The 1,153,433-nt window shown below is 40.0% G+C and overlaps 25 protein-coding genes, 2 long non-coding RNA genes and 1 other non-coding gene across 73 annotated transcripts; 15 read left to right on the top strand and 13 right to left on the bottom strand.

The window, feature by feature from the left end:
- Positions 1-84,335: 84,335 nt before the first annotated feature.
- GP2 (glycoprotein 2) lies at positions 84,336-101,509 on the bottom strand. The gene is made up of 11 exons (XM_032460935.1): positions 101,380-101,509; positions 100,093-100,203; positions 97,444-97,884; positions 96,190-96,606; positions 94,847-95,064; positions 94,207-94,355; positions 92,780-93,025; positions 91,696-91,858; positions 90,652-90,736; positions 89,204-89,236; positions 84,336-85,932 (listed from the first exon to the last, which is right to left on the bottom strand). Exons 2-11 carry the CDS (start codon positions 100,166-100,168, stop codon positions 85,874-85,876), a joined length of 1,887 nt encoding a protein of 628 aa, XP_032316826.1. The 5' UTR covers positions 100,169-100,203; positions 101,380-101,509; the 3' UTR covers positions 84,336-85,873.
- A 4,242-nt stretch (positions 101,510-105,751) lies between these two features.
- Positions 105,752-120,221, bottom strand: UMOD (uromodulin). The gene is given in 12 exon segments (XM_032460934.1): positions 105,752-106,081; positions 107,239-107,280; positions 108,150-108,231; positions 108,945-109,107; positions 111,445-111,690; positions 113,607-113,755; positions 114,768-114,976; positions 116,227-116,334; positions 116,435-116,828; positions 116,830-117,212; positions 118,340-118,473; positions 120,019-120,221. Coding segments are annotated over 11 exon segments (1,932 nt in total). The 5' UTR covers positions 118,434-118,473; positions 120,019-120,221; the 3' UTR covers positions 105,752-106,019.
- Positions 120,222-125,735: 5,514 nt separating this feature from the next.
- PDILT (protein disulfide isomerase like, testis expressed) lies at positions 125,736-149,842 on the bottom strand. The gene is made up of 11 exons (XM_006177287.2): positions 149,641-149,842; positions 144,630-144,836; positions 138,389-138,522; positions 137,345-137,482; positions 135,216-135,326; positions 135,009-135,134; positions 132,293-132,490; positions 130,721-130,841; positions 128,440-128,618; positions 126,935-127,024; positions 125,736-126,083 (listed from the first exon to the last, which is right to left on the bottom strand). The coding sequence occupies exons 1-11, from the start codon at positions 149,840-149,842 to the stop codon at positions 125,853-125,855; spliced, it is 1,737 nt and encodes a 578-aa protein (XP_006177349.2). The 3' UTR covers positions 125,736-125,852.
- Positions 149,843-154,870: 5,028 nt separating this feature from the next.
- ACSM5 (acyl-CoA synthetase medium chain family member 5) lies at positions 154,871-179,753 on the top strand. Its single transcript, XM_006177288.3, is given in 15 exon segments — positions 154,871-155,024; positions 156,736-156,950; positions 160,665-160,875; positions 163,498-163,628; positions 163,630-163,706; positions 165,636-165,779; positions 167,850-168,003; positions 170,024-170,103; positions 171,268-171,391; positions 172,247-172,327; positions 172,475-172,576; positions 176,170-176,297; positions 176,383-176,482; positions 178,293-178,412; positions 178,809-179,753. Coding segments are annotated over 15 exon segments (1,830 nt in total). The 5' UTR covers positions 154,871-154,945; the 3' UTR covers positions 178,893-179,753.
- Positions 179,754-185,815: 6,062 nt separating this feature from the next.
- On the top strand, positions 185,816-219,756 carry LOC102504633 (acyl-coenzyme A synthetase ACSM2B, mitochondrial). Of its 2 annotated transcripts, XM_014552898.2 has the most exons (15): positions 185,817-185,918; positions 186,312-186,382; positions 187,322-187,506; positions 189,587-189,797; positions 192,596-192,803; positions 193,587-193,730; positions 199,207-199,363; positions 201,939-202,018; positions 202,221-202,344; positions 203,491-203,571; positions 204,573-204,674; positions 206,609-206,736; positions 206,858-206,957; positions 208,024-208,143; positions 218,741-219,756. In XM_014552898.2, the coding sequence occupies exons 3-15, from the start codon at positions 187,330-187,332 to the stop codon at positions 218,843-218,845; spliced, it is 1,737 nt and encodes a 578-aa protein (XP_014408384.1). In that variant the 5' UTR covers positions 185,817-185,918; positions 186,312-186,382; positions 187,322-187,329; the 3' UTR covers positions 218,846-219,756. The 2 variants fall into 2 exon arrangements, with proteins under 2 accessions (XP_006177351.1, XP_014408384.1); XM_006177289.3 differs by lacking the exon at positions 186,312-186,382 and having other exon boundaries at positions 185,816-185,918.
- An 8,835-nt stretch (positions 219,757-228,591) lies between these two features.
- On the top strand, positions 228,592-259,199 carry ACSM1 (acyl-CoA synthetase medium chain family member 1). Of its 3 annotated transcripts, none has more exons than XM_014552899.2 (14): positions 228,592-228,746; positions 231,762-232,056; positions 239,042-239,252; positions 243,026-243,233; positions 244,744-244,884; positions 245,903-246,062; positions 248,502-248,581; positions 250,875-250,998; positions 253,213-253,293; positions 253,501-253,602; positions 255,064-255,191; positions 256,269-256,368; positions 257,266-257,385; positions 258,860-259,199. In XM_014552899.2, exons 2-14 carry the CDS (start codon positions 231,865-231,867, stop codon positions 258,944-258,946), a joined length of 1,734 nt encoding a protein of 577 aa, XP_014408385.1. In that variant the 5' UTR covers positions 228,592-228,746; positions 231,762-231,864; the 3' UTR covers positions 258,947-259,199. The 3 variants fall into 3 exon arrangements, with proteins under 3 accessions (XP_014408385.1, XP_006177352.1, XP_032316823.1); XM_006177290.3 differs by having other exon boundaries at positions 228,596-228,746; positions 231,810-232,056; XM_032460932.1 differs by having other exon boundaries at positions 228,632-228,746; positions 231,814-232,056.
- Positions 259,200-275,149: 15,950 nt separating this feature from the next.
- Positions 275,150-280,885, top strand: LOC116657423 (transport and Golgi organization protein 1 homolog). The gene is made up of 8 exons (XM_032459472.1): positions 275,150-275,220; positions 275,886-275,946; positions 276,059-276,094; positions 276,198-276,265; positions 276,391-276,485; positions 277,549-277,619; positions 279,204-279,343; positions 280,740-280,885. The coding sequence occupies exons 1-7, from the start codon at positions 275,174-275,176 to the stop codon at positions 279,318-279,320; spliced, it is 495 nt and encodes a 164-aa protein (XP_032315363.1). The 5' UTR covers positions 275,150-275,173; the 3' UTR covers positions 279,321-279,343; positions 280,740-280,885.
- A 13,261-nt stretch (positions 280,886-294,146) lies between these two features.
- On the top strand, positions 294,147-315,060 carry ACSM4 (acyl-CoA synthetase medium chain family member 4). The gene is made up of 14 exons (XM_006177291.2): positions 294,147-294,259; positions 297,608-297,857; positions 300,307-300,517; positions 301,004-301,211; positions 306,036-306,179; positions 306,770-306,926; positions 308,817-308,896; positions 310,477-310,600; positions 311,267-311,347; positions 311,485-311,586; positions 312,079-312,206; positions 312,302-312,401; positions 313,701-313,820; positions 314,980-315,060. Exons 2-14 carry the CDS (start codon positions 297,657-297,659, stop codon positions 315,058-315,060), a joined length of 1,737 nt encoding a protein of 578 aa, XP_006177353.2. The 5' UTR covers positions 294,147-294,259; positions 297,608-297,656.
- Positions 309,398-323,211, bottom strand: THUMPD1 (THUMP domain containing 1). Of its 3 annotated transcripts, none has more exons than XR_004312787.1 (6): positions 322,890-323,211; positions 321,312-321,486; positions 320,054-320,302; positions 319,199-319,643; positions 314,555-314,698; positions 309,398-313,656 (listed from the first exon to the last, which is right to left on the bottom strand). XR_004312787.1 is itself a non-coding variant. In XM_032460921.1 (5 exons), exons 1-4 carry the CDS (start codon positions 323,118-323,120, stop codon positions 319,225-319,227), a joined length of 1,074 nt encoding a protein of 357 aa, XP_032316812.1. In that variant the 5' UTR covers positions 323,121-323,211; the 3' UTR covers positions 309,398-313,656; positions 319,199-319,224. The 3 variants fall into 3 exon arrangements, 1 of the variants encoding a protein (XP_032316812.1); XR_004312788.1 differs by lacking the exon at positions 314,555-314,698 and having other exon boundaries at positions 309,398-312,466; positions 313,622-313,656; XM_032460921.1 differs by lacking the exon at positions 314,555-314,698.
- ACSM3 (acyl-CoA synthetase medium chain family member 3) lies at positions 323,003-365,334 on the top strand. Of its 7 annotated transcripts, XM_032460916.1 has the most exons (16): positions 323,003-323,137; positions 334,070-334,200; positions 338,979-339,201; positions 341,679-341,948; positions 342,531-342,741; positions 348,768-348,975; positions 351,114-351,257; positions 351,374-351,530; positions 351,803-351,882; positions 353,326-353,449; positions 354,530-354,610; positions 358,657-358,758; positions 359,954-360,081; positions 360,191-360,290; positions 364,366-364,485; positions 364,585-365,334. In XM_032460916.1, the coding sequence occupies exons 4-16, from the start codon at positions 341,748-341,750 to the stop codon at positions 364,669-364,671; spliced, it is 1,743 nt and encodes a 580-aa protein (XP_032316807.1). In that variant the 5' UTR covers positions 323,003-323,137; positions 334,070-334,200; positions 338,979-339,201; positions 341,679-341,747; the 3' UTR covers positions 364,672-365,334. The 7 variants fall into 7 exon arrangements, with proteins under 7 accessions (XP_032316807.1, XP_014408389.1, XP_032316811.1 ...); XM_014552903.2 differs by lacking the exon at positions 338,979-339,201; XM_032460917.1 differs by lacking the exons at positions 323,003-323,137; positions 338,979-339,201 and adding an exon at positions 323,594-323,612.
- Positions 364,342-373,391, bottom strand: ERI2 (ERI1 exoribonuclease family member 2). 5 transcript variants are annotated; one of them, XM_032460913.1, is made up of 10 exons: positions 373,313-373,390; positions 370,797-370,864; positions 370,627-370,710; positions 369,969-370,096; positions 369,319-369,475; positions 368,232-368,332; positions 367,907-367,988; positions 367,248-367,336; positions 366,865-367,047; positions 365,952-366,203 (listed from the first exon to the last, which is right to left on the bottom strand). In XM_032460913.1, the coding sequence occupies exons 1-10, from the start codon at positions 373,333-373,335 to the stop codon at positions 366,096-366,098; spliced, it is 1,023 nt and encodes a 340-aa protein (XP_032316804.1). In that variant the 5' UTR covers positions 373,336-373,390; the 3' UTR covers positions 365,952-366,095. The 5 variants fall into 5 exon arrangements, with proteins under 5 accessions (XP_006177355.2, XP_032316803.1, XP_014408387.2 ...); XM_006177293.3 differs by having other exon boundaries at positions 364,342-367,047; XM_032460912.1 differs by having other exon boundaries at positions 364,342-367,047; positions 370,627-370,705; positions 373,313-373,353.
- A 14-nt stretch (positions 373,392-373,405) lies between these two features.
- REXO5 (RNA exonuclease 5) lies at positions 373,406-407,418 on the top strand. 8 transcript variants are annotated; one of them, XR_004312782.1, is made up of 22 exons: positions 373,406-373,459; positions 373,861-374,002; positions 377,933-378,045; positions 379,027-379,153; positions 380,375-380,471; positions 383,473-383,616; positions 385,968-386,056; positions 386,976-387,091; positions 388,179-388,317; positions 388,456-388,550; positions 389,238-389,340; positions 391,674-391,777; positions 392,518-392,638; positions 395,386-395,490; positions 395,988-396,125; positions 398,583-398,675; positions 399,290-399,506; positions 399,722-399,909; positions 400,846-400,964; positions 402,793-402,870; positions 406,383-406,548; positions 407,296-407,418. XR_004312782.1 is itself a non-coding variant. In XM_032460909.1 (19 exons), exons 1-19 carry the CDS (start codon positions 373,865-373,867, stop codon positions 402,872-402,874), a joined length of 2,328 nt encoding a protein of 775 aa, XP_032316800.1. In that variant the 5' UTR covers positions 373,413-373,864; the 3' UTR covers positions 402,875-403,084. The 8 variants fall into 8 exon arrangements, 2 of the variants coding, with proteins under 2 accessions (XP_032316800.1, XP_032316802.1); XR_004312781.1 differs by having other exon boundaries at positions 373,413-373,759; XR_004312784.1 differs by having other exon boundaries at positions 373,413-374,002; positions 399,290-399,368.
- An 883-nt stretch (positions 407,419-408,301) lies between these two features.
- DCUN1D3 (defective in cullin neddylation 1 domain containing 3) lies at positions 408,302-444,152 on the bottom strand. Of its 6 annotated transcripts, none has more exons than XM_014552910.2 (4): positions 443,955-444,136; positions 439,785-439,876; positions 415,118-415,653; positions 408,302-413,511 (listed from the first exon to the last, which is right to left on the bottom strand). In XM_014552910.2, exons 3-4 carry the CDS (start codon positions 415,546-415,548, stop codon positions 413,028-413,030), a joined length of 915 nt encoding a protein of 304 aa, XP_014408396.1. In that variant the 5' UTR covers positions 415,549-415,653; positions 439,785-439,876; positions 443,955-444,136; the 3' UTR covers positions 408,302-413,027. The 6 variants fall into 6 exon arrangements, with proteins under 6 accessions (XP_014408396.1, XP_014408398.1, XP_014408400.1 ...); XM_014552912.2 differs by lacking the exon at positions 439,785-439,876 and adding an exon at positions 439,663-439,728; XM_014552914.2 differs by lacking the exon at positions 439,785-439,876 and having other exon boundaries at positions 444,028-444,152.
- On the top strand, positions 443,626-464,623 carry LYRM1 (LYR motif containing 1). 10 transcript variants are annotated; one of them, XM_032460927.1, is made up of 6 exons: positions 444,356-444,655; positions 455,948-455,997; positions 458,142-458,300; positions 458,468-458,554; positions 462,246-462,338; positions 463,466-464,623. In XM_032460927.1, the coding sequence occupies exons 3-6, from the start codon at positions 458,142-458,144 to the stop codon at positions 463,580-463,582; spliced, it is 456 nt and encodes a 151-aa protein (XP_032316818.1). In that variant the 5' UTR covers positions 444,356-444,655; positions 455,948-455,997; the 3' UTR covers positions 463,583-464,623. The 10 variants fall into 10 exon arrangements, with proteins under 10 accessions (XP_014408406.1, XP_032316819.1, XP_014408405.1 ...); XM_032460925.1 differs by having other exon boundaries at positions 458,139-458,300; XM_014552920.2 differs by lacking the exons at positions 444,356-444,655; positions 455,948-455,997 and adding an exon at positions 443,626-443,762 and having other exon boundaries at positions 458,139-458,300.
- A 4,460-nt stretch (positions 464,624-469,083) lies between these two features.
- On the bottom strand, positions 469,084-619,519 carry DNAH3 (dynein axonemal heavy chain 3). Its single transcript, XM_032460908.1, is given in 67 exon segments — positions 469,084-469,475; positions 470,922-471,059; positions 471,779-471,983; positions 474,305-474,447; positions 476,339-476,506; positions 477,361-477,515; positions 480,829-480,945; positions 482,665-482,909; positions 485,955-486,180; positions 490,687-491,359; positions 491,361-492,829; positions 497,708-497,906; positions 503,315-503,497; positions 505,224-505,440; positions 507,028-507,193; positions 508,469-509,135; positions 510,086-510,229; positions 510,474-510,630; positions 510,710-510,833; positions 519,151-519,330; positions 521,122-521,416; positions 523,574-523,677; positions 529,691-529,936; positions 532,784-532,913; positions 534,964-535,069; positions 536,658-536,758; positions 539,287-539,528; positions 541,119-541,230; positions 544,112-544,246; positions 544,836-545,055; positions 546,892-546,983; positions 549,007-549,183; positions 549,917-550,030; positions 550,258-550,366; positions 551,642-551,840; positions 553,714-553,828; positions 557,243-557,353; positions 558,694-558,786; positions 560,001-560,202; positions 563,159-563,295; positions 564,689-564,868; positions 565,665-565,781; positions 569,097-569,211; positions 572,996-573,087; positions 577,175-577,386; positions 581,088-581,232; positions 582,013-582,166; positions 587,019-587,116; positions 587,118-587,143; positions 588,319-588,439; positions 588,441-588,504; positions 592,159-592,337; positions 592,520-592,625; positions 593,672-593,808; positions 597,377-597,556; positions 599,368-599,563; positions 600,362-600,420; positions 600,422-600,488; positions 603,797-603,992; positions 605,325-605,514; positions 607,356-607,527; positions 607,793-607,865; positions 610,583-610,805; positions 611,352-611,456; positions 615,082-615,486; positions 615,984-616,128; positions 619,270-619,519. Coding segments are annotated over 65 exon segments (12,216 nt in total). The 5' UTR covers positions 615,121-615,486; positions 615,984-616,128; positions 619,270-619,519; the 3' UTR covers positions 469,084-469,121.
- Positions 619,520-619,670: 151 nt separating this feature from the next.
- On the top strand, positions 619,671-634,408 carry TMEM159 (transmembrane protein 159). 4 transcript variants are annotated; one of them, XM_032460905.1, is made up of 6 exons: positions 619,671-619,814; positions 620,368-620,591; positions 622,267-622,463; positions 627,726-627,894; positions 630,271-630,409; positions 633,420-634,408. In XM_032460905.1, exons 3-6 carry the CDS (start codon positions 622,368-622,370, stop codon positions 633,499-633,501), a joined length of 486 nt encoding a protein of 161 aa, XP_032316796.1. In that variant the 5' UTR covers positions 619,671-619,814; positions 620,368-620,591; positions 622,267-622,367; the 3' UTR covers positions 633,502-634,408. The 4 variants fall into 4 exon arrangements, with proteins under 4 accessions (XP_032316796.1, XP_032316798.1, XP_032316797.1 ...); XM_032460907.1 differs by lacking the exon at positions 633,420-634,408 and adding an exon at positions 632,679-633,411; XM_032460906.1 differs by lacking the exon at positions 619,671-619,814 and adding an exon at positions 619,836-620,051.
- A 10,119-nt stretch (positions 634,409-644,527) lies between these two features.
- On the bottom strand, positions 644,528-657,214 carry ZP2 (zona pellucida glycoprotein 2). Its single transcript, XM_032461071.1, has 18 exons — positions 657,062-657,214; positions 656,123-656,206; positions 655,606-655,700; positions 653,982-654,134; positions 652,578-652,619; positions 652,250-652,414; positions 651,393-651,489; positions 651,123-651,304; positions 650,225-650,351; positions 649,178-649,365; positions 648,995-649,086; positions 648,772-648,869; positions 647,636-647,825; positions 646,208-646,343; positions 646,034-646,130; positions 645,511-645,591; positions 644,933-645,015; positions 644,528-644,716 (listed from the first exon to the last, which is right to left on the bottom strand). The coding sequence occupies exons 1-18, from the start codon at positions 657,198-657,200 to the stop codon at positions 644,528-644,530; spliced, it is 2,238 nt and encodes a 745-aa protein (XP_032316962.1). The 5' UTR covers positions 657,201-657,214.
- Positions 644,597-682,064, top strand: ANKS4B (ankyrin repeat and sterile alpha motif domain containing 4B). 2 transcript variants are annotated; one of them, XM_032460903.1, is made up of 5 exons: positions 644,597-644,722; positions 657,232-657,528; positions 657,748-657,841; positions 669,696-670,160; positions 678,241-682,064. In XM_032460903.1, the coding sequence occupies exons 4-5, from the start codon at positions 669,997-669,999 to the stop codon at positions 679,319-679,321; spliced, it is 1,245 nt and encodes a 414-aa protein (XP_032316794.1). In that variant the 5' UTR covers positions 644,597-644,722; positions 657,232-657,528; positions 657,748-657,841; positions 669,696-669,996; the 3' UTR covers positions 679,322-682,064. The 2 variants fall into 2 exon arrangements, with proteins under 2 accessions (XP_032316794.1, XP_006177363.1); XM_006177301.3 differs by lacking the exon at positions 657,232-657,528 and having other exon boundaries at positions 644,610-644,722.
- Positions 682,065-683,863: 1,799 nt separating this feature from the next.
- CRYM (crystallin mu) lies at positions 683,864-700,859 on the bottom strand. Its single transcript, XM_006177302.3, has 8 exons — positions 700,607-700,859; positions 699,958-700,111; positions 697,973-698,035; positions 693,241-693,342; positions 690,317-690,500; positions 686,846-686,967; positions 686,057-686,141; positions 683,864-684,212 (listed from the first exon to the last, which is right to left on the bottom strand). The coding sequence occupies exons 1-8, from the start codon at positions 700,774-700,776 to the stop codon at positions 684,148-684,150; spliced, it is 945 nt and encodes a 314-aa protein (XP_006177364.1). The 5' UTR covers positions 700,777-700,859; the 3' UTR covers positions 683,864-684,147.
- A 4,258-nt stretch (positions 700,860-705,117) lies between these two features.
- LOC102509876 (ATP-binding cassette sub-family A member 3-like) lies at positions 705,118-800,030 on the top strand. Its single transcript, XM_032460896.1, is given in 33 exon segments — positions 705,118-705,297; positions 712,171-712,257; positions 712,602-712,857; positions 721,769-721,896; positions 724,672-724,804; positions 726,040-726,299; positions 730,475-730,591; positions 730,823-730,940; positions 733,410-733,583; positions 737,371-737,552; positions 742,195-742,332; positions 747,524-747,653; positions 751,309-751,442; positions 751,444-751,464; positions 751,720-751,875; positions 752,171-752,381; positions 754,405-754,555; positions 758,072-758,170; positions 762,193-762,346; positions 764,162-764,462; positions 770,214-770,466; positions 770,692-770,896; positions 774,129-774,351; positions 779,333-779,491; positions 781,868-782,046; positions 785,293-785,418; positions 785,641-785,835; positions 791,805-791,939; positions 791,941-791,993; positions 792,702-792,872; positions 793,407-793,597; positions 797,110-797,183; positions 797,587-800,030. Coding segments are annotated over 32 exon segments (5,013 nt in total). The 5' UTR covers positions 705,118-705,297; positions 712,171-712,197; the 3' UTR covers positions 797,713-800,030.
- A 4,745-nt stretch (positions 800,031-804,775) lies between these two features.
- LOC102510113 (ATP-binding cassette sub-family A member 3) lies at positions 804,776-883,953 on the top strand. The gene is given in 33 exon segments (XM_032460902.1): positions 804,776-808,256; positions 808,617-808,664; positions 808,666-808,879; positions 815,097-815,224; positions 817,015-817,162; positions 818,159-818,418; positions 821,722-821,838; positions 822,800-822,917; positions 825,231-825,404; positions 826,112-826,290; positions 827,084-827,218; positions 831,410-831,539; positions 836,567-836,721; positions 836,957-837,112; positions 837,436-837,646; positions 838,749-838,899; positions 840,995-841,093; positions 841,607-841,775; positions 842,716-842,844; positions 842,876-843,020; positions 845,323-845,572; positions 845,733-845,941; positions 848,871-849,083; positions 854,261-854,405; positions 854,407-854,436; positions 860,465-860,639; positions 869,722-869,847; positions 870,072-870,266; positions 875,471-875,658; positions 876,285-876,455; positions 876,837-877,027; positions 883,175-883,248; positions 883,651-883,953. Coding segments are annotated over 33 exon segments (5,019 nt in total). The 5' UTR covers positions 804,776-808,196; the 3' UTR covers positions 883,777-883,953.
- A 2,559-nt stretch (positions 883,954-886,512) lies between these two features.
- On the top strand, positions 886,513-991,426 carry LOC106730764 (ATP-binding cassette sub-family A member 3-like). The gene is made up of 32 exons (XM_032460895.1): positions 886,513-886,869; positions 892,916-892,999; positions 893,343-893,595; positions 896,997-897,124; positions 908,902-909,043; positions 912,006-912,265; positions 914,368-914,484; positions 915,260-915,377; positions 915,919-916,068; positions 917,172-917,345; positions 920,737-920,918; positions 924,218-924,355; positions 926,768-926,885; positions 935,594-935,748; positions 942,874-943,029; positions 943,371-943,581; positions 945,871-946,021; positions 949,231-949,329; positions 953,010-953,181; positions 953,960-954,254; positions 958,662-958,908; positions 959,055-959,259; positions 961,105-961,324; positions 963,134-963,298; positions 970,926-971,113; positions 976,437-976,562; positions 976,816-977,010; positions 981,969-982,156; positions 982,658-982,828; positions 983,220-983,410; positions 990,597-990,670; positions 991,073-991,426. Exons 2-32 carry the CDS (start codon positions 892,940-892,942, stop codon positions 991,211-991,213), a joined length of 5,190 nt encoding a protein of 1,729 aa, XP_032316786.1. The 5' UTR covers positions 886,513-886,869; positions 892,916-892,939; the 3' UTR covers positions 991,214-991,426.
- LOC116657606 lies at positions 960,806-993,138 on the bottom strand. The gene is made up of 3 exons (XR_004312780.1): positions 993,074-993,138; positions 962,179-962,293; positions 960,806-962,073 (listed from the first exon to the last, which is right to left on the bottom strand). It is a non-coding gene; the product is annotated as an uncharacterized LOC116657606 (long non-coding RNA).
- LOC102508612 (ATP-binding cassette sub-family A member 3) lies at positions 992,350-1,115,101 on the top strand. Of its 2 annotated transcripts, XM_032460897.1 has the most exons (29): positions 992,350-992,839; positions 1,000,612-1,000,735; positions 1,001,073-1,001,325; positions 1,006,168-1,006,295; positions 1,013,714-1,013,855; positions 1,017,508-1,017,767; positions 1,020,363-1,020,480; positions 1,032,897-1,033,078; positions 1,036,013-1,036,150; positions 1,045,978-1,046,095; positions 1,050,722-1,050,876; positions 1,055,458-1,055,613; positions 1,055,958-1,056,168; positions 1,058,459-1,058,609; positions 1,061,830-1,061,928; positions 1,071,218-1,071,383; positions 1,072,823-1,073,117; positions 1,077,524-1,077,770; positions 1,077,916-1,078,120; positions 1,081,397-1,081,616; positions 1,084,164-1,084,328; positions 1,090,511-1,090,698; positions 1,094,318-1,094,443; positions 1,094,697-1,094,891; positions 1,102,220-1,102,407; positions 1,102,911-1,103,081; positions 1,103,473-1,103,663; positions 1,114,385-1,114,458; positions 1,114,846-1,115,101. In XM_032460897.1, the coding sequence occupies exons 2-29, from the start codon at positions 1,000,676-1,000,678 to the stop codon at positions 1,114,984-1,114,986; spliced, it is 4,743 nt and encodes a 1,580-aa protein (XP_032316788.1). In that variant the 5' UTR covers positions 992,350-992,839; positions 1,000,612-1,000,675; the 3' UTR covers positions 1,114,987-1,115,101. The 2 variants fall into 2 exon arrangements, with proteins under 2 accessions (XP_032316788.1, XP_032316789.1); XM_032460898.1 differs by lacking the exons at positions 992,350-992,839; positions 1,000,612-1,000,735; positions 1,001,073-1,001,325; ... (2 more) ...; positions 1,017,508-1,017,767; positions 1,020,363-1,020,480 and adding exons at positions 1,019,621-1,020,213; positions 1,029,388-1,029,561 and having other exon boundaries at positions 1,114,846-1,115,100.
- LOC106730761 lies at positions 1,096,412-1,118,170 on the bottom strand. Of its 4 annotated transcripts, none has more exons than XR_004312778.1 (3): positions 1,117,914-1,118,170; positions 1,112,868-1,113,088; positions 1,096,412-1,100,052 (listed from the first exon to the last, which is right to left on the bottom strand). It is a non-coding gene; the product is annotated as an uncharacterized LOC106730761 (long non-coding RNA). The 4 variants fall into 4 exon arrangements; XR_004312779.1 differs by having other exon boundaries at positions 1,096,412-1,096,806; XR_001367228.2 differs by having other exon boundaries at positions 1,096,412-1,096,792; positions 1,117,914-1,118,169.
- Positions 1,118,171-1,118,459: 289 nt separating this feature from the next.
- On the top strand, positions 1,118,460-1,138,698 carry LOC102515646 (cytochrome b-c1 complex subunit 2, mitochondrial). 2 transcript variants are annotated; one of them, XM_032460899.1, is made up of 15 exons: positions 1,118,530-1,118,615; positions 1,119,705-1,119,778; positions 1,120,169-1,120,252; positions 1,120,351-1,120,500; positions 1,121,454-1,121,518; positions 1,122,785-1,122,841; positions 1,123,059-1,123,183; positions 1,125,171-1,125,268; positions 1,128,005-1,128,062; positions 1,129,995-1,130,090; positions 1,130,397-1,130,596; positions 1,132,627-1,132,707; positions 1,134,709-1,134,785; positions 1,137,021-1,137,174; positions 1,138,438-1,138,698. In XM_032460899.1, exons 2-15 carry the CDS (start codon positions 1,119,761-1,119,763, stop codon positions 1,138,519-1,138,521), a joined length of 1,347 nt encoding a protein of 448 aa, XP_032316790.1. In that variant the 5' UTR covers positions 1,118,530-1,118,615; positions 1,119,705-1,119,760; the 3' UTR covers positions 1,138,522-1,138,698. The 2 variants fall into 2 exon arrangements, with proteins under 2 accessions (XP_006193189.2, XP_032316790.1); XM_006193127.3 differs by lacking the exon at positions 1,119,705-1,119,778 and having other exon boundaries at positions 1,118,460-1,118,615.
- On the bottom strand, positions 1,126,639-1,126,710 carry TRNAT-AGU. Its single transcript has one exon. It is a non-coding gene; the product is annotated as a tRNA-Thr (tRNA).
- Positions 1,138,699-1,139,089: 391 nt separating the features above from the next.
- PDZD9 (PDZ domain containing 9) lies at positions 1,139,090-1,150,477 on the bottom strand. Its single transcript, XM_006193139.3, has 4 exons — positions 1,150,432-1,150,477; positions 1,148,400-1,148,579; positions 1,143,663-1,143,852; positions 1,139,090-1,139,998 (listed from the first exon to the last, which is right to left on the bottom strand). The coding sequence occupies exons 1-4, from the start codon at positions 1,150,460-1,150,462 to the stop codon at positions 1,139,614-1,139,616; spliced, it is 786 nt and encodes a 261-aa protein (XP_006193201.2). The 5' UTR covers positions 1,150,463-1,150,477; the 3' UTR covers positions 1,139,090-1,139,613.
- Positions 1,150,478-1,153,433: the final 2,956 nt, after the last annotated feature.

The raw sequence follows: 1,153,433 nt of genomic DNA, 5'->3' as shown, positions 1-1,153,433 counted from the left end.
AAACAATCCATAAAACAACTCATTGCATAAAAACATCAAACTCTCTAGAGCAAGCAGGGGAGAAATCAAATATGCATTATTATTAGGGCTGCAATGGTTATTCTTAGAACGTTAAAAATGTAAGACATTCTAAATAAGTGCTACTCATCTGGTTTTTGTGCAGCAAAATCTGGGAAACTGAAAAACGAAAATGTGATCATAATAATTACCTAATTTCAGACTAGTGGCCATGAGAAAATCACTCCTTTTGGTGAGGGGAAAGAAAATGAAGGGATATTTTACTTCTCTAACATTTTTTATATGCCAGATGTTGTAGTAAATGTATCTCCCATTTGATCATCCCTGCAGTGCTGAGGTAGGTATTGCTGTTCCCATTTCACAGATGAGGGAACTGAGGCTCAGATAGTTTACATCACTTGCTCAGCATCATATAGCTTGGAAGAAAACACTCTCCAGGTTAAACTGAGAAGAGTGTCTATCAAAGGAGCTTTTAAGGCAGCCTAGTTGGAGGAAGAAGTCAAATCATGACTGAAGAGGGGCAGTCAAGGCATAGCTGGGGAGGTGGTGCTGAGCGTGGATGGTCAGGTGAGCTGAAAACAGGAGACCTAGAAGCCTGGAGGGCTGAGTGCAGGTGGAGCTCAGTGGAAGAAATGAGTGAGAACAAGCTTGTGTGTGTGTGTGTGTGTGTGTGTGCTGTGTGTGTGTGTGTCTGTGTGTCTGTGTGTGTGTGTCTGTGGTGTGTCTGTGTGTCTGTCTGTCTGTGCACATGCATCCCCGCACCTGCCTTTCTGGTGTCCCCTTTGCCTAGATCAGATGCAAGAATGGGAATGGAGACTAGAAGGGATCATACAGTGTTGATGGACTGGATGATCAACTGTGTTCCCAATGTGCTTGGTTTAAGGACGCACTCTGTGCTTGTGCTTCTAAATTGAGACCCCTGTGGTAAGGAAGATTATGCTCGGGCTCCTCTCACAAGCCCCCTGAAAGCTGTTCCTTCTTTAGCTGCTCTGCTGCTGTGAAGCTGGGATAGTGATTTCAGTCCAGCCCTGTTGGATTTCCTGTTTACTCTCACCTGTTCAGCTCAGTTACAGCCAATTAGCTGACATGGAAGCTGCTTGCCCAGTTCTGGGCACAGGATGGTCTCTGTTCCATCCTTCAGACAGTCTGTGCCAGATCTTCTGCCCTTCCAAGATTTCGGTTGATGTTGCTCCCCTCGCTTTCCTTTTGTACAGGACCACCACTTCAGAATCAATGGTTTCATTTTCTGTGCTCCAGCCACGCTGGACACATTTCGGTCCTCCGAATGTGCCGGTTGTCTTGGGCTCCAGGTCCTTGCACGTGTGGGTCCCTCTCCCCGGAACACTCTTCCCTCTCCCCCACCTCTGTCCTGGCTAACTCGCCCTCCAGGTCTCAGCTAAGACAGCACTTCCCTCAGGAAGACCTTCTGATGCTGGCAGACTAAGCAGAGAGCCACACTCTTGTTTCCTTATCACTCTGTGTCCACACCAGACCCCCAGTCACGGCATTTACTTATTATCATCCCTAAATGGTAACCATGATTGCCTGGTTTCCTGTTAGCCTGCTCTGTTAGGTGGTTAGCATTAGGCACAAACTCTATTTCTTGTATTTGACGTGTGTCTGATTTCAGTTTTTGAGATGCGACTTTGCAACTAACCAGTTATTGACAGTGTTGGCGTTTTTCATTTAAATGCAGAGCAAAGTTCCAAAAACCCCATAAGAAAGATTTGCCTACACTTATGTGAAATGCATGGTGCTCACTTGGTTTAGTTTGATGAAACTTAGAAACTTCTCTTTTAACTGTCTTATTTTTTCATCTTTTGAGTTATAGGAACTTGTCTTCTGTTGAGATGTAAACATTCCTGGGAGGATTTGTCAAGTCGTTTGTTTGAATTAGTTTTTCTCGTTGGTCCCAAAGCAGGCTGACTATAAGGGTTATCAAAGGAGTTTTGTTTTGTTTTGTTTTGTTTTAAACATAGATTCCTCTGTCCTATCCACAAAAAAGTCTGATTCAGTTGGACTCCAGAATGAATGGGTCATTGGCACACTTTTACTCAGCCAGCCTTTTAACACCCGTAGAACAGTGTATTCTGATGGTAATTTACAGGGTTAGACTCAGTCACAGAATCTATTTTATCACTGATTTACAATTAAATTAATCTCCTGCGAAGAAGACTATGAGTTGATTCAATCCACTCTCATTCCAGCTTCCCTCCAAGATGCTTTTCTTACTGGAAAGATAGAAACTACATCTCCCAGGGAGGGTTTCTGAAAATCAGAGACTCTTGCTTGAAGCTCAGATTCAGAACTGAGTTAGGTGGGGACAAAGTACGAGGCACTCTTGCTGGTTCAGTGCACAGCAGAAGCACCTTGAATCTACAGCTGCGGATTAGTATGGTGGAAGTGGAAGTTCCTTAGGGGCTCAATTCTTGGTGTGGCTTTGGGAGTCACTCCAAGAAGCTCAGTCTAGTGTCTGTTTCTTTACTTCTCCTGATGACTTTAAAATCCATCACTGCACAAAGCAATTAAAAAGCTCCAAACCCAAGAGATTTATGCTTTAATAGCTGGATTATGTTCTCTGCAACCAAACTCTAGAAAATGACCTAAACATTCTAATTCAGATCTCAGACTTTATTCCACGTCTGTATCATTGACAACTTGGGGGCCTTAGGAAAATGACATCTATGCTACAGGGTCTTCTCTCCATGAAGTTTTGACCACTAAACAGATTGCAGCATGACTGCCGAAAGCCCAGAATTTTTTGCTTCCTTTATGGTTCCCCATCTTAGACGAAGTTCCATCAATGACCTGTCTCTTTCCTTTTTTGAGCTTTTAACATTTTATCAGGAGTCAACCTAGAGTCTGGTACAGCATAGGTTCTTACAAACAATTGTTGAGTGAGCTAATTAAATAATGAATTAATGAGGGAGTGGATGAATGAGTGAAGGAGGGAGCAATGCATGTGAAATGGTAACACAATGCCTGGTACAGAGTGCTGCTCAGTGAATGAGTACAGAATAAATAAAAATATGAATGAACGGATGATGTGTTAGTACAGTGCTAAGTACATAGAGCTTAGTACAAAGTAGATGCTCACTAAGTTTTTCTTGAATGAATTAATGAATCACATCTATAAGTCTAGCATAGAGCCTGGCCTATAACATTTTAAAATAAATGAATGAATGATAATGTCCTATACCTGTATGGATTCTTTCCTCCACCCCCTCTGCCTCCACTCCCTCTTATTCACCCTGGCCAGGTTCTCATCTCTTGCCCTGAAACCTTCCTTGGCCCTAAGCAATCTGTCCCCATCCGTTAATCTGTTCTGTCAGCCAACTTCTGGCTCAACCTCAACCAACATTTTCAAATATCCATATTCACATACTTTACAAAAATGAGGAGATGAATAATAATGGATGTTGCCTGCTACTTACCTGTTATCTCTTAGGCACCTACTCGGCACTTTCTGTGAATCATCATAAGGCTTCACTATAGCATAACTATCTCCAGCTTTCAGATGAGGAAACTGAGGCTCAGAGAATTTAAGTATCATGTCCAAGGCCACATAGCTAGTAAGTGGCAAAGCTAAAATTCAGACACTGGTCTCTTTAATGCCTAAGCTACTGGTTTCTCCCCAACCTGCAGATTGTGTAGCTATAAAACAGATGTGAAACAGACCCACATTTGCATCTGAATGCACATGCATCACATTAGGGTCTTTCAAAAGCAGCTCAGTGGCATTCTGGACTGAATAATTCTTTGTTGCGGGGGGCTGTCTTGTGCACTGTAGGATGTTTAATAGCATCTCTGGCATCTGCCCACTGGATGCTAGTAGCACCCTTCACCCCAATTTTGACAACTGAAAGTGTCTCCAGATATTGTCAAATGTCCTCTGGGGTCTAAATCTGCCCTGCTTGAGACAAACTGATCTATAAAATTGAAGAGGAAGTAGTTCAGCGTGTTTGGGATGTTGCCAGCAGGGAAAGCACTTAGAAATGACAGGGCCCCAAGATGGCCAAGACCTGGGGTTGGCTGATGACCAGATTGCCTGGGAAGTCCTTTCCAGGAATTTGGGGTCAACCTGTCCCCTGTTGAGACATGGGAACACCATGTGAATTCCACACCACGTGTGAAGTCAGGGACTAGGGTAAGCAGTGGGGTGTATTGGGGAAACTGGTAGACTGGGAGGTGCACACAGCTCCGGATTCAGGCTCATCCTAGCTCCTTATGTGCCCTTGGGCTGGTCTCAATTATCTTATAACAATACTAATATTTATTGATGGCTATTATGTGCCAGCCCTGGTCTTAATGCTTCATAGGTATTTTCTCATTTAATCTCTGTGACAACCCAATAAAATAGCTACTCCATTCTTGTGAGTAAAGGCAACATATGATGGAGTCAGAAGTGTAAAGAGAGATGTTGGAATAGCTGATTTCTTAAGCGTCTCCCAGTCTGAAAATTCTAGGATTCGAGGCAGTCGTTGATTTAACCTACATGTATTGAGCATAAATATATGCTAGACAGTATGGGGTATGAATCTTCTCCAGAAACTTATGGTTCTAGGACAGGGAGAGAAAAGACAAGCACATTTTAATTTAAAAAATTAATTGCAGGGGGCGGAGATCAAGATGGCAGAGTAGACAAATGTGAAGATCACCTCCTCCCACAAACACATCAAAAATACATCTATGTGTGGAACAATTCTCATAGAAAACCAACTGAAAAGCTGGCAGGAGATCTCATACAACCAAAGCTGCAAGAAAGATCCTCATGTAATCAGAGAGGATGAAAAGTGAAAAAGAAAAAAAAAAAAAAAGGCACCGGGATGGATCTGCGTCCCTGGGAGGGAGCTGTGAAAGAGGAAAGGTTCCCTCACCCTAAGAACCCCTTTTGCTGGCTGGAATGTCCACTGGGACAGATAAGGAAGTGGAGTGGCCTGGACTTGGCTTGAGAGGAATGTGTGGGTACTAACTAAATCAGGGCAGCGAGAAACCAGCACGGATGGTTGCCACGTCACCATACTTCCCAGCCCAAACCACACAGCCGCTGGTGTTGAAAGTTGGGCTTCAGCAGACAGACCTGGGGAGGGGACTCAGTCTAGCCGTGTGGCAACAGTCTGAAGGGACTGGAGCACGATCTGCCCTGCTGTTGCTGGTGTGTGTAAGACAGGACTGGATCCACTAGAGGAGCCCCACCGGCAGCCTGTGAATTGTGGGGCATGCCTCCGGTGGTGCAGCCTCTGTGAACGTGCACACGCTGGGGGAGAGGGGCTGATACCCAAGTGGGTTATCAGTGCTCCCTCAGCGGGGGCAGGTCTGGAGGCAGCTCCAGCTGGCTTGCACACCAGGTGATAGATGGCAGCACAGAGTCGCAAGTCCCCAGTGGACAGCACCTGGGGAGGAATTTGCAGTGACTCCTTTCCTAGCACGAGCTCCAGTCTCACCTACCTCCAGTCTCACTGCCGCTTAGAATGAATCTGGGGACTTCGATTCCAACAACCGGGGTGCATACCCTGCCCCCAACAGGGCTGTGACAGCCACAGAGCAAAGAGAGAGAGACCTCAGAAGAAATCAGCCCCACTAATACGTTGATCTCGGTCTTCTAGATCCCAGTACTGTGAGAAAATGAATGTCTGTCGTGTAAGCCCCCCGGTCTGTGCCACTTTGATACGGCAGCCCTAGCAAGTTCATACAGTGCGGCTCTAGGTGACTTCTTAACCATTTGGGCATCTGGCTTGTGGTCTGCTGGTGGATCCCTTCTCTGCTCAGTAATCCCCAAATGACGGCCCCTCCCATCATCCAACAGTCCACCGTGGGAATGTCCTGGTGCCTACTGGCACAGGAGGGGGCTGAAGCAGCCCTCCTTGTTCCCTCCTTATTCTGGAAGCAAACTTGTCTGCTTTCCCCAAACTGGACTCTGATGGAAGTTTGCTCAAGGATTCAGATTCAGCTGCTAAGTACCAACTTACATAGTGTCTGGGGCAGCTGGACCTTTGTCTAACCATCCTGGCCACAGGCACTGCTCAGAGCATCCTGGGGTCTAGACTTTGAAGTACACCCCCTGTGGATGCTCCCCCCATCCCAATGCTCTCCTTTCTCTCCCACCCCTCCCTGGCCCTCGCCCTGTGTCCCCTTCCATATAGAGCACCCCAGCCCTCCTGTCTTCCCTCCCGTTCTTGGATCCAACCCCCACTCCACCCAAATCTTCAAGTCTCCATACAGATGTCTGGCAAATTTCCAGCCTCAGGTTCTGCCAGTCAAGGGCTCTTCTCTTCTGCCTTGGTTACTGATGTCTGTAGAAAGCAGTTCCAATCAGGGCCAGCTGGCTGGGCTGTGGGGACGGCTTTTTTCCTATAGATAGATTACAGCATCTTCTTCTACTCTGTGTTTCTGCAGCTGGTTGTTCCCTGGAGTATTTAAAATAAAACTGATCTCATCACCCTAAGAATTAATTTATTTCCAAAACACACTCCTGCCACAGACACATTCTTCTGATCTGCATGTGGATTTAATATTTCCCTTATTAACATAACTTTTATTTACATTTATTTCTCATAAGCTTGTAACCTGTCTTCAGTACGTTCTTATGTGCCACGTTCTTGCCCAGGGTTAAATCATAAATCCACTTAACTTGCTGGTGAATGCTTATCCCAAGTTCCATTTGTGTTGAAGCCTAGCTGGTCATATACTGGTGACCATATGGTAAAGTGACCATAGTCCACCTGCCCTGGGTGCAAAGAGCTTCAGAACTGAGAGGGGAGAGGATAATGAAACAGACATCCAAGAGAAGCAGAGAAGAGTGATGGAGATGAAAATATATTCTTAGTTCCAGGTCATATTCTGGTTTCCGTTTCCAGAACCTTCCTGCCTTTGGATGGCTGTGGCACAAATGGATGTCATCCTGGGTGTAGAGTCTCACTTCTGTAATAATAGCAGAGCCCCCAGTTTTGGTATGGTACATGACGGCCCGGATTAAAGGCTACATTTTCAGCTTCCCTTGCAGCTATGTGCGGCCATGTGACTACTCTGACAGATAAGGTGTGAGTGGAATCAATGTGTATAACTTCTGAATTGTTCTCTTAAAGCCAAGTATTGCTTCTTTCACTCACCTTTTCCTTCTCTCTGCTGGCTGGGTGGTAGATGTGATGTTGAGTTAGACCACACGGGTGAGAACATACCCAGGCATGGCAGAGCAAAAAGATGGAAGGAGCCTGGGTCCTGGACGAGACAGAGGCACCTCACAGGCTTGGCCTGCTTATATCTGGGCTATTATATGGGAGAAAAACAGCTAACTTGTTTAGGCCACTGTCATATTGAGATTTTATTACATTGGTGAGATCTAGAGCCACCCTAATTATTGCAGGTGGCCTTTTTTGTGGCAGGGGAGGAGGGGGTGGGGGGTCCTGGCCACTAACTGTCTCTTCTTGCAAATTCTTCAACTCAATCTGAAATAAGAGAGCCCACATTTCCTTTCTCAGTCACTCAAAGGAGCAGTAAAGCTGGGGGTGTCACAGCCATGCTTCCTCTGGGTGAAGGCTCATGTGAATGGGAAGAGTAAAGCCAACCTTCAGAAAGAAGCAGAGAGAGATTCAGAGAGACCTGAAGCATTTGCACTCCCATGCTTTCTGCTGTTTGCTTATGTGGCCCCCTAAATCGCTCTTTTAGGACTAGACTCATTGAAGTTCAATGTCTTTCTTTTCCTGAGCTACCAAGAGTTCTTGCTGACTCCCATAAGCCAGCAGACATTTCCTCTGCCCGCACCTTCCCCCCCTCCAATGTTTGCTGGCTTTCGTTTTTTATTGCCAGCTACTGATGAGTAATAGAAAGGGAGCCAGTGGTGGAGTTTTCAACCAGATGGCAGATGGATCAGAGCTGCCTTTTAGGATACTCACCAGGGGGGTGGTGGAGGTGTTTAATGCAGGGTTGAATTTCCAGCAGCCAGATATGGGCAGAGAGAATTCTGCAGGACCCTGTGTTTTTTCGCCTAAGTGCCGAATCTTCATCATTTTCAGACTAGGACAGTTCGTCTCATTCTCCTGGGATCCTCGAAGGCCCAGACCACAGCTGCTGCCCCTTCCCAGAGAAAGGTCTATGAGTCACCCTCACCCTGAGGCTGGGTAGGAGGCGTGGGAATAAGGATGCATCTCAATTCAGTGATAAGTCACCTGACGCAAAAATGTTAAGTGAACAACGTCACCAGCACACAGCTCTTAAGTGGGACTCCGGGTCTTGAGAGTAGATGGAAACCTTAGCTCCCTCGTCTGCCAAACAATCTCCGTCTCACAAGATTATTGCAGAGCTTAATCGAGATAGTGTATGTTAAGCAGATTGCCTTGGTACGTTCTCGATAAATGGAAGCTGCAATTATTTTTAAAATTATGATTCCTACTAGACAACTCCCCGGGCCCACTGGGCCCAGCCACAGGAGGTTGGATCCAAGAGTTGGGAAGCAGGGCTGCGAGGCTGCCCAGCTCCATGCCTTTCACATGAAGGCAGTCCTCGATGGAAGCCCCACCGACTGCAGGCTTCAGCCCTGAAGAGCGATCAGAGAGAAGGGGCCCTAAGGGCGACCACTATATGGGCTTCTCCCAAGGAAACAAGCATTTCCCTCTTCTGTGGGAGGCAAATCATCTTAGTCTCAGAGATGCCCTCTCCCCAAGGCAACCGCAGCTTTGCTTCTAGCAGGAAGCCACCTGGGGGCCAGGTAAGCCTGACGCGCTTAGAGCTGCCTGCAGGTTCTTTGAAGCTGCAGCTGCTCCCTGTCTGTGCTACACCCCAGCTGGGCCCTGGACAGAGCTTTAATTAATGCTAGAAGCAGGACACCAACAGCCGCATTTGGATTCTTCCTGGTGGCTGAGGCAAAGTCTCAGGTGCTGTTGGGGGAATCTGCCTACGGTTACTCCCTACGGAAAACCTCCTACGTTCCACGTGGCCCTCTGGGCAAAGGCCAAACTCCTTACTGTGAGGAACAAGTCCCCACGTGTGACAGCCAGTGGGCTGTGGTGCACTGGTGAATTCAAATTTTCCATAGGAGGCCCAACGAAATCAATCATTGCTTTTATGGGAGCATAAACCAAGGGGCATGTTTGAAGAACAGTAGACGATCACTATGAGGAGAATTTGTAAGCTGAAGATGAAGGCTGAATGGCTCAGGACGGAGGAATTTTGAGGCCATGTAGGGGGAGAGAAGAGAGATGAAGTGGTTGGCAGGGGTGAGGGACTCGGGCTGTTTCTGGGGGAAACTGATCATGTTTCCATCCTATGGTATGCAGTTTAATCTGCCTTCCCTATGCTTCCATCAAATCTAGAGGAAGCCACCCATTTCTTATCATCAGATTGTGGAGTGGATTTATTTTGGGGATGTGCTGAAGTGCTTAACTTGGTGCCTCCCTGTGGATGAGATCTGACCTCTGGAGGTTTCCCATGGGAGGCCTTTTACACCTGGTTATGTGTGCAGTTTATTTCTGCCACGACTTAGAATAACACCACAAAGGGAGGTACTTCCAGGATCAACAGTGCTCTGTGGGTATCTTGGAACACGAGAAGGGAATGACCTTAAATGTCAGCTCCATAAAGGTAGAGCACATCCATCTTATTCACCGCTGTATCCTCAGTGCATAGAACGGTGCCTGGCACAAGTAGGTACTGAATAATAATTGTTCTGTAATCTGCTCCATTTACCTCTCCTGCCTCTTCTTCTGCTTTGCTCTACATGCTCTGTGCTTTAGCTCCACTTCTAGCTTCGGCTCAGAATGTACCCCCCTTTATAACTCATTTACTCATACATTCATTCAGCAAGTATCTACTGAGTTCTGGTTCTGTGCCAGGCATTGTGCTAGAAGCTGGAGATACTTGGTGAACAAAACGTGACATTAACATACCAGCAGCTAGAGAAAGCATCAAACCAATCATTAATAAGTAAATATGAAATTGTGACAAATGCAATGAAGGGCAAGTATGCAGGGCTGTAAGATTATATGAAAGCAGGATTTATTCCAGAGCGAGTGGCTGATGCTTGATTTCAGCTCTGAAGGCCCCCTAAGCCACTGAAAGAATGAAAGAGTCTCAGTGTAGCTGGAGTGATTGAGAATTTATGTGAGGGGGGAGCTGTTTGGATATAAAGTTAGACAGGTCAGCCAAGGCCAGATCCTGCAGAACCTTGTCAGCCATGTTAAATGTTTTGGTCTTTATCCTAGAAGCAATCGGGAGCCACTGAAGAGTTTTAAGTGAGGTGGAGATGTTTTACGTGATCATATTTGCTTCATGAAAAGAGCATTCTGGCTGTAAAGCTCCTTTGAGCTCCCTGCCACCCATCCCCACTCCACAAACCAGGCAGGGGCAATGCAATTACTTTGTTGGTGGTGAGGACAGCCACAGTAGGTGACTGAAATCTCAGCCATGTATTTATTGACTCTTGGCTGCTGTTCGTAATGAACTCTCGGCTTCCCTAGAGGGGGCCTGAGTAGATTTGCTGAGAAGAGGAGGAAGGGGGGTACTGCGAGGGATGGATATAGGGCTCCGTGTTCTGTTCTCACATCTGTCTCCCTCTATTGATGCCCGCTGCCAGGATGATGTATTAGAATTCAATAAGCCTCACTGGTCTTTTCCTAGGAAGGGAAGGGCTAGCAGGGGGAGGAGCTGGCCCCTCGCCATCAGTGAAGGGGGAAGTAGTTCAAATGAATCATTTTATTAACTAGCAGGAGGAACCCACAGTTGGTGTGAGGCCATTGTTGTGTTATTAATTCCAGTTCTCATCCCGAATGTTTAACCTTGGCAATTCTGGTGGTGCAGTGAGACCTGCAAATCTGAAGTCTAATGAGATAACCATGCATCACAGTCTCCCTCCTCCAGGAACCAAGGTGGAAAGCCTTTTGCTCTGTCTCCCTGGGATGTTGATTGCAGGAGTGGGAGGAACAACCCAGAAAAATTCGGAGGATCAGGAAATGCTATATCCATCTTATCTCCTGCCCAGAAACGGCTATTATAATGTCCTTTGCTGATGGAGGGTTTACTTGATACTTGACTTACATGGAGAGACAGAGGACATTTGGTTTAATCAGAATTGCTCTCTGGAAGAAAATGCTACCTTTGTTGGGAAAACATTTTGGTTGGTGTTCGGGGTTGAATTTCATTCTTGGAAGCACCTGGGTGGATTTCAGGGTTGTTCTGGGGAGAAGGGAGCGACAAGAGGGGAAGACAGCAAGTTCCAGGCAAGGTGAAGATAGTGATATGGTGGAAAGCCAGTTGCTTTATGATGTGATCCTTTCCCATGACCTGCCCAGCAAATTCCCGGGAGTCCTCAAAAATCACAAAAGGGTTGGTGGAACTGGAGAAGTGGCAGAGCTTTGCGTGGCGGGTAGGGCCGGGTGAAACCAAGCGGCTGCGGTGGGTGGGGTGCTCTCCTCTGGACCAATCACAATGGCCTGGAGAATGTGGAGCTCTGATTGGCTTGGGCCTGTGTCACGTGCTTTATGGGTGGAAAAGGGGTGGAGTCTCACCCGAGCACGTGGGCCGAGAGCTGCGTGTAAGAGCTCTTCACCCATAGTAACATTCTTGTGATTTGCCTTCTCTGTGTCTCTTCTGTTTTTGAGTTCTTTCTCTCTCTCTCTCCCTCTCTCCCTCTCTCTCCCCCCGCCTCTCTCCCTGCAGCCCCTCTCTCTCTTGCCTGTTTCATCTGCTGTAACCACAGGTACCCATAACTAGGGGCTAATCTACATCAAGCCCAGTGCTACATAATTGACATAAGTTTTTCAATGAGATGAAGAAGGGAATCATTCTTACAATCTTCATTTACATATCATGAAACTGAGGCACAGAGAGGGTATGCCAGGTAGGTGCCAAGTGATAGGGACTTACCAGCCAGATTTTACACCCAGGTTTGTCTGGCCGTTGTCCCTCCCGCTTCCCTCTGCTTGGGGAGAGGAACAGACGAAACTCCCCCAGGAGAGGGAATCTGGCTAGATTGGCTAGTTCCACCCAATGTGGAGAATTCTGAGCCAGGACAGCACATTGGCCCCTTGGCAGCAGCTTATATGACCCAAAGCCCAGGGACTTGAATGTAAGGAACTGCCTGTGGCCATTTTCTCAGAATGATGAGGGGAAGGGAGTGTCTAGGGAGGCAGATGGCCCTGGGACTCTGTCCTACCAGGCTCTAGGATACAAGGCTTGACAACTTAATATTCTCAAACCACAGACTAATAAAGCCGGTCTGGCACCCTCATTTTGCAGATGGAAAACTGAGACCTTAGGGGGAATACGATTAGTTTTGGGGCAAGAGATCTCTGGACACAGGTTCTAGGACTCTTTCTGCTACAAACGATTGGCTTCCAGCCTGAGCTCAGGAGACAGAATTAGAAATGCCACCCTCACATGCCTGAAGACAAGAGGAAATTGTTAACTTTCTTCTTTCCCACCTGGCCTCACTCTTTCTACCCTTTCAAAGTCTTTAAGCAAAGGCTGTAAAAAAAAAAAAAAAAAAGAAGAAGAAGAAGAAGAGAAGAAAGAAATCCAGTCTCATTCTGATGTTTTATTAACAGACTGCCGGTGCTCCAACAATTTTAATTAGGGCTGAATTTTACTGTATTCAAACCTCAGGGAGTATCAAGAAAAGGGAGCCACTGAGCAAACCAGAAGATCAAATAAATAGATTAATTAAATATCACCACGTGGGCAGCTTGAGGCGCGCAGACCTGCAGCCCTTCCCTTCCTGCTGTGGACGGGAAGCGGGGAGGAGCCGGGAACTGTGGGCATACACCTAGCGCAGTGGATCAAGCTGTAAGAGGAAGTTTCAGTTTGGCTCCAGGCACTTTTTCAGCCAAGGATTAGTTTTCCTTTGTTAAAGGCCAAATTCGCAGAGAGATGGCCATCTGGATGGTGTTTCTCCAAGTCGGCCCCTCCTCCCCCAAGTACACGACGTTGCGACTTTTTTCTCTGCTGAGTTTATTTTGTTTAGCATTCACATTCTGCTTACTGTGTGCCAGGTGCTGCTCTCAGTGCTTTACAAAAATCAAGTCATGGACTCCTCACAGCAACTCTGTCAGGTAGGAATTATTATATCTCCATTTTAGATGAGGAAACTGAAGCAGAGAGACCAAGGCAGGTTTCACAGCCACGAAGTGACAGAGCTGGAGTCCACGTCCAGACTTCTAGCCCTAACCATGGCCCTTCTCTACCTCTAGATATTGGTAGCTGTTTTATTCCTTTGTGAGTCCAGGGCCCTGACGTCTGGACTTCATCTGTATCCTTAAGCCTCAGCCTCCAGTGGGTCCTTCATCGCACCAAGCCAGCAGTTAGCTCTCAGCAGAATCTTAACTCCAGATTCACTCCTTAACTCCTATAGTTGAGTCAGTCTCTGGCTTCTGACCACTTGTCTTAGACTCCAGATCCTGCCACTTGCTAGCTGTGTGACCTTGGGCAAGTCACTTAACTTCTCTGTGCCAGAGTTTCTGTACCTATAAAATGGGGGTGATAATAATCATAGTGCAGAATAAATTAATTAATATGCAAAGATCCTTGAATTAGCATCTGGCATGTGGAAAGCACTTAAACACTTAAAGCACTGTCATTGTTATTTTTATATTATTGTGTTCTGCTTCCCAAAAGGCTTCAGAGTCTCTCAGTTCCTGACCCTGAGGTTGTTTTTCGTTTTTAGCCTTGCTTTGCCCCTCAGACAGACCTCAAGCTTGAGCTGTTTCTCTGGCTCTGAACTTTGCTTTCTGAACCCATCTTGATGTTAACTCATCCCTTTATATCATTGTTTCTAGGGAAGCCCTTTGCCTGATCTAACCCAGCCCCTGGTGCTGAACCCCTGTCCCCTCACCCTCAGAATCAGCACTGTCTGTGGTCCAGCTGCTCACAGATGGACAGGAAACTTCTGGGCTCCCGAAGGGCTCTGTTTAATAATAATCACAAGAGTGATGGTAGTAAAAACAAACTCCATTTCTAAGACTGGCAATCAGTCAACCAATCAAGAAATATTCACTGAGAACTTTTAAGTCCCAATCATTATGGGGAAGTGAAGGATATAAGACAACCCTGCACTTAAAGATTAAAGAAAAATTTTAAGGGGTAAAATTCCCATAACATAAAATTGACCATTTTAACTATTTAAAAATGGGTAACTCAGTGATGTTCGGTATGGTCACAATATTGTGCAAGTATCTTCACTATCTAGTTCCAGACCATTTGTATCATCCCAGATGGAAACTCCATACCCAGTAGTGGTCACCCCTCACTTCCCTTCTTCCTAGCTCCTGGCAACCACTAGTCTGCTTCCTCTCCCCATGGAATTTAAGGATATTCTGATCTACTTACAGAAACCAATGGAAAAAGCTACTGACAGAAGGAAGTACCATGAGCCAAAGGACCCAGTGTCGCTCAGTGGTTAGCTGTGTGGATTCTGGAGCCAAATGGCCTGTTTTAAAATCCTAGCTCTGCTGCTTACTGCTGTGCAGCTTTGGGCAGATTAATCTACCTCTCTGGACCGTAGTCTACAAATATATAAAATATAATAGGAGGCTTGTAGAAGTTCCTCCCTTGAAGACTGAGGGAGTTGTGAGGATTATGTGAGTCCATGCAGGTAAGGATCTGAAAAGAGTATCAGACCACTTGGGAATCCTAAAGTCACTGTCAAAAACAGTCCACAGCTTCTTGGCAAGTTTATTAAGAACCACCTCAGTGCTGGATATTGTGTGCAGAACAAAAAAACCCAGGCCTGACCCAAACATGAACATGACGATAATGACCGATGGCTAACATTAGTCAAAATACGCATTATTTGTCCTGCACTTAACATGTGCCTGGCACTGCTAAAAGTCTTACATGCGTCAGTTTAATTTTGTTATGACTCAACCTGTGAGACAAACCCACTAGCACAATATAATAATAGCAATGAAAAGCCCACTTTTTTTTTTTAAATAGCAAAATGTCAACAAGTGCAAATGAATCCTGTAATAATTGAGTCCGTACGGGGAGTGGGGTGGCTGAAAACAGGTGAGCCCAATGTGGAATTCTGATGAAACATCTGTATCCCTGATCGCTCCAGCCTGTTAGTCATCTGAATATTTGCTGCCTGAGCTGCTGGTTGCTTTTGGTTTGCATTTTTCTTTTCTCATCCTATAAAAGTCACCTTTGACTCTCTTGTAGGACAGATCTTATCAGTCTTGCTACCCTTCCAGGCACGCGTGGAGGGATGACAGACAGAATGCTCGCAGAAGCCTCAGCAAACCAGTTCCTGGAGAGGACAGTAGGTGCATGTCTTGTCTGTCGCCAGGGCAGTGCTCAAAGCCGGCTAATTAGATCCAGGAAGGGGTTACACAGGCAGGCATCAGGGCGCAATGGCCTGAATCAAACCCCAGATTAATTAAAAAGTGTCCAAGTGGATTGAATATTTCATGACCTCAGGGCTGAAGTCAAGGTCTCTTTGGAATAGAAATCAGACATGCGCAGGGGGTGGTGGGGGGAGATGGGAAAGAGAAAGGCAGTAAAGGAGGGGGAGGGGAAGGAGTGAGGAGAGGGAAGGAGGAATGAGAATGAATCTAGGGGTTAACCAAAATCAAACTAACTTCTCCCCTTCATTGTTGGATGATCTTAGAGGGCGATGCACTTTTTGGAAGCCTTCATAGTGTCATTTGAGCTGATCCTGTCAACGTTCTCCATGAAGGTAGGTAGAGTGAGTTCCTGGTCACAACTTGCCACTTGAAGGCGCCTGGAGCCCAGAAGAGTCAGTCCCCACCCGGGCTCTCTGGGGCTGAGATGCAGGCCCAGGTCTCCAGCACCACCATGGAATTGACCCGAAGCCTGGAGATGGAAGGACTTTTCTCATCTCCCAAGTAACAGGTTTCCAGAATCTTTTCTTCCAGAAAGGCATTTTTCCTTCTTCCATTTCTCTATCAAGGAATTAGTTCAGTAGAAAGATAAACTGAGAGGAATGTGGATTCTTTGGGGAGATTGGGAAAGTCTTTGGCCTCACCCAGTCTCTCTGTCTTTCCTTGGGCTTTGACATTCTTTCTGCCTCTGCATCCTTGTTGCAGTGTGTGAGGGCCTAAACATCTCCGTGTCTGTCTTTCTTTCTGTGTTTGTCCTGTGTACTTCTTTGCCTGTGTCACCGCCTCGCCTCTGTCTCCGCCTGCCTCTCCTCCCTGTCTGCCCGTCTCTCTGCCCCACCTGCTCAGAGCACATCCCACTCACGTTCTCCGCTTCTGCCCCTTGGTCTCTGCCCTCCTCCTCTCTCTGCCCTCGTTTCTCTGCTCCTCTTCTTTTCAACCTGCTCAGTTCACTTTCAAGCATTCTCTGTCCTCTTCCTTCCTGTCTACCTTCTACTCTCTTCCCCTCACTCCTGCCCATTTCTTCTCTGTTCCTCTCTTTCCTTGTCCATCAAGACTATTTTGTCAGTGGCTTTAGTCAATTCCAATCGGTAAGTATCTCTAGACCCCCTGCCACAGCCAGGCACTGAGCTGGCGGCTCCCTGGGGTTACAGACCCAACTGCCTGCAAGGGGTTCTTAGTTGATCAGGTTTTAGCAACTTAATACAACCTTCCTTTTGTACTTAGCCTCAGCCTGCAGGTGGCCTTGAGTATGGTCACCTCCAAGAGGGATGGGTGGTCAGGATGGCTGAGCCACAAAGTGAGAAGGATGCAGGCGGTTGGGACCTCCGTGGGCAGGGTGGGTAGGGGGCGTGTGGCTGCACGGGGGCAGCCCTGCGCTTCCCCACCCGAGAAGGCAGCCCTTAGCTGTCCAGTGGGTCAGGCCCGGCTCTGCTTTCACACTCAGGGACCCGCACCGTCACCTCTCCATTGTCTCCGGGCTTTGTTCAAGGACGGATACGTTACATAATCAGGCTGGTCTGGACCCCGTGATGCTGCATTTGGTGACTTCTGAAATGAACCACAAGACTGAGGGAGTCTCACAGCCCTAATTATTTTGCCATCTTTGTTCTGCATATCGATTTCCCTCCCCGCACTATTCATAGTCTGTACATCCTGCTGGCAGGGAGGGTGCCTGGGGAAATTACATGGTTTTGCACCCGAGATTTGTTAGAAGTTGGAGGAAAGACTATCTTATTTCACTTGATAATCTCTTATTTATGGGTTTGTCCTTTTCTTAATATTAATGAGACTTACAATCTCCATCTTGCTGTGACAACTTTATCAACACCTCTGTGGCTGCATTTTCATGCAGGTAATAGAACTGTAATCAGACTGAATCGGCATAAATAACAGGAAAATCTGCCGGTTGCGGATGTTGGCAAGCCCCAAGGGCTGGGTCTTGCAGAAGCCTCCTCTTCTGTAGGTGGTGTATTTGCTGGACTAAAATTCAGAGCCCACTGTGTCCAACACTGACATAGTGGGATTTTATAAGTCTTTCAGCGTTTCCAGGTTCTGATTCTCTCTGCAGTAGATCCGTCCTTTTGAGGCAGTTAGGTGCTTTAGAGAGAGGCACGGATTTTGGGATCAGACTCACCTGATTTATGTCCTGCCTCTGTGAATTAAATACTATGAATTTCCTCATCAGGAAAAGAATAAGTTTTTAAATAGCTATAGCCTTTACCAAGCACTTGTAAATGGTTTACCTGTAGCGTTGTGTTAATCCTTACAAACACTGTAACATTGATTTATTTTCTTGGTGAAGAAACTGAGTCATACGTGCATACTCAAGTGTTCACTTTCATTCAATAATACACACTTTAAAAATATTTTATGACTGTGTATTATATTTCACAGGTAAAGGTTAAAAACTCAAACTTGGAAAGGCTATGATATATAGCCTGAATCAGGTCCCTGAGGGTAAGGGGCCAGGCAGGGCTGCAATGAAAGGTTGCACCAGTTGGGTACTGCACAACTCCAGGAAAGAGCATTCACTTAGACCAGGGGTCAGCAAACTGTGGCTCTCAGGACAAATCCAGCCCAGCAACCTGTTTCTGTAAATAAAGTTTTATTGGCACGTAGATGACACGTTCATTTATTACCTATTGTCTGTGTTGGCTTTCACTCTACATTGGCAGAGTTGAGTAGTTACAAAACAGACAGGCCCTCAAAGCCTAAAATACTGACCACGTGGCTCTTTACAGAAATGTTTGCTGATCCCTGACCCAGATAACAGTTTGAACTCCCTTCAGTTGTTCAACATGGTGGCCCTAGACCCAGGATTTGAATATGTGCCTCACTGAATTTTGAATAATTAAGTTTTTCCTACCATGGAGGGTAACTATGAAAACTTATGAAATCGGAATCACTCTGTCAATAATATTTATATATGGATCCAAAGAGGTAGAGACAAGGATGGTCACTGCAGCACTGTTTTCCACCTGGAGGATTTGGAAATAATCTGAAAATCCATCTACGAAGGATATGGGTAATTAAAAGCAGGTTCATTCATACAATGACAAATCACACAGACATTAAAATGAATGAGGCAGATCCTTGTGTAATGAACGCTGCCCATAGCAATTCACACAATCACACACCTATATAATTGTGTAGGCACTATATCTACTGTATTTTGTTACTCTAAAATGCCACTTATTTCAAGATTCACCTTTATTTTATGTGCCACTAAGAAGGAAAGAAATTGGCCACTGTACAATGTTTTTGATCATGAGATACATCCTTATTTCAGAGATTTTAAATTTGAAAAAAAGGGCATCCTAGAATCCACGAAATGTGGTTTGTTTATATATTCATGTAAGAATATGTGTATTTATGAAAATACACAGAAAAAAGCCTGGATGGGTATACGCCAAAAGGATATGGTGATTATTTCCAGGAATGTAAGGGGAATTGAGGGATGTAGGGGTGATGGGAAACTTTCACTGTTTAATTTTCATGCCCTCTGAATTGCTGAAAAATTTTTCCAAGTGTGTATTGCTTATGTAATTTTGAAAAGCAATTTTTAAATTAAAAAATCATTTAATTAGAGAATACATATAAAGTGACTCATTGCATACCTGGCACAAAGCTGGAGAACAGTCAGCGTCATTCACTTCTCTGCTCTCTGATTGACCACCGATAAATCTTTCAATGATGGAGATGAAATATTGGGAACATTTTCTGAGCATTTATAAATTTAAAATGTCCTTGCTACTTATAAAAGGTTTTTGTTTGAAGGTAAATATTTGGTCAATTTTTTAATCTGTGACTTTCTGTTCTTCCCCAAAGATAACTCCTCTGTTAATTACAGACTGTAACAAACCCTACAGACACCACACTATGTGAACAGGCTTGTGTTCTAAGCTTCCTTGAAGAGCACATCAATAACATGACAATTAGGAAACAAGTGCCTTGTTAGCCACAACCACAGGAAATACTTTATTAATAACATTTCAAAATGAAAGACATGTTTACACACATTTTTTTTTCATATCCATTTTCTGTACTGCTGAAGGAGAATGGGGACAGGCCTGTTCAGAATAACAAATAAGCCCCAAATCATCTGCAAAATGGAAATTTAGCTCAGTAATTTCCCACATGGCAAAGGGAATAAGAACATTTATACAAGTTGTATTTTTGTGTTGCTTTTCCCCACTTTGAAAAATAAACTGGCAATTTGCTATGACATAAGGGAGGCAAACAAGACTTTTATACATGCAGAAGGGACATTTATATGAAAGGAACTGAGGTCACAGATTTCAAAGTGGTAAAAGACTGTGGGGGCTACTTAGGCCAGCCCACTTCCCTGTGCAGGAATCCTGTACTGTAGTCCTTGTGGCCATGGCTCAGCTTTTGCTCACAGAATTTAGATAACTTGCAGGAATCTCCATTTAATTGAACAGTAAAAGTGGACTGCAGTAATAACCATGACAGCAGGAAGCCTTGGAAGTCAGGGGAAAGGGACAGCTAATACAGTCTGTAGGATCCAGGGATACTTCCTAGAAATGTTGGTTGCTTCATCAGTTAGAATGAATTTAGTTGTATGTAACCTAATACTTGAATAGTAATGGCTAAATAAGAAAGACAGTTATCTAATATAACAACAACAACAACAACAAAACATCCAGAGAAAAGCAATCCCAGGGCTACTTCAGAGACTCAAGGATATAATTAAGGAGCTAGGTTCTTCCCATCATTCTGCTCCACCTCTATTAGTTTGCTAGCCTTTCATACTCAGGTTTATTGCCCCCTGGTTGTGAGATGGGTTCCAGAGCTCTGGGAATCATGTCCTCACATGATCAAGTCTACAGAAATGAATCAGAGAGGTGACCAAGGAGGGAGCAAGACAGAAAGAGAAAGCTCTTTTCATGTCATTATACTTTTATCAAGGAGGACCTAGAAGAAGCCCCCATAAGACTTCCCTTTATGTCCAAATGTCTAGAGATAGATAGCATGGCTCCCTAGCTGCAAGGGAAGCTGGAAAGTTGATACCTTGCTTGTTTAGACTCTGCAGTGGGAGATGGGCAAAGGTGAAGGAGTGTTGAAGATGGCTCCTGGGTTAGCTAATATGTGTCTGAAAGAGCCACCAACTGTGCCCGCAGCTATTAATTTCTCACTTCTTTCTTGATTTATTCAGGCACATGACTTAGGGGAAGATGGGTCCTCTCCAGTCCCAAGGGATGAATCATGATTGGGCTAAGAAACTCGATTCCTCGTGCTGTTAGGAATGGGAATGGGATGCAGTTCTGGCAATGAGATGTGAGAAGATATCTCCCAGAAGTCTGGGGAGCTTCTAGGAGACTTACCCCTTATCTTAGAAAAGAAGGGGTAAGACCTCTTCCGCTGTTTCAGAATTTGAACATTTTAATTTGAGATTCTGGTACTTGGAGTTACTGCAGCCCTATTAATCCGTGAAAGGATAAGTGTGAAGACAAATCCCAATATATTGAAAAAGGGAGACTAGAAATATAAAAAGGGCACACATCCATCTGAACCCTGGAACTTCCTACATCCATATGCTTTGCTATGTGTGAGTGTTATCTTTGGTTTTCTCAAAAATGCAGATCCTAGGACAAAGGGCTAACACAATATTAGAGAACATGTATGAGGGACAGAGAGAATGAAGCAGGGAAGGAGGAAGAGTAATATGAGAAAGCATTGCCAAGTTGGCTGCCACTCACTGACTATCCTCTTAGAAGCCATGTAAACTACATCTCGGGACAGTGTATCTGGGGAGAGAGGATGGATAGTTTATCCACAAACTCTCATCTCCCATTGATCAAGGATTTGCCTATGGTGTGTTAATTGCTTCAGACTTTTGGATTTTGCATGCATGGGTGCCAGCTCAGGTTCCACAGTGTCCAACAGCTTAGCCTCAACAGGGAAACCCTGGGAAGGAGATGAGAACTGTGTGGTCCAGGGGCAGGGATGAGCTGAGCTACAGTCCGATTGCATCTAATTCTGGTGGAATCTCAGTGGTGGATAGAAGGAGTCAGGTGACATGGTGTCTTATTTGTCCATGCCTTGATCAATCAGATCCCTTCTTGACCTCCTCTTCTGAAAACAAGATGCCCTTACTTCTTCCCTGAGAGAAAAGGTCCAAGTCTGATTAATCAGAGTCCCCTTCAAGATGGTAGCCGCTAAACTTTGTGCAGTCTCAGAGCAAGAGGGTCTGTGAGACTAACTATGATCCCTGCTGTTACTACCAAAGGCTGTGAGATACTAATTCATTCCCACCATCTTCACCCCTCCCCATGCTAGATTACTCTGAGCCCTTGTTGTCTTGCCTTTGTTGGGCAATTGTTCCTGAAACTGCCAATTTTCCATGCTCTCAGGGCATGGAAGCACCAAAAGATGCCCCAGGGAATTCTCCCTGCACCCACTATGTTCTTTATGAACTCACAGTCAATTAACCTCACTGGCATGTCACTCCTTTCTTTGGCTGCTGGCCCATTGGCATGAAGAACCCAATGCATTGATAAGATCAGACTAGCACATACGGGGTATCTAATTTAATAGTAAATATCCTGTTGTTTAAGTCATTTTGAGTTAAATTTTGTTTTTCTTTTCCCCTGACAGTCTAAAACATCCTCACTAATATATCACAAGAAGTGACAGCTAAGGCTGAGATCCGAAAGAATAGCAGAAATTAAAATGGGCAAAAATTATGGGTGAGGATGTTTCAGGCAGATGGAAAAACATGTATAAAAATCTGTAGGAGGATAAAAATATGAAGTGTTTGTGGAGTTTAAAATGGTTCATTACGGCCAGAATCAAAATTATTTTTTAAAAAAATGTTGCTCATTAAAGTTTCTGGCATAATGTTGGCAATTTGCAAAAGAAAGGTTAGTGCCTTTGAGAGACTAACCATAAGAGAAATCTTGTGTCAGTAAAAGATGGCTGAGGTGGTCTTGTTTCTTAAGAATTAAATAACATTGGCTCATATCCCTAGCTGCATCTCATGCTGTTAGATTAGTCTTCCCCAAGATTTTCCTAAATCTGATGGCTTATGTTCAGGTCTCCAACTCTAATTTCCATCACTGTTGGGTGCATTTGTCTTTGGCTTTCTGTGGCTGTGCTCTTTTCCCTTCTCTGCAACAGCCCGAATATTGCAACAAAGCTCCTTTCTCTTGCCTCTCCAAAATACCAGTCAACCAGGGAAACTGCATAAAGTCAAGATACACTTAATATATATTTTGGGGGGAGGTGGGTGGAAGAGAAGCAATAAAAGGGGTTAAATTATAGCACTGCCAGTGGCTTAAGAAGACATCCTTATTGTAAGGTCCTTCTTGCAGACCTGCCAGAACATGAGGGGACTTCTCACTGGCCCACACAGTTATTCAAGTTTCCTGTCCTGCAGTCATGATATTATCCATCACCTTGAAGAATCTCCTAGCATCCTCACTACTCACCTTGCTCAGCAGCTTCCGGCTTCCTCCTGCATTCCTCATACATTCAGTTTTTTATGGGTGTCCTAATCCTTTCAGACTCTAAGGACCATCTTTCTACCACCAAACCTTTTCATCAAAGTGATTTTGCTAAACAAACGCAGCCCTCTTCTTGAATCTCAACTCTTAGTCTGAGAATTGTTCCTCCACACGTCACGTGAGACAGAAGGAAAACCTGGGAGTGAGAAGTGGTTTGACCAGGAGGAGATTCTCAGAGGGGATACTAACCCTGGGCTGAGCCTTGAAGGTGCAATTGCAGTTAATCCAGGAAAGGAGTATGAAGAAAACATTCTCCTTGAGCGAAGACATTGAGGACGAATGTGGTGAACACCATCCCTCTGTTTCCCTCTTCCTTCCCCTGCCGCATCATTTGACCTTCATCAAATCATTTGAGCCGGTGGATAAAAGAGGGAACCCTATGGACCTGACCTGAAAGGCCACCAGTCCAGAGGCCACCAGCCACTGTCTCTAATGAGAACACAGGGGAGAGTCCCTTCAAGCTGTGAAAGTGCTCACTAGGGTGGCAATGCAGTTAGATGCATCAGATACCCCTGTTAGCTTCCAGCCAGCCTTCCTACCATATAGAGGTTAAGAGTACAGACTGTGGATCCAGGCTGCTTAGATTCAAATATTGGCTCAAACGCTTGGTAGCCATGGGATCTTGGGCCATCCACCTAACCGCTCTGTGTCTAGGTTGGTTTCCTGTATGTAAAATTGGGATAACGATAGCACAGGGTTATCTGAAGATTAAATAAGTCATGTCTACATCACCAACTGCTTAGAACAGTGCATGGCACAAATTAAGCTTTTATTAAATATTAGCTCTTAATGCGCATTCTTAACTCAGCTCATTGACAATGCTGCTAGCTTGCGGCATCTCTTGTGTAAGCCGTGAAAATAGCTCTGGTCCCAGCAACTTCTACCCCATAAGTTTTTATAGCAGGGAATGGATCTGATGCCACCAATTAAGTTAATACACATGGCTTGCCTAACTCAGACCTCTATGACATACAATGGGGACAAAACTGGGAACCAGAAGCGTGGTTATAAGATGAAAAATCATCTCATACGTTGCAAAGGAACACCCAGCTACTCTATGCAGCAGTTGTCAGCTTGCTGGAGAGATGCTCTTTAAGTTCCCTTTGATTGCTACTAACAGCAATGCTCATGGGAGCTTCAAAATACACTGATACTCCATGAATTCTGATGTAAACAGTCTGGGTTGTAGCCTGGACTTTGAGAGCTTTAGAAACTCTCCAGGTGGTTCTAATGGTGGCCAAAATTGAGAACTACTATTAAAAAAAAATATAATCACTAGCAGACCACACCCAAGACAGATTAAATCAGTGCCACTGCAGGTGAAGCCCGGGCATCAGAATTTTTTAAAAGCTCTCCTGGTGTTTTAATGTGCAGCCACCAGTCCCAGCTCACCAGTGGCTGACAACAACCACTCTGGAAGCTTACTGATTTGGGTCTTATCTCAAGTGCTGCTAAAGATATGCTCAGTGGTGTCATGTCAGCTTTATAGCTTGCGATGACGAAATAACACATTGATCTTAAAAAGAAGAAATCTTTGTTGTTGAAATTTCTGCCAAAAGCCCCCCTCCCCCCAACTTTGGCTTTGCAAGCCTGACTTTGTACTTATAATGTGATTTTTGATAATGTGAGCTTTCTTAAGATCATAAACCTCATGCTGAAAATAGTGCAATGCTATGCTTTTGATTCCCAGAATTTACCATTCTTCTGGTAAAATTATGCCCAGAATTTTCTTTGTAAAACCACTTTTCTTTAACTCTTAGCCTATGTTTTTTGCTTAGTTGGTGGAGAAGAAGGAGGTCCCGACTGGTATAAACCAACTAGCATATCCCATCCCTAAGGGTATAGTGATGGGGTCTAAGATGAGCACGTGATCGCTTTCTGGCCAGTGTGAGTTGAACTCAGGTTCAGCTACTGGGAAAGACAAGCTTCAGCTCAGTTGGATGTGAAGCTGAGGTGTGAGATCTGGAGCTGCTGAGAGGGGCCAGGCTGTCTGAGAATGAAGCCCCCACACAGAAGAGAACAGAGCAGAGAGTCACGGTGAACTTGTTCTGCTTTCATGATAATGCTCCTGGAACCAGCAGGGCCAGTTAGTCTCCAATTTTCCTCTTACTGGAGTCAATGAATTCTCCTTCTGCGAAAGCTAGTTTGGACTGGAGTTTTCACGTAATTGCCATGAAGCTTCTAACTGACACAGCAGAAGAGTGGGGAGAATTTAAATAGCCAAAGTTTAGCTTTTCAAAGTAATTTCTTGTCTCCTTTTTTTTTTTTTCACGTGGTCCTTGCCACAGTGCTGTGGAGTAGTCAGTGTGGCCAAGTAGGAGTCGGCCAGCTCCATGGAAACAGGAAGCCAGGGTGCTTTGATCCCTCCACCCATCACCTGGTGCAGTGCCTCACACGTGGCAGGCTCTCAGTAAATAATTGTTGGAAGCTTGAGAGCAATCAGAGTTTCCACAATGTTGTTTCAGCCTCATTCGGGACTCCTCTTTTTCTAAAATGATGCATCCACCCTTCCTTGAATGGACCCGATATTTTTAGGCTTTTGCCCAAGTCGTTCCTTCCACCTTGAATACTTTCTCTGTTTCCTCTGCCTTTCAGATCCTTATTCACCCTTCAAGACCCAGAATAAATACACCTCTTTATGAGGCTTTTTTTTTTTTTGGCTCTCACCAGTTCAATAGAATGGCTTTCTCACTGTCTGAATTCCTGTGGGGAAGATGATAAAGATTCAGAAAAACCCAGACTGGAATCTCCATTGTGTCACTTCCTAGCTGTGTGACCTTGGGCAAGTCATTTAACTGCTGTAAGCCTGGGTTTCCTTAGTACAAATTGGGGATAAAAAAAACCCGCTGACTTCATATGCCTGATATGGAAAGCAGATGAAACACACGGTGTGTAAGTTTCCTGTGGGTACTAGCACAGAGAAGACAGAGATTCTAAGAGGCACTTTTATTATCCCTGTCTTACAGGTGAGGCATTGTGCTATTAAATAACCCATACCTAAGGTCATCATTATTCACTCACTTGTCATAAGCCATTATTTATCAAGCCCCTACTATGTGTCAAGCACTGTGCATGCTAAAGATCTAGTGATAAGCAAGACAGATGAAATCCGTCCCATATTCATGAAGGAAAGTGGATCTGATATAAACTGATCACATGCATAATGACTGTTACAAAGGGGGAGTCTGGGATATTATGGGGAGGGGATAGGAAGAGACTGAAACTTAACTGTAAGACTCTCTGACTTATGACATTTAAACTGAGGATGGAAAAGCATGCACGGCCTCTTTGCTCTGTTACATAAGAGCCAGGATCAGCCTCTTACTGTCCCTGTTGGTCCCGGGGGCTCTGCCTTGGACAGCCTGGCACCCTTTCTCTGCAGATCCCTGCCTTGGCCAGCCCTGGGGATGTGTGGGGACCATGAGAGAAGGACTTTATAACTCTGATTTGTCTGTTTCTGGCTCTTCTTATCAGTGTTGCCAGTAATTATATCCACCCCCTTCACCGACTCTCCTCTCTGACCAGACTTCTGATGATATTTCATTGTTCTCTGAAATTGCCTCCATGAGATTTTTAAATAAAAATGAGAAATGGTCTCTTACTGCCTCCACATTGGCTCAATGCAATTTTTTCTTCCCTTCTCCCATGCCACAATCAACAAAATACAAACAGTGCCTGCTCAAAGACTAGTCTTTCCCAGAGGCTTCTGATGGAAGATGCTTGAGGCTGAGGGATTATAAATGGGAAGCACACAGACTGTTGGCACATACAGTAGTTTAAAAATCTGGGCATTTCACATGAAAATCCATGTATCTGGTGTCTTCTGAAAAGTCAGAAGCATTGGCAGCACCATTCCCACATCTCCAAATGGCAATACTCAGCTGAAGCTGAGTGGTGGCTGTCTCCTTCAGGGCAAGCAAGCTACAGTTCACCACAGACCCCACTGCTCCCTATTGTCCCCCAACCCAGCCTGCTTCAGTATTCAGAAGGTATTTGCCACACTTCCTTGGTCTCTGAAGGCATTTAAGTTTGCATTGAATTTTAATTTGGATTTAAAGTGGATCTGGCACATTGTAAGAGGTGAATTAAAAGTAGCTATTATTAATAGTAATTGTGGTAATAATATTCAAAGAGTACAGCCATAGGGCTGGATAAAAAAGATACAGGAGCTTTCTTGCATAGCAGCTGGGTGGGAATAGTGATAACTCAACCAAATATTCAAAATGATACCATCCCTTCTTCCTAATCAGCACTCCTACCTTAGAACATTTCTTGGTAAATTGCATAAAATCCTTACCCATAATAGAAGCAGACCATGTTGCAACAAGGTGATTATTATTATTTACCATCATTACATAATTAGACATAATTTCAATAATTGCCTAAACAGAAACCACATGAATAGGTATTCCTTAGGAAAACGAAAATTAATGAAAAGAAAATCCAAGTCGATGGTGAGACCTGCGAGGTCCAGAGGGGATTTTCCCTTTTGGGTCAGGTGAGGGCGATATGCACAGAGGAGAATCATCAGGGATATGGACTAGCCAGGCATTTGAGTCTTCTTAAGAATGGATTCAGAGCAGTGAGTTTGCCCTGGCTCAGTCTTTAGCAAGGTGGCTCTGTGCATCAGTGAAGCAGAAAAATAGTTAGCTGAACTTGAATCTGCTTTATACTAAACTTGTGAGTATCCTTCTGCTCCAGCTGATTCTCCGTCCCTTCCTCCCTCCTCTTCCTCTTCCTTTCTCTCCCCCCCCCCCAACCTCCTTTACTTCTTCCTCTCTCCCTCCATTTCTCTCTCCCTCCCTCTCTTAACAGTCCAGTTCTTGAGCAGCGGCTTTATGCCATGGGTGCTGTCCTAGGTGCTGGGGATACAGTAGGGCACCAGACAGGCATGGAGAGTGACTTGTTGAAGTTTGCAACGTGGCACCTCCTCCCCTTGGCTCTTGGGAAATGAGATTCAGTCAGTCTTTCCACACATACTTGTTGATCACCTACTATGTGCCAGTCAGGGAACTAGGTAGTCTGCTGTAAATCAAGCCAGATATGGCCTCCCGCTCTTGGCATCCACATTCTTGAAGGAAGAGGAGACCGATAAACAATCAAAGCAAGAAAATAGCAGGTGCTGACAAGTGCTATGATAAAAATAAAAACAGCGTTAGAGATGTCTGGGGAGACACAGAGCCTGGCTTCTGGATACTTAATAAAGGTTCTGTTTCAGATTTCTTCCCTATCCAGACAACTTGTATGAGCTCTCTCATTTCAGTGACTTTCATTCATCTCTGCCTTTTTGTACTGGAGTTTGGAGTCAGAGAAACTTGGGTTTGAATCCCAGCTCTGCCACTGTTAGTGTCTCTGAGCACGTTGCTTAATGTCTCTGAGCCTTAGTTTCCTTATCTGTAAAGTGGACATAAGGCTAGCACCTGCCCCTCAGTACCTGAAGTGAGGAGAGTACTCACACAATGCCTGCATGTATTAGGCACTCAGGAAATGTTTAAGTGCGTGAGTGATCTGAATCCTACTTGTGCCTTCAAGGTCAACTCAAGCCTCACCTCCTCTGTGGAGCATTCTGATTGCTTCTCCACAACTTCAACACCATCACTGCACACAATGACTTTGCTGTTCCAGGACCAAGTAGCATATTGTTGATTCATTTTACCTGCTAATTGTCTGTCTCGCCAAACCTAAGATCCTTAGGTTCCTTTGCAGCCCTGACTTCCATCCACCTAACACCCTACAAAGCCCTTGATAGGCACTTGATATATGTTTATTGATTGACAACATGCACATGAGTTGATTTGCTTTGTTCTGATGCCTAATTATTTTCTGTTGAGCAGGTGAAGGGGAGACCTGTGTGTCATGGAATCATATTTAGACCCCCCCACTTCTGACATTGATGCTGACACTCACGTGTGTAAGGCTGTTAGGACAATAGTCCCCAGATTTACAAAGACTGAATGCAGTGGAGAACCCTCACCTTTCTTGCATGAAGGAGAAATAAAGGATAATCGCACAGCTTTCTTTAGATCCATTTGTGTGTGAGAGGCGCGCTATGCTGGCAGTAATTACAGAAAGGAAAGGAAATGGAGTAAGAAGCAAAGGAAGAATTAGTTGTACTCGACCTAATTAAAATCCTGTAGAAAGAACTCTTCTCTTATTTGGAAAGGTGATCTAACATGACATTCAGGCCACTGTATTAACCATTGTACTTTTCATTTTAAGGGGGAATCAATGGCAGAAAGATTATTTGAGAAAGGCAACCCTTCACTTGCCTTTCAGAAATTAAATGACCTTGATTTCTGAATCACTTCCTTCCAATGAAATTAAGTTGCATTGAACCCTGTCAGTTAGCAAGGGGGGCTAATCACGCGAGAGGAGGAGCTCACTTGACTGATCCTCTGACAGGAGGTGGGGCTTTTGGGGAGGAGAAAAGTAGCTGGGAGGTGAGGGCCTTGGGCTTTTGGTCAAAGTAGACTGAATTTTTTCATTTTGTTTTCATTTCAAAAAACACACACACTGAAGAAATGTAGCCTCTCTTCCCAGGTGGCGTTTATATCGTGTGTCTTAATGGGAGAGAGGTATTTTTCTGCAATCTACCACAGTTTAGAAAATTTCCAGGCAGATTACCCACCCAGAGAGAGAGGCTGTTGCAGCCAAAATAAAACAGCCACCAGGATGGCTATCATCTGTGGATTTCTGATTGTATCAAGCCTTCTGTACACATTGTCTTATTTAATTCTCACAACTATTCATACTAGCTACTACTATTTTCCCTGTTTTGCAGGTAAGAAAGCCAAGGCTCAGAGATGTAATTTGCCCAAGGTCACACAGCTTAACTGAATGGCAGGGGAGGGACCAGAACCCAGGGCTTGTCAGATTCTGAAATCACCAAGGGTCTTTTGTTCCAACGGAGCCATGCCCCCCTACAGGAGTGTTTCTCTCAGCTAAAATGTCAGAGACCCTTTAATCCCACGTGGGAGATGTCTTTGGCCCACATTGCTCTGGTTTGGTAATGGTGCTATAGTCTGTAACCTGTACTCGATCGCTGTTTAGGGCAGGATAAATTGGCGAGTCTCTGCATCCAAATACAGAGAATGGAGCTCACAGCTGAGGCAGCCAAGGAGACACAGCAGCAGAGTGCCGTCGTTACAAGGATGGGCCCTGGGGTCTAGTTGTCTGAGCTTAATCCTGGATCCACCATCTTGTAGTTGTGCAAATTTGGGGGCAAATTATTCAAGGTCTCTGCGACTCTGCTTCTTCATCTTCAGAATGGAGAAAATAATGATACCTGCCCTACAAGGGTATCATGGAGATTAGATGAGATAGTTATATATCCAGCATGCTGTAAGTGCCTAGTATTTATTAGCCATTAAGATAAATTTGGTCCCTGGTCACTGGAAAACCTGAGCTTCTGGAAGAAGACAGAGGTGATCAGGTCACTGGAAGCTGATCACCAAAGGAGACTAGTTTAGGGATGAATTGGACTCGAGCTGGTGTGAGGCAAAGGGAGCTAAGAAGTAGAAGGATCCACAGGACTTGCTGCATTTTGATGTCCCAGGTAGATGTCCATCGAGAGAGGAATCCCTTGCTATGAAAGGCCAGGCTGGAAGGAAGGGAAGAATGTAACTTAGGAGAACCCCTATGTCTTTCCATACTTATATCTTTATCCTTCTACCCTATGCCCTTCCCCACATCCATCCATCCATCCTTTCATTCAAGAGTCTGTTATCCTTTGTAGATTTCCATCCATCCTTCCATCTTTCTCTCCTTTTGTTATTCTATCAGTTCATCCATCCCTTCTCTCCACCTATTCTTTCATCCTCAGGATAGCATAGTGGTGAAGAGTGCAGAATGTCGAGATGGAGAACCTGGATTCCAGTCCTATGTTATTGACTGCTTGTGTGACCTTGAACAAATTTCTTAACTTCTCCAAGCTCCAAGTTCCCCATTTGTAAACTGAGGCTGTCTCCTTAAGGTAAAGGGGAGTGACTGGAAGATTTTGAGCGAGGGAGTGTCACAATCATACTTGTCTTTTTGCAAGTTTGCTCTGTCTGCTTTGGGGAGAATGGAGTGGAAGATGGCAAGACCAACAAGCGGGAAGTCAGTTGGAAGGTACTGCAAATAACCAAGGCAAAAGATGATGTGAACTTGAACCAAGCAAAGACAGCTGTCACTTCTTATGCGCTTAGGAGGTGTCAGAAACAGTGCTGCATGCTTTCCCTGAATTATTTCATTGAACCCTCCTAATAACCCTAAGGGTTAGATACTATTTGATTATTTCCCATCTTACAGATGTGGAGAATGAGGCTTAGAGTGTTTTGGGAACTAACTAGGATCATACAACTGCCAAGTTGCAGAGCTGGGATTTGCACACAGATCATTTGACTCTGATATATGCTCTGTAGCTCCAGGCTATCCCTTGTGAAAGGACAGTGGAATCAAAAATGCAGAAGAGGGGCTACTTCCAAGAGACGCTGCTAATGCCAAAGCAGCAAGATGACTTGACCAACAGATTGCAGGAGCCATGGGTACATTGATAAGCTCGCTCTCTGCGGGAAGAAAACCCTTGTTTGAGGCATTCGCCCATTTATATGATATAAACACTCCCACCATGGCCAATTTAAAGTTACTAATGTGGGGGGAGGGTATAGCTCAGTGGTAGGGTGCGTGCTTAGCATGCATGAGGTCCTGGGTTCAATCCCCAGTACCTCCATTAAAAAATAATGAATGAATGAATGAATGAATGAATAAATCTAATTACCTCCCTCCCCTCAAAAAAAAGAAATTAAAAAAATAAAAAATAAAATTACTAATGTAATGTCACTGATTGTGGAGTTGGGAAGAGACGTGGGGGTTACAGAGAACAGCCAGGAATGCCTTGGGAGTTTTCTGCTTCTGGTTGAGTACCGGTAGGTGTGGTTAACTGTTTCAGGGGGTTTCTGATTTTCCTTGGGTCAGACACAGTTTTCAGAACCCCCTGAAGGCTGGGAAACTATTGTTCAGAACATTGCTTACTGCCACAAAAGTCTCAAAGCATTTTAAGGTTTTCATTGTTATTCCAAAGCCCTTATACTCCATAAAAAAAAAAAATGCCCAAATCCCAGTGGAGTTTAATAAATAAATCAGCAATAAGCATATATTTAGCTTTCATATTTGTGGTTTGGCTGGGGTCAGGCTGATCTAGCCTGGGCTTGACTTAGTGTCTCTGCTCCGTGTGTCTCTCCTTCTCCACCTGGGACCAGCAGACCAGTCCAAGCATGGTCACATGGCAATGACAGAAATATAAGATGGTAAATGGAAACATATGAGGTCTCTTCAGCCCTAGGCTTGTAGCTGGCAGTCTGTCACTTCCACTTCATTCTATTAGTCAAAGCAAATCACATGTTCGAACTCAAAGTCAGGGGATGGGGAAATATATTCTGTTCTTTTAATGGAAAGGAGTGCCAGTCACATGGCAAAGAGTATGGATACAAGGAGGTGCTGGGGCATCAAGGCTGATAATTCATCTACCACTGAGGCATCTCTCCAGGTAAGCAGAGCAGCCTCTACACCTGACTTCACCATTTCCTCCCCTAGGTTATGCCTCTAGCCTCTACCCACCTCCGTTTTTCCTCTCCCCTGGTGAGGAGAAGATGGGGGCCCTAGAGGCTTGGGCCTCCTTAGTTTCCTCTCTGCTGTTGGACAAGCTGTTTTCATCCCAGTGTAGAGACCTGAGCATTACATCATCCCTCCTTTGCCACTTTGACAAGCCAAGCGACTTTCTTCCCACTCAGGTTTTCGAGCGAGCCCTTCAGAAAGGTGCTGCGGATGCAACTTTTCCTATTGCATCTTAAAATTAGTGCCTTTTAAAAACAAATAGGCTTTATTTATACCATGCACACAACAACAACAACAACAAAAGGAGGATAATTAGGCATACACACTGCAATCAAGCATATTGGGTTCGTTGGAATCATTAAACTTAATTACTTTCACTTGTTATTCCTGGGGGCTGTAATATCAGTATTAAATGCCAATGGAATCTGCAGTATGTTTGATTTAGCTGAAACAAGGATTCGGTAATATACTGCTTCTCTGAGAGATTTTTATCAAAACGAGGCATATGCTGAGTGCCTCCTCTTGCTGTTCATGGGGCCTGCTGGGAGACACCTTTGCTGAAAGACTGGGAGGTTGTCTTGCTTCCTGTCTCAAAGCCCTGAGAGATTCTCTTCCTTTGAGATTCCTGCCCATATCCAGGTAGAATTAACCACAAGCGTTAACCACATGTATTAAGCCCTTACTATGGGCATATTTTATTTAATCCTCATAATTCCCCCATTTTGCAGAAGAGGAAGCTGGGGCTCCAAAAGATGAAATAATCTGGCTGAGGTCACACAGCTTATAAGAGGCAGGTCCAGCCCAAATGTCCATCAACAGATGACTGGGAAGATGTGGTGTATATATATATATACACAATGGAATACTACTTGACCATAAAAAAGAATAAAATAATGCCATTTGTAGAAACATGGATGGACCTGGAGATCATCATTCTAATTGAAGTAAGCCAGAAGGAGAAAGAAAAATGCTATGTGATATCACTTACATGTGGAATCTTAAAAAAAAATAAAAAGGACACAAATGAACTTATCTACAAAACAGAAACAAACTCACAGACACAGAGAACAAACTTATGGTTACCAGTGGGTAAAGGAGGTTGGAAGGGATAAATTGGGAATTTGAAAACTGCACTTCTTGGGGAGTGATGGAAATGTTACCTGTCTTGATTGTGGTGGTGGTTTCATGAGTGTAAACATCTACCAAAATTCATCAAACTGTACATTTGAAATATGTGTGGTTTTCAGTACAGGGACCATACCACAAAAAATGTGTTAAAAAAATTTTTTTTAAAGAGGCAGGTCCAGGACACTTGCTAATGGGGAAGGTTCCTGAATCCAGGATCTGTATAATCACTTCTTTTCTGGTTCCCAAATCTTGATATTGGTTTCTCTTCCAACTTCTTGGTAAGTCTTACCAAAGACTTATTGATAAGTCTTATAAACCCTCTCAACCTTAAGTTCTAATAAAAACCAAGGTTCATAAATATTTTCCATGTGCCTGTCATTGTACTAAGAGTTTTAACTACTTGATCTGATGCAATTCTCCCAATAATCCTATCTATAGTATAGGCTCATTGTATTTTGTTGTTATTATTTCTACTAGTACTATTATACATTGATACATCTATGTGTTAGGCTAATGTCAACATCTGTATCAGTCAGGAGTTTGTTCAAATGCAGGTAAATAGCTGCCCACAGTGGTTTCACCAAATAGGGCTTTATTTTTTACCTCATAGCAACAAATCCTGAGAGGCCGTCCTGGCTGTTATGGCTGTTCACAAAGCCGTTAGAGACCCAGACTCCTTCCATTTCTCAGCTCTGTCATCCTTAGAGGCTGGATTTTTCTTCATGGTTGCAAAACGGTTGCTCCACCTCCAGGCATTGCATTCTATCTTCAAGAGAGCAAAAAGGAGAAAGTAAGGGGCCAGAAGCAAAAAACCCCTTCCTCTGGAGCTCCCCCCTTATTATTTGTGCAGGCTCGCCCTCTCTGAGGTCTGCTACCAATATCTCACTGAACAGCACTATGTCATGGGACCACTCCTTGCTCACAGGGATCCTGGGAAAGACATTTTATTTTGGTTGCACATGTGGATGCCATGACCAAAAGCAGGGTTCCTGCAGGAAAGAGGAGAACAGACGTGGGCAGGAGAGGGAGAACTAGCACAACGTCCTCGGAGAAAAAGACCGACAGTCTTTGCTTACTGAATGCAGGTTGAGGTTCTTCCCCCTTGAAAAGCTCCTTTTGACTCTCAAATTATTTCCTATAATCCTCACACAACCTCTTGAGGAAGTAAGTCCACATTTATTCCTAGATGCTCTCAAAAACATTGCCCTAGTCAATTTTTTCAGCCTCAGAAATGAGGAGCAGGAGGAAGCGGAGAGGCTGTCTCTGGTGTGGACAGACCCAAGCAGGGCTCGTATCTTCCCCTCGCCGCCAGCAACAAATAAGCAGGATGGCAGGCTGGGAGAGCCTTTTGAACTGGGAACTGGGTTGGAGGATGGGTGGAGATTTAATTATGCGATTAGCTAGGCTTGGAATCAAACCTCTTAATATGCTCCTAATTAACTGATCAGATGCACCACCTGCCGACCTTCTCGCCTCTGAAGTCTCCCAGAATGCACTGTGGGTGCAGAAGGGAGCGTAGAGTCTGCTCACACTTGGGGAACTGGGGAGTTCTCCATGAAGTGGGTGTGCGGTCAATTAACATATGAGCCCAGGGACCCCCTGAGCATGCCTTGTGATGATCAATTAGGGAGAATAAATGAGGACTGCTAGGAAGAGGGAGCTGTCTTAGTTCACTGGCTGTGTGTGTGGCGGGGAGGGGGACATGGTACACACTGGTAATTTCCAACAGCCATTTCCAGCACAGATAAATCCTGAATTCCAAGGAGGTAGAAGGTAGGGAAACAATAGTGGCAACAGAGTTCAATGATGATAACTGACATGTGCTTATGAGGGTTTTTGTTTGTTTGTTTTGGTTAAGAATTTTTAATTATAAAAATGATGTATACTAACAATACTGTAGAGTAACATTTCCTGAGTGATTACTGCAAATGAGACCAGAGCTTCCTATCTTGACTTTAATCCAAATCGAAAGCCTACCCTGAACACACCTAAATACCGAGTCCCTGGTGGACTCTAGCCAGGCCTTGAGGTTTACACAGAGAAAGGTCAGGCACTAGGGAAATTGGGGCGGGGGCGGGGGGTTGGATGTGAGCAATAGTGTAAGCGGTATTTTATGAGCATCCGTATAGAGACGAGTGCTCTTTGTAAATTTAGCGTGGCAAGATTTTAATAAATGAGGCCAGTGGGATGTGTGGGGCTTTACACAGCATGCCCCTGTATTTATATTTCTGTCAACTCTCCTCGCTTAGGCAATGTATTTATTATGGTCCATTTCACCATTTCTCACAAGATGGGTGCTGTATCATGTCAGACAGAAATAAGTGAGGTGGGCGTGGGTCTGAAATAATGAAAAGGCCAGAAGAAAAATTTGGAGCAGAGGGCATGGAAGCAGTTTATGCTTCAAAAAAAAAAATTCTCATTTTTGCTCAAGCCACAGCGGCCGGGCCTGAGTGTCTTGCCTTGTTGTGCTAGGAAAGTCCCATCCCCCTACCTGCCACCCCCTAGTCTGGGCCTCCGTAAATGTGAGGTTGGGGAAATCCTCTGATAAGCCAAGAAAAGTTAAGACCTATTTCGTTCCCCTAAAATGCATATATTTTACACCTAACTTTGGAACATTCTTGAAGCCTGATTGGTCTGGTGTGAATCAGGTGATCTTCCTCCAAACCAATCAACTGTGAGGTCAAATTATGGAATCTAAAAAAAGGAAAAAGAAGACACCAGTGAACTCATCCACAAAACAGAAACAGGTTCATTGATGTAGTAAAAAATCTTATGGTTACCAGGGGAAAGGAGGTGGGAAGGGATAAATTTGGGAGTTTGAGATTTGCAAATATTAACTACTATATATAAGATAGATAAAAAACAAATTTATTCTGTATAGCATAGGGAACTATATTCAATATCTTATAATAACCTTTAGTGAAAAAGAATATGAAAATGAATATATATATTCATATATATATACACACACACACACATGACTGGGACATTATGCTGTACACCGGAAACTGACACATTGTAACTGACTATACTTCAATTTAAAAAATCGTAACATCATGCTGCTAACTGTGGCCATGTTAAAATGGCAGGGATGGGAGGGAGGATTAAAAGGTTTCTAGGTTGAGAGGAAGGGGCTTTGCTGGGAGGGAAATCCTCTAGGCATCATATGTGGTTTTGATTATTGTCTTCCTCTACCTCTCACTCTCCCTCTTAGCCCTTGAAAATGCTTCCAGACTGTGGTTTCCAAGGTGTGTAGTGATCTGACCCTCACCCGCCAATATAGACATGCCTGTCTCCACTTCTCATTTTGCTCTAAGTTCCAGACTTGCTGAATTAACTACCCACCTGCAGGTCCCTGGACCTGATGTTATGCTTCATGCTTCTAGGCCTTTGTGTATGCTGTCCCCCAGCCAAAAATACCTTTCTTCCTATTTTCACATAGTGATCCTCACAGTAGCTAATAGATACTAGCTAGATCAGAAAGCCTTCCCTGACCCTTCTTCCCCACCTCAATTGCCTCCACCAAGCTGAGAAGCTGTTAGCTTTTTCCAAAGTATCTTTTTTGTATTCATATTCCACCCACCCACCACCCCTCCCAATGCCTTACCTGCACACACACCATATATCCTTCGCATTGCAATTACTCATCTACTTCTCTGCCCACCTATTGGATTGTGAGCTTCCTCCGGTCAGGGACTCTCTCTCATCTCTGTATCTTCAAGACCTAACCCAGTATGCATAGGAGCTCAATAACTGTTTATTAAATGAAAAAAAATCCCTCTAGGACTTAGCCCTTCATAGATCATAGGGGAAGGTTTGTAATTAGAATTCAGAGCTAGGCACCTAATGATGTAGGAATTATGACCCTGTAATATTTAGTGGAAAATTTTCGACAAGAGCTTCTTTGGTTTCTAATTAGGGGAATTATGTTAATGAGCCACCTTGCAAAAATCCCTGATAATCATGTTCCAAACTTACCCCACTGGGTCTCATTTAGACGTGAAGGACCACAGAAGCGCTCTGGTTAATGAACACGATTTCTGGCCTCAATTAGCATGTGCTACCCTTACTGTGCCCTGAGAACCTCCTGTCAGCTGGGCACAAAGAACACACTCAGCAACCACAGCCTTGGGGGTTTTTCTAAGTGCGCTGTTACCTTTTCTGCTGCACAGTTGCTAAGTTTCTCCACTCTTGAGTCTCACTATGTATTTAGTCCACTGATCGTCTTTATGGGAGTGTCTGACATTAATGTCGAGTATTATTCTTTGACTCTGTTTCAACAAATGCTCACTAAATGATCCCAGCTTCTGGGAAGACGGGAATTCGGGTCACATGGAGGCTTTAGCCTTCAAAGTGTTGACACATGAATCTTAGCCAGGAATACAAGATGACAGGTAAGGATGTGCAAATTCACTCATTCATTCGCTTTATTTTTGTGTCATGTAGGAGGCATCTATATTTACCCATTTGGTTTTAGTAGGACATTCTTAAAGCACCCTGTCTCCCTGACCACAATTGCTTAATTCTAAGTGGGCATTAGACTTCCCCAGGAATTGATATAGAGAGCAATCTCTCTCCAACTGTGGGCAATGTGAGATGTATAATTCAGGAGCTGTCACACTGAGAAAGAGGTGACAGACAAAGAGCTGAGATGAAGATGAAGGGAGAGTCTGCCCTAGTTCTCCTTGTTCTGAGGTCCCGCCCCTGCCCCAATCCGCTCTTTACTGACATCTGAAGTCATATTTTTAAATGTACATCTGATTTCACCAAAAAGCCCTCCATGGCTTCCCATTGCTCTTAGGATAAAACCCAAACCGACACTGACTTAAATGGTTCTATAGGATCTGACTTTTACTGACCCCCAACATCAACTTGGGTAACTTTCTTCCCTCCCTCACTTGCTGTATCTTTATGCCTTGAACCTTGTTCTCTCAACTTCCTTGAATGAAGCTTGAAGGAGCGCCTTCCCTTCTTGATCCCTTTACAAAGCTGTTTCTTCTCCCAGGCTCTTATCTTTACTTGACAAACTGTCATTGAATGTAATAATTTATGTCCGGAGTTAATCAGTTCTTCTGTATTTGTTCTCAGAGTACCCAATCCTTTAATCGCATTAATCACAATTGGAATTACAAACCTTTCCATGTAATTAATTAGTTGACATTGTATCCCCTTACTAAATTGTAACCATCATGAAGGCAGGGACAAGATTTATTTCCTCCTTGACTGTATTCCCCAGAACCTGGCATGTAGCAGGCGCTCAATAAATAATGGAATTATTTAGGACTCTTGGGGTCGCAAGCAACAGAAACTCACCATATTATTTAGAATATAATTTCAGCTGCTGTACTGAGAGCCAGAGTACCAGAGCCTTAAAAAAAATGAAACTTTCTTTCTCTGACACATAATAGACTTGGTGTAAGCATTCCTGGGCTGATGTGGCAGCTCCATGGTGTTAGGTACCCAGGCTTTTTGGTCCTGTTGCTCCACCATCCCTTGAGTGCTGCCCTCATCTTTATGATGCGAAGGAGCTCATGGCCACATCAACATTCCTGTAGGCAGGAAGGGAGAAATGTAAGATGGTCAGGGGCTGATTCAACCCTTTTGTTCAAGAGTACAACCCAGAAGATGTCTAGAGAGAATGTGGGAAAAACAGGAGACTATGACAGTAGCTATGTCAAGAGATGATGGTGACTTAGATTAGGGTGGAGGAAGCTGAGATGGGGCAGCTTAGTCTTCAAGACTGAGAATTTCTCAAAGATGCCAAATACAAGGCTGTGCCTTTAACTCTTCTGTTATGGGTACCACTGCTGCCACTCACCCCCCAATCCCACTCTCAACCCCCACTGGCATCCATTTGCCCCTTCCTAGCAGACCTGTGCTTTTGATTATCTTCCCCTCTCTGACCCGGGCATGAGTCTCAGGGGAAGCTGAACCCAGCCTCAGCATAAGGAGTGAATCTGATGGGTCTGGGCGTAATCCCACTCATGACCACGTGACCCCCAAAGTAGCCAATAGGAAGTGAAAGAAAACTTGTTATGGAATTCTGAGCAAAGCTCCCAGATCCTAAAACAGAGTAACAGGAAGAAGTGACCTCTCCTCTTGTTCCAGATGTTTGTCATCTGCAAATAAAGTAACACCAACCTGAGGACAGCAGCCCTGAGGGTGACCGAAGGGGGAATTGAAAGGAACCAGAGTCCTTGACAGCATTGCCGAGTGGCGGAATCAACCACCCCTGAAGCCCACATTCTTCTGGGCAGCCTACATGGGGGACGACACATTTCCCAATCCTTGAAGCCAGTTGGAGTCCTGAAAATTCTGTTACTTGCAACTGAAATCTTCATAACTGATATCCTCCCAAACACACACCAGGAAAAACTCCTGGGCACCCTACGGTCGGTCCTTGCCAAAGACCTGGATTTTTTTTTCACCAAATGCATTCATCTTGCCAGCTCAGCTTGTCTGATGTGGAAATGAACGAGGCAAAAGGGAGAAAGAAGATATTTATTGTCAAGCAGAAGAGTTTAGATTTTGTAGCAAAGGCAATGAATGGGCCCTAAAGATGTTCGTAGCAGAGTAGCAGCAGGGAAGTGGTATTTCATAGAGAAGCTGCGGGGAGGGAGGAGACCTGAGCTCCTAATCTCTGTTGGCGCTTCCCAGGGCCACTGAACGACTGGAGATGAGCTGTGGGTAGAGACTTCTGGCTACTTAGTCTCAAAATTCTGTCTCAGGAGGACCCCCTCTGCAGATGTCTCATTTGTTTATTAACTTAATAGCTTTTTACTGAGCATTCTCATAGGAAGTGTACACACATAGTCTTCACGTTAACACTCTTTGGTTCCTTACCTCTGACAGACATCACTAATCAATGGTACTCTTCTTTCCCAAGGAGACCAGACTCAGCACTTTCAGGCATTACCAGTTAATCTGAGTTGGTTGAGTGTGGTGGGACTCAATGGCCTTGCAACCACCTGCCAGACGGTATGCAAAGCCCTTGTGCTCATTTCCTGTGGCTGCTGTAGCAAATTGCCAGATTGAGTGACTTGAAACAAAGGAAGTTTATTCTCTCACAGGGCTGGACCTTCTACCTTCCTGTGCTTCAGGACCCTCATTTGTAAAGTGGGGATTACACAGTACCTTCCTCACTGGGTGAGCGCAATGTTAAGCGTACGTGCTCAGGGAATGCTGGCTATTACTGTTGGGGGTGGCTGGACTCCTGGGAAGTTGTCTAGGGGAGCCAGTCTGATGAAGCACCCCCAGTTGTCTCTCACCCCACAGTTCCAGAGGAGGGGGTGATGGCTGTGGCGGCCAGATTCCAGTCTTTTTGTCCTCTACAGAACCTCCATTATTAAAGCATTCTGTGGAAGCCATCAGCTCATGGGATTCTGAGAATTCCACCTCCAGGTTCTACAAGGCCCTTTGTTCAAGTTGGAGGTGGGGCCACTTGGACACTGAGGAGGCCAGAGGGGTGGTAGAAGCCCTCAGTTACCTGAGGAAGCTTTGGGCTTTGGCTCTGATTCATTCCCTCGCTCTTCCCCCTCCCCCTCCCCCCGTTTCTCCTCCTTCTCCCCTTTCCTCCCCCTTCTCCCTCTCCTGAGCCCCCTCCTCCTCCCTCCTCCTGGCCCACAGGGGAGGCAGCTGGCCGTGCTGGAGACTGAAGCATTCTCTTTGCATCTGCCAAGCTGAAGCAGCATATTGATGACCGCCTGCAAATGTGAAATAGATGGGAATTGTTTTGCACTTCAATGGCGTAACAGGTGTTACTTCTCTCTGGATGGTGGACGATGGTGCTGACCCTTCTGCTGGGATGCAGGGGAGGTGAAGGGAGTCTCTCACTTCCCCTGAGCCATGGATGACTTCTGGGCGCTTGTTGTGCACCTGCTGTTCGCTTGGCTCTGTACTTGTGTTATCCCCTGTAATGCCCTCCACACACAGCAGCTCCCTGCCCCCAGGAAAGAAATGGTTATCCTTAAGTTTGTAGGTGAGCTCAAGGTACCGCAGAGACAGTACTTCAGGGCATGCATTTCAGTGCAGTTGTCTTTGAGGCTGAGGCCTGAAGGTTCTCCACCACTCCACCTGGGCTTTGGGAAGACATGCTGATCGAGGTGGCATTTGGCTCCCTCAGAGCATGTCACATGGCACTTTCTTCAGGTGCTAGACCAAGGGTCACCATAATTTTTCTGTAAAGGGCCAGATGATAAGTATTTTAAGTTGTTGCAGGCCATGTGATCTCTGTTCCAACTACTCAACTCTGCTGTTACAACTGGAGAGTAGCCGTAGACAGGAAGTGAATGCGTGGGCATAGCTGTGTTCCAATAAACTTTATTTACAAAAACAGGTAGCCAGTCGTGACGCAATAATTCATCAACCCCCAAAGTAAATCTCTGAATTTGACTGTCTTTTCCAGTTACCAGCTGTGTGACGTTATTTAACCCATCGGTGCCTCAGTTTTCTCATCTGTAAAGTGAGTCTAGTACCTCATCATAATCGTCATAATTGTAATACCTTATGAGGTTGTTGTGAGGATTAAATGAGTTAAAGAATGAGGAGCTTTTATAATGGTGTCTGCCGTAGTCAGGGGTCAGTGCCAATTGTCATTGTTATTAGCATCCTTCTTCTCAACTTCAGCATCACTGAAAGGACCTGGAGCTATAAAACGGGACCATACCTCCTCCATGGGTTGTGAGAATGAAGAGAGGAAATGTATGTAAAATGCCTTAAGCTGTGCTTAGCACATAGCGGGTGCTCAGTGACCCTGCAGATGAATCCCCGAAACCTCATCAGATATCCTCTAGCTAGTTCTATAGGCCTGTTCTTTGTATAAAGAAAGAGGGGAAAGACACAGTCATATACTCCTAGGCTGCTCAAGTGTTAGTGGTGGAAGACGGAAGTGTGGGAAAGATTCGGGAAGCTTCAGTCACTAAGCAGAAATTCAAGGCTGCAGAGAAGAGAAGCCCCAGGACTCAAGCCCAGGGGAGGGGTCTCCCATCAGGCTGAGGGCTCCCCACAGGAGTAGGGCTTGTGGCAGGGTAGGTTGGAACGGGACCACAGTGACCATCTCCTATGGAGACAACCACCACTAAGTTCCTCCAAGCTCGCAGCTCAGAGGAAGCCCCACCAGCCTGCCCCGTCCAGGTGAAGGAGGACCCATCGCTGCTGGTTCCTGCAAAGCCTCTCCTGCCTTTCCAGCAGACGACATGACTGCGGATTTCAGGGACTTAGTGTCAACATAGGTTAGAAATACTCTGTGTGCGGCCAGGCTTATGGCTTCCCACTTAGCTGGCCTCCTTTCAGTATGATGGGAGTAGGCAGGTGGAGAGTGAATTCAGTGTCCTCTTCAACCCCGAGCTGCTGGGTGCTGGGCTGTGATGGAGGAAGAAGAAGCCAGGCAGAGGCTGAGCTGGGGCTCTGGAGCCAGGAGTTTGGAGTTAAGGTCCTGGCTTATTGCTCGCTCTCTGGGTGACCTTGGGCAGCTTGCCCTGTTAGCACATTGGTTTCCCCACCTGTAAAATACGGATTCTAGCAGGACTCAGAGAGAGTCCACGTGGAGGCCCTGGCAGAGCACCTGACACATACTAAGCGGTTATCGTGATGAGGAAGATGGCCAGAGTGAAACAGGTGGGGGCTGATGGACCTGGACTTGAATTTCATTCACCCTTGGGCACGTTGCTTAACCCATCAGAACCTCATGTTCTTTGTCTGTAAAATGAGGAATTAAGGATCAAGTATATTAAGGTGTCTAAAACACTTAGTTCAAAGCCTGGCACACTGTAAGTGAAAATAAACAATAGCAGTTCTTTTTATTATTGTTATGGGCTTGGCTGGGGCGGGCCTCAGATGTAACCAGAGCAGATGGCAGGATGTGGGGGACCTAAGAGGAAGGAAAAGTCCCTGCCCTTGGCCTGGCTCCCTTGGGTGGACCAGTGATCCAGGAGCAGGGGGTTGGAGCTGTGCTCTGTGCCCCTGACCTCCAGCCTGGCTCTGAGTGTGACCGTGTGATTTCCATCTGCCCCTTGGCTTTCAGAGCCTCCTCCTCAGGCTTCTCCTGGGCTCTGGGGCTCTAAGACTTGAGCTCAGTCAAGAGCATCTGGACTTTCATGTCGCATGGGCTTCCCTGAGACTTGGTTTCTTCCTCTGTTTAAAAATAATAGTTGATACTTACTTGGTAAACGTGGTCCTAGCTCTTACCATGTGCCAAGCACTGTTACAAATGCTGCAGACAGACTGAACCATTTGATTCTTACAACAGTCCTGAGAGGGAGCCAATCTAATTCCCATGGTTTAGTTTTCTAGGGCTGCTCTAGCAAATCACCACGTACTTGGTGGCTTAAAACAGCAGAAATTAATTTTCTCCCAGTTCTGGAGGCCAGTGTCTGAAATTAAGGATTTGGCGGGGCTGTGCGCCCTCCAGAGTCTCCAGGTGAGAACTGTTTTCTTTCCTCTTCCAGCTTCGGAGGCTTCTAGCTGCTGGCATCCCTTGGCTTATAGCCACATCACTCCAATCTCTGCTCCTGTGGTCACGTTGCCTTCTCGTCTTCTGTCTTTGTCTGTGTCAAATAGCATCTCCCTTATAAGGACACTTATGATCAGCCTGAGGGCCCACCAGGACAATCCAGGATAATTCATCATCTCAAGGTCCTTAATTTAATCACATCTGCAGACACTTTACCACGTGAGGCAATATTCAGTGGTTCCAGGGTTAAAGACCTGACAACTTTGGGAGCCACTATTCAGCCCCCTGCACCCCACTTTACAGATCACATGGGAAGTAGGTGGTAGGGAACCTTGCTCAGAGTCTGCACCCTTAACCATTATACTATGCTGCTTCTTCTAGGCTGCCACTCGTAGGTGGTTTTAAAGATTGAATGCACCCAAACCCCTTAGCAGTGAGGGTAAAATGTTGGGGGAGTCAGGGAGATGTAAGGGTCTGGGATGAGACTCAGAGATGCCGACTGTGCACCATTAACTGGTAATGAAGAAACCAGTGCTTCTGAGGCTTTGCCAGAAAAGCCCCGTGGTGACATCGAAACCACATCTAAATGGTGGCTACCCAATGTGTACTCACATGATGGCTGCCCTGTCCCTAAGCACTGCAGACACCCCTTTCTCTTTGGCACTGTCATAACACGTGGATTTTTGCTCATCAGAAACCTCCAAACCAGAGAAGTCACAAGATATAACTCATCCCTTTTCCTGATGTCTTGCTCTGGTCCTTGCTCTGGTCTCCAAGCTCCTCAGCCTTTGAATGAGAGGAAATGACTTCAGCCAAGGGTGCTAATCCATGTAAATGAGGCTGATGTCTTGGCACAGGAAATCTTCCTTGCCCTCTTAATCTGTTTCACTGTATGCTCTGCAGGCTCTGTGACCCAGTGTTCTTAGCAGAGAACGATGTCCTTTTGGATGTGACTTTGGGGCAATGTCTACGATGAGTAAGCCTCACGCTACCCCAGGCTGCCTTGGGCTCCCTCAGGTCACACACCAACCAAAGGCTTTGGGTCCTTGGTTTCCGGGCCAGATGTCACTCTCACCTTAATGTGTAACATTTCAGAAAAGGGATTTTCTGTTCCTTCTCACTCCCAAGTCCTGCTTCTGCAGCCTCCCAGGAGGACCAGGAGACTCAGATGTATCAGGGCAGCCACCTCAGTGCCTGGGATGCGGAGCTCTGTGGGGCTGGCATTTGGGGATATCTGGACCCATATGAGCTCTCCTGACGTGGGTGCCTCCCAGAGACAATGGGTGTGAGTGGGCAGACGGAGGCAGCACTGGGCCAGCTGGTGAGAGTTGCTCCTCTAGTGAAAGGTCCCAACTGAATTCCAGTGAACACCTTTTGTCTAAATACCAAAAAGGAACACTCAGTTGTAGATTGTATGCCGACATGTTTCTGCACAAGCCCCACTGGCCAACAATCTAATGTTTGTCCTCTCAGTTATTTTGTAGGGGAAGTGTGGGTGTGGGAGCATTTCATCTGCAGGACCCATTGGACAGCATTAGATGTCTCCTTAAAAGCAGCGTCAGCTCTTATGGACTGGGGTGGGGCTGCTCTGAGGCCAAGGCACATACTCAGTGCACTACAGGACACACTACGGGACATCAGCAGCCCCCTTGAACAAGCAGGAGAGCACCTGACAGTAATAGTTTAAATAAAAAACACGTGCAACACGAAATGTCCGTAGAACTACTGATCATGCCACCTGCCCTGCTATGAATGTTCATTAATGACTCATCGTTGGACCACTTAGATCACCAACAAATAGCCAGGTAGAACGTATCAAAGCCAGGTTGTGAACGGGCACAAGAACATCAAAAAGCAAACAATAGAGAAAGTGGTGAAAAGCCAGGCAAGCTTAGGTTCTAGTCCTGACTCTGCCACTTCTTCGATGTATGCCCTTGAGTTAGACTCTTTATTTTCTGAATCCTGGGTTTCTAATCTCTAAAATGGAGACAATGACTGTTTCTTCCTCACAGGACTGGTGTGAGGTTTAGATATATTTGTGATTATGAATTCTTAGGCTCGCCAGAAAGTAAGCCATGCGTGAGTGGTGAATGCATGTAAAGGAGAAGAACCTGCATGGTTCCTCCTTTTGTGCACGTCTCCCCAGAGCTGAAGGAGACTGTGGGGCCTTGGAGCTGATCATCCATCACAGAGCAGCCATTTTAATCCAGGCTACGTCTCTTGCTTTTGCTCTCCTTGCTTGTCCATGATGCGTTGGCTCTGCAAAGCATGTCCTGGTCTCACAGTAGCCCCGCTCAATCAATGAGACTCCAACTTGCCAAGGAGATGGACATGGTAAGCTTCAGCTAGTGTAAGGAGGCCTGTCTTCCCTCCTTCTCTTCTGCATCTCAGATCTAGTCTTGGACCTGGACAATGGTATCAAGGATTCGGAATGGTGTCTGGGGCCCTGCAGGACCCTCGTGCATCACAGCGAGATGAAGTAGAATGTGATTTAGCGATGGGGCGTGAGTCTTGGTTAAGACTCAAGTGGGCTTGAGCCCTAGTTCAGCCACTAACTGCCTGGGTGAACGTCAGCAAGTCATTCCATTTCCAAGAACCTCTATCTTGCAGACAGAAATGGAGCACCAGAGGAGTAAGATACTCGAATGAGGTCACACCACTAGCAAGGCAAGAAGTTTAATTCAACCCTAGTACTGTGTGACTCCAAAGCCTAGCATCATGCTCCTGTATCAGACTATTCTTGATATTCTACTAAACTATTGTTTTATTTTTTCTTACTTTTTTTTTATTGAGTAATAGTCATTTTACAATGTTGTGTCAAATGCCAGTGTAGAGCACAATTTTTCAGTTATACCTGAACATATATATATTTATTGTCACATTTCTTTTTCACTATGAGTTACCATGAGATCTTATATATATTTCCCTGTGCTATACAGTATAATCTTGTTTATCTATTCTGCATTTTAAAATCCCAGTCTGTCCCTTCCCACCCCTCACCCCCTTGGCAACCACAAGTTTGTATTCTATGTCTATGAGCCTGTTCCTGTTTTGTATTTATGGTTTTTTTTTTTTTTTCAGATTCCACATATGAATGATCTCATATGGTATTTTTCTTTCTCTCTCTGGTTTACTTCACTTAGAGTGACATTCTCCAGGAACATCCATGTTGCTGCAAATGGTGTTATGTTGTCAGTTTTTATGGCTGAATAGTATTCCATCATATAAATATACCACTTCTTCTTTATTCAGTCATCTGTTGATGGACATTTAGACTGCTAAACTATTGTTTTAAAATATAAAATTTTTAATTATTCAAGTATGGGGAGGTCAACAGGTCAGGAGAGTGCTGCCATTGAAAGAGTTTGTTACTCACAGTTGCTAAGAGGAGGGGATTCTCCACCCCATGCAGGGCCACAGGAGGAAGCACCAGGAGGCAGAGGAGCAGGTTGGAAGCATGAGTATGAGCCTTCATTGTGGTTTCCATGGGAAGGAACAGGTGAAGTGGGGTGAGCAGGCTTAGAATTGGCTAGTTTGAATAATTTCATGGGGCTCCAGAGTGTAGGGGCTGTCCTGAGTTGTCTAGTACCTGACCATGCGGTGATGAGGACACATGCATGTGCGTGGGAGTGTAAGAACTCAGTAAAGGAGGGGTTGGTGTGTGGGTTGTCTCATATGAGAAGCGTGCTTCCAGGAGAGTGGTTTGGAATCTCTAGAAATTAACTAGCTCTGGGAGGGGCAGTCTTTCCCAGGTCAACAAGCCCTCAAAATGTCAGAGCATTATGCAATACAGAAAATAAAAAACATGATTAATACAGCTATCCTTGGTGGACTTTCCAAGTTACATAACCATTCTCATACCGGCAGGATTTCCAGATGATTTTGCATGATTTATGTCTATTTGCAATACAATGACAACTATGAAATACGATGAGATGTCTTAAGCCACTAAATAACTATCTTCAAAAACAATTGCAGGTACAAAATATACACAAAAAGTCCCAGCAGCTTTCCTATAGATGGGTAAAATTTAATAATAAAAGAAAATTATAATAAAATTCTGAGCAAAAATATAAAATATCACATTATAAGCTTATTAAGAAATGTGTTATGCTATGTTGTGTGAAATTACAAGTCTTTATTGAATGCTATAAGAGATAAATAAATGGAACACATGTTTTCAGTATTATACATGACAGTTTATCCCAAATTAAATAGATATTATGTGATAATAATTAGAAGAGTAGCAGAACTTTTATTATTACTTGACAAAATAATACATTCATCTGAAAGAATAAATAACTGATAATATTCAAGGATTTTCTGAAAAAAGAAGAGCAGTGAAAAGATTTTTTTCTAAGGAAGTGTGTCTACATGACACAAATATAGAAATAGTTTTTATATTATAAACATGTTTCAAATAACAGGAGAGGGTTAATTGTAAAATGAACTAACTTTACGGGAAAAAATAAAGTTAGATCCCTACCTCATACCTTATACTTAAAACAAGTTTTACATTGTTTCAATTCTTATATAAAAAATAAACAAATGAACACAAAATTTCTATGTAAATATATAGGCAAAAGCTCTATTCTCTTGGGAGAGAGGAAAGCCTTTTGAAGTTTAAAATCAAAGCCAGAAACCATCAAGGAAAAAACACTAATGGACTTTATTACACACAATTACACACAATTTAAAGTCTGCACAGCAAAAGAGAACAAAGTTAAAGGACAAAAGGCACATTAAGAAGAGTACTTACACAGTGCACACATCTTTAAAAAATTTTTAATTGAAGTGTAGCTGATTTACAATGTGTTAGTTTCTGCTGTGCAATTCAGTTATACATGTATGTATATTCTTTTCTATTATTGGTTATTGCAAGATATTGAATATAGTTTCCTGTGCTGCACAGGAGGACTTTGTTGTTTTGTGTCTTTTATATGTAGTAGTTTGTATCTGCTGATCCCAGACTCCTAAATGATCCCTCCCACCCCCTTCCCCTTTGGTAATCATAAGTTTGTACATCTTTAACATTTAAAATAGCAGTATTCCAGAATATGAAAATGAATATATGTATATTCACGTATGACTGAAGAATTGTGCGGTACACCAGAAATTGACACAACATTGTAAACTGACTATAACTCAATAAATAAATTCAGCAAAAGAGTACTATTTAAAAATAAAATATATAAGCAAAAAAAAAAAAGAAGAAAAACAATGGCAGTATACTAAGTTACTCCATTGGGAAACAATGAGCAAGATTTCTAAATATGCAAACTCACAAAAGAAAAAATGTGTTTAATAAATATTTAAACTTAATATTAATGAAACATATTAAAAATGAGACCACAATGTGGTAACCATTTTTTCCCCCATCAGATTGTCTAAAATTTAAATATGGCTAATACACAGAAAGTGGGCATAGTCACACACTGCTTGTGAAAGCAAACTGGTCCTTTCTATTTTTTTTTTTTTTTCATAATGTGAGTCAAAGTCTTTAAAAGTCCCATACCCTCTGAAACAACGGATCCACATCAAGAAATTTATATGAAAGAAACAGTAAGAGAAGTGTGCTCATCTATCTCGAGTAGTGGGATAATCACCACATCTTTAAATCATTTTTTTAAAACAACAATGAGCAAGTGGAAATGACCTAAGTGTCTAGCGATAGGGAAATGATTCATAATCTCTGGTGCTTTCATACAATGGAATATCATGCAACCACTAAAATTATGTATGTTAGAAAAACACATAGACACACTCCCACACGAGAAAGATTTCCATGCTAGGATTATAATTAGAAAAAAGAAGGTTACAAAACAGTTTGCATAATACGATCCCATTTTAGTAAGAAATAATACAGTCCTTTTTTGGAAGAAGATCTAAAAGATTAGACATCAAATTGTTAATAATCATTATATCTGGGTGGTGGATTAAAGGTGATGTTTCCTTTTTTTTCTATATGCTTTTATTTATATTCTGAAATTTATTGCAAGGGATATGCATTTTTATAATCAGAAAAATTCTATTAATCTATTAAAAGGTAATTTTTCAGCTACTTTCCCACTTAACAGGGGCCTTCAGATTGTTGGTAGCGGAGAGCATGGAGGATGAAACTGGGGAAAAATATTCTCAGTTTTCTGTCCTCCATTCTGGTTGCCATAGACTGAAAACCAGGAGAGAAATTCCTCTGTAGACCATTTATTGCTCTAACCTTTACTGTTAAATGAAATTAGAAGGCCTGTTGAAAAGAGAATGTTTTCCCTCCAAGTTTGCTATAAATATTTAAAGCGGAAAATATGGATTATGTCAGATGTGGTTGAGGAAGCAGACACGGAAAGCCCAGGCTCTGTGCAGACCCAAGTGTGGGGACGAGGGTGACTGAGGCGGGATGGCGGCCACCTGAAGGCTCAGCTGACTTGGGGTTACTCCCGTGGATCAATGGTCTGATGTTGCCGCAGTAATGACAGACCTTGCAGCCTGGGTCTTATCATGCTTCACCGTCAGGATCCAAGCTTTGGGCTCACGAGGGTAGTTCATAATTTATTATGTTTGAAATACAAGCAGAGAAGGAGGACCTCCCCACCAGCATAACTATGGTCTGGGGACTTTAGGGGGGTGATTCCTGCTCCGTAAGTGGCATTTGCTCCCCTAAACAAGCCAGTCTCAGTGGCCCTCTATTACGTGGACATATTAGCACATCCATGGGATCTCTGCTTCTTCTCATCCAGGTACGCACAGAGATGTTAAACAGCTCCTCATCCCCACCAACCTGCCCAGGTATGTTTATAAATTAGATCCCCACCCAAATTTCCAGCTCACCCAGATTTCTGGGATTCTGAGTGCCATTTTCTCCCATGGAGAGCTAAGATGCTGGAATGTTGGAAGCAGAATCAGAAAGAACAGTGAGATTGAATCACCATTCATCCATCCATTCATTAAATATTTATTGAGCATAAGCTACGAGCCAGGAATGAGAGCCTCAGAGATGACTGAGGTGTGATGTCTGCCCTCAAAGGGTTCACAGTCTAGTGAGGAAGATGGATGTGTGAATTGGTCATTGTAGTACCGTATGCACATTAGGTAAAAGAAGGATGTTGCAAATGTCATAAACACCCAGAAAAAGAGGAGGCTACATGTGCTTTGGGAAAAAGTGGTGTCAGACAAGCTCCCTAGAGGAAAGGACTCAGATCTGGCTCTTGAAACGTGAATAAAGAAGTACATGTAACGGGCGGATACACTGGAATCCACAGCATGTTCTGAACATACCAGAAACCTAATAGGTATTTGCTGAATGAATGACTGTGCTCACAAAGAAATAATAAATCTGCACAGGGGAAAGAGGTTAATGTCGAAGCATAGTGTCTGAGGCGAATTCAGAGAGTGGAGGCTAGAAAGGATGCTTAGGGTCAAGTTGTAGAAGGATTTGAATATTTTCCTAATGACTTAGACTTTTCCTTGTTTGATGACGTTGAGCTCATTTGAGGATGCAGGTAGGTGAAGCCTCCACCATCCTGAGATGGGAAAGCCATGATGAATCTTGACGGTGTCCACCTGGACACAGCTCACTTCTGCTCACATTTTATTGGCTTCTGCATGTCACATGGCCTTAATCCTATTTTGTGCACAGGAGGAGAACCAAAATACTGATAAACAGCACCAATGACCACCCCAGAAGCAGAAGAGTGTTTCCCACTTATTATTCAATAATAATAAGGGTTATTTTAGGTAAGTCACTAAATCTTTCTGAGCTGCTTTTTTTTTTTTTCCTTTTCAGTAAAAAGAGGTATAGAACTTAAGAGCTCTAGAATTCTGTTGTATTTCTCTTTCTCTCTTCTCTCAAGCTAAGAATGGGGTGCAACATGACTGGGTACAGCAGGGTCAGGTTCTTCCATAGAGCACAAGCAAACAGCCCAATGAGCCTGAGAGCAAAGGACAAAACTTAACCCCAGAGTTCATAAAAAATTTACAGAATCGCCAAGTGCCAAGGAAAAATATAAAAGAGTTCTCTGCACTCCGGGAAATTATTGAAGCCATAAAGATTCCTGCTCTTGCAGATGAAGCAGTTGGTGAGTGGAGCAGAGCAAATCAATAATGTCATACTTCTCGCCCGGATCAAAATAATTAAGGAAATAACTGCAAAGTAAGAGGGGGACAAAGTCTGTCTCTGTCAGTCACTGCATGGGGTAATGTCATAGCAGAACACACAGCCTAATAGTCTGGCTTGGAATTTCAAAAGCCAGGAAAACATTTAATCAAAATTTGGAACCATTGTAGCTCCTCAAGGATGATTACTCAGCACTTTGGCAGAGGACCGTCTTGGAGAAAGGATTTGATGGGGGCTGTGCATATTTAAATAAATGCTGGTTTCACAACTGTAAGGATTCTCAGGTAAGAAAGGGGCAAGACTGTTCCCTTTTGGAGGACAGAGAAGCCAGGCATCACAAGGTGATGACTGTCATGATGGACATTGTTCGCAGTTGTATCCTCTGCCTTAGCACGGGGCAGGCACAACCTTTCATTCATTCCTCTGGCATAATTTGTTAAACATCTACTATGTGAAAGACATAGTTTTAGGAGCTGGAGTATAGTAATGAACTAGACAAAGTAGGTGTCTGCTCTGCTGGAGCTTACATTGTATTGAGGAAGACAGATAATAAATAAGAAAATTAATTTGATCATAAAATAGTGGTAAATGCGATGAAGACAAGAAAATCAAGTCATGAACAGGGGATCTAGGATGGTCTAGGATGCTCAGGACTTTTCTGTGACCAGAAGAATAGAAAGAGTTAGTCATGACATACAGGAGGAAGAACATTCTAGACAGAGGAAACAGCCAAAGCAAAGGCCCTGAAATGGGAACAAACTTGGCACATTTGAGGAACTTCAAGAAGGCCCGTGTGGGGAGGCCAGTGTTAGGGGCAGAGGGCAGAGGGGTGGGTAGGGACCAGATGGAGTAGAACCTTAAAGGCTATGGGAAGACCCATGGTAGGTGCTCAATAAGTGTTTGTTGAATGGCTGATTAACCGGCTGACCAAATTGACTGAATGCTGTGATTTACCCCGGGTGGTATAGATATTTGATGGTTATGCTGAGACTAGAATTTGAGATGCAGCCTCAGCGTTTTTACATAAGATCACAGTAATCCCTGGTAAATGAGAGCAGTGAGGTGTAGCAGATTGTGGAGTGATAAGTACTCCGTCTCACATCTGTTGAGCCCTTGTTTTCATGTACATTTGAATCTCCCACATCTCTGTAGATAGTTGTTACTGTTCTTTTTTGATAGATGAGGAAATGGAAGCTCAGAGTTTGACCTCAGTGACCACCATCAGAGACTGATCAACGGATTGGTGATTTCCTGATAGACAATATTTGTCTTGTTTCCTGCTATCTTCCCCAGCTCTTAGCACAGCACCTGATAAACAGCAACCACTCTATACATTTTGTTGGATGAACCAATAAATCTGTACTTTAACAGAAATGAAACCATACTATACAATTTGCTTCTGAACCTACTCTTTTTTCTCATTGTGAACGTTTTCCATCATCAGTAAAAGTCTGCATGGTCATTTTTACTGACTACATTATTTATTACTGTACAGATGTGTCTCCATTCATTTTACCAATCCCCTATTATTGGATATTTGGTTGTTTCCATATTTTTACTATTGCAAATATTCCCGCCACTAAAAAACATCCTCCATCTGACATCTTTGCACATCTGTCTGATTTTGTTCTTGAGATTAAACGCCCTGAACAGAAATGCTGGCTGAGAGAGATACACATTTCAGAAGCTTTGAAGACACAAACCCAAACTGCCCTTTGGAAAGACTGGGTTCATTTCAGCATGTTCTGTTTGGGATGCTATCCTTAAGGTGGATGATATAAACTGCTGTGTGTTCAGAGGACAGGACCCCAAAACACACTTGCTATGTGAATAAAGAGAGAGAGAGAAAATCCAATTAGGCTAGGGGAGAGGTAGTTCAGGGGAGCAACAATAGCAGCTTTCAAAGATATGGGAACTTGAGTATCTGTTTGCAGAAGCCAAAAGGCATAACGGAAACCAAAATTCAGGAAAAGTAGTCAGTGTCAAGTTTAAACAGCGGAGGCTCTTAGAGAGAAGGCTGGGAGTACTCAGCCACAGAGACACTCATGCAGACGGAAGTCCTCCCGGAACAGCCATATGCTGGAAATCTTTGTCATTTGAATCATTTCAGTGAGTTGACTTCATGGTTTTTTTTTTCCCCATTTCCATTTGTTTCTCTGGGAGGCATGTTGGATGTGTAGAATGAGGGTGGTCTTCGGAGATGGCCAGCCCTGGGTTTGGATCCAGGCTTCATTTACTCACTGTATGTCCTTGGGTTGTTTTCAAATATTTCTGAACCTAAATTTTCACATCTGTTAATTAGAGATGAAAACATCTGTCTCACAGGATGGTTAGAGAATTAGATGAGATCATTTCCATGTATATAATCCAGATAATGAGAATGTGAGAGTCTGCCAGGTTAAGCCTCTTATGCTTCCAATGTATCTTCTCAAGTATTTGTGAGCTTGGGGGCATCCTTCTGAACCGGCGGTGTTTCTATCCCCATCTCCCCTCGTGCCACATGCCAAAACCCTGTGAAGGTCAACACTCTGGTGTACTCTGTCCTCAGCGATGGGACACCGTTCTCATTCATTCATTCATTCAACGCATATTGAGAACTTAATATGTGCCAGGTACTGTCCTAGGTGCTGAAAATTGGAGGGTGACAAAAACTGGACATGGTTCCTGCCTTTGTGATACTTCTAGTCTGGTAGGGGAGAAAGATACTGGTCAAACAATCCCATGAATGAATAAATTACAAACCATGAATATGATAATTAGGGGATTATGAGAGAGTACAAGAAGAATCTCCTGGGTCTGGGGGGTGAGGGTTAGGGCAGTCTGGGAGGGTTTTCTTGAGGAAGTAACATCCTAGATGATAGTTCAGAGTGGACAGGCAATGAGAGTGGAGGCAGGCTTTCCAGGCAGAGAGAAAGTGTGTGCAAAGGCCCTGAGGCAGTAAGGGATGTGATGTATTTGAGGGTTTGAAGGAATGCCGGAGTGACATATCTACTTCCGCCTTTGCCTTAGAACAGAGACCAAGATTAGCTACTAACAAGCTTTTACCAACAGTTTGGGGCTAATTGAGATGAAAGCAAAATAGTGAATAACTTATGATTGAAGAAGTCCAGATGTGTCCTCAGCTTCCCCTGACTGCCTGGCTCTGCCTCTCTCCACCTGCTTCACCATGACTGGGCCTGAGTCCCCTCCTTCCCTCACCAGAAATACCCCAGGCATCTCTATACTGTGGAGTCTGGGCCCAGCTATCCCCCAGCTCACCGAGAGGACCACCTTCCATCCCTCTCATTTATGGTCTGTGTTCAGAATCATCATTTTCTGCTTCCGGACTGACCACCCTCCAGGAAGGTCTGACTGCAGGAATGTCCCTTCTCTTCAGGACAAATACCACCCCCGCCCACAGGGCTGTGGTCTGTCCCTGCCACACAGATAGAACAGCCCCATGTCCTATAATCTGGTTCTTTTGTATTAAGTAAAGTTGGAAAGGAGGCATGGACGTCCCAGTCTAGGTAAGGCTGTTCTTCTCTTAGAGCATTTTATTTTCAGCTTGTTCATATCATAGACTCCAAAATCTTGGGGCCCTGTCTCCTTCAGGAGCACTTGATGTGGCACAGATTGCTGGAAGTACCCAGGACCACCATCCATTATCTTCTTCTCCTGTAGTGTTGGAACCTCTGATTTCTAATTGAGTCTATGCCACCTGGATTAAAGATGACAGCTCCCAGCCTCCCTTGCAGCTGGGAGTAGTCATTGACTAGGTTCTGGCTAACGGGAAATGTGCAGCTATGCCATCTGTAAGCTCATGACCTTAAAGGGAAAGGGTATTCTTTTTCTCCATTCCTCTTCCTAGCTGGCTGGAACATAGCAATGTGCCATATTGGACAAAGTGCATGAGGGTAACACCTGAAGAGGGCAGAGCGACAAGACAGAAGGAACATGGGCTTTCTGACATCCTGCAGCCCCTATACCCACCCTGGGGCAGCTTACTCCTCAACTGTTAACTGAGAAAGAGAAAATTCAATATTATTTAATCACTGCAATTTGGGGGGGGTCCTCTCTTTTAGCAACCAAACTTATAACCTAACTAATACAATTTGTCATTGTGTAAGATGCCTGGCACATAGTAAGTAGGCACTAAATTATAGCTATCATTTGTTTTTGAAGTTCTTCATCTGGCAACGGGAACACAATCGCATACACTTACGGAGTGTTCTTACAAGGATAACCTTTAAAGGAGGTGCCCTAATGGAGATGGAGTAATATTGGATTAAGATAGATCTTTACAGAAAAAAAAGATAAATGCAGAAGACAGTAATACATTTGGTAAATCTGTGTGGATGCATGAGACATATTTTATGAGGCAATGGGGATTTAAATGTGAATTTCGGCTCAAGTGAAATGAAAGCATTGATCCTCTTGGAGGGGGGCTGGGGCTGGGAGGAGGGGAAATGCTGAGTCTTTGGAGGCTGTTCAACTTGAAGGTGACCAGCCCCCTTCGTGCTGCATCTGAAGTCCTAGCCCAAGCCTGCCCTGCTTTCTCCCAACAGTTGTAAGTTATGAAGCTGCATTTCTGTTTGACCTCTGTTTATCAGTCTGGGAAACAGGCATGATGAGAGGTAAGGTTTTTCTTACAGACTCAATGCCCCTCAGAGAAAGAGAGAGGGAGAAAATTAGGGAGGGGCGTTGAGATTTTCACTGACTTAAATAGTCAAGTACACCAAGATGGCACTGAACCTCTCAAATGGCTGAGCCATTACCCCGTACAAATGTCCTCAAGGCCCTTATGTGGGGGCAGACCCGGACTTCCGGTAGAACACTTACACCCCAGCCAAGGCTCTTTAACTACACCCAAAATTCACTCTCAGTAGGTAAGACCTGAGTTGAATTTGTACTCTGCAACTTTGTTACAAAGGGTGAGAACCTGGGTGAGTAAATTCAGCTTTTTTGAAGCTGAGTTCTTTCATTTGTGACATCAGATTAATATCTTCTCCACCTCACTGTTGTAAGTGCTTATTATTAACCCGCAGCTTGGTTTGGAAGAACAGTCTCAGGATGAATTGATCAGCTCACTGAAAATAAATATGCAAGCCTGAGAGAGGATGCGACATTCAGCGACACAGCAGCATCCGTCATTGATCTGCCTGGGAGAAATCGGGTGGGAGCGGACACTGGACTGAGCAGGGGGCATGGTTTCCAGGCCTGACTCTATCACTAATCTAGTGTTTGACATCATCCCCTGGACCTCCGTTTCCTCATCTCTGAAACCCCTTCCATGATCTCAGTTGGTCCAGCAAAATCTGGACGTCAATGGTATGACTTGGCCACGGTCCCAGAGGAGATCAGTCAAGGCCAAGGGGTAATCAGAATCCTAGTCTGGAACTTTTTCCCATGCTTTTTAACGACATCTTGAAAATACCAACTTAGCACTCACTCCACACTGGATGTGGTGGTAGGTGTCAGGGGAACAAAGATGGAGAAACAAGATCTCTCCCCTCAAAGGGCTAATGGTTTAGCTTGGTGAGACAGAGATACAAACAAGGTCATTGACGGATGCTCCTGAAATTCTTCTGCTTGTCACTCCACTTGTGAAGAGGAGCCCGGGGAGCCTAGGACGGCCTATGTTTCCCAGAGCAGCTGCATCCTAGGCCTTACCTTCTGCAGCCCTGCTCTCTCTGCACCTCTGGGCCTTTGCACCTGACACCCTCTTCCTACGAATCGGCTAGCTTGCCTCACTGAAGTTTACTGGGCACTGTACCTTGTTCGCTGCTTTATTGGATTGATCTCTAAAGCCCAACAAACACCTTATGAAATATGGACTGCTGTTTTTATTCCCATCTTTCAGCTGAGGAATTGGAGGCACAGAGAAATTTAACTCCCTCGAAACACACAGACGGGAAGTGGCAGATCTGGGATTTGAACCCAGGGAGTGTGGACGGCTGCACTCTCCGTTGTTAAACCACTATGCAGCTGTTTCCTCTGACTTTGCTTCTGCCAGTCTCTCCTTTGGGGAACGTGGAGAAGCTCAGGTCCCCGAAGCTGAGGGTCTATCGAGGTCATTACCGACTGTGGTGGTGTCTATTTCACTGGCTGACACCTCGTCTGTGTACTAATGGCCTTCGGGCTCTCCCTGTTCCAGGCAGATTCACTCAGGTTTTACTGCGAATCCCAAGGAAGTTTCACTCCAGCTCTGAAATGATTTGTTTAGGGCATATTGGCCCTGAGACCTTCTCGGTGGGCACTTTTCACTGGCTCCTGCTGGGACCACCTTGACGGCACTGATGTGTGTTAGGGTGGTGCCGCCCAGTGCTCCTCAAAGCTGGACATTCATAACAACAGCAACATTGGGAAAACAGCCAGCATTTAGCAAGATCTCTATGTGCCCAGATATGCACTCTCCATGTAGGAACTCACTTATTCCTCACAGCAGACTTAGGAAGTAGGCGTAATTAATATACCCACTTTACAGATGAGAAAAGCAAGGCTCAGATAGGAGAAGCAACTTGCCCACAAAGTCAATGAGAAAGAAGCAGAGTCAGGATTTGGACGTGGGTTGCCTGGCCTGAAGGCTGCAGTCTGCCCCACTGGGACGTGCTGCATTTCCACTGTCTTTCCTGAGCTGAAGCCACACTGCGCGCTGTGCTGAAATGAGTCAAATGCTGCCCTCTCCCTGCACCTGTCCCCATTTTGTCCCCTGGCCTCCAAAGCTGTCATGTCAGGGCCGATTGAGGCTCAGAGATGCTCCTTCGACATCCCTCTCCTCAGGGCTCAGACGCCAGCCTTGAGGCCAGTGAGATCCCCACTTCTTTCTTCCGCATCCATCAACTCCTGCTCATGGATTTCCTGGGGGCTGCCAACCTCCCTGCCCATGTGACTTGCACGGTAGCCTGAATTCCTTTTCTCTAGATAGGACCCTTGTTGCACCAAACAAAGAACAAAAAGTCCTATGAAATCTACTCTTTTGACTTAGCATTTTCTCAGTGTCCTCTCTTTTTGCAGGGAGGCTGGAACCCATTAGAGAGAATATTTATTTACCCAAAGCTCTGAGAATCTTTGCGTTCAGTCTGCTTTTCTTTTCTTTTTTTTTTTTTTCTTCTTTTGAATGGGCATTGTTCAATCGGGAACATCAGAAATTGACTTTTGAAGTCAAAATTATATCCTAGGACCAGCTCTGATTGTATGCTACAAAAGATCTCGAAGGAGAGCTGCACTGAGCTTTCATTTCCTCGGGCAGTGGGATGGGGCCAGGGGCCGACAGGTCCAGCCCCTGAGGCTTCCACCTGAAGGTCAACCCCCTTACTAAGTGAAGTCTTTTGAAACCACAACACAGCAGAGCCAAGCGGGGCATCGGTGGCAGGCTGGAGAGGAAAGTCTAGACGCTTTCTGTAAATGCTGCCTGCAGCCGAAGCAAGCTTTGACTTCCGATGACCCTCGTCTTCAATATAACAAAGTGGGACACCTGAAGCGAGGATCTGTCAGGACATGCACCTGGCAGGACGCGAGGCCTTGGGTGCTGGGGCCCAGGTTTCAGGCCTCTGGAGCTGCGAGCGGTGACAGGGGTCCAGGACACTTGGAGGGGGCCCAGATCTCCCAGGGCCCAGAGATGCTCCTGCACAACTGTGTTCACTTGTGTTCACAGTTCACCTCTCCCTCGCGTCTCTCAGTGGTAACGAACGTGTGACTACGTGCCCCATCATTCTGCCACAATCAATTTCAGCAACTGTTCCTCTCTCAAACCTCTGCCAAGAAGAGACTCCTTAAGAATCACTGGGTGAAAAATAAGGCTCAGTTGTTAGTCTGAAGGCTGGCAAATTTCACCATCTCCCCACAGACAATACATCAAACACAGCTACAAATGGGCCTCAAATACAGGCATAATGAATTGGCCAGGCACTTAGGACTCGGAGCTGAGCTTGCAGCTCAAACATGCGTTTTTCTCTACTGTGTTTGGACTATTTTCTTACAAGCCTTGGTGGAGACTCCGAAAGTAACTTGTGTCTTAGGGCATCAGAATCTTCTGATATGAAAACGAGTATATGTATGTTCACATATGACCGAAGCATCATGCGGTACACCAGAAATTGACACAACGTTGTAAACTGACTGTACTTCAATAAAATATTTACATATGAAAGGATGTATTCCAAAAAAATTAAAAAAGAGTCTTCTGGACTCGTGTGTTTACTGTATGGCCCAGCCATTTCACCCCGAGGTATGACACCAGACATTTGGAAACCTACGTCCACACCAAAACCTGTGTGTGAAAAATCATAACATTCTCCGTAACAGCCTAAAACTGAACACCCTACCAACATCTATCAACTGGCAAGTGGGTCCACAGCATGTGGCCGATCCATGCCATAGAATGCCTCTCCAGAATAAAAAGGAACAAACTGCTGATGCCTGCCTGACATGGTGAACCTAAAAATAGTTACGAAACACTGTGGGAAAAGCCAGACAGAAAAGACTACATAATGTATGATTCCATTTATATGAAATTTCTAGAAAAGGCAAAATTAGAGTGTGAGGGAGCTTGGGGCTGGAGCCATGGACCTGTGGTTGCTTGGGACTGGAGCTGTGAGTAGGGATTGGCAGCAAATGGGCCAGGAGAGTGAAAAAAAAAAAAAAAAGTTCTAAAACTGGATTTGGGGGATGGTTTCCAAATTGTGGAAATTTACTAAAACATACTGAACTGTGCACTTGTAATGGGTAAACTTTATGGTATGTAAATTATACCTTCCTAAAGAGACATGGCAACTGAAAAGAATCCTCTGGACTTCCCTCTCTGCTTTCTTCATTCCTTGCTTTCTTCTCTCTCTCCCCCTCTCTGTTCTTCTCTAAACATTTGCTTGAAAAGTGTCCCTGGTGCAGCTCTAGGCACTGCAGTCGTTCATCGCCCATTCATTCTGTGGATATTTATTGAGCGTCTACTACATGCCAGGCACTGGCTTGGAGACTGGGGAAAGATTAGTGAAAAAAACAAATCCTCTGTCCTTACGAACAGGCATTTAGTGGGGCAGACAGACTGACAAATATAAACATCATGTTAGGAATTCTTGATGCTTTGAACCAAGAAAGACCAGAGAGGGAGGGTGATGGTCGTTTTGGCTGGGATCCGGGAAGGGCTGGGGGCAGTACTCAGGCAGCAGCCTGAATGACAGGAGGAAGGGCAGACTGCGAGACCAACCGGCCAGTGCAAATCTCCAAGGTGGAGACTGGCTCCATGTGCCAGAGGAGCAAGGGGGCCAGGGTGGCCGGCTGGAGAAGAGGGCGCGAGGAAGAGGAAGGCAGGGCCGGGTAGTAGGCACTTGGGGTTTTACATTAATAGTGTTGGAAACCACGACACGATCTAGAGCAGGGTAAGACCCCATCTGACTTTTGTCTCGAAGGATCCCTCTGGGTGCTGTAAGGCACAGACTGGAGGGATGGGGAACAGTACACGGAGGTGGTGAGGAAGTTCATGTCCAGGTGGGAGAGGATGATCGCTTGGCGGGCGCCATGGAGGAATTGCTGTGTGCTCAGAAATGAGATGTGTTTTGAAGGTAAGCCTGACAGGATTGCAAATAAAGAACTCTGAAGCTAAAAGGAGCTAATAATCCAGTGGGGGAAAGAGCTGTAAAGGCAGTAGCCATATTGAACGTTTATTGCACATGTACTCTGCTAAACACATCTTTTAATCCTCACTGTAACTACTGGGTAGTTATGATCATTACCATTTTACAGATGGAAAAATTGAGGCCCGCAAGAGATTAAACATCTTGCCCAAGGTTGTGCCTCTAGTAAGTGGTAGAGTTAAGATTTGGACCCAGAACAACCTAATTCAGCCCCCCCCCCCTTTTAATGCTCTTTTTTGTTTTTTTTTGGCTGGGGGAGGTAATTAGGTTTATTTATTTAATTATTTTTTTAAAGGCAGTACTGGAGATTGAACCCAGGACCTCGTGCATGCTAAGCATGCGCTCTACCACTTAGGTGATACCCTTCCCCTCTAGGCCCTGTTTTCTTAGCCACTCTGCCACACTGGCTCTGTGTGCTAAGTCACTTGGACTGTGACTTGACGGAGGAAGAGGAGCTCTCCAGGGGACAGTGTCAGGGGTGGAGCACGTACAGTCACTGGGGCATGATCAAGCTTGGTACAAACCTAGAACAGCATATGAGTCCAGAGAGCTGGAGCATAGGGTATCTGGGAAATGGGTTTGAAGAAAGAAGCAGAGGGCAGATCCTGGCCAAGTAGTTTAGAACGTCCGGAGGCCAGTGTTCCCCTAAATAGTGGAGACACAGCTCAAGGGCTAAGCAAAATGATTATAAGTGATACACAGGCAAGCACTTTTATTTAAATGGTTGTGGATTTCTTATCTATTCATATTAATGTGAATTAGAAGAATATACGATTATTCCATCAAACCTGTGATATCATAAATGTCGCTTAGTATGGGAGAAAAGTTTTTAGAAACAGTTGATGGAGAGAAAGATGTTATGTCGTTAATAGCATAGTTGGAAGATTATTCATGCTGTGCTGTTTGCAATACGAAAAGACTGGGAACCACCTAAATGTCCATCAACTAGTTGAGAATGGGGCAGAAGAATACAAAGCAGCCTTTAAACATGAAGAAGCTTTTTATAATCTGATTGAGAACAAGTTATAAGGTGCACTGTTAAGTCATCAAAGACACTGACAGAACATTATGTCTGATATGCTTCCGTTTGTATTTAAAAAGGGTGTGTGTGCGTGTGTGTGTGTACGTGTATTTGCTTATATATGAGTAGACTTTCTCTGGAAGGACTACAAGCAACTGATAGTGGCTGTCTTAATCTGCTCAGGCTGCTGTAACGAAATACCATAGACCTGGTAGCTTACAAACAGAAATTTATTTCTTTGTTTGGAGGTTGTGAAGTCCAACATCAAAGTACCGGCATGGCCGCATTCTGGAAAAATCCTTCTTTGTGGCGCACGGCTGATGCCTTTTCCCTGTGTCCTCACGGGGTGGAAGGGGGGCAGGGAACTCTCTGGGGCCTCTTTTATAAGGGCACTAATCCTATTCCTGAGAGCTCCACCCATGACCTAGTCACCTCCTGAAGGTTACACCTCCAAACACCATCACATGGGGGTTAGGATTCCAACGGGTCAGTTTTTCCAGGGACACAAGCGTACAAACCATGACGATGGTGGTTGTCTGGGAAATGGACCTGGTCGACAGGGTGGATGGGAGAGGTCTTGTTATATACCTTTTCCTAACTTTTGCATTTTGAATCACACAAATGCATTCAGAGTTCAATTATTTAGTATCAGTGAGTGCAGTTCATCTATATGGTGCAGATTCTCAGGGTGGTAGATGAGAGGTGTGTGTCTGAGATCCACGCATAGGCAACACGGAGGCAGAGAAGCTGAGGAGAGTTTCCCATGGGTCTATTAGGTTGACCAGCTGTCTGCAGTCCTTGGCATCTCTTTCTTTTCACCCTTTTACAGCTCTGTGTTCTCATTTTATTTTCATAAGAATCCTATGGGATGGGGCCCCTCTGCAAAAGTGAGACTGTTAATCAGAACATGTGTCTGTGTCTCAGGCCTGAACAACCCCGTTGTGTCTGCATGGTCTCAAGCTGGCCGACTGCCCTGGTTATGAGCACTTCAGTGCCAAGCCGGGGTCCAGCCTGGGCTCTGCCTCTCCCTGGATGAGCCTAATCAAGTCATTTCCTTCCATCCCTTGAACCTCGATTTCTTCTTCTGTAAAACTGAGATGACAGCACGACCTCTGTCCCAGGATTATTGTGAGAATAAAATGAGCCCAGAGATGTACAGCATTTTGCACAGCTCACAGAAGAGATTAAGGACCCAACAAACCTCAGCTCTTGGGGGTCACAGCAAGTCAAAAACATTTCCTCTGCATCAAGAAACATTCAGACACTACCGCCGGGGCTATGGATATGTGAGACAGCCTTTATGCTTGAGGGCTTTATAGTTTTATTAGAGATCCCTGACATCCTCCTGAACACAAAACATGAAACATCCAGATTAAAAAATAGGCAACGCTGTGTCTCATTGGTGGAATCTGAAGTTATTGCGGGAGCTACGTGGACAACTAGTCGACCACAGAGGGCTCACATTTCCCTCACAAATTTTCACTGATTTCTGATCTGCCAAGGAGGACGTCTTCAGCTGGTGCTGATACGTCTTTACAGCCTTCTAGAACTCGCCAGTCTCCCTCTATAACAGAGGGAGAGGCAACGTAGTTACTTTTTATTTACCTTTTATTTACAGCAACTCTAGCTCGGTGTCACCTGTGGATGGAGAAGGTTGTGAATGACAGAAAATAAGAGTGATAAGCGAATCCAGTAGACGCAGGAAGAATGGGACACAGAAATTCAGCGCGTGGCCAGAGTGGTCGGAGTTGGTCACGAGATGTTTCCTGGAGGGCGCTGAGCTTGATCTAGGGGTTAAATAGATGCAGGAGAAAGACAGTTCCAGGCAGGGAGGCCAGAGGCCTGGCGTGGTTTCCAGACCTCCCTGGAACAGGCTTCCCAGACTTGACTCCAGGGCTGGGGTCCCAGTACCACTTCCTGGGAGAAGCCTTTCTTGACCTCAGTGTAGTTCTGCTCCCTTGTCACACACTCCCTTTTGTCCCCTTTTTTTGACTCAGAACATTTATCACAGTTTGTAATTACATATCTATTTGTGAGATCATTGGATTAATGTTGGAGTCAGCCCACTCCCCATCCCCGTTACACCGTAAGTTTTTCCAGGATAGAAACTGTGCCTGTATTTGTTGCTGGTGCATCCCTGGTGTCCAGTAGAGTGTCTGGCATGAGGTAGGGCCTCAGTTATTGACCAATTGTTTCATCCATTAATTCATTCATCACTTGTTGTGTTTTCCACCACCGCTGTCCAAAGGCAAGGAAAAGAGAACGGGGCTCCTGGAGTCTGAGATGGGTCTGAAACTCCCGAATGCAAGAGTGAAATGTTTTGAGGGCTTTCCTTTATCTTGGAAGTATATTCTGCACCATAATATATCTGCTTGCTTTAATCTATACTCATGTTTTCAGTTACTCATTGATGAAATAATTTAGCTTTTTTTTTTTCCCTAAAACATCTTCTGGTAAATTGACTTTCCAGGAAGACAACCGTCTTCATTCTGTGGCTTCCACCACCCCCACTGCATGCCCCGTTTTGAGAAGCACGTCCTTGGAGGCTTTTAAATTTTTTAGCAGATTTCACAGCTGCAATGCCAACACACCCAGGGACAAGGCTGAAGTCGCCTCTTGACTCTCTGGGTTTCTTCTCCCATCCCTCTTTGTTTTCCCAATTTTACCCACACTTTCTCCAGCTCTTACCTGAGTCTTTCATCTTGCTCCTTTGACACACACAGCCTAAAACATGTGCAATCTTAGGGCTGAATTCTGTAACCCAGAGTCCTTCAAACTCGAACGCACATCAGAACCACCTTGAGGGCTTGGTGGAAGCAGACCACTGGGACCCACCTCCGAAGTTTCTGATGCAGGAGGTCCCTGTGGGGCTGAGATTTTGCATTTCTACCACGTTCCCAGGGGATGGCCCTGGTTCAGGGACTACCTTTGAGAACCACTGTTGTCATCTCAACCCTGGTTACACAGCCAACTGGATGTGTAGGTCTCCAGACCAGCTGAATCAGACTCTCTAGAGGAGAGGCTGATCACTCTTGTGTTTAAAGTTCCTCTGGGAATTTGAATGCTCTGAAGCCCAGAGACGTCGGGATGTGCCCCAGGTCACACAGCAAGGTGAGGCAGAGGCAAGACTAGAGTCCAGGACTCCTGGCTCTCAGAACAGTATCTTCCCAAAGCATCACTGCGTACCTGAAACCACTAGGCTCTCTTGCATACATTAGCCTAGGTAACGCTCCCTTTACAGAGGAGGAAACTGAGACTCAGAGAGGGGAAGGTGGCAAAGGTGAAACCAGCACCCAGGGCTGCTGCCTTCAAGTGTTGCCCATGCTGGGGACAGTGTCAGAATGGCCTGGGCTTTGAAAGCAAAAACACCTGGACCTGCCTTCTGGTTCTATTACTTGGTGGAACTAGGGGACCAGGTGAACTTGGATAAGTATCAACCCCTCTGTAAGCCTCAGCCTCTCATCTGTAAAATGGGTCTAATGGTATCTCACCTGGTGGAAACGAAACGTTCTCCTCCTGAGGGGCCCTGTGTGCGTCCCCGTCACCTCCCACCCTTGCTTCCTCACAACCACAGTGGTGTGTCCTCCTCAGGCCCTCAGAGCCCATTCCAGCCCCCTCCCCACCCCTCAGACCCTGAGACTCTAGGAGAAATTCCACTGAGCCCCTTTGCACATCAGAAGTTACCGGACAGGAGTTGTTTTAAGGTACCAATTACGCAGCATCTCATTTATTCCCTACAGCCACCCTCCAGGCTAGGCACTCCCACCCCCATTTTCAGAGAAACACACTGATTTAGGTAACAAGGGGCTGAATCAGAAGCAGAACCCAGGATCGCCTGCCAGCAGAGACCATATTCTTAGAGGCAAATTGACTATCGCGTGCAGACAAATCTGCTCACTTTCGAAGTAAAAGCAAAACTTACTCCTTTAAAAAAGAGCAGTATTCATTTTCTGAACCAAACCAGACTGCAGAAGGCATCCACAGCGCTGTTAGCTAGCCGAGCTTGCTGCCCTCTCTCCAAATCCCCTCCCCACTCCCAGCAGGGCCAGTTCCCACACACAGACACCCAGACACGGGCTCTGGTTGGATGGGTTGGATTTGGTGGCTGCGAGTTTCTTGAAATCTCCTGGCTGCGCAGGTCACCTGTGTTCACGCTGTCCTCTCTCTCCTGGAAAGCAGCACCTCTGTGTCAACCTCTTTGGTTGGCTCTGAAATGCCTTCCCAGCCCCCGCCCCCTACCCCTGCGCTTCCTGGAAGCCAGGCTTTGATGCCCACAACCTAAAACATGTGCCATCTTAGGGCTGAATTCTGTAACCCAGAGTCCTTCAAAGGGTGGGGCTTCTCTGGACTGTCCAGGTAGGACCTTTGGTGATATTCCCTGTCACCCTTGGACCAGAGAAAGGAGAAGATCATTACTTTGGAGCCAGTAATTCTTTGCCCATCATTCCTTCCCTCCCTCCCTTCCTTTCTTTCCACTCCTTCCCTCTTTGGTTTCTTTCTTCCTTTCTGAGCTGAAATCAGTGACAAACTGCTCACCTTGGCTACAACCCCCTGAACTTGGACTCACTCAGAAATTCTCCTTCTGGGACCCCACAGGGGAGGTGGGGAGAGTCCATCTTCAGTCTCTCACCAACTTGCCCCTCACTGCCCTTCTTGCCAAAACCTTCTATGTCTTTATGTCAACACAGCTCCCAAGCCTGGCCCTTCTGTGCTTCTACTGAGGGTTTTGGAGTCAATGAGTCCTGAGTTCACATCCCAGAATGGTTCTTGACTTGTGGTATGACCTTGGCAATACACTTAACCTCTCTGAGACTCAGTTTCTTTAACTGCTGAGTTCAAACGGGATAATAAAGTGCCTGGCACTTACTCAAGCTCTGCTTCCATGCAGCCACGCTCATGAAAACCTCTTCCTATCAGGCTGACGGTTGGAGTCACTCGAGTATGACTGATGATAATTTAAAATACTTACATAATGATTTCTACTTTAAAATATATCTTTTACTTCTATCATCTCACCGAATGTTCACTGTATTATTGTTCCCCCCAAATGTGCTTTTCGGAAGAGGAAATAGTCTCATAGAAGCTGCATAATTTGCCAGAATCAAAGAGCTGGGGAGTGGAGGGCTCAGCTTTTGTCCATCTGAGGTCTGAGAGCTTCAGAGCCCCTGGCCCAAGCCTGGTGAGATGCTAACACACTGTCCTGCTGTGGAGAATTTGCATTTTCACGAGAGCTCAGAGAAGCAGACCCTCTAATGGCACTGCAGACCTCCTCGGCTGGCCAGTGGAGAGGCCTGTGTGGAGGCGGGAAGGATTCTGTGGTGGTTCTGCCGTCATGTGGAAGGTGGTCCCCGCAGAAAGCTAACAGGTAAAAAAGTCATTGCTTTCAGAGCTGGAAGGAACCCCAGAGAAGATCTATTCTCTGCTGCCATTTTCCGCATGATGAAGAGGCAGCCTGGAGGGGAATTTGAACCCGTGCCTCAGGACTCCCTCCACAGCTCTTTCTGCATGACCGAGGGGAGAAGATGACACTTGGCTACTGTACCCTTGAGCCCTGGTGACAGGAGCCAGGAGGTTCTCCCAGCTCTCAGGGGAGCCCCATCCTCCCTCCTCACCCCATCATCAAAGGAGCTGGGAGGGAGGCAGAAGGATTCCCTCCTACCCCCGACTTGGCCCACTGTCTGGGGCAGGATGTGCTGTGGGGGACTCGGGTCCCCGTCATCACTCTAGGAGGCTCTGGGGAGTGAGGAATGATCCCCCACCCTCCCCCCACACTCACTCCGTGCTCCCCACTTCAGGGGAGAAGAGGGGGAGGGAGTTGGCAGTGACTGAGAGCTCCATCCAGCGCCAAGCATCGATCTGGCTCTCAGCGTCGTCATGGCAACAGCTCTTCTACTCTGGAGAGATCAGCTCACCACCATGAGGAGACCTTCTTCAGCCCCTCCCCTTCCTTCCCAGGCCAGCCCTCCCTCTCCTCAGCCCCCTAGCTCCCCGCCCCCACAATGTCCTAGTCACCTTTCCATCTGCTCCTGACTGTCGCCCTGTGCTGCCACTGTCCCTCTCCCCTCCATCACGCTCCCCCACCCTTCCCCTTCTCTTCTCCTCCCCATCTGTCCTTTCCCTGCACTTGGCCCAGCCCCCACTGGCTGCTGCTGGCACTCTGCCCACCAGCCATCACCCTGCAGCCCTTGGGGACACCTCTCTCCTGGGCGCACACAGAGGTGCAGGGAATGGGAGAGGAAGGAATCTCCGAGCCGAGCCACGCAGCTCGAGGCAGCCTCTTCCTTCCAGCAAGCTGCTCTCCACCCCTCCCCTCTGGGCTCCCAGCTTGCAACCTCCTCCAGGGGAGCGGTCAAGGTCACTAGACCACTGTGTCAGCCTGAGAGAGCCTAGAAAGGAGCTCAGACTTACGGTCAGGCAGATCTAGGTTCTGGTCTCTGCTCTGCCACTTACTAGCTTGGCAACTTCTGGCAAGTGGCAGCTTCTCCGAGACTCAGCTCCCTCAGCTCAAGAAGAAAAGTAAAATAGGGCAATAGGACCCACCTCAGCCAGCTGTTGTGAGGATAAATCGAGGTGCCAGTAGCCGCTCACACTTACCAGGCACCGTGCTAGGCACCTGACGTGCGCAGCTCTATCCTATGAAGTGGCCACATTCGCTGTCCCCGCTCAGAGGTGAGGGGCCAGTGCTTAGAGGGGTGATGTGACTCACCCGAGGTCACTGTCACGGCGGAGTCCTACAGGCAGTCTTTGACCCCAGTGAGACCACAACCAGGGTTCTTGGGTTCAAACTCTTGACAAATTTCTTGTCCCCAATATTGGAAAAGTGGCAAGCAGATTGCCTGGCTCACAGTAGGTGGTAGATAGATATCTCACCCTACCCTGACAGTTAATTAATTAAATCATTTATTATGTGCCTAACATATCCCAGGTGTTAGAAACACAGTGATAAATTGCACACGATCCTTGTCCTTGAAAAGTTTAAGAGGCTGTAGCAGGAGACAGACACGCAGATAAGGGCAGTGTGGAGCTGCTCAGTCTGAATGCAGATACCCCCTGCCCCAGCTGGGGGCTCTCAGGCTCGTCCCTGCATCTTTCTGGAGTCATATCTCCTCATCCATGCAATGGGGCTTTCAATGGAATCTACCTAGAGTCGTTGTGAGAAGGGAAAACGTACACACGACGCAGCACAGTACCCAGGATACATTAAATACTCCGTGAAAAGGTTAAGTCAGTGTCAGCTCAGTTACACTGGAGCCTGGGGAGAACGTGGCCCGTCCTCTTCAGGGCAATCAGAGAAGGCTTCATGGAAGTGGACAGACTCTTGCAGAGTCTTGGAGGAAGGGCTCGTTGCCAGGCAGTCTGGGAGGTGCAGGTCATCTAAGGCAAAGTATTCTGCTGGAGCCAAGACCTGAGACAGTCTGGTGTGTGTGAGGACGGGCGCACAGTGTGAATAGCAATAGTGGCGTTTATGGAGTATTTGCTGTGTGCCTGGCACCACTTCAGGTCTGTGGCTCTCCCTCCTGGCTGCCCACTGGGAAACCCTGCAGAGGCTTGTGTTTGATCTGTTTTAATATGATTGCTGAGCCCTTTCCCTGAAGAGTCTCATTTAATTGGTTTGGGGTGGCCCAGCCATCAGCTTGTTTTAAAAGCTCCTCAGGTAATCCAGGATGGTGAAGCCCTGGTCTAGGTGTTTTGATGTATTAAGTCATTTAATCTCCACAACAAACTCCATGAAGTCGGTACCGAGCCTCAGAGAGATTAAATAACTCATCAGAGACCACACAGCTCAAAGTTGAATCAAGGCAGGCCTGATTCTAGAACTCTCTTTCAAGCACTAGGGTGTGGAGGGCGAGCGAGGAAGGTGTTAGGGTAAGTGCAGAGTGAGATGGAGAGGGTGGAGGGTGGATGGGTGAGGAGTCGGTACCACGTGGCAGCTACTCTGATTGTCAGCTTTGTGTCCCCGTCTCCTTGGGCACCAGGTAAGGGTGTCATCTTCCCACACACGTGCTTCGAGGGCTCAGGGCCAAGGCCACCCCGTCCCTAGCCCCAGCCTTCACTGAGTGAGTTGGGCAGTCCAACTTTAAGCTCTTATCAGAATGCAGATTTTGATTCAGTAGGTCTGGAATGGGGTCTGAGGTTCTGCAGTTCCAACAAACTCCCGGGGGAAGCTAGCAATGCTGATCTACAGACCGCACTCTGAGCAGCAAGTGAATAAAAAGGCCAGGATGGCTGCCTGTTCTGCCTGGGAGAGCCCATGTCTTCTTGAACTTGGAGAGAGCTCCCTTCTTTCTGTGCTAGGAGTGACTTTTGCAGCTCTGCATCCCATAGAAGCCTCCCCGGGCTGCAGAAACGACCTGCTGTGTTTGTGCTTCTCATAATGATATTCCAGGATTACTGCTCACTGGTGGTTCTCAAACCTTGGCATGTGGTTCATCTGAAAGGCTTGTGAAAATGCAGACCACTGGGCCTCATCCCAGAGTCTCTGATTCAGTAGGTCTGGGGTGGGGCCTGAGACTCTGCATTACAGTTAAGGTCCCAGGTGATGCTAAGGCTGCTGGCCCAAGGACCACCATCTGAGAACAGTGGTATTGCAGTCATATCTCTAAGGCAGCGTTTTCTTAACCACGCCCATTGTGCTTAGATGCACTGAGTTACTTATAATCCCAATGGAAGCAGCATTTGGTATGGAACAGGATCCCTGGCTTCAAATCCTGGTTGTGCCGCTAGCCCTGTCACTGACGACATCCAGTGGGGACTGAGTTGGCTGCACATAATCGAAAATCCAAGTAACAATGGCTTATAAAGAACAGGGGTCTGTTTTTGTCTCATGTGACACAGGATGCAGAGGTGGGTAATCCAGGGCTACTGTGGGTTCTGGATGTCAGCAACATTCCAGACTGGTAACTTTCTGCCTTACTGTCTTTAATTTGTGGCTTCTACCATCAGGATTGCCTCTTCGGCACAAAACAGCCACCTCAGCTTTGGTCTTTATGCTTGTGTTCCAGAACTAAAAAGGGGGGAAGGCAAAGGGTATGCCTGCTAAGTCAGACCCTCATTTAAGACGATTTTCTAGAAGCCAAACTTAACAATGTCCACTTACATCTCATTGGCCAGAACATAGTCACATGACCATCTCTCTGCAATGGATACTGGTCAATGTAGTATTGATTGACTCATTGATTGACATGTTTGTAAGCTGGGCTCATCACCAAAAATAACATCTGGGTTCCACTTACAAGGATGAAGACGAGAAAAGCTACTGCTTAGGTAACTAGCAGTCCCATTGACAGTGACCATGGGCAAGTGACTTTCACTCTTAGGTTCCATCTCGGCAAATATAAAATGAAGTTGATATTTCATTTACCAACTTAATGATTCTTAATGATCAAAGTGTCCCATGCAACTCCAAGGTTATCAGATTTTTATGATTCTGAACCTACACTTACTTACCAGTGATGTTCAGAGAAAAGTAAAGAGGGCTGGTATTACCCTCATGCAGCGCTCCAAGTGCCCTCAGCCCGATGAAATGTCAGAACACATCCTGTGCCTGACCATCCATTCACCCACGACAACACATCTATTAAAAATATTTTTGAGTACCTGCCATCTGCTAAGTACCAAGGATACAGCAGTGAATAAGACAGGGGTGGTTCCTGCTCTCCCTGCCCTCTGAGAGCTTACAGTTCAGCTAAGAAGACAGACACAAGCAAATAGGGCTGAAAATGTTCGACCAAGTACTCTAATGAAAGTGGATGCACCACACGAGTGCCATGAAGAAGATGTGGGGGGCGTGACTTAGATGGGGAGACAGAGGAAATTTCCCCAATAATTTTATTTTGAAGCTGAGACCTGAAAGAGAAGGAACCAGCCCTGCAAAAATTCAGAGGAAGTGCCTCCCAGACACAGAGAACAGCAAGTTCAGACACAGGCCCTGAGGCAGGAAAGAGCTGGGCTCATTCTAGGAAGTGAAAGATGGCCAGGGTGTCCCGGCGTCATCCGTGGGGAGGAGGCTGACGTGGAATGAGGATGGAGTGGTCAGCAGATATCGCAGCATGTAGGTCCACATAGCTCCTGGGAGGGAATCTGGATTTTATTCTAAGGGCGGTGGAAAGTCATTGGTGTATTTTAGGCAGACGTGAGTCAAGGCTGATATGATCAGATCGGCATCTTTACAGCATTCCTTTGGCTGCCGTATGAATAACAGATTTTGGGTGGGGGTGGTGCAGAGAGGAGGTGAAACTCTTACTTCTGTCTGAATAGGAGCTGAACAGGGCTTGGATGGGGATGGTGATGAAAAGTGGTCTCACTGAGAGTTACCTGCTATATTCATCCATCCATCCATTTATCCATCCCACCACCCATCCATCCATCCATTCCCCTATGTACTCAACAAATATTTTAAAAGTGTCTTCAAGTGGCAGATTCTACATGAGGTGTGTTGGGTGACTAAGTTGGTTCATTCCCTCTAGGTGTTCACAAGTTAGGGGAGTAGAGAGAGACACATAAAAAATCATCACAGTTGGGCACAGGCCATAATAGCAGTGATTTCCGAGAGGTGTAGGAAGAGACTCTTATGAGTGGTGATCTGTTTGCCTAGTGCCAATGGGAGGTGCGAAATCACAGTACGATTCATTGCTCTGGCTGCTGAGGGTGAGGACTTTCCTGGGCCACAGTGAAATAATCACATGTGAGGGCAACAGCAAGACAAGGGGAAGTTTTTTGGAGGGTAGGAAAAGATCCCAGAAGAGGCTAGAAAGTAGAATGGATGGAGCTGTCCCATGGATCTATCCTGTGGGGTCTTTCTGCCTGAGTTTGCAGCCTCTTTGTTGACAGCCCAATGGCAATTTATTGGCTGGACTCCCCGTGGCTGTCAGTGAGAGCAGGACTGTCTGTCTCTGCTCCAGGCACAAAATAAACACTTCAAATGAGGATGCCAAGGCTCTGGGATCAGAGAAGCCGTGGGGCCGAAAGCAGACAGGCTCAGGCAGGCAGGGCAACATCACGGTCAAAGGATGCAGGCTCTCCAACCAAACTGCCTGGATTCAAATCCTGCTTCTGCCGTCTGCTAACTGTGTGACTTGGCAAGTTATTTAATTATGTCTGTGACTTGGTTTCCCATCTTACAGGAGAATACAATTGTACCTTCCTCGCTAGGATAAAAGATTTAATATTGCTGTGGTGCCGAAAGCAGGGCCTGCAACTTGATAAACACTGTGTGTTAATAGGATCTTCCCCGTCTTAGTTCTTTTGTTCAGTTCAGGGTTAGACCATGTGCTCTCTGGCTCCCAGGGGGCTGAGAGCTGGGAATCGTGTGCCAGGAGGCACCCATGGAAAGTGCTGATATCTGGCAGTGTGTTGTGCCTGTGGGAAATCTGTATCTTTCTTCCATTAAACCGAGGCTCTTTGAAATTAGACAAAGGATGTTGTCCCAATGACCTTACTTCCTGTTCCTAATAGCTTGTCACTCACGCTCCTGCCTGCCCCACGTGCCAGTAGGCAGGAAGTACACTGTGGCGGAACAAGCCTGGGTTTTGGAGTCACACTTGTTTCAGACTTCTCGGCTCTGTGCAAGTAACTTACCCTGTCTGAGCCTCAGTTCGTCAATAGTGTTGAGCTTGAGAAATCCTGGAATAAAGTAGCTGAAGCCCCAAGTTCGGTGACTGGCCCATAGTTAGTAGAGCAGAGAAACTGAGGGGATAGGAACAATGAGGGTCAGAAAGGCAAATAACATAATGGTTGACAGTGTAGATTCTGGAATCTGACCTCTTTGGGTTCGAATCTGCCAATTTTCTCTTCTTCTCTGCTCCGTTTGAGTCTGGAAAACCATATGCCCGAAGTCATGGCTCCCCAGCAGGGGCCCTGCTGACATGACATCCTTTGAGTGTTGCTCCTGGACCTTCAGAGCATCAACCTTCTCCCCTACGGATGAAAGGTTGTCATGCTCCCTCAGATGCAGTAACTGGGTCCAGAAGGAGTTGGGAACTTGGGCCAAGAGGGTGCATTCTGCTGCAAAGATTACCAGAGAAAGACACCCCTTCCTGGGAGAATGCGAGGTGAATGACTGCTTGTATACTGGGGCCCCTTTGTCTAATTTTTCTTGAATACAGGGTACATGTTGCAAAGATAACAATGTCACAAATGGGGGTCACTGCGAACCAAGAAGAGGGATGACTGTTGGCCCATTCAAGGTTTATAACTAGTAATTTTAACCAATTTCCTTGCTGTTCTGTGTCCAAGTAACCCTGGGTTCCAATCTCTGCTCTGCCTCTTTCTAGCTGTGTGATCTTGGACAAGTTTCTTAACCTTGTCTATATTTCCCTTGTGTATAATTGAGCTTAATTAATAATAATAATAATAGTAATAGTAATAATAGTAATAATAATAATAATAATAATCCTCACAGGGTTGTGGTGAGGAACTAATGTGTCTGCCTTTGTCAAAATGCCTAGCCCGATGCCTCGAACTCAGTAGAAACTCAATAAATGCTGTGTCCTTTCAAACTGCCACAGGTCCACTCTCCAGACTTATCTATTGACAATCACAGACGATGAACATCTTTGTTTAATTTGGTCCCAGGTTCTCTTTGCCCCAGACACATAAGCACAGCATATTAATATGACCCTTGTCAGTTTTTAAGTCTTTATTTGGCTTGGCTAGGGATGGGGCTGGGATTTTAGGGGAACCAATTCACCAGTGGTTATGAGAGTCTTATTCAGACAGACCTGCATGGTAAAAACATTTCCAAATTCAATTACCAGCTGAACAGTGGAGGTGTTCTGGGCAGCTGTGCTTAGATAAGTCTTAGTTTGAACACATCCCCTGCCTTCCACTGTCTGTTCTCTTCTCAACTGCCTCCCCCATCACTGACTCTTCTTCCCAGGAATCAGTTATATAAAATGGGCTTTGGTAGTCAGGCAAACATCACCAAGAATAATAAAAAAAAAAGTTTCCTTTAAACTATGTCGTGACATCAATTAAAACACATAACAATGTCAGGTATCATAAGATGTGCTTTTTAGAGTAATTTTCCCCTTTCTAAGAAACAAGGTAAGGAAACCAGTATTTAGTAAGCACCTGCCATATGCCAGCCTGCAATCTCGTTGCCCCCTCTTAGCAGCCCTGTGAGATGGGTATTATCATCAGCATCCCCACTTTACAGAATAAGAAACTAAGGCTCAGAAAAGTTTTCTGACTTTCCCAAAGTCCTATATATAACTCATGACTGACCTTGGAAGGCTCAGATAAGCTGCCTTATCTGGTTTGCCTTGTAGTGAGTTCTCCATCACTGAGGGTAATCAAATATAGGGCAGATGATCACAGTGATGATGTTGGAGAGAAGATCTGATCAACAGATGACTGGCAGAGTCATCCACATACTTGTAAAATACAAGCATGAATCCTTCTCTATTTTACAAAGGGAGAACTGTCCTCAGACAGTTTGTGACTAATGCAAGGTCATAATGCTAGTAAATGGATGAGCTGGGACTTGAACTCAGGCCTGTCCAGCTCCAGAATCTCTCTTTCACTGAGCTCAGAGTCTACTGGGAGGAGGAGAGGAGTTAATGCAGACAATAAATAAGTAAGCAAAATTGTTACAAACATAACTATAAGAGCTGTGAAGAAATAAAGTGGGTTAGATAGAGAGGAAGTGGGTGGAGAGTGGTCTCTTTCATGAGTGACGATTAGGAAAGAACTGCCAGAAGGGAGGGAAAAACCGGACCCTCAAAGCATTCCCGGTTTGAGGATTAAATCTGGTAACGTGTGCGATGCACACGGCGTAGTATTTGGTACCCAGGAAGCTCCAACAATGGGTAACGATTATAAAGAAAAGTAAAATGCTTCCTCAGAGATCACTGTGGAATCCAAGGGGCTTTGTGTGCTTTGTCATCCCTCCAAAATCCAGATCCTTTCTCTCATGGAACAGGAAGGAGGGAAGAGAAGACCTGGGGCAGTGAGGGGCTTGGCAAACAGGGGCCTTGGCGGCTCAAGGCTGCAGCACCTGCGGGCGGCTGGCTCATTCAGGGCTGGCAACAGCCCCGCAGAGTGGAGAACGCCAAGAGTCATCTCCACCCGCCGTGCAGTCGCTGTGTGACCTTGGGCGAGTCACGTCTCCTGTCTGGGCATCTGCTTGCTCATCTGTACAATGAAGGTTTGGGGCTTCAAATGAAGCTCCCTTCCGGCTCTAAATGTCTTTGGAATTCTGAACACCGCCTCCCTCCTCCTTCGGACGTGTTCCCACAGTGCCCTCTACTGGCCATTTCGTGGAGAACAGGGACCGCACAGCCTCAGGAAGGCAGGGGCTCTAACGACCCCTCTCCTGTCGGGGACTTCCAATCCTTGGGGGCACATAGCGATCAGCACAGCAGAATAGGAGTCTGGAAAGATGATTTCTCAAAATCACAAAATTTGGAAAAGAGAAACTTGGTTTTTTCCTTTTCTTTTTGGGGGGTAGGGGGAGGTAGGAAGAGACACTTTATTGCAACAACAGCAATATTAGCTAACATTTCTTTAGTGCTGGCCATTTACCAGGCTTGGGCTAGATACTATGCATGAAGTGGTGAGTGCATCGGGCCCAGGCCGGCTTTGAGGTCTACAGGATGAGCCCTTGCTCATCCTTCTGCTGGAAAGATTATAACGGGCCAAGAGACTAGAATGTGCAAAAGCCCTGAGGGAGGCAAAGGCCTTGGTGTGCTCAAGGAATGAAAGGAAATGGAGTCATTAGTCATTAGATACTGGAGGGTAAAGAAGCTCAGACTGTTAAAAACTGCGTGTCTGGTGTAAGTTCAATTACCTTGGAAAATGGCTTGGCAACAGCTACAATAGCTGAATACACACCAGAAACGGGTACCTGTGCTCACCAAGAGGCACGAACAGGATAGCAGCACAATGCACAGCAGCTGAAATCCAGAAACAAACCATCAATAGAAGTGATGAATAATTTAGGTTGTAGTCTTCCAATAGAATAATGTCGGTAAGTAAGATGGTCCACCTATAACTAAACAAAACAGCATGGATCAAGTTCACGAAGATAACACAGACTGTAAGAAGCCAGGCTTGAAAGACAGGCCTCATATGACTCCTCTTATATACAGTTTGAAAACAGGCAGAGCTACTCAGTGATGCTGGAAGCTGGGATAGGGACTGCCTTTGGGAAATGCAGTAACTGCAGGGGCAAGAAAGGGGCTTCTATTTCTTGAACAGGGTGCTGCTCACACTGGTGCTCATTGTGTTAAAATGCATCAAGCAGGATGTGTGAGATATGTGTGTTATATGTGCCTTATACGCCAGTGAAATATAGTTAAAACGTTCTATGGTTACAAGTGACAGAACCTTTTCATCACAGTTGTGTTACTGTCACACACACATTGCAGCACAGCCACGATTATTTTGAGGACAAGGCCCCATGCGCTACTTTTCCCCTGGGGGTAGGGGGACGCTGGACAAGGTAAACCGGTTCCCTTGAGTCCCTGAAGAATGAAGAAAGACCAGCACAAGAGCTGGCTCATTGGGTTCTCAGAAAGAGCCTGAAGGAATCAAAGGAGGCAACGTTTTCTTCTAGGTGAATTCCAAGTTCTGAACTACCTCCCCGCCTGGCATTTGAGGGCCAGAGAGGTGCTCTCCCAGGTTCTGAACTAACCGGCGGTTTCTGAAGCCATGCTGACCACTTGGAATCTGTCTTGAGACAGCCTCAGGCTGGATTAAAGAGGGCTGTGCTGGGCCAGAAGATGTGACAGCCACAGCCTGTCAATGACAGAGTCATAGATCATTAAGTACAGCAGAGGAGGTATCATTATCTTAATAGACAGGCGGCCCGAGGGAAGTGAAGTGGCATCCTTGAACTCACATCAGCAGAAGTCAGTCTGAAATATGAATTACTTGATTCCTGGTCCAGCGCACTCTGGGTGTCAGTTTCCTTGTGGACGCAACAGGGGGCAGGATTAGAGCATCTGTAAATCTCCTCTCCTCTCCCAGTTCCAATGAGTCTTCCGAATTCCTGCTGAGCATGAAGGGATTGCAAGGATGTCTCAGGAAAAGTGGTTTTTGTATCATTTAACTTTGCCACAGTTAACTAGCGGCTGCCAAGACACACATGCAAACACTCATGCACTTGCATGCACACACACAAATACACAGGCACACACATGTGCAGGCATGCCTGCACACAGACACACAAATATGTATACGCACATCTTGCCACGATTCTGAGGCAGGGTTTTTAGTTGTCATTGCAGAGCATCCAGGGCCGTGCAGGGAGGCAGTGTGGCATGAAGAAAGAGCACATACTTTAAGTTCCAACCTTGAAATCTAGCTCTTCCTCACTGTGCAACCTTGAGCAAGTTACCAATGTTTCTGAGTCTCAGCTTCCTCCTCTGCAAAATGTGAAATTTGAAGTGCTGACCCACCTGTAGCACTAAATAAACGACAGGCATGTGCTATCTGTGTGATGAGGAGTCCCTTAAACCTTCCTATGTCTCAATTTCTTCCTCTGTTAAGTGGGAATAAAAACACTCATCTCAAAGGATTATTGTGAGAGTTAAGTTAGATCATAAATGTAAAATGTGCAGCACACTGGTTTGTATATATTTGTGTCCATAAAGTATTATTCCATGTCTGAGGGAGAGGGTGTTTGTCCCTTTCTACATGCTCTAAGGAGTCTTATTTCTAGCAAAAACAAAGATTCTGAAAAAGGATCTCCTTTTGGTCCTGTCTAAGAGGTAAGAGGGCAAACAGAGAGTGAGAAGCAGCTTAATACATTACAATTGGGAAATCAGTGGTAGTGATGATGATGGTGATGCTAATGCCCCTATCATCTGTGTGGTTGCAAAGCGACTTCACGTCCTTTATCTTCTTTATTTCTCTAGCAATCCTACTACTCCCATTTTTACATTTAGGGAGTGGGAGCACTGGTGTAGGTCGTCTAGGACCCAGAGCCCAAGTGTTCTCAATGAATTTTGAACCAGGTTTAGGCACTGAAATAAGATATATGCAGCCAGACCCCTCTCACTCCCCAGTTCACCATACAAAGTATTCTATGAAACAGAGCTCACACCTCTCTAAGACCGGGACTCCCAGAATCTGGTACTTTGGCTGGACTCCACAATAAATGCTTTCTCTGCTAGTGTCTGTTTGAAAGTTCACCTCTGTGGCTTTCTAAGATTTGGCTGCTGATGGGCTGTGAAGGGGGCAGAACTTGCCACCCTGAAATATGCCTCTTGGGCATAAGGATTATTTTGAGCTGGCTATTTTTAAGAAATAGCAGACACAGAAGACCCTCTGAGAACTGAGCGGACATTAACTTTTGTAAGAATTGTTTACATTTATAAGGGGTAGTCAAGAGAAGGATGACACCAAATCTCTAGAAATGTATCAATGGAGAAGGCAAAGACTTAAATCTGCATAATAGCAACTTAGATCTGCATCACAACCTTACACTTGTTTACTGTACTTTTCCAGGTTACCTCCCATAACTCCAAATCTCCTTTTGCCTTCAGCTGAAGATGGTATTTAAGGTGGCATCTTGGGCCATTTGGAGGAGTTACTCAGTTTTCCAGGGCCTTTCCCATATATATTGGAGGCAGACATGTTACTAAAGTTCTGTTTTTTTTCTTCTGTTAATCTATCTTTTATTATGGGGTAGGGACTGGGTGGGAGATGGGAGTCTCTGCTTCTACCTAGGAGGGTAGACAGAAAATTATTTTAAATTATCCGTAGAGCTGCTACATAAATTCAGTTCTGGACTTAGTTTCCCAAGATCTTACAGGCTTGGTTTTTGTGTTTCTGTGTGTGTGTGTGTGTGTGTGTTTTCCCCCTGCTGTTAAGTTGTAATCACTCTTGAGCTCTCTCAATTTGCTCTCCTCCAAATAACCACTCTATCAGTTTCATTACAGTGCTCTTAGATGAGAAAAGAAGGAAAAAAACACTCAAATTTCCAATCAACCTCCCCCGAAGTCAGAGACATTGGGAACTCAAGGGAAAGAAAATAGATAAAGTTTTCTGTAAGAGCAGCATAGGATCAGCCAAGAGTGGGATGGGAGTGGCATGTGGGTTAGAGCCCAGAATTCCTGTTTCACATTCTGAGTTGATTCTTTCACCACAATTATCTAAGTAAGAAAGTCTTTTTGGCATGGGGGGGGTAATTAAGGTTTTATTTTTATTTATTTATTTTTTAGAGGAGGTACTGGGGATTGAAACCATGACCTCATGCATGCTAAGCACATGTTCTACCACTGAGCTATACCCTCCTCCCAGAAAGTCTTTATTTTTTATAGTAAGCTGCTTCTCCCCACCTCACCACCCCTCAGAAGATGACAGCACCATTAGGAGGTAAAGGAATAAAGAAGAAAGAAAAAAAAAAGTTTCTGCTGTATAGCACAGGGAACTATGTTCAATATCTTGTAAAAGCCTTTAATGGAAAAAAAAAAAAGTGAAAACAAATATATGTATGGATATGGGTGACTGGGACTTTATGCTGTACACCAGAAATTGACACATTGTAACCGACAGTACTTCAATATAAATAAATAAATAAATAAATAAATAAATAAATAAATAAATAAATGGATGCAGCCCATGTCTTCATTCATTCAGCCAGTAATGTGTGAATATGGCAAAGCCCCTGTCCTCAGGGAACCCACAGTCTGGGGTGGGGGATGTGGGGCAAGGGTAAATCAGATCATTTCAGATGCAGATGAGGCATGTGCAAATGAGGTTCTGTAGAGAAGGGGTCTCAAAGCGGAGTGTGATCAGCTCTAGACTAGGGAGGAGGGCCAGGAAGGTTTCCCAGGAGAAATGACCCGAAAGCTGGTTAGGGGCACATCCCCGGAGAAGGAAGGGGCCCTCCAGGCAGCCAGACCAGCACGCGCAGAGGCAGCACAGGTGGAATGGGACAGGTCAGGGAGCCGTGGGACATTCAGAGCAGCCAGAACACGGGGTATGAAGAGATACCCCGTCTGCTCTCCAGCGTGTAAGATCTAAGGCTGAAGAGACAGGCAGGGCTCAGACAGTGAAGGACTCTGTCATCCTGTAGAAGGTAAGGAGCTGCGGACAGGGTTTAAAGAGAGAAGTGAGTTTGCCTTAAATGCTGGCTGGCTACAGAGTAGAGAACGGACTGGGAGGGGTGAGACTGAAGAAAGAGCAGTTAGGAAGCTATCCTAGTGGCCCAGGGAAGTAGCGCAGAGAAGATTGGGGTCAATGACGTTGAAGAAAAGCGGATGGATTCAGTAGTTTTAGAAGGGAGACCCTACTGTGATGAGAAAGGAAAGGAGAGGGTGGTTTCTAGCCCTTTACAGAAGAAAGAAGTTGGAGAAGAAGCAGGGGGTGGGGAGAGATTATGAAATGAGTTGGGTTGGGTAGAATTTATCCTTTGAGGTCCTCATTCCAAATTCCCTTCAGGTGACCAGTTTTCACGGGACCGCCTTTCTCACGCCCCCTCGTGCCCAGCTGGTTACAGCACCCCTCTAGGCCCCCTTGTAGGATGAAGAAGGGACATGCTACTTCTCTTTTTGGGACCTCAACTTCCATCTGGAGAATGAAGGGACTAAACTCCCTGGGATGGAATCCTCCCCTCTTCTCCCAGGCTGAGTTGAGCTCTCCTTTCTCCCCATCTTGCAGTCCTGTCTGTGTCAGCCTCACACTGCTTGGCTTTGCATGCCCTGCTCTCCCAAGTCAACTCTAAGGTTCTAGAGGGCAGGGCTGCCCTGTTCATCTCTGCATCCTCCACCCACTGCTACTAGGGGCCCCCCACACCTCAGCCCCCGAAACAAAGAGACCAGTTTTCCTTGAACGTAGATCAGGTTCCTTCTCACTGTCTCTGTCATCCTTCTATTCCAGAACTTCCAGGTGCTGAGTCTAGAATCCACTTTCACTGTGACTCCTGGGTTGGACTTCTTGTCTCAGAGCCCAGCTGAGCAGGACTGGGGATGGAGGAGAGGAAAACTGACAGGAGAGTAGACATGGTCGGAGTCCTGGCTCTTGGGGAGTTGTATCCAGGTCCTGTGTCTCGTAGGTATGTATGCATGTGTTCACGTATCTATGAGTGTGTGTGTGTGTATGTGTGTAGCACAGGACATGAGTGTTCCTGGGTTTTTTTTTTTTTTCTGTATTAAGGGGTATGTGTCTGCATCTACATGACCACACGTAAATCAGTGTGCATGTTAGCATCTGTGTGTCCATGAATATCAATGCCTGTGCACGTGTGAGGGCCTCTGTGTAGGCAAATGTGTATGTCTGTCCACATATGAGCGTCAGTGTGTATGTATATGTTCCCATGTCTGTATGCAGGGGGATGCATGTATATAAGGTGGTACACGTGTGCATATATGAGTGCCTCTGTGTGTGTGTGTGCTTTGTGTATAACGAGGCAATATACAGTGTCTAGTTATGACACATGCTCCAAATTCAAGCCCTGAAAACAGCATTTAAAAGCGATAAACCCTTGGATGAGTAATTCTTTAAGCTTTGATTTACCCATCTCTAAACTGGGGATAAAAAAAAGTACATACACCTTGAGTATCTAATATGAACACAGAATGATAGTGTCCACCATGCACCTAGCATGATGCCTGATGCAGAGGACATGTTAAAATGTTGGCTGTTACCAAGTTATTCATGGCAATAAATACATAAGAGACTGGGCTGGAGGACCCAGGGAAGGATCTGTGTGTGTGACATGTATCTTTGGGCAGGTGAAGTTGAAATGTGTATCTGTTGGCATGTGTACGTTGGCATGGGTGTGGGCCCTGCGTCTGAGGGTCAGCGGGTGTGTGTGTGTGAGAGTGTATGTTTGTGCTCCACCAGATTGTGCAGGGACTGTGTTTCATTCATTATTTTACCCAGGATCTTGGACCTGGAACATGACAGTTGCTCAGCAGATCAGTGTTGATCGAATGAACAAAGTAGACTAAGTATTCAGAGATTGTTATTTGCGTAACATGCCCATTTATAGAAAACAAAAAGCTGTGACTAGCTAGATGATAGACATATAGGTAGGCAGGCAGATGGAGAGGGAGAGAGAAAATAGGAGATAAATGAATAGATGGATAGAAGGATAGATAGATAGCGGGCAGACAGACAGACAGACAGATGGGGTTGGGTCTAGTTAAGTAGAATCCCACAAACTTTACACTGGAAGAGATATTAGAGGTCAGATGTCCCAGAGCATCCCAAACCTTTGCCCTTGGCAACCCTGTGGGTTGTTATGGAGTTTCTTTGAGGGCCTGAGGAGGGAAGCACAGAATGAAAGAGGTAAGCCCCTCACTTGACATTGACAAGAGTCTGTTTGCTTTTAATCTCTCTGTATATTGGATGTTCACATAGACTTGTATTTAGAGAAAGGGGTCCACTCTGCATGTTGTGAATCTTGCTCTAGCCCAGCCCCTCTATTCTACAGAAGGGAGAAGATGAGCCTCAGAGAGCAGAAAAGGTGAGGACCTGCCTCCTGACCTCCTTTCAGATCCATGCCTCACATATCACCTCCCTTGGAAGACAGTGGTTATGAGTCCTCTAACTTACTGGGAAACAGGACACGATTCCTCCCAGGAAACTCTCTTTAAAGTAGCCGTTATCATAGTGGCCTTTTGGGATGTCCGTCCAAGGAACATCCTCATTTATCTGAGACCTGTCCCCTCAGGTTGGCCCCGTTGGCTATGTCGGTGCCAGGGGAGCCCATTCACCGGGCCTCAATGATTGGACCAGGGGAAGCACTCAGATCCAAGCAGGGAATTGCACAAGTCCTGTGCAGTTTGGATGTGGGATACCAAGATATCAAGACAGTCTCTGTGGTCCCTGAATTAAGAAGTGATGTGATGCTGCAATGTCCACAGTTAATTAAGGATGATGAATGAACGGGAAAAGCTAGGTTCACAGAGAGAGGGGGCAATGAAGGGACACACAAAGATAGGCAGATGTCAGTGCGGTGTGGCTTCAGGAAGAGTGACAGATGGAAGGACAGACAAACTTGATTTCTCGTGGTTTTCCTTGTGCAGCCGGTTCCTTGGTCTTTGTGCTCCTGTAACCTTATAACTAATTCCCCTTTGGCCTGAGTCCGCTGGAGTGGGTTTCTGTTTCTTGCAACCACACCATCTCTGAACAACACCGCACTTTGGAAAGTCTCCTCCTGGCAGATAAACAGGCTCTGCCTTGGGTGGCCTGGCCCAGATCCCGTCATCTTCCCTGAGGCCGGCGTGGAGGGGTCTTATGCATAGCTGTGGGGAGGGGACACACTCCATATCTGTGGCATCTTTGTGGAGTGCTTTTTGAGGATTCATAAAGGTTTCCAGAAGGGTACTTGACCCATCTCCCAGGCTCTGCTGCTATATCCTTGTGGCAGAGTCGATGCATCGTTTTATGCTGGGCCTCCCTGCTTAAGCCTTCAGAGCCAGCGCATCACTGTTTACAGCTAGAGATGTGCTCTGGGGTGACAGTATCTCTGAACCCAAATTGAGCAGTTCTTCCAGCATCCAGGTCCCAGTGGTGGGGGTTTACGTAGCTCTGGGCATGTCAGAGCGTGTCTGTGGTGTTGCAGGGGTCAGGGGAGCCATGGGTCTCCAAAAGTGGCCCCTTTACCCCGTGTCCCCATGGCAATTGTTGAGACCATGATGGAAATACATCAGAGGAAGCGAGATGAAAGCAAGCGTCAGCCTGTTCAATTCAGCAGCAGTCAGAACAGGGGGTGCTTGGGAAGGCCTTGGGAGGTACCTTTTTTACAAGCTCCTCCCCCTGCCCCTTCCCCTTCCCCTTCCCCCTGCTGACTTGGCCCCTCTTCCCTGATGTTATGAACAGGTGCTATGCTTCTGGTAAAGGCTAGAGCCACAGAAGCACCAAACAAATTTGCTTTCGAGATCCTGCTAATGAATGAGCCAGGCCAGGCCAGGCGCCAGGGGGCCCCCACCATGAGAAAAGGAGGAATACAAAGGCACTGAGAATGCTAACAAGGGGAAGCTCTTCTTTTTCCCCCAAACCTAGCCTGGCCTGGAGTCTCTTAACACCAAGACCATCTACGTTGATTGGAGAGAGATCCAGCAGAGTTGAAAAGTGACTGGAAGCCATCGTCAGAGGGAAGAACACGAGCTTCAGGGCTGGGTGCCCAGCTGAGCTCTCAGAAGAGCCCAGCCAGGAGCAGAGGGAGGAGAAGCATGGGCCAGGCCACCAGGAACCCTGGAACGGGAGAGAGATGGCTGTCAGGTGCTGGGCTTCGGAACTCAGCAGCCAAAGTGAGGCAGCCTCCTTATCTTCTGCCTTACGAGGATGACAAAGGCCGAGTAGTCTTACTATCTATTCTGGGTTACAGCCCCTGGGAGGCGGCAAAGGGGTCACATCATAGAGACAAGGATGTCTAACCACCAAACACATCATTTTCCTCTGGACACACTCACAGGTACTTTCCCCCGCCTCCTTTGCAGGTAGGTGGGACCATATGACTGAATCTGGCCAGGGTAATGTGGGTAGATACTACGTATGACACTTCTAGGTCTGGTCCTTAAACCCTCCTACGTAATTCCCCTTGCCCCCTCATCCATCATCTAGGCACCAGATGCCAAGCATCCAGAAGAGAACTTGCAGGGGATAGTGGAGTTGCCAGAAGTTACCAGAAGGTAGGAACCTGAGTCCTAATGACCACATCCTCCAGTGATTTCGTGTGAAATAAACTGTTGCGTAAAAAGCACAGAAACTTGGGGACTGTTTGTTACAGCAGCTAGCATTACTCACTCTGACTAATACTAACGGGGCAGAAAGACACAGAGGTTAAAAAGTACTACCTCAGAGGCCTGACTACTTATCTTAGAATCCCAGCTCTGCAACTAGCTGTGCAGGCCCAGGCAAGTTACTGAACCTCTCTGTGCCTGAGTTTCCCTGCATGCAAAATAGAAACATTACTAGCAGCTATTACCTCATGGGATTTTTGTAAGGCTTAAGCGAGTGAATTCATAGCAAGCATTTAGAACAGTGTCTGGCACACGGTAAACACCATATAAGTATTGGTTTTGAAAATTGGACTCTAAGATCTGGGAGGCTGGAATCATATTTCTTCTGAATATCACTGCATTCTCAGGATTAATGAAGGACAGGTGTCCTGGATGATAGCTGCCTTGAACTGGGAGAGGCTTGTGCACCCGATGCCCCCCACACAATGGGATTGTAACATCTCCCCATCCCCTAAATTTCAAAATAAACTGCTGATATCTCTAGGAGGGAGGGGAAGAAGAATACCATAATTTTCAGAAGCATATGAGTGTGTGACAGCCAGTTTATAATTATGGAACATAGGCTGATATTCAGTTAATTCTAAAACATCAGAAATGGTTGTGTGAGTCAGCAAAGAACGAAAACCACAGGCACACTCTTGTGGTAGTCTGCTACCACATCAGATGAATTTCCTCCTTTTCCAGAAGGCTCCAGAATCCACCAACCACCAAGAAATTAGTCAATTTGGCAAACATTACTGGGTAGCCAGGCTGCTCCAGGCCCTGTGCTAACCTGAAGGACCGGAATAAATGAACGAGACTTGAGGCCCCAGCTCTGAAGCTTCCTCTAGCCTGAGCTCTAAACCCCGTCTCCGATGAGCACTGCTTTTCTGATCATTGTCTGAATATCAGCATTGAGCTTGGCTAGGACATCTTAAGCTTATTTGGAAACTTTTAGACGGTCATCTAGTTGGAGATTTGAGGATGGGTAGAACTTTTTCATGTCTGGGTTCACCAAAATACGTCATTTTGGCGGGTAGTAAAATCTTAATAACATTAATTTCCCTTTGTTCCAAAATACCTTTCTTAGATTTGTGTCTTTGTTGAACTCCAATTCATCCATCAAAACCCCATTCAGATGTTACCACCTGCTGAGAGTCTCCCCTGACTTATCTGATACAGTCAGTTACTCTTCTGTGTCCCCCATCTGCACTGTCTACTTGCTTGTGACTGATTTGCTTACACACTTATCTCATTTTTGCAATCATTGTTCATTCTGCCTACAGGCTTATTTCTCGAATATACGCACACCTGGCTCCCTTTTCTCCTTTAGTCTAAATATCACCTCTTTCGAAAATTTTTATGATCACTTATCCATTCCAATATTCATTCTTCCTTCCTATCTTGTTCGTAGAACCATTTAGCATTGGTTGGACACATGATGACCTAGGATACAGATTACATTTCCCAACTTCCTTTGTAGCCAGGTATAGCCATGTGACTAAGCACTGGCCAATGAGGTATAAATGAAGCTATAAGGTGTCAGCTTCCGGGAATGTTCCCTAACAGTCATCGACTTCTTCCATGTTCCCTCCATCCTGAAGCCTAGATATGAAGGTTGGTGCTCTGGCTGCCATGTTGGGCCCTGAAGATGATGGCCACACCTTAAAGATGATAGAGGGGTGGGCTGGAAGAAGCTTGGATTCTCTTTTTTTTTTTTTTGGAGAACCCAATCCCAACTAAAATGTGTGGCATCAGTGATTCCTGTCACAAGGTGGCAAAGTAATTGCTAAAAATGTCACCAATGAGTGACATAAGAGAAAGTTCCGGGTGAGGGGGGAATTGGCCAGTGCAATGATTCAGGCCTTGTAAATACAGGAGAAATGGAATTGGTTAATTATTACTGCTTTTAGTAAGGCCCTACTGCAGAAGGATTTGAAACCGAGGCGTTTTCATTGTTAGGGCCATGTGAGAGCGCCAGGGGTCTGTCTGGGAGCTGGCTTACGAGAGGCCCTTATTTCCTGCAGTAGGAGGGTGGATACAGCGGAGGAGCAAATTTGGGCTCTGATATAGTTGCTGAGCTTAAAAGATGGTTGAACGCTCTGTCAAGGCAGCTCTGCTACGATGTCAGAGGCCAGTTGGAAAAACCTGGGGAAACATGGGATGGGAGCAACTGGATCATGATTCTTCAGCTAGCCCGCAACCTCCCTCTCTTTATAGGAGCTAGCCTTGCCCTATCCATGACAACAGCCTGGATTCCTAGAACGACCTCAGAGCGCTGCCCTACTGGCTTCGGGTTGCTTGCTTTTGGACTCCATTTATGTGCGTGAGAAATAAACCCTTGTATTATTTAAGGCGTTATTACCCGTGCTGGTAACTTTCTATCACTTAACTCTCTTCTATTTCTAAGTTATCCTGTTAACTTTTTATTGTCTACTTCCCACCTGGAACATAATCTCCATGAGAGCAGGCACCTGGCCTGTCTTGTTCACCATTGTAACTTCAGTGCCTAGAACAATGCCTGGCCCATGGCAGGTTCTCAACAAGCCCTTATCCAATGACTGGCTCTCCTGCTGCACTGTGAGTCTCTCTAGAGCCATTCTTGGGTCTGATTCATTTCAGTGTCTACAGTTCTGGGTGCAGGGCCTGGCACATTAGAATAGGCTAAATAAATATGCCCTGACTTGAAAAGAAGGAGAGTTGGGGGAGGAGGGCTGTGGGAAAGGCAGGGGGAAATGATGTACCTGCAGTGCTGGGGGCTCCGTCCACGATGGCACCTGGAGACAAGAGCAGAAGGTGAGGGTTTCCTCAGTCACGCTCCGGTGATGGTGGCACTGTGGCCATGGCTGCTCCCAGTCCTCCGGACCTGGCCATCACAGCCACTGACAGTCCACATAGTGGAAGCATCTATTATCTAGCAGGTACCTTTCTAAACATGTTTCATGCATTTGAAACTTGGTCCTCTTAAAGATTTGTGAGGAATTTTTAAAGTCTATTTTTCTATATAGTGGTTAACATTTAATAACCTTTAATGAAAAAGAATTTGAAAACGAATATGTGTATGTATTTGTATGACTGGGACATTGTGCTGTACACTAGAAATTGACACATTGTAATTGACTATACTTCAATAAAAATAATAAAACTTTAATTGAAAATTAAAATTAAAAAAAAAGTAAAAGAAAGATTTGTGACGAAATGTTCCTATCTCCATTTGACAGGTGAGAAGACTGAGGCTCAGCTATGTCTGCCAGTAAGTAGCAGAGCTTGGATTTGGAGCCCAGTCTGTCTGATTGCAAAGTGAAACTTCCTACCTGGCCCAGCTACCCTGTGACAACACATGAGGCTTCAAGTGGAGGTCCCAGCAAAGGCTCCCAGGACAGCCTTCTTCACGTGACAGCCTCAGTTTACTCATCTGGAGAATGGAAGTGGACATAGTGCTTATGTCCTTAAGCTGTTGTGAGCATTGCATGTAATGATGCATCTAAATGTGTTTTATAATATAGTTATATTATAAATATAATTATCACTATTACTATTATTAATGTTACTGCATCTTAATTTCTCTAGAACAAGAAAAAATGCTTTCAAATTTTTTTGGATTTCTTGACTCCTCCATTCCAGGGGGAATAAAAACCATAAAGGTACGCTAACCTGTGGGTTGGATGGAAGAAAATTTGAGAAGCAATTGGAAAGCTTCCCCTATATCATATCACAGAACACTGTAAGAGGTTTTTGAGAAACACAGTCATTCTCCAGAAGACAAAGTTGAGTTAGGACTTAGACTTCACCCCAGAGGGACTGAGTTATGGGGAGTTGGCAGGAGGAATAAGGAAAAGGACACAGGCTTTGGAATCTGACCGAGCTGGGTTCAGTGCTAACTCCAGCTGCTCATGAGTCAGACGACCTTGGATGAGTCACTTAATCTCCCTGAGCTTCAGATTCTCACCTGTAAAATGGCTTAAGTGAGTCAGCACATGCTGCGAGCTTAGCCTGGTCTCTAGCTCACAGAAGGCCCAGCACTTGTGGCAAATGTAACCATCATTCCCCAAAGCTCCTCCTGGGAAAGGTGCATTCACCAATGGGGGTGCACTGAGGAGGCAGAAACTAGTTAGGCTGGTGATCCCTGGCATCCGCAGTTAACTGTCAGCACTCGGCCAGCTGGCGTTGTCACCAGGATTTGACCACTTACCTCTCCGAGTGATGGGTCCCAGATCTAGAACCTGGGCTGAGTCGATAGCCACTAATTCACTGCGGCGTTGACTTCTTGAGCAAGACTGTGGGGATGGAGAATTCTCATTATATCAGAATGGAAAGGCACGGCTCCTGGTTCCTCTCCAGACCGCTCCTGCGACAGGCAGCTCTGGCCCAAGAATGCCCCTCCCCTCCCCTCCACCATGTGATACTAACTCTGATGCTCGGTTTCTCACCGTCATGTCAAGCGAACCTGGGTTTGGATCGCCTCTCCTCTCCTTTAGCTGTCTAACTTGGAACAAATAACTACACCTCTCTACTATTATTAAATAATATCTTCCTGGTTGGGACGGTTAAAAGGAAGTATGTGTATATCACACTGGCACACAGTAAGCACTCAGTGAGTGCCAACTCTTAGCAGGCAGTACCAATCTGGGTTAAGAGCATGGACACTGTGGCCCCATCTCAGCCAGGGCATACCCTAGTTCTGACACTTTCCAGCTGTGTGGTCCTTGGACAAGGGACCTCTCTGAGCCTCAGTTTCCTCATCTGTACAATGGGTTGATAAAAGAATCTCCTTAAAGGGTTGTTGTGAGGATTAAATTAGATAAGGCATATAGCAGTTTTAGTACAGTGTTTGACACAGAGTAAGCACACAAAAAAGTCAACTATTATTAAAATTATTTAAACTATGTCTTATGCCAAAGAAACCTAGTGGTTTTCATCTGATCTCCTTCCTGAGGATGCAACAATTCTTTATGCATGGGCCTTCGGAGGCTTAAAGTCCATTCATTCACCCTTCTTTCTTCCCTCTCTTCCATCCATCCACCCATCTATCCATCTTTGCATTCCTTCATCCACCTAACTTTCTCTCCCTTTCTCCCTTCCTTCCTCCTTTTCTCTTTCTTTCCTCCTTTTCTCTTTCCTTCCCTCCCTCCCTTCTTTCAATCCATCCATGATTCCAATAAATACATATGGAGAGCCTACTAGGTACCAGGTCCTATGTCCGGCACTGAATGGTGCAGTCCAAAGAGATACTCACCGGTTCACACTGTTCTTTAAGGGAATCACAGAGAGAAACTTCACAGTGCAGGAAAACCAGGTCATAATTTCCAGCAAACATGAACATCTGAACTGAGAACCGGCTTTCTGAAGACACCCCATTCTCCTCCACGTTGATCGTGGCATCATATTGATTTGGGCAGCTGGGGGTGGGGCGACAAGGGCAGGAGTCTAACTTCTAGAATAACTCAGGGGGCCTGAGGCCCTTGGCTACGTCTTTAATCTGCATCCAGTATAAAAACAGCGTTGGAGGTTTTTATCATGTTCACAGGATGCTGGGGGGGTTAGCTCCCCTGCCCAGGTTTTCTCCATCCCAACAATATTGATTTTATTCCTCCAATGTTCCTCCATGATGTTACCCATAAGCCCACACGCTTTAGGTTTCCAGAAGCACAGTCCTTGGCGTGAGACGGACAGATTTCAAATAGCAACCCGACCCATTTTCTAACTAAGGGATCATGAGCATCACTTAATCTTACTGAACTACATTCGTATTATCTGTAAAGTAGAGACAGGGATAAGCACTTCCTAGACATGATGGGAGCACTTAATGAGATAATCCGTGTATTCTGCTTGGCACATAGCTAAACTCAGTGGTAAATATTAACTAGCATTATCACCACGGTTTGAATCATGCTCTATAAATATGCATTTCCCTTTGTTTTTGCCAGTTCACTGTATGCAATATTTTGTCCTATGACACTTATGCTAGCTTTTGTGTTGATTAGTCAGTGTTAACGTGTGTGTAATAGTTTATCATTACTTAATAAATCCCCTGTTTTTGAACTATGAACCTATTGCCAAAGTTGTAAAAGATACTGAAATGACAAATAATTGGCATTTCTTTACCTTGCCCATGTATTTTTGTATTAATCCTTTAGGCTAAAATTTCAGGAATGATATTCCTGGGTCAGAAAGGTAAGGTCATGATATGTGATACCAAATTATTCTCCAAAAGAGGCAAGCCAGTTTACACAACAGCCAGGCAGGGATGAGGGGATCTTTCCCCTCCACTCCAGATCTCATTTAGGCCAAAAGATAACCCCAGATTGTCCGATACCCACCCATTTTTGATGATGAAATATCTCACGGGGTCGTTCTTGTCTCCAGTGGGCGTGGCATAGCAGTTCCTCAACACCAGGTTAAACCGGGAGGTGTCCCCTCTCACCAGGATGGCACCCACATAGAGCATGGATTCAACAGACAGCACGACTGCTGACCCTTCATAAGGAGACGTGTAGCTCTGGTCTTGGAAGAGGGCCATCCGGACAATGAACTCTCCCTCCCCGTCCACACTGATGTTCAAGGAACTGAGAACAGAAGAACCACGAGTGGAAACGTCAGGTCTTGACCGGTGAGAACAAAGTCAATTGGGTCCCCCACTTGTGTAAGGTTATGAAGTCAAAGGCACAACAGTGGTTCCCAAATGAACCATTCAATCGCTCGTTTAAGTCAACATTTACTATCTTCTAGGCACTAAACTTGACAAACAGGTGAGTCTGGCTCCAGGATTTCTACCAATCCTGCCCTGCATTGGAGATTCACTCAAAGAACACCTCTGTCTTCTCACCCATGGAACAGGGATTGGGACCAGCCCTGTGGGTTCACAATTTTTAGCAGCAGATCTCTTCCCTCCACCCCATAATCTTCAGTGAAACAGCAATTGTACAATGAGATAAATATATTGGTTTCATTTTTTATGAACCTTGGGCCCCGACACAATGCAGTCTGAAAACTAGAAATTGAACTAGAAAATGTCTAATCCTTATCCTGCCATTCTGTGAGCCCAGGAGGCAGTAAGGGATGGGAGGGGCATCCTGGGTTTCTGATACTCCCAGAAAGTCCCCTGGCAAGAACGCTGAGGAATTTATTCAACAGGGCTGCATTCTAGGCACAGTGATACTGCAGTGAACTAAACAGATTAAAGCCCCGTGCCCAAGTGGAATTCCACCCAAATTGCTACTTGGTTCGTTTTTCTGGTGAATTAGGGGTGCTGTTTATCCAATCAAAACTGATGGGGCTTAAGTCCCAGATCTGCAGGGACGTGGGCTTTCCTGCCCTCACCTTTCCTCCCCAAACAAGATTAGCTGAGCGACCTCGCTCCCTGTTCCCACAGCACCCCGTGCTTCTCCTACACTGCATTCATCTCACTTGCAAATAATTATTGACATAATTAGTTGTTTAGTGCCTTTCTTCCTCAAGATAAATGAAATTGTCGTGCATTTCTGTTCCCTAGCACATTTAATTAACACTGTTTCATGTTGCTGCATTGCTTCCTAGTAATAATGTTTAACATCCACAAAATATTCTATGCCTGCCTTGTTCACGTTGTACATCCTAATACCTTATCAACAAATGTTTGTGGAATGAGCAAGCGAATGAACGGAAACTCCTGAAGGAGGTGGGTAGCATCCTGCGAAGGTGATAAGATGTGGGTGAAGTGTGACTGAGGTCAGGGTTATGGGCCAAAGGGTGGGGGTCAGTGCCGTACCTTACAATGGGCTTCAGGGCAGTTTGGAGGCTGACTTTCATGTCCAGCGGGTAGGCACACTGGAAGCTGATGCTCAGGATGGTGTCTCTGATGATGAAATCGTTGACCAGGGAGAGGGTGTTTTTGTAGATGGCATGGGTTTGGTTTCTCTTTGGCATAAAAAGAGGACCACATGTAGGTTTACGTGGATGCGGGAACAGGTGTATCTGGAACTCAGGTCTGAGTGCCTCCAGAGTGGAAGCTCTTAATCACTTGGAACCTTGCCCCCTGATCCCAATGAGAAAATAAGCCTCCTCCCCCAGTGGCACTGACACTTCATGGGAAGGAGAGCGAGGACCCCAGATCAAAAACTAGGACGGTAAATTGTTAACCCTTGGGAAGAGTCAGGAACCTCCACGCTTGCTCCTCTATGAACCCCTCCCACATCATCCCTCAGCAAAATAATCATAATCATGGCTTACATTTACCGAGCTCAAGCATCAGACGGCGTCTATGCCCTTTACACGGATAAACACATGTGATCTCACATACCCCTAGAGGCCCATGGAGGCTAAGTGACTCGCCCGACGTCTCACAGCTACTGGCGTAGCACAACAACCCAACTCCCAGAATCTGGCAGCAGGGGGTAAGCACCGCTCACCTCCAGAACGTTTCCGCAGGCCCCAGCCTGGGTGGGGCTGGTCACGGATATCCAGTTCCTCTCCTCTCTCTGCATGGTGCTGCTGCAGTTCGAGGTCTGATCCTGCAGGTAGGCACTGACCTCATCCTCAAACCCCAGGCCTCCCAGCACACACTTGTCCAGTGACACCTTCATCTCGCTGGCCCCACAGTCCAGCTGAGGCTGCAAACTGTAGACATCTGGAAAGTTGAGGGGAAGGCAACTGGAGTGGACAGGGGTCTGGAAGCCCTTTGGAAGAGCCACCAAGCCCACTGGGAGGCTAGGAGATTAGCAGGGGCCTGGGGCCCATGTGGGATTCACACCCAGGCTTGCAAAGGGCAAGGTGAGCAAGGACGGTCTGGTCCACGATTTCCAAGCATGCTGTGTGTAGGCTGGGTGAAGGCTTTGTGTCTGGTTCTTGTTGGGGCCCAGAGCAGACCACCCCAAAACATGCCTAATGGCATATTGATTATTTTGAGTTAAAGTTACTTAAGAAATGGCTAATGCAGCACCTCGACCCTCCTCTCTGTCTGCTTGAAAGCGGGAAATCCATCTCCCATATGAAAGGCACACTCCGTGCATCTGGAGGTGGAAGCACACCCTTGTCGCCAGAGACAGGGGACTCGGGCTCCTTCTTGTCCCTCTGAGCAGGAAAGCACACTTGAGCCGAAAGCAAGAGTCAGAGGCCCTTGTTCGAGTCCAAGAGGGAAGGAGGTGATCTCCATGGGATGCTCGTCTGTGGCACTCCTACCCACGGGACATCTGCCTGTGCTTGCTTACCTCCTGCGATGAGAACATCATCTTCAGAGCTTGCCCATGTGGGCTGCTCTGAATGAATTCTCATAAAAGCCCCGTATGGTAGGTATTTTTAATTTTTAATCTCATCCCCATTTTACAGATGAGGACATTCAGGCTCAGAGAGGGGAGATAGCTTGTCCCGGGCCCCAGAGCTACTACCTAGCAGATCCAGGACAGGCACAGGACCCTTCCCCTGTCCGTCACATGCAGAGCCCACAGATGTTTGATCGCAACTTCCACACTTGCCGAGTTCTCATCCTCGGTATCTTTGTCCCTTGTGGGTCAAGACCACTCATTCCAAGGCCGCTTCCTGAGGCCATGGTCCAGCAGCTGACCTGAGAAATTTGTTCCATCCCTGCCCTCAATCCTTGCAAACCCACTGGCTTCTAGCACTCACATTCCCTGACCTCAGTTCCGTCCCCACTGACTCTCATCCACACCTTGTCCCGACCCTATGAAGCTCCCTCCATCATGCCCTGACCACTTAGGTCAGCCCCCACCATCCCTGCCCCTGCCCAGCCGCTCACCAGAAATGTTGAGGTCCTTTCTGCAGAAGCAGTCCCAGGTGTCCTCGACAAGAAGGCACTCCTCCTCGGGGCGGCAGGTCCTATCACACGGGGGCGTGGGCGAGGGCGTGGGCGGGGGCGGGGGCGTGGTCGTGGGCGGGGGCGTGGTCGTGGTTGTGGGAGAGGGCGTGGTCGTGGGCGGGGGCGGGGGCGTGGTCGTGGGTGCGGGCGTGGTCGTGGGTGAGGCCGTGGTCGTGGGTACAGGCGTGGTCGTGGGCGGGGGCGTGGTCGTGGTTGTGGGAGAGGGCGTGGGCGTGGTCGTGGGAGAGGGCGTGGGCGCGGGCGTGGTCGTGGGAGTGGGCGAGGGCGTGGGAGTGGGCGAGGGCGTGGTCGTGGGCGAGGGCGTGGTCGTTGTCGTGGTGGAGCCAGAGGCAGGATCTGGGGTGAGGCGTGGAGGAAGAGGATAAGGATGCAGAGCACGGCAGGCCGGAGGCCTTCAAAGCCAACCTTGTCATTCTACGGGACACAGAAGTCTTGCCTGAGGTAGTGCCGTACTTGGTGGAAGAGTCAAGCCCCAAACTCGAATTTCATGAATCCCAGTCTAGCGAGGTGAGAACCCCAGAGCAACCATCTTAGTGCTTATTACAAGGCAGATGCTGTTTCCAGTACTTTACACGCATCACCTCATTCAGTTCCCATGGCAACCGCATGAGGTAGAGTCTCTTAGTGGTTAAGCATCTGGTTCGTGATACTGGGGTGCTAGATTCACATCTGGATCCACCACTTTCCAAATCTGGGATATTGGGGAACTGCTTAATCTCTCTGTCCCCCAGGCCTCTCCTCTAGACTAATTATATAGTGTGTATCTTCTGAAGTTGGTGAACAAATTAAATGAGTTAAAGGTTTAAAGTGCTTAGAGCTGGGACATGAATGCATTATCCATTGTCCATGTTTTCAGGTCAGAAAACCAAAGCTAAGAGAGTTAAATTAAACTGCTCATTTGAAATCGAAATCTAAGTGAGTCCGAGTTCTTAATCTTGTGCTACGCACAGGGATAGATCTATCAGGAGATTTCACCTTTGAGTCCGAATTTCTGGCTTGACTTGAAATACTGGCAGCCCCGTGGGCAATATTCCCACTGGGCAGTAATTGGCTGGAGCTGAGCTGAAGCGGCTCTGCTTAGTCTCCCCCGACCCCCGCCACTCACTCCACTGACCCCTGGAACCTTCGCTGGGTGGCCCCGCCGCTGCCTCCAGGTAGGTCTCTGCCACTCACCTGTGCAGTATCCCAGATTACAATAGGGGGTGCCCTCCAACCGGTACACGTGGTACTCGCCCGGGCAGGCCTTCACCAGCACGTTAGTCTTCCAGAGGCAGCAGTTGCCGCTCCAGTGGGCACAGGCTGTGCGGTTGACGATGCCCTCCCCCAGGGTGGGGTGGGTGCCTTTCAGCCACATGGGAGCAGCCGTATGGCACCGGAACACAGGGACGCAGTCCTCCGGCATCCTCACTCCTCCTTCGCCCACAAAGCGGTACCAGCCGTGCTTGTCCATGTCACAGCCCTGCTCTTCCTCCGTGTTCTCCTTGCTTCGGAAAGGTTCGTCCAGGAGGGTGTAATTCTGGCAAGGGTCAAAACAGAGCTGGGTCTCTGAGGGGCCCAGGGCTCCACATTCCAAGTCCTGCTCATAGGAACGGGCGTTGGTGGGGTTTCCGGAACCTGGAGAGGAACGGTATGCTTGGGTTTACGGAGGAACCCCAGAACCTGCAGGATTTTTATCCTCCTACACGTCTGTCTGGGAAGTACTCGGTCCTAATGAGGACCAGAGGCACGCTATCCACTCTGTGTTAATTAAACATCAGCCTTCATCACCTTAGGGTCAGAATAATAATGAGGCCTTTGTGTGGAAATTTACAGGCACTGAGAACATCAGGGTCCCCACCCTGCACGATCTCAGGGGGCGTCATTCACGCTGAGCTTGGCAGGGGAGGCGGTGGGGGGGGGGGAGGGTGCTGCCCTGGAGTTGTGCAGTGCTCCCCTGTGCAAACATACACTGCGGTCGTGCCTGACCAATATTTGTTTTTCTCATTATAAATGTAACATAGCCTCAGAGGTCGTTCAAATGAATAAAGTAGAAACAAAAGTTGTCATTTCTGCATACCATAAATTTGTTGTACAGTCTTCAGACCCTTTCTATGCATTTGTTTAAATACTTTAAAAAAAATAAAAGTGGGTTTAATGCTATACAGTTTTTTTTCACTTGCATTTTTTTTTTTTACTTAACATATCTTAAACATTTTTCCATTATCAGTAGATGAAGATCCAACACAAGATTTCTCAGCCTTGGCACTACTGAAGTTTGGGCTGGATAATTCTGTGTTAGGGGGCTGCCTTATACACTATAGGATGCCCAACAGTTTCCTTAGGCTCTTACTAGATGCCAGTACTACCCTCCTCCCAAAGGGGTCGCCAGACATTGCCAATTGTCCCCTGAAAGCAAAATCACCCTTAAATAGAGCACCAGTCTAATAGGACCATTTCTGATTTCTGATCTCATGGCTTTTGACAGAATCAGGGACTGTGATGTGTGAGGAGGCAGAGAAGTAAAGCGGGGGTGGGGGAGTGGGAGCAGAGGAAACCACAGGCTGGTCAGTCTGGGTTAAACCCAGCTCTGCACCTGCTGACTGGGTGACCTTGGTGGATGGTTCAACTCCCCTGAGACTCAATTGCAAAACAACACCTGCAAGCTAGTGACTCCCAAACGTTTTCCATTCTCATGGTGCAGGTCATGATGTTTGCACACCTGTGTCCACCTGTCCTGTTATTTATTTCATGGTTCTTTCAATGGTTTTCTTTATAAATTCATTGCACCCTAAGGAATGCTATCTCTGATACCATAGGTATGATGTGCTAGTTATATTTTTAATACCCACTGAAAAAAAGTATATAGCTATCAAAATCTTCTTTAAGTTTGCAACTCACTCCCATAGTCATCTTGGGATACACATACCCCTAAAGTTTTAAAGAATTGTGAGAAGATTAAATGAGATACTAGGTAAAAAATGCCAATCACAGTCCCTGGGTCCTAGGAGTTCAAGCTAGTTCCCTTCTCTAGTTCTGGTGTGCTGAATAGTGTGAGTGCCTGAATGATGAATTAAGTGCAAGTACCAGGATCACATCATATTTCCTTTTCTTCTTTTTTTTGGATGCATAAGCCATTTAATAGGTGCGCATGTCCCCAGCAGGGATGCACCGATTGCTAGGCTTCTGTCCGCCCTCATAAAGCTGGGATCACGTTAGAGGGACTTTTTAGAAACAGAGATTTTTCAGGCCTTACTTATGTACATGCTTGTTTTAAGGCAAGAAATCACCGCCCTTGTTACTCTTGGATTAGTTCCAAGGGAGGCCATGAGCTGAGTCCCTCCAGCCCCCCTCCACAGGGGACATGGACAGAAATTTTCACCCTAGTGTTGAGCCTGAGAATCTTTCCTACAAGCATCTAAGATGCCCAGCCCATGGATCTCTGAAAGGACCACAGAGAGAGGTCACGAAATCTAGTCCTTTCGTTTTACAGATGAGCAACTTATTTGGAGGAAGGAGAGGCGCTTGCCAAAACAAGGCACAGAGTGACTGGGCAATTCGCGTCCTCGTGAATCCGGGCTCTGATCTCCCCCTGTATCTGGTCATGAGAGGTTGTGTTAACTGGCTCCCACTGTCCTCCGAGGGAGCATTTCTCATCTGGCTCTTTGAGACACTGTGACTGGATTCCAGTTTCTCTCCTCTTGCTTCCTTTGACTTCTGGCTTCTAAATCTTCACTGTAGTCATGCCCCTGTCTCCCCACTGACCCTGAATCACCTTCTCTGCACTTCCCTGCTCACTCTCCAGCTATTGCGGGGCATCTGAGATCAGGTGAGCAGAGCACTTACCTCGCTGCTCTGTAGAAGCCAGAGTCAGAATGCAGGAGGCCAAAGCCAGCCACAGGACGTGAGCCATCCTTTCCATGAGCTTCGTGGGTCACTCAGCAGCCTGCAGACCCTCTATGCAGTGGGGCGAAGGGAAAGACCCAGATATGATCAGCACCATAACTCGTACTAAGCCCTTGCATATGTTAGCTCATTGAAGGCTCCGAAATACCCTCCAGGGAAGGTATTATTATTGTCCCCATTTTACTGATGAAGAAGCTGAGACTCAGAGGCGACTAAACCCAGAGGTATCTCCTCAGCCCCTCCTGTGTGCAAGCCCTGGGCTGCGAGTGAAAGAGCTTGTTCAGGCCCATGTTCTCAGAAACGCACCGATGGCTTCCTTCCTTCCTTCCTTCGTGTTGCTTTAAAGCAGGCACGACTTGTGGAAAGCAGTGGCAAACAGGAGGAGGAGACTTGCCAAAGGGATGAGATTGACAGCAAGAAAACAAAAAAACAAGCAAGCTTAGAGCCAGCCAGGACTGCAGAGTGTCCTAGAAGGTCTCGGGTCAGTTCCTACTCAGGTCAAGGTAGAGACTGTTGGAGATTGGGTGGAGGGGAGGGTTATGGTCTATGAATACCTGCAGACAAAAGGAACAGCTTCCCTTTCTGAGTTCAGTGCATCTGACACTGGGCAGCTCTTAGCCCAGAAGTGTCCTCTGTGTGTGTAGATTTCCGGGAGGGTGAGGCCACGTCAGACTGAGCCCATCGCTTGCTCCCAGCACAGTGTCTGACACACAAGAGGTGCTCAATAACAGGCTGAGGGATGAGTGAATAATAAATGGGGAGGGGGGCAGGTGGAAACAAAGAGCTGTGAAGAGCCTGCCAACACTCCAACAAATAACACTTCCTTTTCTGGGAAGCTCTTTTCTCAAATGGGAAAACCTTTGGATAACTTCTCACAGCCTCTGGAAGACTTCAGTTGGAGGGAGAGGTCTGTTACATGTTAGGACAGAGCACCCAGGACCGGTAATTCTGAGAGATGAGATCCCCAGTAGAGACCTGTCGTCCTGGTGGGGTGTCCAGAGTCAAGGGTGAGGGGGCATCTTTAGACCTGGAGCAGCCAGCAGGGGGCTGGAGTCATGACTGACCTGAACACGGAGTGATATCTGGAGCCCTTGACAAGAACCAGGGTACTTGCTGGGTTCTGAGAGCTTCCAGACTCAAACATCCCTAGCAAATCCTGTGGGCCAAGAGTCGGGGGAGGCCCCCAGGGTCAGGAGAGAGCCTACTGGGGGTTGAAGCAGGACTTACCTTGGGGCGAGAACGCAGAGCATTCCTCCTGCTCTGGCTGTGGGAATGCCATTCTTTTATGGCAGTTTCCCACCCATGTGGCTCTCCACGATTGGTGCAGAGGGATGACCGGAGCGAACCTCCCAGGCAGGCGCCAGACTGGTTGGGCGCAGGTCAGATAAATGATTTAGCACAAATAATGGTGAAAGAAGGCCCCTCGGCCACCACCACCCACAATGTAAACCCTTCGAGCAGTCTCTCCTTCATGAAACAGTTCTCTGTAAACAATAGCGTTATGTCCTGAATGCCGCACACGCTGGACACTGCTGAGTGCTTTGCACCCATTACTTCTCACATTTCATCCTCACAATCAACCAGATTGTGGTGCCATATGGTTGGTGCCATATTTACTACCAGAAATCAAACACTGATCCAAAGGAAGCTTAATATACAAAGGGAAGTGGAGAGAAATCAAACAGACACTTGTTTGCACAATGGATTTCCGATTATACCCTGTGTTCCTAGCTAATCACCTTAGCCCACTTCTGCTTCCATCTGGATGCCACTCAGCTAGAAGCCAGTTAGAGCAAGGGAATAAGTAAGGAAGGGGAAATGGGTGCTTCTCATTTTTGGCCCATAGAATCCACCCAACTTCATGTAGTCAATGTGGAGGAGTCTGGGAAGGGCCATCACACTTGACCTCAGTCAACTTTGTATCTCCTTTCCCTAGAAACTTATTAAACATATCCACCTCCGTCTTCTACTTCCTCCCCAACTTCTGATAAGGTGATCTTCCCCCTTTCCTAAGTCAGTTCCTCCATCCCTCTCTGACTTCTCCATTCTAGTCTGAGACATGTGGCTAAAACTGTCCTGCTAACGTCGCCTCTTAGGCAAGTCTACAGGGCATTTTTTCCTGGTGTCTTGTCAATGGATTTTTTTTTTTTTCTGCTTCCTCCAGGCACTCTGCATGTCCGTGACTCCTCTGTACCAGTTTTCTTGGTTCCCTTCTGCCTATTTGGATATGCCTGCTCCATCATTGTCATCATCATCATCCTCTTCCTCCAGCTGGTAGCTCCTGTTTTTCTTGTCACTCCACGTCCTCTCCCTGGGAGGTGTCAAGTTATCTCATGGTTTCAAGCACTATCTATAGGCTGGTGAGTTCCAAATCTGTGTCTGCATCCCTGCCTCTTCCCTTGAACTTTACATCCATCCATCCATCCAAGTGCCTGATGGACCTCTCTGCTTGGGCTTATGTGCTTGAGGCACCTTGAGCTTAGCAGGTCCAAATTTGAACTAGCCAATTCCCCTAAGTCTCTCCCTCCACATTGCATAATCTGCCTTAATCAGTGGCACCACTGCTTACCTGGTCACCCAAGCTGGACACCTGGCCCCTTCCTTTCTCCCTCAGTCTCACATTTCCAGTAATCACCAATCTTTCAAGTAGTTCTTGAACCTGTCCTTTCTTCTTCATGCCTGCTTCATCAACCTTAATTCAGGCCACCATCATCTCTTAAGAGGGTGATTTTTTTTAAAACATCTTTATTGTGGTTTGGTTCCTATACAATAAACTGCACATATTTCAGATGTACAATTTGATGAATTTTGATACATGTAGTCACTCAAGAAACCACCACCACAATCAAGATAATTAACATTTCTGTCACTCCCCAAGAGATGAAATTTTCAAATTCCTAATTTATCCCTTCCCCCCCCTTTAAGCCCTGGTAACCATAAGTTTGTTCTCTATGTCTGTGAGTCCGTTTCTGTTTTGTATATAAGTTCATTGGTGTCCTTTTTTTTTTCCCAGATTCCACATATAAGGGATACCATATGGCATTTTTCTTTCCCTTTCTGGCTTACTTCACTTAGTATGACCATCTCTAGGTCCATCCATGTTGCTGCAAATGGCATTATTTTATTCTTTTTTATGGCTGAGTAGTATTCCATTGTGTATATATACCACATCTTTATCCAGTCATCTATTGATAGACATTTGGGTGGTTTCCATGTCTTGGCTATTGTAAATAGTGCTGCTGTGAACATTGGGGTGCAGGTGTCTTTTTGAACTATATTTTTCTCCAGATACATGCCCAAGAGTGGGATTGCTGGATCATATAGTAAGTCAATTTTTAGTTTTTCAGGGAACCTTAGGAGAGTGATTTTAACAGCTGCCTTTTTTTCATTCTTGTCTCCTTTGATTCGTTATCTCCCTGCAGCCAGATGCCACAGTATCACTGGCTCAGCGTGATGCTCCCCCTGCCTCCACAACTCCAGGCTTCCTGGGATCTGACCCTTGTTCACTGCTCCTACATCATCTATGGCTTCTCCCCACATACTATGCTGCAGCCTAATCTGTGGGTCTCTGAGCTTTTCCCTCCTCCATACCTTTCCAGACACTATTCCCTCTGCCTGGATCACTCTGTCTCCAAGCTTCTACTTCTTATTTACAGTCCCCTACTTCCAGGAAGTCTTTCCTAAACTCCACAGGCTTGCTGCTACTGCTCTTCTGTGCTCCTATGCCTCTCTGAGCTGATTACAATCACATTCAGTTACCCACTGGTGTATCTGTCATCTTCCAAATGCTCTAAGATCTTTGTGGTCAGGGATCCTGTCTTTGCAGTTCTAATCAGCACCTAGTAGGACTTGTTGAGTAAACAAATGGACAGAGTCACAATAATGTATGCTCCAGACCCTCTCCTGTGAGTAATGCCTCAAACTTACGGTGTCCAAGTCAGTGAAAGCTTGGCGGAAAGATGCAAGGCTCTACCTCAGGGCCTTTGCACTTGCTGTTCCCACTGCCTGCAATGTTCTTCCTCAGATATCTCCCTGATTCATTTTCTGACTTCTCCCAGCTTCTGCTTATCAGAGAGACCTTCCCCAAGCATCCTAAAATAACACCCTCATCACCCTATCACCCTTGTTCTTCTCCCAAAGTGCTTACTACCACCTGATGTATCACACACCTATTGTTTAAATGTATCCCCCTTTTAAACATAAGCTCCTTACCAGCAAGGGCTCTATTTTGATCACTGGCAGTTGCCATGCTGCCAATAAAAGTGCCTGGCCTTGAATTTATGCTCAAAATATGCATTGAATATGAATTGAATAATTAACTGATAGAAAACAAGAAAAAAAAAAGAAAAAAGAAAGGAAAGAAAAAGAAAAGGAACAGAGAGACAAAAGGATACATTCTGATGTGCTTCTGCCCCCTGGCTTTTGCCTTTGGCCCTTGTTTTTATTTCTTTTCATGTCCTATTGTACCTGAGTCAGAGTATAGATGATTCTGTGCATGTCCAGCCAGGCCCAGCTGACCATGTATGTCCTCCCACATAAAGCTCATATGCAAAGGCGGCAGGCATGGGGATTCAGTGTGTGTCTGCATGTGATATGAGGCCTCTTAACTCAAGATAAGCAGTCCCCACAGCTCCCTGTTTGCTGATACACACATGTGGTTTTTCCCTGGGATCAGAGGCTCTAATAATGTGACAGGGCCTTGGTCTTTCCTGGAAAGCCACAGCTGGGCTCCAGGGGAGCAGCTGGCATCAGGACTGGACGTTTCCCATTGGCATCAGCTTCCATTGGTCTCCTTGTTGAAGAAGCCTGGAGAGCCTTGGGATATCTGGGTCTCCCGGGCACACCAGCCTCTGCTTGTGCCTCCAAGGAGCCTCCTGGAGGCTCCCCTTGCAATTATCTCCTCTCAATGGGGTTAATGGTCTGCTTTCTACTTCTGCTAACAAGGCTCTGTAAACAGATCCACATCCTCTGCACTTGGGAGGGAGAAGTGCAAAGGATGGAGGGGTCCCTGGGACATGCCAGGTACATCACCTCCAAGGACTGTGATTCCTGAAGGCAGGGCCCATGTCTGTCTTATTCACATTGGTCTTTTCCTGGCACCCAGCTTGGTGCCTGGCTCCTACTGGGTTCTCAAATAAATGTTCTAGAAAACTGGATGAACCTTGTGAGGGTATCACTGTTATCCCCATGGTACAGAAGCATCAGGCCCCCGGTACATCCACCACTTCTGCAATGCCCGACACACTGATAATTACATGTTCAAGTTCTTTTTCCCCTGACAGACCTTAAGATTCGGGAGGGCAGGGATCGTTCACTGCTGCATCCCCAGCAGTGCTTGGCACATAGTAGGTGCTCAGCAAATACTTCTTAACTGACGGACTGATTGTGGAGATGGATGAAGCTCAGAGACACTATGTATTTTATTTAAAGTCACAGAACCAGAGTTGAACCCAGTTTCTGTGACCAGACGGCGAACTCCATGAGGGCAGGGATCAGAGTCTGGTTTCCCTCACCATTGGATCCTTAGCACCATGGACAGTGCCTCTATAAGCACAGGCTCCCGATAAATATTTGTCCAGTGAATGAAGGACTCGCAGACTGAGCTTTTGAAAATTATTATTCTGCCACACTCTTTAAGGAGATAGGGGCCTCATGTGCAGAAGCATCACAAGTCCCATTTTGAGAGAAGACAGCATTTAAAGACACAGGCTGTTTTCTGATAGCAAGGATTAAAGGGGAGAAGATAGGAGCAGAGTGACTGAAGCGTGAGTTCCCTTTTCTGTGGCTGGAGTGCTAGCCTGCATCACCTCGCCAGTCAGCAGGAAGAGAGTTGGTAGCCACAGGGCACAGGGCTTCCTGGCCGCTGATCACTGAGACATCAGGGTCAAGGTGGCCGACAGAAGCAGAGGCAGCCAGACCTTCAGGAGCCCTGAAAAGACAGTAATTACAGGGCTGCTGCCAGCACTGATGTGCCTTGTGCAAAAGTAACATACGATGCCTCCTCTAGACTGACCAGTTAGGAAAGGACACCTTCTCCTGGATGATCAGTTAGGAAAAGGAAGCTTTCTCTTTATCTGCCTTGAAAACCAATTAGAAAAAGGTGCCCATCTTGGGTAGAAAAATAGAAAAAGTGCCCTCTTAGGTGGGACAGTCTGGATAAGGCAGACTTTCCTCAGGCACTAAGGTTAGTATTCCTTCAACAGGGCACGCCTGTGCTGGTGACCAACCTACTCAATGCTGGTGACCTTCAGGAATATTTACAAAGGGCAAGCCTCTTGGGGACACCTTGACTCTCCAGCTCTGAGATCACTGATACAGGGCTGAACTAGCTCAGGTCAAACACTAGGCTGGTGTAACAACCCCCTCAGATCTGGGTGCCAGGAGCCAAGCAAGGCAGCAGTTACATGGTTTTACTTCTCATCCAGATTTTCACATAATTCAGTGGCCATAAAAATCAAGGGCCATGAAAATGCCACTGGTCCCTGGCCTTTGTGGTCAGAGGAGCAGAGAAGCAGAAAAACAGGGTTTCTCATTTGTCTGCTGTATTCACCCCAGCACTAAGCATTGTGCTTGGCACATAGCAGCTCTCGACATATATTTGTCACCCATTGAATGAATCCTGTAAACGGTGATAGAGACGAGCCATGAAGTTTCAGGAAGTGCCCACGGTGCAGATGTAGAGTGCGTGCTTGTCCACTGTGCACAGGTGTGTAACAAGCATGTGTATGTCTGTGTATGAAGAAAGGCAGGCATGCCACTGCAGATGTCACACATCTCTGTGTGTAAATATGAATATGTGCATGTGACCGCATGTGTGTGAGTGTGCAAACGTGTGTGGGTGATGTAGGTTCTTGAGCACCTCTCTGTGCGTGCCTCCACCCATGCGCATGTGCGCACTATCGTGGGACAGCACAGGTCTACGTGCGTATGTGCAGCCCCAGATCCAAGAGTTTCCAGAGATGCAGTCGCCTCTTCAGAGCTCAGACCAAGCAGGCCGAGCACTCCCAGCACACCCTGGACCCACAGATAAAAGCCCCAAAGGAAGGTTCAGGTGCAGGTCCTCGTGCAAAGAGGACCTGAACTTACCTGAGCTGCTGGGAGCAGCCCTGGAGACTGTGGCCTGGCTCCCTGCAGGAGGAAACAGAAGAATCAGCCCCCAGGGAAGCCCAGGAGAGGCCCCTTCCATCTGCTCCCCTCCCTGCAGTGAGTGCTCTTTTACAAACCCCAGTCTGATCATGTCACGCCCCTGCTTGGACCCTTCAGGGGCTGCCAGCTACTTTCAGGAGAAAGGCCCAGAACTCTAGCAAGAACTATGTGTCAATCATATTTCAATTAAAAAAAAAAAGAAGAAGAACCACAAGGCTTCCCACGGTCTGGCCTGCTACCTGTAACAACTCACCTACATCCACCTCCTCCTCCTTGCAGCCTGCCTGGCCTTCTCGCGGTTCCTCTAGCAGGCTGGGCTCCCTCCTACCAGGCCCTTTGCCTTCGCTCTACCCTCCACCTGAGACTCCTCCCTTTCCCTGCTTCCCCTGATCCCTCACAGTTAATCACTTCTCAGTTCCCAAGTCTCAGGGCCATTCTTCCCCAGTGCTTCACACTGGGTCTGGTTCTCCCGCTGGAAGAGCTCAGAGTTCCTGATACATTTTCTTGACAGAGAAATTGCAGAGAATGGATTATTATCTGAATGATGTCTCTCCTACAGGTCCATAAGTTCCACAGGAAATGGGTTTGTGTCTCTAATTACGCATCATGACAGCCCCTAACCACGAGCACAGGGCCTGGCACACGGCAGGCACGAGAATACATCTGTGCAATGAATGAATGAATGAGAGCTGCCGAAGGAAGGCAGCTTACAGTCAACCTCGCCTCACAGAATTCACTTGCTCCAGTTTCTCAGGTCCCAGTGAGATCCCAAGTGCCAGGTTCTGTCTTCCCTCCTCATCTCCAGAAAGCATGCCTCACCAGGAATGGGCAGGACAGAGGGGCCCGCTTACCTTTCCGTGTGATGGGACCCAAGTTCAGGACATGGTTTTGGTCTATGGTGCCCCCACTGCGGAATCTGGTCCCGGAGCAGGTCTGCAGGGAGTGGGTGACAAAGAAACCCTTGCCTGAGGGAGACTGAATGTGGTCCTGCCACAGGGAGTGGGCTGCGCCCTTCACAGGAGCATCCTCCTGCCTCAGGCTGGGACTTGAGGATGGTAGAGGCAGGAGTTACTGGGAGACCTGTATACCTGGCTTCATGTCCCAGCTCTACCATTTGTGAGATGTATGATCTCAGGAAAACCAGGTAAGTTTCCCGCCCATCTAGAAAAAAGGGGTAGTAAAATACATCTCTTACAGAGTTGCTGGGAAGTATTAAGAAGTTAACACACATAAGTTACATGCAGTACTTAAAAATAGCAGTTTCTGCGAATGTGTGTATGTATATGCATGACTGGGACACTGTGCTGTATGCCAGAAATTGACACATCGCAACTGACTGTACTTCAGTTGAAAAAAAAATAAAAATAAACAGAAAACAGAAAGAATATCAGTTTCTGTTGTCACAACACAGGCTTGCAGATAAGCCTGAACCTTTACCTACTGCACTGCCCTGATTCCACCTAAATTCCCAACAGGTTAGGACCACACCCACCTCATCTTACAGCTCAGTCTACCCCGGACTGAGAGAAAGAAACACAGCAGAAATGTTTGTTATCTTTTAACCTCGTGGTCAAATGTCTTTGGTGACGGGGAGCTGGGTGGGGGGATGGTGTGGCGAGCCAGCTGAGGGAGGGGAGGGGACTCACAGGTTTGCACTTTTCCTTCATGGTGTCACAGAGATACACCTCACAGTGCAGGTAGACCAGGTCGTAGTTTCCTGCAAATCGGAACATCTGGACGGAAAACCGGCCTTGAGGGGACTCCCCGTTCTCCACCACTTGGACGGTTGAGTCCTCAGTGCGGGGACATCTGGAAGGGTTACATCATATAACATGGTTGGTTAAGCAAACGCTCTGGGGACACGACTTCCTGGGTTCAAATCTCATTCTACCACCTATTAGCTCGTGGTGTGACCGTGGGCAATTTACTTAATCTCCCTGCGCCTCAGTTTCCCTATCGATGTGTGAGGAATCCTAATTGTAGTCCACATCATAAAATAATTGTGAGGATGAAAGGAGTTAAAATTTTCAAAGTGCTTATCACAATAGATGGGGTACAGTAGGTCCTGCATATATGTGATACTACAATAAAAATGTCAGCTGTACGGAGCTGAAACTCTCCTAAAGTTAACACTTTTATACTCAGACCAAAAGAAAGCATCAAACTCCCTGCACAGAAGGTAATACTGATGCTTATTTCACATATGAGAACATGAAAATCCGGAGAGATGAGCTGACTTGTGTCTCGAGCCAAGAAACAGCAAGGTCAAGATAGGAACCCGAAACTCCACGATGCCCCAGTCGTGGTCATGCCAACCTCCCTCAAATTTCAGTTCTTTTTTGCCTTATCTAGAAACCACTTTCGAGCATGTCTTCCTCTGTTTCCCAACGTGTGTATTATTATTTTCTTACCATTTTTCTTGAAATCTACACACATCTTTGGCTGAAATAACCTATTTTTTTTAGAAGACCATGAACACAAATAGCAAACCAGGGTTACTTGTCATATACAAAACATGACCATATAAATAAATACAAATTACAGGAGTGCTATTAAATTTTACTTAGACACTGATGACTGTAAAAGGCCCAGAACGGACTTCTGCTCTCCTTTCTTCTTGTTGCAAATGGAAATTAGCAAATAACAGAATTGTGAGCATCAGACGAGCACCCAGTTGAGACTTCCCTTGATGTAACCAGGCAGATGCTAAGAGAACAGAAGTAGGTCAGTGTCTCCCGGTGGGGGAGAGGGAGGGCTTTCTCTGACTGCACTATTCAAACTGCAAATGCCCCTCCCCTTTCCCTGCTTTTTTTTTTCCTCTATCATCCCTTTACTCCTAACCTGCCACAGATTTCACTCTTGTTTAATTGTTGGAATTGTTGGTCTCCCCACTTAGAATGTCAGCTCTAAGAGGGCAGAGATTTTTGTCCCTTCTAGTCACTGTTATCCACACAGCCTGGCACACAGTAAGCTTCCAAAAATATCTGTTCAATTTATGAATGAAAACATGAACTTCTTTCTCACTGTGTGGTTCATGACTCTCTGATGTGATTGAGTAAAAAGCAGCCCATCTGTGTCCTCCCTGCTTCAGTTGGCCCGTGGCTAACTGTGTTCCTCCCAGTCAAGTCCCAGCCTGCCTTTCAATCAGTTTTCTCATCCTTTTACAAGTCCTGGACCCCTTCAGCCATCTGGTGAAACCCAGGCATTTCTCCTCAAAAATACTACCTTATACACACACAATAAATTATATAAGACTATAAAGAAAACCAATTAAACTGAAACATAGTTCTCAAAATAGTAAAACATTTGATATCTGCCTTATGTATTTACATATTCATTATATCAATATATTTATTTACAACTATATGTCTATTTGATAATACCTTAAATAATATGATCTAGCAGAATTCTAATGCTATAGTAACTAAAAAGTATTGATGTGTGAAAACTTTTTCACGTGTCCTGCTAATATTTCTGTGGTTTGTTGCCTATATTCCTAATGAATGGCAAAGCTAAATTTCAGCTAGTGAATGAATATAAAGATATACTTTGTTATAATAGCCAAGACATGGAAACAGCCTAAATGTCCATCAACAGATGACTGGATAAAGAAGTTGTGGTATATTTATACAATGGAATACTATTCAGCCATGAAAACTGACAACATAATGCCATTTGCAGCAACATGGATGTTCCTGGAGAATGTTATTCTAAGTGAAGTAAGCCAGAAAAAGAAAGAAAAATACCATTTGAGATCACTCATATGTGGAATCTAAAAAAACCAAAAAAACAAAAAAACATAAATACAGAACTGATAAAGACTCATAGACATAGAATACAAACTTGTGGTTGCCAAGAGGGTGGGGGGTAGGAAGGGACAGACTGGGATTTCAAAATGTAGAACAGATAAACAAGATTATACTGTATAGCACAGGGAAATATATCTTGTGGTAGCTCACAGAGAAAAAAATATGACAATGAATATATGTATGTTTATGTATAACTGAAAAATTGTGCTCTACACTGGAATTTGACACAACATTGTAAAATGACTATAACTCGATAAAAAAAAAGTTAAAAAAAATATATTTGCATTCATCCAAGTCCAAAGACTCCCCCACCCCAAATTCCGTCCCTGGGCCTTGCCTGTCCTGGATGATGAAGTACTTCAAGGGGTCTGTGGCATTGCTGCTGGGCGTGGCGTAGCAGTTGGTCATCAGCAGTGCAAACCGGGACAAGTCGCCCCCATCCAGCATGGTGCCCACGTAGAGAAAGGCCTCGGTGGACAGGGTCACGGAGGAGCCTTGGTAGGGCTGCGTGTAGGCAGGGGTCTGGAAGAGCGCCATCCGCACGGTGAACATGCCGGTCCCACCCACGCTGAGGTTCAGGGCGCTGCAGGAGGAGAGGGGTTGGTGGCAGAACCACAGCTGAGGAGGCCACAGCAGGCCACCCTTTCTGGTCTGCCTTCCTGGCCAGTCCCTGGCAGCTAACTGCCTTTTTGACCCAGCAGTAGAACCAGAGCCCACCAACCACTGCTTTGCAAACTGCAAGGCTCACACACAGGTCCCCTCGGGTTCTGTGGCTTTGGGGTGGGTCTCAAGGTTCTGCATTTCGAACACGCTCCCAGGTGATGCTAATGTTGCTAACCCACAGGCCGTATTTTTGGGTAATAGGCCTACCGCCTCAGTTGGTGGCCTCTGCATTCAAGTGTATGTTTTTTGGATCTCAATCTAGAACAGTTTAAAAAGATGGGTTATGAGTCCTACAGGCCTAATTCAGAGTTCTGGCTCTACCTACAGCAGAAGATTGGAGTTTTGAAGATGGGATATTTAAAGTCCATTAAAAATAGCTACACTGATGTAAATTCCTCGGGGTAAGGGCTGATGCCCCAGGAAGTGGGGTGCATGAGAAATACTCAGTAATGTGGAAGTCCATTTTAGAGGCAAGAACTGGGTTATCGGTTTGGACTCAAAGAGTTAGACTGGGATGAGATTTCCCGCTCAAACCAGAGAGAGAGCTGCACACAAATGTGTTACTCCCTGGAAGCCACCAGGCCTGGTACATGGCCACATTGCTCCAGGGCGCTGCTTGGCCAGGAGATGCTCCAGAGAAAGGTAGACATGAGCAATCTCCTTCCTCCAGTCAGCCAGGCACCCTCATCAGTGTCCAGTGTCCTTCCCCAAGTCTGTTGGCCCAGAGAATATGTGACCACGGGCAAGCTTCAAAGTAATGGTCATGGTAGAATGGGGGCTCTATGCCTGATGGCCTGGGTTCGAATCCAGCTCTGTCACTTACTAGCCTCTACAACTTTGGACAAGTTACTAAACCTTCTCTGAGCTTCAATTTCTGTATCTGTATAAGGAGAATAATAGTAATGTTCACACTCCCCTAGGGTGTGCTAAGATTTCAGTGCAATGTTCCATGTAGAGCACTTAGCACAAAGCCTGACATGTAGGCAGCTTTCCATAAATGCTTCTTATTATTACAACTATTATTTTTTCCAGCATCAGCATCATTGGCCTGTGATTCATCCTATTCAGAGATTTTTTTGAGTTTATTTAGCAACAGGATCCTTTTATTTTTTCAAATAATAAAACCTCATGTGGCACCCAATGTGGGTAGAACTTCTCTGATTCACACCCCAAACCACCTCCTTAAAGACCTCAAACTCCAAGAAGCATCATTTGCAAACCCCTCTTGGTTCACATTCCTATTTATAGAGAAAGAAAGAAACTGAAGTCCAAGTATGGGATACGATTTGCCCAGTGCCCTAGCAGGTCTGAACTGAGGCTCCTCCCTTCTTCCCTTCGGTCTAACCACCCAACCCCTCTAATAAGCCAAGGACCCTAATCTTGGATTCACATCTGCAGAGCACTTTTGTGCTTCTAAGAAAGGCAGCACTAGAGGGGAGGGTATAGCTCAAATGGTAGAGTGCATGTTTAGCATGCATGAGGTTCTGGGTTCAATTCCCAGTGCCTCCTCTAAGAATAAATAGGTAAATAAATAAACCTACTTACCTCCCCACCCCTACCCCAAAAAAACTAAGAAAAGCAGCACAGTATTGCTAAGACCATTTCACATATCAGAAGACTGAGACCAGTGTGGGGCTATCAACTTCCCAAAGTCATCTGTGTGGTGGAGCCAGGATTTGAATATGGGCTCCAGATTTCCTAGCTGGGCTCTTTATGGCGTCCAACACTGCCTCCCAGTTGCCCTCTTCTGCCCCGCTGGGTGGCCGTTACCAGGGAAGCTAAGGGGTTGTGGGGGTGGAGCCAGCCAGGGACACGGGGGACCCTCTCTGGCCGCACCTGACCACTGGCTGCAGGGAGGTCTTCAGGCTGACTTTCATGTCCAGAGGATAGGAGCACGCAAAGTTGATTTTGATGTTGACGTCACGGATGATGATCTCATCTGCCAGGTAGAGGGTGTTGCTGTATGTGGCATGGGTTTCATTCCTCTGTGTTGGGGTGGGGAAGTGGGAGAAAGGGGCACAGTATCTGAGTAGGATTCAAAGCCAAAGGCGTTTTCTCTAGCCGCCTGTGAGCTGCCCTCCCAGTTTCCGGGATCAAAAGTTACAATGCAACCATTTATGAGCACGAGTCAGGTGCTAGGCCCCACCCCCACCCTGATCCCAAGCTAAATGCTCCTCCTGCAACCCTACATTAGCCCTTGAATGACCCTGAGGCAGAGCTACCACTTCCCCGTCTCATAATGAAGAGACAGAGGTTCACAGGAGCTGAGTAACTGAGTAACTTGCCCACATACTGGGGGGGGGGGGGGGTGTCTAACAAGCCTGGATGCTTCCCATCACCCCGTGCTTCCCCTCACCAACACTTAAAAGACTGAAAATCATGTACTGAGTCATCATTAATGGTGGAATTTCAAAAGCCAGGTTTGGCAAATGACGGTTTCTTCCTTCGCTTCTTTTGTCTTCTTTCTTTTACTTTTGGGGAATGAGGGGGATGGGAGGAAGCCGTGCCCACTCACACAAACGTTTACCTCTGCGTCCCTCTGGGGTTGGCTTCTGTAGATGAGGTCCCAGTTCTCCAAACATCAGTGATGCAGACCCTGCTTCCCAGGGCCACCAGCGACAAAGCCCTGCTTCTGAACCCAGCACTGATACCCACTGGCTTAGAATAGTCACTGCCTGTCTGGGCCCTACTTTCCCATCTGTAATCTATCCTAAAAATAGATAGGGTAATCTATCACCATGGATTGCCCTCTTTATTTAAAGCTAACATTTATTGAGCACTTATGTGCCAGTCACTGTCCTAATCACATCACGCACATTAACTCCTTTAACCCTCTCAACCCTATAAAGTAGGCACTATTATTATTCCATTTTACAGTTGAGGAAACTGAGGCCAGTCAGGTTGAAGAACTCACTCAAGTTCGTACAACTAGTAAGTGGTAGAGTGAGCTTTGACCAGGCAGTGCTTCAACCCTGTCTCACGCTGGCAAGAACGTACCGTCATCACTGTCCCACAGGGGCCATCCCTGGTCGGGGTCACCACAGACACCCAGTCCCGGTCACCGCTCTCAGAGAAGCCTGAGCACTGGCTGTCTCGCAGGTACATGATGATCTTCTCAAAGCCCAGGGTCTTCAGCTGGCACTTGCTCAGGGATACCTTGATGTCATTGACCCCACATTCCAGCCTGTGCTCCAGGAGGGAGAGATCTGAAATGGTCAGGGAAGGCAGGATTGGAGCTAGTGACCACAATTCAGGGCCCAGCACATCCTAAGACCCAGGCCTAGCTAGTCAAGTTGGCCGCCAGCTAGGGTTATTCACAGTCGCCCCAGTCTGGTCACACTGTGGTCTCCCCTCTCAGAGTGAGGGAGACACAAGACTAGCTTCACTGGATGGATCCATGCAAACAACTATCCACCCATGCTACTCTAAGCGTAGGCTGTATTCAGAGGACAGTGTTATCTTGGGGCTCTTCACTGCCCCAGCACTAAATAACATTCAATCCCAGTAAAACAAAACAAAACAGTAAGCAACCAAACGAACAAAAAAGCTAATAAATTAATCGCAATTTCTTTCCATCCTTTCTGCATCGAGGAAACAGTCCTCAAATGCTGCTAATGTGTTCAATGTCTTGTACTTGCTGGTTTTTCTTTTAAAACAGCAGAGCGCGGACCTCTGGCTAAGTATCTGGGGACATGTAACAGCATCCAGATGGATTTTAAAAAATTTAAGTGTTGCACAGCTGCTGAAATGTAGTAGCTTTCTTTCATTGTATTCATTTTTACTGTTACCTTCTTTCTAAGGTAAGTGTTACTTACCACAGATAAACCTAGTAGTGGGCATCAATGTCCCAAGTTTACTTAAAAGAAGGATGCAATCAATTTGGAAAAAAATTAATAAAAATGTCAGTATAGGTGGTACTTGGATAAAACAAAATGGTAAAACTGGTACTTGGATGTGATAAAATCATGACTGGAATTTGGGAAATCTGAGTCACTTATACATATGGGGAAACAGGCTTAGAGATGGCCAGAGCCCTGCTCAGGGTCCTCAGCTGGTCAGTGGAGGGCCCAGCCCAGACACCGCAGACTGGAGGCCACTCTTGTGTTCTTGTTGCTGCAGGAATATGGCTCAGTTAGTCTTTGGCCAACAGGTGGCCGCCACCCGCATGTCCACTGTGGTGTAGGGGGGCCTCTGAAAGACGGCTGGGGTGTAGGCGAGGTGGTTCCCCAAGCTGTGGGAGATTTCCTGTTAACTAAGGGGAGACTCCGAGAGCCCAGAGAGCTTCCTGCTGGTTTTAATGACTATTACTGGACTGGCTTTTCACTCAGACTGGATAATATGCATTCCCTGGGTCATCCGCCCAGGCACCCAATTCGCACCCAGGAATGTATGCCGCCCCTGGTTGCTGACATTTCTCAGCACCTCCCATTCCCACCCACCCCACCCCCCGACTCACCAGTGATGTTGAAGTCCTGTTTGCATTGGCAGTGCCATCTACCATCATCTGATCTGCACTCCTCATCAATACTGCACTCCTCACACGTTCCCTCCACGGAGCTGGGGTCTGCAGAGTCATAGACACAGACAGACAGTCAACAAGGATGCGCTCCAGTCTCTGGAGGCCCATCGGGCCTGGGGTGGGATGGAGGGAGATGCCCGCTTACCTGTGCAATACGCCAGATGGCACTCGGGGGGCGCCGTGAGGTTGTAGACAAAGTAGCCGCCGTCACAGGCCTTCACCTGGACGGGCGCGTCCCACAGGCAGCAGTCGCCGTTCCAGTGCGCACAGGCCGTGCGGCTCACGATGCCCTCGTCGCTGGACGGGTGCGTGCCGTTGAGCCACATGGGCGCGGCCGTGTTGCAGCGCAGGATGGGCACGCAGGTCTCGGGCAGGCGCACGCCGCCCTGCCCCACGAAGCGGTACCAGCCGCCCAGGTTCGAGTCACAGGTGAAGCCCGTCCCGTACTCCGTGCTGCGCCAGTACTGGTCTAGGATGTGGTGCGCCTGGCACGGATCGGCGCACACGAGCGCATCGCCCTCGGGCACGCAGTCCAGCCCCTGGCCCGCAGGAGCCCGGAGAGCACTCACAGTGCCGCCCGTCCCCCCAGTAGCCTGCGGGGCACACGCACGAGTAGTTGCCCTCGCCGTTGACGCAGGTGGCCAGGGCATGGCAGTGGCTGAGCCCCGGCTCCGCGCACTCGTCCACGTCGGTGCAGCCGAGCTCTGGGCTCAGGCGGAAGCCGTCAGGGCAGACGCACGCGTAGGAGCCTGGCGTGTTCACACAGCTGCTGTCGGCGGAGCAGTTGTGGGCCCCAGGAAGGTCGCATTCGTCCAGGTCCATGCACACCAGGCCGTCGCCAGTGAAGCCCTCTTGGCAGGAGCACGTCGTGGCAACCCCGTCCAACTTGCAGGTGGCGTTGCTGTGACATTCAGAGCAATTTCCTGTGGACAAAAGAGCCCAGTCTCAGAGTGGGGACAGCCGGGCCAGTGATCACCCAGAGGTCACCCAGAGACTTTTCCTACATCCCTTAGGATACCTGTGTACTTTAAGACTTAGTCCCTGGCCGACCTCTTCCAAAAGAAACACACCAAACTCCCCTGATGATGTCTGAACGTCCACTTTCATTTTTCTGTATTAAGCATTGTCTTCTAGCTGTGTCTTCTCAAACATCTACCTTTCCACCCCCAGAGGAATGAATGCAGAGTTCTGGACACTTTGGTAGGATTTAGGTGACGCTGTCACCCCTTGGCCCTCTTGGTAATTTCTACGCCTTTTGCTCAGATCTCCTTCCCTGCCTCCTCTCTCTACCTGGTTGTGGCAGTCACACTTTGTGTGTTCCTCTGTGGCAATAATTACAGTAGAGATGGTGAGCTGTCGTTTATATGCCAGGCACGGGGATAAGCCCTCTTCATTCATTATCTCATTGAATCCTCTCTAATGGCCCTGTGGGATGACCTTTATATTTCCCCTTATTTTAAAGATGAGGAAACTTGAGGTTCAGAAGGTTTAAGCCACTTGCTCCATTGGTAAGCAGCTGAGCTCGGACACAACCTTAGGTGGCAGGACCACAGACTGTGTGCTCCTAACCACAACAACACAATGGTATCTCCTCTCTGTCCAGCTGGGGTTGAAGAGAGGGGCCCAGTTCCCTTTTCCAAGGAAAAGCAACATGCAACCCAATGGAATGGTCACTTAAGTGTGAAAGGGGAGGTATTTGGGAGCCACTCAGGTGTGTTCAAATCTCCTGTGTGGTTGAGTATGTTCCTGACCTTCCAGTAAAATGCCAGAGGGCCTTAGTGATGTTCTAGGCTTTTGCCTCTCAATGTGTGAGCCAAGGACAACATCAGCATTTTTTGGGAGCTTGTTCCAATACAGGGTTTCAGACCCCACGCCAGACCTACTAAATCAGAGTCCACATTTTAGTAAAGTTCCGAGGTGAGTCCAGAGTGCATTAAAGGATAAGAAATGGATTTAGAATAAATTCTATGCAAATCCCAAGCATGATAGGAGAGGGGCTGAGACCTCCTCTGCTAATGGTGGTGTTGCTCCCCCCACACACAACACTTACGTGCTTCCAAGGAGTCAGCGGCTGCAGCTACGATGGCCCAGCAGGTCACCACCACTACCATCCGCATTGAGGTTGGAGAGAAAAGCCACCCCATCCTTTCTGCTGTTCACAGCTGCTTCTGGTCCTGGGAAGACCTGCCCAAAGGCAAGGACAGGTTGGCCCTTGGGGGTTTCCTCCTGGTCCCTGACACCTGAAATCCTGTGAACAGAGACGGGTGGGATAAATGCATGATCTAACTCCCTTCCCCACAGTTGGGAGGAGTGCTTTGGTTGTGCGTGGCACAACTCCAGGAGATGCCATTCATGTGAACTACAGAAAGTGTGTCATGGTCCTTGCTTTGATGATGTTTTCCCCTCTGTGGCCCCACTCTTAATTCTCACCCGCATCCCAGTCTGGAAGGATGGCGGAGTCTGTCACCTGGAGCAGGAAGCAAAAAGACAGTGTAGTGCTCTGGACTCACCATCTTATTGGAGACAGCTTTGGGTTTTAACAGCCAACTCTCGATCCCCTGTTGGGAAACTTTCAACTTGCCCAGATGCATTCATTCATTCAATAAGCATTTATTGAGTAGTTACTATCTGCCAAACAGGGAACTACACACCAAGGGAAACATGAACACTACAGACAAAGTCCTTGACTTCATGCAACTCTCATGTTGTAAAGAAGTGGCTTGGGACCAGCAACTTGAGAGAGAATGAACCATCATAATGCATTTTAACATTTCCAGAGTGCTCCCCTGGGAGGAAATAATCCTAAGGGGAATCCTACCCCAATTTTTACAGCAGCAAAATAGAGTAGCATGGTGGTTAAGTGTATGGGATTGGGGTCTACAACCACGATTCAAATCCCTGTTTTATCAATCACTGTGATTGGCAAACTCATAGTGTGACATTGGGCAATGCATTTCAATTCACTAAGACTCAGTGAATCTCTATGAAATAGAGATCGTTAGTGCCTACAGTGTACGAGGCTCAGTTTGAAGAAGTCCCCTGTGGTCAGAGAGACTATCCTATAAAGTGTTTTCCAAGCCTTTGTGACCACGATATGCTATAAGGAAAATAGGCCGTGACCCAGTACAGTTGCTTGTGAGGGTGTGTGCATTTGGGAGCGCATACACACACGTCCCCGTACACATAGACACACATGAAATGAATGTTTCAGAAGACAGTTCTTACCATGACTGTGTGCATTGCTTGTTGACATATTCTACTGTAATTAATTAAAAGACAATTCTGAATATAATCCACAAATGATTTCATGATCCACTAATGGGTTGTGACCAGGAGTTTGAAAAACACTCTGGTGGCTAATAACTGACTGCTTATTTATTGTCCCTCCTGGGGGGTAACTAACATGATATGTGAAAAGCAGGGGCCCCGCACAGAGCAGAGGCTCTTGGTCACTGCTCTGTCCCCAGGGCCCAGGACAGAGTAGGCACTTAACTAATATTCGTTGAATGAGTGAAAAAAATTGTAGCTGTTGTCATAAGGGAAGTAGGGCTCAAAGAAAGGGAGACTGACTTACCAAAGATCACGAAGCCAATAGCCAGCTGAGTAACGACTCAAGCTAGTGTCCAATCTCTTCATTTTTCTCTGCCCCCCTCCCTCAAACAGAATGAGAATCAGCAGCAGACCAGGTTGGGAGAAGCAGCTAGAAGAGAGAGACCCAGATAGCCTTACCTGAAGCCACAAAGGTAGAGTTCATCCGTTTACAGGTGTGTGCCTCTTATATATACACATCGGCCCCTGGCTGGCACTCTCCTCCAGAACCAGAGCCTATGGTTCTGTTTCCTGAGATTGCTTCCACGGGGGTGGAATGTTTTTCCCTTCTTGCCACCGTGTTTTCATTTTCTAGGCTGTGAGGTTGTTGTTGTTTTTTCCCCTAATAGGTAGAGACCCCAAATGATTGACATTGGGGGTCACACTTGTGCCCGCAATTATAAGGCCTCTGTTTTGCACCTTTGGCATCAAGAGATTCCTTAGTTAGAAATTAACTGGGAAAAGGGTGCCAGGCTACTGAGCTTTTTCTTTGTCATTAAAAAGGACAAGGTGGACCCAGGGAGCCAGGTAGAGGCCAGAATATGAAGCCAGGTTGTCCTAGGAGAAAAGGGGTGTTCATTGTCCCCACTGGGAGATGAACCTGTGGCCAGTTGAGTGCCTTGTCCTGGAGAGGACACCTTTTCCAAGCACACTTCATCCTCACAGCTCAGCCAGCTCCCCTGGGGCGCAGATGTGAGCAGGGAAGGGCTGAGAACGGTTGAAGGTCAGAGCCAGAAGATAACTCAGACATCATCGGACCAGACTCACTCTATGAACAAAAAAAATCTGAGTTCCCATGAGGGGAGGTCCTTTGGGAGGTGGATAACTTTGTGATTGAACAGACTGACTTTGGAGTCAGTCTGTCTGAATCCTGATCAACCATTTATCGTGTGCCAATCGGCTCACTTCTTAACCTTCCTGAGGTCATTTTCATCATCTATAGGATGAGAATACCCATCTCCTGGAGTTGTCATGGTGGCCAAAGGAAATGATGCAAGTAAGGACATGTAGCCATGGTTCTATCCAAGGAACTCACTGCCAATGCTGCTTTGCTGCGTTGACACAGGGTAGAAAATGACAGGACCTGGCTGAGATCAGCCCTTTGTCTCTCCTGATCCAATTCCATGTCAATGGCAACCCCACGCTGAGAAAAATCAGATGCCTGTGAACTTAGGCTAAGCAGGAAATATGACAGTATCCATGGAATTTCCCTTTTCAGGACCTTTCTCCTTCCGTTTAGCTTAGTGTTGGGGTGACCATTGGCATTAGTGCATTCACCTCCCGGGGAGAATTTTGGGAGTGAAATCACTTGATCAAAGAGGTGGCACAGTTTTAAGAATTTCGATACCTTCTTCCCAACAGCACCCAAGAGAGATCTTTAAAAACTCAGTTTAAGAACTAAAAAGCCCACCATAGTACTCACCAACCCTGAGCATTAACTTTCATATTTGTTGGAAGTGAGAAATATCTCATGGTTATTTACTTTTGCAATTCTTCGATGAAAAGGGAAGTTATGATTGTTCATTTCTTTATTATTTATTCTTTTCTGAACTGGCTGTTTGTAGCCTTTGTCTTTTTTTTTCCCCTATAGGAATGTGTCTTTTTCCCCTCTCTCTTTTCTATAGCTTAAGAAGAAAATAGAAGTTCTTAATATTCCTTTTCTCAACCCTGGATGGTAACTAGCATTTCTGGTTGGTGCACATGAGGCCCTGTCTTTAAAGAATGAAAGGTGGCTCCTGGAGTTCTCTGGACAGACAACTCCCTGGGCAGGAAAATGGGAAGTTTAGGTTGAAGGCTGTTCATAAGTCTATTAACCACATTATTCTAGTTTCTGTATTTGATGCTTTTACATCATGGGACTTTGCTGTCTCTGGAGGGACTGCCCCATCAAGGGCTAATTAATTCTTAGAGATTTAAAGGAGTATATCATATTCCTGACAGCATGCCTTTCAAATACCAACCAGCTGATCCAGAGCCCATCCCGCAACGCTTTCTCTATCTGGCTCAAGCTCAGGGTGGCTATTTCCCTGCCCTTATCACCCCAGGGCCAGGGGCCAGACAACTAGGGACCATTCCCAAGTCCCAGAGTCTGCTGAAATTTTATTCGCACTAGTCAATCCTCAACCTGCTTACCCTGCCTCTCCTGTTTCCATGGGCACCGCCATAAAGGTTACATTTTCTAGTTATTTCCACGTTTCCCCCTTGCTTCTTCTGCCTCCTGACCACCCCCCCCCCAGTACTTCCCTGTGTGCCCCACCCATGGTGTGGTGCCCTCCCTCCTCCTGGGATCTGTGAGTAGCATAAACTATCTCTTCAATGAGAGTCATCTCCTGATCTGTTGGCCTGAGTGATAGTTCAACCTACATTTTAAAACCATAATCATCATCAGGGTGGGTAGGATATAGCTCAAGTGGTAGAGCGCATGCTTAGCATATACAAGGTCCTAGGTTCAATCCCCAGTACTTCCTCTAAAACAAAATAAGTAAGTAAGCCTAATTACCCACCCCTCAAAAACAAACAGAAAAGAATTGAATACAAAGTCTTCTGAACATCCCAAAACCATAAGCGTCATCTTCACTCCACACAACTGGATCGTCCTGTGGCATTTCTCTAACTGGCCATTTCCACACTCTTTCACAGGAGCCACTAAGCCATGCCTCCCACATCTTCTCCATCTGCTTCTCTGGACTCATCTTCCACATCCCTTCTCCTGACATGATGGAGACAACATCCTTCTGTATGTAAAAGAACTCTCTCTCTCTATATATATATGCTCTGATGACCTCCCCACAGAGGATCATCACCTGCCCCACCTTCCTATACTGTTTACCCCAATCTGAGCCCCCACTTCCTGAAGCCCCAGTTGCACACGGGCAGCACACCCATTCTCCTGGCTTGCAGCTAGGCAGGACTCTTTGTTCCATGTGATTTAGTCTTAGCTGCCCTCATGGACCTCTCCTTCAACCGGCAGCCACATGGCGTTTGAAGCAGGTGAGCCTTGAGTCGTGTCCTGAATACTAACACCTGCCCCTGTTGGGGTGTCTGGTTTGGGTGAGTTCCAGGGCCCCAGGCTGTTCCCTGCTTCGTCTGGATGTGGACAAACCAGGTTGGTGGTGGAGGAGGGGGGAGCGGGGAGAGCTGGCTCTGGAGGTCTGAAAAAGCACAAATCAGCCTTTGAATTACAAGATGGGTGAACTGTGGAGAGGCCCAGGTGGTTTGTGCAGACCTTTGTCACTAAAATATTATGCCCCTCCTTTTCCCAAGAGAAGATCTGTTATTTCCTGGCTGAAATGAATGCGACAAGCCAGCAGCATTAAGTCTGAATGACCTCCCGATATGTCTATATTCTAATCCTCAGAACCTGTGAATGTTACCTTACATGGCAACAGGGATTTAACGGGTATGATTAAGTTTAGTACCTGGAGATGAAGAGATTATCTGGGCAGGCTCAATGCAGTCACAATGCTGCTTAAGAGAGAGATATAGGAGAGGTGGGGAGGGAAGCAAAAGGTCAGAGTTCCTTGAGGAAAGAACCATGAGCCAACAGATAGAGGCAGCCATCAACAGCTGGAAAGAGCATGTCAAGCATGTCAAATGAAAAGGATTTCTGATGTCTGGCCTCCAGAGCTGTAAAGGACTGTTAGTGTTGTTCTGAGGCACTGAATTTGTGGTAATTTGTCAGAGCAATAATAAGAAACCAATAATCTAACTTGGGGCTGGAGGCAATACTGCCAGCATCTCTCCCTTTTGGAATGACTGTGAAATCATGTATCTCAGAGATACGGTGCTGCCTGGTATGGAATTCCATTTGCTCCTTGGATACTTATTGAGCATCTGCTAAGTCCACGTAGAGCTCTAGGCATTGGGAATAAATAAATGTGTCCTCTCATGGGGTTTACACACTGTGGGGAATGCAGGCAATATCCCAGTACACAGCAAAATCATATGATGCTTTCAAATACTGGTATCCAGGAAGGCCTCTCTGAAGTGGTGACATTTGAGCTGAGTTTTTTTTTTCTTTTACTTTTTAAAAATTGAAATATACTCAGTTTACAATATTGTATCAATTTCTGGTGTACATACAGTATAATAGTTCAGTCATACATATACATACATAAATTTATTTTCATATTTTCATTATAAGTTACTATAAGATATTGAATATGGTTCCCTGTGCTATACAGTATAAACTTTTTGTTTATCTATTTTATATATAGAGGTTAGTATCTGCAAATCTCGAACTCCCAATTTATCCCTTCCCACCACCTTCCCCCTACTGGTAACCATAAGTTTGTTTTCTATGTCTGTGAATCTGTTTATGTTTTATAAATAAGTTCATTTGTCTTTTTTTTAGATTCCACACATAAAGGATGTCATATGGTACTTTCCTCTCTCTTTCTGGCTTAGTTCACTTAGAATGACGATCTCCAGGTCCATCCATGTTGCTGCAAATGGCATTTTCTTCTTTTCTATGGTTGAGCAGTATTCCGTTGTATAAACAAACCACAACTTCTTGATCCAGTCCTCTGTCAATGGACATTTAGGTTGTTTCCATGTCTTGGCTATTGTATATAGTGCTGCTATGAACATTGGGGTGCATGTATCTTTTCAAATTAGAGTTCCCTCTGGATAGATGCCCAAGAGAGGGATTGTTGGATCCTATGGTAAATCTATTTTTAGTTATTTGAGGAATCTCCATGTTTTCCATATGGCTGCACCAAGCTACATTCCCACCAGCAGTGTAGGAGGGGTCCCTTTTCTCCACACCTTCTCCATGAGCTGAGATGTGAAGGGTCAACATCACACAGCTCTGTGAGCATCTGGAGGGTGTGGTATTTTATGTGCATTTAGGCACAAGAAACAGCAGGAGGAGACAGCAAGAGCATGAATTGTTCAAGAAGTAGAAAGTGTGACTAGAGCCTAGAAAATGAGAGGGAGAGACGGAGGAGAAGAGATCTTCCTGGCCAGACCTTTACAGGCCCCGGAGGCACAGTAAGCAGACTGGATTTTATCCTAAAAGCAATAAGGATGTCATTAGAGGGTTAAAACAAAGTAGTACTGTAAGCCCGCATAGCAATGGCCTTTTATAGATCACTTCAGCAGCTTTAGGGAATTTGGATTTTGTATATGTGTGTGGGCTGGGGAGGCACAACGTGGCAGTAGAGAGACCAATTGGGAGACTTCTGTGGCTGAGACTGGTGGTTGGAGATGAAGAGAAGTGGGTGGAGTCATGTGGAAGGAAGAGGGTGGAGTCAAATGGAGGGGAAGTAGGGTGGAGTCAAGTGGATTGGTGGGATTACTTTTAAGATAGTAAAAGGAAAGACATGGTTATCCTAGAACATACATGGCTGCTTAAGAGAGTGGACACATTTATTGAGATGTGAAAGACGGGACAGATTTTGGGTTGAATCTCTTTCTTATGGTGCCAAAATTAAGCATTAAAAAATCAATCCACCTTATTTGAAAGTGTTAGCCAAACTCTGGAGACCCCAAGTTGCTGCTGGTGGTGGTGGTGGTAGTGGTGTGTGCATAGCAGTTAAATGCAGAGTCTCTGGAATGAGATTGCTTGGGATCATATCTCAAGGGCTGTCTAGCTGTGTGATCTGCCTGGTTGCTTAACCTCTCTTTGCCTCAGTTTCCTCATCTGTGAAATGGGGGTGATGAAACCTAGCTCCCAGTGAGGTTGTGAGAACTAAGCGAATGCCACGTGTGTTATTCTAAACACACCTTAAATGTTGCTATTATGGCTTCATTTGCAGCCCTTTCTGAATTCCAGGCCAAACAGCTCTTCTAAAGCAGCACCAACCAGGAAAAAGAGGTAATGAATAAAACAGGGCCAAAGGCATTCAGGGGTTTTTATTATCCAGCCTCCGCCCACCTGTCGCAATGATATATAATTTGATTGGAGTAGATCCACTCAGAAAATGATGCCAGGACCTGGAAAATGGGCACTTTCCCTCCTGGCTCTGGAGAAGCTACAGTTCTTCCTTCAGTCTTGGTTTCTTCTGTCTCGGAGGCCCCTTGGGCTCAGCCGCCTTCTCCTCCTCCTTGGCCATTTCTTTCTGCCCAGCTGGCTCGTCCAGCTCAGTCACATTCTCCAACTCAGGCAACTCGTGTTCAGGTAACTCTTTCTTTATAAAAGGTACCTCCTTTTCTTCAGCTAATATATCCTCTTCTGCCACTTCACTTTGCTCAACAGGCAGTAGCTATTCAAGAAAAAAAGAAGGGGAGGGAAGAAGGAGGATAAAGAAACAAAGAGGCAAAAATTACATGATAGTTGTGATTATAATTGCCAAGCAGACTTTCCCCACTGTCAGTCCATAGGTGTGGCTGCCCCACACTTAGCTCAAGGGTTCGGCGGCATGTGACCCAGACCTAGCTAAAGAGATTCGTTCCAGGACTTGGACTAGGAGTACCAAGGAGTAGATGCTTTCTTTCTAAGCTGGGAGGGTATTACTTAAGAGCTGGGGAGCGGTCATTGCTTCTCCCTGGGGAAGTGACTGCTTGGGAATGAAGCCAATATAGAGAAAAACAGAGATGGGGAGAAAGAAAATGACTCTGACTTTCAGAATCCACCCACACCTGATAGTTTACCAGTTATCTGGGATAAATTCCCATTGCTGCTTAAGCCAAAGATAGTTTCTGACATTTGCAACTGGAAGGATCCTAACTAATACAAATGACATCTTCATGCAGATGGCCTCACTGAGGCATGAACAGAATTAAGAGACAATGGGGACTGGCCCATCTATTAGGAGAATAATGCCAGAGGGCAGGATCCCATCAAGACATCTGGTTACCCACTCAGGAACAGCGGACCCAGAGCAGCAGCCTGCAGAGCTATGTGTCAGAGTCTTTGCCCTTCCCAGTATTTCCAAAGTCTGCCATTTCTGGTAGTAAGTGCCCTTGGAATGAAGTCATTCAAACTGGATCCATCCCAGGTCTCTCCAAAGTGCACAAGATTGGGGAACTCTTGGCAACCTCTTTCCTAGTCCATTGAGTTCCTGATGGTTCTGTGTGGGACAGAATCATCCAGGGTACTGCTGTTTCACCTTACCTCATCTTCATCCTCAATCCTGACCTTGATTTGACTTTCCAGGAAGTCAGAAAAGCCCTCCATGGTATGTTCTCCCATATACAGTACAGCCTAAGAAGATAATGGAACAGAGTCAGAATGGTGGCCTTTTCCTGCAAAATACTCAGGGATTGCTCCATAGGTAAACCCTGGGTCAAATTCCTAACAACCTGAACAAGTTCCTTAACTGCTCTGAGCCTCCATTACAATGGCCCTAAGATCAGGATAATAAAACATCTTCCATCATAGGGCTGTCATGCAGTGGTCCAGAGCAGGAATGATGGAGCCACACTGTTGGGACACAAACTCTGGCTTCATCACTCAGCAGTGTGGTCTGGCTGACTCAGTGTCCTTGACTGCAATATGAAGGTAATAACAGTCTCTACCTCATGGTGTTATTTTAAGAATTCAATGAGTTACTATATGGAAAGCATTTGAAACAGAGCCTGACTCATCGTGAGCACTATATGTGTTTGCTATTATTATTATTACTGTTACAGAAGAATAAGAATCATTATCTTACAAAGCGCCCTGCACACATTCTTGCTCAGCCATCATTAGTTTCCTTTCCTCTTTCAGTCTTTAAGATTTCTTAACTGCTTACTGTCCTCTGGCTGTCTAAATTCCTTTCCAGGTAACTGAGGATCTGTGACAGGCTCACCCTTTCAATTCAGCCTCATTTTCCCTGACCCCCTGCAAGCATCTTTTTGCACCAGGGGGATGGCATCTCTTTCACAGTTCTGTGGCTTTCCTTCTGCCTCCCTCCTTGTTCATATTATACTTCCTGCCTATAATTCACATGCCTTCCTCTAATCTGATTTAAATCCTCACCATTCCTCAAAGTCTCATGTCTGCATGGAGACTTCCAGCCTTATCTGCCCTCCAGAATCTGTCCCATCCAAGTCCAATTGCATTTGGAGATGAGCCCATATCATGACTTCTCCCCAACACTGAGTCATGTTCTTCTTGGGAGCAGGGTCCTTGGCTTATAATTCTTTGATTGACACCCTTCCCCACATGCCAAAGTGCCATGAAGAGTGTGCTCCATGAACATTGTTGATGTCTGATGACTATAAAACCAAAGTGTAAAATATTCGATTGTCTCTATCATGTATTCTTCCTTCTTTTGATAGCCCCCTACCTCCAATATCCACATGGTGACCTTCCCCACCTTATTCCATATAGTCTGGGTAGGGCTCAGCTCCAATAGCAGAGGGAATCACGTAACCCGGGCCAAATCCTCTTGGCCACAATGATGGGGTCAGGGAGAATCAACTGACCTAAGTTGGACCCAATTAGACTGAGTCTTGGGACTTTCATGGAAGCTAATGGATAACTCTCTCTAACTTGAATATGAGAGGATAATAGGGGACTGGGGCTGAGAATGACTGCTGATTTGGTAGAAGGCAGAGCTGGAGGCGGGGAGAAATCGAGTCCATGGTAATAATGTCACATTGCCAGTTATGTGAGTCCCAAGAGCCCCTCACTTGTTCAGAGTCCGTGGGAAAGAGCCTGAAGAAGGGATACCGGTCCAGGTGAATCGGCTGAATGTCATTTGCTGTGATGTCGATCTTGGCGATGGTGACTGTGGAGTGGTTTTGATACTTTCTCCCCAACTCTTCCAGCACTGGGAACAGCGCCCTGCACTTTTTGGACCAGGGTGCATCTGGAAGAGAAGGGGAGTCACCGAGCTCACACTAATAAAGACTCTGAAAGCCAAGCTTCCCCGTGAACACCGGCTCCGCGTTTGCACAGTGCACTCCCTCTCTCTTCTAACAGTATGTTAGGTTATTTTACATTTCAGCCATAGTTCCTGATCATCATTAAATCAATTAGAAAAAAAATAATAACCTAGTCCCTTTCTGCTCAGACATGAACGCTTTTAGCATGTTGGGACATTTCCTTCTATTTTTTTTTTTTTTCCTTTCACATAGCCTTCTACTCCAGCTGAAGAAGAAAACCAAGAAAAGAATTTCTGCTAGATGATTCCTCATGTTTTTCCAAAAAGTGTGTGTGTGTGTGTGAGAGAGAGAGAGAGAGAGAGAAAGAGAGAGACAGAGAGAGAGAGAAAGATAGAGAGAGATGGAGCCCTAGAGTTTTCCAGCAGAGGTTAAGCTCCTAGCTCAAGGTCCCCCAGGAAAATAAGCAGAGGAAGTGGGATTTGGAAATAGGCTGCTTTGACTTGTGACCATGGTGTCGCCCTGCCTCTCAATCCAGTGGAGGGGAATACACCCAAGAAGTGAATGAGAGGTTATGACAAGCACAACGACCCCTGGCAAGGGGACACTGGACTTCCCTACAGATGGTTCCTTGAGCTTTAAGTATGGCCCAGGCGTCTGGACCTATGGAGAGAAATCAGGGACCAGCTCCAACAGAGAAGGGAAATAACCTTGCCATTAAAGTTTCTGGCTCTGGGGGAAGAGTGGCCTCAAAGGCTCCGGACATCACATTTGGATGATCATCCCTCCATTTACAAACCAAGTGCCTCCTCCATGACCCACTGCACCCCGGCAGCTCTCCTGGAGCTTGATGGGCCCTGGGTCGGAGCAAGATGGGGCGTAATGGCTGCAGTCCCAGGGGGTCAATCCGACAGCCCTGCTTCCAGGAAAATGAGGCTGCTTTTGCCTTTTACCAGAACCCAGTGGGCATTTTTATGACTCCGGGTGTCAGGTAAGTGCAGAAAGTCACCCCCAGCCTCTCACTTAAAGGCAGCAGATCATGGCTGTTTAACTAAGCAGACTTTAAACACCGTGCTCTGTGGATGAGAGCCCATTTCAATGAGATTTTTAAAGGCCTGCATGATGTAATTCAACCCCTGTTTGACCCTCCAGGAAGTGATGACATCGGAGCTGGATTTGAACTTTTTGTCTTGCAACTTACTTACTGTGTGACCTGGGGTAAGGTAATTAACCTCCCTGAGGCCGGATTTCCTGGTCTGCATTATCGGGGAATCCAGTGGACTTTCCTAAGAGCTTTGTTTTAAGAAGGAAATGAGACCAGGTGTATAAACAGCAAACTATGTGCAATAAATGGTAACTGCCCGTTAAATGAAAGAGATCTCTAAAGTCGCTTCATTGCCACCCTTCTCTGTGTCTCTGGGTGGAAGAGAAGGTCCCTGGCTTTGGTTTTCACATGCAAATCAGAAACAGCTGGGGACAGGCACGTAGTCCCTGGGTGTGAGCACTGGAAATAGTTATAACAATAGAGAAAGTAATAGTAATAATATCTGTCAACTATCAAGTGCCTGTAAGATGCCAGACAACTGTTCCACGTCCTTTACATGCATGATTTGGCCACACCAACTCAGGCAGATTACCTACGGGCCATTTGATGAGTTACTTAAAGCCACTGCTGCTGTTCTGCACAGCAGTTACTGGTATAGACATCAGAGTCAGGCTGCCTAGGTTCAACCCCTTACTTACTTAAGGTCACTTACTAGCTGCATGACTTTAGAAGACTTCCTTTACCTCCCTGGGACTGTGTTTAGTCATCTGTAAGGTGGGAACAATAAAAGTAGCTACTTTTAAAAGTAAGTTGTGAGGATTAAATGAGACAATGTAGAGACAGGCGTGGAAGGTATTCCACACATTTCAAGAATTTGATTTTTGAGGAAAGTCTCTTGATCCAAACCCTTTGGATGTCCAAAGACCATCCCTAGTGTGGTGCTTTGATACATTTCGGAGATTTTGGTGCCCAAGAATTCAGGGGCTACACTTGGAAAGTAATGCTGGAGCCACTGCTTCCAGTGGCCTCTGCAGAGATACTTACAGAACATCACAAATACATCCCTTTCCTTGTCAAAGACAACATCATTGAAGTTCTTCCCAACGAGCTGCTTAACTGGCCTCTGGTCCCAATATTTTGGAACTTCTTCACTGGATTGATGTTTCTAGGAAGCAAATTTGAGAGACCTCCAGAAAGGGGTTGGTAGATGGGGGTACCTCCACCCCCCAACCTTGTCCCTTAACTGGAAATGATGGAAAATTTTCTCTTGTTCTTACAAACAGCCTTGGGGAAAAGTTTGAAATGCTGAGACAGATCATGAGCTAGATGTGAAGCCTGGGTTGTCCAGGGCGACCTGGAATCAGAGGGCTGAGGAGGAGACAGGGCTCCAAACTGGGGTGGGTTCTAGCATAAATATATGATTCTTAGGATTCTTAGATGAGGGTGGGGTTCAAGTCACATCACTAACATCTTAACTAGTTTGTCCCCCTCCACTCCACAGGGCAGCCAAGAATCAAACTAAGATCGTTTATATGACTGTTTAAAAGTATTTATCACACCTTGGTTCCAGCCAGCTTCTCCAAGCCCATCACCATTCTTCCCTGGTTTTCTTCAGCCACAGTGGTCTTCTGTTCACTCAAAGGGCAAGTCTCCTCTCCCACTGTCATCAATGTTGCACTTCCTTCTCTAGTTAACTCGGATCCATCTTTCAGAATAATCTCAAAGGAGGATTTCCCTGACACTCCCACAGGCTAGGTCAGGCCCTGCTTTCATAAATGTTTACAATACTTGGCACTTTTCCTGCATTGCTTATGTAAGTTTACCATTTATATTTTTTTTTTTTTTCTGGTTATTTGGTTACTGTGTCCCTGTCTCAATGGATGGAATGTCCCAAGGGACTTTTCTTCTCTTACCTTTGAGTACCGTTGAGTACCGTTGAGTGCTGGTACATTATGAGGCCTCGGTAAATGTTTTATGAATGAACTAATGAATGAAAGAATGAACCCAGCTCTTGCTTCTCTTTGAAGAAAGTGGTGGAAGTCTCCCAACATATACTTTTCTCTGCGACCCCGGCTTTCTGAGTATCTCTTAAATTCACACCCTTCTCTCCATCAGCACTGCTATTACCCTTGTCCAAGTAGACGTCCTCTCTCATCTAGATCACTGTCATAGCCTCTTAGTGTCCTCTCTGCTTCTCCCCCTAATCCTCTCCACAGCTTTATTCTCCTACAAGCAGGTTCTAATTTCACCATGTAAATCTGGCTTCCCAATCCTCTTAGGATACCAAATCCCTACTATGCTTGTAAGTCCTTGCTGTCTGGCCTTTGCCCAGCTCACCAGCCTTGTCTGCCACAAGAGCATCCCTCATCCCCACCCCGAACGCTGGAAAGGACTTGATGATTCTTTAGGAGGGATCATAAAAAGTGTGGGGCTTGGGTGTGAGGGATGGGAAATGGTGAAAATGATGGAGGTCTGAGGTAGGAAGATGAGGATATTTCCTCACAAGAACCATGACATTGACCCTTTATACTGCCTCCCCGTTAGCAGATGACCAAAGCCAGCAGGATTACAAAAAAAGGTGATCATGTTGAGGTCCTTACCCAAGAACAAGCTTACCTTGGCTTTTCTATTCAGGAAGCTTTGACCAAATTTCTTGAGGTTTTTATAGGTTATCTCCTCGAAAGGCATTTTGTACCTTGCATCAGAGCTTAAGTTGAGGATCTGGACGGATGGAATATCGAACTCTGTGATTCGAAAATATTCAAAGACACGTCTGTTTTTGGGTTCATCTGCGTCCACGAGGATGGAAAGGATCTGCCAAATCAAACGAAACCTGTGTCTCTCTGGATTGGAGGCATGAAAAGGGTAAGGAATCCCTTCCCAAAGGAGAGAAACTTTAGGGAAGATGTGGGAGGGCACCAACGGAGTGCAAATAGCAGCGTCTACGGGGCACCTCTGAAAACCGGAACAGAGGCTCCTTTTTATCAGGTGGATGCAGCCGTGCGCCCCAGTGCACAGACAGGCAGTGGTCATCAGCCTGGTTTCACCACCCCTGTGCAGGGCGCCATTCACACAACTGTAGGAAGGCAGGAGGTGCTGAGCTCTCATCCCAGTTCCTTGGGCAAAACGGGAACTTCCCCGCTCTGTGCCTCAATTTCCTTTTAATAGTACCCACATTATAGGGTTCCTGAGAGACTTAAACAAGACACTGTATGTAAAGGCTTCGTGCCGTGACTGGGAGGTAGAAAATGCTCACTACGTGTCAACTCATTCTTACCAGAATTACTATTCTTCCATCAGGGAAACTCACGACTTCATTCACTCATGCATTCAATACATATTTATGGAGTGGCTCCTAGGCATTTTGCTAAGCACTGGAGATACAAACACTGCCCAAGGCGGACAAAATCTATGCCCTCATCAAGCTCACGTTCCAGTGGAAAAGGCAGGCGAGAAATGAGTAAGCTAATTAATAAATTCAGAAAGCGGTGGGCGCCAATCAGGGCACCGTGAGAAAGTGCCTGCACAGAAGGGGTGAGGTGGGGGCCCTGGTAACAGGCAGGAAGGTCAGGAGGAGTATCTGAGGAGGTCACGTGTGAGCTGCGCTCCAGGGAACACTGATTCAGGCAGTGGAAACTGTGGCTGCAAAAGCTGGAGAAGGGGCGGTGGGGTGGAAGAATAGAGTGTTCTAGAATAGAGAGGAAAGGCCAATGTGGCTGCAGCACCATGAGGAGGAGGGGCATGGGAGACAGAACTCCAGTAATGAGTTGGGGTTTAACCTGAATGAGATGGGAGGTCACTGACGGACAGTAAGTCAGAGTATGACATGGTGATAATTTTTAGAAGATCACGCTGGTTGTAAAGAAGTCAGAGTAGGAGAAAGAGACTGGTTAGAGATTCCTGCAGACCCTGGATTCAGATACTCTCAGGTCATTCATCTGCCAAAACATTAAGAGCCCTACTACGTGCCAGGCACTCTTCTAGGTGCTGGGGAGAATGGGAAAAAAACAATTCAGACATATTAAAACCAACCGTGCATACTTTCAACAAACATTTGCTAGAAATGAACAAGATAAGCTATGTGGGTGTGACCTGTTAGAAGAACACTCATCCAACTGTTTATCTTTGGCTCAAAATAGAACCCAATCAATAAATGGCATTTGAAAAGCTTCCTAACTGGGGTAAAGGCAATCTGGAACCTCCTCTCATAATATAAGCTGAAATAAATTCCAGTTAGACTAAAGAGCTAAGTAAATAAAAAAAAAAAACCTAGAAGAATTATGGCTAAGTATTGACTATTATAACATAACAGAAATCGAGGGAAAGCAATCAGATTATAAGCAATTTAATTACATCAAAAACCTTAAAGTTTAAAATTGAATAAGCCAGGAAATGTATTTATAAGAGAAACTTCTGTAATTAGAATAAGCTTCTTGGAGAATACTGAGATGGATTGTAGCATGAACATTAAGGATGTTCATGCCCCAGTAGCTTTATTCTGTGTTTATTTGGGATTTCAAAGTGTTTCATTGTTTTGTTTGAATTTCAGAATAATTTTCTTCAAGAGAAAAAAAAAAATCTGCCATTACCTTACTTCTTATAAAAAATAAAGAGAAAAATGAAGTCAATAGTCCAGGTGGTGGGAACTACAAAAATACAGGTACAGTGCTTAGAAAAAACTGATTTGTTTCTAATGATGATAATGTTAGCGATAATAATAATCAATGTTTATGGTACATTTGCTCATTGCTTTACATACAGCATTTCTAGCTCTTACCATGACTCTCCACTTCACACAGGAAGTCACTGAGACTGAGAGGTTAAACTCACCTAAGACAAAAATCGCTTGGAAGAGGAAGAGAATTTGAATGCAGTTCTGTTGATGCTGAAGCCTAGAACCTCAGCCACAGGGCTTCAGACTTTTCCTACTCCCTGACCTCAGGCAGGAGTGGTCTCTCCTCTCCCCCTCACCTCCAGGCCAAGGCTGCCAGCACTGTGGTCAGCCACCCCTAGTGGAGCACAGCCCATCAGAAAAAGCAGCCAGACCAACCCTGCTCCCACGGCAGACTCAAAAAGATAAGGGAAGAAGGGGCAAAGGTTTGGTGAGAAAGAGAGACACACTGGGCAGGAAGAAGAGAGGAAGCTAGTTTAAAATTACATAGTGACTAACATACAGCATTGATATGCAAATCAGGAGATTAGTATGCAAATGAACACACAAATCCTTCCTGGATTAATATATAACCAGAAAGGCAGGAAGATGGCGTCAGGGTCTGCAGGTCTTGGAGTCATATCCAAAGAGACCCAAAGAGCAATGGCAACTTCCACAAACCTTGTTTTGGAATTTCTTCGATGCCAACTTATAATGCTGCATTATCATACCAAACGACTTGGAGCTTTTGGAGACGAAGAGCAACATGTGATTCAGGATGTACAATTCATAAATCAGGTCCTTACTCTGAAATTAAAAGGAAAACGGGTCATCCCGTGCACACAGCTGCCCCCGCTGCCCTTCTCCCAGGACCCTTCGCTCACTGACCTCAGAGCTGTATTCAATAACAAACCCTGTGAGCTGTTGTTTCATGACTTGACTGAGGATATTTCTGTTGGTATTATCATTAATAAGCTCCTGGCGGTTCACGATTTTTCCCTTGGACAAAAGAATAAAAACGTTAGAAGGCAGTAGCATCCATGATGTAGGTACTTAATAAATATAAATCGTACAATTTTTTCCTTGGATAAAAGGAAAACACCATGAAAATAGGTGTCATAAATAATCTAGATACTTAATACAAATGGACGGCTGGGCAGATTAGCCTGAGTGTGGAATATGGGGACGTGGCAGCTGTGAAAATCTCCAGTCTACAAAGACAGGGGGTGTAACTGACTGACAGCCCCAGCTGCCTCGCTCCGAAATCCGTCAGTGTATTTGTGCTGATGCTGAGCGCTTTCTCACGCATTGCTCCTGAGCAATTAATTCGCAAGGGATACTAAAGCAAGCCCATTTCTGGGAGATGCAGGACTTCTCTTATAGGTGACATTAATGAACTTTCTTAGAACTCCACAGCAGTCAAGGACTCTTCCATCCAACCTTCCTTCCTTCCAAAGGGTCAGACCTACATCACGGTCTGATGAATTTCCCCCAGCTCCCTCTCTGTCTTCCTTCAAAAGCATTTCCCCTAATCTTTTGCATGACTAATCCTGCTTGATGACTGCTTCACAGAGGGACCTGGATTAACACAGGGAATGATATAATTCTCTGGAGCCCAGGATCAAAGTCTGCGCGGGAAGGAGAAAGAAGCAACTATCTCCTTATTTCTCTCTACTCCATCTCCTCCTCTTCATCACCAGTCTCACCTTCTGATTCAAACCTATTCCTCGGATTCTTGGAAAAGTCTCCTAGTGGTCTTCTAATTATCTCCTCCTGCTTCCCTTCAATCCATCCCCCACACTTCAGCCAGAGAGATGTCGTTAAAAATGCACCTCTTGCTTAAATACTTCATAGTCCCTGTTGTCTCTGGATAAAGCCTAAACTCTTTCTGGTCATAACAGTAGCTTAATAGTACTATTACTTACAGGGAGCTCATACTGTACTAGCCACAGTTCTAAATATGCTATGTGTATTAGCTCATTTAATCCTCAAAACATCTCATTGAGCGATATACTGTTACTTCGCCCATTTTACAGTGGAGGAAATTGAGGCACAGAGAAGTGAAGTGACTTGCCCAGGGTTGGTAAGCTAGTCAGAAATGGAGCCAAGATTCCAACCCAGGCAACTGGCTCTAGTGCCCATGTTTTTAACCATTAATTAACATAGATCAAACCTCTCCTAAATGCATTTCCAAGTTGGTTATTTGGTTTTTGATTTTGTGATGGGGTTTAGTCTGCAGAACTTTAAAATTTTTATGTGGTCCAAATTTATCAGTATTTCTTTTCATACTTTCTGGGGTTTCTGTTATGCATTATCAAAGGGTTTTCCCCTCCCTCCCAGGTTGGAAAGCAAACTCTTCCACGGCATCTTCCAGAGAGGTTAGGTTACTTGCCCAACACCATACACAGAAGTAGGTGGAGTGATATCCAGATGCTGCTTGCCTTACAGACAGAAGTCTTCTCACAGAGAAGACTGCGAGCCACTCTGTTTTTGCTTAGGCCCATGGAAGTCATTGAAAAATTCTAAATAAAATAAATAAAGAATAAAATAACCTAATTTGTGTTTTTGAATGGACAGAAAAAGATCCAAATACATGTGGAAATTTAGTATATGATAAAGATGATCTTTGAGATCAGTAGGAATGACTAGCACTGAGGGAACTGGGCAGCCATTTGAAAAAAGAAAACTAAAGCTGAATCCATTATATCACTCCTGCCACCCAATTAAATTCCAGATTGATGGAGGGTCGGGGGAGGAGCCTGGACCAGAAGAAAACACAGGGCAGAAGACTGAGCCTTAATTTATAACATTTACTGGTCAAGGAAAGGAGGAGCTTACAGTGGAAAAGGGCTAGAAAGGCCAGAGAAACAGCAGGAGACTACGATTTCCCAGAAACGGACTAGTCCAATGCCACTTAGTTCGCAAGTGGCAGGACCAGAATTTGTACCCAAAGCCCATACATACATGCATAGTTCATTATTTCGAACCATGCACTAGCACTAAGACCAAAGCCCTACCTTTTTGAAGACGAGAACACTGTCCAGGGTGACGTGGAAACGCCCGATGGCGTTTCTGATCGATATCACTCCGAACATGAGCTCTGGGAAGTCTTTGATCATGTCGTAGAACAGCTCTGCTACTTCTTCCTGTAAATCCTGTTCGGGGAGGGTTGCTTGATAAGGCTTTGGTAGAAAGCAAAATGCCTGGATTTCTCAAGGGCAGGGTGAAAATGGTGACTAATTTGTCTCCTCACCTTTCCAAGTTCTGGGGTTTTGCTGGGTCACCTAAATCCACTTTCATGGGTGTTTCACACCCAGAATACTTCTGTGGCTATGACTAAGGCCAAAATAGGCAAACTCACAGAGATGAGTGGAGAGAATTGATAAATTTGACCTTTTCCAAGTATGAGAGTGAAGGCTGTTCTAACACAAGCATTGAGATTTTTAAGCATCTATTCCTTAATTGTGTTCAAAAGAGGCAACTGATTTGACCACGTGTAGTACCATTTGTGAACTTGATATCAAGATATGGTTGCAGTTTCGACCTTCATTCTTTAGCTTGAAAGAACACTGGGGCCGAACACAATGACAAAGTATAGGATGGGAGAGAAAAAGTCATAAACTCTCCCCATATATAAATATAACCCTAAAGTTCTGACTTGTACTCAAAGGAAAGGAGTCATCAAAATTATAGGAAATGAGCTAAGACATATCAGAAACTATTCTCCAAAGGCAAAATGAGTGTGCAAATTATTGATTATTCAGTGATGTTCCAAATGGACCCCAAAAAGATCAGTTACACTGTCAAAATCAACTCAATATATGTCAATCTCCCCTCTCTCCTCATTACTCTCTACTTTTGCAGTTTGTTTCTATTACCATTTATCTTCCATCTTTTCTTTATTTTAATCCTGCGGTTCTCCCAGAAAACCAGCTCATCAGAAAAGGAAGAATGGGCATGGAATTATCCTAAATGGAGGACATTTCCTCATCCCACCCCTCTTCCTGACACAAGACTCCTCCTCAGTTGAGAAGCCCCCTCCCACCTCTTGAACCCAGTACCTGGAAGAAGCCAATGATGACCAAGGGCCTGGAATTCACAAACTTTGCTATCTCATTGGTGTCAGTGAACAAAAATGCTTTCTGGCTAATTTGTCTTCTCAACCAAACGACCAAGGCGGTGGACTCAACCACTCCTGGAGAGAGATACAGTTAAATGGATCCCACAGAAGTTTCCTCTTGAACTGGAGGAAGGCCTGTCTTCCCCAAGGCACTGCACTGAGCATTTTGGGTGTATTACATCCCCACAACAACCCTACGGGATTCATATTCTCCCCATTTTGCAGATGAGGAAATTGAAGTTCAGTGTGCCCTTGGCCCTGCTACTAGCAAACCTGGGGATCAAACCTGGGAGGAATCATGCCCAGCCTTCTTTTTCTCATCCACCCTTCAAAGTGACAGGAAGATGGATTTACTTTTTAAAAACATAAATTTTAAAAAATGTAAATAAAAAGAGCAGCTTGCTCCATGCCCTTGGGGAAATTCCATTATTTCCCTGCGTCTCCAGTTCCTTAGCTGAGACACAAATGCCTGCTAAGGCCATAGATCCTGACTTCCATTTCTCAGCTATCTATGGGAAGTGCCAAGCACACAAAACTCTTAGCTTCTAAAACTGGGACACATCTACCATATCTGGGGAGACGTGACGGTGTGCCAGAATGTACACCAGGCTGCACATGGCCTTGTGTTTGCTAGATCATCAATTTCACTTTATTTTCTGTTGAAGCCTGCTATAGAATAAAACGGATCATTTAAAATGAGTTTATGAGCTAAGATTAATGCAAAGGTTGCGGTAAGTATCTTTGGGCTACATACACAGGCCTTTATTCTTTCTCCATTCATTCCTTCACTCATTCATTCATTTGATAATTAAGCGTTGAGTGCCTATTATGTTCGTGAGTGCTGTGCTTGGTCCTGGGGATAAAATGGTGAGCAGAAACAAGACATTGCCACTGCTTTGCAGTTCTCATTCTGTTGAGGAGGTCAACTGTCAAATAATCACACAAACAAGTGCATAATCACACTCAAAGTAAATATTCAAAAGCGAATTCTATGAACTTGTAGCAAAGATATGCGACCTAGCCTGTGAAGTCAAGGAGGGCTTCCTGGAGAAAATCACTTAGCTGAAAACTAAAGAATGTGTAGGAGTTAACAGAAAGCCACTAGAGAAGGAAAGGCTTCCAGGCAGAGGGAACAGCCTGTGCAAAGGCCCTGTGGTAAGACATATTTCTGCCTAGGGCTTGAGGGATGCACACTGAGTTGCTGAATCAACTGGAAAGGACTCTTATTTTCAGTGTCTTTGCTTACCTTCCCTCACAACATTAGGCCTTTTTTAAATTGATAATGAAGTATTTTTACATTCAGAAAGGTATACGAATGACAATGTATAGTTTGATGAATTTTCCCAAAATGAACACACATGTGTAAATACCACCCAGATAAAGAAACAGAACATTAACTGCCTCTCAGAAGCCCCCACTGTGCCCCCTCACAGCCCTGACCCCAGCCCCACCTGGAGGTAACCACTGTCCTAACTCCTAACAGCAAGCATTAGTCTGCCTGCTCTTGAACTTCATGTAAATAGAACCATAGTGTGTGTTTCTCCCTCCATATTGTACTTGTAGCATTCCATTGTGTAAATATTCCGTGTTTATTTATCCTCTCCCTGTTAATGATCGTTTGGTTTGTTTACAGTTTGGGGCTATTAAGAATGAATTCTTACGCGTGTCTCTGTGGCACATTGTACACACTTCCGTTGGGTACATGCCCAGGAGGAGAATTCCTGGTCCTGGGGGTGCTGAGTCCAACATTAGGAGATGCAGATTAGGCCATTCGAAAAACCACAGTGGGTAAAGCCTCTGAAAGTTTGTAGGAGGACAGTGTGGTGGTCTCCAGGGACAGAGAGGGGTGAGGGAGGCTTCATGCCACCCTCAGACCATGGCTTTCCACCCACAGCAGTCCCCCCTCTCCTGGATTTCAGCCTCAAGTTTCAGTTTCTATTTTCCCAGTGGTCTGGGTCATCTTTTAGGAAGAAACAGGCACATATCATGAAAAACCCTCTTATAGGCTTTGCCTGAAAAAAACTATGTTTCAAGTGACCTGAAAGGAATTGCTTTGGAAATCCTGAAAATACCAAAAAAGGTGACTAAAAACCCTCCAAATGGGTTTGAATTTCAGGTCATCAGAACCAGTGCTCTGATCACCCTTTGTGTCACCTGCCCCTCAGCTCTGTCCACACTCTACCCATGACCTTATCCTCCCGCACACGGGACTTGGCACCTGCTAGGCCCTCCGCCTGGGCAGCCGTTTCCTCTCAGCTCTCAAGGGCATCTCCTCCTGCTTACTGAATCCTCAGTTTGGTCTTTTCTTACTCTCCCCTCAATCATTCTCTATCTCATGACCTGTTTTATTTTCTTCACTGAGTCTGTTTCTGAAGTTATGATTTTTTTTTTTTTGCCAAATTCTTTAGTAGCTCCTGAAGGGGCAGCAGAATATGCCACTTGCAATTATATGACTTTGGCAGATTGATTATTTTGAACTAAAGTTACTCTAGAAACAGCCTGTGTAAGATAGGTTACCCCAGCCCTCTTCTGTCCGTCTGAAAGCGGGAGCGAAATGTCTCATAGGGAGGTGGCCGCCCTGCACCAGGAGGGCAGAGGGCAGAGGGCATTCTTATCACCAGAGACAGGGGTTCAAGGCTGCGAAGGCTCCATCCATCAACCTCGGTACTTCCTCATTAATTTACTTCCCCAAGCCCAAACCCCTTTGTCTCGTCAGTTCTTCACAGGTTTCTTGTTCCTTTACCTGAAAAGTGTGAAAGCTGCCTGCTCTGGTCACTTTTTTGTGCCTTGTGTCTTTGGGACTCCTGGACGTAGGAAATGAAATTTGCTTTTCTTCTGTTAACCTCTCTTATGTCAATTTAATTATAGTGAAGAAAGGAAATGTTTTCCTCTTCTACACACCTGGAATGCCTGGCTCATAATAGGTGCTCAGGAAATAATGATGGGCTGAATGAAGGAGGTGACTGAATCGTTAGATAAGCCGCTTTGATGCCACTTGACCTCGGGCCCTCTTCTCTGGGATGGATGAGCTCTGTTTGCCCCTCTGGACTCCAAGGGACTGAGGTAGCTCGGAACTTGGCAAACATTTTGCTTCTGACTGCCTGCCAATTGGGCACTGTCCCCATGGGGCAGGAACCGCTCCTGGTGCTTGGCTCTGAACCAGAGGACACGGTGACAATGGAAGTGTGAACGCCAGGTCAATGATTGACTGGGGCTGTCACTCTACTGCGTATTTGCAGGCACCAAGCTGTGAATGCATCATTAATTGAGGCCCTGGAGGCAGCCTGAGTGCCCCTCCTTCCTGGGAGATGGTCAAGGCCAAGTCTCCCACCATCAATCCTTGGAGACTAGAGGAGAACTAGGACGGGGGCTTTGACCCAGCAAGGACTAAACCTCACCTGCTGAGGAGGAACATTTTCATAAAAGTCACAGGGCCAGTAAAGTGTTGTCCCCTTAGCTCAGTGAAGCCCATTAAATGGCAGAGCTGGCACGATTCATCCTTTTTAGGCAGTGGGAAATTGAGGCTGCCTTAAGTCCTCACAGCTAGTGCTGGTCCTGAAATCCAGGCACTGGCTCCAACGCAGCATCTCACTGCCTCTTTCCACGGTGGAGGGACATACTGAGGCAGAAGGGGGCTGGGCAAGCCCAGTAGAAATATGGACTGGCTCCTTACCCACCCCAAGCCTGCCACAGCAGGAGCCCTCGCAATTCCCTCCCATTCAAACTCTAACCTATGCGTGGAAAACCTAAGTGTTCCAGGCACTGGACTAGGGCCAGGAGACTGACAGCCTGAGAAGAGTAAAAACCACATCTGTCATTTACACGGAGGACAGCGCAATATACAACAGGGGTCGGTCAGCTATAGCCTGTGGGCCAAATCTAACCTGCCAACTGATTTTATAAATAAAGTTTTATTGGGACACAGCTGTGCCTCTTTGTGTACATGACTCCTTTCCCACAGCATCAGTAGAGTCCAGTAGTTTCAACAGAGACTGTTCGGCCTGTAAGGTCTGGTCCTTTAAAGAAAATGTTTGCGGATCCCAGTGCTAATTAGCTGGGGAGCCTTGAGGGTTATTCCACTCTCAGGTTCCCCACTTGTAAGAGCACATCCCACTTTGTCCTGTTGTGACATCTACAAGGGGACCAGAATGGTGCCTGGAACAGAGTGAAAGCTTCAGACGCGTGTCAGGGCTTGTGCGCTGCAGACTTACTCCTTCCCAGGAACCCTAGGAGGTAGGTGCTTTCACCATCCTCGTTTCACAGACGAGGAAGTCAGAATTCGACAGGAAGAAGTATTGTTCCTCAGGTCCGTAGTGATGATTTGAAGCCAGGGGGTGTCCGCCAGCTCTGGCAGCCTCCTCAGAGGCCCCAGGAAAGGAGGTTCGATCGGCCTCTGCCCTTGTGCTCTCAGCTGAGTAGACGAAGGGGAGCAGATACAATTCTGTGAGGTGAGATCTTTGAGGGGGAAGAACAGATCCTGTGAGATTGCAGAAGCAGGGCAGGCACTCCGACCCAGGCAGTCAGGGGAGACTTCCTGGAGGAGGTGATGGTGAAGCTTCCCGAATGGCAGAGGAGGTTCCAGGCACTGGTTCACAGCACAAAAGGGGGCACAGCCAGTCTGGAAGTCACCACACTGTCACCTTGTTGCCTCTAAGTGGAGTTAGACCTCACAAGTCCTTCAGGAGGCCAGGGGCATCTCAGAGCCTCAGCCACTCATGAGCAGATATGAACTTCGACAAAGTAACTTGGAGCTTCTCGTTTCTTCACAGCCCTCTCCCAAACCAACCCATCACAAAGGGCTCCTCCCTTGGCGTCAGTGGGTGGCACTGAGGGTTGTCACTTGGTACTTACAAAGCAGCAGTCTTTGTCCCTTTTCTCACTGCTCCTGCCCTCTCTTCCTGTCTCTTTTCCTTCTGCACACACTATCCTGTTACAAACCAGCTGGGAGCCACCACATTGCCGAGTCTTTTACGTAACCTGCTCTGAGGCTGGCTGTATCCTCGGCACCGTCCTCCGTTAAATCTGGCCTGTGAGCCTCATGCCCTCTTGTGTCCATTCTGAGAACTTCAAGACATCCTGCAGCCCCTGCACCTGGTGGCCCTTTCCCCTTTAGTTCTCGCAGCAACACTCAAGCAGGCTTATCGCAAACCTGCTAAATGCCAGGTGCTGCAAAAGGCAATCTTAGTTTTCTGAGACTCAATCATTTAACACACACAATGGGAACATTCTACTCACATAGTAGGGATTGTGCTGGGCACGTCTGTTTTTTAGTTTTATTCCATCCATCCATTGTATATGAGATTATGCATCAATATATTTAACACTTTTAAAAATCAGGACCTACCATGTGCCACACGGAGGCACAAAATTCTTTAAGCTTCCTTCAACGTAAGATAGGGCTTGATACGCGGTAGAGGCTTAATAAAAGGGTGTGGAATAAGTGGACAAATGAGTTAATGAGCTAAATGGACGATGACAGAAGCTGAAGGGTTTGGCAGTTGCCCTGTCCCAAGCCCATCTTGTTCTAGCATCTCCCTGTCTCCCTTTTGGTCAATCAGTGCTTCCTTGGCCTTGGACCCTGTCAAAATCATCCTAAAGTGGAAGATTGCATGAGAGTGGGGAGTTAGGTGAGTTGGGAACTCACTCTCTGGTCTCTGATAGTTTATAAACCATGCGCCTCACTATCCCACCTCCTGGTGCGTCCCGGGCCCCCCAGCTGAGATGCAAGCTGTAGTGGAGGCAGATACATGTCCACCAAAATCTTTTTTTTTCCCCATATGGACATAAAGCAGGGCCATATTTCTCACCCTTTCAGTTGGGTGGAGGCATGTAACAGAATTCTGGTCAATAGGATGAACACAGAAGTGATATTTGTCACCTCCAGGCTTGGGCCACGGACACCACCAGCAGCATTCCTCTGCCTCCCAGGATCTGCTGCTGGCCAGATGCAGAGGAGACAGCAGATGGCTTGCAGTCCTAGGGGAGGACTGAGCTGCAGGCTGGAAGGAACCTGGGTCTTTGAAAGACTGTGTGGAGCAGAGCCCCCATCTCCACTCCCTGGCTGCTAACTGGGCTTCTTGCAAGCCAGAAATAGACTTGTAATTCTGTTGAGCCACTGAAATGTCAGTGTTTATGTGTCTCCGTAGCTAGCAGCACTTTGGCTGACACACAAGTACCGTTACCTTTGCAGCTGATGGGCTCCGATCTGTTGCCTTCGAAAAACAGCTTCAGCTCCGGGGCCTTCTTGATGCCAAACTCCTCCTGAAGTTCCTTCTCAACCGTGATGTCCACTTTGCCAAAGCCAAGCCCGTTCTTGCCTTTCCCCATGACCTCCACGGCTTTGCCCAGCTCCTCCGCCATGCTCCTGGACTGCTGGGAGGACGGGCTGTCTGAAAGAGCCAGCGTGAAAACAGAACTCGCCAGGGTCTCTCCTCTCCGGCCCCATATCTCCCGAGGAGGAGGCTTTGCGTGGCCTGCTCAGCTCCTGGGCCTTCCTCGCGCTCCACTGCTAGTAGGTAGACTCAGAAATGCGACAGGCTGGGAGACACACGGTCCCTCCAACTGGCCATCATGGGAGACACGCATTAGGGTTCTTTGGGTTGGGCAACACTGGAAACAATATAACTTTGGGCAACTTAATCACTCTAAGCCCCACTTCCCCCCACAAAATAGTGGCCACCTTGGGACGCTGTCAGAGTCAAAAGATTTATTTAACAATCCATCATACAGTGCTTATCACTTTCTAAGAGCTTTACATGGATTAAGCCACTTGATCCTCCCGGTGCCCCTATGGGGCAGGTGCTGCCAATGTTGTCTCACTTTTATAAATGAGGAAACCAGCGCACAATTAAAATGACTTGCTCGCCCAAGTCCACGTGGCAGTGGGAGGTCGAGCAGGATCAGACCCACGCCATCTGGCTGCAGAGTGCCTGCTCTCTACCCTCCACGGGCACGTCCGACCCTTAGCACAACGCCTGGCACGTGGTACATACACAATGCATTATTATTACTACTGTTATTATTGCAAACTTTTTTCGGTCAGAAATTATAGTGGAGGTGGGGGGAGAGAGAGAGAGAAAAGAGAGTGTGAGCGGCATCTAGTGGAAAGTCTTGGCGCTAACAGGCCAAGTTGGGCGCCTTCAGTTGTCCAGGGTCTACTCATGGGCAGGGGACGGTCATGGAAAGAAGGCCAGGTGTGGGAAGGGTAAGGATGGAAGGTCATGATGCTCCCCTGCTCACTCAGCCCATCCTCCTGGGAAGGAGTGCTAAAGAGACCTGACACCATTGATTAAGATTCCTGGGCCCCTCTCGTTGCTGGGTAGTGGGGACCCCTTTTCGGGAGAGTCTCAGGGGGTTGGTACATGACCCCGGTAGCAGAAGAGGCCTTCCTGGCCTAAATGGGAGGGCTAAAAGGCAGCAGTGTTTGCCTTCCCTCCTCCTGTGTGTGACTTGCCGCCCTCCCGCCTCGGCCCCTCACTGCCCAGTGTCTGCAGCAGGAGGGCTGAGCCAGGGCAGGGGGAGGGGGTCACTGATTCCCTTTCGAGCCAGAACACCTTATCTTTTTCAAACTTCCTTGTCCATCTGGAGCACTTGGAAAAAGTGCGAATCACTTCCACTGCCACGGGCAGTTCCAAGTCCAACAGAGAGGTCTTTTGTAAAGCAAAACCCAGAAAGCCAGGCCTGTAACGGCTGCCCCACACCCCGGTCATTGCCAGTCAGCACACCTGCTCCGGTGATGGAACCCGAAGGTGAGTGATCGTTTTCATTAAACTCCCAGTCAATGGATGGGAAGTGGGACTTTTCGCCTTCCTTTTAGGCCGATGTCTCTCCACTACCTGCTTGGTCACCATCATTGCCTTCGATATCCTTCATCCATCACCACCAGCAGGCACTGGCCTGTTGCCAGCGCCTCTGGCCCATGGGCCTCTCCCCTGGCTCCCTTGCGGATTCGGCCATGCCTGGCTGGTTGGGGGTTGCTGATTGACATAGTGTCCAAATCTGAGTTTCTAAGGGTAGGAGCTTGGGGCGAGAAAAACACTTGGAATGATTGTCCAAGCAGTGGAGTTTTTGAGGTTCCACGTGAACACTGCCCAGTGCTCTTCAATGTCCAAAATGTGAGTGAGAGAAAGCAGTTCTGAGAGCTGGATGGATGGGACCTACCAGTAATAGTAATGGGATTCATTCATCTGACAACTTTGTTTTTAGCATCTTCCATGTGCCAGGCACTGTTTTGGGTACTGGGGATTTAACAATGAACAGATTGATAAAAATCACTGCTGTCACTAGAGAAGGCAGAAAATAAATACAGAAGCAGACTACAGTCTACGTTAGATGTTAGGTGCTATGGAGAAAAAAGAAGCAGGGGTGGAAGTGGGGAGAGTCCAGGGAATTGACTTTAAGCAGGGAGTCAAAAGGAAGCCTCACTGAGAAGGAACATTTTAATAAAGACTCAGGAGATGAGGGAGCAAGCTATGTGGATACCAGGAGGGAGAGAGTTCCAAGCAGAGGAGCCATAAGTGCAAAGGTCCTGAGGTGGGAGCACACACAGCATGTTTGAGGAATGACTGGAAGTCTATTGGGTCTGAAGCAGAGTGAGCCGGGGTGGGTGCAGGTGACAGAGGCTTTGAAGGTGACTGAGTAGACTTTGACCTCTCCTCTGAGGGTTGTGGAAACATAGTGGATTGTTCTGAATGTTTCCTGGAGATTAGACCAAAGAGAAAAAAAAAAAAGGAGACCAGCTGGAGGCCACTGTAATTATCCAGGTGAGAGGTAGTAACAGCTTGAACCAGGGGAGGGGCAATGGAGGGGTTGAGAAGTGGTCAGAGCCTCGAGGGATTTTGAAGGAGGAGTTGACTGGATTTATTGATGGACTGGAGGTGAAGTGTAAATGAAAGGAATCAAGGACGACTCTGAGATTTCGACCTGAGCAACCAGAAGGATGATGATGGTGATGATGATGGTGGCGATGCTTTAGGGATAATTACTCATGAGCCTAGAAATAGCTCCTGATAAGTCTCATTTTGGCCTCTCCCCACTGAGCATAGCCTTCATTTTCCTCTGTCTCATTCATGGAGAACACTGTGGGCCAAAGGAGAGCTCATTCACTCATTCAACACCTCTGCACGCCCACCATGCACAATCCCAGATGTTAGCCATCCAGAGGTGAACAAGATTTGGCCCCTGTCCCCCGTGGAGCTCACAAGTTTAAAGGCAGTTTCAATAGAGTGTGGCAAATGCTGTGAAAAGGAGGGCGCAGAGGGCGCAGAGGGTCTTTATGGCTTTTCAATCAGGGAGTGACCCAATGAGATTTGCATTCCTAGTCAGTCCAGGTGGAAGTGAGGTGGACGCAGCCTCTTGACAAGGCAACTCCATGAACATATGCTTCGCAATCCAGGTGAAGACATTGCCCAGTGAGACCCAAAGAGATTTGCATTTTAGAAAAAAAGAAATTCCCTAAGTATGTTGTCAAGACAGCACTAGAGGGGGAGGGGAGACCATCTAGAAGATGCTGCGGTGGGTCAGGGGCGGAATGGTGAAGCCACAACTAAGGCAGTAGCAGAGGATGGGAGGACTGGAGACTGCAGAGGGCTTTAGGAGGTGGTATCGACAGGACTTGGTGATGGATTAAGGTGAGAACAGAAGGTGGTCGCCGGAGTCTTGGTGTGGATAAGGGATGCTCAGCCAAGTGCATGCCCTGCTCACAAGCTCGTAGAAAGGAAATGGCTCAGACTAGATCTCTCCTAAGTCTTGCACCATGGGCTTGAAGTAAAATCAAGCATGCATCCTGACACTTTGAAGGAAGCCAGGAACAGCCTGAGCTGGACAGAGGTCAGGGGCTTGGAGCTATTTTGATGGAATTTTGCACAATAGACCTGCTCCATATTGGATGTAGGAAAAATGGCCCAACCAGATTTTCCCTTCTGGGAACAATCAAAGTTAAGGGCACAAAAAGAATGACTTTGTTCTATGTCACTGTGAGTGAAGTGGCTGCACAAGCCAGCTGAGGGAGCAGCAGGACCCAGAGCAACTAAGCTGCTGGCACTGTCACTCACCCAGCTCCCCCAGTGAAGTGGCCTCGCTCAGAGAGAACGTGTCAAATGAGAAATGACAAGAATTGAGGAAGGAGCTGCGGGGCCTGAATTTCAGGCAGGGGACACAAAGCCAAATGCTGTGGGGGTGAGGAAAAGGTGTGCCCGCGCGGGGTTGGCTGGACAGGGATGTGGGGTAAACTGACGAGAGTGTTTTCTGTCTAAAAATGGAGATCGTACCTCAGCTCCAGACAACTGTCGCGTTGCTGGGATGTGAGCTTTTGGTTTTTCAAGAGCGGATATAAACACAATTTTGATTGTGAAATGTCCCTGAATAGGAAGACGAATAGAGCCACCACGCTGCGTTGTGGTTAGGTTTCTATCACTTACCATTTAGTGGGGCTGCAAGGACAGTGCCCAGCATACGGTAAGTGCTCGCTGTGTGAAAGGTGCTATGGAAATCCCTTCCACCCTGTCCCAAGGCACAGGTGTCTGCCAGTGGAAAAAGAAGCCTGTCCTCTCCATCACAGTGCCTGCTGATGCAAAGTCTGAAGAGTGAAAGTGGACATGCCAAGTTGAGATGATCTAAAAATCTTTTCTCGAGAGTGTGCCCTTAACTGTGTTCCAGCAACTTTTATTTTCGTTTGTTTTAATTGGTGGGGGGGGAGGGTGGTAATTAGCTTTATTTATTTTAACAGAGGCACTGAGGATTGAACCCAGGGCCTTGTGCATGTTAAGCACACACTCTACCACTGAGCTATACCCTCCCCCCAGTTCCAGCAACTTAACATACTATCTTATTTATTCTTCACATAATCTAGTGTAGTCCTTATGTTTCTGCCCATTTTACAGAGTAGAAAACTGAGGTTCAGAACAACAAAGACACCTGAGGGTATATCCTGGCTTCTTGCCTTCAGCGGGACAGAGGAACCAGATACAAATTAAGATCAAAGTGGCAACACAGCATTTTGCAAATTGGTTAATTTCCCTGGACCTCAGTATTTTCGTCCAGAAATTGAGGATGATGTTATATACATTTTTTTAGTTGTTAATAAAATGTGTTTTCATGTGTTTATCAATATTTAAAACTCCCCTGGCTGCCAGGAGAAAGGAGGCAGGTCTCATCCCACCCGCCACCCACTGCCCAGGAGTGGAGGACACTCACGGAAGAGCACCATCAGGAAGCGGGTCTCGTTCAGCATCTGGGTCAGGGCGGCAGGCGTTAGCACCATCAGGTTGTTCTCCACCAGGATGTGCAAGGGCTGGGTCACGTCGATGCTGGCCTCCTCATCGTCCACCTCTAGTGAGCCCTGGACAGTGGTGGCACAAGAGGCCACCAGCAGCAAACACATCCAGAGCAGCCCCATGGCTGCTGTCCTGCAGGGGCAGGAGGAGGAACAAGAACTCTTATCACACAGGTGTGGTAGGGCCCCCACGTCATCACCTCCTCCCCATCTCCTTCCCTACCTGGCCAGTCCCAGTATGAAGAACGTGGCCTGAGCACGTCCCACTGCCTCCAAGCAGTGCGCACAGCTCTTGGCAAAGCCAGCCAGCAGAGGAAAGGCAAAGCATTAGGTTAACCTTAGGGCCCATGGAAACCTCACGGGGGTGCCTCAGAGCAGCAGGGTCCCACTCAGAGCAGCAGGAAGCCAAATCTCATGCCAGCCACTCAGCACACTGGCTCTCAAGACACTAGGTGAGAATTTTTCAGAGCTGAAACCCAGTTCAGAATCCTCGAGTGAGTCTCTGGGTCTCAGAGATGACTAGTCCAATCTCCTATCACAGCCTCTGCTTCATGCTCCTTCAGCTTCTGCTTGAATACCTCTTTTGACAGGAAGCTCACTACTTGACAGTGTACCCCCCCATTTGATTTTTGAGCAAATTTTCTAATGTGTAAGTATTTCTTTTAAAAGTAATCACCATAATGCACACTTGTAAAAATTCCAAAAAATACTATAAAATGTGTTAAGCAGAAAATTTAAAATCTCTCCCATAATCCCACCCCTGAGAAAATTGCTCATAACAGTGTAGAATGAATCCTTAATGGATGTTGAACATGCCTACATGAGTGTACATTTGAATGGACATCTTTAAACATAAGTAGAATCAAATACGCATATTGTTCATTGTTCTGATTTTCTTGCTCAACGATATGAAATATATTCCAGACACTGTCTGATAAGGGTGCCTTTTAGGTCTGTAACATGAGTTCCTTTCCTCTTTTTTCCCCCCTCCTTCTTTTATTTTTTTATTTTTATTCATTTCTCTCTTTTTCTTTTTAATTCTTAACTGTTAGGCGGTCTGGGTCAGCAGTTGTCTCTCTGTAAATTCCACTCTCCCTAATAACGTATGTTTTCCCTAACAATTTAGAGCATAGGATCACTGTCTCAGATCTTCCTCCTCAAGCCTAGAGCCATTCCCTGTGCAACATACAGGCTATCCAAGTGTTTTAAAGAAGACCTATAGCAGGTGCCGGTTAAACTTACAAGAACCTTAACGTCTTTGTTGACTGCTGTATTCTTAGCACCTGGCATTTATAGTAGGACAAAGAACACAGCTGAATGAATGAATGGATGCTTGATCTTTACTTGGGAAGTATGGTTAGCAAACTAGCTGAGGATTTTTAAAAAATAGATTTGCTAATGTAATATTTTTTGGTCTGCTGTATAAAGAATTGTGACCAATTCTCAGTACTAAATTTTATAAATACTTGCAGCTAAAGATACTTGTCTTGTACCAGGCACTGTTCTAGTGCCTTTCATGTCATCATCTCCCTTATGACAAATCTATGAGGTAGGTATAGTAATATGACAATCCCCATTTAATGAGTATGGAATGAGGTACATACTTCAATAAATAAAAAAAACAGAGGTACAGAGAGGTTAAGGGATTTGCCCAAGGCCACATAGCAAATAGATGACAGTCATTTTAATCCAGGCAGTCTAGCTACAGAATTCATGCCCTTAACCACAGTGGTGGATGCACTGCCTCTCCAGTGGTCCACTGCAAAACTGGTGCAGTGAACAGTGTTTTGAGACAGTAACTGATCCTCCAAATGCCCCAACCCTGGTGTTCACCATTCAATCATGTCCTGTCTCAGGAGGGGATGACTGAGACTGGCAACTGAGAATAGAATCAGGTTTTTGGTTTGGGGCTGCAAAACAGGCCTTTGAAACTCAGCAGGGACAACACACTTGTCAGAACTCTGACTGCAAGAACCAGGCTTTTTAGAAAGAAAAAGGTCTTTGACGACTCAAAGGTTTATGCTATAAACTCTAGGTTTGGAAGAACACGTTGACAGAAGGAACAATTACCTACCCCAAAGGAGATAAAAGACAGAGGAGAATGGGGAGGAGTGGAGAGAGCTTTGATGATTCTGGGGTCCTGAGAGAGGGGTCCTACCCTCTGTCCCTTCTCTGCGCTGAAACCCCAGCCCCGTCTCCTTTTGCTCACCACTGCAGACCCGGCCCCCAGTCCCAAGCCTGCCCACAGTAATAGAGAAATCACGATGCATTAAGCTAGTATTTGAGCTCTACACTCATCATCTCCTTAATCCTCACAGCACGTCTGTGAGGCGGGTACAATTATGATGCCCACCTTACAAAGGCGGAGACCCATCCAAGAAGAAGGAGCTAGACTTGAGCTCAGCTATATCTAAGTCCCAATGCCCATGGTGTAAACTAGGGGTTGCAAACTACTGCGCACTGCTGGTTCTTGTAAACACAGTTATCGGATCACAGCCACACCCACTCCTTCACTATTGTCTGTGGTGGCATTTACCACCACTGCTGAGTTACGTAGTTGCAGCAGAGACAGTAGGTAGCCAGCAAAGCCAAAAAAAAATTCATTATCTGGCCCTCTACAGGAAAAATGTGCTACCCTCGGGTCTAAATTACCATACCACATTGCTCTCAGGCCCACACCTCAGATCTTGGACTTTGGAAGTGGTCACAGAGCCTCAGATTTGCAAAAGTCCACTGTCCGAGCACAGCACCTCCATCTGCAGAACAGGGGAGTGGTCCCTGCCTCCCAGGGTATTGTGAGGATTCATAGAGATCTTGTGTTTGATTAGCACTTTAAGAAAAAAATTGTTTTGTCCAACTAATTCATTTAATTCTCACACAGACCCTACTGTCTGTTCCAGGGGTTCTCAACCATGGCCGCACAGTACAATTTCCTGGAGGGCTTAAAAAGAATACTGATGCTTGAACCCAAACCCATTGGGCTGGGGTGGGGTGAATCTAACGCATCTTTTTTCTTTTCTTTTCTTTTCTTTTTTAAGCCCCCTGGGTGATCCTAATGTGTAGCCATTTATGCTGAAATTCAGACTGAAATTTGTAACCACCTCTGCAGAGGGAAAGGTGCCAGGACAGGGCCCTTCATTCAGAATTGGCATTTTCACTCCAGCTCATACCTGCAGGAAGCCTGGTTTCTCTCAGGCCCACTGGGGCCGAGCCAGGGCCGGCGCAGCAAACTCTGTGGCCCTTGAGGAGGGAAGTCGTGGCCTGATGAGCAGGCTTCTTCCTGGCTTCCCTTTGTGACCAGAGTAGGATCCGAAGGCAGCTGGGGGTTCTAAAGAAATCCAGAGGCAGAAATGGAGTCCCTTCCTGGACACGCTGAGGCCAACAGCAGCCTCAACCGCAGTGTTCTGAGTTCTGGGGTTCTGGAGGACCAGGGGTGGCCCTGGAGAAGAATAGGCCATTATTGAGTAAGAGGAGGACCCTGCCCTGCTCTGCTGAGTTGGGGGCAGGAGAGCTGGAGGTCACAAGGATGGCCAGAAGCAAAACACACCTTGGGGGTATGGATGTGGCATTGAAGATGCCTATAGATTGGGATTTGAACCCCAGCTCTGTGGGTATGAGCAGCTGTGTGGATGGGCGCATGTCACTTACACTCTGAGGCTCCATTTCTTCATCAGTAAAATGGCACATGATGCCTAGGAAGGCTGTGGGTGTTTGAGGAGATGAAGCCTGCGAAGGGGGTACCAGGCATAGTGCCTGGAAGGCAGGAAGCCCTGCCCCGGCCTCACCCCACAATGGTACATCGTTTACCCCACGTAAACCTGTATCACATCATCACAGGGTGCGCCCCAAGTACATACAATTTCATTTGTCAGTCATACCTCAGTAAAGCTAGAAAAAAATAAAAGTATATTTTAAAAAATATGGAATGTTAGCAAGTGATAAATCCTTAGGAGGAAGATCAAGTAGAGACGAGGGTAGCAAGTGCCAGATGGGAGAGGGTTCCACTTTCGGTGAGGGAGTCCGTTGAAGGCTTCTTAAGCTGGAGCCAGCCTGCAGGGCACCCCCCTCCCCTGAGAGAGCCTGTTAATTAATATTCAGGAATTTGCAAGCCGGTTACTGAAACTTTGGTAGGTCGAAACTGGCCATGGTGGGAATCGAAACTGGCCATGGTGGGAATTTTTAACCACAGATACTGGAAAACACTACAAGTCACCTTGGTGGTTTTTGTTCTCAGAGAACCAGCTTCTCAGCAGCCTCTCCCATCTGGCACTTGCTACCCTCCGGTCTCTACTTGATCTTCCTCCTAAGGATTTATCACTTGCTAACATTCCATATTTTTTTTAATATATTTTTATTTTTTTCTAGCTTTACTGAGGTATGACTGACAAATGAAGTTGTATGTACTTGAGGCGCACCCTGTGATGATGTGATACAGATGTACGTGGGGTAAACGATGTACCATTAGGGGGTGAGGCCAGGGCAGGGCTTCCTGCCTTCCAGGCACTATGCCTGGTACTCCCTTCACTGCAGCAGGGACGTCAAAGAGCAAAAGGCAGGGAGACCAGTGTGGCTGCAGGCCGGTGAGAGCTGTCCTCAAGAGTTGCCTTTGGCTTTGAGCAAGACAAGGAGCCAGAGGAAGCTTTGTGCTTTTTAATAGCTTTATTTAGGAGTGATTTGCATACCAAAAAATTCACTCATTTCAAGAGTACACTTATTTGTGTTATTATTCATTTCTTTTAGTAAGTTTACAGAGCTGTGCAGCCATGACCACACTCCAAATTCAGAACATTTCCAACAAAGAGATCCTTTGTCCCCATTTGCCCCAGTCAACAGCTAATCCACTTCCTGTCCCTGGGTGCTGGACGGTTTAGAGCAGAAAGGGGACATGATTTGACTTACATTAGTGTCACTATTGTCTCTTTTCTGCCAACATACAATAAAGTTCCCATTTTCTTCTTAGATTAGATGGTGACCTGAATTTTCAGGGAAAATATCCCTAGGTCCGGGACACCCCCCGGGCACGCACCGGAGCTGGAGTTCCACCGCCCAGCTGTGAGAAAAGGGTGTGGGGCCACCCTCGCTGGCTCAAAGTGTGCTGACCAGTTGAAGCCACGTGTCCTCTGATGGCTTCAGGCTCTGTGCCCTCTCTTGGCTGTGCTTGGGGCCAAAGTGCCTGTGGGAGGCTGGGTCAGCAGTTTGCCGTTCCCAGCGTTCCCAGGAGCCGAGATGTTTACGGGCATTAAGGCCTGCCTTCAGCTGAAGCAGCTCCTAGACATCCTTTGCAGTCCCCGGGTTCAAAAACAAGGTACTGGGAAGAGAAACCCTTCAGCAGGAGGTGTCAGCGGCCTCCAAGGCCTTTGCTGATTAAGCCAAGCAGGGAGCAGGGCCCGTGAAATGGCTCTGGGCACTTGGGAAGGGGGCCTGGGATTCTAATTGTCTGCTGCCAAGGGGCCCCAGGAATCCGGGGGTGAAAGGCAGAGGGAAAAGGCGTGGGGCGGAGTTCATGAGCAGTGGGGAGAAGGGGAGGGAGGTCAGGGAAAGGGAGTCCTGAGGCTGCAGGCCACGTGGGGCTGGGGGCCACGGCAGAGGCTCGGGTCTAGGCCCTTCTGGGAGGTGGGATTAAGAAGTCACTTTTCCCCTCCAAACCTCACTTTCTTTATCTATAAAATAGAGAAAATAACACATCATAGACTTGTTATGAGGATTTAAGGAAATAATGTTTATAAAGCGCTTCCCAAATGCTCAATACCCAGTAAGCCGTCAGTAGATGCCAGGTATTATTTTTCCTGTTCTTGTGACCCATTATTATCGTTGGTTATTGTCTCAGCCCGTTTGGGCCACGTGTACTGGGCGGTTTAAACCGCACGTATTTCTCACAGTCCTAGAGGCCGGGGAGTGTAAGATCGAGGCACCACGGGCTCATTGGCGTCTGGCGAGAGCATGCTTCCTGGGTCAAATCTGTGTCCTCAGCAGGTGGAAGGAACGAAGGAGCTCTCTGGGGTCTCTTTTATAAGAACTCCACCCTCGTGACCTAATCAGCCACCAGTGGCCCCACCTCCTCACACCATTACCTTGGGGGTTAGGATCTAACACATGAATTTGGGGGGAACACGAGCATTTAGTCTATGGCAGTTCCCATGATCATATTCTGTGATTGTTATTATCAAGAGGAACTTGGTGGAAGAGAACTAAAACTGGGGATACAGCCCCTAGGCCACCGCTTCATTTCTCAAAAATTTCTCAGTTCACCTGAGGTTCCTGTTAAAATGCAGGTTCTAATTCCGCAGGTCTGGGGTAGGGTCTGAGGTTCTGCCTTTGTAACCTGCTCTCAGGTGATGCTCATGTGGCTGGTCCACAGCCCACACGCTGAATAGCCAGATGCTAAAACTACACTGTCCAGTATGGTAGCCACATGTAGCTGGTGAGCACTTGAAATGTGCCCAGTCCAGACGGAGGTGTGCCAGTAAGTGAAAAATCTACAGCAGATTTCAAAGGCCTGAGAAAAACAACAAAATAATGTAACATATCTGTCTAATAATTTCTTCTGATATTGATTGAAATTGATTGAAATTATAGGACATGGCTAGTTAAAAAAATTACTATCATAGTCTATTTCAGCTGTTTCTTTCTACTTTTTTGGATGAAACTACTAGAAAATTGTATATTACATGAGTACATGTGGTTCACATCTTGTTTCTGTTGGAGACCACTGCCCTCGAGCTTTCTTTGGCTTTGCTGGGCAATTCTCTTTGAAGAACTGAGCATTGGGAAGTGGGCCCTGAGTTCCTGACCTCAGACCCACAGAGATCCATGGGCAGTGAGAGGCGGAAGGGATGGACCTCAGGTCCAGGGAGGAGAAATGATCAAAATCACCCAATGGAACTTAGACTAAAGTCCAAGACTTTGTTCTGCAAGTCAGTTTGTGCTATGGCCATCCTAGGGCTGACCACAGATTCCTCTTCAACCTCAGTGTCTCCCCGGAGCCCAGAATTCATGACAGTGCTCTTTGGTGACAGGCAGGAGCAGCATGAGGCTGTGGCTGAGAGGACTGGTCCTCCAGGTGCTGAGATCTGCCCGGGGTACCTGCGGGTCTCCGGGGCAGCCGCCAACTCTACCTGCCCCTCAGAAGGTCGTGGCCACCTGGGAAGCCATCAGCCTGGGGAGGCGGCCAGTGCCTGAGTACTTCAACTTTGCTCATGACGTGCTGGACATGTGGAGTCAACTGGAAAAGGTGAAACTCACTGTGTCCTAGGGTCCCTCTTGACTTAGGAATTTGACAAGTCTTAAAATGGAAACTATTATTGTTGCAGCTTTAGGAAAAAAATTGTGACCAAGTTTTTGAGCTATAGACATCCTTGCCCAATCCCTGGTGTGTCTCATTTCTGAGTCCAGACCACACAGTGAGAGAGTTACACCCCTTTTGATTCCTTTCCTGTCATTCTGATCAAGTGAAGGAGAAAGTTTTGTCTACTAGTAGTCTGTTTTTAACATCTCCCTCACGTCACACACGTCCCTTCTAAATAAGGCAAGAGCTTGGCTCAGGCTCAAGCTTTTCACAGATCACAGCAGATGCATAGAACTGAATTCAGATTATCTTGATTTCTCTGTGTGTCTCTGTGCACATGACTCCTTTATTTTCCCTTATGTTGTTGTGTCTCTCTCTGTATTTTATGTTAAAGGTACTAACTTTTTATTTATAGTAGGAGAAAATATAAACTTTATTTCAAAGAATTTATTTATGTTAATTTTAAGAGGAGCTTTCTTAAAGACAAAATATGAAATAAGTAATAGTATGAGTAGGTACAGGAACAGTCCAGTCCACTGTCAGTGGATATGGTAACATTTATGAAGGTGCTGTGAGAATGGCTGAGATTTTACACCTGCAAGCTTGGCGGTCAGACAGACGTGGCTCATCCACTTGAGTTGTGACCTTGGACACACACCTTGAGCTCTTTGGATCTCGTCTATTAAAAGCGAGTCATGCCATATGCTGCTTGGAATTGTGAGAATGAATGGAAACTGTCTGTGAGAGATGGAGCTGGGTGCTCCTTTCCTGTCTACGAAGTATAAGGGTTTTTTAGTTTTTTTAACCACACTAGGCTCATCCTTAGAAGACTTCTCTTAATGATGAAAACAAACAGGGTTAAGTCAGAAAAATGGTAGAATAAGGGCTTTCTAAAATTTTCTCTTCCCTAAAAGCAACCACAAAAACAATAAAAAAAAAAAAAAACCTTAGAAAAATTGTCAGCATCAAATTTTCAGAACTCTGGAAACTAACCAAAAGCTGAAGTAATCCAGGGGATATTTATTAAAGAAACACTTACTCAAGATTTGGATGAATCTCAGTAAGGACAACCCTTGGATATTACCTCCTTATGCAAAAATACAGCCTTTATGACTATGCTGATACAAGTTTCAAACACATCTGATGAAGTTTAGCTTTCACAAACCAAGAGCTGCCAGAAAATAACAGCCTCTCCATTCTGCATGCATTTTGAAGCTTACCTGAAACCTGCCTTTTCTAAATGAATAATGTTAAGTTGAACTGTACATTTTAAAAACTTAATTGCCATTAAAGCAGAAATTATAAGGATGAAAAAAATGGCAATACATCTCGAATTGGTCTACATGCTAAATGTAATCTTTATAAAAATTCCAGGGGGTTTCTTTACAGAAATAAACAATCTTGTCCAAAGAGTCACATGGAAACACAAGGGACCCATAACAACCAAAAGAATCGTGAAAAAGAAACACAAAACTAGTGGACACACACTTCCTTATTTCAAAACCTACTACAAAGTTACAGTAATCAGGACTGTGTGAGGAAAAAAAAACCCAAAAATGACAGTGTGGTTCTGATATAAGGATAGACATGGATGAACAGGATAGAATTGAGTCCAGAAATAAATTCATAAATCTATGGTCAATTAATTTTCAGCAAAAGTGCCAAGAAAATTCAATGAGGAAAGAATGGTCTTTTCAACTAATGGTGCTGGCACAACTGGATATTCACATACAAGAAAAATGAATGTGGTCCCCTATCTCACACTACATACGAAAATTAATTCAAAAATGAATCAAAGACCAAAGTAAAGGAGTAAAAACTATAAAGTTCTTAGAAGAATATATAGGTGTATCTCCTGGATTAGGCAATGGTTTTGTAGCATAAGCAATGAAAGAAAATAGATAAATTGAACTTCATGAAAATTAATAGCATTTGTAGATCAAAATGAAAGACAGCCCTCAGAATAGGAGAAAATATTTGAAATCACGTATTTGCAACAAATATATATACATTTGTCTCCAATATAAAAATAACTCAGATTCAACAATAAGAAGATAAATAACCCAATGAAAATATAGGCTGTGGATTCAAACAGACATTTCTCTGAAGAATATGAACAAACAGCCAATAGACACATGAGAAGATGCTCGACATCTTTATCCATTAGGGGAATGCAGTCCCAACCACAGGGAGATACCTCTTCACGCAGAGTGACATGGCTAAAACCAAAACCAAAACCAAAACAAGTGAACAAACAAAAAGTGTTAAACAAAACAAATCAAGAAACAAACAAACAAAAAGAACATAAATACAAAACAGAAACAGACGCATAGACATAGAATACAAACTTGTGGTTGCCCAGGGGGTGGGGGGTGGGACGGGACAGACTGGGATTTCAAAATTTTTGATACTGACAGGCATATGCAGAATAGATAAACAAGATTATACTGTATAGCACAAGGAAATATATACAAGATCTTGTGGTAGCTCATGGAGAAGAAAAAAAGTGACAATGAATATATGTATGTTCATATATAACTGAAAAATTGTGCTCTACACTGGAATTTGACACAACATTGTAAAATGACTATAACTCAATAAAAAAATGTTTAAAGAACAAACAAACAAACAAACAAAAAGTGTTTGCTAAGAAGTATTAGCAAAAGTAGAGAAATTAGAACCTTTATTCATTGCCAGTGGGAATGTAAAATGGCATGGATGCTGCGGAGAACAGTTTGGCAGTGCTTTAAAAAGTTAAACATAGAGTCATCATATGACCCAGCAATTATTTTCCTAGATATATATCCAATGGAATAGGAGACGTAATTTCACACAAAAATATGTACATAAATGTTCATAGCAACTTTATTCATAATAGCTCCAAAATGGAAGCCACCCTAATGTCCATCAGCTGATGAATGGGTAAACAATATGTTCTCTATCCATACAGTGGAATGTTACTTGGCCATTAAAAGGACTGTAACGCTGACACATGCTACAACATAGATAAACCTTGAAAACATTATGCGAAGTGAAAGAAACCAGACACAAAAGGCCACATACTGTATAATTCCATTCATATCAAGCATCTGGAATAGGCAGCCATAGAGACAGACAGTAGATTAGGGGTTGCCAGGGGCTTGGTAAGGAGAGAAAAACTTGTGGCCACTAATCTGCAGAATATTTCTTTTTAGGATAATGAAAATGTTCCAGAGGTAGATGGTAGTGATGGTTACACAACTTTATGAATATTCTGAAACCTGTTGAATTGTTCATTTAAATATGGTGAATTTTATGGTGGGAGAATTATATCTCAATTTAAAAAGAGGAGGGCACAGAACAGTGTGAATCTAATGCTATCTTTGGCATTAAAAAGATGATGTGGAAAAAGGAATACATGTATGTTTGTCTAAAGAAACACTAAAAGGATGTGCAAGAAACTAATAGCATTGGTTACTCACTGAGGCAGGTGAAGTAAGGGAGCAGGTGGATTGGCACAAGGATGGGAGAAGCCTTCTCAATGCACATCTTTTCATACTGTTTTGATTTTTGAACCCTGTGAATGTAATACTTACTGTAAAATTAAATTTTCAAAAACCAAGGAAACAAAAATCCCCAACAGATGGTTTCAACCTCTCTTCTGCCTGCAACGCTGTCTAGGCTGGGCACCGGCCCCCAATCCCCGCATTCTGGTGGGTCGACGGCATGGGAGCAGAGGTCAAGTGGAGCTTTGAGGAGCTAGGGGAGCAGTCCAGGAAGGCGGCTAACGTGCTGGGAGGCGTGTGTGGCCTGCAGCCTGGAGACAGAGTGATGCTGGTGCTTCCACGGCTCCCGGAGTGGTGGCTGGTCAGCGTGGCTTGTATGCGGACAGGTCAGTGAGCAGGGCTGAGACTCCCAGTTGGGGCTGACATGACCTGCCAGAGCTTTGACAGCATCCACAGGGTTCGGGAGATGGAGCATACTGAACCCAATGTGGAGTTTTGTTTATTTTCCCATTGCCCGACAATCACGAACTTGATCGGGTACAGGGCCAGATAGCACTGAAATTGATTAAAGCAGTCCAGTGTGAGACAAGCAGGGAGTGCCGAGGACTGTGGTGAACTGGAGCTCACATGCCTCGTCAGTCAGGGACAGCTGCTTCTCAACTCCAACCGAATGTTTCCTTGGGTGAATGAGGGCCAGTGTTTCCAGAACTTCTGATTTTGTAATAAACTGGATTTTTGTGGGGAAAAAAAAACCGTCTTCCAATATTTTCATGTTGACAACTAAATTGATATTTTTTAAATTCTGAATGGAATAAACTATATATATATATACGCACACGCACACACATATATATATATATATATATTTTTTTTTTTTTTTTGCATGGTGGTTTGGGAGCTGCCAGTGTCTGGAGAGTGATGCAGTTACAGATGAGAGACCTTTGTAACCAATCTAGATTAGTTTCACTCTTAGACTTCATGGCTCTCACCGTCACAGCTTTGCCTAGCTCCCAAGAAATGGGCAAGAAGTACAAAATAATCAAAGCAATAAGATCAGCCCTGAAAGATTCCTCTTCCCACTGTCATGAATGCCCAGGACAGCAGATCATTGATCTTCTTGGGCTGTGTCTTCGAGCAGAGGAGGATGGGAAGCAAGAGGACACGGCCACAGAGCCCGGATAGCCCCTGCTGGCCCTGTCCGATGCACTTATTAAAAGGGCTGGAATTTTTAGGCTGATTTTACAAAAACAAGACAACTGCTTTCAGTGGAGTGCTGGTTTCTCCGCCCCCTCCCGGAGCTTTCCACCACTTACAGTGTTGTCCACCCCCTTCCAATCATGTTTGTAAATCTACCTGAAATTTGTTTTTACAAATAATACTTGCAAAACAGAGGGGTACAAAACCCACAACAGGAAATTAGCCTTTCTATATTAACAAGCTTAATTCAGCCATTTTGTGAATCAATTGTCCAACAACAAAAAAAAGGAGGCAGAAATTTTAATTTAATTCTTACATATTTTTTGCACACTATATAAAAGTGAGCACCATTTTAATGTATCCAGCTCTGAGGAAAAGAAACAGGCACACTGGTTTGAGAACGTCTCCACACGGCATGACATTTAAGGTCCATTTAAATGCCAGGGCTGAGTTAAGGGAGCCCCTGTCCTTTTCTTGAGGACCTGCTATGCTCCAGGCACTGTGTTAGGCACTTCGTGTGATCAAAACTTCCTTTGGAGTATTACGATAATTATTTTTTTCTATTTACCTAAATGTCTCCAGTTTCCCCAGTTATATAGATTCCCACATTTCTTTTTGTCCCAACTGAATAACTCAACACTGCATTCCCCACTGCAGCTTCCAGTCTAGCACCCTCTCCATTTTAGAGGCTACTCCAGCTGGACGTCCTCACATTCTCCCATTCCCACGTTCTCCACGTATGCATGCATCACTTTTCCTCTAGGCTACAGTGTTCAGCTCGTTTCTCTTACTGACAGCTCCTGGTCTCCACCATCTGCCTGGGCCCCCATAGCACCGCACACAATGCCGTGTGGAACAGACTTGTGCTGGAAGTAGCTAACACAGAGAGATGGCAGTGAAGAATCGTACTGCTCAGCTCCCAGAGTGTCCGTGCTGGGCTTTTCCTGTAAAAGTGTAGAAAATAGAAGGTTGATGAGAACATTGCTTTGGCACCCACCCGCTTCGGGATCGGCCCCTTCCTCAGTCTTCTGTTCTCACTCTCTGGCTGGGGCTGGATGACTGTAATTCTAAGATCTCTTTCCTCCTGTCTGTGAAATGAGAATGCTGGACTCGATGGAGTGTGAAGTGTTTAAAGCCTGCATTATGACACTTGAGTGATTTTTCAAGTGTCTGATTAAACTTTGGCCCTGCTTTCTGCTTCCTCATCCCTTCTCTTGGAAGAAGATGAACTCAGCTACCCTCAGAGTGGCTTTGGTTGAAGTAACATGGAGCCTCCACTGCTCCACCTACACCCCCGCCCCCCCTTGCCCCAAGCGATCCACATGCAACACTGAGTTTCACTGTAGCCTTTTGTTTGAAAAGCATGAAAAACCATTGAACTACGTAAACTCTAGGGCAATATAATGCAACGTTCAAGATCATGGGCTCAAGTTCACCACTGTCTGGGTTCACAATTCCAGCTCTGCAGCATATTAGTTATGTGATCTTGGGCAAGTTATAAAGTTATCTAAGGGCATAAAGGTTTAAGTCTTAGTTTTTCTGATCTGCAGAATGGGTATAATAGTATCTACTTTCCAGGGTTGTAAGAATTAAATGAAATAATACATGTAAAGTTCTTAGCATATATAAGCACTCTGTAAGTACTTTCTGGATTTCAATATTATCATGAATAATGCTTTTTCTAGTTCAGGCATTCCAACTCTCTCCAGCCCCTTCCTGCTCCTATCTGTGATGGGAATATGTGGTCTGGACCTGTTCGCAGGGGTCTTCCCTTGTTGCCCAGTCAACATCCCTTCTCTGTGTGGTATCAGGGGCTGTCATGATTCCTGGCATCTCTCAGCTGACAGAGAAGGACCTCAGATTCCGGCTGCAGGCATCCAAGGCCAAGTGCATCATCACCAATGACTCCACGGCTCCACAGGTGGACGCCATCAGTGCGGACTTGCCCCTCTCTCCAGACCAAGCTGCTCGTGTCAGACAGCAGTCGGCCAAGCTGGGTGAACTTCCGGGAACTCCTCCGGTAAGTTGGGGGCTCTCCAGAGGACAGCATAAAAACGAGGCCAAGGCATTTCTCCTTTAAGCAGCAAGAATGCACTGCTGATTGCACACAAAGAGGGTGAATCAATCAGGAAGGAATGCACACTTTGGAAGCCAGACAGACCTAGGACCTAATCCTGGCGACTACTGTAAGATCCTTCAGCATCACTCAGTCAGTACTAGACTTGTCACTAGCTTTTTTGTGCATTTACCTCTATAATGGTGATAATAATTACAGAGTTACCAGCCAGAATAAATGGGATGATCCATATGAGGCATTTAGTGCATAGTAGGTGGTCAGTTAATAATCTAATCGTCACTGCCATGTAGTGAGTGCTCAGTGTATGCCAGGTGTGCTAGGTAGGCATTCACCTACATTCATTCATGCAGCAAAGATTTAGTGAACATCTATTTTATGACAAGAATGGTGTTTGATGCTCAGAACACAATAATCAGACATTGTTTTATTTAATCCTTGGAAAAAACCCTACGAAGTACACTTTACCCTAATTTTACAAATGAGGAAACTGAGACTTGGAAAAGCAAAGTGACTTGTTCAAGATGCTAATAAGTAGTGAAGTCAGTGTTGGGGCATTTGCCTTTGAGCAAGGTCTGCTGGAAACCTATCTGGGCATTTGAGACTTTGTCTTGATTGGAAGCCAGAACCAAAAAGCAGCCCTCATAGGCGTCCACGCTGTTAAATCACAAATGCCTGTCCCCATAGATCAGCTGCATCAGATTCATCTGGGTGCTATTTAAAATTTATTTTATTTTTTGACTAATATCAACACTTGTCTCTTGTCCCTAGCTTAATTTAAAAGAGAACTTTGTGTCACGTACACTTACATGTTATAATTTTCAGGATTATAAGACCCACAAGCATGGATTATAAATAATGTGTCCTATATTTCCTAAAATATTATATTTCCAATATACGGTACTTTCCTATACTATATTTTCATTATATTCCAATACAATGGTGAGCAGCTGAAACTTGAACAGAAAATAGTCAACACATGTAAGAAATAAAATTAAGCATGAAAGATATATTTTAAAGTTTGAGGACATGGTAAATACCTTTTAGATTGTTCTTTCCTACACTAGAATATAAGCTTTCTACTGTAAAATTATGGGAAATTACTTATTTATTTACCTAGCTATTTATTTATTTATTTATGTGGGGGTGCGGTTTTAAATACAGACTCCAAGGCCCCACTTAACCAGACATATCTGAGCAAGGGCCCTGGGAATCTGCATTTTCAAACATCTGCCCAGGTGATTTTGAAGAGTTGCCAGGTTGGTCCAGATCAGTGCTGTCCATTTTGGCCGTCATTAGCATTACTTGAGGAGCTTTCTAAAAAAAATAAATAATAACAATCGTCAAAGATTCTGATTTCACTTTCCCTCCAGGGTGGGGCCCAGGTAAGAATATTTCTTTTAAACATTTACCAGGTGGTCCTAAGATGCAGCCAGGGTTGAGAAACAGTGAGTTCGAAACTCTCCAGGTCACAGAACCTTAGGAATGACCCAGATCTCAAAACTCCAAATTTAGGGAACACTTTAGAACACAGCTCTAAATTACTAGGAGCTGAGGTGGGGGTGGGAACCGTGCCTCATGTGGGTGTGTTCCACCAGAAAGTCCTCACGCCCTGATAACAGCACAGGCTTTTTGACTGAGTCACTTGATCATTCTGAGCCTCAATTTTCTCATCTGCAAAAGGTTATAATGATAGTACCCACCCCACTAGGTGGTTCCTGTAGGGATCAGAGAAAATGCGGGCTGGAGCTTCCAGCACGTGCCTAACATGGAGTATTTAATAAAATGGTAGCCGGCTTGTTGTTGCACATATTTTTGTAACTATGACTATTTTCCCTACTAGCAGTATGCCCCTCGAATTTTTATACTTTACAGGGAGGCATCCACAGAACATAGCTGCGCGAGGACCAAGAGTCAAGACCCACTGGCCATCTACTTCACAAGCGGCACTACCGGGAACCCCAAGATGGTTGAGCACACACAAGCCAGCTATGGACTGGGCTTTGTGGCCAGTGGAAGGTATGAGGACCGCTTGTCTGGTGGGTCCGAGGAGCAGAAAGTAGGCAGATGAGCTGGAGGAATGTGAGTGAGGCAGAAAGTGGTAGGAGTTGAGATCAGACAGCTTGAGGGGGGCTGCAAATCAGGAAGGCTTTAGCTTTATCCTGAGTGAGGTGACAAGCCATTGGAGATTTTATTTTAAATTGTGGTAAAGCATATGTACCATTAAACTTACCATTTTAACCATTTTTAAGTGTATAGTTCAGTGTCGTTAAATGCATCAATGTTGTGCGATCATCCCCACCATCCATCTGCAAATCTTTTTCATCTTGCAAATCTGAAACTCTGCACCTATTATACAAAAACTTCCTATTCCCTACTACCCCCAGGCCTTGACAACAACTGTTCTGCTTTCGTCTTGATGAATTTGACTACTCTGGGAATCTCATAAAAGTGGAAATCATACAGTATTTTTCCTTTTGTGTCTGGTGTATTTTACTTAGCATGATGCCTTCAAGGTTCATCCATGTTGTAGCATGTGTCAGAATTTCCTACCTTTTTAGGGCTGAATAATATTCCATTGTGTGTATACACCAGTTTTGTTTATCCATTCATTCACTGATGGACACCTGGGTTGTTCCCACTGTTGCAGAAAAATGTGTTACAGCTCAGTTTTATAGCTCGGTGTTACAGCTCAGTTGTGACAGCAACCTAGATCCGGGTGAGACACCAAGCAGCGCTCGGAAAGTTGTAGAACTCAGGTTTATTTTGCCAGCAGGCTCAGAGGAGTTAACACTCCAAGCTCAGGACCCCGGCTGTAGGTTTACACAGGCTTTTATCAGCTGCCAGTTTACACTTTGCAACATCATATGCAAATTAGGTATAAGGAAAGCTGACTAATTAAGAACAAGCTTTGTAGAAATGGACCAATCAGGAGGGAGAGAAATAACCAATCAGGAGTGAGGGAAGTGGACCAATCAGGAGTGAGAGAAATAACCAATCAGGAGTGAGTTCCATGCAAATGAAGTACTACAAATGGACCAATCAGAAGCTAGGGAAATGAACCAATCAGGAGTGAAGGAAATAACCAATCAGGAGTGAGCTCAGGGAACCAATAGAATTTTAGGTGTAAGTAAGCTGTTTCAGAGGCAAAGAGTGAGATAGAGTCTCTGGGCCAGGGAACTGGATGGTGCTGGTAGGAGAGTAGTGGCCCTGCTTGGGGATCCTGCCGGTCTTATTATGGGGCTTTCTGCCTCACCACCTTTTGGCTCTTGTGAATAACACTGCTGTGAACATGGGTGCACAATAACTGCTCAAGACCCTGCTTTTAATTCTTCTGAGTATGCACCAGAAGTGTAATTGCTGGGTAAGATGGTGATTCTATGTAATTTTTTGAGGAACATTAGAGTATTATGAGCAGAGGAGTGACATGATCTGATTTGTTTTTTGAAAGGATAACTCAGAATATTGGATTGAGAATAAACTGCAGGGGGCAAGGATGAAGCAGAGGACCACTTAAGAGGCCAGTACATTAAGAGACGAGGGTGGAGGCTTGCTTGCCTGGGGAAATAGCAGTGGAAGGAGTGAGAGGAGGTGAGATTCTGAAAGTATTTTGAATGCAGACCTAGTAAGATTTGATACGAGGTGAGAGAGAAAGAGTCAAGGACCATGCCAAGTTTATGTTTATACTTGCTAAACTATAACCCTCTCCAAGAAAGACTAATCATTTGTTTCTGTATCCCTAATGATAAGTGCTGAATAAATGTTGACTGAGTAAAGAAAGTGACCTTACCCCATTATGTGGAGATTATTTCTTCCCTTATATATCACTCCCAGTAGACTATGAACTGCTTGGAAGCATGGGATCTGTCTTTTTAATTCTGTACCGTTAGCCTAGGGCACAGGGACGTAGAAAATGCTCAATAAATGCTTGTTGAGACAAAGGTTGACTTTATGGTTCTTATACAGATTTGACAAGCATAAGTGAGTACACACGGTAAGCAAGGCTCCAGATAGGGGAAATGGATAATGTAATCCTTTTGAAAGATAGAAATATTGCTCGGAGTTCTGACTTACTTTCATTTTTGGCAGAAGGTGGGTGGCCTTGACTGAATCGGATATCTTCTGGAACACGACGGACACTGGCTGGGTGAAGGCAGCCTGGACCCTCTTCTCTGCCTGGCCTAATGGATCTTGCACTTTTGTGCATAAGCTGCCCCAAGTTGATGCCAAGACTATCCTGAACGTAAGAGACAAAAATACCTCTCGTGTGTTGAGTATAAATAAGATGAGTGGGATATAGGTTTTGAATTTGCAGGAGAAGAGACATGAGTCGGTGACAATAATGGTTCTTTGGTGCTCCTAGGACCTTCCATAATCTGGTTCATGCCCACTAGGCTACCTTGAATCGTTGCCTATCCTCTAGCTATGTCCCTAGACAGAAGACCACTTTGTATCTTCAAATCTCTGCACATTCTATTTTTTCTTCTTGGGGTGCCTCTCCTGCCACTACTTGCTTTCCTATGCTCATATCAAAACCACAGTTACTTTTCAACACCTTGAGGGAAAATCATAACCTATTCCTCAACTTTATGTGCTACTGTCCATGGTGCTGAGCATAGGTATTTCCCCCAACTCTAGAGTCTCCTGCCCACCCTTCCAGGGTTTTCTCATACTTGACGTCCCCAGTAGAGACACAGGCATCCCTCCTCTGCCCGTCACTTCTTAACCACAATTTCTTAAAATATCAGGGGAACCACCTGCCCGTGTTCTTTGCACTGAAGCAAGCTGGATCACATGGCTAATAGGACAGACTGGGCCATCAGTCAGGCCTCTGATCCTTCTGATCCTACATCTTCCATTTACTAGCTGTGTGTCCTTGGGAAAGTCACCTAAGTTTCCCTGAACCTCGTGTTTATCATCCTTAGGAAAGAAAGGGATAATATAGTTGCATAGAGTTGCGGTGAGACTTAAATAATACTAGGCATATGGTCTGGCACGTAGTAGTTTCTTAACACATAGTGATTGTATTATCACCATTATCAATCCTCACCATCATTATTAATCAGGTAGGGCTTGATCAACTAGTGTGTGCCTTCTCCCTCCACTGCCCCTAGTCCTGACATAATGTATATATTAGTTATCTATTGTTGTGTAGTAAATTACCCCAAAACATAGCAGTTTAAAACACAAATATTTATTATCTCAGTTTCTGATGATCAGGAATCTTGGAATCAGTTTAACAGGTAGTTCTGGATCAGGGTCTCTCATAGGGTTGCAGTCAGGATGTCAGATGGGTACACCCATGTTCATAGTAGCATTGTTCATAATAGCCAAAAGGTGGAAGCAACTCAAGTTCCATGGATCCAGATAAACAAAATGTAGCACATGCATACAATGGATTACGATTTAGCCTTTAAAAAGAAGGAAATGCTGACACGTGCTACATCATCTTGAAAATATTATGCGAAGCGAAATACGCCAGCCACAACAGAACAGATAATGTACCGTGTCTTACCATCATCAAATTTGTAGAGACAGAAAGTGGAATGGTCAGGGGCTAGGAGAAAGGGAAATGAGATGATATTTTGTAACGGGTAGAGAGTTTCAGTTTGGGAAAATTAAAAAAAAAAATTCTGGAGGTGGATGGTGGTGATGTTTGCACAACAGTATGAGTTTACTTAATACCACTGGTAAGTACACTTAAAAATGGTCAAATTGATTAATTTTATGTTATGCTTACTTTGCCACAATAATAAGAAAAAAATATGTCAGCTAAGACTGCAGTTATTTTGAGGCTTGACTGGGGCTGGAAACTATGTTTTAAAACTCACTCATGTGGTTTTTAGAAAATTTCAGTTCCTCACTGGCTGTTGGCCACAAGCTTCCGTTCCTCACTACGTGCACTTGTCCACTGGAGGAGTTGAGCATACTCACAACACAGGGAGTGATTCAAGAGAGGGAGAATGACAGCATCCAAGACGGAAGCCATAGTTTTTGCATAACCTAATCTCAAAAGTGACATCTGCATCATGCTACTGGTCACACGGACCAAATTTTGTGTACGTTGTGGGAGGGGACCCAGTTGGAACACTAGTAGGTGGGAGTCATTCCAGGCCATCTCAGAGGCTGGATACTACACACAGTGCTCAATTTTTCTCCTCTGGTAATTGGAATGTGAAGACCCAATTCACTTGCTCCAACTCCATGAAGTCCCTCCTCCCTAGTGACTCTAAGAAGATCTTCCGCCCTTTGTTTTTGTTTAGACTCTGTCCAGGTTCCCGATCACCACCCTCTGCTGTGTCCCCACCATCTTCCGGCTGCTTGTGCAGGAGGATCTAACCAGGTAGGGCCCATCTTTTTGGTGCTTTGGGGGCCTAAGTATGTAAATATATAGCACAGGTACCCCCCTCCACCACCCACACACGCACACATACACCCTCTCATTCCAACTTTCTGTCTCTTGGTCTCTCTCACACACACATAGTCACAAGCACACATACCCATATCCTTTGCAGATACCTCTCAATGAACTTCTGGTGGGGGGGAGAGTGTAGCTCAATGTAGAGTACATGCTTAGCATGCACGAAGTCCTGGGGTTCAATCCCCAGTATCTCAAATCAATCAATCAATCAATCAATCCATCCATCCATCCATCCTTCCATCCATCCATCCATCCTAATTACCACCCACTCCTGAAAAAAAAAAAGAATAAACTTCTGGCCCTAGGAATTTGCATCCAGATGGAACTGATTAGATCTGACAGTCTGAAATTTCAGAGCTCGAGGTAGGCGGTCTCCCTAATCCCATGTATCTGGCCATGAAGCACCTAAGAGAGCTAGTTCTTCCATGATTGTCAAGATTAATTTTATGATGTATGGATTCATCCCATTCATTGATCTGTTGTAAATTATCTCCACAGCATGAGTTGACCAAAATCAGACTCTGAATGATTTGTTCAAACAAAATGTGGTTGAAAGATACTCAGTAATATTAAGTAATAGTCAAACCAATTTGATCCAAAGAGGAAAATGATAACAAATGTATTTGCAATCACTGATTTTTCACATTTTGGATAGTTTATTGAATGGAGGAGTTTTGCAATATATTTAATATTTGTCAGAATTTTTGTGTTCCTAGAGGGCCACTTTCTATATTTTTAGTTTTTAATTTATCTTTTTCAACACGTAGTTGTCCCAACCAATTTAATATCAATTAGTTTATTTACAACTAAATCATTTTGGCAAATTCACCTGAAATTCACCATGTTATACCAAAGTCTACTAAGTGAGTTTCTGATTTTATTCCAAACTCAAGTTGGATTTTTTTTTTTTTTTAATTACCGGTACATGAGGAACATGCCTGCAAGGCCGGGGCACTTGGAGCAGATTATAAAGTATGGGAGTTTATGCTTTAGTGCCTTCAGGTGTCTGGACCGAGGCAGCAGTGCTGGAGTGTGGGGTTGGGATAAGGGTCCTGACACAGGTGGCCTTGTCTTCCAACTGAAAAGGTACCAGTTTCAGAGCCTGAAGCACTGTTTGGCCGGAGGAGAGGCCCTGAACCCTGACGTGAGGGAAAAGTGGAAGAGCCAGACAGGCCTGGAGCTGCACGAAGGCTACGGCCAGTCTGAGACAGTGAGTGCAGCCGGGCCCTGCCCCTTCCCCAGCACCTCCGCCTGAGCCCCCTGCCAGCTGCTGGGGAAGGCTGGTCTGCAGAGCCTCCTGCCTTGCTGGCTGTCATCTCTGTGAAACACTCAGGGACTGCCCTGCCCACAGGGAGGAGAAGCTGTTTGGGAAGGGATAAATTTGGGAGTTTGAGATTTGCAAATGATGATCACTATATATAAAAGAAACCATATTTCTTCTGGATAGCACAGGGAATTATATTCAATATCTTATAATAACCCTTAATGAAAAAGAATATGAAAATGAATATATATATACATATTTGTATATATATGCATGACTGGGACATTATGCTGTACACCAGAAATTGGCACATTTAACTGACTGTACTTCAATTAAAAACAAAACCCAAAACTCCATTAGCCTTTCTTCCCTTTTAGTTGAAAGGTAATTTAAAATAATTTCACAATGACACCTTAGCCAGCAAACTAACTCTTGAGGCCGAAGGTGTTTGCCTTCACCAAGACAGCCTACGTCTGTCTCTGGTCAGAGCCCAAGATCTTAAACAGTATTCTCTATAGCCATCCAGGCACAAATCTGGCGATCAGCTGAGTCTTTGGCTTCATGACACGTTAAGTTCTTCACGTGCCTATTTGAGTGTTCAGTAAGTGATTCTCGTCTATGAAAAGAAGGGAAAGAAGGAGGGAAAGAAGGAAGGAAGATGAAAAGTAGAGAAAGGAAGAGAATGTAGAAGACGAAAGGAGGCGAGAAAAAGAATTAGAAGGCACAGTGAGAGAAAAGGTATGGACCAGGAAGGAAATAAAGAAACAAGCTCCCTCCTTATTGGTTCTGGTGTCTCTCCAGGTTGTGATCTGTGCCAATCCCAAAGGCTCGAAAATCAAGTCAGGATCCATGGGGACAGCATCCCCACCTTACGATGTGCAGGTAGGCAGCCTCTCCCAACTGTTGGTGAAGGTTGGTTCCTTCCAAGAGGAGAGCAAAACACACATCTGGATTAGCAACATGGGACTCGGCTAGCAGATGGCCTGGTTGTGCAGACTTCTAGACACCGTCCTGTGATCTCTCCACCAGATTGTAGATGATGAGGGTAATGTCCTGCCTCCAGGAGGAGAGGGGGATATTGCCATCCGTGTCAGACCCACCCGGCCCTTCTGTTTCTTCAGCTGCTATTTGGTAAGTGGCCATTTTCACAGTAAGTGCTGTGTGCCAAGCATTGTGCTCCGTGCTTTATACACATCTATTTGTTTAACCTTTGTAGTAACTGCAGGAGGTGGATTGGCACTGTTATTGACAAGATGCCATTATTGACAAGGAAGCTGAAAGATGAAGTGACTTATCCAATGTCAATTACCTAGTGTGTGTAAGGACAAGGGATGTGAATGTGGATATGCCTCGAGTGCAAACTTATAAGGGCAACACCAGCATTTAACGATGAGAAACTCAAGGTTCAGCGAAGGGAAGGGACTCACCAAAGGTCAAACTGCAATTTCGTGCCAGAGCCTAGTTTTCAGGACTCTCTTTGTCTTGAGTCGTGTCTGGATAAATGTTCCCTGGCAGTGCTGTGTCCTAGGATTCTAGTCCACGTTTCTGTGATAATCTAACGATCACCTCTCCCTTATACCCACCCTGGCTGGTGTTCACAGTGGGTGATTCAAATGTGCAGCCAAGCTTTATAGGAATTCTATCTGCTGTGCATCAGTTACCATATTGAAAAGAGCAGATAAAAATCAGCTCATTTGTTCCTGGAACGTTGTATGTGTATTTTAGCAGCTTTTCTGTGACCACTAGAGAAATACTCTTTCACGGTATTTTATTTAAAGTCCCAGAAACCTACCTACAGAACAGCAACAACAGCCACATAGTAATTTCATCCGGCAGAGATAATATCAAAATGTAAGTGTATTTCTTTCTCACAGTTTTTGTAAGTGAAAGTAAATCCCTGACCTTCCTGAAGAATTTATTCATTCATTATTCATTGAGTGTCTCCTTTACACCTTTAGGTATACAGCACCGGACAGACCCATGTCTTCTTAGAACTTACATACAGAACCTCTCTGGGTCTGTGATCATTCCATTGAGCAAGTGAAGTAATTTGTCAAGTTATTTGCTCTTTTCTTTCTGGATCATTTTTAACTGAAGGGAAAAAAAGATAAATCTCTTCATGAGAATCATTGTATACAAAAATTAATAGAGGTCGCAGCCCAGGGTTCCTGTGTGAATGATGAGAGGTCAGTAGACCGAACAGTTAAGCCTGTCCCCCCTCATCAGCAGGCACATTTCAAACTCATGTTGACCACTTCCAAATAGCTGAAATTGCAAAATGTCCACTAAATGACTATGCCTATGTCAATTTTACATCCAGTATAAGGAATCTGCTTATTTTCCTAAGGAAACAAACTGTCAAAGACACAATGTCCATTACAGTGTTGTTTATCACAGACAAAAAATGGGGAGGAACTATCTGAATTATTTTTTTAAGTTTTAGTTTTATTTTTGGGGGGGGGGTTGGGGGAGGTGGTAATTAGGTTTATTTATTTAATGGAGGTGCTGGGGATTGAACCCAGGACCTCGTGCATGCTAATCCTGTGCTCTACCACTGAGCTATACCCTCCCCATCCTGAATTTCTAACAGTGGGAAATTCGTTATATAAATGATATTATAGCATTGCACACACGCACACACAAAAACAGAAACAAAAAATAAGAGAAAAAAGGAAAGAAAAAGAGAGAAAAGAAAAGGGAAAGAACAAAAAAGGAAAAAGAACCCAAATTCCTAACATGAAATTGTTTGAATAAATAATATTACAGCCACCCAAGGGAATATTTTTAATTAATAAATATTTAATATTATAGTACATTAGGCTTTTATTCTTATAAGGAGATGCTTACAGTATATTGTCAACTGAGGTAAAATTGGACTGTAGAAATATATGTATAGTATGTTCCATATTCACACAAATGTGCGTATGCATAAAATCACAGATAAGCCATGAAAAAGTCCTATACATGAGATCAAATTTTTACCCTTGGTTATCTGAAGAGTGAGACTGATCTTTTGTCATCCTTCATTTTTATGCTCTATTTATACTATAAGAGACATGTAATTGTCTAATACAGAGATGATAAAAAATTTTCAATGAAGTCTATGCAAGCGAAGGTCCTCAAGTATAGTTTAATACATAATTGGCACCATATCACAAATGCAACTTTATAATATGTACTTATTTTTTAATTCTTTTTTTTAAGTTGAATTATAGTCAGTTATAATGTATCAATTTCTGGTGTACAGCATAATGTCCCAATCACACATATATACATATATTCGTTTTCATATTCTTTTTCATTAAAGGTTATTACAAGATATTGAATATAGGTCCCTGTGCCCTACAGATGAAATTAACATTGAATTATGTCATGAATCTTTTTTACGGCACAAAGTGTTTTGGGAAAAAAATCCATCTTCTATGGCTACTTGGATTGCCTCCAGTTTGGGAGTGAATGTGGTTGCTATGCTTTGTCTAGAACATTCCCTTCCCAGGGCCCTTGCTCTGCGGGCGGTGCTTTGACTCCATCCTCCCGTGCCCAGCCTCACGACAGGTGTCATTACCTGAGAAAATTAGAGCTTTATCCATAAAAACATTATCATAAGTCTCAACATCTAGTAGAGCGAGTCTCTCCTTCTTACTCAACTTCTTTAGAAATATTGCACTTGCTCTTGGCCGTCCGCTTTTCACATGCACGTTAGAATCAAGCTGTCAAGTTCTACGGAAACTGTTAGCATTTTAGTTGGAGTTGCATTGTTTTTAGATCAATTTGGGGAGAATCAACATCATTCGGCTATTAAGTCTATCTTTCCATTTATTCATATCTTCTTTAATGCTTTGTGCAATTTTATATTGTCTGTGTATGCTTCTCATAGATTTTGTGTTAGATTTATTTTTAGGTATTGACAACTTAGCTTTTTTCTTTGTCTTTCAGAATACATTTTGAAAGTTGAAGTATAATTTACATACAATAAAATGCTCCCATGTTAAACGCGTGTAAAATGTAAACGCAATGACCTTTGACAAATGGTCACTGTGTTAACCACCACTGCAGTCAAGATATAGAACATTTTTATTACCCTAAAAAGTACCCTTGCGTCCCTTTACAGCCAATCCTTAGCCCCCAGGCAATTGCTAAATTATTTGTTGTCACTGAAAAATATTTTTTTAATAAGAACTTCATGTAAATGGTGTCAAAGTACTAATTTGTGTGTGTCTGGTTCCTTTGACGCAGCATAATGTTTTCGAGATTCATCTCCATTGTTGCACGTGCCAGTAATTTGTTTCTTTTTCTTGCTGAGTAGTAGCTTTGAGGATCAGAGTTTGATGTTTTATCTCTTTCTTCCACCCTTGCCTTTCAGCCAGCCTCTTGCTTTCTATCTTCAGTGATTCCTGAGCACAAAGAGTATCTGTGTATTCTTCTATCCTAAAACAAACAGAGCCAGTAACTGCCTTGTGCCCACCCTCCGGTGTGCGAATGTGCTGCCTAGACCCTTCTATGGGTGGTAGTGGGTGGCTGTCCCTAATGCCTTCCTGGCAGCTTCCTTCCAGTTAAAAGAGGGAAAACCCATAGGTTCATGGCTCCCTGTCCAGTGGGGACTTCTGGCCACTGGACTTCCTGTTGAGAAGTCCCCAGCCTTCTGCACGGGGCTGCTTGGGACGGACGTGTGTCCTAAGTGGCTGTGCTCAGATGGCTCTTCCTGGGCTCACTTTGTCTTTCAGGACAATCCTGAGAAGACAGCAGCGTCAGAACGAGGGGACTTTTACATCACAGGCGACAGAGCCCACGTGGACAAAGACGGCTACTTTTGGTTCATGGGAAGAAATGACGATGTGATCATTTCCTCAAGGTCAAGTTGTCTGCTCTCTGCCTCCCCCTTTGAAGCTTCATCGGGGAGGGGTGGTCTCCTGGAAGAGTTTCTTTTTCTTTTCCAGCTACCGAATTGGACCCATTGAAGTGGAAAGCGCCCTTGCTGAGCACCCTGCTGTCTTGGAGTCTGCTGTGGTCAGCAGTCCAGACCCCACCAGAGGAGAGGTAACTAGGCCAGCCAAGAACATTGCCTCCCGGTTCTGTGCCTGTGAGCACCCAGCAGAGTGAGCTGCAAGGCCCAGAACCCCCCACATCCCCAGGTACCACAAGGTCTGAAATGCCACCATCAGACAGACACACATCCATTTTGGTTAAGCATTGTCCTCATGTCCTTAGAGATACACATACTCTCTAGAAGGATATAAACAATTTAGTGTCGAGTGGACAACAGAACTGGGTCCCAAAGGGACTATTAGGTGGGAGATCTTGGTGGCAGGTACAGACTTTCTCATCCATTCTGTTCGATAAAAAAATCCTTTTACATTTGCAGATGAGGACATAGTGAGCACACCAAACATGGTTGCTGGTGGCTCTAACCTGGGAGGGATAGCCAACTTGAGGGAGGACCGAATAAATATCCCAAATGACCTGGATATATCAGAAAGATGGGCCAAATTTAATAAGCTAGCCTCTCTCGGGAGAAATGCACATTCCTTCTATGGGTCCCAGAGGAACAGACAGTGTGAGAGAAATAAAGTCATAGGCAGATCTATGTACTTTTCACCGGCTGTAAATCCAGCACAATCCTAAAGTGCAGTGTAGTTACCTTATGAAAGTTTGTACAACATCAGGCTGTATTCTCAGAAGCATCACGGCAGAGGAGTGATCCGTGAAGTCTGGGCCCTGGACTGGTCACAGCTATATCTCCTGGGGTTCTTCTTTTACAGATTTCTAGACCTCAAGTCAGACTCGCTGAATCAAAGTGACTGGAGATGCAGCCCTAAGGAATCTTCATTTCGTCCAGAAGCCCCTAGCCAAGTGATTCTGATGCCCACTAAAATTTGAGGTCACTAACACAGAGTGAGGGACATGAGAGTCCCATCTATGTGATGGAGAAATTATACCTGGAAATGTATGCCTAGCTCTGCATGTCATGAATGAATTGGACCTGTGGCAAACGGCTGTGTGCTCAAAGCCTAGTGCTCAGAACCGAGCCCAGCACATAGAAAGTGTCTGAGAAATGCTTGGTAGTCATAGCAGTAAGAGAAAGCCCTTCCTAAAAACCAGATCTGTCTGAACATGAAATGGTAGTGAGATGCCCACCTTTGCAAAGTATGCAAAGACAGTGAACCAGCACTTAGGGTGTTGTTGACAGAGTTGTATGGTGGCCTTTGAACTCTTCCGTTCCTATTGGAAAACATGTTTTATTGTACCCGAGTTTGAGACTCATTCTCCTCCTTGGCAGGAGGCAGCCTGCAAGAAAGATGTGGGCAGAGAGAGCCAAGGTGCAGAGTGTCTCTCAGGATGCCTGAAACAGCTGTGTAGCAAAATGCTCGCTGATTGCACACACTCACACATGCAGCCTCACAGAGACTCACCTCCCCTTGCAAGTGGTCTGCAGTTTCCCCTCATCCTGCTTGTCCAAACCTATACCCAGCTGCCTTCCTAGTCATGAAAACCTGTAAGTAATTGGCCGTGAGGAGTTTGTGAATCTCCTCTCTCCAAACTATTTGCATCCTAAGAAAAATCACCTTGGCTCCTAACTGTGTCATTTCGTGTATGGGGAATAGTTTGGAGAATTGGACTCTGAAATCATTCCACAGAAGCCACAACTCCCAATAGCTGATACTGGGAAGACAAGTCATACGGAAAAACAAAATTGGTGGTGTCCAATTTGCTGGCTGAGTCCAAGGCACTGATAGAACTTTTATGTCAGACTGGTAAACGTGAGCACATATTCACAAGGCTAGGATAAGGAGGAAAGAGTTGTTGTATGAGGTCCAACTTTCTCAGTTTTGTTTTTGCTTTCCAACAGGTGGTAAAGGCGTTTATAGTCCTTTCTCCAGCCTACTCCTCACGTGATCCAGAGACGCTAACCTGGGAACTCCAGGAGCATGTGAAGAGGGTGACTGCTCCATACAAGTACCCCAGGAAGGTAGACATCGGACGATCTAGGACATGCTAAGCTGGGGAACGGAACGGGCACATGCTCCCTGGAATTGCACTCAGGGAGGGGCTCTGGGGAGACGACCCTACACATAGCCCTGGCTGCTCCTTCAGCCCTTTCCTCCTGTTTCTTCCGAGTAGCACACTGGGTTCCCACTCTAAGAACTGGCCATAAGCCAGGTTCAGGGGGTGGTGCTGAAATGCTCTTGGAAATACCATGCCAGGCTCGCTGTTTTGATTGTTGCCACTTGGGAGAACCAGGAATCAGGGAGTCTTTCCAATGAAGTGGCAGAGGGGAATGGCTCTTTCCAGACAAAAAAAAAAAAAAAAAAAAGTCTTTCTGGGAATCGATGATTTCAAAGCGTTTTTGTTTTATGGCAACTAGGTGGAATTTGTTTCAGAACTGCCGAAGACGGTTTCTGGAAAGATCCAAAGGAGTAAACTGAGACGCCAAGAGTGGGAGAAATGAGAGGCAACCTCGGAAAGGACCCCCTGTAGGCCTCTGGAGCGTCTGAAAGGAACTGGGGGATCAACGGTTAGCTCCCCACTTGGCTCATCATCCCATCATCCCTTTGACCCTTCTGACGTCAAAGGCTTCCAGCTTCCAAATAAGCATCTCCAGAATCACTGCGTGACCCTGGAAGAGAGCAGAACGTCGTTAACCCAGAGTTCACAGCCACTGCCCAGACAAGCAGATGTTCGGTGGCTTGACTTCCCCCTCTGTCTGGAGGCATCCTTAACAACTGCCCACTGGTCTTTCCTCCTCAGAGCTTTCAGCTATCCCGCCGAAGGACAGGTCACCAGAGCGCTGGGGCACTTGCGATCTCATTCACTGCCAGTGAGAGTGTAGCCACTTGACCCTTTTTAAAAAAGTAATTAATTAATTAATTTTTTAAATTGAAGTACAGTCAGTTACAATGTGTCAAGCCGGAAAGAGAGAGAGAAATACCACTTGCCCCTTTTGATAAAGCTATTCGGTAATCATATCCAGGGCCGTAAAATAGTGGTCATACCCTTTAGTTCAGAAACGCCATCTTTCGTAGTCACTGCAAAAGATAGGATTCAAAAGATATTCACTGTTTAAGACCATGAAAAAGAATGGAAAGAGAATGAATGCCTAGAAATTTGTTTTTTTTAATCTATTTTTATATATAGTGGCTAACATTTGCAAATCTCAAACTCCTTAATGTATTCCTTCCCCCTTCCATAAGATTGTTTACTATGTCTGCGAGTCTGTTTCTGTTTTGTAGATGAGGTCATTAGCATCTTCTTTTTTTCTTTTTTAGATTCCACATGTGAGTGACATCATATAAAAAATAAATTTCTTCTGTATAGCACAGGGAGCTATATTTAATATTTTGTAATAACCTTTAACAAAAAATATGAAAATGAATATATATATATGTGTATATGCATGATTGAGACATTGTGTTGTATGCCAGAAACTGACACATTATAACTGACTGTGCTTCAATTAAAAAAAAAAATGAATACCTAAACAATAGGACGGTGATTAACTAAATTGTAGTGGATTCACTCAATAACAGCTTATGTGGTCTTTAAAAAGATGCCTTGGGGGAAATTTGAGTTAAATTAATTTTAAATCAGAATAAAAATAATGTATGTACAGTGGGGAACCACAACTTTGAAAGGTAAAGGAAAAGCTACAGATGGAGAAAAGACTAAAGAGAGATACGCTGAAATGTTAATAGTAATTTTCTTGGATATTGAAAATAATGGATGATAGATCTTTTTTTCCTTTCCCCTACAATTCACTATTTTCCAAGTTTTCTCAGTGAGTATATTTAACTCTTTTAATGAATAAATTATTTTAAAGAAATCATCCCCCAACACCATACTCCACCTCATGTCTTGTTCTTCTTCCACTTACCAACAATCGTCTCCAAACGGTCGTATGTTATGTTTTACCCAGGAAAGATAGAAGAATCTGAAACCATGTCTCAGAAGCACAGAGATGGAAAGGACTGGCTCTGGCAGCTGAGAACAGCCATGCAGAGAGGCAGCAGATGGAAACTCGGAGTGATTCCGGTGCTCCTTACCCAACTCCTCACACTTCCATTCACTCATTAACCCATATTTACTGAGAGCCTGCTCAGCCCCGGGCTCGGGGAACACAAGCATAAGAAAGCGAACCCAGTCCCTACCTGTGTTAGTTTGCTCGAGCCGCCCTGACACAGTACCTCAGGCAGGGCAGCTTTAATAAAAGAGATCTATTCCCTTAGCTCTTGAGCCTGTAAATCCAAGATCAAGGTGGGGGCAGGGTTGGTTTCATTCTGAGGCCTCTCTCCTCTTCTCCTGTGTCTTCACATAGACTTTTCTCTGTGTCTGTCTGTCTGTGTCCTAATCTCCTTTTATAAGAACACCAGTCATACTGGATTAAGGTTCACACTTTTGACCTCATTTTAACTTAATCACCTCTTTAGGCCTCCGTGTCTCAATATAGCACATTCAGAGGTACTGAGGGTTAGGACTTCAGCACATAAATTTGAAGGGACACAATTCTGTCCACAACACTACCATTGTGGAGTTACAGTCTAATGGGGACGATGAGATTATTCATCAAAGAAGAATGCAAATAAGTCACAACTGTCATAAATGTCATGAAGGAGAGAATACAGTTAAAACACAGATGGGGAGACTGATTGAGACTCGGGGGACTCAGGGTATCGGGGAGGCTTCCGTTAAGGAAGTCCCCAGTGAGCTGGGATTGAAGGCAAAGTAGAATTAAACTAAGAAATTGGGGCTGAGCTTTCTGAACAAAGGATACAACATGTGCAAAGGCCCTGAGGTGGGAAAGACAGGTCTGTGTTTCTAAAAACAGCTCACACTCAGCACAATTCTAAATGTTTTAACTCTCTACCATCCTATTGGATGGGTACTGATAATACCCTTGTTTTACTTACATGTCAACTGAAGTAAAAATGCATGGGAGAGCTGTTAGTTTTGGTTTTATTTGGGGACTTACTGAAAACTGTAGCTCAGGAGACAGTCTCTCAGGTAGCTCTGAGGAACTGCTCAGAAGAGATAATGGGGGAGGTCAGTGTATATGTGATTCTGGCAAAGGGGTGTGTGCACCCAAGCACACATCTAGGTAGAAGCTAGCTGCTAGTCATGAGGAATGAATGTCAGTGATTTTAGTGCTTTGTAAGTATAAGAAGACACAAGAATCCATGTTCATAAAAATTCTCCTGAAATATTTCTAGCTATCTAAGAGTCTGCTGCTTGTTTTCTCAGAGCAGAGACTGCCTCGTCCTGATTTCTGTCCTTTCAGGTTGCATTGTAAGTCGGCAACTGCAGTGGCTAATGACTTGATTCTTGTAGAACTGCATGATGGGCAACAGTCTTTATTTTACAGATAGAACAGAGAGATTAAGCAATTCTCTGAAGCTCACACAGCCAGTAGCTCACAGAGATAAAATTCAAACCCAGGTGGTCCAGTGTCCACACATGCTTCACCCTTCACGACTGATTGAGGACAGCCTGGTTTAGGAATTTTGTTTTTCTCCTATGACTGTTAGGGGGCCACTGAAGGTTTATGGCAAAGAAATATACCTCCTAAAGTTTCACTAGTCGTAAAAAGAAAAAAAACTTGTTAAGTGATTTATCTGTTCTTTATCTCTTTTCTCTTTATGGCATTCCTGGACTGGGCAAATTTGCTTTATTTTATAACAACATTTCCATCTTTATACAGAGTCACAGGACTTTGGCGATTTGTCCAACATCTAACAGGAGGAGGCGCTAGAGGCAAGGAACACGTGCAGGTCCCGTTTAACATCACCAGTGAGCCTGAGCTGAGGCTTGTAGTCTTGCATTGGGTGCTGCTGGAATTCCTAATGAGCCCTCAAAATGTCAGCTCCCTAAAAGCCAGGCTCTTGGATGGAAATGACACCTGGGGGAAGCGGCACCTACCGTCTCTGTCATTGTGGTTACACTGTTTTCTTCTCTGAGCCTCAGCTGCCTGCCTGGCTGATGTTCTCTGGACTCTCCTCCCCTACCGTCCCAGGGCTGCACTAGTCTGTTCTCCAGCTGTAATCAGAGCTCTTCACCCGGGAGCCTTTGACCAAACTACATTCTCATCTCCTACACTGCTGGTGGGAATGCAGTTTGTGCAGCCACTGTGGAAAACAGTACAGAGATTCCTCAAAAGACTAAAAATAGACTTACATGATCCAGCAATCCCACTCCTGGGTATATATCCAAAGGTAATGCTAATTCGAAAAGATGCATGCACCCCAATGTACATAGCAGCACTATATACAGTAGCCAAGATGTGAAAGCAACCTAAATGTCCATTGACAGATGACTGGATAAAGAAGATGTGGTATATTTATACAACAGACTATTATTCAATGATAAAAAAGAATAAAATAAGGCCATTTGCAGCAACATAGATGGACCCGGAGATCGACATTCTAAGTGAAGTAAGCCAGAAAGAGAAAGAAAAATACCATATGATATCACTCATATGTGAAATCTAATAAAAAAGCAAAAGAAAAAGAAAAAGGAAAAAAGGAAAAAAAGAGGACACTAAAGAACTTATCTACAAAACAGAAACAGACTCGCAGAAGTTGTAAACAATCATGGTTATTGGGAAAGGAGGTGGGAAGGGAAAAATTGGGGAGTTTGATATTTGCAAATGTTAGCCATTACATATAAAAATAGATTTTAAAAAAACAAATTTCTTCTGTATAGCACAGGGAACTATATTCAATTATCTTACAATAACCTTTAATGAAAAATGATATGAAAATGAATATATGAATATGCATGCATGACTAGGACTTTATGCTGTATACCGGAGACTGACACATTGTAACTGACTATACATCAATTAAAAAAAAAAAAAGAACAAGGCAAGGGTAATAAAGGGTGGGGTAGACCCAGTCCCCTTTCCCTTAGACTCTCCAGAAAACTCTCCCACAGTCATCTCAGCCCAGCCCAGCTCCAAAAAAGGAAAAAGCAAAGCTCTCAGCTGCCTTACCACAGGGAGCCAGGCACCACCACCCCACCAGCACACCCAGACCCAGAAGTCATTGGTAGTGACAGCAATGACAAGTGATGTCGCTTTATTGGCCATGTACTCCATACCAGGCATGGTGCTAAAGGCTCTGCTGAACTCCTCAACTCAATCTTTTCTCATTCGCATTCTTCCATCGTGATTATGGTTCTAGCCACATACTGTCTGCACTGTAAATCAACTCACCTTTTAGAGAACACAGCTAAACCCTCAGCAATACAATATGCATTCAAAGAGGAGTCTGTAGTTCTGATCATTTTTTTCTAACACACATCAAAATAATCCTGAACATGAAAACTTCTCATTTAAAATCACCTAGCAAAACCCACTTTGGGGAAAATTGGTCCCGTCCAGTTCACACTATGACCTGAAGAAGAAAGTATGATAATCTCCATTTATCAGATGAAGAGTTTGAAGCGCAGGGGAGAGTTGCATAGCAACCCTTCCCTGGATCTTCACCCCTTTTCCTGTCAGGCGTCTGGAGACCCTGCAAACACCCCTCCCACCTTTCCAATGGGAAAACAAGATCTTACGAATCTTGTTAGGAAACAAGATTCGGGGGCTAAATTTGAAGATCTAATTGGCTTTATTTAATGATTCAAAATAGATCCTTAAGTTTTGCCACCAAATTCCTTCAGAAAGCATCAGCTCCCTTTCCCAAGCATAGTCAGCTATTTCTTAAAGCCCTTTAACAGAGCCTTAGTAGGGACAGCAACTCGAGTGTCTTCTTCTGCAGGATCTAGGTCTCCACCCCAGGTGTTTTATGCTTGGTGGCAAATAGGTCAAAATAAAGGGAGTGACGGGAAAGAAGGGAAGGACTTGTCCAGCTGGCCTCATGGTCTTGGTGCTCTGAAGCCTGTCTGTCAGCAGGGAGTCAGAGGGCACAGAGCAGCCACCACAGGAGGGGTTTAGGACAGACACTGTGGAGAGCTTCCTGGAAGAGGCTCATGATTGTGTGATTCTGAGACATTCAGAAATGCCTGTTGCATGGGCATTTAATAAAGGATCAATATATTCAGGCCTGGAGGGACTAGGTGGTGGAATTCAGTGAATTTTCCCATAAAGAGTAAGGAATTCTTCCCAGGACATGGCTGCTGCTCTACATAAACAAGTTTTTCAAGTCATATTATTTCTAGGGTTGCACAGAGAAAAGCACATTGCTTTGGGTATCCTCTCCAAGTATATGTCTTCTCTTCTCTCCCCAGACATTGGACCCTGGCTTCTGGGATCTTTAAGCACTCCTGACTACCCTAGATGTCCCCTGATGTGGGTCTTGGTCATTTGTGTCCTCGGCAATTAGTCATTGCCAGGTGACTGGCACCATCATCTTGCCCCTGACCTGTGGACCTTCAGCAGAGACATTTGTGTTTAGGGAGCCCCCATCCCTGCTTGTCATGGGGCCCTGTTAGCAGACGGGTGTCTGGTGGCCAGCACATCTAAGGAATAACTCTCTAAGACTGGGCACTTGGGGTGCAGAGGAGCAGGTGGGGAAGTTCTGTGGCATCAGGGTCACTGTCTCCATCTGGGAGGACACAGGATCCAAGCTGGCCTGTGGCACTTTTCCCTTTGGTGAGCGTTCTGGGGAACATTCTGTCTCAGCAGCTCAGAGCTCTCTGATTTCCAGCTCTAGTTTTGGGCCCCGAGGGTGCTTTGTAAGTCAGCCATATGGTCATGAGCCACTCTTCTGGAGGCTAGGTTTCCAGGCCTGGGCCTGAGACCAATTTCCTGTGTGACCTCAAAAAAGTTACTGTTCTGCTCTGAATTCTGACATTGTCCACTCAGTGATCTGGAAAGGTCTTTGTGTTTCTGACCCTTTGACTCAAACAGAGCTGCATAAGGACTAACAAATCACTGACACAGACAAGGTGGCAGGAGGAGTGGGATGATTTGCAGGGAGAATAGCAGGTGCTCAGCTCTGGGCAGAGCATATCTGACATGCCTATTAGATGTCCAAGGGGAGAAGTCAAGTCAACTAGGATGCAGGAGAGAGATCAAGACTGGAGACACACGTAGGGGAATCATTGGCAAGGCAGCTGGGGTTCAAGCTACGATACTGGATGAGATCACGTATGGAGGGTGAATAACGGAGATGAGAAGGCATCATCAAAAGAGACTGAGAGTAAGAGGGAAAACGGAGAGTAAGAGGAAAATCAGGCCCATGTGAGCTCAGCTTCTCCCTTCCTGGTTGGAGCACGAACTTGCTGTCAATCTTGTGCATGACTCTCCTTTGGGCCACCAGGTTGGAAGAACAGTTCCTTCTGGCCCCAAGGCTGTGGGGCTGTGCAATCCATGAACACAGCCAGGAGGGCTGACCTTCCCTCAAGTTAGGTGCCAAGTCTGCCCACAGTTAATGATTAGCTGTGCCCTCTTCCCACATTGCAGGGACTTCTGAGCTGTCTGCTCAGGAGGAAGTACACGGAGGGCTCTCCGAAGAGACCTTCTGAAAGGACTTGGCGGGTGAGCATGTTGTGAGGGATGGACGGATGGGTCATGCCTCAGGACGGCACTAACCAGTCTTTAGAAGTCAGGGCCAAGAAGGAGAGTGAAACCTCTGGAGGGGAGAAGCCATCTGCAATCTCCAGGGGCTGAGAACATGAGGAGGCAGTGGTGGGCAAAGGAAAAGGTGGCTTTAGCACAGCAAAAGGGAGGGAACGGGGAAGCTGGGAGAAGGGCAGTCAGAGTGGGATTGGGAGTTGAGTGGTGGTCAGGGAAGCAGGCCTCTCAGAGGAGGAGAGGCCAGAAGAATAAGAAAAGCGTGGTATGGAAAGAGAGAGGGACCAGCAGGTGCAAAGGTGATAAATATTCCTGCCAAGGAGCTGGTAAGGAAATCTTCACTCCTTGTTCTTTTAGGAAATAGGAGAGGAGGCACCAGCATCTGGGACTTGCGTGTTCTGACTGCTGTTACCTAGAAAACAGGGAAGGTAATCTAGCCATTTGGTGGGACTCCATGCCTGGAGTCTTTGAATCAAAGGTCATTAGACAAATTCTGCAACCTCCCATTAAAGAACACATGTTGAAATTCAGAGACCGGCAGCCTTCCAACTACTTTCCCTAGAACCAATGTGAAGGTAGAAATGATAATCATAACAATTATTATTGCTAAAATGAGTCTGTGTGTTGGGTCCTCCGTGCTAAGTGTACAGTATTCAAGATAGCTCAGTCAAGGATCTGTTGAAGGAAATACATGTTACTTGTAGTAAGTAACATTTACTGTGATAATTACAAACCTCCTGAACATCTCAGGAGCTCATAAACGTACATATTTCCCCCATGGGGTCTGGGGGTGACTTATCTGTGGCTGTGCTGGGCTCAGCTCAGCTCCACAGTCTGAGATCCAGGCTGGGGGTAGGACCATCTGAGATATGCTACTCTCATGGCAGAGAGCAGTCCCTGACCATACAACCACACAATCACATCCACTCACATTTCACTGACCAAAGCATATCCTATGGGCAATCTAATGTCAATGGAGATACTTTTCTCCAGAATGCACTGGGTAAGTCATGTGGAAATGAATGGGGACATACATGTAATTCTACAGGGAGGGGGCAATTTGTTGGGAACAATAACTAAATCTACCACACCACTGTGTTTTAAGCACAGAAGGATTTACCACATAAGAATTGGGTGTTCACAAAACTGTCAGAAGTACTGGAGAAGGAGGACATGAAGTCGATGTGGTGCTTCTGGAGACTGGCATATTGGAAGGAGACTGAGATAGAATGGATGCTGACTGCCAATTCACTGATAACCAAAACAGATTAATTTCTGGAAGAACCCTGTAAGGGTGGGATGAATCTCCTTAAGCAACTGATGACTCTACGGGAAAAACTCACCTGTGTGTTTTCTTTCCTTTGCAGGTTCAAACATGCTTTGGCTGCAGAAATTCCAGAGGCTTTGCATCCTATGGGGGACTCGGATACCCAAACGTACTGTCCACGTTCATACAAGGCAACTGGCATCCCTGCAGTGGGGCTACCAGGAAGTTCCTCCCAAATTTAACTTTGCTAGTGACGTGCTGGATCACTGGGCTGACATGGAGAAGGTAATTGGGAGAAGCGGCACCCAGTTGGACAACTTGGCTGAGTCCACTAATTCATCGATTCATTCAGTAAATATTTATTGAGGACTTATTGTGTGTCAGGTACAGTGATGAGCTAGGAACAAGATGTCCATCTTCCATGAAGGCAGCATGGGGTGGGAGCAAGAGAACATGGGCTTGGCAGAAAGAAGGGCTCGGGAGGCTGGTGCAGGAAGGAGCAGTCTGGGAACCCCCCCCAGGCAGCTGCTAACACAGCTCGCCCGCACGTACTGCACATGCTCTGCTGTGATGTCCCAGAGTGAAACCAGGACTAGTGGGTTGCAGTCATAGAGGAGGTAGATTTGGGCTCAATAAGGGGAAATCAGCATTCTCTTGTTAAACTAGCACCAGCCAAAGACTGAGCCAGTCTTCTCAGAAAGTTATGTGTCTTTGTCATTAAGTAGGATGACTGCTGGGCAGGGATTGTCAAGAGGACTCTGATATGAGACATCAGAGAAAGAGAGTGATGCAGGAGTTTCTGTTCCTTTTCCTGCCCTGGACTTGCAGAATTCCACCCCATTCATTGCTGGTCCTACCCTTGCCTTTACCTGAAGTTCTGTGCACCTTTATGGCGGGTGAAAGGACTCATCCCGGCTAGGGTAGCAGAAGAGGTGGGTCTACTAGCTGGGCTTAAAAGAATGGTGCTCCAAGGGCATCCTAATTCAGTCCCAACACCATGACATAACTTTAGCACAGAGACTACAAACACCAGGCCTCTAGGCTGAAGACACCCCATGGTGCAGGGCTCTCTTTGAAAAAAAAAAAAAAATCAGTATTTTAAAATTGAAAAATTTCAAAGAAAAATTTAGATGTCTGGCTTTTCTTTAAAAGTTATACCTCCTTGGAATAATGAAGAAGGTCTTTACTACCATGATTCAAAGTCCTGAACCCATAAAATAAGTGATTTAATACATCTGCTACATAAATATCGAAAAACCTCTCCAGTGACAACACCGTAAGTAAAATTTGAAAACTAAGAACAATCAGGGGAAGTGTATCATGTCACAGCAAAGAGTTAATATCCTCAGCACAAAAAGAGCTCCTGGAAATCAAGCCAAAATGTAGGAGCAATCCAACATCTACCTGTGGATTAATGGAGAAACCAATGGGCATATCTGTACAATGGAATATTATTTGGCCTTTAAAAAGAATGAAATTCTGATGTATGACACATCATGGATGAGCCTTGTAGACATTATGTTAAGTAAAATAAGCCAGACAAAAAAGGAAAAATATTATGTGATTCCATTCACATGAGGTACCTAGAGTAGTCAAATTCATAGAGACGGAAAATAGAATGATAATTACCTGTCACTGGGAGGAGGAGGGACTGGGGAGTCATTGTACGATGGATGCAGAGATTCGCTTTTGGTGGATGAAATAATTCTGAAGATGGATGACGGTTGTGATCGCACAGCAACACGAATGTATCTAGTGTCACCAAACAGTGAACTTAAAAAATGGTCAAAATGGCAAACTTTATGTTATGTGTATTTTATCCCAGTAAAAGAGAAAATGAAAATAAATAAATACATAGACAGAGAGATAAATAAATCCAAGATATTTGCCTTTTCCACTCTCATTCTCTCACAAGCGTACTGTGCATTTTCCAGAGACTACAGCAAAGTAAGTGCAGAAAGATGGGAGAACCCAAATATCTTCTACTAAGGAAGGTGTTAAAAAGATTTGCAAAAATGTAAAATGCAAATCTCTCTCTTCATTATAATGTTTTTGTTTTGGAAAGTATACTTACCTCTTTATTAAAACACATTTTATGTCTGATAGTAGGTAATGGGTTTATTACTATGATATTTAAAGCATGCATTTATGAAATATCTCAATTTAATTTCTAAGATAGTAACTATTGATGGAGAGAATCCACATAAATAAAAAGTCTTTAGGATTATAATACTTCTTAAGAGCGTATAGGGTTCCTGAGATCAAAAAGCTTATTAAGCATTGATGTGGCAGTCCCAAAGGTGGAAGTTAGTCTACAAGCTCGTGTACCAGCACACCCTAATCATTAGGCCTTCTCTTTCTTCAGGCTGGAAAGCGACACCCTGGCCCAGCCCTGTGGTGGGTGAGTGGCGATGGGGATGAAGTGAAGTGGAACTTTAGTCAACTAAGTGAACTTAGCCAGCAAACAGCCAACGTCTTCTCAGGGCCATGTGGCCTGCAGCGTGGGGACCGGGTGGCCGTGGTGCTTCCCCGGGTGCCTGAGTGGTGGCTGGTGATCCTCGGCTGCATGCGAGCAGGTTGGTAATTGACCGCCTGAGCTGGCCACTGTCTCCCACTCGTGGCAGAGAAATAGAACCAGTCCTCCCAAGAGATGCCCCCTCCACGTAGCACGTGGTCCCTCCTCATACAGAGACACCACCCTTCTCCCGTGTATTTAAATGAGCTAGGCACCAAGCTCTGTTCTAGACGTTACTAACACAGAGTCAACAGAACAGTCTATGCACTCATGGGACTCACGGATCTTTGGAGAAAGACAGCTATTAAACTATTCATTGTACATATAATTATTTAATTATAGTTTTGATAAGTGGCGTGACAATTCTATAAGACTCTATAAAAAAAATTGGTAAACTCTGACCTATAGGCCAAATCCAGCCCAAAGCTTTTTTTTTTTTTTGTAAACAGAACTTTATTGGAATCCAGCCATGCCCTGTTTATATATTGGCTGTGACTGTTTTTGTACTATAATAGGAGGCTTGAGGGCTTGAGTAGTTGGGACAGAGAGCCTCTGGCCCACAAAAGCCACAGAATATTTACTGTTTGTTTGGCTATTTGTTGAAAAAGTTTGCCAATTGGCTACAAAAGGAGACCTAAACTGACTGATCAGAGGAGGTCATGGGAGTCTCAGAGGAAGTGGTATTTGGGCTGAGAACTGGAGGATGAGGAGGGTTTGGCCAGGAGCAGAGGCAGAGAGGGTTGCTTCAGGTAGAGGGAACAGCACAGAGGGGAGGGAAGACTGAAAGTTATGAGAGAACCTGAAATGATGTCCAAGTGCCTCAAGTTCAGGTGGCAAGGAGAAAGTAGTGGCAAAGGAGCCTGGAAAGATGGGTAGGTGCTACACTGGCAGAACCTTGTGGGTCATGCGTGGCAAGGGTCCCGGATCGTTATGCAGTGAGGAATGGGAAACCACGGCTGGACTGAGTGGCATGATTGTTTTCTGTTTGTAAAAGGTCACTTTGGATGGTATGCAGAGAATGGGATGAAGGCAGGCAAGAATGGGGGTGGGAAATTCAAATAGGAGACAAAGGGTGATGGTGATTTCAATTTGGATGGGAGGAGTGAAGATGGAGTTAAGTGGATGGGTTTAAAGGACAATTTGAAGGAAGCTGATAACAAGATGTTCTGATGAATGACATATGGTAGAGGAAGGAGGTCAGGGAGATGGAGAAGTCACAGGCACTCGGGCAACGGGCTGGATGCAGGAGTCTTTTGATGAAGTGAGGAGCACAGGGAGACACAGCTATGGGGTGTCAGGGAAAGATGACAAGTTCAATTTGGTAACTGTTGACTTAGGGGTACTCAGGTGATGCTCAACAAAAGATGTGAAGTTCTAATTATAAGGTAAATGGGGGGACAGTGGTGGAGTGCCTACCTAGCATGCACGAGGTCTGGATTCAACCAGTGCCTCCATTTAAACAAACAAACCTACCCCCCCAAAAAAAGAAAAACAACAAGAAAAAAAAAGCTAAATATGTCCTGGGGATATAATGTACCACATGGTGACTATAGTTAACAATACAGTGTTGTATATTTGAAAGTTGCTAAAAGAGTAGATCTTAAAAGTTCTCATCACAAGAAAAAAAATTGTAATTATGTGTGCTGATGGATGTTAACTTATCGTGGTATTCATTTCATAGCTTACAGGTACAGCAAACCATTATGCTGTACAACTAAAACCAGGACACTGTTATATGTCCATTATGTCTCAATTTTAAAATGTATGAAAAGAAAGAAGGGATGAGAAGTGAATAGCTGGATTTAAGGGCATAACATCTGAGATGGAGACAGAAATTTGAAAATCATCAACCTCAGATATAAGAGATGACAAGTGAAGAGATGTAAGAAAGAGCCTCAGGAAACCCCAGGGTCCCTCATTTACAACTTACCCTTCCCAGCCTTCTTCACACACAACAGGCATTCTCACCAATAAGGAAGGAAGATGTGAATGAGGTCAAGAAGTAGGAGTAATCAGAGGAAGTTGAACATAATTGTAGGAACTTGGAGCCCCACAGGAAGAGTGAACAGGCCATGAGAGAAAGGTGACATAGAGAGATGATGGTCTCAAGGGAAAAAAAACCAAACAAACTCAGAGTGGGAGATGTATCTGCACTTCTGTGTGCTTGACTCAACGTGATCATGGCTCTGGAGAGACGGTTGCAGTGGTAACAGGTCGGCTGTGGGGATACTGAGACGTTGAGGGCGGGAAGAGAGTAAGCCGGGGTGGAAACTAACAAGAAGAACATGTGTGATCAGCTTCACAAAAGGTGACACAAAGTCCAGCTACTCTCCAGAAGAATAAAACAAAACCATAAAATCTCATCAAGACAGAAAACAAAACAAAGAAAAGCTAAGAGCACTCTTCTCTAAGAAAATTCAGCTTCCCAGGTTTGGAAGAAATAGTCAGGACCTAGAGCACTGTGGTGTTGCATAGACAGTTGCAAGTTCCTTTGCTAATTATTTTAATTACTATATAAGAGTGTTTAGATACAGCAGACTCCCGTAGGGCATCGTGTGTGTGTGTGTGTGTGTGTGTGTGTGTGAGTCTGTGTGTGTTTGTATTGGCTGTAGACTATCAATGGTGTGACATTAGGCAATTCAATTTCTCTCCTTAGTCTGGGTAGACCCCTTACAGCTCTGACAACCTCAGGAAAATCTGTACTCAAATTACTCTCTGGTCCTCAGTTCCCTGGTTACTGATACTCCAAATCAGTCTTCACCACCCCAGCCTCTCCTACCCCATTCGCTCGCCACTGGCTGTTTGCAGCAGACTTCTTTAGGGACAAAAACAACCCTCCCTTCCATTTGGCTTCTCCAGGCCTCGTCTTCATCCCTGGAACTATCCAGCTGAAACCCAAAGACATTCTCTATAGGCTGCAGGTGTCTAACACCAGGGCCATCGTGGCTGGGGACGAAGTGGCCCAGGCAGTGGACACCGTGGCACCTGACTGCCCTGCTCTGAAAACAAAAATACTGGTGTCTGCGAAAAGCCGGGAAGGGTGGCTGGACTTCAAGACGCTACTACGGTGAGTGTGAGGGTCCTGTTAGAGTGGGTGTGGTGTGGTGCAGTGTACTCCTGCCACGTGTCTTAGCCTGGGTTCCCACCAAAAGCAGAAACTGAACCAAGCACTTATGTGCGGGGTCTTTATCCGGGAAGCCTGAGGAGCAGGGTGTGGGACTGGGGAGAGTGAAGCAGGAAAGAAGTAAGAGTTAATATAAGAGTTTATTATTTTTTTTAATTTTATTTATTTAATTTACTTTTTGAGGGGGGGAGGTAATTAGGTTCATTTATGTATTTATTTTAAGAGGAGGCACTGGGGATTGAACCCAGGACCTTGTGCATGCTAAGCATGTGCCCTAGCTCTTAAGCAATACCCTCCCCTCAAGAGTGTATTATCTTTATTGCTGAGTCACTGCCTGGGAGAAGTAGGGCTTGATCTGCAGGGACTTTCTGAGGATCACATAGAATGTCTCCCAGGATTGTCCACGAAAGAATTGGCAAGCATTGACCCATCAGCCCCTAACCTCCTTTGGTAGAGGGTTGCCCAGGGGCATTATCTACCCTACACTCTGGGCTGCACGCACACACATGCAGGATGGGCTCAGAGCCCCATGCCATGGTGGCAACACACAGTGAATCACCCTGTGGTTCACGCTAGAAGCAACACCAAGGAACTCACCCAGAACCATTCGCTGGCTGGAATCAGAGGTGAGGCCAAAAGCATAAGAGTAAAACATAGAAGGTGAGTCACCAGGACATCTGGTGCCCAGTGCAGACCTGAGAAGGTAATGGTCTGTGTCTCTGTCAGGGAAGCGTCTACCACTCATCGCTGCGTGGAGACTGGAAGCCAAGAGGCAGCTGCCATCTACTTCACCAGTGGGACTAGTGGCCTCCCTAAGATGGCAGAACACTCCCACTCAAGCCTGGGGATCAAGGCCAAGATGGATGCTGAGTAAGAAGGGTCCTTTCTCTCTACAGAGAACTGCATGATCAGTCCTTGAGATTTTCCTGACCTCAAATCCAATTCTCTTGGGATGGGCTGCTATCTGATGCTTCTGAGAAAGACAGTTGGGAAGTGGGGCAAGAGGGAGCATGGCTTAGCAAGCTAGCTATCCAACGACCTGTGGTGGAACATTTCTGTTGAAGGTAACACAGGATCTCAAAACCCCTTCAAGTGCTTTGAGCTGTGTCTACTAGGCTGAATGCTTGGAACAAGGTTTCTACGCAATATCCCCTAGCCTGATCTATATATCTTGTTCTTCCAAGTGCTGGTAATTTTCTTTGATGCTACCCATATTTCAAGAGGGCATTTTTTTGTCAGCAGCAAATTACTTCCCAAATTCATTGAAGAGGGCCCTGTAATTGGATTAATTAGATGAACTGAGGTCTCAGAATTTCTGGATCTCAGATCTCATCATCTAGACTTTTCCTCCATGCTACCGCAATCCCATCAGGGGAATCAGAAAATACTGTGCCAAGGCTGTCATGCAATAACAAGAGCTCTTCCGGGTCTTTTTCAGTTGATCCCACTTGCCATGTTAGTTTTATTATTAGAACTAGGAAAATGCTTTAATGCAAAAAAAAAAAAAAAAAAAAACCTCAAAAATTTAAATGTCCCACCTATGACCCTGTGGCATCAGAAAATTAAATTATTTCATAGAAATTATTTAATAGAAGAGCCATAGTAAAGTGTAGCTTCAAAAGATGGGAAGATAAATCACTTAAATATAACTAATATATTAAATTCTCACCCACCCCCCCCAAAATTTGGTTCTATTAGGCTAGGACCTAATTTCCCTACAGAGCTGAAAGGAGTAATCATCTTCAGGAAGGGACACAGGCTATGGTAATTCCCGGCCACAAGGAAGTTCTTCATGTTTAGCCTAAATCATTTTTGCTTTAAAATAAGCCTAATACTTTTAATTCTGGCCTGAAGAAAGAAAGGGAACAAGTTTTACTTTGTACAGGACCCTCAGTTGTGCTTAGGCAATTCATGGTGCTCCAAGAAAAGAGAACCGAAGATCTACTCAGCCAAACTTGAACTTAGCAAGGACACTTGTTAGAATATTCCCTTAGGTGTCTTTTGTTAGTAAACATTTCCTGGGTGGTTCCAACAGGCCAAAAACTGTACTCAATTCTGGAGGTAAAAGGAGAGTGAGACCCAATTATCTGTTAAGTCATAGGAGCTGAGGGGTCACACCTTCTGGAAAGGCTCCTTTCTTTTTTTTTTTTTTTTTTTAATTTCACATGCTGTACTTTTACTGAAATTATACCAAATAAGTAATGAAGGAAAATTTCTCTTGGCAACATCATTTTCAAGGATCATTTCAATGCATTTGCAGCCAGAAAAGCATCTAGGTTTGACAACCACGGGGTGCAAATCTCCATGCTCTACTTTGAACATGAAAGAAGATGGTGTTGTTTTGGTTCCCTGTGCTGAGTCCACACAAATCTCACCTTCCTGTCCCTGCCTCGTACATTTTAGTCCCTCTTTAGTACCTGCTGTTGATATTTTGCAAGTCTTCCATATCACAGGATGGGGTATCATTTCTTCCCCATGAAAAATGACCTGAAATTATTATGGGACCCAGCATTCAACCAATGGTCATTTGCCCCACTCATTGGCAAGGCTTGACTAAGTGCCAGGCAACCAGCTGGTTTTGGTCATATCAGAAAGTAAAGATGCATTTATGATCTGATGTAGGCTGAGCCAGACATTTTTCACCAATTCTGGCTAACAGGAGGATGACTGTCTTCACAAATTCATAGGCGTTTACCAAAATTATGTAATTTCACTGGAGTTATATGGCAGATTAAACTGTGAAATTGACTCAGGCACAGATAGGGTTATATCTTTGTGGAATGCAATGCAATAATTTCTCTCTGTTTCTAAGAATGAGCAACTTCTGAAGGGAGCTAACCTTTCATATAGAGAGAAGGACTTCTAGCTGCCTTCTATTGGCATTTCATTTTTTTTTAAATTGAAGTATAGTCAGTTTACAATGTTGTATCATTTTCTGGTGTACAGCATAATGTTTCAGTCATATAGATACATATGTATATATTTATTTTCATATTCTTTTTCATTATATATTTACTACAAGATATTGAATATAGTTCCCTTTGCTATATAGTGTAAATTTGTTTATCTATTTTATACATAGTAGTTAGTATCTGCAAGTCTCGAACTCCCAATTTATCCCTTCCTATCCCCTTCCCTGCGGGTAACCATAGGTTTGTTTTCTATGTCTGTGAGTCTGTTTCTGTTTTGTAAATAAGTTCAGTCTTTTTTTTTTTTTTCTTTCTCTTTCTGGCTTAACTTCACTTAGAATGACAATCTCCAGGTATATCCATGTTGCTGCAAATGGTATTATTTTATTCTTTTTATGGCTGAGTAGTATTCCATCATATAAATACACTAAAATTTCTTTGTCTAGTCATCAGTCAATGGACATTTAGGTTTCTTCCATTGTAAATAGCTATTGTAAATAGTGCTTCTGTGAACATTGGGGTGCACGTGTCTTTTTGAATTAAGGTTCCCTCTAGATATATACCCAAGAGTGGGTTTGCTGGATCCTATGGTAAGTCTATTTTTAGTTTTTAAAGAATCTCCATTCTGCTTTCCATAGTGGCTGCACCAAACTACATTCCCACCAACAGTGTAGGAGGGTTCCCTTTTCACCACAGCCTCTCCAGCATTTATCATTTGAGGACTTTTTAATGATGGCCATTCTGACCACTGTGAGGTGATACCTCATTGTAGTTTTGATTTGCATTTCTCTGATAAATAGTGATATTGAGCATTTTTTCATTTGCCTATTGGTCATTTGTATGGCTTCATTGGAGAATTGCTTGTTTAGGTGTTCTCCTCATTTTGGGATTGGATTTTTGTTGTTGTTGTTGTTATTAAGTTGTATGACTTGTTTGTATATTCTGGAAATCAAAGCCTTGTCAAACGCATCATTTGTGAATATTTTCTTCCCATTCCATAGGTTGTCTTTTCATTTTGTTTATGGTTTCCTTTGCTGTGCAGAAGCTTATGTTTAATAAGGTCCTATTTGTTTATTTTTGCTTTTATTTATATTGCCTGGGTAGACTTCCCTAGTAAAATATTGCTAGGATTTGTGTCAGAGAATATTTTGCCTATGTCTTCTTCTAGGAGGTTCATCGTGTCTTGTCTTATGTGTAAGTCTATAAGCCATTTTGAGTTTTATTTTTGTGTATGGTGTGAGGGAGTGTTCTAACTTCATTGGTTTCCATGCTGCTGTCCAGCTTTCCCAACACCACTGGCTGAACAGACTGTCTTTTCTTCATTGTATATTCTTGCCTCTTTTGTCCAAAATTAATTGACTGTAGGTGTGTGCATTTATATCTGGGCTCTCTATTCCTGCTCCATTGATCCATATGTCTGTTTTTGTGCTAATTTTCTTTTTTGGCAGTGTCTTTGTCTGGTTTTGGCATCAATGATGGTGGCTTCATTGAATGACTTTGAGAGTGTTTCCTTCTCTTCAATCTTTTGGAAGAGTTTGAGAAGAATTAGTATAAGTTCTTCTTTGTATGTTTGGTAGCATTCCCCAGTTAAGCCATCGGGTCCTGGACTTCTGTTTGGGAGGTTTTTTTACTGCTGATTTTATTTCACTTCTACTGATCGGTCTGTTCAGACTGTCTGTTTCTTCTTGATTCAGTTTTGGTGGACTGTATGTTACTAGAATCTTGCCCATTTGTTCTATGTTGTTTAGTTTGTTGCCATATATTGTCCATAATAGTCTCTTATGATTTGTATTTCTATGGTGTTGGTTGTAATTTCTCCATTTCATTTCTTGTTTTATTTGTTTTCTCTCTCTTTTCTTGGTGAGCCTGACCAGAAGTTTGTCACTTTTGTTTAATCTTTAAAAAAAACAAAAAAAAAACAACAGCTCTTGGTTTGATTTTTTCCTATTTTTTTTTAATCTCTATTTTATTTATTTGCTCCCTGATGTTTATGGTTTCTTTTCCTTCTGCTGACTTTTAGTTGTGTTCGTTCTCCTTTTTCCGTTTCTTTCCCTGCTGTTGGAAGAGAGGCTTTGAAACCTATTTCTGAGCTGTGGTGTGTTGTAGGCGGGCTGGGGTGCTTCTGTTGGAAGACGAGCTGCTGAATATTCCGCCACAGGAGGTGTCCGTCTGAAAGCGCCTTCATTGTCTGGGCTAACAAAGTATACTTTGTTTTTGCTGCCCTTGTCCTCAACTCAGCCACGGGAATGTTGGCACCTCGCCCTGGCTCCGTGTTCACAGAGCACCAGTGCAGATCCAGCGGTGGCATCAGACAATAGGACCCGCTGTAATATGGATGCAGTTATGTACCTGGATCTTCTGTGAACTACAGGGTCAGCCCAGACCCCAGACCCGTGTCCACTGTTAATGCCAGACTCGCCCCTGCCGCATGCTTGTCTTGGTTGTCTCAGCAGCGCAGGTCCACAAAGGCAAATCTGCCGCCGCCACCTGGGGCTCCTCTCGAATTTCAGTCCCGCCCGTGACGTCACGAGACTCCTGGGAATGGGTTCAGGTTTCAGCAGTGCCCCCGCCTGAGGGCCATACACCAGCGATTGTGCCTCTCCAGAGCAAGCCAAGAAGACTGCTGTGTCTGGACCCTGCTCTGTCGCCCATGAGAGCAGGGCAGTGTGGCAGGGCTGCGTGTACCCCTCCCCTCAACACGCACCAGCAGTGGTGCCCTCTATGGGGGACCTGACTGTTCTGCACACACTCAGCCCCAGTCCTCTCCCCTGGCTCATCCGCAGAAGCCTGGGCTCCAGTCCCCAGTCCTGGCCCTCCCTCGCTGGCTCACCTCTAGGGCTGGGGATTGCAGGAGCCCTCTGTGCCGGTTTCTCTCTGTTCCATCCACCAAGCGGCTGCGGCTTTCTCCTCTGAGCTTCTGAAGCCCCTTTTCAGTCCCAACTGACCTCCCCACGGCAGAGGGGGCTTCCTAAGGTGAGGGTCCCCTCCCTGGGGCACAGGTCCCATACCAATTTCCTTTTTCTTTTTTTTTTTCCTACCTGGTTTTGTGAGGGTTTTCCTTGTAGTTCTGATAGTAAGAGATGCTCTACCAAAGTTCAGCACATATTTTTTGCGAATTATTCCATATGTAGATGTAGTTTTTGTTGTATTCATAGGTAAGGATGAGCACCGTGTCCTTCCACTCCACCATCTTGACAATCTTCCCCTTCCCCCTGCCAGGACCCTTCCTTGATAGAGGATGTGTGGATAAAACAACTCTCCTTTCTCCTGCTTGCTTATACTTAAACACACTCTTACAAACCGACACAATCACATTTAGGTACCCACATTCCCGTGCACACATACACACACCTACCTCTCCCCACAGACACATATACACTCATGCTCCACCCACCCCAGCATGCATTCACTTACATGTGTTTCCCCTACGTTCTCAGAACTTGGACAGGCCTGCAAGCCTCTGAAATAATGTGGGCCATATTAGACACAGCTTGGATACTGAACTTCTTGGCCTCGTTGCTGGAACCTTGGACATTGGGAGCATGCACTTTTATCCATCTAATGCCGAAGTTTGACCCACAGGTCATTCTAAAGGTAAGAGAAGATCCAGTTTGCAGGTCAGAATGAGCCCAAGGTCTGCATACTCCAGTTTATTGCGGTTTCTTTCAATGCATCTAATTTTTGTTAGAAAAATGGAACGTGTTCATTAAGCAAGGTGGAAACTGTCCCTGCCCTCATGGAGCTCATGGCCCAGGAAAGGAGACAGACCCATGTACAGTTAAAAGGAATATTCAGGGGACAAGCTTCATAGGGCATTCATTCACTCAATGCATATTTAATTGTCCCTTGCTCTGGTGTCAAGTATCAGATAGATGGTAGTAAACTGAGTGTGAAAAGGAGGGATGGAATATTGGAGCTGATGCTGCTTGTGTGCATGGGTACGTGTGTGCATAGAGTGTAGTCATCTTAAGTGTGTAGCTTGAAAATAATTTATCTGTGTTAAACATTTTATGAGTCACTCATTCTGCTATAGCAAAATCCCACAGACGGGGTGGCTTAAGCAATAAATATTTATTTCTCATAGTTCTGGAGCTTGGGAGTCTGAGATCAGGGTGCCAGCATAGTTGGGTTCCTGGTAAGAACTGTCTTCCTGGCTTATACACATCTGCCTTCTTGCTGTAGCCTTGAAAGGTAGACACAGCGAGCCCTGGTGTCTCTTCCTCTTCTTATAAGGGCAATAATCCCATCACGGGAGCCCCACCCTCATGACCTCATCTAAACCTAATTATCTCCCAAAAGACTTACCTCCAAATACCATCACAGTAGAGGTTAGGGGCTTCAATATATGAACTGGGGGCATATAGCATTCAGTCCATAACAGACACCCATGTAACCACCACCAGATCGAGATATAAAACATTTCCTTCACTGCAGAAAGTGGGCGTACCCCCTCAATGTTATTGCCCATGCTCCATAACTTAATCATTATTAACCTGTATCACCAGAGAGTAATTTTGCTGCTTCTTGAGCTTCATATAAGCAGACTCATACAGTATATAATCTTTTGTGCCTGGCTTCTTTCATTCAACGTATTCTCTGTGAATACTGCCCATGTTGCTGCACATATTAGAAGTTCATTTTTTTCAATTGTTGTGCAGTGTTCCATTCTGTGGATCTATCTTTTCTTTTTCCATCCTATTGTTGATGGACATTAGGGTTATTTCCAGTTTGGGACTATTATCTGTGAGAAATTTTAAAGAATAAATACAGAGTTGTTTTTTTTTTTTTTCTTGTGGAACTTGAAGGGCCAACCATTAAATAAAATCTACAAACTACATGACCCTGAAGCAAGGAAGCAATGCAAATGGGCTCATTTTTGCTTGCAAAGGCACACCCTATGCTGGACTTCATTTGTGATAGAGAGTTGGGCAGTTGCCATCCTGGGGCCTCCAGGTCTCTGTAGCAGTTAATGGCTTGCCCAGATTTCTGTTTGGCTGGCAGTAGAGATCCCAGGAGCAAACTAAGACACAGGTGACATCCTCAAAAGTCACAAGATCAGGCAAGCTCTGGATTCTCTCAGGGCATTCTCTTTGAATGATTCTATCATTATCTGTTTTAAACAAATTCTGACTCTGTCTCCTTTCAAAAAGAATTTGAAGTGGCTTTTGTTAAATATCACAAATAGGAAAGGAAAAAAATCGTGAAACAGATGTAAAGCTATAAAACTTATTAAGAAAATATAGGCTGGAGATGTGGAGTGGGTGGGTGAAAAGACTAAGGAGAGTACAGCAAATAAGTAGATAATTGCATGTTGAGCCTCCTGTCAGGCAAGGCAGTAAGGGAAATGGGATCATTTTCATATCTTATACCAGTATACCAGGAGCACCCAGAGGAAATAATTGCATGATGTACTATTATTAATAATTTCCCCTAGATATTTTGCCTAGATCACTCTTTGTAATAAATTCTGCACAAAGAAAAGCATGGGATCGATGTGGTGTTAGTAATGGTTAAAAGTATAGGCTGCAAACGTTGGTTCCGCTGCTTGCTGACTGACTCTGGGCAAGTTACTTAACCCTCTGTAAAGAAGGATGCTAATGCAAACTCCATGAGGTTATTATGAGAATTGAATGAGAGAGCACACAGCCTGGCAAGTATTCCGTACTAGCTACTGTTCAGTAGTACTTCTGAAATGTCTACAGGTGCTTTTAACTTTTGAAAGCACTTTTCTACCTGAATTATGTCCCAAAAATATTTTAGGGAAAATGCAGCCGGAATTAATCTATTGTAAAGCTGTCCAAGGAGGTTAAGGGAATTAACCAAGACCACACAGCCAATTTGCAACAGCAGCTGGTCCTCCCTCGGTGACTAGGAGTTTATGTAATTCCTGAGGGGTCCTTATGAGAGCAAGTCATTCAATTGGCAGGAATAGGCAATCTGACTTGACGAAAATGTTCCGAATTAGTCCTTGACCTTTTCTCTATAATGATTAAAAAAGATGTGGTCATTTCTCTGTCATTTTTGGCCTGAGACTTCATGAGAATTGGGCTCACGTGGCCTGAAATAGACATAGCCTAGAAGCTAGGGTCGAAGTCCAGGCGTCTACAGCTCCATAGCCCACACCCATAACCACTGTGCTACCAATTAATTTTTGGCATCTGACCTGCAGGTGCTGTCCACCTATCCAATCAACAGCATGCTAGGAGCACCCCTTATTTACCGGATGTTGCTGCTACAGGACCTTTCCAGGTGATGGGGTTTGGGGGCTTTTGAGTCTCTGATTTACTGGCTCATCCTCCTGCCTCCCTAGTCTGTATGACCCTCTGAGCATGCACAGCCTCCCTGAAGCCGAACTCACTGTCAAAACACCCAGAATCCAGCTCTCGGCCTGGGCAGAGTTGGATGCAAGGGAGGCTCAGGGAGAAGCACTTACCTCTCTTCTCTTCTTCAGCTACAAGTTCCCACATCTGCAGCACTGCTTCAGTGGAGGGGAGAGCCTCCTTCCAGAAACCCTGGAGAACTGGAAAGCCCAGACAGGACTGGACATCCGAGAATTCTATGGCCAGACAGAAACGGTACCTGCTCTAGAAAACCAAGAGCTGGTGGACCTGGTGGGCTTCAAAGGCTCTCTGATGATAAAAATATTAGCCACCATTTACCATGCTCTTATTCAGTTAGTATTTCTTGAGCGCCTACTATGGGATAGGTATTGGCAATTCAGCAGAAATAAAACAGGCAAAGCTCCTGTTCTTATGGAGATTATATTCTATTGGGAATGGGGGAGAAAGATATAAACTAATAAACAAACGACAAGCCAAGCAGGTGAGGTGAGGTGGGATAATGGCCTGGTATTTCAGATATGTTCGTCAGGAAAGTCCTCTGTAATGGGGTAACATTTTAGTAGAGACCTGAGTTTATCAAATGTGTCAGGCATTGTACTAAGCTGCTCAGATGGGAGTGAGGGCTAGGGAGAAGACCCCACTGAGACCCCTCACCTTACCTGCTGAGACACCTTGGAACCCTTGGGGCCCCATGAGCCAATGTGGATTCATGTTGCCCTGTTCTGTGCCACTTACCAAAGCAACCTGGGGAATATGTCTCCTCACCTCCTTTCTTCAGTGCCTCTTACTTGTGACTCTCAGTATGAATCGGCTCCTCCTCTCCACTCTATTACTCACATCCTTTTATGGTTAATGGGTCCCCTGGCCCATCAGAACTCCTAAGAGGGTTCATGGCAGCACTGTGATGTGGAAGAACTTTGCAAGTATGGGTTAAGACAATGGAGTTGCAGCAAGGGCTTCCGGCCATTCACAAGAGTCCACGTCTGGGGATGCTCCTTTGGACACTAAGGTCTCTGTAGGAGAATTCATTTCAGGATTCAAGCAGAGCTGTCCCTCTTATGGGAGGTAATTGAATCCTATACAATTTTAAAGGATTTTAGTGTCTGTGTTCCCTTATAAAAGCATGGCTCCCTCTAAAGAGACTGTGATGTAGTTGTTAGTTCCTTTTCCCTGGGGAGTGCACAATCAGACTGCTTTCCAAACACATTAGTGAAACTTCTAAGATGGGAGTTCCAGAAAAAAAAAAGAGAGAGCCAGAGAAAAGGGAGAGAAGGTACCACCAAACGTGAGCCAACTACACCTGATTTGCTGAATTTTTTATTTTCTGTGACTTTATGACTCCTCCTGAGGTTTACTGGTTCTGTCTACTGCTTTCCACAGGGACTCACTTGCAGAGTTTCCAGGACAACGAAAGTCAAACCTGGCTGCATGGGAACTGCAATTCCCCATTATGATATGCAGGTTTGTTAGGGGTCCCAAGGAGGGAGGGAGTGAGCATGCTAATTTTTCAGTAATTTATTACATTGTCCATTGAGGAAAAACAATAGAAAGTAAAGGTATTAAAATAATATTTTAAAAGAAGGGAGGGAGGAAGGGAGGGAGAGAGGGAGGAATGAAGGAAGGAAGGAAGGGGAAAAAAGAAATTATTCATATTCTTATCATCCACAGAAAATCACTTTGAATAGCTAGCAAATTAATTAGCTAGTTAGTTACATAAATATACATATTTTTAGAACAGAAATGGGGCTGAATCTTGACATATCATTTTGTAACTTAATTTTATCATTGCGCAACCTTGGATGATCATCTTCCAGGTCAGTTAATACCTAGCTACAGCACTATTTGTAATGAGGACATAGTAGCAGATAGGATGACCTCACCATTCTTTATGCCTTTTGTTAGTTCACAGATGATTTCTAAAACTTTCACTAGTAAAGTCAACACTGCAATGAATGTATCATAGCTAAAATTTTGCTCTTTTCCCTTATTATTTCTTTGGGCTAAATTCCAAGAAATAGAATTTGTGTGTCTATGGTTACATGTATCTAAAGTGTAACAATCCACATGCTACTCAGCGTTATGTGTAATTGCTTGCCCCCGTCTCTGATGACAACTATTTTCGAAGTCCCCTTTTTAGTACATTACTTCATTCTCACATAATCCTGTGAAATAAGCCATAATTATCTCTGTTTTACAGATGAAGACACTGAGACGTAGAGCTTAAGTAACTCAAACTCAACTAAGAAGGTAGCAGAGTCATAATTTGAGTTTTAATCCGTCTGAAGTCCAGTCTGTCACAGGCAGATGGATTAGAGATTTGGGCTTGAAACTCTTGGCTTTTCTTGGTTTCTGATTCTTGTTTTCGGTCACCATTGGAGTAAGAGGGTCTTCCATCTTTCACGTTGCCAGTCAAGCCGTCTTCTGTTTTGCCAAGCATTCTTCCAATCTGCTTCTTCCTCCAGGTCATAGATGACAAGGGTAACGTCTTGCCTCCTGGTACAGAAGGTGACTTGGGCATCAGGGTCAAACCCAGCAGGCCTATAGGCATCTTCTCTGGCTATGTGGTGAGGAACCCATGCTCATTCACCTCTGTCTCCTGGTCAGAATCATGGGCTCTGAGATGGATGTGGGGCAGGTGGGGGGGGGGGTGTCCCAAAGTTATGTACCTCCCAAGAGGCACTGGTGAGAAATAGGGACAATGGGTGTCTAGTGTCTAAGAATTGGCACTTCGACAAGTGAAAAGACTGGCTATTCACCTCCGCTTTCCTTAGCTTATCATTAAGATCCCACTTGAAGAATTATCTTTCTCCAGTAACCCTTTTCCAACTCAAGAGCTCTTCTGTGACAGAAAGCTTATTGCCCCTGAACTCTGTACAACTGTATTCTCCCAAGGGAAGCCCTGCTCCCTCCCACAAGTACCATCCCCCTGCTCTATGCCACTGATCTCCTTTAGAGCCAAAGCTAGACAATTCACATTGAGACTTCGCCATAAGTTGAAAGCATCCCTATCTTCAGATCTTGGAATATTAAGAATAGATGATCCTCAAATCTAACTGCCTCACTATATGGGTGAGGATGGTGAAGTTTCAGAGATGATAAGACTCATCCAAGTCCACTACAGTGAACAATGGTCAGGAAAGAGCTCAAAAACATTCTTTTGACACCAAGATGATTAAATAATAAATTAAATAATCAATCCAATAGTAATAGTAGCTGCCATTTATTGCATGCTTACTGCATGGCTCTAGCACTCATCTAAAGCAGTCACATACATTAAAGTCATTTAATCCTTCTCACCACTCTGTGAAGTCCTCAGAGCCAAACTGCCTGAGTTTAAAACCCTACTCCACAATTTGCTGTGTGACCTTGGACAAGTTATTGATCTCTCATGCCTCAGTTTCCTCACTTATAAAATGTGTATTATAATATCTCAGAGAATTGTTATAGATATCTACAGGCAGAAATATTTGTGAAACACTTAGAACAGTTATACATAAGTAGGTAAAATAAAAGAATTGTTGTAGAGCCAAAATATCATTCCCATTATACAGGTGAGGAAAACTGAGCCTCAGAGATGAAGGCACAGCCACACTGTGCACTTCAACCATTTCCTGTGCACTGTTCCACTCTGTTCTCACAGCCAGTGAGGTAGTTAAGGCATAGGTTTCCCCATATTCAACAGAAGAGGAGACAGAATCGAGAAGTTGGCAGATTTAGCTCCAAGGCCACAGAGTTAATGCCAGCAGGGGCTGCACAGTGGTCAGGAGAAAAAGCCAGGCTGGTGGTTAAGAGATCTGGCTTCTGATCTCAGCTCTGCCATCTGTAATGGCTGTGTGGTTGTGGACTTGCCTCTTGACCTTTCTGATCTTCAGTTCCCCTATCATCCAAATGAAGGAGCTCTGCTATGAATTCCTTACGCCGCTTTTAAACCCAGATACCAAACGTCCAATCTGGAGCTCACATCCCCACACTTGAACAATATATAAAGATGCTCCTGACAAGGGACAAACCTCAAGCCTTCTCGCTGCTCAGGAACAAGTGCCCCAGCTGCATAGAGAGGTCCAGCCATTATAGAAATACGCACATTGACTGCAGCCCTGGGGGCTGGCTGGTATATCTCTAGAACTTTCAAACCTAACAACCTGGACCCAAGAAAAAAATATCTAATAAATCTTGGTGCCCTTGAGTGGTGTCATGGAGTGGTGTCATGGAGGAATTAGGGAAGGTGGAATCAGTTGGGGATAATGCCCTAAAGTGTGGGTAAATGAATGTATCAATATTATCCACCAGGTTGGACCCAGGGGAGTTGATGAGAGACCCTGGGTGGAATAAATAAAATAAATGAGGAAGTTTCAGTTCCACCTAGGGGATGGGGTTGGCGGGTTGAGGGCAGTCCCACCACGTGTGAAATGAGCAATCTGCACAACTGGTCCTGGCAGCCCTGGGGCAGAGGATTTAGGCTTTGTAGGTACAATGTCTGTCTTTCTGTGATTACCAGGACAATCTTGAGAAGACAGCAGCCAACATTAGAGGGGACTTTTGGCTGCTGGGGGACCAGGGAATCAAGGATCAAGATGGATATTTCTACTTCATGGGGCGGGCAGATGATATCATTAACTCCAGCGGGTAAGCTTGGTTTCTGGGCTGGAAAGGGTAATCTGGATCTTTATTCTATCTGGTTCTAGACCTTTGGGATGAGCTAGAGGTTGAGTGTGCAATCTTCTCTGAAGGAGAGGTTCTTCTGCAGGTACCGGATTGGGCCCTCAGAAGTGGAGAATGCCTTGATGGAGCACCCTGCTGTGGTTGAGGCAGCTGCAGTGAGCAGCCCGGACCCCTTCCGAGGAGAGGTGATGGGGGAACTATAGCCTGAGGGTGTGCAGATGGTAGTTAAGAGTATGGACTCTGGGGCTGGATAGTCTGGGTCCAAATCTTGGCCCTGCTGGTTTACTAGCTGTGTGTCTTTGGGCAAGCTACTTAGCTTCTCTGTGCCTCAGTTTACCATATGTAAGATGAAGGGTTCTTGTGAGGATTAAATTCGTTAATATTTGTAAAGTGTTTGAAACAAGGCCTGGCATATAGCAAGTGCTAAATAAAATCTATTATTGTGGGACTGCCGGGATTTTATCCTGTTGTTTGGCATTTGAATCAGAATCTGTTCCCTGAACAGAATAGAGGAGGGATCTGAGCCAAGAATTACAGCCCTTGTGCCATGGGGCTAAAGTGAGAGTAGGGGAAGAAGAAAGACCCCTTTAATGCCAGGGCTAAAGAAATAGACCCAGATGAAATTTAAAGGAGCTTGTTGTATGTGTAGGGAAAGGTTAAAGAGAGAGGTGTGGGTCAATGTCCAAGTATATTTCGGCAGGGTGAAAATTAATAATATCGTACCTTTGGCAGATGTGGGACATAACACCATGGAAATCATAGGCTCCACCAGGCATATGGGGCCCAAAACCCTGGGTGCCAAGCACTGAGCTAAGCCATGCTGTATATGATTTCTTTTTACTTCCCATGAATTTAAGTATGAAAACTGGATTTCTATTTCATAGATGGGCAAACTAGCTTGAAGAGGGTAAACAAATCATTTAGTTTTATTGTCCTTAATCTTTACTTTTTTTTCTTCTCTTATAACTAGTTTCTCCCCATTGCTCTCTATTGCCCCTGGGGTATGAGGTGATCCTGGTCTCAATCTTGTAGATTGCCCTACCTGCACATTCAGTAAACAGCTTGAGAGTTGGAACCTTGGCCATGCTTGACCCCAGTGTCTCCCTTTCCCTTACCCAAGATACCTGGAGGTGATAATGAGGGGATATGAAGGTGGTGGCTATGGTGGAAGTCTTAACACTGGTTTCACATTATCTCAGGAGATGGCAATGCGCTCTGATCCTTCTCCCTTGGCTCTCATCCTTGCTGCAGGTAGTGAAGGCATTTGTGGTCCTGGCCCCACAGTTCCTGTCCCGTGACCCGGACCAGCTCACCAAGGAGCTGCAGCAGCATGTGAAGTTGGTGACAGCCCCGTACAAGTACCCAAGGAAGGTAAGGTCTCTGGAATCCCATGCTTCTCCAACTTAAGGAAAGGGAGATGGTTCTCTTCTTATATTTCTCTTTTTCAGGCTGAGGACAAAGCCTCAGATCTAAAGTTCTGCCTGATTATGACCAAGAAAGTCCAGAAAAGATAATCCAGTAACTGTCTAAATGCCTAAAATTGGCTTCAGTCTTTAATTCATTCTCAATTGAAAATCAGATGCTTCCATGGGAACAAATTCTAGCCAGTACCTGGCATATATTCCCACTCTTGGCACTGAGGTTTTGTTATGTTATTCAGGATTCTTTCAGTTGCAAGTGACAGAAATTCAACTTGAAATTTATTGCTTACACAATTGAAAAGTCCATGATGGGAGAAGCTTTGTTGTATCTGGTACCAGGCATTCAAATGTTGTGGGCAGGGGTGTCTTTTTCATCTCTTGACTCTTGCTTTTTCTTTATTGGCTTCATTTCTTGAAGTGCTCTCCCTTTGAGAGGGCCCCCAGCATCTCCAAACATATATATATATTAGCAACTTAGATAATCCCAGTGGGAAAAAAAACCACATCTTTTCCCCCAAAGGCACCAGCAGAAGTCTCCAAGTTGATTCTGATTGGACCAACTTGGGTCATATGCCCATGGTTAAATCAATCCCTGTAACCAGGGGAATGGGGCACTCTGAGTTCTGAGTCATGTAATCAGCCTTGGCAAGAGCGCAGGAAGGATGGGAGGGAGGGCTGCCCTACACCCATGTAATGAACTGAATAAGGGAGGAGTGGTTCCCCACAGTAAACTGGAACTGCTCTTACCAGAAAAGGCAAATGGCATAGAATGCATGATACCTGTTTTCAGCTGTTTTCATTCTGGGGCAGGGAACTAAGGCACGGAGGTTGGTGTGGAAGGAGAACCCAGTTTTTGGAGATAGGTACAAGACAGAAGCTTGGTCCAGGGAAAGAAAAACATATTTTTGTGTCCAGGGTAGAAAGATTCTTCTATAACCCACATTCTCACTGATGCATTGTCAGCAATGGCAAATTGTCATAGGTGAGTTTTCTGAGAAGCAAATTCTGGGAAGGAGATTAGCATGCAAAGGTTTGTTAGGGAGTGTTTTGGGATCAGCACCTGGAGAAGGAAATGGAGTTGAAGGGAGAGAAAGGGCAGGTGTTACCCAAAACAGACTGTTGGATATTTCTCCAGCAAAAAATGCTTTTTTCCCAAGATCAGCAAAGAATTACAACTATGGCAAGCCATATGCTAGTCCACCTGCAGCAAGGAGAGGAGGAAGGAATTCCTGAAGAGGAAAAAAGGAATTTGACAGGGCTATAATAAATAGAGTCCAGTGGAGGAACTCTATTGGCTGAGTTGTAACAGTTGTGCATTGACTAAGCTCTTGCCAGGCAAGAAGAGGAAGTTTTTCTTCTTCCTGTTGGGCTCCGTTATCACCATGAGGCATGAGAGCTCCCCCTGCTGGTCTCCCAACTCTATTTTAATTGAGGTTACTATTTATTAAATCTCTTACGTTATCAAGATTGTATACACTGAGGATCATCTAAAACATTGTATCATCATCACAGGTTTGGTGATAGTCTTCCACCAGGCCTGGTCCAGGTATCTTGGGAAAGCTTTCTTGTCAGATGTTATTTGCTTTAATTCCAGGAAATCTTTACTTTCAGGTCACCAGATAGGCAGATCCAGGCAGGGTTTGGTGCTTTCTATAGCGGTGTCACATGAGTCTGAGAGTCTAGTCCCTGGAATTTGGCAGCACAAGAGTTGGTTAACAATACCTGATAGGAGTGTTTCCAGTGGGTTTGAAACAAATATTTTTCTGGAGGCATCTTTTTCAATAGACAAAATCTCCAGGTTGCAAGATGTGACGCTCAAGGTCCTCATTCCTTGAGTATACTCTGTGAAATGATTGCTCTACCAAAACATGGCCATTTTTAATAGAAGCAACTTGGCCTTTGTAATACTGGAGTATCTCTCCTTTTATTAGTTGTGGGTCAAAAGAGGCAGGAACCAAAAGAGGAGTTTGGTGTGCTGTGGCTATCTCAAAGAGTGAGAGCTTGTGAGTTCCAAAAGGTGTGGATCTAAGATTTAGAAGGACCAGCGACAATGCTTTTGGCCACAACATTTGGAAGGCCTCTACAAACTTTGCCAACTGAGTCTTAATAGTGTTGTGAGTGTGTTTGAGTAAACCGGAAGATTAAGGATGGTAAACACAGTAAAAGTATTACTAAAACCGACCAAACAGGGCAGACCCGTTGAAGTGCCTGACCAGTAAAACAGGCTTCTCAATCACTGTGAAGTTCCCGAGGCGTCCCGCAAGTAGGGGTAATCGTTTCCTATTATATTAACCACAGAAGAAGCAGTCGCTTGTCTGCAAGGAAAGGCTTCAGTCCAGTGTGAAATATACAGGCCACGACTAAAACATATTTTTATCTATTAAATGGATGCAGTTCTAGTAACTCCATTTGCCAGACCTCAGATGACCCTGAGGTCTTGAAATTAGGCAATTTCAAGTCCAGGAGCAGCAGAAACAGGCTTTCCAGGGTTGTACTTCAGACACGTGAGGTAGGCAAGGTAAACCTTGGTTTTTTTTTTTTGTTTGTTTGTTTTTTAGCCTTGTTAATGTTTCCTCATCAATATTGATCCATAAAGGCTATCATTTTGTCAGTAGACCAATGGCTTAAAACATGTACAGTGGTGAGGACTGGGAAATTTAGAGTGGCTGGAAGGACTGGGTTGTCCATTGGTCCAAACCAGAACTTTCTCTTTTTATCGAAACCAACAATTTTTGAATTTCCCATCTTGTTTTCCTTTTCTGAGGCCAATTGTTTGGCTTCTCTAGTCAGTTTTTCTAAATTACCATTTTGGGAAATATTCCTGGACCATGACAGAGTTTGTCTGCTTCGGTCCCTTTAAGACCAGCATTCTTTGAAGAAATATCAGCAAGGTGATTTCCTCTTGCTTCCAGAGACTCAAGTTTAGAATGCCCTCAGAATCTTAATAATAGCTAAAGCGGCAGACAAAAGTATTGCATTCAGTAATTCCTGAACTTAGGGGCCATTTTTTAATTTTATTTCCTCCGGAAGTAAGGAAGCCACATTGCTTTCAGAATATTCCAAAATCATGAGCTACTCCAAAAGCATGTCTGCTATCAGTATAAATGTGGGCAGTTTTGTCCTTGGCTAAAGTTCAAGCTCATGTAAGAGTGTAGAATTCAGCCTGTTGGGCAGAAGTAGCCATAGGTAAAGAGGCTGCTTCAACAACATTAAAAGGAGTTGCAATGTAGTGTACCCAGCACAATATTTGCCCATTGCCACCTTTCAAATAAGAACCATCAGTGAACTCTGAGAAGTCAATGTTAGCCGATGGAATTTCCTGTTGACCGTAACGAGTAAGGAGATGGTTCACCAGCTCTAAGCAGTCATGAAGGACTTCACTGGTGACAGAGGGGAGAAGAGTAGCTGAGTTGAGGTCACTACGATGGAAAAGAGTTATGAGAGGAGCAGTTCATGAAAGGACTTCATAGGAGGTGAGGCAGCTGACTGAGAAATGTTGGGTGTGATGAAAATTCAAGAGCTTCTACTGCATAAGGTACAAAAATAGTTAAAGGGAGTCTTACAATGATTTTCTCAGTGGCCTTAATCAAAAGGGCAGTGGATGTCATAGCACTAAGGCCAGGGCAGTGTCCCCATGCCACAGGGTCCAGTTGTTCACTATAATACCCTATAGGTTGGTGCTGGTCTGCTTTCGAGTGAGTATCCCAGGGGCATTCCCTTCCTTTTCACATACAAAAGGGGGAAAGGGACTCTGATCATTGGGATGCCCAAGGGCAGGTGGATTGATCAAATTCTCCTTTAAGGCCTTGAAGGCTACATTATCTGTTTCTTCACATAAAATTGGGCCAAGGTTGTTATTCTTGAGTAAAGCATACAGAGATTTGGCCCATAAGAGGGAAATTTGGCATCCGATTCCAGCAATAACTAACTAGCCTGAGAAAACCTCACAGTTGGCACTTAGTTTTGAGTTATGGGAAACTTAGGACATTATGAAATCTACCTGGATCCAAGCATAGTCTTTGCTCTGGTATCAGATGTCCTAAATATCAAATCATAATCCAGGCAAACTACAGTTTTTTCCCTGGTGACCTTAAGTCACCAAGGAAATGTGAACACTATCTTCCTGTGAAGAGACTGAAGAAGGAGAGTAAGAAACAGAGCATCTACATATTGCAACAAAGTGCAACCCATAGGGAACTTTGTATCATCCAGATCAGCCTTCAGGGTGTGTGAGAATAAAATTTGGAGGCATTACTGTCTAGGAAAATTGTTTTTCTTCCCAAGTAAGGCAAAAGGCCAGCTTCATCAACTGGGGTACTAAAGAATGTGCTGCCTAAGTTAATTATAGTAAATAAATTGCTTCCAGTGGGAATGGATGTCAGTAGTGATGAGGGTTAGGAACAGCAGGGTGTGGAGGGATACCAATGTAGTTTATCGCTTGGAGGTTCTGGACAAATCTCCAGCCTTGGCCTTTAGGTGTTCCCATTGGTCCTCAGCGACTAGTACAAGGTAATGAGGCCCTGAGCCTTATCATCTTCTGTGATGGACTTTATGTCTTGAAGAGCTTCTTTACTTTGGGATATTGATTAATTCTGGGAAGACATTTTGAGGGATCTCCTTGAATCTGGATGGGAGGCATGCTGTGAATTTTGCGAATAACTTGTGGAGATTTTGCTCATAAGGAGGGTGGTAGCTGGTACAATATAGGGACCAATGATCAGTGTTTCCAGAACCAGCTCTAGTCCTTTCAGAGACAAAGCAAATAAAAGATGTCAAATGATCATTTAATTCATGTTTAATGGCTGCTCTGATGACCACTGTCAAATTCCAGACTTATTTTTCCCTTTGAGAAAGCAATTCTGACATGAGACTTTGCTAAGAAGTTCCAGCCTAATAAATGGATAGGGGTAGAGTAACTAAGGCGAAAAGAGTATGTCTCAAAGAGAACAGGTTCAGAGATGGGAACCCCTAAAGGTTCACTAGAGAGTGCGCTATTTGAGTTGTTCTGGTGCTCTGAGACAAGGGTTGCTTTATAGTGTGGTTGAGCACTGAGAGTGTGGCTCCTGTGTCAGTCGGGACTGGAAGTAATTCAGCCCAAATCTGCAGAAATGTTTCTCCAGCTGATTAAGAGGGAGGACTGGGAAGAGCCCATGGGGTTCCTCAGAGCCCCATCACTAAGATTTGGGAGAACCTCGGAAAGGTTTGTTGGAGGGCTGAAGGTGCCTGAAGCACTTAAATTTGTAACGATCGCTTTTCCAATGTCCTGGCTCATCACAATACTAGCACATTAAGGGGGTTTTATTTTTGTCTGAGAGGCCTTCATTTGCTGGAGTTAAAGATTAAGAATTTTGGTCATCTTCCTTCCAGGCCACAGAGTGTGAGAAAGCCAGTTTACTAGGTTAACTAAATCTGGAGTGGACCTAGTTCCCCATTCCATCCTGGTCCTTTTTACTAGAAGTGCAATGTCCCAGTTCAACCCATTAATAAACGTAAGAGTTAAAAGCTACCCCAGGTGGAATCAACAGCTAAAGGAAGACCAACATTTTCTTTAAAAATCATCTGAAGTTGATCGCAATGGTCATGAACGGATTCATCAGATATTTGTGTGCAAGCTTAAAGTTTGTTCCAATCAACAAGCTTCAGGAAAGCCCTAGAAATTTCTCAGTCAAATCTAGTCTCATAAGTAGGTTAGCAGATCATATGATGAATTAGCAGACTGTTCTTCTGGTTGTAATTCTAGGGATCGCTCAGGATTTTCCCAGTTTGCAGTTTTTATCCAATGCTGGACCTGGCCTTCATTGACAAGCATATGAATTAGCTGATACAAGTTGGAGAAACCAGATTGAAAAGTTTGAATGACTATATTAAATTCATCAGCAAATCTGTGAGAATCTTTGGGAAAATCTTTGAATATGGCTCACAGTTCAGCAAATATAAGAAATTAAGGGTTTGGCTTCTGGATCCTCAGAAAGCTTAATTTTAAAGAGATAGGTTCTGAGGAATTCAGAGGAAAAGGGAGTGAGGAGGATTTCAGAGAAAAAGGGAAGTTTGGTGAGAGAATTAGCAGGGGGGGAACTGAGGGTATAGTGGAGGTGCAGGCAGAAGGGAAGGAAGGAGGAAGATGGTATAAAATGGGGCCTGAGCACTAGGGACTGAAGAAGAGAGATGAGATGGCATCAGGCCCAGAACTTGAGACAAGCCAGAGAAGAAGAGCCAAGGCTTCCGGAGTCATTTTATCTTTCTTTAAATGTTTGTTTGCCTCAGTTTATTTTAAAATCTTATTTTGCAGAGAGGCAATTTAAGGCTCCTGATAACATTTGGAAGTCTTAAAATACCAATTAAAATTCCAATTTCCATTCAGTTTTGGAAATTTAAAGCCACAGTTACCCAATTTGGTCTTAAGAGAATTAAGTTCGGGGATTTCAAAAGCTCTCCATATTGGACATTGATGTTTTAAGTTGTTTTGGGTTAGGTCTGTCCGTGCGGTTAGAAACGCACATGGATGAGGGCTGTGGTTTTCAAACATAAAATGGACCAGGGCCCCTGGAGGGGGGCCCCCTTAAAATATTTAGACAACTAGGAATTCTATTTCCTACAGAGTTTTCTCCAGAATAAACGAGTAATTTTCAAACAACAGCGCAAACAACCTGAATAGCCTGCAGGCGTAATACCAGCCAGTTCTAAGGGAATAGTCAGTCTGGTCCCACAAGAGGCAGGCCAAAAGCTGCTAAGGGCAGTTGCAATAGAACAACCCCTTATTCCAAACAGAATTGGGCCAAAGGCTTAATCAGCACAGTTCCAATTAAATAGCTCCAGTTCCCAGAGGCAATAGGCTGAAGTCTAAGTCAATTCCAGGAAAAACAGCCCCTGTTCCAAAGAGAATCAGGCCAAAGTTTCAAATGAGTATTTGCATACAGGACACAGCTTTAACAGAAAGGACAAAACCTTTAAATAAATCTTGAGTAAAACTTGGAGAGCTTCAAAATGCAAAGAGGGTGGAAGCTCAGACCCAGGAGAAAGACATACCCTCAAACTCCAGGGTTGGCAAGACATCCGTGAGCAGCAGTGGGCCCAAAGTGGGAACCCCACCTGCTTGCTCACCAGCCCTGGAGTTGTCAAGGGTCTTCTCTGAACCCCCTTACAGGCCATCAAAATATTGCCCTTAAACAGAGTGCCAGTTATTTCTCCAGCAAAAGTGGGTTTGTTCAGTGTTGGGCCAACTAACATCCTTCAAAGTCCAAGGACCTCCATTCCTGGGCTCTCAGATGTTTGCCTGCGATTCCTCAACAGATAAAGTACTTTCTTTACTGGGCATGTTTGCCCTAACAAACTAATAGCCCTAGGCAATGCCTAATTTCACTATAGCCCAGGCTGGCTTGTTTCAGCACACCTTATCAGAGTCATATCCCACCACCTTTCATGGACCCTAAACCTTTTACCTCACCCACAACCAGTCAGAGACTTGTGCATAAGCCAATCAGGCACCTTGTGACCCAGCCTTATAAAAGACCCCAACAACCGGCCCTTGGTGCTCACACGGGCACCTCTAGTCTGTGTGGCCCACTATTGTCTGTGACATCGTACTCTTAATAAACTCCTTTTCTACTCTTATACTTTATCTCTGGTAAATTCTTTTACCAATCTGTGTGTCACCGGCTCACTGACCAGCTGCTCTGTTGCATCCCACAACATTCAGGATCAGCAAAGAATTGCATTTTGGGGTCTGCAACCATGGTGAGCCCTGCTCAAGCCCTCTCCCACAACAAGGAAAGGAGGGCTCTTTTAAAGAGGAGAAAAGGAAGTTGGGAAAACTATCAGAAATAAAGAATTCATTGGAGGGGTTGAGAATTTGAAGTATAGAGTGTTTTCATCGGCTGAGTTATGACCATTGCTTATTGGCTGAGCTCTTGCCAGTCAAGAAGAAAAAAGTCTTTCTTCTTCCCGTTGGGCTCTGCGATTAATATAGGACATGACAGATCCCCCTTCTGGTGTCCTGACTCTATTTTAATTGAGGTTTACATTTATTAACTTTTACCAAGGGAAGGGAAGCGAGGATTGGGTAGAACATGCAATTGCACTGCCTCAGCCAACCCCACGAAGAGTTCTGAAGCTAGGACAACTTTTTAGGGTTTCCTGAGAGAAGGCGAGGAGGGGGTTCTTACAGCTTATGTAGGTCAGGCACGGATGCAAGCTGCCCTGGGAAGGGGGTGTGCCCCTGGGGGAGATAGCTCTCCTTGGCTGCTGTACTCCTCAGAGGGGTTTGACAATGGGGGTGTAAGTCTTTTATTTTTGCTGGGGGATCTGAGTAGCACTTCAAAGAGTCCATCACACAGACTTTCAGCCTCAAACCTATAGGCATTACAGCACAGTCTCTGAAATCAAACGGTTGCATTCAAAATTCATCTCCATCACTTACTTTCTCAACAGTTGTTCTGTGCCTCAGTTTCCTTGTCTGTAAAATGGGGATACTGGTGTTACTCCTTCACAGGCTGTTAAGATGATGAGTAAATATTTGCTAGGCATAAGGCACTTAGCAGAGTGACCAACACATAATAAACATTTCATAAGTATTTTAAAAGGAGACTAGAAATCCAGTCATATTATGAATTTTGAATTGTAATTGAGTATTTTGGAGGATCCAGTGGAGGGGTCCTATCACACAATATAACAGTATATTACTCAATAGATGTGTCTCCTTTGACAAGTCTCTCCTCTCGAATGCTCCAGGCAGCAGGTGATTTCCACTTTCTCCCTCCTTCCAGTGACTACACCCTCTGTTTTCTTCTTCATGATATGCAGACTAGCTTTCTTCTTACCCTTAAACCTGGATCTCCCTGTGGCTTCCTCCTAACCTTTGTCTACACCACAAGGGCCAAATAGGTAAATATTTTAGGCCACACTGTGTTTGTTGCAACTACTCAACTGCCCTTGTAGTGTGAAAGCAGCCAAAGACAACTGTCAGTAAATGGTGCAGCTGTGTTTAAATAAAACCTCATTTACAAAAAAAGAAGTAAGGCTGGGTTTTGCCCACAGACTATAGTTTTCCAACCCCTGTTCTACCCCTATTGTGATTTTAACAAACTCCTTCCTCGACAAGGCAGTCTTACCTTCTGGGAAAGTCCTACATCAGCTGCTAAGAAGCTATTTTTTCTATATCAGTATCCCTATGGTTACTATTTTTATTAACCCCAAGACCATTTGACTCCAAGACCAATGCCTTGTTAAGCTGAACCACACAATGGGAAGCTTCAATGAACTGTCTTCATCATCCATATTTTAGGATTCAGGAATATTAGAGATGGATGGGTCCTTGATATCAAACATTTCTTTTCACAGGTAAGAAAAGTATAAAAGGAGGGATTTTATAGTTTTACAAAGGACACACCAACAGGAAATGACTGAGATGGAATTCAAAACCAGGCTTCCTAACTCTTAGCTGTCTATTCTCTCTAGTCCAGATTAGTAACCACACCTAATATTTTTAAGTATTTACCTTGCTGGAGAGGAAGAAATTTTCCTCTGCCCTTCTAGGTTCTTCTGACTGATCTAAGTATTTAATCAATATGAGACAAAAGAAAATCAAACAAAAGTTTAATCACGTATACGTGGGAGAGACTCAGGGAACTGAATGATTTGCGAAAATGGCCAAAGCCCTCACCTTAAGTACCAACTTCAGCTAAATTTTGGCAAAAGAGGATGTTGGAGGTAGTGGTTTGGGACCTCAAAAGGGAGGAGAGCAATTCACATAGAGATGGGAAAGCACATGTTTGGTAAATAAATGTTTCCTGGGCCAGGCGGAGACAATGGGACACAGAACACACACTGATTTCTAGGCCCTGCCAAGTCTCCCCCGCCTGACTAGCCTATGTTCTCTACAGATGTCTCTGATAATAGCTCTATTCTGGGAACATACCCTTTATCTAAGTTCTTTTAAGCAATTAAAGGGGAAGTAACAAGAAAAACTTCCCAAGTCTTCTGTTTCTTAAAAATAATTAGCCTAAATTAATCTTCATGCCAAAAAGACACATTTTGGGGTGGCAAATTTTGTTCCCTGACAACTCCATGCCAAGAATTTAGTCTGGGTAATTGCACTTTTCGTCACAATAACTCAACAAAGCTGTTATCCTCCAGTGTACTTAGTGGGAAAATTGAGAAACCAATTTTCAGAAAAAAACAGGTGACCTGGCTGAAGCCAGAGTGGTAAAGGAAAGACTGGAGCTCGGAGTTGTCTGCTACGTCATGTTGCATTCACCATGCTGCTTCTTCCCTGTCCTAGGGAATGTCAGAGACCAGCTGACTAACCTTAATGTCAAGTTCTAGCCATTCTTTTCTTGTCCTTGTCCCAGAGCACTTTCTGAAGCTTCTTACTGCACAGGGGGGCTTCCTTGGGAGTTTTTCAGGCTCAGTCCCCACTCACTGTGGAGTCTTCAGCCTCAAGAGTTTCCTCTCACCCTATAGCAGTTTCTCTGATAAAAAAAAAAAAAAAAAGAAAAAACCAACCCCACTGGGGCATGAACAGCCCACTTTGGACTAATTTTTCCCAACAGATGGAGTTCGTCTTGCACCTGCCTAAAACCATCACAGGGAAGATAAACCGGGCGAAGCTTCGCGACATGGAGTGGAAGAAGTCTGGGCAAGCAGGGGCCCAGTGAGACCTGCAGGAAGTTTTACTTTGGGTCCTTTCCTTCTTCCCATTTCATTTTCCTTTGGATCATCTGCCTTCCTCTAAGGATATCAGATTCTTTATGACAAGACGTGATCTAATTTTTGTCTTTCTTAGTTATTATTGCAAAATCTTGCCATGTTAGGTATTGAGAAAAGAAAAGGAGGGAAGGAATGAGTGAGAAGAAAGGAGAGAAGAGAGAAAAAAGAAACAAAAATGAGAGATTCAAATACCAAAAGAAAAACTGAGAAAAAAAAAAAAGAGGGAGGGAGGGATGTGGGAAGGAGGCTGGGAGGAAAGATGGAAAGCATTAGAGGAAGGAAAAGAAATAGAAAAAGGATTTAAAAAAAAGAAGGAAAGGAGGAAAGGAAAAGAAAGAATACGATAAAATAGTCAGAGGAACTGATAATGAAAAATGATGGAAGACAGAAAGAATGAGAGAAATAGAAGGAAGGAAATATAATTACTCCCACAAGTAGACAGGTAAATAGTGACAGAATCATGCAGAAAATTAGGTCTTAGAAAGGAAATGAAAGACCATAACACCCCATCGTACCCCTAGGATAAAAACTCCAGATGGAGAGACTTGTATGTGTAGTTGGTACATTAGAATCATCTTCAAGTGACTCCAAATTTGGGGGCAGTTATGACCAGAGATGGGGAAACCACCATTTATTGGGCATTTGCCACATGCAAAGCATTGTCCTAGGCATTTTATGAAGATTATTGTGTTTTGTTTCTGCATGGCATCTACAAACTTCAGATCATAGCTGTGAGAACAGTGTAGGCACCTAGGCACCTAGGCACCTCAAAAAGGTGCCCCTTCCCTTGTGGCTTAAGGGTTTTTTTGGCATCTACTCTTCCTAGAAAAAAATAATAAAATAATTTGTTAAATCAAGACCCTAAGGATTCTTTTTGGGGGAAACAAAGATGGGCAGAGTGATGTTGTTGAAGGATAAACCATGGAGTTAGTTCTTAGGGCCTCTGGGAGCCCAGAGCCAGGGATCCAGGAGAGAGAGGGATCTCTAGAAAGGACTATGAGAGCTTCATCTCTGATCCAGAGATGGAAGGTGAACATTCCTAGCAGGTTCAAATGAGCTGGAGAAGAAAGCAAAGGCTCTCTGAGGGTCTATGAACCTTCTTCTTAAGAATATTTAATAATAATAGCAACAATAATAAATATGTCAATCACTTATCAAGTACTTGTTAAGTGTCAGGTCCTATGGCAAAATACACATTCATTACCCCTCCTTAAAGTTCACAATCACTCTTCAATTCAGGTACTATTATTTCCTCCCATTTTACAGAGGAGGAAATTAAGACTTGGGGAGATTAAGTAATATGATCCAAAGTTACACAGCTGGGAAGTGACAGCATTAGGTTCAAGCTCAAGCCTATCTGCCTACAATGCCTATACACCCCTTCAATTTGCTTGCCTTCTTCTCTGGCCCTTGATAAAATGCTTCTCTTAAAATCATCTTTTAAAATATCCATGAGAGAGAGGTACAAGGTGGCAGCATAGGAAGACTCCTGAGCTCACCTCCTCCCAGGGACACACCAAATCTATACCTACATACAGAATAATTCTTCTTGAAGAAGCTTCAGGATGGATTGAATAACTACTGCACGCAGAAGGACCACATAGGAATGGGTAGGAGATATGGAGACAGTATCCATGGGAATCCCTCCCACATCACAGTGATCTGTGGTAGGAAGGGATATCGCTGAGGGGTCCAAATGCAGACTTGCTCACCCTGGGACACAGTGAAAAAATAGTTTAAAGAGTACTTCAGCTATACAGAAAATGTACCCATTTGCTAACCCTAGAGCTTCTGCCAAAAGGGCAGAGAACTGCTGGAGCCCTATCCAGGAGGTGCACCATTGTTTGAATACTCCTAGAATTCCCTCTGGCCCATGCCTGCTCCACCTCCAGCAAGCAAGGAAGTCTTGACCCAAGAACTGCCCTTAGCCAGGATCTTCTCCAGCCCCAACCACCCCACCAAGGTGGTCTTGGGTGCAGTGCTCCCCAGAGACTTTCCCTAGCCTAGGCCCATTATAACTCCAGCTGGCCTGCCAAAGGTGTCAGGTACAAGCAGTCTATACAGGAGATGCTTCCTCAAAAGTTCACTCTGTCAAGACCACTGGGAGTTACCTCTTTTGCCTAATTCATAGAAACAAAAAACAAAAGTCAGACAAAATGGGAAGACAAAAAAAAAATGTTCCAAATGAAAGAACAAAATAAAATCCCAGAAAAAAAAAAACCTTAATGAAACAGAGATAAGTAATTTACCTGATAAAGTGTTCAGAGAAATGGTTATAAGGATGCTTATTGAACTTAGGAGAAATTGCAGAAACTTAGTGAGAACTTCAGCAAATACTCAGGCATGTGAGAAAGAACCAATCAGAACCCAAGAATACAATAAGAGAAATTTTAAAAAAAATACACCATAGGAAATCAACAGCAGATTAGATGATACAACAGAATAGATAAGTGATCTAGAAGACAAAATAGCAGAAATCACCTGAACAGAACACTAAAAAGAAGAATTTTTTTTTTTAATGAGGAGAGTTTAAGGGATCTCTGAGACAAACATGCCCACCCTCACCTCTTTTATTCAACATAATGTTGCAAGTCTTAATTCAAAAAGATATACATATCCCTGTGTTCTTTGTAGCATTATTTACAATAGCCAAGACATAAGAGCAATCTAAGTGCCTATTACAGATGAGTGGATACACACACACACAAACACACACACACACACACACACACACGAATATTACTCAGCCATAAAAAAGTACAAAATCTTACCACTGTGGCAACATGAATGAATCTGGAAGGTATTATGCTAAGTGAAATAAGTCAGACAGAGATTAAAAAAAAATCCCATGACTTCACTTATATATGGAACCTAGAAAACAAAACAAGTAAACAAACAAAACAAAACAGAAATAGGCTTACAATACAGAGAACAAACTAGCAGTTGCCAGAGGGCATGAGGGTGGTGGGACAAACAAAACAGGTGAAGAGAATTAAGAGGTACAAAATTCCAGCTGTAAAATTGCTAAACCACAGGCATATAATGTGCAGATAGGAAATATAGTCAAAATATTGTAACAACTTTGTATTGTGACAAATTAACTGGTCTTATTATGTTGACCACTTTATAATGTATAAAAATATCAATTCACTATGTCAGACATCTGAAGCTGATATAATATTGTATGTTAATTATAACTCAATAAAAATAAGTTAAATAGTCCAACAGAATGTAAATATACTGTGATATATTCCTCTCCTGGAGTCCACTAAAATTCACCCGAGTTTTATGTTTGGCCTAGTAGAGAAATGCAATTTGCTAATCAAATAGCAACACTTTCTTTTTCACAATCTGGATTCATCACTGTTGAAGGGAATATCATTTAACTGATGCTTGCCAAGAATTTAAAATCTAGCAGATTGATCATTCTGACACTTTCACTGTTAACTTTATCCTAGAGTGAGAATGCTTTTGATCATAACCCCTTACTAGTGCCCAGTCCATGATCTCCTTACCTTCTCCAGAGTCAGGAATGAGTGAAGGTGGGAATCCATACTCTTAGGGGAAAATCTATGACTTACCCAAAGTACAAAATTTGCCTCTCCTTCCTTTACTCCATCCCTTCATCCATACAGTTTGTGTAAAGAAATCAAAATATTTGGCCAGTACCTTTCAGACTGGTTCACTGTAACTACGGGCATACCTCATTTTATTGACCTTCCCTTTATTGCGCTTCACAGATATTAGGCTTTTCACAAATTGAAGGGTTTTGGCATCCTTGCATTGTCAGATTATGGTTAAGGTATGCACATTTTAAAGACATAATGCTATCGCACACTTAATAGACTATAGCATAGTGTAAACATAACTTTTATATGCACTGTGAAACCAAAAAATTTGTATGACTTGCTTTATCGGGATATTCACTTGATTGCAGTGGTCTGGGAACTGAACCTGCAATAGCTCCAAGGTAATCCTGTAAAATGAAACCACCGACTCTTTTCTTTTTCATGATGAGATAAAATAGACTACCTCGTCCTTCCTGTCTTTGTCTAGTAAAAGTCTTTAACATACCCCAGTAGCTCCCTAAACCAAGAAGTAATGATTGCCTAGTTCCTGTCACCCAGTATAGAACGTGCACAACTTCCCTGGACAATCATTAACTCTAGAAGATCCACAGACTAATTAACTTTTGTTCGTGTTGATGGCATAAGTTGACCCAGGATTGCTGCAATTATCTGAAGATAGAAGGAGGAATGTACCCTTAAAAATAACAGTCACCTCACTTACATTCAGTATCATTTCAACATCAGGTACAAGTTATGAAATGGTAGAAGGGATGATCATCCTATCACATGATAAAAAGTTTGAACTTTATCTGGAGAGTGAGGAACGCAGTCAACAATGTTTTCCTAAATGATTACCTTGGTAGCTGACTGTTAAATATATCAAAGGGCAATTTGAGAAATGCTTAGAAGAAGAATTCCTTTCTTTGTGGAACTTGGTAACTTAGTGACTAAGGTGGATGGGGTAAAAAGGGAAAGGAGGCACACAGAAGGATGATTTTTTATTAGGTTTTTTAGATTTTTGACTAGGTTTTTGATAAGGTAAACTGAAGTAGGTGGTTATAAGACTTTCTGAGAACAGGTTTGGAGGTGGGAACACTGAATTCAATTGTGGTCATGTTAATTTATCTATGTTACCTATGAAGTACTGAGATTAGTATATATTTAGTAATCAGCTGGATATTTAAGTTTGAACTCAGGGGAGAAGTAAAGATTTTTAATGTGAATAGAAAATTAGAGAGTGAAAATGAGTGAGGTGAAAGCAGAGTACAGAAGGAATGAGAAGAACTGGTGGCTGAGTGGATGACTCCTTGAAGAACAGTAACATTTAAAGAGAAGAAAGAGGAAGAGAATCTTATAATCAATATTGAAAAAGAAGACTCAGAAAAGGCAGAGTATGATAACAGAAAGTTGGAAGAGAGCAATGTGAGAGTTGATCAACATTGCTAAGAATGGCCAAGAGTCAGAACTAAAAAGGATCCACTGCATTTGGCAGAAAGAATGCTCAAGGATTTTTGTTGTTGTTTAAGTTTTGATGGAGTAACTAAGGGTAGAAAACTGATGGTTATGGGTTATTAGTGAGGGATGCAAAGACCTAGAAACAGCTAATTTAGTCTATTCTTTTTAAATAAACATTAATTAAAAGGAGGAGGAATGAAAGAAAGGATGCAAAATCAAGAAACATAGGGGAATAAAATTCATGACCCCAAAATGTGTAACTCTGGTATAAGGATTAATTTAGACTGATTATTTTTAAGAAACAGAAGCCTCAGAAGTTTTTCTTGTTATCTCCCCCTTCACTGCCTAAAATGATTTAGATAAAGGTCCTGTTCTCAGAAAAAGCTATCAGCAGAGACATCTGCAAAAAATATGGGCTAGTTGTGGTGTGGGAAGCCCAGCAGGGCCTAGACATCAGTATCCACTCTCTCTTATTGTCTCTGCCTGGCCCAGCAAATGGTTATTTACCAAACATTTGCTTTTCCATTTCCATGTGAATTGCCTTCCTTCTCTTCTGAAGACCCAAACCCCCGCCCTCAACATTTTCTTTTGTTGTTGGCTGAAGAAGGCATTTAAGGTGAGGGCTTTGGCCATTTTGGAGGTAAAATCAGTTTTCCTGGTTCTCTCCCATTTATATGTTTTATTAAACTTTTATTTGATTTTCTCCTGTTAATCTATCTCATGTCAATTTAATTCTTAGATAAGCCAGAAGAACCTAGAAGTATAGAAGGTAATTTTTCCTCCCTCACAGATGCAACTTTTGAAGAAGGAAGGGACTTGAGCAGTGTGACAAACATTATGTCTCTCTTGTTATAGATGGAAATGTACCCTCCCCCCCAAACTTCCTATGTTGAATTCCTAACCCCTACTACCTCAGCCTGTGACTGTACTTGGAGATAGGGCTTTTAAAGGAGCAATTAAATTAAAATGAGGCCATTAAGGTGGGACCTAATCCAATCTGACTGGTGTCCTTATAAGAAGAGGAGATTAGGATACACAGAAAACATCAGGGGTACAAGCACAGAGGAACAACCATATGAAGAGCAAGAGGATGGACATGGACAAGCCAAGAGGAAACCACCTCTGCTAGCACTTTGATCTTGGCCTTCTAGCCTCCAGCACTGTGGGAAAATAAATTTGTTTTTTTAAGACACCTGGTGTGTGTCATTTTGTTATAGCAGCCCTAGCAGACAATGGCCATTCTCCATCACCTCTATACCACCTTGTTCATTGATTCCCACCCCACCACCCCACCACTGATTTTGTTAAGAACCAGAGTGAGCTAACCACTGGACATGAATTATGACTGGGTTAAGCCAGTCTTTTTCAAGTTCTTTTCAATTAAGGCAATTAGAAAGTTTCAGTTTGCTACTTCTACGTCTACCAGTTTTTTGTGGTAGAATATATTTGTTATTCAGCAAATATTCACTCTGTACTCACCCCAGCTCACCCCCAACCCCAGGGAGGAATATAGCTCTCTGCTCCACGAGGTTGAACTTTGACCAGTGGAATGCTAGCGTGCATGATGGAAGCAGAGATTTTAAATGTGTTTGCACAATTTGACTTGATTTTTGGTGCTTCAGCCATCCACTATGAGAAGATGCCCTAGAGAGTCACTGGTCTCAGACTTGTGAGAGAGAAATAAATGTGTATTGGTGTAAGCCACTGAGATTGGAAAGCTGTTTTTATGTGATAGAATCATAGCAATAAATAGCTGATGAAACCTATATTTTTGTTTTTAACAAAAAGTCAATGAGACTAGTTGCAAAAATTGACAGGCAACTATGTCCAAATGGAATTTAATAACAATGACAATTTCTGCTTTCATTGTATTCATTTTTAATTTCCTCCATTGTGGCAAGTAAAATAATTTTTTACTTATAGTAGTGGTACAGAGTTTCATTTGGGTTAGTTTTGTTTTGTTTTGTTTTTTATTTAATTTTAAGGAAATAAATATAAAAAGAAATATTGAGTAAGTAAGAATAGAGGTAATTGTGCATGGTTATAGCAAAAAGAAAAAAGATATAAAGAAAGAGAAAGAGTGAAAGAAAGGAAGGATGGAAGGAAGGAAAGAAGGAAGGAAGGATGGAAGGAAGGAAGGAAAGATGCAACATGGATGACTGAAGTTTGAGAAACATTAGCATAAGAATGGGGCAAGCTTACAGAGGAGAAGGGAAGGGATGAGGCCAAAATGAAAATCCAAAAGAAAAGGCAAGTAGTGTCATCTTTCCTGAAAAGAAGTAGCCAAGGATCTGTGTGGAAAGCAGCTAACTTAGAGTTGAAGTTATGAGCTTGAGTTCTGTTACTACAGAGGATGCCCTGCTCACTTTAGTCCTCAGTTTCTCATCTGGGAAATGGGAGTGACCCAACATCTCCACGGGGATGCAGTAGACATTCATGGATATCATGCCAGTGGAAGGACCTCACAGGGTTCAGGGGAACACCTAAGAAGAGGTTCAAGTTTTAGAGATGTGAGAGTGAGGAACTGAAGTGGGGGCCAAGAAAGTGAATGTGCTCCCAGCCAGACTGGGCACAGCAAACCAGCTGTGTGAACTCTGATCAGAAGTAACATTTTCTTTAATTTAACTACCCTTAACTAAACTTTCAGTCAACCGAGAGAGCCAGTCTGCCCACAGATGGAGAAATAGAGGGGAGGAGTAAGCAGGGCAGGATCATTTGCTCAGAAGAGCAGGAGTACTTACAGAATCTAAGATCCAGCTTTTTGGTAGAGTCATGACTTTTTTTGTTGTTTTTTTTTTTTTTTCTCTACCCACTCATGGGTACCATTCCATTGCCCACATATCTCCAAGGCCTGGGTACCCTGAAAAGAAGAGGGTCCTGGGATAAGAGAACCAGAGACCCCTGGGGCTTTGAGCTGGATAGGAAGCCTCTCCCACAATTGGTTTTGAAGGTCCAGATGTCCCAGGAAGCCCCACAGAAGGTATGACAGAACGGATATCTGAAACCCACAATACAGAAAGGGCCCTACAGAGAGCCAGGCTCTCCGCCATAACTTGATATTACTAGCTCCCCACGTGGTGTCCAGGACTATTGAGTCAGGGGAAGAGATTATAGAGAATTCATATCAGCTCTTAAATGCCTTAAGCCAGAAGTGACATGTGTCACTTCCACCTGGAGTTCATTGTCCAAAACTGGAATTCAATAGCTTCCCCTAACTCCAGAAGAAGCTTGGAAATGAGAGAGACGTGCACGTGGAATCTTCAGAGAATTCTACTGTGTGCCATACACCCATTGTTAGGGTGAGAAAACTGAGGCACAAAGGGATAAGAGAACTGCTCAGTGTCACGGACCTGGTAACTGGTAAAGGCCAGGCTGAAACCCAGGCTGCTGGCCCCAGCACCTGTCTTCCGGACCGGAACACTGGTGTTAGTTCCACACGAGAGATTTCTTGAGATACAGAGACTGTCTCATGCACTGTTCCTCCTGTTCCCATTATCTTCTCAAAGGTGACTGCCTCTTTTCTTTGATTAACAGGGTTTCTTGTACTTTATAATCTTTAGCTTACTGTGGCCAGTCAACCTGCCCTGCCTTCTTACTTGCTCCTCTCCGTCACAGGGGTCTACCCTTAGCTGAAGTTTCATCGTGAACGCATTGGCCAGGAGGAGCAAGACCCACATCTCGGAAGCCAGGCTTGCCCCTCAGCCCTGGCAGGGGTGTTCTAGGAGTCTCCAGCGATCTTTCATGGTGACTTTGAGCAGAGGTATTTTTCTCCCTGGTTCAATGGAGGTTGAGAGGGAAAAGGTGATGGGAAAGTTGGGCCAGGATACTGGAGAGACCCCAAAATGTCTCTAGAAGAAAACTAACAAGCCACTACCTGTGACATTCCAGGCTTACCTAATGTAGCATCAATCCAGAGTCTAAATGCCTGAGCCAGGCGCTTTGCAGACTGTACATCCTGCAGAGCTTTCAAAGATCACATGGAACCAATCTTATTAACAACCACCCACTCCTCCATTTTTCAGATGAGAAATTCAAAGTTAGAAGAGGTAAATGGCTTGCCATGGGCCATCTTGTAAGTGGCTGTGCCAGGATTCAAGCTCCAGACTTTGGGATTCCAAAGACCATGCATTGTTCGAGTATACCAAACTGTTTCTCTTAAAATCCTGAGTTAATAAAACAGCCCACGTGGATTATGTTTGCATTGTGCTATGTACTTTTCATGTATTATTTCATCTAATAGTAACAAAAACAGCAACAAAGAACCACCACAGGAGACAGGTGTCACTATTATTACTCCTATCTCACAGATAAGGAAACTGAAGAATAGAAACAGGAGGTCCATGAAGGTCAAAAAGATGTAATGGCAGACCTGAGGCTTAAACCCAAAACTCCCTGCCCCCACAGCACAGGCTTTAATGACTAGCCAACATTGGCACTTGGCTGTCATTCAAATGAAAACATTGGAGGTACTGGACTGGGGAGAAGGAGCAGGTTAGCCTCAGAGAACTTGCAAAAGTGCTCCGTTTGGCTTTATTTATTCATTCACACTGCAAGGCATGCCCACAAGAATCGGAGAGTACTATATAGTTTGTTTTTCGAACTGATTTTTCTCTCAATGGGAGCTTGTGATTGCTTTCTGCCCTTTGCTACGTGAGTATCTCCTCCCCCTTTCAATGATTCAATTCCTGCCAAGTTCTCCACCCCAGCGGTGGCCAGGAAGTAAGTTCTGTTATATGAACACTCCTGGAAACTTCTGATCAGAGAGAACTGAACGTGCAAAGTCCCAGTCCAAGACCTAGCCCAAGTGTTTCATAGACAGTATCAGGTAAGACAAAGGTGAATGACACCTTATTTGGGTGGGAATATGTGTGTGTGTGTGTGTGTGTGTGTGTGTGTGTGTGTGTGTGTGTATCTGTCACAGGGCAGCAAAGTGTATACAGAGCCTTGAACTTAAAATCTGAAGGCCCAATTTCAAATTCTGGCAATGCCACTTACAGACCTTGGGCACGTCTGTTAACTTCTCTGACAGTTCATTTCCTTTACTGCAAAATGAGAATGATGGTACTGAGTGAGAGGGATCGATGCGAACACGCATGTCATACACCTAGCACCATGGCTGGCTCATAGGTGATCGACTGAATGTTAGACAGCTCACCAAGTGTGGTGAGATGCATTCCAGTTAAACTCACAGTCCCGTTAGTTGAAGAATTCAGATCAACGTCAACTTGCCACCCCGTGATTAGAACTTAACACTTGATCACAATTACCTGACTGTGTACCAGATACTTTTACCTGCTATCTGGTTTCTTAAATGTGGTGAGCTGTGTGAGGAGGGTGCTAAGGGGAATAAAAAAGACCCAGAAGATCAACACTGGAAAGAAAACTCCACTCTGCAGAAGTTTGTTCACATTATACAAAAAAAAAAAAAAAGCTTTTTAATTATCTAATTTGGGGGTTGGCTTCAGAATTTGCTGGGAGCTAGAGAGCACCTCAACATTTATTGAGCCCTTATTGTAAAAGTGTTATATAGATTATCTCACTAATCTTTGTGGAAGCCAGATAGCAGGCATTATGACTGTGCCCCCCAAGTTCAGAGGCGTAAATGGTGGCCAATACCTCTTAGCTGGTAGACAGTGGAGCCGAACCTTGCTCTGTAACATTAGGACCCCCTATAACACACTAAGTATGTCGTCTCATAAAATAAATAGCTTTTCCAGTCCGAATGCTTGTGAAATCAAAGCTCTATTGCAGGACCTCTTGGCACTGTGTACCAGTCATATGGGATTGGGTCCATCTAATGCCTTCATTTTAACTTAATTACCTCATTAAAGATTCTGTCTCCAAATAGAGTCGCATTTTGAGGTGCTGAGAGTTGGGACTTCAACATATGAATTTTGAGGGGACACAATTCAGCCCACAGCAAAGGATTCATTTCCTCATTATTACTCTTCCTTTTGTTTTGGTTTTTAGCCACTTATTAAAGTGTTGTGTACACTCTCCTTGAGTATTTTAAGGAAGATCCTGAGGTTACTTATATACCTTTGTATAAAAAGAGAAACTGATGTTCTTACTCTAACTCAGCTCATGCCTGTGGAGGGAGGTATGTGTTGGGAAAAAATAGCAGAGCAGTCAGGCTTTTAGAACCAATTCTGCTACTAAGTTTGTCTTGCAACCTAGGGGAAATTCCTGTCCCTCTTGGGATGTTGGCCAAATCAAGATTTTTAAAGTCAAAGATCCCCAAGGATTGGACAGGTACAGTAAATGGAGAAGCAGGTGGGTGTGACAAAATGAGAAGTGGCAGAAACTATGTCAAATTAGAGAACCTTCCATGTAAATTGAGCAGACAGTTCTCAGCTCCAGTCAGTTGGTGCCAAGTTGAAACGAAAGCCCAATGTTGCTGGACCTTCTAAGCTTTCAGGAGAACTCTTCAAGGCTTTTAAATAAAATCTCCTAAATTTTAAATATTGGCAATTCAAAATATTTCCTCCAAAGACTGAGGGCTAAAGGTAATATGTCTGAAGACCAGGTTATGGGCCAGCTAATATCTTAGGATCTTTCTTCCTTCAAGTGCTCTGACAAAACAAAAGACAGTACTGTTGAATGACTGGCACTGAAATGGAAGGGGGCATACTTTAGTTCACGTGGCCCAAGGATCCACACTGTCAAGCAGGGACGAAACTAAGGGGTGAAACTTTCACATATCTCTCGTTTTTTCTGCAGACAGACAATAGCAGTGTTCTGAGGGCAGCAACAAAATTAACTGGCATTAGGTTACTATGGGTCTAAACAAGTTGAAAATAAATTGAGTCAAGTTTTACCAATCTGTTCTACAGGTCTGTTGTCAGATAGTATCATCTTACTGCTGAAACTGAGGAGGAGGGAGCTTAATTGTTTACCATGATAAAGTGCTTGAACCTCAAAACTATTTCTGACGTGGCTTTCTTCCAATTTTCACAATCAAACTTTAAGAAGGACCCTAATACATGAGGGTTTTGCTCCCAGGTAGAAGCATTTGTTGGGATCTGGAGTGACAAGTTTTACTTCATGGGTCAAGTGATAGATTGGTAATCGTTGCCTGGAATGCTGTCCTGGGAAAGACCCTGGTGTCAGACCCCAATCCAGTAGGGAAGTCGCTGTGATATTAGCCTCGTCTGTCCTGAGTATGGTTGGGCATATTTGTCAATATTCTTACAGCCCCAAGTGACAGGACCCCAGTCTCGGGCAGGAAAAATTGCTGGCTCATCGAATTCAGTTCAGGATATTAACAAGAGAAGGGCTGAGGTGAAGAGGGGCCTTAGGAACAATATGAACCAGCAAACTGAATGCCTCTGAGATACTCTCTGCTCCTTATTTCTATGAAAATTTTACACAAACATTTTGGAGAGGGTTTATGATTCGCCCAGTTTGGATTAAAAAAAATCGTGGGAAATGACTGCTTGACTCTGGACCAATCAACTTTGGACAGGTGGTGGAATCATTTAAAAACTTGACAGTTTCCATGAGAACCACATATTTGGGTTCAGTGGGAAGAGAGACCTCCAGAGCAAGGATAGTATGAGATACAGGACTTTCAAAATGGTCAGTTTCTACCAAAATGAGGGCTACATGGCTGCCGTCCCAGGGGGTGAGGGAGAACAAGAAGACCCTCAGGGATGTGTGCCAACCCTATCTAGTAGCTACAGCCCTGCCCTATCATTTTTTTTTTTTTTTTTGCCTTGTGATTCCTCAGTTGAGAAGAGAAATCCCACCTAAATCAATAAGTTGTGCCTTCCAAATTCCAATGAGCTCAAATAAAGCCATCACTCTAGCAATTAACCAGGAATACGCCTTCATTTTGCAGAGGAAATTCCTGCTCCAGCGATCAACCTATTCGCCATCTCTTCCCAAGGCAGGTGGTGAGCTGAGAATTCTGTGCCTGCTTCCTGAGGACTGCTCCACCCACCATGCAATGGCTAATGAACTTCCGAGTCCTCCGGGGCATCCTCAAATCCTTCCATGGCTTCCACCCTGCCCCTCAGCGCCTGTGCAGCCGGTTTTTATCAGGACCTGGAGCCCCCAGCTGGAATGACTACGTTAGACCCAAGGAATTTAATTTTGCAAGTTATGTATTAGATTACTGGGCTCAAATGGAGATGGTAAGGAGGCACCCTTGATGGGGGTGGTGAGAACAGGATTTGCTTCACTGGTCTTATCTTGCCCCTTAGAAGGCTTAGGGGCACTGAACCAAGAATGGCTTCTGACTAAGCTTGTAAGTGTCCTGAGAAAAGCTTATGTTTGGGGGTTCATTTCCCAGCCTGGACAGTTCTCTGAGCCCCAGTGATTTTATCTGTGAAATGGAGATAATTTCATTTAAGAAACAAGATAGCAGGTGAAAGTATCTGGTACACAGTCAGGTAATTGTGATCAAGTGTTAAGTTCTAATCATGGATTAGCAAGTTGACGTTGCTCTGAATTCTTCAACTAACGAGACTGTGAGTTTAACTGGAATGCATCTCACCACACTTGGGCTTGACTTCAGGATACATCCACAGGGAGGGGACTCCTGATTGTGCACATGAACATCTGACACATATAACTAAGTCATATCATCTGTCTTCCTATGAGGATGGCAAGTGCAGCTGTGGTCCTCCCCATCAGATACAACCATGAGCGTGGCTTCAGGGTGTGTCCAGGGAATCCAGTCTCTGTGGTCTCTGCTGAAAGACACACATGCTTGGTTTGTCTTTTCCCAAGAGACAGACCAAGAGAGAAGTGGTGACACTAGGATTTGGGATGGACAATGGGTGGTGTTCCAGCTACTAAATTCCAGCTGGTGATGTTCACATCGTGAAAACTCACTCAATGCTGTCTTTGTACAGAAGACTGAATTCACCTGAGGTGGAGGCAGAGAGTTGATGTATTTTTAATTTCCCATAAACAAACGTTCATAGGTTAGCATTCGAAGCTTATGTGCCTTTCACAGGGACTTCTTCCCTACCTCCTTCTTTTTCCTTTTTCTGAATTTTCATGGTAACTCCAGGGAAAATAGAGCCCTCAGTTAGGAAGAGCATTTTTTAATGTGCCATGTTGAGCGCTTTGCGTTTAATATTCTGATTAAATGGGCACTTTTATTATCCTCACTTTCTAAATGGGGAACCTGAGGTTCCAAATGTTCAAATAACCTACAGAATAAGCCAAATAAGTGAAGGAGCAGGATTTAGGTCCAGGCTGTTGCGTTCTATGATCCTCTGCCTAATCTGGTCTCATAATCTGATCATGTCAAAACATCTCTGCCTTCAGACTATAAACTGACTTTCATCACTGCCCATCCCAAAAATCTGGTTAAGACCTTTTGAATCACAAGGTGGGCCAGAGAGGGAGGACACAGAGAAGGCGAAGTGATGCCATCACTTTTCTCTGCATTTATCTTCATAAAAAGTCCTACACATAAACCCATGGAGATAATAACCAAGTGAACATTTGCCCAGAGAATCCCCCATCTTTGTTAGGTTTTATATCACCTTTTTTAGTCATTGTCAGTTCTCCATACCTTCACATTTTTCGTATCCCCAGCATCCCCATCTCATTAATGTTCATTCTCACAACACTTCTGACCTGTCTGCTTCTACTTTTCCAATTGTCTTAATGAAGATCAGTGTCTCTCGAGTGACGTGTGGTGCCTGACACTTAGCAGTCCCTTAGTACACTTTTGTGTCATTAATTAATTTTGAAACATACCTTGTAAGCACAAAAGACCTTCCAGAGGGCATGAGTGCTCCCCGGATACCAGAGTCCACGCCGGCTTCCTGTGTGATCCCTTACAACTTAACAAACATCATTGATCCATAGCCTAATGAGCAACACAACCCAGATCATAACAAATTACATAATTTATTTTGACTCCATTTTCAACACATTACACTTGTAAAACCTTTAAGTTAGAAATCTAACAGTTTACTGTGATTTTTTTTTTAAGTGTAAGACAGCCAACACAGGTCCAAGGGTGGAATACAGTCACTTATTCAGGCCACCAATTTATAACCCCTGACTGTCCTTGGAAATTAAACCTTATATTAATTTCTAAGGCCCCTAGGCTCCTAGGATTTTGCACGCCAGTTGATTCCTGAAGTAGCCTCCCACATCTATTCATGAGAGGTCACATTCATGTCCAAAATCATTCATTCTGTCTCTTTGATACTTCATTCATTCATTCAGTTAAGATTCAGTGAATACCTAACATGCACCAAAGCATTGTTCTAGAAAATAGGGGTAAAAAAGTAAACAACATACAATTCTTCATTTTTTCTCTTTGGATAGTGTGATTCTCCACTTCATGTCCCAGGATAGGTAAGCAAAGCATTAAGTGACATTAACTTCTGTTTGTTTCAGCAAAAGTCATGACAGGAGCAAATTTGTCCTACCAATGTTGATGCAATTTAGTATTAAATATTGCTCAATCAGTATAGTCAAATATCTACAAACCACAAAGCTTAAGAAAAGCAACAGCTGAATGTCATTGCCACATAATGTCTGGCTCTTTTTTCTATAATATTTCCCATAAGAAATTGATTTATATGCTGACAAACTTTCTAAATTTCTTAATATGCAATAGTCATGTCTGTCTAGATTTTTTGTGGGCCAATGGGTCTGTGTTTTGTGGTTCTTGAATTTAAATCAATCAATCTATCTATCTATCTATCTATATTTTAGTTTTTTTTCCTGGGTGGGGGGAAAGGAGATAATTATATTTATTTATTTATTTTTAGAGGAGATACTGGGGATTGAACCCAGGACCTCATGCATGCTAGCATGTGCTATACCACTTGAGCTGTACCCTCCCCTTAAATCTATGATTTTATATAAGTAATTAGTAACAATCCTATTCATTTAGTTAATCCATATGAATTGATACTCAGTAACTGTGTTTCCTAGTTTGGCATATCATTTGATGAGCCTGTAAGAAGTATACATATTTCTTATCAATGGCAATTTACAAAAGAGTAACATGCCATTTATCATAGTAAGTTATATGTAAACCACTTTCTTTGTAAGTTAAATTACAATCAATTAGATATGTAGACATATTTAAAATAATTTGTTTGGCTATAATCTACATCCAGCAAAGGTAATTACTGTCTAATTTAGAAAAAAATTGTAAGTTTTATCTAAAGAAGTGAGGTTTCAGGTCTTATATTTAAGTCTTTAATGTATTTTGAGTTTCTTTTCTGATCTCATCTTTAGTTTTTTAATTGAAGTATGGTTGACTCACATAAAAAATAATAAGTGTACAACATAGGTGATTCAATATTTTTATACATTTCAAAATGATCACATGATAAGTCTAGTTATCTGTCACCATACAAAGCTATTAAAATATTATTGACTACATTCTCTATTCTATACATTATATCCCTGTGACTTACTTATTTTCTAGCTGTAAGTCTGTGACCTCTTAGTCCCCTTCACTTATCTCATTCATCCCCCAACCGTCTCCCCTCTGGCAACTACCAGTTTGTTTTCTGTATCTAGGAGTCTGTTTGTTTTGTTATTTTTGTTCATTTACTTGTTTTTTAGATTCCACGTGTAAGTGAAATTATATGATATTTGCTTTCTCTGTCTGACTATAAGATCCACTAGTTCTATCCACGTTGTCACAAATGCCAAGACTTCATTATTTTTAATGGCTCAGTAATATTCTATTTTGATATTAACCCCTAATCAGATACATCTTTAGCAAATATCTTCTCCTATTCAATAGGCTGCCTTTCTGTTTTGTTGATAGCTTCTTTCACTGTGCAAAAGGTTTTTATTTTGATGTAGTTCCATTTATTTTTGCTTTTGTTGCCCTTGCCTGAGGAAACAGATCCAAATAAATAGTACAAAGATCAATGTCAAAGAGCATATGCTGCCTATGTTTTCTTCTAGGAGTTTTATGATTTCAGGCCTTATATTTAAGTCTTTAATCTGTTTTAAGTTTATTATTGTATATAGTATGAGAAAGTATTCTAGTTTGATTCTTTTGCATAGGGGTCCAGTTTTCCCAAAATATTTATTGAGGAGGCTATCTTTTCCCCATTGTATAATCATACCTCTTTGTTGTAGATTAATTGAACATGTTAAGGGTGGGTTTATTTCTGAACTCTCTATTCTTTTCCATTGATCTATGTCTGTCTGTACCAGTAACATATTGTTTTGATTACTATGGCTTTGTAGTATAGTTTGAAATCAGAGAGCAAGATACTTCCAGCTTTGTTCTTTTTTCTCAAGGTTTTTTGTTTTTTGGGTTTTTTGTTGTTTTTTTTTTTTTTTTTTTTTTTGGCTATTTGAGGTCTTGTGCATTTCCATGAAAATTATAGAAATTTTCCAAGTTTTGTGGAAAATGCCATTGCTGTTTTTATAGTAATTACATTAAATCTGTAGATTGCCTTGGAACTATGGCCACTTTAACAATGTTAATTCTTCCAATTCATGAGCTTTCCTTTGTGTTTAATTGATTTTTTTAGTAGTATGCTCTCATTTCTTTTTCATTGCCTTTTGTGTATATTCTGTAGATAATTTTTTGTGGTTACCATAGGGATTACATATAATATTCTAAAGTCATTACAATCTATTTTGAACTAATAAGAACTTAACTTTATTCACATACAAAACCCTACTCGTTTCCAGCTTCCTCTCACCTCCCCACATGATGTTATTGATGTCACAAACTCATCTTTACATATTGTGTACCCATTATAGATTTATAATCAACTGTTTTTATGCTTTTATCTTTTACATACTGTGAAAGAATAAAAAGTAAATTTATAAACCAGAATTATAATAATACTAGTTTTTATATTTCTCTGTGTATGTATCTTTATTAAAGAATTTTATTTTTGTATTCAAGTTACTCTCTAATGTATTTTCGCTTCAACTTGAACTCTTTTTAATATTTCTTGCAGAGAAAGTCTAGTGGTAATAAACTCCCTCAATGTTTTTTGTCTGAGAATGTCTGAATTTCTCCCTCATTTTTGAAGGATAGTTTTGCTAGATACACAATTTCTGGTTGACAATATTTTTCCTTCCCCATAACTTTAACTATACAACCTGCCTGTCTTCTGGCCTGCAATCCAGTGATAAGCTTATTAAGAATTTCTTATACATGATGAGTCACTCTTCCTCTGCTGCTTTCAAGATTTTTTCTGTCTTTTATAGTTTGATTGTAATACGTCTCTGTGTGGGTGTCTTTGGGTTTTCCTGTTTGGAGTTCACTGAGCCTCTTGCACTTACGTATACATCCCTTTCCTCAAATTTGAGGAGATTTCAGCCATTAATTATTCAAATAAGTTCTATGTCCCGTTTCCTCTCTTTCTTCTCCTTCTAATACTCCCAGAATATGTATATTGGTCTGTTTGTTTGTGCCCATAAATTCCTTAGGCTCTGTTCACTTTTCCTCATTTATTTTTCTTTTTGCTCCTCGGACTCAATAATTTTAAATAACTTGTCTTCAAGTTTACTGATTCTTTCTTCTTCCCGCTCAAGTCTGCTGTTGAGCCCATTTGTGAAGTTTTCAATTCAGTTATTCTATTTTTCAGCTCCAGAATCTCTGTTTGGTTCTTTTTAATAATTTGTATATCTTTGTTGACATTCTCATTTTCTTCATATATCATTTACCTGATTTGCTTAGTTCTTTGTGTGTGTTTTCCTTCAGCTGTTCCAACATATATATGATAGTTATTTTAAAATCTTTGTCCAGGACCTGAAGCCTATGTCTCTTTAGGGTCAGTTTCTGGAGATTTATTTTGTTACTTTGAATAGGCTATGTTTCTCTTTTTCTTTGTAAGCCTTGTGATCTGTTGTTGAAAATTGAATATTTAAAAAAAAAAAAATCCAGCTGCTTCTCTCCATCTTTGCAGACTGTCTCCATGGAGGGAAAGACTTTCAGTAATCTGCCCAGTATGAAAACTTAAGGTCTTCTTAGGCCCTGTCTGGTACATGTCTTTCCTGGGCTTATACATTTGCTTTTTCCCCTAGTTTTCACATACACATGACTGCTTTTCATATTTTTTTTTTAAGTCTCATACCTGCTTCTTCTTGGGACCTTAGATGTTCTATTATATTCCTCTCTCTGTAGTCTCTTCCTATAGGTAACCTCAGGTCTACAGTTTCCACACAGTGTGACACCTGCCACTGCTTTTATATAGCTACAACCTGGTATTCAAATGATGTTATCATTCCCATATGAGCTCCAAGTCAGACAAGACAGAAACCAGTTCCTCATGCAGCCTCCACTAAAAAAGCCATATTGTTGCAAACAAGTTTCAATATTTCCCATCTATCCCACAGGAGAGGCTGAGAACTGGGTACCTTCCTCCTGAACTGCACCACAGCAGAGAGGAGGTGGTGCAAGAGTGAGCAAAACACACCACAAAATGTCTTGCCATTTTGATTGTGTGTTTTCACTGTTTGAGCACTTGTTGGTTGCTACACACCCTTGACTGTTTCTAGAGTTTCAACAAAGCTATCTTAGTTTATTTTTATTTTCTTGATGTTTTTGTGAGGGAACAAGGGCCTGAAGCTTCCTAGTCTGACATCTTGCATCTCTAGAGGTACCTTAATTTTAAAAGACACTTTTCCCCAAATATTCAGGAATTAAATTATCCTCTTTCATTTTGTTGTAATAATAATAAAAGCAATTTTACTGAGCACCTACTGCATGCCAGGCACTGTTATATATACTTTACTTTTAAAAATTACTAATTTAAACTTTATTACTTTACTTTTAAAAATAACTAATTTAAACTTTATTACTTTCTAGGTAGTATTATTATACCCATTTTATAGGTGAGAAAACTGAGGCACAGAGAAACACCTACTGTCCATATGGAACTAAGAGAGACACATGGAGGAATAAAATTTTAAGGCTCCAACAGGTGATATGAAGGCTTTTCATGTGATCTGAGAGAAGGGGACTACAGTAGACCAGAAGTCGGCTGGATCACACCTCCCCCCAGTTTCTTTTGGCTCTACAAATGCTTTAAAATGGGATCTCAGTCCTTGAGCTGTACTCACACTGGAATGTAACTATGTTAGTGGATTGGCCAAATTAGTGCCCCTTTCCTTCAAAGCAGGAAGTAACATGTGACGTTTGATCTTAACCAGGAGGGCAAGAGAGGTCCCAACCCAGCCCTGTGGTGGGTGAATAATCAAGGGGATGAACTGAAGTGGAGCTTCAGAGAGATGACAGACTTAACCCGTCGTACGGCCAACGTCTTGACACAGACCTGTGGTCTGCAGGAGGGAGACTATCTAGCCTTGATTCTACCTCGAGTGCCCGAGTGGTGGCTGGTGGCCGTAGGCTGCATCCGAACAGGTCAGTGAGCCCAAGGGACCCCAGTAGACCTTAGGGCTGGCCTCAAGCCAGCTGGTCCTGAAATATCAGGTACTTTCTCTTCCCTACCTTTTCTCTTCTTAACAGTCTTTCTTTTTCTCAGACTCTCTCAACTATAATTATACTCATTCTCATTCTTACACTCACACACTCTCAAACAATGTCTTAATTCCCTCTCATTTATACACACACACTTTCTCTTGCACGAGCTCAGACATTTTTACCACTTTTTTTTAAAGATTCATCAATTGTTAACATTTTGCCATGCTTGAGCCCTTCTCCACCAGTGAGTCATTTAAGAATCAGTTGCAGACATTGTGATACCCCTGAACACACATCTGCTAAGATCCAAGACAGTCCACTTATAGAACCACAATAGAGTTAACACAGAAGGAGTTTAACACTGCTGCAATAGAGTTACCTGAGAATCAGCTTCAAGATGGCAGAATAGAAGGATGTGGAGCTCACCTCCTCCCATAGATACATCAAAAATACATCTACATGTGGAACACTGCTCTCAGAATACCTAATGAACTTTGGCAGAAGATCTTGTACAAGTGGAACTACAAGGAAAATCATCACAAAACTGGGTATGAGAGAAAGAAGAAGAGGAAAAGGAAATTGGGATGGGACCGTCCCTTCAGGGATGGAGTAGTGAAAGAGGAAAGGCACCCTCACTCTGCGGAGCCCTTTCTCCAGTGGGGAGGTAAGCTGAGCTAGAAGGAGGGCTTCAGAGGCATGGAGGAGAGCACTGGAGCCACTCTGCAGCAGACAGAATGGAGGGAAAATGGCACAGACGGTCCATGCAGTCCCTAGACTGATGTGCGAACCAGGTGGCATGTGCCGGGATTGGATGCTGGAGCTTGGGCTCCAGACAACCGACTCGGTGAGAAGACTGGGGTTAATAGCACAGAGGCAGCCTCAGGGGCTTCAGCGTGGTATGGGTTGAGGTGGAGAGTTTGTGCAAAATAGCCTGGGTCTGCCATAGAAAGCCCCACGGTTGGTGCACATGACAGGAGGGCCACAACACTGCCTGCAGGGTGTGGCTTGGCTGGAAAGTCTCTGTTGTTAACATACTCTCACACAGGGAGGAGAGGGTTGTTGTCATAGCAACTGCCTTCACTCACAGGGCATTCCCTGGCCGTAAAGGCCCCACTGTTAACAAGCTCTGTAAGCCCCCATAACAAGTGATAGACAACAGCAGAGAGTATTCTAACTTCATTGTTTTACACACAGGTTTCCACAATAAATGCTGGAGAGGGTGTGGAGAAAAGGGAACCCTCCTAGGCTGTTGGTAGTTTGGTGCAGACATTATGGAAAATAGTATGGAGATTCCTCAAAAAAACTAAAAATAGACTTACCATATGATCTAGCAATCCCACTCTTAGGCATACATTCAAAGGGAACTCTAACTTGAAAAGATACATGCACCCCAATGTTCATAGCAGCGCTATTTAAAATAGCCAAGACATGGAAGCAACCTAAATGTCTATTGAAAGATGACTGGATAAATAAATTGTGGTATATACACAATGGAATACTACTCAGCCATAAAAAAGAATAAAATAATGCCATTTGCAGCAACATGGATGGACCTGGAGATCATCCTACTAGGTGAAATAAGCCAGAAAGAAAAAGAAGGATGCCATATGATATCACATATATGTGGAATCCTAAAAAAAAAAAAAAAAAAGAAGAAGACATGAGTGAACTTATTTACAAAACAGTGACACACTCACAGACATAGAAAACAGACTTATGGTTACCAGAGGGAAAGAGAGTGAGGAGGGACCAGCTGGGAGTTCGGGATTTGTAGATACTACTATATATAAAATAGATTAACAAAAAGTCCTACTGTATAGCACAGAAAACTCTATTCAATACCTCTTAATGGCCTATAATGGAAAATAATATGAAAATGAATCACTATGCTGTCGACCAGAAATTAACACAACATTGTAAATTGACTTCAATAAAAGTTTAAAAATATAGTTACCTAATATGCATTCATAATCAAAATTCCTCATTGGCCCAATGATGTCCTTTATAACATTTTTCTGTTTGAATCAAAAATCCAATTGAGAATCATGCATTGCATTTAGTAGTCCTTTAATCTAGGATGTGTGTCTAGCCTTTTCTACATGAGAATGACATTTTTGCCTTGTCTGGGCCAGTTGCTTTGCAGAAGGTGCCTCAAAATTCGCATTTCTGACCCTTTATTCATGATTACATTCAGGTAAACATTTTTAGCACAAGTACTAGAAGGGTAACATTTCGTCTTTCCCAGTGCATCACATCAGGGATATATGATGTTTGTTTGTCCCAGCATCTGTGATGCTATTTTATCCCTTTAGAAAGGTTGTATCCACCTTGGTAAAGGCACCCCTTTGTAGTTAGTAACAAATCTGTCATGTAATATTTATGAGGCTCCGTGAATATCCTGTTCCCCAACTGTCTTTCCCTTTATGGTTTGAGAATCCGTTGATGAATCTTGACTGAACTGAATATTATAATTGTAGTTTTATATGAGAACTTTCCATTTATATCATTCCCTCCACACTTACTAGTTGGCATTCTTCTGTAGATAAGTAGATAGATGGCTTATCTATCTACTGATCTATGTAATCACTATGGGATTCATGGATTCTTTTTTTTTTTTTAATTACTTCAGTTGTTCTATCATGCATGTTCATACAACAATCTGTCATGCTCTTGCACATATAGTCTCTCTCATCTTCTCTCCCAAATAGTTGTCAAGGTCATATGGAATCAAGAATTAATAGCAATGGTAGAGGGAGTATAGAGGTCCATGTCACTCAGAGAGTTAATAGATGGCCCATGAGAAATCCAAGACCTGATCTGCGACCCCTGGGATAAGAAGAATTGAAAAGTTAATAGAGGCAAAAGACTGAAATCCCAAGAATGGGCATAGCACATGGAAATGCTTAGAGTCAGGAGTAGCCTATATGAAGAATGGACATTTTGAAATAGAGAACAGAATTGTGCGTGGAAAAGGTCGAGAGTGGGCAGTGCCCTTGATGTCAAGATGGGGAGTGTGGTGTTTTTCTGGAGAGGGGGCACAGGTGTTAGCAAGGGGAAGAAATGTGGAGGGGAAAAAGTCACTGCTCCGTGGAACTTAAGCAGGTAATAATTTGGAAGGTGGGCAGTAGAAAGATTCAGGACAGGGCATCTGCTGGAGAGAGTAGAATGCAGCAGGGGCACCCAGATACCTGAACTCATTGTTGGTGATGGAAGATGGAAGGGAAGGTAGAAAAGTTCAAAGGACAACGTAGTTTACTTTGGGAATGAAGAATGAAGGAAAGAGGAAATTCAAGATGATACAAGGGACTGACAGAGAAGGTAAGTGAGAGGAGAAAAATGGGGGCAGGGATGTAGCTAGTCCTTGGGTCGAGGACACCATTTTGCTTGCATCTTTCCCAGATCCTGTGTAAAGTTGTATGAAGTAGGATTCACCTGTCTAGTGGCTAGATCCATCTAGAGTAGAAAAGGCTAGGGCAGGATTTTCACATTTCAACGTGCATAGGAATCACTTGGAGATGTCGTTAAAATACAGATTCTGATTCAGTAGGTTTGGGGTGGGGTGTGAAATTCTGCGTCCTACGCGGTGCTGATGCTGCTGGTCTGTGGACCACACTTTGCATAGCAAGAGGTTAGGGAATTTCTATGCAGATAAACCAGGTCTGAAGCCCAAGGTTGTGACAGAGAAACCTAAAGAACATCTTTCTCATCCTTAGGGATCATCTTCATGCCAGGGACCACCCAGATGAAGGCCAAGGATATTGTCTACCGACTACAAGCCTCTAAAGCTAAGGGCATCGTGACCACGGATACGCTTGCTCCAGTGGTGGATTCTCTGGCCTCTGAGTATCCTGGTCTGAAAACCAAGCTCCTGGTGTCCGACCAGAGCTGTAAAGGGTGGCTGGACTTCCGATCATTGATTAAGTGAGTTTCTGGTCTGATGAATGTGTTTTCTGAGGACTAGCAGAAGGCTATTCAGTCCCAAGTGCTGGTAGACAAGCAGCCAGTGGGAGGAAGCTGACCAGGTCTAAAGCCTAAAACCTCTTCCGAGCTACATTACTGACCCTGGACTAGTTCCTTATCCTCTCTTGGCTGTGAATGTTTTATCTGTAAAATCAGGAAATTGAATTTCCATGCCTCTCTCACTAAAATATAATCTGCCCCTGTGCAAAGGAGATGTGTGAAGTCAGAGGGTTGTAGTGTTGCATCTTCTTTGTAGGTGGGGAATCTGAAATATCATTCTTTATTAAAAAATATGTGAAGAAGATGAATTTTCAAGGTGAAGTGAGATTGAGGGAAAAATTGAGGCTGTGGGAGCCTCAGGCAGCTTTGGGAGCAAACACTTCCCATCTCCTAGGAGGGTGGGTGCCTCTAGGGACAACTTGAAGGAAGCTAAGGAAGTGTCGGTGGTAAGAAAGACCCTCTCCACCTCCAAAACTCTGATTCTGCAAGCCTTCAGTCATTTTTCAAGTCACACACAAACCATGCTGGATTTGTTTTCTTGAAGTAACTCCTCAGTTTTTAAAGCTCTCTAAGGCAAATATTACAGTGAAATCATATCTTATGCTAGATTCTAAAGTCAGAGAATTAAATCAAAGTAGCTTAAATAAAGAATACTCATTAAAACTCCCCTAAATTGCCTAGAGTCAATATGGTATCATATCTCAGCAAGAACCAGTGTTTCCTCTAGCACTGATATTATTTGCAGTCGCTCTGACTGAAGACAAAGGAAGCTTGCATTTAGAGAGACTCAGTCCAGGAGAAGCTCCCAAGAATCAAGGCAGACTGAGGAAACTACAAATTCTATCTGTCATCTCCAGCCCACGCCAGGGCAGATGTACGTATTTCTTTCACTCTCATTCTCCATAGCTTTCTCTTCCCCACCTCTTTCACCAAACTTATGGGGTTAAATTCCTGTAAATCTAGTTTGTGTAAAAAAACAAGTTTAGCAGTGTGACTAAAAACATAGTGTATGGGTCAGACTGTCTGAGTTTGAATCCTGGCTCTGCAACTTGCTGGCTATATATCTTTAGGTAAGTTACCTAACCTCTCTGAACCTCAGTTTCCTTATCTGTAAAATGGACATAAGAGCAGTACTCACCTCTTAGGGTTGCTCTGAAGATTGAATGAGTTCTTATTAGTAAATCATTTAGGGTGTTGTCTGGAAACATAGTAAATGCTATTGTAATGTTTGTTAAATTAAAAAATAATCCACCATATTTTCCCCATTTTAAAATGAAGAAATATCAGTCCACTGATCCAGGTCACCTATAAACTTTGTTTGATGACTAATACTAGGAGTTTTTCCTCCAGTATTGCAAACCTCAATTTTCTCCAAGTCTTTTCCAAGTTTCATATTGTTTCTTTTGCTTCGCCAGAGGATGGAAAAACAGGAAACATGACTTCTCTCCTCTTGTATTGAATCCCTTTGCAGATCAGCATCTCCAGATCACGTTTGTATTAAGTCAAAGACCCTGGACCCAATGGCTGTCTTCTTCACCAGTGGGACCTCAGGCCTCCCCAAGATGACAAAACACAGCCATGGACTTGCTTTACGATCCTTCTTACCTTCCTGGTAGGAAAGAGGGTACCAGCTTAGAGGCTGGCACTCAGATCTGGGGTGGAGTGTGTTTGTGTATGTGCTGGAAAAGGAACTCTAAATGGAAATGACCCCATCCTGTTTCTCCTTTCTGATCTCTTTGGCTCAGACCCCTGATGGCGTGAGAGACGTAGGCTAGGTCTAAGTGTTTGCTGACAGGCACTTGAATGACAAAGGAGGCACATTTGGGTCCCGCCTGAGCACCTGCACAGGAGGTGTGGAGGAAATGTGGGATCTGCAAACCACAGAAACCACAGACCATTGTGTGTTTCAGGGTTTGGTGGGGAAAGATAAAATGTTTCAGCAATGTGACCTGCAGTGACAGGTCCTCTCCTCTCCTCAACTGTGAACAAATCAGGCTTGGCGTTTCCCCAGTCATGAGCTGTTAGGAAACTGGAACCAAGCCACACCAAGCTGCTGCCCCAGCCTAGAGCAAACCTAGAGGCTGAAGCTGTAGCCATCATGGTTTCCCAAGAAAAAAAACGTTGTTTATGTGCTCCTGCCCTTGAGACTTGTTGCAAAATTTCTAACATGCTGTTACTCTGGGACCTGTAGCAACAGGCTCAACCCTGGGAAAGTATCCCACTATTTGAACCCAGGTCTGTGCAGAAGCTGTGATAACCCTTCATTTGATTATTTGGTTTTAGACGAAGTTGTATAGGCTTGTTCCTCACAGGGCCCTGGTTCAAACCGACTTTCGATGTTTTCAAAAAAATATATTGCTGACACCTGGTTTACATATAAAAGAAAGAAAGCAATTTTAAACCAAAGTCTTATCCCTTCTCCCCTTCCCCCAACTAATAATATTCAAACCAGACCAAGTTCTATATATTTTTAACTTATTAATTAGACCAGGGAGCAGAGAAGGCTTTTTGTAGACAGTATTTATGCTAATGATAACAACTGAGTGGCAAAACCCTGGAGGAATGGGGCTGGAGAGAAGGGCATTTGTGTAGCCAGAATAGCATCTGAGGCCACTGTATTTTGGAGTTAGCAGGCAATTTCTGAAGCTGAAGACGTCTGATGTCTTCTGGTGCCCGTCAGACACAGGCTGGATTATGTCTATGCTGGGGTCTCTGCTTGAACCATGGACAGCAGGGTCTACAGTCTTTGTCCATCATCTGAGCCCGTTTGACCCCAAGAACATGATACAGGTAAGAAGACTAACCTTTTAATATCAACAAACTCCAGGAAGAAACTCATTTTCAAGTTCAAAAGCTAGATCCAGCTGAGAAAGATTTTATTTAGCAAAGAAGTGTATTAGCATAATATAACTCTAGTTCTGGGTTTCCCAAATTGTGAAGCACTGAATTAGTCATTGTTACCAGAATTACATCAAGATGCAACCTTGAAGAAAATACATATTCCCATCCAAGTACAAGCCAGGCCCGAGCCTGCTTAGCTTCAGAGATCAGACAAGATCGGGAGCATTCAGGGTGGTATGGCCATAGACAAGAAAGCACATATTCCAGACCTTTCCTCAGACCTATGGATTGGACTTGGTGGACTCAGGAACTGGAATATATATTTTAAGAAGTTAAAGCAACCAGAACAAGCTCAGGTCTTCTGGATTCTGGACCCTGGCTCTAGAAGGGCCAGGGAGCTCATTTTCATGTGTGTATGTGTGTGTGTGTGTGGTTACTTAATCTAATGATGTGATTAGAAACAGAGCCTTTGCAAAATGACAGCTCTAGCTTCTTATCCCACGTTTTAACATTTATTAGTGGTTTAAACTTACCATTCTGAGCTTCAGTTTTCCTTATTAGTAAAACGGGAGTTTTAATGGTTACAACCTCTACAAATTGTTGGGAATATTAATGAGATGATACAGGAAAAGTGTGTGCAGTTTTCAGCCCTGAAACTGGAACACAGACAACACAGTAAGTGTTAGCAGTTGCTGTTATGCACACAGCATGCTAAGTGAGGTCACCCTCATGAACTCCTGCAATGTATTTTTCTTCACCTGAGAATTGTGTCTTTGTGTCTCCACTCACTCCTTTGCTTTCCATCTCAGAGGCAGACCTGCCCCTTCGCCTCTCAAAGTCCAACTCCCTCCTGACAATTGATGGGGATCGTGTTCTTTCCCTGCCCTTCTGTTTGGAGACCCTTTCTATTAATCTTTAATCCATTAAACCTTCTCTCCTGTATTTTCAAACTCTCCCTTTTCATTAACTCCACTCCCTCAAGCCATAAACACATCCAAATTCCCCATCCTAAAAATACCTTCTCTTCACTCCAGTACAAATTGGACCAACCCCGTCTTTCCTCCCTTAATATCAAATTTCTCCATAGAACATTTTCAACCCACCACAGCCACCTCCTCTTCACCCAGGTTACTCCTGAACACTGTCATCCTCCAGGGGTCTACCATCAACCTCCCTTCCCTTCCAAACATTTCTTTCACTTCTATTTCTCCAGGAGGCACATCTGTTCAGGTGGCTCTCAAAACTGTACCCTGAGTCTACCAGACTAATTCTCCCATGTTTGTCTGCTGGTTGGTTATGTCCGTCTGACCGTCCCTCCAACACCTGAGACTGCACCTCTCATTTCTCATTCCCTGCCCTGATATTAATATCTGCCTCTCCATCATTTTCTGCTCACATCCTGTCAGCCCCAGAAGCATAAAGCTGCAGGAACAACACGGACTCCACCTTTCCCCTCCCTCCACCAGGTCTAATTCTCCTTCCCCTTCAAGGGATCTTCCAAAAGGCTCAGTGTGTTTTAAGCTTGAATTATTTCATAGTATTAATTCTACAAATCTACCAAAACCCCAGCATTTGAAAGTTTAATGATTCTGATTTATTTCCTACTTGTTATTTTTATGAATGTTTTGCAATAAACTTTTTTTAATTGAAGTACAGTCGGTTACAATGTGTCAGTTTCTGGTGTACAGCACAATGTCCCAGTCATGCATATACATACATGCATTTGTTTTCATATTCTTTTTCATTAAAGGCCATTGCAAGATATTGAATATAGTTCCCTGTGCTATACAGAAGAAACTTGGTTTTTATAAAATCTATTTTTGTATATAGTGGCTAACATCTGCAGATCTCAAACTCCCAAATTTATCCCTTCCCACCCCTTTTCCCCAGTAACCGTAAGATTGTTTACTATGAATCTGTTTCTGTTTTATAGATGAGTTCATTAGTACCCTTTTTTTATTTTATTTTTTTAGATTCCACATATGAGTAATAGCATATGGTATTTTCCCTTCTCTTTCTGGCTTACTTTTAAACAATAATGTAATAAACTTTTAAATTTACTTAGTTTCAGTCTCTCTTATTGAAGATGGGAGATAGTGACTGGTAAGAATGGTAAATTAAAAATTTACTATTTAGATTCACAAAACAAAACTTCCTCTCCATTTCTTCTCTGCCCACCCCCTCAACTTAGACTTTCTTGCTTCTCTCCTAACAGTACCTGACACATGGTGTGTACAAAATTCATGCTCAATTTAGGAACACTGAAGAAATTAACAAATGAATAAATGGGCTCTCCTAGAGGGGAGATCAGAACTAAAGTGTTAATAATAGATTGATATTTTAAATCTTAACTGTAAAACTAAAATTTCTTCTCTTCTCACTTTCTAGACATTTTTCAAATACCCCATTACCTACTGCCTTGCTGCACCCTCTGTGTTTCGAATGATTCTGCAGCAGAATTCCACCAGGTATGGTAGAAGGGGCTGTGGCTGATAACAACAATCTGTGAGTAGGACTTTAAGGAATCTGACTGTTTTTAACTCTGGTTCTTTGAGGATTGTGTGTGTGTGTGTGTGTGTGTGTGTGTGTGTGTGTGTGTGTGGAATGGGGAGGGTGGGTAAATGTTGGTGGTGATAATTAGCAGCCATTCTAATTATTTCATTAAGCAGGGCTCAAAGAACCAAATGAAACACTCAGTGAGCCTTGTATCACTGTGGTTTTTTCTTTTCAAAACATTTTTGTTGTGAGATAAACATACAGAAAAATAGGTAAGATTTACGTTTACAGATTAATGAATTGTTGAAAATAAACACCTATGTAAACACTCACCCAGGTCACCAAAATAGAACACTGTCAGTGCCCCAGAGACCTCCTCATGCCTCTCCATCTCCCCTAAAGGATTTCACTATCTTGACTTTTATGGTGTTCATTTCCTTGCTTTTCCTCATAGTTTACCTCCTAAGGAAATATCCTTAAACAAATTACTCCATTTTATTTGCTTTTGAACTTTATGTAATCATACATTATTCTATCACATCTGGTTTCTTTTTTTCAACATGTTTCTCAGATATGTCTGTGTTGTTACATAATGCTGGAGTTAATCTTCATTACTGTGTAATATTCCATTTTATGAAAATACCATATTTTTAATCAGTTCTATCATTAATGGACATTTGGATAGCTCTCAGTTCGAGGCTACTGAAAATTAATGCTGCATCGAATTCTTGCACATGTACCTTGATGCACCAGCACACATTTCTGTAGAGCTTTTCTGGCAGAGGAATTTCTAGGTCACAGTGACATTGTACCTTACCACTCTATTTTCCAAAGTATTAAACCAATTTAGGCTCCCGCGAGCAGGGTAGGAGGATTCCCACTGTTCCACATCCTTAGCAATATTTGTTGTTGTCAGAGTTTTTAGTTTTTGCCAATCTGACGGATGCATAGTAACCTTTTTTTTTTTTGCATTTCCCCATGTTTGTGGATTAATTTTTAATTAACCTCAAATCTGTTCTTTGAACTTTATGGTCATTTATCAGTCCTTTAGAGACTTTGCAATTGAAGTGACTGCTTCAAAAACCAGAGATAACATGGCTTAGGCATAAGAGTTAAAATATCAAGGAGTTCAACAACTTACGAAGATTACTCAGAAATATACAGCTTGATTTTATTCATGAGCCAGCAGTCTGGCTGGAGCATGTTTCCATCTGCCTTTCAAAGCTCATATTATAGTCACTTTCTGCAGCATTCTTGAGATGATGACTTCATCCAAACCCAGTAAAAATCCAGCCAGGGCATAACTGTGGACTCCATCAGAAGACTCTGCCCATGTTTTGCACTTTGGATAAAGTTCAGGAAGAATAAGGAATATACCCTGCATGAAACTAGCCCTCCTGTCCATCACTCCTGGCTCTGTATGTACCAGGAGAGCGTTACAAGGGTGGAAAGGTAAACCAGATGTCTGCCACCTCCCTCAGCCCAAAGAGCTGGCCCAGCTCAGCTTTGTGCCAGCTGGTACTCAGACTTCAGTCACTTCTTCTCTTCCTATTTCTTTCAAGGAATCCATCATTATTTTGTGCTTGCTTTTGTATTATTTATAGGGAAATGGATGAGAGAATTTACACCACATAGTGTACCTAGAAAACTACTGCAGATGCTCACAGCAGACTTTTCTGTTCTCTACAAAATTCCTTCTCCCAAGGATGTTACCTGTGGTCTTTCTCTTTTCTTACACTTAGCCCAATTGTCTTTGATATCCTGAGCGATTTGTTTCCAGCCTCTAACTTGTGTTTTCTGCTCAGAAACACAGAATTCCTTCAGTTCACATAACGCCACGCTCCGCAGAAGGCAGTGTAGGTCTGTTACCGTCCTAGCACATCCTCAGGGTCTTGTCCCTCAGCCCTTATGGTTTATAAAAGCATCTCTCTTGGCCACAGAGAATGCTTCCCTAAGATGAATTCTAAGCACATTTTTCTCCCTGTAGTTACATCAACACCCACATTTAATCCTGATCTCCCTGGCTTAACCCATTAGCCTCACTACCACCACCTACCCCCACCAGAAGAGTTAACAGAGACTGGCAGGAAGTGAGTGACTTCCATGTGGACTTGACCATCTGTAAAATGCCCAGAAGGCAAATAAGAAATTGAAGAGGCAGAAGGATGAATGATCCAGATGATAATTGCTCTCAACACCCTAGGCCTGGGGCAGAGCATCCAAGCTTCACCTGAACTTCTGTTGACACATTGCCTCCGCCCTTAGCCTCAGGTTCCCCACCCTGGAGCACTGTTGCGCTGGGGGAGAGGCCCTGCTGCCCGAGGAACAAGAACAGTGGAGGAAACAGACAGGGATTCTGCTCTACCAGGCCTACGGACAGTCAGAAACGGTAGGTGAGCGGTCCCTTCTGAGCCAGTCAGGATGTTCTTAGCATGAGGCCAGCGGATGATGTGAATCGTGCCATGAGTGTGTGCAGTGCCCACCCCACCTCCCCGTGTGCATGGAGAGCCTTGCTCAAAGCCAATAAGAGGATCCAGAGCTCTAGGTTAATTTGTCCCAAATAAATTTGCCAAAAGACAATTCACAGCTCATCAACTTGTCAAGAAACCAACATGCTAAGAACTATTGGACAAAAACTTAAAAAGGAGCCTAAGCACATGGTGCCACACTGTACCTGCGATCATTCGTCTAAGGAAGCAAAGGAGGGGCAGTGGGATAGAAGGCACTCTCCAGTAACATGGAGGCCACCAACACAAGTCCTGTCGACTTCACCACCCCTTCCTAGGCAGAAACCACAGAGGCAGGCAGGAGCGGGCCCCAGGAGCTCATTAGTTCATTTCTGGGTGTTTATGAGGACAGCACACAGGTCTGATTGTGAGACACTAGGAGGAGCACGGACCTTCTGTATACACCACAGCCCGCACCCCAGCACACACACAGTGTGATCCCAAAGAGGGTCACTGAGCAGTCAGGTGGGCAGGGCATTCAGAGGATCATACATGTCTTCAGCCTCACGGACTTCATCCATGATCCAGTATCTCTCTTCCAACACATTCTCAATCCATTTCCGATGCTGCACAGAGTCACCTTCCTCCACCTCCCCATCATCCCTTCAGCTGACAGAGGGATGACTGCCATCTCAGCACCTGCGGCAAAATAGCTGTTTTAGTCTCAATGCACATACTTGTCTGACACTTTTTTGCCAAAACTTTTTTTAATAATCAATTAATCAGTTAATGGGTCTGCTTCCAGGCCTGAGAGATGCTACGACTCTCGGCCTGTCCTTGCTGGCTCACGCTTTGTATTTGGATAAGGAGGAGGGTGAGGAGAGAACTACACTCTCCACCCATGACCTCCACCCCTTTTGCATCAGCTTTTTGTATCAACAGAATACTCCCTGACACCTGGATGGTATTTTATTTCTCCAAGCGTTTTCAGACCTATCCACTCATGTGTGCAACATTTTCCACATCCCTGCAGTGTGAGCAGTGACAGAGCAGAGGGGAAAGGGTTCAGACCCCAGTTCAAATCTCAGCCTTGCCAATTACAGGCCACACACTGTAGGCATATCCTTGGATCTTGCAGGGTCCAGATCCCCCATCTCCAAAATGGAAAGATAGTGCCCATCTTGCTGGGTTGTCATAGGGTAAATGAAAGAAAGTGTACAAAGCCCTGGCCACAGCCTTCAACCCCTCGTGCATGCTTACACTGCAGTTACGGTTGTCAGAGTTGCTTTTCGGTAGGTACTGTGTTAGATGCTGGGAGTATAGAGTGGACGGGGCAATCTCTAGTCTCTGAATACTCCTCATCTACTGAGGGAAACAGACAAGCGAAATGAAGTGGCCACAGTAGAAGTGGAGGGGGTGGATACCACAGAAAAAGACTCTCCCAACTAACTCTTCTTGGAGCCAGAATGGTAGCTAGTAGTAGCTGTTTATTGAACACGTGGTGTGTGCCTGGCATACACCTGCAAGCCCTCTAAGAGATAGACGTTGTAATGACCTCCCTTTGACAGAGGAGTAGATCAGGGAGGGTTGGTTGACACACAGCTAGTGAGTGGTAGAGTCAAGATTTAGACCTTGGCTCGTCTGAGCATAAAGCACTTAACTTTAGGAAGAAGGCTATTTTGGAGAACGGTAAAGAAGGAATACGGTTCATCGAGAAGACAAAGCGGATGAGGCAGTGCAGAGGGAGCGATCTGAATACCCTCAACACATCTCTAAGAAGTAGCTTAAGCAGCTCCAAGAAAGTGTTTGTTAAATGGACTCATGACCTCCCCCTGGCAAATGGACACGTGTCTGACGTACACTGAGCACTCCATACCCTGCATTACATGCCCACAGCCCGGGGCTCACCCTTCTGCTTCTTCTTGGCCTCTCCCACTGGACTCTGTAGCCCCAGCACGCAGCACAGGTCCAGCCCCATGTCAAGTGCAGTGCACATCTGCTGAATAGGGTCGGGTTGATGCCTTCCCGTTTCCCCACAAGGGCTCTTTGCACAGCATCAAATGACATCTGCGGGCGAGGATGCAGTGTTTGATTCTTGCTGCTTTGTGATCAACCTGGACTCTTGACCAACCCCAGTTCTCTTCTTTTGTGAACAGGGAGTAACTTGTGGCATTTTCCGGGGGATGAAGATCAAGCCAGGTTCCATGGGGAAGGCCATCCCACCCTTCGACATTCAGGTCTGGTGGTAAAGGCACTGGCAGAGAGCAGGTAGTGCTCAGCTGGGGGTGGGCCGCTGTGTGACAGCACCGGGCGTGCCTCCCAGTTGTCCTTCCTCCTCTCCTCCTACTTACTTATGTGCCACATGAATAAGCCAGGCAATGTTTGTGTGGGGCAGCAGTGCTGGGGACACCTGCAGGATGGGACTTACACGTGTCTTGCTCCAGATCATTGATGACAAGGGTAACATCCTGCCACCTGACACCGAAGGCATCCTTGGCATCAGGATCAAGCCCGTCAAGCCCTTGGGCCTCTTCATGTGCTATGAGGTGAGGACACATCACCTGCCTCCATCCAAGCCCCAAGGAGCCACGCAGGGAGCTGTGTAGGTGGTAAGGGGCTGGGCTCAACTCGGCACCCTGAGACTTCTTCCATCTTCCTTTGTTCTCTCCGACTCAATGAAACGTTCTAATTAATCTCAAAGCTCATCCTGTGTTCCCACATCCCTTTCTGTCATAACCCTTCTGGTACATAGAGATTGACTGATGGGGTAGAAAAAAGCCTGGCTTCAGAGCCCCCAGGCTAGGAATCCATTGATTTCTTGCGGTTAAGGATGCTGGCTTTGACTGGAGTCAAATCATACCATCCCACTTGCCAACAGGATGCGAACAAACCTATTAGTCTTGCTAAGCCTCCAGGGGACACTACCATCCTCACTTTAAAGAGGAAGAAATGGCAGACTGGAACCTTTATGTTTCTGTCCCATGTCAAATAAATGGCAGGTCTGTGGTTCAAAGTGATGTGTTTTGGGTTCCAAACCCTAAATGAGAAATCCAGGGATTACAGTCTCTGGATCTCGGAACATCTCTCGTGTGGAACTGACACCAGTGTTCCAGTCCGGAAGACAGGCGCTGGGGCCGGCAGCCTGGGTTTCAGCCTGGCTTTTACCAGTTACCAGCTCTGCGCCACTGAGCTGTTTTCTTATCCCTATGTGGATACAAAAGTAACATGAGAGATTCTGGTATGACGGGACGGCTCTTTATCTTGGCTGTGGTGGTAGATACACAGACCCACACATGGGATAAAATTGCCTAGAACTGAATACACTCACACACACACACACACACACACACACACACACAAATGAGTACAAGTTAAAAAACAAAAAGAAAACCCGGGGAAATCTGAGTGAGACTGGTGGATGGTATCAATGTAAATATCCTGGTTGTGATATTGAACATTGTTTTTGCAAGATGTTACCATTGGGAGAAACTGGATAAAAGGTGCTAAGGATCTCTCCGTGTTATTTCTTATAACTGCATGCAAATATATGATTATCTTAAGATTAAAAGTTTAATTGAAAGTACCAGCTTTGCAGGCTTTCTGTGAGGCTCCAATGAGGTAATATTTTGGAAAGAAAATTCATTCAGCAAACATTTATTGACACCTCCCACCTGTCCAGGCACTGTATGAATGCTGAGCTTATAACAGGGAATACAATTAATGGAGTTTATGCTCCAGTGGAAATTTTATTCTACTGGAGCACCACACGAAAGTCAGGTGTTATTTTTAAAAATTGTCCTTAAAGTTGGCTTAATATTTAGTCCACTCATTGTCCAATAGCATGCCTTAAGTGCTTGCATGTAATGAAAACAGATTCAGAGATCGAATTATAAAAATTGCCCAGGTGCCAGGCAGAGCCAGAAGCAGGGTTTGAACCCACATCTGAATCCTACCTTATGTCTCTAAACTCATTGTTTCCAACAAAAGGGGTGCTATTCTCTTTGCAGAATGACCCAGTGAAGACAGAGGAAGTGGAGTGTGGGGACTTTTACAACACTGGGGACAGAGCAACTGTTGATACAGACGGCTACTTCTTTTTCCTGGGGAGGGCGGATGATATCATCAACGCATCCGGGTAGGTGCGGCTGACCTTGTGCCGGGAGGTCCCATCCTCACCTGCCTAGTGGGATCTGGCTTCCTCAAACACTCCTTCATGCGTCGGTGATGGACTCTCAGCCTAATGCTGAACAGAGCCACGTCCATGGGGCCCTGGCCTGAGGGTACCGCTGTACCTTCCCCAAGCCCCATCACCAGAAGGATCAAGCAAACTAAAGTTCAAGAAGACCCGGAGGAGAGCCATAATAAGACATCATGCAATTTAAACGGATTGGGAGGGAAGACTTGACTTTGGCTCCTGTTCATTGAGGGAGCTTATTCTGTATTTGTGCTCCTTTAATGAAGCGCAATATGACACAGAAAAACATACTAACAACAACAACAACAATAATAATAATAATAATTAAAAATGACCCTTTTTTGGAGTACTTACTATGTGACAGCACTCTCTGTGGTGCTCTATACAACCCACCCCTCAGTGCTAGAAGGTAGATGTGATTATGACCATTTTACGTAAGGAGACTGAGTCACTGACTAGTGGAAACAGTTGCCAGAAGTTTCAAAGACAGTACAGAACACAGCCCAGATTTGAGCCAAGGCAGTCTGACTCCAACGCGGTTGTAACTAACCCTGACTTGGCTATTAACTAGACATAACAAGAATAACAAGTTCTTTAAGATATTTCAGAAAATTAGAGGGTTTTTTTTTTTAAACTTTTAAAACAAATGCTGATGAAGTGAGGAATAGGATGTAGGATTTGTATGAATGTTTAAGATAAAGTTTGGGACTTCCAAGAGGTTTCATGCCAGGGGAAGCTGCTTGATCCAAGCCCCCAGGCTCTGGGAGGATGACGCATTCACCCTGCTCCCCCACCTGGGCAGCGAGGTGAGAGGCCCCGGGAAGCATCTGAGCCTTGTATTTGGCAGCACGGAATTCCCATTTTAGTCCCACTGCACAGCCTTTGCATGGGCCTCTGGTTCCCCTTGACAGTTACCCTCTGTGCCAAGGAAATATGCGGCTGTCCAAAAGATGAGATTTGAGGGCCTGGGTCATCCTAGCCCTGGCATTTGCTCAGGAGGAACCACTGGTCTTGCAGGTACCGTATCGGGCCATCGGAAGTGGAGAATGCCCTGGCGGAGCACCCAGCGGTGGCTGAGTCCGCTGTGGTGAGCAGCCCGGACCCGATTCGAGGGGAGGTGAGGAGGAGGACGTGGAGGTCATCGCGCCTGGGTGTGGGACGGGGAAGGCAGATGCGGGGGAAACTTCCAGGCCACACCTAGGCAATCTTGGATCTGGCGTGGTTGGTGTGCCTGTGAACTTACACAATGTGGTCAGCAGGAGGCGCTGTGGCCTCATCTGTGACTGAAACATGATGCTTCTGATCGCTGAGGCTGATGGCATCTAGTATTGAATGAACCCTTGCTATGTGCCAGCTCATTTAACCCTCACACAACATCATGAATTAAGGACTGTTTTTATACCTTTTTAAGACAGGGAAACAGAGGCATAAAGAGGTTAAATAACTTGCCTGGATCACACAGCTAGTAAGTGTGGAGTCAGATGGGAAATTGAGCGCTCGGACTACGGAGAGCATGTGTTCCTTGATTCAACAGGTGTTCATTGAACACCTGCTCTGTACAAGCGCTGTGAAATTAAATGAGGACATAAATAATATGAAAATAATCAATTACCAACATTTATTAAATGCCCACAGAACTCTGCCTACAGTAATAGTGAAAACAGAACCCTACCTAAAACAATAATAACGATAACAATCATAGGGATAAAAATACATTTAAACTAACTTCCTGTTTTATATGTATTATCTCGTGGAAGCTTGACATAAACCCGATGAGGAATGAACTTGTCCTCTCCCCATTTCACAGAGAAGGATGTTGACATTAAGTGGGGTTAAGTAATTTTCCAAGGCAAAGTATGAAAATTAGAAGTATTGGGATTTGAACCTGATCCTGTCCTTTTCCAAAGGCTCAACTCTCAATGTGTTTTTCCATTCATTTAATAAGCATTTTCTTTTTAAACTAGATAGTTGGTTGTCACTCACCCTGAGCCTCCACTCTGGTTTTGCACTGCAGGTAGTGAAGGCATTTATTGTCTTGACCCCGAAATTCCTGTCCCATGATCGAGACCAGCTCACCAAGGAGCTGCAGCAGCACGTGAAGTCAGTCACAGCCCCGTACAAGTACCCCAGGAAGGTGAGTGAGAGAAGATGGATGGGGTCCGGTCCCTGTGGGGTGGTTCTGGAAGCTCTTCTGCCTCAAGTCTCAGTGGGTGGCTGGGGTGAAGCTTAAGTAGCTAAGAGAACTCGTATGTTTCTCTGCAGAAGAAGCTTAGGGGTGTAGGGGAGCCAGCTGAATCGGATGGAACCTCTATCCTGCGTCAGAAACTCATCCATTTCTGGCGTGTCAACCTAAAGAAAAAAATCAGACCACAGCCCAAAGATATCTAAGAAGGTTATTTACAATCTTTCAAAATTTGAAAAAGAAATCCAAATCAGCAACTTCCAAACTTTTAAAGAATATTATTCACAGTAAGAAATTACAAATGTGGCAACCCGATACACATATACATACATAACAAAAATCAACAAAGTGATATTTATCGTAACAACATGCGGTGCAGTCTGATAGTTTTAATTCAACTACATTTGTTCTAAATGAAGTGTGCAACCTACAAAAATGTCCAACAATGGAGAAATGATTAAAGTACTCATGAAAGGTAATATTATTCTGTAATTTTAAATGATGATGCAAATTTTTTAACATAAAAATATCACAATAATATATTATTAAGATAAAAAGCAGGTTATGAAAGTATATACATAATATTATCATGTTTGTTTAAAAAAGAAATTTGAAAGTTTGTACATACACAAAAAAGTTAATATTTCCTTCTTTTGTAATAATACGTTACTGCATTGTCTGAATGTTTACAATCAATACATACTATAAAGCTACATAGCTAATATTTACTGAGCATTTACCAGGCTCTGCTTTACATGCATGATTATTTCATTTAATCCTCTCCACAACCTCAGATGGTATAATCATGCCAGTTTACAGAGAGGAAACTGAGGCTCAGAGACTCAAAGTAAATTGGCTAAGTCTAGAGTAAATAAAAGACAGAGCTGGAACTCAAACCTGTGTGTATCTGACAATAGAGTTCATGCTTCTAACATCAGGCTGTGATGCTTTATGGAGAGTAGAATAGAGGATGTGTACCAGTTAGGAAGGGCTAGATGTTATTGTGGGTAACAAACAGTCCCCAAATTGTAGTAGATTATAACAAGGAAGATGTCTTTCTTGCTCATGTCTTTGCTCCACATCCCCTCACCCTGGGACCAGGATAAAGAGGCAGCCAGCTTGTAGATACCTACCTGAGTACGAGAAGAGATGGACAGAGAGGGTGGCCCATCTCAGTGATTCCCAACTTCTCTGTTAGAGGTGGCACATGTCACTCCTACTGACATTCCATTGGTCAAAGTACATCAGAGGACTGCATCCAACTCCAGGGGGTCAGAGGAGAATCTGACATGCACAGTGGACCCCATGAAAGCCACCACATGGTGCCAGCCTGTCTGGGGGACTGTGCCGGGGCAAAGGAGGGGAGTTGAGGGTTGACAGGAAGTGACCAGGGGACTTAGAATGGGTTTGCTTTATCCTCAACCAGGTGGAGTTTGTCCCAGTGCTGCCTAAAACCATTACTGGCAAGATTAAAAGAAGTGAACTTCGGAAGAAGGAGTTTGGTCAGATGTAATTGGCAATTAACTCAGAAGCCACTGTGTGATTTTGGCCAAGTCCCTGGCTGCTTCAATTTCCCCACGATGGTGAGAGTGAGGATAGAGAGTTGACTTGTAAGAGAATTAGGAGTGCCAACCTTCAAGCATTCCTGTTCTTTTAAATTAATGTCAGTCACTACCCTTCACCTAAGTCCCCTGTTCCTTTCAGATCGCCCAAGTGAGTGCTCACATTGTGGCTGGAGGCAATAAAATACTGACATTGCATCAACAGTGACTCTGCTGTGCATTTATTCTGTGAAAGATCTGATCCTAAGCGCTGTCCCTCTCTAATTCCTGCAAACCCCATCAGAGGTTCCCCCAGGGCCTGTTTCCCCCTCCTGCTCCCAGAGGCTCTGGGTGACCCCTGACACCCACTCAATGACCGGAGCACAGAGATCTGGGAAGGGGTCATGCGGTCCCAGGGGTCTGCCCCTGCCTGGCTTGCCTCTGCCCTACTGGAGAGTGAGGCCAGAAGCAGGGCAAGTGTGCTGTCTGGGGAATGGAGAAGGGGGGAGGGCAGCCCAGCCTTGTGACTGTACTCACCTGCCAGACCATCCATGGACCCACGACCTCTGTGCCCACCAGTAATGCTGCTGCTGTTTCCAGGTCCCAGGCTGGACCAGTGCAGGTGAGTGAGGGACCTGCTTCTGGGAACCCAGGAGTGCGGCAGGAGCCCTCCAGTCCTTCCCAGGGAGCCAGGAACCTTGTTCTCCAGCCCCTCCCCAGGGGCCCAGAGTCCTCCCCAGAGGCCTTCCCCAACACTGTATAACCCCCGCCATCCAGAGCCCTCTGAACCTCTGGCCTGCGGTCCTGTGAACTAACCCTTCACTCCATGCATCCTTGAGGCATGAGGTGGAGCCACCAGAGGCTGAAAGGAGCAGAGGCAGCAAAGGTTGAGCCTAGGGGTGAGAAAAGCACATACTGTCCTCTTCTCACCCATTCCTGGTGGGGCACCGATGGAGAGAGCCCCTTGGTAGCTGCCCTCTTCTCAGAAGCACAGATAGACACACTCACAGGAAAATACACAGACACCCTTAACACGGAGATGCACAGGCACCAGTCAGCCCCGGCCTCACCTGGGGACTCCGGCGTAGGGCTCGTGGACAGGCTCCCACACAGACCAACACAGGCAACAACACCCTGTGGGGAACACACACACATACACACACAGGTACACATGCTCAGGCCATGTGTGCTCAGGGCAGACCCACACAAGCACCATGGAGGTGTGTGCGCGCACACACACACACACATGCAGGCAGAGACGTACACACAGACACAAAGACGATGAACACACATAGATAGAATCAGGTCCACCCAAAGGGGCGGCAACTTCACACACAACACACTCACCCACACATAAAACACAGACACAACTCCAGGGACACATATGCCCTGAGACACATACCTAACATATAATGCTCTGAGTCACAGACCCATGTACAGATGTGCACAACCAACACACACTCATTCAGTGAAAAACACACGGAGAAAAACAGAGAGACACTGAGTGATAGCTGTGCAATGGAAGATTCATGTTTACAACTGATAAACACACACAGAAACTCAGACACACAGGTCTATACATGCAGATTTCTACAATCACATACACACACACACACACACATACACACATACACACAGACTCCCACTCCAGTGGAGACCCCTGCAGACAGGGAGAAGAGACTCTGGCATGACCAGCCCCACCTAAGTTGTCAGGGAAGGGGGTACTTCCTGGTTCAAACCCAGTGCCAGGCATCTGCCCCATGCAAGGACCTTCCACAGGGCTGTGTCCAGGCCTGAGATGCTAGAGTGGCCAGGGTAGAGTGGCGCTGGGGACAGGGGCATAGGGTGGGGACTGGACTATGACAGGGTGCACTTAGAGTGGGGGTGTTGCCTGGGGGCTTAGCGGATCCCAAGGTCAAGAGAAGGAGCGAGGTGAGCCTCCCCGGGACACCTCTGTGCGTCAGAGTGGGCTGCACCCTCTCGTTCAATGACAACAGTGACAGTAAAGACGTCTTCAGGACCATTATATGATAAGACAGTATTCACAGCAGTGACTGAGGTGGAGAAGTGGGCTGTGACTGCGGCTGCCTGGTTTGGCTTCATCTTCTGAGCAGGGCTGACCCTGAGCAAAGCTGGGCCACGGGCAAAGCTTCTCTCTGGTCCCTCTCACTGACCACTCTGAGCCTGATTTTTCCATCTGTGCAATGGGGACAGAGATGGTACGTCCTCAGGGTCCTGTGAGAAGCTGCCTGCAAAGTGCAGCGCTTGGTTAGCACAGGCTGGTAACAGGAGGGGCCTTCAAGGCTGCACACCTTCTAAGGCACCAGTTCTGGGAGGACGGCTGCTCCCGGGAGAGGACGATGTTAACGAGCGCAGGTGCTCAGGGCAAGTCCCCGCCTTGTCCTCATGACAGTCTTTGGATGCAGGAATGGACACGCCCATTTTAGGGAAGGAAAATCACCCAGGGTCACACTGCCAGTAAGGAGCACAGCTGGGTCGCAAGCCTGAGGCTCCTGGCCCTGCCTCCAGGGGTCACAAAGGGCTCCTCCGGACCGGAGGCCGAATGGGCTTTGGGGATGATCGCTCAGCTGCACAAGCGATCTCGCCGTTTCCAGGCCCCCAAACTCGGTTCACTTCTCCTTCTCGCCCTCACTCCTGCCTGGGCGACAGTCAGGGTGACCCTAGCACCCTTCATGGAAGTCCTCAGTCCCTTATAGGCTGGACCTGTCTCCCATCCGCTTCTGAGCTAGTCTGACTTCCACCCCTTCTGGGCCTGGTCCGTCCTTTTAGACCCAGACAGCCCAGCTCTGGGATTCTAGGCAGGCAACTGCACCTAAACAGAATTTAACACTGTTGTTTCGTTATCCCTGTTTTGTTTTTGTTCTGCTTGTTTTTTTTTTTTTTATGATTTCTTTATATTTATGGTAAAAAAAAGATACTGATGTTTTGTTAGGAGTGATAGAATGTTTCCCATTTACAATAAATTTCCATAATAATAAAAAGCTACAGGACTTAAAGCAATGATTTTAAGCTGCCAGGGGCCTGAGGGAGCTAGGGAAACACAGTGTCAGTCATGCAGAAAAGCATCTTTAGGAAGCTCAGCTGAGGACAGGGCCCAGAATAGGCCATCACCAGTGGGGTTTGTCCAACCAATTGTGTCCCTGCCCACCTGCTTGGCTCTCCCCACCCAGCACTCCTGGCGCTGCCAAGCTCTCTGGGTGTTGTCCTCAAATCCCCTGGAAGGAAAGCTGATGAACTTTTGCCCTTAAAACCCTCAATTTCTAGAGATCCTGGAAGATCAGTCATAAGAGTCAGATGGGATTTTTCCCCACTGTGTGTTCCTAATGTAAAGCCCATGCTAACAGGTGGTGGATCTAACCCCATTTCAGGTGTTCAAATGTCTAAGTAAATTAGGAATGACTTTGAGACCACACCATCTTGTCACATGAACTAGAATTCCCAGGCCAGGAGGAAACATATTTTATTACCTTATTATCATGATCCCATAATTCAGTTCAAATATAACCTCTTTCCCTTTGGGATTTCTTCTTTCCTCATATTTTACTTACAAAGGTATTTCTTGACTTCCCTACATGAGAAATTCTAGTTATCTTTTTATCAGTGACTTCTAGCAGAATTACATTATCAGATACACACTTTGTCTGATTTCATTCCTCTGAAATGTACTGAAATTTGCTTGGTGGCCAAAACAAGTATCTATATGATTAGGATGGCTGGCTATTAGGTCTTCTACATCTTACTGATGTTCTGTGTGCTTATGGTATGAGTTGTTGAGAGAGGGATGTGAAAAGCACCCCCTTTTCTTGTGTATTTGATTATTTTTGTAGCTCTGTCATCATTCGCTTTATATGTTTTTCAGCCACTGCCAGTGGGATCTTGGGGGTTCTCAAAGGAGGGAAGAGGCAGAAGTGGGGGACAGGGGACCTGGGTCGAGGAGGACAAGAAACCACAAACTCTGAAAAGGTTCCAGATAGGACCAACAGTTGGATGGCTTGTCATGGGGCATCCGGTAGGGGAGAAACATTCTAAAAGTGAGGTCATCAGGGTGTCCATTGTGAGGAATGACGACGAAGGCAGGTGATTGGTCGAGAGGGGGTATAAAGCCTCCGCGTTGCTATGGCATCGACCAAACAGGAGAAGGCTTGGAGGCAGACGAGTCTGTCTCCTCTAACTGCTCCTGAGAGTCCGCTTGGCCCGCTGTTTATTTTCCTGACCTGCTTACCTGCTGGCCTACTGACCTGTCTGAACCCTCCTTCCTCCCTTCAAGGGCTTGGTTGAGCCTGATCCTTTCTATGACCCACTTCTTCTCCTCCCAAGTACCTAAACCCCCTTCCTGTCATGCTCCCTCCCCAATCCCATCCCCAGTTCCAACTCCAACCCTTCCCCATCCCTCCCCACCCCTCCCCACCCCAGCCCCTGTCTGGCGACCTCAGGGCGCCTGAGAGGTCCCGGACATGGAGGTGAAGACGCTGTTATTCTGGCTCCTCTTGCTGGGGTGTCCTGGACACCAAAATGTGGATGTGAGTAAACACCGGGCATCAGGGGTTTCCTCCTTTTTCCTGGGCTCTTTCACACTGTGGTTAAAGAACTGCTTTTTCATGGGATCCTTGATGGGAACTCATCACTTGTGAAGACCGGGGCCCTCAAGACAGGTTTCTTGACCAGCCTGATGCGGTTCTGGCCACCGGCGTCCTCATCAAGGCCTGAGTCCTGTGGAGGCTGCTTGGACCAAACACAGCAGGGTTGGCAGGAAGAAACCTGAAATAATAACTTTATTGCATCAAAGAAGGAAGTGTGAATGCCCCAAAGCCATTGAGTTGTATGCCTAAAATGGGGGAATATATGAATTATAGCCCAGTAAAGCTGTTTTTTTTTTTTAAAGTGAGAAACTCTTATTTACTAAAAGCCATAGAGTTAGACTGGCTTCTGGAAAGCTTGTCAAGATCCTGCTTCAAGCTCTACAAGTTTGGGGTCCGTTCCCTGTGCACTGTGTTTTCCTGTAAGTACACTCTTCATATTAGTGAAGTTTGGCAGCCCTGGGAACAGTGGTATCTAAGCATTGTGTTGGTACTAGTCTGTTAAACAGTGAAATGTCATTTTTGCTCTGTGTTTTCTGGCCCTGAGAGCCCAGCCGATGTGAAAAAAAAAGTGGCTTCAGTTTGTTGGGATGTTTATAACGGGGAAATGCCTAGGAGTCACATGACCAGGAGGTGGACAAGTTGTCGCCCTTTCTTTAGTGACGTGTCCATGTGCAGAGTGTCGATTTACCCAAAGCAAAAAGGGTCCTTCCTGTCCTTAGAACTGTCCAAATACAAAGAAAATTTGGGATCGTGCTGTGAAACTTTTCACTCTCTCAGGAAAAAACACCCCCACATCCAGCAAAGAGAGAGAAAGACTGAACACCCCATGGATTTAAGTGGGTTTGTTCTGATCGGCCTGCACCAGATTCTTAGGGATCTGGAGAAGGCCAGTGTCAGGAACAAGCTTTGCCCTGAGGCAGAATCAACCAAAGAAGAGTCTATTCCGTTTCTTTTGAGTGTATTAAGGAGGACATTTCCAGACAATCTTTGCCGGAAATTTTTCCCTCACAGGGAATGAGGCTGTCTTCTCAGAGGTTAGTTAAGCCCTCTTTCCTACCACATATGCTGAGCACTTGGATAAACTAACTTGTCCTCCTCCACCGTTGCTCTTGGCCACTGACCGTCAGAACCTTAGTTTACTGGCCCCGGTGGATAGAATTTAGGTAGGAGTCAGCTACCGATGTCAGCGTGTAGACAGTGCCATGGTAACAAGCATGCCCACAAATGAGGATGTTTTACCAATTAGTGACAAGACAGTCTTTGTCTCTTTTGTGCATTTTATCTGCCTGTTTAACCCTTGTGCTGAGAGCCGCTGCTCTCATCAGACAGCAGCTACTTAAAGACAGCACACATTTCCCACCAGCACACATTTTACTGAGCTCAGCTGTGAGGCAGATGAAGAAAATGTTACCGATTTCAGAAGCTACTTTCTAGAGAGGTTTTATTTGCACAAAACTGAAGCTTGGTATGTGGACTAGTATGAATTACATTGTGAGTTAAATTTCTCCTAAAATACTTGTAAATCTAGCTTCTGTAAAAGAATATGTTTGCCTTTGGTTTGGGTGATTATGCTATTCCAAAATATGGATTCCTTTACAAATTAATTTTCAGGGTTACTATTAATTGATTTAGGTACAATACTATGAAATGAGAATGTGAATTCTTCTTGTTGGTTATTTATTTTTTTAACTTTTTTATTGATTTATAATCATTTTACAATGTTGTGTCAAATTCCAGTGTTCAGCACAATTTTTCAGTCATACATGGACATATACACAGTCATTGTCACATTTTTTTCTCTGTGAGCTACCATAAGATTTTGTGTATATTTCCCTGTGTCTTATTGGTTATTCAGAATTGTGTTTTTAACTAACTTCATTCTCATACTTTTAATCATAATATATAAGATCACTCTATTGTGCAAATCTTTATGTATTTCAGAAATCTGATATTATGTGCTCTGGTTCAGAATCAAAGTGATCATTGAAAGAATATCTCAATGGTTTTAGAAACTTGGGTTAATCAATAATTTGTAATTAGTTTTTGTTGGGAAATTAATTCTAGCTTTATTATAATAACAGCTACCCACCTTTCTCACTTCTTTTCATATCTATAAAACATCTATTTTTATATTATTCTCATTTGTATCTTTAACACACATATTTTAATTGTTATTTTTTCCCATTCTTCCATATATTTGGGGTTTATTTTTGGAGATGTTTCATTGCAGTTTATCCAGATACTTCATGAATGTACAATAGAAGATGTAGGTTTCCCATCTGCAATAAGTGTGTATTTACTTATTTTTAAATTTTACATTGCCTTATACATTTATGACTTAAGTCTTGTTAACTGTTTATGAAACAATTTGCAGTGTGTTGTCAGCAATTAAAATCTTTAACAGTTTGTGTATCAGGTTTTTTCTACAGCGTTAAGTATAAACGTAATTTACATATAATAACAGCACCTTTCTAATGAATACAATCTGTTGATATCTGACAAGTGTAAGCAGCAATAAAGCCATCACCACATAAAGACAGTCAACCCACCCATCGCCCCGAAAAGTTTCCTCCTGCTCCTTTTTAATCAATCTATCCCCTCTCTCCCCTGTGAGGAGCTCCTTGAGGGGTGTGGTTGCTGCCTGGTGGCTGGCTCAGGGGTTCCTAAAGATGATTCTTCGTGACAGATAAACTGTGAATGTCTTTGAGTTTCTGTATTATCTCCGATATTATCTCAGATCGTCCACGTTCTGTCTGGCTTTCTCCATCTTGAGCCCGATGTGTATGGAATTCTGCAGAAGTTTACCAATAGTATCGCTGTTCTGTCTGACTTTTTCCATCTCAGGCCCGACGTCTACGGAATTCTGCACAAGTTTACCGGTATTACTGACATTCTGCCTGACTTTTTCCATCTCGGGCCTGATGTCTACGGAATCCTGCACAAGTTTACCAGTGTTATTGACATTCTGCCTGACTTTCTCCATCTTCGGGCCCGACGTCTACGGAATTCCGTGGAAGTTTACCGGTATTGCTGCCTACTTGGGAATTTCTGCAATTCTAATTTTATCCTGGAGGATTGTCCGTGCTGTGAGTATTACTAAAGTACCCTGTAGGTATACTTTTAATCAAAATTAAACAGGAGACCAGTTCTACAAATTTTCCTCTGAGTACTGCTTTCACTGCACCCAATAAATCCTATTTTCGTTACTGTTTAGATCGAAATGTCCTCAGATTTCTGCTGAGTTGTCCTCCTTGACCCATGTGTTCTTTAGAAGTGTGTTGTTTAATTTCCAAGGGTTTTTTTTTTGTAGTTTTCCAGCTCTTCCTGTTACGGATTTCTACTCTCAATCTATTGTGACCTGAGAACATCCTTTTTATTATGATTACTTTTCATTTAAATTCATTAAGCTGTATTTTATGGCCCTGAAATATGGTCTGTCTCTGTGAATGTTCTACGTGAGCTTGAGAATCATGGATGCTCTGCTGCTGTTGGATGAGGTGTTCTGCAGACGTCAGAGCCAGCTGAGTGATGATGCTGTTCAGTTCAAGTGTATTCTTCCTGCATTTCTGTATGCTGGGTCTAGCCATAATGATGGATTCATCTATTGCTCCTAGCAATCCTATCAGTTTTTGCCTCGCGTTTTGACGCTCTGCTGTTAATTCATATACATTAAGGACGGTTCTGTCTTCTTGGAGAAGTAACCACTTTACCATTAAAGCAATGTCTTTCATTATACCTGATAGACTATACCTCCTTACTCTCTGGTGTGTTTTGAAGGATGAGTTAACCGGCACAGAATTCTAGGTTGATGGTTTTTTTTTTAATGTTAACACTTTAAATATTTTATTCCACTTTTGTCTTGATTGCTTGGTTCCTGAAGAGAAGTTTGATGTATGTCTATCCTTGCTCCTCTGTGGGTAAGGTGTTATTCCCCCACACCCTACCCCCAGCTTCTACCAAAATTTTTTCTTTGTCTTTGATTTTCTGTAGTTTAAATATTCTATGTTTAGATATATAATACTGGAGTGATGTGTGTGTTTACTATGTATGTATGTGTATATACATCCTTGTATTTATCCTGCTTGGAATTCTTTGAGCTTCCTGGATCTGTGGTTCGGTGACTATCATTACTTTTGGAAAATTCTCAGTCATTATTGCCTAGAATGTTTTCTGCTTTCCTTTCTTCTCCTTTCTTCTTATTCCCATTGTGTGTATGTTACACCTTTTGTAGTTATCCCACTGGTCTTGGATAATCTGTACTTTGTCTTAAGCTTATTTTCTTTGCATTTCTGTTTAGAAAGTTGCCACTGACATTTCTTCAAACGTTGATTCTCTCCTCAGCTATGTCGAGTTTGTTAATAACTCAATCAAAGCTATTTCTCATTTCTGTGATGGTGTTTTTGATTTCTAGAATTTCCTTTGAAGCCTCAGTTTTCATCTCTCTGCTTACATTTACCACCTCTTCTTGAATATTGTCCACTTTTTTTCATTGGAGCCATTATCATATTAATCCCAGTGGTTTTAAATTCTTGGCCAGATAATTCTGTCCTGTCATATTGAGTACAAATCAAATGCTTGCTCTTTGTGTTCAAACTGTGTGGTTTCTTCTTTTAGTGTGTCTTGTAGAGATTTGTTGAAAGCTGGGTGTTGCATCATGGTACAGTGGAACTGAGGTAAGTTGGTGTTTAGTGTTTGGTTTGATATTTATCTGGCCAGGGGTGAGGCTGAGTTTACCCTTAGGTTAGACTGGAAGTGCATATTTCCCTTCACCCATGCCGCCTAGTCTTTGGCAGAACCCCAGTTAGGCTCTGGTAAAACTGTTTCTCTTGAGGGCAGGGATTTTTTAGAAGAACAGAACATGGTGAGTTTATTTTTAAATGGCTGTTTCCTCCCTCTCCCTGCCAACCCTGAGGCGGCTTTTCTCCCCAATATTTGCTGTGAGAATCTGTCAGGATTCTGAAGATAAAACTGACAGAAGGTTGGGAGCCCCCTAACACTGGGCACCCTGGCATTTTTAAATCTCAGTCTTGTCCACACCGGGCCTCCAGGACTTCATCAGTTACCGTGTGTAGGTTTTCCTGTCGTGGTGCTCTGGTCCTTGCAGAGACTTCCAACCTCGGGCTTCTGCTCCCGTAAAGTGGTATTGCCGGTATCTGCCAGGCTTTTTCTCATTTTGCAGCAACACTTTGCTCTGTGACATCAGTTCTCTGAATGATGTATGAAGAGTTTTTTGATTCTCAGTTTTTCTGTCTTGTTATGTGGGCGGGAGAGATAACTTCCAGGCTCCTTAAATGCTGGACTTGAATCCAGCAGTCTAGCTCTTTCGTTGTTTCCTTTTGGATTACTAACTTAACACACAAATTAATGTCTGAAACGGAAGTTAACTCTGCAAAATACTCTGTTTTTGATAAAGAACTCACTGAGCAAGACAATATATTCTCAATGAGAAAAATACAATTTATCAACCCTTCTCTTAGAAAATAGAAATACTAATTATTTGGTGAGCCCGACTCTCTTCCCACATGCTCCTGCCTGTGGATTGGGTGACAAGGGACAGAGAAGCTCAGTGTTCCCTGAGCCACATGGGAAGTTGAGGGAGTACCCGTGATTTTCTGTCTGCCCTCTATGGATGCATTTTTCTACAACCACATTATTACCGCTGGATTTTTGACACTGTCTATGATATTCCAATATCTTGGGAAGTTTTGGGGGCTAGCCTCAGTATCTGATCATGGTCTAACCTTTTGAATGGAGAAATATGTAGGGGTCAGGAAAATATGCCTTTACATGGTATTAAAATGAGGTCCTGCCTGGATTGTACTGAGCTATAATTCATCAAATGATGACTTGAGTCTGGGGAGCAAGCATTTTTCGCCCTTTCTTGAAATGTTAGCTCTCCTTTCTGCTGTGCTTGTATTTTTTCTCTTGCCATCTCCTGCTTTGTTGCTCATTTGAGGATGCTCTATTATCAGTGTTCTGGAAAAACAAGAGGATCTATTGCAATTGTTTATCAGTTTAGCAAACAGCCAGCTCTGTGAGTGAAAGGCATATCTTAGTACAAAAATTTTGTCTTTTTATTCTGAGGTTTTTAAAACAATCCCATGTTCTGGACTTCTCTGTGGATATTGGGTTTGACTAAAAAAAAAAAAAAAAAAGTTGGATAAATGATGCATAAGTATATTTATAAAACTATATTATCAAAATTAGATTGGTGTTGTCAGAATTGAATATGCAATATCAAAATTAAGTAGATTGGTGTTTATTTAATAGACTGTAAAAAGATCTTTTGATCAAAAATAAGATATTTACCATTGTGCTCTTTTTCAGAAATGGTTTGTGAAGTATCATGACTTAAGTAGGAAATTCTCATTTTTTCCTATTTTTAATCCTATGAATCATTATGCTCAAACAAAATAACGATTATTATTTCATTGGATTATTTTGTTATTTTATCAGAAACTATAGATTTTTACTAATTATAAGCTTTGAGATCAAATTTAATGCTGTTTCTTCTTCTCCTAGGTAAAGCCTCCAAAAAATCAAGGCAAGATTTTAGGGTCTAGTTTTCTCTGTACTATCTTCTCAATACTAGGATTTGATGTGGGTTTTAATTCAACTAGGAGTAAACACAGTGACTTCTGATGTCTAACTGACTTCTTAACTCTTGAAAATTTTACCCCTGGGATGGTGTCTAAACAAGGTAGTGAAGTTGGCATCTATTGAGATAAGAGACCAGGAGGATCACGGGAGTAGGGAGAGTAGGATGAGTTTAATTTTGCACCGAAGACTTTAGGAAGTAGGTGACGAGAAGAGTGTATAGTTTGGAGTGAGCACCTGACATAACCCTGGTTCTTGGTGAAAAGGAAAGATGCTAAAATACCTATCAGGAATCTTCAGGCTTAGCGAAGGATGCAGATGTAGCCAGGCAGTGTGTGTCACAGCAGAGACGGAAACCATGGGTTGTGACTCAGAAGTGAAGGGAGCCATTCATGCCAGTGGGGACTTCATGGAAATGATTCAGGATCATTTCAAGAGGATAATGCTTTCTGTGCAGGCTTCATGGGCTCTGATGACTAAGTGGGGCTGCCTGTGGAGGGCAAGGTGGCTTCCTGACCCTTAGTAGGCCCTCAAATGTTGGTGTTTGTCACAATGGATGCAGAAGTGCTGGAGGTGAGAAGAGTGATCTCAGCATCAGAGCTTCCATGCTGGATGAAGAGAAGATAAATTTGCACTGTGTGGTCAGATGAGAGAATTAAATGCCTGATAGAGGAGTCTGGAGTTGAGGGCTGTGTTCTAGAGCTTTACGTGGGTGTTCACCTGTAACTGGGTGCTTATGTGTGCTGCTTTCCTGAAGAAATGATGGTAACATTCTCATCCTGGGGATGAAAAAGCTCATCTCTTAGGGTCTGTTATCCAGGTCCTCCAGTGACGAGGTGGTGAAGCCCACATTGTAGTGAAGTGTTTAATTTCAACAACCTTGTCCTTCAGGGCCCCCAGTATGGTTTTCATTGAAAGGAAGACAATCAGCTGGGCAGAAGGAAGATGCTGGAGGCCTTTGAATAGCCAGTCAATCAACATTTTAGCTTGCCTTCTGTGCAATTGCAAATAAGGTCTAGAAGTAAGCTAAGTATGGGTGAAATAAAGATTAAAAAAAAAAAAAAAACAGGGACTTATTTATTTACCTTAATAATTGGATGCTTGATTTTTATTTCATCTCTGGTGATGACATAATTATTTGAGGTGATTAAATTTTCTAGAAATGGTGCTTGTAGATGGGAGAAAAATTAGGAGAAAACTTTTTGTTGATTTCTTCATCATTTTAACATTTTAAATAGGAGTATCATTGAATCCAGCTTTTCTTACATTTAAAATGCTACTAAAATTTGCTTCCTTCAAGCACAATAGTAAAGCTAAAAAGTTAATTGCACTCATGGTGCCAGTCAGATAACATGTCTCTGCTGCTAATACATTGGGATAATTCAGTTTAACTGGGTTTCCTACCAGTCTTAGAAATTGTTTTATCTCCTTTTAGTAAACGTACAGCAAATACCTGAGAAGACCGATAACATCAAGGAAAAAATCAAAGAACATTCAGAAAATATGTCTATTTCTAAACAGAAGGTATTATTGTCCTTTTGTTATTTTTCATGATTTCACCTTCAATTCCTTCCCTGTCTGATAGTTCAGTTATTTTTCTCTCTCTTCTTTCATCCTACTGTCCCATTTCATATGTTCTGCAAACAGTCCAAATTCAAAGCAAGCCTCACAGATGTAAAGCACTGCTTTCTGTATTTGTGGAAGGAATCACACACAAGAAGACAGGGTTTGTCTAACACTTTAATTAATGTTTGTAATTCTGATTCCTTTCTTTCACAGACCGTTGAATCAAAGAAACAAGGTCAAAAAACCACTAGGCACAATAAGATGCTCTCTGATGAAGCACTTAAGGTAAAAATCTCTTCTTTCCCTAGATTATGTTCTGACAACAGAAGTAAAGTAATGAGTAATTGTTATGGATTCAATATGTTTTGTTGAAGGGTAACATCAAAACAATTGAGAAAGCTAACAAACATTCGAATGGCGTCCCTGAAAGCACTCCAGCTACACCGCCATCGGTGAGAGGTCAGAATGTCAAGAATCCAAAGGCGGTAAGAATTTGGCTGCTAAATTTACCATAATTTGGCTTCCAAGGCTTTTTGTGCACTGGGTGAGCTGAGTGCTCCAGCTCCTCTTGCTTTTGGCCACAGTAGAGTCTGGGAGCTGAACCTCCTTGTAACAACAATCCAGAATTTCATAAACTAATAGCTCGTGACGTTTTCTATTTCAGAGACTAGGAAATATGTTTCTGATTTTCTCAACCTAGGGGGTTTTCTCACCACTCAGCACTGCTCTCCAAGATACGTAGGAAATTCCAGGAAATACATGCGAGGGGAAGGACATCGTCTAGCCGAGTTGTACAGCCCCTTCCCCTCTTTATGTTAAACAGAGAATTTTTCATGTGAATTTGGGAAAGCTTTCTTTATATTCCAGTAGGAACACTCATTTGTGAGCTCTTTGACATGAGCAGTTTTTCACCTTTGCTTTCCCCTTGTCATCCAGTCCTCTTTTCCATTATCCAATGAGGAAGAAGTTTGTGGAAGCTAGAAAATCTTGTGCCTGAAGGTCTTCCTTTGTGTTACATTTCTTTATGGGCTTGACATTTGTCCTGGGCCCAACCTGGATCCGCTACCATCACAGGAAACTTAGGGGTAGCTGTGCAGTATGTTTGGTTGATGATACATCTTTTGAGCAGATCACCCTGAGTTTCCATTGAAATCTTAGTACATTTTTATTTGTTTGTTTCTATCCTACGTGAAAATATTGGAACAGGAAAATCTACAGAGAACTTGAAAGGTGTTGTTTCAATGAACACCTCGGGTATTTCAGGGGTAAACTACCTATATTTGCTGCAGGATTCCATTTTACACATTAGCTTTCATGAGGAACAAGTGTTTCATCTCTTTGATTAAAATGATATCTACTTGGGATTTTTCTTCTTGGGAATTAAGTCACCAATGAGAATGTTTTGCTTTAGGTTAAAACTGCCCTTAGCGAAGCTTCTGTCGGTGGAGTGAAAGTGAAATCTGGAGACGTGAATGTTCACAAGGGGAATGTTCAATTCAACGTCAAGAGGCAGCAGGTAACAAACATTATACCCACCCCCCGATTACTTAAATCAGAGAACTCAAACTCATTAATTCCTTTTCCATTTTTAACTGTGCTGTAATGCACATAATATCAAATGCCCCGTCTTCACCATTTTAAGTGCGCGATCTTCCTTTGTTAAGTAATTCACATTGTTATGCATTATTACTACTTCCTTTTTAAAAAAAAATTTTTTTAATCATTACTTCTTGAATATCTTTTCTCATATCTGTCTTATAGTCACAAGATGCCAATGCTAAATTTGAGGATTCGGAGCTGAGCACATCTCTCAAAAGACGCAACCTGGAAGGTATGTTGCTTGTTGGGAAGAAGTCCCTGCATCATGAAATGAGTCTGCCTGGGGAAGGCAAGGAATGCTTCCTGCCTTCAGGGCTCCTCCCTCCTCTTTCCCCTACCTCAACCAACTTCGGTCCCTGTGCACAAAGAAATCTCCTCCTTCACAGACAAGAACAAGAAGCTGAAAGACAGCTGTGATGCACTGAGGGCTGAGAAAGTGATGAAGGAGGCGGAATTGAAAATGCTGAAGGAGAACATAGACAACCTGGTTGGAGTCTACGAACAACGAAAAATGGCTGCCGAAGAGTAAGATATTCATGGGTTAATTGTTCCAGATACCGTTTTATGAAGTAAAGTGTCAACCAATGTAGATGACCATAATTTATTTCAGAATAGATTCCAGAGTATATTTATGCCAGATTCATCCAGTGCAGAATTGTGCCCACTCTTCCCACCTTGATTTCTGTAGTCTCTGGATCCATTTAGATTGTCCTTTAGGTTTCAGTCCCATCACATTATCTCACCCAGTCCTATGTCAAGTCATATTCTGTTCCACCTTCAACAGCTTACAACACAGCCGCTCCATGAGAGCCACTCCAAAGCATTTGCTGACGGATTGCCTGGGAGGCCAGACAGAAATGCATGTACCTTTCTCTCATTAGTGCTTTTGTCCTTGTTGGTAGAACGTTTTAATTTTGCATGTTTTCCTTAGAAAATCATTATCAGATGAAAACCCTTTGAATCAGAACCATGAACAAAATAGTCTTGAGGGCAACACTGCATATCAGTTATTTTTGAAGCCATGGCCCTTTGCTGCATTTACTCTCAACAAACTTAGTCTTGTTCAAGTAGGTTGACACCCTGAAGTCGACAGTTTTCCATCTGAAATCTGTTTCCTGGAGGTGATACCCTGACTGTGTGACAGTTCACATCATTTTATAATTCAGTAGATACTGCCAGCACTAAGATTTCCCTTTATTTTTTTTTCCCGCCTCTAGGATATTTGAATAAGAGGTAGGGATTCTACTTTTGAATGGTGGAAATGTCAGGTAGTTAATTGCAGGGTGCTAATGAAGCCATATCCTGGAAGACTCTTTAGCTGACTGTCAGGACACAGCCTTGGATTGAGAGTCAGGGCTCCCGATGGATTGTAAAATTAATTTTGATGCCTTGCTTTATCCTAATATGTTTAGCTGTGATGAGTTGGCCAGGCATCATTTTCCACATTGAAACAAAATGAGCCTTCAGCATCTCAAACACAAGACTGATCGTGGGAGGTCACAAAATCCTTTTGTATTTGATGACTTTATGATGAAGAGATAGGAGTAGAGAACTGTAAGAGGCACTCAGACTACAGAGGAGTTGCTAGCAGGTCAAAGTTTGTTTTCTCTTTATTCCTAGATGGGGGGCTTCAATTCATTCCTCTGTGTTGTCAGTCTATGCGTGGATGGGGCAGGGTGAGGAGGGGCATTTGAATCTCAGCCTTCAGACTCCTGGGAGGTAAGGAAGGCATAATTTCCCACTGGCTCCTGGACAATGTCTATATCTTTTTTGCATCTTAGGAAATTGAAAATCAAAAAACATAACCTGATGGAAAAGGAGATTGAGCTGTCAGCTATGAAGGAAAATCTGAAATTAGTTTCAGAAGAAACACTCAAGTACAAGTAAGTTCAGATACTAAACACCAGCAGCTCATGAAACTGCTTTTGACTTGTTTTTAACTATTGTACAATGCTTAGAATCAATTAACGTAGTAATATAAACAAAAGTTTAGAAGACATATACATAGAGAATTAACAGAAGGAAAACAACGTTTTTACAAAGAACAAACAAAATCAGTCACTAAAAATTTCCTGATCCCCAAGTGCTGGCCAGATGGTGTGCAAACCTAGTTAGTGCAAACGTCGTGTAAACTGTCATAGCCTTTAGAAAAGAAGTTTGTTGTAGAAAGAATCACATCCATTAATATAATAGTGTTACTTCATGGACCTAGTTTTTGCAACCCAGGGAAATACGGTAAGGATGTAAGTACAAAGCGAATAGAGCTTTAGGACAAAAGTCATTCATCGCACAGTGAATTAGAGAAAATGTTCAAATTTGTGTGTGGGAATGATATCTGCTCAGAACCCTGCGGGCATTAAGTAATAAATCTGGAAGCATGTAGCCATAGCTTTGCTCCTATTGTCCCTTTATAACCAGGTGAGAAGTGTTTTATGTGTGTGAGTATATTACATTAGGGGGCATTTGTGAGGATAGCAGGAATTTGAGCAACTAGTAAAATCGTACTCAATGTAAAGCTTTATCTGATGAAAGCGATTGTAACTCACAGGCAACAAAAGGACCAAATACAAGAACAGCTGCAGCAGGCGGAGAATGTCTACAGATTCCAGGTAACCGGCTCCCCGCCCACGTCACCGCGTCAGTGAGCCCCTGTTGCGGCTGACATAAGGGCCCTGAGAATCCCTAATTCTGGGGGACTTATTGATGTGTTGGCTTTTTCAGATCTGTGTTTGTGAAAACAAGGCTCAAGACAACTGGGTAAGCTCTTCTTTCCCCCTCTTTCTCTCTCTCTCTCGCTCGCTCGCTCCTTCTTTTTGTTCACAGTCTGCCGCAGCTGAACTTGGGTGTTTTCCTTCCACAGATCAAGAGTCGGATTTTGGAGAGGGAGTTGGAGAAGCAGAGACGGGAAGCCGCCTACTGGAAATATAGGTATGGGGTTTTGAAGAGCACTTTTTAAGGGTGTTTTTAAGAGGTGTTAAGGCTAAACCATTTAGTGTCTGGTAGAGGACTGTGTTGGAACCCTTCCTGAAGTCCATTCTTTTTCTATATTCAAGACTGGAAATGATGGAAAGAAAGAAGCAAGAAGAGAGATACTGGACGAAGAGACAGATGCAGGGGAGACCTGAGATGCAGAATTGCCCACAGAGAGGTAGGGAACACATTGTGAAACCACTGAATTTCTGCTGCAAAACCACACCACGTCGCTCTTGCTCCCATGGGCGATGATTGTGTTGCCTGGAAAGGGTCCCACGTGCTTACGAAAGACAACAGGTTGTCTCAAGGGGTGACAGGAAGATGTTTTCCTCAGGCTCCCCAGCCAGAATGACTCTCTGAGCCTGTACCCTGTGCTTGGTGGGGCTCATGCCCTGCCACTGACTGAAGACCCTCTCCATCCCCCGCAAGGGCCCCGACCTTGAATTCCTCTGACTGAAAGACCTGGGCCTAGAGGCTGAGTGGGTCCACGCTTTCTTCCCACCTTGAGAATAGGGGGAAGAATTTATTCTTTCTTATTAGAGAAAAAAAGGCATTTATTGCTGTTTTTTATTCTATTTCCTTTATTCTATTTTTTTAATTTTTTTAATTGTGGACTAGGTATTCCACCCATAACTTACATTTCTTTACAATTTCACTCCTCTTACATTATCAGTGTGGCATGACAACTTGACTATTAAACCCCATAGCTCTCCTTTTCTCAATACTGGAATATTAGTCTAAGTCCATTTCCTTTCATAAATACTTATATAGTGACTGGTCACATGTGGAAGGCAGCTTATACAGAGAGTGACAGATTGAAAAATCCCTGTGTCCTGAAGAAAAGGACTTTTTTGCTGTTCATGCTGATGTTTCTTGATTTTCTTCCTATCCAAGGCTATTCTCATTTCAGTTTTTAATCTGTGATGAAATTGTGGTTTCCCCTGATGTGTATTGGGAAACCACTGTTTGGTTGTTGATTTCCAGCTATTTGAGCCCTGAGCTGGCCACAATTGGTTGATTAGTTATGAAAATACATGACTCTGGGCCCTATGGTGTCTTCCACAAGGTCTCGCCCTCATCCTTGGAGTCACCTGATGCCTGGGGGAAACCCTCTGCCTCTGGTAATGGACCTGAGAGTGGGAACAAAGTGCAAATGGTGGGAAAGGCTTGGAGTGTGACTTTCCTTCCACATAGTCTTTGCAAGTTGGAATAAACCTCCATCGCTTCTCCTTTATCAGGTTCAGAACCTGGTGCAGCTCCTGTGAGGAATGGCAGCTCCTTCCCTCCCGAGGAGGCAAAGGAGGCCCAGGTAAATGTTGTGGTCATTTTCAATTGTAACTATTTCTGGGGACTTTTTAATCTTTTTTTTTTTTTTTTTTTTTTTACAGCACCCTTTCCTGGCCTTGTCTCTAGATTGTGTGCTCTGTGATATGTCTACGATGTCATGACTGTTCAGATTCAAACTCTTGCCCAAGAGTCAGTGGGCTTCTGCCTTCAGCCCGTTACCTCTGGTGGTGCCTACAAAAGCCATCAGTGCTTAGAGGCTGAGGACCACAGACTCTCACAGTGTGTTTCTCCAAATAGCATGAGGAGGGTGACACCTCGTTCCACACTTACTTCTAGCACAGCTGACTCCTTCCTGACCTCCTTCACTTGCGACAGCTCCTGGGTCACTGAGACAGATCATCACCATCATTTTGCTCCTTTCCTGATTCAGGTTTAGGTGATTCTCCTGTTTAGAATGTTTATTCTAATCCTCACAACTGAGAAATGAGAAAAGCCCTCCCCCCAGCTTTATAATGTGTGCTTTGTGCAACTTTGAATCTTCTTGGATATAGTACCTTTCATAACCCATCACTGTCTTTTCTTGGTAGGTAAATGTGTCTTCCACACTCCCTCCAGCTGTACTCTTGGTAGAAAAGCCTGAATCTCAGAGATGTTGTATTTGTAGCAGAAAATATACCCTGGAAGCAAAATAGCCCGGAGGGAAAATGCCTAATTCCCTGCAGGGCCGATTCCTACCACAGTCTTTACACTGTGTTCCCGTAAGCAGGGTCAGTCCTGCCCTGAAGCTGTTACAGCCAGTCCTTTATCTCATCACACATCGGGGGATTTTACTCATGACATAAAACCACTTCTGTGTTAGTTGTGGAATTTAAACGTCCCACTTTGCTTTGCCATAGGACAAATTTAGTCTGTACCTCAGAGTGAACTTAAAATTCAGATTGACCTGTGAAAAAAGATGATTGGAGCTGAGCCTAATGACCTCCTGTAGGCAACATTGTTCCCTCAGGAGCACTTTTCCCAGCTTCCCCGCAGGACTCCAGGATCCCCATCTCCCCAGAGGTCTTTGCGCCCAGGGGCAGCCCCTCCAGGGAGGAGAAGAGCCCTTTGTCAGGAGGGAAGCAGAGGAGGGCCGGGCAGGGGCCTGCAGGCAGAGCGAGCACCCAGGCACGGCTCTGATTCCACATGTGAATCACGGGCCCTCGCATCCTCTCTTTCTCTGTGTTCCTAGTCCACAAAGAGCAAGCTTCTGTGGACCTGGTGAAGGAGGGGGAGGGCTGTCCTGCACAGAGAGGCTGACTGTTGAGAAGGTGCTACTTTATCAGTTTGGTGGTATCTCTGTTCATCCTCTAGGGCAGGACCCTTGCTTTTCTCGGCTTACAGACACAGGCAGTGACAGTGTCTTTTCCTCGCGGCCTCCTGTGCAGCCCAGGCTGCAGGCAGGACCCAGAGGGATGGGTGGAGTGTGTGGCACTGCGCTGCTCTCTGGGAGCCTGGTGGAGGGGAGGAGGGTGCCAGGTGCTGACAGATGCTGCGTTGGGTTGCAGCTTTTGTTGATGTTGGCGCTTTTGTCTTTCATACCAACACACCTCTAACTTCTGTTCTGCAGGTCAATATGGATGCAAGAGGGCCCCCTCGTTTCCGAGGACCACCCAGCATGCCCGACTACATGGGCGGCCCTTCACCATTTGTGGGCTATGGGCCATCTCCACCTGGATCACACTGATGCCCTGTGACCTCACCTGCTGGGTAAGATGATCTAAGGAGTATGATGGGCTGGTCATTTCCCCACACTAAGCTGGGCATCAGGAGTTCCTTGCAGAGAAGGAAAGAAGCTTTAAAGATACAAGGTCAAAATACCAGTTGTGAAATGTGCATTTTACATAGACCACATGCTGAGTCTGTGAGGGAGGAGGCATACTCCTGTGTTCAAGGGTTTAAGGAGATTCCTCCGAGAGAGGAACCCATTACTGATACTGAGCTTGTGATCGCCGTAACAGAAGTGCCAATAATGGGCCCTAAGTACAAAAAGGGACAAGTGAATCACACAGGAGTGAGCAGGAAGTTGTGGAAGAGAAGGAAGAAATCGAGGAGGTGCCCAGTGGAGGTCTGTTGGATTCACTTAGATGGAGCTGGAAGGTCATTTCCGGCAGGGCGGGCAGTTGGGGCGGGACGTGTGAAGGCAGCAGGAGGTCCACACAGAGCCACGTGTGTGTGCAGGGGACTCAGTGAGGCCGTGCAGTTGTCCCCATCAGCACCCGCTGCTGCCAGAAAGCCCTCAGTTCACAATCTCATATAAAGTTGATTGTGTCCTCTGGATTTCTGAAAGTTCTAGATCTGGGTGAAAGAATGCCCTGGGGTTTTGGGGAGTTTCACTTGGTTCTTTCAGGATATTTTGTGTCCCTGAACTTTATTATGCCCCCGTGATTAGTAAGAGCAGCCAGGATCCAGATCGGCTGAGCAGCTGCCTTCACCTTCAGCATGAGGCAGTTTCGCTGGGGGAAGTCAAGGGTGATCAGGGGACCCCAGCAGGACCCCCTCCCCAAATGTCAACTCTGCATCTCCCATGTTTAAGCACAATTTCCCAACTCTTTGTTTTCGTTCCTACTCTTCAGTCCCTAATACCGAGACTCAGTGGGACCTCCATAGAACTTCAGTTTCCTTATCTTTGAAAAGTGGATAATATTGGTTTCTGACATCATTGTGAGGAAGACAAGATTAAGTACATGAATTATTCTGTAAAATGGCGGAGACATATTGGGCACTCACCATTCTCATAATGTAAAGTAAAATGTTTGCACACAGAAAATCATCAAAAGATGTTCTTGGAAGTGCATTAAACTGAGCTAAGGATATAACAGCTCAGTCCCAGAGATAAGTAATCTCTGTTTCAAAAGATAAGGCAAAGACCCCCTTTCTTCTATTAAAATTCAAGTCCTACCAGTTAAAGAAGAAAAATATAATTATGAGAACGTGTAAATTCAGAGATCAGTAACAGGGACCTGAAGATAGTCACCATTCCATATAGACACACAGATGCAGCCACGCACTAAAGGGCTCATCAGAGACCCCAGATATAGAAGACAAAATGCATATTGGAAAAAATAAGACCGCATTGAAAAACCCCAATCTTTTTACCTTACAGGCAATCAGCTTGAAGCTTGAAGAGGACCCTGAGCTGTGGCAATGATATATTCAGAGAAGATGCCAAATGTGCATTATGGCCCAAATGTTTCCCTGCTCAATCCTGCTCCCCCCCCCATTGTCTCTCCTATTGTCACCCCTAATAAACCTGTCACTGTTCTATCTCTGTCTAGCGTCTGCTTTTTGGAAAACCAGCTGATACTCCGTCTGGAGTGTACACAGTGAGATTCCTATAGACAAGGTTCAAAACCAGGCTGAAAAATGGTGCTGGAGGCCAGCCACAGGGACAGGCACTGTGGCTAGTACTGACTGCAGATGAGCCTGAGGGAGTCTTATGTTGGTTGGAAGGAACATCCTATATCTGGATATATGTGATGTTTGTGCTAATTTATTTGAGAAACATTCTGCTGTCTGTCAGTCAAGGAATGCCTCATGATCAGACAGACAGATATCTGTCCCCAGGAATTGGCTAATTTCTAACAGTAGGGAAGGATGAGGGGCCAGCCGTGGCAGCAGGGGACCAGTGAGAAGGTCCCACAGCAGATCATGCAATACAGTGCCCTTGTCCCAGGAATCCAGCTATCCCCAAATCCAGGAGGGCTTGCTCACCTGGGAACAGAGATTTCCTGATAAGCCCTGTGAACTTCTTAACCCTCTGCAATTACCTTACGAGAGATGGGCAGGTCAGATGGTGGTGAGGGATGCCTGAACAAGGCTGGGTGGAGCAGGAGGCTTGTGGCCTTGTGTTAGGGAGGGACAGGCAGAGAGGAGAGAGAGAAGCTGAAGAAGGAAAAAGGAAGAAGAAGGGGAGGAGGAAAGAGAAGAGGATGGAGGGGGAGGGGAAGGGGGAGAAAGAGAAAGAGGAAGAAGAAGAAAAAAGGGAAGGGAAGGGAAAGGACCTTTCCCCACTGACTTCACCAGTGATTCCAGATGCATAGAGATTTTTCTGAAGAAGATACACAGATGGCAAATAGGCACATGAAGAGATGCTCAACATCACTATTAGAGAAATTCAAGTCAAAACCACCTGACTTGTGATATGTGAGATATTACCTCACATCTGTCAAAATGGCTACCATCAAAAAGTCTACAAATAACAAATGTTGGCAAAGATATGGAAAAGGGAATCGTAGTACCTTGTTGGTGAGAATGTAAATTGGTGCAGCCCCTATGAGAACAGTATGGAGGTTCCTCAAAAAAACTAAAAATAGAACTTCTATATGATTCAGCAATTCAACTGCTGGCTATATATATGAAGAAAATGAAAACACTAATTCAAAAAGATACATGCGCCCGAAGTTCATAGCAGCATTATTGGCAATAGCCAAGACATGGAAGCAACCTAAGTGTCTATCAACAAATTAATAAATAAAGAAGATGTGATATGTATGTATGTGTATGTGTGTGTATATATATATATACAAAGAAATATTACTTGGCCTTAAAAAGGAATAAAATTTCATCACTTGCCACAATATAGATGGACCTGGAGATTATTATGCTTAGTGAAATGAATCAGACAGAGAAAGACAAATACTGTATACTATCACTTACATGTGGAATCTAAGAAATAGTACAAATGGATGAATAAATTTATACCATTCCCTATTACTGGGCTCTTGGGAGAAATGCACGTAGCCAAGTGTAGAGTACAGAAGACACCAGGTAAGCCTGGTACCTCTTGCTGTCTCACAAAGTAAAGAAATAATCAAAGAATGATGAGGGCATGTCAGAAGGACACAAAAGTCAGTATAAAAGGATTCCCAGGGACCAAATTTGAGAAATGTTAGGGATCAGAAAGAATAATCACTGCAATTGATTTAGAAATGTTGCGTTTTTTAAAATTCCATGAGTCTATAGTGATGCAATGGGGTGGAGGTAAGAAGGATAAGATTAGGAAATTCTTTTTAGACAAAAATGCTAGTTAGTAAATGTAGAGGGAATGACAGAATTTGGAAATCAACATATTTCAACTTCCAATGCAGTGATTGATTCAGACTAGGATGCCACATCCTCCAAATGAAAGTCATTGGGAAATAGTATTATCCCACAAATTGTATGCTTACCCAAATATATCTTTATAATTTATGATTTAGAAATGTGGCTGATACCATCTAAACCAAGTGAGCAAATTAAATATCATTAATAGTGGAACAATCTGACAGCGTGTACTTACTGACATCATGCAATGCATTGTGTTTGGATTACCTATGAAATGTTCTTGCCAAGTATGTTGATCCTGAATTTAATATAGCGCCAATCTAAAACTAATCTCCAATTTATAGTAAAGAAACAAGTTAAACACCATGAGTGTCTTAGTCTGTTCAGGTTGCTATAACAAAATACCGCACACTGGGTAGCTTATAAACTACAAAAATTTATTTCTTACAGTTCTGGAGCCTGGAGGTTTGAGATCAGGGTGCCAGTATGATTGAGTAAGGGCCTTTTTCTTATTGTACCCTCATATAGTGGAAGGGGCCTCTTTTATACAAGTACTAATCCATCAGGGAACAATATTCAATATCTTATAGTAACCTATGATGAAAAAGAATACGAAAAGGAATATAAGTCTGTATATGTATGACTGAAACATTATGCTGTATACCAGAAACTGACATGACATTGTAAACTGACTATACTTTAATTTAAAAAATGGTTAAAAAAAAAAAAAGAGAGAGAGTGCTAATCTGACTTATAAGGACTTCATCCTCATGACCTAATCACTTTCCAAAGGCCCATCTTATTACCATCACCTTGGGGTTAGGATTTCAAAATACAAACTTTGGCGGGGGACACAAACATTCAGACCAAAGCAATGAGGAAACAATCACACACATGCAGTCTGTGAGACACTCAAGAAGATGACTGACCTAGAGTCCTCTCAAAGGCAATGTCATGGGGAAAAAAAAGCAGGAGGATTCTTCTGGGTTAAAAAAGGCTAACAATACATAACAACCAGATGCATTATATGTATCTTATTTGGATCCTGGACTGAAGAATTAAAAAAAAAGCTATAAAAGACATTTTGGGACAATTGAGAAGTTTTTAGTGTGGAAAAGATATAAATTATATTAAGGAATTATGGTTAACTGTCTTAGATGTGAAAATAGTGTGTGGTTATAACAGAGAATGTCCTTATGTTTTAAAGACGAATGCTGAAGAATTTTAAAGCAAAGAGAGTAATGCCAGGAGCTTACTTTTGTATCATTTAGAGAAAATTGTGTGTATGCATGTATGTAAACAGAAAAATAGTGCAAATAAGGAAACAAGTTCAAGTACTCCAAAATGATTCTGACTCTGAAGCAAACCACTGAGCGAGGCAGTGAACAACCCGGATTCCCCAAATTAGTATCTCTGTTGGTGACTGAGGAAATCTCCTGGAAACCAAATGAAAATCCGTCTCTCCACATATGTCCCTCACCCAGTTTCTCAACTCAGTCATGGTAACACCCGGTGTTTCTTAATGACAGCTTCATGAATGAGCTTTTTCCCACTGGCTCCCGTGTCTGGCCCATTGTGAAATCTTTTATCATCTTAAATGCTAATTTTTTTTGTTAATCTGATGATAAAGAAGGCTCCCATCAGCATCTTTGTCAAAACAGAGAAAGATGTCCAGATGTCTTAGGAAAGTCAGTAGCTCATGACTGCAGTTGGGATGTAGGAGTAGGTGACTTTTTGCCGATTGATTTCATAACCTCTCAAGGCACATAGATTATTTATTATTTCCTTCTCTAAAGTGCCTTCTATCTCTAAAGCTCCATAGTGCAACACCAGCTGGTCCAAGGAAAAATTGCTCCAAGACTTTACTGGTGTGATCCTATCTTTTACCAGTATTGTGGCCTATGGCCAGGCCTACCTTGCTGAGCCTCAGCTATTTCATTCGTAAAATAAGGGTGCTAGTGATAATAATAGCTATTTCACAGGGGGGTTGTGGAAATCAGATGAGTTAATGGCCATGAAATTGCTTTGTACTACAAAAATGCAACAAATGGATCTTGTCCAATCTAATCAATGGAATTAACAAATGGAGAACATGAAGTCCCACAAGGACATGACTCGACTGGTGTCACACGGCAAGTTCGTTCATTCACTCATTCAATAGCACTTACTGAACACCTCTCCTGGGCCAGCACCTACTTGTTCTAGAATATGGAGAATACTTATACTGTTCCTTTAATCAATGTAGATGTAATTGTAGATGCTCACGTAGATAGATTAGAAGCAGAGAGAAGGTAGCGTTGGAGCTAGCTCACTAACTTTACTGAATCATCCCAGCACCACACTTAGAATTTGGGTGTATTACCTCATTGAAACTTACACCAACCCTATGAGCAAGGTCCTATGATTATCTGAATTTCAGGCAACTGAGGATATAAATGAAAGAGAGATGATAAAGGCCTGAAAATACCAGTGAGAATATAGACAGTGGAATGGACTGTAGATTGAGAAGTTTGAATATATAGAACTTAGGAAAACAATGGGATAAAAGGATTAAGGAAAACAGAGGGGACAAGAATCTCTGTTTTAACTTAGTGGGTGATATTGTCATTCAGAGGGAAGAGCCTTTTTCATTCATTTAACCAAAATCAACTTAGCACTTAATATGTGCCTAACGATGTTTTAGCCTCTAGGGATATACCAGTTAGCAATACAGGCAAAAATGCCTATCTTCTTGAGCATATATTGTACAAACAGAAGAATAATAATTTCAAGCATCATCATAATGAGTTTTTGAGATGCCCATAGGACTTCTGAAAGAAGGTATTCAGGAAATAATCGGAGAAGTGAGTTTAAAACTCAAAAGAGATGTTTAGACTAGAGAAAGACTTTGGGACTCTTCAGTGTATATATGGTGATTGAGTTTATAAACATGAATGAGATCATCCAAGCATGATATACAGTACAAGAAGAAGAGTAGGCAGGACTAAGGTGAAGCCCCAGGAAACACCAATATTTAAGGAGAAGAGGAGTCCAAGAAAGAGATGGAAAAGGAACAGTCAAGACCTCCTCAAACAGGTAAGAGGAAAGCCAGACGAGAATGATATAACGGCTACAAAGGAAAGTGAGGACTGTAAGAAGGATTGGTGAATAGTGCCAAGTGCTGCTGAGAGATCAAGATAAAGTCAACAGTGCCCACTGAATGTCCATATGATTAAGGTTAAAAAAAAAAGTTTCAGGACAGTAATAGGGACATGAGGCCAATGCAGTGCATAGAGGCATGACTAGAAGGAGAAGCCACAGTGGCCTCAATTAAACTATCCTGTTAGGAACTTAACAGTGAAGAGAAATACAAGCAAGGAGAGACCTAGGGTGAAGGGTCACCTTTCAAAATATAGGAACAATGTCAGCTTGTTCATGTGCTGATGAGAAAAAGTCAGTGAAAGAGAAGCTGGAGGAGAAAAGATGAAAAATGTGTGAAGCATCTATGGAAGCAAAGAGGGGTGGAATCCAGAACACCCTTAACCTGGATCTTCTCCTGACCCTGGAGGGAGGTAAGCTGGGGTGTGGAAGCAGGAAATGAGGAAGAGGGAATGGCTGCAAGTTGAGGAAGTTCTTGCTGGTGGCTTCTGCAAGGAGGAAGTGAGGTTGTTTACTGAGACTGTTCAGGGGGTGCAAGAAGACTGAAGAAGGTGGAGGAGGACCACAGTGGGAAATAAAGGAGGATGCTGACTAAGGAAGTCATCCCTTTACTTTGATGAACATTTACTTGTTTACTTTAATACCCAAACAACTCCGTGTAGCAGGTATTATAATCATTCTTCCATTTTATGGAAGACTTAGAGAAGGGGCTGGAATTAGCACCCAGGTCTTCTGAATCCAAGAACCTAAATCATTATCTCAAATTGCCGTTCCCTAACTGGAGCTGGCCCAGAAGTCTTGAAAGCCCTTCTAAGGCAGGCAACTGTAATTTTTGAATTGTTGATCTAAAAAGCGTATGGAGTTCATTTACTCACTGGTGACACCGACCTAGGAGTTAGGGAAAGACAGGACTGATGAGAAACCTCACCTCTCTCCTTTTTTCTAGAGAACTGGACTGTGATTCCAACCTGGTAGAGAGTTACAATGAGGCAATGGGGGAAAACAAGTAGAAATTCCCACTTCCTATTTTCTCCCTTAATGTTTCAGAACTTGCCACTGCTAAACTTGCAAGAAAAACTGATTCGAGAAGAGCTAAGATTTCCATCTGTCAACTTCATCTTGTCTCTAAACTAGGGGAGAGAAGACCATTTAGCTGAGAGACACCTTGGAAAATCCTGCAGAAAATTATTTCATTCAATAAGCACAGTAGACCCTTCTCAGCAGCATTCATGTTTTGAGAGAGTTTACTTAAAAAACCAAGAAACCACAGAGAAAGGAATGTGACAATGAATATATATATGTTCATGTATAATTGAAAAATTGTGCTGTACCCTGGAATTTGACACAACATTGTAAAATGATTATAAATCAATAAAAAAATGTTAAAAAAAAAAGAAAAAGAAAAAGAATAGTTACCATCAACAAAAACCAAGAAAACTTCTAATGTAAAAAAAAAATTATACATATATCACACAAAATATGTGCTAATAGACACTGATGTTATTGGTAGATTCTGGCTAGCAGTAGTCTATTAATAGTTAAGTTTGGGGGGAGTCAAAGCCATATATGGATTTTCGACTATGCATTGGGTCAGAGCCCCTAACTCTTGCATTGTTCGAGTCAACTGTATATAAAAATTTGAGATTATGCATTCCAGGGGAGGGAACAATGAATGCAAATGTCCTGAAGTAGGAACAACCTTGGCAGGTTCAATGGATGGAGCATGGTGAGCAAGAGAAAGAAGAGTGGTAATAGATGAGGCTGGAGAGGTGGGTAAGAGCCAGGATATGTAGATAAATGGTTTTCAATCTTCACTGCACATTAGAATCACTAGAGATGCTTTTTGGAAAAAATAAATACAGATGACTCCTCTCCTTGAGAAACGGATTTAATTTGCCTGAGTTGGGACTGAGACACAGGTGCTATGAAACCTCCTGGGGCTCCTGATCAGTATTCAGTTCAGTTTCTCTAACATTGAGACTCCCAGAGAAACTGGAGTAAGGAGAGTGTGCGTGAAAGACTGTGCGTAGACACAAGAATGAATGAAAGCTAAACCTGGTAAGCTGAAGAATCATTTCAAAAGAACTGCTCTTTTAAGGACATTCCCCCACAGAGAAATTTGAGCAGTCTTAATTGCCAGACCTCCTGAGGACATAAAAGCATGGCCTGCCAAGGAAACTTAGCCCAAGAGGCACCAACAAATGCAATGCCAAGACTTTCCATCTTTCAAGTAGGCTGATGTGTATTGAATCTGCAATACATGCTTGACATTGTATGCTTGGCACTTCTCGACAGGACCTCATTTTATCTTCATTGCAGTTTCATCCAATTGGTGAAGTAGACCTATTTTAGAGGTGGTAATACTCATCTTGGAGAGATTAAGTGTCTTACATAATGCCACACATTAAGTGGTAGAGATGAAATTTGAACTCAGATCTCTCTAATTGCAAAAAAGTCTATGTGTGTACTGTATGTAAAATCTTGTTTGCTGAGGTTACAAAATGGTTGGTGTGATTTTGTTTTTCCAAAGGACTGCTCCTCTAGGAAAGTTCTCTTGAGTTAGTTATGAAAGACCTCCAGAAACAGAATGAATCTAAGACAATCTGATAAGATGACAATTGCGATAGTTATTACCCATCTAGCCGCCCCCTAAGTAGTGCTAGAATATGCATTCTGGCCAAAGGACAAGTTCTGACCAGTGAATAGGAATGAGTGGGAATAATGTCCATCATTTCTAGGCTAGAGCATATGATTTCTCCCTTCCACACCTGCTAGAACCCTTCAAATAATGGTTGTTCCATCGGCCAGTTTACAGAAGACCCATGATGTTAAGGTAGAAGAGCAACAAATAAGTGAATTTTCGTCAGTTTATAGATGACTGAGATATGTGGGATTTATCACTTTATCCTGATACAAACTGGATCCTCCTTCTCTGTGTTTTACTAAGGATGACAAATTGCCAGTTCTATTTATGCAAGACACATACCCCAAAGTACGCGCGTGTGTGTGCGTATCTCTTTTACTTTGTTGCTAAGTCTATTCAAAATTTAAAACTCCAAGTCCTTCAGTGGAAACTATTCCTCTAGATACTTTTTTCAGTGTAAAACAAAAATCAGTTGTTCAGTCTGTCAAGACAATTGATGAATGGAAGGCTAACTAGTAGCCACATTCAGACCACAAGTTCTTCCTTGGGAGGAAAATGCATGTGAGCCAAGCAAGGGCAAAAGGAAAGTCTCCAAAAGAAGAGCCTACACATGTTAATGTTGCTATGGGAGAAATACATCAATTTATTCAGCAAATATGGAGAGAGCTACTATGTTCCAGGCATCGTTCAAAGTGCAAGAGATAGAAGAGTGAACAGAACAGACAAAAGTTCCTCTTTCATCGAGCTACATTTCAATGGAGTGAGGGAAGATAATGGCATGGGTCCAAAAGCAGTTAATTATGCCAGTATAAATTCTCCTTATTTCCTCGTGATATGATCGGAGTAAATGAGAAATGTGGAGAGCCAACAATCTCTCTCTTGCTTCACATAAGCCTGAAGCAGTATGTTTGGTAATCTAACCTACATCATCTGGGGCCCTGAAAACACAGGTCATTAATTTGCCTTAAACTCTTAACTGCTGGTTTTGTATTTCTCTTCACAGGAAACAATAGTTCTTTCTTCTCCTGGCTGCACCTGGGGTCCTGCCCACTGGCCTAGAGAACAGAGTGGAGCTGATATTTTGATAATTATATCTACGTGGCATCCAGAGTTCCCTTCACCCCCTTGGAAACCTCTGAAGATTTAAGAATAGTGGTTAAGAGGAGACCCTCCCTTGGGCCACTCTCTCAGGCCAGAAGGCTCAGGGGTTAGAGCTTGAAGTCAATGGTAACACCGTTCTTGACTCTAACTGGCATGTTGGCGTTGAAAATACTGCAGCTCATGGTCAGCTGTTGACTATTGCGCCATCAGTTCCAGAGGGGACACAGGCAGTGACAGCCCCACCCCATTTCTTTAATTCCGATAACTATGAGCTGTTGTGTATCTGTACCTTGTGTCTCCCTAGGACCCTGCACACAGTCTGGTACAAAGTGTGTTAACTAGTAAATATTTGAAGAGTAAATGGTACCCTAAATAATCCATGGGCTTCTACCAAACACAGACAGACACAGACACCTAATGCATATTAGCAAACGCAGGGAGGTCAGTTCACTTACTGTCTTGCCTCATGGCCCCTTTAGGAGACAGTGCACTGGGGGCCGAAGGGCCACAGTCACTATTCTACTACTGTAAGGCAAAACCTGATTAATCATTCTTGTATGAGTAAAGCACAACAGCAAGTGATGGTTGATAACTGGTCATTAAACCCATCTCTCACTAAAAGAAACCAGGAATCCTTGGAGAAATGGTCGATTTTAGAACCAGGACAGGAAATGTATAAGATGAACCAGGGACAGTTTGTCACTCATGCTATCAGCCCAGGCCCCAGGAGGATGCCACAAAGGCCCACGCCAAAACCAGACTGAACTGGCTAGATTCAAAACAGTGGGCCAAGTAGGCTAAAGGTTACCGCTTTCCTTGCCTTGAGTTCTCTCTGTTTCCTTATCAACCACTGAGAAATGAAGGACACTTGCTTTGATTTTTCTCTGCGTTTGTTTCAAAGGTACGTGGTGTTTGGCAGAGATGCTTTGCTGCTGTACTTTGAGAGATACATGCTTTGAGAGATATACAGCCGTCAACCGCCCAGAACAGGCTCTAAGTTGACCACAGGAACATGCCTGCAAAGATGAAACCTGGAGGCATTCAAGAGCTACATTCGCTTCATTACCATGCTAACATCTCTGCGCACTGTGGGTATTTGTACTTTGCTAGGCAGAATTCGCGCTGTGTGCAAAGGAGCACGGGAAACCACTCATGCCCCGCTGCCCCAGAAAATCGCTGCCCCCGAAAATCCCTGCCCCTTTCCTAGAGCCCTTAATGATCTGTCTGCCTCCTATCCTATCCCTTAAAGTTCCCTTACTTCCCTCCCTTTGGGAAGCAGGTGCTTTTAGAGATTGAGTTCCCCTTCTCCATTCTCTGGCCATTGAATAAAAGCCTGTCTTGCTTGTACCAAACTCAGTTTCGTTATTAGCAGCATGAACGTGAGCAGGAAGGAACTCCCTGACCGAGCCGGGGGGGCTTCAGTTTATCTAGGGCCCCAAGAGGGGGACCGTGTCTAATTTGGTAACAATCTTAGTGTGCCAAAAGCAATCAAGCATTTAAAGACTGATGAGGTCATGTCAAAAGGTCATGTCAAAAAGACACAGAAGTCAGCCTGAAGGGCTTCCTGTGAGTCATTTTGGGACAATTTGAGCTATTGAAAAAAGGACTTCATTGGATTGAAACAGAATGTATATATATATGTATGAATATGGATATATGATTATTTATGAATTCATAATCATATTTTTAAATGTATTATTAAAAATAGTCATTAGTCACTAACGTGGGTTTCTGAGCACCAACTCATTATGCTGAAAATTGATCATAATAACGAAAAGAAGGAATCAAGCATTTAAAATAACCCTTGGCCCTAGGCAACTACTTAACCTCTCAGAGTTCGTTTTCTTATCTGTAAAGTAACAGTACTAGAGGTGACTACCTTATAGGATTTTTTGTGAGGATTACATAAATTAATACACGTAGGATCCCAGGAAATTATAAAGCACTGTATGCATGTAAAGGATAGCTGTTATTACTCTGTGGACAGTTTCTAAGTGAAAAAAAAAAAAAAACTCTGAGGATTTATAGACACCTAACACCCGGATTGGTATGCTTATAAGATTTTGAGGAGCAATTCAACATTATCAGCCTCTGATCCAAGTAGCTTACTTAAGAGGTCAAGTGTAGATTTTCTATTCTTTTTTTTTTTTTTTTTCGGTGGGGGGAGCTAATTATATTTGTTTGTTTATTTTGGAGGAGGTACTGGGGATGGAACCAGGACCTTGTGCATGTTAAGCATGCACTCTACCACTTGAGCTATACCCTCCCCAGTTAGATTTTCTATTCTGATATGATTTGCAGTCTCCCCCTTGAAGCCTATGCTGGGTTATAATTACTGCAGACTCAGTCACCAGGGATGAAGTTTGCTCCATGAGGCCCCAGCTAATGGTCCGAGCTGCATATCCATATTTTCCCTGAGGCCTCCTGCATAACAAGATCCCTGGTGTTTATCACCACTGGAAGAAACCTTGGCCCTTCCAAAAGAATCATTAGAGGGCTGGTGGCAGTTTAATGGTGGTGACTTACTACCTTGCCTTCCTAGTTAATGCAAGAGGCACCTATATAACAGGACACCTGTATAACCAAGGAAGAAAGCATGGAATATATACTGCCCCTTGCTCAAGGGAGAATTCAGCGCTTACAGTCCAAACAAAGAATTCCGAAATCTCAGAGAGGCTCAAAGAGCTAAATGAATCCCAAGTGACCATGGTTGAGTGACTCTGCCCCAAATTTTGGGTGAAAGCACTAAGGAGAGGGACTATCTGAGAAGTGGAATTCAGACCTAAGACACCCTTGGCACCCCAACATGACACAGGAGAGCAACTGAAAGTGTCCCAAAAAGGTGCTGAGGGGAGGCTGGAAGACTGGGGTGCCTTGCAGTCAGGACTATAATGAGCACTACTCAACCCTGGTGGCTATAGAGCAGAGAATTATGGGGACAATTCATCGTGGATGCAGCAGAAGGGTGCAGGGGATCAAAGATCAGTGAGGCTTGCATCTTTCAGCAGGAGTACCATGATGTCAAAGACTATGGACCAGATTCTGTTCCCTGATACGAGGATGACACATCAGCTCTCTGAACTCGGTACCATACCCACTGGAGATGGAACGAGAAGGTCAAGGTATTGACTGAGTTTAGACTAAGAACTGGCCAAATTTAAATACTAAAGTGATGTAGTCAGCAGTGACTACATCAGGTGTTCTGTTCTTAAGCAAAATGGAAATTCAATAATGAAAGTAATAGTAGCATTACAGAGAAATAAAATTATATTTTCCACATATCTGAGTTTGTAACTGTATAGTTCATGCCTAGAAATAATTTATAAATTTTTCTGATTATAGAAATACAGCAGTAGATGCTTATTTAAAAATATGTATAGTACTAGAAAATATAAGAAATAAATTAAAATGAAAATATATAAAATAAATGAAAAGAAAAGAAATAAAGAAAAAAATGAAAATCATAATCCAACTGTCCATGCATATCATTGTTAATATTTTAGTGTATTTTTCTCAAAGTTTTTTTTATTCATCTGCATATTGTTTTACAAAATTGGGATCATGTTCTATCAGGCTATCACCGAACCTGTTACATTAAAACTTAGAAAGACCCCATGGCACAGAAAGATATAAAACATAAAAATAGAAACAATAGCATGTCAAGAAATTCATTTTATGTTAAGAAGGGAGATTCTGGCAGTGCTGTGCTGGAGTGGGCTATTTCCAGCTCACCAGAGCCAACTGTATACATCTCTTCCCAGCTCTTTGTTCCCAGCTTAGTGACATCACTCTGGTGGGTAAAAAAATCAGCCATGGAATCAGTCATGATGGGAGTATTTGCACAGTAGAAATTGGCGGATACAGCTGATCGTTGAACAACACAGCTTTGAACTGCGTAGATCAACTTAACCTGGATTTTTTTCCATAGTAAACATTACAATACTACACCATCTGCAGTTGGTTGAGTCCGTAAATGTGTAACCACACATGTGGAGAAACAATGGATAATGGGGGGGGGGGGTTCCCCAACTACAAATTAAACAGGGATTTTCTACCGCTTGGATGGTTGGTGTCCCTAATCCCCTGCATAGTTCAAGGGTCAACTGTACTACAAATCAGGGCTTTTTTGTTTTTTCAACAAAAAGGCCAGTTGTTAAATATTTACCAGCACACAACTTCCCTTTAGGGCTAACATGTCCTCCATCGTCACGTCATCCCTAACTCCTGCTGCAGTGCACCTCGGCATGTCCTTGATCTTGGTATATGCCACAGTAATCGAGCATGCCAATGTCCTGGGTGACTTGACTATCTTGTCAAGAGGCTCTGATCATAGTTCACTTGAGTAGTATGAATCTTGATATCATCAGCTCCACGGATAAGAATAATCGGCCAACGTGGTGGAGCTTAGCTGTTGTTTGGCACAGAAACATAAGAGGAGGTTGCACCTGCATTTCCTTCCTCCTCCCCAAACTGTATCTTACAAATTGCTGCCCCTTTAACCACAGGTTGTCCAGAGAAACAACAGCTCTCTTCCCAGCAGACTGGGATCCTCCCAATTGCACACTAGAGACTCAGGGTTACGATGGCATAGACGCCACCAAAAGAAAAGAAGGAAGGAAGCAATTTTCTGGCAGATACAGAGCTGAGTCTTTGTGAAAGAGCTGAAGGCCCTTCTGGAGCAATAACACCATTTTCTGGTAAGGAAAAAAAAATGCATGTGGTAACAAGGAAGTGACTTTAGTAAATGAGAACTTGTGAAAGTATATTTAAATCTATAGAAAGTGGTAAGAGAAGAGTCACATTGTCTTGCCTTAACAGTATAACCGCAGACCCTGGAGATAAATGTCTCTTTGATGGGAAAATGGACAGTTCTCCTACTTTAGGAAAGTTGGTAGAAATATAGCAAAAATGTGTGATAGTATTTTTTTTTCATTGGCTTTGGAGACAAGTGCAGGTTGGAATTTGTGCTACTTACTAGATGAATGGCCTTTGGTAAATTGCTCACCACCTCATGCCTCAGTCATCTTATATGTAAAATGAAATGCCTGCCTCCAAGGGCTGTTGAGAGAATTAAACAAGATATTGCTGGGAAATACTTAATGCAGTGCTTAGCGCACACTGCTGTTCAAGCTTCCCCTAACACACTGGAAATAACTAAGACTTCAGAAATCACCTAGTTGAACTCTCCCTTTTACAGATACCTTCTAGAGATCTTTTGTTAAGCGTATTTATACACAGATTTCTAGAGAGATAACGTCTTGACCCAAAATAATCAGTAACCCTTAGCTTTGATCCTGGAATCATATTAACTTCCCACAGAATCCTAAGTCAGGAAATAGGTCTCTTCAGGGCAGAATGGCAGCTCTTCAGAGCTTCATGGTCACTAACAATCATGTTTGCATATGCAAGACCTATTTCACTCTGTCTATGCCCATAACACAGGAAATGCTGAAGCATATATTCAGATCAGATCTGTTTATGATATAGCTTTAGATTTGTTGATATGTTAATTCGATGATTTAGTAAGATATGTAAATTCTTCCATGGAGATATGGAAATTAAGAACGATTCATGAAAAAAAAATCATTTTTCGATTTGGAGAAGATGGAGAGGAAATTTACATTACCACTATCCACTATATTTCCTGCACTGTTCTTTCTAGGAAGCAAGAATATTCCAGGTATCCCATATCTGAAGAGTCTTTTTAATTCATCATTAAACTGGGATCAAGAAAGTTCAAAATACAGATGTAAGTGAAGGCTAGAATGCTTCAGACTGATAGGAGCACATTTCAGCCCCAAGAGCCTGGAGCACAGTGACAGGGCATTAAAAGAGGCAGAAGTAAGATGTTGGTGGCTCCAATCCAATACTTTCCGAGAGTTTTTTGTATGTCAAGCAACTAAAACCTTCTGCCATAAACAGTTCTGAGGTCTGATTTTTAATGTGCAGCATTTATTGTGTCCTAGTCATATACCAGGCACTGCGCTAAGGCACTCACTTAAACCCCACAAGTAGCCAAAGTAGAGGATATTATCATTACTCTCATTGCTCAAGATGAAACGAGGCTTGGAGAAGTTAGCAGCTTGACAAAGGCCATCCAGAAAGACAAGTGTGGATGCAAGTTAGCGTGTGGTCGGCAGGTGCGTGAATGTGTATATGGGTAGTGTATGTGCATGTGAACCTGCACGTGTGCATGCGCGTGTGTGCATGGTGTGTTTAGGAGGATGAGTTCTCGCTTTCGGCAGAATGCTAAATCATGAATGCTAAATTATTGCCTCCTCTCCTCCCCCTCGCCTCCTCTTCGTTACTCTTGATATCTCCAGCACCCTTCCAGAAATTTGCCAAAGAAAGGCATGCTCGGTCTTCTTTCCACCTGGACATAATAAAAACTTTATACCAATGATATTGCCAAAAATAGCTCTTCCTGGGTTACAGTAAATTTGCATTTGCACCAAGTGGGCCTCTCACTTTTCTAGACGTCACTTTGAACAGCAAGGAGGGTTTGGTGCACTCTACACCCTTTGTTTAGTGTGCGTGTGTTGTCACTGTGCTGCAGACCCAGGCAGTTACAGATTCTTTGCACCGGCAGATTTCTCCACTCCATGCAAGGCGACTAAGTAGGACTGAAGGGCTAAAGGGTGAGGGCGTCAACAAGGCCATCAATGAGAAACCTTTACTGAAGACGGCATCACGAAGGAAACTGAAGAGCAGAGAGAGGAAGCGGGCGGGCTCCGAAGTCAGATCATACAGGGTCCAAGCTTGCCTCTGCCACCACGAGATGGATGACTTTCAGCAATTTACTCAAGTCGATATGGGCCTCAGTTTCCCCATATGTAAAATGGAGATAATAATAACACCATCCTCACAAGCTTGTCGTGGATAATAAATGACATCAGGAATGCAGAGTGCCTGGTTACAGCAAGCACTTAATAAACGTTGGCTTCTGCTATTGAAGACAGCTCTATGAGACGTGTTAAGTGCCAAGGATGCAGTACACAGCCTCTACCCACGCCACCTTGGTAGGTTAGGGAGACAGAGCACGTATGTTAAAAACAATAGCGTTAATAACACAAGGTAGGCAGCTGTTGCATGAGTAATATCGTGCATGTTATGAAATTCAAAGGAAGACATAAATCACAGAATTAGAAAAAAAAAATGTTAGAATGCAGATGGCAGTCCAGAAAGGGAAGGTTACTTTACCATCGTCACAAAGCTAGTTTTGAAAGAGTTGAGAGTCAAGTGCAGGTCTCCGGATTCATACTGTAAGACTGTTTCATGGAACTATGCTGCAATGGTACTAATGAAAACAATCTTAATCTTGACAATAGCATTTGTTAACATTCTGAAGGCACTTATTACATGGTAGGCATTTTATACACATTATCTTATTAAATCTTCATAATAACCCGAGGAGAGAGGTACTGCATTTTCCCCCATCTTACATATGAGAAAATTGAGGTACAGGAAAGATAAGTAATTCTCCCAAAGCTTACAGTCAGAAAACGGCTGAGCCAGGATTTAAATCAAGGTTTCTAACCAGTTATAATGAAGACCTGCAGGAGAGAGGAAGATGGGGTGGGCAGAAGCAAGAGGAATGACAGACCAAATCTTAGTGGTGGGAATGGACATTCATGAAAAGTGAGTGGGCTGCTTTTAGTGGAAGAGGAAATTCAAGTAGAATCGTTAGCAGGTATGGTTAGAGTAAGAGGCAGACAGATGGAGGCCTTGAATGTCAATCCAGAGAGCAAGTGTTCTTTTCAACCATGGTTTGGTTGGGGCAAAGGTAGGGACAGAAGATGGGAGCTTGACTCTATAGTTGCGGGTTGTTGTGTTTTTAAGACTAACCTGGTCACGGACAGAATGTCGAGGGAGAGTCTGGTGGCAATGAGAATGGCCAGTGGCTAACTGGCTCAGTGATGAAGAAGGATGGGGTGTTTCTCAGGTGTTCCGCAGCTTCCTGGGGGCACACAGCTACCAGTACACTTCCCAGTCACACCACAGAGTACCGGGAGAGGCTAACACTCCCCGCCCATCTTTCCCCACAGTCGGCAGTACTTCCACATCCACATACGCTGACAAAGCTCTTCGGGAATCATGAAGACTTTTTTCCACTCCCAGATGTTCAGACTCATCTGGCTCACCAAGCCATCTGGCCGGTGCTTTCACAGAGATCACCAGCTTTGGGTGCCTCTAACTCTGGATGACTTTGAAGCCATAAATCGCTGTGAGAGATCACTGCCTAAGAACTTTAACTTTGCTGGGGATGTGCTGGACCAGTGGTCCCGAAAAGAGAAGGTACATGATGGGCTTCCCTCAAATGCTTGGTGTCCACCTATCTCTCAGCCTTCTATTTCCTTGTTCTGTGATCCACTTTTAATTTGATTTTTTCATCCCTCTTGGTTTCCTTTGTTTGTTTTCCAGTTGCCCTCGTCTCTCCCCAGGGAAGATCTTTGATCCTTAACTACGAAGGGCTGTCTTTCTCTGGAACCTCCTCTGTCCCCCTCATCATAGTCACTCACACAGTTTTGCCTCTTTCCCTTTGTTTTCTCCAAGTTGCACATAGCAGCTCTCTGCTCTTGAATCATTTGTTTGGGCTGGTCACCGGCTTACCAAAAAGCAGTCATTTGAGCTTTGGTTTTATGAATAGTCATTGTTGGAGCAATTGGAGAGAAACAGAGGTTGAGAAGAATAACATGGTAAGCCTTACAAAGTGTTTAGTGCAGCCCCAGATCAAGGTCCCTGCTTACTGACTGCCACCCCCTGCCAGGCACTGAGCTAAACACTTTACCTATTGGTGCTTCAGAAAATATACTAGATATCCAAAGTATTAAATAATGTCAAATCAATGCTTTCTACTAAATAGAGGGGAAAGTCTTCCTTTAAATCCATTATCTTTAACAGCTCCCTTACACTTGCTAAACTCTCTTTTGAACAGAAGGAGCAAATTGAAGTTGAAAATCTCTAGACGAAATTTAAGAACATATTGTGTTTTCAGTATAGATATTTATTTTTCAGGAACCCATTATTAGCAAAGGGTACTGATTTTCCCATTACGGTGGTAATTAAATGCATTTTAATCTTCTTAAGTAAATGCACACAGGTAAAAGTGAGTTGATGTGAAGAAAAATACAAAGAACGATAGTACAGGTGTAGACAGATCTGGCAAAATGGTGATACTCAAATGACTAAAGATTGAGAAATACTAACCTATATACTATTTCATCAAATCCCCATCTCCACCCTGGGAGGTTGCAGATAAGGAGCTTAACCTTTTAGAAGCCATCCAAGGTCACCAGTTCCAGAGGTAAATGAACCAGCTCTTGATCTTACAGAGCTTTCGTCCGTAGGACAGGGACGCATCTGTCGTACTGTGCATATGACGGAGTCGCCTCAGATGTGAGCACAATGCTGCAGGGACACAGAGACATTGCAGAGAAGGGGGAGCTAAGAAAGGTTTCACAGAGGAAGGGAAATGGAAATTGGGCTTTGAAATATTTTCCAACCAAGGAAGGTAAAAAGAACATTCCAGATAGAGGAAGAAAGGGGGAGTAAATTCCCCCCCTCCCAGGTAATACATAAAGCAGAGTTTTCGCAGGACACATGACTCACTTTGTATCAGCTTCCTCTAGAAATAAATCAAGTTGATGCTCCTCCCCCAAACACCCTCCAACTTGTTCTTTGTTAACTATAAAACCTATACTTCAGCCTTTCGGGTGAAAGAAGATAAGTTCCTGGCTAGTACATCTGTTAGCGGATAAAGAGATGCCGGAAGTAGGAAGTCCAGCAAAAGCGTGGGTCCATGCTTGTTGGCTAAGAAGGGATTCTCAGCAGAGGCAGAGAAACAAAGTAAAAAACTGCTTTACTGCTCAAAAGGAAGAGAGACAGGGAAAAGGAGAACGCTTGAGAGGGGAGCTGCCAACCAGGTTGCCGGATGAAACAGCCCTACACTCCCGCCCCCTCATTGGGCCGTGAGGTCTTTTACTGGAGGCCTCAGCCATCATCATCTTTATTTCAGTGGTGGGAAAGCCAGTCACCTTCTTGTTATGGGTTCTTTCCTCCTGCGGAGCTCAGCCCTTGAACAGAAACCTCGGTGGGAAAGAGGCAAAGCAAGAGGTACTGGGTTATGTCCTTGGGATTAAGGCAGCCGCTGAACAACCTTAATGGAACATAAAACATCCTGTGATACAGCCATGTCCTGGGAACCAAGTAATCAGCGGTGGGATAAGAGAAACATCCCGATTTTTAATAGCCTGGCACTTTCTTCTCCTTGTTGATAATCAGCCGGGGTCAGCAAACCTACCTAATCACCTCGCTCACATCCATCAGGGTTTGGGGATAGAACAGAATCTATCCTACACAAGAAAGAAATTTATTGGAAGGTTATGGGATCACTTGCAAAATTGGGTTGAAAGCTGGAGGCTTAGCGTGGACAGGAACCAGGACGGAGGCATAGGTACCAAGAGCCCACGGAAAGGTTTTGCTCCAATCATTTTCCATCTTTTGCTTCTTCTCAGAAAACTCAAAATCAGGGAGAGAAGGTGTGATTGGCCCAACTTGGCTGATCAGGGAAGGATGAGCACCCTCAGGGTATGTCTCACCAAGGCTGTGTTCAAGCGGAGAGCAGCAGTCCCCACAAGGGCAAACTGGGGTGCTGTTACTGGGAAGTCATGACAAATGTCTTGTCTATTTGGTGACCACTCATAGTCACGTCTCCTCTCTTCCCCATGTGCTCATGCATGCCCAGACAGGAGAGAGACCGGCCAGCCCAGCCCTGTGGTGGGTGAACGGCAAAGAGGACGAGGTGAAGTGGAGCTTTGGAGAATTGGGCTCCTTGTCCCGAAAGGCTGCCAATGTGCTCACCAAGCCCTGTGGCTTAGAGAGAGGAGACAGAGTGGCCGTGATCCTGCCCAGAATCCCAGAATGGTGGCTCATAATCGTGGCTTGTATGAGAACAGGTCAGTGCTAATATTTAACATTTCTAAATCTTGCAGAAACAGAGACAAAGTTGAGATTTTTCTGAATTGTTCGTTCAGACTGAAGCTATGATTTCAAAGGACAGAAAAATAAGAGTTGAAATTAGAAGCAATCCTGATGCAATAATAATAATAACTACTGTAAGAGGTAAATATTATTGTGATGTTCATTTTGGAAGAGAGGAAACTGAGGTTCAGAGAGGTTAAGAAGCTTGCCCAGAGTCACACAGCTAGAAAGCTATGGAATTGGGACTTACAGAATTAGAGCCAGAGACTGTCAGAGTCTGAAGCCAGTGCTCTAAGGATGAACAGCATCCTTTGAGACATCCCTGGGACCAAGGCAAGGGAAGCTGAAGGCTCATTTCTGAAGCTCCTCCCCACCCAGGCACAAAGCCCAAGTTTCCACAGTCCATGGTTTTACTTAATGCTCAACAGTTCTGTTCAGCTCAGGGCCCTCTCATTTCCCAGGGCTTGTCTTCATGCCGGGAACAACCCAGCTGACAGCAAAAGACATCCTCTATCGGCTGCGAGCGTCCAAGGCCAAGTGCATTGTGGCCAGTGAGGAGGTGATCCCGGCAGTGGAGTCCATCATGTCAGAGTGTCCAGACTTGAAGACCAAACTCCTGGTGTCCCCACACAACAGGAGTGGGTGGCACAGCTTCCAAGAGTTACTTCAGTGAGTATTTTGCCCTACGTCATCTGCAGTACCAGCGGTAACACCAATCACAACTACATCTCAGAGTCTCCTTGCCTCCAAGGACTCAGCATACTGTGGGTTGATCTAGGCTCCTTCCTAGAAAAAAATCAACTAATAAAAGGTTTTTAAGGACAGAGAAAGGGGATGTAGCTCTGCTTCCATTTCCCTGCTTCCTTCTGTGGACTGAGATTAGTATACTGCCCGGCAAGGCCTTTGCCTAACTCTGGCCTCCGTTTTATTCCTCAAACATGGCCCACCTCAGGGCCTTTGCACCTGCTATGTCTTCCACTTGGAATGCTCTTCCTCAGGCCTTTTCACAGTTGACTCCTTCCTGTCAGATTTCAGCTTGAACGTTTTTCCTCAGTGAGGCTGTCCCTGACCGCCCTATCAAGAGTAGAGTTCAAAGCCTCTCTATCATGTCATCCTATTGTTTTCTTCATAGTACATCAGTATCCAAATAACATATCCATTCATTTATTCCTTTATTTGCCATCTATTTTTCTCCTCTACAGTACAGGTTGGCAAATTAGGGCCCATGGGCCAATTCTGGCTGGGCGTTCCTTTTTATAAATAAAGTTTTATTGGAACACAGCCACACCCATTTTTTTTTACATATTGTCTATGGCCGCTCTCATCTTACAAGAGTAGAACTGAGTCGTTGTAGCAGAGAACCTATGACCTACAAAGCCTAAGATATTTACTCTCTGGTCCTTTAAAGAAAAAATTTTGCCAACCCCTTTCCCAAACTGTAAGCTCCAAGAAGGCAGAGGCACTATCTGTCTGTCTGATTGATCAGTCTATCCCCAGTTCCTACCATTTAGTTGGGGCTTAACAAATACTAACTGATGAATGAATAAACAAAACAGATCACTTAACCTCAGTGTTCCTTATATGTAAAATGGGGATAATTATGCAGCACATATCTCAAGTGTTGTTTTGAGGGTAAAATAAACTAATATGTGAGAAAGTCCTTCCTAAACTATTTTTTTTTAAAAAAAAAGAAGTCAAATGTTGTTATGGTATTGTCCTTCAAAGAAATGTTTAAACACTCATGTTGTTTTTAAAAAATTCTTCCAGAGAAGTTTATAGAAAGAAGACATAAACCCCTTAATAAATGCAGTTTCCTTTGTTGGAATGAAATTTTATCTTACTAATTAATGTAAACCAAATCCTATTGGTCAATCCCAAAATTCTCTCCAGGGCTGTGCCAGTGAATCCTGCTTGTGTCTTTTATAAACTGTGTAACTTTGAATAAGTCTAGTAACATCTCTGAAACTCTGTATCTTTTCCATAAAATGGGGATTAGGGTAGTAACTACCTCATGGGGTTGTAGAAGAATCAAATGTGATGAAGCATGTGAAGTGCTGAGCACATGCCTGACACAGACTAATCACTCCATAAATAGTACAATAATTATCATTACTATTATTATCCTCAAGTTAATAAAGTCATTCAGCAGTGCAGTGATTCCCTAAGGTAGTGGTATCCAGATTGAAAATGCACATAACTCAGTAAAATATTTTTTAACACATTCCCCTGATACGTGTAGATTTATTTATACCTTATATACATGTACTTTAGTGCATCGTTCACATATCAAAAATAAACATTTTAACGAATGAATTAAAAAATACATATAGTTTGAAGTTCTTCTATTTTCTTCTCCATCCCAGTTGTCCCGCATGTCCCCTGGGCAGCAGGCACCCCCACTTCTAAGACCCCTGTCCTGAACAACTCTGCAATGTTCTGCTGAGTCCCCAGGAAACTTAAAGTTGCCACAAAATTCACAAAAAGCAAAGGACTTTGAACTCGCGTGAATTTCAAATCCAAATTTCTACATTTGGGGGGTATTTTTCAAGATAAGGGGAGTCCCCACTTCAAACAAACAAGCTTTGGAGGATCACAACTCAAAATAGGCCATGGGTTCTTTCTCTAAAACCTAAGGATAAGAGCTGTCATTGCCAATAGCTGGCCAGTCTCTCAGAAAACCACGCATAGCAGTAACGAGGGCTAATTTTGCTTGGTTAGTGTCAGTCTCCTAGTAGTTCATTTTAAGGCCTCTCACCTTCCTTCTGCCTTCCAAGGATAGAAGCCTGTGAATACGTTCCAGAATATTTATAATGGGATGGGGAAAATGTGAAAATTATGGGTCAGACTGATGTTTCTTTTTTCCTATTCTAATGAAAAGGACCCTTTCCTGAAGGTCTAGAACCCTGGTTTCTGGTCTTAAGGGGACTGAAACAGTGTTCCAGGCAGAAGAACAGCATGAACAAAAATATGGGAGCAAAAAATTCCTAAGGTGTGCAGGGTATGGACAAGCGAACAGTTCTGGGTGTCTAGAGAGGAAAATACGAGGTTGAGTGGAGGGCAGAGGAGCAAGCAGACGCCAGATGATGGCCTCCCATATGATAATCTGACACACATACTAAATCTTTAACTTGACCCTATAAATAAGGGAAGCCAATGACAAGTTTTAAGAGGGACGTGTCAAGGTCAGTTTGGGGTTTTAAGTAGATTTTTCTGGCAACTATATAAAAAATAAATTTGAGAAGACCTAAACCGGAATCAGAGAGACCATCTTGCTGGCTAATCTAGGGGAGAGAGGATGAGGTTCTAACTCTTGTCTCTGGTGAATGGGATTGAGGGAAGGCCACACACCAAAGGGGAAAAAAAAAAAAAATCCAAAAAAGACGTAACTCAGGTATCCAAAGAGAGAGAGATAAGTCAGACAATGGAAGAAACGCTGCTTAAAAATCTTGTCACTCACAGACTGTAATGTCTTCTTGTTAAGTAAAAGGAAAAAATGAAAAGCCTTATAGAAAATGTTTCCATACTACATTGAGAAGCATTCAAATATAAGAGTTGGGTTTTTCATCTGTTTGTTTGTATTAGATGCTGTGAAGAAATCCCCCTTTCTCCAGCCCAACACATACCAACTTCTCCCTATATTTATACTGAAAAAAATCAATACAATTGAACGATCTCTTTTTATTTGGTAGGGGGAGGAGGAGGCAAGTTACCAAGAAATTAATATTTCATGAAACTATGTTTTATAGTATAGTATGTGTTTATATAGTTAAGCCTCACTGTTTTACAGGTTCAATGACTGTCTTATTCACTCCTCATCAAGATGAATTTAAAATGGTCTCCTCAACCCTGATTCCTTCAACCTGGGATGTTAAAAATGTGATACATGAGTCTCAAAAATTCTTAGGTGCTTTACCAGTTATCCAATACTGAGTAACAAACCAACCCAAAACTTAGTGGTGTAAACAACAGTCATTTCACTTGCTCATGGTTCTGTAGGTTAAAAGTTCATGCCAGGAGAGGCAGTTTGTCTCTCCATCAGCTTGACTGGAGCTGGAGGATCCAAGCGGGTTTGGTAACAAGTTTGAGACTTTGGTATTGGCCGTTAGCTAAACAGCTCACTTGTCCCACATGGGCGCTCTCTCTCTAGCAGGACAGTATGAACATTTTTATATGATGGTTGCATCTCCAATAAACCTGAAAACTCTCTTGAGGCTTATGCTGAGAAGCCGCAGAACTTCTGCCAGATTCTGTTGGTGAAAGCAAGTCTTCAGGCCAGCCCATATTCAAAGAGAGAGGACACAGTCTCCACCCCTCAAGGAGGGAGTGGCATGCTTGTACGGGGATGGAAGGAATCGGTTGGGGCTGTCTACGCAGACAGTCTTACACAGATATTATTATCAGTTAAAACGCTCTTGGCTTCAGCTATAGAAGACCCAAATAAACATGGCTTAAACAATATAAATGATTTTATTACATCACAAATCAGAAGCATAGAGGTAGAGTGGGATGCGAGATGATTCAATCAGAGGTTTCCTAAAGTTGGCAATGGGCCCAGATTCAGCCATGCCATCCTCAGTGAGGATGATAATCTCCCTTGTGGTCCCAACATGGCTAAGGATAGTTCCAGACATCATGCACTTTCACAACAACATCCAAAGGCCAGAAAACAAGATGGGTGGGACGTGAGAAGGCAGTATTCCTCCTTCGTGACTCTTTTCAGAACAAGAAAACGTTCCATAAAGCCCTTAAATCTCTCACATAACCGCATCACGTTCTCATTCCTAACCCAGTAGCTGGTAAGGGAAGAAATTACCATGATGGGCTTAAACTAGTCAAGATTCACCCCTTGGAGGTATTTAGGAAAGACTCCCCTGAAGCACATGACTGCCTGATACCAGAACAGAGTATTATCAGTTCAAGGAAGAAGAATGGGATGCTATTTGGTAAGCAACTGTGTCTGCCAGTAATATTGAAGATATTGAATAAAAAGTACTAATAAGTTTGATACAAATACCAAAAGATCTTCCTTTAAGTCATAAAAACTCCTTATTAACAACTTAAAAGATTCAATAGTGATTTTTAAAAATTCATAGATTTTAAAAAGGCACTTAGGGGAAAATGTTTAAATAAATAAAAATTTTTTGTTTTTATTGACATTGAAAGTTATCTTGGCTGTCTATTTGGCCTACAGGGAGGTGGAACTTTAAAATAAGAGAGAGAGAAAAAAACAATTACCAAAGGGTTTCAGTCAGCTATATAGAAAAATAAACAGCATTAGCGTAAAAAAATAAAAATAAGAGAGAGAGTGCTATGAATTGTTCAATCTTAGCAATGATCTGCAAAATTCCTCTAAGATTTCTTGAGAAATCTCTCAGGGATGCTTTGGACTGGATTCTGTTCCATTAACTATCTTCTGGTACCAAGAGGGAAGAAGTAGCAGAGCTAAACTGGTCTGCTACATTCAGCCACCATCTTGGAGTCCATATTTTGCAGAACCGCCCCTGCAGAGCACAGCTGTGTGGAGACAGGAAGTCGAGAACCAATGGCCATTTATTTCACCAGTGGGACCACAGGCTCGCCCAAGATGGCCCAGCACTCTCAGAGCAGCCTTGGAATTGGGTACACCCTCTGTGGAAGGTAGGGAGGAACACACTGTTTTTGCTAAATTCTCCCCTGAGCTGCCAACATGTGCATCTAGTTGCCTCGCTGGCCCCTCTACTTGGATGGCTGTTAGATATCTCCAACAAAACATCTACAAAACAAAACTCTTAATGTCCCTTACCCAAACTCGGCTCAGTAAATGGCACCATCTAACCAACCGACCAAGCAAGAACTTAGGGACTGACCTTGATTCAGTTCCCACAACAGCAAGTCTGGCTCCTCCTTTTTGCCAAGTAAATTTACCAACTCAGAAAGGCCTTCCTAGATATCCTAAAACTATCACATTATTTTCTTTTCCTCACAGCACTCATCACTATTTGAAATTATGATATTTATTTATATATGCATTTTTTTGTATGCTCATGCACTATGTATCTCCCTGAAATAAGGGCAGAGAACTGGTCTATCTTGTTCGCCGCTGTTGAACAGTGCTTATCATTTAATATTTGCTCACTAAATGTTTGTCATGTCAATGGACAAACTCAGAAAATCATGCCAAACCCAGCCTCCCACTTGACTCTCAGACCACCCAAGATTCTGAAAAACTGCTTCTCCATATCACTCAGGTACTGGCTAGATCTGAAGTCCTCAGACGTCATATGGAATATGTCTGACACTGGCTGGATCAAGGCTGCCATCGGCAGTGTATTTTCCACCTGGCTTCAGGGAGCCTGTGTCTTTGTGCATCGGATGGCTCAGTTTGACGCTGACACCTTCCTAGATGTAAGTCACCACTTTTAATTACATATATCATTAGGTCCCTCTCTTGCCTTCCCCAAAACCACAGAGAAATGATTCCTCAGAATACAGAGCTTCTTAGACTTATGAAATTCATTCCTTTTTCAGAAGCTAAGTCTCCAGGAACTTGGCTTTTGACTGTATTTAACATAGTGAAGAAGAAACACCCACAACAGTCTTAGGCATAAAGTCCACTCTTTGTGCTTCAAATTGTTCAGGATTTGCTAGCATCACTAAATCTGCGTCTGCTTAAAACTCTGGTTCTAAATAACAGATTAGAAGTCTCAAGTCTAAACAAATCTTTGGTTTCTGATTAAGTGAAACAAAGACAATAAGCTGATAAATCGGAACTCCTGTGCAGAGAAGGGCGAAGGTGGTATCACCTTTCTCCCAGTGCAGATGCTTTCCTTCTTCCCTCAATCTGTGCTTCTCACTTTGCTAATTCTCAGAACTAATTGTAATGCTAATTCTTCTTGAAATCAGGCATGCCCATCCTTTTCAGCCAGCAACAGCTAGGCTGAGATATCAGATGGCTCCAATTTCTTCAGCCGTTAGAAAAATGTGATTCAGGCCAATTATTTTCAGCCATAAATATTCAATCAATTTTAACAAAATACATATTTTTAAATAAATACCACACCTATGTGTAAATAAAAGTTACGCTCATCCTGTTATTTTGCTAACTGATTTGATGAGATGGTTTGAGGGTCGTAACAGAAATGTAAAGTAACGTAAGAACTGGGATCTCTTTATCAGATTTACAAAGTGACCTGAAGTAGATAAGTTAACTTTGAAGTTTCAAAACTAACATTTGTAAAATAAGAATATTCTTTTTTTTATAAAGTATTAAATGTTTTATAATACCTAAATAGGAATATTTAATAATGTATTAAATTAATATAATATCATATCATATCTAATTATATAGCTATTAGTATTCTTACTTAATATATTAAATGACTATTAAAATGAGAATAATAGATATTAAAATAAAATATTTTTTATAAAAATTAAATATTTCATAATATTTAAATAAGAATATTTTACATATCTTTGATATATATTCATATAGTTTATTTAATAAAACATTAAGTAAGAATGTTTAAGAATATTCTTATTTTACAAAGGTATTTTCAGTGTTATAAAAAGCTTTATGGATTTATACTATTCTTAATTATATACATTTATTAAGAAAGTTGGAATCTAGGGAAGAAGGTACACATAACAGAAATGCTCATCTACAGAGCAAAAGTTATTCTTCATCTATGACAATCCAGATAGCCTAGATGTCTTGAGAGCCTTCTCCCAAATAAATTTAATACAAATTGTCAATACATTAAGTGGCATAGTAGAACCTCTTCAGAAAGAAGATCTGTAAACATTAGCATTTCTCTAGATTTAAGATGACTAAGTCATTATTTGATTTTAAGGAGCTGGAAGTACAATAAGTCCAGCAGATCTTAAACAATTAATAAAAGGCCTGAAAATGCATCCCTTACTTATGCATTTAATCAGTCCACTCAAAAGGATTGATGTCATTACTGTACGTGAATATATGGGCAGGGAGTTTCAAGAGTCTACCATGGAAGATGATTTGAATCCCAGAGGGAGAATAAATCAGTTCATACTTTGGGATTGTTCTCAATTCACTTTTTGCTGAATTTGATGTGTATGTCTGTTGTTACATATACACATTCTTTCCAATAACTGGAAATTTCCAACATAGTCGCTAGTGACAAGGGATAAATATTTGCTTCCTTATTGAGTGACCATGAAATGAGCACAGGTTAGTGGAATAAGAGGTTGTAGACATCAGCTCCAGTCGTGGCCTTTGATTAGCCACTTCTGACATCTGTTTCTTTCTCCATCAACCAGACGCTTACCACTTACCCCGTCACGACCCTGTGCAGCGCTCCCACTGTGTACCGGATGCTTGTGCAGAAAGACCTTAAGAGGTACTTGGGCAGAAATCACCATTTGAACCACAAACACAAATTATAATCCAGCATCACAGGTCTCCCCTTGTCGGTGCAAGACAGCCCAGAGTTTCTCAGTCTCACCACGGTAGACATCTTGGACCAAATAATACTACATCATGGAGTGCTGTCCTGTGCACTGTAGCACACTGAGCAGCATTCTATCTGGCCTCCACCTGCTAGATGGCTGTAGCACCTCCCTCTCCATCTGTGGTGATGATCAAAAATGTCTCCAGACATTGCCTAAATTCTCCTAGGAGGCAAAATCAACCCTGCCCCACCCTTAGTTCAAGAATCACTGGGAAAGCCTCAGGGGCAACTGAACATTTTTCCAGAGACAACCAGAGCTCTAGAATCCCAGCACACCCACCACCACCCTCTAAAAAAAACCCCACAACTGCATTTATACTCCCTTGAAGTTAATGAAGTCCTATGACTTTAAGCTTATATTCAACTTAGCCAAATCACCCGAACATTCAGTGAAATTGCCAAGTATATTTATTTAACTAATATGAATTAAATACATAAGGAGAGAGAGAAGGGAAGAGAAACAATTTAAGCCACCACATTCATCCCCTTCTCCCCCAAACCTGGATGCTTCAAAGCCTAAACAAAACAAACAAAAAAGGATAGGCTCACTCATCCTTTGTCCCCTCCGACCAAGGTGTGGACATCTAGGAGGGAGATTGCTATGAGAGACAGAATAAAGCAGATATGAATCTTCTCTTTTCCTAATCAGCATCAGCTCCTTTGTGGCCCTCAGAATGTAAAGATCTTGCTCACATTTCAAGAGTAATTCAAAGCCTATTCTATTTTGAATGGGCGCAATTCATGTTCTACAAAACCCTCCCACCCGTTTTGGGCTGTTCCAAGCTTTCTCACCTGAGTCCTGCTGGGCAGCTGAGTAGTAAGATCAGTGGTTAAAAGCTCAAGCTCCAAAGTCAAATAGTGGACTTCAGACACTCAAAGGGACCTTGCTAGACCTCCTTTAACTCCATCCATAAGAGATCATTAAGAGCCACCTCATGGAGTTGTGGTAATAATCTAATGCCAGCAGCATGTGTGGTGAGTGAGAAACCTGACAAGTGGTAAGTGCGGAGTACAGATTATTTAACTCAGTTCTTTATTATCTGGGAGGCCGTGGGCACGTTCTTTAACTTTCCTCAGCCTCAATGTCCTCATCTAGAAATAGGGGCTGTGAGGATTATAAGAGTACTCTGAAAGCCCTTGCAGCATAATAAATGTTCAATTAACATTAGCTCTCCTATCACTTGGCTCATAAGTGAATATCATTATTAGCATTTTCTCCCGCCTTTTCCCTTCGTGAATAACCTGCTAAAATATAAACTCCTTCAGGAATCTTTGTTTTAATCATAACATACCCGCTGTGCCTAGAACAACGTCTGCAAGGTAGTAGGGGCTCAACATATATTCACTGAATGAACTTGCCTAAGACTTGACTCTCCTAGCTCTTTGCTTGTTACTTATGTTCTAATTATCTGGCAATGAAAGCCACTCATATTTCTCTCCCCCAAAACCCCATGCAACTCTCTCTCCAGATATAAATTCAAGAAGCTGCGGCATTGCTTGACAGGAGGGGAGCCACTCAACCCAGAGGTGCTAGAACAGTGGAAGGTGCAAACTGGTCTGGAACTGTACGAGGGCTACGGACAGACAGAAGTGGTATGTTTAATGGGCAAAGTTTAAGTTTAGCATATTTGGAGACTTTCAACCCCAGAACTGTCAGCTGAGCCCCTGAGGTGCCCCCGTGATGCTCTAAAATTGTAATGGTGTTCCCCAGAACTTCTGAATTGCCCAATTGGGCTTGACTGAAGGAGAATTATGATTACTCTTTGGTCTTCCTGCCTCCACCCTACACAGGATAAATCTCAGAGATGTTAGGGATTGAAGAGGTTCAGAATTGAGTGGCTCATCTTTCCAATGCTCTGGGAAGGACCCCAGAGATCCCCAATGGGGAGTTTATTCCAAGGTGCACTTAATGGAAAGTGGTTAGTCTTAGTCAAAAAGAGTGGTTTTCAAAGTGTGGTCCTCAAACCAGCAGTATCAGCAGCATACAGGAATTTGGTAGAAATAAAAGAAATTCTCATACCCCTGCCCTCCTCCCCGACCTTCTAAATGAGAAACTCTGGAAGGGGACCCAGCAATCTGTTTTAACAATACTCCAGAGAATTCTGATGCACACTCAAGTTTGAGAACCGCCATATACTTTGGAACACAAGCTTGGATACTGAGAAAATCAGGCAAAACTGGGTCTTGGGTTTCATTGTCATGGTATAGCTACAGAAAGTGAAATTTTACATATTTATATAAAATATGTCCTCTCAATAGGGAATAATTTGTGCCAATCAGAAAGGACAAGAAATTAAACCAGGCTCGATGGGGAAAGGAGTACTTCCCTATGATGTCCAGGTGAGTAATACCTAACTGTTTCAATAAGAAGAGAGAATATCTTCTGTTTTCTTCTGTTCATTACACAACTATTTATAACCCATTTTCATTTTGTGAAAAGAAAATCTGAGGTACCTAAACTGTTTCTTTCATTCTAGATTATAGATGAAAATGGCAACATTCTACCACCTGGAAAAGAAGGGGAAATTGCCCTCAGACTAACATCTACACGGCCCTTCTGTTTCTTCTCTGAATATGTGGTACAAGAACGTAGAACATGCTATTCACATTTTAATAAAAAAAAAAAAGGCGGTGTAGGGAGTCATACAGACTTGGGTCCAAATTTCATATCCACCATGTTTTGCTATGTAACTTTGGGCAAGTCACAAAATCCAAGTCTATTTCATCAGCTGTAAAATGCAAAGAACATCCTCTCTCTCCTAAGGGTTTTTGCAAGATTAAATTCTAAGGGTGAGAAACCAGTTGCAGTGGGCATCCTCACAAAAGGACAACTTGACAGGCTTTGGTGAGAGAGGGGTGGGAGGAGGTAGACACATGGTGCTAGAGGTAGAAGAGAGGTTTACTTTTTATTATATGCCTGGATCTTTTGTGTTCTATACTAAGAACTACCTTTTTAAAATTTTAATTTCTTCTAGAAATAGAATGTGCAATGTACTAGTCATTTCATGGGTGCCATACCCCATTTTTTTATTCTGACCAGATTAATCCCCAGTGTCACCTTTGATTCGTAGGACAATCCAGAGAAAACTGCTGCCACCATAAGAGGGAATTTTTATGTCACTGGAGACAGAGGCGTGATGGACAATGATGGTTATTTCTGGTTTGTTGGCAGAGCTGATGATGTCATCATATCCTCTGGGTTTGTACATTTTGCCGCTTTTAGAAAATACCAGTTTGCCAGGGGAGATCTCCTACTTGGTGTGTAGTGATCAAAGGCTTCTCTTCCTCTTCTAGGTACCGGATCGGGCCGTTTGAGGTGGAGAGTGCACTAATTGAGCACCCGGCAGTTGTTGAATCAGCTGTTGTCAGCAGTCCAGATCCAATCAGAGGAGAGGTAGAGTGAATGCCACTAATTAAAGTAGCAATCTCATATTTTTACGTTCTGTCCATCTGACCAGTCTAAAGAGTGAACCAAGAGTAGTCATGTAATTCTCATTATGAGACACACATGTGGCAAAAACATATACTGGCAATCCACTTTACAAATGAGTTGTTTCCCAAAGGGAAAGTTTTAGGATTCTTTTGGTAGCAAGTGACAGAACTTCAACTCAAACTGACTTAAATTAAAGGAAAAAAAAAAAAAAGGCATCTATTGGCTCACACACCCACGGGTTCCTGAGATGATGTGACGTTAGCAAAATTTAGTCTCTCTCCATTTCTTGACTCTGGTGCTCCTTATCTTGGCTCTGTTTGGGCAGGTGCTTCCTACTTGATGGCAACTAACTCCAGATGTACACAGCTTAATAAACCGAGGGAAGAAGGCAGCTTCAAAAGTTTCAAGCAACTCCCAAGGCTGCATTTGTTATCTTAGGTCACATATCTGACCAACATGGTCCCAGGAATGGTATAAGCGGACTGGCCAGATGCTGTCTATCAGCGTCCTCCCACATCCCTGGATCATATGCCAGTCATCAGAGGTAGGAGTTAGTGTCAACCCCACCAGAGAGGTTAGGGTAACCCTCCACAGGCAAATCAGGGAGGCCCAGATACAGCATAAACAAAAGCAGATTTTACTGTATGTATGATTGTTGTGGAATTCAGACATTTTCTGACAGAAACAGTGCAAATAAGAGACTGTGACCAGGTTCCCAAACAAGTCCCTGAAGCCTAATTAGGACGCAATGAAAGGGAACTCAGGGAATGACAACAGTAGCCTTAGTTCTAGGAGGAAATCATATAATATGGAAGGGAGAAAATTCCTTTCCTCATGGAAGTTTCCTACAGACACAGTAAGTAGCAAAACTTCAAAAACAGTTTATCTCTTGGCATCTCCCCATGTTTCTTTCCATACCCCCGGCTCACATAAGTGACCCTCTGTGTATGACACTACGGGTCCCCTCCTCATACCTCCTGTATCACCTCTGTGCTCAATGGATTCCATTCTCCAAAATATTTTTCTCCTGTTGCCATATTCTCTCTCTCCATAGAACTGATTTCAGCTGAACATCAGAATTAGATCTCAAAACCTCACTGTATAGTTGTATCCAAGCTTTGTTTGTAGGCGATCTCTGGCATTTGCATTCTTCACTCAAGCTGCTATTAGCAAATAAGTACCTGTGTTCAGCATTGGCTCCAAACTCTTGATGTATCTGAAAAACAAATGTATCAGTATAAACGGGTGTTTCTCCTGCAGGTAGTGAAAGCTTTTGTTGTCTTATCTGCACCCTTTAAATCAGCCAATCTGGAGAAATTAACTCTTGAACTTCAGGATCATGTGAAAAAATCAACTGCACCTTACAAATATCCAAGAAAGGCAAGTATTATGCCCAAAAGTTAAGTGTGTGTTACCAAATAATTGTCCAAAACTAGTTGTGTATCGATTTTATTAGCTTTGACTTCATAATAACTCATTGTACAAGAAGACACCTGTTTCAACTTGCTTAGCCCTAAGAATTTTGCTTTAAAATACTTTATATTAGGACACTACAAATGCTTGATGAACTAGAAGCTTTGGCCAACTGTGCAATACTGAGTAAATACTAAGGATCCTATTTCATATAAGGGGGAAAAATGGTGGCAAATTGTTTTTAAAGACAGCACCTGACTTAGCTATCTTAGTACCCTTATAAAGTCAAAGCATGTGTCTTTAAGTATCAAGAGACCATATTTAAAGCTCAGAAAGAAGATATTATCCAAAGAAACTGTGTAGTCTTTCCTGAAAGCTTCTTCTTCAAAGGAGGGATTTAAGAATAATTCTATATAAAAGACAGAGTTGGCACTCCAATTTCCTTCTAGTCCTGAAATCCTATTAACATTAACTGATCCTCTACATGTGAATTCCATTACGTTCGGCATCATTTCAGACAAAAGGTAGCTAATTTCAACCCAAGAATTAGGTACATTTTCTCCATTCAGTTCACTAACTCAGTGACATTGCTTTTCAGAAATGTTGTTTGAAGACATTTTAAAATACAGTAGTCACACTCAGAGAGGAAAGAGTATTTTATTCTCAAGTCAGGACATAAAGGGAAAGAAAATTGTACATACTCAAAATTATCTCTAAAAAAATCCCCCTCAGAACCTCCACGACTCAGCTCATAAAAGGTCAAAAGCCAAGAATTAACTTGATGTTTCTCTTTGCATTTGTTTGTGGCCTCTATTTCCCTGGGGCAGAAGAGACCTAGGTCTGGTCTGAAAAATAAAATAAAGGGAAAGCAATAGAATAAAGGGATTATTCTTCTGTCAAAGCATACAGGTGGATTTGCACTGAAAACCAGTATGATGTAGCTCCATTGTCATCTTTACAAGTGGAACAGTTTCTGGTGACCAAGAAATTCAATGGGTCTCAGTTAAGACACCCCCCCAGACACTGAAACTCAATACCAGAGTTTTAAGCTCTCTCCTGATTATACTGATAATTGGGATAATCAAATGGAATCAAGTGTCTCATAACATGTTTTTCTATTAATTAGGTGGAATTTGTTCAAGAACTCCCAAAGACAATCACTGGAAAAATCAAACGCAACGTTTTAAGAGATCGTGAATGGGGTTGAACATAGCCTGACAAGAAAATTGTGGCCTTAGTCTTCTGGCTTTCTTTAAATTTAAAAGGCTGCTTTCTTTTAGTCCTTGCTTCCTTATAATTCAGTGACTACTCTCTTAAAATGCTTAAGTTTTCCTGGTTAAAAAAAACTCAATTGAGTTTTTGTTTTGTACTTAGCCAAAAAACAAGTAAAAATCTAAAAATATTTGGGGTGAAAATTGTTATGATGACCAAACCAACAAAGTCAATGATTTTATGACTTGTAGTGTTTAAAATAGCAGAGGTCAAATGATTAATTAGAAAAGCACAAATGGACAATGAATTTATCTTGTACCTGATTAATTCAAAATAAAGAGTAGAACTGTTCTAAGAGAAATGTTCAAGACAAAATTTCTTCTGCTTAACATCTTTATACTCTAATTCTTTAAGGTGGATTAGAATATTAATGTTAAAATGAGGAATGTAAAGAATTCAAAAGCCAGTAAGCGAATTTAATTAAGTACTGTATTATCATAGCTCATTTTGAAGCAAACTCACTGTAAAATATCTATCACTTGAATTAGTTAAGAGTTTTTAGTTATTCAAAAGTAATTAATAAATTTGGGGGGGCTTTACTTTTTTGGACAAGGTACACAACTTTTGATACATAATTTGGCATAAAAACATATTTTATGATATACCTTTATAAGTATAAAGGAAGAGATTTGCCAAGAAGCAGAAAGGAAAGAAGTAGAAAAAAAGAAAGTAGAGAACACCAATCTTTAGGGAACAAATTTATTTTAATTTTTCTGAAAACATTAGGAGCTATGAAAAACAAGCTGAATATGTGGCCATACCAAAAGCACAATACAAGTAAAAATAACATTTAGAAATCATGTTTAACTTTAGAGAAACATGTTTTAAAATATCAAGTTTCACATGCTTTCCTCCGTAGAGCAAAACAAGTTTACTAAACTGCAACACTGAAGTGGAGTTTCTGTTTTTCTTTTTTAACTGACAGAATTTTTTTTAAATAAAAATTAAAAGGACAAAAAGCACTCAATTTCCATCCTGGAATCTCATCATTTACAAAATAACATGCTCAAATGTTAGTGAAAATAAACAGTCGGTAAAACTGCAAACAAATCTTTCAGTGAGTGAATTCAGATTCCAACGGAACACAGTACTACTTTACATTTGGGGAAAAGCTTTTGTCCCACTTAGGTCTTACCAAATACAAATAAAATACAAAAATAAAATACAAAAAGGGATTAAAAACAAACTACTAAATCAAAATCTTTCTGCTGAGTAGCAGCTTCCACAAAACAAAAGGAACCCAGTTCCACAGAGCTGTATGTTCTGTAAGCATATAGCCAATTTTCCTCCCAGAGTCCCAGAGTCTTGAACTATCAAAATAAAAGTATCTTTGTCTTGGAAAAAATCTGATGAAGGCACCAAAATCCAATCATCCATGCTCCCCTGATGATACTTAACAATGCTTTTATCATCCTTTCAACATGCCTTTAACCTATTAAGATTTAACATTCTATACAGGTATGTATACGCATGACTGGGACACTGTGCTGTACACAAGAAGCTGACACATTATAGCTGACTGTACTTCAATTTAAAAAAAAAAAAGGTTAACATTCTAAATATCTAAAGATATATAAGGGAGTTCCAGCCTCATCTGCACTAGCAAGGCCCTTTCTAGTCTCTGTGCCCCTTCCAAATCCTTCTAGTCTGGTTTACCAGGCAGGACCACTAGCTAGGAGTATAAAATTGTATTTCCATGTTCACTAGCCATTAAACAAATATAGCCGTTGGTGCAGGAAGACTTAACACTTGTAATACTTCCAAACTTTTTAAAATTTAAGAATAAATCCAACTCCAGAAGCTAATTTCACAACCTCTTAGTATTCTCAATCTGGACATCTTATTTTGCAGCCGTCTTTGGTGTCTGTCTCTTCCAGCTTTTTTCAGTAGTTTTACCCTGGAGGAACCCTGAAAAAACTTTCAAGTTATGTATGTGAGTGTGAGCGCTAAACTGAAGGATACTCTTTGTTTCACAGAAATCCAGACATGTCAGACTTCAGTTTCACAGAACTGTCAGATTACAACTCTCAGAGTTCTCTTCTCTCAAAGACAAAATCTCAGGCTGAGATTCTGAGAAAGGGTTCCAAACCTGGTCACACACCAGTGTTGGGAAAAGGAAGGGAAATGCTATTTAATTTGGTTTTGCAGTTCTTTAAGGAGAGTTTAAACAAGGCTTGAGACTTGTTGCTTTCTTCGTTCTCAAACCCAAGTGGCTAAGGAAACACTTCAAGAGTGCCTTTGCCAATAGAATTATTCCAAAGAGTCAGTTTCTTTTCATCTAACACTCTTGTCACTTTAAGAAAAACAAAAAAATTTCTCCAGGTCCTTACAGAAACTGTTCATGCATTGAAAAATGTCTGCTAAACAGACCAGTTTCTGTCATCCTCAAAGCATTCAGCAAAATCTGGCCTAGTATTTTCTTTTAAGTGCTCTGACCATTCACCTTTCAACTCAAACATGCTGTGGAGGACTCCTCCTCTGCTAAGTAACTGAATTTCTTCATGTAGGAGATTTATGTGCTCTTTGTTCAGGTTTTAGTTATTTGTTTTTTTAACATTCTCACGTACATGAATCTTTAAGTTCACCACTTTTGCAGCATTATTCAGAACTTCATTTCATCTCCAAGTTTATTTCAGCACTTCTCTGTGAAGAAAGCAGTGTGCTGTCACGTCAACGTCAGGATTTTCTCTCATTAAAATGAGGCAAAAGCTGTCATGGAGCCAGCCACTGATGGGGCACCAGGAGTACAGATAACAGACCGTTGGTTTTCACACAAAGACCTATTAAATTTATATTGACCATTGTTTGGGGAGGCTCTAGCAGCCAAAAAACTGTCCTTGAATTTCCTCATTTACAAATCTTACAGATGTTATAGCATGACAAACATTCATGAAATCTGTTAACTCGTCAACCCTGATAGAGAAGCTGCTGCTTACAGAAAATCTCTTTAGCATCATGTGACAAAAGTCAATTTATTACATTGAGAGCATAGTCTCTTCAATTTCTTGTACTGCTCTTGACCTAGCATTTTAACGTTGGCACTATTAGATTCTTACCAACTATGTGAATTTTTCTTTTCTGGAAGAAGTTCTGCTACTAAATAATTTGCTTCCTAAAATCTTTTCACTGGATGTGATTTTTTTCAACAAAAGCTTTGCTATCTGGAATTCCAAAACCATTAAAATAATCAACATCTTTATTTATCAAATGGCTATGATTTATAGTTCTAATTGCTGGAGCAAATGTTAGGTTTGTAAGTTGCATTCCATGAAGATGTACAATGGAATGGGACAGTCTGGATTCTGAGTCCATATTAAAACCACTGAGGCACAGCTTTCATTGTAAGGAATTTGAGTCCCTTGTTGCATTAGTATGCTGTAGTAACTCAGAAGACTAATTCATCACCAACCTCATCAGAAATGTCTGTAATTCTATGTCTAGAACCGTACTCTTCTATCTCACACCTTGCCTTCAAAAACTGAAGCACTGGACAGTCAGATCTGTTTGTAACAAACAAATGTTAATAAAATATAAAAATGGGCCTAAAAACTAAACAAGAAAATCACAGAAAGAACAAAAGCGTCACAAAACAATTCACTTCTAACCTATATGACCCATGTCTTTGCGATGTTTACAAACAACAAAGTGGCAGGGGACAGCTGAGCTGCAATACATAAAAATTCCTTCCTGAGAATGAAAATTTACCTCTGAGATTCTATTTCACATAGCTTTTTGCTCCCACAGGTCAGTTGGCAGTGCAGAAGGGGCAGGTGGGGAAGGTAATCATGAGGGTGAGGCCAACATCATCCTCCCACCACCCTCTGCTCCGTGCAGTAGGGTTCACCAATTTATCCACAGCTTCCCCTAGCTCAGCCAGATGCACATGGGCCTACTGCACACTGCCAAATGGGGCTATAAGGTTTCTAACAGAACTGTTAACAGGGCTGCTCAATTATTGTTCACTACTGTGAGTACAGCATTATGCAGCAGACAAATTCAAAAACAGTATTTTTAGTCACAATTTTATATGGAATCCCACCATCATCTCACAGAACCACAGTTGAGAAACCTACCTCCAACACCAAATGGTTTTTTTTTCCTATGAGAGATCATTTTCATTTGACTCAGATCCTTCTGCGACTTGACTTGTAAGTTCAGGTTTAGCTGCCCCCTCATTGATCACCTGTATCTCAGATACTGGTTCTGTCGGCTTCAACTCACTATTCTCTGGTACCACCTGCTGGTTATTTTTTCCTTCTGCTGGGTCATTTTGATTTGCTTTGTCTCCAGATTCCAATGTAGCTTCTTTCGCATTTCCTGCTTGTGCTGCCTGCTTTGGGTTAAGCTGTGATGAGTCCTTAGCACTCTTCACCACCTCTTGGAGGTTGTATTTTCTGAATAACGTGTAATCTTTCACAACACTCAGACAACAGACAGCTTTAATGATTTCTACTACGACTGTGTACTGTGGATTGGTAAGATCCACTTTATTTTCTGAATTGAGGCTGCCCACTATCCCTGCAACAAAAGTAACAGGAAAACAGGCTGAGATACCATTAAGCTTAAGGGAAACAAAAATAATCTTTCTCTTCTCCTATTTAGAACTTGTTAAAACAATGTATATATACTAGTCCACTCTTCTACATGGACTTCAATCAAGTTCTCTGAACGCTTTCAATAAATAAATACAATCCTGAGATACTTAATAAGAGCACTTTTTTTCCCCAAAGAAAATTCAATATTGATTTGGAAAAGACTTTAGTACCTAACTACCAAAAAAATCTCATAACTAACATATTGAAAACAAGCTTGATATTATTTAAGGACATTTTAATATACTCCTTCTACACTCAAAAACATAAGACTTAAGTCTTAAAAACAAGTATTTACTGTGGCACACCTATGCAAAATCACTAAGAGAAACATACCTGCCAGTTCTTTGATAACTTCTTCTCTATTCATGTGACTGTTATTTCGAGATTTGTATACAATCTGAAATGTCCCTTTGTTTGGAGCTTTAAACCAAGGTTCTAAAAATGTTTCTGCATATTTTTTCATATCTTCTAAGAAAGCCTTGCATGTGCCTGAGATGGGTAACATTCGTAGAATAACCCGAGTCTTCTTCTTCTTGGTTTTGTATATGTCTTGGAGAATATGATGTACTAATTTCTCAGGTTCTAAAATAAAAAGAAAAAAATCAGCACCAAACAGCACAGAACAATGTGTTTAAGAATATAAGTTCTCAGATATTTTAAACTCTTCAAACTCTCTAAAATAAATTTTTCATTGGCAATGACATGAATTGACAGTGGAGTAGAAAAAAATTATCATAATGAGTTTTAAACAAGTCTAACCAATCATTTTTTCCAACTAATATTTCTTTGGTGCCTACTATGTACTAACACTGTATCTAATATGTTAACTTCGCTTTTACTGAAAATAATTGTTCATGAAGATGCTGGTGTTAACTTATTTGTGATGTCTGATTTATCTAATGGCAACACCACGCTGTTGTTTTCCTGTAACAGCAGCAACTATCAAAGTAATAAATGTTAAGTAGTACATGCTTTTTTACAAAAACAAAATAAAAATCTGCAAGTTGCTTAAAATATTTAACCAATCCATTAGCTCAGTTTATGCAGAAGTCTACATTTCACACCTCAGAGGACCCCCAAACCATGAGTTAGTTGCACAAGATCATAATGCAGTCCTTAGGAGGCATCCTGACTACATGCAAGTCTGTTCGGGGCTGTTCAGTGTTTTCACTATTTTTAAATTAGTTAACTGCATTTAAAAACCTAGGAACTTCTCCAGACTTCCAACTTCTTTTGAAAAATTAGATCTGGCCCTCCCACAACTACATTCCCAAATGGCTACAGCCATTCCAAATTGTCTGGGGCTGAGTAGCAGCTGCTTCTTTTAGACAGAATACGTACTCTTGTTTTGCCTAAAGTTATATACGAAGAAAGAGGCAAAGCCAGGTTTCCACACCTAAGCCAATGCTATGTCCCCCACCCTATTCTACCTCTTCCATATGCCTAGTGCTAACATAGTGTAGGGAAGATGCAATCAAATGATTGACTAAGCCATGCCCATGAAATCACTTTGGAGGCAGTGGTCTCTGAGACAGGGAGATGTCCAGATATTATAGGATCAATAATCTTACGGTATATTAGTCAGACACACCTATCCCAAGTGTCCTGATGAAGACTACATTGTTTGCTCCACTCTCCACAGACTGGAATCTTCTTAGTCTCATCTCTGTAGATGCCTTAATGTCACCAACTTCTTTCTTCAAGGCAGCCTCCACATCATGGTCTTCTTCCTCACTTCCAGAGGGTTGCTGATCCTGGTCTGTAAACTGTTTGCATAAAACTAATGAGCAGAAATGCCGCAACAGCTTATGCTCAAAGTTGTAATTAACTACTTCTGTGAAACCCCCCAAGGCAGATGGCTCAATATTGACAATAAAGCTTTTGATTAAGACACCACTCGTCCAAAATGTGGAGGAAGAAGAGAGTTTCCTTGGACTGTGGTACATACAGTTTGAAAATGTTTTCAAAAGCACCTTGACAGTCCGGAACAGAGGGAAATGTGCTCACCAGATGAATCATTTCAGAGTGGACTTTAATCCCATCACTAGATACCTTTGTGCCTGATATGGCACTCTCCTGTCAGATTAAACCAAACAGTTATGAAGTTAAAAATCCTTACTCCTGTTCTATGAGGAACTAGGCACAGAAACAGTTCAAGAACTTCCTCAAGGCATCAGTGTAGACAGGACACGCATTGTTGCCAAGTTCTCTGCCCCATTAATGGGGCTACCAATCAGGCACTAATGGTAATTTTACACATTTATGGAGATTTCACTGTATATCAGAAAGTTACTTTATGTACATAAGCAAATTTTTTTGGCCAACCTTTCGAAGTTCTCTCATTATTCTCTTTTTTTATCTAGCTCAGCAGAATTAAATAACATGCCCATCCCCTGATCTAGTAAATGACAGTACCTGAATTTAAAACACCTCTGCAGTGTGCTCCTTCATTTAATTCCTTAGTGTGTACATGTGTATTGCTCCCAATCCTAAACCAATAATATAATTATTTCCAAATTGCAATGGGACAATTAGATTTTAGACGGTATTGTTACAAAAAGTTTTTACTGTTTTTGAATGTATTTGTAAAAGCATCTGAGAAGTACCTAGTACTAGTTCTAGAACCACTATTTCAGACACGCTATTTGCTTAGGACAAACACATTATTACAACCATAGTGTTCAAATGGTGGAAAGATACGGCAAAAACCTTAAGGACGAATGAAGTGTGTGCCCTTGTGAACTTGGACCGCCTAGTAACCTAACCCACTTGAACCTCAGTGTCCTCGTGAGCAACACTTCACAGGGCTACTGTGAGAAGTAAATGTTTCTAAAAAAGCCTCAGGAACATTGCCTGAACCGCAGGAAGCAATCTATAAATGGGAGCCACCGTGATCGAAGATGCGGGGGTACGAGGTGGGAAAGACCAAAGTGCAAGCATTTCAAATACGAGACCCGTTAAGGTGTCGGTAGCCGAGACATCACGAGGAGGCGGGAACACAGGCAAGGCCACGCCCCCACCGCCACGCACGCGGCCAGACTCGCGCAGGCGTACACGGGCAGCGGGCCTGCCACAGTTCCCTTCACCCTCAAGGGTCTGCAGGCCTGCCGGCCGGCCGGCCAGGCAGGCCGCCCGCCCGCCCGCCTACCCGCCCCTCGAGGGCCGGTACCTTTTCCGGGCCATACATGTCGTCGCCATATTCGTTGAGCAGGCTGTAGGCCTCCTCCACGCACTTGCGCTCGTTCATGTTGCAGGTGATGAGAATGCCCTGTAGCCCGGGCTCCAGCTGCCGGGGCCCGCCGCCCTCGCAGCGCCGAGCCCGCTTGGCCTGCACGTACTGAGCCTTGCCTTTGCGCTTCCCGCCGCCAGGCTGAGGAGGCTGCTGGACGGGGGCCGCCATGGTGCGTGAGGGCTGAGGTAAGCGAGACTTGTTCCCGCACGGCCCTCGCGCCCTCACCTCTGTTGGCGCGGGCTGCTTACGTCAGGTGTGCGCGACGGCCTGCGCTGCTCCGTCCTCCCAGTCTCGTTCCGAGCTACGCCGGGTCCTAAAGCCGGAGTGCGGCAGACCCGCCCCTGCGAGGATAGGCAGGCGCTCACTTTCACCTCACCCGCGGAAGGAGGTGTTCCCCTGGGGAAGTGGCCTGCCTCTGGGGTTGGCGGTCTCCCGCGTCCGGTATCAGCAGCTTTGTAGCCACTCCAAAAGTGGTGGTAGTGGCACACTTTCCAGAACGTTGATGCTGGGTCCAGCCTCATAGATACCCCAACCATTCTTGGCACCTGTTCCTCCAGCCTGATAATTTTGTCGGCCTCCCAGAAGCTTCCCATAAATTCCCTTTCAGGTTAAATTTGCCGGAATATGTTTCTATATGACTTAGCAAGAATGGTTGTTTGTGTAAGTATTTCACACTGCTTTCTCTGTGGTTTTATCTATAGTCTTAGCAACTATCAAGTTAATATATTATCTTTTTAAAATCGTTGAAAAGACGCCAGCTTTTAAGACTGTGTTCACGAGGAGTAAGTGTCCTCACCCTCACCCCCAGCTACTCGTCACGTACAAAGGTGTTGCCAGATTTGAGTTCCTGCAAATCCTGAAGGAGGTAATCTGCAAAGGGGCGCTGAGCTGACAGTCAGTCTTTGATTCTAACCGCAGATTTACCATTATTTCCCCCCGAAATTACCAGTCTTCTTTTTTCCTTCCACCTTTGCTTCTGCCTTTACTTTCCATAATGTCATTGTGGAGATTGCATGGCATATATTTCTGGAGGTCCTCAGTTGCTTGTGAAGAGCAGTCTCTACACTGGCCTTGCTGTGGTGTCAGGAGGCATAGAGAGAGCTGGCTGAAACTGTTTGTTGTTTTTTTTTTTTCCCCTTCATCCTAAGTGCCTAGCATAGTGCCTGGCCCATAGTAGGGGCTCAAAAATGTTTTTGAATTAAATTCAACCCCCAAACTGGTCAATAAATGAATAAGGTTAAAACTCATGCTGTTAAGAAGGAAAATGCAACCACGTCCTGATTCCATTAAACCATGTCAGAGGAACCAGAAAAGGGCACTATTATACCCCGGAATCTGTCTCTTCCACTAGCTGAATTTCAGTTGCCCATACACTAGCCTCTGCCCTTAGGATCTTAGAAGTTGGCATACAGATAAAGTTAAGATACGTAGTCTGGCCCCTAAACTATCGTGTGGAGGAGTGCCACCCAAGGAAAGCCCATCAAACAGGAACTTCGGCATTAGACTTAAGCTTCTGAGGTTTGGGCTTGTTTCTGCAGCATACCCCAGCCAACCTTAACTAATATACTGAGAATCTAGAGTTTGTTCAGAATGTCTTTACTGTTCTTGTTAGAGTCTTACTGTGCATTGTGTCCTTCTGATAAATTAAAAGAACAGGCTTCATAACAAAATGAAGAGAACATGGGTTTTAAAGTCTGACCTGAGTAGAAGACCTAGTTCTGTTGTTTTTCCGGTAGACTCAGAGGGAACCTCAACCAGTGGCCAGGCTTCTGTCTCATTGCCAAAAAAAAACTATGAAATGCCTCTCACCCTCGTCTTAGAAAATGTATATGTGGATTCTTTCTGGAAGTATATTACAAACTGGTTGGGGCAACTCTATAAAGTTTTGTCTTTTTTCCTATAGAAATGTTTACAAAAGTGTTTTTATACTTGAAGGATGTTTTTAAATTTTTTATTGAAGTGTAGGTGTTTTACAGTTTCAGGTGTACAGTAAAGTGACTCAGTTGTGTGTGTGTATGTGTGTGTGTATATATATATATCCTTTTTCAGATTCTTTTCCATTATAGTTTATTACAAGACATGGAAAATAGTTCCCTGTGGTCCCTGTGGTTTCTCTATTGTATGCATAGTACTGTGTATTTGTTAATCCTAAAGTCCTAATTTATCCCTCCTCAACCCTTTATCTTTGGCAACCAAAAGTTTCTTTTCTTTGTCTGTGAGTTTGTTTCTGTTTTGTAAATAAGTTCATTTGTATCATTTTTTAGATTCCGCATATCAGTGACACCATATATTTGTCTTTCTCTGTTTGACTTACTTAGTAGGATAATCTCCAGGTCCATCCATGTTGCTGCAAATGGCATTATTTCATTCCTTTTTTATGGCTAAGTAATATTCCATTGTATATGTATGCCACATCTTCTTTATCCATTCAGCTGTCAATGGACATTTAGGTTATTTCCGTGTCTTGGATATTGTAAATAGCGCTGCTGTGAACACTGGGATGCACATATCTTTTCAGATTAGAGTTTTTGTCTTTTCCAGATATATGTCCAAGAGTGGGATTGCTGTATCAGATGGTAACTCTATTTTTAGTTTTTTAAAGGAAGCTCCATACTGTTTTCCATAGTGGCTGCACCAAATTACATTCTCACCAAGAGTATAGGAGAGTTCCCTTTTCTCCACACCCTCTCTAACATTTATAATTTGTAGGCTTTTTAATGATGGGCATTCTAACTGGTGTGAGGTGATACTTCAGTATAGTTTTGATTTGCATATCTCTGCTAATTAACCATGTTGAGCATCTTTTCATGTGGTTATTGGCCATCTGTATGTCCTCTTTGAGAAATGTCTATTTAGATCTTCTGCCCATTTTTTTTATTTGATTGTTTGTTTGTTTTTTGATATTGTGACGGTGAACTCTTTGTATGTTTTGAAAATTAAGCCATTGTTGGTTGCATCGTTTATAAATATTTTCTCCCATTCTACAGGTTGTCTTTTCTTTTTGTTTATAGTTTCTTTCACTGTGAAAAAACTTTTAAGTTTAAATAGGTCCCATTTGTTTATTTTTGCTTTTGTTTCCATTACTCTAGGAGATAAATCCAAAAAAATATTGCTGCAATTTATTTCAAAGAGTGTTCTGCCTATGTTTTCCCATAGGAGTTTTATAGTATCCATTTTTACATTTGGTCTTTAATACATTTTGAGTTTATTTTTGTATATGGTGTTAGAGACTGTTCTAAGTTAATTTTTTTACATGTAGCTGTTGAGTTTTCCTAGCACCACTTATTGAAGAGACTGTCTTTTCTCCATTTTGTGTTCTTGTCTCCTTTATCCTAGATTAATTTATTATAAGTGTGTGGGTTTATTTCTGGCCTTCCTATCCTGTTCCATTTATCTATATATCTGTTTTTGTGCCAGTACCATACTGTTTTGATTACTGTAGCCTTGCAGTATAGTCTGAAGTCAGGGAATAAGATTCCTCTGGCTCTGTTCTTCTTTCTCAAGATGGTTTCAGCTCTTAGAGTTCTTTTGTGTTTCCATACAAATTTTTAAAATTTTCATTCTACTTCTGTGAAAAATGCCATTGGTAATTTGATAGGGATTGCAATGAGTATTTGTATTGCCTTGGGAAGTTTGGTCCTTTTAACAATATTGATTCTTCCAATCCAAGAACATGGTATATCTTTCCATCCGTGTCATCTTCAGTTTATTTTTCTAAAATTTGTGTGTGTATGTGTGTTTGTGGGTGTGTATACACACACAACACAAGCAGTTCCTTAAAACTGTCTGGTCACGTCTGAGTCTATGCATATCTATCTCAAATGTGATATTACAGTCAAAGTCTTGGTAATACAGCCAGTATTTCTAATTGTCCTGTTAGAGGATAAGAGATTTTTACTAAACTTATGTAAATAAGTAACTATATTGCCATAAAAAGAATACTAAAGAGTTTCCACATTTTGGAGGGATCAGTAAAAAGAACAAGTAAATGTTTCTTCTTTATTTACAAAGGTATATTTTATCAAATTGAAGTAAGTAATTAAGTCATAGATAGCTTAGGAGACAAAGCAAAATGTTAGAGAACCACCAATATTTCAAACAAGAAGTCATAAAAATCATAATCATAATTATCTTCCTCAGTTTGCTCATTCCCATGTTATTAATTCTTATTCTGCTTACATCCACTTATCCCCCTAGTTCTGAAAATTCTTACCCAGTTCAGTTTTATGATCTTAAAGTTATCAGAAAACTATACTTTTCTTTTCTTTTCCACAAATTCTCTTTGAAGATGAAGCACTTTTGTGGGACTGTTTTTATAAAAGCATGAAAGTAAAACAATAACTAACTGTCTGCAAATGACAAAAGACCTTAAAATGCCCATTATTGAAGACCTGATGAGAGTTCATCATAATGGAAGTGACAAGGAAACTGGTTATTTCTGTAACACACAACATTTTAAGATAATAACTAGAATTATGATTGATAACATTATATCAAGACATATCAGATTTCCAGGAATTTCACATAATTTCTGAAATACATATGACATTTACTGACATAAACACAACATAAAGAAGGCTTTGTATTACTTTTTTTTTTTTTTTTGGAAGGGGGAGGTAATTAGGTTTATTTATTTATTTTTTAAATGGAGGTGCTGGGGCTTGAACCCAGGACTTCATGCATGCTAAGCATGTGCTCTACCACTGAGCTATACTGTCTCCCTCAGCTTTGTATTACTTCTTACTTGGCACTGCTTCCCATGTAATTTTGAGACAGGAAGACAAAAGTACACCCTTTTGGAAAAGAACCAGAGGACAGCCTTGAGCAAAACAGCCCTTGGAAGCTAAAGAACAAAGGCCCTGGGGGCCTGAATTCCAGAGACAAAAACCAGGCTCAGAGAAATAAAAGATTAACTTTGTCTCTATTACACTAAGGAGTACATGTAGTTGCCACAAGACGAGAAGCTCAAATATATAAATTTTAACTTTGTCTGTTCCAGGGCTTTCTTGCAGAAAATTCTCATGCACTCTTTTCATCTCACAGAAGCACTCCCTATTCCGGACAGCCACAGTGGAGCCTCCTGCTGCTTACATTTTCTGGAAATTGTCAGGGATTGTGAGATAAACCCTTCCTTTTGTTAAAAAAGCAACTCACCCCTTCTACTCTAGGAGTTGGCACTCCCCCCACCACCACCTTCTCCCTTGTGCACAAGCTATCATCTCTTTTAATAAACAGCTTTCCTTACCTAAGAGTCTTGTGGAAGCAATGTTTATTTCTATGGCATTGCTGTGCAAGAATCTGGAAAGGGCCTGATAACAATTTAGCATATCAAATAAGCCTAATTAGTTTAACATCTCCTTTTTTATAAGGGTAGAGAACAAATCTTTTTAAATGTTCCAGGGACCCTCTGGAAATTTTCAGTTAGTTAGAGGTCAAAAAGTCTTCATTTAGAATTTGATTTTGGAGGAGGGAGGGTGTAGCTCAAGTGGTAGAGCACATGCTTACCATGCAGAGATCCTGGGTTCAATCCCCAGTACCTCTTCTAAAAATAAGTAAATAAATAAATCTAATTACCTCCCTCTCCCCACAAAAAATAAACTAAAAAAAAAATTTGACTTGGGGAAGTTTGTCAAAAATATTAAGGTTTTAAACACTTGGTCAAATAGGATCATCAGTCACTGTGTAATTATACTTAGTTATCCATTTAACTAAAGTGGCAATAGATGTTAAAGGCAAATACAGAATGTTAAATAGTTGTTAAAAGTTTTAGCTCTTTTAGTAAAGAAGATTCAGCTTCTGAACACAGAAACTTATTTTAACGAAATACAGAATCTGTTTTCAGGAAGATTTATTTTAAATGGTAAATCAAAGCCTTTTGCAATCTCTTATCAAGAGCAGACCAATAGCCCAAAAGACATTGTCCTTTCAACAGAGAGAAAGAAAAATCCTAATTTTGCAGCAGCTTATTTTGAATATTAAAACTAATTTACTTAATAAATTAATTCCAATCTTAGCCAGTCCTGGCCACACATTAAATTCCTTCCCAAAGATTTCTTTTTCGTAACTTTTCTTTTACTGAGAGCACATATCCTACTTTCCTTGCATACAGAGATGTGTCCCTTATTATTTCCAGTAGCTTTAATCATGGGCCTATTCTTTCTTTTTTAACATAGATGATGACTATCAATAGCTGCCTTGGATGGAGCAGTCTCATGTGTTATCATATAAGGCCAGCGAGATATTATGTTTCTCCAGATGTCATGCAGTATGAATTACACAGTCATTTTTATGCAACCTTCTTGCTAAAAATGGATCTAGACTCTAGATCTAACTATCACCTTACAAAAAAAATAAAGGGACAGAAAATCGTGTTCAACTTAACTACAGGGTTAAATTAGCAAAATCCAGAAGACAGAAGACTCTTCGGGATAATACCCTATTTCCTACAACAAATTACAAGAAAAAAAAAGATGAGGGGATGGAATTTACAGATTAAAAAAAGTTAAGATAGGGGATGACAGCAGAGTAGAAGGACCTTGAGCTCACCTCCTCTCATGAGTACAACAAAATCACAACTAATTGCTGAACAACTATTGGTTTTAAAAGACTGGAAACTACCAAAAAGATCTTCTACATCTGAAGACATAAGGAAAGAACCACAATAAGACGGTAGAAGGACCACACTCATGATATAATCAAATCCCATACCCCCCCAGGTGGGCAACCCACAAACTAGAGAGTAATTACACTGCAGAGTGCTCCAACAGGAGTGAGAGTTCTGAGCCCTACATCAAGCTCCCCAGCCCGAGGGTCTGTCATCAGGAAGAGGAATCCCCGAGCATTTGGCTTTGATGGCCAGTGGGGCTTGACTGCAGAAGCTTCACAAGACTGGGAGAAATAGAGACTTCACTCTTAAAGGATTCACACAAAATCTCATGTACACAAGGACTGAGGACAAAAGCAGTAATTTCATAGGAACCTGGGCCAGATCTACTTGCTGGTCTTGCAGGATCCCCTGGGAAGGTAAGGGGTGACTGTGGCTCACCATGGGGACATACAAGCTAGTGTGAGATATATCGAGGAGTATTCATCTGCGTGAACACTGACATTTTGCATGGATCATTAGTACCAAGACCAGGCCCAACCCAACAGCCTGTAGGCTCCAGTGCTGGGACACCTCAGGCCAAACAACTAACTATGTGGGAACAAAGTTCTACCCAGCAGAAGACAGACTGCCTAAAAACTTCCTGAGCCTACAGCCACCTCTAAATACACCCCGAGATACAGCCCTGCCCACCAGAGTGGCGGGACCCAGCTCCACCCACCAGTGGATAGGTACCAGCTCCTCCCAGCAGGAAGCCAGCACAAGCTTCTAGACCATCCTCACCCACCAGGGGGCAGACACCAGAAACAAGATAACTGATACCACAGCCTGTGGAACCCAATCCATAAACACAAGCCAGACTGGACCCTGAGACTAGCTGCCCCCTCACCCTTGGGTGGCAAGAGGGGAGTGTACTGCTGGGACACATAGGATGCCCCCTATCGAGTGCCACTTCTCCAAGGTCAAGAAATGTAACTTACCCACCATGTACATAAAAATAAAAATAGAAGTTTAGACAAAATGAGGTGGCAGAGGAATATGTTCCAGATGAAGGAACAAGACACAACCCCAGAAGAACTAAGTGATGTGGAGATAGGCAACCTACCCGAGAAAGAGTTCACAGTGATGATCACAAAAATGATCCAAGAACTTGGGAAGAGAATGGATGCACAGAGCAAAAAGTTAGAAGTATTTAACAAAGAGTTAGGAAATATAAAGAACAACCAAACAGACCCGAAGGAAACAATGACTGAAATGAAAAATGCACTGAAGGAATCAATAGAGTAAATGAGGCAGAAGAACGATCAGTGAGCTAGAAGACAAGGTAGGAGAAATCACTGCCACAGAATAGAAAAAAGGAAAACAATGTAAAGAAATGGGGACAGTCTAAGAGACCTCTGGGACAACATCAAGTGCACAAATATTCATATTATAAGGGTTCCAGAAGGAGAAGAGAGAGAGAAAGAGCCTCAGAATATATTTGAAGAGATCATAGCTGAAAACTTCCCTAACCTGGGAAAGGAAATAGTCAGCCAAGTCTGGGAAATGCAGAGGGTCCCATACAGGATCAACCTAAAGAGAAGGACACTAAGGAACATGGTAATCAAATTGACAAAAACAGAAGGTAAAGAAAAGTTTTTATTGGGGATTCATTATGTAGGCATGACTGACTGAATCATTAGCCACATGACTGAATTCTATCTCCAGCTCTCCCTCCCCTCCCCAGAGGTTGGGCTAGCTTCAAAACCCAGGCCTCTAATCACATCATTGATTTTTTCCCCCTCATCCTCCGTCATCTTGCTAACATAAACTTAGGTGTGACTTAGAAGTGTTCATGAATAACAGAAGCACTCCTATTACTCCAAGAATTTAGCGTCTCCAAGAACTTAGGAACCAGAGACAAAGGCCAGTCGATTTTTTAAATCATGTAACAGGCACATACCAGAAGAAATGAACTTGGTTGGCCTTGAGCTTCTCCAGAGTAATATTTAATGCCACATAACAGAGGAACAAGGCCTACAGTTTTCTGAGAGAAATAAAATTTAACACAATAAATTTACACCTAGCCAAGCCAAACTTCCTGTAAAGTCTATTAGAGAGGCATTGTAAATTAAGCAAGGGAATATAATCATTACAAGCTCTTGTGAGGAAAAAAAAATCCTAGATGTTAAATTTAGCTGAAGAGGAAAAACTTTAAAGAATACAAAGAAGGAAAAGGAGGCAAGAATATTCAATGGAGAAAAGACAGTCTCTTTAGCAAGTGGTGCTGGGAAAGCTGGACAGCCGCATGTAAATCAATGAAGTTAGAACATTCCCTCACACTCTACACAAAAATAAACTCAAAATGGCATAGAGACGTAAATATAAGACATGACACCGTAAAACTCCTAGAAGAGAACATAAGCAAAACATTTTCTGACAGAAGTCCTAGCAATGTTTTCCTAGATCAGTCTCCCAAGGCAAAAGAAATAAAAGCAAAAATAAACAAATGTGACCTAATTAAACTTAAAAGCTTTTGCACAGCAAAAGAAACCATAAACATAATGAAAAGCCAACCTACAGAATGAGAGAAAATATTTGCAAATGATGTGACTAACAAGGGATTAATTTCCAAAATATACAAAGAGCTTATACAGCTCAGTATCAAAAACAAACAAATAACCCAATCAAAAAATGGGCAGAAGATCTAAATAGTTCTCTAAAGAAGACATACAGATGGCCAACAACCACATGAAAAGATGCTCAAAATCACTAATTATCAGAGAAATGCAAATTAAAACTACAATGAGGTATCACCTCACACCAGTTAGAATGCTCATCATTAAAAAGCCTACAAGTTATAACTGCTGGAGAAGATGTGGAGAAATGGGAACCCTCCTACACTGTTGATGGGACTGTAACTTGGTGCAGCCATATGGAAAACAGTTATGGAGCTTCCTTAAAAAACTAAAAATAGATTTACCCTAAGATCCAGCAATCCCACTCCTGGGCATATATCTGGAAAAGACAAAAACTCTAATCTGAAAAGCTACATGCACCTTAATGTTCATAACATACTATTTACAATAGCCAAGATATGGAAATAACCTAAATGTCCATCAAGTGAATGGATAAAGATGTGGTATACATATACAATGGAATATTACTTAGCCGTAAAAAGGAATGAAATAATGCCATTTGCAGCAACACGGACAGACCTGGAGATTATCCTACTAAGTGGAATAAGTCAGACAGAGAAAGACAAATATCTTATGATATCACTGCTATGTGGAATCTAAAAAAAATGATACAAATGAACTTATTTGCAAAACAAACAAACTAACAGACATAGAAGAGAAACCGGTTACCAAAGAGGAAATGGGGATAGGGAGGGATAAATTAGGACTTTGGGATTAATAGATACACGCTAGTATACATAAAATAGATAAACAAGGACCTACTGTCTAGCACAGGGAACTATATTCAATATCTTGTAATAACCTATAATGGAAAATAATCTGAAAAAAATATATATGTCATATATATATTCATATATGTATATATATGAATTGCTTTGCTGTACACCTAAAAGTAACACAACATTGTAAATCAACTATACTTCAATACATATAAAAGAAGAAAACACAAAGGAGAAGGTGTGTGAAAAGCACCCCTGAATCGACTTCTACATTTGATCAGGGTTTCTCAGCCTGAGCATTTGTGTTTGGGGTTAGGTAATTCTTTGTTGTAGAGGCTGCCTTGTGAATTTTAACATGTTTAGCAGCATCCCTATTCTCCATCCACTAGATGGCAGTGTCACTGCTACCTCCCTCTCCCTCCAGACAAGGTGTGACGACCCAGTATGCCTCCAGGCATAGACCAACATCCCCCTCGGGCACAACCGCCCCCAGTTGGCAATCGCTCACATAAACTAATGCTTGATCACTGAGAAAGTTCTAGTTTCAGAAGAGAACACACGTGTCTCAAAATCTGACAATAATTCAGCTAATAAAAATCAAAGGGCTAGGGGAGGGAGATAGGAGAAATGGAAAGTACCAATTAATTTCTCAAAGTAGATACTGATTGATCCGGTCTAATTAGAAAAGTGTAGTTTAAAAAATGTCTCATCACTTAAGGTTTTCCTTACCTCTGGTGAGATCTTTTGGGATCTTTTAGGAACTATTAATGTTCCTAGTGAAGAAATGTCTACCTGGAGAATGGCTGTTTTCAGTTTCACTTCAGTTGTTTTTCTCTCAGTTCAAGCTTAAAATCTTTTTATTCAAAACATTATGCATATACTGGATCCATTTTTATCAGGCCATCCATCTACCTTCCATCTGTAAATACGAATAAATACTTGAAATCTTGTGGGCCCAGAGTTAGTAACATTTGCTTCTTCGTGGTGAGATTTGAAATGTTGTCTGACTTCCTCCTTTATACTTTTCTATGTTGCTTGAATTTTTAAATGACCATGAATCATTGACATATAAAATAATTTTTCTTTATTGTTTTTCTCTTTTTCTTTTTAATGCAGGAAAACGGATGTGGGGCGTGAGGAGGGCCGAGTCCCAGATCTCGGTTGAGCCCTTGGGATGTGCCCTGCCAAGTGTGGGTCCTTGGCTTTGCACAGGAAAGAATTCAAGTGCGAGCCACCATTGAGTAAAGGTAGATGTATTTAGAGAGATACAATGCATAGAGTGTAAGACAAGAGAAAGGCAAGGAAGGAGGTGTGGGAATTGGGTGCTCAGGTTGAAGTAAAAGTAGGTAAACACTCCATACACAGAGTGCGGGCGTCTCCAAAGGAGGGAGAGGCTCCAAAAGGCCACTAGGCGTGGTGTTGTCAGTTTTTATGGTCTCAGTAGCTTCACATGCCTACAGTGGGATCAATCCAACTGCCCTGGGGAAGGGGCTGGGGTTCCCGGGGACTGGGCCACCGCCCATTCTTTGGCCTTTTGCGGTTAGCCTTGGGGATGTCATGGCGCCTGCAGGCATGTTATTTGATCAGCTGTTACAATGAGCATATAATGAAGCTCAAGGTCTACTAGAAGTTAAACTTCTTAATCCTTAAGGCCCACTAGGAGGTGAATCTTCCACCCTTTTGGTGTTAAATTGCTGTCATTCCTTGAGTGGCTGTGACCTGCCCCCTTCCCTCCTGTCTCATAGGCAGTGGGGACTGTAAATTCAAAGATCCCAATGTTACGGAAACGACAGGCCAGCCAGGAAACAAGCACCACTCGGAGGTTTGGAGTACTCAGATTTATTACGCCGGCGGACTCAAAGGGGCTTCTGCTCCGGAGCTCTGAGCACCTCCAAGACGTGTGCATGAGGTTTTATAGGGTTAATTATAAGCTTGGGATATTTGGCCAATAGGCATGGAACAGCTTTAGCAGCATCATTATCACAAAAGCAGAGGCAGGGAGGCAGCAAACCGGCACTCCAAGGCCAGATATGTCTCTGAAAATCCAGCTGGCTAGCAAAAAAAGAACATGAGCAGGGAATCGGCAAACCGACACTTTTTAACTTAGATTTATGAGTTAGCCCAGCAGAATTTAGATCAGTAATCCGACAGTTGTTATTACACTTAGATTTACAAGTTAGGCCCAGCCTGCGTTTTCCTTCTCACCAAGGCTGGAACATGGGTAGTATGTTGGAGGCACAGCAAGAGGGCTGATATGGCTGCAGCACAGTGAGGGGGGAGAGGGACAGGGCAGTGGGTCACAGAGAGGTCATCGTGCCAGATAGTGAAGTTCCTGGCAGTCCTTGTAAGCACTTAGTTTTCACCTAGAGTGACCTAGGAAGTGCTGCAGGCTGTGAGCACAGGAGCAGCCTGACAGCATTTATATTTAACCCTGACCGGTTGAACCGGTTGAAAGATAAACACAACCCCTGGTTCACTGAGACCTAGAGCAACCTATACCTTAATTTCTTTCCTTTCCATTCAAAACCACTTTATGGCCTTCTTCCATTCTTTTTTTCTCTCCTTCTTGCAGAGAAAACTTCCTCTATTCCTTCACAAGAGTAACCCCTCCAGCAACTTCATGGACACTTTTCCTCCTGTGAATACATTGCTTTCCCAGGCCCACCCCAAAGCTTGTGGTGTACGTAAATCATTAAATATAAAAGGGAGAACCTCAGGGGATTGTGTAAACTTCTAGTGTAAATTTAGCCCAGAACTTCTGCTCCACCCTCCAAAATGTCTCCACCAATCTAGGAAAGGCACTCTGGGCATACCTTGCTTCTTCCAAATTAGATGTGAGAGTTCAAGTTTCCGGACTGCTCTTCTAGGAAGCAGATCTGCCATCATCTCCAGCTGTGTAGAAATCTGTCACTTTAGTGAGTACCACCTTATCTGTCTCCTATGTAAGGTTTTCTGGGCTGCAGTGTGTAACTTTTGAGCAAAGATAACAAACAAGCAAACAAAACCAACAAATAAGAAATACTCTCACTGAAGTCCTGGGCAACAATGTTTTTCTACTAGAATTTCTCAGTTGTTGTATAATACTGTCTGGTAAGTGGCCAGGAGTATGTACACAAAAGGCTGTAAACATAGCAGCTGAGCTTTCTCGTTAAAAGCCTTTCAGTGCTATTTAATTTTGTAAAAACTATGTGCGTGTGTCAACTTGTTAAAATGTTTTGTAAAAAATTGAGTCTTAAGTAGTAGCTGTCTTTTCCCACTGTACTGTCTACTTAGCTCCCGATCCTGCTCAGTGGCAGGAATCCATCTAATGCATTCAAAAATAAACAAACTGTTACAGAAACGACAGGCCAGCCAAGAAACAAGCACCACTCGTAGGGTTGGAGTACTCAGATTTATTACGCCGGTGGGCTCAGAGGGACTTCTGCTCCGAAGCTCTGAGCCCCTCCAAGACATGCACATGAGGTTTTATAGGGTTAATTACAAGTATGGGGTATTAGCCAATAAAGTTCAAACAACAAAAAGCAAGGAATCAGTACACTGGAGCTTATCAATTCTGAACAGATCACGTTACTGACACTTGTTGAGCTTGGATTTACAAGTTAGCTTGTTAGCCCAGTAAACTGACACTAAACTTCAGATTTACGAGTTAGCCCGGCAGAACTCATATCAGTAAACCGACACTTATCACACTTAGATTTGTGACTTAGCTTGTTAGCCCAGCTGGGCTTTTCCTCCACAAAACTACCCCTAGGAAACTTAAGGAAATATTTAGAGGCAAACCCAAGGAAATAACCTGAGGGCAGCCGCTATTCTCCATTAGGTGGTCAAGCATGGCTCGAAAAATCCTGTATAGACATTTAAGACAGAGTCTTATTAGGTTAGGGAGACCAGTAAGGGTTTCGTCTTAACTTTGAGGCAGTGTGGGCTCTGGCTGGCAGAAGTCCCACCGAGACAAAATGAATTACTCGAGACTCTGTGGAAAAAGTCAAGAGAGCGAGAGGGAGTCGGGAGCCAACTCCATGAGCCTCTCAAATGCTCCCACATTTATTGTGTACAGTCAAAGGAAAAATCACTAACAGTTGTGTGATGGAATGCAGGAATTTAGGGAAAGACAGGGTGGGATCAAGATTGTAGAAATCACAATGTGTACAAAGGCTTTGTTTATCTTTAGGGAAGTCTGGGCGGAGGAGGAAAAAGATGACATTCTTATAGATAAGTTAAAGCAGACCACCAGACCAGCCAGTTCCTTGTTTTGGGGATAAAAGACTATCTAACAGCAGGCACGCCCAGTGTTTATAGCCGAGGGCCTGGGTCGTTGCAACGTGCAGAGTGCTATCTAAAACCTCAACTATGCAAGCAAGGCATTGTCTCTGCTTTTTACGGCAAGGAGACCAGAGTGAGTGCAGATGCACAGGTACCCGTTTGCAAGGCAGTTACTAAGCACATTTGTTCTTCTTTAAGGAGACAAGCGGCTGGGGTCTGTTACAATTTGTTAACCCAATCATGGGCTCCCACAAGGCACTGTATCCCAAGCCATTGTTATTATGTCCCAAGTCACTGTTATTACATAGATTACTTGATGGGGAAGGTATTTATGGAGATGTAGGGAGGCTAAAATCCCCTTGGCACTGCTGTTTACATGGGTATATGGATGTAGAGGTTTCTTTTCAGATGAGACTTTTTTTTTAAACTAAAGTATGGTCAATTATAATGTGTCAATTTCTGGTGTACAGCACAATGTCCTAGTCATGCATATACATACATATATTCATTTTCATATTCTTTTTCATTAAAGGTTATTACAGGATATTGAATATAGTTCCCTGTGCTATACAGAAGAAACTTGGGGGGGTTAATCTATTTTTATATATAGTGGCTAACATGTGCAAATCTCGAACACCCAGATTTATCCCTTCCCACCTCCTTTCCCAGGTAACCATTAGATTGTTTACTATGTCTGCAAGTCTGTTTCTGTTTTGTAGACGAGTTCATAGTGTCTTTTTTTTTTCCTTTTTCCTTTTTAGATTTCCACATAGGAGTGATATCATGTGGTATTTTTCTTTCTCTTTCTGGCTTACCTCACTTAGAATGACCATCTCTAGGTCCATCCATGTTGCTGCAAATGGCATTATTTTATTCTTTTTTCTGCTAAGCAGTATTCCCAGATGAGACTTTAAATACTTTCAAAAGCCCTTCTGACCAGCAGTGGAACTATCTTTATTAGCAGTTTTCTGGGGCTCAGTATGATAGTCTGGCCTCTCAGCTCCTTCACCTACAAAGAAATTTAGAGACCTAGAAAATGAATATTATGAAATGCTAAAAATCACTAAAAAGACAGGAAAAGTACTTTGTTGGGGGAAAGGCAGTCTTCATGGTTTTGATGAGGACGATGTTGCTATTTTCAGAATGGTCAGGCTCATTTGAAGCTGCAAATGACTGGTCTATTTTTTTTTTTTTTTCAAAGTATGTTTGAAGGATTCTGAACGCAGTGGAGAAAATAGTTTGAAATTTTCATCCCAATTGCAAAATAATGGAAACAGGTCAAATGATGATTGATGGGGGACTGACTGATGATATTATGGTGCAGTTGTTCACTGGAATGCCATACAGCTGTTTAAAAAACAAAACCAAAAAGCACACTGAGAAAGATCTCTGTGACCTAATAGGGAAAGCCATCCAAAATTTTATTTAAAAAAAATTTTAATGGACAAGATATTGTATATTCTAGGCTACATGGTGTATAAAAGTAGAAAAGGAGGAAAAAAAGAATCTATAGTCATTTGCTTGTATACACATGAAGAAACCCTGAACAGATACACAGAAATAATAATAGTGGTTCCCCAAGGGAATGAGGGTGGGATGAAACTGGGCAGCAGCTATGAGACTGGGGCTGGGAGGCAGATTTTTTACTGTGTGCCTTTCATGATTTTTGAACCATTTGAAGATATTATCCCCCAAAATTAAAAACAAAGTTACAACTCTAAAAACTTAGTGTTGACTACTTAACTTGTTTTTCCCTTTGAAGGAAACTTGTTGTTAGTTCTGTAAGGAGAGAGATGCCAAATGTGCAGGCTGTAACTTGCCAGCAAATAGCAGAGAAGGGTGATTCCTTATATTAAATCCCTGCTGCCAAACAGAATGATGTTTGAGGACTCAGGGGCTTACTTCTGTTCTCAAGAGGAGCCTCTTCTAGAGCCTAAGAGAAGTGCCAAGGGATCTCTGGTTAACATGTTTCCTCCCCAACTCAGGTAAGAGAACAGTGCTGAGTAATACTTTACTAAACCTGAACCCTTTGAAAAATCTTCTTCTTCCTGTTCTGAGCTATTATCAAGGTAGATTAGCACTATCCACAAGAATTTTCTGCAATGATAGAAATGTTTTGTATCTGCACTACCCTATATGTGGTAGCCACTAGCCACATGTGGCTACTAAGCACTTGAAATGTAGCTAGTGTAACTGAAGAACTGATTTTTCAATAGTATTTAAATAGCCACATATGGACAGTGCCAAGTAGTCACACAATTCTGGTTAAAGCAAGAGAGGCACTTCTTAGGCCTACTATAATTCTGGGTTCTTGGGGGGAAAAAAAAAACTGTGTGCAAAAGTTCTACCTTCTGAAAAATGTTATTTATTCATTCAACAAATATATATTAAGCACTGACTATGGGCCAGATGCTATTATAATTCCCATGAACATAACAATGCCACTACCCTCATAGACCTTACTTTCTAATGCAAAGATTAGCAAACTAGCAATTTGCATGCACTATCCCATTTAATCTTTGAGACAACTACTCTCTACATTGGTAAAAAGTGAAACTGGGGCCTGAGAGTGGATATTTCTAACAAGCTTCCAGGTGATGTCGATGCTGTTTGTTCACAGGTCATAACCTCTGTGTCAGTGACTCTCAGCCCTGGTTACACATTAGAATCATCTGAGGAAAGTTTTAAAAAGATGATATCCAGGCCCCACCCCCTAGAGATTCTGATTCAGTTAGTCCAAGACCCAGGCATTAATACATTTATAAAGCTTTCCTCATGATTCAAATATACAACCAGGCTTGAGAATCACTTCTCTGTTGAAACCCTACGGAACTGTAATAAAGAGAACATTCAAAGACCAACGATCTAGTTCTAACTCTGATGTGACACTTTGAAGCAAGTTGCTTCCCCTCTCTGGGGCTCTGTTTTCCTTGCAGGTGAAAAATGAGGAGGCTCAAACCAGATGATCTCAGAGGGTGCAAGCTCACTGCTTTGTCAGGCCCTCACACAAATAAGTGGGACCCTCAGAAGTTCCCAGGTCTCCCTATGGCATTGGGGGCAGCAACATGATCCCCAAATGCCAAGTCCATTTAGGGTGAAACTCACTGGCTGGCGTCCCTTGTTTGGCAATTTATCAATACAGAAATGTTTCCATGTAGCGACTCTGCCTTACGTACGATAGAGCTAGAATTGGAGTTTGAAATGATGGTTTAACGATTGTGAGAGTAGTATTTCATTATAGGAAACTTGGAAGATTACAGAAAGTATCAAGAGGAAAACCCTATAACCCCTAGAACTGTGTTTTTATAACAGCCTTCTTTATGAGACGAGTAAATGACATTGTGATCAAATGATTTCCCACAGAAACCGGGATGGCTGGGTGGCCCAGAAAGGCCTCCCCAACAAAAGTCCTAAAGGCTAAAACCCTATTATTAATCCTTGGTAAATGCAGCTCCAAGCCTGGACTCAAGCGTGGGCTCCTAATTAGAGCATGGGAACTGTAGACTATAAACTAGAGGATCTTTTAACAGTGCTTTCTTGCAGAACTGGTAGTGAGCAACCTTGGTTTCTTCATCGATGGATCACCCACTATGAAAAATTCTCCTGAATATTTCTGCACTGCTTTTGAAATCTTTAGGCGAAAGATACTGGGTAAAAAGCTTAGCCCTTTGCTTTCACTGAGAGTAACTGGGTGATCTAGATCTTTACTTCTTTAGAAATGTACATGGGAGGGAATAGCACTTAGGAGTCAGAAGAAGAGTGGGCTGGGACCAAACAGTTCTGGATTCCAACCCAACCAATGCCTGTTACAGACTGAATGTTTGTATCCCCACCCCCTACCCACTGCCCTGACCAGTTCTTCTGTTGAAGCCTTAACCCCACAATGTGATGGTATTTGGAGATGGGGCCTTTGGAAGGTAATTAGGTTTAGATGAGGTCATGAAGGGTGGGGGCCCTGATGGGATTAGTATCTTTTATGAAGAGGAAGAGAGACCAGAACTCTCTGTCTCTCCACCATGTAAGGACACCAAGAGGAGGCAAGCATCTACAAGCCAGGAACAGAGCCCTCACCAGATAACTGAATCAGCCAGCAGCTTCATCTAGGACTTCCCAGCCCCTAGAACTGTAAGAAATAAATGTCTGTTGTTTAAACCACACAATCAATGGTATTTTTGTTACAGCAGCCAGAGCTGACTGAGACAACCTCTTACTCCTCCTTTTCTTTATGCAGATGTGGTAATTGTATCCACCTCACAGGGTTACTCTGAAGCTTTAATGATAAACTGTATGTAAGTAGAACACTGAGCACAGTATTTGGAACGTAGTTATGGCTCAGAAAAGTAGTACTATTATGAATAATAATGATGATAATAATAATAATAATTTTAAAAAACTTAGCTATTTTGAGATATGGCTGACTTCAAGACAGAAACAAATGCATGTCCTTCTGCTTCTCTTTTAGATGGATCGGTCTCTGTGGAAATCCTGAGTGTTAAAACATCCAACAAGGCTGAAGCTAGCTCTTGTCACCATGCAGACATTACTTCGTGCCAAGTATTTTCAGTGCCTGACAATTCCTGGTTCTGTGAGAGCATTGCATAAAGATTATAGACCAGGGATCCCTCAGAATTTCTCCAACTATGAATCCATGAAACAGGACTTCAAATTGGAGGTTCCAGAATATTTCAACTTTGCTAAAGATGTCCTTGACCAATGGACCAATATGGAAAAGGTATGGAGCAAGGGCCAGTCAAACTGCAGTTTCTCAGTTAAGAGTGATTTTTCCCTCAGAGGACACTGGGGAATGTCTGGAGACAATTTTGTTGCCATAGTTAGGGGAGGGTATGTCCTAACGATGGAGGCCAGGGGTGCTGCTAAATATCTCATAATGCACAGGACACCTGGCTCAACATGTTCCGTGGTTGAGAAAGCCTGGGTTACAAAAACATAGGATTATAGGTGAACTTTTTTAAGAACAAAAAGGAGTATAGTGAAGAGGGAATCCAAGAGCCAGAAATGGTAGGAAATGAGGCACAGAAAGAGTACTGAGAGAAATCTACAGGGATGAAAGAATTCTAAGTCTATAGAAAGAAAAATAATCAGGCTAAATGAGAAATGACATGTGCCAGAAGAAATGACATGTCTCTCAACGTCTAGAAATGAGGACCCTAGAGTTATTCCCAAATACTCCAAGTATGTCCTAACTAACAATGACCTGTGAATTTTCTTCAGAGAAAATATTCCATTAAGTCAGTTGAAATAGAATTGAGCTGCATAACCACCCTGAATCTATGACTGGTTTATTTTTCCTCAGGCTGGAAAGAGACCTTCTAATCCAGCCTTCTGGTGGATAAATGGAAATGGAGAAGAAGTGAGATGGAGTTTTGAGGACCTGGGATCTTTGTCTAGGAAATTTGCAAATATCCTTACAGAAGCCTGTGCCCTGCAAAGGGGTGATCGAGTAATTGTGATTCTTCCCAGGATCCCAGAGTGGTGGCTTGCAAATATAGCCTGTATGCGAACAGGTTAGTAGTATTTGCAGTCTGATCATATTTAAATTAGGCTGGATGAAAGATTTTTCAGAACATCTAAGTAATCATGAGACATGATTTTATTTGGGCAAATTATTTGAGGAACTGTCACAACATGATATGATTCTCAGGAACTTAAACATGTGTTGGAAACATGCCATATCTTTTGACCCAGACTATGAATTGGGTTTCTCATGATGGAATAGATTTAAGTGAATGGCAAGCAACAATGAAACACCTTTATATCTACTTCTTTTCTCCTCCTATAGGACCCGTGGTCATCTGAAACCCAACCAGTCACAAACTCAAAAAACCCATCCTAGTTCTTGTTTCACACCTTTATTCCTCTCGTGGTTAATAACCATTGGTCTGATGCCCTAAGCTGGTCATCTGCAATTCCTCCTCCCTAATCAGTTCCTACATCTTGTAAATTTGACCTCCCCCACCCCCCAGCATGCTGCCTCTTCTCTAATTCCATTGCCATTGCTTTACTTCATTTCCTTACCATCTCCTGAGACGATTTCGAAATGCTATATTTTAGCATTATCCCTCCTCATGACTCAAGCAAGAGGTGTTTATTGGGCACTTGATATGTTTTAGGAGCTTTGGGGTTTAGGGTCCAGTGGGAGAGAGAGTGTCAGGAGTTAAGTAAACACATAGTGGGGTCAATGTGACCAGTACTATAAAAAGGAAATAGCACAGGAGCCATCAGAATGTATCAGAGGAATAGCTCCATAGTCTGAGAGAAGGTCAGGGGGATATTTGAGCTGAAACCTAAGGGATGCGTTAGTCAGTGGGAGAAGGTGCAGTTGATGGGAGCATTCTAGGTAAATGGAAAAGCTTCCACAAAGGTCCTGAGGTAAGAAATAACTTGTAGATTTGAGGAAATGAAAACAATCCAGTGTGAATGTGGGTACTGACTGGGGTCCACCTTATCCCAGGGACTATCATATGTGAAATCCCATGTCAGATACTTCTCCCCTAGGCATGCTTGGGTGAGTACTGCCAGGATTTGCTTAGTAGTCTCCTTTTTCTACATTCTGTGGCTGCAGTATCCCCTTCTGAGATCGATTCTGTATTAATATATCAGAGTATGGTTTAATCTTGCTGCTCTGTGAATCCTTGTTTTTTGACACTATCAGTATCTCTGTTCTGATCTATTTTATGTTGTGCGTACAGTTTAGCTCTTGGAAGGCAATCTATTCCTCTTATTTCTCAGTTCTCAGAAATATACTGCCCTGTAGCCCCCAGTGCCAACAACAAATTCATATCACATTTAATTTTCAAACTCTTTTGTATTATAGGCCAAATCCCTTTACAACAGAAATCTCAGTATATAATTATTTTTAAAAATATTAATTTCCTATGAGATGTTCCTTTACTTTAAGTAATATTTACCACAAAAAGTTAGTATAACACCCAATCTCAGTCCACAGATTTTGAAGAAGTTTCTATAATGCATGTGATCCCTCTGGAATAAATATTCACCCATTTGCTCATTTTATCTTCACAAAAGCATTCTGGTTAGGAAGGGGAAGTCTCATTTTATGAACAGGGAGGGAAAAGCTTTCATGGATGGGGGAAAAGGAACATTCAGTCATTTGCCTAAAAGCATTCAGAAAGTCAGTGGTAGGACCTAGTGCCCGCTCTAGCATTTTCTAGAATTTTCATAAAATTGCAAAATAGGAATAGTTCTTAAAAATCATCTAGGTGGGGGAAGTCAGCATCATGGTAGTGCGAGCTGTTTCCTTCGTCTCTCCTCTTCAGTCCACAACTAGTAAAATATCCGTAACTCAACAAAGGTTCCTCTGCCCAACACACCAGGATGCCAGAGAGACCCACACATCAGTATATCTGAAGGTGGGTGGATTGGAACATAGGAAGTGGAGCCAAAGGAACAGGAGAGAGGGTGCCTGTGACCCTGGCCCTTCAGCCACAGTGGATGAGAGTACAGCTCCAGGGAACCCAGTAGTAGCCGGGGAGGTGGCGCACACAACTCCAGCTTCCCAGCTGCAGCCAAAGGGGCCTAGGCAGCTGCAGCAGCAGGGCCTGGGACTCTAGCCCCATCAGCCACAGTGGCACCTAAGACTCCCAACACCCGCAAACCTAACAACCCTGATGGGACAGAGGTGCTCACCATCCCGGTGCCCTCAGTGGTGACAGGAGCAACAGCCATAACACTGGCAGCAGCAAGGTACCAAGGGCCTCAAAGGCACAAGCAGCAACAGTGAGGGCTCCCCTAAGACCCCTGGCAGAGGAGGTGAAGGGTGGAAAATGCTGATTCTCAAGTACAGTCAGAGGCAGCTCGGGTTAGAGAAATCAAAGACCTGTGCTATAGTTCCACCTACTGAAAAACAGAAGAAAGTCCTCTAATTTCCCACCTGTTGAATTGTTAGGATCAAACTAAACAAATCTTACTTAGTAAGAAAGATACTGGCTCCTTCAAATGTGTGGGTAGAGGAACAACTCATCAAGCACTGTGAAAAAGCACAGTGACTCAGTAAAAACGAAAAGAAAGTGACAATTCTTCAGAAACCAGACTTAAATCATGGAAGATTGCAATCTGATAGAGAATTCAAAATAGCTGTTAATGAGCTAGCTATTAAAAAAAAAAAACCTAAGCGTCATTTCAATTAGCTCAATAATAAAATTAATGAACAGAAGGAATATTTTACTAAAAGGCTGAACCTCTAAAAAAGAAACAAATAGAAATTCTGGAGCCAAAGCACTCAATAAAGGATATAAAGAATGCAATAGAAAGCATTGGAAATAGAGCAGACCAAATGGAAGAGAGAATAAAGAAGCTCAAATACAGAAATCTAGAGATGATTCGGATAGGAGAGAAAAGAGAACTAAGGAGGATTTTAAATGAAGAAATTATGAGAGAACTATCTTGGGGGAGGGTATAGCTCAAGTGGTAGAGCACATGCTTAGCATACACGAGGTCCTTGGTTCAACCACCAGTACCTCCATTAAAAAAAAAAACTAATCATAAATAAATAAGTAGACCTAATGACCTCCCCCACCAAAAAAAGGTAAAATAAAAAATAAATTTAAAAAAAGAGAGAGAGAACTATCTGACTCTATTGGGAAAGACAACATAAGGATAATGGGTATACCAAATAGAGATGAGATGGGGAAAGGAGAAGAGACTTTATTTAAAGAAATAATAGCTAGAACTTTCCAAATCTGGGGAAAGAACTGGATGTACAAGTCCAGGAAGCTAAGAGAACACCTAATTACCTCAAAGCAAAAAGACGTTATTCAAGACACATTATATAAAACTGTCAAAAGTCGATGATAAAGAATTTTAAAGGCAGCCAGGGAAAAAAGACAGTCACCTACAAAGGAAGCCCCATTAGGTTATCAGCAGATGTCTCAGCAGAAATTCTGCAGGCAGGAGAGAGTAAAATGATATACTCAAAATATTTAAAGATAAAAACTGTTGGCCAAACATATTGTATCCATCAAAGTTATCCTTCAGATACAAAGGAGAAATATAGACTTTCCCGGAAAACTAAAGCTGAAGGGGTTCATCACCACTACATCTGCCTTATAAGAAATGTTGAGGGCTTCTTGAAGATGGCCAGGTGTGAGGACATGAAGTCCATCTCTCCCCACGAACACATCAAAAATACATCTATGAGTGGAACAATTTTCACTAAAAATTAATTGGAAACTGGCAGAAGGGCTCCTGTACAACCAAGGCTGTAAGAAAGATACACCCATAAACAGGTAGGACAAGAGGAAAAGTGATCACATGAGGACCTGTGCCTACCCCTGGGAGGGGACTCAGAGGAAAAGGGAGGTCACCCAAGTGGACACCTGCCCTGGGGAATGAACAGGTCAGGGCGCAGACCAGGCATCCTAGTCATACTACTACATACATACATGGAGTCCTACTCATAGGAGACAAGCTCCATTGGCTGCTTGGAGATGGCTGGGACAGGTAGAAGGGCTGGCGAAGCCTGGATTCCAGGGGTGCTGGCTTGCCCCCCAGGCAGGGTGGAGAGAGGTGTGCCCTAGCAGCTTCTAGATTTCCCGAGACCATCTCACTGTGTGCCCCAGCCCAAGCCAGCCGAATGCTCCAGCCCCACGCACTCCGTGCCACAGCATGGCCCTAGATCTAGGGCAACCATGACCAGGGACAAGATACAATGGTGGGCTGTGTCTGTGTGGAGCTGCAGGTGCCCACACAAGCAGAACACCGGACCTCTGTAGGCTCACAGGCCCCACTTGCTTCACCACTCCCGTCCTTTGTGGCAAAGGTCCCTGTGCAGGAAGAAGAAAAACACACACTTATAGGGAACAGAGCCAACATGAGATGGCCAACAGGCGTATGAAAAGATGCTCACTATCACTAATTATTAGAGAAATACAAAACAAAACCAGTGAGCTATCACCTCACACCTATCAGAATGGCTGTCATCAAAAAGTCTACAAATAACAAATGTTGGAGAGGGTGTGGATAAAAGAGAATCCTTGTACATTATTGGTGGAAATGTAGACTGGTGCAGCCACAGTATAGAAGTTCCTCAAAAATTAAAAATAGAACTACCATATGAGCCCAAAATTCCACTCCTGGGTATATACCTGGAAAAAATAAAAACACTAATTCAAAAAGAGACATGCCCTCTGATGTTCACAGAAACACTATTTACAATATCCAAGACATGGAAGCAATCCAAGTACCCGTCAACAAACAGTTGGATAAAGATGTGGGGGGGGGGGTGTGTGAATATTAATCAGCCATAAGAAAGAATAAAATTCTGCCACTGCAGCTACTTAGATGGACCTAGAGAATATTATGCTTAGTGAAATAAGTCAGACAGAGAAAGACAAATAGTGGAAGCACAGAAAAGATAAATGCCTCAATCCTTCCCTTTGGAAAGAAACCATAAAACATTCGTGTATGTTTTAAGAGGCACTGAACTGACTTGGTTAAATGTACAGCTCTGAAGTCAGGCTGCAGGGTTCAGTCTGTGCACTGCCATTTGCTACTTCAGTGATCTTGGGCAAGTTATTTATAGTGTGGACTAAGAAAGCCACCTGCCATGTCAGTAAACAAAGGATGTTGCAGCCACTGAGCCATCAGCCACTACAGCCGCCCCCAGCAGTGAGCCCTGAGGGAACTCAAGATGGGAAAGAACAGATAGTTATGGTGCTTTTCAAAGGAATAATTTCAGTGAACCCAGATGCTTGCATCTTCCCCTACATAGAAAAACACTAAATTCATTAACTTGAGATATCTGGTTTTCTTTAATTAATAGTAATTGATGTTCCGACTACCTCCTTTTTGTTGCAAAACCCTCTACGTATGGTGGCTCCTTCCTTACCCCTTCGGAATAGTCCCTCGGAGCTATCTGAGAGGCTGCCTCCTGGGCTTGAGTCCTCAGAAAGTCCACCAAATTAATCATAATTCTCAACTTTTAGCTTGTGCATTTTTTTTAGTCAACAATAGCTTTTATGTTTTGGGTTTTTTGGTAGGGATTCAATGAGTTAAAACATGCAAAACACTCAAGTACTCAATAAATCTTGGTTAATATTACTTTTCAATCAAAACTCTCTTTAAGTTGAATGTGATGAATGTTCTACAGATAAAAGATAATTATCTAGTATTGAACATCTTTTCATGTTTGGTCAAAAGGGTCATAGACTTTGAGGTCCCTTGAAAGGCAAAAGCAGAATAATGAAAGGAAGACAAATAGACACCTTGCCTGGAAAACTGACCAACTCACTCTGAGAAATGCAGAATGCACCTGAGTTATCTACACTACCCTAATTGTGGAAAAATATGCACAACCTAAAAGTTGAGAATTATGTTGTATTTGGTGGACAAAACTGAGGACTCAAATCCTGCTTTTCTCCATTGTGAACCACAGTTGGGGGTGGCTACAGTGGCTGATGGCTTGAGGATTCCACATCCTATGGTTACTGATATGACAGGCAACATTTTCCGTCCACATAATTAATATGATGAAAGAAATCCTTTCTAAACATTTTCTTTTCTTCTCCTTTAGGGACAGTTTTAATTCCAGGAACCACTCAGTTGACCCAGAAAGACATCCTTTACAGACTACAATCTTCAAAAGCAAAGTGCATTATCACCAATGAAGTTTTAGCTCCAGCCGTAGATGCCGTTGCATCTGAATGTGAAAATCTGCACTCCAAGCTAATTGTGTCTCAGAAACCCAGAGAAGGGTGGGAGAACCTCAAGGAGATGATGAAGTGAGTAGCCTTAATTGTTATAGAACAGCTTCGCCCAAAAGAAAGGCAACATTGATCAGATAGTCGACCCATGATTGAGCAGAAAAATGAAAATTAGAAAAACAGACAGTCACTAGCTGGGGCCTAGGGCAAGTGTGTAGGAAGGTCAGTCACATGAGTGGGGTATAGATGAGGCAGGCACTGGTCAAGCAGAGGATGTTCAGAGAGCGAGAGAACACCCACCTTGAGCAACCTGACTATACAAAGCACTTCCAATATACTAACTCATTTAAATCTCGCAGCAACTTAGGGGACAGGTACTGTGATTATGCAGATAAATCAGGTCAAATGCTACGATCTGGAAGAGCTGGGTTCCAAACTCAGGCAGTCCGGCTTCTGAGCCCACAGAATTCCTAACTGCTAAGTTCACTGCTTCTGAGAGACTGGCACGATAAACCTGCCTTAGATTTCAAGAGCAACCATATTTATGATCAAAGTGTAGGTACACAGCTATAGGTACTAACTTTTTTTAAAGAAAAAAAATATGGAACCATAAATTAAACATTTGGTTTAGCTTTGTTAGAATTTAAAAATAGCTTTTCTGTATGTCTCATGGCCAGATATTTCTGATTCATTCATTCTCAGCTCAATATTCCCAGGTAAAAATCGGTATGCTTCTTAGACACTCAACGTGCAGAGTTTACCTCCTCTCAGCTGCCCTGATGTATAGCATACATAGAAGCCCACTTATCCTTCAGAACTAAAATGTTTTCTTTCTCTTTAAGGCTTTTCCTTCCCTGGGCAGAGACTTAGATCCTCTTCGGTCTTATTGTGTGCTGTATTCAGACCTATGTAGACTCTCTTGTGGGAAACAGAAAAACCATCCTTTTGAGGGGTCAGCAAATGTTTTCTATACAAGGGATGGATAGTAAATATATAGTACATGTACTCACCTCTGCTGTCATAGTGTGGAGAGCAGCCATAGACAGTATGTAAAAGAATGGACATGGCTGTGTTCCAATAAAACGTTACCTGCAAAAACGGAAGTCAGGCCAGATTTGTCCTGTGGGCTGTAGTTTGCCATCCTTAAATCATTACCCATGACTTCTACTAACATACTCATTGTTTTTTAATGAGATGAATTTATTTTAATTTTTAAATGATCACATAATAAAATGAAATTTTGGGGGCATTATAGTTCTATGAATAAATACGTGTACAGATTCATGTAACTACTGCCTCAATCAGGACACAGCTCATTTCCATTACCCTAAAAGAACTCCTACATTCTATCCTTTTATTTCCACATCCTCCCCCTACCTTGAATTCCTGGCAACCATTAACCTTCTTTTTCTTTTTTTTTTAAACACTTCTATTGTGGTATGGTTCCTGTACAGTTAACTACACATATTTCAGATGTACAATTTGATGAATTTTGACAGATGTATACACCCATGAAAACCATCACCATAATCACGATAGCTAACATTTCCATCACTGCCCAGGAGGTGCAATTTTTGAATTCCCAATTTATCTCTTCCCACCCTCTTTACCCTCTGGTAACAAGTTTGTTCTCTATGTCTGAGTCTGTTTCTGATTTGTAGATAAGTTCATTTGTGTCCTTTTTGGTTTTTTTTTTTAGATTCCACATATAAGTGATATCATATGGCATTTTTCTTTCTCTTTCTGGCTTACTTCACTTAGAATAACGATCTCCAGGTCCATCCATGTTGCTGCAAACAGCATTATTTTATTCTTTTTACTGTCTCATTTTTTAAAACATACATTTTAAAGCATCCACAGTGAAGGGGAAGGGGAAATTCTTCACATATCCATGCTTACAAGATCGTAGAATCTTCCTTCTGTTGAAAGTATGATAAAATTCTTGAGTTTTTTAACTGCTTCAAATTTTCTTCATCATACAGTAAAAAGCTATGAAGTCAGCTTGTTATAAATGGGATATTGATGGCAAAGTTTAGTTTGCTTCTGGAAATCACCTCAAAAGATGGAGAGAGAGAGATGGCTTTTACCTTGGAGTTCAACCTAGGACACTGGGGCCTGACTCATGAGATGAAGAGATCAGAGTAAATTCTTTTCTGTCGTAACAGTCTATGACACTGTGTTTAATGTGCAGAATTATTGTAATTCTTCCTTCATAGACATGCCAGTGACAACCACACTTGTGTGAAGACAAAACACAATGAGATGATGGCCATTTTCTTTACCAGTGGAACAAGTGGATCTCCGAAAATGACCGGACACACCCACAGCAGTTTTGGTTTAGGATTATCTGTAAATGGAAGGTACTTTCACAGAACAGCAGCTTGAAGTGTCAACGCTACAAAGGTGATGATTCCTTTGTTGGTCTTTTAAATTTGTTTTCATATATACACACCAAGTCTATTCTTTGTCTTCCCAGGTTCTGGCTGGACTTGACCCCTTCAGATGTGATGTGGAATACCTCGGACACAGGCTGGGCAAAATCTGCATGGAGTAGTGTTTTTTCTCCATGGATCCAGGGAGCATGTGTATTTGCACATTATTTGCCACGGTTTGAGCCAACTTCCATCTTGCAAGTAAGGCAGAGCACAGGAGGTCAACTTTTAGAAATGCATTAGGGCTGTCACTGACAGGACTGGTGAATAAAGTAACCTAAAGAAATCAGAGTAAACAACATGAGTTAAGGTATTTCACATCTGGAAAATCAAATAAGCCTGAAAAAGAAATACAGAGGAAAGGTATGAGTGCATTTATGTTAGAATAAACAGTGTTTTAAGTTTCTGCTGTGTCTACCATAGACTGTTAGGTACTTATTACAAATTGTGGTAAGACCACTTCTCAATTGCAGACACTTTGCAAGTTTCCCATCACAGTCTTCTGTTCAGCACCAACTGCATATCGAATGCTTGTACGGAATGATAAGACCAGGTAAGAAAGGTTGGTTGGCAAATGGGCACTTAGCTGGGGGAAGGGGAGAGGAAGAGGAAGCTATAGCATAAAAGGTCTCTCTGCCTAAAAACATAGTTCCAGCCCTGTCTTCTCCTTCTCCTCCTTCTTGCTTACATTCTGTAAATGATAATTATTACATTCAGGGCGGGTTCCCCAAGCAGGGAGAGGAATGGGAGGATTCAGCCACATGTATAGTTCTGAGCCCAGTGGTTATGAATAAGAAACTGTCTTAATCTTTTGTATGATGACTGTTACTTGCACTAAGAAAATAGAGGAGTCATCCCTATTTATAACTCTATCCCAGCAGAGAGGAAAGATGAACATCCTTTATTACTAATTCCATTCGAAAGTATGGATTGGTAACTAATTTTAAATTGATTTTATTTAATTTTTGAATAGGAAATAATTCACATGGCATAAAATTCAATAGGTACAAAAGGATGTATAGAGAAAAGTCTTCCTCCACATCTTGTCCTCAATCTCAGTTTGCCCTCTCCCCGAGATCTATGCATGCACAAGCCAATATGTTCTCCCTGTCTCTTTTATAATGGGAACATGATATGCACACAGTTCTGCACCTTTCTTTCTTCACCTAACAATACATCCTGGAACTATGCTGTCCAAGTTGGTAACCGCTAGCCACATGTAGGTATTTAAATTTTAAGTAAATTAAAAATTCTGTTCCAGACTATAGTTAATAATAATACTATAGTCCATATTTGAAGTTGCTAAGAGGGTAGATTTTAAAAGTTCTCATCACAAGAAGAAATATTTTTGTAACTATGTAGGGTGACAGATGTTGACTAGACTTACTGGGCTGATCATTTCACCATATATACAAATAACAAATTATTACATTGTACATCTAAAACTAATACATTATAGTCAATTATACCTCAATGAAAAAAAAAATCAGTTCCTCAGTTGTGCTAGTCATGCTTCAAGTGCTCAATAGCCACACAGGGTTAGAGGAGACAATAATGGACAGCTCAGATTATACAAATTTCTGTTATAACAAAATGTTCTTTTGGACAGTACTATCCAGGAGCTTCTTTATTCCTTTTTAACAACTGCATAGTATTCCATTGCATAAATACTCCACAGCCAATTTAACCAGACAACTGGTAAACTTTTCATCACTGATTTAACATATTACTATGTGGTACCTTCCCTAGGAATAGCATGGCTTTTCTTCGCAACAAATTACATCTCCCTCACAAATCAAGGGGAGAAAAGAAAAAAAATCTGATGTTTTGGGAGTCCTTTTATGATAGAATGGTTTGTTTATTTTGTATTGGAGAGGGAGGGGAGTTAGGAAAAAACTAAAACAAATTTTATGTTGAAATTTCATTAAAACAATCCTAATTTCCATTTTTCTCCATTTTCTTCCTAAATTTAACTTGTTATCTGTCTTCTGAGAAGCTCTAAGTTCAAAAGCTTAAAGCACTGTTTGAGTGCCGGGGAACCAATCAACCCTGAAGTGACTGAACAATGGAGAAATAAGACGGGTCTGGATATCTACGAAGGATATGGACAGACTGAAACGGTATACAGACCTCGCTGAAAAGACAAGGCTGGACTAGATTCGGTTAGATGAATAGAAGCTGAAGTGTTTATGAAATCTTTATCAATTGTTTGATGAATAGGGAGGGAGTGGAGTGATTAGAACAGTTTAAAAAAAACAAAAACTTGAGGGATGTTAGTTGCAAAATTGCTCTGTGACATATACAGTTTAAATAGCCATTCACTGAGAAAAAGCACTATATAATTAACAAAGGTAAGGGCATTAAAATATTTTTAAATAAAAAAATACTAGATCTACAAAAATATTCTGACTTAAGTAATAGGGAACTTTCTTAGGGCTGCCTCAAAAATGGAAAATGCTAGGGGTAGGGTATAGCTCAAGAGGTACAGTGTGTGCTTAGCATGCATGAGGTCTTGGGTTCAATCCCCAGTACCTCCATTAAAAAAAAAAATTAAATAAATAAACCTAATTACCTACCCCCTACAAAAAAAAAAAAAAGGAAAATGCTGAGTTCCTGTCCTTGTTACTTGAAATACTAAGAGTTTGACGGACAGCTCCTTGACAAACATACTGTAAAAAGGGTTCTCTAAAGAGCCTGTAGAAATAAGAATGAGAAGAGATTCTAGAGGAAATGAGTGAAATAGTAACAAAAGTGGCTGTTATGTAGGAAAGGGAGAGGATAAGATGGAGCAGACAAGAGAAAGGCTGAAAGAAATTTTTCAGTGTGTCTTTATGTAATGCTTCAATTTATAAACCAGGAGAATGTAGTACTTGGTCAAGAATTAAAATGCCAAAAAATAAAATAAAAACAAAAATTGACAAATTTCTTAAATAGAGACAGCATAATAAGTATCATGCAAATACAAGTACAAATGTTTTCATAAATATGGGTATTTTAGTAGTTATAAATTTATTTAGTGTTATAACTCATATTTGTTTGTTTAGTATCTATCTCTGTACTTCATGAGAGCAGAGAATTTATTTTGAGCCTGGTCCATAGCAAGTTCTCAATAAATATTTGTTGAATAAATGCATGGTGGATGAATGAATACATTTAAGTTACTGGTAATGTTACTTGACTTTACCATTCTTCTTCACTAGGTGCTAATCTGTGGAAATTTTAAGGGAATGAAAATTAAGCCTGGATCAATGGGAAAGCCTTCACCTGCCTTTGATGTTAAGGTTTGTATATCCCTTTCCAGGAAAATATTTAACAACCCAATCTGTTTACCACCTACCCCACTTCTGCTCCCTTATACTCCTAGTTTTAGGAATGATTATGCTCCTTTCATGACATCTTAACTTCCATGTAGAGATGGAAATGTGTTAGAAATGTTAGTTTATTGGTCTTTTTTTTTCCCAAAGCAGTTGCTTATGCCAAGTAGTTCTAAGCATTTTATAAATATTAATTTCCAGAAGGAACCTATGAGAGACACAGCAATATTAGAACCATTTTACAGATGAGGACCAGAGAGGTTAAGGAAACACCAAGGTCATACAGATCGTAGCTGCTAGTGCTAGGATTCAGTCCCAAGCAGTCTGGTTCCGGTGTCCATACTCTTAACACCACCACCACCCTGCCCCTTCTGGTTAGGGAGCTCCAGAACTCCTAAAAGGGTCAAGTGGACCAAAAGGGGCTACAGTTGACAGTGGCTGCAGCATTCTCCCTCTCTTCCTGACGGACTGCCTGACCAGTTCCTGGCTCTCCTGTAACCACCGCCATTTTCACTACCTGATCCCTATTTATCCCATCAGCACACGTTGTACAGGGTTAAAGCTGCTCTCTGATCAACCCAGACAAAGCCAAGGATAGCCAAAGGAAATTACATTAATACGCAAAAGGAAACAATATCAACACAAACACAAAACGAAGGAGTTTCAGAGACCTCAGAACCAAACTTAATGAGGGTTAGCTGTAGATTAGATGAATATTTCCCAAGCTTCTCTGATCATAAAGAATCACCGGGGTGTGTTAGGGGATAGAAGGACCCCTGAATTGGAAAGCCCACCAGGTGGGTAGGCAAGCCCCCCCACCCCCCCAAAATGTGTGGGTTCTTGCCGGCCGACTGAGAAAGAATTCTCAATACAGGCAGAGGGACAAAGTGAAAACAAGAGCTGCTTTTATTGCTCAGAGAGAAAAGAAAACACTAGACTGGGGAGCCCTGCCAGCCAGGTAGCCTCTCCAACCCTCCCCCCGCCCCCGATCAGGCAGCGAGGTCTTTTATTGGAAGGCTTTGCCATTATTATCTTCATTCCAGAGGTGCCAGTCATCTTCTATTACTGGCTCTTTTCTCCCGTGGAGCTCAGCTCTAAAACAGAAACTTCAGGGGGAGAAAGAGAACAAAGAAATTCTGGGATATGTCCTTGGGACTGATGCCGTAGCAGTGGGACATAAAACGTCTTGCTGTATGGCTGAGTCCTTGGAACCAAGGAGCCAGATGTGGGATAAGAGACATGTCCTGCCTTTCATCAGCGTGACACTTTCTTCCCCTTGTTGGAAGCCAGCCAGGGTCAGTAAGCCTGCCTGATCACCTCTCTCAGGTGTTTGTTAAAAACACAAATTCTCAGGCTCCTTCTCTAGAGAGACTGTTTCAGAAAATTTAGGGTGGGACCCTGACATCTGTGTTTTAAACGAGCATCCCAGGTAATTCTTATAATCAGGTATGTTTGAGAAAGTTTACATGAGATTGATTGCTGATGTCACTGTTTATGGAATAAACCAGATGCTCGGTTCTTTCCCTCACTTTAACTTTGCTATGGGAACCTTGTCTAAAGGTAGGATTGCCTATTGGTTTTGGTCTGGCTCTGCTATTCGCCAGCTGAGTGTCTTTGGGTAAGTTGTTAAAAGTTGTCTCAGTTTCCTGATTTCTACAACAGGGACCAGGGTGAACCTCTTGTCCCAGTTTGCCTGGGACTTACCTGGTTTTAGTCCTGAGGACATCCCCCTGCCTTAGTCATGGGCACATCAAGTTGGTTTAACCCTAATAATAAATAACAGAACTGATTTCCTAGGTTTCTTGTGAAGATGAAATGAAATAGTATCTCTAGCAGGGAGGGTATAGGTCAGTGGTAGAGGGTGTGCTTTCGCATGCACGAGGTCCTCGGTCCAATCCCCAGTACCTCCATTAAAAATTTTTAAATAAATAAATAAATCTAATTACCTACCACCCCCCTCCCAAAAATCAGATAATATTTCTAAAGAGCATACCAAAATGCTTAGCACATACTAAAGGTCCAAAAGATAAGTGTTGTTAATTGTTATTTACCTCTCTCTTGAATTCCTTAACTTTGAAAAGCTTTTCTAAGAAGAGAAGGGGTAGGGAACATTAGCCACATTCTATAAACAGACTTAACAATAGTTCTATAAACAGACTTAACTATTGTTTGAGGCTGAATAGTTTTTGAGGCTGAACAGTATTTTGTTGTATGTATACACAACATTTTGCTTATCTATTCATCTGTTGATGAATGCTTGGGTTGCTTCCACATTTTAGCTCTTGTGAATAATGCTATGATGAACATGGGTATACAGATATCTCTTTGAGACCCTGCTTTCTATTCTTTTGAGTGTATACCCAGGAATGGAATTACTGGATTATATAGTCATTTTATTTTTAATTTTCTTAGAGACTGCTGTACTGTTTTCCATAGTGGCTGTACCATTTTATTCCCACCAACAGTGCACAGGGGTTCCAATTTCTCCGTATCTTAGCCAACACTTGTTATGTTTTGGTTTTTTTTGTTTTATTTTGTTTTGTTTTGTTTTGTTTGTTAGGAGCCATCCTATTAAGTGTGAGGTGGTATCTCATTATAGTTTTGATCTGCATTTCCCTAAAGCAGCCACCTTCATTTTTAACTCTTTCTCAAGGGCTCTTATTATTGGGCCCCTTGTTACCTAGCCAATATTATCTTTAGTGACATTTTGGCATCTGGGGGTGTACTCCAACCAGCTGGATGTCAGGTTTTTGCAACTTCAGAGACCAAGCTCATAATCTTCTTGTTTAAACATTCTAGGAACCCTTAAACGATGAGGAATGTGATCTCCCCAGAGATAGACTGTTTTGTCTGTTTTCCCATCTATTAAATAGTAGTCTGTGTTAAATAATTGGAACTCTTTAACATCTCTTTCCTATCAATAATTTCTTGATACCTGGAGCCAAATATTTCTGAGACGCCTGGGAGGGAAGTTATACTTTTTTATTTGCAAGAACTTAAGAGTAAGTTTTTACATTTAGAATTCCTTTGCCTTGCAAGCTTCTCATTGGGGACATAAGCCCTTTTCCTTCTGGAAAGGGCCAGATAAATATACCCTTATTTGCCAGCAAGCTACATCTCAGATTTGAAGGATGTGTATAAAAGCAGAGTAGAGTTTTCATATTTAGAAACAGCTAAAAAGTCAGCTGGAGCAAAATCAGATATATGAGATAAGCAATCAACCTGAGAAATGCTTATTTGGATTTGTAGAAAATGGATTGAACTCCCTGGAGAGATTCCACGGAGAACTGCAATGATGAAAAGCTTAGGATCTGGAGAGTGATTGTGAGATTTGAATTCCAGTTCAGTCATACACTGTGTTACTTAAAATCTCTGCACTTCAGTTTCCTCATGTGTAAAATGAGCATAATAATAGTTCTAACCAGATAGGGCTGTTGTAAGGACTAAAGAAAACAGTACATGTGAAATAGTTTCAGCATTAGCATTCATTACTTAGGATGTGGTAAGTGCTTAATAAATGCTAGCTACTTGTTTTAGAAAGTTTGAAAACCAGTAATGAAATATTTATTTGAGAGGAAAAGATAATTAAGATATATTGCTAAATGATAAAAGCAGGTTGCAAAACACTCTATTATAAAGTGATCCTATTTTTTTCCTATGTCTGTATCATCTCAAAGGATATAACCAAAATGTGATTATTGCTGGGTGGCAGAATTAAAGAAAAATTTTATTCTTCTATCACATTTTGCTAACCTGCACTTTGTATTTTTCAATAAGAATTTAAATAAATATATTTCTCTTAAGAATTTAAAGTATACATAAAATGTTCTAAAGTCTGCATTCTTAAATGGCAAAAAAACAAAACATGCAAAGCAAAGATTTCAGATGTGACATTAAATAAAAATTTCCTTAAATTATTGTTTCATCCTGGATTTTAATTTAATTTAATTTAATTTAATTTAATTTAATTTAATTTTATTTTATTTTATTTTATTTTATTTTATTCATCCTAGATTTTAGATGCAAATGGCAATGTTCTACCACCTGGACAAGAAGGAGATATTGGCATCCAAGTTCTACCTAACCGACCATGTGGCCTTTTTACTCATTATATAGTAAGAGACATTAAATAACATCTCATTTTCTTTGTATTTCTCAAAAGTGCTTGGTAACTCTCCCTATTTGCCACAAAATACACCTGGAATAGGTATTTGGCCTTTTCCTGAGAGATTCATTATCCCTCAGACAGGGAACTGGAGAAACACCCAAATGCTTATTAGAGAAGGGCACATTGGCCCCCCTAGGCTAGATGACTGCTCCAGGCCCATGAAGGTGAGAGGAAGGGAGCCCTAGAAAGAAGACAGCCCTCTTAACATCATGAATCCTCTCCACTATAAATCAGCACACAATCGTTTTCCTGTAATCTGATTAGGGGTCTCCCTTCATGGGAGGAGTGAGAGAGAAAGAATGGGGCAGTGAGACTTAAGTAAATTTCTTTCACTAGAGGCCTCTCAAGCTCCTTACTGTTCGCAAACATAGTTCATCTCTAATCACAGTATTCAAATTAGAGCAAAATTTACATCAATATAGTCAAAGGTCCAGGTTCTAACTGTCAGTGAATTTTACATCATGTAACAATACTTCCTTTTTCTTCCTGCCAAATTTACAGAATCAATTCTCTGTTTTTGTGTAAAACAAAACCAAATATAAAAACAAATAAACAACAACAACAACAACAAAACCCTGTCTGTTCTTTGGATTATGAGGGGTAGGAACTTTCTTTTAACTCTGGATATTGAATTCTCTCTTTTCCTACCAGTGTTTAGATATTAACCAGTTAACAAGAGACTTATTTAGCAGACTCTGAGCTCGAGCTCCTGCAATATTTATTTTGTGACTCATCTAAGAAAATTCTTAGGATGGCAGCATGCCTAGTGTTTGTAGCTAGAGTTTACTTTTCTTATATTTGGCTGGCTCAATGCTAGCCTTTCATCCCTATTTCACACACTAGCTCCTCTTTATTCCAAGGATTCTCAAAACCACCAAACTTTTCTTCCTTCTTAAAAATTTAAAAATCCAACTGAGGGGAGGGTATAGCTCAAGTGGTAGAGTGCATGCTTAGTATACATGAGGTCCTGGGTTCAATTCCCACTACCTCCTCTAAAAATAAATAGAAAACCTAATTACCTACCCCCTGGCCAAAAAAAAATACAGTAATAAATAAAATAAAAAATAAAATTTATTGAAAAAAAATCCGACTGAGCAGAAGGGTCACATTCATAATAATTTTAATTATTATTTGTTTTATAGGATGATCCTACAAAAACAGCTTCAACTCTACGAGGCAATTTCTATATCACTGGGGACAGGGGCTATATGGATGAGGATGGCTATTTCTGGTTTGTTGCAAGATCAGATGACATCATATTATCCTCTGGGTAATTTTTTCTTCATCTGTGGATATGTCTGTGTTGACTGATTGTAAGCATTCCAGAGTGAACCTTTTGCTCACCTTTATAAACTCCTGCCTTCTGTTTTATTTCCCAGTTACCGAATCGGACCGTTTGAGGTAGAATGTGCCCTGAGTGAGCATCCTGCAGTTGCAGAGTCAGCTGTTGTCAGCAGCCCAGACCCCATCAGAGGAGAGGTAAAAGAGTTGATTCACCTCTATTTCGTAATTTGTTGGCAGTCTAACACATACTTTGAAACAGTAGTTCATTGAAAAAGAATTACCCAAATGATTCATTCCATAACTATGCAAGTCAGATAGAAACCCATTACTAAATATGCACATCAGATAGAATATGCTAATCAGAAATAACTGCTATAGAATAAGACTGAAAAATATATACTATAAATAATTTGAATCCTTTCCTTGGAGTGATGGGGCAATAGTGTGAATGCCAACAACGCAGACTCCCATCAGGATAGGGTGCCAGACATCAGCTAGATAGGATCCGGTCTGGAAACCAACATGGTCCCTAGTGTAGCACAAGAGGATAGACTGGCTTCAAATATCAGGAGTGGGAGAGCAAGGTCAGAGACAGGAACTAAGTAACCAAAAGCAGACTGGGTTGGTCAGTAAGGAAAGGACTCAGGACATGAGCTATGAATAAGACAGGAGTCCTGAAAGCTCACTCCTGTTGGGGCTGATCACATGGTAGTTTAGGTTTAAAAGTTCCACGCCATCCTTCAGGTCACATTTGCCAGGCAGGGCCTCCAGGTAGTGAGAGCAGGGAACAGATTCAGTGATTATTAAAGTCTGTCCTTTCGCTCTGAACTCCACCAGTAGGATTTCATGAGTCTTAGCTCCTCTGGCACCTCTCCTCTACCATCAGTCATCATTAGTTTTATCCAGCTAGACAGGTGCTTACTTGGTAGCTAAGCCTTTCGGAACAGAGTTAGCTTGACAGTCACCTGACATCCCAGAGTATAACACAGCAAAGATCTATCGGTGGGTTATGGTCCCACCATAGCTCTGGGGTCTTGGTGTAGGGCTTGGGTTAGTCAAGTGAAGGGGAAAGTTTGACCAGTTTCCCAACATTACTAAGCTGCAGCGTTCCCTGGCAGATGTCCGGAATGAGGTACCCATGCACAAAGTGGCCATGTGCTCCATGCCACAGGTAGCTCCTCTTTCTGGTAGCAGGACTGTCCTACTGGGTTGCATGTTTATCCAGGTTAGGTCCTGCCAGGCCTGTGACTGTGTAGCAAGTTCTGGAAGAACTGATCAAAAACAGATAAAAGGAAGATTTTAGGACAGTATCCAAAATATTGATCATTTTTATCTACCTACCATAGTTTTGCAACTTACTGTGTGCATTTTCACATTGTTGACTATTTTGTAATAGTTCAGCTTTAAAAATTCCTAATGCTATTAGCTAATCATAACTAATTTGATATTTTTCATCAATATTTAACTTTTTCTCTGGAAAACTGTCCAAAAGCAAGTATTTCCCTAATTTAATTCCTGTTTTGATAGCTTTTGTGCTGCACTCTCAGTTAATTTTCTTTTATTTATTTATTTTTTTTAGAAATTTCACAGGGTTAATTTGCTTTTAAAAACTTACTTCAGCCAATGACTTAATTTATCTAGCCATATTTTCACAATTTTTAAAAATATGTGTTTTCTACAAGCCTTCTTTAAAAGACAAAAAAAGACAAAACTTCCAGTAGTGATAAAGGAATGGATGACTTTTGTCATTGTTGTTACTTCTGAAAAGAACGTTTAGATTTAAATACTATTTTAACATTGGAATGTGACATAAAGAGCTGAGAAATTTTTGTGTAGGTCACTGGATTCCTAAATTTTTTGGATCACAAAAGTCTTTGGAATTTGAAGTCCATAGGACACTATTAGACGTAGGCAATGCTGGAAATGTTCTCTATTTCTACCATCCAGTACAATAGCCACAAGTGGCTACCAAGCACATGAGATGTAGCTACTGCCACTGAGAAAATTTTATTTTAATTAATTTAAGTAGCTACTGGCTACGACATTGAATAATGTTACCGAGTCCGAGTGTTACTGAACATAATCCAAGTTGCTCGCTGATCAAAAACCAATACTCGAGGGAGGCAATGTTGATAGAAAGGAAAGTTGCTTTTAATCAGAATGCTGGCAATCTGGGGAGATGGTGGACTCAGTGTCCCCAAAATACCATTTCTGAAGATTCTGCTCAGCCATGAAAGTTGTTAAAGGGAAAATCTCCATTGATCATTGAGATAAGGGGGTCAGAGTCCTTGCCACCTCCTCCATTCTCTCCTCCCCTCGCTGCCTGCAGGCTTGTCAGTTCCTTGTGAATTTTCCTTAGATGCTACCTTGTTTGGGAGATTACTGAAAGGGAAGCTAGGGAAGAGATCTGGTCTTTTTTTTTTTTTTTTTTTTTCAAATGCTCACGTATTTATTGAATGACAGGCAATGTCTCTAAAGAAGACGAGGATATTAGTATAACTAGCTCCATAGCAGGTTGTGATGATTAAATTTTCTAATTACTCTTCTTTGTTGGAAAAGTTGACTTCTATTTGTTTTTTGTTTTTGTTTTTAAGAGATCTGGTCATTTGTTAATTACTTATGCTCCATTTCTACTTCTTCGATCTGTGGGAAAAGACCAGCAGGTTAGGCAAGGTACTGTGTGGTCAAAAATTTTGAAAGATGTGCTTAAGCCAGAAATGAGTAGGGCATGGGGGTGCCTGGTTTCAAGTTAGTTATAGTATAGTTTTGCTACAGTGAAAAGAAAAGGGGTTTCCTGCTAGGGTGGTTTCCTGCAAAGAGCTGCTTACATGGTGGACGTTACAGTATCTGTAAAATAACTCGGAAATGTGCATCAGACAGTGAGTCTGTGACTGTTGTCAACTGCTCGAGCCTGCCCTTTTGTGACTCAGGGAGGCCTGGAGACTTCAGTTTTTCTATAAACAAGAGGCAGGGATTGGGGATGCGCAGGGTCTTGCTAGGTTTCACAAGCTCATACTGCTGTAATAGGGAAGAACCAATCTGACTCCATATTGGATCCGTTTCTTTTACTTTAACCTTTGTATCCTGTTACTTTTGCTGTAAGTTAATCACTAAAGGGATGTTGCCTATCGCTTACAGTACATGTAATGGCCCATCTCCAGGAACCCTGCCTCCCATGCTTGAGTCAGGAAACAGCCTGACCTATGAATGGCTGCAGGAGAAGAAATTAACGCATCCCCTCCCTGAGTTTGGCTGGAACCAGGAAATATTTGCAACAGTTTATCACCTTTTTTACTTTACCTCCTCACTTCTCCCTCTTTGCTCTATAAAAGAAACTAGCATCCAAACCTGGGCAAGATAGTTTTTTGGGACACTAGTCCTTCATCTTCTCGGTCTGCTAGCTTTCCGAATAAAGTTGCTATTCCTTGCCTCAACAATTCATCTCTGGATTTATTGGTCTGTATTGCAGCGAGCAGATTCTGGAGGGGATGTGTTAATTTCTTCTTTCCTGCAGCCATTCACAGGTGGGCCTGGTCAGGATGCTTCCTGTGAGCTTAAACAAATGTATTTTAGCTTGACACTCAGGCATGGGAGGCAGAGTTCCTGGAGATGGGCTATTATGTATACTTTAAGCTATAGGTGACACCCCTTTAGTGATTTAGCACTTCTACTCTTATTCCTCAGGGACAGGTGAGTCAGAGCAATAGGAAAGTGGCTGTTGCAAACTTCACAGTCTTGCATCAACAGAAGTGTCCATAGAATGGAAAGTGGACAGTCTCAGTGAACTGTTTACTTCAACAAGGATAAGGCAAACTCAGTGTAAATACGGTTTATAAGAGCCATACAGAAGGTGGTGAGCTATAAGCTAGTCTAGATCAAGCGGGGTTGTTATATGAGAGACTGTGATTAGTAAATTACCAGGTTTCCAAAAGGAACTGTTTTGAAGGAAATAAAAGATGAGGGTAGAAGTCAAGAGCAGAGATGACCAGAAACAGGTCAGAAAGTAGAGTTTAAGATGTATTTAGATGAGAAGGTTCAAGTGCAGATCATACACAAAGCAGGGGTCGCAGAACCTCTCTTGTATTAGATACAAAATAGGCAGTGTGGGGAGTCAACTGACTGGCTTAAGAGCACAGAGCTGGGATCTAAGCCTAGTAAAGCTTCTGGCCCACCCCATCGGGTTCTCAGATTCCCAAATTAGAGAAAGTAAACAAGACACACTAAAACATAAAAATATACATCTTTCTGCTGTTTCAAATATTTATTTTAGGTAGTAAAGGCTTTTATTGTTCTGAACCCTGATTACAAGTCACATGATCAAGAACAACTGAAAAAGGAGATTCAGGAGCATGTAAAAAAGACTACAGCACCTTACAAATATCCCAGGAAGGTAAGTATTATTGAATAGTTCATAACAGAACTGTTATATAATTGACTTTGTCTAAAGACAAAAACTTATGGATTAATTTTCTTCCCTTGATATCAACAGGTAGAATTTATTCAAGAGCTGCCAAAGACTGTCAGTGGGAAGATAAAAAGGAAGGAACTGAAGAAGACAGAATGGGAAACAATTTAAATTCATTCCTTTAATTATCATGGTATCTGTAAAACAAGACTCTGTAAAACCACAACATTATGAAGAGGTGATAAAAAAATGTGATACTATGCTTATAAACTGATTTAAAATAGCTTGTGGTTATAACATCAGAGGCTGAATTTTGAAATAAATATTCAGTAAATCCCTCTGCATAAGCGTCAATATTCTTAATAATTCGGTAACATTAAAAAGAGTACCATCAATTGCTGAGGAATTTTTAAATTTACAGTATAGAAGCAGGTTTTGAACCAAATCTCTGATCTGTTGGATTTCAAATCTTAGTTGAATAATTCTTCTGATATGCTGATATACAAATCAGAACCAATTTTCAAGCATTGAAATAAGGCTTACACAAGTCATCAAAGTTTTTAGAAAAATTCAAAATATCAGAAGATTGTCATAATTCTCAAAATACAAGTATTTACCTGAAAATAGGCTAGGGATTTTTATTAGTCACATTTTCCTTCAATTTAAAAATAATTTAAAATATGTTTTAAGGTCTAACTGTAACAGGAGGATATCATGTTGTACACCTGAAACTAAAATTTTGTATCAGTTATAATTCAATGAAGGAAATAAGGGTATCATATACTAGCATTGTTACTTATTATATTTAATCTAATAAATCCAGTTTACCAAGTGCTTCATTTGTGGTTCTTCATTTGTGCTTATCAAAAAGTATGATAAATTTGGCAAGTATTAACATATGAAATATAAAATAGTACAAGGCATTATCAGAATACTCATAATGTTTGGGAATTTAAGGTACAACCAGGATTCATACATAAACAGAAAACAAATATTAGATAATTGGTGAATGAAATTAGAAGCCAGTGAAAATTTTTTTCTTCTATTTTCTGTGTGTGTGTGTGTGTGTGTGTGTGTGAAAATGTGCTGAATAGCCCCAGTATAGCTTACAGAGCTCAGATACACTAAGTCCTCACAACTTGAAGCCCTACGCACATTTTTTTCTTTACTGCACTAAAAGTCACATTAAAGTAAAAACATTAGATGTAAAAAAAGTCAATTCCTCATTGAAGGTCTGAGTTTCAATGAATTTTTAGTAGAAAAATTTACATTTCTGTCACAAATATGGCTTGTTTCTGGAGAACTAAAAGTGAGTCTCCCTGGGGAATGAGACAGAACTATGCTGTTGCCTCTTTCCTTTTGAAGTGTTTGTTCCCATTTGAAATAACCACAACATTTTCTGTTTTCTTGGTATTTCCCAATAGGACAACAATAGAAAACTTTTCCATGGTTCGGTCCGTTATTTGAAACAACAAGTCTCTTAGATCTTCGACCACACTTGCATAAAGGAGGTGTTATTTTCCCAGTCTTCCAAGGCTCCTGTAGGTTAACTCTAGAAGTTAAAACAGAGGGGAGAACCTTCCAGGAAGAACTGCTCATTGGGGAGCCATCAGATGATGCAGACTTTTCCTCATGAATAGTGAAGTTCTGTTTCTTTGCTGGTGGAAAAGGTAGGGGACTGGAAGGATTCCTTTTAGTACCACCTAAAAGAAGATGTTTCCTCAGAACTAAAGGATGAGACATATTGGCATTAATACCATTGAAGCTACTTGCTTTATATTCAGGTAATTTAAAGTCAAAAACATTGGAACCTGGAGCTTCGGCTTCTTTTATATTATAAATAGTAGTATGTGGACTCTTATACACAATAGACTTAGAGGTCTCAGATTTTTGAGGAGTTTCTTCTGTGCCTCCAAAGTTTTCATGACTTAACATTTCAGATTCTTCTAACCCCATTAACGTTTCTCCAGAATTAAATGAAGTGTCTAAGTTTGAATCACTAATGGGAGGTATACAGCATAAATTCTGCTCAGGCTGAGATGCTGGCAGTAAAGCTACATCCTCCCAATCAGTCAGCATAGGTAAACAATCAAGAGCAGAACTCATTTCCATATCACAAACATTATTAACAGATGAGATGGTTGTTGAAACAAGTACCAATTCTGAACCAACTGTTGAAGACTTAGAGTTGGTATTAAATGCAACATGTTGGTTTATTTGCTTCTGCATAGGTGTATTCAAGCTGGAAGACTGCAACTGCCCTAGAGAAGTCCAGGATTTAGTATTAAAAACAGATAAACAGCTTTTGCCATTGTGAAGACCTGCTTTTACATTGTCCTTTAGTTGTAACTGATCTTGCTGTACCTTTATAGGAGAATTCACACCAACTGGCCTCATTTGAAGTTTCTGGTGAGATTTTATTGTATTTTCAGGCTCCCTATCATATATGCTGGGATTATGAATACTACTCATGCAGGCTGATGTTTCTTCAACTCGATCCATATTCAAACTTCTGGCCAAAATGTTGGGATTCCTCTTAGTGGGAACCTGTGGTTCCACAGACAAATTCAACAGCTTTAGAAACTGCATTCATCATTTCTTTAGTACATATTATAGGATATGACCAAAAAAACCCCGTCATCATTGATTGATTTATAAATGACAGCATACATGACATTAACATTTCAATAAGCCTCCAATTACTTCCAGAGTTTGAAATGACAGAATAGAGACAAGACACCACTAACCGTGTTCAAGGACCTTGTAATTTTCATTAAGCAACCATCCCTGATCATTTTCCAAGCAAGAAGGGCAGTATTCCGAGAATCATCCAACCCTGAGGAGACAGATGTCAAACACTGAATTTAGTGGCATCAGTGTAAAGAAAGAGCAAAAAAAAAATCACCACTTAAATAGAAATTAGAATATTGTTGGTTTTATGATCATTTACTAATTTTAATCATGATATATTGGTCTTGTGGAAAGCAGTGGCAGCCTTACCAATGAAAGACAGATTTCCCACATTTACAGAGGTGGTAAAATTTTGTTGGACAGTTCAACATGCTTGTAGGGACCATGTTTTATGAATAATCTAATAGTCTTGTTCAGTTTTTTCACTAGTCCACTGTATTACCTGGGCATTTGTTTAATCTCCGATTGATCTGGCTAATTCTTTTCATTCTTTTTAGCAACTAGAAAGCCACTAGATGGCAGACTTAATCTTACAATATTTTATAAAAGATAATTTGAAAGTCTGGGAAACAAATTTGAATTTTATAGATTAGGGCTTTTTTCAGGCTGAAGGATATTCCTTGTTAATGACATCACCAAAAAATGAGATTCAAATGAAAGACTGCATAAAAATAAAATGACTTACATAATAAAATTATTTTCAATTTATACTAACCAAAATGTTCTCGTCCCAAGAATTTTATTCCCACTTCCTCCAGGGCACCACTTAGTCCTTTTGGTTTTCTGTTATAGAAAATCTAGTCAAGTAAAAAACAACATATCTAAAAAAATGATTACTATTTAAAGGCTAAGTATTAAATTTTTCATAATTTTCAGCTCTATTAGATTTGAAACGTGCTGACTTTTGTGTTGTTTTTATATACTTTAAACATTTCAAAACAAATATTTTATTTGTAATAACCCAAACCTATGTGTAGGATAAAGTTTAATCATTTTTCAATAGAAGGAAAGTGAACATGCCCCCCATCTTTGGCCTTTACCTTGTAAGTTACTCTGAGATCAATCCAGGAATTAAGGAACACAGGTTTTAATAGCTGTTTTCTTTTACACTCATACTCCAGGCAAACCCCCAAGTCCCAGTCTGCATTAAGTATATTAAAATAGAACATAGTCAATGATGCCAGCAGTTTTTACTTATGCTATCATCATTTAAAAATAAAATGCTGAAAGATATAAAACAGAATAGCAGGACTTAGAATAATAATATATAACGGTATATATTATAATATACTATGTTGTATATATTACATATACTGCATATGGTAAATATTATATACTATATACTAGAATAGTAAGATTTAATTGCCCTGCTTAATATCTAATAATTCTTCACTTTACAGGGGTGGGAGGGTTATAAGTTATAAAAGGAGTTGACAATAAGTTGGCTAATCGGTTACCAGGGACACCAGTAGAGCAAGCCCTTCACACACCTTTGATAAGCTATCATGGTGGAGATGTATTGATATAAAGATTAGAACAATCACTAGCTTAGGCCAGGGGCAAGTATGTATTAAGAGGGCCATGTGAGCAAGGTGTAGGTGAAGCAGGGACTGGCTGAGCAGGGGATGTACAGAGAGCAAGAGAACAGCCATTGTGAGTGGCTTGATCACACAGGCTAGAAACCAAATATTGCTACCAATGACTATTAACAGCAATGCTCTGTCACAGGCATATAAAATATCTACCTTAAATGGTCCATTTTTTTAAAATGTTTATATTTTAAGTGTAAAAGTATAAAAGCAAAGAATGTGAGTTGATTGAGGACTCTTTTTTTCCAAAGTTGTAGAAAATAGCATAAGAGTTTTCATTAAATCGTCTTTGCCCGGATTCAGAAGAACAGAGAGGAGCAATACAGAAAGATTCTTAAAGTTAGGGGTTAAATTTTTAAGGCATTTAAAAATTTTTAAATACACATAAATTTACTTTTCTCGATCAGTATCTGCTAGGCACTTAGATTTCTTTTCGTGACCCAGGAAATTAACAAGTATAATTCTTACTAGAGATAAAGAACTACATAGTGGTAATGTTACTCATTTATGATTGATAGATAATAACTTATTTTTTTACCTGACCAAGTAACAAATGCACATAAGTTTACTTCAGAAGTAGAAATATCTGAAATCCCAGTAGCAAAAATAATTTTCTTCTCTTGTTGAATCTTCTGAATCCATTTACAGAACTGAGATAAGCAAATCTTCAGAGGGACTCCTTCATCAACTTGATCCTGGACAGAGTCACAAAATCTGAATTCAACAACTGAATTCCATAATTACAGAGCCCTTTAACTAGGCATGGGGGAGTGGTGAGCGATATAAACAAAGAAGAGGTTCTAACTAGCGAAGAGTTTACCTAGTGAAAAGACGTTAAAACATATAGGAGAGAGATAATGATTAGAATTCTGCGAAGTAAGAAAATTAGGTTGATCAATCTAAAATCACCCAGAAATACAACAAATAAACCATGATCGACAGAAATTTGATGTCACTTAATTTCCATAAAATAAATTTGATATTCATTTTTATACTACTCTTCCTAATTTTTAAAGATTCCAATGGACTTCTGGAGGGGTCTCCATTTTTCCTAACGATGAGTAAATCTAATTCTAAATGATGGATAGCTTTTCTTTTTGACAACTGACTTCTAAAATTTAATATCTGCATCTTACCTGCTTGTTTGTTGGGGTGAGAGGGATGAGAAGTGGGGGAAAAAGGGCATACCTGCTTTATGCCTGTTAGTTCCATGCAAAATTCAGAAAGTACTGGATGTTCCTGAGGCTGCACATAAGCATGAAACTCAGATTCAATCTCTCCAGTTGATGTGTTCAGCAATACAGCTGGAAATTCAACTACATGAAAGAATCATCAATTGACACTTTAATATGTAATTGTTAAATTAATGCTTCAATTAGTTTAAATTAAACATATATTACCATCATGTAGCATTACTGAACAATTGTTACTTCAGTAAAAGCATATTAAAATGACCAATGCAGTGTGATGTAATGGGTATAATAAAGTTATGCCAAAGAATAAGTCAAACTATTAAAGTTATGAGTATATCTAGTTAAAACTCTTGAATATATTTCCACAATTAAATATGAAGACCATATGGAAATTGAAACATATTTCTTCTTGCAAAGGTATTTTTTTCAGTTTCTATGCAATTCAAATTTTATATGTAATCCTAAGACAATTATTTTATATGATAATAAATTTAGGTATTAGATTTTTGTTCTTTTTTTGTCAAGTCAGATTTTATAGTAAATTACTAATTCATAGATCATTTTGTTTTCTTAAACCATTAGCTGTTATGTATCTATAAACTTTAAAATGATTCATCTAGTGCTATCTTTGACCATTGGTGGTCCAGACTTACTTATTTCCTGGCTCCGGTGGCGTTTCCCATCATTCCAACATGTTGATTCAAAATCAATGACAATTAAGTAGTCAAACAACTGCTCTGCAAAGGATCAGAGTATCCTTATGCTTTACCAGTGTTAAAAGTGCAATGCTACAAAATATAAAGAAATTAAGCACACTACTTACTAGATTTGCTTCTTCCTAGATTTCCATTTGCTGGTGCAGTTGACTTTCTCCTAATTAATCCAAGCTGCCTAAAAATGTAAAACAATCCAGTATGTTCAACAAACTCATCATACTCCTTTTTTATATAAGCTAACAAACTAATGGTATAACCCTCATTATTAATATATTCATGTATTGTGATTGACAGGAAACTGAGCTAGACTTTGAAGGTAAAAGATTACTTCTTTGTACTAACTTCCAAACTTGATTTTAGTAGTCATTCCACCTGCACAGGCCTCAAAGTGCATATTTGCAAACTTAGGTCAATTCTTTCTGCTCTCCTTATTTTACAGTAACACTGAGGGATTCAAGTGATTGTAAGGATGCCTGGAAAAGCTCGTTATTTATTTTTATTTTTTAAATTTTTATTTGTTTTTTTGAAGTGGGGAGGTAATTAGGTTTATTTAGTGACTTACTATTATTATTTTCAATGGAGGTACTGGGGATTGAACCCAGGACCTTGTGCATGCTAAGCACACGCTCTACCACTGACATACACCCCTTCCCCTCAAGGTATTTTTGCTTTTGCACTTTTCATGCCCTTGCTATGTGTACAGCACAGCTGTGTGAAGTCAGTGCAGGTCCAGTCTTCCAGGAGCTTAAAGTATCTGGGTAAAGAAACTACTGTAAGGTAATATATGATAAAGGATTCTTAAAGATAATATGCTAAGTCCACAGAAAGGGATGAGCTTGCTACCTGAAAACTGGGTTTGCCTCTTGGTGGATGTTGAGCCAAAAGACACAGCCAAGACAAAGGGCAGGAGAAGGAAGGATTTATTATTTGCAACAAGTAAGGAGAACATCGGGGATCTTCCCCCAAAGCATGTCTCCCTGCACAGAAAAACTGGGGATGTTTTAAGCCAACGGTATATGCGTATGCATGAAGGGGCTTGGGTGGCTGAGATAGATTGCAAGCTTTAGCTGATTGAAGTCAAGAGGATCAGAAAAGATCAACAGCATCATCCTTTAGGTTCCAGTCAACCTGGTGGTTGTGCACTGCAGGCTTATTTTAACCACTGAAACTCGCTGAAGATCTTTACCCACTGAGATCTGATAAAGGACAAGCATTTTGGACAGGCTTAGATCACAAAATGGCCTAGGCCAAAAACAGCTTCCCTTATGTCAAGAAAATCATGCCTGGTTCTTTCTCCAGGGAACTCCTACCCTATCTGCTTACAAGCTTACTGAGGTCTTAAGTGCCGTGAGACAAACTACTTCACTGAATAAGTAGAGTTTAACTAGGCAGACACGTCCATTTCTAATTTTTTGTTGCAAGTGTGGTGGGGAGTTGGGAATAACAGCTGACATGTATTGATTGCTTACCAGAGTAGGCACTGAACTAAGATGGTGATTTCACTTCATCCTCAACAACTGCACAAGGTAGTTACTTTTGCTACTGTGAATGAAAAATGTTGCCTTCCATATCGGCATACAAAGGATGCTCAGGCCAGCAAGCCATCAGCCACCTACCTAACAATGCCAAAGGTGAGTCCTGGGAGAACTCAGGTTGAAGACAAACTGCCCTTGGGGGTGGCTGCCTGATGCCAAGTCCTCAGCCACTGCAGCCACCCCCAACCACACAACCTGAGGGAACTCCGGATGGGAAGAACAGGATACTGGCCCTAGATAAATAGCTACGGTGTATATCAAAAGTATGGCTTCAAGGAGCCCAGAATGTTGTATCTTCTTGTAAGTACTAAATTCATTAACTTGAGATACCTGGTTTCCTTTAATTAACAGCAATTTTTAACGGTCACATTACCTAGTCTTTGTTGCAAAGACCCCTATATACCATGGCTCCTCTTTACCTCTTCTGAGCAGTCTTTCAAAATGACCTAAGAGGCTGCTTTCAAGGCTTAAGTCCTTAGTGTTGCCACATAAAACATAATTCTCAACTTTTAGGCTGTGCATTTTCTTTTCAGCCAACATCACCTATATTCACTGAATGAGAAAATGAATTTAGCAATTTGCAAAAGAACACATATTTGTTATTTGAACCCAGGATCATCCAGCTCTAAAACCCATGCTATTCACTAATGCATTACACTGCTTCTATTAATCAGAAACGTGAACAGCGAGTCAGAGAATCAGGGAAAAGGCACAATGATTTACATTCTGAGTTAAACGGATCACTAGTAAGTGGTAGGGTAAACAGCTTGGTGGGTCCAGTGGAGCTGCCTGTGACCTCCCAACGGTCTTCCGGGGCCGTTCTTGTTTCCCGAGGTTTAGAATGGGCAGACATTGGCTCTAGGGTACACAGCTGAGAGCCCTGGTCTTTCCATCCTCGCTCAGAGGGCGGCCTGAGGCTCGAGACCGAGGTCCAGGAAGATACCTTTCAGCCCACGCCTGCAAAAGCAGGTCCGAGACATCGGAGCTGTCATAGAATGGAGGCTGACGCCGGGAACCCTGACGCAGACGCCAGGGCCGGACCAGGAGCGACCCCCCTCCCCCTCGCCTCCCGCAAACCCCTCGCGTACCGTGCTAGCCTCTTGGTCGCCATTCCCGACACTCCTCTCTCGTCAAAGCCCAACTTCCGGAAGTTGCTCTACGCCCACTTCCGGCGCGTTCAAACGGCCGGCGCGGCTGAGGCGGCGGCAGCTGCGGTGGCGGTGGCTGAGGCAGCGGTAGTCTGTGCTCTCCGCCTGGCTTGTTTTCGGCCTTTTCGGGGGTGGGGAAGTGGGGAGTGCGTTTTGCCACAGAAGCCGCTAGACAGCGCCCCTCTCCCTTTTTTCCAAGGGGCGGAGGGGAGTTCGCGCCGTTGGGAACCGTTGGAGTCCGGCCTTCGGCCTCCGGCGTGGACTGAAGAGCCGTTTGGCTCGGCGCGGCGTGGCTTCCTCGTAACGGGGAAGACCGTTCGCACCCTCGCTTTCCGAGGCGGGCGGGAAGCGCTCTGTAAACCGAACTGAGGAGAGAATCTGAGGAAGGTTGTAGGCTGTGGTAGCCCTTGCTGCTCCCCGCTCAGGAGGCGGCCCGGGGCCATCAGGGCGTCGGGGTTTTCTCAGCTCTCACTGGTCTTTCTCCACAGCCTCATGGAGCCAGAGAGGGAAAGGAGCGGGAGGACCCCCAAGAAGGGCCGGAAGAGGAGGCGGGTCCCGAACAAGGTGGTCGGGTCGGCTGAGGTGAAGAGAGCCGGTTGGGATCTTGAGGGGCGGCAGCCTGAGGCCAAGGTGAGCAATGGGGAGCCTGAGTGGGCGGCCCGAGGCGGTTTGGAGCTCCCAAATGATAATACAATACCACCTACACCTTAGAGCTGATGTCGGCGGTTTAAAAGCGGTGTAGTGCCTGGCACACAAGACGACTGTTCTTTCGACAAATACTCATTGAGGTCTTCTGTGTGCCAGGAACTGTACTAGGTTCTGGAGATACCCCGGTGCCCCAAAGCGCAGAATTCCCAGCCCGCGTGCGGTTTACATTCCAGCAGGGGAGTAATAAGGCTGATGATCATCCCTGTCATTTATTGAGAGTTAAATATATGTCATTCATTCTTTTAGTCATCAGATTCTGTTGTCTTCCATGTGCTGGTCACTGTCCTAGGTACTTGGGGTACATCAGTGAATAAACAAAAGATTTCTACTTCCCTTTCTAGTGGAGAGAGACAGAAGATAAACAATAGATATGATAAATAAGTTATGTAGTATTTTAGAAGGGAATTAGTGCAGTGAAACATTTTTTATTAAAATGAGATTTTGGGGGAGGGGTGGCTATCAGATTGACAAAACAATTTTTTAAAGGTTAACGTGGCTTAAAAAAAAAAAGGAAATGACAATCTCATCACTTTTATTTTGAAACACTCTCAAACTTAAAAGTTGCAAGAATAGTACCAAAAACTAGCCCCCAGCCAACATTTGAAAGTACTGTAGTTGCTAACACAATGCCCCCCCACCCAGTATTTTACTGTTACATACATGCTGCAATCTACATAACCACAATGCAACCATCAAAATCAGGAAATAACATGGATATTTTGCTACCATCTAAGTCTCAGACCCCATGTAAGCTTCTCCAGTTGTTTCAGTAATGTCTTTTTTAGCTGTAAGATCCATCGTAGGATCATGTGTCACATTTAGTTGTCACGTCTCCTTCAATCCAAACAATTATTCAATCTTTTCTTTGACATTCACGACCTTACTACTTTTTTTTTTTTTTACGACCTTACTACTTTTGAAGAATCCTGGAACAGTTATTTTGTAGAATATCCCTCAAGTTAGGTTTGTCTGTTTTTCATTTATTAGATTCAGGTCATACATTTTTGGCAGGAATATCACAGAAGTGATACTCTGTTCTCTTGTATTTTATCAGGTTGTACCCTGATTTGATTTGTCCCATTACTGGTGATATTAACCTTTATTGCTTGAGATACCGTGTGCTAAACTTCTCTAAAGTTATTCTTTTTCTCTGAAATTTTGTTGGGAGATGCTTCCTCATTAAATTTGCAATTTATTTTTTTTTATTAGTATGAATTAGGGGATACCTATTCAGTTGGTTATAATCCATTTCTATATTTTGCTCTTCAGAATATCCCAGATTAAGCCATTAAGTTAGCTTCTGTGTCCTTTTGACACGACCTCATCATTCTTTGAGCATTTCCTTATTTTTCTGGCACAAAAAGATGTTGTTCCAGGCTTTTCTGTGCTTTCCCTGCCCCAGCCTGTGATCAGCCATTTCTTCTAGGAGACTTGTTTTTCTAGTGGAGAATGACATTTAAAACTTGAAGCTCTGGGTGCTAGATATGCTTATTGCTACTGGGGTGTCTGTAATTTAAAAAGAAAGCTAGGAAATACATGTGTATATATGTACACACATATACACAAACATGTGCTTATGTTTACATTTAGGTTTTTTTATCTGTACATACTGAAAAACCATGAATTCATACCAATATCTCTACTTCCAGTCTAATTCCACAGGGTTCATTCTCATTTTCTCCCTTGTCATATTTATAACTTCCCTATATAACTGAGAAACCTGATTCCCCATTATTGTTAATATATTTTATCAGTCCCCCATTGCTTCCATTGCCACATATCTTCACACCTCCTCACCCTGCTTGGGCTCTTGTCACTGCATCTTGTACCAGGTCAATTTCCTGTGAGAATGCCTTTGTTGCTACTGCAACAAGCTACTACCATCATCCTCCCATGGACATCCTCACCCTGTTCGGGCTCTGAATTCTGTGACACCACTCTTGTCCCTCAGCAGTGATGCCTTCCTTACTTTAAACATTTTCTGACATCTGATGCCAGGCCTCACTGCTCCAGTTGCTACTGTATGGATGGATGCCCTCCTCATATCACTCAGGCTTTGACACCTCACGTTGCAGAACCTTCCTGTATGTATGTCCTAGGTTCTTACCCCTAGTCCTGGATTGTCTTCCCTATGGGATACCCTCCTCACCCTACTCATACTCTGACATCCTATGTTCGGTGACCACGATTACTCATTACCATATAGACTCAATCATTATCAATCTCATTTTTAAAAAAAATAAAAATTGGTGTATTTTTAAAGGAGTTAGGAATATGGTCAGAATGTAAAACATGCATGCTTATTTTAACCAGAAATTTATCCTGAGAAAATAGATATGGGAGGATGTCTATACACAGGTGCTTATCATAATATTATACAAAGGTGCTTATCATATGTTTATAATTTTTAAAAAGCGGATGTGTCATCAATAAGTCATTTTTTTCATATAGATTATGTTTTTAGGTAAATTTAAGAGAATGGACTATTAAAATTGATTTTACATTTAACGGATATGGAAAGATATTTACAGATTTTTTAAATTTTGGTGGAGGGAGTTAGTTACAAAACAATGTATACTATAATCCCTTGGGGGCAATATAATACAATGATGAAAAGAGTTTGGGCTTTTGAGCCTTCTTTCTAGTCTAGGTTCTGCCACTTATCTGTTTCTCCATTTCTTTATCCGTAAAATGGGGATAACAGTGCCTGCTTAAGAAGACTTGTAAGAATTAAATGATTTAGGAGGTGTGAAGTGCTCAGAACTGTAAATGGCTAATAAGCAGTGTTGAACATTAGCTTTAAAAAGTCACAGGGAAAAATGGCAATAATTATAATAATATCTGGTGTTTATTAAATACTTATGGTATGTCAGGCACGACTAGTCTCGTATATTGCGCTTGCAGTACCTCATTGGTCTTCGCAATAATTGCATGAGGTAGAATTATAATTATTCTGTAAATGAAGAAACCTTTGTTTTAGGTTAAGGCACTTTTTCCTAACTTCTTAATATCTTAAGTCATTTAAGATGGTAGAGCTTGGTATTTGAACTCAGGTAGTGTGATTCCAGGCCTTGAACTCCTACAGTATTACTCTGCTGCCTCCCAGACCAAAATAAAAGTGGTAATTATCTGACATGTGACTTACTTTCACTTACCATCTGTCTTTTGTCTGTTTTACCCTCCTCTTTTAAAACAATCATGAATTACTTTAATAACTAGATATAAGTGCAAAGCTATTTTAAGGAGAGGATTAAAGTCTGACTCCTTATCTTAGACCACATTGATCTTTCTTGATCTGGCTCCCATTTCTCTCTCCTCTCATATCTCTACCACTCTGCAACATGCAGTCTTGGCTCTAGCCAAACCAAACTACGTGTTTAGACACAGTGTTCCCTCCGACCCAGCTGATACAGTATTTTCAAGGTTCAGCCCTAGAATTTTCATCTCAATGATGCTGCCTCCAAAACTCTCCAACCCCCAAGGCAATTAGCCTCTTTGCTTCTATATCTTTATAGTAGCATTCACGTTTTATTGGAATTACCTGTTTCTGCATTTTTCCCATAGTAGAATGGACTCCTTGAGAGTATGAGTCATATTTTATTTATCCTACTATCCCTAGCACATAGCCAAGTATCTGTAATTAAGGTTCTGTATCAATATTTATTAAATATCCTATTAATAAGATCATACCACAGGTTGTTGTTTTAAACCTTCGTTCCCAATTAATTAGAACCCTCCTTATGTCTAGATACATGCTAAAATTATCAGAACTGGAATATTTTAAAAATTTGCCTTGTTTTGTTTCTATTCTTTATGCTCATAATTTGTTACGCTCTGATTTTATCTTTGCAGAAAGCCCGCTTATCTACCATTTTATTTGCTGAAAACTATGAAGTAACCCATGACCAGCTATGTGATTTGCTGAAGTATGCAGTTCTGGGCAAATCCAGTGTTCCTAAACCCAGGTATGAGATGAACTTAAATGATGGGCATAGACTTGAAGTTTCAAACTGGTGTCTGAAGGATCACATCTGCCTGACGTTATTTATTTGCTGCACAGACTATCCTAAACATTTTTTTTTACAGTAGTTGCCAACAATTTAAATTGGAAATCTCTGTATAAAATCCAAATTTTGTACTTCTTCAAAAAAACTCAAAGATCTGGCAGCTGTCCTTATATTTCCACATGACAGAAATTTATCGAAGCTGAATAGTGGCCTCCTCCTTTTAGATGTACACTTCAATGTTCCACCTGGCCTGCACCTGTTATTTACAGTCTCTGTCTGGCCACTCTAGGTATTTTGACTTGTAACCCCCAGTGGAGACCTGATTGAAATAACATGATCATATATTGAGAATCTCGATCTTGTTTCTCCTTTTACAAATCAAGAGCGAAGAGAATTTTCCTATTCTGGTATCCTCAGTGCCATTATGAAATATCTAATGACAATTGTGTTTGTTTATGTAGTACACACTAGAGAGATTTTTGAATGTACACTTCTGTCTAGGGGGAGGTTGACTAGGTACGTCAGAAGCCATCTTCTGCATTAACAGATACTGCCATTATTCTGTCAGTTTATCTAAAACTAGCTTTCTTATAGCTAGTCATGTGGTCACTGGCTTACAAAGGACTATAGAGCAGAGTGGGATCTTGAAGATACACCTTTGTAAACTGAGCTTGTTCCAATGTAAAACAAATCTTAATAGAATTTCAGATTTCGCATTCTGTTTCACTTGGTATTGTATGTAATTTGAATGGAATAAATTATCTCAAGAGATCTTAATGTGAATTCTGTGCAATAATAGCTGTTCTCCATTTCCAGGCAATCAGTGGGTGATGATAAACTCCAATAGCTGTTGCTCACTGCTTTCTTCACACCCCTTATGTATGCCTGTAACTGACTTGATAGTATCACTCTTAGCTGTGTTGGTTTATTTTTCAACAGCTGGTGCCAGCTTTTTCACCAGAATCACCTGAACAACGTGGTGGTTTTTGTACTGCAGGGAATGAGTCAGCTACACTTTTACAGGTTTTATTTGGAGTTTGGATTTTTCCGAAAGATATTCAGACATGTAAGTTAAGAAAACTTTGTATTAGAACCTGACTCAGGTCTTCCCATCTAGAGACCAGTGCACATGTCTCAAACCGTGCTTCTTGGCAACCTGATTGAACAAGCAATAGATGTTGTAGAAAGCAAAAAAAGACTAAGACTGAGACCTTGTGTTGAGATTAGAATTAGATTTGTCTCCGATTTTTCTTTGGTAATCTCGGCAAAACACTTATTCCCGGATTGCAATCTGTAGTTCCCAGATCATACTTGATATTGTCCCCTTTTATTTGGGCTGTGGTGTTTAAAAAATTATAAAATGTAATGGGGGAGGGTATAGCTCAGTGATATACTGCGTGACTAACATGCGCAAGGTCCTGGGTTCAATCACCAGTACCTCTGTTTAAATAAATAGATAAATAGATACCTCTCTCCTCCCCCCAAAATTGTAAAATTTACATAAAATATTTTTTTTTTGGCCTCTTGACAACATTACAAGATTAAGTTCCTTCAAAACAACAGCACCTGGAGCTGAATAGAAGCTGTCTTTAGAAGAGGCATGCTCTCTCCATTTTCCCATAGCCTCCTCCATTTATCGCACTGTTTCATCTATTTACCACTGAGAGCATTTGAATTGGTGAGCTCTAACTTAATCTCCTTGGGTCTTCATTTTCTTTTTTGCTTTCTTTTATTGAACACTATCTATGTGCTAGGCCCTATTATATTAATCATGCTGCATATATCATCTCTAATTCTCAACAGTAGTCCTGTAAAAGAGAGAATTTTTAATTCCCGTTTTATACAGAAGGAAACTGAGTAACTTGCCCAAGTTACATCTAGTAAGTGGTAGAGCTGGAATTTAAGCCCAGGTGAGCCTGAGGCTTTAACTCTCAACCTCTTTGCTTTGCTGTCTTCTACCTGGCATGTTATCCACTGAAGTAATAGATATGAAAGTGCTTTGAAAAATATAAGGGGCTTTGCTTTTCTAAGTTACACATTTTTGTAATGTTTATTTCTTTTCTACAATGTGTAATCAGAGAAGCAAAGAAAATTTCTGGGGTAGGATAGATGTGGCTTCACTTACCTAGTCACTTTTATGCATTAAGGAAAGAGTCCTCATTTTATATTGCAAACAGTTAAGGTCCAGACCTTTCATAGCTTTGGGCTGACAATAAAAGTCTAGGTCTTTGATAGTATTTTAACTGCTTTCAAGCATTTTTGTAAAAACCTGTTAATGTATTTTCAGAAATTCCGCTTGCCTCCTCCATCGTCTGATTTTCTAGCTGATATCATTGGGCTGCGTAAGAAACAAACAACTGGGGATCTGTCCAGATCAATGGAAGGTATGGCTGTGACTCTGGTTTGATGTTTTCTTGTTCTAAAAGATACTATGTGTACACTTAAAAGTAGTTTAATTAATCAGGTTTATTCTTGCAAGCAACAAAACTCAATTTTAAGTAACTTTAGCAGAAAAGCAATTTTTAAAGAAAAAGGTAAGAACCAAGGGAGATTAGACAGCAGGAAACATAGCCAAGGTTCATGCCTCAAAAACCATTTGGTTAGGTTAGATAGCAAAGTCTGCCCCCCTGGATATCACTGACATCGGACTCTTAGAAATTACTGTGAATAATTTTTAAACTATCATTGGGTCATTGTACCTGCAAGTGTACAGATGGGAAGGAAGATCCTGCCTTTGACTAATGTAGGGGGCATTCACTAATACTACTTACAATGGGGAGTAGGCAGGAGGTTTGGATGCTGGCCAGCTAAAATATAAATATCCATGATAGCAGTGTTTTTCAAACTGGGGGTTGTGTCCCCTTAGCTAGGTTTAGCTAACCTGTTTTGAGGAGGCAAAGAGGTGAGTGATGGAATAGAACAGAACTTAATCAGAGTTCATTGCACATAGTAAGGTATTATTGTTCAATAATGCTTTTGTGTGTGTTCAGAAGTAATTAAGTTATTGAATAGTTGCACTAAGGAGATACGGAAAAGTGGTGAGGAGTAACCAGTGATTCCTTTCCACCTCCTTCAGGACTGTTTCCTATTAACTTCTATCTCAAAGGCATCGAACTTCCTACCTTTCCATTGTTCCCTTCTCCTTCTAATAGATGTCCATGTCTGACCTGCAGCTTTAATTTGACCTCCACTTTATTTTGAACATGTTTGAGTGAATCACAGAGTACCCGTGATATTCAAATCTCATGTAAAGATACCAAGTTGTAAAAGAAATACTGTAATCAGGAAAAAAAAACTGATATGGCTGAAGAATATAGATTGTTGGGGGTATTGATGGGGTGGAGATGACATAGGAGGTAGTGATAAGAGAGGAAGCTGAGAGGTAGGTTAAAGCTTTGTCCTGTGGGCTGTAAATGCCATGCTAAGCACTTTGGATTTTATTCTGTAAGCACTGAGGAGCTAAAGGGTTATAGCTACTTCTCTGTCCTCAAGGATTTTGCTTCAGAGTCCTCAATACATAGTCCATAGCACTTTGATATTCTTTCAGTTCAGTCTTTCCTTTGAAATACGCATCTATTCTCAAGTTTACCTATTATTCTTCTGTGGATAAGTCCTTTATCTTTATAGTTTGATGTTCCAGATTCCAGGCTTCGATTTTCAGCTGCCTATTGGATGTTACTTGGATACTCCACTGTACCCTCAATCATAACATATCTAAAAGCATTTTTCTCTCACCCCTGAATAGCAGGCGCCCATCTTCAGATCTCCTTTTTTATTGGTGCCATTTTCCTCTAAGACTTAAGTCTTGAATTTAGAATTACTTTTCTTTTGGCTTCCCATATACTGTCTTCACAGGTCATTCCCTTTGCTCTCATGGATCTCTATTCAAATGTTACTTTATTAGAGCATAAAATACATGACATTAACATTTTTCCTGCCCCAGCACTCTCTTTCCTCCTTTTTGTCCTTTACTGTTCTCCATAGTACTTATCCTCACCTGATGTATTATGTATTTGTTTATTGTCCATTTGTTTATTATCCCTCTTCCTGGATAGAATTTAAGAGAATTTTGTTGATTTTGTTCATTGGGGAAATCTGTTGGCTAGGACAATAATGCCAGGCATACAATAAGTACTCAGTTAATATTTTGTTGACTGAACTGAATTACTCTGTCACTATGTTCTACCAATTTTTCTTGTGTGGTGTTTCTTTCATGTGTTCTTTTCCTTCATCCCTTCCACCATCTTAATCCAGATTGTTTGTTTTGTATTTTTTGCCAAAAATACTGCAAAGCCATTTTTCATTTTTGTCTTTCTACTTCATTTTCCGCAGATCTTTGAGGTTGATCTTTATTAAAATATTGTTTGATTATGCCACTTCCCTTCTTAGGAACTTTCTGTTGCCCTACATTATGTATGGAATGAGGGACTAAAGTCCAAACTCTTGAGCCCAGCATTTGCAGTGGTCTACAATATTCCATTATTCTATCTCAGCCTTATTTCCTATACTGCTCTTCTATACAGACCTTTTTTTCTCCCCAGACTGGTCTAGTCACTACCATACCATGTTTGCTTTGTTCATTTCTGTCCTACTGGAATTCCCTCTTTCCTACTTCTGATACTTCAGTTCTTTTGGTTGCAAGGACCTAATACTCATTTAGGCCACCTTAAGTGAGAGGTTATTATTTGAAGGATGCATGTGGACAGAAGCCATCAAGGATCGAAGTGCCTCTGGTGAAGCGCTGTTCTCTGTCCCTTTCATGGCATCTTAGCTTCTTTGTTTTCTGCTCTAACTGGTGAGTTCTCTATTTCCTAGTTCAATTCTGGAACCAAGCAACCTAATCATCTTAGCTAATTACCTATGTCCCTCTTGAATGTGTCTTGATGAGGAATATCAAGTCACTAGTCAGTTTATAGATAGATCCCTCGTTAGCCGGGTGTCCATTCTCAATCTGGTCAGTGACCACCCTGTTTAAAGAACCAACAGGTGCTTGAGCAGGTGGTTAGGGGTGGAGTAGGTTTAGTTATAATGGGCTGTTAGGAGTGGCAGACACTAACGGACTGTTCTAATATAACAACTCTCTGAATTCTGCCTTTTCTTTAAAACTCAGCTAATCTTTTCCTCTCATGAACCATCTCTGACCATCTGAGCCAGTGTATTCTTCCTTTCCCTTTTATACCTTCTATTATTATAACCCACTTTAGACTTATTTTCTCTTTATGTTCCTGTAAGTGTATTAGAGTACAAGCTCCTTAAAAGTTGGGGCACTGGGTCTTATAAGTCTTTTGATCTTCACTGTGCTTACCCTATACAGCATTAAAAGACATGTCCTTGGAGATGTCTTAAACACACATTCTAACATACATTTGGTTGTTCTTGTTTCAGAGTCTTTACCTTCTGCCAGCCCAAAAGTCAGCATCAACCTACAGAATGACCCCATCATTCAAAAGTACGGCTCTAAGAAAGTGGGCTTGACCAGATGCCTTCTTACAAAAGAGGAAATGAAAACATATCACTTTCCATTACAAGGTTGGTTTAAATTTAATCTGATGTTGGTAACGATGGAAGAGTATCAATTTAAAAAAAAATACTACTGTTGAAAGTTTATTTTTATGGGCTGCTTTCCAAGTGACTTATTCCATCTTCTGTTAATGAGGAAATGCTTTAAGCGCAATGTTTCCTTAAGTGATGAATGTGTACATGATTGATTTTAGGTAGTATATGAACAAGACCTTAAATAGCATTGAAATATTTTGTGGGAAATTTATTCCTTTTTCATTTTTCCTTCAATCCTTCTTAGAACATTAAGAAGAATGTTTTTTAACACTTCTCTAGTACTTCTAATCTTTCAACCACCCCACCTCCCATTTTCTTTAATAAATATGACAGATCTAGGCTCAGAGCTTTGGTCAATTATGTAGCAAGAATTTAATAAAAATGCTTTTTCTCTTTTATTTATTACCTCTTAATCACAATAGTAATTAAGTTAAAATTGCTTAAAAGAAAATCCCTATTGAGATATAATTAACCTACTATACAGTTCACTCATTTAAAGTATACAATTCAGTATGTTTACAGAGTTTTACAACCATCACCACAACCAATTTAGGACACTTTCATCACCACAGAAGAAATCAATGCCCTTTAGTCTAGGAAATCAGCAGTTACTTTCTGTTAATAGATGTACCTATTGTGGATATAAATGAAATTATACAATATGTGGTCTTTTATAACTAAAGCTTTCAAGGTTCATGCATGTTGTAACATGTATCATTACTTCATCTACTTTGATTCTAATGATAATCTGTGTATGGATATACAACATTAATCCATTCATCAGTTGATGACATTTGGGTTGTTTCTATTTTTTGCTATTAGTAATAATGCTGCTGTGAACATTCAGATACAAATTTTTGTGTGGACATGTATTTTTATTTTCCTTGGGTATATACCTAGGAGTAGATCATATGGTAGCTCTGTGTTTAACCTTTTAAGGGAAATACCAGACTGTTTTACAAAGCAAGTGTACCATTTTACATACCCTCCAGCAATGTAAAAGGGTTCCAGTTTCTGCACATCCTTACCAACACTTGCCATGTTCTGTCTTTTTGATTATACCCATCCTAGTGTGTGTGAAATAGTATCTCATTGTGATTTTGGTTTTGCATCTCTCTGATGGCTGATGATGCTGACCATCTTTTTATATGCTTACTGGTCATTCGTATATCTTTTCAGATCCTTTGTCCATTTTTTAATTGGGCTTTTTTAAATTGAGTTATTGGAGTTCTTTTTATATTCTGACATAAATTTCCTTTCAAAGTAGATTTATTTAAGTGAAAAAGCTATCTGTAAAATAGAATTAATAGTTCGTATGTCATAGGATTGCCATGAGGATTAACTGAGTTAATATACAAAAAGAGCTTGCCATGGGGCACATAGTGCTTTAAAAAGTTAAGTCTTTCTGTTACTATTGCTACTAGTAATACAGATAGGGAGGGCAGCAAGCATAATGTCTCCTAGATTTGAGGATACTGCTTTTCTGGTCTATACTGTATTTTGATTCTTTTCATTGTAACCAATTGGAAATTTCAGGGTACTGTGACATAGAGACTCGTCAAAGCTTTTCATACTCCCCTAATTTCTTGTCAAACAAGATCTAGGCATTACCTTTACTGTTTCAACCTCTAAAGGTAGAACTCTTCAATCATTCAGACACTTTTGGGCCTCTAAGCTGAATGTGACTGGTTATTGACTTAGGGTATACAATGGAGGGGCCCACTGTACCCTAAACCTAGATCTTAGCCTCTGTAGGGAATTTTCAGGTTATGATTCCAGAAAATGAGGCACATTATTAAACAGATATCTCAGAGAAATTTTAAGGGTGGTGCTGGGTGCAAGTGTGCGTGTGGTGAATGTTAGTTAAAAATTCTGCCTACAGTGAAATCCTTTTAGATCTCTTCTATGGTGGAATCTCATTCCTACTTTTAATTGTTTTGGGAAAAAAGATGCCACATGCAGTCATTTGCATACTTTATTTATCCTCCCTTAATGCCTTTATGGAAAGGGTCCAGTGACTTTGGATTTAGTGATAATTTAGTTATTTATTTTCTAATGAGGGAAAAATTGTTACTTGTTAACTGCAAGGGAGTCTAGGCCCTAGTATCTCTAATAATAGCAACCTACATTATTCTCCCAGAATATAAAATTGAGTAGATGGAGAAAAAAACTGAGGACAAAAATTTTTTATTTAATCTTTTTATTTCAAGTATCTAACATAGAGAAGGTGCCCTGCAAATGTGGTATTTTGGTTTTCCATGGATAAATCTAGAGGTGATGTTTACTGTTTCTAAAGGCAAATATTTCGTTCCTTTTCCTCATAGGTTTTCCTGATTGTGAAAACTTTGTACCTACCAAATGTAATGGTTCTGTAACAGACAACAGTCCTCTCTTTGGGCTTGACTGTGAAATGGTAAGTACTATTAATTTTTCAACTGGAGTGTCGCAAACTAGGGTCTAGTTTTCTTGAGTGCACTCAATTTCAGTATTTAAATAACTGAAAGTAGACCCTTTTACTCACATTTTAGAAAATTTGGATCTTTGCTTCAGGATGAAGATTAAATATCACATAAATTTTCTAACTAGTTGATATGTTTAATCTAATTTTTGAACATTACCAGAAGTTTATTCCTTCTCTTTTGAGCAAGTGTTTTGTTGTTGTTGCCTTGAAGACTGCATCAATTACTGTCAGTTTGGCTTAGTTTTACACATTAAAGACCACAAGTAGGATTTCCCTGCTTAATCTCCCCTTGTGTTTTACTTTGTCTAATTAGCAAGTCTCCTTTCAAAGGCAGTGTATCTCCTCTCACTTAGAACTCAGTTCTTAACAGAGTGACTAATGCTAAAGATTTGGAGTCTGTCGTGTGCCTTTCCTGTCATCCTGGACAAATTCCCTAATTATCCCTCTGTGAAGTGGAGATAATAATAGAGGTTACTTCATAGGGTCATTATGAGGTAGTATATATGAAATGCTTGGTATTGCATTAGATAATAATAGAGTGTGCTAATAAAAATTACTTTATAGTGGTACTTAATGTAATACTAGGATGTAGTACACAGTAAATGGTATGATTATAGTTGATGTAATTTTTTCTGCCTCTCTTCCTTGAGCATATCTTTCCCAGAGAAACTGTACTATGTTGGTTTCCTTAAGTGTAATGTTCAACGAGCTGCCTAGCTTTAATTTCATTCATACTGGATCCTCTAGTCAGCAAAAGGCTGTGCCATCAATCACAGAGATCCCAAGTTGATGACAGTTGATATGTTTTGAATAATGAGAGGGAGCAAGGGCTTACATGGTTCAGCAGCCTGACTACATCCTGGTCTTTTAGTGCCTCACATCCAAGGGGAGAGAACTAACACGCATCTCACTGGTTGCTGAAGGAGGCTGCTGTGTTATGGATGAACTTGTTAAACCTGACAACAAGATTGTGGATTACCTCACCAGGTATTCTTCATCCTGCCTCCAGCTCTTCCTATAGCTGTCAGGCTAGAGTCGAATGAGACTTAAAAGGAATAGCCTGTAGCCCCTGTTTGGTTTGGTGTTATTTACTTACATAATTATGAAAGAAAAGGCTGGAATGCCACAGCTATAAATTTTAATACTGAAATCGCATAATGTTGGTGTATAATGCTCTTATCCTTCTTGTTCTCTAATCTTCCTGTGACCTTAAGTCACCAGAATAATGTCTTCCTTGTCATAGAACCTGCTAGTTTTAATCATTATCTAGCAACTGCCAAACAGCTTTGCTCTTTGATAAGACCTCATCTGAAAAATCTGCAAGTCATCATTTGGAAGTCAAATAATCTTAGAGCTTAATCTGCCTTGACCTCAAAAATCAAAACTTATTCCATAACGGAACTTTGAGACTCAAAAATTGCGTCTGTCTTTCCAAAGATTAGCATGTATTTTCAGAATGTGCACACTATAGTGATTAGGCAAAGAAAAGCCAGTGAAACATCATTGTTTCTGTCCATTGTAATTGTACCTATCATTTCGTGCTTATTTAGGCACAGAGAGATCATGATAGTTAATAAAGATTGTCCTGTTAGCAGACATGACAGTTAGATAGTATTCTTAGGAAACAGTCATGTGTGGCAAAGATGCATGTATCAGCATGTTTGTCAGTGTTAGAAAAATACGGGAATATGCAAGTCTGAAAGTAGGGGATTGGTTAAAATCTTACATCCATCTAATGGAGTATTCTAACCATTTAAAAGGATGTTCTGAAATAGATTTATTGATGTGAGAACTTGTTCATGATATATAAATGTTACAATCATGTTATAAAGTAGCATATGCATTATGATTGCATTTTTATAAAAAATGAAGTATATACCAATATATATGTATCAAAGATACGAAAGGATATTTACTAAAACGTAAAAAGTGATCTCTTGGTGGTGGGACTATGGGCAGTTTTTAATTTCTTTGATTTTCATCATTTTTACATTTTAATTTAAGAAAAATTTTTTTGAAATGACTTTCCATTATTAATATCCTGCTGTGCCCATTTCTCTTTTTATATCGAAAGTTTTTCAGGAATCACCAAGAAGATTCTTAACCCAGTGACAACCAAACTCAAAGATGTACAGAGACAATTAAAAGCACTGCTTCCTCCCAATGCTATATTAGTGGGCCACTCCTTAGATTTAGATCTCAGAGCACTGAAAGTGAGTATCTGATTTAGCACTTAGCTTTTCTAGCATATGTGCCTCTTTCATTTATTTCAAATCTACTTTCTATCCCCCAACCCACTTGTTTTTTCCTTTATAAAGGACTCTACTCATTCTGTTCTCTTTCCTCCTCAGATGATACATCCATATGTTATTGATACATCATTGCTTTATGTCAGAGAGCAGGGCAGAAGATTTAAGCTCAGATTCTTAGCTAAAGCTATTTTGGGGTAGGTAGGTTTGCATATAATATTTTCCTGATAGATTGCACATAAGTTAGCATGTTGTATCTTATTTAATGCATAGTGCAAAGTTCAGAGTCTCTGCTCTCCCTCTTAGTTTGTAAACATTACTATGAATTCTGGGATCCTAACACTAGAGAAGTGTGACTCTGAAATGAAAAAATTGTGGGAATAGAAAAAGGAATTTTATTCGCAGTTGAAGGTTGATGGGTAGAACTAGACGGGGGGGGCAGAAAAGTTACCCAAAATTTCAAAACATAACATTCCTATATTGAATGTATCCTATTATGTACAAATGTATGTACAATGATGTTCACTATAGTATGGTTTAAAATAGTCCAAAAAGCTGCATATATTCTACTATTTAAATAAATTATAGTTATTTGTATTATTGATACTTTGTTATTGAATGTGATGGATCTTTATGTGCTAACTAAGGAAACTTCTTAAGATGCTACTGAGAATAAAATGGAGATGCAGAAAGCCATTCCTGATCATTGTACATCATCAGTACCTCTCAGGTCCTGGCACTAAGTAATAAAGAAATCATGATGTGACTCAAATCTGATTATTAGAGTGCTGTAATTTTACATGTAGCCAGAATATTTGGGGTGGTTGAAAGAATCTATCATTAAAAATGCTCCCAGGTACGTTAATTTTACCTTTACTTTCCAGGAAGGATATACAGTGTTCAGATAGACTTGGTCATGATGCCACAGAAGATGCTAGAACAACCCTTGAGTTGGCTCAATATTTCCTTCAGTATGGCCCAAAGAAGGTTAGTATGTTTTCTTTCCTTAAAATTATGGGACTAGAGCAGAGAGTCGCAGACTACCAATCTAATGCTATTACCTTTCTTTACAAAAATAGGAGGGTAATTCAAGCTGAACATGTATTTGAAATTAAGACCTACATCAGTAGCATAATATAGTGGTTAAATGTTTAGTCTCTGAAGTTGGACTTACCTCTTTTAAAATATGGACTGTCATAGGTCTGGCTATAGGATCTAGGGCAATTTCTCTGAACAACTAACTTCAGTTTCTAGATCTGTAAAATGGGAACACACTTTTCTGGGATACTGGTGAGGATAAAAGAGATACTATGCAGTATAAAGCTCTTAGCACAGTGCTTGAATATATTAAGCACCATAATGCGGTGTTCACCATTGTAGCTGATGCTAATAATTGTAATAATTATAAAAATCCATGTAGATTTTTTCTCTTTTAGGGTGAGAGTCGCATATCATTGTTTCAACAGCAGTTCCAACAGGCACAGATTAGAACAGCACATAATAAAGGAGGCATTGAAAAGGAAATAGTTTCTGACAGACCTGTTATAATGCATTCTAATCTGTTAGATTGTCCCATTGCATAATATTGTATATCATAACCCCATTATGAAATGAATTGTAGTCCATGTTGAATAATAAAAAGCCAGAATAGTATTTTGTGTCATGGTGGTAGAAAGACATTGTAAAATATTTTATTGGACATGTAAATAATAATGGCCACCATTTACTGAGATCTTACTAAGTGTAGTATTCTAAAATGCTTTGTATACATTATCTTATCCTTATAGCAACCCTATAAATTCACTATTATTATTCCAATTTTTATGTATGAGCATTCTGAGGTTTTGAAAGGTTAGATAACTTACTGAGGGTTCTACAGTTAGTGCTGGAACCAGGACGCAAACCAAGGTCTGTCAGATTCTAAAGGCTGTCTTTGCTCTACGTTAGGAACTAGCAGACTTTTTCTGTAAAGGCCAAATAGTAAATATTTTAGGCTTTACAGGCCTTGCTATCTATTGTAGCTACTCAGCTTACTATTAGTACTGCAGAAGCAGCCAAAACAGTATGTCAGTGAAAGGGCACAGCTGTGTGCCAGTGAAACTTTATTTACAAAGAACAGGCATTGGGCTGGACTTGATCTAATGACTGGACTATGCCAGCCCCTACTCTAAGCCACTACATTAGAGGTTCTAAAAAAAACTTGGTCTAGGACCCATTTATCCTCAAAGAGCTTTATGTTTATGTGGGTCATATCTATCAACATTTATCATATTAGAAGTTACGTTTGAGAAAATTTATATTTATTGTATTTATTAATTTGTTAAAATATTTTTTAAAACCATTACATGTTAATACAAAAATTATGGAGAAAAGCCGTTTTCAAAAAAATTTATGGTAAGAGCATCATATTTTTTACATATTTTGAAGATCTCCTTAATGTCTAGCTTACTAGGAGACAAGTGATTTTTCTCATATTCATTTTACATTCAATCTGTGGGTTATGTAGTTAAGAAGGGAGTACCTCATGAACTTGCCCTGAAAGGGTCTCCCGAACCCATAGGAGTTCTCGGACAACACTTTGAGAACCACTGCATGCTATTATGCTGCTATTATGCTGCCACTTGATTTCCAGGAAAAATTGTATCTCACTTGGGTAAAATCTAAGGAAATCTAAATTAAGCATGGACTTTTGTTAATAATAACATATCAATAGTGGTTCATTAATTGTGTCATATACCATTCTAATCTAAGATATTAATAATAGTTGAAAATGGGAGTAAGGTATATATGGGAACTCTACTATCTTCGTAATTTTTCTGCAAATATAAAATGATTCTAAGTAAAAAAATCTATATCTCTATACATCAAAACTCCCAAGTGTTCACTTTAAAGAATAAGTAGAATACTTTTCATGATTTTGTATTAAACCAATAAAAAGCCCTTTTTTTTACATTGCCATGAAAGCCATTCTTTTATCATTTCCCAAAGTTGCGTGTTTGCAGAGAATTAATTTTAACTGACCGTGGAATGAATGATGAGGCAAACTTGCCATTGCTTTTCACTTAGCCCTACTTGGCCCTGTCCCGTACTCATGTGACAACATCAGCAGCTGGTAACAGATTGCCCTTCTTGGCTAAGCAGCCAAAAACCATCTGGTAACTCTGAAGCCAACCTGGGACTGTGGCAACAGCAAAGCCACTGTCTACAGAAGCAGAGAACAGTGGTGTGGGTTTTTCTTGGATTGTTTTTTGTTTTGTTTTGTTAAGCCTCAAACACTTTGCAAGATATTAGATGATTTTTACCACTTTATTTTCTTTAAGATTGCAGAACTAAATCTAGAGGCATTAGCTAGTCACCAAGAACTGCATGCAGCAGGCCAAGAGCTGAGAAATACAGTGGAAGTAGTTCAGCAGCTAAACACAAGGTAATACTTTTCACTTCTAAACAGTTGCAGAGACAAATGGATTATCTGGTTTCTTATTTAACAATAAAACCTGGCAATTTTTTTTTCCTCTTTTGAGTCTGTTGAGGAATGTTTACCAGTAAATAGTATGAGTAACATTTTTCCACCCCAGAATCCATGGAGGGAAAAATACCACCTGTTGCCCTAAGTAGCTTCTATTTTTCCAATTTTCTGAATCTGTTGACTAGACTTACAATGACTCACTTTACAAAAAAAGTTAGACATTGAAATATATTGAACTAAGTGATATTAGGGGAAATGATAGACTAATGGGTATTTTGATTAGAAAAGCCAGCTGTAGCCTTAATGTATTGCCCAGATTGGGAAAAAAAAACAAGCAAAAAACACACTCAGGAGTTTGTCTCCACACCATAGTAAATGTGTCGTATCTTTAGAATCTAGCCTAAACTTTGATAAAGAGCTTTGAGTATATTTTTTGTTTATCTTTTCTCTCCCTAGATGTAGAGCAACACTGTCCAATCTGATTTCTACGATAGTGGAAATGTTCTATATCTGTGCTGTCCAGTAAAGTCCACACATAGTATGGAACATGTGACTAGTGCAGTTAAGGAACTGAAATTTTATTTAATTGTAATTAATTTGAATAAGCACATGTTGGCTACCATGTTAGTGCAAGTATAGAGAAATAACTCTTAGGTTAGGGAAAACTGTTGTTCCTACCTTGATCTCTTTCTTTACAGTGTTTTAGAATGCTTGGACTCAGTGGGCCAGAAGCTCCTTTTCTTGACCCAGGAGGCAGATGCTAGTGAACTTTCTTCTTCCAAAAACTGTCAAACAGTTAAGTGCTTTTCAAATAAAGAGGTGAGTGACCCACTGTCTCTTTGAAGGTTGCATTCAGAATAGAGGATAATGTAACTGTTTGCAACTCATGTGAGTGTCAAGGTGTTTTTCATCAGCAATCCTAGCTGCCATTAGCCAGTCTGGCTTCTGTCTCACATTTTGTGTGGAGCACTTCTAGTCCCAGTTACTCCATAGGAGCAGAACTGTCAGCTGCCAGTGTCTGTTTCCAGATCCCAGCAGTCCTGTGGCTTTGGCTTTGCACACCACTCTGAATTTCTGTTCTTTTTCTGGTTGATGGATATGTTTTTCTCTGTTTTTAGCCTGACTGTATCTTTTTTCATTTTCTCTTTTTATATTTTACCTATCACTGCTGTATATGTAAAGCAGAAGGGATGCAGCAAAGCATGATTTATGTTACCTTGTTTAGAAGATCTGTATTTTTATTTAAAGCATTTTATTTGGAAATAATTTCCAAACTTGCATGAACATCTGTGTACCTTCTGTCTAGATCCATCTTCTGTTAACACTCTGCCCCATTTGCTTTAGCATATGTATGCTGGTATGCTTGTGCACTCATGCTCTTTCTTGGATTCTCTCTTCCTCTGTCTATATGACATTTTATTTTCTAAACCATTTGAGAGTGAGCTGCATGTATCATGGCACTTTACCCCTAGATTCTTCAATGTGTATTTCCTAAGAATAAAAATATTCTCTTATAGAATCACAGTAAGCTTTAGTGAATTTAATACTGATAAGTTACTTTTATCTAATTTTTGTCTATATTCTAGTTTTCTTATTTGTCCTCTAGCATTTATTTTCCCTTCACAACTGTATCCATACTAGGGTCACATACTCCGTTTAGTTGTCAAATCTTTTTAGTTTCTTTTAATCTGAAACCATTGATCCTCAAGATGGTGTCCCATAAACCTCTTAGACTCTACTTGCTTTTCTTCATTCTTTTTTCTTTTCTCTCACTTGATGATTTCAAAGATCTGTTTTCAAGTTTGTCTGGTCAAGTCCTATGTTGAACCCCTTGAGTGAGTTTTTCAATTCACTTACTATATTTTTCAGCTCCAGAATTTGTTTTTTTAATAGTTGCTGTCTCTTTAATTGAAATTTTCATTTAGGTCATGCATCAATTTCCTAATTTCATTAGTTGTTTATCTTTGTTCTCTTTTTGCTCATTCTGTGTTTCTTTAGGTGTGGTTTCTGGAGCTTTATTCTCTTCCTCTGATTGAGTCATTTTCCCCTGTTTTCTTTATATGTCATATGATTTTTGTTTTTTGGTAGGGATCTAATCAAATGGGAAAAGAAAACAAAAAAACCAACTACCTCTCCCATTGTTAGGGTCTGGCATTGTGGAAGGGAAGACTTTCATGATCAGCCCCACCCAAGGTTCTAGGACCTCTCAAACCTATTTTGAGGATGTGTCTTCTCTAAACTTGTGTATGTCCTTTTAGTTGTCTCATATTCCCTGAGCAGTTTGTCCCTGTTTGTTCTCAGAGCTTGTACTCTGTTGCTTCTCCTAACACTTGCTTTGGAACTGCAGCTCTAATGTGTTGTGACTGCATCTGTTTTCAGTGGCTCCCAAACAAGGCTGCCAGTCCTATCAGTGCTCTGAGTCAGGAGAGACAGACACTAGTTCCTTCAGGCAGCCCACAGACTAGTCATGACATTGGATACATGGTCCACTCTTTTGTTTCTGTTTAGGGGAAGGATCCCCAGTGTGGGACGTCTCCTCCATGTTGAGCCCTGCTAGGTCAGATAAGGTAGAGACACAAAACTCTGCATATTTTCCTTTCTCTCTTGCTGGAATCCCTTCTTATTTTGTTGTTGGTGGTGGTGGTGGTGGTTCTGAGTGCTATAGTTTCTCAATTGGTCTCTAGAGTTCTTGCAAAGGTATTCTGGTCTTTATAGTGTCAATGCAGTATCTGGAAGAATGAGGACCTAGAGCTCCCTTGTACTCCATCTTGCTGAGATCATGCTCTCTTTTTTTCTTTTTTTTAAAGTGTTGGGTTTTTTGTTTTTTTGTTTTTTTTTTTGAGAAAGATGTTATGGTGCTGGGAAGAATAAGAAGCTTATAATGCTCTTGGGAGGGATTGGCATTTGTTTTATTTATCTTTCTGCAGGATTCTTAATTTCCCTATTTCTTTCTTTTACTTAACTACCGTGTCTCCAACAGGGTATTGCCTCTTTTCTGTATAACCGATTTTTCCCCAGAAGTGCTGCTTCTCTGAGGCTGCCAAGCCTCTTCCTTGTAGTCAAGTGCTGTGAGCTATCCAAGTTGTGACCTGTGTTCATTATTTTGGCATTTAGTGGTACTTTCTTTCTGGGAGTGACTTTGTTTATGCTTCATCCAAGTCTTCCATCCCCTTGATTTTTTTTTTTTCCCTCCCAGAGTTTCTTGTGCCTCCTCTCCTTCCTCTCTACTCACAGGCTTGTAGCAATATGGGATGGTGGAATTTCTATTGGAATTAACTTATTTCTTTACTTAGAGGTAATTTGAAGGTTGTAGTAGTTTCTGTTTCTCAGTAATGCTAAAGATCTGGGTGCATGTAATTTTATTCCCTTTACTGATTATATGGTTTTCCTACAAGGCTGTGTAGTGTCACCAGACCTTGTCTTCTAGACCTTGAAGTCAGTCTCATAATGCTTTTTAAAATGGGTAAAAAGACAACCAATGTGTTTTTTTTAATTGTGGTTCAACTCCAAGAGCCACAGTAGACTACTGGATTCCTGCTTCATTCAGGCTGTACTGTTCTCTGTAGGTTTTTGAGCAGGCCAGAGTGGAAATCCCCCTGTTTCCCTTCAGCATCGTGCAATTCTCTTTTGAACCCTTTCCACCCAACCTCACTGAGGAGATGAACAAAAGGGTAAGTGAATGGGTTCTGCTAGATGATTTATTTAATGGCTTATTATAATCTCCCCTCATTAAGGAAAGTAATCTGTACTGTATTAAGTTTACTGTGTGTTTCTCTATATTTTTCCTATGTGTATATTTCCATTTTAGGAAACACATTATTAAAATGGGAATCAGACTATATGTACTGTTTTGCAGCTTTATTTTTTTTTAACCTTAACATTTTCTAATTTATCTTGTACAGTTTTTCACAGCACTGTATAATCTGATTTTCCTTGTTTTTAATGGCTGCATAGTTTTCCATTGTATGATTATACCTATTTTCCGCATTTGCACTTCGGAATTTTTGCTATTCCAAGTAATGATTCAGTGAAATCCCTGTGTACAAATCCTTGTACATTTGGTGAGTGTTTGTGTTGAGAAATTCCTTGAAAGGAGTTATCCCATGTTTTGACTCATGATTTCTTTAGATTAGCACCTCCTAACAATATTCTGTTGTTTTTCTTATAGATGAAGATCAAGTGGACAGAGATGTCAACTGTCTATGCTGGACCATTTAGCAAAAATTGTAACCTTACAGCTCTAAAGAGGCTGTTTAAGAGTTTTGGCCCAATCCGATCAATGACTCTTGTTCTTGAAACCCATCAGGTAATGAGGCAAGAAAACTCAGATTTTGACCTTCTAGTTTAATGCAGGAAATTCAGATGCCTTCTAGGGCCATTCAGATAACAGATATTAGTGACGTGAGCTTGATTGTCACCAACTGCAGTGAGACATGCTCTGTCTCATGGGAGCAGTGTTCACTTAAAAGAATTTGTGCCCAGTATTGCCAGGTCTTCTGGGGTTTTTTGTTTGTTTTGTTTTGAGAATCGAGAAATCTGCCAAATTCATATTTTTGGTTCAAATTTTCTTAAATATCATATAGGCCAGACAAAGTGGGCTTCCTGCTTATGACCTCAGCTTTAAATGATAAAAAATGCCTTTTCAAAAGAGCAGTAGCTTCCATTTGTTGGGAAGTCTCTGTAGGGCTTAAATTCAAAGTAGGCTCATAGCTGGGTTAAAATAAGAAGGAACAGGACTTTTTTTGTTGTTAGTTCTCTAGTCTTATGGAGTTAGTCTGTTTATTAGTTATTTACATAAAAACCCTATAAAGAGTTTAATTATTTTAACTTTTCAAGAAAAAATACTTGCATATGGTTTAAAAAATTCCTGCCATTTTAGAAGGATGTAATGAGTAAGCTTCTGTCTTCATGGTCGTAGCAGGAAGTCAGTAGGTAAAGTCTAAAGTTATTATATGAAGCAATAACAACATTCTAATAAGCACATTACACAGAGACAGGAAACCATGAAAAGAATTGAAAACAAAAACTTAAAATGTCTGTAGAATGATATACAATAACTGGTAACAATGAAGGCCTACAGGGAGAGAAGAACTAGGTGACTGGGAACAGGGGTTAGGGGAAGATTTTTCACTAAATTTTTTGTACCTTTAGAATTTTGACATAGGCAACTATTTATCTGGTGCATTAATCTATTATATATAGCTATTTAACATAACTAATAACTATAGTTTAATAACTATTAAAGTGAAGCAAAAATTCAAGTCTCCAAAGTGATCTAAGTGCAGAATCCTCAATGTTTAAAATGTGCTTTCCCCGAATCTTTTATTAATGCCTTTCTTACACCTAAAAATAGAAATAAAAAGATCATTCCTGGGAAGGTAGACTGAAGCATGGGAAGGGTATGTCAGGGGACTGTAACTTCCTCCTGTAAGTCTTGTCTTATCTTGCCTTTTTGTTTCTTCCCTTCCCTTCCTTTTCCCCTTCCGCATCCTCCTTACCCCCCTCCCCACTCCCCTCCCTTCTCTTCCTTCCATTTCATGAATGAATATTTGGATTGTTTCCACCTTTTAGCCATCCTGAATAATGCTGCTATGAAATGAACATGGATATACAAATACCTGTTTGAGTCTCTATTTTCAGTTTTTGCAGTATATACATGAAAGTAGAATTGCTGAGTTAAATGATAATTCTGTGTCTAATTTTTTGAGGAACTACGATACTGTTTTTTCCAGTGGCTACACCATTTTATATTGTCACTTGCAATACCAAGGTTCCAATTTCTCTGCATTCCAGTTGACACTTGGTTTTGAGTGGGGGGAGGGGGGTGTTTTTGTTTTGATAATAGCCTCCCTAATGGACGTGAAGTGGTATCTGATGATTTTGACTTGCATCTCCCTAATGATTAGTGATGTTGAGCATCTCTTCGTGTGCTAATTGGCCATTTGTGTATCTTTAGAGAAGTGTCTGTTCAGGTCCTTTGCCTATTTTTTACTTAGGTTATTTGATTTTTGTTCTTGTTGAGTTTTAGGAGTTCTCTATATATTTTAGATATTAATCCTTTGTTAGATACATGATTTGCAAATATTTTCTACCATTCTTTCTGCCGCCTTTTGACATCGTTGATAGTTCTTTGATGCACTTTTAAATTTTGATAAAGTCCAGTTTATCTTATTTTCTTTTGTGGTCTGTGCCCTTGATGTCATTCATATTGCTGAGTCCAGCAAAATGAAGCTTTTCTATGGGAGCACTTTAATTTCTGTGATGATGCTATGGCTAAGGCCATCACAAAGATTTAGCTACCCTGTGTTAATCAAGTAGAAGAACAGTCAGTTTGAACATGTAAATCTAATAGAAGAATGTAAGAACCTCTACAGGCTTGTAGGAAAGCTGCTATCTAAATTTAAGCTAACAGGACAAATGGGAATCTCTACCTATGCTTTGCAGTGATGTTTAGTGATTCATAATAGTACAAAAAGCAAGTTGGGTAGTCAGGAATTTGTTAGTGCTTTCCCCATACCACCCAGGGAGAGAAGGCTTCAATTTTAAGTGACAAATAAAGGTTGTGTATTTGAAAAACCAGTTCCTGAACCAGGGTGTTTCCATTTAAAATTGATGATCTGCAGTCAGTGTCTAGCCCAGTATAGCAAGGACATCCATTCTGGTGGCTTTGGCCTCTGTAGTTTAGTTGGGCCCCATTCCCAGCCCCTTCTCTAGCAGTTTGAACCTGGAAAGCAAAAGTAAGGAAACCTTGGTTTTTCTGCAGCCACATCTCTGTATACAGTACGAAGTCCTGGAAGCTGCCCAGCTGGCCATAGAGTCTTTGGATGGCATTCTAGTAGAAGGTACCTGCGTCAAGGTAGGGTGGCCAGAGAAAGCATAAAGGAGCACTCTTTACTCAGCCCTCTGTTTTCAGTGCCTGTATTTACTCAGGCCTGTGTTTACAGTGCCCCAAGGCATAACATCTTAGACTAGTGTCCTTGAGAGGCTCAGGCACAAGACTTTCTATTATGGAAAATCTTAAGCCAAGCCTGGCATTCTTCTAGTGGTGACCTAAGACAAGACAGCTTTCTTTTTGTCAAAATCAGCCTGAACTACATTGGGTTCTTCCTGTACTCTTTATCACTGCTTATGGTTTATTCTGGGTGGTCTTCTGTGGTTGCCCTTTACTTTACCTTTCAGCGGAAATCAAAAGGTATTTTGAAGTCTCTTATGCAATTAAACAGAATTTCATTGCCATAGATGGCAAAGAGCAAGAGAAGGAAAGGGAACAGAGAGTATTTACACAAAAATATTTATGTTTTGTATTTACTTATCTTACTTAAGTCTCTACCATAGTCCTGTTGGCCAGTTATCATTAGCCTCCTTATACAGATGAGGAAACTACGGAATTAAATTACTTGCTAGTATATAATAGGCCTGGGGGTTGAAATGATGACTTTTATACCACTAATGCCATCTTTCTTTGGTTAGGTGCGGAGGCCTGTGACGGAGCTCACCCTTGACTGTGACGTGCTTGTAAATGAGCTGGAACAAGATTCTGAGAACCGAGGTACAATATACTTGTCTGGAGTAAGCGAAACCTTCAAAGAACGGCTGTTGCAGCAGTGTAACCTCTTCCTGGGACTAGAAGCTGTGATCTTGCCTAAAGATCTTAAAACTGGAAAGCAGAAAAATTACTGTTTCTTGAGTAAGTCTAAGCCACCAAATACAGCCTTGGGGAAGGAGATTAGGGATGGTAATAACATGAGGTCAGAGAAAGGAAATTTTCACCAAATAAACCCTCCTGGGCTAAACCAGGTCAACATCTCCTGATTCTGTCCTTCTTCTTTGGCTGGGCTTCAGCTTGGATGGTGATCAGCTTTTTTGACCCTTAATAACAGAAGGGGGTATTCTTGCTTTCAGAATTCAAAACTTTTGGCAGTGCCCAAAGGGCCCTTGACATTGTCAAAGGCAAGGACTGGAAGCTGAAAGGCAGGCATGCCCTAACCACTAGGCACCTCCATGCATGGCTCAGGGGATTACCTCCTGAATCAAGAAGGCCCCCAGGGCTTCATGTCATACCTCCACCCTCGGAGAAGGAAGCATTGCAGGTGAGTGAGTGAATGGATGTATCCTGAGGTTAGAGGGGAAAGGTAGCTAACTTGGTTTGCTAGCTCTAGGGATTGGCCTTCTGATTATGGAAATAGCAGAGTCCTACTCAGGTCTTCAGTCTTTTTTTTCCTGCCCCAGCACTAGTCCTACTTCACATTCCAGCTTCTTCCAGCCCTGGACACACCTTCTCCAAGATCTCTCCCACTTTTGCCCCCTCTATTCTTGCTAAAATCAGGTTTTTAGTCCTCCAGGTGGCTCTCCAAGGGACTTTGAGGGGCTAACGTAGAAGTTGGAGAGCTGGAAAAGTCTTTAGTGACCTGAGGTTTTGTGAAGTGTGGTACATACACAAGATGATTTTTGGTGGTCATAGATAAACTTTTTTCCCCCACTTTTATAGCTATGAACTTGTTTTCTACTATTCATTAAAGTATACAACCACGACATTGCACCTGTGATTTCATGGATAGTAGTATTACTTAGATGAAGCTAAGGAAGAAATTGACTCACTTTAAAGAAAATCATTAGAGGGATACACAGCAGAAGCAGAAGTGTAAACCTAGAAGGTGAATGGCTTAAGTTTGGGAAACCCTGCCCTATTCTAATCTCCCACACTTAGCAGATGACAAATAGAGAGCAGGGCTGGTGAGCGCCTTGCCCAGGCAAGAGTCTAGACTAGAGCTCTCCTTAGTGACTTGGTTCCCTTTGCTTGGGGCCCTGGAAGATCCGTTGGGAGGAAGGGACAGCAGCTGTCCTCCTAAACTGACTGGGAGGCCTAGGGATGCTGGGGTGGACAGGGAGCCCTGCAGTAGGGGCTTCAGTTTCAGACAGAACTTTTGCAGACCCTCTCCTGGGAGCCTGAGGAGGAATGTTGCAGTTCCTCCACCAGTGAACAGAGGGTACTCTGACTGAGCGTCAGCACCTGGCTTTGATCCTAGATGCTGAAGGTGGACCACCCAAAGATAGCAGCCTGGCGCTGGAGCCGGAAAATAGAGAAGCTCTACCACAGCCTGGGCTCAGGCGCCCTTTGCCTCATCCTGCTGCCAGGAACCAAGAGGTAAGGACCAAACGGGTTGTCTCTTGGTTCTGACTTCTGGACATAAGCTTTTCTTGGAGAAAGGCCTTTTGTTAACATCCAGGCACATAAATGAGGGCTGAAATGAATCATCTCTTAGTTCTCACAGTTCTAAAAGATAGATACTGTATTCCTGTTTTACATGTATGTGCTCTTTTATAACTATACTTAGCGGTCCCTCAAGGGGACAGCTCATCCCATTTTAAAGGCAGAGGCCTTTAAACCTGCAACCTCTCTGGAACAAGAGGCACTTGAGTCACAGTGGTCAAGAAGTTCTAAGGCAAGGCTCAGCTCAGATGTGACCAAGGCCTTCCCATATATGAGGAGTGTGTTCCTGCCTTTCCTGCCCTTTCCCCTCTGCCACCTCTGTTAACTTTTAAGAGCTAAAGCCTGTTTTGCTGATTCTAAGCCTGAGGAAAACTGGAGCAGGACTCTGGGTCTAGTCCCAGCTCTATCACCTACCTATCTCCTCTGACAAGTGGCCAAGCCACTTTCTCACTGTGGACCTCAGTTTCCCTTTGGTAAAATGAGAGATTTGGAGTAAATCAGTAATTCTCAAACCTTTAAATTATAAAACCCATACTTTAAAAGAAAAATTGATGTTAAATCCTAAAGCGTAAAGGTGAGCCATTCTGAAATGAGTGAGTAGATAAGATGAATGAATGTGTTTATGGGAGGAGGAGGGAAAGAGACATGGCTTTTTTGAAAAAAGTACAGTTTGAAAATCATTGGATTGTATTATTTCTAAAAAGCCCCTTAAAATTCTGACTTTCCAGGATTCTTCCCAGGCCCAAGGTCCCAGGTGGCAAAACATGAATACTCTAGGCCTTGGAGCCTGGATCAGAGCTCCAATCTTTAATTCCAGAGCTACTCTCCAGTACTCAAAGCTCCACTCGTCCATACCCAAAAGACCTATGACTTATTAGCTTAAGTTCAGACATCAGGTAGAGGCAGCTTCTGTGTTTGTCTTTGCTCATTTCTGCCTGTCTTGCCTTGGAGAGCCCCTCAGCCCTCTAACCCAGTTCCATGAACATGCACTTTAAGTGGCAGGGAACTAATATGTACTGGATGGCTCCTAAATTCTAAGCACTGTGCTAGGAGTTTTACAGCATACGTTATTAAATAAGTTGACGTTTTGTAAAGTTTTAAAACAGTGCCTGGCATGTGATAGGTATTACAAAAAATGAAAAAAAAAATCAATTCTAACAGCAATTTAAAAGGATTTTGATGACTGCCATTCTTACCTGGTTTTGTCACTTACTGGTTGTGTGACTTGAGTAAGTTAAACAATGCCTGTGAGCCTGTTTTTTAATTTGAAAAGTATACATAACAATCATGTCTACATCAGTACCTACATAAGGTACATGAACTGTTTGGAGAATTAAATGAGAACACATATCAAATGCTTACATGCAGTAAGTCCTCCATATATGTTAATATGTTAGCTATTACTACTGTATGTACTCCTCACAAAAGCCCTGTGAGATAGTAATTTAAATATTTTATAGTTTTATAGTTGAAACTGAGGATCAGTTTGAGATCATTCATCCTTAGTTGAAATACGCCTCACATCTGTTAAGTGGCAGAGCTGTGATTTGATTCTAGGCATCTGGGACTAGTCAGTATTCTTTCCATTGAACCATTTTTAGCAGGTAGATTTCCATAAGTAAGCTGTCTACCTGCCTGACCCCTGCTCCATAGCACATACACATGCCCCCCCACCCAAAAACAAAAAACTTCTCTACCTGAGTTTATGACCATTCATTCACCTCTGTAGACAAAAACTATTATCATTCCTCATCTGTTGCAGCACTCATGGATCGCTCTCTGGCCTAGGACTGATGGGAATAAAAGACGAAGAGGAAAACACCACCCCAAACATGTGCTCGTGAGTCTGCCCACCACTTCCCATGTGCCATTCTTACTGCTCGTGGGCCGTGGCAGAGAATGTGATCAGGCTGCAGGCACTCTGGAGGCTGCCAGGCCTCTCTGTAGCAGACAGCTTTTGTGGAAATGCTGTACCAGTTACGGAGTCTAATCTATTTATATGGCATGTACAAATTTTCAATAAATGCCTAAAATTCAAGCATTCTTCATCTTAAGACAGGGTGAAGTGAGGAAACCAGTTTGTACTTTCTTTGTGTCACTGGGTTTATATACAGGTACTGTAGCAGGTGCTCATTTCATGTAGCATTCCTATTAAATGGAATATTATAGGTAAGGAAACCAGGAGCAGTGACTTCTGTAGAGAAAACGGCCATTATATAATCTGTCAAAATTGTAACCCTTGTGAAGCAAATTTCTGTAAGGCAAACTATTTTTTCATTGATGGTTATTATAAACTTGAAGGAAAAAGAGGCTGGCTGAAGATCTGCCAGATCCACCACACAGAGGAAAGTTGAAGACTTAGCTGTTAACCAACACTGGAAGTCCCCTTTAAAAATTCAGTGTTTAGGAACGCTTCCTTTCAGGGTGAGACTGCAGTGTTACCCTTCACCAGTAGGTGCCTCCATCACACCAGAGCTCCCCGCTAGAACTGGAAGCTTCAGTTTCAGTGAAACCCTCTCTTTTTTATCAGCTCTCAAACTGTCAACATTCTGTGTTGGAGACAGGACATGGGTACAGACACACACAGTTCCAAAACTGACTTCAGCCCTCCAGAAAAGATGAACTAACCTGACATGCAGTATGTATCATTCCAAAGAACCTTGTAAATTGATGCCTCCACTGGGAGCCTGCAGTTCCACTCGAGTATCCTCCTGTAATAGGACAGTTTATCAATAACACATATGGAGGGATATCGTAGGGTTAAAATGGAATTCTGGGTGACTATTTTTAAAAATTGTGTGTATGTGTGCACACATGTGTGTAAATAAAACCTCTAGTGAGAGAGATCTGTAAGAAGTAGCAGTAGCCCTCTGGACCAGACTGCCTGACTCTGAATCCCAGCTTTCCTGCTTTTCAGTTGTGTGAACATGAATAAATTTGACATCTCTCTACTTGGTACATAATAATGGTATCTATCCTATAGGATTGTTGTGGAGACATGATGCATTCATAGTATTTTATAGGTTATAAGCGTAGACAGTTACAGAATAGTCTTCTGTATAGCTTGAGTCCATTTTTATAGAAAAAATTATACAAAGATATGCATAGGCTTGGAACAAAACCTGGAGGGCTGTATGCCAAAATACAAAGTGTTTATTTCTGACTAGTGGGATCAGCAAATTCGATTTTACCGAATGCTTTTCTGTATGTAGGCTTATTTAAAAAAAAATACTGGTTTTATAACTAGAAAATAATAATTCTACTTAAAATTAATTCTCAAGGTTGCACCTTTGAGGCAGTGTTTAATCCTTTAAATGTAACTGCTATAAGATCTGGCCTTATGGAAGTTGGGAACCAGGAGCCAGAACTGAAGAGCTTGATACTGAATTGAGATACTGCAACTTTTGAAGTTCCCTTGTAAAGAGCAAAGTTCCCCAGGTATACTGCTGCCCTCGGCTGCAAGGCTCTGAGAACACCTTGAAACTGCCTGTTGCTGGATTCTTTCCTCTTGCAGCTGAGCTTCAGAGCTGTGGGAGCTCAGCTGCTGTTTACCTCTTGAGAGTCCAGTCCTGAGACACAAAATAAGTGTTTGTCTAGGTTGGCGCTGCAGCTCTGCTCCTGGGCAAGTCACCTTGTTTGAGTCCATTTCCATGGCCTCAAAAATGAAGAGATGTATCTACTTCTAAGGATTATTATGAATATTCAGATATTCAGTTTGTCGAAAATGACCAAATAGTGGGCTGTGTCTGAGCCCACTGTTTCCCTGTGTGAGCCTCATTTTTTAAATGGTGACGCTAGCAACTACTTCATAAGGTTATCATGAGAATTAAATTAGGGAAAGCCTACATTTTACTGAGGATCATCTTTCAGCTGCAGGAACACAGAGCAGATGAAGGCTCCCTGTGCCAAGTGCACTCTGCTTGCTCCTAGGGAACAGCCTAGGCCATTCCTTTTCCTGGATAGGTGGGGCTGGAAGTTTCCCCATGGGCCCCCAACTCCAGAACTCTGCAGAGATGGGCCTGGAACAAAAGGCCTCTGAGGCCTCAGTCTGCACACACTGTTCTTTGAGCTGATGCTCCCACCTTTTGGAAGCCAAGGCTGCCAACTTGGCCTCTTGCAAAACACACATTCCATTCATAAGTGCGTTTGTGCATTTTTCCTCCCACACCCTTCTAGGCAGCCAATGCAGAGCTGCCAAGGCAGCTGCTGAAGCAGCTTCTCATTTGGGGGAAAAGAGCAACTCAAAGGTTTTTCACAGAAAACTTGGTATAGGCTTTCAATATACTACTGCCTAACTTTCTGGCCGCCTCGCTCATAGTGGGGTTGTTTGGGACACTCAGCCATGTTTGCTTTCATTTCCTTTTGTCCCCTCTTTTGTAGTCTCTTCCCTATTACAAAGGAAACCCATTAAATGGCAACTTAAAATCCAGAAGAGTGACAATCACATCTAATCCCACTACTCAGAGGCAGTGACAACCACTACTTTACAATCTTCTGTCATACTTTTTCCATTATTCAAAAGCAGTTCTTAATAGCCACATTAATATTCCAACATGTTGAATGTATGCCATGATTTCTGAAACAGTCCCCTGTTGCTGACACTGAATTTGTTCCCAAATGATACTGCTAAATCATAATCCTTGCACATCTTTGAAAGATAATATTTCTTGAGGAAAATTTTCTAGAAGTGAAGTTAGTAGGCTAAAGAGTATGAACACTTTAAGTTTTTTTAATTCCAGGAAAGTTTTTACCTTGTGTTTGCTAGCATCAATTTGTTTCAAATCTTGGTCAATTTGATAGGTTAAAAAAGTTTTTCATTATAGGTTTAATTGAATACCTTTTAGATTGACATTTTTTCCAGAAGATTTTTGACCAGTTGTTTTTCTTTAATGAGTTGTCCATATCTTTTGCCCATGTTTCTGTTATTTTTCCATACTGAATTTTTAAGGTCTCCTAATGAATTATAGTGTCCATTTGTCAATTATTGCAAAAATGTGTTTAATTTTTTAAGGTAAGTTTTAGTCTGTTCTTGTCTTTCATGATTTCTGTTTGCTTTTATGCTTAGAAAGTCTTGACTGATTCAGAGATCAATATCCATTGATTATATATATATTATTTATATATTACATATATATAAGTGATTAAATTTTTATACTTATGCCTTTATTCCTCCTGGAATTTATTTTGGCACATGATAGCTTTCCCCCAAATATTTATATTTTACCCAATTATCTACCTTTACTTACCTAATAAAGGAGGCTGCATCATTTATTGTGTAAGCCAGTGTGTACAAGAGCCTGTGTCTCTGTGTTCTTCTGTTTTGTCTTACACTAGTACCATATTATTTTGTAGCTCTATATTGTAATAAACCAGCAATTTGAGCAGCACCACCCCAGATAAACACTGAGCCCACAGAGTCTTCATCAGCATGGATTACAGAACACTATACAGAGTCCGATGCTCTGCTGCCGGCTGCACTGCTGCCATGTTCCACTAAGGCTTTCTCAGCACCCCTAAGGTAAGAAGAGTACCAGGGCTGGAAAGTTACAGAGGAAAAATGATAAACCCAGGTAGGAGTCTTACGGCTTTCAGAAGACAGGGCATCCTAACAAGTCATAGCAAAGGAAGGAAAGTGGGGGAGTTTAGGCTGGCTCACTTGCCTTAACTTCCCAGGCAACTTAACTTCGCTTCTGGACCCTGATCAAAATCACAATCCAGAGCTAGAGAATGGCTTCCAGAGCGAACCCAGCCATGTGCACCGGCAGCTGGGCTTGAGAGGAGGGAAGAGGCAAGTGCTGAGGTGACTCTGAACCGTCAGTACTACCTTCAGTATACCGTTCTTGCTAGAAAAATTCCATTCCACATACAGTTACACTTATTTGGTAATTGTGTGAGTTAGTCGCTTATCCCTTATCTGATCAGAAATTGGATGTTAGCCATACAGCACCATGACAACACTTTGAAAAGCTCCATGCCCTATACAAGCACCCAAATGGATAATCCCCTCTTTATTATTCCCCACACTTCTATTTGTTAAGGCCGTGGCTGGGCTAAATAACTCAGAAGAGCCAAAGAAGACATAAGCCCAAGAGCCAGCTGGAAAAATAAGCATGTGCTTTAGAGGTAGACTTTTTAAGTGAGAAAAAGTCACCCCTAGCTTCCCTTCTAGCCTCTATCTGGTAATAAAGGATTATTATTATTATATTATTAATATATTATTATATATTATTATTAATAATATTATTATTATTATTTGGTAATAAAGGAGGAAGAGAAAATTCCAGGTCATTGAGGACACCATATAACCCTCTCCTGGCTAGCAAGAGGATATGGTCGTTACTCCTAAGTCCTTTCCAACTGTTGAGAAAAATAAAAGCATATCTAATGCCACCACTGTACTTGGTATTTTTAGGAGATACCAACATGAGGCTGGCAATTCCTGGGAAGGCCATCAGGGCCTCCATTAAAGTGAGTAAGATGGCTAGCCAATAGCTTTCCTGAGTACGAATAATAACTAGATAGAAAATACAATGAAAGGAAGCTAAGGGTCATAACTGGTCGACCACAGTCAGACTTCTAGAATGTGAAAGCCAGATGGAGCCATCAGAGGTCATGTTAGTCTAAGGCCCCCATTCCCCTAATTTGGCACTGAGGGAAGTTGAGCCCCCAAGAGGGGCAGTGACTTGGGAGAGGTCATGTCTGACCATGCCAACCCCCCTCCTAACCCTGGATTCCTTTCATTACTCACCAACATCTTTTTGGAAACCTTAAACTCGTGTTTCATGTGTTTTAAAAATTATAGTCGTCGTTTTAAGTCCTAACACTGATAGAAGTAAGTCTCTTGATTTTACAGATCAATCTCACTAATTTGCCAAAGATCACAGTGGCCCTTGACAGTTTCAGCTTATCTCCTTTGCCTTAATCACTGCCAGCCTTTAGGAGCCATCCATTTAGCACAGTGTTCTAATTCACCTTTTATTCCTCTTGGGATTCCCACGTCAGTTGATATGGTAAGACTTTAGGTAGTGGCCCTGTGAAGCTCATTCGCTTTTTGCCTACAAATATTGGGACTCTGAAGGCGATTAAACTTGGTGATGGGAAGTGGGAGGTCAGCATACATGTTTGTAGTCTGGGGATCCTGTACTATCTGGATAATTTTCCAAAGCATAGGATTTGCCATCCTGTATGTTGGAAGAGGCTCCCAGTGGGTAAATCTCACCCCAGCAGGAAGTCACTATTTTGTTTTTGTTTTTTCGCAGAATTGTCAGTAGTCAAGTAAACAAATTTATTAAATCCAACAGCAGGTTACCTTCCAAATAAAAAAAAAAAATGTAGACAGACAAAAATGTAACAAGTTAAATAAAATATTGAAGGGGCCACCTGGAGAGTGCAACAGTGCACAGAATACAAATCAAAGTATTAACTTGTCAAGTTTGTACAACTTCAAGAAACAGACACACTGGTCACAAACTAAGAGAAATCACAAAGGTGGAAGGTCATATGAGTAGTGGACTCATCACCTCAGCGGGTTAAGGCAGGGTACCTATAGGACCAATTTATCCAAGCCCCATTTGCCTATTGCTTCAAATTCCCCCTTTGAAACTTAGAATCATACTCATTAGTGCAACAGGTTAAGAGCAACTAGTCACAGACTCAGGAGGCTGGGAACCAGGGTCAGAGGGAAGACACTTCTCCCAGAATAAACGTGTTGGTGGGGGGAACCACAGCAGCTGTTGAATGGCTTCCTTTGGTAACATCCAAGATTTGTGTTGAAAGTAGCAGGGAGGAAAGGTGGGTGGTCGAAGAGCAGGCTGTTTCCAAGAAGAACAGGGAGGGTGTGATGCCCCAACACCTGAATCAGAAGCAGAATCTGGTGGGTACTCAGCCATCTGAACCAACCTTGCTTCTGCAACCAGAACTCAAGCATCAATTTTGTCTTTCAATGAGGAAACACATCTGCAGATCCTGAGTCGAGGTTAAACTGGATATATGCTATATAATTACTGCTTAGCAAAGGAATAAATTCTAAAGGAGTGGGTGGGAACTCCCTCTGATTCAGAAAACTAGAGTAAGAGGAAGGGCAACATCACATGTTTTCAGATGACCCCCAATTAACATTTACTGACTGAACAGTCCTTTCAGTCCATCTCATTTAAACAAGATACTGCTGGAGTCCCCCTAGGAAGACCTTTGTCAGTTACCAAGATGTTCAGGTGGTCACTAAACATGAGACAAAAGAAAAATGACAAAACAGGCAATTATAAGAAAACAAACCTAGCAGCAGCTTCCTTCCAGCCCTCACCTTATAATTGTATAACTGGGTCTACCTTTGGGCTTCACTGCAGTGAAGACTTGACTTTAAATGCAGCAAACCGAACATAGTCCTAAATACAGATCTTCTGTTTTGGTTTTTAAACTTTTCTACCAGGTCCTTAGCCCAGGAATTTCCCACCACTGCTTAATACAGTCTGGCATAGAACAGCATAGTATACAAGGCCATCACAAGAACTCTGGAGCCCCACGCCTGGCGGGCTCCCGCACTCAGGACTGCATTTTGGCACCAGTCCCTGGGAGATACAGTTTCAAAGACCAGCTAATACTGTGTGGCTATCTTCTTTCCAAGAAGGCTAGTTTGCACTTTTCCTTAGGGAAGTTTAATTTTGAAAACACTGCCTGGTACATTTTCAGTTGATTTCCTTGGGCCTGGAGGCTTGGTTAAAATTTGGATCTTTACCTAGCTCTAGATTTTTCTTATCAGAAGGGTAGAAATGGCATCTTGGACCCAACCCACACATGTGGGCACATCTGGCAGGGAGAACTGCTGAGGCAACCGGCTGACACAGCAAAATGTCATTATAGGAGGCGGGGTTAAGAACAATACATTCAAATTTGGCAGGGGTGGGGGAAGAGCAATCCGGTGGAGCACACCTCATCTCATATAGCTTTCTAATCGCTAAAGAAACACAGAAGCTCACACACGAAGCCATTTGCCAAAATCCAAGCAATTTCCCAACATTGTTTTAGTCACTCTCAGATATTTGCCTATTTTTAAAATGACATCCACATCCTGCCCCTCTCCACACCACCACACCACCCTGGTGTCATGTTGTTAAAGTGAAGGGTGCACTGGCTTACCTGAGAGGCAGGCACTTGGCCTCTCCCACACAATTACTGCTCACTCATTAAGCAACAAAGCTATGCCTAGGAGAAGAGGAATAGGGACCTTTCATTTCCCAGAAGTGTATCTCCAAACCCTACACACCCCCACCTTGGACCCCTCTGCAGAAAAACCGCTTTTCCTACGGTCATGAGAAAGTCAGGCACTGGCCCAGGCTACTGCAAAAGCTTGAATTCCTTGCTTGGGAATTCAAGGGCTCAAACCTGGAAGGGAAAGTAAGTCCTTCCCTGACCATTCCTTTTCTGGCTTCTCATCTGCACTTTTGTAACAAACATTAAAAATATAACCAAAAGTAATTTTTTAAATGGCTCTTTCATGGGGTTGGGGAAGCTGACTAGTTGAATTTTTTAAAAACAATCCACCAATTATAGCACACTTAATGCATGGATCGCCCTCTTACAGGCTGGGGAAGGACTCCAGGTCCTCCAGAGTCCTCAAGACACTCAGTGTTTACCTCTTTTGTACCCTTTTCTCCATACCTGGCTAGGAGCAGCCTACCTTTACCCTTATTCAACCTCCTCCCAGTCCAGAAGTGGGAAAAACTGGGGGCTGCAGACTGGCTGGATGAGAAGACGGCCTCGTGAACACCTCAGTCTAGGCACCCTGACTATAGCTGAGCCCACAGACCCTGCTGGGACCCCTAGAAATTCTTTATACGAGGATCCTGTGTCTTAGGCTAGAACAAGGCCAGACATCTGGCCCGAGACCCTCTTCCTCTTTCCAGCAGTATCACTGATCCACACTGGCTGATTTTAAAGTTTCCCATCCACCCCTCTAAAGGGGCAAGTGTCAGGGCTAGGGATTCAAAAAAAAAAAAAAAAAAAAAATCAAACTTCAAGTGCGTTCTTTATGTCAATGCCAATTTTAGGAAACATCAACTGCAGAAACTCCTTAAATCATCTTTGTAAAGATGGGAGCCTGAAGCCGTAAGGCTACTAAATAAAGGGACTTAAAACAAGCAATTCCTGCCCAGGCTGAGAGACATGTACCTGGGCAGGCGATGGGGGAAGTCAGGGGGGAAAACTCCAGATGTTTAATAGACAAACTCTCATTACCTCAAGAGTATAAATATTTTTGTAAGCTTTTTATTTAAAAGATTACCTTTTCAATCTGTTCCAAAGTGTTGGAAGCTGACCTGTACAAGTTCCTGCCACCCACCCTGCCAGTATAGTTTTATGAGGACATTTTTTGTTTTTTTTTTTAATGGAAAAATAACAAGAGGACCCTCTACTGAAACCAGGTAGGACCAGTCAGCTCCTGTGTGGCAGTCTGGCCCAAGGTGGCCTCAGGGAGCGAGCACACGGGAGTCTGGGGGGACAGGACTCCCTCTTGGGAGGAAAGGGCTGAGAAAATTCACCTCCTCTTTAGTGAAAATGGTCCAAATTCAGATTCAAAAACCTCCACTATGATGTTCCCTGGCATTCTTCTTATACTTTATATATTGAAGGCAGCTCCCTTTTATAGCCAGTTTTAGCAGGTAAAGAAAGGAATATAGATACATATATGTGTATATATATATTTTATATAGGTAAAATATATACATATCTTATATATGTATATATACATATTTGGGGGTAAGGGAAGAGGGCCATGTAAACCTAAACAGTCATCACATTACCCCAAATGAGCCTGACATTTACAAAGAAGATAATAAATAACTTCTGGGGGTTAAGTGACAACATGGGTGCAGCAAGAAGGGAAAGGGCACACGTTTAGCTATTAAATACACTTCTATATTTGTTTGGCAGAGTTCAGGCCAGCCTCAGGCTTCTGCACTTGCCAGACAAGTAAGCTGATGATACTCAAAAAAATTAAAAAAAAAAAATTCAAGCAGAGCTCCATACCACAGTTTTCCTTCAAGTCAGCTGGCCGGCAGGCACAGTTTTCCGACCACCAGGAACAGAAACTTTGGCTCCAAGGCAAATGAAAAAAAAAAAAAAAGTATTTCCACTTACAACATGAAAATACATAAACTTCGTCAAAGAAAACTATCAAAGTCTACTTCCAGCAAAACTGAGGTAGCACTGCTTTCTCTGCATTCAATGCTTTAAGTGGTTTCTCAGTACAACGTGATCGAAAAAACTGCTCACTTGACTGACAGGTGCAGCATGTTGATGGGTAAACTCAACATGAAATGAAATAGGTCAAAGGAGGAATGAGCAAGAAGTGGGGGAAATAAGGGTTTCAGATAAATTAGCTTAAAAAGAGGTTACAACTAGACTACAAATGCTCTTGGCTGGCCTTGGCTCTCCAAGAGCTTTAAATTGCCTGGGAATTAATGCAATGTGGTTAACAGTTAACACTGCTATTCAACTCTGTGTAAATCTTTAAAAATAATTATTACAACCTAAATTCAACCATGTAAACAGCACTACACACAGTACAGACCTGCCCTGAAAAACAAGAATATGCAAAACTGAGATCTGGCACTGTATCATTTTGTAATGATAATTCAACCTAACTGTCCCATTCCCCCTCCCTGCCCTATACCCTCCCCGACCCCCCCAAAAAATTTAATTTGTGCAAGAAATGGCAGGCTTATTCTATCTGAAGGCTTAAAAAAAAAAAAAAAACACAACATGTAACCAGGTTCAAATATTTTGGGGGAACCCCCCCAAAAAAGGAATAACCAAAATAACCAAAAAGTGAAGAAAGTGCCTAAAACATGATACAGCATTTTAGAGCCCTTTCAGATACAAGGCAGAGAAAGGTGTAAAGTAGAAAATATCCGATCTTCAGTAATTTCCAGAAAGGTCCGATTCCTCGGTGGGCTGCAGGGCAGCGGGCAGGTCCTCGCTGCTGCCCCTGAGACAGAGCCACTAAGTCTGCTCCTCGGGACACAAGCCCTCGGGCCCTGAGCTGAGTGCGCCTCTCCCTTCCCCTTCTCTTTTCCTTCGTTCCATTTCCCACTCCACAAAGGTGTCGAAGAGACTTGGCCAGGCCTCATCTTCACTGTAGTTGCTGAGGTCAGGGCCAATCACCTGAGTGAAGTTAAGGAACATGTTCCAAGTGTCCCTGGAGATGCCTTTGATCCCCGAGGGGTTCTCTGTTAGGAAGTTTAGCCACTGGTCCAATACCGGAGGATTGTTCTGGGTAAAGACTAGTTTCCACAGGGCAATGGCTATTTCCCGATGCAGTGACCGCTGCCCTTCTTCAGAGTCCAGGCCGAACTGAAATGTAAACCTGTAGAGATCCTTGAATTTATCCTCTTGTTTGGCTTCTGTTAAGAGGCTGGGGAACCGGGCACAGATCCCATCAATGCTGTCTGCACTTATTGCTTTGCAGCCATCAAAAAACTCCTTCCTGCAACAGGAAGGAGGGGGCACAATTAGTAACTGTAAACGCTATCATTTACCGAGACGCAGTACAGAATTGTAATTAAGAGCGCGGCCACGAGGCTGGGCGGCCTGGATTTGAACTCCGGCCCCTTTGCTGACGGTAGGCCTATTTCTCCATCTGTCACACGGTGGAGGTGCCACCTTATTTCACAGGGCTTTGGTGAGGACTAAGCAAGTCAGCACGTCAACTGCTTCTGACGGTGCCTGGCACGTGGTAGGCGGCTGACAATGGTTCGTCTATTCATCTTTCCAAAGCACAGCTCAAGGCTCCTGCTCGGTGGCCCGTTTCCCATTCTGCGACAGTGATTAAGCCGCAGACTCTCCTCCCAGACAGGGAGCCTTTCTGTTTTCCTTTTGATTCTCTAAAAGGTGTTTGCTTTTGGAATATTTTTGGTGACTGCCAAGGGAAGTTTTTGGACCCAAAGACTCTGGATGAACCTGGGTAACTGCCGCCAGAGATCAAAGTTCTGTTGCTAAAAAACAAAAATTGTGTGTCGGGGGAACTTGTACACAAATGTTCACAGCACTGTTCTTCATAATAGCAAAAGTGAAAACAACTCAAATATTCATCAACTGATAAATGGATAAACCAAATGCAGTATATCTGTCTAACGGACACTATCTGACCATAAAAAAGAGGGAAGTACTGATACACATTCCAGGATGGATGACGCTTACAAGCCAAGTGAAAGAAGCCAGTCACTAGAGACCACATGTCGCATGCTTCCATTTCGTCAACTGTCCAGAACAGGCTAAGCCATAAAGATCAAAAGTAGCTGAGTGGTTGTCAGGGCCTGGGGGAAGGGAGAAATGGGGAGTGACTGTTAATAAGTATGGAGTTTCCTTCTGGTGATAAAAATGTCGATCATCTCCTCAGAGACTGCTGGTTCTGCTAAAACAGAACATCTGAGGTGTGTCAGGTGACCTATCCAGGGGCTAGACATTATACCGAGGGGTTCTCAAAGTCAGTTCTTCCTACTTATAATCCAGTGTCTGCAAACCACACCTGGGGGTGACCCTGCCATGTTGTCTCCCAAACACATCCTCCATAGGGACGCGTGACCGTAACAATGTACACAACTACTGCCTGATAACCGGGGCCAGCTGGCCCTGCCGGCACATACGCTGGCCAAGGGTAATGTGTGGACACCTAGACGGGGCACCTGGGCTCACGCAGTCACAGAGGCACATCCCCAGTGGCACGCACCACACCGGCACTCACGGTGCCTGACGCGTGACGGGTGCACAACAAGCATCAAGTGAGTGAGGAAGCGAGTGAACTGACAAGCACAGGACTCAAGGAAGAGAGAAAAGTCTGAAACAGCGGTGGGGCAGGGTGGCAGCTTGGTAACACGGATTACTCCTCATTTAACTTTCAGGCAAAGATGGCTGGTGGGTGCCCAGCTTTTCAGCGGCTAAACAGCTTTAGAGAAAGTGGTCAGAAAAAGAAATGAAGACTTACCCCAAACCCTTGAAGCCAACCCCACTTCTACCCTAGCCGGGCACCACCGCCCAATGGTGCTCTCCTTCCTCCTCTGCTCACCTGGTAACACGAAGTGTTTGTGACTAACCTGGTGAATTTGCACATGGTAGCAGCCTGGAACTTCCAAGCCAAGAGCAGCACTCGAAATTCCGTGGGGTCGACACACAAGTCATTGCAAAAGCGCTCCATGCCTTCCTCCAAAATTGCATCCTCCCGCTCGTCCTTATAGCGCCTGAACAGCTCCTCCAACCTCTGCAAGGAAGACTCTTCGGCATTCGACTTGGGCTCTCTCCCAGCGTCTCCCGAGGATGTTGGCAGCTGGCAGGCCTCGGTAGCAGCCTCTGCCTTCTTGGTCCCGTTGACGAGGATATCCCCACCTGGCTTGCCACAGGTTGGCAGCTGTTCCTCACGGTGGCCTGCACCCCGCCTGCTGTGTGACTTGCTGCTGGGGTCACGGTCTCCATTCTTGCTACCCAGAGTTGATGATGGATTCTTGCATTTGGTGACACACTGGCCCATGATGCTGGTGACCTGGCCTCTAGAGTGGCCCCCTCTGGATCGGATGCCCTCGTTGCCACTGGCCCGTGTGCCTCAACATGCCATCAGCCAGAGGAGCCAGCCAACCTGGAAGGAAATCGGAGAGTAGTCACTACTGGACAGGGAGGCAGAGTCCGCAAGCTCCCCTCCAGGGAGTGAGCAGCACACCACTTTGTTTCAATGAGCCAAGCGTGAGCCAGGGAGATACCCCAAGTTCATCACCACCTCCCTCACAAGCCTATACCTTCACCTCGGAAATGCAGTGGCTAGGGCACATAGAGAGCCAATAAGCAAGATTTCCTAAAATTCTTAAGGTAACATGGATTACAAAGAGGTTGATTCGTGTGCAGAACGTATTGAGGAAGACTGTAGTTTGGCTAGAAATATTCCAAAGGAAGTTTGTCTTGCCAGATTGCCGTCACAGAAGAAAAGTTGTTTGGGCCGGGGTTAACCCAGAAGGTGCAAATAAAAACATCATCTTCTAGTCTCCCAAGCTGTCTTCTGAAGTAGGATAAGGAGGGAAAAGGGGTGGCCACATCCAGACAATTACGCAGTTTCATCACGGCCTAAAGATGAGGTAAAGGATTTGCAGAGTCAAGACTACAAGCAGAGTCCTCACCAAATAACGAAGTAAAAATTGCCTTTGATTCCTTCAAATTCCTTCCTGGGGCCCACCTACACAGTGGATGAAATGCCTTTCTCCACCCTCCTCTAACCGCCTACAGGAACCACCCACCAAGGCCATAATCCACACTCAGGGTCCCAGTCGCTGGCCGGCAAGGTGGTAAGCAGCATGCGAGCCAGGCTCACACTAACTGTGAACGTCCCACAAGGCCTCCAGGCCCAGTCTTCCAAGAGGGTGTCTCCATTTTTAAAGAAGGGCTGATTCTTACCCAAATACAGTCACTAAATGACAAGATAATTGCTAGATGAAAAAGAAAAGTCTGCCCCAATACATAGCAAACTCATCACTGTGGCTTACTTATTACTTACATAACTAAAAATGTTTTTTACAGAACTGCTGGGCCAGGGGTGAGGTGATTTCTCTGAAGACTAGCTACTCAAGACTCTTATTCTTACCTTCAACTAGTCCACTAGAAGATCCATCTAAAATTTAGTATTTGTAAAATTTTTTCACCTGCTGTATAGTAATTGCAGCCTCTGAAATTACAATGTTAATAGAAATGTGGGCCAGGACAAAGAAGTGTAGTAGGGAAAACAGACCAAATCAATGTCAGTCCCATGCCTCCCCAGACCTTCACAATCCAAATTCAAAGCCCGAAGGATACTGGCAGTGAGGCAGAAGGCAGGGTGCGCTTAATGGAAAGTTGGAGTTTTAACTTTACCTAAAGAACTTTAGCTTCCTCCAAATAGCACCTGGATAAATTTGAAGTTATCTTCAGAAGGAATTGTAAGGGGAATTTCCGAGTGTACAAGTTTAAAATGAAGACCAGAATCATTCCTGTAGTTACTGGAGTCTCATCGCATCTGGGTGTGTCCCATTCTCCACCCTCAAAGAGGAGGAATGACAAAGAGACATGACTGTACATGCCCTTAAACAACGTGCAGTTTCACCTAAGTTTCAAAAAACACACTGAAACCCTCACAAGGCTTTTGGTGTGGAAAATGACAGACCTAATCAAGTTTTTTTTTTTTTAAGTTTTTTATGCTTTTAGAGTATAGCTAGGAAGCAAGAAGCACAACCTGTTAAAATCTGAAAAGGCAAGGGGTTAATTCTTGGAAGACCAGCACACAAGGGATGCAAGTGTTCGAGCTGAATTGTCTCAAAACAAGCAGGACTGTACCATGTGGAGGGTCTGGTTTCCAGACTTGTGCTTCTAAAGACTAACGTGCTGAAAGAAACAAAAGGCCCAAACCTACACAAACCCCACATGCGCACAGACCGGCAGCCCTGACTCCCAGGCACGCTGACTCACCAGGGTTTGCTGCTCGGCTCCTGCTGCTGAAGGAAGACCAGGTACCTGGCAGGAAAAGAGGGTTTCCTGGCTTCTGACTGACCCAGCTCCCCCAGGCCACTCACCGCTGCCCCTGCTGGACAGAGGCTTCATTGTACCAGCTTCCTCCATATCCTGGTGCCAAGGCCTTCAGGTAGGGACAGAGCAGATGGGCCTCCCAAAGAGACCGTAACCCATTTACCCAACCAGCCCTCCACATCAAAGCATCTTTGGTGACCTGACACAGCAGAACCAGCTGAAATCTGAAGGCTTTCAACATGCCCAGCAGATGGAAAAAAGGAGGGGAAAGATCCATTCTGACAGATGATCAGTCAGGAAGTGCCGCCAAAAGGCTGGATTCCTTTCTTCCATTCTGGGCCTTTCCTTTGAAACACCCTCATCCAGTTGTGAGCTGAAGCAGGCAGTGGTCTCAAGCCAGAAGGAAGTACTTCCAGATCTGATAAGCACGGCCCTGATGATTCAATGGGCTCCCTTCTTTTGTGTCTACCTCTCTGGGAAAACAGTTCTCTGCTCCCAGAGGTTTCCCCAGGTGCAATCATGGTGCTCGGCCCTGTGTCCCAGGCTGGCGGCACGTCAAGTGTTTTAAGGCTGAAAGTCTCCCTGGACCCACTAGCGGTTGGTTAATAGCTAGTAACAGCAGTTATCAATTACTGAACACTTGATGTCGTGCCAGGCACCATGCTAAGCACTTTACGGACATTAAAACTCCGATATCCTCACCACAACCCCATTTAAACAGGGGGGGAAGCTGAGGCACAAAGAAAATTACCCAAGATCATAAGCAGAACCTGGCTTGACAAACCAGGACCTTTTACCACTAGGCTAGACGGCTAAGCCCACCTACATCAGATCATGTAGGGAAATCCCACCAATGGATGGGTCCCGAGCTCAGGAGTGGTGCCACAGCAATCCCAGAGCAGCAAGACTTACAGCTGGCCACTGGAAAGAGAACACATGGTCTGTGCCCAGGGCTCAAGGCTCAAGAAGGGCGTCCCAGCCACTGCCCTCTCTCAGGCAGGATGCCCTTAGAGTTAGCCTCACCAGAGGCAGGGACTAGAGTCCTTAAACCTCTGATGCTTGAGCCCACCAGCATGGTTAAAAGCTCCAACACTGCCACTGGTTGTTTGCCGTCGACCAAAACCTGAATTTCCTCAACCTGCAAAATGCTACTTCAAAGAGCAGTTGCAGTTGTTAAGGATTCAGTCAGGAAATGCAGGTAAAGGGTACCTGGCACACACTGCCCCCTACACAGAAAATACTTGATATGACAGCTACTGCTGTTATTAACAGCCAAACAGTAACTGGTCAGCCTGACACGCAACTCAGCTTGTCCCATCCGAACCCTGGCTCCAGGCTTCGGCTTCCCCAGGCTCAGACAGGATGCTGATCACACACTTGGGTCCCGCTCAAAAACGGTCTCTTGAACTCTAGCACCGACCCTGCTCAAATGCACCACTGGTGAGAAATCCATGAGGGATCAGATTCTCCGTAGCATTAAGACTTGCGGACTGATCCTGAATACAATCAAGCTGGGTGTTTGCTGTGCCCTATGGATACTGTGGACTGCTGGTCACTCCCTGCCCCTAACCTGGGGCAAGCTTCCAGCCAGTTGCAGACTCCATTCCCTTTCCACCGAGTCCCAGCTCTGTGGGTCTACAAAGGACAGGATTTTTAGCTTGCTACTCATTTATACACATTTAATGGAACTGCCTGACCAGTGGTCCTCCTGCTGCCTCTCTGAAGTAGAAACCTCAAACAGTCTGGGCGCCCCAGAGCCAAATTTCATCGACACAGCCATCACTGTAATGTACTAACAAATGCAAACTTTTTGTATTCGTTACTACATTATAACAGCTATGTACAGATATAGCTCTGTGAAGGAATTAGCCCCATCTCATAGGAAAAGAAACAGAGGCACACCGAGGTCAAGGAGCTTTCTAGGAAGGGAGAAGCTGGAACCGAGTAAGAAGATGGGCTCTGGGAACAGACAAACCTGGATCTGAATCATGGTGATGGCACCCACTCTGTGACTATCAGCATGTAACTTTAAAATGAACAGCTGAACCTCAAGGACTGGTGGGTAAACAAAATAATCCATGTAAAGTGCTCTGCCACCTGGCTCATAAAAAGTATTCAGTAAATGCCAGCCTTTATTACAGTTGTTGCTATCGCGAAGTTGGTGACAGAATCAAGCCTCCCTTCTCCTAGAGCAGTGCTCTTCTCAGCAGCCGGGCCGGGTCTCCTGGGGCAGGCCGGGTACGCTGCCACCCACAGCAGCTCTCCTGCCCTTGCAGTGACTCTGCCCTCCAGTCACAGAGACACACATGACTGGAATGGAGCAAGGGACAAGGAGGGGTGGGAAGAAAGGAAAGGCAGGAAGAAAAAAAGGGGGGGAGTCACAAACCAGGAAACCTACTTCCAGGCACATCTTTGCGGGTTTACTTGAAAGCCTAGAGACAGGAACTGCTCAGTTTATGCTACAGCAAGATCAGCCTCCAGGTTTTCGCCTTCAGCCTCAATGCCAAATGCTTCTGCTTCTCTCCTTCCCTCCCTCCTTCTCTGCTCATCAGCGTCCAGCCTCGCTCTTCCCCTGTGCCAGCCCCAGCTGCTATTCCTGGGGACGGGCTTGGCTGCCTGCCCGGCTCCGGGCCTGAAGCTGGCTCTGCTGGGCTGAGGGCAATCCCAGAGGTCGTGGTCCCTGTGGATGCTCTGGCTCCACAGAGAGCCAGAGAAGAGAGGCCAGGAGGCTGCTGCTGTCTTAGGCAGTTCCACGGAGTGAGGACCAGGTAAGTCCTCTCTGCCAGGACTTACTATCTACCTCTGAGACAGAACCACCTCTTATGGAACAGAATCCCCATGAAGGGCTAAACCACACGAAGGCACAGTGCGAATGGAGACAGGAAAGGAGAAAGGAGCGTGAACCAGTGTTATGGAAAGAAAGGTGGAGGGACTGATGAGAGGAACACAGGGCTGTATGCTTCATATACACCATCACCTCAAACCTCACCACCACCTAGCTTGTCAGGGCTCTTACTGATCAGGAAACTGGGGTTTCTTAGCCACTAAGCAATGGCACTAGGAAATAAAACCAGTCTGTCAGACTCCAAAGTCTACCCAATGGGAAGGTTTCACAAAGATGGGTCTTGTTCTGGTCCTTCAATGACTGGAAGCGTGGAGTGGAAAGGAAGGAGGCAGAGGGCCAGTCTGGTTGGTCCAAACTGAGAGAGGGTTTTTATGAGAGAGGAAATGTTTATTAATAGCAGCATCTTTTAAATTATATATATATGTGTATTGAGAAGATTGATATGACTTGTCACATTTGACACACTGTAACTCCACGAAGAAGATAATACAATCTTCATTTTACAGAGGGGGAAACTGAACAGAGTTTAAGGGATTTGGCCTGCGATCACACAGCCAGTCTATAAAGGAAAAGGGATTCAAAAGCCCAGGCAGTCTGACTCTGAACTTGCCATTCTACATCACTGGCCTCACGACTTGCTGTTCTCGGCTATGATGTATGCCGGGATACACCCTTCCGCTAAGGAGATGATGATGGCCCAAGAAGAAAAGATACATTATCAACACCTAAATGCACTCCAGAGGCACTGAGTCACCAGGAATAGAGTAAACTCCCAGGAAGCCTTCGGTTCCGGTCTGGGACCTTCCCAAGCAGCGTGTGCCTCTGATCAAGTCACTTAGCCTCTCTGAGTTTCTATGATCCTGACATTAAAGTCCTTCCACCAAGTCTAATGCTGTGGGACTCCCTTCACTTTTTGGCATCCGAAGAGGCTGAAATTCTGAATTTGTATTTTGTCTCCTGAGTGAACAGCTCTCACACCTCTTGCCCAAGCCTGTTAGAGCCAAGGGAAAACAAGAAAAGTCCAAAAGGAGCCAGAAAGCAGGGCTACTCCGATCTGAACAGGAGGTAAAAGATCACACTTTTTGCAGCCTTCCCTCTCCTCGTCATCTTAGTTTGATCTCCGCAAGGTCAGAAATAGGCCCTGACATACAGAAAACAGACCAGAGCAAGCTGGCTCACTGCTTCAGCTGGCTGGGGCAGGAAGCTCACTCCAAGGAATGCTGTGTTGGCTGCTGACGGGGAGCCTGTCACCCAAGGCAGCCTTGTGAAACGAGGAGCTAAAACACAAAGAGCAAATGCTGACAGCGTCGGCAAGACACTCGAGATCTACTCTGAGATTTCCTTGAGAGAAGGGACTGGTCCAATCCATCCCTCCCATTCTGTTCCCATCCAGAGTCTATTAAGAAGCAAGAAGCCACTGAGAGATCCTGGTGTTTCTACATGTTAGCATTAAGAAACCCATCTTTCCAAGTTTCACCCAAACGGTTTGCACAGCTAGTTGGGTGCGTGTTTCTACTGCTTACTGTATAAGCCAGACACCCAGCTGCCAGGGGCTGAAGTGGCTGTACTGGCAAAAGCCACCCCCAGGTGGAGCCTCAAAGCAAGACCACAAGAGCCTCTTGATCCCCGCTGGCAGCTGCAGACGCTGAACGACCTGAGAAAAAGATGGGAAATGGGTGGTGCCCGTTTATAAGCTACTTCCTAGAGAGTAAACTTGCAAAAATAACAGGAGGAAAGACTGAGGGAATACTTTAAACTCGCTGTCGTTCGGAACTTGAGACTTACAAGATCACCTTTGGAGACTAGGTCTTACCCGGAGCTTCCCGGGAGGAAAGCTGTTCCCTCTGCCAAAGCAAACGAGACCCGTCTGCTGCTGTTTTCACGCTTGTACAAAACTTTTTGTCCTAAAATGTACTGCAAGCCGTGAGCTCAGACAGCAGTTCCAGTTAGGGATGCGTAGGAACACATGACTTTCTACATCAACCAATCTCAAAAGCGTAAAAGAAAAGAGGGGCGAAGGCAGAGAGGGAGGAAGGGAAGACAAAATTTTTTCAAAAATAAAATAAACCAGTTGGTTATACTTCTGTAAAATAATCTTAGGTCACAAGACAGACCAGCCAGCTCTGTACGAAGTAATTTTTTTCTTTTCTTTTTAAAGGATTCTCACTGTTCCTTACCTTGCATACTTCAAACATACTAAAAAGAATATATGCGCCGTTGAGGCCTGCGGACTGAAGCCAGTGGGGCTGGCCAGAGCAAATGTGACTTGCCAAACACAACCAAGCCAACACTCATTCACACTGCAAAGGTTCCAAGCACCGGATGATCAAGCACATTTGGCCTCTGGGCTCCAGAGGTGAGCTACATGTTTAATCCCATACGACTCAGAATAACCAAAAAAGAGCTCAATTATTTTACTGACCCACACTTGGAATATTTTTTGCTGTCACCATTGATCTGGACAGGTCTGACTATCCACTGACGTGCAAAGTGGGCAGGCGTCACTAAGGGGCACCACATTTCTAGACTGGCCACTCTTTTTGCTTCTGATCCAGCTTTTTCATTCCCTTTACCTGTTTAAAACCAGAGGGCTGCCTTGGATTTGCGCTTTATGGTAAAAATGGTCTGCCTGTTACATTCTTTACCTCCCATTTTAGCTTGGAGCTTGTCCTCAGGATACAGCCTCATTAGGCCACAGCGGACGCAGAACCACTGGTTAGGCACCGATTCCCTGCTGCCAGTTAGCATATGGATGCCAGCCACCCTGGAGGTTTACCTAACGTGGATAATCAGTCCTCGAACACCAAGTTACCCCATGAACTATTTACTTTTCAGCCACCTTTTGAGGAACTCAGTAGGCAGCAATGACTGAAAAATAGCAGGAGATGAGATTTGGTTTTCACATCTAAGTAAAAGAAAGGCAAGAAAGGAAATTGTGAAATGAGTAGAAAGATGAGAAAGGAACCCAATATAAAGATGATAAATGTCTTGGAGGGACACCTGAATGACCACTTATGTATAGATGTGGCTTCTAGAGCCACATTTCCTCTAAACCGGCTTTAGACTCATCACATGGTGACTAATCAATCTCTTAAATGTTTGCCAATTCTAAAAAAAAAAGAGAAAGAAAAATCCAGCACCCTCACTTGTACCTGTTCCTGCACCCACACCCAGTCCAGTCCACACGTCCGCACCAACATGAGTTCATTCTTCCTTCCATTCTACCCATCCACAGCTGTTACTCTGCAAGCCAGTAACTCAGCAAATAGTTACCCGAACCCTACCATGTGCCACGCACTGTGAGACATGCCAAGGAAACAGAGAAAAATAAAACCGCACGGGGCCTTGCCCCTAGTGTGAGTCATTTTAAAAAAAAAAAAGAAGAGTCCAAATTTTTCATTAAGGCCACATTTACCGGTTTTTTTTCCTAGAGGCCCATGACAGAAGCTGACTGCTGGTGCACAGCAGACAGGAAGAGGAAGAAGCACAGAATAAAGACCTGTTCAGTAAAAGAATGTTTTCAACCACATCAGCAAGCTGATCAGAGAAGTGGGGCCACTAAGGCTTTCTTTCCTGCCGCCGAATTCAAAAGCGTTACATAGTTATTCTGTAAAATTTAGAAAATATGGAGAGGCATAAAGAGGGAAAAAAGGTCTCCTAACATCCCACTACCTGCAATTAATATTTTGGAGTGTAACCTTTCAGTCTTTCATTCGAGCACATACGGATGGCACACGCAAACACATGCATGTACATATTACACACACTGAACTTTTAAACAAAACTGGGTCATACTGTACATTCTATTTCGCCAACTTTTCCACTGAACACTTTTTTATATAAATCTTCTCTCATCAAATGCTTTTAGAAGAGCAGCAATTCAATGGCCGTACTGGTGTCACCACTAACACACCAGCTATTTCACATAACCCATGGACTATTTATAGCCTACTATTCAATCTGTCAAAAATTTGTTGCTGCACTGCAGAGGGGTTGCAAAAAGGTTGAGACTCGCTGTTAAAACATATCTGATAGTCGGGTCTTCCACTGATAATTTGTCAGTTTAATCTCTCAATGTTGGACATTTAGCTTGCTTCCAGCAGTTCACTCTTATTAGAAATACTCGGATAATAAACAGAACATGCAGCTAAAATTCAGCACATTTATAATTATTTCCTGAGAATAAACTCCTAGAAATTGATGAACAGATCAAAGACTATGCAAAAAAAAAGTATTATATATATAATCCAATCTGAATTCACCAAACAGTAGTGTCAACTTACAGCTGTGAGGGAGTGTTTTGGGAATGTGTACTTCTCCCAACATCATCTTATAATATTCAATTTCTTTAAAAAAAAGAAACAACCTTACCAAAAGCACTTTAAGACATTATATTTAAGGAAAAATATCAAACCAGCAAAGGAGGATGGAAAAACAAGTAAAGAGAGGGACCATTTGCTTTACTATAAGTGACATCAAAAGACTGCAAATCCAACAATTTTGGCTCCAAGGATTTCAAAACAGTGTTATTAAATGATAGGGGGTGGGGTGCAGAGTCAGGGGCAGAAAGAGATTAACCATAAGGGTATCTTTCAATTATAGCTAAATTTTCCCAATTTCTTCTTTCAAAAGGAAAATCAAGCTTCACGCCCCCCCACCACAAAAAAGAAAATGCACATCTTAAGGTCTAAAAAACAACAGTCCCTCTACCATAGGTTTAGCATACGGGGAGAAGGGTCTGACCCACGGAATAGAACCTGAGTGAACCACTGTCCCAAGGGAGCCAGAGACCCGTTCAAAATGGAACTGTGGCACCCCTGAAATGGTTAACAAGCTGGCTTTAGCCCATGACTTCTTATGCGGCTTTCTAGCTTCAGACCGCACCAAAGGATATTACTGCTTGCAGCAGAGATTTGTCTGCTCCTGAGCATCCACGTGGCTACCCAACGTTCACTCCAAGATCCCCTCTCCCTCACTCTTGGCCATGTTGTTGGGTGGGGCTCATAATGGACTATGTGCTCCAAGCCCATCACAGCCTCCCATGCCCCTGGCTTCAGTGACTGGGTTAGGGATACGCAGGTGACCTAAGCCAAACAGAGTGAATCTGAGCACTGAAAGCAAAGTAGGTTGAGCTGTCACAGTCATCTTACCAGAAAGAACAACAGGGAAAGTAATAATGCCCACCAAAGGGTCACTGTGAGGACTGAACAGTCCCTTCTTATCAGAGTGGTCTCAATTCTAATGCTTATGAGAACCAAGAATAAAATCACTGCCAAGAGACAAAGAGAAAATCAGTGCCAAAGGCATTATTTGCACCCAGATTCCAACCATACCTAAAGTCAAATAAAAGCCTGAAATTCATAGTTATATGAGCCAATAAATTCTCCCTTTGCATAAGCCAGATGCCAGGTTTTCTGTCACAACAAAAAGAGTCCCTTCCAAGACATAGCTGTGTCACTCAGATCTCTTCTAGTCACAGAGACTCACCACGGTCAAGACCAACTTACTAGGCCACAGTTTCAACCCAATATATCAGGGGGAAACTTAGCTGAACACCAGGACCAATGATCCCAAACTCGAGCAAACTGTTAAATTCCACTGTAACTGGGTGGGCCATGAGGCTGCTATTTAAAAGATGGTATGATTAATGAAGCAAAAAGAACCTTGCCGGTTGCAATTTTTACAACCTCAGGCCTCCTTCAAGCAGCTGTGCGCAGAGCTCTTAACAGCTGCTTTATTCGACTGTATATACATTTCCTGTCATCTTCAGGTTCCCAGGCAGGAACCGCCTCCCAGCACTCAGACACCACGTGAAAGGCTGCCAAGCGAGAGCTCCTGGAAGTCTTGCTCCACGCAGTAACATGACTAATCTTCTGGCTGAAATAGGTATTCGATCTAAACCACATCCTATGAAACTGAAAGACCATACCTGACCAGAACCTGGCTACCCTCTAGGTTTCAATTACTACTACCGAAACAATTTCTCTTTGGTTTCAAGCACTGAAGAGCCTATTTAGAAAGTACTCAGGTTTTGAAGACGGTGACAGGAAATGCTAATGTTTGTGTGTCTTTATTGGAAATACATTCCCGCCCCAAGGTTCAGGCTTTTGCTTTTTTTTAACAGTTACTTATTTCACAAATGTGCATTCATATGGCACGAGGCCAAAGGGTACATTAACACGTGTACAGATACGCAGATAATTAAATAATAGAGCTCTATACCTGGTGGCTGGCATCGTGGTATTCAGGCTTGGCAAAGGAAGATATCTGATGATTCCAGCCCAGTTCCTGTCCACTTCCCACCCATATTGACCTGACAAAATTGCCACCACCTAATGGCCATCACAATGCTGTCTGTTAAAACTCTGCCCTAGCAGCTGGGCTCTATTTGAAAAAGAAACAAACAACAAAAAAACCAATATGAGAAAATCGTAAAATAAAGCATCAGTGTCAGAAGTTCTTTGGGTCATGAATACCTTTGAAAATTTGAAGACAGTTTTGAGCCCAGAATAAACTGTACATATACACATACACTCAGACTCAAACTTTGCATCCCGTGACTGGAGGGGTCTATGAAATTACATGCAACTTTTCTGAATTACATGAGGGTTTTACCTGCACTGCAGCCGCATTCCTTCCCTTCACTCAAAACCAACTGCAGAGACTGCGGCTCCTACAGCCGTTCCAGTGCAGCCTTGCACCTTCTGGGAAGGACAGGACACACTCTGGACACAGAATACCTGGGTTTGTACAGCCCAGCTCTACCTACTCCCCAGCACATACTGAATCACTCTGCACCTGTTTTCTCACCTGAAAACTGGGACAATCAAAGGGTCACTGTGAAGAACAAATGGCTCCTTCAAGTCAGATGGGTCTCGGTTCAAACGCTGAGATGCGTCCCCTGTCCAACCAACTAAAGTGCCATCTCCCTCTGACCCAGCCCACTATTTTATTTCTTCACACCATACTACTCTCTGAAATTCTTGTTAACTTATTTACTGTCCGCTCCCCCTACTAGAAGGTAACTGCCACAAGAGCAGGGATTTAATCTTATTCACCATTTTGTCCTGTGCACCGAAGCCGTGTCATGTAAGCAAGTGTTTGTCAAATGTCTACTGAATGAACAATAATCACTGATATTTAATGAGCACTTCTGTACACAGCTCGAGTCTGTGCACTTTAAATGTATGTATTTCCAATAAAGACACACATACATGACTGAATAAATGAGTCTGACACACTTAACACTGTCCCTAGCACATAGTTAGTTCTCAATAAATGACAGCTATTTGTATCAATTCTAATTATGTGATGTTATCAAATACTCAATAGTAAAGGGATTTGAGCCCTAAGGATATAAAGTAGAACTTAATTTCACCTCTCAAGAGCTGGTTCCTAAGGTCCAATTTCTCCTGGCCTCCTCTTCTCCCAACACTCTACTACCTTCAAAGAGAAAACAGGAAATTGTCTCAATGTTCCAATTATTCCTTACCCCCATCAGTTACCAGATAATGTGATACAAACACAGCCAGCAGTATACAGTTCCATCTCTCTTCACTCCACAAGCTAATTTTCACCTCAAACACAGCAAAAGCCAAAATTTGAAGCTGAATTTGGGAGATGTTCATCCTGTTGTGCCACTTTTTCACCTGCACCTCAGTCCCTTGGAAAAAATTCACATAATAATGGAAATCACTCTCCTTTTAGCAAGGGTGGACGTCCAGATAGTTTATTTAAGCCATAGCCATGCAGCAGTCTAGGAAGCTGGAAAGATTTGCCAAGCAGGTGAACCCCAGTGGAAAACCTTCCGGTGCTGGTCTGAACTGCGTCTTCTCTACTTCGAAAAACAAATGAATCACATTTAAGGTGTCTAGAGATGCAAGGGCAAAGGCCAGCAGCTTTTCTGCATACTACACAGTGAGCATGAAGAACTCACCGCCAGTTTTACACTTCTTAAGATATCTTGTTTCACTGCAGTATTTTCTAAAATTCGCCTGATGACAGATTGGCTTTTAACCCTGAGGGATGAAGCACAACCGTGTCAAAGAGAATAACGGATGTGGACCATCAAGGTCCTCCATCTCTTCAGAACCTCTGGAGACAATGGGCTATGTTTCATGGAACGGCAAGAAAAGACCAAGAACTGAAGTCCTAATCAGGGCTTTCAAAGCCAGAAACACTTGCCAAGAAAGCAAAGGGCAGATTCCACCTCCACTGGCTGGCAGGCCCACACGTTCTGTCGAGCCATGTGAAACAGCCAGTTCTTGCCCTCCCCACCCCTGGGCCCAGTATTTGCGGGTAGCAACACCAGTGACTTTCCTAGGAGACCGTTTCATAAAAATAGAGCTTCCAATTTTAGGTCTAAAACTGAAAAGAAAAATAGCCAGAATTAGAAGTCTGTTTTAACACAATATATTGAAAATTACAAGTTTAAGCGCTGGTAGTTGGGGACGGGGATCACACCACCACACGACTTCTTAGTGAGTCATAAAAAATAGCGCAGGCTTGTTTAACAGTGGATACCCACCGGTAACAGTGCTAAGAAGTGCATGTGTCAGACAGATGGAAGACTAACCTGACACTCCTTCTCCACTTGTTTTAGCAGGGGCAGGACTGACACAAATTAACTACAGCAGCAATTTAAAAGATAAACGTTAATAAACCTTTTTGGAGGCTAGTCAAAGAGGAAATGTTTGAAACCCTGAATATGATTCATTTTTCAGCAGTTTAAGAGGGGGGAAAAAACCCTCTAAACTATTAATAAATCACTAACTGAAACATTTCAGGATTTCTAACACCTATTCTTGATTAACATACCTTTGTGTCAAAAGCAAAAGCCAAGTGCCAGCATTTAACAACAAGCTGCTACCCTTTCAGTTATGAGAATCAGTGGAGCTAGAAGAGAACAACAAAAATTAATCTTCAGGCCTAGATGGATACTGTCTTTGCTAATAAGGTAATGAAGACCTCCCCAAAGGGCTTCTGGGTACCATAAATTATATAACAAATCCACTTCTGCCAAGCAGCCAGGATTAACTCCTATTCATCCAGGGTACGACTCATGTCACCAGTGGGCTTATCAAAATCGAAGAGTCATTATCCACCACTGCTCACTACACATCAGTTTGCTGACATCAACTACTCATTACAAAAGAAGTCACTTAACAATCTTAAAACTCTGACACTTGTTTCTCCTAGACAAATTTTTTTTCAAAAAAACAGAGAAGAAAATATTTCATTAACTTCTCCCCCAGTAAGTCCTTCTGACTGATTTTTTTTTAATTGTCTATGATGACACTGTATTATAATAGACAATCATTTCCACTACGCATTCAAGGCTTGAATGCATTATACATTATTTACTTCTGTGGAACATAAACATTTATGGCTCCTAAGCAAACAGTTAAAAATGGCAAGCACAGAAGAGAAAGGTTGCAGTTTAGTGAGGGCATCTTGGATTTAAGTTCCAAGAAGGCAGGGAGTGTGTATGGTAACATGAAAAGGGCTAACTGGCACCTAACACTTTCTCAATTCAAATCTGTTTTACCCTTTCTCAAAATTAAGGATAATGCTTCTCAAGTCCACTTTTTAAAGATACGAAGTTTAAAATGCTTCTTTCAGAAAAAACTATACTACAATAGAGAGGGCTTTTTTGTTTAGTATGCTAAGTCTTTCCATCACTACAAAATGAGGGCTCGAACTAGACCCATGTCTTTCAGACTTTAACTACAACCTTCAGTGAGAAACACATGTTACATCCTGGCCAAATGCACACACACACACACAAACATATACATATACATACACACACACACACACACACACACATGCACACACGCACAACTCAGAAGTTTCATGAAGCAATATATACCCTCACTTTTAAAATTTGGTTTTTAATTGTTGGTTATAATCCACTAATTAGATATGACTCATAGTATGAAAATCTCAAGATCAAACTTAAAGTTTCCCTTCAATATCTTTATTGTGCCAGACACAACGCTAGGCATTTTACAGCTGTGACAGCAGTCCATGCCCAGATTACCATCCCCAGATTACCCCTACGAGGGTACTCTTGATACCCCTATTTTACAGATGAGGAAATAAACTCAGAAATAAAACACCTTATTCAAGTCCCTACACTGCAGCACAGACAGAGAACCTCACCAAACACTCCATCAGCTCCCCCAGCTTCCCAGCCTCTTTTCAGTTAGGTGGGGAAATGAGTCTATTTCTGGCCAAAGGGCTGTAGACAGATGTTCATGTGTCATTTCTAAGCCCAAGCAGAGAACTGGCGGATGACACCCCAGCCATCTCTTCCGTTGCCATGATGACCAAGACAGCAGAGCTGGCACAGCACACGACAGCAGAACCCATATCAGCATGGGTCTCCGAGCAACTGTATGGAGCAGAGCACCCTTCAGCCTACAATCCCTGTGGGACATTCAAGCAATAAACTTTCATCGGGTTATGCCAGTCTTTGAAAGCTCTAACTCCTGAAGATCTACCCCTCCTCAGTAAATTTACAGTTTAGGCCCCTGCCATCTTTATTGCAGCATTCTCACAAATTGTTTACCTGCTTCTGAGATTGCTCCCTCCAATCTCTCGTCCACACTGCCACTGGAGCGATCTTTCTAATACACACGTAGCCCATGTAAGTACTCAAAATTATTGAATCGTTCCCCTTCACCTACAACATAAAATCCAACTTCAGTAAGGCATATAAGGCTCTTCTGGATTTGGCCTCAACTACTGTCACTTACCGCTCTCATTCCACATCCTTCAGGCATACCGAAACATCTGCCATTCCCAAGAAGCCGTGGCCCCTCGTGCGCCTGTAGTCTTACACGTACTGTTGCCTGTGCTTGGAATGGTTCTTCACTCTCTAGTCTTGGTCCTTCAAGCCCAGCTCGGATTTCCCACAGGACCCCCCTCTGCCCCTTCACACCTTCATTCATAGCACTGACATTTTGGGACAGATTTTACAACATTTTCTATTTGTTGTTAGGCTGTTTTCTTACCACACCATAAGGTCCTTAAGAACAAGGTCCACAAAAGGCACTCCAATCTATTGGAATGAAAAACTGGCAACACATAAATAAATACATTTATTTTCCCTCAAACAGCACATATCCAACCCTAGGTCTGGCTTTAAGTATACATACTTCACTTTGAGTACAATGGAAGAGAATCAAGTTTGGAGGCCAAATTTTTCTAGAAGACTTACAAGACTAGTTTTGAGTTTCAGAAGTCCTCTGAATGATCCACATTCTGTCTGGGAAAGCTGGTTTTCTGCTCATATATGTTTTACTTGAAAACTACATAGTCTGGTTCTCCTTAGAAAACAGACTATATCTGTTTGGAAACCTTGAGTACTACTAAAAGTGAGTTTTTAAAAGTTTTGTTCTGTTAAGCTGCTATTTGTAATCAAAATCTATTTTGCTTAATTAGCCTGAATCAAACCTACTAAATACTGGAGACGTTCAGAACTTGTTGAGTGAGTCAATTTAAGCACTGTATGCAAATAGCAAAGCTACAAATCAGAAAGAGAAGGAACTCAGGCCAAACTGCTCAGAGGGAAGGAAAAGCTGTTTCCTTCCAAATGGGGGAAAAGCAAACAGAGAAGATTTTACCTGTTGCTTAACTTTTTATTTTTCTGCTAGGCCAAGGAATGGTTTTGCGCCGGAAACTTAGAAAAGCAAATGCTCTGATAAACTGAGTAATTCTGGTTCTTTAACTAGGGAGGTTTAAAGTAAAGAGTTAAAGTCTTCAAGTACACATTGTTTTTTTTACTTGAAGTTACCATGAAAGTTCAAATTTCCAACATCCTGAAAAGATTTTATTTTAGAAGTGAAAAGACTTTAAGATGAATTCAGATGAATTAAAAGGTTAGTCTACCACAAGAACACCAAAGTGGTGCTGGAAACATGTAAGAATGGCCTGAAAAGGTTTCGAACTCTACCACTATGTTTGCACATCTTTCATTCTGACTCAAAATGATATTTTCTCTTTTTAAATGTGCTTCTACTTCTATGACGATCATATTACCATGGAAATAATTATCTGCATGCCTGGGAAAGACTAGTTTTTTTTTTTTAATGTGGCTTTCATCTTTAAAGCCCAACACTCAGCTGCCCACAAGAGATCTTAATCAAGACTTACTGATCAAACGGCAATTTCCCAAGAAGAAAGCGAAATAACCTCACTCTAGCTTTGCAAATCCTAGTCTATAGACCAAAGGTAAATGTCACAGCCCCCGCACATCCCCATTCAGAATTTCTGCAGACTCATCAGCAATTATCCATAAATAATGACTTACCTCTGCACCAAGGGAAACGGACTCTGTCAAAAACCCAACATCTACCCTGAGTAGGGTGGCTCTTGTGAATCTGTGCAAAGGGTGAATGTCATGCATGTCATGAAATAGATTTAAGTGAGAAAAGAGATTTTTACTCTTGCAGAATATAGCCTTGAGTACAGCCTTTTTCTCTTTCTCAATGAGCCAAATAACACAGGTCACCACTTCTCTCGGAAGACAAAATAGTATGAATGACAAAACCAAAATTTACAAAGTTTGAGAGCCTGTGGCTTGGAACATTAGATTCCACCTCAGGTGGGAATCTGGGTTTCTCATTATGAAGTCATGTAGGAACTTTGTATTACATAAATAAAAGAGGAAAAAAAATCTTGAGCAACATCACTGTCACCATTTTGTTCTATTTTAACCTAATCTTGACTAGATAACACACGGTTCAGAAAGATAACAGACTTGGAACCATCTTTATGGCAATTTTTAAAAACTACAATTTGCAACATTAAACAATTTATTACAAGGAGCTATACCAGATGCGTGACCCTTTATGCTAAGGTAATTACAGAACAAAATCACTTGCAGAACAGAGGCTAACAACCAAATGTAGATAATGAAAGATGACAGTGTTAAGATACACAGAAAATGTCAAGGGAACACAGGTAATTAACACTTAAAAAATCAAGAAACCACAGACTACGTCTGAAAGCAGCTTTCTGGGCTCCTATTATGCAACTGAGATTTCATTTTTATTCTGGGTTTTGCTTGAAGAGAAAGCACCTCCCACAATAGTTTATTTCATTTCTACCACTGCTCATTTTACTTCTCAAGACCCCCACTAATTCTGTCTCATGAGCAAGATGACAAAAAGTGAGATTTTAAATAAAGCTTGCCTCAGAGTTATCTTCATTTTAGGGCACACGTCATACTATACCTTTCAGTATTACCAGCAAGAAGTAATGTACAGATCACTAAGATGGGGCAGAGTCTCGACTTTCCAGGACCCAGAACACAGGAACGGGCCCACATTCAAGTGAGGGGGCATGGCTTTTTCTCCCTCCCCAGCAGAACAAACCAAAACCTAACTCCTACTTTGGCGTTCCAACACCGAAGAGTGAAAGGAACTAAAGATCAATCCAGGTTTTGAGGAAACTGCTAGAACTGAAAGAGGAAGCAGTATTACTCGTTTCTTATTAAAAAAAAAAAAAAAAGCTACCACTACTAACATCTATGATAACTTAAATGCTACACAACTTACTTATGGGTATTTTCGCCATGAATGCACAAACATAAATTTGTCAGTTTGCTGGAGTTAGGCAAGTTTTTAAAGCCACTCAAACTTAGACCTGCTCTATTGTGTCCATCACCACAGAGACTTAAGGAAGGTGTGGCACTGCACTTGAATTACTGAATCTTAGAACTTACAGACTTCAGCCATTCCTACACGACCTTTATGACCTTACATATCCATTTACCATGATAATACTGTTCCCCTAAGGCTTTTCTTAAAATCTTAAAAAAAAAATCATACCCACTTTAATATCATCCATCAAGTCACAGGTATAATATGCTAGTTGTTTTCATTAATACACATTAAAATATAGAACCAATAAATGAAAAGTATTCACGCAGCAAAAATCATCTCATGTACCATTAATAGCACAAAAACACACCCTTGCATGCTCATTTCAGCAGCACATATAGTAAGAATGTAATCAAACCTACACTTTGGGAAACAGTGATTTGGTCCCAAATCCTTTGTCACCGTTAAGGAAACAGACTCAAAGAGGGTCTGTAACTGGCCCAAGGACACACAGTAACTGGTGGCAGAGTCTAGACTGGAATCGAGAACTGAGTCCAGAGGTGGTCCCACCAGAAGAGAATCCCCAGATGGGTAAGCTACAGGGAGAACTAGAGACCCAGCCTTCGGGGAGTTAATCTGTAAGTGAACCCTAAGCAGCTGGTAAGCCCTCTGACGGTGGATCTGGGCTTTTCACTTTCTCTGAGAAGCAACACACACAACATGATACTTGCCAGCTGACTCTCAAAGACTGTCTGGATCGGCTGAAATAAATCTGTTGTTTCCTTCCCATAGACTCATGTGGTTTTGCCCAATTCACTGAACCTCAAGGCATACTGCCAATGATAAAAATGTCTCCTGGATCAGTTTCCCACTTTTTGATCCAACAATATCCTAGCCACTGAGCCCCTGTCCCCACTGTTAGACTCACACATGCTCTCTATGGTTTCAGGAGGAAGATTTTCCATTCTGGGTTTTAGACCAGCTTTGGAAATAGGCTGGAAGTTTCCATCACGAGTTACTCCTGTACTTCCCAGGTACCCAGGGTAGGTTTTATTTTTAAGTGACAGATACCATGTCTACCTTGTGCCTAGCAATGTTTTATACACAGTGCCATACTTAACAGAAGGCAAAATGATATCATTTCTGGCCCCTTGGGAGCTGCAAATCTATGTGAGTTTAGCCATATATGCATGTAGCTAATAATAACTCATGTTATTAAATGTTATTTATATACCAAGCAATGTGCCATGTCTTTCAAATGCACTCTTATTGAATCCTCACAACTATTTCCTGCGATTATCCTCACTTAATACATGAAAGAAATGAGGCTTAGAGATGTTAAGTGGCTCATCCAAGGCCAAGCAGCAAGTAGGTGGTAAAGTTCAAACTCAAACTCAGACTCTAGGCCGATGCTCTTCACCAATGTACACCTGAATCTTTTTAAAGTCACAGTGAAAGGAAACATGATTTCTGTATCTGATTTCCTATTAAGTGAGTTCTTTTCTTGCATTAGAGTTCAAGAATACATAACACATTCTGGGAGTGCCATTTCATCTTGATTGAGGGAAGAATTCGCTCCTTGTAATCTGAAGCTATGCAATTTGCACTCTTGACAAAAAAAAAAAGTCATCAAATTAATAGTAAATGCACTACTTATCATCCAAATCAACTTCAGGTAACCTTATTCCATTACTACTTATAGGACGCAAAAGTGGACTATTACTGTGGTATAATAAAAAATATATTTGGTCTTTGTCCCCAGTTCCTACCATAGCTCCTAAAACCCTTGGAATTTCCTTACTGATAGGAGAGAACTTTGTTATTCACAGGGAGCAGGGTTTGGACCAAACAGGATTTTAAGCTAACTAGGTGAGTCAGGATGGGCCCTTATGAGTTTCCAGAGAGGGGCTGGCCACACCAGAAAGATCAGGCACATGATCAGAAGGTTGGAACTTTCAGCCCCACCTCCAGGCCACAGGGGAGGGAGGGGTGGTTGGAGTTTAATCACCAATGCCAATGCTTTAATCAATTATGCCAAATAAAGGAATCTCAACTGAAATTGAAACAAGGCTAGGGGAGCTTCAGGGTTGGTGAGCACATCAATGTGCTGGGAGGCTGACATGCCCAAAGGGGACATGGAAGTTCTGTGTCCCCAATTCAGATCTTGCCCTATGCATCTCTTCCATTTGACTGTTCCTGAGTTGTATCCTTGACAATGAAACTGTAATTATAAATATCATGCTTAACCAGCTCTATGAGTCATGTGTTTTAGCAAGTTATCGAACCTGGGGGAAGGTGGTCATGGGAATCCCTGAATTTGTAGTCTGCCAGGCAGAAGCACAGGTAACTTGAGACAATCTGATATTTGTAGTTGGTACCTGAAGTGGGGCAATCTTGTGAGACTGACCATTAACCTGTGGGGTCTGCACAAACTCCAGGCAGTTTATATCAGAACTGAACTGTTGGACATTCAGTTGGTGTCAGAGAATTGCTGCTGGAAGGAAATAACCTCAGGAAAAGAGGTCCACATTAAAACCAGCATAACTGAAACCTAGAAGCCACCTCCCTTCTTGATCTAATCATTAAAGCTATAGCTGTCACCAACTCAGAGCAGTAGGAAACTTGGCCCTATGACAGATCCACAAGTACCTGGTAGAATAAAATTTCTTTTCAAAGACTAAAGAATTCATTTGACCTGCTAAAGACACCATGAAATGGTGTAAAAATATGAAGTCAAAATTTATTTTCTTTAATTTATAATTTTAGTTGTGATTTATTTCACATCAATTCTAGTCCCCGCGAGAGATTCATGAATTACCTCAATAGTTTACACGTAACTGCTCCCTTTGGGTAGTAGGCATTGTTAAATGACCATCACCACCACCCAGTATAATATACTTTAACCCTAACGCTAGTGGACCAGGGACATTACATTCCCATTTGTTTATCAATTTCTCATTTGTCAAAAACAAAAGTCAAGAGGCAGAAATCTCAAAAAAGACCAATACCACAAAAGCAGTCAATCATGATCAACTAGTCAATCTTGAAGACCAGTCTGGTCAAACACTGCCTCCCTGCACTCACCCTGTCCCATCAGGAAAATGCTCAGGGAAGAGAGCACTGTGGTCAGGGCCGTTGTCAGGGCCACTGGATTACCCAACTCCATAGGTCCCCATCCCCCTCCTTATGAAAGGTGCTTCCTGGCATTGGGCAATCTTGTGGGCCTGCTCTGTCCCGACCCACTCCTCCCCCCAGCAAGTGCCACTGTTAGCAACTTCCACCCCTTCCCAGCTGGACCACTGATGGGCGTCTCGCTTCACCTTGCAGGTACAGCCCAGAATACTACCACCATCACCACCCTACACTCCCAAAGGCCTGCTCCCTTACATGCTCTCTTCCCCCACAACTGAACCCATCTATCTAATGCCTCTAGAAAGGTCTTTAGACTTTTCTCTTTCATAAAATGTTAGTAAACCCCCAAGCAAAATTCTCCTACCATAAACAGCAGCTGTAACCAACCATTTTGAGTAAATGACTGGACAAGTGACTAGTTATTTCAAAGAAAAACTAATTTAGTAGGAGAAAAAGAACCATGGAAACATTCTTAAAAATGAACACAGAACACTGACTGTATCACTCCTCACTTCCGAACAGCATTGCCACAACTGGGGAAACGCCCCTCTGAGGACCTGGAACTTCTAGCACATCCACACTTAGAATCCATGCTGCTAGGGTCCCAGGACCCTCTCTGCAGTGGTATTTCTAGCCTTACCCTCCTATTTAAAGAGCAGCCACTACGTAGTCATCAAGTAGATATAAAGTAAATGTTTCACTGAAAACAAATTTGCTTCACAGATTGAAAAAAAAAGGAATAGGGCCACTGTAATTATTTCCACAGAGCCATGCTAAGACTGTTCTGTCAGTGAATGTACCTGGATTTTCCTGCTCAGATTCCAGGGCAGGTCACTGGGAAGGGAGCAGTCAGTTCAGCTTTTTGCATAGGCATTCTCGACAGCATGTCCACTAGTTTATCTTAGGAACTCAGAGTGATAAAGCCTCAGCTCTACTTAAAGTACTGTTACCACTTTCAGAAATATTCTGAGAAAAGACCATATACTTACTAGCACGATTACCCACCAATAACTTCACCGTACTTATGTTTCAAAGCTGGTTATAAGGATTCTTCTTTGAAAGAACAGTAGTTTGTGACAAAACGTTTGATTAAAAAGCCAGAAATATAGAAAACCAAACACCAAGAATTCAATTAAAACCAAAGTCTGAGTTCCTACCATTACATATTTGAGGCAATGTAAATAAGAAAACAGAATTAGTGCAGAGAAGGGCCTAGTCTAGTCCCGTAGCTGCCAGTACCTTGCTCTGAAACTTTAAGCAAGTTTACTAACCTTTCTAGATTTCATTTCATTCGTGCTTTTCAGTCTGTTTTCAACCTCCAACCATTTTGATCGACTGAAATCTTACGGGTAAACCCAGTATAACCGAATATTAAAGTAACTTTCGCAGGGTGAAGCATGGGGTGGAGGTGGGGCATGAGATGGAAGGAAGACAGCAAGATGAGGTTCTCCACCTCTACCACATGCATACTCTAGACATGACCCCTGAGAGGGCTCTGCATAGCCCAGTTTGAAAAACTATCATGCCAGATATTGTAAGGTTTTTGAGGGTCTTTTTTCTGCTTCTTCCTCAACTGGAGGAAGAAGAATTAAATGTATTCAATGTAGTAAATGCTGTGACTTGAGTCTTGTTCAGAATCAAAATTATAGGTCACACACAAACCCACTTTAGGCAAACACTGCAGAATCTAAACCTTTCATCATCCAACAAGAGCTAAAAGCTATAACCAAACCTTGCTGTCTTAATATGGTGGAAGCAATCTACTAATAAAATAAGGGGTAAGTCTTCCCGACACACCGTCTCCTAGACTGACCAGCAGAGACTGGGGCAATGTGTATAAAAGATGCTAAACACACTCCAAAATAAAAAAATGTTAAAAAAAAAATTTGACACAACATTGTAAAATGTTTATAAATCAATAAAAAATGTTAAATAAATAAATAAATAAATAAATAAATAAATAAACAAACAAACACGCTCCAAAAATGAGAAGTCCTACTACTATGTAGTGCTGCTATCCAAGATCCTTGGTCAGTCATCGTATCTGGTCTGGATCTCCAAGCCTTAGTGACAGAACTACTTTCAGTCACCTAGGGCCTAAGGCTGAGCCCTCCAGCAGAGCAGGGAGGACAGGACCGGGGATGCTGCTGCCCAGCACTATGCAACAAGCTTCCATGATGCAATTCAGACTGAAACTCAACAACATAGCACAGGTCAAAGGACAAGGCCAAGCCCTCAGGAAGGCAAGAGTCATCAAAACGATGTCTACTTCTCTGTGTAATGAGGTGGCCCATTTTGCCACAAGGGCTAGTCACCACCTCAAGACTCCTTTACTGAGCTTCTCTATTCTGATGAATGGCATTTAAATAGTTTCATCCGCACACATCTTAAAGAAGAGGATTTGGCACCACCCGCCCCCTCTCCAATCTTCTCCTTTCTACCTATCACAACTTCAAAGAATTAGACTGAGCCACTTCCACTAAATTAATATATTAAGTTATTTGTAATCACTTACTAATTAAATGGTCAGGTGCTGTGATAATCTCCTTTTTCCCCCAAAAGAAACAGGGCCCTCCATCACCTAGAAAAACAGACACAAGAACTAGTAAAACTGAACCTGAATTAAAAGACACTGACTCAATAAAACACCCTGGTCCACTGTGCAGGGAGCTTCAGAACACTGTTCCAACATTCAGGGAGAATTGATCCCAGTTCACTGGTATCAACATCTGTAAATAGACACAAAGAGGTAACTGTAAGTTGTCAAGAGCTGGGAAAATAGGAGTTACCACATAATCACCATTGTTTCAACCCGAGTTACCGCATCTTCACCTCAAAACAACTAGCAGCCAGTGTACCATTCACTCTTATTGTAGCACTCTTACTGAAGCAAAATCAGATTAATTTTAAGTCATCTAATGCACACACAACTCCAAAACGAAGTGGCATCAACTGGCCTTCTAGACTGCTCACGTTTCAGAAGAGCTTGTCCAAAAGACCCCAGAAGTTGAAGCAACAAATCCACTCGTTCCCTGGGTTAATAAAAGGCCAGTTCAGCTCTGAGAATCTAAATTCACTTAAATTTGTGGATTCTTTCCCCAAACACAATTAGTAACCAATGTAGGAATCTAAGACTTCTTCCTGTATTCAAGTCTCCTCCCACCCATCGGCACCCCCACCTTCAGAAAGAAGAGCCACCAGTCTCCAAACTGGCTGATGGAATTTCAGCCTACAGGATATTTTCATACTTGAATTAAAATGAACTATAAAATGAAGATGAATAGTGAACATCTTAATAATCCATTAGCTAGAGCATTTGAAATCCAGCATTAGGATACAAAGTCCAAAATTCTTCAACGAGGCCAAAGCCGTGTGTGTGTGTGTGTGTGTGTGTGTGTGTGTGTGTGTATCTATAGATATATACATACATACATAAACCTATCAATTTTCCATTCCTTTGAGTTACTCTGCAGTAGAAAGGGTGGAATCTATCTTTTGCCTGGTCCTAACTGTTCACTTGCATCTGCATTCAAATTGGATTTCAGTAAGTTAGTACCAGGCTCAAGTCCCTCCCCTTCTTTACCCCCAGGATTGCCCAGGAAAACTATTCAATTTACTTTTAATAATCCATCCACCCATGCTAGTAAAGTACGAGAACCTAAAACAGTGACAAGTCCTCGATTTCTGATTCATTTTTCCCAAACACTAAAAGATTTTATTTAGCATTTCTAATGTTAACTTTACTACAAATAGCCCAAGCAACATTTAAGTCTCTCAGTTGCCGAGCTCAAAGGACCAATTCACTCAAAGAACACACTAGTCACTGTTGCGGGGTTCAAAAGAAGAAAACAGCATATTCTTTCTGTTTTGGCCCATTGTGACATGGCTCAAGAGGGCCAAATCAAGGAGGAGTCCTCACTGGGCCTCTCAAGTGGACAATCTGGTCAAGGTGAGGCTGAAAAGCAGCTGACTACTGGAGATGAATTGCCCCAACAGAAGGGAAAAGTAGGTTACATCCCTTGGTTACATGCCGGCCCAAAGATGCCGACAGAGTGGGATTGGGCCCACAATGGTCATTTATCTAATGTAATCCACTCAGTGAACTTCCAGCACCAACCTACACCTCAGCTGAGTGTTATTAGTCATCAGGCAGACCAGACAAGAGTGGAAATATTGCAACATAAAACCTGCCTCCCTACGAGAAACAACTTCAAACTTAGATCCTGATGGTCATCTTTGTAGAGCTACAGCGGCATATTATTATCACGTGCCCAAACTTCAACCCTAAATTCGCATACAGCTGGAAGCAAAGCAGGATTCATATACTAGAACATATTCAGGGTACTCATTATGCAATTTTAAAAAGCGTGTGAGACAAAATCCTGTAAAAGGCATGCTCTCAATTGAACATCCCACTGAATTCTGAACACATGCCTTGAGATTCATCTGCCAGAAAAGACTCAGATGACCACTGCCTCCTCCTCTTCCACTCTCAGCAGGGTGACTTTTTTTTTTTACTATAACAGTCCAACAGTACCCTCAAAATAGTATGTGCAAAGACTCTAGGAAAGGCAACAGAATTAATCAAAAAGGAACATCACTTTCTATTTCCTTCTCCTTCTTGCTCTCTGACCCAGACTCTTTTCACTCTCTTCTTTGCTCATCAGGTTCTATTACTGCCTTCCCTACCCCATCCTCCCTCACCTCCCCCACCTCCTCTCCATCCTCCCCTTTCTTCCCATTCCCTGGAACTTGCTAAACTCAGTCCAGCCGATTTCTGCACTAGCTAGTCCTTGAACTTGGAAGACTCTTCCCATATCTTTGCATGGCTGGCTCCTGTTTACTTAAAGCTCAGCTTAAGTGTCCCCCCACCCCGAGTAAGGTCTTGACTGTATCCCAGTCAGACACTTTCTGTCACATCACTCTTATTTTCTTCAGCACTTATCAAAATCTGATTTGCTTATTTATCCGTCCCCACCCCTCACTCCAATGTAAGCTCCATGAGAGCGTGGTCCTTATTGCTGTGTTCACCTCTGTATGCCTACTGTCAAACTGCAATTAGCAGTCAGTCAATAAATGTTTGTTGAATGAATGAATTTTGGACTTTTTATTCAATGATTCCAAATCAGTTAAGGTGAGAACAGTAGTCATTTTTTTTTCTTTTGCTGCATTTCTCTGAAACATCTAAACATGCTGTTACTTGCACAATCAAAGCATTAAATATTCTGTTTTATCAGGCCTGAAAGCCCTAATGAGTAGGATGGGACTCATGATAATTCTTCTGGCAATATGCATATAAACTAAGTTAACAGAGGGACATGATTTATGGACGCTTTCTAATCAAAGGATCCCTAAAATCTGGGCACCAACACTTAAAGTTCTTCAGAAAACACAGTTTGACTCAACAGAGGATTTCCAAAGAAAATATCAACACCAAAATAGGAACCACCACATTTCATTCTGAAATCGTTGTGACAGGCTCAAGTAGTACTACTTTTTTCCTCCTTAAACCATCAGAACAACAACAGAGATCTTTTCCAATCATTCTTTGCTTTCTTCAAATAATTTTTTCACATCCATTATTGGTTTATATTCTTCCTTAAAACAAAACCAAGAAAATCACACTGTCTCATTTAAAACCACCAAACACAAAGAATCAGTTAAATAAATAAGATGGAAATCAGAACAAGCCAAATGTGTCACTGAAGACTTGTGTGCCAGACACACAAATGGAGAAAAAGATAAAAGAGCTATTGTCACTTGTAGAAACAAAAATGTAATATGGGGTTTTCTGTTCTCCAAAGTGCAGCATGAAGTGTGGGTGGAGAGAAACACAGAAATCCATAATTAGCCTAACATCAAATCATTTTGGAAAGAGTTGACAACATTTAAATTCCTCATACATAAAAGTATTTAGAGCAAGAGACCTTGATTCCTGGGCTATGATGCCATTTAGGAATCCTTGCAAGGGCTTTGGAATTCAACATCCGTAAGAGAAAATGCTCATCTTCCTCGGGAGCGACAAGGCATTGAGAGGTGCTCCCAAAGAAACACAGCCTGTAACTGAAGTATTACAGAGCTTGTAGTTAAGATCTGGGATAGAGGCGGAACACCAAATTCAAAAGAGGTAACCAATGTACCAAGTGCCATAAAGGAAAAAAAACACCACGATTACCACCTAGACACGGAGAATTAAAGTGGAAAGGAGGGGTGTGCATGGGGGGAGGATGGGGGGGGGTAAGGGGGAATGGAAAAAAAACAATACATTTGTCACCCTGTCTCACTTCCTATACAGGATACAGGCAAAGCCTCCAGCCCCATTACCTCGGGCACAGATGGTTATCGTTTATAGCAAAGGTGCATAGGAAGGCCTCCGGGTCTGAGCCCCTTAATTCCAGGGCTGTTAATGATTAAAGAGAAGGATGGGGGTGGGGAGGGAAATGAGGGCGGAGGGAGCTGTAGATTCACCCACCACCTCCCGCCTGGGCTCCTACCTCACGGCGCTTACCAGGGGCAGAGGAACAGAGTCTGCACCCCACTCCAGGGCAGCTCCGGTCCCCAGATCCCCAGGCCCTGGGTTGAGGGGTGCTGGCGGTGGGGAGGCAGGGACAGTAGGTAAGTTTTCTGAGACCTACGGCTGACACGCCACAGGCTCCCCTCACAGCCTCTTCCTCCAGAGGGACCAGTCCAGACAAGGCGCTGATTTCCACTCCTCCCCTTCCACCCCTCTTTCTCGAAGGTACCCAACCCCCGCCCCTTCATCTCCCAATGCCTCCCCTTTTCCTCAACACCCCCCCTCAAACTCACAGCTGCTCCAGAGGTTCCTCCAGTCAAACCCTTTCTGGAAACGACGGCGGCCCGGCGGGTCCAAACCACCTACCATCCCCGCTCGCGTTTCCAGGCTCCCTACCGCCGCCGCCGCCTCTTCTTCCACCACTGCCGCCGCCTCCTCTTCATCTGCGGCCCACCTGGCGGCGGCCGCCCCGAAGCCCCGCCCCCTCCATCGCCTCCTGCATCATCACTTCCGGTAACCCCGCAGGCCGCCCGCTTCAGGAGGCGGAATAGGAGAGGGGCAGGGAGGGAACGAGTGGTTTATTGCGTCATGACGTATGCAAAGACGTACGAAGCCGTCGCCAAGTAAGGGCAAAGGCGTAGCGACGCGGAGGGAGGGCTCGGAGAAGATGGGCTGGACCATTTTTTTGGCTAGAATGGGGGGAGGAGAGCGAAAGGAGTAAAGGAGGGGAAAAGAAAGGAAAAACTTGGCTGTATTGTTGGGTATAAGGCGCGGGGTGGGCTAGAGTTTGAAGTTTAAGGGAGGCTCGCGCCTACACCCGACCTGGGACTAACGCTCCCACAGAGGTCCGCCCGGTGGCGTGGTCCGGCCTGTCCTACCGGACCTGCCCGAGCTCCGTCGGCCGCGGCTCTGCTAGGCTCCCGGCGCCGCCTCCTCCCTGCCCGCCGTAGGCTGCGGCGCTTCTGTGGGTGGGGGAAGGCTGGACTGACGCAGAGTGAGTGAGGATGGAGACGCTGACTCCTGGCGCGGGAGACTGGGGGGAAAGGGGTTGGCTCCCCAGGGGCAGGGTGGGGGTGGGGGCGCGACGTTGCTAGGAGACGAGCCTATGTGACCCCAGCCCCGCGAGGGCGGCTGGGTGTCACCGCCACGGGCCTTGGGAACCTGCCACGGAAGCGGCTCGAGGGCCAGGAAGGGGAGGCCTGGTTTGGGGTCCATCTGGGACTTCTCTGAATCCTTTGGCCCTCCGAATGTGCAAATCCGGGGGCAAGAGGCGTCTAGCTGAGGAAGGCAGGATAGCTGCCTTCTAGCTGACCGTCTAGCTGACCTAAGGCAGGATACTGAGACTTTATGGAAAATGACAACCAGCTTCTTAATTCTCTTGGTCCGCAAAAGGCGTTGCTCAGTGATTTTTTTATTCGAGTCTGGGAGAAAGTTAAAAAGTAAATCAAAGAAATGCCTCAAAGATAGTAATACCAGGTGAAGTGGTAGAAGATGGGGCAAGAGCCACTCTGAATTGGGTCAGGCTGTTCAGAGGAGGCCAGGTTTTGCAGAAAACCAAGAAAAGAAGGAAGCCAGGGAATGAGCTTTCTAGGTGGAGAAAAGATCCAACAGGAAGGGATCTGAGGAAGGAAACGCCAGGTGCCTGGAGCAGAAAGGAAAGAACTAGAGCCAGCGTGGTCTGTGATGGAGAAGTGGCAGCTTCTGATCAACCAGAGCCTTTTAGCCCAAGGGGAGGGTTTGGCTATTATATTACCGGAGGGTTTTAAGAAGGAGTGACCAGACCTGATTTATATTTTTAGAAAATCATTCTTAGTTACTGCATAGAGAAGTATAGAAGTATTCAGACCTATTAGGAAGCTGTTGCAGTAGGCAGAGGGAGACCTGACAGTGGAAATGGAGAGAATTAAATTCAGAGTTTATACTGCAAGTAGAGCTTGCAGGGCTTACTGCCAAATTGAATGTGAAGTGTATGGGAAAGGAAGAAACCAAGGATGACTCGTAAGAGAAAGCAGTTTGAGAAGACTATTCTTTTGAACATACTAGTTTTGGGATGTCTATTAACCATCCAGGCAAAGATGTGGAGAAGTTAGATATCTTAAGTCAGGGGAAAACTCAGAGAGATAATAAATGTAGCAGTTTATTTCTAAATCACATAAAAAGAGGATGCAGATGAAGAAGAGGGCCCCTAAACTCTTTGGGAGTCTTTACCTTTGGAGATGATCCAGAGAAGAAAAAGCTAGTAAAGGAGACTTAACACAAACAAGGCCTTAAAAAAGGAGGACCCATAATATCCTAGAATAGTGGGACCTACCCTCATAATCAGCAAGACTCATCCTTAAGGCCTGGCCCAAATCTCTTCCCTCCTTTCCTCTTCCAGTTGGCCATGCTTTGGGACTCCTGCTTAGGTGATTTGTGTTCATTATAGCAAGCCTGACGTTGCTTGTTAATTATTTATAGGTTTGAGACATTCTCACCACTCCCACCCCCAGAACTATTTCTTCTTTGTGCCCTGCTGGCTTCCAGCACAGAGCCTTGCCCATAGGGCCCAACATGTAGGAACACTGTGTCCATAATATATCAACCATGGACTTCAACGGCTTCTGACAAAGGGACATTTGTCCCTGCTGCTGCTGCTGCTACCTCCACCACTAGATATGGTTGATCTTATAAAATAAAGGGTATCAGAAGAATCAGAAGGCCTGGGGTTCAATCCTGGATCTGCTGCGGACTAGCAGAGTGGCCTTGGTTAAGGCCCTTTTCTCTGAGTTTAAGAGGTGGGCCTAGATTACAGATTACAAACTGGCAAGAGATGTTGCCTGCAAACATGGTTTGGTCCACAAATTGATTTAAATTCTTCTTTAAAATTTACTTGCCAACATTTAAAAATTGGATATCAAAACCCATATTTTCAGCTTCATTTGAAAAATGGGACAATCTGGCAATACCAGCCTGAGGTTCTTGCACAATAGTCAGCTGGAGCCGAGGAGAGTCTTCCTTCATTTACCTGCCTGACCCCTGTGGGCATTTGATTTGCAATTGTTGGTCTAAATCTCTGCTGTCAATATGTAGCCACAAGCTCCAGGATATCTAGCCACAAGCTCCACACAGCTATTTGAATTTAAATAAAATTTAAAATGTGGTTCCTCAGATGCATACTTCAGGTAACCAATAGCTGCATGTGGCCAGTGGCTATCCTGTTGGGCAGTGAGAATATAGAATATTTCCATCATTGGAGCACATTCTCTTGGTCAGTATTGGACTGGAGGAACTTGAAGTTACTCTGGGTGCCAATCATGCTGCACATGTAAAGATGGACAGTCATTGCTCCTGCTCTCAAGGAGCTTTGTCTAGTAAGGAGCTCCCGTGCCTATGCAGATGAGGAAGGTTGCTCACTGGGTAGTTAGAGGGTACTTGGAAACTGTCGTGAAGGCAGAGACCCTCTGTGCACAGTTAGGGTTATAGATCAGATGGGTGGATTAAGGGTTAGGTGTATCTAATGTTTTAACTAGAGCCCTTTTATCTGTTTCCAATCTGGGTAGTTATGAATGAATGAATGAATGAATGAATGAATGACAGATTGATCTTTAGCCTTGACCTACTTTTTACTCATTGCCAGGGCGCATGCGCGCACACACGCCCCCCACACACACACCCCCCACATCCCCCCCCCCCACTTCTGGTAACTGGTTCTCACCACTTCTGATTGCCCCTTACCTTGTCTTCATCTCATGGAATATGCTGATAAGGAAACAGATACTTCCATTTCTTTTAAGTTGAGGGACTGAAACTTGGTCTCCATTTAGAATTTCTGTACCTGAGGGGGCAAATAGCTGTATATCTCTGAGTTACAATAGCCTGATTGGAAGTGCAACTACAATCTTGTGTGTGCTCCTTTGCTGATATATTTAGAGTGAATGTACTTGCCTTATATGATCTTGTCTGGGATAGTTTAGAAACCTTTGAGACATAAATATTTTTGGTTTTTCCCTATATTCTGAAGATTTCCCATGTTACAGAGCCTAACCTAATTTCTTTTCCTTTAGGTAAGATAAAAATATGATCTACCCTCTCCTCCCTGACCCCTATATGACACACCATATTGTCACTTTCTGTGTAAAAAGATACTGTTTCAGATAATAGCCGTGGTATGATTCAGTACACCACACAAGCAAATCCTGAGATTTGCAAAACAGCGTGTGGTATTATACTTCCCTTTTTGGATTCTGGTAACCCAAAACTGATTCCAGGTCAGGAAACAAGTTCATGCAGTATGTGTGTGGCAGAGGGAGGGGGCACACAGTTGAGCTTGAAGGCTTTTCAGTTTAGGTAAGGATGGTACTGTGTAGGATATGGGTGTACACCAGAAAGCAGGGAAGAGTAAAAGCACGGAAGGATAAGCAAGGAGTAAGAGATAAGGGAAGAAGAATAGGAAGGGAAGCTTGGTCATGCCTTTGGTGTTGGCACCTGCATTGTATTTCCAGTAAGAAGTATGCACTGTGGTCTGAAGATAAGCGATGCCTCCAACAGGGTTATTTACTCATACTGAAGAACAATAGCCCTTTACTATACAGGGATTATTAATGATCAGAGGGAAACAGCTTTAGGAAAATCCATTACTACCACAAAGCAGTAAATTCACCAACAGGCAACACATTTCTTTCCCTCTTCTGCAGACAAAGCTTAGCACAGATAAAAAGAGGCCTCATTGTTCCTCCTTTATTTCCTCCTATTCAGGTAACATTTGCCTTTGTTAACTCCAAATGCTAAGTGATTTAAATGGATTATCATGAACGATCCTTACAGCATCTCTTTGAAGAATGTTCTGTTGTTACCCCATTTAAGAAACTGAGGCTCAGGAAGATTAATAACTTGCCCAAAGCGGAGAAGTCAGGACTCAAACCCAGATTCACTCCACAGCCCACTAGTTCATTGTATTGTATCTTCTATTCCTTACATGTGTGGAAAAACTTTGAATGCCTAAAACCAAGGTAGTCACTCTCTACTCTGCTATCCAAGGCAAGAGAATGTTTGGTTTGGCATTATAGGAACACTTTAATTCCCTGAAGTTTTTCCAAATGACAAAAGCTTTAAATTATGATTTTCTGGGTTGGTTTTGACCCCTAGTCATCTAAGTGCAATGGACCTTATTCCCCTAAAGGATTGTTTTTCAAGAAAATAAGTATCAGAACTCCATTTTGCTATATATTTGGTTTTAAGCTTCCTGAGAACATAGTGTATCATTTCAGTCCACTGGGAAAAAACCAAAAAAAACTAATTGGCCTTAAAAGAACTTAAGGGTGAGGGTTATATTATAGCTGTGTATACTGCCCTAGGAAGTGATAAGGCTGCCTCCAGATAACACAAGTCTTCGTTTCTTTATCCTGACACCCACAGTGCCAGTCTTGTAAACATCATTGTGAGGCTTAATTTGTATTTTTAAATGCTCTAGGGTCTTCAGATGGGAATCCTGGTCCAAATACCACTGCATGTATCTCAGGATGAGAATGAAAATTACTGGTGACTATTCTATGTGGGTAATTTTTTTCTTCTAACAAATATATTTCAAGCTCCAACTCTGTGCCAGCCCTAGGAGTGTACTCAATGAGACATGGTCCCAAACTTCCGTCTCTTTCCCAGTCCCAAAACACACACAGTGGAGGAAGAAAAGTCAGTCTGGCAGAAAATCACAGTAGAGTACAATGAACATTATGATCGGGATATAGCAGGGATGCTGGCCCAGTGTGAAGAAGGCACCCATCAAAAAGGGATGGAAGCCAAAAGATGAGAATCAGCAGGTAGGCAAAGAGAGGATATTTAAGTTGTGTGAGTTGGGGCCTTCATTTGGCAAAAAGAAGCAGCTCCAGATCTAAGGAGATGGGGCAGCAGGACATGGGCTAGGTCTCCACTGGTACACAATGAACACTTAAGACTGATTTCATTGAGTTTCACAATCTCCACTCTCCCCTGACTCCACCAATAAATATATATATATATCACAAAGTAGTTGGGAGGGAAATTTGACTGCATTACATTGTTTTTTATTATTATTATTTTATTTTATTTTATTTTTTAAATTTACAACTAGGGGCATATCTTTAAAGAACAGGAGTCTCCTTCCACCCGGAGCTTGAAAGTCAGTTAATCTTCCTTGCCTGCTCTGTCCCTTGTTTGTACTGCAACACTTTTTCTTCAGTAGACGGCAAAGCCTCATGGGAGTCCAACATTTGGAATTTTGACATTCCTGAGACCAGAGTCATATTTCTATAAATTTCATCTGAGGAGAGGCAATTTTCATCTCTGCTCTTAAACTTCTAAATGTGCATGCGGGGATGGTCTTTCCAAAGGTGGAGGAAACTGTTTCAAAGTTAGGGAAAACGGTGAAGTGGATGAAATCCCTACTCCTAGCAAATCTCCCACAGGCCTTCTGCAAAGCCCAATCTAGACATGCCAAGTACCTAGACCCTTTCACTATGTTTCACTCTCAACAGCATGTGGAAGGGTGAGTGGGTGGTGCCTTTTTTTCTTTTTCTTTCTCTTTTTTTTAGGAGCTTGATCACTGCCTATTTCAAGTTCCTATTACTGGCTCCAAAATAAAAACAGGGAAAAGCTTGCAGTCAAGGAAATCATCATCCACCTTTTTTGGCTCTTAATCCCAGCTCTCCTGTCAGTTAGGTGGCATTAGGCAAGACTTCATCTGCAAGACTGGTAGAATCAGAAGTACTTATGATACAGTTTGAAATTCAGCACATTTCAAAAGATGTAAATCAGACCATGATACTACACTTGCTTAAAGCCTACCAATGTCTTCCTTTTGCTCTCAGACTACAAATCAAAAGCTCCTTTCCAAGACCCCCAACCTGTCCACCTGTGGCCTCACTTCCCCCGTCAGCTCTCACTGCATTCACATTGAGGTTGGTTCCCACCTGATAGCCTTTCTTCCTGCTGTTCTTTCTTCCTGCATCACCTTCCCCTGAACTCTTCCAATTAATAGATTCCTTAACACCATCCAACAGAGATCAAATGTCACTGACTACCCAAAAAGAAAATAACCACCACCCCCACTCATATCGTATTACTGTTTCATTCCTTGACAGCACATATCACCATCAGAAATGGTTTTGCTGTGTATCTGCCTCTGCCATTAGGATATGAGCTCTAGAAGGACAGGGACTGTGGCTGCTTGTTTGTCACGGGATGCCTGGAACCACATGTGCCTGGCACATGGGCACTGAAATGAGGGCTGGTGCCTCTTCTATGATGTCAGCTCCCTTTGGCATGTCAGGGACAGGGCTGCTGCCAGGAAACAGAAGAGCAGAGCAGTCCAGCCAGTTGCACAGCTGCCTCTAAAGGTACTGGTGTGTAACATCACTACTGAAGAAGGACACTTGGAGGGGAGGGGCAGATGGTATATGGGATACCTTATAAAAGGGTTATTGCAATTTACTCTAAGGTGCAAAAAACATGATCTTGCTCTTTGTAGGAAGGAAACAGAATTGTTTAGTTCCCTTTGTCAACTGGCTAAACTGTTTAAAGCAATCAACAGACATTTCAACCTCATTTACTGAGATTGAGCCACCTATTTAGTGATTTAAAGTTGGGGCTCTGATTTCAGACATCTGGTCTGGTCTGAATCCTGGCTCCACCTCTTACTAGCCCTGTGACCTCACACAAGTTTCTTAACGTCTCTTTGCATCCCGTTCCTCCTTTGTAAAACAGGATAATGTAGTGTCTACCTTATAGAATTGTGATGATTAAGGGAGTTAATATATATATGTAAAGTACCTAGAAAGACTAGCACAGAGTAAGTGCAAAGTAGTTGTAGCTATTGCTATCACTATCACTATCACTATCACTATCACTATCACTATCATTATCACTATCACTATCACTATCCCTATCACTATCACTATCCCTTTAGTGAGCAAAATGCCATCCCTGCCCTCCAGGAATTCAGACTCTAGGAAGAAAAAGACGATGAAATTGTTAAAGAGCAATAGCTGGCTGTGATAGAAGCAGAGAAAAAGGTGCTCCAGAAAAGCTTGAGAGTGAACTGGTGTCCACGAGCTGGTGTGGCCAGCAGAACACAGGCATTCTAAGTGGAAGGCTCAGCCAGAACAAACACTGTGGCATGACACAGCAGGGTGTCTTAGAGCTGCAACTCTCAATCTTTGGTTTTTCGAGACTCCACATCACAATATTTACTATCATGTACCTATATTTTAAATCAACTTTAAAATTTCTATAATGCATTTAGTGAAAGGAAGCTCTGTATCACTACAAAATTGAAATCATTTTCAATCATGAGTTTGATGGGCTATTAAAATACATGAAAAGAATCACACTAAGAAAATAAATATTTTATTGTACTTCAAAAAATTACCTCCCCAACCAATCTTCGGGATGCTTGTTTTAGGGGAAACTTACGACTATGACCTGAGGCCAAAACGCACTAGCAGCAACATTGGCCTTTTCTTAGTGGCACAGGTTGCCCATGGTAGGTGCTTCGTAATGAGTTTTTTCCTGGTACTGTGTTTATACATGAGGTACGATTTTAAGAAAGGATCCTGTTTCCACTCACAGTTCCTCCCAGGCATACTTCATATCTCTTATGTTTCCTCATTCTAGGATTTGAGGGTTAAGGAAGTGAAAAGCAGAGTTTGAAGAAATATGGATCTGAGAATAGAAGTTATAAAACTTTAACTATAAGAGTTCTGTAAGAATAGACTATGCAGGCAGTTGCGACTACAGTTCAATGTGGTCCTCTAAACAATTTAATATCCCTGATGTTGCCTATGGGAGAATCCCAGCAGACCCCACTGCATCAGATCAACCCTTGAGACTGGTGAAGAAAGAGAAGAGCTGACACGTCCTTGCGTCAGTAGTGAGAGATCATTAACAGTTTTAGAGGAATAAATGCTGGTTTCAAGCCATTAATTCCATAGGAAGAAAAACTCTTAGGGAAAAGGCACTTTTTCTAAACAAGTTGCTTCCTAGGAACAAAAATATGAACCAAAAGGAAAAAAGCTTCTTAATTTTTTGTTTATATATGGCTGATTTTGCTTCTAGAATCACAGGTTTTGTAACAGCCACTTGTTAATAATATACAATGGAGAATACAGCCTTAGACTCTCTGGAAATCTTTGGGACTTGAGTTTTCTGGGTCACCTGATGTTGAGAGAGAAACCATGTATCTCCCTTTCAGGATTAGTTTTCAAAACACTTAAACATTAAAAAGTTTTGAAAATAGTCCTAGTAAGTAACAATTGTCCTGCTTGTTACCTTAAGTACCCTAATTGCAGGGTTTGTGTATTAGAACATGGTATATGATCAGTTACAGTTTGAAGCTGTGGTTCTTAGGGTCGTAGAAAGAAACAAATGAAAGTCAGACTTTGGAGAAGGTTGCTGCTGTTTTAATATGCCAGACCTCCTTCACTTTGCCCAAGTGTCATGCAGTCAAGGAAGTTTCATCTGTTAGCCCCTCACAGGAACTGACTCATATGAAACCATGGAGTTTTAGGGAAAGCCAGAAATTCAGATTTGTTTCCTTACCAGGAAAATTATCAAGTCATCTGGGGTTTTATTACAATTAACCACAAAGCATGATGATCTCTCTTGGTTTGTATGAGTTCCTTTTAAGCATTTTTTTCCTGTGAGGTATAACAGATGTGAGAATTGCTGTTGAATATAACTTCAGTCCTTTTAACTTCTTAATTGGATGAAGTAGTGGTTTCAAGCTTTCCGTCAAATGACTAAGCCTTGGTTCATTCCTCGTTGCATAAGAAAGGTCACCAGGGTCAGGGTAAGTAGGAGGGCACTCAAACTCCAAAGAGTAATTCTCTGTAAGGTGAATTTCTTTCAAGTACTTAGAATTTCTAGATACACATAGCTTCTTCCAGCTCCCATGCTTTCTTTAGCTGCCCAAATTTCTCATAAGCTTGGGATCACCCCAAAGCGTACAATCTCCATGTACTACCCCTTCCCCTTGGACTGGAAATGAGTCTTGTTCTCAAAGGGCAATGAGCAGCCTACTTCTTGATCCATGTGAACCATATGAGGAAAGTCCGGGACTCATAATAAGATATCCCAGTGCTTGGCCCGGATACTCACTCACCAAATCTGTCCTCGTCTTTCCAGGCTGCTTGCTTTGTTAAAGGCACTACAGTATTCAATCTCCTAAACCTAATTAATCACAATCCTCCAGTAGTGGGATTTCTTTTTCTATCGTCCTTGAATTTCTTTTATTTTTAAAATCATTTTTAATTGAGGTATAGTTGATTTACAATTTTATATTAGTTTCAGATATACAACATAGTGATTCAAAATTATTATGGATTTATACTGCATTTAAAATTATTATAAAATATTAACAAGTGACAGACACTACCACAGAGGGCAGTCTCTGATGGACATCTCCTGTGGAGGAATACTCAGTGGCTCCTCTTCCGGCAGAAGCACCCCAGTCCCACCTACCACACACCACGGTTCAGAAACCCATGTGGAAGCCTTTATTCCAATAACAGGGAAACAAAACTGGCCCCTTTCAGGGCTGTGATGAGCAAAGAGGAAGCCCCACTCAACAACTGGGACTGTATAAAAAGATTATGCAGGCAGCTGAAACTACAATATGCTGCCTACAAGAGACCCACTTTAGGGTGAAGGACACATAGATTGAAGGTGAGAGGATGGAAAAAGATATGTCATACAAATGGAAATGACAAGAAAGAGGGGGTAGCAATCTTCATATCAGACAAAACTGACTTTAAAACAAAGGCCATAAAGAAAGATAAAGGACAGTATATAATGATAAAAGGAACAATACAAGAAGAGGACATTAACTCATTAACTCCTCAACAGAGGAGGACCTAAATATATAAAACAAATACTAACAGACATAAAGGGAGAAATTGATGGAACACAATAATAGTCAGAGACTTTAACACCCTACTAACATCATTGGACAGATCGTCCAGATAAAAAAATCAACAACGCAATGGAGATACTAAATGACACACAGAACAGTTAATTGACATTTTTAGGATATTACATCCCAAAAAAGCAGAATATACATTCTTTTCAATGGCAGGTTCTCTAGGATGGATTCCCTTCTCTTTATTGGTGTGTGTACTATTCTAGATTTTGGGTTGTAGTTACCGTGAGATTTATATATAGTAATCTATCTATATATCTATTACGGTTTTTTTTTAAGTTACTGATCTCTTAATTGCAGATGCATTTAACCACCCTGCATGTTTACTCCCCACCCCTCATGATTACTGTTTTTGACACCACATTTTACATCTTTTTGCTCTGTGTATCCCTTACCTACTTATTACAGATACGGATGATTTTATTGCTTTCGTCTTTTAACCTTCCTCCTAGCTTTGTACATGGCTGACTTACTGCCTTTACTGTATATTTACCTTCACATATGAGCTTTTTCCTTTTATAATTTTCATGTTTCTAGTTGTGGCCTTTTCTTTTTGACGTACCACAGTCCCATCAGCGTTTCTTGTAAAGATGTTTTGGTTGTGCTGACCTCTTTTAGCTTTTGCTTGTCTGTAAAACTTTTGACCTTTCCATCAAATCTGAATAAAAGCCTTGCCAGGTATCGTATTCTTGGTTGTAGGTTTTCCCTTTTCATCGGTCTAAGTGCACTATGCCTCTCCTTTCTGGCCAGCAGAGTTTCTACTGAAAAGTCAGCGGATGGCCTTACATTAGGTCCCTTGTATATAACTTGTTGCTTTTCCCTTGCTGCTTTTAATATTCCCTCCTTATCTTTAATTTTTGTCATTTTAATTACAATGTATCTCGCTGTGATCCTCCTTGTGTTGATTCTATTTGGGACTCTCTGTGCTTCCTATACCTGGATGTCTATTTTCTTTCCCAAGTTAGGGAAATTTTCAGCTATTATGTCTTCAGTTATGTTCTATGCCCCCTTTTCTCTCTCTTCTTTTAGGACACCTATGCTGTGACTGTTAGAACACTTGGTATTTTCCTAGATGTTTCTGCATACTTGTGTGTGGGCAGCGTCCTGAGCCCCCTAATGGACAGGGCCATGTCAGGGAGTCTTAAGGCAGCCTGCCTGCGGGTTTGTGGCTATGTCCCTGCCTACTGAGGTGCTTGGCCTGAGGCATCCCAGTGCTAGAGTGGACCGGCTAGTGGGTGGGGCCAGGGACAGGTGCTAATAAGCTAGAGGGAGGGTTCCAAAATGATGCTTGCCAGCACTACTGTCCATGTGGTAGAATGAACTCCCCCAAACGGCTGCCATTACTGTCTGTGTCTCCAGCATGAGCTCCAGTTGCCTCCTGCCTCTCTGGGAGACTCCAAGATCAGGAGGTGGGTGTCACCCAGGCTCCTTTCAAAGTACCACTTCTGCCCTACGTCCCAAATCCTGTGAGATTTTGCATGCTCCCTTTAAGAGTGGATTCTCTATACTCCACAGCCCTCTAGGTCTCTGAAAAGGAAGCCCCGCTAGCCTTCAAAGCCCAATGTTCCGGGGGCTCATCTTCCTGGTGCCAGGCCCCCGGCCTGGTAGCCCAGTGTGGGGCTCAGACCCATTGCTCCTTGAAGACAAGCCCTGCAGCTGTAATTATCCTCCTTATATCTTTGTTGTAGAACATCTTTTCTGCTAGATTCTGGTCTTTTTCAACAATAGGTGTAATTTTTTTTATGATATTTTAATGCATATTTTTATTTATTTATTTTTTAGGTGGAGGGAGGTAATTAGTTTTATTTGTGTTTAGAGGAGGTATTGGGGATTGAACCCAGGACCTCGTGCATGCTAAGCATGCACTTTACCGCTTGAGCTACACCCTCCCCTCAATAGGTGTAATTTTTGTGTGTCCCTGAGAGGACGTGAGCTCAGAGTTTTCCTGCTCCACCATCTTGGCCAATCTACCTGAATGTCTTTTAGACATACAAGTAAATAGTAAAGAAATAGACTGAAGTTTTTGCATAAGTAAAAAAATAAAATAAAAAGAAGAAAAGAAAAGGAAAAGAAAACACCCAGTGTCCATCAGCAGGAGAACAGACAGGCGTGTTGGGATATGTTCATGCAGTGGACTGAACTGCAGTAGTGAGCATACAGGAACTAAAGCTACCTGTAACAACAGGGATGAATTGTACAAATATGGGTGAAAAAAAAGCCAGGTGTAATAGGACATAATAAAGGACATAATACCCCATATATATACATTTTTTTAACTTGCTAAGCAATACTTTATAATGTTAAGTGTAAAGATGCATGTGAGAAAGATAAACAACAAATTCAGGATAGTGGTTCCTTCTAAGAGAGAGGAGGGGGAGTTTGATTTGGAAGGGGTACGATGGAAATTTCAACTGTGTACATAATTTATTCTTTCAGGTTCTTTGTGTATGTATGGCTGTTAATTATATTACTATCTATATCTTTTTATATATCTGAAATATTTTATAATAAAAATAACTTTAAAATAATAGGAATTTAAGTTTTAAAAATACAGTTGGCTTCAGGGAATATACTTGAGTTGGTTTCCTTAGCCATGTCCTCTGAAATTAAAACTGATGTTTCAGAGTAAAAACCCAGAGGGAGCCACGAGATCGTTAGTCATCAGAAAGATTTTCAGTTGTGCTTATTTTACAGTTCTCATGTGGACAACAAAGTAGACAAACCATTTTGAGAAATATTTTCAACAAGGTTATGATGAACTGAAAAGACATTGCCACCTGACAGTCTCTGGCTGGAACTGAGCCTACAGACTCACTGTATTTGGCCTTCTGGTACTCAACATTTTTGAAAATAATAAACTGCCATCTTTTCTGAAATTTCATATTTTAAAAATCTGGATTACCACCTATTGTCAAGCTTTCAGGAAATCTGTCATTCTTAGGCCCTCAATTCTACATGGCAGTCACTAGCTGGGGCTGAGTAGTGACTGTCCTCTTTCAAGGGGACACATCCTCTCCAGTTGACCACTCTCCCCACCCAGCCAGGTTCCTTCATTTTGTTACCTGTCAGGCCCCAGAGGCACCTGAGTTTGCAGTCTCTGCATTAAACTCAAGTTCTCACTCAACTAGAGAATTCAGTTATTCAAAATGTTCCTTCTCCTAGGCACATAGGTTAGTATTCTTTTACCAGAATACACACTAAAAGCATCATTCCTAAGATATTCTGGAAAATAATTTACTGGTTTAAAGAACAGTAAATATGAATTTTGATTTTGTTATGTTCATAAAACTGGCCATCATGACAAACAGCACGATTGAGCAACCCACCACCATGGGATGATGTGCAAGGCCGGCGAGGAGATTGCTGGTATGCCAACAACACCGTTCTGGCAATGCTACCAAACAGATCTGTTGAGAAAGAGCAGTTATTTCTAGTCTAATTAAAGGGCTTAACTAAAAAAAAAACAAAACAAAAACAGACATCTGCTTGACTACCTACTGTCAAATTGAATTTTTATGCAAATTTTCCCTCTTCTATTTTGGTGGGTCAGAAGATGACAACAGCAACTCGACAAGAAGTCCTTGGCCTGTACCGCAGAATTTTCAGGCTTGCGAGGAAGTGGCAGGCTGCGTCAGGGCAGATGGAAGACACTATTAAAGAAAAACAGTACATATTAAACGAAGCCAGAACGCTGTTCCAGAAGAACAAAAATGTAAGTAGGCCCCAGTTGGAGATTGCAAGGAGGAGAGCAATTTCTTGTGGTGTCTGTTCATTTCTTTTCTGTCCTCAAGTTGAGAGGACTGAGGAGCACAAATGGCTGGCTTGCCCAACCACTTAAAAGCAGAGCCCACCCCGGGTGTCTCTCTTCACTCATTTCAGGTCTCAGTCCAGCTGGTGAGTGACTCAGCGTCCTCAGAAGACCCCATGAGCCAGGTGACATGGGTCAAGCCAATGAGAGTTTTCAGGGTAGGATTGGTTCCCCATACACTGTGCCTGTTGCTGACCACTCCCACAGGAGGTGTGCAGTTAATTTTTTTTTTTTTAAGTTCATAAGCTATTCAGAGCCTCCAGTTCAGAGGGGAGGGAATAGACTTAAGATGCAGGCTTCCCTTCATAACTTAGATTTGAACTCCAGCCTCTTTGGCTAGCAGAGTGGCTTTGCCAACTGGAACCACAGAATTGGGTCAAATAGTGCCTCCATTAGTTAGTTGAATGGAAGTGCACATCCAGACACTAGGGAGCCAAAAGCCATTTCTAAGAGGCTTGATTTGACACATCCCAATAAACCATAAAGCATTATTAGCTGTCAGCTCCTTAGGAAGGCTGCCTGGCCCTAAGCATAGAAAGAGGTTTTCGGCTCCTGACTTTTCTTGCATCTTTCCTATTGATCCCATGGATTCAGTGCTATCACTGTTCCCCTTCATGAAACCTCCTGACAGTGCTACTCTTTTTACTTTCCCTTCTCTGACCCCTGTCTCTATCTCCTTTTAGGCCCTGTCTTCTCTGCATACTCTCCCGTCAGCTGTAGGGGTCCTCTGAAGGTTAGCCCTTTGCACTGAGGCCCAAAGACCATGCAACCACTGTATGGTTCCAGCTCCCGTATCCAGCTGACCTCTCATCAGCCACCTGCAGGAACTCACCACAGGCATAATGGCCCAAAGCAGAACTTATCTTTCCACATGAAACCTCCCCTCCCCAGCTTGCCCGTTTCTGTCATAGCTCCTGTCACTACTTTGTGACCCTTTGCTCTCATTCTTCATTCAACAGATATTTGAGTGCCTACCATATTCCAAACACTGGGCTGGACATCAGGGATATAAATGAGCAAAACCGAGACAGGGTCCCTCAAAGGTGTTTCAGAGTTAGATGGAAAGAAATGTAAAATTACAATTGGGTGAGTGCTAGCTACACCAGGAACCCTCCCAATATACTTCCCTTCTCGAATCCCTGAAGCCCCTCTGCTTTTAATACCACACGACACGTGAAGCTCCTTTCCACATTTCTGACCCTCCTCCAGCTTCTCCAGACGTTTTCTGCCCTTAGCATAGACCACACGTACTCCATCAGAGTGTCTATGTACCCCCTGAGGTCCTGAACAGTCCTTTGAGGAATAGAAATAACATATTGTAAGTGCTGTTTCTTTCTAGTTTTGTTGCATCGTTTAAAATGTTTATTTTGTATATATTTATAAAGGAATTATTAATACATTTAATGAACTTATAAATACATATATGAGAGCTAAGGGCTCAGAAGTTTTTTATTGAAAGGAGTAGATGATTAAAAAGTTTGCAAACCATTGACCTACACCTGCCCCTAATTAGCTGGTCATGTTCTTTTTTTTTTTTTTTTTTTTCTTGTTTCATTTATGTTGGTGTGGTCTCTCTAACCAGACTGTCTATTCCTTGAGCACACAGACAACGTCTTATACTTTTCTAGTACATCCCATGGGCCCTGCCTTGTCGCTGTCACTAAATTAATGAGCATTTACAAATACTTTGATTCAGTTGACCTCCTCCAAGGAGTCAACCTCAAGTTCTCTGCCCTCACCCAACCCCATGAGGGCCACCCATTCTGAATTTTTATATATTAGTCCGTATACCATGGTAACCTTTCTATAGCTTCATGTACCAGTTGTTCTGCCCAGGTAATACCCTTGATCATTGAAGGCTTCAAAACTTGGCCTCAGAGTGTCCAGCCTTGGTGCTGGGGATATCATAGTAGTATGTACCCAGTAAACCTTTGCAGGTTCACTCACGTAAGGACTGCTTAAGACCCTTTGGGTTTTCAGTTAAGGCAATAATAAATCCTTCATTTGCCTCTGCTTGAATTGGCCCATTGTGGTATGAGCCAGAAGGAGGTGTGTGTGCCAGTGATGGTACCCGAGTGAGATCATTCTGTTGTGGTAGGGGAGGTACATGGGTTTTTAATTTTAAGATATATACTTGTTTTACCATGTAGTAGAAAGAAAATAGAATATCAGACAATTTTGCAAATACTATGCTTGGGAGAGAGTCTATTTAAAGAAAAAAGTTCAATATTAGTATAGGTAGTGTGTGGATAGGGCAAAATCATGCAGGCAGCCTCTAAAGGACTGAATTTGGGGAACTCTAACCCAGCTTGTGCAGATGGACAGCTGGAGCCCCAGAAGCCATCAGCCTCCTTACCCATATCTTTATTAAGGGCTTCTTTCTCCCTAATCCCTCATACAGACATAAGTTGTCTCTTGTAACCTTGCTTGCTGTGAGAGCTTAATAATAATTCAAAAGTATCTCATTTATTTCTCTGAATCCTAATGGGCAAATGGGAACATGGAAATCTATTCCCAAGGTGGACATCAGAGCAATAGCTTTTGAGAAACACAGAGGTCAGAGAGCTGAGCCTTTGCCCCAAGGGACTCAGCTGTGATTCTGTGTGTTGTAGTTCCTGGAACTTTTCTCTGCTCCAGGAGGTACCATAGGACAGGAACGCCCTTGGAATTTCCAACCCGCACTGGCCCAGACTTCCCTGTGGGTGACATCCAGGGCTGATGCAACCTCAGCTCTGCTCTGAGGCACACTTGTAAACTCTTAGCAGAACCACGTGTTGACTCATTTTCTAACCTTGGAATGAAAGTGTTTCTCCCCATCTCCTCCCTGGCTTTCTGTTTTTCAGAATGAGCTTTTCATTTCTTTACTTGAAACTGGACTACCACGATTTGGCTGTTTTGGAATTTCAGAAGTCGTTTCTTCAACCCTCGCTAATGAGAAAGACAGTTTACAGTTCAAAATAAAAAGTGGATCATTCTTCAATATCTTACTCAAGGAGTTTCTAGACAGCACTTGCGGAAGCAATTGGGTTACCTGAAAGTCTGAGCCACATGGGGAGAGTGTAAAGATGCACTCTTATTCATTGTTGGCAGGGATATAATTTATAGATCGTTCCTGGGAATATAAATTGGTACAACCTCTTATAGGTAATTTGAATCTCCAGGGAAAATCTGTGTGAATTAAAAATGCATGGACCCTTTGACCTAGCTGTCCTCTCTTTAGGAAATTACCTTTTTCATATATTTGCATGTGAGCCAAAAAGCTTTTAGGAGGGATCCATTGTTTATGATGGCAAAGATTGGGAATAACCTAAATGTCCATTAGTAGAAGATTGATTAAATTCTAGAACACCCTTATGTTGGAATTTTGTGCAGCTATTAAAGAGAACGGGGCATCTCTGAATGTATAAATGTAGGAGCTTCACATTGTTAGTGAAAAAGCAAGGTTCAGCACAAAATGAGCTGTAATTTTGATAAGAAAACATACTAAGTCTACAGAGGTGTACGTATATATATGTAGAATATCCACAGAAGGACAAACAGGAAGCTTCTAATAATTGTTGTCTCTGAGAAGGGGAACTGGGAGGCAGGAGGAAGACGGAGACTTTGTTTCACATTGTCCTTTTGTATTATTTGAGTTATTTTTACCATGTTGCTTGCATTACCTACCCTCAATAATTTTTAGAAGTTTAATCCACAATAAATTTTATATTAAATTGCTTTTGATTTTTCAGAGTATCAATATTTAATTTACTGGCTGGTAAACTGAAAAAGTTTAAGAAAATGTACACCTATACTTCATGTGGCACTGAAAAGATGCTAACAGCTCCACCTGTTTCCCCGTTTTAATAGCTTACAGACGCAGACCTGATTAAACAGTGTATAGATGAATGTACAGCCAGGATTGAAATTGGACTACATTACCAGATTCCTTATCCAAGACCAGTAAGTGTGACTCCAGTTAACATGCGGTGTGTACTTACTTATCCTTGTCAACCCAGTTATTTCCAAGAATGTGTACCAAGAAGGCTAGTGTTTGCTGAAACGTCTACGGCTGCTGTAGGAGGCATGTTGGAAATAAGGTATCCTTGCATGGCCACCGGCCCATCACAAAATGTCAGTGAATGCCTGATTCCACCTACTCATACGACTTTCCCACGTACGGAAGGGAAAGCCAGCTCACATTTATATAGCTTTCTCTTCTGACTTTCACCTTCTTTATGGAAATATTTTTATTTTCCTTATACAGGCGTACTGTTAATAAAAGAATAAAATTCAAATCTTAAAGGAATAGGTAAGGTAGAAAGTGAAAACTGCCAAAAATTCTCACCCTGTGGAAATGACCACTATATAACTGTTAAGTTGGACCATATGAAAGTGCCAGTATTCTACTCTTGACCTGCAAAAACAGCAATTTTATATTGCATTGGTTCTACCTAATAGTTTGGTAATACATCCTTTCGTTCTTTTTTCCTATAATCACGTACATGCACTTTCTTTACTTAAAGTGCATGGGACCCTAGGCACACTGTTCATTGACTGTTTTATTTCCTCTTTTCAGGGTATCTCTGCTTCCATCTTATGAAGTGGTTGCGTTGTATCCTATTGTAAGAATGTGCCACAATTTAACCAGCACCCTTTCAGTGGACATGTATGTTGGTCCCAATTTTCCACTATGCACAGATCATCTTTGTGCACACACTTTTTACCTCACCTTCAGTGGACTTTCATCTCACTGTGTGATCTGTGGCTTTTCCTCCGTGTAGGAAATACGGCCAAGAAGAGCACAATCAGACAGATCTGGGTTCAAATCCTGGTTCCACCACTTAATGTATAACCTTGAGCAAGTTTTTTTTTAACCTTCTGAGCCTCCATTTTCTCATACATAAATGTCAGAGTAATAATTCCCTATGATATTATATTGAGGAATAATGTGTCAGGACTATAAGGACTAGTAAGTCAGAATAGATTTAGCACTCAGCAGAAAGCATGGTTCTTAGTAAATCTTCAGTGAAATTTAAGCTGCTGCAATAATGATCATTTTTAATATTATAATTATTCTTATTACTCAGATTCATCTGCCTCCTCTGGGCCTTACCCCACTACGAGGCCGGGGACTTCGAAGCCAGGAGAAATTGAGGAAGCTTTCCAAACCAATATATCTCAAGTCTCACGATGAGGTTTCCTAACCCAGAAGAAAGTTTATTTCTGAGGATGATGAGCCAGCGAGGCCTTGCATGTAAACCAGATAACAAAATCCTTCCTGATTAAAAGCAAAAAAACCCAAGTATCTTCTTAAAACTTCCAAAGCACTGCTGCTCATCCCATGATGTGTTCTCACACACCCCTACAGTTTTTCAGGGTCTTGCTGCCTGAGTGGACACCAACCCTCGAGGTCATGGACCTCGCCTCCTCCCTGAAGCATCACTTGGAAACAAGACTAAGGCCAGTGGAGAGAAGACTGAGGGGTGACTCTTCATGGGAATGCCGCTCACCAGACATGCAAGCTGGCATGAATAAAGTAGCCAGTTGCTAGGAATTCTCCTGGATACTATAAAACTATATACTACCCTCAGAATATTTTTAACTTTTTTTTTTTTCCAAGTTATAGATTTGCTTAAAAGTGGGCTTTTTGTGTGTGCTTTGTTATCTTTGGGCACTTCCAATTTCCAGATAAACTCCCCTTTAAAAATACATCATTGGATCAATCAGAGTTTTTCATGGAAATTTTATATGGGACCTCTCCCTACCCTCAACATACACATACGCGAAAGTGCATGAATTAAATGCATTAGTTTACTTTATCTAAAAACCCGTGATTACTTTGTGTACACTTAGGATCAGAAAGGCTCACTAGAAATTCTTACTGCATTCATTATGAGAATTTTACCTTAACATAATTACGAAGTACTAGGGCTAAGCTGGCTTTCAAATTATGTCTAAACAGAAATGGGACAAGTAGAGATTAAAACACTAATGACTTATAATGAAAAAGAATATGAAAACGAATATATGTATGTATATGTATTACTGAAACCTTATGCTGTACACCAGAATTTGATACCTTGTAACTGACTGTCCTTCAATTAAAAAACAAAAACACAAAGGACTTCTACCCCTGCATGTGTGGATAAGGCGAGATAACTATGGCAGGTCATTTGTACATCTGTGTCATTCCCTCTTACCTCCACAGAGGACAGGCATCACCAGTAAAGACAAATCTCTATTGATTCTGGTCTCTCTGTACTGTTTTCCAAAACAGCCTTGTGATCCTCAGAAGCGGCAGTTGATAACTTCCTGCCCACACCTAGATTTAGGATTCCCTTGTCACACAGATATTCAATCCAAAATACACATATTTCAATTTCAAAACATTTTCTTGTGAGCAGGAGCATACTTTTTCACGGTCAGGTGAGTAACAATTGCAGGGTTTGGTGATGACATGGAGAACAAATAAAATACTGTGTCAGTAAAGAAATAGCATGTGCATATTTAACACAAATGCAGTTACAGGCCTTTGGTGAAGAGAAAAAAATTTAAATGTGCTGGCAGACATGCTGGCCACTCCATGGCCATTCAGTACATACCCCAGCCTCACCTGAATTAGGAGACATCAGTCTGCTGTTCCATCAAGTCACTCTTCCATCTGATTTCGTTGTGGAAGCATCTCTCTGCCCAGAAGTGGATCTGATGTTTAAAGTATTTCTAAAGCAACATAAGGTCTGTGAACTTAAGACAACTAATTTATCTGGTGGTCAGTCAATGAAGTAGTGACCTGTTCTTGCACTGGATGAAAAACTGGCTGTGCTGAACTGAGTGAAACATGTCTTGCCTGTCTCCATATTGGTCCCTTTCTAAGTATTTCAAGGTGATTTTGACAATGCAATTTGTGTCTTACCCTGTTGAGGGTAGAAACTGTCCTTCCTACCCAGACCCCTCAAAGATGAAAGTTCATCTAACTGCTAGCTAACCTCTAAGTGTCTTCTGTGTGCCAGGAATCTGAACTAAACGTGAATTTTATATGTCTTGTCTCCTTTGTAAAGATGCATGTTTTGTTATACAAAACATAATTTCCTACCAAAACTTCCATGTAAACTGTTTGTTTATAATTTTTCTCCACTTTCTTTTCAACCCTATACAATCTCCATCTTTGGTCTTTTAAGGTATCCCCAATATCCCCTCTCTTTTTTTTTGTATGTCTTCTTCTTTTTTCTTTCTTTCTTTTTTTTTTTTTTACTGAAGTATATAGTTGTTTACAATGTTGTATTAGTTTCTGGTGTATGGCAAATTGATTCAGATATATATATTCTTTTTTATATTCTTTTCCACTATGGTTTATTACAAGATACTGAATACAGTTCCCTGTGCTATTCAGTAGGACCTTGTTGTTTATCTTTTTTATATATAGTAGTCAGTATCTGCTAATCCCAAACTCCTAATTTATCCCTCTCTCCCTCCTTTCCCATTTGGTAATTGTAAGTTTGTTTTCTGTGTCTGTTTCTATTTTGTAAATAAGTTCAGTTGTTTCATATTTTAGATTCCACATATAAGTGACATCATGTATTTGTCTTTCTCTGACTTACTCATTCTGTAGGGTAATCTCTGGGTCCATCCATGTTGCTGCAAATGGTATTGTTTCATTCTTTTATGGCTGAGTAGTATTCCATTATATATATATATATATATACACACACACACACACACACACATATATGTGTATATATATATACCACAACTTCTTTATCCAGTCATCTGTTGATGGACATTTAGGTTGCTTCCATGTCTTGGCTACTGTAAATCGTGCTGCCACAAACACTGGGGTGCATGTATCTTTTCAAATTAGATTTTTTGTCTTCTTCAGATATATACCCAGGAGTAGGATTGCCGGGTCAGATAGTAAGTTTATTTTTGGTTTTTAAAGGAACCTCCATACTGTCCTTCATAGTGTCTGCATCAATTTACATTCCCACCAACAGTGTAGAGGGTTCCTTTTTCTCCACACCTTCTCCAGCATTTATCATTTATGGACTTTTTAATGATGGCCATTCTGACTGGCATGAGGTGATATCTCATTGTAGTTTTAATTAGAAATACAACAGATTTCTATATGTTAATCTCATATCCTGCTACTTGTTGAGTTTGTTGATCAGTTCTAGTAAATTACTAGAAATTTAGGAGTCTTTAGGATTTACTATATATAGTAACTATATATGTCATCATCGGCATATGATGACAGTTTCATCTCTTCCTTTTTAATCTGGATCCCTTTTATTTCCTTTTCTTATCTGATTGCTGTAGCTGAGACTTACAATACCATGTTGAATAGAAGTGGTGAGAGTGGGCATCCTTATCTTGTTCCAGATTTTGGCTGGAAGGCTTTCAGATTTTCACTACTAAGTGTTATGTTGTCTGTGGGCTTGTCATAAATAGCTTTAATTACGTTGAGATATGTTCCCTCTATATTCACTTGGTAAGAGTTATTATCATGAATGGATGTTGAATTTTATCAAATGCTTTTTCTGCATCTATTGAGATCATTGTGTCTTTTCTTTTGTTGATGTGGTGTATCACATTGATTGATTTGTGTATGCTGAACAATCCTTATGATCCGGGGACTGCATCCCCTCCTTCAATGAAATTTTTTTCCAATGCTGACAGGGACTGAAAACTAACAACAGCCCAGATTTTTAAATAGCAAGGACTAGCTTAGTGACAAGGTTTGTCTCATGTCATCCGCTGAGCTATTTATAGACAAGGCCTACAGCTTCTCACAGAGCTGATCTCTGGTCATCTTGGCCCAAGGACTCCAGCCTCTAATTCACCAGGATTTCTGAAGAACATACTGCTCTTTCTCAGGGGGAAACATTAATTACCACAAGTAGAAACGTTAGTTGCCCCAGTAGAAAATGACCTCAAATTTAGGGCAATCTTTATTTTCCAAGTAGAGGAAATTTTTCAATTACAAAAATTTAATCCATCTTAGGGAAACATTCTGTCCCTTGACCCCTGAGGAATGAAACAGTCAGTCCCTGCTTCCCTCAGCTTTTTGTTGCTGAAGCTGGAGTTAGATAATTAAAATTAATTAAAATTAAATTGTTCTTTTAGCAACCCCCTCACTGCTGTACAGCTTGCAATGTGACTTACCTAACCAGTTCAAGAATCAGGGATTTGGGATCCTGACCATCTTTCCATCTCACATGACTAACAATCTTATTTGGAATAATGCACAATATGGCAGTTCCAGCTATCTATCAATTCTGATTTTCTTTCCTCTACTGGAAGAAGTTGTGTTTCTTAAAAAAAAGTCAAAGGAGAGTGGCTCTTTCTGTCTATTGCCCCCGGCAAGATTTGAAATATTCCCCTTTTGCATTTAATCTCTAGGATTACGTAGATGATTTGCTGATCTCAGAATTCAGAGTCCTCAATCAGAATTTGATTGGCTTCACATTCTCATGAAGAAACAGGCTTTCTGGAATATGTTTATTTGGTCCTCAGAAGTTTCATTCAGGAAAAGTCAAAGATCCCACATCAGGACATTTCTTCTAGTGAAGAGCCAGGGAAGCCAGGTCACACGCATTAAGACTCTCAAAAAGTCTTATGTCTTTGCTCATCTATGAACTGACCAATGGAATGCCCAGAAAGTAGCCACTTAGAGCCAAAGAGCTACAATGAGAAAGTTAGTTGAGAAGTAATACATCAAGATTTTGATTTTTATCTCCCTCAGGATTCTCTTCCAGCTGGCCCTGGGGAGAAACAGTGATAAACCAGAAACTTCTTGAACATGGTTGTTGGAACGACACACCCCTTCTAATATTCTTACATCACAGCATAGCCAAGTCCTGAACAAGGAGGCAGCACAAAGCAGTGAAAAATGCATGGGATCTAGAGCCAGACAGACGTGGGCTCAAAACCTGGCTCTTCAGTGTGAAAGAGCTCGGCGATCTTAGGCAAGTTACTTAATCTCCCCGAACCTCTAGAGAAGGAGACAATCGTGTCCAACATAGGGACAAGCAAGACATCTAACAGCCTGGGCACAACCCCATGGCGAGTAATAGACACTGGTTCTCTCGTGTCTCCTTGCTTCCCGAAATTTCTGCCCATCTGTAGGCTAGTGGGGAAGCACTGGGGTCCCAGTTCACCACTGACGAGCTGCAAGACTTTGAGCTAGTAACTCTTCTAAGCCTCCGTTTCTGTACCACTAAAATGGAGGTAATGATAATACCTCCCACGTAAAGTTGTTGTGAGACGTGCATTTTAAATATATCAAGAGCCTTTAAGAAATAAAAGTGACCCAAGCCTCTTTCAGCCTCTGAGAGACCATGATGTTAGCCCATGTGAACAGACTAGGAAAGAAGCAATTGAAGTTCAGGGACAGTTAGAGCAAAATAATAGGGAAAAAAATACTCAAAAGGGAGCTTAACCACATGACTAAAGGTCTAGGTTAAAGAGTCCCACTGCCTGTGTTCAAACCCAGGCTCCACTATTTTAGTCGGCATCTGAATTGGAAGACATTATTTACTTCCTCTAGATCATGATTTCTGTAGCCGTAAGATGAGGACAATAGTAATAACTTACTTTACAGGGCTGCTCTGAAATATCTGGCTCGTAGCAAGTGCTCCATTAATATAACTGTCATCATCATCATACCATGTGGCTCTCAAAAAAAGGAAAGCTAGGTTGTAGACAAGAATGAAATGCCTTTTATTTTCTGTGCTGAGACCGATGCCATCAGTTATCCAGCTGGCACAGAGCGGCTACTCCTCGGTTTATCCAGTGCTTCTGGGGCCTGTCTGTTGGGAGTTCAATGGATAGGACATAGTTGGTGGAGTGGCCTGTGGTGGAGAGGATGCCTCTCCGGGCACTTGTTTTATAGACTGGACACACATAAATGTTCTGATGCAGAAACATTGCACTTTCCCCAGGTTTCAGCCAAATGATGGGCAGTGGATCATAGAGGATCTTGGGGAGAGACTCGCCAATCTGCATCTTTTTCCTGTCCCAACGGGCACCTTCTAAGAAGAGTCCTTTTATGTAGGCCCCATCTTCTGGGTTATGCTCCATGACCACTTCTTGGGGGGTTACCTGGAAGACAAGAAGCTGTGAGTTACATTACTTTCCTTTTTCCTAAACGGGGCAGCATTAAGGCATTGGGGGAAAAGGTGTAACCTAGCTTTACTGTCTGCCTTTCCCAGGGTGCATGTCCCAAGACACTGGGGTGTCTCTGTTAACATTCCTGCCTGCTATACACAGGCCAGGTCTGATTTCTAGTCAGCATGTTGCCCTTTCATATGATAGGCAAAGAGACTGCACTACAGTAGGAGCCAGGAGGCCACATTAACTGTAACTGGCTTAGTGGCCTTGCACAATCTTTCTCCCTTTTTGAACCTGGGTCTATAAAAGTGAGGGGCTAGATTTAGATGCATCCTGGTAAAGCACTTCTCTAGGGGGGAGAAGTAAAGCCTTGACTTGTAGTTTTTGTCAATTTCTATGGTTTAAAGGCTCCCACCAAGGCCAATTTCAGGCTATCAACAAACAACCAGCTCCACTGGCTCTGATGAGTTAGTATGAGCCAGCTCCAGCACACCACTGTTCAGATTCAGAAATGATAAACTGCTTCTGGTAAATGCAGAAAATGGTCCAGGTGTAGGAGAAGAGAGGGTGGGGATTATGGTGAGCAGAGAGCACAAGCTCCATATAAAATCATTCAAATTCTAATATTTTTGTTATTGTTAATGGAATGTTTTTCCTATTTCTATTTCTAAGTATTTATCACTAGAATAGGAAAAGGCTTTTGATTTCTGTGTCTTTAACCAGTATCCAGTCATCTTACAAATTCTATTAATTCTAATAGGTGTGTTTTTGGATTCTCTTAGGATTTCTAGGCACATAATCTTTCAGCATCAAAAGAAGATGGTTTTATCTTTCTTTCAGTGTTTATTCCAGTTATTTTGTTTTCTTATTGCATTAATTTTGGCTTAACATTGTCTTCAAAGGCCAGTCAAGTTAAGTTCATTCATAAACTAAATTAAGACTAGGGCAATCAGTTTGTGACCACTGGACTAGATGATCACAAAGGATCTTTCCATAGAATTTAAAATTCTACAGTGTTCTGTAACAGTCATCTTACTCCTTTCTCTCCATATATGGACTGGGTGATACTTGACAATTGGCCATTCCTTTGACTTTAGCAAAGAACTACACAAGACCATTAACGTCGTTCCAAAGGAAGAGTCCATCATATTGAACAGACAATGCGGAAGGTGCTTTCATTTTTATTCATATGATGGTGGCAGAATTTTCTTCTGTAAAGATTCCTTTTTATATATGCAGAGACAAAGCCTATGGAATCCTCTGAATCTATCAGGAATAATTTTTGAAGCTACTTTAAGTCACGCTAAATACTTCATTTGTACCATCTTGGAAGCATTTCGGCCTTAACACATCCAAACACTTGGACTCATAAGAAAATGGACAACACTGCTTTCTCTGTTTGGCCCCTTGAGCTGATGTAACCCCAAGCACCCCTACCTCAAACTCAAATCCGATGTGGTCAATGGGGATGGTGTATTTCCGGGCATAATTCTGAGAGACACCTGTCAAAAATGACTGTGTGAAGTAGAATCCGGAGATCCAAAAGACCACAGGAGGCCCATTGTCAATCCATTCCTGGAGAGCCACAGAAATAAAAATGCAAAGTCAATAACACATCAAAGACAGTTCAAAGGCAGGTAGTACCAATGAGTCCCATAAAGAAATATGTTTTTTCCTCATTTTTCTTGAAACAGGCAGCCCTCTCAGATTAGCTTATATTCTCCCACTTTGAAATCAAAGTACAAAGAAATATATTTCTACTTGAAGAAAAGCGCAAGTGCAAATGGGTGTCAGGGATGTAGTAAAGAGTGGTAGGGACTACTGCGGTAGAGAATATGTGTCTAAACTGAGCGACAGCCACTCATCTCCAGCAATAGTTGCCATGCAGAAATGCAGGCCCATTGTTTCAGGTCTTCCTTTTTTTTTTTTTTTTTTGCAGGACGAGTATCTATATCTTGATGTGTAACAATCCAATGTTTATAGGCTAGCTCAAAAAGTTTTAAATTACCAAGCAGCCAAACCAAATCTGTTAGCCAAATGTGGCCCATGAACCACAATGTGTGACATTTATTCTAGTTCCTAATCCTGTCTCTACAGGCTGTAATCTTTTCAAGGCTTTTGAAAAGTCTTCCCTCTTGCCCTTAACCCTGGTAAGACTGTTTCCAGGAGGTGCTCAACCCAGGATGCCATCTGGCTGCCTGCCCTACTCCCTCCGCCTCTAATCTGTCGTTTCAGAATATCCTCTCCACCTGAATGAGATTGTAAGGTGCCCAGTTACTCTCACTCCCAGATACCTGGAAGAAGGCGAGGCGGGCCAGCAGGTCAGCCACATAGCCTCCCAGGGGCTTCAGAGATGGGTAGGACTTGGCCATCCACATGGCTGGCACTTTACCCACGAGCATGCTACTGAAGACATCCTCCAGCTCTGAGGACATCAGGACCTGCCCTTTAATGGCTCGGCCAAGATCGATGAGGCTTCTGCGAACCACTTTGGTCAATCTGCAAGAACAAAGGCGCAGACTCAGCCTGGCTCTCCAGTGACCTCGTTCTACCCCAAGTACACTATACCTAAGTGTCCTTTTACTTTTCCTCCCTTTAAAAAGTCAGATAATGAACACACATTCAGGATAGAAGAATTATAAAGAGAAAAAAATTTAAAAACACCCATTATCTCACCACCTAAGGATAACTTTGATGTGTATCTTTCTAGATTTTTCTATATGCAAACACGATTCACTTTTTAATGGGATAATTCTACATAATTTTTTATAATTTGTTTTTCTCTTAGCGTATAGGGAACATCTTTCCAATTCAACAGAGACCTAACTAAAATCTTCCTTGTTAATGATTGCAAGGTGTTACATTTTATTTACCTATCCTTCTATTGCTAAAATGTATTACTTCTAGATTGCTGTCACTGTAAGCAGCATTACTAGGGACATCCATCTATATCAATCTTTGTGGAAATTTATAATGATTTTCTTACTAAAAGTAAAATTTCTGGATCAAAGGGTAATGCAGTTTTAAAATTTCTGATCTATATTACCAAAGCTGTTCTTTTTATAGACTATAAGGTGCATGCACACCTGAGAAGATGCAGCTGAAGGGCAGCCTGAGAGATGCCAAGATCACCTGCCTCTCTCTCTGGTGTCTGTTATGAGGCCTTGCCAAGCCTACAGGGAATTCACCTCAGAGTGCCAAAGAATCTGCTACCAGAGCAAGCTTGTCATGTCCAAAGATTTATGGAATCCCGGCCAAATGGACATGAGAATGATCAAATGTAAGAAAGGGATTCCTGGATGTGTAACCACTAAACTTTTATATTAAGAGGAATTTAAGGTTTAAACGTATTATTGGCGTGTGTGGACTCCTTGGCTGAGGAGTCAAGGGCAAAACTACCCTCCGAGTGATTATACCACAGACCTTTAACTATTACACCTAAAGACCTACTTGTAAAAGTTTTCTTTCTATTCTTGCAGCTATGATCTCTGCTAGTTTCAAGATTTTTAGTATTCATGGAAGGAATGTTTGCCCCAGAATACACAATAGTGGCTCCTCTGAATGGGAACTGTCATTCTGAACTGTGATTTTGGGCCTCTCATACCAAAGGGTGAACAGGCTAAAGAAAAGGTAGTGGGGAGGAATGTCACAGCATTGCTCAAGGTATTACTGAGCATTACTGGAATGTAAGATTGCTGTTACCCAGTTCTCTTATGTTACAATGGCCAGTGGTAAAGGCTGGTGAAGGCCACTGCAATGACCTTAAGGGAGAATGACTGGCAAAAGAGGAAAACCTACTGGGAGGTATCTGGGTGAATAAGGATTACACCAAGGTATCTGACCCAAGTAATCAGCACAGCATCCTTGACTCACGCCCCACACTCTGCTTGGTCCCCCATCAGGTCGACTGCCTACTGACTCTAGGGAGTAATCCTAAGACTGAGGAAGCCAAGAAGTTCTTAGATGGCATTCTTCCAGGTCCCTGGTCCTTCAGAGTCAGGGCCGCCCCAAAACTGAGTAATGACCAATGAGGCAAAACGGAGACGGCAGCATTTAGAGTATCTGGAGCAGTAAGAACCTTGGACTCGGAGGCAGAAGTGATGAGTTTCCTCATCTGACCTAGATGGTGTTTGGGAACACTTTCAGTTTTGATTATTTAGACATCAAATCAAGGTGATCCCATTGGTCTCTAAGCTCTAGTACCTGGAGGAGAAGTGAGAAGGGAATAGAAGGCCAGAGACCCTTAGCCCCATGACCATCCTTTCTTATCTCCGTGGTGGAGGCAATGGGATGAACTGCTCCCCACCCCTTTCTACGTTTACCCTCATTTCACATACTGGCTAAGTGCATGGGCTATGGAATTAGACAGCCTGGGTTCAAACTCAGTTCTCCCAGTGAATGACTCAGTTTTCTCATCTGTAAAATAGTGGTAGAGGGATTACTAACTGTGCATATTTTAAAAGACTATTGTGTGGTTTGAATGCAAAAACATGAATGGTGCTTAGAGCTACATTCGACACTAAAGGCTCAGTAAAAGTGGCCTGAATGATTACTTTTACTATTAGCCTGAGCTTGGTATTGGTTTTAACCCCACTTTGCAGATGTCGCATGAATGAATGAGAGAGAATGAATAGAAGGAATGATTTAACCCTGGGCTAACACATGCTGGGATGGCCCTATTTATAGCCCTTCCTACAGGTAGGACAAACCAGCTTCCTCTGCACAGCAACCCTTATCAAGTGTCCATTCCGGTTACTGCCCATTAGAGCCTGCCCTTCACAGTCTAATTCCCAGGATCCAAGAAAAACCATACAGCTCACCTGTTGAATCTGATGAGCTCTTGCCTTAGGACAGTGTTCATAGATTCCTCATAGACCACAGGGTACAACTTCATGACCAGTTCCAGGTCAAAGTCATTGGGAAGCTTGGCGAGTATGTCCTGGGCTAGCTCCTCAACCACTTCCTTAAAGCGCAAGCAGCAGAGAGGTGAATGAGAAATAAGGCCTGTGGGCTGCGGCTTTGTTTGGGTAAAACTGAAGCAGTGAGCATTTGTCTTTTTAACATAGTCTGTAGGACCTGACTTGGAACTCTCTCCTACAAAAGTCAGTTCTGCCTTGATGGGGAGGAGGACGCCCATGCCCCCTTAGGCAGGACATTGCTTCTTGGCCAGAAAGTTTCACTGAGCTGAACACCTGAAGCAAGGGCCTGAGGGCCAGGTGGGGACTTCCTGCTCAGCCAGGTAGCCTCAGGGCAGTGCTGAACCCTGCAGAACTCCTCCTGTCTCCAAGGTCACCCCTGGGAGACAGTCTCCTGAAGCTCTCACAGCTGGCCCCTCTGGACCAGCTCCTGGTGCAGATGGGACTTTGCTCAGTGCCAGTGACTTGTACACCTGGGAAGTCAGTGGGCCTGAGTAAGAATAGCACACAGCAGCGAGTTTAGCCAAGTAGTGAGGGGACAGGCCTAGAGGAAGAGTAAGAAAAGGAGGAGGAGGACCCGGGTGTGGGAGAGACAGCTCTGCCACCCTGTGGCTCTAGGAGGCTGGAATGTACTTCTTTCCCTCCTCCCACTGTGAGGGGAATTTCCATCCCTAAGTTGAGACAAACAAACCAGGCTGCTTTACCTTCATACATATTACAGCATTATGAACCAAATCAAGAAACCAAACACAATTGTCCCTTGGCATCCACTAGGGATTGATTCCAGCACAAAAATCCAGATGCTCAAGTCCCTCATATAAAACGGTGTAATGTTTGCATATAACCTACCCACATCTCCCCCTCCCCCCAATCATTTTTAGGTTACTTATAATACCTAATACAATGTAATTACTATGTAAAATTGCTGTAAATACAGTGTGAAGAATATGTTGATGTGGGGCAAATGCAAGTTTTGTTTTTCGGAACTTTCTGCAATTTTTTTCCTGAATGTTTTCAATCCTTGGTTTAATTCAAGGATGTGGAAGCTGTGGACATGGAAAGTCAACTGTACACAAGATCCAGCTGACTATCTGGTAGCTCAGAAGGTGGAGAAGGGAAGAGAAGGATGGGAGAGGATAGGGTGGAGTCAGGAGGCGGTGGTTATGGGTCTGGCTCTGCCTCTAGGTTTATGGATGCCTTGAAGTGGGACACTTCTTGCCGGGTTCGTTTGCCCTCATCTATAGACCAAGGAGAGGGGACTGAATCAGCCCTTCACAGTATGGAATGAACACAAGAGGAACCCAAAATGATTCCAGGCATTTCCAGGACATGGAGCAAATAATGTTGAATCATGTGGTGAGAAAGTCACCCTCCAGTCAAGTTTTGGCCCTCTTTGTCTTTTCATTCCCCTCAAGGAGGAAGTTGCAGGTCAGGGTTAATTAAATGCTCTGTAACACATGATGATATTCCCCTTTCCCAAGAAGCCAGCGCGGCCAGCAGCACGTAGAAGAATTAATAATGTTTAGCTTTCATTTTCTTTCTGTGGTTGTCATGACTGTATGGAAAAAGGTACTGGGTTTCTGCTTATTGTCCTGACACGTGTGTGTGTGTGTGTGTGTGTGTGTGTGTGTTTTAATAAATGTTTTTAAGCAAAAGAGATTTAGTTTTAAATACTATATTAATGGAAGATAGATGATCTGTGGGTATAGCAGCGGATCATGAAGGTTACACAGGACTAGCCGATGTTTTGGAAACAGGGGTGGTCTTCCAGCTGGGTGTTTAAATGACTCTCAGCAGTAAGACCAGAGCACCCATGCCCTCCCTCAGGGGTCTGCCAGGACCCTCCACTTTTCTTTTTTTTTTTTTTTTTCCTTTTTCAGTCATCACCCACAATCCGGCACGCCCACTAGATAGGAAATGGAATTCAAGCCTGGTTACCTGAGGGGACTTGCCGCTCCCCCCCGCCTGCCTAGGGAGGGTCAGCAGCACCCCTTGAAACAGCTGGTTGGTTTCCTGGTTGTCTTTGGTGATGTTGGCATTCTCGTGGAGACCAAACACTTCCGGGTGGGCTGTGATAGGGAGGCTCCTGAGGTAATCGATATAGGACTGGGGAGGAAATCTTCAGTTGACACAAGTTCAGGTTCCTGGAGGCCCCACAGACCACCCGGGGCTTGGCCAGACCAGGCCCAAGCAGGAGTCCCACTGTACTGGTGGCCCGGGCCACATGCACCCCCCCCCGCCCCTCCCCGCCGCCCCCGCAAGCTCTCCCTCATGTGGCTTTCTGGGGAATGAGTATGAGTATGAAGGTAGCTGGGCTGAGTATCTCCTCTCCCACCTCTGGCTTCCTCCCTGCTCCCCTAGCAACCCTGGCGGTGGGGACAAAACCGGGGTTGGATCCTGGGGTTGGGTCCTGGGGTTGGATCCTGGCGTTGGATCCTGGCTCCATCTCAAACTAACTGTGTAACCTTAAGCATGAAAACCCTGAAAGCAACCCCCTCCCTTTTTTTCCTTCTGCAAATGGGAAGATAAATGAGGTTATGAAGGAATAAGCCCTCGGCATATAACAGTTGCTCGATAAAAGGAAACCCTTTTCATCCTTCCTTCAGACTTACTGTTTTCTTCTTTCCTTTATCGTTTTCCCATCCAGGTTTTCTGTCCCTCCCTTTGCCAGCTTCCGAAGCTTTGTTTTCAAGGAGCAGTTTCTGGCCTGTTCACTACCAAGGCTTCGTCTTAACTATCTCTCCCTCTTCCCCCGAGATAGGACCCCATATTTTGAAAGACCTAGTCTACCAAATGCCCAGCATTCATTTAACAGTAATAATGTAGGATTTTGGAAGATTGGAAATAGCTTATGGACCTGATTCAGGAAGCCCAAGCTATCCCTGGGCCCTCCCTGGCTCCATGGAGACTGCCCAGCCCCTCTGGGGCACAGACGGACCTCTCCCTCCCCTGCCCCTCACCTGGTAGGAGCCATGAGGAGGGATGTAGTAAGCATCTCCAGGAGCAAGATGGTAATGGTCCTGCTCGACTTCCTTACAGTAGAACGTGGATAGAAGGGACAGCAGGAGCCTCCTGTCTTTGTCATCCGTCACTCTTCCTCCGTAATTACATTCCCCTGGGGACAACCAATAGAGGAGTGAGTTGAGCCCATAAGGAACGTGGTCATTGACCCAAAACAGAGGATTCTTTCAGCCAAGGAGCTCTGCTGAGATACAGGGTTGCTGAAACCAGACTCGGCTTGGGAGGTGACCAGGTCTTTTTGGTATTATGGTTGCTACAACGATAATATATGTTCATCATATTAGAAATTAGAAAATGGAGATAAACTGAAAGAAAAGCAATACAGTCACCAATAATTCCCACAAAAGTAACTGCTACACTTTGTGGCATCTTCTAGACATTTGTCTGGACATTTGTGTATGTGTGTGTGTACATGTGTGTGTGTACATATATGTGAAAGGCATTACAGAAATGTGGTTCAGGGTGAGAACTTTGTCAAGAGATAATACTGGGTTCTAATTCCAGCCAATTTCTGGGCTCCAACTTTTGCCACTATCAGCTTCTCATCTGTCAAGAGGCAAAAATGACTCTATATCCGTCTTACATGGCTGTGGTTAATAATGCTTTATAAAGCATTTAGCACAATGCTTAGCATACAGAAAGCATTCAATTAATTACAAACCTGTATTTTAGAAAACTGAGATTATCTTATATATACCGCTTTGGGATATGGCTCTCCTACCCCCACCCCCATCATGAACATCATTCTCTGAGACTCAGGTCTCTACGCTCAGATTTCTACGAAAAGAATTAGGTAGTACTTTTGAGGGGACATCAAATCCATCTCATTAACCCATGATGCATTTTCTAGCTGGATCAGATTTCAGAACGTGGGTGCCACCTGGTATTTAGTAGATGGGGACAACGCACTCATCTGTAAGGGAAAGATACATCTGTGTGTGTGTGTGTGTGTGTGTGTGTGCACGTATGTGTGCACAAGGGCTCCCTTGATGGGTGGGCTCATTTCCAATTCCAAACATTCTGGGAACAGGCAGGAATATGGACATGGAACAGGAAGTGTGACTCAAGTTGAGGAGGCCTCAGCTTCTCTTGGTCTTGGAGAGGTCTAAATATCCAGGAGGGGGTTCCAGGTGGGTCATAAGTAAGAGACTAAGGGGAAGCTCATACTTACGCTGAGTAATTTGAGCCCGACAGAAGCTGTCTAACCTTAAGCCATACCATCTAGATTTCTGAAGCTCTCTCTGATCTCTCTCTGACCTCTTGGGCCTTTGGCAAAGTTTAGTTTAAACGTCACAGTAAAGAGGTTTATGACAGCACTAGAGCTACAATATTAAAGGGAGAGTGGTTCCCCACTGAAGTCAGCATGGCAGCGGGACCCCAAGTGAAGGCGAACCTCAGGCAGAGTCATGGTTCAAGGTCCCATCACCACTCCCTCATCGGCGAATTTTCCTTCAGGGGGTGCCCTTGTGGGCTCTTGGCTTTATGTTTATGAAGAAAGGTGTAGTTCTTTACTTACATGTCTTCTCTTTGTAGCAAGAGCATGAGTGTCTACAGGGGCCAGGATGACCTTACAGCTCTTCTAGATTCCCCACTGGCCCTGCCACAGAGCTGGGGGTACCAGATTAAGAATCTGTTTGACTTTGGCCCACCTAATTCAATAACAACTTTCCATCCTGTCTCTTTGGTTAGTGTCGGTACAGAGTTCTAATAATCGCCTCTATCTGATTCTTCTGTCCTTCCAGGCACATAGGAGGTTACACTTCCCTGGGCCCCTTACAGTGAGGCGGGGCCAGGTGACAAGCTCTTGTGCATTTACTTCCTGGCATGGGCCCTTCAGTGCTGTCCCTGTGGCAGTGACCACATAGGAGTATGCTGAGATGGTGGCATCAAAAGTCGGTGGAGCCTTTGCGCACTGCGCCCCTAACAGACAACCACAGTGAGCAGACAGGCGTGCTGATTCGCACTGGACATGCAGAGTGGGCAGGAAATGGACCTTCGGTGTTTTACACACTTAAGATTTAGGGGTTGCTTGTTACCCCAGCCTAACTAGTCTAACTTGACTGGTGCAGCTGGAAAGTGACTATCCTCGAGCCAGCTGGTACAGCTGGGGCTGGTTTTATGAGCGACAGGCAGTCCAGTACTAAGACCACATCCCAGGGCAATTATGCACTCATTCTGTGATCTGAAGACAAGCCCTGGGACGTGCTTCCGTGTGGCCTGGAACAATGGGAACATGGCTCAGTTCGTTGGAGACGTTCTTTCACCAAACTAAAATCCACTAAACTTACATTGTGTGTGTCACTTGGGGTTTTGTTTTAGGGGACATTGTGCTGAGTTAAGGTCTATGTCACCTGTTACAACTGAATTTAACCACTCTAAAGCTGGATTTCTCAGTCTCGGCATGATTAACATGTTGGACTGGGTAGTTCTGTGTTGGCGGGGGAGGCGGGGGAGGCGGGGGGCTGTCCTGTGCACTGTGGGATGTTTAGCAGCATCCCTGCCCTTTACCCAGTAGCATTTTGTGACAACAAAAAATGTCTCCCACTGCTCAAGGCCTCGGTCTTGTCAGCTGTAAAATGGGGCCACTAATGTGAAGCTCATACGATTGCTGTGAAGACCGAATGTGCTGATCAGGTAGATAAAGAGCCTGCATATGGCTGGGGAAAGGGTTGAGAGTTGAGGTGGGAAATTGTTTATGCTCTTGAAGGTGCCCAGGTTTTTTTGGTGAGCTGCATTTTAACCTTCGGCCACGGTATTCTGTTCACGTAGCCCATCTACATTTTATCTCCTATTTATCTCTGAGATTACACGGTGTTTCTTGAGGGCAGTGACCAAGTTTTATACATGTGTATTCTCCCATCTTACATACTAGTATATACCAGATGACTATGAAAGGTTGCTGACAGATCGCTTTAATTCAAAACAGCAAGTGCAGTTTTCACCTCCGGGTACCTCTGCTGGGAATGCTCTCCCCCCTCCTTCCCAATGCCACCCCCTTCCTTCTCCCGCTTGTAAAACTCTTACTTATCCCTCAAAACCATCTTTCATGCCCCGACCCTATGCCTGAAATGTAATCACTGTGCTGCCTTTCTCCTTTATAAATGTGTCTCTTATTGAATTTAATCACCGTATTGTCACTTATTTTGTTATATGTTTCTCCCTTTGTAGGCTGTGCGCCACTTAAGGGGAGGGATTGATCTTGACTTTATTGTGTTTTTGTTTGTTTGTTGTTTTCATTTGCTTGTTTTACAGTGTGCAGCACGGTGACCAGCGTTAGTAACAGCTCGATGTTTGTTGAAAGAATGAGTCAGTGAGTAGATGAATGGAAATGGGAGCAGAGGAGCAGGAGACTGGAGCACAGATAATCCTGGAGGTTTACAGCTGCCAGAGTCTCCTCCCGTAAATACCTGTCAGGTAGGTCAGAGCATCAAACGGCACCTCCTTGTAGTCATTCAGAAACATCTGGATCTGCCGCATACTAATCCTCAGGTCAGACTCGTTGAATTCATAAGGAATATTCCAACCTGCGTGAGGCAGAGATGAATTAGATGCTTCAGGGCTGAGAGCTCTTAATTCCCACCCTGAGATTGAGCTGGTGGAGTTAAGTATCATTATGGATCAAGAATCCGTTTCAGCCCCATGAGTATTAAGCACCGTGCCAACTATTAGCCTTGACATTTACTGCCAATGTGGGAGCCGTTCTGCCTGAGAAACCATCCATTCTAAAATTAATTTCCTTATGGATCTCCCCATTTGTTAAGGAAAATGTTAACGTCCTGGGATTTGTGGAACAAGAATTATTCACCCTGGCTGGAATACTGTGGTCATGCATAGAACGCCAAAAATAACACTCAAGCATAGCTAGAGAGGAGTATTTGTGACTGGGCAACAGACCTAAGTTAGCTTTGAGAATCCCCCTCCTCGTGCCCAGGAAGAACTAGACGGCTGGCTTTGGAGAAATTATTCCTTGTATTTCCAAGGGTGATAATGATAGATGCCCAGTGGGGCTGCTCAAGTGACACAAATGTGTGAACTGGGACTGATGGAGGATAGCAGTATGGTGGGACCTGTGCTTATTGGAGACGTTCAGTTTCCTCCTAAACATTCACATTCAAATTAAAAAATATAATAAAATAAAAACTTGTGTTTTGGCAAACAAAACAGAACTGGGCAGTTGGCTGTTAAGCCAAACTGCTGCAGGGATTTTCAAAGGTCTGGCATGGTGGAAGAACGTGGTGTGCGGGATGCAGATAGAGAGGGAGTGTCCTCCTCAGCTGTCTCGTCCCTGAACCCCTCAGTGGAAGGGTCACGTGGTCTGTGGAGCCAACTGGGGCAGGCTGAAGGAACAGGACAAGATGCTCAGAGAAAATCACCACGAGGACAATTTGCCTCCTCATCTAAAACAAAAGAATGGCCAAGAATACCTAGAGGTGGGTCATTTCAAGAAAAGAATCAGAGGCTACCCGAGGATGAGAGAAAAATAATCCAATCCAAAACCACAGTGACGTGGGATCTGTGTTTAATAGTTCGATGATCTGCTCTAACAAGAGTATTGAGTTTTACTTAAGTTTGGCTATGGATAGGTTACATTCATAAACAAATTCATGTTTATTTTTTCAAAGAGAAGCACAGACAAATATCCCAGCTGTATTTCTTTCATTGTTATGCACCTGTAAAGAGAGCAACCTAAAATGTTACAAATTACATGGTAACAACTCCTTGGAGAATGGCCATTGTATCCAAGCTAGGCAAAAACACACCAAAGGAAAGGGCCTCCAATCTCCTCATTACCACAGTACCTCAGTAATTAGGGGACCTCTGAGTCTGAGGCACCACCTCTTTCCCTGACATGGACGTTGACCTAGCTATAGAGTTGCCAGACTTATTAAATAAAAATACAGGCCACTCGGTGAAATGGAATTTCAGATAAACAACAAATCATATTTATATGAACAGTAGTTTTTTTTTCGTTTTGGGGGGGTGGTAATTAGGTATATTTACTTTTTTTTGATGGAGGTACTGGGGATTGAACCCAGGACTTCGTGCATGCTAGGCATACACTCTGTCACTGAGCTATACCCTCCCCCTCCAACAAATCATATTTAATATAAGTATGTCCCAAGTACTGCATGGAACATTTTATACCCTATTTTACTGGCAACCCTGAGTGCAAACTTGAATGCGCCCCTGCATCTGTCTGTGATCTTTTCCCCAGGCCATCCAGGTGCCCTGTCATCTCTCACCTAGGGGTCCAAAGTTTCTCCTCTCTTGAACAACGGCATGGAAGAAGCAAAGGCCAAACAACAGCTTTTGCCACATCACTGGTTTTGTACAGCTTTGGAAGAATACGGGGTCTGAGATGGGGTCATTGAGGTAAGAGCGCAAGAGGTTGGCCCGGAGTCCTTTGGGGGGTTCGTTGGTCATTTTGATCCCGTTCTGAAGGATGCTGACTGGAAATTTCTCTGATGGATAGCTGGTTAACCAGAGTCTGGAAGAACAACAGTCACAATTATTTAGAGCAAGGCAAGAAGTTTTATTGAAACACAGTAACAAAAAGTAATGACTAGCGTTTACGAAGCACCACTGAATACTGAACCCCATGCTAAGAATTTAATGTATGTCCCTTCATTTACTTTAATCCTCACAGCCACTCTGTGACTTACTGTCCCCTTTACCAACGAGGAAACAGAGGCATGAGGAGGTCAAGGGTGTTTTTCAAGGACACGCCACTTGGAAGCAGCTGAACCGACATACGAATTCAGGGCTCCCTGACTCCTGATCACCATGCCACACTCCCACACTCCTCCTACCGGGCTGTCTGAGCCTCTGTTAGGGTCAAACACTATACCCGGCACCCAGCAGTGGCCAAAGTGAGCAAAGTATTGTTTCTTGCTTCTATATACTCACAGCCTTGCTTCTAGGGAGGAAATGGGAGCTGAGGAGGGGAGAAAAGACAAGCGAGCACAACGCCAAAGCATTATAAAATCAAGACTGCAGGGAGGGAGGGAAATAACAGGCTGTGGGGGGTCCCTGAGGTGGGGAGAGCAGAAGTCTGCAAACTATTGGCCAGGGAGGCAAATCCAGCCTTGACCTGCTTTTGTAAATAAAGTGTTATTGAAACATGGCCACACCCCTTCATTTACATACTGTTTATGGATGCTTTCAGGCTACAACAGCAGAGCCGAATACCTGCAAAGCCTAAAATACTTACTGTCTGGCCCCTTACAGGAAAAGTTTGCTGACCTCTGTCACAGAGACCAGTGGCATTTGAAATGGGTCTTCAGAAAATGGAAGATTTCTTTCCTTAAAATATAAAAGTTTATCTATGCCCACAAAAAAATGGGAACATATGTAAAGGTATTTAGAAAGGACAAAAAATATATATTGGCATTTGAAATGGGTCTTCAGAAAATGGAAGATTTCTTTCCTTAAAATATAAAAGTTTATCTATGCCCACAAAAAAATGGGAACATATGTAAAGGTATTTAGAAGGGACAAAAATATATATATATATATAATTTTACCATCTACAGGTTAACATTTTGGTATATTTTCTCCCAGGCATTTATTCATTTGTTTTTCTTACCCAAGCTCAAGTTACATACACACTGTAGCATCCTACTTTGTTTCATTTTTGTGGTTTTTTTTTTTTTTTTTTTTTTTTTTTGCTAGAGAGTAAAGAGGTTTCCAACAGGAAGATTTGGGAATAAAAAGTCATTATTAAAGACACAAGAAACAGGCCAAAAAACTGCAGAGAGGAGGAAAAGTTGGGGATGTGGTAAAGCTTGGCAGGCAGTCTGCTGCCCTCCAGGCACAAGGCTCAGAGGGAAGGGAAGAGGCCATAAACTGGTGGCCTGAAGCCTGACTTCAGTCTGCAGGTGGATGATGTTTAGCTCTCACCATGCAAAGCAACACAATGCTGCAACATATTTTTGAAGTAGTTGCCAACTTTTAAAAATCTAGGGCTTTCTTTAAAATTCTTGATTCCTATCTTTCCTTTAAAATTATCAGAAAATCTGGCCATGGGAGGCCTGCATTCCTGCATGGCAACAGTTAGCTGGTATTACATAGTAACCGCTTCTCTCTAAGAGACAAGTGCTTCTAGTTCACCACAGTCCCCACCACTCCCTACTGTGTTCAATCCTGAGGCCGACGGCCCATGACTATTGCTATTGTACTGTGCAAAGTGGAATATTTCTTGTGCCCAGCATTCTTCACTCATTTATGTTATATTCCAGGATCCTGTAAGCACTTGAGTTCATGACTTCTGGGTTAGGACTATATTAGAGAAGATGTCAATGTCAGCATGAATAATTTTTCCTTTATTGAGTTGATGGTCAGTGATCAACTCAGCATTCCAAACCAAAGAGTATTCTTGAAATTAATGGATCTCCCTTAAAGTCTTCCATGAAATTTACATGAGCCTTAACATGAATACAATCAACTATGGCTTAATCTGGCTTTGTAAATAAACACCAAACATTTTTCTATTTTCAGGCAGACATGACTAAAATAAAAATAACCAGCAAATTTTGTTGCCTAGAACAGGAGTCGGCAAACTTTTCCTATAAAGGATCAGATAGTAAATGTTTCAGGCTTTGAAGGCCATATGGTTTCTGTCACAACTGTCTGAAGCATGAAAGCAGTTACAGACAATATATGAGTGAACACGGCTGTATTTCAACAAAACTTTATTTATCGACACTGAAATTTGAATTTTATATAGTTTTCATGTGTCGTGAAATATTCTCCTTTTGATTTTTTTCAACTGTTTAAAAATGTAAAAGCTATTCTTAGATTGCAAGCTGAGTGAACACAGGCTGCCGGCTGGATTTGGCCCACAGGCCACAGTTTGCTGACTCCTGCCCAGAATAAGAGAATCACTGAACGTGTGAGTTGAAAGGGGCTTTGAAGTCGATCTGGTTCATCTCATCATTCTGTAAATGCAAAAACTGAGGCCCAGCTTTGCTGGGCTTTAAAGTTCATGGACAATAAATGTTTCCAGTGCTGATTAAAATTCCATGGATCCCAAGAAATATAGGATAGAGCAAGTGCCTAGACTATAGGTGGGATTTTATTTTAGACAAGTAAGTTTTAAAAATCAGATGTGCTGGCATTTAATCTACCTTCCTAGGTAAATCTCCTATCACCTCTCCCCAGTAACATCGCACAGCATATACCCCAGAGTCACAGGATAACTTCTTGGTGTTTCCTTTGCTTTTACAAATGCTGTTCCTTCTGCCTGGAATGTCCTTCCTGGAAGACTCCTAATGCACCTTTCAAACTCCAGGCAATTGTCAGTCCCCCAGGCCTTCCCCAACTTTCCCTTCCCTTTTCCATTCTTGTTCAAACAAGTACATCAGGTTACTGCATCGTATCAACATCGTTCATCTATCGTCTGCTTTCTCCTAGACTGAGAGCTTCTTATGGGCAGAACTGTGTCTTGTTCACCTTTGCATTCCCAGCTGCTAGCATAACATCTGGAGCTCGAGGTTGGGGCCCAGGGCCAGGCAGTGGTGGGGCAGCATCTCACCTGAACCCCGTGTGGGTGCTCTCAGGAACAATCACCTCCTCACAGATCTTCTCCAGCGCAGGCATCCAGCTCGTGGCCAGGTGGCAGTTCTGTAAGACCACCCAGGTCCCGTCTTTGACAGCAGTGTTGATCATTTTGGCAGCAATAGGGCCTTGGCCCTGGCCAAGTGAGATGGTCTGTGTTTTGGCACCTCCCATGCCAAGATCATCAGCAAATTTCAGCAGGCCTGAGACAAGGAAGAAAAAGGGCTTTTGAAAGAGGAGAGGCTACCTAAGGCCATATTAACAATAACAACACAGAAGGAGGGGACTCCATTAAAATTCTGGACTCAGAAAGAAACCTGCTAGTGTCTGTTAAGTATAAAATTAGCATCTTTCTGAGGAAGGTGTAGACTTCTGGTAAGACGGTAAGCAAAGATACTATTGATTCCTCTTTTGCTCTAGAGACATTCTTGATTAAAAAAAAATTATACAAACTTAAAAATAAAAAAGAATTTGAAAGAAAGAGAAATTCCTAGATGCCAAAAATGAAGAGGGGACTCAAAACTACAGAGGAGAGCACATAACCAAAGACCTAGGAACTGGGTTTTTATAATTGTATTTTACTAGGGAAACAGGCATTTGGATAGTGACAGTTCAAGTAGGTCTGTTTCATTTCTCTCTTTCTCAGAGGGAGCCAATGTTACTACCTTTTTGTGAATCCTTCCAGAGATATTTTATACATTTAAATATATATATATATATACTATTATATTTACCTGAATTGTAGAACACTACATTTACTTTTTTCACTTAGACCTTTTCTACATCAGTACATATATAAAGGTCTTATTCTTTTTGGGGGGTGGGTGAAGGATGGGGAGAGGATAATTAAGTTCATTCATTCATGTATTCATTCATTTAATGGAGGTACTGGGGATTGAACCCAGGACCTCATGCATGCTAAGCATGCCCTCTACCACTGAGCTATAACCCCCCTCCCTAAAGGCCTTATCCTTTTCTGTGGTTACATACTATTTCACCTTTGGAAAATACCTTACTTCATTTAACCGTCTAGTGGTTGGTGTTTGTTCACAGGAAGCACAGCTTTGCACTCATAAGGAGTGAGGTGCTAGAACTGAGACTTCTGTATATAGTCAGGATCCTCAAATGGCTGCACCCTCATGGTAAGAAGGCCAGAAGTCTCCTTTGTGTTCCTTCTCTAATGATGTTTAGATGCTTCTTTTATGGTCATTTTCAGAGACAACATTAAACTCTCAGGCTACCATCACAAATAACCAAAGATTGGGCAACTTGAACAACAGAAATTTATTTCCTCTGATTTCTGGAGGCTAGAAATCTAAAATCAAGGTGTTGGCAGGGTTGGTTTCCTCTGAGGCCCCCTCCCTGGCTTGTCTGTGGCCATCTTCACCTTAGGTCATCTTCTCACTGTGTCCTCTCTGTTAGAGTGTTTCTGTCCTAATCTTTTCCTCTTACAAGGACACTAGTCATATTAGATTAGAACCTACCCTAATCATCTCATGTTAACTAACTCTTTGAAGACCCTATCTCCAAATATAGTCACATTCTGAGGCACTGGAGATGGGGGGACACAATTCACCATATGTAATCCTGGGGGTATAATTCTCTTGTTTTATGTGCTGATTATCCCTTATAGTGATGTATTTCTTTGTGTAGTTTATAATTTTTTTAAATTGTGAGTTCAGAATCAGCAAGCTTGTGTTATTTTGCGGGAGTCTAACATACCTTGGGTTTTAGGAATGCCCCTAACAGAATAGTTTTGCATATGCAAACACTGGTGCCCCCTGGGGTTTTGCCATTCCGGATCAATTTTATGAGAAATTTCTCAGCTTGAGAATCCCATACCACAGGGTACTATAAATCTACACCCCTCATTTGCACATGGCATAGGCTTGGTGTTTTGATTTCTCACTGGAGAATGGTTTTTTTTTTTTCAACCCAGGTTCCAGGCCAGTGACTAGCTTCCACATTGCTTCTTGAGTCAGTAGCCTAAAATTCAGAGTTCTACAGCCAAAAAAAAAAAAAAAAAAAAAAAAAAAAAAAACCCAAAACACACAAAAAAACATATGGATTAGGAACAAGACAAATAAAACTTCTAGAAATGGAAAGCATTGTCATTGAAGGTAAAAACTCAAAGCACTGGTTTAAGAAGCAGGTTAGATTCAGCCAAAAAATAAATAAATAAATAAAAAAGGAATTAGTGGAAAGTGAGGTCTGCAATCAATGATGGACTCAGCAATAATGGGAACTCCAGGTCTCCAAATACCATGACTTGCTAAAAGAATTCCAATTCCTTTGGAGAAATGTTTGTATAAGATAAGCCTGAAGTAGATGGTAGTTCTATACAGCAAGGAAGTTATCAAAAACTCCTGGGGTTATGTGGAAAGGATATAGGCATGAAGGTGCTCCCATAGACCAAAGACTGAATAATCTGAGCATCAAAAAGACTAATGGCAGCAGTGAAGTAAAACACCATTATGCTGGAAACGTCCAACATGCTAAAATCCATGCATTAATGATGGTACCAAACCGAAACTCCAGCTTACTGCTTAAGTAACCTTGGAGGTTGCTCGGGCACCAATTCATTATTCTGAAAGCTGGCAAATAAAGAGAATAAATCAAGCATCTTTTCTCTCTGTCCTTTCTGAACTATCTTCAGAGTATACCAAAGAGCTGATACGGAAAATTTCTTCTTTAAAGAAGAGTTCTACTGCTTTAAAAAATAAGTAAGTAAGTAAACAAACAAACAAACAAATAAATAAAGTTCTGGTTAATAAATGTGGAAGGAATGATAGAATTAAAATATCATCATTTTTCAGACCCTAATGAAATAATGGATCTGGGTAATGATTTTCTAGGGATAATAAAACCATTAGGTCGACGGTTCCCAACATTGTCTGCACTTTGAAATTACTCAAAAAGCTTTATAAAACACAATGCCTGGGCCTCACCTACAAAGAGTTTAATGTAATGGGTTGAGGGCATGGCCTGCCCATGGAGATTTTTCTTAAAGCTCCCTAGGTGATTCTAATGTGCATCCAAGATTGAGAACCACCACATTAGGTGAAAGGCTGATGGGAAACTTTATAAGGGAGGTGATGGAGGAGTAGGGAGGTGGATCACATTGACAATGCCTGAGCCCACTGATCAATCTCAGTGAGGAAAGGAAAGATGATCAGACGGTATGTGCCTCCTAATGTGACACGCTGTGAGGGACACAGTGCCTGCAGTTTCCTGGGAAGTTATCCAAGCTCAATCTGATCAAGCCTCTAGCACAGAGGGATGGGAATAAGCTACATACATCATTAGATGTAACAGGCCTGTCCTCTCCCAACACAACACCATCATTTTACAGACCATACTCTGACCTCTCCCCCATTTTTCTTCTTTGCCTTTCCTGGTTCCCCCTAGTTTCTCTTGTATAAACCTGCCACAGGAAGGACATGGGGAAGAAGCAAAGATGCTAGGAAGGGGATCATGAATTGAGCTTTGACAAGAACAATCATTTTGGTGTAGGAACCTGGAAAGGGTACCAGTTCATTTCAGCTCCTTCTTCTGATTTGCTTTAAGGGGTAGGGGGTCTGGCTTTCATTTTGGGTCAGGATATGTGTCGAACTCCTCAGTTTTTACTCCAACCTCATCATCTGCATATCTGGTATTCTTTCTTCATTTGGCAACAGAGAAAACTAAAGGTTTGAGATTCCCCCAAGAGAACAGAAAGCTAATCCATTCCTATCAACAACTTACAGCCTTTCATGTGCACAGTCACCTTCTGGGAAGATGCACAGACTGGTAGCAGCAGTTACCTCCGAACGTTAGGAGGAAAATGTACCTTTCACTCTATATCAGGGTTTCTCAACCCCAGTACTATTTACATTTTGGGCTGAAGAATCCTTTGTTGCGGGGGCTGTCCTGGGCGTTGTAGGACAGTTAGCAGCATCCTTAGCTTCTATCTACTAGATGCCAGTAGCACCCTGGTAGTTGTAACAATAATGTTTTCCCACTTTGCCAAATGTCCCTTGAGGGGGCAAAATGGCCGCGATGGAGCTACAGTTCTATACTTTTTGCATTGTTTGACTTTTTTTTTCACTACATGCAGCATTAATTTTTCAAAGAATTTAAAGAAAAGAAAAAAGCTTAACTGAGAGAAGCAACAGTCAGAGAAAATGGTCTAAGACGAAGGTGATGAATTAGCAGCCAATAGGCTAAATCTAGCTCTGGCTTAATCCTCATTAAGTTTTTAAGAAAAAATTTGAATGAGTTATCAAGATTGAAAAATGAGTGGCCTTGCGGGGGAGGGTATAGCTCAAGTGGCAGAGCGCATGCTTAGCACGTGCGAGGTCCTGGGTTCAATCCCCAGTACCTGCTCCAAATATAAATAAATAAATAAACCTAATTACTTCCCCCTCATTAAAAAAAAAAAAAAAAAAAAAAAGGTACTCTCCACATTTCTGGTTTCTCTTGAAAAAGCAGTTGATCTGGTCACCCTGAGCTCACATTATCAGATAGCACAGTGCTCAAGAGATGAGTAGCAGCTGTCCACTTTCGGCAGAAAGAAACGTCTTCAGATGGCCCAGCCCCACCTTAGCCTGTTACCTGCTTGGCCGTCAGAGCCATTTGAGTTTGAGATCCCTGCTGTAAGGGACATGCTACTGTCATCCACCCACGCATTCTGGGCTTTCTATGTTCTTCACACGACATTCTGCCCATACCTGCCATGGGGTCTGCGCCTGGAGACAACACGAATATCAACGGTGCGCAGCAATTGGAATCACTGTAAGACCCCTGGAGATCAAACGTAGGGGCTTCTATGTATACGTTCCCCATGTTCTCAGCAACGAACTCCCGGATGGCTGGGATCATTTTGTCAGGCCGCAGACATCGGAGGATCACCATCCTCTCCAAACCTTGCAGAAACTTCCAAGACCCGGGGAGCTTCTCCTCATGGGGCCAGGCTGAGTCATAGATGAGCTTCCATTTGTCGGAATTTTGTTCCAAATGTTCCATCAGGCCTTTCAGTTTTGGCAACGCAGACGCGCGAACCACTTCTGCCCACGCCCTCTCAGACAGCCATTCTGGGGCCGGGTTGGGGAAGGGGTTGTCCAGGGCAACGCCTCCAGTTAGAAGGAAGTACCACATCTCCTCGTCAATTTGCTTTTTCTCTTTCAAGATGCCGATCGTCAAGAGGAGGGAGAAGAGCAGCTTGTCCTTCTCGAACAGAGAGCGGCAGACGTTGTTGTAGATGCTGAGGGTGAAGTGCTCGATGATGTAGTCAATTCGGAGCTCTAGCTCCTCGCTCTTCTTGCTGTGGGCCAGAGAGTGCACGTAGAGGTTTATGAACCACGTCAGGGAGTACTGGTACATGGGCTCGATGTTGGCCAGGTCAGGAGATACAGAAGAAGATGGTGGCAGAGTGGACGGCCACCGGCTTGTAGCCCATCCGAGTCTCATCAATCTGCGTTTCCGTCAGTGAGGCAATTTCCTGCTTCTCAGAGATTTCTTCAGACAGCAGTTTGGAGGAGGACAAAACTTTGATGGCGGTCTCATCCTCGAGGATGTTGCCCTCGGACAGGGAAAGGACCTCCAAGATCTTGTCTTCAATTTCCTTTAGCTGCTTCTTGTTCTTGGCACTTTCCACAATCAGCTTGTTCTTTTTCTCTTCCAGTTCTGGCTTCTCCTTGGCGGCCACGATGCCAAGGAGTTGGTCTTGGAGCCCCAAGGGGGTGATCATAAAGTTGAGAAGACAGACTTTCACAGCGACTTCAGGGAGGTAATGCGGGCTTCTCAAACGGGTTGTGATGTACAACTTAAAGTCTCTGGAGTATTCGATGATGTTTTCACCGAGCCTCATGTACTCAACCCCTTGCTGCTTGAACGTGGACTTGAGCAAGATGGGTTCAATAAAGGCATCCAGCTCCTCCCCGACGTTTTCTAGTAAGACGGGGGTGCCAAACTGCAGCGCGTGCTCCAGCGTCCTCACGTAGTTGGTATCCGAAAACTTGATGACAGACAGCCTATTTTCTTTCTCCATATTCTTGATCCACTTATTGGCCTGCCCCTGAGGGTCAATCATTAAGGCCCAGCGTCTGGAGTTGGATACAATGATGCCATTGTCAATGGAGAAGGAGTCAATGGGCAACCCAGCAATCTGCCAGGCACGAATTTCTACAGGATCTCCTAATGTGTTGCTGAGACTAAAGTCACTGGAGCCGGGGATGAGTTTATCCTTACACTGGGCCAGCCACTGCTTCTGGCACTCAGCCCGATAATCCATGGTAAAAGCCCCCAGGTAAGCCACGGTCCCCGAGGACACCAACACATCCCCTGTCAGATTAGTATAGCGGATCCCCAGCTGCCGGGCAGCTTCTGTCCATCTGTCCTTCTCTCCCCCAAGACCACTGATCAGTTTTTCTGCCCTGATCAGCTTTTGGGAGCAGAGCTCAATGTTTTCCTCCAAGGTCTTTTTCTTGGTATTCATCTCTTCAAAGTCATCGTTCAGGGCCTGGAGGCGGTCTTCCACCAGCTTCAGCTCTGCTCGCTTCTGGTTCAGTTTCTGCATCTGTGCGTGCAGCTTCTCCTCGGCTTCCTTCAGCCGCTCCCGTTTGGGAGCCACCACTTTGGCCACACGATCGTACACCTCCATGGCCCTCACCCACTTGCACAGACCCTCGCAGGCAGATGACACGTTTTTAATGACGGCTGGCTGGAAATCGGGGTGATCGATAAACCTTTCCCGGATCCGCTTCATGATCACTGGGGCGATGTTGTCTTTGTCGTATGTCTTAAGACTCTCCAAGAATTTCAGATCTCCAAGAATCTTTCTTGATACCCCCCAGTAGTCTTCTATCATTTTACCTGTTTGGGACAAGAAACAGAGATAAGACTAGTATGAAGACATTCTGGCTGAGACTTAGAGCCTTGCCATGGCTACTCCTTATATTTGGCCAAAGAGAAAAAAAAGATCTGACGGGATTTTAGGGCAGAGAATACTCTACATGATACCACAATGATGGATACATGTCATTACATAGTTTTCCAAACCCGCAGAATATATAACACCAAGAGTGAACACCAATGTAAACTACTGGACTTTGGGTGATAATGATGTACCCATGTAGCTTCATCAATTGTAACAACTCTGGTTGGGGATGTTGGTAATGAGGGAGGCAAGGCATGTGTTGGTGTGTTGGGGCAGGAGGTGCATGAGAAAGCTCTGCATCTTCATCTCAGTTTTGCTGTGAACATGAAACTGGTCTGAAAACAAAATCTTAATTTAAAAAATCCCCAGCTTCTTGTCATGGACTGGGAGGCCCCCCAACCTTACCCACCCTCGCCTCTATCTTACTCTCTGGTCTTTAGTTACAAGGACTTTCCTTCAATTCCTTGATGATCCTAAGTGCTTCCCTGCCATAAGCTCTTCACCTAGGCTGTAAATGGCATCTAGGATGGCTCCTCATCAGACTTCAGGCTTCTTTAAAAAGCTACCTCTCTATGAAGCATTTTCTTTCATCTCAGCTGCTAGACTGCCCATTCCCTTTATAGCATTTATGGCAATCTGTGATTTGTTTGTTTGGTTGGTTGGTTTTAATTGTCTGCCTCTCCCTTGGAGCTGTAAGCTCCTGGGGAGGAGAACAAGATGGTGGAGCAGTATGACACTGAGCTCAAGTCCCCCCATGAACATATCAAAAATACATCTACATGTGGAGCAAATCTCACTGAAAACCAACTGGAGACTGGCAGAAAGACTCCTCTACAATCAAGAATGTAAAGAATGATCCATGTGGACTCAGGTAGGAAAGAAGGAGAGGCAATCAGGTTGGGATCTGTGCCACTAGAAGAGACAAAAGAGGAAGAGTGTATTGCAGGCTCGGAGATCCTCCCTATCAGTGAGGGGTTCAAAACATATGGGGCGTTCCAGCCCTGGGGTCTGACACTGGGAAGATGAGTTCCTTTAGCTTGTTTGAAAACCAGTGGGACTTACAGGAGAAACCAAGACTCCACTAGTGAAGAGCACACACACTTGCTTACTCCTGGGAGCAAGATGGGGAAAGCATATGAAATGGCCCAGGGCTCTGGACAGTTTCCCACGACTGCCCCAGTGTGTGCCTAGCCTGCACCCAGTGCCTGCTCTAGCCCCTCTAGCTCCAGCACAACTCCCCACTAGGGTGAAGGCTATCATTGCCAAAGACAGTGTGCACTTTGGGGAGGGGGAAAGCTGGTAACAGAGCTGGCCTGGACTTGGCACTGCATCCGAATGGGATGAAGACATCCATTGCTGGAGTTCGAAGAGGTGGTGGATTAGGAGCTGTCCAGAGCTTTGATTGATGTGCTAGGACCATCCAGCACACACCCAGCCCACACTGGTTGTCTGCTCTGGTCCCCCTGGCTCCAGTACTGCTACCCTCTAGAGTGAAGGTACTATTGCTGGGAGGGGAAGGGTACACACTTAGGGAGAATGGGACCAGCTCATACCCAACCTGCAGGGCTTCTGCTCCAGCACCTTGGGACCTGACCCTGCGTACAATAGGGTGCTGATGACCACTGGGCATACCGAGAAGCTCTGTCTGACACCTGGCTCTGGCTCTAGCCCCTCCATCTTCAGCCCCACTTTCCTGGGGAAGCCAGCACACCCTGGGGAAGATGTGACCCAAGCTCACCTAAGATACAGCTGTCCCACCAAAGCCCCTGGGCACATGTAGACTGCATAGGACACTCCCACACAAGAACACCCTTTCAAGATTGGGACAGGTAACTGTTCCATTTAATTTCATAGAGACAGAGAAAGTTAACAAAATGAGAAGACAGAGGAATATGTTTCATATAAAAGAACAAGAAAGAAAAAAACCCCTGAAAAAACAGCTAATGAAACAGAAATAAATAATTCACCAGATAAAGAGTTCAAAGCATTAGTAATAAGAATGCTAATTGAACTTGGGAAAAGAATAGATGAAGACATTGACACTAGACACATAGACACCAGACAAAGACACTACAAAAAATTTACAGGCCTATAATTCCAATAAATATGGATGCAAAGGTCAACAAAATGTTAGCAAACTGAATTCAACAATTTATTAAAAAGATCATACACCATGACCAAGTGGAATTTATTCTGGGGGTGCAAGGATGGTTCAACATCCACAAATTAATCAATGTGATACACTACGTTAACCAAAGGAAAGATAAAGATCACATGATCATATCAGCAGAAGCAGAAAAAGCACTGGACAAAATTCAACATTCATTCATGATAAAAACTCTCATCAAAATTGGTACAGAGGGAACATATCTCAACATAATTAAGGCCATTAATGACAAACCCACAGCTAACACCATACTCAATGGTGAAAAGTTGAAAGCTTTTCCTCTAAAATCAGAAACAAGATAAGGATACCCACTGTGGTCATTACTGTTTCACATAGTATTCATGGAACGTAATATTAGGAAGTCCTAGCCACAGCAATCAGACAAGTAAAAGAAGTAAAAGGCACCCAAATTGGAAGGGAAAAAGGAAAACTGTCACTATTTACAGATGACATGATACTATATATAGAAAACTCAATAGTCTCCATGAAAAAGAGTATTAGAACTGCTAAATGAATTCAGTAATGTTGCAGGATATAAGGTTAATAAACAGAAATCTGTTATCTAGCTGTATAAGACAACAAAGCCAGAAAACAATCTTGTTCAGAATTGCATCAAAAAGAATAAAATGCCTAGGAATAAGCTTAACCAAGGAGGTGAAAGACCTACATTCTGAAAACATGGAACATTGATGATGTAATTGAAGACGATACAAAACATGGAAAGATATCCCATGTTCACGAATTGGAAGAATTAATATTGTTAAAATGTCCATACTGCCCAAAGCAATCTACAGATATAACACAAAACCTATCAAAATATCAGTAAAGAACTAGAACAAATAATCCTAAAATTTATATGGATCCACAAAACACCCCAAATAGCCAAAGCAATCTTGAGAAAAAAAGAACAAAGCTGAAGGTTTGTTCATGTCCTTGACTTCAGACTATATTTCAAAGCTACAGTAATAAAAACAGCACAATACTGACACAAAACAGACAAAAAGATCAATGGGAACAGAATAGAGAGCCCAGAAATCAACCTATGCACTTATGGTGGTCAGTTAATCTACAACATAGGAGACAAGAATATACCATAGGGAAAAGACAGTCTATCAGTAAGTGATGCTGGGAAAACTGGATAGCTACATGTAAAAAGAAAATGAAATTAGAACGTTTTCTCACATCACATACAAAAATTAACTGAAAATGGATTAAAAACTAAATATAAGACTGGAAACTATAAAATTCCTAGAATAAAACAAAGGCAGAATACTCTTTGACATAAACCATAGCAATGTTTTTTTTGGATTTGTCTTCTCAGGCAAAGGAAATCAAAACAAAGTTAAACAAAAAGGACCTAATTAAACTTAAAAGCTTTTGCATAGCAAGGAGACTATGTACAAAATGAAAAGACAACATACAGAATGGGAAAAAATAATTGCAAATGATATAACCAAAAAGGGGTTAATATTCAAAATATATAAACAGCTCATATAATTATATTTAAAAAACAATCTAATCAAAAATAGGCAGAAGACTTGAATAGATATTTTCCAAAGTAGATATACAAATGGCTAACAGGCACTGAAAAGATGCTCAATTTCACTAATTACTAGAGAAATGCAAATTAAAACCAAAATGAGGTATCATGTCACACCTGTCAGACTGGCTATCATCAAAAAGTCTATTAATAACAAATGTTGGAGAGGATGTGGAGGAAAAGGAACCCTCATATACTGTTTATGGGAATGTAAATTGGTGCAGCCATTATGGAAAACAGTATGGATATTCCTTTAAAAAAGTGAAAATTGATCCAACAATTACACTCTTGGGTATCCAAAAAAAAAAAATTAAAACACTAATTCAAAAAGATACATGCACTTTAACATTCATAGCAGTATATTATTTACAGTAACCAAGATATGGAAGCAACCCAAGTGCCCATCAAGAAATGATTGGATTAAGAATATGTGGAATACATATAGAGAATGGAATATTACTCAGTCATGAAAAAGAATGAAATACTGCCATGAAGCATGTGCATGGACCTAAAGGGTATTCTGCAGGCATCTAGGTGTCTGGGTCTCTCTCCATTTCTTTCTCAGTCTCAGTTTCTTTCTCTGCATCTCTTTCTCACTCTCTGTCTCTTTTTATTCTCTTTTTTCCTCTGGTTATCTCTTTCAGTGTCTCTGTCTCACTATTTTTCTTTCTGCTTCTTATCTTTCTCTCTTTAGCTCTTTCTGCTTCTCTCCCTCTCATCCACATCTTACTTTGTGTGCTTGCTCCCTATTGGTCCTTTTGTCTCCATGAGCTTCATTTTTGTAATATTTTGTAAACAGGGGCCTTGACTGAGCTTGGCTTCACCTAAAGATGCCTGCATTTTCCTGACTGATTGAGAGGAGAAAGGATGGTGAAGAAACATATAACATACAAAAATACACTGAAAATGGATTAAAAACTAAATATAGTTTTTAGTGCGCTCTTTGGGTACACACACACTTCCTGGTGCCTTTCTTATTTCCCCCAAGACGTGACAATACTGCCTGCAGGCCTGGGGCAGGATGAATGGGGGCACCAGCACCCATCCTACCAGGGGAGAGCAGCCTGTACAGGCCTCTGGGTCAGGTGGGGTGCTGGAAGGGATTACCACTGCCGCTGGGGTCCGGCTTCCTCTCAGGTCTTAGCCCCTTCATCACACAGATGCTCTCCATGACCAGTTTGACAGGGCCAGGTGGATTCTGCATGGACTTCACCAGTGAGATGTCTGCAGGGTTCAGGGTGTCCAGTGCAGCAAGTGCGGCCTCCAGTGCTGGCATCACCTCTGCCAGGTCCCCTTCACATTCGTTCTGCAGGCAACACAGGGACAGGAGAGGTGACTGCCTAGTGCCTGGCATACTGGGGGCGAAGCAAGCTCAGCTCCTGGAGGAAGCAGAGCAAGTAGGAAGAGGTGCTTCCAGTCCCAGTGTCCTTCCAGGGTGGTGCCCCCTCCTGGAGGTCTGCATGGTGAGGGTGGCTCTGACAGCTGGCCAGCAGCAGGGAGGCATGCATGGAATTGCAGGGCTGTGGTCTGGATACCTTGACATTGAGAATTTACATGGTTTTAAAAAAAAATCAAGCTTTTGGTTTTTAGCAAATTCCCAAGATATATATGCAGTGAGTGACTTCATAGCCATTGATCAAGGATGGGTTGAGAGATGAAATAAAAAAAATAAGGGGTGAGTGACAGATGGGAAGAGGGTTAGGGCAAGTTTAGGGAAGAATAAGGTGTGAGGGGTGGGAGAAGGTCAGAGAAAGGGCGAGTGTCCGGGATGCACTTGTAGTTCAGACATAGGGTAGAGGTGGTGTTGGCAATGGGGGAAGTTTGGGGATAGGGTGGAGTTTAAGGCAAGAGGTTAAGGATGAGAAATGTGGATAAAGATTAACGCTGGGTCATGAGCTCTGGGAAAAGGAGATGGTGTATATTTTGTCCATTACTTCTTCATTCAGAACCAAAACTAATACAATGGAATATTATTCAGCCCTAAAACAAAATGAAGTACTGATTCATGCAACAACACGGATAAACCTTGAGAACATTATGCTAAGTGAAAGCAGCCAGACAGATGCAAAATGCCACCTGCTACATGATTCCATTTACATGAAATGTGCATAAAAAGAAAATCCACAGAGGCAGAAAGTAGGTTAGTGGTTGCCAGGGACCAGGGAGAGGGAGGACTGGCTAGCGACTGCTAATGGGTGCAGGCTTCTTTTTGGGTGATGAAAATGTTCTAGAATTAGACAGAGGTGATGATTATATAACTTTGTGAATACACTAAAAACCTCTGAATTGCATGATTTTACAAGGTGAATATTAATTGTATATGAACTATATGTCATTTAAAAAAAAAGAAAGCTTAACAGTATAACATTTTAGAACTGGAAGGAACTTTATAGATTACAGTTGGCCCTCTGTCCGTGGACTTGGAACCACTGATACAGAGGGCTGACTGTAGGGGGCTTGAGCACCTGTGGATTCTGGTATCTGCAGGGGGAGCTTGGTGTCTGCGGGCCCCCGGCTCCCTACTCAGTGAATTTTCTGTTAGTCTCCGAGCCTAGGGAGTGATCACGCAGTCATGAATGAAGTGAAACTTCATAAGAGAATGTCAAAAGCAGCACGTGTTGAAGTCTATGTCTTGCACATTTATGGTGACAGGCAAACAAAATAAAGGAGGTTCCACCTTCCTACATACGTGTGCGTATATCATGGATTCTTTATTTTAGGTTTTCTGATTTTCTTATAAACTCATAGCAATGTTTCATTTGGCTTCATCATATTAAAACAATCCCCCCCTCCTCAAAATGAGCCACGTCAGATGTCCCCAGCATCAAAACAGAATGCCCTGCTTCTGGTGGTAAGAATGGCTCGGTCCCAAGGGCAATTCAAGGGGTGCAAGACATGGGGAAGAACCGGGGCGGACCCCTGCTTCAGGAGGGGCTTGCAGGCAGAGGACACCAAAGGTGCTCACTCAGCTATAGCTCTGGATTCTCACCAGGTTCCAACCAACCCAGATGCCCATGGCTTCCTACTACCCATAGCTTCGTGCGCTTTCCTATAACGTGCCAGACAACTAGTGGCCCACGTTCACGTTATGCCCCCTGGTGGCCTGGAAGCTCTGCTTCTTTCCTAAGGGGTAAGTCCTGGGTTCCAGAGGGCTTGTTTGTCAAGTAACTCCAAAGGCTTTCATTGTCGTATTACCTTCTGACAATGATTCTTAACCCTGACTCTGCATCAGAGTCGCCGAGGAGCACTCAGGGCATCCTCACCATCAGGCTCCACACCCAGAGATTCTGATTCATTCTGGTTCTGATGCAGCCTAGGTGGGGTCTGGGCACCTGCATTTTTGAAACTCCAAAGCTGACTCTGACACACAGCTCTGTTGAGAAACTGCAGCTGACACACTGGAAATACCGAACACAGGGAAGGAAGGAATAGACTTCAGTGCCCAGTAGGGGAATGGCTCCTTGATGGGTGAAACACCTACATAGCATGGTCATTAAAGTGATTATATGACATTCTGGAAAAACAGTTGTGATAGGCTGTTCAGGAAATTAAAAAGCATGAAGCAAATCACAGTTATGCTATGATTGCAGTAACCATGCACATGGATAGACAGGAACTAGAAGAAAACTTGGAAAATTGGATAGGTGTTAAAGTTGAGCTCTTAAAAATTCTTTTGTATGTGTTATTACTGTTACATCATTTGTTTCTGTGGAAAAAAATTAATAAATGACCCCTGTGGCTTAGCAGTGCACAGAGCAGCAGGGCTGTTTGAGGCGCGTGAAGCACAGTGCTTGCTGATGAAACGTAACCATCTCTGCAGTACTCCAAGCATCGTTTATTATCCTCATTAGGGGGAAAAGAAACGATCCATTAGCTTAGAAAGAATCGACCAGTTTGAGATTTGCAAGTGTTAGCCACTATATATAAAAATAAATTAAAAAACAAATTTCTTCTGTACAGCACAGGGAACTATATTCAATACCTTGTAATAACCTTTAATTAAAAAGAATATGAAAATGAATGTATGTATGTATATGTATGACTGGGACATTGTGCTGTACACCAGAAATTGACATATTGTAACTGACTATACTGCAATTAAAAAAAAAAAAAAAGAATCAACCAAGTTAAGTAAACCGTTTCACTTGGGCAGCAAGGGTTTGGGAACTGACTCTTTGCCAGTCTCCTGATGGTCCCAGGACGGACTCCACTCCATTGCTGAGCCTCTGCACTGCATTAGCACCACACTGGGTGTTCTCTCCCATGTTCTCTCATTTCTAGGGGTGCGAGGATATTAGAGGAAATCAGCAGCCCTCGTGTGGAGGAGGACTGTAGCCCTGAGAGGTTCAGGAGGGGATGCTGGTCCTCACGAAAGTCTCAGGGAAACTCAGAGCAAGCACAGGTCTTTTTACTCCTCCCTGGATAGTTTCTTCCACCTCCTGACTCACCTTCAGGATGTCACTCCCAGTACTCGGGGATGCGATGGCAAAGCATTAGACCTCACCCTTCATGTCAAAACCTGAGTTTTGGCAGTCTATTACCCAGGAATGGGTGTGGTGGGTCACTGCCTTATAAACCTCATGTCACCTCTCACCTCCTTCCTGTTCCAGCAAATCACTGTTTTCCTCTGACATTGTGGAGAAGAATCCCATGTGTGATGGTACCCATACATGGTGAGAGACTGGCCTTTATAAAGCAGGCAAGTCCACATGGTACAGGGAAAAGAACGATAGTTCTGGAGAATAGCTAACATGGGCCATGAAGCTCTGATTGCGTGCTGGACACATGCCATAAATTTTACATGTTTTTCTCTTAGTGTCTCCATTTTACAGATGAGGAAACTGAGGTTAGGAAGGGACAGAGCAAATATTGAGCCCTGACACATCTGATTCTAGCACTGAATCACAGAAAAGTTGCAAATGCATGTGCCTCTAGGGGAAAGACCAGTGATATGAGTGTCACAAAGTGAACTATTTGGGGCTTTGATGAACTGGAACTCACCAGGGACAGCATTGATTAAAAGCTGCCCATGGGTGCAACCCAGGAATGCAGGTCTTGTGTTGCCCTAGAACTCAATTTGTTTTCCTAATAAAAGCTAAAAGTTAAAAAATTTTACTTGAAATCTTTTGATTTTTAAAAGTTAAGTATTTCAAATTAAAAAAAAAATACTGTATGCGTCACAGTGTATATGTAGCTGCTAGTTTTTGCAACTTCTGGGATAATGGCCAGATGCGAGGGCTTTGGAAGCAGGGAGCTCTGGGTTTGAATCTTGATTCAGTCACATGGTAGCTGTGTGACTGGACAAGTCGTTTAAGTCCTTGTACCATGATTTCCTCATCTGTAAACTTGGAATAATGCCATTTGCCTTACAGGGCTGTTAGGATGATAAAAGTTACTGTAAATCAGACACAGGAGAACACAACCTTCATGAGAAAAGGAACTTTGTCTGTCTTATTCACTCCTATTTGCCCACCGCCTAGAAAAGTGCCAGCACAAAGTAAGCGTTCAATAAATATTTGTTAAATAAAGCAATACCAAAAAAACCATGATGACGTTGATAAGTCATGGCTCTTATTATCCCCTTGTCATAGAATAACAAATCACCTGCTAGATGATGGCTCTTGGTACCCAGCGGTCACTGTCTTTTATGGTTCCACTGGCCCCCCTCACATACCACTAGGACTACGAGTCAGCAAGCCTCTCTTATCCAGGACATTCACTGTGGGACTCTGAGACCAGAGACTGGACCTGTGGGAACCTAACAGAGGCCAGATTTCAGGACTTATTAGAGAAAAGCCAGTCTGGAAGTCCCATCCTTTTCAAAACAGTGCCCCATAACCTAGAAGTGAGACACAAGCTACTTTTTGTTCAAGCTCTTGTTTGAAGAATGGACAAAAGAATTTTCTAACTGCTGAGTGGGAAAGTAGGGGCAAGTAAGTATCTTAAGCTAAGTGCTATGAGCCTTGGATTCTAATCCTACTAACTAGCCTTGCAGCTCTGGAAAGTCATTTTTACCACTGAACCTCAATGTTGTTGACTTTCAGATACTGACAGCTGTCACTAGTAAGTCCAAAGTTGTTATGACACTCAAATGGAACTGTGTGCTTCAAAGTGCTTGGAGAAATACGTAACATCACACGAACGTTAATCAGATTTTTTTCTAATATCTGAATATAGGTGAAGCCCTTCCCAGGACTGCTCTTCTTTAGTACAGAAATCACCTTCAAATGCGGCCCTCTAGGTTTAACCTTCTGTCATTCAACAAATATTTATTTCACACCTATGACATGCCAGCCACATCTGAGCAAAAACATGATGGAGGTGAAGGAGATAGCCAATGCGAACAGCCAGTGCAAGGGCCCTGGGGTAGGAACATGCCTTGCGTTTGTCTGGGGAGTAGCTAGGAGGCCCGTGTGGCCAGAGCAGTCAATGAGGGGAAAATAATAAGAGATGAGGTTAGATTATATTGGGGTTTGTAGGCCTTGACTCTGAGGGAGATGGAAAGTATCTGCAAAACAATAATGCTTCCTGGAGAGAGCCAGGTGTCACTTACTAGTTATGTGATGCTGGAAAAGCATCCTTTCAACCCTCACTTCTTCCATCTGCAAGTTGGGCATGACCGCGCACATTCTGCGGGACTCTGTTAGGCTCTAGTGAGAGAATGGAGAACCCAGAAAATGCCGGTTCCCCCTCTTTCCTCTCGGTTCTTTATACCTTGATTCCTTGAGCAACGGCGGCAGCAGCGTTGGCTTCTTTTTCGTCTGCCTGCACCAGAAGTTTCTTGGCATCGGCCTCTCTCGTCTCCTCTTCGATTTTCACCATCATCTTAGCGGTCTCCTCAGAGGTCTGGATGAGTTGGGGTTGGAGGGCAGTCAGTTCTACTTGCATGACTGCCACCTAGCAAGGAGAGAGGGTGAGAGGGGTGCAGGGTCAGCCATGCCAATGCTGAAAATGGCGGAGTCGGCAAAAGCTGCAACGACCTCTAACCTATGATACGTGCAGAAGATACTGATGATTTTAATGGTGCTGGGTACACATTTGTTGGCTAGGGTTTCTCTCTTCGATCTTCTAGTACTTAGTTGCTGAGTTCATACTATGTGTTGTAGTTACCAAGCTCTGTGGTAGGCACCAGACATATAATGGTAAACTTAAAAAATTTTAAAATGATACAACATTTTAAAACTTTCAAGGTCATTTCTTCCAGTGGTCTGAGGCTCTCTAAAACATTCCTGCCAAATAGCTCTCTGACCACTGTCTGAACATCTCCAATGATGGGGAGCTCACCACCGCTCTGGGGAGCTGGGCTGTTTTTCAGACAACTAAACACATCAGATTTTCCTGGTAAAGAGCTGGAATCTACCCCCACGCAGTTTTCACCCACTGGTCCTGATTCTGCCTTCTAAGGCAGCTCAGGTATTTTTTGGAGAGAGTTTTATGACCTCGAACCCACTGCCCCCCAGAAAGTCCACATGAGAGAAACACAGCATGCTGGCCTGATCAGGAACACAGACTCTGGAGTCGTGCAGACCCAAGCTTCAGTTTTGACCTAACCGCTTGCACCAGCTACTCGCGAGGCTGGTGATGGTGGGCAAGTCGCCGGGCCTCTCTGGGTCCTTGGTCTTTGGGTGTAACGTGATGATAACAGCGTTTTCCTCATACACAGGCACGTGGCAGGGCTCGAGGAGTGTTAACTGGCACCGTCATTCTCTTTACTGTCCTCAGGTCATTTTGCTGCTCCTCCAACAACAGTTTGCTCGCCCTATCCTTGTCTGGAGAGACCCCAATTTTCAGCATCTCTCTAAAAGCCAGTGACTCTGAGTTGGACCCAGCAACCCCAGGAGCAGAACAACAGAGGCCACCTCTGACGCTCTCTCCCATCCCTGCACTGCATGTTGGTGGGTTTGCTGTACTCAGTGACAGGTCAGCCTACGGCAAACCATTCAGCTGCCTTAGTTCTTCATGGGTGCTGAAAATTCACGTCTTAATGTGATTTTGTCAAGGGACTCCAAGCACAAGTCAACTGCTGGTTCAAATGCCAGACATTTTGCTAAGGGTTATGCTTCTGTCAGCTCATTTAATCTTCATAATGCCCTATGAAGTGAAGACAGTTATCACTTTTTTTAATGAGGAAACTAAGGCCCCAAGAGGTTGAAATAACATCTTCCAGGTTGTATAGCTGATAAGTTGTAATGCTGGAGTTTGAGCCCAGGACTGTCCGACTCCACAAAACCCTGCTCTAACCACCGCCCTGTCCTGCCCAGTCCCCCACTGAGAATACCCGGGACTGAGGCAAGGGTGAGGTGAGTGAGGCACTTGCCTTGGACACAGAATTTAAAGGGGCACCAAAAACACTCAGTACTCCAGATAAGTCGTGTTTTACTGTAATGTAAGAAGTTAAAATTCGTTCAAAAAGATCCATGGTGAAGAAAACATCAAAGGCTTTAAAGACAGACTCTCACAGGGCCAAGATTAGGCTGAGGTAAGCGAGGTTAAGTCCTGCAAGTGCGGGGTGAGATGCTGTCTTTATCTGGTGCTCTCTTAACCTCCGCACCTGAACAAGCGCCTCACCACGTCCCCTTGGCCCTAGACCTCTTCGTCCCTGTTCTGTTCTGGCAGTGCTCACCTGTGATGCTGCAAATTCAAGCTTCTGCAGGCCTGTCAGGTAGCGGTTCCTCATCACATCCACCTCTTGTCTCTTCCTATTCAGGAGCGTCTTGAAGGTTAGGATCAGTTCGAGATAGGAGGTAGGGGTAACGTAGTTGTGTCTGCGAAGTGTGTGGTAGTAGTCGAGAGACAGCGTTTTCACGTTCTCCTGGAAATATTTGCACATGGAGATGACCCTGCCAAGGACACAAAGGGTAGGGAGGCAGGTCCAACCTGCTGTAGAGGGATCCAGCACGGCTTGGCTCGCAGATGTGAGGGTGCGAGAAGACCACTCACCATGGCCTGCTGGAATCCCAAATTCCCTGCAGCATGTCAACAGAGGCTCAGGAGGGATGAAGGAGGTATAAATTCCTACCAGAATGATCTTTGATCGGGTAATTTCTATCTTTGATCGCTTTTGTGAATCACCAGGGCTTAAGCAGGAGTTCTTAATCTTTGGCAGTCTGGTGAAGCCTCTGGACTTTGCAGAATAATGTTTTAAAATGCACAACATAATATACATATATATAGGATTATAAAGGAAACCAATTATGTTGAAAGAGTTTTCAACATATTTTAAAAACCAAATTTGTGATATTGTTATATGTGTGCTTTTATTGATACATTAAATCAGGGGTCAGCAGACTTTTTCCGGAAAGGGCCAGATAGTAACTATTTTAGACTTTGTGAGCCACATAGTCTCAGTAGTAACTACTCGACTCTGCCATTGTAGTGTGCATGGCTGTCTTCCAATAAAACATTATGTACAGACATAGACTGTGAACTGGACTTGGCCCATGGGTCATAGTTTGCCGATGGAGGCATTAAATAGTAAGATTGGGCAACGAGTCTGAAAACTATCATCATTTTGAAGGAAATGATATATTGGGGTATCTGTAATGACTGAATGAGGTATGGGAATAACTGTGATTCCCACAGGTAACAAAGACACAGGTCTCACACAGCCAGACTGGGGTTTATCACCTCTCATTGTCACCTCTCACTGAAAGAAATGCAAAGCACCAGGTGTCAGTGAACAAGAAGATGTAATTTGTCCCCATTCATATTCGCTGGCCCTCCAAATTCCTTTCATGAGGCTGTAGACCCAGGTTAAGGGTCTTCTGGCCTACAGAACAAAGTTCATAGCTCTTAAAATGTCTTAAAGCCATGAAAATTCTGCCTATTTATTCATTTTTTTATTCATTCATTTAATGAGTAGTAATTGAACTTACTATGTACCAGGATATAGAGGTATACAAGGCAGGTGACATGACTCCTGCATTCACGGGACACCCAGAGTGGTTGACAGTCTCATCCCTTCATCCCTTCCCCTACTCTAGCCAAAATTCAGTGCTTTTTTTCTTTCTTTCTTTCTTTCTTTTTTTTTTTTTTTTTGTATATCTGTGCTTTATACAAAAAAATAGCAAGTGTTTTTCACAACAAAAAAAAACCCTCACAAGAACCAATTTTCACCCCCTTGGCAGTGATACTGCCCCTGTCGGGAATGTACACTCTGAGACTACAGAAATAGCTGTATTATCACATCCAGGTTCTCACAGCTATAACAACAGTGCATCTCCAGGACGATTCTGTACAACGAAATGTTATGCTTTTTCAGCAAAGACGTTTTATTAACTATCTAAACATGACTTAAAAGTATAAGACTTTTTTTTAAAAAAAACATATAAATTGATGAAGCTTAAAACAGCAACGAGAATAGAGCCAATACCTGGATTTTCATTTGAAATATTTGGTCGGGGCACTATAATGCAGCTAACACTTACTCCGTCCGAATACTGTCTTCGAGCTCCACATCTTCTAGAAATTTGTTGGCCACCATCTCCAGGGCATCAGTAGGCCAAGACTGGAACCAGTCAATTGTACAGCAGTTGATCAGTGATGGGAACATCCGCAGGCGGTTCCGGAAGGCATCCCCAATTGGACTCATGGCTGATGAAAAGTAGACTCTGTTAGGTCTCTTTCTCTGCGTCAAGGAGGCCTAAAGGGACAGGAAAGTCTTCCCAAGCATGCTGGTGGGGTCTAGGGAGCAGTGGTGTTTCCTGTTGGTACACCAGGGTGCAATGGGGAGTAGTCATGATAAGTGCCTGGGAAGTGCAGGGGGGATATTTTCATGCAACTTTGTGATGGAAATTCAGTTTATTACAATAGCCTTCTGGCTGGTCTCACAATATCTATATTATCCCTCCAGATCCTCAGGGTCACTTAGCCAGAGTGGTTTGAGTCCTTTGACCCCCTTGCTCTATTTGTCTTGACTCCCAGACATAAAGGAGTCATGGATGCCCCTTACATAGCTACTTATAGAAGATGCTGTGGGGGCCATCAGCTTGTTTCTGACCTCATCTCAATCCAACCACACACTTTGGGTTCTATGCCCCCAATTCCATTCATTTTTTTATTTAGACTCAATGTGGCAAAAGGAGCAGGATGTAAATAATGTGGAAGTGTGGGGTCAGCGTGGCTAAAAAACAGAAGCGGAAGCTTGGTTTGAGATGAGAGTGGAGAAGAGACAGGAGACAGCCTGGAAGGTGGCTTTATAAAACCATAGGTTAGGAATTTTGGTCTTTATCCTAATAGAAAGCAATTTAGGTGTTTCAGTGTGTGTGTGTGTGTGTGTGTGTGTGTGTGTGTGTAAACATACAATGACCATATTTGCAATTCATGAAAAAAAGACCATTCTGGCTCCATGGAATAGAAAGGTCTGGAATGGACAGACATGGACACAGAACAGTTAGAAGGCTGTAGAGGTGAGGTCTGGGTGAGATGATAATGGCTTAGCTAATATGAATGTAGCAGAGATAGAGATAAGCGGGTAGATATGTGAGAGAGAGCAAGGGGGCAAAAACTGACAGGACATGGTAATGAGAGAGGAGTATTAAACAAGATCCCTAGGTCTCTGGAAGGATTGGAGATGTCATTCACCCAGAGCAGAACTCCGAATGTTGTTCCGTGAGGCTGCCTGGGTAATGTACTAAAAGGAAGGAGAGAATTTAGAGGAGAATTCAGAGAATTGGGGAGAATGGAACAGGTTTAAAATAGTTTGTTCAGGAGAGTGGAAGTTTCCACAGGAATTCCAGCCACTGACCCCTGGGCGAGTGCCTTGGCTGGGTCAGTCCTGGCACCATTGTAAGAGGACTGTGCTTAGGGCACTCAGGAGACCCTGAAACACCCAGAAGAAAAGGGCAAACTGACTTTGCTTCTACTCACCAAGGACAATGTGAAGGTTCTTTTTCACTCTCTCAATAAAGAAGTTATACATAGAAAGAGGGGTGATTTCGATCTTCTCGCCTTCTGTCCTGGCTGCCGTTTGCATCTTCTCCACAAGGTCAGCCTTCTCGTCGGCCGGGAAGATATTGGGCACATCACCCGTGTTCAGAAGCATGTTGATGTCCTCGATGAAGGACTCATCCTTGATCTGGTTATCAGCAAAGAGGAACACAGTACTCTTGGTGGCCACGCCCACCTGCAGCATGATCTTCTTCAGGTCCTCCCGCCAGTCGTGGCCTGAGTAGTTCTTCGTGATCTCGATCTGGTACAGCTCATATGAGTTCATGAATGTGGACAGTTTGCTGGCACTCTGCCGCCCACTGCCCCCAATGCCCACCAGGAGCAAGTGGCCTTTGTCCTGCTTCAGGACCCGGCAGATCCTGGAGATGTGCTCGATGGCGAACCTGAACATGACCAAGGACATGGGGGCCTTGCTGATGTTGTTGAACTCCTCCAGGTAGTACTCCATGACCAAGGTGAGCTGTTTTAAGTCAGTGATCTCATCGTAGATTTTTGGTTCGCTTTCTGGCTTGAAGAAATCCCCAAAGAAGAGGCTACGTATATTATCATCAACTATCTTTCCGGTGGGTGACAGGTGGATGAGGACCTGTGGGAAAGATAAGTCTCAGCCAGGCATTCAGCCAGTGGCCCAGCCACGATGGTCGCGGGACGTGTAGCGGGAGGGAACCGGAGATGTGCTTGTTTCCTCTGAGCACATTCTCCAAAGTCATGATTCATCAACTGTTTTGTTTTTTTTTTAAACATACTATGTGGATCTGATGGTTCACATCAGACTCTGATGAAAGGACATTTGAGAAAGGAGTGTGAAAGCAAGGGTCAGTCTGTTTGCTAAGTGGTTAAAATACTGGTGATGAGATTGTAAGATTCCAAGAGGAGGTGGTAGAAAGATGGCACCATTTTTTATGTGCTTGCTCTCTCACCAAATAGAGGTGTAGGCATTAACCCTGGCTCCCACTCTGTGCCTAGAGTAGAAATATTTTAGATGCTTCTTCTTTCTGATATTAGAAGCTAGCAGTGCTTCTGCATTTGGTCTCCGGATGCAATATGAAACACTTGCAATTCTTCTATGGAGAAATCACAGCTTCTTAAAAATAGACATAGAATTGTATGATGCAAACATATAGGCTTAAAACTTTTCTTATATCAAAATGGAAAAGACAAAATATTTACAAATGGGAAACCATGAATCTTTCACTTGGGCTTTCCCAGGGCATCAATCAAACCATGACAATCCAAGGTTTATTTCTCAACTCACAAATTAATTGACCCTGAAAATGTATTTTAAGTTAATTATAAACAGTAACACATCATAAACCATTTTGAAAGGATCCAAACCTATGTTACCAGAGAAGTAAAGCAAAACTGGGCCAAGTATTATATCCCCGAATCAAGTGACTAGTTGACTCAATGCTATTTCTTGAGATTCAGAGAGCAGAGCTTCAAGTCTCCACTAGGAAGGAAACCTGCACCTTGAAACAATATGATCAAATATTTGGGACCATTTCTGAGGCCAAATGATCATGGAGTCTGGCTTACCTTCTCCACAGACTGCCTGAAGCAACTGGAGGTTGTCTCCTTCACCATGTTGAAAAAGACCTGTCTGTCCTCATGATCAATCAGGCGGTCATAGAAGACCCGATAAACCTCATGGATCCAAAGCCGGATCAATTTTTCTACATCCTGAAAATCCAGTAAATTATTTGAATGAATGGCAGGGGTAACTGAGGTGGTAGTTCTCAAATAGTTTCTAAATCTTGGGGTTCATTTGAGGACTAAATGAAGTGATGATTATAAAATACTTAGCACAATGCCTAGCATAGATTAAATGTTTAATAAAAGTTAGCTATTACTATTATCACTGTATATTCCCCGTAGCCAAGGATATTGCTGAACGAACTTTGTAACAGAAATGATAGCGGCTGACCTGCAGGTGGGTGTGAGGGCAGAGCAGAACCCCTTGGATCACCCGCGAGAAGTCCCGCAGGTTAAAGACATAGTGTGACTTGGAGGGAGTTGGCAGGAAATTCTCCACTGCAGCTTTATAAATTGTCATAGTAGCTTGTACCAGCATCTTTCCACACCTTGGGAGGAAACAGAAGGCAGATCAGTCAAGGAGGAGCCAGCAGTGAGGACCCCAGGCCAAGATCAGGAACCTCTTACCTTAAGAATACCACATCAAACCCTTTCCCAAAGTGCCAGTCAGCAATTGAACTGAAAATCTTCGTTAAAATGTCATCCTCAAAGGCATTGATGGAAATGATATTCAGATGGCGAGTGAACCGTCCTGGAAAACATGCGCACATGTGAGTGTGCACACACATGCACGCTTACCTCCTGGGCCTAGTGATCCTAAGATAGAGAACAGCCAGTTTTCCCTCTGCCTTAATGTTCTAGCGCTATTCTGTCCCATATGGCAGCCTCTAGCCACATGTGGCTATTTAAACTTAAATTAACTATATTGAATAACATTAAAACACTTCCTTAGTCTCATTAGCCACGTTTCAACAACTCAAGAGTAACATGTGACTAGTGGCTGTTGTATTGCATAATACAGACACAGAACATCTCTAGCACAAGTTCTGCTAACAGTGCTAGTCTGGTGCTCAGGACTGTTAAAAGATAAAGGCAATATGTGATCATGGGAGAAGAGTCAAACAAGTCAGAAATGCTTTTATAGACAGTATCCATTACCTCCCACACACTAAATCCATTCTCTCCTCACCCCTAAATTAACCACTATCAATTTGGTATTGTTGCATATCTATATCTGTATTTATATCTATCTGTAATATGTCAGATATTCATCATTTATAGCTATATCTATAGATCAGCTTTATTGAGATGTAGCTCACATACTATACAATTCACCCATTCAAACTACACAATTAAACATTTTTTTCAGTATTTTAGTTGTGCAACTATTACCACAATCAATAGTAGAACATTTTAATCACCCCAAAAAGAAATCCTGTACCCACTGGCAGTCACTCCCCATTTCTTTACAGCCATTGGCAACTAATTCTCTATTTTCATCTCTATAGATTTGCCTGCATATCTTTAAAACAATTTTATTATATAAAGTAAAACACATATACAGAAAAACCACACAAGACAAATATATAGTTTAGTGAATCATTATAAGGTTAACAACCCTTACATCTACCATCCACATGAAGAAATACAACTTTGCCAGCCCTCCATAGAAGCCCCTCCAAGCATCTCATCTCAATCACAGCCCTCTCCCTGTCCCCTTCCAAAGGTTACCACTCTCCTGACTTTTAAAGTAATTGCTATCTTGCAATTCTTTATGGTTTTCATCACCCATGTGTTTATTCCTAGATACCAGAGTTTAATCCTGCCAGTTAAAAAAGTTGATGTTTCCTTTAAGTCTCTTTTAATCTATAGGTTTCCCTCTCCAGCCCTTTCTTTTATCTTTTGACTGTTGGGTATCTGGGCTGTTTGATCTGTAGAGTTCCCACAGTCAGAATTCTGTTGATTGCATACTCATAGTGGAGTTTATTTGATTCCTCTGTCCTCAGTATTTCCTACCAATTTGCTGCTATATCCAGAGACTTGGTCAGATTCAAGTTCCATCCCTTTGGCCAGACTATACAGGTGGTGGTGTAGTCCTTCACCAGGAGGCACATGGTTATGTCTGTCCCTTTGTGATGTTGGTAGCTACTGATTCTCAATGGCTAGATTCATTAATTCAGTAAGATTTGCAAAAATGGTGATATTCTGATTCTATCATTTCTTTTTTATATATTAGTTATTAGTTGATTAAAATATTGTAAGCATTTTTATAAAGGGACACTTCTCCTCATCTACTATTTGCTTATAAAATGATACACTTCATATAAGAAAGTCAAAATAAATGCTTGATTTTTTCCATTTATTTATCAAGTTTTCAAGATAATGAGTTGGTTTCTTATCATCATTTGAAGATGACCAGCTATGATTGTCTGATTCATGGATTTAAATACATCTTGATAAATCTCAATATATTTAAATTACTCTCATTGTAGAAGCTCAAATTTCCCCATTTTTGGCCAATAGAGCCTCCTTGTGTTGTCAACTAAAAGCTTTTGACATGACTCTTTAGTCTTTGAAAGCTTTCTCATTATTGGATATATGAAGATGTTACAGACATATCTTGCACATTTCCTGCCCCAGACGTGCAACCAGCCATTTCTCCAAGAAGCTTGGTTTCTTTCAGCAGGAAATTGGATTTCAAGACCACATTCTGGCTGCTAATAATTGTTAATAAGTTAGTTATTACTTTCTAGACTTGGTACACCAGTTCACATTAGGAGTGAGTACTGATACTTCAAATTTATGATTTCAGGGCTTTACTTAGCTTCTTCTATATCACATCTTGATTTCCTTTTTTACACACTGGTTCTCGAGGACATGAGGGACAGTAGAAATAGAACTTTCTAAGCAGTGATTCATAGAATCCTACTTTATACATACAGCACTCTCAGAATAATATACTACCACCACCAATTACAATAACTGAAAAGTTTAAAACTTTTTGTACAAGCTATCTTTATCCCCCTTCATTTTCCTTTTTTCCCCTATTTTTTATTGAAGTGTAGTTGATTTACAATGTTATATTAGTAGCTGGTATACAGCATAGCGATTCAGATACATATATATATACTTTTTCATTATGGGTTACTACAAGCCATTGTATATAGTTCCCTGTGCTATACAGTATGACCTTGTTTATCTATTCTGTACATAGTAGTTAGTGTCTGCCAATCCCAAACTCCCAATTTATCCCTCCCTCCTCTCCTTCCCCCTTGGTAACCATAAGTTTGTTTTCTATGTCTGTGAGTCTCTTTGTTTTGTAAACAAGTTTGGTTGTATCAATTTTTTAGATTCCACATGTAAGTGTTATCATATGATACCTGTCTTAATCTGACTTACTTCACTTAGTAAGATAATCTCTAGGTCCATCCATATTGCTGAAAATAGCATTATTCATCCCTTATTATGGCTGAGTAATATTCCATTGTGTATACATACCACAACTTCTTTATCCAGTAATCTGTTGGTGGACATTTAGGTTGCTTCCCTGTCCCAGCTATTGTAAAAAAAATGACGCTATGAACATTGGGTTGCATGTATCTTTTGAATTAGAGGTTTCTCTGGATTTATGCCCAGGAGTGGGATTGTTGGATCATATGGTAACTCTATTTTTAGTTTTTTAAGGAATCTCCACACTTTGATCCATCCATAGCAGCTGCACCAAATTACATTCCCACCAACAGTGTAGAAGGGTTCCCTTTTCTCCAGACTCTCTCCAGCATTTATTATTTGTAGACATTTTAAGGATGGCCATTCTGACCAGCGTGAGGTGATTATCTCATTGTAGCTTTGATTTGCATTTCTCTAATACTTAGTGATGTTGAGCATCTTTTCATGAGCCTGTTGGCCATCTGTATGTATTCTTTGCAGAAATGTCTGTTTAGATCTTCTGTCCATTTTTTATTGGGTTGTTTGTTTTTTTGATATTAAGCTGAGTAAGCTGCTTGTATATTTTGGAAATCAATCCCTTGTGTTGCATCATTTGCAATTATTTTCTCCTATTTCCTCCATTTTCAATTGTTCTATATCTACATTATCAGATCATAAAGCCTTTACATATTATAATCTCTCCCATTTAGTCTTAGTTCAACAAATAACCACCTATTTAGTGCTCACTACAGTTGTTATATTGATCTCTCTATAGTCATTTTGACTGTGTGAAATCCATTTTCTAGTAGATTCCTGAGAGAAGGCTTATGAAAATAAGTCTTTGACTTCTTGCATGTTGATTAACAGTTTTCCTTTTATACTTGAAGGTCAGCTTTGTTGACAATAAAATCCTTGACTCTCATTTTATTTCCTCAAGTATCTTAAATATGTTATTCCATCCTCTCTAGCATAAAGCATTACAGTTGAAATTCTTAAGATGATCTAATTTTATTTCTAAGTCATGTGCACTTTTTACCTTTCTCTTTTTCTTTAAAGTCCAGTCATTTCACTAGTGTATATCTTGATAATGATCATTTTTCAGTCTGCATTCTTAGGTACACAATATACTCTTTTTTAAAAAATATATTTTTGTTGAAGTATAGTCAGCTTACAATGTTGTGACAATATACTCTTCCAATATATAATTTTCAAAAAACATTTTCTTTTCAGGAGTATTTTATTTACTTATAGCTTTTATTATTTGTTTTATTTTTTTCTTTGAAGAAACTTTGGTTTTCTTCTTCAGACTCTCCTATTAGTTGTATGTTGGATTTTCTCTGCCTAACTTTAATATTGGTTACTTTCACTCAAACCTTTTAATTCTTTTCTTCATTTCTTTAAAAATCTCTTTTATTGTGATAAAATATACATAATATAAAACTTACCACTTCAGCCATTTAAAAATTTATTTATTTTTATTTTTGGTGGGGAGATAATTAGGTTTATTTAGTTATTATTTTTTAGTGGAGGTACCAGGGATTGAACCCAGGACCCTGTACATGCTAAGCACACACTTTACCAGTGAGTTATACCCTCCTCCCTCATTTTAGCCATTTTTAAGTATACAGTATAGTGGCATCAAGCACATTCACACTGTTGTGCAACCATCACTACTCCCATCTCCAAAACTTTTGCACCTTCTGTAACGGAAACTCATTAAACAGTAACTCCCCATTTCCCTCTAATTCTAGACCATGGCAACTTTCTGTCTCTATGAACTTGAGTATCCTATATAAGTGGAATCATACAATATTTGTTCTTTTATAACTGACTTATTTCACTAACATAATGTCTTTAAGGTTCATTCATGTTGTAGCTTGTGTCTTCATTTCTTTTCTAATTTCAAAAAATTTCCTTCTATTGTTTTAAAATTTCTTAAGGCATTATTGATGCTATCCTATTTTGCATTCCTTTTAGTTTTGGCTTCATTTTTAAGGTACTTTCCCACCCCCTAACTCTTGAGTTCCCTCATTGAATTTCTAAGTGTTTCCAGTTCTGATGTATGCCATTCTTTACCGTCTTGCATCATCTCATCAGTGCCTTTCAGATTATTTTGAATAAAGTATTTTAAGTATGTCTTTTTGTTGTGCTTTTGAAGTACATGTTTTTCTGCTCTTTATTCTCTTTCTTCTTACATTAATTTTTTTATGAAACATGACATCAGTACTTTTTCTTTGCTCATTTTTATGTATGAAATGAGAAGCAGACTTGATTCAGATGACTTTTCTAACCCCACAAAGCTCCCTTTTCCGATTTTTTAAGTGTTCAAAAAACATAGTGACCTTCTCTTTCCATTGTTTCTAGTGATCTTAACTTGCTCAATTCTGATTCAACTTCCAGCAGTTTCTCTTCAATTAGGAGACTTGGTTAGTTTTGAGAAATCATGGTTGGCAACACTGCTGTAGCCCCTCAGGGCTCCCTGCAGGTTCACTGTGCTTGTTATTTGAGTAGGTAGAAGTCCTGCCAACCTCAGCTTGTGTTCTCAAATTGGCTGCCACACTTACCAGTGAATGTCTGTTGGCTACTTTTGGGTTCCACCACTCTCAGTTCTGTTAGACGTCTCAATATTTGCCTCTGCTTTCTCCTGCACAGATGCAGATAACATGTGGGTCTTGCAGCTGCCAGTGGTTTGTTCCCACCAATTACACTTCGGAATATGTGGGGAACACTCTGCCAACTAGTTTTTTTTGTAAACGTTGTTTATAGACTTTTGCTATCTAGTTGCTCTGGGAATTTGGAAAGAGACAAAAATGATTCTGCCACAGTTGCTGCCATTTTCACAAAATTATTTCCATAGTTTTATATATTTACCTTTCTCTATCTATCTATATACACATAGACACACATATGTATTCTCCACTATATTATATACTTACATAGAAAGGTTTTGCTTTTTAAAAACAAAAATGCCAGAATAATATTTTATACATTGTTGATCTGGAACCATTGATAGTTGTGTGAACTCGAGGAAGTCACTTGCTTTTTTGATGATAAGGATATTAATAGGACTTAATGTTTATTAGTGCTTATTATATGTTACCTAAACTCACATCAAGTTTCTGCTAAACCACGCTCCCAACCACCATGCTATATTGTCTTGAGCCTGTTTTCCCATCTCAGCCCTAATAGCTGGCAGCTGGTCTAGCAATTATCAGCTAGGCTGTTGGTTCTCCACTGCACACAATTTCATTAAATGTCAACATCAGCTGTTGAACCAACTATGATGAAACATGATAGAAACAAGATTGCTCTGCAACCATGAGAACTTCCTCCCCTAGCTAATGTGAGTGACTCTACTTCTTTACCAAGTGACAGCTTCATTCTTCCTGCCTCCTATAAAAAAATTAAGATACTCACTTATCAAATTGTCCCCACTTCCTCAGAGTACCTAATCCAGAACAGAGTGCCTGGTTCCGTAAGCCTTTCCTCTTATTACCCAGCACAAGTCCATTTAACTCCCTTTCACCAAGCACTCCCATGCTTCTCCATTCTGTGCAGACACCTTTGCTGCAGCAAATTAGTAAACCTAATTTCACTTGACTACAGACACATTCCTGGCAGTCTCTGGGCACTGGTCTTTATTATAGAATCGTTTCAAATATCATATTTGTGACCTTAAAAGCTTAAAAACTGTCCATTGCTGCACAAATGTTAGTGATTACTATTTCTGAGATACTTGCTGGAAACAAATATGACCTTTTGAAGAGGTCTTTTTCCATCCAGTTTTACTGAGATATAATTGACATATACCATATATAAGCTGAAGGTTTACAACAGGATGATTTGATACATATATTGCAAAATGATTACACAGTAAGGTTAAGTAGCACTTCCATCACCTCACATAATTACCTTTTTTGTTGTTGTTGTTGACTAGACTCACCATGCTGTACATTAGATCCTCAAAACTGATTCACCTTATATTTGGAAACCCTTTGACTGACATCTCCCCATGTCCCTCATCTCCTAACTCCTGGCAACCACCATTCTACTCCTGTTTCTATGAGTTTGGCTTTTTTAGATTCCACATGTTAAGTGATATCATATAGTATTTGTTTTTCTTTGTCTGACTTATTTCACTTAACAAAATGTTCTCAAGGTCCATTCATGTTGTCACAAAAGATAGGATTTTAATCCTTTTTATGGCTGAATAATAGCCCATTGTGTGTGTGTGTGTTTGTGTATTTCACATTTTCTTTACCCACTTCACATTTTGTTTATCCATTCATCCATCAATGGACACTTTGTTTCCATGACTTGCCTATTGTGAATAATACTGTGATGAACACGGGGGTGCAGATATCTCTTCGAGATAGTGATTTCATTTCCTTCAGATACATACCCAGAAGTGGGATTGCTGGATCATGTCGTAGTGCTATTTTTAATTTTTTGAGGGACCTCCCTACTGTTCTCCATAGTGGCTGCACCAATTTACATTCCCACCAACAGTGCACAATGGCATTTGTTATTGCATGATTTTTTGATAACAGCCATTCTATCAGGTGTGAGGTGATAGCTCATTGTGATTTTGATTTGTATTTCTCTAATATTAGCAATGTTAAACATCTTTCCATGTGCTTGTTGGCCATCTGCATGTCTTCTTTGGAAAAAAATGTCTATTCAAGTTTTCTACCCATTTTCTAATCAGATTGTTGTTTTTCTAGAGTTGTAAGAATTCCTTACATATTTTGTATATTAACTCCTTATCAGACAGTTTGCAAGTATTTTCTAACATTGAATGGCTAGGTCTTAGAGAAAAGGAATATACCAAGCTCCCTTCCCTCTCACTAGTGGAAGAGGTGTTGAATTTATAGATGTAAAGTGCCTGAGGTCCTGCTCTAGTCAAACCCAGTGCAAAGGTACCCCTGGACTCTAAGTAGAAGGTGATGGTAGAAGGTGATGGTTTGTGTACTCAAATAAAATCACCCTGCTTTCCCTATTTTAGAGATGAGAACGATAAATGCCACAGGGGAGAATAAGGTCATAGAATCTTAAGTCTGGAAATGGCATTAAGATTCTTAACCAAGGATGCATCTCAGAATAAAAATATGGATACCTGTAGACCTGGATGGATCAAGTTGCACCTGAAGCAAAATATACTCTTGAAGAGTTAGATGACAGGGAGAGAATCATATTTATTTGTTTGTTATTATTATTTTGCTTATGCCACTTTGGGTTAGGTGTTTTATCTCTGACAAGGTAAAGAATTGTAAGACATACAACAGGGGAATCTGTCATGCACACCTAGTTGAGAACCTCGGATCTAGCCTTCCTCCTGGAGCACATGCTGGCTACAATGAACTCTCCTTTTCACGTAAGACTCTCTGTTCCTCTAGGACCTGGCCAAAGACTCCTCAAATCCTCTTTTCATCTTCCCATCCTATTTCACACAACTTCCAACATGAGATATACAAATGCCACCCCTTGAGGCTAACTCAAACCCCTCTGGCTACAAGCTACATCTTTCTCCACCTTCCATCAGGACAGAATGCTCTGCACCAGCACCCCCATCCATGGAGGTGGTCCGGCTCTGTAGAGGGTGGGTGGAGAGTACTGAACTCTCTCCTTCACATACGTACCAGTAATGTCATTCCTTCCTCCCCCTGGGGGGCCCATGGCTGTCACAAGCAGCACATCAACGATGTCCAGCCTGTTTGTGTCCTTCTTGTCAAACCAGTAACCGTGGTCAGTCCACTGCCTTAGGAGCTCAACGGGGGGCTGGGCTCCATACACCTCTTTGGCTGGCATGTTGAGGTCATCTGAGGAAAGAAGACATGGCCACAGATTGTAAGTCTCACAGGAGGTAGCAGATGACCAACCTTCCAAGGGAGAATCTGTGCCCACTGTTACATCCTCACTCTAGGCAAGGCTCAGCCAGTAGACATTCTTACAATAAGGGAAGAGGTTTTTCTGGGTTTTGGGCTCTTCTGCCTCATTGAGATCTCTGTGTATTATGACTTTTAGGATGCACAGATTAACAAACAGACATTTAATTTTTTCCCATTCCTTCAACCAAAATATATAGATTGCCTACCATGTGCTACATATTTTGTTATTTGCTAGGGATATGATGGTGAGGAAGACAGTCCTTCTCCCAGTCAACAGGATATGTAAATCAACCACCAGGTAACATCTGAACTCCAATGGGAGCAAGGCTCTGGGCTAGGGTTTTTGAAAAGCAAAATCAAAATGGCGGAATAGACTGTGATTTCCGCTAGGGTAGGGGCTGATTTTCCCCAATAGCTTGTTGCTCAGACCTGGCACACAGACTCAATAAACTCCAATAAATGTTGATTAAACGGCCAGTTTGGTGTCATGTAACATTTTAGGAGTTTAATATCTATTATCTCACCTAATCCAAATAATGCCTTTATAAGGAAAATAGTATTACCTTTATGTTAGAGGTGAGGAACGGAAGGTCATAGAAGTTAAGTCACAATATGCTAAAGGTTAAGAAGTAAGATTTGAACCTTGATCTGTTTGGCTGCAAACCCTAAACTGCTTTTGGATATACCATAAAAATAGGAAGGGAAGAACAGGCAGGAGGAAAGGGGAAAGGGAAGAAAAGGGAAAAGAAAATAAGATCCCTGCCTTTGAGGAGCTGTTGTTACTTGGCAAGGATATAAATACATGCAACATTTACTACCAATCACATGAATTAGATAATCCAGAAGAGTAAGGCATTACTATTACTGAATGAGAATGCTATGAGTCAGCAGTAAGAGGGTAGAAAATATAATGTATTTGGCACCAAGAAACCTGGTTTTGGTTCATGGCTCCAGAATTTTCCAGATTTTTGACCCTGAACAGGGAATTTAGCCTTCTGGAGCCTCAATTAACTGACTAGCAAAGTGATAATGATGGTAATAATAAACTCACAGGGTGGTGAGGCTCAAATGTAATAAAAGAGGAAGTGCTTTGTAAACAGGTAAAATCCCGAGAAAATTAAATGTGCTTATTTCACAAACATTTATTTAGCAACTATTAGATTTCTTCATTTACTGGTAACATATTTATCTGCCACATAATGGAACAGCAGCTTATCACAAAGTGTGAGTTGCTTTTGGAGATGCAAGAGGGCAAACACCACAGCCTCCTTCTGGACCTAACTACTTTTCACTACAAAGTAACCTTGCCTGATCCAAGGGCTCAGCTTCATCTCAGGAGAAACGAGGACCCTCCCTCAGGCAAAAAGGCCTGGACCATGCCTCACTTACTGAAAGTTTGGCATATCGTCCATGGTTAAAAATACTTGGTAATGAATGAAGGAAAGGACAGGAAACAAAATGAAAGAAGGGAGAAAGGCAGGGAAGGAGGGAAGAAATGAAGCAAGTACGGAGGGATGGAAAGAAAGATGGAAGAAAGGAAGGGAGAGAGGGAAAAAAGGAAGGAAGGAAGGGGAGGGAAGGAACACTAAATTATATTAATCAGAAATATTTTATCTCCTAAAAATAAAAGGACTGTACAGTGGCCCTACAAAGGGAGGTTCTGTTTTGCTGCAGCTTAGAGTAGAAAAATCTGGTGTGCCCAGATCCAGGCCAATGCCTTACCCACAAATACCACTGCTTTCTTCCCTACGGGAGGACCAAAAAGGCCCTTCCGCCGTCGATCCAGCTTGGACATGATGATATCCTGGGTCTGACTTGCTGAGGTTCTGGCAGAGAAATTGATGCAGTTGGGCAGATAGGTATTTTTGGGAAGGTGGAGAAGGAAGTTGTTGGTGATGACTGATTTGCCAGTGCCTGTGGGTCCTACAAACAACACTGGAATCTCATGGTCCAGGTAGGTTTTCAAGAAGAAGGACTGCCGGGCCGTCTCCATTGTGGGGATGATGAGTTCTGAGACCTGTGCCACAAAGACATGGTGAGTCTTGGCCCCGGGCCCAGGAGACTGGGTTCTACCATTCAGTTCCATTTCTTATTTATCTTTATGATTTTGAGTATTTTCCTCCTCAGGGGCCTTACTTTCTTCATCTGTGAAATGGGGATAATAATGGCACCCAGGTCATGAGCTGTTTTGAGGATTAAATGAGATCATGCATGTAAAGATGGGCATTATTGTCCCTGTTTTGGAAATGAGGTCAAGAGCTAACACAGCAAGCTAAATGCAAGGATTTTAATCCCAGCTTGTTTGATTCCAAGGTCTATATTCTTAACCACTGAACTATCATAGTGTAAACACCAATTATAGTAAAGATGGGTCCATAGCTGCTGCCCTCTGAGACCATCGCCCTCAATCAACCGGTCTGCCTCACTCTGGGAAAGGTCCACCTCCCATATGCCATTATACTGCCTGTCTAAGGAGGGTGGGTGCGACCCTTGACCCTCATTCCCTGTGCTTGTTCCTCATCTGCTTTTCCCAACCCTCAGATTCTCGGTTCCTCCTATTAACCCCTTTCCAAAGTGGAAACTGCAACAGTCTTGGGCTCCTGGAATCCCTGTTACTCTGGGTGGAACAGTTTACCTTAGCTCTGCTCCTCTGATCTTGAACTCTGTCATCAACCATTTGGCCACATTTGGTTCCTCCAAGGTGGGCAGAGGAAGGGGCAGTAAGATCTATATCATATGTTGAAGTTTCCTCATATGTCTAGACTGGAAGAGGCTAGTGAACATGGAGCCACTGTGTTGCATAACTCCAGGGAGCACCATTCACACTGTGGTTTATGTAAACGGTGCCCCTAAAGCAAAGCTAGACTATAATGCAAATGGTGCCAACAGAGACTCTGAAATATGGTGGCCCTGTGCATACTGGTAGACAAAGGCTTGGCTCTTTCTGATAAATAATTTGATCAAAGGAAAGGGAGAAGAAGGACAAAGGAATTGAAGTGGCGAGGAAGAGATCAGGTATTGAGCTACGAATGTTTGGCCTGTAATATCCCCTCCAATCTTCCCAATAACCCTCTGAGGCAAGAGTATTATTAGCTCACTTTTTCAGATGAAAAAACTGAGACTGGAAGATTGCTGGCTAACTTGTCCAAAGCCACGTAGCCAGTAAAGTGATGCTGAATGCAGAACTAGGTGCTAGATGTTTGTTTTGCTACCAAGACTGGGAATTTAAAGCAAGTTGGGCTTCATAGATTTTTATTTTCAGGGGCTAGAACAATTGTTTGACAAAGGAAAAATTCCCAGCAGAACTAAAATATTCTCTGCAACGGACTCTTATGTGTATGAATCCAGCAAGACTTCAAACCCCTGGAGTTCAGGTGACTAAGCTCTTTAAGGAGAATTAAAGTTTATGGTCTCTGTGCTGGGCTTCACAACACAGCCTTCAGAGTGTGTCCTGAACTCAGCCTATGCTCACTCCTGCTTATTGCCCACTTTTCACAAGCAGCTGCTGTCCTGTCTGGTGTCTGATTTGGTTGTCAGTATTTCCGCTTTCCCATCCACCATCTACTACTCTACCTGGGGTCTGAACAATCTACAGTCACTCCCGGAAAGATAAATTATGTCCACTACCTACTGCAATAGAGGCATTAAAAGTCCCCATCTGGAAAAATCTTCCACAAGGAAATGAGCAGGGGTAGGGTGAAACTATTAACCAGTACCCATTTTTCTGAGAGTTCTGATGAAGGGAATTTTTCTCTGGGGACTTTGAAGAAAAGGCAAGGCTCCTTCCCGGCTGAGATGTCTTGAGAGGTGGACTGATGGCCACCTGGCATTATTGACAATGACAACAATCAGAATAGCTATGGCATTGACCTACCACTCAGTGTGTGCCACAAATTCACGTAGATTGTCTTCAGTCCTTGCAACCAACCTTTAAGCTTTTTTTTCTGCTATTGTGAAGGTGAGTAAACTGAGGCAGAGAGCATGAAGGCTGAGTAAGGAATCTGGGTCTTTCTGATTCTAACGTCCAGGAACTTGAGGGCTGAATCCAGCTCCAGTTTGAACATTTTTCTGAAGAAAGTTCTTAAAAATGCTAACACATACCTGAAGTTAGCCCCTCCACCTCAGAGAATATTTGGTCATCACCAAAGTTCCATGACCAGTAAGTCTCTTTTACCTTCGCATTTGCTGGGATAGTTTCCTCTTCTTTGGTAATATACTCCGTCCACGTGTACCAATGTCCGCCACCTTGCTTGAGGAAATAAAAATCATAGATGCTTCCTGGACCCAAAGAAACAGAACAGGCTATTAGCACATCAGGGGTTTACCTTTCACACTGAGGTATTTAACTCCCTCAGCCATAGGCATCTGAAAGGTGCAACTGCGAGTACTGGCATGGTTGTGTCACTGTATAAGCTGGAACAACACCTTTTAAAGAGTAATGACTTCATTACTTGTATGAAGATTATACGTGCTAATTATACAAATAATTATTTTTAATGATGTAAACAGGGAGTATTGAAAAGAACCAAAAAGGAAGGCAACAGATCACTCTGAATCTCCCATCCGGAGGTACCTTTTGATGGCATTCCTTCCAGCCCTCTCTCGAGGCACACATACACATTGAAGATGGAAGGACCAGCAGGTAAAAGAAAGGATTCTATAAGAGTGGGATCATTTGATATTATATATCATGCATGCACTTTGTGTATAAATACACATGATTTATATTAATATATATATTTGGACTCTCTTTCTAAAATTTGGCCAGTTTTCCTGAACCTTGGTTCCATCCCACTCCAGACAGAGACATGCTCCACTCCTGGAAGATTCCGCTCACATTCCCCCACGCAGTGTGGAGCTCTAGAAGGTGCAAACCTGGTAGTTTCTCCCACTGCTAATAAGGTCCTACACGACCCCATGCAGGGGTTTCATGTTCAAGGGTTTCTCTCAGACTTTTTTTTGCTGCTGTCCAGTCACCACTGTAGTCTGCTTTTCTCAACACTGGTGATTACCAGTGAGAACACTCAGAATTTTGACAACTCATCCCCTGTCCTCTCAGCATCACATTTAGAAGGACCATGGGGTTGCACGTTCTGGGCTGAGAGATGCATGGGTCTTTTGTTTCTCCTCCTGTCCACTACTTTTCAATGTTTAAAGAATCAGGCTATAAACTTTTTTTTTAAGTTACTGCTGGAGAATTTTTAGGCTTACATTTTTGTGATTGTTGTTGTTCATTTTATTAGGTATTAAAGGAGAGAGCTTCTGTTATCCTACGTCACTGCAGTTTTACCTAGAAGTCAATCTGGTACAACACTTTTAGAAAGCAATCTGGCATTATGCTTACAGAGCTATAAAAATGTTCTCTAGTCTAAGTCAGAAATCCCATTCTGGGGATTTATCATAAGGAAATAATTCACAATGAAAATAATCTCTAAATGTGAGTATGCAGCACCATCTGTGACAGCAAAAAAATCTGGAAATAATTTAAATGTCCCACATTAGAAGACCAGTCAAAATTTTGTCTTATAAGATGAATAGGATATTTTTGCAGTCGTTAAAATGACAGTCACAAAAACTAAGTACTGACATAGGAAAATGCATTTAAGAAATGGTGGCATTTTAAAATAGAAGAATAAGAAATGGAATAGATACTGTATGACAACTATGTAAAGAGATGAAAGCAGATGGACAAGACAGGACGATTTTTTGAAAACTAAAATCCTTGTGACAGGGTGGTATAAACAAAGAAATATTTTTTTTGATCATTTTTATTTAATAGAATTGAATTGTTTTTACAATAGAAAAGGAGACACAAAAAGCACGATTCAGAAAAGCATGTATCCCCTTCCCTTGCTGATGTTATTAGCTAGAGCTAATGTGTGGCTTGATACAGGAGCATTTAGGCCAAAGAGAGAAGGTCCAACTGAGTAGAAGTGGATTTACGGCTCTGTGCTCTTGGCCAAGATTACTATTTGCATATCTGTAAAATGGGCCTGATTTTATATCAAGCTTAGAGGATTCTGTGTGGAACGTGAATGAGGTACATGTGCCAGAGATTTAGCATCGCTGTGGGCACACAGAGAGGTACTTGAGAACGTCTATGTCCAGGTCTCCCTGGTCCTCATCAGAGTAGCGCTCCCATTCTCTCTGCGCTGTGCTATTAACTCTGGTCCAGGTGCAGGGGTGGAGTGGGGAGGATAGCAGAAAGCCAGGAAGACAAACTAATTCTCATCACTTCTGGCCATCCTCTGCCCCAGCTCTGTTTTCCTCTCCTTCACTTGGGAGAATAAGGGAAAACTTCAACAGAGAAGTGAGTGGCTTTTCAAAGGACACAAAATGAACGGGTGAATGAAGGGACATTTAGCACTTCCTGGACAAATATAGGTCAATGTCAGATGATGTGAACCCAACCTTGAGAGAATCCCCCAAAGGACCATCTGCTTTCCTTAGTGTGTGCTCCCCGGCACAGTTCCTTCAGCACTTACTTGAGAGATCCATTACCCACCCTGGCTCCCACGTCATGAAAAGCCCAGGAAGAAATGCCCCATGAGGTCAGAGAAGACCTCTCTGGATCTCTCACCATGAAAACGTTAACCTTTGTGGAAAGGCTAGAAAGGCATTTTAAACTTTTTAAGATGATAATAAGAAAGTATAATCCAAGCCAGATACATGAGGCCATATACTATATGATTCCATGCATTTGAAATGTCCAGAAAAGGCAAATCTCTAGAGAGCACATGAGTGGTTGCCTTGGGCTGACGATGGAAACAGAGATTAATTGAAAATGGGCATGAAGGAGCTTTGGGGGATGATGACTGTTCTAAATTTGTTCTAATGTTCCAACATTCTAAAATTGGATCAGACAGTTGCACAACTAGGTAAATTTACTAAAACCCACTGATTTGTTCCCTTAAACGAGTGGATTTTATGGTATGTAAATTATACCTCAATAAAGTTGTTATATAAAAAGAAATCACACTTGGCACTTAAAATATATCTTTGGACTCAAATGGGTTCTGGCTAACAGCTTTGTAATTTCCTACTGAAATACTTATGAAGGCACAAGAGAAAGAAGTGGAATGATGTCACTGAAAACAAAGACTGAAAGAATCTGGGCAGAATGTCCTCTAACCAGACAGTGGATGAGCTGGATTGAGAAATTTTATCTCAAGAGACTGCATGAGAAAGTGCAACAGAGTCCTCTGGGTATACGCCTAATGGCCCCTCCAAGATGCAGAGATGCAGGTGACATCCCCACACAGAAAATCAGGTAGCTGTTTCTTCCCCATGCCAGGTGCCACTCTGGGAGAACTGTCTCATTTCTTTCTCATCCTTGTCTCACCAGACCATCTTCCTGCAGCTGATAGGGGCAGCAGGGTCCCAGACCACAATGAGTAAGGAGACAGTAATGGCATCTTAAATTCAGCGAGGTACAGTCTTCCAAAGTAAAGAGCCACAGTCACCCCTCTGTTGAAAAATGTCCCTTTTTTGGAATGTTCACAGATGAAACAAATAAAAAAGCTGCCTCCAACAGATGGCATTAGGTGATCATTGGATCTTGGCCATCTCGTTGTTCCTGACTCTAAAGTAGAGTTTACAGAATTTGGGTTTATTTTTAAGGGTGGAGTTATGAATATTATTTGCCCTGATCATGTCCAAAAGTAGTGAGAATTTTGAAAACCAGCAGGAAGAAAGGTGTATGATTACCATGGAGACTGAAGTAAAGCTTAACTTTCCATGGATATGTTCACATCAATCACTTGTTATGTGTCATTCTACTTTTATGAACAGCTTATTCAGAACCAAACCTACTTTTAAGTAGAGTAGTTGTTACAAAAGAGGATATATGAAGAAACTAGATTGCAGTATATGCTGGAAATTATGGTTTTTCTTATACTGCATCAGTTGAATAGGATGTGGAGAAATAAGACAAGTCCATCACAGTAGTTGGGAGATGCTGTACGGCAGAGTTACCTAGAAAATGAGTGGAAGCTGTGCCCATCATTAGCTGCCCAGCTGAAAGACATTGTTACAAAGTGGACCAAGAACGGGGTCAAGGGCACTTCATGTACCAATTTGCTGACACAGAGCATAGACAGATTGATTGTGAAGAATGGGGGAAGCAGAAAACAACACGTGGAACCTGTGAAAATATATTGCCATGTAGAAGAATATAATCTGGAGATTACACCTGAAGTGTATACTTCTGAACCTGGTTTAATGCAGGACTCATAACCAAATTTCAGGAAACCGTTTGGTATCCTAAATAGTGTGCAAAAAAGGTATCATTTTTTTTTTCATGAAATGGGAACAGAAAGCCATAAAGAGAAAACAGGCTTAAACGAAAAGGCAAGATGAGATTAAAAAAAAGGAGATGGATGAGCTAACAGAGATGATAATGAGGTGGACAGCAATAAAAATTGCTAATGTTTATCTAACGCTTTCTGTGTACCATGCTTTATTCTAAGAGTTTTTACAAGTGTTAACTCATTTAATTCTTACAAGAATACCATGAATGCATACTATTATTATTGCTCTCATTTTGTAATTGAGGAAACTGAGAAAGGTTAATGAATTTGCTCAGGATCCCCTAACCAGTAAATAATTGGAGCCAGGACTCAAGCCGTGACAGTTTGACTTCATGGCCTGTGATTTTAATCATCCAGTAAAAAAGGATTGCAAAGAAACAAAAGATACAACAGAAGAATTAAAATCACTCAAGGCAGTAAAAGCATAATTGAAGTTGTGGGTGAATCATATTAAAATGAAAAATCTGTATAAAACAAAGGCAAGTTTTTTTGGCGGGGGAGGTTGAGCAGTTAAATTGTCTATATTCACAATAAGCAGTTAGGGATACACAAAACAATTAGATGTAAAATATGATGTCAAAAATGGTAATTCTGAGGGGAGGACAGGACAAATGCAGGGCTTTTAAAATACATTTGATGTAAAGAGATCAGCACCCTAAAACAATAACATACATATATATGTGAGTGTGTATATATATATATATCTCCATATAAAATCCTCATGGTAACCACAGACCAAAAATATATAATAGATAGACACACAAAAAGAAAAAGGAATTCAAACATAACACTGAAGATAGTCATCAAACCACAAGGGAAAAGACAATACCTGTTCCTCCCTCTATCCATCCATTAAGGCATCTTATTTTTTGACACATTGCAAAGTAAACATAGACACTTCCTCATAAATACTTTAGCACGTATATCATTAATTGTTCAATATTTATAGTTTTCCTTTTGATACAAAGTTTGCATACAATGAAACACACAAGTCTTCTGTTCAATCACTGACCAATCTGACAAATGCTTGTAACCATGTAACCCAAATCTCTCTCAGTATATACACTTTTACCCCAGGAAGTTCTATTATGGCCTTTCCTATACCTTCTTTTATAATAAAAAAGGTAAAACTATTTGGAATGTACATAAAGTATGATCCCCTTTTTGTTAGAGAAATACAGAAAAAAAGGAAGAAAAAATATAAAAAGTCATTATTTCTAAATTATAGGATTACCATTGATACTTACTTTCTTCTATTCCTTTCTTTGTATTTTTTAAATTTTATGTAATGGATTACTTGAGTGTAAGAAAAAAACAGTATAAGCTACTTAAAAGAACACAAACATGTTTCAATCTTTTAAAAGTAAAAGTCACACATATGAGAATATGAATAGATCATTAAAGTGATCGTTCTGAAGATAACGTATGTAGAAACATTATAAACATTTCAATATAGTAGTAATTACAATGACAAAATTCAAGAAAGTATTAATACCATAATCACAATGACATGACATGTGTAAACACACAGAACAGGACTAGAAGGGAGTTAAGAAAAAAAGAAGTGGCTGTATTTCTCATTCTGTTCCCTGGGGCCTGTTAGACTGATGAGATTATAGGTGATTTAAAAAATTACATCAACTTTTTCTAGATTAAAAATTAGTAGTTAAAGAGGGGTGGATATAGCTCAGTAGTAGGGCACATGCTTAGTATGCTTGAAGTCCTGGGTTCAATCCTCAGTACCTTCATTAAAAAAAATAATAAGTAAAAACTAATAGTTAAAATAACCCACAAGACCCTATCTTCAGGGTCACTCATCTCTACACACGTGGCCAGCTCTGAAGAAGCCAACCCGCTTGGGCAAGCTACAAAATTTTCCCTGGCTTTTGCAAAGGCCTCCCACAGGCCACACAGTTTGGTTGGGTTTGGAACATATGATCCAAACCACTATAGTAAGACAAAACAAACAAGTACTACATTACCTTTTTCTGGAAAGATGTTGTTTTTGGTGAGTTTGACGCTTTTGGGTCTTGGGTTGTTATCATCCATACCCATGATCAGGTTGCGGAAAAAGAGATCAAATTTCTTTCTGCTGTCTGTGTTGATGGTGCCGGCTACAGTCCACACCAAGGCAAAGAGGAAAAGACCTTGCAGCCAGAGGAAGATCTGTTGGCTTGTCAAGCCTTCAAATAATTCACTTTCCTCCTCTTCTGTTCCCCTGATTTCATCTGAAAGCAAGAAAAAGGAATCTCAGGAAAAGCTGCAGAGTGCAACAGACATAAGTTGAGTAGTTTTGTCTGTGAGGGGCCTGGGGAGGGGACTGATACTGGCTGAGTGGCCACCATCTGCCAGATCCTTTATCCACATACATTAAAATTTTTTTATTGTGGTAAGATATGCCATCTTAACCATTTAAAGTTCAGTGGTATTAAATACATTCATATTGTTATGCAACCATCACCACTATTCATATCCAGAACTATTTCTTAGAGATGAGATCATAGTCTTTTTCTGACTGACTGACTTTTCTTAGCATAATGTCCTCAAGGTTTATTCCATGTTGTAGCATGTGTCAGAATTTCCTTCCTTTTTAAGGCTGAATAATATTTCACTGTCTGTATATTCTACACTTTTATCCATTCACTCACTGATAGACACTTGGGTTCCTTCCACACTTTGGCTACTGTGAATAATGCTGCTGTGAACATGGTTGCACAATACCTGTTTATGTCCCACTTCCAATTCCTTTGTGCTTATACCCGGAAACAGAAGTGCTATAACTGACTTATATGACCATAAGTCATATGGTAATTCAATGTTTAATTTTGAGGAACTGACAAACTATTTTCCACAGCAACTGTACTCTTCCATATTCCCACCAGCAGTGCACGAGGGTTCTGATTTCTCCACATCCTCATTCATACTTGTTCTTTTTGGTTGTTGATGTTGTTGTTGTTTGGATAGTATCCAGCCTAACAGGTATGAGATACTATCTCATTGTGGTTTTTGACTTGTGTTTTCCTAATAACTATGATGTTGAGCACCTTACCATGTGCTTATTAGCCATTTGTGTATCTTCTTTGGAGAAATGCCTCCTTAAGTCGTTTGCCTATTATTTAATCAGGTTATTTGTTTTTGTGTTGTTAAATTTTGAGTTCTTTATAGATTCTGGATATTCAGCCAAACCAAACCAAAAATCCAGGCTTCACAAGTGAATTCTACCAAACATTCAGAAAAGAGTTAACACCTATCTGCCTCAAACTATTCCATAAATTGCAGAGGAAGAAATACTTCCAAACTCATTCTATGAGGCTAGCATCACCCTGATACCAAAACCAGACGAAGACGTCACACAAAAAAAGAAAATTACAGGCCAATATCACCTATGAACATTGATGCAAATATCCTCAATAAAATATTAGCAAACTGAATCCAACAATACATTAAAAGGACCTTTCACCATTATTAGGTTGGATTTTTCCCAGATGCAAGGATTTTTCAGTATCTGCAAATCAATCAATGCAATACACCACATTAACAAACTAAAGAATAAAAACCATAAGAACATCTCAATAGAAGCAGAACAAGCTCTTGAAAAACGTCAACATCCATTTATGATAAAAACTGTCTAGAAAGTAGACTTAGAGGGGACATATCTCAACATTTTAAAGGCCAGCCCCTCCCTTGAATAGAAACCAGTTACTCTAATCTAAGCCTCAGGAGGTAGCCTTAGAGAGAAGAAACAAGAACTGGTTAGAACCAACGAGGCCCAAGATGGCAGAGGATTTGACTTCCAGGGGACCTTGTGCTCCTTATACAGTCATTTTAATTAATGTATTAGCATGTTAAGTGACACACCCACGACAGCTGGTGATGCCATGACAGCAACCAGAAAAGCCCATACAAGGATGGGGGGAAAAAAGGCGACTGGCTCCAGCACACCTGGATGGAGGACATGATGGCAGAAGCTTCTAATAAAAGTCCACATGGCCTGACCTGAAGCTGGTGCTGTCTCCACTGACCATCTTGGCTAACAACTCCCCACCTGGGTGCTTTCCTTCCTTTTCCTCTTCTGAGCAGTAAAGTAGCTGTTCATTTTGTCCCTCTGCCTCTGGTGCAAATTCTTTCACAGCCAGCAGCCAGGACCCACACTTTGGTGGGCTTCCTAATGTAGGGGTCTCATGATCCATTAACAATAATATTGCATGCAATTACTGTGCTTCTAAAAATACTGCTTGTAATTTTAATTTTAGAAAATCAAAAAATATTTAGCTAAAGAAATTCTCCACTCAACTGTTTCCCATGTTACTTAAAAAAAAATCTACACCTATAATGCCTTTGGGAGAGATGGGCTGAGAAAATATGTTCAGAAATATGTAGCAGAACTTGTAAGAAGCTCCATCTTGAGTTTGAGCTATGTGTGATCTTGAAAAAGAAATGGCACCCAATAAAAGTTCTCCAACGGACTCATCTTTTGTCATTTCCAGTAGAATTCAGTGAAATTTGATTCATGTGAAATAGTTATAAAGAACTTCTCCAGGGCATGTATTTCAACGATTCATTTAAACCAGTGGTTCTCCATGTCCTGGGGAAGTTCCCTAGTTTTGGAGACTAATGTGATCAGTTTTCTTATAGTATATATATGTGTTTTGTGAGTTCACATTTTGTAGTATACGTTTCCTTAACATGGGAAAACTTCCTATTTTATTCTTTTCAGAATCTTTTCTTCTGACATACATTCATATGTATTATCTAAATACATTCTTCCCCAGAATATCCCTGTTAGGTAAAGAGGAACAGGAATTATCACTCCAATTGTGTGGATGAGGAATCTGAGACAGAGGAAGAATGGGCCAATTTGCACACGAATACCCAGGAAGTCAATGCAAGATCAAGCCAAAATATATGGGCTCTTCACCAAACTCCACTATCTACACTCAAAGGGTTTGCTTGTTCTAGACCATAACGCTGATCTCACTGTAGCTCATGGCGGGAATAATAGAGGTGGGAGCAGAAGAAACAGCCAAGGTACACTAGAGCTTCACCTGGCTTAAGAATAGCAGGGTAGTACTTACCCAGCAGAGAGGAGTACAGTCTCATCATTGAGAAGGCAAGGTGGATGGGAGATGTTTGGACCACAAATTTACACTGAAGTCGAATAAATTCCAGGCAGGGCTGGATAAGCCACATGAACATATCACTGACCTGAGAGTAGAAAGTGAGATTTGATGTTATCAAAAAGTGTGTTTAAGACCAAGAGCTTGGTACACCTTGAGGGGGCTGAAGATGTTGTTAAGACTGCTGATTATTTTTGAGTCTTGGTATATTAAGGAAAGTCCATAGGCACCAAGACCCCTGCTCCTGTTTCCTATTTAACAGACTGTGCAGCCCACTGGCCATCTCCACCTGTCTCATTCCAGTGAGCTGAGAAGCTTGGAGCCACTATTGATCAGCTACAGGATGCATGAAATAGTTTTAGGACCCAGCCACTGACTTTATTTCTATAAAAAAAATGTTAGGAATTCTAAACAACTGATTTGCAAATGACTGACTGGCATTTATAAGGCAGAACTCCTACAGAAAGTGGCCATAGGAAGTTTGGACTCATTTTCAGTAATTCCCCATATGCATGTACAAACATACTTATGGGTGAGTATGATGATTCTTGTGTCTTGTCTCTGCTTCCCATCCCCATTTACTCTTAAAAAATTACTTGAATCACTTTCTCCTCTTATTTTAGTGTTTTTTTTTTTTCATTTCTGTTATACTTTTATTTATGACTCTCACTGTAAGTTACCTTATCTTTTTTTTTTTAAGTAGGCAGGTCATCACTAAAATACACCGATAGGTGGTTATACGTGGGTATGTGTACTTGTATGAGTGGACACATGCATGTATATGTATAGATGACTATACATGAGTACATGGATGTGTGGTATGGTCATTTAGTCAGCAAATATTCATTTTGCATCTGGTAAACATACTGTAGTTGATGATAAGGATAAATGATGAACAAGATAGACAACAACTTGTGGTTTACAGTCTGAGGGGCAGGGGAGACATAATAAATAACAAAACAAGCAAGGAAATGAATAAAATATTTATAAATCATGGGATGTACCAGCAGGAAACAAATAAAGGTATTACAATGGGAAATAACATGAATGGTTTAACAGGGTGGTCAGGAAGGCTGCTTGGATGACAAAGGTGAATCATCCCTTATGAGAATAAATGGGGCAAGATTTCCAAAAAGAGGAATAAAGAGTGCAAAAGCCTTGAGGTGGTGAAACATGGGGTTTTCTAGAAATGGAAACAAGATCCCAGGGCTGGATGGTAATGAGCTGAAGCTGAGAAGAGGGTAGGTAATGAGGTTGGAGAGGCAGGCAGGGCATGGCCACAGTCTCAGAGGCCCTGATAAGAAGTCAGACTGTGCTAGGACACTGGGAAGTCCCTGAAGGTTTCCTGTGCATGTGTAGACTGAAGTCTGACTGTGCATGTGGACGTGTCTGTATAAATAAACATGCCATGTCTATTGTACATGTATGTAAATGTGACAGGAATGGGGCAGTCCTAGACAGTTCCCGAGAGTTTTTCCACAGTGGGAAGAGACCCCAACTCAGATCCTTCTTGGCTTCTGCAGGGGGAAGCTTTGCTAGGGAACCCTGTTAACGCAGAGAAAGACAGGAAACACCACAAGTACTGGTTCTCCCTTCCTGCTTCCCTCACCTAACCTGAACGTTCACACCTCTTTAAGGAAAAGAAGAAGAAAATGGACTCTTAGTAGCTGCATTAAGAGAATTTCTAACTGGTTCTGGCTCCCTAGATATGGGAGGTATGGAGTCTAGGTCACAGGGGTGGGAAGTGGCCATGAAGAGAGGAACCTAGCCTGGTTCATCTCTAGAGCAACTTCCAGAGACATTTCTGCTTGTGGGCAATGGGGAAAGGGGCGACATTCCAGCCATCATACAGAACGTTTCTCAGGCAGCAGCATTCTCCACCGGGGAGCCAAGGAGTAATGAAGAAGGTGCAAGAGAAAGGAGAAATTGACCACACCACCCCTTCCCCACCACGTGGAGAAGAAAGCTGGCAAAGTGGCAGGCAGCCAGGAAGCAAGATAACTGGGGACAATCAGGGAATTCCCGGGCCCCTTCTTGCCTCCTCTAATTATGAATATGAAAGCGATCCTAGAAGGCCTTTGAGATGTGGAGTAGGGAGATAGGGAGGGGCATGAAGGAAAGGGACCAGAGGGTCTCACCAATTCCTTGTGCTCCTCGGTGAGACGGGAAGGCAGGGTGTCCATATATGAATCCTTCAGGGGCTTCCAGCCCAGCTGATGGGGCTCCATGTAGATCATCCCACATCTGGCAAGCATAAACAGAAGGCCAGCTAGGTCCACACCCAGATCCCAAGCATGTAGGGGTGAGGTAAATGCAGGCAGTCATGGTGAGGTAAGGGGCTGGAGCCTGGGTTTAGGCACAGACCCTCACCAGCTCCAGGCCAAACGAAGGATGCACAGACTTTGTTAGGAAAGGGTGGAGACCAGTGCTAAGAGTTGGGTCTTGAGAATCAGACACCTAGATTCAAATCCCAGCCCCAGACCCCACTAATTGAGTGACCTTGGGCAAATTTCTTTACTGTCTCTGAATTTCTGTGTCCTTGTTTCTAAAATGAAGAATATAAAAATATGTAGCTCATAAGGCTATTGTAATGGTTAAATGAAATGCCAATAAAGAATTTAGTACCATGCCTAGCACACAGAAAACTCTTTATCAGTGGAAACTATTATTATCATTACCATAATGTTAGTATATTACCACATATTGACATGTTAACATTTAGCACTCCCCCCCCAATTCTGTTACATCTTAGCACTCTCTCATTTGTTCCTAATATTGGCTTCCATTTATTGAGCACCTGTGGTGTGTTAGCCACTATGCTAAGCCTTAATGGCCTTCATCTCTATATATTCCTCTTCATGGTCTATGTTTTAGACATGAGGAAACTGTAGCTCAGAGAGGCTAAGTGACCCGGAAGAGGTCACACAGCCAGTAAGTGGTGTGGCCAGAAGGGGAGCCCAAGTTGGTCTAACTTGTCAGGTGTTCTTTCTACTCCCTTACATTGCCTTTGGAAATGTGGGCTGATTTTATTTTATTTTATTTTATTTTTTATGGACTGCAGGTACATGATTGGGTTAATTATCATCTTTGGCATACTCCTCATTAACCCATGCATGGCCTTTCTTAGTTAATTGTTTTCAATAATGTAATAAGTGCCCATGAACCCAACACCCAGACAGAAGCTAGGGCTTGACAATAACTTTTATTTAACCATATGGTGTCTCTTATCCTCTCCCCTGGCTTTACCATCTGAGGTTACATAGAATCTTGAATCTCATGTTCACCTGTCCCTTGATTTCTTTCCTTCTTATATAGTTTTACAGTATACACACACATATGTGTGTGTGTATACTTAGTTATCCATATAGTTGCTTGTCAATACAGTTCATTTATTTTGAATGACATATAATATTACAATTTGTGATTCTATTATATTTTTTCATTCACTCCTGATAATGGGCACTTGGGTTATTTCCAAGTGTTTATTACTGTGAATTGCACCATTATGAAAATTCTGGTATATGTCTCCTACTGTACAAGGGCAAAAGTTTTTTTGGGTATACACTTAAAAGCAGAATTTTCGGGTCATGAGGCATATGAAGGTCCAACTTTAGGAGATAATGTCAAGCTCTTTTCCAAAGCACTTGTCTGATTTTGGACTCCTACCAGCAGTGTGGATTGAGGACGGATTTTATGACAAATCTGACTAACAAGAAGTAATGTAGGTGATCTGCTAAGAGCTTAATCATGTTTGTGGATTTTTCGAGCTCTCCCTCCTGCTTAGGGCTAGTGAGGCCCTGCCTTCCCTCAGGGCCCCTGCAAGCTGACCGACCTGCTCACTGTGGCTGGGGAGGCCTGCTCCAGGTCAGCAGGCTCGAAGATCAGACTCATCTTGGAGCTCATCTGGATAATCTCTCCACTCATTAAACACAGCTGAAGGTACAAAGCAGAGGGGTAAACGGCAGCAAAGGGGTTATATTCCATTTGCAAGTGAAAGGCCTCAGTGGAGGCAGAGATGGTTCGAATTCATTCAACAAACATTTCCTGAGCACCTACTGTGCTTCAGGCACTGTGCTAGCTGCATAGAATAAAACAGACAAATATTCCTGTCCTCTTGGGGTTTGCATCCTGCTGGGAGGGGACAGATGATAAGCGTATTATGTATTACATACAATGATGAACATGCTTTGGAGAAAAGTAAAGTAGAAGAGGGGGTTGGAGAATGCTGTGTCTGGTCAGCTGTAATGTTAAATAAGGTGGGAGAGCCAATGCATTGCAGCCTTAGATGAAGAATCTAGACGCTATCAGACTGTAGCAAGTTTCGTGGCTCCTTCCTCAGTGTTTAACATAGAACGTAACTGCACATTCCATTCTGTTTCATGTGCTCAGCATTCCCGCAAAGACTCCTTTTAGAATCCCTCACGGACTGGTCCAGGGTTAGAGCAACAAGAATACCTCCACAAATCCTTTTTGGAACGGACAGAAAGACTATCAGAAGTCCTTGTGTTCAGCAGGCATTTTCCTGTAGGAAGTAGTGCAAATACACAGGAGAGCCTCTGGGTATATACACTCAGTGGGCTGGTGCTGCTTCTCATTTGCCAACAAGGATTTAAGGCATAAAATGGCCTAAGGCCTTGGTCTCAGGTGGAAAAGAGGAAATCTCTACTGTTCCCTGCCGCTCATCCTAAAATGTGGTTTAAAAAGTTCCTTGCATGTTACTTGGTTCACATCAAACCCATCTGGAAACTGGCCATTGCTTGCAACCCCAGGAAGGTCACAACTGTTAGGGAACTGACACCACTAGCAGTGTCATTTCTGAGTTTCAAGAAAAGTAAAATAGACCCAGACGGGTGACAGTAGTTTGGTTTCTTCCAGAGCCGAGAAGAGCCATCAGGAAATTCAATTATGACTCTTTATACTTCTAATCTCAAGACCAACCATTTCAATACATTTGTACAATCAGTTTACATAACACAGTCCAAATCATATAATAAAACTTACTTCTATTTTTGTATGTTATATAATCAAAGTTATGCACATGCTATAATTAGTATATGTATGTAATTTATCTAATTAGGCCCTTCCATCGTCGAACATGACTCACTCTTAGTCATAAAATTTAAATGCAGCAGGAAAATATATTTTGATTTGATAATGATGTGCATTCAGTGTAAGAACTCCTCCTTGAAATGGCAATAAATATTATTATTACTTTTTTTTTTTTTACTTTAAGTTATATAGCACTTACTACATGCCAGGCAGTATGATAAGCAGTTTGCAAATATTAACCTATCTAATCTTTCTAACTTCATTATGATGTAGACACTGTTATTCTCATTTTACAGGTGATGAAACTGAGGCACAAGAGACTAAACAGCTTGCCTGAAGTCACACAACTGGTAAGTGGCAGAACAGGATCTGAACCCTGGTTATCTGGCTCCAGCGTCTAAGGTCTTTAGCCACTTTGCTTACTGTGGTGGAGTGTATTTCCCAAAGATTGCTGCAACACTATCTCTTACCCCACGTGCACTTCTGCCATGTGACCTTGCCCACTTCCATTGAGAGGTGGAGTCTATTTCTCCACCCCCTTGAATCTGGGCAGGCCCTGTGACTTCTCTGACCAATGGAATTCAGAGAAAGTGATGCTGTGTCAGTTCTAAGCATGGCTCTTAATTGCCTAGAAACTTTCACTTCTTCCCTCTTGGAAATCAACCACCATGGAATAACTGCTACTACTCCAAGACCACCAAATGAGAAGCCAAGCCATGTGGAGAGGTATGGAGGACACGATGCTGCTTGAGAGAAAGAAATGCACAGAGACAGACAGAGGCAGAGAGAGAGTCACAGAGAGACGGACAGGTCAAGGAGCAATGAGCTCCCAGATACTGAGTGAAGAAGCTACCTTGGATAGGGCTCCTCCAGCCCTTGCTGCCCCAGCTGACATCATGAGGATTAGCTGAGCCCACCTGAGCCCTTCCAAAGTTTATTATCTACAGTATCATGAGCAAAGTTAAGCCACTAAGTATTAAGGTAGTTTGTTACACAGCAATGGATAACCAAAACACATCCCATACATCAGGTACTAGGTATGTGCTATCTTATTTAATTACTGGCATTCCTATTTTATTGCAACCTTTTTACAAATGAAGAAACTGAGGTTCAGAGAAGTTATGTGACTTGTCCAATACAACAGCTCAACTGTAGAGCCAGTGGTCCAATCTGATGCCAGCACCAAGGCTTTTAATCACTATACAGCATTGTGTCTAAGCACACACAGTTTAACTACTACAAGTATAAACAAAAGCATAATTCATGAATTGATAACTGTTACTTTCTTGTGGGGCATTTATTCTTAGTGTAGTAAATGTATATATTATATACTTCTGGTCAATCACTCACTTCAGTAAAAGAGCTTGTACCCCATCCATCCATGTAAAAGTGATATCAGACTTAGCAGGTACCTTTTTATTGTCATCCAGAACAGTGTTCATATTCTCAATCCAAACAGCATCCACTGGCCCATCAAATATAATCCACTTGCGGTCATCAGACAAAGAAGATGCTTGCTCCCGGAAAGCATTGGCGAGGACACCATCTGTCCACTCATGGCTCACTTGGTCAAAGCACCCATACAGCTGCCCCATGGTGATAGCCTTGGGGTTAATGATCTTGTACTCGACAGCAAATTCCTCCATCTGGTTGGCTGGGCAAAAAAGGTCCAACACAAGGTACGAAGGCTCTGGTGAGACCAGAGCATTATACGAGAGATAACGCCAAACCAAAGACCAACCAATTTTTATGAATGTGCCATCCCAGGACAGTCCTTATAAAATCTGTACTCAGTCCATATAAAAATTGGGATATCTGGATAGGCAATGTCTTAAGTTTTAGGCTATTGTAGCCATTAGTTTCTCACCATATTGTCTTCTGTGGCTCATTTCAAATAGGGCAAATGTGACAGTCAGATATAAAGAAGTCTGCCTGGGCCTAAAAGAACTCAGGCAGTAAAGGAGAGAAATGTCACATAATCAGGTCTTTTTATGCACCCTAGAAAGAAACTTCGCTTTGACTTGAGATGAAGAAAGAGCTGACAGGTAAAAGATTCTGGAAAAAGATGGTTCCTTTTCTCTATCTGAGGGGCTAGCTTAGCCCTGAAACCCCTTCTTTAGCTGCTCAGTAAGTGTCCCCTGAGAAATGGAGCACCAGGACACAACCGGAATATACAGGCTGATGGATGGCCAGAAAATAACTACACTTCTACATGATCCTTCAAAGTAAGGAAAAGTTGGAGTGCCTGAGCCATGAACTAAATAAAGATCCATTTCTGCAGAATCCGAGGCAAAGACAAGTAAGGAGATAGCCTCCTTTCCCTTCGTTCAGTTTCCTAAACTATGTTCAGTGCCAAAATTATTATTTATTTGAAATGCCCAAATTAGTTCTGAAGGTCAAGTTAGTGCCCCAGACAAAAACCCCCAAAATCCAACAGTAACTCGATCATCACATATTAGAAAAAAATGTTAAAATGAAGCATACTGGAAGGGATCGTGTAAACACAGGCACAACAAGGCACTGCTTTTCAAAACCACAGGCTTGTGTTTTATGGAAGAAAAAAACCCAAAACTATTTCTCTGACAATAATTTTACTTGCTGAGTGGGCACTGCATGAAGTTATTTACCTGCATTATCTCATTTAATTATCACAACAATCCCATTTTACAGCTGAGGAAATGGAGGCAAAGAGAGGTTTAGTCATTTGCCCAAGTTTTGGGTCTGATTCAAAAGTCTGTGGTCTTCCACATTAAATGGAAGGAAGGAAGGAAAAAAAGGAGGGAGGAAGGGAGGGACGGAGAAAGGGAGAGAAGAAGGGTGCATGGGAAGCAGGGAGAGGGAATTGAAGGGAGAAAAAGAGAAAAGGAAGGGAAAGAAAGAGAAGGGAAGAAGGGATGGAAAGGAAAAAAGGAAAAGAAATGAAACCATTCAACGATCTGCTTTTAGAATCGTTTTGTTTAGGCTAGTGGCAGGAATTTCTCTCATTGGGACATCACTAGAGAAGCCACTGTTCAGTATTTGAGAAAATTCCTCCAGCCTTTACGACATGCACATAAAATCTCCTGTTAGAAGTTTTCCCCCTCTTTATTTTCAGCCTGTGGATCTCTGCGTGCCATGTTCTATTTCTGGCTCTAATGTCACGATCCAGGGATGGCAAAGCTAACAGCTTGGCATCATCTCAACAGAGCCAGTCAACTGAGTGGGGAGTCCTGTCCCCCCTGGAAACTAGGGATGTAAGCTTTACCTTCGTGTAAATCACCCAGAGCTGCAGCCAACACTTTATAAGCACAGGTCTTGCCACCCATGGGGTCTCCGACAATCATATAGCCATGTCTTACCAGCATCATCTCATAGATCTGGGAGGAGACATCATATAAGAAGTTAATCATTGCAAACCTCCCAGCACTGTAAGTTAGAAGTCAACAAGGAATGAGGGGTCAGATGGGATTCCCAGTCACTTCTACCCTTGAGGAACTGTTATCATTTTTGTCATCTACTGGTTAAATATCTTTTAGACGAATATGTGTGTGTCTCAAGATTATTTAAGGGATGGGAACTATTATTTGCTCTGCATCTATCTATGTGTTAAGCATCAAGTGACTTACCTAAGTTATTTCATTTAATTCACTCAGGTATCATTAACTACTTTCTGATGCAGAGAATACAGTCCAAGAGGGGTTAACTAACTCGCCCAAGTTCATATTGGTGCAACCAGGATTTGGCCACAGGGCTCTCTGACTTCAATGCTGCTTATCTTTTCATTATACCATTTCCACTTGCTTTTAAAGAGGAAAAGGAAACAGTAGTCGTTTTAGAAAATTGTATTTCTATTGGAAATTTCCTTTCTTAAGGCCTAAATGCTCTTCTGACTTGATTGGAACTCTCAATAGATGAAAATGTATTTTCTGAGCCAGGGCCAATGCTATAAAATATAAATGACCTTCCGGGTAATTTTAGCCCCTACCCTTGAGAATAGACAGCTAAGCGGAAGCTCATTTTTGAATTTTCTAATTGTACTGTCTGTGACAAGCAGTCGATGAGAGTTGAAACACATGTTTTGGTCATTTATATTCATGTGAAATGTTTTAGCTCTCTTTTTCAGACTGAGAGGCTTTTAGCGAAAAGGAATGCATGAAGCTTTTTATTTCAAAGGCTAAGTTCTCATTATTTTTCATTTTGGAGGTGGGTTATACAGAGAGTCTAAGTGAGGACAATGGGGGTGGTACAGGAAGGGACAAAAGTCAGTCAGTAAATATTTGTAAACACCTATTATGTGCCAGATACTGCTCTAGATTCTGTTGACACAGCAGAGAAGAAAACAGCAAAACCCCCAACCATCAAGTAAGGTTTACAGTCAGGTAGACTTGAAAGACATTTAAGGCTGAATAAAGATGAGTGGAGTTGACCGTGTATTAGAAATAAGAAAGAAGAAGGCACTTATGATTCAACAGCCTCTTATCTTCCTCCTCACACACCTTTAAATGGATTATCAAGGTATAAATATACAAAAGGGAAGGTGATTCCATATATCTTGTTTTTGAAAACTTGTACTAAACTATGTAAAAGTTCATGTGTACATCTGCAAACTACTTTGAGATACATAAAAAAGTAAGAAAATGAATGGATGGATAGGTAAGAGGCAAAGTATCATAAAATGTTAACTGTAAAATCTAGGTGGTGGGTACATGGGTGTTCTCAGTACAATTCTTTCAATTTTTCTGCAAGTTTAAATTTTTCCATAATAAAACACTGGAAATAAAAGCTCATGCCTAATTAAAAAAAATAGTCCACCTATAAAATCCCAATGAATAGATTGGGATTCACCATTGGGTTCAATGAATTGTATCAAAACTAGCACGCTTAATGATATAGTAGGGAAATTTTTTTTTTTTTTAAAGTAGGCAGTCTGATCTCAGAATCTGGAGACATGGCTCCTACCTTGACCTTTAATTCTAAATAATGTGATTTGGGGAAATGATGATGCTTTTGATGTCTGTGGAGATGTGAGGTTGATATTGGTATATAGTAATCAGGGACTACATCTAGCACTTTACATACTTGTCTCAAAATCACTCTGTGGGGGAGTTTTACACCTTCCATTTCACTGATGAGGAAACTGGGGCTCAGAACGGTGGACTAACTTGCCTAAAACCTCACAGCAAAATAACTGATGGGAGGGATAGGTCTGTATGAGTCCAAATCCGTTCCCTCTCTGGATGCCAGTGTTCTTATGGAGCCAGGACTAGGTGGTATATAAGGTCCCTTGTAGTTCCGTCTGTGATTTTGCAGAAAAAGTATATTTGGGGCTTATTTTATTAAGTTTACTATTTTAAGTTTTACATAGAAAGTGACACCAGGGAAGGATCTCTGAAATTAGCATGAAGCTCCCCTAATATTCTCCAGGGTCAAGACAAGACATCTGTGGTTTGCCTGCCCAGCATCCTTTCTCTCACCTCTTGGTAGCGGCACCCAGACCCTTCCTGAGGGACCACCACTTGGTGGTTCAGTCCCCCTGACTTGGGTGGCTCTGACTCCATCTCCACTTCTGGCAGAGGTCGCGTGGTTATGGTCTACTTCTTAGGTCTGTAATTGGCTCAGGGATGGTCATGTGACTTTGTCAGTGCCATTCAAAGCCAACCCTGAGACTTTTGCTGAGGGCACTCAGAGAGTGATGCTCTATTTTTCCTTCTGGGCTTGAACATGGGGCTAGAATCTAAGTCTGAGGCTACTGGAAGCCCAGCTGAGAATGAATGTTTCATGCAGAGAGAGGCAGAATTCAGAAATGAAGAGACGCAGATTTCTGATGACATTATCTAAAAACCTGTCTCCTCTGATGCCTGAGGCCAACATATTTCTGGACTTTCCAAGTTAGGTAAGTGAATGAATTCCCTTTTGTGGACTAAGGCAGTTTGAATTGGATTTCTGTCATTGGAAACCAAAAAAGTCTTGACTAATTCAAAGTCTAATGCCCTCAAAGGTTCTGTTTCATCCTCAAATTGAAAAAAGAAACTCCAGGGAAGATGGGCATAGGAAAAATATTGGACTTTAAACGTCAGCTTCTGGGAGTGAAAACTGAAGGCACGGCAGATTGTTAAGTGTCTTCATCTCTACCTCTGTCTCTAACCAGGCACCTCTGATTGCCGTCAGTTCAGTTCCAGTCTACCACAGTTCTGTCTAACTCCTGACCTCAGCAAACAGTGAAACAGGTACATTCCCACATGGGTACAAGGAACCAACCTGGATAATTTTCCCAATAAACCAAGGTACTGGCTGGAGTTTCATCTTTTTGATGTTTTCATGCAACACTTCCATAAAAACTTCATAGTCTGGCTTTGGAAGAACAACTCCAGGAAACAAATCTGATATAATTCCCTGTTAACAAAAATTCAAGATGTGGAAAGGATAAATGATAAGACCTCAACAGTTTTCTAAAATGGGATCTACAGACACCAGGAATCCTTGGAAAAGTCCAAACCTCATTTTTCCTATACCAAAACTTACCCACAGTTACAAATTCCAACATTATCTGTTAAACTCGATGCTCCTTCCCCCAAATTTTAAATATTTAATAAGCCTGTGCTTATCTTTCAGTCATTGTACCAGGCATGAACGAGACAGTCGGGATTTCTGCCCTTAAGAGTTTACAGCCTGGTAAGATAGATAGGCATTAAAATAATTACAAAAGGAAACTAATTTCATTTGATAAAAACAACTACTCATATCCAACAGCATATATTGTCCTATCAGTGAAACTGTTTTTGTTAAAATCAGTAATTAGGGATACTGCTATTACCATTCTTATTTAACATTTGGGGAAAGGTATCTGGCAAAGGCGATGCTGGCTAGAGAATGGAGAGGGTGTCAGGAGATGGAAGAGGATGTGGACAAGGTGCCAAAGAAACCATTTCATCTGCGGAAGCAGAGTCTCAGTGCTTGGCCAAGGTCGCAAACCCCTGCCTACCTGAAACAGAGGGACATCTTGAGCCAAGAACTTGGCCAGGTTGACATCAAGCAAGGCCCGGAGTAGCAGGACACTCTCATTCTCCTCTGGATACTTGAGCTTCAGGTTGCCAGCGGCGGTAAGCACGGACTTGACGGCCCGCATGCCATAGTCATAGTGATGCTGGGAGGAGAGCTGCTCAGAACACAGGCGGTAGGTTGCAACAATCTTCTGGGCAAGACTGGGAGGGCAAAGACATGTCTGCAGACCCTCCGGAGAGGACCCCGTCCTGCTCAGCAGACATTCCCAGCAACACGCTTGTGCCCCATCCCTTCAGAAACCAGACTTGCCCACAAACTTGATGGAGAAACCCTATCATTTGAAGATCTCTTCATAGAGTTACCATAATGAGCAAAGGACGCACTATAACCCTCTCTCAAAGGTAGGATAAAACAGCAAGCACATGCATATGTATAACATATACTGTACAAGAAACTATGTGTATATGCTTTTATGTGTATATAAGAATGTATATGTAAACCACACACACACCCACACACACACACACACACACACACACACGGGATGATTACATCAAACTATTAATGTTAATCCCTGGAGAGTGGGACTAAGGGTCACTGAGGGGACACTTATTTTTGCACAACTGTAACATTACAATTTTTTTCAATAGCCATGTTTTTTTTTTTAATTTAAGAAAACCAGTTCAAAATTGAATATATTCAGCACACAGTACATGCATACTCACGTGCACTGCCATATCTCATTTTTCCTGGGCACACAGGGGGACCACATTCCCTATCCTCCTATACAGTTAGGGGTGGCCACGCCACTGAGTCCTAGCCAATGGCATGTGAGTGAAAGGGAAGTAGCCACTTCGAGGACTGGTCCCTAAAAACCTCCTCTGTGCTCACGTACTGTAGCCGTGAGATGTGAGTAACCTGGGTCCCTGACCCATCCCTTGGGGAAGAACTGCCCTGAGCACAAATATCCACTTTGGATTTCCAGGGAGTGAAAAGTAAACTTTTGCTGTGCTAAGGCACTGGAACTTGGAGGTTGGGTTTACCCTAACTAATGTACTTATGCACATACCCTGTGGGGCTCCTTTCTAATACGACTGATTTACTTTAAAAGCAAAGGCTTTATGTTGCTCACCAGCACCTAGCACAGGGCTGAGCATAAGGTAGGTGGCTCGATGAAGGCTTGCCAATTGAATAAATAAATGAACTGAACAGGCGAATCAATGTAACCCAAGTATCCTATAGAAAAAAATTAACCTCATGTGACTGAGGCAGCCTCTTGGCCTAGGAAGGATGGCACATTCCACTGAGAATATCTACCCCCTCTTGCATTAAGAGCAAGGACCTCCAGGCCACAAAGACACTGAGGGCCTTGTGGAGATAGCTGCAATAACAAAAAAATCAAATGGCGATGTCCAAGACAACGTAGAAAGACAAACATAAAATCTGGAATAGATCGATAAGAGCCATTTTACGATGAATATTCACAACTCTGGGTGCAGGTGATAAAGACCCTGATGCATGTGTGTGTGTGTCTCTTGGAAAACTGGGCAGGTAATATTTGAATGAGAGATAACCAAGTTGACTGGAGTAAATAAATGTTATATTGATAACATTGTGAATTCTAAATTATATTAAATTTTCCTCTTTAATCTTGGAATAATATCATGTTTTTCAGTTCTCGCCTGAAGCCATTTAGGAATGTATGTGTGTGTGTGTGCATGCACACATGTGCATACATGTGCAGGTATGTTAGAGTGAGAGGCAGAAATGAGCGGTGCTTTCTTTAGTAGAAGTCCAGGTGTTTGTAAAGAGAGTGGCGGTCCTTTCTTGGAAATCTGGGTCATTTCCCAGTCAGGGGTGGGTGGGGTCAGGACCAAGACCAGGGCTGTGTGCTTTCAGGTCAACTTGCGAGAAAAGGCCCAGTTCTCAAGTTTCTCTCTTGTCTTCCAATGGGCAACTTGCCTTGAATCCACCCCACAAGAAAACCACTCTGTCACTCTTTCGTGAGAACCCCCTGGAAAGCCAACACAACATACCTTCTGGAGTCTAGAAACCCCATAGAGTAGAGGGAGATTTCTCCGATGAGGGCATAATCTGGCACCATCATGGCCACTGTCCGAAACAAGGCCTGGAAAAGAAACAGCCACTCAGAACCTAAGCCCATACAGTGAACACTGAGGGAAACACACCTACAGAGGCAAAGAGAAGTAACAGCATCGTTCAGACCACCCAGTGTCAATCAAGGAAAGGACAGGAGGGCTGGAGGACAAATCAGTGCAGGGGGACTGCCTTGACTGGACAGACCCACTGCTCCATGAACCTCTTCACTAGCCTCGTCCAGGTGCGTGCTGTCACACTGGGACCCTCAGTGGTTGTGCGGAAGTCCTCAGGCCCCCCAGCAACACCTCGTCCTCCTGTGTCAAATGAGCACCACTCAACTATGCGAACTTCCCAGTGCTCAATGCAGACAGCAGAAGTCACTCAGGGATGCAGGAAAAGTACGTGTCAGGAGAATCCTGAAGTCAGGCAGGTCTTGATTTGAGTCCCTGCTCTGCTACCCACTAGCAGTAGGCAAGTTATGCAATGCCTCTGGACCTCAGGTCTTTCATCTCAAAATGGACTAATGACTGTCCCCTTTTCATAGTTATCATGAGAACAAATGTTATCATGTAAGTTCAGTGCGTAGAAAAGTGCGTGGCACACAGCTCAATAAACATCAACTACTGTTATTAATACCTTAGCTCTCAGAGGAGAAGTGACTGACCTGCCCCAGCACTGCAGTTAGAGGCAGAGCCAGGACTAGAGCGCAGGCTCCCTGACACCAGCCGTGGACGCTTTCTGCTAGGCCGCACTGTCGCATGAAAGCTGTCTGTGCAGACCTAACATGGTTGCTGGCGGGGAGGGGTGGGGTGGGGGAGTTACATCAACTGGGCACTGAAAAATAAAAATGAGAAAAGTGGGTCCAAATTCTACTTTGGGCCATGTAGACCTAGACAGGAGGAGTCACCTGGAGGCATCTCCTTGACTCCCTTTCCACTCCCAGGGAGGAGGAGGAGTGTTGTGTCTGCATCAGATTCCGGGGCACCAATCAGAATGCGCTTCTAACAGGTGAAGCATCGTGTACTAAAGTCAGTGCATGTGGGTTTGGCCAGGTCTCTCTTGTGTCTTCCACTCAGAGGAATGGAGTAATAGCTTAAAAGAAAGTCCTTAAAGAAGCGGGCCTGTTAGTCTCCGTCTGGTCGCTCTTTTCATGCCATTGGGGTGCTAGCTGCTCCTCCCACAGGGGAGGCCCAGTCATCTTGCACTTTGGGTTTTTTCCCTCCATGAGAGCCGCATGCTAAGGTCAGCTAGGGCCTGTTCATGCGAAGATGGCCTAGTTGGCATTCTTTCTGTCCTCCTTCAGAAGCACTCCGCTTCTCCCACTAGCAGCAGGGCCAATGCTTAGTGCCATGGTGATAGCTCAGGCCAGCTCAGCAGGAGGCACCGGGGACAAATAAGCCCTCTTGTTATCTTTCTAGCTGCCTGGAACAGCCTGGTTTTGCGTGGACACCACTTAGGCCTAACCAGCTTGGCTCCACGTGCTCCAGGCTTGGTTTATCAAAGTATTAGACTGTTGAAATTTGATGCTTTCTTAGAAGTAGATTTATTTTATTTGGCCTACAGTGCTTTTTTTTTTTTTTTTTTTGGCATTGAGCCAGGATCTAAAAATCAGATTTCACATAGAAATCCAAAGTTCTGGCTTTTCCTGAAAAAGAAGATCTGACAATTCCTGCTTGGTAACAGTGGGCTGAGGCCTAGTAGGGACTGCTGCCTCCTGACAGGGCATTCGCCCGAGACCCTGCAAATGAGCCCAGCTGGCGTCTCTCGTTTATATTAACTGTCTGACCCCTGTAGACAACAGAAATAGTGACACTTAGTCCAGTGTTCATAGTTTCCTACTTGTTATTGGTTATTATGTGTATATTTCCTCTCGCCTCATGAGACTTCGCTCGGGAGGTAGCTGCATTCTGGGGCCAAGTAACATCTTTACTTCTCACAGCTGAAAAATGTCACCTGGTCTCATTATTTGGCTTCTGGGTGAGAGCCTCGGGTACTTCCAAAGATTTCTATACCATAAAGAACACCCAGAATTCATACACTCTGATGTTTACCTTGAGGTTATCCGGCAGCTCAGCCCTGCCGGCATACCCGGGGTTCATGGTGATGAAGACAGCACAGGTTGGGTTCAGAGACAGCTCAGTGCCTTCGAAGATGAACTTCTTTAGCTTCCGGATAATGGCTTGTTGAATGCTGAGGATCTGCTGAGCTACCACAGACAGTACTTCTACCTGGAGTGAGAATGGCCAGCTGATGCAAGCTCCTGTTTCTGACAGCCACCCACCCCACTCTGCCAGAGCCCCCTTCACTTAGCAAAGAAGGACCCCAACCGCTTGAGAACAAGACTCTCAAATTCAAAATTAGGAGCATGATTTAGGGTTTTGGTAAAGAAAAAGAAAATTGATGTGTCTATGTGTGTGCACATGTGCGTGTGTGTGTATGTGTGTAAATAGTTTCCATGGTATTGTATCTTTGTTCCAGCATCTAGCATAATGCTTGACCCATGGTATGCATATATTCAGTGTTGACTGGTTCAAATTGCATGCTTACATTTCCTGATCTCAACTCAAACAGAATTATGATGAATCTTTTGTACCCCTGCTATAGAATCCTCTCATATTCTATTTGCTTCATTTAATTTTTATTTCCCTTTGCTAGTCTGTAACAGCCTAGAGAGCAAAACCATTTCTTGCTCATCTTTGTATCATGAACACATGTAGAGTATCCGACACATAGGAGATACTAAAGAAATTTTTTAATGTGGGAGTGAATGAATGAATATGGTGAGGACACATATGTGTGTAAAACATGCATTTTGTCTTCTTGGGCTGTTTTTGTTTGGTTCATTGAGTACTTACTCAGTGCAAGGCGTCTTAAAGGAAACACAAGCCGCTGACATGGAGGAGCTGAGAGCCCAGAAAAAAGGCCCAACCCCTCCATTCTGTAGCCCAGTAGCTGGGTTACCTCAATCCTGTTGAACTCATCAAAGCAGGCCCATGCTCCAGCCTGGGCTAGTCCTTTGAAGAACTTCCCCATGGCTTTGTAATCCAGACCATCCGAGCAGTTGAAGACCACACACTAGGGAGAGGAAGGATGTGGGCACCATTCAGGATGAGTTCCCTCACATCTGAATTACCCTGCACCATGAAACAGGGGTGCGACTCCTCCCTTCCTGTTCCCCTGGAGGAGCTGGGTCCCCACTCTGCGTGTTATCCTAAACCGTTTTGAATTTCATGCCAACTGCCCTGGACAGGGGTCCAGAGAGGGATGGGAAGAAAGGGTGGGGCTGGACACCATTTCCCTACCTGCTTGGCCAAAGCTTTGGCCAGATCTTTGGTGGTTTCTGTCTTGCCTGTCCCAGCTGGGCCCTCTGGTGCTCCCCCGAGGTTCAGCTTCAAAGCTCCCATCAGTGTCCTAAGGGGAAGAAAATAAGAACTCAGTGTCCAAGCCCTAAGGCACAGGAAAGAAACTGGCTTTCAGTTTATTTTGTCTTGACTCACTCAAATAATTAAACATTTTCCCCAGATTGTATGAGCAACACGTCAGCACTGTAAAAAATTCTGTTTTATTCAACATTGTAACTTCAGTGGCTGGTGCATGGGTGGCACCCATACGCATTTGTTTGAATGAAAGATTGAATGAATAAATGAATATATACACACTAAATGAATCAAATAAAAGTAAAAAAAAATTCTCATAAACTCCACATTCCAAATATTATCAGTGCTAATGGAATGATGAAAATAAATATGTTTCTCTCACTGGATTACAAACTCTTGTGTTCAGGACTCATATTTGATTCAGTTCCACATGGTAAGGGCAAGATAAATGTTGGCAATGAATGGTGTGCTATTTGTGGTTCTACAACCTCTTGTATGAGTCACTATAATTTCAGTTAACACGCTGTCTTGTAATCACCTGAGTGTGTCTCTCTCGCCCTCATCCCAGTTAGTTGAGGGTTCCTGGAAGTCACGCATGGTGCATGGGAAAGTTCAAGAAATGGTTGTTGAATAGTGAATGGAACAAATAAAATGAATGAAGAACAGAAATCACAGAACATAGAAAACAAGCGATTGAGGACCGGAAAGAAAAAGTTTCTCAAGGTCCATCTTTAATTTTATAATTAAAAATAAATTTCCACTGTAAGGAACATATAACATCAAAGAAAAATCAAAACATCACAGAATTGACAAGTTCACAAAGGCCTGATTTCTAAAGTTATGAATTCCAAGGAAAATGGCATAGCACTTTGCTGAGCGCAGAGTGACTGTGTCTCTTCATCAGAGTGGGTGGCAGAGCCCAGAGACTCCTTGCCTGGGTCCTCATGTGGCCCTTTTCTGTCTCTTTGTCCATGGGATCTCCAGGCATCTTCCTCATTCCTGCCATTGGGGAGTCTTCTACTTAAGAACTATGCCATTTTCAAGGACAGGCATCAGTGCTCTAATTGTTGGTTTGAACACATTAATTTGTGTTAGGACTCCTCCTGGGTTCTCATTTCTGGCCTAAGGCTAAGTTTCCATGCCCATCGGTGGGACCACGGCGACTCAGGGCAAAATTCTAAAACCTGAGAATCTGAAATATAGAAGGTAAAGGTAACAGACTCAAGATGCTCTAACCTTCCTCCCTAGAAGGTCTCCCCTTGGAAATTCTCTATTCGCCCTACGGGTCCCGGGGCGCCCCCGAGCATACCTGTAGCAGCGGTCAGTGAGGGGCGTGATCACCAGCCGGGGGGAGTTGCCCAGGTACTCGTAGCCGTACAAGGCTTCCGTCGTGATCATCCGCACCCGCACGTCCTCGGCCTCCCAGTAGTAGCGCAGCTGCGAGATCCACTGGAAATCGTTCAGATCACAGACACTGTCCTCAGATAACTTGGCTACCACGTCGCGAGCTGTGGGGACACAGATGCAGAAACACACACTCGCAGAGCCGTCAGCATCCTCCCGTCTCTGCGGATTCCTCAGAGAAGGTCTGAGAATGTCATCAACTCTCTCAACAGGTTTAGGCTGGTCTACCCTCCTTGCTCATCCCCGAACTGTACGTATACACGATACAAACTTACAGTATCAGCGGCTGTTATCCTTCCCAAACTTTTAGGCGGCTGACCCAGAGGGCTCTTGTAATACGAAGTTACCCCACATGCTGTCTTAGCCCCAGTGGGACCCTTCTGGCCATGTGACAGGCCTCGAGGCTATTCTAGGAGAGCACAGTCAGCTTGGGCTGACACAGCTGGCAAGGGAAGGGCTTCCTGAATCCATGTTAGATGTATTCTTTCCAGGGGAGGAGGGCCTGAGAAACCGACTGGGTGTGGTACCCTTCTAGGTTTTCTCCTTTCTCTCAAAGGACTGTAAACATAATTTAATCTTCTCATAGTGATGGGAGCCCTGAAGTGGAGGGGTGGACATAAATTTACGAGCATCACTCATTACTCTTCGGGTAACTCACAGGGCAAGAGCTCCTGCGATCTCAGAGCTAGCACAGCGGCTCGAAATCAGGATCTCAGAAACAACTTTGCAAAGGGACCCTTCCGTAAAGCCTACTGCCTCTCTGTGAGAGAAACCTTTATTACAGTAATGGCCAAAACCCTGCAAAGAAGAGTCCTTGAAGAAGATCGCACCAACAGCTCTTCCATTCTTCCCAAGGAATGTAGTTGCACTCCAGGTTCTTGGGAGAACCCACTGAGTGGTGGCAGGAGTAGAGGTGTGTGTGAGAGATTCCAGAGGAAGGTGAATGTCAAGAGACAGAGTGGAGGATGCCTTTGCTATGCAGAGTGTGTGTTCATGTGTTCATGCATGAATATGTGTGTGTGTGTGTGTGTGTGTGCACATGTGTGCGTATGTGTAAACTCAACCACTCTGGGGGTACCCTGGGCAGTAACCACGCCTGCACTTATTATTCTTACCAGCTGGATATGTGGCCAGATGAAGACCATATTCTCCCTTCTTTCCTCCCAGTTTTACGCTAGTCTATTCAAATAAAGTCAGATTGAAATGAGCATCAGTCTTACAGAGAGTAAGATGCCATGAAATGCCAGTAGGAAGCTGGGTGTGTGAGCAAGAGAGACGTTGTTCCCAGGCAACTGGTTTGGTACAGCCCGAGTTTCCTTGGTGATAACGGAGCAAGGGTGTGGGGGTGGTTTGTTTTATATAAAGACCCTGGTTCTTCTGCCTCTTCCTCCTTCTCTCTCTCTCCCTCTCTTTTAGGAAGAGCTGGAAGGCATCCTCTCTCACCCACTCCCTCCCTGCATCACTGCTCATTTCCAGTCTCTTGAGTTTGGAATCAGACACAGGTTCAAACTACAAAAGAGCCTCAGTTACTTAATAACTGTGTGCCTCTCAGCAACTTATTTGCCTCTATAAACCTCAGGCTCTTAATCTGTGAATTGTATATAAAAATGAGACAATGTATGTCAAGCAAAGCTTGCACCAAGGAAGTATTCAAAATATTCGCTATGGTCAGTGCGAGGAAATTACTCCAAGTTGATAAATCTCAGAAATGGCTGTGGCCATCACTGTCTCAGTAAGAGTGCTGCTTGGAGGGGTTTGCAGAAATAAGATTGGGGCGGGAGGGGAAGATACAAGATAGATATACACAGAAGCATTGGCTCCCTCCTCTCTTTACCCCTCAATTACTCTTGGTTGGAGAAACCTCTCCCTAATAAGAAAAGGGACCTGAATTATTCCATCCAGGAGAAGGGAGAGAGGCAAGCTTGGCAGCTATTATTACTGGACAGTCAGTAGTGCAAGGGAAACCTCCTTGCTTACCGTGGACATCAATGACTGTGAGGGCCCCGAGGGTGAGTCGAGCCCCACTGCTCAGCTTTCCTCGTACCAGCTGGACAATCTGTGCAATCTGATCATTGCTCTTTTTCAGGAAATCCTGGCAGGGGCAGAGAAGGGGACAACAGGTTAAACTGGATTCTCTTCTGGTAATCCTGTCTCGGGAATGACGCCATCCACCACCCCATGGCCTGAGCCAGACTCTTGAATGTCATTCCTCAAGCTTCCTTTACCTCACCCCAGTCATTAACCTCTAGACAAATTTCAAATGCGTTATGCTAACTGAAAGAAGTCAGATTTAAAAGGTTAGGTACTGTGTGATTTTATTTTTATTTTATTTATATTGTGGAAAAGACAAAACTGTAGGGATAGAAAACAGAATGGTATTTGCCAGAGAGTAAAGGGTTGACTACAAAGAACATGAGGGAATTTTGGGGTGTGTGGAACTGTTCTATATCAAAAAAATACGTGCACCACAATGTTCACAGCAGCACTATTTACAATAGCCAAGACACGGAAACAACCCAAATATCCATCCACAGATGATTGGATAAAGAAGTTGTGGTATATTTATACAATGGAACACTACTCAGCCATAAAAAATGATAAAGTAACACCATTTGCAGCAACATGGATGGACCTGGAAATTGTCATTCTAAGTCAACTAAGCCAGAAAGAGAAAGAAAAATACCTTATCACTTCTATGTGGAATCTAAAAAAAGAGACAAATGAACCTACTTACAAAACAGAAAGACTCACAGACATAGAAAACAAACTTATAGTTACCAGTGGGGGAAGGGGGTGGGAGAGGATAAATTGGGAGTTCAAGGTGTGCAAATACTAACTACTATATATAAAATAAGTAAATTTCTTCTGTATAGCATAGGAACTATATTCAATATCTTGTGGTAACCTATAAAGAAAAAGAATATGAAAACAAATATATGTCTGTATATATGTATGACTAAAACATTATGCTGTACACCAGAAACTGATGCGATATTGTAAACTGACTACACGTCAATAAAAAATAAAGGAAAATATAAATCAGGCTATAAACTAGAATTAACAAAATACCTGAAACTTTTTCAGATTAAAGTAGATGTGATAACTAAGTAAGAGCATGTAAACATGTAATCCTGGATTGGATCCTGAAGCAGACAAAAAGACATGAGTGGGGCAACTGACCTAATTTAAATTAGCCTATTAAAGGTTTATAGATAAGATAATATTGTATCAGTGTTAATTTCCTGATTTGGATAATTGTACTGTGGCTACATAAGATGTTAGTATATGGAGAATCTGGATGAAGGGTGTATGGGTATTCTTTGTATTATTTTTGCAATGTTATTTGTAAGTTTGAAAATTTTCAAAATAAAGAGTTAAACGATTAAAGTGAATTTTTTAAAAAGGAAAAAAAGTAAGATCACCTTAGGCTCAAATCTCACCTTCCCCACCTTCTAGCAATGTGATTCTGGGCGAATGATTTTAACTTTTGAGTCTCAGTGTACTGACCTGTCAGATCTAGATAATTACAGCTACTCTTCAAGTGGTATTGAGGATTAAATGAGAGAGTGTATATAAAGCACCTGGCACAGTGTCTGGTGTGAATAAAGTGTCCAGTAAATAGTGGTGGTTGTTGCTGCTGTTCATCGTAATACTCTTAGCACCTAGCAAAAGAAAAAGAAGAAAAAGGCATTTTGATGCCTCCCCATCACCTGTTCTGGACCAAGTGCCTTCAGTTGCTGGAATGCACCATGCTTTTCATCTTCAGACTTTTGCACATGCTGTTCTCTCACTCCCAGGAATGTTCTTCCTCCTGTTCTTTGCTTGGCTACCCCCTTATTCATATTTTATGTCTTCTCCTAGACACTGCTTCTCTGGGAAATCTTCCCCCTCTTACTTTTCTCCTTCCTCCCCATGTGTCCTGGATCCCTGTACTTTCCTTATCACAGTTCTGCAATAGAGCCTTTTAACCTCCCCCACCAGACTGTATATCCACGAGGACAGGGACCACGACTGTCTCATTCACCTCTGATTCCCTTTGCCTAGCAGCAAAGTTCTAGCTACAGATGTCAAACAAGTATTTGTTAAATGAACAACGGATAGATGGATTGATGGATGGCAATCCTGTACCAGCACCTGCTTCCTTTAGGATGCCAAGGCACATCATTCAGCATGTATGTAATCCAGGGCTTGGGTGTGTGATGGGAAGCATTCTACCCTCTTACAGGTAGGAAAACTGGGGTGCAGAGATACAGTCAGAGTTTTAAAAATTTCTTTTGTTTGTTTTGTGGGCTTTTTTGATGGGGGAAGATAATTAGGTTTACTTATTTATTTATTCTTAGAGGAAGTGCTGAGGAATGAACCCATGCTAAGCATGTACTCTACCACTTGAGCTATACCCTCCGCCCCTGAAAAGTCAGATTTTTTTAGTGTTTCTGAGGTTTGAAATGATGTACATGAAGGAAGTTTACAAGCGTAAAGTGCAGTACATCTATTAGGAATAATCAACAAGAAATCTGTAAAAATGTGAATCTTGGTCAAAAATTAATGTTCTAATTTTAATGCATAAAGAAAAATATAGTAAATTAAAATACATTCTGGTCCACAGACAATCATCTATAGGGGGAATAACAGGAGTTCTGATGAGATAATCATGGAAAACTACACCACGGTAAAAAGGCTGGGAATGGAGTTACCGTTCATTCAGTCAATAAATATTTATACTGAGTGACTATGTACTCAACACTGCAATAACCCCCTGAGATACAACAGTGAGCAAAGCAGACGTGGCCTCTGTCCTGTGGGGTTTACAGTCTAGGATCTAAGCACTGAATAGTTTATGGCATCTCATTTAATCCTCCCCTAGCAGTATGGTGTGGTACTACAGTTCCTTGCATTTTATAGACAAGGAGACTGGGCTCAGCTTAAGTAACTTGCCCATGGTCACACAGTTAACAAGTGAAGGTGTCAGAATTTGAACCCAAGTCCATCCAGTGTGGGCCTCACCATTCAGTGTGGGCATCCCTGGCAGAACTGACTGGAAATACACAGATCTGTGGATAAACAGACTTGAGCATTCGTGGTCTCAAGGGAAAGCTGAAGGAAAAGCTGGAGATGGGTTTGTGCTGGGCTGAAGGTACTGAGAAGGGGTATGGTAGAGGAAGAGGAGAGGAAAACAGGACCAGGTGGCCTCTTGGCCCAAGAAGAAGACAAGGGGTCTCTGTTGGTGGCAATTCTGCCAGGTTGACACCTGGAAGCAAAGGCTGATAAAACTTAGAATCTTTTTGCCTAGAATTTCTGTCTGGGAAGAATTGTGAGAGTTCTTGCACCACAGAACTCCAGGACAGCACCAATTCCAAATTCTCTGTCCCACTGTCCCCAGAGAAGCCAGGACTTCAGTGACACCATAGGCCTAATTATTTTATTTAGAAAACATGGCTACTCCATGTCATTCAAATCCTAATCAAGCTTGAATCTCCTCTACAAGCTTCATGACAGGTTCACTTACCGGTAGGGTCTTTTCAACCAGGGCTTGGGAAACCTCCTGGGTCCAAAAGATGGAGGAGACACAGATAACCACCTGGCCAGGCCACTGCAAGACCCACTGATTACGAGGGACCTGGGAAAGTGCAATGGGGTACATTGTAGGGTCAGTTCTTCTTGTGTGGTTTAAACTGACTTCCTAAACAATCCACCATCATCTCATGGCCTCTACAAAAACAGCATCTATCGCCAGCCACTGAGCCTACAGGGCTTCACATTTCTGGGACTACTGGTTTATGTCTTTTTCCCTGAATTTTATGGATAAGAAAAAGATCGTCATCAACAAGCTCATTAACTCCTTCCTTTGTTTTTGCTTTTGTTTTTATGCTCCCATGCAGGAATTTTGCATAGTTACAATCAAGATGCTGCTCAGAAAGTATTTGTAATCACTCTTTTTGATGGCTATCTAAATGGCTAACATTGCCGTGCTGCCCCATAATTTTGTTAGCCATGCCCTGCCCCCAACTTTTTTTTTTAAACTATAGATCAGGAAACTATGGCCTGAGGGCCAAATATGGCCATGTCTGTTTTTGCAAGTGAAGTTGTACTGTAACAGCCCCGCCCACTGTTGAACCTTTAGTCTATGGCTGCTTTTGCATTACAAAGGCAAAGACAGATAGGCGTGACCAGTGTGTGCAGCCTGCGGAGCTGAAAACATTCACTATCTGACCCTTTACAGAAAAAGTTTGCTGTCTCTTGTTGTAGATGTAAGTGCACAAAATAAGTTCATTCAGGCGGCCGTTTTTCTTTAACTTAATTTTCGATTTGTAATTTATCACGGGACAAAGGACTGGCCTTTCATTTACTGTGCAAATGCTACTGAGAGGGACAGCAGCGTGTTAACTGAATATTCTTTTGTTTGATGGAAAAAGTCCTGGGAACGCGGGTGCCGGGGTGGGGCCTCAACATGAGCAAAACCTAAAGTAGAGGAGACTAAAGACCTAGTCTGCCAACAGTAACCTCACTATGAGCTGGCTGCAGAGTAAGTGTGACACCTTCTTTTCTCATACCTGGCCCCCTAAAGCCTTAGGAGCTTAATGAGTGTGCCCTTTGGGCCATGGATAATGTTAATGAAAAGCCTCGAGGGGAAGGATGCTTAACTGAAAGGGGCTCCAAGTAGACCACTTGCCATCAATACTTTTTGCAGAAAGGACTGGTGCACAGAAATCAGAGGATTCTGGCTCACAGGCTATGCGAGTGCCAGCTGCCTCTAACTGCAAACGTTTCATGTTCAGAAATATATACGTTGCCTCAGGATTTGTAGGGAAAGGAAGAAGAGGCACAGAGTGGATCAGGCGTTACTCAGCAGGAGAGGAGTGGGCTTTTAGTAGAAGACAAAGGAGCTATCACTTAACCTTCTCCCAAAAGTTCTTGGTGTGGCAACACCCTGGCATGTGGACCCCAACTTTCATTTACCTGGACGTATGCTTCAATCCCAAGTCTAATAACTTCCCGCATACTGGCAAGCATCATCTCTTCCACCTGCTGGAGCCACTTTTCCACCATGCCCTGCGGGTTGCAACAGACAGAGTCAGCAACAGTTAGCCAAGCCTGGAGGGAGGGGTTATGGGCAGAACCCAGCTCTTCTCTCTAGACAGGGCTGGAAGGAGGTCAAAGCTTGTGCTCCTTCAAGCCAATATTCTTGATTTGTTTTACACTTATTTACTGTATTCTAGGAAGTGTATGTCTCAAAAAAGGGGCAATAGGGAATTTTACCATTCATTTCTTTCACATCATTTTCTGAAAGACAATTTCTCAGAAGACAAATGACACATGTATGTTTCAGTTCATAAAATGAAGTGCTCGTTTCTAATTGGACAGTTTTAAGTCTTGCATTATTCCATTGGTTCCCAGACTTTGCTGTGCATTGGAATCATCTGGAGCTCTTCAAAAATGATGGATGTCTGACTCCCACTCCCAGAGATTCTAATTTAATTGGTATGGGATGCAACCAGGGCATTTAGTTTCAGTTGTGTGTGTGTGTGTGTGTGTGTGTGTGTGTGTGTGTGTGTGTGTGTTTTAAACTCTACAGGTAATTTGAATGGGCACCATATTATTCAGTGTTAGAATTTCAGGTAATTGTACCTGCTGACTTCAGTGCTTGTGAGCTAGCTGGTATCTAGTTTCAAGATGTGACTCCCGGTTGTTGCAACTCAAATGTGTGAGTGGCAAAAACGGCCAACAAAGCAAGGCCAAGAGTGCTTGTCTATTTCTACTGTAGGGTGCCATCATGTTCAGCAGAAGTAGAAGTAATTCACATTTTACTCATTCTATGAGGGCACATGTATGAAAAATTTGAGTTAAATGGCATTAATTCCATGATATATTATTGACCTTTACGAATACCTGCCCCTACTGGGCAGTTTATCAGTTGTCCATCTGACCGGATCACTTGAAATTGGGCTCTGCTTCTGGGCATCTGAACAGAATTAGCTGTTTGGATCTGATTCCTGCTACTGCCTCCGCATGAAGTTTGGTTGAAATCCTTCCACGGATTTAGTGTCACATGAATCTGTAGTATAACGTCCATCTTAGAGATAAGCAAACAGACCTGGAAAGATTAATTCCTCAAAGTCACCCAATCATCATGTAGTGGGACCTAGGTGTTCCACACCCAGGCAGTCTGGAACCAGAGTCCAAATGCTTAACCAACATGCTATCTGTCCCTCTCTATTGTGCTCTGTTACAAAGAAAAGAACCAAAAAATGGGTAAGTGGAGTTACTTTGGCGTGAGCTGGGTAGATTTTCTGTTTGAATGGAACGACTTCTTTTTCTGAGCTGATCATGCCCACAATCTCCAGGCTGTCGGTAAACTCCAGCTTGGCAATTCCTTCAAAGCACTTCTTCAAGTGTGGCTGCACTCGGAGGGGGTCCTTTGTCTCTGACAAGATCTCCAGCAGTTCATCATTTGACAGGAAGAAGAACCTGTATCAAAGCACAGGAAGATGGCTCCTGGAATCTCTTCCGAGAGCTTCCTTGTCAAACAAGGTGATACTTCCCAACATTCAGATGACATTCTGGTAAACACCAGCTATGTTCCAGAGTCTTATCTAAGGCCCACTCCGTCTCACCATTTTTCATTTAGGGCATAGAGAGTGAATATTGTTTTGACACTGAGATCAAGAGAAAAGATGAAAGCACATGTGGGTTTACTACGGTTGAGGGAGAGGGGTTGCCACCAGCTGAAAGAAACCTGGATAGAGCAGTGGTTCTTAACCTTGGCTGCACTTCAGTATCATCTATGGAGCTTATTTACAAAATTCCAATGCCAAAGTTCCACTACTCAGAGATTCTAATATAACTGCTCTGGGACTGGGTCTTTAAAAATCTCAGGTGATTTTTATGTGATTCTAATATGCAGTCATTGTTGAGAACCACTGAATAGGAGAAGACTTCATCTTTCCTTATCTCCAAGTATGACAGAAAATGTTACAGGTGTGTAGTAAGATATGCACCTTAATAATGAGCCTAATTACACGCTCATTATTCACATTGTATATGAGAGATAATAAGACAGCTTCATTCCCTTGCTTAGGCCCTAAAGGCAACAGCAACAAACCTTCAGAAAATATTCAAGGGGCAAACCTCTACTGTAACCACTAGGTTGTAAGTTGGAGGGATCGTATGATGATGGTTTTCAGTGTCTACGGAAGATTATAAAAAGGCTACAATATTGGCAGCGTCTCTCTTCAAGAGGTGGAGTCTGTTTTCACAGCTCTTGAACCTGGCTTGGTTCTCTGTCCTGCTTTGACCAATAGACTGTGGCAAACGTGAATCTGGGCTTAACATCAAGAAGCCTTGATGCTTGCACGCTTGGCTGCCCTTGGGAACCCTGCAACCACACCATGGGAGTAAACCCAGGGTAGCCTCCTGGAGGATGAAAGACATCTGGCACAATTATCCTGGTTTCCCTGGCCTACAGGAAGCTAACCACCAGGTAGGTGACTGAGGTCCCTGTCTGCCAACTGACTGTAGTCACACGAGTGAGCCTTGGTGAGACCAGAACTATCCAGGGGAGCTCAGCCCAATTTTCCAACTCACAGAATTGTGAGTTAAGTAAATAGTTGCTGTTTTAAGCTTCTAAGTTCTGCTGTAGTTTGCTACACAACAAAGCAAATTAACATGCTGTAACTACAGTGCTGAATGGGTAGGAAGAGCTCAGGTTTTTTGTTGGCTGGGTGACTGACCAATAGCCAATGAGGATGTCAATTTCTCCCACTCCCAAGTGAAATTCAAACAGATGATCTCTATGGATTCATCATGTATGATAATGAACAAGGCTCAATGGCAATAAGAGTACTAATTAATAAAACCATATAATTAAACTAAAAATCATTATTTAGCACTCTGCATTTTCAAGATAAAATTAATTAAAAATATGTGACTATCAATAACATTTTCAAAGTGTTTGCTGAGAGTGACTTATTTTATTCCATAAAAACACATAAATAGTGAGATATTGTGCATGTGTGTGTGTTTAATTAACTTAGGAAGAAAATGAGGCTCAGAGATGTTAAATAATTGAGTGTCTTATCCAGACTACATGGATTTGAATTCTAGTTTGTCCATCTACCAGTCTTGTGCTTTTTGGCAAGTTACTGTTTCCTCATTTGTAAAATGGGAATAAAAATGCTAGCAACCTCATAGGATTATTGTAAGGGTTAAATAATCCGTATAAGCACTTATAGTGATGTCCTGGCATGTGGTAAATGCTGTATTAGTGGTGGCTATTATTCATATTTTTATTAGGAATAACAGTGGTGGGTATAGGACTTGAAGCCCAAATCTCCAAGGTTTCCTCTTCCCAAGTTTTGTGCTTCTACATAGAGTTTCCTTCCACTATTTGTGCTGTATTTGTGTCGTCCAACACTGACGCCATTAGCCAAATATGGCGATTTATAGTTAAAAATTTAATATTAAATAAATTAAAATTTTGCTTTCTAAGTCATACTAGCCACATTTCAAGTGCTGGATAGCCACATGTGGCTAATGGCTACTGGGTTGGACAGCACAAATACAGAACATTCTTATCACTGAAGAAAGTTCTGTTGGACAATGCTGCACTAAATAAATAACAAGGATACTCTTGAATCCCATTTTTCTTTCTCTCTTTTTTTTTTCTTTTTGTGGAGAGCAGGGGACTTTGTCTCCATTTAAGAGAATACTTAAATGTATTTTTCTTAAAGGCAAATTGGGATCAAAACTACATCCTAATTAGAGTTAAATGACATTGAGTGACCATCCATGGTCAACCAGATATGGACAGATTATCAGGAGTGAAGACCCTCCTTTCTGGAACCAGTCCTCCAAAACTAACTTGACTTTTACATAGAAAAATATTGGTTCTTGTGGGAAAAAGTGTCAAATATTTATAAACATACCTACCGGAAACTACAAAATTTGATGGCAAAAAATTTAGCTGACATTTCTTAAACACATAGTGTAGATGCTAAATGCTTAACATACATAACCTCATTTCATCTGCACACCAAACATACAAGGTAGGGGCTCTAATTACACCTCTATTTTACAGTGAAAGAGAACCTGAGACTTGGATAGATTTACTGAAGTCTCAGGATTGGTAAGTGGCAGAGCTAGGACTCAAACTGAGGTCTGTTTAACTCCAAAGTCCAGGCCATGGCTACTATACTCCTCTAACTGGGTATTTGACCATGCTGGCTCCGCTGATGTCCATTCAACCTCACTCTAAATAATGACCATGAAGACATGTCTTATCCCTGAGAGCTGTCTCTTGGGGATTGGAAAACCTAGAAAGAATACAGAATAGATGGGTAGAAGCCAACCCTCAGTATGAAAAATGTAAGTCTACCTATATATGGGTCAAGAGAGCAACTTCAAATAAGAGAACAATGCTGAATACCTGGGGAAAAATAGTCTCTTCTTCTCCAAGTAATTATTCAGCCCCTTCTGGATGTCCTCCAACAGAAGGTTGGCTTCTTGAAGCCTCTCAGCCATCCGTGGTTGGTCTGCTGCCATCAGAACCCTTGTATCTTTCACCTAGGTTCCATTAGAAAAGGTGAGAATCGACATGGGGTTTCTCGATTCTAAGACTGTAATGAGTGTGACCAGCCCATCAATTAATGACCCTCCTGCCCTGCTAATTGCCTCCTGACCCCACTCCTAATCTCACAGAGGTGACTGCTCATACAACATGACCCTCTTCCTCTGGCCGTAGCTGACTGGTTGGGGTTGGACACCTGAAAACAAACAAGCCAATTATATTTCAACTTCTGACATTTTGGAATTCAGACCATGACATTCTATACTAGTCTGAGTTGGCCCCTTGAATGAGGGGGTTTTACAGCTGTGTACGGATCATGTCCCATCATGTGATCCAGTGGCAGAGCAAGCTGGTCTAAAGAGAGGGCTTGAAGCAGGCATGGAAAGAACACTATGTGAATTCCTGAGAGACTTCTGCATTCTAGGTCCATCCTTTGTGAGGCCTGGCTGTGCTTTCTGCCCTCAGGTTCCATGAGACACCCATGTGATCTTTTTGTTTGAGCTACCCTAACAGGGTTTCTGTTAGTTTCAACCAAAGAATCTTAACCAAATTGGAGCTGGAGGAAGTAAGATACCATGAAAACTGGTTCCGCTGACTGGGCAATATAAATTCCCACTAGAGCAGGTAAGTTCCCTCAAGACATATTCTTTTTACGGCAGCCCCAATTTGAGCATACTTGACTTCAGAGAGGAAAAAGATACCATCTCTTAATGGATGCTCCTGGTTGCCTTGTAAACCTAGTGAACTCATCCTTCAGAGCTTGTTTCCAAAGTCAGTCACCTCCTTTGGATGTCTTCCTTAACACCTCCATGCCAACTAAGTCACCCTTCTACATTCTAAAAACTGTTTGCATATAATTCTACTATGACTCATTTATCTAAGCCTGTTTCCTCACAAGACAGGGAATTCTGTGAAGGCAGAAATTATATTCTGGTCATTTTCAAGTATTTTCTGACTCCCAGTACAATTTCTGGGTTACCTCAGGTACTGACTAAACATTTGGTTTATTATAACTAAGTAACTAAATATAGAGAATTATTTGAATTCTAAAATGATTCTCAATCTATAAATGCTTTATTGCCTTATCTTGTAATAAAGCCTTCTACCACATTAGGAATGAGAGCTAAATTATCCAAACTTCTAATAGTTATCTCTACAGAGTTGGGATTTCAAAAAGCCTCTACTTTTTATATTCCATATTTCCATGTTTAAACTTTTAATACCAATAACTTTTGAAATTATAAAAAAATTATAAAGGTATTTGCAAAATTTGCAAAAGTCTAGTTTACTTAAAAGTTTCAAGGGACATGGCTACAATGCACAATGAGGAACATCTATATGGCATCCCACATTTCTGATGATGAGATGTGCTAGGGAGTAAAAACTCACAGCTTGGGACATGAGTGATTTCCAGTAACTGTCAACGATGGCAAATTTCCTGCCCTCTTCTGGCATCTGGGCTATGATGTCCTCAGAACTGAAGATTGGTTCCAGGTACAGCCAGGTGGCTTGGCATTTCAACCAGGCATCCAAAATTTCCTGCACACGAACTAGCTTTTCTTCCCACTTCTGTAAATTTAGCAGTTCATAGCTGAATCATTAACAGGCCACTCTGCATTACAGGCCCACTGACTAAACAAATGGATGGATTCCTTAATTTATTCACAGTATTTACTTGTCCAACAAATAGTTATTGAGTGCTCCCTATGTCTTGGTCACTCCTCTAGGCAATGTAAACAGAGCAATGAAAGAACCAAACAGGAGTCCTTGACCTCATGGAGTTCTTTTCCTCGTGGAATAATAATCAAAACACAACAACAACAATAATAACAATAATGGTTATAATGCTTACTCTGTGACAAGTGATGGTCTGACTGCTTTATGTATGTGAAACCAATTTAACCCAACAGACTTACGAGGGAGATATTATTACAAATCTCACTTTACTGATGCAGAAACTGATACGCAACTGTTCAAGGTTACACAGCCAACAAGAGGCAGGAGTCAGAATATGAACCCAAGCAGTCTGGCTCGAGTCTGTACCCTCGGCAAAGGAGGCCAAACCTTGTGCAGTTCACATTCTAGATTCCTATAGCCCATAAGATACTTCCTAAATGTATTTCTGTTTGGTGCATTCACATCATCTCATCTTCTCTTTAGGCAGACTGTGGCAAAGGCTCAGTCTGGTAGACTGTAACAAAGGCTTACTTGGATGGTTACTGCTTTCAGTCTTGTTGTTGGTTTTTTTTCCTTAATCAAGAGAAAGTAGGTTTCTTTCTTAACTGAATTAAAAACCTTTTTCCCTCCTCCAAGAAACCCAGAGCTAATGAGACATCATAAAACATTCAACCTCATTTCCTCTTACCCGGCATTCTGCTTCTATTGGTTTGATGAATGGAGAGCCACACATGGTCTGGGTCTTTATCACGTGATCATCAAGTAGCAATTGAATGTCATCAACTGCACACAAGATGCTTGTATCCTGCAAATAAAAATGACCTACTCTGTTCAAAGTCGGAAGACCTCTCCTCTTCTCATGCTGATCCCCAAAGGCTTCGCAATTAAGATCTCCACCCTTGTGGCATAGGAGTCTATGTCTTGTGGGGGGTGGAATTCCTATTTTCTTCCTTGAAAATATTCTGAAAGACACTGATTTTTCTACCTTCCTTTGCAGAAATCAATTATGATCCAAGCCTAGACCTGGAACTGTCGTGGGTAGGAAGAGTTCTGTCCCTTTCCCTATGGGTTGTTTCTCTGTTCACTTGCTTTCCTGGTTCTCTCTCAGGTAGAATTAATTGCTAATCTGATTAGGGCTAGACCTTTGGTTCCCAAACTGTGTGCCACAGGGCACTGCAGCAAACTCACAGCAAATAATTGTGATTGTTTTAAAACAAAATACAAATGTTGTTCTTTCAATTTACATTTTTCTTCCCTGACAGTTGTTAAGTTGATGGGACACAAATACTTAAGTTGCTTGAACCTAATTACTTCATAAACAAAGCTGTTAAGTATTTCTTTTGGACTAGGGAAGGGAAGCATGAAAAAAGTACCCAGATACCAACAGCACATGATGAACCAAGAGAGTTTGGGAACCTCTGACTGAACAATTATTGGGCCATATTCTACTAGTAGTTAAGGTTACTGTGCCTTAAAGGTCAGCCCCTGTAGATGGACTTTTCCTCCTGGGCCATGTGGCAAACAAGCTGGTAAGGGTCTGTCCCTCTGTGGCAGGTCTGGTCTTTCTCACTCTTCCCACCTCCTCAAGCCTACATCTGGGTGGTTAATGTGGAGCTAGGATATATTCTCTCACCCTTTTACCAGCAGCTTCTGCACTGGGAGGTACACCCAGCTATTAATAAAGTGGTACCTTGACTCCCATTTTGCTGTTGATCCTTATCTATAGCTACTTCAGTCAAAAACTCTGAAGACTGGCCAGATGTAACTGAGCTGTCACCAGATCCCCCAACTTAACTCCTCATCTCAGCCCAACAGCCTCTGGCAGTATCTAATCCAACCAGAACATGTAACACCAAGTTGCTGGTCTTGCTGGGAGAGGTTCCCAGTTCTCCTCCCTCCCCTTGGCTCATCTACAGTTCTTAGCCAAGTGAAATCAAGGCATGAAACAAAGAGGAAAAGAAGTCACAAAAGGATAACATGCAGCCTGAGAGACTGGAGAGTATGGTAGCCTTTAGGGTTTTAGTTCTCAATCCACACTGGACTTTAGAAAACCCAGGGGTGCCTCAAAAATATTGATGCCCACGCAGGAGTGACATTGTGATTTAAAATAAGAAATACGTATTTGGCCTTTGTCCCTGTTGCTGGCACGATTCCTAAAACCCTTGGAATTTCCTAAGGGATGAGGGTGGTAAAGGCGTCTTTTGTTTTATTAACGAGGTGGCTTTTGGACCAAACCTAAGGTTTTGGGGCAGGTGGCCAGGAGAGCCAACTCTGTGATTAGAGGGTTGGAACGTTTAGTAGACAGTGTCAGAATTGAGTCAAACTGTAGGACAGCCAGCTTTTGTCAGAGAATTGCTTGGTGGTACTGGGAACCCCACCCAGCCACCTACCCACTCCTATAACCAAACAAGACCCTATGGGGCCTTCCCAGGAAAGAGCCACAAACTGCCCTCCCCAACCCCATGCCCTCCATCTGCCTTTTGTCTGTAGAAAAACTTTAGCCAAAGAATATATTTCATCAGAGAAATGAAAAAATGCAGAAGCAAAGAAAAGCAGCCAAACAGGACAAAATAATAACAATTCAGTCATAAAACAAGTCAAAGACTTAGTTCCTCCTCAAGGGCTATAGATAATATTCTGAGCCATGTCCTTTGCAGCTGTTTTGCAGATACGGAAACCCCTACCAGGTGGAAGGAGTTAACTACATGATGACCAGACTGTGGCCACAATATACTGCTGCTCCATCTTACACAATTCCAAGAACTGGCTCAAGGAAATGGGAATAAACCGACCCCAGAAGTGAAAATTAACTGTACTTAAAACAATCATGATGACATTAATCAGACCACCACATGACAATTTCAGGATGATTGTTGGAGATAACTGTGCCCTTTCCCTCCACATTTACACCCCTGAAACTTCCCTATAAAATCTCCTGCCCCCTGTCAACAGTGGGGGGAGTTGGCTTTTGGACACAAGTCCATCTTCTCCTCAGGTTCCTGGCTTCCTGAATAAAGCAACTTTCCCTTTACAACCAATACTCATCTCTTGAGTACTGGCTTTTGAGAGGTGAACAGCTGAACCTGAGTTCGATGATACCCTCAGCACCCATGCACTGGGACTGAGTGACCAGAACTATACCAGGACTGAGAAGTACATGCTCTAAAGAGCTGGTGGTCTGTGGTATGTAAGTTCCAGCTTGTTGCCTCCATGATTTATGGCTCACCCCAGCAGTAACCCCTCCTACCAATGGCCCATCCCAAAAGCAAGTCAGATCGTGGAGATGGTGAGCAAACCCTTCAGGTTTATGCACCTCCACGCATACTTCACGAACTTACATGTTTCCTACAAGTGCCAGTGAAAAGACAGAAGTCAATACTCTTGCTATTCAAAATGTGGTCCAGAGACCACAGCCTCAACATTACTTGGGAGCCTCAACATTACTTGTTGGAACTGCAGAACCTCAGGCCCCAGCCCAGACCTGCTGAATCATAACCTGCATTTCAGAAAGATCCTCAGGTGATTCCTGCACTTAATATACTATCTTGAGAAGTGATAAGCACTGTCTACCTCAGGTATACTTTTGAGGGACCTGGGGTGCCCTCCCGAGGGGATGCTAAGTCAGGGGGCTTGCTCAGCTCCTTTTTAATGAGAAAGCTTATTGTTCTGAATCAAAAGGCCTCTCTCATTTCAAAATACCTCACCTCATGGTGCCTGGGAGGATGGCTGACTGGCACAGGAAGGCAGATGGGAGGAAATAATCTAATGCACCAGCATAGTGATTATAGACAACAATACTGTGTTAAAAACTTCAAAGTTGCTAAGAGACTAGACCTTAATTATCCTACCACAAAAAAGGAAGGATAATTACATAAGGTGATAAAATTGTTAGCTAGGGTGGTAATCATAACTGCAATATGTAAGTGTATTAAAGCAACTCATTGTACACCTTGAATTCATGCAATGTTATATGTCAATTACACCTCAATATAAATTTTTTAAAAGATGTTAGGGAGTTCTTCCTTGAGTTCTGTTGCAATTCTGGATGAATCCCCTCTGTAATTTACTACATAATAAACAGGCTGCTCTCAGGGGGCTGGACAGTTGGACTGAGACTCACAGTGTCCCTGTACTTGACGAAGCTGAGTGTCATGTTAATCCAGTCTAACTTCATTTTCTCCAAGTTTTTCTCCAGAGAGTATTCCTTACTGGCAGCTGCACCAATGGGCTCCAGTCTAAAGAGGGAAGACAGAGACAGTAACGTCAATGGGAGGACACAGCGAAAACACATCACAGGAAGAATTTCAGCTCAGCCGTGAGATCTGAAATTTTAAAAACCTTTAATTTTACTAAAATGCTTACCATCCTACTCGAATACTTGCCAGTTATCTCCAGTGTTTTGCAGGATTTCCTTACCCTTGGCACTAGTGACTTTTTTGGACTGTTTCATGGGCTGAATTGTATCCTTCCAAAAATCATGTGTTGCAGGAGAGGATATAGCTCAGTGGCAGAGTGCTGTGCTTAGCATGCAAGTGGTCCTGGGTTCAATTCCCAGCACCTCCATTAAAAACAAACAAACCTAATTACCTTCCCCCAAAACAAAACAAAACAAACCCCCCAAATCATGTGTTGAAATCCTAACCTTACACCTCAGAATGTGAGGTACGCTATTTGGAGTAGGGTCTTTAAAGAGGTAGTTAAGTTAAAATGAGGTCATTAGGGTAGGTCCTAATCCAATATGACTGGTGTCCTTCTAAGAAGAGGAGATTAAGACACAGACACACACAGAGGGAAGACTGTATGAGGACACAGGGAGAAGGTGCCCATCTGCAAGCCAAGGAGAGAGGCCTGAGAAAAAATCAGTCTCGCCAACACTTTGATCTTGGACTTCAAGCCTCAGAGTTGTGAGAAAATAAATTTCTGTTGTTTAAACCACCTACTCAATGGTATTTGTTATAGCAGCCCTAGAAAACTAACAGAGGGTGGATAACTCTTTGTTGTAGTGGGGTGGGGGGCTGTCCTGTGCACTGTGGGATGTTTAGCAGCATCCCTGACCAGTAGCTGACACCACCCTTTGCCAGCTGTGGCAACCAAAAATGTCTCCAGATGCTGCCACTGTCCCCTGGGGGTAGGACATCCCCAGTTGAGAACTACTGTTTTAAGGCCATTAAAACAAGACCTTTTTTTTCCATTTCATGTACTCCTTTTTACTCCTATTTATTTCAGAATTATTATTCTGACTTCTTATTCAGATCTTAGAACTTCTGTTAATTTATATGATGGTTTTTGTTCCACTCCTTGTCCCTATCTTTTCAAAAAACACCTGCCATTTTCCCCATGCACTGGGTCCACCCGTCTGTGGCCCCTCTGTTCCCCAGAAATGGGGAGGGAGTGAGAGAAGGGGAAGAAAAATCCCTTTCTTTTTGCTTCCACAGGAGAGCTAGGTCCCAAACCCAGGTGTGGCCAAGGAATGGAGAAGCAAATTTCTTGGGGAGAAAAGGAGAGATTATTCTTTCTGCCCAAGCAGTGTCTTTCATCGCATCCTCAATCATCTGGTCTTGACTTGCAGGTCAGGAAACTGAAGCCCAGAGGAAGCAAGTGACATGTACAAAGTCACACACACAGCTGAGCAGTGCCAGGACCAGGTTTAGATACCAGTTCCTCTGACTTCTCGCCTGGTGTTTCTTCCTCCCCCACCACATGCCTTCTCCCCTCTCTTTGTCGGGGGAGGGGGCAATAGAATTGCTCACATGTGGTCAGCTGAATAGGGCAACTAAACCGAGCTGAAAATCAGGACCTCAGCAGCACGGTCATCATCCTTTATGTGGCCTTCTTGAGAGATAACCAAAATGAGTGTGTGTATAGAGAGAGTAATAAAGGCAGGTGCCAATCCAGATGAGTGTGAGGCAAGCAGGCTGGCTGTGTGGCCATGACCAAGTCACATGACAGGCATTGGGTCCTCATCTGCTCCTATCAGGGGTTGTCAGTACAATCAAATAAGACAAAATGCCTGTAGCATGCCTTATGACTTATAATTATGCAAATAATTGCAAGGGAAGGAATTAATGATGTTGGAAGTCCTCAAAATATATCAGGAGTTGACCTCACCGAAATGTGCTAAAGATGCTCACTAACTGGGCTGTGATAAAAACGGCCTTAACTGTGGGATGGTGGGATGCAAGGAACATCACACCTCACTAATATGTAGTAGCTGAGAACTTAGACGTTAAATCGTTTAGGTTACATGCCTTATTTCATAATCCTCACAGTCAGTCTAATCACCTAGCTACTATTATTATTCCCATTTTACAGATAAGGAGACTGAAGCACACAGAGGTGAACAACTTGACCAAGGCATCACCACTTCTGGATTTGTCACAGCTGAGCATGTTGGCATGAAGTATGGCAGGGCTGCTGTGTGTTTGCTCAGTCTCTGTCTCCTTAGGTGGGTTTATCTTTTTATGCAGTAAAGGGTAATTAATGGTTAAGGCTCTGAAGTCAGGTAGCGTGGGCTCAGGTACTGGTTCTTTTACTGATAGTTACTATCAGTAGTACTGCTATCAGTTCTTACTACAACTATCTGGACAGTTACTTAATCTCTCAAATCAATTGATTTACTCAGCTGTAAAATGTCCATAAAATTAGCTAGAATATTACGTGGTTGTGATGGATAAGTTGGTTCTTATATCTAAAAATGCTCAGTGCAGCGTAAGTGTTCTACAGTTGGTATTTTTGGGAAGCATGAGGTCCTAGGGGAAAATGAGGCCCTTTAATAAAAGAGCATAAACCTGGTAAAAATGCATGTCTCTAGGCCTGCTTCTCAAAGAGGGATAGTAACGGTGGTATTGGTGGGCATCAGAGCATTCAAGTGGATTTGGGGGCCTGGATGCACTTGTTCTGTCACAGTATGAAGAAGGGCCTTCAAAGTCCAGCAAGCACCATCGTTGCCTAGGGCAGCACTGACCATTCGAAATATAACATGAGCCGCATGTCACTTTAAAGTCTCTGGCAGCCCCATTTAACAAACGTAAAAAGAAACAGGTGAAATTAATGTTAATAATTTACTTCAACTCAATAAATCCAAAATATGATCATTTCAACATGTAGTCAATATTTAAGATAATTAGATATTTTGCTCTTATTTCCTTAATAATTAGTCTTTGAAATCCAGCCTATATTTTTACATATCCAGCCCATCGAATCCAGAATAGCTACATTTCAAGGGCTGAGTAGCCACATGGGTGTAGCGGCTTCTGCACCGGACAGTGCTGACCTGGAGGATTTGTTAAAACACAGATTGCAGGGTCCACCCCCAGAATTTCTGTTTCAGCAGATGGGGTGGGGCCTGAGAGTGTGCATTTCTAACAAGTTCCCAAGTGATGTTGGTGCAGCTGGTCTGAGGTCACAAGTCTGAGAACCAGCTGTGTTGAGTGAGAGCCAAACCCAGTTGCCTAACAGGGTTTCTAGTCTTAGCAACACATCTCCCCATCCATTCCCCTGAAAGAAGTGTGGAAAAACCAACAGCGTCCTGAGAATCTCTAATCCAGAAAACAGCAGTTCAAATAGTACAAATTCTCACACACAAACTCCAGAGGCATTTGGAGAAGGAAAGAAAGCAAGTGAAGAGATCTTTCATTTGATCATATTTCATGGAATTTTAGAGCTCAGAGAGCCACTCTGTTTGTGGCTGTTGTTTGTTTAAAGAAGAGGGAACTGAGGCCCAGAAAGGTTAAAAGGTTTTGCCCAAAGTCACTGAAAGCTGGGCTTAGAGCTCAGGTTCAAAGTCCTTTTTTTTTTCCTTTTGAAATTAAAATCTCTGACTTAATTTTCTAGTCACAATCTGTCATCAACTCTGTAGCTGGAAATGAAAGCTTCACCAGCAGCTAGTCAGCTGAAGTGAAGGTTACCCTAAACCAGAGTGAGAAAAACAGCCTTTGACGAGGCCATTCAGTCATATCGTTGTGGGAATTTACATGCATTTCAAACAAAAAGCCTTCTGAAGGGAGGGAGAAACCTTACTTTTCAATGAATTTGCCAAATCCAAATTCCAGCATATTTGAGAGGCAGGTCATTTCAGTGGGCTTTATTTCAGAGCCGACAATCTCACTGATCTGCAAAAAGAAAAGCAAGTATGTCCGAGGTAGCACTGCCCAGTAGACTTTCCGTGTGATCAAAATGTTCTGTGTTTGCACTCTCTTCTGTAGGAGCCACCAGTCACACTCAGTTTTGAAGCCCTGGAAATGTGGCTAGTGTGACTGAGGAACTGATTTTCAAATTTTATTTAATTTTAATTAATTTATATTTAAATAGCTGTGTGTAGCTAGTGGCTACCAAATTGGACAGTGCAGGTCTAAGGATGTGGGAGGCAGACTGGGGTCCACACTTGCATTATGCCTGGTTTACTGGTAGGGGTTATTCTCACACCGGAACTTGGCATAGTGCAAACTCGTGAGCACCTTACAGCCTCACAACCAGGTCTGGTTTGTTTCTGTGCTCCCAGGGCTGAGTGCAAAACCTGGCCCATGACAGAAGCTGAATAAAAGGAGGAAGTTGTGAGTATATGGGATGACAGGGAGATCCCCAAATTCTGTGATCTGAGGATGCTGGGAAGGAGGAAGGGCTCCCCCACCAAAATCTTCCTTTCCAACCCGGTGTACTAACTTGCTGAAAATGTTAGCCCTTCTTGTGCCCATTCCTTTGGTGTAAATATCACCCCAACCTTATTGCATAATTGAAAGTATCCCCGAGAAAGGTCTTTAATGAAGTCTCTGATAGAGAGTGAGAGATCTGAACAGTATGAGGGTTATGTGTGCTTAGGAAGAGAATGGGGGCTCAGGGGAATGAGGCTCTGTAAAAAACCTCACCTACTGCCCAGTTTTGTCTCTGTCCAACCCCATTAGGACTAAAGAATGTCAAAGAAGGAAGGCACATGAAAGTTGCATTATGTTCTGTCTTATTTAGCCCTGTGTCCCTGGGGCCTGGGCATTTAGTGGGCATCAACAAGTACTAACGGAGTGAAAGCATGAGTGAAACAGCTAATTCAAATGGTTTCCAATCTGAGTTCTGAGGACACCTGGAAGACCATTAAGACAGTAATAATAAAAGGGATTAATATTTACTGAGGGCTTACTATGTAGTAGGTACTGTTTTAAGAGCTTTACGTACTTATTTCATTCTCCCAGAGCAATGAAGAAGGTACTCATGTATTATCATTCCCATTTTCCATATAAGAAAACTGAGAAAAAGAAATTAAGTAACTTGTCTAAGACCATCTAGCTAATAAATGGCAGAATTGGGACTTGGATTCAGTTCGGACTCCAAAGCTCTCATCCATCATATGCTGGTGTTTCTCGCAGGTCTTCTATGTACAGTTGTGCAGGTTGTATACTGCATAACTCTAGAAAGTACAATTCACACTATAGTGCACAAAAACAGCATTCCCAAAGCATAATCTGCACAACTGTCCCTGGTGGCCCTGGGATCTCACTTATCCTCTAATACCTGAAAGTATAGCTTAGAATAACACACTGACTATCTCTAGGATTAAATAACATAACTGTTAGAGCACTTGGCGTAGTACTTAGCCTGTGGAAGGACTGAGATTCATAGTTTCATTTTTTAAATTGCCATTGTTAATTACCGAGATTAACAGGCACCTACTCTTCTAATTCTAAGAACCTGGAGTTACACTGTCCAATACACAGCCACTAACCTCTTGTAGCTATTGAGAACTTGACATGTGACTAGTCCATACTGAGATGTGCTACAGGTAAAAGCACACCATATTTCTAAGGTTTAGTATGAAAATGGCAACGTGATAGATCACATTAACATTTTTATATTGATTACCTATTGAGCTGATGTCTTAGATATGTTTGGTTAAATAAATTCATAAAATTTATTTCACCTGTTTATACTTTTTAAAATGTGGCTACTGGAAACTTTGGAATTACACATATGTTCATATCATACTTCTACTGGGCAGCAGTGTCCAAGGGGGCCATCTTGGGGACACGTTAGTGCCATGTCACCTTGTTCCATCTTGTTTTGCACCACAATAGCAATAAAGTCTGTGTCTCAAACACAGAGACTAGCCTTTCCTGCTTAAGTTCTGGGAAATGGTCAGAAATCTCAATACAACCACCTCATGACCCCAGAAGACCTGTTCTGTAGACTTGAGAGCTACGGGAGGTTTAGCCTTACAGAGCCCCCGGCTAGAGCCAAATCTGTGCATGTGGATCTCCTGAGTTAGGCATTAGGACTGAGAATGGCTTCCCCGGGCCTGGGGCTGTCACTGGGGTGGCTTGTGGCATGACCTACAAAGCAGGCAGGAATGGGCTCTGAGTAGGGGGCTGCTCAGAGCATACCTGGTGGCCTTTGCCCTTTTTAAGCCTGCCTTTAACCGTTGGGCTCATTGGGATTCCACTGTCAGTGCTCTTTACTCAGGAGCCACCTTCCTGGGGTGGCAATCCACTCTTACCTGTAGCTCACTGCCCACTATCATCCACTCTTTCCTTCTGACCTGATATTTCTTGCCCCCTTTTCATCCATCAAGGCTGCATCAAACAGACCTAGATTCCAATTACCTTCCCCACTACTCACTAGCAACGTGACAATCTACTGCCCCTAGTTCAAAGGGTTGTTGGGAGGATGAAACGAGAGAATCTCTATGAAGTATGTAACAGTACCCAGTACATAGTTGGTACTCAATACACTTTAGCTATTATTTTTATTTTTATTATTATTATTATTATTATTATTATTATTATTATTATTATTATTATTATTATTATTATTTTAATTCCAAGGAATATTTTTCCCAATCTGTCCATCTAAGTGGCTTATAAATGAGAATTATTAATGTCTAGGAATGGTTGGGATTTTTAAAGTGCCCATGTGTGAGAACAGTGTTATCCTAGGGGAAGCACCAGGTAGAAGGGATGGGCTTTGCAAGTTCCCTGGAGCATCGTTTAAATGCCACTGATGAGGGTACTTTCCATAATGCCATCTATGGAAAGACCTAGCACTGCTGGAGGCCACCTGTCTACCTAACCTCCCTAACCCTCTAAATGGGTCAAAGCCCTTGTCAGGCTAGGTCCACAGGGAGAGGCACCGTATGAATACCAAGTGAGGGAAGCTACCCATGTGCAGATCCCTCTGCTGGGGCAGCTCAAGACCAGAAGTCTATGAGATGACATCTCCTCTGCACTTTTTTACACCCTTTTGCTTAAGTCTTGAGTTTCAAGTCTTTCTGGGAAATTCAAAGAAGCTGCTCTCTACAGGAAAATCCTGACTCTCTCATGTATCAAGATCTCTGCTGTCCTAGGGAGATCAAAATACTCCTAGTCACTGGGCTCAGGTGGCATTCTCTGGGAGATGAGGGTTGTGGTCTCAGACTGAGTCCTTCTAGAGACAATGTCCTCAGTCTTGTGCATGGTTCCCAGAAAGGGAATTCCAGGCCCAGTCAGAGAGGAATCTGCCTATGGAGAGCCAGTCTCCTCTCCACCTCCACACAGAGCAACAACTTGGCAGAGGACGTTTCAAGGCCATTGCTAGCCCTTGAATGTGATAATTATTTTGGAAGCACAGTGAGTTTTCTTTTTTCTGCTTAGTATTCACACCACATTTATCACCCTCACACTTGGTTGCTTATAAAAATCCCAACCATTTTTAGGCAGAATATTTATTATTCTCATCTATGGACTCAAAGGGCTGAAAGAAGAGTATAAAATTATTTCTGAACATAGCTTGTTGGACGATAAAGCTGACACCACCGTCAACTCAAGCCGGAAACATCTGGCTTTGTTAGGAGCCCCCCAGGGACAGGTGTGACTTTCTCTTTTGTATAGCCTAGGTCAAGGAACAAATCCAGGCCCCTCCCATTGTAATTCAACACCCTTGTCAGCTTTTAGAATCCTTTTAGGAGAGACTGTGTGGCCACTGGCTGGAACAATACTCAACCACTGGCAATGGGGTCCCCTCCAAAAGGATCAACCTGCTCATGTGGAGAGGCAGGTCATTCTTCCCTTCTTTCAAAAGGATATTTCCCCCTTTTCTACCCTCTTGGCCTCAAGTAGATTCTCCCTTGAGAGAGAGGAAGCTTGGCCTATTAATGATTCCTGCCTTCCAAAGGACTACCAGGACCAGGGCTGCGCTGGGCTGGGCTGGGCTGGTTGGGGGGTGGGCAGTGACAGGGACCTGCTGCCAGTGACGATCTTTCATTCCTGGGTTGCAGGAAATGCTGAGGATAGGGATGTGTTGCTTGAACTTATCAATCTTGCTTTTCACATTCTCTGCTAAGCGCCTGGGTGCAGGCATGTCAGTTAAGGTCTTGGTCAGTTTATATACGGTCCTCCACATATTCCCTATTTCCTCCGCGATCTCCTCGGCATTCAGTAAAAAGAGGGGTCCTGAAATAGAAAAGATGGGGTGAGGGAAGGGTCAGAGCACTAAGCAGTGTTAGTCACGTGTACCTTTAACTCCCTGAATCTAGAACGGCACCTATGGTGTGAATATTGGAACAAGCGCAGGCTTTGGAGTTGGGTCTATTTAGACAGTGATGCCTTGGCCATAGTTACTGAACTTTTCTAAGTCTCAGCAGTCTCACCTGTAATACAGGGGTAATAATGGATACCTTAGGGGGTGACTGTGAAAATTATGTGACATAAGTAAAGTGGCTGTCATAATGTCTGGCATATAATGCAAATGCAGTTAGGGAATCAACTGTTAGTATAAGTTGTAGATGCAATTACAGAACAATGTAAAATACCACGTTAATGGTCAAAGCAAGGAAAATCATATGATAACGTAAATTGATGCAGAAAAAGCATTTGACAAAATCCAATATCCATTCATGATAAAACTCTCTAAACAAACTAGAAATAGAAGACAGATTCCTCAGTCTGATAAAAGGCACCTATGAAAAACCTACACTAGCATTACATTTTTGTATATATTAAATGTGGATATCTGTATGCAACAGAACGAACTTCAACTTAAACTGCATATCTTATATAAAAATTAACTCAAAATGGACCATTGACCTAAATGTAAAACATAAAAGTATAAAATTTCTGAAGAAAATAAAGAAGAACATCTTCATGACCCTGGTTAGGCTAAGAATTCTTAGACATGACACGAAAAGCAGAACCCATAAAAGAAAAATTGATAAATTGGGCTTCATCAAAATTAAAAATTTTTTTCTGTGTGAAAGACACCATTAAGAGAATAAAAAGACAAGATACAAACTGGGAGAAAATATCTGCAAACCAACGTCTGACAAAGGATTTACATCCAAAATACATAAAGACCTCTCAAACCTCAACAGTAAGAAAACAAATACCTTGATTAAATAAAATGGGTAAAAAACTTGAGCCAATATTTCACCAAAAAGGAAATACAACTGGCAAACAAGCACATAAAAAGATGTTCAACATCATTAGGCATCAGGAAAATGCAAATTAAAACAATCGTCTAAGAGAATGGCTAAAAAACACTGACAATACCAAGTGCTGGTGAGGATGTGGAACAAGTGGAACTACCGTACACTGCTGGCACATGGGAAAGTGGTATGACCACTGTGGAAAACACGAGTTGGGCATTTGCTTACAAAGTTATACATATACTTTAAATACAGCTTAGCCATTTACTCCTGGGCATTTACCCTGGAGGAAGGAAAGCTTATGTTCACACAAAATCTTGTACATGAATGCTTATAGCAGCTCTATTCATAATAGCCTGAAACTGGAAACAGCCTAAATATCCAACAATGGGTGAAAGACTAAACAAACTGGTATAGCCAGATAATGGAATACCACCCAGCAATAAAAGGAATGGACCTATGGATACATCCAACAACTTGGATGAATCTCAAAGGCAGTATGCTGAGTGTAAAAAGCATACTCAAAGGTTGTGAAAGGTTACACACTGTTTCATCCCATTTATATGACAGTTTCAAAAACAAAACTCTAGTAACAATGAAGAGATCAACAGGCTGCAGGGAGAGTGTGACTACAAAGGGGCACTACAAGGAAGCTTATTGAGGTGATGATTGTTCCATTTCCTGATTGTGGTGAATCAACACATGCGTTAAAGTTCACAGAACTGTATGCCAAAAATGTCAGTTTTACTGTGTATGAATTTAAAAACTAAAATGTAAAAAATTTAAAATGTATTATCTCTTTCTAATAAAAAGACTTCATAAATTTCTCTTTTTTTTTTAGTTTTTTAAATTGAAGTATAGTTGTATCAATTTCTGGTGTACAGCATAATGTTTCGGTCATACATATACATACATATATTCATTTTCATATTTATACCTTCTTAACATCATAAATATTTTGTGCCTCAAGCCAACAAAAAGCATCATGTTTAAAGGTGATGCTCTTGAAGAATTCCCATTAAAATCAGGAATAAGACAAAGGTGCCCACAATTACTGCTGTTTATTTTGGAAGTACGAGTAAACACAGAAACGTGAATCTAAAAAGGGGTGTGAAAATGACAAATAAGGTAAAATATTCTAAATGTATAGATATTATTGAGTACCTGGAAAAATGAAAAATATCAATGGAAATATTTAGGACTGAAAATTATTTAAATAAGGTAGTTTAATAATAGAAAAAAATGGGTGAACACACAGATAGTCTTTTATAAAACAAGGAATACAACTGACCAATAAACATTCAACTTCAATTAAATGAAAGAATACTTTTTAATAATGAAAAAGAAAATATCATTTTAAACATCAAATCAGCAAAAAAGTTTTCAAAGCTATTACATACTAAGTTTGCTGAGGACATGAGTAATAGGCACTAAGATACTGCTAGGAAAACAATAAATTAAAATATGTGACTTTTCTGGAAGGCAATACCAATAACAAAAGCAGTTTTTAAAGTCCTAATAATTTTATTACATTCCTCAATAAATTTCCTTATAGTATCCCTTTGAAATGGATCTACATTCCATCTCACTTTTAGTAATTTATCCTAAGAAAATTACCATTATTGTGTTCAGAAAATTGGCAACAAAGATGTTCACTGCAGTTGTGTTTATAATATTGAAGCACTGCAAACAAGCTAAAGGTGCAACCCTAAAGATCTCAGATTTTGTCCTCTGCACTTACACACTCTTCCCAGGCGATGTCATTGATGACTTTTAATTGTAACCTGCACATCAATTATTCCCCAATATAAATCCCACCTCCCACTAAAACTTAACTCCAGACTGATATAGTCAACCGCTAATTTATATCCCCATTTGGATGTTTGTAGACATGTAACTTAGTGTATTCAAGCTGATGGCTTTCTCCCAATAGATTTGTCATTTCTGTTGTTTTTTGATGGCATTATCCACTAAACTTCCCTGAGCTAATAGTCTGGAATTCACCCTAGGAGCTTCTTTCTCCCTCCCTGCCCCATATCAGATCAATCATGAAGTCCTATTGACTCTACCTGCTCATATTTCTCCAGCCTTCAGGATCTGAAAGGATAAACTGGGAGTTTGAGATTTGCAGATACTAAACATTATATATAAAATAGATAAACAACAAGTTTATACTGTATAGCACAGGGAACTATATTCAGTATCTTGTAGTAACCTATAATGAAAAAGAATATGAAAATGAATATATGTATGTTATATGTATGACTGAACTATTATGCTGTACACCAGAAATCAACACAATGTTATAAACTGACTATATTTCAATAAAAAAGAAAATAAGAAAATGAAAGGAAAAAAAGAAAATGAAAGAAAAAGAAAGAAAAACATAGAAGTCGCTTACAGAGATCTATGGCACTCTGGCCTTTCCTGAAGCATAATAGGGGAACTGCCATCTTATTCTCCCACCATCTGCCTCTCTGAGTCACTACCCAATCCATGGCTCTGGGCGGTTGCCTATTCTATTTGACCCTAGCAATAAGTCTGGCTCTTTGATCCCTATCTTCTGTCATTATCACATCAGAAAAATTTGACTATGGTTGCCTTAATCCAGAGTATGAGAATATGATAAAAAGTCCAGCCAGAATCTGAAGCCCAAATCCTATTTCAGAACTGGGCTGGATCCACTACCCCATCCCCATCTTGCCCCAGAAGACTGAGACTGTGGCATACCATTCATCCACTCCTCCGACTTGATGCTGAACTCATAGGCTGTCACCCACAGCTGCTCATAAGGCACTTTGTTGGTCAACACGGTTTGCAGAAGAGGGAAGGTACTCTTCTCCTTTTCCAACAGATCCTCCTCCTTATTGATCAACTGCAGGGCAAAAGGGGATGCTGTTTATTGGGTGGGTGACTCTCCTGAACCCGAGAAGCCAGCATGGCAAATTCCTCAGTGCTTTCGAAACCAAGCTGAGGAAGATGCACGTTCATCTGGAGAGCAGGAGAGGAAAATAAAACATGGCCTCAAGTAAGAAGGTCCCTCTGCTACCTCTGAGGGCCATGACAGCTGAGATTTAGCTGGGTGAAACTTTACAATAATTTGCCACTGGCTCCATCATCTTTGCTCCTACTGTACCATATCCATATCCCCATTTTCACAATTTTCATATGTACTTTAACTGTTCACATGATGTTGCCTTCTTGTGCTGAACTGCCTCAAAGGTAAAAAAGTCAAGTGATTAAAGTACTTACTAGTGACCTTCTGAGGAAGTTACTTAGCCTCTCCAAGACTTAGTTCTCCCATTTAAATAGGGACAAATGAAGATAGTAACAGTGTCTACCCCAAAGGTTTATATGGATATTAAGTGATATATCACATATGAAGCACTTTGCACATTGTGCACATAATAAATGCTCAATGTACATGAGAAATTATTCCATTATAATTTCTTCTTTGTGTACTTAATGACTAACAAAGAAGCTGGTATAATAAAGGGGTGTAGAAAAAGGTAGCTGAAAGTACCAATAAAAGAACTGCTTAATCAATTAATACTGTCAACCTGACAGGTTGTGTTAGGAAAAACACAAAACCAAGGACCAGAACCAACAGAGCAGGACAGTCATAAGCCCCCATCCCAACTCCAAGACCCCAAACCTCAAATTCCACCAGTGCTTGATCTAGGTTCTTCGAAAGCTCATTAAGCTTCTCAACATTGTTCTTCATTTCTTCTGTGGTCATCACTTCACGTTTCCTAAAACCTTCCAGTTCCTTGTTGTAGCCCTCAAGTTTTGCCTCAAATTCTGAGCACCTGAAAGTAAAGACAGCCTAGTCACTATTGGACTTTCCATTGTGTGATTTTCGAACCCACATTCAAGCTTGGGGAGAATTTGATCTTCTGATACAATATATGTAGAACTTATAAGTATATGTTATTATATATAAGTTATAATCCTACCTCCCAGAGACAGCTGTTGTGAAACTACTGGTGGTTAAATATCTCCAGATGTTTCCTATATAGGTAAATATATATTGAAATATATATTATAATACATATATACACTATATATTATATACACAAATACAAAATTTATGTATATACATATTATTCATTTCTTCATTAGATATTTATTATTAAGTGCCTAACTCCAAGAACTGGTCTAGATATCAGGAATGTATTTGTGAAGTACACTAATTAAGCCTCCTACCCTAATGGAGCTTGTATTTTAGTTTGGGAAAACCCAGACAATAAACATACATGGATGGGTGAATGGATGAATGGATGGATGGATGGATGGATGGACGAGTGGATGGATAAATCCATACATAGATAAAAATGAAGTGAGATTATTTCTGATAGTGACAAATGCTCTGAAGAAAATTGAACAGGGCAGGGTACCTAGCGGATGGAAGTGGAGAGCTACTTCAGTTGGAGTGATCAGGGAAGACCTTTCCAGAGATTTATCTACTTCACCTGTATTATCAACAACCCAGGTCTCAGATTACTTCTCCCTTTTCTTAATGAAGTAGACTAATATAGTTTTAGGTGGACAGGTTCTAGAGATGGACAGGCTAGGTTCAAGTCCCTACATTGCCACCAAAAGCTATTTGACCTTGGTCAAGTCACTTGACCTCTCTATGCCTCAGACAAATTAAATGGAATAGTAAGTACCCACTCTAGTATTTAATAAGCTAACATATGCAAAATGCTCAGAATTGAGCCTGGTACATAATAATCACATATAAGTGTGTAGTCGCATTCACTAAAATGTAAACTCTACCAATGCAGTTTTAAACTCTTTAATTCCTTTTTGTGTCTCCAGCACTTAGCAGAGTGTCTGGCATAAAACAGTATTCACTGAATGAATACGGGATTTGCCACTGAGAGCAGCTATAGTGACATACTACAAACTTGGCTATTATCTTCATAATACTTAATTCTGTTAGGGCAGTTTTGATGTTCTTTTTTTTTTTCCTTAAAAGTAATTTAAAGAGTTAATTTTCAATGGTTTGATTTGGGTTTTATTTCTAATGGCACTGTGAGGTGAACAGCCTCTGGTCAGGTCCCCAAAGATTCACACCTCCTGGTGTTTATATCCTTGTGTAATTGTCTCCTCTTGAGCTTGGGCTAGAACTAATAACTCACTTCTAACAAAGAATATGGCAAAAGTTACGGGATGTCACTTCAAAGATTAGGTTACAAAAAGACTGCGACTTTCTCTTTCTCTGAACGAAGCCAGCTGCCATGTTATGAGCTACTCTACGGAAAGGCCCATAGAGCAAGGAAAAGGGGGCAGTTTCTGGGCAAAAGACTATGAGGAACTGAATCCTACTAACAATCATGTGAGAGAGACTGGAGGTGGATCCTCATCCAGTCGAGCACTCGGATGACAATGTAGCCTTGGCTGACACTCTGACTGCAACTTCATGAAAGACCCTGAGCCAGAGGTATACTGTTAAGATGCACCTAGATTTCTGACCCACAGAAATTACAAGATAATAAATGCTTGTTGTTTTAAGCTGCTATGTTTCAGGGTGATTTGCCATGCACAAATATATAATTAGTACACACTATTATAACAGAATGTGGCCAACATAGTTTCTGCTTCTTTGAATTTTTTTAGGGGGGGAATCCTAAAATATGGTCAACTTTTGGAAATGTTCTATGGACATTTAAGAACAGTTTTTTCCACTGCAGAGTAGAAGGTCTGATACATATCCAACCAATTAAGGTTCTTAATTATTTACTTCAATTATCTCCTTATTCAACTTTCACTTCATTTACTTTTAATTATTTGATATATAAGGGTTGTTGATCACTTTAACATTATTTCACCCATCTAAGTAACTATGTTTGATTCATTAATGTTTTTGCCTTGTCTTTGACAATATCTGATAATATGGCTGACTCTGCCTTCTTTTCCTCCGTATTTGCACACTATACTCTTGCCCACAGACAACTTAAGTGTTCTTGTTACCTATTAGCACAGGAGATCAGGAACAAAGATTAGATTAGTAGCAAGATTAAATCAGTTATTAAAAACTTATAGGAAATACAGAAGAAAGAGGAACATGTTAAATGACACCACAGAGGTGCAATCAGGAGAGTCTAGATCTAGGGACAAATGACTTGGTTTCTTTAATAAATACACTTTCAAGGGGAAAAAGCAAAGGAGACGGAGTGGAACCTATAGATGAAAAGAAACTTAAAAGACATGTCAACCAATTACAATATTGTAGGCAATTTTGGATTCGGATTCAAGTTAGCAAGCCATAAAAAGAAAAAAAAATTAGATCATCATCTGGTCTCCAGATTGAAAACCTTCAATGACTTTCTACTATACATAATAAAGAACACAAATTCATTACCGTGACCTCAGGGACCTGCTCCTCTAACTCTCCAGCCTCATTTTATAGCCACTCTCCTCCTCAGGCCAAGGTTCCCCATGTTGGAACCATTGCTCATGCTATGGCCTGTGTCTCGACAGGGCCCCCTTGTACTCTCTCCCTCCCCACATCTTCACTTAATGGGCTCCTTCTCATCCTTCAAGTCTCATTTACATGAGCCCTTCCTTGACTTGCCCATTGAATGCAGTCCCTGTGCTCTGTTTGCTCTTTCCTCTCTGTCTTGGAGTTTCTGTATTTATCTACTTTATCTGCCGTCTCCCATGCCCCCTTTGTTCTCTGTATCTTCAGAGAAGAGGACTGGAGACAGGAGCACAAGAGGGGAAAAGGCAAGGTGGCCACTGCCACCCTCTTCCTCCCCTGATCATTTTTCATCGAAGTCTTAAGGAGTCAAAGGTAGAGAATATAAGTGCTATGAGAGACAGCCTGCCTCTTCTCAGATTTTTGTTTTTATTTTGTATTAAACTGTGATTTTAGATTCTGGTAGGTATTAATTTAGAGAATATCCTTATTGGAGAAAAGTCTCATTCATTCATTCATCAAAACTGTGAGCACCAACTATCTGCAAGGCACTGTGCGCTGTCTGGATCCCAGAACGCCATCAGGGCACTCCCCCTAAAACATCTTCCTTTCTTCCCCTAAGATGCACTCTCATGGCAAAGAGCAGCTCACATTCCTGAGACGTTCATCATGTATATTCCAGGTCACTTCCAGGGCCATGGAACCTACTACTGAACGTAACAGAGTTGAGGGAAAGCTGATTCTCCTGTTGCCCACACAATTAGCCCAGAAAAGCTGCTGGGTGCCTTTTACATCGTTAAAATTCTTGTTGAGGCTCCAAATACAGATCCACACACAAAGATAAATCTCTGATGGAAGCAGTTTTGAATTCTTCCCAGAAGGCAATGGTATACAAACTCAGTGATTATTATAAAATATTATTATTATTATTGATTTCTATTTCTTTTTAAAAAATTTTACTGAGGTATAGTTGACTTATTGTATGGGTTTCAGGTGTACAACACAATGATTTGATAGTTTTATTGTCTACACATTATACAAAGTTATCATAAAATATTGACTATATTTCTTGTGCTGTGCATTACATCCCTGTGATGTATTTTATAGTTGATAATTCTTACTGTTTTAAAGTTTTTATAATTTCTTAGCACAGTATAGTTTCTGAAGTACTTTCATGTCCATAATATATACATACATAAGTGCATATCATTAGTAAATAGTAGGCACTCAGGAAAGTAGGGTTTGGTAAATGAGTTCTATCCATGGGACCACCTGGAGTCTGTGGGAGAATAATGCAAGAATTTAAAGATGGTGGATTGGTCAGAATTCTGACAAGAAGTAGAATTTACTTCAATGTTCAAAGAAAGAGACATTAATGAGGGGACTACTTACAGAGGTGAGATGTGGGTAGGGTTAAAGGAACAAATAGGGGATAGTGAAGCACCCAGAGATTAGCTTAGTATTGGCAGGAATTACAAAACCTGAAGTTGGGCAGTAGGAGTTTCATGCATGATGGGGATGGTAACTGGTATAAACATGCGGTTCCTAAACAAAGTGTTATAATCTGGGTGTGGTGTGTGTGTGTGTGTGTCTGAGGGCGTGCATGTGAATGCACACACACACACATGCATGTTTTTACCATGTACGTGGTACTTGACTCACTTCACTTGACATTGTCTGCCTTCTTCAGTTTGTCACTGCATTAAAATCTTTATTTAGCAAACACACTTACGTGTCTAGAATAGAGCATAGCACCTACTAAAAATCTGTAATAAATACCCAGCGGATAAATGATTATAGACACATTAGCCTTGAATGAGACCAGCTGCAAAACAGGCAATTTCTCAGCTTCCAACCACACCTTTATTATCAACCCTGGCTTGCTATCACACAGATCCGTAGTCTCCAATGTAAGGCTGACAATTTTGCTATTATTATTGTGAGGCCATTATTACATGCTACTATTTTTGTCTTCTCTCTGCACCACTAAATTCCAACTGTTCAAGGCAGGGAAGGAAGGCATTGGCAGGGGTTACTATAGTGAAGCAGGCTTGAGGAGAACATCCCTCACTGGGAAACAAAAGGAAATTCCCTCTCCACTGACTGTCCTCAGCCTTCGCCCACACATTGCTGGGCGGGGGGTGGGGGTGCGGGGTGGCTCTAAACAGAATCAGGAACTAATAGAGTGTTATCAAGCTTAGTACCATTTTAAAAACAACCTCAGATTTTCCCTGTACCTTTTAATGAGGTCCATCTCCGCCTGATCCCGCTTGCTAAGGAGAAGATTTCGGCTGTTTTCTAAGATATCTTCAATCTGGTCTGGCCAGAGGAACAAGAGTGCTGTTCAGTTTGATATCTTCTTCTGCAAAACACATACAGGACACTGCTCAGCACAAGTCTGCTCACAGGGAAGTTAACTGAGCAGGACAGGAGGTCAACAGAACTGGGAACGGGGATGGCAATTAATGAATGGGACCATTATTGATGAATGATAGCCAGCATTCATTGAGTACTTACCAGGGGCCAGGCTAGAAGACAGACAGTATTATCATCCTTGTTTTTATGGATGGGAAACAAAGTTAAGCCAAGGGGTTCAAGGTCACACCACTAGAAGGCAGCAGAGCAGATTTCAAACCCAGGTCTGACCAACTCCAAAGCCTATGTTCTAACCTATGTTCTTTACTGTCCTAGGCTAGGTCTGAATATGTATGTAGAAACCTAGGTTCTAGTCTTTCAACTGTTTCATCTCATCTGAGTTTCAGTCTCCCTTTTGGTTCAGTGTCAGATGTCCTACCCATCTTATGGCTCTGGTCGTTTAAATGCCGTGGGTTCCCTCTGTATCCTTGGGAATTTAGGAGGCAGAGACCTCAGTCCTATCTGGGTTCACACGATCAAGGGCACAGCTCCTGAATGTGCAGGGGGATGGTTATGGGACCACTTTTCACTCCCAGTCCCTATCTCTCCATCCCATAACCATTTCCCCCAAACATTGTGAATACTAGGTAATTCACAGGTATCTCCAGATGGAAAAAGGCTCTGAAACTTGGCTTGTAGAGAGCATATTAGATTTTCCTTCAGAACCTGACCCTTACAAAACTCTAACTTGGTTCAATAAGCCTTCAAGGGGTATTTCTTTCCTTTTAAAATATGCAGAAGCATGAAGTCCTGACCTCCTTGAAGGTGGGATTGTATTAAGATGATAAATGAAATCTACCCATTTATAAAAGGACTCTGCATTTGACAGTGACTTTTCCAGGAACACCAGGCACAAGATTCAAAGACAAGCATCTAAGAACTATTCAAGTCCCTAGATATTTCTTCTTTTTTGTCTAACAATAAGATTTTCTTTGATTCAATTCCTGTGGATAGGAGTATGGAATTAGTATGGACTGACATATGCACACACATGAAAAACAGCTCTCCTGATACCTTTATTTAGTGGTAGGGTTGCTAACTCTCCTTCCCCTGGCTCCTTATCCATAAAGATGTAAACATGCACATAAATTTGCATGCACACACACATGACATCGGACTTACGGGGCAAGTCTGCATAGTCCATCAGGAACTCCAGCCGTTCAACCGCGTCTCTAAGTTGCCTCCTGAGTTTGAACACAGTGACATCACTGGATTTCTTTAAGAATTCAATGAGGGATACTAGCTTCCCGAGTGTTGGCAGGGATCTCACTGACTTTGTCTGCAATGATGCTGTACTGATTACAGATGCTGCAAGGAAAGAAACAGGCACCATCACCACCACCATCATCATCAATCACCACCACCTAAAATAACTTTCTTATTAGACCCACTATTCTAAACAGACAAGCTTCCTATGTGGAGACTAGAACAATGTTTTCTGACTTTTCTCTACCTGGAAATTCTTGATGGATAATATTCATATACACACTATATTTCAGGAATAATGGACAGTAGAAATGGCAATAATATCTGACATGTACTATGCCCTTTACAATGTGCCATGTCCCATTCTCATCACTGCATGAATACTAGCTCATTTAACCTTCACAACAATTCTAAGAGGCAGGAACTATTAGTATCAACATTTTATAATGGAAGAAAGACAGGCTGAGTAACTTTATCCAAAGAAACATGATGTGTAGCTATCAGAGCCAGGATCTGAACTTGGTTTACTTGATTCCAAACCTTACACTCTTAACAGATTCACCAAGGGTAAATAAAATACAGATTTACACCAAAAGAATAAGAACACCACCAACAACAACAGCCACAACCCTTCAAATTTTATGTTGAAGTAGAACACTAAAATTAATTTGTAATCACTGCTCTTAACAGTACATCAGGAAGTTTATCCTCATGTGCTGCAGGTAATTTCCTGGTGGCACAGAGAAATTTATGTTCAAATACTGGGACCACTAGATCTACTGCCCACTTATCCTCAAACACAAGGCTGTGAAAAAGAATGTTATTATGGTCATAATTTGAGTATCCTGTAATTTATACAAAAGCTAATGAATGACAGTCTTCAGCATTTTAACTACAATAAGGAACAAATTATTTGCAATGTATCCATGCCTAGCACAGAGTGGCCCTCGAGAAGTGTTAGCAACAATAGCTGCCATAGTTTTTGTTATTATCATCGATCATTCCATGTTGATGGTCATACACCATAGAAAGGTGAAAATCACTCCTCTTAATGTTTTCAGTCCTTGATATTCCTTTCTTAATGTATGAAGACCCCCTCTGTAATGAAGTTAACTGTATCTAACTGATGAGAAAATGATTAAAACATTTTTGCTAGATGATGCTGGGGTTTTAGAAATGAGTTTTTACACAATTCAGAAGCTGTGTGTGGAGAAAACTTGTTTATTGTGCTGCATGAATTCAGAGTATTCTCCACTTTTGAACTCAGATCTAGGTAATAGTTCCCAGCGTCTGTATTTTCAGTTGTGTATTTTACCAGTCAGCTTGGGCTACCATAACAAAACATTATAGACTGGTTGGCTCAAATAGCAAAATTTATTTTCTCACAGTCTCGAGGCTGGGAAAGTCCAAGGTCAAGGTGCTGACTTACTGGGTTCCTAGTGACTTGCAGGCAGTTGCCTTCTCACTGTGTCCTCACCTGGCGGGAAGGAAGTAAGCCCTGTCTCTTCCTCTTCTTGGAAGGTCTTGTAAGGGTTTTCTGCCCTGGTTCCTGGCACAGAGCCCCTGAAACCCTTGCAATTTCATGGCTGATGAGAGTGTCTTTTGTTCTAATGAGGTGACTCAGGGTGAGCTTCTAGATGGCCTCTGGATGAGGAGCTGGTCACTGGAAAGACCAAGCCATCATTAGAAGCTTGGAGCAAATTAATTGAAGCCAAGGGCTGTGAAGTGGCAAGGGTGAGGTTTGGGTTCAGAAGACTCAAGCTCACCTAATCGGGCAAGTTAGGTTTTCTTTCTGGGCCTCATCTTGTCCTCCATTCAGTAAGATGTCTTGTATCTGCTTTACCTACCTCATGCAGTTACTGAGAAGGTCAAATGAGTCAGAATTTGGCTCATTTTTAAGGCGGAAAGAAACTTCAAAACTCAGCCACTAACTTGAGGTTTCTACATCCTTAGAAATCCCTGGGTTTGTAATAGGACGTCTGCTTTTACTTACATTAAAAAGGTCAAAGGAAATTACACATTTATTTTGATGAGGATGAATGCACTGAACAACCAAGGCACCATGTTGCTTGGCTTTGACAGTTAACAAATGCTTAAGAAAAAAAAAAAAACTGCTTGATGCTCAAACTTTCCAAAGGAAAGTGTTCTTGTAGTCTGAAGGCTGAAAACCTTTTACTGTCCAAGTATCAAATGTTTATGCTATAGGCAAAGAAACTGAAGATCCAAGAGGTGAAGCCAGGGGACACACAGGCAGGAAATGGAAGGTCTTGGATTCAAAGCCAAGTCTTCTGGCTCCCAAACCAGGAATCCCACCATTTATAGTTACTCAGCGAGAAAGCTGAGTGCAGTGGTGGGGCGTATGGACTTCTGGGTCAAAATGAACAAGGTTAAGCCATGGATGTGCCACTTGCTGACCTCTTGGAGCTCAGATTCCACAACAACATAATGAGAGAATACTGAACAGCATTTTAGGTTGTTGTAAAGACCTGATTAGATCTCAAATGTTCAGAATGCTTACACAATGCCTGGGCTACAACGTATGCTGAAAAAATGGTAGCTATTACCATCATTAATTTGCTGATGACTTTCTGATATGTAGTTTGAAAACCTTAAAGTGCTATAAAATGCTAAACTTATATTTATCTACATATATATGAATAATATATATGACAATATTAATAGTGGTCATTAGCACTAAACCATTTTGGTCTATAGTCTAAAGCTCTCTGGAGGAAAAGAAGTAGCATAACACAGACTAACTATTTTGTAACATTCAAATAGAGACAGAGTAGCAGACAGATGCTGTCCCAGCCTCTTAGCATCATTGCCTCTTCTGTTAACCACAGCCTAAGTCTTTTTGGGGTATCCCCCCTCTTTCTCTTCCTTGGTTCTCATGGTCTAGGTAGGGCTACATCCACCCCAGGGATGGGAACACTACCCAGATCTAAGCCATCCTCTTGGCTACGGTGTTTGCCTTGGTGTTGTCCAAACAACGAAGTCAGACTAGTGTCACACCAGAAACCTTTCTGTTCCCCCTGGGAATGGGAACCTCGGAGGATATAAGTCTGGAGCTCCTGGGGACCACAAACTGGAGAGAACTTATCAGAGAGCAGAGCTGACACAGAGGACAGCCAAGAAGAGGGAAAGAGATTGTGTCCTAAATGTAGTGTTGAGGGCCTGAAGCTTGTAGCAACTCCCGAACTTTTCAACATGAGAGCCCCAGATTCCCATTTTCACATTAGCCAGTCTGGCCTTCTATCCCTTACAACCAGAAATGTCTTGACTAATAGACAGTCAGCAGTAAAATGAAGGTGCAATATAGAGTCTAAGGGTGAATGACAGAGCCCCGAGACCCAGACAGTAGAAATCTGGATGGAAGTGATTCTAAGGGCTGCCTGCAAGCACCCTGTATCTTCGAATGTGTGCTAGGTGGCCAGAGAGAAGGTCTGTGACCTCAAACAGCCAAGCGGTCTCTCTCCGAAGTTGCCTGCAAGAAAGCAAAGGCTGAAGGGTCAGAGATGAGCTGCCTCAGGATGCTTTCCACCTTCCTACTCCAAGTCGCATGTGGTTTCCTCCTTGCTGTGCACCCTCTAACCTGAACCTCAGGTCCCTGCAACCCTCACTTGGGGGCAGAAACAACTTGAACTAGAAGTTCTGTCTGGTCATTGCTGGCAGGTACAAGTTCTGCCCACTTTTCCATTCTCCCACTGGTGCCAAATAACATGGCTATTTCTCTGCATGCAACAATAACGATACCTGGTATTGGTGTCCCGGTTTACATCCACTTGGAACTGAATCAGACGGTCTTTAAGATTTTGGGCTCGCTCACAGAGATCATAATTTAGGGTCATGGTATCAAGGCAGAACATGGCCAAAGGCACGGTAATGTGCATGGATGCAATTTCATTTCTCCGCTTTTTTATGCTATTGATCCTCTGTAGAAATGAATAGATGCAGTGGCTTAATTTACCTTTAGCCTCTATGCAATTTGCCCCCAGCCTCAACCGCAGCCAACCCAGTCTAATGTTGAGACCAGTATATACACTAATGAAACACACTGACTACTTATTGGATTGTCATGTCACCAAGATATGCAATGTCAAGCAGCATCTCCTACCGTCACAAAATCATCAATGCCATGATTTTCTTTCAGGAACGCGGTGATGTTTTGCTCTGCCGTGTTATCCAGTAAGTCATCATACTTTTTGTATACATTTAAGTATCTTCCATATTGAAAAGCATAAGATCAAACATACAAATACAGGTCACCAAATCAGATGAATCCGAGTGGCAAATAAAGAGACAATACCGTAAAAGTTAGCCCAAACTACAAAAGAGAAACATGGCAAATATAACATGGCAAAAGGTACAGTGAACTGGGAATTCAGAACTGTGGCTTCAAATTCCAGTTTTGCCACTTCCTAGCTGCATGAACTTTGTCAAGATATTTCTCTTTTTCAAAGGTCAGCGTCTTTACTTTTAAGTGGAAATGATAACACCTCATAGGATTGTTATAAAGCTTAACTGTAATTGTGTATATTTAAAGCAATTAATACTGCGCTTAACATACAGTGAATGTGTAATAAACATTGCTTCCTATCCCCCCTTCCAGCTCTAAAATTCTATGTCTAAATTTTAAGATAAAAATTTGGAACTAATGAACCTAAAATTTATTGAATAGAATTAAGTTTCCCTCTGGTATCAGATCATGCAAGAATAGCTGGACAGATTCCCCCCCAAATTGGAGGATGTTTGGGGATGCTCTGGCTTCAAATAAGTTTGAATTAAAATAAAGAAGATATGGAGTAGGCAGAATTAACTTCGTGGGGTCCAGTGGCTATTTTTGCAAATATTCATAGTTTTGACTGCAGAAACACCAGTATGTTTAATTAAGGGATGCTGACTCAGGTCTTGCTGAAGCTGCATCATAATATATGAAATACGCATCACATTACTTTTCTGAAATCCAGAAATTTATGAGTGCCAGAACCTATCTGGTGCCATGGCTTTCAGATAAGGGAGGTGAACCTGTAACTGAATGTGAATTCTGGGTCTCGTACCTATTAGCTGTACAACATTTGGAAAGCTACAATTTCCTCAACTGCAAAATGGGGACAAATAGTAATACCTCTGTAAGTAAATGTTAGCTATTCTTATCGTGTATTGTTTCAGGTGTGCGGAAATAGGGATTGTTTATTTGATGACAGTTAAGAGCACTAAGCCAATGCCAAAATGGCTGGCTAACTTAGTTACAACTAAACCAACTTACTTGCAGGGGCCAACTTGATTTTTCTGAAATACTTCAAAAGTTTGATCCACAAAGTCAGAAACCAATTTTTCATCAGCGTTGACGGTTGCAAGAATCAGATTATATCCTTTCAACTCTGGGAACAGGATAGATTCCACCTAAAGAGTAGAAGCCACTTTTATTTATTAATTTTTTCAATGGTTCATTTTTTAAAATTGTAGTATAGTAAGTTACAATGTGTCAATTTCTGGTGTACAGCACAATGTCCCAATCATGCATATATATACATATATTCATTTTCATATTCTTTCTCATTAAAGGTTATTACAAGATATTGAATATAGTTCCCTGTGCTATACAGAAGAAATTTGTTTTTTATGAAAATATTTTATTTATTTATTATTGTACTATTCTAATTATTTTTTTATTTCGGGGGGAGCAGGTAATTAGGTTTATTTAATTTTAGGGGAGGTACTGGGGATTGAACCCAGGACCTCATGCATGCTAAGCATGCACTCTACCACTTGAGCTACACCCTCTCCCCTAGAAGCCACTTTTAAATGTTGCAAGACTTCCACGAGATACAAGAAGAAAGATGACACCAAAATGTAAAATCTCCTGCAAAGGACTCATTTCCAGGGACATCAGCTGCATTTCTACTCTACTTCCTCTCGGATGGTGCTGGAATCTCCCCACTGTTCCCTTTACCTCTATTCTCTCTCCTCTCCCTCTCGTTGGACTACTCATCTTTCAAATACTTGCTCATTTTAAGCCTTATGTCCTCAGACAGTCCCTTCTGGGTCCCAGGTAGATGTCAGGTTTCCCTGCTTAAGGCTCACATTCTGAATTTTTCCCATTTGGCACTCATCACAACTGTAATTAAATGAATATGTAACAAGCTGTTCTAGGTTTGTCATGGGACATAAATGCATGGGCCTGGATCATATCTGACATCTTCACTAGTGGGAACGGCCTAACAAGAGCTTGGCACATACAGTAAGTACTCAATACACACTGTGTGAGTGAATGATTGTTACTCCCTCATCACAACTGAACACTTTTCCTCTCTGAAGAAAAGCTACTAGAGACATGGGTTCTAATTCTAACTCTGCCACTAACTGGCTATGTGACCTTCCGTAAGTTACTTCTCTCTGGACTTCCGTTTTCTCATCTGAAGAAAAGAAGAGATATACTAGATTCTCCTCTCAGTGGAGAGGAAAAAAAGCTGTGTCTTTATGATCTTGAGGCACGAAAAGTATTCAGCTCTTCCCAGCTTCATAACAGCATGGGTGTATCTGAGTTTGTTCTCGGTTGCATGGTGCACGCAGGCTGCAAAGTCCTTGCTGGACTTTGCCTTTGCCTTGGATTTGTTGGACCCATTGCCTTCTGCTGCCCTCCCTGCTAAGAGAGTTTTTAGTGATCCGTCTCACAAAAGGTTCTTCAGAGTGTTTTACTGAGTTATATACAGCTGATGAGAATGCATCAATGTAGGAAGGAGCAAAAGCAAGTGTAACTGATCTTTGTCCTCCCTCCTTGGACAGTTCGAAGGCTTTTAAACCGGTGGAGGAGCAGCGTCTTTGCCGTAGCCATACTGTAGACAGTGTTTGAAAGCAAGGATACAAAGGAAATGGCTTAGGGCCGCACAGCTGAAGCATTCAGGCCATGCGACAGGTCACGGGTGGGTAGGACAGTGGACTGTCTCATGGGAGAAGTCTTCCATCAAAAGGGGAAGCAACACCTCACGTTGCCCTTTAAACGTGGCTGGTTCTCCCCGGCCCTGCAGAAGAGTCCGGTAGAACTGAGCAGAGAACAACAGTGCTGTTTCCAGGTAAGATTATCAATTGTGGTTCCTCTCTGCTTATCTTCCCGGCTCTCTGATCTGGACTTCTTGGTCTTGTCATCACCTTCAGTGCTCATACCTGCATACTTCTCTGACTCTGGCATTTCTCCGGCACTTTGCATGAGAAAATTCTCCCATCGCGAGCGAGACTGGCCCAAGCAGCCCCATTCCCTAGTAATATAATTCCTGATTATGAAAGTAATGCATCAACGTTGCAGCTAATGCTGTTTTAAATTCTGTTTATTGCATTTCCCATTTTAGAAAATCCTTCCCTTATCTCATTCAGCTTCTTTTTATTTATGCCTCTCATTCACCTCTTTTCATTACAGTCAGCATTAGACATCCATGTTTTTCTCAGTTTTTTGCTAAGACAAATGTTTTCTAATATCTACTTTGGTTTTCTCTAGCAACTTTCATACAAATACGCTTTCTTTCTGTACCTTGAGTACTATTCTCAAACATTTCATGCTAATGCCCCCCCCTCCAACTTTTGAAACTCATCTTTAACCATAAATAAGGCAGGACTGGTAGGGGCTGGGAGTACTGTCTACCTGTTGATGTTCTTCGATATTCTTCTTAGATATCCAAACTGAGGGACTATTCTTTTAAAATGTCACTACCTAGTTCAGAGATAAAACAGCGTGAGGGGGTGCCAGGAGGGAGACAGTGCGATGGGCATCTCTAGATGGAGAACTCAGAGCCTGGGCTGCTTTTTCTCATAGTCTAATAAAATCAATGGCATTTACTTGGGCCTGTCTTCAAATATGCTACAAACTGTGACCTGTGACTATGTCTTCTGGGCATCACAATCCACTAGATCTACCACTAGCCCCTGCTGGGCTATTTGCAGCAGCAGCCACACACACCCTGGGCTCTCCCAGCCCAGCTGCTTGCAAACACTGCTGATCCATGGTGGTGAAGGAGAACTTGAGTGGTACGTACTTGATCTGTCCCCAAGCCCCCACACCATCCTTCCAAACTACAGGGACTTCTCTTTCATTTCCTTCCTAGGGATACCAATTGTAGGAGAGCTGCCCACTGTTTTCTTCTCCCTCCACACATCAGTTTTCTTGTTAGCCAGACTTTGTTCAAAACCCGAAATTTAGAGTTCTCTGGTGAAATCAGCTGGAGCATGTGGCTTCACATGCTTCCCCACAAACTCCAACTCTAATCGTGAGCCCTTAGAACCCTCTACGTACAGAACCGCAAAGAGGAGTACTTACGAGCATCCAAGGCATCATACATAGTGCATGGGGGTGGGGAGAATACCCCAACAGGTCCCTTCCCTGTACAGGGCTGGACACTGGTCCTCCTGCCACACCAACCACCCAGAAGGAAATAGAGGATGGAATGCAAAAGAGTCACACTTGTGCAGGTGATCCTGCCTGGTTCTAAAGCCTGCTAACAAGTGTCTGGAATCTAATTAGTAATGTTATCCTGGAAAGGAGACTTGGAAAAGGGCTTGGGTCAGGAAGGGAAGTCTCAATCTCTTCCCTAGAAGACTACAGTGAGATAAACAAACACATACATGGAACGTCAAGAACTAAATTAGATGCAGTTTTATGAAAATCCTTGGCAAAGTGCATGGCAATTGATCCATCATGAATTATTACCCTAAGCTGGACATGGCTTGTGACACATCTGCCCTTTTGAGGCTGGTATCATGGGGGGAGTCTACTTTCCCACAAAGTAACTCATGTTAAAAGCACAGTTCTTGGATGTGTGGACATTTCTTTAAGTCCCAGATTCTCTTTCCGTGCTGAAGAGGATGTACTCAGGATATAGCTCCCAAAGTAAAACCCTCCTTTGTACAAATGGCCACTTAAAATGTATTTTATTCAACACATGAATAAGAATACAAATGAATAATTAAGTGAATACCATACCTTGGGAATCCCCTTAGAGTTCTTAATAATTTCCAAGAAAGAGTTGTGTATTAATTCCCAGCAGTCATCAAAAGATGGTTTAAAGACAATAATGGGGTCACTGACTTCAAGTTTCATCATGATTAGCTGAGGTATAAAGAACTCCATCTCTTGGTAGGGCTCCTCAAAATCATTCCCATCCTTCAAGAGACATAAGATATGGCAATAGTTACAAAACGGAACCCTCCAGAATCAAGGGAGTGAATTTTACCCGTTCATAGACTACAGAAAAGGAAATGAAAGGTATGGTGTACTATTCATGTTTAAAGTAAGGGCTAGGTATGGCTGAGCCTACTTGAGCTAACCCCGGCCCTCTTCATCAAAGCTTTCATTCAGTGTGCTTACTTTGCTTGGAAATTCCTTTACCATTATTTCCAAGTCCTTCCCATCCTTCAAAACTCAGCTCAAAATCCCCTCCTCCAGGAAGCCTCCCTGTTTCCCAGCAAGAAACAATCTCCCACTTCTGAACTTCTCTATTTCCACTTCCTCATGGTATTTTACCTTTCTCTGATACGGAGATTTACATGCAGATCATATCTTCTCTACTCTAGACGGCAGGATCTGTGTCTGAACCATCTACCTCCTCCAAAATACCCGAGATAGCATTTAGCACATAATAGGTGCTCAATAAAAATGTATTAGCTGAATCCAAAAGTATAAATAGTTATCTGTAGACCTCAAATGGACTTGCTAATCAGCATGTAGTCTGTTTTAGACACTCAAAATGTCAACTTTCCTGTGACAGAAATATTGGTGTGGGGGAAATACTTCCAATTCCCCTAATGAAATTGGCACAGGGCAGCTGTAAAGTGCTTGTCCAAGCAGTTGACTCTAGAGATTTCTTAGATCGGTTTAACGACTGCTGATCAACATTAGTTAAATGTCTACTGTGTATCAAATACCCATGGATTTCCTTTCTTTCAGACAGACAAAGATTCTACTTTTCCCTTTGAGTGGAATTTGAGAGTGAGACTTGTTCTCACATCTGAGTTTCTTCTGCCTAGTGAAGCAGACAACTACAGTGATATGTATAGATTAGTCCACCGCAGATTACTAAGGCTGAAGTCTAAATTCAGCAGTGTCACTTCCACATTTTTGGAGCAAAAAGTAAACTGTTCATTTTCACTTTATTTGGAAAAACGCTTAGAATTTAACCTTTTCCTTTTCTAAGTGATTTAAAATTTTATCCCTCTTTTAAGGTAAAATGTATACATGGTATAAAACCCAAAAGAATCTTCCTCGATCCCTAGGTTATCTAAATGTAAGGGATGCTTTGAAAACCAGGATTCAAGTGTTTCAGTTTTTATTTCAAGTTCATTGAAGTAGTTTCATGAAGGAAATTATTAATGAGATCAATACAGCCGATTGTTGTTAGAGTTACCCTTTCAAAGACCAAAGGACAAAAGTCGTACCTGCAGTAAACACACACAACACTCCCTAAATATCAAGTCAAAGATTGATAACAAACCCTTTCCAACCCCTTCCTTTAATAGAGAGGATTAAAAAAGTGACCACTCCTACTGTAGGAGGTACGTATTCCTTTCTTTTTTTTCAATCTTTCTTTAAATTTTCTTTTTTTGGGGGGGGTGATTAGTTTATTTATCTAGTTAGTTATTTTGATGGAGGTACTGGGGATTGAACCCAGGACCTTGTGCATGCTAAGCACGAAGTTTAATCACTGAGCTATACCCTCCCCTCTCTTTAAACTTTCTTAATTTCTCTAGTTCTATAGATTTTTTTTTTTACCAATATAGCAGTAGGCAATTATCTCAGGAAAGCCTGCTGTGCATTTAAAGAAAGCATTTTTAAAAACTAATAATCACCTGATAGGTGTTCAAATCAAGAGTTTTACTTTTTGGCCTGGCTCACGGCCGAGGACTTTACATGGTGGAATCCTGGGTCTATCTCAGTTCGTTCCACTCAAAAGGCTCTACTGCTGGTCCCCGACATACCTTGTGTATCATGAAAAAGGAAACAAGGTCCTCGAGAGACTTAATGACCAACTCCCTGAGCTGGAGTGACATGAAGGATGCCACAGAAGCAAAATATTCCTCAATGTTACAAGAGGAGTCATATTCGCTCTTGGGAGCAAAACAGACCCAGTGCTCCTTCCGTGAGACAAAAAGCTGGGCACAGGTGGGGATCCATCTGTAAAGACAGCACGGCATCCAAGTAAGAATCTCTTCAAGCTCCAAGAAGTCCTCTTAGCCATTCCCCACTCTCCACAACAAGACAGATGGCTCCTTTCCCGCTAAGCAGCTTTGCAAGTTGGTACTTTCATATCCCGGGCCACCTCACCTGCCAAATTTCTAATTCCCAATGGGAACCACTGGCCTTTGCATCCTACCACGTCTCTTTTCTGGTTGCTAAGAAAGTTCTACTCTATCAGAGAAGTACTAGCAGTAGCCACAGTGGTAGGGGTAATAATTACATTTAATAGGTGCTATGTGCCAGCTATTGCACAATCATTTGGTAGGTATTAGCATCATCATGTCACAAAAGGGGATTTTTCTGGCTCTGGACATAGTCCTGCAGGCATTTGCAAAGGAGAGAGGACTTGTTTAAGTGACTGAAAACTCCCATCATTGGAACCTTGCAGGTGTTTATCTGGGCCACCTGAACACAAGTCATTCAAATGCACTGTCCTGTAACCTAGCAGGGCCGAAAGGATTCCAGAGGGAATGGAAGTGGTACTCTCAACATGGAATGGTAATGAGAGAGTTTCAGAAGGCAGAGGAAGACTAGGAGTGAGGGTTGAAGAGCAGTGGACATGAGGAGAGGGTGGCTGTCGGGGATGGGAACACGGCAGGGAGAGGACAGAGGAAGATGTCAGTGAGAAGTCAGCAATATTTGTGCAACCTCCAGGCTGGGTACCAGTTTTCCCTACAGAGAGTTTTTGGTCTTTATGACACCATGATGCAGCCCCATGCTGAAGCAGACACTGACTTGCTGAGGAGAATCTGGCGCGCTTCCCTGCAGTGTTTCTGGATGACATTCTGATACTCAGTGAGGCAGCAGAGGTAATTTTCCCGCCAGTAATTCTGCTGTTCGGACAAACCGGAGGTCTCTAAATCTGCCGAAAGAGAGGGGAGAACTTCCTTAGCTGAGAAGATGCTTAATAACAAATTCTGTAGGAGGGGTTCAAAGGAAACAAATATTTTCATTTTTCAATGAGAAGAGATTTAAACAGATTAATTATATCTGAAAACCCTGGGAGTCTGAGAACAGAGTGGATAGTCCACGAGAACTCGTGCACAGAGTGAATAAACCAGAAGGTGTCACTGAGCAGGTGTTACTGAGGTGTTACTGAGCCTTCCTATGTGTCCTGCTCCAGGTAACCCGTCTAGGGAGTGGAGTTTTGACACTGACTTGGTATTTAGCTGGCTGGGAACTGGGATACCAAATGGACAAATCAAAGTTCTTTCCAACACTGAAGACACAGAGGACAGGGTAATAAGCAAAGCACCACCCTGATGCTCAAGTGGGTTCCACTCGATATTCAGTGTGGCACCTGGGGGAGCTACTCAAGACAACTTGGAGAACTGCTTTGGTCTGAACCAAAAAAACACAAAAGACCTACCCCCACAGCTGGTAGGCTCCCCAAGACGCCCACAGCATCCCTTGGCACAGTGCCTTGTACAGTGCAGGCACTCAATAAATAACTGTTACATGAACCACGAACTTCTTTCTGCCCTCTCCAGTGATGTTCTTACCTTCTCCTGTCTCTCTCAGATTAATGGAGGTGCTGCCCATAAAGGTAAACACACTCCCCAAGGCCCTTTTTAGCTTCAGGGCCACCACTTCACTTCCTGACACCAATTCCATTCATTTATAAATCACCCTTTTAAATCATCAGTGCTTACCACTTCCCAAACTAGATCTTTGCTCACTTTCTTAGCTTGTCTCAGCTCTGGCTTCTCATTTTCATCATCCTCTGTAATGACCCACAGACATGTTCCCTCATCCTCCTGAAATCCTGTAGTCTGCATTTCTATTCCTTTTTGGTGGGGGGAGCGAACTTAGTCTTCTTCTTGTCCGATCAGTCACAAAGCCCTTGCTAGGGAAGGACAGGAGGTGAGGACCTCACCCTCCACACACGTTTGATACTCATCTTTGGCACAGCCCTTGTCACCATCCCATAATTATGTTACTTCAGTTCAATCCTAACAAACTTCCCACGTTGGGCAGAAAAATCTGCTCTTTCTTCATACCACAACCCTCATTCTGGCCCCTAAACTCCTCACCCTTCACTATTCACTAAGTAACCTTTTAAAATGTTTAAAGCTAAATAGCGAAGACCACATAAGAAAATTGTTTTGTAGTATTTCCTTAACAAATCTTTCTCATTGCTGATTTTTTGGTTCAGCTGACAAAAACCTTCTAAATGATTCTGGTTCACTTTTGTGCCTTTGTTGCCTACATAAGCTTCTTCAGGGAACCATGAAAAGCAAGTAGTAAGAGTCCTTCTTTTACTAGAAGCTATACATTCAATAATTTGTCATCTTCACTATCTGGTCAAATTAAATTCACCTGCATCTCCTCTTTAGCACTGAACTTCTGGCAATTTTATCAGCCCCGTGGCTGACATTCTTGTTAATTTCTAAGTTAACTCTTTTTTTTTTGAGGCCATAAACATGCTTGTAGTTAAAGCAGTGCCTTCATTTGTTGAACAACTACTGTATGCGAAGCACTGTTCTAAGCACTTCACCCAAAAACCCCATGGGGGAAGTAGTTATTATTCACATTTTGCATGTAAAGAAACAGGGGTCTAGAGAGATTAGCTTCCCCCAAATTACAGAATTCATCAGGAACACAGCAGGAACCAGGCCTTAGGCAGTCTAGTTCCAGAGCCCATTCTGTAAGTTATTACTTTATACACTTCTGCCTCATCAGAAAAAATTTTTCTCCAGTGTCCTAACTAGCACCTTCAATGCCTTAGAAAACTGAATTCAGTTCAAAGAAGGGAATGTGCTTATTTCTTATCATTGGTGGGCTCATTCTAGGTGGAACTAAGAGGGCGAAAAACAAGTCAGTTATCCAAGTGACGAGGCTCCCCTAAGACTAAACACATTCAACAGAGATCCTCCTCAAACAAAATATTTGAGTTGCTAATTGAGTTCAACCAATCAAGTTACATAAACATATTTGCCTCTAATTTTTCTAATAAAAAAACCTAGATGATGGCAGCTTATCATTTAATTAGCCTGACCTTTTGATGAACTCTGGTGGCCTCATTCTCCCACTAGGATTTGCAACCCTTCTTGAAGGGCTCATAAAAAAAATCAATCTTTCTTCCCAGAGCAACTGATGGATAAACGAACTATGGTATAGCCATACAATGGAATATTATACAGCCATAAAGGGAGTAAAGTATTAATACATGCTTCAATATGGATGAGCCTTGAAGGTAATATGCCAAGTGAGCAGTCAGACACAAAAGGCCACATGTTGTATGATTCAATTTATATGAAATATCCAGAATAGGTAAATCCATAGAGACAGAAAGCAGATTAATGTTGCCAGGGGCTGAGCGGAAGGGATAAGGGGTAGTGGCTGGAAGGGGAAAGAGGGAGTGATAGCTAGTGGGTACAGGGTTTCTTGTAGTTATGATGAAAATATTTCCAGTATTTTCAGGAGGGTTACGCACATCTAAGTATACTCAAAATTATTGCCTTGTATACTTTAAAAGGGTAAGTTTTAAGATACGTGAATAACATCTAAATGTAGAAAAATGAAAGAGAGAAAAAAAAAGTGACTCCTGCCTTCTCTGCACTTCCACAGTATTTGTGGCCAGTTTAGTCATGGCTGAATGTAACTGAGCCCACTGCTTGCCAACCCTGTGCTGGCACTGAGTTACTTAAAGGAACAAGACTCGAGCCCCCATACATTTCATTGCTTAGGCTAGAGAGAGAGAAACTAGTAAACACGCAATTATAATGCAGTGGGATACATATCATCATGGAGGTGTAAACAATACCTACTGGATACCTACACCAAGCCCTGTTCTAAGCACTTTGCATGTATTATTTAACCCTCCTACCAACCCTAGAAAGTAGGAACTCTTAGGAGCCCAAAATTAGAGATAAAGATGTTACCTATGACGCAGTAGAGTTAGAAGTAAGCTTGAGCGGGCTAGCTCTAAGCAAGTCCTCCTAACCAGTAAGCTCCAGTGCCTACAGACAGGCACTGGGTGCTGTGGGAGCACAAAGGAGGGCCACTGAGCCCTGCACGGAGAGTTGTCACTTAACAGCACACGTGCACTTTTGGTCTAGGATTTTTTGTCATTTTACCTCAAGCACAAGGCTCCTCCCACGTAAGATGCTCTCTTATGTGTGGAAGCAATAAAGAAAGGGAAAGAAAAGGGACGGGGGCACTTCTTACTCTGCAAACCACAGTTCCTTCAGGCTGAGTATCATGGGGTTCACTGTGTACAGGTGCTCCTTGTTCCACTTCTTGGCACTCCTGTAGACACTGTGCCAGGGCACAGGGGCCCGGATCACTCTTTGCGGGAACGTGCGGGGGATGCTCTCGATGAAGAGTCTTTTCCTCTCCGTTGGGTCCATGAGGATGTAATCAACTATAACCAGCAGGGCAAACGCTTGTTATTAAGCAGGGACTTTGAACACTCTGTGCTCTTAGCCTCAACGCTTACAAGGTAAATGAGCTTCTTACACTTGGAAATGCTCCCTCATTTACAAGGTCATCAGCAATCCTTGGGGTGTAACTAAATTGGGTAGGTTGCACTCTGTTGGTATGTGAGATATTTCAGGGGGGAGGAGGAATATAACTGCACAGTCTTGAGCACTTAGAATCAGGAGTTGAGTCCTGTTAGGATATCCAGCATCATGCATGTCAATGAACCAGTATTTGCTGAGACCGTGTTAGTCATTAATTTATTTCTCATACCAAAGAAGTTACATAAAAAAAAATAAACACAATGGATGGCACCAGATACCTATGAGTGGAAATTTAGAGGCCAAATATTTCACAAGCTAAGGCAAAAGCCCTAAAGAGGAAGTAACATTCAAGCTGGGCCATAAAGAAAGAGTAGGATTTTGTTAGGATAAGAAGTGCAGTTCCAGGTCCTTTGCACCATAGGCTCAAGGAGCTGTGAGCCATCCTGCGGCAGGAGTATCAGGTACTAGTGATAGAGTTCAAGGTGATAAGACTAGAGAAGTAGGTTGAGGCTGAAATTTGAAGGACTTTATTTATTTATCCTTATAAGTTTGGTTCTAGCCTACAGTAGATAAGGAGCCATTGTGCTGACACCATTAGAAGGTTAATTAGGAAATTTTTTTAAAGGACCTACTGTGAGTACAACACGTGGGGCTAAGGATGGAGGGGAGCAAGGATCAACGATACGTTGACTAACACCTAATACGGGAACTGAGACTCATGAGAAATAGTGCCAGCGTTAAAAACCGGTAGGGAAATAATGGCACCAGAGAAGTTCCAAAGTGGGATGAGTTCAAAGCAGAAACAAGAAGTGCTATGAATGAAGAGTATGGAGTGATCACTGAGGGTTGCAGACATCAAAATATTAGAAGGAAGAGGGGGTCCTGAGCTAGATTTTTAAATGTGAGTAGGTCCCTGCTACTTACAGCATTGCCCCAGGGTGAGTAGCACCTGCACCACTTGGGAGCTTGTTAGAAGTGCAGGATCTTGGGTCTCTCCCCAGATCTACTGAATCATAATCTGCATTTTCACAAGATCCTCAGATTATGCAGATGCCCCTTAAAGTGAGGGAAGTACCAGTGTGGGCATGAGTGGTGGTGTTGGGGAGCATTTGAAGGAAAAGTTAAACTACATTTTTGGCACCTTCAGAGGAACCAGGGTGGAGGACTGACAGTGAAAGGAAGGGAGGGGCCCTCCTCCTAGGAACCCCTGCCCCATTCATGCCCAGCCTTACCGATGCTTTTCATGAGGCTGCTGTAATAGTCATTTTCCTTCTCCTCCACAAGGCCGGTCATCAGGGGTTCCAGAAGGGGACTTGTCAGCAGTGTGTTAGAAATAAGCTTTGAAATCCGAGCCATCACTTTTTCCTCCTCGGGGGCAATCATGTCTTTTCGGATTCCATTGGTCAAATAGTAATAGTATCTCTTCCATAAACAAACCATCAGCAAGAAAATGATCATAATCAATTGGTAACTGTGCCCACCTGCCCACACCCATCAGCCGCCAAGGAGCCCTGATCACACAGTACCCATCTCTACCCTTCATTTGCTCTGGGCCTGTGGCTTCATACTCATTGCAATAAGATCACTGGTGAGTATTCCTCATGACTCTAGGGGAGTCAGTCGAAGCCAGAGATGTCAGTGGGGTGTAAGGAAGGACTTGTCACCTGCCATGCAGATAGGAACAGTGGAAGGAGCACTGAGGCCAGGGATGGAGGCAGCATATCTGATGAGCTTTAAGAAGAATGACAAGCTCCTCAAATGAACTCAGATAGCTTGCCCTCCTCAACAACAACGATCCTCCACAAAGGAAGCACTTTGATCCTGCGGCTTGTAGCTGTCCATGGGGAAGAAACCTTTAAGTCCAAGTGAGACTTACACTAGTTCTAATCCAACCATGGGACTTTGGAGTTTAGAAAAGCAACATAAACACACCAACTGAACAAAAATGTCCAATAACCTGGTGATGTCAGGAAGTTTTGCTTATTTAGGGCTTGCCTCCAAGCTACTGGGTGGCTGAGTGGCTCTAGAAACGAACAATTTCAGGTGGATGAGAAGCACAAAGTACAGGGAAAGGGTTTGGAGACAAGCTTTGAGCTTCGGTGCCAATTGTCTGTGGTCAGATGTTGAGTTTACGTCTCTCCAACCTTAATACGGAACAAACTTCCAAACTTCCCTTCTTATGAGAACTGCCTAAGGTGAGGAGAGAGGCTCCTGTTAAAATGCAGATTCATAGGCCCTTCCTAAGGAGCTTGGGATTTGTTAACAAGCACCCCAGGTGATCCTTCAGACAAGTCTGAGGAATGCTGTGCAGCATCGAAGGGCACAGAGACATTTAGTATCAGCCAGACCTGGTCTAAGTTCTAGTTTTGCCTCTTACTGACTGTATAACCTTGAGCAAGTTGCTTAATCAGTTTCCACCCCAATTTCCATGCCAGGACAACACGAATAGTCATAGTTCCAGGTCTTAAATGGGGCCAAGCCTCTAGAGGGTGTTTCAGCATGGAATTTTGCTAATAGCACATGCTCAGTCACTGTGAGTTTTTATTATTAATCATTTTCACTATACACTATAAATTCACAAGCTATTTGCTCTAAAGTTTTTTTGTTCTTCTTTTAAGATAGGGGTTGGAAACTCAAAAGTCTGTCTGGGACCAAGTAGGTAATGTTAATAACTGAAAGTTGGCTGGACATAAGAAAATAATAAGGAATGGTGGAGACTGAGACAAACCAGAGAATGCCTTTCTTATCTAAAGGATGTAGCTACTGTTTAGCTTCAAATATCATATTTTTTTCAAGAGAAGTTAGAAATCTAGCTTATGTGAGAGTTCCTTCATTTTCAAAACACATCTGTAGGCCAAATTCAGCCCATGGTAGGGGTTGCCAGATAAGATACAGGATGCACTGGGATATATTTATACTGAAAAATTATTCATTGTTTATTTGAAGTTCAAATTTAACTGGATGTCTTATGTTTTGTTTTTATTTTTCAAAATCTGACAACCTTAGCCTATGGGTCACCATTTTGCAACCTATGTTCTAAGAGGACTCAAAGGCACCGATTTCTAAGACTTACCAGAGCAGAGAATTCACACACACACACACACACACACACACACCTATTCAGTAGTCTGTCATGGGGTCTGGACTTCCGTATTTTTAAAACACTCCCCAGGTGACTCTGCTGTTTCTCCCCAGTTTAGGATCACTGAGATGCCAAAAGTAATACTTAGCAAATTGAGAGAAAAGAGGCAACAAGAACGTACCTCCAAGTCTGATTCAGATGGTTTGGTTTCTTTACTTTCTATTTCCATCTCCTGCTGTAACATCACACCAATCTGCTCTTCAGGACTCATTGGTCTGCTTCCTGGCAGGGTCAAAGTCACTACCTCTTTCTTCATAGGTGAGGAGGCTGAGGTGTTACAGGCCAACCTGGTCCTGAAAAGCAGGCACAGCTCAGCCCTTGGTTCCACGGAATACTTCATAGGTTTGTTGGCATTGGTTTGGCTTAGTTGGCTGATTTATTTTTATCAAGAGCCTCAAAAAATTAGGTTAAGAGGACTGGTGGGGAGAAAAACATGAGTAACTAGGTATCTAGGGATGCTTTAAAGTCAACAAGCAGAGTGTGGCTTCCGTGAGACCACAGCCTTCTTTCATTCAGCCTGGTGTCCCGCAATCCCCTGCGCCCATAGGAACACCTTACCCAATGGGATCCTCTTTGCCTTTGGGGGAGAACTTCATTTTCTTCTTGTTGGGCTTTGATGAGCTTTTACTTGCTACAACAGTGGGAAAGGAAGACATCAGTGATGCACAGTGGCCTTGGGCCATCCTCAGTCTATAGGGACGTGCGTCTCAGGGCAGTCCAGGAGCACACTAAGGGTAGTGGATTTGGCATGGTGGGAAGAGGCAAGACATGTGGGCCCTGGTCCCACCTGTACCACTAACAACCTGTGTGACCCTAAAGAAGTGACTTCATTACTCCAAGCCTCAGCTTGCACAGCTGTGAAATGGGGATAAGCACACCCCTGTTCTCTCATACATTGGAGGAGTATCAATAATTGCTCAATTCACTCCCCAATCCTATATGGTCTATTTTCTAAACATCAGGTGTATTACTGTTTAATATTTTTCTTTAAAGAGATTCAGACCTTTAAACTTAATATATTTATTTTAAAGGAAAAATTATACGATTATCACAAATAGAAAAACCAGTATGATTTGAAATAAATATAATTATTACAAATAGAAAAACCAATATCATTTGTAATAAATAGAAGGTATTACAATAAACATCATTTGCAATAAATAAATCCAATAAGTAATATAAAACCCTATTATTAAACCTTAGATACTTACTTAAGTTTCTAGCCTAAGGAAATTTACAAGTCATACAGACATGTTAAAGACATACAAATATGAAACTGACATTCTGAGAGAATCAAAGAGAACTGAAGACTCTTGGTCAAGATGTATTTTGAGTTCATATTTTGTTTTCCTCAGTCTACTCCAGATACAACAATAACAGACCAAAAAACTCTTTAAAATTAGAAAGACAATGCATTTTTCAAAAAGATGCTCTTCTATGTGGACCGGAAATAAACGCAGTGTGAAGTAAAAGTCTTAAACTTGGCTTCTGAGGCCAGAAGGGAGCAGAAGTAGTTAGGTGCTTGATACCTGGGGAAGTAATAAAATTTCAAACACACTGTGATTGTGGGGACTGCAGCAAGGCTCTCAGCATAAAGCCAGAGCTGCCCTACCCATGAAGACAGGCTGAAAAGGCAACAACACTGTCGTGCAGATAAAGCACGTGTGTCCCCAATCCACATGGTGACCAGAGATAGCAAAGAAAGGCTGACAATAACCAGGCCAAGCCTCACATTGCCTCAGGGACCAGATCTACAAGATCCCCAAACATCACCTTAGGACGGGAGCCTGAAGCCAGCGATAAAAGATCTGCTACTAATTTGGGATCCTAAGATGCCAGATGAAGGCATATGGGAAAAAAAGCAAGATTTAAAAAGGTATGTCAAAAGAGTACACTGTTTGAGTACTTTTACATGTGAGAACAAACAAATCTAATCTATGGTGACAGAAATTAGAAAGTGATGGAAATGCCCCATATCTTGTTTGGGTGGTGGCTCTATGATATAAACAACTGTCAAAACTCACTGAAATGAATACTTGAGATCTGTCCATTTTATTGTGTGTAAATTATACCTCAGCTAACAAATGGGGAATGCAGGTAGCAAGAAGGGGAGAAGTTCTCAACATAAGCCAGCAAACTAAAATCCCAGAACACAAGAGAAAAACAAATATGAAGAAAGATAGCCAATAAATTCAACAATCGATAGACATATTCACAAAATGGAAATGATACAGCAAAGCCAATATTGCCCCCCCAAAAATGTTTAAGATCCTCCAAGTGATATTGAAAGGGCTATGTCCATGAGAATAGAATAAGAAATTGGCAAGGGTGGTACCCAGAAATAGGACCAATTAGAAAATCTGAAAATGAAAAGATTAAAAAAAAATTCACTAGACATGATAAACTCAAGACTGAATAGAACTGAAGAGCAAATTAGTGAATTGGAAGATATTGTTAAGGAATCACCCAGAAGAAGCACAGAAAGAATAAAGAAAAATACGAAAATGAGTTTGAGATAGCAGGCAGACTGAGAGGCCCAAACACACCTCTGACAAGAATTACTAAAGGATATCCTTAAGCACATGTATGTGTACCTGGTGAGACTAAATAAATACACTATAAAGTACTGTGGAAAGCCACTTCCAAGATGGTCCCCAAGGATCCCCACTTCCTGGAATCATGCCCCTGTGTAATCCTCTTGAGTGTGGGCTGGACCTAGCAACCTGCTTCTGACAAACAAAATGGCAAAAGTGATAGCGTGTCACCTGCAAAATTAAGTTCCAAAATGACAGTGTTTTCTGTCTTACTTGCTCTCTTTTCTCTCCTGGTCTCTCCCTCATTCCCTCTAAGGGAAGCCAGAAGTCATGTTGTGAGCTGCCCTACCTACAGATAGGCCCATATGGCAAGAAATTGATGTCTGTGACCAATAGGCACCAGGGTATGTGAGTAAGCTTGGAAGAGGGTCCTTCCCTGGTTGCTGTTAGATGACTGTGGCCCTGGCTGACACCTTGATTGCACACCTGTGAGTGCCTCTGAGCCAGATAAGCCATGCCCAGATTCCTGACCCACAGAAACCACAAGATAATAAATGGTGATTGTTTTAAACTATTGAGTTTGGAAGTGACTGGTGATGCAACAGTCAACAAGTACACAGAGCAGTGCTTGGTATATGGTAAGTGCAATGTTAGCCATTACAATCATTCCCATTTCATAGATGAGGAGACTGAGGCTCCATGAGGCTACCCAAGGTTTGCTGCAGCAAAAGGTGGAGCCAGGACTAGAACCCAAGATTAGAATTCTCACTCCTAAGCGCCATCCTGAGCAGGTATGGCACACTGCCAGAAATACCTGATAGCAGCCCCTGAATGATCTTTTCTCTCGGGACACTGATGGTGACCGGCTGGTAGACTTTCAGCAGGTCCTTCAGCTTCAGGTCCCGGGCGGTCAAGGAGTAGTTGTTGGCAATGGAGTCGCTGGGTCCACGGTGGTGCTGCTGCTCTTTGAAGGGTGTAGCCAGGGTCCATGATGTGCGTTGCATCAAGGGGGGATAAAAGCTGTGCGACATGACTGTCTACAGGGGAAAAAATGCAGAGTGAAGGATGAAGGAGGACATCTCTCAGGGAGCCTGGGCTCTTTGGGGCCCGGGTGACACTCCCAATGAGCCTCATGGACTCCCACATGCCTTACACTGAGGTTCTACCTTCTGCACACACAGTGCAAATACACTTTCTGAATAGACACCAACTGTACTTCTCTGACCCCTGTGAGCATGATTTCTGATGACAAGGGTTACAGCAGACTTTCAGTATCCAGTAAGTTTGTGAGCCAGGTAATTTACATCTATTGTTTTTATTGCCATGGACTTGGCTATAAGGCAGAAATAATTGTTCTCATTTTATAGTTGAAGATGCAGAAGTTCAGAGAGTTTAAACAATGCAGCAGGTAAGCGAGAAGGCTAGATTCTAATTCACGTTTATCCTACAGCATAGCTTTCTCCCCTCTTGCTGTCACCTCTTCCAGAAGCAGGAATGACCAAGGCTGCTAATCCCACTTGTCAAATCTGACTGTTTGCCCCCCACTAGTGCCAGCAGAAGAGTAGCAGGCCAGGTGAACATACTTGATAGAGTTCAGATGGTTCCTCATTGGCAGAAGCAGGCAGAGGGGGCAACTCCGGCCGCGTCTGGGAGTGGCTCATGTGATGTATTGAGTCACTTTTGGGGATCTGTGGGAAACAGACACACAGCCACTCTTCAGGAATTAGGAAAGATTTCCAACCCTATGAGGCTGATGAGGAGGAAAGGGGTCCTCAGAGTTCTGTGCCTAAAGCACCCTTCTCACCCCCATCCATCGTGTAGGTTTCAGTTTTTAATTGTTAACGTCTCTCCTCTAGTGTTTCCTTCTCAGCTACCCTTCTATGAGAAAATTCAGATATTTTTCACCCTGGGAAGAGCTCAAATTCTGAGGGCACCCACAGCCACCCTACCCTGGGTTGTGATTAAAGGGGTTGACTTGTAAAAATTGACTCTTGTGTTTTACATAGGCAAAACTCCAAATAGAAATCTGCTTATGCAGTGACATTGTATTTTACTTGTGTTTAACACACACTTACGTACCTCTGTGCTTCCTGTGAAAAGAAAAACTGTGTGGGTGTTTGAGGCCACCATTCCATTCAATGAGTGTGTACTTGGGAGTGAGCCTCAGGTAGGGGTGAACCTGTGGCTCCCACAGCCGCTCTCAGTTCCCAGGGCCTGTTCCCCTCAGAGCTGAAGGTGACTGCAGTGCTGAGCGATGCTGCCTGTGTTCCAGTCTACATGCAGCCTCCACATGCAAGACAACTACTTCCTCTGGGGCTGTGGAGGAAAACTGCTGGGCTGGACTTAGTGAGAGGTCTTGCTTTACAGCACTTTAAAGATGATTTAAGGGGCTTGCAAACCCAGTTTTAGCTCTCTGTAATTTTTCACCTTAGGCAATGACTGTAGACTGAACTATGTAAGATGAGACATTATTGAATTGATTTGATTTATTTGGGTTGGCAAATTATGTCATGCCGGGTAATTGGCAGAAGGTGGAGGGGAAGGTGGGGGGGTGGTATATGAAGCAGATGTTAGCCATCCCCATGCCCCAACCAATCCCTCACTGATGACTCAACCTCATAAAATAACATTAACAATAATAACATCTGCCATTATTCCAGATTATTATGTGCCAGGCACTTACGAGATTTTCATATCCACGTTTTAGCTTACACTAAGCTCAGAGAGGAAAAGTAACACATCCTAGCTACACAGAGGTGCTTTTAAATACACATCACTCTGCACCCCAACACACTGGAAACAGCAAGTATCACTTACACAGCAAATCACTTTGGGAATGTGTTGATTTTAAAATTAAACAAAAGCATGCAAACCCTTAAACAAAAATGCATACTGAGCCTGGGATTTTTAAAAGCAGAATAGGCTCACTGATCTAATGGCCTAATTCAATGGTTTTCAAAAACTGCGGCGCACCAGACCCACCAATGGAATTTTATTAAACATAGGGATGCTCAGGCTCCACCTTAAACATGCTGACTTTAAGACCCACTGACCCTCTTGTTTTCAGATTAGAGAATTTGCTTTTGTTGATTTAAATCCCTATGTCTGTCTCTCTGCTCTTGACCTCAGTTTCAAGGATCTAATAACTGACCCATTATCTACAAGAGACTTCTCTGTTAATACTGAAATTTACGTCAGATCTGCACTGGTGAAGTGAACCAAATGAAAAAACCCAGCATCAACTTGAAAGGAGTTTGGCCATCTACTGAAAGTAGATTTTGGCAGCAGTATTTTCAGGGATATGAAGCTATTCATGATTTCCTTCAAGATTCCAGATGTACAACACATAATGGTTGATAAGTGAGAGTGGTCTGTATTTCATCTTTGCAAGCAAGAAGGTTTTGTTGGTCAGTGGAAATCTTTCCCTTGGCCTAGCTTTTGAATCTGTTTCAAATAGAAATCTTCATTAAAAGAGCAACAAGCAAACACCACAGATTTCGAACATCTTAAATAAGTTACAACGAGATTGGGAACAGGGAGTTAAACCAAAAAAACCCCTAAGCTTCTGCAGTCGAAGAGGATGTTAACATTATTCAGGGGGTGTCTTGGCATTGATGCTTCTGCTTACGGGGTAAAACTGATTTCATCCCTGACACCAACTGGGAAGTTACTCTCCCCAGAAAAACAGGTAAATAGAGCCCTAGTGGACGTAACTGGCTTTACTCCAGTTTCAGTCCGTGTTGTACAGTGGGCTGATCCCAGCCCCTGTGTCCAGGACAGAGCGTGTGACACAAGTCTGGCTAATCAGAATACTCTCTCCTCTCAGGCACTGTGATGGGTGCAGGGGCAGGCATGTGGTACCAGCTAGGATGATCAGTCTTTCCTGACACTTTTGCTAGAACTGTTGAGAAAGAGGTACTTTCAACAGCCATCTTTGCCTTACACAGAATAAGTCTTCCTTAGACGAAAGCCAGCGTGAAAGAAAGCAGAGCCACCAGAAGGAGACAGACAGACTCCCAGTGACCTCAACTGGACCAGTCTGATCTAAGAACTGACCTTCAGGGATCCAACTTGAATTTCTCAGTTACTTAAGGCTATAGATTTCCCTTTTAGGTTTGAGCTGGACTGAATTATATTTATGTCCCTCCATACTGAGAGGTGCTCACCCAAGAGATAGATCCAGAGGCAGCTGAGTCATCATACAAAGAGAAAAGCCATTCTTGGGATAATAAAGCAAAACAACATTTTGTAAGAAAGCAAATTAACATTTGAGCATTTTTGCAGAACAAAGTGGAGAGGAGCAGAACCTCTGAAAAACAAATTCAACTTTGAGCTGGTTCATAGGCACAGACTAAGACTTATACACACAGAGCCATAAGACCCTGATAGTGGAAAACAGCTCAGTGCATGGGACAGGGAACTGTGGGACACATACAAGATCAGCAGATTTAGAAATCAATTCCAGAATACAGTGGAGTTTTCTTTGAACACACCTGCCTAAGAATCCTCTGTGGTGCCCTCAAAGGGAAAGGGATGGAGATTTTTGTAAGAATTACCTGGCTACCCAAAACGGTTTTGTTAAACATATTAATGCTTAAATGTTCTCTCCAGTAAATTGCAGAAAGTATTCGTTTCAGAGGTGGGCTCAGTAATTATCAATAAATCCACTTTAATTTTATAAAGTTTTGATTTAAAATGCTCCTCTGGGCACTTCAATGTATGGCAACTTAGTGGATCTTGGCTTCTCCACCAAGATTCTGGCACCTAGATTGGTAAAACTGTTATTTCCAGGTGGCTTGTTTCTGACTACATGTGATGTTTGCACATCCTTCGTGGAGGTAGTTCCCAAATGCTCACCTGAGGACCTACAACAGCAGAATCAGTGGAGTCTTAGCTAAAAACACAGATTGCAGGGCTCCACTCCAGACCTTTTGGACCAGAATCTTTGGGAGTGAAGCCAAATCTCTACGTTTTCAAGATACTCCCTAGGATAAAATTATGTGCATCCGGTGTTGGGAACTGTTGGATGGAATAAATGGTCTAATGGCCTGGAAAGGAAGGGAAAGGAACAACAGGTGTCTATTCCTGAAATTTGCACAGTAAAACCTGAAGATGTCCAAAAGGCAAATTCAGCAAAAAGCATAATTCAAGGACACACCAAAATGTGATTAACACATATGCTCACTCAAGGAGATCTAACATGGCACTTGGTCTATGATTGATACATCCCCTTCCCGCCCACTTCCAAATTCCTTACATGTTGAAAATACCACAGGTGAGAAAAAAGAAATATACCTTAAAATTCACACCTACCTTCTGAGATAAGCAATCCATGTCACTCATGTTGTCCATTCTAACTGGACTTATTTAAAAAGGAACACAGAGCTCTCTGTTTCTACCTCTCCTACCAGTGGCTCTGAAATTCACACTTTCCTATAGCATAATGGGGATGACATAGATAATGGAACTTTCCAGATGTTCTGAAAGCTCTGTTCACAGGGCTGCCCCTCTGAGGTCATAGGCTTCAGCTCCCCGAGTAGTTTCCTGGTAGAAGAAGAGAGAAAGGGAAGCTAGATAATGAAGAGGCAGCATTGGGGTTCTGCTGGGCTTTCTGCTGTGGTTCCTAGTCCTCCTGCAATGGCCGCTCTTCCCTTCCACTGAGCGGCTTCTCTCTTGGAAATTTTCCAGGAACACTCCGCGTTCACTGTAGAGGAAAAACTGAAGCAGAGTTACGAATTAACACAGAGAAGAGGAAGGAAGCACCCCACCAAACAATCCCTCTGGTGGCTTGAACTCCTCTCTTCTCTTCACTGGAAGGGCTTGTACCCAGGCCCTGGGGCCAGTCACAAGGCTTCAGCGTCTGTTGCTAGGGAAGGAGGGGCCTCTGCTGTGCCCAGATACAAGACTGGGCTTGACTCAGCTCTGTGTCCTGGCTTCATCCTTTGCTGGAGGCCAGCTGGCCAGCAGGAAGTATTGGTGACGGAAAGGAAGGTTTAGCACTGACCCAGAAATGCAGAGGTGACTGGCAATGAGCGGCTGTGCCTCTGGAGGCGTACAAATGCATAGAGTGGTGGTTAAATTCTTGGGCCCGACAGTCAGACAGGTCTGGGTTCAGACCCTGTCCTTCCCGGTAATTAGCTATGTGGCTTAAGCAAATTGCTTAATCTCACCAAGCGTCCTTTATAATGTAAAATGCCAACAGTGTGAGAACCTACCTCATAGGTGGATTCGAGGGTTTAATGAGACAACGCCTGTAAAGCAATGTGGACACAGTAGACGGATGACCAACTTGTCCCAGTTTCCTGGGACTTCCTGGGTTTTAACACTGCAAGTCCTGCATCCTGGGGAACCCCTTCAGTCCTGGGGAAACAAGGAGAGTTTGGTTACTTGACACAGTAGGCACTCTGTAAACGTGGCTAACATCATTCTCATGATAAACACAGAAACACATGCACACATACACTCATACACAGACACTATATTAGCTGTTGTCCAAACAAGGGAACTGGCCTGGAGCCTTCATGCTTCCATCAAGCACCTGCCCAGAACACAAACATTTCTGAGACTCATGATGAGCATTACGTAGTACCAAGTACTTCCGTTTCTCTTACCTCTTCCTTAAAGCTGGGCTTTCCATACTTTCAGAATAAACTTGAGACTCCTCATTCCTTACATTTGCACTCTTTACCATAAGGTATATATAGTTTCAAATAGTGTTTGGAATAAATGAGCCAGTGACAGGGTTTGAGATTTTAGACAGAAATGGGGTTATTACCAGACTTCCTAGAATAGTGCATGGAATCCCATGTCCCACAAAAAACCCAGCAGCTGTAACCCAACAAAGTAAAGAACTAGAAAAGGCATGGTATGATGCTCATCGCATGTCTCCTACTCACTTGTGTGTGTGTGTATGTGTGTGTGAGTAGGAGACATGCTTCTGTCTGAAATTCTGTGTGCTTTAAGTCCACCTGTGTTTAAAAACATCAAACCAATAATTACAGCTTCCATTTATTGCTCTATACTAGCTTCTGGCACTGTGCTAAGCACTTAATGAGCAAGTCTTTCCAAATCTTCTCAACAATGCAGAAGATAAATACAATTATTCCAAGTTTTATGACTGCGGAAACTGAGGAACAGGGTGGTTAAGTAATTTGCCCATAGTCACACAGCTAGGTCAGGGGTAAAGCTGGAACTTGAACCTGATTATGGAATCTGCTCCATGGCTTTAGCCAAAGCCTACATGTAGTCTGAAGAAAGATAGAAAATAAGTATCTGTCAAAGAGAATGAAAATTCCATCATCTCTCCCTGCCTCAGGCCACTTCACTTGCACCAGAACCTTTTGCTGACTTCATCAGTTCAATAATTTCCAAGCAAGGATGTGGGCCTCAAATCCCTTAATCAACTTTAAGTATATAGGGTTGCCAGATAAAACACAGTTGCCCAGTTAAATTAGATTTTCAAGTAAACAACATTTTTTTGGTATAAGTATGTCCCATTCAATATTTGGGACATTCTTATACTAAAAAGTTATCTGTTGCTCACCTGGAATTCAAATTGGACTGGGTGCCCCATATCTTTATTTGCTAAATCTGGCAATACGGGGAGAAGAGGTCAGCTAGGTTCTAGACTGTCCTCATCTATGTGGTGTTAACAGCTTAGATCTCCACCTGCTGCTGGAAATTTTTGCACATTTCGTATTCAGCGTCCAGTGCTTCTGGCAGATCTTTTCTGAGGCTTGAAACAATTGCTTAGTCAGGTTAAGTAACTGTGGAAAAGTGCACATGGATTTATTGACCCATTAAATGGTCAGCAAGAGCCAAGTCCTTGTGCTACAGAGCAGATGCTAAGGTTCCCACCGTCAGGGAATATGTAAGGTAGAAGAAGAGGCAGCCAATACAGGAGGAAAAGCAAAATCTGGCTGGCTGCACAAAAATGCCAGAGGTGGAATGAATTAGAGGATTCGCAGAGGCACCCCTAGAGGGCACCCTTGAACAAAATTTCCAGTGGAAGCCCCAGTTCAGATTTCCAAAGCAACACCCAGCAGAGACGGAAGGTTGCAACGCTTCGTTCTAAACAAAACCAAACAAAACAAACAAAACAAACAAAACAAAACAGTCCTTTCCTGAGTCCTTTCCTACTGCAGCTGGAAAAAAAGCATGAAACCAGATAGGACTGCCTGAAACATAAGAATTTAGGGACACTTTTCTGTCCATGTCTTCCTATCTTTGCCATTAGCTTCCCCTTTCTTGGCAGTTGCAGAGTTAGAGCAGGATTCCTTATCTTACTATCCCCCAGCTTATGTCTCTACCCACCAGCCTGATTATTTCCAGAAATATTAGTTGGTGGAAGTAATACATCATTGTGGGGGGGTGGGCAAAATTGGTGAAGGAAGTCAAAACATACAGACTTCCAGTTATAAAATGTCACAAGGATGTAATGTACAGCATGGTAACTATAGTTAACACTGCATTTCAATATTTGAAAGTTACTAAGAGAGTAAATCTTAAAAGTTCTCATCACAAGAAAAAAAATTCTGTAATTATATATGGTGACAGATGTTAACTAGGCTTCTTGTGATTATTTTGCAATATACCCAAATACCAAATCATCACGTTATACTTGTACACCTGAAACTAATACAAAGTTATATGTCAAGTATACCGCAATAAAAAAGAAAAAAAGAAAAATAAACCAAGCAGCCTTTAAAAGACACAGGAAAAAGAAATAGCAATACATTAAATATTTTTGAGCCCCTCCGATGTTCCAGACAGGTGCTACATTCTTTACAGCCAGTACTGCACTAGTCCTCACTACGACCCCGTGATAGCTTTTCTCTTTCCTAAAGAGTTATCTTCCAGGTCGCAATGGACACAGGTCACAGAGGAGAGAGAGGTCAACACAGGTCCCTGGATGAAAGGGGCCTGAGAACTGTGCAGTAGCAGGCCAGTCTTCAAGTCTATCCCTCCATTTTACAGATGAAGCTGAAGCTCAGAGAGGTAACTCATCCAGGGTCACACAGCAAGAGTGTGACCTGGTACCAGAGCCCAGGACTGCCTGGCCTCCAGTCCATGGTCTTCACCAGTACGCTCTATGGCAACTGTTCTCAACCCAGACAACTGGGGACACCTGCCAGTGTTTGGGGACATTTTTAGTTGTCTTCAGGGAAGGAAAGTACCACTGGTCTCCAGTGGGTAGAGGCCAGGGATGTGGCTAAACATCCCACAATGCACAGCACGGCCCCGTTAGCACAGAATTTTCCCGCCCAAAACGTCAGTAGCGCTGCCCATTGAGAAACCCAGCTGTGTGGGCTGGAATTGGGGTCAGGGAACATGTGCTCTGGCTCTGACTTGAAATCAAAGGATTTGGGGTTAGACTTTTTCATTTAGAAAATGGTGCTACTAATCTAACCGGTCTTTAAGGACCGCACAGGCTCAAGACATTTGCAATTGGTTGAACTAATGGTTGAAGTAATGGTTGAAACCTTCCAGTCAAGGTCGTACCTCATCACTTGTCTGTCCTGAGTTCCAAGGGTAGTTCCAGAAGAGTCGCTTCAGGGTATTTAGGCCGGGGAAGCCCTAAGACCCTGTGACCACCTTTCTTTGACACCTGTCTCTGAGGGGACCCGGGCACTCGCACTCCAAGCCAATAGTGTAGGAAAGGCAGCTGTTTTTGAGCCTTAGTTTCCTCACATATTCCTTACTCTGCCCCTGTCTTGTCGGGGAGGCTCCCAAAGGCTGAGGGGACCGCGCACTTTCAAATGCCGCCGCGACGCCGGGGGTGGGGGCGGTGGGGGCGGTGCCGGGTGTGCGCCTGGGCACGGTCCTTCCGGCCGCCGGGTGGCAAAGCGGGGCGGAGGGGCGGGGCCACAGCCGAGGGGCGGAGGAAGGCGGCCGGCGGGGGTGCGGGGATGCAGGCGGAGGGGAGGGGAGGGGAGGGGAAGGCGCCGGCTCCGCTCGGGACCCCGCCCCGCCCCGCCGCGCTTTCCTTCCTCCTGCTCTCGCCTCGCTCTGCTCCGCCCGCTCTACTCTGCGGCCGCCGGAACCAGGTGAGCGCTGGCAGCTCTGGAGCGAGGGGCCCGGGTGCCCCGGCTGGCCGGACCCCCCCTCACCCGGCGGGACTAATGGAGGAGCGCGGGGACGGTGGTGTGAGAGGATAGTCGGTGCCCCACGGCTGAAGCCGTCAGCCCGCCGTTTGTTAATAAGGGGAGCCTCATCTCTCCGAGCCCCTGGGAAGGCTGGGAGCACGCGCGCGCACACACTGATACTACCGACGGCCACATTTGGTAAACGGGCTTCCATCCCCATCCCATGCCGTAGACCCTGCCCCTTGTTGGGAAACCTGGTTGGGGAGTCTCCAAACTCTCTCCTTAGAACTAATGAAAATGGGTGCTTTCCTCCCTACCGGGTTCCTCTTCTCTACACTGAACCCGCCTCTCCCGTCACTGGAGAGAGGAGCGCTCCCAGTACCAAAGGTGGATTCTTCTCAAATTAACAACAGGGTACTCGACTCCCCCTGAGCTCCCATTTCTCAGCCTCGGTGCCTTTTCGGGCGCCCAGCCCCCTCTCTACTTGCATCACCCTCTTTTCCGCTCCCCTTAGATCCGGAGAAACTGGGCGCCTGCCCCTTTTCGAGTCTTCGAAGGCTGAGAGACTGGAACCAGATGGGAAAGAGGAGGCCTGGATAGGCCCGAAGCGACCCGCGGAGGCTTCCTCCTGCGTGGGTGGGGTGCGAGTCCTCCCCCTCCCGCGTGGGGTGCGACTCCCCCCACCCCGGCTGCAACATTCTGGGTTTCCGTTTGCCGTGGAAGAGCCGGGGGCTTTTGGTAGGGGAGGGTACCGTGGAAGGGGCGGGGCGGGGCGGGGCGGCTGGTATTCTCGCGGCTCAGCCCGGAAAACGCGGAGAAGGCGGGGAACTTCGTGTGCTGCGCGATCCTCCTTCCTCCGGAGGCTTCTCGGTGCCTGGGGAGGCCCCTCCAAGGAGTAAGTGACTAGAGGGTCTGGGGCTGGCCAGGTGGATGTATTTGGCGGCTGTGGCCCATAGCATTCTGCCCACGCTCGGCTCCATTGGCCTCCCCAAACCGGTCTGGGTGGCCCTGGGGTTTCTAAGGCCCTGGGAGCTGGGCTTGTTTCTGCCTGTTGCAGATTTGAGGTTGGGGAATTGAGCACTGGGAGTATCACAAGTTCAAGTCTGTGCTCGCTGCAGCTTCAGAGATAGAATATGGGGTGGAGGTACTAGTCCTCGCTCGTCCAAGGGGTTCGTGTTTCACAAAAGGGATTGTAGCAGAGAATCTTTAGCCGGGATGATTAAAATGTGCTTTAATTTGTTACTGGACCCTGTAGATATTAGGAAATACCTCCTCCCAACTCATAATTAGCGTGTGGGATATTCAGTATGGTAAATAAGTATGAGTTATCTCAGTTAATTTTGTCCATCGTGACAGAATCTTTTTGGTATTTGTGCTTTAGATCAGGAGATCAGTTGTAAAGGAAAACGGGAAAAGGTATCTCCGTGTCCAGCTGTACAGTTGTTGTTCTGAGAAATCTAAGAACAATATATTTGTGTATATGAGAATCAAAAAGGGTTTTAAAGCTAGACACCTAACTTAACAAATATCTTTTATTAAAAATAAATAATAATGAGAGATTGAGAAAGTCCTGAAATTCTAGTCTGTTGAATCACAGGGTATAATTGGGGCAAAGCCTGTCCCCAGGCTCCTGTCTTGTTAAGAAGAGACTTACACACAAGTAAATAGAGCGTAATTTTTGGCACAATGTAATTGGGAACTAAACTGTTTATTGTGGGTAGTAAATAAAGAAATTGGCCGCTATTACTTGTTTGAGAAAGGTTTTCTGGGGGAAAAAAAGGCACTGGGACTTGAAATAGTGTAGTCAGCTTTCTTACTTTCTGCCATACTCTTTTCAGCGTTAGTCAGGCTAAAAAAATAAACATAAGCTGTCAGAGATAATACCATTAACATTTTGTTATATGTCTTAGATCTTTTATTTTACTATGAGTATATATATAAAATATATAAGTATACATATATAGTTTATAATATGGATATATACATGAGATATGTAACAGTGTGTAGTATTTGATAATTTTTTCACATAGGTATTTTTATTTCACTAAATAAATATCTACATTATCAATGGCTATACAGTACTTTATTGTATGAATTTATCATTATTTAACATATTTCCTATTAATGGACAGTTAGCTTCTTTCCATTGTTTTGCTATTTCTTATGTATTATGAACAGAGATGTACTGCACATCCTTTTGATATGTTTTTATAGACCTGTTCGATTATTTCCTTTGGGTTCCTGGAAAATAAATTGTTGGATCAAGGTGTGTATAATTTGAAATTTTGATAGATATAACCAAGTTATCCTCCACCTGCATGCCCACCATCAGTGTGTGAGGATAATAAAAGCTCTTGTGGGGCCAGCTGAGTGAAGACCACTAATGGTTGAAAATGCTTTTCATTTCCTGCAGTGACAGCAAGAAACAAGGTAACATGAGAGATTTGACTGGGCCCTGCGCTGAAGAGCTTACTGGTAGAATTAATCCCTAAAGAGACTGAAGTGGGTTTCAGGATGGCGAAAGAGGAGCCCCCGAGTACTTCAAAGGACTTGCAGGAGCTGCAGAAGAAGCTGTCTTTGCTGATAGAGTCTGTCCAGAATAACCCAAAGGTCAGTTTCCAATCAGCATAGAATGGAAAAATCCAAACAGAACACTAGCTTAAACACCATGGGAAGTTATTTCTCTCTCAAGTAGAAGAGATTTGGACATAGGTCAGGAATCTTTCTAACTCACCACCTTGTAATGTCTAAGTTGTAACCTTAAAACTTGTTGTTCATGGTGGCTGCTAGAGCATCAGCCATTGTATCCACATTCCATGCAGTAGGATGTTGAGGTGGGTGGGGAAGAAAGACTTGCAGGCCACCTCTAATTTAAGGAGACTTCCTGAAAGTCACACATGCACAAACTTCCACTTACATCTCATAGACCAAAATTTAGTCTCATGATCACCCCTTGTAGAAAATACAGTTCTTTTGCTGGAAATAGAGGCAACTCTCAGTCTGTGCCACAGATACCATCCGTTTTTTGTTTTGTTGTTAATTTTGACCTGTTACCCTGAAAATGAGAGACTAAAGTCTGCTTTAAGATTTGAGTCCAGTTTTCCACTAGGAACCCATTGTCCAATAGAAATAGGACATAAGCCACATTAATAAGGTAAAAAGAAGCAGGTGAAATTAATTTTAATAGTATATTTTATTGAACCAAATATATTTTAAATATTTCAGCATATAATCATTAGAAAAATATTAATGAAAAAAGTTACTGACAGGTACTAAGTCTTCGGAAAACAGCATGTATTATTTTTACAGCACATTTCCGTTTGAACTAGCTGCCTTTCAAGTGTTCAGTAGCCATTCAGTGGCGCTGTGTCTTGAGAGAGTATATTCTGCTTTCTTGCATTTTTGTCTTTATTACTTTCTTCTATATGCCTTTCAGCATTTTTTTCAGGGAAAACAATGACAGCTCTCAGATATTATTAACATATTATTATATGACCTGTAGACTTTTTTTCTGTGCAATATACCCATAAAATACATATATATGTAACTAAGTGAACTGGTTTGTGATCTTTTTTTTTTTTTCCTTTTGTATTGGACAGCAGAGTCCCACCAGGGTCTGTTCAAAGAGCCACCACTTTGCAGTCTGGAGCAATATATACTATAGAGACCTTTCCTGAACTCATCCCAAAATGCTCCTGGCACCGTTTGTGGGTTTAGCTAGCTATTTTTAACTTGGACAAGCAGCCTTCCAGTCAGCAGGCTGAGACTCTTGTTATTAAAAGTTAGCTCAGTAAGAAAGGTCTTCCTACTCATCTACATGTACAGTTAATTCTCATTGTATGTGTTAGTTATCTTTTCTCAGGTCACCTCAAACACTAAATTAGCATGTACTGAACCATGGCTCCTATGGGAAATGCAGGATTAGGTTCTGGCAAACTTCTGGTCGCAACGTTTCATCAGCTAATCAAACCATAACCTGTTTTGTGTGTGTTTTTGTTTAAAGTCACCCTTATTCAATATATGTTGTTGATTCATTACCATTGAACTCTAGGCCAACAGCCTGGACTATAAAGGCAACTGTAACTCTTGTCTGAATAAAGCCTGTCTAATACATGTATTTTCTCTCTAAGGCATGTCACAGTGCCTTCTTTTACTTAGGAACACTAGACAGTACTGCTGCACGTGGGTGCCATTTTAAGTGACAAAATCACCACCAAACAAACCCTAAGTCTGCAAAAAAACAAAAAAAAAAAGATGGCATTAAATAAACCATGAAAAGGACAGTTGTATAGAGAGCTGAAACAAGAAGGCAGAGTATTACCCAGTGTGACCTCAGCTGGGAACATTGTGTGTCAGATGGCTCCTGTTTTTCACTGCTACATGCACATCCATGAAAGCACCCCAAGGGTTGATTTGGGGGTTAATCAACTTTAGTAGGTGAATTCACAAATATGGCATTTGCAAACAATAGGGACTGACTCTGCTTTAACTTTGAGCACTTGCTGTATGCCAAGCCCTGTGCTAGGCATTTGGCATGTCTTAACTTACTTAATGTTCACATCTACCTTCTAAGGTAGGCATTTCAAAGCATAAGAACTCTGGCTTTTTGGCATTTCTTTGGTTTTTTCACCTTAGATCCTTAGCCACGGTCATTGGAATAGGATTGGGCTAGATAACTTCCAGGGCAGCCGACTCCCAGAGGGATGGGACAGGACAGGTCAACAGTTGGCTCAGCCCTGATGTTCTTCACATGGTCTTAAGGTAGAGTAGTTTCTTTCAAATTTTTTGATTAATTGAATTAATTAATAGTAATTGTGTTAACTGAATAGAGTGGCATTGGCAGAAAAAGGAAAGCAATTCACCTGTAAATCCATGGCTAACAAATCCAGTGGTAGTATCATCATTATTGTTATTATTGTTTGTAATTTTATTGAAGTTGAGTTGACTTACAATGTTGTGTTTGTTTCTGGTATACAGCATAGTGATTCAGTTATACATACACACACACACACACACACATATATATCTTCTTTTTCATATCATTTTCATTATAGGTTATTACAAGCTATTGAATATAGTTCCCTGTGCTATCCAGTAGGACCTTGTTGTTTATCTATTTTATATATAGTAGTTTGTATCTGCTAATCCCAAACTCCTAATTTATCCTTCCTCCCTTTCCTCTTTGTTAACCATAAGTTTGTTTTCTATGTCTGTGAGTCTGTTTCTGTTTTGTAAATAAGTTCATTTGTGTCTGTTTTTTTAAGATTCCACATATAAGTGATATCATACACTTTCTTTTTCTGACTTACTTCACTTAGAATGACAATCTCCAGGTCTATCCATGTTGCAGCAAATGAAACAAACTGGTCCGAGCAGGGCCATCCTCCCTAGGGGAAGACAGTTGGGGGACTTAATTGTCTGCATCTTAAATTGGTCTCTTTGCCTATTCTATTTTTTGGTTGTAGGGCCCAGATTTAGAAGAGGCTAAGAAAATGTTAGATTCCTTAAGGACTGGAGGTAGACCATTCCTGCTTTCCTTCTTTGGGATCCCCATGCCAGACTGGTCCCAGGTCCTGTTGGTTTTTCTTTCATCATTCATACTGCATCCCCTCATCCTCTTCCCTTTCTGTCATCAGCCTAGTTTTGACCATTGATAATATCTCTGGCTGGTTTCCCTGCGAATCTTCCTCATTGCCTCTTGTACAGGACTGCCATGTTCGTCTTTTTAAAATTTCTTTGATTGTATCACAGGCCTGCTCAAATACTATCAGTTTGCTTCTTGGTTTTTTTCCTAGCTAAAGTTTGAGTGAGTGCTTTCCAATGGAAATATTATGTGAGCCACATACAGTTTTAAATTTCCTAGTAGTCATATTTAAAATGTAAAAAGAAACATATGAAGTTAATTTTAGTAATTTATTTTATGTAACCCAGTATATCCAAAACCATATAATTTCAACATGTATTCAACATTAAAAAATCATGGACGAGATATTTTACATTCTCTTTTTTAAGACACTGAGTGCACATCTCAGTTCAAATGTTGATTTTTCCATAGGAAAATACTTGGTCTCTCTTCAGATTTCATAAAATTTATAATTGAAGAACTTATTTGAAACATACCCAACTTATTTGAAACATATCTAAAATATTTCCAATGACTGAATCAAACATCAGGTTTTAAATTTAAATTAAATTAAGCATCTAGTTCATCGGTCACACTAGCTGCCTTTCAAGTGCTCAGTACCACTTGTGGCTACTGTGCTGCACAGTCTGGGGGTAAAGTCATAAGCCTGGCATTCTGGTGTTCCAGCCTCATCGACTCCTCCCCTGTGGTTTCTGGGCCCCTTGATGATAAGGATCAGAGAGAACAGTTCAGTTCGTAAGATGACACCTGGGGGTTTACTAAGGATACATGTGGACTTGAGCTGGAAAGCAGTCAAGACCTGAGACAGCTCGAGGGACCAGCCCCACTCCCGTGGCCACTCTGTCTCTCACTGGCAGCCTCCCTAACGGTAAGGTCTCCCTGGGTTCTGATACTAGAGTATGCAAGCTGGACATTCCCTACTCAGAGCTGATTCCCGGTGCAGTCACCTCTGGCTAGAGAAACTGAACAGCCAAGTTCCAGATAGCTTGTCAGAAGGGAGTAGCTGGAGGCAGTGTAGCCAGTGGGCATTCTGTTGTTTTGTGGCTGGGCAGGAAGTGAAGTTGTCAATCCTGAGCCCCAAGACAATAGCAGTGGCTTCTTGGAATGGCCTTTTCTAGTTGAGCAGGATGAGTCATGTGCTTTGTCACCATCAACCTGAGTTACAAGACCCTCCTGCCTTCCAACGTGCCCCCAGATTCGTCTATTTGAATCACTTCAGTGAACAGCTCTTTCTAGTGGCACTTGTGATCACTATAACTTAAATTACACCTTCATTTCAGCTGCTGGCCCTCGAGGCCCTAAGGAATGAGACATGAGAAGGACCAGTTTTGAGGGGGGGGGGAAGTTCTGGAATGATGGAACCTTTCAAGGGAATGGGAACCAGCATGCCAGCACTGAGGAGAGAGACAGCATGGGGCCTGAGAGGAGGGGGAAAGCCCATCCTTGTGAGATTGTCTTGGGCCAGCTCTGTATTAAACCAGCACCCCCTCAGCCTTGAGCCAGCTCCAAAAATCCTTTTGCCTGGCGAAGGAAGATAACCTCTTTATTAATGCAGCGTAAGCTTGCAGTAGTCATCAGGTTATGGCCTGACTGTAGTATCCAGGTTGATGACATAAAAGTGTTTTCTCCTAATGAAGTGGCAGCCATCACAAACATCTGACATCTAGAGCAGAAAGATTTAGCTCTGAATGCCTAGGTTTTGCCACTTGGAAGCCATGTGACTCTAGATGAGTCATTTTGCCCCACTGTTTCTCAAACTTTAATGTGCGTACGTATAGATCATCTGATGATGTCATTAAAAAGCAGAATCTGATTTGCTCCAGGCCTGGGGTAGGGCCCAAGAGACCACATTTCTAACAAGCTCCCCGGTGATGCCAAGCAGCTTGGACCTAACCTCTCTGTACGTCAGTGGCCTCAGCTGTGAAGTAGGCCTCCAGCTGTACGCGCATTACGTCAGCACACAGATGCTGGGGGTGCCTTCTGAGAGGGCGTGTCCCTGGGTCTCTCCTTCTTTTGCAAGACTTGAGGTTGGGTGGGGCCCTCTGTCCACCACCGCCTGAAGGTGTTGCTGGGGTGACTCATGTCTTGGGAGGATTGTTATTGCCGACTTGTTACTTAGGAGCCTTCCAGCTTCACCACCTTGGCTTGTACCTCCTGTGGCTTGGGCGGATCCATCAGCCTGGGGCTCAGACGTGACACTCAGTCCTTCTCTTCTCCTTTGCCCGCAGGTGGTTGCCTTCCTGAAGTCTCCGGTGGGTCAGTACCTGGACAGGCATCCTTTCCTGACGCTCACCTTGCTGGTGTTTGTTGCTGTGTCGGCTGTTCCTGTTGGCTTCTTCCTGCTCCTCGTGGTGCTCACCTCCCTGGCTGCTTTTGTGGGAGTCATATTGCTGGAAGGTACCCTACTCAGTTACCCCCCTGGAAAATGACTCACTTTGGAGGACAGTATTTATTGAGCATCTGTCGCTCTTACCGAAAGTTCCTGTTCTTGTCAAAAGCACATCAACCAAGACATCTTGTCAGAGTAGTTAAAACATGGACTCTGGGGTCTGTATGAGAATCCCACCTCGGGGGAGGGTGCAGCTCAAGTGGTAGAGTGCATGCTTAGCATGCACAAGGTCCTGGGTTCAATCCCCAGTACCTCCTCGAAAAAATAAATAAATAAACCTAATTACCAACCCCCCCCAAAAAGAATCCCACCTCCACCAGCGTGATTTTGGACAAGTTATTTACCTTCTCTGAGCTTTGAATTCCTCATGTGTGAAATAGGGATGTAACAATACTATCTCAAAGGGTTGTGAGGATTGAAATTTACAGTTCCATAAAGTGCTTAGCACAATCCATGGCACAGTGTGGCTTCTCCATGATTGCTAACTATTGTCACTAAGCAGAGAAACCATTCACTCCACAGCTAATTATTGAGCACCTATTGCATGCCAGGTGCCTTGCTGTGTACTGAGGTTCCCCCTTCTCTACCTTTTCCCCTGAAGTCCCACTGCCAGTTACCAACTTCTCCCAGTGTTGCTGGGTTAAATTAACTGATAAAGCAAATCTGATTGCCTCAGTTTGCTTTTTCAAATCAGATCACACTCCACAAAGAGATGGTTACCATCTGCTCAGGTGATCACCTGTGGCCCATTCAGTGGCTTCCCAGAGCTAAGAGCACCCAGGGTTGCTTCCCTGCCCAGGGGATCATGGCCAAGACCGTTTACACTTGAAGGAGAAGGCAGGCATGGTAGGTAGGTGAGCCAAATACAGTGTGGCACAGTGGTTGTTCAGTAAAAACTGAGGGATAGATGGGCGAAAGATGAATGAGTATGACAATAAAAGTAAACTTAGAGAGAAATGAGGGAGCCAGTGCATTTTGGTGGTATCATGCAACGCTTTACAGAAGGCAGGACTTTAAAGGTATGTAACAGCTTTGTCTCAGGGTGAGCAAGGAAGGGCTTTGTAGACAGGAGGAACAGCACGTGCAAAGCTGTCCCCCTTTAGAGCGGTGGTTCCGGAACTTGAGTGCACATAAATCTCACTTGCTTTTTTGAACATACAGATTTCCATTTCTCATCCAGAGGTTGTCATTTAGCAGGTCCGGAGTGGGGTCCAGAAATGCAAATGTTAAACAAGGCTCCACGATGCATCTGATGCCGATACAGGTGGTTGTTGCCCATCTGTTGAGAAATACTGATCTAGGATTCTGTAAATCTTTATGAAAAGACAGCACATCTGGTTATGTACTCTGCTTTCCTTCCTTTCCAGGGTGCATCCCTGAAACTGTCACTGTGGAGCACTGGGCCGTTTGACCACTCGCGAGGCGGGGGGAAAGGTGTCTGCTCTGCAGCATTTCCCATGTTACTAGTTCTATGGAAAGAGGAATTTTGTTATGAGGGAGGCAAGGGAAAGTGTGCTGGGCGGACAGACACTACCACCGTCTGTCCCATACATGACAGCCATTTAATTGTCATGGCAACATTTAGAGGTAGTTACTATATTCTTTTTACAGATGAGTTAAACAAAAGCTCCAAGAGGCCCAACGCCACACCATAAGTGACTTAACTAGGGTCAGACTCATTCATGTGTACTGTGGAAGTGCATGCTCTTTCCAGTGTACCTTTTACTGTTTTTGCCCCAGACCCCATATTATGAAAAATGTATTTTCTCTGCACTTATTAGATGATAATGCATTCACATTCCCATTAAAAATTATTTAAGGTTGGGTAAAATGACCAATCAGACCTTATGGTTACTGTGTGATATTTGCCAGGCTGGGTTGTAAAGGGCCTCGTCAAAACTTACGTTTAGATTTTACTTTATTTAGCCTGCATAGTCTTTATTCCCATGTAAATTCTAGAACTGGTTAGGCAGTTTGAAACACTGGACGTGATTTACCTCCCCCGTTACTGCCTCCGCTGACTCCTTCTATAGAATTCCTTTGGGAGACCATCCCTGACCTTCAGGATGAGGGGGTTTCACATTCAAACACCCATGAGCAAGATGGGTAACAAAAGTGAGCAAAGCGATCTGGAAACGGTACAGTTGGGAACAGTACAGTTGGGCCTGGAGGAAACTGGAGGGCCAGCCAGCAGCAGCCAGGCCATGATGACCCTCACCTGGGCATTGAGAGTACCTCCTTTTTAAGTGATGCCAGAAGTCTGGGTTTTTATGGGAAATCTCACTTGAAACATCTGAATCAATCATTTTAAACCCAGTGGTGCAGGGTCTGGCGTTTTCAGTCTGTTTTAGCTGAATGGCTCTTTTGACCGTGCTCTCTTCCAGGACTGGTCATCTCTGTGGGCGGCCTTTCACTGCTTTGTGTCCTCTGTGGCTTGGGCTTCGTGTCGCTTGCCTTGTCGGGGATAATCATAGTGTCTTATGTGGTGGTCTCCAGCCTCATCAGCTACTGGTTTTCTCCCAGGTAAGTACCTGTCAGTGCAATCATTTTATCTTTTCCATTTGTGGGGGATGTTCACAAATAATACCCTAACTCTAGTCAGTGTCTAGCTGCAAAACTGTAAGAGGCAGATGTTTCTCATAGTTACCCAAACACATCGGACATCAAATGGGAATTTACAGTGGTGTTTCAAACAAACCCTATTGCTACCATCATCCACCACACATGTGATAACTCATTTGTTGTCATGGCAGCTCTATGAGGCAGTTATTATTGATCCCTTTTCAAAAATATCCACTTAACTTAACAAAAATTCAAATTAAGGTGTTTTTTGTAGCAGTCAGGGAGCAACAGGAAGAACAGTGAACTACCGTCCTACTCAGCATGCATGTACCCCAGGCTGGTACAGGAGCTGTGGCTCTGCCGTTCCCAGTCTGTCTTGATGCTCTCTACTCTTCTCATATTTGAATATATGGATTTTGTCCCCACGTTGTGGCTCGTAAATTCCAGCTATTTCATCTGGGGCCTCCACTGAAGGGACAGTGATCCATTTAAACACTGGAGGAATAACCAGCTGTGTTGAAATTAATGAAAGAAAGTGTGTTTGTCTATAATGGGCTGCCCTCCAACGGGATTTTTAGAGGTGATTTTTTTTTTTTTTTTATGTTTGATTTTTGTTCTTTTGTACTTGTTGAGTTTAGAGTCTTAAGCACTCTTTTGTGCTTCCTTTAAGCTCTTGCTGAATTGGTGACAGTGGCTACTACTCACTGGGCACTTGCTCTGTGCCAAGGACTCTCTGATGCACTTTCCAGGCCGTAGCTCCTGTAATACACCCTGGGGGGCAGTTATTAGGGCCCGTTCTGTGAGAAGGAAAATGAAGCTGAGTCCCAAAAGAGGATGGCAGAGAAAGGACTTGTTAAATCCAGGTCTGTTAACTCCAGAACCTCTTAACCAAGACACAGAGTAACTCTAAAACAGGGATTGGGGAACAATTGCTTTAAGGAGCCAGACAGTAAATATTTTAGATTTTGTAGACTGTGTTTTGTAGACTGTCTCTGCTGGAGCCACTCAGCTTTGCTGCTGGAGCGTGAAAGCACATAGACGTTAAGCAAACAAATGAGTGTGGCTGTGTTCCAATAAAATTTTATTTGCAAAAATAGAAGCCTGGATTTGGCCCTAGGGCCATGGTTTTGCCAACCCTCGCTTTAAAAGAACCGATGTGCTGAATTTTGATTTTTTGCAGAGTAGCCATTGAACTTCTTGCCCAAAAGGTTATCCTTTTGTTACTCGTATGTTGAAAAATAAATGTGAAGTGGGTATAATTTAAAATTGCTCAGGGGTGGTTCTCATAGGATTGCTTAACTGATATCCTTGAAATCATGTTCCGCTTCTTATAAATTGTCTTGATCACTGTCAGTCTTAAAGGAGATAAAAGGAGAAATATTGGCCTGTTTGGCTTATTGAGGCTGATGCTTCTGAGCCAGACTCCCTCCCTGCCTCTGAATCCTGTGCTACAACTATTGTACAGCAAGTAGCAGAGTCTGAATATCTATTTCTCAGTGAAGAGATGGAAAAGATCCAAGATTTGTTCTTGATCTCCTTACCCTCCCATTCTCCTCCCAGCCAAGGCACTCACACCCATTTTTTCACTAGGGCAAGTGTTCTCAAGCTCTTTGTTCTCAGTATCCATTTACCTTCTTAAAAATTATTGAGACTTCCAAAGAGTTTCTGTTTATGTGGTTTCCGTGTATTGATAATTACTCCAATGGAAGTAACAACAGAAATTTGAAAAACATTTGTTTACTTAAAAAGAACAATATTGTCTGTTGATATGTATTTTTATGAAAAGTAACTATTTTCCAATATAAAATGAAATGTGTGAGTGGCACTGTTTTACGTTTTGCAAATACCTTTAATGTCTGCCTTATTAGACATCAGCCGGGTTCTCCTTTGTGCATCTGGGTTCATTCAGTTGTGATATGTAACTTTAGTCGAAGTATTTTAAGACCCAGCCTCACAAATGTGTGGTTGGGAAAGAGAGGAAAGCTTTTTCAGATGATTATGAATGTTCTTTGATAGTACACCAAAAATCAACGAGTGGTAGTTTCTTAAAGGTTAATTGAAAGTGAACTTTTTATACTTTGTAATATTAAAATTCACTGGTCTATCTTGTACTTCTAATAGATCTTTACCCAGAATTTTGACTTCATGCTCTGGTCATTTGGAGAATATTGGTTCATTGAGTCATGCAGATCTTCCAAATATACTGTGAAAAATTCCTGTTCTTTCCTAGGACTGCCCTCGCTTCCTACCCCAGCTGACCTCGTTGGCTAGAATTTTGGCAGATGGCCACTCTAAGCTGGAAGGGAGGCTGGCAAATGGACTGTTGAACTATCTCAGCTTCTGTGGTATAAACCCCCAAGGAGAAGGGCCTTGAGATGTGGTTGGTCAGCCAAGCTCTGGTGTGTGCTATAGTTTTCCACCGGGGGCATCAGTGTTAGCAAGGCTATTTGAAATTCAGAGAGAACCCATAGATTCTCCATTTCACTTCCCTCTGAAACCTACCATCACAGGGACTAAAAAGGACAGATCTGTTTCTCTTCCTTTTACCACCTCTCTCCCTTCTGATGAAGATGTGAAGAAATGGGCAGTTAATTGGAATTTGAAGTAACGGGTCTGAATCCCAGCTGTGCCATTTTTTTAACTATGTGATCTTGAACAAACTATTCGGAGTCTCTGTTCTCGTTTTCTTTCATTGGAAAATGGGGCTACTCCTTGCTCTGCCTTTCTCACTGGATTGTTGTGAGGACACAGACAATTGGGGAAAAGGCAATATCCAAAATAGAACAGGGGAAAGAGATTGTAACCTCTCCTCTTAACCCAGTCATTTTAGCGTAGCCCCAAATCTGGTGTGGTTGCAAGAAGCAGCCAAAAATAAACCAACAAAGAATGTCACATATTCAGCCATCCACTCTCTCAACATTTCTCTTTAAAGAGGGCTTAGAGCTAATCATTTCTTATTGTTACCAAACAGGCTGTTGACACAACACAACTCCAGTGGCAACTGTCAGCTGGCCATGAAGTCTGCAGACTTGGAGGGGCTCTTCCGGGAATAACCAGCTGAACAGAAACAAAGCCTTTTTCCAAGCACCTCTGGAAAGCTGTTGGATCACTCTCACCCCTTGGGATCATGGCTCAGGAGGGACTGGGTGGTCAAGCACTTCCCGGAGGTGTCCTCTAGCTCTTTCACTGATTTGTAGGGTCTTGCAGTGGTTAGTTTTGGGGATCTTGTTGCTCTTGTGTGAGTCCCATCAGCTGACCCACCCTCACATGGAGAATCAGTGGAGAACTATGATGGCTCAGCGGCTCCCGCCTCTCGCCTCCTCCTCCCCAAAGATGCAGACCTGACCGGGGCAGGGTCCTGAGCCTCCAGAGGCCTGCAGCTTGACCCAGAGACTCAGATCTTGTATCTGAGGGCTCAGTTTGGGACAACTATGGATTGTTTTTCCTTTTCCTCCCTCCTTTCCTTCCTTCTTTCCTTCCTTCCTTCCTTCCTTCCTTCCTTCCTTCCTTACTTCCCTTCCTTTCCTCCCTGTCCTTTCTTTCTTCTTATTTCTTCACTCATTTGAAACAAGATGTGGGGAAAAACAATCCAAAACAGAACAAGCTTTTCTGCCTTACTAGCTTTTTATCAGAAAGACCAACAGCATTTGGGAATAATGGCCTTTCAGACAAAGTTGGAAAATAGAGTCCAAACTTAACTTTATGGCCAAGAGCATTTTTTCCCTAAATTTAAAAGTATGGTTTCCACTGTTGAGCACTGTTAAGTACTGCTCTTACCCTTTAAAATATTTGCACTTGATATTTCTGTATATAGTTTTAAGGAACTTATCTTGTTAAGCCATTTCTTCAAAAGTCCTATGAAAATGCTAAAGGACTACACAGATTTTTAAAGTCCTGTGGGGTTTCTACTTTAGTGGTTTATTTGCTGTGGTATTTTATTAAATATTTATTTGGATGAGCTTTTTTTCTATACTCTTTACTTCCCCCCTGCCCCCACTCCAGACAGACATCAGATTCATTTATTCCTTCTGTGTCAATTTCACAGCAGATCCTGGGTAATGAGGCTTTTTTTAGTTGCTGGTGATAGAACTCAAAATAGCTTTAAAAAAAAAAATAGAGGTAGAGAGGGAGGGATTCATTTCACTGAACTATAAAACCAAGAGGTAGATCTCTGGGCACTGCTGGATCCAGGGGCTCAAGTGCTGTCGTGAGGCATTTCTCATCATTGCTTTTCTCAGTGTGAGCTGCTTTTTCCGGCTGGCCCTCCTCACGTGGAGGTCGCTGCAGCAGCTCTAATTTTACATCAGCCTATGTCAGGAGGCTGCTCTCTTCCAACAGTACATTCAGAATTTCTGGGTTTGGCTCTTATTGGCCAGACTTGGGTCATGTGAACAGCCCCAAACCAATCACAGTGGCCACGGGGATGGAATGTGCTGATAGGTCAGGGCTGGGACATGTGTACATTGGGGAACCAGGGGAGGGGATGGGTCAGTCCCACTGGTCCTGCATAGCTGGGGGTGCAGGAGCACATGGAGATGGGAGGAGGGTCCCAAAGGAACGTCACAAGAAAAGGAAATACGTGCTGGGCAGACAAAAGCAAATAACGTGCTGTTTGCTACAGGAGAACATAAAGGCCTTAACTGGGTACTCAAACTTTCCGCATCCCGTGACAGTTAGCCACACCTGTCACCAAACTGTCCTTCACCTATTAGAGAACAAGAGTTGCCCATTCCTGCCAATACATGTGGGTATTAATATTAACAGTTACTGTCGAGTGACTGTTTCTTTCTTACGTGCACATGTCTGCTGTTAGCCGTCTATGCTAAATACACTGCTGAGTTCTGAGGCTTCAATAATGAAGAATGAAAAGCCCCCGGACCTGAAGTTTACTTTCTCATGCAGGAGTCACTTAACAAGTGTGTTAGTTTTCTATTGTTGCATAACAGTTTACAAAGCACATGTTTGCTACCCTACATTTTCGGAGTGTTGGGAGCACAGGCCTGGCTTAGCTGAGTCCTTTACAAGACTGCAATCACTTTGCTGCCAGGGCTGGGTTCTCACCGGAGTCTAAGCCAGGGGAAGATCCACATCTAAGCTCACATGGTCACTGGCAGCATCCATTTCCTTGCAGGATTTGGGACTGAGGACCTCAGTCCCTCTAATATAGCAACTCAAAGCCTGGCAGCTTGCTTCTTCAGAGCCACCAAGGGGGAGGATCTCTTAGCGAGATGGACATTACATTTTTATAACACATAATCACGTATGCATAGTCACATACATCCTGTCACTTTTCACCCTATTCTGTGGTTTAGAAGCATCAGGTCCCACTCAGGAGGAGGGGATCACACGGGAATGTGTACCACAGGTGGGGATCATGGGCTCCACCTTGAAATATACCTGCTACAATAAGTAAACAAAATATTAGATTATGGCAACTGCATTGAAGACAGTAGAAGGATGATAAATAACTGGCAGGCCACCTCATCCACAGCAACACAGAAGCCCCGAGACTGGGAGGAGCTTAGTGTGTTTAAGGAAAAGAAGTGGTATCAGTGTGACTGGGCTGGGTGAGCAAAGGGTAAGTGGAGGAGAGACAGGAGCCCATCATGCAGGACCTCATAGGGTAAGACGTTCACACAAAGAGCAAAGGGAAGACAACGAAGAATTTTACACTTTATGTTAAGAGGGATATAATTAGACTTAAATTTTTAAAGATCACTTGTGGCCAATGGATTAGGAGTCAAAAGGCCAGTTAGGAGGTCTGCAGAGGTCCAGAGCAGAGGCTGGTGTGACTCACTAGGGTGGAGATAAGGGACACCTTCCTTATTTGGAGGGCCAGCAGCATTTGGTGACGGATGATGGTATGTGGGTAGTGACGGAAAGGGGGACACAAGGATGGCACCTAAATTTTTTTAAATTGAAGTATAGTCAGTTACAATGTGTCAATTTCTGGTGTACAGCAAAATGTTATCAGTCATGCATATATATATATATGTGTATGTGTGTATATATACATACATTCTTTTTCATATACTTTTTCATTAAAGGTTATTACAAGATATTGAATATAGTTCCCTGTGCTATACAGAAGAAATTTATTTTTTAATCTATTTCTACATATAGTGGTTATCATTTGCAAATCTCAAACTCCCAAATTTATCCCTTCCCACCCCCTTTCCCCTGGTAACCATAAGATTGTTTACTGTGTCTGCGAGTCTGTTTCTGTTTTGTAGATGAGTTCATTAGTGTCCTCTTTTTTCTTTTTTTTTAGATTCCACATATGAGTGATATCATACCGTATTTCTCTTTCTGGCTTACTTCTCTTAGAATGATGAACTCCCGATCCATCCATCTTGCTGCAAATGGCAATATTTTATTCTTTACTTTGAGTCTGTGAGGTCAGTGACACTATTTTCTGAGTTGGGGGCTGGATGAATATTCAAAATCTGCTTTGCTCATATTAAGTCAGATATGCCTTTTTGACACCAAGAGGATGTGTGAAGTGGACATTGGCCTAGAGAGTAGGTCTGGGCTGGGGTTATAAAATTTGAGAGTATTTTCACTGCTAAGAGCTTTAAAGAGCCTTCTTGTGGCATGCTCTCCTGACAGTAGCCAAGAGATCATTGTAAAACATATTTCTGATCACGTGAACATCCTTGCTTCAAACTCTGCAAAGTGCAAGGTGCTTTCCCACAGCACTTAAACGTGCTAACTCTTTCCTTTCATGGATGAGACCCATCACAACAAGCTGCCCCTGCTGGCTTCTCATTTTTCATATTCCATTAGCCTTGGAATTTTCGAGGTGAAACCAAGGTTCAGAGCTGAAATGATTTATCAGTTCTGCCAAGAAACCTGACATCTAAATCAAAGCTTGCAATTCAGGTTCTGTCTGTCACACTGCCTGCAGCCTAAGGACTTTGCTGGTCAAATGAAGTAAAATAATGTACAAATCCAGCATAGTGCCTGCCACAGAATAGGCCCGTAAAGAATAGTCATCAAAATGCACAGTTCATCATCACTGAAAACGGAGGGAACAGGAACTTGTAAAAATCCTACTGTTTGCCAAGCTTGGAGTAACATTAGGACTCCCTGGTCATTCAAAAGTGGAGATGTAAGATTAACCATGGGGAATATAGTCAATAATATTGAATTAGCTTTGTATGGTGACAGATGGTAACTGGACTTATTGTGATGACCATTTCATAGCGTACGTAGACTTGAATCATGGATGTACACCTGAAACTAATATACTATTATTTGTCAATAATTCGGTTAAAAAAAAGTATTGTTGGCCTTTTAGGCACAGTCCAATGTGTGGCTTATTTGGAAAGGTAATTGATCCTTAAAATATGAAAACTGTGACTTAGTACAATCAGAACGTTAATTTATCCGTATGACGGTAAGTGTTTGTTTTTGCCTTGTGTTAGGTGCTGTCTTAATCCTTTACTTGAATCCACGTCTTCAGTCAGTCCTCACTACCACTCATTTTAGAGGTGAGGCTGAAAAACTGAGGGCTGAAATTGCCTAAGTGCGTGCAGAAGCAGACATGGGATTCAAGCCCAGCTTGCCTGACTGAAAAACCCACCCATGTAACCAGTGAGCTGTTAAATGTTAACACCTCCACCTGCCTTTAAGGCTTGAGCCCGGACCCATGTCCCAGTAAGTGTTGTCTGCGACTGTTGCCGTAACCTTTGTTGCTTTATCAGGTAACCCTGGGGGATCACCATTTTCATAAAACGGGAGTGTGAACGGTGGGGTCTACTTAGAGTTGTGCACACAGAAGTACTGTTTCAACCACCTCCTCTGCGTGGCTTCTGTTGTCTGCTCCACACAGAACAGGAGATTCAGCCCGGGTGTCATCACAGCCTGGTGAGACATGATCAGGTGTGAGTTGTCACAAGGTTGAGAATGGCTAACCATAAGGTACTTCACTTATATGCTGCTGTTTCCTCGAGTGGGAGGTAAAAGCTAGAAAGTGCTTAATTTCTGAGCCAGTAGAGGGCACTCATATCCATGTGATCTGAAGGTGGCCCAGCTGAGAAGCCACAGACAGCACTGAGAGCAGGAAGAAGCTTTAGAGGAGTGTGCTTCTTAAGATACTAATTACTATATATAAAATAGATAAATGATGAGTTCATACTGTACAGCACAGGGAACTCTATTCGATATCTTGCAGTGACCTATAATGAAAAAATATGAAAATGAGTATGTGTATGTGTATGTATGACTGGGACATTATGCTGTACACCAGAAATTGACACAACGTTGTAAACTGTACTTCAATTAAAAAAAAAAGTTAATGTGCATGCCTACAAGGGGTTAAAAGGCAGATTCTGAGTCTGTAGGTCTGGAGCAGGACTTGAGTTTCTGCATGACTTAGCTCCTGGTGAAGCTGTTACTGAACTAGTTTTGTTTGCCTGACAAGCGCTGAGGTTTGCAGCAGAGAAAGGGTTTATTCACAAGGCAGTCAAGCGAGGAAACAGGAGAACGAGATTCAGGTCCGCCTCCTGGAAGGCAAGAGGCTTGGGATGTTTATGGGTGGAGAGTGTAAGGTGGTCAGAGGTGCAGGGGAAGGTGATTGCAGGTGGGAAAAAGGCGAGGTAATCGCTGTTCTGCACAGGTGTATCTGAGTTACATGCTTCTTCATGGGACACACGTTCAGAAAATGGCAGAATTTGCATAATCTAAGGGTGCAGTTTTTGACCTCTGACGTCAAAATGTCACCCATCAGACGTTGGCGTAGGCCCAGTTTTATGGCTGGTGGTCTCAACCGGTTTGAACTGGGCAAGACTAGCTCCATGTTCCTTAAAAACAACCTAAGCAACCGTTACTATAGCAACCCATACATCAGAGGTGTTATCTATAGGGGGCGGTTAAAGGAGTCTTATATATATATAGTTCAAGCTACGTGAAGTTTGGAGGGTATGCAATTTGTAAAACAATTAAAGCAAGCTTGGTCAGTGAAGGCAGTTTACAGGATATTATTTATTAAGCAAGTTATAGTTTAAGGGATCTAACTGATGACTGCCCTCGGTTTCAGAGCCTTCCACAGACCACGCCTTGAGTAGCAAGGTAATAGATGCTCTCTCTAGTCCTCTCTACAGCTGGTACACCCGAGGCACAGAGAAGGGGTGCACACTGTACGTCTGCAGTGCCAGGGATAGAATCCATGTCTCTTGCATCCAGTGCTTGCTTTATGACATCTTCCCTTCTCCTTTGACCCTGGAACTGAGTTAAAGCAGGAGAATCCATCTATGCATATGGGTGAGAAGTGACTATGCTGTCTGCTTTGAATCAAGCTTCTTTGGACTACATTTTTGGACAAATCACTTCCTTCACAGAAGTACCAGTGGGAATTCAAAGATGAATGAACCAGACTCTGGTTCTCTTGGGCCTTGAGGGAGCCAAAGCAAAATAAATTTGTTAACAAAATGTATTCTCATTCTTGGTTTGTAACAATTTGGTTATTAATCCAAAGAAAAGCTTACATATAACATGGTGTGTTCTGTAGATGCAAATGATAGTCATGAACTTTCTCCTAAAAATAAGGGTTCTTTAAGCCTGAATGATCTTGAATGCTTTTACCTACTAGAAACAAAATGTCTCCCTTGAAAAATAAGAACCCTTAACTTCTCACTAAACATGAAATCCAGATATAAGTGGTTCTAGGGTTGAGTTAAAAAACACAACAATGTAATCAGGGATCTAGTCTTTCTGTGTTTTTACTCCACTGTTCTGAAAGAGCATCCTCAAGTTTGTTTCCTCATGGTCACAAGAAGGCTGCCAATGCTGAAGGAATCACAGTGTCACATAACCATATTCAAAAGCAGGGAGAAAAGGGGCTAGCTTTATATAACTTTTTTTGAAATGAGGAAAAAGACAGAAGTCCCCTCCCAATTTCCTCTTAAATCTCATTGAACAGAACAGTATCATGTACCCACCACTAAACAAATATCTGCAAGGGGAATTGAGGCTTTATCTTGATTATTTAGTCCAATCAGGATATGTGCCGTAGGGGTATGCTATGCCATTGATGAACAAAATGTCAATTGAAAAAAATATACAATCTAAACATTGAGATATGTTTTATCCAAGGACATTAGTGGGACTATAGCCTGGAAACGGCCTCTCAGACAGCTTTGAGGAACTGTTGCAAAGAGGTCAGGGAGGAGCCAGGTTATACTGGCATTTTTGTGAAAAAACAAAAACAAAAATAAACATGTAGTTGAACATCACAAGATTACGGCTAGTCACAAAAACAGACATCTCAAGTTAATCATTTTAGTGCTTTTCTATGTGTGGGAAGATGCTCGAGTCTGCGCTCTCTGAGACCATTCCTTTGATATGCATCTTAACTATCGAGGGCCAGTTTCCTGTTTTTCTCCATCCTGAATTCTCCTCAGGGCACACCATGGGGGGGGGGGCAGCTGCAGGAGCTGAGAGCTTGATGACTGGTTAAATTCTTTGTTTACTGAAATGGTGGGCAACATTCTTTACCTACACAGTCTTTGTCTTTGTCTAGCCCTGTGGGTCTTACCCAGGGGTGTATGTCAGAGCATCTGAGGAGCTTGTATTAGTTCCCTCTTTCTGCTGAAACAAATTGCCACAAGCTCACTGGCTTAAAAATAACACAGATTTATTCTCTTGGAATTCTGGAGGTCTCTTACAGTTTCCCTGGGCTAAAGTCAGGGCATTAGTAGGGCTGGCTCCTTCTGCAGGCTCTAGGGGAGGATCTGTTTCCTTGACTTTTTCAGCTTTTCATGTCCACCTTTACTCCTTGGCTTGAAGCCCCCTTCCTCCATCTTCAAAATGCATCCCTCCAATCTCTGCCTCCATCATAATACCACCTTCTCCTCTCCAGTTAAATCTCACTCTGTCTTCCTCTTATAAGGGTACTTGTGATTACATTTAGGTCCACCTGGATAATCCAGATAATTTCCCCATCCAAGATCCTTAAATTAATGATGTGTGCAAAGTCTCTTTTGCCATGGAAGGTAACATTCACAGGTTACTGGGATTAAGACATGGGTATTTGGGGGCCATTATTCAGCTTCCTATAGAGCCTCACTCCTTAAAGATTCTTAAAGATAAAGGTGAGATCAGGACACTGTATATTTTACAAAATATGTGCATGATTAAGAACCTCTCACCTAGCACAGAGTTTTATTCAACCTTCAGTGACTGATAGAATGAGGTTTGGTTTAGATGGCTCCATTGCTGCCTGAGCAGCAAATATGCCAACACGTGGACAATCTCACTGAACCCTTACATGCTTCCAAGGTAGGTTTTATTCTCATTTTATACATGTGGAAAAAGGCTCTGAGATTCTTCCATCTGTCCAAGGACACACAGTAAGGGAGACAGACCCAGAACCCAAGCTTTTGTTCTAGAGCCCTCCATGTTCCATAGAACTGCTTAACGCAGCAGAACGGGGTAGGGAAGAAAATTCAACATTTGGGGGGATTTCCCGAGGCACAGAAGCCCATCCCCAGCCTCTATAAACTGCATCATCAGAGCTATCCTGTAGCATATTAGAATCCCAAATGCCTTTCATCTATCTCCTGGCACCTGAGTTAAGGTACCTGATGAGGGAGATTACAAACACACGTTTGGATGAGGGAGCAGCTTCTTGGCATTTGAGCCCCGTCTCTGCCCACACAGCTCCTCTCTGCTGACTGGGCTGCCTCCCCCACATACAGTAGGATGTGTACCTTCAGGAGTTGAGAACACGACTCTGACAGCCTCTCATTGTGCTTGCTCCAGGCTACCATGGCAACAGGTGTTCATTCCAGCAGCTGCTCCACAGCCAGCCTGGCTTTGATCTCTCAAAGTTCTGCCTCAGCATTTGCAAACACATCAGAACCGACCTGCCAGGGGACAGCCTCGAGGCCCAGGTCACCTTAGTCTTGACCTGTGACTCTACACTAACAGACCAACTTGCAAATAAGAAGCTCCAGCTCCACAATCAAGATACTGGTATCTTGGACCAGCTGTGCTTGGGCTCAAGTCGCTCATCTGTAAAATGTGCACGTCCAGCAAAGTGTCTTTCCCAGTTGGGGGTAGTGACTCGTTAGGAGGTATATGAGTTTCCTATTGCTGCTGTAACAAATTAATACAAACTTAGTGGCTGAGAATAAGTTATTTTACATCTCTGGAATTCAGACGTCCAAAACAGGGCAGCAGGGCTGTGTTCTTCTGGAGGCTCAAGGGGAGAAGCCATTTCTTTACCATTCCCGACCGCTGTAGGCTGCCCACGTTCCTTGGCTTGGGGACATCACTCCATCTTCTGCTTCCACTGGGACATCTTTTCTGATTCCACCACTTGTTTTATTGGGAGCCTTGTGATTGGGCCCACTTGGATGATCTCCCTGCATCAAGACGTCTTACTTAACCCATCTGCAAGGTCCATTTGGGGCCATCAATAGACAACAATATTAAGTTTTTGGTGATTAGGTTGTGGACATGTCCCAAGTGGCCATTATGCAGCCTACTACCCGGGTCAGGAGGCCATTTAAGGGGCTGACATTTTTTTCAAATGCCATTGTAAGAAATGCAGCACATGTAATACTTCTGGTTCTGATGTGTAACACTATCATGGCATAGTCACAGAAAAAGTTTGAATCCAAGCCCATTCGTTTCACTATTGGCAGATTGCTTTGTAAGAGAATAAGGCCTCAATGTCCAAAGGATGGCCTTGATGAGAACCGGACAACTTGAAATTTTGACCCTTATCACTCTAGGAAGACTAGAACTTTCACACAACGTCTGTGCGGTTGTTTCCTTCCCCACACCAGGGTTGAATTTTACCATATAACTCTTAAAAGAATTTAGAATCAAAGGTTGTGTTGAAGGTAGAAGGATTCAATATTAAAGACCTACAGTATCACAAGATGACCATGTGTATATAATATTTGGGGGGTTTAGAAAAACCCAGGGGTAGGGCAACTTATAACTGAGGGGTGAAGTCTAAATACTAGAAATATCCATATTTTATTCACCTTCACCATGTACAGGGATTCAGAAATTTTACAACATTTTTCATAACTTCTGGTTTAGATCCAGCCTTTTTCTAGTTGAGGGATACAAATTAATGTCTGTATTCGATATCTTGAATATGATGTGAAGCAGCTATTAGAGCTACAGTGTGAAGCAGACTAGTCATGCTGATGTAATTACAGCCTAATTCAGATGGGGCGCCTCAGGAGGAGGTAACACAAGTGCTAGGTAGTGGGACAGCAGCTCTCCAGGATCAGCGAAGAGGCTTGTGTTCAGCTGTGGAGTCTTAATGAGACCAGGAATATTTTTTTTTTTTTGAAGGGGAGCGGTAATTAGGTTTAACTTATTTAATATATTTATTAACAGAGGTACTGGGGATTGAACCTAGGACCTCGTGCATGTTAAGCATGTGCTCCACCAATGTGCTATGACTTCCCCACCAGGAATGTTTTACTTGCATTCCAGAAAGCTAGAATCTTATAGTATTCCTTTCCTGCTTCCAGAGGAGATTGTTGGTCTTTAATTGGATTGGAAGTACACAAAAGAGAAACTAAATCCCTTAAATTCTCGGGGAAATTGTCTACTTATTTGAAAGAGTAATTTGGGTTAGGAAATACTATGATACCAGATGAACTTCCCCTCTCTACAAGGGAAGGGAAACCAGGTATTCGCAAGGAAATAATGCCAATGATTAGGGGTGAGTTCTTGCCCCCCTCATCTTGTAGGGGTGACTTTTTGTCCCCCTCATCTTGAATATATGTGAATAGAAGGGTGTAAAAGACATTAAAATCACTTAATGCCCCCCGAGAAAAGGGCTGTCACTAAATCCTGTTATTGATTGACTTCTCTGGCACTGCCAGTTTTAGCGGGTGGCGGTGAGAAAAAGCTGAGTGACAGGAATCAATTAAGTCAGAAATATGTTTATTCACATCCACATAGACCAAAGCCTGCACAGGGGATTGTGGAAAGGTACTATATTCTCTAAAGAAGAATGACTGCAAGAAACAGTCCTTGAACTCCATCTAACCTTAATGAGACAGAAAAGCAAGAGGCTTACTTCCACCACTTTATTTGAAAACCCGATTAGTGATTTAACATTATGGTTCTTTTCTTGCGCAGGTAACCGATGAAGCCGAGAGTTCCCACAACGCCTGCTAAGGCAACCACAGCCACCACAGTTTTAAAGGCAACAAAACCAGCAGTCCCATGCCCTTTGGACTCCACAGTGCCTAGAAAGGAAGCAGACATTCCAGTCTTAAGATCGTATTTAAATCAAGTGTAAGTTGAAGCTGAAACCTTACGTGTAAGCTCCCCAGAGAAGGAAGTGAACTTAAACTTCAAAAGGACTCGTCTGGGACGCTTGCAACAGCATAGTCCTACCCCTCCAGCCAAACCCCCCCTCTCCCGACCCCACTCCCACAGCTGGCATTTCCTCCTTGCTTTTACTCCTCTCAGATCAGATGGGCTGACACCCGGAAAGGACCTTACGGTCCCAAGCATGCCGTTTAACATTCTGGCACTGACAGATGTGGTCAGTTGTCCCAAGGGCATGGTCTCTTGCGGGTTGTTGGCTAGGGATTTAAAAGAGCTTAATGACAAGTTCTAGGCCTACAATTAAGACTATTGGGGGTGAGGATATGGGACAACAATAACATTAACAGTAAAGGCTTAAGTTTGGTAGTAACAAGACACGTCTTTGAAACTAAGTCTCACTTTTAGAAATATACCCGTAGGCCAAGATTTAAGATTTCCATCGTGGCGTTAGTGACAAAACTGGAAGTAACACAGACGGAATTCTTTCTAGTTATTAACGGTGAGAGGTCTCTTTGCAGATATAAGATGGCTAAAACAAATAGTTACGGAAGAGTAGGTACCATATATGATCCCACTCGTGGGGAGGGGAGACTTGGGGAAGGGTACACAAGAGACTTAACAGAACCTACTGCTGGGAAGAGACTATTATTCCCGTCTTGTTTCTCATGAGCATGTATTATCTATGCACAATTAAATTTGACAGAAACCCAAGAAGCTGAGTCCAAGAAGTACCCAAGGCTTTAAATCCATACCTCTGAGTGAAGAGCCGTCTAACAGGAGGATGGGGCCCGGGAGACTGACTATCACTTTCTCTTCCTCAGTGGCCCCTGTGGCTGGAGACAGACAGTTTGACCTCTGAGATAATGGACAGTGGTAAGAAGTGTGTTGATGGAATACACAGAGCAGCTCTCTGCGGAGGCCATGCTCTGTATAGTTTTGCCTGCCTTTGCAGGAGAGGCATACACCTTACTGTAAAAGCAGGAGGAACTGTGAAAGAATACCCAAAGACAGAATTTAGAGTCTGCTTAGACTCAGGAAGAGTGACTTGAGAGTCAGGTCTGCAGAGGGTCAGGCTGAAACCCACGTGCAAAAACAAACTTGTCCACAGGACTGATTGAGAACCTGTCCATGTCAGGCTCAACAGGTAATGCCGACTGGGTTAAGGTTTCTTGGACTCTTGGGACTAGGTAAAGAATGAGGTGCTCATTCTTCAGTTCTCAAAGACTGAGGCTCGCTTTAAGCAAACTCATGTTAAGGAGGACTTGAAATTTTTACCTCGTCTGCTTCTAGACGACACAAGGCAATTCACAGAACACAGAGGGGGTTCAGGAGAGAGTTGGTTGCAGATTAAGGCACTGCAATGGAAGTAGACCTGGAGATGGGAGAAGAATTGAGTGGAACTGATGCTCTCACATTTGACCTGTCCCAGGTGACTTGTTAATCACTTACCAAGTGAGGGAACTCCTGGGCCCCTGACACAAAGGCAAAGGTCTTCACGTCAAACCTCTGATAGTGACTAGGATAGGCCACGGAGGAGCCAACTGGATGGAAGGTGGTCCTGTGGTTGTCCAGGTTGTATTCACAGCTGAAAGGCACATTTCAGGGAGGGACATCAGCTACACTCACCCCACGGTCTAACAACGTTTGCTCAAGTTCAGTTACACGTAAAACCTTCAGGAATATTGCTGAACCTTCTACCTGTACATTTTATTTTATTTAATATACCTCTGATCTGGCCTATCCAACATATCCATGAAGTCATGTTGTTCATGCTCGTTTTTCTTTTATGTGTTAATACAATTTAAGTATCGATTTTTTTTTTGCCAGCTAAACTCATCAAGAATTAAGTTTTATGTGTAGCTCTTCAGATGACACTAATTTAACTCTTATTAATCTGAGTGTCTATTATATCCCAGGCAGTTAGCATATGTTGGTAACAAAAAAAAAGGTAGAGACGTGCCCTTTTATATCTTAGATGCTAGCAGAGGGTGGCAGCTGCAAAGTAGTATGTTAGATTGCAGGTAAGCACTAAGGAAAGAAGAGTTAGACCAGGGTCAGGGGGCAGGAGGGTCAAGGTCGCTTCAAAGAGAAGGGGACACTTGCTCTACAGTGGAATTTGACACAACATTGTAAAGTGATTATAAATCAATTTTAAAAATGTTAAAAAAAAGAGAAGGGGACATTTGAAGTAAAACTTTAATGGACTGAAGGAATGAGCTGCATGAATGTGCTGGCTACACACGGTCCTGTGTACCTGGCAGGAGTGTACCTGGAGGTTACAAGCTTAACAGGTTACAACAGCTTCATTTTTTACAACAGCTTTAAAGACAGCTAAGTACAGTGCTACCCAGGTACAGACCCCTGCAGGTGTTGGTCCTCTCCACTTTGCCAGCACACCAGTGGGTGTTGTCACAACTTTAGAGCATCATGGTGTTCGGGTCTAGAATCAGATGGGCATTCAAATCCTACGATTTATTAAATATTACTTTGGGCTAGTTATTTAAGCAGCAAGCTTGGGTTTCTTCATGAAGTGAAATGACCTGTGTCTCTTATGGAGTGAGGTTCAAATGCACGTGGAGGACATAGCACAATGACTATCACAGGGTAGTTATTCAGTAAGTGGATAGGAACTAAGTATTTATTTTCTCTCCAGATAATAGAGGATTAAAGCCAGATTTCCTTGGGAAGGATCCTATTCTTTTAGATTCAAGGGTAATGGGAAAGCATAAATTATTAGATCAAAGACTGGTTGCTAAGAAACAAGGATAAAAATCAGGGCCTTTGATATAGTGCTTCTCTCAAGCCCAAGTGCATTTTAATTCTCTTTACTGGCAGTCTGAGTGATCAGCTGGTCTACTTTGTGTTGAGAGTACATACCCATCCACTACAATATTCCACTGGGGGCGAGAGGCTGGGTCCACAGTGGACGTTGCCCAGCAGTCATCTAAGACCAGCTTGATGTTGGGGTCCGTCCTGTTTAAGACTCTCACTTCTAGGTAAATCGGTTGGCGGAGGTATCTCACCAGAGGGTACTCCTTGTCCCCATACGGCTGCAGGTAGGAGTTATCTGAAATGGAGTAGAAGCCTCTCCAGTTCTCAGGAAGTTGACTGGCCACGAACAGGTGCTTGAGCATTACTAATGCTCTCATCTGGTGGCATCAGAAAGTTCATTTTGCACACTTACCCTATGATCCAGCAATCCCATTCCTGGGCATGGATCTGGAGGAAAGTCTAATTTGAAAAGATGCACATACCCTGATGTTCACAGAAACATTATTTACAATAACCAAGACATGAAAGCAAGCTAAATGTCCATTGACAGATGATTTGATAAAGATGTGGTGCGTATGTGTGTATATGTGTGTGTGTATATATATATGTATATATATATATACACACACACACACACACACAATGGAATAACAACTCAGCCAAAAAATGCATAAAATAATGCTATTTGCAGCAGCATGGATGGACCTGGAGATTGTCACACTAAGTGAAGTAAGCCAGAAAGAGAAAGAAAAATACTATATGATATCACTTATATGTGGAATCTAAAAAACTGACACAAATGAACTTATTTAGAAAAGAGAAACAGACTCACATACATAGAAAACAAACTTACGGTTACCAGGGAGGGAAAGGAGGGGTGGAGGGATAAATTGGGAGTTTGGGATTTGCAGACACTAACTACTACGTATAAAATTAATAAGCAACAAGGTCCTACTGTGTGGCACAGGGAACTATATTCAATACCTTGTAATACCCTATAATGAAAAAGAATATGAAAAGGAATATATATATATTCAGAGATAGAGAGATACATTCAGATAGAGAGATAGAGATACATTCAGATAGAGAGATACATTCAGATATAGATATATAAATATATGAATCACTATACTGTACACCAGAAATTAACACATTGTAAACAGACTACAATAAAAAAGTTCATTTTAGGGAAGAGTTTCCTGAAAGTATTTAAGCAGATGTTTTAGGTTATAATGTCTCACCTGGGTAGGTTTGCAGGGTCAAGGCAAGTGGACCTGGCTTCACTGAGGCCACTGGAGGAGGAAGACTTTCAACACTGCTACTTATTAGCATGTTACTGCTGCTGTAATGGCATCTCACCTGTCATTCTGTAAGAATGGGTGGGTGAGTGTTAAGAATTTTAGGTTAAATGACTGCTTGAGTTTAAACGGGAGCTTAAAAAGTCAAGTAGTGATTGTGTCACACCTGAATTCACTGTCTCTGGAAATTGTGCTTGGAGGAAGATCCACCCAGAGAGCATGTATCTCATTTTTATAGATGACTTTGTCATTCTTGAACTTAAAATTAGAGTAGGGTTAGAGAGAGTGGTTAATCAGTTATCTCAAAAGTAAGTCTTAACTCCTAGCTTAACCCCTTGCTGCTACTAACCTTACGTCTTGTTCCACATCCACTCAGGGGTATGCGAAAGCGTACCAGCCCCTGAGACGGAGCTTTGAAGGTTGGCTGGCAGGAGGAGTCTCCTACCCTGAGGGTATCCAAGTTGAGAGCCGGTTTTGTCTGGTGGCTGTAGACCTCCACGTCCATAAACCCATCCTGAGTACACAGCTCACCTGAAACTAGATGGGGGCGAGAGTTTTTAAAACAATTTGTCTGCCATGGGACTATTGTCCTCTACCAACCTTGAAGTGTGATGAAAGTCTGGATTTTTACCACGAGGCACTAGAATTTGTCGTAAGTCTTCGTTTGGGAAAAACACTTTGATAAGCAGCTTAAATCTTTGTTTGGGAAAACACCTTGATAAGCAGCTTGAGTTACAAGGGGAGACACTTGAAGGTGCCTAGGCACTAGTGAGGTGGCTCTGTATGAGCAGAAGGATTTTTCATCCAAGTGAAGAGGGAGCAGGAGACGTGGGAAGAAGCACCGGGTGGGGCAACAGACCCACGATTATACCCTGATGAGGCTGTAAGTCTAAGCACCTTGTGCCATTATGTCCCTTCCGTCAAGACTCACAAATTTTGAGTGGTTTGAGGGGGAAGCTGAAGCAGCAACTAATTTGTCCTATTTGGCTTGACTTGATACAGGCCAGCGAACTCCCAGGAGCACAGGGCAGAGGCAGTACTGAACAAGAGGAAACACCCACTTCCATATTCTTTGAAAAATTTTCAGGAGTTTGGGGGAAAACTTGTAGTCTCTCTAGTCTCAGGTATGAGGCAATCTTGATTAGATGATGGGCTTGGGCTCCCAACACACAGTAGACCCAGGTTACTAAACATGAAACAGTTGTGAGACCTACCTGTATGTGTATTTTAGAACTAGTATCTTCCTTGGATCTCAGACTAATATTTTCTGATCCAACCAGTCTTTCGTTTCCTCCAAGTATAAGCAATACAGAGTCCGAACTTCTACATACTCTCCCATATGCAAGAGCTAAGGGAAGAAGGATGTAGGGAACCGTTCAAGAAAAGTGGTCTTTACCTATAGAAACTGTTGGTTCACAGGGACACTCAGGATAAATCACCATGGATACAGTCTCCAGTTGAATGTAAAAGGTCAGCTTGAGTGAAGGTAAGTAGAACTGATAGGGTAGGCATTTTTCAGGGAACTGAAATGAAAGAATGTCAGTTAGCAGCCACAGCCTGTTGGGACCCAGAACACTCACAAGAGAGGCAGGAAGGAAATACATTGAAACCTGCAAGGCACACTCCAGACTTAATATGGTCTCCCTTTAAGTCAGAACAAGAGACCCTATCACTTCTCCAGACCAGGATCCTTCTTCTCTTGGCAGGAAATTTATTGCTTTAAACTCATACCCTCAAGGACCCAACACTGTATGTTCTTTGTACTAGGCACTAGAGGTTGAATTAACAGATCAAATTCCAAAGACCGGAATACCTTGCCAAGCCAGGAGTGAGTAAAAAGAACTCTACAAGTGTTATTGCAAAGCACACACCAACTTAAGATTATTCTCTGGTATCCCTGACAATGCTCTGGTGTCCCTGGCAATTGTACCAGTTGAGATCCAGCCTCAATGTGGACAGTTGGGGGCACCTGTTTGAATCAAGCTGCCCTGTGTTAATAGGGCATAAGATGTTCATCATTATTTGATAGAAGTTTGTACTGTTTAATGAATTAAGAAACTCAGGAAAACTAGGAAGAATTCCATTACAGTTAAACAGGCTTGGTGTTCGAGAATGAATTTCAGTTACTTGAGAATTCACTTACGCAAGGTTTTCAAATGAGGCCTTCCTAATCTTGAATATTTTACACCAGCAGTTAGACTTTATGGACAAGTCAGCATTTATATCAGGGTGGCCTGAAAAGCTATGCTTCAGTCATGCTTCCATGAAGTTCAGTGAATGATAATGGAACATACTTTTGTTTTGAGAAGAGTTTTGCTGAAATGCAACCGCAAGCCATTTGTTGTTTCTGTATCAATCCCATTGTGGTGCAGCTGGCTCACATCAATAGTCCTATTTTCAAAGCTCACAGATTTTAACTTCCCAGGAAACTCTGGTATGGTGAGAGTCATGTGTGTGGCATTACAGGTTACAGGATCTAGAAGGAATGAGAGAGGGATCAGCTTTGATTAAGCCCCTAGGACAATGTCTCCCATACCTGGAGTTGCCCCTTCCTAGGCCCTTACCTGACATACAAATGATTCTTGATGATAAGATGATCGTCTGCCCAGGAGATACATGTGTGAGCTTCAGGGGTACCATGTAGAGATGACTGTTACCTTGCTGAGGAGAGGCGTTTTCAAAGACATTGGTTGATTTGAATTACTTTAATTTGTAACCAATGTTAGAATAATAATCAGGGTAAACATACTCAACTATTGGGCGTTGTTTTGGCTCAAGTAGAATTTAGGCATTTTGTCCAATAATTGTTTGACAGGTGCTCTAGTTTTAAAATTTTGTACTTTATAATATCTGATAAGGTAGTACCTACTGTAGCTGATCATTTCTAGGTAGATATGAGCTCTTGTTTTATGACTATTTTATGGTATCAGCATTCAGAGAGAATGTTTAAGATTCAGCAGTCTGTTTATACTCAGTGCACAGCAGGACTGTTGTTAGAATGGCTGACATTAGAGCACGTAGGTACCAAGACCTGTTCTAAGTACTTTGGCACATTAACTCATTTAACATAGTACCTTGATTGTTGGCCCAAAGAGCACCAGTACCTACTGTAAACACAGCAGAGGACAATGATAAAACAGAACATCTTAATTTATAAAGGAATTTTGTAGTACCCTAGTTCTACAGTGTGTAGTACAGTTAGATCTCTGGGGAAGAGGGAGAACAGATTGAAGTAAGGACCTCATCTGTTTTGTTCTCGTTGTTATCTTTAGTACTCAGACAGTACTTGGTGCATAGTAGGGATTGAGATACCTGTTGAGTGAGTTGTATTCTCAATTTGAGGACATGTTTGAGATCATGCTTGGATTTAGAAATTTTGACCTGTGCCTGGGTGGTGGTATTAAAAAAGGTTCACACCCACCGAGTAGTGAGTCACTCCAGTGGCATGGAATGACACTTGGACGTTCATCTTCTGGTTACCAATCAGGAGATTATATCCTTGCATCATGGCCTCTTGAAAGGTCAGAGTTTGGGCTCTTTTACCATCACCAACTGTAATGGTCCATCCCATCCGAGGTTTGGATTCCTAAAGTCAAAAGCTTCATTTAGAGGGATGATGCTCCCCTTGACTCCAGGACTATTGTCTGTTTAATATTTTGATGAGGATTGAAGTTATGTCACCTTTAATGTAGAACTAAAGTTTACTTAGGCTTGTAATTTAAAAATAACTTCCATACCGTTCTTGCGGCTGCATTTTCATCAGCCATGCCAGGAAAAAAGTGAAAGGTAAACTGGAAGACAAAAAGATGATGTGAGGTTTTGGTTTGGAGAAGGTTGCTGAAGTCATGTTACCTGACAGTATGTGGAAAACACCCAGAGCAACTGCAGTGTGGTTCTGTTACACCACAAAGCCTGGCTGTTGGATGTCGTAGAAGCATGGGAGCAGGCATGAATCCTAGAAGTGCCCTTAGACATCATTTCCTCTTTGAGCTTTTGATACCAAAAGGCAATTGGTGGGAATACAATAATAGTAGGACACTTTTAATACACCACTAACATCAATGGACAGATCTCCCAGACAGAAAAAAAAAAAAATCGATAAGGCAACAGAGATCCTAAATGGCACTATAGAACAGTTAGACTTAAATTAATATTTTCAGGACATTATATCCAAAAAAACAGTACACATCCTTCAAGTGTACATGGAACATTCCCTAGGATAGGCCACATACTCTGACACAAAACAAGCCTCAACAAATTTAAGAGGATACAAATTATTTCAAGCAAGTTTTCTGGTCATAACAGCGTGAAACTAGAAATCAATCACAGAAAGAAACAAACAAAAAATTGCATGGAGACTAAACAACATACTACTAAAAAACCAGTGGGTCAATGATGAAATAAAAGAGACAATTAAAAACTCCCCTGAGACAAATGACAATGAAAACAACCACACAAAATCTGAAATGGAGCAAAAACAGCCTAGGAGGGAAGTTCACAGCAGTACAGGCCTTCTTCAAAAAACAAGAAAAATTTCAAATAAACAAGCTTACCTACCACCTAAAAGAACTAGAAAAAGAACAAACAAAAGACAGTTGGAAGACCTAAGCTCCCTTCCAGTTGTAAGTTGAGATACTAGATTCTTTAATTTACAGCTTTTCACTATGTTCATAGAAATCAAGTACTGTGTCGAGCCATGCAGTTCCGTTATTGTTATAATAAAGTATGAATATTTTTGTTCATTGTTGATGTTAGCCATGTTAGACTATAAAGTCCATGGGCTTTTTTGCTCATTTAGTCTATCCTAGCATCTGGCATAGGGCCTGGCACATGACAGGTATCCAACTGGTCAAGCGACTGATTGCAGACACCAGTTGAATCCTTTTTTATTGCTAGACATGATGTGCTGAGCACTGTTATCTACTTTCTCAGTCAATTCTTAAAGCCATTTTATGAAGTGTGAATTGTCCCCCACTTCAGACTTGGAAACAAATTCTCAATATTGTTCGGAAATCAGTCAATCCAAAGCCACACAGCAAGTCAGTGGTGAATACAGGATTGCAATCCTGATCCTGTTCTGAAGCCCAGCTCTGTCTAGACCACATTTCCCCTGCAGTAGCCAGATGAGAAGGCAGTCAGCCTGCTTCACTCACAGACATGAAATCCTTCGTGCAGACAGTGGATCCTGAATGCCGCTCATGGCTGTCTGCTTGCATCACTGGACAGCTGACCTGATACATGAGGCCATCTTGTCTTAAAACAGCAGTGTTGTCCGTGAGTTTGATGGTCATCTGGTGCTGGCCAAGCTGTAGAAAATGGCATGGTAAGAACAGAATGCTAGTGTTTAAGTGAGAAAGGGAATTCCAGAATACCATCCGACTGACAAAACCCTTAAAGTTTATCAGTACCCCAGGTTCTAGAATATACCTCATTCCTTTACCAGGAGACTCTCTAGCTAGCCTCTTTAGATATCCAGGAAAGACGCATACATTGGCAAAGAACAGTCCTTGAGTGTTAGAGCTCAGGGTCCAGTTTTTATTTTCTTCTTACATTGATGTCTGAGTAGCAAGTTACTGGTTGATTTGGGGCCTCTACCAAAAGATTCAAATACAGTTATTGAGCACCTATGTAGCAACCATTGTGCTGGGTCTGGACAGAGCCATTTTGCTATTTCTCCTGGCCCAGGAAACTCACCAGCCTAACGTAGGGGTTAGCCAACCTTTTTGTTGTTGTTGTTAAATGCTAACATTTAGACTTTGTAAGCCACATACGATTTCTCACACGTTTTAAAAACGCTAACAAAAACCATTCTTAGCTGGAGGACCATCACACACACAGACCATGGGCTGGATATGGCCATTCACAGATTGTAGTTTACTGACCTCTTATCTAAAGGAATGCATCTTTAAGCTTCCCTGAAGCTGGGAAGGGCTGTTTTAGAGGGGAGCGTTTTAATTGCTGGAGATCTTCACTATAGAGTAAGATGAAGTAGCCTATTAAGGCAGGCAGACTTCTAGGACACATCCCAGACCTATTAAGTCATCAACTCAATGAACTAATTCAGTGCTTTAAGTTCCCTAAGTGATTGTTTGCACACAAAAGTTTGAGAACTACTTAGATTGCTTTTATTGGGCAGTACTGTTGCTTGACAAGAGGAAATCCTCCTGTTCAGCTGCTGCGTGCCTTCCAACACACGTTTTTACAGCAGGGAGTTACCGGCATTCTATCTGCTGGCACCGAAAGAGCTTCCTCTTTCCCATGCGAGTCACAGATCAGGATAAATCACATTTGATTATTTATTGTGCCCAGGTGCTATGCCAAGACCTTCATCTGTATTGTGTCATTAATCATTAAATACCTTATGGAGAGGCTATCAAAATCCATTTTCCATTGGGCAAGGAGAAGCTAACTTGCCCAAGATCGCACCTAGATAGTGTCAGAGTCAGAGAGCAAGACCGAGGCCTCCACTCCAGGGTTTCTCAGCCTCAGCACTGGCATGTTAGGTCTAAAATGTCTTTTATGGGAGGCTGCTGTGTGCCAAGGAGGCCACTTAGCAATATCCTTGGCTTGTACCCACGAGATGCCAGTAGCTGCCCTTCCCCTCTTCTCCCCACCAGCTGTAACAACCAAGAGTGTCTCCAATTATTGCAAGATCTTCTCTGGGATGATTAAAAAAAAAAAAAAAACAACCCTCCCTGATTGAGAGCCTCTGCTCTATCCCAAAGCCTTAACTCCTACATTGCTACTTCCCAAGTCACTCCTCAAACAATTACTTACCACTCTTTTGGTACAGGTTTCATATGGGGCCTCCAGGGTAAGCTTTTCTGGGTCCAGAACATAAGTACAGTTCAGCATTTCAAGACCAAGGGGATCTACAGAAGTGAGAGCAGTTTAGACAGGAGATGGCCAGTAAGTACATTCCAGTGACATTGAGTCAACCAAAGCTGCATAGCCAAGACTGCCAATCCATTTCTAAGGTCTGTCAGTCACTTCACTTTTTATTTTCCCAGCTGGGTGATATAACCCAAGCTCTGACAGATGCTGTGATTTGAAGCTAGAAGTTTCCTAGGGGATTCTGAGATAAGACAGATTTCCAAGGAAAGATTTCCAAGGAAAGAGAAGGTCTTCCACTCTTGGAAGCATCACGGAATTCAGTGAGCCTGTGTATCATGGGATTTGGACACCAACTGCTCCAGAGTTTGTGTGCTCTGCTCCCCAGAAAAACGGAGCCAGCCTTGAGCCAAGGCTTTCTACTAAGTAAGTCCAAGATGAAATAATAATAGACGTTACTTACCCACCACAGATGTGTGCCATGTCTTGTTGGCAAGAATGCTTGGAAACTCCACTGTCATTCTATTTTCATGGCAAATGACAGAGCCTGAAAGAGCCAAAGAAGCACGTGGGGCATCTTTGAACAACAGGAGGCATGACTCCCATGGAAGTATAATAAGGGACCTCGTCTCTCCAACAGGCATCGGGGAAGATACCAGTTGGGAGAGGCAAAGCTTGTCCCCCACTCTTGGGGAGCTTACAAAACTGGTAGAAAAGACAAAACTACAATTCAAGATACCAAGAACTGTAAGGAAGTTATCAATTAAGTGCCTAGGGCTTTCTAAAATACTCCAGGGATAAGCCTGGATTGGGGTTAACAAGCACGCCTGCAGGAACCAGGCTAGAACCTTGTCAGGGAAGGCTGATGGAGATGGGGATGGTAGGTCTGTGAAGAAATGGAGAAAAGTTTTGGCTAAAGATTTTTTTCAATTTGAAGTTTAAAAAGTGTCCCCAGGTAAGCCTAAGGACACACTTTTTAAAAGACTAAACAATCTGTTTATAACCTGCCACTGTGCATCCTTTGGTTCAGGTGAAAGGATCAAAAAACTCACTGCAAGTGGAACAGCTCTGATTTTGTCTGTTCCGTTGATGCTTTCCTGAAGCATGAGTATGTGTTTGAAGAGGAATGCTACTGGAGATAGGGGCTTAGTGTTGTGGTTTGCTGTTCTGTGGATGCCATAAAGCTTGAGGTAGGGAGGGAGTAGAAAGTAATGCAGATGCTTTTGCCATTTCATTTACTTGGTAGAGCAAGTGATAGGCAAGCAATGGAAAAAAAAAAAAAAAACTAGGGATTTGATCAAGGTAAGAAGGAGACTGAGTGAAGATTGTCTAACCCATGTTTGTGTTTCTTGGCCATTTAGTCATCCTAGCTGCAATCTGTTCCCTTACCTAAGAGGCCTACCTGGGAAGTCGTGATTCACCAACTGATTAACATCTACTGAGTTCACCGAAGTCAGAAGGGCGAAGAGTAGAGAAAGGGACCTGTAGGTGATGGAGGGCACGGGGGAGAGCGTTAAGGAGGAATAAACTCCAGCAGACATTGACTTTACAACCCCTCCCTTCTGCCCCCAGAATGACTCACCTCCAGTCTGCTCTGAATCGGCTTGAGAGTCTCCTACTGTCTGCTCTCTGCCTGGACGCCATGACCAAAGGCACCACCCAGTCAACCAGGCAGAGGGCTCGGCTGCTCTGCGCTTTTACAGCAGGAAGCAGGACATGCCCCCGCCCTCTCCCCATTGGAGACACCTGAATCTTCTCCAGCCTTCTCAGCTGAGAGGAAGGGGTTTGGGAAGGAAAAGGCTTTCTGGAAGGCCTGTGAAAAATAGAGCTCTGCCCCTCCTGACGTTTGCTCCACCAGCTGCTCTGCAGGTCAGCCATGAAACCAGCGTTCCTTGAAACTGGCTCCTGCTGAATAAATTGGTGTTTTTCTCAAAACACTGGGAAAAATTAAGATCTCTAAATCTTTACAACTCATATGTAGAGTGAAGGAGTGTGGTGGGATTTTTTTTTAATTTAATTTTTATTTTTTAAAAATATTTTTGATTACTTACTTAATTAATTTATTTATTCTATTTATTTATTTTTTAGGAAAGAACAGCTCTTGTTCCCACTATCTTTAAGTAACAACCCTTTCAAGTTACTGCTGGTCTTCTGGCTATTGTGGACATCACCTTGGCAAAGGGTATGAAGAAATACTTTAAAAAAATGGACAAAGCATTATTTTCCCTCAAGGATAGATTTTAAGCTTACTTTTTTTTTTTTTTTAAAATGCAGAGAATTACAGAAGGATATAGAGAAAAGGAAAAAGTCATCTAAATTTTATCACTGCTCATACTAATAATACGTAACTAATAGAATGTAACTTTATGGTCTTTTTTTACGAACACCATGCATGCTTAAAAACAACCACCACCACCTGGGATCAAAGTATAAATTATGTTTGTCTGCTTCATATGTCATGGACATTTTCCGTATCAAACAAAAGGTCTCTATGACCATTTTAAAGATTTCATAATACTCAATGTCTAGATAAATTGGTGTTTAACTGTTCCCTAATGATGGACATTAAAATAGCTTCCAATTTTTCATCATTATAAGCAATAATTTGTTGGACATTCTTGTACATTTCCCTGGTTAACTCTCAGGAAAATTTCCTAGAAGTAGGAATTCTGGGTCAAAGGGAATAGTGATCCAAATTAAGAATATCATACTGGGTTACAATAGGGAGTTTACAGGTGGGGAAATTGAGAAAAAGCAACTTGCCCAAGCTTTACCATCTGGGTGTCAGGGCCAGGGTCAGATTGAGAACTCAGATTTTCTGAGACTTAATCAACATCTTTTCAGCACCTCTCACTGTTCTTTGAGACACCTTGCTGTCTGCAGTCCATGCTCCATAAGAGGTGATAATGCTCAAATTCTGTGCACATAGGGAGGGTGGCATTTGCAACGATTGATTTATGTGTTGTTCTTTTTATGATTTATGTCTTTGTGATGTAACTTGAGGAGTAATCTTCATTCCCTGTTACAGGTGTCTGAAATACTGTTAGTCAGTGTAGAGTTTCCCCTACCTTCCTCTATCAAAATGATCACCTGGGGTTCTGGTTAATCTGGATCCCACCCAAAAGCTACTGAATCAAGCTCTCCAGGGGAAGGGCCTGGGGTATGTTTAATAAGCAAGGTGAGTCCTATGCTCAGCGAAATTTGGGAAATACCTGGAGGGAGGAGGTAGGCAGGAAGATGAGTGATGCCAGTGGTTAACTTAACTTCTTTATGGGAATCAGTTGATTAGATTATATCCCAGTGGAATGGAGAGAGGGAGCGAAATCCAGGATAAGCAGGTTTTTGGGGGTAGAGATGGTGAAAGGATTTAGATTCTTTAGCAGGAACATGACAGCAATAGTTACTCCTAAGCATTTTTTCCAAAAGTGGCACCTTTTCTGATAAGGGTGATGAATACACCAGAGATTGATTTCATTTGCCCTCCCTGACCTAGCCAGTGCTGTGCTCGGTACAGTCACGGAACCACTAGCTCAGGCCCATAAGAATCAATGCTGCATAAGTACACAAGGATGCTAATAGTTTGGTGTAGCCAGCCTTGAGAATGAGAAAGACATGGCCTCTCCACAATAAGATGGTGTCTCATACCACTAGTTAGGAACAACTAAAATCTTTACAAAAATGATAGATCCTCAATATTTTACTAAATAAACAGTAGGATCTCTTTCATATGTATGTTTTCCGCATTCTTTTCAATGAGCCTTTTTAAGGGTGCTTATAGCTACAAGGTGCTCCCTCTCTTCTGTGACTGCCCTGGTCTCCACCTGACTTATGAGGTCACTTCTCAGCTGCTCCTCACCAGGCATTTCTTTTTTTTTTTTTTTTTTTTTTTTTTTTTTTGAGAGTTTTAGATTGCTATGCAAAACAACAATGCAATGCTGTTGCCTCATTTGGGCAGGTGCCTTCCTTAGTTTCTGAAATGCAGTTCTTATGAACAACAGTTTCTAATTCTTAAATTCTAATCCGGTTGCCATATTTTCCACGACAATTGCAAAAATATTCATTGAAGATGACCTAAATGTTATCATCAGAAGATGGTTAGATAAATTCTGGAATACTCTTCAGGTACTAAAATAACCCTGTGGATTCAACTGGATATATGAACACTGATATTAAAGACATCCACAATAAACTGGAGTAATGGAGCTGCATAATTAGTATGTTTTCATATTTTACTTTAAAAAAAGAAAAGTGAGAAAACTATGTTGTCTATATATTGTGTCTACATACAGGCATATAATGCATGTTTGCATTTATATACTGGGGAGCTAGCACATTACACAGAGGAGGAGACAGTGCAGGTATCCAGGCAGCCCATCCCAATCCAGCCATGCTAGACATTGACAGCCATTGCCTGTTCTGACTTGTTTGTGTTCTTGCTGTACTCATTATAAATATGTGTTAGGTATCATCCCTGGAATAGGAATAGGGAGATGGGATACATGCTTTTTTAAAAACTTCATTCACTTCTTTTTTTATTTTTTATTTTATAAGTTGAAGTATAATCAGTTTACAAATGTGTCCATTTCTGGTGTTCAGCATGATGTTTCAGTCAGACAGATACATATGTTTATTTGTTGTCATGCTCTTTTTCATTTTTGGTTACTACTAGATATTGAATGTTGTGCCATATGCTATACAGAAGGAACTTGTTGTTTATCTATTTTATATATAGTAGTCAGTATCTCCAAATCTCAAATTCCCAATTTATCCCTTTCCACCCACTTTCCCCCTGGGTAAACATAAGTTTGTAAGTTTCTGTTTCTGTTTTGTAAATAAGTTCATTTGTGTCTGTTTTTTTTTTTTTTTTAGATTCCACATATGAGTGATATCATATGGTATTTTTCTTTCTCTTTCTGGCTTACTGCACTTAGAATGACAAACTCCAGGTCCATGCATGTCGCTGCAAATAGCATTATTTTATTCTTCTTTATGGCTGAGTAATATTCCATTGTGTAAATACTTACCACAACTTATTTATTCAGTCATCTGTCAATAGACATTTAGGTTGTTTCCATGTCATAGTGCTGCTATGAACATTGGGGTCCATGTATCTTTTCAAATTAGAGCTTCCACCAGTTATATGCCCAGGAGTGGGATTGCTAGATCATATGATAAGTTTATTTTTAGTTTTTAAAGGAATCTCCATACTGTTTTCCATAATAGCTGCACCAAACTACATTCCCACAAACAGTGTAGGAGGGTTCCCTTTTCTCCACACCCTCTCCAGCATTTATTGTTTGTGGACTTTTTAACGATGGCCATTCTTACTGGTGTGGGGTAAAACCTCACTGTAGTTTGATTTGCATTTCTCTGATAATTTGTCATATTGAGCATTTTTTCATATGCCTATTGGCCACTTGTATGGCTTCATTGGAGAATTGCTTGTTTAGGTCTTCTGTCCATTTTTGGCTTGGGTTTTGTTGTTGTTGTTAAGTTGTATGAATTGTTTATATATTCTGGAAATTAAGCCCTCTCAATAACTTCTTTCACTTCTGTATTGATTGAATTGTCTTGCTGATAAATAACCAATTAAAATAATTTAAAAATGATAACAGTAAATCTGATTTGTATATGAGTGAGCTATAGAAGCTATAGAATGAAATGCCCATGAATTCGACCTTTATAGTATAAACGTATAGGTGAGTGGATCTGGTTCATGAGGCTTTCAAAGTCCAACTTCCTATTATAAAATGAAGAAACTAAGCCTACAAGGTTTTGTGACTTGCAGCAAGTTAATAGCAGATCCAGGGAGAAACCAGGTCTTCTGATGTCTACTCCCAGGCTTGTTCTATGATTCAAGAATCCATTTGAATTTCTGGGTGCATGTGTGTAAGGGGGTGTTTCAAAACTCCATGCTTCACTCGCAGTTCATTTAACTTTAAAAGTACAAGATGGCATTAATAAGAATTTACCAGTATTAGATGCATATGAAATATAACAATTTCTATCAGTTATGCTAATATAGCTTAAAATAGCTTTCAAATATCAAATATGAATTTAAGTTGGAAAAATGAGATAGATGTTAATGAGAATGTTCTTGAACATTACATGGTACTTCCTTTACCTATGAAATGTAACTACACAATGTTTATGTCATTTTTCCACTTTGGATCTCTAGACAGATCCAAATTGAATGTGCCTTGTAACTAATGGATTCAAAGAGAACTAGGACAAGAACAGAAACAGCCTCGTCAAACTGTTAATGTAAAGATAAGAAAGCTTAGTTAAATGAATGACAGACAAGGCTCAGAAGTTCTAAATAAAAACTCATTTACATACAAATATCAACACAGTTTACTCCATAGCTAGTGTTGCAGAAAAGCATGTGACAGCTCAGTGTTATAGCTCAGGGTTACAGCTCAATGTTACAGCTCAGTTGTGACAGGAACCTGGATTCGGAAGAGAGACCAAGCAGCACTCGGAGAGTTGGAGAACTCAGGTTTATTACGTCAGCGGGCCCAGAGGAGTTAACGCTCCAAGCTCTGGACTCCGTCTGTAGGTTTACACAGGTTTTTATAGGCTACCAGTCTAGACTTTGCAACATTTTGTAACATCATATGCAAATAAGTTATAATAAAGGTGACTAATTAGGAACAAGCTTTGTAGAAATGGACCACTCAGGAGTGAGAGAAATGGACCAATCAGGAGTGAGCTCCATGCAAATGAAGTGCTATAAATGGATCCAATCAGGAGTTAGCACAGGGAACCAATAGAATTTTAGGGGTAAGTTCTACTTTCTTAGAAGTAAGCTGTTTCAGAGGCAAAAAGCGAGATAATGCCACCAGGCCAGGGAACCAGATGATGCTGGCAGGGGGTTAGTGGCCCTGCCTGGGGGATCTGCTAGTCTTTTTCATGGGGCTTCCCACCTCACTAGTAGCTAGGGTAATGGTTGCCACAGAAGTAAAGAAAATGCTTCCTTGGCAATACAGCATAGTCCTTTTAGTTGGTATAATATTAGATGTTAAAGTTCTTAAGGCAATGTGGCAGATCAGTTGTAAAGGTCCCAATCTTCCATCTCTCCCTGGACTCCTATCCTTTGCAACGTGATTTGCAGTTAGCCTGGTCCCCCCCCCCCCGGCCCCCCGCTCCTCCTTCCGCCTGAATCTGGCTGGCCTTGTGACTTGCTTTGGCCAAGAGAATGAGATGAAGTGATGGTGTGCCAGTTCTGAGAATAGGTCCCTTGAGGCCTGTACACATATGCACACTCTCTCAGCATTCTGCATTCACCATGAGAACAAACCCAGGCTAGCCTGCCAGATGATAAACAACCACAAGGAGCAGAGACAGGTCATCTAAGCTGAGGCTGTCCTAGAGCAGCCAGTCCCCAGCCAACCCACCAGTTGACTGCCGATGAATGAGTGAGCCAAGCCAAGATCAGCCGAGCACAGAGGAATTGACCAGTTGACTGTAGACTTGTGCGCTAAATCAATGCTTATTGTTTTAAGCCACTTAATTTTAGGTGGTTTATTAGGCAGCATAATTGTGGCAATAGTTGTCAGAGACTTTTATTTAGAATTCCTATTTCAAAATGAGCCCAGCTATAAATTATGAAACTACAGATATTCTGCTAGGGAGCAATCTATGAAACTGTGAAGCCTCAAAGGAAGCAAGAGGACCATTTGTGCTGGTGCAGAAACAGACTGCCTTTGAGGGGTTTGCTTTCTCATGGGAGAGAACAAATGACTACTTATGTAACAAATAAACCCTAAGCATAGATATGCAAAATTAAATACACGCAGGCATATTCTCTCCTGTCCAGCACCCTTTGCTCTTCTTTTGGTAGTAACATCATGATGGGCTTTAGGGAACTCTTTCCCGTTCAGTATAATCTTGGTGAGACTTTCAGTCAGGCTGCCTCCTTCACCCTTTGGACAAGGGGTGGGCACATGACTGAAATTAATCAAACCGTGAAATTTGAGTCTCCATCAGGGTAACACGGGTTGAAGCTCAACCCATTCCCTGAAGGGTTGTCTCTTACTCAAGTAACACCCAGCTCTGTTAAATCTCCCTTCACTAAATCTCTGTAATCCACTGCTCCTTCTTTGGGTGCTCCTGCAGGTTTTATAATACACATCTTTATTATTCGCATCTCACACAGAGTACTGGAGAAGAGTAGGTGGTCCTCAGAAACTCTGTGGTTTGATGAGTCTCTGTAGGAAGGAGGGAAGGGAATTTTTGTTCGTCCACCGTGTATAGGTCCTGTGCTGGACGCTGATGCATAAACATTCAAGGTAGAAATAAGAAAAGGAAATGAAGGCTTCTTGAGGTGAATTTCCCCTCCAGCTGATAGCTACTAAGTAGAAAGCTGTTATGGACTGAATGTGTTTCCCTCAAAATTCATATTGAAGCCCCCACCTCCCACCATCAGAAAATCCTAGGTACCTCAGAATGTGATTATATTTGGAGCTAGGGTCTTTACAAAGGTGATTAATGTAAAATGAGGTCATTAGGATGGGCTCTAGTGCAATATGACTGGTGTCCTTATAAAAAGAAGGAATTTGGGCATGGACACATGCAGAGGGAAGACAATGTGAAGACACAGGGGGAAGACGACCTTCTACAAATCAAGGACAGAGGCCTGGAACAGATCCATCTCACAGCTCTCAGAAGAAACCAACCCTGCCAACACTTTGATCTCAGACTTCCAGCTCCCAGAACTATAAGAAAAAAACAATTCTGTTGTTTAAGTCACCCACTTTGAGGTAATTTTTAATGGCAGCCTTAGAAAACCATTAGCAATTCCCAGATTGAAATACAACTCTGTGTGACTATAAAATATCTACTCTTCTTACAGAATCTTAAGGTGGAGGGTTAAAAATAAATAAAAGCCAGGGCCCAGTTGTCGTTCTTATTATTGAAAAGAAAAATGCAGAGGAAAGAGAAGAATGGTTGAGGAAATAAGTTGATTATACATCTATGATTGACTTAAAGAAGGGAGAGACTTTCTCCCTTAATACTACTAGTGTTACCACTTCTACTTCTAAAACTACTACTGCAGGCTTACATTCATTGAGTACTGACTGCATACCACATCATGTGCTAAGTGTCTTACAAATGTTAACTTAGCAGTTACTTGCAATAGACCTGTGACTAATAATTGGAAAAATCCCATTTTTATTTTACTGATGAGGAAACTGAGACTCAGAGAGAATTAGCCCAAGTTAATGGAGGCTCTAGTTGCTGACTTAGGAGTCTATGTTCTTAACCATTACTGTACTCTGGTTTTGTTTCAACACAACGCCTGGCATTCACATGTGCTGGTCTTCCCAGTCCAACTGTCAGCTTTGAGAGAGTTGGATGGTTTTGATGGTATATGATAATCTGCTAAAGGGTGCTTTAACACACCTCCCTTGTGGTAGATTCTGCCATCTTGAAACAAAATGACAACTAGTGTAGGTTTTCCAGTGATCATCGTTCCTAAAGCTTTTATAGAATTTAAGCTTTGGGTGAGGACTCACGTCATATGATTATGTTGACTGAAGTCTTTAATTCATAAAACCAATAATTAATTAGGAAGGGGAAAAGGCCTAAGAAAAAAGGAAATTTGTCCAGCTAACAAAGTCAGTTGATTCAAGTACAGAATTTAAAATCATAGCTCCTGCTTAGACAATCTAACGTTCACATTTTAAAGAATTTGTTTTTGGAAACCTTTATAAAACTCTCCACTGTTACAATGTAATGCCATCTGGGATTTAGCATTTATAAAATGTGCAGTTAAGTGATGCCAAGAGATTCTTCATGCAAACCAGATGGTACAATAACAGATCTGTCTATTTTTTCTGGCAGAAAAAATAGGGCTTTGAGTGGCTTGAAACTTATGTGAATAAATTAAGCACAATCAATACTTCAGGGACATTACAATTTCAACCATCAACTTACCCATTTAAATATTTTCATAAATGTTTTCATTTGGAGAAGAAAAATCAAAAGGGAAGACAATGGTGTCTTTCACTGCTTCATGTTTGTATTTAACAGTGTTTCTAAGGAAAACACCAATGACCTTCAGTGTGGAAAAGAATATATTCTCTGTATTTTGAGAGTGATAATATATGTTTAAATGAGAAGCAGGATTGTTGAAATCTCTTTTGAGTAGGAAAAATCCACATAGAACAGGTTGAATAGTTTTATTACAGTGATAGAGGAAAAAATACACAAAATGACATTTCTGAACGATGCATTTGAGAATGTCTTTACCGCAACAGATATGTTTCCATAAACTTGTTTGGCACATACGGTGGTATGTTAACTGGTTCTCCCCTTGCCTGATTCCTCCAAGTTTTCTGGGTAACAACAGGGCTTTTGTAATTCCCTTTATTTTCATTTACTTTCTGTTATTGCTTTTATGTTCAATAGAATTCCTAATAAGATACTCATTATATGAAGTAATCTTGTTAAAAGCAAATGTTCCACTTGGAGCTTTTCTTTTTCCTTATTATTTCCAGTAAAGTGCTTCTCTGCCATACAAGTGAATTTCCCCTGTAATTAGATGTGAATAGCTTTGAAGAACAAATAATGTCTGCTTTTGAAAGCCAGACCTCTTGGAGTGCAGGGGGAGCAATCTCGTTAATAAAAATATGGGCTGCACAAACTGTTGAGTTTCTTTCCCAAATAGCAGTGAATGGGAAATGCAGAACCACAAGGGTGAAGTTTGTTTTCCACTCGGCTGGCATTGGTTTTTCCTGCAGTGGACTAGAAGTATCAACTACCACTAGTCTTTGTCCTTTCTGTTCCTCTTCCTGAGCAAGGGAACACACAGGACTCCGTTTTATAGATGGGTCAGAGTCCTAGGTTAGTCCTCTATCCAAGTGCTACTTGGCCAGGATTGCCCTCAAGGTATATGGGACTCCTGGTCAGACGACCCAGCTGTTAGGTATCCACAATTAAACTAAGAGAGGTCACAAAATTATAAACACAACAATAAAGGGTTGCAAATGGCCTTGCTCAATGGGGAAGAGGAGACCGTTTGGTGGGAGAATCTCTCCAAGTGTTGCCCCTGGGAAGTGGTTAACCCTGTTATCCTATGAGTCACTGGCAAAAAGAAGTGGTGTCTCTGCACAAGGGCTCTCAAATTTAAATTCTTGGGGATTTTGTTAATAGGTTGAGTTTCTAGAGTTTTAGGGAAACAAAGGAGGAAATAGAGCCTACCTCTCTGAACCTAAGTGGCAGCCAGAGGGGTGTGGGAATCACTTGCAAGCAGTTTCTCTAAAGTTATACTAACATTGCAAGAGTGTAGGGAGGTGTGGGCGGCAGGACTGGTTCCAGTAGGAAGGTTGATGGGGGCCTTGACTTGCTAGCTAAATAGAATGACCCAAGAGAGGGTCATTGTCACTTAAGTCGGATCCTCAAAGTCTCTGTGTGCATGGCAGGTCTTCTTCTCTGACCTTCCCAGAGTCCAGCAGCATACGGTTGGAATAGACTCACATACTTATTTCCATAAGACCAATACAGTCAGAATATACAGTCAAAAGCCACAATGGCCCCACAATTATCCACAACCCCTCATAAAGAATTAGTGTCTACATTACATGTAAGTCTGTGTTAGTTATTTTCATCAATCTTTGCCCCTTATCATCTCCTACCAATTTTGCTTCCTTTGGGCTTTGGAGAATAAGGAAGTAGATGAACTACTGAGCTATATAGCTCTCTCTTGCTCTCTCTCTCTCTGTTTCCTAAGCCACAATCACACTACTTCCAGTTTGTACTATCACGCTTTATAGTTTTTAAGGAATTTTTATATCATTTCATCTTTACTGTTGTAAGCTTAGGTGATGATGATAGAATTGTGAGCAATCTACCCAATTCTATCCACAAAGAAATGTTGACTCAAATAGATGAAATAACTTGCCCCAGACCATATTGGCTCGACTCTAGGTCTTCTTGCTACAAGTTCAACCCTCTTTCTCAGCCTTATTTTGAAGGGATGAGGTAAGAGGGATCTTTAAGTTCAGAAAGATTTGCTTCTGTTTATCCTGTCCCACCTCCTCCCCATCTATTCTTATTTCAAGGAAAAGTTTTCCCAAGGAAAGGCCAGAGGATGCTAGGATCTTCACCATAAAAACAAACAAACAAACAAAACAACCCTCAGGTGTTTTACCATTTCACAGGAGAGGTTAAGTTAAAGTCACTTAAGTACTACTGGAGTTGAGAAACTTTTCATTCTACTCCTTGTCTTCCACTCGCAGTCCTTCTTCCTCTATAATTGCTCTGTCCTCCTTTTTCTTTGCTTCCAACCTCATTCTTGTCATTCTCCTTCTCTTCATCATTGTTATCATTATTATTATCATCACCATTATCATCTTTATCTGCTAGCAGACTCCTGGTTTGATTGGCACTTAGCATTCTATTACTGTAGAATAGGATATTATACAGTATACTATTAATCCATCTTTAAGAAGCCCTCTCTCACGTTACATATGACTTTCTCTATCAGAGTACATTAATGAATGCAGTTGTGTCTAAATTAGAGTGGCTTGTGCAAAAATGAGAAATAATGTTTCCTTGTTCTCAGAGTATTTACAATCATGTTTGTATATTTCACTTTCTCCAAGCTAAAAAAATTCTTTTTTTTTTAAACAAATACATAGTGCTGGACTGCCCTCCAGGTTGCTTTTACAGCTTCTACTGCTGTTCTCATAGAAACCAAAAAAAGGGAACAAACATTGACCTTTGGAGCTAATTGCTGTGAGGACTCTGTAGATTAAAGCTTTGTACATTTTCAGAGTGGTAAGATAATTTACCTTGGAATAAAGACTTGGGCAAAAAAAATAAGAGCAATAAACTGTTACAAACTTAAAATATATAGCTTCCTTACATCAATTCCATGGACTATTATCCAAACACAAAATTTTAAAAATTTTATAACAATATGGGAAATATTTATAGTGTATTAAAGAGAAGACAAGACAATGCAAAATTATATGTATTTGATAAAAAATAAAAATATAAAAGTTATATCACAAGAGAATATATAAATATTTCATCGGTTGTAGGATAATGGGTTCTAATTTTTTTGGTGAGGGGAGGTAATTAAGTTTATTATTTATTTTTAGAGGAGGTACTGGGGATTGAACCCAGGACCTTGTTCATGCCAAGCATGCACTCTTCCACTTGAGCTATACCCTCCCCCCGGGTTCTAATTTTATTGCTGTATCTTCAGAGAATGTGATCTACATGAAACCTATTATATGATATTTGTCGAGGCCTGCACTGGTTCTGTCAGATGGGCAATTTGTGTAACTGTTCTCTGTGTGCTTGAAAAGAACGTGCATTTTCTATTGAGTGTAGTGTTCTCTATAAGATTGTTAGATAAATCTTTTTAATTATGTTCCGATCTTTTATGTCTTTCCTAGTCTGGTGACAGAGTGTGTGATCAGGTCGTCCACAATACTCTGATTGTTTGATGGTGAGGTAACAGGGTGATAGTTTGGGAATCTCAATCATCAACCTCTGGTTCCAATTGGTCTGGGGTCTACAAGCTGGTGGCTAGTGTGCCGTTAACTTTTTCCACCTATTAAGGGTTTTAGCATCTGCAAAACAGCTCAAAGATATGGCTCAGGATATTATCTATAGCTCTTGAGAAGGAATTGATGGTCTTTGTCTTATGACTAAACTGTTATTATTTTGTCTTGCTGAACTGTTTTTTCTTTGCTTCTATCTTTTCTCACTTCTCTGATTAAATCTGCTTAGAACTCAGAGAAGGCCTAGGAGGCTATAGCTTTTCTATAGACAAGAGGTGGGGGCCTCAGTGGGGGCAGGAATCTGTCACCGGGAAGGCTCTGCAGGGTCCTACTTGGTTTCATGGTAATGGTTATACAACTCTAAATTTAGTAGTGATCATTGAATTGTACACTTAAAATGGGTGAATTTTATTGTATGCAAATTATACCTCAATACAGTGCTTTAAAAAATAGACCTCCCCAGTGAAGTAGACCTAGTTCTAAATTGTTTTGAAATTATTTTCTTCATTCTGTTTCTAGATGACCAATGTTATATTCATGACTTGTTAATGGACATTAAAAAATGTGCCTCAAAACACTCAAGATGAACACAGCAGTCCTCAATATTCAATGTCATGGTCATTCCAGAAAGAAAAGGTCTGAAGGTCAGTGTTGAGAACCTTTCTGGCTGCCTTCCATGGAGGGAGGCTGGAATGAGCTTTGCCCTGTGGTGTGGTTCTTCCTTGTCACTGATTAACCAGGTGTGTAGAAAGGCTGCTTCACTGACATCCTGCTCTGCCTGGAGACTGATATCTGGCCTAGCTTTGGTGAGGAGCAAAAAATGTCCACCCGTTACCACCAAGCTGCTAGTGATAGCTATCTGGAACTTCTGAAAGAGGCTACCAAGAGAGATCTGAATCTTTCTGATGAAGATGGCATGACTCCCACACTCCTGGCAGCCTACCATGGGAACTTGGAAGCCCTAGAAATAATCTGCTGCAGAGGGTAAGTTCAGTCTGATGGTTCTGATTGGAAACTGTTTTCGTTAGAATTTTACAGACAGCAGCAAGATGCAGGGAATTAGTTAAAAATTTTTGTTCTCTTCCCAGTCTGTGTAAATGATTGTCTTTTTAGAGAAAAGGAGAAAATTGCCCAGAGATGCTCTCTTTCCACACTGAGAACCAGCACCTGGGGAGTGATCCCTTATAAGCCACATGCACCGAGATTCTGCACTCTAAGGCACTACTATTTGCCTTGGAGGTGGCAGATATTTTAATTCTATGCCTTTAAAAATCTTTTCCATGACACGTAAATGCTTGACTCTTTAAAAAGAGATCACTGCTCTATTTCATTTTAAGATGTCAACTTTGAAACAAATAATGCGTTTTTATTTTTCCATCTACGCCATTAAATCTCACAGCCTTTTTTAAAAAAAAGTACTCAATCCTAGCGCAAGCTCATGATTCTGAGATGAAATTGCTGGCTTTACAAACTATTAAAGGGACCTTCAGCCTGTCTTAATTTCATTACCTCTCAGGCTGTTAGATACATACATGCACACATACTCCCCCTGCAAATTCTAGCAGAAATTAGCTAGCTCTTGTCCTCTGTTTGTTACTGGAGGGGCTAGACAGTGTTGGCAACTATCACCCAAGAAGGGTAAAGAAAGAAAAAAAGAAAATGTTAAGTAAAGGAGGCAAGTGAATTTATTTCAATCCAATACATATTTATGTATTCATATTTATGTATTCATATTTATACTTATATGTATTTATACCTATCTGCAATGTGCCAGCCATTTTGCTAGCCACTGGGGATGTTGTGTAATTGATAAGAAAGATATGGCTCCTGTCCTCATGGTGATTAGATTTGAGAGAGGTAGACAAATGTCACATATGATAGGTGTTACAAAGAGGGAGAGAGGGGGCACTAAATAAATAACACAGATATCTGTCCCGATCTAGGTAGCGAGGGAAGGCTTTCCTCAGCATTTAAGCTGGGTTTTGAAAGGTGAGAAGGAGTTGGCCAGATCAAGGTGGAAGAAACAGTGTTTCCCCCAGGTGAGAGCACTGCATGCTAGGCTCTGAAGAGGTCGGGGACGGCTGGATGTGGCTTGACTGGGAAGAAGCCAAGTTGTAAGAGACAAGACTGGATCACAAGGGCCTTGTAAACTCTGTTAAGGAATTGACATTCATCCTAAGGGCAGGGGAAGCCACTCTCATGGGTTTGTGCCAGGAAGCCACCTGGTAGGTTTTTGTTCACGAAATTTGCTCAGGCAGTTGTCCAGTGGTCAGAGAAGATGTTCGGGGCTGTTGTCATGGTTGAGATGATGGACAAACTGGACTAGGATAGTGGCAGTGGGAATGGAGAGATGTAGATGCATCCGAGTGGCGATTCGGGTGTGGAATTGATTATGATTCACTGGATGTTGAGGTGGGTGGATAGAGGAGGAGGAGGATCAAGGCTCCGGGTTTGGGCTTCGACAGCTCATGGATATTGGCACCCTTTACTGAAGCAGAGGGGGGACCCTCTTTAGGAAGGACCAAATGTGGTGAGAGTTTCTGAGCTGAACACTGAATGAGGAAGTGAGGGAAGATGATGTTCTCCATTCTTTTTGTTTGATTTGACTTCTGTTTCCCAGACACCACCTCTAGGCTCACCCCCGTCAGTCAGCCTTCTCCAGATTGTGACACTGTATCATCTCTCCTCTTCTTTCTTCACCTACTCAGAGTGTGCCACCTCTGCATAAAGGGCAAGATAGTTCACAGCCAAAGTCAGCTCTTCTTCCCTTTGGAGTTCAATTTAAATGGAAATGCCTAGATGTTCTGTTTCTCTCTCTCCCCTTTGTACGCTTGAAACATTTTTTTTAAGTGCATAGACTATTTGTTTGTTTGTTTATTTATTTTTTTTCCCTTTTCAGTTTTCCTAGGTAGAATTATTACAGTTCGAATGCACACATACATTATATTGCATGTAAATACATTTATACAATATACTGCACATATTTTTTCAGTTTATATATACGTACTGATCATTGTTCCTGAAACATTTTTTTTACCCTATTATTCTACTGGTCTTTATTTATCACAAAAGTAACATAATTGAGCCCAGAAAATTAAATTATATATATATACACAAATTATAAAGGAAAAAATGTCCTTTTAATGCCATGCTGTTAACATTTATTGGTTTATACATTTTGTATACATTCTGTGTATAAATATATATGCATATGTGTATATATAGTGTGTATAAATAAATATATAAAAGTATATGAAATGCTATATTAAGTACACATTTTTTGTGGTATGCTTTCTTTTTTTATACTCCTCAGTACATCATGGACATTTTTTCCATGTCAGTATATATTCTTTTCTAATATATATTTTTTTATTTTAAACATTAAAAAAATTTTATTCTTTTCTAATTTAATTTTCGGGGACTTCTTAGCATTCTAGTTAATAAAAGTATTCTTAAAATAAAATACTTCTTACTATTCTAGTTAAAAGTACATTTCTTAGTTAATGTCTCCTTTGGACAATTTGTTTCCCATAATTTAAACAGTGTTGTGATGATCATCTTTGTACATAAATCTTTGCTCACAGTTTCTTCAGAACAGATTCTCCAAAGTGAAATTTCTGAATCAGTTTGCATGTGCACAATTTAAACTTTTTTTGTGTGTGTTTATTGACAAATCACCCTTCAGAAAGTGAGTACCCATTTTTTCAATATTATAGGTCCAAAATGATATATCAGTGTGCCTTTAATGTTCTTTCCTTTGGTTACTGGTGAGTTTGAAATTTTTTTTCTGTTTAGTAGCCATGATATTTCCACTTTTGTGAGCTGTGTATTTATAACTTTGTCCCACTTTTATATTGGGGTCTTCAACATTTCTCATTGATTTATTAAGAAGTGCTTTTTAAAGTTAGACTATCAGCCTTTTGTCATTATATTTACAAGTATTTTCACAATACATAATTCGTATTTTTAAAAACAAATATTTAATATAAATAAAAATATAAATATATTTACGTTTATATCTTTATATACTTAAGTCTGTTGATTTTACCATATAATTCCAACTTTAAAGTTATACCTAAATATTGACAGATATTTTCTTCAGTACTTTTTTATATTTTTAAAAAATTTTAAATTCTTAATTGATATATCATTTATTTGATCTAAGATTTGAGGTTATGATTTAACTGTACCTTCTCCAAGTGGTTAGTCATTTGTTTCTAAATAATTTGTTGTGTAGTCCACCCTTTTCCCATTTCCTTGACATGTATGATTTCATCTTAATTTATTTAATCAGTTGCTTGTTCATGACATTTAATTTGAATCCAGTCTATGTATAAGTTGGAATGAATATCTTTGATCATTCATCTCTGCACAAGGGTCTGACATTTCCTCAGGATAAATTCCTTAAGGAAGAATTGTTGATTCAAGAGGGTGCCATATGTTAAAGGATTTTGGCAACATATTCTGCCAGGAAATTTGAAACACTTATGTTCCCTCCAGCATTGTTCATTTCCTCACACTTGTGCCAAAATTGATTATTCTTTCTAATCATTGCCTATCTGATAGGCAAATAAATGGTGGTGTATTGTGTTTATTTGCATTTGTTTGATTACCAGTGAGCCTCAATATTCCTTCTTATGTAGAAAAACATTTTTGAAAGAATGATTTTTTTTCCCTGAGAACAACTCCGCCCCCAAAATCAAATCAACTTCAAAAGGAGAAATTGAAATTGAATAAATGCTCAAAGTAATTTAATATAAGCAAATTGTCTATTTTGTAACAATAATAACAATCTAGTTTTAAAAATGATTGCCCAAGTGTACTAATCTACCCAAAAGTAAGGACAAAATATGATTATTTATACATCTTTTCATTGAGTTTCTCTTTTGGGGAAAAAAAGGGATAGGAAAAAATCGAATTAAAATTTTATAGATTTAGTCCAAGGAAACATTAAAAAATCAATATTGGACTCTGATTATCAAATGTGGGGGACTAGTTTGTGAATATCTGGACAGGTATGTGTAATGATTCTGTCAAGAAATGTGAAGAACATTAAGGCTCAAAAGACAGAGATTGAGTTTTGAAGGACCCCCCAGCTTGTCGACAGAAAAAATTTTGATTTAAGTTGTACATTAATTTGGAAAGTTGTCTATAAAGAGAATTTTTGAAGGTGGAAATATCTTAAATGCACTGGGGAAACTCACAAATCAGCTTACTGACAGTTTCATCTGTAAATTTGGAATTTTGCATTTGAAATTTTCTTAAGAACTATCTTTGGGGTCATGTCAGATTTTCTTCATGTTTTTCTTCCCATCTTGAAAGGATAACTTAAGATCCCTTGGGATGGGAAAATTCTACTATTCCAAGGCCTGAAGCATGTAGATTTAACCCGAACTCCTTAATACCCACTAACATCCTCACCACAGCTCCCTTGTTTCAATAATTTCTTTTTTAACGTATCCAATTTAATTTCAGGCAAATTTAATCAGTATGTTTTTGTTCATGTTTATAGTAAGATCTTAGATGTTTTACAATCCCCCTTTGATGTCTTTTGAATGTGGTGTTTGGTTAAAATAAACAGTGAAACTCCATCTTTGGGGGTGATATACTGTACTCCCCTAAGATACGTAACTGTGTTAAGGTTGAAAGAAGATTTCCTTTGATCCAAGATAATTAAATCAGGCAGACTAACCAGAGCCTTCCTAAAAGTGGCTGCCCGACAGAATTGTGTTATTTAATCTCTGCTTTCAATTTTCTTTTCTTTCCTTCCTCTTTAAACTTACTTCCCTTGCTGTCATCTCTATTTATGGGTCACACTAGTCACACAGGAGTATACTCCTGGTTCCCCAAATATGTAAATGTCACCTATATGTGCATCTGCTTCCACTATTCTCTCTGCTCAGAAGGAAGTTGCCAACCGCCAGCTTATGGGCTGGATCTAGCCCACAAATATATTTTATTTGGACTTCACCATATTTTTCTCTTAAATTTGAGCCAACGTTTAACGATTAGAAAGTTTCACATGAAATTCTGGATTTCTGGCTTAGTTTGGAAGATGAAAGCTCTGGCAATATTCTGTCTGCTTTTATTCAAGGTAGCAATCAGCCACAGCTGAGTGACACCTATTCTTTTAGATGGAGCTTGCATTTAACTATGACTTTGTTGAAAGAACAAACCTGGCCGCATTCAGTTACTTACATTACTGTTACCGACCAGGACTCTTGGACTCAATCAATAGAAACTGATGAGGCTAGATGAAAAATTCAGGCAAGTCCCTTTATTGGGACTTGTGCTGCACACAAGGGAAGGAAAATAAGTAACAAGTTCTCTTGCTCACTCCCTGAGTAGGGGCAAGCTGGTCCCTTAAGTAGGGTGAGGGTAGGGGTGGATCCATGGGTCAGACTGCAGGGGTGGCTTAGGTGGTTGACCCACCCCCTTGGTGGTGCTGTGTGCAGAGATCATGCACAGTCCCCTGCTTTTGCTCCTGGCACCTCAGAAGTGGCAGTTGGGATTTTGGTATTTTTGTATCTTATTGTTCATAATTTGCCCCAACTGTGCATGTACACAGTTATTTTTAGTCCCTTATTGTTTCTTTGTATTCTGTTGCTCCAGGAGACGTCTGCCAAGGTTTATGTAAGGGTCCCAGTTCCCAGGTCCCAGATTGTCTCATTACCTGCTTGACTTCTTTAGGGTGAATTTGAGACATCTGCTAGGATATATGGATACAAAGGACAAAAGACACAGGTTTTGTTCTCTGCAGCATATTATCTATTTAGGGGGTGGGCAAGTCATATTTGAAGAATTAAGTAAGACTGTAAGTTTTAAAAAGTCACAAGAGCTATTGTACTGCTGCAGGAATTTACTAGACTGGTGTGAGAAAAAAATAAATATATGAAATTAAGGACTTTGAGTTTAGAGACAAGGGAAATAACAGGTAAAGTTTATTGAATATTCAATGTGTACTTTTCTAATGCTTTATGAATGTTGAATACATAGATACCTTGTCTTCTGTTTCCACCTGTTACTTTCCAGGAATGTTAAAAGGTCTTCTCAGACTCTCTCTCTTGCCATTCCATGGGACCAGTCTGGCAAAAGTTTACTGAGATCCTAATTTAGGGGTCTAGACTAGGACAAGGAAAGGTGCCCTTTAGCACCTGTATTAGCAGAGTTCTCAGCAGTGGCTTGGGGTCGCAGCCATAGTTAACAATAAGTTGTTACTTTACTTTTTATTTGTGCTTGTTTTTAACTCAAGGCCTCATAGGAGAAGGCCAGGGGTGGGGAGTGTGGCCTGGGACAGGATTCCAGTAGGCTGTCATTCATCCCACATATCTTTTTTACCTACCAGGTACCTGATTCTGTGTCAGGCATGGGATCCCTGGCCACAATACCTGCAATTCAACCTGAAACCACTGCAGAACCATTCCCATATAAAACACTGTAATTACATGGAAGTAAATGGACCTTTTGTATGAATTTAGTTGTATTAGACTGTTTTCTTCTTATCCAACATCCATTCCTCTCTTCTTCCTTGCTGATGGGGAATGAGTTTTGTTCTGTTATTTATTTCCCTACATGTGACTCAGAGGAGGGTAGCAGTGGTGTGCTGGAACTGTAAGTGAGCAAGTGGTCTTGTTGCCCACTGCACAATTGGAAGACCAAGGCGACAGTCTTTTGCAGAGAGAACAGGCTTTATTGCAGTGCAGCAACGTGGAGGAGGCACTGTTCAGATCTGTCTCCCTGATTGGCTTTTGAATGGGCATTTATCTGGGAAGTGGGGAGCACGAAGGGGAGGGGGCTCGGAAATGATTGGTGGAAAGTGTCAGTTTCAGTGTAAGTTTCAAGAGTTCTCTGAGCAGTCCTTCATGCCTCTTCATGCATTGCATGTGCAATTTTGGGGATGGGGGCTCCAGTATGTAACATGAGGTGGATTTTCAGTCTGACATCCAAAATATACTATCAGCCATTTTTGTCTCTGAATGTACATGTGTGATGGCTCATGCTCAGTCAGAGGGGCTGTCAGCAAGTTATGTCTTTTATCTGTGGTTTCCCTTACGCTCTGCAAAACAGGCTTGGTATTCTCCATGTTATCATTTTTGTTTCTATCTTGTTTCAACTTCATGGGCCTTGAGCTTTTGAGGTACAGAGTATGTTTTCAGAACCAGCTCTTACTAGCTCACAAGAGATGAGTGCTAAATTTTCAGGAAGTTCAAATCAGATAAACACATCCATTATTAAAAATCAAATTATATAAACTTACAATTTAATAAATTATATTAAAAAGTTAATACTCAAAACTCATCCCTTTCTAATCATTTTACCATATTTTACTGTTTTCTTTGCTCTTAAGATTACACACATCTATTATATAGCTATGTGGTGGGAATAATTTATAATCATGAGCTACTGCACATCTCTTCCAAATTCTGCATCCAGTAATATCACATTAGTAGCTTGAAATGTGCTGTGGTGGGTGTATTTACACCACAGCAATCGGCACACGCTATAAATCAGAGCTTGATTTATTTTTCCCTCCTGGGTAGGCTGGTTGTTAAACATTTACTAGCATACCATGGGGTAATTCTATCCCTAGCCTCAGGGGAAATTTCTGATTGACCTCAAATAAACAAGGTAGCTCTGTTTCCCTTTCCATTGGCACATGACCCAATTCTGGCCAATGAGAGATGAAAGTTGCTCATTTGGGGAGTTTCTTGGAAAGCTTTTCTTGCTTCTAAAAAGGAGATAGGGGGTAGAGATACGGGTTTCTGTTTCTGGCTGTGTGATGTCTGGATGTGACATATTGGGATGTTCAAAAGTTATCTTGTGTCAATGTCAAGGCAGGATTAACATGCATTTTGGGGTTTTTTGGTGGGGGGAGGTAATTAGGTTTATTTATTTATTTTTTTTAACAGAGGTACTGGGGGTTGAACCCAGGACCCCGTGTGTGTTAAGCACACCCTCTACTGTTGAGCTATACCCTCCCCAACATGTGTTTTTAAAAAATTTTTTTTGGATGTCATGCCCAGAGAAAACCATTTGCATGTGTTTTTCTTATTTTCTTTTCTAGAGGGGATCCTGATAAATGTGACATCTGGGGAAATACTCCTTTACATTATGCAGCCTCCAATGGTCATGCCCACTGCGTCTCATTCTTGGTCAACTTTGGTGCCAACATCTTTGCCCTGGACAATGACTTACGGTCTCCACTGGATGCCGCTGCCAGCAGAGAGCAGAGTGAATGTGTCGCTCTCTTGGATAAGGCTGCCACTGCCCAAAACATCATGAATCCCAAGAAGGTCACCAGGCTGAAGGAGCAGGCTCAGAAGAATGCCAGGAGGCAGATCAAAGAGTGTGAGAGGCTCCAGGAGAAGCACCAAAATAAGATGGCTCGCACCTACAGCAAGGAAGAATCTGGTACCCCTTCTTCTTCCAAGGGCACTTTCTCCGGGCCATCCCTTTCAAATGCTTCTGCTTCCAACAAATTTGGGTCACTATCTAAAGGCATTAAAGACACCTTCAAGATAAAGTTCAAGAAGAACAAAGATACAGCAGAGCAGGTAGGGAAGGAGAGCAGAAGTGGGCAGAGGAATGTGATGGAAGTGTTCAGAGAGGAGGAGGAGGAGGAAGATGCATTCTCAGGGGACTTCAAAGAGAAGCTCCAGTTCTCAGCCAAGGAGGACAGCTCTGTGCAACATGAATCCATTCTCAACCGTCCAGGTTTAGGAAATGTTGTTTTTAGAAGGAAGAGAATCTTGAGCCCTGAAGAAATCTTAGACAGAAAGAGGGAGTTGGGGTTTAAAATACCCAGTGAATGGCTTCAGAGACAAGAAGCAGCTGAGGCTGATGAAGAGGGAGAAGAAAACAACCATGAAGATGATCTGCCTTGGGATGAGGATGAAGTGGAGTGGGAGGAAGACGTGGTTGATGCTACTCCCCTGGAAGTGTTCTTACAGTCCCACCACCTGGAAGAATTCCTTCCTATTTTTATAAGAGAGCAGATTGATCTGGAAGCTCTGTTGCTTTGCTCTGATGAGGACCTTCAGAACATACAAATGCAGCTGGGTCCCAGGAAGAAAGTTCTTAATGCCATAAACAGAAGGAAGCAGGTACTACAACAGCCTGGGCAGTTGGTCGACACCAGCCTCTGATGGAGTGTCGGGGCATCAGTGTGAGTCTGCAGCAGTCGGGGGATGCTGTGGCCCACTGGAAGCATTCCAGGCAACACCCAATCTCTACCCAATACCAGACGACTGGGTTTCTAGGCTTTTGGAGATGTCCACCTAAGAAAAGAGGCCCAAACTCTATCCTGAAAAATACTCAATACCTGTCCAAATAGATCGTCAGGGAGAAACTCAAGGAGATCTGCAAACAAGAAAATGGCATTTCTTTTCAATTATCCTTTTCGTATTTTTAAATATAGAACTGGATGACAGAGAAGGGAAAGTATTTTCTTTACTTTCCTAACACTGGACTTAAAATTTATAATCTCTCATCACACTAGCTTCTGCTTAATTTCTGATCCTCATAGTCTAGGGATTCTAACTCCAGCTCTGTCCTTAGCTCTACGTCTTTGCCGGTTAGTGGAGACTAAAGTTCCTCCATTGACTTGTGGCTTGATGCCCAATTTAAGTGTGTCTAACCCTTCAACAGATGTTTACATGTTTACAAGTAATAGAAATGGGTCTAAGGACAGAGACAGGATGGAAGGTAGGGCAAGAGAAGGAAAAAAATAGAATGTATGGGACCTTTTATGGACTGCATTTTTGTCCCTCCAAAATTCATATGTGGAAACCCTGACCTCCCCACCAGTGTGACTGTGTTAAGGTTAAATGAGGTGAGGCCCTAATTCCAAATAACCATTGTCTTTTTAAGAGGTAGAGACACCCGGGATGGGCATGCACAAAGACTAGACCATGTGAAGACAAAGCAAGAAGGCAATCATCTGTAAGCCATGGAGGGAAGCCTCAGGAGAAACCAAACCTTCCATCACCTTGATCTTAGACTTCCAGCCTCCAGAGCTGTAAGAAAATAAATTTCTGTTGTTTAAACCAGTCTGTGATATTTTAGCAGCTTTAGCAGACTAATACAGTGCTTAAACGAGAGAGTGGGGGAGGAGAGAAAGAAGGATACAGAAAAGAAGTCTGTATGATTTTTAGAATCACTAGATGATTTTTCTAAGGGTAAGTGCCTCCTGCAACTTAAAAAAAAAAGGGAAACTAAATCGAGGTTCTTGGTAAGGAAAATTCAGTTGCAAAAGTAAGTTTTACATTGTTAAGCTCATTACGGACATGTCTTTTGTTTACTGTTGTCTATCATTTCTGCATATATGAATATGCGTAGGTTCTACAATATAAGTGGGCAACACTGCTGCTGTCGTTATTTGAATGGCAAATCCCAAATTCAAACTGAAACCCTACTTGAATAGCTAAGCTTCATTGGATTTTTTTTTTTTTTTAGCCAGACTTGTATTAAGTGGAATTTACCATTGATTATGTGTATAATATAGAAACAGCTTCAGCATGCTTCCTGATTCACATCTGTTTGGGTTACTTCAAGAGGCACCATGGAGGATACAGATGCTTGAATCTGACAAACAACTGGCACATTCTTCCTCAATGAATGGATCGAAAAGGTTGTTAGTTATTGAATAAATATGTGGTATCAGGGGATGATTATGTTTCCAAGTATCACATTTCCTTGTTCTGAAATAAACTGCAGCTGTATGTGAAATAATGTACACGAAAGCAGTAGTCACATGGAAGGCACTCAGAAAAAGTTTGCACTGTCTGAGTCTGCCTCTATTAGTTTTTCATTATTGTAGATGCCAGGATCCTCCCTCTGAGCATCCCCCAGAATCTGCCTGATGAGAGACTCGTTGCTAAGATATAGGAGAAGTAAAAGCCACTAGGGGGGTGCTATTGTTAACAAAAAGGATGCTTCCCATTAATGCTTTGTACATCACCATTAGAGGTAAAAATAATATAGAAAGCCAGATGATGTATTCTAGCAAATAGGAGGCAGCATGGGGGTGGTACAAAGAATTCTGGACTGGAAACCAGCATTGCTACTTGGCAGAATAGGAAATGGGAAGGTACTATTAGGGAAAAATAAGAAAAGACAGCAGAAATGTTACTGGAATTCAGCATTATAGGATTTGGTCCTGCTTCATGGGATTTGATTATGTCTCACTGGAATTTTCCAGGCTGCCCTACTGGAGGGGTTAGCAATTTGCTCAGAAATATGGGAAGGAAGGGAAGGTACGTTTTGCCCAGCAGAACCGGAAGCTCTCACCAGGACCATCCCATCGGACTTCCTGTCAATTCTGTGACAAGATAAAGGGATGTGAATTTGAAGAACACGTGGATTTTAAAACCTCACATAAAACCCATCCAATTGCTAGATTAAAAAGGAAGGAGCAAACATAATCCCTTTATGTAATAATAGTGAATAATGTAAAACTCTGTGAAGCCAGAATGGGTTGTTAGAAGTTATTTTTTTTTCCCAACAGTTACATTTTATTTTTATTAACGTATCCTAGCTTATAGACTCTCTAGGCTCGTCTACCATTCTCTGAATAACCCCCGTTCCATTTAAATGGTAAATACTGTATCTGGGATTATCACAAAGATTGTCTCAAAATGTATGAACCAAACAGAATTACACTGAGTCTTGTATCAGAGAGCAAAGGAGGCAAATTAAAGAGTTCCAGCTCCTGGGAACTCTCCTATGCCCAATTCCCTAGTGGAGAAGCTAGCGTCTGCCCTCCTACAATGCAAGCTCCTTTAAGACAGGGAGTTTTCTCTGTCCTGCATGCACTGATATATCCCTTGCACCAAGTGCCGGTCCGTCACACAGCAGGTATGCAATAAATACTGTTGAACAACTGGATGTGTTGTCTAGGCTGGAAGCAGGATGCAGATTGTTCTGGTCTGTTGGTTCCTAGGAGTCTGACCGACTTCAGAGGTTCACATGGCATCCAAGGGTGGGGGTGGGCGATGTGAAACTGAAAAGAGTAACTGTGAAAGGCCAAAGTCTTGTTGCACACACTGCTCTTGATCCGTTTCCCTCCCCGACTCTGATATAGTTGGAGAGAGTCATCTGTGCTTTTGGTGGTAAGGATTACCTCTTTTCTGTCAGTAACCTAGCACAAGTTATGGTAGGGGATCTTATGGAAAGAAGGAAAGAGGAAATCTATGAATGAATTAAGGCCCTTTTGATGGTCTCATCATTACATACTTTTCACTATGCATCCTTTACAGTACAGTTGTGATCATTAAGATTCCCAGAAAGACTCCACAGTCACTTGAGGTGTGCAGGACAGATCACAGGGGTATTGTATTCTAGCAGAAAGGCTAGACAGCCTGGGAAACATCAAAAACATTTAGCTAAGCTACCTAGAGCATGAAGAGGACCTGCCAGGAGGAAATTTGGGTAAGAACATGATTTTCTTCACTGCTGACTTATAACCAGCCTAGGGGTTGGGTTGGGAGGATTTGAATGGGAGCTTTGGCAGGAATGGGCTACCAAGCTCTGCTAGGGACTCATCTCTGCACCTCAGTTTCCCCATCTGTAAGTTGAGGAGGTGGCACTATATGATTCCTAATGACCCTTTCAACCCTGACCCTATAATGGACATCTGCAGATTTTGTCTATGCAATACACACTCCTCCTCCTTTCTAGTAAGAGACCTCTTTCCTTTTGTCAGCTCATGTGGAAAGATGAGCTGACGGCACTCCTGACTTCAAGAGGGGGCGTGTGACTCAGGCCTGGAAAATAGGGAAATCAGATCCCCCTGGGTGGTGCAGTGGTTCAGGGACAGGCACATGGCCTGACCAGGCCAAATAGAGTATTCTGTTTCCTTTAGCTACTGTGTTACGCATATGGGTGTATGACCTAGGTGGTCCAGTGAGTCTCCACTCTAGGACTTCTGTTAATGAAGAGAATGTCTATTTCTGCTCGGGTTGCTGAAGAGGACAGACTATGATTCAGGAGCTGCTGGCACCCATCCTGCCACTATCAGGAGAGACCTTACTTGATAATGGAGCCAACACTGAGGAAAACAGGGCCAAGGGACAGAGAGAGTAAGACTGGGTCCTGATGACACTCGGAGCTCCCGGATACAGCTACAGCTGAAACCAGTTACCTGTACTTCTTAACTACAAGAGCCAATAAATTCCATTCCTCATCCATTCATTCAGATTCAGGCAGTTTGAGTTGTGGTCTCCACAACTTATGACCAGAGGAGTCCCGACCAATATGGAAGCTCCACAGTTCCTTGAAATTTCAATTATAAGAAGCCAGAAATAAAAGGCTACCTAATATATCATTCCATTTAATACGAAATGTCCAGAAAAGGCAAGTTCATAAAAACAGAAAGTAGATTAGTGGTTGCTAGGGACCGGGGGAAATTGGGAATGACTGCTTAACAGGTTCTGGGTTTCCTTCTGGAGTGGTGGAAATGTTCTGAAATTAGACAGTAGTGATGGTTGCATAACCCTGTGGATATACTAAAAATGTTGAATTAGATACTTCAAACTGGTGGATCTTATGGTGTGTAAATTGTATCTCAATAAAATAGAAAAAAAAAAATATAACTCCAGCCATTGGAGCTCCTGCAGGGAGCAAATGGAAACAATCCATCCCCGTATTTTCCTTGCCGTGAGGGCTAGAAGTTACTAAAGCAAGACCCGCAGAATTGGAAAGAGCTTTATTTCAAGGAATTACAAAAGGTAGTGAAATACAGGGGGAAAGGAATGCTAGAATAATCTGACGTTACAGAAGAAATGGCCACTTAGTTTTGCTTTCCAACTACAAACACAACAGGGGATATCTCATTATTTAAGGTAAGATATGATAAACACAAAGCTATAGCTCACTGGGCACTGGGCTCCCTTATTTGATGTTGAAATTATGAGACAACTAGTGTTAACACCCTTCGAGCTATAGCATCCACTCAACACAAAGTTCCCTCTTTTTATTTGCCACACGACCAGGAATCGTACACTAGCTTGGCTGCCACCATGTCTTCCACCGCCATTCCTGGAATGAACAGAAAGTTGGTTCACCTTTGGTCAGAACAAGTTTTCCTCAAACACCCCAGGTCTCAGGTTCCCTGAAACAGCATCCATGCTGCCAATAATGCCCATCAGGGTAACAAGGACTGACGCCCAGCGGTGAACTTGGGCTTGAAGCGTCAGCCACGGGCAGGGCAAGGCTGACAATGCCCACCAAACAAATTCTGTGTCCTTCAAAGGCTAGTTCAAGGGCCAGAAAACTTCCTGTAAAGCGCCAGACAGTAAATATTTTGAGCTCTGCACGCCACTTCCGTGAAATTATTCAACTCTGCTGTTCTAGTACAAAAGCAGCTGTAGACAACAGGTAAACAAATATGCCTGAGTGTGCTCCAACAGAACTTTCTTTATGGACACTGCATTTTTCAGTGTCATATAATTTTCCTGTGTCATGAAATACTCTTAATTTTTTCCTCCAATCATTTTTGAAAAATGTAAAAAAACGATTTCACTCCCAGGGGGGCTGGGTTTGGCCCATGGTTTGTAGTTTGTTGGACCTCTCTGGTCTAGTCCAAACCCTGAGTCTTCAGCAACGCCCCCTTTGTCTTGTAGATTTGGGCACATACGTTAATCCTAAATTGGTGTATGTCCTTAAAGGGCAAGAGCCAGTTTTTATTAATTTTTGTAGCCACCACTGCTCTCAATATGGAGCCTGATACATAACAGATGTTTAATATGTGTCTCCTTAGATGAAAAAATGTGCCAATAAACCAACCCCCAAAAGTGAGAAAGTAAAAATTGCTCAGAAGTATAGAGCAGGCTTCTGCATTGTTGTCTCCTGAAGGGGTCACTGACCTCCGATCTGCTAGGAACGATGAAGCTTTCAGACATAACTAGATCAGTGTGATGTCTCTGAACCAGGCTCTAGATAAAGCTGCTTTTGCCTGTCTTTCTGTGCATGAGAGATTTAAAAAAAAAAATTTAACAGATGGCAAGGCACGGATACTGACTGGCGTGGGTGTTGGGTGGTTGGAGCACTTTTAAATACACTGCCAAGCATTAAAGCTTTGGTTGCTTGATCATTAAGAAATATGTAAGGCCTGGAGAGCTTGAAGGGCTCAGGGCAGCAACTATTTACCAACCAGTTTGGGAGGATTTCAACATTTTAGGTGTATGAGCTGAAAATGATCTCTGTGACCATTTACGTCCATTTCTTTAAATCTGATAAGGTGGGACAGCTGGGCTGAAGGGCAGACCAGCCACTGGGAGCCCTTTCTTTGCTGGGCTTCTGCCTGTACTAACTCAGGTGGTAACGGGCTCCACAGTGAAGCCCTTCTTAAATCAGCAAGCAGGAAGGTAGGGAAGGAGGGGAAAAAAGGTCACAGGCTATACTTCCTGTCTGGGTCTCTCTCAGCTTGGGTCTCCCTGCTATTTCTCTTAAGCTCTTTTTTTATTAACATCTTTTTCTCCCACCCTCCACCTCTGAAGGATATCTTTTTAAGTTTCATTTAGATCTGAGTCTAAATGACTTAATGCTGACACTTGCTATGTGCAAATTGTTTGACGTGCACGTCTCACTTAATTCTCACAAAAACTCTAGATGACAGGTGGTAAAGAAATTGTGGCTCAGAGAGGTGATGTCACCTGCTCAAGGATGCCTGTCCAGGGAGGGGCAGAGAAGGGAATCTAATCCAGGACTGCCCAGTTCCAGAGTTCACAGGTTTCACCACGATGCCAAGATGTAAATAACTGACCTGAATGATAGATTTCACGATTACTGAGCTATGGAGCCTGCTGACTCATTCCTCTTCCCACCAATAAACCTACCTTGTGCCCTGGTTAGGGCTGTGCCCTGGGAGCAGTGGCTCTTACCCAAAGACTTGAACACTGTAGTCTTCTCGCAGTAGGCTGGCTTCACTCCCTTCACCACTTCTCCCAGCTCAGCGAAGATCTTGGCCTGTCAAATGAACACATGCTGATCTAGGCCATGGAGCGAGTGAATGTCTGCTCAGGGCCAGCTTCTGAAGCCAGGACAGGGTGTCTCTGAGCTGGATAAGGGATAAACTTGATAAAAAGACTTTATAAACTGGATGATGTCAGAGGACGCTTCCCCTTTAAATCTTTCTTTTTGGGGTGGGGAGTGGTGTAGCATCTGCCCTTGTGATACCACAATTGCAGAAATACAAATTTGTGGCCAGAGGAATGTCCTGCCAGGACACTGTGTCAGTGAGGAAATAGGCATGTTCTGTCTTATTTTGGCAGTCCCCCTTCTTATTCTATGCCCTGATTACGAAAGAAAAAGAAGGCCAGAAAGTGGCCAACCCTAGTCCTAATTTGTTGGCCATATTGGGAAAGTTTCCAAGCTCCAAAGGGCTCCCATCTTCCAATTCTACTACTTTATAGGATAGCCCAGTCCAAAGGAAAAATCCATCAAACTGCTCTCTTCAGGTAAAAGGGACAGGAAAACACTTGCCACCACCATAACGGCTACATTATTTTGGAAGGGGATAAGAAATGGTTTAGAGACATTTGGGAGTTATCACCCCGCAAAGAGGTGGGGGTTACAAAGGTCTGGAGCGGGCCAGACTGAAGGAGAGTTAATGAAAGCCTGGGATCCAGGCGCGGTCAGTCGGCAAAAGCCCACCAGGAGGGGAGGCTCACCCCTGACAAGAGGACATCTCCAGACTCTTTCAGGGCAGCCTCCTGGGAATCCACGTACAGCACAGCCTCTTCCATGAGCTCATCATCCAGCTCCCTCCAGTCAGGTCTGCTGGCGCCGATGGCTAAGAGACAGCAAAACATATTTTGAGCCTGGAAATAGTCACGAACACACCAAAGAATGGAAGGGGTGGGGGAAAAGGAGGTGGCAGAGGGCAGGTAGAAACAGATGTGGAATGCCTCATTTCCCCAGGCAAACTCCCTCCCGATCAACAAGACTGAATACCCACTCATAAGAATAATACCTGGCATTTGTTCCCTTTCCATTTCATACCCCTTCTCATTACTGAAAAAAAGACTTTGAGGCAACTCAGCATTCATGTACTGTGTGCCTGCTCTCTGTGGGCTGTTTCACACATGCTATTTATAGTCCTCCCAAGTACACTTCATGTCTGATTCCCATTTAAGCGGAGGCTCAAAGAAGCGGTACATGCCAAGGTTATGTACCTAATAAGCACACATCTGTGGCTCTGAGAAAGCACGTGCCTTTCAGGCGTCTTCCGCTTACCAGGAACGGTGCCTTCCCCACAAAGACTCTAAAACAGAGACATCACTTGGAACTTATTTATACCCCACACTCCTCTGTCTTCTGTCTGTCTGCTTGCTTTTCAATCATTCCCCTTCCTCACCCCAACCACTTCTCTTCTAACTCATGAGAAAAGAACCCAGTGTCAGGGTCACGGAGAAACCCCAATAAAGAGGAAACCAGCTGCACCCTGGCACCAAGATTTCACATCCTCTGCACAGCCCAGAATCTTAACGATGAATCCAAGGCATCATGCCGCCCAGCACTGGGACATAGGATAATGCAGAAGCTGCAACCAAATGCCTGCAAGGCTAGGCAAGTAATGAAAATGAGCAGGACTGGTCAGAGAGACTGGACTGGAAATGCTGGAGACTGAAGTACAGAGAAGAAAGCAGGCCCTTCTAAAGGAGACGGTCGTTGTTCAGCTCCAGCTAATTACTGCCATATGAGAATGCAGGGCCACTGTTAGATACCCCGCTTTTTTAAAGGGAAGCAGGAAATCTATTTGCATGTGTTATTTCCTGGTTTTCAGAACAGTCTATGGTCTAAACAAAACACATCTGCTGGCTGGATCCAGCCCCTGCCAGCCAGTCTTTGGAAACCGCTATAAAGCCTTACACAAATATACGGCAGCATTTATATGCCTTCTTTCACTGCCATCCAGTTTTCTCTACTTGTTCCCTCTCCTGCTGCTCTCCCCTACTCTAATTTTCAAAGAGAGTGGTGGTGTAAAAATGTCCATCTTGAAGGCTGTTTGTGTGAGGAGTTCTATAGAACAAAAACACCAAGTAATGAAGCTCGTAAATAAATCATCAGCTGGTGGGAAAAACCCTAGCTTCTCAAGCCACCTCTTCTCATTGCACTTGAGCCCCCTGGTTCTGAGCAGGCTGAGTTCTCAAAGGATTGCATAAGGCCACTCAGGCAGATGGAGGTGGGCCAGGCTGCAAAGGGAGGGGCCTGCCTCAGGCTGGACTTTGGCCTTGTTTCAGTGGGGCTAGAACGGGTGAGCATCAGACACTGGCTGATGATGTTCCAGGGGCAGCATGAGGGACATGCAGGGGAGGCTGGAACTGGGCTGATCTCCTGGCCAAGCTGTAAAGTAAGTAAGATTTGTTGTTGGTGTTTCCTTGTCAACTGCACTTGTAACACATAAGCATATTTGATGCTTCTGTGAACACATAACCGATTTTGTCTTTAGGCTAGGGAAAGATACGAGGTGCCTTGACTCAAAATCAAGTCAGCCCTTCCTGGAGCGAGAGATTCAAAGCATTAGAGGGATCCAGCATGAGGAAGGTTCTCTGATGCTGGTTTTCGAGGTTGAGCAGCCACACGGCAAGAAATATGGGCAGCCTCCAGGAGCTGAGAGTAGCCCCAAGAAAACGGGCACCTTTGCCCTGCAACGTGAGGAACCTGCCACAACCATGTGAGCCTGGGAGAGGACTCTGAGCTCCAGATGAGACTGAAGCCTGGACAACACCTGGATTTCATCCCGGTGTGAGCAGAGGACTCAGCTAACCCATGCCCAGACTCCTGAACCACAGAAACTGTGAGATAATAAATATGTGCTGTTTTATGTGCTAAAAAAAAAAAAAAGCAGGAAAAAAAAGTCAAGTCAGTCTTGCTGAATATTCAGCGCTTGTCCATTTCACCAAGAACTGGTTTCTCTTGATTTCCCAAGTCCTTCCAGAAACGGTCTTACTGTTCGGGTCTGGCTTTCGAACAGCAAGACCTAACCCCTGGACACACATCATAATACCAGTCCCAAACAGGCTACTATGGCCCCTTCCTCAATCACACCACGTTTTGCTTCCTTCATAGAACTTCTCTTTAGTTGGAACTACTAGCTCATCTATTTGTTTGCTTGGTTGTTGTTTGTCTCCCTTCACTAGAATGTAAGCACCAGGAAAGTAGTGACCTTGACTGCTGGTTTACTGTGACATCCCCGGCATCTAGAACAGTGCCTGATGTACGGTAGGGATTCAGCACGTGTTTGTGAATGAACACATAGTCGTGATACTTGGCTCTTGCAAGCTCATTTGCCAATGTGTGCAGAGATCTTAGACCGTGTGAATTCACACCACGTGCTTGTCACTAAAACGTGGGGCACTGATACCACGTTTAAATTCTCTAGTCTTCATTTGTTTGCTCATCAGAATCCAGTCTTCTTACTGAAAGATGATAGAGGACATTATTTAAGCTCTTGGGCTCTGAGGGTAGACTGCCTTAGCTCAAATGCCAGCTCTGTCTCTAGGAACCTCTGACTCTGGGCAAGATACTTAAATCTCTCCATGCCTTGGTTTACCCACCTGTAAAATGATGGTCATGATAATAATAGCTCCTACTTCATAAGGTTGTTGTGAGAATTCAATGATATGGGACATACAAAGAATTTAGAAGAGCACCTGTAATAGTAGGTATTCAATAGAGATCAGATCTTGCCAGCCCCCAAGGCCATCTGAGGATCTTTAGAGGCCCCAGGAATTCTTTTGATTAGAGTCCCACCCATCCTATGTTACATATTAAAAAGCATCCACAAGTCACATGAAATGTCTTTTGTGGTGTAATTAAAATTAAAAAAAAAATAATTCTAAGTGTTGTTAAGAATAAGTGAGTCATTTGACTTTTGTAATTTAAATTTCATGACATTTTAGAACTGAGCTGTAATTGATCATTTACACTTTATAAAACTTTAATTAAATGTATTAGTTTCAGGTTTGTGATTTTTTTTCATATTTTGGAGTAAATATTGTCTTTCAAGGTTCAAATGTGTCCGAGGCCCTTAAGAAGCTCGGGCATTTGCATGAGTAAACCAGTTCTGCTGACGCGGCCCCTTGGTCCAGCCAAGGGAGAGTCCGGCCACCCAAAGCTCATGGAGACACTCTGCTTACCATTGATGTGAACCCCAGGCTTCACCCATTCACCAAACAAGATGGGCTCTGTTGCCATGGTGACTGTGATGATCACATCTGCACCTGCCACAGCCTCCTGGACCGAGGAACAGACCTGTACCTCTCCTTGCACTGTGTCTGCGAACTTCTCTGCATTTTCTTTGGTGCGGTTCCATATCCTCACCTTCATTGGGGGTGACAAGAGGGACATTGGTGCCATGAGTATTTGACGGTTTATGTTTCATCAAGTCCAGGGGCACAAGGAAAAGTTGAACCACTCTGGGGTAAGGGCTGTGGTTATTTAAATCATTCCCTATGGAGAGCGGATATTTGATCAAGGGTATAGCATTAATCTGGGCCAGATATTTGAAAATGAGCTTTGTCTACCATATTCCCCTTTCAGGAAGAGGGGAGGTTTTTCAGTTCTAGCCTGGGACACACAGCCTCAGTAGCTTAATAGCTACTATAGAGCTTAATGATTAGCAGAGCGAGTTCTGGAGCGAGACGGCCTTAGAATCAATCCGTGCTCTGTCACTTAACTGTTTCTGAGGTTATTTCCCCTCATTCAGCCTCAGTTTTCATGTCTGTAAAATGTGAATGATAACTGGCAAAAGTTAGCATCAAACTCACAGTTTATGTTTGGGATTCTGTAAAGGAGTCATAACAGGTGTGAGATTCACAAACAGGATGTGCAGTGCTATGCGTGGAAAAGCTTGATCTCTGAAGGATATGCCGGGAATTAAAGATTGGAAGGGTTTCAGGAGTGAGTCATGCAGCAGATGAAAAGGCCAAGGGTACTAGCTACACTTAGAATCCTGGAAAGTGCTGGTGGAGAGGGGGTGGGTCATTGGCATCACCAGGAGATGGGGACTCGCTAGCTTGCTTAACAGATACTGATGTCTGGGGTGGGGGTTGTCCGCCTTCAACGGCAAATAAGGCCTAAAGAATCTCTCACAAGGAAATATAACAAATATGGAAATAAATGTTATGTCTAGGTAAGTTCAACAACTAAGGTGAAACACAATATAATACGCCCAGTTAGAAGAGAATGGTTAACCGTACCACCTTTCTTGATAGAAAATGTGAAATACTACACAAAAATTAGGAAATCTGGAAAAGTGATAGTGTTAGGCCACTCAGTGAAAATACAGGATATGCAACTGTGTAAACTTAACATGATTAAAACTGTGTTATAAGGGGTTAATATGTAAAATATGCAAAGAACTTATGCAACTTAATATTAAACATAAAACAACCCAAACAACTTGCTTAAAAAATGGGCAAAGAATCTGAATAAATATTTTTCCAAAGACTCACAAATGGCCAGCAGACACATGAAAAGATGCTCAATGTCAGTGAACCACAGGGAAATGCAAATCAAAACTACAATGAGATATCGTCTCCCATCCGTCAGAATGATGATTATCAGAAAGACAAAAAAATAAGAAGTGTTGGCAAGGATGCTGAAAAAAGGGAAACTGAGTTCGTTGTTGGTAGGGATGTAAATTGGTGCAGTCATTCTGGAAAACTGTATGGAGGTTTCTCAAAAAATTAGGAACAGAACTACCATACCATCTAGCAACTCTACTTCTGGGTATTTATCTGAAGGAAACAAAAACACTAACTCAAAAAGATAAATGCATCCCCATGTTCTTTGCCGCATTAGTTACAATAACCAGGATATACAAACAACGTATGTATCCATCAATGGATAAATGGATAAAGAAATCATGGCATATATACATATATATACACATACAATAAAATATCTCAGCCATAAAAAGACTGAAATCTTGCTATCTGAGACAACATGGATCTTGAGGGTATTATGCGAAGTGAAATAAGTCAGACAGAGAAAGACAAATACTCTGTGATCTCATTTATATGTGGAATCTAAAAAACAAAACAAATGAACAGACAAAGCAATTCAGAAGTCAACTACAGATACAGAGAACAAAATAAACCACTTGGGGTGATTGCCAGAGTGCGGGATGGATGAAATAGGTAAGGTGATTAAGAGGTACAAACTTCCAGTTATAAAATAATTAAGTCATGGTGATACAATGTACAGCATAGAGAATATACTCAGTGATACTGTAATAACTTCGCATGGTGACAGATGGCATCTAGTTATCGTGGTGACAATTTCAAAAAGTACATAAATATCCAGTCACTATGATATACCTGAAACTAATATGATATTGTATGTCAATTACACTTTGATTAAAAAAAGCAGAAAAAACCTCACAAAACTATGATATAAAAAAGTATATTAGAGAAGACTGAAAATGTTAAACTGCTTGTCTTTGAAAACAGATAAAAGGAAATTATTCTCTTGTTTTCTTCCTTATGTCTTCATTTTCCAAAGCAGAGATGTTACTTTTATCATAAAAGAAAATCATAATTTGAATCTGCCCCACCTCTCTCACACACATACAAAAAATAAAATAAAAGTAGTGTCCAATGTCTTAACAACAGTAGGCAGTGTGCGCCAGCCGGCACGGGGGAAAGGTGGACCAGTATCTGGGCTGCAGAGGGAAAATGCTGTGGCTTCATTCCCAGGTCCTGGATCCTTAACCCTGACTATGTAAAGACCCCAGATTCTCCTAAGAGAAGCATAGAATAGGGCCAAAAGGACAACTGAATGTAGGTAACAGGTCTAACACAATCCTTTAAGTAGCTGAGTAGGCTCGCTGCGTACTTGGGCATCCCCTGCGAACTGAGAAACTGGGAAAGGTGATTCAGGCCTTTTTCCAGACTCTTCACCTCCAGTGGGACTCCTGGGCAAGTCATTAAATAAATGGTCGAGACTGGATTCTCAACTTAAATTTCAGCGTAACCCATGTCGTAATGAAGGAGTATGGACAAAGGTCACTGCCACTCCCTACTCCCCTCACAGTCCCCACAACCCTCCCTGGACTCACCTCCTTAAAGGAGAACTGCTCTGTGAAGACCTCATAATGGCTGTAAGCCTGGACCCCAGCTCCAAGGATACACAACACTTCACTGCTGGGGGGCTTCAGAAACTATTTGAGAGAAATGAGATAGAAAAGGTCAAGGGAGACACTAGCAGTCAAGAGAAGAACAAATGTAGTTTGAGGATCAGGTGACTTTCAGGACCTCTCGGGCAATGAAGAAGATATCGTTTTGTGTTTTTATTTCCACGCTGCTGTAGAGTGGGGAGGAAGGGAAGCCGCCCTCATTGGGTACCTAATATCTGCCAGTGCTTAACCCCTCGTGATCTCATTTAGTCCAGACAAATGACCCTATGAGCTGGATACTCCTATAGTTATCCTCCTCTTAAGGATAAATAAATTGAGGTTCAGAGAGGTTAAGTAACTTGCTCAGGGTCCTTCAACTATTAAATGGCACAGCAGGACTCCAAAGTGCATCTTTGGTTCTCCAAAGCCCACATTCTTTCTCCTGTGTTACCCCATCTCAGGGGCGTGATAAGCCACACCTCCTTCTCTGAGCTGTGAGCTGCTTCTGGAGTCCATGAGCCCTGGGAACCCCAGGTTCTCAGCCGTATTTGCTGTGCCCACTCTCTGCTGATCCTCTCTTAGCCTCTGTCTTCCTGTAAAGAGGAATATAGAGACGGTGTTGTGGCCCCTGCCAAGGGTGTACATGTGTCTGAGTGTGGGAGAAGGGTTCTTACAATCAATTCATATCAAGTTCACCATTCCAGCAAATTAGTTCTGACCTCCCTGATAGAATTCACCACCTTATAGTACTTATTTGCTTACAAATTTATTTTCTTGTACCAATATGTAAGCCCCATGAAAACAGAGACAGTCTTATTTGCACAGAATTAGCCCATATCTACTATTAGCTATAAGAAATAGAGCAGCGTTTCTCAACCTCAGCACTGTTGACATTGGGCTGGATAATTCTTTGTTGGCAGGAGAGGGGGAGGGGGGGAGGGAGCAAGTGGGCAGGCTGTCTTGTGCCTTATAGGATGTTTAGCAGCATCCCTGAACTCTATCCCTTAGCACCCCCATGCCCTCAGTTGTGACAACCAAAAAAATCTCCAGACACTGCTAATTATCTCTGGAGCAACTGGCAAAATTGTTTTCAGTTAAGAACTACTGGCATTGAGGAAGGACATCACTTGCTGCTCAAACCATCCATATTAAATAAGACTGTCCTCCGCCTTTTCTCTATTTCATTTAATAAAATTTGAGCTCCTTGGGTCTGCTCTTTCTTACAATGCTAATTATTGAAATTCTGGAGTACGACCTTAAAAATTAAAGTATTCTTAATTATTAATCACTTGCCAAAAGGAGTCTCAGACATAATAGCAGATGTTCATTTCTCCTGTGGCTGCAGAAGGAGAGACACCATTTTTGTGCCATAAACTATAGTTCAAAGAATCTGATTTGAAAAGGTTTCAAAATGACAATATCCACAAGACTAGTAATCTTATGCTCCTGTCCAGTAAGGAGAATTAGGTGATTTTTCTTTGACAAAGTCAATTTTTTTTTTCTATTGTCAGTTAATATGAATCTACTCTTGGAAGTACATGTGGGCTTCAGAAATGGTTGCAGTAATCTGTAAAAGTAACCTTCGGCCTCTGAAAGTAAATCTGTAATCCTGCTTGGTTGTCTTACTTACTACTTTGTTGCCTTGGTAATAATGTTATAATTGACATCTCTTTTCCCAAATAGTATAACATTTATAAAATTTATGGGGGGAGGGCATAGCTCTAGCGGTAGAGCACGTGCTTAACATGCCTGAGGTCCTGGGTTCGATCCCCAGCACCTCCTCTAAAAAGAATAACAAATAAACCTAATTGTCTCCCCTGCCAAAAAAAAAATCATAACAGGGTCATAACAGGGTTAATGTCACTTCATTTTTTTCCCCATTGCATGCAGATAATTAAAAACATGTATATGAACTTGCCAGGTTTGTTAAAGAGGTTGAAAAGACTGTTTCGTTTGCATTCACTAAGGCCTTTCCTGGTCTGGCCCTCCCATCTCCCCAGCTGCCTCTCAGGACAAGCTCTCCAACACCTCTTGTCTTCTAGCCACATAGGACTCCTGGCAGCTCCCCAAGCATGTGTACCTCTGTCATCCTCAGGCCTTTGCACCTTTCCTCTGCCTGGAGTGCTTTTCCTTCTGCCCCTCACAAGTAAGTTCTATTGGTCTTCAAATCTCAGCTTAGATATGCCTCACAGAGGAAAAGCCTTCCAAAATCCCAAAGACTAGATCAAGACCACCCCTTTTATGTTCTCATAGCACTTTCCCCCTTCCATTCAGTGTGTGTGTCAGGGTTGTAGTTTTCACATTAATTGGTGTGAGCTTTGGATTAATGTCTGTCTCCCCGAATGCGCTCTGTGCTCCATGATGGCAGGTTCTGTATCTGGTTCTAGTCACCATTCTATGCCCCATGCTGAGCACATGGCCTGGAGCGTGGTGGACACTCAAATATTTGTGGAACCAATGTGTGTCAGGGATAAACCCTGATACATATTATCACCCTGAGAAAGCATGTCAGAGTCCCCAGTTCAGGGTATGTGCAACCCAAATACGAGTTACAGTGTCCGACAAACCTGAGAACTTCCTGTACTTCTCATCCTCCTCCCAAAGTCATAAAGGAAATAGGAGTGATGGAAAAGAAAACATCTTACTCTTCCAGCACAAAAAGTAAAAGAGACCCTTGTTCCTTTGTGAAACAGCCCAAAATGGAGATTTTTATCTATGCAAAAAGCAACAGTGTAACTGAAAGCTGGGTCTGGAAGAACTGAGTTCCCGAACCATCAGAATCAATCAGAGACCATTAAAAAACAAAACAAAACAAAACAAAACAAAACAAAACAAAACAATACTAGTTTTGGGGCCCATCCTTAGCAATTCCAATCCAGTGCTTTAGGGTATCTGATTTTTTTTTTAATTTTAATTTTTTTTTTGGCAATAGGAGGAAATTAGGTTTTTAATTTATTTTTTTTAATGGAGGTACTGAGGATTGAACCCAAGACCTCATACTTGCTAGGCATGTACTCTGCCACTGAGCTATAACCCATCCCCCTGGAATCTGAATTTTTAAAAATTCCCCAGGTGATGTTGCTACATAGTTTGGGTTGGAAAGTACTGATCTGGAACAAGAAGACCCATTGCTTCCAAGGGACTTCAGCAAACCCTAGTCTCCATTTCCTTTTTACAAAATGAGGCCAGTAATACTTGCTCTGCTTTCCTCAGAGAAACCCCAAAATAAGTCGAGACAATGGGTTGATAATTATTTTGGAAAACATCAAAGCCCTTTCCAAATGTAAGGCAGTATTGTTAGAGTCACTCTGTTCCTAGGTTACCAGGGAACAGAATTCAGAGTCCCTCCGTTATTTCAATCTGAGTTGGGGCTGGATATAATTTTAAAAAACCAGTTCATCAAGGGGTGTATTAACTCCCTTCCTATATAATTACCAGATTAATCCCCACATTCTTCCCTCCCCATCAGGTGTTTAGAAGATCTTAACATACAATCTGAACACCTGGTTTTTGCTGCTCCAACCCTCCCTCTGCTAGACCCCACATTTCCTTTATGCTTAAGCCTCATACACCAGCATTCCCAGACCTTGTACTTTTCCGTTTAATGTGAAAGATTTCAGACTCCAACTGTTCCTACAGACACCACCTCTTCTTAACCCTAGCCTCGAAAAATACTGCTTTTCTCGCAGGATGCCCTTGCACTAGGTTAGGAACATCACTTCATCACCACATCACTTGCTTTTCCTTCTAACTGGAGAGCTCCCCGTCCCCCTCCTGTTTCACTCACTTCCTTTTCGGTCTTTACTCAAATGTCACCTTTTCAGTGAGGTCTTTCCTCGATGATTTAAAATGTCACCCCTTCCCAATATTCTCAGTTCTGCTTTATGTTCATCCTTCTAATAACCTGTTTGTTTCTGTTGTTGTTGATGGTGGTGGTTTGGTTTGGTTTGGTTTGGTTTGGTTTTTTAAAGCAAATCCTAGCCTGTTACTAAACTTAAAAGGGATTTGTTGTTGGTTAACTATTTTTTTTTAGCAAATCATACTATTTATTTTACTTTTTATTTTATTTATTGTCCAACCCTCCCTGTGTATGTCACCCTGTTTTATTCACTGGCATGTCTCTGACATTTAGAACAGTGCCTGACATGTGGGAGGATTTCAGTCAATACTTGTTGAAAGAATAGATGTCTGGCTCAGATCTGCTTATTTTCCCCTCTGCTTCTTATGCAGCACTGGCTCTGACTTATGGGGCAGACACACTGATTTGCCAGGACCAGTGTGGTTCAAAGGCAAGAAAGTAGTCCTGGGAGTCAGAGCCGACAAGTTTTAAAGTCTTGCTCTGCCATTTAATCGCTGTGTGATCCTGATCAACTTACATAAACTCTCTGAGCCATATTCCCTATACCTGGCAAATGGAGATAATCATACTTACTTTGCAAGGTTGGTATGAAGATCAGGAATAACATACGTAAGGCACCTGGAATCTGGGGCTCATTAAATGGTAGCTAATCATTTTGTGAATCACTGTGCTCACTTGACATCCCAAATCTGGCATATGACATTCCAGCTATGTCAGAGGAAGATCAAAGTAAGTTCCTCACTTCTCCCTTAGACATTCAAGCTTGAGACACCCAATCCCACCCACCAGCGCAGCACAGCCAGGCACTAATCTTACCTTGGTGGCGATAGCAGACACCGCAGCTGTTCTCTGTGCAGTTATGACGTTTCCATCCATGACCTTGGAGGAAAGGAGAAACAGTGAGCAAAGGGCACCCTCATCCACTACTTAAGCGGAGAGAAGTTCTCAAAGAGTAACCCTAGGAATCATAATACTATTCTACCAAGAGCATGGGCTTGGTGTTGAACCTGGATCCAATTATGAGAACTGCAACTTTGAACAAAAACCTTAATCTGTAAGCACTGGTTTCCTCACCTGTGAAAACAAAGATAATGGCAACCATTCAGGGTTTTTTATTTTAAAGATTAAATGCATTAGCATACAGAAAAACATCTAGCATATGGTGAGCCCTCAAGAATTTCCCATTTTCTTCACTTTCCCTGGGATTCTCAAAACACCAAATTAAGGAGAAACTTGAGGAATAAGTGTAAGTCACTTGACATCTGTGCAAGGGCCTGGAAAATACTCAGTGGCTTTCAACTCCTGCTGCACACGTGTGGAGCTTTGTAAAGATACACATGCCCAGACACGGCCCTTAAATTAACTGAATCTGAATCTCTAGGGATGGGACCCAGACATCCTTGCTTTTAACAGCTCCCCAGGTAATTCTGAATTGTGTCTGGCTAATAATAACCACCATCATTTGTGCTGTTCTCCTCCATCTTTGTTATTCATCTCAGCTGATCCTCACCAAGTAGCATCAGAATTCTCATTTTATGGATGAGGAAGCGAAATGCGTGGCTACCGATCAGATTCAGGAAGGATCTCAGGCACTTGTCATTGAGTTTCCAAGCGGGACATGGTCCCAGTTCCCAGGGAAGCACTGTTGGTCGCCAGTAGGGATGCCATTTCCGTTGGATGAGCAGAGGTTGGGCAGAGCTAGATACTCCTTTCCAGAGGAGTAATGAACAGCCAGCTTCCTTGGGGAGCCAGAAATTCCGATAAGAAGGAGGAAATAAGGATCATGGGGAGGTTTGGGTAGAATTAAGGAGACTGTCCCTGATGAGGACTCAGCTGCCTGGCCTCAGAGCCTGCCTGGAGGGCACAGAGCACTTCCCCTAACCAGTTGTGTGACCTCAAGCAAAGTGACTCTGCTACACTGAGCCTCAGGGACCTCGACAGAAATTGGGGGTGTGTGCAATAAAAAATTCCCACAGAGGAATGCTGTCAGATTTGGATGAGATCAATTTCTCCTGCCTAGCAGATGATGAGGGCTCAGGAAGTGGCAGTGGGGAAAGGCAGCAGAGTATAGAGTTAAGACAACATGGGCCCTGAACTTACACAGAGTAGGAATGAAGTCCATCCGTGCCACCTATTTGCTATGTAAACTTGGGCAACTTTAGCATAGTTGCTCTAAGATTCAGTTTCCTCATCTGCAAAATGGGGGTAATAATATTGCTTACCCCACAGGGTGGTTCTAAGTACTAAGAGTTAATACACATGAAGTATTTAAACAGTGCCTGCCACACACAAAGTGCTTACAAATATGAGCTACTACTATTTTTAATATTATCAAATTTTTGATGTTTAAAAATTTTTTTTGATACTATTAAATGATAAAACAGGTCACTGTGTACCCCTTGGAAAAAACTGCCAGCTTTAGAAAGCACCCCTATTCTGTATCTCATATAACCCCATGTTACATAGTTTCACTAAATAAATGTTTCCTTGGCTGCCGGGTTTGCACAAACTGTATATTTGGAGTAACTGGTATAGGACAAGAATATATACAAGAATGACGACATTATTACTTCCACACTGTCACACACTTGAAGCAGCAGTGGGCTCTTGTGCAGGGTCATCAGGCAGTCCTGGAAACATACACCGTCACAGACAACCTTCACTGTCGCTACCATCCAGCTGCTCAGAGATAGGCATGTGTGGTCACATTCAGAACTCCCCCAGGCCCACAGAGAACTAACTTCTGAGCCTAGCTCTGCGCACAGGGGCCAGGCTCCACCCCAGGACAGGGGGTTGCTCACCGCCAAGAGGGAGCCGTTGCTCGGCTCAAAGAGCAGCACAGTGGCCTGATGGGAGGGGCCAGGGGAGGTGGCGCTGTGGTCCTCGTAGAAGGTGATCAGCTTGGTGCTCAGGGCATCCTCCGCGGCACTGTAGGCAGACATGACGCCCAGGAAACTACGGGAAGAGAAGGAGCAGCTTTAAACCCTTCCCATCCATGCTGAGGTGTCCTATCAAGTCCCCATATCCCTTTGCCTGTCCTCCGTCACGTCCCCACTGGCCTTCTCCCTTCCCCCATCCCCCTGCCCTTCTCTTTGGCAGTATGCGGAGTACGTTCAAGAGTCCAGCAACTGGATGAGAAAAACTACCCCAGTTCCACCACTTACTAGTTGCATAACCTTGGGTAATTCACCTCACCTCTCTGAGTCTGTTTTTCCATCAGTGAAACGGCTGCATCACTAACCACCTATGTATGGAGTGTGTTCAAGTAAACAAGGTAACTCCTGTAAAACGATCACTTGACGCAGCGCGTGGCACAAATTAGGTGGCAGCTGTTATTAGCAGTGATTAGGTAAGCCCTCCCTTTCTCCTGCTGCTTCCCCCCTTCTCACCCTTCCTCTTCCTCCTTTCCACTTTCTCCAGCCTCTGGCCCGGGCGGCATTCCTCACTCACCCCCTGTGCTTGGCCACCGGCATCACGGTGCGCACCGGCTGCATGACCCCTCCGTCGGGGCCGCTGGAGAAGTTGGCCAGAGCCGCTTCGAGAGGCGGGATGAGCAGGCTGGCGCTGGGGAGGTGGGCCTGCACGTCGGCGGCGCTCAGGAACGCTGGCACACGGCTCATGTCGCCTCTCGCCTTCTAAGCTCTGGGGCTCACCGGGATCCGCGGTTCCAGGGCTGCGCCTTATATGAGCGCTCAGAGGGTGCGCGCCGCCGCCTGCTGGCCACGCCCAGCTCTCCAGGCGGAGCAAAGCCTTTTTCCCCGAAACCGCGTCCCCTGGGGTGGGCGAGCAGGGCCCACTCCAGGCGCGGGTTCTTCGAGATTGGAATTGAGACAGGCTGGCTGGGAGTTAGTATTCTGGGGTCCGCTTTCTCAATTCCTGTAATTAGCTGTAGTCACATTCCTTGTAAAATGTGTTAGTTCGGCGCCCCACCTTCCTACCTCCCCATCAACTCCACTGTTTGCTGTCTAGGTGGTCCGGCCTGGGAAAGAGGAGACAGGGGGATATGGGGCAAACAATGATGGGCTCCCTTAGTTCTTAAACTATTGCCTGCTCCTTAGGAGATCTTAGATGAAAGGAGAAAGTTATTTTAAAAAACCTTTTTGTCGTGGGGGGTCTGGCGGGTGGCTGGGCAGGAGGTAAAAGAATTTATCAAAGACAAAGCAAAGTGAAGGAAAAGTTTGTTAGCGGTACGCTGCCACAGACAGCTGCTGGCCACACAGAGGAGAGGTGCCTGTGTGTCCACTGGGATGAAAGTGTAGGGTCTTTTATGGGGGGAGAAGTTGGTGAACACATTGCATTGGGAGCTGCGTGATCAGCTCGTGCACAAGTTTTCGATTGGTTGTAGGTGAGGTAAGAAAGGATCTGTGGAGGGGTGGTGCGATTTATAACTGACAAGGTGGAGGCATGGGCTGAAACAAACCAGCCTGAGCTATTGTGAGATTAGGCACTACCTAGGACTATTAGTCTGTTAGGGCAAACACGCATTAGTAAAGAATGTACTTTATCTTTGAGGGATTGTATGTAGACATCTGAGAGCCCAGGAATGGGATCATTGGACTCTGAAGGACGCCAGTTGGCTTCATCCTTTTTCCTTTCAATTCTGTTCACATCTGGAGTCTCTTATCCCAATCTCCTACCCACCCCGACCCCCAGATCCCCAGCTGTTGATTGCTTCCAGTGCACAGTTTTCTCCTGGAGTTACTCAACTAATCTTCACCTTTAGATAAAGGGGAAGTCCTCAGGATGAGATATAATGGTCTCAGTCACAAATAGCCAAATGCATAAGATGTCATGTCAGCAGAGGAGTTGGGATCTATCCTTGAAGTGAGACTCCAGAACTCTACTCCTAAGCATTGGGCTACATTGGCAGGGAGGGTGCAAAAGACATTTCAGGCCAGGTGAAACCCAGGGGTGTTAAGGAATGTTGTCTAGTCCTTGAGAACAGTGTCTTGCCAGACAGATTTGGTTTGGAATGAGGGGCTAATGTCTTTGAGTACCAAGACATAAAACTAGGATGCTTCTTGAAGTAAAGCAGCTAAGAAGGGTGATTCTTTGGAAAGGAATTATATGCTTAAAGAGATTAAATGTTTAGAAATATGGGTCTTGTGCCAGTGCATAGGATGAAACATACAAGCAAGAGTGTAGCCTGGGAGACAGGTCAGGAGACTCCAGTGCTTAAGTTGTGCTCCCCTGATATTTTCATTGGGAGCTACATAGGGCATTTCTTACAAAATGGTCATATCATAATAAAAGATGATCTAAGTGTCAAAATGTGTACCAGTGAAATGATAAATCAAATGTAATATACTTAGCACAGTCCTTGGCACAGAGTAACCACATAATAAATGAAAACCTCTTGTATCATCAAAATAGAGAGAAGATGCGATGGTGGCTGGGAAAAGCTTATTTCAGTTACACAACTTTGTTTCTTTCGTTCACTGTCCCTAGAAATGCGTGCCCAGGGCTGCTGGGATTACAAAAACGTTTGTAGCTCATTATTTGTGTTTTTATAATTATTGTGATGTAACATATATTCGGTTTAAAAAAAATGACAGAGTTCTGTGGAAGCTCTAATACCTCATGACATCTCTTTTATTATTTCCTTAATATATTGTGTTAAAATTTTTACTACTCTTTTCAGCTTCAGTAGAAGCAAAATTAGCCTGATATTGTAGTTTAATATACTATTTCAATCATTTTGAATTTGCATCAAAATAAATGCATGAATATTTAAAAGACTGTTAATCACTTCAAATCATATTCTTTATGTGGCTTTGAGTAATATTGTTGCTGGAGAATAGGTTCCTGTCTTGCGCAGGAAAGAACTCAAGAGCAAGCCATAGTAGAGTGAAGGTAGATCTATTCAGGGAGATACACACTCCATAGGCAGAGCTGTCTCAGAAGGCCAGAGAGAGGTGGCCCTAGGGTATGGGGTTGTTAGTTTTTATGGACTGGGTAATTTCATATGCTAACAAGTGGAAGGATTATTCCAACTATTTTGGGGAAGGGGCAGAGATTTCTAAGAATTGGGCCCCTGCCCACTTCTTGGCCTTTTACATTAGCCTGGTAACTGTCATGGTACCTGTGGGTATGTCACTTACCATGATAATACATTACAATGAGTGTGTAATGAGACTCAAGGTCTACTGGAAGTTGAATCTTCTGCCATCTTGGGCCGAGTTGGTTCTAACCAGTTTATGTCTTATCCTCAATTGCTTTTAATTGTTGTGCCCTGCCCCCTTCCCTCCTGTCTCAGTATCACCCAGGTCCTCAGTAAAGTTTTTGCTGCCAAAAATGATGGTCTAGTTTTAGTTCAAGAATCTGGAAAGAAGTTATCATAAAAAGGGAGGGTAGCTTTCTTCCTCCTCCCCAGCCTGGTGGTAGCAGCAGTGGTTCTGGGGAGGCTGGTTGGAATTCCAGGGGACCAGCACAGCAGATCAACCAGTGGTACAACAAACACTGGCCCATATGCTGCAGAGGGAGAGGGTGTTGCTGAAGTTGTGGTATCACACCTCTTGGCTGGGGCTATGGGGTTAGCATGCTTTTGTATAACATGTAAGTACCTTTCTCAGCTTGGCTTACAAGGAGCTTCCATGGAAATGATTATGTTGTTTTCCTACCTTTACTCATTGATGTGATGCATTTTATGAAAGATACTCTAACATTCCAATTTGTTTCTAAGGTTTTTATTGGAGTTCGAATGCTTTTTAGCCAAAATCCCCACCAAATCACTTGCAGGTTGAGGATTAGGAACCTCATACTTTGTGATTCCCAGGTAAGGGCTCTGGGATCAGCCAGTTTGGATTTGATTCCTGGTTCTGCTGCTGTACATGCTGGATGACCTTGAACAGGAGACATAACCACTCTGATCCTGTTTCCTCTACTGTAAAATCAGATAATATTAGTAATAGTAGAACCAACCTCCCAGAGTTGTGGTGAGGCATAAGTGAAATCATTTTGTGAAGTGTTTAGCTGGAAGGTGTTTAGTAAGTATTATTAGTAAGTATTAATATGTATTAATGATGCCTTTTTAGTTTATTGTTATTAAAATAATGAAACTACTATTAGTAGTAATGACTTAATAGAAAGAATATCAATAAACTTATAGTAATGTAGGGACTAGGAACCAGGATGCTGGAGTAACTCTCCCTTCGTTGCCCTCCAGAGACCTTCTGCTGGGACATGCCTAGAGGGTTTGCAGGCCCCTGTGCCTGCAGCTCTGGGAGTTCCTTGCTAATTCCCGACAAATTCTGGGGAGGTGGCCATTTGCACTTCTCTAGCCTTCTTGCCACTGCTACACTGAAGCTGGCAATAGAGCAAGGCTGTCACTAGGGGGAGGCAAGCACAGTGGATGACTCACTTCCAGCGCACAATTTAGGGGCACACTCAGAACTCAAGATACTCAGTACTGGAGATAAAAAAAAATTTTTTTTTTTAAATATACTATTGGAAAAAAAGAAGCCACCAAAAAAAATTCCACGATGAGCAAAACATCAAAATTTTAAATAAAGATAGGATCAGAATAAGTGATTTTTTCCTTTTGTTTTAGCCTCCCATATGGCACTTTCGAGTTTTTTATTTTGAAAAAGTTTTAAATGTCATATTAAAGTATTTATCTTGATTATTGAGTTGGTTTCCCCTTAAATGTCATAGCCAAGGCAAATGTCTCACTCCTCTCAGTCCGAGTCATTGTCCTGGGAAAGTGGGGGACCACGTGGTGGCCCAGGAGGGGCCAGTGGTGAAATATTTGGGAAGCCCGAGAAAGACCGGCTGGGCGCCTCAGGAGCAGGTGGGTTGCCGGGAAGGGACTAGCTTGGGGACTGGGAGGCAACCGCGCAGGCGCGCGGGGAGGGGGCGGAGGAGGCGCGCGCTGGGCCCTGCGGACCGCGGCGCTCGGCGCTCGGCGCTCGGCGCTCGGCGCTCGGCGCTCGGCGCTCGGCGCTCGGCGCTCGGCGCTCGGCGCTCGGCGCTCGGCGCTCGGCGCTCGGCGCTCAGCCGCGCCTTTGAGGGAGTCCGCGCGCGAAACCGTCCTCCCGCCGTGCGCAGCGGGGCGGTTGAGGAGAGCGTTGGAAAGAGGAGCCGTGCTGAGTGGATTGGCGCCCCTTAGAGGCAGGACGGAGGCGGCTGCCGAGGCCTGAGCCGTGAGTGGACCTCCTTGCCGTCCTCCTCCTCCCTAACCCCTTCTTAGGATGCTCTGCCTACCTCGCCGGAGGTCAACCCAAAGCCCGCTCCCCCTCCCCACCCCCAGCACAAACACGTAAAAACCCACTAGGGACTTAAGGTTGACATTTAACTGTTTTTATTCATTTTTTTTAAATTTTGGTAGTAACTTAGTGCTTAGAGAGAAGGTTTTGGGAGGTTCAGTCAACTTTGGTTTTAATTTGACTTTAGGCAAGTGAGTTGACCTCTGAATCTTAGCTATAATGTAGGAATATAATTTTGCGCGCCTTTAAGATTTTTCCTTCTTTTAAAAAATTGAGATAAAACTCATCAATTTTTACCATTTTAAAGTATTAGAATTCAGTGGCTTTTATTACATGCACAATGTTGTGAAATAATCACTGCTAATTCCAGAACATTTTTATTGAAATATAGTTGATTTACAATGTGTGTTAGTTTCAGAGCATTTTTACCTTGTTTTATATAAACCCTGTCTGTACTCATGAGCAGTCACTCCCCATTCCCCTATTTCCAGCCTGTGGCAACCACAAATCTACCTCCCGTCTGTACGAATTTGCAGATTCTGGGCATTTCTTTTGTGGATGGAAATAATCAATAAACCAATTTATAATAGGAATAAAGAGTATTATTTCAGCCAAACTGACAACTGTAGCCTTGGAGACACCCTCTCAAATTAACTCTGAGGAACTGTTCTGGGAGAAGCATGGTTTTCAGCATAGTTTTATATCGTGTCAGAACAAAGACCATCAAATAAGTCAGGGACACATTCCTTCAAGGTTTCAAAAAAAAACCCAAAAAACAAAATTAAAAAACTGCTCAGCATGTATACAGTGAGTTAATAGGGTCCTGGCACCTGGAAAGGGAGTCTTTATCAACCAAGAAGTACCAGCATTGACATCCCAGGAAGGGAGGCGTTTAATCTTTATTTTTAACATGGCCACTCTTTATTTCAGTTCAGAGCAACCTTTTCTTTAATGATTAAAGCAGATGTACCATGTAGGTTTGGTAGGCTACAAACAGGCTGTTTTAGTTAGCATAAAGTTCAAGTTAAATCGTGTATAAACTAGAATGACTTCCTCATAACTCAATATGAAAATTTTTTCCACCACGTATAAATAGAATCATATAGTATGTGGTCTTTTGTGTTTGGCTTCTTCCACTTAGCTTATTTTCAAGATCCATGAGTGTTGTGTCCTGTATTATATTCCAGATATACCACATTTTGTTTTTCCATTCTCATGGACTTTTGGATTGTTTCCACTTTTTGGCTATTATGAATACTGCTACCATGAACGTCAGTGTACGTGTTTTTGTGTTGACATGTTTTCTTTTTTTTTTGAATAAACACTCTTATTATATAAGTTTCAGGTATATAGCAGTATAACTTAACATCTGGATACATTACTCAGTGATCACCAGACATATATTTTCTACTCCTAGAAACCTAGGAGTGGAATTGCAGGGTCATGTGGTAATTACATGTTTAACCAAGTTTTTCCATGGCTGCCGTACTACTTTACATTCCCACCATCAGTGTGTGAGGGTTTCCAGTATTCTACATTCTCACCAATGCTTATTTTCTGTTTAAATTTTTTTTTAATTTAGAAGTTATAGCCCTCTTGGTGGGTAAGTGTTTCTTACTGTGGTTTTGACTTAAATTTCCCTAATGTCTAATTATGTTGAGCATCCTTTCATGTGCTCTTTGGCCATTTGCATAATTTCTTTGGAGAAATGTCTGTAGATCTTTTTGCCCATTATTTTACTGGTTTGTCGTCTTGTCATTGCATGGTAAGGGTTCTTTCTATGTTCATAATATGAAATCCTTATCAGATATATAATTCAAAAATATTTTATTCCATTCTGTGACTTATCTTTTCACTTTCTTGACAGTGTCCTTGGATGCTCAGAAGTTTTTGACTTGATGAAGCCCAATTAGTCTATATTTTGTTTTGGTGTCTTATCTAAGAATGCATTGCTGAATCCAGGTTATGAAGATTTCCCTATGTTTTCTTCTAAGAGTTTATTTTTTCAGCTCTTTTGGTGTTTGATCTTTTTGAATTAATTTTTGTATATGGTGTGAGGTAAGAGTCCAGCTTTATTTTTTTGCCTATGCCTGTTACTGGGCCCTCTCCAGATTCTTGGACGGCAATACCATAGAAATTAATATTGCTCCCACAAAGTTCTTAGGCAAGCAAAGCTTTTTCTTAAAAGGATAGATTGTGCCCAAGGGAGAAGGTGGAAAAGAGTGCCAACTCCCTGAGAACTTTCAGGGAACAGGTTTTAAAGACAGTGTGAGGGAGAGGGCCACAGGGTGCCTGATCAGCTTGAGCTCAGTTCCCAGATTGGTTGACATCAGGGTGAAATTTCAAGTATCATCAGTCTTCTGGTTTCAACTGGTACGGAGTTTACACACTTGCAGTCAGCAGTTTTCATCTGGTAGGGGACTGCTTCCTACAAAAACAAATTGAGAATGTGTGTCAGGCCTTTTATGTATATCTTTCAGGGAACTGGGAGTTTGGTGATTCTGCTAGGTGGCAGATTTATGGTCCCACTTTTGTCCTTTAGAAACTATGTACATACATCAGTGGAACAGAGACAGAGTTTATCTTTTACTCCTGTGGGTCTCTGGGTATTGTCTCAGAGGCCCAAGTCTTTAGGTGCTTTGTTTTACTGGGCCTGTGAAGCCTGCTTGCTCAAGGCTGTTCCCTTGGTCCTTTTCCAAAATGACGGTCCTCTTGTCTTCCTGTCTCATGCCTACTTAGTTGTTTAAGCGCTGTTTGCTTAAAAGACCATTATTTTTTGTTGAAAATCAATTGACCATAGATGTATGGCTTTATTTCTAGATTCTCAGTTCTATTCCATTTGATTTATATATCTATGCTAATGTCAATACTGTACTGCTTTGATTACTGTCTCTTTGTAGAAAGTATTGAAAATCAGGAAATGTGAGACCTCAAATTTTGTTCTTCTTTTTTCAGTATTGTGTTGGCTATCCAGGGTTCCTTGCAATACCATATGAACTTTAGGAACAATGTGTTCATTTCTGCAAAAACAGTAGTTGGGAGTTGATTGACTCTATAGATAAATTTGGGGAGTATTGCCGTATTAACAATAATGAATTTTTCGTACACGTGGAATGTCTTCATTTATTTAGGTCTTCTTTAATTTCTCTTCCCCCCAGCTTTAGAGACGTATAATTGACAAATAAAATTGTAGTATATTTAAAGTGTACGACATGATGACCTGATACATGAATACATTGTGAAGGAATTCCCACATTCAAGTTCATTAACATATCAATCACCTCACAAGTTGCCCCTCTCCCTTTTTTTTTGGTAAGAACACTTACAATTTACTCTGTTAGCAAGTTGCAGTTATACAATACAATATTATCAACTATAGTCACCACATTTTAAAGTTTGTACTCTTTTGCCAACCTCTCTCCATCTCCCTCACCACTTAGCCCATGGTAATCTGGAGGTTGCATCGAATCTATAGATGGCTTTTGGTAGTACGCACATTTTAACAATAGCTTCTCTGATCCATGAACACAGGATAGCTTTTCATTTATTTGTTTCTGCTTTAAATTGAAGTATAGTCAATTTTCAATGTTGTGTTAGTTTCTGGTATACAGCATAGCGAATCAGTTACACACACATATTTTTTCATATTCCTTTTTACTATAGGTTACTATGGGATATTGAATATATTTCCCTGTGCCACACAGTAGCACCTTGTTGTTTATCTATTTTACATATTGTAGTTAGTATCTGCAAATCACAAACTCCCAATTTATCCCTTTCCCCCAGTAACCATAGTTTTGTTTTCTATGTCTGTGGTCTGTATTTGTTTTGTAAATAAGTTCATTTGTGTCATTTTTTAGATTCCACATATAAGTCGTATCATATGGCATTTTTCTTTCTCTTTCTGGCTTGCTTCACTTACTATGACAATCTCCATGTCCATCCATGCAGTTGCAAATGGCATTTTTAGTTCTGTGTTATGGCTGAGTAGTATTCTATTGTTTGTAGGTATACCACAACTTCTTTATCCAGTCATCTGTTGATGGACATCTGTCTTGGCTATTGTCAATAGTGCTGCTTTAAGTCATTTTGAGTTTATTTTTGTTTAAAGTGTGAGGGAATGTTCTAATTGCATTGATTTACATGTAGCTATCCAGGTTTCTCAACATCACTTGCTGAAGAGACTTTTTTCCACTGTATATTCTTGCCTCCTTTGTTGAAGATCAGTTGACTGTAGGCATGGGGGTTTGTCTCTGGGCTCTCTATTCTGTTCCACTGATCCACATGTCTGTTTTTGTGCCAATACCACTTTGTTTTGATACTGTAGCTTTATGGTATTGTCTGAAGTCTGGGAGGGTTATGCCTCCAGCTTCATTCTTTTTGTTCAGTATTGCTTTGGCAATTGTGGGTCTTTTGTGATTTGACTGTGAATGTTTAGACATAATTTTCTTTGGTCTATCTTGTTTGGGGTTTGCTCAGTTTCTTTTATCTGTTGGTTTGTGTCTACTGCCACATTTGGAAAATTTCAACCATTATTTCTTAAATATTTTTCAGCTTCACACTTTATCCTGTTGTCTAGGATTCTAATGAATTGTATGCTAGGTTTTATTTTTGTTATCCTACATATTTTTGAGGCTCTATTCATTTTTTTCAATCCTTCCTGTCCCATTTTCTTCATCTTCGATAATTTCTATTGATTTATCTTCAGGTTTAGTGGCTCTTCTATGTCATCTTCATTCCACTGTTGAGTTTATCCAGTGAATGTTTTATTTTGGTTACTTTGGGTTCTAAAATTTCCATTTGATTTTTCTTTGTATCTTTTATTTTTTTGTTGATACTTTCTATTTTAAATTTTATTTCAAGACTATGATTGGCCCGCTTGAGCATTTTAATAGCTGCTTTAAAGTTTTTTTTCGGATAATTGCAACATCTGTGCCATGACATCATTAATATCTATTGATTGTCTTTTCCTATGCAAGATGAGAGTTTGTGGCTTCTTGTAAGTTGAATAATTTGGGATTGTATTCTGGATATTTTGTGTATTAAACTGTGAGACTCTAGGTTCTGTTTAAGATTCTATGGAAAATGTCAGTACTTCAGTTTAGTAGGCAATTGACCTGGTTTTAGGATTGCCAGATTTAGCAAGTAAAATACAAAAAAACACCCAATTAAATGTGAATTTTAGATAAATTGTGAATAATGTTTTAGTATAAGTATGTCCCAAACAAAAAAATGTAATTTATCTGAAATTCAGATTTCACTAGCACCGTATATTTTATCTGGCAGCCTTTCTTGGTTAGGGTTAAGCCACAGGTTCCATCCCATCTCTGGAAGCTGTGGTTGCAACATCAGTTCAGTTTTTAAAGATTTTGCTGTTCTAGTTGGATCCTTCTGGGGCCTGGGAAGAGTCCGTCCACTCAGTAATCAAAGTGATTATCACGCTAACTAGGATCAGATCCACTTAGATAAAGATCAAGGCTCAGATCAAGGCTGTAGTCTCGTTCTTCTGTCTCCCCAGTACCTCCGGTTTCTCCAAGGCACTCTTTTTTCTTTGTCTTCTGGCCAGAAGTCACCCACTTCCTTGGTTGCCTGCCACTGAAATTGCAGAAGTACTTCAGTTCTGGTGTTGTTCCTTGCATTCCCTGGCTACTCTTTCTGGTTCACTCACTTGAAGGAAGTAGCACCTTTTAGCATTAATGAAATACACAGCACCTCTTTATCCCTCCTTGATTCTCTTAAAGTCAGTTCTGACTTTGACAGCCCAACGAGGCTGTTAAAAGTGATGCGCAGGAAGGAAATTCTGACACATATTGCAATACGGGTGAAACTTGAAGACGTATTATGCCTAGTGAAATAGGCCAGCCACAAAAGATTACTGTCACACAGATAAGTGTTTCCACTCATATGACGTACCTACAGTAGTCAAATTCCCAGATACAGAAAGTAGAATGGTGGCTGCCAGTGCCTGGGAGAGGAGGATATAGCGAGTTATTATTTAAGGAGTACAGAACTGGGCAGATGAAAAGGTTCTAGGGATGGAGGATAATGATGATTGCACAATAATGCGAATGTGATTGCTGCTACTGAATTGTACACTTAAAAATGGTTAAAATGGTAAGTTTTATGGTATGTATATTTTATCATAATTGAAATTGCATAGCCTTTCAGTACCCCCTCCATATTAGCAGATGACCCCAGGGGAAAAAATCTTATAAGGTAAGAACTATAATGTTTCTGATTTTTATGGGTGATAAGTAGCCATAGGTTAATTATTTTGCTCAGAATTACATGGCCTGTGAGAGAGTTAAGATTTGAATGCAGGAAGCCTTACTTCAGATCCCACATTTTTAATTACTGTGCCCTACTGTCCACACTGTGAGGAAAAAAATTCATGACTGTTTTGAATCCACCTAAAGGTTAGTATAGAATGTGGCACAGAGTAGGTATTAAATAAATACTAAGTATTCAGCATTATAATTTGTGAGAGTTTCTCTCAGAACCTATCAAAATAATGATTGATATTCTGCATTTACAGTTTACATCCTTCTTTGTGAAAATGGGACTGTGTCTTATTGATCTTTGCATCTCTCTTGCCTAATATGTTCATCCATATTAGAAGGTCATTGGATGTGAATGTAGTGAATTAATATAAAAACAGAAGCAGACAAGTACTTATTTCAAGTTTTTTTTTGTAGTTATCTTTCAAGATCAATGAAAGAATAGGGTAGAACAATGAGGTAATCCTACTTGACTAAAATTTAACATTTTGGCAGGTAACCTAAATTTTAAAAATCTTTACTTCCTTCTTAGATTTGAACTTCCATTCTTTGTGGTAAAATGGATTTGTTGTGGCTTAACCAATTTGCAGCCCTTCTCTGGAAAAATTTCATGTTAAAGGTAAGTGGAGGTATCTGTGAGAAATGGCAGTAAAGGTTAATGAAACTGAAAGGGGAAAAAATTTAATAGCTCCTTTATTTCATTTTTGTTTATGGGTATTTTGTTCCATGGCTGAGGATAGCATTCTAAATGTGAAGACTACCAACAGAGTAAATGAACAGAGTGAATAATGAAATGTGGAAAAGGGTGAAAAAGACAATCCAGAGAACCACTCATGTTGAGGAATGAAGCTGAATAATGTTTGTATTGTATACATGTATACACATAAGGGTATAAGTATACACACGTATGCACATACATATAATACAGTAAGGTTAATTAACACTATTTTGTTTCTCTTACAGAAGCGGAAGATAATTTCTTTATGTGTAGAAATCTTCATGACACTGATGTTCTCTGCGTTGATTTTGCTTCATCGCAGAGATTACAAAAAGGAATTTCTAGAGGCGATTCTTTTCCATCCTCTTCCCTTGAATAGGTTGCCTGCTTTCCTCACTGATGGGAGAAATAAGTATGAATTGGTTTATGTGCCTTCTGAAAGTGTTGCGGCAAAAACTATTACTGAGATGGTGCAAAAAGATTTGAACGCCAGCCTTGAAGGTTCGAAATTGTGATGTCTAAAATGTTTTTTATAGAATAATTATTAATTTGTTTTAGGAGAAGCATGTTTCAGTAACTTTCACAACTTGTGCATTAATGTCTTAAATATAACATTATGGACTTTGTCAAATAATATCAACATATTCTTTGTATAATCATAAACAAAATACAGTATTTAAAATTAGATGACTGAGTTATGTAATTCTAAATCTTCTTTGTCTCTGATTGTGCTTCTAAAACTAGGGTAAGTACCTGGTTGTGTGCCAAGGGGACACAAAGCCTCAGGGTGAATTTGGTAGTTTTTTCCTGGATGCATAAACTTTACTTGAGGTCACGAATTTTAAACATTTTATAAAAATATGACTTCAGTATAATATATAAGTGCATTTGAAAAGAAGATTAAACAATGTAGAATTACACCAAAAACATCCTTATCTCCTTACACTGTCCTTACTCTGCACCTAGTTTCTCTTCTTTGTCTCCCACAGTTAAAAACACTGTCAGAAATTTGATAAGAATCCTTCCAGTCTTGTCTCATGCTTTTACATACGTGTATATTATTTTCCTCATTTTAAGAGTGTTGTGAAGTGAGGAAAAGGTTGATAATACATATTTACTTTGCCATCTTAAAAAAACCATCTTTGAAAATGAAAATGTTATATTTATGTAACTTATTGCAAAATTCCCATGAATTTTAAAAATATAGTCTATGAATCTCCAAAGAACTTTAGTGCTTATGATGGGCTGATTTAAGTTACCTTTAAGGTATGTGTTTTTAAAAAACAGAGTAAAATGGGAAAAAAAATCACTGTTATTAAATATGAAACAACAACAAAAACAGTCTAAGGAAGTGTTCTAGGTCAGGGGTCAGCCTATTACAGTCTGCGAAGGTCAAATCTACCCCACAGTCTGTCTGGTATAAGAAGTAGAAGGTCATTGGATGTGAATGTAATGAATTAATAGAAACACAGAAGCAGACAAGTACTTATTTCAAGTTATTTTTTCGTAGTTATCTTTCAAGATCTCTGAAAGAGTGGAGTAGAACAATGAAATAATCCTTCTACTTGACTGTATGTGAAGTAGATGTGGACAGGCTGCTGTTTCTTATCTTTTGCTACTGTGGGTCTATCAGTGGAAAAGTATAAGAAGCATTGTCATTCTGTCATATTGAGGCCATCATGAGAGAGTGTGCCTGAAGACTAGAGTAGAGGTTTGATGGGTTGAAGGTCCAAGGTGGCATGGAAAACAAATGTCTTATTATAAAATCCTAATTTAGAGGGAATGCAGCTGAGAAACTTTCCTCCACTTGATTAGGTCTGATACTTTTTTTAGTTTCTGTTGAAGCAAACTTCTTAGCAAAATCATCCAGTGGCTATGAGAAGATAAGTGTAGGAGTCTTTATTTGGAAAACTCCCACATTCAGTTTTGTGTGTGTGTGTGTGTGTGTGTGTGTGTGTTGATTTTGATTGGGTAACTTTTAAAAAATTAAAAAAAATTTTTTTTTGTTGAGGTATAGTCAGTTTACAATGTTGTGTCAATTTCTGGTGTACAGCACAATGCTTTAGTCATACATGAATATACATATATTCATTTTCATATTCTTTTTCACTGTAAGCTACTACAAGATATTGAGTATAGTTCCCTGTGCTGTACAGTATAAACGTGTTTACCACATTCAGATTTTAGTGCTGTTCTGAAGAATTATAACTTAGAAGAAAAACTTGTTCACTGGAAGCTTTCAATCTATCATTTCAAGTTCAGATAGTATAGTATCTGAACAGTATACCATAGCATAGAGTAATGCAGTATAGTACAGTATATCCACTAGAATTATGGTAGTTTGTCATTAGAAACCTGGTGTTGGGTAAAACTCTGATGTTGGTATTTATAACTTGCTTTAATCAATACAGAGTGATTATTTCTGATAACCTTTGGCAAAAAATTCTTGAGGATTAAATAGTATTTTATCTTTAGCACTATGAACCAGAAGGACCCCCCTCACACACACATTTGACTTGGAACAATTTCAAACATATAGAGAAAATGCAAAAAATGCTACAAGTCACCAAGTAACAGTCGTCGCATTTGCTTTATCATTATCTCTCTTGCTCTGTCTCTCTCTCTCCATATATATATACACACATATATAAGTAATATGTATATATCAAACATGTAAGAATATATGTAACGTTACTGGATTTTTTTCTGAACTGTTGAGAATAAGTTGTATTCATGATGACAATTCACCTTCAAGCACTTAATGTATTTCCTTAGAATTAGGATATTCTCCAACAAAACCTTTGTAATTATCACACCCAGGAGTTTTTAAATTGATACAATGAAGTTATCTAATATGCAGTCAATATTTATATTTCCCTAGTTATCCTAATAAGGTTCTTTAGAGCTTTTTTCCTTTCTGTAATCCAGGATCCATCTAGAGATTTATAAATCTGCATTGGGTTTGGCAAACTTTTCTGTAAAGGGCCAGATAGTAAGTATTGAAGTTTTGTGGGCTATTAGGTTTCTATCAAATATTTTTTTTAAAAAGAATGCTTCAGAAATGTAAAAGCCACTCATAGATTACAGACCTATATCAAACAGACTGTGGGGTAGATTTGACCTTCGCAGACTGTAATTGGCTGACCCCTGACCTAGAACACTTCATTAGACTGTTTTTGTTGTTGTTGTTTTGTATTTAATAACAATGATATTTTTTCCCATTTTACTCTGTTTTTTTAAAACACATGTTTGACTTTTTGAAATTCCCGATATAAGTGACATCATACAGTGCTTGTCTTTCTTTGACTTATCTGATAGCTTAGCATAATGTGCTCAAGGTCCATTCATGTTGTCACAAATTACAGGATATCCTCCTTTCTTATGGCTAAATAATATTCCATTGTGTATATGTACCACATAAAAATCCATTCATCTTTTGATAGGCATTTGGGCTGTTTCCATACCTTGGCTATTGTGAATGATACTATAATGATACACTATATATATGTGAGAGTGCACATATCTCATCATAATCCTGTTTTCATTTCCTTTGGGTGTATGTCCAGATGTGGAATTCCTGAATCATGTGATAGGTCTATTTTTGATATTTTGAGGACTGTCTATATTGTTTGTCATAGTGGTTGGACTAATTTCCATTCCCACCAACAATGTATAAAAATTCTCTTTTTACCCCAGCATCCCCAGCATGTATTGTCTCCTGTCTTTTTGATAATAGCCATTCCAGCAGTTATGAGGTAATATCTCAGTTCTTATTTGCATTTTCCTGATGATTAGTGATGTTGATCATCTTCTTAATGTGCCTGTTGGCCATTTTCACGTCCTCTTTGGAAAAATGTCTATTTAGTTCCTTTGCCCACCTTCTAACCATATTTTTTGTGATTTTATATATATATATTTATATATTTTGTCTATTAACCCCTTACCTGATATATGGTCTGCAAAATTTTTCTCCCATTCTGTAGGCTGTTTTTTCATTTTGTTAATTGTTTCTTTTACTGTGAAGACATTTTTGATTTAGATGTTGTCCCATTTGTTGATTTCTGCTAATGCTGTTTGCACTTTTGGTGTCACATCCAAAAAAAAAAAATTGTTGCCAAGACTGATACCACTCAGCTCTTCCCTAAATTTTCTTTAAGAGTTTTATGTTTAAGTCTTTGATTCATTTCTAGTTAATTTTTGTGAGCAGTATAAGACAGAGGTTCAGTTTCATTGTTCTGTGTGTTTCTCCAATTTTTCCAGCACCCTTTGTTGAAGAGACTATCCTTTCCCCATTGGGTGTTCTTGTCTCTCTTGTTGAATGTTAATTGGCTGTATATGCTGGGATTTAATTCTGGACTCTCTCTCTTTCTGTTCAGTTGGTCAATGTGTCTCTTTTGTGCCAGTACAGTACTATATAAAAAATAGTTTTTATTATTATGGCTTTGTAGTACACTTTAAAATCAGGACTTGTGATACCTTCAGCTTTTTTTTTTTCCATTTTTCAGGATTGCTTTGGCTACTTGGGGTCTTTTGTGGTTCCACAGAAATCTTAGGATTGTTTCTTCTATTTCTGTGAAGAATGCTTTTGATATTTTGATGGGGATTGCATTGAATCTGTGGATGGCTTTGGGTAGTGTGGCCATTTGAACAATATTTTTCTAATCCATGGACATGGGATGTCTTTCCATTTGTTTGTGTCTTCAGTTTCTTTCAGCAAACTCTTGTGATTTTCATTGTGTAGATATTTTACTTCCTTGGTTAAATTTACTTCTAAATATTTTGTTGTTTTTGATGTTATTGTGTTAGGATAGTTTTATTTATTTCTTTTTCCAATGCTTCATCATTAGTGTGAAGGAATGCAACTGATTTCTGTATGTTAATTTTGTATCTTGCCACTTTATAGAAATCATTGATTAATTCCAACAGTTTTTAAAATAATTCCCAGATTTTTTGTATATAAGATCATATCATCAGCAAATAGTGACAGTTTTACTTCTTCCTTTCTGATTTGGATTTTTTTTTTAATCTGTCTTAACCTAATTGCTCTAGCTAGGAATTCCAGTACTGTATTGAATAGGAATGGTGAGAATAGGCATCTTTTGTCTTGTTTAAATTTTTCTCCATTGAGTATAACTTAGTTCTGTCATAGATGACCTTTATTTTGTGGAGTTATGTTGCAAATTGGTATTAATTATTCTTTAAACATTGGTAGAATTCACCAGTGAAACTGTCTGGTCCTGAAGTTTCTGTGTTGGGAATTTTTTTGATTATCATTTCATTCACTTGATTTGTTATTGGTCTGTTCATGTTTTCTATTTCTTCCTGATTCAGTCTTGGTAGGTTATGTGTCTCTAGAAATGTATCCATTTATTCTAGATTATGTAATTTGTTGGAATATAATTGTTCACAGTAGTCTCTTATGATCCTTTGCATTTCTGCATTTTCAGATGTAACACTTCATCTTTTATTTCTGATTTTAGTTATTTGGGTCCTCTCTCTTCTTAGTCTAGCCAAGGGTTGTCAGTTTTGTTTACCTTTTTGAAAAACTAACTGTTAGTTTTGTTGATCATTTATATTGTTTTTCTGGTCTCTATTTCATTTATTCCTGCTCTGATCTTTATTATTTCCTTCCTTCTGTTCACTTTGGGCCTAATTTGTTTCTCTTTTTCCAGTTCCTTGAGTGTAAACTTTGGTTGTTTATTTGAAATATTTCTAATTTCTTAATATATGTATTTATTGCTATGAAATTTCCTCTCAGTACTACTTTTACTGCATCCCACAAAATTTGTTATGTTGTATTTTCATTTTTATTTGTTTCAAGATAATTTTTAATTTCTCTTTTGATTTCTTTTTTGACCCATTGGTTGTTTAGAAGTGTGTTGTTTAGTTTATATATATTTGTAGGTCTGCACACTTTCCTTTTGTTATTGATTTCTAATTTCATACCATGAAATTGTAGTCAGAGAAGATAGTTGGTATGATTTCAGTCTTACTACATTTGCTAAGATATGTTTTGTGGCCTACCATATTATCTATCCTGGAGAGTATTCTTTAGGCACTTAAGAAGAATGTGTATTTTGCTGTTGTTGGATGGAATATTCTGTAAATGTCTGTTAAGTTCATTTGTTCTGAGGTATTTTTCAATTCCAACATTTCCTTGTTGATTTTCTGTCTGAATGATCTATCCATTGCTGATAGCCCCTACTATTATTGTATTGTTGTCTATTTCTCCCTTAAGATCTGTTAGTATTTGCTTAATGTATTTAGGTGCTTGGGTGTTGGAAGTGTATGTATTTACAATTGTTGTGCCTTTTTAATGTATTGACCCCTTTATTATTATATAATGACCGTCTTTGTCTCTTATTACTCTTTTTGACTTGAAGTCTATTTTGTCTGATACAGGTATGGCTATGCTGCCTTCTTTTGGTTTCTGTTTGCTTGAAATATCATCTTACATTCTTTCACTTTGAGCCTGTATGTGTCTTTAGAGCTGAAGTAAATCTCTCTCTTTAATTGTATAAGGTTTAATTAATTCCCATTTGAATATTCATTTGACTTCATATTGTTTATGTACCAGACTGCTCTTTCTCTTCTACTCTGTATTCCTTTTTTTCTTTAGAAATAATTGTCATGCCAAACATTTATTTTCCTCCTTTGTGAATATTGAAAAAAGTATATTCAATTTTAAGTTAGAGGTATACGTATTATGAAATTTACTAATATTTAGTTTTTGAAGGAAACTTACATTTTACAATATAATTTATTACTTGATATTTGTCTTATATGAAGTCCCCGGGAATATTATTTTTATTCTTTATTCTTTTATACTTAGCCTATCTGTAACTGAGAGAATTGCATCTCAAAATAACAAAGTTCAATCTTGTAAGATAAAAGTTTTTTAATGAAAATTCATCACATTGTAATAGCTTTTTACAAAATAACAAAACCTGCACATTTATGGTTAATTAATCTATGACAAAGGAAGCAAGAATATACAATGGAGAAAAGACAGTCTCTTAAATAAGTGGTGCTGGGAATGTTGGACAGCTACATGTAAAAGAATGAAATTAGAACAGTCTCTAACACTACATACAAAAATAAACTCAAAATGAATTAAGACCTAAATGTAAGGTTGGATACTGTAAAACTCCTAATTAAAAACAGGCAGAACACTCTTTGACATAAATTGCAGCAGTTTTTCTGGGTTGGTTTCCTAGAGTAATGAAAACAAAAGCAAAATAAACAAATGGGACTTAATTAAATATAAAATCTTTTGCCCAGCAAAAGAAACCATATACAAAACAAAAAGACAACGTACAGAATGGAAGAAAATATTCGCAAAACATGTGACCAACAAGAGCTTAATTTCCAAAATAAACAGCTTATGCAACTCAACATCAGAAAAATCCCAAACAACCCAATCCAAAAAAAAAAAAAGGGTAGAAGACCTAAATAGATATTTCTCCAAAGAATACATACAGATGCTCAACAGGCACATGAAAAGATGCTTAATATTGCTAATTATTAGAGAAATGCAGATCAAAACTACAATGAGGTATCACCTCACACAGGTTAGAATGATCATCATCAAAAAGTCTACAAGTAATGCTGGAGAGGGTGTAGAGAAAAGGGAACACTTCTGTGCTGTTGATGGGAGTGTAAATGGGTGCAGCCACTATGGAGAACAGTATGGAGTTTTCATAAAAAACTTAAAAATAGAGTTATAATATAACCCAGCAATTCCACTCCTGGGCATATATCTAGAAAAGATGAAAACTCTGTTTTGAAAAGATGCATGCATTCCAGTGTTCACAGCGACACTATTTACAATAGCCAAGGCATGGAAGCAACCTAAATGTCCATTGAAAGATAACTGAATAAAGATAGTTTTGGTATATATACAGTGGAATACTACTCAGAAATAAAAAGAATGAAATAATGCCATTTTTAGCAACATGGATGGACCTAGAGATTATCGTAATAAGTGAAGTAAATCAGACAAAGAAAGACAAATATCATAAAATATTACTTACATGTGGAATCTAAAAATATGATACAAATGAACCTATTTACAGATTTACCTGTTTACCCAAAGCAGACATAGATTCACAGACACAGAAAACAAGTTTATGATTAACAAAGGTGAGAAGGGAGGGAGGAATAAATTGGGACTTTGGGATTAACAGATACACACTATATATAAAATAGGTCAACAACAAGGACCTATTGTATAACACAGGGAGCTATAGTCAATATCTTGTAATAATCTAGAATGGAAAAGAATCTTAGAATATGTGTGTGTGTGTGTGTGTGTGTGTGTATATAAAACTGCTTAACTTTTCTGTATACCTGAAACATGGTAAATCAAATATACTTCAATAAAAAAAGATACTGTAAAATTCTTCCCAACTGCAATTTAAATTAGGAATAATGGTTTTTATATTACCATTTTTATCGTAAGTCAGTTGTATATTTTTATGAATGTATTTATGGGTTCTCTATTATGTTATATTGGTCTATTTATATGTACTGTGTCAATCTGATACTATCTTAATTATTATAGTTTATCATGTCTTGATAGCCTGTAAAAAGGAAATCTTCCCACCTTGCTCTTCACCTGTGTACTTCTGTATAAATTTTAGGATCAGACTAAATTTCTATAAAAATTCTGTTTGGGTTTCATTAGAATTGCATTGACTGTATATGTAAATTTTTACAGAAAAGGTAAATTTACAGTATGAATTTCTTTAAATTCTTGAACACAGTACATACTGTTTTAAAAATCTTATTTCTTTCAATGCATGTTTACATTTCCTGATAAAGAAGCTATCAAAAACTTTGATATCTTGTTGACATTAGAAATAATTTAATTCCTAATAGAAAACTCCAGTCATTTAAGTTACTTGTATATAGGTGATTATATGTGAATGGTTTTGTGAGAGTGTATTTCCAAATTTCATACAGATTCATTTATGAATGAAAAATGTGATTGAAAATGTAGTTTTATTTAACAACTTAAGGTTATTTTCTGAAATATCATACTTTCCACAGAAATAATTTTGTCACTTCTCATTTCTCATCTCATTTTTTTCTTTAAATCAAAACTTCAAAACACAATGAAAACTTCCCCCATCTCAGTTATTAATAGGCAGTTATTAATAACTGTTAGGCAGTTATTTTAATGATTAAATATTATTCCTAGTGTGATACAACTTTTATAATACAGAAGAATTTTTGTGTACCGTAAATATTCATTAGGACATCTGTGATATCAATGTTTGAGTAATAATGCTTTAAAATTTACAATATTATGACAGAATTGTGGTATTCCGTGGTACAGATAGGAAGATAGGAATAATCATTAGACATTTTGCATTTATATGAAGACTGACTTAGATTTTTTTTTCTACAGTTCGAGGCTTTTCTTCGGTAGAAGATTTTGAGAATTACGTTAAGTATGAAAAGAAGTCTTCTCGTGTGCTGGCTGCTGTTGTATTTGATCATGACTTCAAGAACAGTAAAGACAGATTGCCACTTAAGGTAAGAAAGTTTTATCCAAAGACCTTATAATTAAACTTTAAAGTTTCAGAGATTTAATGAGATATAGGTAACATCTCTATTTTTATAAATGGGAAAAATGATAACTTACCCAAGATCATAACTGCTAGTATATAACAGATCAGGGATTTGAATCCAGCTCCAGCTTATTTTAATACCTATGCTTTTAACCATTATGTTATACTGATGAGGAGAAAACTGTAACTTAAGGTCTTATATTCAGAAAATGAAATAATGGGAACTTTGGTAAGGATATTCACTTTGCCCATCTACCTGGCCAGGCAGATGCTTCTGGTCCTGAAAATTGTGGTGAAGAAAATAAGAATATAGTTAGATAAAAAAGATGGGTAGCAATATCCGTTACCTGCTTAAATACCTTCTTGAATGTCAGAGAGTGTATTATCTATAATACGATGTTTAAAATTTTTAATGTGTTGGTTTTAAATGTAATTACCGTTCTAACTTTGTATGTGAAGTCGAGTTTATAATAAAGCTGTTAGCAGATGAAAGCTAAGAAAAAAGAATACCCAGCCCACGTCTGAATGTCTTTTTGGCCGAGGCAGCTCTATTTCCTGAAACTATGAACTCTAGAGGGTGTTTCTCTGTCCTCTTGCTAGGACAACAAGCCTACAACTTGGTTTTGCTCTGCTGAATGCCTCCTTTTTTGCACTTTGTACCATGCGTTAATATATTGTTTTTACATATCCAAAGAGGTAATTGCTTTAACTTTGAGAATTCTTGGTGTGAATGGAATCTTCTGAAACGCCACTAATAACCCATTTGGATGTCCTTAAAACATTCGTTTGATTTTTCTTTTTTAAAGAAGGTACATATACTCTGACAGAGATTCCAACATGAAAGAATTCTTTCTTTTGAATGAATTGCTTAATTTCTCTTCTAATTCTCTAGTACCGCTCTTGGGCTCAGCCAGGGTTGCATCAAAATTAGGACATCTACAGACACTGAGGAAGACTCTGATAACATCCCCCGAAGAGAGTGTTTTGAACTTCGTAACTTGGTGTGTCTCTTTACCAGGTGTTATAGATGTGCTGCCCAGGGTTGAGGGGAACAATCAAACTATAGTATCTATGCATAGAGCCAGATACAGCATTTAGGGTGGAAGTGTTTGCCTGTAGAAGGAAAGAAAGATAAAGGAAAATCACTGGCAGGATAGTAGGTGTTCTTTCTCTCTGTCCTGTCCTCGCTTCACTCTTTTCACACGTGCCCACTTCCGGCTAATTACTGCCGCAAAAATACATACTGATGCTGATACAGGTTCATTGGTATTGATAGAGCGCCTGGCCCAAATATCAAATAACTTTGATGCAGTTACAAGCTTCATTTTTGTTGTTGATTCTCTGTATCTAGCATTTGGAATAAATTCCTGACAATTTTTTCACCCGGGTTATTTGCCCAGGTGCCTGTTTACTAAACTTTACCAAACAAAATTTCTTATTTCTGCTTTCTGACTTCATGGATAATGTAGTCATACTATACTGTCCTCTTGACCCCACCCCACGGCTCTTCTGTAGCTTAGTCGATTTTCCTGGGCGAGACTTAATCTGCCCACATAGGTACCACAGTCATCCAAGAACACTGAGAAGACCATGTTGCTGTGCTGTGTAAAAGACTTCAGGGGCATTCCATTAACTACACAGAAGTTCCTTTGCACAGAACACAGGGCCATCAGCAACCTGTTTTGTGAATATCCCTCCAGCCTCATTTTTTCCTCCTCTTTCTTTGAACTTTATGCTGTAACAATATTAAACTGGTAGTAGTTCTCTGCATGTACAGTGTTTAATCTTTTGCTTCTCTGCGTTTGATCACATTATTCTCTCTCTCTCTCTCTTTTTTTTGGGGATGTGTTCTCTGTCCCTCATTTTCTTAGTAGTTCTTACTGATTCTAGAGAAATCTTGCTGTGACGACCTATACAAAATCTCCTCTTCCCTCTTCTGTGCTCCCTTAACACCTTGTGAGTTCCCTGAGGTCAAGGATCATTTATTGAGAGTATTTAAGCATGCTGTAGCTACTTAAAACTTTGCTTTTAAATAACTGAATTATGTGAATGTTTTACCTAAACTTAGTGCACTTGCCTACTTTTTCTCACCTTACTGATTTCTCTGTTCTGCTTCTGTTGATCGTTGGCAACAGTAGTCTCTTGTTAAGCTACTCAGGTTCTACCATAAGTTACCCTGAAGTTGATTTAGCTCTCCAGATACAGTATATCATTACCTTCCCATTTAATACTTAAAACATTCAACATTCCACATTTAAATGTTGTTACCCCTTCTCTTACTGTATCTGGATTTTTTTCCTTATGTGTCATTCACTTTTTGAAGAGGGAGATACTTTGGCTTTACTATAATTGCCTAACATAATGGGAAGGGAAATTAATAGAACTTTTTGCATTTTCACCCAGTAGGCAGGTCAACTGTGGATGTAGAAAATACATTCATAATGATCAAAGAAGATACCACTATTGTGCGTTTGAAACTCAAAGGCAAAATGCCATGAAGATGAAAGAGGACACATAGAAATTTAGTCAATTTCAAATTATGACTGATTGTAGCATGTGAGTCTTGCTACTTGTCCCATGTGACAGTGACACTGTCATTTTCCATCATTTAAAATTCCATATTTCTTACTCTGTCCTCAAAACACAATTTTAAACTTTGCATTTATTTTCTTTTCACTGCTAGTATTTGCAGTTTAGTTTTCACTGGTTTAAAATGTTTGTTTTCTATTGTTCATTCTAGGTAAAATATTCTCTTCATTTTAGTGGTTTCAGCAATTATTTTTCAAAAGAATTGAGATGGAACACAGATCTTCTCTTTCCACAAATACCTCCTCCAGGAGTCAGGAACATGGATGAAGAAGGGGGAAATCCTGGTGAGCAGATCCTTAAGCATACTTATATTATTAGTTTGATTGTAAGCTAGGAGTCATATCAATGTGTGTGACTCATTCTTTTTCAACACGTGAGAAAGTTGTTTATTCATTAATTGTCATAATAAATTTTTTAAATTTATTTTTATTTTAAAGACAAACATATAGAAAACGTTATACATTTGAAAAAGATCTTTATATTACCTTAGATCATTTCCTGAACTTTATCAATGTATATCCATACATTTATATAGTCTTAATTGGTAAATGTTGGCTCTGCCGACTTAATAGATACACCTTCTGCATTGTCTGCATATGTATGGTTCTAAATTATTTTGGGGAGGAGTTGATGAGTATTTTTTAATTATGCAATCATAATTTTAAATTCTTTTTAAATTGTATAGATCAACTTGAAAGATAAAAAAATAAAGGATTTGAATTAACAGTCTTAAGAATGTGTCTTTAGTAAATTATTCAAGGGAAGACAAAAGCTATGTGCAATTTACCATTATGAATAAAAACTGGGAAATAGTAACAACAGTCTGTAATAAGTACATGGATAAGAATATAATAATATGTCAGTTTGACAGGCTACTGTGTAGTGATTAAAAATAATCATTATCAGGCCTGAAAATACAGAGCCATATATAGAGAATTATGAAAATACGTAGGAATTTATATAATGATTGGAATAACTGTCTGAAAATGAAAACAGTTAAAAGAGTGGTGGGATTGTGTAGTGTGTTGTCATCTTATCAAAAAACGTTTTGAATATTTCTCTAATCAAAAGTTAAAAAGGAGTCTGGCCTCTTTTAAAATTAATGTGCTGCATCCTAGCAAAAGCAATCCTAAGAGGGAAGTTCGCAGCGATACAGGCCTTCCTCAAAAAACAAGAACAATCTCAAATAACCTAACCTACCACCTCATAGAATTAGAAAAAGAAGAACAGACAAACAAAAAAAACACATAAAGTCAGCAAAAGGAAAGAAATAATAAAGATCAGGGAGGAAATAAATAAAATTACATAAAGCAATGTACCTTTTTCATGTAGTAGCTTAGTTTAGGGAAGATAGTAATGCAATTGCATGTTATTATCTGCTGGTGTTCCAAATTGCTGTAGGTTTTGTGAACTTGTTTTGTTCTATGAATTAAAAGCTTTGAATTACCTGAATTGCCTTCTTTGCTGGCCTGTCAGTTTCTTAATATACTGAACTTGACAATCTTTGTTTTCTCATTAGGGTACTACAATGAAGCCTTCCTTCTTGTGCAGCATGCTTTAGATAAAGCCATCATGGTGTACCATAATGATGGAGCTGCAGAAAAGCTGTTTGAAAATGCCACCATTTTTCTTAGAAAATTTCCATACCCTGCTAATTATCTTGATACATTTATGTTCACGTTTGTGTTTATCTTCCCTTTGATAGTTTTACTTATGTTTTCTCCAACTCAACTTACCCTTCTCAGGACCATTGTTATGGAAAAGGAAACCAGATTAAAGGTAACTTCATTTTCTTTGTGGCGTTTTGGGCCTGTGGAACAGATCTGTGTGCAGAATTGGACTATTTCTATATATTTGGCACTGGTGAATGGTTATACTGCAGTAGCAATATACAAATATAAATTGGATATAGAGTGTGCACTGTGTTATTTGTCAATTTTCTGATGTTTTATTTTTATCTAAATTCTTGATTTGGCTTATAGTTTTATTGACTTACCATTTGACAAGAATGTTATGGAGAGAGGTCATGTATTAAATGTCATGACTCCTCTTTGGAATAAAATGGACAGCATATGAGCTCTTGAATTAGATGACTTTAAGATACACTTCAATTCTAAGATTTGAGATGCTTTTCAATGTTAAGTCAAATCAAGGCCATATTATAAAGAGCAGGGGCTCTAAAGTCACAGAGAAAGCCATCAATTCATCCATATACCCATTAGTTGGATCAACATTTATCTATTAATTACCTGCTTTGTTCCAGGGAGTTTGATAGACCTTAGATTTAAATCCTGGCTCTGCCAGTTATTAACTCTGTGATCGTAGCCTGTTTCCTCATGTAAATTGAAGATAGTAATGGTAGATTTCTAGGGCTTTCAGTGGGGGTTAAATGAGATGTAATTTTTTAAAGTCTCTAGGTCAGTCTCTGACCTATAGTAAACACTCCACGAATAGCAGTTAAAAAGAAGACATAATTCCTATTCACAAATTGTGAAAGGTTTAGCTGAGGATATATTAATAAACAGAGTTGCTTTTATAATACGATAAGCTCCCAGGGAGGTAGAAAAGGTTATTCGTGTAGTACTGAGGGGTTGATGCTTGATTTGAGCAATGGGGGTAACAGGTGTTCACTAGGTGGACAGCACTGAGAGATGGGCTTTGAAACCCTGTCTTATGGCTATCAGGGTTGCTTTCAGAAAAGGGACTCTGGAGAGGGCTATGGAGGGCAGGTAGATTAGGGATTGGCAGGCTTTTTGAGGGAAACACAGTAAATATTTTAGGCTTGTGGGTCACATGCATCTCTGTCACATATCCTTGTCTCTCTCTCTTTTAAACATTCAGAAATATAAAATCCACATTTAGCTCACAAGACATGCTAAGGTGGTCTGTGGGCTGGATCTGGCACACAGGCCTTACTTTGCTGACAGAGTTTAACAATAAAGACAAGGCTGACAGTGAGGAGCCAATTACGAGCTAATTATAACAGACCAGGAAAAGCAGGAGGGCCCGAGATAAAGTGGTTTAGTATATAGGAATAGACAAGGAAGAGTTTAAGAAATGTATAGTAACTTATGGTGAAAAAAGAATATGAAAATGAGTAGGTGTATGTTCTATGTGACTGAAGCATTGTGCTATACACCAGAAATTGACACAACATTGTAAACTGACTATACTTCAATTAAAAAAAAAAAAAAATATATATATATATATATATATATATATAAAAGAAATATAAGGGAAGTAGAGATCAGTGGAAATGGATAAGTACATAATTCACTTCAAATTCTGGAATTTTGTGCACACTTCTGTCGGTAAGTTTCTTTTCCATAGATAGGTTGTTCTTAAGGTATACTGAGGATTACTTACCAACTTGTATTGAGGTGAGGAACTAGGCCATGTTTCCTGAAGGGACAGTGATGCTTGGGTTTACAGAATGGGATAGAAGAGAAAATCGTTCTTCTGGGCAAGGGATTGCTCTTCTTTCCGTTTCCTGATTATGCTAATGAAATTTTATCATCCCCCCAAATCAGCCCGACTTGAAGCCCCAGTCTTATCAGTATAATGTTATATAGTATGGTATAGTAGACATAATATGTGAGTGCTGCCAATTCTTGCCTCTGTAACTTTTGGGTAAGTTTCTTAACATCTCTGTGTCTCATCTGTAAAATGAAGATAAAAAATACTCCGACTACACAGAGTTGTTGTGCCAATTAAAGAGATACTAGTTGTTAGTGCATAGGAAATACTGTGTAGCTATTAACATTAGTTCTCTCTCCATTCCCTTTGTCCCCTGTGTGTGGCATTTGCCAACCAGCATAAATTTTGTTTCTTTTTCTCCATTAGTGGAAATGTCATTTTCTAGTTCAAGCTCTCATTAATTTTTCACCATCTAGTTATTACAGAAATCTTCCCATTGATTTCCCTAACCACTGTCTTCCCGTAGTCTTAATTTACATTAAACTCTTTTCTCTCAATCCCAAAATGGTTCATTTTTTTTTTTTTTTTACCATTCCTCATTTTGTTTTCTCCTACTAGCATATCTTTTCCTCTATTTTTCCTAACTGGTAAGTAATCTCTTTGAACTCTATTTTCAACTTTCACCTTCAATTTACTAGTTTTCTCTTTGTGTCTACAGGTCATGTGACACAAACTTCAGTCAAGTAGTTTAAATTATTTATTATTTACTTATTAATTTTTAAATTTTGAGTTGAAATATAAAATAAATACATGTAAAATACACATACCTATGTGTACAGATCTTTGAAATACGAACACATTCATGTAACTACTATGCCAGTCAAGAAATAGAATGTTGCCAGCAATCCAGAAACCCCTGGCATCCCATGCAAATCACTACATCTTCTCTCTTCTCCAAAAATAGTTACTATTTAAATTTCAAAATACTGTATTAGTATTTCCTGCTTTTAAAACTCTGTTTAAATAGAATCACACAATCGCTCTCCTTTTGTGACAGTGAGAATCATTGATGTTCTTCTGTGTAGATGTAATTTGGCCATTTTCATTGCTGTGTAGTGTTACACTTTATGAATATATCACAGTTTGCCACTCTACTGTTGATGGACATTTGATTGTTCAAGTTTTAGGCTATTACAGTAAGCCACTGTGAATATTTTGGTGCACATGTGCACTTTTTCTGTTGGGTATATACCTAGGATTGAGATTGCTGGAGTATACAATCCACATATTTTCAGCCTTGTTAAATAAGGCTAAATGTTTTTCCAAAGTGTGTGCCAATTTATTCTTATCAGTAATGTAAGAGAGTTACTCTTGCTCCATAAGTATGCTAACAATTGGTGATGTTAGTCTTTTTTTGATGTATATGTAAGTATTATTGAAGTATAGTCAGTTTACAATGTTGTGTCAGTTTCTGGTGTACAGCATAATGCTTCAGTCATACATGAATGATGTTAGCCGTTTTTAATTTTAACCATTCTGGAAGGGGTATAGTGGTAACTCATTGTGATTTTAATTTGATTTTGCTTGTTAACTAATAATTTTGAAAACTTTTTCATATGCTGATTGGCCACATGAATACTCTCTTTTGTGAAGTGTCTATTGAAAAGTCTTTTCCCCATTTTTCTATTGGGCTGTGTGTCTTTTTTCACTAATTTGCAAGCACTCTTTATATATTTTGGATGTAAGTCCTATATGTGATATATGTATTGCAGATATTTTCTCCCAGTACATAGCTTGTAATTCAGTGTCTTTGGACTTACAAAGTTCTTAACTTTAATGTAATGAAATCTTTTCCTTTATGATTAGTGCCTTCTGTGGCCAGCCTATGGTGGCTGAGTTTCCCCACATTCTCTTCCTTGTAATTCTTTAAACTTTCTTTTTTCTACTCTTTGCATGTAAGCCTCTAAATTTACCTCTTAGTCATAACTTTAGTTGCGACCTACAAGTTGAAGTACAGTGTTTTCTTTATCATATAGTTCAAAATAGTTTCTGGAGGGGAAGGTGTAGCTCAGTGGTAGAGCACATGCTTAGCATGCACAAGGTCCTGGGTTCAATTCCCAGTGCCTCTATTAAACAACAACTAATAATAATAATAAACAAACAAACAAACCTAATGACCGCCTCCACAAGAAAAATTTTAAAAATATTTTCTAATTATCATTATTAATTTTTTCTTTGACTCACAGGATGGTTAGAAAAGCATTTAAAAATTTCAAAGATCATTCTAAATTTTAAATGGTTATTATCAGTTGCTTATTAAGGATAAAAAGCTGGCAGTTTATTAAAACCCTGATGTATCTACATAATAGCAATAGATAGGAGTCATTAATATTGGTCGATGTGGTTGAAGTAAGGAAATCTTCACAGGTATCAAGGAAAAAGTATAGGTAACCCTTCCCTAAACGGTGACCAAATTAATGTGGAAATGCGTTGTGAATTGCTTTCACAGTACGTGTTTTGTGTTGCCTCTGCCACAGGAGTACCAGTTCATGATAGGACTCAGTAATGCCATGCTCTGGGCTGCTTATTTTGTCACGTTCCTCCTGTTGTTTTTAATTGTCATCTGCTTGCTGTGCGTGATTTTATTTGTCAAGGCAAGTATCTATTTGAACGGAGCATGCTTCAGCTAAAACTCTGGGGGGAGGGGAGCATGATAGTGGGTGTGGGCTGCCTTAGGTGAGAAATGAATTATAGAGTTAACTTCCCATCTCCCTGTTACACTAAGGCTACTCAAATATTTTAAGGATATTTTCCTCCACCTCCCTAGGTTTTTCTCTGACACCACTTCCATGATGACTAAACGGACTTCACAATTGTTTTGTTAGATTGTACAGGATAAAGTCCTCCAATACAGTGACCCGTCTCTCGTCTTCTTCTTTTTCCTGTGTTTTGTCATGGCTTCCATGACCTTCGGCTTTCTGATTACCACATTCTTCGATAAAAGTGAGTCTAAGACTTCTTCATGAAAGATTTTTCAGTGTTTCCGTGGACTGAAAGAGGATTTTATTTGGGAGCCCCTTCTAAACTTCAGTTGCCGCTTCATATAGAGACTCTGCTTACATTCTAAATTTGTTTAAAAAGACATCTATGCATGTGAAGTGATTTGAGGAGGGCAAAGATTAGTGAAGATTAACGTGGCCTAGGATGTGTGTGAAAATGGGATCAAAATCAAAATAAGATCACACGCGACAAGAAGATATAAACTAACATAGGGTCATGTGAAAATATGTATTTATTCATTCATTCACTCAGTGAAGTCTTTGGATCACTTATTACATACCTGGAACAATGTAAAATAAACAAAATCCAACTGAGAATCTCCTGCCCTGTTCTCAGTTACTAGAGGGATGTGTGACTGAACAAATTTAAACTGGCTTAGTTACAGAATTTGTAGAATTACTTTTCCAGTGGTCATTTTCTGTTATCATTTATTTTAAAAAATAAGTGTATTTCCTTTTTCAGAAAACAAAACACCATTTTCCCCCCTTTTGCATCTTTCTTATGTGCTGAACAATTAGAATGCTAGCTTCTTTCAGTCATTTAGAGCACAAGTACCATAAAACAAGTGTTTTCTGGTAAAGAAATGTACATTTCATAGGTATTTTTTATTGTTTTCAGCAATAACACTGCTATCAGCTGGTTGCATTATAAAGCCCACCTACCATAAGCACAGTGAAACTATGGAGAGAGTTATTTTGTCAAAGTCAGGCTGAAGGTGATATGCTCAAGAGTAATGTCGAGTAGGCAAATACTGATGGATGACTCACTTGACTAAAACAACTATGATACTGATTGAATGTTTTGAAATAATTTTTTCTCTTTATAAACACTGCTGAGGTCGCACAAAGACCAGAAACTGAGTGGGAGGCGATTGAAAGCCAAAGCTAGCTCTTGTCCTGGGATTTTCTGTTGAACATCCGAGATTTGTGGGGGTTTTCCATCAGCGGTGCAGGGAACTAAGATAAGCCCAGAGCCTGCCGAAGGTGGAATATTTAAGAGGACACCACAAATAAGGGTAGGAAGTCAGAGAGTCACCATTGCAAGGGAGACTGAGGAATAAACGTGCCACACAGAAGGAAGAGCAAGTTCTTCCCTTAGTTAAATTCACCAATATATTAAGATTGTGGTTTATGTGAGAAGGCCGTCAGTAAATGCAATCAGCAGGTAGAAATTTCAAGTTTTATAGCAGAAGACTAGTGAATTATGTCAAATTTTATATTTCATAAGTTATGTAAATGCTTCTTTATCCCTCTAGCCATCTACCTACGTATCTGTGGTTTTTCCTTTGTTTTTTGTGATTTCCTGTTTTGGTTACCTTTTTCCCTAAATCATAAAACTATATGTATTTAGGTTAGGGGCACTAGCATCCCTAGATTAGGGGTTGGTAATCCTAATCCAATAAGGATTTGCAGTGACTAAAAAATATCTGTTTCAGGTGAGCCTGATTTTAGATGTAGCCTTTTAGGGCCTTAAGTAAAAGTCTGAGGTATTAATCATGGCTTCCTTCCGTGATTAGGATGGAAAGAAGCACGTGTCAAACTTGTTTAGTTTCCCTAAACCCTTGACGGTGTCAGAAGCTCTGCTCGGTTTCTCAAACCTCTAAATCATAGTTTAGATTTCGCAACTGCTTCAGGGTGAAAATCAGGACCAAATTCTAGACTCACCTTTTTGCACTTCTTATCTTGATATTGGCACTATGAATTGTCCTTGCCTGTTAGCTCTCTGATGCTTCAAAACATACTAAAAAAAATAATTTGTCTAGGTTTTTCTGTTGTCATTGAGAGAGTCGCTCTCAAGTGATGCAGTTCCTTTGATATATAGCATCCTAATCCAGATGCTTGTCTGTAATGATGACTTTGTTGTCTGTCCTTTTAATGTTTTATTTTATAAAGTATCATAAATAAATATTTGGAATATTATAAATAAGACTGGAAGTACGTATAAAACCACTATTCATTTTCTCAGTTTTCATCTACCAAAATTCCAAAATAAATGGTAACAATGTAGTTACGTTCATATGATGCGATTAGTGATGATGTAGATCTAGAGGTTGTTAAGCTAAGTGGTTATAGATAAAAATGAAAAAGCAAGTTTTTATAACCATAAGGATCAATCCTTCTTTAAATGAGTAAATATCCACAACCGTTACATAAGAAAGGGTAAATTCCAGAAAAGTTCCTTCCTCATACTATTCATTCATTCATTTATTCATTCAAGCAAAGAAATATTTATTAAACTGCCTGCTCTGTGTTAAGCACTGCTGGATGCTGGTGATACAGTGGTGAACAAGACAGTTTCTCTTCTTTTGTAGAGTTTACATTTCAGGGCTCTTTTGTAGTAAAATGAGGGTATTTCTATTTCCAGCTTTTGTAGCTTATGTAAACTGACTGTATTTTCCTTCTTACTTTTCAGCTACATTGGCTGTTTCCATTGGAGTTTTCCTCTATTTTCTCACCTTCTTTCCATATGATATAGTCATCACCGTGTATAGCAGATTGAGCCTCATGGAGAAGCTGGCTTCCTGTCTCTTTTCAAACATTGCAGTAGCGTTGGGGATTGAGTTTTTAAGCAAGATGGAAATGAAGAGTGAGTCTTTTCTTTGTACAATTTACTTGGATGATTTGATTCCTAGGAGGAAAAGACAGATGATCTGGGGTTGGCAGTAGAGTGAGTAGGATAGTGGGTAAGGGGTAACTTGAGTGTTTCTAAAATATTTTTCCTGGTTTGTAGTACTTTTTATCATAAAAATGATATCTATGCACTACAAATATATGCACTATATCTGCATATATACATGAAAATATGCGCATGTAAATATATATGTAAATATTTAGTTATTTATTTTCATGTTCTTTATATCAGTGGTCTCACCTAGGAGAGAATTTTGCCACCTAGGGGATATTGGCAATGCCTGGAAATATTTCTGTTTTTTAATTGTCATAACTGATGGAGGAGTTCTACTGGTATGTAGTGGTTAGCAGTCAGAGATGCTACTACATATACTACAAAGTACAGAACTTCCCCTGATAGAATTGTCCAGCTCCAAGTGTCAACAGTGCCAAGGTTGAGACACTCTGTTCAATATCTATATATTAAAATCTACGAGTTCACACTGTAACATCTAGTTCCAATATAATATCAGAATTTCTTCCTAGCTTTCTCCCATTCCATATTTATTTCCCTTTCCAACCATGAGAATCCTGGTTCCCACCATTTTCAGTATAATTTCTCGTTTGCTCATTTTTGCAATACTTATAAAATGAGTGAACTGCTAACCTGCTCCACTGTAAACAACTAACATACTAAGTGTGGTAATTGTTTGTAATTCTTTTTACATTTAGTCTGAATCTAGGTAGTCAAAGTTCTATGTTCAAAAATCACTTGTGATCTAGGATTGCTGGGATTCAGGAATGAAATTAACTATAATCACCACATTATACATTATGTCTGCAGAATTTATGCATCTTATAACTGAAAATTTGCATCCTTTGACCAACATCTTCCCATTTCCCTCACCCTCCAGCCCCTGGCACTCACTGTTTTACTCTCTGGTTCTATGAGTTCAACTTTTCAAGATAAAAAATAAGTGAGATCATACAATACTTGTCTTTCTGTGTCTGACTTATTTCATTTAGCATAATGTGTCCTCCAAACTCATCCATATTGTTGCAAATGGTGGGATTTCCTTCTTTTTGTGGCTGAATAATATTCTATTGTATATTTGTACCACATTTTATTTATTTACTTATCTATTGATGAACACTTAGATTGATTCCATATCTTGGCTACTGTGAATAATGCTGCGGTGAACATGGAAATGCAGATAGCTCTTCAAGGTCCTATTTTCTTTTTTCTTTTCTGGAGATATACCTCAGAGGGGGATTGCTGGATTATGTTTTAAATTTTCCGGGAAACTTTATACTGTTTTCCGTAGTGGCTATACCAGGGCCAATAAAATAATACTTAGGAGAGGGATGTTATTTTAACATAAACAGTATAATAGACCAAAATGGAAAGTTTGTCTACATTAAAGTAAATTGGAGTTCAGTTCATGTATCTTGATATAATTAAATCATGTAAGTAGGGACTAACAATTCTGTATACATTTTCACTGTTTTACTTGGAGCTTTTATTGCATTTATTCTAAATGCAAGTGCACACAGTATAGGGATATACCGAGGCTGCTTCTCTGGCATTATTACCTATTAAAAGAGCTCAGCAAGTAGTTATCATCAATAAAATTGTCTAAAGCTGCCTCTAAATTTAACATTGTAGGCATTTTCAAGGAAATTGTTGGTATGAATGAAGAAACAACATATAGTATGCTTCTCTTGTCTTTGACTACTTGTTTATCCCGTTAAAACGGAGTCCACATATAATACAAAAATAGAAAAAACAAATGAACAACCCTAAGCCAGTTCTGTAACAGAGCTAACAAAGTATATGTGGTCAGAGATTCCATAAAATATTTGAAGATGCATTTACTTTACTTCTATGGGAAATGTAGGAAGTATTTAAGAGGTCATTGTTTGGAGAGGCCATTGTTCAATGTGTACACTTAACAAACACTGTATTATAGTACTAATAAGCAATTCTGTATTAGGATCAGTTCAAATTAGATTTCACAAGTTAGTATTGCTTTTACAAATGTTTTGACAGTGCTACAGAAAGTACATCTTCGTTTTCATTTTCATACAGTGTAATTTTTTTAATGCTTATACCTTTTAAAAATTAAAAGCAGCTAAATATTAAGCAATATATATTAAAATTTTGGTGGTAGTTTGTATTTTAAAAGAAACAGCTTCCTTATGATTTGCCTAAAGTTTAAATAACAATATAAAGAGAAGCTCAGTCAAAATACTGATTTACTTTGGTAGAAAATGGCTGTTCTTTGAAGACACGACCCATTAAGGTGAAGTGGGCTATTTCAAATACTTAAGAGTTTACAAAAATTTTTTAAATGTATTTTTAAGGAGCTAAGCATCTGTATCCACTGATACCAATGCAATACCTACTTTAAGATCACTTGAAACAAAACAAATGCCCTTAAGGGAAAAAAGCCGTATTTTAATTTTATTTGTTTACTTTTAGTCAACAGTCCAATAGCATTTTCCTCTCAAACAATACTTTCTCCCCATAAGGCAGTTCCTGGGAGTCAAACAGTTTAGGTAATAAGGGAGTTAAGGTAAAGAGTAATTTCTTGCAGTTTAAATAGACAGTTAACTTTTTGCTTCCCACTTAATAGGACGTTAGTAATATAGAGGTAAGGTGGAGTGGGAGAGGAAGCATTCTGTAGTCTTCTGATTAGGCTTCAGCCTTTTGATGAGCTTGAGTCCCTTGAACTATGCACTCATTCAGTGCTTCTCAGCTCCCCTCCCCTCACACCCTTAGAAGAGACAGGGTGACGACAGAGGCTGAACTTGGGTATTTCTCTTCCCCTAGCTGGGTAGGTTAGGGTCTGGTGAAATAATTTCTTGTGAGGCAGGCTTGGTTAAGAACGGAATGCTCTGGCACATTTCAAAATGTTCCTTTTCCCTTTCCCCTCCTGGAAGCATGAGGGAAATTTTCTGATACTCACTGTGACGAACTGGTAGGGATCCTGGAAGTAAAAGTCAGAAAAACGTGGACTTGCAAGTTCCCTGTGACTTGATCCTCCTGGAGTTTTTAACTCTTCCAACTTGTCCAAATTGGGACCCAGCTATTCATCAATTACAGTTTAGGTTTTTATACCCAATACTAGTTTGCTTAGAGGTTTCTGCTGAGAATGTATGTTCCATTAAATTGTAATTGTATGTATTTTCACATCTGCCTTTCCAGTTTTGGGGGCAGTGGTTTGCCCTGTGACCTCAGTTACCTGATGGACCTGATAAGAGTTGTAGATTTTTCCGTGCAGCTTCTTGCTTGTTATTAGGATGGAGAGGTGACTTGGAAGTTGTTTACATTTCAGACCAGAAACTGGAAGCTGAACCTTATTATTTTATATTGATGATTACATTTCCAAACTTACGTATCTTGCTGGTTATTTCAGTGGAAATTAACAGAAGAGAGAATGGAGAGATAGGGCTACCATCTCAACCAATAGGTCTGCCTACTGCTCCAAGGCTTACTTTATGGACTTCTGATGATTGTTTAGTTTTGTTTCAGTCATCCACTAACCTTTAGTTTGATTTGGCTCTAGGCAGAGGCACCTTGTATTATCACTTCATTATCTTTTTGGACAACCTAAATTTTAAGGAATCAGAAAATAGTAAATGACAATATCTGTCTCCAATACCAGTGCATCTTTCTTCATTGTTAAATTATAAAGTAGGTGGGTAACTTTGTTCTAGTTACAGTTGGGCACCTGAAGTAACTATCTCTTATTATATTTCAGAGTATGGTGTTAAGTGGAGTAACTTACTGTCATCAGTGAGCCCAGATGATAACTTGACTTTTGCCCATATTCTGGGAGTACTTTTATTTGATGCTTTCTTGTATGGCCTTCTGACCTGGTATATAGATGCCGTCTTTCCAGGAAAGTATGGTGTGCCCAAACCATGGTATTTCTTTTTGCAGGTAAGTACCAATGTTTCTGTTATTGAGAGAAACCCCAGTTCTTACGTACTTAGTTTGTTTTTAACACCTCCCTACAATCTTATGGTACTAATACAGTTTTTATTTCTTCTCAACTAAAGCCATTATGAGCTAACTTTATGACATGTGTAATAGAATTAAATGTTTTTCTACAAAAAAAAAAATCGACATCTGAATGAAAATATGGTAGGGTCCTTAGATCTTAATGAGGAGGGAACAAGTTATAGCTGATATCTGGTTTACCACTATCTGCTTTTTTCCTACTGTTAGCCCGAATTACTTAGAATCAAAGCCATGGCAAAGTGGGGAGCATCTGTATCCTGGCCTCTGTTTTCAATCCTCTTCCTAATCATTCTGTGGTTCGAAGCACGTAGTTCCCAAACTCTGGTCTCAGAACTCTGCGTTCTTAAAAATTATTGAACACCTCAAGGAACTTTAGTTAATGTGGATTATATCTATCAATCTTTACTGTATTTGGAAATTAAAACTAAAAAAAATTTTTTAATTATCAACTTATTTAAATATGTCATCAGTAAACCAATTACACGTTGAACTGGTGGAAAAAACCTATTTTCAAGTGAAAAAAATTAGAGGAGTGTCATGTTTTACATTTTTTTCAAATACCTTTCATATTTGCATAATTGAAGGTAATAGATTTTCACTGAAGGGTGTGTATCTTGTTCTGCATTCAATCTGTTACATTATGTTGTTTTGCTTAAAATATGTAAAGGAAATACAACCTCACATAGACATGTAGTTGTGAAAAGCTGGAGTATTTTGGTAGCCTTTTAAACAAATATGGATATTCTTTTTTGGTTCAGCACTAAAACTCAACTAATGATAATTTACTAATAATTAGTTGAAATTCGGAATCTGAAAACATACTAGTGAGCATTTCTTAATCTATAACATCCATCAGTGTATCTTTCAAATTGAACAGATATTTAACCATGCATAAATTTGTCATATCATGTTTTGATTATTTGGAAAAGACTGGTTCACTGATACATACTTTCCAGGTGATGACAAGGTTTATTATACATTATCAAAGCATCACATTTATCAATATCAACATGATGTCATCAGAATAGTTTGTAAGAGTTGGAACTATGTCACACAACTCTGGATACAAGTTTTCAAAAATTCTATTTTTTCACCAGAAAGCTCAAATTTTATCATTGGTGACAAATATTGTCAGTTCTTTTCCTTGAAGTGACAGCATCATTTTACTGATTTGTGAGGAAAATGTCTGCTAGATACCGAAGTCCTGAGTAACCATAATTTGCATATCTGTCATGCTTTCAGGTGAAAATGGTATTCCATAAAAAAGTGGCTGTTTCACCTCACAACTCAATGGCACAAGTAATTCTTCTTAGGGCTCCCAATATATTTTCACCTGCCACATTTTATCACACAGAATAATAAAAAATTATATTCAGGAATGATACTTATTAAGTCATTTTTGCTCCTTAAAGACAAAAATAAATAAAACAATTTTCTTTTAATGAATGTGCCTAGTGGTAAAGAAATGACTGCTTAGGACAGTTTTATACTGCTGTTTTCATTTGCGTGAAGACATCAGCAGTTTTACCTAATATTGCTTTTACACGTACATCAGTGAAAAATCAGCACGGTAAAAAGGGCAAATAATGTATTTTATATTTTATTTTACTACTTTCTTGAGGTACAGGTGATGTACAATATTATGTAAATTTCAGGTGTACAACATAGTGATTCACAGTTTTTAAAGGTTATATACTCCATTTGTAGTTATAAAATATTGGCCATATTCCCTGTGCTGTACAGTAGATCCTTGGGGCTTGTTTTATGCCGAATAGTTTGTACCTCTTACTCCCCTACCCCTGTATTGCCCCAGTCCCGTTCTTTCTCCCTGTTAGTAACCACTAGCTTGTTCTCTTTATTTGTGAGTCTGCTTCCTCTATGTTACATTCACTAGTTGTATTTTTTAAGATTCCACATACAAGTAATACCATACAGTATTTGTCTTTCTTTGTCTGACTTATTTCACTTGACATAATGCCCTCCATGTCCATCAGTATTTCATGCTTTTTAATGGTGGAGTAGTATTCCATTGTGTGTATATATATGTGTGTGGGTGTGTGTGTATGTATATATATACATACATACCCACACATACAAACAAATCTTCTTTATCCATTTGTATGTTGATGAACACTTAGGTTGCTTCCATGTCTTGGCTATTGCAAATAATGCTGCTATGAACATTAAGGTGCAAGTATGTTTTAGAATTAGTGCTTTCATTTTTGTGGGTTATATACCCAGGAGTGAAATTGCTGGCTTATATGGTTGTTCTATTTTTAGTTTTTTGCAGAACCTCCGTAATGTTTTCTATAGTGGCTGCACCAATTTACCTTCTCACGAACAGTGTACTAGGGTTTTCTTTTCTCAACATCCTCACCAATATTTGTTATTTGTGGTCTATTTGATGACAGGCATTCTGGCACATGTGAGGTGATATCTCATCGTGGTCCTGATTTACGTTTCTCTGATGATTAACGATGTTGAGCATCTTTTCGTGTGCTTGTTGGCTCTCTGTATATCTTCTTTGGAGAAGTGTATATTCAGATCTTCTGCCCATTTTTAAATTGGGTTGTTTGGGTTTTTTTTTTTTTTGATACTGAGTTGTATGAGCTGTTTGTATATTTGGATATTAACACTTTATGAGTCATATTATTTGTAAATATTTTCTCCCATTCAGCAGGTGGTCTTTTCGTTTTGGCAGTGGTTTCCTTTGCTGTTCAAAAACTTTTAAGTTTAATTAGGCCCCATTTATTTACTTTTGCTTTTGTTTCTTCTGTCTTAAGAGACATCCAAAAAATATTGCTATGATATATGTCAAAGAGTGTTCTGCCTATGTTTTCATCTCGGAGTTTTATGGTTTCCAGTCATACAATAATTCTTTAATCCATTTTGAGTTTATTTTTGTATATGGTGTTAGAAAGTGTTCTAATCCATTCTTTTACATGCAGCTGTCCAGTTTTCCCAGCACCACTTATTGAAGAGACTGTCTTTTCTCCCTGGTACATTCTCGCCTCCTTTGCCATAGATTAATTGCATGGGTTTATTTGTGGGCTCTCTGTTCTGTTTGATCTTTGCCTCTGTTTTCATGCCAGTACCATGATGAGCTCTAGTAGTTTTCTGGTGGGGCCAGTCCCAGGGCAGGTGCTGGCCTGCTGGTGGGTGGCCTGGGACCACAGGCTTTGGGGCTGTGATTATCCTGTGGTTGGTGTCTGCCCATTGGTGGGTGAGTCTGGTCCCAAGGCTAGAGCAGGACCACTGATGGGCAGGACTGGGGCTGGTGCCTGCCCACTGGTGGGTGGAGCTGTGTGCCAGTGTCTCTGGCTGCATAGTCCTGAGGTTCCCAGTTCTCGTGCCTGCACATTGATGTGCAGGGCCAGGTCCTGGGCCTCCTGGTGGACAGGGCCATATTAGTGGTGGCTGTGGGCTCATAGAGTCTTAAAGCAGCCTACCTGCTGGTCAAGGGGGCTTTGTTCCTGCCCAGTTAGTTGGTTGGCTTGAGGTGTTCCAGTACTGATGTCTATAGCTGTTGGGTGAGGGCAGAGCTGGATCGTGAGGCTAGTTAGCCAGAGGGAGGATTCAAAAATGGTGCTTGCCAGCAACAGTGTCCACGTGATACAACAAACTTCCCGAAATGGCTGCCACCAGTGTCTTTGTCCCCAAGGTGACAGGGGTCTGTCCAGGATCAGCAGGTAGGTCTGACTCAGGCTCCTTTCAAATCACTGCTTCTACCCTGGGGTCCTGAAGCGTGTGCTATTTTGTGTGTGCCCTTTAAAAGTGGAGTCTCTATTTCCCCCCAGCCCTCTGGGACTTCTGAAAGTAAGCCCCATTGGCCTTCTGGGAGCTCATCTTCCCAACAAAGGACCTCCAGAGCCCAAATGGGGCTCAGACCCCTCACTCCTTGAGGAGAAGCTCTGTAATTATGATCATCCTCCCATTTGTGGGGCGCCCGTCCAGGGGTGTGAGACTTCACTATAGTGCGACTCCATTCCTCTTACATCTTGCTGTGGTTCCTTCCATAAAAAACAACTTTAGAAAATCTTTAATTGTAGCAGATCTTTTCTGATGAGTTCTGGCCTTTTTTATTGATGCTTGCTCTGTAATTTTGGTGTGCCTGTGAGAGGAGGTGAGCTCAGAGTCTTTCTACTCCACCATCTTGGCCACTCTCCCCCAAATAATGTATTTAAAAAGTATCTTTATGAAAACAATTTTGAACTAACAGGCTCATTGAAAGGGTCTTAGGAATCTTTAGGGATCTGTAGGCCACGTGTCCAAATAAAGAGACTGATTCAGAGTGGTAGAATGCTTTTCACTGAGCCATTTTTAGATGATTTTATTTTGGCTTTGTTCTTGGACAGTGACCTTTTTAAATAGCATATTTTGTGATTATTCTGTAGGAATTAAAATAATAGGCAGTGTGCTTCCAAATTTCTTTTCAAGTTACCTGTTTCAACTCATCTCGACACCAAAGAGAAATGAGCCAAAATGTTTTCAAGTCTTATAGACATTTTATTTTTCAGTGATAACATAATGATTATTTTTGTTTGTTTGTTTGTTTTCCTAGAAGGCCTACTGGTTTGGACAATCTAAAAGCATTAGGAAAAAAGATGATATCGAAGTTACTAATGTATTTAAAAGTCATTATTTTGAAGATGAACCTGTTGATTTGGTGGCTGGTATAAGGATCCAACATTTGTACAAGGTATTATTTACAGGTCTCTTTGCCGCTGTACTACTGAAAATTAATTCATAATGCATAATAAACGTTGGTCACTGGCCATAACCCCATCCTCATATGATGTTAATAAAAGGCTATAGTCAGTATATTTATTATTTAATAAGATAAAAATAAAATTCATGCAAATAAAATAAAAATCCATGTTTTCCTCTCTCTAGAATAGAATTCATCTTTGTATAGATAATAAAGGTGTTTTTTACAATTCTATTGTAAGAGCTAATTTCTAGTTGGAACTGGGATGATTTGATATGTGAATATAAATTTGTGTTCACCATTGTGGTTTTACTTGTTCTACAAGTTATATGTAAGGCTACTTGGCTACATTTTCCTTTTTCCAAGTATTTGCAAAGGAGGTAATGTTAGACATATCAGTTTATTTGGATAAACTGCAGGCATGATTATTCAGGTAACCCAAATGTCTGCTGGCATTCTCTTGTGCCTCAAGGAAACATTCATCTTTTTTTTTTAATTGAAGTGTAGTTGGTTTACAATGTTGTGTTAATTTCTGGTGTATAGCATAGTGATTCAGTTATATGTGTGTGTATATATATATATATGTATTTCTTTTCATAATATTTTTCATTGTAAGCTATTAAAAGATATCGAATATAGTCCCTGTACTATACAGTAGGACCTTGTCGTTTGTCTGTTTGATGTATGATAATATCTGCAAATCCAGATCTCCCACTTTATTCCTTCATCTCCCTTTCCCCCATGCCTGATAACCAAAAGTTTGTTTTCTATGTCCATGAGTCTGTTTCTGTTTTGTAAATAAGTTCATTTGCTTCATTTTTTTTTTTTCAGGTTCCACATGTAAGTGATATCATATGGTATTTTTTCTTTCTCTTTCTGGTTTATTTCACTTAGTATGACAATCTCCAGGTTCATTCATGTTGCTGCAAATGGCATTATTTTATTCTTTTTTATGGCTGAGCAGTATTTCAGTATATATGTATACACACACACACACACACACACACACACACACACACACACACACACACACTCCCCCCCCACAACTTCTTTATTCAGTCATCTGTCAATGGACATTTAGGTTGCTTCCGTGTCTTGGCTATTGTAAATAGTGCTGCTATGACTACTGGGGTGCATCTACCTTTTTGAATTAGAGTTTCCTCTGGATATATGCCCAAGAATGGAATTGCTGGATCATATAGTAAGTCTATTTTTAGTTTTTAAAAGAATCTCCGTACTGTTCTCCATAATGGCTGCACCAAACTGTATTCCCACCAGCAGTGTAGGAGGGTTCCCTTTTCTCCACATCGTCTCCAGCATTTATCATTTGTGGACTTTGTTTTTTAATTCTTATTTTTTATTGAAGTGTAGTTGATTTACAATGTTAGTTTAAGATGTATAGCAAAGAGATTCAGTTATGCATATATATACATTTTTTTCAGATTCTTTTCTTTTGTTCTTTAACATTTTTTTATTGAGTTATAGTCATTTTACAATGTTGTGTCAAATTCCAGTGTAGAGCACATTTTTCCATTATACATGAACATACATATATTCATTGTCACATTTTTTTTGCTGTGAGCTACCACGAGATCTTGTATATATTTCCCTGTGCTATATATATCATTTGTGGACTTTTTAATGATTGCCATTCTGACTGGTGTGAGGTGATACCTCGCTATAGTTTTGATTTGCATTTCTCTGATAATTAGGATATTGAGCGTTTTTCATGTTCCTATTAGCCATTTATATGTCTGCATTGGAGACATGTTTGTTTAGGTCTTCTGCCTATTTTTGGATTGGGTTCTTTGTTTTTTGTTATTGAATTGTATGGTCTGTTTGTATATTCTTGAAATTAAGCCCTTGTTGGTCACATTGTTTGCGTATATTTTCTACCATTCCGTAGGTTGTCTTTTTGTTTTCCTTAGCTGTGCAAAAGCTTTTCAGTTTAATTAGGTCCTGTTTGTTTATTTTTGCTTTTATTTCTATTGCCTTAGTAGACTGCCCTAGGAAAACATTGCTAATATTTATGTCAGATAATGTTTTGCCTATGTTTTCTTCTAGGAGATTTGTAGTGTCTTATCTTATGTTTAAGTCTTTAAGCCATTTTGAGTTTATTTTGTGTGGTGTGAGGGAGTATTCTAACTTCATTGATTTACATATGGCTATCCAGCTTTCCCAACACTGCTTGCCAAAGAAACTGTCTTTTCTCCATTGTATTGTTTCACCTCCTTTGTCGAAGATTAATTGACTGTAGGTGTGTGGATTTATTTCTAGGCTCTCTATTCTGTTCCATTGATCCATATGTCTGTTTTCATGCCAATCCCCTGCTGTTTTGATTACTGTAGCTCTGTGGTATTGTCTGAAGTCTGAGAGCATTATTCTTCCAGCTTCATTGTTGAGACACTTCATCTTAACTTGTCTAATCTCACAATTTGTGGAAACTGAAATTTCTCTTCACAATTTCTGCTAATTATTTATTTGTGTTGGGAAAGGGGGAGGAATTTTTTTATGCTCTTGTGGTTTTCTTTGCCTCCAGCATATTGCATTATGATTCTGTTTTGATCACATCAATTTAGATGTAAAACACAGCCTTTTCATTGGTTCCCCCCACCCCCAGGAATTCCATTCTCATCACAATTTTATGAGTATTTTTAACCTTTAATAATTTGGAGCGTGGTGGGATTATATCAAGGGACTCATTAGCTATGGCCATTTCACCAGGTTTACTCACCCTTGTCTCTTCTAATCTCTGTTTTTACTTTTCCTCCAGTATTGTCCCCAACAGCTTCTTCTGTATGTAGAGCAGTTCATATTTTCCCAGATCTTTCTCTCAGACTTGCATATCCAGATTCATGAGTGGTTAGCAGAACCAAGGACCTTTCATATACCATTTATATATTTTTTCAAGAAGTTCAACAAGTAGTTTCTTAGCATCTATTAAATTACAGATACTGATTGGTATTGGGGATATAATTGTGAAATATGCAGATAAAATCTCTATTTTGAAGGAAATACAAGCAAACATTAGTTAGGGGTCTGTCTGCCTCCAAGTGGGATGGAGAAGTTCTTCGTAGCCTAACATTCAAACTGCAAAAATTAGAAGAAACCAGATAAATAATATTTATCAGATGACTAAAGAAGCAATAAGGACTAGATTATTTTCAATTCTGAAAAATAGGTAATCCTTCCTTTTGATTCTATGTTAAACTTTCCATCTCTCTGCTTACATTATGCATTTGTCCTAGCATATTAATCGTAGTTATTTTATATTACCAACCTGATAATTGCAAAATCTCTGCCTTATCCTTATCTGGTTACCTTCCTTCCTTCCTTTGTCTATCCAACTGTGTTTTGCCTTGCCTTTTAGCATGCCTCAAACCCTTTTTACTAAAAGCCAGACATCACGTATTAGTTAACAGGAACTGACGTAATTATTTCTTAAGTATGAGGTTGTTTTTTTTCTGGTTAGGAATTACACTGTTACTGTTTGCTGTAGCTGTAGTTGTCAGAGGCTTTGATTTCCTCTAGTGTTCTTGTATTTTCTTGCCCTCTATTATTTTTGTGTTTCCCTAGAGACTCCTTCTTAAATATTGCCTGAGCCCTGTGGTTCTTTCTGCTATAATCCCATAGTTATACATGAGCCCTATTGACATAGTGGTAAGGTGCAGGGGGAGGGAAAGTGTTCTATAATCTTATGACTAGCTGTAAGTCTTTTAGAAGCCCTGTCCCTGGTCTGACCTTCACAAGTGCTGCTCAGCTCTCCCTCACCTCCCTAATTGACACAGGAAGACTTGAGGGGGATGGAGTTGGGTATTTTGCTTCCCCCATGTTTGATTAGGCTCTGATAAAGGAATTTCCCTTGAGGACAGACCTTTGTTACTTAGAAAAGAACATTCAGCATATTTAGAAATTGTTTCTTTTACCATAAGGTATTTCAAAATGGTTACTCCCCCTTTCTCCGCTTACTGGAAGCACAAGGGTATTTTTTGTAGTCTTTATCAAGAGAACCTGGTAGGGCTCCTGGAAGTTAAACTAAGGAAAGTATGCAGATTTCTTAAAATTTGGCTCCCTAGGGGTTTTTAACTTTCAAGCTAGCTCACACTCAGCCTTCAGAATTTTTTCAGTTGCCATTTAAGTGTTCTTGCCAGTTGCTGGCTCCACTGGCTTCTGCTCAAAGAAAACTGTGGTTCTCTGCATCTGCCTGTGTCTCCAGTTTTTGAGGCATTGGCTTGCTTGGTGACCTCAACTCTCCAGTGTATCTAAGAACTATTGCTTTTCAGTTTGTTTAGTTTTTTTTGTCATAGTGAGAATGAGTGGTAACTTCCAAGATCTTTACATATAGGAGAAGACTATATTTTTATTAGTTTCTTGAGCATGCTAAGTTTCAGTTTGAAACTTAGAAACTGTATGACCTCAGAGAGCTTAATTTGATTATTGTTTACAAGGGAGTACCTTCTACCAAAGTTTAGTAATGTTTAGGTACTCATCTACAGGTTTTTGCTTTTTGTGTGTTTCTTCTACTACTAGAAGTTTTCTCTCATGAGAGCAAGTGCTGTGTCAGTCTTATTCATAAATGTATTTACGGTACCTTACACAAGGGATGACACATCATAGGTAGAGTAAATATTTGTTGAATAAGTGGATTGATTAGCAGTGATAAGTGACTGATGACTTTTATTAGATAAGTCAGAGGAAGATGTTAAAGGTAAGTAAGTCTCAAGTTTCTGGCTTGTACATCTAGGTAGATAATGGTGCAACCTACTCAGGTAAGGAATTTAGCAGGAGGAGCACATTTTCAGATGTGGTAATGAAAAGAATTTGAAGTTCCAATAAGGCAACTAAGTATAATGAGTTTCCAGCATAAAGTTCTGGAACTTATGAGAAAGACATTGACTGGAGTAGATTGTGCCATTATCAGCATCAAGAAAATAATTGGATCAAAGTGGGACCAGGTGAGATTGTTCAGAAGAAGTTTTATGGACCTACTTTGAACTTTTATCCATATGTTACTTCCAAATATTTTTTATTTTTCACAATTTTGTATCTTTTGTACTTTGATTTTTACTTTTGAGGTTAATGGTCTGTTTTTTCTTCTCTGGATAATTGATATAAAGGCTTGTCCTTTATAAGTAATAATAATAGATGTAAAGTTTGCATTTGTTATTTTTTCTTTTCACAGGAATTCACATTACAAAATATGACCACAGTAGCAGTTCAAGACTTGTCTTTGAATATGTATGAGGGGCAAATCACTGTTCTCCTAGGACATAATGGGGCAGGAAAGACTACCACCTTATCTATTCTCACAGGTATATATTCGGGGTTACTTGGAGCACAGATACTGTGGATCAAGCTTTGACGCTTCTGCATACTCTTCTTGACATTGACATCAATGTCATTAAATGATACTTAACGATTGTTTATTAATCCACTCTCTTCTTAAAGTGAAAATCATTTATTATTAAGTTTAAAAGTCAGGATTTATTTTTGTTTCTCAGGTGCATCAAATTCTCACTTGGTAGTGTACCATCCTCATTGGTCAATTCAAAGACTCTTAATTTTCATTTGTTGTTTCCTTTAAGTTTCCTTTTATTTTACTTTTCCTTTAATTCTCCTGTTCTCTTCATAGGAAACCATTCTAATTTGTCTTATGTACATTGTTTTTATTGTAAAATGTGTATTATATATTCTTACAAATACATTTTCAAAATATAACCAAGTTGAAATATTTTTAGTGATCCCACTCATAGCTACTGCCTAGATTCTGCCATTGTAACATATTACTATACTTGTCCCGTATCTTTCAATCCCATTTTTAGGCATCTGAAAAATTAACTTTAGACATTAGTATTTCTAAACAAATATGCATATCACTAATTAAATTTTTTCTTTTGGAGTAAAATTTTATTTTGATGAAATGCTTAAATTTTAAGTATTTGCCTTCTGAATTTTGACATATGCATACATCTGCGTAATTCAATTGCCTATTAAGATAGAGAACTTCACTATTATCCCAGAAAATGTCCTCACTGCTCAGGTGATCCACTTGTAATTCATAACAGCCAGTATATTTCAGATGAAGCAAAATTTTGTACCATCAGTGCATATTGTTATGCCAGGTATTTGGATAGAAACTGAGAATACAGTGGTAAGCAGGAAGTCCTTCCCTTCAAGGATTGTACAGTTGAATGAGGATATGATGAGCAAATAGGAATTTTATAACAGGACTTGAGAAGTAAGAAAATAAAGCTTGAATATTAGGTGCCATCCTGCCAGCTTGATCTAATACTGTTTAGGTCTGTGGGCAAAGGGGAAATCTAATTTGAGGTTGGTACAAGGTGTAATCATGAAAGGAGGGGTAGATGCATATTCCAAAGATATTCAGGGGTCAAGAAGTAAGAGGATAGGGAATATTATATGGCTAGAGAACAGAGAGAGAATAAAAATGACAAAAATGATACTAGAGTGTCAAGTAAAAGGCTGGAGCAAGGCTGAGTTTTCCCATTGTGGATCAACTAGAAGCAGCCTTACCTTTGAGGCACGGAACCATGCAAAACAATAACTCCTTATCAGTTTCTATCTTTGGATTGCCCCTGAACATTAGTTAAAGCCCTTATTTTAGGCAGTACTTCCCAATTAATGCCACGTAATTATTACTGAATCATTGTTATCATTGCCATCAGTATCATATTAACTACCATTTATTGAATGTTTCTGTATATTTTATCCTGGAACATACTCCATGCTTTATGTTTCATGGCAGTGATGGTCCCCAAAGATACATTCATGTTTTAATCCCTGAAGCCTATGAATTTTATATACACACATACACACACACACACACACACACACACACACACACACACATACACATATATGTAAAATTATGAAATGATCTTGGTTATCTGGCTGAACCCAAATGCAGTCTCTAGTGTCCCTATAAGTGAAAGGCAGGGAGAGATTATAGACGGGCAGAAGAGTAGAGGACACACTAAAGAGTGAAGGCAATGTGGAAATGGACCCAGATGACAATCCATTATCCAGAGTATTGCTCTACAGGGTAAGACGTATTAGCAGCCACCTGGAAGAGGTAAAGAATGGATTTTCCCTTAGAGTCTCTGTTGGGAGTGTGGAACTGCTAACACTGTTGATTTCAGTCCAGTGATACTGATTTCAGACTCTGGTCTCTCCAGAACTGTGATAGAAGAAACTTCTGCTGTTTTAAGACTAATTTTGCAGTCATTCGTTGCAGCAGCCATTGGAAACCAATGCACCTGTTATCTCGGAACACACATTATGCACTTCCTTTGTGTGCAGGCTCATTCCCTTTCCCTCACCAGGAATTCCTGGTCCACCACTCCACCTTTTGAAATATTCTTCTCCTCCATGAAGATCCACCTCCTGATCCCCTCAACCAGAATTAATCACTCTTACCTCTGTTTGGTAACTGAGATATGTCCCAAGAAGTTAGAATAGTTCCTTACAAATAATAAGTTCTCAGTAAATACTTGCAGAGTGAATTAATTCCATCGTGTATCACAATTGTTGAGTCACCTGTTTCCTCCATTAGATTTAAGTTTTTTGAGGAAAGCGTCATGTCAGTAATTTTTTAAATGGCAGTTTTTTAATTGAGGTAATGTTAATACATCATAAAATTCACCATTTTAAGTTTCCAGTTTGGTGTCACGTGGTACTCTCACACTATCGTGCAACTATTATGTCTGTCTAGGTTCCAGAATGTTTTTGTCTCTCCAAAAAGAAACACTGTATGCTTTAGCCATCACCTCCTCAGTTTCCCGTCCTCCCAGACCCCTGGCAACTACTAAGCTAATTTCAGTCCCTATAGATTTGACTAATATGAATATTTCACATACGTGCATCTCCCAGATGGACTGGCCTGTGATACCAAATGTTCAGGAATGGCTGTATTATTGAGCACGTTTCCCATGGCCGCCTATGCTGAAGGGAGTTAACTGTTCATAGCGTCAGCGGTCTAGTCTTACTTTATTGCATCACAGAGTGCCCGCATACTTTTCCTGAGAAAGGTGTGTTAGTGACATTGTGTTAGCAATGTCACAATGCTGTTAGCATCCCTCTTTCACATGCCATATATTGAAATGTGGTAACTATTGCAATATGTTTCTCATGTGCCACTAGGCAAAACAATGCCAGAAGTTGAATGTACAAAGTAGAGGCATCCCAACCCATACCCTTCCCTACTTTATTTTAGTATCAACATTAATGATGACACTTTGTTAAAAAGGAAAAATCTGGGACAGATGTTAAAAGAGGTAGAAAGCTTAGACAATGGTAGTAAATGGGTGGGAGCATTTAGTCACCCTAAATGTGTTGGACACTCTTGAATACATCTTCCTCTTCAAAATGTATTTTGTAAAATAGAATTAATGAGTCGTGAAATTTAAGGAGTCTCGTGGCTACATTTAGTGTGTTAACAGATGTTTCACCATAAAACTTGTTCAGTTGCCATCTGTACATAAATGTTACATATCTATTTTTAAACTATTTTATGATTCTATTTTATCATCCAGCTAGATTTTTAACTTCTTGAGGATAAGAATCCTGTGTTCTGAATTTTTCATTTTCAAAAAAAAAAAAAGTCTACCGAAGTGTTTATAATGCAGTGTTCAGATCATAATGTTTCACATCTATCGTCAAATGGCAGACAGCAGCACTAGAATATTGGAACAGAAAATTCTTCAAAACATTTTTTATTATTCGAGTAATTAATATTTTATACTCATTGGAAACTAGATTATGTGAATTTTTAAAAAAGGGAAAAAAAAAGTTTTCCCATCATCAGAAGTTACCATATTTGACCAGACGGTTTTTCTCTATGGTGATAATTCTTTTGAGTAATCCATAAATAGACCATTAAATTGAGCTGCTAATGAACAGCATATCGTCAGATTCTGTCACTGAAGATGGGCGTCTGCTTAATTATAGGTTTCTATCGTCCTACCAGCGGAAAGGTATATATTAATGACTACGATGTCTCAAAAGACATGCTTCAAGTCAGAAAAAGCTTGGGCTTGTGCCCCCAGGATGACATATTGTTTCCAGACTTGACAGTATCAGAAGCATCTCTATTTCTACTGCATGGTGAGCCAGAGATAGATTCTTTTCCCCGACTCTTTTCGTATGCTTCAGACAGTGTGACCAAGGATCAACACCTTTACCCTTATTTAGTGGAAGTTCATTTTTGGGAGACATTGTTCTTTTACCATAAAGGAAGGGTGGAGGGCAAAGAGAAGAAAAAGTCTTTTATCTAGATGATTCTGTAAGGAAAGTTCTGATGTGAGATTTTTCTAAGGATAAAATTGAAAGCACCATGTGAACTCTAGCTTCTCTTTCCAGATAAAAGGAGTACCTCCAGAGATTCGTGTCAAAGAAATTGACACTATGCTGGCTGCTTTTGGCCTGCTAGAAAAGCGTCATGCCTTTTCACAGTCACTGAGTGGAGGAATGAAGCGCAAACTGTCCATCATTATAGCACTTGTAGGAGGCTCCAAGGTAAAGAACAGTTAACATGGGTCCCTGCCCCAGGTGATATGTCAAACTCAGCTGACACAAACCTATGAGCTGATACAAATCTAACTCTCTAAAAGGAACTTCCCAAATGGTAATTCCCATTGCTGACCCAGCTGATACAGTGTGGTTTGGGGGTTTCAACTTACTATTAATTTTGCAGAGTCTTGTCTAGATTACATATTTTAGCTTAACTATGTCCCCCATGAGTAGTAAGTTATCCCATAAGCAGCATAACATGAATTAAGTACAATCATGGAATTGTTCTTCTGGTCTTTAGGTGGTGATACTTGATGAGCCAACATCTGGCATGGACTCAGTCTCAAGGAGATTCACTTGGGATGTCCTTCAGCAGCATAAACAGGGTCGTACCATCCTACTGACAACCCACCACATGGATGAAGCTGACATCCTGGGAGACCGTATAGCTATCATGGTCAAGGGATCCCTGAAATGCTGTGGCTCTTCAATTTTCCTGAAAAGAATTTATGGTATCTCTTCCCTTGATCATAGTTTGTATTCTAATGTCTTAATAATATTCTCTAAGAAGATTTTTGTTCCTCTACACAAATCTTGAAAACTTATGTCTTACTGCCTTAAGTCTAAGTTATTTAAATTGGCTATTTGTAACTTAGACATATCCTATCCAATAATTTTTCATTATGATCCAATAAGTATATTTTAACTTAGAAAATACCCTTTTATTGATCCCACGAAAGTCATGTATATTTCTCTCATCTGGCTTCTACTGAAGCTGTTATTTGTTGCAGGAACAAAGTAACGCTTCCAAGGGATTTGGTACATAGATTTATGGATTGTAGGGGAGAAAATCAGTGACTAGATATTTCTGACCACTTTTTCTCTGTTGCAAAATTAATATCACCTCCCTCCAGTGTAATTAGTTAAATGCTTTCTAGTTTATTTTCATGAAACAAGCCTGAAATGTAGCAGTTGATCAGCAAGAATTTATTGAGCAGGAAATAAATGAATGGTGGAATAAAATAGTCTTGACTTTAATGAGTATATGGTCTGATTAGTCAGTAAGACTAGTGCATTAAAAATGAGCAATATAATATCATATATAATTGAATTCTGAAATAACATGCACGGCTCAAACCAGTAAGTGTATGAGGGCTTCAGAACTGGAGGATACAAATCAATGAGAATAGTTAAGTCTGACATCATTCCATTAATTATTAATTTAGTGTTTAAATATATCCATTCAACTGACATTTATTATGAGTGCGTTATGTTTCATGTTTACACACATTTACCTCATCTACTCTTCATAACCTCACCATTTTTATGGAGCAGAAAACTTGGGTTCATACCAAAGTAACTCATTCAGACCACGCAGTAAGTGGCATAGATTTGGTCCTGGGTTCTTCTGACACCAAAGCCATGCTTTGCATTCTAATATGCTGCGACTTGCCCTTTACTCTTTACCTCAAAGAGGATGTTGGGTTTTAAATAGTAAATTTGGTGAATTTCAGAAGTAGAGAGACTCATACTATTGAATATTTTTTCACTTATATGTGGGGATATAGAAGTTGATATTCCTATAGTAGGTGAGTTGTAGACACAAAATTATTACCTAAGTATACTGAATATCCATAGAGTGCTTTCAGTTACAGATCTTAAAAAGGTAATGGAGGAAAGAACACCTCTTTTTTTAGGGGAGTACATAAATAAATACTAAAAGCATGAGGATAAAAATGGACCTTTTTTTTTTTTCCACTGGGACAGTGAGGAAGTCAGCCTGGATCAGAAGTTCTGGGAGAGGATGAATGAGAAATTAAGTTTGATGGTCAGGGTAGTAAATGGAAGGGCACTGAAAACAAGACTGATTTGCCCCTTGATGTGTGAATGCATATGTAAGATAAAGTTAGGAATATAGAATTCAGAAGTTTTATTCAAGAAGCAACAGAAAGCCAACCTAAAACGATGCATGCTAGAATAAGAATAAGGGAAGCAAGACAGGAAAAATAAGGATGTGTGTCTACATACACGTGTGTGTGTGCGTGCACAAAGTCCTGAAAGGATCAGGAACGCTTGACAACCGAAGTCCATGTAGCCCATTGTCTCATGATGAAGGGAAGACTTCCTAGTACAGTGAGGTGAAATTTTGCAGTTTTCATTCATTAATACAGTGAGGTACAGTTTCCACTTTAGTGACATATCCCTGAAATGTGGCAAGTGAACATTAAGTATGGAAAGAATGATGGCAGGAAGGAAAGCCAAAAAGATATAAAACAATAAAACTTTAATAAGTTTAAATTTTGGTAAGAATATGAAACCAGTACATCCCAAAGATTAAAGAGTCAGAAACTGACTAAGAGGAATGAGTTGAAAGTAATTTGAAGGCCACTTGTTCTTAAGCACAATAATGATGCCTCTTAGAAATAAAATTTTTAACAAGCAAGATCCTATGTTTTTGGTGTCAGAGTATATTATGTGTTTAATTTGGGCAGATTGCATTTTTAAAATTTTGGTCTTCTAAATGGGTCTTTTCAGGTGTGGGATATCACCTGATTATGGTAAAGGAACCTCATTGTAATGTTAAGGAAATCTCTCAACTGATTAATCGTCATGTACCAGAAGCCACATTGGAGAATAACGTTGCAGCTGAACTATCATTTATCCTACCAAAAGAGCACACGCACAGGTATGAATCCAGAGAATGTTAGATAAATGGTTTGGGGTTATCAGAAATCACTGTTACTTTTCTAGGTTTCCTCAGGCTTGACAAATAGATTCTTTTTAGTTGCCAGTTGACAAGTAATAGTCAAAAAATTTACTTCCTGGAGATTTCACTATTTGTACAGAGGGAAGTCACATAACTTAGACTTCATTTTTGTTTGTCTTGATATCTCTTTATTTCTGTTCCTTACAGGCTCATGTTAAGTGGTAAGAAATGATAAGCTATTGGCACAAATTTTTTTCTTTGTGAGCAAAATCAAGTGAATTGCTAAGATAAGAGGAAAAGTGGTCTACATGGCAGCTCTTGGAGCCAGGAGCCCTAGAATCTACAGGAAACAGGCAGTTTGACAGCAATAGTTAGCCAAGTTAGTTATCAAAAGGTGAAAGAAGGAATAATAATTGTACCTGGGATGTTTATCTTGACTAAGGGATGAGGGAAATAAGAGTATTTATCATAAACTTTGTGCCAGTTTTATCTTCTTGCAAGTTGTAGTCACTACAACTAGGTTGATACTCCCCTGAAGAAAACTGATTGCCATTCTCAAAAGGTGATAAACAGAGGGGAACTTCTTTAACTTGTAAACCTAAAACTGCTTTCAAAAAATAGAGTATTAAAAATGACTCAAGAAAAAAAACTATGATTAGAGTTCTAATAAGTAAAAAGATTGAATTAGGAATCAGAAAACTTTCCCAATGAAAACAGTAGGTTCAACTGGCCTCAGTAGTGAGTTCTACCAAATGTTTAAATAAAAATTAATACCAACTTTCCACAAACTGTTCCAAAATAGTAGAAAGAACCCAATCCATTCAATGTGGCCAGTATAACCTTATGGTAAGACTAAAGAAAAAGACAAGAAAACTACAGACCAATATAACTTTTGAATACAGAGTCAAGCAAAATGCTAGTAAATTCAGTCCATGAGCACATGAAAGAGATTATACACTATGACCTAGTCAGATGTATCAGCAGGAACGCAAGGTTGGTTCAACAAGCAAAAATCATCAATGTAAACACCACATTAATATAATAAAGGATAAAAACCAAATGTCATCTCAATGGGTGCAAAAACACATTTAACAAAATCCACACCCTTTCATGATAAAAACACTCAACAAACTAGAAACAGAAAGAATGTTTCTCAACTTGATAAAAAGCATCTATGAAAACCCCACAACTAACAGCATGTGTAATAGTGAAAGACTAAAAGCTTTCCCCCCAAATCAGAAACAAGCCAAGGACATCTGTTTTGCTGCTTGTACTAAACATTGTACCAGAAGGCAATTAGGGAAGAAAAATGAATAAAAGCATCCACACTGGAAAGAAAGGAGTAAAACTATCTATATTCACAGATGATATCTTCTTGTGTGTAGAAAATCATAAAGAACCAACCTGAAAAAAAAATTAGAACTAATAAGCTTTCAGCAAGGTTGCAAGATGTTAAGTGTAATATACACTAACAATGAGCAATCCGAAAATGAAATTAAGAAAACAATTCCATTTACAATACCATCGATAATAATAAGATAGGAAAAATTAGACAGTAGAACTGCAAGATTTGTACACTTTTTGAGAACTATAAAAAATCAGTTGAAAGAAGTTTAAAAAGACCCAGGGAAATAGAAAAATAGCCTGCATTCATGGGTTAAGATGGCAATACTCCCCACAGCAAGCTACATATTCAACATAATCCTTATAAAAATCTCAGTTGTCTTTTTTTCCCAGAAATTAACAAACTGATTCTAAAATTAATATGGAATCCAAAGTTTGCTAAATAGCCAAAACAATCTTGGAAAAGTACAAAGTTGGAAGACTCATATTTCAAAATTTACTGCAAAGTTACAGCAGCCAAACTGTGTGGTACTAGAATAGGGATATACATGTAGATAAATAAAGTAAATCAGAGTCCAAAAATAAGCTTTTATATAAAATTGTTTTTTCAAGGGTGTAGAAACAAATCAATTGGGGGAAAGAACAGACTTTCTAACAAATGATGCTGGGACATTGAGTAGCCACATGCAAAAGAATGAAGTCGGACCCTTATCTCACACCATACATAGAATGTTAACTCAAATTATCAGAAGCCTAAATATAAGAGTGAAAACTCTCAGAAGAAAATATAGGCATAAATCTTTGTAGCTTTGAATTAGGCAGTGTTTCTTAGATATGACATGAAGACTTCAGCACAAGAAACCCAAGGAAAATACATAAATTGGACTTCATCAAAATTAAAAACTTTCCACATTAAAGTACACTATTAAGAAAAATCAAAGACAGCCCAAATAATCAGGAGGAATATTGTAACTTATATCTATCAGATAAGGGACCAGTATGCAGAGTATATAAAGTACCCTACAATTCAATCATAAAAGACAAACAACCCAATTTAAAAGTGGGCAAAGGATTTGAACAGATGTTTCTCAAAAGAATATATGTGTATGTATATATAAGTAGCCAATAAGCATATGAAAATTGGCTCAATATTATTAGTCATTATAGAAGCAAAACCACAGTGAGATACTACTTCACACCCGCTGGAATGGCTGTAACAGTAACTTTTTAAGAAACAGAAAATAGAAGTATGAACAAGGATGTGGCAAAATCAGAACCCTGATATATTGCTGGTGGGAATATAAAATAGTGTAACCACTTGGGAAAATCACTTGGGAATCCCTCAAAAAGTTACCACAAGATCCAGCAAATCCACTCCTAGGTATATACCCAAGAGTGCTGGAAACATATGTTTACACTGTAGTTCACGGTAGCATTATTGATAATAGCCAAAAAGTATTAGCTACCCAAATGTCCACTGATTGATGTACGAACAAATAAATTACAGTGTATCTTGTATAATGGAATGTTATTTAGCCATAAAAAATGATTTTTAATCTCCTTTTTGTGATCATGTTCACTCCTTAGAATATAGTAGAGGTAGGTTCAAGGACTGAATGCATTTCTGGAGTAGATGATCTTCTAAACCAGAGAAACTGAGAAATACCAGAAAAACTGTTCTTCAGAAGCCTTGATGGCACCACATCACATCTGTCTGAAATGGCACAGTTTCCCAGGTTATTTAAGTGAACAGTTCTCTCCCAGTACCTAGTTTCTATTATTCTTACTTCATTTTTCGGCCTTGAGTGTCCTCTGCCTCTTAATTTGAAAACATTTTTCCTTTTTGATTTCGTGGTTCATAGGAGCTATAGCATGTATTAAGTAAATTAAATCTTACCTAGCAATGAATGTTAATATACAGAGGAAGTCAACTGATAATTTTATCAAAAAACAGTTTGTGATAGCAGTTTGCTAGTTTTTTCTCTTTATATGTTCCACATTTCTTATTTATCAGGGGCATGGAAACTGTAATAAAGCATTGCAGTAAAGAATAAGCTACATTTTCCCCACTGCTGAAGGTAACAAAAATATTAATATGAATATCATCTGCTTGGTACTAGCTTTTTCTCTTTTTTTTTCTCCTCCTTCTAGGTTTAAAGACTTATTTACTGATCTGGAAGACAGACGGGAAGAGCTGGGCATTGCTAGCTTTGGTATCTCTATTACTACTATGGAAGAAGTTTTCTTCAGGTAAGGGAATACTTGGAAACTCATTCTATCAGGTCAGTATTACCCTGATATCAAAACCAGACAGGGTTATTATAAGAAAAGAAAATTACAGATCAATATTTCTCATGAACATAAATGCAAAAATTCTTAAGATTTTAACAAATCAAATTTAACAATATGTTTAAAAAATAAAATTGATAATACATCGTAACTAAATGGGGTTATCCCAGAAATACAAAGTTGGTTTACCATTTTAGCTTTCAAAAATCAATGTAGTGTAATTAATTAATGTAACTTTTAAGAAACTGAAAAAGAAAGCCAATTAATCATCTCATTACATTCAGAAAAAACATTTGACAAAATCCAATTTCCATTCCAATAAAAACTTTCATTAATACAGGAAAGGAAGGGAATGTTCTCAAACTATAAAGGTCATCACCCAAAAACTTTACAGCTAGCATCATGCTTACTGATGAGAAACTGAATGCTTTCTCCCTTAGTTTAGAAACAAGAAAGGGATGTTCCTCACCACTTCTATTTAAATTCTACTGGAGGTGTATCTATTATAAGAGGAAGAAAATGAAATATCAAAAAGTCAGTTGTTTTTCGGTATACTAGCAAGGAACAAACTGGAGTCAAATGTGCTACCGTTGGGCCACAAGGTCCTGCTAGCAAGGAACAATCTGAAATAGAAAAACTATGCCTTTTTCAGTAGCACTTAAAAATGTGAAATACTTAGGGATGAATCTGACAAACGATGTACAGGAGCTCTACATTAAAACGTTACTGAGAGAATTTAAAGATGACTGAAATAAATGCTGTGTTCTTCAGTCAGAAAATTTGATGTTTTAAAGGTGGAAATTCTCCTCCACATTGGTCTATTGTTTCCATGCAATCACAAGCAAAATGCCAGATGTTTTTGTAAAAAAATGATCAGTTGGTTATAAAATTTCTATCTCAATACAAAGGACTTAGAATGGACAAAATAATTTTGGCAGTGCATATGCAGTGTTGCACGATGAAAAGGAAAGAGGAATCCTCAAATCCTGCTAATTATACAGTAAGCTGATTTGATCACACTGATAGGTAACATGGCAACATCCAGTAAGCTGAAAATGCCACAACCCAGAAATCCCACTGTTAGGTATATACTCTAGAGAAACTGTCAGATACTTGCCCAGAAGACAGATCTAGAGATATTTGCTGAAGTGGGTAGTAGCAAAATAATGGAATAATGTAATGTATAAAATATGACACCTAAGTAGTGAAATACTATATATATACTAAATATATATATTATCAGTTGAAAGGCCTGACCTAAATTTCTTTTTATACAAATGTCAACTTGAGGAGATGTAAAACGTCTAATCCTTTAGAGGAAAAAAAATCATTTTGCAGAACTATCTGTCTAAATATACCATTTATATAAAACATTAAAACCATAAAACAAAACTATATGTGTTTATGGATACTTAAATGTGTATACAAAAGTATTAGAACATATCTGACCTCTCTATTATAAAATTACTTTTTCTCCCCTTTCTCTACTCTATTTTTTGGAAGCCTGTCCCTAAACACAGCCCACACTCAAGGAGAAGGGGGTATTTAGCACCTCCTCGCAGAGAGAGTAGTGTCTACAAACATTATTTGCAATTCTGCAAGGAAGATTTGTCTCTCTCCTATTTGTTCATCCAGTCCTCTATTGATATCAATATGGACTGATAGAATACTACCTTGGCCAGGTGATCAAGATGCTAGTGACATCACAGTGATATTTCATGTTAAAATCGTGTGATATGATGTGAGGAAGAGGGTAGTTCACCTCCTTAATATTCTTCCGCAAAGCCATAGCCCCACTCTAACCATAAGAAAAACAAGACAAATCCAAACTGAGGAACATTTTACAAAATACCTAATCAGTACTTCTCAAAACTTCTAAAGTCATGAAAAATAAGGAAGGTCTAAGAAACCATCATAGCCCAGAGGAGACTTAGGAGACATAGTGACTAAATTTAACATGTTACATTGGTAGGATCTTGGCAAAGAAAATGGACCTTAGTGGAAAAACTAGTGAAACGTGTACCATGGTAATAAAAGATGTTAATAATAGGGGAAACTGAAGGGTATACAGGATCTCTGTACTATCTTTGCTACTATTCTGTAAATCTGAAGCTGTTTTATAATTAAAAGTTTATTTTAAAAATATATCTGGAAGGTTACATACCAAGCATCATAGTTGGCTTGATGGAAGAGATGGGGAGAAATGGGATTGATAATCTTGTTCACAGGTGACTTAAATTCATTTGTAAAAAAAATTTTAATTGGCTCAAACTAAAAAAATGTTAAAAGTGGTTAATTACCTGAGTCAGGGAAGTGGGTGTTTTCTTACATTTATTCTTTCTCTGTACAAAAACCATAAAGGAAAATATTTGGCTAAATAAAATTTAAACATGTGTATGAGGGAATACTTTAACAACATTAAAATACAAATGTTATAAAAGTTAATTATAATGAATAAGAGTGTCTACTAAACCAAAAAGAAAATATGAAAACAGTATAAAATCAAACAAATGATAAAAAATAATCCACAAAAGAGTAACTACAAATATTCAAATTAATTCAAAAGGATTAAAAATACAGACTACAAATTAAAAAAAATACCCAGTCTTGGTGAATATGCAGTGAAATAGAATGATCTTATAAGGTGACATGGGTATGTAAATTAGTATACTCTTTTTGACGATACATAAAAGTACATACGCTAATTTTGGCAAGATGTATAAGAAGATTTAAAATGTATATATTCTACATCTGAAATTTTGTCTTTTCTGGGTATGATATATGTGGAATAGTGTTCATCATATCATTGTTTATAATAATAATAAGTTAAAGCAATCTTAGTGACTGGTCAATAAACAGTGGTGCATCTGTACAATAAAATAAAACTCAGTCATTAGAAGTGATGAGTTATGTATACAGATAGTAAAATGAATCTATTTTAATAATTTAAAAAGCAATTTGCAAAACAATAGTTGCAGTATTGTGTCATCCTAATTTTGCATTGTATATATGTATACATATATATTCATGTTTGTGCATATTTAGATATAGAAAAATGTCACTTGGGTACATCTGAGTAATGACATCTTGATTATTTTTTTCTTTTGGTTTATTGTATTTGTAAACCTTTTCCCATTGAATATGTCTTACAAGTGTATAAAAATTAATAAAACCTACTAAAGAAGACAGAGAAAAAAGTCAAGGAAAAATCCATATTTGTCTTCAGTGTTATCAATTACAGTAGTACTGTAGTGGCCAGATATGGCACAAAGGCTACGTTAAACTAATATAATATTGTAAGTCAACTATGTTTCAATTAAAAAAAAATAGTCTGATAATAGGTTTATCAAATCAAAGCAGTATTTGATGCTTATTTTGTTGTCCTGCTGAAAGAAAGGTTAAAAAGGCTTGCTAGCTCATTGGTTTGGAAAGAAAAAAATCTATTTTTTACAAATTATGAGTTTTTCATCAAGGGTTACAGAACTCCCATCAGTGGACTTAAAGATTCAAACTCCCCATTGTACTATGATTTTACTATCCTGTTTAGCATTTTCTTCCTTATATTAAAATTAAATACATACATCTGTTTCTTCCATGGAATTGTAAGCCCTTAGAGGATGAATTAATTATGGATTCATTTGCTTTGTAAACTATTCCAGTTACTTAGATTGCCTGGAGCAGAAAATTGAGAAAACAAATCTGACATATGCTTAGAAACATTATAAAAATAAAAGCCTGCTATATATTATCAATATCATATCTTAAAATAAAGGAGATTTAACAATCCCTCTCTCCTAAAAAAAAAAAAGACATGTTCTTAGACCTTTAAGTTCAGTTTATTTTATCTAATGTTAATGAGAATATGTATAGCTATGCTTGTTTTTTTAAATTTGCCTCAATTTGTGAAAATCTTGTGATGGATTAGGTATTTAGAAACCACTGTTCTGGTTTAAATGATTGTGTGTGTGTGTGTGTGTGTGTAGAGTCAGCAGAGCAGATACAACGGCTTTCCAGACCCTAAACGACGAAGATGAAAGTGAAGACATGGACCAGAATATGAACATACCCAGAAATTTTGAGAGATCATATTCTCCCTCCACCTTGAGTGACCACTCTAATATTAACTTTAATACTGGGGTGAGCATCTTCACTAAGAATACAATGTTGGTATATGTTTGGATAGTATAAAAGAGATAGCATTTCATTTTAACATTTGAATTCAAAGGGAAGTTTGGAGCTCTCATCCAAAGAAGGCCAGGTAAGGAGTAGTCTGTAAAACAGTCCAATTAAGTTTCTCATTCAAACGTGAAATATGGTATTAAAAATTAGATTTTACTCTCATTATGATTCCTCAGAGTCACTTCTCACAGCTTTTAAAATTGTTGGCTCATTTACAGTTGAGAAAGGGTCGTATAAAAGTTATCACCACTCACACACATCAAAGCACTGAAATTTATGCATTGAAATGAATTGGTGCTTCCTAATGTACTACTCCCAAGGCAGTATGTTCCTTCCCTAGCATGGGAGATTTCACTAGACTGCAAGCATTGCTCTAATTGTTCTCCTAATTATCTATTCCCTACAATTTTCCCTAATAAAGACCAGGGATTCTGAGGTGGAAGATACGTTTCTCAGAGATGCCCGTAAGCATGCCTTCACTGGAGGGCTGCTGAGCCAGTTGTGAAGCAGAGTTGGTGTTGTACAGCTAGAGTATGGAATTTTGAGCCGGTTGGAACTGGAATTCCTGCTTCATTTATTAGCTATTTGACCTTGACCGAATCATTTAACATATCTGTGTGTCATTCTCTGTGAGACTGTTTTAGTGAGTGAACACTAGTAAACTATGAACTGTGGAATGTTTGGGACGAATCAAATACTTAAAAATGTAATTTTCCTTCCCTCCCTGCTTGCACATTTGCACTCTTCTCTATTTCCCTTTTCTTATAATGATGCAGATGATAAAAGATTTGCAGACCAGTCTAGAAAAGTTGATTCTTGTATTAATATGGTCTGTCATTCCAGAAATAAATCAAATAACCTATCTTTTAAAAGCCAGAAAGCAATGTGAGAAAGAATTCTCCTTCTAAACTTTACCTTACTTCTAGTCAGTGACAACATCCAAATGCCGATTGTTTTATTCAGAAAATAACTGGTTGATGGATTAGGGATATTTTCACGCCACAAATTATGGGGTGTCCAAAATGTTAGGAAATATAGTCTGAACATATTTTAAGCTCTTTGTTACATATGTAAATAATATATGCTCTTCTTCAACATTCAGACACCTTTTTATGCGAAGTCTCTACATTTAAAGCAATGGTTCCATTGTTAGCCTGAAAAATATTTATATTCTAAATCAGCTACAGATGGGACCAAAAGTCATGGAAAAATAAAGAAAATGATATATTTGGGTACATTTTTAATAAATTAACAATTGAACACATTGCTTAAATGTAAAAGTTTAATAAAATATATTGAGCATATTACAGTTTAAATAAATTAATTAAAATAAATTCATCTTCTGTTCCAAATGATCCACAACTCTGTAGATAGTGTGGATTAAAACCTAGCAACCGAAACTTGTTACATGTGCACATTTTAGGAGTTTCATAAATTTATGAAATGTAGCATTGAAAGGTCATGATTTAATATTGACTAAGAAAGATGGATGTGATGTTGCTCTGGTCAGAGATGCTAGGAATATGTTAGAGACCCTTTTGAAGTTTTCAGTATAATTAGATGAGAAGCCAAGCTTTCATCCTTCCATTCAATACGTTGTACAAATATGAAGTCTTGCTTGTTACCTAAACTGTGAACTATAGCTATGTTCTGTTCAAGGATGTATTTATAAAAGTATGTACATCTTTTACCATAAGGTTCACAACATCAATGTTAATGAATTTCATTTAGTTTTGTGACTCTTGTAATGTCATCTTTCTTTCCTCTTGTCAGTGGGATCTTCACCGTCAGCAGTTCTTTGCCATGTTCATTAAGAGAGCAATGTTCAGTTGGCGCAACTGGATTTTGGTGTTAATGCAGATACTTGGACTTCTGGGTATTGTTTATTTTTTGATGAGAGATGGGGGCTCTACAAGAATCAGGGAAGAACCTGCCAGAGAAATGGATTTGGGACAATATGGTCAAACCATTGTTCCCTTCTCAACTTCTGGAAATTCTGATTTTACTCTGAATTTAATACAAAATCTTGAGACTATGTTAAAGGCTAAGAAACAAAAACTTTATGAAGTGAAAGGTAAGCTTCTTAAAAAAAGAAAATGACTGCTAGTAGATAAAGACCTGTTTGTGTCACTTCCAAAGAAGGGTCTTTACTGAAATGTTTAGCTACTTGCCTTTTTTTTTTTTTTCTTGATAGCCAATCTCATAAAGGTAGTGAAACCAAAGGCAAGAATCATCTTTCAAGATTACTGGCCACATTAATTATTAATGATGGTACTTTGAGTATGAGTAATCTACTAGTCATTTACTTCTAGGGAATTAATTAAAGTACCAAGTATTTTGTTTTGTAAAATTTAGCACAGATTTTCACATAAAACCAAGCTCACAGTGTGGTATGGTGGTGATGAATCCTGAAAGGCCCTATCTAAAAACAGGTAAACATGTTAGGCTGAAGGCTTTATGAGCAGGCTACTCAGAACTTATTTATTTGGAAGGTAATAATAATAATTGAGTGCATGTACTGAACACATACTTTTGGCAAGAAATTTTCTAAATTCTTTGTGACTCACTTAATTTCTATAACAATCATATTTGCTGAAATTGGGAACACTGAGGTTTGGAGATACTAAGTGAGTTGCCTCAAATCAAGCACCTAGTATGAATTAGAGCAGGGACTAGGTTTTAAAACTGCCTGATGGGAATCTGCAATATTAACCTACACTACACTAAGTCATCCCTGTAAAAGGCAAGTTTAATCATTTCCTTCCAGGTACTTCAATTGTATTTCCTTCAGCTGCTGTCTGGTTGACAGTGTTACTTTAGGTTAGCATATAACCTGCACAGTTTGACAGGCTTTTCCTTTAGGTTCCATTGTGAGAGATGAAAATGCACTTGGAAATGTTGGTTAATTACTTCTACCATTATCCTGATTTTTTGTTGATATATATCATAGGCTGGGTGGCCTTAAAGCTCTCAGTAAATCACACATTTTTTCGCCTCCATTACAGGAGCACTAGATGAATATTTATTAATAAAAAATCACATGACTGTTCAGAAGAGAAGAGGAAAGAAACAGAAAAGGAATTTCCCTGATTAATAATGTGGTTCCTTTTTCCCTACATTATATTGTTTATACAAAAATAAAAAAGACTATATATTTTCCAGATATATTAATAATAAGACAATCAAATTAAATCTTATTTTTTGTTAATTCTCTTAGCATCTTGGAATTGTCTTAATTAAAAATTATTCAAGGCAAATATTGACAGACTGAAGGTAGAAAAAAACAGCTATACAATAAGTAGGAGGCTTCAATACCTCATTTTCAATAATAAATAGAACACCCAGACAGATGTTCAACAAGGAATGAGGGCGTGAACAATAGTATAGACCAACTGGACCTAACAGACAAAACAGAACACATCTCCCTGACAAATAGTAGAATACATATTGTTGTGTGCATAAGAAAGATTATTTAGAATAGACCATACTGTAGACCACAAAATATATCTTAATAAACTTTTAAAAAATGGAATCATACAAAGTATACTTTCTGATCATAATTGAATGAAACTAGATAGGAATATCAGAAAGAAAACTGGAAAGTAATATGTGGAAATGTAAAAAGCACCATTAAACCATCATTAGGTCAAATAATAGCAAGGGAAATTAGAAAATACTTTGAAACGAATGAATGAAAATGTAACATATTAAAACTTAAGGAATATGGCAAAAGCAGTGTTTAAATGCTTATATTAAAAAAGAAGAAAGCTGTCAAAGCAACAACCTAACTTTACACCTTAAGGAACTAGAAAAAAAAAAACTAAACCCAAAGCTAGCAGGAAGAAGAAAGCAATAAAGATTAGAGCAGATACCTCTGTTCTTAGACAGCATAATCTTATGTACAAAAGACCCTCAATTTTCCATTAAAAAACAAGAGTTCATAAATTCAGAAAATTTGCAGGTTATGAAATCAACACACAAGAATTAGTTGCATTTCTATACATAACAATGAACAATCTGAAAACAATTTCAGTTATAATATCAAAAAAATAAAATACTTAGGAATAAACTTAACTGAGGAGGTGAAAGACTTGTTAATGAAAATGACAAATTGTTGCTGAATTAAATTAAATACACAAATAAATGAAAAGATATTCTGTATTCATGGATTGGCAGACTTAATATTGTTTAGATGTCAATACTCTCCTCAAAAATCTACAGATTCAGTGCAACTCCTATCAAAATCCCAATTATTTGGAGGAAGAGGGGGAATTGAAAAATCCATCTTTAAATTCTTATTGAATCTCGAGACCTGAACAGAAATATTTTTCCAGCTTTATTTAGATACGATTGAAAAGTGACATTTTGTAAGTTTAAGGTATACAATGTGCTGGTATGATATATTACAAAATGACTGCCATAATATGATTAGTTAACACATCCATAACCTCATAGTGTTACAATTTTTCATCATGTGGTAAGAACTTTAAAGATCTACACTCTGCAAAATTTATGTAAACAATTATTGTTATTCATAGTTGTCATACTGTGCGTTAGATCCCAGAACTTATGACTGGAAGTTTGTATCCTTTGACCAATATCTCCCCATTTCCCCTACCTCTCTGCCCCAGGATCAGGAAACTACCGTTTCTCTCCTTCCCTCTCTTAGGTAGATAGATAGATAGATAGATAGATAGATAGATAGATAGATATTCATTAGTCTGTCAATTAGGTTGTTTCCATGTCTTGGATATTGTGAATAATGCTGTGGTGAGCATGGGGTGCAAATATCTCTTGAAGTGATTTTATTTGAAGTAGACTGGTTGGATCATATGGTAGGCCTCACTTTTAATTGTTTGAAAACCCCCATACTGTTTTCCATAGTGGCTATACCAGTTTACATTCCCACCATTGGTGTACAAGGATTCTCTCTCTAAACATTCTGGTCAGGACTTGCTATCTCTTGTCATTTGTATGATACCCATTCTGAACAGATGTGAGGTGCTATCTTATTGAGATTTTGATTAGTATCTCCCAGATGAACAGTGATGTTGAGCACATTTTCTTATACATGTTGGCTGTTTGTATGCCATCTCTGGGAAACTATCTATTTAGGTACTTGGCCTATTTTTTAACTAGATTTTTTTTTCTATTGATTTGTATGAATTCCTTATATGCTTTGGATATTAACCCTTTATCAGATACATCATTTGCAAATATTTTCTCCTGTTCCTTAGATTGCTTTTTCATTTTGCTGATAGTTTCCCTTACTGTGTAGGAACTTTTTAGTTTGATGTAGTCCCACTTGTTTATTTTTGGTGTTGTTGCTTATGTTTTCACTGTCATATCCAAAATACCAACACAAAAATGAATGTCAAGGAGCCTTCTCTCTGTTTTCTTCTAGGCATTTTACACCATCAAGATTTTTAAAAATTTTTTTCCATTTTTTAAAGAAAATTGGACTACAGTCCATTTACAATGTTGTTTCAATTTCTGGTGTATAGCATAATGTTTCAGTCATACATATACAAGGTTGCTACAAGATATTGAATATAGTTCCCTGTGCTATACAGTAGAAACTTGTTGTTTATCTATTTTATATATAGTAGTTTGTATCTGCAAATCTTGAACTCCCAACTTATTCTTTCCCACTCCTATTCCACCCTGGTAACCATAAGCTTGATTTCTATGTCTGTGGATCTGTTTCTGTTTTGAAAATATGTTCACTTTTGACTTTTTTTTAGATTCCACATATAAATTATATCATATGGTATTTTTCCTTCTCTTTCTGGCTTACCTCACTTAGAATGATGATCTCCAGGCCCATCTGTGTTGCTGCAAATGACATTTTATTCTTTTTTATGGCTGAATAGTATTCTATTGTATAAATGTACCACAACTTCTTTATCCAGTCATCTGCTGATGAATGTTTAGGTTGTTTCCATGTCTTGGCTATTGTACATAGTGCTACTATGAACATTGGGGTGCCTGTATCATTTTGAATTAAAGTTCCCTTTGGATATATGTCCAGGAGTGGGATTGCTGGATCATATAGTAAGTCTATTTTTAGTTTTTTAAGGAATCGCCAAACTTTTTTCTGTAATAGTCACACTAACCTACATTTCCACTGACAGTGTAGGAGGATTTCCTTTTGTTTTGATTACTATAGCTCTGTAATATTGTCTGAAGTCTTGGAGGGTTATTCCTCCAGCTTTGTTCTTTTCCGTGCTTTGGCAGTTCTGGGTCTTTTGTGATTCCATATAAATATTAGGATTATTCATTCAAGTTCTGTGAAAAATGTCCTGGGTAATTTGATAGGGATTGCATTAAATCTGTAGATTGCTTTGGGTAATATGCCCATCTTAACAGTATTAATTCTTCCAATCCAAGAGCATGGAATATCTTCCCATTTCTTTAAATCATCTTTCATTTTCTTAATCAGTTTTTTATAGTTCTCCTCATATAAGTCTTTCATCTCCTTGGTCAGGTTTTATTATTAAGTGTATTTATTTATTTATTTGTTTGTTTGTTTGTTTATTTGTTTGTTTATTTAATGTGGTTTTAAAAGGGATTGTTTCTTTATTTTCCTTTTCTGATATTTCATTGTTAGTGTAAAGAAATGCAACTGATTTCTGTATGTTAATCTTGTATTCTGCTAGCTTGACAAATTTTTTTTATCAGCTCCAGTAGTTTTTGTGTGGAGCCTTTAGGGTTTTCTATATATAGTATCATGTTGTCCACATATAGTAAAATTTTTACCTCTTTTCCAATTTGGATCCCTTTTACTTCTTTTTCTTGTCTGATTGCTATGGCTAAGACTTCCAATATTATGTTGAATAGAAATGATAAGAGTAGGCATCCTTGTCTTGTTCCAGATTTTAGTGGAAAGACTTTAAGCTTTTCACCATTGAGTATTATTTTGGCTAAGGGCTTTTCATAAATAGCTTTTATTATGTTGAGATGTGTTCCTCTATACCCACTTTGGTAACAGTTTTTATCATAAAAGGGTGTTGACTTTTATCAAATGCTTTTTCTGCACCTATTGAGAAAATCATGTGATTTTTGTCCTTTCTTTTGTTGATGTGGTGTATCACATTGATTGATTTGCATATGTTGAACCACCCTTGTGTCCCGGGGATGAATCCAACTTGATTATAGTGTATGATCTTTTCAATCTGTTGTTGGATTCTGTTTGCTAATATTTTGTTGAGGATTTTTGAATCTATGTTCATCAACAATACTGGCCTGTAATATTTTTTTAGTGTCTTTGATTTTTATATCAGGGTGATGGTGGCTTCATAGAATGAATTTGAGAATATTCCCCTTCTTCAGTCTTTTGGAAGAGTTTTAGAGGGATAAGTATGAGTTCTTTGTATGGACACTTAAGTTACTTCCATGTCTTGGCTACTATAAATAGTGCTGCTATGAATACTGGGGTGCAAGTATCTTTTTGAATAAGAGCTTTTGTCTTTTCTTGATATATGCCCAGGAGTGGGATTGCTGGATCATATGCTAAGTCTGGTTTTAGTTTTTTAAGGACTTTCCGTACTGTTTTCCATCGCAGCTGCATAAATTTACATTCCCACCAACAGTATAGGAGGGTACCCTTTTTCCTACACCCTCTTTAGCATTTATTATTTGTAGACTTTTTGATGAATGAAGTTCTTGAATTGAATGGTCAAAGTGCGTCGGAACTGTTGTGAGATATTAGAAACAGAAAAAGTATCAGGCAAGTAGAATTACTGAGTTCTCTCTTTCTAAAATACATAGTAAGTGATCTCTATTGCATGCTGAGCCCGGGACCAGTATTGTTTTCTTATTCCAGGTGATCTGGAGGAGTATTTGGTGAATAGTCAAGAATGCATTTACTCATGCATTATTGCATTTTCCATTGAGGTTAATGGAGACCAAAAGACAATTACCTTTTGGTTCAACGATGAGGCATACCATTCATCATCATTATCTCTAGCAGTATTAGATAATGTTATTTTTAAGTCACTTTCTGGCCCTGATGCTTCCATTACAATCATCAACAAACCTCAGCCTACACGTATTACTACTGGTAAATCTACTAGAGGGTATGTATGCACTTTTATTTTAAGCTTTAAATAGATCCCCTATTCCCTATCTGACCATGTTCTTAATTAAAAGTTCATTTTAAAAGTTAATAAAATAATAAACTAGCTAATAATAATAAATTTAATTTATAATAAATAAATAATAATTAAAAGCTATTGTTAGAAAATTAGTATTTCCTACTTTGTTGTTTTACCAGTGTGTTCTCTTTGTTCATTCTTTTGTAGAGGATTGTCAGGAATGTCTATAGCTTTAAATTTGTTTTTTGGAATGAGTATTTTCGTCAGTGGCTTTTGTCTCCTGACAGTGACTGAGAGAGTCACTAGGGCAAAGCACATACAGTTTTTGAGTGGGGTTTATGCCATTAACTTCTGGCTCTCTGCTCTGGCATGGGACTTCTTCATCTTCTTCATTTCCTGCTGCTTACTAATGGTGAGTATTAGACAAAGGATTTTAAGAGCTCATTCACTAATAAACCCCAGGAAATTTCTACTTGGCTAATATTAACTTAAATTTAAATTTCTCAAGAAAGATAAAAATTCCTTGGCTCATTATGTCAGAAAATACATTGTGGAATGTGTCCCATAGTGAAAATTTTCTATATACTTAAAAAAAATAATAAAATGCTATTGTTGCTGAAACAAGAATGTGTCTCTTGAGCTGGCTTCTGATATTCTTGCTCTTCAATATGAACATGCCACAAAGCTGCAATGAATATAGAAGGATACGACCAGTCGTACTAGAAGACCAGTCCCATATTAAACAAAGACAAATACTTTACAAATATTTTTCTCCTGCTCCTGGTGCTTTCCCATCTTGTCATCTGTTGAGATTCCTTGTTATATAAGACAGTCCCTTGGTCAGCTTTTGCAGTTTCCCTCAAGAGATTTTAAAACTTTATATCATGAACCATTCAAATTTTGTGTTTGTGTGAGTTTTTGAGCATTTGAATGTTGAATCATTAGTGAAAAGTTATTGAAACGCTTATTATTGAAAGCAACATCAGGATAATTTGTGGTCTGTTTATGCTTGTTACTTTCCCCTCCTTTTTTATATCCTTTTTATATGCTTGTTACTTTCCCCTCCTTTTTTATATACACTTCTATCCTATGGGAAGGGCAGTGAGACACTGCTATAAAGTTAAAGCACACCTATTTGTTTCTCTTAAATGAGATGTAGGGCTTGGAGGCCAGTTTCACTGGCTCCCTTGTCTATTAAAGGACTTAGGATCATTGTCCATAGGGCTGTAGAGTTGGAGTATTGTTCTGAGGAAGAGCTAGGATCCTACACAACCTAGAAAGATAAAAAGGATTAGACAATGAAAATAGTATGGAGAGCTCCAGGGTAGAGAGGGAAATGTAATATTCTTTCTGTTGCCATATGCACTACTGCAGCCAAGGAGTTCAGTGCTGCTTTCCTCTCTTGGCTTCCCAGACAGCCACTCAGAAAGGTAAGGACAAACTGCTAACTTTGTGACGGCCACTGATCTTTTCTGTCATCGCAGGAACTAACTGGGGGAGCTAAATGCAGGTATTGCCTCATGCTCCATGATCTTCCTCCTCCATTCTCTACCAAACACCCCCTACCATTCTATGCATATATTGTGAAAATCTTAAACTTTTATTTATTTTTTTAAAAACTATCTAGTTGCTTTAGCTGCATGCCGCAGGTTTGATATATTGTTTGATAAATCACTAGTTTCCAAATATTTTCTAATTTCTAAAATATCTTCAAACTGTGAGGTTTTCTAGAAATGTATGATTTGATTCTAAGCAGTTTGAAACTGTATTCATATCTTGGTGTCACTTTTCTCTGAGATTATATGAATTATTTTATCCATTTGAAATATGTTGAGCCATATTTTATGATCTAGCATGTGGTCAATTTGGTAAATATTTTGTGTGTACTTGATAAGAAAATAAACTTGTACCAGGGTGGGGAGGTAAGGGGAGAGGGACAAATTAGGGGTATGGGATTAACAGATAGAAACTACTATACATAACAGAGATAAGCAACAAGGATATACTGTATAGCTCGGGGAATTATAGCCATTATCTTGTAATACCCTGTGATGGAGTGTAATCTGCAAAAATACCGAATCATGATGCTACAATGGTTTCTTGGATGTGGCAGCAAGAGCACAAGCAGGAGAAATAAAAAGATAAATCGGATTTTTTGAAAATTGAAAAAAGACATATAAATCAAAGAGCACTGTCAACAGTGAAAAGGCAATCCACAAAATGGGAGAAAATATTTGAAATTATAGGCTTGACAAGGAATTAATATCCAGAAAATATAAGAAATTCCTAAAAATTAACATACCCAATTCAAAAATGGGCCAAGAGCTTGAGTAGACATTTCTCCAAAGAAGCCCAATAAGTGCATGAAAAGATGCTTGACATCAGTAATCATTAGGGAAAAGTGAATCAAAACCATAATGAGATACCTCTTCATGCCTATTCAGATGGCTTCTATCAAAAAGAGAAAATGACAAGTGTTGGAAGGATGTGGTGAAACTGGAACTCTGTGCATTGATTGTGGGAATATAAAATGATGCAGCTGCTGTGGGAAAATGTACGGCACTTCCTCAAAAAATTAAACATAGAATTGCCGTATGATTTAGCATTTCCACTAACAGTAGGATCCCAAAAGAATTGAAAGCAAGAATTTGAACAAATATTTGTACATTCATGTTTTTAGCAATAATATTCACAATAGCCAACTGGTGGAACCAACCCAAATGTTCATTGATGGATAAATAGATAAATAAATGTGATGTACACATATAATAATATATTATTCAATCTTAAAAAGTAATAAAATTATCATACATGTTACAACATGGGTTAAGTGATTGAATTCATTCCATTTCTCTTGAAATTGAAAGTCTGCTGTGACAGAAACAAATCAGCCATGCCTATAATATCCAAATAGTGATAGAGAATAGTAGCTATTTTCTGCTTAACCCTACTGTCCACTTCTCAAGGATGGTGCTACATAAGCATTTAATAGTTCACAATAGATAACTCTGGAATATTTGGAGAAACTACAATTAATAAACTTACACAATGTAAATCTCTGGAAACTTATTTTCCTTAACAGTGCTATGGGTTCTCTATTTCCTTACTTAGATCCCCTGTAGCTTTGGGCTTCCCTGTGTGCTTCTCACCTGAGTGTCTGAGATAGGGAGAGGAGGAGTAGGAAAACAAAGTAGAGCCAAGAGGCAGAATCTAAAAATAGAGAGCTGTGAAAAGTAGGTCCCTTATTATCACTGCTTCCAGCTTCCAGAATGAAAACCTTGACACAAAAGTTTTCCTACTAGGTGATACAATTTCTGGAAATATTGAGAGTGGGTTTATTTGGGGTTGGGCGAAGAGGAAGACAGACGATCCTTTGATATTGTTCAAGAAGAACAAAATGAAACTGTTCCAAGTAGACAAAAACAAGTTTCAAGTAGATTAAAACAAGGAGAAAGGCAAGTAGAGGTCCTGCTCACTGATAAGGAAAAAGTGGAAGTACCTCGCAGTCATACTTACAAAATTATCTGATCAATAAATAGTTCTGTGTTCTAACAAAGAAAGATTTTCTTCAAGTTTTTAGACTTGTGTTCTCAGATATTTCCGTTTTCTCCACTTTGACTTGACTTCTCTGTTCTGTGTCTCAGGTGGTGTTCATGTGGTGTGGATTGGAATTATTGGTCAAAGATTACCACTTTCTGGACACATTCTTCATCCTCATGCTGTTTGGTTGGTCTGTCATTCCCTTCATGTACCTGATAAGTTTCCTGTTTGCTAGTCATACCAGTGCCTACATCAAGCTCGTCATATTTAACTATTGTGCTGGGATTTTTGGTGTAATTGCAGATCTCTTACTAAGTGAAAGAAAAGGTAAGGACTTAACACGATTTCCCTCTTTCCAGGGGAATGATTAAAGAGGAATTGGCTTGAAGATAAGAACATCACAAACTTGTTTGGTTCTGAGTTTCTGGGAAAAAAATATGCTAGTGATAAGTTAACCTTTTATTGTAATGTCACTAATATTATAGGAATTATGTTGTGTACAATGCAAAACAAATTATGACACTGATATTTTCACTAACCCAATCCCCTTCCTTTAGGCCTTTTGATGCAGGATTTGCAGAATACTTATCTTTTTATTTTGAGATTCAGGAGAGATTGACTGGACTGGCAATGATCAGAAATAGGAGTTTCTTAGAAGACAGACTGCTGCCACTCTTTTATTAAATCACTCTACAAACATTAATCTGTTTTAAGTAATCCAGTTACCCTTGGTCTTGCAGAGACTGAGAAGAATAGGTTTCCAACCCATTTACTGACCTTAGGCCTTGCCCTCCCATGAAAGAATTCCCTGAGTCAGCTGAAGACCTATTATAATACTCTTGCACACCTATTCAAGAGAGAATATTAAACTATGGGAAATAATTGATCTCTGAAGTAGACTACAAAACATGTAGTAACAAAAAAGAATAAAAACAATATAGGGAGTGACCTCAGCAAAACAGCCGAGTAGGCAGCTCCAAGCAACCAGCCCTCCACAGAAACATTAAAAAAAAAAAAAAGACACTTTCATAACGAGCTCCATCAGAACTCTGGAAAATGGTCAAGGTTTTACAACCAAGGAAATGCTGAATCAAGAAGAAGAACTTAAAACAGTGGGAAAGATTTGTAGTGTTTTTACTCACATTTCCCTGACCTTGTCTTTATCATGGCAGCAGTCTTGAAGATACAGTCATGGTTCCCATTGTGGGACCTTTATCCCTATTTTCCTAGGGAGCTGAGCAGATCTTCACAAATTTGGGTATAGATCTGTTCTCTTCTACCTGGGAGTTACCTGAAGAAATGATATGAGGCACTCATCTCTGTTTCACCTAACTCAGAACTCAGCAGGCATTAAAAGTAATAAGCATTGCTAAAAAATGTAAGGTCAATAAACAATTATCAGATGCCCGAGGAAAAATATGACAATTTATGCATGAGACTGCCTAAGGCAAGAGACATACATCCACAGAAAATTACTTTGGGAAATTAGGGCATTCAAAATCACCCATTTTAGACAGCCACACACATTCTTGATTGCTCAGGAAGCACCTGTGAAGACCATAAGCTTTCACTTTGGGCTGATTCCTAGGCTCATTGCAAGTCTGGCTAAGTATTGAAAGAGGGTTACAACACAGGGATTGTCTTCAAGCATTGGTAGAGTTTTGTTTTGTTTTGTTGTACATTTAGACATTCAAAGAAATCCATGTCAAACAAACCTAGGAACAGAGACCACTCATGTCAAGGAATAAAATCTCAGCAAAAGTATTTGAGAAAGTTATTAGACACACTGAGTACTACAGCCTCTAACAATAAAAATGTTAGCAAATAACAGAAAACCCTAGAGAAGGTGGAGAACCTGTTTTCCAGAGTTAGCATATTATAATATTCCAATATCCAATTTTCAAAAAAGTTCCCAAGGTATACAAAGAAACAGAAAAATATTGCCCATTCAAAGAATCAAAATTAACATAAACTGTCCCTCAGAAAGCCCAAAGACTTTAAAACTTCTGTCTTGAATATACTTGAAGGCCTAAGGAAAATAATGTGCACACACAAAAACAACCTAAAGGTTACCACAAGAATAATGTCCCACAGAATAGAGATGAACAATAAAGAGATAAAAGTTTTTTAAATAACTAAACAGAAATTAAAAGTACAATAGCTGAAATGAAAAAATTCACTGGAGGGATTCAAAATAGATTTAAGTGTGCAGAAGTGAATTTAGGTACAGGATAATTGATAGTATTGATTCTGAGGAGCAGACAGAAAAAGTAGTGAAGAAAAGTGAACATAGCTTAAGGGGCCCGTGGGACACCATCAAACAGACCAGTACACACATTATAGAGTCCCAAAAGGATCAGAGAGAGAAAAGAAGGAATAAAGAATATTTCAAGAAATAATAGTCCCAGCTTTGATGAAAGATGTGAATCTACAAATCCAAGAAGCTCAGTGAAGGATGAATTCAGAGATCCTCATGCAGACATGTTGTAATAAAACTGTAAAAATCCAAAAGGAAGATCTTGTAAACATCAAGACAGAATCAACTAACCAAGCACTAAAATTTCTTGATAAAATTAATAGTGGATATCACATTAAAAACCATGAAGACCAGAAGACAGTAAAAAAAATTTAAAACCTGTCAATCAAGAATTCTAAACCCCAAAGAATCCTAAAGAAGGTTACTGTAGTTAATGAAAAAATTAGCAAAATTTCAGGTTACAGGATTAACACACAAAAATCAGTTGTGTTTCTGTATACCAGCAATAAACAATTTGAGAATGAATTTTAAGAAAAGAAACTCCATTTATAAAGCATATAAAATAATGAAATATTTAGGAAAAATTCCAACCAAGGAGATCAAAGACTTGTGCTAAAAACTGCAAAACGCTGCTGGAAGAAATTAAACAGAACCTAAATACATGGAAAGACATCTGTGTTCATGGATTAGAAGACTTAACAATGTTCAGATAATACTACCTAAAGCAGTCTACAGATTCAACAGTAATCTCCATAAAATTCCAACATGTATTTTTACAGAAATGGAAAAGCCAATCCTCAAACACACAGAATTGCAATTGGCACAGAGTGACCAAAACTAGAAAAAGAAAAAGAAAGTTGGAGGTCTCATACTTTCTGACTTCAAAACTTAGTTACATAGTTACAATAATTAAAACAGTATGGTACTGGCATAAGGACACATCTATAAAACAATAAATAGAATAGAGAGCCCTAACTAAATGTTTACGTATGTGGTAAGTTGATTTTTCAACAAAGGTGTCAAGACCATTCACTGGGAGAAAGGATAGTTTTTTCAACAAATGACACTGAGAAAACTAAATAGTCACATCCAAAAGAGTGAAAGCTGGATCCTACCTCATACCATATACAAAAATTAACTCAACATGTACCAATGACCTAAATATAAGTGCTGAAACCATAAAACTTTTGGAAGAAAACAGTAAATCTTAATGACCTTGATTTTGGCAACGGATTCTTAGACATGACACTGAAAGAACAAGCAGCAAAAGAAAAGATGTATAAACTGGATAGCATCAAAATGTAAAACTTTTGTATATCAAAGGACATTAACAAAGCAAGAAGAAATCAATCGAATGACGGAAATATTTGAAAATCATATACCTAACAAAGGTCTAGTATCTAAAAGTACAGTGTATTCATGATTCAACAAGAAAAAGACAATTATTCCAAGTAAAAAATGTGCAAAGAATTTAAACATAACATTTTTCTGAAGAAGATGTATAAATGGCCAACAAGCACATGAAAAGGTGCTCAGCATCATTAGTCACTAGGAAAATGCAAATCAAAACAACGAGATATCACGTCATGCCCACTATGATGGCTATTATTTTTAAAAGTAAAATAACATATTTTGCCAAGAATGTGGAGAAATTAGAAACCCTGTACATTGCTGGTGGGAAAAGAAAATGGTATTGCAACCATGGAAAAGAGTTTGGCAGTTTTCCAAAAAGTCAAACATGGATCCACCATATGACTCAGAAATTTCACTCCTAGGTATATATCCAAAAATTTTTAAATCAAGGACCAGAAAAATATTTATACACCAATGTTCATAGTAGCATTATTCACAATAGCTAAAAGGTGGAAGCAATCTAAGTGTCTACCAAAAAGTGAATAGGTAAACAAATACAGTATATCCATATAATGAAATGTTACTCATTCAGCTATGAAATGAATAAAAATTTTTATATATGCCACATCATGGATGGAACTGGAAGACATTATGCTAAGTGAAATAAGCAGACACAGAAAGACAAATACTGTATATTTCCATTTCTATGAGGTATCTAGAGTAGGAATTCATAAAGACAGAAGTAGAGTAAAGGTTACCAGGGCCTAGGGGCGGGAAAGTAGGGAGAGTCATATTTAGTGGGCACAGAGTTTTTCTTGGGGAAAATGAAAAAGTTTTGGCTAAAGATAGTGGTGATAATTACACTATACTGTGAATACATTTGTCGCCACTGAATTGTATACTTACAAGTAGTTATAATAATAATATTTATATTTTAGCACAATAAAAAAGTTATCTGAACAACTATATGTCCAGAATTATTCTTTCTGCTACCTCATAGAAGTGGAAATATACAATATTTGTCTTTCTGTGTCTGCTTATTTCACTTAGCATAATGATTGAAGAAGAAAGAACACTGGTATGACTTCATCACTTAGAAAATTAATATCTAGGGAACCTCACTTGTCCCCTATCATTCTTTGCTGGTCACCTCTCTTTTGTCAGTATCTGATAAATAATTTTTTGCTGAGACATATTTTATTTTTATTCCCAATTACCTGAACTCAGTCTTGAAGGCTTAATATCTTAACCCATAATCATGTTTTATATTCCCTCATGTATATTCATGAACTATTATACACATTAATTTAATATTTAGAGAAATCTCAACTTTCAACTGATAAAACGTTCCTTAGCTCTTTCCCACTGTTGACTCCTAGGCTGAATTTCCTATTATGTCTTTGTTTCTTTATTGATCACACAGAATAAGAAATATGAAAAATAATCAGTATGGGTTTCCTATTCACACCAGGTGAAAGGAAGACAAATTATATGGACACCAACTTTCCCCAAAAGATCTTCCAATTCCATAATTATCAGCACAAACTATACTACAAGACATTTTAGTAGCAAGAGTTTTATGAAGATATTATGAATTTGTAATTTTTTCATAGTTTGATCAACTTGGGGAACTTTTATTTCCCAGGGTCAGCTCATATAATACAAAGCATGATAATGTTATCATCTTTTTAATCACAGACAAGAAAGCTGCTTCTAGAAGCCCCCTGCTTAATTCATTGATGTTGCTACCCATACATAATTTGGGGATGAGCATCAGCAAATATTATGATATGGAAGAGAGAAAGAAGATATGTTCCTCAAATAAAAATATTCCTTACTCTATAGATTGTAGTAAAGGTGAGTATCTGGGGCTCCCCAAGGCTCATCAGAATTACTACTAGTCAATTACTTATTGCATGTGAATAGCTCTACCTATATTATTTTGAATCTTCATAATAACTCATTATGTGTTGTTATCCTCACCTTGAGGAAACTAAAGCTTACACAAACCTGAATAACTTACTCTGTCACATGACTTAAATGAGTTAGAGCTAAGATTCAAAGCTTATATGCATAGTGCAATTTCTCATGAGAAGTGATCTCTATGAGTGAATGGATAAAGAAAATATGGTATGTATATGATGGAATATTATTCAGCCATTAAACAGGAGGAAGTCTTGCCATTTGTAACATCATGGATATACCTTGAAAGCATTATGCTAAATGAATTAAGTCAGACAAAGACCAATACCATATTATCTCACTTAACAGGTGGACTCTTTAAAAAAAAAAGAACTCATAGGTAACAGATTGATGACTGGGGAGTGGCTTGGGTGAAATGGGTGAAAGGAATCAAAAGGCACAAACTTCCAGTCATAAAATAAAATCATTGGGATGTAATGATTCACAGCATGGTAACAATAGTTAATCATACTGTATCATATAATTGAAAGTTGATAAGACAGTATTAAAAGTTCCCATTACAAGAAAAACACATAACTACGTATAGTGATGGATGTTAACTAGATTGTAGTGATCATGTCTCAGCATACACAAGTATCAAGTTATTATGTTGTATACCTAAAACTAATGCTATATGTCAATTATATCTCAATTTTATAAAGAATTAATAAAAAATAAGCATAAAATATATAAACCCACAGATTCAAGAAACTTAGTAAATTCTAAATATGTTAAAACCAAATAAATCCATGCCAAGATATAATCAAGCTTTGAAAACTAAAGATGAGAACATCTTGAAAGCAGCTTTAGAAAAGTGACACCTCATCCATAAGGACAAAACAATTCCCTAGTTTACAGAAGATTTTTTTAAAATCAGAAACCAAGAAGACCAGAGGAAGTGGCACATTATTTTTAAGTGCTGAAATAAAAAAACCTGTCAACTCAAAATTCTATATACATAGGAAATATCTTCTAAGAATGAAGGGGAAATCAAGACATTTTCAGATGAAGGAAATCTACAGCAGTTTGTCACCTGTAGAAGTCCTAAAAGAATAGGCTGTATAGATTCTATAAACATAAATTAAATGATTGAAGAAGAAAGAACACTGGGAAGAGTAAGAATATGGGTGAATACTGTATACTTTCTCCTCCTGAGTTTTCTTGAGTTTGGTGGTTAAAAGAAAAATGATAACATTGTCTGAAAATATTCTTAATGTATGTAGTGGGAATATTTAAGACAGTAATAAATGGGGGGGTTAAAGAGGTACAAATCATGGAAAAGTTTTTTCACTTCACTCAAACAGGTAAAAGGAAGACACCATGACTGTGGTAAGTTATGTATGCACAATGTAATGCTTCGGGTCATCACTATAAAAGGTACATACGGTAATACACTTGAAGGAAGGTAGGAAGGAAGGAAAAGAAGAAAGAAAGAAGGAAAGAAAGAAAGAAAGGAAGGAAGGAAGAAAGGAAAGAAAGAAGGAAAGAAAGAAGGAAAGAAAGGAAAGAAAGAAAAAGAATATAATGCAGTTAAATTTTAAAACTGAATGAAAAATATTGCTGGTTATGTAAATATTTTCAGTTTGTAAAAATTCACTAGTCTTACACTTAGGCAGATTTCTATATATGTATATAATGTTTTAATACAAAGTTTTTTAAAAGCAAAAAAAAAAAAAAAAGAAATTTGCTCATCTTCACCTCCTCCATGAGCGTACTGTTCTCCGTATCATGAATTCAGAATCTTGTAACTATTAAATTTTTCTAATAAATGATTGGAAAAGTACCAGCTCTTGGGTAATTACAACTTAGTTTAAATGTTAGTGTTCCCTTACAGGTAAAAGTGTTTTATGTGTAATCATCATCAGATGATTCTTCTGCTCCTGCTCCAGTTTCAGAAACACTATATGAAATACTTCCAGAGAAAAAAATATTTGGGGGCCAGGAGAGCCTCTGCTACCACCCAGTACTCTGATTAGTATTACGAGGCCAAATTCACCCAATGGTTCTGACCATCTGATATATGTTTGGTAATGGATGCCTAGAACTATAGCAAGACAAAACTCATAGAATGAAAGCTTTTTGCCTCTCTTAATAGATTTTGAAGATATTTTCATGACATACAAATTTATTAAATATACCTTAAAATATATTAATTTTTTTGCTTATTTGATAACCATTCCATTTGGTTCTGTTTGTTGATTTCTTAGAGTTTGCTCACTGGGTTTATTTTTTTAAGTAAGCCTGTGTCTTTTGTGTTGTTTTTGTCATCAGCAGCTGAGCGTAGTGTATATAGTTTGGAAGAAGATGGAATTGGAAGATTTGTAATTGCAATGGCGGTCACAGGATTTCTTTTCCTCTTCTTGATTTTCCTTTTGGAAACCACCTCATGGAGAGTAAGAACATTTGTGCTTCGCTATATTTTCTTTCGTACCTACAAGAAATTTAATAAGGTGAGTAGCTGGGTAGGAGACTTAGAGATGTCTCTAAGACTAAAAGCATACCTCTATACATGCCTAACTTCATTACTGAGATACAGGAATATAAATCAATTCATGTTATTTGGGATCCATGTAAATCAGAGATCTCATCATAATTTGAATTTTGTGGTTTCTAAACATTATGGCCTCTACCAGTCAGGACATGGTATTTTTAAATACTTTGATAACAATAGAAAGCTTTCCCTTGAGTATCTTCTGTATCAGAGAACCATGTCTTCCCAAAATTGCTCATTCACTCTGATTTTGCCTCTGGATAGTTCTAATAAACTCTTGTTTAATATTGATTCTCCTGGCCTGAAGAATGCATACTTAATAGTAACTCTCTACAGCAGTTGTTCTCAAATTTTGGCATTTGTCATAATCTCCTGGATGGTTTCTTAAAATACAAATTTCTTGTCTCTGTTCTACTGTTAATGAAAAGTTTGTATAGAAAAATTAGTTGTATGTCTATATACAAGCCAGCAGCAAAAAGTGAAATATAAAATAATGTAATTTGAATAGCATAAAACATTTAAATGATGTTATTTAAGTAGCATAAAAACAAAAACTACCTAGGAATAACCCTAACAGAAGTTATTGTATAAGACCTTTACATGGAAAATTATTTTTCAAAACTATTGAGAAATTAAAGAAAACATATAAATGAAGGAATATACAATGTTCTTGCTTCAGAAAACCCAATCATGGGAAGATGACAATATTTCCCAAATTGATCTAAAGATTCAGTGCAATCCCAATCAAAATTCTAGTGGATATTTGTGTGTGTGTGTGTGTGTGTGTGTGTGTGTGTGTATGTAGAATGATCAGCTAATCTTAAAGGTTACACAGAAATGCAAAGTGATTCTAAAATTTACATGAAAATGCACAGTGTCAAGAATCTCCAGGGAAATCTTAAGAACCAACATGGTGGACTTATGCTACCATACATAAGTGTTTTTTTAACTATAGTAATAAAGGCAGACCAATAGAAGACAGGGTAGTAGAAATCACCCAATTGGAACAACAAAAAGAAATTTAAAGATGCTTAAGGGACCCTTGAGAAAGCATTAAGATATGCATATGCATTATAGGGGTCCCAAAAGGATAATTTGGGGCAGAAACCTTATTTGAAGAAATAATGGCTGAAACTTTCCTCACCTGGAGAAGGAAACAGACATCCAAATCTAGAAATCACAGAGTCCCAAACAAGATGAACCCAAAGAGACACATACCAAAACACATTTTAATTAAAATAACAAATTAAAGATAAAGAGAGAATCTTAAAAGCAGCAAGAAAAAAAATAACTAGTTACATACAAGGGAACCACCATAAGACTAGTCACCTTGATTTTTCAGCAGAATCTTCAAGGCCACAACGGACTGGCATAATATATTCAGAGTACTGAAAGGGAAAAAACAACAAAGAATACTCTACATTACTCTACTCTACTCTACTCTACTCTACTCTACTCTACTCTACTCTACTGGCAAGGATTCATTCTGAATTTAAGGAGAGAGAGAATTTCCCACACAAGCAAAAGCTAAAGAATTTCATTACCACTAAACTGGCCTTACAAGAAACATTAAAAGGACGTCTTTAAACAGAAAAGGCTGTGACTAGACACAATAAAATTAGAAAAGAAAAAAATCTCCCTGGTAAAGGCAAACATACAGTAAAGGTAGTGGGATCAACTAGCTATAACATTAGTATGAATGTTAAAAGACAGAAGTAGTAAATTAATCTGTATCTAAAATAATTAAGCAAAACAAAATAAAAAGATGCAAAATGTGATATCAAAAATATAAAAGGTGAGGGGGTGAGTGAAAAATGTAGTACTTTTAAAATGCATTTGTCCTTAAGTGATCATCAGCTTAAAACAGACTGCTATACACATTGGTTGTTGTATATGAACGTCATGGTAAGCACAAACTGAAAATCTGTAATAGATACACAAAAATTAAGAGAAAGAAATATAAATGTAACATTAAAGAAAATCACCAGATTACAAGGAAAGAAAACAAGAGAACAAGAAAAATCAAGAGAACTACAAAAACCCAGAAAACAATAAACAAAGTGGCAATAAGTACATACCTATCCATAATCACTTTAAATGTAAATAGAATAAATGTTCCAATCAAAAGACATAAAGTGGATGACTGGATTTTTTTAAAGACCCATCTATATGTTGCCTACAAGAGAAACATTTTACAAAAGGAATAGCCTATAACTCATGCAGCAGCATGGAATAATCTCACAAATATAAATTGGCCCAAAGAAGCCAGACACAAAATAATATATGAAGTAGAATTTCATTTATGTAATGTTTAAAACAGGCAAAACTAAGAAATGATAATATATATGGAATTATAAGTCAGAATTCTAGTTACTGTTGGGGATAATTTTCTGCTTTCTTTATCAGGGCTAGTTATACCAAAAATAATTAAGATATGGATTTATGATTTATGTCCTTGTCTGTATAGATGTGATGCTTAAATAGTTTACATTAAAATGATATTAAAGGTAAACTTCAGTAAGATTGTAGTTAATAGAATTGAACCAGTGTTAATCTGTCTGTTTTGATCAATGTATCATAACTATGTCATTAGGAGAAGGCTAAAATGTATACTGAAACTGTCCTGTCTTTATGACTCTTCTGTTAATCAAAATTATTTCAAAATAAAAAGTTTAAAGTTTAAAAAAATGATATACAAGTTATATTCTTTCATGCTCTTTCCACTATGTGGGATGCCCTACCCCTCTTTTTTCTTCCTCATTGTAAGTCTCCTGATGAGCTTTTATTTTATTTAAATTTACCTTAGACATTTCTTATGTAAATCTGTCCTTAGACTCCATTCTTCTTCTCAGAAATGCGTTAATCTTTCCCTACTCTCAACTCTTTTGATATCTTATGAAATATATATTATTATTAAAAATGACTTTGGTTATGATTGATAGTTTTGTAGTTGTAGTCTTTGTTAAGTTGCCCATTTTGATAAGAAAATGCTACTTGTTCATAGCTAGGAGTATAGTTTTTAAACTTTGGAAGTAGGGAATAAATGTATACATGAGAACTGAGGTGATATGCAGTAAGTCATTTGGGACTGACTCAAACCTCCTCTTTTGACAACTTTGAGATTATCTCCCAGTTTAGCACTCCCTGAAGCCAACCAGCTGTCTAAAGGGCATCCATCTGTATGAGTCTTCTTTTCAAAATATAGGATAAAGTGTCCATGGAATTATCTGGAGAATCTGAAGATGAAGATGTACAAAATGAGAGAAGTAAAATCCTGAATCACCCTCAGGAGTCACTGAATTCTACAGTGCTTATTAAGGAACTCACAAAGGTAACACTACTCAATGACCACCTTATGATGGTTTCACTTCTATTTAAGAGTGGGTCATGGGTGTCAAGGGCTCACTGTGGTTCTTTGGGATCTCTGCGTATTCTCCCAATAGAATAGAAGAGTTCTTGTGAAATTGTCTGAGGTAGTCCATAGTAGTCTGAAGTGTTTTTTATGTGACCTATGACTATTCTTTACTATATTGTGTTTTCTGTATTTTTAAAGATATATTTTGGAATGCCAGCCATTTTTGCTGTGAGAAATATCTCTGTTGCAATCCAAAACGAGGAGTGCTTTGGGTTGCTTGGATTAAACGGAGCTGGAAAAACTACTACCTTTGAAATTTTGACTGGAGAGGAGGTTGCCACCTCTGGGGATGTGTTCATTGAGCACTTTAGCATCACCAAAAATATCCTAAAGGTAAGACACTATAACTTTCTGAGATGTGAGAAGCATGGTGATTTGTGGTTGAAAGTAAGAGGCAAGTGGTGGGAGATGATAAATATGAATCATGGTAGGCATTGATATGAAACTGTTGACTCAGCCAGTGGATTCTAGAGAGAGAGAGAGAAATTTTTGAGGAGAGATGGTGAGGCAGTTAGAGAAGCCTTACCATGAGAACTTAAGACAAGAGTGTCTTTAGTTTTCTTTGAAGCATTGGAGAACAACATGGTAGCATAGGAGGATCCTGACTTTCCCTCCTTCCATGGATGCACAAAAATAAACAGTTACACAGGGATCAGTTCCCTCTGAGATAAATCTCAAAATTATTTGGGAGACTCTCACACATCACACAACTGAGAAAATATGCACATCAAAATGCATAGGATAAGCTGAGAAATAACTGCATCATAAAGCCCCCCCCACCCCATCCCCACACAAAACTATGCCTTACAAGCAGGATAGAACCCCCAACTCCCAGCTTCTTCCTGAGGATTAAAGAGTTCAGACCACATACCTAGCTCCTCAACTTTTAGGCCTACCACCTGAGAGACTGGTTCCCAAATCATCTAGCTCTGAGGGCTGACAAGATGTGGCATTTATGAATTCCCCAAGAATGCAGAGAACAAAAGGGCAGTTTTAGCAAGTGCACAAGCACTCCCAGTGATTATTGCCCATGGTTCAGTACAAAGCAAGAAGACAAATACACCCAGCTCTCAGTTTTGCTGGAAAGGTCTATAGACTGCATATTTAGTGCCCCAGCATTCCTAGCTGCTTCCCAAATATTGGACTTCAAATTAGCCTGCATCTGGGAGATGATGGGGAAGGCAACTGGTAGTCCTCTGGGATTTTTAAGGCCCTCACAGGACTTGTTACACCTTAATCTCCTAAGGCCACTAACACAGACAATGATTTGGACAAGCACAAAGGTTTAAGAGGATCTGAGAATCCTTGGCCAGGTTGATTGGTGATATTATCTTCCACATGAGTCCAGTCTGCCTAGACTAGGAGAGTTGGTTGTTTGGTCTAATGCACAGAAACCAATATAGGGAGTCAGGGAAAATAAAGAGTCAGTGAAATATGTTCCAAACAAAAAAGCAAGATAAATCTCTAGAAAAGGACCTTAATAAATAGAGATAAGTGATTCAGCTGACTGGGAATTCAAAACAACAATCGTAACTATGCTAAGCAAGTTTATGAGAGCAGTGCATGAACAAAGCGAGAATTTTAACAAGGAGAGAAAATACTTATAAGTACCAAACAGAAATCATAGATTTGAAGAACCTAATAACTGAATTGAAAAATTCAACAGAAGGGTTCAACAGTGAACTAGATCAAGCAGAATACAGGATAAGCAAACTCAAAAGACAGGTCAGTGGAAATCATCTGATGAGAACAGCAAAAAGAAAAAAGAATAAAGAAGAGTGACAATAGCATAAGGAAGTTACAGACGCTGTTAAGTGGATAAATATGTGCATTGTATAAGTCTGAAGAGAAGGAGAGAGAAAGAAAGGATAAGAAAGCTTATTCAAGAAGTAATGGATGAAAAAAACACAAAAATGGGGAAGGACATAGATAGCAGATCTAGGAGGACCAAAAAAACTAATGAACAAGATGAATCCAAAGAAACCCACACTGAGATACATTATCATCAAGTTATAAAAAATTAAAGACAGAGTGAATTTTAAAAGCAGCAAGAGAAAAGTGACATGTTATGTACAAGATAACCCCCATAAACTATCAGTGGCTTTTTCAGCAGAGACTTTGTAGGCCAGAATTAGTGGGATGATATATTCAAAGTGCTGAAAGACAAAAACTTTCAGCAAACCTTTACTTCAAGAATGAAGAGGAGATAAAGATTTTCTCAGACAAACAGAACTGAGGTAGTTTATCATCACTAGATCTATTTTACAAGAAATGCTAAAGGGAGTTCTTCAAGTTAAATAAAAGGGCACTAAACAGCAACACAAAAGCTTAATAAAGTATAAAACTCATTACAAAAACAGAATTGTTGCATCAGTGGTGGCCAAATTGCTTTTAATTCTACTATAAAAGTTAAGAGACAGGAGTATTTAAACTACTATAATTAAGTTATGTTAATAGATAATATAAAAATGTAAATTGTGACATCAATAGCATATAAACTGGAGGAAAAGAGGTAAAAGCAGAGAATTTTGCTAATGAACTTAAGTTGCTACTAGTTTTAAAAAGCCTCTTGGTGACCACAAAGAAAATATGTATGGACGTTTCACAAAAGAAAAGGAGAAAGGAATCAAACCTATTAATACAAAAAATAAAAAGTAAGGAAACACAAAGAAGACAAAGAGAGAAAAAGAGGGACAAAAGAGCTATAAGATAAACAAAACAATGAACAAAATGGCAATAGTTAGTCCTTCCCTATCAATAAATCTGAATGGACTAAAGTGCCCCCACTCCCAGGAGGGAGAAAAAAAAACCACAGAGGCTGATGGATGAATAACCAAGATCCAACTATATGCTATTTACAAGAATCTCAATTTAGATTTGGGAATACTCACTGGCTGAAAGTAAAGAGATGGAAAAAGATATTCCATGCAAATTGTAATAAAAAGAATGCAGGAGTGGCTGTCTTATATTAGATTTTTATATTTGTTTGTATATTTTAGATATTAACCCCTTGTCAGCTGCATCATTTGCAAATATTTCCTCCTATTCCATGGGCTGTATTTTCATGTTATCAAAGGTTTCCTTGCTTTTAAGTTTAATTAGGTTCCATTTGTTTATTTTTGCTTTCATTTATTGCTATAATTTGTGTCTGAGTGTTCTGCCTATGTTCTCCTCTAAGAGTTTTATGGTTTCAAATCTTACATTTAGCTCTTTAATCCATTTTAAGTTTATTTTTGTATACACTGTTAGAGAATGTTCTAATTTCATTCTTTTACATGGTTCTGTCCAGTTTTCCCAGCACAATTTACTGAAGAGACTATCTTTTCTCCTTTGTTGTAGATTAATTGATCATAAGTGGGTGGGTTTATTTCTGAGCTCTCTATTCTGTTCCATTGTTCTATATGTCTCTTTTTGTGCCAATACCACACTATTTTGATTATTGTAGCTCTGCACTATATTCTGAAGCCTGGGTTATATCTCCAGTTTTGTCCTTTAATCTCAAGAGTACTTTGGCAATTCCGGGTCTTCTGTGGTTTCATATGAGTTTCAAAATTATTTGCTCTAGTTCAGTGAAAAATATCATGAGTATTTTGATAGGGGGATTACATTAAATCTATAGATAGCTTTGGGTAGTTTGGACATTTTAACAATATTAATTATTCAAATCCAAGAGCATGGAATATCTTTCCACTCCTTTGTATCATTTTCAATTTCCTTCACCAGTGTTTCATAGTTTTCAGCCTACAGGGCTTCCATCTCCTTAGATAAGTTTATTCCTAGGTATTTTCTTCTTTTTGATGGGATTTTAAATGGGATTTTTTACTTTCTCTTTCTGATAGTTCATTATTAGTGTATAGAAATGCAACAGATTTCTGTATATTAATTTTATATTCTGCAACTTTGCTGAATTCATTTATTACTTCTAATAGTTTTGGGTTTGAGATTTTAGGATTTTGTACATGGTATTATGTTATCTGCAAACAGTGAGAGTTTTACTCCTTCCTTTCAAATTTGGATGCCATCTATTTCTTTTTTTTTTCTTGTCAGATTGCTGTGGTTAGGACATCCTGTACTTAAATAGAGGTACCAAGAGTGGACATCCTTGTCTTGTTCCTGAATTTGGAGGAAAGGCTTTTGGCTTTTCAGAATTGAATATCATGTTGGCTGTGGTTTTATCATAAATGGCCTTTATAATTCTGAGATGTTTCCTCTATACCCACTTTAATGAGAGCTTTTATCATGAGTTGACGTTGAACTTTGTCATATGTTCTTTCTGCATCTTAAGATGATCGTGATTTTTTTATCCTTCCATTTGTAAATGTGGTTTATCACATTGATTGATTTGTGAATTCTGAACCATCCTCATGACCCTGGAATAAATCCAACATTACCAGGGTGTATGATCCTTTTTCTGTATTGTTGGGTTCAGTTTGCTAATACTTTGTTGAGGATTTTTGCATCTATATTCATCAAAGATACTTGGCCTGCAATTTTCTGGTTTGGTAACAGGGTAATGTTGGCCTCTCAGAATGAGTCTGAGAGTATCCTTCCTCTTCAATTTTTTGTAATAGTTTGAGGAGCATAGGTATTAGTTTTTCTTTCTGTAAATTTTTTTTATTGAAGTGTAAGTTGATTTACAATGTTAGTTTCAGGTATACAGCAAAGTAATATACATTTTTTCTTTTCAGATTCTTTTCTATCGTATGTTATTACAAGAAATTGAATATAGTTCCCTGTGCTATACAGTAGGTCCTTGTTATATATTTTATATATAGTAATGTGTATCTGTTAATCCCCAGCCCTTAATTTATTCCTCCCTTAATTCTTTATGTGTTTGGTAGAATTCCCCAGTGAAGCCATCCAGTCTTGGGCTTTAGTCTGCAGGGAACTTTTTTTCTTTTTTCTTTTTTTTCCTTACAAATTCAATTTCACTACTAGTGATGGCCGGTTTTATGTTTCTAGAAAAGTGCCCATTTCTTCTTGATGGTCTGCCCACTGGAGATGGGTCTTCCTAGGATGAAGGTGCTTTTGCTCCTTTGCCACTCTCTCCCTGAGGGACTGGTCCTGCCCTGATTTCCTTTTTCTTTTCTTTTTTTTTTTTTTTTTTTTCCTTCCTTACCTGGTTTGTGAGAATTTACCTTGTAGTTCCAATAGTAAGAAAAGTTCAGTAAGTGATTTGTGCAAATTGTTCCATACTCTGTAGGTGTGGTTTTTGTTGTATTCACGGGAGAGGGTGATCACTGCATCCTTCTACTCCACCATCTTGGCAATCTCCCCATGAGTTAACATCTTAATCATTTATTTACACTCATTTATTACCCTGTTGTTTAAAGTGGCCTTTTCACTACATCCCGAAAGTTTCAAAGTATTTTGAAAGATAAAATGAGTTCTTTTAACCCATGAATTAATATAGTCAGAAATTAATTTTGAAATTTGCCAAATATAGAGGTTTCTAAATATTTATTGTTTTATTGTTGATTTTTAGTTTAATTACATTTTGGTCCAGATATTTTGTCTGAATAGTATATAATTTTTATAATATGTTTATGACCAATACATAATTGAAATAAGAGCTAGGATCCCAATTCTGCTCACCTGCAACTCCGATGATTCTCACAAAGCCACACTGCATATAATAGAGCATGGAGTATCCCACTTACAGTGCATCCATTTTCCACCACTACCAAAATGTAGGATGTCACTGAGGTATCACTGTCCAGCTTCTCCTTCTGTAAGTCTTTGATTATGAACTGGAATCTCTTGGGACTAAACTAATGGAGCGTTATTAGCGAAAATAAGATACCAAATTTCAAAAATATTCATCCAGTTATTAACTCTAGACTTCACACTACTGATTTAGGTCTCTTTTACTTTTTAGGGCTATCAGAGCTTTCTTTAGGCTTATGAGTAGCAGTTAAGCCAATGGTAGAGTAACCTCTTTAGATCTCACTCCCCTTCTTCAGAGGAATATAGTTCTGTAAACAGGTGCATTGCTTTTATTTTAAAATTATTTTCTACTTATTTCATATGTTGATTATGACCTTTCTAGGGCAATAACATCATGTTATAATAATCTATCTTGGACGCATACTTTTGCACACTTTTAATTTAAATACATGACAAGAGCCTCCAGGTGCGATGAATCTGTAATAACTAGGAAAGAAATTATTTGCAAAGACTGTTGGTTCTAACCTCCTTGGAGGCATGGGCTGGAAGACTTCAGGCCTTCTATGTTATCCACACTTCTTATATGCTCGGTGAGATATAGATGACTTGTGTCCATTGATATTCTTTTACTTTAGGTAAGATCAAAAATTGGCTACTGTCCACAGTTTGATGCCTTGCTGGAATACATGACTGCTCGGGAAATATTGGTCATGTACGCCAGGTTGTGGGGGATTCCTGAGACCCACATTAAACCTTATATAAATAACTTACTTGCAATCACTGAATCTGGAACCCCATGCGGACAAGTTTATCTACACTTACAGGTGAGACATTATACTGGTGCTCTCGTTGCAGCTAATATTAAGGAGTCTTCTTCTGTTTCTGATCTTTGGAATTAGTGCCCACAGTCTAACCAGAGGTCCACTGACAAACACAGGCAATGACTGGAAAATAACCTAATGCCCTGCCAGTATTTAGATGCAAGCAATAAAGCAGACCTAACTGGTATCACATTTTTCCCTTGCGGAGATGAGACTCACAGTCCTGGTTCTATTGCAGTTGTAGCCATTGAATTACAAAAGAGAGCATCTTTCTCCCTACTTCTCTGTAGTTCTTTGTGTCTCAAGTAAGGGTGATGTGAATTTCTTTGTATTAGCCTGGTCATTATGTAGTTTATATATCTGAGAATCCCAAGGACACTCAAGACTGAAGATATAAATCTCACTAATGATGTGGCTAAAATTGTAAACAAGTCACCTTTCTTCATTCAAAATGAACATGACTTGATTTATACCTCTGGATTTGAGTCTGATGCCTAGGTTGAGTCACGTATAATCCATATTTTTAATCTCCCTTCTACTTCCTGTTTCCAAAATTGCCAGCATTTTGGAAACAGGCAAACTCTTTCCTGTAAATAATGGATATGTATTAAATAGATGTTTTATGCATTAAATAGATGTTTTATGCATTAAACTACTGTCACATATAGCCATTTCTGTTTCTGCTTTCTCTCTCCTCCTTTGACTATGAAGTGGAGGAAACAAACGTAGACTGAGTACCGCTATTGCCCTAATGGGAAAGCCCTCAGTCATCTTCCTTGATGAGCCATCAACTGGTATGGACCCAGTAGCCCGGCGCCTGCTTTGGAACACAGTGACACAGACGCGTAAAAGTGGCAAAGTCATTATCATAACATCTCACAGGTGTGGCTCACTAGGAGACTTGGTTAAGAATTAGAAGTGGCTATGGAAAGGCATTATTTGGTGCTGGCAATATTGGAGAGTAAAATTGCCTGAGTATGTGAGTTCCTCCTTTATCCTACTGAATGGAATGGCCAAGAATCCTCATTGAGAGGAGAGAGCAGGAAGTTGAGGAGCTGTTCCACTTGAGAATTTAGTCCTCTACTACTTTTTTTAAAATTAAAGTATAATTGATTAATTTACAATATTGTATTAGTTTCAAGTATACAACTTAGTGATTGAGTAGTTTTATAAATACTCCATTTATTATTATAAAATATTAGCTATATTCCAAGTGCTGTACAATATATCATGTAGCTTATTTATTTTACTACTTTGAGTTTGAAAATATCTCCATTTGCCATGATGTTGGTGATGGGCAGATGCAACTTCCCTTTCAAAGACAGTTACAAAATTTTACTGGATATCTGAACTACAGAATATGTTCCAATAGAGACTTTTTAAGCTTGACATCATTCTGATACTTCGTTCTGCTAGTATGGAGGAATGTGACGCGCTTTGTACCAGGCTGGCCATCATGGTGCAGGGAAAGCTCATGTGCCTGGGCAGCCCTCAGCATCTCAAGAACAAGTTTGGCAACATTTATATCCTAAAAGTCAAGATCAAGATTGATACAGATGAAGATAAATTAGAGGACTTTAAAACTTTTATTGCAACCGTTTTCCCAGGTAAATTTGATTGTTTGGGTGAACTTTGTTAAGTCGTATCTGTTACTCTCACCTCTGTATGCTGTGTATCTCCAGTAACTGTTTCTTGTGAGCTACTGATACTCATTGCTTTTCCATACTGAATTACTTTTGGAATGCTTGTTCTTTTAAATTTTTTATGTTTAGTTGTGCTAAGAAGTTTACACAAGGAACGAGAAATATTTACCAGTCTCTTGTAAGGCAGTTGTAGACTAGAGCTATCCATATGGTATATATCTAAAGTCATATATTTGAGCAAAATTCTCAAATATTAGCACATATAATCTGTATTAGTCTGCTAGGGCTGCTGTAATAAAACAGCACAGACTGGGTGGCCTAAATGATGGAAATTAATTTTCTCAGTTCTGAGGTTAGAAGGTTTCAGAAGGTCTGGTTTCTCCTGGGGCCTCTCCCCTTGGCTTGCAGATGGCCCCCTTCTCACTGGGTCCTCAGACAGCCTTTTATCTGTGTGTGTACATCCCTGGTGTCTCTTGCTTTTCTTATGAAAACAACAGTCATAGTGGACTAACGTCCCACCCTTATGACCTCATTTATCATTAATTACTTCCCTAAAGGGCCCGTGTCCAAACACAATCAACTGGGGTTAAGACTTCAGCATATGAATTTGGGGGCAGGGGGGACAGAATTCAGTCCATAACAACACTCATGAAAAGTTGTAAGGTTTTTTTTCCTCACACTAAAAATGTAACTCCTGGTCTTTTGCTCTCCCAGCCATGATATGCAACTGAAATTCAAACAAGAACCACTAAGCTTTTCTCTCCTTTCAGGAGCAGAATGCTGCTTCATGCTGTATTCAGTGAGCCTTTCTCTGCCTGTATGGTACAGTGCCACAGACAGCAACTGTGTCTTTCAGTCCCTTATCTGTCTTTCCTAAACATAAAGCAGGGACGTGGAAAGGCTTCTAATAATTCTGGTTTTTCATCTTAGTTTCCACTCTGCTATGCTGAGCAAAATAATCACGGAAGTTACCATTGTGTGTCAGGGTGAGGAGTTGGAAATTAATCTTCTAGGCAATGGAAAACAGCCATATTGATTACACAGTAAGAATGGAGAGCAGAAAGTAAAAAGAAATGGATGGTAGAGCGCTAGAGCAGATGTGGGGAACAGATGTGTGGGAAGTAGAATTACCTCAGTGTTGTTAATAGTCTGTTAAAACCCTATGCGTCCATTCATCAAACCACTTATGCACCCACCCATTCAGCAAGTATTTTTGAGATTAAGTCCTTAAATCACTATGAAGAAAAGCTGTCATCATAGGACCTCATTTTACTGTGTGCTGTCCTAGCAACTGCTCTACTTGAAGGAGGGACGGACACTAAACACCAAGCAGAGATCTGTCCTCAAGGACTGTGGACACAAGAGCTTTAATGGAAACGTGGGTTCAAGGCACATTTTCAACTGAAAGTGGTTTTTGCCCAGACCTTCCTCACATTATTTTTGAGGAAATAGCTATTTAAATATGACAGAATCAAAAAGGAACTGATATGTAATTATACATAAAGATTGACTTTCAAAAGAAGAAATAAATATTACAAGCAAAGGGCAGCTGGAATATTCACTTCTAATAGTTACAGAAGTGAGAAATATTAAGGGTAAAGGAGTCTATACAATCTGCAGGAGATTTAAGTTATGCATTCTTTTTATAAAAATCACAAATAAAATGATTCAATTTCTTCAGTTTAGAAGATTATCTCTCTGAAAGGCACTTCTGGTAAAATAACACTAGGTAAAATCAAAACAAAAATATTTAAACGCAACAATTTAAAATAATTGTTTCACACTCAGCTGTGTTCTCCTAGAGCAGTCTACGCTGGCTTAAGTTTTGATTTAGTTACCCGGGCTAGTAAGGAATTAGAGCCCCCTCAGTCTAATGGCCTCCTAGTTTGATTATATTAACATATATTTTATTTTAAAATGTTTAAATTTTTTGCAAGGACAGTGGTCTATCTCATTTACTATTTTTATTGAAGTATAGTCAGTTTACAATGTTGTGTCAATTTCTGATGTACAGCATAAAGTCTGTCATATATATATATATATATATATGACACATATATTCATTTACGTGTTCTTTTTCATTATAGGTTACTATAAGATATTGAATATAGTTCCCTGTGCTATACAGTATAAATCTATTTTATTTATATATAGCAGTTAGTATCTGCAAATCTCCATCTCCAAGTTCATCCCTTCCCATCCCCCCTGGCAACCACAAGTTTGTTTTCTATGTCTGTGAGTCTGTTTCTGTTTTATAAATAATTTCATTTGTGTCTCTTTTTTTAGATTCCACATATAAATTATATCATATGGTACTTTTCTTCCTCTTTCTGGCTTACTTCACTTAGAATGACAATCTCCAGGTTCATCTATGTTGAATCAAATGGCATTATCTTATTCTTTTTTATGGCTGAGTAGTATTCCATTGTATATATATACACCACAACTTCTTTATCCAGTTATCTGTCAGTGGACATTTAGGTTGTTTCCATGTCTTGACTATTGTAGGCACATGAAAAAATGCTCAATCTTACCACTTATCAGAGAAACGCAAATCAAAACTACAATGAGGTATCACCTCACACCCATCAGAATGGCCATCATTCAAAAGTCCACGAACGATAAGTGCTGGAAAGAGTGTGGAGAAAAGGGAACCCTCCTACACTGTTGCTGGAAATTTAGTTTGGTACTGCCATTATGGAAAACAGTATGGAGATTCCTTTACAAACTAAAAATAGACTTACCCTATGATCCAGCAACCCGACTCCAGGGCACATATCCAGAGGGAAATCTAATTCAAAAACATGTATTTTAAAACTAAAATGTTTTAGAATCTCAGTTAATTTAATTTGAAATAATTTGCAAATATACAGTGATAAGTATAAGCACATCTGTTTGCTCTAAGTTTGGTAGGGTTACCACTTGTTCCCCCTCAACCTAGCAGAGGATTCTTACTCACCTGTGAAAGAACACACAGCCTGAGTTTGGGGATTTTTATGTATGATTTCCTCTTTCACCTGGCATGTGATCATGAGAGTAGCAAGGAGACCTTATCCTGCTCTCCTCCCTGGGAAGCGCACTGTACATGGTCACACAACCAGAGTGAAAATCTTGCCTCTTCATAACCTCAGCCCTGTGTTTAGGAATAACATCCTATGATAATATTAGAATTTTAGAAGGCTCAGGTTTCATCCTTTGGTCATGCGAGCTAATAATGTTTTTGTGCCTGAAAGCCTGTGGTCAATACTTCCTATCAGCTCCATCAAACAAAACCTACTATAGCAGTAATAAATCTGCTGAAAGAATTAACTATGTCGTGTATACTGAAGAGGCGAGCTTTTGGATTATGTCCCCTTTTTTATTAGCCATATCTATTTACCCTTGTGTTACACATATAATTAAGTTGATGTATTGATATTTTGCATTTAAAATGTAATATATAAGATTATACATCTATCCTATCTTTCCTTTCTTAGGTAGTGAATTAAAACATGAGAATCAAGGGATCCTTAACTACTACATTCCCAGCAAGGACAATAGCTGGGGAAAGGTGATTATAGAAACCATGCCCTTCTAATATGATATGTTAAGAAAGCACTAATGATGGAAAGTAGTTGGGATTTAGTGGAATGGGTGCCTGCAGGTACCGGAGGAGTGGAGACCTTGGGTTACTTTTCAATGGTCCATGGAGTTAATTGCTTCAGATTTCTACCTCTAAGTCCACCCCCCCCCCTTTTTTTTTCTATATCCATCAAGAGAATGAGGACAGAGACCTGCTTCCTCTCAGATTCTCAATGATCTATTTTGTCTATTGTCTCATCTCCCCATTTTGTACCTTTTGTCTTCTAACATTAACGTGGCAGCAGTTGGAGAAAGTGGAGAGGTTCACCTGGGTTGGGGGTTGGAGGGGACCACAGTTTGGGTAACTGCACTTTTTGTTGTTGCTGTTAAAGGTGTTTGGCATTTTGGAGGCATCTAAAGAGGAATTCAATTTAGAAGACTATTCTGTCAGTCAGATAACGCTGGAGCAAGTCTTCCTGACCTTTGCTAACCCACAGAACACAGAAGTGCATGGTTGAAAAAAAGGTGCCTTGAGATTGACTTGCAGCTAGTGACCCTATGTCTTCCTTAGACTACTCACTACTACAGCTGGATACAGAGAGGGGCATTCCTCTGAGTGTATATCTTGGTGTAAACATATTTATGTAATAAACAGCCCCCCAAAGGAGACCATATGTCCATTCTTTATAGATTTACACGAGTGGCCTGCGTATCCAGCATGTGCAAATCTAAAGACATTTGGTGAAATTTCTGTTTTCTATCCTAGAAATAGAAAGAGCAGCAGTTATTAAGGTGGGGACACGGGTCTTTTCCTGAATAATTCTGAATGTTTGAAAAGAAACACCCAGAAATGATAGAGCTGTCAGGTGAGACACCCTGAAGAGCAAGGGCTTTATGTTTTTGCAGCTGAGTTAAACGTAAGAGGAGCATATAAAGCCTGGAGCAGAAATCACCTTTCTTATAGATACACACACAGGCACACCAGCTTTATACCAAAAGGAGTCTAATTAAAATCAGTATCAAAGTTTATGGGGATAAGCTGGGTTATTTCCAAAACTCAAACCAGGAGCCTACCTTTGTAAGGGAATCTTTGCACGAGGAACATTCAGAGTCCAAGAAAGGAAACAAAAACATTCTTTAAAAACAGTATTTCCTTTCCTCCTGTGATTAAGAAGGAAAGAAGAAGAAATGAGGTGTAGAGGGAGGCAAACAGAATTCTTCTAATTCGTGTTTGGGCAGATGGAGTTCCCCCATAAGCAGCATGAGAAATGTAATCACTCCGGCAGTATCATGGGCAGATGACTAGGTAAGTAGGATGATCCTCCTCAAATTACAAGATGGAAAGAGTCAGGGAAGCTGTTCTATTTGGGAGTGGTTTTTTTGGGGGGAGGGTGTTTTTATTCCCCTCAATTGGATATTGTAAGTAACAAAGTGATAAGCAAGCTATTCTCTGTTCTATTGCTTTTAGCTGTAATATAACTTTCTGTGGGTTCCATTCCAATGACTGCTATAGATCTCTGGCAAGTGATTTCAGTAATTCCAAAATTTGTTTCCCAGGCTGGCCATCTTTAGAAAGGAAGAAAGAACTCATTTTGTTAAGCTTTTACTTACATCTTGTCTCCCAGGTGACTTGATTAGTAATCCTTTAAGAAGTTCTTTCAGTCTGGTGGTCTCTTTCTCTCTTCCTCCTATCACCTGTCCTACCTTCATTTTCCAACAAGAAACAAACAAAAAATATCACGTGTCAGTTCCCTTAAGAAGCACTTTTCATGCGTTACATCATTTAATCCCACGACAACCCTCTGAGGTAGGTAGCGTTGCTACTGTCCTCATTGTACATGGGGGCTCAGAAGGATTAAGGGATTCAGCCAACAAGCAAGCAGGAATATCAGTGTCCCCATCAAAAGCCAGGAAACCACACAGCAATTTGAACAGGGAAGGTTAAAATAATTATTAAATATAATGGGGGTTAGCTGTACGGAGGTAAAGAGAACTCTAGGAGAATACCCAAGGAAGAAACAAGCTTGGAAGATGGCTCCTCCCCAAGGCTGGACTTCAGATCCTCTTGCAGGAGGTTTAGTTATGGCTCACTTGGTGCTGGGGAAGTTCAGTGTCCTGGGCCAGGGCTCTTGCACAGGCTGTTCCACACGTGCTGAGCAAGCAGGAATCATCCCTCAGCTGGGTACAGGCTGCCTAGACTGGCCAACAGGGAAACTTGGCTGGGTCTGTAAAGCAGAAAACTCTTCTCTGGGGTTAACAGGGTGGTCTTAAGAAGGGTCACCACCGTGAATCACTAGGAATCCATACTTCATGGAGAGGGGAGGGAAAGGGGGTGCCAAGAAATGTCCTCCACATCTGCTGCGGGCAGTAAGGTAAGAGCAAAAAGAATTCAAGAGAAAATACCCTTAACCACGAGTAAACCCCTTGTCCTACAGTGTTCCTCCAGCGCCCTCTCCTGACAAAGGCTGCCCCGTCAAGTCTATTCAAGAGCCTAGCTCTATTTGGCGCTGAGAGGCAGTAAATTAATCCCTGGCACAGCAGACGGGAGAGGAGAGAATTCAGACCCTATGATAAGTTACACTGGAGCTGGGTATTCGGGTGGGGTCAGCCAAGAGGATTACGCATCAGCGAAACTGGGGAGCATGAGAAAGATCTGGAGGTGGAGTTAACTGAAACGCTGGCTGGGCCGGGCTGAGAGCACGCACAAGGCACTAGGGATTTCTTACGCTGAGAGGTTAAAGGGCAGAGGCGGCAGGTGCGGAGGGGTGGGTGGCTGGCTGGGGTAGGGAGAGGGGGGCGCACGCTGAGGAAAGGGCCGCGTGGATCGTGCGCGTTACGCCTCACCATCGGGGGCTTTTGGGTGGCCCACAGGTAGGAGTTTGCAAGACTGTACGTTCCTTGTTTAACCCCCACGGACTCTGGGGGTTTGGAGGCCAACCACTGGCTCTCTCTACACTTTCAGCCACTAGCTACCAGGGCCGGCTGAGGGTGACGTTGACACAGGAGAGAGGGAGCCCGCGAGACGTGGAGGTTTGTGGGGTCGTCCAGTAGGGTCCAGAGGCAGAGAACCTGGGGAGCAAGCCAAAGGGCGTCGAGGTGGGACCTTCAGGGTCTGGGCGGTGCACAAAGGATGCAATGGGGAAGGAGGGCAGGCTCTGAGGTGTCAGGGGCGGAGGGACCAGTGCGCGGAGGGGTAGGAGGAGAGGGCTGGCAGGTACTGGGAAGGTGGGAGGATTGGCAGGTACTGGGAAGGTGGGAGGATTGGGAGGGGGCTCTCGGGCTGAGGGGTGGGAGTGGCACGAGCTAGGGACTGTGGTGCGTGGTTGCTTGCGCAGAGAAGGGGCCTAGGCAGCGTTTGCAGGTCCCTCCCATCCCCGGGGTACCCAACAGGGCCTGGCCTTCGAGTGACCCGCGAGGCCTAAGGTGCAAACCTGTGCTGGGGGCGGTTGGAAAGGGCGTTCGTTGGGAGGAGGCGCAGCCCAGGTTCTAAACGTCCCCATCTGTGGAGGAGGCATTTGTGAGGCCTGAGCGGTGAGTCCCCTGGACTTCCCTCTCTTCCTTTTCCTCTCCAAGCCCCACTGCTTGGGTATAGGTGACCAGGTCTCCCCAGGAGGAAAAAGCACAGCCCCTTCCCCAACAAAAACACAACAGACAAGCACACAAAGTTAAGAGACTTACTTGTACCCCAGAACACACACAGAAGCTCACTAGGACAAATTAAACAAAAATATACTCTTAGGAATTTTCTTGTGTCATGCTAAGCATTTGAAAGTAAGGGCTTTGGAAGCAAATGTTTTGGCACTAAACCTGACTAGTCCAGAATTTATTTGCCGTCCTAGTCAGCTGGGGCTCCTGCAGTAGAGTATCATACACTGGTTGACTTCTAGACAACAGAAATTTAGTTCTCACAGTTCTTGGGCCTGGGAAGTCTAGGGCTGAGGCTCCAGGCAGAGCTGCTTCTGGTGAGAGCCCAGTTCCTGGTTCCTGGCAGGGGAATTCTCTGGCAAGGAAGCTCTCTGGGGCCTGTTTTATAAGGGCACTAATCCCGTTCTCTGGGGTTCCATCCTCATGACCTAATCTGCCAAATTTCTCACCTTCTGATACATCACATTGGGGTTAGGATTTCAGCATATGAGTTTTGCAGGTACACAAACATTCAGTTCATAGCAATGACATAAGGAAAATTACTTGATTTCGCTAAGCCTCCATTTCCTCACCTGTAAGAAAAAGGATGCTACTTGCACCCATCTCAGAGGGTGAGTGCAGTGTTTGAATTGCCAGAACGTAGTAGAAAAGGGGTATGGGAGTTCAGTGCTATAGGTAGCTCCATTTGTCTTCATTTTCCTCTGTCAAAGCAAAAATTGCGCCAAAGTTAGAACAGGCAAGGAAGACTCTGTGCAAGGCTATTGGAACAGGGAAGGGGGAGCAGAACTCAGTCTGAGCTCAACTCACTGAAACAAAGCAGTTGGGAAGGTTCTTCAGGGCTGAGATGAGATAGTGGGAAAGTGCTGGAGGACTTTAGAGGGGTGGGAGGGGTTTTCGTGAGGCTTTGAGTTACTTCCTGAGTTTGCAAATGTTTTGTCTGTGAGTAGGCCACCTGAGCCTGCTGGAGCTGGCTCCCACCCTCCCTGAGCTAGACTGTTCTCCGTATATAAACACACAGTATCTATCTTGATTACAACTCAAAAGGTGACTGCCAGTTCCTTAAGAAAGACATTTTGGGGTTGAAAAACAGGAGAGAGATTTTTTAAGAAAAGAGTTACATATATTTAAAAGAGACAGAGAAAGAATTTGTAACTACAAATTTTCTAAAGAAAATGCTTTAAGGAAAGGGAGATTAGGACCTAGAGCCAAAAAAGAGCCTAATTAAAGGTTAGTCAAGCTCACAGGAACATTAAGGCCATCTTGGTCACCTCATTTTATGCAGAGGACTTTAAGAAAATATTTTAGTCAAATTAAGAAAGACCCTATGTTTCATTCAGAACAGGAAATGAAAATATTCTAGTGACTATAAATCTCATTCTAAGAATTCAAGACTGTAAGCAATGTAATTGATTAACTTTCAGCGATTCTTTTTTATTGTTCTTTTGAGCCCACACTTCAAGTAGATTGCCCTAAAATTTTTCAGACACTTTTCAGTTTCACTTTTTTTCTAGTTTATGCAGAGTATTTCTTTTTTGCTAATATGAGTATCTAAGTCTATATTTCCTTCAATCACTATTTAAATATATCCCATAGTTTCTGATTTATTTATTAAAGTCCTATATGCCCCTCCTTATTTTTTGTTTGCTTGACTTCCATTGGCCTGTTTTATTAAATTAACCTGTCATTAGTGTACTTGTGTTTATTATTTCTTGGTATCTCTTTTGGTTGAGTTTTACGTATTACTAGGAGCATACATTGGTAATTACTGTATCTTCAATGTAAATTATGGATTTTAGCAATATAAAGTCTTCTTTGTCTCTGGGCCTGAATTCTACTATGTCTGTTCTTTATTGCTTATACTTGCCTGTTATAACTTGGCATTAAAAATGTTTTAGCCTTTTTAAACATTTTGATGTTATTGAACTATATATTTAATGAAATGCTCAGATATTAAGTGCTAAGATTTATGTCAGAGAATGTTTTGCCTATGTTCTCTTCTGGGAGTTTTGTGGTGTCATGTCTTACGTTTGGTCTTTAAACCGTTTCCAATTTATCTTTGTATATGGTGTAAGGAAGTGTTCTAACTTCATTGATTTACATACAGCTGTCTAGCTTTCTGAACACCACTTGTTAAAGAGACTGTTTTTCCTCTATTGTGTATTCTTGTCTCCTTTGTCATAGATTGACTGTAGGTGCATGGCTTTACTTCTGGGCTCACTATTTTTTTCCAATGATCTATGTGTCTGTTTTTGTGCCAATGCTGTGCTGTTTTGATTACTGTAGCTTTGTAGTATAGTCTGAAGTCTGGAAGGATTATGCCTCCAGCTTTGTTCTTTTTCCCAGGATTGCTTTGGCAATTCTGGGCCATTTGCAGTTCCTTATAAATTTTAGGATTATTTGTTCTAGCTCTGTGGAAAAGTCATGGGTATTTTAATAGTGATTGCATTAAGTCTGTAGATTACTTTGGATAGTATGGCCATTTTAACAATATTAATTCTTTGAATCCAAGAGCAGGGGATATTTTTCCATTTATTTGAATCATCTTCAGTTTCCTTTATCATTGTTTTATAGTTTTCAGCATATGGGTCTTTCTCCTCCTTAGTTAAGTTTATTCCTGGGTGTTTTATTTTTTAACACAATTTTAAATGAGATTTAAAATTTTTTCTATTTCTATTTCATTAATAAGATAAAGAAACACATTAGATTTCTGTATGTTAATCTTGTATCCTGCTATTTTGCTGAATTCATTTATTAGTTCTAATAGTGTTTGTGTGGAGGCTTTAGTGCTCTCTATATAGCATATCATGTCGTCTGCAAACAGAGTTTTACCTCTTCCATTCCAACTCATATAACCTTTATTTATTTTTCTTATCTGATTGCTGTGGCTATGGTTGCAAATAATATATTGAATAGAAGTGGTGAGAGTGGGCATTCTTGTCTTGTTCCTGAATTTAGCAGGAAGGCTTTCAGCTTTTCACTGCTGAGTATTATGTTGGCTGTTGGTTATGTTGGCTTTTATTATTTTTAGGTATGTTTCCTCTGTACTCAGTTTGTTGAGAGTTTTTATCATGAATAGATGTTAATTTTATCAAATGCTTTTTCTGCATCTATTGAAGTGATCAGGTGGTTTCAGTCTTTCTTTTTGTTAAAGTGGTGTAACACGTTGATTTGCATATGTTGAACCATCCTTGCCACCCTGGAATGAATCCAACTTGATAATGGTGTGTGATCCCTTTTATGTATTGTTGGAGTCAGTTTGCTAATATTGTGTTGAGGACTTTTGCATCTGTATTCATCAAATTATTGGCCTGTAATTTTCTTTTTTTGGTGTTTTCTTTGGTCTTGGTAACAGGGTGATGGTGGCTTCATAGAATGAATTTGACAGTGCTTCCACCCTTTCAGTTTTTTAGAATAGTTTGAGAAAGATAGCTATAAGTTCTTCTTTGTATGTTTGTAGAATTCTCCATGGAGTTGTTCAGTCCTGGACTTTTATTTGGAAGGAGTTGTTTTATTACAGATTCTATTTCACTTCTAGTGACCAGTATGTTCAAATTATTTGTTTCCTCTTGACTCAGTTTGGCAGGCTGTATGTTTCTAGAAATTTGTCCATTTATTCCAGGTTGCCCAATTTGTTGGCATATAACTGTTCAAATCTCTTATGATTTTTTTTTCTATATTTTTGTGGTATCAGTTGTAATTTATCCTCTTTCATTTCTTATTTTGTTTATGTACATTCTCTCTTTTCTTCTTGGAGATCCTAGCTAGAATTTTGTCAATTTTATTTATCTTTTCAAAAAACCAGCTCTTGGTTTTATTGATCTTTTCTGTTCTTTTTAATTTATATTTTACTTATTTCCTCTGATCTTTATTATTTCCTCTCTTTTGATGACTTTGGATTTTGTCCTTATTTTTTCTAATTATTTTAGTGTAGTTTAGGTTGTTTATTTGGGATCTTTCTTATTTCTTGAATAAAGCCTGTAGTGCTATAAACTTTCCCCTTAGAACTGCTTTTGCTGCATCATGTATATTTTTTAAGGTTGTGTTTTCACTTTTGTTTTGTCTTGAAGTATTTTCTAATTTCTTCTTTGAGTTGAGTTCATCATTGAACTATTGGTTTTTTAGTAGCATGTTGGTTAGTTTCCACGTAGTCATCCTTTTCCTGTTTTTCTTTCTATAGTTGATTTCTAATTTTATACTGTGTGGTCAGAAAAAAAATGCTTGGAATAATTCCCATCCTCTTAAATTTGTTGAAGTTTGTTTTGTGACATAGTGTGTGGTCTATTCTAGAGAACCTTCCATGTATGCTTGAAAATAATGTGTATTCTGTTTTATTTACTTACTTACTTACTTACTTACTTACTTACTTACTTACTTATTTATTTATTTATTTATTTATTTATTTATTTATTTATTTATTTATTTATTTATTGGATGTAGTGTCCTATAGATATCAAGTCCAACTGGTCTATTGTATTACTTAGGACCTCTGTTGCCTTATTGATTTTCTGTCTGCATAATCTGTCAGTGACAGTGTTATAATCTCTATTGATAATCTTTCTTAGTTCAGTTAGCATTTTTGTTACCTCCTTTTTAAACTCTGTCTAGTAGATTGGTGAACTCTGTTTCATTATTTGTCTTCCAGGGGGTTTCTGTTGTTCTTTTAATTGGAAATGTTTCCTATGCCTTAGGAGAAATAATCATTTTCTGTGACATTGAAAGAGTGTTTTTAATGTGGGAGTACTCCTGTGTAAATTGTGTGTGTCTGATGTGTTTGGTGTGGCAATGAAAAATTAATCAGTTGATCTAAGAAAGAGATGGAAAATTTTATTTGAGCTAAATTTGAGGAGTATTTCCTAGAAAGAGCATTTCATAAATCTCTGAGAACTGTTCTGCCCATTAGAAGTCCAGGCACAGTTAGGTAAGTTTTTTGAGATAGAGGGCTGTACATTAAATGATGTATCATTGGCAGTTTACACAGTCCAGGTCTAAGCATCATCATGGCCATTTGCAAGATAAGAGGGATATTATCTTTTAAGAAGTTGTCTTATTTATGCTAGAAGAATGTTGCTCTTTATAGTTGAGCAGGTTGTCCTGCCAATGGGGGAGGTTTGAGCGATGCATAATGCAGATACACAATGTACAGTAAGTATGAGAGAGGAGACCAAGGGAGGGCTGAGAAAGTTACTTATGTTTAAATTTAAGTTGTCTTTCAATAGTTTTATTTCCCAGGTGTCAGGGCTGGTTTTAATATGGATGCCAGCCATGTCTTTCTCAGGGTGTGCTGGCCTTATCCCCTTGATGGGGCAGGCATGGTTGGTCCAGTATCTAGTGCCCATGATGAATGTGAGGTAGAGTTTCTTTCAACTCTATAGCTGTCATCATCATCCCGTCAGTGGTGGGGTACACTCCCTAATTGTTGGAATAGAAGCTTTGAAGGTCAAGTTTGATCAGGCTCCTTTGTACTTGTGTGCATGCCCTATCCCAAAAGAAGAGTTGGTGAAGCAGGTGAGGCCCATGTGGATTATCTGCCACCTGTTTAGGAGTCCAGCAGTTCCACTCAGAAACAGCCTAAGGCCTCATCCCTTTTTCTGTTGTGTATATCCCAGAACTAGTGCAAGGCAGTGGTACAGAGTAGGCTGGAACTAGGGTTCTGGATGTTATGGCTTTAGGAATTGAAGTGGTTGTGCTCCCATCTGAGATCTTGGCTGCCCCTGTAGCAGACTTCTCTCAGGAATTGTCTGCCCCAGATCTAGTGCTAAGCTGTGGTGTGCAGTGGGCAGAGCAAGTGTGCTCTCTCTGGGAGAGGACCCACTGTGTACTCCTGAGTGTGCTGATAATGGCCTTTGCCACTCACCCAGATCACACCCCAGGCCCTCAGGGCTGTTTCTGTATAACTAGATTAAGCCCTCTCTTAGGGCCTGTCTGCCCAACCTTCAGCACTTAGCTGCTGTGTGCTTCTGCGGCGGCTGCCCCACACAAATGCCGACAGTGACCCCTGTGGCTACACCTTGTGCCCCATGCACGCACTGATAATGGTCTCCACGTCTCCACTCAGATCACACCCTAGGCGCCCTGGCTAGTATCTGTGCAGTTAGACCAAGTCTCTGCCCAGATCTCATGCCAGACTATGATGTTGAGTGAGCAGGGCCAGGGTGTTCACCTTTTCAGATTAGGAAGTGCAGTGAGATGACAGCCACAGTGCAAGGCTGTCTCCACCCTGATTGTCAGCAAGCCAACATGTGTGCACACTTCCCAAGTAGAGTCTAGGCTTCTTTAGCCCATCTGTCTGTCTCAGCAGATTTCCCATCTCCTCTGTGCAGGTCTCCAGCATGGGATGCCCAGATTGTGGTTTTACTAGTTCACTCCCCAGGGCAGTGGTCCACCTGTTTGGACCTTTTCTTCCTTAAGATCCCTCCCAGGGGTACAGGTCCTGACCCAGTGCCTTTTTTCCCCATTTTACTCAGTTACATGGAGATCTTTCTTGCAGCTCTGGTTGTGTAGGAGTTCTGCCAGTTTCCAATTCTTTGCCAGTTTCCAAATTCTCTGCCTATTTCTGCCAGCTTCCTCGTTCTCTGCCTACTTCACATTCATCCTTATTTATAAGGTAAAGTCTTACAATAATGCCTCCTCTTCCTGGCCCTGAATTTTTGTTCTCTTTCTGGTAGCCCCAGGAGTTTGTCAAGTGTTCTAAATCACTTATCAGTTACTAGTAGAGCTGGGAAATCAACCTAGACAGTCTGATTTCAGATCCTGGTTAATTAATAACCTGCCATGCCACCTACACCATGAAGGAAGAGTTTAGAGTTTTGTTTGTTTTCTGTCTTAACACCTACACTTAACATGGCACATGGCAGATGTTCAGGCAAATATTCATTAAACATAAGAATTAATCTGCTCCCGTTTACAATGCTATTCATGGAGGTATTTCCAATCTCGCAAATTATTGAGTGACATTTTGGGCTGATAGCTGTAATATGATTTTACATGTTGTTTGTTTGTTTTTGCTGATGTGATTATTTCTTTGTTTCATATTATTTCTTAGTATTTTCATAAGAATTGGGAAAACTGCTGGACAAATTCATCTGGAAATTTGCATGAATAACTTATTGATCTTTGTTCTGTGCTTGAAGTTTTGTACATATTAGAAGCTCAGTAGGTGCTGAATAAATTTAAAATGTAGATATACACAACTTCTCAAATATTTCAAATGTTTATTGTTTTCTTGTCATCCTTTAAGCTTGGTTAGAAAATTAAGTAATTCAAGTGTAAGTAATTTACTCATCTAAAATTTACATTTTGTTAGATCATCTTAACCTCTTTTTTAAAAAAGTCTTTACTCCCTTTGTAGAGTTGAAGGATGGATTTTTCGTGGTTCTACAAATTTATGGTTCTTGTGTGGAAGAATTTTATTTTAAAGGTAAGCTGTGAACTACCTATAGAATTTTTGAAACAGCTGAGAGACCACAATGGGAAAATTCTGATAGCTCAATCACTGCATTTCAACTTAATACTGTTTCATTTTTCTCAGTTCTAGGACTAGGGGTATCTCTTCAAAATCTGAAGAGTCCTCATAGAGTGAAGTGATAGCAGAATGGCATATAGAAAGGAGAGAAAAGACAGTCCAGGAAACCTCTGCTATGATAGAGTGAAGCTGTTCTTTTGGGCCATCTATATGTCTTCTTTTATGAAGTGTCTGTTAATATAAAATAATTAGTCATTTGTTAAGTTAATGTACTCTTAGGAGCTATTAACAATCTTTTTTTCTCTCATCTTCTAGAGGCGGCAATTCATTGCTTTAGTTGTGGAAATCATCCTAACATTACTATTTGCTGGTATCCCTTTTGTTAACTCGTAAGTTTATCGTTATAAGGAAGTATGGACCTTTCAATTACTCTGTTCAGCCTGTGGATGAGTTGCCTTCGTTCCTTAGAGACACTCCTTCTTCTGGAGCATGGGAATTGGCTTTCGTGCCTTCCAAAAGTGTTGTGGTGAAGAATATTGTTGAAACCGTGAAAAGGGATTTACACTACAACTTTAAAGGTTAGAAATTAAGGTTTTCTGGGGGAAAAAAGTATTATTCAACTGTTTTAGGGAAAGCACACTTGTAACCTTTTACTGGGCATTAATCCCAAGTGAAACATTGTAGGTGATCCGCATAAACAGAGAGTAACCTCCTAAGTATAACATGGACTTTGTTGAACTTGAGAATTAAATTCCTATAAAATATTTCTCCCTGGAGCCCCAAACAAATAGTAATATTTTTAAATTGGGAGATCAATTTTTATTATTCTTGGTTACCACCCAATTCTGTGATACTGTCTTCCTTCTTTCTGGTTATGCTTCTTGAACTGGGTAAGTATTACTCCAGGAATATACCTCATAGTGTGCCAGAAGTACTCAAAGGAAGTGTATAATGCTGGAGCCTTCATTCAGGATGCACACTCAGTAGTCAGTTACTTCAAAGATCATTTATGTAAAAATGTTGCACAAGTCATATATGAATGCTTTGGAGAAGACTCAAGCTTCAAGAATTATTTTTAAAGTGCCCAGTTCCTCACTTACACATTCTCGACTCAATTTGTCTCTTTTTTTCTCCCAGAGATAAACATTGTCAGAATTTTGGTGGGCATCTTTCTACTGCCCCTTTCCTTTACACGCGTATATTTATTCAGTAGTGTATTTTTTCAGTCTTTTTTTTTTTTTTTTTTTTGTCTCTCAAGGATTTTGAGAGTCCTTGAGAGTAGATTCCATCTCAAAATATTTCCTGTTTTTAAAAAACACTATGGCAGAAAAATGCAAAATCTCAGTAATTTTTGAAGTATACGTCCCAATAATTTAGTCTTCTGTAGGTTGTGCTGTGTTACTAAAAATAATTTATAATCTCCACTCTGATTTCTTCTTTGATGCCTGGGATTTTAGAAGTGTAGCACTTAACTTCCAAACATCCGAGGATTTGTTATCTTTCTGTTGTTGATTTCTATTTCAATGTCCTATAATCAGAGAGTATAATCTATGATTTCAGTTCTTTGAAAATTTGAGAATTATTTATAGCCAATTCACTATGTATTTTGAGAAATGTTCCATGCGAATTTGTAAAGACTATATATTCTGTAAATTTTGCTTGTAATGTTCTATAAATGTCACCAAGGTCAGGTTGTCAAGTTGGTTAATCATTGTGCTTTTCAAATTTTCTATATTCTTACTATTTTTTGTCTGTTTATTCTCTCAGTTGATGAGATCGGTTTTAAATTTCCAGTTTGGTGTCATTAGTATTAAATCGGTTATATATATTAAAATAATATTATAATTTCCTTTTTGCTTACATATTTTGAAATTATGTTATTAGGTCATATAATCTTTATGTCGAATTGTTTTTAAAAAATATTTCTCAGTTCTGCAGTCTTCACTCATCTCTGTTTTTAATAGATTCTAGATTTCTAGAGAAATGTTTTGTTTTTTAATTTATTAACCATATTAACCATAGTTGCTCTACCAGCAATTTCTGGTATCTGGATTTCTTGGGTATATTTTTTCCAAATCATTGAGTTCTGTTTTGGAGCATATCTTGTATATTTTTATTAAGTGACAGATATTATGGATAAAAAATATTAGATGCTCTTGAAGGCACTTTATCTAAACAGGGTTAGGTTTTCTTCTGGATGGTTATTAGAGTACTGATGGGTCAGCTTGCCTCCATGCAAGGTTGGTTTTAGGCTTCAGTAAAGACTGCTCTATTTCAGTTTTCTTTTTGCCCCTGAGGCATACCCGTTGTCCTGGGACCCGGTCATTATTCCTAGGATGTGGCCCTTCTAGTCTGGAGTATTTTAGAAGGCCCCATTCCTTTGGTGGAGCTTGAACTTCATTCTGTCTCCCCAGCATTGCCTAGCTGCTGAAATTACTGCTCAGCATTTCAGCCTGCCACCTGGTATCATCCTCTTGGTTTCTTAAGAGTCTTATCCTATGCATGCTAGGTTTAGAGTTGGTCAGTGGAATTTACATGCTAATTTCTCACCTTACTTCTCTGCTATTCTCTTCTCTTTGGAACGGTGCTTCTCAAGTCCCAGCCATTTTGGCAGCCTGAACTCTCACCTTTTTCTCTTCAACTCAGCAAGTCTGAAACTTTTTGCAAAAATACCAGGGAGGATATGACACTCACGTTGTGCATGTCCCTTTTTCAAGGCTCATAACTCTGTAAGTTCTGCTCATGCTGGTTGCTCTCAAACAGATTTCACCAAACTGTTATGCAGTGGGGAAAGTTCAGTCTAATATTAGCTACTCCATATGGCTAGAAATGGAAGTCTCTGAATGAGAATTTAAAAACTATCTGCTAGTTACTTCCATGTTTATTACATTATAGTCAGGGACAAAGTCTTTAAGATGTTGATTCCTCAGAATTTATTGATATTCTTTTGTGTGTCCCAATACATGAGGAACCTAAAAAATTCCTTAAGTACTGTGTGTTGATATGTATTCTGAATGGCCATGTACTAGACCCCTTTTAGGTATGTATTAGATTTTCTTGCCCTCACCTGCTCATTGGGTCTCAGCTTCATTGGAGAACCCTTGCCACCACTGCCTTCACCTGATCATTTAACCACTCCAGTGCTCTGAGGCTTGCATCCCCCAAGGTAACATAGCACAAGACTGAACTATCCCGTGATGACCTCTCAGTGTGGGGAAAAAGTGAATGAGTGCCTAGCTACCTCAGCTATAAGGGAAGCTACTGGAGAAAACTAATTGTCTCCAGCAGCACCAAGGGTACTGATCTGGGGCCCCCATGACTTGAAGTGGGGAGAAGATCACGAAAAAGGAAGATAAGAATATCAAAGGGCATTAAAGGGACACACAATTCCTGCTGACCGCACTGAAGATTTCAGCAGAAGTTCACCCATAAGCCTCTGAGAGAACCTTGACAGAAGATCTCCCCACCAGGCACATCTAAGTTTAAGACCTTGAGTGCTAAACGCACAGCTCCTCCCACTCTATAGCCAGCTCCTTGTGTAACTCCTAAGTGCAGCAGTGAAGAAGTGTCCAGTAAACAGAGTGCTATCAGACAAACCAGGATCTATGGGCAAGAGAAAAACCAAAAACTAGAGCTGTATTATTACCTTCTTGGAAATAAAAGAGAGATTTCCAGCAGCCAGCCAGTGAGTTGTAAGAACCAGAGGAAATATTACATAAGAATTCTGCTGCAGGAGGAAGCAAGAAGTGTAGAGCAGGTGTATGAATAGAAGGTCAGAGAGAACTCCAGAGTTAACAGTACACCGCGTCTGAAGGCAACTAATGAAGATTTGAGGAGATGTCTGCTACTTCAAATGAGACGTCGGCAATTCAAAACTATGAGGAACATGAAGCATGTTCCCAAATGACAAGAACACATGTCATCCCCAAAAGATAACAGCAGTTCTTCAATGACTGTGCTCAAAGGCATAGAGTCTTACGATCTAGCAGATTAAGAATTCAAAAATCGCTATTTTGAGGAAAGTCAACAAGCTACAAGAAAACAGTCAAGTCAATGAAATAAGAGGAAAAAAATACATGAACAAGGTGAAAAATTTGGCAGTGACATAGAAATCATAAAAAGAACCAAACAAATTCTGGAGCTGAAGAATTCAGTGAATGAAATGAAGGATGCAGCAGTGAATATCTGCATCGGGATAGATCAAATACAGGGAGGCTGCTAGTTTTGTTTCCCAGAGTCTGTATACAGTCCCAGAGACATTCTTCTCACTGCAAACACAGCCTCTAAATCAGAGACATCACAGCCAGCAATGTTGATAAGGAGTTCCTGGTACCGCTAACATTTTATAATCTAACTCAGTAACCTTAGGTTCAGTGCTGCAAGAAAGTAAACCTCAAATTTATCTTATTAGTCCTTCGTGGATCCAGGACAATCGAGGTTATGCTTTCTATGATCCCTTTTATCACAATTATAAATCTATAATTTTTTAACCAAGCTCCTCATCGGTAACAGCCTCGAAGGACAGTCACATGTTTGTCTGATACCATATTTGTATCATATTACAACTATTAATATTATGGCCTAGAAATGCAGTATATTTTCTGTTTGTCAAATCTAATTGGGTTATGCTTGATACCATCCCCAGCCCCAGTTTGAAAAGCATTAATGTGCTCAGGTTTGAGCTAGTATCTTGGACACCCCATCAACCATGAGTTGCCAGTATTAGCAGCAAACCAGAACAATCTTTGTTCTAGTATTTGCCCCGGGGTTCCTTGAAGCTGATGAATGACTTACAGCAGAAGAGTGTTGGCTGAGTGTAAACTTGCATCTGAAGCTGAGAGATGTCTGATTCTTTTAATGATGAAAGCTACTACTCTTGTCAGTGTTGCTTGTGTTGACCTTGGGAATTGTTATATTGCTGACTAGAGGTCGGTTTTGAGTTTTGGGCGTAGAAAGCCGTGGGGAATGATGCTATATCCTTTTTCTAGTGGCTTCCTCAAATACTTATCTTGGAGACATATTCTTGTAGGTGCATGGTCACCTCCCAGGCCAAACATTGACCCAAGAGCACAAGAATCAGAGTCAGTTCCAGAATCCATGACCTCATCCTTCCCTTCTTCCTTTGGATCAGACAGTCCCTTTGTTTTATAACCATCTAAGTGTCTCCATCAAGTTTCCATATGTTCAGGAAAGGTATTGTCTAGGATGGGGGCTAATTCTTTGAAATTGCATGTTGTGTGTTTTTTTTTTAAATAGATATGTGTGCAGAAAATGAGTGGAGTGGAAAGTGGCTAAGGGAACTGATTTTACAAGTCTTTATAAGATTCAGAAACAGTGATACCTGGGAGTCCAGGTGACAAGTATGGCAAAGAGTTGGGGAGATTGTGGCTTGTGAGTGGGAACTTTGAAGCATGAGATAATACCTTTGGTAAGGCTATGGCGTCCTCACAAGCTATACTGTCAACAGGGCAATAATGAGGCTTGTCGTGGGAGCGTTTGAAAATCCAGTCATTGACGGTTTGCTAGAGGGAGAGTTGTGCAGTCAAGCCACTTAAATCTTAGTAATAAAAATGCATGGAACTTCACTTGCACCTGTGGGCTATTGAAGCCTTTCCTGTTTACCTCAAAAATATGTTTACTCCTAAGAAAATCTTTAGTGTATACAAATGTGCATAAAGTGTCTTGCCTTATGTTTAAGTCTTTAATCCACTTGGAGTTTACTTTTGTGTACAGTGTGAGGGAGTGTTCTAGATTCATTGATTTACATGCTGCTGTCCAGTTTTCCCAACACCATTTGCTGAAGAGACTATTTTTATTCTATTGTATGTTCTTGCCTCCTATGTCAAAGATTAATTGACCGAAAGTTTGTGGGTTCATTTCTAGGCTCTCTGTTCTGTTCTATCAATCCATAAGTTTGTTTTTGTACCAATACCGTGGTGTTTTGATTACTGTAGTTCTGTAGTATTGTCTTAAGTCTGAGAGGGTTATTTGAGATTTGCAGATACTGCAGGTATATGTAAAATAGATAAACAAGTTTATACTGTATAGGCACAGAGAAATATATTCAATGTCTTGTAGTAGCTCACAGTGGAAAAGAATATGAAAATGAATATATGTATATTCATGTATGACTGAAAAATTGTGCTGTACACCAGAAGTTAACACATTGTAAACTGATTATAACTCAATAAAAAAAACAAAAAACAAAAACAAAAACAAATGTACATATAGATATTTAAATGACAACATATTTTGTCTTAGAAGGGTGCAAATGATGCCACATTTTAAAATTTTAGGCTAAACTTAATTTAAGCCAAATTCATTGATAGGTCATCTCAAATACTGAAACACAATTACCTCAAATATTAAAATCATAAAGTGGTTTCATTCCTTAACTTCTAAGTATTTTTTGTTAGATATTAAAGATTCCCATGGTATAAGACTTTGAATAGATTGCATAGGTCAATTTTGTTCTTATTTCCCTTTGTGATGGAAATTTCAGAATACCAGTTTGAAACATTACTCATCCTTAGCTTATTTCAACATACGGTTATTACAAGGATTAATTATATTTTAAGCTTGTGATAAATTTTTTTTAAACTCCTAAAAACTTTTAGGCGTTCCAAATATCAGTTTGTTATGCCAGTGTCTGAGCAGCAGTGTTTTAAAATTTGTGCTGTTTTGATAGCCTTTCATCCACGTAAGGTGGGTTGCCCATCTTACAGATAGGAAGGGCTGTCAGACAGTTTGCCATTATGTGGTCAACTCACACATTAGATTTTTCTCTCTCTACAGTTCAAGGCTTTTCTTCAGAAAGAGATTTTGAAGATTATGTTAAGGAAAAGGATAACTCTAAAAGAGTGATGGTTGCTTTTGTTTTTGACCACGAGTTCAAAAATAGTGATGATCCCCTGCCACTTAAGGTAAGAAAATTTTATGTACAAACCTAAAATTTGTTCTTCCAGTTTCCAGAAATTTCATCAAGCAGAGGTATCAGTATTCCATTTTATAGGTGGAGAGACTAATTTACCCAAGGTCATACTGCTTTTACATACTAGAACAAGCCTCAGTAACTTTGGCATCTGGACATTTATTTAGCCATTACTTTTTGCTGATGAGAAAATAATTGAATTTACCACCTACCAGGCCTTCTACTTACAAATCGGACTCATAGGAAATATTGACACCTAAAGATATTGCCTTTGCTACTGTATCTGATACGGGACTTATCTCTAGGTGCATATGATGGTGTAGTAAATACACATTTTGCAGGTCAAAAGATCTGGTACGTTAAAATGGATGCATCTTCACTGGCATGGAACACAACACAAAAACTTTCCTCTTTCTTTTGAGTGAATTTTATGATTTCTCTCCTAAATCTAAACCTAGAGGTTAATGTGAAGGCTTAGCCAAGCTGAATCAGAATTAGGACATATTCAGACACTTTGGAAGATTCTGATAACAGCCCCCAAGAAGGAGAGGCACGGACAGAGCTTCGAACTTGGTGTCTCTGGTGTTGAGGCAAATAAACAAAGTATGGTATAGATTAATACATGGAGCCAAAACTCTGCATTGAAGATGCAGATGGTCATCAGTGGAATGAAGAAGTAAGGAAATCACTAAGTTGTAAGCAGGGTGGTAGGTATCTTTTCATTCTGTCCCATCACTCCCTCACTCCTTTCATATAGGTCAGGTTCCCTCACGTTACTGGCTCCATGTCAGCTGATGCTGATGAAGGCTCAATGATGTACACAGAGACTTGTCAAAATGCTTTTGGTGCAGGTTCAAGCTTCACCTCTTCTGCGTTGTATAATAATCTCCCTTATTCGGACCCCCTCATTTGAGCTTATGCTTAAGATTGCTAATGTGACTTGCTCTGCAGTGTCTCTCCCAACCATACAACCATACACCTCTCCTCCTTCATACTCCCAGAAACACTCTACACTGTGTCTCTATCATTGAAGTTACTATGATGTCAATATATATGTTTCCTTAAATGGAATTTGAGCTCCTTGAGGAACAGGGGCTATGTCTTAATTCTTGAACATGTAGTAAGTATCTAAAACTTTTGTCTTGATAACTGAATATATGAATATTTATCTAGACTTATGACATCTGCCTGCCCCCTCCTGATCTTTCTGACTTTTCTGGTCTGATCCTTCTGACTTTCGGCAACTATTGGACCATTTTCTGTCTTGTAACACTACTTAGACCCAGCATGGTCTGCCTTGAAGTTGAATTAGTTCTCCAGAACTAGTATCATCTTTTCATTTAATAATTAAGTTATACAACACTCCACGTTTACATTTTATCACATTCTTCTTCTGTCCTCATGTAGGACTTTTCTTACACTGCATTCACTTTTCAGAAAGGAAGAGATTTACCTCCGAGAACACTTGGCTGACATAACTGGAAAGGAAATTATGGTGTATCTTTGGTATATTTCATTTCAGTATGCATGCCAGCTATCTATTTCAGGAAAATACATTCACAATGGTGTGTAAGCTTACCACAAACCTACAGCAGACCTACAGCAAGTTTGCCCTCTCTTCCTGATGTTCAGAATCTACTTTGGTGCTTATCAGTCTGCCTCAAAATCACATTTTCAATTGTACTTTTTTTTTCCCCTCAATCGTACTTTAACTATTTCTTATTCTTACTTAATTATATTCTTTGTTTATAGATATTGTTTGTTTCTTATTGCTCCTTCTAGGTAAAATGTCATCTGCGTTTTAGTAGTTTTCAGAGGAACAAGTATGTGCGGTTTAATCGACCTGGAGGCTGGGAAACAGGCGCCCTCTTTCCATCTCTTCTTTCTGTGGGACCCAGAAATGAACATTTTGCAGATGGAGGGAGTCCTGGTGAGCAGATCTTTAACCATACTCATTTTAATATCCTAATAGTATGGTAAGACCCATCACATGTTTACAATTATATATCTTCAAACTTGTGATGAAAGTTGTTTATTTTTTACTTACTGTGCTCGTGATTTTTTTCTTTAAAAATTTTCAGTATTCAAAAACTCATATGAAAAATTCTATACATTGGAAACAATATACTTTTATCCTTTCCTCGTCATAAGCCTTACATTTTCATGTAGATTTACTTGTGAAATTTGACTTTAATGACTTAATGTACACATCAAAATGATTTATTACTACACGAAAAGGATTTGCTATAAAATTTTTAAATTGACTAATTAACTTAATTAAAATGAAATACTTCTCATCTGAAAGGCGCTTAAAAGGCAAAAGTCAGAGGGGAGAAAATATGACAGAAGATTCACATTCAAAACCTATAAAGGACTTGTAGAGATTAACAGCAAAATCAGTTTTTAGATGTCATGGCAATGCCAAATTTCTATAAAAGATTTTATTAGCTTTTACTTTCTACACCAAACTCATGTACCAGGAAGAAACTGTTGCATGCTGTCGCAGATCCAGGGGTCACACTGGGTAGCACTTCCTCAGCAGACATCAGCTCATACAACTCACTCAGTCTGAGCTTCATTTAGTTTTTCACATGCCAGGGGTACAGAATCAAAGTATTTGCCTGTCCAATAATTAATTCAATTCTCATTCCAGTTGATTGAAATTACAGAAAGTAGCTCTATAATTTCATGCACTGTTTTACTTCTAGGAAGTTGAGAATTAGGATCCATTTTTAAAGTATTATTATATACTTTGTTTGGGGAAACGATGTTAGCTGCTGTGACATTCAGACTACGAGAAGGCCCTCAGTACAACAAATAACTTTGTCTTTGACACACTGTAGTTACCTTTTGTGTTGTTGTTCAGCTCAGCTATTTCTTTTTCTATTGTCCTGAGCAATCCTTGTTTTGTTTTGTTTTCATTTAGGTTACATCACTGAAGGGTTCCTGGTTATGCAACATGCCTTGAATAAAGCCATCATGAAATATCATGACCACATTGCTGTACAAGAGCTGTTCAAACATGTCACCGTTTTTGTTCAGAGATTTCCATACCCAATATATGATCATGATTACTTTTTAAAAATTTTGGTTATTTTTACCCCTTTAGTAATCTTATTTATCTTTGCTATGAATCATCTTACCCTCATTCAGTCTATTGTGTGGGAAAAGGAAAACCGATTGAAGGTAACTCCACTTTTCTTGCAGGAGATAGAGCCTCTGTAGAAAATGTTGGATCTGTAGGGCAAATTTCTGTGGAGGGTTGGATTATTTCTACTCATTCAGCACTGGTGGATGGTCATGTTTCAGTGAGCACTTGTATCTCTTGGAAGTTTTGTAAAATTTGTTTTTATTGGAATTCTTGGTTTAGTTTTCAGTTTTATTTCTAGACGACTACTTCACAAGAACGTTACAGATTGAATTTAAATGCAGAATGACCTAAAATCTCTCTGGAATAAAGTAAGCTACAAAAAATAATAATAATAATCAATTGGGCTTGTGGAATCATATCTAGATAAATTTAGATACAATTCAATTTCAAGACTCTATGATTCTGTGATTATTTTACCAGCTTGTGGTATTTGAATATTTTTTTCAGAGCGGCCTCTAATAGCCCCCTCCAAAATTGTATCTAGGGAGAGAAAATATTGTGTTATGGCCAGAGGCTTTGTAGTTCAAAATCCAATCATCTATTTAACCAATGATTCATTCAGAGTTATTTATTACTGATTTATTAATTGCCTGTTTTGTTTCAGAGACTGATAAATCAAAGATTTAAATCCTGTCTCTAGTACTTACTGAGTCTATGACATGATATATAACTTTCTCGTGTATTTTCTTGCATGTAAATTGAGTATAATAATACCTAATTTGCAAGGTTGTTATGACATTAAGCAAGATATTATGTGAAAAATTGTCACCCTCAAATCACCTAGACCTACTGTCATCAGGCATAAAGGCGGAAACACATACTGAGTGCTCCATAGCAGTGGTCTCTCCGTTTCATTTATCTCCTTTGTGTAATCATCGGTTGTGTCATTTTCACTCTTTCCTTACTAGTGGCAACACCACTTTACAGATCAGGGTCACACTGTTTCTCACTGTCTAGCTCTTCTCACATCTCATTATCCATTATCTCTCCTATCAATCTACCTCGTAGGTTGTTGCCAGGATAATTGTCCTGTAACACAAATGGCTATAAATACATTTTAATTTCCTATCTTTACTGCGTCCTTGCCTTTACTGGTGAGCTTTTCCATTTTGTAATTTTCTTGTTTCTAGGTGTTGCCTTTTCTTTTCCACCTCAACGAGTTCCTTTAGCATTTGTTGTAAAGCTGGTTTAGTGATGCTGAATTCTTTTAGCTTTTGGTTGTCTGTAAAGCTTTTGATTTCTCCATCAAATCTGAATGAGAACCTTATTGGAGAGAGTATTCTTGGTTGTAGGTTTTTCCCTTTCATCACTTGAAATATATCATGCCACTCCCTTCTGGCCTGTAGAGTTTCTGTTGAAAAATCAACTGATATCCTTATGGTAGTTCCCTTGTATGTTATTTTCTGTTTTTCTCTTGTTGCTTTTAATATTTTTTTCTTACCTTTAACTTTTGTCAGTTTCATTACTATGTGCCTTGTCGTCCTCCTCTTTGGGTTAATCCTGTGTGGGACTCTGTGCTTCCTGGACTTGGGTGACTGCTTCCTTTCCCAAGTTAGGGATGTTTCAGCTATTATTTCTTCAAATAATTTCTCAGGTTCTTATTCTGTCTCTTCTCCCTCTGCAAGTACTAGTGTGTTTTATGTTATCCTAGATCTCTCTTAAACTAGCCTCATTTCTTTTCATTCTTTTTTCTTTTTTCTCTTCTACAGTAGTGATTTCCACTACTCTGTCTTCTACCTCACTGATCTATTCTTCTGCCTCATTTAGTCTGCTGTTGGTTCCTTCGTGTGTATTATTCATTTCGGTAATTGTATTCTTCATCTCTGCTTGGTTGTTTTTTATATTTTCTAACTCTTTGCTAAAAACCTAACTTCTCACTCTGTGCATTTATTCTCCTCCCAAGTTCTCTGATCATCTTCACAATCATTTCTCTGAATTTCTTGGGTAGACTTCCTATCTCTGCATCACTGATTTCTTCTGGGATTTTATCTTATGCCTTTGTCTGGAAGTTATTCCTCTGCTCCCTCATTTTGTCTAAATTTCTATTTGTATTTTTATGCAGGTTAGTTACATTTCTAGACCTTGGAGAAGTGGCCCTCTGTATGAGACATCTTATGTGTCCCACAGTCCATCATTAATTAATATTATTAGAATGTTCATACTACCCAAAGAAACCTACAGATTCAGTTCAATCTCTGTCAGATTTCAGTGGCACAGGGGTTGCTATCTTCTCTGCCATGGGCAGTCCTGACAGAGACTCTTCACAGAGAGAGTTTTTCAGGTGCAGTTTTCTGACTACGGAGAAGACTCACTTGAGTCAGTGCCAGTAAGACATGAGCCAAAATTGACTGCTGAACAGCCGTCAATAAAAAAGACTGGAACCTACCAAAAAAGGGTCTTATTCAACTGGAGACACAAATAGAAAATCACAGCAGGACAGTAGGAGGGGTATACTCATGATATAATTGGGTCCCATACACTGTGGGTGGGTGACCCACAAACTGGAGAAAATTATATTGCAGAAATTCTCCCTCAGGAGTGAGAGTTCTGAGCCCCATGTCAGGCTCCCCAGCCTGGGGATAGGGTTCAATCTGTAGACCAGTTTGAGGATTAATGCCATCTTAACAATGTTAAGTCTCTGACCCATGAAAATGAGGTGTCTTTCCTACACTTAGGTTTCCTTTAATTTCTTTCAGCAACATTTCTAGTTTTCAAAGAATTTAATGCTGATATATCAGTAAAATTCAATGAAATATTTTAAATAGCCTCTGAAGATAATGCCCCTTACTTGAATCTTATTGGCTTTCTACATTGTATTCTTAGCTAAACTCTTTGGATGATCTTTTGTTAAAGCTTGAAATACCCCATATGCCTATGAAGAATATAGTTCATAAAGACTACTGGTAAAACTCTAAGGTTTTTATTCCCCTTACTTTTCATCCTAGAGTTTGCTTTTAATTTTTTTAATTGAATTCAAATATATTTACATTCCTTTAATACCTCCTGGAAGAGGACACAATAAAAAGAATTGGGATATTAATCTAGCTGGTTTATAGTTTCAAGGTTTTTGCATGTCTGAACGTTATCAGGTAAATTATTGGTGAAATCATCTCTGGGCTTATAAGCATTGCAGCATCACCACTTACTAGCTGAATAATTTTAATCAAGTCACATAATATTCTGACATTTGATTTCCTCCTCTATAAATTGGGCATGATAATGCTAACTATTTAACCCATTTTGGTTGTGGTGGAAGTTAAAGTAGAAATATTTGTGAATGCATTTTGCATAATTATATTGTTTTATATGATATATGGTTTGTGTTAACTTTCCCATAGGAGTACCAGCTCATGGTAGGACTCAGTAATTGGATGCTTTGGGCTGCCTATTTCTTCACATCCCTCTCTTTCTATTCAGTTATCATCTCTTTGATGTGCCTTATTTTCTTTGCCAAGGCAAGTGTCTATTTAACTGCATCATGCTGCAGCCAAACTTTGAGAGGGAAAACAGAAACATGGTGTGGGCCTAATGGATTCAAGTTGCCAGGGAATAAAAAATGTTGACTCCACTATGGAAACCAGGGACTGCTTAGTCTCTCAGCAAATTAAACTTTAAACCTAGATGTATGTAATGCAGGAAAAATGGGTGTGGGCGTGAGGAGGGCTGTGTCCCAAGCCTCAGTTGAGCCCCTGGGACGTGCCCTGCCTAGTGTGGGTCCTTGGCTTCAGGCAGGAAAGAACTCAAGAGTAAGCCACAGCTGAGTAAAGGTTGATTTATTTAGAGAGATACATCAAAAGGCAAGAGAAAGGCCATGAGGCGTTGGGGTTGGGTGCTCAGATTAGAGTAAAAGTAAGTACACACTCCACAGACAGAGTGCAGGCTGTCTCTGAAGAGGAGGGAGAGAGAGAGGCAGCCAGGGGCAGTGTTACCAATTTCTATGGGCTCAGTAATTCACATGCCCACAGGAGGGACCATTCCAGCTGCCCTGGGGACAGGGCTGGGATTCCCAGGAATTAGGCATCGTCCTTTCTTTGGCCTTTTGCGGTTAGCCTTGGGGTTGTCATGGCGCATGTGGACATGTTATTTATCATGCTAATGTTACAATAAGCATATAATGAAGCTCAAGGTCTACTGGAAGTCAAACCTCCTGCTATCTTAATCCTTAAGGCCAACTGGAAGTTGAATTTTCCACCATTTTGATGTTAATTGCTGTCATTCCTTGAATGGCTGTGCCCTGCCCCCTTCCATCCTGTCTCTTGCGGACCTTTTGTAGTTAATAAATTGTCTACTCTCTATCTCCCTGAGCATTCTCATTGGTTTCATTAAGCTATTAAAATATTTTTAAATGTTTCATTTTTCTTTTGCTCTGACACTGCTTGGAGTATGACTTAACTGGCTTCCTGATTGCTTTGCTAGATTGAACCCGTGCCAGTCATCCAAAACAGTGACCCATCTCTTGTATTTGTCTTTTTGCTGTGTTTTGCCATCGCCACAATATTCTTCAGCTTTATGGTTAGCACGTTCTTCAGTAAAGGTGAGTCTAAAATTCTTCCTGGGAAAGATTTTCAGTGACTAAAGGAGGATTGTATTTGGGTGTTTCTTTCTAACCTTCAGCTGCTAACTCATGCATGGTATCCCTGTTTATCTATTAGGAAAGGTGGAGAATGAGATCGTTTCTGTATATTCTGTTGGAGGGACTGAAGTCTGCCCCTATCTGAGGATGATAGTGGAGTATGTGAAGAGGAAGAAAACAAAACTGCTTGACTGAAATAATGGGTCCTTGCACTTAATTAATAGATCCCTATTGTGTGCCTGCTGTTGAAATATAGCCTCCAAAGAGCTGCCATTGACCTTGGGGACATACTGTATTTGCAAAAAATGATTTGACAGGATATGCAGAGAGCAGTGAAAATAAGTGGAGCATAGTGTACGTGTGAATAAAAAATGATTAAAATAACTCAAATTTAGATTAAGATAAACCTAAGGATTCTTCCTGTAGAGGTTTGCTTTTAAGTATTTTTGAAGGACTGGAAGACTGGTACAGGAAGTCAGCTGAATAGACACAAGTATCCATTCATTCATTCATCCAAATCTTTTTGCTAGCACAATATCTATATTAATATATGGGGGCAAATAAAAATTGTTTCTTTGCCCTTTGAGGGCACATATGCCAATAACTTTATTTCATTTTATTTTAATTTTTCTCAGTACATTATCATAGTTATTATTAACTGATGGGTCCTCATGGGGACATGATTGTACATACAACAAATAAGCAACAAAGAAAGAAAGAAAGGAAAAACAACCCAAAGGGTAGAGAAAAGTAGTGTGTCAACGTGAGGCAGAATATGATATACTAAAGAGAATAGTAAGTGGTAGAAAAAAAAACAGTGATGTTTTCTATTTCTGGCATCATAGCAGGCTAGATATTCTGAACATTTTAATCTGCTTCTTTTGGTACACAGGTGTAAGTCTTTCACTATGGTATATACTCAGGAATGAGATTGCTGGGTCATAGGGTTTGTGAATGTCCAGCCTGACTATGTCAAACACAAAGTGCTTCTACACATTTACCATCCCACTGGAAGAAGATGAAAATCCCAGTTGCTTCATATCTTTGCCAAAATTTAGTATTGTCTAGCTTAAATTGTGCCACATTAAGAGATACAAAATGTTATGGAAACTTAAATTTGCATTTTCCTAATTACTAATGAAGTTGAGTATGTGTTATTAATATGAGTCATATGTGTTTCCTTTCCTGTAAAATCTGTTAATGCATTCTTTTATAATTATCGATTTGCAAGAGTTCTTTACAGAATACTGTTACATACCTTTTGTTAGTTGCAAGTATGTTGCAAAACTTCTCCCAGCTTGGAGATATCTTTATCTTTTATGATATCTTTTAATAGTTACTAATTCCAGTCATATATAAGCAATATCATATGCTATTTTTCTTTCTCTTTCTGGCTTCACTTAGAATGATGATCTCCAGGTCCATCCATGTTATTGCAGATGGCATTATTTTAGTCTTTTTTACGGCTGAGTGGTATTCCATTGTGTGTATCTATATATCTATAGATATATAAACACATATATATATATACACACCACAGTTCCATTGTGTGTGTGTGTATGTGTGTGTGTGTGTATGTGTCTGTGTGTACGTATATGTGTATATATGATATATATACACATATATATATCACAACTTCTTTATCCAGTCAATAGACATTTAGGTTGCTTCCATGTCTTGGTTATTGTACATAGTGCTTCTGTGAATATGCAGGGGAGGGCATTATCTTTTCCAATTCGAGTTTCTTCCACATATATGCCCCGGAGTGGAATTGCCAGATCATATGGTAACTGTTTTCAATTTTTAAAAAATCTCCATACTATTCTCCATAGTGGCTGCATCAAACTACATTCCCTCCAGCAGTGTAGGAGGGTTCCCTTTTCTCCACACCCTCTCCAGCATTTATCATTTGTGGGCTTTTGAATGATGGCCATTCTGACTAGTGTGAGGCGATACCTCGTTGTAGTTTTGCTTTGTACTTCTCTGATAATTAGTCGTATTGAGCATTTTTTCATGTGCCTATTGGCCATTTGTATGAATTAGTTCCTAAGATGTTTAATTTCAGCCTTTTATTCATTTATAAAATATTTTTGAGCAATTAGTAAGTGATAAGCATTATATAATGGCTGGGGAAGCAATGGTGAACAAAATAGATAAATTCCTATTCTCAGTGTGCTTATTTTAGTTCACTCTTATAATAAAACAAAGATATTTGTATTTTAGACTTTTTTCAGATTGCCTAAATTGACCTCATGATTTCCTTCTTATTTGCAGTATATTTTGCTGTTTCTGTTGGAGGTTTCCTTTATCTTGCCACCTACTTTCCAGCTTTCAGCATCTCTTCAAACTATGCACTGATGACACTTGCCCAGAAACTGGCTTCCTGTCTCAGCTCAAATATTGCAATGGCACTGGGTACTAAGTTCCTAGTCAAGGCAGAAATGGACAGTGGGTATTTACCTTGTAAATTTTGCCATGTTCTCATAGGATATTTAAGTTTTAATGTTCACTGGTATCACTAAACTATCCTTCAAAGTTTATACTACTTTATACCGCCACCTATAGTACATAAGTGCTTTACATTCTATCCATAAACTGACTCAGTTTTGTTAGGGCCTCTCCCTACTCTTTTGGGAGTTGCCACCTGCTATTTAGTGGTAGAGAAGGAAATGACATGAGTCTGCTTATAGTCACTTTTTCTTCCTTTTTCCATCAGTGCAGCAGTATCTATGCAAAAATTCTTCTAGTATTCTGTTCTGTAGTTAGCATCCAACCCTACTTTTCAATGATAATGTTTTTTCCAAAATTATATATTCCAGGGAACATTTAGCATGAGGGGTGCTGTAGAGGGAGGAGCCACTATTTAACCTATATGTATGCTTAATTTTTTAAGAATATTATTTCTGACTTTTTAATATATTTTATTTTTGTTTCATTCATTACTGATTGTTTGTGGCAAGCAGGAAGGATGTCACGTGGTTACTTGCTCAGCTGTCCTAAATCCTAATAGTACAAGAAAGTAGCTGACTATAGTAGGGATCTCTAGAGAATATTAACACATTTTTTTTTCTTCACTCTTAAATTATGATGCAAATGGATAACTCTCTTTTGGTCTCAGTTAGCATCTAAATTAAATGTCTCCTGTTGTCTCTTAGAAATTGGAATTAAATGGAGTAACATCTTCTCTCCAACCAAAGTGGATAACTTTGCCTTTGCTTATATACTGGGAATGTTTTTATTTGATGCTTTCTTGTATGGCCTTGTGGCTTGGTACATAGAAGCTGTCTTTCCAGGAGAGTATGGTGTGTCCAAACCATGGAACTTTTTCCTGCTGGTGAGTGGTAATGATTTTGTTTTTGAGAGAGGCCACAGTCCTTCTGACCCTGTTTTATAATTTCTGTGAGTCGCCATGAGTTAATTTTGCATTAACTACAATTGAATCAGTATTTCAGGTGGAAGAATCATTCTAATTACTCTAGCCGGACTAGTTCACTAGCCCTTTCCTAATGCGCTTTAAAGCCTCTGATATATATAAATATAAATAAACTATAGATCATGGCCTGCAACCCCAGACTTTACAAATTCTGAGTAATCCATCACTCTTGCAGGCAAGTGTTTCATAAAGGAGAGAACTTCAGTATAAAGAAATTAGTACAGAATGGGTCTTCAGATGCTAACAAGAAGAGGCTTAGTTATGTCCCAGATCTAGGCACTCACCACCTGGTTTATGTCTTTGGCTTGCCCATATTTCTTAGAGTCAGAACCATAGCAAAATGGGATGTGGTACATCTTGACTTCCTTCTCAGTCTCTTCCTTTGTTACCATTGGCTCATCTTACCATTGCTAAGAGAAGAAGGTAGAACAGAGAGTGATACTAATAGTTTTTTCTGTAACCTCATTTTGGACTGATTTGGGGTAATGAACCTATATTTTCCTTTCATTTCTCTTGGACAGTTATGATTTTAATAGAGTAGTTTGCTTTTGTGCTTTGGCAAATTATAGCCAGTTAGCACCAAATTTTACTCCCAAGAAATATTCAGCAATCTATCTCAATACAAAGGGTAACAGGCTGAAGTATTTTCTAACGTTGCATTTTACGATGTCATTACATTTTATTCCCTTCTTAGCCCTCTCATTGGTTTGGGGAAAAAAGTGAGGCAAAAAAAGAAACAAGGGAAATTTATGGGATAACTGGAAGCAAGTATTTTGAAGCTGAACCTTCTGACTTGGTGGCAGGTATCCAGGCCAAACATCTGTGCAAGGTATTGTTTCCCAGATCTCTTTTACTTGATGGAGGCGAAATTTAGCTTACATTTCAGTGCAAATGTCTGTTAATAGGAAATACCAAGAAAAAGGTCACATGCTAATGAAAAAAGTCGTGACCATCTTGTTTACTTCCTTCAAGAAAGATCAAAATTAAATTTATATGGTATATAAGAAAAGTCACATCTTTCTCTTCCTCCAAAAGAGAATCAGACTTTCTGTAAACTCTCATGATGTGTTCTACTAATGCTCTCATTTTAAAAAGGAACGTCTAGTGGAGCTTGATGATTTGAGTATGTAAACACTGAGTTCTGTTCACAAATATTTTGCATGTTTTATTTGTAGTCTCCTCTGTTTATCAGGGGGTCAACTACAAGCATGTAATATTCAGGTAACCTATATGTTTGATGACATTTCCTTGCCTCTCCATCGGTGTCGTGATACCATGTACACATACACACCGTGTGCGGAGAGAGCTGATGGCTACTCTGAAGCTTTATTAAGTTGCACAGTCTTCTATAGCAAAGAAGAATGACAAGGGAAATGGTTAACAGGCAGCATCTGGCTCAAGGTCAGAAGATCCTTTATGTTTTGGTAAATCATGTTCATGTTGGCACCAGTGAGCCTTACAGCTTATCAGGGCGGAACGTGTGAGAAACGGCTGCTTTACAACATTCTTCTTGGACTCAGACGGCTGTGCCTGTCTTAGGTTGCCCCCCACTGGCTAACCAGCCTTCTCACCTCTGAGTCTGCAGCTTTTTATAACTTGTTTACCATTCCAGCCTAAGGCTCGTTCCTTGGTTCCCACAGTTGAGGACCTACACTCTGTAAGGTCTACCTAAGTTTTATTTGCGCTCCTAATCCCACAATTTCAGAAAACCCAAAGCCCTCCATGCAAATTCAGCTAATTTAAGAGATATTTATACTTTTGTGGTCCTCTCTGCCTTCAGTATGCTGCGTGCTGCCTCGGTTTTGGTTACATCAATTCAAACGCAAAACTCAGTCTTTTCCCTGGTGTCCTCAGAAAATCCATTCACACCAAACATTTTTGTGAATGTTAGTAACCTGCAATGTAGATTAGAGCTGTAAGGGGTTGGTTCAAGGAACACGTGGGCTCCGACCATTTCCCCAGCTTTATTTACACTTGTCTCTCCCTATTTGTCTCTTTATACTTTTCCTACAAGATTGCCCCGATTGCTACTCTAAATACGCACTCTCCCCATATACGCCTCAGACTTTCATATTCAGGCTCATGAGAATGCTTGGGAAAACCAAGGATCTTCTGTGTATCATTTATTCTTTCACTCTTGGCACCGGGGTTATAAGCAGTGAAAAAGCCAGATAAAATTCATGCTCTCAAAGAACTTACATTCGGGTGTGAATAAAAGTAGGTCAGCAATTAAACAAATGAACAGTCAAGATAATTGCAGTACACAGTAAGTGCCATTAGGGGAATAAATAGGGTGATGATACAGCAATTAAGGGGTAGGATGGGAAGGAAAACCACTTCAGTTAGGTTATTCAGTTAACTCTCTCTGAAAGCATGATCATTGTGGATGCTGGCCACCCTGTCCAACAACAAAATCAACGGAACAGAGTCACCTCACACAAAATCAAGCCCATGTCTTTGTGGGATTCACCTTGTTGTTACTGTACTGAAGCCCAACTCTTCTCTCTCTCCAAATCTGCATCCTTTGCATCCCCACACAGGTGTTGCCCTCAAGAACACTCCTGCATGTTAATTTCCATCTCATGTAAACTACCTGGATGCTAACTTCTGTCTTAGAGTGTACTTCCCGGGGAATCTAACTAGTGATTGTTAGTACCCAAGTAGACTGAGAAAGCAGGTGATAAGATGAAAGGTAGACTCGTGCAAGGAAGCAGTACAGTGTTCATAAATGATGAATTGGGGCGGTATTCCAGGGGAAAGAATTGCATACTTGGTGCCATCTATTAAGCATTTTAAAATATTGGGAAAGCAGTAATTAGAGGGGCCATGGAATTGGATGGATGTTGTTGGGAGAACGGATACACTGAAGATGGAAAATGAAAGGCTGTGTGTGATTAACCATCAGAAGCTAGCTGAAATATAGTAAGCCTCTGGAAGCATATAAAGGGATTTTCATTTCTAGCAACCAAAGAACAGAAAAGGCTGAGAAGTAAGCCTTAGATTTAATCATAGGAACAGCAGAACTCTAGAGAAAGTTAAATTGATAATCCGGGCAGGTCTCCTATCCCAGAATTGGGATCTTGACTGGGAAGAAATGAAACGTGGAGACACAGGATGGGAACCTAGGACACGAAAGCCTCGAGTCCCATTTGTTCCTGAACCCTCAGTCTGCAGAAATGGCTCACTCCTCCCAATTAGGGGCTGATATTTCTTTCTCCTTTCCTTGAAGATGGTGCGGTGACCTCTGCCTCACAAGACAGCCCACAACCCATTTTGGCCACTGAGAAAATAACTTGGATTATGTCACGAAAAGTGGTAGACAGCCTGCAAGGTAGCCTTCAGTGTCCCAGCATCTCCTGATTTTCATGGCTTTGAAGAGTTAACCTGTATGACCAGTCAAAAACTGCAGAAGTGACATAACTGCATTCTGAGGCTGTCACAAAAGTCACTGAGGCTTTTGCTTTGGTCTCTCACACTGTTTACTTTAGGAGAAGTCAGCTGCCATGTTATAAGGATGCTCAAGCAGTTGCCTAAACGATGGATGAGAAGCCAACACAGGATGAACGGAGTCCTCCCTTCAGTATCCAGCCCCAACTTGGCAGCCATGAGGGACCTATTTTGAACGTGGATCCTCCAGTCTCAAAGTTTTCAGGTGTCTGTAGTTCTTGCCAACATTTTGAATGCAAAATCATGACAGACCCTGAGCCAAAGCTGCCCAGTGGAGCATTTCTAAGGCCAGAAACTACAAGAAAAATGAGTATTTACTTTTGCTTTAAGCCATTAAGTTTTGGTTAATTTGTTACTGAGCTTAAATATAACTTAAATATATTTTGGAACCTGGAAATAGGATGCTTTCATAACAAAAAATTAATAACATGGGATTCATTTGGGAATTAAGAAGTGAGGAGAAACTGGAAGAACCTTGACGAGAGTGTTGGCGAAAGCATGAAGAGCCTAATATGGTCTGTTAGCAGGAGCCCAGTGTTCATGGAGGTGGCTGCTATTGAAGTGAAGAACTGTTACTGAAAGCTGGAAGAAAGAGGATTCTTCTTATGGAACAATTAAAAAAAAAAAAAAGTCTGTCAAAAGCATAATGAGCTCCGTTTTGGACACAGGAGTTTAGACATTCACCCAAGTAGGGATTTCAAATAAGCAGTTACACAAGCCTGTTACTTAGGTCGAGGGAGCAGATAGGATGGGGACACCTAGGGAGTAACAACACCAGCTGCCATTTGAGGGAAAAAAGAAATAGCATTTTCTTTTCTGTTACACAGGGGGCTTGCCTTTATTCATCAACAATGGAATATGTTGGAAAGAATGTATGCTTTAAATCTGAGTGAAATGGGCTTGAATCCCAATTCTTCTGTTTAAATATTATGTTTCTGAGGCTGTTTTCACCTCATTTTCTTTAAAAATTTAGCCAAAATCTTCATGCTAGTTTCTATAGTGCCTGTGTCTGCTCCAGGTAAGTGAATATTTATATATCATCTCTCCTTGAAGGCACCTATCTTTTCATTAACTTAAAGCTAGTTGGTTGCCTAGAAAATCTCACCTCTCTGATGAGTTTGAGAGAAGTTGTAATTCTGTAGATCATTTAGTTTCATTTTTGCTAGGGCTGAGAGTGACGTTCTTTCCATATTTTTGCATCTTAAGCAGAGGCACTGGTAGTCTACACATCAGAAATTTTAATTGGGAGTTCTCCAAATTAGGACAAAGGCATTGACTGAAGAAGAGTGTGGCATTATTTGCTTCAAGACAGTACTTGAAACAGCAGGAATGCATGAGATTGCTCAGGGGATATTTATAGATTTACTGTGAAATTCTGAAACTCATGTTATGCCCTCAAATATCTTTTTTTTCCCTTTTCACTGTCTTACCCTTCTTACATTTTGATTTTTTTTCCTCATGAGATTGATTATGTGGTATTGTTTTTTCTATACATAGTTGATATTGAGTGCTTGTTCTTCCAAAGTCATAGTGACAGATGAAGTTAATATTTGTGAGTTTTTTCCCCCCACAGGAATTCCGAGTGAAGAACACTACCAAAATAGCTGTAAAAGACTTGACTTTGAATTTGTATGAGGGGCAGATCACCATTCTTTTAGGACATAATGGGGCAGGAAAATCCACTACTCTGTCCATTCTCTCAGGTATGTGTTCAGCACTGTTCAGAGAGTGTCCTCACACAGACACTGTAGACAAAGCTTATGAGGCTTCTGTATATCTCCTTGATGTTTATAGTTTAGTCATTTCAGTGATACACAAAGCTGTTTAGTAATCACTTTTCATTTTAAGTTGTAAATAACTTCCTGTGAGAGATACTAGATATCAGATTTTTACAAAGACATCAAAATAACTATTATAAACATGTTCAAAGAACTGAAGGAAATCACGATTAAAGAAATAATGAAATGTCTGAAAATAATATCTCCTTATACAGAAAATGTCAATACAAGATAGAATTTATTCTAAAAAGAACCAAGTAGGAATTTTGGGGTTGAAAAGTACAATAACCAAAGTGAATAATTTATTGAAGATACACAACGATAGATGTGAATTATAAGAAGAAAGAATCAGTGATTTTGAAGATATTGTAAAATATTGGAAACATGCCCAGTGCTATACAATACATCCTTGTACCTTATTTATTATTTACCTAGTAGTCTGTAGCTCTTAATCCCCTTCCCCTATATTACCCCTCCCCCGACCCCACTACCTACTAATAATCACTAGTTTGTTCTATGAGTCTGTTTCTGTTTTATTATATTTATTTATTTGTTTTATTTTTGGTTCAATATATAAATAAAAGAATACAGCACTTGTCTTTATCAATGTGACACTTCAACAAGCATATTACCTTCCAAGTCTATCCATGTTGTTGGAACTGGCAAAATTTCATTCTTTTCTATGGATGAGTAATATTCCTTTATGACATATATATCACCTTCTTTATCCGTTCATTTGTTGCTGGATACTTAGGATGCTTCCTTATCTTGGCTGTTGTGAGTAATGCTGCAATGAACATTGAGGTACATGTATCTTTTCAAATTAGTGTTTTTGGTTTCTTCAGATTTATACCCAGGAGTGGAATTGCTGGGTCTTATTGTGGTTCTATTTTTAGTTTTTAAAGTCACATTCATACTGTTTTCCATAGTGGACGTACCAATTTACTCTTCTACTAACGGTGTCCTAAGGTTCCCTTTTCTCCACATCCTTGCCAACATTTATTATTTGACCCACGAGAGCCATTCTGGCAGATGTGAAGTGACACCTAACTGTGGTTTTAACTTGCATTTTCCCGACGATAGGTGATGTTGAGCATCTTTTCATATGCCTGTTGGCGACCTGTATGATTTCCTTGGGAAAATGTCTACTCAGGTCTTCTGCCCATTTTTAAATTGGGTTGTTTGGTTGTGTTTTTTTATATTGAGTGGTATGACCTCTTTATATATTTTGGATATTAACCCCTTATCAGACATATTATTTAAAATATTTTCTCCCATTCAGTGGGTTGTCTTTTTATTTTGTTGATGGTTTCCTTTGCTGTTCAAAAACTTTTAACTTTAATTAGGTGACATTTGTTTATTTTTGGTTTAATTTCCCTTGCCTGATGAGACAGATCCAAAAACCGTTGTTAAGGATCCTGTCGAAAAAGTGTACTGACTAGGAGTTTTATGGTTTTTGGCCCTACATTTATGTCTTTAATCCTTACTGATTTTTTTCTGTCTGGATGGTTTGTCCATTGATATCAGTGGAGTGTTAAAGGCTCCTGCTATTATTGTATTATTGTCAATTTCTCCTTTTATGTCTGTTAGTACTTGCTTTATATATTTAGATGCTCCTGTATTGTATGTGTATATGTTAACAAAAGCAGTATCCTCTTCTTGTGTTGATTCCCTTCATTATTATATAATTGCTCTTTTTTGTCTTTTGTCTTATACTTTGTTTAAGTCTATTTTGTCTGATATGAGTTTTACTGCCCCAGACTTTTTTGTTATTTCTATTTGAATGAAATACCTTTTTTGTCCTCTTACTTTGGTCACTATGTGTATTCAGCTCTGAAGTGAGTCTCTTGTAAGCAGTGTATAAATGAGCTTTGTTTTTTATCCAGTCAACCACATCTGCTTTTGATTGGAGCTTTCAGTCCATTGACATTTAAAGCAATTATTGATAGGTGTGTACTTGCTGCTTTCTGTTACTTGTTGTCTGTTGTTTTCGTAGTTCTCCTCTGTTTTGTTTTTTCTTCTTCTTCTTCTTTTTTAAGTTTATTCCTTGTGATTTGATTATTTTCTTTTGTGGTATGTGTGTGTTCCTTTCTCTCTAGTTTTTGTATGTCTATTGTAGGTTTATGATTTGTGGTCACTGAGGAGTTCATATTTGTTCACCTATAACTATATCTTCTTGTTTTAAACTGATAGTCATTTAGTTCAACAATTTTTCTCTGTGAACCTTTGTACTAGCTTATTTAAGTGGTTGATCCATAGCTCTCACCATATATTTGCTTTCACTAGTAGGATTTTCCCCTTCCTATATTTTGTTATTTCTTGTTTTAGCCTTTCTTTTTCACTTGAGGAAGACCCCTTAGCATTTCTTTTAAACTCATTTTAAAACCCTTCCAGTTTTTGCTTGTCTGAGCGGCTCTTTATCTCACTTTCATTTCTGAATGATAACCTTGCTAGGTAGAATGTCTTAGGCCGTAGGTTTTTTCTTTTCAGCACTTTAAATACAAAAACTTTAATTGCAAAGTTTCCGCTGGAAAATAAGCTGATAGCCTTATGGGGGTTCCCTTACATGTACTTTTTGTTTTCCTCTTGCTGCCTTGGTGATTCTCTCTTTATCTTTTGCTATTTTAATTACATGTCTTGGTGTCAGTCTCTTTAAGTTCATCTTGTTTGTGACTCTCTCTACCTTCCGTGCCTAGATATCTGTTTCCTTCTTTAGGTTTGAGGTGTTTTCAGTCATAATTTCATCAGATTCATTTTCTACCCTTTTCTCTGTCTCTTCTCCTTCTGGGTCCCTTGTAAGGTGAATGTTAGTATGCTTGATGTTGTTCCAGAGGTCTTAAACTATTCCCATTTTTTTAAAAGTTGTTTTTCTTTTTGCTATCCTGATGGGGTGATTTCCATTTTCTATCTTCCAGATTTCTTATACATCTTTCTGTATTACCCAGTCTTCCATTAATTCCTTCCAGGGTATTTTTCATTTCAGTTATTGTATTATTCAGCTCTGATTGTTTAATTTTTTTTTCTAGTTCCTTATTAAAATTCTCACTGTGTTTATTTTTTTTTCTAGCTCAGTTAGTATTCTTACTACTATTCTTGTATTTGTTATCAGGAAAATCATTTATCTCTGGTTTATTGAGGACTTTTTGAAGGGTTTTTCCCTGTTCCTTTGTTTGAGATATGTACCCATGTGTTCTCATATTGTTTAGCTTTTTCTATCTGTATGAAATTAGGTCAGTCACCTTCCCAGTCTTCTAGACATATCCTTGTGTGGGAGTGTCCCTATGTAGACTGTGTATTTCATCTTTGGTGGGAGAGCTGGATCTGAAGTGAGTATGGACTGTGCCTCCTGCTGGGGTGTGCTGGCAGCCACCACCTTGGTAGGTTGTAGGGTTAGAGCTGAAAGGCAAAAGCCGCAGCCAGATGCAAGCCGTGGTTTCTCCTATGCTCACTGAGCATCACTGCCCTATTGAGGGTGTAGACAAGAACTGAGGGGCTGTAACAGTATCGCTGATAGAGCTAAGTTTCTCCCAGGTATGACAGAAGTCTCTGCCATGGCTTGGGACTTGGCCAGGGCCTGAAGACTTGCAGCTACACTTCTGTGCTGGTTTCACTTTTTTCCCAGTGTGGGTGCAGCTTGGTTAGAGGCTTGATCAGGGATGGAGAGGTTGGTGCCCCATGAGCGATCCCCGCCCCCTCCCAGGTAGGTACAAGGACGCATGCTCTGGCAATGGCGGTCCCCATCCTGGAGCTAGTTTCATTCCCTCCAGAGTGTGAGCAGCAATGTGTGACTCGGTGATGATTGCCTCTGCTTTGGTCAGAGGCAGTTTTGAGGTCTGAGCTGGCTCCATTTCCTCCAAATGTATGCACTTTCAAGTAGCCTCCGAATTAGTGGGGAACAGTGCCAGAGTAAGATGGCTGGAACAGAAGCCTGGTCTGGGCTGGGGTGCATGCTGAGCAGTCTTGGTAAGACCAAGCCATAGTCCCAGTCAGTTTTCAATCTGCTGCTCTCGCTGGGACTGAGAGTAAGGAATTCTGTGCATGTGCTCTCCAAGAGTTAGGTCTCAGTTTCTTATAGTCGTCTTATAGTTGTCTGGTAAGACTCTCTGGTTTTCAAACCAGCTAAGGGGCTCATCTTCCCAGTGCTGGGGCCCAGGACTGACGTGCTTAATATGTGGCTCAAGCCTCTTGCTCCCCAGAGAGGAACTTCAAGCCTGTGATATCCCCTGTTCTTGTTTGTCCCCTGTCAGGGATATGGGTCCTGACCAGATCTCTTCTCCCTTCATACCAGACGCTGTGTGGATCTTTCTTTAGTCTTGGATTTAGAAGAGCTGTTTGGCTAGTTCCAGGGTTTACTTTGGTGAGAGTTGTGCTTTATGTATGTGTGTGTGTGTGTGTGTGTGTGTGTATAGTTGTAATTTTGCTGTGTTCGTGAGCAGAGGTGAGTCCAACGCCGTGCTGGTCTGTCTTCTTTCTCCCCCTATTATCCTGTTATTTAAGTATTTTAAAACTATTTTAGGTTACAATTTGTTATCTCCCTCAACTAGAATTTAAATTCTACAAAGACAACAGTTTTATTGTCTGGATCTTTAAGATTTACAATGGTCAGCTACAGTATAATTCTTAAATATAGTCAAATGGCTGCTGGCAATGCTGGAATGTTCTGATAATAAACTCTTTAGTGTTTGTATTACCGAAATGATTTCTACTCATTTACACTTGTTGAAAATTAGAGCATACAGTTAATTAAACAACGATAAAAAATAAATTATTTCTAATTTTATTACTTCAAAGATAACAGTTGGTATTTTCTAAATTTTTCTTCTCGGTGAGAAGTTGCAAATTCTAATGAGTAATCCATAAATAGATTTCAAATTTGAGGTGCCAATGAACAAGTTTTAGTCATGCTCCCTCATGAAAGCTAAGCTTCTGTTACGTCTTCTGCTCGATTCTAGGTCTTTGTCTTCCTACCAGCGGAGAGGCCTATGTTAATGGATATGACATCTCAAAGCAGATGGTCCAGATCAGGAAAAGCTTGGGCTTGTGTCCCCAGCAGGATTTATTGTTTAATTACTTGACAGTATCAGAACACCTTTATTTCTATTCCGTGGTGAGCCAAAGATAAGTTTATTTTTCCCACTCTACTCATGTCCTTAAGGTAGATTACTGTCAATATCCTTATTCTTAGAAAGTTTAAAGATTGATTTTTGATAAATTCTCCTTTAAACATAAATACAGGCAAAGGGAAGAAGACCCTGTATAAATGATGTAAGAAAACAGCTGGTGTAGAATGTTTCTAAGGATAAAGTCGGAAGCAACATGTGAATTCTGGCTCCTCTTTCCAGATAAAAGGAATCCCTCGAAAGATGCGTCTTACAGAAACAAACAAGATGCTCTCTACTTTTAACTTACTAAAAAAGCGTAATGCATTTTCAATGTCACTGAGTGGAGGAATGAAGCGAAGACTCTCCATCATTATAGCCCTTATAGGGGACTCAAAGGTAAAAAAAAAAAAAAAAGAAAGAAAAAGAAAAAAAGCACTGATCTCCACTAAAGGTTGCTTAAAAAGTCAGCTGACACAATCTAAAACGAACCTTCCAAATGAAATCCCAGATGGGATTTACACTACCAATCTAGTTGGTATAAAATGGTCACAGATTTGGAATTACTCCACCATTCTTAATTCAGTTTTAGTCTGAACTTCTTATCGTAGCTTAAATTGGACACGTGATTGAAAAAGCAAAATCCTGTGACTGATAAGACCTGAGTGGCACTAGTACATAAAATTTAATGATGGTCATGAAATTGTTCTTTGGGACTTTAGGTGGTGATACTTGATGAACCAACATCTGGCATGGACCCAGCCTCAAGGAGGGCCACCTGGGATCTTCTTCAGCATTACAAGCAGGGTCGTACCATCTTACTGACCACCCACTACATGGATGAAGCTGACTTCCTGGGTGACCGAATAGCCATCATGGTTGAGGGATCCCTGCGGTGCTGCGGCTCTTCAGTCTTCCTAAAAAAAATATATGGTGTCTCTCCCTTTGACCATTCTTTGTATATTGATGTCCTAACATTCTTCTAACATGATTATCATAGATATTGATGTCTTGTTAATATTGTTCTAACATAATTTGAACTTTTTTAAACTATCTACCCGAAACTTCAATGATTCCCTCTGTCCTGTAAGTTGAGGCTTAACTATGAGCCCTTTGAAATAATGATCTTATTTTAGTTCTTCAAAAGTACTTCCCACTACATTTTATTGTATTATCCAAATTTTGTGTTCATTTCTTCCATTTAGCTTCTACTTAAATTGTAATTTGTTTGACTGCAGTTGTGCCTTCAGTGAAATTGATAGAAATGTGGATAGATGAGAGATAGATGGATGATTGATAGGTAGATAGCAGATGGGTGATGAATAGACAAATAGAAAAATTAATGGATTATTGGGAAAATGTAGAGAAGCAGATAATCTCCAGGGCCCTCAAGGACTTGGTAAAAAAAATTTCAGTTCTGATAACTCATGCAAGGCCAAAAGAACTGAGAGAAATATCTCTGAGGGTACATTAGTCCTTCACTGCAATGGTGCTTCAAAAGCGCAGGAGAGGGCTGCAGGGTGGAAATAAATCATTAAAGGTGAAGGAAACAGTGCAGAGATGGAGAGCAAAGAGGATTTGTCAGAGCCAAAAAACTAGAAACTCTACTGTAGCTTAAAGAGGTCTCTATGATCTCATCCATGCACAGATCCCCTGTCTTCTGGAAGGTGCACTAGTGAAGGTACGGAGTACTCTGGAGAGATTTCTTAGGTCTCTGAAGAAAAGAATTTTTATCTGATTTATAATAAATATCTGTTTAATGTATATTAACCTTGTCTTCTCATATTTCAGTGTCAATAGGACAAGAGGCCAGATAATAGAGGCTTTTCATTCTATTTCTGTTCTATTGGTCTCTAAGAAAATTAACGAAATTATAGAAAAAGTGTTATAAAGCTCCTTAGGCTTATAATCAAATAATTTGTGACATGCTCAGTCTTCTTCTAGCTCACTCAAACCATGGAACACCAAGTGCAGTCTCACAAGAATATAGGAAGTACCAATTGTCTTATTTGTTCTTCTAAATGGATTTTCTCAGGTGTGGGATACCATATAATCATGGTGAAGGAACCTCACTGTGATATCGAAGAAATCTCCAAATTGATTTATTATCATATACCAACAGCCACGTTGGAGAAGAATGTTAGAAATGAATTATCTTTTATTCTACCTAAAGAGTATACACACAGGTATGGATTCAGAGAGTGCTAAATGATTGATGTTTAGATAAGCAGGAATTATCATTGCTTTTCTGAGTTTCTTCAAGCTTTGCAAGCAAATTAACAAGACAAATCCAATCACTTGCATTTTAGAGAGGAATGCCACCTAGTGCCTATGGCTGCCTGTTTTTAATTGGTGGTAACTGATGATATGTTGTTGATAGAGTAAAACTTGCATGGTGAGTGGAGTAAATAGAAATATTAAGACAATGAGAGAGAAAAAAAATGTCTTTAGTGGTGGCTTTTGAAGCAAGAGGGGCAAGAATCCAGAGGAAATAGGCAGCTTGATAGCCAAGTTATTCATCAAAGGGAGTCACAAAAATTATAACTCCACCTGAAATAAGCATCCTAAAAAAGGGATAAGGAAACCAAGATTACTCATCAGTGACTTTTAAAGTATGATATTTTAATCTTCTTGTATATGTAATATGTACACATGTTACTATGTTATTAAATATGCATATGTCCAAAATATGTAATATATAATACTTCTTATAATAATATGTAATACTTGCTTTGATATTCCCTAGAGTAGAGTCAGTTGTCGTAATCAAGAAGAATATGAAGGGCTTTAACTTCTCCTTTTTTAGTAAAAAGAAGAATGTATCAAAAAGGAGGGGGCGGAAAAAAGAAGCTGCATTATTTGAACTTTGTTTATTTCGTGAATCCTGAAGTTCTTGGGAATCAGCAGCATGGAACAGTGTGATCAGTTGGCAGAATAGGACCAGGACACTACATAAGCTGGAATGAAAGAATAAAATAGCATGGAGGATTTAGAAGTTAAAATTCTAATATGCATTGTCAGAGATGAATGGTAGTTGACTCATTCAGAAAAGGTGGGAATCAGGTGGTGGCTTTGCCCCCATTGTGACAGTCAGGATCCATGTGAAACTGAAGAATCTATCTGAAGGAGACATAAAGATAAAAACACTTGCTGAAACTTATCACACTACCTGCTCATCCTCATTCACATGGACACAAATAACATTCTCAAAAGAATGTCTTTAAAACAGGAAATAAAAGTATTCAGAAGCAGATGTTTTATCATGTTTTATCATATCTTCTTCATGTTTACATTTATAATAATTTAATAGTTTATTATTTTCTTATATTTAGAAATAGATAATGTTTTTCATATCTATTTACTGGTCATTTGGACTTGGAAGACAGAATATGTTAGAAGATCCAAGAAGTGAACTAATCGTAGATTGCTAGGTTCAGAATAATAGAGTCACTACAAAATAAAATGAAAATCAAGAAATTAGGGCAGAACGTGTTTTCTGTAATGGACAGTTTTAAACTAAGTAGTAGGAAGAATAAATTATAAGAAAAAGAAATACCTGTGGATCCAGTTATTTCAGTGTATAATATGAAAAGAATGTAATGATGGTTAAATTCTTAGTGATTCCCATTCCAGCTAAAATTTTGATAGTTAATAGTAATTGAGTGCTTACTTTTTGCCAGACATTGTTCTAAGCTGTACTTATTTACCTGAATAAATAATAAAGAAGAAAAAAAGAAATTTTAATTGCATATACCTCTATTCTTATTCATTGAATGTATCTCACAAGAAAAGTAATTCTGAAATTTTAAATCAGTATTGTAACGTGTAAAACAATGCTGAGACTTGTTAGAATGAAACTTAGGTTTAGAATATGGCAGTGGAATAATGTGCAATATTCCAAAGTAATGGACATGTAAAAGAAGTACCAGAATAGTGTGCTTATCAGGGAATATTCATATGCTTAAAGCTAATTAGAGGATGTAAGTATGCACGAAAACCACTGGACAGCAACAGAAGTTGAAAGAAACAAATTAAATGATTAACAAATCATTTTGTGAAACTCCTGCAAGTAAAAAGGAGAAAATGTGTTAATATGTTCCTGATACCAGGTTTAAGCAAAATAACATAGTAAAGGGTAATTCAATTACAGATTTGTACCACATGTTTTATTTACCTCAAAGTAGGTCTCCTGAAACACCCCTGACTTTTCTTGGCAACAATTACACCTTCTCCTCTTCTTCTTCTCCTTCTTCTTTTCTTCTTATTCTTATCTTATTCTAGGTTTGGAGTTCTGTTTACTGATTTGGAAAATAGACAGAAAGAGCTGGGCATAGCTAGCTTCGATGCCTCTATCACTAGCATGGAAGAAGTCTTCCTTCGGTGAGCAGCAAGGCACAGATAAAATAAAAACCTGTGGGAAAAGTACCACATCTTAGTCACCTTTGTAAATCCACCACACTTTCAGATTTATGTTAGAAAATTAAGAGGAATGAGGGGATGGAACTGACAGGTGTTTTTTTTTAAACAATAAGAACAGTGAAAAAATATTATAATTATCGGTTTTTAAAAGAAAGACTATTTAACTTGCCCAAACTGAATTAGTTGCTAATGTTTAAACTGAATGAGTTCAACTTAATGAAACACTCATTACATTGCCCTCATTTTCCTAACTTTACTATGGTCTAGCAGCAGTCTTGTGACTGGTGTTTGGGAAGCACTGCTCTACGATAGTTACCAGGATGCCTCCATGTAATACTCCTACCAGTCAGTAAGCAAACCAAGGAGTCTTCTGAGTTGGGTGTTGTGAGTCACATTCTCCAAACAAGATACGTTGAGACAGAGTTGAAATGAAATGCTTTGCTTTTTTTTTTTTTTTTTTTTTTTTGGATGTAGGGTCAGTAATATGGAAGATTCAGAGACAGATATTCAAGCTACCCAACCTCATCCTCCCTCCCCAATGAATCAAGTCTCAGTCAAGAACCAGAATAGGAATATGTCCAGAAATGAGAGAGCAGATTCCTCCACGATGAATGAAAGCCCTGCTGTTACGTTTAACACTGGAGTAAGCACCTTTGCTAAGACACCTAATGTATCTGTGTTTGGGGTGCAAGAGGCACATTTTGTTTTGACACTTGAACGACAGGAGTGTGGAGTTTTCAGCCACTGTGGACCCAACCAGACTCAAGCAGTCTGTACCACAACCTCATTAACTTCCTAATGCAGAAGTGATATGTTCTAGATAAAGATCTCAGCTGTCATTCTCACCATTGCTATTCCTCACTTTCATTCTGTTTTAATTTTTTTCGCATTTATAACCCAGAAACTTGTTAGTTCATTGAATCTGGAGTGAGCATCTGTTTTAATAACTAAGCATGCACAATATTTTAAGTTTTTGTGATGGGAACTGACACTGCATGAAAAATCATTCCTAATCAGTATGATCCTAAGCATAGGAAGTCTCCCCGAGAAGCCTATCATTTATTTCATTCTCTTAATTGTCTATTCCTCCTATAAAGCATCCTGGTTTTCTTGGCAGTCGGGAGCCTAAGGAAAATCATCTTGTTGAGATTTTAAGTATTTATATCAAAAGTCAGATCTTAAACATTTTATTTAATACCTTATAGCAAAGGTCAGCAAATGATATATAAAAGGATAATAAATATGTAAGGCTTCGTGGGCCATATGGTTGCATAATCACTCAACCCTGTCATTGTAGCACAAAAGAAACCATAGACAATACAGAAATGCATGGGTATAGCTGTGTTCTAATAAAACTTTGTTTACAAAAACAGTCCAGTTTGTTGACCTCTGCCTTATACAAGCAAAAGACTGATCATACTATCATGTGTTACGCTTAGATTCTATTCCAAGTATTATCTGTATAAACTTTATGTAGCTTGTACCATAAAATTCCAAAGTGTTCATCTTAATGAATTTCAACATGAATGACTTTTTTAGGTCTATGAATATTGTAATGTTATGTTTCTCTCTTCTTTCTTTAGTATCCCCTCTACCACCAGCAGTTCCGTGCCATGTTCATGAAGAGAGCGATGTTCAGTTGGCGCAACTGGAATCTAATTTTGCTACAGATACTGGCACTTCTAGGTTCCCTTATCTTTCTTCTCTCAGAGGTTGATATTTTTTCACAGTAATAATGACGAGAAGGCCAGACAAATGGACTTGGGTCAATATGGTCAAACTATTGTGCCTATATCTATTTCTGGGAATTCCAATTTGACTCTGATTTTCCTGCAGCATCTTAAGAGTATGCTAGAGTCTGAAAAACAAACACTCAGGGAAGTACAAGGTAAGGCTCATTGATAAAAAGAGACTGCTCTTAGATGAAGATCTCATTGTGTGACTTGCAAAGAAAGATCTTAACTGTATATTTGGCCACCTGTTAATCAACAATTTCATAGATTAAGCTATATTAGAGTCCAGAAATGCCCTCCTTAAGGCATAGTAAGTCCCAAAAGGTTAATTATTAATAGAAGCACTTTGGCTATGAGTTGTCTACAAGGCATTTGTTGTTCCTTCAAGTAAAAAAAAAAAAAAAAAGTGCCAAAACACATGTTACTGTGAAGTTAAGCATGAGTTGTTTTTTGAAGTCTGGCCAGAATGCAATGTATCACATGAATCCAGACCTTACAGCATGGAATGGTGGTCCCAAGTCCCGAAAGCTATTCCTCAGTCTCCTAAACCTATCATATCAAAAACAGGGATACTGGAGACTTAATGGGCTAGCTCCTCAGAATATATTTATTTTTAAGATAGTAGTAGTAATGATTTACACTTACCAAGCACTTGTTTTGGCAAAACCCCTGATAAAACACTTTACCTGCCTGATTATCAGAGTAATCACCCTTATTTAGTAGATATTTTTATTACCATCAATTAGATGAGGAGCACAGAAATTTAAGAAAGTCTGGTAGTTTGCCCCAAATCAGACATCCAGTTCTGCCTGACATGTACACACTTAACCACTCACTGCACTGCATTACCACTCTGAACATAAAGTGTCTTCTCTTTCATGTAATAATTTCCTCCCAGATACTTTTTTTAACTGCCACCTGATGGATCCTGTTCCTTTGGGTTAGCAAGCAGCCTGTAGGATTGCAAAGCCTGTGTGGTATTTTTTTCTCTCCTTGAGGCTTTACTGTGAAGCATGATAATACATTGAGAAATGCTGATTTTTCTTTATAAACATAATCCTGATTCTACAACTTACAATAATAGATTAGCTGACTACAATTAATTGTCTCTATTCCTCCTCCCCTACAAGAATAATAGATGAGCATTTTTAAACCATGGCCACACAGTAAAGAGAGAGGATAAAGGAAGTGTCCTGACTCATGAAATTGTTATTTTTAAATTACAGTATACTCCTTTCGTGTTTTGAAGATGTGGTTCACTTCATCTAAGTTGTCATATTTATATGTATAAAGTTATTCATAGTGTCCATTTGCTATCCTTGTAATGACTGCAGGATCTGTAGTGATTTTCCTTGATCATTCCAAAATATTGATAATTCATGTCTTCTTTCTTGTTTCCCACCCTCTTTCTCACTGTCCATTTAGCTGGGTTATTTTCTAATCAATCTGTCTTCCAGTTCACATTCTACTCTTCATTTGTGTCCAATCTGTTATGTGTTATATATTGGTTTCTTAATTATAACCAACTTTTTCAATTCTAATATCAACTTTTGATTCTTTATATGGAATCCAGTTCTCTGGTAAGTTCTCTTTCTCTCATACCTACTTTACTTATGCATCTGTTTCTACTATCTGTGCTTTTCTTGCTTCTGTCTTTGGTATACCTAGCAATTTTTAAGTTGAATGTTAGAGATTGTGTATAAAAATTATAAAGATTCTGCATAAGGTTATCTTCTCCAGAAGAGTTTTTATTTAACTTCTGGCAGGTGGTAAGATTAAGAAAATATCGAAATCCACTCAAGGATTTAAGTGATTTGAGGTTGGGTTGACATTTTTGTAAGAACTGGTCTGAATCTTACTCACTCTTATTCCTAGGGTATATCCTTTCATGAAACTTACTACAAGCCTGAGAAATTACCAAGTCACCTCCACCATTTACAAATCTAAAAACCCTCAAAAGAAAAAGAGGTATAGATTGTTTAGCTGGCTCCAGTATATTTTCATTCTTTCCAGGGTCTTAGTCCCCAAATGTTGATTACTTTCCTAGATATCTAATACCTTCAAGTAGGTGATTTCTTATTTTTTTTAATCCAGCTTTTCTATTTTCTCAGAGGAAGGTTTTGTCTGCTGTAAGATAAGAAATAAAATAAAATAAAATCTGTAAGATTAAGTACTTATAGATCAGTTCATGATAGATAAATAAGTTGAGAGAATATATACCATGTTGTCTATGTTTTATCAGTGAAGTAGGAGTTTAGGTTATAGGCTATGAAATGAGAGAGCTTGGGAATTTAATGATGGAATAGAATGCTTAGGGAGAATGGCAAATGTTTAAATAATGATTATGAGAATATTGAAAAGGATAAGAACCAAGTAAAGTTATTTGTACTTCTTCAATATATATTGTAGATGATCTGTATTGTGGATAAATCGATCAATATTGCTTCCTCATCCTAGGTGACCTACTGAAATACTTGATGGAAAATGAAGATTGTATTCACTTATGCATTGTTGCATTTTCCATTGAGGTGAAGGCAAATCAAATAATATTTACTGCTCTGTTCAACAATCAAGCATATCATTCACCATCTCTGACCCTGGCAATGTTAGACAACGTTCTTTTCAAGTCAGTTTCTGGCTCTAATGCTTCCTTAACAATCTCCAATAAACCTCAGCCACGCCCTACTGAAAATGAACCCAGTGGAAAGTATGTTATTCTTTAATTAAATTTGAACTTAACACTTTACATGCATTTTCTCACCATATATGATTATGCTTATATGATTAAATAAAAGCTATTTATAGAAACTTGTATTTTCTGCTATGTTGATTGTCTGATATATCTACCTTTTTTCCTTCTTCTGTAGGATAACAAGTGGAGATTCAGTGGCCTTACATGTACATCTTGGCATGGCTCTTTTGATCAGTAGTTTTTGTCTCCAGACAGTGAGTGAGAGGGTCTCCAAGGCAAAGCACATCCAGTTTGTGAGTGGGGTCTCTGTCCTTGTGTACTGGGTTTCTGCTCTGCTGTGGGATTTCATCATCTTCTTCGTTACCTGCTGCCTAATACTAGTGAGTATTAGATAAAGTTTCTTGAGGACTTATTTTCTTTCTGTACCCCATGGAAAATTCCTATTATCTAATTATATTATAAACCTAACTGCTGATAAACTATCTTTTCTCATTATCTTAAAAAACACAGTGCCGAAGTCTCATTGTAGACACTTTCTCATATTCCTTCATTAGGCAAAAATAACTTCTTTGCAAAAGCACAAAGACCTCTCGTGGACTAGTTCCCCATTTGTTTCCTCATCATTTTATGGTGACCCCAAAAACCTCTCTGAAAGTGGGAATGTTCCTACCTGTAATAAGAGGTACTTATACTCTTATTACATACCTACATGGAAGTATACATACTACCTTGTCTTGTCCAGTTTTGTTCTCTACCAGACCTTCTAGTTATACTATTGTCAGCGTTTTCTTTGAGTCTCTCTCAATTTATTTTAAAAATTTTATTGAACATCTGCTATTACCCAGACATTATCCTGGGATTCAGTGTGTGGTTTGTTTATAACTAAATCTAAATCTTATCTCCCAGTCCTCCTCCTGTTAAAGTTCCTAACCAAAGCTTCAAGGAAGATCTCCATGTAACTGGGTAGGATGGGGGCGGGGGGGAAGGCATCGGACAGGAATGGTGCCCCTGTTGGTGGGAACGTAAATTAGTGCATTCACTATGGAAAACAGTATGAAGGCTCCTCAAAAAAAAAATAATAATAATAACAATAGAACTACCACTTGTCAGATCTGTCTCTCTCTCTCTCTCTTTACCTATCTATCTGTTCCACATCTTCTTTATGCAGTCATCTGTTGCTGAACACTTAGGTTCCTTCCATATGTTGGCTATTGTAAATTATGCTGCTATAACCTTTGGGGGGTACATATCTCTTCAAATTATTGTTTTTGTTTTCTTCAGGTATATACCCAGGAGTGGAATTGCTGGACTAAATGATAATTCTATTTTTAACTTTTTGTATAGGTATAGTTCATTTGCAATAATATATATTATGGCATATATATCTATATCTATATCTATATATATAGATATATATATATTTAAAATATGTGTAATGGAATATTAGTCATACAAATAATGAAATTTTGCCATTTGCTACAATATGGATGAACCTGGAGAGCATTATGCTTAATGAATTAAGTCAAATGCTATATTTTATCCCTTATATGTGGAATCTAAAAAGTAAAACAAACAAATGAATGTAACAAAACAGAAACAGACTTAAAGATATAGAGAACAAAGTAGTATTTACCAGTTGGGGGAAGGATGGGGAAGGGGCAAGATAGAGATTGGGGATTAAGAGGTACAAACTACTATGTATAAACTAAATAAGATTCAGGGATATATTGTAGAGCACAGGGAATACAGCCAACATTTTATAACACCTTTAAATGAAATATAGTTTATAAAAATATTAAATTACTATTTTGTACACCTGAAACTAATAACTGTAAATCAACTATAATTAATAAAAAAGAATTAACGAGGGCTATATTCAACAACGTGGGAGGATCTCACAAATATAATGCTGAGTGAAAGAAGCCAGATACAAAAGGTTATATATTGTATAATTACATTCATAAAAAGTTCATAGTGCAGATAATACTGTACTTTATTATTTAGAGATGCATGCCAATGTGATAATACTGTAAAAAAATATAATGACAAGAAGTGTTTATGATAAAAGTTAGAAAAGTGGTTACTTTTACAGTATCTGGAGGAGTTCATGATATAAGTTTCTTTGATATAAGTACTGGTGTTGTGGTAGTTACTCATGGATTGTTTTGTGATCATTCATTTATATTCATGCAGTCTTCTAGGTATGTGTTACAGTTCACATTAAAGGTTAAACTTCTTACTTGAAAACCTTTTTTGCATATTCATTTATAGATTAATTTGGGTAAAATCTATATATTCATAATGCATGGCATTCTTGTTCAAAAACAGAGTGTTCTGCTTATTTTCCAACTAGGAATTCAACTTTTCTTTGAAATAGATTATGATTTGTGATACTGAAGGATTATAAGCCTTCAAACACAGAGATTTTTAGACTATTCCAACTTTTACTTGACTACCTCCTTGTTTTATTCTTTAGGTTTACAGTATACTCATTCAAAAACAAAACAACCTTAGCCATAGACTGAATTACAATCTACTAATCCTCTCCATTGCTATTGCTACCACCACCAAGAACACCAGTTATTAACCGTAATACGACCCCTCTTAGCTTACCTTACTATTTACTTCTTGGTTGTCCTGCTAATTGCACAAAGGGACAACCCTAATATTTGTAGAGAAACTGCAGTTACTAACTAATGAGACATAGATATCCAGATATTTATTTCCTTTAACAACTATAGTTTCCTCTCCACCACCACCGTCTGTTCAATTTAGGTCCCTCTAATTTTGTGCTTCACTGTGTGGTTTTCAATTTCTATTAGAAAAATTTAAGAAAGAAGTCCCAGAGTTGCTTAGGTGAATGTAATGGAGCTGGAGGAGTAGAACGTAACCAGCAGACCCAGTTTGAAGGCAGATAGCAGTGATAGGTAAGGTATGTAGTCAGAGGGAACATCTCTATAGAAATAGTCTCTCTTTGGAGAAATAATCTACTTTCTGGGAAAACTGAGAGTTAGGATTATTGAGGGAAAGTATAATGACTTCGTTTATGGATTTTTTAAAAACTGTCCCAAGTTAAAAAGGGAGGAATTACAGTGGTTCTCCCCACTCGACTGTCCTCTAATGAAGAAGATGTGGAAGTATTTTACTTCATCCTAATAGGCTAAGCCTTTTTTTAAGAGGCAAATTGATTTTAATTAATGAACATATCTGTACTAAATAAAGATAGGACTCCTTCTGTAAATGTTCTAGGTTGAATTATTTTTGCACTTACCCTTCACCTCGACTTTATCTCTGTACCCTGTGTTTCAGGGAGTGTTCAAGTACTGCCAGTTGGATATATATGTCACTGATTACCATTTTCTGGACACTATGCTGATCTTCACGCTGTATGGCTGGTCTGCCATTCCCCTTGTGTACCTGCTGAGCTACCTGTTTACTAGAAGTACTTCTGCCTACATCAAACTTGTGCTATTCCACTACCTCTCAGGCATTTTCACTTTCCTCATAGATGCCACATTTCAGTTCGGTAAGGGTAAGGACTTCACAAAATTTCTCTTTCCCTGGAAGGCAGCAGTAAGTAAATAAGCAGGGCATGGACTACAGATATTAGTATAAAATTAAATTCTAGATTTTGAGAATATCCTAAGCTTGATGTAAGTCAATAAAATTATTTTGAGTGCCTGTGATGTTCTAGGCATTGTGTTAGAGCTGGGAATCCTCATTTTGAGGTGATGGGACTCAACGTGACCTACAGGTTCTTTGACAAGATTCCTCCTCTGTAACCCCACATCTTGTAGCTCCAACATATAACTTGAAGAATCTGTTTTGCACTGGATTTTGAAAATATAGGAGCATTTTTCCCTGAGATTCATTGACTCCTTTGTCAGAGAGAAAGAGAGAGAGAGAACATAAAAAGCAACTTTCTTCTGAGAAGGGCAGACCTCAGAAAGTTAGAATAAATTATATCTCAAATATATTAGATCATGATTGTGTTTAAGAGTGTTATCCCTTGATACTGTGGCATTTTGTAGTGTGGGGAAAAGAAGGGAGAGTAGAGGAGAATCTTGAGTTCTTAGGAGAAGCCAGCAGTCTTGTTGAGAGAAGGTTTTATGGTGTGGTGCTGAATAACAGCCGCATTAATCAATGTTTGATTAATGAATTAATGAATCCTGAGCACCCTAACAAGATTTTCCAGAAAGAAGAAAGACTCTGTATGTACCCGACATAATTATAACTAAGCCAGTTTTCCTTCCTTCTGGGCCAGTTTCTGCAGTATTCTTAAATTTGTATCTCCACACTTTTCTTGTTTGATTTTGAGAATTGGGGAGATAGTAACTAAACTGACCATTATTATAAACAGAGTTCTTAAAAGAGAGACTACTCTTAAGAGAGAGCTTTGTTGAATCACTCTACAGGATGAACCCGAACCGGCTTACACGCTTCACCACTCCAGGCCTCCCTGTGACTGCAGAGCCCCATAAGCACTGGCTTCCTGCCGCCTTCCTTTAGCCCTTCACCTGTCGTACACAAACTGCCTGCAAACTCCTTCAGGAATGAGCATCTCACATCAGCAAGGCACGCATAGCAGACAAAAAAACTTAGAAGAGATAAGCCTTAGCACTCATTCTCACAAAGGAATTCCCAAATTACAGGAAGCAAATATCTGTATATTTTTGCACACCTTTCCAAAGAGAAATATTCTGTTACATGGAGAAGACTCACCTGAAAGCATTTGAGTTTGTGAGCCCTCTAGGTTAGGACCTAGAATGAAATTATTTAAGGGACTATAGAGAAGAGGAATAGTTATGTGAGGATAACAAAAAGAAGAAATTACTGTTTTATAAAATTTAAGAGACATTTTTGGGGAGAAATGTATCGCAAAGGGTCGTGAAGGGTACAAACAACAGTAACAAAAAATACCTAGTAGATTTTCAACTAGAAGGTCAGAGGAAGCTTCCACTTTTCAGCAGCAGAACAAACTCTGTGAATGATACTCAGCCAAAAATAATGAACTGAGAAGAAAGTATAGAATTGGTAGAGTTCAAGAATAAAGTGAAAGCAAGTGTTTACCTTGAAGGTAAACAGCATTAAAGTTAGTTTTGACCTGAGGTTTTTGACAGGATCTGATGACCTTAATTTTCTATTTCCATAAGTTGTAAGAAACAGAGATTAGAATGAAAAGTATAGAAATACAACAATGGCTTAGTTAGATTCCTGTCTAAAATTGGAAGTTCAAATGGCTAGGTGCTCATTACAAGGGCGAACAAAATTTAACCAATGCCACAATCGGGCATGGAAAGGAAATCTGCAGAGTTTGGATTTGGCACTAGACTAAGGCACAGTGGTTTCCTTTGGAACTTGTAACTACTTGCAAGTACTCATGTAAGCTTGGATCCTGAAATTATAGTGCCCGTGTAAGCCAAAAAACATAATCTGATCATTTATTGTAAATAACCTCAGTTGGCTGTGTCTCCAGGTGAGTGGCAAAGGTATACACAATTCCAAGACTTCAAAGTAGTCCCACAGCTAAGTTTTCCGGATAACCCGAGATCAAGTTAAAAGAACAAAGAAACAGATCTTAAGAGCTCATGGTAGCAAAAAACCGCAAACTGTAGACTCAGAATCAGACCTGCAAATTTTAAGCTTTGAGAGGTTTTAGAACAGAATCTAACATAGGTATGTTTAAGATATTTAAATAGTAACAGAATCCCAAGTATTTGCGCAAAAATATAGAATCTATATCATAGAAATATATAATAAATAATAGAGCATATATATGCATGTACTGCGTATGTACAGTATACATATATAATATGCCTCCACTGTGTGCCAGAACTCCTTGCCTGTTTATCTTAGAGATACACCCGAGGAGCAAAACGGTCCCCTCTGCCTGGGGTATAAACAAATCTCAGTCCTACCTATGAAGTTGCAAAGCCCCTGGGTACGGAGTCATGTTTCAACCTCACCTCCACCTGGGAGCCGCGCACCAGCAAATATGGTGGCTATAGCTGAGCCCTGCCTCTCTTCTCCAGAGAATGCACCAGTGATGGTGCCACGGGCCTGCAGACAGAGACTATGGCCCAGCTGCGTTGTCCCCTCCCTCCAACTCGCACCAGCAGTGTTGCTTTTTTTTTTTTTTAATGGGTGACAGAGTCTATTCTGTCCTGTATACACTCCCAGCCATGGTGCATAACACACTCCAGCCCCCTGAGGCTGCCTCTGCACAGTCAGTCCCGTCCCTCTGCCTGGCCCGGGCAGCCAGCTCTGGCCCACCCCTTGTGTCTAGGGCTAGGGATCGCAGGGACCCTTGAAGCTAAAGAGAGATTTTATAGCTTTAACTATTAACAGTGAAAAGGCTAAAACCTAACTAACAAACCATCCAACTTAAAATAGTTAGAAAAATAATATCATAATAAACACAAAAAGTATAAGTAAAGAACAAATAAGAGCAAAACTTAACCAAATGGAAAGTAAATATACAACAGAGTATACCCTCAGAGCCCCTAATCAACTAGTTGGGGGGATAAAATTGGCAAAATGGTGAGATGATGAAGATAAAATAAATAAATGTTAGGTATACAAATGTTTTATATGTCTAGTTGTTACATACACATGTGTATATATATATGTACATGTATTATATGTAATGTTACACCAATGAAAAATAAGAGGATATGATCAAGTTAGGATAACAAATGGAAAAACTTCAAGTAAAATTTTCCATTTCTAGAAAAAGTGCAATTACTAAATCTGATTTAAGAGGTCTTAGAAAATTTGAATTGTATTACAAGCATTGAAGTAATTAATAATTAAATTATTTTCACAAAGAAAACAAAGCATAGATAACACTGTTGGTGAGTTCTATATATTCTTCCAGGTAGCACAGAAAAGAACATGCTAGTACTTTCAACCCCTTCTATGAGATTAGCAAAAGCCTAATGCCATAATCTGACAAGATTATCATAAACTAATTTAATTCATAAACATGAGTTCGAAAATTCTAAACAAAAGATTGGTAAACTGAATCTAAGAAGGTTGCTTTCATATTAGAAAATCTATAAATATAATTCCTATCTTAATGAACTAGTGGGGGAAACAATCATCTCAGTAGCAAAAAAATCAATGATATATAATAAAATTTCTTAGTAACTAAGACTAGGGGAAATGTAACTGACTTTATAAAGGGCAAATGCATATGCAAAACTCAATCGCAAATACAACATTCAATAGTGGCTTAGTAAAGAGTTCCCTTTAAAAATGAGGAACTAGATGAGTGTGACTGTTATTGTCAATTCCATTATGTAGAAAAATAAATAAAATATAAGCAGACTAGAAAGAAACTACCATTATTCATAAATGCTATAAAATCTGGGGCACTATTACCAGCGTATGAATAACAGATGCCGGGGCAAGCCAAAAGAGCACATGTAAAACATAGCTTTCCCTAGAGTTCTGTAAAAAGAATTCATATTACATCAGGTATACATCAAGGTGGCCACACCAGTCGTTTACAGTAGTTTACAATTTAGTTGACTGATACTCCGTTCTGAACGTACAGCACCCATGCTGAAGTGGATGATAATTATTTTCAATAACACCTTTTTGTCAGTTTTTACCTTTCCCCATCCCCAAAGAGGCATTCATCCCTTTGACAGGTAAGATACTCTGTTTCTCTTCCTCGCCTAGAAAGATCTTTACTCTTTGGAAGTGAGAAGATATTTATGACAGCTACAGGTATAAGTCAAAAGATATTAGACTGTTTCTATATACTATGTAATATGGTAGACACCAGCCCCATTGGCAATTTAAACTTAAATTTATTGAAATTAAGTGCAATTTAAAATTCAGTTCCGTAGCCACATTAGCCACATTTCAAATGCTCCATAGCCACATGTGTGTATTGGCACAGCTACAGAGCTTTTCCATAATCATGAGAAGTTCGACTAGAAAGTGCTAGTCTGGGCATAATTAGTGCCACTTTGGGCATCTGTTCGAGTGACCAACAACCAGAATTCTTTAATCTGGATCAATTATTTCTTTGTCAAGATCTACATAGGACAGAACTGCCATGTCTTTGACACTTGAGCTTTCAATACTGGGCCATCTGTCTTTGCTCAAGAACTTTCTCTCTAACTAGCCTTTTATCTTTTTCCCAAAAACCTGAAGTGATTATCAAAATTCAATATGGCAGTTCATAAATTAAGCACATTCATATCTCTAGGAATTTAGTCTCAAATTATTATTGATATTAAATGCATTCTTTGGAGGAGAGACATTCATTATCTCAGCTGGTTTCTTTGAAGATTTTTCTACTCTCAAATATGTTGTAGTTTCCCTACCTGTTTGGTACTGTTGAGTTCTAGGCTATCTCTCACACCTCTGCTTTACTCCTTTAATTGACCAATTAGGATTAGAAATGTGAAAAACAGACAATAGTAGTTTCCTGTTCATATCAGTTACCAGGAAGACATATTATGTGGACTTCACCAAAAATACTTTTCAGAACTCTGCAATCATCAACACAAACTGTGACACCAGATATCAGCTGGAACAAACTTACTGGAAAGTAATTAGTGTTTTTCAAATATAATCATCTGGTTTTTAATCTCTTGAGCTTGGTTTGATCATCATTGGGGGATTCGTTGTCCTGGGGATACTTTATTTCCTATAATGAAACCTAATTTTATCTTTTTTTTTTTTTAGAAGTTCAACATGGCATGTCAAACGCCACCAGAAACTTCATATTTAATGTATTACTGCTATTTCCCAATTACAACCTTGGGAAGTGCATTGCTGGTTATTTTACTTTCTACCAGATGAAGAAATGGTGCTCCTGCAGAAAAACCTCCTGCCCACTTAAATTGTAGTAAAGCAAGTAAGTATCTTGAGGGTTCCTAAGTCTCTAGGAAATTAGTCCCAGGCTCAGCCCATGAAAGATGTGGGGAATCTGCCCTTATTGCAAACAAGAAAGTCAGGACACATGTTCAGTACGCATTGTTTTACAGGACTGAGGAAAAGCCTTTGTAAATATAATGATGCCTCAAAGGCAAATCCAAGGTAAGTGTAAAGTAGTCATCAGATACAGAAGTCAGAGCTACTAATAATCAACCACCTGGTAACTTTACATTCATGATGTTAAATCTTTATGATCTCAAGTTATCTGTGTTTATATTCATTTTGAGGAATCTGACTCTATGCCTCATGTCACACAACTTTTACGGACCAGAACCGGGATTCAAAGTGTAGGTTCTTCCATTGCATAATGCAGTTCACCTACAGGAAAGAACCTCCAGGGGACAAATTTGTATCATAATTGCATTGTATTTACTTCTGTTACCTCCCACCACCATCACCCCTCACAATCACACACACTTACCTGCCCACAACTTATTTGAAGGAATGGATAAAAAATTCCACCCCTTAGTGTCTAATATAGTATTTAAAACATGGAGGAACTCAACTGTTTTAAATAAATAGATAAAAGTTGGGATGTAGTGATGGGATGATAAAGAGCAGTAGGATGGGGGAAGAGAGGCAGAAAGAAGAAGAACAGTACTGCAGATCTGGGTAAATGAAAAGGATAAAAATTCATCTTAAACTCAGAAATCCCTAAGGGTGTCACTCTGTCATTTATTAGATAATTCTTAAAATATCTTATTTTGTCAAGAGTGAGGAGAGTGAGAAAGGAAGGAGTAGTACTTAGTAAGCCAAGTCCTACCTAGAACAGTAGTCGGTGACCTCAAAGGGAAGTTGTGTATTCAAACAGTTCTAAACTATAGGACGGTAAACTTTCAGGGGTGGGACAATGTGGAAAAAAATGGAAAGGAAAAGTTAAATGTAAAATTTAGTGACTTGGAAAGCCATGCTATTACTGAGTGTCCATAGAACCTGGGACTGTTTCTGTACAGTAATGCAGCAGGCTTCCAGCTTCTCCAGATCCTCTCTAACAATTGTCATTTTCCTTTTTAATTATTATTCTAGCCTTCCTAGTAGGTGTGAAATTGTATCTCATTGTTGTTTCAATTTTCATTTCTTTAATGATCAATGATATTGAACATCTTTTCATGTGCTTATTGTCCATTTGTATGTCTTCTTTGTAGAAATGTCTATTCAAATTCTTTGCCCATTTTTAAATTGGGCTGTTTGCCTTTATAATTTCTGGATACTAGACCTTTCTCTGTTATGCGGTGTGCAAAGATTTTCTCCCATTCTGTGGGCTTTTACTTTCTTGATAGTGTCCTTTGATGCACAATCGTCTTTAATTTCAATGAAGTCCAGTTTATCTATTGCTTATTTGATTGCTTGTACACTTTAGGTGTCAAATCACTGCTTAATCAAAACTCACAGAGACTTACTCCAATGTTTTCTCCTAAGACGTTTATAGTTTTAGCTGTTATATTTTAAGTTTTTAGTTGATTTTTGCATAAGGTATGATAGGGTTCCAGCTTGATTCTTTTGGATATCCAGTTGTTCCATCACTCTTCATTTAAAGCACTATGAATTTCCCTCACTGAATTGACTTGGCATTTTTGTTAAAATCAATTGACCTTAGAAGTATGGGTTTATTTCTGGATTCTCAGTTGTATTCTATTGATATATATGTTTATCTTTATGCCAGTACCACACCCATCTTGATTACTTTAGCTTTGTAGTGAGTTTTGAAATTGGAACATGTTACTTTGCAATTCCATATACATTTAAGAATTAGCTTTTCTTTACACAAGAAAAACAAACCTAGTAGGATTTTTACTGAGATTGCTTTAATTTTATAGAACAATTTAAAAAGATTTAACATTTTTACTGTTTTTAGTTTTACAATCTGTAAAGTTGGTACATTCCTTTACTTATTTAGTTCTACCATCCATTTTTAACTTAGGTCTTCCTTATGTTTACTTAATTCTGTTTAGTAGTTATTGGTTTAGAGATATGCAAATATATTGTTAGCTTTATTCCTTCCTATCTTCTGATACTGTTATAAATAGTATCACTTTTTGAGGTGTCATTTTTATTGTTTGTTGCTGATATAGAGAAATACAGTTAAAAGAGTTTATTTTTATATATTAAGCTTGCTAAGTTATTTTATTAACTTTAATAATCTATGTGAGGGGGGAGGGTATAGCTCAAGTGGTAGAGCACATGCTTAGCATGCACGAGGTCCTGGGTTCAACTCCCAGTACCTCCTCTAAAAACAAATGGACTTGACTACCCCCCCCACCCACAAAAATAAAATAATTAAATAATACAACAATAAATAAATTAAATATTTTAAAAATAATAATCTATGTGTAGATTGCTTTTTATTTTCAATGTATACATTCAAAGCAGATGCTAATAGTGTATTTCTTTTCCAATCATATGTATTTATTTCCTGTTCTTGACTGACTGCTTTGTCAAGGATATATAGTTGAAACTGGATCAAAGTGGTGATAACAGACATCCAGTTTTGTTCCAATTTCACAGTGAACGTTTTCCACTGAAATTGTGCCCCTATGTCACTCAGCTTTTATAAGCCAGAATTGGGACTCAAAAGATCCCAGTTCCCTGGATTAAGGAAGTTTCTTTCTATCACACGTTTGGTAAGAGTTTTTTCAATTATGAATAATTTTTCAATTTTATCTGATGCTTTTTATTGCTTCTATTGAGACATGTAAATGATTTTTCTTTTTGTTCTACTAAATCACATATTTATTCTATTAAATTACATAGTGAATTATATAGGCTGAATTTATAATATTAAATAATAAATTAAATAATAAATGGAATAACTGTGCAATGAGATGTTCTTTGGGAAGAATTTTAATTATTGATCATATTTCTTTAATAAAGATAAGATCATTTGGGTATTCTATTAATAATTTGGAGAGAGGATTTAATAGAGTTTTTGTAAGATCATTCATTCCACCTAAATTTTCAAATGTATAGGAGTAAATTTTCTCATAGTATCACATGGTATTTTTAACACCTGTAAGTTCTATAGTGATATCCCCATTTTCATTCATGATATTACTAATTTTTTCCATTTGTATTTTTTTCTTGACCAGTATTACTAGAGGTTTATTAACTATATTAGCCTTTTCAAAAAAGTCTTTCATATTTATTGATTCTTTCTATTCTGTTTGTTTTCTAACATTAATTTATGTTCTTTGTTACTTTCTGCTACATGATCCATTTGGGGGTTTTATTTTCTAACATCATGTGTTTTTAAATCATTTATTCTCAGTCTGTATTCTTTTCATGATGTATATCAGTGGTTTGGGAGGTTTTTGGTTTTTTGTTTTTTGTTTTTGTTTTTTTTTTTTTTTTTGCTTAAATTCTCTGAGTTTCTTGCATCTGTGACTTGGCATCTCAGTACTTTTGGAAAATCCTCTTCTTGAGAAGGCAACAGTTCTGAGAAGAACAAGTCGGAAGGCAGAATTATCCCTTGGGCACTTGATGTTGTATAAAAAGAAGGAAAACTAGCATAAGTTAAGTGTATTGCAGAAACAAAAGGTTATCAGGGAATCAGAAAACTATATCCATACTACCACCACCACCACTATCTGCAGCAGAACCTTTATTTTACCCTACCAACAGAAATAGCTTTCATAAAGTAAGCAGCCAAGTAATTAGCTCAAAATCATCATCGTTACTCCATAAAATGATTATTTTGATGATCCATGAAAATTCAAAACAATTCACAACAGGGATAGCCAACATTCATACAAAACGAGGTATGACAAGACAAAAAATAAAAATGAAACATGAGAAAATAGTCTTGTAAAAACCACAGAGATAACTTAACTAGAAATATACATACAGTGGATGCAAGGCAAGGGAGCAAATGGGTTGATACTACATGGAGGGAGTGGTCTTTACTGTACTATTAGTTCAATTTCACTTTAGGTTTGCAGATTTTAGAAATTGTAACATGGAGGGAAAACAAGTTCAAGAAGACTACCAAGAGTATAGTATACTACTTTAAGTTCAAATTTTAAAATTGTAATATTATTTACTGAAATATATATGTGCGTGTATATATATTTGTGTGTGTGTATGACGGCCACTTGTATCTATGTAAAATAGTGATGCAGAAAATGATTCATCTTAGTGGTTACCTCTGGAGGATAGAAAAGTGAAGGAAAACATTAAGTATTCACAAATTATTTGGAAACTTTTCATTTGGGGGAGCTAGGTTTATAGATTCCATTATGATATTATGCTTACAATTTATACATATAAGCTTCTGTATGAATCAAGTATTTTTAAAACATAATTCTAAAGTGTGAAGAATGGAAAAGATGAACCAATACTAGGCGTGATGGTCTACGCAGAAATCTAAAAGAATCCCCTTATAAATTATTAGACTTTGTAAGAGTTTAATGTGGTAGATGAATGAAAAATAAACACAAACATAAAGTTCAATTGCATCTCTATACATCAACTACAAAAACTTATAAAATATGATCCTAAAAAAAGAGAGTTCAGTAGCCAAATATGAAACATTCTTAATGCTGGTAAAAACATTAGGATGCATGTACCTTTTCAAATTAGTGTTTTTGTTTCCTTCAGGTATATACCCAGGAGTGGAATCACTGGATCATATGGTGGTTCTATTCTTAATTTCTTGAGGCACCTTCACATTATTTTCCACAGTGGATGTACCAATTTACATTTCCACCAACAGTAATCAAAATAGTATGGTGACGTACACAAAAATAGACGTATAGATCAATGGAACAGAGTAGAGAAGCCAGAAATAAACTCAGGCATATATGGTCAATCAATTTATGACCAAAAAGAGAAAAATATAAAATGGAAGAAAAGACAGTTTTTTCAATAAGTGATGCTGGGAAAATTGGACAACCTACTTACAAAAGAATGAAATTACAACATTTCTCACAACATACACAAAAATAAACTCAAAATGGATGAAAGACCCAAATATAAGACCAGAACCCATATGTATCTCTTTTTATCTCTGATGAGTTAAAAATAGCACTTTACCTCTGTGATCTTCCTCCCCCAAACCTCCGAATAAGACTAGTCTAATTATGACAAAAAAAAAAAAAAAAATCAGACAAATCCTAATTGAGAGACATCTTACAAAACTGTTAATGTCATCAAAAATAAGGAAAACCTGAGAAACCATTACTACCAAGAGGAACTTAGAGAGACATGAATACTAAATGTAATGTGGATTCTGCATTGGATCATGGATCAAAAAAAGAACATTACATTTTAAAAATCTAGGAAATTTGAATAAATCAGGGACTTTGATTAATAATAATGTTCGTTAATTATAACATGTACCTTACTAATGTATGTTGTTAATAATTAGGGAAACAAGAGTGCAGGTATATGAAATTCTCTATATTCTCTTTGCAATTTTTCTGTTAAGTATAAAACCATTTAAAATTTTTTTTAAAGGAGGGTGACTTTCTAATTTTCTTGTGACAGGAATTCTGTTCTTTTTACTCATTAACTTCTCAAGAAAGTTCAAAATGTGTCAACTAATGGTCATTTTTACTTTTTATAAACATTATCTTTTGCTAGGGTATTTGCACTCTAATACTTTCTTTTAATTGTCAGTTTAAGGTTTCACACTTCTGAAATGATTTGAAGCCTAGTTTTCATGACATGCAATCATTATTAAACATATACATAAATATATTAACATTTATAAGCTTACTTGATTAACATATATTTATGAAGATCAGTCTCCAAAATTCGTTGTTCAAATGGTATTTTTGTAAAAAGATAATCACTTCTCTCACTCTAAATATTTTACTTGTCTCAATTTAACCTAATATTTCATTTTATCCTATATTCCTTCCTCTTGATTGTCTCCTTAGGCCTTGTTTATGGTGTCAGTGTTCTACAGTAAGATATCTCTCCCTCTTTTTTTTTTTTTTTTGCAGTCTCATATAGTGCAAAGAATATTTATTCTATGGAAGAACAAATGATTGGAAAGTATATGATTATGATGAGTACCACAGGCTTTATTTTTCTTCTCTTGCTTTTGTTTTTGGACACTACTTTGTGGAAATTAAGAACATTTTTCAATCAATACATTTACTTTGGTATCTATAAGACATTCAGAAAGGTGAGTAATTAAGCATAGATCTTAAGAATAACTCTAAGGAAATGGAACAATGGGCCTAAAAACCCTGTATCTACATACGAATATATCAGTTACTGAATAAAAGAAAAATGCGTCCACAGAAATATATTTTCTTAAAACTTATTGAGGTATAATTTACCTACAATAAACTGCATTCACTTTGTTCGTTTCAAGGAACCAAATTGTCTCCATTAACCTTCTCTATTGTTTGGCTTTTTCTCTTTCATTGATTTATTTTGGTTTTTATTTTTATCATTTCCTTGCTTCTATTCACTTTTGTTTTACATTTCTCCTTTTCTTCTAGATTTTTTTATGGGAAGCCCGAAGCATTCTCTTTAGGTGTTTCTTTTTTCCTTATACATAAACATTTAAAGCTAAATAAACATCTCCCTATAAACAGCGCTCTAGCCGTACCCTGAAAAAAATTGATTTCTTATATATTACTAGCCCTCAAATGTTCAAAGTATTTCCTAATTTTCTGTTGTGATTTCTTTTTTGGATGCATGGGTTACCTAAAAGTCTGTAGATTAATTTCCAAATATTTGGGAGTTTGCTAGATACAGTATTATTGAGTCAACTTAATTGCTTTATGGTTAAAGAAACATTCTATATTCAATCCTTTAAAATCCATTGATAGTTGTTCTATAGCTCAGAATATGATCAGTCTTCATGATGTGCCATGTGCACTTGAAATAAGTGCATTTTTCATTTGTTTTGTTATAAGGTCCTATTAATATCAACTAGGTTATGGTGATTGATGGTATTGTTTACACAACCTAGTTGTTAACTGGTATTTTTGTCTGACTGATCTATCAATTGCTAAGAAAAGGGTCTAAGATTCTGATCCTGATTGTAAGTTTATTTATTTCTTCCTTTAATTATGTTGATTGTTTCTTTATGTATTTTAAGTATCTATCAATAAACATTTATTATTGTATGTCTTCCTGAATTGAATTATAAAATATCACTCTATCTCTGGTAATATTCTTTGTCTTCAAATAAGTTTCTTCTGGTACTACCATGGCACCTCCAGTCTTCCTACGCTTACATTTGCATGGTGTATCATTTTACATCCAGTTATTTTCAAACTTCTGTGACTCACTGTAAACAGCATGTAGTTGGGTCTTAATGCTATTCTTTCTAGTAGTCTCTGACTTCTAAAACTGAGAGTTCAGTCATTTATATGGTTGAAATTTTATCTACCACCTTTATTGTTCGGTTTGTTTGTCCCTTCTGTTTTTTGTGTCTCTGCTTTCCCATTCCTGCCTTGCCTTGGATTACTTGAATATATATGGAATTCCATCTTGATTTTTCAATTGAATTTTTAGCTGTGTTTCTTTGCATTGCCTTTAGTGTCTGGTATAGTGTTTACAAAATATATACTTAATTTTTTTTTTTAGGGTTTATATTGTAAAATGTAGAAAACATGAAACTGTGTGTCCGTTTCTACCATTCACTGTTTTTAATGCTATAGTTGTCATGTGTCTTACATCTATATATGTCCTTAACATTTTTAACCATGAAAAATTATACTGTAATTTTACCTTAAAACATCATTTGTTTCAAAGTAATTAATAGGAAAAATGCTTTTATGGTTACCTAGATATTTAAAATCTCTGGTGCCATTCATTCTTTCCTGAATATGAGCTTTCTTCTATCCTTTCCCTTTAAGTTGAAAACTTTCATCATTTATTTTGGTGAAAAATTGGAGAAGAAATATCTTCATCTTCATTTACCTGAAAATATCTTTATTTTTATTCTTGAAGTATATTTTTTTGCTTTTTTCCAGAAGTCTGGGTTAATAGTAGTTGGGTGTTTTTCTCAGCACTTCTAACAATGTCATTTCACTGTCTTCTGGCTTATTTTAATTCAGAAAAGAATATGGCAGTCATTCAAATTATTGTTCTGTTTTATAAAATACATATGTTTTTCTTTGGGTGTCTTCAAGAGTTTCTGTTTATCTTTCATTTCCTCCTGTTTGACTATAATGTACCAAGGCATGATGCCCACTTGGATAAGCTGGAACCATATTTTCCAGACCTCCTTTCTTGTACTGTTTCAGTTTAGAGTTGGTCAAACAAGAAATTCATATGAGATTTTGAAGGCAGAATCTAAGCAGCAACACCTTACTCTCTTAAAATCATTGTGATTAGTGACAGTGAAAAATAGATATAGAGGTGCCAGTGGAATCCAGCTTGTTCATGCTCTCCCCCAGTTTACATCCAGTTCTTCTTCGAACTGCTTGCCCTGCTAACTGGCAGGCAACCAAGCTCTAATGCAGAAACAATAGCCATCTGTATGCCTCTATACAAGCTTTCCTTCAAAGTCCCGTCCACAAGTTGTAAGTGGCTGGCTTCCAACTTCCCTGGCAGGTTCTGATTTCTATACCTGCACCAGTGCTACAAAATATCTGTTTCGTGATTTTTCTCTGATTCACCAATTCTCTCTACTTGTCATACATTTATTTAGATTTTCTATTACTTCTTGAGTCACTTGTAGTAATTTTTGTGTTTGAAATCTTTATGATTTCATCTATCTAATTTATTTGGCCTGCAATTGTTCATAGTGTTCCTTTATAATCCCTTTCTATTTTCATATAAAGTCATTAATAATATCCCCTTATTTCTAAGAAAAAAATTTATCTTGGTCATTCTAGATAAAGTTTTGTAAATTTTGCTCATCTTTGTGGAGAGTCAACTGGGTTCATTGGTTGTCTCTATTTTTTAAATTTTCTACTTTATTAGTTTCTTCTCTAATGTTTATTACTTCCCTCCTTTTGTTTGCTTTAGGTTTAACCTGCCCTTCTTTTTCAAGTGTCTAAATGTGGAAAATTATGTTCTTGATTTGAGATCTTTATTTTTTAAACATATGTTTTTAGAGCTATAAGTTTCCCTCTAAGCATTAATTTAACTGCATTCCATAAGTTCTGTTATGTCTTAATTTTCATTCATCTCAAAGAATTTTCTAATTTCTCTTGTTATCTCTTACTTGATCCACTGATTATCTTGCAATGTTTCTTAATTTCCACATGTTTATGTGTTTCCTTTGTTATTGATTTATAAATTTCATTGTATTGTCATCAGAGAACATACTTTGTATTATTTCAATCCCTGTAAATTTGTTTGTTTGATGACCTAGCATATGGTCTGTCCTGGAAAATGTTCGGTGGGCACTTGAGAAGAATACATCTTCTGCTATTGTTGAATATAGTGTTCTAAAGATGTCTGTTAGGTCTAGTTGGTTTAAAGTGTTGTTTGGTTCATCTTCTTAGTTCTCCTAGTAATTGGGAGTGGGTACTGAAGTCTCCAATTATTATTGTTGTATTGTCTCTTTCATGTCTGCCATTTTATGCCTCATATATTTTGAGACTCTGTTCTTAGCTGTATATGTGTTTAAAATTTTATGCCTTCATGATGGAATAACCTTTTATCATTATGAAATGTCCCTCTTTATTTCTAACATGTTTTACTTTCAATCAGTTTGTGCCTTTGAATGTAAAGTGAGTTTCTTGTAGTCAGTTGTATTAGGGTTCTCCAGAGAAATAGAAGCACTAGGATGATAGTGTGTGTGTGCACTTTTGTGCATCCCATAGATTTTGTATGGTTGTGTTCTCATTGTCATTTTTCTCAAGGTTTTTTTGGGATTAACATACACACTACTATATATAAAATAGATAAAAAAAAAAAACAAGGAAGTGCTGTATAGCACAGGAAACTCAGTATCTTTTAATAACCTATAATGGAAAACAATCTGAAAAAGAATAGATATATGTATATGTATAACTGAATCATTTTGCTTTATACCTTAAACTAACACAGCATTATAAATCAACTATACTTCAATTAAAAATAAATCTTTTTAATGTTAAGGTTATGAAAATATAAGAAAAACTAACTGCTCTAGATAAAAGGAGATAGGAGGCATGAAAACTGATGATACTGAGAGGTCCTGAATGAGACCAGAAAAAAATCATTTTTACTATATAAAATATATACTGTATATCTTGTCACTATCACTTTTTTCTGCTTCTCAGGGGTTTACTTATTTCATTTTACTTTTATTTCTAGTTTCTTCTTGTAGAAGTTTGGATCATTTAGAGTTTTATCCTTCTCAGTATAAATATTTACTTATATAATTCTCTCCCTAGGCACTGCTTTAGCTGCATCTTACAAATTTTGGTATAGTGTGTTACATTGTGTTTTAATTTTATTATCTTCTAAGCATTCTAATATCTTTTGATTCTTTCTGTGTGTATCGTTATTTACAAAATGTGCTGTTTAACTTGTAAATATTTCAAAATTACCTAGCTATCATTCTGCTATTAACTATAATTTTTTTTACTGTTTTTGGAATACCTATTCCATCTTCATAAATTTATGAAGAGTTATATTATGGCCCAGAATATATCTCTATCTTGACATAAGTTCCTAGTGTACTTGAAAGAAAGCATAGTCTGCTCTTTTTGGGTGCAATATTCTTTACATGTAAACTAGATCAAGTTGTTTGATAATATTGTTCAGTTCTATATCCTTACTGTTTTTTATCAACCTATTCTACCAATTGTCAAGAGATTAGTGTTAGAGACCCTAAGGATGACAGAGGATTTTCCTATTTCTCCTTTAGTTTTTCAGTTTTGGCCTTATGTATTTAGAGACTCAGATATTAGATGCATGTGCATTTAGGATTATTAGGTCCTATTAATGAATTGGTCTTTTATCATTATATAGTTTCCTTTTTTTTTTTATCTCTGGTGATGCTCTGCTCTAAAATTTACTTTGAGATATATATATATATATACATATATACACGTATATATATATATACTACACATATATATATATATATATATATATATATGTAAAACCTCGCTTACCAAATCTTTTGTATATGTTTTGCATGTTTCTTTTTTATTATTTGGTTTTAACTTGTTTATATTATTGTGTTTAAATGGGTTTCTTGTAGAAAACATATTTGACTTTGCCTTTTTCTATTCGATCTGACAATCTCTGCCTTTTAATAGGAGAATTTAGGACACTTATCACTAATGTAATTTTTATGTGGTTGGTCTTTAACTCACTATTCTTGCTTTTTATTTTCTATTGTTTTCACATCTATACTTTGTGGGGTTTTTCCTCCTTTCATGTCTTCTTTTGGATTAACTGTATTTTTATGAATCAGTTGTGTCTCCACCATTGACTGATTAGCTCAATCTCCTAGTTTTAACAATGTTAATTCTTCCAATCCATGAGCATGAAATATCTTTCAATTTGTCGTGTCTTCTTCAGTTTCTTTCATCAATGTCTTACAGTATATAGGAATTTCACCACTTTGGTTAAATTTATTCTTAGGTATTTTATTCTTCTTTATGTAAATAGGAATGTGATTGTTTTCTTAATTTCACTTTCTGATAGTTATTAGCATATAGAAACACAAGAGGTTTTGTATATTAATTTTATATCCTGCAACTTTACTAAATTTATTAGTTCTCCTTATGATTTTAGCTCTTTATTGAATTTCTCTTTGTTAATATATTGTTTTCCTGATTTCACTGACTTGTCTGTTTGTGTTCTCATGTGGCTCACTCTTTAAAGCAATTATTTTGAATTTTTTGTCAGGTAATTTTAAAATCTCTATTTATTTGGAATCAGTTAATTGACATTTATTCTATTCCTTTGGTGCTGTCATATTTCCTTGATTTTTTGTGTTCTTTGTGACCTTGTGTAGATGTCTATACATTAGTAGGAGCAGTTATCTCCTCCAGGTTTTAGGACTGGCTTAGGTAGGGAAAGACCTTCACCTATATATGGGTGCAAGGGCGCCAGCTGGGTAGAGTGCAGCAGAAGCTCTGGCTCAGGATGGGAGTGTTACACAGTGGCATAAATTCTGGTCAGCTCCATCAGCTGAATTTAGCATTATTAAAGATTGCAAATGTCTTTGGCAGTGAAGTCTTCCCTAGCAGTGGTGAGAGCTGCTGATGTCCTCAACAATAAAGGAGTCTTCATGCTCTCTTTTTCTCTTAAGGAGGAAAGTTACAGGAAAAAAGTTTCTCATTGGTGCCAATATATGCCAGGCTAGGGGATGGGTTGACACAGCTAAAATGTATCCTCTGCTTTTCTATGTGGCCATCCTTGGGTTTTGTGCTCCACTGGGTTGCTGCAGCTTCCTTATTGTACTCCAGAGCCCTCCCAGAGCTATTTTCTCTGCAGCTATTTGTTAAATCATTGGGTTTTGGCGGGGAGGGTACGAGTGAGCAGTGCGGCTTTGTAATCCAACATCATGTAGCATCACTTTCCATTGTCTCTTGTGAAAAGTCAGGTGTTAATCTTATCAGGAATCTCTTACGACAAGAGTTTTTCTCTTGCTGATTTCAAGACTTTCTCCTTGTCTTTGGCATTAGCATTTTTTATGATATGCTTGTGGGCAGATCTATTTGTGTTCATCCTACTTGGCATTCACTAAGCTCTAGGTGTGGAGATTAATGTTTTTCATCAAATTAGGAATGTTTCCAGCCATTTCTCCTCCAAAATTTTTCTGCTTCCTTCTCTATTTTCCATTTGACATTCCCATTATGTATCTGTTGCTGAAATTAATAGTGCCCCATATTTCTCTGAGGTGGTGTTCATTTTTCTTGATTCTTTTTTCTCTCCACCCTTCAGATTTCATATTCTCTTTCTGACTATCTACAAGTTTTCTAATTCTTTCTTCTGCCAGTTGAAAACTACAGTTGAGCCCCATAATGAGTTTTTCATTTCAGTTATTATTCTTTTCAATTCCAGAACTTCTATTTGATTCTTTTTAATCATTTCTGTCTTGTTACTGATATTCTCTCTTTGATAAACATTGCCATTATACCTCCCTTTACACCCTCAGGCATGGTTCCTTTACTTTGAAAATATTTGTAATGATTACTTTGAAGCCTTTGTCTGTTAAATCTGACATGTGATGGTTTTTATAGGCAGTTTCTGTTACCTGCTTTTTTCAGGTGTATGGGACACAGTTTCTATTGCTTTTCATGTCTTTTTTTCTTTTTCTTTTTTCTTTTTTTTTTTTTTTTTTTGCTAAACTCTGAATATTTAAAATAGGTAAATTATGTGGAGTACTATCCTTCCACAGGGACTTTTTGCTGTTTGCTAGTTTTTAGTAACTGTCTAGGCTGTTTTAGTGAAGTCTATTTTTCTTGTAATGCGAAGTCTCTGATGTTGTTTCTCAAGTGACACAGACCTGAGCATGGGCACAGTCATTCTGTAATAATAGTGATTTTTACAGGACTCTCTGACTGTCTCTCCATTACTGTACCCAGCTGTTAAGCTTCACTAATTGCTGGCTTATTTCTGTATTGTTTTCAACAATGCCCTAAGGCATAAGTTGCTCCACAGACTAATTCAGTTAAATTTGGGCTCCTTTGCAGTAGTTAGAGATAAGTGTACAGGATTTGTTCTTGCCCCAGAAGGGCTCTTCATAGCTATTTCTTTCCCTGGTTCTCTCGCCTATGGTTGATTTATATCTCTAATAAAGCTACCAGTCATTTCTTTAACTGCTTTACATTAAACATCCATTGTTTTGAGAGGATCCTTAGGCTTGAATTTCCCCACACTGTCTTAAATAAAGACAGTTCTATGGGGTAGAACATATGCCCTCTCTTTTTTACAGCCAAAATCTACCCCTGGGAAAAACCTCTGAGCCGTGTCTCCAAAGCTGTGGACAGGGACAGTGGTGTGCTTCTCACTTGAGGGACATCTCTACTTCAGGAGCTGGGTGCTCAGTAGGGGATAGTAATCTCTGGTCTTCTTGGCTTGCCCCTTCCAGCATGAAGTTTCTGCCTTAAGAGTGAATTAGAGCCCCGTATACCACACCAACACAAAGTAGAGCCTCCACCCCATGTGCGGGGCTGGGTGGATGAAGGGAACTTCAAATATGCAATTACACTCACCCAGAATATAGCCTCTGCAACAGGTAGATGGTGATTGGGATGAGAAATGCTAACATTCTTCCTTTCCCAAGAAGATGCCTTAGCCCTTGATTGTAAGGTGTGGGAAGAGAGAATCCCCTGTTCTTGGCTGCACCTGCCTGGATTGAAGAGCTGAGAGAAAGGAGCAAAGAAGTGGGTCATGATTCAAATGCCACAGGGTTTTGTTCTTACCAAGTTTAGTAGATTTTCTTGAATAAATGTTTCTTCATTTGATGTATTATGCCCTTAGGATCATTTTCAAAGGCTTTAAATAGTTATTATTTAAATAATTTTTACCAGTTTCACAGGTCCACATATCTCCTCATGTTGCCATTTTGTCTTAAAATTTTTCTATGTGAAGCCTTGTTGATTTTTTCTATCTCCCTTATAAGAGAACGAGTGAATCCTTTATTAGCCTTTCAATGTTGAACATACTGTAATTGTAATAAATCACATTTAATTGATCTCAGCTTTTCATGAGGTGTCCAATTCTAACCCAATAGGCTATGTGATCCTAATTTCTTAATCTGTGGAAATTTAAAAAAATCAATGTGTTCTGAAGTGACTGGACAAAATGGTCTTAAAAATTATGTCAAATTTCTGTTCTAACATCTTGAGATCAGTTTCCTGAAGCTTTTTGGTCCAGATTACTAAGAAGCAATATTATTTTGTAATAGTTACTTTGAAAATATAGGCCATATGGTCCAGTGGGTTTCTCAGGAAATGTCTAGTTAAGCCTTGCTAGTTTTATTAACTCCTATTCCTATTTGATCTTGGAAAAAGTGATTTATTAATAAAATTTTTAAAGATATAAAAAATTAAAAAGATATGAAGTACACACTTTAGCATGTTAATTCACACTCTTCCTGTGATTTGAAATAACTTTTTCTTCTCCTCTGCTCCCCATCCTCAGTCTTCTGATGAGTTATTAATTATTCAAAACTTAGGTTGTACGTGAGATGTTGAGGTGATATTCAGAGACTTCTCTGAATGACTAAAACGTTCTCAATTGGCATCTTTGAGATTATCCCCCAGTGTAGCTTTCATGAAGCCACCCAGTCTAGATCAGACACCTAAAGAGCATCCACCTCTATGATTCTTGTCTTGAAAATATAGGAAAAAGTATCCAAAGAATTATCTGGAGAATCTGAGGATGAAGATGTACAAAATGAAAGAAAGAGAATCCTAGGGCAGCCTCGGCAGTTGCTGAATTCCATAGTGCTCATTAAAGAACTCACAAAGGTAACATCATTCATGGGACAAAGTATGGTGGCTTCATTTCTACCTCAGAGCTTGTCTTTAGCATCCAGGGTTTATTGTGATTATTCAGGATCTATCTATAGTCTCCCAGTGTAATAGAAGAGTTCTTGTAAAACTGTTGAAGTAGTGGCTCATAGAGGTCTGACAAATGTATTTGACCTACAAATATTCTTTACTATACAGTGTTTTCTGGATTTTTTTTTTAGATATATTTCAAGTATCCAGTCATTCTGGCTGTGAAAAATATCTCCGTTGCAATACAAAAGGGGGAGTGTTTTGGATTGCTTGGGTTCAGTGGGGCTGGAAAAACTACAACCTTCCAAATTCTGACTGGAGATGAGACTGTTACCTCTGGGAATGTGTTCATTGATGGCTTCAGCATCACTAAACATACCCAAAAGGTAAGACACTATCACACTCTAAGATATGAGAACCATAACAACTTGGGAGTGCAGATAACAGGTAGATGGCTGGAGATACTAGATGGGAATCATGATAGATACTGATCTTGATAATGTTGACTCAGTCAGTGGATTCTCAAAAGAGAAATAAATTTGAAGAGTGGTATTGAGGTAGCAAGAACAGAATCTAAGACAAGAGTATCTTTTGGGTCCTTTGAAACTGTTAGATTAAAAGGAAGGTTCTCTCAACAGTGCATGTAACATATGCCAGACAAGGTGCTCCAAGGAAGAAAAGACTGGGCAGAAGGAGAAAGTGACTGCAGTTCACTAGTAACCGAGGCCTTGATCCATCTTAGAGGTTTGGAATAGGATTGCCTTTCAGAGTGGTCCCAAAATCAAAGCAAGGTAGCTGGATTTTGTATCCCTGTTTTCCTGCATCAGCCAAGTGGCTGCAAATGCCACTTGGAAGAGAGAGCATAACTTTGGGAAGAAGCTGAGTAGGGGAAAAATTCAAGAAGAAGAAAATAGTCAAAAGTGCCAAATGCCAGGAAATCTCAAGTAAGTTAAAAGCCTGAAGTAGTGTCCATTGGATTTAGTAACTAGAACTTCATTGATGAAGGTAACAAGAATGATTGCAGTAGGGTCAGTTGTGTGGTGATAATGGGAGCCTAATAGCTGCAATTCTTTCCTCCTCAGTTCATGAGACACTGCCATAATGAAATAAGGAAGAGGGGTTTGTAGGAGCCTGTATGCTATAGAATTAAACAATAATCTACCCTTTATCAGTTTAAGAAAATTCATTTCTCTGTCTACTTTGCTATGAACTTTTAGCATTTTAGCATTGATTTTCTTGTGTGCATTGTTATCATGTGAAAATATTATATAGTTTTTCTCTTTTAATTCCTTAATGTCTATCACTAATTTTAATATTCATTTTTGAATTATTAAACAGTTCTAATGTGAACTTTTAGCATGCTGACTTTTTCTACCACACATTCGTTTCACTTATTTTTGAATATTATATGAGTATAATTGTACTGTAACTTTCTTTCTGGTTTCTTTTTTTTAAATTTTTTTTATTGAATTATAGTCATTTTATAATGTGTCAAATTCCAGTGTAGAGCACAATTTTTCAGTTATACATGAACATACATACAATCATTGTCACTTTCTCTTTCACTGTGAGCCACCACAAGATCCTGTATATATTTCCCTGTGCTACACAGTACAACCTTGTTTATCTATTCTACATTTTGAAATCCCAGTCTGTCCCTTCCCACCCTCTGCCCCCTTGGCAACCACAAGTTTGTATTTTATGTCTATGAGCCTGTTTCTGTTTTGTATTTCTGTTTTGTTTTGTTTGTTTTGCTTTGCTTTAGATTCCACACATGAGCCATCTCATACGGTATTTTTCTCTCTCTTTCTGGCTTACTTCACTTAGAATGACATTCTCCAGGAACATCCATGTTGCTGCAAATGGCGTTATGTTGTTGGGTTTTATGGCTGAATAGTATTACATTGTATAAATATACCACATCTTCTTTATCCAGTCATGTGTTGATGGACATTTAGGTTGTTTCCATGTCTTGGCTATTGTAAATAGTGCTGCTAGGAACATTGGGGTGCAGGTGTCATTTTGAAGTAGGGTTCCTTCTGGATATAGGCCCAGGAGCAGGATTCCTGGGTCATATGGTAAGTCTATTCCTAGTCTTTTGAGGACTCTCCATACTGTTTTCCACAGTGGCTGCACCAAACTGCATTCCCACCAGCGGTGTAGGAGGGTTCCTTTTTCTCCACAGCCTCTCCAGCATTTGTCATTTGTGGACTTTTGATTGATGGCCATTCTGACTGGTCTTTCTGGTTTCTTTAGTTCAATATTATGCTTTTCAGCCTCATCCACACTGCCACTTACAGTAGTAGTTTGTTCATTTACATTGCTGTATAATATTTAATGTTATGAATATAAAACATTATGTTTATCTTTGAGGGGCATTTCTGAGCTTTATTAATATTGCCATGATTGCTACTTAACATGTCTTTGGGTGCACAAATGTGCACACTTCTGTTAGATATGTACTTATAAACAAAATTACTAGATCATAAAGTATATGAATATTAAACTTTACTTGATACTGACAAGTGGTTTTCCAGTGTGATTATACCAATTTTCTTTCCCACCAGCAGTGTATGACAGTTTCCATCATTCTACATCTTTGTCAGTATAAAGTACTGACTATCTTTTAGACTATTTGGTTTTAGACATTATGCTGGATATATAGTAGTTTTCATTTTCTTTTCTTTGATAATATATGAAATTGGCTGTTCAAGTCTTTTGTCCATTTTTTCTCTTGGTAATTATTTGAAGATAATATTTGTTTATTTTTCTTTTAATCAAAAGTTTTTTAAAATTTCATTGAAGCCCATTTTTTCCCTCTATGTTCATTGTTTTTGACCTGTTCAATAATTCCTCACATACCCTATGTCTATATTAAATATTAAGTTTCCTTTGATCATGTAAGTTTTATTGCATTATCATTCACATTTAAATTTATAATTCATCTATATACTGCTGAATAAGGATCAAAATTCATTTATTTTTATATATATAGGTAGCCAATTCACCCAGCTTCTTTTGCTGATGATTATTCTTTTCTCTCTGCAATATCAATTTTGTCAGCTATGAAGTGTTATGTAAATATGAGTTAGTTTCTGGACTATGTTCTTTTCCATAGGTTGGTTTGTTTATCATTGCACTACTAACATACTTTATTAATTATGATAGTTTTAGTAGAAAGTCATAATATCCAGTAGTAAAAATTTTGTTCTTCAATATTACTTTGGTTATTCTTATACTTTAAAAATTATAGTTGAATTAAGGAATTAGCTTACCTTTGCATAAAAATGCTGGGATTTTAAGTAGGATTCCAGAAGATTGACATATTTATTGTGAAAATAATATATCTCTCCACATATTGGGGTCTCATTAAGTATCTCAGAGTGATAGTTTCATAGTTGTGAAGGGAAATTACACTAATAAGAAGAGTCAACTTGTTGTCTAGATTAAGAAAAAGAAACAACAATATTGTATGCAATTTATTTCTGTATATTTTGTTTTAATATTAATTTAAATAGTTGAATTTTATTGCTTGTTGATGGTTTATAGAAGTACAATTTATTTTTAAATATTGAATATATATTCAACAAAATTGTTAAATTCTAATATTTACCTATGAATATGTTGGAATTTTCAGTTATGCAATCATGACTGCTGCAGATAATGAGGGTTTGTTTTCCTTTCCAATCCTATGCTTTTTTTCTTTGCCTTATTGCAATGGCCAGAGCCTCTATTCAGCATTGAATAGAAATGGCAATTGCAGACATTTTCTCCATCTCAATTTCAGGATCAAACTTTTTAATTCATATTACATACTTCCTATAAATGCCTTAGTTTACCCTCACTGGCAAAAAATATTTTCACTGCATATAGAATTTGAGATTTGAAACAATTTTCCTTTAACAAATTAGTATATTGTTTCACTATCCTTTTACTTCCACTACTACATTTGAGACATCAGCTGTCAGTCTGATGTTCCTTTATGGATAATTTTTTTCTCTATTGTTGTTTTAAAAAATTTCTCTTTGCATTGCATAAACTTAAATATAATGTACATTTGACCCTTGATCAACATGGATTTGAATTGTGTAAATCTACTTATACACAAATTTTTTTCAGTAAATATGTACTATAGTACTACATGATCCATGGTTGGTTGAATCCATGGATACACAACTGTGGATAGAGAGGGCTGACTATAAAGTTATGAGTGGATTTTTGTCTGTGTGGAGGGTGAGCACCCCAACCTGAATGTTGTTCAAGGGTCATCTCTACTTAGATGTGGGTGTGGATCTTAAGATTTTACCCTGCTTGAAATTTGTTGACATTATTGAACTTATCAATTGGTACTTTAATTGGTTCTGGATAATTTTCACTTATTTTTTCTTCAAATATTTCTCCTGTTTTTTTCTTTCTCTCTTTCTGCAACTCCAGTTATCCACATACTAGGTTTCTAGTCTATCATCCTTATCTCTCAATACTGCTCTCAGTTACACACTTTATTTTTGCACTGAATTCTAGATACCTTCTTAAGACCTATCTCCATGTTAGGTTAATTTCTTCCATTGTGACTAAACTGCTGTCAAACCTATTCACAGAGCTTATAATATGACTTTTTAAAGTTTTTAGATGTTAAATATGGTTCAATTCCAAAATATCTAGGTTATTCGATACTTTTCTCTTTCATGAAGACACATTTAAGGTTTTAAAATTTATTTAAACAAAATGAACACATTTTCTCATCTGATCTACTAAACCCAATATTTGAAGTCATTACTAACATGTTTCTGGTGAGTATTGTTTCTGCTGGTGGTATTCATGGTGTCTTTTTTCCTTGTTCACTGAATTATCTTTGTATGTAGCTCACTTATTTTCAAAACTTATATAGGATAATAATTTTATACCTAGATAAAAGAAGAGGTTTGAGTTGCTTTCTGCCAAGAATCTAGGGGCATAAATAGTCTGGGATTACTTTAAATTAATTAATAAAAAGCCAGAGAAACAGTATAACTTTTAATTAATTATTTAAAATAATTTTAATTAATTATGGTTTAACTTAATTAATTAATTTTAATTTTAATAAACTAAAATTCATCTCTTTCTCTCTGAATACCTGGTCTATGTGCATCTGAATGTAAAGCCACAAAAGGGTTGGTTAATTGGTAAAGCAACACTCACTGAATTCTTCTGTCTGTGAAAATGGGGAAAGGCTTTGCTCCTGATCCGCGAGTTATTACACATGACTGAGCAACTTTTGCAATGTAAAAACTTCCATGGTGACCACGCCCCTTGAAGTTCCTCATTAGTAAGGGGAACATCTCATATTCTAATATTCCTCCAAATTCAGTAGATACTACAATTTTTTTGTAACTTCTTTATCTTCAAGATTATTAAAATTGAGTTGGGGAACCTATTATTATAATTTATTATAATAGATCCAGTGGCCGCAATTTTGTAAACTTTAGAAAACAAAATTCTCGGTAGGACTTTTAGAGGCATGGCCCGGACGGCTTCAGGTCTTCTATATCATATAGGGATGCTCAGTGGGCTAGATGACTTGGGTCCTTATTAAGGTAATTCTTGCAATCAGGTGAAGTCAAGAGTTGGCTATTGTCCTCAGTCTGATGCCTTGCTGAAATACATGACTGGTCGGGAAATAATGATCATGTATGCCAGATTGTGGGGAGTCTCTGAGCCCCAGATTCAGCAGTATGTGAATAAGTGGTTGAATTCACTGCAACTGGAGCCCCATGCTGACAAGCTTATCAGAACCTACAGGTGAGTCATTATGCTGTTCGTTTTGTTGCTGCTGCCAATGTTGAGGTGCCTCCCTATGTTTCTGATGTTAGAAATAAATGTCCACGGCTCCACCTAAGTCCTCTGTCACATAATTATCAAACTATGAAACTATCTCATGAGTCGCTAGGTTTCAGACATCTGTAATAAGACAGATCAAAATGTTTTTCCTCTGTAGAGATAAAACCCGAAATCCTAGCTCTACTTGAATTGTAGCCTCTGAATCTCAAAAGGGGTCCTTTATTCCTCCTGGTTCTTCATCTCTCAAGAAATGGGGAATGTAGGTCCTTCAAATTATGCTGGGATTTATGTACCTGGGAAATCATGACACCCTAAGAACAACTAATAAATACCACTGATAATGCTACATAATAAGTTACATAAAAGTCACTCCTCTACATTTCAAAGGAAAATTAATTGATATATACACCTACACTTGGGCCTGCTACCTTACTGAAGACACATCTAATCAGCACTGATGTTGTCCATGTTAAGTGTTTGCTGAGATTCTCAGCATCTGAGATGTTAATTCTAACTCTTTCCTATAAGTAACTGATCTGTATATTCTTCCTTTCTCCTGTATTCTCTCTTCTTCTATGACCATGAAGTGGAGGAAGCAAACGTAGGCTGAGTACTGTAATTGCCCTAATGGGAAAACCCTCAGTCATTTTGCTGGATGAACCATCAACTGGCATGGACCCAGTAGGCCGACGCTTGCTCTGGGATGCTGTGACACAGACACGTGAAAGTGGCAAAGCCATCATTATAACCTCCCACAGGTGTGACTCATTGGGAGGTATGGTTGATGGTTGCAAAGCATTATAGTGGCTGTAAGAGAGAATTATTTGGGGCTAAGAATATTAGACAGTGAACATACTTGAGTATGTAAGTTAATCTGAATGAATAGGACAATCAAGAATCCTCACTGAATTAAATAACCAAGAGTAGGGAGAGAACAAGAAGTTCAGGAGATATTGAGGATTTGGTACCCTCTTTTTTATCGTTTGAAAATTTTTCACTTCACAACTATGAACTGTATGATTGGCAAATTCCACTTCACATTGAAAACAGAGTCATAAAATCCTGGCTGTGTTTGAACTACAGAATGTCCTCCAAAAAGCTTTTTAGCTTTACATTGTTCTGTTATCTTGTTTTGCTAGAATGGAGGAATGTGATGCTTTCTGTACCAGGCTGGCCATTATGGTACAGGGAAAGTTCATGTGCTTGGGTAACCCTCAGCACCTCAAGAGTAAGTTTGGCAATATTTACATCCTGAAGGTCAAGGTCAAGATTGATACACCTGAGGATAAACTAGATGATTTAAAATTTTTCATCACAATGACATTCCCAGGTAAACTATGTTGGGCTAACTTTGTTAGAGACATGTTATATCATGTATTTTTTTTTTCTCACCACCCATATGTTTTATGTCTTCAATGATGTGTTCCTGTGGGTTATTGATATTTATTAATTTTTCATACTGAATTGCTTTGGGATTCTTATTTCTACAACTTCTTGTGCCTTGTTATGCTAAGAAGTTTTACCAAAAAAAAGTTTTCACTTAGCTCTCATATTACTTTAATAAGACGATCTTGAATTTATGCTGTCCATATAAGTTATATCCCTAAAGTCATATTTTGAGCACAATTCACAATTATTTTTCCTACTGTGGTCTTTTGATGTCTTAGCCATAATATGATATTGAAATACAAATAAGAATCACTAAGCTTTTCTCTCCTTTCAAGAGCAGTTCTGATTCACAATGAAGGAAACTATTTAACAAAATGAAGAAGCTGCCTGCTGAAGGGGAGAAGATATTTGCAAACAGTATATCTGGCAGAGGGTTAATATACAAAATATACAAAGAATTCATATAACTAAATATCAAAAAAACAAAATCTGATTAAAAAATGGGCAGAGGACCTGGATAGACATTTTTCCCAAGAAGACATGCAGATGGCCAACAGGCACATGAAAAGATGTTCTTTTCATCTTTCTAATCATGAGGGAAATTCAAATCAAAACCACAATGAGATATCATCTCACACATCAAAAAGACAACAGGAGAGGATTGAGATGGTGGAGCAGGAGGATGCAGAGCTCACCTCGCCCCATAGACACATCAAAAACACATCTATACATAGAGCAATTCTCACAGAAGACAAACTGGAGACTGGCAGAAAGATTCTTTTACAACCAAAGCTGTAAAACTGTTCCACAGAACTGGGTAGGAAGGGAAGAAAAGCAGTTAGGTCAGGTCCCCATGAGGGGACACAGAGAGGTGGGAGATTAAACAGGCTCAGAGCCCCCCTGGGGAGTTAGTGGTTTGAACCATATATTGAAATGTTAAAAGATCTTCTCTAAGTGCAAAAGAAAAGACTACAATAAGAATAAGAATCTACAGGAAAGGAAAAATCCTACTAGTAAAGACAAATACATAGTAAAATCTGTGGATCAGCCACTTAAATAAGCTAATACAAAGATCAAAAAACAACAAAAAAAAGTAAAATAAACTATAACCACAATAAACAAGAGATAAACATGAAATACACCAAACAAACACAAAATAAGGGCAAGGGGTGTATAAAGATGTAGATATTTTAGAGTGTATTTGAACTTAAGTGACTGCCAGTTTAAAATAAGTAAGTCAACATATACGAAACCCATGGTAACCATAAATCAAAAACCTACAATAGATACACAAAAATTAGAAAGGAACACAAGCAAACCACAAAAGAAGTCATCAAACCAAAATGGAAAATGATGAAAGAAGAAAAGAACAGAAAAGAAATAGAAAAACAACCAGACAACAAGTTACAAAATGGTGATAAGTACATACTTATTGAAATTACTTAAAATGTCAATGGACTCAATGCTCCAATCAAAGAGAAAAAGGTAGCTAATTGGATTTTTTTAAAGACCCATCTGATATACAGTTTACAAGAGACTCATTTCAGAGCTAAAGACACACATAGACTGAAAGTTAGGGAATGGAAAAAATATTTCATGCAAATAAAAATGAGAAGAAAGCTGGGGTAGCAAGGCTCATATCAGACAATACAGACTTTAAAACAAAGTCTATGACAAAAAACAAAGAAAGGAATCAATGATATAATGATAAAGGAAGCAACTATAAGATGGGTATGTAACACTCATTAACATGTTTGCAGCTAAAATAGGAGCACTTACATATATAAAGCAAATATTAATAGACATAAAGGATGAAATTGACAATAATACAATAATAGTAGGGGATGTTAACATTCCACTTACATCAGTGGACAGATCATCCAGATAGAAAATCAATAAGGAAACAGTGGCCTTAAATGACACATTGGATCAGTTGAACTGAATAGATATCTAGAAGACATTCCACCAAAAACAGCAGAATACACATTCTTTTCAAGTTCACATAGAACTCAAATGTTCTGTAGGATAGATCACATGCTAGTCCACACACACAAATAAAAGTCTCAACAAATTAAAGAGGATAGAAATTACATCAAGCATTTTTTTCTGACTACAATGGTATGAAACTAGAAATCAGTTATAGGAAGAAAAATGAGAAAAGCACAAATACATGAAGACTAAACAACGTGCTGCTAAAGAACCAACAGGTCAATGAAGAAATCAAAGAAATCATAAGATACCTCAAAATAAGTGAAAATAAAAACATGAAAATGAACAAACATAACTAAATACAAACAGAATCAGAAATTCAGAGAACAAACAGGTAGTTCCCAGAGGGGAGGCTTTTCACCTTCATTTTCGCTTTGCAGGCTGAGCAAAATATCACAGAAGTTCCCATTGTGAGTGAGGCTGAGGAGTTGGAAGTTTATCTTCCAGGCAATGGAAAACGGTATGATTGATTACTTAGTAGGAATAGAGATCAGAAAACAAATAAGAAATGTATGATAAAGCAGATTTGGAAAACAGATGTATGGAAAAATAAATATCTCAGTTTTGGTCATAGTGCTTTTGCCATGCCAATAACACATACATATGGATATGTCCACTGAGAACTTCAGTATTTACTTATGCATTCATTCAGCAAGTGTTTTTGAGTATTTATTGTATCCAAGTTCTATTTCACATGGTGCCTAAATTACCACAAAGAGAAGCTGTGACCAGACAACCTCATTGCTGTCCTAGCAACTTGTTCTGCTTGAAGGAGGGACACTAAACCTCAGCCAGAGATCTATTCTCAAGAATGTGGACACAAGAGCTTTAATAGGAATGTGGCTTCAAAGTACATTCTCAATTATAAGATGGTTGCTGCCCAGTCCTTTCTCACATTATTCTAGAGAAAATAGCTATTCAAATATAACAGAGGTAAAGTGGAACTGCCATGGAATCTATACCTTAATATTGATTTAAAAAAAAAAAGAATAAATAAACATTAAAATCAAAAAGCATCTAGAATGTATATATTAAAGAGGATTTACCACAGTATTCAGAGTATTTATAGTAAATGATTGCACATAATCTCAAGGAAATTTAAGTGACCAAGTATTCTTTTTCTTAAATTCACAAATAAGATGATTCTAATTTTGCAATATGGAAGATTGTATACTCTGAAAAGCACTCCTGGTAAAATAAAACTAGGAATTGGTAAAAAAAAATTAAAATAAATCTATTTTTAATGCAGTAATCAGCTCAGAAACAAAAGTGATGAAACTCTTTAATAACCAAAACAAAAAGAGAGAGAGAAAACATGAAAAAAAAAGGGGGGGGGGGAATGAAAGAAAATAGTGGCTGAAACAGTGAGCAGTAAGAAAATGCAAATCTGGAAGCAAATGACATTGTCAGCACGGAGATCAGTGATGGGACTCTGGACTCGTTCCAGGGTTGGGGAGCTCATGCTGAGACTGCAATGTAAAGGGAGACCTCAAAATGGGTGGTCAGTAGCGTCCTCTGATTCCAAGCAAGAGCAAGCACAGATCTTCTCTGGAGGAAAACATCCCTAATTTACCATGGAATGGGGAGAAAGCCACAGGAGGCAGATATCGGATATTACCAGAGGAAGGACTATGCTGAGAGGTCACGTTATTTAATATATCCCAGAAGGCTCTGAGTAAGGAACACTACAGCAGAGAACCCTAAAAGCTAAGAGAGATATTCTGTCCTATCCACCTCTTACATAGGAAACTTTTTCTAAAACTATATGAAAATTAATCCCATTTAAAGATGAATGACTGAAACCCAAAGAAAAATATCTTAAGTAAAAAAGATTAAGAGGAAAAACCTAACAAATATTGAAAGTACAGCAGAGATACATGACCACAAAGCAGATGAAAATTATTACCTAATATTTCAATATGAGCTTTTAAAAAATTAAAAAGAGAATAGATGCTATGTAAGAAAATCCTAAACCATGATCCAAAGGGCTAAAAAATTAGGTGACTAGGGAACCCTCTTACACTGTTGGTGGAGATGAAATTTGGTGCAGCCACTATAAAAAAACAACACAGAGATCCTCAAAAAACTAAAAATAGACTTACCCTATGATCCAGCAATCCCACTCCTGAGCATATATCCAGAGGAAATGCTAATTTGAAAAGATACATGCACCCCAATGTTAATAGCAACACTACTTACAATAGCCAAGACATGGAAGCAAATTAAATGTCCATCAACAGATGACTGATCAAAGAAGATGTGACACATTTATATAGAGAGAGAAAGAGATTCCATGTCAGTTCTACTTTACCTGTGCTACATTTGAATATCTATTTTCTCAAGAATAATGTGAGAAAGGACTGGGCAGCAACCATCTTACAATTGAGAATGTACTTTGAAGCCACATTCCTATTTATATATATAAAATGGAATACTACTAACCCATAAAAAAGAATGAAAGAATGCCATTTGCAGCAACATGGATAAACCTAGAGATTATCATACTAAGTGAAATAAGCCAGAAGGAGAAAGAAGAAATACCATATATCACCACTTATATGTGGAATCTAAAAAAATGACACAAATGAACTTATTTACAAAACAGAAACAGACTCACAAATATAGAAAACAAACATATGGTTGCCAAGGGGGTGAGAGGGGAGAGAGAAATGGGGAGTTTGAGATTTGCAGATACTAACTACTACATATAAAACAGATAAACAACAAGGTCCTAATGTATGGCATATATATATAAATATCTTGTAATAGCCTATAATGAAAAAAATTATGAAGATGTGTGTATATATATATAAAGAAACAAAACTTTCACATCTACTGAGAAATAATTGATGAAGCTTCTGCATAAGAGCTAAAGGTGTGCACTGAATGTGTTTTACCTCTAGACTGAGGCCTAAATGAAGAGGATCTAGGTGCTAGATTATTGTGTAACTGAAATATGTTTTAGAAATGTGTATAAAATACAGTTATCAAAAACAGCGGGGAAGAAGGCAGAGGATACATGGAAAGTAGTATGCTTACTGAATGCCATTTAGGTGTTAAGTGGGAATAAAAAGGTGCTACTGTGAATTAGATGCTGGGAAGGGCACTAAGAGGTTGCTAGCATATCCAATGTCATTCTTACTAGGGATACAAAAGACAGTATCTTTAAAAAAGAAGGGACTATTTATGGAGATTAGCATAAAGATTGGTGTGTAGTTAACCATTAGAACAAAAATACATATTTTCCTGTATCAGAAATAAAAAGATTAAAGAATAGAACCAACTACATAATGAAGATACACATACAGGCATATTTTATATGTTTATATTTGTGTTTATAACTATGCATGTATATGTATATATAATTTTTTAATATAAGAGGAGTATAATTGAATCTGTTACTTTCAGTAAATGTAAATAGGTTAATTCCTTCATTAAATGAAAAAAAATTTTCATATTAGCTAACAAGCAAAATCTAGCTCTCTGATGTATATAAGAAACACTACTAAAAAAACTAAATCAGAGAGGTTAAAAATAAAAGAATGGGCTACACACTGCCTTGTTATACTCAACCTTTAGCAATTTGTTAAAAATTGTAAGCTATATATTCTCACCAGTTTATATGTCATCCAACAGTGCCTGCCTTATATAAACAAATGCTCTCATCATGATTCTGTCTGTAGATGCCTATCTCTACCCCATAAGGGGTTAGTTATTTGCCCTGAGTTTGCCCCATCGGAAAACTGATGGGATTAAGAAAAGCCAGTAATTTGGAATTTGTCCAGCCTTCTTGTAGTAACAGCAGGAGTGACATTCTTTCTGGGCATGTGAGCGGACAATTTTTTGTGCCCAAAAGCCTGCCCTCAATAACTGCTTTGAATTCCTCATAATAAGACTATTTCATCAAGAATAAATCTGCTGAAAAGAATTAACCATATCATGCATACCAAAGAGAGTGGATATTCAATCATGTCCCCTTTTGTATTAGCCACATCCACTCACCTTTCTATGGCATATAATTAAGTAAATATAGCAATATTTTGGCAATTTTAAAAGAAATCTGTCAGATGATTCAGCCATCCTATCTTTCCTTTCTTAGGTAGTGTATTAAAGCAGGAGAATCAAAGGATCCTTAACTACTACATCCCCAGCAAGGACAATACCTGGGGAAAGGTGACTGTAAATTCATTCCCTTCTATCATTACATGTTAAGAAAGCACCAGTGATGGGAGAAGTATTAGATACTCAGGCATGTGGAGCAGAATTCTGGCAATGCAGGAGGAGCAGAGTCTTTAGGTTACTTTTCAAACACCCCTAGAGTTTAATTGCTTGGTTTCTGCTCCCTAAATCCCATTGTGAGTCCTTGTCCATCAAGAGAATGAGGAGAGAGTGCTGCCTTCTCTCAGTTTTTCAATTATCTATTTGTCCATTTTCTCATCTCCCTCTTCTGTGCCTTTTGTCCTCCACCATTAACTTGGCAGCAGTGGCAGGAAGTGGAAGAGGCACATCTGGCTTGGAGGCTGGAAGCGAGGACTGCAATGATAACTGCACTTTTTGTTATTGTTGTTGCTAAAGGTGTTTGGTATTTTGGAGGAGGCCAAAGAGCAATTCAATTTAGAAGACTATTCCATCAGTCAGATTACGCTGGAGCAAGTCTTCCTGAGCTTTGCTAACCTACAGTACACAGAAGATGATTATTAACAAAAGGTGCCATGAGATTCAGTTCCAACTGTTATGTCTTCCTTAGACTCCTCTACTACACCTGGATACATGGAGTGGCGTTCCTATGTGTGTATCTCAGTGTACATATGTTTATGTAATAAACAGTCCCACAAAGGAAAACACATGTCCCTTCTTTGTAGATTTACATCAGCAGCCTGTGTATCCAGCATGTGCAAATCTAAAGGAATTTGGTGAAAAATTTTGTTTTCTCTCCTAGAAATATGAAAGAGCAACGTTTATCAGGGTGGGGACAAGGACCCACTCCCAAGTATTCTGTTTGAACAGAAACATCCAGAAATGATGCAGCTGTCAGATAGGATAGCTTAAAGAGCAGGAGGTTTATGTTTTTACTAACAAAACATAAAACAAAACTGAATTATGGATAAGAGGGGCACATAGCCTGGAGCAAATCATCTTTCCCATAAATACACACACAGAGACAGACACACACATACATAAACACACATACAATTTTTTTACCAACAAGAATCCAGTTAAAAGGAGATGCCAAGATGGCAGAGTAAAGAGACTCTCACAGCTCGCTCTCTCCCACAAATACAAGAATTACATCTACAAACCCACTGAATATCACAGAACACCTACTGAACTCTGGTAGAGTATCTCTCGCTTCGAATACAGGAGGATTCTCACAAAATCCGATAAACAGCAAGTTCATACTGTATAGCACAGGGAACTATATTCAGTATCTTAGAGTAACTATGGTGAAGAAGAATATGAAAATAAATATATGTATGTTCATGTATGACCTGAAGCATTATGCTGTACACCAGAAATTGACACTTTGTACACTGACACTGCTTCAATAAAAACATATACATATACATATATATATACATACACAAAAGAATCCAATTAAAATCAATATCAAAGTTTAAGGGGTAAATGGGATTATTATTTCCAAAACTCAAACCGAGATTCCACATTTGTAAGAGAATCTTTGCACCAAGAGCATTTAAAATCCAAGAATAAAAAGCAAAAACATTATTTTAAATAGCGTGTTTTCTTTCCTATTCCTGCCCCAACTCTGATTAAGAAGGAATAAAGGAGAAATGAAGTGGAGAGTGAGACAGAGAGCTCTTTTTCTCATTTTTGTTTGGGCAGATGGGGTTTCCCCCAAAGCAGCGTGAGAAATCTAATCACCTCCAGATCCATGGGCAGATGAGCAGACAGGTAAGATGATCCTTGTGGAACTGCACCATGTAAAGAGTCCATGAAGCTGCTCTATTTCGGAATGGTTTGTTCTAAGGTTTTGTATCCTCAGTTGGATACCGTAATTAAAAAGTGATATCTGGAAGCTGTTCTCTATTCTGTTGTTTTTAGCCGCAATGTAACTTTCTTTGGGTTCCATGACTGTACCCACCATAGATTATTGGCAAGTGATTTCAGTAATTGCAAAATTTGTTTCCCAGGTTGACCATCTTTTAAAAGGGAGGAGCAACTCATGCTATTAAGCTCTTGCTTGCATCTAGTCCCCCAGTTGGCTTCATTAATGACCCTTTAAAAAATTCCTTTACACTGGTAGTCTCTTATCCCCCAACCCATCTGTTAATCTTCCAGCAAGTACTTTACCTATAACAGGGGATTATGCAGGAAGTTAAGAAAACTCTAGAAAATACCTGTGGCTGAAGGAAAATACCTAAAGAAGAAACAAATTTGGAAGATGGATCCTCCCAAGACTGGGCTTCAGATCCTCTTGCAGGTTTAGTTGTGGCTCACTTGGTGGTGAGGAAGTTCAATGTCCTAGGCTAGGGCTGTTCTACACCTGCTGAGCAAGCAGGAATTATGGGGGGGGGGGGCGGTGGGTACAGGCTGCCTAGGCTGGCCAACAGGGAACCTTGGCTGGGTCTGGCAAGCAAGAAACTCTTCTCTGAGGTTGTTGGCAGGCTGGTGGGTAACCTCCGTGAATCACTGGGAATCCACACTTAATTGAGAAGAAGTGCCATTAAGCGTCCTCCACATCTGCTTCTGGTAAGATCAAGAGGAATCTAAGAGAACATCCTTAACCAGGAATGAACGCCCGTTGTCCTGCAGTGCTTCTCCAGCGCCCTCTCCTGACAAACGTTAACCTGTCAGTTCAAGAGCCTAGCTCTGGCGCTGAGAGGCAGTAAATGATACATATCTGGCACAGCCGACAGAGGATTTATCCTTCGATAGTCAGAATGCAGAATCTGTGACTCGTTAAGTTACACTGGAGCTGGGTATTCGGGTGGGGTCAGCCAAGAGGAGCAAGCATCGAGGAAACTGGGGAGCATGAGAAAGGACTGGAGGTGGGGTCAACTGAAAGACTGGCTGAGGGCTCAGACGAGTGGCAGCGGTTTTCCCGCGCCAAGAGGTCAAGGGCAGAGGCGGCGGGGAGGAGGGTTGCGGGGGAGGAAGGGATGCGCATGCGGGGGCAAGGGCCGCGTGTACTGCGTGTATTATGCTTCACGACGGGGACCTTTTGGGTAGCCCGCCGCTGGGGGTTTGCAAGACGCGGTAAATTTTCTATTTAAACACCACCAATCCTGGGCGTGAGGGGATGGGGCAGCCACTGGCTATCCTTAAACTTTCTGCCACCACTCACTGGGCCCGCTGATGGTGACGTTGACACAGGAGGGAGGAGCCGGCGAGACGTGGAGGTTTGTGGGGTCGTCCAGTAGGGTCCAGAGGCAGAGAACCTGGGGAGTAAGCGAAGGGGCGCCAAGGTGGGGCCTTCAGGATCTGGGCGGTGCACGAAGGGTGCAGTGGGGAAGGAGGGCAGGCTCTGAGGTGTCAGGGGCCGAGGGACCAGTGCGCGGAGAGGGCTGGCCAATTCTGGGAAGGTGGGAGGATTGGGAGGGCGCTCTGGGGCTGAGGGCTGGGAGTGCGACGAGCCGCGGACTAGGCGCGGGCAGGTTGCGCGGAGAAGGGGCGGTGGCCGCGCGCGGCCGCAAACCTGCGGGGGCGGGGGGGGGGGAGGGGCGGGGCCGGTTGCGAGGAGGGCGTTGGGAGGAGGCCCTGCGCCGGAGTCGCCGCACGTTTCTCAGCCGCGGAGGCAAAGGCAGAGGCGGTGGCGGTTAAGAAGCCTGAGCGGTGAGTGTCTGGACCTCCGCGCTCTTGCTCCTTCTCGCCAGCTTCCCCTGCTCAGCCAGGTGCTCCGCGGAGTTCCCGGAGGCCGACCCCACTGCCTGCGCTCAGAGCCAGAAAGTGCGTGTCCTACCCATCCTCCCTCCCCTCCAAAAGTCACACACAAACCGTCTACAACCCTTTCTCCCCCCAAAACAATTAAACCAGAAGACAACCCTCACAAAATCCCGTATTACTTACCCCAGTCTGTTAGTCACACGGCTTCGTCCCTCCGTGTCGCCCCCTCTCCCACAACATACTGCCGCTGCTTGGGGGTTTACTCAGGAGGGAAGGGTCATGACGCCTCTACCTTTAGACCTCACAGAACTTTCTAGGGGACTGTGAGGCGGGACAACAGGCAAAATAAAGTTTACTTTACTCGTCGTGGATTATCCCAAATCTCTTATTTTCTCTAAAAAGGGGAACACTGTCTTCTTGCTCTTTGTGGTATGATCTCTTCTCTGGAGAAAATAAAGATTGGAAGTGGGTTGGGTCACAAGATAAAGGAAAGTAAATTGAAATTTAAAACTATGTTTTTCCAGTCACCAGAGTCCTCAGAAGATATTTTGCCAGATTTTTGCATTCTGGAACTTGACTTAAGCGGTATTTGTTGTTTTTAACTTTGACCTGAACCTTTTGAATAAGGATTAGCTTCTATATTGTTTATTTTGCAGATATGTACTAAATGCTTAATACCAACTACAGTGAGGTCAAATTTTCTACAAAATCTATACTGTTATTTTGAAGGAAACCAACTAAAATGGTATGCAGAAAATTTGAAATGATGTTAGCATTCCACCACCCCTCCAGTTAAAAATTAATGGAAAATCATTTAATTTTAGAATTAAAATTCTAAAATTTTAATTAATCTAAATTAATTTTAACTAATCTAAATTAATTTAATTTTAATTAATCTAAATTAATTTAATTTAATTAATCTAAAATTCTAAAATTTTAGAATTAAAATTAATTTTAGAATTAAAATTAGAATTCTAAAATTTGAAGAATTTCTCTGGCAATGGCCTAAACTGTTGGTTTTTTTCAGTGGGGGGTAGGTAGGTAGGGTTTTTTTTTTCTTGTTTATTTAATGGAGGTACTGGGAATTAAACCCAGGACCTCATGCATGCTAGGCATGCAATCTACCACTGAGCTATGCCCTCCCCCGCTTTGAACTGTTTTTTGGTGGTGGTGTTACTGTTATTAGTTTGCTTGGTTTGTGTGTTTTGTTTTATTTTCACCATTGCCCCATATGCAGAAAACACCTGCCATGCCCTTCTTGGTCAAAATTAGTCTTAAAAGTAATTTAGATCTTCAGAAATGCTTGCCTAAATTCAGAATGATTCTCAAAGCCATGTACTAAATATTGCAGACATAAAGCTGAACAAGAATTTATACCAACCCTAGAGTAGTTTACATTTGGGGAGGTATCCATTTTCTCTTGTAATGGGGCCAAGGTTTATGGAGCCAGCCTGGAGTCTAGGTCCATGGGTTTAGCTTGACACTAGGGTGGGCTGGGAGCCTGAGTTTACAAGAACTAATACAGAGCCTTAAGGTACAGGAGCCACCCAGAGTCACAGGAACTGGCCAGTACTAGGATGAACTGGGAGTCTGAATTCATGGGAGCCCATCAGAAGCTTGGTACCATGAGAGCCGCCTTGGGGACAATCATGTTCTTAAGATGCAGGTTACACCTTCAGCATGTAGGAAATATAATAATACATATAAAATTTCATGCATATAGAGTAAATAAATTATACATATAGAATTTCAGTTATAGTTTCATTAATACAGTCCATGCAAGTTTATGACCACCTTATTTTAATAGTTGTTCAGTTTAAATACTGTTTATTTGATGTGACTTTAGCAGGATTGAGTTTTTTTAACTTTTTTTTAAACTTTTTTTATTGAGTTATAGTCATTTTACAATGTTGTGTCAAATTCCAGTGTAGAGCACAATTTTTCAGTTATACATGAATATACATATATTCATTGTCACTTTTTTTTTTTTTTGCTGTCAGCTACCACAAGATCTTGTATATATTCCCCTGGGCTATACAGTATAATCTTGTTTATGTATTCTGCATATGCCTGTCAGTATCTACAAATTTTGAAATCCCAGTCTGTCCCTTCCCACCTCCCCCCACCCCCTGAGCAACCACAAGTTTGTATTACATGTCTATGAGTCTGTTTCTGTTTTGTATTTGTCCTTTTTTTTTTTCTTAGATTCCACATACAAGCAATCTCGTATGGTATTTTTCTTTCTCTTTCTGGCTTACTTCACTTAGAATGACATTCTCCAGGGACATCCATGTTGCTGCAAATCACGTTGTGTTGTCATTTTTATGGCTGAATAGTATTCCATTGTATAAATATACCACAAATTCTTTATCCAGTCATCTGTTGATGGACATTTAGAGTGTTTCCATGTCTTGACTATTGTCAATAGTGCTGCTAGGAACATTGGGGTGCAGGTGTCTTTTTGAAGTAGGGTTCCTTCTGGATATATGCGCAGGAGCGGGATTCCTTGGTCATATGGTTAAGTCTATTCCTAGTCTTTTGAGGAATCTCCATACTGTTTTCCACAGTGGCTGCACTTAACTTTCTCTTTCTGATATATCATTATTAGTGTAAAGAAAAACAACAGATTCCTGTACATTAGTCTTGTATCCTGCTACCTTGCTGAATTTATTTATTCTAATAGTTTTTGTGTAGAGACTTTAGGGTTGTCTATGTAGAATATCATGTCGTCCGCAAATTGTGACAGTTTTACCTCTTCCCTTCCAATTTGGGTATGTTTATTTTATTTTCTTGTTTGAGAACTGTGACTAGGACTTCAATACTATGTTGAGTAGAAATGGTGAGAGTTGTCTTGTTCCTGCATTTAGCGGGAAGGCTTTCAGCTTTTCACCTTTGAGTATTATGTTGCTTGTGGATTTGTTATAAATGGCTTTTATTATGCTGAAATATGTTCCCTCTATACCTGCTTTGGTGAGACTTTTGATGAAGAATGGATGTTGAATTTTGTTAAATGGTTTTTCTGTGTCTATTCAGATAAACATATGGTTTCGTCTTTCCTTTTGTTGCTGTGGTCTGTCACCTTGATTGATTTGCATATATTGAATCATCCCTGTGACCCCAGAATGAATCTAACTTGATCATGATGTGTGATCCCTTTTATGTATTGTTGGATTCAGTTTGTTAATATTTTGTTCAGGATTTTTGCATCTATATTTATCAAAGACATTGGCCTGTAATTTTCTTTTCTTGTATTTGTCTTCAGTTTTGGAATCACTGTGATGGTGGCTTCATAGAATGGGAGTGTTCACTCCTCTTCAATTTTTTTTGGAATAGTTTGAGCAGGATAGGTATAAGTTGATATTTTAAGTGTTTACTTTATGGGTTTCTTTTTAAAATGCTCTCTGGCAATTATTGTTTTCATATTGGAGCATTTAGACCACTTTATCAGTTAGTGTAATTCCTGATATTCAATATTTTGTTTTGTCTTTTTTTTTAGTTTTTTATTTGAGATGGGAAGGAAGGTAATTAAGTTTACTCATTTATTTACTTTGGTTTTTTTGAGGGAGTACTGTGGATTGAACCCAGGACCTCATGCATGCTAAACACGCACTCTACCACTTTGAGCTATACCTTCCCCCTTTAAATATTTGGTTTTAAAGTCACCATCTTTTGATGTATTTCCTATTTGTGGAACCAGTTCTACATTTCTTTTTCTCTCTTGACTAACCCTCATTTTGCTTGATTGAATTATCTTATTTCCTTTTTTCTCTATGAGTTTAGTATTTTGTACTCTTTTGCTGTTATTTTAGTATTTCACATTAATACAACATGCACTTTGGTTTATCTCTGATTAATATTAATTGGAACTTTTGCAGTGCTTACAGAAATTGCAGAACACTGACTCCATTTATATATTATGCTACGTTCTCATGTATTGTATTTCTACATATAATTCAGTCCCTTCGGCCATCATCATTGTTTTATGCACTTAAAAATTATTTAGATGTATTCCTTTTTTGTTTCCCTGTCTTTCTTTTGGTATATTTTATCTTCCACATGCATACTTTCCTTCTACAAACAAGATCCTTAATTAAGCATTAGTTTTCTAATGACAAAATTTTATTTCCTTGATTTTGTCTTTTCGCTTAATTCTTGAAAGATCTCCTTTGCTTGGTATAAAATTGGTTTGTAGTTATTTCCTTACAGCAGTTTGAATACCTTTATTTTAATCTCTGCTCCTTTATTTCTCTGTTATTTGCTCTGTTCTTTTTTTATTTGTATTGGTACTCCATTTATGTATTCATTAAATTCTGTGACTATTTCTGTCACTATATTCTTTATTTTTCTATCTTTTTGTCTATGTTTGAGTATTTTCTTCTGAAAAAATTTCCAGACCACTGATTTCTCTTCAACTGTGTCGAATCTGCAGTTATGCCATCCACTGAGGTTAAATTCATTTGTGAGGTTAAATTCCTTTCATAGTTTTCTGTTTTAGAATTATTTGGCTGTTTTTCATATTTGTCATGCCGTTGTCATAGTTCAAGTTCTCTTCTCAAATTCTCAATCCTGTCTTTTTTTCTCTTTGAACATAGCAGTTACAGTTATTTGAAAGTCTTTTGGCTGATCATTTTAACATATGGAACCCTTTAAAGTGTTCCTATTGTTTGTTTCTTAGCTTCTCATTCATGTAACCTTACTTTTCTCTGTCTATTGTCGTTTTATATTATATGATAGCAATTATATTTGGACTTATTGTTAAGGAAAAATTTGATCTAATCTGTTTCATAATTCCTACAGAGAGTTTGTTTGTTTGCTTGCTTACTTTTATCTGGCACCTTGGTTACATCTCAGAGACTGAGCTGCTTTGGAGCTCTGTTTCAGCATCTTCAATGTGCAAATCAACTGCTTGTTTACCTTAACTCTTAGCAGCCCAAAGGAAGGAAATTTTCCTAGCCTACCCTCAACCCAGGTCTTTGTATTTACATGAGGCTATGAAAACAGCTACTTAGCTTCCCAGTCTCTCAGTTGCCTCTTCAGGAATTGACAGTGCTGAGGGGGAAAGATTCCCCACATGCTAGGCCTGCCTCTGCAAATTTCCTAGTTCTCCTTGTACTTAGCAGGAATGTTGCTCTGAATAACTTATTCCCCTCTCCCTGAAGGTAGACAGGTTATTTTCATATCTGCTAGGTTTGTAGTTATGCCTGCCTTTACATTCTGAATATTACATATTTATACATTCCTTTTTATCTTGATGAATTTCACCAGAGATTTGCCTACTTTACTACTCTTTAAAAAATATGTATGATTTTATTATTTTTCTCTGTTAATTTCTATTTTCTGTTTCACACATGTATGCATTTAGCTTTACTTCTTTTCTCCTACTTTGGTTGTGTGTGTTCTGTTGGGGTTTTTTCTGACTCATCAAATTGTATCCTAAGACATTTTAAATCTCTCTTGCTTTTTCACATAAGAACGTAAAAGTATACATTCCCATCTAAGAATAACATTAGCTATAGTATTGAGATATAGTATTTTTATTATCAGTTGGTTTTATGTATTTGAAATTCCCTCTAATTTCTCCTTTGACAGATGAACTTCTTAGAAGTATTTTGAAATTCATAAATCTGCAGGAATCTTTAACTCATCTTTTTATGTATTTTCACCCTAATGCAACTGGGATCATAGGCTGTGTTCTGTATGATACTCATCGTTTTAAATTTATTGGGCTGTTGCTTTGATGCCTAGAATATGTGCAATATAAATGCTTTATGTGTGCTTGAACAACAATCCTAGAACTTTATTAAAATATTAAGGAAATTATTAGAAAAATAGAAACAATTTAATTTTCTTTATTTATAATTTGTAATCATTACTGTTATCAATCTTTGAGACTGATTAAGGAGAAAATTAGGATAAAGAAGTAATACTGTTATTTGCTTAATGTTCACATTATTAGGTAACTTGACATTAAAAATCTTTTTCTCCATCCCTGAAGTTGAGCATACATTCTTGTAGAAGAATGGATTTGTTGACACTCAAGCAATTTGCAGTGCTCCTCTGGAAAAATTTTACCTTAAAGGTATGCAAATGTATTTGTGGAAGATGTTCATAAATGCCCGTTTGTTGCAATTCAGATTTTGTATGTGGGTGTGGATGGGCACGTGCTCCCATGCACAAGCTTTTGAAAAATCAATTCCAGAGCTGTAGGTGACTCTTCTAAATCTGTTAAGCTGAGTTAGTCAATAGTATGGTATGACCTATAAGAAACTTGAAAGGGGAGTGGGAGGGTGATGTGAGATAGTCCAGGAAACACTGCCTATTTCAGAGTGAAATTGGCAGAAACTTTTTATAATAGAACTACCCGTTTGCATTGAATGTGCACTCTGACGTGAATTAACACCATCTCTTTGTTTCTCTTCCAGAGGAGGCAGTTCTTCAGTTTAATTTTCGAAGTCCTTACAGCATTGGTGTTTCCAGTGATGCTTTTGCTATTCCGTGCAATTATTAAGTTACCTGTTAATGGACCTTACAATTTTACTTCTCAACCCATCAGTACTCTGCCTCCTTTCCTCCAAAATCCTAGAGAATGGAAATTGATTTACGTGCCTTCTAAAATTGATGTGGTAAAAGAGATCACTGAGAATGTGAAGAGGAATCTAAACATTGATATAAAAGGTTAGAAATTAAGATTTTCTATAAAACTTATTATTTATGATTGTTTTTGACGGAGCTAAAGCGATGTAGAAAAAAGAATAAAGTTGGAGGAATTCACATTCCCAAATTTTAAGACTTAGAATATAACTGAAGTTATAAAGACAGTGTGGTATTGGTGGAAGGATAAACACACAGAGCAAAGAAACAGAATAGAGAAACCCAAAGATAGACCTACAGAAATTTGCCAAAATATGGTACAGAGCAGTTCAGTGGAAGGATTAATTTTTTCAGCAAATATTGCTGACTAATTGGACATCAGCAGCTAAAACAATGAAATATTCTACCTAATGCCAAAATTATATCAAAATGGATTACAGATCTAAAAGTAAAATGATAAAACTTTTAGGAGAGAACATAGCAGAAAATCTTTGTAACTTAGGGCTAGTTGAAGAATTCTTTCACATGATACTGAAAGCATCATCCATGAAAGAAAAAAATGGATAAAGTGGACTTCTAATATATATTATTAGTGGTTGCTCTTATAGTTAAAATATACGTACTTAATTTTTTTCATAGGCTACTTAGAACTGTCATTTTACTACTTTATCATAATGTTACATATTTACCAGGTTACAGATCCTGTTATACTTCCCACTTTGTTTTAGCTTTCGTATCTGCGTAAGTTGAAAACTTCACTAGGAAATGATATAATTCACACAAATATTTTGAAGAGCTTGAGAAACTTATTTACCCAGATGTTTCCCATAGCTGTTGCTCTTCCTTCATTTTCAGTGTTCTAAGTTTTCTTCTAAGTTCAATTTCTTTTTATTTTCCTTCTTTCTGAAAAACTTACAATTTTTTAGAGCAGATCTACCAGCAATGAATTCTTTTTGTTTTCCTTCATGTGAGAATGTCTTTATTTTAACTTCATTCCTGAAGGTTGTTTTCACTTGGTACAAAATTCTGGGTTGAGAGTCTTTTCTTTCAATATTTAAAAAATATTTGCCACTTTCTTCTGATCTCCTTGGTTTCTGAAAAGAACGTGCAGTCATTTGAATCCTTGTTTACCCATAGGTGGTGTCATTTCTCTCTGGCTGCTTTCAGGATTTTTTTTTTTTTTTTGGTCTTTATTTGTCAAGAGTTTGATTATGATATGTCTATATATTTATTTTGGCTTATTCTGTTTGGGGTTCACATTCTGTTTGGGGTTCACTGAGCCTTTTGAATCTGTAAATTTAGCAAAATTTGGAGACTTTTTCAACAGTTATTTCTTAAAATTGTTTTTCAACGCAGCCTTCTTTCTCCTCTTCTAGGACTATGATGGCAAAAATGCTCAACGTTTTGTATTGTCCCACAGGTCATTGATGCTGTCTTCAACTTTTTTCCAATTTGTTTTCCTCTATTGTTCAGATTAGGCAATTTCTACCAATCAATCTTGAATGACTGCTTCCTCTGTTTTATATATATATACAGCCATTGAGTCAAGAAGTCAGTTTTCTTTTCAAACATAATTTAAAGTGATCACCTGATTAATCTTAATTTCTTTTAAAATAACTTTTTTGAGATATAAGGCACATTCCATTCATTCACCCATTTAAAGTGTACGATTCAGTGGCTTTCAGTATATTCACAGAGTTGTGCAACCATTAGCACAATCAGTTTTTTAAGTTGAGGTGTAGTCGATTTACAATACTGTGTCAGGTTCTAGTGTGCAGCATAGTGATTCAGTTATATATTATATATGTATATATTCCTTTTCATATTCTTTTTCATTATAGGCTATTACAGTGTATTTAATATAATTCCCTGTGCTATAGGATAGGACCTTGTTGTTTATCTATTTTATATATAGTAGTTATTATCTGCAAATCTCAAATTCCCAATTTATCTCTCTTTCCCTCCTGGTAACCGTAAGTTAGTTTCTGTGAAAGTCTGTTGGTTTTGTAAATAAGTTCATTTGTGTGATTTTCTTAAAGATTCCACATATAAGTGATATCATATGGTATTTGGTGTTCTTCTTTCTCTTTCTACCTTACTTCACTTAGTATGACAATCTCCAGGTCCATGTTGCTGCAAGTGGGCATTATTTCATTCTTTGTTGATGGCTGAGTAGTATTCCATTGTGTAAATACACACACACACACACACACACACACACACACACATATGTGCAACAACTTCTTTATCCCGTCATCTGTCAATGGGCATTTAGGTTGCTTCCATGTCTTGGCTACTGTAAAGAGTGCTGATATGAACATTAGGGTGCATGTATCTTTTTTAATTAGTTTCCTCTGGATATACAGCCAGGAGTAGGATTGTTGGATCATATGATAAGTCTATTTTTAGTTTTTTAAGGAATCTCCATACTCTTTTCCAAATGGCTGCACTAAACTACATGCCCACAAAGACTGTAGGAAGGTTCCCTTTTCTCCACATCCTCTTCAGCATTTATTGTTTGTACCACAGTCAATTTTGAAGCATTTTGATTACCAAATATAAATCCTGTAATGTTTAGTTATGACCTCACAATTACCCATCCCTACCAGGATTAGGAAAACACTAAGCTACTTTTTGTTTCTACAGATTTGCCTATTATAAAACTTTTTATATAAATGGTTTACATATAAGTATTTTATATAAACAGTTTACAGAAATATTTTATATAAATGCATTATGTGGTCTTTTGTGACCAGCTTCTTTTACTTAGTATAATGTTTTCAGGATTCATCCACAATGTTGCATTTACCAGTACTTTGTTCTTTTTCATTGTCAAATAAAATCCCAGTGTATGGATACACTGCATTCAGTTGGCATATCCTTCGTCAGTTGGTGAACATTTGGCTTGTTTCAACCTTTTGGCTATGATAACTGATACTACTAAGAACATTCATCTGTAGGTTTTATGTAGGCATATGTTTTTATTTCTCTTGGGTATATACCTAAGAGTGGAGTGAATAGGTCATGTGGTAACTCTAGTTTTTAACTTTTTCTGGGACTGCCACACTGTTATCTAAAATTGTTATACCATTTTACATTCTGGTCAGCAGTGTATGAGGGTTCCAACTTTCCTGCATCTTCACCAGCACTTCTTCTTATCTGTCTTTTTGATTATAGTCATCTCAGTGGATGTGAAATGGTGCCTCATTGTGATTTCAATTTGCATTTCCCTGATCACTAGTGATTTATCTTTATATGTGTTTTATAATGATTACTATTTAAAATTGTAGTAAAATTTTATAAAATACCTAAAATGTTTTGAACCCCAAATATCCATTAAGTAATTGTGATACCAATATTTGAGAAACCGTGGCCTTAAGTTTACACTATTTGGATAGGCTTTTGTCCATATAAAGTAATGTCTCCTCTCTCAGAAGGAATTATCAGATGTTTTTACTTAAGTGAACAATTTTGTCTCTCTGCAGTTCAAGGCTTTTCTTCGGAATCTGAGTTTGAGGAGTATGTTAAGTATGACTATGGATCTTACAAAGTGCTGGCTGCCATTGTTTTTGACTGTGACTTCAAAAACAGTGGTGATCCTCTGCCACTTCAGGTGAGAAAGTTGTATTCCGAGTTTTCTAAATAAATAGCTTTCTAGTAATTGCACTTCCAGTTTCCAGGATTTTAATGAATTTCATATTAACCCTCTTTTATAAGTGAAGAAACTAATTTTCCCAAGTTCAAACTACTAATATACAGTAGGGCAAGTCCAGATCTGAGTAACTTTAATTTCTATGTTCTTACCTACTGCATCATGCTGATAAGGGCAGAACTGTATCTTCCACACACAAGACCTTAGATTAATGGGACACTCTAACTACTCATGCAATGCTTCTAAGTTCTACAAAGGGTAGTAAGACAGATAAGCCTCAAAGCAGATGCATCTTCACTAACAGACAAGCAAGCATGGAAAGATCCTTTATCTTTGAATAAAACACAGAATTTAGATCCTTTCATAAATCTCTAGGGAAAAGTCTCAGCCACAGTGATTAAGAATAGAATATTCATAGGCATGTAGCCCATGAGAAGGAGAGAAAGCGACAGTGTGTGGTGTCTCTTTAGCAGATCTTATAGATGGTATGTCCTGGCGGTGATGGAAATAAATGGGCTCCAGCTACACATGGAGCCAAATTTTATATTTAGAACACAGATACTCGTCAGTAGAAGGGAAAATTAATAAAACCGCTAGTAGGATAGTACATATTTTTTCTGTGCGTCCCAAGACTTTTTTCATCTGTGCCAACTTCCATTTACTAAGTCAGAATTACCCGTATGCTGATATGGATTTAGGGTCAGCAAAATACATTGGCTCCAAGTGTCTTCAGTGACATTTCAAGTTTCATTCTCATTGCTGATTGAGCATGCTTGTGTCCCCAGATATTTGAACTAGATTTCTGACATTAGAAATTCCCCAAATTATGTGTCTAGGTGCTTGGTCTGTTTTTTTCTCCAGCTTTATTGCGGTACACTTGACATGTAACACTGTGTGCGTTTAACATGTACAATGTGATGATTTGAAACGTGTATATTTTGAAATGATTGCCATAATAAGGTTAGTTGACATTATTCTTCACCTCACAGAATTACCATTTTGTGTGTGTGGTGAGAATATTTAAGATGAGTAAGTACTGGGGAGCTAACGTACAGCATGCTGCGTGGTCTACTTTGATGAATTTTTAAACAAACCTTTTGATCTCTGTTGATGACTCGATGTAAAGCATAGAGCTTCTAATATCTACCAGCTTTCCCACATCTTAGATGACTTTCTTTACAGGCTCTTTTGTCCACCTACAAGTGCCACAAGGATCCACGTAAACCTCACAGATGATCACTGTCCTGATAAAAAGACCTTAATGACTTCCCATTGCTCCAGGCTCATGTCCAGAGTGCTTTGCACAAGGCACATGGCTATCAGTATCCTAGCGCTTGGATATCTCTGCCACTCCTTAACCATTCTTTCTGCTGCAGCAATACTTAACTGCCAGATGCACCACATTATTTTTTGCTTCTAGGCCTTTGGTCACTTTTTCTCTACTGTAGGAATGCTGCTATGAACTCCCATTCAAACTCCCATTCACCTTCCACACCTGTTCCTTTTCTGCCTTTTTATCATAACCTTTTCTGTCTTTTCATCATAACCTGTCTTCATCATAACTTGTCCATATTTCTGTTAGTCAAAATTCATATGGGAGTATAAACACTACTGAAGGTATTTCAACAAAAGGATTTTAATAGGAAATATTTATGCATTCACATTCTAGATTTTAGTCACTCTTGACCAACACTTCAGAGGGTCGAGCCTGCTCACCTGTTCAGGTGAACCATCCCCTTCTTGAGCCCTTAGTTATCTGGTCATAATTGCTTCAATGTGTCTTCACTGTTTTCAGAAACTCTCAAGTTTCAGACATAACCTCACTCTGCTTTCATTATATAACAGCAAACTTAATCATGATTAATTGCTCCCTCTTATATGGTAACTTGTTCATTTGTGTGTGTACCAGTGCGAATAGCTCAGTATTACTGGGTGATAATTATGCAGGTCTTCAGTGGAAGTTTTACTGTGTCCCCTCTTGAAAGTGTTCTGCCCCAGGAAACAAAGCCTTTAATGTAGCAGAACTTAAGTTTGTGAGGATGGGAGGTATTAATTCCACAAGTAGGTTTCTAGGAGTGATGGTAATAACAGCCAACTCTACTTCCAAGGCTTGGTTCACATACCCTCATGTTTTACAGGAACACAGGGCTGTATATCAGTTATTGTTACATAGACTTTATCTCGTAGAACAGTGTCCCAGAGTAGCAGAGTGTTATCCTTAGCTGAAATTTAATAGGCATTTTCAATTTCTTCTCTCAGGCCTCCTGCTTCTCTCAGCCTCTGGTAAGCAGATGTCTTACTAGGGCATTTACAGTAGTTGTCACTTCCTGTTTATCAGGTCTAAATGTAAATGCAAATGCAAAGGACTTAAAATATCTGAAACAATTTTGTAAAAGAATAACAAATTTGGAAGACATATAAAACTTATTATAAGACTAAAATAATCATTACAGTGCGTTACTGGCATATGATCAACAAGTACATCTATGAAACAGAATTGAAATCCCAGAAGTAAACTCTCTTTAATACAATCATTTGACTTTTGACAAAGGCACCGAAGAAATCTGATGAGGAAAGGAAGATGTTTTCAATAAACAGTGCTATAATGATTCAATATACATGGGGAAAAAGAACCTTGAGCTCACTCACACTACGTGCAAAAAATTAGTACATGGTGGATTATAGATTTAAATGTTAAAGCTAAAACTAATGTTTTTGGAGTAAAACATAAACAGATATCATCTTGAGGGTAGCAAAAGTTTTTCAGGTCACAAAAAGCGATAACCATAAAAGAAAAAATTAATGGATTGGCTTTTATTGAACTTTTAGAAACTTTTTATCATCAAAAGACACTGTTGACTTCTGGTCTGGGCAAGATGGTGTGGACTCATTTCTCCCTGTCTTTCCTCACTAAGCACAGATACACACTCTGGATATAATGCAGAGGCAAAGAAAAACTCTGAAAGGTGATAAGAAATCTACAAAAACGTTAAGACCCCAGGCCTAGAGGATCAATGCAGGGGCACACACCTTACTGTTCCACACCCAAAAGAGGACAACCAAGACCCAGCATTGTCTGTCCTCCAGCCTAGCAATAGAACACAGTCCAGTTAGGCTCATTTCACTCCACAATCAAATGGAAACATTTCTGACATTAGGTGACTCCAGTACCCCCAGCATGAGGAATGGAAAGAGTGCCTTGCTAATAATTAGTGGCCAGGAAAATACTTTACTTCCCCACCAGGCCTGAGATGCCTTCCCCTGCCAATGTATACTGAGGCATAGGAATAGAAGCAAGAGGGATTCAGACGTAAGTAGCCCAGTCTGGAAAGTCATCTCCACAGGCCTAAGACGCCCCTCATGGCAAATTGATGCCATGGGTGGGACAGTGGAGCCATCAGTAGAGACGCAGATACAAAAAGTGGCCAGATCCAGGAAGCTGCTTTGATACTGTGAGCCCAAGACTTGCTTTTCCTGCCCAGATACATTAGGGGAGCCAGGGGACAATGGTAGGGGGACTCCACTACAAGAAGTCCAAAACTCAAGGAGCACTCTCTGTCCCATACAGACAGGTAGGATCCTACAGCAAGTGCTCAGTCAGGAAAGCCTCTTCCTTCCTGTGGGCCTGAAAATCCTCTCCCACGGGGAGACACCAGGGCAGACAGGAAGAGCTGGCAAGAGGAACCCAGCCACAGAAGAGGTCCAGGCCAGGAAGGCTTTTTGTGCCATGGGCCTCCTCTGCCCCCAGAAGGAAATCCCCTTCTGTTTCCTTTAGGCAGCACTAGCAAGAACCAGTGGGAGCCCCAGTGGTACCACATGAAATAGGAGACCAAATAAATACTGAAAAGTCTCTGATAATTAAACTGTCATTGAAAAGTAGGCCAGCACCTGCATGCTAAACTGAAATAGGCTGACTGCTTGATATAATAAAATATTTAGTTAGGATCCAGAGTTTCCTAAAATAATAGGCATAATGAACAGGGTAAAATAGAAAATCATCTGTCACACAAAGAACCAGTCAACTGACATGAGACCTGAGGTGAATCAGAGGTTGGAATTCTCTGAAAAAGATGTTCAAGCAGCCATTGTAAAATATGTTTCAGCAACAAATAAAAATTATCTTGAAACAAATGAAAAAAATAGAAAATCTTAGCAGAGAAATAAAAGTTATAAACAAATTATAAACCTCAAATTCAGTAACAAATGAAAACCTATTTGGATGGGCTATTAAGCAGAGTGGACAGAGCAGAGGATGTAACACTGAGGAATAAATTTAGCCAAGGAGGTGCAAAGAGTGTGTGCTGAAAACTACCAAATATTGCAGAAAGAAATTAAAGAGCACTGAAAATAAATGGAAAGATAGCCCAACTTCATGGGTAGGAAGACCTAATTTGTCAAGATAACAGTATTACCAATAGCTACCTAGATTCATTGCAAACCCGATCAAAATTCTAACAACCTTATTTTATTGCGATACTGTTATTTGTGGTCTTTTAGATGATAGCCATTCTGACACGTGTGAGGTGATAGCTCATTGTTGTTTTGATTTGCATTTCTCTGATAATTAGTGAGGGTGAGCATCTTTTCATGTATCTGTTGGCCATCTGTATGTCTTCTTTTGGAATAATGTCTGTTCAAGTCTTCTGCCCATTTTTTGATTGAGTTCTTTGTTTTCTTGATACTGAGTTGTATGACTTGTTCATATATTTTGGATATTAACCCCTTACAGTTACATCATTTACAAATATTTTCTCCCATTCTGTATGTTGTCTTTTCACGTTGTGTATGGTTCCCTTTATTGTGCCAAAGATTCTAAGTTTAATTTGGTCTCACTTGTTTATTTTTGCTTTTGTTTCCTTGTTCTGAGGAGACAGGTGAAAAAAAATGCAATTTAAGTCAGAGTGTTCTGCTTATATTCTTTTCTAGGAGTTTTGTGGTTTCCAGACTTAGATTTAGGTCTTTAAGCCACTTGGAGCTTGGTTTTGTATATAGTACGAGGGAATGTTCTAATTTCATTCTTTTACATGTAGCTGTCCAGTTTTCCCAACACCATTTGTTGAAGAAACTGTCTTTTCTACATGTATACTTTTGCCTCCTTTGTCATAGATCAGTTGGCCATAGGTGCGTTGGTCTATTTCTGGGCTCTCTGTTCATCTATTCTGTCCCATTGATCTACTTGTCTGTTTTTAGCAAGTACCATAGTGTTTTGATTACTGTGGTTTTCTAGTATAGTGAAGTAATAGAGCATGATACTTCCAGCTCTGTTCTTCATATTTCAAGATTGCTCTGGCTATTTGGGGTCTTTAGTGTTTACTTACAAATTGTAGACTTTTTTATTCTAGTTGGGTGAAAAATGCAATTGGTATTTTGAGAGGAATTGCATTGAATCTGTAGATTGCCTTCAGTAGTATTCCAATCCATGAACAAAGTATATCTTTCCATCTGTGTCATCTTCAATTTCTCTCACCAGTGTTTTATAGTTTTCAGAGTACAGGTCTTTTACTGCTTTAGTTAGATTTATTACTAAGTATTTTATTCTTTCTGATGCAATGGTAAATGGGATTGTTTTCTTAATTTCTCTTTCTGATATTTTGTCATGGTTAGTGTATAGAAATGCAACAGATTTCTGTATCTTAATGTTGTATCCTTGCAACTTTACCACATTCATTGATAAACACTAGTAGTTTCTTCGTGTTGTCTTTAGGATTTTCTCTGTATAGTATATGTCATTTACAGTCAGTGACAATTTGAATTCTTTCTTTCAAATTTGAAATGAAGGGGGAAAAACACATAATTATCTCAATTGATGCAGAAGAAGCATTTTTATAAAATTCAGCACCTTTTCACGATTAGACTCTATGAAATAGGAATAGAAGGAAATGATCTCAACATAATGAAAGGCATGTATGCATAACCCACAGCAAGCATTATACTCAGTGGTGAAAGACTGGAGGCTTTTCCTCTAAGAACAGGAACCCACTTTCTAAGTAAGGATGCTCATTTTCACCACTTTTTTTCAGCGTAGTGTTGGGGGTTCTAACCAGAGAAATTAGCCAATAAAAAGAAATATGACATCCAAATAGGAGAGAAAGAAGTAATTTTTGTTTGCTTCAGTTTTTAAATGATATAATCCTACATTAAAAATTCCTAAAAAAAAAAAAAATTCCTGAAGACTCTGGAGCTACTAAATGAATTTTAAAAAGTAGCAGGATACAAAATCAATACTCAAAAATCAATTGCATTTCTATACTTAAACAAAGAATAATCTGAAAAGAAAATTACCAAAACAAGTTATTTACACTAGCATCAAAATGGATAAAATACTTAGGAAATAACTAAGTAGGTGAAAGACTTGTACAATGAAAACTACAACACTTTGCTGAAAGAAATTTTGAAAAACATAAATAAATGGAAACATCCCATTTTCATGGATTGGGAGACTAATATTGTTAAAATGTTAGTACTATACAGAGTAGTTCAGATTTCAATCCAATATCTATAAAATTCCCAACAATGTTTTTTCAGAAATATAAAAACCCATCCTAACATTCATATTATATCTCGAGTGACCCTGAATAGCTGAAACAATTTTGAAAAAAAAAACAGAAATGGTAGACTCACTTCCTCATTTCAAAATTTACTATAAAGCAGCAGTAATCAAAACAGTATGGTTTTGGCATAAAGACAGACATATACACTAATGGAAGAGAATAGAGAGGCCAGAAATCAACATCATTTGGCCAAATGATTTTCAACAAGGATGCCAGGACCATTCATTCATTGTGTAAAGGACGGTCTTTACAACAAACTGGAATTAGGAAAACTGGATATCCACATATTAAAAAGGAATTTGGAACTATGTCTAATAGTATAGGTAGAAATGGACTCAAAATGGATCAAAGACCTAAGTGTAAGACCTAAGACTATAAAACCCTTAAATTAAGTTGGAGGAATTTAACATGAAAACATAAGACAAAATCTTAGTAGCTTTGGATTTAGCAGTGGTTTTTTTTGGATGAGACACCAAAGGCACAGGAAACAAACAAACAAAAAACAAATTGGACTTGATGAAAAGTAAAAACTTTTGTGCATCAAAAGACACTATCCAAAGATTAAAAAGACAACACACAGAATAGGAGAAAATATTTGCCAATCATGTATCTGATAGGGAATTAATATCCAGAATATATACAAAACTTCTAAAAGTCAACACAAAAACAAACAATCTAATTCAAAAATAGGGAAAGGATTTAAATAGTTACTTCTCCAAAGGAGATATATGATTGTTCCATAAGCACATGAAAGGATACTCAACATCAATAATCATTCAGGAAATATATATCAAAACTGTAATGAGATTCTACCTCATATTGATTAGGATGATTACCAACAAAAATAGAGAAACCAACAAGTATTGGTTACCCAGTCTCTTACCCTCCCTCAGGCCACCCTGTTCCTTGAGGCAAAACAATATCAAAATTAGCCCAATTAATAACCCTCCAGTGGGCCTCTAAGTGTTCAAATGAAAGAAAGGGTCACACATCTCTCACGTTAAATTAAAAGCTAGAAATGATTAAGATAAGTGAGGAAGACATGTCAAAAACAAAGACAGACCAAAAGCTAGGCCTCTTGCTCCAAACAGGTACCCAAGTTGTGAATGCAGAGGAAAAGTTTTTGAAGGAAATTAGAAGTGCTGCTCCAGTGAACACTCTAGTGATAAGAAAGTGAAACTGCCTTGTTGCTGATATGGAGAAAGTTTTAGCGGTCTGCATAGAATAACAAACCAGCCACAACATTCCCTTAAGCCAAAGCCTAATCCAGACCAAAGCCCTAACTCTCTTCAACTCTGTGAAGGCTGAGAGATGAGGAAGCTGCAGAAGTAAAGGCTGAGGCTAGCAGAGGTTGGTTCATGAGGTTTAAGGAAGAAGTCATCTCCATAATATAAAAGTGCAAGGTGAAGCAGCAAGTGCTGATGTAGAAGCCGCAGCAAGTTATCCAGAAGATCCGGCTAAGATAATTAACGAAGGTAAACTACACTCAACAGCAGATTTTTGATCCAGATGAAAAGCCTTATATTAGAAGAAGATGCCATCTAGTACTTCCGTAGCTGGAGAGAAGTCAATGCCTGGCTTCAAAGCTTCAAAGGACAGGCCAACGCTGCTGTTAGGGGCTAATGCAGCTGATGACGTTAAGTTGAAGCCAAAGCTCACATACTATTCCAAAAATCCTAGAGCCTTGAAGAGCTTTTTTTTTGGCGGGGAGAGGCCTTTAAGAATTATGCTAAATCTGCTGATCTTGTTTTCTGTAAGTGGAACAACAAAACCTGCACTGACAGCACACCTATTTACAACATGGTTTACTGAATATTTTGAGCCCACCATTCAGACCTAGTGCTCAGAAAAAAAATGTTTTCAAGGTATTACTGCTCATTGACAAAGCACTTGGTCACTGGTGAGCTCTGATGGAGATGTAGAGCAAGATTAATGTTGCTTTCATGTCTGCTAACACAACATCCATTCTCCAGCCTGTGGATCAAGGAGTAATTTTGACTTTCAAGTTTTATTATGTAAGCAATACATTTCTTAAGACTGTAGCTACCATAGGTGGTGATTCCTCTGATGGATCTGGGAAAAGTAAATTGAAAGCCTGGAAAGGATTCAGCAATCTAGATGCCACTAAGAACATGCATGATTCATGGGAAAAGGCTGAAATATCAGCATTAACAGGAGTTTGGAAGAAGTTGATTCCAACCCTCATGGATGACTTTGAGGGACTCAAGACTTCAGTGGAGGAGTTCACTGTAGATGTGGTAGACATAGCAGGAGAACTAGAAGTAGAAGTAGAGCTTGAAGATGTGACTCAGTTACTGCATCTCATGATAAAACTTTCATGGATAAAGAGTTGCTTCCTACAGATGAGCAAAAGAAAGGAGTTTTTTGAGATTGAATCTGTTCTTGGTGAAGATGCTGTAAAGATTGTTGAAATGACAACAAAGGATTTAGGGTGACATAAACTTAGGTGATAAAATGGTGGCAGGTTTGTGAGGATTGAGTCCAATTTTGAAAGAAGTTCTCTGGGTAAAACACTATCAAACAGCAATGCATGCTGCAGAGAAATTGCTTATGAAAGGAACAGTCAAATCAGTGTGACAGACTTGCTGTCTTATTTTAAGAAATTGTGCCACAGCCACCCCAACCTTCAGTAACCACCCTCTGATCAGTCAGCAGCCATCAGCAAGGAGGCAAGTCCCTCCACTGGCAAAAGATTACAGCTCGCCGAAGGCTCAGATGGTGGTTAACATTTTTTAGCAATAAAGTATCTTTAAATTAATGTATGTACATTTTTTAGACATAATACTATTACACACTTAATAGATTACAATATATTGTAAACATAACTATTATGTGTACTGGGAAACCAAAAAAATTCATGTGACTCGCTTTATTGCAATACTCACTTTATTGTGGTAGGTCTGGAACCAAACCCGCAATAGCTCTAGGTCTGCCTAGATCTGACAATGTGCTAGTATCTCAGATATTTTTAAAAGTCCTATAACTTAATAATAAAAAGACAAGTAGCCGAATTTCAAAGATTTAAATAGGCAGTTCTCCAAAGGAGACACACAAGTGGCCAGTAAAGATGTAAAAAAGTGTGCAAGTCAGTAGACATCAGGAAAACACAAATGTAAACCACAGTGAGATACTGCTTCCTGCTTATCTAGAAAGGCTAAAATTATAGTCAGACAGTATCACATGCTGGTAATCATGGGAAGCTACGGTTGGTGGGGCTATAAAATAGTATGATCAGGTTAGAAAAAGGTCTGCCATTTGTTCAAATAAAACTAAACACACACATACCCTATGATCCATCAGTTGCACTTTAATGAATTTACCCTAAAGAAAAAATAAACCATGTTTTTATACACACACAAAAGAGTTTACAGGAGTGTTCTTAGCAGCTTTACTCATAATATCCAAAAAGTGGAAACAGCCAGGAATCCATCAACCAGAGAATTAATGAGCTCTGTTGTATTGATATGATGTTTAATCTTGATACTAGTTTGGGTTACAACAACTACACATTTGTTGAAACTCATGGACAGTTAAGGAAATACACAGTTAAGATTTGTACATTTTATTGTACGTAAATTTTACCTCAAATAAGAACTGAAAACAAATATTGAATTCTAGTAAATGCTGAACTATTTATTTCGTGGACATGTACTGAAGTCTCTTTCTTTGCAGTGCATCCAAAAATTAAATATATTGATAGATAAATATAAAGTATATAGATAGTGTGTATATATATATATATATATGTTTATATAGATATATACATTTAAACGTATATGGATGCATAGTATAAATTACATATGCATACCTCATTTTGCCTTTTTTAATCAAAAGGTAGTATTCTTTTTAGTCACCAAGTTTGTTTCTCTTTGAACCGTAAATCCATTCTTTTATACTTTACTCTTTGATGCTGTAGCTACATTTCTGCTTTTTCAGCCAACTCTTTGTAGGTCTCTGCTAATAAAGGCAGACAGGGGCAAGCCTGGGGGAAGACGGAACTTGAGCTTTCCTATTGGCTTTCTGTCTGCTTGTAGTTGCCAGTGAATATCCCAGCAACACCCTCCCTCCCGCCTTTTTTTTTTTTTTTTTTTTTTTTTTTGGCAGTGGCACTTTCTTCCTGTAGCAGCAGCCAAATAAAGTTTGCAAATTGCCCAGCACTTTTAAAAATCAGCCTAAATCCACCTTCTCAAAGATAATCAGCACCAGGCAACTGGAACTCCATAGCAGGTGTCCAGGTCCTGGTCCAAAAGTCCCTTCTTTCAAGCTGTGAGACGGAGTACTAGCTGACTTGTGTCCTGTCCTCAAAGGTTTGATTTTTTTCAGCTGCACAGATGTCTCATTTACGTTTATAACTGTTAATAATTCCAAACTCTTGCTTTTGTTCCCTTAGTCCTAGGGCCAGTGGCTGCTTCCTGCTGTCACTATCCAATACCTTAAGAGTCCTCTTATCTCTAAGTTATCTAGCAGGATGTCTCTTTTCTGACTATACCTTGAACCAGACATGAAGCTCTGTATTGTGTACAGATACCCTAGTTTATGCAGCCTCCTGTGTATGAGCAATTAGGTTAATCGAAATTTGCTGTATTGCCACCATCAATAATGTTTCAGCAAACTTGTGCATTATGTGTTTTTCATATTCTTTGAGGTATGTATTCCAAGTCTGCTCCTGAAAGTAGGATTGCTGAATCAAACAATAAATGCATATGTAGTTTTGTGAAACATTGCCAGATTCTCCATTATAGTTATTCCATTTTGCATCCCACAGTCAGTCTATGAAAGTGCCTGTTTGTCTACTGCCTTGCCAGCAGAATGTGTTGTTAAACTTTGATTTTTCCAGTGTAATAGGGAGGATATCTCTGTAGTTTTAATTCGCCTTTATTTTATTGTGTGACACTGAGAAGCTTTTTTATGTATTTATGGGCTGTATGTATATCTTGTTTTTGTGAACTGTCTGCATTTTGAGAGGACTTAAAATGTAAATAAGATTGGAATGTATTTGTTGTGCTTAGAGTTACTATCATTTTCAGGCAGTCAGAATCACTTGGACATCAGATGGGTCTCATCTTTCAAGTCACATGATTTCCCATGTGGACTTTCCTTTATTTCTATTTTCTTTTCAGTTTTGTTTGATATTAAATATAATTTCTTTCCTATTGCTACTTCTAGGTAAAATATCATCTGCGTTTTATTAGGATACAGAGGACTATCTTGTGGCCAGACACAATAGGCTGGAAAACATCCTTCCTTTTTCCTAATCATCCCTTTCCAGGACCCAGGAACCCAGATCATAATGATGGAGGAAGCCCTGGTGAGCAGATCACTAAGTATACTCATTTTCTTATCACAGTTGCATATATGTATCCACACATACACTTATACATATATATGGATATATATATAATTCAGCTTATTTTAACTTGTAATTTTTTAAATAATTTTATTTTACTAAAACTACTTTTCAATATCACACACCTAACATATATATAGAATATATGTATACTTATATATGTATTATGCTTTATCCTCTTTTAATTATTATACCAATATATTTATCTTTATGTAGTTGTGATTTAGTGTGGCAAATATTTAGTAGAACAAAAAAGCTATACACACTCTAGCATTAGCAACAAAAATCGGAAACAGCATGACCAGTAAGAGAATAGATGAACCTAATAGACAATCACTGAAAATAATGAGGAAGTCTGTTGAGAAATAATTGAAGCAGAATCTACAGGTGCCTATATGAATTAGCTAGGTAGAGATGGGTGAGGATTATTCCACACAGCGGAAGCAAGATCATAAACACATGCATGACAGGATGCCACATTCAGGGAACTACATGGCCTTTTGTTTGTTTCCTTTTTGTAGCTAGAATAGAGGGTAATGTGGGAGGTTATTAGAGATGAGGCTAAGAGACAAACAGACCTAATGTGTAAAGTGAAGGAGTATGAAATTTCTCCTGGGAATTATGAGAGACAGAGGCATAGCAATATTTAGCACGGATAGAAAACTGATATGATATAGAAGTGGATACATCTCTCCAAGTGATGACACTCATAAGATGTCTTTGATATTTGTTTATATCTGAACACAGAATTTTTGTTTTATGCTATTGCTGAACAGAGAAGACTGTGACCTATATTTCACAATTTATGTAATTGATCGAGATATTTCAAAGAATGACTTCTTTGCCTTATGCCTGGATTTTACATTTACATTTCCTTAATACCATATTATTTGTGGAAAAATATTATAAAGAGAAGTGAGGATGAAGGACTACATGCTTGGTAACATTCAAATTAAGGAGTAAACAAAAGAAGATGGGTACAAAGACTAAGGATTGGCAGGGAAATGAGTAGAAAATTAAGACCTATATTACATGAATCAAAGGAGGAATTGGAAACTAGGCTTGACATTTCGGTTCTATCACCACAAAATAACTTTTTTGATATCTTAAAACTTGAAAATAACAATCCTGCCACAGAAAAGAGTTTCTGAAAAAAACTCTGTAAAAACTGTAAAACATAGATGAGGGAGATTAAAGATGGAACAAAGAAAAGGAAAGATGTCCAATATTCTTAGAAAAATTAATGTTGTTAAGAGGCCATAATACCCAAAGCTGAATCTACAGATTTAATACAGTCTCTATCAAAATACCCATGACATTTTTCACAGAACTAGAACAAAAAATACTAAAATTTATATGGAACCACAAAAGACCCTGAATTGACAAAGCAATCTTGAGAGAAAAGAACAAAGCTGGAGGTATACACCCTGACTGCAGACTATACTACAAAGCTACAGTAATCAAAACAGAATGGTACTTGCACAAAGATGGACATATAAATCAATGGAACAGAGTGAGAGCCCAGAAATAAGCTCATGCACTTAGTTATTTAATCAAAGGAGGCAAGAATATACTATGGAGAAAAGACAGCCTCTTCAATAAATGGTCCTGGGAAAACTGGACAGCCACATGTAAATGAATGAAATTGAGAACATTTCTTCATACCATATACAAAAAACAAAAACTCAAAATGGATTAAACACCTACATGTAAGACAGGAAACCATAAAACACCTAGTAGATAACAGACAGGACACTCTGACATAAATTGTAGCAAAATTTTTTAATCTGTTTCCTAAGGCAAAAGAAATTAAAGCAAAAATTAAAAACTGGGACCTAATTTAGCATAAAACCTTTTGCACAGCAAAGGAAACCATCAACAAAATGAGAAGACAATGTACAGAATAAGAAAAAAAGTTTTGTGAATGATGTGACAAACGGGGTTAATATCCAGAATGTACAAGCAACTTTTACAACTCAGCATCAAAAAAATTAGCCCAATCAAAAAGTAGGCAGAAAGCCTAGATTATTTTTCCCAAAGAAGACATCCAGATGGCCAACAGACACATGAAAAGATGCTCAGCATTACTAATTATTCAGAGAAGTGCAATTCAGAATAACAAGATATCACCTCAGAATGGCTATCATCAGAAAGCCTACAAATAACAAATGTCGGCAAGGATGTGGAGAAACAGGAACCACATTGTGCACTGTTGGTGGGCAATGTACATTTATGCAGCCCCTATGGAAAACTGTGGAGACTCCTCAAAACACTAAAAATAAAACTACCATGCGATCCAGCAATCCTGTTACTGGGTATATATCTGGAAAAAAGGCAAACACTAATTGGAAAAGATATGTGCACCCCAGTGTTCATAGCAACATTATTATTATAGCCAAGATATGGAAGCCACCCAAGTGTCCTTCAGCAGATGAATGGATAAAGAAAATGTGGGGTGTATGCAAGAAAAGCAAATTAAATCCTAAACTGCCTTTTAGTTTTATGGATGACATGGTTTCAGTGAAACTTTTTTCCTTGGGGGCCAGTGCTGTATTACTCACTATAACAAATCTGTCATTCTCAGCTTCATTTGTTACATTCCCAAGTCTTCATCTTGCTAATATTTAATTAAATCTGCATTTTTGCAATTATGAATTGTATTTAGTAAGCCTACCTGAAACTTTTATTAAATATATTTAAGTTGGGGACGATGTGAATCAGATTCATCTGAAGAAGTAACTCTTAATTCTGTGTCAAAACTATTATAGGTTTTCAGAGTAACTGTGTTCAGTTGGCCTTGATACAGCAGTAACTTTAAGTTCTGTGTGTTACAAGCTATGACTGACTTGAATTGCCTTGTTCATTTTGTGTCTGAGCCATTCATTAGTCTGCTTTATTTGACAATGTTTGTTTTATCATATAGGGTACATAAGAGAAGGGTTCCTGGCTGTACAGCATGCCTTAGATAAGGCTATCATGCTGTACCATGAGAGCAATGCTAGACAGAAGCTGTTTGATGGTATCAGCATCTTTGTACAGAGATTTCCATACCCAGCTTATCCTCATGACGGATTGCTTTGGCTCACTGGTTCTTACCTCCCTTTGATATTTATACTCATGTTCTCTCCGACTGTACTTTCCATCGTGCGATCCATTGTATGGGAAAAAGAAAACAGATTGAAGGTAATCCCAGTTATTTTCTGATAAAGTTTCTGTAAAGGTTTTTTCTTTTTTTTTTTTTTTTTGACCTGTAGAGCTCTGTTGTTTGGAGAGTTGTGTTATTTTTGCATATTCAGCATTGGTGGTAGTTGTTACATCTCATAACAGCAAATTACATCCCAGGAGCAACAGCTACAGAGCATGAAGAGTGAATACTGATGCCACCTATCAATTATACAAATTGGCAGATATTCAGAAGCAAACTCTCTCTGAGGAGCAGCAGAAAAATAAAACCGGAGGGCAAGGAGGGGGACAATAAAAGGTCACTTTTGGTGTCTCTGATACCTAAAATATCAATGACTTTCAAACACAACTCAACTCCTGGCTAGGTTAATATAAATCCTCACACTATAGGCCTGTTTACCTTGATATCTACTGCCCTCGATAACACATCTGAGTTTCAACAAAAAATTATAAGGCACACCAAAAACTTAAGGAAAAACACAGTCCAAAGAGGCAAATTAATCATCAGAGTCAGACTCACATAAGACACAGATGATGGAAATATCAGAGAATGAATTAAAAATTGCTAAGATTAATAATTTAAGGCTCCAAAAGGAAAGGTATATGTGTCCAGGATCCTTAAGACCACCCATGTTTTCTAAAATTCACTGTAAGGACTTACAGGACTCAGCATATAGATATGCTCACAGCTAGGATTTATTATAATGGTACGTGAGGATACATAGCTAGGTCATAAGAGAAAATGACATAGGCAAAGCTTGGAGGAATTAACCTGTAGGCTTCTTCAAGTAACCCCACAAGAGGTCACACAGAGCACCTTCTTGCATCAGCAGTGAGAATCCAACAACATGTTTGTGATGTTCCTGACCAAGGAAATCCATTGGAGACTTAGCACACAAGGTTTTCATTGGCAGGCTGGTTGTATAGGTACCCTTTGCCTGGCATTTACCCAAATCCCAAACTCCTGGAAAGCAGGTATCTAGCATGAACCATAATATTTCTACAAACAGTTTAGGCACAGTCATCAACACTTACCATTTAGAGAGTGATTTATATCAGTATAGGGAACAATTTACCCACCAAGTTCCCATATACCAGCCAAAGGCCAATTTTGCAAACATTCCTTCTTAAGAATAGTAGTCTCAGGCCTTCTGTGTTAACTCTTTTCTGCACAGTAGATAACATGCAAGTTAAGATAGGTAATGCACAGAGATCTAAGCTATAAGGAGTCAAATGAAATTATGAGAAATAAAAAACATGCTAACAAAAATGTAGAATTCCTTTGACAGGACCATTGATAGACTTTGATCTTGATGAGAAAAGAATCAAAGAATCGAATAAAAGACAGTTGAAATTATACAAACTGAAATGCGAAGAGAAAAACAAAATGTAAAAATCTAGAATAAGCATCCAAAAGGTATAGGATGATATCAAATGGTAAAAAAGATGTATATAATTGGAATCCCAAAAAGCTAAAGAAATAATGAAAGAGAATTTTCTAGAGCCCATGCTAGACATCAAACCGTAGATCCAAGAAGCTCAGAGACCACAAGCAGGATGAATACCACACACATACACACCCATCCATACACACACCTAGACATTATACTTAAACTGCTGGAAACCAAAGACAAAGACAACAAATCTTAAGCAGAGGTCAGGGAGAGACACACTGCCTATGAGAAGCAGTCGTAAGAAGTACAGCTGACTTCTAACTTACAATTGAATTTTTAAAAAAATAATATAGACACATTTCTGTAATATCCCTGGAAGTAAAGTACAATGGAAAAGAGACCTTAATCTCAATATTTCTAAGTTTACTTTGAAATGTTTTGCATTTTGGTCCAATACGATGTATAGTATTTTTAAAAGATCTCTGAACTTGGGGAGAAAAAATTTTAATGTCATTGCTGCCCATACTAATGCCATAATTTTGATCAGTACAGTTGACTGACTGAGCCATGATTTTTCACATTCAGAAAATGAAGATGATAATTATCCATTTATATAGGGTTTTACAAGAATTTAATTAGAAGAATGTATGTGAAATATTATGAATCACTGATACATGTAATATTTCATTTGTATTGAATGTCTTACAGGAGTACCAGCTCACAATTGGAATTAGAAACTGGATGCTCTGGGCTGCCTATTTCTTCACATTCTTTGTTTTTCATATCTTTATTATTGCCTTAATATGTATGTTATTCTTCACTAAGGCAAGTGTTTAGTTCCATGCTGTCCAATAGAAATATGAGTCACATATGTAATATTAAATTTTTAGTAGCTGTTAGAAATTTTAAGAAGTAAAAATAACAGGTGAGATTATTTTAATAATATATTTAATTTAACCCAATATATTATTCCAATATGCAGCCAATTTAAAAACAGATATTTTACATTCTTTTCTGTACCAAGTACTTGAAACTCCAGTGTGTGTTTTATATGTACAGCACATCTAAGTTTATATGCTATATTTTCATTAGAAAGACATGATCTGTATTTGACACTGTATTTAAATTAGAAAATTTAATTTAAATTTAAAGTAACTAATTTAAGTTAAAAATAACTAAAATTAAATGAAAATAAAAATTCAGCTCCTCAGTCACACTAGCTACATTTCAAGGGCTTAACAGGTATATATCGTTAATGGCTGTAATAGCAGGCATCTTAGTTCTAGCTGATTGCACCTGCTGCAGCTATCCTATGAGAAGGAAAAAGTAATCATAGTGTGAACTGATGGGTGTCTGGTTGCCAGAGGATGACAAACGGCTTTTATTGTCTCCACCGTGGAAGCTCAGAAGCTGCCAAATCTCTGAGAAAAATGTAAATCTTTCTGTAAGAAATAAGTTATTTTGTTGACTTTCCATCTCACTGAGTTTCAGTCACTGGGCAGCGATCGGTTTCATTAGGGCCATTATTTTCTCTGTCTTCCTTTGTGCTCATATGATTCTGCTTACTGTGTACTTTACATGATGTACTTTTTTGTTGTAGATTATCCGTGAGCCACTCTTCCGCTACAGTGACTATAGTTTCATCTTTTTCTTTCTTACGTGTTACGCCATCGCTTCAATATTCTTTGCCTTTATGATTAGCACATTCTTCAGTAAAGGTGAGTCTAAGACTTCTCCTCTGACAGAATTACTGTTTAATGGACCAGAATAGGATCATATTTGGGAGTTCCTTCCAGCCATTTCGTGTATAATCTCGGCTTGCATTTTAACATAGAAGATGAATTGCAAATGAAATGATTTGACAGGAGTTAGAGGGTGTGTTGAAATTTAATGTGGCCCAATACATATATAAAAAGAGACTATAAAATAAGATTGTTATCAGCTAGAACTTTAGAATAAATTAAACAATGCTTCCTACAGAATTTGATTTCAAATCACTTCTGAAAGCAGATCAAGGGATGGAGATATTTATTAATTCACTCATTTATTCTGCATGTGTTCTTTGCACTTACCATGTGACAAGACTGTATACCACATGCATAAAGACAAAGGGAAATTGATTCTCTGTGAAAGCCCACACAAGGAAAATATGTGTAACCAGATAACCCCAGATTGGTCTATTAATGGTTTTGTAGAAATAATTCTCTGCTAATGGCGCTGTTCCCTTTAATTGTGTCTTTCTGCTTCTCCCCACACCAGGACCTTTGCCTCAAAGGAGGGGTTTGCTGAAGCAAGTGGGTCTCTTGCATCTAAAAGAGGTCCAGTGCTTTGCCTTTGTAAGCATCGGCCCACAGCCACATCTTTTCCCCTGTCATGGCTGTTCTGGCTCTAGTGCTGCCCTGTGGCATGGTATGAGTACAGCCAGAGTACGTGCATGGCTTGAGCTGGGGCACGCAGTGAGGCAGTTGCGGGAAAGCCAGCAGCTACCGGGGCAAACTTTTCTCCACCTCGCTTGGGGCAAGCCAGCATCTGCAAGCTCCTCACGAGGGGAGTCGAGGCTTCTCCAGCCTTTTTCTCTGTCCCAGCAGTTCTCCATCCAGCCACGGGGCTTGTCTCCTCCACACAGGACCTCTGGGCTGGGATGTCCCAGTCTGTGGCTCAACCCGCTCAGCCCCCAGGGCAGGTGTCTGTGCAATCTTCCTTTACTTCTGAGTCTCCTCCTAGGGACACAGGTTCTGACCTGATAGTTTTTCTTCTCATCGTATCTAATTATGTGTGTTACCTTACTTAATTGCCTTGACTTTACAGTAGTCCTTCTGCCAGTTTGCAGTTAGTTTTCAGTGAGAATTATTTCACATGTCGGTGTATTTTGCTATGTTCTTGGAGGGAGGTGGGCTCCACATCCTCTTACTCCACTGTCTCGATCTCCTGTCTTAATAACAATCTTGACAAAAAGTCTTTTTCTGACTTACTGGATATCATATTTATGGACCTAACCACATTCAACTCTCCACAATTAACTATTTATTCAATTATTCTTTCTTTGGAGTATCATGATCTAGATTGGAAGCATGCATTAAAAACTTTATTCAGGGCTTTTTAGTCTACCCATAACCTCAAACTCCCTGGAAACACTAATATATTCAATTTATGTTATTACTGATGGTATACATTTATAATTTCTCAAGCTAAGTGATCATGAATAAATAAATTTTAGAAAGAAAATAATTTTCTATAACATATGTATGAGTCATTCTTTGTTTAAATGACTGTAAATATTTATCGTATGTGGTAAATATCCTATATATTAATTTATTCAACACATATTAACTGAGTGCATGCTGTGTTCCAAACATTGATGATATGAGAGTGAGAAAGATCAATTCTCTTCCCTCATAGAGCTTGCATTCTTTTCCTTTAGTATATTTTATTTATACACTAAATAAAGTATTTGTAATTCATTATTTCACATACTGTTTAAACTGACCTTATAATTTCCTTCTTATTTGCAGCCCGTTTGGCTGCTTCTGCTGGAAGCCTCATATATTTTGCCAGTTTCTTCCCATTTAATTCCGTTGCTCAAAACTTTGGAGAAATAACCCTCACCAGGAAGGTGGCTTCATGTCTCAGCTCAAATGTTGCATTGGCCCTGGGGATTAAACTTCTGGTCACGCTGGAAATAAAGCGTAAGAGTTTGCCTTGCAAATTTGCCCTTGCTATTTGATTTCTAAAAAGGTGGAAAGAGGCATTGTGGGTGGGACAGTGGGTGAGGAGGTAAGAAAATGTTACGAAAATTATTTATCCTCAGATTTAAATGTAAATTAAATTTAAATAAAGAGAATTGTACTATAAAGATAATCGGAAGTGTGGAAAAGGGAAAGTTCCCTTTCTCTCTACAGTAAACCCACCAGTTACACTGTCAAAGAAAAAAATTATTTGAACTTTCTATTCTATAACTTGCTTTATTCACCTAATAATATCTATTAGACTTCTTCCCACATAGAGATATGCTCCTGCCTTTTACAAGGTTGTTTAATATTCTATTGCAAAGGAGTACTATAATTAATTAATTAGTTCTCTATCGTTGTACATTTAAGAGATTTCCAGTTTTTTGCTGTTACCCACAAGAGTATGCATATATTTACTTATATGGTATGTATACTAATGTAAATAAATTCCTAGATATAAAAATGGTATCTGATAAGATATTCATAGCTTAATTTTGATTGCTATTATGGTAACCTTCAAAAAGTGTAGATTAGCTTATTGTGCCACGAACAACACATGCGTTTTTCTACATCCTTCCCAATAATATATTATACTACTCTCATGTAAAAAGCAAATATAGCTTCTTTATTTCCTGAAACTAATTTTCCTCCAAACTCTATACTACTGGGCTGAATAAAATTAATGTAAATCTAATCCAGTGATTTATTCAGGTTCTTCTGAATGAGTCAATCTTTGAGACATCTTTCCTTCTTGGACTCTTCAAGATGATATGGAGAGGGATGGAAATTAATGAGCTCTCTTATGATGGGGAGAAATGGGGACTGCAAATCTATGTGGCATCCTCTGGATCTTTTACCTCTATAGTAGAGTACCTGGACCTGAGCTGCTTTATGGACCCTTACACACTGAAGTGTCACTGTTTACATATGGCCCATATTGGACAATATACCAGTACCGCATCTGTTAGAAACATGGTCCTGGCTGTCTTTTCTAGCCTTAAAGTCCTCACCTATTCTCTGCCTTCCTCTGGCCCTCTTTGAAACCCTTTGGCCTTCACAAACACTTGCAAAGTTATGCAAGCTCTGAATGACTTTTAAGATACGAGGAGCCAGTAGCATCACTTCAGGCCCATTTATCTAGTTGTCTCTGCCTCACTCTGCCATACAAATGCTACCATCCTAGAGTGTTGGATATTTCTACACAATCCCCTCTGAAGGTTTCTGCAGGATTTTCCCTGAAATAGAAAAACCTAGGATTTTACCTGTCTTTGCAACCTAATTTTCATTCTTTTCTTACGTAGGAGTGAGGGAGGGGGCTGCCTTTCCTATTTGTCTTTCTAGGAGGAACATCCTTTCCAAAATGACGTTTACATTATGGGCTTCATGGGTCACAGAATGCCACACACAGTATAAGATAAGTATAAATGGGCCATAAATTGGGCAGTATTTCAGATTTTTATATCCTTTACACTATCAAATTATTTCACCTTTTCTGCTGAGTGAAAAAATAGCATCTAACTGTATTTTAATCTGGGGGGAGAAGAGGAATTCTATCTTGTTACATAAAAAGATTTGAATCCTTTAAGTGTTATAGATAGTGTAAATAACTATCCTTAGGCTGTGACTCATTTAACTTGTGTTCACGGTATCTTTTTTTCCAATATTTTTAATTTAATGTAATCAAATATGTCTTTTAGTTTAGCCTTTCCTTTAGTTTGTATACTTGAGTTTTCTTTAAGGAATCCTTCCATACCCAGAGTCTTAAAGATAATAATTCTGTATTTTCTTTTACATTTTATATTCCCATACTTTTACATATTTACATGTGGATTTTCAATAAGCATAGAGTTGACGTATCTATTTGTTATTAGGTAAGAACCTAATTTTATTCATTTTTCACATGAAAATCAAACTATTGCAGCCATGTATTGGGAGTTTGTTGTTCTGTACTGCTTTCTCATTCCACCTTTGTTTTATATCATGTCTCCATTTGTGCATGGATCTTCTTCGGTACTCTGTTTCAGGCTGTTGATCTTTTTTCAGTCTGTTTTGTGTCGATACCAAATGGTTTTGCTCGCTATAGCTTTATAATAAGTCTTAATGTCAGTTACCCTTGTCCCCATACCTTCAGTTATTCTTTTCACTTTGCTTTCCATTTGTACGTTAAGGTCACTTTGTCAAATTCTATGAAAACTCTTGTTGGGATTTATTGGGGATTTCATTGCATTTATTGGTTAATGAAGAGGGTTTAAGATACTTAATTTTCTCATCTGTGAACAAAAATCTACTCCCAATGAATAGCCAGTCACACATGTGATTTCTTTATGGATACTTTGATCATTCTAACTTTATACACAAAACATTGAAAAATTAACTAGACTTTATCTAGATGTGGGATTTCCATTGGCTTAATCTGCAACAGAATGTACACCTTTAGTTTTCTGAGTTATTTTTATCAGGGTATTTCATTTTATTATTCAATTTTTTTTTATATTACTTATTTTGTTTTTCAGTAACTCTTATTTTGAATGGAAGAATTTCTCAAGTTACGGTAGAATTCCTGAATTTTGTGTTCTACATTCTCTTTTTGTATGGTTTCTAATTTGCTATTCGTTGCCTCTCAAAATGACTTTCATTTTGATAATCATCTTTAATTCTACCACTTTTTTCTCAGACTGTTACCTTTTCAAAGACACAGTGCTCATGAATATTCTTCTCATAGTGCTGATCTGTAGGAGAGTGAGGGCTAAAATTGAAGAAAGGATGGGTTTCATGGGCCATTGTTGTCTTCATGTCTTTCCTCTTTGAATTAGGAGTTCACTGGATGCCCTAATGCTTTTTCAGTTCTGCTACACTCTGTCCAGAAATTGAGAAAGTAGAAGAACAAAGGATTACGTGTCTTCTTTTGGTGAAAATTTTTCCCATTTCTATCAGTACTGTGTGCAAAATTTATTTTTCTCTTCTGCTTGGTAGTCACCATCCTTCTCTACTGCTGTTAAATAGTTTTCCAAATGTATATATCCTAATGGTTATTTCAGTAGGAATTTAGCATGAGGGGGAAAGGTAGACAGATAGCTTCTAATAGGTCTGGATTTTTCTTAGCTCTTTTGTTACTGTTTATTTTTGTTTCAGCCATTGACCTTGTCTCAGTCATCCCTATTTATGTTGGTAGGTTTTGAAGGGAGGAGGGAGGATATCAATGTTATTATATATTCCATCACTTTCTTGGATGACCTAAGGGTCTAAACATACAGATAATTCACAGTGGCAATTTAGGGTATCAACTTCTTTCTTTGCTGTTTCAGTCACAGAGCTGTCATCTATGGTATATATCTTCTTTCTATTTCAGGAATTGGTGTTAAGTGGAATAACCTTTGGACACCAGCCAGCCTTGACGATAATCTCGTCCTTGGCCATATGTCGGGAATGCTTTTACTTGATGCCTTCTTGTATGGCCTTGCGACCTGGTATATAGAAAACGTCTTTCCAGGGAAGTATGGCGTGCCCAAGCCATGGTACTTTTTTCTTATGGTGAGTTCTAATGCTGCTGTTATTACGAAAGACCATAGTCCTTATGAGCCTATTTCATGATGTTTATAATCAAATCAAAAGGGCATGTGAAGAATCATTTTCATTTGCATACCATCCATATGAAATGTTATAGCCATTTCTTAATAACCCTTAAAAGCCTTCCACAGATGCAGGTGCACAACATCTATGGATAACACAGTGAAACACCATACATTGAAAATTGTAATATACCCCTTCTTCAGCCAAGTGGTACATAGTGGATTAAATCGGAGAATAAAGAAACTTCTGCAAAATGTGCTCCCAGTTAAATGTGATGTTTTCTTAGATCCTGGTGAGTAGAGGATCAGGTATTTCCCATATCAGTTTTCTCACTGCCTGCTTCCTTGCGATGGTTAGAGCTTCTGCATCATGCCCTTCATGTTTCCTTAACATTACTGGATAATACTGGTACAAAGAAGGTGTTCTGACCAAGTGTGATGAAATGCACTGGCTGTGATCTCATTTTTGAATAATTCCATTTTGTCCCTACTTCTTGAATACTAGCATTTTAAAGAGTTTTTACTTCTAAACCTTGGAGATTCAAATCATGCATAATTGTGCTGCAAACATAACCCTGAAACTATGCAACAGCTTTCTCTCTCTCAGAAAGTAAAGCAAGCCGAAGTGTTTTTAATTCTTAAAGTGCCTCATTTTTTTTCACATTTAAATTTTCAATTCATATGAAATTCATATAACTTACAACTAACCATTTTAAAGTAAGCAAACTGGTGGCATTTTGTACATTTATAATATACTTGCATGTATCTAGTTTCAAAATATTTTAATCACTCAAAAAGAAAATTCTGTACCCTTTAAGAAGTCACATCCCATTTACCCCATCCGAAAGCCCCTAGCATCCACTAATCACCTTTCTTTTTCTATGCATTTACCTAGTCTGGATGTTTCATATAAAGGGAATCACACAATATGTAATCATTTGTGTCTGGCTTCTTTCATTTACCATAATGTTTTTTACGTTTATCCATGTTATAATACGTATCAGTACTTCATTCTGTTTGATTGCTGAATAATATTCCAGTGTATGTATGAAGACCAATTCCTTTATCTGTTAATCCATAGTTGGACATATAGGACATCTTTGAGCTATTGAGTAGTGTTGCTGTTAATATTTGTATACAAGTGGTTCTTTGAACACCAGTTTCAGTTTTGGGCAGACTGTATATCTAGGAGTGGAATTTGTGACCATACCTCAGATTGGCAATTCTATGTTTAATGTTTTCAGGAACCATCAAACATTCTTTTCTTTTATTGTACCTCTTTATATATAAGGTGGTATCTTGATGTTTTGATTTGCATTTCCCTAATGAATAATCATGTTAGTATCTCTTCATGTACTTGTTGGCCATTTGTATATATTAGTTAGAGAAATGTCTATTCAAGTCCTGTGCCCATTTTAAAATCAGGTTGTTTTGTCTTTTTTTATATTCTGGACACTAGACCCTTATCAGAATATGATTTGCAAATATTTTCTTCCATTCTGTGGGTTGTCTTCTCACTTTCTTGATAGTGTCCTTCATGCACCAAAGTTTCAATTTTGATTGAATCCAGTTTATCAATTTTTCTTTTATTGCTTGTGAATTTGGTGTCATATCTAAGTAACCATTGTCAGATATAAGGTCATGAATATTTACCCCTATGTTTTTTTCTAAGAATTTTTTTGGGTTTATCTCTTATATTTACATCATTCATCAAATTTGATTTAATTTTTATACAGTGTGAGGTAGGGATCCAGCTTCAGTCTTCAACAGGTGGATATCCTGTTGTCCCAGCAACATTCTCTGAAAAGACTATTCTTTCTGCATTGAATGGTCTTAGCACATTTGATATAAATCAGTTGGGCATAGATGTATGGGTTTATTTCTGGACCCTTAATTTTATTCCATTGGCCTATATGTCTATCCTTATACCAATACCACACTGATTTGATTCTTGTAGTTTTATGGTAAAGTTTGAAATCTGAAAGTCTCAGTATTCCAACTTTGTTCTTTTTCAAGATTGTTTTGGCTATCAGGGGCCTCTTGCAGTTCCATATGAACTTGAGGATCAGCTTTTTTATTTCTGCAGATATGCCCATTTAAATTTGTATAGAGATTACATTGAATCTGTTGATTTTTGAACTAGCATTGCCACATTAAAAATATTGTTTTCAAGTCCATAAATTTTCTGTTTATAGAAGTCTTACTTAAATTATTTCAGCAAAGTTTTATAGTTTTCAGTGTGCAAGTCTTTTACCTTTTTGGTTAACTTCTCAAGTATATTAATCTTTTGGATGCCATTGTAAATGGAATTGTTAATTTTCTTTTTGAATTGTCTGTTGCAGGGGCATGAAAACACAACTGATTTTTGCATGTTGTTCCTGTATCTTGCATCTTTGCCGAATTTGTTCATTATCTCTTCTATTATGTGGGGGAGGGCATTCTTTGGGCTTTTCTTAATAAGTAGGATCTTGTCATCTTCAAACATAGATAGTTTTACTTCTTGCTTTCCAATTTGGATGCCTTTTATTTCTTTTTCCTACCTTATTGTTCTGGCTGAAACTCCCAGTACAGTAATGAGTAGCAAGGGTGAAAGCAGGCATCCTTGTCTTATTCCTGATATTAGAGGAAAAGCCTTCAGTATTTCACCATTGAGTATGATGTTAGCTGTGGGTTTCTTCATGAATGCCGCTTATCATTTTGATAAAGTTCTCTTCTTTACCTTTAACACACTTTGTCAGATGCTTTATTTGCATCAGTTGAGGTGATCATGTGTGTTATTTTCCATAGTTCTATTAATGTGATGTTTTACAGTGCTTGACTTTCATATGTTGAACCACTCCTCCATTCCTGGGGTAAATCATACTTTATCATAGTCTATAATGCTTTTGATATGCTATTGGATTCAGTTTACTGGTATTTTATTGAAGATTTTTATATTTATATTCATAAGAGATACTGGTCTGTAGTTTTTTTGTGATCTCTTTGACTTTGGTGTCAGGGTAATGCTGAGATCATCAAATGAATTAGGAAATGTTACCTCCTCTTGTACTTTTTGGAAGACTCGTAGAAGCTTTGTTGTTAATTCTTACTTATTTAAATATTTGGTGGAATTCAAACAGTGAGGTCTTCTGGTTCTGGACTTTCCTTTGTAGGGCAGTTTTCATCACTGACTCAGTTGCCTTACTTGTTATCAGTCTGTTCAGATGGAGTGCTTCATTTCTTATGCTCATTTTGGTAATTACCTTTTGGCTTTCTTTGTAGCGCTCATACTGGTTTGGCCAACCAAGAATCAAAAGAAAAAAAAGAAAAGTGAAAGATGGTGAAGTAACTCAAAACAAGTATTTTGAGCCTGAACCTACCAGTTTGGTGGCAGGTATCCAGATCAAGAATTTGTACAAGGTATTGTTTCAAAGGTCTCTTTTTCCTATGAGGATTGAAAGCCATAAAAGGGCATTAGAATTGTTTGCAACTAGACATTCCAAGAAAACAAATGAGATGCTTAATAAGGGATCATAATTAATAAAGTCCTAATTTGAAGCACTCATAGAATATATTAATAGCTTTACAAATATGATCTTATTTGCTCTATCCACTATACTTTTAATTTCCTCTGATAGGCTTGCAACAAGTGGTATATGAATTTTGTACTTAAACTCTGTGAAGAAAATAAACTTGATGATGCAATAGTAACATCTGGGCGTGTGGTTGGGAAGAATAACACTAAACGTAGTTAAAGGAAAACCTCTCTGAAGGGATGTCCTTTGAACTGAGACCTAAAGAATGAGAAGAGCCAATTGTTTGAAAAAACTAAGAGAAGAACACACGTGTTGGTTAGAAAAATAGCAAGTTTGAAAACCCTGAGGTGAGAAAGACCTTCATGTGCTTTAGGAACAGAAGGAAGACCAGTATATTTGGAGGCCAAAAAATGATAGTAAATGGCTTCATTGGGAAGCCACTGATTGGTTCACAGCACTGGAGGAATATATGTTTTTTTTAAAGATCATTTTGGCTACAATGTGGAAAACGGGGCATTGGAAAGTGAAGAGTAGAGAAGGTTAAATGCAGGAAGAGGAAGGCAAAAGGGTACTTTCTTTAAGAAATGATAATTAGACCAAGGTGGTGGCAGTATACATGAAGAGAAATGGATGAATCCAAGATATTTTCAACAGAACTGAGAATATTGGGAAATTGGGGACATTGAAGGAAAAGGAGGAAACTGGAATGGTTCTTAGATGACAAACTAGAGCAACTAATACAAACTCTTTCTGTTCTTGCCAAGTTTTACTAGATTTTCTTAAATAAATGAGTTTTCTCTTGCTATATTCTCAGATCGGTTTCTGAAGACTTTGAAGTGGTTGTTTTTTTGTTTTGTTTTGTTTTTCAATTTTGACCAGATTTTCTTGTTTCACTGGGGATTGGGTCTGTGGAGCTCTTCATACTTATTTCCCAGAAATGGAACTCTCTATTAACTATTTTAATGGATTCAGTTTCTTAAATTTTGTTTAGAATGTTTTTTTATTTAGATTTATAATGGGTATTGGTCTATGTTCATTTCCTGTAAGATGTTCCTCTAGTTTTGATACCTGGATAATGCTAGCCTCGTAGAGTGAGCTGGGAAGTATTTCCCCCTTCTCACTTTTCTAGAAGAGTTTTTGTACAACTTGTATTCATTTAGTTTCCAATTATTTGGGGGGATTTTCCGTAGATATTTTTGTTATTAATTTCTAATTCAATTCTGCTTATGGTCAAAGGAAGACACTGTATGACTTGAATTCTTTTAACTTTATTAATTCTGATTTTATGGCTCAGACTATCACCTGCCTACATGTGTTATAAATATTTTAAATTAATATATAATCTGCTCCTGTTTAGTGGAGTGATAAAAAATGTCAGTTAAGTCAAGTTAGTTATTAGCTCTTCAAATATTCTATGTCTTCACTGATTCTACATATTCTAATAATTATTGAGAGAAAAGTGTTGAAGTCTTTGAAAATAAATTCCTTTTTCTATTTCTCTTTGTACTTCTGTTACTTGTTACCTCATATATTTTGAACTCTTGTTGTTGGATTCCTAAACATTTAGGAATATTATCTCTTCTTGAAAAGTTGATCTCTTTATGATTACAAAATGACATTCTTTATCCCTGGCAATACTCTTCACTCTTAAACCTACTTTTGCTAATGTTAATATGGCCACACCACTTACCTTTTTGTTGTTCTTGTTGTTGTTGTTATTGGATTATATTTTGTTTAATAACACTAAGACTTACAAGTTATCAGTTTTGTTTCAGTGCAAATTCAAACTTTTTTTTTTCACTTTAAAAGTGTAAAAGGGTCTTCTTAGTTCATTGGCCATAAAAAACAAATAATGGACCATATCTGAATTTACAGATTCCTCCTAGGAATCTCAAGGATATCTGTATGTACTTTTATCAGTCACTAAAATTCTGCCTTAAATCATGGCATCAGTTTTTCTGACCATGGGTGGCAGCTTCTGTGAGCTTCCCTAGCTCTTGCTACAGTTGAGTAAGCCCATAATTACCATACGATATTCTTCATACACAGAATATAGAGAAATCTCCATTTTACTTACCAAATTAAGTTAGATATACATACCACTGAGACTTCACCTTTATTTTGACTAGTATACAAACTCAGTTCACCTACAAGTATTATTCCTTGTTCACAGCATCATCTTTTTACAATGTGAGTTTATGATATGGTATTTCTTCTAAGGATAAAGGATATAAGTGTTTGTCATTTGTTAAGTGATAGCCACAGATACCAAGTTATTCTTTTCTTTATTCCACAGGAATTCGGTGACAAAGTAGCAATAAATAACATGTCATTGAATTTATATGAGGGTCAGATCACTATTTTTCTAGGACAGAATGGTGCAGGAAAAAGCACAACCTTATCTATTCTCACAGGTATGCATTCAGCTCTGTCCAGAGCACAAGTCAGATTCCTTCTAAGACTGTAAACCAATCTACAATTTATAGTGTTGAATATAATGTCATTTCAATCTTGCAGTTATTATTACAGTTTCAGTTATTTAAAAACCAAGATGCTCCAAATGATACAATAAATTCATCTATTTATTCACTTAAAAATTTATATGCCAACCCTTTTATAGGAATTAATAATACAGTGGGGATTTCAACGTTCTTTCACTCAGTTTTATACTCTGGTAGAGATACCCACAAGAAACTTGAAACGTACAACAAAGCATGAGTAAGAAGGGAGATGTAGGATACTATTCACTCAATAGAATGACATCTAACCTGATTTGGGGATGAATAGGGAAGTGACATCAAATGTGAGTCAAATAGGAAGTATAAAGAGCTATGAAGGGAAGGGAAGAAGAATATTACAGGTATAAGCAAAGAATAGGAAACTTAAAGGCATGGCACATCTATATGACTAGACCAAAGAAGGAACTTAAATAATGGTAAAAGATGAAGCCAGATGAGTAATCAAAAAGTCAAATTATAAAAGGTTGGGGAAGCCATGCTGTCAAGTTTAGAATTTATTCTGAAACCAATGACAAGCCACAGAAGAGTATTTTATCAAGGTTTATACTTTAGAAATATTGCATTTACTAGAAAGGAAGAATGGATAAGGAATCTTAGGGACAACTAGAACAATGAATCCAATATTGTGGGTGAGGTTAGTGTAAGTCCTAGAGGGTGGATCAGGGCTCAGCCTAGTAGTTGAGATAAAATAGCCTCTCCTTTGATACAAGTGATTCCAGAACTAAGATAGGAGGGGCAGACACTACTCATATTCTCTGCTGTTTTGTATATTTGAACTGACACTCTCTAAATCTCAGTTAAAACTCTTTTTAAAAGAACAACTATCTAGCTAACATCATAAGGTTATGATTTGAATTTTCATTACCTTCATGATGATATATATATAACATATATAGTTAATGTAATTTACGTAAGTTATCTTGGAACACACTATGTGCTTTTTTCTTTTTGTGGTGAAAACATATATTTATTTAATGAAGTATAATTGACTTAAAATATTATATAGTTTCAGGTGTACAACATAGTGATTCAGTATTTTTATGCATTATGAAATGGTCACCATGGTAAGTCTACTAACCATCTGTCACCATACAATACATTGTAATATTACTGTCTATATTCCTTATGCTGTACATACATACCCATGACTTTATTTTATAACTGGAATTTTGTACCTCTTAATCTCCTTCACCTATTTTCTCCATCCTCCCATTCTTCTCCATTCTGGAAACCATCTGTCCTCTGTAACTGTGAGCCGATTTCTGTTTTCTTATGTTTGTTTGTTTTGTTTTTTAGATTCTACATATAAGTGAAGTCACATGGAATTTGTCTTTCTCTATAGGACTTATTTTCTTTTAATACCCTCTAGGTCCATCCATGTTGTCACAAATGGCAAGATTTCATTCTTTTTATGCCTGAGTAATATTCCTTTATATATTAGATAGATAGATAGATAGATAGATAGATGGATAGATAGATAGATAGATAGATCGATCGATCTCATGTCTACTTTATCCACTCATCTATCAATGAATACTAGGTTACTTTCATATCTTAGCTATTGTAAATAATGCTGCAGTGAACATGGGGATGCATATATTTTTTCACATCAGTGGTTTCATTTTCTTTGGATAAATACTCTAAAGTAGAATTCCTGGATTATATGGTATGAATAGAACTACATATGGGAGTTCTATTTTTAATTTCTTGAGGAACTTCCACACTGTTTTCTATATTCTCACCAGTCATATTCCCACCAGCATATTCCACATTCTTGCCAACACTTGTTATGTCTTCTTTTTATAATAGCCATTCTGACAGGTGTGAAGTGCCATACTTTATATGTTGTTTAAGAAAATACATTATGCACTTTCCCATCTATGTGTGCTCATGCCCTTTCTCTCATTGAAAATGACTGAATCAACTCTCCACATATTGAAATCCTATTCATACAACAAATGCAGCTCAAAAGCAACCATCCAGGGCAAAACGGCAGAGGAGGTAGTGCCAAGTTGCAGTACCGTCACAGACAAAATCGACAAATTAGCACAAAATGTCAGCACCAGTTTTGTCAGAACTCTGGAAACAGGCAAAGACGTACAGCAATGAAGCAATGCTAAATGAAGAAAAGGGCAACAGAGAGACAATAGGAAGTGAGAGTGACATCAGCAATATGGTGGACTTGGAAGCTCCAGGCCCTTGTTCACTGCAGAGACACTGAGTTAACAACAATATACAGACAAAAATACCTTTATGAAAAACTCTAGAAACAATTTTGGAAGCTGCATCACACAAATGAATGCATAGCCATTACCAAAAAGGGTATGAAGGTTGTGGCATTTTCTCACCTAATCCTTCCTCCAGCATGGCGTGGCACAGTGAGGAGGAAACTTCCCAATGCCAGAATTCTTCCTTGGGACAGAAAGAAAAGACTGAAACTTGCATTTAATGTTCTGGCTTGTCTGGGGGCTGCTAAAGGGACTGTTTTCTGTCTTGCTTAATAGAACACTAACAGGAGTGGCAACGAGGTATGAATGCAGGTTGAAATCCACAGAAAAAAAGAGGCAAGCTCTGTAACACTTTAAAGTGCTTTAAAGCTGAGGGAAGTTTGCAATTCTGCAGGCAGGGAGCAACAGAGTATAGAATATGAATACAACAGAAACTGAAACCAAAACCTCCAACTGCTTAAGGAAACTAAGACAGTTGAAAACAGATATATGCTGGGATATATCAACACAGAGACACAACCCTGGAGAAGACATCCCAGAAAAGATTTGAAAGATCCTCAAACCTCTAGCTGAGCTGATTGGTGAAGGACTTCCCGTAAAGGAAGCCAGGCCATAAAAACTGAGAGAGGTGTCAGATCTCAATGTTCAGATCTCAGCAGAACCTCACAAGACATACAAAGAAACAAGGAAATATGTCCCAATCAAAGGAACAAAACAAACTCCAGCACTTAACTCTTAAGAGAGGCAGATTTCTGAATTACTCAACAAAAACTCATTTTAAAGATGCTCAATGATCTAGAATAGAATGCAGACAATGAAATTAAATGCAGAAAATGAAACATTAATAAAATCAAAATACTAACAGAGATAGAAATTATTTTTTAAAAACCCAGACAAACTCTGGGTATAAAAAATAACTAAACTGAAAATTCATTAGAGAATTTCAACAGCAGACTTGATCAGGCAGAAGAGTACATCCATGAACTTGAAGACAAGTCATTTAAAATTAGCAAGTCAGAGGAGTAACGAAGCAAAGAGAATGAAGAAAAGAGTCTAGATGACTTATAAATATCATCAAGTGGGCAACTGTATTCATTATGGGAGTCCCAGAAAAATAAGAGGAAGTAGTAATATTTTTTTTAAAGAAATAATGGCTGAAATAGAAGTGAAATAGAATCTGTAATTTAGAAACCTCCCTGCAAACAAAAGTCCAGCACCAGATGGCTTCACTGGGGAAATCTACCAAACATACAAATAAGAATTCATACCAATCTTTATTAAACTCTTCCATAAGATTGATGAGGTAGGAAACACTCCAAAACTCATTCTATGAAGCCACCATCACCCTGATACTAAAACCAAAGACACTACCAAAATAGAAAATTACAGGCCAATATCATTGATCAACATATATGTGAAAATCCTCAACCAAATATTAGCAAACAGAATCCAGCAATATATAAAAAAGATCATACACTTTGATCAAGTTGGTCTCATCCTAGGGACACAAGGAGGTTTCAACATACGAATCAATCAATGTAATACACCACATCAACAAAAGAAAGGACAAAAATCACATGATCATTTCAATAGATGCAGAAAAAGCATTTGATAAAATTCAACACACATTTATTATATATATAAAAAAAAAAACTAACCAAAGTGGGTATAGAGGAAACACATCTCAGCATAATCAAAGCTATTTATGACAAACCCACAGCCAACATAATACACAATGGTGAAAAGTTGAAACCTTCTCACTAAAATCTGGAACAAGACAAGGTGCCCACTCTCACCACTTCTTTTTTTTTTTTTTAACATTTTTTATTGATTTATAATCATTTTACAATGTTGTGTCAAATTCCAGTGTAGAGCACAATTTTTTAGTTATACATGAACATATATATATTCATTGTCACATTTTTTTCTCTGTGAGCTACCATAAGATCTTGTGTATATTTCCCTGTGCTATACAGTATAATCTTGTTCATCTATTCTACAGTTTTGAAATCCCAGTCTATCTCTTCCCACCCCCCGCCTTCTTGGCAACCACAAGTTTATATTCTATGTCTGTGAGTCTATTTCTGTTTTGTATTTATGCTTTGTTTGTTTTTTGTTTTTGTTTTTGTTTTTTTTAGATTCCACATATGAGCGATCTCATATGGTATTTTTCTTTCTCTTTCTGGCTTACTTCACTTAGCATGACATTCTCCAGGAGCATCCATGTTGCTGCAAATGGCGTTATGTTGTCAGTTTTTATGGCTGAGTAGTATTCCATTGTATAAATATACCACGTCTTCTTTATCCAGTCATCTGTTGATGGACATTTAGGCTGTTTCCATGTCTTGGCTATTGTAAATAATGCTGCTATGAACATTGGTCACCACTTCTATTCAACATAGTATTGGAAGTCTTAGCCATAGCAGTCAGAAAAGAAAAAGAAATGAAGGGGATCCAAATTGGAAGAGAAGAGGTAAAATTGGCACTATATGTGGATGACATGATACTATATATAGAAAACCCTAAAGGCTCTACACAAAAACTGCTAGAGCTGATAAAAGAATTGGGCAAGGTAGCAGGATACAAGATTAACATACAGAAATCAGTTGCATTTCTTTACACTAACAATGAAGTATCAGAAAAGGATAGTAAAGAAACAATCCCTTTTAAAATCCCATTCCAGAAAAATAAAATACTTAGGAATAAAACTGACCAAGGAGGTGAAAGACTTTTACGTGGAGAACAACAAAACATTGATTAGGAAAATTCAGGTGACTTAAAGAAATGGAAAGATATTCCATGTTCTTGGATTAGAAGAAATAGTATTAAAATGGCCATACTACACAAAGCAACTTACAGATTTAGTGTTATCCGTATCAAATTATCCAGGACATTTTTCACAGAACTAGAACTAATAATCCTAAAATTTATAAGAAGTCACAAAGACCCAGAATTTCCAAAGCATTACTTGAAGAAAAAGAATGAAGCTGGAGGAATAACCCTCCCAGACTTCAGACAATACTGCAGAGCTACAGTAATCAAAACACTGTGGTATTGCTGGAAAAACAGACATATGGATCAGTGGAACAGAATAAAGAGCCCAGAATTAAACCTACACATTTATGGTTAATTAATCTTCAACAAAGGAGGCAAGAATATACAATGGAGAAAAGAATCTTTTCAGCAGGTGGTTGTGGGAAATCTTGATTGCTGCATGTAAATCAATGAAATTAGAAAAAATTCCCTCACACCATACACAAAAATAAACTTAAAGACTTAAATATCAGACAAGACAACTATAAACCTTCTAGAAGAAAACACAGGCAAAATATTTCTGACATAAATCTTAGCTATGTTCTAGGGCAGTCTACCCAGGCAGTAGAAATAAAAGCAAAAATAAACAAATTGGACCAAATTAAACTTAGAAGCTTTTGCACAGTAAAAGAAACCTTAAGCAAAACAAAAAGACAGCGGGATGAGAGAAGATATTTGCAAATGATGGGACTGATGGTTAATTTCCAGAATATATAAAGAGCTCATACAACTTAATAAAAAAACACAAACAAGCCAACCCAAAAATGGGCAGAAGACCTAAAGAAGCAATTCTCCAATTAAGACATACAAATGCCCAATAAGCACATGAAAAAATCCTTCATATTGCTATTATCAGAGAAATACAAATCAGAACTACCATGACATAACACCTCACAGCAGTCAGAATGGCCATCATTAAATAGTCCACAAATGATAAATGCTGGAGAGGATGTGGAGAAAAGGAACCCTTCTACATTGTTGGTGGAAATGTAGTTTGATGTAGCCACTGTGGAAAACAGTATGGAGTTTCCTTAGAAAACTAAAAATAGACTTCCCATATGATCCAGTAATCCCATTACTGGGCATATATCTGGATGGAACTCTACTTTGAAAAAGTACATGCATTCCAATGTTCATAGTAGCACTGTTTACAATAGCCAAGACATGGCAACAACCTAAACAACAACAGATGATTGGATAAAGAAGCCATGGTGTATTTCTACAATGGAATACTATTCAGCCTTAAAAAAGAATAAAATAATGTCATTTGCAGCAGCATGGATGGACCTGGAGATTGTCATTCTAAGTGAAGTAAGCCAGAAAGTGAAATAAAAATACCATATGATATCACTTATGTATGGAATCTTAAAAAAAAAAAAGACACTAATGAACTTATTTACAAAACAGAAACAGACTCACAGACGTGGAAAACAAACTTACAGTTACCTGGAAGGGAAGGGTGTGGGAAGGGATCAATTGGGTGTTCAAGATTTGCATATGCAAACAACTATATATAAAATAGTTAAACAAGTTTCTTCTGTATATCACAGGGAGCTATATTTAACATCTTGTATTAACCTATAATGAAACAATATGAAAACAAATACATGTATAACTGAAACATTATGCTGTACACCAGAAATTGACATGTTACATTGTAAATTGACTATACTTCAATTAAAACAAATCATTTAAAGAAGGAAGCCATCAACAAAGTGAAAAGGAACCTACCAAATGAAGGAAGATATTTGCAAATGATGTATTTGACAAGGTTTTAATATGCAAAATATGTAAAGAAACCCTGCAACTCAATAGTGAAAAAAAAATCCATTTTAAGATATGGACAGGATCTGAATAGCAGTTTTCCAAAAAGACATACAGATGACCAATAGGTACATCAAAAGGTGCTCAAATCACTAGTCACCAGGGAAATGCAAACCAAAACCACAATGATTTATCATCTACACTTGTTAGAATGGCTATTATTAAAAAAGATAAGAGAAAAAGACAAGAAATAACAAGTATTAGCAAAGATGTAGACAAAAGGGAACCCTCATGCCCTGTTGGTGGGATTGTAAATTGGTATTGCCAGTATGGCAAATAGTATGGAGGAGTCTCAAAAAAAAAAAAAAAATAGAACTACTATATGATTCAGCCATCCCACTTTGGATATTTATCTGAAGGAAATGAAAACACTCACTCAGAAAGATATATGCACACCCATGTTCATTGTAACATTGTTTACAACAGCCAAGACATAGAGGTAAACTACATGTTCTTCCATGGATGAATGGGTCAGGAAGATGTGGAGCTGATCTTCCTACCAACCTGGGTTGTTCACCTTGGAGTTTTCATATGAATGCAAAATTTCTGTCTTAAAGATTCTTTGGGGCCTCTCTTATTTAGCAGTGTAGCCTTCACCCTAATTCAGTGATTCTCAAAGTCTGGTCCTCTGACCAGCAGCATTTTAAACGTTAACCTGGAAATGTGTTAGAAATGCGAGTTCTCATGGGTAGATGGATGGATAAAGAAGATGTGGTATGTTATACAATGAAATATGATTCAGACATTAAAAAAAGAAAATCTGGCCATTTGTGGCAACATGGACAGAACTTGAGGGCATCACGCTAAGTGAAATAAGTGAGATACAGACAAATACTGCATGGCCTTACTTATATGTGGAATCTAAAAATATATATATAAGTCACTCATAAATACCAAGAACAGATTGGTGGTTGTAAGAGGCCAGGCATGGGGACTGGGCTAAATGGATGAAGAAGGTCGAAAATTACAAGCTTCCAATTATAAAATAAACAAGTCATGGGATTGTAATTACAGCATGGTGACTACAGTTAATAATACTATACTGTAAATTTGAAAGTTGCTAATAGATTAAATCTTAAAAGTTCTCATAAGAAAAAAATGTAACTACGCTATGGTGCAGGATGTTAACTAGATTTATTATCTTGATCATTTCACAATATATACAAATATCAAACCATTATGTTATATGCTTAGAACTAATATATTATTATATGGCAATGATATCTCAATAAAAATATATTTATAAATAGGATAAATGATTCATATGGTTTGAATGGTCTTATATTTTCTTTTTTATATATTGCCAAATAATTCACCACAAACCCTGGACTTACTGTTATTAATATTTAAATTTCTTGAGGGGAAAAGTTAAATATTCCAGACTTTTCTGTTTTTCACAGCATCTGTACAGTACCTATACAGTTCACAAATACAGTAACTGGTAAATACATTGAAACATAGCAAATTATGTAAATGTTTTTATTACCAATATAATCCATACCCATTGTAGAAAATAAATATATATAAGCAAAAAAGAAAGGAAAAAGAAAATTAAGACAGCTAATCCCACATTCCAGGTATAACTCTTGATATTTTCCTGTAAGTATTCTTCTGTGGGAATCAGTGCTAATTCTTTGGAGTAATTCACAGATAGACTGAATCTGAGGTGCTAACTTGCAACATCTTATGTTCTCTCACCAAAATTCAGCTTTTGTCGTATCTCTGGCTTATTTGTAGGTCGTTACCCTCCCACAAGAGGAGAGGTCTATGTTGATGGATATGACATCACAAAGAACATAACTAAGATTCGAGAAAGCTTGGGCTTCTGCCCTCAGCATGACTTGTTGTTTAATGACCTGACACTGTCAGAACACCTTTTTTTCTACTCTGTGGTGAGTCAGATTTTTTTTAATTGTATGGGAAATTTAACTTCTTTCCCTTTTTATACAGATCTATGAAATTTAACTCACTTAATCAACAGCACAATCAGGATACAGAACAGTTTCATAACCCCAAAACACTCCCTCATGCAATTCCTTTGTATTCATCCCTCTCCCCAGGTAACCACTGGTCTGTCCTTTATCACAGCTGTTTTGTCTTGTTGAGAATATCACATAAATGGAGTCATATAGTATGTAATCTTCAGAGATTATCTACTTACACAGAGCATAGTGCCTTTGAGATCCATCTGTGCTGTTGCATGATCACCAGTGTGTTTCTTTTCTTTTTTTTATTGATTTATAATCATTTTACAATGTTGTGTCAAATTCCAGTGTTCAGCACAATTTTTCAGTCATACATGGACATATACACATTCATTGTCACATTTTTTTCTCTGTGAACTACCATAACATTTTGTGTATATTTCCCTGTGCTATACAGTATAATCTTGTTTATCTATTCTACAATTTTGAAATCACCAGTGTGTTTCTTTTAATTGCTAAGTAGTATTTCATGTTTGGATGTAACACAGTGTACCAACTGAAGGACACCTGGGTTATTTCCAAGCTTGATGAGTATAAATAAATCTGTTTTGAGTTTCATAAACAAACATAAGTTTTTACTTCTCTCAGAGTAGGATAACTGGATCATAGTATAAGTGTTTATAAGGGATTGCCAAACTGTTTTCCAGAGTGGCAACCCCACCAACAATGTATGAGAGTTCTAAGTGCTCCACATACTTGCCAAAACTTGATATTACTACTTTTTTAAATTCACCACTCTAATAGATGTGTAGTTCTAGGTAATCATGGTTTTAATTTGCATTTTGTGGATAGTTAATGATGTTGATCATCTTTTATGTGCTTATTTGCCATTTTCATAGCCTTTTTGGTGACATATTTGTTCAGACCCTTTGTCCTTTTTTAAAATACAGGTTGTTTGTTTCCTTATTATTGAATTTTTGAGAATTCTTTATATATTCTAGATATGTCCTTTGTTGCATATGTGCTTTGCAAGTATTTTCCCCCAACTGTAGCTTATTTTTTCATTTTCTTGACAAGGTGTTTTGCAGGGCAAAAGTTTTTAAGTATCGAAATTCAGTTTCTATCACGTTTTTCTTAATGTTCTGGTTCTTGCTATCTTTTCTAGAACTCTGTGCCTAACCGCAGGAAATGAAAATTTTATTCTGTATTTTCTTCCAAATTTTTGTAGTTTTATATGTTACACTATGATCTATGATCCATTTTGAGTTAGTCTTTGTATAAAGATGAAAAGTTTAGGTCTCGTTCATTTTTTGCATATAGATTAATTGTTCTAACACCAATTTTTGAAAATGCTGTTTGTTCATCTGTGAGTTGTTTTTGCACATTTGTAAAAGATCAAATGGTCGTATTTCTATGGGCTTATTTCTGAGCTCTCTTTTCTGTTCTATTGATCTATGTGTATATCCCTTTGCAAATACCACACTGTCCTCAGTAGTGTAGCTTTGCATTTGGTCTCAATATAAATAGTGCTGTGTAACCAACTATATTCTTTTCCAAAAAGATTTTAGCTATTACAGCTGCTTGGCCCTTCTTAAAATTTTTTTGTATTATCTTTTGTATGTTTACAAAAGTTCTGCTGTGGTTTTGATCAGTACTGCATTAAATCTACTTATCACTTTGGAGAGAATTAACATTATTACTATGTTGAGATTTCAAGTATCTCTCTGCATTAAATTAGGTCTTTGATTTCTTTTATCACCATTTTTAGTTTTCAGTATACAGATTCAATACTTACTTTACTAGGGGTGTGTGTGCGTGTGTGTTCCATTTCATTATTTGGAGATTTTAATTTTTTAATTTCTAATTCATTTATTGTACACAGAAAAATGACTGATATTTGCATGTTGACCTATTATCTTCTGACCTTGTTAATAAGCTCACTTATTAGGTTTAGGATTTTTTTTTTGTAGTGTCTGTGGTTTTGTACACAATCGTGTCATCAAAGAATAGGGAGAGTTTCTTTTTTGTGTGCCAGTCTGTATTCCTTTTATTTCTTTTTCTTTCCTGTTTCACTGGCTAGGAACAGTATGTTGTTGAATATGATTATTGAAATGGGCATTCTTGACTTGTTCTTGATCTCAGGGGGAAAGCATTCAGTCTTTCATCACCAAGAGGATTTTTGTGTATACCCTTTATCACATTTGAGAACGTTGTTTCTGTTTTCAGTTTGCTGAGAGTTTTTATTATGAGTGAATATTGCGTTTGACCAAAGGCTTTTCCTGTATCTATTAATGACTGTGTGGTTTTTCTTCTTTAGACTGTTAATGTGGTGGATTACACTGATTGATTTCCAAATATTTAAACAGCCTTACCTTCAGAGGATAATCCTCACTTGGTCATGGATTTCTTTAATTCATGTCCCAGTTTGGTTTGGTAATGTTTTGTTCAGAACTAAGTTTGTGAGGTGTATTAGCCTGTATCCTCTTTTTGCCTTTGTCTGATGTTAGTATCAGGGTTGGGAAGTGTTCCTTCCTTTTCTATTTTCTAGAAAAAAATTATAAATTGTTTAATTTATTTTATTTTTATTTAATTGATTAATTAATTGATTTTAATTTATTTCTTCTTAAATGTTAGGTAAAGTTTACTAGTAAAACCACCTGAATCTGGAGATTTATTTTTTGATGTTCTAAACCATAGATTCAATTTATTTAAGAGCCATCCAGCAGTCCCACTTTAGATGTATATCCAAAGGACACAAAATCAGGATCTTGAAGAGATATCTGCACTCTTATTCACAATAACCAAGATATAGAAACAACCTAAATGTCCATCAACAGATGAAAGGATAAAAAAATGTGGTATACCTGTATGTAATGGAAATTATTCAGCCTTAAAAAAATAAGAAAATCCTGACATTTGTGACAACATGGATTAGCCTGGAGGACATCATGCTAAGTGAAGTAAACTAGACACAGAATGACAAATACTGCCTGATCTCACTTGTATGTAGAATCTAAAACGGTCAAACTCATAGGAGCAGAGAACAGAATGGTAGTTACCAGGGACTGGGAGTGGATAGGGAGATGGGGAGATTTTGGTCAACTGACAACAAGGTATCAGTTGTTCAAGAAGAACAATTTCTGGAGAACTAATGTACAACGATGAGTTAACAATACTGTATTTCATACTGAAATTTGCTGACATGATTGATTTTAAATGTTTCTTACCACAGGGAGAAAAAAGGAAGAAAACAGAAATTGTGTGAGGTGATGAATGTCACTATTAGCTTGACTGTGGTGATAATTTCCATATAATATATGTGTAAAGTTGTCCACCTTAAATGCTTACAGTTTTTAAATATCAATTGCATCTCAATAAAGCTGGGAAAAAACAAATCCAATTTGTTTAAGGAATATTAGTTATAGGAATATTCAGAAGTTATTTATTTCATATTGGATGAGGTATGGTACTTTGTGATTTTTGAGGAATTGCTCTATTTCATCTAAGTTGACAACTTACAGTATTCGCTCATTATCCTTTTAATGTCTGTGGGTCTGTAGTAATATCATCTCTTCTTTTTCATATTGATAAGTTGTAATTCTCTTTTTTCCTCTGTCATTCATGCTAAAAGTTTAGCCAGTTTCATTATCTTTTCAAAGATTAGCTTTAAGTTCATTGATTTTTCTCTATTACATTTTGCTTTTTTATTTCATGCATTAAGTCTATGTATTTATTATATTCTTCCTTTGACTGCATTTAGGGATTTTGCTCTCCTTTTTCTTGTTTCTAAGGTCAAAGTTTAGGCAATTGATTTGAGGTGTTTTTTCTTTCCAATGTAAGCATTTATCGCTATGGTTTTTCTTTAAGTACTCCCTTAGCTACATCCCACAAATTTTTATCTCACTTGCTATATTTTCATTTTTATTCGGTTCAAAATATTTTCTGTGCTTCTTGAGACTTCTGTGACTAATATCATTTACAAATATTTTCTTTAATGTCAAGTGATGAAAAGTTGTCCTATTTTCTTTCTGTTATTTTAGTTTAATTCTGTTTTGGTCAGAGATCATACTTTGTTGTTATTTCAAATGTTTTTAAATTGCTACAGTTTTATGACCCAAATATGGTGTCTTGGTGACTGTTATATGCTCCTGAGAAGAATGTTTATGCTGTTAGGTTGGAATTTTCTATAAACATCAGTTGGTTCAGTAACTTAAGGTTGTTGTTTAGTTCTTCTGTTACGTTTGCTGATTTCTGCCTAGTGGTTCAGTATTTGAGTGAGGAGTACTGAAATTTCCTATTATAGTCATGTATTTTTCTATTCATCATTTCAGTTATTCCTTTTTGTTTTCTCTGTTTTAAGTTCTATTGTTAGGTTATGCATATGTAAGATTATTTAGGACCCTGTCACAGTATCAAAATGTAATGTCCCTCTTTTATCTCTGGTACTTTTCTTTGCTCTGAAGTCAACTTTATCTGATACTAATATAACCATTCCAGCTTTCTTTTGATTTGTGTTTGCATAGTATATCTTCTTCAAATACTTCACTTTAAACCTACCTATATAATTAAAATTTAAATGAGTTTCTTGTAGACATTGTGTAGCCAACTCATATTTTTTAATACAATCTGATAATGTATCTTTTAATTGATGTGTTTAGACCATTTATTTTTGATCTAAGTATTGATATGTTTGGATTTAAATCTACCATTTTATTATTTGTTTTCTGTTTCTTCTCACTGCACTTTCCCTCTGTTTCTACTTTCCAGTCTTCTTTTTGGTTATTTAAACATTTTTTAGTATTCTGTTTTAATTTGTCAATTGTGATTTTTACTATATCTCTCATCCACATTCTTAGTGGTTGCTCTAAGGATTACAAAATATAGACTAGGCTTTTCACAGTTATTTAGAATCAGCGTTTTCCAACTTTATATGGAATGTAGAAACCTTACCACATTGCAGGTGTTTTATCCACCTTCCTTTATGCTATAGGTGTTATACATTACACCTATATATATTGAAAACATTATCAGAAAAATGTTATATTTTTTGCTTAAAATCATCTAGCATGTTGAAAGAACCATAAGAGAATAATAGTTTTTGTATTTACCATTTCTGTTGTACTTTTATCATTTGTGAAGTTCCAAGTTTTCTGTTAAATTTCTTTTGTTTGAAAAACATTCATCAGATGTTTTATATCGATACCGTTAGCTATTAATTCACTTAGTTTTTCCTTCACCTGAGAGTATCTTTAATTCACTGTCATTCCACAGGAATATTTTTGCTTGATACAGAAATCTAAGTTGACAGTTCTTTTCTTTCAGCACTTAAAAAATGTGGTTCCAAATAATGGACAGCATGGTTTCTGATGAAAAATCCATAACCATCTGAATTGTTTTCCTGTAGATAATTTGTCATTGTTTCTAGGTGATCTCAATATTTTTCTTTATTTTTACATTTCAGGAATTTGGTTGTGATTTGTCTGGTTTTGATTTCTTTGAATCTTTCTTGATCTGGTTCAATAAGCTTCTTCATTCTGTAGGTTTGTGTCTTTTGCCAAACATGGGAACTTTTCAGTCACTATGTCTTCAAATATTATTTTACCCACGTATTCTTTTTTCTCTTCTTCTAGAACTTCAGTGACATGAATGTTAGACATTTTGTTGTTGTCTCAAAAGTCCCTTAGGCTTTGTTTCATTATCTTCAATCTTTTTTTCTCTTCAGATTGGATAATTTTCATTGATCTGTCTTCAAGTTCATTGACTCTTTCCTCTATCACATCTGTTCCGTTATTGAGCACATCATCTATAGTTGGATGATACTTTCTATGTTAATTCCAACATCCATGCCATCCAATCATTAATATCTGTTGATTGTCTTTTCTGATGTGAGCTGAGAATTTTATGATTCTTTGTGTGCCAAGTAATTTTTCTTTTTATCCTAGATATTTTCAACAATACCTCATGAGACTTTCCATGTTATTTATATCTTATATTTGGGCTGTGGTTCCAGTGTCAGTTTCAAAGACTTTGGGGTGTTAGTCCAGTCTCTCCCACGGTCAGCTCATACCTGTATAGGAGTTTATTCATTAGTGTAATTTTTAAAGTTGCTATACTAATTAGGATTAGATCCATGTGTGCAAATAATGGGTTAAACACATGAGTTTATAAACAACTTTATGATATTACTTTCCTGTTCCACTCTGCTGTTTTCTCCCTAACATTCTGGTTCCCCAGGATTTCCCTTTTAGTCCTCCAGCCAGAAATTGCCCGCTTTCATGATTGTGCCACATGCAAGTGGCAGGAAGACAAAATGGTAAAAAGTGATTGGGTTTGGTTATGTCTTTTTTGAGCCATGGGTCTACTGAACTGAGAAGAAGATTCTGCTCCCTCAGAGTTTTGGCTCTTGCTGGATTCCCACTCTTTTCTACTCTTCCCATCATTCCTGTCCCAAGACTTCCCATGGGGTGGAGCACAAGAGAACAGAGGGGGAAAAATGGGACTGCCCCTCCCACATTTCCTCAGAGCTTTAGGAGTTTTCCCTTTTCCACTCTTCTAGAGGATTTATCCTTAACCTCATTCTGTCTGCACTACAGTGCTCACTTCCAGGCTTTGGATTGCTTTCAGCTCAGGCTGGAGGATACATAAGGGAAAGATGGTAAACTCAACACTGGTTCAGTGGCACTTCAGATTATGATGTTCTTCCTGATCCAACTGCTGATGTTTACTTTTTATAGTTCTCCAGGTTTAATAATCGAGTTCAGTGGGAGATAAAGGGGTGTGTGTGTTTACTTCATCATACCTGGAAGCTAGAGATAGGTTTCTTGTCTGCCTCTATTCATGATCTTCAGGTGTCTTTATAAATTCTGAAAATTCTTTTTTTAGGAACTCTCCTTTAGACATAAAGGGAGGCAATGGGAAGAAGACACTACATAGCTGATGTCACAAAAGAGCTGGTATAAAATATTTTAAGGATAAGATTACAAGAAACTTCATTTATGTATATAGATATATTAAAAAAAAAAACCTTATGATCTAAGAACATTCTAAGGATAAAATTGGATGCACCGTGTAAATTCTGGCTCCTCTTTCTAGGTAAAAAGTGTATCCCACAAAGTGTCTCCTGTGGAAATTGACCATATGCTGTCTACTTTTAACCTGCTAGAAAAGCGTGATGCATTTTCACAGTCACTGAGTGGAGGAATGAAGCGCAAACTCTCCATCATTATAGCACTTTCAGGGGGCTCCAAGGTATTAAGAAAGAGAGAATGAGAGAGAGGGTGGGTGGGCAGAGAGAGGGGCACTAAAAATGGATTTCTGCCAGCTGGTCTAGAAAACTCAGCTGAAGAAAACCTGAGAGTTCATGTGAATCTTAAAGGAACATTGCCAGTAATAATCAGAAGGAAATGGCATTATTGGCTTAACTGATATATTATAGTTTGGGATTATTATTTTTCCTAGAGTTTTTACCACTATTTTTAGTCTAGACTCTCCATATTTGCTTAAATGTGTTCCCCTCAAGTGGTAAATTATCCCACAAGTAGCATATCATCAATCATCAATGGTTATGGAATTGTTCTTCTGGTTTTTAGGTAGTGATACTTGACGAACCATCATCTGGCATGGACCCAGTCTCAAGGAGGGCCACCTGGGATCTCCTTCAGCAATTTAAACACAATCGTACCATCTTACTGACCACCCACTACATGGATGAAGCTGACGTCCTGGGTGACCGAATTGCCATCATGATCAATGGGACCCTGCGGTGCTGTGGCTCTTCAATATTCCTGAAACAAATATATGGTCTCTCCTCCCTTTGATCATTCTTAGGATATTGGTGCCTTAGTAGTCTGCTAACAAGATTTTAATTATATTTTGTGTATATATCAAAAACTTTGGTGACTCCCTCTGTCCTAGTAATTAGGTCACAACTGTTCTAATTGCTTTTTAAGGCCCTTTAGAATCTGGATATTCTTTACATATACTCACTCTTTCTCTGATACATAACTTTAGACTTAGGAAATGCTTTTATCAAAGTCTACAAAACCTACGCTTGTATCTTCCATTTTGCACCTACTAACAGTTTTCTTTGTCCCTGGAATGCAGTTGTGACCTCTAATAGGTTCATTTTAGGTGAGTGACTGGTTTATGAAGAGAGAAAGTAGATAAATCAATTATTTCTGATCCTCATATCTCATTTGCCAAACTAATATCAATTCCCCAGTGTGATGAGATAATTCTAAAATGTGGCAATTGACAATGAAGATGTAGTGCAGAATGAAAAAATCATATAAGTGAAATAAAAGAGTCTTTGACTCTGATAAAGCTTTTTTGAGAGATAAAACTAATACATCAAACAGTGAACTATTGAAGGCTAAAATTACAGTAATAGGAATCCCAATTTAGAGGGTATAAACATAAATGGAGATAAGGATGAATTGCTTCCTCATTCATTTATTCAGTATTTGCATTTATTCAACTGATCTCAATTATTTCCTCCATACTGGTTACTATGGTATCCACTTTATATAGCATGTTTAATATTCATAACAACCACCCCATTTTGCAGAATACAGAACTATGGCTCAGGTATATCAAAAATTTATCTAAGTCGTATTTATATACCCAGTTAGTTCAAAGTTTATAATCATCTTATAGGTTTGAGTTTTACAGTTGACTTGTAAGGGATTCTATATCCAAAATTATTTATGCCATTTGAATTGGGTGTTAGCCTGAGATAAGGGACACATGATTTAAACAGCTATGCTTTTGATAAATAAATACAATAATTTCTAATATTCACTAACTTTACTATTTTTTGGTAAAATAATACAACATATATATAACTAGATATATTAAAGTCATAATATTTTGGGATGTTCAAGTCCCTTTTTATAGGTACTAAACTTTCAATATGCTTAAGCTGAACTTCTTGCATTTTACTCGAAAGCATGGGATTTGTGTTCACTTCTTTGATAGCATACAAAATTCCACGTTGGTATCAGTATACACCTCTCACTAACTACTTTGCCTCTCTGTCAAAGAAGATATTTTCTATTGATTGGCGACCCAAAAGGACAGACAGTTGAGAAGCTTATTGTCATGATTCTTGAGAAGTAAAAAGTAATTTACATATAATCTTGTAAGTAAACCAAAAGTAGCTTGGGTCCCCATGGCTGGTAAATAATGGATAAGTCACTTCATTCTCTGGATGTCAGTTGCCTCATTTGCAAAATGGAGTAATAGTGTCTTCCCCACCATAAGCCAGGTAAATAAACCAGATTATCAGCTAAGAGATCTATACTTAAAACCTGTTACTCTTTTTATAAATGATTTAAGGAATATAAATGCAAGTACAATGACAATTTGAAATGCACATATTTAAAAGCAATGATGTTTTCCTCCAATTCCTTTAAAGTAATTTCTCTATATAGGCAAAGTACTAATTAAGTATAAAGTTCTCTGATTTCTTTGAGATCCTTATCAAAAATCATATTCTTGGGCTTTCCATAGATGTCTATCTAAAATTTAACAACATTCTTTCAACATTTCATATCTCCCCTCTTTGCTTTATTTTATCTAACACATCCTTTATTCTAACTTCCTCCTCTTTATTAGTATCTGTCTCCTTTGACTAGAAAGTAGCTCTTAAGGAGGCAGGAATTTTTACATGCTTTGTTCACTGTTCTATCTGTAGGGCCTAGATGAATACTTAATACACAGTGGACAGCCAATGATAATAAATGAATATTTATCAAGATTAGAGTTTCAAAAATAACTAACTAGATAACAGGGGCTTTTTTTCATACATATACTGTATCTGGTTATATACACTAAATTATTGTCTTTCATCAAGAAAATTATTGAAATTATAGAGGAAGTTGCTATTTATTCAATGTCTTAGTTCTTGGAACAACATTTGGAAGTTTCAGGTGTGAGACTCCTCAGAGTTATAACAAAATGTCTACGACATACCATGTCTTCTTCCCTGTGGACCTGGGTACCTGAATCATGGCGAGCCAAATTTGGTCCTACAGGGAAATGAAAAAGTACAAAACTACTTCATCTGGTCTTCTAAATGGTTTCTCTCAGGTGCTGGATATCACATAGTCATGGAGAGGGAACCACATTGTGATGTTGATGAGGTCTCTGCAATGATTCAGTCTCATATTCCGGGTGCCGTTTTGGAAAACTGTTTTGGAGCAGAATTATCATTTATCCTACCCAAAGAGCATACACACAGGTATAGATTCAGAGATTTCTACGTGAATGTTTTGGGTGCCAGAAACCATTTTGAATTTTCCAAGTTTAGTAAGCTTAGTGAGTAGTGTTTTGCTAACAAGCAAGATCTCCAGTTACAGGTATCATTTGTCAACTGAAGTTGAGAAGTTCACAGCTGAAGATTCCTCTCACTGTACAGAGGATTGCCTCATAAATTTGAGTCTATTCAAGGCTTATTTGATATTTTTCCTCTGGGGTTTGTGTGTGTCTGTGTGTGTGTGTGTAGGAAAGTTTGCAAACTAGTGCCTATAGCTAGCTTCCTGGTGTTAAATAGTGTATAACTAATGGTAAAATGTTTATGGTATACAAATTTTATGTAGTGAGTAAGGTTCAGGAGAATATTAAGATGATGAAAGAAAAAAGTAGTTTAAATGGCAACTCTTGGAGCAAGGGTGACGAAGACGTAGAGAAAACAGGGAGTTTGATCTCAGTAGTTAGCCAAATTAATAATACAGAGGAGACACAGGGATGATAATTCTACCTGGGATTCTAATTTTAAGCTAAGAGAAATGGAAGGTAAGGGTACTTATGCATCATTAACCTTCAGGGAGTGCACCATTTTTATCTTCTTGTCTGAAGTTACTACTACCTAGATGTCCCGTAGGTGCACGGTGGCTGGCGTACACAAGAAGAGAAGAACAATTTGTAGGATATTGCTTTACATGTCTATCTCTTATAGACCTTCTGGTAGAATGAAGGAAGTAACACACAGGAGTCAGGCCGCCAAGACTCCAGTAAATGAAGAGATATGAAAGTAATCATATTTTGTATCCTAGAAGAGGAATAAAAGGAAGAGAAATTACTTGATAGAGCTACACTTATTCAGAGAGTAAATCTGAACCTTCTTGAAAAGCAGGAGCATGGATCAGTATTGAGACAGTTGGGGTGAACCTCAGCCCCAGTCATGAGGAAGAGTAAGGGAAATGAAAGAAACTACAATGGGACATTGATTCAGCAGAGGTTTTGTTGGGTACTTTTAACATTGCATTGTATTTTTAACATCTGGAAGTGCAGAGTGTCTCTGAAAGAAACATGTTAGAGAAGCTGCTTAAACTTAGCACAACACCAGCCCTTCCCATATAATATGTATGCAAATGATATTATCAGAAGAAACCATGAATAATTAATATATCATTAAGTCCAAAACAGGAAATGTAAGAATTTAGAAATGGGTAATATTTTCATTGTGTCTTCCTACTAAATACTTCAGACATGGAAGACAGCTCATGGAAGAATCTCTGAGAAATGAATAACTAGTCGCACAGATTAATATCAACACATTAGATGTGAATTTCTGGGCCAGGGACAGTGGATCAAACATGGCACAGAAGTAAATTATGAAGTTGGGGAAGAATGTGTTCGCTCAGAATGAAATTTTCTTTAATAGGATAATTTTAAACCAAGTATTGAAAGAGAAAAAAACAACCAGAATAAAATGTCCATAGTCCATGTAGCTCACAGAATAGGTCTTTACAGTAGGGAAAAATAAGACAACAATTATTCATGTGAAGAGTTGTTATAGGAAGTGGGGTCAGACTGAACTGAAGGGTAAGAGTAGAACCAATTATCAAAGCTGGGTAGAGTTAGATGGAAGTGAAATTCAGCTAAAATATAGAGATATTTAGAAGATGGAGTTTTTAGTCCACCGTGTCTGAGGGTAATCATACATATCCTTGATAGATCCTTACTGAGAGTGAGAGTGTTTAAGAAGTGAATGGGTTAGGGTGTTTTGAACCTAAAACACTTAATTCTTCCTTGATAGTAACCACAGCACAATTAGCAACACTTCCATACAACTCACCTAGCTATTTGATGACATCCTCTCTCAGTTCTCAGCTTGGACTTCACTAACTCCATTTTCTGTTGTCTAGTGATTTATCCCTCCTGTAATTTGAGCACTCTTTTCCATTTGATGTAGGAACTACATGTGAATAAATTAACTATAACTGTAGTCCTTAACACTTACACAAAAGAAATTGATAATTTTTAGAAGAATAGAAGAATTTATATCAAAGAGCAACTGACAGTAGGGAGAAATTTGGTAAGGTGTATATCTCTTACTTCCATTTGTTTCACAATAAGCATTACAGAAAAATGATCTACTAAACATTTCTAGCCCATGGCTAACCAGAAATCATTATGAAACAAAATAATATTAAAAAGTCATCTAACAAAAAAACCTAACAACCTGATTTTAAATGGGCAAAGGACTTGAATATACATTTCTCCATAGAAGATGTACCAATTGTCAATAAGCACATAACTACTCATTAGGGAAATGCAAATCAAAAACACAAAAGATGACAAATATTAATGAGGATGGAGAGAAATTAGAAACCTGTGCATTGCTACTGGGGATGTAAAATGGTGCATCTGCTGTGAAAAACAGTATGACAGCTCCTCAAAAAGTTAAACACAGAATTACCATGTGATCCATCAATTTCACTTCTAGGCATATCCTCAAGATAATTGAAAGCAGGAACTCCAACAAATATTTGTACACCATAGTTCATAGCAATATTATTCACAAAATTCAAAAGGTAGAAACAACCCAAATGCCCATTGATGGATGAATGGATAGCAACATGCTGTATATCCAAACAACGAGTATTATTCAGCCTTGAGAAGGAATGAAACTCTGATGCATCCTACAATATGGATTAACCTAGAAAGAATTATGCTAAGTGAAATAAGCCACGCCAGGAAAAATAAGGACAAAGAAAGCATGGTTCCAACTCACATAAGGCACATGGAATAGGCAAATTAATAGAGACAGAAAGTAAAATGAAGTTCAGGGAATGGAAGAATAGAGAATTATTCCTATTCCAATCGGAATAGTTTTATGATCTATAGAGTTTTAGTTTGGATCATAAAATAGTTCTGGAGATGGATGATGATGATGATTACACAACTTGTGAATGTGCTTAGTGCAGCTTGAATTTAAACTTAACATGAATTTAACACTTACAATGATGGAATGGTAAATGCAAGGTTTTATATATTTTACCACATTAAAAAATTTTAAATGCAATTGGAAATAAAATTAAGTATTAAATGAGAGAAAAGTAAGTGCTCACATATTTATTTCTTAATTCCATTTAATAGAAAATAAAATAAAATGTATTTAGACTAGTGCTAGTATTTTCTTTCCTCTTCCTTCTCTCCTTCCAGGTTTGAAGCTCTGTTTAACGATCTGGAAACGAATCAAAAAGAGCTGGGCATTGCTAACTTTGGTGCTTCAATCACTACCATGGAAGAAGTCTTCCTAAAGTGAGTAATAAATAATGACCTTAAAAATAAAACTACTTGCACCCGTAAAATCTCACATCAGTTTGAGAGCAAACCCCACCCAGTTTGACCTGGAAGGAAGTATTCACAGTTATGGATTTTTTCAAGTATGTTAATATGTTATGCTAATATATTTCTGCATATTCAGCTAAGAATATGTAAAGATTTTGAGCTTGGGCCTTGCTGCGTGTTTCTTTTCATAGCAGAAGATTTAAGAGTTAGTTAAAAAAAAAAAAAAGAGTATCTATCTCATTATAGGAAAAGTTTTAGTTCTAACTTGGCGTCTATACTAGAAATGACTAAATTTTTGACCTAAGCATGTTTCTGCCAGGGAGGAAGAAATTGTCTTCTACTCTTCTAAATTCTTCTGGTGTGGTTAAGAATTAAATTGATGTGAGACATATTAATTTCCACAATTTTGTGACTTTTCCAGTTTTACTTTTGTTACTGATTTCTAACTTCATCCTTTTGAGGTCAGAGAAGATAATTTGCATTATATCCATACTTTTAAATCTACTGAGACTTAATTTGTGGCCTAGCATATGGTCTATCATGAAAAATGACATATGTGCACTTTAGAAGAATGTGCATGCTATTATTGGGTAGAATATTCTGTATATATCTGTTAGCTCTCGTTTGCTGTTGAGTTGTTAACATCTTCTATTTCCTTCCTTATTTTCTGTCTGGTTGTTCTGTTCATTATTGTGAGTAGGGTATTGAAGTATCCAACTATTGTTATAGAACCATCTATTTCTCCTTTATATTCTGTTTTTGCTTTGTCTATTTTCATGGTATATAATTAGACATGTGAATGTTCATAATTGTTACATCTTCTTGCTATACTGAAACTTTTATTTATATATTATATCCTTCTTTGTCTCTTGGAACATTTTTCATTTTAAAGTCTGTTTTGCCTCATAATAGTGTAGCCGTCTCTGCTCCCTTTTGGTCATGATTTGCACAGAATATCTTTTTTCCATTCTTCCACCTTCAACCTTCTTTTGTCCTTAGATCTCTAGTGAGACTCTTGTAGACAGCATCTAGTTGGATAATGTGTTTTCACCCATTCTGCCAATCTCTGTCTTTTGATTAGAGAATTAAAACAATTTACATTTAAAGTAATTACTGATAAGGAGGTGCCTACTTGTCATTGTGCTATTTTCTATATGCACCATAGCATTTTTTGTCCCTCGCTTTCTGCATTTGTCTTCTTTTGTGTTTAATTGATTTTTTTGTAGTAAAATATTTAAGTTGCATCCTAAATTCTTTTGTGTATATTCTGTGGTGATATTCTTTGTGTTTACCATGGGGATTATACATAGCATCCTAAATTTACAACACTCCAGTTTGAATTTATACCAGTTTAACTCAAATAACATACAAAAATGGCTCCTTTATAGCTCTGGCTCACTCTTTATGTTTTTGATGTCACAAAATTCTGTCTACATGCTGTGTGCTCAAAATGGTGAACTGACAATTCTTTTAAATTAGTTAATCTCCTAAACTATGTGGTGGAAATGTAGATTGGTAAGCCACGATGGAAAACAGTATGAAGAATGATCAAAAAAACTAAAAATAGACTTACCATATGATCCAGCAATCCCACTCCTGGGCATATATCTCTAAGTCAAAACGATACATGCACCCCAGTGTTCATAGCAGCACTATTTACAATAGGCACACATGGAAACAACGTAAATGTCCATCAACAGGTGATAAAGAAGTTGCTGTATATTTATACAATTGAATACTACTCAGTCATAAAAAAAAAGAATAAAATAATGCCATTTGCAGCAGCATGAATGGACCTAGAGATCATCATTCTAAGTGAAGTAGGCCAAGAAGAGAAAGAAAAAAACCATATGATATCACTCGTATGTGGAATCTAAAAAAAAAAAAAAAAAAAAAGACACTGTGAACTCATCTACAGAACAGAAACAGACTTGCAGACATAGTAAACAATTTTATGGTTACCGGAGAAAGAGGGTGAGAAGGTATAAATTTGGAAGTTTAAGATTTACAAATGTTAGCCACTATATATAAAAATAGATTTTTAAAATGTTTCTTCTGTATAGCACAGGGAACGATGTTCAATATCTTGTAATAACCTTTTATGAAAACAAATAGATGTATGTATATGCATGACTGGGACATTGTGCTGTACACAAGAAATTGACACACTGTAACTGACTATACTTCAATAAATCATCAATCAATAATAAATAAATAAAATTTTAAAAAGAAGACAGATCTCATGCATTTGAAAACTGCCAACACAGCAGGCAATTGTTTTGAATATCCGTATTGAAATCCATTAATATAAATGCTTTCAGTTTTTATAGCAGAAAATACATGCACAGTGGAATTTGATTCAGCCTTAAAAAAGAAGGAAATCGTGCCATTTGTGACAACATGAATGAAACTGGAGGACATTATGCTAAGTGAAATAGGCCAGACACAAACTGGAGAATAAATATATTGTAGAGGTTCTCCCATGGTCATGAGAGTTCTGAGTCCCACATCAGGCTCCCCAGAGTAGAGGAATAATATCTCATCAGGGTTATCTCTAGGTATTAGTTTGTGGGTTGCACACCCAAGGAGTATGGGAACTGATTATATCATGAGTCCACCCCTCCTACTGGTTTTGTCATGGTTTCATCTGTAAGTTTTTAGTTACAGAAGATCCTTTCTGGTAGTTTCCAGTCTTTTTTATCACTAGCTGTTCTGCAGTGATCTTGGTGTGTCTGAGCTCCATCAGCTCCATCTGAGAGGCAGTGAGCTCCATCTGCCTCTACTCTGCCATCTTGAAAGGAAATCTCAATGATTTTATTTTAAAAGCACAATAGTCCTCCAGACTTTAGGGTCAATTTTAAAATATGTTGGAGGGGTATTTGAAAGCAGGATTTTTAATAGTATTTGATATATGGTTTTTAAAGGGTAGAGGTTATTGATCTACTTGTGAATATCATAGGTCAGAATTTATGTATTCCATAAAAATGCTAACAGGAAGGTATTAAAAAGATTTTGATAGTTCTGTGGCTTAGTAAAAAAATACACCTTTTAAATCATAAATTTTCTACCCAGTGTTTTACCCCTCTGACTGGTGTAAATTCATCTTTCCTGTCTCTTAATATACTATTATATATATTTTTCTTCTGTTATTCTCTTAGCATTTTTTTTCCTTAGATTGTAATTAGTTGTATATATCTCTTTATCCTTCTTAAGTATCCACACCAAAAGACCCAACTTCAGACACAGGCACTAATGAGAAATGTGAGGACTTAAAAATCTTACTATCCAATGTCCCTATCATTTCATAACATAAAGAACATTTAACCCCCAAAGGAAAGTTATTTCCTTTGATTAAAGGTAAGTCTTTTCATTTGAATGAGTTCAGTTTAGTGGAATATACAATATATTCTAACCGTTTTTTTCATGTTACTTCAGAATGGTAGGAACTTTGCCACAGATTGGCAGTTCCTCTGACTGGGTTATTGAGAGCCATGTTATCATGCTGCCTCCATACAATACACCTGACAATCAGTGGGAAAGATCAAAGAGCCTTCCAAATTGGGAAGCTTGTTTGACATTCCCCAAATAAAACCAATTGAGGCTACAGTCAAAATGTTTTGTGCTTTTTTTGTGTACGTGTCTGTATGTAGGGTCAATAGGCTGGCAGATTCCCAGATGAATGTTCGCCCTACCCAGTCTACTCCTCTGAAGAGCAAAAAAATAAGACAAGACATGAAGCAGAATAAGAATGTGTCCAGAAATTGCAACAGACCAGTTTTTTCCAGATTGAATGAAATTGCTAACATTAAATTTAATACTGGGGTGAGCATACTCCCTAAGAATGTAAACTCAGTATGTTTGGTTTGGGTATATAACATGTACACATTCTTAACTAACTGAATTTAAAACATGTTTGGAGTTTGGCCATAGAAGAGCCAGGCAGATATGGAACAGTCTGTAGTACAACCCCATTAATTTCCTGATGCAGGAGACATAGGTTCTAGATAAAGATCACAGCTATGCTACCCTCATCTTTGTTATTTCTCAGAATCACTTTGAAAAGTTCTCATTCATTTTTCATATATTTTCCCTTTGTTCAGTTCTAAGACAAGACCCTAGAATTATGACTTTTAGAAGATATTTGTTAATCAGATTAGGGGCATTTTCTCAATATGAACCATACTTAGTATACTAAAACCTAGAAAAAGATAATAGTTATATACAAGTTTTATGGGGATATTTCCCTTGAATTGGAGAAATGGGAAGGTTATAGTTTAATATTAAATTATTAATATTAATTTAATAATTGTTTGAAATTTACTTTGTTTTTGATCAGAAATACTACAAGTATATTAATGAATAAAATTATCTCAATAAGACTTTCAGTGTAGTTAGGTAAGAAACCAGATCTTAATCTTTTCCCTTAGTATCTTACAAAATAAAAATTTTCATACCATCTTGTTTTCTTGGGTTAAATTCAAGGATATATTTATATAAGATGCATATATCTTCTATAAAAATTTGAAGAATTGGATTTCAATATGAACATCATCCTTGGATCACCAGCAATTCTAATGCTATGTTCCTTTTCTCATTTTAGTTTCTACTATACTGCCAGCAGTTTCATTCCATGTTTATGAAGAGAGCACTGTTCACTTGGCGCAATTGGAAGTTGTCATTGCTACAGATGTCAGTAATTTTGTTTGTCACTACTTACCTCTTCTCAAGTCTAAACTTAGATTCTGAGCCACCTGCCAGAGAAATGGACTTGAGTCAATATGGTCGAACAATTGTGCCTTACTCAATTTCTGGGAATTCTGATCTGGCTCTGAACATCGTAAAGAACCTTGAGATTTTTCTAAAGCTTAAAAATCAAGAACTTCGTAAAGTACAAGGTAAAATCCTTAGGGAAAAAAAGACTGCTGCTATATGAAGATCTATGTGTATCACTTGCAAAGAAGGAACTTAACTATGCTATTTAGCTACCCCTTTCTTTCTTTTCCTACTATTTGCCAGTATCTTAGGGGCAGCTATTAGAGGCCAAAAATGTACATGTCAAGACACCTGGCCACAGAAGTTAATAATTAATGGAAGCATTTTGGCTGTAGGTGTCCTTCAGCTAATTGCATCACTTTTCAGAGGACAGGTAATGAGCCAAAATACTATATTGTTGTGAAATTTAGCATAGATTTTTATTCTGACCAGAATACAAAAATGTTTTTCTAAGCTCTCACAGGGTAGAAGGTTGTTTCCAAGATCTGAAGGTTGCCCTTCAGTCTACTGCATTGGCCATTCTGAAAACAGGTGGCTGAAGACCTAATAGATTGACTCCTCACAACTACTTTTTTGAAGGTAGTATAAGTAGCTGTACTCATTTGTTCAATGTTTACTTTTGGTATAAAACCATACTATACGCCTTCTGTCCATTATCTTCATGTGAAAAACAACCCTTTTGTGTAGCTTATTTCTAATCTTTTGCTGTGTAACAAGTTATGCCAAAAGCTAGTGGATAGAAAATTTTGAATTCTTGGTATGGTAGAATGAATCCATTCTCCCACAAAAGCAACAGAAATATTTGGAAAACAATTTTTTTTTAAATCAACCAATTTAGAATACTAGAAATTAAGCAAAAGCACAGAACAAACTAAAAGTGTCTATTCCAAAAAACAAAATAAAACAACAACCAGGAAAAAAAAAAAAAACTACTGAACCTCTATAAAAAGTCAGTAAGGTCTATGGCATTTTGATTTAGAATTACTCCTGTCACTCACCCTCCCCTCAGTGGTATGTATCCATGAAAGCCAGGAGCCTCACAGTTGATGGAAAGAACTAATCTCTTCAGAGCTCTGTTAAAAGCTCATCCCTAGGGCACTGCCAATACTTAGACTGAAATAGCAGCTCCCTGAAAAACTCCATTCCCAGGGCATTGTTGCTATTGGATTTAAATCAGGGCTCAACTCTTTGGAAAAAGCCCTGACCCCAGGGGATTATTAAAAATAGCAGCGATCTGCTGGTAACATCTCTGCAGTTGGCTAAGGCTGTGATTTCAGTTGGGCCAAATGAGAGCTTCACCAAAAAGTCATTTTAAAGGACTACCAGGAGAGCTGGATAACCACCGTGAACTTTGAAAAGTTCTGACATTCCTACAGATCTAGAAAGTTCAAAATGGTGGTGTGCATGGCCAGAAATGACCTAGGAAAGAAGAAGGCGCCAGTCACTGACTTCTAGTTGATGTTGAGGCCCTATACAAGCAAGATATGAAAGTTGAAGCTTACTTGTAAACTGTCTGAAATTTGAATATGTTCCCTCATGCAGGGAACCCCATGGCAAAAAGTGGAAGACTTACTGGTTCTAGATATTTAAATGAGTCTTTTAGCTGAGTACTAAATTATACTGATTCAGGACAGACCACCTAGGAGCCAGGCTTAAAAATAAAAGCCAGAATTTTTTAAGTCCATCAGAGAAATAAGTGGCTGCACACTGTAGAAAATACAGAATCTACAGAATTAGTCCACTTAAGTCATTAACCAAATAAGCACCAACAATTAAAAAAAAAACAGTAACAACAAAGGGTAGAGAGGGGAGTTCAAGATACCAGAGTTGTTACACTATCTTTTATGTCCATTTTTCATCAACAACAGAAAGAGAAGAGAAAGAGTTACAGGCTGAACTGTGTACCTCCAAAATTAATATGCTGAAGTACGAGGCCACAGTTTCTTGGAATGTGAGTGTATTTGGATATTAGATCTTTAAAGAAGTAGTTAATTTAAAATGAGATCATTAGAGTGGAACTTCATCCAATATGGTTGGTGTCCTCATAAGAAGATGAAATTAGGACACATATGCATACACATAGGAAAAACCATGTGCAGACATAGAGGGCAAGAAAGTCATTTATCAGCCTAGGAGAGAGGCCTCAGAAGAAACCAACCCTGCCAAAACCTTGATCTTGGACTTCTAGTCTCTAGAATTGTGAGAAAATTAATTTCTGGTGTTCAAGTAACCCAGCCTGTGGTGCTTTGTTTTGAAAGTCCTAGAAAACTAAAACAGAAAAAAAAAATGGAAGAGTATGACCCATAAACAGGGGTAAGGAAAGCCAGTAAAAACTGTACTTGAGGGAGGCCAGATGTTAAATGTAGTAGACAAAGACTATAAAACAGCTAATGCAAATATTTTCAAAGTACTAAAGGAAATACATTTAAAGAATAAAGGAAAGTATGATAACTTTGTCTCTCCAAGAAGACTGTATTAATAAAGAAATATAAATAAAAATTTTAATGGAAATTCAGTAGTTGAAAGGTATAACTGAAATGAAAATTTACCAGACAGGCTCAGTGATGGATTTGAATTGGCAGAATAATGGATTAGCTAAATCGAGGGTTGCTAGAGATTATTTAGTTTGTGGAACAGAAAAAAAGAAAAGTGGGGGAAAAACAATTTCTGAGATATTTGGGACAACATCAGGCAGACCAATATATGCATAATGGAGGTAACAGAAAGCATAGTATAGAACATGATCAAGCAGCAGAAAAATATTTGAAGAAATAATGCCAGAAGATTTCCAAAATTTGATGGGAAACATTAATATTCACCTCCAAGAAGCTCAATGAATTCTAAGTATGGTAAACTCAAAAATATTTATATTTATTTTGCATGGCAAAGGAAACCATAAGCAAAACAAAAAGACAACCTATGGAATGGGAGAAGATATTTGCAAAAGATGAAACTGACAAGGGATTAATTTCCAGAATATATAAACAGCTCATACAACTTAATAAGAAAAAAACAAACAACCCAATCCAAAAATGGTCAGAAAACCAAAACAAGCAATCCTCCAATGAAGACATACAAATGGCCAATAGGCACGTGAAAAAATGCTCATATTGCTAATTATCAGAGAAATGAAAATCAAAACCACAATGAGGTATGGCCATCACTAAAAAGTTCACAAACAATAAATGTTGGAGAGGGTGTGGAGAAAAGGGAACCCTCCTACACTTTTGGTGGGAATGTAGTTTAGTGAAGCCATTATGGAAAACAGTATGGAAGTTGATTAAAAACTTAAAAATAGACTTTCCTTATGATCCAGCAGTCCCACTCCTGGGCATATATCCAGAAGGAACTTTCATTCAAAAAGATACATGCACCCCAAATGTTCATAGCAGCATTATTTACAATAGCCAAGACATGGAAACAACCTTAATGTCCATCCACAGATGAATGGCTAAAGAAGTTTTGGTATATTTATACAATGGAATACTACTCAGCCATAAAAAAGAATAAAATAATGCCATTTGCAGCAACATGGATGGACCTGGAGATTGTCATTCTAAGTGAAGTAAGCCAGAAAGAGAAACAAAAGTACCATATGATATGACTCATATGTGAAATCTTAAAAAAAAAAAAGCAAACTTATTTACAAAACAGCTACAACAAAGGAACTTAATTGGTCCACTATAAAATATATATATATATTTAATACAAAAAAAGCAGTTCAGGGAAACAGTGGAACAAAAAGGAGATAAGACATTTAGAAAACAAAAAGCAAAATGTCAGGTATAAATCCTAGCATATCAGTAATTACTTTAAGTATTAATGAAGAAAACAATGAAATCAAAAGGCAAAGGTTTTTCAGCCTAGAATATTTAAAATCTAACTCCCATGAAATGGTTCCTGGGTGGGGAGTAGGGGTGGCTGGGGAGGAGGGGAGGGAGAGGATGCAGATTACCAAAACTCACAACAGCATCAAAAAGAATAAAATACTTAGGAGTAAATTTAAGAAAAGAAGCACAAGACTTGTTCACTTAAAATATAAAATATTACTCAGGAAAATTAAAGTTCTAGATGCATAAAGAGATACTCTGTCACAGATTGGAATATTAATACTGTTAGGGTAGCAAATCTCCCCAAACTGATCTATAGATTCAATGCAATCTCTATCAAAATTCCAGCAGACTTTTACAAAAATGGACAAGCCAGTCCTACAATGTTCATGGAAATCCAAATGACCTAGAAGAACCAAAACAATTTTGAAAAAAATTATGTTTGTTTTAGACAAGAATAAAGTAAGAAATGCATAGTAATTTACTATTTTTTCAAGTTGTAGACTATGTGATGAGAGTATTGTAGACATTATTGATGGGGTAGAGTTTTTGAGGAGACAGGTTAACACTTGAAGTACCCATTGTGGGACCTGGAAAGGGAAGAGATTAACGGGAAAATGATTTTTGGTCTTTCCTCTCCATTATAAGTAGTAGGTGATTTATTATACTTTAATTCATTGACCAATCTCTTTATTCTAGGTAATGTAAAGAATTACATATTGGAAAATAAAGAGTGTCATGACTTCTCCATTATTGCATTTTCCATTGAGGTTGTGAAAAACAAAACAGTATTTACTCTTTTGTTCAATAATGAGGCATACCATTCAGCTGCAACATCCCTGGCGGTGTTAGACAACAGTCTTTTTACGTCACTTTCTGGCCCCAATGCTTCCATTAAAGCCTCCAACAAGCCTCAACCTCTCTCGCTTTATGGTACTAACGAACTGTACGTATGATTTATCTTTTACTGGAATTGAGCCTTAATATACACCCTTACTATCTGGCCATATACTTTTGAAAATACCTACTGAAATCAACTGAATTCTACATTTATTTCATATTTTATTTTATCTTTTATTTCTTCTTCTTTAGGCCTACAAGTGGATTAGAAATTGTATTATGTTTGGCTTTTGGCATGGCTCTTGTGGCCGGTAGCTTTTGCCTTCAGACAGTGACTGAGAGAACTAACAAGGCAAAGCACATCCAGTTTGTGAGTGGAGTCTATTTACTTACTTACTGGCTCTCTGCATTGCTGTGGGATCTCATCTACTTCTTTGTTACCTGCTGCTTACTACTGGTGAGTGTTAGCTGAAACTGCATGAAGGCTTATTCTCCTGTGTCACCCACAGGAAATTCCTATTCAACTAACTGTATCCTAAAGTAAAGCTTGTAAAGAAATTTGAAACTACTCTGGCTTATTATGCCAGAGAATATATTGTGAAAACCTCATTATGGAAATGTATTCCTTCATGTTCTTTCTTTTGGAGAAAATATTCTACTTTGAAAAGTCTCTCTTGAATTGGTTCCCCGTGTAATTGCTCAGCATTATGCCCAGGCCCAAAACCTCCTCTAAAGGAATAAGGGCCATTACTTGTTACTGCGCCCTCACTAACCATATAGATAAGCCACTGCCACTAATTCCCAATGCTGAGCTCTCCGGTAAAACTGGACTGTAGCACGCAATTTAGGATCAAGACTTAAGCGATGCTTCCTGTTACTATTCTCTGCCCCGAATTCACAGCCCAAATCCAAGATGGCTAGGTCTGCAAAGCAGAACTAACCTGGACTCAGACACCCAATTTCGGATAAAGAGGAAATGGAATAAAGAGCAAGCATGTAAGGGTGGTATAGCGTCTTTTAATGTAATGATCTGGCCCTTAGTGAACTTGGCAGCTTCTTTTATTTTGTGTGCATGCTGCAGAGTTAGGCAGGTGTGAAACTGTATAGTTACTAAAGGGGGAAACACATGAGCAAAGGAGGTAAGGTTTCTTTGTGTACAGGAGGTACCGGGGGCTTACATATGAATAGGACAATGTCTCAGGCCTCACATAGTTCACTGTTTAGCAATGGACACAGAAATGAAAATAGATCCTTATAAAATAGGTGCTAATTTCTACTATAAAGAATGAACTACCAGTTCCCAATTCAAACCATACCATGGAATGGTAAAATGGTTGTTAAAGGAAAAAGGAGAAACTTTTGGCAGTTTGGCTTCTACAGCCATAGGAAAACTGGTGATTATTGTACAGGAGCCTAGGACTGGTTCTGAAGGAAAGGCTGGATCCCACCAGCTACAAGAACTGCTCAGCAGGGACCAGAGGCTGGATCAGTTGGGGCAGGCATGGTGGTGGTGGGCATACTCGTTGTATACAGACGCCCCAACGTCAAGAGAACAGAGCAGCTCTTCCTTCACCTTGCCACAGTGCATGACTCTGGCTGGTGTTCTCAGTACCCGTCCCTTCTGCTCCCAGCTCACCAACCAACCAGCATAACAAGGGAAGAACTCCATCCTTTGTGAGGGCCACAGTTCTCATCTTTTGCCACAGAAACTGGAAAATGCTTTTCATAGTTCTAGAGGTTATCTTCTTCCTCATCCAGCCCATTCTAAATTTATGCTTCCCTGTCTGATTCTCAAATGGAATAATAAATAATAAGGAGGCCCCTGAGTTGCTGAGATAGATATAAAGGGAGTGGGGGTAGAGAGCAGACCAGGCTGCAGTCTAGACGTGAGCAGTGATGCAGGGGAGCTTACGTAACACTACAGCAGCCACAGAGAAAATCTTTAGAGAAATAGTCTACTTCCTAGGTCATTTTTTTCTGGAAAAATTCAGAGTGGGGCTTAATGCAGACGTAATTGCTTTGATTTTAATCGTTGCAGGGTGGAGGGAGTAAAATAAAAAGCAATGCTGTTCTAAACAGATTTAAAAAAAAAAAAGGGAAGTATAGTCATTCTGTTCACGAAAAGTCCTGTATTGAGGAAGACGTAGCTGACTTCAGGCTCATTTGTAATGGGCAAAATGATTTAAGTAATGAAGAGCACTGTGCTCCAGGGAAGGCAGTGCTCGCTGTTCTCTGAGTGTTCTGGCTTGACTTCTTGTTACTCCGTGTCCTTCATCTCGCTCCTCTGCACTCTGTGTCCCAGGGAGTGTTCGTGTACTGCGGAGTGGATGCTCTTGTTGCAGATTACCACTTTCTGGACACCATGATGATCTTCATGCTGTACGGCTGGTCTGTCGTTCCTCTCATGTATCTCGGAAGCCTCCTGTTTTCTAGCAGTGCTGCAGCCTACATCAAGCTCACCCTCTTTAACTACTTTTCAGCTGTTTTCAGTATCATCATTCACGCCATAATTCAATACTATAGTAAGAACTTCACACAGTTTTCCCTTTTTCCATGAAATACGTTACATAAATGGGGATGAAAGACCTTGAGGATAAAAATGTTAATTGCAAAGCACCTTCTTTCTGGGAACCTGAAAACCTGTGATTTTTGAAAGCCAGCAAACATTTATTGAGTGGATATGTGAGTCAGAGAGGTTGAGGGAGAGAGGGAAGGAAAGAGGAAATGGGGAAAAGAAAGTGAGAAGGAAGCTAAACCCTCTGAAGGAGCTGGACTCAGTATCATTCTAGCCTCATGAAAGAAAAAGTTAGATCTCATGTGTATTTCCTTTCTAACTTTCTCTCTGCTGCTAACTTTTGGACTCTTGCGCCAACATCCACTTATTTCCCCTGACTCCAGGTAGAACTGAGGGTCATTTGTCATAGCAGGTTTTCTATCATCCCTCCCTCACTGAATCCTCTTCCTTATAGGCAGACAGTCTGTAAGACCTCAGATTCTCCTAACAGAAGGTAAGGGTGGACTAGTAATTTTAATCTTCCGTATTGTATTCATTTCTGAGACATTATTGTCTGGCCTTTGTGCATTGTCTCAGTCTACAGCAAAGAGCTCTGGGGCACTTTAAGTTAGCAACCTTCATTTTGCATTATCTAAAACTCAGAGAACATGGGTTTTCTGAAGTCCAGTTTCTAATAATGAAGACTCTTCTGCTAGAGTGTAGTTTCGGGGACTTTTAAGCCTGTTAATTTTCTTTGTGGATTGTAATATAATTTGTCTGCAAGAGACAGAAAGTTTAGAAAGTCAATTCCATTTCAGCGGTTGAAACAAAAAATCTGATTACCATTCTGTCCCTTTTACTTATTGTGATAATGGTTCCTACCTTGTTTTTAATAGTTAAATTGTGCCACCTGGTGTCCACATTCTAGGATCCTGTTATTCCCATAGGTGTCAGGGAACCGAATTCCATTGCAACATACTCTACCATCATCTTCACCCTACAGAAGACAGTGAACACATAGCTCTTCAAGAATGCATTTCTTATTTTTACTATTTATTAAAGTATAACTTGCATTAAGAAAAGTGCAGAAACCATAAGTGTACATCTTAATAAATTTTCATGAAGTGAACATGCTAGTGAAACCTTCCTTTCTCCAGCCAGGGCTTCCTATAAGCCTACAACGAAGAGCCAGAGAGCAAAGAAGTACATTGATTTAGTCTATACAGATAATCCTCCCAGGGCAGAAAGTATAATGGAGAAGGGTAGAGTACTGATTCAAAGGGGCAAATAAAAGAAATATGACAAGGAGGCTGCTGGATTTGGCACTGAGAAATTCAGTGGGAGACTTGGACGTCCAGAGGGATGAAGGACTGAATATGGTGAATTGCCCTCCCACTTAAAACAATATATGTTGAATAAAAAACTATTTAAACTTTTTAAATGCATCATTGATCCCACAAGAAATTTCAGAATGCAGAGGCCAACAACAAAGTGAAATTCAGCATCATGATTTTCCATTTTGGGGGACAGAGGAGAATAGAAAAACCAAAGACCAAGCCAAGGTAGGAATCTTAATAGCAGACCCACCCATAAAGAGGGAGAAGACAGATCCTAGGGAAATACTGTTAGCAAAAGTCCTCTCTTAAAATCTGTAATTGACACACCCACGCTACAAGCTATCAAGGTGAGCAAGCTTAGTGAATTAATAAGTAGTGTTTTCTCAAAGATGATCAGCATGCTAGATTGAGAGTGGTTTGATCATCTTAGGGAAGTCTCTTTTTAAGGGAGTTTCATTACTTTCTTAATTGAAGCTAATCTATCCTCTTTTTAATTGTAGGAAAGGACATTCCTCAATCCACAAGAACTTCCATAGGTAATGCATTAATGATGCTTCCTGGTAACAACTTTGTAGTGAGTATCAGCAGATTCTTTGATGACTATCAGGTGAAAAAACTATGTGCCAAGCAATTGAAAAATATCTATTTGGACTGTGGAAAAAAATGTGAGTATCTGGGGTTCCCCAGGTCCTTAAAAACAACCTATTCCTTTCTAGACTTACACATTTAAACTTAGATTGTAGACTATAAGAGAAACCTGTCATTCCTTCAGTGGAGACAGTCACACTTGCTGTTTTTGAGTACTTTTCTGTACCAAAGTTACTTTCACAGACTAGGAAATAAAATGAAGCCTCAAAATAAAATCCAAGATAAATTTATGAAGACACCACCAGATTTAGAATGAGTTACTACTAGTTATTCACCTTCAATGCGAAAGTAGCTTCCCATACATTACCTTGAATCTTCACAGCACCCTGTAAGTTAGCTACTATTATCCCAATTTGTAAATGAGGAAACAATGCTTTCTTAAGCTGTAGATTAGTAAGTTCCCTGGGTCACTAAGTTTTCAGTATCACACTTCAAAGAAGGTAAAAGAAAAGTAAAAAATAAAGGCGAATTCACAGCCCAGATCAAAATCAGGGGAAATAAAGCATTCTATTACATTTTTCATATTTTAGGCTGATTTTCATACTTCTGTGTTTATGGGTACACAGTGTATAAAGATGTAATTTGCGAAAATAACATAATAAAGAGGGAGTTATGAAGATGTATAGGAGCAGGGATTTTGTATGCTATTGAAGATAAATTGATGTAAATTAAAACTAATTTCTTTTAAATTAAAAATGTCAGGTTTAATCCCCATGCTAACCATTAACAAATACGTATATATATGTAGAGTACTAAAATAAGAAATTGATTTCTTTCTCAATTCTATATACGTAGGCTTGAGAAATATATATCTATTATATATATATATATATATATATATATATATATATATATATTTGAGAAAGGAATCAAAACAGTACACATAAAAAAAATCTGTTAACACAGAAGAAGGCATTAATTGAGGAACTGAGGAACAAAAAAAAAAAAGACTTAATACAGGTAGAAAACAAATGGCAACATTGGCAGAAGTAAGAAGTATGTCCTTTCTTATTGGTAAACACTTTACATTGTAAATATATTAAACTCTCAAAAAGCTGAGATTGGCAGAATTTTTTTTATTGAAGTATAGTTGATTTACAATGTTGTGTTAGTTCCAGGTGTACAGCAAAGTGATTCAGATAGATAGATATAGATATAAAACAGAATCAGAATTTATTTTTTAAAGTGATCCAACTACATGATATCTTCAAGAGACTCACCTTAGATCCAAAGACACAAATAAAATGGAAGAAAAAAATGAAAAAAGACAGTCCATACAAATAGCAACCAAAAGACATCTGAGTTGGCTATACTAATGTGAAAAAATAGACTTTGGGGAAAAAATTATTACCAGAAGCAAAGGACTTTACATATCAATAAAGAAGTTACTCTAATAAGATATGTAAACTATAAGCCTATATGAACCTAACAAAGTACCAGAATCTATGAAGCCAAAATAGAATTGAAGGGACAAATAGTTCTACAACTATTATTAATATATAATACAACTAGACAGAAGACCAATAATGAAACAGAGGATATACTAACACTCTAAACCGACTGGTCTAACAGATATATACAGAACACTTCACCCAAAACAACAAAATATACATTCTTCACAAGTTCACATGGAATGTTCACTAGGGCAGACCTTTAAGACATAGAACATGTCTCAATAAATTTTACAATACTGAATTAATGCAAAGTATCTTCTCCAAAAGCAATAGCATGAAACTAGAAATTAAGAATGAAGGAAAATCAGAAAATTTGCAAATATGTGGAAATAAAATAATACATTCTTGGACAACAAGGTTTTGTTTTTTTTGTTCAACGAGTTTACCAATACCTTCCATGAGAAAAGAAGATTTTATCTCATCAACAAGTGATGCTGGTGAAACTGAATGTCTACCTGCCGAAAAATGAAGTTGAAACTTTACTTCACACCATATATAAAATATAAGAATGGATCAAAGACCTAAATATAAGAATTAAAAGTATAAATAATGCTTAGAAGAAAATATAGGAGTAACTCTTCATGACCTGTGATTTGACAATGGCTTACTATATATGACACCAATAGAACACAAAAGAAAAAATAAATATAGGTCATCAAAATGTAAACTTTCATGCTTCAAAGGACACTGTCAAAAAAGTGAAAGGACATCCTGCAGAACAGGAGAAAAAATATTTGCATTCCAAGTCACTGGTAAGCCTAGCATCCAGAAATTAGAAAGAGTTCTTACAACTCAGCAGCAAAAAGAGAAAACTTAATTTTTAAATGAGAAAGGGGTGGGTATAGCTCAATGGTAGAGCATGCATGAGGTCCTGAGTTCAATCCCCCTACCTCCATTAAAAATAAATAAATAAGCAAAGAACTTGAATAGATGTGCCTCCAGAGGAGATATACAAATGCCCTACAAGCACATGAAAAGATATCCAACATCATTATTCACTGGGGAAATGCAAATTGAAATCACAATGAGATAGGATTGATGTCAGCATCATGGTGATGTAAATCATATCTGTTTTCTCTCTCCTTTAATTTACAATTAATTGAACATCTATAACCAGAGAAAGCATCTCTACACAGCATGCCAGGACACCCAACAGATTCATCCATCTTGGTACCCAAAAGTGGATAGTTTGGACCATATAAGGGGCTGTAGAGTGAGGGGAGCGGTGGTGGAGCTGAGGGTAGCAGAGAAGGCATCAGCAGATTCAGCATCAAGGCAGCATGACCTTTCTGGAAGAAAAGAGATGGAGAGTGAAGATGATGAGTAGGGGTCTGCCCAAACACACATGCTACAGCTGGAGGGTCGTATTGTGTTCTCTAAGGAGAGACCACAATGATTGGGGGAAGAGGAAGGAACAGGAAGAAGGCAGAAAAAGAGAAGCAAAGGAAGGCAGCTCTTGCTGTCTGCCTCAGGGATTCTGGCAAGAGGACCAGCCACAGACCTCTGGAGCTCCTCCATTTGGAGGTCCCCCTACCCAGCCATGGGCACTAAGTCCCAAGTGTTAAGTCAACAGCTCCCCTGACTCTGCCATCATCCTTTTCTTTTTTTCCTCTGCCAGCTTTTTTTTTTAATGGCACACTTCCAACCTTAGTGGCAAGTCAGCTCTAGTAAGAGAAATACAAAAATTGTGCTAGAGTGATACCTTCTGAAAAACAAAAGGGATAAAGAAGGTCATAAGACAAAAATGAGACAAAGAAGGTCATCATATAATGATAAAGTGGTCTGTACATAAAGATATAATTATTGTAAATGTATACACTCCCAACATCCAAGCAAATATAGCAAGCAAAAACTAACAGATCTTAAGGGAGAAATAGACAACAATATACTGATAGTAGGGAACATATAATACCTCATCAGCAATAGATAAATCAACCAGACAGAAAATCAAAAAAGAAACAATGAATTGAAACACACTTTAGAACAAGTTGATGTAATAGACTCCAGAACATTTCATCCGACAGCAGCAGAATACATATTTTTCTCAAGTGCACATGGAACATTCTCCAGGATAGATAACCTGATAAGCCATAAAACAAACCTTAGCCAATTTGAGAAGACTGAAATCATACCAACTATATTCTCTAGTATGAAACTAGAAATCAGTAAGAGTAAAGTGAGAAAATACAACGATGTGGGCACTAAACAGTACACTTGGGTCAAAGAAGAAATCAAAAGAGAAATAAAAACTTATCTTGAAACAAATAAAAATGGAAATACAACATACCAAATATTTTGGGATGCAACAAAAGCAGTCCCATAGCAAAAGCAGAAAGTTTATAGCGAGAAATACATGTATTAAGGAAATGTAAAGACTGCAAGTAAACAACCCAACTTTATCCCACAAGGAACCAAAAAAAGAACAAATTAAGTTTAAAGTTAGCAGAAGAAAGGAAATAATAAAGAACAGAGCAGAAATAAATAAAATAAAGACCAGAAAAACAATAGAAAGGAACAATGAAACTAAGAGCTAGTTCATCAAAAAGGAAAAAAAAAAAGAAAAAGAAAAATCTTTAGACTAACTGAAAAAAAAAGAAAAGATGACTCAAATAAAATAAGAAATAGAAAAGGAGACATTATAACTGATAATACAGAAATACATATGTATAACTGAAAAATTGTGCTCTACACTGGAATTTGACACATTGTAAAATGATTATAAATCAATAAAAAAATGTTAAAAAAAAAAAAAGAAATACGTAGAGTCATTGGAGACTGTTGTGAACAATTATATGCCAACAAATTACATAACCTAGAAGAAATAAATATATTTCTAGAAATACACAGCCTACAAAGACTGAATCAAGTAGAAAAAGAAAATCTGAATAGACCAATAACAAGAAAAGAGATTGGATCAGTAATCAAAAACCACACAACACGGAAAACTCCAGGACCAGATGGCTCCATGGAGAATTCTGCCAAACATTTTAAAAAAAGAATTAACAACAGTCTGGAAGTATAACACTACCAGATTTCAAACTATACTACAAAGCCATAGTAATAAAAAAAATAATATGGTACTGACATAAAATTAGACACATCAACCAATGAAACAGAACAAAGAGCCCAAAATTAAACCCCAGCATATACATGGTCAACTAATATTCAGCAAGGGAGCCAAGAATACCCAATGGAGAAAGAATAGTCTCTTAAAAAACAAATGATTCTAGGAAAACTGGAGAAACACATACAGAATAATGAAGTTGGACCCCTATCTCACACCACCCACAAAAATTAACTAGAAATGGGTCAGGGTTTTAAGCATAAGATCTGGTACTATAAAGCTCCTAGAAGAAAATGTGAGGAAGAAACACATCAATATTAGTCTTTGCAATGACTTTTTTGGACATGACGCCAAAACTACAAACAAAAGCAAAAGTCAACAAATGGGACTCTGTCAAACTCAAATGCTTCTGTGCAGCAAAAGAAACAATTAAAATGAAACGACAACCTACAGAATGGGAGAAATTTTTTTTTCAAATCATAGATAAGGAGTTAAAATATATAAAGAACTCAACAACAACAAAATTCATTAAAAAATGGGTAGAAGAACTAAAAAGATATTTTTTCAAATAGGACATCAAAATGGCCCACAGACACAGGAAACAATGCTCAATATCACTAATCATCAGAGAAATGCAAATCAAAACTACAATGAGATATCACCTCACATGTGTTAGAATGGCTATCATCAAGAAGACAGGAGGCAACAAACAGGTGCTGGTAGGGGTATGATTTAAAGGGAACCCACATATACATTGTTGGTGGGAATGTAAATCAATCCAAACAATGGACTGTAGAAAACAATATGGAGGTTCCTCAAAATATTAAAAAATAAGATCTACCATACCATTCAGCACTTCTGCATCTGGGTATGTACCCAAAGGAAATGAAATAGGATTTTGATGAGATGCATGCACTCCAACGTTTATTACAGCATTATTCACAATAGTGAAGATATGGAAACAACTCAAATGCCCATCAACAGATGAATAGATAAAGAAAAATAGATATGGTACATATACACAGTGGAATATTACTCAGCCATGAGAAAGGAAGATATTCTGCCATTTGCAACAATATAGATAGACCTTGAACACATTCTGTTAAGCAAGATAGGTTAAAGAAAGATAAGTACTGTATGATATCACTTATACGTGTAATCCAAAAAAGTTACACTTCCTTTAAAAAGAGAGTAAAATTGTGGTTATCAGGGGGTTGAGGACAAGAAGATAAGAGTGATGATATTTAAGGGTACAAACTCGTAATGAGTAATAAAAAAAAAAGCATACACAGCTAATACACAGTATAATAAGTGGAGACAATAATACTGTACTATAAACATATAATGTGATATATATTGCTACACTGGCAGTCATATTACAATATATAAGTGTATCAAGGTAACACACTGTACACCCTAGATTTATATAATGTTACATGTCAAATTCATTCAATTAAAAATCACAAGGAGATACCACTGCACACCCACTTGCATGGCTATTGAAAAAAAGGAAAATATCAAAGGTTTGGTGAGGAGATGGACAAATTGTTACTCTCAGATACTGCTAGTAGGAATGTAAAATGTTGCAGCTTCTGTGGAAAATGGTTTGGTTGTTCTTCAAAAGGTTAAACACATAGTTACAACGTAACCCAACAATTCCACTTTTGAGTATATACCCAGAATAATTGAAAACAAGTATTTAGACAAGAACTTGTACACAATGTTCATAGCAGCATTATTTGTAATAGCTTATTTGCATAAAAAGTAGAAGCTATCTAGATATCCATCCACTGATAAGTGGATAACAAAATGTCTAGACAATGGAATATTGTTTGTTCAACAATAAGAAAAATGAATTACTGATATATGCTACAACTTAGATGAGTCTTGAAAATATTATGCTAAGTGACAGATGCCAGACACAAAAGGCCACTTATTGTATGATTTCATTTATGTAAAATGCCTAATATATAAAATAAACAACAAGTTCATACTGTATAGCACAGGGAACTATATTCAATCTCTTGTAGTAACTTATAGTGAAAAAGAATATGAAAATGAATATACGTATGTTCATGTATGACTGAAGCATTATGCTGTACACCAGAAATTGACACAACATTGTAAATTGACTATACTTCAATAAATATACATATTTATTATATATATATAATATATGTATATATATAATATATATATATATACACACACACACAAAAAAATGTCCAAAACAGGCAAGTCCATAGACACAGAAAGTAGATTAGGGGCTGTCAGTGGCTAGAGAAGTGGGGGTAACTGTGACTGCTTAATAGCTATTGGATTTTCTTTTGAGATGATAAAAATATGGATCTAGGTAGTGGTGATGATTGTACAACATTGTGAATGTACTCAGTGCCATGAATTCTGTATTTTAAAAAGGAAAATTTTATGTTATGTGTATTTTATTACAGTAAAAACAAACTATATTTCTGCATGCTGGTACAGAAAATACAAAACTTCTAAAAAGAGAGTGATTTTATTATCTTCACATCTCAGAAATGCTTCCCATTAGCTTATCCAGAATTTAGCTGTTTGTGTTAATTTTCTTTTTAGTAAAGTCAGAAACTATCAGCTATCACACATTTACATTTAAACTATCATTATTTTCTTCCTTACAAGTTTTGCCATTAATTCACTTTCACTGTTTAAAGCTTTTCCTCTTTATAGAATAAATATTTTTCTCACTCTGAAGGACTTTAAGGATACTATGCATAGCCTTCAATAATAGTTAAACATGCAATAAATGCCTTTCTTTTATTTGCTTTATTTAATTACTAAGCATTCTGTTCACAAACTCTCAGCCTTTGAAACTCACTGAGTGTGTAATGAGGTTGTCTTCTACCAAAACTGGTTAAATAAAAAAACATATAAAAAATCATTGGCAGGAGGGCTTTTATAATAACCATAAATATCAGGGAAGATCAAATAAGAGAGACAAAATATTAAGACAATTACTTACTTTCTATATTCTGTACTTCTCTAAATCTAACTTAAAGTTAATTTTGACTCTACATTTCTTAATATTCAGTGTCATCTTAGACTTTGTGTCAGTTTTTAAAGTAAGGCTATCTGTTTTATCATCCTCAGTTGTTAAGAACAAGATCTACAGTTTTGGAGAACGCGGGATTACCAAGTTTTTGATTTCATTGGCTGCCCAGGGCCTCATTTATCTGCTGTTGCTTTTGTGTCTGGAAAGTACATTCTGGAACCTGAAAAACTTTGTCTATCATAAAATTATATTTAACGTCTACAAGAAATTCATGAAAGGCACGAAGGTAAGTAACTAAGGTAGACTGTAGATACAACTCAAAGAAAGCTCAGTGTTAGGCCAGAATGTATGAATTTACGTACTCCTACCTCTATTACTTTATAAAGAAAACATTATTCAATTATACCAAGAATAATGTGAACCAGAAGACTTTTATCTTAGTTTGGATTTCAGGTTCTAAACTTTGAATCCTCTGCCAACAAGGAAATAATCAATTTGCCTTGGATTGAATATGATAGAAGGTGCTGCCTTCTGCACGTGGAGTCTTTGGGATGCATTTGGTTGTAATTATGGATTAGACTTCTTAAATCTATGTAGGATCACAGGGCTTCATGGCCTCTGCCCGTCAGATTGTTAACTGTTGCTTCAAATAGTTCTCATGATTTCACATAATCTCAGAGTTTTACCTAGGATTTTTTTGTTGTTGTTGTTTTAATGATCCATTCATTAGGTAATGGAATTCCCAGTGGTCTTTACTTGAACATCTATTGAGGCAGCAAACCTCCATCCGTCTCCTTGTAACTTCCCCTCATTCATCCTAATCCTGTCTGTGGGTGCTATTCCACGGTGGCTCTAGATACTGACCATGAATTTCTCTAAGCCTGCATAACTCTAATATTTCAGAAGGGAGGATATCTTGAGACCACAATGACCTTTGCTTCCACCTGGAATTCTGACTAGTATGAGTAGCATTTTAGTTGCCTGTGTTATGTTGCTAATTAATGCCTAGAACAACATAACAAGACAAAAGTCCTATTTTATTTACCAAAACTCATACAGATTTCACTACTACAAACAGAAGATGTCTGGTCCAAGACATGTCCAACCAAAATAAATTTATCTTTTTGTGCAACATAGAATAGAAAGAACTTTTCTCAATTGCCTAGGATTAAACATTTCATGAATGTTACCTTGAGATTTTTTTTCCTGCCCTAACTTACTTAGACTGAGGCAATAAACCCTAAACCATGTCACAGTCTTCAGGCATGAGAAAAGAACCATAATGAGTACAGAAGCAATTTTTTTTTTATAATATTATGAGAATATTCAGCTGGTAAATTTATTCTCCTATTTGTCACTGCCTCCAGTATGCTGAGAGCAGCCCCAAGCAAAAGACCAAGGCCTCAAACTTTTATATAGTAATCTAATGAACTAGTCTGGTTAGTCTGGGTGTCCTTAAACCAAAGTAAACTAAATTCCCTGTTTTCTTCAAGCCAAAAGTTCATTCTTAGTTTTCTTAACATTCCCAAATGAGAAAAAGTCACAATTATTAACAAGTAAAAGATAGTTCATGAACCATAAAAAGAGAAAGATATTAGATATAGAATTCTTTATTGACAGATTTTTTTTTCTTTCAACACTTTGAATATATGACATGAGTGCCTTTTAGACCGCACTGTTTTTATGGAATGGAGTACCAACTTCATGAGAGGCCAGATATTAATCCTTTGTTGTCCCCTTGTATCTAATGCATCATTTTTCTCCAGCCACTATCAAAATTGTCTTTTTGTCATTAACTTTGAATAGTTTGACCATAATGTGGTTAAGTGTGGATCTCTTTGTGTTAAAACTACTTAGGATTTGTTTAAATTCTTGAATGTATAGATTCAAATTTTTCATCCAAGTTAAGAAATTTTGGCCATTATTTCTTCAGACATTTCCATTATGCAAGTGAAATAATAGGCTTTGTTTCATACCGTTATTAAGATTAAATATATGTGAAATGCACAGTGCTAAGCACAAAACTAGCAATAAATATTAGATTTTAATAGGAACATTCTTGTTGTTTCTTAACATCCTCATTTTCCTCTTCTTCCACTGCTGCAAAACTTTTCAGTGTTCCCTATCTCAGTAAGTAACACCATCACTTGTGCATTTGTTTAATAGAGAAGTCTGGGACTTGTTCTTAACTCCTTTATTCATGTTCCATCCCTGCTGTAATTTCTCTCTGAATTATGTGTATAGATTTTTCAATTTGTTTCAGTAGAACTTCTTGGTACTTTTTGCTGAAAGCAAACATTTTCACCGGTGGCTGCTATATGTGTCCCAGAAAATAAAACACTAGAATGCCCCCTGTGATGTATGTTGTAATGCACTGTCAAGATCCTCCTTCAGTGGAGGAGTTGCTGCCCGCAGCTTCTGGGAGTGCTATCTTCAGAAACAATTCAGCTGTCATTATCTTCATGGATTGCTTCAGCTGCAGAGAACCTCCTCTCCCAAGGTGACACTCCTTCCCACATGGCCAGTTTCTAGTCACTTACAGATGCCGGAGTAAAATGTTTGGTCATCTCAGTGCCACTCAGACAACTTCGGGACTTCTCATGGGAAGCCGTGGGTCTACTGAGGTTGTCATTTGGCCTGCATCACAGCTTGACTTCTCTCCCTGCCTACTCCTGATTCCTTCCTCTCCCTTCCATGGTGTTGGTCCCAAAGAAACTTCACCTGCAACAGTTAGTACCAGGAGAGGTCTCAGAAAGCATACAATAAGATGGGGTTTTAGAACTAGATAATTCACTGCTCATCTAGCAGTGAGGTCCACATCACTGGTGGTGAAGGAAGCACAGAGAGTCTTTGGCACAAAGTAGTGGTCCAACAGTTAAAACCTTCACCAGTGGTGCATTGGGATGATGTACCAGAGGAAGAGAATGCACTGGCTGATGTGATGTATCAAGTATTTGAGAAATGTGGAGAAAATAACAGCCATAAGAATGATAGAATTAAGAGGCTATTGGTATAAAGTCATGGCTTTAAAAAAGAAAAAGCTGAGAGTTGTTAGTAGGAAATTGAAAGTGAAGTGTTAAAATAAAAGGACTTCTTTGGTAGCATATAATGAGGTTCTCATTTACTGCAGTGAAAGGGCGGAGAAAACTGAGTACTGGGATCAAGGTCTAACTTTCATATTAGATGATCTCCAGGAAGGTCAACCTTTTAACCAAGGCAGATCTTCTATGCCAAGACCGCAGCTCTTGTTAGAATAGAGTGAGAATCTGTTGTATGAGGTGGAGACATCTGAGTTAATGACCCCAAAATATTAAGTCCTCCGACTCACTCTGAGTCTACAACAGATGGCACACTCTGCTCTGTTAAGAATTCACATTTCCTCCTGAAATGAAGAAAATATAGAGGCCTCCCCTGCAAAACAGCACCTACCTACTCATGGTGGTAATCCACCAATTGCTCTCTAATTACTCAGTAATTAATAGAACACACAGGCAGAAAAATTAAAAGAGCTGTAAAACACCTTTCTACCAACTAGATGTATTTGACATTTATAGAATACTCCACCCAGTAAGAGCAGTGCACATGGAACATTCATCAAGATACACATTCAGAATTTTAAGAGAATTGAAATAATGCAGAATATTTTTTTTCTGAGCATTATGATATTAAACTACAAGTTAACAGAATTATAACAGGAAAATCTGTAAACATTGGGAAATTAAGCAGCACACTTCTATATAACCCATCAGTCAAAGAGGAAGTTGCAAAGGAAATTAGAAAATATTTTGAACTGAATGAAAATGAAAATAAAACATACCAATTTTGTGGGATACAGTATTTTAATGGAAATTTATACCATTAAATGCTTATATTTGAAATGAAGGAAAGTTTCAGGTCAATTATTGAAGCATTGACCTCAATAAATTAGGAAAAGAAGAGCAAAACACACTCAAAGCAGGCAGAAGTAAGTATGTAAAAATAAGAAAAGAAAAACATAAAATTTCAAACAGAAAAGCAATGGAGAAAATTGATGAGTGAAACCAAAAATGAATTCATTAAAAATGATTATAATAAGTCTCTAGCCAGTGCGCCCATAAAATACAGAGAGACGGCACATATTACCAATATGAAGACAAATGAGGGGATATCACTACAGACACTACAGAAATTAAAAGCTACTTTATGCTCATACATTTGACACCTTAGATGAAATAGAACAATTCCTAGAAAGACCAAAACTCACTCGAGAATAAAGAAACTAAATATTCTTATTACAATTAAAGAAATTTCCTGTGTAGTTTAAAATCTGTGAAAAAGAAAACCCCAAGCCTGAGTAATTTCACTGGTGAATTCTAGCAAAAACTTAAAGAGAAAATAGCATTAATTCTACATGATTTCTTCCCAGAAGTAGAAGAGACGGGAGCATTTCTCAATTTACTTTTGAAGTCGTCATTAATCTTACACCAAAGCCAGAGAAAGTACAAGAAGCCAATATCCCTCATGGGCACAGATACACAAATACGTTGGAATATCTCCAAGAAAATATTCATAAATAGAATAAAAGAATATATGGAAGGAATAATGCACCATGAACAAGTGGGGTTTATTCCATGAATGTAAAGTTAGTTTAATATTTGAAAATAAATCAGTGTTGCAGTATTAATAATCTCAAGAAGAAAAATCACGTTTTTATCAATTATTGCACAAAAGCATTTAACAACATTTAACATCCATAAACCAAGGAAAGGAAATACCTTAACCTGTTAAGTAGCATCTACTTACACATGAAGCCTACACTAAATGTAATAGTGAAATACTAAACGTTTTCCCCATAAGATTGAAAAATGGAGCAAGGATGTTCACTCTTACCACTTCCATTCAACCAATTTTGAGACTGGAAAAGAAAAAAAGCACGTAAAGCAGCTCTCTTTTCACCCTTTTGATTAGCCTATTTACTGAGCTGGTTATATTCTCCTGCACCATCTCTCCTTAACCACTACCATCAAATGAGTACTTGAAGCAACAAACAAGCAATCAAAAGAACAAAATTTTGCTCCAACAGTACAAATTACTATTCACAAAACATACCATGTGGTTTCATTCCTACACATCTTTCACTAAGCTCCCACTGCTGATGGCAGCCTTTCTTCCATCACCACCTTCCTTTCATTCTCTCAATATATCTTTATTTACTCCTCAAAATCAGCTCAGACCTCGACTCTAAGGGGCCTATCCTCCAAAAAGAAGGAGTTCATTCTTCTCCTCTCTTGGATCTCATGGTCTCTTGAACATATTTTAATATGTAACAAATCACACTATATAATAATTAATAGTATCAATGTGGCTTTGTTCTCCAGGAAGTGCCCATGTTACTGGCAAGGATATACTGCTTACCCATAGCTGTAGAAAACTTGTTCATGACTATAGTTTCCAAAACTGAGCAATTCAGGAACAAATTTGAACATAAGATTTCAGGAAGTCGGTAGGAAAGCTCTAACATCTGACATCTTTGAGATTACTCCATCAGGTCAGCTTTCAAAAAGCCACACAGTTTAAAGCAAGACATCTAAAGTCTATTCACTTCTGTGATCCTTGTCTTGAAAATACAGGCTACGGTGTCCACCCAAGTAACCAAGGAATATGAGGATAAAGACGTAGAAGATGAAAGGAAGAGAGTCCTGACACTGTTAACTAATTTGAAGCGTGCCCCGCTACTTCTTAACGAACTTACAAAGGTAAAATCATTCAATGTCCAACCTTGCCCTAAGATTTAGCCTACCTTCCCTGCCAAGACTGTATTGGTAGTATTAATAATTCATTGGAGTTTTATGGGATCTATGTAAATATTCTGGTAAAAGAGACGGCTGAGGGGAAAAGAGCTCCTGTGGAACTGCCCACAGGTAGCAGTCCTCAGGGGTCTGAGGTTATGGTTGTGGCTGACTGTAATCAGTGCTTTACTACAATGTGGTTCCTTTTTAATTTTCTCAGATTTATTATAAGTGTCCAGTTGTAAAGGCTGTAAGAAATATCTCCCTTTTAGTCCAAAAGTACGAGTGCTTTGGATTACTTGGATTAAATGGAGCTGGAAAAACCACTACATTCAAAATGTTGACTGGAGAGGAGACCACAACCTCTGGACTTGTGTTAATTGATGGCATTAGCATCACTGAAAATATCAGAAAGGTATTTCTGGACCTAATCACTGAGTCAGTGCCCTAAGGGAGGAGGTGAGCGAGACAAATGGGTGGGGGGCATGGAAGGAAAGCTGGAAGCATTGACATATATACATTCTTTACTCAAAAATAACAGACTCCAGGGACAGCGATAGTCATGATAACATCCTGAATTTGGGAAAAGGCAAATATTCTTTCTGGCTGAAACAAAATTTGAGTATCTATACATGGATCAAACTAGTAACAGGAAGAGCAGCTATCTCACTTAATCTGCCATGATGTAATTGGAGCTTCTTATAAAACAATGGTTAGAAGAAGTAGTTGTGAAAGATGTTGAGAAAGTAGAGTTGTCAGGGTTTGGGCTCCATTTGGATGTGGGCTATAAGGAAAAGAAAAGAACCTGAGACATTGTCCAGGAATCTATCTTGAGCCAGTGAATGAATGAAAGTTCCATTCACCCAGAGAGTAAATACAGGACATGAGTATACTCAGAGGAGGATATGTTGAGTGTCAGATGTCTGCAGCACATTTCAATGGGAAATACATCTCAACATAATCAAAACTATTTATGACAAACCCACAGCCAACATAATACACAATGGTGAAAAGTTGAAACCTACCCACTAAGATCTGGAACAAGACAAGGGTGCCCACTCTCACCACTTTTATTCAACATAGTATTGGAAGTCTTAGCCATAGCAATTAGACAAGAAAAAGAAATAAAAAGGATTCAAATTGGAAGAGAAGAGGTAAAATTGGCACTAAAAGCTCCACACAAAAATTACTAGAGCTGATAAAAGAATTTGGCAAGGTAGCAGGATACAAGATTAACATACAGAAATCAGTTGCATTTCTTTACACTAACAATGAAATATCAGAAAAGGATAGTAAAGAAACAATCGCTTTTAAAATCCCATTCCAAAAAATAAAATACTTAGGAATAAATCTGACTAAGGAGGTCAAAGACTTCTACACAGAGAACTACAAAACACTGACTAACGAAATTAAAGATGACTTAAAGAAATGGAAAGATAGTCCATGTTCTTGGATTGGAAGAATTAATATTATTAAAATGGCCATACTACACAAAGCAATCCACAGATTTAATACATCCTTATCAAATTACTTAGGACGTTTTTCACAGAACTAGAACAAATAATCTTAAAATTTATATGGACTCACAGAAGACCCAGAATTGTCAAAGCAATACTGAAGAAAATGAGTAAAGCTGGAGGCATAACCCTCGCAGACTTCAGACAATACCACAAAGCTACAGTAATCAAAACAGCATGGTACAGGCACAAAAACAGATATGAGGGACAAGGAAGAGAATAGACAGCCCAGAAATTAACCCACATATTTACAGTCAGTTAATGTCCAACAAAGGAGGCAAGAATGTACAATGGAGAAAATACAGTCTCTTCAGCAAGTGGTGTTAAGAAAGCTGGACAGTCACATGTAAATGAATGGAGTTAGAACACTGCCTCACACCAAACACAAAAATAAATGTAAAATGGCTTAAAGACTTAAACATAAGGCAAGATACCATAAATCTCCTAGAAGAGAAGATAGACAAAACCTTAGACATAAATCCTTCGGTGTTCTTATCACCTCCTTATTGAAGTCAGGATCTAGTAGACTGTTGAGGTCTATTTCATTATTTGTTCATTCAGGGGACTTTTCTTGTTTTTGTTTTTTTTTAATTGGGAGTAGTTCCTCTGCTTCTTCATTTTACTTATGTTTCTCTAACTCTACGAACTTAGGAGTAACAATTATCTACTGTGGTCTCAAAGGACTATTTTTTTTTAAGTGGGAGCATCCCTGTGTAAACAGTGCACATCTAATAATTTTGTTGTTTTGGGGAGTTTTTAGTATGGATGGTTGCCATGTCTTTATTCTATGTGTGCTGACTGTTATCCCCTTGACTGGGGATGTAGTTGGTGTTTTGCTGACCAGAGCCTGCCCTTGTTGTTGAGTAGGGTCTCCTCTTTCCTCTGTAGTCGTCACAACCCTGACAGGTGCCAGGTCTGCTCCCCTGTTGTTGAAATAAAGGGTTTCAGACCCATTGCTGATCTGGGGTGTGTGGTAAGTGGGATTGGATCACTTCCATTGGAAGAGGAGCTGCTGAGTATTCCTCTGCAGGAAATGTCTCCCAGGAAGTGCCCTTTGTGATGTTGTCCATCACGTGCTATGCAAGCTTACAACGTACACTTTGTTGACACTGCCCATGTCCTCGCTTCAGCTGCAGAAATGTCAGCAGTCCTCTCTAGTGACCCCCAGGTTCTTTTATTTTCATTACTCAAGGAGCCTGTTCAAAACAAAATATTGCTGCATTTTATGTCCAAGAGTGTTCTGCCCATGTCTTCCTCTAGGGATTTTATACTATCTGGTCTTACATTTATGTCTTTAATCCATTTTGAGTTTATTTTTATACATAGTGTTAGAGAATGCCTAATTTCATTCTTTTACATATAGCTGTCCAGTTTTCCCAGCACTATTTATTAAAGAGAGTGTCTTTTCTCCATTGTATTTCCTGCCTCCTTTGTTATAGATAAATTGACCATAAGTGCATGGGATTATTTTTGGATTTTTGATCCTGTTCCATTGATCTATGTGTCTGGTTTTGTTTTTTTTTTTGTTTGTTTGGTTTTTTTTTTTTTTTTTGCTAGTACCATACTGTTTTGATTTTTGAAGCTTTGTAATATAGTCTGAAGTCAGAGAGTCTGAACTCAGAGAGTGTGATTTCCCCTAGCTCCGTTCTTCTGTCTCAGATTGTTTTGCCTATTCTGGGTCTTCTGTATTTCCATATTAATTTTAACATGTTTTGCTCCAGTTCTGTGAAAAATGCCATTGGTAATTTGATAGGGATTGCCTTGTCTCTGTATATTGTCTTGGGTAGTGTGGCCATTTTAACAACATTGATTCTTCCAAGGCAAGCACACAGTATATCTTTCGATCTATTGGTGTCATCTTCAATTTTTCACCAATGCCTTACAGTTTTCAGGTATAGGTCTTTGCCTCTTAGGTAGGTTTATTTCTAGGTATTTTATTATTATTTTGATGCAATGGTAAATGGGATTCCTTCCTTTATTTCTCTTTCTGATACTTTATTGTCTGTTACTTTATACATTTATAGAAATGCAACTGATTTCTGTGTATTCATTTTGTAAATCAATCAGAGAAAGACAAATATTGATTTGTAAGTCAATCAGAGAAAGACAAATATCACTTATATGTGGAATCTAAAAAAATCACACAAACAAACTTATTTACAAAACAGAAAAAGACTCACAGACATAGAAAACAAACTTATGGCTACCAGGAGGGGAAGAGGGAAGGAGGAATAAATTGGGAGTTTGGGATTAGCAGATACAAAATACTATGTATGGAATAGATAAACAAAAAGGTCCTACTGTATAGCACAGAAAACTATATTCAATGTCTTGTAGTAACCTGTAATGGAAAAGAATATGTACATTTTTATATGGATAGCTGAATCACTATACTATACACCAGAAGCTAATACAACATTGTAAATAAATGACAGCAATCAATAAAATCAATTAAAAATGGGCAGCAAAAGAAAAAGACTATATAAAATAAAAATAAATATATTTTAATACAAAAACTTGTCTTTCTCTGTCTGACTTATTTCACTTAACATAATATCCTCTAGGTCCATCTATGTTGTCACAAATGGCAAGATTCTGTTTTTATGGCTGAATAATATTCCATTGTATAGATATGCCACTTCTTTATCCATTCATCCATCAACACATTTGGTTTGTTTCCATGTCTTGGCTATTGTAAATAATGCTGCAATAAACATGGGGGTGTAGGTATCTTTTTGAGTTAGTGTTTTAATTTCCTTTGGATAAATACACAGAAGTGGAATTGCTGGATCATATGGTACTTCTATTTTTAATCTTTTGAGGACTCTCATACTGTTTTCCATAGTGGCTACACCAATGTACATTCCAAACAACAGTGCACAAGGGTTCCCTTTTCTCCACATTCTCACCAGTATTTGCTATAGCTTGCCTTTTTGATAATAGCCATTCTAACAGGCATGAAGTGATATCTCATTGTGGTTTTGATTTACATTTCCCTGGTTATTAGTGATGTTGTATACCTCTTCATGTACCTGTTGGCCATCTGGATGTCTTCTTTCAAAAAATGTCTATTCAGGTCCTCTGCCCATTTTTAGAACAGATTTGTCTTTTTGATTTTGAGTTGTATGAGTTCATTACATACGTTGGATATTAACCTTCTATCAGATATATAACTTACAAATATTTTCTCCCATTTGGTAGGTTGCCCTTTTGTTTTATTGATGGTTTCCTTTGCTGTGCAGAAGCTTTTCAGTTTGATGTAGTCAAGCATGTTTATTTTTGTATTTGTGTGTATATATATATATATATAATATATTATATATAACAATATATAATATATAATACGTGATAATATATATTTATATATAAATATATACACAAATACATATATGTATGATATATGTATGTATATCATAACACATGGTATATATACATATATATCATATACATACAATTTTTATGTGTAGGAGAATTGGCCTGATAGAAGTTACTTGCCATTAATGAAAGTGAAATCCTCTACATTATTTTAATTGATTTAATAGAATGGCTCTTTCTTAATGATATTTGAATAGACATCTTCATCTAACAAAAAACTATCTTGGGTACATAATAGTGCACAGTAGATATATGTTGAAAATTCCAGTTCGAGATGTTATTATTCCATTCTACTACCATGGGTTCCAGCTGTAAAGATTCTTTAGACCAAAAAAGAAATAATCCTTGTTGGGAGCTCTATGGGTATCACCTTGCCAGCATGGGCTAGAAACTTCAGGTTTTCTATCTCATCCATGTAACTGTATGTTTAATGGAATAACTGACTTGGGTCTATTGCTAATGAATTACCCTCTGGATTCAGATTAGGTCAAGAATTGGCTATTGTCCTCAATCTGACCCCATGCTGAACCACATGACAGGTCGGGAATTGCTGATCATGTATGCCAGGCTGCGGGGGGTCCCTGAGCCAGATATTTACATGTACGTGGAAATTTTTTTGCATTCAATGCACCTGGAAACCCATGCTGACAAGTACATCTACACATACAGGTGAGACATTATGCTACTGTATTTATTAAGCTGCCTGCTGCACACCTGTGTTTCTACTGTTAGAATGAATGCCTGTAAACTCAACCTGACAACTCTGTCACACAGAGGCCATGACTATGAAAGAGCCTTATGTCCTGTCAGGGTTTGGATGTCAGGAATAAGGCAGATCACACTTGCATAAAGTTAACCTTTTGTAGGCATGAGCTGTAGCCTTTGCATTTCAAAAATGAGCAACTTCATCCATATATGACTATGTTTTTTGTGTCCTCTAAACAAAAATATTTTGCAAGACAATGATGCTAAAATAAATTACCCCAAAAAAAGTCATTTTAAAGAAAATGGGTTGATATACACGCCTGGACTTGGGCCTGCTGCCCTTTGTGAGTCATATCAAAGCAGCATTGTGGGTATATGAGCTAATTCTGTCCTATGAATTAATGATGTATATATCCTTATTTCTTCTTTCTCCTCCACTTTCTCTCTCCTTCTTTGACGACAAAGTGGAGGAAACAAACGTAAACTGAATACTGCTATTGCCCTAATGGGAAAGTCCTCAGTTGTCTTCCTGGATGAGCCATCTACTGGCATGGACCCAGTAGCCAGGCGCCTGCTCTGGGACACAGTTACATGGATGTGTAAAACTGGCAAAGCTATCATCATAACCTCTCACAGGTATGACCCACTGGGAGACTTGGTTGATAGAAGAGTATAGGAGGGAACTATTCAGAGCCAGGAATATAGGTCAGTGAAGTTGTCTAAGTATGTGAACTACATAAGAGGGACTACGAACAGATGATGATTCTTGGCTTTAGCTCAGTTGAGTTCTGAAATCCAGACTTGGTAGAAGATTGGAAGTTAGAGAACTGTTCCTATTGTGAACTTAAAAATCAACTGCTTTGAATTTTAAAACCTCTTCTTGCCAAATATGGTCTTAGTGATGATCATCTTAAAATACCAAGCTTTCTACTACAAGCGTTACCTTATAATCCTAGCTCTGTTTTGAAATACAGAATTCTCCCTCTGAAAGGGAGTCTCTTCAGCCTTGTACCCTTTGTGCCCCTAGCATGGAAGAATGTGAGGCGCTTTGTACCAGGCTGGCCATCATGGTAAAGGGCCAGTTCAAGTGCCTGGGCAGCCCTCAGCACCTCAGAAACAAGTTTGGTAACGTATATATTCTGACAGCAAAGATTAAGATTGATGAAAATGAAGATAAACTAGCGGAGTTCAAAGAATTCATTGCAACAACTTTCCCAGGTAAGAGAAGTAGGGTTGGCTTGTGAAAACTGTGTTAAGTCACGTATGTTGTGCTGCTGCATGTAATAATTAACTTTTTGCTGTGAGTTACTGATGTTTATTTTCAATTAGGCTCCTTTGGGAATAGTTTTTTTCTATGAATTTATTCCTGATTATGCTAAGAAGCTTTCTCAAAATAGCAGAGGCTCTCACCAGTCTCTTGTAGGAACCAACCAGTAAGATAAATGTGTTCAGGTGTATTTATCTGGAGCTAAATTATTGAGGTTAAGTCTCTATTTTTTACGCTTGATGAAAATTTTTCAGGTTTCCCTTTTCTGAGCATGTATCCTCTGCCTTTCCCTGACTCCTGAGACAGGAAATGCCTATGAAATGCAAACAAGAACAATAAACTCCCTTTTCTCCTTTCAAGGAAATAATCTCAGTGTGTGACGTAAAAATGAATTATTCTGCTTTTGTGTGCTAACTTCAGTAAGTGCCTCTCTGTGCCCATGGTAAACAGTAATTTACAGCCAGCTTCTATTTATTTCTACCCCCACTACTTTATTCTAATTGTTAAGCAGAGATATGGTAAGTCTTTTAAGTTTGACTGGCTTAGTCTCTAAGTTGAATGATGACTCTGTTAACAATGTGGTGGCCAGATGGTCATGATGCAAGATTAAAACCATGGAGGCTATAACAATGGTAAAGCAATACATGGTATTGGTATACACTAAGGAAGTGACTGTCAGAATGGAGAGGAAGAAATGATAAGAAATGGATATACAAGGGGGGAGGGTATATAGCTCAGTGTAGAGTACATGCGTAGCATGCACAAGGTCCTGGGTTCAAACCCCAGCACCTCCATTAACAAACAAACAAACAAACAAACAAATCTAATTACCTTCTCCTCAAAAAAGCACAAAAACCCAAAAGTCCTAGCTAAAAAAAAAAAAGAAGAAGAAAAAGAAATGGATATACATATTGAAATGGGCAACTCAAGAGGAGGAACCACTATGTGGAAAAGATAATTACTTCCGTATTAATTATATTAATTATACCTAGAAATTCAGATAAATATGTTCATTAGGCAGTTGAATATTCATTGAATCATTCATTCATATGGTAAGATTTATGGAGCATTTGTTGCATACAGTGTTGAAGACACTGAATTAACCACACAGAATCATATACCCTGTGAGCCACTTCAACATCCTACTCAGCCTGAAGGTGAGAGAGGACACAAGAAGAACTGAGGACAAACTTGTCTTAAAGGAAGTGAACAAAATAGCTTGGCTGTGAAACTACGTATGGAAGACTGCTGATTTGGCGATCTTTCCCCCATACTATTTAGCTGTTTTAAAAAAAACCTCCCCATTTAAAGAGAGCAGAATAGAAAGGAACCTGTATGTTATCTATATGCAAAGATTATCCAGAAAAGGGGGAAAGAACAAAATAGAATATGTGAAAGGCAGCTTAAATGTACATTTCAGTCTAAGATTATCTATAGAAACTGAAAGATTATTTTAATTAAATGCTTCTGTTTAGGGTCAAAGAATTTAAAAGATCATGCATTATCTTTAAAAGACCACAAAGAAAATAGTTCCTCTTTCTACAGCATGACAGATTATACTCTCAGAAACGTACTGCTGTTAAAATAAAAATACACACTGGAAAACATAAAGTAAAATTACTTTTAATCATTTGCTTCGAGTCAGGGAAAAAAAATGAGAAAATTCAAAGAACTAAAACAAAACAGAAAGAAAAATTAACAAGCTGATACTTGATAGTGACAATAATAAAACTCAGAAGCTGGTTAGCCCTGAAGCAAGTTCCAATACCAGAACTAAGATAAGAGGTAAAATGTTGGGCCCACTGCCATGTGAGTTTAACCTAAGATTCCCACAATAAGGAAGGACCTCCAAAAATGAACAAATGTTCTGGTTTCCAGTCCAGCATGTGAAAATGTTGGAAATTGATGCTCTGTCCTAATAAGTAAAAACCTGAACAAACTGAGAAATCAACAACTCTTCTAGGATCTGAAAAAGAGGTAAGGGCACAGGGCAAACCACTGCAGCCAATATTGGAGAGACTGGCAAACACAGGGACTCATGGGTTACCAGAGCAGAGAATAACAAGCAGAAACCTCAAGGGGAAACCAGTGCCAGTGTGGGAAAACCTGAATTATAATTGAATTGCTGGAGGTGCTGTGTGGACAACTCCAAGAGGTAGCAACTCGAGGGGACCCAGTCCTGGGGGGTCTCCCACATACTGTGATATTTACCCCCAGGACCTTGACCCGGCTACCAGAGAAAGTATAAGAAAAATCCCCTCATGCTTCCAGAAGGGAGAAGGGGAAAGGAACCATTTTGAAAGACATAGGACTCTTTTCTTTGTAAAACACCTACCCTCAGGGGAAACTAGTTAAGTAGAAGCTAACAGGCTGGGGTATTTTCAGAGCCTAAATGACCTTGGGGAAGCTCCAGTCAACTCTTGGCCATCTTGTTCCACAAAAGCGGGGAAAAAGTGAGAAACCTCTTGTAAAGTTCACTGTGCAGAGGTATAGACTCACTGAATAGTTGAGATATTCACACAGGATATAGAACACTCCCTCTCTCCCACACCTCACCACTAGATTATTGAAGTTCCATTTACCGCAGTTCCTTTTTCCAAGGAAGTCTAGCAATCAGACACAAAATCAGAAATCACACCAAAAGCCATAAAACACAATGTGAAGAGACAGAGCAGTGTCAGAACGAGACATGTCAGTGATGTTGGAATATCAGTCCAGTAACTGGAAACAACTATGATTGATATGCTAAGGGCTATGCTACAGTGGATAAAGCAGACAATATTCACGAACAAATGGGCAATGTGGGCTGGCAGATGGATGGACTAAGAAGGAATGCTAGAGATCCAAGACACCGTAAGAAATGAAGAATGAAGAATGTCTTTAATTGACTTCTTCAGTAGACTAGACATGGCTGAAGGAACAACTGCTGAGCTAGAGGATCTACCAGTAGAATCCACAAAAACAAAAAGCACAGAAAACAAAGACTAAAAAAAAAAGAACAAAATATCCAAAGACTGTAAGACAACTACAAAAACAAATGTAATATGCGCAATGTTGGAAATACCAGAAGAAAAAGAAAAAGAGAAAGGAACAGAATATTTTAAATAATGACTGAAAATCTCCCCCAAATTAATGTCAACACCAAACCACAAATCAGGGAAGCTCAGAGAACAGGATAAATGCCAAAAGTAAATAAACCAACAAACAAACAAGCAAACAAATAATGAGACCTAGGTATATCATTTTCCAATGACATAAAATCAGAGAAAAAAAAATCTTGAAAGAATCCAGAGAAAAGAGCCACCTTACCTATAGAGGAACAAAGATAAGACTTGCATCCTCAGAGACCGTGCAAGCAAGAACAAAAGGGAGTGAAATATTTAAAGTGTTGAGAGAATAAAACCACACACATAGAATTGTGTACCCAAAGAAACTTCAATTCTCCTTCAATGTGAAGGAGAAATAAAGGCTTTCTCAGGCAAAAAAAAAAAAAAAAAAAAAAAAAAAAAATTGAAGATATTTCTTGCCAGTAGACCTGCTTTGCAAGATATGTTTTTTTTAAAAAGTTCTTTAGAGAGAAGGAAAATGTACACACACACACACACACACACACACACACACACACACACACAGGAATACTATTCAGCCATAAAAAAGAATGGAATAGTGCCATTTGCAGCAACATGGATGGACCTAGACATTACCATACTAAGTGAAGTAAGTCAGAGAAAGAAAAATACTATATGATATCAATTATATGTGGAATCTTAAAAAATGACACAAATGAACTTATTTACAGAACAGAAACAGAGTCACAGACATAGAAAACAAACTTACGGTTATCAGGGGAGAAGTAGGAGGAAGGATAAATTGGGAGTTTGGATTTGCAGATACTACCTACTATATATAAAATAGATTAAAAAGAAAACAAGGTCCTACTGTATAGTACAGGGAACGATATTCAATACCTTGTATGGCCTATAATGAAAAAGAATGTGGAAAGGAATATATATATATATATATATGGCTGAATCACTATGCTGTATACCAGAAACTAACACAACATTATAAACTGACTTTATATTTAAATTTTAAAAAATAAAAAGGAGCATGCATGGAAGTACTAGAAAAAAATTAGATGAGTAGAGAACACAGTGATATACAAAGACAGCTAGTGTGCTGGAGAGAATTTTTTAAGTAAACATCTCAGAAATACTTCACTATTAAGAACAAATAAACAACATAGAAAGTACAAGGGACATGGAGACTGGAAAGGAGGAAACAGAAAACCATCAACCAGAAATATAGGCAAGCATTCGAGAGAGAAAATAAGAGAGAGGCAAGGAAAGACAAAGCAACACAACCATGAAAACAGTCCACAAAGAAAAAAAAGCAAAGCCATAGAAGAGAACAAATACTGAAATACTATCATTCAAGAACATTTCCTGAGATAATACAAACCTACTTATTCAAAGGACAACCTGAAAATTGACCCAACATTGTCAACGTCAAGGAATATTCCAATATAACTATTGTATTTTGTATTGCAATAAAGGTTGGGGGACCTTTGGATATCCAGATTAAAAGACAAGGAAAAGAAAGAAAATTTATAAGGGAAAGAAATTTATATTGACCTCAGACTTTGTGTCAAACTTTCTATGATAAGAAAAATGCAAGCCAGAGATCTGACATATAGACAAAGTGAATTTCAAGAACAAAATTCACAGAGTTATGAACACATAAGAATTCAGTGGCTATTGTTCCCAGTGGCTCTCCCTGAAGACTTACAAACAAAATTTCACATAGACTGAGAAATAATTGAAGAAGTTTCTGCATAAGAGCTAAAGGTGTGCATTGAATGTTTTTTACCTCTAGACTGAGGCCTAAATGAAGAGGATCCAAGTGATAGATTATTATGTAAAAGAATATGTTTTAGAAATGTGTATAAAATAACAGTTATCAAAAACGGTAGGGAAGAAGGCAGAGGATACATGGAAAGTAGTATGCTTACTGAATGCCATTTAGGTGTTAAGTGGAAATAAAAAGGTGCTACTGTGAATTAGATGATGGGAAGGGCAGTAAGAGGTTACTAGCATATCCAATGTCATTCTTACTAGGGATACAAAAGACAGTATCTTAAAAGGAAGGGACTATTTGTGGGTATCAGCATAAAGATATTAGCATGAAGTTTACTGTTAGAACAAAAACATGTATTTTCTGTATCAGAATTGTAAAAATTAAAGAATAAAGAGAACCAACTACATGATGAAGATATACACACACATACTTTATATATTTATATTTGTGTTTATAACTATGCATGTATATGTATAAATAATTTTTTAATTGGAGGAATGTAATTAAATATATTGTTACTTTCCATAAATGTAAATAGGCTAATTCCTTCATTAAGTGAAAAAAATTTCAGATTAGATAATGAGCAAATCTATTTTTCTGATGTGTATTTTAAAAAAGGTAGTAAAAAAACCTAAACTAGAGAGGTTAAAAACAAAGGAATGAGGTTCACACTGTCTTGCTAGTCCGTTCTCAACCTTTAGTGATTTGTTAAAATTTTTAAGCTTTATATTCTCACCAGCTTATGCCATCCAGCTGTGTCTACCTTGTATAAGCAAATGCTCTCATCCTGATGCTGTCTGCAGATGCCTATCTTCCACCCCCAACCCCATATGGGGTTAGTTATTTGCCCTGAGTCTGCCCCATCAGAAAACTGATGGGATTAAGAAAAGCCAATAATTTGAAATTTATCCAGCCTTCTTACAGTAACAGTGAGAGTGGCATTCTTTCTGACTTGCTGTATCATACAGGTGAAACTGAAGTTGGTATAACCACTTTTAAAAAGAGCAATGGCCCAACAATTCCACCTACAGGTGTACCTTAGTTTCTTGCATGCACCTGTGGCAAGAAAACTAAAATAATATTTAAGTTAGCAATACTCACAATTGTCAGATAACCCATATGTCTATTAGTATAGCTGAATGGAAAATAAATTATGAAATATTCACATACCAGATTACTGTTTAAAAGGAAAATGAATGAATTCTAGTTCTATGCAACCTCATGGATGAATCTTACACTGAGAGAAAGAAGAAAGAAAAGAATATACACTAGATGATTCTATTAACACAAACTTCAAAAGTAGGAACATTCTACCTAAATTTTTAGGGGTACATGCCTGGAGACATTTAAAAAAGAAATGTCCAAAATTACAATGAAGGTATTGGTTATTTTTTGGGAGCATAGAGGCTGGGAAGTGGCACATGTGCCCAGGTTACTGTCACTTGACCTTAATGAGGTGGTTTCATCAGTGTTTGCTTTGAATATTTCATTAAATTCAGTGTTTAAAACATTTCATACACACAAAAAAGAGCTTTATGTGACTATGGAGACAATACATGCATTAAAATGCATATTAAGAAAAGCCACTTAGCATTATAAACATGTACGTTTTTCTTTAAAACATTTTAATCCCAGTTAATCCAATTTGCAATAATACACAAATTTGCCTGATAAGTGTAAACGTATCTGTTTGTTCTAAATTAGAAATGGATACCACCCTCTCCCCTGCACTGTCCCAGTGTGTTCTTCCTCACCTGTGAAAGAAACAGGCACACATGGCCCGATTTGGGTGATTTATATGTATGACTTCTTCTTTCACATGGTGTGTAATCATGCCCAGAGTGAGGAGGCCTTGTTCTGCTCTCCTCCCCATCAAACACACTGTCCGTGCATACATGCTCACACAAGAGTGAAAATCCTCCCAGTTAATATTTTCAGGACTACATTCAGAAATAAAGTCTTACAGTAACACTAGAATTGTAGAAGGCTCAGGTTTTTTACATTGGGCATGTGAGCTGACAATTTTTTGTGCCCAAAAGCCTGCCCTCAATAACTGCTATGAACTCCACATAATAAGACTTTCATCAGGAATAAATCTGCTGAAAAGAATTAACCATATCATGCATACCAAAGAGAGTGGATATTCAGTCATGTCCCCTTTTGTATTAGCCACATCCACTCACCTTTCTATGGCATATAATTACGTATATACAGCAATATTTTGGCAATTTTAAAAGAAATCTGTCAGATGATTCAGCCATCCTATCTTTCCTTTCTTAGGTAGTGTATTAAAGCAGGAGAATCAAAGGATCCTTAACTACTACATCCCCAGCAAGGACAATACCTGGGGAAAGGTGACTGTAAATTCATTCCCTTCTATCATTACATGTTAAGAAAGCACCAGTGATGGGAGAAGTATTAGATACTCAGGCATGTGGAGCAGAATTCTGGCAATGCAGGAGGAGCAGAGTCTTTAGGTTACTTTTCAAACACCCCTAGAGTTTAATTGCTTGGTTTCTGCTCCCTAAATCCCATTGTGAGTCCTTGTCCATCAAGAGAATGAGGAGAGAGTGCTGCCTTCTCTCAGTTTTTCAATTATCTATTTGTCCATTTTCTCATCTCCCTCTTCTGTGCCTTTTGTCCTCCACCATTAACTTGGCAGCAGTGGCAGGAAGTGGAAGAGGCACATCTGGCTTGGAGGCTGGAAGCGAGGACTGCAATGATAACTGCACTTTTTGTTATTGTTGTTGCTAAAGGTGTTTGGTATTTTGGAGGAGGCCAAAGAGCAATTCAATTTAGAAGACTATTCCATCAGTCAGATTACGCTGGAGCAAGTCTTCCTGAGCTTTGCTAACCTACAGTACACAGAAGATGATTATCAACAAAAGGTGCCATGAGATTCAGTTCCAACTGTTATGTCTTCCTTAGACTCCTCTACTACACCTGGATACATGGAGTGGCGTTCCTATGTGTGTATCTCAGTGTACATATGTTTATGTAATAAACAGTCCCACAAAGGAAAACACATGTCCCTTCTTTGTAGATTTACATCAGCAGCCTGTGTATCCAGCATGTGCAAATCTAAAGGAATTTGGTGAAAATTTTTGTTTTCTCTCCTAGAAAATATGAAAGAGCTACGTTTATCAGACTGGGGACAAGAACCTACTCTTGAGTATTCTGAATGTTTGAACAGAAACATCCAGAAATGATGCTGTTCCACACGTGCTGAGCAAGCAGGAATTACCCACCGCCCCCGCCGCCCCCCGGGGAGGTGGAGTGGATACAGGCTGCCTAGGCTGGCCAACAGGGAACCTTGGCTGGGTCTGGGAAGCAAGAAACTCTTCTCTGGGGTTGGCAGGCTGGTGGGTCACCTCCGTGAATCACTGGGAATCCACACTTAAGGGGGGAGGGGGAGCGGTTCAGGGAGGGGGAGTGAAGTTCCACGTCTGCTGCTGGTAAGAGCAGGAAGAATCTAGGAGAACATCCTTAAGCCCGTTGCCCTGCAGTGCTCCTCCAGCGCCCTCTCCTGATAAACGTTAACCTGTCAGTTCAAGAGCCTAGCTCTGGCGCGGAGAGGCAGTAAATGATACATATCTGGCACAGCCGACAGAGGATTTATCCTTCGATAGTCAGAATGCAGAATCTGTGACTCGTTAAGTTACACTGGAGCTGGGTATTCGGGTGGGGTCAGCCAAGAGGAGCAAGCATCGAGGAAACTGGGGAGCATGAGAAAGGTCTGGAGGTGGGGTCTACTGAAAGACTGGCTGAGGGCTCAGACGAGTGGCAGCGGTTTTCCCGCGCCAAGAGGTCAAGGGCAGAGGTGGAGGGGTGGAGAGTTGCTGGGGAGGAAGGGATGCGCATGCGGGGGCAAGGGCCGCGTGTACTGCGTGTATTATGCTTCACGACGGGGACCTTTTGGGTAGCCCGCCGGTGGGGATTTGCAAGACGCGGTAAATTTTCTATTTAAACACCACCAATCCTGGGCGTGAGGGGATGGGGCAGCCACTGGCTATCCTTAAACTTTCTGCCACCACTCACTGGGCCCGCTGATGGTGACGTTGACACAGGAGGGAGAAGGAGCCGGCGAGACTTGGGAGGTTCGTGGGGTCGTCCAGTAGGGTCCAGAGGCAGAGAACCTGGGGAGTAAGCGAAGGGGCGCCAAGGTGGGGCGTTCAGGATCTGGGCGGTGCACGAGGGGTGCAGTGGGGAAGGAGGGCAGGCTCTGAGGTGTCAGGGGCCGAGGGACCAGTGCGCGGAGAGGGCTGGCCAATTCTGGGAAGGTGGGAGGATTGGGAGGGCGCTCTGGGGCTGAGGGCTGGGAGTGCGACGAGCCGCGGACTAGGCGCGGGCAGGTTGCGCGGAGAAGGGGCGGTGGCCGCGCGCGGCCGCAAACCTGCGGGGCGGGGGAGGGGCGGGGCCGGTTGCGAGGAGGGCGTTGGGAGGAGGCCCTGCGCCGGAGTCGCCGCACGTTTCTCAGCCGCGGAGACAAAGGCAGAGGCGGTGGCGGTTAAGAGGCCTGAGCGGTGAGTATTCGGACCTCCGCGCCCTTGCTCCTTCTCGCCAGCTTCCCCTGCTCAGCCAGGTGCTCCGCGGAGTTCCTGGAGGCCGACCCCACTGCCTGCGCTCAGAGCCAGAAAGTGCGTGTCCTACGCATCCTCCCTCCCCTCCAAAAGTCACACACAAACCGTCTACAACCCTTTCTCCCCCCAAAACAATTAAACCAGAAGACAACCCTCACAAAATCCCGTATTACTTACCCCAGTCTGTTAGTCACACGGCCTCGTCCCTCCGTGTCGCCCCCTCTCCCACAACATACTGCCGCTGCTTGGGGGTTTACTCAGGAGGAAGGGTCATGACGCCTCTACCTTTAGACCTCACAGAACTTTCTAGGGGACTGTGAGGCGGGACAACAGGCAAAATAAAGTTTACTTTTCCTCGTCGTGGATTATCCCAAATCTCTTATTTTCTCTAAAAAGGGGAACACTGTCTTCTTGCTCTTTGTGGTATGATCTCTTCTCTGGAGAAAATAAAGATTGGAAGTGGGTTGGGTCACAAGATAAAGGAAAGTAAATTGAAATTTAAAACTATGTTTTTCCAGTCACCAGAGTCCTCAGAAGCTATTTTTGCCAGATTTTTGCATTCTGGAACTTGGCTTCAGTGGTATTTGCTGTTTATAACTTTGATCTGAGGCTTTTTGAATGAGGAATTCTATATTGTTTATTGTGCAGATATATACTAAATACCAACTATGGTGATGTCCAATTTTATATAAAATCCATATTGTTATCCTGAAGGAAAGCACAACAGTAGCTGGCATCACTGTATCTGGAAAATCTGAAATGGTGTAAGTAAGCCCTTCACTGCCTGGTTAAAAATTCATGGAAAATCATTTGATTTTACAAGTCTCTGGCAATGGCCTAAACTGGATTTTTGGTTGTTTATTTGTTAGTCTGCTTGGTTTGTCTGCTCTGTTCCATTTTTACCATTGCCCCATGTGCAGAAGACACTTGCCATGCCCTTCTTGGTCAAGATTAGTCTTAATTTAGATCTTCAGAAATGCTTGCCTAAATTCAAAATAATGTTCAAAGCCATGTACTAGATACTACAGTACATAAAAATGAACAAGAGTCTATACCAACCTCTTTACATTTTGAGAGGAATCCGTTTTCTCTTGTAATGAGGCCAAGAACCACTAAAATAGGAGAAAATGTGAGGAATCCCATGAGCATAGTAGTCATTGGAGTATTTTACCTCCCAGAGTGAATGTGGCAATACCCCATAAAAAGATGAATGCAATCATGGGTTTTTTTTTTCAGTTTTATTGAGATATTATTGACATATAACATGTAACTTTAAGGTGTACAGTATGATAATTTGATACCCATATCTATTGCAAAATGATTACCATAGTAAGGTTAGTTAATAGGTTCAACACCTCACATAGTTAGCATTTTTGGTGTGTGTCGTGATAACATTTAAAATCTCTAAACATGCTTTGATATCCTTCTCTTTATCTTTTGTATATGTACTGTAAATTCAACCTATGTGGTTACTGTGAGTCTTACATAAAAGGTCTTATAGATATAACAATGTTTTTTCAGCTGATTACTTAACTTTGATCACATGCAAAAACTCTATCCTGTTAATTTCTCCTCTCCATATTTTATGTTTTTGATGTTACACTTCACCTCTTTTATATCATATGTCCATTAACAAATTATTGTAGCTATAGTTAATACTTTTGTCCTATAAACCTTTATAATAGAGTTAAATAATTAACAGACCTCCATATTACAGTACTACAGTGTTCTGAATTTGACTGTATACTTTACCAACATGTTGTATATTTTCATACATTCTCATGTTACTAATTAGTAGCAAATGACCTCCTTATTAATCACTGATTCTCTGCTTAATCAAGCCTGCTGTTGAAGCTTCTTACCGTAGTCTGCAGAAATCCTAGATTTGAAGACTAGATTCCATAATTTTACTGATTTTTGTCTGATTATTTTGTTGCACTAAAGGTGGTTAAAATCTCCCTTTGTGTTATTATTGTTTTCCCTATTTCTACCTGCGTATCTGCTAACATTTGCTTTAGTCTCTTTTGAGCCCATGATATGAAATATATATATATTTCATTATATATATATGAGATTGTTATGTTTTTCTGGTGAATCAAATCTTAATTTCATCTAGTAATACTCTTTTTTTCCTTAAGGTTTTTTTTTTTTTGATCTAGCATGAGACCATGCAGCCATTTTTTCCCTTGGTTAGTGGGTCTGCATGGTCCATTTTTTTCAGTCCATCTGCTATCAACCTTTCAATAAGTTGATACTTGAAATGTTTGTTTTATGGGTTTCTTTTTTAAATGCTCTCTGGCAATTATTATTTTCATGTGGAGCATTTAGATCACTTTATCATTTAGTGTAATTCCTGATACTTAATATTTGGTTTTAAAGTCACTATCTTTTGATCTATTTCCTATTTGTGGAACCAGTTCTACATTTCTTTTTCTCCCTTATCTAGCCTTTATTTGCTTGATAGAGTTATCTTATTTCCTTTTTTCTCTCTTAGTTTAGTATTTTTCACTCTTTTGCTATTATTTTAATATTTTTCATAAATACAGCATGCACTTTTGTCTATCAGTGTTTAATACTAATTGGGACTTTTGCAGTGCCCATAGAAATTGCAAAGTCCTCAGAAGATAGGCTCTGTTTATCTCTGTTCTTCTTTTATTTGCTAATGTTCTCATGTATTTCTACGTATAATTCAATCCCTTCAGCCACAGACATGGTTTTATGCAGTTAAAAATTATTTAGATGTACGCTTTTCTGTTTTACTTGTTTTGTTATCTTTTGTCTTCCATATGTATACTTTCTTTCTACAAATGGTCCCTTTAAGCATTTTTAAAATTTGTTTTCTAATGACAAATTTTCAACTTGTATTTCTTTGTTTTTGTCTTCATTTCACCTTAATTCTTGAAAATTATCCTTTGCTTGGTATAAAATTAGTCGGTAGTTATTTCCTTGCAGCAGTTTGAATATATTTATTTCAGTCTCTGTTGGTTTCCGTGTTTTTCAAAGAAGTCACAGTCTTATCATTGCTTTTATGAAGGTCATCTGTCTGTTTTCTGTGGTAGCCTCATTGTTATGTACTTAAGTGTAGAAAGGTTTTCATTTATCCTGCCTGGGGTTCATCTTGAGCCTGTAATTTTACGTTTTTCAACAATTTCAGAAAAATTTCAGCTCTTTTCTCTTCATTTGTTACCTCTCTTCATTTCTACTTATACTGTCCTCCAGTTATGTATTCATTAAATTTTATGACTATTTCTGTGTCACTGTATTCTTTATTTTTCTGTCTATTTGTCTCTCTGTTTGAGTATTTTATTCTGAAAAAATTTCCTGACCAATTATTTCTCTTCAGCTGTATCAAATCTGCAATTATAGTATCCATCGAGGTTAAATTCAGCTGAGATAGTCTTCTATTTTAGAATTATTTGGCTGTTTTCCAAATTTGTCATTCCATTGTCATAGTTCCAGTTCTCATATTCTCAATCCTGTCTTTTTTTCTTTTTGAATGTAGAAGTTATAGTTATTTGAAAGGCTCACATACAGAACCTTTTGAAGTGGTTTTGTGTTTGCTTCTTACTTTCTCATTCATGTAATCTTATTTTCCTGTCTATGGTTATTTTATATTATATGATAGAAATTATATTTGGAAATTGGTTTTTAGAAATAATTTGATTTGAGATGTTTCTTAATTCCTTCAGAGAGATTTTGTTTCTTTGTTTGCTTTTATCTGGCACCTTGGTTAAATCTCAGAGCTTGAGCAGCTTTGGAGCTCTGTTTCAGTATCTGCAATGTGCAGCCTACTTCTAGTTTACCTTAACTTGGCAGCCCAAAGGAAGGAAATTTTCCCAACCTACCCTCAACCCAGGTCTGTGAATTTAACTTTGGTCACTCTGCTACATGAGGCTCTCAAAACAGCTGCTTAGCTTCCCAGTCTCTTGGCTGGCACTTCAGGAATTGACAATATCTAGGAGTAAAGATTCCCCAATGCTAGGCCTACCTCCGCAAATTTCAAACTTCTACTTGTACTTAGCATAACTTTTTCAAACTTCTGCTTGTACTTTGAATAACTTATTCTCCTCTTCCTGAAGGTAGACCTATATTATTTTCTTACCTGCTAGATTTGTAGTTATGTCTGCCTTTACATTCTGAATATTATTTATTTATACTTTCCTTTTTATCTTGATGAATTTCACTGAGAGATTTGCTTACTTTACTATTCTTTAAATATATATATTGCTTTTATTATTTCTCTCTATTAATTTCTGTTTTCTATTTCATATATGTATGCATTTAGCTTTATTTCTTTTCTCCTGCTTTAGTTGTGTTTATTCTGTTGTTCTTTTTCTAACTCATTAAATTGTATCCTAAGACCATTTATTTTAAACCTCTTTTGCTTTTTCACATAGGAAATAAAAGTATACATTCCCATCTAAGTATAACATTAGTTATCTTCCACAAGTATTGAGATGTAGAATTTTTACTATCAGTTGGTTTTATGTATTTTAAATTCCCTCTAATTTCTCCTTTGACAGATGAACTGCTTAAAAGTATTTTTTAAATACCTAAATCTGCAGGAATCTTTAACTCATCTTTTTATGTAACTCCACCTTAATACAGTTGTGATCATAGGCTGTGTTCTGTATGATACTGGCAATTTGAAATTTATGGGGCTGTTGCTGTTATGGCTAGAATATGATCAGTTTTTATAAATGCTTTATGTGTGCTTGAGCAACAATCTTAGTTGTTGTGTAGAGTATTCTGCATATATGTATGAGATCAACTTCCTAATTATGTTGTGTTTAAATCGTCTATATTTTTCTGTTTGCCTAACCTGTCAAAAACTTGGAAAATTGTATTGAAATCTTTCAATATGATGGTTGATTGATCAGTTTATCCCTGTACTTGTATGGAAGTTATTTTATATGTTTTTAGACTATGTTACAAGTATATGTTAGTATAGTATTGATATCTGATGCACATAGGTATAGAATTGCTAAGATCCCCTGGTGAATTGAGCCTTTTATTGTATGGTAAGTCTTTTTTTTTTTTTTTTTTGTCATAAAGACAAACTATTATAGCTCTCCCAGCATTACTTTTAGAATTTACATATTCTTATGTTTAGATATGGCCCTTTATAAACACTATTTAGCTAAATTTCAAAATTGAAATTTATTATTTCTATTAACAGATTTAATCCATTTACATTTTTTGTGATTACTAACCTATTTGAGTGATTCTACCATCTTAATTTTTACATTTTTATTGTCCTTCATTTTCTATTCTTCTTCTGTGTCCTGCTTTGCTTTTCAATTTTAATTAGTAGAATTTTTTTTCTTTTATGTATAGTGGTGGAAAGATAATCTTTTCAATAAAATAATTAATACTGAGTCGGATATTCACATGAAAAAGATTCAACCTTAACCTCTTTATAAAATAAACATAAAAGTCAATTTTAAGTGGAGAATAGATTTAAAGATGAAAAGAAAAACAATAAAGCATTTAAAAGAGAATATAGAAGAACAGATTGGAGTAAGCATATTTTTAACAGGATACACAAAAACCTATTTAATTGAACTGCATTAAAAGTAAAAGCTTTACTTAGCAAAAAATACTTTGAAGAGAGTAAATAGGCAAGTTGTAGAGCTGGAGAAGATATTTCTCATATTTATTTTGAAAGGAATATATGCTAGAATATGTGAAAAACACTTTTCTCAATAAGAAAATGTTGCCTCCCCCTAATAAAAGTTTGTAAAAGACTTGAACAGGCACCACACAAAACACAACATGCAAATGCCCAATAAACATGAAAAGTTTGATATATTTCACACTGGTCTAGTTTTGCTTTTGTTGCTAATGCTTTGGTATCATATCTCAGAAAGCATTGTCAAGCCCAATGTCAACAAGCTTTTTTCCTATGTTTTCCTCTAGAAATTTTAGTTTCAAGTCTTAAGGTTTAAATCTTTAATCCATTTTGAGTTGATTTTTGTTGTATGATGTAAGAAAAGAATCAAATTTCATGCTTGCATATGGCTGCCCAGTTTTCTAAAAATCATTTGTTGGACAGATTATCCTTCCCCATTGTGTGTTCTTGGCACCCTTGTGGAAGATCAGTCGACCAGATATGTGTGGCTTTATTTCTGAACTCTATTCTGTTTTATCGGTCTGTATGTCTGTTTTTATGCCCATACCATACTACTTTAAATACTGTAGTTTTGTAAGATATTTTGAAATCAGGAAGTGTGATGCCTCCAGCTTTTTTCTGTCTTGAGATTGCTTTGGCTGTTTCGGGTCTTTTGCGGTTCAATATGTATTTTAGGATTTTCTACTTTGGTTGTTAAAAATGCTATTGGGATTTTTAAATAGGATTATACTTTTATAGAGATTTTATTATATTGTAGACTGTTTTAGGTAGTGTGAACATTTTAACAATTTTAAGTCTCCCCATTCATGAACACAAGATTTCTTTCCATTTACTTATGTCTGCTTTAATTTCATTCATCAGTGTTTCATAGTTTTCCACGTACAAGTCTTTGACCTCCTTACTTGAGTTTATTTCTAAGTATTTTATTTTTTAATGCTAGTGTAAATGGAATTATTTTCCTTAATTTCCTTTTCAGATAGCTTGTTTTTAGTCTGTAAAAACAGGATTTTTCCATGTTGATTTTTGTGTCCTGCAACATTGCTGAGTTCATTTGATTAGCTTTATTAGTTTGATTAATTCCAATAGGTTTTTGTGTTGTGGAATCTTTAGGGTTTTCTATGTACAAGAACATGCCACCTATGAACAGAGACAATTTTACTTTTTTCTCTCTGATTTGGATCTCTTTTCTTTCTCTATCTTGTATAATTGCGCTAAGACTTCTAGTATTATGGTGAATAGAAGTGGCAATAGTGGGTATCCTTGCTTTGCTCCAGATTTAAGAGGAAAAACTTTCAGTTTTTCACCATTAAGTACGATGTCAGCTGTGGAATTCTCATATATGAACATTTTTATGTTGAAGTACCTTCCTTGGGTACTCAATTTGTTGAGTGTTTCTTATTACTGAAGGATGTTGAACTTTGTCAAATACTCTTTCTGTGTTTATTGAGATGATTATGATTTTTTTTTATTCTATTAACACATTATATAACTTTTATTGATTTGCATGTGCTGAACTATCCTTGCATTCCAGGGATAAGTCCCCTTGATCGTGATGTGTGAGCCTTTAAATGTGATGTTGAATTTGTTTTTCTCAAATAATTTGAGGTTTTTGCATCTTTGTTTACCAGGGATGTTGGCCTGCAGTATTCTTTTCATATAGTGTCCTTGTCTGGCTTTGTGTAAGGGTAATGTTAGCCTCCTAAAATGAATTTGTACATGTTCCTCTCCTCTTCTATTTTTTGAAAAAGTTTAAGAAGGATTGGTGTTAATTCTTTAAATATTTAGTAGAATTCACCTGTGAAGCCATCTGGTCTTAGAAACTGAAATAGCAATATCAGATCCTATTAGCTTATGCCATCTGGAGAAATAGAACTATATCTTACGGATAGTTTTTCTATTTCTTTGTTTTTTAAACATACTAGAACTTTCTAGATATTAAGGAAATTATTGGATAGAAAAACAGTAATTTAATTTTCTTTACTTCAAATATGTATTATTCTTGCTCTCAATATTTGAGACAGATTAAGGAGAAAATTAGGATAAAGAAGTAATACTGTTATTTGCTTGATGTTTACATTATTAGGTAACTTCACATTAAAAAAATTTTTTTCCATCTCTGGAGTTGAATATACACTTTTTGTAGAAGAATGGATTTGTTGGCACTCAGGCAATTTGCAGTGCTCCTCTGGAAAAATTTTACCTTAAAGGTATGTAAAAGTATCCACAGGAAATGTTCATAAATGCCTATTTGTTGCAGTTCAGATTTTGTGTGTGGGTGTGAGTGGGCACATGCTCACGTGCACACTTTTGAAAAATCAATTCCTGGACTGTAGGTGGCTCTTCTAAATCTATTAAGCTGAGTTAATCAATAGTATAGAATGACCTATAAGAAAGTTGGGAGGGGAGCTGGAGGGATGATGTGAGATAGTCCAGGAAACACTGGCTGTTTCAGAGTGAAATTGAGAGAAACTTAATAGAACTAACCATTTGCACTGAATATGTACTCTTAAGTTAATTAACATGATCTTTTTGTTCCTCTTTTAGAGGAGGAAGTTCTTTAATTTAATATTGGAAGTCGTAACAATATTGGTGTTTCCAATGATGCTTTTGCTATTCCGTGCAATTATTGAGATGAATGTTACTGGACCTTACAATTTTACCTCTCAACCCATCAGTACTCTGCCTTCTTTCCTCCAAAATCCTGAAGAGTGGAAATTGATTTATGTGCCTTCTAATATTCATGTAGTAAAAGAGATCACTGAAAATGTGAAGAGGAATCTAAACATCAGTATAAAAGGTTAGAAATTAAGGTTTTCTGTAAAGCTTATTATTAATTTATTGTTATTTTTGATGGAGCTAACAATGAGGGAGAAAAGAATAAAGTTGGAGTCACATTCCTCAATTTTAAGATGTATAACTGTAGTTATAAAGACAGTGTAGTATTGGTGGAAGGATAAACATGCAAAGCAAAGAAACAGAATAAACACAGGTAGATCTACACAAACACACCAAAATATTTTTTAACAATAGTGCAAAAGAATTCAGTGGAAGGATAATCTTTAAAACAAATATTTAAACAAATACTGACCAATTGGACATTAATGGCTAAAACAATGAAATCTCACACCTTATGCAAAAATCACATCAAAATGGATCACAGATCTAAAAGTAAAATGATGAAACATTTAGGATAGAACATAGCAGAAAATCTTTGTAATGCTCAGTTGAAGAATTCTTAGGCATGACATTAAAACATCATCCATGAAAGAAAAAAATTGATAAACTGGACTTCTGATATATAATTTTATTAGTGGTTGCTCTTGTAGTTAAATATGCATACTTAATTTTTCATAGGTTACTTAGAACTGTCATATTACTACTTTATCATAATGTCAGATGTTTACCAATTTATAGATCCCTTTATATTTCCCACTTTGTTTTAGCTTTCATATCTATGTAAGTTGAAAACTTCACTAGAAAATGATATAATTCACACAAATATTTTTAAAGAACTTAAGGAGAGAAAATTATTTACCCAGATGTTTACCATAGCTGTGGTTCTTCCTTCATTTTCAAAGTTCGAAGTTCCTTCTAAAGATTAAGATTTCTTATTTTCCTCCCTTACACTATACACAAAAATAAACTCAAAATGGATCGAAGACTTAAACATAAGACAAGATGCAATAAACCTCCTAGAAGAAAATATAGACAAAACATTATCTGAACATACGTCTCAAAAATGTTCTCCTAGGGCAGTCTACCCAAGCAATAGAAATAAAAGCAAGAATAAACAAATGGGACCTAATGAAACTTACAAGTTTCTGCACAGCAAAGGAAACCATAAGTAAAACAAAATGACCACCTATGGAATGGGAGAAAATTTTTGCAAATGAAACCAACAAAGGCTTGATCTCCAGAATATATAAGGAGCTCAGATGACTTAATAAGAAAAAAAAAAACAACCCAATCCAAAAATGGGCAGAAGACCTTAACAAGCAGTTCTCCAAGGAAGACATACAAATGGTCAATAGGCACATGAAAAAATGCTCCATATCACTAATTATCAGAGAAATGCAAATCGAAACTACAATGAGGTATCACCTCACACCAGTCAGAATGGCCATCATTCAAAAATCCACAAATGACAAATACTGGGGAGGCTATGGAGAAAAGGGAACCCTCCTAAACTGCTGGTGGGAATGCAGTTTGGTGCAGCCACTGTGGAAAACAGTATGGAGATTCCTCAAAAGACTAGGAATAGACTTACCATATGACCCAGGAATCCTGCTCCTGGGCATATATCCAGAAGGAACCCTACTTCAAAATGACACCTGCACCCCAATGTTCCTAGCAGCACTATTTACAATAGCCAAGACATGGAAACAGCCTAAATGTCCGTCAACAGATGACTCGATAAAGAAGAGGTGGTATATTTATACAATGGAATACTATTCATCCATAAAAACCGACAACGCCATTTGCAGCAACGTGGATGTTCCTGGAGAATGTCATTCTAAGTGAAGTAAGCCAGAAAGAGAAAGAAAAATACCAATATGAGATCACTCATCTGTGGAATCTTAAAAAAAAAAAAAACAAACATAAATACAAAACAGAAACAGACTCATAGACATAGAATACAAACTTGTGGTTTCCCAGGTTGGGAGTGGGAAGGGACAGACTGGGAGTTCAAAATTTGTAGATACTGACAGGCATATGTAGAATAGATACATAAGATTATACAGTATAGCACAGGGAAATATATATAAGATCTTATGGTAGCTCACAGTGGGAAAAAAATGTGACAATGAATATATGTATGTTCATGTATAACTGAAAAGTTGTGCTCTACACTGGAATTTGACACAACATTGTAAAATGACTGTAACTCAATAAAAAATGTTTTAAAGAAAAGATTTCTTGTTTTCCTTCTTTCTGAAAAACTTACTTTAACAATTTTTTAGAGCAGGTCTACTAGTAATGAATTCTCTTCATTTTCTTTCATCTGAGAAAATCTTTATTTTAACTTCATTCCTGAAGGTTATTTTCATTTGGTACAAAATTCTGGGTTGACACTATTTTCTTTCAACATTTAAAAAATATTTGCCACTTTCTTCTGATCTCCTTGATTTCTGGAGAACCTGCAGTTTATGAATCCTCCTTTCCCTATAAGTAGTGTCATTCCTCTCTGGCTCCTTTCAAGATTTTTTTTTGACTTTATTTGTCAAAAGTTTGATTATGATGTGTCCGTAGATTTCTTTTGGCTTATTCTGTTTGTGGTTCACATTCTGTTTTGGTTTCACTGAGCCTTTTGAATCTGTAAGTTTAATGAAATTTGGGGACTATTCAGTAATTATTTCTTTAAATTGTTTTTCAACACAGCCTTCTTTCTCCTTTCCAGGACTAAGATGAGAAAAATGCTCAACATTTTTATTGTCACACAGGTGGTTGATGTTCTCTTCAGCTTTTTTCCAACCTTTTTTTTTCCTCTATTGTTCAGATTAGGCAGTTTCTACTGATCAATCTTGAACTACTCTTTCCTCTGTTTTATTTATATGTGTATATACACACACATACATATGTACATACATACATACATACACACACACACATATATATACATATATATATGTACAACTATTGAATCAACAAATTAGATTTGTTTTCCTTTAAAGCACAGTTTAAAGTGATCACCTCCTGATTTATCTTAATTTCTTTAAAACAACTTTTTTGAGATATATGCACATCCCATACATTCACCCATTTAAAGTGTACAATTCGGTGGCTTTCAGTATATTCACAGAGTTGTGGTAACATTAGCACAATCAATGTTAATTTAAGTATAGTCAATTTACAATATTGTATTAGTTTCTGGTGTACAGCATAGCAATGCAGATATTTACATATAAATATATATTTATTCGTTTCACATTCTTTTTCATTATAGGCTATTATAACATTTGGAATATAATTCCTTGTGCTATACAGTAGGGCCTTGCTGTTTATCTATTTTATGTAGAGTAGTTAGTATCTGCACATTTTGAACTCACAATTGATCCCTCCCCTACTCCTTTCCCCCATAGGAACTGTAAGTTTGTTTTCTGTCCCTTATTTGTGTCATTTTTTTTAGATTCCACATATAATGGACATCATATGGTATTCTTTCTCTCTCTGGCTTCCTTCACTTAGTATGATGATCTCCAGGTCCATCCATTTTGCTGCAGGTGGCACTAATTCATTATTTTTATGGCTGAGTAGTATTCCATTACATGGGGTGGGGGTGGTATATGTGTTATATATATATATAACAACTGCTCATTGCCAAAAAGTATCCCATTGTATGTGTGGATACATTACATTTAGTTGGTATATCCTTCATCAGATGATGGACATTTAGGTTGTTTCCACCTTTTGGCTATTATAAATAATACTGCTGTGAACATTAATCTATAGGTTTTATGTAGACATATGTTTTCATTTCTCTTAGGTATATACCTAAGAGTGGATTGAATAGGTCATGTGGTAACTCTAGTTTTTAACTTTTTCTGGGACTGCCACACTGTTATCTAAAGTTGTTATACCATTTTACATTCTGGTCAGCAGTGTATGAGGGTTCCAACTTTCCTGCATCTTCACCAGCACTTCTTCTTATCTGTCTTTTTGATTATAGTCATCTCAGTGGATGTGAAATGGTGCCTCATAGTGATTTCAATTTGCATTTCCCTGATCACTAGTGATTTATCTTTACGTGTGTTTTATAATGATTACTATTTAAAATTGTAGTAAAATTTTATAAAATACCTTAAAATTGTTTTATTGATTTATAATCATTTTACAATGTTGTGTCAAATTCCAGTGTACAGCATAATTTTTCAGTTATACATGAACATATATGTATTCATTGTCACATTTTTTTCTCTGTGAGCTACCATAAGATCTTGTATATATTTCCCTGTGCTATACAGTATAATCTTGTTTATCTATTCTACATTTTGAAATCCCAGTCTATCCCTTCCAACCCCCACCCCCTTAGCAACCACAAGTTTGTATTCTATGTCTATGAGTCTGTTTCTGTTTTGTATTTATGTTTTTAGATTCCACATATGAGTGATCTCATATGGTATTTTTCTTTCTCTTTCTGGCTTACTTCACTTAGAATGACATTCTCCAGGAACATCCATGTTGCTGCAAATGGCGTTATGTTGTCGGTTTTTATGGCTGAATAGTTTTCCATTGTATAAATATACCACCTCTTCTTTATCAAGTCATCTGTTGACGGACATTTAGGCTGTTTCCATGTCTTGGCTATTGTAAATAGTGCTGCTATGAACATTGGGGTGCAGGTGTCATTTTGAAGTAGGGTTCCTTCTGGATATATGCCCAGGAGCGGGATTCCTGGGTCATATGGTAAGTCTATTCCTAGTCTTTTGAGGAATCTCCATACTGTTTCCCACAGTGGCTAATACCTAAAATTGTTTTGAACCCCAAATATCCATTAAGTAATTGTGATACCAATATTTGAGAAACCGTGGCCTTAAGTTTACACTATTTGGATAGGCTTTTGTCCATATAAAGTAATATCTCCTCTCTCAGAAGGGTAATCTGATGTTTTACTTAAGTGAACAATTTTGTCTCTCTACAGTTCAAGGCTTTTCTTCTGAATCGGAGTTTGAGGAGTATGTTAAGTATGACTATGGATCTTACAAAGTGCTGGCTGCCATTGTTTTTGACTGTGACTTCAAAAACAGTGGTGATCCTCTGCCACTTCAGGTGAGAAAGTTGTATTCCAAGATTTCTACATAAATAGCTTTCTAGTAATTGCACTTCCAGTTTCCAGGGTTTTAATGAATTTCATATTAACCCTCTTTTATAAGTGAAGAAACTAATTTTCCCAAGTTCAAACTACTGGTATACAATAGGGCAAGAATATAAGTCCAGATCTGAGTAACTTTAATTTCTGTGTTCTTACCTACTGCATCATGCTGATAAGGGCAGAACTGCATCTTCCACTCACAAGACCTTAGATTAATGGCACACTCTAACTACTCGTGCAGTGCTTCTAAGTTGTACAAGGGGTAGTAAAACAGGTAAGCCTCAAAGCAGATGCATCTTCACTAACAGACAAGCAAGCATGGAAAGATCCTTTATCTTTGAATGAAACACAGAATTTAAGTCATTTCATAAATCTCTAGAGAAAACTGTTAAGGCTCAGCCACATTGATTCAGATTAGGACATTTATAGGCACTGAGAAAGAATCTGATAACTGCATAGCCCATGAGGAGAGAAAGAGACAATGCTTTGACCCTGGTGTCTCCTTAGTCAATCTTACAGATGTTCCATCCTGGTGGTGATGAAAATAAAAGGGCAATCTGCAACAGCTAGACCTGGAGCCAAATTCTTTAGATCACAGATGCTCGTCAGTAGAAGGCAAAATTAATAAAACCACTAGTAGGTTAGTACATATTTTTTCTGTGAGCCCCATCCTTCCATGACTCTATTCATCTGTGCCAGCTTCCATTTACTAAGTCAGAATTATCCATATGCTGATATGGATTTAGGTTCAACAATTTACATTGGCTCCAAGTGTCTTCAGTGACGTTTCAAGTTTCATTCTCATTGCTGATTGTGCTTGTGTCCCCAGATATTTGAACTAGAATTCTGACATCAGAAATTCCCCAAATTTTGTGTCCAGGAGCTTGTTCTGTTTTTACCCAGCTTTATTGAGATAAATTGACATATAATACTGTGTAAGTTTACTATGTACAATATGATGATTTGAAACATGTATATATTTTGAAATGATTGCCATAATAAGGTTAGTTGACATTATTCTTCACCTCACAGAATTACCATTTTGTGTGTGTGGTGAGAATATTTAAGATGAGTAAGTACTGGGGAGCTAACGTACAGCATGCTGCGTGGTCTACTTTGATGAATTTTTAAACAAACCTTTTGATCTCTGTTGATGACTCGATGTAAAGCATAGAGCTTCTAATATCTACCAGCTTTCCCACATCTCAGATGACACCTACAAGTGCCACAAGGATCCACGTAAACCTCACAGATGATCACTGTCCTGATAAAAAGACCTTAGTGACTTCCCATTGCTCCAGGCTCATGTCCAGAGTGCTTTGCACAAGGCACATGGCTATCAGTATCCTAGCGCTTGGATATCTCTGCCACTCCTTAACCATTCTTTCTGCTGCAGCAATACTTAACTGCCAGATGCACCATATTATTTTTTGCTTCTAGGCCTTTGGTCACTTTTTCTCTACTGTAGGAATGCTGCTATGAACTCCCATTCAACTTCCACACCCATTCCTTTTCTGTCTTTTCATCATAACCTGTCTTCATCATAACTTGTCCATATTTCTATTAGTCAAAATTCATATGGGAGCACAGACACTACTGTAGGTATTTCAACAAAAGGGTTTTAATAGAAGGAAATATTTACACATTCACATTCTAGATTTTAGTCACTCTTGACGTACACTTTAGAGGGTCTAGTTTGCTCACCTGTTTAGGTGAACCATAACCTTCTTGATTAGTAGAGTGTTATCCTTAGCTGAAATTTAATAGGCATTTTCAATTTCTTCTCTCAGGCCTCCTGCTTCTCTCAGCCTCTGGTAAGCAGATGTCTTACTAGGGCATTTACAGTAGTTGTCACTTCCTGTTTATCAGGTCTAAATGTAAATGCACATGCAAAGGACTTAAAATATCTGAAACAATTCTGTAAAAGAATAACAAAGTTGGAAGACATATAAAACTTATTATAAGACTAAAATAATCATTACAGTGTGTTACTGGCATATGATCAACAAGTATATCTATGAAACAGAACTGAAATCCCAGAAGTAAATGCTCTCTAATACAGTCATTTGACTTTTGACAAATGCACCAAAGAAATCTGATGAGGAAAGGAAGATGTTTTCAATAAACAACGTTACAATAATTCGATATATGTGGAAAACAGGAATCTTGAGCTCGCTCACACTATGTGCAAAAAATTCATGATGGATTATAGATTTAAATGTCAAAGCTAAAATTAATGCATTTATAGTAAAACATAGACAAATATCACCTTTACCTGGGGGTAGCAAAAGTTTTTCAGGTCACACAAAGCAATAACCATAGAAGAAAAAAATAATGAATTGGCTTATATCAAACTTTCAGAGATTTTTCTTCATCAAAAGACACTGTTGACTTCTGGTCTGGGCAAGATGGTGTGGGCTCATTTCTCCCTGTCCTTCCTCACTAAGCACAGCTATAAACTCTGGACATAATGCAGAGGCAAAGAAAAACTCTGAAAGGTGACAGGAAATGTGCAAATCGGTTAAGGTCCCAGGCCTGGAGGAGCAACATAGGGGCACACACCTTACTGTTCCATACCCAACAGAGAGCAACCAAGACCCAGCATTGTCTGTCTTCTAGCCTGGCAATAGAACACAGCCCAGTTAGGTTCATTTCACTCCACGATCAGATGGAAGCATTTCTGACATTTGGTGACTCCAGTAACCCCAGCATGAGGATTGCTAACAATTAGTGGCCAGGAAAATACTTTCCTTCCCCACCAGGCCTGAGATGCCTTCCCCTGCCAATGTATACTGAGGCATAGGAGTAGGAGTAAGAGGGATTCAGACATTAGTAGCCCAGTCTAGCAAGCCTCTTCATCTCCACAGGCCTAAGACACCCCTCATGGCAAAATACTGGAGTGGGTGGGCCACTAGGACCATCAGTAGGGACACCACACATCTCTCACTTTAAATCAAAAGCTAGAAATTACTAGGCTTAGTGAGGAAGACATGTCAAAAGCTGAGATAGGCTGAAAACTAGGCCTTTTGCACCAAGCAGTTAACCGAGATGTGAATGCAGAGGAAAAGCTTTTGAAGGAAATTAGACTCCAGTGCTACTCCAGTGAACACTCTAATGATAAGAAAGTGAAACTGCCTTGTGGATAGGGAGAAAGTTTAAGCGGTCTGTATAGAATAACAGACCAGCTACTACATTCCCTTAAGCCAAAGCCTAATCCAGACCAAGGCCCTAACTCTCTTCAACTCTGTGAAGGCTGAGAGATGAGGAAGCTGCAGAAGTAAAGGTTGAGGCTAGCAGAGGTTGGTTCATGAGGTTTAAGGAAAGAAGCCGTCTCCACATCGTGAAAGTACCAGGGGGAGCAGCAAGTCCTGATGTAGAAGCCGCAGCAAGTTATCCAGAAGATCCGGCTAAGATAATTAACGAAGGTAAACTACACTCAACAGCAGATTTTTGATCTAGATGAAAAGCCTTATATTAGAAGAAGATGCCATCTAGGACTTCCGTAGCTGGAGAGAAGTCAATGCCTGGCTTCAAAGCTTCAAAGGACAGGCCGACTCTGCTGTTAGGGGCTAATGCAGCTGATGACGTTAAGTTGAAGCCAAAGCTCACATACTATTCCAAAAATCCTAGAGCCTTGAAGAGCTTTTTTTGGCGGGGAGAGGCTTTAAGAATTATGCTAAATCTGCTGATCTTGTTTTCTGTAAGTGGAACAACAAAATCTGCATGACAGCACACCTATTTACAACATGGCTTACTGAATATTTTAAGCTCACTGTTGAGACCCTAGTGCTCAGAAGAAAAGAGTATTTTCAAGGTATTACTGCTCATTGACAAAGCACTTGGTCACTGGTGAGCTCTGATGGAGATGTAGAGCAAGATTAATGTTGCTTTCATGTCTGCTAACACAACATCCATTCTCCAGCCTGTGGATCAAGGAGTAATTCTGACTTTCAAGTTTTATTATGTAAGCAATACATTTCTTAAGACTAGCTACCATAGGTGGTGATTCCTCTGATGGATCTGGGAAAAGTAAATTGAAAGCCTGGAAAGGATTCAGCAATCTAGATGCCACTAAGAACATGCATGATTCATGGGAAGAGGCTGAAATATCAGCATTAACAGGAGTTTGGAAGAAGTTGATTCCAACCCTCATGGATGACTTTGAGGGACTCAAGACTTCAGTGGAGGAGTTCACTGTAGATGTGGTAGACATAGCAGGAGAACTAGAAGTAGAAGTAGAGCTTGAAGATGTGACTCAGTTACTGCATCTCATGATAAAACTTTCATGGATAAAGAGTTGCTTCCTACAGATGAGCAAAAGAAAGGAGTTTTTTGAGATTGAATCTGTTCTTGGTGAAGATGCTGTAAAGATTGTTGAAATGACAACAAAGGATTTAGGGTGACATAAACTTAGGTGATAAAATGGTGGCAGGTTTGTGAGGATTGAGTCCAATTTTGAAAGAATTTCTCTGGGTAAAACACTATCAAACAGCAATGCATGCTGCAGAGAAATTGCTTATGAAAGGAACAGTCAAATCAGTGTGACAGACTTGCTGTCTTATTTTAAGAAATTGTGCCACAGCCACCCCAACCCTCTGTAACCACCACCCTGATCAGTCAGCAGCCATCAGCAAGGAGGCAAGTCCCTCCACTGGCAAAAGATTACAGCTCGCCGAAGGCTCAGATGGTGGTTGCTGAAGGCTCAGATGGTGGTTAACATTTTTTAGCAATAAAGTATCTTTTTAAATTAATGTATGTACATTTTTTGACATAATACTATTACACACTTCATAGATTACAATACATTGTAAACATAACTATTATGTGTACTGGGAAACCAAAAAAATTCACGTGACTCGCTTTATTGCAATACTCACTTTATTGTGGTGGTCTGGAACCAAACCCGCAATAGCTCTAGGTCTGCCTAGATCTGACAATGTGCTAGTATCTCAGATATTTTTAAAAATCCTATAACTTAATAATAAAAAGACAAGTAGCTCAATTTCAAAGATTTAAATAGGCAGTTCTCCAAAGGAGACACACAGTGGCCAGTAAAGATGTAAAAAAGTGTGCAAGTCAGTAGACATCAGGAAAACACAAATGTAAACCACAATGAGATACTGCTTCCTGCTTATCTAGAAAGGCTAAAATTATAGTCAGACAGTGTCATATGCTGGTAATCATGGGAAGCTACGGTTGGTGGGGCTATAAAATAGTATGATCAGGTTAGAAAAAGATCTGCCATTTGTTCAAATAAAACAAAACATACACCTACCCTATGATCCATCAAGTACACTTAAACGTATTTACCCTAAAGAAAAAAAAAAAGACAATGTTTTTACACACACACAAAAGAGTTTTACAGGAATGTTCTTAGCAGCTTTATTCATAATATCCAGAATTAGAAGCAGCCAGGTATCCATCAACCAGAGAATTAATGAGCTGTTATAGTCGTACTATATAATACTTCTTAGTGACAAAAAGGAATTAACTACTGAAAAAAGAAACTATGTTAATGAATTTCAAAAACATCATGCTAAGTAAAAGAAGTCTTATATGAAAGAGTACAATACTGTTTGATTTCATTATATGAAATTTTACAACAGGCAAAATTAATCTGTGATATCAGAAAAATTATATATCTGAGTGTGGTCAGGATCAGCTGGGAAAGGACATGAGAGAACTTTCTGGGGTGATGTTTAATTTTGATAGTAGTTTAGGTTACAACAACTACAGACTTGTTAAAACTCATGTACAGTTAAGGAAATACACAGTTAAGATTTGTACATTTTACTGTATGTAAATTTTACCTCAAATAAGAAATGAAAAGAAATACTGAATTCTACTAGATGCTGAACTGTTTATTTGGTGGACGTATACTGAAGTTGAAGTCTCTAACTTTCTTTGTAGTGCATCCAAAAATTAAATATTTTGATCGATAAGCATAAAGTATATAGATGTTACATACACAGGTTTATATAGATACATACATTTAAATGTATGTGTCTGTATAGTATAAATTACATACGCATACCTCATTTTGCCTTTTTTATGCAAAAGATAGCATTCTTTTCAGTCACTAAGTTTGTTTCTTTTTGAGCCATAAATCCATTCTTCTATGCTTTGCTCTTTGATGCTGTAGCTACATTTCTGCTCTTTCCGTCAACTATATGTGAGACTCTGCTGATAAAGGCAGACAGGGGCAAGCCTGTGGGAAGAAGGAACTTGAGCTTTCCTATTGGCTTTCTGTCTGCTTGTAGTTGCTTTGAATGACATCCCAGCAATCTCTCTTTTTTTTTTTTTTTTTTTGACAGTAGCATGTTCTCCCTATAGCAGCAGCCAAATACAGTTTGCAGATTGCCCAATACTTTTAAAAATCAGGCTAACACACCCTCACAAAGATAAGCAGCACTAGGCAACTGGAACTTTATCTCAGATGTCCAGGTCCTGGTCCAAAAGCCCCTTCTTTCTAACTGTGAGACAGAGTACTAGCTGACTTGTGCCCTGTCCTCAAAGGTTTGTTTTTTTTCAGCTGCACAGATGTCTCATTTACGTTTATAACTGTTAATAATTCCAAACTCTTGCTTTTGTTCCCTTAGTCCTAGGGCCAGTGGCTACTTCCTGCTGTCACTATCTGATACCTTAGAGTTCTCTTATCTCTAAGTTATCTAGCAGGATGTCTGTTTTCTGACTATACCTTGAACCAGATACAAAACTGTGTATTGTGTATAAGATATAATAGTTTTGCAGTCTTCTATATATGAGCAATTAGGTTAATTCCAATTTACTGTATTACCACCACAAATAATGTTTCAACAAACTTGTGCATATGTGTTTTTTTCATATTATTTGAAGTATATATTCCAAATCTGCTCCTGAAAGTAGGATTGCTGAATCAAACAATACATGCATACGTAGTGTAACATTGCCAGATCTACGTTATAGTTGTTCCATTTTGCATCCAGAAAGCAATGTTTCAAGTGCTTGTTTATCTACTGCCTTGCCAACAGAGTGTGTTGTTATACTTTTGATTTTTCCAGTGTGATAGGTAAGAAAGATATCTCTGTAGTCTCAATTTGCATTTATTTCAATGTGTGACACTGAGAAGACTTTTATATATTTATGGGCCATATTTATATCTTGTTTTTGTGAACTGTCTGCATTTTGAGAGAACTTCAAACGTAGATAAGATTGGAATGTATTTGTTTTGCTTAGTTACAGTCATTTTCAGGCACTCAGAATCACTTTGACACCAGATGGATCCCATCTTTCAAATCATATGGTTTCCCAACTGGATTTAACTTTCCTTTATTTCTAATATTTGCTTTTCAGGGTTTTTTTGGTGTTATAGTTTATTTCCTATTGCTACTTCTAGGTAAAATATCATCTGCGTTTTGTTAGGATACAGAGGACTATCTTGTGGCCAGACAGAATAGGTTGGAAAACATCGTTCCTTTTTCCTAATTATCCCTCTCCAGGACCCAGGAACCCAGATCATAATGATGGAGGAAGTCCTGGTGAGCAGATCCTTAAGTATACTCATTTTGTTATCACAGTTGCATATATGTATACACACACATGCTTATACATGTATTCATTTCATTTTATTCATTTCATGTGTTCATATTCATTATATATGAATATATATATATTAAATCAGATTATTCTTAACTTGTAGTAATTTTTAAGTTAATTTTATTATAATAAAACTACTTCTCAATATTATACACTTGGTAAATCTAACATACATGTATAGAATATATATACACATTCATATATGTATTATGCTTTATCCTCTTTCAATTATTATACCAATATATTTGCCTTTATGTAGTTGTGATTTTGTGTAGCAAATTTTCAGTAGAAGAAAAAAGCTGTGCACATTATAGCATTAACAACAAAAATTGGACACAGTATATCCAGTAAGAGAATAGATGAATCTATTAGACAATCATTGAAAATAATCTTTATGAAGTCTGTTGAGAAATAATTTAAACAGAATCTACAAGTGCCTATATCAATTAGCTAGATAGAGATGGGTGAGAATTATTCCACACAGTGGGACTATGATCATTAACACATGTATAACAGGATGCCACATTCAGGGAACTACATGGTCTGTTGTTTGTTTGCTTTTTGTAGCTAGAATAGAGGGCTATGTGGGAGTTTATTAGAGATGAGACTAAGAGACAAACAGGTCATAAAGACCTAATGTGTAAAGTGAAGGAGTATGAAATTTCTCCTGGGAGTTATGAGAGACAGAGGCATAGCAATATTTAACATGAGTAGGAGAACTGATATAAAAGTGAATGCATCTCTCCAACTGATGACACTCATAAGATGTCTTTGGTATTTGTTTATATCTGAACACAGAATTTTTGTTTTGTGCTATTGCTGAACAGAGAAGACTGTGACCTATATTTCACAATTTTTATAATTGATCAAGATATTTCAGAGAATGACTTTTTTGCCTCAGATGTCTGGATTTTATTTTATCTTTTCACTTCTGGGTGGAATATTACTTGAGAACAGGCAGTTTACCCTTATGTTTCCTTAATACCATACTATTTGTGGGGAAACATTATAAAGAGAAGGGAGGATAAGGACTACTTGCTTGGTAACATTCATATTAAGGAGGAGTAAATGAAAGAAGACAAGAGTATGAAGACTAAGAAAGATTGACAAGGAAGTAAGTAGAAAATTAAGATATCTATTACATTAATCAAAGGAGGAATGGGAAACTATGCTTGATATTTCAGTTTTATCACCACAAAAGAACTTTTTTGATATTTTAAAACTTAAACACAACAATCCCTCCACAGAAAAAAAGTTTCCATAAAAACTGCGAAGCATATATAAAGGAGGTTAAAGATGATACAAAGAAAAAGAAAGATGTCCAATGCTCTTAGATCAGAAGAATTTATATTTTTAAGAGGCAATACTACCCAAGCAGAATCTACAGTTTTAATACAATTTCTGTCAAAATACCCATGACATTTTTCACAGAACTAGAACAAATAGTCCTAAAATGTATATGGAACTAAAAAAGACCCCAAATTGCTAAAGCAATCTTGAGAAAAAGGAACAAAGCTGGAGTTATCACGCTCCCTGTTCAGACTATACTGCAAAGCTACGATAATCAAAACAAAATGGTACTGACACAAAAACAGACACATAGATCCTTGGAACAGAACAGAGACCCCAAAATAAACCCACATACATATGGTTAATTTATCTAGGCAAGAACATAAAGTGGAGAAAAGGAAGCATTTTCAAAACTGGTACTGAGAAAACTGGAAAGCTGCATATAAAGCAATGAGATTAGAACATTTTCTCATACCATATATAAAAGTAAGTTCAAAATGGATTAAAGACATAAATGTAAGACCTGAAACCATAAAACTCCTAGTAGATACTGTAGATAGGATACTCTGACATAAATCATAGCAAAAATTTTTGCATCTGTCTCCTAAGGCAAAAGAAATAAAAGCAAAAGTAAACAAATGTGACCTAATGAAACTTAAAACTTTTGCACAGCAAGGGAAACCAATGACAAAATGAAAATACAACATACAGAATGGGAAAAAATATTTGTGAATGATGTGACAAACAAGGGGTTAATTTTCAAAATATACAAACAGCTCATACAACTCAATATCAATAAAACAAACAACTCAATCAAAAAATAGGCAAAAAGCCTGAATACACATTTTTTCCAAAGGTGTGCAGATGGCCAACACACATGAAAAGATGCGCAACATCACTAATTATCAGAGTAATACAATTCAAAACAACAATGAAATATCATCTCAGAATGGCCATCATCAAAAAGTCTACAAATAAGAAATGTGGCAAGGATGTGGAGAAAAGGGATCCACATTGTACACTGTTGGTGGGAATGTAAATTGGTGTAGCCCCTATAGAAGACAGTATGGAGGTGCCTCAGAAAACTAAAAATAGAACTACTGTTTGATCCAGGAATTCTACTTCTGGGTATAAGTCTGGAAAAAATGAAAACACTAACTGGAAAAAAATACATGTCCTCTAGTGTTCATGGCAGCATTATTTACAATAGCCAAGATAAGGAAACCACCCAAGTGTCCATCAATATATTTACAATAGAATATTACTCAGCCATAAAAAATTTAAAAAGGAAACTGCCATTGCAGCAATATAGATGGTCCTGGAGAATATTATGCTTAGTAAAATAAGTGAGGCAGAGAATGACAAATAATGTGTCATATCACATATGTGAAATCTAAAAAATAAAAACAAACAGATGTTCATAGCAAAATAGAAATAGACTGACAGATATAGAAAACAAACTAGTGGGTACCAGCAGGGAGAGAGAATTAACATGGGATTACAGGATTAAGTGATACAAACTACTATATATAAATTGGATAAGCCACAGGGTATATTTTATAATACAAGGGGTTATAGCCATTATTTTGTAATAAGTCAATGGAGTATAATCTATAAAAATACTGAATCACTATGTTATACACCTGAAACTAACACAATGTTGTGAATCAACTATACTCCAATAAAAACACAAAAAAACAAAAACCAATTTGAGTTTATCCCAGGTGAAACAGCATCACCTAATGTTTTTAAAAATTATTATTTTTCAGTTCTCACTTATTTTATCAATGCACAAAACTCCAGATTTGTAAATAAAAAACACATTTCAAGTGGAAAAAATGGTAAAAGAAAAGCAAATTAAATCCTAAACTGCCTTTTAGTTTTATGGATGACTTAGTTTCAGTGAAACATTTTCCCTTGGGGGCCATACTGTATTATTCACTATAACACGTCTGTTGAGCTTCATTTGTTAACTTTACATTTCCATGTCTTCATCTTCCAATATTTAACTAAATCTGCATTCTTTTTGTAAATATGAATTGTATTTAGCAAGCCTACCTGAAACTTTCATTAAATATATTTAATTTGGGGAAGATGTGAATCAGATTCATCTGAAAAAGTAGCCCTTACTTTTATGTCAAAACTATTACAGGTTTTCAGAGTAACTGTGTTCAGTTGGCCTTGATACAACAGTAAATTTAAGTTCTGTGTGTTACAAGCTATGACTGACTTGAATTGCCTTGTTCTTTTTTGTGTCTGAGCCATTCATTAGTCTGTTTTATTTGACATTGTTTTATCATATAGGGTACATAAGAGAAGGGTTCCTGGCTGTACAGCATGCCTTAGATAAGGCCATCATGCTGTACCATGAGAGCAATGCTAGACAGAAGCTGTTTGATGGTATCAGCATCTTTGTACAGAGATTTCCATACCCAGCTTATTCTCATGATGGATTAATTTGGCTCTCTGGTAGTTTCCTCCCTCTGATGTTCATACTCATGTTCTCTCCAACTGTACTTTCCATCGTGCGATCCATTGTATGGGAAAAAGAAAACAGATTGAAGGTAATCCCAATTATTTTCTGATAAAGTTTCTATAAAGATTTTTTTTGGCCTGTAGAACTCTGTTGTATGGAGAGTTGGATTATTTCTGCATATTCAGCATTGGTGGTTAGTTGTTACATCTCATAACAGCAAATTACATCCCAGGAGCAAAAACTACAGAGCATGAAGAGTGAACATTGATGCCACCTATCATTTATCCAAACTTGCATATTTTCATAAGCAAACTCTCTCTGAGGAGCAGCAAAAAGATAAAACCTGAGGGCAAAGAGGGGGACAATCAAAGGTCACTAGAGGAATTTGATGTCTCTAGTACCTAAAGTAACAGTGAATTTTAAACACAACTTAACTCCTGGCTAAGTTAATATAAATCCTCACATTGTAAGCCCTGTTTACCTTCATATCTACTCCTAAATAACACATTTGAGTTTCAACAAAAAATTGTAAGGCACACCAAAACTAAGGAAAAACATGGTCCGCGGAGGCAAATTAACTGTCAGAATCAGACTCAGATAAGACACAGATGATGGAAATATTAGAGAAGGAATTAAAAATTATTATGATTAATAATTTAAGGCTCTAAAGGGAAAGGTAGATGTGTCCAGGATCCTTAAGACCTTTTCTGAAATTTCTACAGTTTATGCACAGTCATCCACACTTACCATTTAGAGAATGATTTATATCAGTATAGAGAACAGTTTACCCACCAAGTTTCCATATACCAGCCAAAGACCAATTTTGCAAACATCCTTCTTAAGAATAGTAGTCTCAGGGCTTCTGTGTTAACTCTTTTCTGCACTGTAGATAACATGCAAGTTCAGATAGGTAATGCAGAGAGATCAAAGCTATAAGGATTCAAATGGAATTACTAGAAATAAAACACATGCTAACAAAAATGGAGAATACCTTTGACAGGCTCATCGGTAGGCTTGACCTTGATGAGGAAAGAAAGAAATGAATACAAGACAGTTGAAATTATACAAACTGAGATGCAAAGAGAAGAGAAAATGTAAAATTCTAGAAGAGAGCATCCAAAAGGTATATGACATTATCAAATGGTATAACATGTATATAATTGAATCCTATAAAGGAAATGAGAGACTACAGCTAAAGAAATAATGATAGAATTTTCCAGAATTAATGACAGACATCAAACCACAGATCAAAGAAGCTCAGAGACCACAAAGCAGGATAGTACCCCCCACAATACACACACACACCTAGACATATTACATATTATATTCAAACTGGTGAAAACCAAAGACAAAGAAAATGTCTTAAAAGCAACCAGGGGTGGGAAAAAGACACACTGCCTACAAGGAACAAGCATTAGAAGTATAGCTGACTTCTGATTTATAGTTGAATTTTCTAAAAGGAACATAGACACATTTTTCTAATACTCCTGGAAGTGGAGTAAAATGGAAAAGAGATCTTAATCTCAATATTTCAAAGTTTAATTTGAGATTTTTTGCCTTTTGGTCAAATACTAGATGCAGTATTGAAAAAAGATCTCTGAACTCAGGAGAAAAATATTTTAATGCCAGTGCTGCCTTTACTAACTGCATCATTTTGATCAACACACTTGACTGTCTCAGCCTTGATTTTTCACTTTCATAAAATAGAGATATTACCCATTTATATAGGTTTTATCAAAATTAGAATAATGTATATGAAAACAATATGAATTGCTAGTATATGTAATATTTGATTTGTGTTCAATTTCTTACAGGAGTACCAGCTCACAATTGGAATTAAAAACTGGATGCTCTGGGCTGCCTATTTTTGCACATTCTTTTTTTTTTATATCTTTATTATTGCTTCAATATGTGTGTTATTCTTCACCAAGGCAAGTGTTTAGTTTCATGTTGTCCAACTGAAATATAATGAGTCACATATATAATATTACATTTTAGTAGGTACTAGAAAATTTAAGAAGTAAAAATAATAGGAGAAATTATTTTACTAATAAATTTAATTTAACCCAATATATTATTTCAATATGCAGCCAATTTAAAAACTGAGATATTTTACATTCTTTTCTGTACCAAGTACTTCAAACTCCAGTATGTGTTTTATATGTACAGCACATCTCAATTTATACATTATATTTTCATTAGAAAGACTTGATCTGTATTTGACACTGCTTTAATTTTCTAATTTAAATTAAAAATAACTAAAATTAAATGAAAATAAATTCAGCTCCTCGGTCATACTAGCTACATTTCAAGTTCATAAAAGCCACATGTGGTTAATGACTATGATGTATCAGGCATCTTAGTTCTAGCTGATTGCACCTGCTGCAGCTATCCTGTGAGAAGAATAAAGTAATCATAGTGTGAACTGATGGGTCTCCGGTTGCCAAAAGATGAAAAATGTCTTTTATTGTCTTCACTGTGGAAACTCAGAGGCTGCTGAATCTCTGAGAAAAATGTAACTCCTTCTGTGAGAAGTAAGTGATTTACTTAACTTTCCATCTCATTGAGTTTCAGTCACTGGGCAGCGATCAGTTTCATTAGGGCCATTATTTTCTCTATCTTCCTTTGTGCTCATATGATTCTGCTTATTGTGTATTTTACATGACATAATGTTTTATTATAGATTATCCGTGAGCCACTCTTCCGCTACAGTGACTATAGTTTCATCTTTATCTTTCTTATGTGTTATGCCATCGCTTCAATATTCTTTGCCTTTATGATTAGCACATTCTTCAGTAAAGGTGAGTCTAAGACTTCTCTAACAGAATTACTGTTTAATGGACCAGAATAGGATCATATTTGGGAGTTCCTTCTAGCCATCTTGTGTCTAGTCTTGGTTTGCATTTTAACATAGAAGATGAATTATGCATGAAATGATTGGACAGGAGGTAGAGGGTGTGTTGAAATTTAATATGGCCCAATACATATATAAAGAGAGACTATAAAGTAAGATTGTTATCAGCTAGAACTTTAGAATAAATTAAACAATCCTTCCTGCAGAATTTGACTTCAGATCACTTCTGAAAACAAATCAAGGGATGAAGATATTTGTTCATTCATTTATTCAGCATGTCCTTTGTGCACTTCCCATGTGACAAGACTCTATATCACATGCATAAAGACAAAGGAAAATTGATTCTCTATGAAATCCCGCATGAGAAAATATGTGTAACCAGATAACCCCAGATTGGTCTATTAATGGTTTTGTAGAAATAATTCTCTACTAACAATTTTAATAACTTCCAAAAATTGAGGAATATTTCTTTTTTTTGGACCACAAGTATTAACCATTTTTTTCTCCTGTATTTTTCTTCTGTACTGAATCATCAAAATATCATCCCTATTAAATCATTTAGGGTATAAATATAGTTTTACAGTTAAGACTTTTAAACATCACAGGTAATTTAATTTTTAATATATTATCACAGTTATAATCAGCTGATTGGTTTTCACAGTTCACAATTGGTATTCACATTTGTGCAGAAAAGAATTAACACTGCAGACCTGAGACTCCTATCTTTAGAAAGTCCTACTAGAAAGGTTGGCCTTTGTCTGGTATCTAAGAATTTGAACTTTTGGAAGATTTCCTACCATTCTCTAAATAATAAGAGTGGCTCACTCTACCAAAACTGCTTGTGCAAACAATATTTATGCTTTCCTCCTGGGAGTCTTGAATCTTGGTATATATTAGGCAGAAAATGCCCATATGACCAGCCCCCAATAAAATCCTTGGCCACCGAATCTCTGATGAGTGTCTGGTTGACAATACTTCACACGTGTTGTCACAATTCATTGCTAGAGGAATTAAGCATAACCTATGTGATTTCAGTGAGAGAGAGCTCCTGTTAGCTTGTGCCTGGTTTCCTCTGAATTTTGCCCCATGCTCCTTTTCCCTTCACTGGCTGTATCCTTTCACTGGTATTACAACATCATTATTTATTCATCATAGCTTTGAGTATGAGTATATGTTAAATCCTGCGAGTTGTCCTAGCAAGTCATTGAATCCAGAGGTGGTCTTGAGGACCTCAACAAAACAATTAGTGCAACGAAACTGTGGATAAATAAAAATAATGTGGTGAGCTAAAAAAAGAAGGTGATATGTTGAAAACAAAGATAAGATTGCCAGATAAGTAGGAGTCAGTGTATTTATAAAAACTTAAAGAAAGGGGACTTCTTTTTCTGGTGGTATGATAGACTAAATAATTGTAATGACTCCCAACTAAAACAATTAAACATACTTTAAATTTATGGCTTTAAATATTAATTGTTTAAATATATAGCCCTAAAAAGATGTAGTAACCTTATTCTGCCCAAATTCTACCCCTTACAAAATCTTGGATAAAACAATAAACAAGAATAGAAAGTCCCTGAAAACTATAAGGAAGTAGGCAGGTTGCTTAAGACCTTGGAACTTGAGGAATTGACATGACCTCCTTGAAATTTCTTACTGCCAATCATATATCTTTGAAAAAGGACTTCAGAGGCTTCTAGTCTGTAACCAACAACTGGCACAAAGTTCCAAGAAAAGCCTGTTTTCCCAAGCCAAAAGACAAGGAAAAGGGTGCCCAAACAAAAGAAAATATTTTGGCAGTACTTAACCAACTCTAGCCCAACCCTAAGTGAAAAACCACTGCACCTCAACCTGCATGGCTGAAGCAGAGTCAAAAAAGAAGTTTATCTTTCATCCCAAACTCCCATTCTCTAGAGTCAGGCAGTATTGCAATTCCCTTGCCAGGTTACTGCCATGAAGATCCAGTAGTGATCTGAGTTTCCATCCACACGTAGCATCAATAATTTTTAACAGGTAGTACAAGTCAGTTCCAGTAAGCACCCCTGGTGTCAGTAAGGCTAACTGGGGAGCTAGACTTCCACATCTACCCAATAGCAACGGGACTGAACAAGGTGTGGTGCAAAAGTAGTTAGCACTCCTTCCCCACCTCCCACCCTATAGCATCAAATGATGCCCAGTGGAGAGCTGAGCTTCCATCCTCAATCAGAGGTAAAGAGGTGGTGTCAGTCAGTGCCCCACTTTGATTAAGGTGTCAGCAGGGCCAAAGAGAGATCTGAACTTCCACTTCATCTATCCACAATGAGGCAGTGTATGTCAGTACCCTCCTTTTCCCAAAGAAGTGTCAGCAGGGAAGAGGAACCTATACACCCATCTGACCTCTGTGCTACACCTCCACAGAGGGACTGCCTGCTTTAAAAAAAAAAAAAAAGATTAAGATTCAGAGTCTCATTATACCTAAAATGTTTAGGATATTATAGAAAGTCACTCACACAAAGAACCAAGAAAATCACAAAGTGAATGAGAAATGACATTTATGTCAACAGACAGCACTGAGGTGAAGCAGATATTATAATTAACTGAAGAGGAATATAGGCAGCCATCATAAAAATGCTTCATGAAGGAGTTATGAATTTTCTCAAAACAAGTGGAAAACAGAAATCTCAGCAAAGAAATAGAAGTTACTAAAAAAATAGAAATTACTGAAAAATACAAGAAGTTTAAAAACTTAAGTAAAATAAAAAGAAGCTAGAATAATTGAAATTTAAGACAGGTCAATAGAATTTACACATTCTGAATAAAGAGAGAAAATATACTGAAAAAAATGTATAGCTCTCAAGGACTTGCAGGATAACAACAACATATTTAATGCTAATATCAATGACTCTCAAAAGGAGATTAGGGAAAATGTGGGACTGAATAGGTTTTCAAAAGAAAACCATATTCAAAGAAGTAATGGCTGAAAATTTATTGTCTGGTGAAAGACAAATATACAATCTAAATAAGCTGAGTGAACCCCAAATTAGATAAACTCAAAGAAACTGATGCCAAGACCCATCATAATTAAACTTCTGAAAGCTAAAGACAATGAAAAAAACTAGAAAGCAGAAAAAGAGAAACAATGCATTACTTACAGGGGAATGCCAATTTGAATAAATGCAAATTTCTCATCTAAACCAGAAGGAAGCAGCACATTTTTCAAGTCCTGAAGAACAGAAATGCCCAAAATGAATTCTGTATCCAGCAAAACTATATTCCAGCCATGAATAGGAAATCCTCAGAAGAAGGAAATTGAAGAGAATTTGTTGCCTGCAAGCCTACTCTTAAAGAATGGCTAAAGGAAATTTTCTAAAAAGATAGCTAATGATAACAAATTTTTGAACTGCACAAGGGAAAGAATATGGGGATGGACGAAAAACAGACTGAGTATAATAGACTATTCTACTTCTCATGAAATTGTTAGGTCAAATTTGATGGATGAAGCAAAATTATAATACAATACATCCAATGTGGTGTTTAACTTAGGTAAAGAAAATACTTAAAACAATTAGAATTATAAAGTGAGTAAGGTAGAGTAACCTAAGTGGAAGGTTTCTGAACTTTGAATGATAAGATGCAGAATTTAGAGTGCTGCGAAGGAATACTGGCAACCACCAGGAGCCGGAGGAGACAAGGAGTACCCTCTTCCCTAGAGTCTCCAGTGTGAGTGTAGTCCTGCTGGCACCATGCTCTGGTGTGTATTTGCATTTCTAGCCCAGATGTCTTTATTATTAGGTCTCTTTATCCAGGACATTTGGCTGGGGTCTCTTCAGGTGCCTCTGAAACCTTGAACACACTTCTCTCCACTCTGACTCAGCACTCATAATTTTTTCACTCCTACGTCAATTTAAAAACTTCTTTTCCTCAACAAAGGAAATAACCAACAAAATGTAGAGGCAGCCTATGGAATGAAAGGAGATATTTGCAAACCCTGTATCTGATAAAGAGTTAATATCCAAAATATATAAGGAACTTCTACAACTCAATAGCAGTAAGACAAATAACAGTTGAAAATGGGCCAAAGAACTGAATAAACATTTCTCTGAAAAAGATATATGAATAGCCAATGGGTGTGTGAAAAGGTGCTTAAAATTACGAATTACCTGAGAAAGGCAAGTCAAAACCACAATGATACCACCTCAACCTGTCCAAATGGCCATTATCAAAAAAATCCCAAAAGACTGTAAGTGTAGTTTTACAAGTGTACAAAAATGGAGAGAAATTTGAACTCTTTTATACTATTGGTGGGAATGTAAAATTATTCAGCCTCCATGGAAAACAGTATGAAGATTCCTCAAAAAATTAAAAATATAACTACCATATGATCCAGCAATTCCTCTTCTGAGTATTTGTCCAAACGAATTAAATCAGGATCTCTTAGATATACTTTCACTCCCATGTTCAGTGCAGCATCATTCTCGGTATTCAAGATATGGAAACAACCTAAATGTTCGTTGGTGGATGGATAGATAGGATGGATGGATAGGAAGGATGGATAAATAAAATGTGGTATATACATACAATGGAATATTATTCAGCCTAAAAAAAGAAGGGAATTCTGCCATTTATGACAACATAGATGGACCTGAAGGACATTATGCTAAGTAACATAAGTCTGACACAGAAAGACAAATAGTGTATGATCTCTCTTATGTGTGGAAATTCAAATAGTCAGATATATAGGAGGAGAGAATTCAGTGGTGGTTACTAGGGGAGGGGTGGCTGTGGATGGGGAGGTGATGGTCCAAGGGTACAAAATTCAGTTATGCAAGATAAGTTCTGCAGACCTACTATCAGCATAGTTCCTATAGCTAACAGTAGTGTATTGGGTAGTGAAAATTTGTGGAGAGGATATACCTTTTATTAAAGAAAATATAATAATAAAGGAGGTGGGTAGAAACTTCGAGAGGTGGTGAATATATCTGTGGCCTTGATGGTGGTGATGGTTTCACGGATGTGTACTTGTCCCCAAACTCAGTGAGTTGTATTCTTTAAATTTGTACCAATTTTTACATGTTAACCACACCGCAGTAAAATGCTTTTTAAAAAATTAAGGAACCTTTTATAATATTCTCTTACAATTCTTTTTATTTTCATGGAATCAATGTTTATGTCCCCACTTTCATTTCTGATTTTAATAATATGAGTTTTCTCTTCATTTATCTTAGTCAATTCAGCTATAGATTTTTAAATCTTTTTGATGAACCAGCTTTTGCTTTTGTTTATTTTCTCTTTATTTATGCTGTAATCTTTATTTCCTTCCTTTTACTAGCTTTTGGTTTTGTTCTTCTTTTTCTAGTTTCTTAAGTTGTAAAGTTAAGTGGTTGATTGGAGATCCTTCCTCTTTTTCAAAGTAAGCAATTATAGCTATAAATTTCCCCCTTAGTACTGCTATCAATTATGTTTTGTTATGTTGTGTTTTCATTTTCATTCATTTCTATATACATTCTAATTTCTCTTGTGATTTCTTTTTTGATCCATTGGTTGCTCAGGAGTGCCTTGTTTAATTTCCACAAACTTGTGAATTTTCTTTCTGTTATTGAATTCTAATCATATCCTGTCATAGTTGGAGAAGGTAGTTTATATGATATTTACCTTAACATAAAAGTTTTGTGATTTGATTTGTGGCCTAACATATGGTCATATGGTCTATTCTGAAGACTGTCCTATGTGCACTTGGCCAAAAGAAGTTGTTGGCAGGAGCCTATAACAAAGAATCCATTTTTTGCCTTTTCCAGCTTTTAGAGACTATCCGTGTTTCTTATCTCATGACCCGCTTCTAGCAACTGCATCACTCCAACCTCTACTGTGATCATCACATCTCCTCTGACTTGGACTCGCTTGCCTTCTTTTTTATTGAGGATTAGTTGATACAATAATACTAGCTTTAATAATTGCACATGAATTTACTTTTACTGGAGATCTTTACTTGTTCATATAGTCTCCACTTACTATCTAGTGTCCCTTTATTTCAACCTGAAAACTCCCTTAGTTCTCCTCCAGGGCAGGTCTTCTTGTTTACTTGTTATTCGTTTCTCCCTTTGAAGAACAGTTTGCTGCATTAAGAATTCTTATTTTTCACTTTTTTTTTCAGCATTTTGAATATATCAACCCATTGCCTCCTGGTCTTAAAGGTTTCTGATTAGAAACTTGCTGATAATCTTATGAGTATCTAGTTCTGTGAAAAGGTCATGGGAGTTTTCTTAGGGATTGCATTAAATCTGTAGATTGTTTTGGGTAGTATGGGTATTTTAAGAATATTAATCCTTCCAATCCAAGAGCATGGGATAGCTTTCCATTTCTTTGTATCATCTTCAATTTCTTTTATCAATGTTTTAGAGTTTTCAGAGTATGAATCTTTCACCTCCTTGGTTAATTTTATTCCTAGGTAGTCTATTCTTTTTGATACAACTTTAACTGGGGTTTTTCTTACTTTCTGATATTTCATTATTAGTGTATAGAAACACAACAGATTTCTGTATATTAATCTTGTTTCTGCAACCTTGCTGAATTCATTTATTAGCTCTAATAGTTTTGGGGAGGAGACTTTAGGGTTTTCTATATAGAGAATCATATCATTTTTTTTCTTTCTTTCTGCTGTTCTGATCAGGTTATTTCCACTCTTCTATCTTCCAGATCACTTATGAATTCTTCTGTATCGCTTAGTCTGCTATTCATTCATTCTAATGTGTTTTTTATTTCAGATATTCGATTATCTATTGTTTTAACATTTTTTGTTGAGTTATGATCATTTTACAATGTTGTGTCAAATTCCAGTGAAGAGCACAATTTTTCAGTTATACATGAACATATATATATTCATTGTCACATTTTTTTCTCTGAGCTACTATAAGATCTTGTATATTTTTCCCTGTGCTATACAGTATAATCTTGTTTATCTATTCTACATTTTGAAATCCCAATCTGTCAATTATCTATTTTGATTGGGTCTTTTTTGTATTTTCTATTTCCTTTTTTAAATGATCACTTGTTCAGGTCATTTCTTTTTTCTAAGTCAATTAACATTTTTTTACCAATGTTTTCAATTCTTGGGTAAATTATCTATTCCTGTTTAATTATTTATTTTTTCTGGGGTTTTCTCTTGCTTTTTCAATTGGGAGTAGTTTCTCTGCCTTTTCATTTTACTTAACTTTTTCTGCCTCTGTGAATTTAGGTGAAACAGTTACCTATTGTGGTCTTGAAAGGGTATTTTTAATGTGGGAGCTTCCCTGTGAAGATGGCATGTGCCCAGTACCTCTGGTGAGAGGGCTGGATTTGATGTCTACAACAATCATGTCATTCTTCAGAGTGTGCCAGCAGCCATCACTTTGTTAGGGCATTGGGCTGGAGATGGAGGTGCTAGTCTGTGCAGGATGTTAAGCAGGACTTCCTCTTTGTGCAGTGGCCATCAGCATCCTGTCACAGGACATGTGTGATCCCAAGTTGCTGGAGAAGAAGTCCTAAGGATCAGGCTTGAGCTGGCTCTGTTCCCTTTAATTATGTCTTTCTACTTCTCTCCACACCAGGATCTTTGCCTCAAAGGAGAGGTTTGCTGAAGCAAGTGGGTCTCATGCTCCTAAAAGAGGTCCAGTGCTTTGCCTTTGTAGGCATCTGCAACTCTGCTCAGATACAGCCCACAGCCACATATTTTCCCTAATCATGGCTGTCTCAGATCTAGTAGTAGTGTCTACCTAGTGTGGCATGCTGTGAGTGGAGCCAGATGGTGTACATGGCCTGGGCTGGGACACACAGCAAGGTAGTTATGGAAAACCTGGCAGCTAATAGGTTAGACTTTTCTCCACTTTGCCTTGGGCAAGCTAGCACCTACACACTTCTCTTGAGTGGAGTCCAGGCTTCCCCAGCCTTTTTATCTGTCTCAGTGGTTCTCCAATGAGTCAAGGGGCTTTTTTCCTCCACATAGGACCTCAGGGCTGGGATGCCCAGTCTGTGGCTCAACCTGCTCAGCTCCCAGGGCAGGTGTCCGTGCAATCTTCCTTTTCCTCTGAGTCCCCTCTTACACAGGTTCTGACTTGATTGTTTTTCTTCTCATCCTATCCAATTATGTGTGTTATCTTTCTTACTGCTTTGATTTTACAGTAATCCTGCCAGTTTGCAGTTTTTAGTGAGAATAATTCCACATGTAGATGTATTTTTGATGTGTTCTTGGAGAGAGGTGAGCTCCACATCCTCTTACTCCACCATCTTGATCTCCTATCTTAATAATAACCTTGAAAAAATTTTTTTTCTAACTTACAGGATCCCATATTTATGGACCTAACCACATTCAACTCCCAATAATTAACTGTTTATTCAATTATTCTTTCTTTGGGATATCATGATTTAGATTGGAAGCATGCATTAAAAACTTCATCCGGGCTTTTTAGTCTACCCATAACCTCAAACTCTCTAGAAATATCAATATATTCAATTTAGGTTAATACTGATGATCTATAATCATACATTTATAATTTCTCAAGCCAAGTGATCATGAGTAAATAGATTTTAAAAAGGAGAAAAGATTTTTCTGTAACATACGTAGGGGTCATTTTTTGTTTACATGACCATAAACAATTATCATATGCGGTAAATATCCTATACATTAGCTCACCCTATACATTAATTCATTCAACACATACTAATGTCTGCTGTGGTCCAGACATTAATGATATGAGGGTGAAAAAGAAAGATAAATTCTCTTCCCTCATAGAGCTTGCATTCTTTTCCTTTAGTGTATTTTATTTATACACTAAATAAAGTTTTTATAATTCATTATTTCATATATTGCTTTAAACTGACCTTATAATTTCCTTCTTATTTGCAGCCCGTATGGCTGCTTCTGCTGGAAGCTTCCTATATTTTGCCAGTTTCTTTCCATTTAACTCCGTTGCTCAAAACTATGGACACATAACTCTCACCAGGAAGGTGGCTGCCTGTCTCAGCTCAAATGTTGCATTGGCCCTGGGGATTAAACTTCTGGTCAAGTTGGAAATAAAAAGTAAGAGTTTGCCTTGCAAATATGCCTTTGATATTTGATTCCTAGAAATGTAGAAAGGTAATGTGGGTGGGACAGTGGGTGAGGAGGTAAGAAAATGTTATAAAAATTATTTATCCTCAGATTTTTTATTATAAAGGCAATTATGTGAACTGTAAAAAATTAGAAGTGTGAAAAATGAAAAGTTTCCCATCTCTCTTCAATAAACACCCTAGATACACTGTCAAAGAGCAAAGAATTTTAAACCTTCTATACTACAACTTGTTTTATTCACCTAATGGTATCTATTAGGCCTCTTCCCATATAAAGTTATGCTACTTTCTTCTACGAGGTTGTTTAATATTCCATTGCAAAGGGGAACTATAATTAATTAACTAGTTCTCTATGATTATGATTGCACATTTAAGAGTTTTCCTATTTTTACTGTTACCCACAATAGTATGCATATATTAGTTCATATGGTCTGCATACTAATATAAATTCCTAGATATAAAAATGGTATCCAGTAAGATATTCATAGCTTAATTTTGATTGCTATTATGGTAACCTTCAAAAAATGTAGATCAGTTTATTCTCCCACCAACAACACGTGAGTTTTTCTACATCCTTTCCAATAATATACTATTCTCAGGTAAAAGGCAAATTTAGCTTCTTTGCTTCCTGTAACTACTTTTCCTCCAAACTCTACACTACTGGGCTAAAGAAAATAAATGTAATGTAAGTCTAATCCAGTGATTTATTCAGGTTCTTCTGAATTAGTCAATCTTTGAGACATCTTTCCTTCTTGGACTCTTCAAGATGATATGGAGGGGAATGGAAATTAATGAGCTCTCTTATGATGGAGGGAAATGGGGACCTCAAATCTATTGGATATTTTATCTCTATGGTAGAGTACCTAGCCTGAAGCCTGAGCTGCATTATGGACCCTTAACAATCTGAAGTGTCACTGTTTATATATGGCTCACGTTGAACAAGATACTCGTACGTCATCTGTTAGAAACATGGCTCTGGATAGCTTACCATGCGTAGCCTTCATCTCTTCCCCCAGGTCCTTGCCTTCGTCTGGCCCTCTCTGAGACTCTTTGGCCTTCACAAACACTTGCAAAGTTATGCAAGCTCTGAATGTGACTTTTAAGATATGAGGAGCCAGTAGCATCACTTCAGGCCCATTTATCTAGCTGCCTCTGCCTTACTCTGCCATACAAATGCCACCATCGTACAGTATTGGATATTTCTACACAATCCCACCTGAAAGTTTCTCCAGGATTTCCCTGAAACAGGAAAACGTAGGATTCATGGACCTGTCCTCTGTACCTTATTTTCATTCTTTTCTTACTTAGGAGAAGGGGGAGGGCAGGCTGCTTTCCTACTTGTCTTCCTGTCTAGAAAAGGGTGTCCTTTCCAAAATGACATTTACATTTTGGAATTCTTGGGTCACAAAACAAGATAAGGATAAATGGGCCATAAATTGAGGAGTATTTCAGATTTTTACATCCTTTACACTATCAAATAATTTCATCTTTTCTGCTAAGTGAAAAAAATGGCATCTAAATATATTTTAATTTGGGGGAAGAAGAGGAATTCTTTCTTGTTACATAAAAGGATTTCAATCCTCTAAGTGTCGTAGGTAATGTAAATAATTATCCTTACGCTGTGACTCATTTTAATTTGTGTTTATGGTATCTTTTTTCCAAAAATGTTTAGTTTAATGGTCTTCTAAAGGAATCCATCCATACCCAGAGTCATAAAATAATAATTATATATTTTCTTTAATATTTTTAAATTTTTACATCTGACTAGCAATAAGCATAGAGTTGATATATCTATTTGTTATGAGGTGAGAACTTAATTTTATTTTTCACATGAAAATAAAGCTATTAGAATCATTTATTGGATAGTTTGTTCTGTACTGCTTTCTCATTCCACCTTTGTTTTACATCATGTCTCCATTTGTGCATGGATCTTTTTGGTTATCTTTTTCATTCTGTTGATCTTTTTTAGTCTCTTTTGTGTTGATACCACAATGGTTTTACTTGCTATAGCTTTATAATGAGTCTTAATATCTGTTAGACCTGTCCCCATACCTTGTAATTCTTCAGTTGTTTGTACCACCTTCTTTTCCACTGAAACTTTAGGGTCACTTTGTCAAATTCTATGAAAAATCTTGTTGGGATTTATTGGGAATTTCATTGCATTTATTGGTTAATGAAGAGGGTTTAAGATACTTAATTTTCTCATCTATGAACAAAAATCTCCCAGTGAATATCCAGTCATGCATATGATTTCTTTATGGATACTTTCATCATTCTTACTTTATACATGAAACATTCAAAAATTTAATAGACTTCATCTAGAGGTGGGATTTCCATTGGCTTAATATGCAACAGGATGTACACTTTTAGTTCTCTGAGTTATTTTTGTCAGGTTATTTTATTATTCAGTTATTATTTCTTTTCTATATTATTTATTTTGTTTTGAAGGGACTCCTATTTTATTTTGAGATGCAGAATTTCTCAAGTTATGGTACAATTCCTGATTTTTGTGTTCTATATTCTCTTTTTCCATGGTTTCTAATTTGCTATTCATGGCCTCTCAAAATGACTTTCATTTTGATACTTATCTCTAATTCCACTAAACACTTTTTTCTCAAACAATTACCTTTTCTTACAGCTTTCTCAAAGACACAGTGTTCATGAATATTCTTCTCTTAGTACTGATCTATAGGAGAGGAAGGGCTAAAATTGAAGAAAGGATGGGTTTCATGGGCCATTGTTGTCTTCATGTCTCTCCTCTTTGAATTAGGAGTTCACTGGATGCCCTAATGCTTTTTCAGTTCTGCTACACTCTGTCCAGAAATAGAGAAAGTAGAGGAACAAAAGATTACATGTATTATTTTGGTGAGTTTTTTTCCCTTTCCATCAGTACTATGAGCAAAACTTCTTTTTCTCTTTCACTTGGTAGTCACCATCCTTCTCTAGTGCTGTTAAATAGTTTTCCAAATGTGTATATCCTAACGGTTATTTCAATAGGAATTTAGCATGACAGGAAAGGTAGACGGATAGCTTCTAATGGGTCTGGATTTTTCTTAGCTCTTTTGTTACTGTTTATTTTTGTTTCAGCCATTGACCTTGTCTCAGTCATCCCTATTTATGTTGGTAGGTTTTGAAGGGAGGAGGGAGGATATCAATGTTATTATATATTCCATCACTTTCTTGGATGACCTAAGGGTCTCAATATATAGATAATTCACAGTGGCAAAATTTAGGGTATCAACTTCTTTCTTTGCTGTTTCAGTCACAGAGCTGTCATCTATGGTATATATCTTCTTTCTATTTCAGGAATTGGTGTTAAGTGGAATAACCTTTGGACACCAGCCAGCCTTGACGATAATCTCGTCCTTGGCCATATGTCGGGAATGCTTTTACTTGATGCCTTCTTGTATGGCCTCGCGACCTGGTATATAGAAAACGTCTTTCCAGGGAAGTATGGCGTGCCCAAGCCATGGTACTTTTTTCTTATGGTGAGTTCTAATGCTGCTGTTATTATGAAAGACCATAGTCCTTATGAGCCTATTTCATGATGTTTATAATCAAATCAAAAGGGCATGTGCAGAATCATTTTCATTTGCATACCATCCATATGAAATGTTATAGCCATTTATTGATATCCCTTAAGCCTTCCACAGATGCAGAGTTTTTCTTCTAAACCTTGGAAATTCAAATCATACAGAATTCTGCTGCAATATATAACCCCTAAAGGTATGCCACAGCTTTCTGTATCTCAGAAAGTAAACCAGGCCAAAGTGTTTTTAATTCTTAAAGTGCCTCATTTTTTCATGTTTCAATTTTCAATTCAGATGAAATTCATATAACTTAAAATTAACCATTTTATAGTGAACAAACCAGTGGTATTTGTACATTTATAATATACACGCACATATCTACTTTCAAAATGTTTTCATCACTCAAAAAGAAAATTATGTACCCATTGAGAAGTCACATCGCATTTTCCCCTATCACAAGCCCCTAGCAACCACTGACCAGCTTCCTTTTTGGATTTACCTTTCCTGGTTATTTCTTATAAATAGAATCATACAATATGTAATCATTTGTGTCTGGCTTCTTTCATTTACCATAATGTTTTTGAGGTTTATCCATGTTATAGTATGTATCAGTACTTCATTCTTTTTGATTGTAGAATAATATTCCAGTGTATGTATAAAGAGCAGTTCTTCTACCTGTTAGTCCATAGTTGGACATATAGGACATCTTTGGGGTATTGAGTAGTGCTGCTGTTAATATTTGTGTATAAATGTTTGTTTGAATACTTGTTTCAATTTTGGAGGGACTGTGTATCTAGGAGTGGAATTTGTGACTATACCTTGGGGTGGTAATTCTGTGTTTAATGTTTTCAGGATCATCAAACTGTTTCTTTTTCTTTTATTATACCCTTGTGGGTATAAGATGGTATCTTGTTGTTTTGATTTGCATTTACCTAGTGAATAATCATGCTGATATATTTTCACGTGCTTGCTGGCCATTTGTATATATTATTGTAGAAATGTCTGTTCAAGTCCTGTGCCTATTTTTAAATTGGATTGTTTGTCTTTTTACATATTTCAGACACTGGACCCTTATCAGATATATGATTTGTAAATATTCAAATATTTTCTTCCATTTTGTGGGTTGTCTTTTCGCTCTTTTTTTTTAAAGGACATTGTTCACTGTCTTGATAGTGTCCTTTCATGCATAAAATTTTAATTTTGATTAAAGCTAGTTTATCCTAATAAACGTATGTAATGCATGACTGGGACATTGCGCTGTACACCAGAAACTGACAGGTTGAATTGACTATACCTCAATTAAAAAAAACCAGGTTGATCAATTTTTCTTTTGTTGGTTGTGAAATTGGTGTCATATCTAGGTGACCATTGTCAAATAAAAAGTCATGAATATTTACCCCTATGTTTTCTTCTAAGAGTTCTGTTTTATCTCTTAAATTTAGATCATTGAACAATATTTATTTTGTTTTTATACAGTGTGAGGTGGGGGTCCAGCTTCAGTCTTTTGCAGGTGGATATCCTGTTGTCCCAGCAACAGTCTCTGAAAAGACTATTCTTGCCCCATTGAATGGTCTTAGCACATTTGATATAAATCAGTTGGGCATAGATGTATGGGTTTATTTCTAGACCCTTAATTTTATTCCATTAACCTACATGTCTATCCTTATACTAATACCACACTGGTTTGATTCTTGTACTTTTATAGTAAAGTTTGAAATCTGAAAGTCTCAGTATTCCAGCTTTGTTCTTTTTCAAGATTGTTTTAGCTACCAGGGGCCTCTTGCAGTTCCATATGAACTTGAGGATCAGCTTTTCTATTTCTGCAGAAATGTCATTTGAATTTTTATAGAGATTACATTTAATCTGTTCATTTTTGAACTAATATTGCCATATTAAAATATTGTCTGTCTTTAAGTTCATGTATTTTCTATTTATATGTCTTATTTAAATTATTTCAGCAAAGTTTTATAGTTTTCAGTGTGCAAGTCTTTCACCTCTTTGGTTGCTCCTGTATCTTGCATCTTTGCCGAATTTGTTCATTATCTCTTCTATTATGTGGGGGAGGGCATTCTTTGGGCTTTTCTTAATAAGTAGGATCTTGTCATCTTCAAACATAGCTAGTTTTACTTCTTGCTTTCCAATTTGGATGCCTTTTATTTCTTTTTCCTACCTTTTTGTTCTGGCTGAAACTCCCAGTACAGTGATGAGTAGCAAGGGTGAAAGCAGGCATCCTTGTCTTATTCCTGATATTAGAGGAAAAGCCTTCAGTATTTCACCATTGAGTATGATGTTAGCTGTGGGTTTCTTCATGAATGCCGCTCATCATTTTGACAAAGTTCTCTTCTTTGCCTTTAAAACACTTTGTCAAAGGCTTTATTTACATCAATTGAGCTGATCACGTGGGTATTTTTCCCATTTGTTTTATTAATGTGATGTATTACATTGACTGACTTTCGTATGTTGAACCACTCCTGTGTTCCTAGGGTAAGTCACACTTTTCATGGTGTATAATGCTATTGGTATGCTATTTGATTCAGTTTGGTAGTATTTTGTTGAAGATTTTTACATCTTTACTCATAAAAGGTATTGGTCTGTAGTATCTTTGTGATCTCTTTGTCTGGCTTTGGTGTCAGGATAATGCTGAGATCATTGAATGAATTAGGAAATGTTACCTCTTCTTGTACTTTTTGAAAGACTTGTAGAAAGATTGTTGTTAATTCTTATTTAAATGTTTGGTAGAATTCAAATAGTGAACTCTTCTGGTTCTGGACTTTTCTTTGTAGGGAAGTCTTCGTCACTGACTCAGTTGCCTTACTTGTTATCAGTCTGTTCAGATGGAGTGCTTCATTTCTTATGCTCATTTTGGTAATTATTTTTTGGCTTTCTTTGTAGCGCTCATACTGGTTTGGCCAACCAAGAATCAAAAGAAACAAAGGAGAAGTGAAAGACTGTGAAGTAACTCAAAACAAGTATTTTGAACCTGAACCTACCAGTTTGGTGGCAGGTATCCAGATCAAGAATTTGTACAAGGTATTGTTTCAAAGGTCTCTTTTTCCTACAATGACTGAAAGCCATATACTGGCATTAGAATTGTTTGCAACTAGACATTCCAAGAAAACAAATGAGATCCTTAACAAAGAATCATAATTAATAAAGTCCTAATTTGAGGCATTCATAGAATGTATAAATATAGATATAGCTTTACAAATATGATTTTATTTGCTCTCTCCTTTATGCTTGCTTTTAATTTCCTCTGATGGGCTTGCAACAAGTGGTATATGAATTTTGTACTTAAACCCTGTGAAGAAAATAAACTTGATGATGCAATAGTAACATCTGGGCGTGTGGTTGGGAAGGATAACACTAACCGTAGTTAAAGGAAAACCTCTCTGAAGGGATGTCCTTTGAACTGAGACCTAAAGAATGAGAAGAAGAGAATGTGACAATGAATGTATGTATGTTCATGTATAACTGAAAAATTGTGCTCTACACTGGAATTTGACACAACATTGTAAAGTGACTATAACTCAATAAAAAAAATGTCTATAATGTTAAAGAATGAGAAGAGCCAATTGTTTGAAAAAACTTAGAGAAAAACACACGTGTTAGGAAAATAACAAGTTTGAAAACCCTGAGGTGAGAAAGACCTTCATGTGTTTGAGGAACAGAGGGAAGACCAGTATATTTGGAGGCCAACAAAATGATAGTAAATGGCTTCATTGGGAAGCTACTGATTGGTTCAAAGCACTGGAGGAATATATGTTTTTTTTAAAGATCATTTTGGCTACAATGTGGAAAACAGGGTATTGGAAAGTGAAGAGTAGAGAAGGAGAAATGTAGAAAAAGGAAGGCAAAAGAAATAATTCTTAACTTTCTTTAAGAAATAATGATAATTAGACCAAGGTTGTGGCAGTATATATGAAGAGAAATGGATGAATCCAAGATATTTTCAACAGAACTGAAAATACTAGGAAACTGGGGACATTGAAGGAAAAGAAGGAAACTAGAATGGTTCTTAGATGACAAACTAGAGCAACTGAATGTTAAATAATACAAACTCTTTCTATTCTTACCAAGTTTTACTAAATTTTCTTACATAAATTATTCTTCATTTGCTGTATTCTCTTAGGTCGGTTTCTGGAGACATTAAGTGGTTGTCTTTGTTTTGTTTTTCAATTTTGACCAGATTTTCTTGTTTCACTGGGGAGTGGGTCTGTGGAGCTCTTTATTTCTCAGAAGTGGAACTCTCTATTAACTATTTTAATGGATTCAGTTTCTTAAATTTTGTTTAGAATGTTTTTATTTAGGTTTATGATGGATATTAGTCTATTTTCATTTCTTGTGAGATGTTTCTCTAGTTTTGATATCTGGATAATGCTAGCCTCAGAGTGAGTTGGAAAGTATTTCCCCTTTTCACTTTTCCAGAAGTGCTTTTATATAATTTGTATTATTTCTTTTTCAATTACTCGGTGGATTTTTCAGACATCTTTTTGTTATTAATTTCTAATTTAACTCTGCTTATGGTCAAAGAAAGACACTCTGTATGACTTGAATTCTTTTAAATTTATTGATTCTGGTTTTAGGACTCAGACTATGGTCTATCTAGATAACTGTTATAAGTATTTGAAATTAGTGTATAATTTGCTACTGTTTAATGGAGTCATAAAAAAAAAGTCAGTTAAGTCAAGTTAGTTGTTAGCTCTTCAAATATTCTATATGTCCTTACTGATTCTACCTATTCTAACAATTATTGAGAGAAAAGTATTGAAGTCTTTCAGAAATAAATGCATTTTTTCTGTTGCTCTTTGTAGTTCTGTTACTTGTTGCCTCATATATTTTGAACTCTGTTACTGGGTACATAAACATTTAGGAATATTACATCTTCCTGAAAAGTTGATCTCTTTATGATTACAAAATGATATTCTTTATTCTGGCAATATTCTTCACTCTTAAACCTACTTTGACTAATGTTAATACAGCCACATCACTTACCTTTTTTTTTTTTATTGTTATCTGATTCCATTTTATTGTAATAACACTAAGACTTACAAGTTATCAGTTTTGTTCCAATGCAAGTTCAAACACTTTTCGAATGTTTGTATAATTTATCATTTTGGGGAAAAAAAACTAGGCAATATCCATGTGTTTCTTTAAACCATTCTTTTGGGGTTTGATTAAAATACAAAATTAAAACACAAAAAGCTATATATTTTTAATGCATATAATTTGGTATGTCTATGTCATCTATGTCGTCTATGCTGTAACATATTCATCACCTTGAAACATTTCCTCCTGCCCTTTTTTATTTATTATTAATATTTGTGTGTGTGATAAGCACATTTAATATAAAATCAACCGTCTTAGCAAAATTTAGCACACAGGACAGTATTATTAACTATAGACAGGATTTGTACAGTAGATATTTAGGACTTATCTTGGGTAATTGAAACTCTATAGCCTTTAATTAATACTTCTTATATTCCCCTCCTCCTAGCCACTGGTTACCACATCCACTTTCTGCTTATATGAATTTGACTACTTTAGACTCCTTATGTTAGTGATATCAGGCAGTGTTTGTCTTGTGTCTGGCTTATTTCAGTTAGCATAATGTCCTCATTTTGTCACAAGTGGCAGGATTTTTTTTCTTTTCTTAGGCTAATAGTTCAATGTATTTATATACCACATTTCTTTATCCTTACATCCATGGCTGGACTTTTGGTTTCCTTCCATATCTTGGCTATTGTGAATAATGTTGCAGTAAACATGGGTGTGTTGATATTATTGAGACAATGCTTTTATTTCATTTGGATATAGATGCAGAAGTGGAGTACTGGATCATATGGTAGTTCTAGTTTTAATTTTTTGAGAAATATCCATACTGTTTTCCATAATGACTTTACCAATTTATATTTTCTCCAGTAATGCATAAGGGTTCCCTTTTTATGTATCCTCACTAACACTTCTTATCTTTACACTGTTCAACAATAATAATAATTTTTCATCATAATAATAGCCATCTAACAGGTGTGAGGTAATATTTCATGGTGTTTATTTGCATTTCTGTGATGATTAGTGATTTTGAGCATCTTTTCATATACCTATATGTTTTCTTCAGAGAAATATCTGTTCATTTCTTTGGCCTGTTTTTCAGTTGTTACTTGTTTTCTTGCTATTAAGTGGTAGGAATCCTTACATATTTTAGATGTAAACTTATGAGATATGCAGCCTGCAAAATTTTTCTCCTTTTTCACAAAATGCCTCTTCATTGTGTTGATTAGTTCCTTTGATGTGCAGCAACTTTTTGGTTTGATGTAATTCCACTTGTCTATTTTTGCTTCTGTTGCCTATGATTTTGGTGTCATATCCATGAAATTATTACCAGGACAAAGGTCAAGAGGTTTTGCTGATGTTTTCTTCTAGAGTTTTCTAGTTTCTGGTGTTACATTTAAGTCTGTAATCCATTTTGAGTGAATTTTTGTATATGGTGTAAAACTAGGGCCCAATTTCATTGTTTTGCAAGTAGATAACCAGTTTTCCCAGTACCATTTGTTGGAAAGACTATCCTTTATCCATTGTGTATTCTTGGCATCCTTGTTGAAGATCTTTTCACCATATATACTTGAGTTTATTTCTGGGTTCTCTGTTCTGTTCCATTGGTATATGCCTGCTTTTATACCAACACCATGTTGGTTTCATCGATGTAGCTATGTAATATATTTTGAAGCCAAAGAGTGTGATGCTTCCAGCTTTTTGAAGCCAAAGAGTGTGATGCTTCCAGCTTTGTCTTTCTTGCTTAAAATTGCTTTGGCTATTCAGAGTCTTTTGTGATACCACATAAATTTTAGGATTGCTTTTTCTATTCTTGTAAAAAATGCCAGTGGGATTTTGAAAGGCAGTGTATTGAATCAGTAGACCATTTGGGTAGTATGGACATTTTAACAATACTAATACCCCCAATCAATTAACACAGGTTGTCTTTCTACTTATTTGCATCTGCTTTAATTTTTTACTCAGTATATCATGGCTTTTAGTATACAAGTTTTAAAGTTTCTTGGTTAAGTTTATTCCTAACAACTTCATTGTTTTTGATGCTGTGTTTTCTTACTTTCCTTTTTCAGATAGTTCATTTTTTGTATATAGAAATATAATGATTTTTGTATGTTGATTTTGCATCCTAGAACTTTGATGAATTCACATATTTCTAACAGAAGTGTGTGTGTGTGTGTGTCTGTGTGTGTCTGTGTGTGTCTGTGTGTGTGTGGAGTCTTTAGGATTTTCTAAATCTAGGATTATGTCACCAGCAATAAAAATTACTTTACTTCTTACTTTCTGATTTGATGCTGTTTAATTCTTGTCCTTGTCTAATGCTATAATCAGGATTCCCAGTACTATGTAGAATAGAAGGGACAAAAGTGGATATTCTTGCCTTATTACAGATCTTAGAGGAAAAGCTTTCAGTTTTTCACCATTGAAAATGTTTACTATGGCCTTTTTATGTAGGGCCTTTACTGTTTTGAGTTACTTCTATACCCAATTTGTTAAGAATTTTTATCATGAAAGGATGTTCCCTCTTGTCAAATGTGTTTTCTATAAATCCTAAGGTGATTGTGTAATTTTTTTTCCTATATTTATAGTAATGTGATATATCACGTTGAATGATTTGCTTATGTTGAACCATCCTTGAGTCCCAGGGATAAATCACATTAGCCATTGTATATGATCCTTTTAGTGTGCTGGTAAATTCAGTTATCTAATTTTCTTGAGGATTTTTGCATCTACATTCATCGGGGATATTGGCCTGTACTTTTCTTGAGATGCCTGATTTTGGTATTAAGGTAACGCTGGCCTCATTAATTGAATTTGGAAGAGTTCCACTGTTTTGTGTTAGTCTCGGCCTGTTGCTAGTGATGCTATCAGCTAAGAATGTTTGGGGGCGCCACCTGAGCCCATACTACATGTGGTGAGCCCCGACAGATGCTTCTCCAAATGGAGTCAGTGTTGTGGCTGGACCTCCCTTGTGGTTCTTATTAAATCATAAGAAGACACCTCAGCAGTAACCATCAGGAGACTGAAAAAACAGTGTTTATTACTCACAGTCCTGGAGAGTACATAGCACACCTGGGGTCACACAGTGATCGTGGGTAGAGGAGACAGCAGGGACCAGGAGTTCTTCCTTTATTGGGGCTGAGGATGGGGTATCTAGAGTTTTATGGGCTCACTCTTTATGGTGAATTCAAAACATAACAGCAGAAATTAAAGTGTAGGAAGGGAAACACAGGGTCATTCAAATGGTCAGTTAGGTCACCAAGACTTTCTAATAATGGAACTTCATGTGTGGAGTGGCCTGGCTGTTAATCTAGTTGTGCAATTGGCAACATGTTTCTTCGAGATGGATGTCTTTGAAATGGATGCCTCAAGAATCAAAAGCTTAATTCTTGAGAGTCTGTACATTTAGACTAAATTTGTATTTACACTGTCTTTATGATAAATGGGTGAAAAAATGTTAATATACTACTGGATTCTTTAATTTCTCTTTTAAATTTGGCTTGTACCAGGACTAAAAACCTCAATTTTATCTTCATGTCAGTGGGGATATTTTTAAATGTCTACATTCTTTTAACTGTTAGAAGACCGAAAAAAATTATATTACAATCAAAAAAAGATAACTGTCAGGTACTTACACTACATTTCATATTCTTCTATTTTTGGAATAGTTTAAGAAGTATTCACATTGCTTCTTCTTTAAATGTATGGTACAATTCACCTATGAAGTCATCTTATCTTAAACTTTTTTGTGGGGAGTTTTTTAAATTACTGACTCAATCTTCTATGAACATAAAACTTACAGCTATTACTATTTTAATCTGATAGCTCAATTTCAATTCCATCCAAAAACTCTATAAACTTTTACTCCTCCACACCCTTAAATTATATATATGTCTGAATTTACTTCTTTCTATGTAGTGTAGCCATTAACCATTTTTTGTGGTTATAGTTATTCTTAATACTTTTGTGTTTTAGCTTTTATAGTAAGGTTAAACAGTATATTTCACCCTTACAGTATTACATTATTCTGTATTGATCTTCTGTTTTTACCTTTACCTGTGAGATTTATACTTTGATATGCTTCCGTGTTGCCCTTTATCCTTTTGTTTCGACTTGAAGATCTCTCTAAGGTGCTAAAGCACATTTCTAGTAGTGATTAACTCCCTCACTTTTTGTTTGCATGGGAAAGTCTTTATCGCTCTTTTATTTATAAAGAACATTTTTTGTCAGGGATAGTATTCTTGGTTGGCAGTGTTTTGCAGGGAGTACTTTGAATGTATCATCCAATACTTTCCTGGTCTTCAAGGTTTCTACTGAAGAATCCATTTACGGTCTCATATAATTTCCCTTGTAAGTGACAATTCACTTTTCTCTTGCTGCTTTCAAAATTCTCTTTGTCTTAATGTCAAAGTTTAGTTTTAACATGTCTCAGTGTAAACCTTTATGTTTAACCTATTTGAGATGTTTTGGGCCTTTAAATCTGGATGTCCATATGCCTTCTGAGATTTTTTTTTTTTTTTTAAATAAACTTAGTGTCTCTTTCTCTCTCTTCTTTCCTTCTGGAACTCCCACAATGCATAAACTGATTTTCTTCATATATTCCATATGTTCTGTAAGCTTTTTCACTATTGAAAAAAATTTTTTTTCTTTTAGTACTTCAGACTGGATAATTTTTAATTACCTATCTTCAAGCTTGCTGATTGTTCTGCTTGATCAAGTCCCCTGTTGATGCTCTCTATTGAATTTTCCATTGAGTCATTATCATTAGATTCTTTAGTTCCATAATTTCATTTGGTTCTTCTTTATGGGTTCTATCTTTTTCTTGAACTTCACATTTCATTCATTTATTGTTTTCCTGGTTTCTTTTCATAGTCTATCCACATTCTCTTACAGCTCTCTGGGCTTTTTAATGATGATTATTTTGAATTCTTTTTCAGGGAGTTTATAGATCTCCATGTCTTTAGGTTTGGTTACTGGAAGTTTTGGGGGTTTTTTTTTTTAACAGTGTCAGCAAATATATTTGTTAACACTACTACCAATTTGGAGTGGAGTTTCATTTTGATCCTTTGGTGGTATCATGTTTTCCTGATTCATGGTTCTTATAGCTTTGCATTATTCTCAGCAAATTTGAAGAGGCAGTAAACTCTTCTAGTCCTTATCAGCAGGGAAAGCTCTTTATTGGTGCCTGCTCTGAGATGGCAGGATCCATGGATTAGCCAGGTAGCAGGGTCTATATGGAGGCCAGACACCTGGGTTTACAGGGAGGCAATCTTGGTGCCAGAGTCTGCAGATGGTTGGGCATGGACCCAGGGTCTGTGGATAAGTCTGATGCTGAAGTGCACAGGTGAGCCTGCTTACTCCACTTGTCTTTTAGTTCATGTTTGCCTGATATAGTTTCCTCATTTTTTGCTATTAAACTATTTGTGTCTTTATATTTAAAGGGGCATTTTTTTTGTCTATGTATATACAAATGTAAGCTTAGTTCATGCTTTTTATCCAGTCTGATAATCTCTGCCTTTTAATTGGTGTGTCTGTATTATTTATACTTAATGTGTTTATTGATTTATTGATATGGTTTATAGTTATTCTACTATTTTATTTTTGTTTCTACCATATATTCTTTGTTCTCCTTTTTTTCTGCTTTCTCTTCGATTAATTATTTTTCTGAGATTCCACTTTATTTCAGTTTTATCTATTAACTATAAAAGTTTGTTTTTATATTTTAGTGGTTTCTACTAGATATATTATACAACTTACTACAGTCTGTCTTCATATGATATTATGCCATTTCACGTAGTATACTCATATTTTTACACTCAGAGACTTCATGCTATTATTGTTAAACATTTACTTACACGTGTTACAAAACCAGCAATATATCATTATCATTGTGCTTAATTTTTCATTTATATTTTAAGAAACTTGAAAAGAAAGAGCTATGTAGTTACCAATGTAGTTAATATTTCCTGTGCTATCCATTTCTTTGTTTATACCTAGATTTCCATCTGGTATCATTTCCCTTCTTCCTGATAGACTAGCTTTAACATTTCTTTTTGTGCAGGTCTGCTAGTGATTAATTCTTTCAGAATTTCTATGTCTAACATCTTTATTTTACCTTCATTTTTGAAAGATATTGTCACTGGATATAGAATGTTAGCTTAAAGATGCTACTCACTTATCTTTTGTACACCCATTGATTCCAATGAAATGTCTGCTTTAATTTTTACCTTTTTTCCCCCACATATGTAGTTCTTTTTTTCAAAGCATTTCTTTAGTAGTGCTTTGTGCAATTTGAGGATGTTGTTCCTTGAGGGTAGTTTCCTTCTTGTCCTTCGGTTCCGTTGAGTGTTCTTCTTGAATGTGTAGGTTTATCATTGTCATTAAATATGGAAAATTTTTGGCTGTTATATGTTCAGTTATTTTTATGTCCCAAACCACTTCAGGGACACTAACACACCTTTATTATGCCACTAGAAGTTGTATCTCAGCTTGATGTTGCTTTTTTCTTTTAGATGATCATTTCTGCAGTTTGTTTTCTCTTGTTTCTATTGCTGTGTCTTTAAATTAACTTTTTTTTCTTTTGTGTCTAATCTGCTATAAATCCCATCAAGTATATTTTCATTTTAGAAATTATAGTCATCTCTAGAAATTTTGTTTGTTTTTAAAATAACTTCTATATCGTAACTTTTTCAATGGGTGGCATACATATATAATAATCATTTTGATGTGTTTGCTCATTTTAACAAGTATGTCAGTTCTAGGTTGATTTCAGTTGGCTGGTTTACTCATTATAGGTCATCTTTTCCTGCTTCTTTACATTTTCGGGTTCTGGGTATTTCTGTATTCCACAAAATACTCTTGATCTTTGTTTTTCTAGTTTGGATTTGCCAATGAGAGAAATTTACAAATAGACACATAGGCAGATTTTAGATTCACCTAGGTGAGTACTTGAGAACCACAGGCTGTCTAATTTCAGACTGAGATTGTTAACTCTCGAATAACATGGGCTTAAACTGCAGGGGTCCACTTCTATGTGGATATTTTCCAGTAGTAAACACTACATTTCTACATGATCCGTGTTTGGTTGAATCACAGATAAGGAGGAACTGCAGAGACAGAGGTTGACTATAAATTACATGCAGATTAACCCCCACATTTTCAAGGATCAGCTATAGTAGGAGTTTCCAAGAGATCTGTCAGAAGAGTTGTCAAACATGTTTTGTAAAGGACTGAATAAATGTTTTAGGCTCCATGGGCCACATACAGTTTCTGTCACATATTCTTTTTTGGTTTGTTTGTTTGTTTTACCAAGCCTTTAAAAGTATAAAAATCTGTTCTTAGTTCATTGGCCAAAACAAAACAAAACAGATAATGAGCCGTATTTGAGTTAACAGACTCCTTGGAATCTCAAGAATTTCTGGATGTACTTTTATCAGTCACTAAAATTCTGACTGAAATCATGGCATCAGTTTTTCTGATCATTGGTGGCAGCTCCTATGAGCCTCCCTAGCTCTTGCTACAGTTGAGTAAGCCCATAATTACTACATGATATTGTTCATACATAGAATACAGAGAAATCTCTACTTTACTTACCAAATTTAGATAGATATACATACTACTGAGACTTCACCTTTATTTCAACTAGTATACAAACTAGTTCACCTACAAATATTATTCCTTGTTCACAGCATCATCTTTTTACATTGTGAGTTTATGATATGGTATTTCTTCTAAGGATAAAGGATATAAGTGTTTATCCTTTGTTAAGTGATAGTGACAGATACCAAGTTATTCTTTTCTTTATTCCACAGGAATTCGGTGACAAAGTAGCAATAAACAACATGTCTTTGAATTTATATAAGGGACAGATCACTATTCTTCTAGGACAGAATGGTGCAGGAAAAAGCACAACCTTGTCTATTCTTACAGGTATGCATTCAGCTCTGTCCAGAGCACAAGTCAGATCCCTTTTAAAACTGTAAACCAATCTGTAATTTGTAGTCTTGAGTATATTGTTATTTCAGTCTTGTAGTTATTATTACAGTTTCAATTATTTAAAACCAAGGTGCTCCAAGTGATATAATAAATTTATTTATTCAGTTAAAAATTTGTATGCCAATTTTTTATAGGATTGATAATACAATGGTGATTTCAAAGTTCTTAACACTTAGTTTTATACTCTGGTAGAGATACCCACAAGAAACTTGAAACATACAACAAACCATAAGTAAGAAGGGAGATGTAGGATGCTATTCAATCAATAGAATGACATCTAACCTGATTTGGGGATGAATAGGGAAGTGACATCAAATGTGAGTCAAACAGGAAGTATAAAGAGCTATGAAGGGAAGGGAAGAAGAATATTACAGGTATTAGCAAAGAATAGGAAACTTAAAGGCATGGCACATCTATATGACTAGACCAAAGAAGGAACTTAAATAATGGTAAAAGATGAAGCCAGATGAGTAATCAAAAAGTCAAATTATAAAAGGTTGGGGAAGCCATGCTGTCAAGTTTAGAATTTATTCTGAGACCAATGACAAGCCACGGAAGAGTATTTTATCAAGGTTTATACTTTAGAAATACTGCATTTACTAGAAAGGAAGAATGGATAAGGAATACTAAGACCACTGGAACAATGAATCCCATGTTGTTGGTGAGGTTAGTGTAAGTCCTAGAGGCTGGAGCTGGGCTAAGCCTAGTGGTTGAGATAAAATAGCCTATCCTTGATACAAAAGTGATACCAAAACTAAGACAGAAGGGGCAGACACTACTCATATTCTCTGCTGTTCTATATATTTGAACTGACTCCCTCTAAATCTCAATTAAAACTCTTCTTAAAAGAATGACTGCCTAGCTAACATCAGAAGGTTATGATTTGAATTATTGTTACCTTCATGATAATATATGCAATATACATATGCTGTACATAAGTTATCCTGGGACCCACTCCATGCTTTATTTTTTTCTTTTTGTGGTGAGAACATTTATTTATTTATTGAAGTATAATTGACTTAAAATACTACTTTAGTTTCAGGTGTACAACATAGTGATTAAATATTTTTATACATTATGAAATGGTCACCATGATAAGTCTACTAACCATCTGTCATCATACAAAGTTATTGCAATATTACTGACCATATTCCTTATGCTGTACATTTCATACCCATGACTTATTTATTTTATAACTGGAAGTTTGCACCTCTTAATCTCCTTCACCTGTTTCACCCATTCTCCCAAACCCCCTCCCCTCTGGAAATCACCAGTTTATTCTCTGTATCTATGACTGTTTCTGTTTTGTTATGTTTGTTTGTTTTGTTTTTTAGATTCCACGTATAAGGGAAGTCAGATGGTATCTGTCTTTCTCTTTATGACTTATTTCCCTTAGGGTGATACCCTCTAGGTCCATCCATGTTGTTACAAATGGCAAGATTTCATCCTTTATGGCTGAGTAATATTCCATTATAGATAGATAGATAGACAAACAGACAGACAGACAGACAGATCGATCAATCTAGACAGACAGACAGATAGATCGATCAATCGATCTCGTATCTTCTTTATCCACTCATCTATCAGTGAATACTAGGTTGCTTCCATTACATCTTAGCTATTGTAAATAATGCTGCAGTGAACACGGAGGTGCATATATCTTTTTCAAATTAGTGGTTGTATTCTCTTTTTTAATTTTTTGAGGAACCTTCTATTTTTTTTGTTTGTTTATACAGTTTAATTCACACATTCATTAACATTAAATATTACTTCATGAATTCTACAAGAGAATAACAATTTCAAAAACCACTAACATATTTGAAAAATTTCAAGCAAATCAACAAATGAAAATATATAGAAACTTGTTCTTATAGCTGCATTATCATTCATAAAAATACTAATTAAGATGAGTAACTCAAGTTAAAATTAAACATATCTCATATTTTACTAAACTGTACATCCCAGATGAAAATGAGATGTGAATTGAATATCAAAGAACAACTTTTTAGAAGTTTGAAAGTTCAAAAAATGTAACTGGAAACTTAGGGTTTTCTTTTTCTTATATCCCTGCACATTTTTGACTAAAAATGAACAACATTTTCACCTGCCATTTTCAAAACACAAACACCAGATGATCATCATTCCCTCCCCGAAATAATACATCCTAATAATATATATTAAATCAGCCTTTACACATAACCACAGACTCATGCTAACACAGCAGGAATATACTTATGAAACATTAAAAGATTGACATATTGGATACAAATTTTCAGAAAGGGGAAAAATTATATTTCTTAAACTTTCAAAAGAAAGGCCAAAATATATATTATTTTAGAATTTATAATCTATAATTTTCACCAATATTGTAGTCATTCTCCAAGTTGGCTAACCTGTTTTTATTTGCCACGATACTTCCCTTTGAAAAAGAAATAAGACAAACTACTTCATTTAAAAGTAAATATGTAATAACATAAGGAAGTATTTAGTGTTATGTTGGAATATAAAATTTGAATGTTTGAAAAGTCACATATTTTAAAAGCATAGTGAAAGTATTTCTTGTAAGCTAAAGGCTTAAGGTTTGTTGAAAAAATAATAGTGTTCTATTTCACTTGGGTGATCCCATTTTGGACTTTTCAGTCACAAAATATGAGGAAGAATTAAAAATCATAATAATTTATCTCTGAATTTAAGCATATATTGTCAGTTGGGAAGGAAAACTATTACTATATTGTTACTGACATTAATTTAGCAAAAGATCTGTCTGAACAGATTTAAGTCATAGGTCTATTTACTTTTTCCCATATACTCAGAAATCATAACAAAATTTTTAGTCAGCGTTTTCATTGGTTCCCCAAAATTTGAACATTTGATGAAAATGTTTAGAATTTCTCAAAACTGTCATGACTCGTCTTACACTTACCAGTGCTATAGTGATGCTGCATCTGATAACAGCTAAAAGCTTTAAGAAATAGTAACAATAATTCTTTTTTATCTCAATTACTAGCAATTTATGGCTTTTTTAGGGCCTCACTTCTTCTTTTGGCCCAGATTCATTTTTCTTTTTTTTTTTTTTTTTAACATTTTTTATTGATTTATAATCATTTTACAATGTTGTGTCAAATTCCAGTGTTCAGCACAATTTTTCAGTTATTCATGGACATATACACACTCATTGTCACATTTTTTTCTCTGTGAGTTATCATAACATTTTGTGTATATTTCCCTGTGCTATACAGTGTAGTCTATTCTACAATTTTGAAATCCCAGTCTATCCCTTCCCACCCTCCACCCCCCTGGTAACCACAAGTCTGTATTCTCTGTCTGTGAGTCTATTTCTGTCCTTTATTTACACTTTGTTTTTGTTTGTTTGTTTGTTTTTGTTTTTGTTTTTTAGATTCCACATATGAGCGATCTCATATGGTATTTTTAATTTTTTGAGAACCTTCACACTGTTTTCCATAGTGGTTATACCAATCATATTCCCACCAACAGTTCATGAGGGTTCCCTTTATTCCACATCCTTGCCAACACTTGTTATTTCTTCTCTTTATTTCTTTTTATAATACGCCATTCTGACTAGTGTGAGGTGCCATGCTTTACATGTTATTTAAGAATACATATTACGCACTTTCCCATCTACATATGCTCATGCCCTTTCTCTCATTGGAAATGTCTGAATCAACTTTCTATCTATTGAAGTCCTATCTATACAGCAAATGCAGCGCAAAAGCAACCATCCAGGGCAAAATGGCAGAGGAGGTAGTGCCAAGTTTCAGTACCGTCACAGACTAAATAGATGAAGGAGGTCAAAAGGTACAAGCTTCCAGTTATAAAATAAACAAGTCATGGGATTGTGATTACAGCATGGTGACTACAGTTAAATTTGAAAGTTGCTAAGAGAGTAAATCTTAAAAGTTCTCATCATAAGAAAAAAATGTAACTATGTATGGTACTGGATATTAACTAGACTTTTTATCTTGATCATTTCATAATATATACAAATCTAAAATCATTATGTTGTATACCTGAAACTAATATAATGTTAGATGGCAAAGACATCTCAATTAAAAATTATATTTTAGATACAATAAATGATTGATAGGGTTTAAATTGCTTTATAGTTTCTTTCTTACATATTGCCAAATGAGGAATCCTGGACTTGTTATTAGTATTTAAATTTCTTGAGAAAAGTTAAATATTCCAGATCTCTATGATTTTCATAGCATCTGCATAGTACCTAATGTGGTTCACAAATATAGTAACTGGCTGATTGCAATGCAAATACACTGAAATATAGCAAATTATTTAAAATTTTATTACCAATATAATCCATACCCATTGTAGAAAATAAATATACACAAGCAAAAAAAGAAAGGAAAAAGAAAATTTAGGTAGATAGGTATAACTTGATATTTTCCTGTAAGTATTCTTCTGCAGGAGACAGTGCTAATTCCTTTGAGTAATTCACAAATAGATTGAATTTGAGATGCTAACTTGCACCATCTTATGTTCTCTCACCAAAGCTCAGCTTTTGTCACGTCTTTGGCTTATTTGTAGGTTGTTACCCTCCTACGAGAGGACAGGCCTATATTGATGGATATGACATCACAAAGAACATAATTAAGATTCGAGAAAGCTTGGGCTTTTGCCCACAGCATGACTTGTTGTTTAATGATTTGACACTATCAGAACACCTTTTTTTCTACTCTGTGGTGAGTCAGATTGTTTTTAATTGTACAGAAAATTTAACTTATTTCTTTTTATATACAGATCTATGAACTTTAACCTATTTAACCAACAGCACAATCAGGATACAGAACAGTTTCATCACCCTCAAACACTCCCTCATGCTATTCCTTTGTAGTCATCCCTCTCCCCAGGTAACACCACTGGTCTGTCCTTTATCACAGCTATTTTGTCTTAAGAATATCACGTAAATGGAATCATATAGTAGGTAATCTTCAGAGATTATCTATTTACACAGAGCATAGTGCCTTTGAGATCCATCTGTGCTGTTCCATGATCACCAGTGGATTTCTTTTAATTGCTAAATAGTATTTCATGTTTGGATGTAACAGTATACCAACTGAAGGACACCTGGGTTGTTTCCAAGCTTGATGAGTATAAATAAATCTGTTCTGAGTTTCATATACAAATATAAGTTTTCATTTCTTTCAGAGTAGGATTACTGGATGATATAAATTATAAGAGTTCAACTTTATTCGAAACTGCCAAACTCTTCCAGAGTGGCTGTACATTTTGCACTCCTATGAGCAATGTATGAGAATTCTAAGTGCTCCACATACTTGCCAGAATTTGGTCTTAATACCTTTTAAAAATTAACCACTCTAATAGATGTGTAGTTCTATCTAATCATGGTTTTAATTTGCATTTCATGCAAGCTAATAATGTTGATCATCTTTCATGTGGTTATTTGCCATTTTTATAGCCTTTTTGGTGACTTATTTGTTCAGACCCTTTGTCCTTTTTTAAAAATATGGGCTGTTTGTTTCCTTATTATTTAATTTTTAAGAACTCTTTATATATTCTAGATATGTCCTTTGTTGGATATGTGCTTTGCAAATATTTTTCCCAAACTGTAGCTTGTCTTTTCTTTTCTTGAAAATGTCTTTTGCAGGGCAAAACTTTTTAAATATTGAAATCCAATTCTTAATGGTCTAGCCGTTTACTATCTTTTCTAGAACTCTGTGCCTAACTCCAGGACATGAACATTTTATTTTGTATTTTCTTCCAAATTTTTGTAGTTCTACATGTTACACTGTGATCCATTTCAAGTTAGTCTTTGTATAAAGATCTACAGTTTAGTTCATTTTTTGCATATGTGTATAACTAATTGTTCTAACACCATTTTTTGAAAGTACTATTCTCTCATCTTTTTGTTTTTTGCACACTTGTCAGAGATTAAATGGTCATATTTCTATGGCTTATTTGTGAACACTATTTTCTCTCTTTTCTGTTCCATTAATCTGTGTGTGTATCACTTTACAAATACCACACTGTCCTAAGTAGTATCACTTTATAGTAGGTCTCAATATAGATAGTGCTGTTCATCCAACTATGTTTCTTTTCCTAAAGCATTTTAGCTATTACAGCCGCTTGGCCCTTCCTGAAATTATTTTGTGTTATCTTTTATATATCTGTGAAAGTTCTGCTGTAGTTTTGATTGGTATTATGTTAAATCTATATATCGTGTTGTTGAAAATTAACATTGCTACTACGTTGAGATTTCAAATACTTGACCACAGTATCTCTCTCCATTGAACTAGGTCTTCAATTTCTTTTATCACCATTTCTAGTTTTGAGTACACAGATCCAATACCTATTTTCCTAGATATGTGTGTATGTGCATGTTTCATTTTATTATATGGAGCTTTACTTTTTTTCACTTCCAGTTGTTGATATATTGTACACAGAAAAATGACTGATATTTGTGTGTTGACCTATTATCCTCTGACCTTGCTAAGCTCACTTATTAGGTTTAGGAGTGTTTTTTGTAGTTTTCTTGGTTTTATACATAGACAATCATGTCATCGGAGAATAGGGAGAATTTCTTTTTTGTGTGCCAGTCTGTATGCCTTTTCTTTCTTTTTCTTACCTTTTTCAATGGTTAGGAACAGTATGCTGTTGAATATGATTATTGAGAATGGGCATTCTTGATTTGTTTTGATCTCAGGAGGAAAGCACTGTCTTTCAGCATTAAGGGTTTTTTGTGTTTTTTTTTTTTTGTATATACCCTTTATCACCTTTAAGGAAGTTGCTTCTATTAGTTTGCTGGGAGTTTTTATTATGAGTGAATATAGTATATGATCAACGGCTCTTCCTGTGTCTATTAATGACTGTGTGGTTTTTCTTCTTCTTTAGACTGTTAATGTGGTAGATTACATTGATTGATTTTCGAATATTGGAACAGCCTTACAGATGGAGAATAATCCTCACTTGGTCATGGTATTTTTTAATTCATCACTCAGTTTGATTTGATAATATTTTGTTCAGAACTAAGTTTGTGAAGGCTATATTAGCCTGTATCCTTTTTGCTTTGCCTTTGTCTGGTTTCGGTATCAGGATAGTACTGGCTTCATAAAATGAGCTGGGAAGTGTTCCTTTCTTTCATATTTTCTGGAAGAAATTGAAATTTATTTTATTTTATTTTATTGATTATTAACTTTATTTCTTCTTAAATGTTAGGTAAAGTAAAACCATCTGCATCTGGAGATTTATTTTTTGATGTTTTATCACTATATTTTCATTTTTATTCAGTTCAAAATATTTTCTATATTTCTTGAGACTTCTGTGACTCACAGATCATTTACAAGTTATTTTCTTTAATGTCAAGTGATGAAAAGTTGTCCTGTTTTCTTTCTGTTATTTTAATTTAATTCTATATTGGTCAGAGATCATACTTGGTGTTACTCTAAATGTTTTTAAATTGCTACGCTTTTATGACTCACAATATGGTCTATCTTGATGACTGTTCTATACACACTTGAGAATGTTTTCTGCTCTTTGATTGGAATTTTCTGTAATTTTCTGTAAACATCAGCTGATTCAGTAACTTAAGGTTGTTGTTTGGTTTTTCTGTTATATTTGTTGATTTCCGTCTAGTGGGTCTGTATTTGAGTGAGGAGTATAGAAATTTCCTACTATAGTCATATATTTTTCTATTCATTTCAGTTGTCATTTTTGTTTTCTCTATTTTAAGTTCTATTGTTAGGTTATGCACATTTAGGATTGTTTACGATCCTGTTACACTAGGATCAAAATGTAATGTCCTTCTTTTATCTCTGGTACTTTTCTTTGCTCTGAAATCAACTCTGTCTGATATTAATATAACCATTCCAGCTTTCTTTTGATTCGTGTTTCCATAGTGTATCTTCTTCATTCGCTCAGTTTAAACCTACCTATATAATTAAATTTTAAGTGAGTTTCTTGTAGACATTGTATATAGCTGAGTCATTTTTTAAATATAATCTGACAGTCTCTTTCAATTGTTGTGTTGAGGCCATTTATTTTTAAGTATTGATATGCTGGATTTCAGTATACCATTTTATTATTTGTTTCCTGTTTGTTCCCACTGCATTTTCCCTCTATTTCCCCTTTCCAGTCTTAATTTGGGTTTTAAACATTTTTAGTACTCCATTTTAATTTATCTATTGTGATTTTTTTTCTATATCTCTTGTATGCATTTTTGGTGGTTGTTCTAGGAACTACAAAATATAGACTAGGCTTTTCACAGTTATTTAGAATCAATATTCTCCAACTGTGTTGAATGTAGAAACTTGACTGCATTAGGTATTTTATCCTCCTCCCTTTAAGCTGTAGTTGTCATATATTACACCAACATATATTGAAAACATTATCAGACAATGTTATATTTTTTGCTTGAAATCCTCTAGCATGTTCAAAGAACCATAAGAGAAAAATACTTTTTATATTTACCATTTCTGCTCCCTAGCCAGAAGACACTCAACCTTCATGATTGTGCCACATCCTAGTGGCAGGAAGACAGAGAGAGAGCAGTAAAAACCAATTGGGTTATGTCTTTTCTGAGCCATGGTTCCACTGAACTGAGAAGATTTCCTCCCCCTCAGAGTTTTGGCTTTTGCAGGATTCCCACTCTTTTCCAGTCTTGCCACCATTCCTGTCCCAAGACTTCCCATGGGGTGGAGCACAAGAGAACAGAGGGGGAAAAATGGGACTGCCCCTCCCACATTTCCTCAGAGCTTTAGGAGTTTTCCCTTTTCCACTCTTCTAGAGGATTTATCCTTAATCTCATTCTGTCTGCACTGCAGTGCTCACTTCCAGGCTTTGGATTGCTTTCAGCTCAGGCTGGAGGATACATAAGGGAAAGATGGTAAACTCAACACTGGTTCAGTGGCACTTCAGATTATGATGTTCTTGGCCTGATCCAGCGGCTGATGTTTACTTTTTATAGTTCTCCAGGTTTAATAATCGAGTTCAGTGGGAGATAAAGGGTTGTGTGTGTTTACTTCATCATATCTGGAAGCTAGAGATAGGTTTCTTGTCTGCCTCTATTCATGATCTTCAGGTATCTTTATAAATTCTGAAAATTCTTTTTTTAGGAACTCTCCTTTAGACATAAAGGGAGGCAATGGGAAGAAGACACTACGTAGCTGATGTCAGAAAAGAGCTGGTATAAAATTCTTTCAGGATACAGTTAAAAGAAACTTCATTTATCTATACAGATGTGTAAGAAAACTTATGACCTGAGGATAAACTGGATGCACCATGTAAATTCTGGCTCCTCTTTCTAGGTAAAAAATATACGTCAGGAGGTGTCTCTTCTGGAAATGGACCATATGCTGTCTACTTTTAACCTGCTAGAAAAGCGTGATACATTTTCAAAGTCACTAACTGGAGGAATGAAGCGCAAACTCTCCATCATTATAGCACTTTTAGGGGGCTCCAAGGTATTAAGAAAGAGAGAATGAGAGAGAGGGTGGGTGGGCAGAGAGAGGGGCACTAAAAATGGATTTCTGCCAGCTGGTCTGGAAAACTCAGCTGACAAAAACCTGAGAGTTCATATGAATCTTAAAGGAACATTGCCAGTAATAATCAGAATGAAATGGCATTATTGGCTCAACTGTTTAATTTAAATTACAGTTTAGGATTTTTTTTCCTAGAGTTTTTACCACTATTTTTAGTCCAGACTCTTTGTATTTGTTTAAATGTGTTCCCCTCAAGTAGTAAATTATCCCACAAGTAGCATATCATCAATTATCAGTGGTTATGGAATTGTTCTTCTGGTTTTTAGGTAGTGATACTTGACGAACCATCATCTGGCATGGACCCAGTCTCAAGGAGGGCCACCTGGGATCTCCTTCAGCAATTTAAACGTGATCGTACCATCTTACTGACCACCCACTACATGGATGAAGCTGATGTCCTGGGTGACCGAATTGCCATCATGGTCGATGGGACCCTGCAGTGCTGTGGCTCTTCAATCTTCCTGAAACAAATATATGGTCTCTCCTCCCTTTGATCATTCTTAGGATATTGGTGCCTTAATAGTCTTCTAACAAGATTTTTAAGTATATTTTGTCTATATATCGAAAACTTCAACGACTCCCTCTGTCCTATTAATTAGGTCACAACTATTCTAGTTGGTTTTTAAGGCCCTTTACAATATGCATATTTTTATAAATATATGCTCACTTTTTCTCCAATACATAGCTTTAGATTCAGGAAATGGTTTTATCAACCTACAAAGGCCATGCCGAATTCTCTTGTTTTGCACCTACTAACAGTTTTCTTTGTCCCTGGAATGTACTTGTACTGTCTAATAGATTTATTTTAGGTGAATAATTGACTGATTGATGAGGAGAGAAAGTAGAGAAAACAATTATTTCTAATCCTCATATCTCATTTGCCAAACTAATATCAAATCCCCAGTGTGATGAGATAATTCTAAAATGTGGCAATTTACAGTGAGGATGTAGTGCAAAATGAATCATATAAGTGAAATAAAAGAGTCTTTGACTTGATAAAGCTTTTTTAGAGGATGAAACTAATACATGAAACAGTGAGCTACTGAGGGCTAAAATTACAGTTATAGGAATCCAAAATCAGAGAGTGTGAATGTAGAGATAACTAAGGATGAATTGCTTCTTCATTCATTTATCCAGTATTTGAATTCATTCAACTCATCTTAATTATTTCCTCCATACTGCTTACTATGGCATCCACTTTATATGGCATATTGAATATTCAAAACAACCACCCCATTTTATAGAATGCAAAACTGTGGCCCAGATATATCAAAAAATTTATCTAAGTCATATTTATTTACCCAGTTAGTTCAAAGTTTATGGTAACCTTATAGGTTTGAGTTTCACAACTGACTTGTAAGGGGCTCTATATCCAAAATTAGATTTATGCCATATGAATTGGGTACCTGAGTTAAGGGTCACATGATTTAAACAACTATGCTTTTGATAAACAAATCATTTATAATAATTTCTAATAGCATCCACCAATTTTACTAATTATTGGTAAGATAATACATAATATGTAACTGGATATTCTAAAGATATAATATTTTGGGATATTCAAGTCCCTTCTTTTAGGTGCTAAACTTTCAATATGCTTAAACTGAACTTCTTATATTTTACTCAAAAGCCTGGGATTTGTGTTCACTTCTTTGAGAGCATACAAAATTCCACATTGGTATCAATATTCAGGTCTCACTAACTACCTTGCCTCTCTGCCAAAGAAGGCATTTTCTATTGCTTGGCATCCTAAAAGGACAGACAGTTGAGAAGCTTATTGTCATGATTCCTGCTAAGCGAAAAATAATTTACATATAATTTTGTAAGTAAACCAAAAGTAGTTTGGGTTCCGATGGCTGGTAAATAATGGATAAGTCATTTCATTCTCTGGATGTCAGTTGCCTCATTTGTAAAATGGAGTAATAGTGTCTTCCCTACCATAAGCCAGGTAAGTAAACCAGATTATCAGCTAAGAGATCTGTGCTTAAAATCTATTATTCTTTTGAAAAAACTTAGTCAGTAATACAAATGCAAATACTGTGACCATTTGAAATGCATATATTTTAAAACAGTGATGTTTTCCTCCAAATCCAGAGAATGATTTCTCTATGTAGGCAAAGCACTAATAAAGTATATAAGTTACCTGATTTCCTTAAGGTCTTTAATCAGAAATCATGTTGTCAGGCTTTCCATACTGTCTAAAATTTAACAACATTCCTTCAACATTTCATATCTCCCTTCTTTGCTTTACTTTTTCTAACACACTCTTTATTCTAACTTACTCCACTTTATTAGTATCTGTCTCCTTTGTCTAGAAAGTAGCTCTTAAGGAGGCAGGAATTTTACCTGCTTTGTTCACTGCTCTGTCCCCAGGGCCTAGATGTATACTTAATACACAATGGACAGCCAATGATAATAAATGAATATTTATCAAGATTTGAGTTTCAAATATAAGTAACCAGATAACAGGGCCCTTTTTTCATACATATACTGTATCTGGTTATATACATTAAGTTATTATCATTCATGAAGAAAATTATTCGAAATTATAGAGGAAGTTGCTATTTATTCAATGTCTTGGTTCTTGGAGCAACATTTGGAAGTTTTAGGTGTGAGACTCCTCAGTTATAACAAAATGTCTACGACATACCATGTCTTCTTCCCTGTGGACCTGGTTACCTGAATCATGGCGAGCCAAATTTGGTCCTACAGGGAAATGAAAAAGTACAAAACTACTTCATCTGGTCTTCTAAATGGTTTCTCTCAGGTGCTGGATATCACATAGTCATGGAGAGGGAACCACATTGTGATGTTGATGAGGTCTCTGCAATGATTCAGTCTCATATTCCGGGTGCCATTTTGGAAAGCTGTTTTGGAACTGAATTGTCATTTATCCTACCCAAAGAGCATGCACACAGGTATAGATTCAGAGATTTCTACGTGAATGTTTTGGGTGCCAGAAACCATTTTGAATTTTCCAAGTTTAGTAAGCTTAGTAAGTAGTATTTTGCTAACAAGCCAGGTCTCCAGTTACAGGTATCATTTGTCAACTAGAGTTGAGGAGTTCACAGCTGAAAATTCCTCTCACTGTACAGAAGATTGCTTCATAAGTTCAAGCTCATTCAAGGCTTATTTTATATTTTTCATTCTGGTTTCTTTTTGAGGTGGAAGGAGTGAGGAGGAAGAATTGCAAACTAATGCCTATAGCTAGCTTCCAAGTATTAATAAGGGATATAACTAACAGTAAGATGTTTGTGGTATAAAAATTTTATGTATGTTGTAGTAAGGTTCAGGGGAATATTAAGATGATGAAAGAAGAAAGTAGCTTAAATGGCAACTCTTGGAGCAAGGGTGACAAAGACATAGAGAAAACAGGGAGTTTGATCTCAGTAGTTAGCCAAATTAATAATACAGAAGAGACACAGGGATGATAATTCTACCTGGGATTCTCATTTTAAGCTAAGAGAAATGGAAGGTAAGGATAATTACTCATCATTAACCTTCGGGGAGTGCGCCATTTTTATCTTCTTGTCTGAAGTTAGTACTACCTAGATGTCCCGTAGGTGCACGGTGGCTGGCGTACACAAGAAGAGAAGAACAATTTGTAGGATATTGCTCTACATGTCTATGTCATATAGACCTTCTGGTAGAACGAAGGACATAACACACAGGAGTCAGGCCGCCAAGACTCCAATAAATGAAGAGATATGAAAGTAATCATATTTTGTATCCTAGAAGAGGAATAAAAGGAAGAGGAATTACTTGATGGAGCTACACTTATTCAGAGAGTAAATCTGAACCTTCTTGAAAAGCAGGAGCATGGATCAGTATTGAGACAGTTGGGGTGAACCTCAGCCCCAGTCATGAGGAAGAGTAAGGGAAATGAAAGAAACTACAATGGGACATTGATTCAGCAGAGGTTTTGTTGGGTACTTCTAACATTGCATTGTATTTTTAACATCTGGAAGTGCAGAGTGTCTCTGAAAGAAACATGTTAGAGAAGCTGCTTAAACTTAGCACAACACCTGCCCTTCCCATATAATATGTATGCAAATGATATTATCAGAAGAAACCATGAATAATTAATATATCATTAATATTAAGTCCAAAACAGGAAATGTAAGAATTTAGAAATGGGTAATATTTTCATTGTGTCTTCCTACTAAATACTTCAGACATGGAAGACAGCTCATGGAAGAATCTCTGAGAAATGAATAACTAGTCACACAGATTAATATCAACACATTAGATGTGGATTTCTGGGCCAGGGACAGTGGATCATACATGGCACAGAAGTAAATTATGAAGTTGGGGAAGAATGTGTTCGCTCAGAATGAAGTTTTCTTTAATAGGATAATTTTAAACCAAGTATTGAAAGAGAGAGAAAAAAACAACCGGAATAAAACGTCCATAGTCCATGTAGCTCACAGAATAGGTCTCTATAGTAGGGAAAAATAAGATGACAACTACTTGTATGAAGAGTTGTCACAGGGAGTGGGTTCAGACTGAACTGGAGGGTAAGAGTAGAACCAATTATCAAAGCTGGCTAAAGTTAGATGGAAGTGAAATTCAGCTAAAATATGAAAGAAATTAGAAGATGAAGTTTTCAGTCCACCGTGTCTGAGGGTAATCATACATATCCTTGATAGATCCTTACTGAGAATGAGAGTGTTTAAGAAGTGAATGGGTTTCTGGAGAAGGTCTTTTGAACCTAAAACTGTTCATTCTTCCTTGGTAGTAATTACAGCACAATTAGCAACACTTCCGTACAACTCACCTAGCTATTTGATGACATCCTCTCTCTCAGTTCTCAGCTTCTGCTTCACTAACTCCATTTTCTGTTGTCTAGTGATTTATACCCGTTACAATTTGAGCACTCTTTTCCATTTGATGTAGGAACCACATGTGAATAAATTAAGTTTTATCAACTAGCTGTAGTTCTTAACACTTATGGAAAATAAATTGATAATTTTTTAGAAGAACAAAAGATTTGTATCAAAGATCAGGTTATAGTAAGGAGAAATTTGGTAAGGTGAATATCTCTTCCTTATTTCCATTTGTTTCACAGTAAGCATTACAGAATAATGACCTCCTAAACATTTTCCCCGTGGCTAACCAGAAATTATTACAGAACAAAACAATACTGAAAACTCATCTAGCAAAAAAATCTAAAAATGTAATTTTTAAATGGGCAAAGGACTTGAATATACATTTCTCCAAAAAAGATGTACTGAATTGCCAATAAGCACATAACTTACTCATTAGGGAAATGCAAATCAAAAACACAAAAGATGACAAATATTAGTAAGGATATGGAGAAACTTGAGAATGTGCATGGCTGTTGGGAATGTAAAATGGTACATCTGCTGTGGGAAACAGTATGACAGTTCGTGAAAAAGTTAAACATAGTAGTACCATGTGATCCAGCAATTCCACTTCTAGGTATATACCAAAAATAATTGAAAGCAGGAACTCCAACAATTATTTGTACACCTATGTTTATAGCAACATTATTCACAAAATCTGAAAGGTGGAAACAATCCAAATGCCCACTGGCAAATGGATGGATAAGCAACATGTTGTGTATCCAAACAATTGAGTATTACTCAGCCTTGAAAAGGAATGAATTTCTGATACATGCTACAATATGGATGAAGGCAGAAAAAAATATGCTAACTGAAATAAGCCAGACACAAAAGGACAAATAATGTATGATTCCAACTCACATAAGGCACATAGAATAGGCAAATCAATAGAGACAGAAAATAAAATGAAATTGAGGAAATGGAGGAAGAGAGAATTATTGAACAGGTAAAGAGTTTTAGTTTGGATTGTCAAATAGTTCTGGAAATGGATGGTGATGATTGTACAGCTTGTGAATGTGCTTAATGCTGCTTGACTTTAAACAAATGAATTTATCACTTAAAACTATGAAATAATAAATGTAATGTTTCATGGATTTCACTACATTAAAAAAATTTAATAATTCAGCTGGGAATAAAAGTAATTATTAAATAGGAAAAAGTAAGTGGTCATATATTTTTTCTTAATTCCATTTAATAGAAAGTAAAATAAATTGAAAAAAATGTATTTAGACTAGTGCTAGTAATTTATTTCCTCTTCCTTCCCTCCTTCTAGGTTTGAAGCTCTGTTTAACGATCTGGAAAAGAAACAAAAAGAGCTGGGTATTGCCAGCTTTGGTGCTTCAATCACTACCATGGAAGAAGTCTTCCTAAAGTGAGTAATAAATAATGACCTAAAAAAAAAAAAACTTCCACCCATGAAGTCCCACATCAGTTAGAGAGCAAACTCCACCCAGTGTGCATTGGAATAAAGTATTCACAGTTACAGATGTTTTCAAATATGTTAATATTTATGCTAATGTATTTCTGTACATTCAGCTAAGAATATGTAAAGATTTTGAGCTTGGGCCTTGCTGCGTGTGTCTTTTGGTGGCAGAAGATTAAAGAGTTAGTCAAGAAAAAAAGAATATCTATGTCATCATAGGAAAGTTTTAGTTGAACTTGGCATCCATACTAGAAATGACTTAAAAGTTTTGACCTAAGCATGTTTCTGTTGGGGAGGAAGAAATTTTCCTCTACCCTTCTAAATTCTTCTGGCGTGTTTAAGAATTAAATTGATATGAGACAGATTAGCAGGAGAAAATCAAAGAAAAGTTTAATAACATGTATACATGAGAGAGACCCAGGAGAACTGAGTAACTCACCAAAATGACTGAAAACCTCACCTTAAATACCATCTTCAGCTAAAGATAAGAGAGGTGTCTTGGGGTAGTGGTATGGGACTTTAGAGGGGAGGAAGGCAATTCACATGGAGAAAAGCAAATGTTCAGTAAGAAATGTTTGTTGGACCTTACAGAGACTATCGGACACAAAGTGTGCTCTGATCTCTAGTCCCTGCCTGAGTTTTCCCACTACACCTACCCTATATTTGTTGCAGGTACCTCTCATGATAGCTCTATTCCTGGAACAGGCCCTTTATCTAAATAATCTTTTAGGCAGCTAAATTGGAGGTAAGAGGAAAGACTTCCTGAGTCTTTGGGGCCTTGATTGTTTTCAGCTGGAAATAATCCACATGCCAAAGAGACATTTTGGGGTGGCAAATTTTGCTCCCCAACATTTCCATAATTTATTTAATTTGTACATGGTCTGTTTCTTGCACTGTGAAGAAGTTCAAAAGGAAAATGCCCAGGGAGTTCAGTCTGTTACTTAGCAAAGTCAGATGGCTACCTTTCAAAGGTTGTACAAAATGTCCTCTTTCCTGATAGTGCAATAACAGAGCTGGGTCTGTTAGCAGATGGAGGGACCCCTAAATTAGGAAGCCCGCCAAAGTGTGAGTTCTTGCCACTGACTGTGAAAGAATTTGCACAGCCAAGGCAGAGGGTGTGAACAGCTGCTTTATTGCTCAGAAGGGGAAAAGGAAGGAAAGTGCTCGAGCAGGGGGAAGGGAAGAAAAGGACTGGAGTGGAAAAGAGGTGCTCAAGAGGAGAACCTTCAGCCAAGAAGGGCAGTAGGGACAGCTCCCCTGTGGGTCGGGCCACGTGGACTTTTTGGGAGGCTTCTGCCATCATGTCCTCCTTCCAGCTGTGATGGAGCCAGTCGGTCCTTGTTTGAGTTTTTCGGTCCTTGTATGAGCTTTTCTGGTTGTTGTCATGGCAGTCGTCAACTGTTATGGTGCTGGTGGGTGTGTCGCTTAGCATACTAATATATTACAGTGAGCATATAATGAAGTTTAAGGTCCATTGGAAGTCAAATCCTCCACCATCTTGGACTGGGTTCTAACCAATTCTTATTTCTTCTCAGCAGCTGCCTTCAGATACTTAGATAAGAGTAACTGGTTTTTATTTGAGGGAGGAGCATGGGTATAATCCTGGGGGCATCAGCCTTGGTAACAAAAAGGAAAGTTGCTTTTAATCAGAATGCCTGCAATCTAGTGGACCCAGCATCCCCCAAAAACCATCTGCAAAGATTTTGTTCAGCCACGAAAGTTTTAAAGGGGAATGAAGGAATAATCTCAGTTACTCACTGAGCTAGGTGATCAGAGTCATTGCCATCCCCCAGTGCCTGCAGGCTTGTCCTAATAACTGCTAGAGCCTGCTCTTCTATGGCTCAGGGAGGCCTGGGAGCCTCCAGCTTTTCTATAAACAAGAGGCAGAGGGGGTGGGGTTGGGAGTCCACAGGGTCCTGCTCCCTTTCAGACTTCATTCTCTCAGACTCAGGAATTTAATATAGTCAGTATCCCAGTGTTGCCTTAGAGTAATTAAGTTCAGAGAAGACTGATACACATAAATTAAGGGCTACTTCATTAATTTATAATAAGGAATAAACTATAATAAGAATGACTTATAATAATTACAGCCTCTTTGCCATTCAACCAGATGTCCTCTTGTCTGTCTCTAGGCAAGCTGCATAGGGAGCAAAATGATAAGGAGTTATTTTATGAGCCCAACTAGAACAAGCTTCATAAGGGCAGAGACCATGTCTGTTTTGTCCACTGACTACACTTGGGGCCTCAAACCATGTCTGCCACCTAGTCAATATTCAGAAATGTTCTTGGATGAATAAATGAATTAATGTTATTTAAACCATTATCTCCACAACAGATGCTCTACCTGCCACTGGGAATTACAGCTTAAACTCTTAGACCATAACACTTAGGTTGTCTCTCCCCGGGGTTATTGTCAATGTTTGCCACAGTCTCCTTTCCTATCTTTTTTTTTTTAGTAGTAAAATATACGTAAATTAAACATCTTGAATATTTTTAAGTATATAGTTCAGTGGTATTAAATACTTCTACGTTGTTGTGCAACAAACCATCGCCAATATTCATCCCCATTCTTTTCATCTTGTAAAACTGAAACTCTATATCCATTAAACAATAACTCCTCATTCCTCCCTACCCCTACCCTGGCAGCCACCATTACACTCTCTTTCTTTATGACTTATACTACTGTAAGTGCCTCATATAGTGAGATCATACAGTATTTGTCTGTCACTGGTTTGGTTCACTTTGCTTAATGTCGTCAAGGGTCCTCCATGTAGCTTATTGCAGAATCTGCTTCCTTTTAAAAATTAAATAATATTCCATTGTATTATATACCACATTTTGCTCATCCATTCATTGGTCAGTGGTTACTTGGGTGGCTTCTACATTTTAGGTATTATGAATAATGTTGCTATGAATGTTGTGTACAAATGACTCTTTGAGACCTTGCTTCCAATTCTTTTTGAAATATATCTAGAAATGGAATTATTGGATCATATGGTAATTCTGTTTTTAATATTTAACGGATGCCATACTGTTTTCTGCAGTGGCGCTAACATTTAACATTCCCACCAGCAGTGCTCAAGGATTCCAGTGGCTTCACATTCTCACTCACACTTGTTATTTTCTGTTTATTTGACAGTAGCCATGTAATGGGTGAAAAGTGTAGTTTTGACTTACATTTTACTAATGATTAGTGATACTGAGCATCTTTTCATGAGCATTGGCCATTCATACATCGTCTTTGGAGAAATGTCTCTTCAAATCCTTTGCCCATTTTTGAATCAGATTGTTTTTTGTTGTTGAGTTTTAGGATTTATCTATATATTCTTGACATTAATTCCTTAACAGACGTATGACTGGCAAATATTTTCTCTTTTTCTGTGGGTTGTGTTTTCACTCTGTTCATATTCTCTTTTGATGCACAAAAGTTTTTAGTTTTCATGAAGTACAATTTGCCTATTTTGTCTTTTGTTACCTGTGCCTTTGGTATCATATCCAAGAAATCATTGCCAAATCCAAACTCGTTAAGCTTTTGTTTTATGTTTATATCACTTGACCATACATGTGGTGGTTTATTTCTGAGCTATTTACTCTATTCCCGTGGTCTATTTGTATTGCTTTATGCTAATACCACACCATTTTGATTACTGTAGCTTTGTAGTAAGTTTTGAAATCAGGAAGTATGAGTCTCCCAGTTTTGTTCTTCTTTTTCAAGAGCGTTTTGGCTCTTCAGCGTTCCTTCAGATGCCATAGAAGCTTAGGATGGGTTTTTCTATTTCTGCAAAAACTGTCAATGGGAATTTGACACGTATTGCATTGAATCTGAGGATTGCTTTGGGTAGTATTGACATTTTAACAATATTAAGTCATCCAACCCATGAACATGGGAGGTATTTCCATGTATCTATGTCTTCTTTAATTTCTTACAGCAACATTTTGTAGTTTCCATTGTACAAGTCTTTCACCTCCTTGGTTAATTCTTAAGTATTTTATTCTTTTTGATGCTGTTGTAAATAGAACTATTTTTATCATTTCCTTTTCATATTGTTCATTATTTATGTATAGAAATGCAACTGATTTTTGTTCACTTTGTATCCTGCTACTTTTCTGAATTCATTTTTTAGCTCTAAAACTTTTTTTTTGTAGGGTCTTTAGGACTTTTCTTTGTTGGAAGATTTGTTTATTACTGATTCAATCTCCTTATTGGTTATAGGTCTATTTAAATTTTTTCTTTGTGATTTAGTCTTGGTAGGTTTTATGTTCCTAAGAATGTGTCCATTTCATCTAAGGTATCCAACTTTTGACATACAGTTGCTCATGGTATTCACATTTAGTCCTTTTATTTCTGTGAAATTGGTGGTGGTGTTCCAACTTTTCCTTCTGATGATAGTAATATGAATCTCTCTTCTTTTTTCTTAGTCTGTCTAGCTGAAGATTTGTCAATTTTGTTGATCTTTTTAAAGAACCAACTTTCAGTTTCATTGATTTTTCTATATTTTTCTACTCTTGATATTGTTTATACCTATTCTAATCTTTATTATTTTGTTCCTTCTGCTAGCTTTTAGTTTGTGCTGCCTTTTCTTGTTTCTTAAGTTGTAAAGTTGGATTGAAGATTTAAGATCTTTCTTCTTTTTTAATATAAATATTTGTAGCTGTAAATTTCCCCCTTAGTATTGCTTTCTCTGTGTTTTTATTTTCATTTATCTCTAAGTATTTTCTAACTTCCCTGTTGACTTTCTCTTTGATCTATTAATTGTATAAAAGTGTATTGTTTAATTTCCACAATTTTGTGACTTTTCCAGTTTTACTTTTGCTACTGATTTTTAACTTCATCTTTTTGTGGTCAGAGAAGATACACTGCATTCTATCTATTCTTTTAAATCTATTGAGACTTACTTTGTGGCCTAACATATGGTCTGTCCTGGAAAAGGTCATAGTGCACTTGAGAAGAATGTGTAAGCTTTTGTTGTTGGGTAGAATGTTCTATCTGTTAGTTCTCATTTGTTTATTGAGTTGTTAACATTCTTTATTTCCTTACTTATCTTCTGTCTGGTTCTATTCATCACTGTGAGTAGGGTATTGAAGTCTCCAACTATTACTGTAGAACCAACTATTTCTCCTTTATATTCTGTCAATTTTTGCTTCATATGTTTTAATGGTTTGTAATTAGATGTTTAAATGTTTATAATTGATACATCTTTTGCTATACTGAAAATTTATTAATATATAATATCCTTCTTTTGCCTCTTGGAATCTTTTTCAATTTGAAATCTATTTTGCCTGATATTAGTATAGCCAACCTTGCTCTCTTTTGGTCGTTATTTGCATGGAATATCTTTTTGTATCCTTTCATTTTCAACCTTTTTGTGTCCTTAGTTCTCTAATGAGTCTCTTGTAGACAGCATTTAGTTGAAGATAATGTGTTATTGTCCATCACTTCCTAAATTTATAACACTCTAGTTTGAATTTATACCAGTTTAACTCAAATAACATACAAAAACTGTTCCTTTATAGCTCTGGCCCACCTCTTTATGTTGTTGATATCACAAAATTACATCTTTACATACTATGTGTCCAAAATCATAAACTAATCATTCCTTTAAGTTCATTAGTGTCCTAAATTATGTAGAGAACAAAATTTGGAGTTACAAACCAAAGTTACAGTAATATTGGCTTTTACACTGTTTTTTTTCCTTTAAGTGAATTAGTCTCTTAAATCATGTTGAAAACAAAAAGTAAATGTACAAGCCATTGTTACAATAATTCTAACTTTTATAACTGTCCATAATTTACCTTTCTTGAAATCTTCATTTCTCCATAAGACTTTGATTTACTCTCTACTGTCTTTTTATTCACCTTTCAAGACTCCCTTGAGCATTTCTTGCAAGGCAATTCTAGGGGTCATGAATTCCCTCAGTTTTTATCTTGGAATGTAGTAATTTTTCCCTCACTTTAAATGACAGTTTTGCTAGACAAAGGATTCTGGGTTGACATCTTTTTCTTTTAGCATTTTGAATGTCTTCTGGCCCTCAAAGTTTCTGATGAGAAATCTCAGAATCTTATTGAGGTTCCCTTGCACGTGATAATTCACTCTTCTCTTGCTTTTAAGACTTTGATGAAAGAGATTGAAAAAGACACAAACTAATGGAATGATATCCTGTGTTCATGGATTTGAAGAATTAAAATTGTTAAAATGCCCACGTTACCTAAAGCCATCTATAAATTCAATGCAATCCCTATCAAATCCAAGTGGCATTTTTCACAAAAATGGAAAAAACAATTCTAAACTCTTTGTGGAGCCACAAAAGTTCTGAATAGCCAAAGCACTCATGAAAAAGAAGAACAAAACCAGAGGCATCACATTTCCTGATTTCAAACCGTATTACAAAGGTACAGTAATCAAAACAGTAAAGTAATGACATAAAAACAGACACATAGACCAATGGAACAAAGTAGAGAGCTCAGAAATAAACCCACACATTTATAGTAAACTGGTATTTAATAAGAGTGCCAAGAACACACAACAAAGGATAGTGTCTTCAATAAATGGTGTTAGGAAAAGTTGATATTTTCATGCAAAGGAAAAAATTACAGCCTTATCTTAAACTATACAGAAAAAAATTAATTCAAAGTAGATAAAAGACTTAAATACAAGACCTGAAACTGTAAAATTCCTGGAAGAAAACAATGGGGAAAACTCATTGACATTGGTTTTGGCAATGATTCTTGGATATGATACCAAAAGCACAGGCAACAAAAGCAAAACTAGACAAATAGGACTGCATCAAACTAAAAAGCTCCTTAACAGCAATGAGAAGCAATCAACTAAATGAAATTAATATAGCTATTATGAGGAATAAGACAGTCTACCAGGGTAGTCTACCAAAACAACAGAAATAAAAGCAAAAATAATCCAAATGGGCCTTAATTAAACTTACAAGCTTTTGCAAAGCAAAGGAAACCATAAGCAAAATAAAAAGACAACCTACAGAATGGGAGAAAATATTTGCAAATGATGCAACTGACAAAGGTTTAATTTACAGAATATATAAATAGCTCATACAACTTAATAACAAAAAACCAAACAACCCAATCCAAAAAAGGACAGAAGACCTAAACAAGCAATTCTCCAGTGAAGACATACAAATGGCCAATAGGCACATAAAAAAAATCCTCCATATCACTAATTATCAGAGAAATGCAAGTCAAAACTACAATGAGGTGTCACCTTCTCACCAGTCAGAATGGAAGGCCATCATTTAAAAATCCACAAATGATAAATGCTGGAGAGAGTGTGGAGAAAAGGGAGCCCTCTTACACTGTTGGTGGGAAGGTAAATTGGTGCAGCCACTATGGAAAACAGTATGGAGATTCCTTAAAAAAGTGAAAATAGACTTACCCTATGATCCAGCAGCCCCACTGCTGGGCATATTTCCAGAGGAAACTCTAATTCAAAGAAATATATACACCCCAACGTTCACAGCAGCACTATTTACAATAGCCAACACATGGGAACAACCTAAATGTCCATCCACAGATGACTGGATAAAGAAGCTGTGGTATATTTATACAATGGAATACTATTCGGCCATAACAAAGAATAAAATAATGTCATTTGCAGCAACATGGATGGACCTGGAGATTGTCATTCTAAGTGAAGTAAGCCAGAAAGAGAAAGAAAAATACCACATGATATCACTTATATGTGGCATCTAAAAAAAAGAAAAAAGAAGACACAAATGAATTTAATTATAAAACAGAAACAGACTCACAGACATAGAAAACAGATTTATGGTTACTAGGGGCAAAGGGATTGGAAGGGATAAATTGGAAGTTCGAGATTTGCAAATATTAATTAACAATATATAAAATAGATAAGCAACAAGTTCCTTCTGTATAGCATAGGGAACTATATTCAGTATCTTGTAGTAATCTATAAAGAAAAAATATAAAAATGAATATATGTATGTATATCTATAACTGCAGCATTATGCTGTACACCAGAAATTGACACACTGTAAACTGACTATACTTCGATTTTTTAAAAATCTGAAAAAAACATGTTTTATACCTTAAACATTTAAATGTTTTATTTATCAGTCATACTTAAATAAATAAAACTGGAAAATAAAAAGAAGATAAATGGCAAGATGTCAGATATAAACCCAAATGTACCAGTAACTATACTGCATGAAAATGGACTAAAAAACTTATTTTGCCACTTGTAAGAGAGTATGTGTGCATTTGTGCCTGTTTATACTTATGTGTAGAAAAATATCTCCTCAAAGTTATCTCTAGGTATTAGGAATACTTTTCTTTTTAATTATTTATATTCTAATATCTTCCTAATGGAAATATATTATCAATAAATAAAATATGAAGAAGAAAAACTTAAGAAAGATATTACATGATTATATTTTAAGCACAATAGTCCTCTAACCTTTTAGTATCAAACAAAAGACATGCTTCAGGGATATTGTAAGCAGGTTTTTAATAGTATTTAATACATGGTTTTTAAAGGGTAGATGTTATTGATCTGCTTGTAAATGTCATAGTTCAGAATTTATTACATTGAATTCCATAAAAATGCTAACAGGGAGGCATTAAAAAGATTTTGATAGTTCTGTGGCTTAGAAAAGTTACACTTTTTGCATCACATATTTTCTGTCAAATGTTTTACCACTTTGACTAGTGCAGTTCATCTTTCCTACCGCCTAATGTACTGTGATATATTTTTCTTCTATTATTCTACTTAGGATTTTCTCCCTAGATTATAATTACATATATATACGTATGTATCCACACCAAAAGACCCAACCTCAGGCACAGGCACTAGTGGGAAATGTGAGGACTTAAAAATCTTACTATCCAACGTCCCTATCATTTCATGACATAAAGAACATTTACTCCCCAAAGGAAAGTTATTATCTTTGATTAAAGGTAAGTCTTTTCATTTGAATGAGTTCAGTTTAGTAGAATATACAATATATTATAACCGTTTTTCTCATGTTACTTCAGAATGGTAGGAACTTTGCCACAGATTGGCAGTTCCTCTGACTGGGTTATTGAGAGCCATGTTATCATGCTGCCTCCATACAATACACCTGACAATCAGTGGGAAAGATCAAAGAGCCTTCCAAATTGGGAAGCTTGTTTGACATTTCCAAAATAAAATTAACTGAGGCTATAGACAAAATAAAATGTTTTGTGCTTTTTTTGTGTATGTGTGTGTATGTAGGGTCAATAAGCTGGCAGATTCACAAATGGATATTCGGCCTACCACTCTTCTGAAGAGCAAAAAAAGAAGACAAGACATGAAGGAGAATATAAGTGTGCCCAGAAGTTACGAGAGACCAGTTTTTTCCAGATTGAATGAAATTGCTAACATTAAATTTAATAGTGGGGTGAGCATGCTCCCTAAGAATGTAAACCTAGTATGTCTGGCTTGGGTATAAGATGTACACATTCTTAACTATCTGAACTTAAAAGATGTTTGGAGTTTGTCCATAGAAGAGCCAGGCAGATATGGAACAGTCTGTACTACAACCTCATTAATTCCCTGACGCAGGGGAAATAGGTTCTACATAAAGATCACAGCTATGCTACCCTCATCTTTGTTATTTCTCAGAATCACTTTGAAAAGTTCTCCTTTATTTTCTAATAAATTTTCCCTTTGTTCATTTCTAAGACAAGATCCTAGAGTTACAATTGTTAGAAGACTGGGAGCATTTTATCATTATGAACCATAGTTAGTATACTAAAATCTAGCAAAAGATAATAGTTATATACAAGTTTTATGGGGATATTTCCCTTAAAATGGAGAAATGGAAATATTAAAGTTTAATACTAAATTATTAACATTGTCAACTGAAAAAAATGCACAATCTAAAAGTTGAGAGGTATGTTTTATTTGGCGGACTTTCTGAGAACTCCAGCTTGGTAGGTAGCCACTCAGATTGCTCCAAAGAGATAAGGGATGAGCCAGGATATACAGCAATTTTTGCAGCAAAGACCAGGTAGTTGGAACATCAAAAAATTACTGTTACAAAAAAGTAGACATCTCAGGGAGGAGGGTATAGCTCAAGTGGTAGAGCACATGCTTAGCATGCACGAGGTCCTCAGTTCCATCCCCAGTACCTCCTCTAAAAATAAAGAAACAAATAAAGCTAATTACCCCTCCTCCCTCCAAAAAATAAGAAAAGAAAACTAGGTATCTCAAGTTAATGAACTTAGCTCTTTTTATGTATGGGACGGTACAAAAGTCTGGGCTCATTGAAATCATTTGTTTGATATGCACTTTAGCTACCTAGGGCTAGTGTCCTGTTCTTTCCCATCCTATAAGTAAGTTCTTTCAGGGTGCACCACTGTGGGTGACTGCAGAGGCGGGGCCGCCTGCTTGTCTCCACCCTGAGTTCCCTCCAGTCACTGGCGGCCGAGGAGGTGGTAGTGGCTGATGACTTGGTGGCTGCAGCATTCCTTTGTTTACTGATATGGCAGGCAATATTTTTCTTTCACAATATTAACTCAATAATTAAATTTATTTCTTTTGAAATAAATGTAATTTTATTTTTCTAATCAGAAATACTGCAAGTATATTAATGAATAAAATTACCTCAATAATACTTTAAATGTAGTTAGGTAAGAAAACAAATCTTAATCTTTTCTCTTGATGTCTTACACAAGTTAAATTTTTTACACTGTCTTGTTTTCTTGGGTTAAATTCAAGGACATATATGTATAAGATGTGTATATCTTCTGCTATAAAAAGTTGAAGCATTGGTTTTCAATATGAATATCCTCCTTCACCAACAACTCTAATGCTATGTTCCTCTCCTCATTTTAGTTTCCACTTTACCGCCAGCAATTTCATTCCATGTTTGTAAAGAGAGCACTATTTAGTTGGCGCAACTGGAAGTTGTCATTGTTACAGACAGCAGTAATTTTGTTAGTCACTACTTACCTCCTCACAACTTTAAACTTAAATTATGAGCCACCTGCCAGAGAAATGGACTTGAGTCAATATGGTCGAACAATTGTGCCTTACTCAGTTTCTGGGAATTCTGATGTGGCTCTGAAAATCATAAAGAACCTTAAGATTTTTCTCAAGCTTAAGAATCAAGAACTTCGGGAAGTACAAGGTAAGATCCATAGGAAAAAAGAGACTGCTGCTAATATGAAGATCTATGTGTATCACTTGCAAAGAAGGAACTTAACTATGCTATTTAGCTACCCGTTTCTTTCTTTTCCTACTAATTTCCAGTATCTTAGAGGCAGTTAAATCAGAGGCAAAAAATGTACACTTCAAGACACCTGGCCACAAAAGTTAATAATTAATGGAAGCATTTTGGCTGTAGGTGTCCTTCAGCTAATTGCATCACCTTTCAGAGGACAGGTAGAGAGCCAAAATACTATATTGTTGTGAAATTTAGCATAGATTTTTATTCTGACCAGAATACAAAAATGGTTTTCTAAGCTCTCACAGGGTAGAAGGTTGTTTCCAAGATCTGAAGGTTGCCCTTCAGTCTACTGCATTGGCCATTCTGAAAACAGGTGGCTGAAGACCTAATAGATTGACTCCTCACAACTACTTTTTTGAAGGTAGTATAAGTAGCTGTACTCATTTGTTCAATGTTTACCTTTGGTAAAAACCGTACTAAAAACTTTCTCTGCATTACCTTTCTTCATGCTAAAAACAACCCTTCTGTGTAGCTTATTTTTAATCTATTGCTATGTAACAAATTATGCCAAAACCTAACGGATGGAGATTTTGAATTCTTGGTATGGTAGAATGAACTCACTGCCCCCAGAATGCAACAGAAATATTTGGAAAACAATTTTTTTGAATCAACCAATTTAGAATACTAGAAATTAAGCAAAAGCACAGAACAAACTAAAAGTGTCTATTCAAAAAAGAAAAAAAAAACCCTACTGAAGTACTTCTATTAAAAAATAAGGTCTGTGGCATTTTGATTTAGAATTACTCCTGTCACTCACCCTCCCCTCAGTGGTATGGTATCCATGAAAGCCAGGAGCCTCACAGTTGATGGAAAGAACTAATCTCTTCAGAGCTCTGTTAAAAGCTCATCCCTAGGGCACTGCCAATACTTAGACTGAAATAGCAGCTCCCTGAAAAACTCCATTCCCAGGGCATTGTTGCTATTGGATTTAAACCAGGGCTCAACTCTTTGGAAAAAGCCCTGTCCCCAGGGGATTATTAAAAATAGCAGCGATCTGCTGGTAACATCTCCACAGTTGGCTAAGGCTGTGATTTCAGTTGGGCCAAATGAGAGCTTCGCCAGAAAGTCATCTTAAAGGACTACCAGGAGAGCTGGACAACCACCGTGAACTTTGAAAAGTTCTGACATTTTACGGATCTAGAAAGCTCAAAATGGTGGTGTGCATGGCCAGAAATGACCTAGGAAAGGAGAAGGCACCGGTCACTGACTTCTAGTTGATGTTGAGGCCCTATACAAGCAAGATATGAAAGTTGAGGCTTACTTGTAAACTGTCTGAAATTTGAAGCTGTTCCCTCATGCACAGATCCCCATGGCAAAGCATAGAAGACTTACTGACTCTAGACATTTAAAGGAATCTTTTAGCTGCGTACTAAATTATACTGATTCAGGACAGACTCCCCAGGAGTCAGGCTTAAAAATAAAAAAGTCAGGGTGTTTTTAAGTCCATCAGAGAAATATGTGGCTGCACACTGTAGAAAATACAGAATCTACACAATTAGTCCAGTAAGTCATTAACAAAATGAGCAGCAACAATAAAAAAAAAAAACAACAGTAAAAACCAACAAAGGGTACGGAGAGGAGTTCAGATACCAGAGTTGTTACACTATCTTGTATGTCCATTTTCAACAACAGAAAGAGAAGAGAAAGAGGTCTGAACTGTGTACCTCCAAAATTAATATGCTGAAGTACGAGGCCACAGTTTCTTAGAATGTGACTGTATTTGGATATTAGACCTTTAAAGAAGTAATTAACTTAAAATGAGATGATTAGAGTGGATCTTCATCCAACATGATTGGCGTCCTCGTAACAGGATGAAAGTAGTGCACATATGTATACACATAGGAAGACCATTTGATGACACAGGAGCAAGCGAGCCATTTATCAGCCCAGGAGAGAGGCCTCAGAAGAAACCAACCCTGCCAAAACCTTGATCTTGGACTTCTAGCCTCCAGAAATGTGAGAAAATAAATTTCTGGTGTTTAAGTCACCCAGCCTGTGGTACTTTGTTTTGACAGTCCCAGAAAACTAATAAAGAAAGAAACAGAAGAGTATGACCCATAGTCAGGGAGAAAGAAAGCCAGTAGAACTGTACTTGGGGGAGGCCAGATGTTGAACTTACTTAGGAGACAAAGACTATAAATCAGCTGTTACAAATATTTTCAAAGTATTAAAGGAAATATGTTTAAAGAATAAAGGAAAGTATGACAACTTCATCTCTCCAAGAAGAGAAATTAATAAATACAAATTAAAATATGAAATGGAAATTCTGTGGTTGAAAAGTATAACTGAAATTAAAATTTCACCAGACAGGCTCAGTGATGGATCTGAATTGGCAGAATAATGGATTAGCTAAGTTGAAGGTAGGTCGATAGAGATTATCCAGTTGGTGAAACAAAAAGAAGAAAAGTGGGGGGAAAAACAGTTTCTGAGATATGTGGAACAACATCAAGCATACCAACGTATGCATAAAAGGAGTACCAGAAAGCAAAGAGAGTGATAAAGGGGCAGAAAAAATATTTGAAGAAATAATGCCAGAAAAATTCCCAAAATTTATGGAAAACATTCATCTTCACCTCCAAGAAGCTCAATGAATTCTAAGTATGATAAACTCAAAAATATTCACACCTAGACAACAATATAAGTGAGCTGGTGAAAGTCAAATAAAAAGAGAAAATCTTGAAAGCAGAAGTGGAAAATGACTTCTTACATCAGGGATTTTCAATAATATGAACAGCTGACTTGTCAGAAGGAGGCTTGTCAGAACAGTGGAATGACGTCGGTGCTAAAAGAAAAAAATGGGCAACCAAAAATACATATCCTTCAAATTTCACCTTCAAAAATGAAAAAGCAATAAGAACATTCCCAGATAAATAAAAACAGACAATTCACCAGTAGACATTCCCTTTAAGAAATAACTGAAAATATTTCTTCAGACTGAAATAAAAAGACACTAGACTAACTCTGATCTATACAAAGAAATAAGAACACAAAGATAAATATATATGTAAATATAAAAAACAGTATAAATATACACTAACTTTTCTTATATCTGATTTAAAAGACAATGCATAAAATAATTACAAAACTGTGTTAATGGGTGTAAAATGCTTACAGGTGTAATGTATACTATGATATCAGCACAGAGGAGGGAGGAGGGAAGGGAGCTATGTTGGAGCAACACTTCTACACACTATTGGAAGTAAGCTGGTATTCATCTGAACTAGATTGTTTTAAGTTAGGATTCATATTGTAATTCCCCAGAGCAATCACTGAGAAAATAACTTTTAAAAATAGTAAAACAGCAACAACAAAGGAACTTAACTGGTCCACTATAAAAAAAATATATATATATATATATATTTAACACAAAAAGGCAGCAGTAGGGAAACAGGAACAAAAAGATAAGACATAACAGAAAACAAAAAGCAAAACGTCAGCTATAAATTGTAGCATATCAGTAATTATATCAAGTATGAATGGAGGTGAGTGGGAAATAGCTCAGTGGTAGAGCACGTGCCTAGCACACCGAGGTCCTAGGTTCAATCCTCCATAATTCCATTAAAAAAATAATAAATTAATAAATAAATCTTAAAAAGAAAAGTAAGAATGGAGTAAACAATCAAATCAAAAGGCAAAGGTTTTTCAGATAAGAATTTTTAAAACCTAACTTAGATGAAATGGTTCCTAACCCAGAAGGGCAGGAAGGGAGGGAGGGGACGCAGATTACCAAAACTTCAAAAGCATCAAAAAGAATAAAATACCTAGTAATAAATTTAAGAAAAGAAGCACAAGACTTGTACACTGAAAATTTAAAATATTACTCAGGAAAATTAAAGTTCTAGATACATAAAGAGATACTCTGTGTCACAGATTGGAATAATGAATATTATTAGAGTAGCAAATTTTCCCAAACTGATCTATAGATTCAATGCAATCTATCAAAATTCCAGCAGACTTTTTTTGCAGAAATGGACAAGGCCGTCATACAATGTTCACGGAAATGCAAATGACCTAGAAGAACTAAGACAATTTTGAGGAAAAAAAAAAGTATGTTTTAGACAAGAATAGAGCAAGAAACGCATAGTAATTTACTGTTTTTTCAAGTTTCAAGTAGACTATATGATGAGAGTATTGTAGACATTATTGATGGAGTAGAATTATTAAGGAGAAATTAAGCTTTGAGGTAGCCATTATGGGAATTGGAAAGAGAAGAGATGACAGGAAGAGATATTTTCGTCTTTTCTCTCCAACATAAGTAGTAGGTGATTTACTACATGTTGACTCAGTGGCCAATCTCTTTATTCTAGGTAATGTAATGAATTACATATTGGAAAATAAAGAGTGCCGTGACTTCTCCATTATTGCATTTTCCATTGAGGTTGAGAAAAACAAAACAGTATTTACTCTTTTGTTCAATAATGAGGCATACCATTCAGCTGCAACATCTCTGGCGGTGTTAGACAACAGTCTTTTTATGTCACTTTCTGGCCCCAGTGCTTCCATTAAAGTCTCCAACAAGCCTCAACCTCTCCCGCTTTATCGTCCTAACACAGTGTATGTATGATTTTGCTTTTACTGGAATTGAGCCTTAGTATATACCCCTGTGATCTGGCCATATTTATTTGAAAATAGCTACTGACATCAGCATTTTCTACGTTTATTTCATTATTTATTTTATCTTTTATTTCATCTTCTTTAGGCCTACAAGTGGATTACAAATAGTACTATGTTTGGCTTTTGGCATGGCTGTTATGGCCGGTAGCTTTTGCCTTCAGACAGTGACTGAGAGAACCACTAAGGCAAAGCACATCCAGTTTGTGAGTGGAGTCTATTTACTTACTTACTGGCTCTCTGCATTGCTGTGGGATCTCATCTACTTCTTTGTTACCTGCTGCTTACTACTGGTGAGTGTTAGCTGAAACTGCATGAAGGCTTATTCTCCTGTGTCACCCACAGGAAATTCCTATTCAACTAACTGTATCCTAAAGTAAAGCTTGTAAAGAAATTTGAAACTACTCTGGCTTATTATGCCAGAGAATATATTGTGAAAACCTCATTATGGAAATGTATTCCTTCATGTTCTTTCTTTTGGAGAAAATATTCTACTTTGAAAAGTCTCTCTTGAATTGGTTCCCCGTGTAATTGCTCAGCATTATGCCCAGGCCCAAAACCTCCTCTAAAGGAATAAGGGCCATTACTTGTTACTGCGCCCTCACTAACCATATAGATAAGCCACTGCCACTAATTCCCAATGCTGAGCTCTCCGGTAAAACTGGACTGTAGCACGCAATTTAGGATCAAGACTTAAGCGATGCTTCCTGTTACTATTCTCTGCCCCGAATTCACAGCCCAAATCCAAGATGGCTAGGTCTGCAAAGCAGAACTAACCTGGACTCAGACACCCAATTTCAGATAAAGAGGAAATGGAATAAAGAGCAAGCATGTAAGGGTGGTATAGCGTCTTTTAATGTAATGATCTGGCCCTTAGTGAACTTGGCAGCTTCTTTTATTTTGTGTGCATGCTGCAGAGTTAGGCAGGTGTGAAACTGTATAGTTACTAAAGGGGGAAACACATGAGCAAAGGAGGTAAGGTTTCTTTGTGTACAGGAGGTACCGGGGGCTTACATATGAATAGGACAATGTCTCAGGCCTCACATAGTTCACTGTTTAGCAATGGACACAGAAATGAAAATAGATCCTTATAAAATAGGTGCTAATTTCTACTATAAAGAATGAACTACCAGTTCCCAATTCAAACCATACCATGGAATGGTAAAATGGTTGTTAAAGGAAAAAGGAGAAACTTTTGGCAGTTTGGCTTCTACAGCCATAGGAAAACTGGTGATTATTGTACAGGAGCCTAGGACTGGTTCTGAAGGAAAGGCTGGATCCCACCAGCTACAAGAACTGCTCAGCAGGGACCAGAGGCTGGATCAGTTGGGGCAGGCATGGTGGTGGTGGGCATACTCGTTGTATACAGACGCCCCAACGTCAAGAGAACAGAGCAGCTCTTCCTTCACCTTGCCACAGTGCATGACTCTGGCTGGTGTTCTCAGTACCCGTCCCTTCTGCTCCCAGCTCACCAACCAACCAGCATAACAAGGGAAGAACTCCATCCTTTGTGAGGGCCACAGTTCTCATCTTTTGCCACAGAAACTGGGAGCAATGATCTACGCATGATCTCTTTACTATCTGCCCTCTATGTAATGCAGTATTGGAATCACTCAGAAAACCCCTGAATCTTTTCATCTCCATGCCAAGGATCCATTCTTTCTCTGCTTCTTTAAACTTGGCTGGCACACCCAACTATCATTCCCAATTAATAGAATTATAAATAAGACCACCCAATGTTAATACTTATACCAGTATTGCCATTATGGCTCATGAGAAGAGTGACTTGTCATGTGTTTTCTTATGTTATGTCATTCCAAAACACAACTATATGAAGTGACTTTAATTCATCATATTTACAGGCAAGAAAATTAAGACTCATAGGTAAGTTACCTACCCAACTTCACCCAGCTGCTACGATTTCAGAACCCTGATTGGGGTTTCTCCAAAGCGCATTGTCACTTACACACTCAAAGTCATCCAGGATAAGATACTTTAAACTTATTACTGCTCTCATATTTGCAGTTCCTTCTATCTTAGCATGTAACTCTACTTTGTTACCTGTTTCTGTATCATTTTGGTTTGGTACCTCTCTATCTCTGTCTCTCTCATCCACCCAAAATTCCCTGTCATAGCTCTCAGATTGGAGTTCTCCATGGGTTCTTAGCTTTGATTGTTTATCTGACTTCGCTATCCGCTTGTTGTTTTAAATGAGACACTCCCCCATCCTGCTCTGGTTCTATGAAATACCACCACTGGACTTGTTCTTGGACACAAGAGGAGGCAATTTTCTATCATTTAACAATATTAAGTATATATTGTATTCTTTACTCTATTCCATTGATGTGTCTGTAATGTGCCACTCCCAATCTGTTTTCATTATGGTAGTTTTATAATATATTTAATTATTTTTTATGGATTGACCTTCCTCCTCTCTTCTATTAATCTTCTTCTACAGAATTTCCTGGCTATCTTGACATGTTTTGTTTGTTTACATGTAATCTTTAGAATCAGCTTATCTAATTTCAAAAAAAAAACTACTGTTGCTATTTTTATTTAGAGTTATTTGGGGAGAATTTACATTTTGATCATGTTGAGTCAGACCCTTCCTAAATATAAGGTATATATGTCTTCATCTATCCAAGTAGAAATTTAAATTTTATTTGAAATAGATTCTAATTTAAGACAATCCTAAGCATTATAAGATTTGGAACAAAGCTGCTCCTAGGTTACCTGCAGTTTCTTCTGACATTATTTATTCTTTTTATTTCCTACTCTTAGTTGGAATGGGGGGGAATCAACTATAATTACAGCTGGTGAATTCTTTCACTTAAGATTGCTGATTCTCTTCATATGCCTGCCTTAAACACTACCTCTTCCAGGAGTATCACAGGGTTGTAATGGGGCTATTCTTAGTTACCTCTTCCTTTCATTTATTAGTGGCCCTGCTAAATAATCTTGTAATTTCTTAAAAGGGGCAAACTTGCTGTCTTTGTCTAGTTACCAACTATTACCATATCGATTATTGGAAAATGCTTTTCATAGTTCTAGAGGTTACCTTCTTCCTCATCTAGCCCATTCTAAATTTATGCTTCCCTGTCTGATTCTCAAATGGAATAATAAATAATTGAACAAGGAGGCCCCTGAGTTGCTGAGATAGATATAAAGGGAGTGGGGGTGAGAGCAGACCCAGTGGCAGTCTAGACGTGAGCAGTGATGCAAGGGAGCTTATGTAACACTACAGCAGCCACAGAGAAAATCTTTAGAGAAATAGTTTAATTACTTTGACTTTAATCATGGAGGGGGATTTTAAAATAAAAAGTAATGTTGTTCTAAACAGATTAAAAAAAAAAAAAACGAAAAGGGAAGTATAGTCATTCTGTTCACGAAAGTCCTGTATTGAGGAAGAGGTAGCTGACTTCAGGCTCATTTGTAATGGGCAAAATGATTTAAGTAATGAAGAGCGCTGTGCTCCAGGGAAGGCAGTGCTCGCTGTTCTCTGAGTGTTCTGGCTTGACTTCTTGTTACTCCGTGTCCTTCATCTCGCTCCTCTGCACTCTGTGTCCCAGGGAGTGTTCGTGTACTGCGGAGTGGATGCTCTTGTTGCAGATTACCACTTTCTGGACACCATGATGATCTTCATGCTGTACGGCTGGTCTGTCGTTCCTCTCATGTATCTCGGAAGCCTCCTGTTTTCTAGCAGTGCTGCTGCCTACATCAAGCTCACCCTCTTTAACTACTTTTCAACTGCTTTTAGTATTGTCATTCACATCATAATTAAATACTATGGTAAGGACTTCACACAATTTTTCCTTTTTTCCAGGAAATACATTAAATAAATGGGGATGAAAAAGCTTGAGGATAAAATTATTAATTGTTAAGCACCTACTTTCTGGGAATCTGAAGCCTGTGATTTTTGGAAATCAGCAAGTATTGAGTGGATACGTAAGACAGAGAGGTTTAGGGAGAGAGGGAAGGAAAGAGGAAATGGGGAAAAGAAAGGAAGAAAGTGAGAAGGAAGCTAAACCCTCTGAAGGAGCTGGACTCAGTATATCATCCTAGCCTCATGAAAGAAAAAGTTAGAGTAAGAGATTACGACACAAGTGCACCAACATTTATGTCCTATTAAAGATCCCCCTGCCTCGCCCTTGAGACTTGGTCCTTCAGTTTTAAAGTTTTAACAGCACGTTGGAGCAAAGTGGGGAGACTGGGGAGCGGAAGGTGCTATGGTATGACTCCTGCCTAATTTAATGAAGCATATACTCGTGCCTCCTAGTGTTTTTAAGAAGGAAACAGTTAAATATACAACAGATGTAGCCCTCATTAAACCAGTTTCTCTTCCTTTCAGGTCTGGTTTCAGAAGAATTTCATGAGTAGGTTATCCCTGTCTTCCTTTTCTGATTATGAAATTTAAAGAAATGCTGACTCTGCTGGTGATGCCACAAATGAGATTTGTTCATAGAACATTCCCTTCTTGAATTTATCTATAAGCATGAATCTTGAACTGCATTAATCAACTCAGCCCTCCCTGATGTGGCAGAACCCAATCAAAAGAGGCTTCCAGACTCATTCCCTGACTTTAGACCTTGGCCTCACACAAAATGAAACATAGCTTTTTCGTTCTTGTTGCATACCTATCCAAGGAGTTTGCCATGTGAGTAAAACTTGAGCCCCTGCATAGAAGGCTAAAAAAGCCAAGTATTCATGCATTCATGTTCATTCCCTGAATTAATGGCATGGCAATCACTTTTATACTATCTATGGATTCCATTGGTGGTCTGCACTATTAATTGATCGGTCACCCATTCTATCTCACGTGTATTTCCTTACTAACTTTTTCTCTGCTAGTAACTTTTGGACTCTGGCACCAATATCCACTTATTTCCCATGACTCCAGGTAGAACTGAAGATCATTTGTCATAGCAGGTTTTCTATCATCCCTCCCTCACTGAATCCTCCTCCCTATAGGCAGACAGTCTGTAAAGATCTCAGATTCTCCTAACAGAAGGTAAGGGAGGACTAGTAATTTTAATCTTCTGTATTGTATTCATTTCTGAGACTTTACTGCCTGGCCTTCGTGTATTGTCCTAATCCAGAGGAAAGAGCTCTGGGGCACATCAGGGTAGCAAACCTTGATTTCACTTTATCTACAACCCAGATAATAGGAGTTTTCTGAATTCCAGTTTCTGATAATGAAGATTTTTCTCCTGGAGTGTAGTTTTAGGAACTTCTAAACTTGTTAGTTTTCTTCTTGGGTTATAATGTAATTTGCCTGCAAGAGATAGTTTAGAAACGTAATTCCCTTTCTGTGGTTGAAAAAAATCTGATTAACATTCCGTCCCTGTTACTTATTGTGGTAACAGTTCCCACCTTGTATCTAATAGTTAAATTGTGCCACCTGGTCCACATTCTAGGATCCCGTTATTCCCATAGGTGTCAGGGAACTGAATTCCATTGCAACATACTCTACCATCATCTTCACCCTACAGAAGACAGTGAACATAGAGCTCTTCAAGAATGCATTTCTTATTTTTACTTCTTTATTCAAGTATAAGTTGCATTAAGAAAAGTACAGAGACCATAAATGTACAGCTTGGTAAATTTTCATGAAGTGAACATGCTAGTGAAACCTTCCTCTCTCCAGCCAGGTCTTCCTATGGGCCTACAACCCACTAAGAGCCAGAGAACAAGGTCCTTTGATTTAGTCTATACAGATAATCCTCCCAGGGCAGAAAGTGTAATGGAGAAGGATAGAGTACGGATTCAAAGGGATAAACAAAAGAAATATGACAAGGAGGCTATTGGATTTGGCACTGAGAAATTCAGGGGGAGACTTGCATGTCCAGAGGGATGAAGGACTGAAAATGGTGACTTGCCCTCCCACTTAAAACAACAATATATGTTGGATAAAAAAACTGTTCAAACTTTTAAAATTGTATCATTGATCCTACAAGAAATTTCAAAATGCAGAGGCCAACAACAAAGTGAAATTCAGCATCCCGTGATTTTCTTTTTGGGGAACAGAGGAGAGTAGAAAAACCAAAGGCCAAGCCAAGGTAGGAATCTTAATAGCAGACCCACCCATAAAGAGGGAGAAGACAGATCCTAGGGAAATACTGTTAGCAAAAGGTCCTCTCTTGCAATCTGTAATTGACACACCCATGCTACAAGCTATCAAGGTGAGCAAGCTTAGCGAATTAATAACTACTGTTTTCTCAGATGATCAGCATGCTAGATTGGTAATTCTGAGAGTGGTTTGATCATCTTAGGGAAGTCTGTTTTTAAGGGGGTTTCATTCCTTTCTTACCTGATGCTAATCTATCTTTTTAATCGTAGAAAATGACATTCCTCAATTCACAAGAACCTTCCTGGTTAATACATTAATGATGCTTCCTAGTTACAACTTAGCAATGAGTATCAGCAAATTCTTTGATGACTATGAGGTGAAAAAAAGGTGTGCCAGGAAACTGAAAAATATCTACCTGGACTGTGATAAAAAACGTGAGTATCTGGGGTTCCCTGGGTCCTTAAAAACAGCCCATTCCTTTCTAGGGTTATACATATAAGCTTAGATTGTAGACAATCAGAGGAACCTGTCGAATGACATTCAGGAGACAGGCTTGCTGTTTTCAGCATTTTTCTGTACCAAAGTCATTTTCATAAACTAGGGAATAAAATGAAGCCTCAAAATAAAATCCAAGATAAATTTATGAAGACACCACCAGATTTAGAATGAGTTACTAGTTATTCACCTTCAATGTGAAAGTAGCTTCCCACACATTATCTTGAATCTTCACAGCACCCTGTAAGTTAGCTACTATTATTCCAATTTTGTAAATGAGGAGACTGAATGCTTTACTTAAACTAAAGATTAAATGTGAGTTCCCTGGGACACTACGTTTTAAGTATTACACAGGTAAAAGAAAAGTAAACTCACAGCCAGATCAAAATCAGAGGAAAATAAAGGCATTCTATTAAAATTTCCATATGTTAGGCTGATTTTATATTTCAGATTGATTCTAAAAATTGAGAAATAATGAGCATATTTACTCTGTGTGTGTGTGCATGTGTGTGTGTTCATGCACAGCTTGTTCTGGAATCAAATAATTTATATGCAGCCACAGAAAGAGAAATGTAATGGTACTTCACTAAATCAGTGCAGGATAAAATATAATTATTAGGGTTAAATGGATTATATTTTCTTACAGTTCCTGAATAACAAAAATTATGTCACATTTTAGTTTGCATCATATTTGGACCATACGTTCCTCACTCTGCATTTTAAAAACAACTCTATTGATTTATTATTTACATACTATGATCAGTTTAAATTAATCTATTTTATTTTATTTATTATTTTTACTAAATTTATATAGTTGAGCCATCATTATCACAGGCTAATGTTAGAATATTTCCATTATCTGAAGAAGATCCATCATGCCTGTTTACAATCCCCATTACAATGCCCAGCCTAGGCATCCACTAACATACTTACTGCCTTAAAATATTTGATATTTATGAATATTTCATATCAATAGAATCATTTTGTATCTCCATTCTTTCACTTACAATAATGTTTTTGAGATTCATCCAGGTTACAGCATATCTCAGTATTCTTTTTTGTTGCTGAATAGTATTCCATTGTACTGATGTACTACTTTCATTTATTTGTCCATCAGCTGATGGACATTTGTTTGGTCAGAAGTTATTAATGGTGTCTTTTGAAGCATAAAAGTTCTGAATCTTGAGGAAATTCAGTTTATTAACATTTTCTTGTATAGGTAGTGTTTTCTGTTCTTTGTATTATATTTAAAAACTCCACCTAACCCAGAGTCAAGGCTCCAATGTCTTCTTCAACATGACTAGGTCTACATATATAGGTCACAGCATAATTTGTCCCAGCAAAAATTATATCATTTCCCCATCAAATTGTCTTGGTACCTTTTTTAAAAATGGATTGACCATAAGTGTAAGAGTTTATTTTTGGAGGATAAATTCTGCTCCCTTGATCAATATTTCTATCCTATGTCACTATCAAACTGTTTTGGTTACTTTAGCTTTTTAGGAAGTTTTTAAGTTGAGAAGATCATCCTTGATCTTCTTCAAAATGTTTTGGCTCTATAGTAGCAATGAACAATCCAAAAAGGAAATAAAGAAAACATATTCATTTACAATAGCATTAAAAAGAATAAAATACTTAGAACTGAGTTTAAGCAAAAAGATGCAAGACATGTATATTGAAAACTACAAAACATTGCTGAAATAAATTAAGGACAAGTTAAATAAATGGAAAGATATCACACATTCATGGATTTGAAGACTTAATATGGTTAAGATGGTAATACTCCCTCAAGTGATCTAGAGATTCAGTGTAATCTCTATCAAAGTCCACAATGGCCTTCCTTAATAGAAATGGAAAAGCATAATCTAAAATTTATTTGAATCACAAGGGTGTCGCAAATACCCAAAATAATATTGAAAAAAGAAAAGCAAAATTGGAGGAGTTACAGTTCCTGATTTCAAAACTTACTACAAAGCTACAGTAACAAAAACAGAGCTGTAATGGCATAAGGATAAACATATAGAATAATGGAACAGTCTGAGAGTCCTGAAATAAAACCATACTTTTATGGTCAATTGATTTTCAGTGAGGTTACCAAGATCACACCATGAGAAAAAAAAGACTTTATCCCTTCAACACATGGTGCTGGGAAAACTGAATATCCACATGCAGAAGAATGAAGCTGAAACTTTACTTGACACCATGCACAAATTTTAAGAATAGATCAAAGACCTAAACATGAAAACTAAAAGTATAAAACTCTTGTAAGGAAATATAAGGGTAAATTTTCATGATCTGTGATTTGACAATGACATACTATATATGACACCAAGAGCACACAAAAGAAAAAAATAAATATATCTCATCAAAATTTAAAGCTTTTGTGCTTCAAAGAACACTATCAAAAAAGTAAAAGAACAACCTGCGAAATGGGAGAAAATATTTGCAATCCATGTCTCTGGTAAGTCTAGCATCCAGAATGTATACAGAATTCTTACAACTCAAGAGAAAGCCCAATTTTAAAATGAGCAAAGAACATGAATAGATATGTCCCCAAAGAGGCTATACAGATGGCCTTCAAGCACATGAAAAGATGCCAAACACCATTATTCACTGAAGAAATGCAAACTGAAATCACAGTGAGATAGGATTGATGTCAACATCATGGTGATGTGAATCATTCCTTTTTTCTCTCCCCTTCAATTTATAATTAATTGGACATCTGTAACCAAAGAAAGTATCTCTGTACAGCATACCAGGACACCCAAGAGACTCATCCATCTGTGCACCCAAAAGTGGATGGATTGAACCATGCAGGAGCCTGTGCAAGGAGGTGGGTGGTGGTGGAGCTGGCAGTGGCCAAGAAGGCATAGCAGGTTCAGCACCAAGGCAGTGTTACCTTTCTGGAAGAGGAGTTGGAGCATGAAGGTGATGAGTGGTGGTCTCCCTAAACACATGCTGCAGCTGGAAGTCTCTCTGAGAGACCACAGTGACTGGGGGGAGAGAAAGGAAAAGAAGTAGGCAGACAAAGAGGACTGAAAGAAGGCATTTGAACAGTTAGAAGCAAAGTATAACAAAGAAAGGTGTTTGCTACTTCAGATGTGGTGGCAGAGCCATTTTTCACCAAACACCATCAGAAAGTACAATAATAAGGTATCACAAAAAGAAAATGATAATTTCCCAGCAACTGAACCTAAAAGACATAGAATATTGTGATCTAAATGATAAAGAATTCAAAATGGCTGTTATGAAGAAATCCCACAGGCTACAAGGAAACTTAGAAAGGCATTAAAATGATCTCAGGGATCAAATTAATGAACAGAAGCACTTTACCAAAGCAACTGCAATTCTAAAAACAAAACAAAAACAAAAAAAACAGAAATGTGGTGCCAAAGAATGAATGAATGAGAGGAAGAATGCACTGGAAATAAAGCAGATCAGATAGAAGAGAGAATTAGTGAACTTGAGGATAGATATATAGAAATGGTTCTGGTGAAGAGGAGACAGAACAAAATTTTTTTACGTGAGGAAATCCTACAAGACTTGTCTGACTATATTGGAGGAGCCAAGGTTAATGGCATAAGGGTATTCCAGAAGGGGAAGAGAGGTAGAAGGGAGAAGAGAGCTTATTTAAACAATGTAACAGCTGAGAACTTGCCAAACCCAGAGAAGGAACTGGATATACAAGTCCATGAAGCTAACAGAACACCTTATTATCTCAAACAAAAAGACCTTCTCCAAGACACATTACATTAAAACTGTCAAAGTCAATTATAAATAATTTTAAAGGCAGCCGGTGGGGTGATGGGAACAACAGTAACCTACAAAGATACCCCATTAGGCTGCCTGTAGATTTCTTAGCAAAAACTCTACAAGCCAGAATAAAGTGGAATAACATAGTTTAAATATTGAGATTTAAAACTACAAATACAAAACTACAATGAGCCATCACCTCACAGGTGTTAGAATGGCTATCATCAAGAGACAACAGGTGCTGGCAAGAGTGTGGTTAAAAGGGAACCCATACACATTGTTGGTAGGAATGTAAATCAGTCCAACTACTGTGGAAAACAATATGGAGTTTCCTCAAAAAATTAAAAATAAGATCTACCATACAATCCAGTACTTCTGCATCTGGCTGTATACCCAAAGGAAGTGTGAAACAGGATTTTAACAAGATATATGCACTCCCACATTTATTGCAGCATTACTCACAATAGTGAAGATATGGAAACAACCCAAATGCCCATCAACAGATGAATGGATAAAAAAGATGTGTTACATATACACAATGGAATATTATTCAGCCATGAGAATGGAAGACATCCTGCCATTTGCAGCAACACCTTGAGCACATTATGCTAAGTGAGATAAGTCAGACAAAGACAAGTATTGTATGATACCACTTATATGTGGAATCTAAAAGAGTTACACCTGTAAAAATCATAGAGTAAGATGGTAGTTACCAGGGGTTTGGAGGAGAAAGGATAAGAATGATGGTATTTAAAGGTACAAATTTGTAAAAAGTAGTTAAAAAGCCATAGGCCCTCATGCACAGTATAATGAATGGAGACAATAATACTGTACTATAACCATGTAATGTGATAAATATTGCTACATGGGCAATCATATTACAACATATAAATATATCAGGGTAATACTGTACACCTTAGACTTACACAGTGTTACATGTCAAATTTATTCAGTTAAAGAAAATCACAAGATATCCCTGCACATCCCCTTGGGTGGCTAGGAAAAAAATGGAAAGTATCAAAGGTTTGGCGAGGAGGTGGATAAATTGTTACACTCAGATATTCCTGGCAGGAATATCAAATGTTGCAGCTCCTGTGGAAAACAGTTGCTTGCTCCTCAAAAGGTTAAACACATAATTACCACTTAACCCAGCAATTCCACTCGAGTATATACCCAAAAGAATTGAAAATAAGTATTTAAACAAGAACTTGTACACAAATGTTCATAGCAGCATTATTCATATTAGCTTTTTTCCATTAAAAGTGGAAGCAATCCAGATGTCCATCCACTGGTAAATGGACAAAATGTCCAAACAATATAATGTCATTCAACAATAAAGAGAAATTAATTACTAATACATGCTACAACTTAGATGAGTCTTGAAAACATGATGCTAAGTGAAAGACGCCAGACACTAAAGGCCACTTAACTGTATGATTTCATTCATATAAAATGTCCAAAATAGGCAAATCCATACAGACAAAAAGTAGATTAGTGTTTGTCAGTAGCTAGAGGATTTGGGGTAACCATAACTGCTTAATAGATATTGGATTTTCCTTTGGGGTGATAAAAACATTCTGGATCTAGGTAGTGGTGATGGTTGCACAACATCGTAAATGTACTCAGTACCAGTGAATTTTATACTTTAAGAAGGTATTTTTATGTTATGTGTATTGTTACAGTAAAACAAATAAACTGCATTTCTATATGTTGGTACAGAAAATATAATTCTTATAAAAAGGGAGTGATTTTAATATCTTCACATCTCAGAAATGTCTCCTATTTGCTTATCTAGGACTTAGCTGTTTGTGCTTAATTTTCTCTGTAGTAAAGTCAGGAACTATCAGCTATCACAAATTTACATTTAAACTATTGTTCTTTTCTTCTTTATAAGTATTGCCATTTCTACTCTTCCTATTTAAAACTTTTCATATTTATAGAATAAAATTTTCTCTCACGCTGAAGGACTTTAAGGATATTATGCAGGGCCTACAATAGCAGTTAAGCATGCCATAAATGCCTTCATTTATTTGCTTTATTTAATTACTAAGCATTCTGTTCACAAAGACTCAGCATTTGAAACACTGTGTTTGTAGTAAAACTGTTGTCTATCAAAACTGGTTTAAAAAAAAACAAAAAAACTAGAGGAACAATCATTGCCAGGGAACTTTTATAAAAGTAACCAAAAATATCAGGGAAGATCAAATAAGAGACAAATAAAATATTAAGACAATTACTTATTTTCCATATTCTGTACTTCTCTAAATCTAACTTCATTTAATTTTGATTCTTTATTTCTTAATAATTGGTGTCATCTTAGACTCTGTATAACTTTTTAAAGTAAGGCTATCTCTTTTATCATCCTCAGTTATTGAGAATAATATCTATGGTTTTGGAGAACATGGGATTGGAAAGTTTTTGATTTCATTGGCTGCCCTGGGCCTCATTTATCTGCTCCTATTTTTGTGTCTGGAAAGTACATTCTGGAGCCTGAAAAACTTTGTCTATCATAAAATCATATTTAATGTCTACGAGATATTCAGAAAATGCAAGAAGGTAAGTAACTAACATTAACTTTAGATACAACACAAAGAAAATTCAGTTAGGCCAGAATGCATGAATTTATAAATCCCTACGTCTATTAGTTGATAAAGAAAATATCATTCAATTATACTAAGATCTAACTGGGACTAGTTTGAGTAACAGGACTTTTATCTTAGTTTGGATTTCAGGTTCTAAACTTTGAATTCTCTGCCAAGAAGAAAGTAATCGATTTATACTAGAAAGTGCTGCTTCCTGCACATTGTCTTTGGGATGTATTTGATTGTAGTTATGGAATTGGCTTCTTAAAACTGTGTAGAATTGTAGAGTTCTATGGTCTCTACCAGTCAGATTATAACCTATTGCTTTACAAAGTTTTCTTATAATTTTTCCTAATCTCAGGGTTTTGCCTAGAATTTTTTATTCTAATGGTCCATTCCTCCAGTAATTGAATTCCCACTGGTATATACTTGAACATATGTTGAGGCAGCAAACCTCCCATCTATCTCCTCGTAACTTCCCCTCATTCATCCTAATCCTGTTTGTGGGTGCTATTCCATGATGGCTCTAGATACGGATCATAAATTTCTCTGAGCCTGCATAACTCTAATATTTCAGCAGGGACGATATCTTGAGACCATAATAGCCTTTTGTTCTACATGGAATTCTGACTAGCATGAGTAGCATTTAACCAGAGTTTTAGTTCCCTGCTTTATGTTGCTAATTAATGCCTAGAACAACATAACAAAACTCCTATTCTATCTACTTTTATACCAAAACCCATACAGATATTTCTACCACAAACAGAAGATGTCTGCTCCAAGATATGCTCAACCAAAATAAATTTAGGTATATATAGAATAGGAAGGATTTTTTCTGAGTGTCTAGGATTAAACATATGAATGGTACTTTGAGATTTTAGACTTACTTAGACTGAAACAATAGACCCTGAACCATGTCATACACTTCAGGTATGAAAAAAGAAGCATAATGACTCAGACAGAGAAAGACAAATACTGTAAGATATCACTTACATGTGAGATCTAAAAAAATACAACAAACTAGTGAATATAACAGAAAAGAAACAGACTCACAGATGTAGAGAAGGAACTTGTGGTGACCAGTGGGGAGAGGGAGGGAGGAGGGGCAAGATGGAGGCGGAGGATTAAGAGGTACAAACTATCGGGTATAAAATAAGCTACAAGTATATACTGTACAACATGGGGGAAATAGCCAGTATTTTATGATAACTATAAATGGAGTATAGCCTTTAAAAATCTGTGAATCACTGTATTGTATACCTGTAACATATAATATTGTACATCAACTATACTTCAACTAAAAAAATATATTGTAAAATAAATATGTAGATAAATTTTTAAAACAAAAAAAGAATTAAGAAAAAGAAGAATTAATATGGAGGGAGATTTTTTGGATAATATTATGAGAATATTCAGCTGGTAAATTCTTCTCCTATTTGTCACTGCCTCCAGAATGCTGAGAGCAGCACCAAGCAAATGACCAAGGCCTCAAAATTTTATACAGTAATCTAATGAGCGACCCTGCTTAGCCTTGATATCCTTAAACCAGAGTGAACTGAATGTCCTATTTTCAAGCCAAAAGTTCATTCTTAGTTTTCTTAATATTCCAAAATGAGAAAAAGTCACTATTATTAATGAAAAGTAAAAGATAGTTCATGAACCATAAAAAGAGAAAGATATTAGATATAGATTCTATACTGACAGATTTTTCTTTCAACACTTTGAATATATCACACCACTGCCTTTTAGACGGCACTGTTTTTATGGAATGGAGTACCGACTTCATGAGAGGTCAGCTATTAATCCTTTGTTGTCCCCTTGTATCTAATAAGTCATATTTCTCTAGCCACTATCAAAATTGTCTTTTTGTCACTAACTTTGAATAGTTTGACTATAATGAGGCTAAGTGTGGATCTCTGTGTTAAAACTACTTAGGGGTCGTTTAAATTCTTGGATGTATAGATTCATATTTTTCATTCAGCTAAGAAACTGGGGTTTGAGGTTTGCAAATACCAACTACTATATATAAAGGAGATCTACAACAAAATTCCTCTGTGTAGCACAGACAACTATATTCAATATCTTGTAGTAACCTATAATGAAAAAGAATATGAAAATGAATATATGTATGTATATGTATTATTGAAACGTTAAGCTGTACACCAGAAATTGACATTGTAAAATGACTATGCTTCAATTTTTTTAAAGGCTTTAAAAAAAAAAGAAACTAAATAGCCTTATTTCAATTAAAGAAATTTCCTTGCATAGTTTAGTACTTCCAAAAAAGAAAACTCTAAGCCCAGAAATTTCACTAGTGAGTTGTAGTGAAAATTTAAAGGGGAAATAGCATCAGTTCTACAGTTTCTTCCAAGAAGCTGAAGAGGTGGAAGCATTTCTCAATTCATTTTTGAAGTGATCATTAATCTTATGCCAAAGAAAGTGTAAGAAACCAATATCCCTCATAAACACAGACACATAAATCTCCAACAAAATATTTACAAATAGAATACAGGAATATATGGAAGGAATAATGCATCATGAACAAGTGGCATTTATTCCATGAATGTAAAGCTAGTTTAATATTTCAAAATAAACCAGTGTTATAATATTAATACTCAAAAATAAAATCACATTTATATCAATTATTGCAGAAAAAGTATTTGACATTTAATATTTATGATTTTTTAAAAAAATTATCTACAAACTAAGGAAACAGGAACTATCTTAACCTGATAAGTGGCATCTACTTACACATGAAGCATACACCGAACATAATGGTGAAAGACTAAATGTTTTCTTCTAAGATTGAAAATTGGACAAGGATACTCACTCTTACCATTTCTATTCAATCAATTTTAAGATTGATTAAAACAAAACTTAAAGCAACCCTCTTCTCACTCTTTTGATTAGCATATTTACTGAGCTGAATATATTCTCCTGCTCCATTCCTCCTTAACCACTACCACCAAATGAGTAATTGAAGCAAAAAATAACCAATTCAAAACAAGAAAATTTTGCTCCAACAGTACAAATTACTATTCACAAAACATGCCACGTGGTTTCATTCCTACACATCTTTCACTAAGCTCCCACTGCTGATGGCAGCCTTTCTTCCATCACCACCTTCCTTTCATTCTCTCAATATGTCTTTGTTTATTCCTCAAACTTAGTTCAGACTTTGCTTTTAAGGGTCCTTCCCTCAAAAAAAGTGGAGTTCATTCTTTTCTTCTCTTGGATCTCAGGTCTCTTGAATCTCAGGTCTCTTGAACATATTTTAATTGTAACAAATCACACTATATAATAATTAATAGTATCAAGGTGGCTTTTGTTCTCCACGAAGTGCCCATGTTACTGGCAAGGATATACTGCTTACCCATAGCTGTAGAAAACTTGTTCATGACTATAGTTTCCAAAACTGAGCAATTCAGGAACAAATTTGCACATATGATTTCAGGAAATTGGTAGGAAAGCTCTAAGAACATTCCTGACATCTTTGAGATTACTCCATCAGGTCAGCTTTCAAAAAGCCACGCAATTTAAAGCAAGACATCTAAAGTCTATTCACTTCTGTGATCCTTGTCTTGAAAATACAGGCTACAGCGTCCATCCAAGTAAACAAGGAATATGAGGATAAAGACGTAGAAGATGAAAGGAAGAGAGTCCTGACACTGTTACCTAATTTGAAGCGTGCCCCGCTACTTCTTAACGATCTTACAAAGGTAAAATCATTCAATGTCCAACCTTGCCCTAAGATTTAGCCCACCTTCCCTGCCAAGACTGTATTGGTAGTATTAATAATTCATTGGAGTTTTATGGGATCTATGTAAATATTCTGGTAAAAGAGACGGCTGAGGGGGAAAAGAGTCCTGTGAAACTGCCCACAGGTAGCAGTCCTCAGGGGTCTGAGGTTATGGTTGTGGCTGACTGTAATCAGTGCTTTACTACAATGTGGTTCCTTTTTAATTTTCTCAGATTTATTATAAGTGTCCAGTTGTAAAGGCTGTAAGAAATATCTCCCTTTTAGTCCAAAAGTACGAGTGCTTTGGATTACTTGGATTAAATGGAGCTGGAAAAACCACTACATTCAAAATATTGACTGGAGAGGAGACCACAACCTCTGGAGTTGTGTTAATTGATGGCATTAGCATCACTGAAAATATCAGAAAGGTATTTCTGGACCTAATCACTGAGTCAGTGCCCTAAGGGAGGAGGTGACAGACAAGTGGGTGGGGGGCATGGAAGGAAAGCTGGAAGCATTGACATATATACATTCTTTACTCAAAAATAGCAGACTCCAGGGACAGCGATAGTCATGATAACATCCTGAATTTGGGAAAAGGCAAATATTCTTTCTGGCTGAAACAAAATTTGAGTATCTATACATGGATCAAACTAGTAACAGGAAGAGCAGCTATCTCACTTAATCTGCCATGATGTAATTGGAGCTTCTTATAAAACAATGGTTAGAAGAAGTAGTTGTGAAAGATGTTGAGAAAGTAGAGTTGTCAGGGTTTGGGCTCCATTTGGATGTGGGCTGTAAGGAAAAGAAAAGAACCTGAGACATTGTCCAGGAATCTATCTTGAGCCAGTGAATGAATGAAAGTTCCATTCACCCAGAGAGTAAATACAGGACATGAGTATACTCAGAGGAGGATATGCTGAATGTTAGATGTCTGCGACACATTTAAATGGGAGAATATCCAATAGACAGTTGGAACCTATGATAGTGAATTGATACAGAGATATACATTTCATGGGATTCATCAAAGTGTAAGTGAAATTTAAACTATGGAACTAGATGAGATAATCTACTGGGAGTGTGTATAATAATGAGAAGATACGGGCTGAATCCTGAGGATTATCAACATTTCTAAGATATGGAGACAGAGAGAATACCTGGAGACATTGGGGAGGATTAGTGAGTTATAGGAAAATCTGGGTAAAGTTTTATCACAAAATCCATCTGAAGAAAAAACTGGAAAAAGAAAATGAAATACAGATGTCAGGCAAGACAGGTGTCCTCTGGACATCACTGAAACAGGAAAGCAGTGGGATGACAATGAGGATGGGGAAATAATGAGTGGGGACCAAACTCAAAAGAAAGGGAGATGTCAAACAAAAGGGGAAGAAGAATGACACTCAGAGTTTAAGGAGATGACAAGAACAGAATTGTAATTTTTAGCAACTAGAATATATTTACACAAACAGGAAAAAAAAAGCAGTAAAAAGTTTAAGAAGAAAATTGGTAATACATAGGAATGGGAGCTCTCTGAGGAAAGAAAGTATTCATTCATATGGGCCATAAATCAAAACAATATGAAAAGGTATATAAGTACCAAGTCTCATTTTCTCTCCTACCCACCTTTGTCTCATTCCATCCCAAGCCTGTTATCATCCTACAGTTTTTTATATGTATATCATCAATTATAAAGATCTGTTTTCCATTTTATTACACAAAATGTAGTATACTATGTACAATCTTTTGGACCTCGGCAAATTGCTTTCCATATGTGGATATATATATTTATACCACACCAGCAATTTTTGAGAGTGGCTATTTCCCTACACTGACCATAGCAGAACATATGATCAGTCTTTTGGGCTTTAGCCAGTCTGGCAGTGTAACCAAGCAAGCAGGATTGGTTTCCCGCTGCCCAACGGAAAGACCAAATACTGAAGCAACGGTCTTCTATAGAGAGAAAAGACTTTATTTATTGCAGGGCAGCCAACCAAGGAGATAGAAGGCAAAGCTCAGATCTGTCTTCCCAATCAGCTTTGAGTGGGAGTCGGAAACAGGAGGGTGTCCGGGTTAAGAAATGATTGATAGAAGGGTAAGGGGGAAGTTTCATGAGTCCTCTGCACAGGCACAACTGTCTTCATGCCTTTTCATGGGTTGCATGTGCAAATTGGGAGGGGGTGGTTTCCTTCTGTTGCACGTGGTGGATTTTCAGCCTGTGACATCCAAAGTTCACTCATCAGTCATTCTGGTCCCTCAGTGGTCCTATGCGATGTTGAGTCGAAGGAAACAGTCAGCAAATTGTTTCCTTACAGGTGATTTCCTTGGTATTCTGCAAAGCAAGCTCTGTAATCTCAGTTAATCATTTCTTGCTAGTGGATGTGGGGCATGTTTGGTGGGCTGTCAGCAAGCTGTTGTTTTTCGAGTAGCTCAGAAGTCCCAGCCAATCATTTCCCACTTCAACACAGTGGAACATAGTTTCAGTAGATTTTTTTAAAAATAGCATTTCCGTATAGTTTTAAATAATTTCTTATTATGGGTGAGGCTGCATAACTTTTAAAAATAAAAACTGTGAATATTTAAAGTGCACAACATGATGACTTATATACATATACTTATTACTACAGTCAAGCACATCAGCATATCCTCACAGTTACTTTTTGTGTGTGTGATTAGAAGACCTGAAGTTTACCCTCCTAGCACACTCCCAGTATTCAGCAGAGTATTATTAACTACAGTCAGCATACTGTTGTATCTCCAGACTTATTCATCCTACATAACCTGAGCTTTGTACCCTTTGACCAACATCCCCCTTCCTGTCTCCCAGCTCCTGGTAACCATCGTTCAAGTCTCTTCTTCTAAGTATTTAACTTTTCTAGTTTCTACATAAAAATGTGGGGTGTTTTTTTTTCTTTCTGTATCTGGCTTTTTTCATTTAGCATAATGTCTCTAAAATTTAAAATAATTCATAGTGGCAGAAAGTACATCAGTCATTGCTTGAAGAGTAGGAGGTGAGGAGTGGAAGGCAGGTATTACAAAGGGACACAAAAACTGTTGGGGATGTGGGATACACAGGCTATCTGGATTGTGATGATGGTTTCACAGTTTCAGTGACAGTATTTATCAAAGTTATCAGCTTGCACAATTTAAATATGTACGGTCTATCGTATGTCAATTATACCTTAACAAAGCTGTTCACAAGATACGGTGGTGAATGGTGGAAAAATAAAAACTTTTCAGAGGAAAAAAAATGAGATTTATTACTTCCAGCACACTCTTGCTAAAGGAAATACTAAAGGATTTACACTTCAAGAATAAGAAAATTGATCCATGACAAAAGCCTTGCAATGAAATAAGGAATGAAAATGAAAAGACAGTGGTAAATATATGTGTCAATGTATTTTGATTTCTAAAGGTAATAATATTAATGAGAATTATAAACTAGGATTGAAATACATGACAATACAAGTTCCAAAGGTAGTTAATGAAGTTATAAAGTATTCTTATTTATACAGTCTAGAGGTAAAATAGGGTGATTCATTTTTTATTTTGATATGGTTAACTTGACTATTTCACATTTTAGAGTAACCACTAAAAGAAACAGTATATATAAATTTCAAAAGTAAAGCAAAAGATGGAGTGATAAAAAAAATGCTCAATCAGTCCAAAATAAGGCAAGAAAAAAGAGTAACCAAGATATAAGACAAATATAATATATGAATCAAGTTGACAGATTTAAATTCACATATATGAGTGATAAATTGCAGTATAAGTGAACTCAACATTACAGTTAAAGAACAAAGATTTAAGTTTGGGTGAAAATAAAGCAAAGAGAGAAACAAAAGACTAAACTATATCCTCTTTACAAGGGGCATATTTTAAAACATATGAAAAGTCTGAAAGTAAATGAAGAGGAAAAAAAACGCTATGAATATACTAATCAAAAAAGCAGGGGTAGCTATAATATGAGACAAAACATTAAGGCAACAACTATTACTAGAGTTAGAAGAGTGTGATTGCATAATTTTCATCAGGAAGACATAGTTTAAAACGTTAAAATGTCTAAGATTACAGGCTCAACATTTATAAAGTATAAAAAAGGGGGAATTCAAGGAGAAACAGACACATGATTGTAGTGGCTAATTTTAACATCTTTTTCACTGTGATAGAACAAAGACATTAAAAACTCATTAATGAGATGTAGAATATTTGAATAGAACAATTAACAGGCTTACATTAAAGAAGTATACAAATATTGTACCCAACAAATGAAGAATGATACTATTTTTCATACAAGGAATATTTATTTAGAAGAACTGATCATATGTTGGATTAAAGCAGGCTCAATAAATTTCAAAGATATAAAAAGATGTATAAATTTTTATATATTAAAGATATCATTAGAACAACATAAGCCTTTGTAAATCTGAAAAAAGGGAATCAGCCATAACAGAAAACAAGGTGGAATTCTAGCCTAAAAACATCAAAAATGACAAAAGTGGCACGAATACTAAAAGGTAACATTTATTATGGAGACGGAGAAGTTATGAGTATTTTTTGCACCAAATGACACAAAAGCAACCTCCCTAAGGCATAAATTATACGAAATATGAGAATAAAAACATAATAAATGAAATCTTTAATCCTCTTATTTTAGTACAAGACAGATGATGTCAACAAAATAAATATGGATACAACACAGTCAATATGGTAAACATGATTGTTATATATCAAATTCTACATCTCTCAAAAATAATTCAATAATGGGTATGACCATTTTTATGCCATACATCAAAAAACAATCTTTCTAAATATAAAAACATGTATATTCTGATTATAATTGAATACAATAAAAAAAATCAGAATATGAAAAGGCCCTCTCAATTTGAAATTTAAAAATTCATCTTTAGATGACTCTTGCTTTCAATAAAGTATTACAAAATTTCTAGAAAATAATGAAAGCATTACATGAGATTATGATATACAATCAACCACTACTCAGAGAATAACATATGACCTTATATATGCTCATTTCAATTTAAAAAAATAAAAATAAACAAGTAATAACCACATGGTTCAGAAAACAATGAATGGAAGAAAGCATATAAAAGTATAACTGTAGACAATAAATACATAAATATGTAAAAATATAATAAAGTCAACTAACCAAAAAATAAGTCAAAACAACTAGAACTTTTTAAAAATAGACAAATAGCTAAACCTATTAAAACCGGAAGGGAACACAAATAACATTTACTAGAAATCATAAGAAACAGAAAGTACTTGATTCATTCAATTCCATGTAAATAAAATGTGAATCTTTAATAAAAGTAATTTTCTAGCTACATACAAATTATTAAAACTGATCTCAGAAGAAACAGAAAATAGTAAACTGAGATAATCATAATTTCTGTAGAAACATAGAGGAAGTTACCAAATATTTACTCTTCAGTGAAGTAAAATAAAATAAGATAAAATAAAATTAAGCACTAGTCACAGATGGATTTCATAGGGACTATTCTATCAGCATTTTAAAGAGCAAATAAAAAGAACAGTCTTTAAATGTTCAGATCATAGGAAAATGATGGAAAACTGTCATAGAAAAATCAGGAAAAAACAATATAAAATAAGAATAAATATATTTTAAAACAAAAAATTTGTCATTCTCTGTCTAACTTACTTCACTTAGCATAATATCCTCTAGGTCCATCTACGTTTGTCACAAATAGCAAGATTCCATTCTTTTTTATGGGTGAGTAACACTCCATTGCATAGATATATCACATCTTTTTTTTTAACATTTTTTATTGAGTTATATCATTTTACAATGTTGTGTCAAATTCCAGTGAAGAGCACAATTTTTCAGTTATACATGAACATATATATATTCATTGTCACATTTCTCTGTGAGCTACCATAAGATCTTGTATATATTTCCCTGTGCTATACATTATAATCATGTTTATCTATTCTACATTTTGAAATCCCAGTCTGTCCCTTCCCACCCCCTGCCCCCTTGGCAACCACAAGTTTGTATTCTATGTCTATGAGTCTGTTTCTGATCTGTATTTATGTTTTATTTTGTTTTAGATTCCACATATGAGTGATCTCATATGGTATTTTTCCTTCTCTTTCTGGCTTACTTCACTTAGAATGACATTCTCCAGGAACATCCATGTTGCTGCAAATGACGTTATGTTGTCGTTTTATGGCTGAATAATATTCCATTGTATAAATATACCACCTCTTCTTTATCCAGTCATCTGTTGATGGACATTTAGGCTGTTTCCATGTCTTGGGTATTGTAAATAGTGCTGCTATGAACATTGGGGTGCAGGTGTCATTTTGAAGTAGGGTTCCTTCTGTATATATGCCCAAGAGTGGGATTCCTGGGTCATATGGTAAGTCTATTCCTAGTCTTTTGAGGAATCTCCATACTGTTTTCCACAGTGGCTGCACCAAACTACATTCCCACCAGCAGTGCAGGAGGGTTCCCTTTTCTCCACAGCCTCTCCAGCATTTGTCATTTGTGGATTTTTGAATGATGGCCATTCTGACTGGTGTGAAGTGATACCTCACTGTAGTATTGATTTGCATTTCTCTGATAATTAGTGATATTGAACATTTTTTAATGTGCCTATTGATCATATCACATCTTCTTTATCCATTCATTCATCAACACACTTAGTTTGTTTCCATATTTTGGCTACTGTAAATATTATGCTGCAGTGAACATGGGACTGCAAATATCTTTTTGAGTGACTGTTTTCATTTCCTTTGGATAAATACACAGAAGTGGAACTGCTGGATTATATGGTAGTCTATTTTTAATCTTTTGAGCAATCTCATACTGTTTTCCATAGTGGCTGCACCAATATACATTCTCACCAACAGTGCACAAGGGTTCCCTTTGCTCCACATCCTCACTAGTATTTGTTATCTCTTGTTGCCTTTTTGATAATAGCCATTCTAACAGGCATGAAGTGATAAATCATTGTGGTTTTGATTCTCATTTCCCTGATGATTAGTGATGTTGAGTGCCCATTCATATGCTTGTTGGCCATCTGGATGCCTTCTTTCAAAAAATGTCTATTCAGGTCCTCTGCCCATTTTTTAATCAGATTGTTTGTCTTTTTGATGTTGAGTTATATGAGTTCTTTACATAGATTGGATATTAACTTTTTTATCAAATATATAATTTGCAAATATTTTCTCCCATTTGGTAGGATGCCCTTTTGTTTTATTGGTGGATTCCTTTGCTGAACAGAAGTTTTCAGTCTGATTTACTCTAACTTGTTTACTTTTGTGTATATATATGATATATGTTACATATATGATCATATATATCATATATTATTTTTATGTGTGGAAGAGTTGGCCTGATACAAGTACTTGGCATTACCAGAAGTGAAAATCTTATACATGATTTTAATTGATTTAACAGAATGGCAATTTCTTAATGATATTTGAATAGACATCTTCATCTAACAAAAAACTGTATTGGGCACATAATAATACACAATACATATGTGTTGAAAATTCCAGGTAGGGATGTTAGTATTCCATTCTACCACCATGGGTTCCACCTGTAAAGATTCTTTAGACCAAAAAAGAAATAATCCTTGTTGGGAGCTCTATGGGTATCACCTTCTTGCCAGCATGGGCTAGAAACCAGGTTTTCTATCTCATCCATGTAACTGTATGTTCAATGGAAGAACTGACTTGGGTCTATTGCTAATGAATTACCCTCTGGATTCAGATTAGGTCAAGAATTGGCTATTGTCCTCAATCTGACCCCATGCTGAACCACATGACAGGTCGGGAATTGCTGATCATGTATGCCAGGCTGCGGGGGGTCCCTGAGCCAGATATTTACATGTATGTGGAAACTTTTTTGCATTCAATGCACCTGGAAACCCATGCTGACAAGTACATCTACACATACAGGTGAGACATTATGCTACTGTATTTATTAAGCTGCCTACTGCACACCTGTGTTTCTACTGTTCAGAATGAATGCCTGTAAACTCAACCTGACAACTCTGTCACACAGAGGCAGTGACTATGAAAGAGCCTTATGTCCTGTCAGGGTTTGGATGTCAGGAATAAGGCAGATCACACTTGCATGAAGTTAACCTTTCGCAGGCATGAGTTGTAGCCTTTGCATTTCAAAAAAGAGCAACTTCATCCCTGTATCCCTATGGTATTTCTCTCCTCTAAACAAAAATATTTCACAAGATAATGATGCTAAAATAAATTACCCAAAAAAAAAGTCATTTCAAAGAAAATGGGTTGATATACACACCTGGACTTGGGCCTGCTGCCCTTTGTGAGTCATATCAAAGCAGCATTGTGGGTATATGAGCTAATTCTGTCCTATGAATTAATGATGTATATATCCTTATTTCTTCTTTCTCCTCCACTTTCTCTCTCCTTCTTTGACGACAAAGTGGAGGAAACAAACGTAAACTGAATACTGCTATTGCCCTAATGGGAAAGTCCTCAGTTGTCTTCCTGGATGAGCCATCTACTGGCATGGACCCAGTAGCCAGGCGTCTGCTCTGGGACACAGTTACATGGATGTGTAAAACTGGCAAAGCTATCATCATAACCTCTCACAGGTATGACCCACTGGGAGACTTGGTTGATAGAAGAGTATAGGAGGGAATTATTCGGAGCCAGGAACATAGGTCAGTGAAGTTGTCTAAGTATGTGAACTACATAAGAGGGACTACGAACAGATGATGATTCTTGGCTTTAGCTCAGTTGAGTTCTGAAATCCAGACTTGGTAGAAGATTGGAAGTTAGAGAACTGTTCCTATTGTGAAGTTAAAAATCAACTGCTTTGAATTTTAAAACCTCCTCTTGCCAAATATGGTCTTAGTGATGATCATCTTAAAATACCAAGCTTTCTACTACAAGCGTTACCTTATAATCCTAGCTCTGTTTTGAAATACAGAATTTTCCCTCTGAAAGGGAGTCTCTTCAGCCTTGTACCCTTTGTGCCCCTAGCATGGAAGAATGTGAGGCGCTTTGTACCAGGCTGGCCATCATGGTAAAGGGCCAGTTCAAGTGCCTGGGCAGCCCTCAGCACCTCAGAAACAAGTTTGGTAACGTATATATTCTGACAGCAAAGATTAAGATTGATGAAAATGAAGATAAACTAGCGGAGTTCAAAGAATTCATTGCAACAACTTTCCCAGGTAAGAGAAGTAGGGTTGGCTTGTGAAAACTGTGTTAAGTCACGTATGTTGTGCTGCTGCATGTAATAATTAACTTTTTGCTGTGAGTTACTGATGTTTATTTTCAATTAGGCTCCTTTGGGAATAGTTTTTTTCTATGAATTTATTCCTGATTATGCTAAGAAGCTTTCTCAAAATAGCAGAGGCTCTCACCAGTCTCTTGTAGGAACCAACCAGTAAGATAAATGTGTTCAGGTGTATTTATCTGGAGCTAAATTATTGAGGTTAAGTCTCTATTTTTTACGCTTGATAAAAATTTTTCAGGTTTCCCTTTTCTGAGCATGTATCCTCTGCCTTTCCCTGACTCCTGAGACAGGAAATGCCTATGAAATGCAAACAAGAACAATAAACTCCCTTTTCTCCTTTCAAGGAAGTAATCTCAAGGTGTGACATAAAAATGAACTATTTTGCTTTTGTGTGCTAACTTCAGTAAGTGCCTCTCTGTGCCCATGGTAAACAGTAATTTACAGCCAGCTTCTATTTATTTCTACCCCCACTACTTTATTCTAATTATTAAGCAGAGACATGGTAAGTCTTTTAGTAAGTTTGACTGGCTTAGTCTCTATCTTGAATAATCACTGTCAACAATGTGGTGGCCAGATGGTCATGATGCAAAATTAAAAGCATGGAGGCTATAACAATGGTAAAGCAATAAATGGTATTGGCCTACACTAAGGAAGTGACCGTCAGAATGGAGAGGAAGAAACAATAAGAAATGGATTTCATATTGGAATGGGCAACTCAAGTGGAGGAACCACTATATGGAGAAGATAATTCAGTATCAATTATATAAATTATACCTAGATATTCAGATAAATATGTTCATTAGGCAGCTGAATATTCATTTAGTTATTCATTCATATAATAAGATTTATGGAGCATTTATTGTATACAGTGTAGAAGATACTGAATTAATCACACAGGATCATATATACTGTGAGCCACTCCAACAGTGTACTTGGCCTGAAGGTGAGAGAGGACACAAAAAAAATGAGGACAAACTTGTCTTAAAGGAGATGAACACAGCAGCTTGACTGTGAAACTATGTACTGCCAAAGAAACCCAATTACTTCTTGCCCCATCAAGAATACTGAGGTATGCTGCATGACTGTGGATGGGAATAAGCTGATAGACAACAGCAGCCAGAGCTCTCAGAGGGCATCAAAGCAATTCAGATCTTACGAATCACTTCCAAACCCTGTCAAGGTGAGCTGCTGGGGACATCTCAACTACAGATACCCACTTCTGGCCCACAAGTAATGCTTCATGCACCTCACCTGCACACAACAAACATCCTGTGACTGGCTCCCTGTGTGCAACCCCAAAGGTGTCAAGAGTAAGCCTCTGAAGACAGCTGATGTGCGTGCACAGAAAGGTGGTCCGAATCTGCGGGATTGGGAGAAAGCACACAAACCTGAGCATTCAACATCACACTAGAGAAAGCAGATAGTATGCTATTATGACCCAGCCTGGCATAGAAGGATCATATAGAAGGCATACAATCTTAAGAATTCACCTCCAAAAGGGAAAAAGAAGTATGAAGCAAGCACACCCATAGGGAAAGTCTGAGAAAGTCTGAGAAAGCTTCAGTCTCCCTAACGGGGTTGATGGAAGGCATCGCCCTCCTGAAGTCAGTCAGAAAAGAATGGAGGAGGTGACTGTTCTTTCAAATGTAAAGACTCGAGCTCAAAGTTAAGGGATGAGATATTCCACACAGCTGGAGGTATCAGCACCATGATTTCAAGCTATGCTACAAAGCTACAGTAATCAAACCAGTATGGCGCATGTGCACGCATGCACGCACACACACACAAACAGATACATAGCTCAATGGGACAGAACAGAGAGCCCATAAATGAAATCACACTTACATAGGCAATTAATTTAAGAAAAAGGAGGCAAGAATACACAACAGGGAAAAGGCAGCCTCTTCAACAAATGGTGTTGGGAAGTCTAGACAGCCACATGCAAAAGAATCAAACTGGACTACATTCTCACACTGTATACAAAAATAAACTCAAAACTGAATAAATACTTAACTGTTAAGACTTGAAACCATAAAACCTCTGGAAGAAAACAGGCAGTATGCTCTTTGACATCAGTCTCAGTAATAATTTTTTGGATATATCTCCGGAGGCAAGGGAAACAAAAGCAAAAACAAACAAATGAAACTACATCAAACTAAAAAGCTTTCACACAGCAAAAGAAGCTATCAACAAAACAAAAAGGCCGCCTACTGAATGGGAGAAAATATTTGCAAACAGTATATCCAACAAGGGGTTAATATCCAATATGTACAAAGAACTCATACAACACAACATCAAAAAAAAAAAAAAAACCAACCCAATTAAAAATGAGCTAAGGACCTGAATAGACATTTTTTTACAAAGATACACAGATGGCCAACAGGCAGATGAAAAGATGCTCAGCATCACAAATAATAAGGAAAAAGCAGATCAAAACCACAATGAGATACCACCTCACACCTGTCAGAATGGCTATTATCCAAAAGACAACAAATAACAATTGTTGGTGAGGATGTGGAGAAAAGGGAATCCTTGTGCACTGTTGATGGAAATGTAGGATTTCCAGTCAAGATGACAGAGTAGTATGACCACAAGCTCACCTCTCCTCAAGACTACAACAAAACCACAACCAACTGCTAAACAGCCATCAAGAAAAAAAGACTGGAGCCTAGCAAAAAAGATCTTCTTCTACTGGAAACATAGAGAGGGAACCACAGCGGGAAGGCAGGAGTGGTGTGCTTACGATATAATCAGGCCCCATACCCCTCAGATGGGTGACCCACAAGCTGAAGAACAATTAAGTCACAGAGGCCCTCCTACAGGAGTGAGGGTTCTGAACCCTATGTCATGCTCCCCAGCCCAGGGTTCCAGAATTAGGAGGAGGAGACCCCAGGACATCTGGTTTTGAAGGCCTGTGGGGCTTAACTTCAGAAGCCCCATGGGACTTGGGGAGACAGAGACTTCATTCTCTTGGGAAGCATGCACAAGATCTCACGTGCACCAGGTCCAGGGGCAGAGACAGTGATTGCATAGGAATCTGGGCCAGACCTGCCTGCTGATTTTGGAAGTTCTCCTAGGGAGGTAGGGGACGGCTGCGGCTCACCCAGGGAACATAAAAGCTGGTGGCGGACATCCCAAGAGTGTTCATTGACATGAGCTTTCCAGGAGGCTAACATCTTGACTGGATCATTAGCACCAAGACCCAGCCCTACTCAACAGCCTGTAGGCTTAAGGGCTGGGAAACCTCAGGCAAAACAACATACTGGGTGGGAGCACAGCCCCACCCATCAGCAGACTTCCTGAGCCAAAAAGGCCTCTAGACAGGGCCCTATCCACCAGAGGTCCAGGATCGAGCTTCACCCAGCAGTGGGCAGGTACCAACTCCTCCTGCCAAGAAACCTGCATAAGCCTCTAGTCCAGCCTCACCCACCAGGGGGCAGATACCAGAAATAAAAAAACAACAGTCCCAATGCTTGTGGAAGGAATTCACAAACACAGGTCAGACTCTGCACTGGGACCAGCTGGACTCTGGCCCTTGGGTGACAAGAGAGGAGTGTACTGCTGGGAGACATATGACATCTCCCACAGAGGGCCACTTCTCCAAGGTCGAGAAACATAACTAACCTACATAAAAATACAAAGAGACAGACAGACAAGATGAGGCAGCAGAAGAATATCTTCCAGGTCAAGGCACAAGATAAAATCCCAGAAGAAGTAAGTGATGAGGATATAGGCAATTTATCCAAGACAGAGTTTAGAATGATGATGGTGAAGATATTCAGAGAACTCAAGAGGAGTACAGATGCACAAAGCAAAGTTTTTAGCAAAGAGCTGGAAAAGATAAAGAACACCCAAACAGAGTTGAAGAATAAAATTACTGAAATGAATAACACACTAGAAGGAACCAAGTATAGACTAAACGAGGCAGAAGAATGGATTAGTGACCTAGAAGACAGATTAGTAGATACTGCAGAACAGAAAAAAAGAAAAAAAATGAAAAGAAATGAGAATAGTTTAAGAGAACTTTGGGACAACATGAAGTGCACTAATATTTGCATTATAGGAGTCCCAGAGACAGAAGAGAGAGCAAAAGGACTTGAGAAAATTTTTGAAGGGATAATAACTGAAAAGTTCCCTAACTTGGGAAAGGAAACAGTCACTCATGTCCAGGCATCATGGAGAGTCCTACACAGGATCAGTCCAAAGAGGAATACACCAAGGCACATAGTAATCAAGTTGATAAAAATTAAGGATAAGGAGAGAATATTAAAATCAGCAAGAAAAAAGCAACAAATAACATATAAGGGAACTCCCATAAGATTATCAGCTGATTTTTCAGCAGAAACCCTTCGGGCAAGAAGGGAGTAGCATGATATATTTAAAGTGATAAAGGGGGAAACTTACAATCAAGAATACTCTATCCAGCAAGGCTCTCATTCAGATTTGATGGAGAAATCAAAAGCTTCACAGATAAACAAAAGCTAAAAGATTTCAGCACCACCAAACCAGCTTTACAACAAATGTTGAAGGACCTTCTCTAGTCATCAAACCGTAAGAGAACAAAAATAATAAAGAGGAAAAAAAAAAAAAGAGAGAGAGAGAGAGAGAGACCTACAAAAGATTGCTTTGTGGTCTTTTGTGGTTCCTTATAAATTCTGGAATTGTTTGTTCTATTTCTGTAAGGAATGTCACGAGTATTTTGATGGAGGTTGCGTTGGATCTCTGGATTGCTTTGGGTAGTGTGGCCATTTTGATACTGTTGATTCTTCCAATCCAAGAGTACAAGAAATCTTTCCATTTCTTTGTGTCATTTTGGTTTTCAGAGTATAGGTAACCTCCTTGGTTAAGTTTATTTCTAGGTATTTTGTTATTTTTGATGTAATGGAAATGTCTCTGCCAGCTATAAAATTCTGGTTTTTGAAGTGGAAAAAAAGAGAATGAAGGGCTGCAAATGGCAAAACATCCTTCTTTTTTATGGGTGAGTTGTATTCCATTACATATATATAATGTATGTAATGGAATACATATATATATAAATATATATATATAAAATATATATATACTGCATCTTTATTATCTATTCAACCATTGATGTGCACTTAAGATGCTTCCATATCTTGGCAATAATAATGTTGCTGTTAATAGCAGGGTGTATGTATCTTTCTGAATTAATTCTTAATTTGTAGTTGGCTTTATTCCTTTGCTAACTATGTAAGTTTAAAAAGCTAAAGCTCTAAACATTCTTAGAAACAATGAACAGTACATATATGTAAATTTAAAAATATATGTGCATTAAAAAAAAAAGATCTATCAAGCCTTTAAAGACATGGAAGAAATTTAAAAGATATATTACTAAATGAAAGAAGCCAGTCAGAAGAGGCTACAAACTGTACAATTCCAACCAAATGACATTCTGGAAAAGGCACAGCTACAGAAACAATAAAAAGATTGTGGTTTCCAGGGGTTTGGGGAGAGGGAGGGAGGGAGGAATGAATAGATGGGAGTACAATGGATTTTTAGGACAATGAAATTATTCTGTATGATTCTACAGTGGTGGCTACATGTCATTATGCATTTGTCAAAACCCATAGAATGTACAACATCAAGAGTGAATCCTAATGTAAACTATAGACTTTGGTTGATAATAATGTGACCATGCTGGTTCATCGATTGTACCAAATACGCCACACTGATGAGGGATGTTGAGGGTAAGGGAGTATGTATGTGTGGGTGGGGAGGGCTATGTGCAAACTCTCTGTATTTTCTTATTTTCTGCTCAACTCTGTTGTGAACCTGAAACTGCTCTAAAAGAATAAAGTCTATTTAAAAAAAGAAAACCAATTTTAAAAAAGATCAAAATTGGAAGACTTACTCTTCCTGATTAATTTCTGATTCAGGAAGTATAAAGAATAAAAAGATATATATATAGACCAGTGAAATGGAATAGAAAGCCCAGAAACAAACACTTTTATATATGGTCAATTGATTTTCAATAGTTGGTTGAAAAGTTTAGGGTGCTGAGTTCATTAAGTGGAGGAAGGCCAGTCTTTTCAAAAAGAAAAAAATGGTGCTTAGAAAACTGAATATTCATATGCAAAAGAATGAAGTTGAACCCTTACTTTGTACCATACGCAAAATTTAACTCAAAATGGACTGAAGACCTAAACATAAGAACTAAAACCATAAAACTCTTGGCATAAAATATTGGGTAAAATCTCCAAGACACTGGATTTGACAAGGACTTCATGCATATGAACCAAAAGTACAAGAAAGAAAAGAAAAATAGATGTATAGGGGTAGGGAATTAAGAGATACACACTACTATGTATAGAATAAATATGCTTTGAGGATATATTGTATAGCCAATATTTTATAACTTTAAATGGGGGAAAATACTGCAAAAATACTAAATAACTATACTGTAAACATGAAAATAATATAGTATTGTAAATCAACTATACTTCAATTAAAAAAAGAAAAGAAAAAAACAGATGAATTGGACCATCAAAATTAAGAACTTTCGTGTATCAAAGGACACTGTCAAGAAAGTGAAGACAACCTACAAAAGGGGATAAAATATTTGCAAACAATATAATGACAAGAGACATATCCAGAATATAAAAAGATCTCCTAAAAATTAAAAAAAAACTAATCAAAAATAGGCAAAGGACTTGAGTAGACATTTCTCAAAAATAAATATATATATATATATATAAATGACCAATAAACACATGAAAAGATGCTTAACATCACTAGTCATTATGTAAATGTAGATCAAAATCACACTGAGTCACCATTTCACACCTAGTAGGATGGCTATAATCAAAAATGGACAATAACAAGTGTTGGTAAGAATGTGAAGACATTGAAATTCTTGTGTATTAATGGTGCAATCACTGTGGAAAATAGTTTGAGAGTTCCTCAAAAAGTTAAACATAGAATTACCACGTGATCTAGCAATTCCACTTCTAGGTATATGCCTGAAATAATTGATATCAAGGACTTGAACAGATATTTGTATACCAGTGTTCATGGCAGCATTACTCACAATAGCCAAAAGGTGGAAAATACCTGTGTCTATCAAAGATGAATAGACAAATAAATTGTGATCTATTATACACAATGGAATACTAGTAAGCCATATAAAGGAGTGAAATTTTGATACATGCTATAACATGGATATACCTTGAAAATGTTATGCTTAGTAAAATAAGCTTTGGCTTATTCAGAAGGACAAAAATTGTGTGATTCCATTTACAAAAAGTACCTAGAAAAAGTTACCTGGGACTGGAGGCAGGGGTGATGGGAATTATTGTTTAATGGGTACAGAGATTATGATGAGAATGATGGAAAAGTTTCGGGTATAGGTAATGATGATGAATCCACAGTATTGTGAATGTAATTAATGCCACTGCATTGTACAATTAAAATGATTTAAATGATAAACATCATGCATATTTTACTACAATGAAAAAAGACTCAGAAATTAGAGACTATCAAAAATGAGTAAGGCAGACTGAGGAATTTCCTTTCAAGTTTACTATGAATCTTACTTATTAATAGATGTTGAATTTTATCTTATGATTTTTACACATCTATCAAAATGATTTCATAATCTTTGCCCTTTTTTCTGTTAATGTGGTGAATTACATTGGTTGAATTTTTAATGTAAACCAACCATGTATTCCTGGAATAATATATCTCACTTGGTTGTAATGTATTCTCTTTTTTACATATTGTTAGATTCAATTTGCTAGTACCTGATAAGTACATTTTCATCTGTGCTTAGAAGATATGTTGATCTGTAATTTTCCTTTCTTGTAATTTGTGGTGTCTAATTTTAGGATCAAGGTTATACTGTCTCATAAAATGAACTGCGAAATGTACTTTCTTTTCCTACTTCCTGGGATACACAGTGGGAATGAGTTCGTATATTGACTAAAAAATATGTACAAGACTGTTTACTAAAGCACTATTCATAATGGCTGAAACCTATGAGAGTGGGACTCTATAAACAGGGGAATGGATAAATAAATTATGGCATGCTCATAACAGAATGGAGTATGATTGTTGAAGTGGAATACTGTACACGTACACTGGAATACTATTTATTGATGAGCATGCACAAACTACAACTACATGGCATACAACCCAAGCACAATATTGAAGGAGAAAAAAGCAAACCAAAAGAATACTAGCTGTATGACTGGATTTGTATAATGAACCAGTGTTCATTCACTTTGTGAAAATTCATTGAGCAATATAATTGTGATTTGTTTACTTTGCTGTATGTGTGAAATTTCAGAATTTTCTTTAAAAAGTAACAGCAGACTTGAAAAAAAAAAGCGAACAAAGCCTTCTGAGATAAAAATTATAATTACTGAAATTAAAACCAAATGACTAGAATATGGCAGCCCAGTTTTGAATTTTCCCCCATTTTTTCTTGCTAAAATGGAATAAATAGAATGACATAAGGGAAAACACCTTATAACAAAAGCTAAGTGACAGAGTATCCCCCAAGAACCCTAGAATACATGCAGTTAGGCCCAAATCACTGAAGCAACAAGACTCATACACAATAAGCAGTTACTCTGCACGTAGCCAAGGGAAGAGAAAGAGCTAGTTTTGCTATTCCTAGCAGCTACGGAGACCAGCAATTGCTAAGTTTCGGAGAGACAAATTTTCTTTATTGAAAATGTAACCAAAACAAGCTGGAAACATATAAAAGGGTGTTCAACATCGTTAGTCATCTGAGAAATACAAATTAAAATTGGCAATGAGATACCACCACACACACACACATCAAAATGGCTAAAATTTTTTAGTTGACCATACCAAGAGTTGGTACAGAAGTGAATAAAGGGGACTTTTACACATGGCTGGGCAGAATATAAAATACTTGGAAATTTTTGCCAATATCTACTAATATTAATGATACTCAAACTTCTGCCCCATCAATTACACTCCCAGGAAAATGATTTTATTTAAATAACAGGAGGTAGGTAGAGAATGTTCAAAACAAAATTGTATGTAATAGCCCCAGACCAGAATCTGTATTAGTTATCTCTTGCTGCATAACAAATTACAAAAAAACAAAAAACAAAAAACTTAGTGGCCTAAAACAATAATAAACACTTACCACAGTTTCTGTGGGTTAGAAATGTAGGAGAGGCTTAGCTGGGATGTTTTCATTCAGAGTCTCTCATGAGGTTGGAGTAAAGCTATTGACGGGGACTTCAGTTATCTGAAGGCTCACTGGAGGATCTGCTTCTCACTCATGTGGCTGTAGACAGACCTCCCCAAAGGACTGCTTGAGTGTCCTCACAACATAGTGGCCGGTTTCTCCCACATCAAATGATCCTAGAGAGAACAAGACAGAAACCACAATGTCTTTTATAAACAAGCCTCAGAAGTCATACTGTTATTTCTACAATAACCTGTTGACTGCACAGGTCAGCCCTCTTTATCATGGGAAGAGAATAAACAATTTTGTGATTACTAGGAGGCAGCTGTTATGTGTCCACCAATAGTCAGGGTACAGTCACACACTGGAAACTTTATAGTAATGAAAATAAATGAGGTATAGCTACGTACAACATGGATGAAGCTTAAAAATATATTGAGTGAAAAGCCAGATAAAAATAATACATACTATACAGTTGCATTCATATGAAGTACGAAGAAGGTAAACCGAACTATAATATTTAGGATTCCAGACTTAGATAATAAAACTATAAAGAACAGCAAAGAAATGCTCACCATAACAGTCAAGAGGGTAGTCGTCTTTAGGAAGTAAGCCTTGGTAGTGATACAGGTGACTTCTAGAGTGTTAGAGGCCAGTTACATGTTTGTCAACTTTATTATAATTCACTAAGCTATACATGTATTTCCATATACTTTTTATATGTTTGATATATTTCACATTTTAAACATTTAAAAAATGTTACTTACTCATGGAGGCTATGCAGAGATTCATTAGAAAAGAAAATCACTTACTATAATTGATATACAGATTATTTGTTTCAAATATTTTAATCCCAATTAATTCCACTTGTAATAATCTCCAACTGGGTAATAGTATAAATACACCCTATCAGTTAGGAATGGCTACAATATTACTAACACAATTTTATTTCTGCAGTGAATGCCTTCACATCTGTGTTACATAGACATCAATTTCCTCTTTCCTTTAGGATGAAGGTTACCTGGTTATGAGAATAGTATGGAGATCCTACTGTACACACACACAAACACATACACATGGGAAAAAAAAACACACCTAAATTTTAGGAGCACAGTTTCAGGACAATGTTTAGAAACAGAGTCCTGTAGAACAACAGAATTCATATGAGTGTGGTCTGGCAAAGTGAGCATGTGAGTTATCAATTTTTCCATGCCTAAAAGTGATCATCTTACCCTCTGCAATTTTACAAACTATGGGCAGTAAGACAATATTTTATATGGAAGCAAATCTATTGAAATACTTCACAAAGTCATATATACTAAACAGAATGTAATTATGTCATCTGTATTAACTGCATATATTCTTTCTATTGGTGTGGATAATTGGAATGAGAATTATTTGGGAATTTTGTAAAACTCTGTCAAATACGTGGCCCTCTCTGTTACTCACCTGTCAAATCTTTCCTTTCTTAGGTAACATCCTAAACCAGGAGCATCAAGGGATTATTGGCTACTACATTCCCAGCAAGGGAATTTGCTGGGGAAAGGTGACTGTTCAAATCATATCTTTCTAATATTATGTGTTAATAGAAGACTATTAGGAAGCAGTGTGATCCAAGCATGTGGAATGGGAGCATGACATTGGCAGAGGAGGAGAACCTATAAGATACTTTCCAAAGACCCCTATAGTTTGAGTGAGACTTCTGACCTAAATTCTAATATTCCATATGTATCAAGAGAATGGGAATGGAGAACTGCCTCCTCTTCTCTCTGCTTTTCAGCCATCTTTCCCTTCTGCTTTCTAACTTCCCCCTTCCATATATTTTTGTCCCTAAGCATAAATCTGGCAAGAATTGGGGAATGATTGAGCGGGAAAAAAGTCCATCTGGGGATACCACAGTGGTAACACCACCATTTTTTTTTTTCTGTTAAAGGTGTTTCATATTATGGAGGAAGCTAAAAAACTATTCAATCTAGTAGACTATTCCATCAGTCAGATAACACTGGAACAAATCTTCCTGACTTTTGCTAATATTGATAAAATGGGAAATGATCAAGAAATAAAGCTGCTATGAGATTCAGTTTCAACCAGTGACCACTGTCTTTCTTAGACTGCTGCCTGCAACTAGATACATAGAGGCACCTCCCTCTCTCTCCCCTCTCTCCATTCATCTCTTTTCTCTTTTTCTCCTCCCCTCTTCTCCCCATCTCCTTCTTCTTCTGCTTCTTTTCTTCTCCTTCTCCTCCTTTTTCTTCTTCTTCTTCTCTCTCTCTCTCTCTCGCTCTCTCTCTCTCCCTCCCTCTGCCCCTTTTCTCTCCCCTCCTTCTCCTTTTGTCTCCTTTTTCCTCTCTCATTCTTTCCATGTATACACAAACTGAACTCCCAAAGAAGAAAGTTTACAATCTTTGGTGATTAAGGTAAGTGACCTATTGTCAAGAATGAAATGTGAAGGGTCCGATATTACCTGACTTGCAAATTGTCAAGTTAGCTTACAACGGTTCCGTGAATAGTGGCAGAAGACACTGGAATCCTGGGTCATAGACACAGAAAACTTACAGCAGTATCAGTATTCAGAGGTCATATTTGTGCCAGTTCCCCTATCCCTAATTCTCACAAGGCAACACAAAAAGAGCCAGGTAAGGCACGTAAGTTTCATTACAGTATATTGTTATAATTATTCTGTTTTATTATTAGCTATTGTTGTTAACATCTCTTACTGGACCTAATTTATAAATTAAACTTTATCATAGGTATGTGTGTGTAGGGAAAAACATAGTATATATAGGGTTTAGGACTATCCCCAGTTTCAGGCATCCACTGGGGGTCCTGGAACATACCCTCCTCAGATAAGCGGGGACTACTGTATTTATTGTGCCTCTCAGTATCTGGGATATACGTAGGAATTACCTCAGTTTATAACCTCCTCTCTTCCTTGTTTCCTTGTCTCCTTAAACCCTTTCCCATGGAGTGATGGTACCAAGCATAAGCTAAGTACAGGTACTGCCCCGCTGGAAAAACCTGATATCATCTTTCCGGATAAGCCATCTTCCAGCATAGAACCTGTGGCCCACAGCTTCCTCTGGGACAGTGTCCAGCAAAGCCGTGGTCATAACTTCCCACAGGTGTGGCCCATATTCTGACTGACTCCAATTTTTAAGATTTCTCTCTGCTGTCTTACCCAAGTTATGCTCAAGAATTGCTAACTAGCACTAACAGCCATCTTCTCGTTCTTCAGGTAGAAACTGTATGTTCTACAACATACAAACTACACATACAACCAACAAAAAAAATGCCTACACAGTGCAAATGCTCTCTCTACATAAGTAACAGACCACCGTTAGTCAGACATAATCAGCTTATCTGTCCCTACGACTTTTTTCTCTCTGGGCATGTGGTAAAGTGGTCCATAGTTCTGGATTTGCTCTGGCTTTGCTTGTCACATTGGGTTGCTGAAGTGCTTACCACGCCAAGCAGTGGAAAACATCCTAAGAGCCCCTCTTTTACACGAATTGGTCACTGACCTGAGTCAGCTGCCCTAGCACTCTTCCCTAAAGAGCCAGATGGGCTACATAGGTCCTTATAAGGGGGACAAAGTGAAACAACTCAATCTAGTCTCTGGTGAACATTCACTAAGTGTCCATCCGTATGTCATGAATGTTAGCCAAGTTTGGGACAAATTATCATCTGTTGTTTATCTATCGTATATATAGTAGTGTGTATCTGCTAATCTCAAGTACCTAATTTATCCGTCTCCTACCCCTTTCCCCTTTGTAACCATAAGTTTGTTTTCTATGTCTAGGTGTCTGCTTCTGTTTTGTAAATAAGTTCATTTGTATCATTTTTTCAGACTCCACATATAAGTGATACCATATTTGTCTTCCTCTGACTTGCTTCACTTAGTATGATAATCTCTAGGTCCATCCATGTTGCTGCAAATGACATTATTTCATTCTTTTTTATGGCTGAGTAGTATTCTAGTGTGTGTGTGTGTGTGTGTGTGTGTGTGTGTGTGTGTGTGTGTGTGTGTACAGCTTCTTTATCCACTCATCTGCATTTTAACAAGTACCCCCTACATCAATCTGATGCATGTTTGGCCTTGAGGGGAAATATAAGCTAGGCCTTCCAAGGGATTCTCAAATTAAAGTTTGCACTTTTAACATTTAAGAAGTCATTTTTATTCTTAGGAATTTTTCCTGGCATTAGTACAAAAGACCACCAGGTAACAGCACATCTTCCTTCCGTCAGGTCACCATTCAAACAAGACTTATGCTAAAGCCATAGTAAACAGATGAGTAACACATTTTTCCTTCCATTATTTCCCAAATTTACCAGTGCCAGGACCTCCTTGTCAAAGTAGCTTTGAAAATAATTTCAAAGAAGACAGATCAGCGATCAGCCTAACTTGCTTGCACATTTTAAAACTGTATTGATATCGTGACGTCTAACTGGATATCACAAGAACTAGAGCATGGATATCTAGGCCAGGTCCAAAATATTCATTTTAAATAACATGTTAATCTTGAGTTCCCTTCCTTGCTTGTCTTTGTAATCTTTGTTATCACTTAGGTTCTCCCCTTCATATCTGACATCAACCAGTGAGGTGCATATCAAGCTTACTTAGATCCCACAAACAACCAAGAGAAAAATTAAAGCAGAGGTTTTAGGACAAAAGGGATGCTTGTACGTCTGTTTAATAGGTAATGCAGAGATCCAGGAGAAAATGGGAGAACAAATTCCTGAGCATGGTGTCTGGCACAGAAAACTTCTTAAATTAATACTCTCTTTTAAGAGAGCACTGATTCCCGCCCCCCCCCAAACGTCACATGACTCAACATGCAGGCTTCAGCTCAGAAGTCTCTCACACACCACTACCAGTCAAAACATTTTAACTTTTCTAAGACGAAAACTACCGTTTTTATTCTCTCCGTAATCCCGTCTAGACTATACGTTCCATAGAAGCAGAGACCTCAGCTGTTCGGATTTCGTAGGTTTCGGTCTCACCTGTGCGTGTCCCCGGCCTGGTCTGGGAATAAGAGCGGCGAACTCACAGGACAAGGCCTCCGCTCTCGTCGAGCTAATGATCCAAGCTAGAGGCCACTACGGCCGGCTTCAAAGCCCACGTCTCTGCAGAAGGGTAGATAGCGGGAAGTCTCCCTGAGAAACCGGCTTGCAGACACCGAGTTGTCCTAGAGCTCCGGAGAGGACTGGAGCTGGGAGCCCGCGGGTGGGGGCCGGGAGCCCGCGGGCGGAAGCGGGGAGGAAGGGGCTCTCTCATTGGACAACCCAAGTCGGGAGAATCCAAAGTGGCGGGGGTGGGGGTGTGGGGGAGATTGTGATGGGCTGTCGTAGACTTAGTCAGAAGAGGATTGCAGAGGGGATATCAGAGCAGGAAAGGAATCCCAAAGTGGTGACTTAAATTCTCTTCTGAATATTTACTTACGCAATTATGCGTCTCACTGTCCTGCGTCTTGGGGGAATTGGACCGCTCCGACCTCCTCCAGGGAGCCGTAGAGCGAGGAGCAGTAGAGCGCGGTCGGCCGTATAGAGAGTCGCCCTCCCCGCGGAGGCGTGGGAAAGTGCCGCGAGGGAAGCTGGGATACTCCCGCCGTCCGCCATCATCCGGCCGTCCTAGAAGGCGGTAGTGTCTTTGGGTCGGAGCAATCTTGAGCCATGAAGCTGATAACCAGAGCCGGGTCCCTCGCGGTAAGCACAGCAGGGGCGCGCTTGGGGAAGGGTTGGGGAGCAGTTTGTCAGCAGGGTCATACGGACCGGAGATGCCTGGTCTGGGGCCCCGGGGCCTTGGGCTTCCGTTTGCCCTTCAGCTGAACCCGGCCGAGCAAGTGGGCTGCTGGCTGGGTGGGTCGGGCGTTGGAGGGCCAGCTGGTGCTCTGAGCAGGAGAGACCTAATGCCGGAAAACCTAAGACAGGGAGAGGGCTTCAGAGCCGAGGCGAAGCAAGTCGGTGGAGGGGACCTTTGAAGGTCACTGCTGCACTTGGCGTGCGGAAGGAGATTGCAAGACCAGGTCCCTGTGGGGCGGCGTAGACCTAGCCCCCCCCGTCCCTACCCTATCACCTGCGGCCTCTGTTTCTTGGCGTATCACGGAGCATCAGCTTCCCCAACGGTTAAGTGGGCACGTGTGTAAAATCATAGGAAGAAATGAACTAACGCGTTTACAGCGTTTTTCACAGCACCTGGAGCTTTGGTGTCCTGCTGTATAATAAAGTGTGCTTTTCTTGATCTCTTGTTAAGAGAGTTTATCTAGGAGGGGCTCTTGACCTGCTCTCAAGAGCTTCTTAAAGCTCCTCCTTCAAGCCCAAGTGAAACATAGCTGTCACTTGGGAAAACTACTCTAGTGTCAGTGTTATGTCAAGTTGGAGCGATGATTAACAAGGGGGGGGGTAGCGAGGCCAATTTTGCCCTCAGGAGACAGTTGGCAATATGCAGAAACTTTTGTGTTATAAGAACCTGTGGGAGAGTGCTAGTGCTGAACATCTTACAGTGCACAAGGCCACCCACAAAAAAGAATTATCCAGCCCCCCCAAAAACTGAATAAAGTTACGCATTTATCTGACATTTAAGAGGACCCCTTTACCCTTCCAGTGGTTGCATATTATGTTGTTGAGAACCTGCTGTCGATGAAGCTATTGTTAATCTCAGGATATATTAATCAAAGAAGATTAAATCCTTGATTGTGTAGTCTTAGTGTAACACGGAAAAGAGTGAAGATACTGTGGGAAATATTTGAGGCTTGGAGGAAGTATTCTTGATGATATACTTTGTCTTTTTTAAAGGCTAGTAAAATGATTAAGGAGATGAAGTCATTTCAGTTGGAAAACAGACTAAAAAGATGAGACTCTTTGGGCAGGTAAGGGAAGCAGTAATGCTAAAATCTATAAAAGGGTACGAATGTGGCTATTCCACACTTTTTCAAAAATCCCCATAGCATTGGAGCTAGAAAGAACCACTTGAAGCTTTAATAAGATAATTAAAAGGTAAAAGAACATACAGTAATTCTTTACATAGTAAGAAATGAACATGGAGAGCTCGGTATTCCTTCAGGCTCTACAAATCACAAATAGAGATTTAAGAGTGGCATAAATAACCTGCCGGGTTAGTAAGTGCATAGTAAGCTAATCAGCTAAGTCCTCCCATGGAGTTCTTTTACCACTGAACATCCTCTATCGCTTAGGCCCAGTCGGATACAATGCGCTGTTCTTTTGAAAAGTGTGATCACCTATCTTTTTTGTGTGTCTAGAGATTTTATTCCCTTAGAGTTGCCCCCAAAGTAAAAGCCACAGCTGCCCCTGCGGGAGTGCCTCCACATCCTGAAGACCTTGAGGTTAGTCCCACTGGCTTGCTCACTGGACCCATAACATACCTTACTGTGCTTGATAATATAAAAACATTAATCACACCCCCGCTTTATTTTAAATACAGTTCACCAGATTACCAAATGGCTTAGTGATTGCTTCTCTTGAAAACTATGCTCCTGCTTCAAGAATTGGTTTGTTCATTAAAGCAGGCAGCAGATACGAGGACTCCAACAATTTAGGAACCTCTCATTTGCTTCGTCTTGCATCAGGTTTGGTAAGCATCTCTTACTACCTCGGTATGTTTAGAAACCTGTGGTATCTCGGTCCTACAGAAAGGAAAACTACAAGCAACAAACCTATATTAGTTTTTTGGAGCTGCCATAACAAATTTTTGCTAACAGGGTGCCTTAAACAATAGGAATGTATCCTCAATGTATCCTTCTAGCCTTCTAGAGGCTAGAAGTCAAAGTCATGGTGTCAGTAGAGCCATGCTCCCTCTAAAGGCTCTTGAAAGAACCCTGCCTTTTCTGTTCCTAGCTTCTGGTGGGTTCCAGCAATCCTTGCCGATCCTTGACTCGGAGCTGCATCACTTCAGTCTCTGGCCCTGTTGTCACATGGCCTTCTCTGTCTGTGTCTCTCTATCCAAATATCCCTCTTATTGAATTTTTCCAGTCGTATTAGATTTAGGGCCCACTCTAACCCAGCATGACCTCGTTTTAAATATTACATCTGCAAAGACTATTTTCCAAATAAGGTCACAATTGCAGGTTCTGCGTGGACATGAATCTTGTGGGGGACCCTATTCAACCCAGTAGAGTCCTCTAGTATAGCTTAAAAAGAACACAGGATATTTACCACAGGGAAGCATTAAATTCGTGTCCATCTGAATGTTAGTGCTAGAGGATAAAAATCAAAATTTTTAATTCTAAAAAGTGCCAAAAATTGAAAAAATTACTCACTCCCATATGAAAATCTCTTTCAGAATAGACTAATGAATCCAGTAAGCTCGCGTTCTATAATGGAATTTTTTACCTAAATGTACTTTATGTAAAAATCTATACTTGTGCTTCTTGGTGAACTTTGTTTTATAATTCTTAAACTAAAAAGGGTTCACTAGGTAAAATTCTTTTTGAATCTAATGACAGACATTAGATTTTGACACAGAGTGATGTTTGGCATACTTAGCACTAAAAAACTGCAAAAAAAAATTGTTCTTTCTTTTTCAAGACTACGAAAGGAGCTTCATCTTTCAAGATAACCCGTGGAATTGAAGCAGTTGGTGGTAAATTAAGGTTTGTTAAAAATAAGTAATTGGAAATAGAACACCAGAAGATAATCGATTGTAAGGAAACTTTTCTGTGTCATCAAGGTGGTTAACAATTCTGAAGACACAAGAAGACTGATGAATCTGACACATAAAATGTAAAACATCGTTATGCATTAAAGTAAAAATTTAAGTAACTGCGAGTAGATATTTGCAACATGTGTAACAGGCTGTTCCCAGAATAGGAACCTGGACACTATGATCTTCACTTGTACACCCATCAAATGTTTTATGTATCATGTGTTGGCAACGTTAAGGGAGATGGAGAGTCTTTATACTGCTGGGGGAGTGTAAATTGGTAAAACTACTTAGAAAAGATCAAGGAATATCTGTTAATATTGACAATGAGCATATTCTACAACCTACTGTTTTTAATCCACATGCACAAAGACTTTATTGAGAATGGAAGCAACCTAAATGCCTATCTTTAAAAGGATGGATAAATAAAGTATGATACAGTAATAGGCTGGGACTACCACACAGCAGTCAAGGAATGAACTCGATCTATATCAACATACTAGACTTAAAATCAAAATGTTTTGTGGAAAAACAAGTTTCAAGATTTTTAGCAAAATAGTAATACATAGTGCTTATGATCACGTTTGTCTCTAGAATTGGAAAGTGAGGGAGTTAGCCTGGGAAGGGTACAAAGAGATCTTCAGCTTTAACATTGCCTTTTTTTTTTTTTTAAGTTATGGCAAAATATACATAACATAAAATTTATCACCTTTAAGTGTATAGTTCTATGGCGATAAGTCTCATTAAGCAACCATCACCACCACCCGTCTCCAGAATGTGTTCATCTTTCCCAACTGAAAGTCTGTAGCCGTTAAACACTTCACCCCCCTTCCCCTCCTCCCTAGGTGCAGATAACCACTGTTTTATGTCTCTGTGAATTTGACTACTCTAGGGACCTCATATCAGTGGAATCATACAGGATTTGTCCTTTTCGTGACTGACTTATTTAGGAAAATTTTTTCAAGGTTTATCCATGTGTAACATGTTGGGATTTTCTTTCTTTTTAAGATTGAAATATTTGCCCTTTTCTTACTTACGATATTTTTTAGCATTTTAAAATTTTAGTTGAATATATATTTTTTTTGTTACACTATTATTTATACTTTTTTATACTTCAAAATAATTTTTCCAAGGGAATTGATTGATTTAACAAGGATGTCAGGGAAAGCTTATTCTTCTGATTTAGATAATTCACTGTCATTTCTTTTTCACTCAGTGTGACTGCAACAAGGGAGAGCATGGCTTACACTGTGGAGTGCCTGCGGGATGATGTGTAAGTCCCTGTGTGTGTTCAGGACATCTGCTTTTAAAGGAATACTAAGCTGCTCAGTTCTAGTCTTTTTTTTTTAATGAGGCATCATGACCTCTGATGTTGGTTTTAGATTATCATTCACAACCTGCCTGAAGTTTAATATTGAGAGCTTTAACAGTTACGTAGAATGGATGTTGGTTTTAGATTTTTGACTGGTAACTCTCCATGTCTTCTGCAGTGATATTCTAATGGAGTTCCTGCTCAACGTCACTGCAGCACCAGAATTTCGTCGTTGGGAGGTGGCTGCCCTTCAGTCTCAGCTGAGGATTGACAAAACCGTGGCTTTTCAGAATCCACAGGCTCGTAAGTGCACTTTCAGATTACATTCAGTTGTGTCTTAAAACACTGGGTTTTTGAGGAGATTGATTTATAGAGGAATAAAATTGCTACTGAATTTTTTTTTCTCCTTGGGCTTGGAAATGTCCTTTCCAGAAATGTGTCCACTTTTTAAAATGTATTGTTTGTTCATTTGTATTGTTGATTATTTTTCATCGTTGATGGTATGTAAATTGGTGATAGAATCCTAGGCCTTTTCCCTGCTCCCCCCACCCGCCACTGGTTTTTAATGGTTTTGCTTACACCAGATCTGGCGGCAGTTTATTCCTGCTGCTGTAGTTTATTGTTACACATTGCTGTTATTGTTCAGCTGACTCACCTTTATTGGGTCTTTCCAAAGCAGTCAACTTAATTTTCAAAAAATAAGAACTTTTTTTCTATTCATATTTGTGTTTATATAATGTTTAATTATATAACCTTGACAAGTACATGTGGTAAAACATATCAGTCAGAAAGCACCACTGACTGTCAGAAGTCACACAGCTGGTAGGTGCAGGCATGTGCAGGTAGGCTGTAAGCAGGTGACCAGCCGCAGAGGCTCAGCGCAGGATGGGCTTCACTCAGGTGCAGGCCTGTCGAGAGGAGGTCTCCTGCCAAGTGTCTGGAACATAGTAAGTGCTTGGTACCTGTTAGTTAATGTTATTTCATGATGATACTTTGTGTCACAAAGGAGAATGATCTTTGTTACTCCAGACCTCTACCAAAGAAGTAGAACAATAAAATTATAGAAATGATGACTTACCGTGTTCAGAGTAGCTTTCCTCCCCACTGGTGGCTGTGAGGCTCCAGCCCTTATCCTTTCTGCCTGAACAGTTATTGTAGTCTCCTGGCTGGTGTCTCTGCCTCCAGGCGTACCTCTTCGGTCCATCTGCCACATTGCCATTACAATGATCCTTCTTGACATGAAAATCTGGTGAAAATCCTTTAAAGGCTTCTTAGTATTTATAAGGTAAAGTGTAAACTCTTTAACTTAGCATATATGTTTACTCATGATCTGGCCCTGCCTCCCTCCCTTGTTTCTTGCTCCACACTGTTCCCCTCCTAGCTGCAATTCCCCCTCGGAATCAAACAGTTGTCATACTTTACGCCTTTGTCTGTTTCCTCTGCCAGAAATGTTGTTTCAGTTCATTCACCTGGGAAACACCTACTGAGGTGATCTGGAACAACATTTTATCCCAGATTTTATTTCTGTTGCTCCTTTCTAATTCCCACTGCCCTTCCCTAATGCCCCCACTGCGCTTTTGATACTACTAACATCAAGCACACCCATAATACTTTATTTTACAGTGTTTCCCCTCATATTTTGAGGGCGGGCATTGTTGTCTTACTCGTCTGTTTTACTTCCGGCACTTAGCACAGTGCCTGGCATAGAGGGGCTGCCCAAATAATGAGCAAACACAAGAGACACCTCAGGCAGAGGCACTGAACCAGGACAGCAGGGACAGTGCCAGGGCACCAGTGAGGAGTGCAGTTTGGCAGTAGCATCTTAACCTCTGTAAGTTAGTAATATGACCTAAAACTGACACTGTTGTATCTCCTCTTATCCTGACAACCCACTCGTTAGAAGGGGGAACCTTGAAGTAAGCAAAATTCAGATTAGACGACTTAATCAAGGTCACGTGGCTAGTTGGTGGCAGAACTGTAACTAGACTCAGACTTCAGGCCATTATGCTTTCCAGATAATACCAGGGAGATTAAAGTTAGAGAAGTGTTTAGGTGGACTCTGATGTTTAGAAGCTGCTGTCGTTGAATCTCTTACTTTTCTGAGCAAATTCAACTGGGAGAATTTTAAAAGTTGCTAGAAGTTAAATGATAATAAATTTCAAGTTCTCTTAATATTTGAATGCTATAAGATGACTGAAATTCTAAAGTCTAGTTACTTTCTAGGCTCTAAACGTATTGTTATCTTTATTTAAATCACATTTCCATAACCACTTCTTTACTTATTTTATAGATGTCATTGAAAATTTGCATGCTGCAGCTTACCGAAATACCTTGGCTAACTCCTTATATTGTCCTGATTATAGGATTGGAAAAGTGACACCAGACGAGGTACTGATAAAACACATTACATTTTTAAATGTGCTTGTTTTCACATTAAATTGAACATTCATCTACCGTTTCAGTTTTGTTTGCTAATTTTTCTTTTTTTCTTCTAATTTAAGAAATTCTCTTGCTTGCTTTTTTCCCCCATCAGTTTGCTTTTAACCAAAATTCTATCTTAAACAATTTTTGTGTGTCTTTCAACTAAAAAGTTTTTAATTACAAAAGGGACATGTTAATTACAGAAAATTCATTCTGCTCAATTCTGTGAACCTGAAACTTCTCTAAAAAAATAGTCTATTCATTAAAAATAAACAAACAAGTAAATAAATAAATAAATGCCAATGGTTAAAAGAAAATTACAGAAAATTCAGAAAACAGAGACAAGCAAAATAAATGGAAAGAACATCTCCCACATCTAAAGGCATTCATTGTTAATACCTAGGATATATTTTCTTCTAGACCCTTTTCTGTGTATATGTATCTTTTAAGCAATATATAAATGTTTAAATACCATAATCTTGTGGCTAAGTCTTCCTTTAACCACTCTGAATACATAGGTAGGAGTGAATCCACTTCCTTACCTCCCATTCCATCATTAGCCTGCTCACCATCTCATTTACCTTCTCCAGCACAGCTGCCTCACTTTGCTGGCAGTTCAGATTTGTCACATGTCACAGCCACGTGTATATCATAGAACTTTGTTTACAAAATGTGAAACATTGAGTGTTTAATCTGCAAGTGTAGATACGTGTATATAGTCTTAATTTCCCACTCCTACCACCCACCCACCCAAAAATACCAAAAATCATTGAGAAAAAAGTGAGAATTATCCAAAATTTCAAAGTATATATGACTCAGAAATTAAGGTTTTTAATTCTCATTTCCAGTTATCCACTACAGAAAACTGAATTTTATATCCTTTTGCTCTTTTGACTTATCTCCTGGTTAAGAAAACTGTCCAATTATCAATTTACTGCCTACCATTCATATGGCACTTTTTAAAAAATTTTATAACTGATTTTGTCCAACTTGGAACAACCAACATTTTCCATAAGACTGGCCTCTTCAGTGAATTTTTGAAGTTTTTCAGAAATCAGATGCACCCTTGTAAAGATATTATTGAGGTAGCTAAAAGAATTCACATAGATCTTTATTGTGGCTTTGTTTATCATTGTGAAAAATTAGATACAAATTAAATATCCAGCATTAGGGAACTAGTTAAATAGCTTATTAAATATCTGTAGAATGGAATATTATTCAGCCATTCAAAAATATTAATTGATAAAGAAAGATTTAATCGCATATTATCAAGTAAAGAAGAGGTAATTTATGAATAGGATATACCAATATTATGAATAGGGTCCTTTTTTTTTTAAGGGAGGTACTGGGGATTGAACCCAGGACCTCATGCATACTAAGCATGTACTCTACCACTGAGCTATACCCACTCCCTCCCCAAAGGGTCCCACTTTTTTAAAAAATAAGATGTTATGTGTGTATTATAGACAGATAACAAGGTGGAAACCATGGTTATCTCAAAGTTACTGTCATTTTTTAAATGTATCCCTAGGCTAAAGGAAATTCTAAAAAAATCGGCACTAGAATACTTTGAGCAATAGCAGGATTCAATAGGAAACATCAGCAGAAAAAAATATATATGGTTTTCCAAGGTGACTCCTTGGAACATTCACTTTGGGTCATAAATTCTGATAAATTGATTAAAAGTGCAGTCTAGCGAAGCTCAATATTATCACCTATTCTCAAGGAGCCTTTTTAGCCAATTTTTTCTACCCTCCACCATGAATTTTTAATACCATAGATATACTCTGTGTACTATATGTATATTTGTACTTTATGTATAAAGGAATAAGATTTTTTTTTTTTAACCCCAAGAACTAATTTTCAGTCCATTAGAGCAATCATGCTTCTGTTGGGAATGCACGTTTTAGCCCTACTTTTGTATATTAGGTCAAAATGGTAGTATAAACCAGTAATTCTTAGATCTCACTGGTCCTTGAATCACCTGGGTGGGTAGGTGAGTGGTTTTAAATTAAGATTCCAAGATTTCACATTGAATCTGCTGTATCAGTCTGTATAGTGGGCCTGGGAATGAGATGGGGTGGGGAGACATTGACAGTGTTTGTTTTTATTTTTAAAGCTCCTCAAATAATTCTATAATCATCCAGGTTGGAAACCCTGGTATAGACAGTAACCTCATAGCAAGAAGACCTTCAAAGATGGGCAAGAGGAGTATAGTGATGTAACTTTATTAGCCCTACTGTTGTTAATAGCAGTGCTTTATTACTACCTGTATAAAAACAAAAGAAACCTGATTTGCTGCTTAAGTCACATTATAATAAAAATTATAAACTTAGTCCCATTTTTTTCAAGTTCAGGCTAGTGTGTGCTCTTATTTTTTCATTACTTTTTTTTATTCCATTTTTTTTTCATTAGTTTCATTGAGATGTAATTCACATACCGTATAGTTCACCCATTTAAAATACACAAATCATTAGCTTTTATTATATTCACAGAGTTCCATAACCATCACCACATTAAGTTCTAGTTCTTTTAAGCAATGGTTTTTAAAATAAAATCTCAGTGTAATTCAGCACTAGGTAGTCACTTATAGTTCCTTGTAGCAGCTTTTAAGCCTTAGTATTTTCTGCTGAATTGCAGTTTTACATTTTTCAGCTTTCTGTATTTATACCAATATAACTTGATGTTTTTAAACTTCCTCAGTTACATCACTACATTCAGAACCATTTTACAAGTGCAAGAATGGCTTTGATTGGACTTGGTAAGTTGGGAATTGCCTGTATGTCGGTTCGCTTCTTTAATAGTGGTCCTTTAAGCTATAATTATATGAACACAGGATTGAACAAAATTTGAGAACTCATCCTCTGTTTATGTCAGAAAGTCATGTGATAGAATTTCGATAGCCAGACTTTTTTTTTAAAGCAGAATCCAGCATTTAACTTTTTAAAGTACTGGCTTTTAAATTCATTTTTGTATTTGCAGAACTGATGACAAAGGGCAGATTTCACTAAGCAAAGAGCTTGTACAGACAGCTTTTGTTTTTGGTTTTGTTTTAAGTCCAATTTAATAGAAAAATAGACAAAGAACATTAACAATTTGTGGGGAAAATGTGTGTGTATGTGTATGTGTTTATGTATAGCCAATTATTGTAAAAGATGTAATTGTAATAACAAAGACATTTTAGATCTGAGATTGGCAAAAACTAAAAGATTGACACTACCCAGTACTAACCAAGGTATGGAGAAATAGACACTCTCAAAAATTACTGGTAGGAGTGTAAACTGGTATAACATTTGGAGGTCTGTTTTAACATATTAAAATTCTAAATGTTTATGCTCTTAGACCCAGCAATTTTGCTTATAAGAATTTACCCTGCAGAAGCACTTGGTCAAGTTTACAAACTAGTTGCATGAGAAGATTATGTACAGTATTGAGTTTTTGTTCATTTGTTTTATAAATAACAGCTTAATTGAGGTATAATTCACATGCCATAAAATTCACCCTTTAAGTGTACAGTTTTACTTTAAACTTAAGTGTACAGTAAAAACCAAAACACTTTTTTGTGTGGCTTTTAGTATATGCAGAGTTGTGCAGCTATTGCCACTATCTAATTTCAGAACATTTTCTTCATCCCCAAAAGATGAAGTCACTCCTCATTCTACCTCGTCCCTGCCTCTGGCAACCACTAATCTACTTTCTGTCTGCTGTGTACAGCTGACTATTCTGGACATTTCATATAAATGGGATTGTACAATAATAGCCTTTGTAACTGGCATCTTTGCTTAGTCACTCAGCGTAATGTTTTCAGAGTCCATCTATATTGTAGCATGCACCAATGTTCCACTCCCTTTTCCGGCTGAAAAATATTTCATTGCCACACTTTGTTTATCCATTCATTCATCAGTCGAACATTTGGGTTGTTCCCAGTTTGGGGCTGTTATTTATGTAAACAGTCATGTATAAATTTTTTAACAAAACATCTATTTTTAATTCTTCTGAATATATACCTTGGGGTAGAATTGCCAGGATATCTATCTTGTTGTTGAACCATTTGAAGAACTGCCAGATTGTTTTACAAAGCAGCTGAACCATTTTACATTCCTGTCAACAGTGCAGAAGGGTGCCAGTTTCTCCACATCTTCATTAACACTTGTTATTACCTGTCTCTTGATTATGGCCATACTAATGTTGAGCTGTGAGAATTCTTTGCATATTCTGGATACTAATCCTTACCAGGTACATGATTTGCAAATATTCTGTAGGTTATCTTTTCACTCTTTTGAAAATGTCCTTTGATGCACAATGCAATATTGTTTTAATAGCCAACTATTAGAAGCATACTAATGTCCATCAAGAAGGGATTAAGTAACTGATGGTATGTCCATATAATAGAATTCTTTATAACCATAAATGTTTGGTGTAGTCCACTCACTTAAATGTAAAAGACAAGTTAGAAAAAATAGCAATAGGATAATACCATTTTAAAAATAAAAGAAAATGAGGATAAAATTAATATTTGCTGAAGCTGTAAATGGGTATCTCTGGAAGTGTGGGGTTATGGGGGAGCTCTTTTCTTTACTGTTTAATTCTGTAATATTTGAATTGTATAATCATACATTTTAAAACAGTAGGCATTTTACAATTGTGTTTTAGAGATTCTGGTTCCAGCTTGTTTTTGTTTCTGTGGAAATAGGTGTGAGTCATCCTGTTCTAAAGCAAGTTGCTGAACGATTTCTCAATGTGAGAGGCGGCCTTGGTTTATCTGGTGCAAAGGCCAAATACCGTGGAGGTAAGCATTTTGTTCTATTGAGTTACTTTATCAGGATGCCCCCTCTCACCCCAGCAGCGTACTGCAGTATAACAGGCCTAACCACTTACTACCAGATAGTATCAGTGTGGAAAGAAAGAATTAGATTGCTTGTGGGTTAGGTATTAAACATGTTTGAGTATGTGTTGGGGGAGGGGCGGGCTGGCATGAGGAGAGCACAAGGCCACAGAAAAGCTTAATCTCAATAGGTCAATGCTGCGTCATAGAGAATACCGAAGGGTAAAACCACTAGCCACTTTCTTCTTCACTTTCCTTACCTGGCCCCAGGTGAAATCCGAGAACAGAATGGAGACAGTCTCGTCCATGCTGCCCTGGTAGCAGAAAGCACTGCTGCAGCAAGTGCAGAAGCAAATGCATTCAGTGTTCTCCAGCACGTCCTCGGTGCCGGGCCACACGTTAAGAGGGGCAGCAACACCACCAGCTCACTCTACCAGGCTATTGCCAAGGGAACCCACCAGCCATTTGATGTGAGTCTGAGCAGTGGATAGCTCTCTTTTTGTTTTCAAAGGCTCTGTTCATGATGTAGTCCTGATAACTTGGGCTCTTAATGTTAATTCTGCTTTTAAAATTTAAGATGAACGAAAGAAAATCTTTGTAAAATTGAAGAGACAGCCAGGCCTAATTTTAGTACCTTAGTGGGTCTATCAAAAACTTACTGTCTTTTCAGTTATTCTAATAAAAAAGAAGTACTAATGCTTAGAAAATCAGAAGTTCGCAGTTCCGTTCCCTTTAAAGTTTTAGATAGTAAACATTCCCCTAGTTCCAGTTAGTCTTTTTTTCTGATTTCTTCTGTCCCCTTCCATTCTTGTGGCTACTTCCTGAGTTCCACTGCTCTTCATGTTTTCCAAACTGCTTACAGACTTACCCTTCAGCTGGAGATTAAGTTAAAAAAAAGAAAAATGACATTTAGTCATAACAAAAAGCCCATGTTACCTTAGAAGACACCTTTTTATTACAGTCAGGAGAGTGCTAAAGCTTTCAAAATAGTGATATTTAAATCAAGAGAATGTAAATTGTCAACCAGCAAAATACCATTGAATGAGTGACCGTTGTCTGCTCAGTGTAATACCCTACGTGACCTTTGTTGAGATCTTTAAAAGGTAACAAATGTACTAAATTGTAGGATTAAGTACTGTTCGTAATTTCAACAACAGTACATAGCACAGGTAGGTTTATGCTTCAGTAAGTCTTTGGCCATTTGACACTTAACAATGGAAGTTAAAATCAGTCTTTATTTTTTATCCCTCTGTTTAATACTCGAGTGGTAGTTTACACTTTTTTTTTTTTTTTTTTTTTTTTAAGTAGAGGAGCCTTCTTTATCCAGTACAGTTTCCCAATTGCAATGCCCAACACACAAGTTTTTGCTTTAAAGAAGTTTAGAAGGCTTACTTGACAGTGAAACCCTTGGAATCTTCTGTTCAGAGCCTTAGGATTCCCTGGAGCACAGTTTGAAAACCATTATCTTAAATTAGTCGTAAGTTAGATTTCCTCCAGATTTTCTTTCTCCTGGTTCATGGTCTGCTCTGTTTTCTTTTCTTCATGCTTTACTCTTCACCACTGAATGTTAATGATGCTTTGAGTGACTGGAGTTTAATCTAATCCAGTGACATAATTTAATAGAAATTTCCTACTTCAGACATTTGGGATATGAATGGGATAGTCTCAGAATTGTAAGTAAACGTCAAGTAATTGAAGTGCACACCTTCATATGCTTTACCTGGACTCAGCCAACGGTTTTCAACCTTCAGTGTGCATAAGAATCACCTGGAATGCTAGTTTAAACTGCCAGCTCCCACGCTGCATCCACAGGGATCTGAATGAGTAGATCTGTTGTAGGAACCTGAAAGTCTGTATTTTCAGTGACAACTCAGGTGATCCTTATGTAAATGGTCCACGTAAACACTAGGATACACTGTACTCAGCAGTCATGTTCACCTTAAGGAGCTTAACACTACTCAGACTATAGACAGCAATTCCCCTGTTTTCCAGAGGCTAAACTTCCTGTCACCTTGGACATCTGAGTAATGACCACTAAGCCAAAATTATTTTCCTAATCCTTTGACTTTAGTCTGTAGGAGAAGTGAAAGCAAACTGATGAAAAGGAAGTTACCACCAACAGCAGAGGAAAGAAAGCAGTTTTGTGTAATGCCAAAGGCCACAGTCCATACCACTAAGCCGTACTGAGTCTATAGTAAAATGTTCACAAGTTAATGTTTGCATTAACCTTTAATCATCAAAAGGTGAGAAAATACCCAGCAAAGAGGAAAGTGAGCGATCCTTTTTAGAAAGATTTAAATGAGAAGTTAAAACCATTACAGTTCTGAAAGAGGTAACCTGTGTGAGCAGAATACTTCAGTCCTGGACAGAACCAGTTAAGTGAAATATTAATCTTTGCTTATACTGTGAAAGTACACATTTTTATCCAGACAGCTTTAAGGAAATGATGTCCCGTTTTACCTGGTAGAATGACATACAGTAAAGTTTCATTACATTTCAGGTTTCTGCTTTTAATGCCAGTTACTCAGATTCTGGACTCTTCGGGATTTACACTATCTCACAAGCAGCAGCTGCTGGAGATGTAAGTTCAAATTCTTACCAATTCTCACAAGATTTTTCCCCCATTGACGTTTTTAGTAAAAATATGGAATGTTTGAATGCCATGACTTATCAGAGCAGAGCTCTGTATATCTTTATTAAGGTGTATCTGCTGCAGAGGAAACTTAAAAATGAAAAATGTGTACTAATGCTTCCAGGAAAGAGGGAGGAAATGCCTCCTTGATACTTTGGTTCTGTGTGGCCAAGTGTCGTTGAGTTGTCTCTGGGATATCCAAATGGAGAGCTCAGTGAGGTCAAGCCTAGGATGTATATTGGGAGTCCTCAGTATAAAGAGTGCTGAAGTCAGGGTCATGTGTGAAAGGTTGCAGGAGAAGGAAACTGAAGGTTGAGCTGTGGGAACCACCACCAGGTGACTAAAGAAAATAAGAAGAAAAAGAAGAGAAACTGGTGTATTTGGAGGCCAGGAAGGAAAGAAACACTATTTTGATTTACTCCAGATTAACATCCCTTTAGTTACCACAGAGAGGTCTGGTAGTTCTAGCAAACTAGGACGCTATTGGTGATATTAATCAGTTTACACCAGAGTGTTGGAGGTGGACTAAAATCTATAGAATTAAGGAATAAGTGAGGAAAAAGCAATGCAAAATTGGTGTAGGCAAGTGGAGCTTAGACTTGTGGTGGTGGTAGTTTTAGGAGAGTTTACACTGAGAGATTAAGTTGGAAGAGACAATCATACTGAAAGGAAAGGAAAATTGGAGCAAGTAAAGGAGATGGGAAATCATAGATGGATCAAGTCTGAAAAAGCAAGAGCAAACAGGAATCACAGTACAAGTGGACATTTTAGCATTGGACACAAAGGCTGATGTTGGGCGAAGAGGATGTCAGGGAGATGAAGTACATCCCTGGTGAGGCAGGGGGCTAAGTCATGCTTTGAGAGTCAGAGAAGCGGGGAGAGTTTAAAGAAAGTAATGAGGTTCGGGACAGATGAGTGGCTAGATGCACACAGAATGGGCATAGCAGCAGTTTAGCTGTCTCCTTGTGATGAGTGACCACAGATTCATAGTACAGCCAGTCAGAGGTCTTTCGTGATTTATCATTAGTGTTCACACCTAATGGAGAAATGGAGGAGGCAGGCAGTTGGGTTGATCCTAGATTAGAGTCCTGCGAAGTAGGCAAGTCAGAGGTATGAGGAGATTGCAGGAAGCTGGACACACAAGAGTAACTGAAGGATGTTCATGGATCTAGGCTAAATAAAGAAGTGAAGCCAGAAGGGCCTGATAGATTGGAAGTGGACAAATAAGGAACTAGGGATCTTGGTAAACTGGAAGATAAGGATAGCGTGATTAAAGACTTAGGCCAGAGGTCTTGGAATGAGAGGATTTCAGAGGCAGATGTAGGTTATGTCCAGTTCTGGGGTATGGCTGTGAAAATACGTAGCTAAAATGGAGGGGAAATGAGGGTCCTAGAATTCAGGTGATTAGGGAGAACAGTAAGTTTCAGACCCAGAATGATGCCAAGGTTGGGATGGAAAAAATCAGGGACCAGGTTTATGTATTTATTTAATTATTCAACAGATATTTACCAGGTACCTACCCACATCACTGGAATTTGATTCCTTCTTGACTCCAGCCTTCCAAGTATGGATAAGCTCTACAGATGGGCTGTGTGTGGACTACTTGTTTCTTCTTAGTGAACAGCAGGAGATCGCAGTATCGATTACATGACTGAGAGTCTGGGGAGGTTTTAGAGGTGTTTATTCTTTACAGGCAATCATAAGTCCCTGTGTTCTCTTAAACCCTCCTGCCATCCTCTTCCCTCTGCCACTTTAAGCCTGTAAAGAACTTGGCTACTTGAATATTGTACAGACAGCTGCTTTATGGAACATTGGAAGCATAAGAAGCACACAGTGACCTAAGAATTCCAAATAGACGCTACACTATTTCTCGTGTTTCGGCCTCAGTAGAGGAGTGTTTGATCACTGCAGACTCCAGCACTGATCAGAGATTTTACTTGTCTGTCCTAGGTTATCAAGGCTGCCTATAACCAAGTCAAAACAATTGCTCAAGGAAACCTTTCTAACACAGATGTCCAAACTGCCAAGTAAGTTTCAGTGTTAACTGAGTTTCATGTTGCAGTTATTTGAAAGTTGTATTTTTTTCTAGTACAACACTATTGTAATAAATGCACAAAAGGATTGAAAGGGTACAGAAAACTATTTAAAAGGAAAGGTGAATACGCTCCTACCACCAGGAGATATCATTGTTAACATTTTGCTTATTTTCTTGACCATTTTTATGCATTTTTAAATATAATTTTTAATATTGTATATATACTTACATCCTATTTAATAGTGTTTATTGTAGAAATTTGAAAATTATAAACAGAAAAAAAGACAGAAGTTATCTTTCATTCTCTACCAATGATTCTTCCCTTTTTTTTAAACATTATAATGATGTTTCCATTTATTCAGATTACTAAAAATTTGCCATAAAGTTTTAATTGGTGTGTCAGAATATACTTATTGGACATTTTCTGCATTTGGAAATTATAAACTGTAAAGGGTACCTCTGGGCTTAAAATATTTTTGTGTTTCTTATTACTTTCTTGGTATAGATTCCCACCTAGGCCGAGAGTTGTAAATATTATAATGAAAGTCTCTGTATTAAAATATATGTATATGTTTATATAAATGTATGTATATGTTTATATAATTTTACTTTTATATTTTGGAGTCACAATGTAAAAGGTTGTACCAGTTTATAATCACATTGTCAGTATAGGAATGAGAATGCCTGTTTACCATAACCATTGGCTTTTTTTTTTTTTTCAAATACTCTTTACTGATTTGATAGACCCAAAAAAGACATCTGGTTAAAAGATTGCAGTATCTGTCTCCTGTTTCATGATTTTTAAATCCCCACTGTCCTCATTGAAAGTGCTGACAACACCTCAACTCAGTAGTCCTGGGAGTTTCTCTAACCTTTTAGAGACAGACTTTGGACAGAATTGGAAGTCAGCTTGCACTTTCCTACAGACATTTAGAACATTTAAATTTGACTCCATCTATTTAAGACAGTTCAGAATATGAATTCTGAAACTCTGGCGGTCTTCATGGTCATTTAGTATTGCCCACAAAGGAAGTCTGACAGGGTGAGTTACAATCCAGGAGGGAACAACCTTTTGCCGTTTCTGTCCTCGTTAGTATTATTACTTTATTATACTGAACAAACAAAAAAATTGCATCTCTTGAGTAAGTATGACACAGTTTATTAAATGTATACATGGAGCCAAGGATGGTGGGATGCGGTTCCCCATGACTACACTAGAAACAAGTCATGATGAGAATAAACTGAAAGACTGGATTTGCTTAGGAAAAATTGGTTCCAAATCTAATTTATTTTTTTTTAAATATATTTACTTAAATGTAGCACAGTTTTTATAAGGTATACCAACATGTAGAAGATGGAGGTTTGATTATTAATGTCAAGATATGTTTGTTTCTGCCATTTTGATGGAGTTGATACTTTTCCTTGTAAGGTTCTTTGTTTTCCTATAGTGAAAGAAAGTGAGGTGTCATTGCAGAAGTGACAAACTAATAATTTCTTGGTAAAGTTTATTGCAGGTAAAATCTTTTCAATTAAGCTGACAATGTGGTAAAATTGCTACATTAAATTATGTTTAATAGAAATCTTGCTACAGAGTGCCAAGGAGATTAGTTTATTTTGAGAGGTAAATAACTCAGGTGCCTTTCTGAGCACCAGTCTCTTTCTGGGATAATTATGAATTGAGTTTTATTTCAGAGTGAGGCTCCTGTGCCCATATTTAAGCCATAGGACTTACAGGACCTATGCTGTCCTTCCCCACTGCTCACCCCTCAGTGAGGCAAATCCCAGCACAGAAATGGGGCTGAGGGCCAGGGGTGACAGATTATCAGTACACAACACTTTGGTAAGTGGACAGTGAGAAGAGATACTTTCTTCAATAGAAATGCCTAAAATTATCACCAAAATATCAGGAGGCAAGAGCTATTTCATTAATCAAAACTTCACATTAAAATAGTTTTAACTAGATCTAAGTTCTAATTCAAAATCAAAAGGCAATCTCTTGGGTTTTCAAATATAGTCTTGTATTGACAGCTTTCAAAAGGATAATGTGAATAATAAAAGAGTTGGTGAACTGAAGAAATAGAATGGAGACCTTTAGTGCTGTTGAGATTTCAAAGCTGTTAATTTATATATTTACCAAAACATGTTTCAGGGTTTGGGAACAAACTTTAAAATTGCCGTGCTCTGTAAAACTGGCTTCTGCGTTAGTTACACACGTTTTATTGAACAGGAACAAGCTGAAAGCTAGCTACCTAATGTCTGTGGAGTCTTCTGAGAGTTTCCTGGATGAAATTGGGTCCCAGGCTCTAGTTGCTGGATCCTACGTTCCGCCATCCACAGTCCTTCAGCAGATTGACGCAGTAGCTGACGCTGATGTCATAAATGTAAGCAAGTGAAAATTTATTTAACATCAAATAACTTGTCCTTAATGATCCAGTTTCAGAAGGAATGTATAAGCTTCCTTGGGCTACGTATGGTCTTCTGGTCTGGGGCCTGTCTACCTCTTGTGGAGGCAGAAGGGCTCATTACCATCAGACCTGCAGACAGCCTCCTTGTCAACTCAGGGTATCCTCATTCAGCTAAATTACCGTTAGATCCTTAAACCGTTTTAGATCCTTAAAGGTCAAGGAGAGTCAAATATTGGCAGTTTCACACGATTCAACCTAATTGTCAAGTTTGGTATTTTCCGTCCTCACTCCTAAGAGATAAACTCTATCCTGCCAGTCCTTCATGATCCAGTCTTCTCGGTCTGAGACATTCTCTTGCCCCTGCTGTTTTGTGTTGGGTTTTTTTTTTTTTTTTCCCTTCACATATTTTGTTTGCTATAAGATTGAGTTGTCTTACACCTCTCTGTATTCCCTACTGTGCCTAACAAGTACATGAACTACAGAATAAAGCCAGAATCAGTCCTTTTTATATTAAAAATGCCTACTCCCCTTCCATGGTAGAGGTCTCAGCCATCTCACCAAGGGATCTACCTTATATGTAGGGACAACGGGGGTAGGAAAAAGAAACAGGCTGTGTCAAGATAGTAACACTGACTTGATTTCACTTGGCCTCTACGTTCATCGTACACACTCTCCCAAATGGCTTTCCCCATCTTGTACACTGTACTGTCACGTGAGCCCAACCCAGCTGCCTCCAACACCATCTCTGTTTAAAAAGCTGGCCTGAGATACTGTGGGGTTGTTCCTCATGGTATTACACTTAACCTAAACAACTAGCCTTTGTTTGGTTTGGTTTTTCATTTGTTTTGTTTTGTAGGGGAGGCAGTTAAGTTAGTTTATTTTTAGAGGCAGTACTAGGGAATGAACCCAGGTCCTTGTCCGTGCTAAGCACACGCTCTACCACTGGAGCTATGCCCTCCCCCTAAACAGCCAGCCTTTGGAGTATAACTTTTCAGTTAACAGTGTATGTTTTATTGACTCAGACTATTTGCCATTGTAATATAGAAACAAGGAAGTACACCTCTGCCCTGTTTTGCAATGTCAGAGAGGTTTTCTTTTTCCCCCTTTTTAAAGCTACCTGCATCTCTAGAGCACCAGACTTGCTCAGTCACACATAGGATGGAATATTCCGAGGAAAAGAAGTTTATCTTCTTGCTTATTTCTATTAACTTTCTGTTTTGTTTGTTTGTTTACTTAAAGGCTGCAAAGAAGTTTGTTTCTGGCCAGAAGTCAATGGCAGCAAGCGGCAATTTGGGGCATACACCTTTTGTTGATGAGTTGTAACACTGAAACACATGTTACAGGAAAGAGCTGAACATTTTCTCAACCCATAGCAGCAAACACATGGAAGTCAAAAATCTCTAATGTAATATTTATCTTTTTTCAAAATATTGTAAAGCATAAATGCAGGTAATTGTTCCCAGCTGACCTAAAGTCAATAAAACATTCTGTTTAAATGTTTTTCTTGCATTTTTCCTAATCAGTCAACAACTATTTATCATATGCTGAGGTTTTTGTTTTGATGCTTTAAAGGAGAACAGAAATATAATAATAAAGTACAGAAGCATGAGAAACTATCAAAATTAAGGCTAAGTGGCAATCAGAATAAGTATTTCCAGATTATTATTGGTGACTTTTTAAGATAAAAATAGTTAAAAATGTGTCCTCTTGGGTAAGAACAATTAAATGGTCTGGATTTTACCCCCCTTTTTGCCTTTTCTGCAATAGAGTTATTTGTGAAAAAATATAAATTCCCTGTTAGTCATATCCAGTATGTGCACTGCTTCATTTTCTGTGTTTATCTTTACTGTGGCAGAATTTGGTTTTCTTTCCTCTTCTCTCTCATCTGTTCCTATCCTGTCTCTTTCAACTAGTTAACTATCAACCCAACATTCAAAGTAAAAGTAAGGCTGAAAATCGGGGCAGAAATTCTAATGTAAACAACTAGCCAAAAAAATTTCTCTTTTTCTTTTAAATAGGGTACTTGAAGTTTACAAAACAAGAGAAACTACCTAAATTAAAATGTGGTACTTACCTTAAAAAATAAAATTCTCTACTATGTTCACACATTCTGATACTGGGTTCCCTCTGCTGCATTTTCTAAAAGACGAGACATTCTTCTCAGAAAGGAGGGTCTTAAGGACTTGAATGATCATAATGATCGGAACAAGATCATTTGTGAGGTCTGTGAGACCCCAGGGCAGTCTCTGCACATCACTTTGAAGGTCTCCAAAGGCTTTACAACACGGTCGTGATGGAGAACTGGGAAGTCTGCACATATTCCTGTAAGGGTAGCAGAACTATACGTGGCAACGCACAAAATTTGGGTGTTTTTGAGAAAAATGCATCTGTGATGACGGATTTGCAAACTGCGGCCTAATCATCCTTTGATACAGGTTGACCCTTGTCCTCAGCTTGGGCATAATCTTCCAGCCAAAATGCATCTGAGGAGGAGGCCGAGGAGGACGAGGAGCTTTTGTCATGCTTCACCATTGTCCAGTAAGGAGAAGGGGCTCTCACTTCTTTCTTGTGATCTTGGTGAATCACCACATCACAGTGAATGTCTTCTCCCACACGCATAGTATGGTTCTTCTTTTTATATCCATGCCATTCTCTGGAGATAGACATCGGTCTCCTTGCAGCATGATGCCCGGTGGACCGTGGATATTTATAGTACTTAAGCTTTTTATCTAAAACTACATCTTCTTTGTCATCGCTGCTTGTGGAGTCATCTTTTGCCTGCTCAGTTTTCTTTGTTGTGCTGAAATGAAAAGAACAGTGAATGAAATGGATTCTTAATGTCTGAACATTCATTATCACCCAACGAGATATCTTATAACCTGCTTTGTTTCATAAAATAAAGGATACGGTTCAGCTTTAGCACCGCCTTTCTGTGTTGACATTTTTCTTTTTAAAATTACCTTTAAATTTGTTTCCATTCCTAAAAGTAAATCAAGTTCTGCCCTAAGTTATTTCACATTGCTTTAAAAAGCTTTGCACAGAACTTTAGCTAAGCTCAACTTCTGACCAGAATATTAGCAGGCCTCAAAGGGTAAGTTAATTTTGCTCCACCCAGAAAGACAGGTCATTGTGGCCATCTCCTCCACAGAACTCAGTCTTCATGGGTCACATGGAGTCAGCAATAACAGAATATTACTGATTTTCAGGAAGCATCCAGAAATAGGGGCCTCATATAAATATCTTCCACATGGTAACCACTGGGAAATCTTTACATCTTTTTTTTCCCATGAGCATCATTCTTTGCTTCTCGTTTGGGTTTACAAGTGAGGATTTGTAGAACACCCTTCTACCCAGATGTGTCTCATCATTCACTCTTCCACCTCACTGCCATCCAAAAACTTGTAAGGATTTATTTGTAACTTGCCCCAACTATTGGCTTTCTTGGTTGTTGAAACTCTGCTGTCAACTACAGGCTTCTTGAACTTCCTTCCAGTGCCTACAGTACCTGCACCTTCTATTACTTTCCTGAACAAATGCTATCTGTCACCGGCTCTCCCTCATTCTGGTGCTACTGCCCAACAGATCCAAAATCAGATCTTTGTAATTATGAACTTTCTGTCCTGCTAATAAGGAATAGGTTTCTGCCCCAGCCCCCTCAACCTGTCAGACTTCCTAGTGTTACCACTAACATCCTTGGAGGTCTGCCTGTTTTATTTGCCCCAAAGAATTTGGCGCAGCTTTTCCTAAAGTTTCTCTCTTCTGGCAATACACATTTGGTATTGAGTCATTTTTACTGAGAGCCACTAGTTTTAAATAGTGCAGTTTTCTTTGATCCTTGGTTTAGTGCTGTGCAAGGAGATTCAGAATGTCTCAGGACTAGAAGAGTCTGCATTCAGACTGCAAAGGATATCCTTTGTAACCCTGTATTAGGTCACTGCAAAGGACAGGTGGTAGGGCCACGTTCTTACTAAAGTGGTATTAGGAAATAACTCCACAAGCCAGCGGGTTGGGGTTGGCTGGAAACAACTTCTATGACACTAGGCCTGCCCAGAGCGTCACACGGAGTGCTCTCTCCAGTGCGCACAGTGCTGTTTGCTCCTGAAAAACAGTCACAGCGACTTTGTGAAATAAGCCTTTGCCTGACACTTCTGCCCCTGCCCTGCCCCCTTCCACATAACTTGCTAAAATGCCTTCTATACAAGCACTTTGCTTAATTAAGAAAGGGATTCAGAAGGTGATTGGTATTGTCCCTATGTTTGTGGGGTTTAGCCTCATACTTAGGTTGTACTAGTCTGTGTTTATCTCCTTGCTTTTGAACTGTCAACCAACCATCCTTAGATTTTAATACTCTGAATCTCAAACTGTGTGCTTAAAACATAGTTGTTCTGTAAGCAAATCTCAGGCTAGAGAACTGAACTTCCCAGTACAGGGTCCATCAGCGACCAGTGGCTGCTAAATTTAAACTGATTAAACTTGAATAAAATTTAAAATTCCTCAGTTACAAACCCTCACATTTCACGGGCTTAATGGCCACCTGCGGCCAGTGGCTGCCATATGGGATAACACAGATACGGAACGTTTCCTACTACCGTAGAAAGTTACTGGACATCACTACTCTGGAGGCAGACCTGTACCACTTAGCCCTGGGACCTCTGGCAGGTGTATACATCCCTCTATTGGATTCAGTTTTCTTATCTGTAAAATGATGATAAATAAAAATAGTTGGCATGAGGATTAAATGGTATAATGCTTGTAAAGCAGTGTCCAGTAAGCAACGAGTAAGTGTTCACCATTGTCATTAATGATTTTTTCATCAGATCAGGATTGGTTTGGTTACTGGGGGGAACTTTTTACCCAGTCTGTACCCGATCTGAAGGGGACAACTGCGACCCAGCTCTACTCCACAGTCACCACGTGGGAGTACAAGCCCATCCTCTGGTTTTTCAAGAGGAACCAGAGATGAAGATTCTTTCCATAAAGACCTTAGATTTGTAAATTTAGCAACTCAGATATTTTTCATTTAAAATTTTTTGAAATATTCAGAAAAGTGCAAACAAAAAAGTTTAATAAAAAAAAATTATAAACACCTTGACAGCCACCACGCAGGTCAAGAAATAGACTACTGCTGGCCCCTGGAACACCCCCCGTGTGTATCCTTGCTCTCTGCAGATGACTGCGCCTCCAGCTTTTGACAACAAGCACCACAGAGGACAAGCAAAGCACGTCCGTGGGCCGTATCAGTCCCTGGGGCCGTAAGCTGGGCTCCCTGAAGTAATGTCTATGCAATATGGGCCATTTTTCAGTAAAGCCCCAGCCATGTTTCCTTGAGCCCAACCTACTAAGCAGACGTGTACAACTGCAGCAACTGGCTCAGGAGTCCAGTCGGAACTAGGAAGGGCTGCTCCTGCATCAGAGCGCTGCATTTGTCACGTAAAGAAAAGGGAGATGGAGAAATCAAGCACAACCCTGAAATTTCTGACTTACTCGACGAGGCAAATGCTCCCCCGCTAAGACAGCGGGGGCGAGCTGGCTTTTGATTTTAGGTGTCATGAGTTTGAGATGCTCCTCGTATGATACGTCCAAATGGAGATATCAAGTGGGGAAACCACAGGAACCAGTGAGATTGCTTAGGAGATTGAGAGAAGAAAGCTAAAGACTAAACCTTGAGGAACTCCAAGGCTGGGGAAAAGGAGATCAAGAGGAAGTGACCAGAAGAAACAGGAGAATCATGGGAGTGTGGTATCACAGAAGCCTAGGGAAAATGATGTTTCAACAAGAGTTGAGGTGGGAGGTTGTAAAGCGTCTAATGCTGCTCAAAAGCCAAGCAAAATGAAGACTGAGAAGAGTCTGTTAGGATCAGCAATACAAAGGTTGTGGGTGACTCTCGGAAAAAGGGCTCTCAGCCTAGAGATGAAAGAAAGCAAGGCCTGCACTGAGCTGGGAAGTGGTGTCTCCCAAAGAAACGGCAGTGTCTAATACAACTCTTTCAACAGCTTTGGAGTCAAAGGACAGGACAGTAGCTGGAGGAGCAAGGAGAGGGAAGTGGAGTTAAGGTGGGGTTTGCTAAGATGGCAGAGACTTTAAAATATCTTAAATGTTATTAGGAAGGATCCAGAGAGAGAAGTTGACTATGCAGGAAGACAAATGAGGAAATGGGATTCACAGCACATGTTCAAGAGCTAACTTTGGAAAAGGGAGCCATGTAGTGTATAGGTTTGGAGGCAGAGTTTCCACTGGATAGTTTGGTCTCTTTTTTTTAACTCTGTGTCCAGGGCTCTTGCCTTTACCATTCTGCATATTGTACTTTCCAAAAGGACTTACAAACCCACTAAACAGTAGCAGTGTCATCAATCCCTCCCACATGGTATAACTGATAATTCTCACATTAAACCTAAGACTCTGTGCTTCATAGGCCCTGGGGGATTCTGTAGTATAACAAAGATTTCCTAAATTGAACTACTTACTGTGTTATTGGAAATTTGGTCTCAGGGATTAAATCATATATTTCTTGCCATTCCTTGGGTATGTCAATAAAATTTTGGTAAACCTCGATTTGTAGCACTGTTCCTATGGTGATATGTTGCAAAAGCTTTAAAAATTCTCGAAGAGTATATCCTAACACATTGGCGTGGCCGACACTAATCAGAACATCACCTGAAAAAGGAGAAGAAAAATCAGTAAAATTAAGATAATGGTTTAAAAGGATCATACCGTTTCTGGCTTTATTGTGAGATGTTTTTGTTTTTGTTTTTGTTTTGGTGCGGTGTTTCTCTTTGTAGGCTCATATTGTTGGTTCATTTTGAACCAAAACGAGGCTTCAGCCTTTATTTAATAAAAATAGCCATCAGTGACATGTGTCCTTTGAATAATGAAGAATGCATGCAAGATGTTTCTTAATAGTGTAATGGTATGGTAGCCTATTTTTACATTTCTGAAGTCCTTGGTATGACATGGGAAAAACCATTTATAATCTGAACCATCTTTGAGGATTCTAAAAATGTGTTTGTTTTGAATAAAATAAATGGCTATTTTTTTATAGGAAAAAACACTCACACTAAGTGAATAAATGACCTACTTTCTCTTATGCTTGCCTGGCCATTTCCAGTGCCCTCCGCTAGGAAGCAGACCATTTTAAACTTCAAGTCTTTCGTTTTACTTTGTGCCCTTATGCAGTATTCATTGAGCAAGTCATTCTGCATGAAACACTGGACAATTAGCATGCTTTAGTTAAATTTAAGATGTGCATACAGAGAGTATGTTGGTTCAAAGGGATTTGACAGCAAGGTCCCCTACTTTAGGGCAGTGCTGGACAGGGAGGGAAGGGTGATGGTCAACCACGGAGCTTCTGAGCCTCCAACAGATAGAAAGAGTCACATCTTGACAGCAAGCCCCTGGACACCCCCCCAAACTGGATGTTTAAAAGACCAGTTATTCAGTTGTACCCACCTCCCTATCCCCAACAGCTAGGGCATGGACATCTAAACTAGGTCCAGCCATTGGGCAAGCCCCCTGGGTCACTGAACCTGGAGCAGGAGATGCAGAGGGGTGACAGGTGCACCATGGCCTTTTGTCCTCTCACCATTTTCCAAACCTGGTTCTCCAGCCTTTCTGGCAATTCTGTCGGACTCAATGTTTTTTGTTTTTTGTTTTTTTTAATATTTTTTATTGATTTATAATCATTTTACAATGTTGTGTCAAATTCCAGTGTTCAGCACAATTTTTCAGTCATACATGGTCATATACACACTCATTGTCACATTTTCTTCTCTGTGAGCTACCATAATGTTTTGTGTATATTTCCCTGTGCTATACAGTATAATCTTGTTTATCTATTCTACAATTTTGAAATAGACTGGGATTTCAGACTCAATGTTTTAAATCTAGTGCCTTAACAGAACTTTTCTGCTGCTTGCAGTGAAGCCCTCTGATTGCCACAAGGGCATTCAGCAAGAGAGGAAGGAATACAGAGAAATTGCTTTTTAAGGACAGGCTTACACTGGGTAAAATTTTAGTCATCAGCTCTTACTAGTACTAACATCCCGCCAAATGGTCATAGAAACTTTATAGCTAATATTGGATAAAGTGACCCCAATGTGTCCCAAGGGATGTGTTCACCTCTCTGTGCCTGGGAAGCTACGGGCCCCTCAATCACCCTCATTCCAAGATAGATGAAGCCTAAGGTCAGAGAAGAGTCAAGATGAAGTACCTTCTCTGCTACTACTCCCCACGGTGCTATAATTGGGAATTATGTGATCCCAGAGGCAGCCTCCAAGGAATGCCAAGGACAAATTTCCATAGTGCTAGATCCTATCAAAAACGAAAGTTCACAGTATTGAAGAAAATGAATACTTAGAAGGGTGAAGAAAATCCTCTACTTTGGTCTTAAAAAACAGCTGGGGCCAACTTCAGAATAAAGCAGGGCTTCTCCCAGCTACCTGCAGACTCTGCGGTCTAAAACAGCTGTTCACCCGACGGAAGTTAATTACAACAGTAAAAAAAAAAACATACTCACCGGAGGAGCTTATTTGCCTAATGTTAAAAGGAGTGTTTAGATCTGAAAGCTATGGCTTGGCATTCTGTTTAATTATGTTGTTAAAGGGTGACTTTTATCAAGAGGGCAGAAAAAAAACAGCTTAATTCCCTGACCGTCCTGGCTTATAAAGCAAATGTGTCACTGTACGAATGTGATTACTCTGGCAATAGACATTAACATTGCCCTTCATAAAGAAACACCAGTTTGGTATTTATGAATATCAATTCCATTACACTTTTTTTTTTCTGTTTTTCATGGGCTGTAGGAACCACATTATGTAAACTCTTGTCTCGATTACCTACATTTAATCAACTTTGCAGCAGCCAAGCCACTAGTGAAAAAATAGATCTTATTTTTCTCCCATCTCTCCCAACAAGGTCGTAGATTCCATAGCTCTGTGTGGTTAGAGACCACACATGTTTGGCTCATCATTATACCACAGTGTCTAGCAGGACGCCTGTATACAGCAGGCATTCAGGAAATGCTTACTGAGTGAATGTGGCCTGGGAAGAGTGGTGGCCAGTACATGACTTGTATTTGCTTCAAAGCCATATTAATTTCTTAAGACTCTGGATATAAGAGTTTGCTAAAGCCATATTGGCCAAAAGGAATTGAAAGTTTAGCCAGAATAAACTATCACTAAATTAGGAAAGTAAGATGAAGCCTTATCATGAAACACCAAAGGAGAGGAATTCAAAACCCATGAATGAGAAATAATGGGACTGGAGGTAATGGGGGTCAAAAAAATTAGCAGTTTTCTAAGACTCTCACCTCTCAAAACCTCATAACCATTGTCAAAAGGACTGAGTTACAGAATGTTAGAAACCTTGACCTTGACGAGAAGTGGCTGACTTGTCATGATGAGAGTTGCGGCCCTGGACTTACTCTGTATTGAAATCTCTTTTCTAGTCAAAGGTATGGGCTTTCTAGGCAGACAGGGGTTCAAGTCTCAGCTCTGACCTCCCCACCTGGCTCTCTATTGAATAAGTTACTTCATCTCTCTAACCCTCTGTATTTCATTATCTACCTTCCAGGAGTGTTACAAAGATTTAAATTAGTTAATAGATGTGGAAACACCTTGCACAATGCCTGGGACAAACAGTCGTTTACTATCCATTTATTTATTAAGCACAGGCATAATAAACGTGCCAGTGCTGTAGGTAAGTCTTGGATTTAAAAGATGAATTCAAGACTACCTCTGACCTCAAGGTGCCCACGAGCTATAGCCCCACCGTGAGATTCTGCTTCATGTGCATGAAGGCATACTCCTGTCCCACCCTAGTGAGCGTGCACTCTGGTTATCAACTCAGCGTCTGTCACCTGACCCCAGGGAAGCAAAGGAGAGCAAGCAGAAACAGTCCACGGGACCTGTCCTGCAGTTCTTTTAGTCTGGAAAGTCCAGAACACTCTAGCGGTTTGTTTCCCGGCACCAAATAGCGACATGCGGGGAAAATGCTTTGGATTTTAAGGTGAGGTGAACTGTTTCATTATAGCATCATTTACCCACTTAACTCTTTAATCCACTGCGCCTAACCTAGCTGCAATTAGAATCACCGGAGGAGCTTTTAAACCATGAACTGCCCTGTCCCCAAGCCCAAACCAACTGAATCAGAAGCTCTGGGGAGATGGGCCACAGGCGTCTTTGGTTTAGAAGGTCTCCAGGTGATTCTAATAGGGAACCAGAGTTACAAACCACTGGTTTAATACATCGGAGGCTCCTGTGTCACAATCATTTTTGGTTAATTAAAACACACACACACGTCTGGAGAATCTTTAAGAACAGCCTAAGAGAAATTTTTGTCAATATTTCCGTAACACTGTATTTTTCAAAGCATGTTCATAAAACTTATCTCAGCAACCTCTGACAAAGGTGGTATAATCCCAGCTTAGAGCTGAAGTGACTGAGGCCTGGAAAGTTAAGTGACTGTCCAAGGTCACAGAACTAGAAAGTGCCAGAGCCTGGGCCTGAATTCAGGCCAGCTCACACTGAATGGTTTCTCCTTCTCACCACATTATGCTCAGTGTGCATCCCTGACTCCCGAGCACAGCACGAGGCCCAGAGCAGGCACTGGGAAAACACGTCTTGAACTGGATGGAAAATTCATTCACCCAAAGACAAGAGAACCAGGGCAATGCTGACAAACAGTGTAACAGAGAGGGTTCGAATCCCCGCTCCTTGGTGTGACGAAGTACAAGTTAACTAAATCTCTAATTGCTTATCTGCCAGGTGGTTCAATGCAGAATCTACCTCAGGGACTGTCAGGAGGGTAGAATGAGATCATGCACCTAAATGTTAATGATGACTAAGACTGCCAACAAAAGAAATCTTTATCCACAGAGAGCCACAAATGCCTGTGTATGAATCCCACTTGGCAGATGGGAGTGAACCTGGACAAGGAACTCAGTCTCCTGAGCCTCAGTTTCCTCACCTGTAAAAAGGGGGTGATAATAACAGCTCCCACCTAGAGGCTAAGAATTCAATGAATAAAATCCACACAACAGCGAGGGTTATATAAGTAAAAGCAACCGGCTTGCCCATTGAAAGCTCTCAAACAATGTCATCATCATCATTGTTACACTGAAACCTAATACCCTGAGTCTCTCTGGAGGCAGATGGAAAGGGAGACAGAGGTGGAGGGGTTGGGAGGCATGGGGAAACCACAGTCACCTGGCTGGAGTTTTCCATCCCTGGCTGCAGCCCCCTTCTTAATGAGGTGGGTGATCTGAAGGTAGGGTCCATGCTGGATGACGATCAGGCCTAATCCCAGGCTGCCCACAGTGAGTTTGGTCTGCTGAGTTTTGCTCAAGCTGTGGACAGATGACTTAACCTTGAGGCTGACGTGCCTTCCTACAAAAGAGGGAAATTTGTTTTAGCCCTTCACCTAGACATCAGCATGACAGTGGCCCCTGGGGTTCTAAAGCCAGGCTCTTAGGGCAGTTACTTAACCTCTCCATTCCTTAGTTTCCTTATCAATAAAGTGAGGATAATAAAAATGCCCACTCAGAGGGTTGTTATGAGAATTAAAGGAGACAGTGAAAGGGCTTTGCACAGTGCCCAGCACAGTGTGCATACTTAATGTTAGTTATCATTATCCATTCACTTAACAAGTACTTGCTGATGCAGGCAGGATGCAAGGAAACAGAAGTGTTTCTTGCCCTCATGGACCTTCCAGCCTCATGCAGGAGGCAACTACCAATGAATCATGTAAACATATGTTGAACAACAAACTGTAACACATACTAGGAAGTGCAGACAGCTCTGACGGTGGCCAACAGGAGGCCTAAGCCTCCTTGTCGGGAAGGCAGGTCGGGCTTCACAGAGGAGGGAAAATTTGAATTGAGGTGGAAAGGACCAATAGGAAAGCTTTAAGCAAAGTAGGATGAAGGGAGCAAATTGGATCAAGATTCTGAGACAGGAAAGAATATGAAGGAGGCTGGTAGGGGGCAGGCAGGAGGAACAAAGGCAGAGCAGAGGGAAGCAATTTCAGCAGGACAAGCTAAGATCTGCATTCAAACAAACAAACAAACAAACAAACCGTTAGCTGCTGTATGGATTGTGGGGTCCAGGGCGGAGTGAGAAATGAAAGGGTTACTGCAGTCACCTACGAACGTGGTGGCAGTGACAGTGGAAATGGACAGCAGGAAAAAAAAGCATTTGGGAGGAAAATCCAGGACAATGGGTAGGGAGGGGCTGAAATATGTTGTCTACAGAACTAAATCTCACAAGAAAAGTTTCAAAGACTGAGGAGTGATTTAAAGCAACAAGGTATTTTCCAAGAGGAAGCTTCTGAGGAGATTCATTTCTAGTCCACAGGAAGCTTCTGGGCAAACTTGTTTTCAGTACACTCTTTCAATGTTTCTCACACACGCGCACACACACACTTTTCCTTAAGGAGATGTGGCAAATTGCTATTTGCCAAACCTTTACCAAATCCATGTGACTGTGGTGTTTTGGGGTGCCCAGAGTCCTCCCCACTGCTGAGGGAAGGGCTTCCCCTGCTCCCACATCCACAGCTGTGGGGAACAGGCTGGCTTCCTGGCCCTTCCCTCCAAGCAAGTGTCCTTGTCTACCGCCAAACTCACCCTCCCCCAAACCGCAGATGCCCCCTGTCTGAAAAATAAAGTAACGTACTTTAAAGAAAATACCACCTTCAGGGACTTTTCAAAGACTAATCCTGAAAAGCGATTTGGAACAGGTCATCCCCTCCTTGAGCCTCTGGCTTCTAAGCAAACAGAGAACTGGCATCTTAGGATCTGAGTTACAACCTCAGCTTGCAAATTAAATGTGCTTATGATAGAAGCTACTATGAAGCCCAGGCTCTAAAGACAGTAGGGTTAAGTGAAAGAAGCCAGACTCAAAAATGCCATTTTTGTGACATTCTCCCTGGCAAGGGTAGAACTATAGGAAACAGATCGGGAGGGTGAGGAGGTGGGATGGTGAAAGGAGTTGGAAGCAAAGGGAGGCGCAAGGTAATCTTGGAGGTGGCGAAATTTCCACATTTTGATGGTGGTGGTGGTTAAACATTAGGCATGTGATTGTCAAAACTCAGAAGGGGGGGGGGGGCTCTTCCTGTATATAAATATCGTTTGGCAAACAAATGATGGTGAGAGATGATCTCCCAGGCCAAGAGTGTGACGTTCCCATCTTACAGAGGAAGAAAAGCGACGATGTCTTGGTCCCCAGGGCATCTCCCAGTTACCTTTTCTGCTTTTGTGGACAGCCTTCTCCATCGCCCCGGGAGGGCAGCCCGCTCAGAGGGGTACCTCCCGGAGCCGAAGCGGAGTCATTCCAACCCCCAACTGTTTCGAACCCTCAGGGAGCCGGCGCTGTGCGGGCGATGGCAGGCTGCACGCGGAACAGCAGGCTGCGAGATCTCGGTCCGGCCCCCAGGGGGCGCCGCGACAACGCCGCCCCGAAGTTGTGCAGCAGTACGGTCACCACAAGGCCTCAGTGAACCTTGGAAAATGGGATGCATGAAAATTTTGGTGCAGAAAAGCTAAACTTCTGTGGGGACCAGCACAGTGCCCGGCTCACAGGGGGTTCGTCACCTATTCTATGGAAACTACTCAAACGGGGAGGGTGGAGGAAGCCCAGAGGAAGGTGTGAAACGTTTTACAGAGGAAGATCGCAGCTAGTTCATAGACAGGCACAGAATCCCTTGCTGTGCTCCCAATAATGGTGTTTTCAAATATTGTTCCATCAACAGCACCAACTGCTTTGGAACTGCACTTTTTTCATGGATGTTTTGAATGAGAAAAGGCCAAGGGTGGCCTGAAAACAAAATGAGTCACGATTAGGAGAGGAATTAATTCTTCCTTCTTTTTTCCAAAATAATCCTTCCTCCCACACACACACATTCACTCATACAACAAATATTTACTGGAAGCCTGCTCCGCAGTTCGTGCTGATGCTGGGGACACAGCAGCAGATAAAACAAACAAGAGCTCTATCCTCTTGGAACTTAGATTTAAAAAAAAAAAAAACAGAAGAAGTGGACAATTTTAGGAAAGTATACATTATCAAAAATAAATTCTAGAAGAAACAGAAAACAATGTAATGAGGTAGGTCCTGCTGTCACCCCCTCTCTGATGAAACTGGAAGCCTACGCCTCCTGGGTCCATGCCTTCAACAAGCACAAATCAAGCACCTACTATGTGTCAGGCACGGTGCAGAGATTCCCATGGTAAACCTGGGCAGGTCCCAGCTCAGTCAGCTGTTTCTGTGGCTCTACTCAGACCAGAACCCTGGGCAGATTTCCTCCTGTTCCTTTTCACCCTCAACCTCAAGGCATCTCCCGCAAGTGGCTTCTCGTGACAGATCGCCAGTTTCCTCCTCCAAACAGTCTGGCAACGAGTCTGTCCAGATACCAAATTAATTCTATCATAAAATGCATCCTTTTCCTCCATTTTCCTATCAGTCGTGGAATGGTGAGGCTTTGCAGGAATAAAGCACATCCACATTCAAGGTCCTGTGAGGGGAGCATATCAGGGCCTGGCATATAGTGTCCATCCGCCTTCCTTCCATCCAGGCTGAAAACTCTCTTTATCACAAATGCCGAGATCACTCTGATTGGTGGAATGACAGGATACAAACCGTCATGGATGCTGTACTGTGCTGCCCAGATCCCCCCTTCAGGACTGAAAGATCTATTCTTCCCCCTCTGGCCCAACCCTGCCACTAGCTGAAGAGAGCCCCTGACCCAAGATCACACCTTCCCAGGGCAGCTAGCATCCAGTGACTGATCAACGCAGGGGAAAACACCTGGATCCCTCAGCCCAATGTGAACAACTCTGGGGGCCCTAAGGGGTCCACTGAGGTCCTCCTGTGGCTGCACTACAACCCAGCTTCTCCCTTTGCCAGGTCCTGCTTCCTTCCACCCCTCCACTGATGTGGGCCCCAAGAGCACCCCCCAATAAACTCCCTGCAACTCAGAGTATTTCCTAGAGAACTCAACCTGCAACAGCTTGTGCAGGGACAGTATGAAAGCGCAGGTGCTAAGATGGGATTTGGGAGCTGGATGACACACGGCCCAGTTAACTGTGAGGTCCCCATCCCCAGTAGAGGAGGAGCACATGTCGCCTTGGGTACAGGGAAGCACTATTCGATTTTTCAAGAGAAGTAAAATGGAATGGTTTGGCATGCATATGACCCACGTGGGTGTCTCTTAATACTCCCTTGCCCTGTTTCACAGTAAATGGACCAATACAGCAGCCACAGCCTGAGAAGTACATGGCAACCAGGGGCCCAAAGCCTCTCAGGGTTGGAGGTCTGGGCCACCCCATCATGTAAGCCACCTACAGGTGCTGGCAGAGGGCGAGAGGAATCTAGGATGGATAGGAGAGGAGGAAAATGATAAGTATGTCCGTTATCCCTCAAGACGAGCTACAGCAGCAGCAAGATCTGTATTTTGTCCCACTAACCTTCCTCTTGTAAGTTTCCTATGGGAAAAGATGCCCACCTGGTTCCTGAAGGTGCTGCTCTCAGAACTGAAAAGAAGCAAGTAGATCTGAGCGGCATAATGGGTGCACTGTTTCAAGTGCCGCACTGTCCTTCAGGGGATGCCCCCCTTCAGGGCTGAAGGACCTGTTCGCTACTGGGGAGGTTGTAGGCTGACAGCTACAACCTCAAGGAATTGTCCCTGGCTGAAGTGCCACCTTACCCAAAGTCATGCCCCATTCTTGGGGTGGCTAGCATCCAATGACTGGTCCATGCAGGGACATAAAGGCTTGGCCCCTTTACCCCAAATCAGAACAACTCTAACAGCCATTCCAGCTTTCAGAGCTCCCCACGGGGTCTGCCAAAGCCTCCTGTGACTACACCACAGCCAAGCTGCTCCCTCTGCCCAATCGTGCTTCCTTCCCTTCCCCCACAGGAGTTGATCCTAAGAACACTCCCTAATCAACTTCCTGCACAGTAATCAATAATTTCCTGTCTCCAAGTCAGCCCCGACAGAACCCATTCCATGAGACTAAATGAGACTTGAGCCCAAGGCACAAGCGATTAACCTCTGGATTTAGCAATTTTGTTTGACCTAATCCCAGAAACCCCAGATGAACACGTGTAGTGCATCCACCACACTCTCAGCTTGCATGGTAAACTTGATCCCAAGGAAGCAGTGTGTTCTTTATCCTGTCAGGCCACAGATCCTCCTTAAGGAGAAGAGTGATTGCACCCCTCCACAGCTTTCCCTGAGGTCCCATC

Source organism: Camelus ferus, chromosome 18, assembly GCF_009834535.1.
Source record: "Camelus ferus isolate YT-003-E chromosome 18, BCGSAC_Cfer_1.0, whole genome shotgun sequence".
Lineage (NCBI taxonomy): Eukaryota > Metazoa > Chordata > Mammalia > Artiodactyla > Camelidae > Camelus > Camelus ferus.
This window is presented reverse-complemented; position numbering and strand designations above follow the sequence as displayed.

Excerpts from the sequence above, each read along its gene's own strand:
- ERI2 (XM_006177293.3), bottom strand. The coding sequence starts at position 373,335 with ATGGCGACCAAGAGGCTAGCACG. Across the intron at positions 370,865-373,312 it reads GCGACCAAGAGGCTAGCACG|GCAGCTTGGATTAATTAGGA; the intron begins GTACGCGAGGGG and ends TTACATTTTTAG. Across the intron at positions 368,333-369,318 it reads TGCATTTGTTACTTGGTCAG|ACTGGGACTTGGGGGTTTGC; the intron begins GTAAAAAAATAA and ends TACTTAATGCAG.
- ANKS4B (XM_032460903.1), top strand. The coding sequence starts at position 669,997 with ATGTCCACCCGTTACCACCAAGCTGCTAGTGATAGCTATCTGGAACTT. Across the intron at positions 670,161-678,240 it reads GAAATAATCTGCTGCAGAGG|AGGGGATCCTGATAAATGTG; the intron begins GTAAGTTCAGTC and ends TTTCTTTTCTAG.
- CRYM (XM_006177302.3), bottom strand. The coding sequence starts at position 700,776 with ATGAGCCGTGTGCCAGCGTTCCTGAGCGCCGCCGACGTGCAGGCCCAC. Across the intron at positions 690,501-693,240 it reads AGCAGTTCTCCTTTAAGGAG|GTGAGGATATGGAACCGCAC; the intron begins GTGAGTCCAGGG and ends CCCCCAATGAAG. Across the intron at positions 686,142-686,845 it reads GAGATGTCCTCTTGTCAGGG|GCCAAGATCTTCGCTGAGCT; the intron begins GTGAGCCTCCCC and ends TTCATTTGACAG.
- PDILT (XM_006177287.2), bottom strand. The coding sequence starts at position 149,842 with ATGGGGCTGCTCTGGATGTGTTTGCTGCTGGTGGCCTCTTGTGCCACC. Across the intron at positions 135,327-137,344 it reads GTGTTCTCGTCTTCAAAAAG|GGAAAAATCGTGAACCGCCA; the intron begins GTAGGGCTTTGG and ends CTTTTGTCCAAG. Across the intron at positions 135,135-135,215 it reads TTATTGAATACAGCTCTGAG|AGTAAGGACCTGATTTATGA; the intron begins GTCAGTGAGCGA and ends TTTTAATTTCAG.
- LOC116657423 (XM_032459472.1), top strand. The coding sequence starts at position 275,174 with ATGAAGGAAAATCTGAAATTAGTTTCAGAAGAAACACTCAAGTACAA. Across the intron at positions 275,947-276,058 it reads AGAATGTCTACAGATTCCAG|ATCTGTGTTTGTGAAAACAA; the intron begins GTAACCGGCTCC and ends TGGCTTTTTCAG. Across the intron at positions 276,095-276,197 it reads ACAAGGCTCAAGACAACTGG|ATCAAGAGTCGGATTTTGGA; the intron begins GTAAGCTCTTCT and ends TTCCTTCCACAG.
- ACSM3 (XM_032460920.1), top strand. The coding sequence starts at position 341,748 with ATGCAGACATTACTTCGTGCCAAGTATTTTCAGTGCCTGACAATTCCT. Across the intron at positions 353,450-354,529 it reads GATATGGACAGACTGAAACG|GTGCTAATCTGTGGAAATTT; the intron begins GTATACAGACCT and ends CTTCTTCACTAG. Across the intron at positions 364,486-364,584 it reads CTTACAAATATCCCAGGAAG|GTAGAATTTATTCAAGAGCT; the intron begins GTAAGTATTATT and ends TGATATCAACAG.
- ACSM4 (XM_006177291.2), top strand. The coding sequence starts at position 297,657 with ATGAAGACTTTTTTCCACTCCCAGATGTTCAGACTCATCTGGCTCACC. Across the intron at positions 306,180-306,769 it reads GGGTACACCCTCTGTGGAAG|GTACTGGCTAGATCTGAAGT; the intron begins GTAGGGAGGAAC and ends CATATCACTCAG. Across the intron at positions 313,821-314,979 it reads CTTACAAATATCCAAGAAAG|GTGGAATTTGTTCAAGAACT; the intron begins GCAAGTATTATG and ends TCTATTAATTAG.
- PDZD9 (XM_006193139.3), bottom strand. The coding sequence starts at position 1,150,462 with ATGGAGAAGGCTGTCCACAAAAGCAGAAAAG. Across the intron at positions 1,143,853-1,148,399 it reads GGATGGAAAACTCCAGCCAG|GTGATGTTCTGATTAGTGTC; the intron begins GTGACTGTGGTT and ends CTCCTTTTTCAG. Across the intron at positions 1,139,999-1,143,662 it reads ACCAAATTTCCAATAACACA|CACAACAAAGAAAACTGAGC; the intron begins GTAAGTAGTTCA and ends TTTTCATTTCAG.
- GP2 (XM_032460935.1), bottom strand. The coding sequence starts at position 100,168 with ATGGAAAGGATGGCTCACGTCCTGTGGCTGGCTTTGGCCTCCTGCATT. Across the intron at positions 96,607-97,443 it reads TAATCTGGGATACTGCACAG|ATCCTGCCTCTGGCTCCACC; the intron begins GTGAGTGGCAGA and ends GCCTCACCCCAG. Across the intron at positions 90,737-91,695 it reads TTAAAGAACAGTGTGAACCG|TCTTGCTCAAGAAGTCAACG; the intron begins GTGAGTATCTCT and ends CCATCCCCACAG.
- LOC106730764 (XM_032460895.1), top strand. The coding sequence starts at position 892,940 with ATGGATTTGTTGACACTCAAGCAATTTGCAGTGCTCCTCTGGAAAAAT. Across the intron at positions 946,022-949,230 it reads CCCAAAGAGCATACACACAG|GTTTGAAGCTCTGTTTAACG; the intron begins GTATAGATTCAG and ends CTCTCCTTCCAG. Across the intron at positions 971,114-976,436 it reads AATTCATGAAAGGCACGAAG|GCTACGGTGTCCACCCAAGT; the intron begins GTAAGTAACTAA and ends TTGAAAATACAG.
- REXO5 (XM_032460909.1), top strand. The coding sequence starts at position 373,865 with ATGGAGCCAGAGAGGGAAAGGAGCGGGAGGACCCCCAAGAAGGGCCGG. Across the intron at positions 374,003-377,932 it reads GGCGGCAGCCTGAGGCCAAG|AAAGCCCGCTTATCTACCAT; the intron begins GTGAGCAATGGG and ends TTATCTTTGCAG. Across the intron at positions 379,154-380,374 it reads TCCGAAAGATATTCAGACAT|AAATTCCGCTTGCCTCCTCC; the intron begins GTAAGTTAAGAA and ends ATGTATTTTCAG.
- LYRM1 (XM_014552920.2), top strand. The coding sequence starts at position 458,142 with ATGACAACAGCAACTCGACAAGAAGTCCTTGGCCTGTACCGCAGAATT. Across the intron at positions 458,555-462,245 it reads AGCCAATGAGAGTTTTCAGG|CTTACAGACGCAGACCTGAT; the intron begins GTAGGATTGGTT and ends CCGTTTTAATAG. Across the intron at positions 462,339-463,465 it reads AGATTCCTTATCCAAGACCA|ATTCATCTGCCTCCTCTGGG; the intron begins GTAAGTGTGACT and ends CTTATTACTCAG.
- TMEM159 (XM_032460905.1), top strand. The coding sequence starts at position 622,368 with ATGGCGAAAGAGGAGCCCCCGAGTACTTCAAAGGACTTGCAGGAGCTG. Across the intron at positions 627,895-630,270 it reads GGGAGTCATATTGCTGGAAG|GACTGGTCATCTCTGTGGGC; the intron begins GTACCCTACTCA and ends GCTCTCTTCCAG. Across the intron at positions 630,410-633,419 it reads AGCTACTGGTTTTCTCCCAG|GCTGTTGACACAACACAACT; the intron begins GTAAGTACCTGT and ends GTTACCAAACAG.
- LOC102508612 (XM_032460897.1), top strand. The coding sequence starts at position 1,000,676 with ATGGATTTGTTGGCACTCAGGCAATTTGCAGTGCTCCTCTGGAAAAAT. Across the intron at positions 1,000,736-1,001,072 it reads GGAAAAATTTTACCTTAAAG|AGGAGGAAGTTCTTTAATTT; the intron begins GTATGTAAAAGT and ends TTCCTCTTTTAG. Across the intron at positions 1,084,329-1,090,510 it reads CCTGGACTGTGATAAAAAAC|TTATTGAGAATAATATCTAT; the intron begins GTGAGTATCTGG and ends TATCATCCTCAG.
- DCUN1D3 (XM_014552914.2), bottom strand. The coding sequence starts at position 415,548 with ATGGGCCAGTGTGTCACCAAATGCAAGAATCCATCATCAACTCTGGGT. Across the intron at positions 413,512-415,117 it reads ACCATGTGCAAATTCACCAG|GAAGGAGTTTTTTGATGGCT; the intron begins GTTAGTCACAAA and ends TTCCTGTTGCAG.
- ACSM1 (XM_014552899.2), top strand. The coding sequence starts at position 231,865 with ATGCAATGGCTAATGAACTTCCGAGTCCTCCGGGGCATCCTCAAATCC. Across the intron at positions 255,192-256,268 it reads GATATCATCAACGCATCCGG|GTACCGTATCGGGCCATCGG; the intron begins GTAGGTGCGGCT and ends CTGGTCTTGCAG. Across the intron at positions 257,386-258,859 it reads CGTACAAGTACCCCAGGAAG|GTGGAGTTTGTCCCAGTGCT; the intron begins GTGAGTGAGAGA and ends ATCCTCAACCAG.
- THUMPD1 (XM_032460921.1), bottom strand. The coding sequence starts at position 323,120 with ATGGCGGCCCCCGTCCAGCAGCCTCCTCAGCCTGGCGGCGGGAAGCGC. Across the intron at positions 321,487-322,889 it reads ACATGTATGGCCCGGAAAAG|TTTACAGACCAGGATCAGCA; the intron begins GTACCGGCCCTC and ends TTATGCAAACAG. Across the intron at positions 320,303-321,311 it reads CATCAGGACACTTGGGATAG|AACCTGAGAAATTAGTACAT; the intron begins GTGTGTCTGACT and ends TTTTTATTTTAG.
- ZP2 (XM_032461071.1), bottom strand. The coding sequence starts at position 657,200 with ATGTCTGCTGGAGTTTATTCCTCCTTAACGCTCTCCCCCGTGCCCTCC. Across the intron at positions 654,135-655,605 it reads AAACCTGTACCAAAAGAGTG|CTTGGCCAGCACCAGATGAC; the intron begins GTAAGTAATTGT and ends CATTTTCTACAG. Across the intron at positions 649,366-650,224 it reads TGAACCAACAGTTTCTATAG|TTTCAGGTGAGCTGTGTACT; the intron begins GTAAAGACCACT and ends GCCCCCATCTAG.
- LOC102515646 (XM_006193127.3), top strand. The coding sequence starts at position 1,118,583 with ATGAAGCTGATAACCAGAGCCGGGTCCCTCGCG. Across the intron at positions 1,128,063-1,129,994 it reads AATGGCTTTGATTGGACTTG|GTGTGAGTCATCCTGTTCTA; the intron begins GTAAGTTGGGAA and ends CTGTGGAAATAG. Across the intron at positions 1,130,597-1,132,626 it reads GAACCCACCAGCCATTTGAT|GTTTCTGCTTTTAATGCCAG; the intron begins GTGAGTCTGAGC and ends ATTACATTTCAG.
- LOC102504633 (XM_006177289.3), top strand. The coding sequence starts at position 187,330 with ATGCTTTGGCTGCAGAAATTCCAGAGGCTTTGCATCCTATGGGGGACT. Across the intron at positions 192,804-193,586 it reads GACTTCAAGACGCTACTACG|GGAAGCGTCTACCACTCATC; the intron begins GTGAGTGTGAGG and ends TGTCTCTGTCAG. Across the intron at positions 202,345-203,490 it reads TCTATGGCCAGACAGAAACG|GGACTCACTTGCAGAGTTTC; the intron begins GTACCTGCTCTA and ends TGCTTTCCACAG.